The sequence below is a fragment of the Panthera tigris genome, chromosome F2 (assembly GCF_018350195.1).
Source record: "Panthera tigris isolate Pti1 chromosome F2, P.tigris_Pti1_mat1.1, whole genome shotgun sequence".
Taxonomy (NCBI): Eukaryota; Metazoa; Chordata; class Mammalia; order Carnivora; family Felidae; genus Panthera; species Panthera tigris.
This window is the reverse complement of record NC_056676.1, coordinates 48,742,998-49,896,430: the sequence shown is the minus strand read 5'-3', so window position 1 is coordinate 49,896,430 and position 1,153,433 is coordinate 48,742,998. Positions and strand designations below refer to the sequence as shown.

At 38.3% G+C, this 1,153,433-nt stretch overlaps 4 protein-coding genes and 2 pseudogenes across 10 annotated transcripts; 4 read left to right on the top strand and 2 right to left on the bottom strand.

Moving 5' to 3' along the window:
- The first annotated feature begins 289,087 nt into the window (after positions 1–289,087).
- LRP12 (LDL receptor related protein 12) lies at positions 289,088–365,090 on the top strand. Of its 2 annotated transcripts, XM_007075822.3 has the most exons (7): positions 289,088–289,206; positions 325,525–325,581; positions 342,863–342,998; positions 352,266–352,468; positions 354,610–355,714; positions 357,412–357,544; positions 361,893–365,090. In XM_007075822.3, the coding sequence occupies exons 1-7, from the start codon at positions 289,128–289,130 to the stop codon at positions 362,757–362,759; spliced, it is 2,580 nt and encodes an 859-aa protein (XP_007075884.1). In that variant the 5' UTR covers positions 289,088–289,127; the 3' UTR covers positions 362,760–365,090. The 2 variants fall into 2 exon arrangements, with proteins under 2 accessions (XP_007075884.1, XP_007075885.1); XM_007075823.3 differs by lacking the exon at positions 325,525–325,581.
- A 15,509-nt stretch (positions 365,091–380,599) lies between these two features.
- On the top strand, positions 380,600–461,017 carry DPYS (dihydropyrimidinase). Its single transcript, XM_042972997.1, has 10 exons — positions 380,600–380,950; positions 395,356–395,514; positions 399,945–400,124; positions 401,363–401,552; positions 414,138–414,294; positions 415,232–415,373; positions 417,502–417,644; positions 447,940–448,147; positions 458,903–459,033; positions 460,614–461,017. The coding sequence occupies exons 1-9, from the start codon at positions 380,687–380,689 to the stop codon at positions 459,017–459,019; spliced, it is 1,560 nt and encodes a 519-aa protein (XP_042828931.1). The 5' UTR covers positions 380,600–380,686; the 3' UTR covers positions 459,020–459,033; positions 460,614–461,017.
- A 25,645-nt stretch (positions 461,018–486,662) lies between these two features.
- LOC102955761 (dendrocyte expressed seven transmembrane protein) lies at positions 486,663–494,292 on the bottom strand. The gene is made up of 3 exons (XM_007075821.3): positions 493,264–494,292; positions 488,290–488,598; positions 486,663–486,810 (listed from the first exon to the last, which is right to left on the bottom strand). The coding sequence occupies exons 1-3, from the start codon at positions 494,290–494,292 to the stop codon at positions 486,736–486,738; spliced, it is 1,413 nt and encodes a 470-aa protein (XP_007075883.3). The 3' UTR covers positions 486,663–486,735.
- Positions 494,293–548,373: 54,081 nt separating this feature from the next.
- RIMS2 (regulating synaptic membrane exocytosis 2) lies at positions 548,374–1,150,365 on the bottom strand. 6 transcript variants are annotated; one of them, XM_042972687.1, is made up of 28 exons: positions 1,150,180–1,150,365; positions 1,058,301–1,058,333; positions 1,057,814–1,057,900; positions 1,033,013–1,033,223; positions 971,120–971,430; positions 874,499–875,424; positions 843,605–843,813; positions 842,006–842,125; positions 839,446–839,545; positions 838,517–838,640; positions 836,275–836,321; positions 832,318–832,430; positions 822,157–822,287; positions 816,919–817,090; positions 814,634–814,787; positions 781,071–781,139; positions 773,914–774,070; positions 771,697–771,813; positions 747,069–747,248; positions 746,038–746,147; positions 698,315–698,415; positions 678,895–679,067; positions 637,041–637,282; positions 557,446–557,587; positions 552,729–552,841; positions 551,833–551,934; positions 549,672–549,811; positions 548,374–549,244 (listed from the first exon to the last, which is right to left on the bottom strand). In XM_042972687.1, exons 1-28 carry the CDS (start codon positions 1,150,353–1,150,355, stop codon positions 549,026–549,028), a joined length of 4,779 nt encoding a protein of 1,592 aa, XP_042828621.1. In that variant the 5' UTR covers positions 1,150,356–1,150,365; the 3' UTR covers positions 548,374–549,025. The 6 variants fall into 6 exon arrangements, with proteins under 6 accessions (XP_042828621.1, XP_042828620.1, XP_015390199.2 ...); XM_042972686.1 differs by lacking the exons at positions 1,057,814–1,057,900; positions 1,058,301–1,058,333; XM_015534713.2 differs by lacking the exons at positions 843,605–843,813; positions 874,499–875,424; positions 971,120–971,430; ... (2 more) ...; positions 1,058,301–1,058,333; positions 1,150,180–1,150,365 and adding exons at positions 677,760–678,011; positions 825,926–825,973 and having other exon boundaries at positions 842,006–842,107.
- Positions 753,462–753,737, top strand: LOC122235138 (annotated as a pseudogene).
- LOC122235137 lies at positions 1,110,139–1,122,879 on the top strand (annotated as a pseudogene).
- Positions 1,150,366–1,153,433: the final 3,068 nt, after the last annotated feature.

Here is a 1,153,433-nt window from a genome sequence, read left to right as displayed (position 1 = left end):
TTTGAAATTTTTCTTTCCAACCATAGCCAATCATTTCAAGACTTTTTTTAAAAAAAGCAAATAACTCTCAATATAGACATTTGGTCAATTTCATTGCTTTGTGTCTGTGACCATCTAGATATGCTTGGTTTCATGGTTTTTCTGTATATCATTTTATATCATAAAGGTCCTTAAAATAGAAACACTACTCATTTTTCTGATTTATGTACTATGAATGAGTGGAAAGGAATGGAACTTTATGAGAAGAGAAAATGAAATTGCAACTTTGATTATTTGGGTAGCTATTTTTGTATAAGAATGACTTTGAATTAAGGTTAGAGTATCTCATTGACTATTTGCCAGTATTTAGTTTATGTAGACCCACATAACACATTACCATAAATTTAGTGGCTTAACATAATACACGTTTATTATTTCACAGTTTCTGTGGGTCGGGAGTCTGGCAGGGTTTAGCTGATTACTTTGCCCAGGATCTCACTGGAATAAAGGTGTTGACCAGGCATTCTTATCTAAAGAGTTGACTGGAGAAGCTCAATTCAAGTTGTTTGCAAAATTCATTTCCTTGTGGCTGTGTGACTGTGGGCCTCGTCATCTTCCTGGCTGTCTGCTAGAGGCTGCTTTGAGGTCCTGTGAGTTGCCTGCAGTTCCTGGCCACATAGTCCTCTCAAAGAGTATCTTACAACATGGCTGCTTACTTCTTTAATGCTATGTGGGCAATCTCACTCCAGTCCAGTAAAATAGAGCTTTCTATAATGTAACTCAATCAAGGTAGTAATATTTCATCTCTTTTGTCACAAGTTCCACCTGTCCTCAAAAAAAGGGATTATATGTGGGCATAAGTAGACCTTTGCCCAAATTTTTTTAAACTGTGAAAATACTTTGAAAATTACAATGCCGTAGTAAGCAAAGCAACTTTCATATTGTGATTTCAAAGATAAAATACTGCATTGTTTAGAAAGAAATATATACTATTAATTCAACTGGTTTACTGTGGCTCAGAATAATGAATGCCCTCTCATATTAAATTGATCTAATTGCTTCTCTAGGCTGACAATATTTTTACTGCCAATTTTCAATTAAATTGTTTCTCTCAGGCCTTCTTGACCTCTGAGTGCTCAGTTCTGAGGAGTCGTCTGGAAGCCCTCATCTAAGTAATGGTGTCTACCAAAATCAGAATAAGTTCTTTGCAGTATGCCAGTAAACACAGGCAAAATATACTAGACTTCTCAATATACTGACCCAGCCAGAATTACTAGTTCAAAAATATAAAGTTTGTCACCCTATTCTTGGATAATTTCCCTACAAAGAGGAAAATTAACCTTAAGAAGGCTATGTTTCATAGCATCAAACACTGGAATCAAATAGAGCTCAATAAATCCTGTTGGCATAGCTAGAAGAGTAGCTGAGACTGAAACACCATTATTGCCAGTGATGTTACCTAAATTCTTCCATTCAATGAAATCCTGGGCAAAGAGGCAAATGAAGGGTAAATTTAAATCCCCAATGTGCATCCCCCTGGACCATGCCCTTTACTATGGGGAAGAAAAGATTTTGGGATAAGTTTTCTTTTGTACATATTTCCTATGTAATTAAATATCTTCCTTTAAAAACTATTTATACTGTCTGGCTCAAAGCATCCTGATTTATAGAAAGTACTGTATTCTAGGTGCACCTGGATGGCTCAGTCGGTTGAGCATCTGATTCTTGATTTTGGCTCAGGTCATGATCCCAAGGTCATGGACGGAGCCCCAAGTCAGGCTCTGTGCTGAACATGGAGCCTGCTTGGAATTTCAGTCTCTCTCTCTCTCTTTCTCTCTCAAATAAAAAAAAAGTACTATATTATAATTATACAATCTTAGGTTGACTACTAGGATATAACTATTATATAACTACAAGTTATATCTTTACCTATCCAGTTACCCAGAGAATTAATTACAGATGGCATATATTGTCTTGACCGTATAGTTTGCTCTGTAACATGTAGAACAAATTAATATTATAACTAGTATTTCTCTATCATGTTTTAAGAGTACTGACCATTTTTATTATAACAGGGATCTACATAGATGTTGAACAATTTGCTTCTTCCTGAAAGGAAATAAAACATTTCCATGAAAATTTAGATCAAAGACCTCAGTTGAGTAATATGTCTTTGCACCTTAATTTTCCTCTACAGACAATGAAAATTAAATGCACCAAGTTTAATGCTGTAGTTATAAAAATCTCATCCAATATTTCTGGATAATTATACAGTTCAAGCCATCTCTGACATTTTCTTCTGTTTTTCTTTGGGGTGACACTTTTTTATCATTTATTAATTTACTGATGATGATGGTGACGGTGATGATGATGATGGTGATACCTAATCCTTATTGAACACCTACAATTTGCCAAGCACTTAAGCCAAGTACTTAACATCCATTATCTCATTAGGCTTCACAATATCCTATAATGATCCCCATTTAAAGATGAAAAAACTAAGATTTAGAAGTGAAGAGCACACCCAAACATCAAACAAGTGGTAGATTCAAGAATCAGACCTAGTTCACTCTATCATCAAATTAATTTGGCCTCTATACCCTATTGCACCCCCATGTCTTTTTAGTAGTTGAATTTTATGAATCAACAATACATTGCTCATATAAAAATACATAAATCTCCAGTATGTATAAACAGGAAACATTTTGACACTCTGTGTATAGTTACTACAATATCCTTTATTACTACATTTGATAAAATTGCCACAAATATGGCACTATATTTGACAATGTGCCAGATTAAAGTAATTTTAGCTTCAAAATATCTGTTAGATATGATCTTGTTTTTATAGCTTAGCAGAATGTGCATATATCCCATTTGATATGATACCTTGCTTAAAGGTGTAGAAGTCTCCTAGAACACTTAGTGGCTAGATATAATTATATGCATGTTACCAGTAGAGAAAATATGTACAAAGAGACACATATTTTGCAATATAAACTAAAAATGATTGTCACAATATCAAAATATTTTAAATATATTTTTGATTATATCTTCATAAATGCGTAAATGAAAAGAGTAACAAGATGATATTGAAAGCTGTAGTTCTAGGGATGCCATAACAAAATATCACAAACTAAGTGGCTTAAGCCAGAGAAGTTTATTTTCTCAAAATTCTGGAAGGTAGAAGTCCAAGATCAAAGTGTTGGAAGGTTTGGTTTCTTTAAGATCTTTCTCCTTACACTGCAGATGCCCACTTTTCCCTGCATCATCATAATCTTCCTTCTGTGTGTGTCTGTGTCCTAATCTCTTCTTAAACAACACCAGTTATGTTCGATTAGGGACCACCCACACAACCTCATTTTAACTTACCTACCTCTTTAAAGTCCCTTCTCTAAATAAAGTCACATTTGGAGATAGTAGGGGGTTAGAACTTCAACATGTATATTTTTGGGAGGGACACAATTCAGCCTATAACAGAGGAATATCCTGATATCTTCCTAGAAAATAATAAAAGCACTCCACTTGGGTTAGTGCCAAATAACCCTTCCTTTTTGGGGGGAGGAAGGGGGTGATTTCCTAAACACAATTGTCAGTAAGTTATTTCAGAAAACAAAGAAGTGAAAAATCTTACAAAGAAGTCATAATTTCTGCCCCTCAAAAGAAAACAAACCGGGAAGTGCCTAAAATTTACAAAATGCAAAAATTTCCTCCTATATTTCAGTTACATACTCTACAATCCATCTCATGCTATATAGTAAACAATTTTGACAAACTGCAAGATCAGTTTTGGTAAAGGAAATAGTATTTTTTTTTCCTATCAACTTTTATTACAAAAGTAGAGATGTGTCACATGGGCACCAGGAACTCCATTACCTTTATCTGAAAGAGCTCAGGACCAATCATCACATATCTGTTGCTTTTGGATCGGTTCCATCTACCAACCCTTCAAATAAGCAAGTGAGAAGTAGCAGTGACCCGTGTGGCCCCTACATTGCATAGGGATTACAGATTTGTTTAGTTTTGCAATTAACACATTGTACAGTAGCCCTTCCTGAAATTTGTGATTGGGGCTACACAGACCTAATTATTTGCTAATTCATCCTCACTTCTCACTTTGACTGGAATTTGGCAAAAGACTGTAGTAGCAATTTAAGCTTAACATTGGGGTTTTTGATAGCATTAGGTCGTGTAAAGAAGAAAGTAAGATGAGTATTTTAAAAGGTCATAAAGCAGAAGTTATTGTTAATAATTTTTATTAAATCATGGACCACTCTGAAGAATTTATGAAAGCTACAGAAACTCATTTGCCCACAATCACACAAAATTTTACACCATATTTTACAGTTTGAAGATTGTTTTTTTTTATAAACCAGTAGACCTCAGTTTAAATTTTTTTTTCATCAAGAAAAAAAAAGGGGGCACCTGGATGGCTCAGTTTGTTAAGCGTCTGACTTTGGCTCAGATCATGATCTCACACTCCGTGAGTCCCATGTTGGGCTCTGTGCTGACAGCTCAGAGCCTGGAGCCTGCTTCAGATTCTGTGTCTCCCTCTCTCTGTCCCTCCACAGCTCTCACTCTGTGTGTGTGTGTGTGTGTGTGTGTGTGTGTGTGTGTGTGTGTATCTCTCTCAAAAATAAACATTTAAAAAAAAAATTTTAAAGGAAAAAAAAGTCTTGGAGACACTAGTCTCAGCTCAGGGACATAGAGTTAAAAAGAATCCAGCTTCCGATTAGATTAACACTAACCTCCACACTAATGACCTACAAGATGGTAAAAAGTATTTATCTCGAAGCAGAACTATTTATCTTCAGTCTCACTACTACATAAAATGTCTGGCTTTCAACAAAAAATGACAATACCAGAGGTTAAAAACAATTCCCAAGGAACAAAGCAATCATCCAAACAAGACTCAAATATAATACAGATGTTACAACTATCTGAAAGGGTACTTCCAAATAACTCGAATTAATATGTTAAAGGATCTAATGGCAAAGGTGAACAACATGCAACATCAGACGGGTAATTTTAGTAGAGCAATTAAAAGTATAAAAATTAAACATAAATTTTAGGCATGTATAATACAGCAACAGAGTTGAGGAATGCCTTCAATGAGCTGGTATGCATGTAGACTCAACAAAGCCAACTAAGAGATAATTAAAGTTTGTTAGATCTATAGAAATTACTCAAACTGAAGCAGAAAGAAAAAAAAAAACAGTGGGGGAAAAACATGAGGAAATATCCAAGAGTTATTTTCTATTTGGTCTAACTGTTCTTAGTTTCAGTTTAAAATATTTTTAATTGTCTTAAAGATCTAATCCATGCATTTTTTACAAGTATATGTTTTATTTTTCAAATATTGGGTATTTTCAAGTAACTTTCTGTTTTTGGTTTCTGGTTTAATTCCAATAGGTCCAAGGACATACTTTATATGGTTTCTATTCTCTTAAGTTTTATAAGGTTTGCTTACAGCCCAGAATATGGTCTATCTTGCTGACTTCCATATGTATTTCAGAAAAATGTGTATTATGGTGCTGTTGAATGGAGTGTTCTATAAATGAGTGTCAGGTCAAACTTAAGGTCCTGTTGAAATCATCTACATCCTTCCTTATTCTCTGCCTACTTCTTTTTTTCAATTATTGAGAAGGATGCTATTGTCTCCAAGCCACAGAGTGGGCCAAAATATTTGAAAAACACATATCTGACAAATCAAGACCTTTGTCTAGAATATACAAAGAATTTTCAAAATTCAACAAAACAAAACCCCAATTTTTTTAATGAGTAAAACACATGAACACACACTTCACCAAAGAGATACAAACAACAAATGAGCCTATTAAAACATATTTAATCTCATTAGTGATTAGATTAATGCAAAATAAAATCACAATGAGTTATCACTACTCATCTATTAGAATAGTGTAGATAATATTACAATGTACAGTACTACACAGCCAACAATCTTAGTATTTACCCAAGCAGATTCAGTATACATATTCACACACAAAAACCTGAATGTGAATACTTACAGCAGCCCTATTCATAATGTCCAGAAACTGGAAACAACCTAAATGTTATTTAACAGGAGAATGGATAAGCAAACTGTAGTGTATCCATATAATGGAATACTACTCAAAAATAAATATTGAACCATGTAATAACAGAGATGAAACTGAAACATATTTTTCAAACTGAAAAAAAAAAAACCAAAACCAAAAGTCTATATATTATTTAATTCCACTCATATAACATGCTTGAAAAGATAATCTAAAAGTACAGGAATCGGATCAGGGGTTGAGAATGGAGAAAGTATTTCTACAAAGGAGCAGCATAAAAGAATTTTGGGTGCCATAGAACCATCCCACATGGTGGTAAATACGCAACTTTATATATTTGTCAAAGCCATAGAAATAAACATCTTAAAGAATTTACAATAGGCAAAATTTTTACAATATCAACCACATCGTCAAGGGACCCAAAGATGGAATACAGACCATGACAATCATACTATGTAAAATGTTAACATTAGAGGAAGCTGAATGAAGACTATTTGGTAATTCTGTGTCCTATCTTGCAGCTTTAAAATTATATAAAAATTAAAAGTTTAAAAAAATACCCAGTTGCATCACTATTGCTTAATATAACACCACCTTAACACCCCAAAAAAGAAAGATATAATCGAATAGCAAAGCAAAGTTCCTAAAATTTACTAAATGCAATGTTTAAAACACAAAAAGGTTTGGGCAGTCAATTAGAGCTCCAGAAGTATCATTTTCTATTTCCTTTCCTGACACATTTTAAATAGACAATTAAGAGGGATCTGTCTAGGAGGTGCTCAGGAAAGATTTCTGAATGAATAAATGAGTCAAAAAATACAGTAAAACCTTGGATTGTGAATAATTTGTTCTTCTAGTGTTCCACAAGACTAACAAAAATTTCTAATAAATTTTAACTTGATAAACAAGCAATGTCTTGCAATACTAGTATGTGACATCGAACGTCACATGATCACAACTGAGCCAATGGTTCTTGAAATTCGCTTTAATATATGAGTGCTTTGGATTACAAGTATGTTTCTGGAATGAATTATGCTCACAAACCAAGATTTTACTGTACTCAAATTCAACTCTTCATCTTCCCTTAATCCCATGGACTTCTAATTTCACAATTTCGGTTAATAACTTTATTTTCTCAGCACTCCAAGCTCAAAACCTTGGCACCTTTTCAACCTAGGTTTTTATCCCAACACTTCTCCCCACCCTCCATATATCAAGCAAGTCATTAACTATGCCATTTCTATCCCTGCTTTTCATTTGCTACTCTTTATCACAATAGTTAAGGCTCTCATAAATCTCCATGCTTGTGGTTTCAATATGACTTCAGATCTCCCCCTTTTGTAAAATGGCTGTCAGATAAATCTTCCTTCCTTACTCTGATAATGGCATAATAATGATCCCAAACTTTCAGTGATTCACCATTTCTTACTAAATAAACTACCACTGCTTTAGGGCATTTAGTGGCTTCCAGTATTTACCAACACAGGCGAACTGAACTGTTCATTATTTCCCAGGACAAACTATCAATTTTCACGGTTTTCATGCCATTGTTATTACTATTCCTCCCACTGGAAAGTGCTGTTCCTGTCTACTCATAAAGATCCAACCATCTTAGTTCCTATTTGTATTCTTCATAAAGTTTTACCTGATTCCCTGAAAAGTAGATGCAACCCCCATCCCCTCCAAAACCCAATACAATTTTGAATTAACATCTCTCATGGATTTCATTAAATTTTTGCCTTATATGATGATTATTTAGCCATCTTATTTATTGCCTCCATTTATATTGTAAGTAAAATGAAAACAGGAGCTATGATTTATCTTTATTTTTAATATTTCTTACTGGACCAAGAAAAGTGTCTGACATGCGGCCATTAAACAATAAATAGTAACAATTAATTAATGGAATGTCAATAGATGAAAAAGTCAGTGTTGACTAAGTTGTAGTGGAAGGGAAAGTAAAGTTGGACTAGAGTTTTATTATTAAAAAATAAGTTATTGGGGCACCTGGGTGTCTCAGTCGGTTAAGCATCTGACTTCAGCTCAGGTCATGATCTCATGGTTCATAGGTTTGAGCCCTGTATCTCGTTCTTTTCTGTCAGCATGGAGCCTGCTTCAGATTCTCTGTCCCCCTTTCTCTGCCCCTCCCTCACTCTTTCTCTCTCAAAAACAAACATATTTTAAAAATAAATTATTCCTTTTCTTCTCTAAAGAGAACTTCTGGATAAAATTGACTTCATAGCAAAGAACACCAATGCTTATTCATGATGTCTGCTGGCCACTGGACCCACTATTTTAGTCATAGGCACATTGGTGGCTATCTAGATTTTTGAAGAATCTTCTATGACAGCAAAAGGAGACAGCTAGTCTCCTTCAGTTCTTCCAGCTGACTTTGAGCTCTGGCAATGGCTATCTTGATTTTAAGAATATAAGATATTCCATCAGTTTCCATGTACTGAAAAAAAAGTATTATTAAGACATTTCCTTTATCTCTTTTACATAAAAGAAACTAGACTGTACAGGAAGAACACTAGAGAATTTACCTCAGATAATAGCAGTGTCAGTAAAAAGCACCTGCTGACCCATACAAAATTAAGACATCACATGACACATACATTAAAGATACACATCAAATTAAATTTTAATACTCCAAATGACACTCTTCTTTATTAAGCATGACTGAAAGCAAGAGGCTATGAGTGACAGGTATTTTCCTACTCAGTCATTAGGTAAAGGATATTTTATGACTGCAACATTTTTTTAAAGATACATCAAGAGTTCCAAACAAAGCATGTTTTTTTTTTCTTTTAAAAGACCAAGTCTTTCTTAATGCTATTTTCCTGCTTTGAATATTTTGCATATTTACACAAAATTATTGGAAAAATTTTCACTTAGCTGGACAGATACTGCCTAAAATCATTCATGAACACAAGACAGATAAAGTACCCTCGGTTACTTCTCCTCCTTCATTAGTGGGACACATCAATGGCGTGAGACACACTAGCCTTATTTGTGTGGTGGCTGGTGTTAGAGAAGAACTTAATGCTGAAATAGCAATAATCTACCTCTATGTTACTCAATTTGGCCTTTAAAATGCTGGGTTTAACATTTCCATACTCACCTCCTACTACTTGCATTTCCCTTTAGATAAATGGCAATGGTGGAATTTTTAAGAATTCAACTATATATGGCATTATATTGGATATAGATTCTACGGAGGGCTGAACTGTTCAAAAGTCCTTGTCTAGTAACATTTAGGTAAACTTTTTATATAGTCCTGGGCACATGGGCAAAAACTTACTTCCTTGGCTGGATTATAATATTTTCTGTATGCATCTAGCTCCTTAAATCGTCATCATTATTGGAGCTTTCCCCAAACTCGCCTGTATACTTATATCATCCTCAAGGGTTGCAATAGTTGTCACTAATAAATCCAGAATACATCTGCCCACACAAATTTTGAATTAATTCATGTTAAATGTGTAATAATCTTTAAAGCTCCTATTCGAAATACTGCTGAGCCCTCACTTTAAGAAAAACTGCTATGAAAAAAAAGGAAGAGAGTTTTTAAAGGAAGTCTCTAGTGAATCCTTTTGCAAAGTAAGTAATCACATTCTAACTTATCTGTTTTGCAACTTGAGAAACAAGATTCTCGTGCCTGTATCTCCAGTAGAGGAGATGAGAATGAGGCCAAAGAGCATCTCTTGGTTGGCCCAGGAGGAAAGGGTAAGATGAGAGGAGACGGCAGCCGCCCGGGTTCTCTCCCTAGAAAGTTAAATGCCAGCAAGGTTAGGCCTTGCCAATATAAATACAATCACAATGATGGTATAAAAAGACATGTATTTTCACCTCTATTGACTTTTCACGTTCATGGGATAATTATTGTAACATTTTCTTAAAGGGCAAAAAGCTTTTGATGATGAATACATCTCATTACATGGAATTTTACGTGTAATCCTTACATGAATCTCATTGTAATTCAATGGATGAATTACGTGTTAATGCTAGCATAACAAGCCTTTAACCTATTTGACTTAATTACAGGCATATCATCAGATTTACTGGGAAAAGGTTTCTTCCCATGCTCTAAAAAGTCTTTTCACTTTTTTAACCCTTTGATTAAACCTTGGAAGGCAGTATCAGCTTCCATTACTCACAATATGTCTCTTATGCCCACATCCTGTAGACTTCACCTACAGAAACAGAGAGGATAAAACAGAGAGAACATTATTTTGTTTAACTTTGTGAATGTCTATCTCGATGTTGAGGGCTCCCAGTACACCTGGCCCCTTATGAGCAGAGTCTTTTTTTCAAATCAAGAGATGAGGTGAAATAGAATGAACTTGGGCTGGGACTTGGAAATCTAACTCTGACACTCACTACCAGGGTAGCTCTAGAAGACAATTAATCAGCACGAATCCCAGCTTTCTTCCCTGTTAAACAGATATATTACACTCATTTGCCTACTCACAGGGTTTTGGGTGAAAACCTAACAATGTAATGTAATTGGTGTTTGGAATAGTGTTGCATAAAAAATAAAACACAATACAACTAAAGTATTGATAAGAAGGAAGAGGAGGAAGGGGAGGAGGGGGAGAGCAAAAAGAAGAGGAAGGAGAAAAAGAAGAAAAAGAACAAGAAACAAGAAAAGAGTATTCGACTGTATTACAACAAACCAGCACTTTAAAGAGGATTAATAAATATGCAGTGCATGAACATACAAAAATAAGGAATGAACAGGATAACCAAGGAGCACATGACAGAAAAACCTATGTTAAAAAAGGGATCCCAGAGCTAGCAACTAATCTGAGATTTGAAAGATAAGTAGGAGAGGACTGAAATGAGAATTGTGTAGGGGTTGAACTAGGTAAAAGAAGTAAAACAGACCAGGGACTGGACTCGAGTCCCCTCAATCCTGACCATGAAACCCAGTGTTCCTTCATAGCTGCAACCCTATGCCCCCTGAGTAGCATATCTTGCAGGAATGCAGAAGCAAGATGCTTACCATAGGGGACTCAAATATGAAGACTGGAGAAGACTGAACCAAACTGAACCAGCACTAAGGTGGATCCTAGTAGTGCTGACTTTTCACCAACTTTATCCCTCATTATAATACTAAAAATCATGCCCGGGGTGGAGATTTAACATGCTATTGACACATATGATGTATGATGTAGCGTGTTCTGTCCATTGTCCCTGCATGCCCAACATTCTGTGTCACTTCTTTCCCACCTTACCTCTTTCAAAGGTTCCCGCGGACTGAAGGACCCTTTCCTTTGTGCTGTTTCCCACATGCTCCAACATAAGCCCCAATAAAATCTTGCCTGGAATTTTCACTGAGCCCAGTCGGTTTCTTTGCTCAGAGGGTCCAAGGACCCAAGTCAGTAACAGAGGTAAGAAGTTGCAGCCTTTGTAATAGAGATTATAATTTGTTCCCACTACAAAGTCAGAACCCAGAAAAATTTTGTTGAATGAATGAACAAAAGAGAACATATTTGAGCATAAAGTGGAGACAAGGGTGAGAGGGAGGTGGAGGGTTCAGTTTTAGAATGGTGACTCTAGTTACTATACGAAGAACACGGTAGAGACATGTGGGAGCAAAAAAAACATTGCAGCAAATCCATGGTTTCAGAGAGACAGAGAAAAACTTGACTGTAGATTGGAAGTGAGGCATGAGGATAGTCTGAGGAAAGGCTTAAGGAAACACAGACATCCCTATTTTAACAAGGATGAAGGCACTAAGTAGAGATTCTAAACCTCCCTCCCAGTTACAGAAACATATGAGAAGTGTTAAATAACAAAAACTCAACAGAGTAAATGTAAAGATCCAGTTGGCTTTATTCAATGATTCATGAACCAGGCAGCATCCCATCTAACAAAGAGAAGGGCACTCCAAGGAATTGGATAAAATAGAAGGCTTTTATAGGCAGAAACAGGGCTGGACATGGAAGATACTAGCAAAAGAAAAAAAAAAGGATTATTTCAGACAAGTTCACCTTCCTTTGGGGGAAAGGTGGGGGTCTTAGCATGCAGACTATCTCACTAGTGCTGATCAGGAAATTCTAGACAGAATGGTTTAAAATAATCCTGGAAGAGACTGAACTGCAATCAGGTTAGGTATTAAATTTTGGTGGGGCTTAACATAAGTAGCTCTATGTTGGGCCTGTTGTCCTTTTTAACAATTGCTCCCTTTTGATCAAACTCTTAGCCTGCGAGTTGTGATAAAAATTAAGGCATTAATGCATTAGCACCATTCTCAACTACTGCTTTACAGTTCTCACAGCTTTTGTTGATCCTGGGTTTTTTGGTTGAATTTCTGTGGTATTCACAGATCATAAATTCAGTCATAGAGTTTCTTGGTTGGTGATTCTCTTCATTCCATGTTTCATGTTCCAGTCTTAAGTAGATCATCTGATTGGTGGTCAGTGGCTGCAAATGTGCACTTAAAGCTTTTGAAAGAATACAATGCACCAGGAAGATTATTATGATAACTATAGGTAGGATAATTCCCAATGGTTGGGAGCATTGTTTCTAAGACCTAAAACAATCAAAGAAAGACGTCATTGAAGAAGTTGCCATTTTAAGCCAAACTGGTTTGCTCAGTGATCTAATATAACTGAGTTTCAGCTTCCCCAGAAGTGTTAATCCTGGTACAGCAGGTAGTGTTAGCCATAGTACAGATACCTCCTTGCTTAGCTAAAAAATAATCATGTTTCAAGAACAATTTTTGGCCAGAGAGTCTAAGGATCTTTTCTGGGCAATGTCTTAGCAATAAAATCTATAATGTCTCTAAGTGTTGAGATCCTTTTGATCATATTCTTATTTCTATTTACTCCTGAACCATGGGTCTGTCAGATTTTTAGCACATATGGGAGGAGAGTCTCCTACTTTGAAATAAAAAAGACATCTTAAAAGCCTTACAAAGATGGGTGCTGCCTTACAAAGAGTGAGATCTTTTAGTGAGTGAGGTCAAATCTGATCTAGATAATCATGGGAATATGGGGGTGCAAATGTACTAAGATTCATGTAGGTTGATGTGTCCAATTGGGTACACTCTTCTAAGGGGTGTCAATTGTAGTTTACAATGACGTTGCAAAGAGAAATTGGTCATAGTGAAGACGAGGGGATCTCTCGCACCATGGCAAATCCAGCAATCTGAAAGTTTACCCCACTTAGCAATGACCTAGGAGATATGGACAGGGCATTATCTTTCCAGCCAATACCAGAATAAAGAAAAGAAGAAGAAAGAGAGGATTTGGGATTTAATTAAAGAATGAAGTCTCGATCCATCTTCTTGAATGGAAGCAGTCTATTTTGATGCCATCTACTTCTCTTCTTCATCAATTTGATTCATAGACCTCTAGCATCTGGATAGGACTAGATGTCAGGTGGGGCCATCTTTAGCTGTGAGATGTGTATCCAAGGCTCAATATATTCTACTTTTGCAGCAGTGTAGTGGGCAGGAGTATTTCATAAGGTCCTTTTCAATGGAAGTAAATGTTGTCTTCCTGTGATGACCCTTCTAGTACACCCATCACCAGGCTCCAGACTGTGATCGACAGGACCTTGCACTGGGATACAGAAAAGCTTTCTTAATCTGTTGGTTTTATGCTTGAGCATAAGACATTAAAGACTTAACAGCAGCTGGTCCTAATAGCATGAGACAGAAAATCAGCAAAAGGATGATAGACATTGGTCTACCAGTGACTATTTCATGTGATGTGACTTTTTTTTCCAAAGGGGTTACTGTGAACATTCAGCAAGACCAAAGACAATACCCTAAGCCAGGGGAGTTCAGTGGTTTTGACATGTTTAGTAATTTTAAGTTTGAGGATCCCATTAGTTTTCTCAACCTTGCCTGATGATTGAAGGTAGGAAGGACAGTGATCATTCTACGAGGTTTGCTAGATTTTCATGAAGGCTTGTATGATTTGTCTGGTGAGGTAGGTGCCCAGAGACTGTGGAAGGTGTATCCCAAATTGGAAACACATTTTCTAACAGTTTCTTGGCCACAGTAAGCGCATCAGACTTGCAAAGCTTCAGTCCACCTGGAAAACACACATATAATAACAAGAACATATTGACAACCCATACGAAGAGGCAGCTGAAAGCAGCCCAGCTTCATGTGTTCAAAGGGTCCAAAGGAGGAGTTCTGAGGCCACTGGGGACAAAAATAGTTTTTCCAGGATTATGGATGTGGCAGGCCAGATATTGCTAGTACTGTTTCTGCAATTTTATAGATGTCTCCCAACCAGTATTAGCTCATAATTTGAATCATCTTGAATGCATTATGATGAGTGAAGGAAAGCAAAAATGGAAAAATGAGGTTTTCCAGGGGGCTTGGAAGAACCAAGAGTCTGTCTTCTGTTTTCCATAGCCTTGGTTGTTCATTTAATTTACAGCCATTGTTTAACTATCTTAATTTCCCTGATTCAGGAGCAGGATGTTGCCGCATTACAAGGAAATCAGGATGGCAAAAGTCTAGCAATGAGGGGTCATTTTTTGCAGAAGCAGGATGGACTTCATCCACATGTGCCATAATCTTTATAGGTTCTGTTACTGCTGCCTTTGCACAAAAGTCAGCTAGAACATTTCTCATACTCAGACTCAGTCTACTATGAATCTCAGTTTTCATGACAGCAATTTCAGAAGGTAAAAGAAAAGCAGTAAGAAGATCATTTACTTGCTGCCCATTTTTGATTGGACTTCCAGAGGATGTAAGAAAACCCATTTCTATAACATCTCCCAAATCATGGACAAACCCAAAAGCATACCAGTTATCAGCGTAAATATTTACAATTTGTCTTTCTGATAATGAGCACGTTTGGGTAAGGCACGGAGCCCTGCTTGTTGCATGGATTTAGCTTGTGGGAGGTTTCCCCTTTTGAGTAGGTCATATTGAACGGTAATAGCATAACCAGCCTAGGAATTCCTTTTTTCCTTTCTAAGTATAATCCATCAACAAACAACTTTAGATCAAAATTAAAGGGGTAACTTGTAAATCAGGACATGATGTCACCAAATGGGACCTTATTACCTTTCAGCTGCAGGGCTTCCCTTCCTCAGGGAGATATAGTAACAAGGCAGGATTAAGGAGTTGCAATGTTTAAGATGTAGATTAGGTTATGAAAGCAGAAGGATCTCATAAGAAGTTACTCTATCTATAGAGAAATGTTGGGTTAATTCAGAGTTAAGAACAGAAGTTGTCAGAGTTGGACAGCATGTAAAGTTTGCAAATAAATATCATTTTCTAGGGTCATATCTGCTGAGGCTTCCACTACCTTTGCAGCTGTAGCTATAGTCTTTAGACAGCTGGGATAGGCACAAGCAATTGAATCAAGTTGTATGCTATATTAGGCAATAAGCCTGTGTTTATTACCATGTTCTTGAGTGAGAATTCCCAGGGCTGGCTTATCCCTTTCATGCACAGAGAAATTGAAAGGTTTTGAAGAGTTAAGTGGCCCTAAGACAGGTGATTCTTGCAGTACTTGTTTTACCTAATGAAAGCCTACTCATGTTTTTCTTCCCAAGAGAAGGGCTCAGGAACTGAGATTTTAATAACTTCGTTGAGTGAGGAAACTATAGGGGAAAAATTAGGAACCCATAGTCTGCAATAACCAAACAAGCCTGGAAATCCACAAAGCTGTCCCTTAGTTGTGGTCTAGGAAAGTCCTGGGTTAGTGTAATTCTTTTTGGAGACAGCTGAAGTCCTTCAGTGCTTAGATCATGACCTAGGTAATGAACAGTGGCTAGAGATAATTGTGATTTCTCCTTGGAGACTTTGCGTCCCTTTTCAGCTAACAGTTGCAGTACATAAAAGGAATCTTTTGTGGACTCCTCTTTGGTAACTGAACACAACCAGAAGTCATCTACATATTGTAAAAGGGTCAATTTCCAAGGGGAACTGGAGAGTGTTTAAATCTCAGCGAAGTATTTCAGAGAAATAAGAAAGAATTTTAGAGGACCCTTGAGGCATGACTGTCCAGGTATATTGGCAATTGTTTCAAATAAAGGCAATAGATATTAACTGTTGGGGCCCACAGGGATTCTGCAAAGGGCTGAACAGAAGTCTACAGCAGTGAACCAACTTGAGTCTGGAATAACTTGCCACAGAAAAGTGCTTGGGTTTGAGAGGACTAGGAAATGGAGAATAACTATCCTATCAATACCTGTGAAATCCCATAGTCCATAAGGTTTCTGGGCCAGTAAGCTGTGTGTTACAAGGACAAGTACAGGGAATAGATAGCCCCTGGACAATTAGATCTTCTACTATGGGTGTGAAAGTAACTTAGGGACAGGTTTACTTACATCTATATGACTCTTATGTATGAAGTCATTCAAGGAGAATTTGCATAGGACCTTTGAGGACAATCTCTTTTTGCAGTGTCCCAGTTAATTACAGCTGAGACATCAATCTGTGCACCAGCATTTTGATGATGGACCCCAACGGGGATGCAATATGGGAGGCCCAGGTGTTGTTTGGGGTCTCTGGCCTTGGAGATGTGATAGTTATAAAGTTAATAGCTTGGCAGATTTTTTGTTCATGATACTGCTCCAGGGTCCTTTCAAAATGTTCAGCTATAGTCATGAGTTCAGTCAGGCTGGTGGCCTCCTATCCTATCTTCTACCTTTTTATCAATCCAAAATCTCAGGAGATAAACCACTTACAAAGAGGGCAGCTACAGTAGACTGGGTGACCTTATTTATCATATGAAACCCCAAATGCTGTAGAAAAAAAGGAATACCAGAGGGCTTCAAAGTCTGCCATAGAGTCATCTTTTTTTGTTTGTTTGTTTGCAAGTTTGTATAATAGACCAGTCAGTGTTGGCATCGAAGACTCTAGGAATGGCTTATAAAATTTGGGTGTTATAGTGCAAGTTTTTTATGGTCCCTGGATCTTGACTATTATCCTTGGGGTTTTCCCATCATGGTTCTTGCATCCATTACTTGGGCTTCACCAGGTCCTACCAACATGCATAAAAACTGATAAAAATCTGGAAGTATGGGGTTATAGGTCTTAATAATGACTAAAATCTTCAAAAAGTGTTGAGTTTCCTCTTTATGTTTAGGAAATTATTTAACTCTGGCCCTTAATTGAGTCTTTGACCACAGGTGAAGGATACCTGAAGAGATTCATCTATAACTTTGGGTAGTTTTATTTTAAAAAGTAACTGTTTAGTAGTATCTTCAGAGTGGACAGGAGGTTCAGACAGAGAATTAGTAAAACATGAGTATTCGGGTAAAGAAAGAATGGGAGGAGGAGGAGGAGGAGTCGCATCAGTCCTATTGTCTGTTGTTTTAGGTACCTCTTGTATCTTTAATTTTTCATTAGCCTTCTGTAATGAATCCTTTAATGAAGCTATTTTGGAATTTTGAAGCCTTTTGGAAGCTTCTGCATGCCAGTTAAAGTAGACATCTCATTCTATTTGTTCAACTTGGGATCTTTTCCTCTCAAGTGCATTTCTTAAATGAGCAATGTTGTCTAATTGGAAGATTCCCCATAATGGCCATTGTAACTCTAGGTTATTTTTAATAAAATTTTGCCATTTTGCTAGGTATCTGAAGCTTCTACGACTATAGTACTTAAACATAAAATGAGCAGATATGTCAGAAGGTAGCACACTCAACCCTTGGATATAAAGGATCTCATTTCATCTATCTAGGCCTTTGGGTTTCTTGGAGTCAAACTAATATGTGAAAGGGCCTATCACAAGAGTCTTCTTAAGGTGACAAGCTCTCTAACAACCTTTAAATTCTCAACCTGTACCCATCATTGTTTGAGGCTTTTTTGACCTCTTAGATTCCCATTAGCAATCAGTCCTTATTTAATATTCACCTGAGGCCTCCCATTGGACTCAGTCCAGCCCAAATTGGACCAGTCCAGTTTTTAAGTTGGATAGAGTCCTACTCTGATTGGTAGCTACCAAAGCTGCTGTAAGTCTCCTTCAGTTTCACTGCTGCCACCAAATCCATTAAAGGCAAAAATTCCACCAAGTAAATATAAAGATCTAATTGGCTTTATTCAACAATTCATGACTGAGGCAGAATTTCATGCAACAAATAGAAGGGAGCTCTGAGGAGTTATACAAAATGGACAGTGTTTGTAGGCAGAAATGAGGCAGGACAAAGAAGTTAGCAAAATAAAAGGAAAAACATTTTCAGGCAAGGTCATTTTCCCTTCAGGGAAAGGGCAAGGGTCCTATCATCCAGATTACTTCACTAGTTCAATCAGGAAATTCCAGACTGATTGGTTTAAATTTTCACTCCTGAGGGAGGCTGCAACTGCACTTAAGACAGGTATCAAGTCTTGGTGGGTCTTAACATAAGTGACTCCATTTTGGGTTTGTTGTTCCTTTTTAACAGAAGAAAGGCCAAAGTCTTAGTGTGTCAGAAGACACTTCCTGAAATAGGTTCTCTTAGCTGTGTCCTGAAGGATGAAGAGGAGATCACCAAGTGAACAGGACAAAGCGGCAGAAGAACTTATTTCTCATGCATCTGCAGGCTATATTTCACGTTATGGTGACTACAGTCTTCTTGCTGAAGATCTGCCCTTTGACCGGGAGCAGTTCTCCTCCACTTACTCATTCTAGAGCCTGGGCTGAAGGGCAGCCCTGGGATTTCTCCTCAGGGCAATAGCAGAAGCACAAAAGGACTGCAAGTCCTTTGGAGTCAGCTTGGAATCTGTACACTGTCACCTCTGCCCATGTATCTATCGTTGGCCAAAGCAAGTCATGTGACCATGGCCAGAGTCAAGGGGCGGGGGGCAAGGAGCTGTACTTTGCCTTTAGTGTCAGGTATCACAAAGGTTACATAGCAAAGAGCATAAAAACGGGCCCAGCTGAGGGTCAGCGAAGAATGGGCTCAATAATTCCATCTACCAGCATCTGCATGAACTTCCAGAGAGAACCTGCATGAACAGAAGTCAGTTTCAGATTTATAGCACAATGGAGGGAGGAAATAGAATGAGAAACTGGGATGAAGAGAGGTGGGCATGGGCTTTGTGAAGGGCTTATTTTATGTCATAAGATGTAAAAGTGCTACAGTGCAAACAAGCACAGGGTGCTGTGGGAGCAGATGAGGGGCAGACGGGCTCCTAACCCAGTCTTAGAAAGTTGTCGGGAAGGTCTACCAGGCAGAGTGGTATGGGCCAAGACTGGAACTGCAAGTCTTTTAACAAAGCTGGAACTCATTGATGGCAGGCATAGTGTCTCTGCAGTGTTATAATGTATATTTGGGAAGGGTTTATGCTTAAGCAAAGCAGCCAGGCTCTTCTGTTGTGGTTTGGTGGATGCTGGGAAAGGTCCTCTACCCCCAAAATAACCCCTCAACACATCTAGAAAGCCAATGGAGTCCAGGGTGTGTTGCATCAAAACAGAGGAGAGGACTGGGAGTCTGGCTTCATGCTGGGCTCAGCCCAGCCCACCCAGTGGCAGGTGCTCCAGTGGGATTAAACTGTTTGTTCTCCTGTCAGCAGGCTAGTTAATCCTCCAAAGCCTTGCCAGGGATATTCACACAGTAAACACTCCGCTCTGTGAGAGTTGTCCTGTCAAAAACCAACAGAGTTGATTCCCCTGCAGATCTGAAAACCTCTCTCAGCCCTCTTTCTCTGCAATTACCAGAGGTGATAATTGATCTCCCAAAATGATGCCAGATTTCACAGAAGGTTTATTAATTCCTCCCCCTTAGAAGCCAAGTAAAAGTAGTGTGTGTATGTGTGTGTGTGTGTGTGTGTGTGTGTGTGTGTGATTGAGTGAGGCCAACAAACTCTAGAGAGTTGCTTGAGGTCACACAGAGTCAGTGGCTCAATATGGATTAGCAAACCTCATGGCCTGTCTCGTCCCCAATCCTTTTTATCAAATCACTGAACAAGTTGCCATATGAAGAAAACGTTAAACAGCATTAACCTCTGATAAGTTACATTTATTTTCTTGTACATTTGGCATTTATTTTAGTTGTTTCAATTTGTGTGGCTTAGTATATAAAGTTCTGTATGGTTGCCCTCTGAATTCTGAGTCTTTTATTTCTGTTGGCATTTCCCTTAGTTCTTGGTTAAAGTTACTGTTTTCCACTTCCATAAAAGTTGTCTCAAAAACTGTCCTTGGCTTTGGTGTCACCGAAATGTGGAATTTAGCAGGATTTTCTCCACTCCACACTAAGACGGAAGGAAGGTCTTTTCAGCATCAGCCATTCTTGGCCAACTGATTTGAATGTTTCCTGGGAGAAAAAAATTATTTTAACTCTGATCTCCTACATTTTTTTTTTGGTGATTTTTCTCTCCAGTGAGAACCTACAGCCTTTAAATATGCCCTAACATTTTCCCCACTCCCAATATAGTTGGTGTCTGTTTAAATCTTTCGTGCATTTCACTTCTGTGCATGCCTGCAGCTAATTTTTGATGCAGGGCTGTGGGTGTTGACTTCAGTATAGCTGGACACAGTAGTCTCAGGGCCATTGGAGAGACTGTTTTCTGGAAACAACAAAATGACCCACAGAAAATAAAGGGCTTCACTTGATACAATCTAAGTAGCCCATACGTATATGCTTTGCACTAACTGAGAAACGTATGTGGTGAGATTCATAGATTGCCTGAGTACAAATGAGCGTAGAGATGAACTCAATTCACTTTGCCATACCATTTTTTCCAAAAGACTGAAATTCACTTGAGAAATATGAACAGTTCTCTATTTCTAAAGATAACTGTTTAAATGGTGGTCATGTCGAGCTGGACAAACAAAACAGCATTACAGTTTCCAATAATGTGGCTTATCATAAAATAGCCCAGTTTCTAAATTGGAAAGAAAATCGCTACATGTGATTGTGATGACATAGTCCTTAATGAGCTTCATGGCTATCCACATCTAGGGACATTCTTGCCTGCTGTGCTAGCATTGCTGGAACCAGAGTGAGGTGGCAGCCTCAAGGGCAAAATTGAAGGGTGTGCCAACAGCTCAGTAGCTAAGATAAATATTTTAATGCAATATTTTACAAACAAAAATAATTGCCAAAAAATCCACAATGAACAATGTATCAAAATTGATTGATCAAAATGGATTGAATGTAAAGTTGCTGCCCTTTAGATAGGTGCAATCCCACAGGATGGGATGAAAGGCAATCAGTTTGAAATGTATGGTTATTGGGGCAACATTCTATATATTCTAAGGGACTTTAGGGAGGGGGAGGAGAGAGACAGAAACAGACAAACAGGAGAGAACCTATGCTTATTCAATGTTGTGTTTTATCTACCTTAGAGTAAAGGAGATTGGGAAATTGGAGAAGAGAAAGGCTAAAGGAAAAGGATAAAGAAGTTTTACAGATGCTCAAGGCCATCGTTAACCTTGATCTGTTCTATCTACTTAGGGTCCCCTACTCTGAAAAGGAGATGACATTCCCTGGCTTCGATCTGTGCTCTGCAATTGGCTTCATTCCCTTATTCATCAGCATCATACCCTGGGAACTATCATCATGTTCATGCCATAACTCAGTGTTCACTGAGGGACTGGCTTTCAGGCCAAGGGGATGTGGAAAGTGACAATAGCTGGGGTAATTAGGCAAAAATATCTGGATTAAATTGTCCTGAGAACCATCTTGTGGAATATATTAACCATTAAAATTGTATTTGGAGACAGTGGAGTAAAAAATGTTTGTTATGAAAAGATCGGGTGTTATCATGTGTGCCGGATAATATTCAAGCGTGAAGTGTTACCCATCACAGTCCCACACCCAAGCACTGCTCAGGGAGAGGGGGTCCCCGAGCAGAGGACAAGCGTGTGTCCCACATAGGTCAAGATGAGGCCACTGTCTGGGGGTGCTTGATATTTTATTAATTTTCACTGCTGAGAACTTCAAATCTTTTCATTATTAGTATATTTTACTAACTTTGTGCCCTCAGGCTTTTCAAGTAAAGGGCACAATTTTTAAAAATTAAACTTTAAATCATCACACATTAAAATTTTTTCATTACCATGAGTATATTTAAAAATAGGGTGCTGAAGTTACCACATAAATCTCCCAAACTGAAATGAGCTAAGGAGAAAATGTTTCTTTAAGAAAGGGAGACCCTGGGCAAACAAATCAGATCAAAGAAGACAGGGTCCACCCTGGTTCAATCTGACTGCCTTTATGTCTGATCAGCCAGATCCAGTGAATGGATTCATAAACCCATTTCATTCATTCATTTCATTCATTCAACAAATATTTATTGAAGGTCTACTATGTGTCAAGCACTGAACTAGATCCTGAACAAAACAGACCTAGTCTCTGCTCACATAGAGTTTACAGCCCGGTGCAGAAGCCAGGCTTTGAGAGAATCATCTTCTGAATAAATGTAAAAGGATATATAATTGGGGGACCTGAACTAAGCTCAGGGTCAGGGAAGACTTTACTGAGAAAGTGAGCTGTATGTTTATACCTGGATGGATACATCAAGCTAACTTAACGAGAGGGTGCCTATATGGAAGTAGGGGAAGCTTTTGAGAAGAGGTGCAAAGAAAAAGTCTATGATAATAGAGAATGGCAAAAAATATATATATCTTTTAAGGTTTAAAGCGAATACAGAAAAGAAGCAGGAGAGGTAGGCAGGTGTGAGTTAACACAGAAACTAGAGCTTACAGAAAAGGGAGAAGAGACAGACAAATGAACATGTAGAAGGTGCATCTGGAAAATCTGAGAAAAGCTCACCAATGGCTTCAGCCTGGAGTACTGGAGTGTGAATAGGGAAATGAACTCTCAGGGAAAGTTGTAAAGCCCATCTCAACAGAGTGAGAATTTCCAGAAAGGTTTGTGAAGATTCCCCATATCTGAATCCCACTGCTGCCTGAGGATAACAGCATCCCATTCATTTCTGCCTTTCAAATCTCAAATAAGTCCTGTCATTGGCAATTTCTAACCCAGGACCATGAAGAAAAGGGAATTCTAGAAACTGTTGCTCCCAGTCTTAGGCAGAAGAATGGCGTGGGAACAGCAAAGCACGCACAGACCATGTAGGGCTTTTTATGCAGCCCAGAATGTGAGATTAAATCCTAAAACCAATGGGAAGCCATTGCAGGAGTAGCATGATTAGCAGTTGATTTCCTTCATTTACTCTGGCTGTGCTACCTACCACAGATTAGAAAGTAACCAGGGAGAAGCAGAAAGACAGGTTAGAAGATGGTTGTAAAGCAGGACATGATCATTTGAGCTAGAGTAGAGATTGAGAGAAGTAGAAGAATAAGATGTAAAGTAGGACTTTGTTAGGAACTAGACAGAGGTGGTGAAGCTGAGAAAGGGGGCTGTAGAAAGGTGCATGGGTGTCATGACTGGTACAAGTCTTGCATTCTGCAGACTCAGAGACCATCAAGAAAGCAAGGGCTTCAGGTCAATTTGCTGAAGTCCATCCTTCCTTCTGACTGATTCCTGTCTTTCTTTAACACCATGTTCATTAGGTGGAGGTTCTCGGGAATTATAGTGTGCACACTTTTCTTTTTTTTTACTGCAGATGGGTTGTAGTGGGAGCAGCACACTAGACAAGAAGTAGGACAAGCCAGGTCCAGCATGTGGTGAAGACAGGTCCCTGCTTCCATAGCTGTATCTGGATCAGTAGTCAGAAGACAAGTTTAGAGATGGGTAAAATGGGAGCTTAAAGGGGATTTGAAGACGGTGAGAAGAAACCTTATCTCTGTGTGGATAGAGAAGGAGATACTGCAGGCAGGGAAGCCAACGCTTCTCACCATGTCCTTGATCTGTCTTGGAAGCTCCGTGGATTGGCAGGAGCTGCCTCACTTCGAGAGGAGTGCTAAGATAAGTTAATTATATGTTTGTATTTGATACCATGTGTTAGAAAAAATGCCAGCTTTTACCGTTCAGCAACGTAGCTATTGCAAATGAGAAACGTTGATGGTACAAGTGTGCCTTCTTCTAAGTAAATTTGACTACCGGCTCTCAAGTTTATAAAACTTTATCAAAGTAGTCGGAAGCTAATGTCTTCCTGAAACCCTGAACTTAGAAATTTTGTGAATCACATGTGAGATGCTGAGACCTACCTGCAAAGTGTAATGTTGCCATCTGGCATATTGATGGAGATTAATGACCTAAGGCGTGGTTTAAGTTTGTAAACCAAGAAAGGGTGCAACAAAGCTTTGCTGGGTTTGAGTGTGGAGTCAAGGAACTGGCAGAAAGAAGAAAAATATTTATAAGTCCACCTGACCCAAGAAGAAAATAATAGGGAGGGGGGGACAGCTAACACCCAGAAGAAAGGATATCCTCAAGTTAAGAAAATGCCTTAAGGAAAAAGCAAGTTTCTAGTTTAGAGCTTTCCACAGCTACTATCTCATAATGTAGAGATACAGTATGAGGTCCAGTAGCTGTAGAATTGGCAATATCTGAACTACTTTTACCCCCAAATACTTCTGATCTCCCCTGTGGTGTGTTTTCCTTTGAAGAATTTATTTTTAATTTTATAACGAATTCCAACCAGAAGTAGCATTCACCTTCAAGAACTATGTCTTATAAAAAAAATCATTGTAAGATACACAGTTGTGTTTTATAAACACCTTATAGGCATGTTGTAGGAGACACATATGTATTCTTATGAAAAGGGGTAAGTAATCAACCTTCTCTAAAATATCACAGAACTATTAAACCATTATTTCAATTTTAAAATAAAAACATGAGGTGCAGTTACAGAAATTGATTCTTCATCACTGTTATTCAAAACTGCAATGCCTCTCTCCTCTTTATAACTCCTTAATATATAGTTGTCAACCAATGAAGCATGAAGCATTCAATCAAATTACTTTCAAATATAAAATAACAATGTATTTTGAAAAATCAATTTTATTTCCTGTACTGAAAGCAAATTTTCAAAAACTGTAATGGGTTATTCAAACTCAGAAGGACCAATACTAAAGATTTTAGAAAAAGATTAGTGGCAGCACCTAAAATAATTTTTCAGTTGATGAATGATGCAAAACCATTTTAGAGGGACCTGTTTGCATCTTGAGTGGGATCACGGTGGTTTCTATCATGTTGAAAGCGTTATGTATTAATGCCTGATGGTGGTCTGAGTTTATGAACCCTCATCAACCTCTTAATAACATCCCCAGATCACATTCCTGCTGCATTTCTAATGTTTTACTTATGAAAAATAGCACAGTGGTAACAACCTCCAAAGTATTTGCAAAGATTAAATGAAACAATGCATGTAAAGCACTTAACACAATACCTAACACAAAGCTAATGCTCAATAAACAATTGCTGTCATTATTATTTGACCTTCCTGCCAGCCAGAGAAATTCAATTAGCTGGAACAGGAGTACAACTTTCTGACTGGGGGTTGAGTTCTCTCAATAATTTATACTCTGTCATCTCCATCTAACAACAATAAAAGACAGTCAACCCCAAATCAGCTAGTTATCATTTGCAGGTGAATTTCAAAGAGATATAAGTTATCTGAATGTCCTAAATCTGAAAGGATTTATTAAAATGGCTCCAGGTTTTTAAACTTCAAAAAAGTACTTAAAAAGCCACAATAAAAAAAAAAGCCACAATAATCTGTGCTATCTGTGGGAGCTGAATCAAAAGACAGGGTTTGTAGTCTTATTTACATGGTAAGTCATATGGGACCATTAGACCCACCAGAAGACCTCTTCATGCAGATATGTTTTGATCTATAAAATAGAGACATTAATTATATCACCTCATGCACAAATTTCCAGAGTGCTGTGAGGCTGAGTCCCAATAACCATGGTTCTCTTCTCTTGCTTCTTCTTCTCTTCTTTTCTGCAATTCAGCACGCCTAACTAGCCACCACAGTTGAGTGTTTCCAAAATAAGCAATGTTTTTGGCTCCCACTGGCAACAACAATGAAATCAAAATGGCTTGAGTGGTAAAGGCACTGTATTATTTAAGTACTAGAAATATCCAGAAGTAGATCAGCTCCTGGACTGTTTGGATAAGTGTTCAAGCTCTGTTTCTGTACAAGTGCAGTGTTGCTCTGCCCTCCTTCAAGGTCAGCCTTGTCCTCAGGCTGGCTTTCCACATAGGGCAAAAGGCCTCACCAAATCCAGGTGTTTACATCCACACACATGGCTCCCTACCCAACCCTCCCCCCGCAAGGAAACAAGACTTTTCTTTCCCTACCCATCAAACGCAAGCCCTGAGCTTCACTTTGACTGGGCCACCTTGTTCTGTGCCGTCCTGCCAACCAATCCTATGGCAGGAGGGTGAAATTCTACTGATTGATTTAGAGGGTAAAGGCAGAATTACCACTACCCACAGCAAGGCTGCTACAAGGTGAGGTATGATGGATGTTAAGACAACACAAGTTGTACTGCTTGTTAGATTCTGCCACAGGGGCTAGAGAGTAGCTTTGAGGGGGCGTACAGAGATTCTTTTGTGACCCACGTCTGTTATATGCACCACCTCTGAGGTCTACTCAAGTTCTGTATTGCCAAAGGACAACCTGAAAGATACATTTCTTTCTTTGCTAAACATTGGCACTCCTCTAACAACAGCTCATTGTCCTGAGACCAAACTTGTTTACTTCTTCCATTTCCTCTTCACTTGAGATGAATTCTTTTCATAAACTGCCCTTATACAAACAGGCTCTTGATTAATCCCTCAGACTGCTGGGTATGTGGCTTACACTGGTGTCTCACACCCCTGCAGTACATGTGTACTGAAACCGTATACGGCAATGGATAATTTTATAAGGACCAATCAGGATTCAAAGTTCCTGGAGAAAAGTCAATGAATGAGTAAGAAAACATAAATAGCAATCATATGGATTCTTTCTTGGATGGATTTCAGCACACAGGGCCATGTGTGTCCATTTTTTTTTAAGAGTATGATTTAGGAAATGCTATAATATCATATTGCACTTTGCCTGACCCTCATTTTTTAGATGGGGAGAAATAACCCAAAGACCTTCAGGTCCTGAAATTTTCTCAAGAGTTTTCAAAAATGATTTAGAACTTGAAGGATATACTTTAACATGTTTAAATCATTTTCAAAAGAATTACTTTCCTTTGTGGAATTTAACTGAAAAGGTAATGTGCTCATTTCTTTCCCATGCATTTAATGTGTCAAAATTACCATTTTGCTATTCATCTTGAAAGGAAGAAATGCAGATCACCTATCAAAAGGAAACACAAACATACACATACACACACACATGAGCTTAAGGGGAACTGAGGTGTAAATACACACACACACACACACACACACACACACACACACACAGGGATGTGTGTGTGTGCATACATACATACATGTATGTATGTATATATATTTTCAAACTTTCTCAGTCTACCCAAGCTATCCACTTAACAGAATTATATGCCTCTCTCTCTCTCTCTCTCTCTGTATATGTGTATGTGTTTAGAGAATTTTGAGTTTTCTATAAAAGGTGTGTAATCTTTTTGAGCTAAGAACCCCTTTGGCTCTCTGGTGACATGCTTAATATATTCAATGCTAAGATTGCTAAGGACTGAATGTTTGTATTTGCAAGTAAGATAACTAAGGTGCAGAGAGCAGGGGTAACTTGCATCAGCAGCTACAGTTAAGGAGTACTTGGTTTTGGTTTCAGTTTTGTGACCCTCAAATACATGTAATTGGACTAACCATAATCATCGCTTCAGGACATGCCACCATTACTATTCTAGGCATTGCCTTCTTTACTTTATGAAGTAAGTAAAATAAAATAATGAATATCTATAAACACACCTCTCAACCCAAGGACTTAACATTGACAACTTATATCTATCACCCCTATCTTATCCTTTTCCTTCCAACCTGAGGTAGCCAGAAGGTTTGTCTACCTTTACACACATAAGCAAATGCACCTGCACACACGTATACACACATACACTTTTTTAAAAATCATGTCTAAATATAGGCATGCTTATACAGCCTTGTTTAGTTTTAGTAGTTTTTAACTTTATTATACAATAGGCAATCTTCTGGAACTTATGTTTCACACTCAACATCACATTACTAGGAGTTATTCATCCATATTGCTGAATATACCTATTGTTCAATCACTGACCAAAAAAAAAGAAAACATAGAAAGTGGAGCTGTATACTGGCTATAGGAAATAAGTATGAGCCCCAACCTCCTACCTGAAAGACCAGCACTTGCTTCCCTGTCCTAGAGCTGCCACTCTTTCCCGGGAGCCCTGAATCACAACAGTAGGTGGCTGCCAACCATATCTTTGGATAGGGCTGGCCTGTTATCTGAAACATGTAAATAAATCAGCATTTGGCATCTCTGGCCTGGTGGACAGAAAAAGAAACTCCAGCTCCCAAAACTGTACAGAGACCTGGGGAAGGAGCCGATCTGGGGAGGAAGGTAGTTCAAAATCACAACAGATTGGGCTGTGAGGAAGACCATCATAATTCTTCACTTGAGCTAAGACCAAAAGCCAAGCATGGCTAGACCTTTGGGGGCAGGACTCACTGCCATGTTGCTATGGTGATTCTTCCGTCAGCTCAGATGCTTCCTCTGCCCTCTAGCAGAGCCCAGCCACCAAGATGGGAAGCGGGAAAAGTCAAAGGGAGGAAAAGATAGGATTGCCAAAGCGAGGGACGGAAGAATTCTACTGTGGGTTGACCATGAAATGAAAACCCCCTTCTTCCTTGTGTGCATACATATGTGTGGGTCTCTGTGTGCATGTGACCACACTGGAGAGAGAGAATGTGGGGTGGACTCTCTGCTATACACCCACCATTGGAATGTAGCTTTGATTAATTCACTCCAGACTGTACCCTCTTCCCAAATGATGATTACTAGCTCAGGTAACTCCGAATGTTGCCAAATTTCTGTTTTCCTGGACTATGAAGGTATCTTATATGACTAGCCTCTTCCACAACACACACACACACACACACACACACACACACACACACCCCATACATGCTTCTGCCATCTTTTCTAAACAAACAACAGATTGCATTGCTGCTGTTCAGAATATTATGCCAGGAAAACAGGGAGAAATTTTTAAAAACTTCTTTATCAAGATTCAGACCAAATGTATGTGCCTACCGAGTGATATACTGCACAATTATAAGTGCTTCATAAATGTTCAAGCTTATACCTACCTGCAAAGATTCAGGGAAATTGTTGCCCAGCCTTACTCTCTGGAAAAGGGCCATATGAGAAAGTGAGTCATATTTGCCATTTGTATAATACATTCCAGAATGCTCGGCAAGCATCCTCTTTAAGGTCACTTATAATCCCCATTTTACAGATGGACAAACCTTTTTGTGTGAGGGAGATGGACAATCAAAGCGAGAAAGAGAGGTGATGTGATGCCTTTCTCTGCTGCTGCTCTTAGGATCCTCAGAAATGAGTAAGTTCCTTTTATTCATCGAAATGACTTAAAAAGAAAACAAGCAACAATTTTTGCCAGCTCACAGAGGCAGAGTTCAGTTTTTCACCAGGAAATATGGCATCTATCATGACCACCACCAAGTATAAAATGAAGAACATATTTCTTTCTCCTTTCTGGGGTAATGCAACTTGAAACTTAACATGGCAGATACTCATAGGCCACTGTAACAAACACTGCCAACAACACTGGGTAAGTCCCACATAAGAATTAAGGTCCCATTGTACTGTGGCATCTTCGTGATGATATTTTTTAAAGTGAAATAAAATTAAGATGCTTAAAACTGATTAATTTTTCCAAAATAAAAATTTACACCATTAGTGAAAATTAAAAAAAAAAGGAAAGACTGCCCATTTAACAAAATTTTCTAATGACATTACTAGAGTATGTCATTGTTCTATGTATGATCTCAAGAAAATTACTTTAGTCTTCCTCATTTTTCTCATTTGGAAAATGGTGGAATAAATAGTATCAACCTCTCAACTCAAGTGATTTTGATGGTTAAATGAGTCATTGTGCATATGAAGATCTTGGCACAGTGGTTAAGGGCTGAGTAAATGTTAGGAATTCTTACATGGTACCAAGTTCAAACGTCTTCCTTGAACTGGCAAATTATCACCCTTCCCGGTGGAAGTGTAAAGAGATTCCTACTTTGTGAATTAGAAACCGGCACTAGCAAAATATTGGCCCTTGAGAAATTCACCCTCAAATTACTGTTGAGCATCCATTATTTGTAATTTACATGAAAATAGGACCACTATACAATTTCTAAAATCATGACAGTACTTTCTGCCCCACGGTGAACTCTGTGGCAGACTTGGATGAGCTGAAGTGTGGAAACCATATGCAGGGAAGGATCCAGGTTGTTTCAGGGCATAGATTCCAACTTTGTGGCATGGATGTGTGCAGCTGGGCAAGTTGCATCAGCCTGGCAGTCGCTAAGCCTGGAGCAGCTCCTTTGAATAAAGGTTTCCAGCTGACTGCACATCTAAGTGGCAGGGTCGCAAATGGCCTTAGGTTCTGGGAGACAAGGCTGCAACCACAATTTGAGAAGAGCCTTTACTCCAGGGATGTACGAAGAGGAGAGTGCACCCCCAGCAGTCTCTTAAGCCACAGACACATGTGCTAAGAAGGAGGACCCCCAAAAGCTGTCACCTTGGAATAACAGAGAATGGCTGGTTATTACAGAGAATTCCATAACTCAGTGGGTGTGTTCGTTTGTAAGATTCCTGTTGTAACATGACTCTTCCCTATAACCACCCTGAGAGACAAATTGTTATTCACCTCAATTAGCCATTGATAAAATGAGGTAATTCCATTAGTATGTAGCAACATCATCATGGAGGCTCAGACTTGTAAACATCCCAAGACAACTTAAACATCACCTAATTCACTGTCTTCGTCATATGAAAAAAAAAGAAAAGTAAAGAAAGAGATTTGTTGACCAGTCCAAGCTCTCATAATTCATCACACTAGATGAAAAAGCAACAATTTGGGGCTGCTCCCAAAACTCACTAAGGTTTCCTTTCTAATGAAAACATAGTATGCTGCCATGTAGAAAACCAGTAACTTGGAAACGAAGTGTTGTTTTTCATTTTCTAGTGCTGTTCATATCCCAGTATTCTTCCTGTTCTTGGATATACAAATTGTGACCATCCCCTGAAAAGCATCATTATTTTTTGTTTTGTTTTACAAAAGTACAATTTAAAATTCACTCTTTTAAAGTTAAAAAAACCCCACAAAACTCACTAAGATTAAGAATTCAGTTGAGGAACTGTCTGTCGCCACTACCCACCCTGAGGACCACGACTCAAATATTCCATCAGTTTAACGAAAAAGAACGAACTACTGAACTCCACTCGTTCTAGGAAATGGCCAACCACAGACTAAACCGTCTCTTCTTCTCTGGAAATCTCCTCAACCTGTTCTTCTACTCACTTACAACTGAACAAGGACAACCAAATATACTGAAATGCGACTCACAAAACTTCCCCACAACCTTTCCAAAGGTCTCACTCTAAAAGACCGTCTCCTTTTTACTCTATAATATTCACTCTCCTTTCAAACCCTCTTTGAACTCCTGCAGCAACAAAAGCGGAGGGAGATGGTTCTCTCACAACCTTATAAATAAGTCTTTGCTAATTTGGTATCTAGCTTAGTTTCGGTTTTAGCACAGTAAAATCTGAATATGAAAATGTTACCAAAAAGAAAAAAAAAAAAAAAACAAAAGAAGAAGAAGAACAACAACAACAAACCCTGCTCATTGAATAAGAATTTGAAAATATAGATTTTAGAATCCAGTGGCTCCACCCCTCCCTCCATGAGGTGTTTGGGCTGGACAGTGCAAGGCTCATGTGTGGTTCTCCAGAATATTTCTTCCTCTGTTACAGCTACCAAAAACATTCCAGATGTCAAACTTTGTGTTCCTGTCACCGATGGTGCAGAAAGCCATACTGATCCATTTTGCACAGGCAGTGTGAGATACAAACTTGTGTGTGTCAAAACATGGAAATTTAACTGAGAACAAACTGAGGGTTGATGGGGGGTGGGAAGGAGGGGAGGGTGGGTGATGGGTATTGAGGAGGGCACCTTTTGGGATGAGCACTGGGTGTTGTATGGAAACCAATTTGACAATAAATTTCATATATTAAAAAAAATAATAATAAAAAAAAATAAAAAAATAAAAAAAACATGGAAATTTGTGGATGTTGCTGTTACAGCACCATAATGTTATCTCCACCTGACTAATATACATTGAATAAGTACACAAAAGAAATTTATCCACTCACACTTATTGGAAATAATTGATTTAACACAGCTAATTTTTCCAAATTATGTCCCACATCATACAAACTTTAGAAAGATTTAGTCCTGGGGCGCCTGGGTGGCTCAGTCAGTTGAGCATCCAACTTTGGCTCAGATCATGATCTCATGGTCTGTGAGTTCGAGCCCCACATCGGGCTCTGTGCTGAGAGCTCGGAGCCTGGAGCCTGCTTCCGATTCTGTGTCTCCCTCTCTCTCTGCCCCTCCCCCGCTCATGCTTCCCTCTCTCTCTCTCTCTCTCTCTCTCTCTCTCTGTCAAAAATAAACATTTTAAAAAAAATTTAGAAAGATTTAGTCCATTCATGGGGACCAAAGACACAAGGAAGACATAGACACAAATAACTGCGACTATAAAGTCAGCCCATGTCAAATGTTATAATAGAAAGATAGATAAAGTACTCTGAGAGCACTGAGTGAAGTTGGATTAGCTCTGATTAGGGGAATCTGTGAGGGGAAAAAGGAAACATCATTAAGTCATCAAATCTATGTCTGCAAGAACTTCTCTGGGTTGAGATGAGAAACAAGGAAACAGCTTTGTCTTAGCAAGAGGCTATTTTGGGGAGTCAGCATTCAATAATCACCACCCGTCCAGTCTCTACTATCTGTTTACTCACTACCTGTGACTGGATCACTAAACCAACGTGACATATTTTTGTATTTTTGTTTTGCACCATCCTATATCAAATGCCAATGTCTATATTAGTCAAAATAGACTGATAATACTGTAGTAACAAATAATCCTAAAGTCTCAATAACTTAATATGACGGAAGTACATTTCTCACATACTCACAAACATCACATGCTCAATATAAATCAAACATAGGGCTGTCCTTCACACAGTTACTCATGAACACAGACTGACGGGGGCACCACCATCTGGAACATTTTTATTCTCCAAAACAGAGGAGAGAGACACTGCAGGATCATTCATGGGTTTTTTGCTGCTTCAGCTTAGCATTGACAAGTATTATTTCACTGGCCAGAACTATCCAGATGGCGCACCTAACTTCATGGGGCCAGGGAACATGGGAAGCATGTTTGATGAAAATTACTGTCCCTGACACACTAAGCTTGTGTAAAGGTATCAACAATAAGGAAAACGAACAGACTGCCAGCAAGGGACTTCAAATCTGGTGAATGAAAAACACTATAACACAAGACCCATGATAAATACATTTCTGAAATCTCTTTCATCTGGAGCTGCCTCAAAACCAAGTCATGGTTCTTTAGAGAACCATCTAGATATCCCCCCTCCCCACCTCCCCACCCCAGCCCCACCATACTTTTTGCTCCAGTATAGGCAAGAAAGAGTCCATATCATTTGTGTGTTGTGTTCTGAAACACTCTTCCTTTACCCGCCTCAATGTTCCATTAATCAGATTTGAACTTTGAAGATTTGGGATACTATAAGTGACATGTTAACCGGGAAACCACTGCAGTTCAAGATAATAATATAACCATGTTTAGCTTACTCAGAACCAATGTGAATAAAGCAACTTGGAAAACCCTAAATTCATCACAGACACTAGTAGATATGAGTAAGCCTATCCTCCCTACACTATAAGCTCTGTTGAATTTGAATATCGCTGTCATCCCAATTTACTCCTGGGATGTGGGGTGGAAGGCCTTTCTTTATTGACTGCTGGAAATCCCGCTCCTCCATCAGGATCTGTGGTCCAGAGCCCTACTTCAGTGCTTTAGAACCCAGTATTGCGTCTAATCAAGTCCACATACATTCGTACATCTGTTCTCATTCATTCGGATGGCGAGATGCCGGTTGGAATTACCATGATCCCGAGGCTCTGGATGTCAAAGCCCCAATAAACTGAGATAAACCACCTGAAAAACATGACGACTGATGGCCCTTTTGCAGGAAGCCCCTTCTGAGCAACAGGGATGCCACGTTGACCCCATAAGGCTCTCTCCATAGTACTCCTATCTATTCATATGTCTGTTCCAAATCTAAGAATAGCTGCAAGCAAAAGAAAACAAATACCCAGAATCTGAATGCCTTTCTCTCTGCCAGGAAGACAGACTGCAGAGCCGCAGGTGCTCAGGAAACCCAAGACAGCCCCCTCCAGACCAGCCAAGGCATGGAAAGTAACAACTGTGTTTGCATTAAAAATAAAAAAATAAACATCCAAAGTGTATGCTTTCCCCACTTATTTCACGTTCATTTCTTTTTGTCTTTACTCCCATCTCCTTGAAGGTAAGACATTGCTGGCAGCTCTCACAATTATTTCAACCACCTTAAAAGGTACTAACTTTATCTGTGGAATTGGCCTGTCATGCTGTACATATCTATTGAGCATGGCATGAAATCACTTTTTATTAAACCATGCAAATGAAGTCAGATCGAGGAGCAAGTGCTTCTACCTCAGGTAGGGAGTGACTGTAGGAGTCCCAAAGAGAAGCAAATTCTGATCGATCGCATGAAGACAAAACAAACCCTTCCCTGGGAGGAAAGGAGAAGAAAGTGAGGGGTTTTTCAGAGAAAGGGGCCTGGAATCCTGATGTTCTAGAGCTGAGACTGCAACTATCAACGTCAGAAGAGTGGAGTGGAGTGGAAGGAATGGTACCCAGAGTCTGAGCGGATGACAAGTGAGAACAGGGCTCTGAAAGAATGCACCAAGCAGAAAGACTTTTTGGAAGCTCTGCTTGCATTGGCTAAGAGACTCTGTGCTTTAGCTGCACAGAGAAATAGCACTCAGCAGTAAACTGCAGAAATAATGCTTGGGTGAGGGAAGAAGATGCTCTAATGCAGGTCTTAAAATAAGAGACTCTTAGAATGAGGTCATTTATGCCATCTGTTAAGTTTCTAAATAAGGAAATGGAGGTGCAGGAAGACATCAGGGGTTGTTCGAAACCAGAGTTCCTAGGGTATTGATTTGCAATACATTTTTGGTAAATTCTCATAAATTTCCATTGTAAAACAAAAGTAAAACAGCAAATACCATTGTCAATTATCCTATATTGGACTTTCCCCAGAAGTGAACCTTAGGACAAAGACTTGTTTGCAAGTTTGGGAGAGACAGAAGCGACTGGTTACGGGAGCGACACAGACATGGAAAAAGTTCACTGCCAGTGATGCAGTGAACAGTGTGTTCTCGAGAAAATTGTCTCTGAGAGATCATCCAACTGGGGAAGTCTGGGAGATGGACAGACTGCATACTTCAGATCCTCCCACATGTGGAAAAAGGAGCCAGTGTATTTATCTATCAACTTCTTCCATCCCTGGTTGAGGGCTGTGCCTAAAAAAGAAGATAATTCCCCCGCCCTTCCAGTCTGCTCTGCAAGTGGGCTAAGCCGACCTCTCTTGCTGTGGAAAAAGACCTTAGACAAAACGTTGGAGATGCTACCAACTATAAACCAGCAAGTGTGCAAGAAATGTAAAGATTTGAAGGAAATGTACGAGGCACCAACAGTTTCTGCTATATACTTAACTATGTTTCTGCTCACCTCCATTCCAGAGATAATTCAGAGCTGGAGGCACCCACTTTGTCTTGCTTACTATGTGACTTGGTCCTTTACAAACATCATAGGGGTGGCATGCACTAAAATGTAACTCAATAACCCAGTTTTGCCATTGATCCATTTTTGCAAACTCTGCACCATAAATGCTACATCGCTGGCTTAAAATGTATATAATGTGGTTTGTAACCAAATCCTCCTATGTATCAATGTGTATCATCAAAATGCAAAACACAGATGCACAGGCATGGAGTTTGTTTTGTTAGCTTCCAAATTGGTGTAAGTACTTCCTAAAACTTCTGAACGCTATAGCGTTTTAAATTTAATGAACTGTGAAAAGATTGAATTAATACCTATAATTCAGGTCATGGAATTTAAAAACATGACCTAACCCCCAGAGTCTTTGTTAATATATCAAAAGGATATATAGGCATATGCCACATCAGCTTTACAAATAAACATGTACATCTCATTGAATTTAAAAAGAAGTCTATATCTCAAATAAAATTGTATGTCTTCTTCTGGCACTGCCTGAAACACTATTTGGAAAGTTGACTTCTAGAATAGTTAAATATAAAGTCATTTTAATGTACAAATCTCTGACAAGAACTAGAAGTGCAACCTATCACCCTGAAAAAAAGATAAAATAAATGTAGATTTAAAAAGGACTTGAATTTCTTTAAAGCTCTCGGAAAATGTTACCATTTAGTAATGACATTACCTATTCATTTGACCTCAGCTTGACACACTGAATTGCTCTGAACATCTGTGGCCAGACACATAAGTTCTACATCTTAACTCTTGCTTTTCTAATTTGTACAGAAATGCACATTAAAAGAATGCCAACGCTAGAGCCAGAGACAATAAAAGAAGCAAAGTCACAAGTAATTATAAAATCCACATCTACCAGTGCAAAGAGGTTACCAACATCTCCCCGCCAACTTTGATAACATTGCACATGGAAATAGCTCCAACTTGGAGATATTTCATGCCCCTTACCTGATTCCATGGATTCCAAATGCCTGGGTTAGTAATACCTGACCTTATGTCTCTCAAACTAAAATAAAACAGGAACACCCTCATGACTGTTGGACTACTAAATAGATTGTGTTGTGATTAATTATGAGAGATATGAGGTATAGAGAAGAGGTATTTGGTTTATTTCAATGCAGGCAAGAAATTTAAGAAGTGCACAGATCTACAAATGAATTTTCATGATGTTTCCTATAAAGTAACACTAGTGTCACAGTTCCATAAAGCTGAAAAAGAGCAATAGACATTGTGGTCACAGTTTTCAGTGATTCTTCATGGTTCTCAGCCCTGGACACACATTAGGATAATCTGAATTTAAAACCACAGTTCCCGGGCCTCATCTGGCATCTCTAAGCTTAAACCCAAGAATTAAAATGATTTCAATGTTCAGTCAGAGTTAAGGATCACCACCCATTTTTGATAGTAGGAACAACAGTTCAAGTGGCCTTAATAGACACTATTTGTCAAATTCCTAAGAAGCCATAAGTGAAATAGTTCTCTATAAAAATAAACATTTTATTTTGAGAGTAGATAATTAATGTATTATTGACATTTCCTTTCAAGAGAACTTTGCTGAGCACCTACTATGTGCCAGATATAGAACAAATAATATGTGTGAAAAGATTAATAAAACATCATTGCTGACTTCAGGTTTAGATGAGAGGAAACATGTATGTTTATGGGATGATTGTGAGGTTCTGGAACAAATGTTCTTAGAGGTTATACAAGATATAAATGAAAAATAGAAAAGGAAACAATCAGTTCTGCCTAGGGAAGTCAGGGAGAGCATCATAGAAGAGGTAAAAATTAACTGTTAATTGAAAGAAAGTTAGATCTCAGAAAAGTTGAAACAGTGAAAAAGGATTTCAGGCAAGTTTTTTAAAACATAGGCTCCTGTAGGGAAAGGATTTAAATAAACATTTCTCCAAAGAAGATATGCAAATTGCCAAATAAGCACATGAAAAAATGCTCAACATCACTATTCACTAGGAAAATGCCAATCAAACCCAAAATGAGCCACCACTTCACAGCCATTAGAATGGCCACTATTAAAACAACAGGGGGTCTGGGTGGCTCAGTTGGCTGGGCGTCCAACTGTAGCTCAGGTCAGGATCTCACAGTACATAAGTTCTAGCCCCTGCATCAGGGTCCTTGCTGTCAGCATGGAGCCTGCTTCTGATTCTCTCTGTCCCTCCCCTGCTTGCGCTGTCTCCTTCTCTCAAAAATAAATAAACATTAAAACAACAACAACAACAGCAGCAAAGAAAAAATTAGTGTTGGCAAGGATGTGGAAAAATTGGAATGCTTTGCACTATTGGTGGGAATGTAAAGCTGCTATTGAAGACAGTATTAAACTTTCTCAAAAAATTAAAACTGGGGCACCGGGGTGGCTCAGTCGGTTGAGCTTTCAACTTAGGCCCTTGTCATGATCTCACGGTTTGCCAAGTTCAAGCCCTGCGTTGGGCTCTGTGCTGGTAGGTCAGAGCCTGGAGCCTGCTTCAGATTCTGTGTCTCCCTCTCTCTCTGCCCCTCCCCCACTCACACTCTGTCAATCTCTCAAAAATAAATAAACTTTAAAAAATTTTTTTAAGAAATTAAAACTAAAATTACCATATGACTCAGCAATTTGGTATATATACAAAGAATTGGAAATACGGTCTTGAAGGGATATTTGTATAGCCAGGTTTACAGAGGGCTGTCTACGATACCTAAATCATGGAAGCAACCCAAGTGTCCACCAACAGATGAATGGATAAGCAAAATGTGGCATATATGCACAGTGGAATATTACTTAGCCTTAAAAAGGAAAGGAAATTCTGACACATGCTACAGCATGGATGAAACTTGAGGACATTTTTCTAAGTGAAATAAACCAGTTATTTAAAAAAATATATACTGTATGATACCATTTTTATGAGATACTTAGACAAGTTCACATTGACAGAAAGTAGAATGATGATTGCTAGAGACTGTGAAGAGAAAGGAATAGGGAGCTATAATTTAATGGCTATAGAGTTCCAGTTTTATAAAATGTAAAGGGTTCTGGAGATGGATGGTGGTGATGGTTGCATAAAAATATGGAAGTACAGTAAAACCTTGGTTTGCAAGCATAATTTGTTCTGGAAACATGCTTATAATCCAAAGCACTTGTATATCAAAGTGACTTTCCCCATAAGAAATAATGGAAATTCAGATGATTCATTCCACAAACCAAAAATATTTGTATAAAAATGATTACAATACTGTAATATAATACAAAATAATAAAGCAAATACAAAATATAAAGAAAAATAAAAAACATTATCATGCACCTACCTTTGAAAACCTTTTTGGATGGTGTGAGGGACTCAGGAGAAAGGAGGGTTATTGTGTAGGATGACTTTCACCATCATTAATGGAATCACTGCTATCTATTGGCTCAACGGAATCTTTTCCTTTTTGTGCAACTGTAACAAGGAATCGATCCAATGACACTTGCTTTTGCCTCCCTTTGAGGATTTTGTGGAAGTGTGACATTGCATTGCCATTAATTCACCAATCACATTGCTACAGCCTTATTTGGGTGGTGCTTTTCTACAAAATTTGGCACTGTTTCCCACATTTTACACATCTCCCTAATCTCATTTGAAGTGAGGGATTCGTCTGCCTTTTCTCCTCCTTCTCTGCAGACGAGATCTCCTCCATAACCTTTTGCTGTTGCTCACAACGCAGATTCATCAGTTCTCGGTGGTCAGCTCCTGGCCATGTTCCTCCACCAGCTCTTATATGTCATCCTTATCCACCTCCAGTCCCATGGTCTTGCCCAAGGACACAATTTCATCAACAACTGGCAGCTCCTGTTCATGAGGAAGCCTCTCTAAGTCATGTCCAACAACACAATCAGGACACAGTTTTCTCCAAGCAGAATTGAGGGTTCTCTTGGTGACCCCACCCCAGGCTTTATCAACGCTCTTGAGGCAATTCATGATGTGGAAATGATTTTTCCAAAACTCTCAGTGGGTAAGCTTTGTTCCTTCTGTCACCTCAAAGCATGGCTGAAATAGTGCTTTGGCATAAAGCTTTTTAAAGTTTGAAATAACCTGCTGGATTGGAGTGGTGTTGGGAGGAAGGAAATTGACCCTAATGAACTCGAACTCTTCCAGTAAGTTGTCCTCAAAGCCTGGAGAATGAGCAGAAGCATTATCCATAACCAGCATGGCTTTGGATGGCAGATTCTTTTCTAAAAGGTATTTCTTCACTGCAGGACTGAAGACCTCATTGATCCACTCAATTAACAAGATACAAGTGACCCAAGCCTTGCTGTTGGACCTCCACATAATGTTTAACTGGTCTTCTGCACCGTGCCTTTCCTGGAGGCTCATGGCTTCTCACAATGAGACATGAGCAGCGGCTTGACTTTGAAATACCCGCTTGCATTAGTACAAAACAAGAGGGTGAGATGGTCTTTCATGGGCTTGTAACTGGGTATTGCATTCTCTTCTTCTGTAAAGTAGGTCCTCTTTGGCATCTCTTTCCAAAAAAGAACAGTTAAAAACTTGCTTCGGCAGGCAACAGTCGGAAAACATGAGTTTCTGGAACTCATTAGTGAACACCTCAGCTGCCTTAGCATCTGAACTCACAGCCTCTCCATACCTCACAACACTATGGATGCCACTTCTCCTCTTAAAGTTATCAAAACATCCCCTGCTTGCCATTAAGCCATCTTTATTTTCTGTTGATGTACCTAGCAGTTTACTCATGAGGTCGGTGTACAGGGCCTTTGCCTTCTTGTAGATAAGGTTCTCAGTCACAGTATCACCTGCTAGTTGCTTCTCTTCTATCCGAACCAGAAGCAATCTCTCTACATCTTCCAGAACACACGGCGGTTGCTTTGATATTCTTTTGACTCCTTTTACTGCATCTAGCCTCTTTATTTCTTCTTTCTTCTTTAATATTATGCAAATGGTTGATGTAGACTTCTTACAAAATCTTGTAATTTCAGCCACTCACATACTTCATTCATACTTCTTGATGATTTCCTTCTTAACTTCCACCATAATCATCTCCTTCTTCTTACCACCTTTCGTTTCAACCTTTTTTTGCATGGGGGCCATTGTATACGTTCTCATGAATGTTGACTATACTATAGTATTAATAAAGTCTTGTCATATACTGTATTTAATGTAACTGGCAAAAAGGCAGCAGAGAAAAGGGTCTATATCTGCAGGCAGCCTGACCTAGAATGAAGCAAAGCATTCCTAAGCTTACTCTTGTATGGAAAAGCAAAGAACCATCCATAGGTGCTTTGGAGTGACGAAAAATACACTAGTGCCATTTGTGGGCACCTTCCAACATTCTGAAAAATCACTGCCAAACACCATGGCCTGAGACTGAGCATCTGAGCAGACTGAGAGAGAGAAATAGAGAGAGAAAGAACCACTGGCTCAGTTGTGATCATGTGACATTCATTCATTATCATGTACTCCTTATATTGCAAGACATTGCTCACTTATCAAGTTAAAATTTATTAGAAATGCTTGCTTGTCTTCTGGAACACTCGCAGAATAACTTACAATCCAGGGTTTTCCTGTACTTAATATCACTGAACTCTTCACTTAAAATTGTTAATATAAATTTTATATTATGTGTATGTAACCACAATTTAAATTGGAAAAGAAAGAAAGAAAGAAAGAAAGAAAGAAAGAAGCAAGAAAGCAAGCAAGCAAGAAAGACCATAGGATCCTAAAGCTCCCTCAGTGGCAGCACTTTCTTTTCAGTTTGGAAATTTTTCTCATGCTATCCACTGATTCTGAACAGTCAGTTCTTCGCAGGGTAAAGAGGTAGTCTAGGTAAGAACCAATGGAATGGGAAAGATTAAAATTCAGCTGGCCATGATTTCTATGCAAGATGATCTTGGATAGCCACAGCCAGACTGACAGACACTCAAGAGTCAGAGGAGCTATGGTTTAAACAAGTATGAAAACCAACTTCAAAAAACTACTGAAGAAACAAGATCAGGAACAGTCAGAAATAGAATTAAAATGAAGGCAGATTGGAAATATGAAAGAGAGGGATCTTGGGAAGTTTCTGAAAATCCTGGGTGGTGACTGGGATTAAGTCCTCCTTCCCACTTCCATTGCACCAAGTAGTAGAACTTAACTAAGGAACTGGCAGGAGTCCAGTACTATTCCACCATGTATCCAGCTTCTCATCTTGTGTTGCTAGAGCTAGGCCCAAAAGTATAGGATGGAAGACAGAACTGGGTTGGCTGATTAAAACAGGCAGAGGTAGGTTTTCATGGACAAGGACAGTTAGAGAGATGCAGCTATGGAATTGTTGCCTTGGCCAATTTGGAGGGTGGTCTTCTGACTTGTAGAAGCCAGTGTTTATTCAATGAACAAATCATCTCTATGTGCATTTATCATTTGTCAGGTATAAGAAATAAGGGTAGGCTCTCCCCTTCCAGAGCTTATAGTCCAGTGGCAGAGATAAACAAATACACTATTGTAAATCACATGAAGATTAGAATTATACTTTATGCATATGTTCATCTTCCTTGCCTCCTTCCATCCAATCTCTGCCATCATTCCCACTATTGTCCCTAGAATTGTTCAGAAACTTAATGAGAGAATAAATGAATATATAAATGAATGGTTTGAACTTCTAACATCAGAACTCTGTATGTAAAAAAGCCTGAGTTGAAAAAAAGCTTAAAAATTGTGTGAAACAAATCTCTCACTTCATGAATGAGAAGGTAGTATTCAAAGAAATTGTAACTTGTTCAAGGTCAAAGCTAGAATCCAGGGGTTTTTTTCACAAGATGCTACATGTTGTCAAAAGCCTTTCTTATGGCTTATACCAATATTTGTCAAAGTAAGAATTATACCAATATTTGTCAAAGTAAGAATAAACAGTAATACATGGTTAAAGACATTTTGAAAAAGATTCTAATGGAGGAAGGGAGACCCTAACCTTCCCAAAGCACAATATATTATAAAACTGCTATGATTGAAGATGTGATAAGGCTACATAGACAAATTAACAGAAGAGAATAAGTAGCCCAGACACAGAGCTAAGAACATATCAAAATTTAGTATAGTATAAAATGGGTATCACAGATGAGAGGGTAATTTAAAATTACTTTTGAAAAGTGCTGGAACAATAGAGAAGTATTTAGGAAAAACATTGCATTTTCCCTTTATACCTTATACTAGAATTCCAGATGGATTTAGGAATTAAATGTAGAAGAACAGAATGACCAAAAGTAGCCAAAAAAAATTTTAAGCAAATATTTAGTAAGTCTTTGGAGAAAGAAAGGTTTTATAGCTAATAAGTAATGGAAAAACTCATGAAGAAAATGACAGGTATGATTATAAAATGTTAAAGATGGAAGTTTACCAAAATTAAAAGGCAAATAACAAAGGAATATGTAATATGTAACAGAAGTTTAACACTTGTATTCTACTAAAAACTCATAAATGAATAAAGATATGCCACAAACCTATAGGGAGGAATTGTAGAGACAAAAATGTGACAATTATGAACATAATGTTAATAGACAACTTATGAACATAAAATCAAATTGCTAATAAGCACATGGGAAAACATTTACATCAAAGGCCACCAAGACATGTATTCACCCATAAGTCAGGAACGTGTCCCAGACCATACAATGAAGAATAAGAAGAAATTACTGGCAAAATTTCTCTCAGATTAGAAAATTAAGGGATACTCATTTGTTTCATGAAGTGCCCTCATGACAAGCCTAAACTTTCTTACACAGAAAGTTCTTGGGGCTCTACCTCTTAGGCTGCATTTTCTTTCTTTTTTAAAAATATTTATTTATTTGGGGGAGAGTGCAAGCAGAGAAAGGGCAGAGAGAGGGTGACAACAGGATTCAACGCGTGCTCTGTGCTGACAGGCTGACAGCAGTGAGCCTGATGTGGGGCTCCAAAGCACGAACTACAAAATCATGACCTGAGCCAAAGCTGGAGGCTGAACCAACTGAACCACCCAGGTGCCCCTAGGCTGCCTTTTCAAAACAAAGTAATCTAATGCTAAAAGAGAGAAAGAGATTTTTGAGGAAGGAATAAATTAATAAATGGGTGGATGGATGGATGGTTGGATGGATGGATGGATGGATGGATGGATGGATGGATCAGTAAAACCTCAGCACCATTTATTGCTTTAAAATTCATACAGGGGCACCTGGGTGGCTCAGTCAGTTAAGCATCCAACTTCGTCTCAGATCATGATCCCACGGCTCATGGGGTTCAATCCCCAAGTCAGGATCTGTGCTGACAGCTTGCTCAGAGCCTGAGCCTACTTTGGATTCTGTCTCCTTCTCTCTCTGCCCCTCCCCTGCTCTCCCTCTCCCCCCTCCCCTTCTCTCTCAAGAATAAACATTAAAATAAATTAAAAAATAAAATTCATACAAAACATAGGAAAAGAAAATGAACAAACTACAAGAAAGCAAAAATAATGGAAATTACAAATATTACTGAGTACCAAACTGTATATACTTAGCCAAGATTGCACAAGTGAAGCCATGTTTAGTTCTTGGCTTCAGCAAAACAAGCCGTTCTGTGAATAGAAGAATAGGTTCTGAAAATACAGAATGTATGAGTCACTATTAGTGTTCAAAGAGATTGTATAGTCCTCTTTGAGGGTAGTGGCAGAGTATATATGAATGTTTAGCTGGAGGAAGCATCCATCTGACTGCCATGCAGGGGAGCAAAAGACAATGGTAGGCTACAGAAGCCACCTGCCCTTAACACTTGTACTGGAATAGGATGATTCTCTATGAATGTCTGACCCAAGGGACCAGAGACCTGGGTTCTGGTCCTGGAGAGAAACCAAAGATAGGATCTTAGGAAACCACAAAGTGGACTGCAAAGGAATAGAGAAGAATGCTCCAGGGGAAGCAGGAGAATTTGGTACAAACTGAAAAGGAGAATGACAGAAAGATATGCCCCAAAGAAATCAAGAAAGCTTATGGTTAAAAAGAAGCCATTAAGAATGGTAATGAAGAGGGGCGCCTGGGTGGCTCAGTCGGTTAAGCGTCCGACTTCGGCTCAGGTCATGATCTCGTGGTCTGTGGGTTCGAGCCCCGCGTCGGGCTCTGTGCGGACAGCTCAGAGCCTGGAGCCTGTTTCAGATTCTGTGTCTCCCTCTTTCTCTGACCCTCCCCTGTTCATGCTCTCTCTCTCTCTCTGTTTCAAAAATAAATAAATGTTAAAAAAAATTTCTTTAAAAAAGAATGGTAATGAAGAGAGATTACTAAGGAACTTAATGAAAGCTATTACATTAGAGTAGGGGGAACAAAATCCAAACTACAGTGGAGTGGAGAGCCAACATGGTAGAAGGAAAAACATCAAATGTAAAACATTTTTTCCAAGCAGTTTGATGGTAAAAGGATAATACGATTGCTTTGAAGTAACATTAGTGAATTTCTAAAATGAACAAATAAGTTAATATCTGCCAAAACCATATGTATGCATTAACTTGTTATGACAATTAATCCTGAATAAATTGTTCTGATTTTTAACAAGTTGGTTCAAATTTCATGTTATATTTTGGATTCAGAAAACCCTAAATATTTCCCAGTATTTGTTAGTGCTCATGTGGCCTTTTTAATAGCTCTAGGACTCTAATGTCTATTAGATTTTTGTAAATGGAATCAAATGATCTCATGTCCCATCCCAATTCTTCAATGCAGCATTATTCAGCATTCACTAAGCATCAGTAATCCTTTATGTCAAGGCCATTTGACTTTGTCCTGCCCATGTAACCCTTGGGAATGTAACCCCTGCCATGTAAATCTTTTATTAGCCACACTCTTCTACAAATAGTCTTTAGAGGTATTCCTTTCATATGCGATCTGCCTTGCAGAAAAATCTCCCTTATTATAAGATTATAGGAAAAAAATAGTTAAATTAAAAGGTTATAGGAAAAAAATAGTTACAAACAAAAAGGTAAAGTGCTCATAAAGGCCCCATGTTTCTTGGGTAAGGGTTTTCATTAAATTCCCAGACAATGAGGAAGAGGAAGGCATTGGGAGCCGGGTGGTCTCACAGTTCTCTGTGTTGGCCGTGTGCATCCTAAATCTTGCTTTTGTTTGTAATTCTTCCACAACTGCTGTCTTGCTCCCTAACCACCATCTACTCCATTTCTGCTTATTATATATTCTTGGCATGGCCACATCAGGGAACCTATAGAAGGTGCTGTGGCCATGCTTCTGTTCAAGAGGTAACTATACCCATTTTGAACATGGGCAGAGGCTCATGACCTGGCCATCTCCCAAGAAACACACACCACTTACTTGACATCAGAATTCTGTGAGAAATGATTACACCTTGCAGAGCTTCCCTATTAATTGTTCCATGCCAGCATAGGTCAAGTATATAGCCTAATAGAAAGTATTTTTTATTTTTTTTAGAGTACATAATTTATTTAACTTCAAGTTAGTTAACAGTGTAGTATTGGTTTCAGGAGTAGAACCCAGTGATTCATCACTTATACAAAACCCAGTGCTCATCACAATTGCCCTCTGTAATGCCTGCCCATCACCCATTTAGCCCATTCCCCCACCCACCTCCCCTCCAGTAACCCTCAGTTTGTTCTCTGTATTTAAGAGCCTCTTATGGTTTGCCTCCCCCTCGTTTTTATCTCATTTTTCCTTCGCTGCCCCTATGTTCATCTATTTTGTTTCTTATATGTGGACTTTAAGAAAGTATTTTCTAACAAGGTAGCTAAAATTTATCCCTTATCAAGAATATAGTTGGACAATTAATCTAGCACCTGGACTCACATTCCCCAAATTTAGGAGTCCCAGAAATGGCCCTGGGACATGCAGAATGCCAAAGGACCTATTCTAGAAAAATAGTCAACTCTATATAAACACACCAGGAAGATCTGAATCTAGACATTGTAGTTATGCCACTATGGCCTTTTGACTGGCCAACCTGACTTGTGCAAACCTTTTAACAAGGTGCACAGAGATTGTGGTGGGCACACCCATGACAGGAAATGGTTTAAGTGTCAACTACATACCTAGCCAATCCAAAGGAACACTGCTCCCAGAATATCCCCAAATACTATCACTTTGTGAGGCTTCTCTGAATATCTCTTCCCTCAACCATGAAAGCACATTTAAAAAAAATGTTTGTTTATTATTTTGAGAAAAAGATAAAATGAGTTGGGAGATCAGAGAGAGAAGGAGAAAGAGAATCTCAGGCAGGCTTCGCACTGCCAGCATAGACCCCAACATGGGGCTCCAGCTCATGAACTGTAAGATCATGACCCGAGCAGAAACCAAGAGTCAGACACTTAACTGACTGAGCCACCCAGGCACGTTGCTGTGGTATATTTTGACTCCTACTCTTGCAACTCCCATTTTCTTTACCTCTAATTGATCTGTTTCCTCTGACCACGGACCCCATTGGCAGCCCTGCTTTAGGTAATGTTGTGTGAGGCATTTGAAATTCCTGTCTACCTGACCATTGTTGTCGGATTCTCGGAGCATAATGATGCCTAGAAAAATTCCTCCATCAGTATACTATTCATCTGCAATTGTCCCACCCACCTCAGCCCTGAATCTACTTCCATAAACCTGTACTGTCACAGCAATTATGGCACCCATTCTGCTTTCCATCATTTATCAACAGGCCTAGTCCAGGAAAACCCTGCTCTGACTCTATCACCCCTATCAGAAACTCTAGTATGTGTAGGGGATAGCTGGTCTCCTGTTTTCTGACCCTAACCCACCTAGGGGTACAAAACAGAAATTCACTGGCCATTGGTAACTTTCAACAGGTAAAACACAGGTAAATCTCAGTGTAATATTAAGGGAGTGGTCAAATAAAAGTACATGCTTTACTGGTTTCTGTCCCATTATAGGATCTCAGCCCATCCCAGAAGGGACCTTCAGAGTAACATTAAAAGCCTTCTCCATTTGAGAATTGCTCCAGAATGACTTCCCTTCCTTTGACTTTTCTACAATCTCATCTTTAGTCTTCCCTCTGTCTCAGGCTCATAGGACATTATAACTTAGTTTGCTTGCTTGCTTGCTTGCTCTTTTTTGTTGTTGTTGTTGTTCTCTTTCTCTTTCTTTATATTTTTCCTTTATCCTCATTTGGCTGAGTGACTGAGTTTTCTACTATTTACCTTGATTGTGTTAAGGCATTTTGACACTCAGCTCAACATCTCTCAAGCCCTGCACCCTGCAGGGTCCCCAGTTCACCAGGCGAGGGAAGACAAGTAGGGCCCCAATCTTGTAATTATCAAAGTACAAGAGATACACCAAGGAAAATGCCACTCTGTTCCTTCTCAGTCACTATCAGCTTCTGTCTACTAAATCTTCTCCTTTCTCAGAAACAGTCCATCAACTCCAAGTTAGCTCACCTTAGCCTGACTCTTGGCTTTATAAAGTGAAATATGAATAACAATATTTATATATAATACATATATGACTGAAGAGATTGAACTATTTAAAAGTCCATGCAATCCATCCACATATACCTGTAGCAAATGCTCAACAACTTGTAGCTTTATTTCTATTTCTACTTATAGACTTTTTGTACCACAAAATTAAGACACAAACCATTTCTGTTAATGTTTGTCCTTGGTAATTATTATAAAATTTCCTGTAGTTCAAGAAAATAGCAGAAAACAAGAAGCAAGAACCAATCAGGTTCTCCTTCAATTAACCCATCAAGTTCATTGGGTTTAATAAAAAAAATATATCTAAAGAATCTCATACCTTAGGATAATTTTTTCAAAGTTTTCATCCATTTGCATTTGTTTCAGGGAAGTTGAATAGTCTTCCCTGCAAGGGGAAGGGTATGCAAGAGCATACCCTTTTCTCTGGGAAGTTATATTTTTTTTTATGCCTCAGAGACCACCTATTAGTGAATAATTTGGAGCCAAAAATGTCTGTTTCATTTTATTTGTTTTCCTGTAGTTTGATAAAGTGGCCAATATCACTTGACTTGTCCCTAAAGTATTCAGTGTTAGATTTCTTTCCTCACTGAGAAAAATAGCATATACAGTAATTCTTCCTCTACTATATATAAATTCCAAATGCTACCTTAGCAGAATTATGAAATAAAAATGAATGCTTTTTTAAAGCATTTATGGAGACTGGGGAATAAATGATAGAATTTTCTTATATTTCTTGTATATGCAGATAACAGATACATTTAATGCAAGAAGGAAATAGAATTTTAATAGAATTTTTAACTAAAGATCTTGAAACAAAACTAGACATACATTTTAATTGAATTTCTGGCTCAAATTACAGCAAACCATTATAAATCATTAGGAATCAGTTTTAAAACTGCTTTCACTTTTCCCCATATTACAAACACAGAGGTAAGCTTTTACAGCTTCAGATAAGTGTTAATAAATTACCCGAATTTCAAAATTAATGGCTGCCCGGCTGCTTTGGGGAGATATCATTGTGTTTCATGAATATTTTGATTTTGTGATTAGATCAAAATGCACTGAATTCCTAAACAGTCATAACCAAGGTCTGCTGATCATAAACTGTTCTTTTTTAATAAATTATATTCCTCACAAATCTGCTGATATGGAATAATTAGAAATTGGTTGCCTGCATTTACTGTAATATTTGCATGACTTTAGATCTCCACCTACTGATCTAGAGGCTGGCAGGAAATGTACATTTTGTACATTTCTAAATATACCTTGCCTGCAGAGATAATGGTTTATATTGTGATGGTAAGAAGGTTTTTATTTGCAAAAAACAAAGAGGTGTCACTTGCCAGTTCTGGAAGACATTGATTAGGCAGTTTATGTCATTCCTATTCAGAACTTATTATTTACAGCTTTCTTGTTTCCTTTCCTTTGTAGGAGATAAAGATCTGTATCTTGTAAACTGCTTAAAGAGTGTCTATTTTGTCTTTTTAGAAAGTCTTGAAATACATTTTGTAGAATGCAAGCATTCTCAAACTAAATGTAAACTGAGTAAAATACAGTATCCCAATTTATTATAATATCTCCAAGTATAAACTTTAAATTAAGTGGTTCATAAATAGTTACGCTGAGGAAAAAAAGAAGTCCTTGGTGTAAATCCATCTTTTACCATCTAAAACACATGTATCTAAATGTGAACCTGTATAACCTATACTATGTAATCTGATAATTAAGTACAGTCATTGTAGAAACCACTGACAACAAACACATAAGGCTATTTTTATTCTGCCAAATCTAATGATCATTTACAAAGATCAAAAGTGTAACTTTTACAAAGTTACAAAGTGACTACAAGAGCTAAAATTTGTGTTTTAGAATACACAAATACAAGAATATTTATGGTGTATTTCTGCAAGGCTCATTGAAAGAAAGTTTTTCACCAAATTCAAGAGAAGCTTACTTGAGACTTTCAGGTGCTTCTTCTTGTCATTTAGAGGACTGGAAGAATAAAGAAGGGATTTCTGGGGGCATTGTTTCCTTCAGTAACAATATAGTTGCCTTCCTCTAAGCCGTCATATGCTAAGGCCAAGGAGTTTGGAGTTTCTAGGCCTAGTATAGTTACAACACATAGCAATCCTTCCATGGGTCCTTGGGCTGAGACCAAGCTTAGATCAGTTGCCTTGGGTGTGGTTCATGGCACCTGGAATTTCCTTAAAGAGCTTTTAGTCCTGGCCAGCCGTTATTGCTTACTTTTGGGATTCATTACAACTGCTCAATTAACCACAAACACAAAAGAAAGTAAAAAGAATAGCTAAGCAGTGAATGGAAGTGGAGAGTATTACGCTAAGTGAAATAAGTCAGGCAGAGAAAGACAGATACCATGTGTTTTCACTCTTATGTGTATCCTGAGAAACTTAACAGAAAACCAGGGGGGAGGGGAAGGGGGGAAAAAAGTTACAGAGAGGGAAGGAGGCAAACCATAAGAGACTCTTAAATACTGAGAAAAAAAAATACTGAGAACAAACTGAGAGTTGATGAGGGGTGGGGGAGAGGGGAAAGTGGGTGATGGGCATTTAACATTAACATTAACATTTAACATTAATTAAAGATTCTACCAATCCAAAATGGTAAATGCACAAATGTTCAACTGTTTGTAGGAAAGTAAAAGGGGATGTCATAGTTATACTTGGGAAGCCAGGCTCCTATGGCTTAGCATATCAGCAAATATATCTAAGAATCTACCCCAAAATCCTGATTAGAGTCCATGAAAGTAAAATTCAGAGCATAAACAAAAGCAGAGTATAAACTAAAATCAACTAGTTTACTTCCCAGTGCTGTTATGTGGATTAAATGAAACAAAGTAGTATATGAGATGCTTAAGTGCCTGGAGTATACAGACGGTTCACAACTTACAGTGGTAAACTTAAGATGTTTTGACTTTAGGACAGTGTGAAAACAACAAATATTCAGTAGAAACAGCACTTTGAATTTTGAATTTGTATTTTTTCATGGTCTAACGATAAACAGTACAGCCCTGTCTCATGATGCTGGACAGGGGCAGTGAGTGCAGCCCCCAGTCAGCCATACAGTCACAAAGGTAAACAATTGATACACTTAACAACCAGTACTGCTTCGCATTCAACAAAGTACAAAAGATATCCAACACATAAAATAGACTTTACGTTAGATGATTTTGCCCAGTTGTAAGCTAATATGTGTTCTAAGCAAATATAAGGTTGGCTAAGCTAAGCTCTGATGTTGGGTAGGTTAAGTGTATTAAATGCATTTCCCACTTACTATATTTCCAACTTAAGATGAGTTTGTTGGGACTATAACGTCATCGTAAGTCAAGCAATATCTGTATAAATAATAAATATTACATAAAAACACAAACACCAACCACAGAAATACTAAGGTTTTTAAGGAGACAAACTTTCAGCATGGATTTTTTTGTTCTCATCTGACCTCTTTTACACATTCATTCTGTTTCAGCCATCTGCAATTTCTACATAAATCTTTATTTATGCTTCTATTTGCATTGAAAAAATTCAGGTGAGAATCTTTTTTTTTTAACTCAAAAGAGAGTGCTTACATTAGTCATACATGTCAGCATTTGCATTCACAGAAGGCATCTCTAGAGCCGCAAGCAGCTCTGTGCTCCCTAACTTAAGGTGGAATCTGCACTATAGAACCACGTTTTCCTCAAATCAAACCTGTCATCAGTAAGTTCATATCGAGTTAAAATATTTTCTTCCCTCTGAATGTGTTTATGCAACACAGATGTATATTCTTAATATCTTAGCTAGTTATTTTCCAAGTATATTGTTAGGATTTTAAAATAATGGAAGCATTTCTAGTAATAGACATATAAAGTTTTTTAAGAATGACAGTAAATTTCATATATTAAAAAATAAAAATAAAAATAAAAAAAAAAAAAAAAAGAATGATTTATCCACTTAACAAATATTTATTGAACATCTATTCTATGGCAGCCACTGTTATAGGACCTCGGGATACAGGGATGAACAAGGATAGATTCCATCATTAGAAAGCTGAGTCTATTGGGCAGAGAGAAGACCATGCATCCAGTAATAGTTCAGGGTGATCAGTTCTATGATGCAAGCATGCACAATATACTGTGTAAACAAAGGCAGGTCTCTAAAACCAACTGAGTGGTCAGACAAGGTTCTGAGATGCTTGGAGTTTGGGAAGACCGGGAGGGGTGTTATGGACTAAAGGGAGTAAATTGTGTTCCCTCAAAATTCATGTTGAAGCCCGAACCCCCACTGTGAGAGTATATGGAAATGGGGCCTTTGGGAGACATTTAGGGTTAAATGAATTCACAATGGTATTAGTGCCCTTATAAGAAAAGGAAAAGATCTCTCTCTCATTCTGTTCACATGCACACAAAGAGGTCGTGTGAGTACACAGCAAGATGATGGTCACCTCTCAGGAGACGTCAGAATGAAACCTACCTTCCTGACATCTTGATCTTGAATTCCTCCGCCCCCAGAACCAATAGAACAACTATGTTCTAAGGATAGAACAACTAAGGAGAAGCTCAGCAAGGAAATATCATAAATCAATTAAACCTAACAGACATTCATAGAACATGGCACCTAACAACAGAAGAATGTACATTCTTTTCACATAGAACATGCTCCAACATAGACCAAATAACACACCTTGATCAATTTCAAAAGATAAAAATAACACAAGATATACTCTCTGACCACATTAGAGTGAAATTAGAAATTAGTAAGAGGAAAAAATTTGCAAACCACACAAATATGTGGAAATTAAATAACACACTACTAAATAATCAATGGATTAGAGAAGAAATCAAAATAGAAGTAAAAAAATACTTTGAGGTGAATGAAAATGAAGACACAACATGCCAAAACTAATGAAATGAAGTTAAAACAGTGCTTATAAGGAAATTTAGATCTGCAAATACCTATATTAAAAAGGAAGAAAGATCTCAAATCAATAACTTACAACTTTCACCTTAAGACACTGGGGTAAAAGAACAGGAAACAAAACCTATAGCAAGCAGAAAAAAGGAAATAATGAAAAGTAGAGTGGAAATTAGTAATGGCGTCCCAGCGTGGTATTAAGAAGTGTTTCAGGGCTACATATAGAGTATTTATGTTTGCCATAGCTATGAGGTCAGGGTGGGGAGTGGAAGCATATAGCCATTAAGGTACACCTTAAATTCTGGGTCTTGTTAACATAAATCCTCAAAGAAAGTTTCCTCTTTCCATGCTTGTATTATGAACATATGTACTTACATATACTTATGAACATAGACTTATATCCCTAAAAGAATACTATTCTTATGGATCCTTCAAGTCCTTCTTTAGTGGACATGTCACTGAGACACCTGAGTGTCCTTAGAAAGAGTAGATTACTATAGATAATCTGATCATTGTTAGTGAAACCACAAGTACTACCTGGCTCCATCCTGCCATGGTGGTGGGCTAGATCGACCTTCTTTAAGATAACTCCCTATGGCACATTTTTGACACTAGGATGTTGAATAGTTCCAGCTCCATTTCTTCAAAGCTACTAGCTGACAGTGATCTCACACCTAATTTCTTGCATCATTTTGATATTTATTTTGAAGACTGGAATTATCATACTAAACCCTAATTTTATAATACAATATGCAGTGGTGGTTAAGATCATGCCTGTTGATTTCTGATTTCCTGGGTTCAAATTCTGGTTCTTCATCTTCACATGACCCTGGGCAAGTTACTTAAGGCTGTGCCTCAGTTTCCTTCTGTCAAGCGGGGAAAAAAATAACCACATGGGTTTATTTTAATAATGAGTGCATTTATAGATATATTAAAGTATTTACTAGAATGCCTACCATACAGTGAATACATGTTGGTACTAATTATTTTCTACAAAGGATTTACACTTACGAATCTTACTTAATTATCACAATCAACTTGGGAGATATTTTATTCTCACTCAACAAATTGGGAGACGGTGGTCCTAGAGCCAAAGTTTACAGGTCCACATCTGCAAAATGGATATAGACCCAGGTTTTTTTCTTTCTAGTCCAATGCTTTTCACACTGTCATAATGCCAGAAGGCAGTAGGATACACTGAGGAAAGTACATGGGCTCCAAAGCCAAGTAAACTTGAGTTTAACCCCAGCTTGTCCACCTGCTAGTCAAAAGTCTTTAGTTGAGGTATTTTACCTCTGAGCCATGTTTATAAGATGAGTATACTAATTCCTACTTCATGAGGTTATTATAAAAATAACTGAGAAAAAATACCGAGCATATTGTCTGTTACACGTTATGTGATCAACAAATAATTTTCTTTCTTTCCCATGTCCTCTTAGCAATAAAACTATTCCCTCCTTACAGTAAGCTGTGCTCAAGAGAATCCCTCTGTGGCTGACAAATCAAGAGAGTCAGCTTTGAAATGCTCTCTCAGTGCTTTGTAATGTTAAACATTTAATATAATTATTGTTAACTGAGATGTGCTCATTATTAGTGGATGGGATGAATGTAAAAAATAAGACTTCTAATAGTAAGTTTGTCATAATTTCAATGTACTATAATGTCATGTGTAGAGGCAGGAAGAAGTCTAATTTCATTCCATTTTTTGAACCCCGAAAAATACAACAAAACAAAGAGCAAATAATTTTTAAAACAAAAATAAAAAGTATCAGGGGTCCTAGGGGATAGAGCACATATATAGATAATGTTAGTCTAGTTATGGGGAAATAGCCCATATACCCAGTCTTCCTAATAAAAAAATGAATATCCAGGTTTATGTGTCCCAGTTGAATATTCACTATAAATTATATATAAATGGAGGGGGAAATTACTAAAGGTATAAAACAAAATTTCTGCAATTGCATACAATTTTTTTTGTCTTCTGAACACAGGAGAAGATTTACAAGTACTTGCCAAATTAAATAAGGAAAAAGGAAAACAGGAAATTAGAAAGGTGGGAAAATGAGAGAGATCCACTTACTATTGTTTTCCAAGAGGAACCTAGCAGAAAAGAAAGGTAGCCCATCTGCCCTCCATCCCAACAAAGCTAAAGGTTGCAATTATTATCAACTGCACTGAGCCAAGAAGGGATATGAGCAACAGTTCAGAACAGAGGATATGAGAAAACTAAAATGTTGAGTTTCAACTAGGGAAAATATGCTTTTGCCAAGAAATCTGGGAAAATGGGATTTGATAAAAGGCAGTCATCAACATGACAGAAAGTTCCAAGTCACTTCTAGATTCAGTTTTCAGATCAGGACCTAGACCAGAATCACCAACATCAAAAATACAATAATTTGTTTTTCCTTCTGTGATTGCCAGCATTTGTGCCGAAAACAAGACAGCAATATTCAAGCCTTGACTCTGTGGCCATACCTGAGTGACTCCGGAGAAATAGAACTCTGATGGCCATGATATGATATAATGCATTTCATCCAACTTCATTGATAAAGCTCTTCTCTCTTAAATTTTCAAAAGTTATTCACACCTTACAAAATGGACCAAGCACTCGCAACAGCTCCATTTCCTAGGCATTTAACAGGAACCAGGAACATTTGCAGAATTATAAGAAGTCAAGGGAATATTTTATTAAGATACATTCAAACTTCATGCTAAAGTTTAGTTCACTGCTCTTTTTTGTGGTAAGAACACGTAACATAAAATCTACAGTCTTAAATTTTATAAGTACATCACACATTATTGTTGACAATGTGGAACAGATCTCCAGAGTTTATTCATCTTGCTTAACTGTAGCTTTATGCCCATTGATTAGTAAATTTCTATTTCCTCCTCTCCCACCTTTGGCAACCACCATTCCAATGTTTGATTTTATGAATTTGATTATTTTAGATGCCTCAGATTCGTCAAATTATGCAATATTTGTCTCTTTGGGACTGGTTAATCTCATTTATCTTAACACCCTCAAGATTCATCCATGTTGACAAATATTGCACAATTTCCTTCTTATTTAAGACTAAATTGTATTCCATTGTATGTGTATGTCATACTTCATTATTCATTCATCTGTTGATGGACATATAGATTGTTTCCATATCTTGGCTATTATGAATAATGTTTCCAGATGGCTATTATTTTTAAAAAAGCAAGTGTTAGTGAGGATTTGGAGAAATCAGAACGTTTTTATACTTCTGGTGGGAATGCAAAACAATGTAGCCTCTATGGAAAATAGTATGGAAGTTTCTCAAAAAAATTAAAAATAGAACTACCATATGATCCAGCAACTTTACTTCTGGGTATTTTTCCAAAAAAAAAAAAAAAGAAATCAAGATCACCAAATGATATTAACACTCCATGTTCATTGAATCACTGCCTTTTGACATTCCACGTACCCTAGTTTTAGATTGTTAGTCCCTTTATTTAACTTTTCACATTCTCTTCAACTAAATTATAAATTCCATTAAAATATAAATCCTGTCTTATATTTAATAATAAAGAAAATATTGACAAGTTGGTGATGATGTGACATAATATTTTTGAGAATCTCCAAATTTTAATATCATCATAATATACGATTGCCCTTCTAAAAAATTCATTAAATTGTAACTGAAAAACTTAAGTGAACCTTTCAGTCTTAAGAAGTTACTCTGGGGGCGCCTAGCTGGCTCAGTCGATTGGGTGTCTGACTTTGGCTCAGGTCATGATCTCACGGCTCATGAGTTCGAGCTCTGCGTCAGGCTCTGTGTTGACAGCTCAGAGCTTGGAGCCTGCTTCAAATTCTGTGTCTCCCTCTCCCTCTCTGCCCCTCCCTCACTCATGTTCTCTCTCTGTGTCTCAAAAATAAATAAACAGAGAACATTGTGGTTAGTTTGAGCCAACAGTATTGGGTGGGCATCTATGTTCATTCCAAAGTTAAGAGATTTCATATTCAGGTTTAGGTTCATAGCATCTGTCATTCAAATTAATCTTTTAAGGATATTTAATCATTTATACCCAGTCATGTTCAAAAATATCAGTTGATTGTATAAAACACACACATACACAGAGACATCTAAGTGACTTGCCTGCCACTGGAAAGGGTCCTCTGAACAAATGATAAAATAAAGGCACTAAGCCGTCGTGCAGGCCCCAGTCAGCCAAGAAACTAGGGTGCTCAGAATAAATTAATGGGAATCTTAGGTGTAAAAAAGAAAATGACATCGAAAGGAGCTAAGGAACAGAAGTCCTCCATGCATGTGTTAAAAGTAAGAAGTTCATTATTCCATTTAGGCATCTAAGTCTTTTTGTCCTTATCTACCAAACCAACATCAAAACCGTGACACCTCTCCTTGACCCTGAAATATAGATCCCTAAATACCATAATATTGTTTGCATCTAGTGAAATGACTGCAGGAAAGCCCACATACCTTATTGGGGAGGGAGAGATATCATAATAATCTGATTATGAAGCATGAAATGGGGCCCTGAATTATTACTATAAAGTGTGTAATACTATCATAAATCTTGATGTTGTCTATGATCCTTACTTCAAATTACAGTGTAGACATCATACAAAATGCTGTCAATTCATGTTTCCAATATCTCATTTGTGTCATCTTTGACTTAGAATGATGCAGGTTAGCATAATCTTCCAAACTACGTAAGGATCTGGTACTTTGTTAAAAATAAAAATGCCTTTACTCATTGTATTGTCAGAATGAGATTCCAAACAGCCTAGGGTACAGCAGAGGGGATAAGAGATAGGTATGAAGAACCAAAATATAAACCATAAACATAAAATAGCTATATATAAAATATGAATATGTAAAAATATAAGATATAAAGTAACAAGAGCCACAAAGGAGTGCTGAGGTAGAGAAAGGAAAGGTAGGCATGCCTGAATTTTACCTTTACCTGACAATTTCTTCTGTCTCTTAGGACTAAGGAAGCAATACATACAAGGGACATAGATAAATGGGTACATTATCACTTTAGAATTAGTTGGGCTAGGGCCCAATCCTCCAGTATAGTGTTCTCTGGTGAAACCGGTGTGGAGAATGTATCTGGTGCCCAAAGCCCCTCCAAGGCAGGCTACTATCTCACATTCTTAATTCTCCGACTACTCACTAGAAGTGATGAGAATTTAGGGGTTTGTAAGAAAAGAGGAGCAAGAGACTTTCAAGAGAGCCTTAGCACAGCTTATCAATTACATCTCTTAAAGGCAATGGGAAGAAGAAGGAAGAGATCCTGGCACAAGGCTACATCAATTTGCAATAGCAAATCCATCCACTAGTAAACGTGGTCCGATAAATTTCCTTTAATTTGACCAGACTGCAATTGTAAAGAATAAGGGAGATAGAGGGAACCTCCTATCTCCCCCCAAAAATGTGTCATTGCTTTGAGAACTCAAAGAAAAGAGGGACACTGAAATCAGAAGAAAAACATGTTTCTGACTTTTTTTTTCTTCAGTTATTTCTTCCCTGTCTACTTCCTCAGTTGCTGTTCCTCCATCTATTTCTTCAGCTTGCTTCCCAGGGTACCCTGCATTGCTACAGATGCAATCCAGTTATCAAATGCCATCTGGGTGCTAATTAATGTCAGTTCTAAGGCTCAGTTCAGACCTACCTCCTGAGCTTCAGATAGTGTCTACATATTATGTATGTTATCTGGCCTCATTCACCTTCACCTGATGAGATGAGGCCATTCAAATTTATCTTTAAAAAAAATGTTTATTTACTTTTGAGAGAGAAACAGCATGTGCAAGGGAGGGAGGGGCAGAGAGAAATGGGGACAGAGGATCTGAAGAAAGCTCCGCACTGAGAACACAGAGCCTGATGCGGGGCTCGAACTCATAAACCGACCCGTGAGATCATGACCTGAACAGAAGTCAGACACCTAACTGACTGAGCCACCCAGGCGCCGCTCAATTTTATCTTTAACTTTCCCATCTCACTTCTCCCACCAAGCCGGCTTATCATGCATTATTATTTTTTAGTATCATTTTGTAGCATCACTATCCAACCCATTATGCAAACTAGATATCTTGGAGTCATCATTAACTCTCTTTTCCTAACGTCCACATCAAGTAATAGAATGCTACCAATATTAACTACCAAGTATTTTTTGTTTCCCTCCTTTTAGTTCTCTTTCCCCCACAGATTGTGTTCATATCTTCCTTCTACTGTTGTTGGCTGTGAACTTTTTCCCTCAAATCTATTCTCAACATAGCTTCCATCTTGGTCCATCTAAAATGTAAATCTGGTCATTTCATTTCCCTGTTCAAATCCATTCATGGCTCCCATCAATGTTAGGGCAAATTCTGAAGTTTTAAACGTGGTATAGAAACTCCTCCCTAAACCCTGCCTACCTCTCGGATATCATCTTCTGCTGCTCCCTTTCCCTGTCCTTTGATCTCAAGCAAAACTTACATCTTGATGATTTTGCCAAACACCTCCTTTCTTCAGCTAGCCTGTGCCCCTACTAGCTCCAAAATTTGGAAAAATATTCCTTCTCTGCTAAACTTCTTCTGGATAATTCTTTGTCATACTTTAGGATTCAGCATAGCTGCAACTTCCTCCAAAATTTCTCCTTTGATTCATTCCTCACCTCCCCCAAACAAGACTCGATTATGTTCTCCTCTTCTCTGCTCCCAGAGAAGATTGGTAATCTTCTCTGGACTGTGAGATCCTTCATGGCAGGATACACACCCTTTTGGAACATAATAAATGTCTATGAGTGTACCTATTCATACAAAGAAAAGAGAGGGGGAAAGAAAGGAGGCAGGGAAGAAGGAAGGATTTCAATCGGGTTTAGTTTTGAAAATCATTTTGACAACCAATAAATATGTAGAAGAGAGTTAGAGGCAGAAGGAAACTCATGAGAAAAGGACATGAAATGTAAAACTCAAGACGATGGGTGGAGAAGGATATATGGAAAAATATGTATGAGAGAAAAAACAAAACGGAATGGAAATTTGGGGGCAAATTGTGAAGGACCAGAATCCCAGTTTAAAGGCTCTGAACTTCACTTGAGCAGGAGGACCACTGAAAAATTTTGAGTAGGGATGACTGTACCAAAGTAGCTTTATGAAAATAATCTATGATCGTACACCTAAAAATAATGTAATATTGTGTATCAACTATACTTAAATAGAAATGTTAAATTATTAAACATTTTAAGAAGTAAATAATCTATGGTTATGGGTAGGATGTATTAAAGGAGTAAGTGAGGGTCTGGGGAACACGGATATAGGTGTACTGCAGTTTTCAGAATGACATATAATGAGGAATGAATTGGGGAAGTGGATTTGGGAATAGAAAAAAAAAAAGATAAACTTGAGACAAATTTCAAGGCAAAGAATTGCCAGGAGTTGGTAATGAATTGAATGTGGAGAAGCAAAATAGGGAACCTGTATGACTTAGAGAATGGTGGTCTCGTTAATGGATAATGAAATTCCCAGATGGTGCTAGTGTAAGAAGATTGATGATGAATACAAATCAGAACATGCTGAGCTTGAAGGTTCTTTGGGAGATGCATTTAGAGATACCCAAGTCATTGGGAATTCAGGATTGGAACTCAGGAGACTGACCTTGTCTTCAGAAATAAATTAGGGAGTCATTTGCACAGATATGGGAGTTGAGAAAGAAATGTGGATGTCTTTATCGTCCATCATCCTGAGGTAATGAGTTCACATTTTTTCTATAATCACATTTTATCATAGTAATATCTAAAATATGCTAGTGCAAAGCCTTCCTGAGATAATATAAGGATTCCACGCTTCTCTCTTTGCACACTTATTTTAGATATGGCTAGGGATGTCCCACATGAGGAATCATTCACCTTGTATTCTTCTGCTCCAATCTTTTGTTAAAATCTACTTCCCACAAGCTACCTGAAGAGCAGCTAGACCAATAAAGATTCAGAGAAACTCAAAAAGAACTTTTCAGAGTACAATATTGGAGACAGCATGGTCCCAACCAAGTTCCATGATGTAGCTGTGCCTAAGAATACCTGAAGTGGGATGAAGAGCAGGCTCAGTAGAAATTTTAAAAATATGAAACTATGAGGTAATGGTGGTAGAAACATTGGCAAGGTGGATATGGAAGTCACCAAGAACTTCCTGAGAAGAATATGGAGAGAAAGGTTGTGGGCCAGTTGCCAAAATCAACATGGATGCTGTGTAAAATGTCTTTAACATTTCAGCAATGAAACTGGATGAAGAATGCTATAAATAGACTTGGAAAGAACTGTGTGAAGACTTACCTAGACGTTATCACATGGAACATTCTTTGTTGTCTGTCTGTCTGTCTGTCTGTCTCTCTCCTAAAAGCTAATAGAAGGGTGCCTGTGTGGCTCAGTCGGTTAAGTCTCTGACTCTTGACTTTAGCTCAGGTCATGATCTCATGGTTCATGAGTTCAAGCCCAGCATAGGGCTCTGCACTGACAGAGCGGAGCCTGCGTGGGATTCTGTCTCCCTCTCTCTCTGCCCCTCCCTTGCTTGCTCTCTATTTCTCTCTCAAAATAAATAAAAATTAACTTCAAAGAAAAATCCAATATAATTCCACTTATTAAAGAAATCTAGGGGTGCCTAGGTGGCCCAGTCGGTTAAGCGTCTGACTTCAGCTCAGGTCATGATCTCGCAGTCCATGAGTTTGAGCCCTGTGTCAGGCTCTGTGCTGACAGCTCAGAACCTGGAGCCTTCTTTGGATTCTGTGTCTCCCTCCCTCTGAATCTCCCCTGCTCACTCTCTCTCTCTCTCTCTCTCCCTCTCTCTCAAAATAAATAAACATTAAAATTTTTTTTTAAGAAATCCAGTTACTATGGTGTCAAAGATGGAGCTTTATGGTATGTGGAGCTGTACTTTCTATATCTTTTATGTATGTAGGAAGTGCTAGTCACAAAGAGATTAATAAATATTTGCTGAATTAATCTAATCCATAGATAACAATGTACTTGTAATTCAATATGAGGCAAAAACAATTTCTAAAAACCCCAATTCACAGTATACAAAATTGAGGTAAAAATGTTGCAAGGCACTCAGTCTTATCAATTATTAGTAAGAGCTCCTATACTAAAACAAGCTCTTCTTATTAACTTCAAATAATAATTTGCAAAACTGTGATTTAAAAACAACTTTGAGCGTTTGTAAAAATGGTGGTAGAAGCCCATTTTCCATAGGGCTCTAGGCATTATTAGAAGTTTGGACTGCTGGGCTTATCGGATGTTGTGCATCTTTCTGAGTCTCAGGGTTGTTAATCAAGATAGATGGCAGACTAGTTAATGTTGCTGTTAGTGAGACTGTAGTAAAGATTAGAAGGTTATCAAACAGATATAAACAGGAGTTCTAGGATTCCTATCTAACATATGAAATTAACAACTAATAGGTATCTCTCTTTGATAGTTGATTTGATTGAATGCATGTGGATAAAAGTCAACAAGTGAACAACTTGATTGTCTGCTGAATTAATAGAATGGAAGAACTTTAAATGGTTCTGAAAGCTAATTTAATTCAGAAACCTCAGTGAGGTTCCAGCTCTTTAGTGAAACTAGTGAATAAAATGTTGGCAATTCATTCAGAATAAAAATATGAGCATTAGCTTCTTCTCTTCTTGGAATAAAGGCTTGGTGTTTAAAAATGTTTTTTGCAAAGAGGGAGCTTTAAACTTATGAGTATGTACCTGTGATCCTCTGAATAAACACTGTAAATTAAAATGAGGAAAACTGCCCTTTGAATTTGCCTTGACTTCACAATCATTTCTATTTCAATCCCTCTCTTGCATTTGTCCTCCCAGACATTTTCATTCATTTGTATTTCCTTCCTTAGCAATTAAAATTGTTCCTTTTCTAGGCCCATTTAAATTTGAACTGCCAGTGTGATTTGGATATTTCAGCCCCCGGTGGGCATTTGTTATATTCTACTGTGCCATGAATTGAAGGATGCAGAATAGGATAGACCAGGTTATTTATCTAGCCTCACCCTGAATCACTTGATTATTATCTCCAATCACTCTGCCCTCTCTGTTTCCCCAAAACCTCAAGCTGCTGTCTTCCTCAGGGAAACAGTATGCTCTTTTTTTCTCTACCCCAATTCTCTCCTTACCTGCACTTCCCCTAGACAGGTCTTACTCGTCCTTCTTCCTCAGGAAAGCTTTCCGAAACCATGCCTTCCTCACCGGCTCCTATCTCAGGATTCACAGAACCTTCTGTTTTTCTTCCATACGTAGCAAGATAGCACTTCCTACCATGGCACTTAGTTAAGAAGTTAAGCAGACAGATGGTGGTTTAGAGCCTTTCTCTCACACTGAATTACAAAACTGTATGAAAGCAGAAACGATGTTAGTCTCATTACTGTATAGAACAGAGTGCCTGGTCTAGAGAGAGACCTTAGTAAGCACTTGCATTGGCCAGATGACACTGGAGGACAGAGAAGAACCCCCAGGTCATTCGAGAACAAATCCAAACCCAGGACTGACCTTGGATTTGGAGTCTATTAGAGCCCATTTGGGACCCCTTTCAGAAAACAGGTCAAACATCAGGAGTCCACTTAGTTTGAAACTTTCCCCCACATCAGGCAACTTTTTTGTGTCTCTAGAAAGTCTCCTACAAGAGAACAGCCTGCTAGATACGAATAGTATTTTGGGTAAATTCTAAGCCATCTTGTACCTGCTCTCTTTCTGTAGTGTTTTTTTTTTCCCCAAAAAACTGTAACTTGGCAATTTCGGGTACCTTTAGTTAAATCAAGTTTCCTTGGTAAAAGAATAACACAGGTCAAATTATAATTTCCAAAAATTTCAAGTAGTTATTCATATTCTAGCTTGCACAATGTGTAAGACATGTTGAATGGAAAAAGCAGTATTCACAACTGCTTGTATTGTATGAGCCCTGCTGTGTCACTGCAGATAGCAATCTGTTAACAGCAAAAAGAAAAGCTGAGGAGAAATACACTGAAATGTCAACTGTGGTTATCTCTGAGTTGTGAATTGTTATATTGTCTTCTTCTTTGTGTTTTTCTGTATTTCCCAAGTTATTTTATGATGATCATGTAATGTTTCTATAATCAAAGAAATAAGCTACTTAAATTTATAAACAATAACTTGCACATAGTATATACTACATAACAACTTCCTAAATCTCCCTTTCTCTTCATAGGTACCTGTTCTCAAGGTACAATGTCATACAAACCATTAGCTTCCCATTCCTCTGTATAGAAAGAACATGGGCCCAGGGGCAGCCTGTCCAATTTTAATGCCAGGTCTGTCACTTATTAAATTTATAATCTTAAACTAGTTATTTAAGCAACCTCAGTTGACTCATCTGTAAAATGAAGATAGCAATAATTTTATCCACTCCCATTCAAATATCTCTGTGCTTTCTCAGAGAGGCCACTTCCTGTCATGGTATTCCCAGGAAGGAATCTTCTGTCCTGGAAGTCAGAAGGAAGATTTCTGGCCTTGTGCAGAAGTGGTAATTAATGGAGTAAGTGTAAGAGTTGCTTTGAACATGCAAACATTGAACTGTAAGTAACTCTACATCATGAAGAGAAACCCAGAGATCCAACATAGAAAACTTTGAGAAGATTGTCAACAGCTGGATGGAGGACTGGCCGTGGAGGGAAAAAGTGCTTCTTAGTAACAAAGCGAAAAACCAAAATCACAAAGTTTCTAAAGGTTAGAAAAGGAGAACTTGACATATTTCTAGTTAAAAAATGGTGGGTAAATACATGGAGCTTAATTTCAGGAAAGCCATTATTGCTAATTTTAAAATGTGGGAAAAAAATGATTGGCAGTCAATTCCAAAATATGGTTGGTAGCATTCCATTCAATTTTTTTAGTATCCCATAATTATTGTCTTTTTTTCCCACTGAATATAAAGGTGTTCTCTTTCTTTTCTTTTTTTCTTTTCTCTTTTTTTTCTTTTCTTTTCTTTTCTTTTCTTTTCTTTTCTTTTCTTTCCTTTTCTTTTCTTTTTTAACAACAGTTTTCATATATTGGTTCCCCAATTCCGTTTCTTCATCATCCACTCTTAAAATTCTTAGTTGAACTTTCTCTAATCACAGAAGCTTCCATAATTTTCATAGCTGGGTAAAGTGATTTTTAGATTTTTTAATTGAATAAACAATTAATTAAATAACAACAGCTACTGATATAATACTTAATGCACCAGCCACTCTTAAGTGTTTTGCAAACTTTTATAAACTCCAATCAGATAAGTACATAATCCATTTCACTTATGAGGAACTGAGGCACAGAGGTTAATAACTGGCCCAAGGTCACACAGCTAACACATGTTGGACCTAGGATTGAAACACAGCTGTTTGATTCTATCATCTGTTGACTACAGTGTCTTGCAAATAAAGTGAGAACTTATTAGACAAGAGTGCTTTTCAAAATCTTAGAGTTTTAGAGTAAAAACAACATGAAAGAAAAAAAATGCAGTCCAATACCCGATCACACAAAAGAACTAATGCAAAAGTCAGGTGAAAACCCAGGGGCAAGTCTGTATAACTTTCAGTATAAAATATAATCTCTTACTGTAAACAATACATATGTAAGTAAATTTTATTTAATTCACACATTTCAGACATTCTAAATGATTCACTATTCAAAAGGCTCCTATCAAAAATCCTTTCATAAGTAATGAATCTTTTTAGCAAAGCAAATGCCCATAATTTATGTTTTTAATATTTTTAAAACACTCAACTTAGTAAAGCAAGATAAATCTGAATCAAATTATTTATTTCTTATATTTCATTTTTTTAGAGAGAGATATTGCACAAGCATTAGGGGTGGGAGGGAGGGAGGGAGAGAGGGAGAGGGAGAGAGAGAGAGAATGAGAGAGAGAGAGAGAGAGAGAGAGAGAGAGAGAGAGAGAGACAGAATCTTAAGCAGGCTCCATGCCCAGCACAGAGCCCAACACTGGCTCAATCTTAGGATCCTGAGATCATGACCTGAGCCAAAATCAAGAGTCAGACACTTAATCGACTGAGCCATCCAGGTGCCCTGAATTATTTATAAGACTATAAAAATCAATAAAGTACAATTATTATGGATCATTGACTAAGGTATAATTTTTTCATATTTATTTTAAAAATATTCGATTTACACATGCATTATAGCTTAAATCCAAATCCCACTGACATTAACCCCCCAAAATTCAGCTGCCATCCCTTCCTGATAATAAGAAACTGAAAACCTTCAATATCGCTATACTAAATTAGGACAATCCAAGACAAGAGAGTTTGTTAACACTCCCAAAGTGTAGCTGACTCTGAGAACAATCAGAAATCATTCTCCCTGATTGCTTTTCCCCCTTTTTTTGCATTTTCTGTAACTTAACAGATATTATGAAACAAGGAATATATAGATCCAAATTTGTAGACAAGAAATGTGTTGCCTTTTTCAGTGAATACTTCAGTATACTATAATATCTGAAATATTAAAAAGTACATATTCCAATATCATTCCTTCTTAAAAATGTCGTTATATAAGGCAGAAACGCATGAAACATAGTAACCAATAAGTGTTATTCATAACAATAATAATGGTGTGGTTATTAAAATCACCACCACCATATCATCATAATAATGATGAGTAGTACTGGGACCATAAGAGAATACCCAAGATATGGTCTTCTTCCCTCTTAGAGACCTTTTTCTTCCCACACAAGACAAGTCAGGTCTCCCCAAATCTCTTGTGCCATGTGAAAAAGGAGATCTCCATCCTGCTTCAGGAAAATAAAGTGGAAAAAAATGTCCATTTTCCATGTCATATTCTAAGAGCAGTACTATCCACCTCAGAGACTTGATGTGAGAATGAATTAAGTCATGCACATGGAACACACTCAGAAACATACCGAGTGCCCAGTAAGCACTCAACAAATGTTTACTCTTTCTGTAACTACCATTTATTAGTAGATATAAAGAGCAGAGCTCCCAATTCCTAAATAAAATTCTTTTTTAAATATAACATTGTTTTCAGGGTCAAATTACCAGTGGAACAGGATTTAATAATACACATACCAGATGATACTACTACACTTTGAATTATCACTTGACTGCCTCTTCTATTTCTCACTTATACACATACGAACAAAATCTACCTTCTGACATTTGTGTTCTTCAGCCTAATATCCCTGCATCCAAAAGTACAATCATGGGTAACCTTTCTTATGTATTGCTTTTCTAAAGATAAAATTTAACTTGTTTATAAATATATGATTTTCCATTCTAGGCTTCTCATCTAACTCGATATTTATTCATTTGATTCTTGCAAATCATTAACAATACACCAACACAGAGCCTTTATTAAATGGTTATTATGTGTTCAAGCTCTGTCCTGGGCATTTGGAAACAGGCTATCTAATCTTTCCCACTGCACAGTGAAGGATCGTTATTGTCATTTTACATAGGAGAACAAAGGGTACAGAGAAGTTAAATAACTTTCTCAGTGTCACTCAGTAAGAAAGTGATGAGATCTCTGAGCCATTAACCCAGACATTTTCCACTTTAATGCAATCGTCTACAGATAGAGCACAGGGAGCATAGCTGGCTCCTTTATGTGTTCTCAGTATGTTCCTGAGGCATGGGCAATGAGAAGATAAACTTGATGGGCAGCAAACAGCCTTCTTAACTCCTATGTTTTCTTAATGTTTGCTTTCAATATTAAATGAGAATGAGTAGAAATAGAAATAGACATAGAAATGACTTATACTTATGATTCCTATCTCAGGAAGCAGTTACTGAAACTTAGGACTCCTTATAGTAGTTCTTAATGAAGGGGAGGTGAGCAGAAATAAACCTAAATGTTGCTCCAGTTTATGGAGAAGATTTCGCAAAGCCTAATCTGGGAGTGAGAATGGAATAAAAAGCCAAGATGACATCTCTGGCCCACATAACCTGCCTTGTTTTGCTCTACAACTGTTATACCTGTTTTGAGTTTGACTCTTTAGAATAATGTACATATCGGGGGCTTACACTCTGTCCCACATGGGACTAAACAGTTCACATTTTTTTAATCATTGATCTTCCACAATATCTTTGTAAAGAAGGTATTACTGTTCCAGTTTTGCCAATGAAGAACTGCCACATAAAAGAATCTTGCCTAATGTCACATACCTACTGAAAGGAAGAGCCTGGATTCAATTCCAGTCATCTGACCACTAGGTTGTATTGAGTATAAATATTGCACATTCTTTTTATTACCATTTGCCATTTAAATCAAAATAATGTGAGCTTTGAACAAGATGTCCTACCTCCTTTCGGCTGAAGGGCTACTGAAGACCACCTAAAACATTCCCTGTGAAAAGAAACAACCGCCACATGCTTCTGACAGCTAGGAAACCAGTTGGAAGGCACTGCTTGGCATTCTAGTTTTGAAAGGCCAGATTCAACTAAATAAAACCTTCACTTTGTATATGTGTGTGGAAGTGATTAGTCATTTAATACTGGAAGCTCTACCTGGAACACATTTCTTAATACATTTTTTTCACATGCATGATGTCTTTCCACAATTTATTGCCACATTTTATTAAACTCTTGTTACCTAGCGTGTAATTGGAATCATCACTGATACATGAAACACGAGTATACAAATCTGAAACAGAGTGGAGGCAGGTCAAAGAAATAACAGCAAAGCTAAATTTTAAAATGGGGGAAAGACATAGACTGTAGTGTGAAGAGTCCCTGCACTCTTCACCAGCTCAGAGCAACTGCCCCCAGGAAAATCATCTTATACCCTACATCCACACAAATTTGATCCTCTGTGAACAAGAAATGATGGGGTAAAACAGTGAAACCAGACCAAAAGCTACATGAGTATGAAAATGGGAAAATTACCATAATAGATGCTCTTACATGTTTTGATTCTTCAAAAATAGAAATTCTACCAGAGTTATATAAATTTAACTTCACTTTCTACTTCACGAAGATATTCCGATTTCTGTCAATGTCCTGGAACCAGATTTCATAAGCTCCAGTTTGTACATTTGCTCTGAAATGTGATTATGTCTATCTTGGTCGACCTTCCTTTCCAAGATCCTAGTGCAATGCTTGGCAGAATGTAAGACAAAAGATGTTTTATGAATGAAAGAATAAATAAATAGTAAAGCAGGAAGTGGATTTTTTTAACTGTGCTATATAAAACATCAAGAGGTTTGTTTGGATCCCATGGAAATCTTCTACAAGCAAAATTATTTCCTGGGCTGCTTTGTGAAATAATTGTCTCTTTTTTAGCTTCTTTCTTTCTTTCTTTCTTTCTTTCTTTCTTTCTTCCTTTTTTTTTTTTTTTTTTTTTTTAGGATATTTTTCTGAATTCAGTGTCTTTCACTTCTTTCATCTCCAGATTACAGCTTCATTTTCACCCCAGAGCATTATATCTATTTTCAGGTACATTTAAGGGCCACAGTAAAAATTTCACAGTAAAGATACTGTCACTGGCAGACAGGAAATATTGCATTTGCTTTACTAAAAGACAGGCAAAGAACAACAAAAAAATGAAAGAGAGAAGAGAAAGAACTTTTCTTACAATTCCTATCATAATCAAGCACAGCTATTCCTATTTTCTAATTATCATGTTTGCTTTCATTGATGCCATAATTTTTAATCAACATCTGTTGGTAAATATGGCTAAGTATAAATTAATACACATTCTTATTACCGATTGCCATCTAGATATTTATGAAGATATATTATCAAAATTTTTCATCTGATCAGGGTTTTATAGTATTCTTTAAAATATTTTTCTGGGGCCCTTGGGTGGCTCAGTCAGTTAAGCATCTGACTTGGGCTCAGGTCAAGCCCCTCTTCAGGCTCTGTGCTGACTACTCAGAGCCTGGAGCCTGCTTTGGATTCTGTGTCTCTGTCTCTCCCTCTGCCCCTCCCCCCATTCATGCTCTGTCTGTCTCTCTTTCAAAAATAAACATTTAAAAAACTAATCAAATAAAATGTTTTCTGATTCTGTAAAGAATAGGTTTATAGGAGAATATATTTAAAATGTGAAACTTAGAAATAAAAAGATTTAAAGTACCCTTAATTTCATAGCCACAAATAACCAGCATCACTTTATTGTACGCTGTAAAAAAACAATAATGCCCTGTGTAAAGTAAAGATGAAGTCCTTTATTTTACTCTTCCAAAACATGTCCACACAATCCAGGACAAGACTCAGTCAACAAATACTTATCTGTGCACCAGCAACCGTTCTAGCTGCTTGGGACACCACGTTGGATATGAGAAATAGAGCCACTCTCCTAAAGAAATTTATGTTCTACTGGCTGAAAAAAAGTAAATAAGTGAAGTAAAAACACACATGTTAAGAAGAGGATAAAGTAGGGTAAAGAGATAGAAAATGCCTCTGGAAGCTGCCTTTGTGAGGGTGGCTTGAAAGCTTTTGGGGAGATATGACACTTGAGTTGTGACCTGGTGCCCAGAAAAGAACATTTCAAGCAAGAGACACATGCATATTTGAAGAACAGAAAGAAAATCAATGTTTCTGAAATGTGTTGAATTAGAGAGATAACAGAGAAAAATAAAGTTGAAAAGTTAGGGAAGGCCAGATCAAAGAGAGACTTATGGGAGTTTACATCACATTTTGGTTGGAACCGGAAGTCTTTGGAGGGTTTTGTTTGTTTGTCTGTTTTAAGTAGGCTCCACACCCAGTGTGGAGCCCAGGGCAGGGCTTGAACTCTTGACCCTGAGATCAAGAGCTGAGCTGAAATCAAGAGTTGGACTCTTAACCCAATGAGCCACCCAGGTGCCCCCAGGGGGTTTCAATCAGGGGAGAGTTGTAGTCCTGATTTATAATTTAAAAGTGTACCCTGGCCACATATAAATGATGGACTCTAACAGAACAAGAGAGAAAGCAGAAGCAGGAGCCATCACCATTTTCCAGGCAAGTGAGGATGGTGGCACTGACTGAGGCTGTGACCGTGGTGACGATGAGCAATTAGAAGCAGGGTGCACTAGTAAAAGGGTGGAAGTTACTCCAAGATCAGATGTGGTGAGCGGAGGAAAGAACAATCAAATCCCAGGTAAGTCCTGTTGACAGGTGGCAAAGCTCCCTCCCTTATTATAATCTTTGAATTTTCTAAAATATTAATTATTGATAACAGGTGCCATTTACTATGTCTCAGATACTCTAGGTACATTGTCTCAATTAATACATTAAATAAATTAATATTCATTTCACAAACCTTTAAGATAGATACATGCTATTATTAGCTCCATCTTATGAATAAGGACACAGAATTAGAGGGTAAGCAGCATATCCAAATTCACAGAGCTCATAAATGGTTAAAGTAAAAAGAAATCAAACCCAAGCCAACTTGGCCCTAAAAGCCCTGCCTTTAATCACCATGCACTATATCTGACAATGTGCCAACATTCACTTAACCCGTCCCCTCATCACATATTTAGTTTGTTTTCAGATTATCCCTGCTAAAAATAATGCTACTATGAGCATTACTGTATATACATTTTATATTTTTAAAAAAATGTTTATTTATTTTTGAGAGAGAGAGAGAAGATAGAGCACGAGCAGGGTAGGGGCAGAGAGAGATGGAGTCACAGAATCCAAAGCAGGCTCCAGGCTCTAAGCTGTCAGCATAGAGCCAGACTCAGGGCTTGAACTCACGAGCTGCGAGATCATGACCTGAGCCAAAGTTAAATGCTTAACTGACTGAGCCACCCAGGCGCCCCTACATTTTATACTTCTTTGATTTTTTCTTTAAGGTAAATCCCTAGAAACTAAATTGGTACAATAAAATTGTGGAAATTTTTAAGACTCTTCATACATATGCCAATTTTCTAATTTTACCCAGTTAAAGTTTCACCAGGAGCAAATGCAATAAATTCATGCATCATCATTATTTTCATGATCATTTTGAAAAATCTGTCATACCTTGGCTGCTATCACACACTTAGAAAGAGGCAGAGATGAAACATGAATTAAAGCAAGCTAACACCGGGTAATACGTTTTTACCCATTACCTTATGCACTTTCCTTATTCTTTAATATAATATGAAGTGATTGAGGCATCTAATGTTTTTTTTTTCATATTTTTAACCATGAAATACAGCACCACTTTTTGAATAATCAAACTTTTCACAACTGATCTGAAATATCTGAAATGCCAGGTTAATCATCATCACCATCACCATTATCAAATTAGCCATTTAATAGTACTTTAGATAACTTAAATCAAATCATGCAGTATTTGTCCTTATACAACCAGATTTTTATGTCCTCTGGGTTCATCAACGTTGCTGCATATGACAGGATTTCCTTCTTTTTTTAAGTTTTTATTTAAATTCCAGTTAGTGAACATACATCGCAATATTAATTCCAAGTATAGAATTTAGTGATTCAATGCTTACTTACAACAACTGATGCTGATCACAAGTGCTCTCATTAATCCCCATCACCTATTTAGCCCATTCCCCTGCCTGCCTTGCCTCCAACAACCATCAGTTTGTTCTTTATAGTTAAGAGTCTGTCTCTTGGTTTGCCTCTTTCCTCCCCACTCCCATCCATGTTCATGTTTTGTTTCCTAAATTCCACATACGAGTGAAATCATATGGTAGCCGTCTTTCCCTGACTGACTTATTTCACTTAGCATAATATTCTCTAGCTCCATCCATGTCATTGCAAATGGCAAGATTTCATTCTTTTTTATGGCTGATAAAAGTGTATGTATCCCTTCAAATTAATATTTTTGTATCCTTTGGGTAGATACCTAGTAGTGCAATTGCTGGGTCATTGGCTAGTTCTATTTTTAACTTCTTGAGGATCCTCCATACTGTTTTCCAGAGTGGTTGCACCAGTTTTCATTTCCACCAATAGTGTAAGAGGGTTCCCCTTTCTCTACATCCTCACCAACACCTGTTTTTTCTTCTGTTTTAACCATTCTGACTGGTGTGAGGTTATACCTCATTGCAGTTTTGATTTTGATTTTCCTGATGATGAGTGATGTTGAGCATCTTATCATGTGTCTGTTAGCCCTCTGTATGTCTTCTATGGAAAAATGTCTATTCATGTCTTCTGCCCATTTCTTAACTGGATTCTTTGTTTTTTGGGTGTTGAGTTTGATAAGTTCTTTATGTATTTTGTATACTAACCCTTTATCAGTGATGTCATTTGCAAATATCTTCTCACATTCCATAGGGATTTAGTTTTGTTGATTATTTCCTTTGCTGTGCAGAAGTTTTGTATTCTGATGCAGTCCCAATATTTTACTTTTGTTTTTGTTCCCCTTGCCTCAGGTGACATATCTAGTAAGTAGTTACTATGGCCAGTGTCAAAGAGGTTACTGCCTATGTTCTCCACTAGGGTTTTAATGGTTTCCTGTCTCACATTTAGATCTTTCATCCATTTTGAATTTATTTTTGTGTATGGTGTAAGGAAGTGGTCCAGTTTCATTCTTTTGCAAGTTGCTTTCCAGTTTTCCCAACACCATTTGTTGAAGAGACAGTCTATTTTCCACTGGATATTCTTTGCTACTTTGTAGAAGATTAATGGACCATGCAAACTTGGGTTCATTTCTGGGTTGTGCATTCTGTTCTATTGATCTAAGTGTTTATTTTTGTGCCAGTACCACACTGTCTTGATCACTAAAGCTTGGTAATACAACTTGAAGTCAGGAATTATGATGCCTCCAGCTTTGCTTTTCTTTTTCAAGGTTGCTTTAGCTACTCAGGGTCTTTTGTGGTTCCATACAAATTTTAAGATTGTTTGTTCTAGCTCTGTGAAAAATACTGGTGTTATTTTGATAGGGATTCCACTAAATATGTAGATTGCTTTGGTTAATATGGACATTTTAAATAATATTTGTTCTTCTAATCCATGACCATGGAATGTTTTTCCATTTCTTTGTGTCATCTTCAATTTCTTTCATCAGTGTTTTATAGTTTTCAGAGTATAGATCTTTTACCTCTCTGGTTAGGTTTATTCCTAGGTATCTTATGGTTTTTGGTACAATTGTAAATGGGATCATTTTCTTGATTTCTTTTTCTGCTGCTTCATTATTGGTGTATAGAAATGCAACCAATTTGCATACATTGATTTTGTATCTTGAGACTTTACTGAATTCCTGTATCAGTTCTAGCAATTTTTTGATGGAGTGTTTCCAGTTTCCTATATAGTATTATATATATGCAAATAGCAAAAGTTTGACTTCTTCTTTGCCAATTTGGATGCTTTCTATTTCTTTTTGTTGTTCAATTGCTGCGGCTAGGACTTCCAGTACTATATTAAATAACAGTGGTGAGAGTGAACATCTCTGCCTTGTTTTTGACTGTCATTTTTTCCCCATTGGGGATAATATTAGCTGTGGGTTTTTCATATATAACCTTTGTTATGTTGCAGTATGTTCCATCTAACCCTACTTTGTTAAGGGTTTCTATCATGAATGGATGTTGTATTTTGTCAAATGCTTTTTCTGCATCTATTGAAAGGATCATATGGTTCTTACCCCTTATTTTTTTAATATGGTGTATCACATTGATTTGTGAATATTGAAACACACTTGAAGCCCAGGAATAAATCCCACCTGATCATGGTAAATGATTATTTTAATGTACTTTTGGATTCAGTCTGCTAGTATTTTGTTGAGAATTTTTGCATCCATGTCATCAGGGATATTGGCTGTAGTTCTCTTTTTTACTGGAGTCTTTATCTGGTTTTGATATAAGGGTAATACTGGTCTCATAAAATGAATTTGGAAGTTTTCCTTCCATTTCTATTTTTTGGCATAGTTTGAGGAAAAAAAATAGATATTAACTCTTCTTTAGAGTGGTAGAATGCACCTGTGAAGACTTCTAGCCCTGGAGTTTTGTCTTTTGGGAGATTTTTGATTACTGATTTAATTTCTTTGGTGGTTATTGGTTTGTTCAAGTTTTTATTTCTTCCTGTTTCAGTTTTGGTAGTCTATTATGTTTCTAGGAATTTATCCATTTATTCCTGGTTGTCCAATTTGTTGGCATATAGTTTTTTAATAATATTCTCTTATAACTGTTTGTATTTCTGTGGTGTTGGTTGTTATTTCTCCTTATTTATGACTTTATTTATTTGGGTCCTTACTCTTTTCTTTTTTATAAGTCTAGCTAGTGGTTTATCAATTTTAGTAATTTTTTCAAAGAACCAGCTCCTGGTTTCATTGATCTGTTCTACTTGTTTTTTTTGGTTTCTATATCGTTTATTTCTGCTCTAATCTTTACAATTTCCCTTCTTCTGCTGGCTTTAGGCCTCATTTGTTGTTCTTTTTCTAGCTCCTTTAGGTGTAAGGTTAAGTTGTTTATTTGATACTTTTCTTGCTTCTTAAAGTAGGCCTATATTGCTATATACTCCCTCTTAAGACCAATTTTGCTGCATCCCAAAGGTTTTGGACTGTTGTATTTTCATTTTCATTTGTTTTCATGTATTTTTTTAATTTCTTCATTGATTTCCTGATTGACCAATTATTATTTAGTAGCATATTATTTAACCTCTATGTATTTGTAGTCTTTCCAAATTTTTTCTTTTGGTTGACTTCAGTTTCATTGTATTGTGGCCAGAAAATATACATGTTATGATCTCAATCTCTTTGTATTTGTTGAGGTCTGATTTGTGACCTGGTATGTGATCTATTCTGGAGAATGTTCTATGTGTACTCAAAAAGAAAATGTATTCTGCTACTTTAGGATGGAATGTTCTGAATATATCTGTTAAGTCCATCTGGTCCAGGGTGTTATTCAAAGCTGTAGTTTCCTTGTTGATTTTGTGCTTAATCTGTCCATTGATGTAAAAGGGGTGTGAAAGTCTCCTGCTATTATTGTATTATTATCAATGAGTTCCTTTATGTTTGTTATTGTTTTATATATTTGGGTGCTTCTGTGTTGGGTATATAAATATTTACAATTGTTAGATCTTCTTGGTGGATTGTGCCCTTAATTATGATATAGTGCCCTTGTTCATCTCTTGTTACAGTCTTTGGTTTAAAGTCTAGTTTGTCCAACATAAGTATAGTTACTCCAGCTTTCTTTTAATGTCCATTTGCATTATAAATGTTTCTCCATTCCTTCACTTTCAATCTGCAAATGTCTTTAGAGCTAAAATGAGTCTCTTGTACATAGCTTATAGATGGATCTTGTTGTTGTTGTTTATCCATTCTGACATCTTATGTCTTTTGATTGCAGCATTCAGTCCATTTACATTCAGATAATTCTTAATAGATATATATTTAGTACAATTTTATTACTTCTTTTGTTATTGTTTCTGGAGACTTCCTCTGTTCCTTTCTTGTCTTTGTCACTTTTGGTCTTTCCTTTCCACTCCAAGAGTCCCCTTTACTATTTCTTGCAGTACTGGTTTAGTTCATGAACATCTTTAGTTTTTGTTTATCTCTCCTATTCTGAATGATAGCCTTGCTGGATAGAGTGGCTGCATATTTTTCCCATTCAGCACATTGAATATACCATTCCCTTCTGGCTTGACAAGTTTCTGTTGAGACATCTGCAGCTAGCCTTATGAGTCCTCCTTTGTAAGTTAGGGACTTCTTTTGTCTTGTTGCTTTTAAGATTTTTTTTCCTCTATCACTACATTTTGCCAATTTAACTACAATATGTCTTGGTGTTGACCTACTTTTGTTGATTTTGGTGGGAGTCCTCTGGCCTTCTGGATCAGGATGTCTGTTTCCTTCCCCAGATTAGAGAAGTTTTCAGCTCTTATTTCCTCACATAAATTTTCTTTCCCCCTTTTCTCTCTCTTCTTCTTCTGGAACTTCTATAATACAAATGTTAATACATTTAATGGAGCCACGGAGTTCCCTAAGTCTATTTTCATGTTCCATAATTCTTTCTTTTTTTCAGCTTCTTTATTTTCCATTATTCTATCTTCTGTGTCACTTATTTGTTCCTTTGTTTCTTTCATCCTTATGTGCATTGCATACAGTCTGTTTCAAATTTCAGTTATTGCATTTTTCATTTCTGATTGCTGCTTAACTCTTTTATCTCTGTGGTAAGGGCATCACTGAAGTCTTTCGTTCTTTTCTGAAGCCTAGCAAGTATCCTTATGATTGCCATGGGGTATGTTACTTATATCTGTTTCTTAGTTCTCTGGATGTGACCTTACCTTGTTCTTTCATATGGGATGAATTTCTCTGTCTCGGCATTCTGTCTAAGTCTCTGTCTGTATGTTAGAAAATCCTATTATGTTTCCTGCTCCTGAGAGTAATGGCTTTAAGAAGAAGAGATCATATAGGGTCCAGGGCCTGGCTCTTCAGGGAGTGTCTGTGGTGTCTGTTGCTTGCACCCTGCTGTTGTGTTTTGGCTGCTCTATCCTTCAGGTCAGTTGTCTGTAGAGACTCTCTGTACCTGCAGTGGGCAGTGGACAGTGTTTGGTCCTTGGCCAGAATGTGTTAAGTTTTAAGTAGGTGTACTCTGGTCTGTTAAATGAGACCTGATACTACTTCCAATAGAACTGAAGCCTTGTAGAACTCTCTGGTTGGGAGACATGTTGTGGACAGGGGTTTCTGCTGGCCTTTTGGGGAAGGGGCCCACTGTGCTGGTACTGAGGCAGACCTGACTGAGAAAGGCAGCACCGATAGAGCACAGTGGTGTGGGAGTTAGTATAAGCAGGGTAGGCAGCCAGAGCCAGGGCTATGCTATTTACTGAAGGTGACTCCGGGTTTATACTAAGGGGCAAGGGTAGGAAATAGCACAAGTCAGCTCCTTTGTCCCTGGAAGGCAGTCTCCATGCACACTGCCTCTCAGGGAAGCACCCCCAGAAGAAGAATAGTCTCCCCCACTGTGTGTCCCAGGCATTTTTCAGATTGCTGTTTTCACAGTCTGCCCCTGGGTTGTCTGCCTGCCTTCTTTCCAGGACCAGCACAGTGCCCTCCCGGCTCTATCCCAGCCAAGCCTGCTGACATTTAAAACTCTAGGCTTCAGGGACCGTGGTGTGGCGGGGACCTGCACTGGTCTTCTGGGGGAGGGCCCACCATGCTGGCTTGCCCAAGAAGGGCAGTTGTGCCAGAGCTCAAGGGTGTTGGACTTGGAGTAGGCAGGCTAGGCAGCCAGTGCTGGAGCCAACCTGCTTTTCAAAAGTGGCTCTGTGCTTATGCTGAGGGGCAGGGGAGGAAAATGGCACCCACTGGCTCCTTTGTCCCTGGAGAGGCATCTCAATGAACACTATGTCTCACAGACATGCTCCAAAAAAAGTGAATTACCCCCCTTCTCCCACTGTGTGCCCTGGGTGTTCCTCAGATTGCCCAGTCTGACCCCTGGATTGTTTGCCTGTCTTCTCTCCAGGAGCAGGGCAGTGCCATCAAGGCTCTATCCCAGCCAAGCCTATAGATCTTTCAAAAAAAAAAATTTTTTTTTTTTAATTTTTGAGAGACAGAGATAGAGAAAGAGAGCTCACTCACATGATCAGGGGAGAGGTAGAAAGAGAGAGGGAGAGAGAGAGTCCCAAGTGGCTCAGTGCTATCAGCACAGAGCCAGATGTGGGGCTGGAACTCATGAACTGTGAGATCATGACCTGGGCCAAAATTGAGAGTCAGATACTTAAGTAACTTGAGCCACCCAAGTGCCCCAGACCTTTAAAACTCCAGCCTTCAAGCCCCACTGATTGCAAAAACAAAAATCAACACCTCTTGTTTCCCCAGCCAATGGCTTGGGGAAATGTTCTCCTTGTGCTTTCCCCGGTGTGCTCCTCTCTCACCTTTCTCCATGACCACAGCTCCCTCCCCTCCATAGCACTCATGATCATTTCTCCCCAGAATCATGTCTCTACACCTCCTACCTTCCTCTATGTGGCTTTTCCCCTCCCTTTAGTTGTGGAGTTTGTTCCATCAATCTTCAGGTTGATTTCTGGGTTATTTAGAATGATTTTATAGTTATTTAGTGGTGTTCCAGGGACAAGACGAGCCTAGGGCCCTCCTATTATGCTGCCATCTTAGCTCCTCCCTCCTTTTTAGAAGTTAAATAATATTCCATTGTGTGTATATGCCGCATTTTCTTATCCATTCACTCATCTATAGACTTTTAAGTTATTTTCTTATCTTGGCTATTGTGACTAATGGTGCAATAAACATTTTGAGATCCTCATTTCAATTTTTTCCAATACATACAGAAAAGTGGAATTGCTAGATCATATGGCAGTTCTGTTTTTAATTTTTTGAGATATTGTCATTCTGTTTTCCATGGTAGCTACACCATCTTACATTCCCACCAATAGTGTAGAAAAGTTCCAATTTCCTCCACATCCTCACCTACGCTTGTTATCTTTTGGTTCTGGATTTGGTTTTGTCTTGTCTTGTCTCATCTTGTCTTGTCTTGTTTTGTTTACAGTAGCCATCCTAACAAATGTGAGATGATCTTTTGTTGTGGTTTTGCTTTGTATTTCCCTGATGATTTGATATTGAGCACCATTTCATGTACCTGTTAGCTATTGCATATCTTCTTTAAAGACATGTCTATTCATGGGCGCTTGGGTGGCTCAATTGGTTAAGCATCCTCACTCTTGATTTTAGCTCAGGTCACGATCTCATGGTTCATGAGTTCCAGCCTTGCATCAGGCTCTGTGCTGACAGCATGGAGCCTGCTTGGGATTCTCTCTCTCTGCCCCTCTCCCACTCGTGGGAGTGTGTGTGGTCTCTCAAAAATAAAATTAAATAAATAAATAAATAAATAAATGTCTATTCAGTCTTTGTCCATTTTCCAATCAGATTAAAAGTAATTTTTTTAATCTCACAGAATTAGTAACTTGTAGAATCATAAAAGTATAGTAACTATAGCATATCTATATGTATGCTCTATGTTTGACCAAAGTTTTTGAAAACTTCTTCACTAGTCTTTGTGGAAAAGATGAAGAAATATCCACTAAATAAGGTGATAATAGTTGGTTATATAAATTACCAAACTATGCTCATAAATCTAAAACAAACTGATATTTTTATATACGATAAGGATGAAAATATAGATGACCTGTTCCCCAAATTTGCAGTTGGTATGAAATTCAAAAGAACATGAAATACATTAGTGCCATCATCAACATCTAAGGAGAATCACCTAAATTAAAGATTAAAACTTAAAAAAAAAAACCCATAAAACTGAAACATAAATATCAAGGTCTTCATTTCAATCAGAAATGGTTCCTTCAAAGAAGCAGAACCACTATGAGTGATAAGGAATAATGGATTTATAGTAGGGATTAGACCTTGTACAATCATGGGGACTAGAGAGAAGTCTCTTCCTGAACTTAGTGTAGGTCAGCAGAGCAGACAATCAGAAAGGAAAGCTATAAGTGAAAAGAAGCAGAGTGAAGACAAATAGGATTCCATGAAGACATCTATTGAATCTATTGAATCTATTTCTTACCATTTTGCAACTCAACAACATGGGTGATCTGCCAAAAGAAGCTGGTGCCTGGAGACATAGAGCTGCACATTCACCTAGCCCAGAACTATATGAAACTGAATTAGGAGATTGATCAGTGGGGGCTGGAAGGGCAGTGGACTCCATAGGGGTCAGAAGCCTATAAAGTGAGTCCACAGGTCAGCTCCAATGTGCATGAGCTGTGGTGGCACCCAGAGCCCTCATGAACTTCAGGGCATAAAGCCCTCGGCTACACTCTGCCTTCCACATATCATATAATTCCCACAACCAGGAATACAGTTAAGAGAATTCTAGAAATTGCAGTTCCAGCTTAGCTCATTTGCCATGGCACACAGTCATCCCTTTGTCATCCCACCACACAGTCTAACCCTTCTTTATTTACAAGTCCTTCTTTATTTAGAAGTTAAAAAAAATCTCAGAGTACCTGGGTGGTTTGGTTGGTTAGCATCCAACTCTTGATCTCAGCTCAGGTCTTGGTCTCAGGATTGTCCCACGTTGGGGTCCATGATGGGCACGGAGCCTACTTAAAAAAAAAAAAAAAGTTAAATAAATCTCTTTTAACCTTATTTAACTTCTAAATAAAGAAGAGCAAAATCATCCTTCCACCTAAATGATGCAGCTATCTTTCATACAACTGAAAACATGCAAACTCTCTCAACAAAAAATAATACAAAGATATCTCCCTGGAGGGGCCAAGATGGCAGAACAGCATAGAAGTTTTGTTTTGTTTTGTTTCTTGCATCTCTCCTCCCTGAAATGCATCCAGATCAACAGCAAACCATCTTGCACACCTAGAAACCTGATTTGAGGATTAACACAACAATCTGCGCAACCTGAACCACAGAACTCAGCGGGTACACAGCACGGAGAGGTGAACTGGGGGAGAGAAGCTGCGGAGGGCAGGGAGCTGTTTTGCTTTCAGAGAGAGGATGGAGATGGGGGGAGAGTACGGGAAAAGCACCCTCCCCCCCCCAAAAGCAGCTGGAGAGAAAGTGGAAAAGAGGGAAACAGCTACAGACACTGAACAAAAAAGGGAGAAAGGAAAAAGGAGTGTTTAAATTCCATTAAGACTATAAACAGGGGGAGCACAGAGTCTGAAACTCCGCAGCTCGATACCTGGCGGTGCTCTGCTGGGAATGGCAAATCCCCAGGAGCAGAGACTGAGGTCTATTGTCCTCAGGCCACACAGGGAGTGGCTTTTCCCCTGCTGGGAGGACATCTGGTAGAGGCTGTGTGGCCACCCAGTCCCAGCAGACCCAAGAGGACAACCACATTTGCTGGTGCTGGAACAAGGTCGTTAAGGGTGAAGCCCGGTGCCAGATGTGTGTCGTGATTTTCCATAATCCCTGAAACGCTGCTGCCACACCATCTCACGAACTTTTCCTGGGGCAGGCTGGCACACAGTTGCACTCTCTGGGCATCAGCAGCAGCGCAGTCCCACAAACGTTCCTGGGTGTGGCCAGCACCCAACCTTCCTTGGTGAGACCCTCCCCCAGAAGGTCGGAGCCGGTCAAAGCCGCAGTCCCTCAGAAGGGAGGGGTTGGGAAACACAGCCGCATCTGAGATAAAACTCGGGAGGGAGGTATCACCTCGCAGCCTGCCGGCTTGGTCAGACAGTATAGAAGCGGGGAGTGGACAGAAGCCCAGGACAAAGGACAGGTGCTTGATTGCCTGTTGCCAAGAGCACGGAGTTCCAACACCAGAGACTAAGTCGTTGGGTGACACCATTTTCTCCCCTCCCGCGCATGCGCATACACACCTAGACAAGCCACCGCAATCCACCCCAGTAAGCTAAGCAGCGCCACCTAGTGGAGAATGAAGCTGTTACACTAAACGCTGCCCAACTGGGCCAACTGCGCTGTTGAGGAACACCAGTCTCTCTGCCTGCTTAGTTTACAGACTATAAAGTGCTTAGTAGTTTGACTTCTACAGGAAACCAGATGTAATTTCAATCGTACTCCATTCTGTTTGTTGGTCCTTTTATTCAATTTTTTTTCTTTTCTTTTCTTATTCTTGAATATAGAAACAGAAAAAAATTTTTTTTTTCATTTTTATCAAAAAGATTTTTCTTTAACTTTTTTCTACTATATTTTTCACTTTTTGTAAATTTTTTCAATTCTGTTTTACTTTCATAATTTCATTTTAGTCTATTTTATTCTATTCATTTTTTCAAATTTTCAAACATTTTCCTTTTTTTCCTTTTTTCCTTTTTTCCCCTTTGTCTTTTCTTTTCTTATCTTTCCCATTTTTCTTTAATCTATCAAGCTTCTTTCAACAACCAGACCAAAACACACCTAGAATCTAGCATCCTTTATTTGATTTCTTTGTGTTATTTTTAATTTTTTAATTGTTTTGTTTTTTACTTTATTAATTCCTTTTCTTCCTTCAAACTGACAAAATGAAGGAATTCACCCCAAAAGAAAGAACAGGAAGAAATGACAGCCAGGCACTTAATCAACACAGATACAAGCAAGATGTCTGAACCCGGATTTAGAATCACGAAAATAAGAATACTAGCTGGGATTGAAAGTAGATTAGAATCCCTTTCTGTGGAGATAAAAGAAGTAAAAGCTAGTCAGGATGAAGGAAAAATGCTATAACTAACCTACAATCTTCAATGGATGCTATGGTGGCAAAGATGGATGAGTTAGAGCAGAGAATCCAGGATATAGAGGACAGACTTATGGAGAATAATAAAGCAGAAGAAAAGAGGGAAACTAAGGCAAAAGAGCATGAAATAAAAATTAGAGAACTCAGTGACTCATTAAAAAGGAATAACATCAGAATCATATGGGTCCCAGAAGATGAAGAGAGAGAAAAAGGAGTGGAAAATTTGTGGGCAAATCAGACCATAAAACTTTCCTAACCTGAGGAAAGACACAGACATCAAAACCCAGGAAGCACAGAGGACTCCCATTAGATTCAACAAAAACTGGCCATTAATAAGACATCATAGTCAAATTCACAAAATAATCAGGCAAGGAAAGAATCATGAAAGCAGCAAGGGACAAAAAGTCCTTAACCTACAAGGGAAGACAGATCAGGTTTGCAGCAGACCTACCCACAGAAACTGGGCAGGCCAGAAAGGAGTGGCAGGATATATTCAATGTGCTGAATCAGAAAAATATGTAGCCAAGAATTCTTTATCCAGCAAGGCTGTCATTCAAAATAGAAGGAGAGATTAAAAGTTTCCCAAACAAAAATTAAAGGAGTTCATGACCACTAAACCAACCCTGCGAGAAATTTTAAGGGGAACTCTCTGAGGGGAGAAAAAATGAAGAAGAAAAAAAAAGACCAAAAGCAACAAAGACTAGAAAGGACCAAAGAACACTACCAGAAACTCCAACTCTACAGGCAACATAATGGCAATAAATTCATATCTTTCAGTACTCACTCTAAACGTCAATGGACTCAATGCTCAATCAAAAGACATAGGGTAACATAATGGATACGAAAACAAGACCCATCTATATGCTGTTTACAAGAGACCCATTTTAGACCTAAAGACACCTTCAGATTGAAAATGAGGGCATGGAAACCATCTATCATGCTAATGGTCACCAAAAGAAAGCTGGAGTAGCCATACTTATATCAGACAATCTAGACTTTAAAATAAAGACCGTAACAAGAGATGAAGAAGGGCATTATATCATAATTAAGGGGTCTATCTACCAAGAAGACCTAACAGTTGTAATCATTTATGCTTCAAACGTGGAGACACCCAAATGTATAAATCAACTAATCATGAACATAAAGAAACTTATTGATAATAATACCAGAATAGTAGGGGATTTCAACACCACACTTGCAGCAATGGATAGATCATCTAAAAGGAAAATCAATAAGGAAACAATGGCTTTGAATGATACACTGGACCAGATGGACTTAACAGATATATTCAGAACATTTCATCCTAAAGCAGCAGAATACACATTCTTCTTGAGTGCACATAGCACATTCTCCAGAATAAATCACATACTGGGACACAAATCAGTCCTCAACAAGTACAAAAAGATCGAGATCATACCGTGCATATTTTCAGACCACAATGCTATGAAACTCAATATCAACCACAGGAAAAAAATTGGAAAGGTAACAAATACTTGGAGACTGAAGAACATCCTACTAAAGAATGAATGGGCTAACCAAGAAGTTAAAGAGGAAATTAAAAAGTATATGGAAGCCAATGAAAATGATAAGACCACAGCCTAAAACCTCTGGGATGCAGCAAAGGCAGTCATAAGAGGAAAGGATATAGAATCCAGGCCTTCCTAAAGAAGAAAGAAAGGTCTCAGATAGATACACAACCTAAACTTACACCTTAAAGAGCTGGAAGAAAGAACAACAAATAAAACCCAAAGACAGCAGAAGACAGGAAATAATAAAGATTAGAGCAGAAATCAATGGTATCAAAACCAAAACAAAACAAAAACAAAAAAAAACCCAGTAGAACAGATCAATGAAACCAGAAGCTGGTTCTTTGAAAAAATTGACAAAATTGATAAGCCCCCTATCCAATTTGATCAAAAAGAAAAAGGACCCAAATAAATAAAATCAAGAATGAAAGAGGAGAGATCACAACCAACACTGCAGAAATGCAAACAATAATAAAAGCATATTATGAGCAATTATATGCCAATAAAATGGGCAATCTGGAAGAAATGGAAAAATTCCCAGAAACATAAAAACTACCAAAATTGAAACAGGAAGAAATGGAAAATTTGAACAGACCCATAACCAGTAAAGAAATTGAATTAGTAATCAAAAACCTCCCAAAAAACAAGAGTCCAGGACCAGATGGCTTTCCAGGAGAATTCTACCAAACATTTAAAGAAGAGTTAACACCTATTCTCTTGAAGCTGTTCTAAAAAATAGAAATGGAAGGAAAACTTCCAAACTCTTTCCTTGAGTCCAGCATTACCTTGATTCTAAAACTAAACAAACACCCCACTAAAAAGAACTATAGACCAGGTTCCCTGATGAACATGGATGTGAAAATCCTCAACAAGATACCAGCCAACTGGATCCAACAATACATTAAAAGAATTATTCACCACGACCAAGTGGGATTTGTACCTGGGATGCAAGGCTGGTTCAATATCTGCAAAATAATCAATGTGATACATCACGTCAATAAAAGAAAGGACAAGAACCACTTGATCCTCTCAAAAGATGCAGAAAAAGCATTTGACAAAATACATCTTTTCTTGATAAAAACCCTCAAGAAAGTAGGGATAGAAGGATCACACCTCAAGATCCTAAAAGCCATATATGAAAGACCTACTGCTAATATCCTCAATATATATCTGATGAACCCTGCCTTTCTACAATTTTATTATTAGTTAAGTGTAACATTTTTACAGTAGTTGTCAATGAATAAAACTGCTGACATAGAGATTTTAGGTCTTTGACTATCAGAATAGGAGAAAAGATGGGGATAAAGGCCAGGTTATGGAAATCTGAGGATAGAAGCATCAAGTTGTCCGTGTGCTATGAATTGAGAAGCCCAATGAATCCAACCAGCAAAATATCATCATTTTTCAAGAGACGATGAAGTACAGGTGGAAAAAGCCCAAAACACTAGGAATCAAAATACTCAAGTTTTAGTCTCAGTTCCCAGTTGAGTGACCTTGGAAAATTTATTTAACCTCTCTGGGCTTCAGTTCCATCTATGTAATGAGAAATTGGGCCAGAGAATCTCCCATATCTTTTCCAGCTATAATCTATTTATAGATTTATTTTCTGTATTTACTTCTCTATTTTGAAATTGGCTGCTATTAGAACTCTCCTTTAAATTAGGCCAAAATGCCAGGGCCTTGATCACCAGAAGTCACTAATCCTTACTTGGGTTAGAATGAATGCTTTGGTTAGATTACCAAACTTCTCTGTTTGCAAGTAAGAAGATATAGTAGGTTTCAAATATTAGGGTGAAGTAGGATGACTGAATTGAATTTATAGATCCCAATGTATTCTATCCCAAGATTGGATAGACAAAATTTCATAGCACACATATAACTATGGAGGTTGTAGAGGCCATAGATGTGATAAGCAGACCCTAAGTGACCAGGAAGTGCCTTAAAGCTATAAAGAGGAAAGCAGATCTTTGTGATGTGCTCCAGCATGAACTTTGGCCCTAGATTTCCTGGAAGTATATACAAATAGGTGATAAAAAGGGCAGGTTGAAGATAACAAGATACTAACCAGGAAGTGATTGCCAAAAGATGGTGTCAGAAAGAGCCAGCAACATGGAGTCCCTATTATGTATCAGGTTTTGTTCTGACCTTTACAGGGATCACATCCCATAATCCTCCCAACAATTCAATTAGGTTGGAATTGTGATCCCATTTATAGATGAGGAAATAAAAGTTAAGGAACTTGCTCATTACAGGGACCGCCACACTTCCAATCACTGACAAAGAAGCAAATAATTGTTCAGTCAATTTAAGATTCATCCAAATGGGGGCGCCTGGGTGGCTCAGTCGGTTAAGCGGCCGACTTCGGCTCAGGTCATGATCTCGCGGGTCCGTGAGTTCGAGCCCCGCGTCGGGCTCTGTGCTGACAGCTCAGAGCCCGGAGCCTGTTTCAGATTCTGTGTCTCCCTCTCCCTGACCCTCCCCCGTTCATGCTTTGTCTCTCTCTGTCTCAAAAATAAATAAATGTTAAAAAATTAAAAAAAAAAAAGATTCATCCAAATGAAAATAAAAATAACAAGTCTTGGTAAAGTATCGCTGGAATTTTCTTTCTCCCAGGGCACTAGCCTCTTTCTAGTGAGGCCCTCCCAAGGATAAGATTTTCTTCTGTTGGTCACTAGACTGTCTCCTAAAGTAGACATAACCTGTAAGCCTTAGATGCAAGAATAGCTAATGCAGTTTGACAATACAACAGTTTGATTTTAGCTTTTCTTTAAAATGAAAGATGTGATTGTCACTTTGCCTAATTTTCAAGTATAAATAGATAATTTGGGGAGGTGTAGGTGATAGCTAACCCTTATCTATCTGAACTCAAAATTTTAAAGTCTTTAGTGGTCCAACCCACCGCTAGACACCCGTTATTTTTTACATGATTAGAGGTCAGGCCCTTGCTTCCCTGACCATTACCACAATCAAGTACAAGTGTGTGCATGTGTCTGTGTGTATATGTGCGAATGCAATGCAAGCATGATTTTGGGATCACATTCATTTAGAAATTAAAGTTTATGTAAATTTTTATTCATACTTTATGAGTCTTGGTCTCTGTACAAGTGTCTACTCATTTAGAAAAGAAACAATCTACTCTAGCTGCACCTCTGGAATTAGAAAGCTTGTCATCAGACTAACATTAAGCATCTTTGAAAACATAATGTAAGTCTACACAAGGATAAATTTTTAGTGTCACATCCATTGGAAAATAGAATAATACCTAGACTGGCAATAGAAGTATAAAAGAGGAAAAGGACAAAACACGTTCTCAACAGACAAGTTAGAATATGAAGTTGTTAAGACAAGAAGAACAAGACAAGAACGAAGGGAAAGACTTCAAAGGTATTAAACAGATAAGGATACCATGCATGAAATAGAAAGAAAGAATACAAAACCAAAAGTCAGTCTAGAATGCAGTCCTACACATGCAAAAAGCGAGCTCAAGGTCCTTCCAATTCTCACATTCTATAGTTTATGACTGTGTAATTCTAAAACATTTGCTTAATAAATTATCTTCAGTCCCCAACTGACACATCTTTCCAGGCACACAAGGGCTGCTGATTCCCAGGCTCCAGTTGAGAAGGACAAACCTCCTTTCTGGGTTCCACTTGAATTCAGAATTTAACATAGAGCCCATGTGGATCCCACATTTAAATCTTGTTCTTTTTTGACAGGTTAACAGGTGTGGTACATATAGAAATCTACAAAAATATGAACAAACTTCAAAGACTATTGAAGGTCTGGCCTGTCAGATGGCTGGAGGGATGGAAAGTACCCCAGACCCCAGCACTCTAAAACTTTCTAATGAGAGGAGCAACATAAATATTACACACTTCAAACCACCAATGTTATAAACTGCCTCACGAGAGCTGCTCACAAACATGTCCTTTAACAGGAAAAGCTCGCCATGAATCTTTCTTGCAGGCAGTGCACATTTTAATGAATGCTAACATGTTTGCAAACATAATGAAAATAGTATTTCCCACAGAGCAGTGTGAGATTATTTGAATAAAATATCTGCCTTTGGACATGAGTCTCAGCCGATGATCGCAGTAGGATCTGTGCTTTATTTGTGGATTAGAAGCCACAGTGCAAGATGGACATGTGCTTTATGAGTACTGGCTGTGGCAACCTCTCACCCGCTGACATCTGCCCAGATTGCTCCTGGTTTTAAATCTCTGCATCTGAATTTTAGAAGCTAAAACTTTGGCATTGCTAAAGAGCCATGTCTCTAAAAGGGAAAGTCTCACGAGGGGATGAAATTCAATACCAGAATTTCAAATATTTTATCATTGTAGAACAGAAACCAACACAAGAAAGGGAATACAATGAAAATGGCTGGAACACAGGACCCCAACAAACTGAAAAATGGTGGCATTTCAATTATAATGGAACTACTACACCCTTGGGAAGGATTAACACATGTCTCATAGGCAGTTGCCTTGATTGGAAGATACCTTCTTCACTCTCAGGGAGCAGGTTCTAGATCCTATGGCTCTCTGATGGCATATAAGACTGTGTGTTTGCCAAGTGAATGCATAAATATGGGGGTATTTGTTCCCGCAAAAAAATTGCTTCAGACCCCAGCCCACATTTCCCTCCAAATCCTTCCCACTTTAAAAATTCTTTAATTACTTCTGTTTGCATTTCGTGTACATCTGGCTTGTGTCACGGGCCTTTCTTCAATAATGGCCCATTTTCCTTTGAACAAGGCCCGGCTTAGACATGCCTATAAGTAGAAGCTACAACAGAAAGAATAGGGAGTTAGAGAGCCGATTGGACATCAGGAAGCAAAAGATAACTTGAACTTATAAAAAGTCATAAGAATACACACAAAAAAGTTCAAAACTTGGACCGCACAAGAAAGCAACTGCCACAGATCATTTCTGAAAACTCAGTGGTTTAGCACAATAGAATTTTATCTGTCAATCTCACAAACCCCAATTGACTAGGGTGGGGGTGACTGTGGGTGTTGGGCTCGATGCCATCCTCAGGGCCCCATGCTGACACAGTCATCTTCCTTCCATACATAGTTTCCAAAGTCACTCTGGGTGTCAGGATGTGGCAAGAAAACTTGGGAAGAGAGACAGTGGAGAGTCACCCAAGAAGTGCTTTGAAACAGGCCTGTAAATGGCTCACCTTTCTTTTGCCCGCATCTCAATGGCCAGTACTCAGTCACATACTCACACCTAAAGTGAAAGGAGGCTGGAAAATGTAGTCCAGTGATGCTCTAATAAGGTTTGGCAAAACCACCTCACTATACCCAACTAATCTGGAATAAATTCTTGGTATGTTTCAGAGGAGCTTGACCTGATCTTTACTACATGCAAATTAGTAACAAGTAACAGTAATGTCTGATGATAGATATTAGATTTTTAATACTTTGTGGTTTTTTTTATTTTTTTTAAGTTTATTTATTCTGAGAGAGAGAGAGAGAGAGAGAGAGAGAGGAAGAGAGAGTAGGGGAGAGGCAGTTAGAGAAGGAGAGGGAGAATCCCAAGCAGGCTCTGCACTGACAGTGTGTAGCATGATACAGGGCTCAAACTCACAAATCCTTGAGGTTCATGACCTGAGCCAAGATTGAGTTGGACGCTTAACTGCCTGAGCCACCCAGGTGCCCCATAGATTTTTGAATACTTTCAACTAATTTTTTGATTCCCCAAATTAGAATAAATTGGAGCATAGTGACAATGTTTAATGCAATATACTCATTTAGGGCCAAGATCATGCCTGTTTTCCTATCCATTATATCTTGACAACCTCAAGATGAAAATATGTGTTCAATGTATGACCTCATTGATAAATGTATGTGCTCAAGAAATATTTCTTATATAGATACAAGAAACCTCTACCTTAAACCCAAACTTAAAATTGTCTATTCCCATCATGTAGTGGCCAAGATAACTTTTTTTTGATAAACCAAGAATTATGTCTTTGGCTTGAGGGAAGCATAAAACTGGCTTCCATGTCTTGTATATGTGACAGGCCCCTAGAATTCCTAGAAACAGACCTGGAACCCATAGACAAACCCAAATCCCATGAGTTTATAATACATCTGAGAGTCTCCAACCTATCATCTTGAGCAAGAAGAGGCAGCTGGAGCATGGGCTCTGGAGCTAGTCATCAGAGTCTGAATCTGACTTTACCAATCACTATAATGTGACCTGAGGTAACATGGTTAACTTCTTTCTGGTTCTACTTTACTCTCTGCACATTATTGCTGGAAGGATTAAAATAATTACCAGATGTTGGGGCATGTGGGTGGCTCAGTCAGGTAAGCATTAGACTATGGCTCAGGTCATGATCTCACAGTTTGTGAGTTCAAGCCCCACATCAGGTTCTGTGCTGACAGCTCAGAGCCTGGAGCCTGCTTTGGAAGCTATGACTCCCTCTCTCTCTCTGCCCCTCCCCTGCTCATGCTCATGCTCTGTCTCTCAAAAAATAAATAAACGTTAAAAATTTTTTAAAAATAATTAATAGATGTAAAAGCACTTACAAGAGAGACTATCCAATAGTAAACACCTAATTAATATTAGCTGTAAATGATGGCATGCATATGCCTTTGCAGTAGCTGAAGTAAATTATGGTCAGGATTGCCCCATCTGCAATTTCTAATACTTATGAATATCTTTATCAGACCTGCCATTGCAGAATTATGGTTTCCTTTAAAGTGAACACTCCCCTTAATCCATTTGATATCCAAGGTTGCAAGAATAAAAACTAAACTTTGGAGAGTATTTACTATTTTCCAGACAATTTACATGTACCTCCTTACTGACAGTTACAGAAGTTTAAGTATTTGCTCATGTACCACAGTAAATAGGAGAGCTTTAACTTGAAGACAGAGAATCTTATGCTAGAATCTGTGTATTTTTCAAGGGTTGGCCATCATGATTTCCTACAGGCTCTTGGAACAGACACACCACATTACTGGGGCATCCTCCACAGCACCACCCAAAGCATTCACGCATACAGTAGACTCTCCCCAAGTACATATAGAATAGATGGGTACATGGGTGAGTGGATGAGTGGGCAGTAGCTTGACACATGAACCATGGCACAACATTTGTCCTCCCAAATTCGGATACCAGAAAATTTCATCACAATAAATTAAATTTAAAAACCTCCAAGTGCCTTATATCATGATCAATTCAAGAGCACAAATGGAGTGAGTAGCATTAACGAGGAGGCCATTCTAAAACAATTTGGAATGTCTTCACTTTCTTGGACTCCCTGATGGTGAAACAGGCTCCTGATGCTTAGCACACCTATCTGTTGAATATTCACACTGATGGAGGGGGGTAGCGATGCAGAAAATACAGAACATCAGATAATCCAAAGTCATTTATATTTGGCTCAGGAATGCTTTGCATAATAATTTTGCAGCTGATTGATCCTCCAGGGTTTGTTTGTGCTGATATTAAGGCAGTTTTCATTCTGAGAAAATGCTGACAGGATAGAGTGGGGTGTAAGGTTAACATAAATGTGAGAAAATCATTCATTCATTCATTCATTCACTCATCAGGTCCTAGATGAGAGCTTATTTATGCCAGGCATTGTGATAGGTATTAAGGATAGAAAAGAAATGAGGGGGGCACCTGGGTGGTTCAATCTGTTAAGCTTCTGACTCTTGATTTCAGCTCAGGTCATGATCTCATGGTTCACAGGTTCAAGTCCCCTATCAAGCTCAGTGCTGACAGTGTAGGGCCTGTTTGAGATTCTCTCTCTTTTCCTCTCTCTGCCCCTCCCCATGCTTGCTCGATCTGTCTCTCTCTCTCTCTCTCTCTCTCTTTCTCAAAATAAATAAACGTAAAAAAAATAAATGGGATATTTATAGTCTTGGCCCTGGAGAGACTTACAAATACATAAAATTAATAGTTAGCCATATGTCATTTCAGTCCTGTGAATAGATATGCCACTATGCCCCAGATTCATCTGTCATATACAAACACATTGATCACATCTGAAGTAAAAGCTGGCTTAGATATAGATATTTACAAACTCAGGTTATAGCACTGATTCTCATGAAGTAATAATAGTAGACACATATGATACTACTAGATTCTAAGACTGTTCTAAATGCTTTAAATGTATCAGCTAATTTAGCTCTGACAAAAATACCTGTAAGAAGTAATATTATTATCACCCCCATTTTACAGGTGAGAAAACTGAGGCTTAGAAAATAAGTTGCCTAAAGCAACAAAGTTTTTTGGTGGCAGGGCTAAAATTTGAGTCTAGGCAGCCTGCCTCCAGAACCTGGGTTCTTATAACCATAATCTGCTGCCCTCCTCCATCAAAATGCCAAATTCCATGAGACTTAAAGATTATCCTTGATCCTTGTAGAAAAAAAAAATTTAAATTAGATCCTCATCTTCACACCTACAAAAGTTAAATTTCATTTATTAGAAAACTTTAAGCATATGGTATTAAATTTTTTGAAGGAAGGTAGTAACTGAAAGAAAATATCTGCAAACTATGTTACAAAAAAATCATTAGTATAACCTACTAGGAAAGTGAGGAAATGATATAAAGAATTCACTGAAGAAATTCAAGTGGTCACTAAATGTTAAACTGATGTTCAAACTAATTAGTTATCAAAGAATGGCAAATGAAAAAAAAAATATATATATATATATCAAATTAGCAAAAAACCTACAGCCTCAACCACACTACGCACTGACCTGGATGTGGAAAAACAAGAACTCTTACATTGATGCTGGAAGCAGAAATGGGTAGAACCGCTTTGGAGAGCAATTTGGCACGATCTAGTAAAAGGGTCCACCCCTGCAGCTTCTCATTTCTGTTAACCTTGAAAAAGGATCTTGCCTGACAAAAACTCTTGTAAGGACACATATGCCAAGATACTCGTTGCGGCTTGATTTGTAATTATGGACAAGTGGAAAGCAATGTAAATACTTCTAGGGAAAGGAATAAATGAAAAGAAATCCTGTCCCAACCTAGGATACTAAAACAGTAGTAAAAGTAGGACTTAGTGTTATATCTGTTTATTTCAACATCTGTATGCAGTGCAGAAAGTGAAAAAATCTGATACTACGCATCCACATTTGGGAAAAAACAGTATACATGGATACAAATATACGTGTAGAGAAATATGAACCAAGAGCCGGAAGGACACATCCCACATTCTCACCAGTAATTGACACACATACAGACTCAGGTGAACGGAATTGGAGGATCGAAGGAAGCTTCAGCTTTATCTTAGTTTTTCCATAAAAGGGCTCACACAAATATGACCAAAAACTAATTTTAAAAAATGAGTCTGGAGTGGCAGAAATCTGGTGTTTTAAATATTAACGTGTCTAATTTGTATTTTTTATATGATTTTCAAAGACAAAGAACAAAGATGAGGACATCCTCTTGGGGAGGGATATGTTTATTTAAACTTGAATGTGAACTAGTCCTCATCTACTAGATGACACAAACTACTTTCTGCTTTGGTTATAGTTGTTTGTACGCATGCCTTACTTCTTATACTAGACCAAGCTCTTTAAAGCCAGGATTCAGATCTGTGTCAGCTTTGAAGTTCCTCTAAATCACACACACGCAGGCATGTGTGCGTGCACACATGTACACGCATATACACACGTGTGTGTATATGCATGTACATATACACACAATCACATACCAATTCCTGTATGTGTGCATATGCTTACACATTTACACAAAACCAAACCGTATCTTATATATAGAGTACTTCCCATAAACACTTATGGAATGAATAAAGAGTTTGGATAAACTACTCTTTCTTTCAATAACTTGACCTGATATTTTTTCTGCTATAACAAAGTCAACTTGGACAGGAATGGGGCAACAGGTGACTAACCAATCCTCTCTCACTCAGGTAATTCATCTATTTCAGAGGTTATAAATAGTTTTTAGCAGTTACTATTTTTGCAAATGGCATCTTAATTCGAAGCATAAACAAAAACATAACAGGAGAGCTTCTTTGGTTGAAGCAGGGGAAATGGTTCTATGCCACTCCCAAATACACACACTTCCCCATCTCACAATTCAGAAAAAAGTGCCAGAAAACCCTCACAGTGCAGCAAACAGAGTGTAACACGTTGCTGTATTTATAGTGAAAATAGCATCGTGTTCCAATGCACCGCTAGCAAATGGCTTGTGCAAGAAGTGTTGATATTTTCCTGTGTCTTTTGCTGTTCTATGCATTAACTTGGCCTTCCTTTCAGCCCCACCCTATCTCTCCTTTGAAACCATTGTCTCCTTGACATGAAAAATGTACTTCAGAAAGCCTAATGGCTAATTACATCAAAGGGAAGAAAGTCCAAACCTCAAACAAGGAATGATTAACTGCGCAAGCTTTAACGGAAGTTATCACACCCTCAAAACTACTCCTCTTCTTTAATAAAAATGTTTCCAGTAATTTATTTTCTGACAAAGTTTGTGTTCTTTGCCCAGGAGTGACTCCTGTTTTGTTCACTTCAGGGTTGTACCCTATCTATGGCTGGCCCTGACCATGGGCAAAACAGGCAGCCACCTACATAATATGATTTATGCAAATACAGCACATTGAGGGAATACATACCAGACCTCATGGGAGAGGAAATCCTGCTTGCTTCAGTGGTGTTTCCCAGGTTGTGTTGCATGGCATCTTAGTGGGTTTGCATGAAATGCAAAAAACAATGGTAAGGGAAGTTGTTCCATGATCAAATAACCATGTGAAATTTGGGGCTACACAAAAGTAACAATTTTAATTATTAACAGAGATTTTAATACTCTATTTATTCTTAAAACAAGTACCAGGGAAGATTATGTATACATGCATTTTCCTTCTAAAAGCTCCTTGAAAATAAAGACTATGTCTCTAATAGTCAACAGTATATTCCCAACACTTAGCACATTGCCTTTAATATAACAGACACTCAGTAATGTTCTTGAATAAATTGGTAAATCACTAACCACCATCATTGTGAATAATGATATTTTTACACTCTACAATGACTTGAGTGCCTTCATAAGGTGCACCTTAACTATGCCTCAAAAGAATCTCACAGAAATGTAAGACAAGAGTAAAAATCTACACGTCACACATTAGGAAGCTATGGGTCAAAGAAGTATCAAGGAATAGAAAAAGAAAGAAATTAAAATTTGTGAGGATCTACTATGCCACTACACTACACCCAGGATCTACTTGCCAACTTCTCGATATACATAATCTCATTTTATCCTCACAGCAGTCCTATAAAGTTCCTATTACAGGTGAGGAAATTCAAAGTTCCAGGATTGACTAAACTCACCCCAAAGACACATAGGGAGGCAATGGAAGCACTAAGGGTGGTTCCTGGGTCTTCTGATCCTGTTCCTTGACTTACGTTTAGTTCAACTATTCCTCACTAGAACACACACACACACACACACACACACACACACACACACAAGAATATTGGGGGCAAAGAAGCAAACAACCTTTGAATAAACATGAAACAGCCATGTCTAAAATATCATACAGACGCGTCTGGGCATTTTGCATTTTAGTTTATTTATGGATTATCTTTATTTTTCAGATTTTGCTAGAAATGATTCAAAGATCATAGAGTCCATGGTATGAGAACAATCTGAAAGAATTAGAATATATGAACTTGAAAAGATGGTGCCTGAGGATAGACATGATTGATAAATCAACAATATAAATTTTTTCATTGCATCCTGAAATACTATAAAGTCAGGTAAATCTGGGTACACTACAGTGATGTTAAAATGATGCTTCAGAGTAAGTGCTTAAGGTCATGATGCCATGAAAGATAAAAATGTGGATATTCATAGGCTGCTTCTTACATACTTGACTGTACTAAGTGTTTTATGTGGATTGTCTCCATTAAACCTTCAAACAACCTTGTGAGGTATTTAATTTTATACAGATAAGGAATCCAAGGCAGATGAGAGTTAAGTGACTTGGCCATAGCAACACAGGTAGTAAGTGGTGGGGCCAGAAAAATAATTATGATACTCTTTTTCACACTTAATGAACTTAGCAATCAATTTCAATGGGCTTTGATATATATCATCTCTATTCCTAACATCAGCACTGTGAGGTAGGTAAGTAGGCATTATTATGCCCATGTCACAGAGAAGGAAACTGAGGCTGCATCCAAGGCAAGATCACACAACTAGTAGTGAGAAGAACCAGAGAGAATCCAAGTCTCCAGACTCTTACCTCATTGCTCTATTTCATATTCATTATTATCTCTCTCAGAGCAGAATATTAGACAAACACTCTTATGGCTGAGGCTACACACATTGCCCCAAATCTCTCTACTCAGGGCAAAAGTCAGAAGAACCTCTGTGTGAGGCCTTGGGCATGTTACTTAGTGCCCTCGCACAATCTCTCCCACTTCTCTCTCCCCAAAAAAGCATTTTGGGTTAAGCAACGCAAAAGAGACAATGTCTACAAGGAGATTACTGCTGAAACATATTTTGTCTCAAAAATGAACAAAGCTTCAGTGATCTCCTCTGGCTTTTTTCCAAAAGTGCCAGCTACTTATTCTAAGGATGGGGTGGGTGGCTATTTCAACCAAAAGGAAGAACCAGCCCTAACCACACACCATCCCGAGGTAGGACAAACAAGAGTGAACTCTCAAAACAGCAATTGCCCATCATCACAATTGTGTTTTCTTCACTCAGTATAGGTGGAAACTCCAATTTTAGTAAAAACAATCAATACGAGAAAGGCCAGGAATATCTAAAGATGGCTGACTGGAGGAAATCTTGTGATAGTAAAATCTGGAAAAACCATAGCTGGCTCCTGGAGTTGCCTTAATCATCACATTATATTATTTCTCCCTATGGATCTTGGAAGAGGCTGCAGATTCCATCCACTCCATTGTACCACTTTATCCACTTAATTTCATCCCACCTTTACCTAAAATGTCTTTATTTCTAAAGACAGAAAAACGTCTAAACTTTATTAAAATTTTACATTAATGAATGGTCTCTGGTGTTGGTTCCTCATTCAACAAGCACTTGTAAAACACGCACTAGTGCTATGTTCTACAAAAAAAGAGACAAATAAGGCACCACTAGCTCCTAAAACACCAACAGCATTGTGCTGTAAAAGACATCTCTCATCCTTCTGGCCAGATATGAATGCTACGGAGACAAAACTGTAGGTCTCAAAATTCTTAGTCTTGTGCTCTCTTCAGTTTTCCAACTTCTCATTACGTAATCTGTTTGTTGTATGGGGGTTTCCTGTAACATAGGAAGTGATGGCAGTGGAGATGGTTAGAAGATGGATATAAAAAGTGTGATAGGTTAGCCTATAACTGGACCTGGTGGCTGACATTGGCTTAGAGAACGTGCACGGCGAAGAGGGAAAAGAAGTCAAAAGTGATGCCTAGGATGGCTAGAGCGGTGGTTCTTCCCAAGACAGCGACTACCCGAAGCAGTTTGTCTAGAAGGAGGTGGAGGGCGTCAGGGGGGAGATGAGCCTGGTTCTGAATGTGTTGAGTCTGAACAGTTTATGGAATGTCTAGCCAAAAGAACATAATACCAATGTAAGCTTGTAGGGTCTGAAGTTCAGGAAGAGATTCGCTGTCTTGGAGGCCCAGAGATAAAGAAGGTCTCCTAGAGAAAGTGTGGAAAGAGAGAAGGGTTCTGTGGTCAGAGCCCTCAGGAACGACGACATTTGAGACTACAAGTGACCTTGAGAAGGAACAGCCAGCAAGCAGAGGAAAATCTGTCAAGAAAGATGTTGAGAAACCAAGGAAACACGTCATATGGAGAAGGAGAGTGTATTCAGCTATGTCAATTGCTTTTGAGATGTCAGTAGTCAACCTTGAAAAGTGTCCCTACCAACATACAATGAACACTTGCCAATCCTGATCACTACCCTTCCCATACATGTTGAAAAAGCATGTATCTGGCCTTGTTCTCCAGACTCCCTGGCCAAGGCCTTAGAAAAGAGGCCAGGCCATTCACAACCATTGTCTGCCTTCTCTGACCTCCTCATCTTTTTCCTTTCTGTTGGGGCTAGCCTCACAGCTAGAAATGTTGCCCTAATAAAGTCAGTTAAGCTTATTTTTAAGTTAGTTTAGTTTAGTTTTCTTCTTCCATGGAAGACTATAATTTCCCTCCAAATTGAATCCATATCCCAGAACTTGGCAATACTAATCACCTGAGAGAGCATCCATGAAAACATGAAAAGTGAAGCTTTTCATGAAAAGTGAAGCATACAACAAATGCTTAATAAATGCTAGCCAAATAAGAAAATGCTTGAACAGCTGAGATAGTCAAGATTCTAACTTTTTCATGTTTTAAAATATTTCCTTATGTCCAGAAAAAGGTTGTTAATAACCTCAAGAGCCATGTGGCACGTGTGCATGTGTGTGTGTGCGTGTGCACGCGCGCGTGGGTGTGTGTGTGTGTGTGCATAAGCCATTTGTGACAATTGGCAACATAGAATGGTTACTGACTTGGAGGATTAAGTTATGAATGATACAGCACAGAGAAAACCTGAAAGAACACATTTTTAAATGCAAGGTCTGAGTGCTGATTGACATACTTTGTACGATAGTAAAATCTGGCAGGTGCATTAACTTGCATTCCTCTGATCTGTACACATCCACACTTGTCTTCTTAGGGTACTTGGTAATAAGCTTCTTTAAAGATCCCTGAGTAAGCACTGCAGATAATATCTGGAGTATGTAGCACTCAGTCCTTTTAGAATGGCTTTTTCCTGCTCCTTTCGTTTTCTTAAGAAAATGTCAGTTTAATCATTTCCTAATGCTTTGATAATGTGTTTCTTTACATAGCTGTAGAACACTCACTTCAGTGTTTTAAAAGCATGAATGTAGATGTAAAAGTGCCAGTTAAATGAGATTACTTTTTCCTAATGAAATAACCAAAGAGGAGTTTAAAGTTTTCTAAACTTATATGACATTTTCAGAGCAAATAATAAAGTTCTAGCCCTCCAGTGTGTCTCTTATTCATGAGACTAACATTTCAATACCGTATCTTGCTGTAACACAATTATTGGAAAATAGGGAATTTATTTATCTGAAACAACCTGTCATACATTAGGTGGATCCACTTCCAGGTGAGTGAAGATTTTTAGCAGCATTAGACAATAAAGAGAAGGACACTGGGACCATATAGGCTGGGAATGTACCATCACCATTACCCTGACATGGGACTGACCTTAGCAGGATTAGCAGGGCCTTAACAAAGTCAGCCTTTGGGGAGGCAGGTGACAGTATAAAACATAAAACATCTAACTCGGCAAGTGAGAAACAAATAGAAGAAAGCCTCATGTGGCAGAAAGCCTCATGATGGAGAGGTGACTATGTTTCTGCTTAATCTCTGTATGTAATCCATCTCAGTGTTTCCTCTTGGAAACAGAAGCCTAGTCCTGTGGGTTGGGACAACATGGCTAGATTGGGGGCAGGAGTAGGGAGGTGGAGAAAAAGGGGCAAGTTGCTTATATGAAGCCCAGTATGGGAGGCAGAGCACAGCAGGAGAAGCTGAGAAGAACACCAAGAAAAATTATACAGTCATGGTCCAGACCCTGTTCAGGAGACAGTAGGTCTGGCAAAGGCTGAGGAAAAGTGCCAATTTCTTGGTCAAGCCAGTTGAAGTTCAGGGTAGCACTATGAAAACTTGCCACTCTAAATCTGACTTGTTACCTAAAGTGAGAACCCACCACTGGGGTCAAGAAAACCTCTGGGTACTTGGAGCCCACCCTAGCACTTGAGATTCAGAGATAGTATCCATGAAACTTATTCTGGCCCCAAACAAATATTGAGCCACCAAAAAAGTTAAAATGCACACAGTGCTGGTAGGATTGGGTTTAGGAATGTGACAGGGTGGAGCCTGTCAGGAACAGTGGACAGGGATGGGGGGAGACAGGCACTCATGATCTCCTGCTTGTTTAGATGATCTCCAGAAATCCCTTAGAACAATATCTTTTCTGCTAACATAAAGAGAGAGAAAGTGGCATTAACACAGTCTTTTCTATATAGTTGAATCCATAAACATACTGAAATAGATAAGCCATAATACTTTATAATACTTTTGTAACTCTTTGAGGTACTACAATTCAGTTTCCCACAGTATCTGGATCTATAAGAAAAGCTCATTTTAAGATCTCTGTTGTAACTAATGATACAAGTGACATTGTCTCTCTCACGAGCCACTGAAATATAGGAGTGTGGGTCTGAATTTCAGAAGGGACAATAGAAACTCCACTCTTCAAATTGCCCTTTGGAATGGTCATGCGTTCAGATTTATCAAGGAACCTTCAGGACTCCCTTTTGATAGAAGTTGATATAATCACAGCGAAGATTTTGTGTTCCCCCAAATTTTAAACAGCAAAACGAGCACTAACTTTCCCCTTATTATCTCTCTCTCCCTCTAAAGGATGAAAGACTGACTGTATTCCCAATACATACATGTTATGTATTGCAGATGGCCATTTCGTAGAGAATGTTCCTTTCTTTTACCTTCTGTCTTGATTGGCTTTCTAAAAATAAAAGTATCTCTTCTCGCGGCACCTGGGTGACTCAGGTGGTTGAATGTCCGACTCTTGTTTTCAGCTCAGGTCATGATCCCAGGGTTTTGGGATCCATGTCTGGCTCCACGCTGAACATGGTGCCTGCTTAAGATCCTCTCTCTCTCTCTCTCTCTCTCTCTCTCTCTCTCCCCCCCCCCACCCCCTCTGTCTTCTGTCCCACTTGTAATCTCTCTCTCTCTCTAAAAAAATAAAAGTAAAAATAAAAGTATCTCTTCTAAAAGGTGTGGTTTTGTATTCAAATGCAGGGGCTGGTAACCATGACTCATTGAGCTCCCCAAAATCATTTTCCGCTCTGGACTAGATATTCTGTCTCTCCCTCTAGATTTACTCTTGACCCTTTTCCACTCTGCTGTGTGCCCCAGGACCTTGACATCTGTGGACCACATCAACAGCTCTCCGTTCCTTCTGGCTTCCAGATGGGTTCAGCCAGTGGGGGGCGCTGGCAGGAGATCAGAGGGCGAGAGGAAGGAGGGGTTTGGTGTTTACTGCCCTGACTCCTGCTCTGTGGAGCTCTGGTTGCCAGTGGTTGCCTTCCTGTGGGGAAGATCACAGCCCCTGCCAGGCAGCTTTGTTCAACTCACAGCTCTGTCCTCTTGCTCCTTCATCCCTAGGGGTGGAAACAGCTCCTGGTCATTGCTACCCCCAGGATGTTTACTCAGCCTTTAGGCTTCCCTTGAACCTACCCACATCTTTGAAAATGGTCCCTTCATTCAACTCTATTTGATTGCCTTCTGAGTGTACCATCTGTTTCCTGCCAGGCCCCTGAATGATACAACCTCTCTATTTACTTCATGGTTTCCCAACACTTTCAGGATATGCTGATAGCCAACATCACAAAAAGGAGGTGCAACTCTTCCCTGGGTCTCCTGAAAGGCTTGCAAGGCAGTCAGTTACAATTGAGGGTTAAAACGGAACCTGCGGATTATCTCTGGGTTTCAATTATCCTTGTTACCCTTATTCTATCTTGCACAGAGAATTGGGAATTGGCTATGTCAAGACTAAGTTGACGCACATCACAGAAGCTATATAGCAGTCTATCTGCTCATTAAGAGTTTTTTACTGAGTATGTCCCACTGATCTCCCACTTCTCGAAATGCTTTTGATGTGGGTTTAATTCTAAGTTCTGACAGAGAAAGGGTCTCACATCTTTGGTCCCCAGTGTAATCTTCACATGACTGTCAAAAATGCAACTATTTGTCCCCAGGCTTAAAGTGCCGGCTCCAAAAAAGGTCAAAGATTCTCCCCAGGAACATGTACAACATTCAGGCACATAGTCAAGATCTTCATTTTATCTCACACTGTTGTTCAATCTCATGTTAATTTGGGTATCATATTTCCATTGGCCCAATCTATGCTGAGCATATTTTAAAAACAGAATAATATGCAGTTCTTATTTCCTTTCTAAGACCACATGTCCACCTGCTGTGCTATAGAAACACGGGTAGGCCAAATTTAAACCGCTAAAAAGGTAATGAACCATTTACCTAAGTAAAAGTCACTTTTCTTTAATAATTTTCACTTCTAACTCTTAGAATGCTTCTTATGGCCATCCTCAGTAGGTTACATTTGATTTAAAGAACAAGATGACAAAAATAAAATCTTTTAAGAAGCAACAAATAGCAAGTCTTACCTAGTTAGTTATCAAGAAAATAAAATGTTTCTCCACATGGAACATAGTTTTGCGTCGTTTTTTAAAACTTCTAGTCAAACATTATGTAAATAAAGTCTTTCATACTATAAATCCTCTTGTAAGTAATAAAATTCTCAATCTTTAACTGCTTTAAGAATTGGAGTCTCCTTGAAATTCGGGATCTCTCTAGAAATAACAGTTGTAGACAGCAATACCATTGCTAATTAATTTTCGCTAACAACACTGCTGGGAGATGAGTAGCTACTTTCCCTGATTTAGGGAGGATTGGTAACTTGGCCAAATTGTATTTTGAAATTTTGCTAGAAGTCCTGCAATTCTGGTGTCACGTTTATGCTCAATCCATAATTCATTTTCATTCTCTCTTCTTTTACACTGCTAACTTTGAGGTTAAAGCAAATTGTGTAATTTTTTGGCCCTAAAATGAGCTGGAATTGCATAGGACCAGCTTCTTACAGTGTGGCCTTTTGGAGTCTCCAAGCATGGCTCAATTTTTAGTTCTGCAGCTACTTACAACTTATTATAGAACTAGTTACACAGTGAGTTCTCTGTTGTTTTACAGTTACACACACACACACACACACACACACACACACACACGTACACATTAGGGCACCTATGACTGGGAGCACAATTAGATCTCCATAGTTTATTGCCATCTTGTAAAATAAACTGGCATGCACAAAATAAATGATGGCCAACTATGACTATTATGATAACTGTTCTTTAGGAATTCTGTCCACAATTAATTAACTGCTTCCAAGCAGGGTGATATTGTTGAGCTGCATTGCCACATGATGAGATTTTTCACTCCAAATATGTGGAAAGAAAAAAAAAATTCCCAACAATTGCTTTTCCTACAAAATAAATTATTTAAACATTTTGTGGAGGAAGTTTGAGAAAACCAAGCAGCTACAGCATAGCATAAAGCTGTGACAGAAGAATTGGGTTATAGCCCTGGCTTTGCTAATATGCTGCCTTTCATCTGGAGGAAATCAATAAAAGCCTTTTGGGGTTCAGTGTTCTTGCCGTTAAAAGCAGTTGGACTGAAATGAGTCCTGGGTTTGCATCAAACTTTCAACATTATGATTCAACCATTGGTGTGCACAGAATTGCAGTTAAACACCCAGGCTTTGGGATCTCTGCCAGAGTGTAAATTCTCACTCTGCCACTTAATCTCTGTGAACTTGGGTAAGTTTCTCACTTTCTGAGGCCTGAATTCCTCATTAATAAAAGGGAGATTCAGTGCTGTGCTGGAGCGGGCTCACATGGACTGAGGAAACGATTGTACACACATCTCTTCCCAACTTTATGTTCAGCGACATCACCCTGGTAGTTTGAATTGGCCACGATGGGAAAATTTACACCACAGAGAAGGAAATTGGCAAAAGCCACAAACAGAGCTCTCTGCTTTCCCCAGAGAGCCAGTTGTTAGACATTTACCAGCATAGCACAGCACTGGAGATGAAAAGAGTACTTATTTAATAAATGTTGTTGGGTGATTTTAGCATTATAGGAAATAAATCATACAAATAATAAATCGTATAAGACCATTCTGAATGCATATTATGCTTTCCATAAATATTATTTTCATTTTATTATAGGCTATCATCTATTTAAAAAGTTATAGGAAAATGTGATGCTATTCTCACAAATCTTGCTGATTCTAAAAACAAGTAAAGCTCTACAAAATTTGCATGAGTCTCACTTTTGCTCAGTCACTAAGTTCCAAAACAAGGAAAAGAATTCCGTGTCTAATTCTGGTACTTACAGTTCCTCTGTGAAACGCTGGCCCCGATAGATGGTTTTCCTCTTTACAGTTTGAGCAAGGATTTGTCCTCTTTGGTTCTAGAATCTGCATACAGCTGGTAGCAGCCCAATGATACATTTTTCCTAGTGTGGAAAAAGATTCCTAGATTATTTTATAGTCAACCCTGATCTCCATCTAATGCTCCCTGTCTCAGTCCATCTTGTTCTGGCCTGAAATCCAGGAGACTGCTTTCATTCTCCTGCTCCCTCACTTTTCGTTCCAGTCAATTTCACTTCCAAACTACCTCTCCAGCCCGCTTACCTTCTTTATCTCCTCTTGCACCACCGGTATTCAAACCTCTGGTGCTGCCGTGAGGACTGCTGAAAAGTCTCCTTCCTGCTCTCATTGCCCACCCCCCCCCCCCAGCCTCTATTCTTCCAGCACACTCTTCTGCCCACGTCATTCTTCATTCTCCTGCTTGGAACCCACCAAGGCCTTCCCACTGCTTCTACAATGAAAGTGTGATCTTCCCCCATCCCACCAGTTCCTGTGCAGTCAGGTACCTTGCCTCCCACTGAGAGCTGTGCTCTAGCTTCTTGGGCCTTCTTTCTGCTCCTTGAATGAGGCAAGCTTCCTCTGTCTGGGATATTGTCTCCCCCACTGCCTCCTTCTTCACTTTATCCTTCAGACCCCACTCTAAGTTAGTGTCATTTGATCAGGAAATCCCTGTCTGACTCCAAGGCTCTCTTTACACATACCTAACAAAAGGTGTTCCAGTCCTTCAGAACACATATCTGCTTGCAATTTTACATTCATTGTTTTTATTAATTTTCCATCTATATTCCCCACTAGACTTTGAGTTCCACAGGCTAAATTTATTTAGCTAATCACTATATCCTCTGTGACAAATACACATATGGCACATATTTAGCTGAGTGAAAAGACAAATTGCCAGGGTAAAGTGGTCCATCCAGACAATGGAATATTATTCAGCACTAAAAAGAAAGGAGCTATCAAGCCATGGAAAGACATGGAGGAAACTTAAATGCATCTTACTATGTGAAAAGCCTACATACTGTAAGAAGTCTACAGACTGCATGATTCCTACTACAGGACATTCTAAAAAAGGCAAAATTATGGATACAGTAAAAGATCTGTGGTTGCTTGAGGTCTGTGGAGAGGGCAGGATGAACACACAAGAGCATAGAGATTTTTAAGGAAGTACAACTACTCTGTGTGATACTATAATGGTAGACACATGTTACTATACATTTGTGAAAACCCACAGAAAATACTACACCAAGAGTGAACTCTAATGCAAACTATGGACTTTGGGTGATGATTATGTATGTGTCAATGTAGATTCATTGATTGTAATAAAGGTACCACTCTGGTGAGGGATGTTGATAATGGGGAAAGTTTGGAGGGGTGGGGCAGGAATGTGGGTACTCTGTACTTTGCACTCAGTGTTGCTGTGAACCTGAATGGCTCTAAAAATAAAGTCTATTAAACAAACAAATGACTGCATGAATGAATGGGTGAATGAATGAGTAACTGAAAAAATCTTAGCTAGGTCTCTCATGCCAGTGGTCCCCGTGACACATAAGGCAAAATCCAAACTCTTCTACTGCTGAGGAAGCTCCACATGATCAGGATCCTATTAGCATTTTGCCTCCTTCTCACTAAACTCTGGTGCCCTGACCTCATTTATGGTCCTCAGGCACATCAGGCTCAGCTTTATTTGCTCTTAGAAAATTCTACCTCTAGATGTCACATGGCTGCCTTCTTCCATCTTTCAGGCATCATACCTCAAGTGTGACCTCCTGGGAGAAGTCTTCCCCGATCATCAAATCTAAAGTACCCACCCCTCCCCCTGACTATCCGATTTTAAATAGCTCCCTTCCACCTGTTTTATCTATTGCACTTAACTATGTGAAATAATCTTAGTTACATATTTCTTTTCTTACTGTCTTACCCACTAGATGGCAAATTCCATCAGAGCATAGTCTTTATTTGTCTCCTTCACTGCTGTATACCCAGCATTCAGACATATGGCACATAATAGGCGCTCAATAAATATATGTCGAATGAATAGATAAATGTGATTTACTGCTTTTTATTTTCTTGGATTCTTTCCACATTTCTTTCTTCTCTTTGCCCCCCCTTTCTCCTCAAAATTTAAATCTACATAGTGTCTATATTAATCTCTAATATGGTTTTGTAGGGGCCAAGGGCAGGCCAGCCCCAGATAAGTCACTTTGGCATGAAGATTATTTTGATTTAAAAAGCAATTGAAACCTAGCAGATTCAGTAAAAGCTCTTTACCTCCTCACTAAACTGCCTAAAAAGAATGTAAAGGACCTGTTCCAGGAAGAGAGCTATCACCACAGAGAACTACATTATGATATAAATTAGGTATGGCAGATAGGGAGAAACTTGGAAAGACCTATTTGATCAAAGTTCTCTATTGCCTACTCTTTCCGAGTGTCCAAACACGCATTTGTTTATGAAACATTTGCTCTTTTTTATCTTCTTGTGAACTCCATTCTTTTCCTTTAAAGTTCCAGATTCCTTCCCCTTCTCCTTAGTTCAGAACCACATATATTTTACCTGTCTTTGGAATTTCATGTCCGTGCGGATTCCTCTTAGTATGAAATTAAATTTGATTTTCTCCTGTTAATCTGTCTCATGTCAATTTGATTTTTGTCTAACTGGAAAGACCCATTAAAGGGAACAGGAAATTCTTATTCCCTGAAAGTTTTATGAAACTCAAATTTTTGCACCTTCTGTGGTGAAAGTGCTAAACCTTTAACAAAAAGGTTTAACTTAGTTTAACTGAAACCAACTTTCAGTTAAGAAACATAAAATCCTTATTACAGATATATAATCTTTTAAAACATCTTTATGCACAATCTTTACAAATGCCTAAGAACATTTTGTATATTTGAGGAAAGGAAAAAAAATTTCTATACTCTTCAAAATTCTTCTGGCTGGTCTAAGAATCAAATTGACATGAAACAGATTCACAGAAAAAAAAAAAAAGAAAACAAAAGTTTAATAACATGTAAACCTTCTGTATACAGGAGAGAGACCCAAGAAAACTCAGCAATTCCCTGAAAAGCCTGAAGCCACCACCCGAAATGCTATCTTCAGCCTAGAGACAAAGAAGATGTTGGGGATGGGGAGTCAGTTAAGGAAAGTAACTAGTAAAAGCACAATTAACAATTGGTAGAGCTGTTACACAGGTTTAAGTCCAGTGCCTTCTCCAAACAGTAACAGTTCCTAGAGATTTAGAATCATCCTCGTCCTTCTGAGGGACTCGGGCTCACAAATAGAGATTTCCCTTATAAATGTAAATGAATCTTACAAAAGGGTAACTTGTACTTGTTTTTCAAAGCTTCTCCTGTGTCTGCTGTTTCTTAGAAATAGCCAGCTTAAAATAACCAACACGCCAAAGAGGCAATTTTAGGGTAGCAACTTTTGCTCTCCTACGATAAAAAGGAGCATAATCTAAGACAGGACAGACTTGTCTTCATTCCACTCTTAAGTAGTAGCTGTCCCCTAAAAATATAACTTTTGGTTAAGGTTAACATAATTTGAAGCACATAGAGTAAAGCAAATTGGCTATTTTTTGGTACTAATTGTGTTTAGAAAAAGAGTTCACATGTTCCTAGCATGTGCTAGAGACTAGGATATAAAAACAGGACAGCGCCTGTCTGCATGAGGTCTATACTCTGAGGAAGGGATTCCTTATGCTAAACTTTTCTTCATAAATAAAAGAGCAGGTATTTTTTCCCTTATCCCTTCCATTTGCATTTATTTACATCTATATCTTCATATAAATTTCCAAAAATCAATGTACAATTGGATTTCCAGATTTTTTTCAGTATAGCATGCCCTCCCGTCTTTTTTCTCTTTGAGATAATCATGTGATCCCTTAGGAACTTGTTTTCTTTATATGCAAAATTGGAGAAATAGCATTCTTCCTTTCAATTGGAGAATATTTAAAACAACACAATAAGAGTGTTTAGAACAGCAAAAACCAACAGATAGATACTATAAAAGGCTGAGACATTCTTCCCTTCTTTGGGACAAGTTTCTTGAGAGCTGCTTTTTAATTCAAACAATCCACTGATCTTTTTGCCACCTTTTTCTGTATCTAATGTTGCTGCTAAATTGTTGTAGCGATTGTTCCTTTACTCACCCATTCAATTGTTGCCAAATTTCCATGCATAAAAATTGTTAGTCTTAAGTTAGCACACAAAAAAATCAGTCTTAAACTAGTATACCTTCCAACCATAAATATGTAAACCAAAAAAAAAAAAAAGGTTGAATATTTTCGTTTAAACAGATCTTTAAGTAAACACTCACTTACGACTTTAGTCCTTGAATATGCTAACATCAGCTGTAATGAAATGCAAATAACTATGTTAATGCAAATGTTAAAGCTACAAATTCAAACATAAAAAAGTCAAGAAATGCAAAAGTTAAGGTTCTCCTAGAAACATTAACTCACTCAAATTGTACATATAGAATATTTCCAATTACATAGAAGACAGCAAAATGCGATCCCTCAATGTACTATATGTACAACCCGAGTAAGTTAATGCTGTTATGAGAACATTAAATTTTACAACCTCTGACTTTGTTTTAAAACTTACTGCCTGAACATTGCATCATTCCTATCCTTATAATGCTATTTTCCTAAAATAGAAAGAAAACAGAAGAGGAACAAATGTCACCGTACTTTCCATCAATATAGGATTCTGCATTTAGACTATATTTTAGTTAATAGATGACACAAATACATGCTTGGACACTTTCTCACGTTTTTCCAATTGAAAAATTTCCACTTTGCGTGGATTAATGGGATGTTACATTGAGATATTCTAAGTTATAGATTTATAGAAATATATAATAAACATGTGTGAAGTTGCATTTGCCTTTATATACGTGTAATATGGAAATTATTCAAATAAAAATTTCACCTACGAAGCAAAACTTTTTATAAAATATAGATTTGGGAGAGAAAACATCAGATGATTTTTTAAAAATGAAATTCCACTCTATTTTAATCCCTGATCTGGAACCACAGTCATTTTTTGTACAGTTTTCCTCAAAGCCATTTCCCCTCTCACTTTTGGAGAAAAGCATAGTGTTCTGTTTAAATACTTTTGTAAGCTGAAAATCATATATTTCACTATCTCTTCTTAAATTTAAATATTCAGTGGTTACAATGAAACATTTTGTTAGTTGCGTAAGGTTTGATTGGATAAATCTGCCTTAGTTAAATCGTGATGTTGGGAAAACAAGAGAAACAAAAGAAGATCAACAAATGTGCAAGCCAGAAAAAGTCTGCAGTCGTGTTGTTTGGAGTGATAATCTCCTGAGTGAGGACAGAGAGGGGTCCTGGGTTTCCTGCCGGGTCTCCTACTGTCTTCTTTGGTCCTCAGTAAATGAGCCGCCATGTTACCCAGGTCCCATGCAGGAAAGGTGCTTTAATGGATGGGGTCTTTAAATCTGGGAGGGAAGTGCAGGCACAGATGAACAAAGCCCTCAAAATACACTGTCACCACAGCGTGTGATGTTCTAGATTGATTACTCATTTCTAGCTCTTTGCTGAAAGCCCTTGATTACTGCAATTTTCTACAGATTTAGTACCCCATTTACAGGTTCTCTTAAAAAATTTGTCAAGCTTTTGAACTCCCAATATGAACCTGCATTTTCTTGTCTTCTGACAACAATTATTCGATCAGACTTCCTTTGTGAAGACTGGGAGATAAATACCTCCACAGTCTGAAAACTATAGTGTCATGCCTGAGCAGCTTGATCTTAGACTTTATGCTACAAATAAATTGCTATGTTCTTAAATAATTACCAGGTGGTTTGCCTACCACCTCCCCCGGCTGTTAAAATGCCTGACATTATCTCCAGCATTGCAGCAGAAACTCCGGTCCCACCCCAAGCCTGCTGTTTCCTCTTTGCTGGACTTTTCCATCCTCCCCACAGAGGACCAGTGGTTAGAATCAGGTGGGGAGACAGGAATTCAAGCTCTCAACAATCCACTTAACCTCTTTGTTCTTTGTCTATGAAATCAGTGTCATCCTATGGCTCTACCTCACAGGGTTTCTAAGAGACTATATTCATCCGTGTTTGTTGATGCTTGGGAAAATCCTCAAACCAGAAATCCCAATTTGTATCATAGATCATATATTAATTTCTTACCTGTTCATTTGTTGTCATCCACCGCCACCCTCGGCCCCAACCTGTTCTTAATGTTTGTGGCACTCTTTCTACAAAATATGCTAGGATCAAAGGGTTAATGCTGTACTGCCTGGAATGGTTCAGGAGTTGCTACGATTTTAAAGGCTTAAATTGATGTTAGAAATGGAGATTTCACAAAATAGAGGCAAACCAAAAAAAGAGACAGGGGGGAATTAATAAACAAAGGGGCAAAGGGAAAAAATCTTTTCCTCCATTTCTAGTTGGAACTGCTATTTTTTACAGCTAACAGAAATATTTCAACACTTGAAAACCAACAAAATAGCTAGAATTCATAAGTCTGAGAAGGGGAAAAGAAAGCACTTCGCTAAAGTGAAGGAAGTTCAGCGTTTGCAATGTAATTCAAATTGCACTTGTAATTCAGGTCCTGGAATTAACCCACTCAACCAAAGCTTGAAAAGATTTAGATTTACTCAGACTAGCAACAATACAATACTCCCTTACAATTGCACAACCACCCTGTCTTTTGGTGATACATCCAATACACTCTAAATTATAATTCTAAAACTCAGTTTGTTGTGAAAAAAAAAAGATCTGTGCATCATATCAGAGTCTGTCTTGTTGCAATTTAAAAGCAGGAGGGGGACCCACAACCCGTTTTAATCAGACTAGGGTAGTACCTGAGCCCTTCCTAGAAACACTTTTTTAAAAATGACTTTGCCACAATTTTTAACTATAGCAAGGTGAATCTGGAATAGAATTCCTGTATTTTCAGCCCATTGACTACAATGAAAAGAGTAGCTTTCAAGGCATTGTGGTGTTCAGGGTACAAGTCAGGTCATCCAAGCTGCCATTTTATTTTTCCAAGGTTGATTCCACCAGGGATATATCTCATCAAAAGTGGGAGGATAAATAGGTTGGGGGAAATGGATTTGTGGCATGCATGTTTAGACTGCCTGTCCATGAAAGTTATTTGAAGCTTTTCCATGCAAGCCATTTAGGAAAACTCAGCCATTTTTACCCTTATCTAGTTTGGCAACAGTTCAAAGCACCCAGGAAAAGTTTTGTTTGTTTGTTTGTTTGTTTGTTTGTTTGTTTGTTTGTTAAAGGAAAAAAACCAATTGTCTGCCAAGCCTTTTAAAGGGCAGTACTGAGTTCCTCATTTTTAATCATGGACATTGTCTGACAGTAACAAACAAAATGTAGATAAACCTTATGATATTTTATAAACAAAAAAAAAGTGTAAAATTTTAGAGCCAGGTCCTAAATGGAACATGAGTTTTTTTCCACTTCACCAGCACACAAAAAGAGAGAAAATGTCCCAATATTAGTGAAAACAATCAGGCTGGTACTCACATAACAGACACACCAGTCTAACCAGTCAAGTTAGAAATGCAGAGGCAATATTTTGAACTACATATTGCAGGTTTTTGTTTTTTATTTTTTATTTTTTATTTTTAAGAAGAACAGCAAGGCAGCATTTTCAGGATATTCTAAAAAACTGGTATTTGATAGTATAAGATACCTTCACCTTATAAATCAGTTCTTTGCTGGAGAAAAAGACCTCTAATTTTACTTCTTTAATCTTATGCAAAGCAGCATAGTTCCATATTTATTTAGCTTAGTGCTTTCTTTCTATTTAAAACATTTATTAACCAGAGAGACCTCAGTGACACGTAAATTTCATTTTCTATGCCCTGTAGATTAAAATACATCTGTTTCAGCCATCATTCAGGAAAGAAATAATTTTAATAGTTCATTTTATTAAAAAAAGATTTATGTCAGCATTCTGTTATGACAAGAGAAGGCAAGTGGCTTGCACATAATACTAAGAGGTGGCTTTTCTTCTTCCAGAATTGTATCCAAACTGAACAGAACTGAGCCCCTAAAATATGTGACAGGAGCTACATAACTGCCTCCTGGTATATTGTTGCTGATAGTGATTCCCTGAAAGAGCAGGTAAAGTGTTCTTTGTTGAGTTTAACCTGCGATGGTCTGGTATTTGTATTATCCCATAGTTAAAATAATAGGGCTCATTCCAGTGGGCTTCTCTCCCGCAGTAAGGCAAAATATTTAGGGATGCATTTTTTAATCTGGCCTCTAACAAACTTTCTTTGCTTCTACTTCTGTGCAGTGCAGTTTAAAAGCAAATGATGTTTATATAAAAAGTCCAGAAAGTAGATTAGTGGTTCTCTCTGGCTAATAGTGGAGGGCGGTTGGGGGGGGGGTTGTTCAGGGAGACAATTGAAGAGTAAAAAGGGAATGACTGCTCATAGGTCCAGGTTTTTTTCTTGAGGTGATGAAAATGTTCTAAAATTGATTGTAGAGATGGTTGTCCAACTCTGTGAATATACTAAAAACCGTTGAATTATACACATTAAGTGGGCGAATCACATGGCACATGGATTATATCCCAATAAAACTGTTATGTTACAAAACAAACAGAAAGGAACCCCATCCCAAGGCCAGGTCCCTGAAAAAAATTAAGTCTTGCTAGGTGGGGAGACAGATGTGTAAACACATAATTAGATCGACAAGTTGATTAATAGGAAATGCTTTCTCAAAGAGTTCTCTGCCTGGGAGACTCCCTTGTAGGAGAGAGGTTGTTTGAACAAAATCTCAATATTAGGGGTGACAGAGGAAGGGCTTTCCTGATGGAGGGAATGGTGTATACAAAAGTGGGAGGGCAAAGAGGCAGGAGAAAGCTTTAGGCTGCTACAAAGATAAGAATATTTGAATTCTAAGGAGTCAGTACCTGAGAAGCGGCTGAGGGTGTCAGAAAAGATTTGTAAAAAGGAATAGCCTAAATGCTTCTATCTTTGTTTAAAGTTACAAAAGGAAGCAAGCGAAAGAATTCACATTCCTAACAGTTGAAGGTTAATGATAAAGGCATCAAATTGTAATTAGGTGCTTATTTTCTTTATTATCTTGTTCTAATTGCATATTCTATACACGAAAATTAGTAGCCTCGGCTTATGTTTATGCGTAGGTATTTGAATAAAGAGTTCTATTTGTCTTCAAATGGATTATTAATAGTTAAGTGGGAAAAGCCTGTCAAATTGTTTCTTTCTTTCTCTTGGAAGGTGAACCGCTTAGCCACACCCACAGTGAAGTTGGCCACTTGAACCACGAGACCACACATGAAGCACCACAGTCTTCTCCCCAGCAGCATATGAAAAACATAAACAGCCCACCAAGCCCCAGCCTAACATATCCAACGCAACGACCTGATGGCAAATGCTATTTTAACCTTTTAAAATCAACTTCCAAAGGGGCACCTGGGTGGCTCAGTCGGTTAAGCATCCAGCTTCGGCTCAGGTCATGATCTCACGGTTTCTGAGTTTGAGCCCCATGTCGGGCTCTGCATTGACAGCTGAGAGCCTGGAGCCTGCTTCGGATTCTGTGTGTGTGTCTCTCTCTCTGTCCCTCCCCTGCTCGTTCACTCTCTCCCTCTATCTCAAAATTAAACATTAAAAATTTTTTTAAAAATAAAATAAACTTAAAAAGAGAAACAAAATCTGTGAAGAAACGTCTTCTGCAAGAGCAAAACTCAAATGACCATGATGATATATGGAAAGAATTTTAACACCCAGACTGGAAAGGGTTGAATGCATGTAGATCACTTCAGTGTGGAGACTTACATACGTCTGGCTCATCTCAGGTCCTGGAGAACACCAGCCCAGGGATGCTGTGAAATACAGAACTATCCTTCACTCCAAAGCCTTTGTTGGGGTCAGAATCTTCCCACTTTCCATCTCCTTTGCCTCCTACTCATATTCTGTTTCTCCACACTGGGAGGAATGAAAAGACGCACATACGGAAGCAGAACCTCACATACTGTCAAAGGCTGCTCACGAGCCAGTCCTGTGCTAAGAGCATTATTCCTGGTCCCTCTACATGAAGTTTCACTTCTTTTCTTTTTTTTTTAAACATTTATTTATTTTTGAGAGACAGAGACAGAGCATGAGCAGGAGAGGGACTGAGAGAGAGGAAGACACAGAATCTGGAGCAGGCTCCAGGCTCTGAGCTGTCAGCACAGAGACCCATGTGGGGCTTGAACCCACAAACTGTGAGATCATGACCTGAGCCCCAGTAGGACGCTTAACCGACTGACTCACCCAGGCACCCCAAAGTTTTACTTCTTGAAAGCAGTTAGCCACCCACGACATGTCTTTGTCATTGGGTACTCATACCAATGAGTACTCATCCTTCAGCAGGCCAACAAGATAGGCACAACTATTATGAACACAAATATACAGATGGGGAAAATGAGGCTGAGCTAGACTAAGGAGCTTGTGTGGGATCAGACACATCAAAGTGCAGATCCTGGACTGACGCCCGAGTGCGTCTTGAAGCCCTCTCGAATTCTCAACCACATCACTGTCCTGCTCATTACCCAGAAAGCCCAGGCTTCATGTTGACACAAGTGGGGGAGAGGGGCAATAAGGAGAGGAAGAAACCCCAGTGAGACTAAGAGGCAGAGAGGTAAGAGGCAGCCAGACACTGCAGGCTGCAGGGTGACTGAAGGGGGAACTAGGAAACTAAATGACACTCCTTGCCTGATTTCAACTGGGCACCATCATTCATGCCCATCTCCAAACTTTCAGGACTAGAGAAGCTGGGATTTCTTTGTCTGCTGTGGTTGAAAATTGGCATTGCTTCTCCATTGCTGTCTCTTCTTCTCTGAACAGAGTCTTTTCTTTTCTTCAGCTGATGTCATCATGCCACAAATATTTATTGAGGCCCTACTATGTGCTGAAGTCTCTTCTAGGCGCTAACAATACAACATTGATTTTAAAAAAAATTTGCTGTGATGTATCTTACTTTCCAAGGTGTTAGATAGATCACATGCAAGCAAACAAGAAAATGAATATCTCATCCTCTCAACTGCTCCTGAGTCACGGTCACTACCTAAAACTGTCATGAATTATTGGAAGCTCTGATAAAGGCTCAAGGCTTGAGCTTTAAAAAGGAAATATGCTTTTTAAAAAAGATCTAGAATCAGGAATGCCAGGGTGGCTTAGTTGGTTGAGCCTCTGACTCTTGATTTCAGCTCAGGTCATGATCCCAGAGTCATGGGATCGAGCCCTGCATCGGGCTCTGTGCTGACAACACAGAACCTGCTTGGGATTTTCTGTCTCTCTCTCTCTCTCTCTCTCTCTCTGTCCCTTCCCCGCTTGCACTATCTCTCTCTCTCTGTCTCTCAAAATAAGTAAATAAACATGTTTTTAAAAAAGATCCAGTCAAATTATAAAATCTGTGCTCAGGAATCTTTGTCGACGATCCCGTAACAGGGCTATGATGTTAGAGTCACCTTTAACCATTACATGGATCTATTTGTTTTCAAAAGATGACGGAAGAGCCACTTGTCATGAATTACTAAACCCAGCTCTTCCCATTTACGCACACAGACTCAGACAGTCATCATCTTTCATAGAGTCAAACAGATTACGAAAGCATCACCTGTTTTTGCTTTTCCTTTCAGATCAGTTAGCTTATTGATCTCAAATGGAAGACAATTGATCTATACTTTTCCCCATCATTAGAGCATTTACATATGCCAGTCTTCTAACAGTTGAGAGGTACTGAACATGCATAACTCACCTTCCAGAAAATTCTTTTCATAGTGAAGCGACACTCATCCCAGCCCTAAAATGGATGATGTCAGTATTTCAGTAAGTGATGTATGACCAACTCTGAGAAAAATTTGATAATTAGAGTGTAGATGCAGAACAAGTTTGTATAAACCGTTTCTCACAGAACAGAATAGAAAAGTCTGTTTATCGTGACGTAGACAGGATTTATATTCCTTTCTATGCAATAGTCATAAAAAGAATGCTTTTAGAAATGTATAGACAAAGGAATCTGATGATCTTCTATCCAACTATATCTATTGTCAGTAAAGATGAAAGAAAATTGGAATTTACTTAAAAACCAGATTTGCTAAAATTCAGAGCCCACGTAAGTATAAGGTTAAGAAACCTTTTCTTGGTCACTCTCTCTCACCCTCCCGCACCTCACTCTCACTTAAAGGTAAATTTTAATGGAAAATTGCAACTAAGAAAAGATGCCACAAATTCATTTTTCTTACACAGCAAGATGGACGTTTCAAAAAATAAGAGCATATTTTCTGAATGAACAAGGACCTACTCAAGAAGCTGGACTTATATAATGAAAGAGCAAATTCAATGAAATAAGGTTATTAACTTATTAATACTTTAGTAAAAGATTAAAGAGTTGCTTTTGAAATTTTACAAATCAATTACTTGCAGTTAAATTTTAAACCAGTCTTATAGTCAAAATCAAACTTTTTTTTTATACCCTGAGATCAAAATCCAACTGTTCATGTTTAGAACCAATTAAGTTCCATTTCGAAGGCACAAGAGATATTCTTGCTTTTTTAAATTTAAAGGTGTTTCATTAAATGATACTTTAGGCAGCTTTTCCTATTTTCAATAAGTTACATTTGCTAAAAGCCATTATGAGAACACATTTGTGATAAGAAGACATGTATCTCAATTGAAGGCTCGTTTTACTGAACAGATCAGAGAAAAGTCAAAACACCTACCCCATAGTTGTATGCTTTTGTTTCTATAAATGTAAATGTCTTTGAAGTAAGTTCTTGAGGGATTTTAGTTAGATGATGACACAATTATTTCTCACCAAATAGACTGAAAAATCTGCAACAACCCTAACTCATAGGCTTTGTGTTTGGGGATCAAAATAAAGTCTAATTTCGCTCCATTAAATATTCAAGTACACTTAGCCAACTTTTTAAACAATAGTTAAAAATGTATTGAACTTCTTTTCTCTGTCAGGTACAATGGTGCACACCTTGCATTTCCTTGCTTAATCTTCACATTTTTATCGTCATTTTTCAGCTGAAACACCCTGGGGGGGGGGGTGGGGGTAGCAAATCACTCTAAGGTCATCCAGCAAGTAAAGGGCAGCACCCAGGTACAAGCAAAGTCACTCTGATTCCAGAGACTGCACCGTTGACTATTGACCTATATTCTCCTGTGAGCAAATGGGACTCGCTAATTGTCTTTATTATTGCCTCTTTGTCAAAATAGACCAAATACGAACCTTCTGTTTATCAAAAAACTCCAGACATTCTTATAATTTAGGAAGGAGAGTTAAAATTTATGACGGCCCCCACCAAAGCAATTGACAAAAATGTGAACCAAGGCTGAAATATAGAATTTGCATCTTAAAAGATCATTAAAAAAAAAAAAAAAAGATGAAGAAGAAGAAGAACAAAGGCTATTAATTTTAAAAGTGGGGGTAATTTTTTAAACACCACCATGATAGCACTTAATTTCTCTTGTTCCTAGCTTTGGGCTAACACAACATACTGTGGTGATATTTGGGGTTTGTGCTTCAGAAATTTCCATGGACACATTAGCTTAGATGGTTTCATTACCCACCCTCATTATTAAGTAGCATTCAATTACTGAGTGTTGTAATGCCAGAGAGAATAAAAGAGAGACAAAATCTCGGTAAGATCTAAGGGTGAAATGGCATTTTTATATTGCTATAAAGATTACTTAACTCTAGTGCGATACTAATGATCATTTCTGTGACTAAAAACATCCCCTTATGATTAATTATGTAAACTCTCATCATTTCAAGCCTAATAAAGACTTTAAAACATTTTTCATGCATCTTGTATTCCTAGCATATTTTTTTTCCATTTACCCACATAAGAATCAACCCTAAGAATTAAAGTAACAATTTTCCATTACATTAAAAGGGGGTATCATGTGGCAGTTCTAGGGTATGTTTATATATATATCTAAACACACACACACATACACACACACACACACACACACAATTCATGTAAATATATGTGGGGAGTGTTTAATATAACTTAATCCACATGGGGAGAGAAAAAGGTTGTATTTTTTAAAAAATAAATGTTGACTTATATTCATGTTTCTGTAAAAGGCATAATTTCTCATACTGGAAGGAATCTCTCAGTAATCAAATACTTCTAAATCGGATATATTTGAAAACTAGATTATACAATAAAAATCACCTTTGAAAGTTAATCACTGCTTCGTACCATCAATAAAATTGGGGGGAAGGAGTCTATTGTTCAGAAAGAAGGGATTGTCTATGATAGAATATAAGGCAGCTGTTAAATGTGAGATTATACATAAATGCCTAGGAATATATGGAAAGATACAATAGCATTCTGTGAAAATAAAAGTCATAAAGCGGTGTGTACAAAATGACTCCTATTTTTATAAAAAATTTACATATGTACATACCCATAGACCTTTGACTGAAGGGTACACACAAAGCAGGCATTTAACAGTTTATGTCTATGTAGGAGGAATACAGACAGTTAAAAAAAATTTTTTTTTGAAACTGTCTGCATTTACTAGAATTCTTCTCTTTAGTGAACATGGTTTACTTTTGTTTAAGAGAAAGAAATATAAGGACAAACATGCAAGCAAACGAAAGTATCCTCCCTTGATGAAATGGCCACTCTGAATCTGAAATCTGAGACATTGTTTGGCCAACACTTCATCCTCACAAAATTTCGTTCAGGGTTCTACCCAAATGACAAAGCCCCTGCTTCAGCCACAACCAGGCCCGGCAGCCTATTTCTCTGGCCGGACAGGCAGAGTGGAGACAGACCACTGACAGTGAGCCTCTGAGCGTTTGCCTCCTTGGCCGCTCTGGGAGTAGGAGCTGTGACAGGGGCAGGTGAAGGCGGTAAGAAGTGAAGTCCATACCATTCTTTATTATGCAGCTTTGAAGAAGCTGGAGAGCAGAAGGTAAAGTGGGAGAGCAGAGACAGCCCCTGCCCTCGACTTCACACGGGTTCAGATGTGCCACCAGTTTGAACGTGGGGTCCTCGAGATTGCTGTGCGGGCCTTCAGCCTGGGTCACCACAGGCATTTCCTCCAGCATGATGCTCACAGTTTACAATTTTCTTTTCTCTCTCTTCCCTGCTTGCCCTCCAACTGGACCCATCTGAAAATACAAGAGTCTCTATCTACGTGGAACAGGAATTTAGTTTTCCGAAATATAGTTCTGGGCACCTTCTGAACAGAGACTGGCAATAATCCCAAATTGCATGCTTTATTATGTGGGCTTTATTTGTGTTTCTTATGAAATGAGCTGAGACACTCAAACTCATTTCAGATAGCACCCAAAGCTAAATGGCCACATTGTCCCCAGATAGAAGGTCAGTACGTCACAGGCAAGACTGTCCAGCTACTGAGTTTTCTTGAAAACTTAAACATGAGGACAGGCTACTTTAGTCGCCGTTCTCAGCAAGCTGAGGATTTTTATTCCTGAATGGCATGACTGCCTAGACAAATAGAAGAGAAAGCAAAGGCTTTTACTTCATATATCTAGATTCTTCTATGAGGTCAACATGGGATTAAATATAAAAATCACTTTGGAATTTCATTGTGAAAAAAGAAGGACAAAAAGCATTAGCTTTCACTGCTACAGTTTTTACATATAAAGAGATCGAAACTGCTTACTCTATGGAAATCAAACAGTTGGGTTCACTTGTTGGCTGCTGTAGAGCAATTTCTAGTGAGGATTTCCTCTTTTAATCAGTTATAAAGTATAATGACAGTCTCCACAACCAGCCACACCCTGTGGGGGCAATGGGAATAAACACTGGTAGCTTCTGCCAGAAATAACCACCAGATTAATAGCACACAGCCTGCCTGTCGGGGGCTCTTCACCTCCCTGGGACCCCAGATGAGAAATTAATTAAGCTAATATATTTAAAACTAAATCCATTTTACTCCAAATTACCATCCCCAAAAAGTTCAGCCAAAAAAAATGTGAAATGCCAAAATTGTAAACTTGTATTATGTGTATTCAGACCCTGGGTAAAACAGATTCAAAGAAAGAAAACCTGAGATAAAGAAAACCAGCAAGCGATGATTGACTCAAGATCCCCATCTAGTGACGCTATGCTGAATCGCAGGTTGTTTGTTTGCATTTCTGGTTGGTCTAATGAATTAGGCATTTACGTGTTTCATTGTTCAGAAGTGAGATGCTTCCTCTTATTATGTCTTTTTAAAGAGTATCCTTGGGAACAATTTAGCCCCTTTTCACAATTATGGTGGTTCACTTCTGAGATTGTTCATCTGTTTTCCAGAGTCTGGTCTCTCTAGATTCACCATTGATTCTCTAACTCTTGTGGCACCCGATCAAAGAGGTACTTGACACGAGTTTAAAGGCATCTGAGTAAAATTGCATAGTACATGTTGCATGTAAAAGTACATATGGTAGTCAGACAACATATACTTTATGTCAGGATGTCTATGTGGCCCCTTGTCTGTAGTGGTTAAGAGAAGCATAGACCGGATTAAAATAAGTAGTTTCAATGACATGAACCAAAGAAATTCTCCCATCAGATCCAAAATGTACGTACTGCATGAATCCATTATATGAAGTTTAAGAACAGACAAAAACAATCAATGGTGATAGAAGTCAAAATAGCTGACCTTTGGACGGTTTGGGGGTTAGAAGAGGTAACTGGTTTAAACAGGGTGCCAGAATGTCTATACCTTTATCTGGATGGTGCTTACATAGGTGTGTGCATATGTAAAATACCCAACTATACATTTATGATCAATGTAATTTAATTCATTCTATACATTTACTATACACACAATATATCACAGAAATATTTTTTTTAAATGAGGCTCCATACTGTTATTTTATCCTAATCCTAAGAGATAACACAAACAGGATAGCATAGTACATCTGAAGTCTAATCAGAGCCAAGACTCACACAGACTTCTTATGGATACTCAGGAACTTAGGTAAGACGTCCACTATCTACCAAACCCAAATATCATTAAGGATTTGGGATCATGTCATTTCCATAATGCGACTGAAAATTTTAGGACAACCTCTTAGCCCAGATTTTAAGCAAACAAAGAGAATCATATCCATCATTGTTTTCAAAGGAGCAGGGCCCATTTGCTGTGAGGAACTATGAGAACGACTTATGATAGTCACTGCCTAGGACAAAGGGTAGAAATAAGGCAAGGTGGGCACATTTGCCACGTGGCCACCACAAACACATCCTGCCTGTGTCTCTTAGAATGCGTGTTCTTAGAACTTGTAAGACATGGCATGTTAGGGCTGGTAGGAAACTTCGAATGTCCCGGCTCATGTCCATGTTCTCAAGGAAGATCCAGACGGGGTTGTACACAGTCAGAGTCACATGAATAGTGAGTGACAGAGCTACACCTCCACCCAGTCTTTCTGACTTCTCATCTTTCTCATTCCCAGGGTCCCCAAATCTCCCTAAAGCATGGTAAGGGGAGCACAGTCCAAGGCCTTCAAAAATCTTTACAGCTGCTTTCAGAAATTACTATTTCTGCAAAAGATCCTCATTTTTCTTCCAAACTATTATCTTCTTGCCTTCCTTCATTCCTTCCTCCTTTGATTCTTCCTTCCTTTCTTTATTTCCTCTCAGATTTTCACCTTTCTTTTTTTCTCTCTTTCTCCATGGTATACTTACTTACAACTGGAGTTTTTGTTTCAGTTGGCTTATCAACAGTTAGGGAGCAGTTTGAAATTCAGACCATCGGTTCCCAGATTTTACGTCTGAATTACGCTCAAGGGTGACGCTGCCCCTGCTGTCTCTCCCTGACCCAGGAATGACAGGTTTGCGCCACAAGCAGAGCCAGACAGACATTCAACATTTCATAGGATCAGTTTCCCCAAGCAGTGCGAAAGCAGCTTCAGCATTGACTATCAGGAAGGAGGAAAGACAAAGATCCCAAGATGGAGCGGTTGTTGGTGCTTTATCTTATAAAGCTCTACAATTCTGATCCTAATGAGGTGCTTAGCATTGACCCTACTCCCAGTTTTCAAGCCCCATTTGAAAATGCCTTCTAAATCCAAGATGGTCTTTTCCTTCCACAACATGTCTACACCCCAAACAATCGACAAAAGGTCATTTGTAGTCTCATGCGTTCTCAGAAGTCTGTAAGAGTAATGACCCATCAAAACAAACAAAAAAAAAATGTTATAATGGTTGGTGCCAAACAATTTTGGAGCAAAAAAGCTGCTGGAGAAACAGCATATGACAGATTCGCCACCGACAGTATCTTTAATGAAAAGACATTACTGAACTCCTCCATTGGGCAGAACTTGGATTTTAACTGCCCTGGGAGTTCAGAGAAGAGAGAAAATACAGTGGGGGGAGGGAAAAGCTGAGCAGGGCAAGGAGGGAAGGACCTCGGAGGTCACCTGGTCCAACACCCAGAGCACTTAAATAAATATAAATATGTAATAATTCACGCTTATTCTAAAAAAGTTTGACAGGTAATTCATTTAAGTGAAAAAGGAGAACATAAAATCACTGTAATCATTTTATTATCACTCCTGCCCTAAAACGCCTATCTTTAATAGTTTGGTGTAGCCAATGAGATACCACCTAACACCAGTCAGAATGGTTAGCAACTAAAGGCAACAACAGATGTTGGCGAGGATGCAGAGAAAGAGGATCTCTTTTGCATTGCTGGTGGAAATGCAAACTGGTGCAGTCATTCTGGAAAACAGTATAGAGGTTCGTCAAAAAGTTAAAAATAGAACTACCCTATGACCCAGCAATTGTACTACTAGGTATTTATCCAAGGGATACAGGTGTGCTGTTTCAAAGAGGGGCATGCACCCCAATGTTCACAGCAGCACTATTGACAACAGCCAAAGTATGGAAAGAGCCCAAATGTCCACTGACAGAAGAATGGATAAAGAAGATGTGGTATATGTATACAATGGAGTATTACTCAACAATCAAAAAGAATGAAATCTTGACATTTGCAACTACATGGATGGAACTAGAGGGTATTATGCTAAGTGAAATTAGTCAGTCAGAGAAAGACAAATATCATAGGACTTCACTCATGTGAGGAATTTAAGATACAAAACATAAACATAAGGGAAGGGAAGCAAAAATAATATAAAAACAGGGAGATGGGACAAAACATAAGAGACTCTTAAATACAGGGAACAAACAGGGTTGCTGGAGGGGTTGTGCAGTGGGGGCTAAATGGGTAAGGGGCATTAAGGAGGACACTTGCTGGGATGAGCATGGGTGTTACACATAGGGGACAAATCACTGGAATCTACTCCTGAAATCATTATTGCACTATTTGTTAACTAACTTGGATGTAAATTTAAAAAGGAAAAAAAAAAGAGACCTCCAGACTTCTGTCTGCCTACGCATATGCATATTTTTTAATTTTATTGATACTAGTATATATTCCAAGTATACAACATGATGATTTGATATACAGATACATTATAGAATGATTACTGAGACCAAGATAAGGAACACATCCGACACCTCACATAGTTCCTGTGTGGTGAGAACCCTTAAGATCTATTTTCAACAACCTTCAAGTGTGCAATACTGTGTTATTAATTTCAGCCATACATTGGATCCTCAGCTTCTTACCTCTATGCATATTTTTAATTCATTCATACCTAATATGCTGACTCTAAGCTGGTTTTATTACTTAGCAATATATCTTAAACACCATACTATGCTAATAAATATAGCATAGTCATTGCGATGTCCATATCATATCTCCGTATTTGTTTGCATATAGATTGTGGATTGGTACATGTATGCTCTGTAATTTATTTGCTTTACTCTTCATTAATGTGTGTGTGTGGTTTCTAATGTTTCACTGCTATAAACAAACCTGGGATTAGCCTCCTCGTACATAAATGTTTTTGTATCTGTCTGATCCTTCCCTTTGGATAAATTCCTAGAACTGCTGACTCAAAGGGAAAACAGACCATTGACATTTGGATCCATGGTACCAAACTGCCCTCCTGAAGAAACTGGACAATTTATGTTCCTACCAGCTTTCCTCACCAGCACTGGATATTCTCATTTCTTTTCTTATCTTTGCCAATCTGGCCCCCCTAAAACAGTAACTGTTGTTTTAATTTGTGTGTAATTCCTTGGGAACATTTTTCGTTTGTAGGCACTTTTGCCAACTGTTCTACCTGTTTCTGACTAGGAAACTGATCTGTATTCATTTTCCCCATGACTTTCTCCCCTCATGCTGGATGAAATGTCTCTGGGGAAATTTCTATTTGATGACAAAGCCAGTGAAGTTCTCTCCAAAGTACCCCCTACTGGTTCTGCTACCCACAACAATGCCAGAAATAACTGTGTCCTTCCTGCAAATGAAGTCACCTCAAGCTTTGCCAGACTGAGGAACAGAAGGTTTCCCACATCAGAGAAGTGATTCTTGAAGGGTTGTGAAAGAGGAGTGGTCCATCGTGGGGCTGGAGTGGCCATCCTTCCACTGCCCCCACTTGTTTCAATGATCACTGAATATTACTTCACAGACTGATGATTTGTTTAAACTGAACTAGATTTTGGCTTTGAGCATGCTTTACAAGGCAGAAACTTAACCTGCCCCTACCTCACTGGGTCTAAATTGAGTTGGGTGAGGGTTGTCTGCAGTATTCAGGGCTGGGGGCAGGAGTGCCTCAGGCCTCAGCCTCTGACACCTACATTGTCACCTGTGTAGATGCCCTCCTCTCCATCAGTTATCAGTCCACATAGCACAAAGCTGCCTCCTCCATGCTCCTGGCTGCAAGGATCCTTGAATCTGATGGCCTCTGGTGTCCTGTCTGAGCTACTCTGTTAGGAACACCTACTTCCCCAACACTCTAGGCTGCACTCTCGGGGACCCTGCCTCGGGTCCTCTCAGCACAGGACATCATTATACTACCCCATGTCAAGTGGAAGCACAAGACAGTCTTGTCTGAGGGCACAGGCCATCTCTACTCTCACATTCCTCCAAAGAGATAGGAATTTCATGAACACACCTCACCCCCAGGACGCAGCTTCTTAAAGGCCAGTTTCCTTGGGACCCACCTACATAGAACCTCTATCCCTCTGATTTTCTGCTGCTCTCTTCCCAGCCCAGCCCTGGGAACATGTATGTATTTTCAGTTTTGCAACCTACGTATCATGCAGTTGTCTAAATATCTTCTTGCCTCTCAGGGCTAAGCTTCTGAAATAAATCCCAAGCATTGACTTCTGCCACCTGATCCAGGGATGAAAATTGCAGATCTAACTGCCAAAAGTGGGAGCAAGGGTGGAAAGGGATAACAAGAGATGGGGAAGGAAGCACTTGTTGTCTCACTAGTAAGAAGAGGGCAACCCATATACGAGAAACAGCACAGGCAAGACGTGGGAATGGGCTGGAGTCTGGGGTCTGGCCTTGATAGAACAGAGGCCTCCACTGTGGTCCTGCAGAATAACAGTTTGGACAGGTAAGGTGGGGAGAGAACTCGTAGAACACTGGTAAGCAAGCAAGGTGATACTAGCTCAGGGCGACTCACTGACATAAAAGTTCCATTTAACCTGATCACTATTTAAAGGAAACTTGAACATGGTGCTGATGGACAAAATTCAGGCTTCAAAATTACATAGTCCTATGCTTGAAGGCGGATTCTGCTGCTTATTGTCTGTGATGTTAGATATCAGCCCAATGGGAAGAATAACAGCTCTTTCATAAATTAGTACTTAACTGCATATGTGAGAACATGTGTAAAGCAGCTAGACTTAAGAGATGCTCCATTCCTCCCTTACTTCCCTTCTCCTTTTCTTATTTTTAGCCTCAACCCTCAGACTAATTCATAACATGCCCTACCCCTACCCAAATTAATCTACTATTAATATTCCATGGGTTACTAGAAATGCATTCATGAATATGTATGAATTGATGCATAAATTTGTATGCTAGTGAATCACGTGTGCTTCATATCTTCTTCAAGGAACTCTTTATGCGTTTTAATATTCAGTAAGATCTATACGAAATATCAGTGAAAACACTTTATAAACTGGAAGTAATGTCCAGGTCGGCATTACAAAGGTTCCACAGTATCGTCTATTCTAGGAACAGCTCAAGCCTCCTCACCTCACGGCACTTTCTCCCTCCTTCCAACCCACCACCCAGAAAGCAACACAAGGAGGATCACGGCCAAGGAGGCCATTGGTCAGCAGTGTTGGGGAACAGGACTTTAGTCAAGTCAAGCAAAGAGGCCAAAGCCCTGGCTATCGTGTGAAAAGGTTTTCCTGGGTTGGCTATTTGGAAAATGTCTTTTCCATGGACCCAGTGAGGTATCAAAGACTTGAAGAAGCTTCTCTCTGTAGAGATACCCCAACAATGGGAAGACCAAAAGGTGAGGTGATCAACTCTGCTCCAGAGCAAAAGTGCTAACACAGACACTCATATGGTTTACTTTCCCTTCAGGTTCTCTCCTCACCATGAGAGGGATAAGACAAGTTAGGGTGTGGATCCAGGGATAGGAGTTCTGTTTCCAGTCCAATCCACTTAAGCCTAATTAGGCAACTAGTAACAATAACAACAGCAGCAGCAGGTTACGAAGTTAGGGAATTATGGATCATGGTTCCAACCAAGGCAGTCTGACCTCTGGTAGCTCCACGGAGCCCGGCCCAGCTCACAGAGCCAGGGACCCAGCATCAAAGGCCTCTGTGCATCCTTGCCTTAGAGCCCCCACAAGAATGTGTAGTTGTGGTAAGAACTGTCTGAGGACTCAGAACACTTGAGCCCAGCCATCTCTTATCCTCCACACCTGAACACGTGACCACTAAACATCATTCCCTCCCGCTATTCTGTGGCTTGGCTCGGAGCACAGTGCTACGTTAGAGCAAATTTTGAGACTCTCTCCTAAGAAAAGAATGTTAGGACTCTCCTTTCACTTCCCCATCTCCTGAGGAATGCAAACATCCTGACACGTCTTCACTATAGGAGACACAAGATGGAGGGTTTTCTTGCAAGAGTATTTGTTAGGGCCATGTGGTTTCCCAAAAGGGTTGATGCTTAGCATAGAACATCTCTCAGTCTATGAAAAAAAATGAGTATTTGTGTTATCTCTCTCTATGAACTCTGATCATTCATGAGGAACTTCAAGAAAAAATTCTTGGCACCTCCCCGTATATAGAAGAAAACAAGCAAGACAGACCTAATTTATCCCCACTCTACCCTTCCAGGAGTCTCTGGAGTTGGCCATATTTTAAGACAGACTCAACCCATTCCTTCTTTACTTCTCTCTACTCTTTCATCCACAATGACAGCTCAGGCTCAGGCCTCTCAAATTTATAGCATGGAAAGCTGTCAGCAGCAGTCAACGCTACAGATTTTCTCATTCTGGTCCAGCAGAAGGGAGGCAGTGTCTCTTCACAATCATCAAAGACCCTTCTCTGAAATCTGACTGGACCATTGTAGATATTATAATTACTTCTGAACCAGAGGAATATTATATACTGATTGACTTAGGCCTGGGTTAATGCCCATCCTTGAACTAAAAATTCTATCAAGGAGGTGGAATTTTTTGAAAGACAGGCCAATTAAGGCCCATTCCTGAAGACCGGAGTAGGAACAGCTGGGACTGTTCGACCAACTATACATGGTTGTGATGGTGGGGAATGTTTATACCCCAATAAATCTAAGTGTAGTTAGGAGGGGAAAGAGAAGGTATCAGTACTGGATGGGAGATGAATGAATGTCCACTAAAGTACATAAAGACCTGAAAAAAATATACCAACGTTTAGCAGTAGTTATCTCAATGTAGGATTAAAAGTAACTGTTTGATCCTTATATAAAAATGCAATTTGGGGGCGCCTGGGTGGCTCAGTCGGTTAAGCGTCCGACTTCGGCTCAGGTCACGATCTCGCGGTCCGCGAGTTCGAGCCCCGCGTCGGCCTCTGGGCTGATGGCTCAGAGCCTGGAGCCTGCTTCCGATTCTGTGTTTCCCTCTCTCTCTGCCCCTCCCTCGTTCATGCTGTGTCTCTCTCTGTCTCAAAAATAAATAAACGTTAAAAAAAAAATTTTTTTAATGTAATTTGTATGTCATTGGTGAAAAAAAAAAAGTTTGCTTTTTAAAAAATTTGAATACAAAGTATTTGTCAAGAGCAAGCCAAATGAACAAATACCCAAAAGAGGAAAATCCTCTAAAGTGCCATACTATGGAGGGACAGCAGTATCACATTCAAATATAGACAGAATATATTTCTTACAGTTTTGCCAATTGGCCAGTTGGAGTGAAGGCATGCTAACCAAGAGGTACGGAAGAAATAGTTTAAGGACCCACAAAAACCAAAGCATCACATAAGGCGAGATTTTTACAGAGTATCGAACTGCAGCCCAACAGCTTGTTAGGACAGTTATCAGTCCAAAATGAGGATGAAATGTAATAAGTTAGCCAACATTTATTAAAATTTACTACATACTAGTGTTTGTATGCCTGATTGTATTTAATAGCCACAAAACAAAAACAAAAACAAAAAACAGTGCTTGGGGGTAATGTTATTATTCCCACTGGATGAAGTGTTGCTGATGTCATGCAGGCATTCCCTAGGCATTCATCATCATCCATACCAAAAAGCATCCACACCTCCTGCAAGCACCTGGTCTTTTGCCCCAGGAGAAGACTGCAGGTGTGTGGGACAGGACAGAACTACTATGGAGTTAACAACCTAGGACTAATTGTTAATAATACAGAACAGTGCTTGATAAATAAATACTTATTTTGTACCAAATACTTGATAAATAAGTGCTTGATAAATAAATAGCTTCCTTGCCCTCAGATGGGTTAACTCTGAGGCATGTTCTCCATATCCCAGGGTCACAGGATCCCAGTAGGATCCAGTCGCAATTGCCCACAATGGTGACCTGCTCGTGGACACACCTACATTGGCTTCTTTTTCCTCCTTGTCTCACTTCCCCACTACCTTTGCTTCCTAGAATCCCAAATGCTTCCTAGAATCCCAAATGCTTCCTAGAGTCCCAAATATTTACACTCACAGTTTTGTCTCAGGGTCTGCTTCTGAGAGAATCTACTCAAGACACCCATTTATTTATTTTTTTAAATATATAATTTATTGTTAAATTGGTTTCCATACAACACCCAGTGCTCATCCCAAAAGGTGCCCTCCTCAATGCCCATCACCCACTTTCCCCTCTCCCCCAACCCCCATCAACCCTCAGTTTGTTCTCAGTATTTAAGAGTCTCTTATGTTTTGCCTCCTTCCCTCTCTGTAACTTTTTCCCCTCTGGTCTTCTGGTAAGTTTCTCAGGATCCACATATGAGTGAAAACATATGGTATCTGTTTTTCTCTGCCTGACTTATTTCACTTAGCATAATACTCTCCAGTTCCATCCATGTTGCTACAAATGGCCAGATTTCATTCTTTCTCATTGCCAAGTAGTATCCCATCGTATGTATAAACCACATCTTCTTTATCCATTCGTCAGTTGATGGACATTTAGGCTCTTTCCATAATTTGGCTACTGTTGAAAGTGCTGCTATAAACATTGGGGTACAAGTGTCCCTATGCATCAGCACTCCTGTATCCCTTGGGTAAATTCCTAGCAATGCTATTGCTGGATCATAGGGTAGATGTATTTTTAATTTTTTGAGGAACCTCCACACTGTTTTCCAGAGCAGCTGCACCAGTTTGCCTTCCCACCAACAGTGCAAGAGGGTTCCCATTTCTCCACATCCTTGCCAGCATCTATAGTCTCCTGATTTGTTCACTTTAGCCACTCTGACCAGCGTGAGGTGGTATCTCAGTGTGGTTTTGATTTGTATTTCCCTGATGAGGAGCGACGTTGAGCATCTTCACATGTGCCTGTTGGTCATCTGGATGTCTTCTTTAGAAAAGTTCAAGACACCCGTTTAAAAAATAAAACAACTGGGGGTGCCTGGGTGGCTCAGTCGGTTAAGTCCCAACTCTTGATTTCAGTAATTATAATATCTACAATGGTCCAGTCAGATTTAAGGAAAGGGTCTTTGTTTATTTGAATGTGTATTAAAGGTAATATAATATGTCATCAAATTTGAGACACTTTTGATTGTAATATACACCAAACTTTATGTACTCCTAAGAAAAAAGGAAAATAGCTATGACCCAATGTTTTCCTGTTACATAACATATGTATTTTATTCTTACTGAACGAACTCTTTTAAGCTTCTTTGGACATAATATTTTAAAATAAACTACACTTGGGCATACATAAAAATGACATATAACCAAATTTAATTGGCTAAAATATATCTTCTATTTCTCTACAATCAAGTACCCAATTCTTCCAACTCACTTTTAAACTTGAGGTCAACAATGGCCACGATTTGCCACATGATATCATCGTCTATGGCATGGATAGCATTGATGAATTGCATTTTTTCAAACATGTTCCCTCAGGGCTTTCAGGATTTCCACCCATGCTGCTGACATCCATTCTTGAAGTTTTTATCTGGTGCCTTCCTCTTCTCACCAGAAGGTGTCAGGCAATGACAACTAGGAACCAGGCCAGGCTTGCCGGCTGCCTGGTCAACAGAAAGTGCAAGGATAGTCATTAGCATCCATTGTAGGACACATCATGACTCCAGGTATGTTAACAACGTGAAAAGAAATGTGTATCCTACATCAAATGAAGAAACGTATGCAAATGGCACATCAAATCTCGGACACATAGATATTATTACTTAAGATGAGACCAGAATGGTATGTAAATTTTTCAATTATGAGTCAATTTAAGGGAAATTTTTTAATTAAAATGTGCACAGGCAATACAATGATACGGCAAAAACTGAAGGCAGTCAATACCTGAACGTTGAGAAAACCAGCATTATATCATGCCTAAAGGGGGCACGCACACCAACAAACAGCAGTTTCTAAACCAGCAGTGAGGTAGCCTGTCCACCGTTCTCGCACACCCATGATACCACCGGCTAGGCCTCATTCCAAAGGCTCTCAACAATTCCATACCCACAACATGAAAGAGAGCCCTCAACTCCTATTTGAAAACGGATTAAAATTCAGGGATAGCGGAGAAGAACATACCCAAAGAACAGAATCAGTACAATTTAATCGACCACATCAGGTTACAGTTCAGATTGGGATTAATGTTTGGGAAAAAGGAACAATTGCTAGCAGCATTTATTTAAAGTCAAGTCGACACTTCTCTTTAGTTGGGCATCTTTTATGTCATTGCAGGCTCTTTTATTGGTGGCAAGATTAAATTTCACCACTGAAGCAGAATTGTACACCACGCTTGCCAGCAAAATATAGAGCCTCAGTATTTCCACATGACAGATGTTTCCATGGCAGAGGGGCTTACTTGGGCTAATAAATAGTTACGCTCATTATCCTTAATAATCGAACTCAAACAGAACCCCAATTAAGGGATTTTCTCATGGTTGTCCCTTCAAGACATTAACTGAAGTTCAGAAACTATAACAGACATATGTTCAAGTGGAAATCTGAACAGAGCGACCACTAAAATGCACGATTGTCTAAATAAATCTACCGCGATGCTTGAAGGAGGTAGGGTCTGTGAAAGCAAATGATCCCATGTGTGAATGTTCCATCTGCCAGATCTGTTAAGGTCTACTACCTAGAGCTAATGAAACTAAAAGAAACAAAAACGATCGGGTGACGTGCCTTCTTCATATTTTAGGTAGGTCAAATGTTGCAAAGTTCTCAAGGCTCATGGGTAAAATAGAAACTTTACATTTCTTCTCAGCTGAAAGCATTCTGGTTGGTTTTTAAAGATTCTTTTTTCCCAGATTCTCCAACTGATGGTATGAAGCATAACAAGGCCTCTTTGATCGTACGATTTAGGAGTAAGTTTCTCGATATCTCTCCTTACCCAGAAAGTGAAAAAGCTGAAAGTGGGGCATTTTCCCTGTCGGAGACAGTGCTCAGTTTTCCTCCTCCCTGGCCCTTTGCGGTGCTCACCTTTTCTCCTTCCCTGCACACCAGCATCTTATATTCAGACATTTGGTTGGTTAACCAAATAAAATGGCAATACAGAGAACTATCGGAAGCATACTCTCCAATTTATTCAGATAAATTCCAGCCCTGTTTACAAACTATCACAATGTTAGAGCCTCACTGAAAAAGGGAAGCCACAGGCAAAGTGCAGTACCACCTCTAACAGACAGAGGGCACCTGCTCCCTGGAATGTAGTAGCCAGGCTGCTCTTTGGCTGTCCAGCATCTGCCTCCCCTCCTTTGGGTACCAAGCCCCAGGTTTCCCTCTGTAGATTCACCGTAACAGAGTCTCCTCCATCCGTACAATTCCAGAATCACCGAACCTTCATCTTCTCTTTACTGACAACTATTCCCAGACCTCTTTAACCAGGCCAATGTCCCCATCCTCTGGCTGCTAACAGTTCTCAACTCCCCTTTTCAGGAGAAGTAGCCTTCCAAAACAGGAGCCACCTAGACAAAAGTTTCGGACCTTACCTCCCACCCCACCTCCAGAGGCAGCCCGCAGCCAATGACTAATTCATTTCCAGGGGGATACAAAAGGTCATCCCCTTTGCCTTAAGGTAGAAGGAACTTTGTGGTACTATTCATGCCCCAGGCTCCCATGAGATTAGGCTATAGCTGATCTCTGGCTGAGACCACATCTTGGCCAAGGTTTTCTTGCTTTCGTCAGCCCAGTTCTGAAAGTGTTCCTTCAATCAGTCACTTGCACAAGATTTCTGGTCTCGGTTTCTGCTTCTTGGGAACCCTGCCTCAGTTTACTTCTTCACCCCAGCCATCTCCCCCTTGCCCGTCCTCAAAAAGAGCCATATCCCAAGGACAAAGTTTGAATCCTTATTAAAATAGTCCTGCCCCCTGGATTTCTCAGTTAAGTTACTAAATTATCTTTTTTGCTTAAGCCCCTTTGGTTGGGTTTTGAGTTGCTTATACTAAAAAGACTAATATATTAGAAGATAGGACTATATCCTGGTTCATTTGTTCCTCATTCTATGAATATTTATTGAGCACCTGCTGTGTTCCTGCTACTTTACTACACTCTGTAGATATAATGGAAGAAAAGACATAGCCCCTGCCCTCAAGTAACTCCCAGTTTTCAGAGACCATAATGGCAATGCAGAATGATAAGTGCAATAAAAAACAATGTATTATAGGGACACACAAGAGGAGTAAGTAACTCCTTCTTATGAGCACATTGTAGGGAGTGGGGATGCTAGTCAGGGAAGATTTCCTGAAGGAGGTAATATCTAATCTAAAAACTTACAGGAAAACAGAAATCATCAAGGAGAAAAGCATTCTAGGCAGAGGGATCAGGTGTACAATGAACAAAAGCAAGAGAAAATGGGGTACATCCAGAGGAGTCCAGGAAAATCAGTATGGCTGGAGTGTGGGTTGTTCACCATGCCTGAGTACGTATTCTGTTTCCAGGCTTTCTCTGAGCTCAGGAGCAGCTGGAAGTCTGGGGGGACCAGGCAGCCCATCTCCAGATACAGCTGTCCAACCAATGGAAATGGAGTCAGTAGATATGTGTTAAATTCCATCCATGTGAGATAATTCTGAGGATACTACATGGATCTTCAGATGTCCCCCAGGAGACTGAGCCCCAGTTGCCCACCACAGGAAGCAGCAAAATACAAACGGTGTATTGACTTTTCTTTTTTCTCAATCTCACCCTTCTGGTGGCCTCCTTCCATGCCCTGGAATCATCTCTCAAATAAATTCACCCATCCAAATCAATGGCTCAGGCTCTGCTCTCTGTAGAACTCAAACTAAGGCAGCCACATTGAGCAATTTGGACTTTCTCCCCAGGGCAGTGGGAGCCAATAAAGGATTTTAAGTAATAGAGTGACATAATCATCATTGTATAGTAGAAAGATCCATCTTTCTGCCCTATGGAATATGAATCTGAGCAAGAAATGAGGACGGCCTGGACTAATGGAAATATAGATTCAAGCCTGAAAAGGAAAGTGGAACTTAAAATGTAATGATTGACTGGATATGAGGACTGAAGGAGAAAAAATAAAAAAAAACAGTATATGGAAAGGAACAAATAGTTATAAAGAGGTCCTCAGAGGCAGCTTTGCACTCTAAAGAATAATCAACAGATGACTAATCTCCATGATATCCTCTATTCATTTATTCATTCATTTGAAATTATTTCTTTCATATGCCAAGTTGTAATGAATATTCATTTAATTCTATAGTATCCACAGCACTGTAATAGGTGCCATAAAGAACACACGTGTGTGTGCACACATGCACACATACAGATACTCTTCTTGATCTGCAGAAGTTTAAAATCTCCTTGAGGACAGAAGGTATAGCTATAGTAAACAGACAAGCAAACCTAAGAAATGTGACAATTACAAGGTCACATTATATAAGTAGTAATGTAAGTTCTAAGGAGGTTGCCAAACCAAAAGATTGGTCAATGAGGACTGAGTTTGGGGTATGGGTGAGTATGAAAAATTAATGGTTTATTTCCCTATTAAAGTGTATTCTATGCCAGACAAAGCCCTTTATGTGTTAAATTATTTAATCATTATAACAGTCCTTTGCAACTAGTATTATTAATGCCATTTTTCATTTTTTTAAACATTTATTTATTTTAAGAGAGAGAGAGAGAGAGACAAAGCATGAGCAAGGGAGGGACAGAGAGAGGAGACACAGAATCTGAAGCAGGCTCCAGGCTCTAAGCTGTCAGCACAGAGCTCAACTTGGGACTGGAGCCCACGAACCATGAGATCATGACTTGAGCCAGTCATACACTTAACTGACTGACCCACCCATTTTTTTTTCATTTTTGAGGAAGAGTTTCAAGATAGAGGAATAGTGGTGTGTGTGTGTGTGTGTGTGTGTGTGTGTGTGTGTGTGCCCGCATGCCTATGGTGGATGGTAGAGTCTAGTCTAGAGGAAGTAGAGAAATTATGCTAAGGTATGGCCTTAGAAGGAAGGAGATATAGAGTCCATCATGCTTGGCTAGAGTTTGAATACAATGTTGTGATGGTTTAGTTTATGTGTCAACTTAACTGGGCTAAGAAATGCCAAGAGAGCTAGTAAAATGTCATTTCTGGATATGTCGGAGCATGTTTCTAGAAGACATTAGCATTACTCAGTAAACCAAGGAAAGAAGATCCACCCTCACCCATGTGGGTGGGCATCATCCAATCCATTGAGGGCCCAAATACAACAGAAAGGCAGAAGAAGGGTGAATTCCTTCTCCCTTTTCTTGAGCTGGGATGTCCACCTTCTCCTGTCCTTAGACATCAAGGCTCCTGTTTCTCAGGCCTCATGCTTAGACTGAATTATACAACTGGCTTCCCCCAGGGAAGCTTGCAGATGGCAGACTGTGGGACTTCCTGTCCCATCATAACTGTGTGAGCATATTCCTATAATAAATCTCCTCTTATGTATATCTGTGTATGTCCTATTGGTTTTGCCTCTCTGGAGAACCCTGACTAATACAGATGGGATACAGGAAAACAGGTATTATATATTCTTAGGACAATGGAAGATTATTAAATATGATCATAAAATATGCCTCCAGGAGCCTCATGAGAAATACACTGAATTAGGAGCAGTTACTCAGGAGAGAGACTTTCAAGAAATTAAAACATATACTCATGGGACGCCTGGGTGGCTCTGTTGATTAAGCATCCAACTCTTGATTTCAGCTCAGGTCATGATCTCAGGGTTCATGAGTTCGAGCCCCATGTTAGACCCTGCGCTGACAATGTGGAGCCTGCTTGGTTCTCTCTGCCCTTCTCTCTCTCTCTCTCTCTCTCTCTCTCTCTCTCTCTCTCAAAATAAATAAAAATAAACTTAAAAAAACATATACTCATGAAGACCTGCACTGTCAGCATTAGAAAATTGGAGAAATGTCTAGTGACCACTTTGGTGCAGGTATAAAAGAAAAAAAATAAGAAAGTGTCTAGGTTTAGAAATGTCTAGTTTTGGGAAAGATGATACACTTAACGGAATGAAGAAGAAAGAGGTAGTTTGGAATGACAATACAGAGGGCAAGAGGAAGGCCCTAGGAGAATGTTCCAGGGTTCTTTGGAACAGGAAAACTTTTATTCCCTTTTACCTCACCTCCATCCTCAGAGCGGGATGTCTGTGTGTTGTTCAGCCCTGCATGCATTAGACACACAATATGTACGTGCTGGAAGAATGGATGAATGTGTGGGAAGTGGTAAACAAACAACAGTGAGCACTGTGTCCACCCCTTTTGCAATGTCTGATGACTCCCAACTTTGGGGTAGTTCCTTGGAGAATGTGGGAAAACATCAAATCTGGAACCAGAAGATTATATTTCCAAAGCTTGGCTTCTAAAATACCACTTTTAGTTTTTGGACAACTTAAATGTTCTCTCTAAACTTCAATTTCATCCTCCAGAAATGGATAACACCTGCCCCTTGCTTCAAAACACAGTTAAATCGCACATATTAGTTGGGCATACGATACCAAGTACTTTAATCACTATGGGACTATGCATGGGACTATTTCTTCCCCATGGGGCACTGCCAGTTTTCTCTCAGAATCTCTCTCTCCTTTCCCTTCTTTCTGTCCCTCCCCCTCTCTTTCCACCCTTCAACCCAAATCCTTGGCGTGTTTTCAGCAGTTATGTGTTTATCTGGAACCACAGCCAGAATCCCCCCTTTAAGAAAGAGCAAAAGCCATTCCTCTCCTCCACCTTCGTCCTTCAATAAACTGGTAGTTAATAAGAGCATAAGAACACTTAGCTAGCACATCTAAAGGAACACCATTAGGACTCATTTGTCCCCAACAATGAATTAACAAAATGACGAACAACAGGATGAACAATGAGGATTTGCTTTCCTTGATTCTCACTTCATTACACCAAACAAGCATATTCAACAGAGATCCATAATCACAGAATGTAGTCAGAGCTTATAAAGTTGCACTGGTTGCATTTTTACTTAACTCTTACACTCTTTTCTTTCTTTGCTTTTTTTTTTTTAACAAGTAGGAAGAGAATGTGCCTTGTCTCTTCTAAGTTACCCCAACAGAACTAAACTCTTGGAAAAAAGAGATTCCACCTTGCTCACTTGTAGACATTTAATGGCTCCTACCATAATTCTCTACTCAGAATAAGAATATGGAATTCCTTCTATGTTTATAGAAGGAATGAGCAAAGAAAAGAATTAAAAATGGATTATTACTTCACCAATCTATAAAATAAATACTTTAAGAGCAGAGGGATGTCACTGACCCTTTTCCCTCCATTCTGGCAAAACTCCATGAGATTTACAAATCTGTGCATTGCGTTTTCAAACTATAAATCTCACGGCAGTCAACCACATTATGAAATACAGGAGAATGTCTGTAATGGATATTTCTACCTTCTTTTCAACATCAAACGTCAAGAGTAAGCAGGGTCCAGGAAAACTTAAACTCTCTGGTTCCTACAAGTGAATTTATCTACATTTACACACATATGCAGCTTGTAAGCCTCAGAGGGTTTGGTTGCAAAATGAAGATTAAGTCCTCGAGGTATAGTCGCAACTAGGAGGAAGATGTCTGTGGCTCAGAGGTAAGAATAGTACGTTAGACAAGTAGCCCAGTCCTAGTTAATGTTCCTTGTAGAGATAATGACAAGTGTTGTAGACCTTGTTGAAATGTTGGGCCGCTTTACTATGTAGGTCTGTTCTACTAGAAATGTTTCCTAGTGATGGCATAGAAACTACTTAAAAGCTATGATGATTTTCCCCCTTGTTCTACCACTGTCCACCACAATTGTGTGTGAGATTCTACATGGGCGATCCATTTCTTTGAGTCTCAAACTATATGTATCCATCCATTTATTCAATGGGTATTTACTAAATATCTACTGTGTTCCAAGGATTGTGATAAAAGGCAAACAAGATATGGTCTTTGTCCTCAAGAGGTTCAAAATTAGGGGCGCCTGGGTGGCTCAGTTGGTGTAGCATCTGACTAGATTTCGGTTTGGGTTGTGATCTCATGGTTTGTGAGTTCAAGCCCAACATCAGGCTCTGTGCTGGTGGTGTGGAGCCTGCTTGGGATTTTCTCTCTTTCCCCCTCTCTCTGCCCTTCCCTTGCTTGCACACTCTCTCTGTCTGAAAATAAATAAATTAACTTAAAAAAATAAAAAATACAAAGTAAACAAAGTATGGCTGAACACATGTCCCTTAAAATATAAAATATAATTTATTAATATAAGTTGAATAAAGTGACAAAATAATCTTCATAAGAAATAATTAAATATAGCAATAACAGAACAAAAATGCAGCAACTTTAATGTCCTTTGGATGGACTTTTAGTCTCCTGAGCATACTTATTCTTCAATTTTGTTCATTTGGAAACTTCTGGGTCTTTCCTAATCAGGTCCCAGTCTTTCTCTTACCCTCATTTTTGGATCATTACTACTTGGTACTAGTTATTCTGTGTTTTTCTGTTTACTTCCCTGGCCTATGATGCTGTTGCAGGTTGCTACTCTATTAACCTAATTCCCCTTTTTTTTTTTGAGAGAGAGAGAGAGAAATAGAGGGCACAAGTGAGTGAGGGGCAGGTGGGGAGAGAGAGAGAGAAGAGAATTGGGGCTCACCCGAAATGGGGCTAGTGTTCACCCAAAGCGGCTTGAGCTCACCCGATGTGAGACTCGAACTCACAAACCATGAGATCATGACCTGAGCCTAAGTCAGATGCTTCACTGACTGAGCCACCCAGGCGCCTAACTTAATGCTTCTATTAAGCTCTGTCTCAAGTAAGGCTTATGGTCTCCATTCTCATTCAAATCCTGACATTTTTGGAATGTAAAATATAAACACTTAAATCAGTAATTCTCAACTGGGGACAGTTTTGCCCACTCCCCTCCCCCAGAGGACATCTGGCAATGTCTACGGATATTTCTGATTGTCACAGCTGCAGAGGGGAAAGACATGCCACTAGCAAAAAGAGGGCAGAAGTAAGGATGTTGCTGGACACACTGCAGGGCACAGGACAGCCCCACAGCCTCCAGTGTCTATAGGTGAAGAGACTCCCACCGGGAGGAAGTGGGAGCCACAGTTACAGGAGTGCTATCAGAGCAGATCTGGGTGCATGGAGCAAACACAAGTTTCTTCCCTTTGTGGCGGAGATTGCCATGTAATAGTCCTGGTGAACTGTCATCTGTCAGCAGCTTAGCTTTTAAAGACTCAAAGTCACAACACAGTCCAAACATAACCTCACAAATACCATTTTTATGCAGATTGGAACCTTAGGTTTTTCTGACAATGTTAAGAATTAGTTGACAACTAGCCAGGAACAAGATACAACGCCAGCCATGTGAAAAGAAGCCTTTAACTGTAGAGGTTGGAAATAGCAGCACACACATATTAGCTTTACACTTTTCCTTTGACAATGTTGAATTTCATCTGAGCCCTGTGCTCCCAAAAAGGAGCTACACTTAAGAAATCCCTCTTCAACCCTATTGTATCTCAAGAAAGGGCAACACATAAAGGCTCACCCTGCCCTCACATATATTCCTCATGACTCACATAAGGTCTGAGCAAGGTTCACTTGATGTCCACCTTCCCTCAGCACTTCTTGCTCTTGCCTCTCCACAACTCCATGTTTTCTCTTGTTCCTTTGGGACGGTCCTCCCTAATGATGGTTTCCTATTGTGATAACCTAAGTGGTCATCCTTGGTGGTCTATCTCACCCTCCTATCTGTCCCCTGTTTTTTCACCGCATTTTAGGCAGCCAGATCTCAGGGCTAGTCAAAGGAAGACTCGTATCTCCAAATCTCCTCCAGGTTAAGCAATCCACGCAAGAACAAAGAACAAAGAAAGGAGTTGGATTTCATATTCCCATCAGCCTTCCAAGATGATATTGTGAAATGTTGCTCTGGCAAACATCAGTTGCTGAGTTGTTTGTAATGAGCATCCTGCCCAAGTCCGGATGTTGGGGCTCTGTCTTCCACACACCACTGCCTTTCTAGGTTACGAGTTTTCCATACTAATGGGGGGGGGGGGGTAATGTTCAAGTCCTATGGGATAATCCATAGATGAGGCAAAGTGCCTAGATGGACCACCCTCTCCCAAGAGCTGTGAGGAGTGCAGTTGGCTGAGTGTGTGGCAGGTAAGAGTTCAGCTCCCAGGGGCCCCTTGGCACCTGCCATCTTCCAAGCCTTTCACACACTTCCCTAAAACAGTCTCCCACATCACTTTCCACCTAGTCCTGTGGTCTTGACCCTTTAACTCTCTCCTTCAATTCTCTTTCTTATCTTTATTACTTAATCCTATCTGCCTTGTCTTTTGATTCTCAAGGACCTAGTTTGGAAGTCAAAATAACTGAAAGCTACCTCTTATCTTACATTCCTTTACTGAATTCCAGTTTCCCCCCTGAAATCCCAATTCTTCCTAGTCTACCTTAGACAGACTAGGGAAGGGGTCAGAAAGTGTGGGCAGGAAAATAAGAAAAGCACCAAGATTAACACTAAGTGAAAACCTTGATACTAATTCTTTTGGAGTTTAAAGACCAGGAATCATTCACCCAATGAGCATTGACAACTGGGTAGATATAAGGTACTAATAAAAAGAAGGAAAGATGATTCTAAAGCTTTGAACCAGGTTAACTGTGAGGAAGGTGGTGACATTGGCAGAAATGGGCAAGTTGGGAGGTGAGGTGGGTCTCAGGAAGATGAAGAGCATGATTTGTGCCCAGGACGTGTTAGGTTGAGGTGATGGGAAGACAGCCAAGTGGACCGTCTACACTGATGGGCTGTGGAATTAGAGATCAGGAAGCATTGGGGCTGAGGCATTATCTGTGAAGGCTCGTGTCTAGTATCATACATTAGTAGTAGTTGCCCAGAGATAAATAGTAAGAGGGAGTCACAACTGTTAAAAACAAAAATCCACCCACATATACGAGGCAAGAGTGAGATGAAAATCCAGCAATGGCAACAGCATTAACTAGAAGGAAAATTAAAGAAGTGCATTTTCATAAAAGCCCAAGATTTTCTGTCAGGTTGGAGAAAGGAGTCCCTCATGTCCACATGCTGCAGAGAGGTCAAGGTGAATGAATTTGAGAAAAACAAACAAACAAAAAAACACTTGCATTTGGTCATCAGAACATTACCAGAGACCTCAGAGAATGGTAGGAGTTGGGGAGGTAGAGTGCCAACCAAAGAGCTGGCCCTGCTTACTCTTACAAGCCCTGGGATACTATCTGAGAACTTTGGGAAGCTCCTGAGAGATCGCTATTTACAAGAATCACCATTAAACAGCCTTCCTTTTTGCATAGGAACAAATTTTTAAATAAGGGTTTATATTTGCAATTTGGGTTTGAAGAGAAGCACTGGATTTGAATTCCGAATCCTTGGATCAATCGATGTTCTGGTTCTGCCACCTACCAGCTTGGAGAACTTGGCCCCGGTGGTCACTTTGGTCCTTCATTACTTCACCCATGATGGCAAGTGGAGTTATTAAAGAATTAACACCCACAAAGCTTTTTGCTTTGCTTTTTACTCAAGTACAACATACATGGGTAGGGTATTTAATATGTAATTGCCGTAGAATATTGAGTCAATGCAGTCTGGAAACATAAAAACTGAGAATTTTATCTCCAAATTCCATAGGGAATGACAGAATTCCAAGTCTTCGAGGCTTAAAATAAATGAAATAAAATGAAGAAGCTGTGCTACCCTTCACACACAGAATGTGCAGACTCATGAGGGAAATCAATCCTTTGGAGCAAAAATCTACTTCTGACTGAATGATTTACTCCATGCTTTTCCCACTGGGGCCCCTGGCTTCTCAACTGGGGTACGCCCTTCTATAGTTCAAGGAAGCATGCCTGAAGATACCTAAATAAACTCAGCAGGGCTCTCTGGAAAGTCAGTTATGTTCAGGTTTTGAGTGGGAAGGCAGGATATTTTTATATCATAATACAAGGTAATTATGGTACAGAATTCAAAACATACATGATGTTTGGGATAAAGCCCAGGACTTCAAAGTAATTTCAAACTCATGGCAGGCCATTTGGGGCCATGTAAGCCCAGATCAATAGAAATTTTTTAAAAACTCTTATTTGCTGTTCTAGGTGGGCAAGTTTTTATAGCGCTATTTGTTTTTTATTCTCTTCTTCACTGGTGAAGATATAATTGTAAAGTCCATTTTACCTCCACTTAGGATCAATATTCAGCTCTCCCATCCGACTTCTGTGTCATTGTTCATTGCCCATGTCACACTGATGTTAGTAGTTTAATCAGCTCACCTGATATGCTTATTTTTGTATCCGTCTTATTCTCTTCCCCTTTTGTCAAATCTTGTAAGTCTCTTTTAAAACAGGGGCTGTGCCTAAATTTTCTGGAATTTCCAGGCAATGTCCACACCTCTACCTTGCATGCAATAGGCAATCAGTTAAATTGAACCAAATCAAAATTATTACTCTTACTATTTTCAAAATAATACTATACTATTACTTTTTAAAGTGCTCTTTCAAAGCACACTATCTCAGGCACCTGGGTGACTCAGTCTGTTAAACATCTGACTTCGGCTCAGATCGTGATCTCACTGTCTGTGAGATTGAGCCTCACGTTGGGCTCTGTGCTGACAGTTTAGATTCTCTCTGCTCCTGCCCTGCTCACACTGTCTCTCTCTCTCAAAAATAAACATTTAAAAATTTTTTTTAATTTAAAGTACACTATCTCATTTGATTCTCACAAAAATTTAGTGAGATAAGTCAAAACCTAAAGCCACAGAGTTGGAACTAGAAATCATACCATCAGAACACTTTCCATGTGGACAATTAATCCAAAAATATTTCCTGAACACTTATGTACTAGACCTTCTTCTAGGCTTTGAGAAACACTATAGATACACACACATGCACACACATGGTCTATGCAAGCCATGGAAGTATATACCAGGAGGATTTTTTTTTTTAATGTTTATTTATTTTTGAGAGGGAGAGAGAGAGAGACAGAGAGGCAGAGAGAGAGGGAGACACAGAATCCAAAGCAGTGTCCAGGCTCTGATCTGTCAGCACAGAGCCCAATGAGGGGCTGGAACTCATGGACCACGAGAGCATGACCTGAGCCAAGGTAGGATGTTTAACCGACTGAGCCAGCCAGGTGCCCCGCAAGGAGGATCTTATTTGGATTAGTGCATATTAGCTTTCCACTTGCTCTCAAAAAAAAATCTTTTTAGATACCTCCCTTCTATTGTTCTGGGTCCACTATGTGAGATGAAAATGTGCCTAGGAGAGAACTAGAGCTGAAATAATGAAAGAGCCAAATAACGGAAACAAATACTTGGCCAAATATCTATTTAAAAATCTCAGCCTGTCTCACAGGGGAAAACAAGTTCCAAAACAGCCTTATTCACCTAAGAGTATGTTTTTTCTTTATTATCTTCTTTGCCACAGGCTTGAATTTTTATGGGGCAATTTTCAGGGCTTAAACACTTGATTGTTACTTATAACCAAAGTAATAGCACAACTGTGTTTAGGGTTAATTTATGGATGTTTCACATAACTGTGTTTAGGGTTAATTTATGGGTGTCTAATATAACTTTCAAATGCACTTGCTGTTTCATTGAAGTTAGCCCAAAGAACATCAAATCCTGCTGGAGTAATCATAAGCAATGCAAATGGCCCCATAGACTTATCTCAACCCTACAGATCCCTTGTAATACAGGGCATGATGACCAACAATTGCTAATGACAGTTTGACAGGTATTTTCTCCTTGCAGTCTTATTTTAGTAAAGCTCAGTAGTAGGGAGAAGCTAAATTTTATTTTTTTTTTTAATTCCCCCTGCTTTTTAAAGGACTCTTTAATCTTTATTTCCTCACTTTAGCAGAGGGTGACTGCCAAATGCTTGTGTGCACAGTCGGGCCAGAGAACATCCCCTAGAGTCCACCAGGGGCCGCTGTTCTGCAAGCAGTGACAACTTCAGGGGCGGACTTGCCTTCCATCTCCAAACAGGATGAAATTGCTGGTGGATGCAACAAAAATACTCCTTTCAAAATATATTTTCCAACCTTGAAAGCACTATACGAAGTAAAAGAAGACAGACACCAGGCCACGTATTGTGTGATTCCGTTTATATGAAAGATCCAGAGTAGGCAAATCCATAGGGAGAAAAAACAGATTCTGGGTGGCAGGGACTGGGGAAGTGGGGGTGGGCAAGTGACTAATTAATAGCATCAGGGTTTCCTTTTGAGGTGATAATAAAGTTCTGGAACTAGATAGTGGTGATGGTTGCACAACACTGTGACTATTTAACACCACTAAACTGCACATTTTAAAATGAAGATGGTAGGGGCACCTGGGTTGCTCAGTTGGTTAAGCATCTGACTCTTGATTTCAGCTCAGGTCAAGATCCTAGGGTCGTGGGATGGAGCCCAGTGTCGGGCTCTGTGCTGAGCATGAAACCTGCTTAAGATTCTCTCCCTCTCTCTCACCCCCTGCCCCTCTCCGTGGCTCACTCACTTGCTCTCTTTCTCTAAAATTAAAAAAAAAAAAAAAGTTCTTTTAATAAAAAAAATAAAATCAAATTAAGATGGTAAATTTTGTGTTATGTACATTTCACTATAATAAAATTTTTTTTCCAGTATTCTTTGCTCTCTGTCATTTACACCCATCCTGCTTCATATAAGTCTTCTATTTAGAGATCATAAATTGACCTGATAAGAAACAACATAAATTCTGCATTTGTTGAAGCTTTCTTCCATTCTGGAGCAAGCTCCTGACCTGAGTCCCATGTTCGGATACTCCTTGTCCCTACCTCACCCCCTCTCTGCCTATCTTTTACCCCAGCCCTGCTTTGGTGATCAGAACTTTGCTTCAGCTGCACAGTGAGTTTCTCCGCCACCACAAGACCCTGAAAGATCCTGTTCAGCACATGCTCAACCTGGAAGTGCAGGAAGTTAATACTCAGGGGTTAGGCCCTGGTGGGCAATGCACCTTCCTCTGTCCATCGCCAGACCATCCTGAGGTGTATTCTGCATGGGTTCCCCCAAAGGCTGCAGTGCAATCAAGCAGAGCTCCAGTTTCTCACAGTCCCGACCAACTCAAGAGCACACCCTTAGACGGTATACCCTCCTTCCCCATTCACTCTCCCTGGTCCCCACTCCAGTTCCCTGGAATCCATTTCCAGAACAAATAACAGATCACAAGCTGTTGCCTCAGGATCTGATTTGCAGAAGGAAGACCATGCCTTCAGAGAGCCCACTCTTGACAGAAAACAGCAGATGGGAGAATGGGGTCACTGAAGTTTTCAGCTTCTGATACAGCTCCTCACCTTGACTGTCAAGCTAGAGTCCCCTCCCTTCCGCCATTCCCCATCACATAATCCACAATTCCACACACACGCGCACCCGCACAGGTTCCCCATAATCTGATTCATGGGAGGAGGCGTGGGAATGAAAAGAAGATGTGTTGCCTTGAAATCAGTGATGCTGAGATGGAAACGAAGGCTTCACTCTTCCCGCCGCCCATGTAACTTGACATGGGACTCTCTGTAAGGAAAGGAGGGTAGCACTGACTTTCTGGGGTTGCCAAGCCGGTTAGATGCTTACGTCTTCCAGCCATATTATAGACTCAATAGTTCTGTTGTCTTACAGCAGAGAGTTTCCTTCTCCTCTGCCTAAAATTTTTTCAGGATGAACCTAGAAAGACCACAGGCTTTGACAGCAAATGGATCTGATTTTGAGCCCTTTATCCTCTAGTTATTAGCTGTAAGGCCTTGGGCAAATTCTTCAACCTCTTTCTATCAGTATTCTTATCCCTAAGATGAGATAATAAACTTGCTTGCATGAGGTTTAAATTAAATAGGAGCTCTGCGCTTACCTATCATGTACACTCAGCAAAGATTTACTTCAGTTTTGCCAGTCTAAGCTAATCCACAAATGGCTAATTTTCTTTCAAAGTCCATATTGAATACTACTTCCTGCCCCAAGTCCCTCCTCACCTTCACCTCTTTTTACACCTTGTTTTCTTTAATTTCCATAATATTTCTTGTATTGATACTTGATACGTCTTATGTTTATCCCACTCTGTCTTACACACTAAACACACCATGTCTCTGATACCTTTCCTAGTCTTTCTTTCTACACAATTGTTAGTACCTTGGGTAAGAACACTGTCTCACTCAACATCTTTGTGGCACCGATAGTTAGAGCTTCCTCATTGCACATCCCCAGGGTGGCATTTGCATTGTGGTGTATGGGGCTGCATCCTCGAGACTTGTGCAGTGTGCAGACCTGCCTGCAGTAATGTTTTGTATTTCTTGGACTCTCAACAAGTATGTGTCAGATTAACCTCTATGGTCCTCATATTACTGATGTATAAAGCAGGGTTTTCTAGCTACAGAAACCTTTTCCTAAAGTACATTATACAATACAGCTCGAAACGGAGAAATCTTAGTGGAAAGGAGACTGGGGACAGGATGTATCCTGACCATCCCAGCACCCTACAAACCCACCCTCCCAATTGTCTTTGACGTACCTCCAAGGAACCCTCTGACTGGATAGTCTCCGCACTTCTCTTCAGAACTGGCTTTGCCCGCCTACTTCCTTAGTGTCCAGAGGGCAGTTCCAGTGTGAGTTCATGTGGCCCCTGGGGCATTGACGAGCATCTGAACTGAGTGGGGCCTGAAGACTTGCGTGTTGGCATTGCCTCCCTCTTCCCCAGCCCCACAGGGATGAAAGGCCCTGGGGAATAAGGTGAGGGGCAAAAGGAAGCTCAGGAAATGACGATCCCATGTGTAATGTCAATAAAAATATAACCCGAAACTGGCCAGAAATGAAATTGAGACAAGTATGAAGGAGACATTGAGGACCATCTGTGCCCTTCCACTTCAAGTAGGTGTGTGCATGTGTCAGCTGAGTCTAACGTGGGCTGTATCATTAGGAGCAGGTCTGACTGCACATGAGGACAAATCCCACATCTAGTGACTTATCCAGATACAGGTTTTGTTTTTTCTCACATAACCACAAGTCAGAAGGTAAACAGTGCAGGCTTCAGTGGGCCACCAGGATCATGTGCTTTCTACTCAGCCACCCTTGATATATGCCTTCTGTCCTTTTCCTGTCACTTCATATGACAATTTTGGCATTGTGTCTGTGTTCAGTGTGAGAACAAGGAGAACAGAGGCAGTTCCATCCACGACCATCCCTTTTGCCAGGAGGGGAAAGGCATCCCTTTACAGAAGCCCCTTGAACACTTCTCTCTAGTGTCTTCTTCAGAATCCACAGCACATTTCTGTTAATATTCTCCCAGCACCTCACTGTGCACAAATCCAGGCAACTGTCTTTACTGAGCAACTACCATGAGCCAGGCACTCCAATAACTACTTCACATTCATTAACTCACAGCTTCGTCCTGTATTTCTTCAGCCATTATTTCTCGAATGCCTTCAATGGAAAAATAGTAAAACTTGGCCTAACGGTTAGCACAGTCAGTCAGGACCCAGAAGATTTACATTTCTAAAGACTTTCACTCTGAGAAATAAACTGTGAATGAATTACAGGGCCTTCCCCAAAGTTTTTTATCCGGAGATAAACCACAGAAAACAAACACACAAACAAGCAAAAGCCAGGGACATTCTGTTGGGGAGGAGGAATTGTTTTTCAGATTTTATTTTAATCAAAGACAGAACTTTCAGTTTATTAAAATGTATCTAATCAGAACCGCCAACTATCATAACAATATCAACTCTACATATCACTCTCTCTCTTTATTCTAAGAGCCAGTAAATCTGAAGGCTGGGTTCCTTTGCATATGTTATACATTTGCAAAGAAAAAAGAAAAAGAATAGAAATCTTCATTCAGAACTCCAACGTTGTCTGTGTAGGTTTTCTTTGATAGATATGCCAGGAAATGAACAAAACATCCAAGGACTCTGTCCTGAAAAACTTATATCCAGTTGGATACTAAATTCTGGCCATGGTTATATATGCTTTTCATATAGGAAAACATAATCATATTATTTTATATTCATACCTTCCTTGTATATGTCGCTATCTATTAAAATATCCTAGGTAATAACATTAGCTGGATGAACTTACACATTCCCAAAGAATTTTTCTTTTTTTTAAATTTTTAATGTTTATTTATTTTTGAAGGAGAGAGAGACAGAGTGTGAGAAGGGGAGGGGCAGAGAGAAAGGGAGACACAGAATCTGAAGCGGGATCCAGGCTCTGAGCTGTCAGCATAGTGCCTGATGAGGGGCTCGAACTCATGAGCTGTGAGATCATGACCTGAGCTGAAGTCAGACATCCAACCTACTGAGCCATCCAAGCACCCCTGCCAAAGCATTTTCAAATGCACCATGGATTTAATCTGCACATCAATCACTGAGCTCAGTATCATTAAGCTATTTACAAATGAAGAAACTGAGGTTCAGAGAGGCTTAGGGATGTCCTAGGATCAGGCAGCCAGTAATCAGGGAAGCTGAGATTTGTACCTGGCTCTCGATTCCATGTCCAGAGCTCTTTCTGTCTTCTCTTTTCCAATGACATAACCTAGAAGCTCCAGGCTGCCTCAATTTCAAAAGCCCTGTCCCGTTGTCGACATAAATACACTCACACTTGACTCACCAGGTAACCCAATTTTTAGCTCAGAAAAGTGGTTGCAGTCTTGATTGCACACCGTGCAATGTTGACCACAGAGAGTCCTCAGGCAATGTTTCTTTACAACGAGGATAAGTGGAAGCAAGCTTTCAGACACAGATGTGGAAGAGAAAAAAGAAGGAAGCAGCAATATTCCAGAGGCCATTTGCTCTAATGGTTGACCTGGTCTGTTTGTATTCCACTGCCAGAACCTTTCAAAAGCTCTACTTGATGAACCTGGGTCACACATCCAAAGGGGAAAAATATCCCCTTCTTCTCATGCCTCATCATTTCTTTTACTAGCTTCATTTTGGCAGTGCTTTCTTCTCTAGCAGGGTTTCTTGACATCAGTATTATGGCCCGGTTATTCTTCGTTGTTGGTGGCTGTCCTGTGCACCGTAGGATGTCTACTAGCATCCCTGACCCTGCTCACTCGATTCCAGTACCACCCTTCTAGCCAAGACTACCAAAAGTTCTTCAGACATAACCAAATGACTCCTAAGGGGGAAAAACTGCCCCCAATTGAGAATACTGGTCTATGTATGACTAAAAAGGAAGGTACAAACAGACTGGCTTATCCTAGTAGAAGCAAATGGCAGAGTGGCCTTCCTCCCTCCACATAGGGCCAAACCCACTGCAAAATGAGACCCATCTCTGTAACCCTATTAAAGTGAGACTAGAAGAGGATGATTAAAGACCTCCTAATTCAGAGGTCTTATGGCCTATTTTATAACCATTTTTTCACCTTGATCTCACCATAGAATTGACACTGTGCACCAACAAGTTTCTTCTAACCTGCCTTTCCAACATGCCACTGTCTCCTAGATCCTGTCCCTTGCTGACCATTGCATTTCAAGCTTCAGGGGAAGTTCTTTTCTGCCAACTTTTTAAGTCTGGTGGATCCCACAGTCCACCACTAGTTCTCCCCTCACTTGACAGGCTTTCCCTGGAACATCTTATCTATGCTTCACCTCCTGTGTCCACAACTTCTGTTTATAACTTCAGGTGTGTTCTTTCTTCTAAGCACCAGATTTGCATCATGAACATTTCTACTCGGATGCTCCAAAGACATCTAAAAACAACCTCATCGTGACAATATTCATGGCATTGCCATTCACCTTATTCACTTAGTAAATATTTATTGGCCATCTACTATGTGCTAGGCTTTATTCTTGGTACTGAGGATATAACCATGAACAAAGTCCTTACTCCAATGAAACCTATATTTTAGCTGAAAACTTCACTTCTTTCTTCTTCTCCTTGCAGGCCAATTGGTCTCTAATTCTGTACATTTTTTTTTGGAGAGAGAGCCCTTGAGCAGGAGAGAGGGACAAAGGGAAAGAGAGAGAACCTGAAGCAGGCTCCATGCTTGAAGACTGCTCTGGGCTTGATCCCACGACTTTAGGATCATGACCTGAGCCAAATCAAGAGTTGGAAGCTCAACTGACTGAGCCACCCCTGTGCCCCTAATTCTGTACATTTTTTTTTTTTTTCAACGTTTATTTATTTTTTGCGACAGAGAGAGACAGAGCATGAACGGGGGAGGGACAGAGAGAGAGGGAGACACAGAATCGGAAACAGGCTCCAGGCTCTGAGCCGTCAGCCCAGAGCCTGACGCGGGGCTCGAACTCACGGACCGTGAGATCGTGACCTGGCTGAAGTCGGACGCTTAACCGACTGCGCCACCCAGGCGCCCCTGTACATTTTTATTTCAGAAATATATCCCGAATTCTGGCCCTCCTTTCCGTCATTAATGCTACCCTCATTCTCTCACTTTTTAAAACAGCCTCCTATATGTCTTTCAGGACCCTTCATCCTCCAATTCATTCTCCACATTAAAGCCAGCTTTCCTCATCAACAGAAAAATTGTTTATTTTTCCTTCTTTGCTTCAAAATCCCTGCTGGATCACTATCACTGGATGATAAAATTTAAATTCCCTAACATTCAGCTCTACACAATCTGGTCAGAACTTAACTCTTCAAATTCCTAATGCTCCCATCCTACACCTACCATACTCCATCCTGGCCGTGCTCAAGACCCACCAAGCCCTTCGTGCTTCTCTGACACAGAGACACTTTCACTTCTCTGCCCCTTTGCAAATGCTGGGCCCTCCTCCCATTCCACCCCTGTCTTTCCACCGACCTACTGATGTCCTTACTCATTCTTTTCAATTCTATAAAGTGTCATTTTCTGATCCAGCTCATCAAGCCTCTGCCATTTACTCTATCCTTTGATTCTCAAAGCACTTTGGTGATAACCTTTGGTGCTTAGCTCATTTTAAAGTATAGCCACTTATAAGTGTGTCTCTTCCACAAAATAATAAGCTCCTTAGGGACTATGCCCCATTCCTTGTTGCATTTCCCACAGTGTGTGTAAAATCTACATATACATTAGCATCCAGGTCGTCATAATGAAGAGAAGGACTAGCTACCACTTACTCAGTTTTGTTTCATTACGGTCTTAGATGGCAGAGATCACTATTACTAGTTTAAGCATAAAGGGAATTATACCAGGCACCAGGGTGCTTACACAATTGTGGGAAGGGCTGGAGGAGCAAGCTCTAGACTAAGCTTCTAAGAACAACTCCCAGCCCCTCAGAATCACACGTAATAAGGAAAATGAACACTGCTGCTGTAGGAAGCCACTCCCTCTGGAAGCTGCCAACAGCCATCACCTTGTCTCTGTCACAGCCTACGTCAGCAAAATGGGCACTTTGCGCCCTGCCAATATCTCTCTCTCCTTAACTCATCCCATAATTGAGTCTTAGTTTAGGTGCGTGTCCTTGATGGAACTCTAATCACATCCAGAACATTAGCTGCAAGACAGTCTAGGAAACATCTTTTCTAACTTTCCAGCCTCTGCAAGGAGGGGTGACCCCACAGGGCGTTTCAGATGGACGTTGAAGAGCCAGTCCACATCATCCACAATTATCTCCTATGTGGCAGGCATTTGACAATGGAGTACCCCCACATTACCAATGATGAGACAGAACTCAGAGGGACTAAACCTTGTCCCAGGTGACATAGCTGGTAGGGGGGGGTCTCTGATTCAAAATCAAATCACAATTCCAAGATTGTGTTCTTTGGGAGTTCCAGTGGTGCAATCAGTTAGCGTGGGGTACTTATATGAGAAAACTGTTCTTTCTACCACACTAGCTATTTACAAGTGCTTTAGTTAAAGATATTTCACACAGGTCTAAAGGAAGTGAAACAATGAAATAACAGTAAGTTAACACATCCTATCCCTTGTTATTATCTTGTTACCATCACTCTAGATTTCAAAGGAATGTGTGTTTTTGATAGAAATCTTTGTGTTTTTACTAAGGCTAGTGATAGGCATGGATAAATGTAAAGTCTCATGAAACCTGATAAGAAATATCATTTTTCACTGAAAGTCCACGAATTCCAAATGTAAACCAAGTGACAGTGATGCTTAAAAGCAGTTATTTATATTTCCCAGCACCCCATTAATATTACACAGTACAGTACACCCTCATTCTGACTCAAGTCAATGCAAAATTACTCAAATCAGCATCAGTATGAGACTAAGACTGCATCTTCCATTTCTACACTGAATGTCCTGTCTGTGGCTTCCTCAATCACTTACTGATCACTCTTAGGGTTAGGATATTCAGTTGATCCCAAATAGCATAGACAAGAGAAAATTCTCAGAAATATCAAGGACTGAGCTTAAATCAGGCTATCTAGCTAGAGAAGTGCTGAGACAGAAAAGCAATGGGTCACCCCAGAAGTGCTATGACCTCCATTCTCAGGGCAGCTGTCTGACTGGAGGTCTGGGAGAGTCCATGAAACCCAATTATAGAGCTCCAAAGAGTGCATGACCAGAGTGTGAAACAGGGACCTTGGTCACAGACAGGCTCCCATGCATGTAGGGGAACGTGGAATTTGTGTTAGGAAAACACTGGACTGGAGACAAGAAACCTGGTATCCAATTCCTCTCTGCAGAGGCCAAGGTAAACCCACGAAGGGTTCTGTCTAAGAGAATCAGTGTTGACATGTGGTATAAGGGCCAGAGATTCCTTTGGGTGGTTTTCTGGAGCAGTCAGCAGTAAGAAATGCCCATAGAAGGATAGAAATTTTCTATCACCAAGGTTCAAAGCCAGAGATGCCAACTTCAACAGTCCAAGGGGCATGTGAAAAGCTACAGACTGGTGATGAAAATAAGGGAATCAGAGATTACGTGGAGACCATAATACAACCTGGAGGAAAAGTAAGGACTGGATTAAAGCCTGGGGTGAGTGACAGATCATTTGATTTTCAGATTATCTGACGTTCATTTATGGTGATTATTGCATACCTGAGTTATTGTCCTCTCTTTGCAGATTAGCCTCCAAATCCTGATTCAGAAAGTCATTACACTCTGGTCACACCCTCCTTTCCTTCCAGTTTACCTGCACAAGCAGCATGACTACACCTGTCCTGGGACCTCACCGGGACCTTCACCAACACCACTATCTCCACTCCCCTCTCCCTTTTTTACTTGTATTTCATGCTATATCTTCAATCACCTCCCCATCTACACACTCAGCATCGTTGCTTATTTGCCCTTTCTTCATCTACTCTCCTGTCAAACTCCCATCTATGGCCTCACTGCCTTCTTCATACCTTACTGAGGATCCAGAGGGGAAAACTACACAAGTGGAAAGACTAGTATCAATAAAAATTCATAGTCAACAAACTTAAATGGGAACCCAGAAAAAAAAATCTGACAAAGGCAATATGACATGGGGCTAGACATGTATGTTTAAAAGCTCTAAAGGTAATTCTGATGTGACAGTAAAGTCTCTGTTATCCTCTCTCTCTTACCTCCTCTTTCTCTCTCTCTCCTTTCCTCTCTCTTTCTCCCATCTCCTCCCCTCTCTCAAATAATCATAATAATCTGTGCCCTAAGTGACTTGTTGTTTGGGAGAAGCCAAGATGGCGGAACAGCATGGAAGTTTTTTTTGCATCTTGTGTCCATGAAATGCATCCAGACAAACACTAAACCATCCTGCACACCTAGAAAACTTATTTGAGGATTAACACAACAAATCTGCACAATCTGAACCACAGAACTCAGCAGGTACACGGCACGGAGTAAGGGAACTTGGGGAGCAAGAAGCTGCGAAGGGCAGGGAACTGTTTTTGCTGGCAAAGAGAGGACAGAGATGGGGGGAAGAGTACAGGAAAAGCACACCACCCCCAAAAGCAGCTGGAGAGAAAGTGGAAAAGTGGAAACAGCCACAGGGACTGAACTAAAAAGGGAGAAAGGAGGAAGGAGAGGGTTTAAATGCCATGAAGACTCTATAAGCAGGGGGAGTGCAGAGTGTGAAACTTCGCAGCTCGATACCTGGCAGTGCTCTGGTGGGAAGGGCAAATCCCCAGGAACAGAGTGAAGTCTGAGGGTCCTCGGGCCACATGGGGAGAGGTGGTTCCTCTGCTGGACATCTGGCTGAGGCTGTGTGACTCCCCCATAGGCAAAGGTGCCAGCAGACCCTGGAGAACAACCACATTTGCTGGTGCTGGATGTTAAGGGTGAAGCCTGGTGCCAGATGTGCGTTGTGATTTTCCATAATCTCTGAAACGCTGCTACACAATTGTGTGAACTTTTTCTGGGGTGGGCTGGCACCCAGCCACAGTCTCTGGACATCGGCAGCAGCACAGTTCCTCGAACATTGCTGGGTGTGGCCAGCACCCAGCCATTGCTGGGTGAGACCCTCCTGCAGAGGGGCAGAACAGGTCAAAAAGCCACAGACCCTCAGAAATAAGGGGTTGGGAAAAACAGCCGCATCTGAGATAAAACTCAGGAGGGAAGTGCTGCCTGTGGCTTGGTCACAGACAGTGTAGAAGCGGAGAGTGGACAGACGCCAGAGAGAAAGGACGGATATGTGATTTCTCATCGGAGAGAACAGAGTTCCGATACTAGAGACTAGGTAGCTGGGTGGCGCCATTTTCACCACTCCCGCACATGCGCATACACGTCTACAAGCGCCACAACATTCCAGCGCAGTAAGCTAAGCAGCGCCATCTAGTGGAGAACAGAACCGTTACACTAAGCCCCCCTCAGCCAACCTTGCTCTTCAGGAACACAAGTGTCTCCACCTGCTTAGTTTGTGAACTATAAAGCACTTCATAGTTTGACTTCTAGGGAAAAGATGTAATTTCAATCGTATTTCAGTCTGTGTGCTGGTCAATCTATTCAATTTTCTTTTTTTCTCTTTTTGGTTTCTTTTCTTTTTCTTGAAAACAGAAAGAGAAAAAAATTATTTTTACTTTCAATTTTTATTAAAAATATTTTTGTTTCATTTTTTTCTAACATATTTTTTACTTTCTGTAAAATTTTAAAAATCTATTTTACTTCCATCACTTTATTTTTTTCTATTTCATTGTATTCATTTTTCAAATTTTCAAACATTTTCCTTTTTTTCTTTTTCTTCTTTTTCTTTTTCTTTTCTTTTCTCCACCCCCTTTTCTTCTGTGATCTATCAAGCTCCTTTCAACAACCAGACCAAAACACACCTTGGATCTAGCATCATTTATTTGATTTTGTGTGTGTGTGTTGTTTTTAATTTCTTAATTTTAATTTATTTTACCTTATTAATTCCTTCTCTGCCTTCAAAATGATGAAACAAAGGAATTCACTCCAAAAGAAAGAACAAGAAGAAACGACAGCTAGGGACTTAATCAACACAGATACAAGCAAGATGTCTGAACCAGAATTTAGAATCACGATAATAGGAATACTGGCTGGCGTCAACAATAGATTAGAATCCCTCTCTGCAGAGATAAAAGAAGTAAAAACTAGTCAGGATGAAGTAAAAAATGCTATAACTGAGCTGCAATCTCGAATGGATGCCATGGTGGCAAAGACAGATAAGGCAGAGCAGCAAATCAGTGATATAGAGGACAAACTTATGGAGAATAATGAAGCAGAAAAAAAGAGGGAGACTAAGGCAAAAGAGCACAATTTAAGAATTAGAGAAATCAGTGACTCATTAAAAAGGAACAACATCAGAATCACAGGGGTCCCAGAAGATGAAGAGAGACTTGGTGTTTTAATAATCTCTATCTAGAGATAAGCACATGAGGAAGACAACTTTATGAAAGAAGAAGAGATAGTCACCCAAGTAGCAGTGGGGGGTCCCAGACAGCCAGTGCCCTGGTGGCTGCGGGCGGGAACACTAGCAAGAAGTAATGCCAGTTCAAAGTGTGCCACTGATTGGAACATCTCCAGGAACCCAAGCGACAGGGCCACATGATTGTTATGTCTCTGCATAAACCAGTCAACTAGGACCAGCCCAGGGTAAAAACTACAAGTGAAGATTCAAGTAAATACTGGTTAAAAGTGGTTGAAATTTGGGGAAGCTGGGTGGCTCAGTCCATTAAGCATCTGACCGGCTCAGGTCATGGTCTCATGGTTCCTCACTTCGAACCCCACTTCGGGTGAATTTGAGCCCCTCTTTGGGTGAGCTTGAGCCCCTCTTCAGAATTTTCTGTCTCTCTCCCTTTTTCTCTGCCCCTCATTCACTCACACATACACACACATACTCTGTCATAAATAAATAAATAAATAAATAAATAAATAAATAAATAGTGGTTACAACGATTGAATGTTGGGAATTAACAAGCATTGGTGACACCCAGCTTAGATTGCACCATTTGGGGAAAGCAGCCTGTGTGGAGCCTCCCCAGAACAGAGTGGAGACACACTCCCAATGCTCTCATGTCCCTGTGGAGCAATGCGAGTCAGAGCCTGGCTCATTACATCTTATCAGGTGTCTCCAAAGCAGTTCCATGATGTTCTGAAGAGTAAGATGTAGTAAAAAGGACTGAGCACAACTAAGATTACATACAAAATGCATATCCTAATCTGAACTGGATTAAGCCATTGATCAGATATATTCCAAGGATTGGGAATGGGGAAAGGGAAGCCTAGGATAACTTTAAGACTGAGAGGATCATACTGTGAAAAAATGGTGAGAAAAAATATTTGGCAAACGCTAAGAGGAGAGCAGAGAGCTCTCATGCCCCCAGTGAGGATTCTTAAATTCCTGTGGCCCCTTACTGTTTCTAACACTAGTCCCAGAATTAGGTGAAACCTGAGCCTTTTTCAGTCTATTAACCAGACCTCTACCCCTACCACCACCACCAATGATGATATCTGCTTTTTAGATTTTAGATTGTGTGCTCATGTTCAGTGTATTCAAAATCTTCTGAAGCAATATCCAACATACTTTCAGGAAAGAGGTTCAACTCTCTGGGTCCATTAACAACAGAAGCCAAAAAAGACTTTGCTTCTAACCCCTGGTAAATAACCAAGCCTTACCAAGCCTTAGCATCATATACCATATTGTTGCTACCATTTTTTGAACCTATGTTTGCACCAGGGTCTTTACCTACATTTTCTTCTTTAATCCTTACAACAACTTGATAAGGGAGGTACTATGATTGTCTTTGTTCTATAGATGAGGAAATGAAAACACAGAAAAAGTAAGTAATTTCCAGTACGTCACAGTAGTATTAAGTGTCAGAGTGGAGATTAAGACCCAAGTCTAACTGACCCAGTGTCCACCTTTTTTCTTTAAGTTTTGTTTAGTTTGAGAGAAAGAGTGTGTGTGCAAGTGGGGGAGGGGCAGAGAGAGAGGGACAGAGAGAATCCCAAGCAGGCTCTGTGCTGTTGATGCAGTGCCCAACTTGGGGCTCCATCTCAGGAACTGGTGAGATCATGACCTGAACTGAAATCAAGAGTCAGGCAGTTAACCGACTGAGCCACCCAGGCACGCCCCCCACCCCCCCAGTATCTGCTTTCTTAACTACAATGCCACATTGCCTCTAATCAGCCTAAACAATGTAAAAACCACATTGGAAGGGATACAGCAGCCCACACTAGGCAGCACCCTTTCTTGGAAGGTAACAGATCAGGGTAGCCCTAAAGCAGAGTTAAGTTGTAGTTCTATAAGGAGTCACATATGTTTGGCCTCTCTTATGCCTGCCTCTTGAGTTTGAGCTTTATAAAAGCCTGTGCTCTAAACTCAGAAGCAGTCAGAAGTGCTGATCTTTGATTTGTCTCAAAAGTTAATGTACAGGAGAAAGTGGTGAGAATAACAACAGCTCATAGTTTGGAGACATTAACCACGTGACAGGTGTTCTGCCAGAGTTTACACATACTGCCTCATTTATTCTTCCAGCACCCCTGTGAAATTGGTACTTTACAAGCCCTGTTTACAGATATGCAGAGAAAATGGATATACAGCAAGGTTAATAACTTGCCTTAAGTCACGTAGCTAGTAAGTAAAACAAACAAGCAAACAAACAAACAAACAAACAAAAACAATTGATTCCAGGGCCTGTGATCTTGTTCTTCCTTAGAAGTTTCTGGGGCCAATGCAAACTGTATGTTAAATGACACTTTTTCTGTTTTCAGCAAAGTTTCAAAATAGTCTCACATGCTCTGCGGGATCCCCTGAAACACTGCATTCTGTCACTTTAGCCCACCCTCCAGCTCCAGGCTGTGTAAAAGACACTCGGAAATTCTCTCAGGTTCGCACAGGCAGGCAATGAAGAACGCTTTGGATTGGGTCATTTCCCTTCCCTTTGAGTCACCCATCTATGGTAGAGGGCAAGGAGGTGATCCTGCCCTTTGCCATGTTAACCCAAGTGAGGGACCTTCAAAAGAACAATTTAGGGAGCAAAACACTTACTCTTCAGGATTTGAAGGCTGCGAGGACCAGTCCCTCACTTGCAACTGAAAAGTCTACATGGGGAGAGTCTGGGGCTAGCCAGAGGGCCTCAGAAGCCATGTCCAGTGAGAGGGGGCCCCAAAGAACCTCTGTAGGGACTCTTGGGAGCAATAGTTAACATGGGATATTCACCACTCACAAAAGACCCCAAACCTTAAGACTTTCCCTGTCCCTTGTGTGTCCTCCTTGACCCTGATTACCAAACCTGGAGAAGCCCAAACAGTAGGTGCTGATAACCAGGGGGAGGAAAGTTGAAACAAGAAAGAGAAGCTGGCTATCCTCACCTGGCCCAACCCAGACTTCCCAGCCTGAGGCAGGACCAAGCAGGAAGAAAGGAGGACTTTTAAGTTACTTTTCCAAAGACAAGACCCCAAGACAATTAGGATGAGGTACGGTGTTCTTCAGCCTCAGACTGGAATAAGGTAATTTAGAATGAAATTCTGCTCACTCACTTGCTAGCCTGATGATTTGGCCAAGGAATGTAACCCTTAGTTTTCAGTGTCCTTGAACCAAGAAAAATGAGAAAATGGGTTAAATGGGATAGCGTGAGGGTTAAATGACATACTGCATGCCTTATCTCTGTTACATCTCCTGACGCATGGCAAGCAGTCAGTGAGTGATAGCTTCCATCTGTCAGAAGTTTGAGCTGTGTTTTGCAGAACAGCCTGCATTGCAACACCACTGTCGCATGACACAATGATGTGGACTTTAGAGAAAGTCAGGCCTGGGCTCGATCCTAGCTTTTCTGCTTATGAAGTATGTGATCTCAAGCATGTTATTTACTTTCAGAGACTTCGTGTTTTCATCTGGATTTTTGTCTCCTATTCACTGTTGGTTTTTTTGTTTTTCCTCCAGAGCCTAGAACACTAGGCAGAAAGAAGACTCTCAATAAATATTTATTGAATGAATCAATTCTTCTGTAAAATGCTAATAACAATACCTATCTCGCACTGTGATTTGGAGGACTAGAGGACATAATGCGTTATTATACAATGGCATATTAATTTTTGTCTTATTCTTGCTTCTCTTTTCCTTCCCTCTTTTCCCCTCTACTTTCTCCCATGTCCCAGCGCCATAACCCTCTGCCTTGGGCTTCCCGGCTGTAGAGGGACAGGACTTCTTGGGTTGCATGAGCTGTCCTAAAGACAACATACACAAAGGCCGGTCTAGGAGAACCAGATCCTTGGAGAGGAGCCACAGAAAAGAGATGGAGAGGAAGTAGGTGCTCTGAGAGTGCCCCAACCCGAGGTACTGTGTAGACTGGAGCCTGGGGGAGAGCCAGAAATCTCCTTCCAAAGATGACAGAAGCCCTAATGGAGGTGCCTAATGGATGGGTGGGGATTTAACACCAAGGCTGGAGGTCTGGCAATGGCCCAGGGACTAAGCTGACAAAGAGAGACGACACACAACAAAAAACTTTATAAAAATGGACCAAAGACCAGAAGTCCTTTCCTGGATAGTGCAAATCCTCAGGTTACGGTACTCCCCCAAGGGATAGGAAGAAGCCTGTTCCTCCCCAGCAAGAGCTGAAATTGAATTTCTCACCAACCCTTGATGGTCTGGGCCAACCCAGACACAATCTTATTTAATTAAAAAATATATAATGTTAGTTGCACATGAGTGTTGTAGAGCTAGTTCAATGGGTCCTATATATATGCACAGTTCCTGATCTAAGGTCTGGCACTTAGTAGAAACTTAACAGATACTAGTGTTCTCTTTTTACCGACCAGAAAATTCTGTAATGGTCAAATTTGTCAATCTTGGAAATGATGGAAGAAGTCTCCTGCTTAAACTAGGAGCCTCATGTTTCAAAATAAAGAATGCCTACTAGCTTTACTCCTTTACAAAAACTTCCCAGTGTCTATAAAATACAGTGTTTGCACTTAATAAAGGTTCCATTCAAACATGCTGCTTGCCCAAATATTCATTCATTCATTTAACAAGTATTCTTTCAAGTGCCTGCTATATAGTCCAAGCACCAAGAAAGCCAAAATTTTTTGCCTAATTTGCGCACTGCTCTATTTAGTTACTTGTATTTAGTGGATATCAATAAATATTTGTTAAATCAATGACTGAATAAGTGAGTGAATAAATGAATGCTGATGGTGAACCAAAGAAATAACATTCTTGTCTTTAATTATGGTTGTCTTCTTAGTAACAATAATAGCACATTTTTCTTCTCCATAACTCATAGATGATAATGTCCCCCAAGATTCTATTCTAGATGCTATTCTAGGTTCTATTCTTCTCCTTCTACCCCCACTCCGGCCATCTACTCCTGCAACTTTAGCCATCATCTCTATGCAAGAAAATTTGTCTGATTAAGGGTTGATTTTTCTTTTTTCAAGGGAAAAGATAAATAACTTCTTTTCCATTATGTGAGTGAACCTAAACCACAGACACATTCTCAGGCTAAGGGTACAATTCAACCTCTACGTCACCAACTAATCTCTCAAAACACAGAGGACAAGTTAGAAGATTCACAGACAGACAAGTTAGGATGGCACTTTCCCACCATTTCAAGTGAACTCAACTCATACTGGTGGAGGAAAAAGGAGTTTCATGTGAGATTTTAGATGAGCAGGAAAGGAAGATGTCTTGGATTTGGCCAGAGAAGGAGAGGCACTTCTGTTAACAGTTCCAGGAGTATAACAAAAGCAGCCCAGCCAGGTTACCTATGTGCATTAACGAAGTTAATATGACCATCCTGATATTATTATTTACAACTTATAGAAAACGAAAGCTGAGGCATAGAGAAGCATAATATCCCCGACGTTAATGGAGTCTGTAAATAGCTGGGTTGGACCTAGCTGAAGCCAAAGCGAAAGCTTTTGGCCACTACATCATACTGTCCTTGTAAATAGGAAGCGATATTTACAAGGCAAAGCCTCCAGACACAGGATTATCCCAGATATGCCTTGCCAAGACAACCATTAGAAACAAATACACGTCTCTAACCCTGACCTCCTTCCTAAGTTCCAGACCATGTTTTTAACTGGTTTCTGAAGAATTTCACCAGATTGTCTCACCAGAATGCTCAGCTCAAAATGTCTGAAGATGAAATTAGCATCTTGTCTTCCATACCCGTTTCTCTTCTGTTAATATTATCCCTGCTTTTTCATTCATACTGCCCGCAAATAGTACTGTATGCTTTTATTCTTGTTCACTCTATCCCCAATTAATTGTCATGTCCTGTAGCTTTGACTGCTGTAATATCTTGAAAACAGGATCCCTTAATTCAATCACTGCAGCCTCAACCCTGGTTTCCACCCCTCACTGCATAGATGTTAGTCTTCCAACTGTTTATCCCACGTCATTCTCTCTCAGATCTATCCAGAAAACCTTTATTACAGTAGTTTCCCTGGAGCACAGTGCTAATCACATTGCTACCCTATTCAAAAATCAAACCTTCCATGATAGCCCTCCCCCTGCAATTGCATACCAAATGACAAAGTCCCTACCTGCCATTTATCTCCTAGACAGCTCTCAAGCCCTTTCTCCTATGTCACCACAAACCATATGCTATTGCCAAGTGGCTTTCTTTGTATGTATATTTTATCTTCCTTCTTTTGTTCAAATGTTCTCATGTGCTCTCCCACCTACTGAATCCCCTTATCCTTCAAGACGCACACCAAAGGCAGCTTCCATGAATACTCCCATAACGCTAAAATCCCACAACACTTCTTCTCTTCTGAGCTGCGTTCCCTGTCGTCATTCCTTCTCTCTTCCCCCACTGTTGGTGCTGATCCTGATGCGGGGCTCCATCTCACGAACTGTGAGATCATGACCTGAGCCAAAACTAAGAGGCAGATGTTTAACCGACTGAGCCACCCAGGTGCCCCTGAAACATCAACTTTTACCTACATTTCCAGTCTTCCTGCCTGTCCTGCAGATTTTTGAATTGCCAAACCTCCATAATCATGTAAACTAATTCCTTAAAATAAACTTCTTTCTCTCTCTCTCTCCCTCCCTCTCCTTCTCTTCCTATTGGTATAACTTATTAAGCATATCTATATTTGTTTCTCTGAAGAGCCCTGACTGAGACTTCCAACTCAGAGCATGTGATTAGGACACATTTCATTCTGTTGTAAATCCAACCACTTCTGATCCCTATTTCCATTTATCTCAATAATGTGTGTCCTTCCTCAGTACAAAGTGCCACTGCCACTCCCAGCTACAAGATAAGTTGAGAACTCCAATGGGCTCAAAAACTGTGCCTATCTTTTGAAGAACCCCCTTCTCTGCATCACGGGGTCTCTGCCAAAAACAAAAAAAAAAAGAAGAAGAAGAAAGAAAGAAAGAAAGAGTGCCCTTAACCAGGAATTCTGGCAATGCCGAGCAGTCCTTGTCCACTCCTGCTCATGTTCTGGTGACAAGGAACTCACTACTATGAGAGTATTTCCTTGGGTGCAGGGAAGGGCTGGAGCATCATTTCTTCCTCATCTCATAGTCAGCAGTGCTCACAGCACACTGCCCAAAGCCATCACCTGACCACCTGTTGTTTACTGAGCTCTTTAGGCTCGCACAGACACACACACACACACACACACACACACACACACACACACACACACACACACACTCCTCCTTGGCCAGGAGCTGTTCTAGCATCAGCCATACCCTGATGCTCTGTGTCCATTTCTGGTGATGATGTTGGCCTTGGCCACCACTCTGGACTTCCTTCCTCCTTAAAACGAGTTTCCTTGAGGACTTCAATTATAAACAGCTGCCCTCAATCATGGTCACTTCGATCCATCTGACACGTTATGGAGGATCAAACCTCAAATGCAAAGGTATTATCTATTCCCTTCTTCCAAGAGCCCTCCTTGGTTCCTACCCAAATTTGCCTTACATCTGCATAACTAAAAGCCACCACAAAGTTGGCCCTTTCCAAATCAGAGAGGGTGTACACCAAAGTAAACTAGTGTTTTCACCTCTAGCTACCAATAACTCATTCATGGCATTTGTTTTTGTTTTAAAAATCATTTTGAGTACACTCACCCTGCACCTCTATCAGTTACTTCTTGGGAAACACATCTCAAACGGATCAGTGAATTGAAGAATCAGTTCTCCTGTGGTCCATGCATTCTGTCTTTTCCTCTCAATCAGACCTCAGGAATTTCTCCTACTGTATTTTATGGTATTGATATGTAATAAAAACACATTGCAATCTCACACTTGGCATGTAGATGTTGTGTGTGTGTGTGGTTCAAGGCCTTTTGAAACCCAGGCAAGGGGCTCTATACTTAATCTGTTAAGCAACGGGTAGCCATTGAACTTGAGCACTTAATTTCAAAGGAATAAAAGACTAACTCTTCACTTTATCAAGGCTACAAATTTGGCATCCTATATACTGGGAACTTTTAGGGCAAGGGATAGCTGTGTGAACTTTTTTTTTTTCCTTTACGAGACGATACTGGTAAGTATTTCACACCTCCAAGGCAGGATCAGAGTTTCTATAAACTGCCGTATCAAACAATTGCAGACTGGAGAATTTTCAGATACTCCTTACTTTTGCAAATCACATTTTAAAAGGAGAACATTTGCACAGTCAAGGTGCAATCCCATGGAAATATCCCTCATGCTCAGTTTTTCAGAACAATTGTTTCTCCGTTGTTGAACTGGCACCATCTGCAAAATATGTCATCTCAAACTGCACAATAGATGCAGGTATTAATTAGCCAGGCTACTTATCCCGACTTGTTTAGACGAATCTAGCAATGGAGCAGCTTCCGCCTGTTGGGTTTTTCTTAAACAACTAACAGTGAAACAAGAACTTGTTGTGACTAGTAAATCCCCAAACACAATTTGCGCCTAAGAACGAGATTCTGCCTTCCCTGAATGCAGGCCCCTGCTCACAAAGCTCAGCCCACAGCCGGCTCTGCCTCCAAAGGTACTTTGAAGAAAGGTCTTTCTGTCTCCTTACAGCAGGAAATCAATACTGCACGCTGGAGGGGAAGATGGAGAGTTAAAACGTCCTCTTCACGCGGGTGAGTAAACACCACCCCCGTGCTAGGGATGGTGCAGCACAGAACTGCAGGCTGCAGGGCAGACTGCAGATAAAAACCCTTCTCCGGACAAAGTGGCAAGGGGGATGTTCAGCCCAAAGCTGGCACGGCACAGCCCTTTGCCTCGTATCATTTCTGTGCAACTGCAAATCAGTGTGCGCCTGCAAAATTGCATAATGTGCCATTTACCCAGCTGTTATTCCAGCAAATCTATTCTGTGCACACCGATTTGCCCGCCTGCCTGATAAATCCACAGGAAGGGGAGGGAGGGAGAAGCAAAGTTTGCACCCTGACAGTGTGTTCTGGGCCTCTCCTTCATCTCAAACTACCTGCCCCTCCCATGCTTAGAGAAAATCATAGGCCTCAAAGCTCCAATGAATAGGAGATTTGCGTGGGTCTTTCTATACACGGCTCTCACCACTTTCTGGGAGAGATACGTGGTTTTCATGCCCTTTGTGACGTAACCTGGTTATGTCTCCTCCCGAGGTCTAAAACAAAGGTCCCTTTCCTCTGGGCTTATCCCTTGCCGCTCTCCTGTTTTTCCTGAATTGCTCTGGTATTTCTGGCTTCTCCCCACATTGAGTCAGACCCGAGTATGGGTTGCAGAAAGCTTCTAACGTCGTCACTAAATACTAAAGGTAGGCAGGCTCCGGCAGCTTTTAGCAGCCCACATCCTCAGGCTAGTATTTTTCCGCTACAATGATGATAAAAGGTAAGTATGTTCCTTTGCTGGGAACCGTCTAAAAGCAGAGCTTTGAAAACACGAAACATTGCTAGCTCCCAGGGATGAAATTCACATTTTTCTTTGTGGCACCACAAAGCTCTTCAAGAGCCAGGTAGAAGGGAGCCCTAATTACTCATGGCACTCCAGATGAGCTGTGAGAAGCACAAAAGGGAGCTGGGGCATAAAGATGAGGGACGCGAACGGAGTCCAGGGTGAATCAAGTCAGAATCAGCTGTTACTGCCTTTTTCCACCAGAACTCCATGAGCCCTGCTCAAGGGAACCACTGACTTGTTTTTGTTTATCTTTCTCACGATTAATTAAACCAGAATGCAAAAGAATTTCTAAACTATTCATCTCTCCTAATATTTAACTATGCATGTATATGTACTGTTTAGGTTATAGTATGTAAATTAAGGGAGATGCACACGTGTACTTGATTTACACAATAGACATGTTTTTGGAAAAGTGGACGCATAATATTCCTATAAATCAAAGCCCTTGGAGGCTCCATTTTTGAAAAACTGATTGTATATCTATTTATAAAACACAGAACATTTCTGATAATGTGCTTTTTTTTCATGCATCCCACCCAAGATTCTCTCATTTTAAAATGAGCATAGTAGTGTATTTCCTCAAATAGAAAATTCTGAAAAATTTTCTAGATTCCCTTCCCTCTATTGATTGCAGTGCTCAATAAGGCTAGATTTTGAATAATTTATTATTCAAAATTCTAGAATAATCCCAGCCATAACTCCTGCATTCCACACAAGCCCTTTAGTCTCACATGCTCAGGAAAATGCAGTGACCCCACTTTAGAGTGGAGCATATCTTTATATAGCCGTCCTTGCAAGACCCTTGACTAGAATTGCCCTCTCTCTTAAGGCACAAATACAAATGTGGGGAATATCTGAGATACCAGATACCCTCTCATCCTGATCACTCAGCAAGCCTCCCTTTCTCTCTCTCTTTCTGTCCAGAATATAGATTTTAATCCACTTTCACGGTGAGTTTTGTAACAATTAGAGCTTCCTAAAAATGAAACACACTTACTTTCGAGCAACTTTCGTCGCAGTGAGGATATTCTGGTACAATCTGCATGACCACTCATCAGGTACGTTGCCAAAGGACCTTAGAGGTTGCAGTTGCTATTAACAAACCAGAAAGATTACTTTTTTAAGTGTGTGTGTGCATATATATTTTTTTTACTGTGGTAAAATACACCTAACATAAAAATTAGCATTGGCGACATTTAGTACATTCACAATGCTGTGTGATACCACCACTGCCTAGTTCCAGAACATTTTCATTACCGTAAAAGGCAATCTGTACCCATTAAGCAGTCACTCTCTATCCTCCCTCCCTGCCTTCCCAGCCCCTGGCAACCAGTAATCTGTTTTGTATCTATCTCTAGGGATTTGTCTGTTCTGGATATTTCATATAAATGGAATCATACATTATGTGGCCTTTTGAGTCTGGCTTCATTCTCTCCGCATCGGCAACCCTTCTGGGTACAAATCATCTCTAGTTAATTGCTTTGAGATCCATCTTTCATTTCCATCCTCTCTGTTTCCTTCCCCCGCGCTGGTCTGTGCTGTTTGCATCTTATACAGTGTGAAATCACTGTCCAGGGATTGCCACCCCTTGGAGTGCCCCAGGGACACCTTGTTTGGGGGGGGGGGCAGGGACACCTTCTTTGGGGGGGGCTTGTCTGTGAAGAGGGAAGAGGAGCAAATCACCCTCAAACTTTTCCAAAGGTTTTCATATTTTAAAATAAAATGTGAGAGGTGCTTTTTGCCTTCTTGACAAATTTAAGTGATAATTAGCTGGCAGCAGAAAATCTCCTCTGACGTGTCACAGTGTGCTTGTACTTAACAGAGCCACCCTCAGATCTGCACCCCAGATTAGCTCCAAGTAGAACACTTGCTTATGGCCAAAGAGCCATCGCGGCTCACCTCAGTGCTGACCTTCATCATTAGGCACAGTACGCACATCATACCTGCACTTGCTTCGGATTGACAGAAGCAACACCAGAAAGCGCAGACTGTGGTGTGCTGGGGGGCGAGCTGGACTCCAGGAGAGATCCACGTTTGGATAGTACGGCTGCCATTTATGAGCAACATAACCAGGGCCAGTCATGGAACAGCCTGAGCCTCCAGTTTAAAGGGAAGGTTGTTTGAAACAGTGACTAATCTTTTCAGGTTGTTGCCAAGATCAGAGCCAAGAAGAACAATCACATACTTGTAACCTGTGACCCTGTTCCCCAAAAGTCCGCTAGCATGTAAGCATCATGAAAATAGGAACTTTGCCCTGTCTTCTGCTTCCATGCCTAATGCATCACTCATGACATGGTAAACACTTGGTAAGATTTTAATGAATTAGTGAAAGAAAAAATACTGTTATCATCAGTAACCAAGGCCACACAATTAGCCTCTAATGAGCATCATTTCCAGGCAACTATCCAGATCATTGGCATGCATCGTAGCCAAGTTGCCACAAGGTAGGTTTTACCCCATTGTATTTCTTGGAAATGATAGTAGACTTGGAGATGAAATGAGAAACATTGTTCTACTAATGTAGAGAATAGGAAAGAAATCATGACTTCAGTTGGAGATGGGCTCTTGTCAGGAGCCTAAGAAACCTCACTCAAAATTTACTCCTCCCGGTTCCTTCTTCCTGGTTTCTACTAAAACTGTGATTATGCTTTTACTTCATGCTCAGCACAAAGCAGATTTACTCCTGTGTGTGTAACCTTGGGAATGTTGTGTTTTATAATCTGGAAGTTTCTCCCGACTGAAACTAGCTAAGTTCCTCCTCTGCCCCTTTCCTTCCTTCCTTTCCTTCCTTTTATTCCCTTCTTTCTTCTTTCTTCATTGTTTTGATAGTAATTTTTTTTTGTTTTTAAACAAACTTTTTATGGCATAGAGATAATATTTTAATGTAAATTCCTAGATATTATTTCATAATTACTTCCAATTTTAACATCACATTAAGAATTTTTTTTTTTAATGTTTACGTATTTTTGAGAGAGAGAGAAAGAGAGACAGAGCACGAGTGGGGAAGGGGCAGAGAGAGAGAGAGGGAGACAGAATCTGAAGCAGACTCCAGGCTCTGAGCTGTCAGCCCTCAGGACCCCCGCCGCAAGATCTTGACCTGAGCTGAAGTCAGATGCTCAACGGACTGAGCCACCCAGGTGCCCCAATGTTACATGTTTTAAATAGATATTTTGTCACACAACCACAACACTGTTACTATACCTAACTAAATAATAATCTCTCTTTTCATCTGATGCTCACTCCATATTCTAATTTCTCTAAATGAATCCAAATGTCCTTTACAGTTTGTTTAATTCAAGGTCCACTTGCGACCTTCAATGTATTGGGGATTGGAATTTTGTGTTTCGTTACTCTACTTCCTGGCTTTAGTGCAGCTATAGCACCCACTGCTTGGTGGGCACTCAGTGAAGTGGGTTGTTTGTTTGTTTGTTTTCTGTGGGCCAGACATTTACTGAGCCAAACGTGCCAAACAATGCCTTAATTGCTGGTGACGCCATGTTAAAACATAGTTTTTGTCCTCAAAACCTCAAAATTTAGCTGAAACAAAATGAATGTTGAAGTAAATGAATGAAGACAGGCAAGGTAAATTTATCAGGCCAGTCAGTGTCTGCTGTTTTTCCTTCAGAGAAGGGCTTTGGGGTGGAGTTTCATACATTTCCCTAACAGCAGCATCATTTCATTATTTCATACAGTGAAAAACACTAAAGATCTAAAGTTCCATTATATATGAACAACACTTCAGGAAGTTTCCTGAACGCAAGTTATTTTTTGTTGGTGGTCCAGAGCTACTCTTTATGTTCTATTTTCAGAAACTGGATATTTCAATAGTCGGTCGCCCTGCTCAATGGCAAAACAACCCATTATTTAGTGGCTTTCTGTTCTCTATAAGATAAAAAGGCCCCTCCTTAAGCACTCCGCCAGACCCCATCTAATGCAGCCTTGCCTCCTTCTCCAGGGTCGTCTTTTGCCTCACATCTTAGGCTCCACCAAAACTGAACAGCTAATGTCACCCTGCAGAAGTCCCCCCATATTCACCCCATAGCTCATGTCTTTGCCCTCCTCCAGGACTCTGCTCATGCCATTCCTCTGCAAGGAATGTTCTACCTGCCCTTTTCCTTTCCTTTCTCCCCTTTGCTCGGCCCCTACACATCATTTAAAATTCAGTTCAGCTGTGCCTTCCTCCAGAAAGTCTTCCAGACTCCCTCTAGACTTGGTTGGATACCCCTCCTTGGGCTTCTTGGACACCACATATAAATCTCATTTAGCACATAGCACTCTGTGCTGAAACAATCTGCTGTCTGGCCTCTCTCTCCTTCCCTCCCCCTAAACCAGACATGATCCCATCCAGGGTCAGAACTATGTGCCATGCATCTCAGTTTCCCCAGGCAATAGGAAGTCCTTAAGAATTCCTTAGACGGAGCAGTGCCTGGGTGGGTCAGTCGGTTAAGCATCCAACTTAGGCTCAGGTCATGATCTCACAACTGATGAGTTCAAGCCCTGCGTCAGGCTCTGTGCTGACAACTCAGAGCCTAGAGCCTGCTTCAGACTCTGTTTCTGTCTCTCCTCACCATTCCCTGACTCATGCTCGCTCGCTCTCTCTCTCTCTCTCTCTCTCTAATACCAATAAACATTAAAAAATTGTTTTAAAGAATTATTTACCTAGAATTACTGGAAGATGACAACAGGAATAAAAGAGACAGTTACACAATTTTAAGAGATAAAAATCATGATGTTCTTTTCAATCTCTTTGTGATGTTGGAGCTGGAAAGGTGTAGGGGAATGTTCTAGTGTCACTCTCTCATTTGGCAGTTGAGGAAACCACAGCTGTGAGAGAACATGGTCATGAGTGTTCATGGACAACCAGTGTGCCACTCCAGGACCCAACAGGAAAGAGACAACATGCTTGAATGAGATAATTCCAGGATGGTGTGTTTGTTTTACAAAAGGGTTACTTACAAGGGAAGGATGGGTGGGATGGGAACCACAGAGATAGCTCAGTAACCTCAATCTAGAACCCACAAAGGAGCTGTTAACCGTTCCTAGGGCTGGAATGACCAGCTCATCCTCATTTGCCCAGGATTGTGTTGGTTTGAGAACTCAAAACCCCATGTCCTGGGAATACCCTCAGTTTCTACAAACCAGGAAGATTGATCACCTTACCCAGTGCTCAGGTAGGAAGGAAGCGACAGGTTATTAAAACCTGAAAAGAAAGACAGTCCCCTTAAGAGAAATCAGTGATCTTCAGACAAGGCCACATTTAACCCAAAGTAACCTCACAGGGAGGAAGGCAGGGAACAGGAACCCTGCCTTCATTCTCCTCCCTTTTTCTAACCTCCTACAGAGGCTCTGCATGGGGCTTCCCATGAGCCAGAATCAACCAGAAGCCAAGTCCACACTGCCAGCCTCCCAGGACAGAGAGCAGAACGGGGAAAGGTGGAGGGTGCCCCTGGAGCAGGAAAGGACCCCAGCTCAGCCCTCAGGCACACAAAACAGCCTGAGGGAGATGCCCAACCCTCCCCCACCAGGAGAGACTCACAAGTCCTGATGCAGGTAACAAGATGGTATTACACAAATCTGTAAACTCTTTCTAGGATTTCCAAACATTTCCAACAAAATGGAGGTGGAGAGAAAGGGTGCCTTTAAATTCTTCCACCCCCTTCTGGCTCCCATCTCTTCTTCAGTCTGCTGCCTCCTTACCAATCCACAGATGTCATCTCTAGCCCACAACTGCACAGACCCAAACCCAAAATTCAGCCCCTCCCTCAAATTCCAAGAAAAGCATCCACTCACAGTGGGTGGACTTTGTGTTTATTAGATTGCATTGGAGACTTAGAGGTAGTCCAAAGAAGAGTTTACATCACAAAGAATGTCAAGTTCAACAAGACATCCGTGTACTTGGAAGCCCTTCCAGCCCCTCCAGCCATGTGGGATGCTTCAAGGGCTACCTAATGCTCTGTATTTCCTCTACCTCACACCAAGTCCCCCTGCCTCTCCCTCATCTTCCCCCTTCCTCTCATACCCTTATACCACAGCACAAAAATGCCTCACTGGAACAGTTTTCCATTTCCTTCTGGGCCTTTGTAGAACCAGTCAACACCCAAGCCCTCTAGCTCTCTCACCTTCTTCCCCAGGACACATTCTGGCTGCTAGAGCCAACTCCCTTCCAATGATAAATTCTGCTGTCAGCTGTCCGCTGAGAAGTTTTCGACCTCCTGTTGTACATTATTCTAGAGAAAGCAGTTGATGTTAGTATAATCCATTGAGAAGTTTATTAATCAACTTGCATAAAAAGGCCTGCATCAATGGCTTTCTTGTCTCGTGGAATTCAATTCTTCCTCTGAACATGTCACAGTGCATTACCCCGCTCAGAGTTAGCATATTTAAGCATCTTGTGGTTGCTGGAGTAGCACAGCCATGGCATACTGAGCTCATCTTTTTCTTTCAGAGGCTGATTCAGTCAGCTTAGGATCTCAGCTCTTTAAAATTACATCGGGATGAATCTTGCTGCATACAAGCTGCTAGCCCAAGCATGATTTTGATTCCCAGACCCTACAAGGTTCTGTATCTTAAAGAGTTATATTCAACATGCTACTGCATGCCTAGACCTTTTACCAACTCTACGTTTGCCCTTAATGTAGGAGCAGTTGTGAACAAAAGGCCAAGTCCTTTCAAGAATGCTCAGAATGTTAGAGAGAAGCTTCCTTTTCAGTACTTGCTAGACTTGACACAGAGAGCCAAGGGAAGTGGATGAATCTGGCTCAGAGCACTGGGGAGCTGCTTCCAGTTTATGCTGGTTTGGATTGTTTTGTTTTTTGTAGATAATAAGAGAATGCACCACTCACAGCTTGACTTCAAGGTGGCGAAGAATCCAAAGGACTCTGAAAGGTATGGGGACAAATTAAATTGTTAATAAGTCACTTAAGTCATGGAGTATGAGATTTACAAGCCTCTGCATATAATCCAGACTTAAATGTTATATAGATATTTTCATCTTAAAACTTATGCTCAGCCTTAGTTCTGCTATCTTATTTGCTGGATTTGGTCCATTTTCAAGGTTCTTACCGATTAAACATAATTTGAAATTATGTCTCATCCTATATGATTATCCACACATATTATCGTGCAGTTGCAAAAGTATTTTGTGTTTCTTTAACTTTAAAAACTATATATACAGAGTTAGTGAGGCATAAAGGAACAGAGTTCTGCTAGACAGCGTCCCCAGGCTCTAGCATTAGCTCTGTTAATGAGTGTGTGAACTTTGGTGACTGAATTTTAGTTTCTGTTGAATTGCTATTAGCTGTAAGATTATCAAAACACCACCAGAAATACCCACCACCAAGGAAACAATAAGTATCCTTACAGTTTAAGCCCCTTTCAGCTGAGTTTTCTATTAGGTCAAAGTGCTAGATCTGGGGTCTCTGCAATTCTCTTGAGGAGAGAGCTTTCCCTCATGGTCACAAGATGGCTGCCATAGCTGCACTCATCCCACATAGCTATAGTTAAAGGCAGGAAGCAGGTGGGTCGTCAGGGCTGTTAGAAAGCACTGTCCTCGTACACCACCCTCTTATTCTCAGTGTGGAAAAATTTCCTCCCAGAAACCCTGCCACCCCAGTACATTCCTTTTACCATTTCATTGGCCTAAACAAGATCTAATTTCAAGGAAGGCTGGGAAAGTGGCTAGTTTTATCAGGCTTTATAATGGCAGACAGACATGAGACAAGGTATGTAGACATAGCTGGGACAGTGACTGTTCCTGAAAAACTCCTATTACCAAAAGACCCCTTTTGAGAAAATTAAATATAGAGCTGCTATATTTAAACCTCTATCAGAGCCTCATGACTCTGTAATAATATGGAAGTATATAATAAATCAAGCAGTATCCTGCATAATTCAAATGGTGACTATAAGGAAAGCCTTCTATAGGGAAATAATTTAGAAAGAGAGTCAGAAAATGGAACACGGGAGAAGATTCAGAAGCGCTTCAAGTTACCAACCAAATGATACCCTGGGCCTCTCACCCTCCAGGAGCTCACTTACTAATAAATCACAAGTGGAAGACAGAGCAGCCATCTCTCACAAAATCATAACATGCCCTGAATTAGGATTAGCTTGTCCTGGTGAATCTAAATTGGACCACAAACTGGTAAAAGTCTTTGCGTCTTTCTTTTCAGACATCTCCCTGCCCTCCCAGCAGCCACTCCTGAGTCCACTTTCTGAACACAACCCCAGGGGGATTTGGTGTTTAAAGCTGAATTAGTCAACACAGAAATTTAGCTCCAGCTTCACTGAAAGCATTTGGTAACTTGTAGAGACACGCATCATGAGAGAAATGTCACCAACTTGGCAGACATAAATGTCTGAAAGAAAACATTCCAATAGAATGTACTGAAACACACAAAATCCAAGCGACATGCCAGGCTTTCCGAAGCAATCCAAGCACATCAAGGGGGTGGGAAGATCAGAGAGATAAAAACGATTCAGATACCTAAAATTAAGTTCCAAATTAGTGCTTCTACATTGGTGCATGGAAATGCCTCATCTAGGGTTACGGGAAACGTGACATCTGTGCTAAGCGAATTTAGGTTAGGTATTCGTTAAATGCTGATCGACTGGTGATAGAATGTTTTTCTACCAAGAAATATCCGTCAGCTTCTTGACTTGCTCATTGTGATCAGAGATCAAGCCAATCTAATCCAGGTATATAACATTCTCCCCTGAGGTTTAACAGCTGCATACACCTGCTGTTCATTGAGCTAACAGACATGAAATCAGAGGAGAACCACCAGAGGCCTGTCCTTTGCTTTCTTTCCTGGAAACTGGTTGGAACATAGAAAATTCAAGCCAAAAGGTGAGCATATACAAGACTGTAAGGCACCCACCTTAGAGGCAGGGATGAGCCAAGGAGACAGCCTTGTGGAAGAAGAAGTGCAGTGATCCCACCAGGCAGGAGTGCCATGGCCAGTGCCCCACCCCCACCCCCCGGGATCCTGGCACTTTCCAAGAAGGGTGCATGCAACACAGAACCTCTGGCTACCCCAGGGCTCAGCCCCGCCGGGAAACTGCCGAGAGAGGAGCTGCTCCCAGCCCAGTCCAAACAGAGTGCCGACCCTCCACCAGTGGTTCTCAACTAGGGACATCTGGCTCCTCGAAGGGACTATCTGGCAGTGCCTAAAGATGTTTTTGGCTTCCACAACTGGGGTGGGGGACACTGCTGGCACCTCGTGGGTAGAAGCTAGGGATACACTCGTAGATTGTCACTTAAAATATCTAGTTGATATCTCAAACTTAGCATGTTTAAAACTGAACTCCTGATTGCCCCAACAGTTAACTCCATCCTCTTAATTGTTCAGACCAAAAATGTAGGTGTCCTCCCTGACTTCCCCTTTCTCACATTCCACAGTCAATAGATCAGTAAAAATATCCAGAGTCAGACCATTTCTTGCCTCCTCCTCCATGCTAACCTGAACCAAGCTACCATCAGTTTTTTCCTAGATTATTGCAGTAGTTTCCAAATGGCCTCCCCACAGCTGATTTTCAGCAGATCGGCCAGAGTGGTCCCTTAACAAAATAAGTCACGTCTTATCCATTCTTTGTTGGAGTCCCTGCAATGCTTCCATCCCGCTCAGATAAAACTACAGTCTCTCTAGCACCCTCTGAGGCACAACCTGTCCTGTCCTTCCTTCATCTCTTGGGCCTTCTCTCTCACTTTCCTCCTGACTCCACCCTTCTCCAGCCTCTCCAGCCACCCTACCATTCCCAGCAGCCTTTGCATCCGCTGCTCCCCTACCGGAACACTCCACTCACATCAGCCTCAAACATCACCTCCTCTCTATTCTATTTAAAATCACCTCTTCCCCTACCCCACCTTCACTTTTGCCCTTCTCTGCTTTGTTTCTCTCCACAGTAATCCTTTGTAATCTGACACACCACTTGTGTTACTTAACTACCGTTTTGATTCTCTTCCTGACTAAAATGAAAAACAAAACAAAACAAAACAAACCCAACTTTATGAAGGTAAGACTTTGGGTCTTTTTTGTTCATGACTTTATTCCCAGCAACTTGAGTAGCAAGTACTCAAGAAATACTTGTTAAGTAAATGAATGAGCGAATGAACCAGTGAATGGACTGTCAGAACATACACAGGTCTTCCAATGATAAATAATAATTCTTGGAGGGATGATCAATTTAATAAAAGAGAAGGACAACTCCTCACTCATGTAATCTAACGGGTACAGTCTTCCCACCTGAGCGTAGATACACTGGTTCACACTCGTTTGCACAGCTGCCTTCCTTCCCCTGTCCTGGTTCTATGTCCCGGAGCCTGAGGATACATAGAAAACCAGTCCTGTTAGAATACCTGTCCAACAGAAACTTTATCCTCTACCACCTTCATCTGCAGAAAGAACTGGTGCAAATTCTTCAGTAGAGTGCTCTCTCCACCTGTCCCCAAAACCTTTGTGAGCAGAAGGGCTGTAAGGTACGAATTTATTTTTAGCTTGTCCAGAGAAAGCGTTCAAGCTGTTGGGAGGGAAGGAGGGCTCTTCTAGATGCATATCATTTGGCTACAGCTCTGTTTAGATCATGTATTTTAAATTTTGTTTATTTTAGGTTTATTTATTTTTGAGAGGGAGGGGCAGAGAGAGAGGGAGAGAGAGAATCCCAAGTAGGCTCCACACTGTTAGCACAGGCCCCAAGGCAAGGCTCAAAGTCACAAACCATGAGATCATGACCTGAGCCGAAATCAAGAGTCAGGTGCTTAACTGACTGAGCCAGCCAGGCGCCCCTGGATCATGTATTTTATTTTATTTTATTTTTTTTAAACGTTTATTTATTTCTGAGACAGAGAGAGACAGAGCATGAACAGGGGAGGGGCAGAGAGAGAGAGGGACACAGAATCTGAAACAGGCTCCAGGCTCTGAGCTGTCAGCACAGAGCCTGACGCGGGGCTCGAACTCACGGACCATGAGATCATGACCTGAGCCGAAGTCGGACGCTCAACCGACCAAGCCACCCAGGCGCCCCATGGATCATGTATTTTAAATGTTAAGCAGTCCCAAGAGTACACTTGGTTCAATCCAAACAGGTAGACTGTGTGTCCTGAGGTCTGTGTGGTTCTGTATAGTTATTTAGATCTTGCATTGAAGTTCCTTAATCTCTCAGAGCCTCTGTTTGTTCATCTGCAATAATGAAATGGTAATATTATCTTAGTCCCTGCCTGGATTGGAGATAGTATTCTGTCCAGACTGAGCCTTACTTTATTTCTTTTAGTGCAGAGAGAAGGAAGCCATAGGACCCCAGGGGCCAGAAATCAGTCAAGAAAATTTTCTCTTTCTTTATTTCCTGTCCAAGAAAATGCTATAAAAATTCAGATGTTACCCTCCCTGTTCCTATCTCTGTGCCAAAGTTGGAATACTTTGCTGTCTAGCAGTCCCAAGCCTCTGAACTGGAACAGTTCACTTGGTCAGAAAGAAGAACCCAGAGGAGTTTGCCTGCAACCCTCAGACACCGTAGACATGACCTGGCAACTGCTTTGAAGGCAGAGAATATTCTGCCTCTTGAATAGATCCCCGGGTGGAAATGGTGGACCAACAGAGACAGCCAGTCATACCTCTCTCTCTCATCATTTGGGATATATTTATATTTTGTTCTATTCCTTAATAGAGATGTGGAAAGCAAATTAGTGTTCTTATTTGTACACTATTCCCAGGGAATTTGCAAACATTACATATTCCTTTTTTTCTTTTTTACTATGCATGATCTATCTTCTGGGTAAGGGCGCACAGATCTTTATAGTATCTTCACTAAGAAAAGTAGCAATCATCACAGCCTGTTAACTCTGCTTTCTAGTGAAAAAAAAAAAAAAGAAAAGAAAAAGAAATTACATGGTGAGTATACGTGGTAGGAGTTGAAGCAGGGAGGTACTTAAAGTCCATGAAGAGGATTTCACCATGGGAGCTAAATAATAATTACATATTTCATCGGGTACCATGAGATTTTAGTGAAATCGATATATAAATGGATAGCACAGTGTCTAAGCACCCTGTGCATATAGATGCTAGTTCTCTTCTTTTCTTTTATATTCATATCAGAATGATGGCTAGTGAGCTTGAATACTTTAACAACTCCCTAACATCTCTTATGGCCCCTAAAAATGGGAGCAAATATGATAATGCCCTTTATTTACGCAGGGAGCGAGAGTGGGGTGAGTGGAGACTAGTGTCGATAATGTGCACATGATGTCATATGAACAACTTAGAGAAGTAACATGAAAATCTATTAAGACATTCATTAGCCATAGAATTATTAAGTTACTCCTCATTAATAGAGAAACAATTAAATGAATTATGATATATCCCTACCATAGAACACCAAGCAGATGTCACCAAGAATGAGATAGATCTCAATGTAGAAATTTGATCCTATTGTACCAATTTGCTTACACATGTAAACCTGTGTGCTTGTGCAATAAGTGTGTCTATCTGAAGAGGCACAATTCAAGTAGTTACACATGGAATGATGGATGGGAGGAGAAAAGTAGATTTTCACTTATGTTACACATGTGGCAAGTAATAATTCTCATTGACTATACATATGATCCTGTTTTCCTATGCAGTTGGGTGAAATTATGTGACTGGTTTCTGCCCTTGAAATATGAGCAGAAGTGACACACATCACTTTCTGTCTGGGATACTTAACGTTGTGAGTCCTCCATATACTCTCCCTACCACAAAATAGAAGGAGTCTGGATTACAAAGTTACCCAAGTAAGACAGTTTCCCAGGAGGTCCCCAGTTTGAACTAAAAAGGTAGTATGAGTGTCCATGTGTGTGTTGTAGATGGAGATACTTACTGGGTAAAGCCACTGAGATTTGGGAGTCAATTAATGTAGTGTCTTAGTTATCTATTGGACATAACAATTTACCCCACAAGTTTAGCAACTAAAAGCAACCAACATTTATCAGCTCACTGGTCAGGATCTTGGGAGTGGTTCTGATCGAGGACACTTCATGGGGCTTTGATCAAAGTGTTGGCCAAGGCTGTGGACATCTCAAGGCTCTACCTGGATTGGAGAATCTGCTTCCATGCTCATTCATGTGGCTGTTGGCCAGAGACATCAGGGGACACTCCACGGGCTTGCTCAAGTAGGCAGTTTGCTTTCCCAGAGGGAAAGATTTAAGACAGAAAGGGACAGTCAGAGACTCTAAGGTGGAAGGCACAGTCTTCCTGCAACCTAATCTCAGTAGTGACATCCCATCACTCTTTCTTACTCTGTTGTTAGAAGTGAGTCGCTAAATCTAGCCCACACTCAAAGGAATGAGAATTTCAAGATTGTTAATATGAGCAGGTGGATGACTGGAGCCATCTCTAAGACTGACTACCACATGCAGCATAGCCTAGACTACCCCGAACAATGCAATATCCTTTTCTACTGTTTGACATTTTTTACAGCAAGCATGAGTTACTCTCATAATTTAAAAACAAAGTTGGAGGGGCGCCTGGGTGGCTCAGTCGGTTGAGCGTCTGACTTCGGCTCAGGTCATGATCTCACAGCTCGTGAGTTCGAGCCCCGCATCGGGCTCTGTGCTGTCAGCACAGAGCCCGGAGCCTGCTTCTGCTTCTGTGTCTCCCTTTCTCTCTGCCCCTAACCCACTCACATTCTGTCTCTGTCTCTCTCAAAAATAATAAAATAAACATTAAAAAAAAAATTTTATACTATATATTTTTAAAAGTATCCAGCTAGAACCTTAGTTCTTCCCCTCCCCGCCCCCCAAGAAAGCCAAATGGCAAAATTATCTATTTGCCACTGCTCAAAACAGCCCATTGCTCTCCCGTTCTTAAATGCACATCTTGGAAGTGACTCATTCTATCCCTTATCCATTTGGGCTTTTTCATTTTCTTTTTCACACTAAAGACATTTTGTGTGTTGCAATCTAAACTACTGGGAGGTCCCCTGAGCATTTTCTCCAGAAAAACACTTTCTTCTCCATTGCCTAAGTGTTAATTGTATAGAGCAGCAGGCTATAAAGTGAAAATACAAAGTGAACCAGATAGTAGTTCCCTCCTAAAGTCGGGCCCCCATAGTTGACCTCAAGCCTTGGAGATGCTGTCTTTCAACAATTAGCCACAGATCTGCTCACGGCTGCTACTGTACAGAACCTCGCTGTTTATTTTCATCTGTGCCATCACACTTCTGATTCTAAGGTAATAAAGCAACCAGGAAACTGGCCTAAACTAGAACCTGTGAGCTCTCCAGGCCAGCAGGGTTTGGGTCAGTCTTACAGGATTATCATGTATCTTAGTGACCTTTCTTGATAAAGCCAAAAAGGAAGAAAGGAAGAAAGTGAATATAATTACATAGTGAATATCTTTAAATAAAGGGGAAGGACAACATCTTTCAAGGGATTTCCTCTGAATTTGGAAAGAGAGGACTAAGCAGGCCAAAAGCCAAAGATGCTATAGTGAAAGAAAGTTCCAAGGTACAAATAAGCTGACATAGGAGACAGGATCTAAAAGATGGGAAACAAGATCAAATAGAATAAGCAATACTGGGGAGATGAGATTGACCTTGATAGTGTAGTAGATTTCAAGTTTCCAAATAGGAGTCATCAAATCCACACTGTTTTGAGAGTGAGCATGCTTTCACCGTCTGTACTCTTTTTAAGAGCTAGGTAGGATTCAAGTGAATCTAACAGCATGGTAAAGTTGGCAAGTGACTGTAAATCATTTTAAATAGTTGCAGTTTGTAAAATAATGGGTCCTGTGGGAAGAGAGTGAGGAGTTTTCACCACAGCTGGGTAGTCCCTATAATTTCCTTCAATTTTCCTCTAAAAATCCCACATCAGCAATGTAATTGTCTGCCTCACTGTCTCCCTTCCACCCCAGATGGAAGAGAGAAAGCACTGAAGAGAATAATAATGTGACACTCAATAAAGTGTTCTCAGCAAAGCCCTGGGCTAGGTGGGGAGAGGGGGTGAAATCCAGAAAAGGGATGCAGTACCACTTCTGGGCATAGTGCTGTGCTTTACCAGGCCAGAGCGATTCAGCAGAGCACCCCCCACCTGCCCCCGACCTCGGGGCTAGGAGAGGAAAGATTTACAATGCCAGACTTTGTCACCAGCCTTCTTTCAGAGCATTTTGGCCCATGTTTATGTCACTTATTGGCTTTCAGTCAAGTTTCATCTGAAAGAGCTTGGAGGCAAAAAAAAAAAAAAGAAAAGAAAAAAGAAAAAAAAAGAAAAAAAAAAAAAGGAAAAACATTTTTAAAAACGAAATTGTCTGGTGGAATATTCCAAAGGTCAATCTTTGCCCATTTGTTCTTCTTTCTGAGTTGAGTTCTTTCAGGCATCGGATGAGGGTAAATACCCAAACTGGTAACAGACGCGTATTCTGAGGATAGACCAGAACATAACAGGAGACGGTAAAAGAAGTTCGCCTGAGCTCTCTGCATTTGCCTGGTGTCCCTCGTGTCTTCCAGCCTTAGAGTCTACGATGGACAAGGGTTTGCTCATTGTATTAATTAGGATTAAATGTAGCTGCACGTGACAGATAACCTAACCTATCCGTGCTCTGAACAACTTAGAAACATGTCAGCTCCCCCAAGTCATGAGGGATACATGTACCTTCCAGCTCATTGCTGTACCATCCTGAGGGTAGATGGCCTGCACCCTCACACCCTGCAGGAGCGGCTAGAGCTTTGGGATCAAATCTGGTCTTCCAGACAAGACAGCCACGGAAGAGAGGACACGCACAAGCTGTTCTTTAGGGAGGTTTCCAGGGCTGCCTGTATCAGTTAACTACAGGTTAGCCTCAGATTGCAGGCCTGACCAGGCTTGGCAACGTGCTGCTCTTTGGACTCCAGTCAGCTTCGTGTGTGTTCATTCCACGGCCGAGGCTGATATAGTCACCAGCTTTCTGAAACATGCTTTTCCCATAAAGGAGGTCAAATGCTCTCAAATGGTCAAACAGAAACATGCAGTGCCTGCTAGGGTCTAAACTATGAACTGGCACAAAGTCACTTCTGCCCACATGTCATTGGCGAAAGCAAGTCATACTGCCAAGTTCGACACCAATCGGATAGGAAAATATACTCTTCCCATGAGAGTTGAGGGAGAGGAGTGGATATTTTCTTGTTAATGATATCATATATTACACTACCCATGCCAGGGGTCCCAAGACCACCCAAAGTTTTGGTGACTCACTAGAAGCACTCACAGGTCCTCATACAGTGGCAGTTTATTATGGTGAAGGGTACAGAGCAAATTCAACAAAGGGTGAAGTCCAGAGGAAAGCAAGTGCAAACTTCCAAGAGTCTCTCCCAGTCTCTCTCCCTTACCCAGGACATGTGTAATTTCTCCAGCATCAAATTGTGACAACCCCTGCCAAGTGTTGTCAGTCAGGAAGACTGAGTCTAAGGGTCCAGTGTCAGTCACCCAAGCCTATAGTGCCATTGCCCCTGTGACTAACTGAATCACTGGCGCTCCAGACCCCAAGAAAGACACTGTCTCTACAAAATATCTACTCAAACTGGTACAGTGTGATTCAAAGCCCTGAGTATGCGAAAGTCTCTGCTTATCAGTTAAAACATTCCAAGAGCTCAATTCCCAAGAACAGCAAAGGGCCAGTCATAGAACAGATCCTTCTTGGGAATGTGCAACGTTTGAGTGATTTGGGCCTGCCCAGTTAACACTTCCCTACACATTATCCCATATACTTCCCCCTGCTAAAGACCAAAACATAATCACCTTGGTCCTATCTAGATGCAGGTGAGTCAAGGAAGGGTGGTTTTTACTCCACGGAATACACATCAAGCTAAGAAACAGGAGCGCTACTCTTAAAAAGTTGTGAAGAAGAGATTTGGAGTGTCTCACTGATCACTTGACATGAGCTGGAAAAGCGAGAGCAAGAGACAGATCAGGGTCAGGGAAATCTTATGACTTGACTAGTAACAGCGATAAACTTAAAAAAAATTACAAAAAGTAACAGTAATACTACATTTTACCTCAACCCAGATGCCATCAGTTGTAAGATACATCATTATTTCATTACTCCTTGGAAAGAGAGATAAATGCTGCCAATTAAAAACCATGACATTTTGTCTATTTTTGGATTTTATAAAGATGGAATTATACATTATGTGCTCTTTGGAGCAACTTGATATTGTCTTTTTATTTCAGCCATTCTGGTAGGCAGGTAGTGTTACTGATTGTGATTTTAATCTGCACTCTCCTGATGACTAATGAAGGTAAGCCCCTTTCATATGTTCATAGGCCGCCTGATATCCTCATTTGTGGGATATATTCATGCTTTTGCCCACTTTTCTATTAGAATGTTTGTCTTATTGAGTTTTAGTTCTTTACTATATGGAGTAGAAGCCTTTGTCATATATACATATTGTAAATATTTTCTCCCCCACCTTGTGACTTGTTTTGTCACTCTTTTAATGGTATGTTTTGACGAAGAAAAGTTCTTAATTTTAATGTAGTCCAATGTATTTTTTTTTTTTGTAATTAGAGCTTTTGAAGTTCTGCTTAATAAAATTTCTCCAGGGGCGCCTGGGTGGCTCAGTCGATTAAACATCTATCTCTTGATTGAGGCTCAGGTCACGATCTTGTGGTTTGTAGGGTTGAGCCTTGCATCAAGCTTTGTGCTGGCAGCATGGAGCCTGCTTGGGATTCTCTCTCTCCTCTCTCTCTCTGCCCCTACATTGCTTGCGTGCTCTCTCTCTCTCTCAAAATAAATAAGTAAAGTTAAAAAAAAATTCTCCAACCCAAGCTCATGAAGATAGTTTCCTATGTTACCTTCCAGTGGTTTCATTGTGTTGTCTTTTTCATGTATCAGGTGGATAGATCTACAACCCATCTGCAGTTGACTCGGGGTGCAGTGATAGGTAGGAGAATGTGGATGTCCCAATGACCCAATGTGCACGCCTAGTGGATTCAGAGCGTTTCCCTTTCCCACTCCACAGAAGTGCCACTGTTATCATAATCATCATTTAGATTGTTTTATTATTAAAAGAGCTCTTTCAGAATTACTTTGATAAAATTTATTATAATTGTTTTGCAATTCATAGATGCAAAAAAAAAACAAAAGCAAAATAAGCAGATGAAAATATTCTTAAAACTTTCACTCACTCAATCTGACTTTTCAAATTTTCAACTCAATCACTGATGACCGTTTTTCCACAAAATACGGTCCTCTGTGTTATCAAGAATGTTGGCAATGCAGCAAAAGAATGCTCCATTGTTATCTCAGGATTTTCTGCATATTTTGATTTCAGTGTGCAGAAAATGACAACTTTGGCCAAGCCAACAGTGATTTTTAAGATGTATCTTAATTTCAGAACTGTTAAAATATGAAAACGTATGTGGCTTAAAACCAAAATGATTCTTATCCTAAGTCAGATTAATAGAAGGCTGAAACAGACCTTCACGTGTATGTGGTGTATGGAGGAAGTGCCTTTTAAGAAAAAAATATATCTTATTCGGGAGGCAGAGAAGTAACATAGGGAACTGGAAGAGCTGAGCAAGAATGTGACCTCAAGAGAAGTCAAGCTCCAATCTCCAAGCTGGGGAGTGAGGGAAGACGGAGAGGGGAGGGTGTAGTATTTTGTAATCCACGTCAGTCAGTCATTGGTGGGCAGCAGCAGGGGGCAGGGTGGGTAGCAATCTCTCCAGCAAGCTTTCCTCCCTTGATGAGAGCAAGTCTTCAAGGAGGGGATTAGCTGTGATCTGTTAGTATCAGAACTCAAAACAGCTGGAGAAGGGATGCACCAGTAAAGGGAATGTGGGCTGGGTACCAATAGTGTTTCCTATAGTCATAAATACTGAAACTTCATTGAGTGCTTACTATGTGGCACCTTTTCATAAATGAGAAAGTTGGAGTTTGGAGAAGCCATTTAGCTTATCCAGGGTCACACAGCTGGTCAATGGCAGAGCTGAATGTAGGCAGTCTGACCAGGGCCCTTGCTCTTAATTTCTATACTGTATACTTCCAAATAAACTCAAACAGGTAATCAAGTGCATTATTTACATGGTGAAAGGGGAAGCCTTTGGTGTATTTGAAATTGGCCAAATAACAATGAGAAAGAATGAAATATGGCCCTTTGTAGCAACGTGGATAGAACTGGAGAGTGTGATGCTAAGTGAAATACGCCATACAGAGAAAGACAGATACCACATGTTTTCACTCTTATGTGGATCCTGAGAAACTTAACAGAAACCCATGGGGGAGGGGAAGGAAAAAAAAAAAAAAAAGAGGTTAGAGTGGGAGAGAGCCAAAGCATAAGAGACTCTTAAAAACTGAGAACAAACTGAGGGTTGATGGGGGGGGGGGGGGGTGGGAGGGAAGGGAGGGTAGGTGATGGGTATTGAAGAGGGCATCTTTTGGGATGAGCACTGGGTGTTGTATGGAAACCAATTAGACAATAAATTTCATATATTAAGAAAAAATGAAATTGGCCAAATAAGCAAGACAGGAATATTATATTCATTTTTTTAATGTTGATTATTTTCCAAACTCACAATTTTGTTTTTTGCCTTCAGTCCTGTTTTCTTTAGATTTCTAGACAGATTCTCATCTCTCACCATACACCTTTAATTATGAGTATTTATCATCACCTTTGGTTTAGCCCTCTTGGACAGTTATGAGTCACCCTCCAAAATCTACCACGTAGAAGTTGCACTTAAGGTTTTGTCTTGAGATCATGGTGGGTATTTATAATACACATGACTGATTTTGATTTTCTTTTTTTTTTTTTTAATTTTATCCTTAAGTAATCTCTACATCAAAAGTGGGGGTCGAACTCACAACCCCAAGATCAAAAGTCACATGCTCTTGGGGCACCTGGGTGGCTCAGTCGGTTAAGAATCCAACTCTTAATCTCTGCCCAGGCTATGATCTCACAGTTCATGAGCTCAAGTCCTGTTTCAGGCTTTACACTGATAGTGCAGAGCTGGCTTCAAATTCTTTCTCCCTCTCCTTCTGCCCCTATCCCGCTGGTGCTCTCTCTGTCTCTCTCAGAATAAATAAATAAACTCAAAATATTTTAAGTCACATGTTCTACCACAGACTAAGCCAGCTAGGTGCCCCCCACATGGCTGATTTTCTTAAAATGGCAATGATTACTTTAGTTCATCATAATTTTGGTTTTTATTAATTCTCTTCTTTGACATCAAAACCATTTTCTCCCTACATATCTTCAACACCTTTAAATAGCATTTCATAAGCATAGACAGTAGAAGGTTGAGAATCACCTTTGTGTCTATTTGATTGACTTGCCCTCAAAAGAAGTACAAAAGTTGGGTCTTTGCAAAATTGCTCAGCCTCACATTAAAATTCTCATCTTGTTTTTTGGCCTCAACTATCACTGAATCATCTTTATTCTTTCTCATTCCTCCTTACTCTCCATAACCTCATCCCAAAAAAGATGCTACTAAAAAAGAAAGCAGCACCCTAGAGTGACAAGCCCCATATAAACCAAGCCAACATATAAATCTTTGGCCCAAAATACAAACCAGGGACCAAAGAGGCTTGCAATGGAATCCCCAAATCAATACCAAGATACCCCACGCTTCCCTTACAATAAGCAATGCAAGCTCAGATTATGAGGATTATCTAGGAATTGTGCTGAATCCCAAAGTAGCTCTTCTGCTTGTTCTTGGTAGAGATCTAGGCCCTCATAACTAACTTCATACTTCATAACTGAGCCAAATAATGGGCAATCCCAAACCTTCGATGGTTCCTATACGGTACATGTAAGAAAAATGACACTAAAATGTTGGCAGAAATGAGCATAGGCAGTTGGCTGGGGGCAGTTTCATAGAACCAAGACACGGAGGACAAAACTGATCTCCATCTCAAAAATTGTGTTTAGCCTTCAGTTTGCAAGTAAGAGAGAGAAATATAGAGAAATGTAAGAGCTCACATTTGTGCTTCAGGTCCTGCTGTTCAACATCTTTCACCACACTTAGAGTCAGGGTGGGGGCAGAAGGAATTGTTCTGCAGGCCAGTTCAAGGTAATAACCAGAGGCGATAAAGTTGCTCTCTGGGATCTCCTCACTTCCTTTTTTAAGTGATTCTTTCCTTTATACAGCCAGTGCCTCTTGCTCTCCAGGGTCTCCCCGATACTCTGGACCTCATCTCCCCCTTTCTTCTGTGTGACAACTCAGAGAGTTGAGCAGAAATTAATGTCTCAGTGAAAATAAACAGAATCTCTAATGGTGGACTGTTGGCAACAAGGACAGAACTTCTAGAGAGCACAGGAGCCTTTAGGGCTCATGCTGATGATAAGACACAGGCAATACCTGTGACAAGAAAACCCCTGCTGATCTGGAAAATATTGGGAGATGAAGATATTCAGAAGCTGAAGTTCTCATTTTCTACTCATGCTTCTGTGTTTTTCCAGCTGCCACTGTTATGTTTCTTAATCTTGGTGGGAAGGAGGACAGCTGAGGGCTGGATTCCCCAGCTGATGAATGTGGACACATAAGCGTCAAAGGATTTGCTTCCCTGGTGTGAGGAAACAGAACAATGTTGAATTTTTTTCATGGAGATTCAAATGACTCTTAGTGCCTTTGTTTTGTAAGCTAATAAACAAATCCCCTTAATCCTGGAATAAATGATTCCAATATTGATGGAGCACTTAGCAGAGTGCCTTCCCAAATATTTTTTTTCATTTATCTTCCCACAACTCTGTAAAATAGGTTGACGTGTCTATCATTAACCCCACTTTTGAGATGAATTGATAGGCTAATCCCTACGCAAGTTAGTGGATATATCAGACTGTGCCCCAGTCTTCTGGCTCCCAGCCCTCTGGTTCTTCTACCATATCTCTGTGATCTGTGGAGTAGCCTCGGAACTTGATATTTGTGCTTCTACCCATGATTCTGAGCTTTGAGCACATACTGAAATTGGTGACATCATTTGCCGCATCCTTCATTTTTAAGAGCCTCGCATTAGAGATTGGCTTTGTTATATCTACTGAAGCCAATTTCACACGTTTCCCCTTTTCTCCTTCCTCGTTCTGTTGGGTTTTGACTAAGTTGGCTCACTTGATCCCTCTTCCTTCTGTTAAAACACACAGATAAGTTGTCTGCTCCACCTGAGGAAGGAGTGAAGTGAAACACTGAAAAGACAAACAAGATAGAGCAAGAGGAAAGAAAACAGAACAGAAACTCTTTTGTTTTACCTCCATCTCAAAGGAGACTGCTTTTATGATAAAGCTACCCTGAATAGCTTCTTGAAAATTTTAGTAAACAATAGTGAAAGATTATTTTAATGAAAGGGCCGTTTTGAAGAATTCAAAAGACATGTGAGTAGGAGTTGAATCCAAGGAAAAATATGGTTGTTATGGAAAGTGAGTTTGATGAGCCATCCTTTCTTTTCTGGAAATCCTGACTTAGCTAATGACTAGTACAGAAAAACAAGTGTATTCTATGCCTCATCAATAGAATGGGTCCTTTGTGAACAGAAAAGATAAACATCCCCACCCTGAAAGACAGACAATAAACCAAAAAGTAATGAACAACTCAGTCTTACAGTGTGTTGCTGCTGTGGTTATATGAAAATGGCTGCTATGGAAAAAGAAAAAGTGGAGCAGGACATAAGGAAACAGGAGAACCAGCGTTTATGGCTTGCGATTTCAAATAGGGTGAAGGAGTAGGCCTTGGTAAGAAAGTGATGCATGGGGCACCTGGATGGCTCAGTAGGTTAAGGGTCTGACTCTTGATTTCGCTCAGGTCATGGTCTCACGGTTTGTGAGATGGAGCCTGCACTGACAGTGAGGGGCCTGCTTGGGATTCTCTCCCTCCCTCTTTCTCTGCCCCTCTTCTGAAAATAAATAAATAAACTTAAAAAAAAAAAAAGCGATGCTTAAGCAAAGTCTTGAAGGTGAGGTGGTTAGCCAAAACAAGGCAGTGCAAAGGCCCTGAGGCAGGAGAGTTCTCGCATGTTTGAAAACTAGCAAAGAGGCCAGTTCAGCGAAGCGGAGAGCAAAGGAAGGCGTAGCAGGAGATGAGGTTCAAGAGGTAAATGAGAGCTGCTTTGGTCAGGCCCCAGAAACCACTGCAAGAAGTTGGGCTTTCGCTCTGAGTGAGAACCATGGTGGTTTCTGAGAAGGTAAGAGGCACGATTCACTGGGGTCACTCTGGCGGCTGTGCTGAGAACACGAGGGACACAAGATGCAATGGGGGAGACTAGCTGGAAGACCACTTCAGTTAGTGAATTCTTTTGAATATTCAGTAAATAAATCTTTTCTTTTGTAGTCTGATAGATCTAGTTTTTCTTATCCCCTTTGCAGATTCTTCATGGATGGCCCAACATCTACTTTAGAATATGTAAATGCTTGGAATCCATTGTTCTCAGCTTTGTGGCTTTAGACAATGCTTCTAGGCGGGAAGGGTCCCACTTCAGGGTCTTTTACACTCACTCATGTCACTGGAATGGGTATCTTCTTGGGCCTGGGACCACTATTATCTGGGCCAGCTGCAGGAGTAACTGGGTGACATTAGGGTCAGTAAACATCACCCTCCACAGGCCCTAATCACCATGGTCCTAACTGTATCTCATTGGTTACCTTTTGGATATCAGGATCTGTGCAAAAAAGAAAAAAGAAAAGAAAAAAAGAAAAAATTTAAAACAAAGAGCCCAAATCTTGGAATTCTCACAGTCTGGTGGAAAAAGCAGACTGTAAGTAATAACAACAATACCAGGAAACATGGCAGGTGTCTCAACAGGTGTGTGAACCAAGTGCTATGAGAACAGAGAACAGAGAGGGTGTGCTGCCTTGTAGCTGGACAACAGAACAGGACTCTGCAGTAAAGGCAGCTTTTGAACTTTGCCTTGGAAGTTCCGTCAGGTTCAGACAAGTAAAGACGAGAAAATATATTCCAAGAAAGAGAAGCAGTTTTACCTGAAGCGTAAAAGCTGGCAATTATATAGCATGTTCCAGAACTGGGCAGAGGGCTAGTGGGGCTGGCTTGGGGTCAGAACAAGGGCCGGCACGTGACAAGGGATGAGAGGACACGAGACTGAAAAATGTCCTGGGTCCAAGTCATTAGAGGTGCTGACATTGTGCCAAACATCAGGGAGCCAGCAACAATATGTAGGTCAGGGAGTGATAAAATGCATATTTCAGCCTTTAGGAAATGACCTAGAATGTAAGAGGTAAATAGGAAAGAAGAAAGACTCACAGAATGGCATCTCTCAAGAGATAACAGGAGTCTGAGCGGGGGACAAAGTCCAGGGACACTTTGCAAGTAGAATATAAAAAGGCTAATGTATGATTATCATGTAAATGACAGAAAAAAGAAGAAATAAAAATAGACAAAAGGAATTGCAGGACAGTGATGCCATTAACACGCTAACAAACACAGGAGGAGAATCAGGCGAGGAGAGGGAGGTCAAGGTTGATGAGCATCATGGTTTTCTGCAAATTCAGATTATTTTCTTCATTTCACAAATGCTTATTACCATGTCACTGTTTGTCTACTGCAACCATATCTTGCTACCAGAGCTTGACCATAAGAAATCAGATGAGTAGGCAAGCAGAAAGGGTAGAATGAGAAAGGTACATACAGGTGGAAAGCCACATCCCCCAAAAGCCATTAAGATCTCAAGTGCCTTCGGGGTGCCTTGGGTGGCTCAGTCAGTTGAGCCTCTGACTCTTGGTTTAGGTTCAGGTCATGATCTCATGGTTTGTGAGTTCAAACCTCATATGGGGCTCTGTGCTTGCAGCACGGAGCCTGCTTGGGATCCTGTCTCTTCTCTTTCTCAGCCCCACTCCTGCTCTCTGTCTCTTTCAAATCAATAAATAAACTTAAAAAAAAATCTCAAGTGCCTTCAGAAATGTCCTTGGCAAGTGAAGCAGGAGGCTAGAGTCCACAAGGCCAGACCAAGCACGTACAATTGTTGCTCTGGGATCCCAGGACAATGGCCCTGTGTTCCGTGCCTTGTTCCATGCTGCCCACTGAGAATGGAAAGCCCTGCCGGTGGGTGTTTCTGGCAGCTGAGAGGAAGTTGAGAGCTTGGGGATGGCCCCTGCCTTTGCCTGCAGGCTGTCCCTCTTCCTGCTAAAGCCACTTTCTGCCAGACTTGCTTTTCCACACATCATATTCTGTCATGCAGTGAAAATGTTATTTTTCTTTTTGGATATTTTTAAACGTATCAACATATGGGGAAAATATAAAACTGGTTTTAATGTGTAGAACAACAACTTCCCCCAATAACAGGTAATAGAGAGTATACAGAATAAGGTATCCAGGCTGTGGAATTCCCTTACTGCCCTTCTTTTCCCTCTGTTGTCTTTGGAGAGAGAAGTGGAGGAAGCAGAGGGAAGAAGTACTTCAGGGAGAGAAAGATGTAGGTGGATGAAAGGGAGGTAGGAAGTAAACCAGAGAAGAATCAGGAAAGGGGAGGGCAGACAGGAGAGCAGTGCTGAGGCCATTTAAAACACCTAAGAGCAAATTCTGTATAATTAGGAAGGAAGGAAGGAAGGAAGGAAGGAAGGAAGGAAGGAAGGGAGGAAGGGAGGAAGGAGGGAAGGAGAAAAGGAAGGGAGGAAGGGAGGAAGGGAGGAAGGGAGGAAGGGAGGAAGGGAGGAAGGGAGGGGAATTATCCTAACAGGTGAGAGCAAGGGGTGTAGACCATCCTGAAGCCAAATGTCAGTTTTTATGTTCCTGTTCCACATGAGGCTGATAACAAGAACATGCCCAGGGTGGGTGACAGAGGTGGGATCTGTGCCTCCTTTTCAATGGTGCCTGGAATTAGACAAGACAGGTGTGGCCTTATTTATGCTTTAATTTTAAACATTCCAAGCCGGCATTTTCATTCCACATCTGCCTCCTTTTTTGCAATTAATGTAAAAGCTTGCTCTCCTGCCACCTCATCTCCACCTTATTGTTTCACTGAGTTCTTCTCTCAGGCTTCTGGCTGACACTTGTGTCCCAGACCTGGTACAGTCCACTTCTGGATCATCTGTGCGGTAGGGAGAACAGTCAGACACATCAGGATCACCTCATCATAGCGTCCTTATTTGCTCTCTGTCCTTCCACGGTCACCAATAGGTCAGATTCCAGCGCTGGGTTTTAGGAAGGGGACGACTCCCAAATACAGTGATGCGCGGATGGCTTTCTCACTGAAGATCCAGAGGGAGAGACTGGGGTTCTTCAGGTCTGGAGACACCTCGTAGGAGGCAGTGCGATATGCTGGTGAGCTGTTGTGTCTTTGTGGCCAGAATGCCTGGTGAAGGTCCCCACTGAGCCTGAAGGGCCACCTCCCAGCTCTCTTGGCCTGATCTCCTTACCAAGGAGATGATGATGCCAAGGCTTTTGTTAGGATCAGATGGGACAGGGTATGTGAAAGTGCTTTGTAAATTAAAAACACTCTACCAGGGATTTTTAAATTTTTGTTTCAAAAAGCCTGGGATTCCTCAGGAGACTCTCACCAAGAGAGGAGAGATTACTGAACTGGCTTCCTGGCCGTCTACCTCCAGTTCAACCAGAGAAGTTTAGCTTTAATTTAATTCAAAGAAAAGGGGCTCAATAACCTTAAAAATTGGAAAACTGTTGTATTTTATAAATCAGTTCTTTTCTCCTGCTTTTCCCCTACAGTGTATCCCCTCCCTCCCTCCTACTCTATTTTTGTAAATGGTGATGACAATCCAGCCAGGATCTGTCACCTGCTATCCCTTCCCCTTCCTTCTGTGTGACCCTCAGAAAAGGTGGGGCCAGTTCCCCGCCCCGTGTGAAGGGAACTTCCGTGTTCCAGAATGTTCACCCAGCTGCCCTTCAGCCTTATCCCCTCTAGGCGCCATCACCCACATCCTTCTATGTCTCTCCTCACGTTGTGTTGTTGTAGCATTCCATGGCTGCACCTGCCTGCCCCCAGCTCCCCTCCTGGGTGGGGGAGCACTACAGCGAAGTACACTGGGCACAGCAGGGCCGTCTCAAAACAGAAATGGACACGGAGTGAACTCCAGAAAGGTCTGAGAACCAAGTACAGGAGAGACTGGCAGGCACCCATAAGGAGGGCGGGGAGCAAAGGAGTAAGAGACAGAGGGCTGGAGAATAGGGGCAGAGTGGGAAGGCGCTCCTGCTCCAGTGGACTCCCACACTGGCCATCCTCCCCTAATCGCTACCTCCCCTGACGACACTCCCCTGGGACTGTGCAAGCAAACAGGCAACAAGAAGTCTCTCCTCTTCCAGATGTCCACCTCCGCTTCACAGGCAAGGCCCCGCAAAACTTATGGTTTGAGGGGAGCCTAGCGGCTCAGTCAGTTAAGTTTCTGACTCCGGCTCAAGTCATGATCTCGGGGTTTGTGAGTTCAAGCCTCACATGGGGCTCTGTTGACAGCTCAGAGCCTGGGGCCTGTGTCGATTCTGAGTCTCCTTCTCTCTCTGTCCCATCCCTGCTCACGCTCTGTCTCTCTCCCTCAAAAATGAATAAACATTAAAAAACAAATAAAACAAAACAAAAAAACATATGGTTTAAGTTCTGTCATCCCTTCCCTTCCCTTCCTGCTCTCCCCCACCAACCCCACAGCCCTACCTCTCCACATCCATTCAGGAGAAGGCGTTAAGTGGCTTCACGACTTGCCTCTCTCCAGAAGATTTGTACTTTTAAAGAGGCAACTCCGTTAAGCCACCGTTTAACACAAGGGATACAACATGCAATGTTAGACACCCGTATCGGGCCAGCAAGAGAGGTGATTAGCTGCTGAAAATCACAGCCTAGAGAATTCTGCCTTTTCTACCCAGGCCCTGGTGAAACCTGCCCCTGACACCAATTCCTTTGCTGACAACTCTGTCTGTATCTTCAGTTACAGCTCCTCCAGGCTTCCTTCCTTAAATAATGCCCGATCCTTTGCTGTGGGGGGAGATTAACTGCAAGTTCCCCCTCTGCAGCCTCCCATCTGTCCCCCTTTCCTGTCTCTTTGAATTGTACCAGGTTATGGCTAAAGAGATGTAGCTTCTGAAAGCATGTAATGAAGTGAGACCACAAAAGAGACGGCTTGATTGCCACTGTGATGACAGTGCCATTCTTCTAATACATAGGCCCGTAGAAAGCATTTGAAGGCATTACGTGACCTTCCATCCAGCCCCTAGGACAACAATATAATTAACTTCGTAGCCACCCGGCTTCCCCTGAAAAAGATTTAGAACTCTGGTCTATGGGCATATTTATGGCCTGTATTCCTTGGAATAGAGAGTTGTTATTTTCCATGAGAATTGCACACATCTTTATGTTTATTTTAAGCTGTCTATTCTCTGCATTTGTAATTCTTTAAGTATTAGTTATGGCTTATCTGGGACTTAAGAACAAGAAAGAGGCTACTATTCCGAAGTGCAGTAAATAATGTAATATGTAAGCTCCAGCTGGGGAAAGAAATTGTAAAGCTAAAGAATTCAATTTAGTTTCCAACTCCCTCTGGGCTATGTAACCTTACAAACCCTTTGAGGCAAGTTTCAGAACTCCAGCAGGGTTGGACTGATATATTTTTTAAAACATTGCTTGAATTAAATGGGGATGGGGTCCCCAGGACTCCACAGGAGACAGTCCAAGGTTATACAATAGTTTTCCCTTAAGGAAATGTCTCCTTGATCCAGAAAACAATTCACCTCCTTCCTGAATGGGCTCGATCTATTAAAGAACCCCAAAAAGTCTCCCCAACCCACCTTCTTAATAGAGCCCTGTTGATCCACTGTCCATTATCATTGGAGCTTAAAATTTTGAGCTCATTTAATATTTTCTGTACACACTCGCTCCAAGATGCCTCAAATGACCTAGATGCTACCGTCACAATGCACGTGGCATTGGTTATCTGGGAAGTTCCCAACACAGTAAATTGAGGACAAACACAAAATTATTTCAGACAGTCATCTGGAAGGAGAGAAGGGGACTGTCCTGTCTCTCAGACTTGGCACTGTAATTTGGCACCTGCACTACAAGCCCAGCTAAGTCACGCTGCCTTTGAAAGATGTCTAATGAAGTGACCAGGAATAGAACCAAAACCAGTTCTGCCCTCCTCTGCCTTGAATACCTCTCTGCAAAGAATAGCTAAAAATATTTTCAATGTGATAGTAACTTCTTTTCCCCCTAAGCACAAACATACAGCCTACAATAAATAAGCTACATGACTGTAATAATTCTTGCACTGCTGCTTATGGCAAACAAGGCATGTTCACACACATTGTCTTTCTCAATCCTCATAACAAACCCATGAGGACAGATACTTGACCCTTATTTTACAAAGTGGTTGCACAAGGTCATAAAACTATTGAAAAGTAAAACTTGGGTTGAAACCAACAGATTCTCCTTCTGATTCTTGTTTTTTATTGCTCTGCATTGCTTCCCAGCCTAACTTTGTAAGAATCTCCTTAAGAAAATCTGCTTAAGAATCTCCTTCAGAGTCAAGGGATAGAGCTATCTGCCATACCTCTGAGGATAGAGTTAACTAAAGGAGAGAAAAAAGTTGGCTGGATGTGAAAAAAAAAAAAAAAAACCTTCAAGGATGGAACAAGTTATATTTCTAGATGCTTAGGAGGATAATTTGCCTAAATGAGTGAATGATTCACTATGTGTTAGGTGCTAGGATTCAATAGAGATTAGATGCCGGCAAAGAGTTGCAAACTTGAAGGCCGATCAAAATAGAGTTAGTGGTCTAGGCACTCATTTTTGAGCATACATTTTGGGATTCTGTAGGATTTCATAGTTAAGATACTTTCATTGGATGGATCTTAGGACATAGGATTAGCCAAATCACAGTGGACTAGCCAGATTCAAAGGTGATAGGGATCTTATTATTTTCTTCTAATCTTATCTATGATATGCAACATAAAGCCAAAACTACAAATTTCCACTAAATACTAATTTAGAAATTTTCACTGCTTGAGATTTTTACAGTTCAGGAAACTGTATTCTGAACAGAAAAAAAAATTGTGTAAAGTATGATATGCATGCAGAAAAGTGCATACGTTATAATTATACGACTCAGTTTTCATAAACCACACACTCTATAACCAGCACCAAGTCAAGAACACTATTAGCACTCAGTCCCCCTCATCTTTCCTTTAAATCAATCCTCTTCCCCCAAGGGTCACCTTTCTCCTAACTTCTAGATTTCATTCTTCCCTCTAAAATAAACAAACTAAACTTCTGTTAAAAAATTTTTCATTTTGAAGCACTCTTCATCTGTGTGAAAGAGTAGGAAAATCTCAAAAAGTTACAACTTACAATAGACCGCTATAATAACAATCTTGCTGGTGTAGTTGAAGGACTTAAGACCTATTTTCTAAGGCTTTGTAATCTTCATAAAGACCACAGGGGAGATTCAGACATGCCGTATTTGGAGGTAGTCAGGACTGACATCTGAATCTTCAGCTTTTTCTCAGAAAGAATGCTTTTGTAAGATGATAAGCAAGAGTAAATATTTTCAGACCATTTCAAGAAATGCTTTTGAAATCTCTCCTATACGAGGTTGGGTCAAGCTCTCCATTTCTATCCATTTTCATTCTTTCTGTTAAAATCTTGATCTATTGTTCAGCACAAGGATTATTCCCCTGTCAAGCCCAGAGCTACATACATGTTGTTAGAGAAGTAGTTAGTATTCAAGGCACCAGGAGAAGCTCTTTCTAAATTAAATGAAATTTCAATGTGGTTATATAATACCAAATCAGATTGTCTGATTTTAACAGAGATTTGGTTAAACTCAATTTTATATGTAATTTTCTATTTGTAGAAACTAATAGAAGGAAATTGTAATAGACATGAAAGAGAACAGGAATCTTATAGAGTTTGTCATATTCTGTTATGTATTAAAATGATAACACTGATTTCATGGTCCACTATTTCATTAAATTTCCTGCTGTCATTAACGCTTTTATAATTAAAATAGCCTTACATTTAATTCAGAACTTACTACATATTTACAACTTTCCCTAACACTTGGCAATCAGATTTTAGAGGGTTTTCCCCTTAAAGGGATGTGATTAACCTTTGCACTAGAGCCTGTATTTGATTTTGGCAGACTAAAGAAACAGGAAAGACGAGCTTATTCGATGGGAATTTTGCATAAAGTATTTCCTAGTAGGTAGGATTACATATTAAATAAGGTTTAGTATGTTCTAAGGATTTTCTTTTAAATTACTAGTCTGTTGGGGGCTATCTTTTCATGGGATGTAGCACTGACTCCCAACCTTTTGAAGGAGGCATCTTAATGTATGTGTCTGTGTGTATTAATAAACATACTATATATAAACATATATATATATATATATATATATATATATATATATATGTTTCCCCTCTCTACTCACCTATGGTATTTCTTTTATTATAAATGTCTGTGTGTCTATATATTTTATTTATATATATGTATTTGCACAGACATGCATATTCATATATACATATGCATTAAATATATGTATATGTACTTATATATCCATAATGTATATGCACTTGCATTATATATACATATTTATATGCATTCTATATACATACAAATACGTGGGGATGAAACAAAGGGCCTACCATGGATGCCTGCCACACACAGTGAGCAGCATTTGCAGAGCACTGAAATTGGGGTAGTCTCCACTTGAGTAGTGAACAGAAGTGAGCCACTCTTTGCCTGGGTGGAGATATTATCTCATCCCTCAAAGTAGCTTGCTGCAAACATAACCATGAGAGATGGCCAGAATAAAGAATGGTCAGGCCAGGGCCTTGAAATATTGGCATATCCAGCAAGAATACATATGGACCTTTAGGACTGGTGGCAGATCAGCTCTCTCAAAAGGTATATATGAATGTTCTTGGGTTTTATGTACTTGTATGCAGCAACTTTATTGAACTCTCATTCTGAATGGCTTTTCAATTGATTCTTTTGGATAAGATACAATCATTATTTCCTTCGTTTGTATTAAAAAAAAACTAATAAGTCAGTGTGGTTAAATAATATGATCAAGGTCACCTAGATAGTAAATTCTTCATCTGCAACTTAAACCCTGGTATTACAACTTCAAGTGCTTAATCTTTTCAAGATAAATTATGTGTCTGTTTTACCTGAAAGTTTATTTTTTGAAGTATAGTTGACACACAATTTTAAAAAATAGCATTTACATTACCATATAGTATTTCCATCATCTGTTTATAATATATCTCTGAACTTAGATACAAAGCTCTTTGAACAGATGCTGAGTTTACGCATCTTTGCAGCCCTGGTGTCTCTCTCATACAGTGCCTGGAACAGGGTACGATAGATACAAATGGATAGATGGATGGATGGATCAATGGATATATGACCATATCTTTGCTCTACATTTTCATTCTATCTAAGAACACTTCTTTCTTTGCCAAACACATTCCAAAGAAATTATCTGTCTAAATTTTATGGGGCCTCTGGGTGGCTCAGTCCATTAAGTGTCTGACTCTTGTTTTCTGTTCAGGTCGTGACCTCATAGTTCCTGAGATGGAGCCCCATGTCCGGTTCTGCACTGACAGTGCAAAGCCTGCTTGGGACCCTTTCTCTCTCTTTCCCACTGCCCCTACTCTGCTCATGCTCTCTCTCTCAAAATAAATAAATAAATATTTTTAAAAATAATAAATTTTATCAGATTATTTCTGGATAAACAGAAAGCACTAGCATGAATTTCTAAAGTGACCTGGCAAACATTCATCGATTTTTTTTTTATATTGGTGAAGAATATAATGGAGCTGATAGATATGGGCTCTCACATTTACTCCTATTTAATAGAAAAAAAGCAAAGATGAAGCAAAGTTACCATATTGTAAGCACCATCATTCTTAGTTTTTATTTCCTGAATACCCACAGCATCTACATAAAATGAAGATCAAAAAGGCCTCTCAAAGAGTTGACAATTTGCCTTAGCCTAGTACCAATATGTACTGCCCAAGTGAGTTCTCAGAAATGTACATCTGATCATGTCACTCCTCTCTTTAAGGAGGAAACACACACACACACACACACACACACACACACACACACCTTTCAGATGTTCCCCTTTGCCTTCAAGTTACAGTCAAATCATTTGGCAAGATATCAAAGACTCTATGATCTGCCTACTTTTCAAACTTTGCCACTCGGCATGACATTCCCCCGAAACCTAAGCTTCCACAATGTCAAAAGGATTGGAGTCTCCCATGCACGTCCAGGCCTCCAGGCCTTTGCATACCCTGCTTCTTCTGTCTGGAACATCTTTCACTGTGCAACTCCATGACCAATATTTAGTCATCTTTCAAAACTCATTTCAAATTTCATATCACATAGAAAGCTTTTCCTGAATAGTCTTCATAGTAAGCTAACCACACTCTTTTTTATGGTCTCCACTGAATTCTAATCATACTTTATTCAGGGCACCCCTAATACCTTGCTGCAATGACTAATTTGTAAATGTGTGCATTCCTACTGTGTCTAATTCATCGTTTCATCTCTAGAGTTTAGCATAGGACCTGGCATATGGTAGGTACATGTTTCTCTTAGCTTCTCTTCCCTGCCCTACCCTTCCCTTCATGGCCAAAATCTTATTACCAATAAAGGTATTCATGAGCTTTCAACACTGAGGCCCACCTCCTATGAAAATAAGTGAAGAATTAGCATCCTAAAAAGGCTCAATGTGTTCAGTTAATGTTCTTCAGCAACCAAGAAGTCTAAAGAAAAAGACATTATAGATCTACATGGGAACATAGATCCTAGGGGTATGAGTGAAACAGGGATCCACATCTATCACAGAACTGCACCAGTGGTTGCCCAACAGCATAGCCAGCCTTGGGGGCTGGTCTGCTGTACTTCCAAATAACCCCTGGAGTAGGAGGGGTTGATGGCTCAGCTGAGACCCTCTCCCGAAATTGCCAACATTCCAGAAGGACCATCCCAGTTCCTCAGCTCTCTGAGGAATTGGCTGGGGACTTCTGCTTTGCCCAAAAGCACTTCCTTCACTGCCTCATGGGAGTTTCTGTGAGTACTCCCCAGTAAATTTCCTGCATGAAAATCTCCATCTCAAGCTCTATTTCCTGAAGAGCCCACCATAAAACAGAGATCTTATCATGTGATAGAATTTTACACGTGGAAATTCTCTCTACACATAAAGAATTTCTGTACACACAGAATTGTGCCCTATAGGAAGTACCCTATTTAAAATACATCTCTCATAACTTTGTGTTTTGAAATCTTTGGAACATTTTTAATTCTGTTTTCTAAATGCTTCTGGGAGTGATATCTGGACCTATTAGCTAAAATGACCAAATGAAGGAACAAATAGACCTTATGTTTACAAACATTTTGCTTCTTTTTGTTTGCTAACGGTATAACTCCCAATCACAAACTTAATTCGACATGAATGAGAGAGCATTAATAAATGAACTGACATATTTAGTACCAAAAAAAAAAAAAAAACTTGGGAGTTTTTTTGTCCGTTTATGCACTTCTATTGCAAAGTAAATATGCAATGTTTAATCCTGGCTTCTTTTTCAGATATTGCAAATAGCATATGCACTCCCATTATTACCTTCATGTGCTCCAAGAATAGAATCTGCTCTCATCTCTTCCTTTTATTTTAGACACAAGGAAACTAAGGAAGAAAGGAACAGAGCCAAAATGATGATGTTTCACCAACAGGACTTTCTGTCCATGATTGTCACACCTCCAGGTGAATTGAAATAACCTGCTGATTTTAATGAATATGCATGCTCTTTTTAATTAATTAATAAAGCTATCTTTCCTTTGGCATAAACGAGCTCTTAATTCAAATCGGCAAAATATCAAGGCCAGAAACACCGCGTTGACTTGTTGTCTGGCCTCAATATCGGACATGCCGAAAGGAAAACAGCCACCTCTGTAATGGTTTTATTAAATTGTAGTAATTAAGACAATTCCTGACGAAGGTATATACTCCACGACACAGCTAACTCAGAGCAAAACCGTGAGGTGGGCAAACTGGTTTTGGAACCCTCCGCTGCCTTTTTTAAAAATCATCCCCTCTATTTTAGAATCTTCCTTCTAGAATCTTCATTCTCCCAAAGGACCCAGTGCAGTTCTGCTTCTCTGCCTTTCCTTTCTTCCTAGGAACATAAATCAGACATGGAAGCATGTCTGGAAGTCTGTAAGAAATTTCTAAATCATTGAAATATCTAAGAGGCTTTTTTATAAATTAGATGCAGGTATTAGATATTTTGATTCCTCCCCAGGTCTGGGGTGAGGCCCTGGAATCTGTATGCCTAACAAGTACCCCAGGGGCTTGGGATGATCAGCTAGATTTGGGAACCACCAATCTGAGAATTTCATTCTTATCAAGCATTTAAAACTCCATGGTTGGCCTTCACAAAAGATTTGCCTTTTTAAGAGCCTACTAGAGAAAGGCGATGCCTTACTCAAAGGAATGAATCAAAGCAAAAAGCGGAGACATTATTGGGGGTAATCAGACAAGCTATGTCCAACTTACCAAATCAAACCCCACAGCAATCATCTGTTCCCTCTGCCCTTTGAAGCCCACTGAGGTTGTCCGTGCCTGTCTCCTAATGTCTAAGAGAAAAGAAGAAAATAGCTGCCTCTCCCCCACCCCCACCTTGCTCTTCCTCTCTCTATCCTCATCCTTTCTCTCTCATTTTAGAGATTTACGTTAGTCCTTTCATTTTTGGAAAAGGAAAAAAAAATCACCACAAGATGCTGTAATTTATAAGGGAATTCAAAGGACAAAATTGAGCTAAAGAGCTCAAAATTAAGCTGTATACAGAAGGACGGGCAACCTAAAATGGCCCAGTTACAAAGTACTGCCGAAGGAGGCGGCAGCCGCTTCCTAATGACTAACACCAGGCAAATGGCTCCCATGCTCTGAAATTGCATGTGTGCGTCCTAGCTGCCCACGCTCTGATGCAGACAAACAACACAAGTCTTGGTACCAGCGGTTAAAAATAAACTATGAGCTCTCAGAGGAAAAACGGTCTCTGCATTGAGGACACACTGTTGTACCTTCGGCAAAGAAGCTCAGTCCCTGGCACTGAGAACCACCTCAGTGGGCTCGGCTGGCCCAGCCCGGCCCTCCAACCTGCCCCCAAGATAAACTACAGCAGAGATAGCTTCCCCAGGACCCGGATAAGGGACGACAAAGGAGTCATATTGTCAAATTCCCTCTGTGGTTGTCATTTTTGCCTCGAGATTTGAGGGAGACACAAAGCCAGCCCTGACGGGGGCTGGGAATCAAGCACCTCTAAGTTTCTTGCATTCAACATGCAGGTTCAGTAAAAGTCCCCACAACTTTTCGAGGATTTTTTTTGTCTCCGTCTTGAGCTCATGGGTAGTTTAAGGGAAGATTTATCCAAGGGCTTGCTGCATTACACCTACCTCATTAATATATTGCATTGAAAGACGTGTTTAATACCCAAGAATCCTGCTGATCCTCTTTATTAAGCTCTTTAAAGGAACTCTTTAAACAGTGAACTGGCGGAATATTACAGTTTTCATTTAAGCTCAAGATTCATTTTACTACCAGGGTGCTTGCGATCAAGGTTAGATGATCCCTGAAGGCATTTACACACAGGGTCTGTAATCTATACCTTATGCTGAACTTTTCCAAAGAGAGAGAAAAGGGAAGCATCTGTAGGGAGAGAAAAGCAGCTGAGCTGTCCTCCCTCTGCCCTCAACCACACTCAGTGTTCATACAGGATAGAAATCAAAGTGGCAAATATTTATGAAGTTCCTTTTATATGGTAAATGTTCTTCTAACTCACGTAAACTCACAATAATGACGTGGGTGCTACTGGGAACTCTGTTTTACAGATGAGGAAAATTGGGGCAACGAGCTTGCCCAAATAACTTGCCCAGGAGCCACGAAAATCCATGATGTGGTCATTGAGGATACTGCCAAATCATGAAATCTCTCCCCCACACCACTTCCAGCCCCAGAAGACTGCTTAGCCTGACGTCAGTAGGCTCACCTTTCTTACTGAACCTCCCCATCTTGCCCTGTGTTCCCTCAGCCATCTTGAAGGCAGGCACAATCTAAAGGGGGCGTTAGCACATTATAACAGAAAGAACTTTCCTTGGCTTCAGAAGAAACTGCTCCTTTCCTGACTCGATTACTTTTTCCTGAATCATCCTGGGCAACTCCGAGCCTCCATATTCTCATTTTCAATGGGGATTGTTACGAAGCTCAGAGGAGATAACATATCCGAAAAGCAAACTGTAAATTGTAAAATGTTGACAAACATTAGTCATAATTATTAGTAAAATGTGAGATGTGTTCCCTAGCAATAAAAGAAAACACTACTAGTTCTGACACAGTCAATATATTTGGTGGAAAAGCAGGGTTATGTTGACAGTTGAATAAGGCAATAAAAAAGACTAGGGCATAAATATATTTCTAGGACCCAGAGCCAGTAAGATTGAAAGCAGGTTATGAATAAATCTTTGTGATCATCTTAAGTTCCATCTGTATAATACTTTACAATTTATACAGCTCTTTGGTGATGGTGTTTATTATATAAAGTTATGTAATATAGGCAGGGTATTATTGTCCAATGGAGCATGTGAGCCAGGAAAATAATTGCTCTGGGCAGACATGTCCAGATAAACATTCACTGCAGTGGCCTAATTACAGATCCTCAGGGAAGCCTGAGCCCTTAGAGTAACCTGACTGACTTCCTGAAATATTATGAGGAAATGAGAGAACTGAAGGATTCTTAGGAGTATTTGCCCATCCTCACTCCAAGCTCTCACTTTCAGATGGTTTTGTTTGTTTGTTTGTTTGTTTGTTTGTTTGTTTTTGTGACAGGGTGGTCCTCTAGGAACTGTACGTGTACTAATTCTTGTTTTCTGTGTAGCTCAGGAGTCATTAGGCTGAAGATAAAGGTATGGCAAGTTCACACCTGGTTTCCAAGGACACTTTATACGTAGGCTTCAGGATATTTGCACAGGAGAAGGGATTTCATTGAAGGCTTCTAGAAAAAGAAGATTCATCCCTTGATGGGAGGATCATATATTTTAGAGGGCAAAGCTCAGGTCTGCTTCCTGAGCCTCTCAAGGACCTCTAAGGCTTGGAGAGAATAAGAACCAGGATTGCAAATGTATCATTTAGGGTGTTTTCAGCTGCAAATAATAGGACACCCAACTAAAAGGTGTGGTTTAAACAATCCAGATGTTTAAAATCTCACATAATAATTAAATATGTTTGGTACATAATGGGCTGTAGAAGCGTTAGCTGCTATTATTGCTGGTAGTAATAATAACTACCACAATCCTTGTAACAAGAAGGCAGGGAAGTTCCAAGGTCAGTGCAATAGTTCAGGGGCCCAGGTACTTTTCTTCTGTGTGCTCTGGCAATCACAATGCGACATTGATATCTCCCCTTCAGGACCCAAAAAGGCTGCAGTGGCTCCAGAGATCACATGAAGACACATCATATTCAGAAAACTAATAAAGGGATACTTCTACATTTCTACGAAGAGAAGTATTTCGCCAAAACCCTTACAGACATCTCTTTGGGTTTCACTAGTCAATAGTGAGTCACTTGCCTATGTATTAGTTGTTAGGAGGCTGGAAAAAGAGTAACTGGCATTTTAGTACTAGAAGTGCTTGCCCAATAAGGCAAGGAAAAGGGTGGCTCCTGGGAGGACAAACAATTGTGTCACCACTCTTATTATTAGGCTAGTTCTCCCTCAAGACACTGCTCAGAAAGAATGGAGAGCTATCAGTCCCATAACACTGGGCCTTTCTCTGGAAGTAAGGAATTCCTAAGTGAGAAAAAAAATGCTATTAGACAGCTTGAGGTTGGCATAAGAAGCTTTTATATTTTGGAGTCAGTCTTTTCCTTTCTGTCTTTGTTAGGAAAAGGCATTAGGAGCCTCAATAAGGGGGTGTCACCTACTCCTTTAGCAAGAAATCAGCATAATGAGAAGGAGGCCTCCTTGGGAAATGGCAACTTCTGTGATGGAATTTTCTAGAAACAGAGCAGACCACTTGCAGCTCAGCATCTACTGGAGCCTGCCCCATGGACATCCATGAGGCCAGGGTAGGGCAGCCAGACTCCAGGGAAGAGGAGCTCAGCAGGAAGTCACTGTCACTGGAGGACAGGGAATGGTCAACATCCAGCAGCTGTGTGAAGGGACCTTATGAAAAGAGAGGCTAATACCATTGCCTTTGATGCCCTCTTGCCTGGGAAGCTCTAATGTTTAGAAGGGCCGACAGTATATGAAAGAGATAAAAAAAAAAAAATACATCAGTCTCTAGGAGAAAATGTGGAAATGATGGGATATAGAGGCCGTCTAGTTCAGACAGGTTATTTTGAGGAAACAGACATTGGGGGTTGGATTCTTATGGCTCCAAAGTCAAATGCCATTCTAGTGTATTTGTCCCAATACTCACCCTTTAGGGGGGTTTATTAGGGATTTGCCTACATGCAGATGGAGCATACTGACAGGGAATCTGGACCCTGGGTGACCCAGGCAAGCAGTCAACTGGATGTTAGCCACAGGGCCAACTATCAGAAGGTAGGAGGGCTCAGTCACCAAGCTGGCAGGCATCAGAGAACAGGGCCCCTGGTTAAGAACTGATATCAGACGGATTATACCTCAAATCTTCCTTACCATTTATAGGAACTCTGGTTGATTATTTAGCCTATCTAAGGCTCAGTATCCTTCCATACATACAAAAAGAGATTGATGATGACACCTTCTTAGAGGGTTCATGTGAGGATCAAACAAATTAATATGTGTGCATTTCTTAGAACAGTAACTTGCATATATAAATATTAGTGACTCTATTATTGGAGAGCACGTGAAGAACAGGTCTATATCCAGTCTGAAATCAAACAGTGAGTAACTACCTTGATTGTGGTAAGAATTCAGTGCAAATGGGGAGGAGGTGACAAAGGGAATTTGGGGGTATGACATTTTTTACCCAGGATATAAATTATTTTTTATTGCATTTCCTGGGCTCTCATAAGGCTACTTCCCTATGTTGGGAATGAAGGTCAAACCTCTCTGCAACAAGTTGGAACATCTCTGAGCTGTGCAAAGAATAGGCTAGGTCATTTGCAGTGTTAATCACAACTCCTGCCAACATGAACACAGCCAAAGCACGTGTGCTATTTAAACTCCCTCATGTTACCTCGAAGGACCACACCTACATAATGTCAGTGTGCACATGGTGATGAGGACAACATGAATATCTTTGCAACCCGAGAATACCTGAATGATTAGGCCTCCCAGAGAAAGAATGAAGCTCATGAACTGTGAATGGCTTGGGATCCTAGGTGATTCTGGATCCTAGATACCTTGTCATGCCCTCAGCCTCAGGAGTTCATGGAGTTGACTAGTATAATGAGTCAGCATTTTACTACCTCTCCTTGTGCCTCTTCTATGGCTACAAACTACCTATGTCATCTGGTTCCCTTTAACTCATCACTTGGGTTTGTTCATGACTTCTGCTTACTCCACAATTTGTTTTTCATGATCTTTCATAGCCCTTCTGCTCTGTGGCTTAGCTGCCTTCATTCTCTACGTTTCTTTTCAGAAATTCTGACTTGTCCAGTTTAATCCCCATTGTTCTAGTGAACAAAGCTGTTGCTCTGAATGACAACATGGATGACCTCACGGTTTATGGATTGTCCTTGGACCGATGTCCACATCTGCTCTAATCAGCTATTGCTAAGAAGACGAGGTCACAGTGGTGCCAACAGGAACATAGTTTCTTAAAGCACTGCCTAGAACCTTTCTTCAGCAAAGAAAGAAGTGGCCCTTATAAAAGGACCAGAGACTTTGCAGGCATTCTGAAGTTTGGAACTCCACAGCAGGTATCTCAAACTGTGAACTGAGTAGGAAAAAAAATAATCTAGAACCTTCAAACTCAAAAAAGTTTTGAGTTTTAATAAAGAAAGACTCTGGTACTTGTATGGCCATGAAAGGACAGTCAGAGGGCCAGGAACACAATCACCAGAGAATAACCAAGTCAAGTCACCTAGGATACTTAGGAGGGAGAAAAGCCATACTTTGGTACCAACTTTATGTTATAATAAAGACCTTTGGTGGCTCAATATAGCATGCTGATACTTCTATTGTGATGGTAAATGCTATAGTTATAATTTAGAAAATTATTATTATTGAGTCGTTTGGGTTTTTCATACATTAAAAGTTTTTTCATTTTTCATGCTTTAAGAGTCATTGTGAAAATTACCGCCTGTTTTACTAATGCTAAGGGATGAGCCAATGTAAGGCGGCGGGGGGGCGGGGGGGTACATGCCCAGTGTGAGAGCCACAGAGAAGTGAATCTCAGGACCTGAGTCTCTCGCCCTAGATTTTGTTGTAAGGAACTCCTATCTGTTCTGGTTTTTGTTTTACACAGAGAAAAGTAGCCTAAGGAGGGATGATAGCTAAGTGTAGTGTGGTATCCTGGATAGGATCCTGTAATGGAAACAGGCATTAGAGAAAAACTAAATAAATCTGACCAAATCATGGACTTTAGTTCATAATGTATCAATATTGGTTCTTTAATTATAACAAATGTACCATATTAATGTAAGATGTTAACAATAGGGGAAACCTGTTGTGGAGGTGGGAAGGAAAGGCACATGGGAACTCCTGTACTGGCTTCTCCATTTTCCTGCAATTCCAAAACTATTCTAAAAAGTAAAGCCAAAAAAAAAAAAAAAAAAAATCACTCCAATACATAATTTAGACACTTATCCAGTCCACTTGAATGGCAAGTTATTTGGAACACTGCAAATAACCCATACTCCTGCATAAGAATAAAAAATGAATTATGCCACTGGAAGAAGCTCATTAGAGAGAATGTTAAAATCGTCATTTGTTGGTCCACCATTTGACCTTGTCAGAAATTGCATATCCAAACTGTCATTCTTTACTCTCCAAAATGCAACTTTAAATTCCTAGCAGAAAAACTTACCCGGAAGAAGCAGCATGCTGTGGTTCTAATGCTAGGACTCTGAGCCTCAAATCTTCACATGATGGGATACTTGACTTAAAAAAATGAGAGTCGAAAAGTGCCAAACAGGTAGTACTTGACAGAGGGCTGGAACAGAACAGTGAGTTCCTCATAATGAGAAAGCTTCTAACAGGAGCCATTTCAGACATAATCAGCTCAGGAAAGAAACTCAGCAGAACAGAATGAACGTTCTAATTCAATTTATATTATTATATTGATGATGCATTTGTATGGTGCTTCTTTCGCCAAGGCTGTCACGCACATTAGGCTAAGTTCTGCACAACAAAATTCGGAATATTGAAAAGGAGAGCTGCACTGTAAAATTCCTCACCTTCAAAAGTCTTTAAGGAAATGCACAAAACCCCATTTGGGGGGTAAATATGACTTAGGAATTACAGCTGCCTTGGGAGAGACATTTGTCCAGATTTTACTTTTCCTTTTTTTTTCAACTGGTTCTCGAAAGGGAACCGCCACTCTGGTTTCCCAGTCTAGGTGGCCAAGGATGGAAAAGTAGAAGCTGGGTTTGCTGTTGGCCATGCAGGAGAGCCTCTTGCAGAAGTTGCGGGTGGTGAGGAACTGATAGAAGCAGCTCCTTCAGAGTCCTCTTCTGCTGACCCACCAGGCTGTTTCTTTGGAGTAGGCCTTGCTGTCCCCATTGAGGTTATCACGATGACCAGAAACTCACTCCAACCCATCCAGGTAAAAGTGGTTTTTATTTAAAAAATAAAACAGACGATTTCATATATGTTCTAAAGGCCAGAAATAAAATATAGTCAGATCACACAGGGAGAGAAATAAATGTGAGGTTTGATAATGAGGTTACCCCTTCCATTCCTCAGCAGGCCCCCCAGTCTCAGCTCTGCTCCCCTCTGGCATCTGCCTCTGCCCCTGCTCCCTCTCTGTGGGCTGGCTTTCAGGGCTTATTCAGGGCATCTGTGTTCCCCCATAGTTCAGTCTGCAGGTGCCTTTGTCTTGTCACAGTGCCAACTCTGGATCTCACTCTGCGTGACCTTCAGTGTAGCCACTCATCGTCTGTTTCTGCCTTTCAGTGTCTCAATTCCAGATCTCCAGGAGGAATGCCTAGGACAGACGGGGTCCTGTGACATATAGTATGCCTACTAGTTCTTAAAAGGGAACTGCCACTCAAGTCTTCCAGGGGCTGAGGGTAAGAAGAAAGAGAGTGGGGTCTCTAAGAAAGGCATGTGAGAAGGGAGGAAGTGATTGACTTATCAATGCCTCTGTCTCCCCTTTAAAACTTAATTTATATTATTATACCAATAATTTGTATTCTTTATACAGAAACAGAAAATTAAAATAAGCAAACATATTTTTTAAATACCTATAATCCCAAACATGATGGCTGTAAACAATCTGGCACCTTCGTAAGTTTTTAAATTCTGTGTTTATATGCTTGAATCCATACGCATGCTAATATTTTTAACAAAAACAGGATCATTTTAGATACCACTTTAAAATCTTCTTTACTTAAAAATATATGTGAATGTATTGGATATAAATCCATGTTCATGAATATAAATCAGTGACATTTTTTAAAAGATTTTGTTGTCAAGTAAAGTCTACACCCAGTATGGGGCTTGAACTCACAATCTTGAGATCAAGAGCCACACGTTCCACTGACCTAGCCAGCCACACCCCTAATGCAAATGTAATTTCTAACTGCTGCATAATATTCATTTTATAGACGTGCCTCAATTCAACCAGGCACCTCTTGTTGATTTTTAATTTGTTTCAGTTTATTTCTTGTTATTTATAAAAAGACTCCAATCAACATCTTTATGTACATACACCTGTAGAATCTCCTGAAACTTTCCTTAATATAAAATAGTTCGGGGCGCCTGGGTGGCTCAGTCGGTTAAGCGTCCGACTTCGGCTCAGGTCATTATCTCACTGTTCGTGAGTTCGAGCCCTGCGTCAGGCTCTGTGCTGACAGCTCAGAGCCTGGAGCCTGCTTCACATTCTGTGTCTCCCTCTCTCTCTCTGCCCCTTCCCTGCTCATGCTGTGTCTCTCTCTGTCTCAAAAATAAATTAACATTAAAAAAATTTTTTTTAATATAAAATAGTTCAAGTGTATTTGCTTGGTTAGAAGGCATGAGACAAATGACCAGAGTACTTTGCACAAATGTGGATCGCATATACATTTCCATGGTACTATATCTCTACGATGTGTCAGTTTCTCCATATCCTGGATACTATCATTCTCTTTAAACTACCTCAGTTTCTCCTTAACTGGCTTATTTTCTCCTAATTTGCCATCCCTGTGGCAACTCAGGCTAAAGTCATATGGGTTATAGCTCCCTTTAGACCACATACTGCATCTGTGACTCTCCGCGACCAGATGTTTCATTTGAGAGAGCATTATTTTCAGTCTGACCTTTTTCTTCCTCACTGTCTCTGTAGCTTGCTAAAATATTTGTATTGAGCATCTGTTTTGCCTCTACCAGCTGGGATGAGTCCACAAGTGTAGCTTTCCTTCTCTATTTAAAGCTATCAAATATACCATTACCAGGTTTAGCCCAAAGAGTTTACTGAATATTCGTCTTTGGTCAAATAATGCAGACATATCTGCTGAACGAAATTGACTGTGTAGTAAATTATCTGAGGGCCTTATACTGAATCAGGCTTTGCCATAATGGTTTCTACTTTTTGTTTAGGGAAACATTTATTCATTCACCTATCCATTTGTTTATTTGTTTACCCATCTATATACCAGGGAGTGTCCCTTGACTCTCCTGGATGAGATATTTTGATACAGTTATCCTTAGATAGAACTTTTAATATTAAGGAGTTTACCAACAAGGACAAATGAGAAAAGTAGGCATTCATGTAACAAATTTAGCCATTTGATCTATGACAAAGAATTTTAATGATTTTTTAAATAAAAACAAAGTGTTTATTGTAGGAATTTCCTCAAATATATGAAAGCAAAAAAAAAACAAACAAAAATCACCTGTAATTATATAACCCACAGGTAATCAACAGGAACAACACATTTATTTCTATTGTTTGAATCTTTATCTTCAACATAATCCAAAATAATAGCCATGAAAGAACCACTTCCAAAAGGGGCTTCGGGATGCAAGTGAAAACATCTTTAAACTGGTTGTTTATATAAAATGAATGTTAATTAATCACTAGGAGGGAAGAACAGTGGACCTCTGAGCAGTGTTTAAAAGGAGACACAGAGGGAGAACATAGGGAGAAAGGAAAAGGAAAGAACGTAAGAGAGCCAGGAGAACTGGAGAGGAAATAAACTGAGAAAATTACATACAAAAGAATGGAAATCACTGGTGGTTGATAAAAGCAAAGAGAAGAATATAGGAGAAGAGGAGACAAGGGGCCAGCGTCAGAGCAGATCTACTTGTTAATCAGGAGGCTTTTAAAGGTTGCAAGAGGTAACAACTCATTGTGAAGCAGGATGCACAAAAGGGACTGGGGATTATTTGGATACATACTGGGTAGGGTGTTTCTAGCAACTAAAGGAAAGACTGAACAAATCCATGCATGGTTAGGCTGTGCCTCACGAACTGTGGGAACCAGGGACTCACATACTACTAAAAATTTTTTAGTGCATCTCTTGTCTTTGCTTTTCTCTGTGTATCACATGTACCATATCTTGCTGGAGACCGTCTGGCACCATGTGATAGAAAACATAACTGCCAACAGTTGGCAAGCTTCCTACCCCAGGCCTCCCACAACCTGAAAGGGACTTAGTCTCGCTCTTCAATTCCAGGAAAATCTCAGGAATTACTTTGATTTGCCCACTTTGCATAATTTGTGCACACCTCAAGCAATCACCACTGGCAAGATAGGTGATATCGAGTAAGAACATGGTGACTCCCTCCCGCATGTTTAGAGTGAAAGAAAAAGTAGTTCCGAGACTGAGACTGTTTCCAGAAGGCCCTGGACAGACAAACTACAGATGTTCACTACTGATCTCAAAGCAGCATGATTCCAAACCATTTGGAAGAAATTTGAGCAATAACAACAGATCATTTCAGCTTCCTGTCTCCCTAGAAAGTATAAAACAGGGGCGCCTGGGTGGCTCAGTCGGTTGAGCGTCCGACTTCAGCTCAGGTCACGATCTTGCGGTCCGTGAGTTCGAGCCCTGCGTCAGGCTCTGGGATGGCCCAGAGCCTGGAGCCTGCTTCCGATTCTGTGTCTCCCTCTCTCTCTGCCCCTCCCCCATTCATGCTCTGTCTCTCTCTGTCTCAAAGATAAATAAATGTTAAAAAAAAAAACTAAAAAAAAAAAAAAGTATAAAACAAGCAGACTTCTCCATGGGTCACTGTCTCCATCCTGCATGTTTGGTTTGGGGATCCCATTCAGCTCCTGGAGTATCTTCCACAATGATGGCACAGTCCCAAGGAGTATTGAGTACCCAGAAAGACAGATTCCTCTAAGGCCAATGTAAGCATTTTCTTATTCAAAAGTCTTTTACAAATCTCAGACTTTGAAAACTGAACCTCTAGTATTATAGTTTATGAGCAAGCCAGATTAGGAAAGGCCATCTATGAGGCATGGAGGAAAGGGAGAGGGCAGCACCTTTGTGGAGTAGAAACTCCCTTCTGTTGCACAGTTAATACCAAAGACCAACAGAGTTACTCACGGACAGATGGAAGAATGGGTAGGGAGTCAGGACGACATTGGAGAGAAGGGAACTGGCCTACGAGCTGGTCTTAACTCTGGAACAAGAAGCCCTGGCTTTTAGTGGAATGGTTGCAGAAGCATTTCATCTACTCTCAGAAAATACCATGCACTCAAACCTTTTTCGTTTTTCTCAATGTCAGACTAGTCACCTTGGTTTTCCCTTCATTTACCTAATATTCTTTCAGTGAATGAAGAGAGATTTTGCTTCAAGGATATTCCAACTGTGTCATCCAACTTTTAGAAGACAAATCATCATTCTAGTCCATCTGTCCTGCTGGATTATAAGTTTCATGAGAGCAAGGTACCCGTCATAGTTTTAGACCATTCTCTCTCCTTTCTTGAGACTCTTAGTGAAGTATGGCTAGTAGGGCTCAGTAAATATGTGCTAAATTGAATTGATAGATAATCATAAAATACTTGGGCCTAAAAATGATGCCTACAATTAAAGAAGGCTTATGACACATTCTGTAAATAAGGTTTTTGCTAATCCACCCTTTAATTTACCTTTTAAATCTTAGTCAATCCACGTCAACCCATATTTATTGAGTGGCCTACTTTGTACAACTCATTATGCTATGCACCCACTACATAGGTTCAGTAAAATTCTCACTACAGCTTTGAAAAGATGGATTCTCATAAAGAAAAGTTAGATTGCCATAGGAAAAAAAAAGAGGCAAGCTAAAACTTAACCACTATTTGCTCTCAAGCTGTGGGGGATGAAACTGACAGCTTCAGGCTGGCTATAGATCCCAGCCCCCTTAAGCAACCCTTGCGGCATCAAGAAACACAACAGGCTAAACCCAATATTTGGCTGCTGCTGCTGCTGCTGCTGCTGTTGCTGTTTTAAGAACAAGCAGTATGAGTCAGAAGGGCCTTTTTTTTTTTTCTCCAGTGTGTTCTCCAGAGAATGGCATGGAGAGTTACTCCATTTGAAGAGTCACAATTAACGTGGAACCATTGCCATATGTTAACTAGATTATTCAGGAACCATTTTGCAGACCACTTAAAACTCCAATGTGCTTAATTGCACATTTGGACAGTTAACAGCATGGTCTAGTTTTGTGTGTGTGTGTGTGTGTGTGTGTGTGTGTGTGTGTGTGAGAGTCCCTTTTTGTGAGTTTAAGTGTTCTTTCTTCATCTGGCAAAAGCAAGCTCTATTTTGTTTTGTTTTGTCTTTAACTCAGTGTCATATGTGTTGCCCAAGAGGGGATACTTTCCCTTAGCTCCAGATGTGATACTCCCAAGGTTGAAAAAACTTCAGGGAAAAGGTAGCAAAGCCAATCCAAACATAAAGCCTAAACTTCCCAGGTCATCCACCTCCAGAAATGCCATGAGATTGAATTTTTGCTTCTTAGTCATCCTGGAAATAAGTAGGTATGACACAAGCTATGACATTAAAAGGGAAGATACAATAGTCAATAGACCTGTCACATGCCTTTCATCAGCCGTGACAGTCATGGGACCTGAGGGACAGTAAACAGAACTGTCAGTCTGACCACATCTCACTTCTAGATTATGCTACTCTCTCCCATGAAGGCCTGGCCTCTCTTTGCCTTGATTATATACAAAGTAACTAACAATTCTTACAATTCTCCTCCCCACTGGTGTTCGATGTGCAAAGGTGATTATTTTCTCCTATCCTTCCATCAGTAAATACAAAGAATATCAAATACAAGTTAGAAGTTGAGATTTACACAAGTATATGCAAATGTATTATATGTACATATACACATTATTTACACATGTATATATGTATGTATTACATATATGGGTAATGCGTATGTGTACATGTGTGTATGTAAATGTATATAAATGTTTTTTGATTAGACTCTGGACTGATAGAAGCCCCTGTATAGGTCCTTGACTACTGTGATGCTTTATTCCTTCACACTATTCCTTTGTTTTTTCTCTCCACTTTCTTCCTTGTTCTCTAGCTCTCTAAGTTCTACTTATGCTAGCTGACTAAACATGAACCACTCAAGATATAGCCCTCCTCAGGGACTTAAACACGTGCTTCTTTTTGACTGGAATGCCCTCCTTCCCACTCCCTGCCACTAACCTTTGTTTATTTACTATTCTCTTCATCATTGCTTCATACTATTTCTTCAAGAAGCTTCCTCTGCATCCCTCAAACTCTATTTGTTTTGGTCGGTGAATTTCTTTTTACATGCTTTCCTCAGATGTCTATTGAGCTTAGGAATGAGACACTCAAAAGCTTTAGTAAGCTTGAATACATGGTAGTGGGCTTTACCATAGAGTGATCTGACTGAACCATTTTATGGCCAATCCCAGATGTTAGCATCCTTAAGTAATCTGTCCGGACTAATGAGGTTCCCCAGAGAACATCCTTCCAGGCTCCTGCCTAAAAGGTAAAGGCCTGGCTGCCAACATTCTGGAAGCCATACAGACCAAGACAAACGGGAGTCTCAACATTTGATATGTAAATATTTACTCGATCCTTCTGTTTTCAGTAAGCACCTGTATTTGTTTCCTATTGCTGGTCTAACAAATGGCCACATACTAAGTAGCTTAACAGAATACGAAATGATTATCTTACAGTTCTAGAGTTCAGAATCTGAAAGTGTTCCACTGGAATAAAATCAAGTTGTCAGCAGGGCTGGGTTTATTTTTGGAGCCTCTAGGGAGAATCCATTTCCAAATCTGCCCTTTCTGGCTTCTAGAGGCTGCCCATACTCTTTGGCTCTTGCTCTCTTCCTGCATCTTCAAAGCCAACAACAGCAGTCAAGTCCTACTTATACTGCTTCCTTCTGATCCTTCCTCTTCTGCTTCCCTCTTTCACTTACAAGGATGCTGGATTACATTGTGTCTGCCCATCTCAACCAGAAACCTTCCCATCTCAAGGTCCACTGATTAGCGGCCATAATTACCTTTTGCTGCATAACCTAAAATATTCATAGGTTCTGGAGATTAGAATGTAGTCACTTTTGGTGGCCATTATTTTGCCTATCATGTCATCTCACTGCTCAGTTGTGCCTAGGGTGTCAACAAGTACGGAGACCCTTGGTTTCACCCTCTTCACAAACTAAATCTCCTGTTTTCTCTGTGATAGGATGTAGAAGAGTGGCAATTAATGACTAGAGAGACAGGGGAATCCATTCTGAAGGTCTAAGTACAGGACTTCTTAAAGAGAATTTCTATGAATCTGCCTGTTTTTTATCTCTACCTTCACTGTCCACCCCCTACTTCCATAAATACCTAATATATATACCAGACACACCAATTCTTGAGACTTTGGAAGGTGTCTGGATTATACCAGTACCTTGGGTTGCTTCTTGGCTTTCTCCACTGCCAGGTTAGGATAAAGCTTTCTCAGGTGTCTTTAAGTCAACTGCCACTCATATGTTTTCTTTCTAGCTTCCTAAATTTCATTACTCTTCTCTTTTCTTCTGTTCTGTTTGTCCTTATGGGTTTATGCCTTTATGGCAGATTGATTTTATAAATATCTCTAATTTTCCCCCTCCTTATATTCATGCTCCTTGCAATGTAAATTTGCAACTTCTCCAATTGAGAGACGGAGCCAGTTTTCCCACCCCTTAAATCTAGACAGGACTTGTGACTTGCTTAGGCCGACAGAATGAAGCGGAAGTGACAATGTGCTATTCTACACGTAGACCTCAGGAGAATTCACACATTTCCACTCAGTTTCTTGGGGTCCCTCATTTTCCACATGAACAAGCCCAATCTGGCCTGATGAAGGATGGTAGCCTGAGTTGGCCCAGAGGTTCTAGTGAAGACCATAGAGATGGGAGAGTGCAGCCAAGATGAGTAAAGCTGAACTTGACTTGCAGCTGACCGAGGGAGTCCTGCTGAGACCATATAAATCAGCCATTTGAGCCCAGGTCACAGTGCTGACCACAGAATCATGAGTTAAATAAATGGTTGTTGTTTTAAGTCACTACACTTTGTGGTATTTGGTTATGTTGCAAAAGCTAACTCATATAGCCTTTAAAATTCCATTTATTGTTATTAAGTGGGAATTTAGGGACTGAAATTTAGATGTCTATGTTCAATTCTCCCTCCATCTTTACCTGGGATTCTTGATTGATTGCTTTCTCAGTATGGGATCTGTTCAGTAGAGAACCATAGAGCTCTACACAGATATCACACTAAAATTTAGTTCCTAAAATGAATCTATTTATTTTTTCATTCATTCACCTGATTTTGATAAAACAATAACTTTGTCCAATGCACAGCTGACAAAGTTTTTGGTCTATGATGATTCCTGTTGGTCAAAGAAGCAGTCACCATGATGATCCTTAGTACTTCATGTAAAACATATTTTTATATTTAATTCCTGCAAAGAGAAACTATATAGCTCTCTTTATCTTACCCTCCCAGAGTACTCTCTCATGATACTCTTAAATAGGAAGTCCTTTAGGACCTTTAGTCACAGTTTAGTATAGAAAATAATTTTGAAATGTGGTTAGTTAACAACACATTAAAATCAATTCTACTGACATTTTTTTTCTGCTAATTTTATGTCAACAGCCCATTTAAAGTTGGGTATAAATAGCCCATCTAAAATGGAGTAAAGTTCTAAACCAGCAATACATAGTCAACAGCCCAATGTTTCAAATCAAAATAGTATTAAGACCTAAATATCTTCATTTCTATTTCCTAATACGTACAATGCCTTGTTTCGTTGGCAATCATCAATTGAATTTATTTTTATCAGCTCTTTATAATCTGCATATTTATTTTTCAAGTTTGATCACAAAAGAAATTACTTAAAATATTGTAGTATGAGTCATTCAATGGAACAAGCCTTTCATATATTTGAAGGAAGATTGCCATGTCTTTGGCTCTGATTGTCAAACTAAAGCAGGATATAGCTCTAACCAATACAATAATTATTGTATCCTATCCTAATTATGAGACCAGGAATATAATCATCATTACACAAAAACTTTTAATAATTTTTCTCAACACAGCTTTTGTTAACTCAGTTATAATTAAACATGCATATTTTAGCCCCAAATCCAGTTATAATAGATGATTCACAGCCTTTGTGGGCAACATAAAGGATTTCTGGGAAACATATAGCAAACAATGAGTAAAAGGATACAATCATTTTATGACCTTGGTTACTAATGGACCTGGTGTTTCTCACCAAAGATCATTATAATTTCCTAGATACAATAAAATGCCATTATCTTGGAGGTAGCAACTTTACAGAACATATGGAAGATACATAATATGGAAAACAGGGAAAACCCAAGTCCCAATAAGAGAGCATGTTAAACAATGGTAAAGATAGGATATGATAACAGCCCAAAGAAGAAACTGATGAATAGTCATAAAAGCTAGTATTTTTGAGAGCTTACCATTTTACATCCTCTCAACAATCCTGTGAGATAGTTATTATAGTCCTCATTTTATAGGTAAGGCAACTGAGAAACAAAGAGGTTATATAACTTTCTTAATATTATATAGCCAGAAGGAGATAGAGTTGGGACTCGTATCCAGGCATTCTGCTTCCAGAACTCTTAACCACTACATACATTGATGAAGATTCCACTCCAAAATGAAGCCATATGCACATTGCTTTCCATGGAATTCGACCTTCTCAAATCTAGCTTCCACTGTTAGCTCTAAAAATGCCCTGACATGAAGATGACCATACTGGCATGAGAGGGTGTGTATGTGAAATTATATCTTCTTTAAAAAATTCTTTGTCTTGCCGTTTCTATTCAAGTCTACTTTCTGGAGGCTGCTTTTCACCTTTTACTTTTATCTGACTTTATTTTCATAAAATATCAATGTCAGTGGCCTATTTAACTAAGTACTGAAAGAGTGATATGTTTTCATGATTATTGCAGTAGTTATAATCCCTTTTATGTTGTACAGGTGTGTAATCAATGCACCTTTTAAATTCTATGGAGTGTGGTCCTCCTTCTAATTGCAGTAAATTGGGTGCACTAATCACTTTGAGTTGTTGGCCAACATATTTACAGATTTCTACCAGGTGTTCTACCAGAAGATAATTGCTTAACAGTACAGAGTATTTCAACAGTGTTGATTGTAAAACAAATGCAATGGTAACTTCAGATGCTGGTGTTATAGTTCATTCACTCATTCATTCATTTACTCATTCAAAAGAAATCATTATGCATCATGTCTGTGCCAGTCATTGAACTACACATTGGGAAAATAAAATAAAAGGCATAAAATACACTCCCTGCCTCCAAGAGTCTCACAATGTAGTGAATATTATAATGAAATAAGCTATTTTATAAGCCATGAGAAAAAAAAAAGAGACATATAAAATTTTCCACAGGAGCACAAAGGAGTAGATGACTAACTGCTTTGGAGCGATGAAGTCAGAGTCAAAAAGGAGATAATGACACTTGAGCTAAATCTAGAAGAATATGTAGGAATTCGCCAGTTGTAGGGAATGGTGAAGGTCCTGAAAACATCAGCACATTTTATGTGGTTGACACACAGGGTACACATGAGAGAAGGGCTTGGAATGAGGCTGTGTTGGTAGAATAGATTCAAATTGTGAATGTATTTTATTTTAGGGGGAAAAGTTAAACTTTTATTCTCATTAACAGTAGAGAAGCATGAAAAAGTTTTAATCAGATAAAACACATATCACATGGTCTCATAATTTTCTGTGTATAAGACTGCCTCCCTCACTACACTTGTCACAAGAGCCTTCACTTCATAGGTGCTCTATAAAGTTAAGTGAATCTTGAATGATTGGGTTAATAAATTAACATTTTTTAAAAGATAACTTGGTCAGCCATGCAAACCATGGATTTGAGTGGGGGTCAGTTGGAAGACAAGGAGACCATCTGGAAAACTTGTATTTGTGCAGCTATAACATAACAAGAGACCAAGAAAAATCGTGTCAGTAAGAACCAAAATGTAAAGCCAGCAACCACTTTACCAATTGATCTTGTGAAAGTCTGTGAACAGGTGTGAAGAAAATCTAGTCTGGAATAATATGGTGCCAGTTATGCAGCTTATTGAGGGGAGGGCATTTACCCGTTCGGCCATCACCTGCTTGGATGCCCCATAATATTGTTTGGGGCTGATGCTGTCAAGTTTTTAATAAATTAAGTGATCCACACAGTCCCCCTTGAACTTAAAGCTATGTCTTTTGTCATGATCCACATTTTTGATCAAATACTTAGGTATAATCACATCACTTTGATATGAAGTCTATCTGAACAGTCAAAATTCAAACTATGTCTTTTCCTGGTCTGACAATGATGACTTACAACATCAGCAAAATTCTGTAGCAGCAATAGCAGCAATAATATTAGGCAAAAAGGCTTATAAATAAGAGAAAGCTGTGACAACATGTGGAGAAAGTAGATGAGCAGCTACAGTGAGGGCTCGGTGCACATTTAAGTACCATGCTTTATAGCTAGAGCAGGAACCCTGATGGCCCAAAGAACTAAGGAATAAATGAAACTATTGCAAGGAAAGTGCTTAGAGAATATAATAGACCCATATTAAAAACCATTACGGAGGGGAAACCGCCCTCTTACTACAATGCTATTAGCACTATATATTTATAAAGATGAACAGCAATTGTTCCTTACCTGGTTCTTGGAGGCACCTCTTGAAACAAAAGCAGTACACACATTTAAAAAATAATACTAATGCTACTTTCAATCTCTAGAGTTCTTCCTGCGGACTTATTCTAGATTAAAACTTCTTGTCCCCAAACTCAAACCAGGAGTAAAAGCAACTCAAAGGGTCTCAGCATTATACCAATACCAGATATCTTGCCAATGACAGGACTTTCCTAAGAGTGAAAATAATCAAACATTATGAAGGGCATGTCTTTCTGTTTTAAGCACAAACGTGATTAATTCTCACATCACATACTCACAAACAAAAACACGATCAATATTAGACCACCGTGCTGAGACAGAGGCAAACAACATTTGAAAAAATCATCAAACTATGAATGGAAAGAAGAAACCAAGAAAAAAGAGCTGGTCTTGGTGGAAGATGAGTTTGGCCTTGGGCAATGCTGTTTTTGGAGGAAGGAAAATACTCGTATCTTGGTAAACTGTCTTACCTCATTCTCTATTCAGTTTTAGATAAGAGTTTAACAAAATACAGAATTGAAATGGAAATGCTTAACACCTATGAAAATATGTTTTTAGTTTGCATCTTGAGAAATTAAACAAGAGCACTGCAAAATAATTCCATTCAAAATTGCAACTTTTATAGAAGACTCTCATGACAGAAGTTTCCATTTCATTCCTTGGTCTTAAGGTCTACAGCTTGGTATTGCCCTAGTCAGAACCACTCTCCTGAAGATACACAGGAAACAAGACATCTTCGTATTTAAAACTTAAAACTCGCCAACCTAAATATGCACATGGTGACAATCATGACAGTTCCTTAAGTTGATGAATAAAAACAGGAGTATACATCTGTTCTAATTGGCATTTCTATCTCATCCGGCTCGTTTGTGGGGCCTGATGAGCTGTGGTTTGCCAACAGATTCACATACCAAGGGTTGGGCCAGGGAGACACCGAATAACCTTCCTCTCAAAGGAATCAGAAGCACATTCAATTTGAACAAAAGTCTAGAAATACATTAACAGATTTCCTTATAAAGACCTAGCAGAAAAGCATATTGTTTCTCATTGCTTATTAGCATCAAACCATAATGACGCCTTTAATGACTGTTTTGGTGAAAGGGTCACATTGATCAGCCCACGCGTTTGCTTGTTAATTTTTTGTTTTGCCAGTGAATCAGTTGATATGGAAATGTTCTTTCATTTAAGTAGCTATATCTCAACAGTGTACTTTTAAAAAATACCAAGTATTCACACATATCATCTCTCTCTCCCCCTTTCACACATGCACACACACATACACACACTTAAATGTTCTATGTGTCTGTGTATGTATGTGTGAGAAAGATTTATTTCTGAAATGAGGGTGTGACATTGGGTTACAGATATCAAACAAGTGGTGGGATATTTGGCTCTGGAGTCAAGGGGAGAGATTCAGTATGGAGACAGAGGTATGGGAGCCATCTGTATAGAATTAACAATTGAAGATGTGTCAGTGAGTAAAATCATAAATGGAAGAGAAAGTGCCTTGGTGAGTGCCATTATTCTAAATTTTATGTTACTTTCAAATAAACAAATTGAGTTAATAATGTAGTGAGCATTCATTTTTGTTTTTACTTGGAGGGGGTGAGGCTGTTCCTTTATTTTTGGTTTTGTCTGCCCAGTATCCAATCTCATTTGAGGATCGAGTGGGATAACACCTTCCCTTTCCTGGGTGGGCACACCTGCTGGCTCCAATCTGTGCCAGTAAAAGTCAGTCCAAAGGTTTGCTATCAGGAAAGAGCATCCGCTTTTAGCTGCGGCTGCTAAGCTGGAAGACTGTGTAAGTCTGAAGCTGTCGCTCAGTCCCATCTTTTCTGCCCCTTGGTGAAAGCTTGCCCTGGGATGATGTTAACACGGAGGGAAAAAGTTCAGAGAGGTGAAGAGATGGCTTCCTGGGGGCATCATTTGGTCTGTCAGATCAAGTTGTGGTCAAAGCTGAATGACCTCTGCACTTTCCCCTTGCAGATGAAAAAATTCTAATTAATACACGTACTTGTGGAAAGAGTCAGCATCAGAATAGGAGGAAAATAAATGTGCTCTCATAGATTCATAACTGTTTAAAGAACAAAACATCTTCTGTACAAAATGCAAGGTTTCCAGCCAGTTTTTATTGTATGGTTTTGTTTGTTTGCTTGCTTGAGTATACAAGCATTAGTCTTCCCAGATCAGAGCTATAAAGACACAAACATTCAGAATTGTGGAGAAGTAACAAAAGATGTCATCTTCCCAGAGAAGCAAAGGAAACAATGAATTGGTGATCTACTGTAATGGTCCCTCGTTTCTCAAAAGGACTCGCTCTCAGTGGCCTCCATCCAGCAAGCAAATAATCATGGTTAGTTAACTTCTCCCAAAATCTTTAAGACGTACTTAAAATAAATACGAAATTTTTTCCAATTATCAATTTCTCAATTAAGACATTTATCCATTCTCAATCTATCAATCTACAGAATCTCTCAGGCAAAATTCATACACTACTTACAAAGTAAAGTAATGGATAAGAAATTTGAGCTTTTTTGGTACTTATATAGTAAATGTTCAGAAGAGAAACATCATCAGCTTAGTTTCACAGGCCCTGCTACCAATTTGGAATCTTTAAGAACCCAGAATAACAACTGCTGTCATGCAATGAGCCTTACTGTGTGCCAGGCACCATGCTAAGTGTTTTCATCCCCATACACTAAGGATATATGGGATATCCTCATTCCATTATACAAGTATGAAAAATGATTTGGATAAATTGAGTGACTTGCCTAGGTCATAGACCAGTGATATAAGCCATATCATCATGTGCTGCATCTCAGACTGACATTCATAACCACTCTGTTATTTGCCTCTAGTGAACATGTCTACCTGAGGGACTGTGAGATGACTATCTTTCCTACTGGGACTTGATTTGCAAGGCTTTCCCCAGGTCTTAGGCAAAAACAAACAAACAAACAAGCAAAGCAAAAACAAAAACCAAACAAAAAAACAAACAAAAAACAACAAAAGAAAAGCAGGAGAAACATGGGAAGAGAAATTTAGAATGCTTTCCAAGCCCTTAAATTATTGGAGCTTAAGACATTGCAAAAAGGGAGTGATGAGCTCCAAATTCATCCCCTAAAGTACAATGTCATATCTTTACTTTAGCATGTATCATATAGTTCAAGAATTAGTTATTCCCTTGTTTCCCACCCCCCCCCGCCGTAGGCTGTGAAGTCTTGGAAGATAGCCTGTACTCTATTCATCTCAGAATCCCTTGAACCTGACTAAAAAGCTCCCACAAAGAGGTTTAATATACCTTCATTGACTAAGTGAACATACCCTTAAGAGATCCCTCCGTAGCATCTGCATGGCAGATACCCCTCGAACAAGGGTGAGTCAGTGAAACTTTTCCTCACCATGAGGCCCCAAGAACAGACCTCTCAGGCAGTCAAAGCTATGATACCATGTGGTTTTGAGTAAGTTGACTTATCTGCTGCAATGCCAAATGAATCAATTTTTTTTAGATTAGAGAAAACCTGTTCACTGTAGGAAACAAAAATAAAAATGAAGAATTTTTAAACTACCCATAATCTTACTAACCAGAAATAGACACAGTTAACATTTCAGTGTTTTTCCTCACAATTTTTTCCATATATGCATACATACAATGATATACATGCTTATATAACTTATATTTTCTCCTGACATTATGAGCATTTTTAATATGTTTACAAAATAATTGGAAACAATTTTAGCAACTCCATTAATCTAACTTGTGGGTGCTTCAGAACACATTTAATCTCTCAGCAACAATAATAATCAACAAAATTTATTGGGTACCTACCTACATAGAGAGCACCAATGCTAAGCTCTGGAGTGATACGACAATGAATGCTGTAGATATGTGCCTGAAGCTTATAATTCCCCCTTGATGAACATTTTGGTTGTTAGTGATGTTTTACTACTTTAAGAAACACTATGATGGCTGTCTAAAAATCTTTTTAGAAGCTTTTTAATAATTGTAATCTAAGTCAGTAAGGAATATGTTTTTCACCAGAAGTACATACTTTCCTACATGTCTGTGTGAGTTTGTGTACGTACATGTGCAGGCATATACAAGCACATATGTAAATAAGATAATGGAATGAAACTTTTATAAAATAATATTAGTCCTTTCTATATACAATGTATTCTTATTTTTCTACCCTATAGTAGTCTACTCTTTTAAAATTTCTTTTTCAAAATGACTGATCTTGACCCACAACAGTTTTTTACCCCACTAATGAGTAAGGATCTGCAGTGGGAAACACTGTCTTAGAGGGCAGTGAAGCATCATGGTTTCACTAGAGGACCTAATAAGGACTCTAGCACCAACCAAGCACAAAAGTCAGTTATTAGCTCCAGAGGAAGCATGGAGCTTCCTGAAAAAAAGCAAGACTCCAGAAAAATGTTTAAAAAGCTGCCGTTAGGAGAATTGTTACCATCAGCCAAAGAAGCCACCAGAGGCAATTGCTGTCTCTTGAAGCTGTCACAGAGAAGAGGATCAACTAAAGGGAGGAGCCCAAAGGGAGGAGTCCTTGCCAAGAAGAACGTGGCCGGGAGCCTTCACCATCAGGATCCTCCTCTGCTGAGAGAAACTGACAAAAGCAGCTGAGGCATCCCTGACATGATTTGAGGTTAACAGGATAGTGGGATTTAAATGCTCAGAAACCTTTAGCTTTCTTCCTCTTTATAGACCTCGTCATCTTTGAAATTACGGCAATTGTTCAGCTTCTCAACACAGGGTCACCAGGAGGAAGAGTAACAATTCTCTGCCTGGAAATCCAATAGGGTTAGAGGCCCAGGAAGCCATCAAGATGCTGAGTTGTCAGCCTTTCGATTTCCTGTGGTGCAGAAAAGAGTGTAAATGGGCTGCAATTTACAATGAATGCAATGGTGAGCAGTGGGCCGATTTAACTAGTAGAAGAAGGTGCGGCAGCAGGTGGGGGAGGATTACAGGAGGAGATGGTGGGCTAAACATTTTAGGGAGAGCTAAATATTTTAGCCCTCTAAGCAAAATGATGGAGTATAGAGTTTCTAAAGTCAGAATGACCCAGAATGACCACCTGTCCTATTTTGCCTGGGACTGTCTTCATTTTAACACTGAAAGTCCTGCATCCCAGGAAACCCCTCAGTCTTGAGAACACTAGCACAGCTGGTCACCCTGAGTTTTACTCCAGTTAGTTTGCAGCTTACTGACCATGTGACCTATTTACTCAACATCTCTAATTTGCTCAGCATCTATGTGCTTCAGTTTCCTCATCTATAAAATGGAGGGAATAGTGCTTACCCATCACCAATCAAAGAGGATCATAAGTACTTTTTACTAGTTCTATTCTTACAGGGGCTTTCCTCAGAGCCTGCCTTAACCACAGCAATGCCTAAGATAAGGAGCAGAAAGCTGACTGAGGGGTACATCTTCAGGCGGTACGAGGTGCAGAGGGATTACGGTATTCCAGCGCTAGCACCCATGGCAGCCTTTTGCACTCCTGATAAGTTAGGAGTGAGTTGGGCAGCACAAAAATGCCTTGCAAGCCAAGCTTTCAAAAACAAGGGGAAGACAGAAGTTTGTGAAAAGAAGAGTAAGTTTATTATAATTTGATACACGTGTCCCGAAATCTGTGACAAATGAGCACACTACCCAGCTTGTTTTGCCTTAAACACAGAATAAAAATTGTGGATAACTTCATTAGACGTCACCTGTCAAGTATAAAGAAAATCATCTCATTCCATGGGAGATATTACAGACAGTTCCCATTGTCTTGTTCATGGTGGAGGTAGCTTCTTGCCTGGCTTGGACTCGGAGAGCCAGCTATTTTTATCTGAATAGTTTCACTCTCAGATTCCTTTGCTCCAACGTTAATGGCCCTAGTTTTCATTACTGAGATAGGCCGTGACCAAGCTTCTGCATGCTTGTATTTCTACTTCTTACCACAAATGTTTCTAAACCATGACTATAAAAATGATTCAAAATCAACTCAAACTTGCTAAGGTATTAAGAACATTCTCTCAAAGTCTTATGCCTCAACTTTTCAGAAGTATGGTTTGAGAAGGACCCTTCCAGGATAATATCAGAAGAAACCGTGGCATCGATTTATGAAGGGTTAAGAGTGATGAAATGTAAGCCATTAAACAAAGACTATGGTCAGGGATGAAGTCTGAGAAGATTCAATGAAGAGAAAATGCGAACCTATCAGCCACTCTGTGGCCAAGAGATTTTCCAGACCAGTGGTGCACAACTCCTAGGAAATGAATTAGGATCTTAAACTGTACCTGAGGCAAGAAATGAAAAGACTAGAAATAACAATTTAGCACGAACACTGGAAGAACATCAAATTTAGGAAAAAATAAAACATCATAACCAAAAACTTCCCAAGCATAATACTTCAAGTAAAGGAAATCATCTTTTGCCCTGCATCCCATGTGCCAGGCACTGAATTAGCCACTCTCCTTGTAAGAATTTTACAAGATAGGTATTGGAATCCATAGTAAGTCTTCAAAGGGTAAAAAACTCTTGAAGGTTACACAGGTGTTAAATGGCTATTGGGCTTTGAACCAAGTTGGTCTGTCTCCAAGGTACAGATATAATTCAAAGTTATAATCAGCTAAGATTAGCTCTTTTCAAAAATTGATTTGCATAAGACTTGTATTTATCAGGAGTTGAATATGAGGATTCAAAGCTTGACTTCTTTCTGAGCTTCCAAACCGAGATCTGCCCAATGTCCCTCAGGTGCATCCTCCCACTGAGCAGTCATTCTTGGCAGATAAACCCGATTTCCCTACAGGTCATAGGCCACATCAGAATGGGGTGTCTGATCATTGCCAACTTGACAGTGAGTATCAACTTTGGGAAGGATCAGCCTGGGTTTGCATCTCTTCCCCACTAGCTGTGGGACCCAGCCAAGACACTTAACCACTGCAAGCTTTGGCTTCCTTGGCTGAAAGACGAGGATGATGGTAGCAACTACTTCTAGATGTGTTTGAAGATGAAATTAAATGGTATTGAAATAATTAGCATAGTGCCTGGTTTTATAGGGTTGTTTCTTTTCTCGACTGGTATGTACAGTTATTTGCAGGGATCCAGAAGTCAGGTCATTGTTGAAGCAATCTACAAATACCTTCCACTGAAACAGAAATGCCCAGGATTAGCTCAGGTCGATTTAATGTCCTGGAGTTATGAGAACTACTGAGAGTGCTTGGCTTCATACAAACCAGCAATGCCTGTGGGGACCTAGCTAAAAAGATCTCTTCATGTTGGGACTTGGGCACCTGTTTAGACGAGCACTACAAGCTAATTATACCCATCTTAGTGGGCTGAGCTGGAAGAACAACACAGCAGGTGGCAAAAAGGGAGTGATGCCATATATCTTCTATCTCTCCGTGACTGGAGCCACCAGCATCCAGCATCATGCCATTTACCTTAGTATGTAGCTTGAAGAATATGCAATAATTCATCCAGGCACTGTTCTAGGGTGTGGGGATGCAGAGATGAGTAAGACAAGCAAGGACAGCTGTCCTAAGTAGCTCCCATTCCAGTTAGAGGTACAAATGAATAAAGAATCTAATTTGGGGAATATAGCCAATAATACTGTAATGACTTTCTATGGTGACAGATGATAACTACATTTATCATAGTGAGTATTTTGTAATGTAGAGAAATTTCAAGTCACTATGTTGTACTCCTAAAATTAATATAGTATTGTACATCAACTGTACTTCCAAAATTTTTTTAATATTATTTTGCATAGCAATAAAAGTTATGAAGGAAACACAATAGGACATTGGGACAGAGAGTGATGGAAGGGTCTAAAGTCATCTCAGAAGGCAGATCAGAGGGATAACAGCTGAACTGACACCGAAATGCTTTAGAAAGTAAGTGGTGATATAAGAAGAAAGGAGAAGTAGGCATTAAAAGGCCAAATTACACAAAACCACTGCAGAAGATCCTGAAGTAACTCAGGGGTAGTTATAGGACTACAAAATAAATGCATTTAAATATATTCATAATGAACCATATCATCATTGGAAAGTTAACCATAATGATGTGTTCATTTGCAAAGTATTTTGTCCAAACATAGCACTCTGTCTGCTTATATTTCCATGCAGTTCTGTTAAAGACCAAAATACTGCCCTTGAGTAAAAAGGACTTTAAATCTATAAACCTCTGTATTCTTATCTGTAGAATGGCAATAACAATCCCTCAAATTGTTCTATGAGCTTCTGGTAAGGATTAAAAGAGAAAATGTATCCAAAATGCCTACCCCACAGTAAGTAGGTCAACAATGGTAGCCATCTACAGATCCTATGCTTCCCAATCCACCCAGAAAAAAAAAAAAAAATGACAAAATTGTGTGGCTTTGAATAGATATAGGAGAAACTCAGAGTGATGGTTTTTTAAGGTTTCTACGTGGAATTTTTTTTTCATATTAACAAAAATAAAGAACCATAGGACCAAATAAGAAAAAAAGAAATTGGATGAACACTAGAAGGTCAGGAAAGAATGGGGAAAATAAAAAAATAGGGACATCAAGCCTCCAGAAAAAAGAATGCAAGTCCCAGAAGGATCTTGATGCTGTCTCACATCCAGGAAAAGCACCATGTTTCTGAATCACAGAGTCTCACAGGACTTGTTCCTGAAAGATACATCAAAGGGCCTTACTAGAAAAACTAACAGGCCTGGATTCATGTTTTCTCATATACAACATTACTTTCCATCTCCTCTGGATTCAATCGATTTGGATGTTTTGCAAGCAGAAACATTATGACAGAGAATTGCACTGGTTGTTTTTCATTCATTCCACAAACATCCACCGCGCCTCTCTTCTGTTCTAGGTATCACGGAGGGCTCCGAAGTCGGGAGGGCAATGCTTCAGGATGCGAATTCCCAAATTCCCGGTAGAATGAAATCAGCGTACACAGTGCTTGTGCACAAGTTACTGAGTGCGTTGTGAATTAGAAGAAATGGAATGTTAAGCCATTGCCGTAAAGTTAATAGTGAATTAGCATATTCCCTTTGGAGTGTGAAAAAGGGAGTAAGAAGCCTGGTTAATTCTCAGCCTCCCAGAGGAGTGTTGAGAAAACTAGTCAGTTATCTAACAACCTAACATTTTTCAATGCTGTTTAACATTCAACAGCTGTAAATGACAGCCAGCCTGGCTACTGCTTAATAAAACTAACAGAGCACTATCGACCAAGATTTATGGTTTTAGCATCATCAAAACATGCATTTACAACAAAAATAAAAATAAAATGAAAAGCAAAAATGCTATTTGGGGCCTAGCAAATGCTTTGGTATCATCTATAATTCACATTACAAAGGCTTTAAAAACAGAGCATATCAAAAAGCAAAACACCCACTCAGTAGTAAAATCGATATAGCATATACCATTTCAATATTATGCATTACAAATACCTTAGCTTTCTTTTCCGTGGCCTTAGTGTCTGCATTTTAAACGGTTGTATTCTCAACCTAAGTCAGAAGTATGCATTTTTTCCCTATTAGTCTTTGGTAAACACCAATTTCCCATTGTTGCCACTTATTTTGCTCAAATAAATCTAAACTCTCATCGCTACTAAAAATGTACCTGTTTGGGGAGAGAAGGAGTCTTATGGCAAAAGATGCAACAAAAAGATTCATTCTGGGCTTGAATGAGGGAGTCATTTACACAAAATCATAACAGGTAATTTCTGAAACTTTATTTATAGCTAAGTCACTTTCATACAATGTAAAGACAAAAGCTGGAATTCTATGCATCAACTACATTAGATTTAGTATATGGTATTTCAGTTGGTCTTTAATAGTGGAATAGATATTGCTATCCTCATCTTACAAATGACAAAACTGAAATGCTGAGTGGTTAAGAAAAATTTCCTAGGTCATGTAGCCAGAATTCAAATCCATGTCTGTCTGGCTCCAAAATCTATGTATATTGTACAATATCACATCACTCATATTGTCTCTGGCCCTCTTTTAATCCTCCCCACGTGAGAACACTATGGCACAAATTGAATCATGCCCCATTGTCTACAGTTTGTGTAGAATAAAGAATTGGAAGAGACTCTATAAATAATCTGATTAAACACCTGATCTCAGATAAATTTGTGGCATTTATCTTCAATGCCCAAAGGCAATAATAATACACTGAAAATTGCAATCATTTTAGTGTATCATTTTAAATGTTGAAAGGAGCATTGTGATGTTTTTAGCTCTGAATTCTTTTCATCTTAACCGCAGACAGGAACTACATTCATTCCTCATATTTATTATTTGGATTTTTAGCAATTTAGAGGAGTCTTCATTTCAATAGCATTGAGTTTAGTTTTGTACTTCAAAAACTTCAAGGACCCATCTACCTTAGTCGGAAATCTTTGACTGCAAGTGACAGAAATACCACAGAAATTGGCATAAGCAAAACAAAACATGTAATGGCTTGCGTAACTACATAGTCCAGAGGCGGTGTGACTTTTGGCACAGCTTGGCTAAACAGGCTTTCCCCATATCTTGGCAAGATGACCACTAGTATTCCCAGGCTTATGTTCTACAAGTTTAAATAACCACAGCAGAAGGAGAAAGTCCCTTTCTTAATAGTTCCAGAAAAAGTCTCAGGATTGAAATTCATTGGATCAGTTCACTGTTGAACTAAGTGCAAAGACAACAACTGAAATACGCCAATTGGCTAGACTTGGGTCACCTGTTCATCCAACGGACTCTGGACTGGGGGTAAGAGGGGGCCTCCAAAAGGAAATTGAGATAGTTTTTTAGAGAGGAAAATGGATTTTGAGCAGGCAAAAATAGCAAGTATGTGCACTGCCTGATTCTCACTTTCATTGTTGTTATGCCATTGATTTTTTGTTTGTTTGTTGTTAACATAACAAACCATAGAAATTCATAAAATACTTTCCTGAGAAATACCTTCTTGTTCCCAGGACATTATGGTCAACTCAGTCTAACCAGTTCAAGAAATACTTGATATAACTTTCAAGCAATGAATGCCAAGTTACAAACACTGATATTACCAAGCTCTGAATGGTTCTCAATGTCTCTGAGCCTCTAAGTGATAGGCTCAACCATGTCCTACCTGAGGACCAAACAAGACCATTAGGCAAAACAATTTTCAGGGATATGGGTTTAACACAATGAAATTCAGCATCAGAGTCTGGCTTTGGCTCTGTCTCCTTCCTGGCCCAGGTCATAACTCATGTATGCTTGATTGGGGAACATTTTGAGACTTCTTGATAACAGGTCAATAGACAGACCAGAACTAAGTACTAGGGAGAGAAGGAGAGTACTAGAGAGATTGAAATAGATATCCAAGAAGGGGCAATCCAGCAAGTTAGCCCCACATCAGGGCTTTCCAGACACTGGTGTTACTTGAATCAGACAAATGGCAACCTCAAAGTTTCCTACAGTCTTTCTAACCAACCACCCAAGAGAACACTGGCAGGAGGTTCCAGGAAATGTGGACTAAGATTTAGATATAGTTCCACTTCCAATGGGGCAACAGGAATGCGACTCAGGAAGACAAGGTATTCACGGTTTCCTGGAGCCTGGATTTGCAACTGTCAGCTCATTTCACACACCACCTGGTAACATACCCTTTGTCAAAGGAAAAATTTAGCAGTCTTTAGAAATGCCAACAAACACTGTGTATGTGTATTGCATGTGCTGCACACTAAACCAAGACCTTCACATACAATATAGGTAAAGAAACTGAGACCCATGAAGATAAAATAATTTATTCCAAGTCAAAGAACTAATCAGCATCAGGGCCAGAAGTTGAAAGTAGGTCTCTCTGATTTAGAGAACCTGAGCCTCTCCAAGGGATTGCTGGTTCCCTGCTGCCTAGTCCTGTGACTGGGTCTTTTCTTCTTCCCAATAGTTGTGTCCAATGCCAACCACCTGTCTGCTGCTTTCCTGGGTCTCCGAATATCCTCTACTCCTGAGTTGCCTCTTACTGGGCTCAGCCTTGGGCCTCCCTGGAGCCACCTGCTCTGACTACCACTATTTTATTGAATGAGACTCCTTATTCCATGACTTATAATATGGACCAGATTTTCTTCTAGAATTTGTAGTATCTCTACACTCTCGTATCTCCCAGTCTATCCTATTTTTCTGAAGCTAACAAAATTACCCTTTACCAAGTTCCAAGGTGATCACTGTAATCCTCTGTTGGCTTAATGGTTTGTCAATAGAAAAAAAAAAGGTCTTGAGGTTTCCTTTGTAGTAAAAAGTTTCAACTTTACGCTTTTGATCTACAAACATAAAGTTTGAGCACCAGTGCAAAACGGTAAGATTGAGACCTATGTAATTTAAAAGTATATTCCGTTATTGAGAAAACATCCAAGAAGAGAGAATTGCTGCAGCTACTCTGGAGAGTAGCCTGGCAACAGAAAGACATTTGATATACACATGGCCTTTCACCTCTCACTCCTGCTTCTGGGACTCTACAGAGACAAGAGCTGGGAGCCTAAGGATAAAAACAAGGATGTTTGTTACAGTACTAGGTAAGCTGGAAAAAACTTACAACAACCTACATAGGGGAAGAGTTGAATAAATCACATCACATTTAAGCTAAGAATGCAGCCCTTTAAAAGAAATGAGTTATATCAGTAACTATTAGGCTACAGAAATGTCTGGTTCCTTAGGCCAGCCCAAACCTGCAATCATCATACACATCCACTGACCAGTAGACAGAAGCCATGGGCCATCCTTGTATGTTCTTTGCCTGATCTCGCCCTGACCAAACTCTACCCAGCTCTAAATTCCTGGCCCATCCCTTCCTTTGATTGTATCCTTGGCCCTTTGCCCTCTGGTACGTGGTCATCTTAACATTGAACTCTCAGTGCTCTCCAACAAACTCTGAAGGTAGCCCTTCAAAAGAATGACTTCTGTCTATAGACATTGAGCTACAGCAAAGTCAAGGATATTGTAGAGAAGTTTTATTAGACAATCTCATCTTGGGAAAAATACACAATGGCCACAGATATAGATATAGCTATAGATATAAATAGTTATATTTAGGTATTTGTATGAGTTTGAAAAAGTTGTTGGAAAAAATTTTTTGTTTGTATCAGGTTGTTTGCACTGACAATCTCCAATGGTGAGGATGGGAGTGGAAACATCCTGAGGGTATATCACTGTGTTTTCTAAAAATTTAGAAATGTTTGGGGCACCTGGGTGGCTCAGTTGGTTAAGTGTCGGACTTCGGCTCGGTCATGATCTCACGGTTCATGGGTTCAAGCCCTGTGTCAGGCTTTGTGCTGACAGCTCAGAGCCTGGAGCCTGCTTCAGATTCTGTGTCTCTCTGCCTCTCCCCCACTCATGCTCTGTCTCTCTCTCTCTCTCTCTTTCAAAAATAAATAAATCACTAAAAAGATTTTTTTTAATACATCAAACTTAGAAACCTTTGTCTCAAAAATTAAGTAATTACATATCATTAATATGATGATTTTGGAAGAGGACTTTAGTAACAAATTTTTAAAGGAAAAAAAGATATATATATATATATATATATATATATATATATATATATATATATATATATATATATATTTGTTTGTTTTTCCACACACACACACACACACACACACCTATGATGGAAAGGAGCCATAATGAAAAACACCTGTTAGTACAATTTCAGGGATACGGTTCACCTGTGTTAATGCCATCTTCCTCCCACCTCCCAGAGAACAAGTCAAGAATACAACATGCATGGTGCTCTCTGGAGTTAGACAGTATAGCAGCCCTGGATTAGTCATTTTAGGTAAAAGGAAGGGCATGGGAAAGCATGGAGAGGTCTGGCACACCTGAAGGGAAAGAGAAAGGTAAGGCTGTAGAGGACAGTACAAACTACTGAGCTTAGATTTTGCTAGCAGATTTCAACATGTTTTTCTGCAAAAGAGACATGGCAGATAACATTTTTGTTCACAACACACACCTATAGATACACCACAGTTTGTTGAAGCCCAGCACTGTAATAATTCATAATCGTGTTTTGTAATAGCTATCAGCACATTAGGAAATGTAGTAGTTCACGCAGGATTTCAGCATACCCAAGACTCACCTCAGATTATATGTAATTTCCCAAGACCTACTTGTAACACTGTACCTTTCATTTCTGCTCAAGAAAACACCCCCAAATGCAACAGAAACAAAGTGTAAATTAGAGAGTCAATCTGCTCTAATTCATATTGAAAAACAATGTTGCATAAACTCCAGCACTTTATTATAAGCAATAAATTACATGACACATACCTACATGTGAGTGCACACACCTAGTTGGTTGCAACATGCCAAAATGTTGTGACTCTACATTGGAGAGCATTACAACAAGTAGCGGGGTTCTGAGAAGAAACCTAAGCGTGGTTTAGAAAATCCCTTTTAACAATAGTGAAGAGAACAACATATATGCTGCCCCAGTCCCAGACAACACTCCAACCACTGTCTGTTCGCACACCCATTGAGGAAAGACACGACCCATGGACCATTCCTGCATGTCCCTCACGTGATCTCACCCTGACCTAGCTCTACCCAACTCCAAATTCTTCACTATCCCCCAGCTTTGAACCTATCTTTGGCCCTTTGGCCTTAGTATATGGACATTCCAATACTGATCTCTCCACATTCCCCAATGGACTCAGATTTCAACACGCCTATTTATTTCCTCCACTTCTAGACCACCTTTGGCAGGTGAGTCTGTCTCCACCACTATGCCTTGATGCAAATCCCAACCGGGCCAGCCCCAGTCCCTCCCAAAGTAAGTAGCTGGAAATGATAAGTTAGCAAAATGGAAACTGTAGGCAAACAAGACAAAACTGATAAGAGCAAAATTCCGAGAATTCCAACCATAGATGATGGGGAATGAACTAAACTTGGAAATGTAACACTACACAAGAAAAAGCTAAGATGACAATGACTGATTCTGTGCTAAGAAATGAACTGTGAAAAGTTCAGTGAAATGCTAACTCAGGCAGATATATACCACACAGACACATGGACACACACACACACACACACACACGATAAATAACATAAAATAAACTTGTAGTATTAACTCCAATCCCTCCACACTTGCAACTTATTGGGGAAAAAATCTTTTAGCCATGCACACTTTTCAAATATGGATTCTGATACACTCTTATCTTACTTGCCTCCATTAGAAGGAACAATTTCTGATTTGGGGGCTTTTATGGTCATTGTAGAAAATTCTCTCATGCATGCAATTGCTCAAGTCGAAACTCTAAGCACAGTGTCTTAGGGGTCACAAATCAACCCCTATATATTATAGGGCCATTTTTTTTTCTTTAATCTCAAACTGTATCTTAAAAAGCATCATAACTTGGTGGGTATTACGCTTGGTGGCAATAAAGACACCAGTATCTTACTTGCAGGCTGCTTCCCATTTTTATAGGACCCTCCTGGTCTCTGTTTACATTTACGTTATTTCCTTGGCTCCTGTGTACATTTCAGTTTACTGTCTCTTATATTTTCATAGCTTTACCTATATATCTTTCTATCTGCTACTACTCAGTTCTAGACAATATGGGATTTAAAGTGGCCTCACTCTCCTCCAGTATTCATGCTCCAAAGTTGTCTGCTGCTGCTGCTGCTGCTGCTGCCTGTTATCTCGAGTCTTTCCCCTCACCCTGTCTTTCCTCCCTCTGCATTTCTCCTTCCCTTATTCCTTCTCACAGCTTCCCCGAGGACTGTAAATAATTCAGACCAGGGACTTCCTGAAAAGCACCCCCACAGTACCAAAGTCATGACACCACCTCACTTGCTGGCTTAAACTGTTAGGTACCAGCCTGGGTCCTGGGCTGAATGAAACTACTTTTCAAAGAGGCCAAGTCACTACAGCATTTGAAAAGTCTTTCTCCCAGCTCATCTGATTGTAAATCATATGACTGCACAGGATTAGACACATTTCCAATCAGGCATCTAACCTCACTGTATCACAAACAAACCATCAGCATCACAAATGGCTTATATTACTTATCTTCATACATAACCCATCTTTTTTTTTTTTTTTTAATTCCCAATGTTTTACATCTTTCTACCTAAGGAAAAGAAAATGTAAGGGCACTAAAATTTTCAGTTTGTGCCAGGGTGGAATGGAGACTGTTCTATGGCAATTACCTTACTCTCCCAGTAAAACATGTAATAATCGTAAAAATCAAAATTAATAAACTGTAGTTGCAAACCTAATGACTAGTCACCAGCACATTAATTTCCCTATATGCCAAACTAGCCGTGTTGTTATTTGTTGGTAACGCTGAATGAAATGGGCTGCATTAAGATGGCCATCTGCTCTGTTTGATTTGATAAGTGGAATTAAGACAAGAAGCAGCCAGCTTATAGTCAGTACGACTTAAACTTATGTAACAGAAGGTAAATGATCTTTCATTTGAGGGACTGAACAGAATGTTCTCCAAGGATATAACTTAAATTAACACTTGTTCCCACAACGATTTAAAGTGGATTTTTCATTCGGATAGTTTGTCTCCAATGGGCATAATAAAAGTTGAATATTCACACTTTTGTGACCTATACACTCAATTGCTGCATTTTATCACCCTTTCATGCTTCATCTGTGATAAGAAGCAACAAACATTATATAAGATTTTCAAGGCCAATTAGGTTATTCGATAATTATTCTTACTTTCTGTTCTGTGTAGGCTCTTGATGGCCTCTTGTCTAAAGAGCTTCCCATTGATTATGGTATTAGAGAATTCTTTCTTTCATGGCAGGAGTGAGGCTATCCCCAGTTTTTAACATGGATGGCCATCCTTCCACAAGCTCTTTAAATAGATTGTCAGTAGTCATTCTGGCAGAAGTGGAACTTAAAAGCACTAGGAACTAACTGGAAACAGCCGCTTTGCTGAACCAAACAATATAGAGCTCTCAGAATCAAAACAACACCGGACAAGATGTGGTGTTCTTCATAATACATTGTTCCATGAGACCTGACAAATTCTTAGAAGCTTTATGTATGTGCACACAGATTTTCACTATTCACATGGCTTTATTTCTTAACTAGATATCATTTTTCTAGAGCTTTAAAAATTATGTCTTATGGGTAATTCCGTATTATTGCCTGCAAGAGTAATCAAATTATTTTTATCACTTCTTCCAGGTCATTAGGAAGGACATCCAGTGTGAGTGGCCTCATAATAATAATCCCACTAGCATTCTCCTAGACAACCTCTTGCTCTCTCAAAGCACAACAGGACCATCTTTCATTATGTTTTATGTTCCTTACCCACCCCCCCCCCCCAATCCATTCTCCACATGGCAGTTCAGAACAATCTTTTAAAAACATGTCACTCCTCAGCTTAAAACTCTTTATGGGCCTCCCATTATATTTAAGAGAAAGCCCAAAATCGTTAACTTTCTGAAAGCCCCTCCCTGAGCTTCTCCTTACCTAACTCTCCAGACTCACATTCTGCCAGTTCCTCTCTCATTTAATAGTCTAGACACCCGGGCTAGTTTTAGTTTTTAAAACATGCCACAGTCCACTTCACCTGAGGGTCTTTATGTACACATGGGGAAAGGAGATCGGATCCTAAAGCTTAAGCTTTATTAGCAGCACATTTACTTCCTCCTCTTCGCCCTGAATTTCTCCATCACAGGTAACACAGTTTAGGTAATTGTTTGCTGACTCTCTCCCCAATCTGACTGTGAACTCCATGAGGGCTGGTCTGTGTTTATCATCTTACCCACAATAACCTCTTGTACAGATCCAGGCACTCAACAAATATTCGTGGAATAAGTAAGTGAATAAGTATTTTCATAATGAGCTTATATCTGCATCATTTAGTATTTTCCTGTAGATTTTTTTTTTTTTAAGACAAAGAAAACACTGTCTCGGTAACAGTAATGATGAAAGCTCTACTTCAGAAAAACACAGCTCTTTCTCCTTTCCAGTCATCTCAGTAGAAAGTGCCTGCCAAATGGACAATCTAGAGAGAATATGTTTATGAACCAAACCCGAGCGATATTTCTATTGTGCTTGAAAGTTTTGAGTTTTGGCCACATCCTAAGGGAACTGTCTGGTTCTTCCAGGCACGTGCCTACATATATGACAGATTCCATTATCTCCTCTTTCACTTCTCATGAGGTTATGAAGGACATAACGGTTTGTGCAGTCTTTGAGCATAAAAGTACTACTGAGTAAAACAGAACTGCATTCATTGATGAACCAGTAAATATTTACCAAGCAGCTGGTTATAGGGATAGAAGGGGTGTGAGACCAGCAGCGTTTGCAGGTTTATGAGATATAAATACCCCTGCCCTGGCCAATTTCAAAGTAACTGTGTTCAATAACTGGATTGCAAAACTCCTGAAAATTTAACAATTGGTTCTTACGAGCCCAGATGAGCATCTCTAGCACACCACTGGCTGTGTCATTTCACAAAATTATCCACATGCAACTGTATGGGATACAGAGTAAATTAAATTCGCATTCAAAAGATACGCTCTGTGCAACATAACACGGAAGAAAAGAAAAATAACTTGCAGGTATAAAGACTGTATTCTGTCACTTTATTATAATAAAGGTTATTTTGCAGTCACTTGATTTCTTCATCCCATTCCTGTCCAGAGTTCACCCCAAGGCAACTTCACAGCCTAGACCCCATGAGTTTCGCTTTGTTCTAAACTTTTTAGTCAGATTGCAAGTGTTAAATATCACAGCAACACTTTCCTCCTAGTTACTAGGAACAATAATAACTTAGCATTCTTTATCCCCTCCCCCTGTCTTACTGTCTCGCTATAATTCATTCATTACGGGGTATACAGGAGTGCTTACCATGAACCACTTACTGGGCGGATGGGCTCTGGTATTCAGACAGACACAGCCCGGGCTTTAAGTCACTTATAGCCTGATAAGGAGATGGGCAAGGACAATCCGAGGCAGAAAGTCTGAGGACACAGGCAACCACAGGGGCCTGGAGGATACACAGAAAGTGTGTGTAACACCCCCAACACTGAAGATGCCTACAGTGAGGCTGGACTTGAAAGATAAACAGGAATGGACTGTGGAAGAAATGAGGGGAGAAACATTCAAGTATAAAACTGTGTGTGGGAAGGTGCAATTGTGAATGCTGTAACTAAAGCACAGATTGAAAGGAGGGTGAGAGGAATCCCAAGGCTGCAGACTGACGGTGGCATGCGTGGGGCTCCATAAAAATCCTCCTGTGCCATATAAAGGAGCTTGACTTTTAAAGACAACGTATCACAGAGCACTGATGGCTACTAAGTAGTGGGACTTTAGAAAGATTATTTAGATTATTAGAAAGATGCTTTAGAAAGATTATTCAGGGAGGACAGTGGGTTGGAGGGGGGGGGAGAAGTAGGGGGAGAGACCACCTGCTGGGTGGTAACCCTAACCACCCCTACCTTCTCTATTGTTCTCCCCTGAGTTCTCTGTTACCTAATTCTCTGCAGCTCCCAAGTCACTTCTTTATATATTGAAACATGGTGCCACTCTGTTGTCTCCTTTGGTCCCTAAATCTGTCAGGCCTAAAAAATTATTCTCTTAAAAACATTATTCAACAGGAATCAGAGGGAGGAGCCAAGATAACCGAACAGCATGGCAGTTTTTTGTGTGTGTGTCTCGCATCCATGAAATATAGCCAGACCAACACTAAACCATCCTGCACACCTAGAAAACTGATTTGAGGATTAACACAATCTGCACAACCTGAACCACAGAATTCAGCAGGTACCGGCGTGGAAAGGTGAACTGGGGGAGAGAGAAGAACCTCGGAGGGCAGGGAGCTCTTTTTGTTTGCAGAGAGAAGATAGAGACGGGGCGGGGAGGGGGAGGAGAATAAGGGAAAAGCACCCCCCTCCCCCCGCCAAAAGCAGCTGGAGAGAAAGTGGAAAAGTGGGAACAGCCGCAGGGACTGAACTAAAACGGGAGAAAGGGGAGGGCTTAAATTCCATTAAGACTCTATACAGGGGGAGCACAGAGTCTGAAACGCCGCAGCTCGATACCTGGTGGTGCTCTGGTGCGAAGGGCGAATCCCCAAGAGCAGAGACGAGATCCATTGTCCTCGGGCCACACGGGGAGCGGCGGTTCCCCTGCTGGGAGGACATCTGGTAGAGGCTGTGTGGCCCCCCCACAGGCAAAGACCTCAGCAGACCCCAGAGAGCAACCACATTCACTGGTGCTGGAACAAGGTCATTGGGGATGAAGCCTGGTGCCAGATGTGTGTTGTGATTTTCCATAATCCCTGAAATGCTGCTGCTACATGATCACATGAACTTTTTCTGGGACGGGCTGGCACCTGGCCACAGTCTCTGAGCATTGGCAGTGGCATGGTCCCGCGAATGTTCCTGGGTGTGGCCAGCACCCAGCCATTGCTCGATGAGACCCTCCTGCAGAGGGACAGAACAGGTCAAAGCCGCAGTCCCTCAGAAGTGAGGGGTCGGGAAACACAGCCGCATCGGAGATAAAACTCAGGAGGGAGGTGCCGCCTGGCAGCCTGATGGCTCGGTCACAGACAGTGTAGAAGCAGGGAATGGACACAAGCCGGAGACAAAGGAGAGGTGCTTGGTTTCCTGTCGCGGAGAGGACAGAGTTCCAATACTAGAGACCGGTGGCTGGGCGACACCATTTTCACCGCTCCCGCACATGCGCATACACCTACAAGCGCTGCAAGAATCCACCCCAGTAAGCTAAGCAGCGCCATCTAGTGGAGAACGGAGTCATTACACTAAGCCCCGCCCAACTGGGCCAACCTCGCTCTTCAGGAACACAAATCTCTCTGCCTGCTTAGTTTACGGATTATAAAGTGTTTCATAGTTTGATTTCTAGGGGAAAACGAAGTAATTTCAATCATATTTCAGTCTGTTTGCTGGTCCATCTATTTAATTTTCTTTTGTTTCTCTTTTCTGTTTTTTTTCTTTTTCTTGAATACAGAAAGAGAAAACAATTATTTTTATTTTTAATTTTTATTAAAAATATTTTTCTCTAGTTTTTCTCTACTATATTTTTACTTTTGTGTAAATTTTTTCAAATTCTATTTTACTTCCATCATTTCATTTTATTCTATTCCAGTGTATTCATTCTTTCAAATTTTCAAATGATTTCTTTTTTTTTTCTCTTTCCCCTTCTTTCTCTAATCTATCAAGCCCCTTTCAACACCCAGACAAAAAAACACACCTAGGATCTAGCATCATTTATTTGATTGTGTGTGTGTGTGTGTGTGTGTGTGTTCTTTTTAATTTTTTTATTTTAATTTTTCTTATTTTAATTTTTTTACCTCATTAATTCTTTTTCTCCCTTAAAAATGATGAAACAAAGGAATTCACCCCAAAACAAAAAGCAGGAAGAAATGACAGCCAGGGACTTAATCAACACAGATACAAGCAAGATGTCTGAACCAGAATTTAGAATCATGATAATAAGAATACTATCTGGAGTCAAAAATAGACTCGAATCCTTTCTGTGGAGATAAAAGAAGTAAAAGCCAGTCAGGATGAAATAAAAAATGATGTAACTGAGCTACAATCTTCAATGGATGCCACAGCAGCAAGGATGGATGAGGCAGAGCAGAGAATCAGCAATACAGAGGACAAGCTTATGGAGAATAATGAAACAGAAAAAAAGAAGGAGACTTAGGCAAAAGAGCATGATTTAAGAATTAGAGAAATCAGTGATTCATTAAAAAGGAATAACATCAGAATCATAGGAGTCCCAGAAGATGGAGAGAAAAAGTGGTAGAAGGGTTATGTGAGCAAACATAGTGGAAAACTTTCCTAACCTGGGGAAAGACACAGACATCAAAACCCAGGAAGAACAGAGGACTCCCATTAGATTCAACAAAAACCGACCATCAACAAGACATATCATAGTCAAATTCACAAAATACTCAGGCAAGGAAAGAATCATAAAAGCAGCAAGGGACAAAAAGTCCTTAACCTACAAGGGAAGACAGGTCAGGTTTGCAGCAGACCTATCCACAGAAATTTGACAAGCCAGAAAGGAGTGGCAAGATATATTCAATGTGCTGAATCAGAAAAATATGCAGCCAAGAATTCTTTATCCAGCAAGGCTGGCATTCAAAACAGAAGGAGAGGTTAAAAGTTTCCCAGACAAACAAAATTAAAGAAGTTTGTGACCACTAAACTAACCCTGCAAGAAATTTTAAGGGTGACTCTCTGAGGGGAGCTAAGATGAAAAAAAATAAATAAATAAAGACCAAAAGCAACAAAGACTAGAAAGGATCAGAGAACACCATCAGAAACTCTAATTCTACAAGCAACATAATGGCAATAAATTCATATCTTCCATTATTCACTCTAAACGTCAATGGACTCAATGCTCAATCAAAAGATATAGGGTAACAGAATGGATAACAGAATGGTTAAGTTAATGGTAACATCCATCCATATGTTGTTTACAAGAGACCCACTTTAGACCAAAGACGCCTTCAGATTGAAAGGAAGGGGATGGAGAACCATCTATCATGCTAATTGTCGCCAAAAGAAAGCCAGAGTAGCCATACTTATATCAGACAACATAGAGTTTAAAATAAAGACTGTAACAAGAGATGGAGAAGGGCATTATATCAAATTAAGGGGTCTATCCACCAAGAAGATCTAACAATTGTAAACATTTATGTGTCAAATGTGGAAGCACCCAAATATATAAATCAATTAATCACAAACATAAAGAAACTCATTGATAATATTCAACAGGCATCAGCATTTTGCATCATAAACTTCAGAGTGGTAAAGGTACAAGCTTAACAGAGTAAGACAATCAGAAGCTCGGCATAAACTGAAGACTTCCCAAAAAAGTATCATAGCTGTCCTGGTTATCTATTCCTAGATCACGAACCACCCCAGTTTTAGTGATGCCAAATTATACCAGTCATCTTCATTTTATCTCTCCTGGTTCTGAGGGTTGACTAGATTCAGCTACCCCACTGTAGTTCCAGTCTGTCATACAGTTGTAGTCAGTGGCTGAGGGTAGTGACACTCTAGAAGCCTCCTCACTCATGTCTGGTGGTCGTTGCTGACTGTTGGTTGGGATCTCAATAGGGGCTATCAACTAGGTCTTTGAACATGGTGCTGAATTCCAAAGGGAGTGTTCCAAGAGAGAAACTTGGGCCTGTTCTAACCTCTTAGTTATTCACATAGTATCCCTTCTACTACATTATATTGTTTAGAAGTTAGCCCCTATAGCCACTCTGTATGCAAGGGCAGAGGAATTAGAGTCCACCTCTTGATGGGAGAAGTGTCAAAGAATTTGCAGACAAGTTTTAAAACTCTTACAGCCACTTTAGTGGTTTTGACCAATGCAAGGGATATTCCATTTTCATTTTGGTGCACCAAGCAGAAAGTGACAAAATATAACCATAACCAACAATTTCTAGAATACGTTCAAAAGGAGAAAAAACCTCTTACACATTTTCTCTTATAGACATTCAGGTCTTAAGAGATTTGACTAAAAGATGAAAACATAAGCAAAAGCTGAAACTAGGTCAGAAGGGTTCCTTTCAAGAAACAAATATGTAAAGGGCAATAAGAAGAGAATCCAAGCCTGCTTCCTTAGCACTATGGAAAAAGGGCTAATTCAATGTCCATAGTGGGAAGAATCTGAAGACTGGCAGCAAAAACCTCTCGCTTTGAAGTATATACATATGTATGTATAGCACGTTGTACGTAGTTGTCAATGTAGACTGTGGGTTACAGAATTCTCAAAAAATTATTTTTATTATCTCACAAAGGTGATAAATAATGCCTCCAGCTACCAGATGTATAGTTACCTGGGACCCAGAGTGGACAACACTAGGGAAGAACCTTCCCTAACAGAATTTTCTCTTAAGAAGATTTGTTTCTGTCCAGGTGTGATATACTTTACACATCTACCTTATATGATAGGGACTATTTGAAATTCACACAGCTTGCAAGTAGGTTAGGCTAACGTAATTTACAGTACCTAAACACCAATAGTTTTGTTTTATTTTGTTTTTAATTCTCAATACAAGAGCAAAAGAAAAAGTGAACACACCAGTTATAAATGTTAAGAGAAAGCTGGAGGGAGCTGTTCTTTCTACCTGGTTTTGACAGGACTATTGAGAGATGAGAAAAAGCACTTCTATTCTTACCCCTTTATAGATTGCCCAATTTCTCAGTCTATTCTTCAAATAAGGCAATCTGGGTTAAAAGAATGGAATCTGAAATCAGAACTATTCTCCAAATGCAGCAATACTTAGTAACCTATGTGTAATGACCTGGTAATGATCATTTTGATAAATGGTTCTCATATTTTAAAGCTCATAAGAATCACCTATGGGGGGTTATTAAAAATGCAGATTCCTGTGTACCATCACAGAGATTCTGATTCAGCAGTAAGTTTGAGGTGAGAATTAAATTTTATTTGAGTGCCCGTTGTGTGCCTGTTCCAGGTGCCAATTATTCTAGATACAAGGGATACAACTATGAACAAGAAAAGTCTTTGCTCTTATGGAGCTGACATTCTAGACAGGGAGGAAGACAATAAACAAATAAATATATGATACAATTTCAGGCAATGAAGTGTTATTAAAGGAAAATAAGCATTCTAAGTAGGTATGGAGTACTGAGTGATATTTATTTTAAATGGATGTGTTATTGTTTATTGTAAATGTAACACATCTAATGATAAAACACCATATGTATAAGATAGAAGGTGGAAGTCCCTTGAGAGATAAAAATGACTAAATTTTTCTCTCTCTCTTTTTTTTTGGTGCTACTTCTTGAGAAGAAAATGATAGGAAATATTTGAATATAATCATGCAGAGATCCTAAGATTTATTTGTTCATTTAACAAATATTTATTGAACATCCATATATGTCAGGCACTGTTCTAGGAGCTAGGGATGAAGCAAGAAGGGAGATAAAGACACTGCTGTCTCACAGTTACAGTCTTTCTAGTGAGATAGAAAGGCAAATATGAAATAAATAATATAATTTCAGATTGTGATCAATGCTATAAGGGAAGATTAAGCAGGCATAGAATAATGTGCAAGTTTGGGTTTGAGGTGTGATGAGCTATAAATGGAACCAAGAGTGAAAAGAGTTCTAAGTGAAATCTTACCTACCTTATAAGATGAGGAATATTTGAAATTCACACCACTTGCAAGGAGGTTGGATAATGGAACTTACAAACCCAACAGTGTCAGCTGCCCTTGTCTTTCTCACCCCAGCAGAAGGTCTTGTCCTTGGCAGTTGAAGAAAACTGGAAAGACACCTGGTTGAGGGGAAAGTTTTGAATGGCAGCAGTGGACAAGCTGACTAAGAGTCAGAATAGGAATTAAGAGATTGCTAACTAGCAGAAAAGTTCTGGAAAGCATCTCCAACCCAAAGACTTTGGTCCAAGCTCCTGCCCCCTCTCTGAACTATTCCTACCTCATCTCCCCACATCCTCCATCCCATCCTCTGCCCTCAACTGGACGATGTGTCTTAGTGTGGGTCCTTTTCTGACCCATGAGGCTGATTTCACCCTGAGCCCCTCCAGTATGGAAACCCATGGCTGTCAACTCTGGGGAAATTTTCAAAAATAATTCTTTGATAGTTGCCTCCCTTCCATTTAATACTATTTTTCACTGTGAAATGTAACATCAATTAAAAAACCATAGGTTTATAGTGTAAAATATATTTTATAAGTAATCATGTCTGTGTCCACCACTTAGGTGAAGAACTTAGGTGCTAGAACACCAGCAGCATGTTAAGCCTGGGAAGACTAATCAGATAGCATAATCAGGGAAGGCTTCTCTGAGAGATAACATTGGATGAGAGACCTGATTTAAACTTGAAGATCTGGGAAGGATGGCATTCCAGACAAAAAGAAGAGTAGAGGTAAAGTCTCTGAAATAGGAAAAATCTTGACATGTTTCAAGAACCATAAGAAAGCCAGAAGACTAGAGCAAAGTGAATGAGAAGTGTGGTTGAAGATAGGCTCAGATATAAGTACAGACAGATCATGGGGCATCACAGACCATGGTAGGAGTTTAAATTTTATTTTAAATATAATGGAAACAATTGGAAGATTCTGAGTAGAAGATTATTATCTGATATGATATACCTTTTGAAATTATCATTTAAAGCATTATGTGGGAAATTGACAGAAGATACAATGAGGAAGTGAAGAGACCAGTCAGGAAGCTATTTCAATAGTCTAGACAGGAGATGGTGGTGGCTAGGGTGGGATTGTTGTAGATGAAAAGTGATTAGATAAACCAGTAGGACTTGCTATTAGGTTGGCTATGGGGTATGTAAAAAGAGAGAGAGAGAGAGAAAGGTCAAGATGACTCTAAGGTTTTCAACCCACGCAATTAAATGCTTAGTGGTACCATTGACTGAATCAGGGTACCCTTGGGAAGGAGCAGATTTAAAAGGAGACATAGACAGAAAAGTTAAGTTTGAAGTGTGTATTAGATATTCAGGTGGAAATGTTGAGGCAACCAAATATTAAAGATTGGCATTCAGGGAAATGATCAAAGGGACTCAATAGTGAAAATGTTCACCCAGGAAGTGAGAATCCATTAAGATAGCAGAGAAACAAGACCTCTGGTCCTCCACAATTTATAAATGGGGAAAACAGGGGAAAACAAAGAAAAATAAGCCACTACAATAGGAGAAAAAACAAGTCAGCATGTTGTCTCTGAAAACAGTGAAGGAAGGTTTTCAAGACTAAGAAAGTGATCAACCAGGGTGAAAGGCTGCTGGGAAGGTAAGAATTGACTGCTGGGTTTGACAAGACTGAGGCTGTTAGTAACTTTAGTAATCCTAAAAAGATCAGTTTCTTGGAGAAGTGGCGGGGAAAAGACCTGAGTACAGTTAACTAGGGAAAGAATGAGAAGAGAAAGTATAGAGAGTTTTTCAAGGGGTTTTGCTACAAGGGGAGCAGAGACACAGGTCAGTAGTTACATGGGAATAAGGAGTCTAGAGAATTATTGTTAAGTCTTGCGATAATACAGAATGTTTGCATGCTCAAGGGCATGGTCCAGCAGACAGACAGAGTTTGATGATTCAGGAGATTTAAGGATAATTGTGAGGCATAGTCCTTGGGTGGGTTAGAAGGGACAAGACCCAGTACACAAGTGGAAGAATTGCCTTACATGGTAACAAGGACAGTTCATCTATCATAGCAGGAGGAAAGGCCCAGGAATACAGGTTTTTCATGACCCTATGTAATTCTTTTTTCTTTTTTAAGTTTATTTTTAAAAAAAAATTTTTAATGTTTATTTATTTTTGAGAGAGACAGAGAGAGCGTGAGTGGGGTAGGGCAGAGAGAGGAGTCACAGAATCTGAAACAGGCTCCAGGCTCTGAAATATCGGTACAGAGCCCAATGTGGAGCTTGAACCCACGAACTGTGAGATCATGACCTGAGCCGAAGTCAGACACTTAACCGACTGAGCCACCCAGGTGCCCCGTGACCTTACCTAATTCTGATGTGGGTGGGCCCCAACCACATTTTGAGAAATACTAATTTAGATAAGCAAGGAAGGAAATAAAATAGATTCATTCGTGTGCCAACATGAGATGAGGAGGGAGAAGGCGATGTGAAGAAGAGAGCAGGACTCCACAAAGGGCTGCTCCACTTTAGGGCCACCTGGACTATTGGCATCACCCCTAAAATGAAGATACAACTCAGAAGCAGGAATGAGGTTTTGCTCCCACCACTCAAATTCTATAGAGAGCACATTCCAGCCCTCTGCCCACCGTCATCTGTTCCTAGAGCAGTGCCAAATCCTTTCCCATCTGCTCCAGACCTGCAATGCTTAACATTCTTGTGGTCACCAATTGAACTGAAGATCTGATAAAAGTTTTAACCCTTCTTTCCAGAAAAAAAGTTATACAGTCACTAAAGCTCTTGTTTGCAAGTCACAGGCCACTTGGATTAAGCAAAAATAATTTATGAAAATATATGTGGGAGTTTACAAATACAAAGGGGAAGCTGATAAATTGACTGGAAAAATAAGAATCAAGCAACTCTAAAGGGTCCTAGTTATAGGAATTGCTTGGGGCACCTCTGCTAGAATGGATAAGCTCTAAATGATTTCAGTCTTGTATTACCTGGTTCATGATTTAAATTCTAAGTGACTATTTAGTAAGCTTAACATGGGTCATATGCCTAGGCTAGGGCTGCAGATGTATTGGGCACCTTCCTTAATAGCCTACCAGAGTATATCCAATGAGGAAGAACTTATACTCCAAAAAACAATCAGTGTATGCTATTATTAATGTGGGATACAGCATTCTAGAGTACCACAAAAACCCCTAATGTTTCAGCCCCACATAAATACAAAATTTTGCATATAATTTTGAAAGGTTCACAGACCCTCTGAAACCCATATATGTATCTTCTGCGATTCTTGCACCCACCCAGTAGGGAACCCCTAGTATCAACATAACTAATGTATATTCTTGGTTATCACCTCACTAAATGCTTAGGTTATTCTGGAAGAAGGAAAGAAAGTGATGACTTCCCTTTCTAATAACCTCCTACTCCTCCCAGTCTCAAGAGGTTGGGTTCTCCATACTCTCCTGAAGGAGAAAGATCACATTTAACTGGTGGCAAGATGTTATTACAGCATCACGTGATACAGGAAAAGAGCTCAAGCACTGACAGAGGAGGATCTGGATTTGAATCTTGCTCCTACGAATTACAGACCAAGAGAACCTCAGCTTGAGACCCTCCTTGAGTGTTAGGTCTTTGTCTTTAAATTTCCTTCAAAAGGTTTTGTGAGGCTCATTAAATACCTCAGATCACATTTTGTAATCTGTAAAGTTATGAACAAGTTTAGGATATAATCTATACGGGGCATCTGGGTGGCTTAGCCGGTTAAGCATTCAACTCTTGGTTTTGGCTCAGGTCATGATCTCATGGTTTGGGGGTTTGAGCCCCCCATCAGGCTCTGTACTGACAACACAGAGCCTGCTTGGGATTCTCTCTCTCCTTCTCTCTCTGCCCCTCCTGAAGTCTGTCTCTCTCAAATAAATATCAAAATAAATAAATAAATAAATAAATAAATAAATAAATACTTTAGACAATAAAAAATAATAATCATATAGATATATATCAATAGATGATAGAGATAGAGAGTACTTCATTGGTTGTCAAGCCTGATTAATAATAGAAACATCTGGGAATTTTTTTAAATTCAAATTCTCAGCTTCCTTCCTAGATCTATTAAATCAAAATCTTCAGGAGTGGGGATATATATCCATGCATATGTGAAAAGCTCCTTGCTTATTCTGAAGTTATCTAGATCTGGGATCCCACATATTTCGGATCAGAATTATTCATAGTGCTTTCCTATGTGTTGATGATTCTAAGAAAAATGTCAATATTACTTACTACTTGTGAGACCATCTAGACTTTGACTGGATAAAAAAATACACAATTAACTTATTTCACACCATAACATATAGCCAATTGTATACAGCCAGAGAATCCAACAACCTTACTGAATAAGTGCCAGTGTAGCAATAACTTACTTAGAACAAATTCTGCTCTCATTTATATGCTAAGAACCATTAAAGTACGATTTTACAGCTTGTGATCATTTTACGAACCATCAATTTTGAGTATGGCTGTTTCCACAGTTTCAAAACTTTGCAGAGAATCTATAGCTTCCTGCCATCTTTTAATATGGAGATGATGTAATGATTTCCTCAGATGGGGGAAAATGAGAGAAATTAATAAGAATATAAAATATAAAATAATGGTGCTGGGCTTAGCCATAACAACATTCTTTAACATCAGATGTGGCTTTATAATTATAGTATGAGAATTTTTTTTCTTCAGTCTTCCTTAAAGGATAAAGAAATTACAAAGTATTTAAAAACCAAGGCAGAGGAGGCCGTCCATAAATACCTTTAGTTTTCTCAATCTTCTCCAGTCTCAGCTCTGAGAGACTGATGTGCTAGATTTTATGCTGGATCTTAATAATGTCTTCATGCTATTTTGCATTTTCTAAAATGTTGACTCTTATAACATGATCCATAGATAAGCATGACCTGTCAGCTTTCTTCTGATGAGTACTAAGTTTTATTCCTGAGGGCAATGTTGACTTTAGTTCTATTTTCCTGAGAGAATAAAGACAGCATATCTGCACCGAGTATTTTGTCATAGTCTTCCAAATGGCTACTTCCCGGGGCGCCTGGGTGCTCAGTTGGTTAAGCATCCGGCTTCGGCTCAGGTCATGATCTCATGGTTGGTGGGTTCGAGCCCCATGTCAGGATCTGTGCTGACAGCTCAGAACCTGGAGCCTGCTTCGGATTCTGTGTCTCCCTCTCTCTGCCCCTCCCTTGCTCACACTTTATCTGTCTCTCTCTCAAAAATAAATAAACATTTTTAAAAAAATGGCTACTTCCAAAAAGGAGCACCAATTTCTCCCTTGTTAACATCTACTAAACAGAAGGCCATCTTAGAGATACCAATGTGGAGTCAAGAATACCATAAGTCATAAGTCAAGATGTTGATCCTTGACTTGATCAATAAAAATATTTCAAGTTTTAACATCTTAAACAAAACTGACTGAAAATGTAAATTAATAAATTAAAATACCTCTTTGCAGAACTAGGACGACCCCCCTTATAGATGGAGGTGTAAAAGACAGTCCCCGATACTGCACAATGCAACAACGAGGCCTCCTCACCAGAGACTAGAAAGAGTTCAGTCTCTCCTCTGCTTGGATCCCCCTTCCCTGAATGTTCAAAAAGCCCCCAAGACTGCTTTCTAGAGTCCAAAGTTGTAACTGATCTACTCTCAAATCACACAGAGGCCAGAACTGCCTTCAAGCTACTGGAAACCCAGCAGTCATGAAGGTTGGGTTTTTCCAGAAGTTAACACAATGTTGCTTTGCCCCCATCAATGAGACAGCACGTTGGCCCCTGATGTTGATACTAATTGTTGATGCTGTTACTGGGACTAGAGCTCATAGTCACCACTGATAGAGATGCAAAGGGCCACTCCTGGTGGTTGTCACCCTGTTGTCAGACCCTTGACGCTTCCAGGGTGAACTGGAGGACTTGCTGAAACACAAAATGCTGTCTCAGACTTTGATTCAGTAGGTCTGGAGTGGACCTAACAACATGCATTTCTAGCCAGTTGCTAGATGACTCTAATGTCGTTCTTTTGTGGAAATCTGTACTTGGAGAAGCCCCTTCCCAAGATAGTCTGAGGAAATTTTCCATTTGTTTCTGCTGTTGTTTCTCTAAAGGCATAAACCCTTGCTGGTCTATCCCAAAGCAAGAGAGCTGGATTGAGCCACCACTGTGGTGGAGACTCCTGGCTGAGCTGGACTAGTTCTTCTTGGGATGAGGGAGGAAGAGCCTTATCTGGCCTAGCTTCCCTGCATTGCGGTTCTTAGAATCAGCTGCTCAGCCACCTTCCCAGGACCTAAGTCTGTTACCTGGATGTAGGTATAGAGAGGTTCTGATGTCTACTGCCTCACAGACCCCAGAAAAATTATGGTTCTTATCTGTCTTGTCACCCAAGCCAATCCTGTTTGTTTTGTTTTGTTTTGTTTTTGATGTCTATTTATTTTTGAGACAGAGAAAGAGAGAGAGTGAGAAGGAGAGAGATAGAACATGTGAGTAGGGAGGGGCAGAGAGAGGGAGACAGAGAATCCCAAGCAGGCTCCACGCTGCCAGCACAGAGCCAGACGTGGGGCTCAAACTCATGAACCATGAGATCATGACCTGAGCCAAAATCAGGAGTTGGAAGCTTAACGGACTGAGCCACCCAGGTGCCCCACCAATCCTCTCTTTTAAGTCTTTCCACCTCCAATAGCAATTTTTCTTATTTCTCCATAATTTGTCATTGACATTTTTTTGCCTACTCTGCCCTGGACCTTACTCAGGACCAACTAGGCTGCTTCAGCCTAGGAAGTTTTTATAACACTGACTTTTGTGGCATCTCAGTCCCTTCTGTCCTAGAGGATCCTTGGGCTCTTAATGCAGTTAAGTTCACCCTTGTCATAGCAACCTTCAAGCTCCATGTTTGAGGTGCCAGAAAGAGACACAAATGATTAAGAGCTGTTAATAGATTTTATCACTTTGGGTGATAAACTCTAGTTTAAGTACAGCACATGTTATTTATGAAGACACATGTGCACGTGCACACACACACACACAGGAAAAAGAAATTACAGATTTTATAGCAGAACAAAGAAAAAACATGCACAATTTTCCTTTGTAATGAGATTGCTATACACCTAACAGTTCCATGCAGAATAGTGGATTAAGCATTAAGTGATTCAGGAATCAATAGTTGTTGGTAACATTGTATAATACATTCTAACTCCTGACACTTAGTAGTACGCACTGTGATGTTAGCACAAATGTGAGCCTCATTACCAAGTAGGTAAGTAGACAGGTAAATCTTTTTTATGAGTGTTGACCTTTATTATTTCAGAATAGCATTGTATTATATATAGACCCCAAGTAGGCTTGGAAATAAATATTAATAATAACAAAAGCCTTCCATTCCAGCCAACATTTCCTTATTTGATATGTATAGAGTTTTAAGTGCATAACAATGGCAAAATTTGCTCAAGGTTATTCACTACCAGTGTTTACTCTGCAAAGTGCCTTAAGACATTCTCAGCATAAAGGGTATCACATAAAATATTAGTTTCTATTTCTGTTATTAACCTAATAGCTCAAACACTTTCTGACATGGTTTAAGGTGAGAATAAATCACTCATTCAGCATCTTTCACCGGTAAACAGCAATGAAGTGGCAAATAAAAAATTAATAAAATACAAGACTTTTCTACTGCAGGTAAAAATCATATTTGTATTTAATAATTTAAACATATGAATGCAAGATAAAAATCTCATTAATAACCTTTAAAATTTTCACCTTCATAATTCTTTTCATTTTTTGGATATTGACTAGTAAGCTTTGATTTGTTTTCATTCTTTGGTACAAGTAGTATTCATTTACGCATGGGTTGTGCTTTTATGAATTTTTTTCTTCTGTGAAATACAGCAAATAGTTATATGCATAAAATAAAAATGTGGAGTTCGAAGAACTATCTGACTATAGTCCATGTAGACTATCAGGATGGGGCATTATCCTGCAAGTCAAGACCCTATCAGCACCCAAAAGCCTCCCAGCTTCTGAGCACTAACCCCCTCTCCTCCAGAGGTAAATACTATCCTGGCCTAGATAGTAATCACTTCCCTGCCACCTAAGCTTGCATTCCCTAAACCCTGGAGTTTAGCTTGCCTCCTTTTTTGAGCTTTACATAGATGGACCTATACACCACATATTCATTTGTGTCTGGTTTCTTTCACTTCACATTGTGTTTGTGAGATTCATCCATGATGAATATGTAGATGTAGTTCATTCATTTTCATTGCTGTAAAGTATTCCATTGTATGAGGAACACAATTTATGTATGCATTCTATTGTGGGTGGACATCTGGGTTGTTTAGAGTGTGCAGCCATGAGACGGTGACACACTGTAGGTGTTTGAACAACATATTTGCCAGTAAATCAACAGCAGAATTTACCGCACAGCCCAATGTCAGGCCCTGTGTGTTGAGAACTATGAGGCTGGCACAAAGGCGAGCATCACTACTGAGGATAAAAATAGACAGACAATATTTGTACATAATTTTTGGCACAGACGTGATAGAATTTCTATTGAGCATATACCTGGGTGAGGAATTTCTGAGTCACAAAGCATGCGTCTTCAACTTTCCATAGATTATACCAAAGTGACATATTAATTTACACCTTCACCAGCATTAAATAAGTGTTCCTCCTGCTCTACCTCCAGGTCTCAGCTCAAATTTTATCTCCTGCGAGTATTCTTTCCTGGCCATTCTAGTTAAAGGAGCTGTCCAGGTTAAAGTACCCAAACCCCTTACTGTTTAGACTATTACTCTAATTTATTTTCTACAAGCCACCTCCCACCATCTGAAATTATCTTACTTGTTTATGCTTTCCTCCAGTAGGAAGTAAACTCCACGAGAAAAGGACTTTATCTTGCCCATGACTGGCACATAATGTCTGGAACAGTCTTGATAAATATTCGTGGAGTGAATAGTTGGGAACTTCCTGGATATCGTAAATATTCACACCAATGCCAGTAGAAAAGACTTTACAGAGTGTAAACTTTGAATCTCCTCTTTGCGACAAGCAATGCTTTTTGAGTAAGAGGTTCATGCTCCATGCAGTATATTTAACAGCCAGCATTTGGGAAAATAATTATCCATTTAGCTTTTCCTGTAATATGGCCATCATGACATGTTGAATAATTTTTCCAGTCTCATGAACACAGTGGACAAAAGCATTTCATATTCTCTGTGAGAAAACAGGTGCCTATAAATCAAGCCTTCTTATTTTAAGTACAGTCTATAATAATCGATCGACATGCCTGCTATAAATAATAATGCATGGTTTCTCAAGGAACCTAGCATGTAATTGGTTCTCTGATCTGAAGAAGCTATAGGTCTGTGATTTTTTGATATCTATGGAATCCCTTAACCAACTTTATTGTTTTGTTTTTAGCTAGCACTTGAAATAAAGGTTCATGAATCTTTATTGTGCATCTAGCATCTCTTGAATAGAGAAGTAGTAGTGTGTGACTCTTGGAATATGCTCAGCCTTTATCTTTGCATTTCCACTGTAAGGTCACAGTGACAAATGCCCAGTGAGGTACCTGATCGTGTGTTCCTTTTGTGTTGAGAGCCATCCCCGAGTGAATTCAAATACTTGAGAAAGACAATCATATATTAGACTGTATTTTCACAGTAGGCTTTAAAAAATAAAAAAGCACAAGAGGCTATCCTGAAAGTTCCAAGTCACCAAATTCTAACATGGCTACATAATAGAGAGGTATATACATTCTAAATTCTTGAATGGTGCATAGTTTTTTGTTTGTTTGTTTGTTTGTTTGTTTGTTTGTTTGTTTTTAAAGGAAGCTGACCATATGACCTTACTACTCTGGCCACAGTCAATTGGAACGAGGCTGGATGCCTGATTGAAGGCAGGCCACAGCATGAGAAATGGCATGAGATCTCTGTCAGCCTGGCTACTCGACTTGGAAAAGTGACTAACTGAATAAGTCAGATTATCTCTCTTGGAGAGTTTAAATGCAGGACATGTGTAGCATTATAGCTGGGGGAAGATGGGGGAAGATGGGGGAAACGTGATAGAATTGGAGATTTTAATTACATAATCTGGAAAATGTAAATCACAGTTTTATTCTATAATCATGCAAATATTAAGATTGTTCATGAAGACTGAAAATAAGAACAAATGAAAATTATGAGCATTATCCTGCTCAAAGATCACCGAATCCCTGATTTAAGACCTTGTGCACCAACCTTCACCTGGATGATGACACAATGATCACTTGAGAGAAAAGGCAGAGCAGAAAGAAATCCAGAGAAAATGTAGGGAGCATGAGCCATGAGGGAGTAGAAGCTGTAAGGTAGTGGAAACCATGACTGAGCAACACTGAGGACGTAAGTAGAAGGCAGTGCTCGTCTTAAGAGCCAAAGAGACTGTGAGTGAGAATAAAAAAGCAGAGTCATAATGGTGAGCTATTAAGATAAGTAACAATACTGCTAAAGAGACAGAAACTATCACCAGACTGACACTGCAGCACAAAGGCTCTTAGTTTTTCCATGAAGCCTGATGGTGTGGCTGTGGTGTTTATCAGTCTTCCTTTCATTAAAAATTCGGTGTGCACAAAAAAATAAACACAAAACAAAATAAAAATTCAGTGTGCACAACAATCACTTGAGATGTGAACAAAAAATCTACTATCTCCAACTCCAGAAAGTCTCTGATCTAGTAGATCAAGGGCATGATCTAGACATCTTCATTTTATGTATCTGAGCCTGATATTCCAATGACTCACCTTGTAAGAAACATTAATCTAAGTTATCCTAAGGTAGTAAACCTTCCTTGAAACTGGAAAGAAAAATCTTCTTAATATAGATCCCATGTGTGACTTTAATATTGCAAACATAGCCCAGAGTTGGAGCATCTAAAACACATTGCTGAATTGGTTTTATAATTATTTTCTCATTAAATCTTATCACGAGAAATGCTACATTTCAAATCTTTCAAGCTAAAAGGCCCTCCCCATCTTGATCTCCTTAAGGGACTGTACCAAGCTCATCTTCCTCTATTCCCTCAAAGAACTCTGCTCGGGCTGAACTCACTGATTCCCAAATACACAGCACATTTTTTTTCACATCTGAACCCACCCACATCCCCACCCACCATATCCCACTATTCGGGGAAATAGTGAGGAAGCAGGCCTAAGGTTGGCATATGTGGAATACTGAGTGAGGCCAGTCACAAGACTGAGTTTGGGGGTTGGAATGGAAACTAGAACTTCCTGCTGGAGACAGTCTGAAAGGCCAAGAATCAAGACAAAAATCAAGTCAAAGTCCACTGGTAAACACATTTTAAGACTGGAAAGAGCAAGTCCAAATACGAATGCAAAAGTTGGAGGCAGCAATGAAGGCAGAGTCTCAGAGTTAGGACAGAATAGGCAGAAATAAAGTCCAAGTAAGAAAGTCTTGGGCGATTTCAGGCCAAATGGAGCAAACACTACTGAGTGGCTGTGACTTAAATTCATGGGCTGGTAGGTACACATTAAGTAGGTGATTCAGGCCAGATTAAAGGTCCTTGTGTGCTAACCCATCTCCTTCCTAACAGCCTTTCTAATTCTCAGATCCTTATGGGGCTGGAAGTTTGCCAAGATGGACTTTGTGCAGATACCAGTGCTGTTTGTGGACAGAAGTTCCTTATGCCATTTGACTGGGAAGTACCACCTCCTTGTGGATCAATGTCTCAATATCCTCATCTGTAAAATGGGAATTATAATGTAATTAATCTACACATTAGTGAGGATTAAAAGAATGAAGAGATAATGGATATGTGCCTGGCACTTAGCACTAACACCCCAAATTGTTAATTATTGTTGATTCCATTGCTGGTGTTGTTGTCTGTCATTGTTGCTGTAATTAGTATCTATGTACAATGGATTATCTTTACATCTTTCTCCTTTATGCTGGATCTCTTAATACTGACTTTTTGCCAATACCATGTCACATGTTGGATGCTCATTTCCCTCTAGATGCTGTAGCACAGACTGAACTCCCTCCCAGCAACTTCCCTGTTTGAGCCTGGTGTTTGATCCACACTACGGTCTGAATATTCATGTTCCCCAAGATTCATGTGTTGAAATCTTAATGCCAATGTGATGGTATTAGGAGGTGGGGTATTTGGAGGTGATTAAATCATGAGGGTGGAGCCCTCATGAATGAGACTAATGCCCTAATAAAAGATGCCCAAGAGAGCTCCCTCACCCTTTCTACCACTTGAGGATGATACAACCCATGTATCTCACAACCACGTGAGAAATCCACAGTCCAGAAGAAGACCCTCACCTGACTCTGCTGGCATCCCAATCTCAGAATATCCAGCCTCCAGAAATGTGAGAAGTAAATTTCTGTTGTTTATAAGCTACCTAGCATGTTGTGTTTTGTTACAGGACAGCCCAAATGGACTAAGACAACCCACAACCCACTACTTCCTGACAGTGTTACCTGTCCCACCAGGTAACAGGTCATTCACACTTATGTCTCCTTTCCCCTTCCCAGACACTTTTGAAGGCCTAACTGAAACATTTTCTTTTTCATAAAGCCTTACATAACCCAAAGGGTTCTCTCCACTCTCTGGAAGGTCTAACTACATGTAGTCTGCATATTTAGTCTGCCAGTTAATGACTTAACCACCCTATAAAATCTTTTTAAGGAGTCTCTTAGATTGTATTTAAATCATGTATTATTATTTAATTTATCTGCCTTGTGTTTCCAATAAGATAGTACCCTCCTTGATGATAACAACTATATCTTATTCATCATTGTATGCCCCACAGCTAAGCACTATGCTTTGCATAGAGCTCAATAAATATGTGCGATTTGATTTGAAATGCTTAAGTTAGAATACCATAAAAGACTATACTGTTCCACACTCTGAGAAAGTCATTAAGATTTAAAGAAGCCATTAAGGACTAATCCTATAACCGAGAGAAGAGTAAATTGCTTACTTTTAGGCAGATGTGCTAACTTTCTAGGCCACTAAGGTTCTATTTAAGCAATTTACTAAAAGTAAATTACTAAATGGATCCAGGTAGCTCAAAAAGGTTAATACCTGTCACTTCCTCTTAAGAGGTAAGCTATGCCTCTCTTCCTCTGAGCAACCCAGCCAAGTTCATCTACTGCATAGAAGATATTGAAAATTATATTTACACAGACTAACCATTTGGACTGCACTTCTAGCGCTGGAAAAAGCAGTCCTGTAAACTGTAGGACAGAGTGCACCGCTGGTGCCCCCTTGCTACTGATTTTCCAGGATATTAACATCGCTCTTCCCCTTCTTCTTACCTTATTTTCGAAAAGGCTCATATGTAACATTGGAGAAAAGAAAAAACAGTTCATTCAATTGCATTCCCTGTTGATGCTAGAACTTCACTCAGGAATAGGGAGATAGATTTAAAACATGAAGGCCTTGCACCCGCTTCATGGAATGGCAATCCTAGTTGCAGGCAAAGGGGTGGGGAGGGGACTGGGATGGAAAACACACAAGCAATTACACACAGCGTGCCACGTCCCATCACAGTGACACTTGCAAAGAAAAGTGAGGAGCCCTGCCAGCTTTAGGGGAGAAGTGGGAGCAGCAGCTATCTGAGCCATGCCTTAAGGGGTTATTAGGAGTTCTCCAGGGGAGACAAGAGGACAAAAGGCATTCCCAAAAGAGAAAGGACAAAGAAATGATTTGATTGGGACAAGGCAAGAATCATGGAAATCATGGAAGAATCTTTCTGCAGGGCAGAAAGAGACCTTAGATGTATGTTCATCTAAGCTCTGAATTTTATAGACGAGGAAACAAAAATGAGAATGCGGCCAAGGGATGTTAGGTGACACGTAGTCACACAATTAAAAAGAAAAGCAAATCTTGAACCTGCATCTCTCTGACGTATGTCAAATACGGTGTTTAGCCTACCTCAATAGATGTATATTTAATAGATGTTCAATGAAAGAGGGAGGACCGGGAAGAGAATGCTGCCCAAGTTCCCCACCAGTTGGGTTCATTCACTCACTCACTGGCTCGCTCACTCACTCAACAAATACTTATTGGCATCAACTATGTGCCAGGAACTCTACTTAAAGAGGTAGGAAGCTAGGACTGCAATAGTGACCAAGACAGACATAACCAGGATCTCTCGGAAGTAACAAATTCATGGAGGATATGCACTAGTAAATAGGCAGTTAGAATCAGGTTTCACTGTTGTGGCAGGGGAAACAGAAGATGTCATGGAAACACAAAGCACTTGGGAGAAACCTTATCGCAGAGAGCATCAGCTCTCTGCAGGCTCAACCCTAGAGGTTAAGAGGAGTTAGCAAGTGTTCCAGGAAGAGGTAATAGCACATGTAGAGGCCCAAAGACAAACATTTACAAATTAAGGGAGCGCAGTGTGCATAAGGAAAACTAAAATATGTTCATTTTGAGGTACATATAAAGCAGGAAAGTGTGGTTAACTTCCTTCCTCCCATGGCACCCCTTAGCCAACTCCCACTCATCCTTCAAGCTGCAAATGACATGTTGTTGCTTCCCTTCCCTGACACCCTCAAAACCAGGTCCCCATAGTGCCATGGGCTTCTCCTCCCTGCAGACTGCACCTGCTGATTTTTACCTGCCTTTGCCACCAAGCCATAAGCTCCTTGAGAGCAGGTACAATCTCCTGGCCCACCATTGCATCCCCATACCTTGTACAGGGTCTTGCACAAGTATTTGTGGGGGGGCTGATGCATACGTTGTGGGAAACTAAAAAAGATCCCCCCAAAGATATCCGAGTCTTAATCTCAGGAACTTGTCAATGCTACCTTAGGGGGAAAAGGGATATTCACAAATGTAAATCAATTAAGGGTTGTGAGGTGGGGAGATTATCCTGGATTATCCAGGTGAGCCCTAAATGCAATCACAAATGTCTTTATAAGAGGTGCAGAGGGAAATTTGACTCCAGGTAGAAAAGAAAAAGCCATGTGACCACAGAAGTAAAACTTTGAGTGATCAGCCATAAGCCAAGGAATACCAGCAGCTGTAAGAAGTTGGAAAAGGTGAGGAAAGGCTTTTCCCCTAGAGACTTCAGAGGGAGCACAGCCTTGCTGACACCTTGATTTCAGTTCAGTAATGACTCTGGACCTCCACTCTGCAAAACTGGGAGAGAATAATTTCTGTTGTTTCAAGCCACCAAGGTTGTGATAATTCGTCCTAGCGGCCACATATACTAATACAAACACTGATACACATCTTTTCCCATAGACATTGTTTTGAGTTTGCTTTTAGCAATTAGTTCTTTTGTTTCTGTTTATTTATTTTGAGAGAGAGAGAAAGCACAAGTCAGGGAGGGGCAGAGAGAGAGAGGGAGAGAGAGAATCCCAAGCAGGCTCCACACTGTCACCGCAGAGCCCGATGTGGGACCTGAACCAACAACCATGAAATCGTGACCTGAGCCGAAGTCGGATGCTTCACTGATTGAGCCACCCGGGTGCCCCGTTTTCATTTTTTTTGCATATTGCAAAACTCGGACCCTTTTTTCTTTAATTAGACCTTTTTAAGATTGAAATATAGTTGACACATAATGTTACATTCATTTCAGGTGTTCACTACAGTGACTCAACGACTGTATTTGTTACGCTGTGCTCACCACAAGCATGGCTACCATCTGCCACCACACAAATGCTATTGCTATACCATTGACTGTATTCCCTACGCTGTACCTTTTATCCCCATGACTTATTCATTCCATAACAGCAATGAATTCCTTTGGACAGAGTCCTAGAAGCAGAATGATGGGTCAAAATAGATGCTCATCTTTTGAGGCTCAATGAAGATTACTAAATTGATTTCCAAAAACAACTTACATAATGTAACAGAATGTCGACTCACCATACCCTCTTCATTAAATATTTTCATTAATTCTAATGTATGCTATTTTGATATGCAAAACTAGTACTTCGATCTTGTTTTAATTTACATTTCTTTCGTTGCTAAGGAAGACAAATATTTTGCCATATTTATTTATCAGTTTTATGTCTTGGGTGTGTGAACTTAATTTTTTAAAGAGAGTTTTGTATATATTCTTCCTATAGTAACGATATTAGCTTCGTTTCTCAAATTTGCTGAAAGTAATTTCCTTACTCTATTGTTTGCCAGTTTATTTAGGATGGATTTAGGTTTTTGTTTTTGTTTTTTTAATATTTTTTAATCTTTATTTATTTGTGAGAGAGAGAGAGACAGAGTGTGAGCAGGGGAGGAGCAGAGAGAGAGGGAGACACAGAATGCGAAGCAGGTTCCAGGCTCTGAGCTGCCAGCACTGAGCCCGACACGGGGCTCGAACTCATGAACCGTGAGATCATGACCTGAGCCGAAGTCGGACGTTCAGCCAACTCAGCCACCCAGGCGCCCCGTAGGTTTTTGTTTTTTTAAAGGGACTATGCAAAACTTTTATCCGAAGGAATAAGACAAAGTTGTTTATTTTTCCCTTGGTGCTTTCTTTTGCTTTTAAACTTAGAAAGACCTCCCCTTCCAGAAGCTACATAAAAAGCCAATTCTATCTTCTTTTAGGTTGTCTTTGGTTGACCCTGTTTAACTCTTCATGCTGCCTGAAATTCACTTTTGTATATGCTGCAGAGCGAATAATTAAACTGATTGTTTTCACTATACAACAATGCCAATTGTTGCACTGTTTCTTGAGTAACCAGCTCATTCCTCACTGCTCTGTAACGCCTCTTTTGTTATGTATTAAATTCTCATATATAATCGGATCTGTTTCTGGTCTCTACATTGCGTTTCTCTGATCCTACCATCTTTTACAGTAACAGTATTGTACAGTTTCAAACACTGAACTTTGACATTTTTTCAAAATGGTAGGTCTTATCCCCATCCATATTTGAAGTGTTGCTTTGCTTTTTTAATCTTCCAACAACTTTTCAAAAATTGTTTTAAAATAAGTTCATATTCTTTTAAAACAAATTTACTCCACAGCTTTCTCCATAGCAGAAGTAGTCGCAGTTCAAGAAGTGTTTGTAAATAGTAACTATTATTAATATTGCTCAAGAGCAACTCATTTAAAAAACACTTTTTGTCTATTTAGTGTCTGTGTTAGGTAGAGTAGTTTTTCATTTTGCCAGTTAAAAAACAACCATGTGCAAGGGGTTGCCTTGGTGGCTCAGTCGGTTAAGCGTCTGACTTCGGCTTAGGTTTTGATCTTGTGGTTTGGGGGTTCAGGCCTTGTGTCAGGCTCTGTGCTGACAGCTCAGACCCTGGAGCCTGCTTTGGATTCCGTGTCTCCCTCTCTCTCTGCCCCTCCCGACTTGCATTCTGTCTCTCTCTTTCTCTCTCTCAAAAATAAAAATTAAAAAAAATAAAACACGTCCAAGAATTGTAGCCAATCTTCTTTTAGTGAACAAAATTATTGCTAGCACCCCTGCACACCGCCCCCCCTCCCCCCCGCCACCACACACACTTGATAAGTGGTATGTTTTTAAAGACTTTAGAATACATGATTCAATGGGTGGTTCTTCTCAGAGTAAGCTGAACGGACCCAGGGTCTTTCACGGGTCTCATCAAGTTCCCCAAACTGCTGAGCTGTACTTGACTTGTAAGCCCTGAAACCACATGTGTACTTCAATAACAATTAGGTCAGTAGTGAGCTTTGTTTGACTAGTGTGAGAAACCGGTCACTTCCACACATTCCTAAACTTCTCATCATAACTTTCAAAATACAACTGTACAACCTTGCCTATTAGAGTTAGCCGATCTACTTGGCTCTGGCTTTTTCTTTTTTGCCATATACATGAACAAAGGTAATCCTTCGGGATCACCTATGCATGCAGCTAAATGTTATTAATTCTACTTCTATTTGTTCTTCTATGAGCAAAACCCTGGGAATATAAAAATTAGTAAGACATGGATCCTGCCTTTAAGAAGCTCAGACACAGCAAGAGAAAGAGATAAGTAAACAACCACAATGGAACCCTGAGATAATGGCTCACTTCCTTCAAATGGAGTCAGCAAAAGTTTTTATCTTGAGCACAGGGTAGGGTAGAAACCACAGGAATCCCTTCTCCTAACCCCATTTCATGTTCTTTAAAATGACAACTGGCAACTCCTATAACAACCTAATAAGATGAAAATTACAACAATACACTATGGGAGCACGGAGAAGATATTTAAACTGTGCCCTAAAGAATAAGTAGGAGGTTGTTGTTGTTGTTTTTTTTTAATTAAAATTTAAAAAGTAAAAGAATAAATGAAAATAAAAATTTTTAAATTTTAAAGTTCATTTATTTATTTTGAGAGAGCGAGAAAGAGAAAGAGAGAACGCACAAGCAGGGGAGGGGCATATTGAGAGGGAGAGAGAGAATCCCAAGCAGGGTCTGTGCTGCCAGTGCAGAGGCTGACACGGGGCTTGAACCCACTAACTGTTAGGTCACGACCCAAGCAAAACCAAGAGTTGGAAGCCTAACTGACTGAGTCACCCAGGCACGCCGTTAAAATATTTTTAGATTAAAAAAGAGTAAGTAGAAGTTTTTTAATGTGGAAAAAGAAGGAAGGCATTTCAGGAAAATCAGATATGAGTATGAGAGAACATGGAATGTTCTGGAAAAAGAAACTGCTTTCTCCTAGTAAGTGTAGAATTTCAGTTATACACTTAAGTGGAAAAGGTAAAATACAGTGTAGGGGGTCAAGTCTTGAAAAGCAAGTTGGAGACAGATTGCAAAAATCCTCAAATGCATTTCGTCCCCATTAATTGGTGGAGTAAGACGATTCATTAACCCAGTCCTTTCTAGTTTTCACCGCCACCACTCCACTAAAACTATTGTTGTCCAGGCCACACAGTCTCCAGGTTGCAGATAAGTATTTTTTAAAGTGTTTAAAGAAGTAATGTGCGTGGTCACCTGGCAGGTTGATGGAAGAGGACCTAGACTTGTGGCAGCAGTACCAGTGGCCTTGTTGCCTCAAAGAAGGCAAGAAATGCTGAGGGTCTGAGCGAAGCAATTAGCATTGGTGTACTGGTTATAGAATCATCTACAACATAGAAAGAAGAGAAATCCGTGAGTTGGAAATGAAGGAAAGAAGGAAAAGAGGGAAAGAAGGAAAGAGGGAGGTGAGGGAGAGGGAGGAAAGGGAGAGAGGGAGGAAAGAAAGGAAAGAGAGACTATAGGTGACTAGAAACTAAGGGCTTTGATTTTCAGGAAAATGTCAGAGCAAATTATATAAGAAGAATAGCTTCAGTTTCTGTAGTTCTTAAAGACCAAAGAATAAGAACGTCTGTAGGCAGACAGTTGGGAATTGCCTTATGACACCAACGCTTATGCAACTGAGAGAATTAAAGCTGATAATTAAGGCTGGCAATCAGGGTTTTCCAGCTCTTGTGGATTTAATAACCCTTAATTGGCAAATGCCTGTGCCAGAAAGACTGCATCTTCAAAAAAATTAAAAAAAAAAACAAACATGAAAACGCAACTAATAAACACCAATGTTTGATTAAATATCAGAGGAAGGATGAAAACCTGAAGAAAACATTCCAGTGATTCAGCAAATCCGAACAAAATAATAAGGAAAATGTGGACCAGAATACTTTGCAGGATGTTTGGACGATTTGGGGAAGAACGGTGGTTGTGCCAAATCTCACTCTGTCCCCAAAGTCTCAAAGGAAGATGTGTTGCTCTGCGCAAACTCTCTACCCAGGATCCTGAATCCATTTCTTCTCATCTCTACTGGTAACTTGCTACAAGAGTTCTTTCTTCTTCCTCCAGTATTTCAACATCTTGCTGTCTCCATAGGCTCCATTCGGAAGCCTAAACAAGTTCAACTTCCTTTGTTTGAAAATATACACTTTTTGGATTTTAAGTCCCCACTAGCAATTCCTGTCCCCTCACTTGTTCACTTCGGTGAACTGTAGTCAAGACTCTGCTCTTACTACTCCCTGGACACACTGCTCTGACAAAGGTCACTGTTGACATCCTAACCCACTGCTCTCTCTTTATTCAGCATCTTGAACTCTCTGAATCAACTGACCATGTTGACATTGCCCTGCTTAGAACAACTCTTCCTTGGTTAACAGAAAATAGCTTTCTTGAGTCCCATGCTACCAATCTTTTCACTCCTTCTTGGTGCTTTTTCCAGATCCCCTTCCTTCCCAGTCCTCTAATGTTAGCAATTGCCAAGGATGACTTCTCCACTGCTTTCCAATATTAACATTCTCCTTTGTGTTGTTATCAATCCCTGTACCTTCAACAGCTAACACATGTCAGTAACATCCTAGTCCATGTCTCTGCCTCAGACCTGTCTCCTGCGGTTCAGAGTATTTATTGTATTGCCTAGTTACTCACAGACATCTCAAAGTTCTCTCCAATCTGTACTTGCTCCTCTTTAGAAATTTCCCCATCTTAGTGAATGACCCACGATGGTGGGCCATCCATCCAGTGATCCAACCCAGAAATCTAGGAATCATCTTAGACTCTTCCTTGTTCTTTATTCTAACCCACAACCAGGTCCTGGTGATTCTACCTTTTCAAAATTATTTTTCCAATCTGTCTTCTTTCCATCCTTCTGGCGACTGCCGTATTTAATTCCATAGGAACAGTATTCTCAGGCTCTCTCTACCACACATCTAAAACCCCTTTTATCCATCCACCATGTTCTTGTCAGAATTTTTTCCTCAAACTAAAGTTCCTGCTCAACACCCCACTTATTTATACTTTTGTGTCCTCTCATCACATTCTGTGGCCTGGAGCACCTTAGTGCTTGTTTACTGACAGAGCATTTAGTCACTTATCAGGTGCATTTTAAGGACATCCTTCTCCATGGAGATTTCTTAACCTTCCCAGCCCCATAAAATTGATGACTCATACTTCTACTCCCCTTGTATTCTCTGCTGACATATGTCATGCCCCCCAAACACTTCACTGCACCTAAAAACCATTCTACTCTATTCTAAGTTCCTCCAACTCTATTTTAGGTTCCTTAATGTCAGAACTGGAATTTATTCATCTTTCTACTCTCAGCACAATCACTGTGTGCAGCACACAGCTGACAAGAAAATAAGCCTGCTGAATGAGTGAGTAGCCCTTCCACGGTCAGGAGAATAAAAACCCTATCACAAAAGACAGTCAGCCCCTCTGGTTTAAAGATGGTAGTAATAGAGCACATTAAAAATTGACTATATCAACACTCATCCCTACTTCAAAATTTAATTTTCCTTTAAACTACAATCCCAACTATAATAATAATGAAATATTAAATACTCCCTGAATGATACGTTCCAAGGCAGATGGACAGCATGGGTCTTCATGATGGCCTGGAGATTTGCCGTACAGTCTACTAAGATCCTTCCATAACCCTCCACTCCTACCCTCTGTAGACACAGTGTGCCCCGGCTGACCTTTGAGAGTTCCCTCGGGCTACAGTTACACCCCTGTGAGCCCTGAGCCATCTATTGCTTCTGAGAGCAAAGAGCAAACACCAAGAGCAGCGTTGTTTTATTGTATCGTAGCCCTGTGCTTCCAAAGGCAGCCTTGGTCTGGAACCAAACTCACACTGGGGTTCTGCTGAACACCTTACACGGTGCTCATGATCTCACCTTACTTTTAACTTTCTCTTCCTTCCTGAATCTACTTTGACTATCTGAATCCGACCTACTTCTTGCGCCGAACTTTATTTAGTTCTTTCTCAGAGCTAATTCCAGGAGGATGTACACTACATCCTACAAGCAACGGGAGACAGCAGCCCAAGTAAGGGAGAATTCACTGAAATTTGGCAGAAATAACAAAACAGAGCTAGAAATGGGGTCTCCAGTGGCAGAGGTCAGAGACCAGGATTATAAGCTGCTACTTGCAGATGCAGTTCAGTCTCAGATCTGGTTCCTTGAAATGAAAGATTACCTGATTCAAGGAGGAGTTCGCTCAGTAGAGCTTCCGAAGTAGAGGTAAGAGAGTGGACGAGTCAGAATCAGAGACAAGACATTTTGGGAAGTGGCCTAGCCCCCAGGAACAGGTAGGCGTGGAGTCATACAGGAGGCCCACTGTCAGACTCCCAAGCCTGTGCTGATGGGGCACGTACTCCGAACCATCAAAGGTTATTGGTGAAGATCAGACCCTAACATGTAGGATGTGGTGACTGTTCATGCTGCCATCAGTATCTCTCACTTGACCCCACAAAGTCACCAGCTACTTTTCCCCCTGATATGTACCTTAATTGATTTAAAATTTCACCATCTGAAGAAACTTTTCATACTCCTCAAGCCCTGCACCTTCCTTATGAAGTTTTAAAAGATGCTGGTGGATTACTGTCATGACTGTTTCCTAGGGAATTCTACTGTGAATCTTTCTTTGTGCAGAGGATTTTCTGGTATACTCAGCACTTATACAGTATATTTAAATAATAACTGTGATTTTAAAATGTCCTTATTCTACGGTGACTCCGTTCTGCTTTGTTTTGATGATCAACTCCGGCACTCTCTCTGGATACACCTTCTCAGTGTCCTCAACAGACCTCTCTTCCCCTACTTGACCTTGAACTCTTAGACTTCCAACACGGATCCTCCTCATACTCTGAAGAGTTGGGATATGATGTTTTGTCAGAGGCTTAATGAAGTTCTTAAATACTGTTTCTTAAATTGCTAAACATCCAGACGATCAATTCCTACACCTTTCTTACTAATATGCTGATAGGGTAGTAGCTGTGCTTTGGGTCCTATAAATATACACCAAAAATCACACATAAAATCTATCTTATTAGCATATTCAATAAAACAAAGAGATACATTTACAGGATGAATAATCTTACAAAAAATAAATGTCCTATCATAAAAACCACATAAGGAAACAAAATAGCCTTGAGAATTTTGTCATAGTTACACAAAAGACACATACATGCATTTTAAAGGAACTTAGGATCAACAAGAACTTTTGTTCGCTTCTGTCATATTTGTATTTAGAATTTCTAACAATTGATTCCACATAGACACTGCAAGATCAGAGATCTTAAAATACATTCCATGTTACATATACTGTCACTCAATAAGACCCAAATATAAATTTAGCAACACAGAATCCTTCAACTGCATTAATATTTTACCAGGCTGATCAATTTCTTTTTTAATGAAATTCCTTATAGGGGCTCCTGGGTGGCTCAGTTGGTTAAGCATCAGACTTCGGTTAGGTCATGATCTCATAGTTCATGGGTTTGAGCCCCACATCAGGCTTGGGGTTCTCTCCCACTTCCTCTCTCTCTACCCCTCCCCTACTTGTGCTTTCTCTCTCTGTCTCAAAATAGATAAACTTTTTTAAAATGCTTACAATACTTGGAGAATTTTAAAATGGAAATCTGAACCATCATAACAGTATAAATTTGTTATTTTTCCTTTGTCTCATTTTGTTGTTATTGTTCCATGTGACATGTTCGTGAATGGGTACGAATTTCCATGGCTGCTGGAAATTATGAGAGATAATCAAGACTGAGATCAAGTCCTGTCTGAATGATAATTTTCTTATTGCTGAAACTTACTTATTTCTTATTACTGAATTTTCTTATTACTGAAACTTAGTAAATAGTTATGCTAAATCATTATACCTACCTCTAAAAAGAAAAAGAAGCTAAGAAGAATTTGGAGTGCAGAAAATGGACTCTTTTAGAGTCTTAAACTTTGGGTTACAAACTTCACAGCATTACAGTGATGAAGTCAATATTGCTTGCATTTCAAAAGTTGAAAATCACTGACCAAAGTGATTTGCCTATTAAACACTGAGAAAAGAGAACAAGAAAGATGTGGGCTTAAAGGGTTATACTTATTTCACAGATTAAAAAATATCTTTGCAATTGCTGGTGACATTTGTTTCCAAAGAGCAATCCAATTTCTGATTTCTGCATGCTTGGTTGGATTCTCTTTTATTACTGTTTCTCAGCGGTCCACAGTTACTCTTCATGGTGTGAAATGGTTCTTCAGTGTTCTTAATGTGTTTCCTCTGCACCCCTATGTGCATTCACTTTGCTGAAGTTTTACATACAGTAAATGCTTAGAGTTCTCATTACATACCTCTCACATCTTCCAAGAGCCATTAAGAACTCCCTTTTTTTTTTAAAGTAATTTTTATATTACTCTTGTGAAAGCCATGAAATTTGGACCCAATTTTGCCACTTATCACCTTTGTAAACATGAACAAAGCATTGCTCTCTCTGAATCTCAGCTTCTTCATCTATAAAATGGGAATCATAACATCTCCTTTACTAACCCAGCATCCACCAGTAACTAGTGGTTTGAATGGGCACATTACTTAACCACTCTGTGCCTCTACTTCCTCTTTACAAAGTGAGGGTAGTAATACTACCCACCTCTTAAGGCTGGTTAAGAATTAAATGAGATAGGGGGTGCCTGGGTGGCTCAGTCGGTTGGGCGACCGACTTCAGCTCAGGTCATGATCTCGCAGTCTGTGAGTTCGAGCCCCGCATCGGGCTCTGTGCTGACAGCTCAGAGCCTGGAGCCTGTTTCAGATTCTGTGTCTCCTTCTCTCTCTGACCCTCCCCTGTTCATGCTCTCTCTCTGTCTCAAAAATAAATAAACGTAAAAAAAAAAAATTAAAAAAAAATTAAATGAGATAGTACATGCCAAATATATAAAATATATTTTAAATGAGATAGTACATGCCAAATATATAAAACAGGTGCATGGTAATTGTTCAAAACACTCTTGTGATTGCTGAAAAGATACAATGAAACTAATATGTGTGGAATGATAGAGTAAAAAGAGGAAGGGCTTCACAGTTCAACAAACTTAGCTTCAAATCATGCCCTTTTATTGGCTGTGATATCTTACATAAGTCACTCCACCTCTCTACACCTTGGTTATCTCTATTGTAAAATCCAAAATTATGAATATTAACAACAGCATGCATAAAGAGTAGAGTGAGTATTCAAAATATAGTGGTTATTATGAGAGTAAGCGAAAGTAATTTACAAAAAATATCATTACTCAAATAGCATTTATAAGACATGAGTAATATCAGAGATACATGAAATCCCTATCGCAATCCTTATTAGAAAGAGTAAGAAGAAAGCATATTCTAAAGAAATAGGAGAAACAACGATGACAACAGTGAAATGGAACAAATCTATGACCATTACAAAATAATGAATGTGTCAGCAAAATTTATAAAATGAAGGGAAAGGCCACTGGACTCACAGCTACAGTCATCTGCTTGGTAGGGTTGCCAAATAGCAACTGGTAAAGTATACACAGATTTCTTTCTAAGAAAATCAGACTTAGTCAGTGGGTGGTCCTCACCATAATCATAACAAATATACTCACTACCCAGAGCTAAAAGGGGAAATACATATGTAATATAACATAATTCCAAACAGTCAGGATGCTAACTTTTGGTTGGCAGTCTGACATGGTAGGCTAGGATGGAGATTATATAGTAAGACATCAAGTCTATTTGCTGTAGTAAAGTTGATGGAATAGGACCTCACTTTGGAAATGGCCCATCAGGGGTGCCTGGGCGGCTCAGTTGGTTGAGCAGCGACTCTTGATTTCGGCTCTTGATTTCTCACGGTTCATGAAGTCGAGTCCCCTGTCCAGCTCTGGGCTTCCTTCTCTCTCCCTCTTTCTCTGCCCCTCCCCTGCTCATATTCTCTCTCTCTCTCTCTCTCTCTCTCAAAATGAATAAATAAAACCTAGAAAGAAAGAAAGAAAGAAAGAAAGAAAGAAAGAGCCCATCAATTAATGCATAATGGAATTCTTTGTGACTTGGGAAAACTGCTGATAATCATTACCATTGTTGCTATTATTTTTTTTAACTTTATTTTCTTTTTATTTATTTATTTTTGAGACAGAGAGAGACAGAGCATGAACGGGGGAGGGTCAGAGAGAGAGGGAGACACAGAATCCGAAGCAGGCTCCAGGCTCTGAGCTGTCAGCACAGAGCCTGACGCGGGGCTCGAACTCACGGACCGTGAGATCATGATCTGAGTCGAAGTCGAACGCTTAACCGACTAAGCCACCCAGGCGCCCCCCATTGTTGCTAGTATTAAAATCAAATGCCCAGTATTCATTATCACATGATGATTTTCTAAAACTATTTTTTTAAGTTTTTTTAATGTTTATTTATTTTCGAGAGAAAGAGAGAGAGAGACATAAAGTGTGAGGAGGGGAGGAGCAGAGAGAGAGGGAGACACAGAATCCAAAGTGGGCTCCAGGCTCTGAACTGTCAGCACAGAGCCCAATGCGGGGCTCAAACCCATGAGCTGTGAGATCATGACCTGAGCTAAAGTTGGACACCCAATCAACTGAGCCACCCAGGTGTCCCTAAAACTATTTTTATATTTTAAAAACAGAAAGTAGGAAAAATATGAAAATACACATTAAATAAAAATAAGCCTAAAGGATTATTTTGTTCTATTCCATAGGATATACATCTTTTTTTTTTTTTTTTTTTTTTTTTGAGAGAGAGAGTCAGAGCATAGGTGGGTGGGGGCTGTAGAAGAGAGAAAAAGAGAATTTTTTTTTTAAGTTTATTTATTTTTGAGAGAGACAGAGACAGAGTGCGAGCAGGGGAGAGGCAGAGAGAGAGGGAGACACAGAATCCGAAGCAGGCTCCAGGCTTTGAGCTGTCAGCACAGAGCCCAACGTGGAACTCAAACCCATGAGCAACGAGACCATGACCTGAGCCAACTCATTGCCCAACCGTCTGAATGACCCAGGCGCCCTATTTTTTCTTTTAGTATTTTTAATGTTTATTTATTTTTGAGAGAGACAGCATGATGAAAGAGAATCTTAAGCCCCGACATGGGGCTCAATCTCATGACTGTGAGATCATGACCTGAGCAGAAATCAAGAGTCAGATGCTTAACCGACTGAGTCACCCAGACGCTCCATGGATATGTGTCTTATTTTATGTTTTATGGTATGAGAAGAAATGAGATAAAGTGCCATAACTTAAAAACAAATTTTTTTTTAATGTTTATTTTTGAGAGAGAGAGAGAGACAGAGACAGAGTGCGAGTTGGGGAGGGGCAGAAAGAAAAGGAGACACAGAGTTCGAAGCAGGCTCCAGGCTCTGAGCTGTCAGCACAGAGCCTGATGCAGGGCTCGAACTCAAGAACTGTGAGATCATGACCTGAGCTGAAGTCGGACGCTTAACCAACTAAGCCACTCAGGCACTCAAGTGCTATAACTTTTAGACAAGTATATCTAGCATATTGGCTAGAATGTCAATGACCACAGTAATCATGCCCTAACTTGCTCTAATAATTGCAGACCATGCAATGCCTACCTACTAGGGTACCTTGGTTCCTGACTCTAGAACCAGTCCCATTCCTATGGGCACAGTAAAACTCTGTAGGTAAGTAGCTAATTGATCCAGTATTGAGTCAGACTGAATGTGGAATGGATGTCCTCCTTGCTCCCCATTGCTCCCTCCACACCATTCACCCTCTCTCCTCCATTCCCTGTCTTTGTCACATTGATTCTCATTTCTTCAGACTATACCACTGTGATGCCTAATTTGGTAAATATGGTTATTCAGGGATGGTTAATTTGGTTAATTCAGACAGTACCGCTACGGTGTGTCAAATTGGCTAGGCATGGTGCCCAGTCTTCACAGTCTAGACATTGCTGTGAAGGTATTATTTTTTAGACGAGATTAACATTTAAAACAGTAGACTTTGAGTAAAGCAGTTTACTCTTCATAATATGGGTGGGCCTCATCCAATCACTTGGGGGCCTTAAAAGCAATAATCAAGTTTCTCCAGGAAAAGGGAATTCTGCCTCTGGACCATCTTTGGACTCAAGCTGCAACATCAACTCTCCTTGGATCTCCAGTCTGTCAGCCTGCCCTGCAGATAGACTTCCAGACATGCCAGCTCCCACAGTCACATGAGCCAATTCCTTAAAAATCTCTGTGTTGATACAATTATATATATATAGCCTGCTACTCTGGAGAACCACGACTAATATGGCCAGCTGGGGGCCCATGATTAGGTCACATTTAATTTTGCTTAAAACCAACCAATTCAGATCCCTATCTTCACTTATCTCAGTAATGCATTTCCTTCCTCGATAGGAGGCTTCTTTCCCACTCCCAGCCACAAAGTAAGTCAAGAACTCCAATAGGCTGGAAGATGAGTCCTCCCTCAGCTGATATCTCACTTCCTATCTCACCGAGAGAAAACAGAAGCAACCAGAAGAGAAGTTCGTCAGGCTATGCCCACAACCTACTCACCTATCTGCTGTTGGCCCATATACCCTGCCTTCCTCCCACGTACTCCTGTCTGAGAGCAACCCTCCACTTACCCAATGACCCCGTCCCTTCTCAGCTATTCCAGAAACTCTCCCCCTCTCTTGCCTCATCAGGCTCCTCCCCTCCCTTAGGGCTCAGTGGCAACACTATAAAAATATGGTGTCACTTTTCCCATCTTAAAAAAATAAGTTTAAAAAGCCTCTCTAATTCCACATCCCCTTTTACCTTACATCTCGATTCTCTGTTGCCCTTTACAAAAAAGTGCCTCCAAAGAGTTGTCTGCACTCACTGTCTCCCATTCCTCGCTTTCTATTCTTTTTAGATCCACTCCCTTCTGCTTTTCATCCTTACCATTCCACTGAATCTAATCCTCTCAAGGTCACCAAAGACCTTCCTGCTGCAATTCTAATGATCAATACTCAGTCCTCATTTTACTTGACTTACTAGCAGCTTGTCAGTTCATTGTTTTCTACAACTGGAAGCTCTTTCTCTTGGTTTACAGGATGATGACATCCTCCTGGTCTATTTCCATTAGCTTCTCCCTCTCAGTTTCTTTTGCTGATTCTTCACAATAAGAAAGACCCCAAGGCCAAGGGGCCCCCCTTCCTTATTTCCCTCACTTCCTTGGTAATTTCATCAAACCTCAGGACTCAGCCCTTTTCACTCTTCCTTCAGATGTCCATGTGGCTCACTCTCTCCCCTCTTTTCAGTCTTGGCTGAAATGTCACCTTCTCAGTAGGACTTTCATTGCATAAAATTGAACCTTCCTCTCCCCTATTCCCAGCTCTGATAATCTGTTGGCTTGCAACCTCAAGAGCTTCCTGGGTGAAATCTGAAATGAAGCCCCTGTACATGGAGGCCAAAGAGAGGCCAAAGAGAGACACAGACCACCCCAGATGTTAGGTGGCATGTTTAAGAAGCAAGAGAACTTACATACAAGGTTCGTCTTGGGTGGTGGCAAGACTAACAGATCCCCCCATCCACCCTCTAGAACCTGAGAAGCTTATATAGAGGGCTTAGCTGGGTTCAGTTATATATTCAGTCCAGATAGTCTCAACACACCTTACTCTCTCAAGGCTGTATCCTTGAGAAAGGGCCGCTAGTGTGGGAATAGTAGAAAGAACATATATTCTAAGGATGGGGATGGGGTTGGGGAAGGGGTGAGGAGCCTCTGATTGCCCGGGTCCAGCTCTCAGGTCAAACAGCGACTACATCCTCTTGATGACCTCCTCCAACACAATCCTTATCTCGCCCTTCCTTCCTATTTATTATTCTTTATAACATTCATTGTGATGTCACAAACCCCATTTACTCATCTGCTTTATTGTGTGTTCTCCTCCACTTAGGACCTACATTCCCTAAGGGCAGGAACTGCAGTCCTCTTTGTTTACCCCTTTATGCCCAGAGCCTAAAACATCTGACAAATTGTAGGTGCTCAGTACACTTGCTGAATCAATGGTCTTGCCTAGCTTTGTTACCCACTTGACGTGTGGTAGAGAAACTAAGATTCTTTGTTCAGTTTTCCTATGAATTGAGGTCTTCAAAATGTATTGATAGACCTCCCTGATTCTGAACATTCCTCTGTTACCTCCCTAATTGCCTTCCATCTGGATTACACCACATATGGACACCTTTTCTGTATTAATGGGCTCTCCTGAACATTTTATTAACAGTGCTCATCTCTGTCCTGAGGTAGGAGAGTCATCGGTCTGTCCAAGGAAATCAAAGTGGCCAAGGAACATCAAAGTGGCCGGTGTGAACGGCTGATACAGACTGAGCCAGGAAGACAATGGAAGGAGATGAGGTCAAAAGTGGTAACCAAGGGGTGTAGAAGGAAGATAGAGATCAAGCAGTGGCTTGAATAACTTGAAAAGACTTTGGCTTTTTCTCAGAGTGAGTTGAGAAGTCCTTGGACAGTATTGAGTAGGTGTAACATGATCTGATGTGTTTTTAAAAATTCACTCTATCTGCGGGTTGAAAATGAATCACTATTCAAGGTCATTTAATTTTTCTGCACCTCATTTGCAAAGTGAGTAGGCTAGATTAGAGATCCTTTTAGGTTGCTTCAACTTTTAAGAAATCATACAAATATGAGTGGAAAAAGGATTTTTTTTTAAATACCTGGTTAATTAAATGTTTTGTGATTAACAACAAACAATACATCAATTGCTTCACTTGACACTATTTTTAAAAATCAGTGCATGGGGCACCTGGGTGGCTCAGTCGGTTAAGCGGCCGACTTCGGCTCAGGTCATGATCTCACAGTCCGTGAGTTCGAGCCCCGCGTCAGGCTCTGTGCTGACAGCTCAGAGCCTGGAGCCTGTTTCAGATTCTGTGTCTCCCTCTCCCTGACCCTCCCTCGTTCATGCTCTGTCTCTGTCTCGAAAATAAAAAATAAAAAAAAAAAAGAAAAATAAAAATAAAAATCAGTGCTTGGCAACAGTGAAGTCATGATGATCTAGGCTGCTCATCAAAGTGCCCTTCAAATTCTCACATTCTCCTATGTGCCACGGTCTCAGATATTTCCACATGTCACTACTAAAACTTGGCTTGGAGAGACCCGAAAAGGAAACATGGCAGAGATTTGTCAGATGCAAGATTTATGGCGAGTCAAATTTGCAGAAAACTAATCAAGTCTTGACGTGGGAAATTGAAGTTCAATGTATTGAGATGCGTTGTTTTCCTGACAACATTTTTAAAGAATGCAAACTCTACTTGCCTAACCACACCAAGCTAGCTACCTGAGGTATTTAAGGTTTTCTGCATTTCATGGACTGTAGTCAAGGTTCTCCAGAGACAGTGAATTAATAGGATAGCTAGCTTGCTAGATATTTATTTTAAGCAATTGTCTCATGTGACTGTGGGGGGCTGGCAAGTCCAAAATCTGTAGAGCAGACCCACAGGCTAAAAATCCAGGCAAGAACTAATGCTGAGGTCCAAATTCCCTAGGGCGGCAAAATGAAAACTCAGGCAGGGTTTCTCTGTTGCAGTCTTGAAGAAAATTCCTTTTTCAAGAAATCTGTCTTTGCTCTTAATGCCTTCAACTGATTGGACAAGGCCCACCATTACAGAAGATAATCTGCTTTTGTCAAAGTTTACAGACTTAGATGTTTAATACATACAAAAAACACCCTCAAGGCAACATCTAGACTTGTGTTTGACCAAACATTCTGGTACCATGACCTAGCCAAGTTGACAGCCTCAGTAAAGGCTGAACTGAGTAATACCAATTCTTTTTAAATTTTTTTTAATGTTTATTTATTTTTGAGACAGAGAGAGACAGAGCATGAACGGGGGAGGGTCAGAGAGAGAGGGAGACACAGAATCAGAGGCAGGCTCCAGGCTCTGAGCTGTCAGCACAGTGCCTGATGCGGGGCTGGAACTCACGGACCGTGAGATCATGACCTGAGTCGAGGTCGAACGCTTAACCAACTGAGCCACCCAGGCACCCCAATACCAATTCTTAAGTAACAGAGATTATCCCACTCTCTTGAAATGTTGCATGCAATTCCAATTATAGTGTTCGTCATTTTCCTCTTTTTGCTAGTAACAAAAGCAAGAGCCACAATTCAAAGCTCTATTATTAAATTCATCCATGAGAACAATCAGTATTATTAATGAGGAAGGAAAGGGCAAGTTTTCTTCTATGTTTCCATCCCTATGTTGCTAATAATATCAGTTATATGTGAGAATTGCGAGGGTTAAATCCCTAGACCAGATTCATCAATTAAATGTGAAAAGTAAACTGATAATGCACAAAAGTATTCCAAATGAAGTTGGGTCCGCAATGCTGGAAGTGACTAAATGTATTTTCATGGGACTGCTACAGCCATAGCACCCTGGATGTGTGCCATCTCATCTGTATTTTCATGGGACTTGAAGCCCTCTTCTCCTCGCAGTTGGAACCACTGGATTTCCACATACTAGAGATGCTTAGAAAAATCTTTTCCTTAAGAGGAACTTAGGGAGTTCTATCCTAGCATCTTGGAACACACCATCTGTCTACTTGGCTTCTATCAGCTCCACCCTGTGCCCTGGTGGTAGGAATCTCTCTTGCCCCAGGGCTGCAAATCCCCATCTTGAACATCCAGTCCAATTCAAGGCTGATTCTACATTTTTAGCCGAACCGGCCCCCTAGTTAGGTATCTTTCTGAGATTGGAGCCCTGTTTGGCTCTTGTTAGACTTCCCTTCTTTCCAGGGCAGGATGGGACACCTGTGTCTGAACTGGAGATGAACCCCCGGCGCCGAGCGCAGACTGAGGCTCGGGGCGCAGGTGGCCCGAGCGAGCCCGTGCGCGCGGGTGGCTGCGTCGCCAAGGCCCAAGTTACCGGCTCAGGATCCGCTACCCGCTTAGATTTCCCAATCCCAACTGCTGGCCTGCCATTACCACCTCCGTGCTATCGTACGTGCTGTCCAGCTGCCAGAATGATCCTGCTGCCCCAGCCCTCCTAGCTGAGGATACTCATCCAGGATAAGACTTTCTCTTGGGTGCTGTATCCTTGGTTGCATATGCCATGCTTTTTTCATGAGATCGGGCTTTGCTTTTGGAAGGCAGTCCCTCTTTCTTGCCCCCTTCCCCCCAAGTGTGAGGTCTAGTTCTGGTTCCCCATTTCTCCCAGAATGCCTGTCCTCTAGCAGAATTCAGAGTATTAGTACCCTTGTACAAATGGGCCTGAGTTTTCTCACCTGTAAAATTAGGAGATTGGACTAGAAATGACCCTTTCAGCTCTGACAGGCTTATGATTCTATAAATGCCTCCTCTATTTAATGGTCCTTGACAGCACCTCAGAGAAAATAAAATCACACCAGGTCCTGAGTAGATTATTTTTATTCTGACATGTCTATGCCTGGCTCTCTTTTCTGATGATAAGTTTCTCATCATTGAGTAATGCTTCTATTTCTTAGAGAGTGCTTTTCCTTAAATACTATAGTTATTATCAGTTCACCCAATTTATTCTAGTCAGACCATTAAGGGATGTGCTAGAGATTTTCCTTCGGTTTCTTACACAACACAAATGGAATCTAAACAGAAGACCTCGCTAATCTCCTGCTTCCGGCCCCTGGGGGCTTGTCACTGAACTCTGGCCAGGGCCCACACAGGCCTCTGGTACTTGGGCCTTTGCTGGTGAGAATATGCTTGGGCAGTTCCACTTCCTCCTCTCTTTTGGTAAAAGAATACTTTTACACCATGTGTTTATTAGGAACCGTGTTCCCTCAGGCTGAAGTGTAAATAGAGGATTAAGAGCATAACTAATTTACATGAGAGACAAACATACCCATGAAAGCAGAACACATTGTAAATGATACACTGAGAAAAAGTTAATCTCGTTTTCCATTGCATGTCCGAACAGGCAAATCCTCTTGCCATTTACCTTTGCTTTTAGAAACAAAGTGCAGAACAATAAAATTTTTCACTCACGGAGCCATTCTTTATTTCCAATCAAAGAACCTCAGCAGAGACCCTTGCAGGAAATGCAATATCTAGGCCACACACATAAACGGAATCTTAAAAAAAAAAAATGATGAATGAGATTGTTTCCCTTTCCTTAAAAACTGAATTAAATTAAAAGCATGATCAAGCTACTTGGCTGTACAAAAGCCAGTCATTAATATTGCTTTTAAAAACTCAACAGGAAGCAGCTGATTCAGTGGACATGGACACATGGCCTCTGCAGAGTTGAACCTGTCTGTCCCAAACCACATTTGAAGTTATTCCAATAGCTCTGAGCAAAATAGTGACAGAGTAATTGGCAGTAAACAAGATAAAGTGTATGTGTTCTTTGGCTATTATGTTAGCAACTAAGTACATTGAAATACTATCAGCCAAAAATATAATTTCCAAAAAGAACATTACTGATATAATAAATGTTTGTGACCTTTAAATCTTCTAAAGGTTTAGTATGGTTCCAGGAGGAAAAATTGGGCATTCTTGCACAGCCATATCTTGGGCTGGGTACCCAAGGCAAGGATGCCCTGGATACCTCAGGCAAGGATAGCCTTGTGTTAAGAGGTCACCTGAGAGGAGCATTGGGAAAACTTCCCAGGCCCCAAATCTCTCCGCCATCCACTGACATTCCACCCTGAAATGTGTACTACAGATGTTTAATGTTTTCTCCCTTGAACTTGTCCTCCTGGGAGAGAAACCATATTTGACTTCAAGATGGATTCACTTATGAAGGTCTTTCTCGAGAATTATTTCTGATGCAGAAAAGGTGAGGGTTGGAAAGCATGAACATGTCAGGAGTCTGAGGTCAGAGGAAGAGAATGTGAGCAAGGCTGGGAAGGAAGAGGGGACATAACCAAACAAGGAAATACTGCATGAGGAAGACAAACTGGGTACTTCAACGTCACGTCCAGGGCCAGTGCTGAACTTGGAAGTTTTTAAATTTGAACTTAAAATGGATTAATACTGTGACATAAAGTCTGAGGCAGGGAAATGCTAAAATGCTGGATGAAGCAAGAAAAAAAAATACAGATCATCCAGAATTCATCTTTGATCTAAATTCAAGGCCAAACAGTTATCTGTAGAAGGCTTCAGAAATGTACATTGGACTTTCTTGCAGCCGATTCTATTCATTCCTTTTCAGGTCTTGACCTTTTATTACTTGAGCTCTTTGGCATCTATGTTCTTTGCCCCTCCTTTGTTCTTAACATTCTCTGTGCTTGGTTTCTGTGACATCGGCTTTTCTGCATCTCCTCCTACCCTCTGGCCATTTGTTTTCCCTCTACTACCTCTATTCCCTGAATGCCGATGCTTTTCCTATTAGCTGTGGGAAAACCCATCTTCTCCAAAAGTAATCTTATCAGTGCTGGTAGTTTTCCATCTGGAGCCCATTGCTCTCCTCTGGGATCTACAGTGTATCCAACTGCTTATTGGACTTCTCCATCTGAATGTGCTGGTCCAAAGTTATACTCCCCATTTTCTCAGTCCTCTTCTGCCCACCTCACTCCCTCTCCCATATTCCTCATTATGTGGAAAGATGCTGCCATCCAGATGCTCAGACTACAAAGCATGGATTCTCATCTTCCAAACAACTGTTGATTGAGCTAACTACTCCCCATTCCTATGGCCGGTGAGCACTCACCACTCTGCCTCATTCCTCCCTGCTCTGATATCCTCCCAACTGGTCCCCAAATTCCCTCCCTGTCCCATTCCAGGCTCCATCGGAAAAGGAACAGGACTCCATCGCTCACAGTTTGTTCATGACTCCCCACATCCTGCATCTTACAGAATAAAATCTACACATATTTGCAGCCATTTAAGACCCCTTATGATTTATGATTATATTTATTTCCTCCCTACCCCCAACACACACACACACACACACACACACACACACACACACACACTTTTAAGTCAGCAATACCAAACTACTTACATTCCCATATTGCATCTAACTCTCCCATTTCTACTTGATGTTCTTCTGCCTGGAATGCTTTTCTGTCAACCCTGGCCTACCTCCTTTTTTATTATTGTTCTCACACTAAGGCTTCCTTTCTCAAAGCAAGTGTTTTTTCTCCATGAGGACCTCTCTAACTCTCCCCTGTGGTATATCTTATGTGTGTGCACCTCTACCGTGGCAGGTACCACGTTTGTTCACCAAGCAGGCCCAGCATCTTAAAAAAAAAAAAAAAATGACTGGCACATATTAGGTGCTCAATAAATACTTGCTTAATGAATGAGTGTTGTTTATATTTATTGGGATATCTGTTTCCCCACTAGATTATAATATCCCTTGTATCTGCAATGACTAGCCAGATAGAGAACCCCCACCGTTAGGTGATTGAGTTTGGCAATGTAAACTTCCACATTTTACAATCTTTAGCATATTTCAAGGATTCAAAAATATAAATGAGTTATTATTAAAATCCCAACAAGATTCTAGTTCTTAGAGAACTGATTTTATTTTGCCTAACGACCAACTTTAGCAAATTCATAGTAACGGAGAGAATATTGAAAATAGCAAATGATACGTAAAAAAATAACTTCCTTTTGAATTTGGAAGTGGAAAGTGCTCTTTGTACTTACATTTTAAAGATTTTATTTTATTTATTTATTCAGTTATCTCTATACCCAGTGCAGGGCTCGAACTTACAACCCTGAGATCAAAAGTTGCAGCTTTATCAACCGAGCCAGCCAGGCATCCCTGTACTTACGTTTTAAATTGGGAGTGACTGAGGACCCAGCAATTCATGATCTATTGAATAAATCTTGAATTCATACTGCAAAGGTCTGGCTGTCTGGGTTCTCTTCTTTGCCCTCTGATCCTGACTTCACATTGGGCACTGATTTCATCACCTCTTAGACTGATTAACTCTGCTTAACTTCATAGACAGGTGTTAGTTTACAGCTTTCTGAAGAAGGTTTTGAAAAGTCTTCTGAGGGTTTCTGCAGGGTTAGAGAACAAAGGTCTCGTTAATAATCAATAAAATCAGTAGTGCCCAACTTACAGATCTTATAAGGCCAGTTGAGACCACTAAAAATCCATTTAGGGGCACCTGGGTGGCTCAGTCGGTTCAGTGTCCGACTTTGGCTGAGATCATGATCTCGCAGTTCTTGAGTTCGAGCTCCGCGTCGGGCCCACTGCTGTCGGCTGCTCCCCTCTCTCTCTGCCTCTCCCTGGCTCAGGCTCTCTCTCTCAAAAATGAATAAACATTTAAAAAAATCCACTTAACCTGTCATATACTGGAAATTTTAGACAATGTTCAAAACTAGAACTTAAACACCAGAATAGTTTTTTAAAACCTCTTTGAGAACTATCTTGAATATCGGCACACAAGGCGATAGGTTCTTCATCTTGCAGTGAGGTCTGCTGGCTCTTCCTAGAAGCCCAAGAACCGATGGTTCACTCCATTGTGCTTGGGCTCCAAAGCAAGCAGGCTTCTCTTCAGGCCATCTTGGACACTGATGTCAGAACAAACACAGGTTCTCTCTGTAGGACCCTAACAGCTCTGCTTCTCCTTTTCCCCAGGGATCTATTTCATTCCTCATGTCTCTTATTCATTCACTCAATACACGTTTCCTGAGCATCCGCTGGGAGATGAGCCTTCTTCTAGGTGCTGAGGATACAGTAGTGAACAAAACAGACAAAATTCCCTGTCTCACTGGAGCTTTCTCTCTCTTTCTTTATCCACCTTCCTCAGTGAAGATGGGGGAATCTGAATATGCTAGTCCTGCTCTTCAGATTAGCAAACGCACACCAGTCCATGGATTCAAAATGCTTCTCCCATTTTCCGAGATGGGTCCGTGTCTCAATTCTTTTTTTTTTTTTTTTTAATGTTTATTTATTTTTGAGACAGAGAGAGACAGAGCATGAACGGGGGAGGGTCAGAGAGAGAGGGAGACACAGAATCTGAAGCAGGCTCCAGGCTCTGAGCTGCCAGCACAGAGACCGACATGGGGCTCGAACTCACGGACCGTGAGATCATGATCTGAGCCGAAGTCGGATGCTCAACCGACTGAGCCACCCAGGCGCCCCAGTGTCTCAATTCTTAACACACTTTTTCTGAGTTAATGAGGAGTGCCCATGAACTGGCTCGCCAGAATGGGTCTGAAGCCTGTGCTAGAAGGAGACTCCTGAGGGAACAGGTTAACTGATCTGATGAGGGTGAACATCACTGAGAACAGACTTCCTGGAAGACATCATTGACTGAATACAGAGAGGGGAAGAGAGTGGGAAGAAAAAGTGTGCGTGGTATGCAGCCTGGCTCTCTGCTCTGCCTGTGCGAGGCAATGAAAAAAAAAAAAGGGCAAAAAAAAAAAAAAAATGTCCTAAGGAGCCTCATTCCCACAGATTCTAGTCCCTGGAGTACTGAAGGTTAGCGCTGCTGGGAATGTAACCCAGAGACAGCAAAGTCAGCACAATGTGCTCTGGGACTGTCCTTTTTCTCATTCACGGGCCAGCTGAAGCAGCTTCCTCATAGCTGTTTCGCCACTTGCTAATTGCCAGTAATTACCCTTAAGCCCCGCGTTGAAAGGGCTAAAACTATTTCATGAAATTTTGTACAGATGAGTATTTATAAATTGGGGTTTCCGTCTCAGCGGTGTCAGTACTTAAGCAGAGCTAATAATTGACCTGGAAAAAAAGTTTTGGTGGCTGCAGTTAAGCGACTTGGTGACTAGAACCAACCGACACGATGTTCCGAGGTGCTTAACTTTTCTTCAGTTACTTAATTCATTTCATTGGGTATGAGAATAAAATTTTTATACTGAAATGCTTTTTGACACTATTTCTTTCACGTCCCCTGCTGTGCAAGTGAGGCAGTGGACTACAGGAATCGAAAGGATTAGACTGTTCTTTTCCATCACAGCTGGTACATATTCAAAATGCAAACCCGCCTGGGTATTTCCAAGGAGAATATTCTTTTCATGATCAAGCTGGAGTAATCTATTCTTTAGTAGAAATGACCTCTGTTTTCATGGCCTGATGACTGAGCAGTTTTATATGATTTGATGTATTCTTTGGGATCAGAAAAATCTGTCATAGATCTTTTCTAAAGATTAGGGCGATAAGCAACCTAAGGTTCTCTGATCTTGAAAGGAAACTATAAATAATGACTACAAGGTCACCAAAAAAAAAAAAAAAATTAGTACAAGCATCAAAAAGTCAGACTTATGCTTCATCTAACTGATACTCACTTGATGTTTTCCAAAATTCAAGGAAATAAATTTTTTAAAAATGACTCTTCTTTTTAAAAAGAAATCTAAAAGAGGCTTAAGTCTAACTTAAACCAAACTAACAGTACTATCAGCTACTTCCAGGAAATAAAAGGAAGACAGAAAATAACTCTGTATATTTTATTTTAAATTATATGATATTAGAGAATAAGCATTTTTTTTGCTTATGTCATTTATATGTTTAATAACAGTAATTGCCATTTATTGAGTATCTACTAAGTGCCTAGCATTCTATTCAGTGCTTTACATACAACATGGTAGAATGATTAAGACGGCATGCTCTGGAGTTAGACTGCCTGAGTGTAAATACTGATTATTTACTATCTGTGATCTTGATAACATTACTGAACTTTTCTGTGCCTGTTTATTCATTTGAAAAGGGGGAGTCAATAATAGTATCAACATCAGAGGATTGTTTGAGGATGAAATGTGTAGTATACCATGAGCACTCAACATATATTAGCAATTATTATCCCACTTAAGGCAGGTATGTAATTTAATGATGCCCCATTTTTTCTCCTGATTTTGTAGGTGGGAATAAGAGACACAAAGGGTTGGGTTACTTGACCAAGGTTAACTCAGCTCTGTTAAACTCTTAAGATCTACACTCTTAACAACTATAGTCTACTACAAATACACTGGGGATCACAAATCCTTTTTGGACATGGGCAAAATATAAACAAATAACTTATACATGTCTGAAATTAGCCTATAAAGAGCCATTGTGTTGCCATTACAATTGCCAAATTCACTTCTGATGGGCTCATAGGGGATAAGATTCTATTCTATGAGCATCTCCAGCTCACATCCTCAATCAATCATAGGAAGAGCTTAAAATTAACACATCTAAATGCATTTGGAAATCTAGCAATTAAACAACAAAAACACTCAGAGTATCTATAAGTACCAATGTCTGTAGTTAATTCCCCCTTCCCTCCTTTTTCTTGGTAGCGGCAACCGCTACATATGTCTACGAGAGAGATGTTTAGCACCGTAAAATCACGCATGCTCTACAGTTGGGTTTTACAATTAAAAAGTAGGTTTACGAGGGCAAAACTAAATCTATGTGGATTGGGGCTATTTAATTTAGAGCCAGGATTATGTCTTTGACTACTTGGTACAATGCTGGGTATGCTGTCAGAGCACAGAACATAATAAATAATAACCACAATAAATGTGCTAGGGAACTGGTATAGAAGCCGCCTAGATTGATGGATCTCATTTGCTATCCTGTATTACTCAACTCCAATGGAAATTACAATTTGCTTGTAAAGATACCTTATTTATGTAACTTCAATTTGAAAATTTTTTCTTTCCCTTTTAGTTATATGTGTTTATCAAGTTTGCTTTTCTTTTTTAAACATAATATTCCTTTGAGGAGGAGTTAAAAGATTTAGCTTTGCCTGGCAGCATGCCAAGTAGAAAAACCACTATCATCAATTTTCTTTCCAATAAAAGATGATGCTCAGAGTGGTAGACTTAAATTCCCAGTCTAACCTCACAGTGTTGATGAGATTTTCAAATGCTACTAAATGGAACAGGGTCTACACTAGAAGGAATGAATTTTTATTGGTGACAAGAGTGAAAATTAAACCATTATATACGGTGATAACCGAATAAGGAAGAAGAAGTTTAAAATCAAAACAAAAGGATTATTTAAGGGCATGTCTCCATAAAATGAAGGACTGTGGCCCTTTTCAGAACATGCCAAGGGAAAAAGAAAGTCTATATACTTCTCCACTCCTGAATGCATGCCTTTGAGGAGTTTGAGAACCATTGGAAAAGGATTATGAAGCAACACAGGGGCCCCTGGGTGGCTCAGTCGGTTGAAGGGCTGACTCTTGGTTCAGGTCATGACCTCACGACCTCATGGTTTGAGCCCTCCGATCGGCTCCAGCTCACAGACCACAGCCTGCTTCGGATCCTCTGTCTCCCTCTCTCTGCCCCTCCCCACCCCTCTCTCTCTCAAAAATAAATACATGTTTAAAAAAAAAAAAGCAACTCAAATAGTTGCTTCATTTAATCTTTCTTAAACGTTTTAAAATGGTTGACACACACTTTAAGAATCTTCTGAAAATAATGAAACTTATGCCTATAGGAAGACATGCGCACAAAATTTTCATACACTTTCAGGAGGATTAAGGGACCCCTTGAAACCCATCTGTGGATCCAGGGATCCAGATTAAGAACCATATGAGTCTCAGGAGCACACTTTATGTTTTATAGGGTGTAGATAGGAACACTGGCCAAGCTAAACCGTCAATCCAACTGCAATAAAACTGTTAACTGATACTTAGTACTGTACACAGTTTTTATAAATTTCTAAGTGCTTTTTTTGTAGAAGTTATTTGATATATTAGCCCAGTAGACACTTAGATGCCAGGTTAGATAGATTAGGTAAGAAGGGGTAATACTGAATATGTTTTCTGTGCTGTGTTGCTTACCAAATGTCTGGATAGTCTATCAGAATTAGATTTTGTATAAATAAAAATGTTCCTTCATGCAACATAAATATCCTTGGCTGGTGTACATTGAAGCACTATTCTTCTCATCCCTTAGAATAGATATTTATTAATTCTTTGCAACGAGAAACAAAATACTTAGGTTTCAAAGGTGTTAAGATAGACACCTAGATCAACAGTTCTCAAAGTTTTATCTGAGAATCCCGGGGAGGGACATGAAATCTTCCCTTTGCCAATTGTGTATCTGTGTGAGTCTGAATTCTCTTCATATACTTCAACCAAAACAACATATTGCAACAGATTGAATGCAGAAGCAGATATGAGAATCCAGCTGTCTTCTATTAAGCCAGACATCAAGATTTACAAAGATGGAAACAATGCCACACTTCTCACCAACTTTTGTTTTGTAAAACGAAGTTAACTTGTAATTTTTATTTTCAGTGAATTTACAAATATTTTAAACTTCTGTTTTAATTTCTAAACGGTAAATATCCCTAGATATGAACTACATAAACAAATGCTCTTTGGAGTCCTCGCCAAATTTTAAGTGTTTTCAAATGGACCCTGAGACAAGTTTGAGAACTTGATACATCCCAGAAGACAGGTCTGGGTGGAGGACCAAGTATAGTTGGTGGGAAGGGTGTCAATGCATGTGTCACGGGACTGATGACACTGTGTGCCCTGTCTTGGGGATACTGTTCCTTGAATGGGAATGGTACTAAAAGTGGAGAGGGGAAGATGCAGTCTAGGCTCTCTTCGTTTTGTGTCCTGTCCTACGCACAGCTATCATGGCAGTGCAATTTCTAGAAAAAGGTCTAAAGAAACAATGAAATAGAATCCAGAATCCTAAAACTAGGACAGACAACTGCTGGCTGTTTAATGAAATACAAAGAAGCTGCTGCTTCTTCTCCAATGAGAACGGAAAACACTTTTTGGATTTCCATTGTTTTTTGTTTTTTCTTTTTGTCAGCTTATACAAAATTTATTAATTGTTGGATTTTCTATTGTTTTCTAATAAGCTTTTTTTTTCGAAATACCATTTCCTGGAAAAAAAAAATTTTTTTTTAAGGGGACGAATCGGTAGAGGATAGAGGCAAAGCCTAAATGTACCTTCAAAATGTATATCTTAAAATTTAACATTTACCTCCTATGCACTAAGCATTGTGCTACAGAGTAAACTGTGACACAGGGGAAACAGTCTTGAATTTGGAATGAGAAAAATTGTTTCAAACTATTTATTTGCTGTATCGTTTGGGGTAATTTCACTTCTCCGAGTCTCATTTTCTTACTTATAAAATGTGGGTAATATTATTTATCTCACGAGGCTGTTGGGGGTTAAAAAGAGTTAACCTGTGTCTAGGAGACAGCATAGCGCATTGTAGGTCTTCAATGAATAGCCAGGGGAGTGCATGTAAAGGCCAATGATATCAGTAAGGGAGAGGAGACGTATAGACACTTTAAAAATAGACAAACACTTTAAAACTACACGGCGGAAGGTCTGACGTGCCAGTGTCACTACAAAAGTATCTAGAAAGTGCTACGGAGTGTCAAGGGAAGGAGTCGCACTCGCTGTGATTGGGAGAAGATGCTTAGGGAAATTAGGGAATGTAGAAAGACACCCCACGCCCCCCACCCTCCGCACCTTCTCCAGCCGCGCATCCCGCCCTACCCTGCGAAGTCAAACTGCTTCCCGCGGCTTCCACGCTAGACTGGAAGAGCACCGCGCTCTAGGCTTGCTGGACTCTCGCCGGGCACCTTGAGTGTGGGTGTCCAGCACGAGCATCTCAGCACGCGTGCACACTAAGCCGGCCGGAGACGGCAGCACTAAGGCACCCACACACCCTGAGCTCTGCGCAGATAGTAAGCGGACGCAAGCAGGGGTAGGGGAGAGGAACTCCCAAGTTCCTAGCCGCCGTTCACCCACTCTCCCCGCACGCACAACCATCCTCAGCCTCCCAACTTGCCCTCACACCACCCGTAGGAGCAGCGAGGAGGCCTCCGACTGCGGCGGAGCTCCGCTGCGGGGCCCCGCTCCCCAGCTCGCGGGAACCTAGCGGCCGGCGTTCGCGTGCTCGCTCATCGATTGGCACTGCCTTACTCCTCTGGCACTACTCGCGGGGAAACGGTCCCCGAGACTTGGAAAGACCGGCTGAACGCGGGGCGGGAACCAAGACAGGCGGGTCAGGTGATTGCCGATCGCACGGATGAGCGCGGGTCCCGGCTCGCGCTCCGTCTGGCGGGTGGCGGCGCCGGCTAGCCTGTGCGGTGCGAGGCCGGAGTCGGCGCTTCCGCCGCCCCCTCCCCCAGCGCCTGTGCGCGCTCGGCCTGCCCCTGCCCCGGGGAAAGCGCCCCGCGTAGGGCTGTCGCGCCGCCGGAGGTGGGAGCTGGCGTGCTGAGGAGGGAGGGCCGGAGGGAGGGAGCGCGGGCGGGCGACGGCGGTGGCCCCTCCCCTCCCCCTCCCGCCGCCGCGCAGCGCGCAGGGAGCAGCCGGGGGCTCGGTGGCGGCGGCGTCTGGCCCCAGCTCCTCCTCCTCCTCCTTCTCCTCCTTCTCCTTCTCCTCCTTCTCCTCCTCCTCCTTCTCCTCCTCCTTCTTCTCCTCCTCCTTCTCCTCCTCCTCCTCCTCCTCCTCCTCCTCCTCCTCCTCCTCCTCCTCCATCTCATCCTCGCTCCCTCCATCTGCCGTGGTTATGGCCCGTCGCTGGAGCACAAAAGAGTCTCCGCGGTGGAGGTCTGCGTTGGTCTTGCTTTTCCTCGCGGGAGTGTACGGTAAGTGTCCGCGTCCCTGCGCCCCGCTGACCGAACAAAGCTGGGGCGACCCTGGGCCCCGAGGCCTCCAGGACAGGGGTTCCCCGGGAGAACCGGGGAGAGACCCCACCGCCGACGGGACAAAGACCCGGCGAGGGGTGGATGCCCCGGAGGGGTGTCCACACACGAAGATGCTTTCGTCCGCTCACCACCTCTAGACCCTCGGGGTTGTCGGAGAGGGGTTTGGGCGTCCCGGCCGGAGGGAGTCCCGGTGGAGCGAGGGGGTGGTGGGCGGACTTCCCGACCTGGACTCGAGGGCCCCTTGCACAATCCACGCACACAAAGATGTATGACTGTGAGAAGGAAGAGGAGGTCGCCCTCGCCGCTCTCGGGACGGTCCTGCCACCCCCGACCCTTCCGGGGTCAGGAAGTTCTCTCCCCAGTGAAATTCCCACCGCACCAATTCCCCATTCTCCCCACTCCCTGAAAAAGCAGCCTACCGCTCTCGTCCCACTCCTGCACCTCGGAGGCCGAGGCTCCGCTGATCCCGGGCGTGCTGGATCCTGTCCCTTCTCTGGGAGCAGTACGCGGGAGAAGGCCAGAAAATAGTTTCCAGCCCCACCTCACTCTCTCCCTTAGGGCGTAGATGTCTGCCCCGACTCCTGGTTCATTTGTCATTTCATCCATCATTGGCCGCTAATGTTGTCACTGTTGCTTCATTCCAGTCTGTGGATTGCGTCGCATATACTCACTCCTTTGAGGTTGAGAGAAGGCTGGAGACTGTGCGAGGTCTAAGCTTTATGTTACATCAGGGTCTGAACTAGAGCTGAATGGAATTAATTAGAAAGAACATTCATTGCTTGAGACTTTGAGTTCCACTTCTGACTTCACCGTTCTTAGTTTATCAGTTGAACGCATTGAAAAGGTGTTTCTGTGAACACGCTTAACATTTACTACTTAGCGTGGTGTTTTGATATCTTCAGAAGGAAATACTGTAAATAGGAGTTGCCATTCCTTGAGAAATTTCACTTATAAGACATCTAAGTCATTTGCCACGAACACTAATTCCACTAATGGTATGGTGATGGGAGTTCAGTCAGTATGTACTTCATGAGCAATATTACCACTTTTGAAGCATTTATCTGTGGAATCGAATGCGATGGTAACTGTTAGAACCTGAGAAATTACTGCAAATGAATTTAACGACCGTAAGTTAACATTTACTAGCAACCGAAATAGTTTTTCAGTGTGATTCAAAATGTGTTGCTCTCTGCCTGATCTGATTAATGTATTATTATACTGTATTATATATATTATACATTATATATAGTGCGCATTTTCGTTTGTTTAGGGCGGAGGAAGGTTTGCATTCGACGTGGTAATTGTGAATGGTATGCCTGTGTGTGATCAGAAAACCCTGTGCGTGACTTTTGAGTATCAGTTGCACCGAGTAGCTGTGATTCCCACTTGCATGATGACTTGTGGGTTTGGGTCTACACCAGAGATCAATAAGCTATTATGTTGTTTCTTCTAGCCTGAAGGTGGGTATAGTTCTGCCCTAGGTTTGGTGTAATGGCCCAGAAGAGAGAAGAAAGCAAGAAGGCATCTTTAATCTGGGGTGATTAGAAGTGTCCTGCTTTGTCCTCTGCTATAGTCAGAATTGAATCCTAGTGATGTCTGATCAGAATAGATAAATAAATGAGCTCTTTTAGCTCTTTCATGAAAATCTGTGTCATTAGTGTTTGAACTAAAAGTCTTTTTGCCTCCAGGGATAAGAGGCTGTGAACCTTGTAATTTGTCTTGGTACATTCTTTTGTACTTGTACACAAAACGACTTTCTAGTAGGTGCTTATCAAAGATTTATCTTTTTGGAATTTATGTTTAGTGACGAACTGTTGGTAGGCAAAGAAGGAAACTCCTTTTCCAGCAGTGTGGGACCATGTTATGAAACTAGCAAGTAATTGTACCAGGGTTGATGTCTCCAGCCACAGCAAGTTTCAAAGTATAAGAAAAAAGGAGGTAGTGAGCCAGGCAGAATATTAAAACTATGTGAGCAGAGACCCTTCACCCTGCAACTGGGGAAATTCTCTTTACAGCTATACTTTTGTCCTCTTTTGTCTCTCCAGCCGTATGTGGGTTTATATGAGAAAAAAAAAAAAAGCTATAACAATAATATGGGGGGATGTGCTTCTATATAAATAGTGGGGTTTGTTTAACTTGAATATGCACTAGTGAGGAGTATTACTGAAAAATACTCATCACACTGGGCCTTTAGAACAGATATTAGGTGTAATTTATGAAACTGTACCTTACGCATCAAAACGTGTTTTTAAATGGCTTCAAAAATAATTAGCAATTATTGTTAAAACAACTGAGTGTTGAGAGTAACTCTTAACATGGCTCAGTGAAAAAAAGCAAGTTGCTCAATATGTAGGCAGTTCCAAACTAACTCTTCACAGAATGAGTCTTCTGCATTAATGGCAGTATTAAATGGCTCCGGGTTGTGTCTTGAATCTTGGAACATTTCATGTATCTTTTTAAAAAATCTGGGGGCGCTTGGGTGGCTCAGTCAGTTGAGTGTCATACTCTTGATTTTGGCTCAGATCAAGATCCCAGGGTCGTGGGATGGAGCTGAACGCCTAGCCTGCTTAAGATTCTCTCCCTCTCCTTCTCCCTCCCTCCCTCTCTCCCCTTGTCCCCCTCTCCTCCCCCCGCCCCCCCCCACCTTGCTCAGGGCTGCACTCTTTCTCTCTCAAATAAATAAAATAAATCTGTTTATTTTGGCTTTTAATTCTCTTCACATGGCCATTTTAGTGGCCTATGTTTGTGACTGTTAAATGTGACCATATTAGTGGAATAGTGTGACTGTTTGACTTCCAAGTTACTTTTCTGAATGTTAAGGCCTTACTTGAAAATCTAAATTGTGATATGGAGTATAGTAATGTTTTTTAGAAGTAGCTGTTTGGTGGGGTGCCTGGGTGGCTCAGTCAGTTAAACGTCCGACTTTGGCTCAGGTCATGATCTCACAGTTTGTGGGTTCGAGCCCCGTGTCGGTCTCTGTACTGACAGCTCAGACCCTGGAGCCTGCTTCGGATTCTGTCTCCTTCTCTCTCTGACCCTCCCCACTTGTGCTCTCTCTCTCAAAAATAAATAAATGAAAAAACATTAAAAAAAAAAAGTAGTCGTTTGAGAACCAATAATTATCTTTCAGGAGCTGCTCTATCTTAGATGCTATAACTTAACTATTGAATGTCCGTGAGAGTTAGTAAAAGTAAAAGTTGACTTCTGTCTTTGGAATTTGGAAGGAATAAGAACATTAGTGGAAACAACTGTGAGCTTTGCTGGGCACTGTCCTAGGCCGACTATAGGAGAAGGTGCTTTTTCAGATCTCACATGGGGATGTCTGGCTTTTGCAAGTGCATGGAGGTTTCCAGAAACTGTCTCCTAGTCAACAGAAGCTGTTGGTTGGCTCATCTCCCAAGCCATAAGTTGGTAATTGTAACAGTTCCATTGCTTTATCCTTTTTCCACTTCCCGATCAGTGTTTTCTAACTTTTTTTTCCTTACTGAAACCCACCCTTAAAATACATTTTATGTTACTCCCAGTACACAGAACAAAACGAAGACCATGAAATAACACTTTTACTACCTGTGATGCACCCAACATTCTTCATTTGCTGGTTGGACTCATTATTTTGGACCCATTAATAGATTGCAGTTCCTAGTGTGAGAACATGGCCCTAGATGAAGTTTTAAAATGTAATTTGAAATGTTTGTGGTATTTGTATATCATTTTACAATAGCCTTGGAGAACTGCAGGTGGTTAGTTTGTGGCTACTTGCTGCCAGAGCATTTGATAGCAATAAGAACTCTTCTTGGCATACATGACTGGCCTGTGATAAAATTCTTCTTTGAACTGGTTTTCGGCTAATTATAGTCAAAAGTCTTTGCCATACACAGTACTCTTACAGAGGGTTGTGGTAACATAAAATACTCTTTTTACCTTGCATTTTCTATCTAATGGTAAATCTTTTCCCATGAATTTTGTGGAACATTCAACAGCATTTTATAAATTTCCAGTTTAAGGATAGACTAGAAGTTCCAATTTTAGAAAGGTTGTAGAAATAACTGGAACGTGAGGAAAAAAATCTAAACCAGATTCCAATTACTTCTAAAAAAGTCAAGCTTGATTACATAAAATATGTTGAATAAAACTGAATTAATTGCTTAACATAAACCCTTCCTTGGGTTTAGAATCTAAATTATATCCATATCCTGGGGAGAATATGAAGGTATACAGCACATTTCTTAAAAATTATTAGCAGTTATCGGGCAGAGACTATTAAATGACCACTTTCAGAGGGCTAGCTATGTTCTAGGAAGAATATGGTGGAGATTTGAATGATGTATCATAAATGGTTTAGAAGGTTCCTAGAAAGTAAAATCTCTGACAAAAACATAAAAGTGATGTCAGGCTGAAAAGTGAGCAGCAGTTAAAGAAAATGGAAAGAAAAGACTGACTTTTGTGGTTAGACCATTTAAAGCTTATCAAGAAATTAAGGGAACAGTGAAACCTTTTTGTGTGTCTGATTTTTGTAGTTGAGGTTTTTTCTTGTTTTTTTTCTTTTTCTTTTCTCAATGCTCTTACAGTTTAAAGAATGAAAGGTAAAAAAGGGAGGTAAGTAAATATAGATGAGATTTGTATAGATTTAAGCAAATAGAACATGTTTTTATTTTAGAATAAGTATTAATCTTGTTCTTTCTGCAAGTCTTTATAGGTAAGTGGAGGTTGTTCTAAACCTAGGAATTGAAGTTGAGTTAATGATCTCTAATTTCTAAGGTCACCTTTCCCTCTTGTTTTCTTTTTCTCCTCCCCCTCCTCCACCCCACCGTCTTTTGGGGAGAAGTGAGTAATAGATGTACACTACTTATTCCCGTTTTCTAAAGCATAGGATTAGGTCCTGCAAATACAAGTTACCAGTCCATCTGTTGAGATGGATACCATCAGTCTTTTAAGTATATGCAACAATAGGTTTATATATAGATCTATCTTTCTATGCATATTTTCAATACTGAATTAGTTTCAATACTGAATTAGCTTAAGGAATTCTCACTGTCTAAGCAAAAGAAACAAGGGAAGGAAACTAACGTTTATTAAATTAAGTTTGTAACATTTATTAAGTTCAGATTCTGTGCTTGGTTTTTATTTATTGCAGTTAATCTTCAGTAGGTCTTATTCAGCAGTCCTATCAGGTGTTTGCCCCTTTTCTACAGAAGAGAAAATTGAAGCTCAGAAAGGTTGTGCCTTATCTAAGATCCAACCACTAGGGAGTAGTAGAGCTGGGATTGCAACCTAATCCTGTCTCTTTACTCATTGTTCAGTTAGCAAATATTCCTTGAGCGTTTGCTTTTGTCTGGCACTGTGTAAGGCACAACAAGCTGATGGACCTAGTTTCTGCCCTCATAAGGTTTATAGTCCAGTGAGTAAGTTACAGTAAGAAACTCACAAGAGGCTGAGATAGTGAATAACAGACACAGGGTAATTAGAAGACTTCCTTGCGGAGACATTTGTAAGACCCAAAGGATGGCTAACCATATTATGATTGGGAAAAGAGATCCTTGCACTTGGGAACCACGTTTGAAAGACCCAGAATCAAGCAGGTGCTGATGTAGAAGAGCTGATGTGTTGTAGGTAAATGAATAAAACCAGTGTAGATGGAGCACAGTGGTCATAAAGGAGACCGACAAGGTGAGCTTAGAATCTTAGGCAAGAACTCAGGGCTTTGGAAACCGTGGTAAAGAGTTTGGGTTTATTTTAAGTGTAACTATATAAGAGGTTTAAGTGGACCTGGTGTGATTTACGGTTTGAAAAGAGTCACTTTTGCCCGCTGTGTGGAGACTTGTGAAGTAGACAAGAGTAGAGATGGGGTGATCAGGCTTTGGCTGTGATCCAGGTGAGAGACATGGGAGTTTGGACAAAGGTAGTAATAGTGCAGATAGAAGAGTATGGATTGGCTTTTTGCTAGGAAAGAAAGGGATGCTTCCTCTCTTGTCACAAGAGGGAAGGAGGAAAATACCGGCTCCAGTGTACTTAGGCCTCTAAGTTTCAGGGTGGGAAGATAGAGATTTCTGAAAGTAATATGACATGGGATCTGGCGAGTGGAGGAGAGAGGAGAGGTTCCACAGTTCATTAGAGCAGTTTAGGTCATTAGGAAGGTAAGTTTCTGTTATTCAGTCTAGAAAAGGGAAGGCTAAGAACACTCAGTGCAAGAAGGGGTATTGTGGTGAACAGCTCTACAACACATGACAAGAAGGAATCAGGATTTCAGTTAGGGGAGAGGCTTAACAAGTGGCCTGTGGAGAACCCAGTTCTAAAGACCATCAGTTTTGTCAATGAAATAAGTATAGAACATAACTTTCTACAGTGTTTTAAAAGTATTTCATCTCTCTCTCAAAAATAAACAAACATTAAAAAATAAGAAAAGAAGAGTATTTCAGGTAAGAAGCAAAGGATAGAACAAAAGTTAGATTTCAAGGACCTGTTTGCCCAAGTTAAATGCTTTATATTAAGTGGTCAATTAAAGATTGCTTTATGTCTTAGAAAGGGCAACAAAAAATTAAGTGACCTTTTTTGTCTTTATTCCCCTGGGTTGCAGTTTATTTACAGAGGATACAACTTTAGAAGGTCCCAAAATTTCAAAATAAATGAAGCTGACAAAGTAGTTTTATAGTTGACTTTTAAATATTTGATAACTCACTGCCCTGCTAGTATCAGTTTAGTGAAGAAGCGAAATGGTTTGACACTCACGTTTGTACCACTGAATGAGAGTAAATTGGTATCTACCTTTAATTTACTTACATTTCAGTTTTTAGAGAAACAGGAAATTGTGCTAGTCTTTTAATGCTGAATACATTACATAGCGCACAGTACCACATTTAGTAGTTGAGATTTACCTCTTAAGTAAGAAAGCAAGCCTTTCCTTAACTTAATTTCATTGATTATTAAAGCATCATTTAGGTGTTAAGTTAGCAAATTGGAGAAAAGAAAAATCTTTGTATCCTGTATATTCTGAATTAAAAATCAGTTTCTTGAAATTATTATTGCCCATTCTAGTGACACTAAAACTTTTCACCAAGACTTAGAATATGAGGGTAGGTATAGAGGAAACTGAATTTGATAGCAGTGATTTTGCCTAAGGTTCACATACCTCTACTGCTGTGTTCTCTACTCTTTGTGTACAGGCCCATCATTTTTGTTTTCTTTTTTTTGTCTATGTTATTGTAACAGCTCCCAACTAATCATGACTCTAGTCTTGTTCAGATTTTTTTTTTAATTTTTTTTTTTTTAACATTTATTTATTTTTGAGACAGAGAGAGAGACAAAGCATGAACAGGGGAGGGGCAGAGAGAGAGGGAGACACAGAATCTGAGACAGGCTCCAGGCTCTGAGCAGTCAGCACAGAGCCTGACGCGGGGCTCGAACTCATGGACCACGAGATCATGACCTGAGCCGAAGTCGGACGCTCAACCGACCGAGCCACTCAGGCGCCCCTAGTCTTGTTCAGATTTAATCAGATACACAGCAGCAGCCAGAGTGGCTTTTCTAAAGTACAGATACAGTTATGTAACTTTCTTGCTTAAAACCCAACAGTAGTTCCCTGTTCTTAAAATACAAGCATAATTCACTCGGTCCTTCATAATCTGGCTAGTTTTTACCTTTTTTGTCTCTTGTTACTTCCCTTCACCACTCCCTACCTTCCACCATGTTTCTGCTATACTGAACACAGTTCTCTTATCTCCTGGCCTTTGCACATTCTTTCCCTCTGCCCCTTCCCTTCCTTCCTCTATCACTTTCTTTGCTAAGCTAACTCCTGCATGTCCTTTGGCTTTCCTTTAGATACTCCCTCCTTTGGGGAGTCTTCCTTAAAGGTGCCCTTCTGAGAAGCATCTCACTTCTTCTATACAGTATTGTTATTGGGCTCTTTTACCTCTGTTTCCTCCTGGAGCAGCACTGTCCCACAGGTAGATAATGTGAACCTCAAATGTAAGTCATACACCTAGTTTTAAATTTTCTAGTAGCCACATTAACAAAAAAAGGAACAAGTGTCATTAATGTTAATAATTATTTAACTCAATACTGTATATCTAAAATACTATCATTTTAACGTATCATCAATAGAATAGAATTACTGAGGTATTCCATAGTGTTTTTTATATTAAGTCTTCAAAATCCAATGTAAGTTTTATACCTGTAACCCATCTTAATTAGAGTAACCACATTTCAAATGCTTATTAGCCACTTTGGAAATCGTATCTATTAAAGTTGTATATAAACATGCCCTGTGATCTAGCAATTCTCCTCCAAGGTATAAACTCAACAGAAGTGGGCACATAATGTCTGACAAAAGACAGGTACAAGATTATTCATAGTATCCTTATTTGCTATAGTCCTGGACTAAACCCAGCCCCTCTGTCCGTGGGCAGTAGAATAGATGAGTTAATTATGGTGTATTAGCATAAGGGAACATTGCAGAGCCACAGTTCTCAAACTTGTAGGTTTCAGGACTCCACAATTAAATCTAAAATGACAGTGAGAAATCCAGTACATGTGACCATAAATAGCATACATTAAATAAAAATACGTAAAATGACAACTGTTTTTTTCCAAACAAAAATTAGTGAGAAGAATGGCATTGCTATACATTTTTGCAAATTACGATCATGTCTGACTTAATAGAAAACAGGTGATTTCCCATGTCTGTATCTGCAGTCAGTGCACTGTGACATGTTTTAGTTGAAGTGTAGGAAGAAAGCTTGTCTCACATAGATGTGTTACGATAAAAAGAGAAGTATTTTAATAGCCTTTTCAGATAAATGTGAATATTCTTTGATGTGCCACCAGAATTTGAGAAGTAGTAGTTTCTTAAGTTTAGTTGCAACATGGAATCTGAAACCATATCTAAATGAACTCTGAAGGGGTTTGGGGGGTTCCCAGGAATCCACTGCCCATATTTTGAGAATAATTTTCTACAAAGTAATGAAAAAGAACAAACTACTGATACAGGTAGCATGGGTGAATTTCACTTGTTGATCAAAAGCAGTCAGACACAAAATTATAGAGTATTTACTATATGGTCACAATCTTAGAAGTTAGGGGGTACCTCAGTGGCTCCGTTGGTTAAGCATCCAGCTCTCTGCACTCACAGCTTGACATTCTCTCTATCCCTGCCCCTCTTCTGCTCTCTCTCTTTCAATCTCTCTCTCTCTCCCTTGCACTGTCTCAAAATAAATAAACATTTTTAAAAATTAAAAAAAAAAATTTAAGAAGTTAGAGTACAAGGAGAGTAGTTCCCTGTCAGTGGGAAGCAGGGAGGTTGTAATAGAGAGGATGAGCAGGGTAGCTTTTGAGCTGCTGGTCCTGTTCTGTTTCTGGACCTAAGTGAGAGTTTGCACAGATTCAGGGTTCTTTGGTGATAACTTGTGGAACTGTAAACATTCAATTAATGCACTTTTTTGTATGTATATCTCCGTTAAAAGCTAAGTACTTTTTTAAAAAATAGGATCATGTTAGATAATAGTGTGTATGGAAAGTTCTCTGGTAGTTTATATTCTCTCTAGCGTTTTCTGCTTTTGTTCTTTAATTTTTTTCTTTGGGTTTGATAATTAAAAAGAGTTTTAAAACTTTGGAAAATTCTAAACATATTCAAGAATAGAGAAACTACTGTAATTAACCGGATATACCCAATATCCAGCTTCAAAAAATTATTATATGGCCAGCCATGTTTTATCTAGACTTCTACTCACTTCCTAAACACAAATGATTTTGAAGCAAATCCCAGCTAATTTATTCATATTTCAGTATGTATCTTTAAGGTGTGAGGGCTTTAGGGGTGCCTGGGTGGCTCAGTTGGTCGGCTCAGCACCTGACCTTTGATTTTGGTTCAAGTCAGTTTGAGTCTCGCGTCTAGCTCAACACTGACAGTACGGAGGCTGCTTGAGAGTCTCTTTCTCTCTGCCCCTCCCCTGCTTGCTCTCTCTCTCTCAAAATAAATAAACTTAAAAAACAAAAAAAAAAAAGATGTGATGGCTTGAAAAGAAAAGCTCAATACCATCCTCACACTTAAAACATTAACAATTCCTAATTATCATCAAATACCCAGCCATGTACATATGGCCCTGGTTGTCATATAAGCATGAATTTTTAGACAGTGTTTGGACCAGGATCCAAATAAGGTCCCCATAATCTGCAATTGTTGATACCTATTAAATACCCCATTTTTTTTTTTTTTTTAATTTTAAGTGTGATATTTGCTATATAAGTTTCTGGTATTTTTAATCACATTGGAGATTTTTAAAAATACCGACATTAATAAGTTTTTGAGAATTGGTATTGATTTTGTCACATAGTTTTTTCATTTCCAAGATGATCGTAAGGTGTTTATGAGGGCCAGTGTTAGGCAAAGCAATCATATCTAACATAATTACAGATAGTACTTGAGTAAGTGAATTCCTATGAATGGAGTAAATTGAAGGATGGAATAGGCCATAACAAGTTGGTAATGATGTATTTTCTTTTAATCTGCTGGAATACACTTAGTATTTTTTTTTAAGACTTTGTGTTCGTATTTATGAGATCAATACATAATCCTAAATTTCTTCCTCCCTCCACTCCTTTCTCTCCTATAAACTTTCTCCCCTTTCTTCCTGCTTGATTTTCATATCTAATCCCTAATCTCTTAATCCTTTTAGATATGTTTGTAAACTTTTTTTTTTTATTTCAGTGGTTAGGAAGAGGATAAAAGATTTTAGCATTTCAGTTGTGATTATTTTCCTTTTTAAGATTAGGAAAGGAGAGTATGTGTTTATAATAGGAAAGCAACAATTAACTCTGTCCTGCTGACAGCAGAAATGTTTCTCATTCCTAGTATGGTTAAACTTTGTGTCACTAAGCAGGATAATACAGATGGACCTATAAGAAGTAGATCCCTTCTCATGAATGGGCCTGAAGACTAAATAAGCCAATAAGATACCTTAGTGGAGGTGGATGCACATCTGAAGAAGGATGAGGGCAAACGAGAAGTTTTTGAGTTGATGAAATTCAATTTATCAGTTTTTTATTTTATGAATTGTGTTTTTGGTGTCATTTCTAAAACTCTTTGCTTAATCCCAGATCATAAAGGTTTTCTCTTATTTTTTTTTCTGAAAGTTTTATTTTTATGTTATATATTTAGGTCTAAGATCCATTTTGAGTTTATTTTTTATACATTGTAAATTTTAAGAAGAGGCTCATTTTTTGTATGAAAAGTAGTTCTAACACCATTTGTTTAAAAGACTGTCCTTTTTCTGTTGAACTACCTTTGCACCTTTGTCAAAGATTAAGCAGTTATATTTGCATGAATCTATTCTGATTTTTTAAATGACAATTTTATATAATGAAGTCCAGACTTTTTAAGTGTATAATTCATTTGTTTCTTGTATGTTCACAGAATTATCCTATTATCACTATCTAATTCTAAAATATTTTCATCAGCCTGGAAGGAAACCCTGTATGTATTAACAATCACCACCCTATTCCCTTCCCCCTAGCCCTCGGCAACTGTTAGCTTTATGTCACTAAAGATTTGCCTTTTCTAGACATTTCATATAAATGAGATCATACAATATGTGATCTTCCATGTCTGCCTTCTTTCATCTGGTTTAATCTTTTCATGGTTCATGCATGTTATTGAAGTATTGAATCAATACTTCATTCTTTTTTATAGTCAAATAGTATTTTATTGTATGCATAAACTACATTTTGTTTATCTCTTTATCAGCTGACAAACATTTGGGTGGTTTCCACTTTTTGTGAATAATGCAGCTGTCAGTATTTGTGTACATTTTTGTGTGGACATTTGTTTTCAGTTCTCTCGAGTATATACGTGGAGTGAAATTGCTGGATCTTGTGGTAATTCTTCATTTACCTGTATGAGGAAATGCCAAACTGGTTTCCAAATGGCTGTACAATTTTACACTCCTACCAGCGATGTGTAAGAGCTCCAGTTTCTCTACATCTTCACCAATGCTTGTTATTGACCTCTTTTCATTACAGGCATCCCTGTAGGTGTGAGTGGTATCTTATTGTGGTGTTGATTTGCATTTTTCTAAGGAGTATTGATGTTGAAGTTTTTTTCATTATTGGCTGTTTGTGAATGTCTATCCAAATCCTTTATCATTTCTTAATGGGTTGGATTCTCTTTTTGTTGAGTTATAGGAGTTCTTTATATATTGTGGATATTAACCCCTTATCAGGAATTCGGGAGGATGAGACATGAGAACTTACTAAACTGTTTTGTGTATTATTTGATAGTTTACATAATAAAGCCAAAAAAGAAGATATTAAAATACTTTCCCAAATTAATTACATTAAAATTTGCATCCCCATTCTTAATTATTTTGATTTCTTAAGTTTTCATCTCCTCCTCCCTTATCATTTTCTTTATCCCATATTATGTTTCTTGAAGTCTTTGATTTTTTAAATTTTGCTAAAGTACATTCTTGAATTGTATTCTCCTTCTCCCTAAGAAATATGTATTGATTGTATATATACTTAGGTGTACACAGCTGAAAATGTTTCTTTATTTTGTTTTCACACTTAAATAATGGTTTGGCTGAGGGGAGAATTCCAGGTTTCAGTATTTTTCTATTCAGAATTCTATCCAGAATTACTTTATCATCTTGTAACTTTAGGTTGCCATTTTGATTCTCATTCCTTTGTTCCTTTGGAAGCTTATAAGAATTTCCTTTTTATCTTTGTAGTTTACAGTTTTCACCAGTATGTGTTTATGTATGTATCTTATGTTATTATTACCGTTTGGTATTTGGTAGGCATTTTACCTGAAAATACCTAGATGTGTGGTAAAAAGATAGCTTCATGCATATGTTTTGTATATTGTGTGTATCTGTATATGTGTTTTAACTCCATTATCCTATAAGTTGTCTACTTTAAGAACTGCTCTTTAGTGAATATTTTATGTCTTGTCCTTATCTTTCTCATTTCTTAGAGTTTTATATCCTTGTGTTTTTATTCTCAAATGTAAAGATTCTTCAGTTTAGTCTTCTAAGTTATAATTGTCTATAATTTAGATTGGTCTGTGATTCTTCAGTTAGTCTTCTAAGTTTTTTAATTGTTATACAAATATAAAATATTTGTCTTTACAAATAACTTTCCTTTTTCATAGTGACAGTATTGGTTTTTTTCAATTAGCTTTGGAACTGACGTGTGTTTCTCACCTCTCCTGTAAATTGTCTTACTCTCTACCTGCCCTCTCCCCTACTTGCACCCCCACCCCTGACAGTGTGGTAAGAACTGTGGGTCCTTTCCTCAGAAAATAATCCACATATACACATTCAGAGAAAATTTTGTATATGGTATTGTGTAATTCCAGAACTTCTGAAAGCTCATTCATGACTACTGATGGTGTTGTTCTTGAGCCAGCTGCATTGGTGCTACCTGGGAACTTGTTAGAAATGGCAGAATCTCAGGTCCTGTCCCTGACTGAATTAGCATCTCCAGTTTAACAAGATCCACAGGTGATTTCTTTCATATTCAAATTTGAGAAGCGTTGCTGTAGAAGATGAGGGACCTCTATGGTATTGTGTATCTCATCTATATTGATTTTTTTCCCTTTATATATGTGTGTGTGTGTGTGTGTGTGTGTGTGTGTGTGTGTGTGTGTGTGTGTGTATGAATGATATATTGTCAGGGTTACTTTTTAAAAAGTCATATTGCAATCACCCAAATTGCACACAGGTTATTAAAGTAGAAATATTTTTAAATAGTTACAATTTAGTCTTTGAATACCAAGCTATGCTATACGAAACAGCAAGAGACAAAAAGGGATTGTAAACTCATGTTTGTATCAGTAGCAAACACGTAGCAGTTACTATGTGCTGAGCAGTGTTCTGATCATTGTGTATGTGTGTGTATATATGTGTGTACATGTATGTATATATACACACACTCGCTTTCTTATAACAGCCTAATCAGCCTGGATACTATTATTATTTCCATTTGATAGATAAGGAACCTGAGACACAGAGAAGTTAAGTAGTTTAGCCAAGTTCACATAATTAGTAAGTGGAAGAGCTAGGATTTGAATCCAGAAAGATTGGCTCTAGAATCTGTGCTCTTAACCACTACTCTCTACTGCTTCTTTGTATTTTTACTTAACAGATTTCCCTAAACTCATTGTTACTTATATGCAAATTGATTAATTACTGATACATTTGCTCTTTTAAATTCATTACTGGGACTCATCTTCTTGTGGTGCTGATAAATGAGCCACAGATACCAGATCATTAGTGTTTTCTGAATTAATTTCGGTTTGCTGTTAACTGAGATTTTGAAATGGCAGGATATTGGGTTATTGGATTTTATGCTACCTATCTTTAAGGTTTGTTGTGAGGCTATTAAATAACTTAAGCAAATACTTTCTACATAAAATATTCATTTTCTTCCTTCCTCAGTAGATGGACAAAAAATAATTTTATAGAAATAGTAATTGGATGGCTAATAAAATTAGAAACAAAAATTAGCTTTAAAGAAGAAATGCCAGGGCGCCTGGGTGGCTCAGTCGGTTGAGCGTCTGACTTCAGCTCAGGTCATGATCTCACACTGGGTGAGTTCGAGCCCCGCATCGGGCTCTGTGCTGACAGCTCAGAGTCTGGAGCCTGTTTCAGATTCTGTATCTCCCTCTCTCTCTGCACCTCCCCCATTCGTGCTGTGTCTCTTTCTGTCTCAAAAATAAATGAAAACATTAAAAAAAATTTTTTTTAAAAATGCCAAGTAAATGCCACATACTAATTTAATAACTATGTAAAAATCAAACTTCTGTCAAGTGTTCCAAGTGTTCAGTGAAGACATAAAAAAATCAACACGTGGTTAGGGTATACTGAAATGACCATTCCTATTTGACTAGTAGAAATGGTAATCTTTGATTGATGGGTTTATTGGTATTGCTTGACGTATATCTTTGGCATTTTTCCATATCACTTTTCCTCATAAACTGTTTCCCTAATGTTGAACATTAGATTATCTACAGTTTTGTTGACATTTATAAATACTGTAATAGACATGCTTTTATGAATATTTATCTTAATTTTTTATTATTTTCCTTTTAAGTCATAAAAGTAGATTTACCGGGTCAAAGTTTGGAGTACTTTCAAATTTCTCAAAAATAAACAAAAATAATACCTAATTTTTATTGAGTGCCATATGCTACTCATTGCTTTAAATACTTTATATTCATTCATTTTAAAAATTTTTTAATGTTTACTTATTTTTGAGAGAGAGAGACACAGAGCATGAGCAGGGGAGGGGCAGAGACAGTGAGAGACACAGAATCTGAAACAGGCTCCAGGCTCTGAGCTGTCAGCACAGAGCCCAAGGTGAGGCTCGAACTCACAGATTGTGAGATCATGACCTAAGCTGAAGTCGGACGCTTACTCGACTGAGCCACCCAGGCACCCTATATTAATTCATTTAAATCATTATATCAGAACTATGAGATGGGCCTGGTTTTTTACTCCATTTTATAGAAAACTAAGCCATAGAGAAATTAAATAATTTCTTAAGGTCATATAATTAGAGACAGAGTTTGCTTTCCATAAAGAACATACTATTTTAAGCTTCTGCCCATGAAATTTAAAATTACATACCTTTTGTTTTTTCTTGAGAGAGAGAGGGAGAATGTGTGCGCATGAGAGAGCAGGGGAGGGGAAGATAGAACCTGAAGCACGCTCCAGGCTCTTAGCTGTCAGCACAGAGCCTGATGTGGGGCTTGAACCCACAAACTGTGAGATCATGAGCTGAAGTTGGTCGCTTAACTGAGCCACCCAGGTGCCCCTAAAATTATGTACCTTTTTATACCCTCATCAGTGAATACATCGCAATAAATAGTACAACAGCAGAGAGCACAATTAGAACCCTAACTGTCATCTCTAAATACCATTCTGAATTGAAAGGATCCTAACTAGGGTCATGGATAGGCAGCTGATTCTGTTCTGGGGCAGAAAATACAAGAGGTGAGCCTGAGACAGTCTGATAAATCAGAAAGCAAGGAGACTCTCAAAGACTGGTTCATGCCAAAAGTCACAGGGGCCAATCAGTGTAAAAGGGTTGCCATTGGCCAAAGATGAGAGAACTTTTAAGTATCAGAGTAATGAAGACATGAAGACAGTTGGTTGAAATTCCCTGAATATTCAAAACAACAACAACAACAACAACAAAAACCTTGGTTTCTAATAACAGACATGTAATAAGAAACACACACACCACACTACAATAACAGGTTACTGGTTACCAGTGGTAATAAATGGGGCACTACCTCCATACTCTGAAGGTAAGCAATTTTAAGGGAAGAATTAAGTACTTACGCTTCCTTTTTCTGTGTGAACTGTGTTTTAAGGTAAGCAAATAACATTTGTTGAGAGAAAATTTTTTTGCAGAATTTCAGGTAATGAATGTATAAAGAATGGCAGGATTAGAAAATATTTTGCAACCCCTGATGAAATAATTTATTCAGGCTGTAATCATCAGTAAAGGAAACTGTTAGACGGTTATATGTGAACTTTACGACGGAGGGATCAGGTTGCCCTACCTATACCTATTGATTAATCTCAATCTTATGAAAAGCAGGGCATGGAGATAGTGCGTGCCTCCTAAGATTATACCTGTAAAGCATCCAGCATCAGCTCTGAAGTAACCCAACCAAAAATGTGGAAGCTTCTATAGCAGGGGTTACAAACCACGGCCTTTGAGCCAGAACCAGCCTGCTGTCTGTTTTTTGTTTTGTTTTGTTTTTTCCTAATGTTTTATTCAAATCTAGCCACTCTGGTGCCTTTAAGTATTGTCTATGGCTGCTTTTATGCCACAGTGTCAGAGTTGAGTAGTTGTAACAGAGACTGACCCACAAAGCCTAAAATATTTACTATCTGGCACCTTTTACAGAAAAAAGTTTGCTAAGCCTTGAGCTAGATGAACAAAGTTAAGTGGCACCCAGAGGAAGTGACACCACAGAAAACAGCCTCTTAAAGGACAACTGATCTAGTTTCTGAAACCAGTCAGTGCAATGGAAAATAAGGGAGTATCACTCTAGACTAAGAGGCATTTAAACACCAAATGAAACACTGAGACTTTGTGGATCCTGCTTCAAATGTAAAAAGACATTTATGAGACAACCAGGAAAATCTGATAATGGCCTGGTTAGATAAAATAATATCAAGAATTATTAATTTTGTTAAAGTAATAGCATTGAATTTGGGCAAGAGAATGTCTGTCTATACTTTTAGAGATGCATATTGAAGTATATAGAGGTGAAATGATACGTGGCATATACCTTAACATACTTCACACACACATACAAGAGAAAAATAAGTATCAAAGGCAGAAAAGTCAAACTCAGGATTCTGATGTCAAGGCTCATGTACTTTGCACACTGTATCCCACACCATTATATACTGACTCTAGTAGATTTTAGTATTGCCTTCTGTGTTGCTTTTAACTACCCCTGATCTACCTTTTTAAAATTCCCTCACCTCTTGGAATCCTTGTCAATGTATGCACAACCTTGGTTTTCTCCTATTCCACTGTATGTAGACATCATTGATGGAGGAGCATCTGTCAAGGATGGACCTACATCTCCTGGTCTTAATAGGAGAAGAGCCTGTATTCCATACAACGTTCTGCTTCTCAGTAGCTATGAGACTTCAGTCCTGTCAGTTAAATTACTGAGTCTCAATTTCCTGGGCCATGAGATGGGAATAACAATTATTCCCAGGATTGTTTTAAAATTAAAGGATGTGTATTAGGAAAGTGCTTTGTACATGATGAAATTATTATCCAAAATATGACCCATTTATATTTTGGAAAGTGTAGTGGAGGAATTAAATGTATGATCTTTTTAAGACCTAAGTTTGGGTACTATTTCTTAGCTGTGACCCCATAAGCAAGTTTTTTACTCTTTCTAAAATTTAGTTTCTTCATTTGTAAACTAGAGATAACACCTATCTTAAATATTTGTTCTGATGGTTAAGTAACTTAAAATTTGTGGAAGTACATAGTGTAACCACTAATACATACTAGGTAGATAAATACTTTTCTCTTTGTTCACTTGTAGAAACATACCAGTATAGTAGAGATAGCTATATTTACGCTGGATAATTTTTTACAGTTATGTGAAAAAGGAGAATCCTCAACTTCACGTATGATACTTCTCTAGGGAAATGCCAAGTTGACAGCATAAACTGCAAGGCACTATTTTAAGATTCTGTGAAAGAGTAAGTGTATAAGATGAGCTTATGTAGAGTTAAGTAAAGAGCTAGCCATTTGCTCAGAAAAAAAGGAATGCTTTAAACATATTCACTAGATTGATGACCTTTAAGCTGTTAAGAACCCAGGAGTCATTAAAAATCAAAAATGGCAAAAGCATCACGTTTTTGGCTTGGTGTCTTCCCCTCACTCTCCCCAATAAGTTGCTAAAGCTGATGCTGAGTAGACTCCCTTGCAGCCTGAGCACTGAAGCTGCTCAGGAGCTTTGAACAATCTTTTACCGAGTAGTTTACATATCAAAGGGCAATGATGTTTGTGAGGATGCAGAGAAAGGGGAACACTTTTGCACTGCTGGTGGGAATGCACACTGGTGCAGCCACTCGAGAACAGTATGGAGGTTCCTCAAAAAATTAAAAATAGAACTACCCTACGAGCCAGCAATTGCACTGCTAGGCATTTATCCAAAGGATAAAAAAATGTGATTCAAAGGGACATGTGCACCCCAGTGTTTATAGCAGCACTATTGACAATAGCCAAATTATGGAAGGACCCTAACTGTCCATGGACTGACGAATGGATAAAGAAGATGTGGTATATGTACACAATGGAATATTATGTGGCGATCAAAAAGAATTAAATCTTGCATTAGCAACAATGTGTATTATGCTAAGTGAAATAAGTCCAACAGAGAAAGATAAATATGATTTCACTCATATGTTGAATTTAAGAAACACAACAGATGAATGTAGGGGAAGGGAAGGAAAAATAAGATAAAAACAGAGGGAGGTAAACTGTAAGAGACTCTTAAATACAAAGAACAAACTGAGGGTTGCTGGTGGAGTGTTGGGTGGGGGGATGGGCTAACTGGGTGATGGCCAGTAAGGACGGTTGTTGGCATGAGCACCGAGTGTTATATGCATAAGTGATGAATCACTAAGTTCTACTCCTGAAATCATTATTATACTATATGCTAACTAAAAAAAAAGAAAAAGAAAAAACAAAAAAAGAAAAAGGCAGAACTCTAAGGGCAGAAATCCAATCTGAGGTTGCCAGGGGCTGGGGGAGGGAGGTGTGACTGGCTTCTGAAGGGTCACAGTCAACTTTGGGGATGATGTAAGTACTCTGTCCTTACTGAGATGATGTTTGCATGACTGTATACGTTTGGCAAGTCTTACAAAACTGCACATCCTAGTTTTATCATATATCGTTTACATTCTCAACAAACCTGACTTAAGAGGAAAAAAAAGAAAGAAAGAAAGAAAGAAAGAAATAGCTCTCTAAAGCCCATAATCCAAGTGAACAATGGATCTGAAATCTTGCTTTCCCCTTGTGGCTTTCTGACTTCATTCTCTAATGAAAAAATGCCTATCTTTCTATTTATATTTCTCTCGCCGTTTCTTTCCTCTTAGCATCTGAGCAAGCCGTAACATGAAACCAAGTTATTAATTACAGAGGGTGTTTCATGCTTGATTTCAAAATCTGATCATTTTGATTCATTAAACCAACACATATTTACTTTTTTTTTTTTTTTTTTTTTTCAACGTTTTTTATTTATTTTTGGGACAGAGAGAGACAGAGCATGAACGGGGGAGGGGCAGAGAGAGAGGGAGACACAGAATCGGAAACAGGCTCCAGGCTCCGAGCCATCAGCCCAGAGCCTGACGCGGGGCTCGAACTCACGGACCGCGAGATCGTGACCTGGCTGAAGTCGGACGCTTAACCGACTGCGCCACCCAGGCGCCCCAACACATATTTACTGAGGTCTTAATTCTGTCAGAAACTGGGAGAGAGTTGTTGAGGAATGGGAAGGCAGGAAGAAAGAGTGAAAATGAGAAAGAAGAAAGTGGGGGGGGGGTGTTTCTTTGCCCTTAAGACACTCAAAATTTGATGTGGAAAATGAACAATTAATAACCCCAAACAAGATCATAAGGACTGTAGTGGTAATATGCTCATAACTCGGTACTAGCATGATGTACTATGAGAACATCAGGAAGGACTCCTAACTCATTCTACGATTGGTAGAGATCTGTTGAGCTGAGTTGAAGGAGTTAGGTGAGTAACCGGTGGGAGTGCACTGGACTGTTTCAGGGAGAGACAACATCATGTTCAAAATACCAGTTTCAGAAACTACCTCAGCAGCGTTAAAACCAGAATATGTATATGTGAGGCAAAGGTAGACAAGAAGCAGTAAAAGTTGAGGGTGAAGAGATAAAGAAGAGCCAGACTATAGTGGGCCCTAGAGGCTCTTAATACATATAAGGAGTTGAACCAGTTACAGTTTTATAAGCTGAAGATTAATATCAGACATGCCTTTAAAAAAGGTCTCCAGTAGCATTGTGAAGAAAGGATCAGAGAGCTGCGAGACCAAAAGCAGGAAGCTTGCAAGCTAAGCCGTTTATTCATACATTTAGCAAACACAGTTGACCCTTGAATAACGCAGGGGTGAGAGGCATCTACCTCCCCTTGCCCTGCACAGCCAAAAATCCATGTATAACTTTTACTCCCCCAAAATATTAACTACTGATAGCCTACTGTTGACGAGAAGCCTTACTGATAACATAAACAGTTGATTAAGATACATTTTGGTATGTTATATGTATTATATACTATATTCTTAAAATCTAGTAAGCTGCAGAAAAGAAAATGTTATAAGAAAATCATAAGAGAAAGTACAGTTACAGCACTGTACTGTATTATCACCACCCCCTCCAAATCTGTGCATAGGTGGGCCTGAGCGGTTCACGATTGTTGAACTACAGCCTGTCTTGTTCAGGGGTCAACTGTATTAAATGTCTGCTGTGGGCCAGGCACTATTCTTTGTTTCTGTCCTCGTGGAGCTTATTTAATGCAGTCAAACAGGAAATAAATAGCAGTAACATGAAGGAGGTTTGAAATAGCAGGACTGGAAAGAATCAAGAGAACTTAATATGTAGTGCCTGAGCAGAGGAAGGGGATGGTAAAGAAGAGATCTGGAATGACTTCCAGGTTTCTGTGTGGACAACTGGAAGATGCTGGTGTCATTCACCACGATCAAGAGTATAGGAAGAGGGACAGACTGAAGACAGATGAAAGGAAATCAGTTTTGGACACGAGTTTGAGTTTATATGTACTATTAAGGTAATACTGAATTCCTGTTCAATAGGAAGTTAAAAGACAACTTTTATGATGGAAATAATAATAGCAGCCCCTTTGTTAGGTGATTATGAAGATTGAATGTACTGAAACGTGGAAATTGCTTAGACCATCATCTGGCAAATAGTACTTCTCATATTAGTCGTTGCTGTTATTTCAAGAGTATGGTCTTTGAGCTAGACAAATCTGTCTAAATCCTGGCAGTGCCACTTACTAGCTGTGTGGCCTCCAGCAGTTCTCTTAAACTCTTTAATTCTCAATTTCTCCACATGTGAAATGGGGATAGTATCTATTTTACAAGGATGCTGCAAGGCTTAGTAATAGTGTATGAAAAACACCAACCACAGTGACTGGTACAAGGTAGTGAGTATCAGGTAAAAATTTGCAACTCAAGAAAAAGATGCTGATTAGGGGTAGAAATTTGAGATTTATCAACATGGAGGACTTGAACCTTTAAACATGTATGTTGAGAAGGAGTATCTAGAAACAGGGAGGATAATATGCCGGAAGATCTCTGAATGGTTGAGAAGGGAGATGATTTGCTAAGAGTATTGGTTGAGGAAGTTGTTTGGAGACTCAAAAGGGAATAAAGGATTCCTGTAGGTTTTGAGGGAATAGAAGATAGAGCTGACTAAGGCTTTATTAAAAGGCTATGGTCCCAACATTGAGTATCCAGAAGAGTTGAAACCATGAATTTATAGTGACACTGTTCCTCACAGTTAGGTGATTTTCTCCATCTATCAGAAAACTGGATTTAGATAGAGTTCATATTTCTGAGAATAAAGTGTTTGATAGATGGAACATTGGTGATCTTTGCCTTGAGTTTCAGAAATGCACCAGGGGTAAAAGCTAGATTGAGAAAGTGTTGGGGCAATTGGTAGGTAGGGTAATTCCCTTAGTGAGTATTCATTCTTCTTTCAAAAAAGTTTGGCTGAGAAAGAAAAGACTAAGATAGGGAAGCAGAAACAGGGAGGTGAACCAACAAAAAAAGTTTTCTTTTATGGATGAGGAAGACCTGAATACATGTCATCAGGAGGAGACAAAGGAACCAAAAGACTGGAAATATCTGAAGGGAAGGGAAAGAGGGGAACTAATGAGTGACTCCAGGATCCAGAGTGATTTTAGACTTACTGTGTCCTTGACTCCTGTGATAAAGCCTCTGATAAACTTGAGAACAATCTTCCTGAGAAGTGAAATGCCATTCAGAATGTCATGTTCTCTGGTCATTGATACTACCACAAGTAGAAACAAAGTATTTACTGTTTCATCTTGCACAAATAATAAAGGTAATAGAGACAACAATATGGATGTTTGATGCAAAAAGAAAAAGCATGGAGTTAATGTCAAGAAAAACTTAAATTTACAAAAGAGACTATGATTTTAACAATTTTGTATCCTTGTATACATATCTCTACACTGTAACTTGGACTCACAAAATACACCAGAGGTCACAAATTCAAATTCTAACAAAGACCAAGAAAGTAATACAAATGTACTGAGAAGGTAGGGTATCGGGTATCGGTGTCAGAATGACAGTAGAAAGTCATGGGGCAGTTGGTTACCTTAAAAAAAAAAAAAAAATGCATCCTTCTCCTGAAAGAGATCAGCTCAGTACGTTTCCATTCAGGAATACATGTAGACAGATGTTAATTAAAATGTTTTCAAGGGAAGACAAGAAATTTATATTTAGTATTTTTAGATGAAAACTCAGTCTTTAATGTTAGAATTAGGTAGATACGGATTTGAGCATATCCCTATGTGGAAGAATCTTGCACAATTTGCTTACTCTGAGTCAGTTGCCTAGTCCATAACATGGGGGATAACAGTATCCTTAGGAAGAAGATTAAAATAACAACTCACGAGGTCAGTGCAATGCATAATGCTTTATGGACATTGACTGGTGATCAGTAGTTGTCTGGCTTTAGGAGCGGGAAGGGAGTTGACTGCAAAGGGGCCCAGAGATGGGCCCCTTTGTTTGGATTTTGGAAATGTGTGTCTTGGTTATAGTGGTGGTTGCAGAACTGTGTGCATTTGTTAGAACTCCTCAAACTGTGTACCTGGAATTACTGAACTTTTTGCGTGTAAATTAAACCTCAACAAAGCCAATTAAAAAAAAACACATAACTACCTTTTCCTTCTCTCTGCACGTAAGTTTTCACCAACTATTAAAATAGAAATGACATCAGAGGTTTCCAACCTGTTTATCTCCTAGTGTCCCTTTGCAACCTCAGTCACAGGCCCCTGCATTGCAGAAGATTTTGCCTGTTGAGAAACAAGAAAGAACTACCTTTATTTGTCTGTTACACTTTTCTTTTGTACTAAGCTTACCATGTACTGAACTCATCTATTTGGGTACTGTGCCTGGTACATTGAGTGAAACAAGTCACTAGTCACTCTTCAGAAATGTTATAATGTAATCAATAAGTTAATTATCTGCTGTTCAGTAATCTATGAAATTTAATAAACCAAGAAACAATTAGAAGCAAAAACAATATATTGGTATTTTTTTAAATGAGAATAAAACACATAGTAGCACTCTGTGTGTGTGGGGGGGGGGGGGGGTACAAACTCATCCCAACCCATCCTATGAGGTCAGTATTACCCTGGTACCACTAAAGGAAAACTACAGACTAATTTCCCTTATTTATATGGATGCAAAAATCCTCTAACAAAATACTAGCAAACCGAATCCAGCAGTATATAAATAGGATTATAAACTATGACCAGATGGAATCCTTCCCAGGAATGGGAAGTTCAGCACAGGAAAATCAATGAATGTAATGCACCATATTGATAGAATAAGGGACAGAAACCATAGGGAAATCTCAGAGGATGCAGGGAAGACATTTGACAATAGCCAACACCATTTCATAATAAAAGCACTCAATAAACCGGAATAGAAAGGAACTTTCTCAGCCTGATAAAGAGCATCTATGAAAAACCCACAGTTAACATCATACTTAATGATGAAAGACTAAAAGCTTTCTCTCTACAATCAAGAACAGGACAAGGGGGCACCCAGGTGGCTCAGTTGTTTAAGCATCTAATAACCCTTGGGTTCAGCTCAGGTCATAATCTCACAGTTTCATGAGTTTGAGCCTGGCATGGACTCCACACTGACAGTGCGGAGCCTGCTTGGGATTCTCTGTCTCCTTCTTGCTCTACCCCTCTCTCACTTGTACTGTCTCTGTCTCTCTCAAAATTAATCGATAAACTTAAAAACAAAACAAAACAAAAAAAAAGATGTCCACTCTCACTACTCTTATTCAGCATTGTATTGGAGGTTCTAGGCAGGGCAGTTAGGTAGGGGGAAAAAGGCATCTTATTTGGAAGGAGAGAATTAAAAACTTCCTCAGTTTATAGATGTGACATGCTTGTACATAAAAAAGTTGCAAGGAATTCACAAAAAGCCTATTAGAGCTAATAAACAAGTTCAGCAAGGTTGTAGGATGCAAGAAAAAATGTATTACTATATACTAACAATGAAAAACTGAAAATCAAGTTAAGAAAACAGTTCCATTAATAATAGCACGAGGAGCACCTGGCTGGCTTAGTCAGTAGAGCACACAACCTTTGATCTCAGGGTTGTGAGTTTGAGCCTTATGTTGGGTGTAGAGATTACTTAAGAAGAAAATCTGGGGTGCCTGGGTGGCTCAGTCCGTTGAGCATCTGACTTCAGCTCAGGTCATGATCTCACGGTTTGTGAGTTCGAACCCCACGTTGGGCTCTGTGCTTACAGCTCAGAGCCTGGAGCCTGCTTCAGATTCTGTGTCTCCCTCTCTCTCTGTCCCTCCGCCACTCGTGCTCTGTCTCTCTCAAAAACTAAATAAACATAAAAAAAATTTCTTTAAAGAATAAAATCTTAAAAAAGCGTGAAAAAGAATAAAATACTTAAGGATAAACTTAACAAAGTGCAAATCTTATACTCTGCAACTACAAATTATTGTGGCAAGAAATTAAAGATGTCCCAAATAAATGAAAAGATATCCTTTTTTTATGTACTGATGTAATATTTATTAAGAATTAGTGGTGTTGATACTTCCCAAGTTGATGTACAGATTTCACACAGTCCCTATCAAAATCTCAATTCTCTTTGAAGGAATTGACAGACTGATCCTAAAATTCATATGGAAAAATAAGGAATCCAGAATAATAAAAATCTTAATGAGGAAGAACAAATTTGGAAGATCCGTGTTTCCTGATTTCAAAACTTACTGCAAAGCTACCAAATGAAGACAGCGTGATACTGGCATAGGAATAGATAGATCAGTGAATAAAATTGAGATTCCAGAAATAAACACTTACATTTATAGTCCGTTGATTTTCAGCAAGAGTGCCAGGATAATTCATTAGGGAAAGAATAGTCTTTCCATCAAATTGAGATGAGACAACTGGTTAACAATATGCAAAAGAGTGAAATTTGACCCTTCCCTCAACTGCATACAACACTTAACTCCAAATGGACAGAGACCAAATGTAAGTGCTAAAACTATAAAACTTTTAGAAGATAACATAGGAGTAAATCTTCATGACCTTGGGTTGGGAAATGATTCTTAGATATGACAGCAGAGCAGAAGCAACAAAATTAAAAATAGTTGAATTGGACGGGCTCAAATCAAAAACACTGTGCTTCAAAGGACACCATCAAGAAAGGGAAGAGTCAAACTATAGGATGGGAGAAAATATTTGCAAGTCGTATATCTGATAAGAGGTTCATATCCACAATATATAAAGAACTCAAAGAACTGCTACAACTCAACAACGATAAAAAGACAGATCCAGTCAATTATGATATAGATATTTCTCCAAAGAATATGCAAAAAAAGTAAACACACAAGAAGAACCTCAACATCATTTCTCTAAATTAGGGAAATGCAAATCAAAACCACAGTGATACCACTTCATGCCGATGAGGATACCTAATAAATGAAAAGGTAGACTATAACAAGTGTTGGTGAAGATCTAGAGAAATTAGAACTCTTACACATTGCTGGTAGGGGTGTAAAATTGCACAGCCACTTGGAAAACAGTTTGGCATTTCCTCTTAAAGGTGGTAAGTGTAGGGTTACCAAAAGACCAAGCAATTCTACTCTGTATATACTCAGGAGAGCTAAAAACATATGCACACAAAAACTTGTACACAAATATTGATAGCTGGATTATTCACAAAAAGTGCAAACAACCCAAATGTTTGTCAACTGACCAGTGGATGGGTAAGCAAAATGTGGTTTATCCCTTCAATGGAATTCTGTTTGACCACAAAAAGGAGTGAAGTACTGATTCATGGTGCAGCATGCATGAACCATGAAAACATTAAACTTGGTGAAAGAAACCAGACACATAAAATCACATATTCTGTGACCCCATTTATGTTAAATGACCAGAATAGGCAAACCCATAGAGATAGAGACAAATTTGTTGTTAGGGGCTAGAAGAGGACACAAAGAAATAACTGCTAGGGGAGGGTGGGTGATGGGTATTGAGGAGGGCACCTTTTGGGATGAGCACTGGGTGTTGTATGGAAACCAGTTTGACAATAAACTTCATATATTGAAAAAATAAAATACAGGCAGAAAAAAAAAGAAATAACTGCTAATTGGTATAAGCTTCCTTTTGGGTGTGATAAAAACATTCAGCCATGAGGGGCGCCTGGGTGGCGCAGTCGGTTAAGTGTCCGACTTCAGCCAGGTCACGATCTCGCGGTCCGTGAGTTCAAGCCCCGCGTCAGGCTCTGGGCTGATGGCTCAGAGCCTGGAGCCTGTTTCCGATTCTGTGTCTCCCTCTCTCTCTGCCCCTCCCCCATTCATGCTCTGTCTCTCTCTGTCCCAAAAATAAATAAAAAACATTGAAAAAAATAAAATAAAATAATTATAAAAAAAAAAAAACATTCAGCCATGAGATAATGGTAATGGTTGCACAATTTTTGAACATTGTAAAAACCACTAGATTGTATACTTTAAAAAGATGAATTTTATGGTGAAGTATATCTCAATCTGTTATAAGAAGTATAGGTGTATAATTTCTTCCCGTTTTTTTCCTGGAGTTCTGAATCCCTTCATATTTTCGTATTTATTCTTGTGACCCACAGGGGTCACAGTTTGGAACCTTTGAACTCCTATACTTTAGTGTTCCTTTCTGGTGTAAATTGTGACTTCCTACATCAGTGATTCAAGCTATTTTAGAATAAAGAAAATTATTTCCATGAACAGTGTTGCTGAGCATCTCAACAGTAGGATTCATAATTATCTAGCACGTTCTTTAAGGGATTGATTCATTCTCTGAATACAGAGAATGTGTATTTGTTTAGTATTTTTAGTTTGAGTAATAGTTCATTGTCATCATACCCTTATTTGAAGACATTTTAAATATAAAATCTTACTAATATAGTACCGTAGGAAGTTTATAAATAAAAACATTGACTTTACAAAAGTCTCTTAAGAATGTGGTTTGAAAATTATGAAGTACATTTTTTTTTTTTTAATTTTTTTTTTCAACGTTTTTTATTTATTTTTGGCACAGAGAAAGACAGAGCATGAACGGGGGAGGGGCTGGGAGAGAGGGAGACACAGAATCGGAAACAGGCTCCAGGCTCTGAGCCATCAGCCCAGAGCCTGACGCGGGGCTGGAACTCACGGACCGCGAGATCGTGACCTGGCTGAAGTCGGACGCTTAGCCGACTGCGCCACCCAGGCGCCCCTATGAAGTACATTTTTATAAAAAGTAATGTTATAATTATTTTACATTTATTTTTTTAAATTGTTTTTTAAGGTTTATTCATTTTTCAGAGACAGAGACAAAGCGTGTGTGGGGAGGGGCAGAGAGAGAGAGGGAGACACAGAATCTGAAACAGGCTCCAAGCTCGAGCTGTCAGCACAGAGCCCCACGCAGGGCTTGAACTCACAAACCGCGAGATCATGACCTGAGCTGAAGTCCACGCTTAACCGACTGAGCCACCCAGGCGCCCCAATTATTATAAGTGGCAGATAGGTTTAGGCCAGTTCATAAAAGTCTATAAAATACATAATGAATGGCTATAATTCAGATTGAAATAATAGTTTCAAAATACCAGTAATTAAATAAAGCAGGAAAAATAACTCTATCTCCCAGGGGTTACTTAACTTTTTTTTCCATGAAACATCTCATTATAGGTATTTGTTAAACAGAATGGAACCTCTCTGCAGAAGAATGTACTGAATTTTTCATACACTTTCAAGGGATTCACAAACATCTTAGTTCAGCAAACCTTTGGGAAAAGTGTGTGTATTAGTCTACTTGGGCTGCCATAACAAAATACCACAGACTGGGTGGCTTAAACAATACGAATTTATTTTCTCACAGTTCTGGAAAACTAGAAGCCCAAGATCAAGGTGCCATCAGTGTTGGTTTCTGATGAGATTTGATTTTCTTCTTGGCTTGCAATGCCCTCATATGACGTTTTCTCTGCACAGATGGAGAGAGATTTCTTACACCTCTTAGAGAAACCAGTGTTATTAGATTAGGTCCCCACTTTATGACTTCTTTTAACCATAATTATCCCCTTTGTCACATTGGGATTGGGGTTTTAACATATGAATTTTAGGTGACACAATTCAATTTAAAACAGTGTGCTAGTCTGTACCTTACTTTGACCAGACCAAAAGACGTAATATGTTGTAATAGCTTAAGAAAAAAGAGGAGCATAGGGCTGGCTCAGTCAGTACAGCATGTAACTCTTGGTCCTGAGGTTGTGAGTTTGAGCCCCATGTTAGCAGTAGAGTTTACTGTAAAGAAAAAAGATGGGATTGAGTACAGTCAGAGAGCTTAACACCTAAAGATTCAGAAGTAATTAAAAAATATTAATATGCCTTCACAACATTGAAATCTGGAAAGAGAGATAGTCCAGAGAGGTTATTAAGATCTCAGAAATAATTTCTGGTTATTAAAATTCCAAACGCAAAAGGAATGAATGGTGAAGAAATCTAAAGAAATTAAGTGGTTGCTCAATGACTTCATACTAATTAACATATTCCCAAGATAGAAAGGATATTTAACCAAGAATAGATTATAAATATTACTAATGTAGAGAAAATTCAGGACTGAGTCGAACAAAAAACCAAGAATGGCAAAATGATCTTTGAAACATTTGTAAAATAAAGAATAACACAAAGATATAGAGAACTATTGCTTGGATAGAGAGTTAATACTGGTAATGTTTATGTCCCTTCTATCAAAATGTGCTTTTCAAACTGAAAGGATAAGAGTAACCATTTTTGAAAAGCTTCTTGAAGGACAGAGGTGCAAAGATTATAGGAGTTGATTCAAGTATTATGAATAACTTCAAGAATCCTGACTTAGATACTAAAATAATTCCAAGAAAAGAGAGAAGAAAGGTCAGAAGACTGGAAGAGGAAATGCAATTTTGATTTTCCAAACCAGGGAGTGAGAAGCATTAGAATTCCATAAACCAACAACTACCAGTAGTATACCCTAGGGCAGATGATGAATAGAGAATAGAAGAAATAGGAGAATATAGAAGAACATGTAGGAGAGGAAATAAATCTATAAGTTATATGGATTTGGTAAGAAGAAGGTTGGAGAAACTATTTCCTTTTCTGATTGATAATCACACTAGTAGAAATGTTAGAGACAAATGTATGTTAACTTCTACAAGCGTCCAACAAATTGTCTTGTAGCCTTTGCACAATTCAGAAAAATTTGGTCTGGATACTAGAACAATGAACTTGGGTTGTCCTTCAATGTAGCAGGGTCCAGAAAATCTCTAGGCAGAAAGCTAGTGCTATAATAGAGCTCATCTTAATTTGTTTTCCTTTTCTCAGAGATCATAGTCTTATGTTGCCTGTTGTCCAGGTGTCTGAATTTTTTTCACATGTTTTTTCCACCTTTTTTTGGTTGTTATAGCAGATTTACTGATCCATTACCAATTGCTCTGTCATGAGGAACAGCAGGAGTTCTGTGTCTGAGTTTTTAAATATCTTTTTTTGTTGCTACTAAAAATGGGTCTCTATTTTCTGACTGGCTGTTGTTTGTATTTACAAAGGCTTTTGATCTCTCTATGCTTATTTTATATCCTGCTACTTTACTAATTTTTCATATTTAAATTATTTCTCTGTTGGCTGCTTTGGGTTTTCCAAAAAGATACACAATTATATCATCTACAGATAGATGCAGTTTTACATCCTTTTATGTTTGTAACTGTTTTTCTTGTTTAATTGCATTAGCTAATAGTAATAACTATAGCAGGCACCCCTGTCTTCCATTTCCATTTTTGGCAGAGAAAGAAGTCTCTAGCGCTTCCCACTTGAATAAGAAGCTTGCCAATTTTATTTTGGTTTTGTACGTTTGTTTCTGTTTCACATGTTGTTTTTTTTTTTAAATCATTTTCTCAATAGATTGTCAACTCTTTGGGGCAGGGACTATGCCTCTTATGTACTGACCTACCATTCTTTTATTTGAACAGATATGGTCTAAGTATTTCTTATGCGTTATGTTCTGTGCTAGTCACTTGGCAAAACAAAACAAACCTAGCTATGTCCCATCACCATATCACACCACCTCCCCCCGAACCCTGCTGCCAAGATTAAGATATGATGGGAAATACAGACATTACGCAGAAAACACAAGTGTGGGAAATTTTCAGAAAGTGACAGTATTAAAAACTATAGGAGCGTATACAGAATGACCTAACCTAGTACGGGAACATCAGGTGATACATCCCTAAAGAAATAATATTAAAGGAAAGTCTAAAGAGAAGAGACAGCTGACACTTTTCTAAGAGAAATCCAGTATTTCTGAACAGAAGAAAAAAGAGTGGATCACAAGAGATGAAGCTTTTGCAGTAGTTAGATAGAACTGGACTGTGGAGAGTTTAGTAAACCCTATTAGGATTTTGGATTTTTCCCTTTCATATGGTAGCAAAATAGGAATGATGTTTGCTTTTGTGTGTGTATATATATATGTATTTATGTTTGATAACTGCTCTCAGTGCACATAGAAAATGAAATTGTAGGATGCTGAGTAGTATATAAGTTACTTGTAAATGCTGCTCATTAAATTTTAAACCAGTGACTTTCCAACATACAAACTGGAATTGCTGTGGCAGGCAGGTTTTAACTCTGAAAGCTAAGTACTATTTTTTTGTAAACAAGAAATACATTCATTCTGAATTCTTTTTAAAAAGTTAAAGAACACAAACTTCTTAGTGTCTGGATTTGAATTTTCAATTCATCCAATTACTAGCTTTTTGAAAGAATTACTAAATTGCTAGAAGCTTTGGTTTTCTCATCTCTAAAAGGAAGTATTGTTCTAAGGATGAGCTGAGGGAAGGCTTGTAAAGCACTTAGGATTTGGCTGGCACATATCTGTCAAATCTTAGCTCTATTTATTAGCTATTCTTTAAGAACTTCAGTTCTTAAATATAAGCACAAATAAACAGAAAATTACAAAGCAATAAGGATGCAGACCGTACATTTAGGCATTCTCTTAATGATGACATCCTGCTTATTCAGGTGAGGAAAACACATCTTAGGAGAAGTAGTTTATTTAAGGTTCATGACTAAATAAATAGTAGAGTTGGGGATGATTGCGGGGAGTCTGGTTCCACAGCTCCAACTCACCTCCTTATGTGGCCTCTTTTCTAAAGCAGGATCACTTTTGGAAGATTCTTTCTCTTTCATTTGACTGCAGTAAAAAACTACAAAACCATGTTTCGTTTTGGAAAGAAAAATAATAAATAGAGGAGATTGATAACTTTGGTATTTGGTTAGTGGGGCTAAAAACAATTTAAGCCGTAATACATTATTTCCTGATTTAGGTGATAATAACTTTTTCCTGCTTGAAAACTCTTTATTAGGAGTTCTAGTTTATTAGCTGATCCATTAATTAATTAGCTATTAATGTATAGTTATAGAAGTAATGATTTATCAGACCCTATGTTTTTCTAGTACATGTTACCTCTAAAAGGGACTGCTGTGAGAACATCTAGCATGGCTGCATTTGAACACTGTGGTTATAGTGAGAAGATAGCATATGTGCATTCTTCTATGTGTGGAGTTTTCTTCTCTTGGGGACTGATGAGGGGCATTAGGGAGAGTGCAGTTTGATTTGTGGGAGCTGTCTGTTTATAATATTGAAATAATTGTGTTACATAACTGTCATCTTTGTAAAAATACTTTTGTAGAATGGCAGTATATGTAAAGTAGCTCACTTACTTCTAGTGTTAATTATAAGAAAGGGGAGGGGTGAGGATCTCTTTTGCATGGCTGGTGGGAATGCAAACTGGTGCAGCCACTCCGGAAAACAGTGTGGAGGTTCCTCAAAAAATTAAAAACAGAACTTCCCTACAACCCAGCAATTGCATTACTAGGTATTTATTCAAGGGATACAGGTGTGCTGTTTCAAAGGGACACATGCACCCCAGTGTTTATAGCAGCACTATCAACAATAGCCAAAGTATGGAAAGAGCCCAAATGCCCATCGATGGATGAATGGATAAAGTGTAGTCTGTGTGTACACACACACACACACACACACACACACACACACACACACACACACACAGTGGAGTATTACTTGGCAATCAAAAAGAATGAAATCTTGCCATTTGCAACTACGTGGATGAAACTAGAGGGTATTATGCTAAGCGAAATTAGTTAGAAAGAGACAAATGTCATATGACTTCATTCATGAGGGATTTAAGATACAAAACAATGAACATAATGGAAGGGAAGCAAAAAATATATAAAAACAGGGAGGGGGACAAAACATAAGAGACTCTTAAATATAAAGAACAAGCAGAGGGTTGCTGGAGGGGTTGTGGGAGGGGGGATGGGCTGAATAGGTAAAGGGCATTAGGAATCTACTCCCGAAATCATTGTTGCACTATATGCTAATTAACTTGGGTGTAAATTAAAAAGTAAGTTAATTAGTGAATTAAAAAAATTAAAAAAGAAAAAGAAAGGGGAGGAGCCACCTGGGTGGCTCAGTCAGTTGAACATCTGACTTGTGATTTTGGCTCAGGTCATGATCTCAGAGTCCTGGGACCAAGCCCCACATGGGGCTCCACACTCAGCATGGAACCTGCTCAAGATTCTGTCTATTTCCCTCTGCCCCTCTCCCCTGCTTGCACTCTCTGAAATAAAATATAAAATAAAATTAAATTAAATTAATTAAATTAAGTTATTTATGTTAACAGAAATAATCATTGATTTTTTTTTAACTTCTAAATAGGATTTTTTTAAGGTAGAGTAAATGTATGAGAAATTAGCAGTGTCATGTTTTATGTTTTCAGATATTGTTTATCAGTTTTAAAATCATTAATGTTTATGAAATTAAAATATTTTATAATATTTCAAAATATTTATCAGACTTCCATTTATTTACAAAGGTGGGAAATGAACTATAATCTCTTCACCTGTGTTTTTAGGAATACTCCTAAAATTTTTAAAGAAATCCACACCTGTTATAACAAATTCAGTCAATGCTGAAGGATAGAAACCGTGTCTTCCTCCTTAATTCCAGTCCCAGGGGTTTTCTTCCACAACTTATATATACCCGTAGACTCTTTAACATATATATAAGTATATATACATATGTATATCATATGCTTATGTAAATATATACATTTAGCTCTGCATACATCATTTTTAGTTAAAATTAGATCATATTTCTAATCAGATCATATTTTAATCTTATTCTGAAACATGTAACTTAATGTGCATATCTTTCCAAGTTAGTACATATAGAATTCATTCAGTTTATTGAATATTTTATTATAAGGTTATATTAGTTTATTCATTTGCATACTGATAGAGATTTAAATTCTTTTTTTTCTATTTTAGAGAAGTTTACTAAGCATTTTGAGATAGGTATTATCTTCTCTATTTTAGAGATGAAATTAAGACACAAGGAAGTTAGGTAACTTGGCCTAAATTGCACAGCAAGTAAGTAAGTAAAGCTGGTGTTAGAATCCTGGCAATCCAGTTCAGAATCCAGTCTTAAATACTACATTATGTTACTCTTTTCTTTCTGCCTTAGTCTACCTACCGAATTGAGGGGGAAAAAAAATCAATGTATGAAATATATTTAATATGAAAACTCTCCTGAGGATAATTTAATATGCTACTTTAAGGATATTGGAAACCTAGGGTCACAGATTACACAGTTATAATTTGTGGTTGTTTCTAATATACAAGTAGAAGGTTTGAACCAATGCTACTCAAATGTTAATTTACATAAAAATCTCTGGGAGTGGGGGAGCATCTTGTTAAAATGTACCTTCTGATTCAGTAATCTGGGGTGGGGCCTGAGCCTACATTTCTAGTAAGTTCCTGGTGACGCCAGTACTGCTGACCTGTTTGTGAGTAGCAAAACTTTGGGCAATTTATACAGACCTTTGGCAAATCTTATTGATTTTATTGAATCAGTTTTTACATCATTTTATTTATGGTACCTATTTTTATAAGTTATAAGTGTTAAATAGGTGGGGGTTTCTAGTTTCAATTCTATGTCTGTAGCATTTAACATTGCTGAAAAAAATAAATCGTGGTTTCTGTAGTATTAATGTACAATACTTAAATAACTATAATCAGATTTATTTTTGTACTAAATACAGCTTACACACCTTTGTCTCCATTTCCATTGTATCATTTTTAATGGAGGGAAACATTTATTTTCATTTTGAAGGCTATCGCTGTAGTTGAGCTGAAAGGTTGTTTTCTGACTATTATTTTCTCCTTTGATAATAGCATATTTTACACAATTACAAAAGTGAATACTTGTTCAGTGCTATGCGCCACACAATATATCAAGTGCTTAATTGGTATGATTTGACTTCATCATCATGACCTCCCTCATTTATTCATTCATCAGCTCTTCGAGCACCTGCTCTATTCCAGGAACTGTGCATGCAATGGTGAGCCAAATAAGCAGATTCTGCTCTCCCAGAGCCTAGTATATTGCAGGGTGCTATACAATAATCAGGCAATCACAGGAATGTGATGGTTGTGAAAGACAAGTTGTTAATTACCATGCTTGCTATTGTCTCTACTCTTGTCAACCGTCAGAATTCTACCTTAGCCCTCTAACCTTCTCCCACCTAGCTTCCTCCTCTACCCCACTGCAAGAATTCTCTCTCTTACAGCTGGATTCCTGAGCTGTTGTGATGCCAAATTGACCTAATGATTAGAGAGAGACTAAACTTTACAAGTAAAGATGAGCAATAGGTACAAGAAAAAAAAGAATACCTGAAGGGACACTGTTCACATTAATTGAAGGAGTAAATATCCTCAGCACTTTAAATGGGAGTTTGAGGTGACCCTCAGCAACTTATTTCAGTTATTTTAATGCTTCCATGTGCCCATCTTTGTGGTAAGAAGTGCAGGAAATCAGCAGATACCAAAATAGGGTGTAATTCTGTCCCTACTCTTAGAACCATTAGAATTGTTGATGAGAAGAGGTTGAAAGATTTAGAAGACAAGGCAAGAAAGACATTATTATTTTTTAAGTACCAACATGTATGACCATTAAGCAGTAAGCGCATTGTGGACTAATTGAGCATGCTCTTGGTGGGATGCTGTTTTGAAGAAGTATGTGATTCTCTTTTCTGATAGTAGTTCTGAGTTCTCTTTTGATAGAATTTTTTTCCTGATATTAATCAGATCTATAAATTTGATCTTCATGTATATAATACCACATTGTTGTGATTTCCAAAATGTTCTGTTATCCCTACTACGGTTATAATTTGGGGCTTCATTGTATTGTTTTGAAGATTATCATAAGAGATTTTAGTTCCTGAACACTACAAGTAGCTCTATGTAGTTGTATTTCTTTTAAAGGTAGAATCCGAAAAAAACTTTATAAATTTTATCTTGGAAATTAGTTTATTATTGTGTTTAATTTTAGGAAATGGTGCTCTTGCAGAACATTCTGAAAATGTGCATATTTCAGGAGTGTCAACTGGTAAGTCATTTTTTTGTAATGTTTAAATTTCATGCATGACTTATATGGTAAATATTGAAAGCCACCTGGTATCTTACAAAGTGATATTTGGCTATAAAAATTATTACTGCTTTTTGCAGCATGTAATAAGGAATGAAGTAACTGGAACATGGAGAAATTCTCATAAGATAAAGTTGATACTTGCATGCCCCTGGATTGATTATACTCTTCCATACAGACGGCATAATTATTTTTTCTTATAAACATTAAACCAAAAAAAAGTTAGCTCGACTTGCATTAGTATTTTCTTTCCACACAAAGTTACATGAAATGAAATTTATTAAAATGTAATTTTGAGTCTGTTTCTAGTATTAGAGCCTTAGAAAAGCATTTTTCTTTATTTTTTTGAGTTACTACTATGCATAAAATTGTTGTTCTTAAGTGCACAATTTATGTTCTTAAAAAGCAAGCCAACAACATGTTTGTATCCGTGAAATTCAGAAACTTGTTGAAGCAAATGCACTTTCTCCCATTCATCTAAGCTTTTATAACTTAATAATTACATAAAGGTCTATTACTATTATAGTTTTCGTTCTTAACGTGATTTCCACAGCCTTGTTTTCTTTTTTGCTGTGTCAACTATAATTACTTAGGAGAGCAAAATCTTTTATTGTTGCATTTAGTGAAATAGAATTTCTTACCATTGTATTAATTATATTATTATTTCCTTTTAGTCTTGATAAGTTTTATGTGGTTAAAAAAGTTATACTTTGTGTATTTATCAATCTACTGATTGATTTCCTCATGTCATCTTGTCCTTTGGTTATTTTTTCCTCAGATGAAGTAAAACTGACAGTTTTCCTCTTTGGTTTTATGTCTGATTTTATATTCGAAAACTTAGTAGACTTAGGAGCTCTAAGAGTTAGTTTGCAGAGCCAAATGCATTGACAAGTGTGGTTTTCTGAAAAATGGAAGTGAGTGCCTTAGTTTGTTTCACTGTTCTCTTGTCTTTGAGTTCTGTATGATTTTCTACACATCAAGCAAAAATAAACTTATTTAAAAAATAACTTCGATTTTGTCCCTTTTTCTATTTTCAATAGCTAATGAGAATTACGATTATTTTTCCAAAACATTGAGGACCATGTTAATCTGCCTGGGCTACCATAACAAAATACACAGACTGAATGGCGTATGTAACAGATATATTTATTTTTGCATAATTCCAGATGTTATAAGTTTAAGACCAAGGAGCTAGCAGGGTTAGTTTCTGGTGAGATCTCTCTTCCTAGCTTACAAATGGCCACCTTCTTGCTGTGTCCTCTCATGGCATTTCATCTGTGTTCAGAGAGGTCCCTAGTGTCTCTTCCTTTTCTTAGAAGGACCCTAAGTCCTATAGGATTACATCCCACCCTTATGGCCTCATTTAACTTCATTTTACCTCCTTAAAGGCTCTATTTCCAAATACAGACAAATTGTGCTTAAACAAATGAGTTTGACGGGGGACCCAATGCAGTCCATAACAAGGACTTCAAAGAATTTTTTTTTATGTAGGTTCTAGCTACTGATATTTATTGTATTTGAAATTAAAACTGAGAAATTATTTTAAAATGCATTAATTTACTTGCCAATAATAGTAATGAATCTATTGCATGTTTACATTAATAAAATAATTCTATAAAAAATGAATTTTCAAGACAAACATCAGTAAGAATTTATAATTTTGCAGTCTTTAAAGAATAGCTTAAGGGAATATAGCTGGATTTTTAGATCTGTAGAAAAAGATCTGTAGAAAAGACTGCCTTCAGTCTTGTAGTATGTTATTTTGTTTGACATATATGAAGACAGTCCAGTCTCACACTGATGTGTAATTGGTAAAAGGAGGAGTATTTTTAACAGCCTTGTCAGATAATTGTGACAATATTCTTCTTTGCTATTATACCAAAATTCAACAATTTGTAATTTAAAGGTAGTTTCAAGTGGAATCTGAAACCATTGTAGTGAACTTTTTATTCTCTATTACAGAAAAACCCAGTTGTCCTTTCTTGCCCTTGGGATGGGATTTTCTTTTACCATGCATTATTTTGTAATATGCAGTAGTAATTTACAAAATAATTGTTTTCTGAGTTTTGCAGATTCATATGGAGTATGAGAGCTATGGAAATTTCGACAGATTTAGTATTAGGCTCAGAATTTTGCTTCATTTCATCAAGATTAGATTCTACTTCATAATTTTTATGTTTGCTTGAAATTAGACTACGAAGCCACCAAGCTTTGATGTTTGTTGGACATCAAAATTACCGTTAAATAGATTCCTATTTGAAAAAAAAATCAGCTTAAAAATTCAGCACTTAGAATATGTAGTTTTGCATATATTAATTTTGTTTATTTTCTTTTTATCTTGTTTATTTTCTACTTCTGTATTTCAGACGTATATTTAGAAATGTGTATTCGTTTGCTGGGGCTGTCATAACTAAGTACCATAAACTAGGTGACTTGATAGGTTTATTTTCTCACAAATCTGGAGGCTAAAATCTGAGATCAGTGTGTTGATAGAGCTGGTTTCTTCTGAGGCCTTTCTCTTTGGCTTGCAGGTGTCCATCTTCTCCATGGATCTTCACATGGTCTTTCCTCTGTGTATCTGTGTGCTAATCTCTTCTTATAAAGGCACCAGTCATAGTGGGGCCTGGGTGGCTCAGTCAGTTGAGCATCCGACTTCGGCTCAGGTCATGGTCTCACACTCTGTGAGTTCAAGCCCCGCATCAGGCTCTGTGCTGACAGCTCAGACCCTGGAGCCTGTTTCAGATTCTGTGTCTCCCTTCCTCTCTGACCCTCCCCCGTTCATGCTCTGTCTCTCTCAGTCTCAAAAATAAATAAATGTTAAAAAAAAATTTAAAAATAAATAAATAAATAAATAAATAAATAAATAAATAAATAAAGGTACCAGTCATATTGGACCAGTCATGAGGGCCCACCCATATGACCTCATTTTAATTTAATTACCTCTTTAAAGATTCTATCTCCAAACCCAGTCACATTCTGAGGTACCAGAGGTTAGGACTTTAACATAGGAGTCTGGGGAGGGTGACACAATTCAGCCGATAGCAAAATGTGTATTTTAATGAAATGTTTATGCATCAAATTTATACATCAATAAAATGCTTAATTTCAGAGGTCAGTGAAACCTTATTAATGGTTTATTGTTTTTCCTGAAGGTTGTTCTTATAAAATCTTTCTTCTATGTAAAAAGAATAATATGAAATCTATTCCAGTTATCCCATTAAAAAAATAAATGGATGCTGTCTCAAAAGGTGCCCTCAGATACAGATTCACTGTGGTTTTGCTTTGGCCAGTGTGCAGCTATAGAAGATGTAATACTTGGTATAGTATAAGCTCTCTGACTTCTGTGCATCTCTAGGTGAAATGAGAGCTCCTTCAGCACTGGTCTAAATGGAGAACTAGCCTTCGGAAGAATCTCTAAATGTAGGACTTGCTTCCTCTTGAGACCAGCAAGCAGCAGAGGCGGCTTCTGCTTCATCCCTGCTCTCATATTACCTCTGCTACTCTCTTTGATGGTGCTCCGTGCTCTTGTCCAGTCTAGTTCTGTGCTTTTTGGAAATTGTACTGACAGTTTTAGAAATAATTTTAATTTGCCTACAGTTAGTGTTTCCACATAGTTAATTGTCCAAATCAGAACACTTTCAAAGTGAGAAGTAACACTATTTTTATTATTCTAGTACTACAGACAAAACCAGGACCGTCCAGGACTGTGCAGGATATAAGGTCACTCTGTGTGTGGGGCGCCTGGGTGGCTCAGTCTGTTAAGCATCCTACTCTTGATTTTGGCTCAGGTCATGATCTCATCGTTAGTGAGATCAAGCCCCATGTTGGGCTCTGGGCTGACAGTGTGGAGCCTGCTTGGGATTCTGTCTCCCTCTCTCTCTGCCCCCTCTTTCCCCTGCTTGCTCTCTCTTTCTCTCTCAAAATAAATAAACAGCTTTTTTAAAAGTCACCCTATGTGTAATGAATTAAGTTTCATTTAACATGTATTAAAGCTCCTGTGGACCTTGTGCCAAGAAGGGTGGGAATAAGAAATGAGTAAAACATTCTTATCTGAAGGAACTTATTTTAATGGAGGAAGTAGATATGTGCAAAATGCACCTGTAATGTTGTCTTAATGTAGTATCCTATAGTGAATAATAAGCATATTAATTGAGAAAATGAGTTTAGGAAAGACCTATTTACAATATGTAGTGAGTAGTAAATGACACTATTTTTCATATTTCATTATGAATAGCACTAAGTACTTAATTTTATTTTATTAATATGAATTTTGAGAATTCATATGAATTATAGGAATGATTAATTTCTGATTGACAGTGTATTTTTGGTTCTTAGGCTTCGGGATAATTTGTTTCTATTTCCAATAATTCTATTCATTTTTGTCTTCCTCCTCCTCAAATCTTTGCCCAGAGAGAGAAGTCTTTGTCCTTTTGCTGGTTCTTATAAGTATTGGCATAAGAAAACATAAATTATCAAAAAGTATATATCAGATGATTTTAAAATGGGGAAGCATTACTGGATAAAATTTTATTTTCTATACATGTTTTATTTAGAACTTTTCATGGTCCAGAATTTTAAATCTGCTTTCATATATACAATAGAGGAAGGAGAAAGACAAATGGTATTTTTGTAAATCTAATAATATGTGAAAATCATGAAATTATATCATATGAACTGTCAAATAATTTAATTGTATATGTTGATAGAGTAGAAATACTATTTCAGTGTTCTTTATAAAAAATGTGTAAATCAAATGTCTCCTGTTCTCCTTTAAATGTCTAAATCTTTAAAACAGCTAACTTAACTGCTCATTTGCATAGAATGAGACATTTCTTAGGTGAGATTGATTAATAACAAGATCTTTACGTAAGTTAAACCAGTCTATTTGACTTTTTAAATTTATCTACTTTAAACTTTATGATCTGTGATATTTATTTCAATCAGAATAATTCTACAAATAATTTGGTTATGCCCTCCCTATTCTTAATTACTTCCAAATCAAGGTTTTTACTTGTTTTCATAAATTTTACTTACTCATTATGCAAGGTTCATCAAACATTTAGAAAAACATGGAAAAAGAGCAAGAAGATTTAAAAAGTCACCCATTAACTCTGCTTATTAGTATAATTAATAATAGTATTTTATTTCATCTGTCCTTTTTCTGTACATATATTAAAAATAATTGTATATGCATTTGAATTATAACTAATTTTGTCTCTTGCCCTTTCTGTTGAACGTTTTATAGAATACATTTTTTCATAACCATTATTTTAATACCTGTATAAAATTCCCTTCAGTGGCTATGTTGTAATGTTCTTAAACATATCGGTGGATTGTTTCCAATGGTTTTTTCCTAGTCTGGGTCATGGTGCAAGCCTTTTTTTTTTTCTAAGACTTTTTTTAGCATAGATTTCTAGAAGTGGGATTAGTGTATTAAAGGTCATAAATAATTTAATTTAGAAACTTTTTGACAGATTTCTTTCAAAAAGGACAATACCAGTTTACACAGCTGTCTGCAGTATATGAGAACACTTGTCTTGGGTGTGATCATGTTTTTCTCTTTAAACTTTTTTCTTATCGTATTTCTTTTAAAGTCCCAACCTTTTATTTTCCCCAGACTGTTCGGAAATGTAATTGTTTACTTCTCTTTTTGATTCATGGCTGAGAGTTGTGGCATGGCATAGAATGAGAGAATGAGATTGGCTTTCTTTTATAGTTAGGCAAAACTACCCTGAATTTTAAAGAAGATTTTCTGGTTGCTAATAGGAACAGATGTTGGATCTTGCTGCTTTCTCAAATAGAACGTTTTTACATATGAGGATTAACACATTATTCCCAAGTCACTAGTGATACAGCTTCTAAATGCCTACCTTATAACATCGGTAGCTGAGGTTAGCTTTGTCTTGAGTCTACTTTACATTTAACTTGGATTTTTTTTGTCTTGCATTTCTGGGAGCTGAGAAAGAGAATATCTACTTAGGAAATTTCTTTTTTAAGCCTTGTTCATATTAACTGAATTACCAGAGTATATAAAATAGACTTCAAATATTTTTTTTAGCATTTTTAGAAAATTTTTATTTATTTTTTTAATTTATATCCAAGTTAGCATATAGTGCAACAGTGATTTCAGGAGTAGATTCCTTAATGCCCTTTACCCATTTAGCCCATCCCCCCTCCCACAACCCCTCCAGTAAGCCTCTGTTTGTTCTCTGTATTTAAGAGTCTGTTTTTTTTTTTAATTTTTTTTTAATTTTCTGTTTAATTTTTGTCCCCCTCCCTGTTTTTATATTATTTTTGCTTCCCTTCCCTTATCCTTATGTTCATCTGTTTTGTATCTTTAAGTCCTCATATAAGTGAACGACTTCAAATAGTTTTTAAGTATTGTCCTCCCTTTATTTCGTCAGAATTTTTATTCTATTAAAGTCATTACCTTTGTGTTTGTATATTTGCATTTTATAGTTTCTATTATGGTATTCAGAGGCCTAGCATACTGCTGATCCTATAACCCTTTTAAAACAAATAATTAGTTGTGGCCTTTTTAATTAGGATATATTATTTTCTAAATTGCAGTTATTTTGCCTACAAATTAATTAGTAATATTTTGCATTAGTGTTAGAGCACTGTTGTAAAGTGACTTTTGTTTTTAGCTACCATTTTGGGCTTAAATACTGTAATGCAGTATTTTGAAGTTTCCCTGGAAGAACATCCTGTCTGATAACACTTTTATTATCCTAGAATTTTCAGATCTTCTGAAAGGAAATAAAGCCTAAACTCTAATTATTTGATAGCAGTTTATAATTATTTTTTTAAATATAGAGAAGTTGCATGAATAAAGCAGCAGGTGTAAGTGGTCTTTGTACCTTTCATTTGTGATTTTAATATTATTTTCAATTATTCAAGCAAATACTGGACTTCCTCCTAAACTTCCTAAAAAGAATTTCACCAGTTCTTTTGACCAGTATTGTATGGTGTGTCTTTTATCCATGTTTCAAATGGAGAAAAGAAATAAAGTTTATTATATTTTAGGTGATACTGAACCCATTAGGGTTTTTAGGATTTCAGAATATAAAAAAAATAGAACTTAATGTGAACCCAGGAAACCATCTTTCAAATGAATAAAGTGAGTCGAGAATACAAGACAGAGTTCATTTTTTAAAAAATAATGGACATGTTTTAAGATACTGTTAACTTTTAAAAGCATTGCCTGCCTTCAGAGAATTTATTCATGAAATGCTTTAGCTTCTGGAGTAGAGCATTCCTTGAAACTTTTAGAAAAGAAAGTAATGATAGTAATATAACTTTATGTATTGTACTTTTATATGTAGCATTACATAGTATATAATTAAATATTATTTATGATGTTTTATTATATAATAATATTTTATGTGAAGCCTGTTTCTGTATTATGTAATAATATTTCATGTATTATCATGTCTTTATTGAACAATTGCATATTTATAGCAGATTATTATATAGAATAATTTTATATTATATTATCATAAGAAACAGTGTTAAAACAGTAAGCGTGAGCACCAGGACCATAGATAGAACAGGTGGTAATGTGACAGAAGTGTGTGACACTTAGACGATGGAAGTGAAACTCAACCACTTGAGTGAGCGAGCCAGATCCTGTCAAGATGTAACACATTGCATTCAAAGGTTTGATGTTTTCTCGACTACTCTGTAACTTTGGGAATAATTCTTTTCCTACTTGGGAGAATAACTCTTCAAAGTGAGATAGCATGATAGCATGTGACTTATTTGTGATTTTGCTGAGGCATGAATTTGAATTAGAGGCACTGTGCAGCGGTTGTGCAAGAGCCAGTCACTTGGTGGATGAGCAGAACGGACTTGGGATTCCAGTTGACTAATAGCTCCGTAAAAGGGGTGGTGCGATCTTAAACCGCAGTACTGGAAATACAGTATCCAGAACAAAGTAGGTGGTAGTTCTTCTTTCCTCCTCTCTTAAACACACTCCGGGTAGTATATTTATTGCTGGGTGTCACTCTTGACAAGACACTAAGACACTCCTGGAAAAAGATGTGAGTATATAAAAAGCCCTGTCAGAGCTGAGAGAGGTGGCTTAGAACATCACGAGCATCAAGGCCAATATGTGTTTGCTCGGGTGCTGATTTCTGCTCTGCTTCTTCTATTTTTCCAGCAAGAATCACAGTAAACTTCAAAATTAATGTTATTTCCCATTCAGGAAATAGAAGTAGCTTGCTTAGCATTTGACTCTTCTGTAGTACTTAAAATTGGGAAATGTAGGTACCATATCAGTAGTTTTTATGCCCATACAGGAGAAAATTGCCCTTTTATGCCCTTAAAAAAAGGTATAAAAGTTTGAGTCTTCTCCATTTACCTTATCTTACACTTTGCTAGCAAAATTCAGAATTATTCTTACTACTTAGAAATTTTAGGGTAAAGCTACTTGGATAGTTCTATTAAGGGTACTCTCCTTATCTTATTCATATTGTGCTATGACCATTTTGGAACTGGAAAAACTGTATGGTTTTTTTTTTCCTATTTTTCCTCCTTTTTCCATATTTTGTGCCTCTTGACTTTTTAAAAATATATATATATGTGTATATATATATATATATTTTTTTTTTTTTTTTTTTTTTTTTTTTTTTTTTTTTTAACTGCGATGTTCCCTTGATCATTGTTTGTTCTGGACAACCTGCCTTGTTTAGAGCTGAAGACCACATGAAATATTTTGGTCCTCAAAAAACATATTTAAACTAACATGAATAAATATATTGCTGCACTCATGGTTATGTTATCTACATTAATGAAAAGGAATATTCATTTAATTATAAGGATTCTACTATAATATTCTACTCATAGTAGAAATATTCTACTATAATATTCTACTTGTAGTAGAAATGTGTGATTTCTGGTAATAGGTTTGAAAATAATGAGAGTCCTGAGCGTAAGCGATAGATTGATACAAACTTTTCTGCCTGTACTGATTCTTACCTTTCAAGTGACAGTTAAATCCTTCCCATCTTAAGCTAGTAAATATTGCTGTTAGGGTGCTAGTAATTGTTTCCATAAAAAAAGAGAAGTTTAGTTTTCTGACTTTCTGAAAACATTGGAATGAAGCATGAAGTAATTCTAAGGGAATTCTACCCATGTCCAGTCTCTTTCTTCTTCCAGTTCTGTCCATCCTCAGTGTGTTGACTGTCCTGACATTTATGTTATGTGAGAGCTCAGCTCAGATACCAGGTATTCAAGGAATCTGCGCAACAAAAGGTCAAAGAAATCAAAACACTGGGATGGGCAACACACCCAGTCAAGTTGTAAGAAGAGAACTTTCAAACTAAAGTCATTTCTTCCTGACCATGGGCTCCTAACCATCGTCTTCTGGGGAGGTTGCAAGGGCTTAGCTGTGTCACATGGGACTGTCTGAAGAGGGACCCTCTTGTACTTCATTCATCTGCAGATTCTGACGCTCGCCTGGTACTTGCCTGATACTGGGCTCAGTGGCCCATAGACTTCCTACTCAACATGCTTGCTTCCCAAACTCTGACTGTCCAACATTAAGAATATTACCACCTTCCATTAGTCCCCCAGCCTTCCCTGCTTTTCCCCTTCTCTGTTCCTCTTTCCTTTGAAATGTCTCCTTCAGCCTTCATCACATCCTCTTACTGCTGTTTTATCCCATGCCCTAAACATCTTACCTATAATTAACCCCTACATGTATATTTTTCTTATTATAAAAGGTAGGTCCTAGAATAGAGTTTATAAAGTCTTAATTCCAAAGAGACTTAGAAGCAGATTAGTCCTGCCTGCAGTCACTACATAGATTTGTACTAAGTAGGAATCCGTCTTTAGGTGCTTTAAAACCTTTTCTGTCTGCTAGTACAGGACCAAAGTTCTTTTTTCCAAAATAGACTACTTTTATCTTTACTAAAATTCTGTTGAGGCAGCTCCCTCCACCTCCTTGATAATTATTTCAAGTATCATAGGAAGCTCTAGGGCAAGTGTGTGTCTTAGTGGTTAAGAGTGTGTCCCTCGAAGCCTGTTGCCTAGGTTCAAACCCCCGTTGTGACACTTACTAGCTTTTTTGTGATCTTGGGAAAATTAATTTCTCTCTGCCCCCATTGTGTTCTTTTCTGTTAAATAGGGATAATAATACTAAGAGTTAAAGAATACTAGGAATTAAATACTAAGAATTAAAAGGAAGTACCCGACAGGCAGTAACATTGTCATTAGTCATGTGATCCACAGGCCTGACCACACACTCCTCATTTTGATTGTATTTACAGGCCTTCAACTCATGAACCATAAACTTCTGACTTGCAGCAGGAATCTCATCTTCAGCCTTGTGCACCATAATTAACCTTTAAGTTTCAAACTGCTGCCCTTCTCCTAAATTAACTGGACCAGCAGGTATCTGGTTTGCATGCTAATCATCTATCTACATATCCTAATTTTCCATGTCCTGGTGCCTTGTACTGCTTTTGCACTGGCACACTCGTTTCCACGTACCCTGTGATTCCCTCGTCAGCTTTCCGGATCATTCTTTTCTCTCATCCCATGCGCCCATTTAGTAGTCACCATTTGCTTACCACTTTTCTTATTTTGGAGATGGCATTTTTTCTTAAGTACATCTGTTTCCATTGGAATTAAATTCTTCTCAGTAGTGTTTTCAACATTTGGAATTGCTTTTGTATTATCAGACATAATGGAGCTAATCTTTATAAAATACTGTACTCTGAAAATGAGACAGCCAAATGATAGTGACCACCATTGACTATAAATGCTGTCTTTTGCTTATAAACAGAGTGAACCTGCTCTTGTTAGATAATGAAACTTCTGTAAAGTGAAATTTTACAGGTTGGAGGATTTGCTTCTTAGCTGATTTCTATGCTTCACCAGTTTCTTTATTTGCATCACATCACTTCTTTTCATAGTAGCCTACCTTGGCTTGACTAGCGTCTACAGAATTGAGTCATTAAATTTTTCTAATTTGGAATGTGCTCTTTCATTACTCTGGCTCTGCCTACTTCTGTTCTGTGAAGGAAATGCTGTGTTAATAGTCAAGTAAGCCCTCCCTGTTTTATACTTATGTAATGCAGGTTTTTTGTATGTGTGGGTCTTTGCGTCTGTTTAGTAACACTATGTCCTCATGATACATTGTGTGAAATTACTTTAAAATGTATTATATCACTTAGGACTACGTATGTTGTTTTGTATGTTCTCCTGGCTGTTTTTATGTTTCTTGGATTATGAATAAGCATATCTCATTATTGCAACACTGCAGTTTCCATGAAACCATGAATTCTCCTCATGCTCTTTTGTGCCTTTCATATGTATTTTATCTACTTTGGTGGTCAGTGAGCACAGTTGATTTTTATTTGCTTTTCGGTTTTGTGATTTATTAAAACCAAAGGCACAAAGATTCCATGTTGCTTTTAGTCTCTACTTATCGTCCTAAAATGTCAACCTTTTTCAGTTTTGAAAAGAAACCCAGCTCTTCATCTGTAGAACAGGAAATTGTAGTTTTCATTTTCTTTTACAGGTAGTTCAGCTCTAATCATAAATTTCCTTGCCTGCTTCTTTTCTCCTCAGGCTTTAAAACCATGAAATCTCAAGTTGAAGGGCAGTTTATTTGACATTATTTTGAAATCATCCTATCCTCTCCTCTGCCATGTGTCCTGTAAAATAGAGGTTGTTTGAATACTTCCTGTTTAAAGATGATAGCTATAGTACATTAATCTAGCTTAAAAACCATAATTCTTTGCTTTTCTTTGAGATTATTGGAATAGTATCAGGTTAAACAGGAAGAAATCTTGAGTATTTTCTCAGTTTTGTCATTTTCTAAACTATACAGTAAGATCTTTGGATTTTAAGCCTGAAAACTAATATCAAAATCTTATTGAGAACTCCCATCAGAGAATCTCTGCCTATTCATTCCCTAATTTTCCCTTTCTTATTTGATAAGCAGTCAGATAACCTCTTCACTACATAATCTTATGGAGAAGATGCTGTCCAAGTTGAAAGCTGCCATCCTTTGAATGAACATTTGGGACCTCTTTAACTTGGGAGTTTCTGTTTCCAAATTTATCAAAAGTAGAGAGAATGGATTATCATCATCCAAAATTCTTGAGTGCTTCTTTATATCTAAAAATACCGACCAGAGTAAATTAGATACACATGTTTTTTGTGGATGTTTATATTCTAAGAGAGTTGATACTGGTTATTAAGAGATCAATTAAGGAAGCAAAATGAACAGACTAAAACATAGTCATTTCTGCCATAATGCTACATATGTGTTCCTAGAAAATCTCACATTCTTTAAAATTAAACATTAAACTAACAGGGCATGTGACAGAAGTAGTGTTGATACAGATCACTTACAGCTATGTAGCTTTGCAAAGTATAGCCCTGATGAAATATCAATCCAAATGCTAACACAGTCAAATACCCCTGGCATTTATACCTAGAATCAGTCCAGACTTTGCAGTCATATCCTTTAGGCTTCCTACTTACTCCTTGAAGACATTTTCTTCTAATGGAGAACAACTTCATCAATAATAAGAATATAATTCAGAAATACCCTTCATTAAAATGTTTTGTTTCCGTAGCAGGAAAATGTCTTCATGTCCCCATTTGTACGAGCAACCTCCCAAGATAGATTAAAATAGAGGAAAGTCAAGCAGTTCTTTAAGCTTGTAAAGTAACCACTTGGCAATAAAGGAAAGCCATTCTATAGAGTGTTTATATTTTTTCTTAAACTGTGAAAAACTCCTGCTTCTGATTACTTCAGATCATTAACATGCTAGAAATAAAATCTGTCACAACTTTGCATTATACTCACGAGATTCTTCTATCTACTAGTTACGTATAAACTATTTCTCACTGAAGAATCGGTCAGATTGGGGCTAAAATAATTATGATAAGCAGTACAGAATGAATGGGTAGAATAAACATGGGTAAAAGAAGGTCAGGTTTGGTATATCCCAAATTGGGAATGTAGTCAAAATCTGGAAAGATGAGCTTCAGACTAGCAGAAATATGTAAGCAGTGTGGTTCAAAACAAAATTAATTTCCTAAAGCATTATTTTGTGGGTATGTATCCTAACCTCATCCTTACCCTGGCTTCTGCCCATGTTAGATAACCAGTTAATTGCGGCATAATTTCTCATTCTTTCTAGAGCATAATGGTGCCAGTACATACTAAATGAATAATCTGTGTCTCATTCCCACATAGTCTGAACACAGCCTTAGTAGCCATCTCAATACAGCATTCCAAGGCATTACTACCAACCAGTCTGACTTGGTAGATCATGTGCTGTTATTTATTGACAATTCACTGCAATCCAAGCACTGTGCTAAGTCCTTTACCATAATAGTTATATTTAGCCTTTGTAGCATTCTAGATGGTAGTAGTGTTTAAATCCCCATTTATAAGTGAGAGGATGGAGGCTTAAGTATTATGAAATTGATTTGTAACAATAGGTCACCCCAAATCTTTTAATATAAGGATATAAAATTAACAACATTAATATAAATAAATTTAAGAAAAAATGATATTACAGTTGATGGTAGGTACTTGAGCTGAAGGGTTACGATGAATTAGAAATGGGAAATCATAAGAAGACCCTGAAATAATGAAAAAAATAGAGGACTCACAGGAAGTCAGTTGGAAGATTGGGGTGGATGTTGGGAGATAAAGCAGGCCTAAGAGGTGATAAAGGCATTCTCAGAGTTTGACTTGGAAATCTCTAGTTTTAGTCACTATTAGGCCTGACTTACTTCGTATGCTTGGAAATCCTTGAAGTCACCTGTAATACTAAAGTAAATTTCCTTTCTATTTGAATTAGATGAAGTGACTATTCCTTTAACCAGTTGATGCCTAAGAATAAAGATTAAGAATATAGGATAGAAAGAAAGATTTGTGAAATATACCATCCTGATCATGTTGAATTTGATGTTGGAATGTCCAGCGGGCATTTGACTAATGCAGAATCTCTGCATTAGAGATTTTAAACCCATGAACTGTAGATAATAGCTGAAATTGTACGATGGAATGGGACCCTTCCCTAGAGAGTGAGGAGAGCAGAAGGCTTGGAATGAACTATAAACACCAGCATTCCAGGAGCTGGCTGAAGAAGGAGGCCCTGGACTAGAGAACTAACAGAACAGTCAGAGGGAGGCGGAGAGCCAGAGAGGCTGTGTCAGCAAGTCAAGGTAGTAGTGTATCAAGAAGAAACAAACCACTATCATATACTCCAGAGAGATCAAGGAGGATGGGAATTGAGCATCCCTTCAGTACGGCACTGATGTCTGTGATGGTTTTGCCAGCTGGCAAGATTTTCATGGAATTCAAATTGGAATCAGATTTCAGTAGGTCAAAGAGAAATTAAAAAGTCAGAAAATACGGAAAAATGTATGAGTTCATCCTGATGAGCCATCAGAAGGGTAGTGGAAATAAATCATCATGATGGGATATGGGGGTGGGCATGAGTTAGCGCTGAAATAGACCTTAGAGATATTCAAATAGCAACTTCTTATTTTAACACATAAAGAAATCAAGACCCAAAGAAGTTAAGTAGTTTACAGCATGACAAAGCCAGTAAATGGCAGGTAGAACAGATAGCATCTAGGTCTCATGAATCCAAATCTACCCAGATATATATGTAAATTCCTAGCCCAAAAGGGACAGAAAACTTTTTTAGTGGTTTCTAATGTTAATCTTACTGTTTTAACATTTGAATTTACTCTTTCTTAGAGAAAGGTATGTGTTATGGCTGTTCTAGATTATATTTATCTATATGCCCAACGTACTGTACATGCAAAAAATGTGTTGATAAAAAACCACCAGCTGGATCTGAAACAAAATGCCAAACTCAGTCATGTTGCAAATGTGCAAAATTAAATCAAAATATGTATTCATAACCAATTAAGGGAGAAACATGATACTACAGTTTTGTTTTTAAAGTACTTATTGAATTAGAAATGTAAAATACTGAATCTCAAAATAACCGTTCTTATGGGTAGTGTGTCTTATCTTCGGGCAGTCGTATGAAAATGAAGTATTTTTGAGCATCCATATCAGAACATAACATACTTAGTTTTTGGTATAAGAGCACCACCTATGGGTGTCTCAGTTATTCAGGGGGGAGAAATTTAAAACCAAAACCTAATAAAATTCCAGCTTTTCACCAATAACTGGTCCATCCACTTATATAAAGGCTAACAATTGTCTACGTTGCCATAAATTCTCCCTACCTGGTTTTTGCTTTGGCATACTACTCCGAAATGCTTTGGCAAGAGATAATGAAGAAAGAAAAAGTTCTTATAAATGACTTTGGATGTCTTTTCTTTAATTATTGTGATAACTCATTAGAGCAAAGTTAAAAGCAAAACTCTGACTTCATGTTCAGTAAGCTCACATGCAGATAAATTTAATCATTTTCTAGAGTATCATTCATCAAAATTTTTAAAAAATTTATAAGGGAAATTTTACTCAATGAAATTTAACAAAAAATATTGGAAGCTTTGACTATGAATGGGCAATAAGATGTGTACTAGGCTCTTGATATATCCTTGTATTCTATGCTGTGAAAGTTTTTTTTTTTTTAAGTGATTAAAAACAAGATCCTTTTGGTGCAGTGTTCCCTAATTCCAGGGTAGACCCATTTTAGGCATGAATATTTTTTTCTTCACTAAAGTACATTTTTAAAACCTAGATTTTTCTTCAGAGATTGGGTTATTCTATAGAAATAAGGATTGAGTCTTTAAGCAATATAGCTTGCTTTATTTTGATCATTATAGATAAATTTTTTTTAATTGCATAATATACTTCTTGGCATTCTAACTTAAGTTGAATGGATATAACCTCTGCTATCAAAAAAATGACCATTTTTACAAATTATAATTGTAATAGGGATTCTTGCCTATCTACAAATTGGGTTAACTAATTTTTAAAAACAGCAGAACTCAAAAACACATGAAAGTTCAGGCCACCTATTACACCAGGCACTTTGCTTACAAAGATTCATTTATTCGCTCAACAACTCTTTTAGCTACGAATGACCACTAATTAGTATGAAAGGACAGTCCTCTCTTACCTTTTGGAAGATAGGCAGTACTATGCATATTCTGAGCTGTCGTGGTTTTTAGTTCAGCACGTACTTTATTCTGAAAATTGCGTCCATTACTTCTAATAACTGTGTGTACCTCTGGCCGCTGCTCTCCTCACTTCTGATTTGCGACTTCTTATCTATCTGATTTTAAAAATCAGATAATCTAATATATTGAAATTACATCAAATAAGAGGTTTTAGGGTTTTAAATCTTACTGAACATTCATCATGTATTTTTTGTAGCCCAGTGGCTATTTTTTAAATTGAGGGAGAATAAATTGTCACATTATCTGCTGACTTCTGGATAGGTAAAATGTGCACTGTGTCACTGTGAGAGTTCAAGATAATGCAAGAACAAACCAGGAAAGTGTTGGTAGTAGTTTGACTTTATTCTGTATTTCTTCACGATACTCAGATCTGATCACATACTGATATTTTAATCACTATTTCAAGCCTTTATTTTTCACATAATTTAGGAATCATTTATCACCCTGTAATAAAATTTAGAAATATTCATAGAATAAATTGAAGACTTCCTTTGCAGTAATTTTGAAGTATAGTCTTTTGCTGTCTTTATCCAGTCATCCACTAACTTCTTAATGACCCAGGATCTTACTGTTGTGTTTATATGTGCTTCCCCTTAATTATTTTGTCCAGAAGACTATTTATATACATACATATGTATATAATAGTTTTTTAATTTAAAGTATCCAGAAAATAAAATGGTACTTTTAAGGATCTAAACACAGTAGTTCGGCAAACATTGAACTTTAATAGGTAGTTTATAAGAAAGAAAATGAATTTAAAAGGTGAGTTTTGAAAAAAGATAGATGGATCACTTGATCAGAATCCATGGCTAAAGCTCGTAATCCTGACTCTTAAACTGTTATTCAGAGATCTAATTTGAAAGCTTCCATGCCTCCCCAAAATGTGTACTTAATTAGCATAAGATCCTTTGACTAAGGGGAAGAAAATATCTTATTAGAATAATAAAAACTCTTTAAGGTTGATAATACCATATTTTATTGTATATAATTTGATCTCTAAAGTGTTGTGGGTTTTTTTGTTTTTTAAATAAAGACTGATTTACTTAGTGCTCTGTTTTAAAGTATAATAATTAGCTAAGATTGCTTTGGCTTCTTACAGCTTGTGGAGAGACTCCAGAACAAATTCGAGCACCAAGTGGTATAATCACAAGCCCAGGCTGGCCTTCTGAATATCCTGCCAAGATCAACTGCAGCTGGTTCATAAGGGCAAACCCAGGGGAAATCATTACTATAAGGTAATGCCGATACCTTTCTGTATTATGTATAATCTTTTATTATGTATATATATTTATATATATATATAATATAAACATATATATGTTTAATATATAATATTTTATTATAAATATAAATATTACTGTATGTTCTATATAATATAAACATATATATGTTTAATATATAATATTTTATTATAAATATAATATTTTATAGAATATAAATTCAGGTTCCAAGTATCATCCCTCAGCATGCAGTTATATTAAAAGACAATTTTCTAAAAATGTAATAAACTGTAGTTACCAGTACCATATTAAGAGTAGGAGTAATGGCCCATTCTTCCTGTACTGTATGGGTATATGTTTTGAATGTTTTCTGATGGTGGTAGTGGATTTCCACTGAGCCATCCATATTCTTGTAGGTCATTTTGTAACAAAAGGTACACATTTGAGAAGTAGCTTATTAGGGTCAAGAGTGTAACCTTTAGCTATGGGACAAATAAACAAAACTCACTAATCCACTTGGACACCTAGCCCATAACCTTAGTCTCATTAGTAGAATCCTCTATCTTAATAAGCTAAAACATGACTGTAGTGTTTATCTGTATACATGTACATATATAAAACTTGAAACAGGCTGATAATGGATAAACGTTGTATCTAGGAAAATCTCCTTTTTTGTAACGTTGAAACAAAAGAACTTCTGTTAAGAATATAAAATGAAAGATACTCCTAGAAGAAACATAAGTTTAAGTTTCTAAGAATAAATATAAATAAGGAAGATTAAGATTCACTTTAATAACATTTAAAATTGCAGAGAAAAACCTTAAGGATAAGATACTAAGGAGAAAATATTCAGTGGAACTAGATAATGCTTGCTTAAGGAAGTTATATCAAGGCTATTAAAAAAAAAAAAATGCCTGAAGAGGAGAAAAAGAAAAAAAATAGTGTGCTTAAAGAACTGTGGTTGGAAATGAAACACAAATAAGAAAGTCACGCCCACCACGGAGGCAGTGTCTGCAACAGCACAAAGGCCAGCATCTGTGTCTTCAACATTGTTTCATTAGGAACATTTTTATAGGCAAGAGTATGGAATTACAGATTTAGAAGAGACCTTGCACATCAGACTCAAATCCCTTCTTTACATTTTTTACAAATAAGATTGTAAATTTAGCCTACTTTTGTGGGGGGTTTTGAAGTATAACTAACATACAATGGTATATTCGTTTCAGGTGTACAACATCCTGATTCAACAGTTCTCTACATTATTCAGTGCTGACCATGATAAAGTAGTCACCATCTGTCACCGTACAATGTTATTATAATATATTGACTACGTTCCCCACACTCTATTTTTCATCTCGGCGACTGACTTATTTTATAATGGGAAGTTTGTACCTCTTCATCCCCTTTATGTTTCATCCAGCTTCCTTTTCTATATCCACTAACTAATGAGACACCCACTGTCTCTTGAGAAACACAACTGTGTCCTATCCCCCTTTGTCTGTGGAAGCCATAAAACAGGGGCCATCTGGTTTGCTTTCCATCTGGTCCCTTCTGCCCCAGGCCAACATCTTCTGGAACACCAGAGCTGAGCTTCTCTGGAAACCGTTCTGCTCTGTGAGAAGGGTGAATGTCTTGCTGGATGGATTGATAAGATGTGCTACTAAGGTTATCCTTCTGCAGCACTGCCCGAGCTGGAACCCAGACGATACACCTATTTTCTATTACTTATAATGTGTTTACAAAGTAGCATTTTTACCATAGGAATTCCAAGTATAAGATTTCTTTCCACATAAAACTAGAGTTTTGGGAAATTTTTATCTTTTAACCTAAAAGTCCAACCCCAAAATTAAATTTGCCACCTACCAGCTCAGTTCCATAAAACTTGGCAATTCTTGCCAGCACAGAGGAGGCTGCATGGAACACTGCCACTTGGTTCTTTTTTTATTATTATTATTTGAGAGACACAGAGAGAGCTTGAGCAAGCAATGGAGAGGAGCAGAGGAAGAGAGAGAGAGAATCTCAAGCTGACTCCACGCTTAGTGTGGAACTCAACACAGGGCTCAATTTCATGACCCTGGGACCATGGCGCAGGCCAAAACCAAGATTCAGATGCTCAACTGACTGAGCCACCCAGGTGCCCCTGCCATTTGGTTCTGATCGTGTGTTGGACCCTTTAGATTTTACAAAGATACACCAAAACCAAGCACAATGCTGAAATGCAGAACAAAATTAGAGATGGACCATACATCTAAAGGAAAATTTCCCAAATTCTAGACAAAGCTAGTGAATTTGGATTTACCCAGCCTAATGAGATCGGAAAGTGATTTTAGTAATTGTCCTAGTTCTTACTGAAATCATTGTCATGGTAACACCAAACTTGAGAAGGGTCACATACATACAAAGACAACCAAGTTTCACTTGTGAATATTGGTGTAATCCTAAATTGTTCAAAAGAAATTTATACCATAATCAAATGCGGCTCATTTAGACATACAAGTCAGTCACTATTAGAAAATTTTAAATTAATTTACCATATTAACAAGTCAAAGAAAAAGTATATGATTATCTAGAATAGACAGATGTTTTAAAGCATTTGATAAAAAGAAAACATTCATTCCTGAGTTTAAAATAAAATTAAAATCTAGATAAAGGAGGGAAACTAAAATTATAGACTATAAGCAATATTTAGAGCTGTCCTTGTAAAAACTGGTTAGGGGCGCCTGGGTGACTCAGTTGGTTAAGCGTCTGACTTCAGCTCAGGTCGTGATTGCACAGTTTGTGAGTTCAAGCCCCACATCAGGCTCTGTGCTAGCAGTTCAGACCTTCGAGCAGGCTTCAGATTCTTTGTCTCCCTCTCTCTCTGTCCTCCCCCATTCACGTTCTGATTCTCTATCAAAAATAAACAGACTTCAAAAAAAATTTTTAAAAACTGGTTAAAGATGGTAACGTAAAGGCATTTTTACCTTACTCCTCTCCCTTGAAACCTACCAAAATCAACAAAGGCCATCTTATCAAGAAAAGATAGAGGATTAGATTCTAATTGCTTGCTTGAAGCCAGGGACTGGAGTCAGGCTATTGTGCTCAAGAAAGAAGGCTGAAAAGAACTTCTACTAACCACTGCCTGAGTTTGTATGGGGCTGAGAACTTAAAGAAGTGGGAAGACATACCCTAACAAATAGGAATTTAACCAGGCCACCTAATGACTCCGTGACAGGACCTATAATGCTGTGAACCACCATGTTAAGACTGTTCTGGAATGTAGACCCAGTTGGAAGTAACTATAAAACACGGGCTGTGGAAGAATATAGAGAGAGAATGGATTAAAAGGAGAGAGAGTAAGCCAGAAAAGCGTCTAAAGAATAAGCCTTATTTCCAAAATGTATGGAAAATGTTAATACTGACAGAAACAGCCACAAAATGCAAACACAAATTTACTCCAGACGTGATAAACTTAGTATATCAGTGTGGTTTTTTTTTGTTTATTTTATTTTAATTCCAACATAGTTAACATACAATGTTACATTAGTTTCACCCAGTGCTCATCACAACAAGTGCATCAGGGTTTTTTTTTTCCTTACATTTTTTATGCTGTGAACACTTTGGTAGTTAATGAAATCTATAGATCCTTTCCCAGAATGTTTTAAACTCATAAATCATAATACACACCATTACAAAGGGAACCAATTATATTGAACAAAGCTATCTGATATTTTTTACAAATATGTAATATAGTAATACATGCTTATTTATTAACATATTAGTAAGTGATGGTTCTAACAACCACTGTAATTCCAAGGTGATTTTGAGTGTAAATAGTGATTCTAGGTATCTATTAAAACTGAAATGTAATGTGTAAATATCTGTGATTTCTGTTGGTAACAGAGTGACAGGTACTATAAATACTATAATGGTTTGTTTATATTCATAAGTGAAATTTCAAATTTCAGTTAGAGATTAGTGAAAATAAGGTTGTAAATTTTTCCACCAAATTTGACATTTTGAGAGGAGAATAGAAACACTGAATACTCTTACTTGGACTTTATTAGAACAAAAGTATGTTTTAGTATTTGAATTACAACATCAAAAGATAACTCCTGAAACAATAGAAAGCAGTCTTGAGTAAAAGTAAAAGAAACTTAAAAAAAAAAAAAACCCAAAACCTACGAATACAAAAGAAGAAAGGAGGAAAATTAGAACTCTAATAGAAAGGCCATTCAGGAAAAAGCTCATTTAACCTTTAAAAGATAGACCATCTGATTGGGTTTATTGGTTTGTTGATTGGTATAATCCCCCTATAAAGGGCTTCTAAGAACATACTAAAACAAAACTAACACAGAAAGTTTAAAAAGGGGGGTGGGGATAAAAAAAGATAAACTTCAGAAATACTGAGAAAGAGAAAGCTAGTGTAGGAAGATTAACATTAGATATAATTGAGCTTAAAACACAAAATATTAGTAACAAATGGAATAAGCCACTAGGAAGATATAATCTTGGTAAACTTTGTATACCTCCTAACACAGTCTAAAATACAGTCAAAGTAGCAAAATATGGGGAATTATCAAGCAAGTTTGACTAAGCCAGTTAGTGGAAGTTTATAAACATACCTTTAATTAGAATTTAATAGATTAAACAGAAAAAAAATTAGTAAAGATAGAAGATTTGATAAAATTAACAAGCTTAATCCAGTAGGAACATGTATTATATATGTGTATAGTGATTCTACTTATTTCAATGAATAGAGAATATATATATTCTTTTCAAAGACATATGGAACATTTATAAGAAATTGATAATGTATTAAACCACAAAGGAACTCTGAATTCCATTTTTTAAGACTTTACATCATTCAGAATGTGTTCTCTGACCACAATGCAATTAAATTAGAAACCACAATAAAAAACCCATATGTTTGGAAACATATTCCTAAATAACTCCTGCATTAATGCTGGAAATCACAGTGGTACTGTACTCATAAAATATTTTGAAAATAACCATAATAAAAGTATTATATATTAAAACTGTTGGAACACATTGGTAGAGTACCTAGTGAAAAATTTACAGCCTTTAATGCATTGAAATAAGTAGGATATGAAATAAATGAGCTCCCCATTTACTCAGGAGTTTAGAAGGAAAATTCCAGGTGAAATCTTAAGTAGAAAAAATAATATGATCAGAAAAAAATAGAATGAATTAACAATAAGATTCAATAAAACAAAAAACAGGCTTTCTGAAAACTTGGGGAAAATAGACAAATCTGAAAGCAAGACTGAAGAAGAAAAGGAAAAGGTACTAATAAAAGTGAGCAAAAGTGTCTATAACTACAAATACAATAATAGAGATTTAAAAAAAAATTTTTTTTTAACGTTTATTTATTTTTGAGACAGAGACAGAGCATGAATGGGGGAGGGTCAGAGAGAGAGGGAGACACAGAATCCGAAACAGGCTCCAGGCTCTGAGCAGTCAGCACAGAGCCCGACGCGGGGCTCGAACTCACGGACCACGAGATCATGACCTGAGCTGAAGTCGGACGCTTAACCGACCGAGCCACCCAGGCGCCCCCCCCCCTTTTTTTTTTTTTTAATTTCTTGAGATTTTAAAAGTCATACGGGAATATTACAAGTAGTTTGTAGTAACATTATTATACAGTTAGATGAATCGGACCATTTTCTGGAAAATGTATATTACCAAAATTGGTTCAACAAGAATTAGAAAGCTAATTAAATCAATATTCGCTAAAGAAATCAGATCAACGTTCAGAATAAGATTCTAAACCTGAGTAATTTTACAGGCAGGTGTTACTAAATGAATAGATAAGGAAATCCTTAATCTGATGAAAGGTTATCTGTTAAAAAAATTTTAAATCAAACTTAATATTGAAGTTAATTTTAGTGCCAAGGGCCAGAATGATGACGCATGTTTTCACTGCTTGTACCAGAACCCTCAGAAAATGCAACAAGATGATAAATAGAATTAGTAATACAAAAAATGGGAAGGAAGAGATGAGTCTCTCCTTTTTTTTCCAGTACTGTGCTATCTCCACAGAAAATCTAAGCAAATATAAAGACCACAAACATGAAATTTGTTTAATGTAATAAAGTACGATTTACAGCTTTGTACCAATAAATTTTACTGTCAAGATAAAATGGTAATTTCTACAAAAATTTAAATGATCAAAGTGACTCAATACCAGTTTAGAAAAAGCTGATTAAACCAAAAAACGAAGAAATTAAAATTTTCAACTCTAGATCTATACTTGAAATAGATGGCCCAGGTATGTGAACAGTCTTTGTTATATAAACTACTGTGAAGCATTAAAAAAAAGAAAACCGAAAAACTAATTTTGCTTTTAAATGGATCTTTTAAATTCTAAATGAAATATTAGCAAAATTAATCCAATAGCGTATGCATGAATAGATATTTCTTTTGTTCTGGACAAGGATCCAGCTTTCCTCAATCTTAAACATTTTAATGGATAAAAACATACTAACGGATTCCTTAGCTTGAATCTGACTAGCCCTCCCATAAACAGTTATCAACTTTGGATAAAAGTTTTTTAAAAACTACTCAAAGGCACTGGAGAGTAATCAGAAGCTGGAGGAAACTGGAGGGGATTAAACTCTTAAAAGAAGGGATCCACACTGGTGAGATATGTTTGCTTCCTGTCTGTTCCCTAATCCGTGCAGAATGTAGTAACTACAACTCAAGCAGACTGCCACAGTCTTGTCAGCTTGTGGTTGTATCACAGGGTGGAGTTGAGGCTGTCAGAGTAGCTGGAAATTGAAAAGGCAAATCCAAAAAGGAGAGAGCTCCAATGTAGGAAGTCCTTACATCTACATATAAATTCTTCTCAAATTCCTTGCTGTTTTCTGAACTGTGCATGCTTAAGAGACTCCCAGGAGCCTTGTAGAAAGCTACGCAAGGATTTCAGTGCCTGTGTGGTGTAGCTGAGACGGAGTTTGGAGTCTGAAACTTGCTGAGTTTGACGAGCTTGTTAAATACCTTGGGATTTCATTGAAATCACAGAAATGTCATAGGTAAAGACAATGTCATAAAATAAAGAGTTCACCTAAGACTAAATAAGGGCAAAGCTGAGCCAAGCCTCCCTCCACAAGTGCAGGATGACCAGACCAGGATGTTCCATGCATGATAAAGAAAATAAGTGTAAGAATCTTGACCTGCCTCTGAGAACACACAAAAATTAATTCAAGATAAATCCTAGATGTGAATGTAAAAACTAAAACTCATATAAAACATTAGGAGAAAACATTGTTGAATATCTTGGGGTAGGCAAAGATATTTTAGGGAGGACACTAAAAGCACTGAACATAAAAGGAAAAATAGGCTTCATCAAAACTAAAAATCTCTGCTCAGGGAGCTTGGGTAGCTCAGTTGGTTGAGAGTCCAACTCTTGATTTTGGCTCAGGTCATGATCCCAGAATCATGGGATTGAGCCCCCTGTGGGGCTCCGCACTGAGCATGGAGCCTTGCTTAACAGTGTCTCTCTCTTTCTCTCTCCCCTCTTTCTCTCCCTCTGCCCCTCTCCCTGCTCATGCGCTCTCTCTCTCTCTCTCTCTCTCAAACTCAAAACAACTTTAAAAATTAAAAAAAAAAACACTCTCTGATCATTAAAAGATATAATGAAAAGGCAATTTATATAGACTAGAAGAAAATTATCAATACACATATCTAACAAAGAACTTGAATCCAGAATATAAAATTAATTTTTATAACTCAAGAAGACAACCCAATTTTTTTAAATGGGCAAAAGACTTGAACAGACACTTCACAGAAGATGTAAGAACGGCCAATAAGCACATGAAAAGATGTTCAACATCATTAGTCTTCAGAGAAGTGCACATAAAACCACAATGAGAGATGTCAGTTCATGCCAACTAATGACTGAAGTTAACAGGAGTTACCTGACCAGCTATTTATTGAGAGAATGCACGTGTGGATATCAGTACATAAGTCTTGTGTTACAGACATGCCCCCAAATAGGGACGTGTTTGTTCAACGTAAAGAATTTTTAAATGAATAAGAAAAACTTCTGATGGGTAAAGGATGATATAGCAAGGCAATTCATAGGAAAAGAAATAGTAAACTGGAAAAAGTGTTTCCATCTCGGTAAATAAGGAAATGTAAAATGGAACAATGATAAATATTTTATCATTAATATAAGGTACTTTCACATACATTCAGTGGGAGTGAGTTGGTATAAATATTTCTGTCAGTGTCTATCAAATTTAAAGTGGAATTTTGTGTTTTGACCTAGCAATTCTACCTCTAGAAAAATTTGCCCTAGAGAAATATTTGCTCGTGTAGAGATACATGTATAAGGGTTCTTTAAAGCATTGTTCATAATAATGAGAAATTAGAAACAATCAAATTATCTGTCAGCCTTTGTTGTAGTTACTCAGAATACTTAAAGAGGAAATATCCTCATGTAATAATCCTTGGATAATTAACTTCTTTATCACTTGGATTAAGGCAGAGGCAAGGAGGTAAAGTCAGATACTCCCTTTTTGGTGGAGACATGTTATTGGAAAATAATATTTTAGTTTCTCTTTTTTCATAGCAGTAGCTAATTTTGTGTGTACTTTTTGATACCTTTTAATGCATGCCCATATTTTGTGAACTACAAGACAATGTTTGACTATAATGTAACTTATGTTAAAAAAAAAAAAAGAAGTCTTTCCAAACTTAGGGGTTTTTCACTGATAAAGATTTTTTGTTTGTTCACTTTTAACTTTTTTACTTTGCTCAGATTTATGTTATTTGATCTCCTTAAAGTGTAAGCTTTAAGTGTATAGCTTTAAGCTATAAGCTTCTCACTAAGCAAGCAGACGAACCAGTCTAATCTAAGAGGAGGCTGACTTTCTCTTTTTCACTTTAGCTTATCAGATTAGGTGTGGTGTTTCTGGTTCAAATACAGAATAATTTAGGATATTCTGAATTAGAAGTGGTCCTTCCTAAACACACACAAAGAAGAAAAAGGAACAAGGTGCCAACTATTACCTACGTTTTTTTAGCATTATTTTGGAATCTGGTATTTTTTATGAAGAAGTATTGTTCAGGAATCTGAGAAAGAGATACAAACATTAGGAACATAGAAACAGTATTATTATTTGCTGATGATATGGCTGTATGCCTGGAAAACCCAGCAGAATCAATGAATATTGAACGAAGGCTTATAATAAAGTCCTCAGTTATTAAGTATTATTAAGTGAAATTTTTCCCCCAAATTACCCTTGTTAATAGCCTTTTCTGACTTTTTACTTGTAGCTTTCAGGATTTTGATATTCAAGGGTCCAGAAGATGCAGTTTGGACTGGTTGACGATAGAAACATACAAGAATATCGAAAGTTACAGAGCCTGTGGTTCGACAGTTCCACCACCATATATTTCTTCACAAGACCACGTCTGGATCAGGTTCCATTCCGATGACAGTATTTCTAGAAAGGGTTTCAGACTGGCATATTTTTCAGGTGTGTTTTAAAAAAAAAAAAAAAGAAAGATAATGAACAGAATTCTGTAGTGTTAAGTACGAAGTCACTTTGGGGCTAGTCTTCTAAACAATATCTGTCTAATTGTGACTAGACCTTAAGAAGCTTGAGATTGAAGGGGCGCCTGGGTACCTCAGTCGGTTAAGCATCCGACTTCGGCTCAAGTCATGATCTTGCGGTTTATGAGTTCGAGCCCCATGTCGGGCTCTATACTGACAGCTCAGGCCTGGAGCCTCCTTCAGATTCTGTGTCTCCCTCTCTCTCTGCCCCTCCCCTGCTCACACTCTGTATCTGTCTCTCTCTCTGTCTCTCTCTCAAAAATAAACATTTAAAAAAAAAGGGGGGGTTGAGATTGAAGAAGGTTCAGGTGCCCTAAAGCACAGCACGGCCTCATACAGGTGTTTTGTATATTCTAATGAACTGATTAATTTTATAAACTAAGGTCAATTTTGTTTTCAAATTTTAAATACATCAATTACTTTAATTAATTACTTTAATTAAATCCTTAATTTTAAAATTAAGTCTTTTTGGGGTGTCTGGGTGGCTCAGTTGGTTAAGCATCCGACTTCAGCTCAGGTCATAATCTCACAGTTCATTAGTCAGAGCCCCGCATTGAATTCTGTGCTGTCAGCACAGAGCCTGGAGCCTGCTTCAGATTCTGTGTCTCCCTCTCTCTCTGCCCCTCTCCAGCGCTCGCTCTCTCTCTCTCTCTCTCTTTCTCTCAAAAATAAACACTAAAAAAATTTAAGTAAGTCTTTTTTTCCCTCAAGTGTTTACTGACATCCTGAAAGTTACTTCAGAATATGTTTTTGTGTGTCTGAATTACCATGGTCTTCACAGCTTCGCAAAAAAGACCGCTCTGTTCCACCTTCCTAGTTTGTAGTATCAAATCTTCTTTCACCTCTTTAAATTATATCTACTTTTTTGCTGAAAATCATTTTGTATCTTCTAAAATTTGTACTTGTCCTTTAGCTTTTTTTTCTTAAAAACACAGTCTTTGTAATACTTATTTAGCTTTCGAAGCACATTTTCTGTCACCTGCTTACCAATAAATAAGAAGTTAATGGAGATGTATTATCCCAAACACTGTCAGTTTGGGGAACTGTCAGGAGCTAATGTTTGATTTTCTTTCCATGCCTCACTATTGGTGTATATTTAGCATTGTACACTACAATAATTGGAATTCTGTAGGTATTTCAGGTTTTTTCCTCTCTCCTTGCCCCTGCTAATTTGATGAATGAATTTATAACATAACTCAAATTCATGCAGTTGTGTAAAACAATAGAAATATAAAGTGGCAGTGTTGTGTTATGGTCACATGAATCATTATGAACCGTGTATAAAGTTAATCTTACAATAATCTTAGCAGAAATTTGGTTCTAAAGAATAGGATTACAAAATATACTGTAGGACACATACAGCAAAATATTGTGTGTATGTATATAGATCTAGACATAAACAAGAACTAGAAAAGGAAAGGATATGAAAAATAGGAAAAAAATTGATTTGAAAGGTGATTATTGTGGGTAAATTTTTCTTCATTTGAAAATATTCTAATGATGTTTATGCAATAAATTATTTTCAAATTTTAGGCAGTGCAGTCTATTGGCTCAAGTGTCTTGTATCATATCAGTAAATGTTCTGCAGTAAGAGAGTTCTCTACAAAAGCAGAATTGTTCTTTGTTCCCCCAAGATTTTATTTAAATTCCAGTTGGTTAACACCCAGTATAATTTTAGTTTCAGGTGTAGAATTCAGTGATTCATCACTTACATATAACACCCAGTGCTTATCACAACAGGTGCCCTCCTTAATGCCCATTCCCCACCCACCTCCCCTCCAGCAACCCCTCAGTTTGTGTTCTCTTCGCTTTAGATCAAAATACTAAGGTCTTCATGGAACAAACAATAAGTGTTTAATGAATTGAACTGTTGAGTAATTAGTGAGCCAATATTAGTTTGCCACTAGAACTGATCTATTTTGTAAAATAAGATTTTTTTTTAAACCCTATCACTTGGGCTTAGTTAATATTTATTATAAAAGTGTCACTTACTGTTATATATCTTTTCAAAGAGTATGTTTTTTTCTCCCTTCTTCCATCTCCGTCCTCCCCACATCCTCCCAGGGAAGTCTGAAGAACCAAGCTGTGCTTGCGATCAGTTCCGCTGTGGCAACGGGAAGTGTATACCAGAAGCCTGGAAATGTAATAACATGGACGAATGTGGAGATAGTTCCGATGAAGAGATCTGTGCCAAAGAAGCTGGTCCCCCAACGGCTGCTTCTTTTCAGCCCTGTGCCTACAACCAGTTCCAGTGTCTGTCTCGGTTTACCAAGGTTTACACTTGCCTCCCTGAGTCTTTAAAATGTGATGGCAACATTGACTGCCTTGACCTAGGAGATGAGATAGACTGTGATGTGCCAACTTGTGGACAGTGGCTAAAATATTTTTACGGTACTTTCAATTCTCCCAACTATCCAGACTTTTATCCTCCTGGAAGCAATTGCACCTGGTTAATAGACACTGGTGATCATCGTAAAGTCATTTTACGCTTCACTGACTTTAAACTTGATGGTACTGGTTATGGCGATTACGTCAAAATATACGATGGATTAGAGGAGAATCCACACAAACTTTTGCGTGTGTTAACTGCTTTTGATTCTCACGCACCTCTCACAGTTGTTTCTTCTTCTGGACAGATCAGGGTACATTTTTGTGCTGATAAAGTGAACGCTGCACGGGGATTTAATGCAACTTACCAAGTAGATGGCTTCTGTTTGCCGTGGGAAATACCCTGTGGGGGTAACTGGGGGTGTTACACAGAACAGCAGCGTTGTGATGGGTATTGGCATTGCCCAAATGGAAGGGATGAAATAAATTGCACCATGTGCCAAAAGGAAGAATTTCCCTGTTCCCGAAATGGTGTCTGTTATCCTCGTTCTGATCGCTGCAACTACCAGAATCATTGCCCAAATGGCTCCGATGAAAAAAACTGCTTTTTTTGCCAGCCAGGAAATTTTCATTGTAAAAACAATCGTTGTGTGTTTGAAAGCTGGGTGTGTGATTCCCAGGATGACTGCGGCGACGGCAGCGATGAGGAGAATTGCCCCGTAATTGTGCCTACCAGAGTCATAACTGCAGCCGTCATAGGCAGCCTTATCTGTGGCTTGTTACTGGTCATTGCATTGGGATGTACCTGTAAGCTTTATTCTCTGAGAATGTTTGAACGAAGGTCAGTATCAAGACAAAATTGTAGTGGTTATGGCTTCTGCAATAAACATGGCCCCAGTATTTGCAACAGTACTTTAGTGTGATCAGCAGTATACTTTGGTCTCATACTATTTTGGGAAATAGATAAATATCTTTTATGGTTTATAAATCAGTGTGAAAAGGCTAAGACTCAAGAGGCTAAACACATAAAAACTAATACTTAGATGGGGCACCTGGGTGGCTCGGTCAGTTAAGCATCTGACTTTGGCTCAGGTCATGATCCCGCAGTTTGTGAGTTAGAGCCCCACATCAGGCTCTCTGCTGACAGCTCAGAACCTGGAGCCTGCTTTGGATTCTGTATCTCCCTCTCTCTCTGCCCCTCCCCCACTCACACTGTTTCTCTCTCCTTCAAAAATAAACATTTAAAAATATATTTTAAAAACTAATAAATACTTAAGAACTGGTATTTACTAGTTTTTGTTTTCAGATTATTTTGTAGGAATTTTGCAAGCTGCAATATTCAGTTGTAGTGTTTTAACCTGTATTTTTATAAGTAAGAATTCAATTCTAAATATTTGAGAACCTACTAGGTTCAAAGCACAATACGGATGAGTAGAAAAATGAATAAGGCATAATTTCACAGGCACTGTACAGTTAGGAGGAAGGCATTGGTGAGTGGAATAAGATGGCAAAAATATAAATGGTAGAAAAGCTGTAAAACAAAGTATAGAAGAAAAGTCAAAAGTTAACCTAATCTGATGGGGGGGAATGGAAAGGCTTTTATTGAACAAGTGCCATTTGAAATCTACAAGTAGAATGTAGACAGGGAAAAGATATTGTAGTTGAAAAAAATAGCCTGGGAAAATGCATAAAAGTAGGAATGCCTAGCATTGCTTGGAGAAGTATCACATACTTCATTTCATCTGGAGCCTAAGATACATATCAAGGGCTAAAAGTTAAAACTTGGAACATGGGGCTAGTGTCTCAGGTCCATGACAGCCGTGTGTCAGGAGTTCTCAGTTAATTAAGAAATGGTTAAGTATTAAAAGGTGACCTTCAGAGAGGGTTTTCTTCCACGTGGTGTGGGATAGATTGGACTTGGGAGAAGCTAATGGCAGAGAGAGGTCCCTTAGGACACTGTTGTAGAGACAGTGACCCTCAGTTCCAGGAGAATTACAAATAATAGATTCAACAAAAGACTTCATATACCCAACAGGTAAGCTAATAGATACACGCAGATGCACAGTGTCAAAATAATCATGCTGCCTCTTTGGCCAGAAAGCTTTTGACTACATTGCAGCATAAGAGCTCAGTGAAGAGTCTGAGGTCTTATAAGAACAAGCTATTCCAGAAAGTGTACTGGTGGCTCATTCACTCTTTTCCTCATCTAAAAACTAAATGTGTTGAACTTGATGATTACTTTCACCTAAAGTCTCAAACCTCTTATGTTCTTAGGGCTTTAAAGATCTAATATATTTACCTTTTACGGGAATTTCTAATTCACTCAAACTTAGTGATCCAGGCTCCTAGTGAAAGCCCCATGGCTTTTTGCCTTTGTATTCTCAGTGTCAGAATGCTATAGATATCCAATAAATGTTAGTTGGCTAAGCTTTAAAAACGGTCAAATATATTAAGGTTCAGCTTTTTTTCATTGTTGATTTAAAAAATTATTTTAGCTTGCCTTTTTAACCTTTTCTGTTCCCCTGTTTTCTCTAACAGGTCATTTGAAACACAGCTGTCAAGAGTGGAAGCAGAACTGCTAAGAAGAGAAGCCCCTCCCTCTTATGGACAGTTGATTGCTCAGGGTTTAATTCCACCAGTTGAAGATTTTCCTGTTTGTTCACCTAATCAGGTATGTTGCAATTTATGATTTCTGTTTCCTAAAATGAATTCTATATTTGTATATATGGTAAAGGACCTTTGTCATAATTCTTGTAGTCAAGGATTATTAAATATATGGAGGATTTGAAATTATGTTTCATTGTATTTTAACAAATGCTACAAAATACCAAATGGTTTCATTCTTCTGATTTTGTTATGTGATTCTTGAGCATTTTACTATTTATGATAATTTGGTACATTAAAATTCAGAAGTAAAGTTTAGTAAGTTATTTTCTGTTTGAACTAAACATCTAGAAGATTTAAGAATGAACGTTAAAATTAATACATTAGTAATCTGCTAGATTAATGAGTTAATAAGTAAAAGTAAATTGCAATGAAGTTAACATTTCTACCTGACTAGAGGGAAAACTTTTGTTCACAGCCAGATTTTACGGTGTTTAAGAATTCATACCGTTTTTTTTTAAAAACAGTAACTAGTAATATATCAATAATTAGATTAACTGGTTAACAATAAAAGTAATTGCAATGAAGTTAATATTTCCACCTGACTTGAGGGAAAACTTGACAGCCGGATTTTACAGTGTTTAAGAATTCATATCATTTTCTTTAAATAGTAACTCATTATTTTATTAATGTTTCCGAATTCTTTAAAGTTCTATTAACACTATTTTGGGGCTCCTTGGTGGCTCAGTTAGTGAAGCATCAGGTCATGAACTCATGGTTCGTGAGTTTGAGCCCCAGATCCGGTCAGCTTGAGCCCCTCTTCAGGCTCCGCAGTGACAGTGAGGAGCCTGCATGGGATTATCTCTCTCTCCCTCTCTCTTCCTCTCTTTCTGCCCCTTGCTCACTCTCACTCTCTCTCTCTCAGAACTAAATAAATTTAATAAAAATATAAAAAATTAAAATTAAATAAAGTCCTATTAGCATTTTTTTAAAAATTTCTTTTTCAATGCCTAAAGTATACCAGGGTTCATAAAGACATAAGGGTGTATACATTTAAAATGTAAATTCGGGGCGCCTGGGTGGCTCAGTCGGTTGAGCGTCCGACTTTAGCTCAGGTCATGATCTCGCGGTCCGCGAGTTCGAGCCCCGCCTCGGGCTCTGGGCTGATGGCTCGGAGCCTGGAGCCTGCTTCCGATTCTGTGTCTCCCTCTCTTTCTGTCCCTCCCCCGTTCATGCTGTGTCTCTCTCTGTCTGAAAAATAAATAAACGTTAAAAAAAAAATTAAAAAAAATAAAATGTAAATTCATTCAGAAATATTTATAAAAATTGATAAACATTATTTTCCCAGTGATTTAATTCTGTGCAAAATGGAAAACCGTTTTCTTTCTGGTAGATATGATTTCTGACTACAGTCTGTCACCTTTATTTGAGTCTTTTAAGAAATATTGGTGAGAATTTATAGCTTTAAGAACATTTCTCTAGATGTAACTTGCTAAGTAAATAATTCAAAAGTTCCACTGGTCAGAATTTTGTGTGCAAAATAAGAGAAAGCTATATATTCTCAGCCCTGCCAGGTGGCAAGTTTCTTTGTAGGTAGGAGCTCAAACAGTGGTCAACTCCACCCACCTAGTCCATCATCTGCCATCTGTCACCTACCACCCCTATGCCCTGAAGCTGCCTCCAGGAGTTCAGCTAACTGTGAAGTTAAAGAAAGCACAGTCCACACCAAACAGGTCTCATCTTTACAGAAATTATAAGTTCTGAGGTTCCCAAAATGATTTTCAGTTTTGACTGTTCACTAGATGGACTCAGAGGTCACTGAAAGCTCTTATACTCAGGGTTATGGTTAATTACAGGGAAAAGACCTAAATTAATTCAGCCAAAGAATAAGACACCTGGAACAGGGTTCAGGAGGGTGCCAAACCCAGATCTTCCAGCTGTCGTCTCCACACAAAGTCAAGACAGTGTTACACTCTCAACACGGGTGTATGACAGTGTGCACAGAGTATTGCCAACTAGGGAGCTCGCCCGAGACGCAGCCTCCAGAGTTTTTACTGTGGCTCCACCATGCAGGTATGATTAACTGCGCATGTGGCTGATCTCAGTCTCTAGCCCCTGCGCACTGACTGATCCTGCCGAGTCCAGTGCCCACCCTACATCACACTGCTGGTGTGGCTTAGAGCCTCCACCTTAGACACAGCGTTATCTGTATCTGGCTGGCCCCGGGCCCCAGGCCCCAGGCTAGGACACTCCTGTCAGAGATGATGCTGTAAGGGCTCAGAGGTCACATCCCAGAAGCAGATGGCAAAGGTCAGACCTCACTCTGAATAACATTTAATTCTTTACTACATACTACACCGTTCTTTAGGTTTATAGTTTAGCCTTATGAGGGAATTATACTCAACAAAGTTTTAAAATAAAATGTTTATGAATAGTAAGCTAGATTTTATTCCATTTATGAGATTAAACTTTCAAATTTCAAACTTTTGGTAACACATTATCAATTTGTTATTAATTCTCAATTATTATTTTCTTTAAAAAGAAAAAGAATATTCTAAATTCCCATCCCATTCAAAAATAGAAATGCTTTCTGAAGAATGCTTTCTTCTTTCATAAACTGAAGAAGTATGTAAAATTATCCCTAAAACATTAGGAATCTAATGTAAAATTAATTTTAATTAAACAGACTTTTAAGGGGCGCCTGGGTGGCTCAGTCGGTTAAGCGTCCGACTTCGGCTCAGGTCACGATCTCGCGGTCCGTGAGTTCGAGCCCCGCGTCAGGCTCTGGGCTGTTGGCTCAGAGCCTGGAGCCTGTTTCAGATTCTGTGTCTCCCTGTCTCTCTGCCCCTCCCCCGTTCATGCTCTGTCTCTCTCTCTCTCAAAAATAAATAAACGTTAAAAAAAAAAAAATTAAAAAAATAAACAGACTTTTAACTCTAAGTAGAGAACTTCACTATGACGGACTCTAATGTGAAAGTGAGCATTGTTGATCTCGATGGGTGATAGCTGAATAAAAGGGAAGCTTATCTGAAGAGCCTTCTGTTCACTGCTGGGTATAAGATAGTACTCACATGAAAGCCTTAGAACTTAAATGCTAAATGGGGAGGACCACATCTATGGAGAAATTCCTTAGGGATGTGAACCGGTTTTTTGTTTGTTTGTTTGTTTTTTAATATAAAATTAGATACTTCTTAATTGGTGAAAAATCTGACTCATTTGTATAGCAAATCTGTGTATGCTGATCTTCAGATTTCTTATTGACAGTCCGTGCCAAATTATTAAATATTCCTATGATCGTAGTTCCTTTGCTTTCTGTGAATTATATTCCTGAGATTATGTTCAAAAGGCCTATGTGGGACTTACAAGTAAGTTTAATACCCATCTTGAAGAGAGGTGGAGAACACATGCTATCAAGGGAAACTCTTTTCTTCTGTGAAGGGAAAGGGAGAGCCATTCGTTTTGGCAGGGTGAAATTATAGCATCATTGGAAAGGGAATATGTCAACTCACCATTTTTTCCTGGAAATACTGTATTTTAAATACCAAATGCCACAAATGAAAGCTGGGTTTGTTCCAGGTTTGAATACTCCCTTTTTATAACCACTAGATGGAGCTTAAAGACTGTTTTATATAAATGTTGTATGTTTTTAAAATAACCCATTAATGTATTCATCTAGGAAAATGAGTAAATTTTCAAATAAGGGTGTGAAAATTTATGCTTAACGCTATGCTGTAGAAAATAAAACCTAATCTTTAAAGATTGAGAAGAGTCCAAATGTCTCAAATACCGTTGTGTTGTAGTGCTATAAAAAAATTAATCTTAAACTTTGTTTCCTGTGCTGTATTATAAATTAATTAATTCTCTTATTTATGACAGTATAAATCAATCTTCACTACCCATTCATTCAACAAATCCTTGAGAACCAGCTGTGAAATATATATATATATATATATATATATAACTTTACCATGTTTGGGAAAGTTTCAACCTTGTAAATCAAGTCTGACTTGTTCTGTGTTTAAAAACAAGAAAGGCATAAACCAGATAAAGAGCCTAGTTTACATTCCTAGCTAAAGCAGTGTCAAATAATTTTGTCCCTTTGGCACACTTTTAGAATTGGATTACAGCGTCCAGTTTTGAAATAAAATAGTTGTTGTAATTGATATGAAACATCACTCTAAAGTTGTATGTATAAAATGCAGTGTCAGGAAAATCTTAAGTGAGCAATGGTACGAGTTATAGATTAGATTCTGTGGTAGGTGAACCTTTACAGATGAGAGAATTGAATTCATCCTTCATAGACTCTAACAATGAGTAATAGTGTCTTTACCCACAACATGTTCTTGTTAGAAGCATGTTTTCTGTGTTAATACTTCATTGTTAGCGATCTTAAGATCTCCTCTTATTTCCTGTAGGCTTCTGTTTTGGAAAACCTGAGGCTGGCAGTACGATCTCAGCTTGGATTCACTTCGATCAGGCTTCCAATGGCAGGCAGATCCAGCAATATTTGGAATCGTATTTTTAATTTTGCAAGATCACGTCATTCAGGGTCGTTGGCTTTGGTCTCAGCAGATGGAGATGAGGTTGTCCCTAGTCAGAGTACCAGCAGAGAACCTGAAAGAAGTCATGCTCACAGAAGTTTGTTTTCTGTGGAGTCCGACGACACAGACACAGAAAATGAGAGAAGAGATACGGCAGGAGCATCTGGTGGGGTTGCAGCTCCTTTGCCCCAAAAAGTCCCTCCCACGACAGCAGTAGAAGCAACAGTGGGAGCAAGTGGAAGTTCCTCAACTCAGAGTACCCGAGGTGGTCACACAGATAGTGGAAGGGATGTGACAAGTGTAGAACCCCCAGGTGTGAGTCCTGCGAGGCACCAGCTCACAAGTGCACTAAGTCGTATGACTCAGGGGCTGCGTTGGGTACGTTTTACATTAGGGCGATCAAGCTCCGTAAATCAGAACCAGAGTCCTTTGAGACAGCTTGATCATGGGGCAAACGGAAGAGAAGAAGATGATGATGTTGAAATGCTAATTCCGGTGTCCGATGGAGCTTCAGACTTGGATGTGAATGACTGCTCCAGACCTCTTCTCGATCTTGCCTCGGAGCAAGGACAAGGGTTTAGACAACCATGCAGCGCAGCGAACCCTGGAGCGAGGCCAAGTAATCGAGACGGCCCCTGCGCGCGCTGTGGCGTCGTCCACACTGCCCAGATCCCAGACACTTGCTTGGAAGCAACACTGAAAAATGAAACAAGTGACGATGAGGCTTTGTTACTTTGTTAGGTACGGATCACAGCGAGCGAGGCCATGTACGAGTCGGAGCAGCATCCGTTCGTTGTTTTGTAAACTTCACAATTAAACTAGTTTTAATTTAAAAGCAAAAAAGATGCAGGGTGATTTCTTATTATTATATATTAGCCTGCATGGTTAAATTAAACAACTTGTAACTCTATGAACTTTAGAGTTTACTATTTTAGCAGCTAAAATTGCATTATGTATTCATACTGCTCAATAATGTTCTTCCATTCGTTTTAATTGTTTTTATCCTGGTACTGTAGTTCACAGTAGATGTATGGCTGCTGACTCATTCAACTGTCAGTTTATCTATCCTATGTTAAAACATTTGTTTGTACAAAATAATACCTTCTTCTCATTGAACCCTTTATGCTTTTTGCCATTACATCTTGTAACTTAATATATCACATTTCAAGGTGGTTAATGTACAAAAAAAAAAAAAAAAAAGCCCCTTATATTCACCTGACTTTTTATTTAGGTGACATCTGTCTAAATATTATTGGGTTTCATCATAATATGAGCTTTCTCAAAGGGAAAAACCTTTGTCTACAAATTTTTCTCTTACATTTAACATTCTGTGATGTGAAATTTAGATAGAGTTAGAAAAATTAATGGCAAAAGTGAAACTCTTTTATAGATTTTCTAATGTTGACTTTAATACTCTAATATGGTACAAACCAAATGGTAAAATCCCAAGTCATTTCTTTTTTCATCCCTATTTCGGGACAGAATTAAGCAGATGAAGATATTCTACTATGCATTAAATCTTGAACTTTATAAAAAATGTACAAAAATTGTACAAGATAAGTTCCAACTGGTAATGTCCTTCCCTGGTACAGGGTGATGCTTGTATTGGACCCTAGGGATTTGCACTAACGTCATGTCAAGGTCACAGATGAGTTCAGTGCACAAGCACTATCACTTTCAATACTGTCATTTGCTACCACAATGACTATATATTTCCATAGCTTTGGGGGGGGCGTTTTTATTACAACTTGAAATTGCTTTGCTGGTTTCATATTTATTTGTTGTATTTAAAGACTGCATTATTGTAAGAGTGATTTTCGATATATTTTATTCACTGCGGGGGAGGATCATGCTACACGTCAGAAAGCAAATTACGAAATCATTCAGATCCTCCCCCCTTTTTTAAGTAGAATGAATTGCAAACCCCGCATATTTTTTTATTGTCTGTTCTTGTTTATTTATTCTTTAGCTGTCTGTTTTAATAGCTTAATGATTGAGTATGAAATATGTATTTGTGTGTGATTATTGCTATTTATTAAATTTTCAATATTTTGCTGAATGTCATTTTAAAGCATGTTTGAGGTCTTGTGTATTTGTCGTGTTATGCTGTCAGAAAGAACTGACTGAAATGTTTTAATATGTATCCAAAATTAAAAATCACTTTTTTTGTATTGCCTTGAGGTACTTTTTAAATCAGAGTTGCTCTTTATTTTTGTTGCATTTTGGTGCACGTGCAGATTGAGGCCGTAAAATACTGCGCTGTGTCTAGAAGAACATTGAAGGGCAGGCAGTCTTCTTCAGAATAAGGTGGTAGCTTATACCAGCACTTGAGGGTAAAAATTCCCAAGGAGCTGAATATATTTGCCTTTGAGAAAACTTCTTAATTAATGTTTCTTATAAGATGCAATAATTCAATTAGTTCTCTTTGTATGATTTTCAGATGCATTTCAGACCCGTATAGAATATTTTCCTAGCAGAATTTGTATCACCAAATTAATCTTATTTAGGTCCTACTAATAATATATTGTATAGGTTTCTTGGTTTTGTTTCCTGGCATTTCTATTTTAATTTCTTTCTATAATTAACTAATACATTTTCCTGGTTCAAACAGTAAAAGGTGAGTCTCTCCCCTTCCCTGACACCCATCTTTTAGTTCCCTTCCAAAGAGACAAGTACCAATACCAAATTCTGTATACCCCTCCAAAGGTACCATGTAAATCCATAAATGTGTCCATATATATATAAATGTCATATATAATAATACAAATTGTAACCTACTATGCATACTTTGTACTTTTTTTAAGAGAAAAATGTTATCTATTTAAGTTTGAATATTAAAACTAAAGTTGGGTATTTCTTTTATTTCAATTTTCCCACTTAAATCACAATCAATCCGGAATGTAAGGCTCCATTTTTTCCCCAGTTAATTTTATCCTGCAGCTCTTTATTAAATAATACATTCTTTCCTTACTATTTGAAATGACACTTTTATCATAGAATTTATATACTACTTGGATATGTTTCTAGACTCCAATTCTATTCTCTTCAATTGATCTACCCTTCTCTTTTTATACTAGCCCTATACTGTTTTAATAACTGTAATGTTTAAATGTTTTAAATATTCTTGCTTATTTTTCCGTTTGAACTTTAGAATTGACCTACTCAAGTCTCACAAAACAAGTCCCATTAGTATGTGGGTTTTTTGAACCATTTTTTTTTAATGTTTATTTATATTAGAGAGAGACAAAACATGAGCGGGGGAGGGACAGAGAGAAGGAGACACAGATTTTGAAGCAGGCTCCAGGAAACAACGTGTCAGCACAGCGCCCGACGCGGGACTCGAACTCAAGAACTGAGATTATGATGAGTCGAAGTCAGACAACCAACTGAGCCACCCAGGTACCCCTAGACAATTTTAATTTTTATAGATTAACCTAGGGAAATTGGACATCATTATCATGTTAAAGCTTCTGTCTAAATCATGGTACCTATGTAAAAATGGTGCCCATTCATTCTTTTTGTGGTTGTTTCCTTTAGACATGTTTCGCATTTTACTTTATAGAGATCATCTTCGTTCTTAAGAGTTTATTCTTAGGACTTTCAGTGTTTTTGTTATCAATATTAAGGAAGTCCTTTTTATAATTCAATCTGCGTTTAGTATATGTTAAGCTTAATGATTTCTTTACATTAATTTTCTCCACAGCTACCAGACTACCATTTTCTTATAGCTAGTAATATTTTTTTCTTTTGTGTTCTCTAGTTACACAATCATATTTTCCAGCTTGCATACCTCTTTACATTTTAATTGCATTGTCTAGTACTTCTAGAATAATGTTAAATATATCAGTCAATCACGTTAAGGAGAATCAATTGATCCACCGATCTCTATATTTAAAAAAAAACTTAACCAAGAATGCATGTTGAATTTTATCACATGCCTTTTCACTATGGAGATGATCATATGATTCTTCTCCTTTGATCTTTTAATACGTTGAATTTTACTAATATATTTTGTAATTTTGAACCATTCTTGCATTCCTGAAATGAACTACTTGGCCATGTGTATATTTTTAATATATTGCTACGTTATATTTTATTTAGCATATTTGCAACTGTATTCATCAGTGATATTAGTCTGTAGTTTTTATATGTGTGTGCTGTCTTTTAAGAAGTTTGGTTTTTAGTTTTATGCCGGTTAATTTGGAAACTTCCTTTTCCTTTGGTCCAGAACAGCTTAAATTGCATTGGAATATTCTGTTCCTTAAAATTTCAGTGAAATGATCTGATGGATGTTTGGCTAGTAGCTCTTTAACAACTTTGTTGCTATCTTCTGTAGTAATTGGTCTGTGTAGTTTTTATATCTTAGCTGACATCATAAATCTTCCATTTCATCCAAGTTTACAAATTTAGTTGCATAGCGTTGAGCAAAGTTCTTTCTCTTTTGTGCATATGGCTCTCCCTTGTGTATTATGTTTGCCCTATTATCTTCTTAAATAAGATAGCTAACAGTTGACATTTTGAACTTTTTGTTTGTTTCTCGCAGAGTGGTATGTTTTGAATATCTCTGTTCTATAATTTTTCTGTTTTCCAATTAACTGACTTCCACTTTAATAAATTTCCTACTTTTTGCTCTCCTTAGTTCATTTGTTGTTTTTTCCCTGACTCCTTGAGTTAGCACTTCATTCATTCATTTTTATTTTCTAATTATTAATGTAAGATTTAAGGTGTAGACAATTCTAAGCACTGTTTAAACTGAATTACTTAGATGTATTGGTGTTGTCATGACTCTTATATTCTAGGTATTGTGATATTTCAGTGTTTATTTCTACTTTAATCCAAAAGTTGTTTTACAGAAGAAAATTTTTTTCCTTTTTTCTTTTCTTTGTTCCTTTTTTCCTCAGATAATAGAATTTTGGTGTGAATAGTAGTTTTGTTTTCTGGTTCTTACATTAATTTTCATTTTTATGGCATCAAGATCAGAAAATGTTATATGTATTATTTGGGGGAGATTTGAGTTTCTTGTCCTTTCTCATTTTTTTTAAGTGTTCCAGGAACACTGTTAAGTACATTCTCTGTTTATGGATACAGATTTTAGTAGATATTACTCAGATTATCATGACATAGTACTTTGTCTTGCCTTATCAGTCCATCAGTCAGGGCTCCAGGATTAGTTTGGAAGAGACTAGAAACCAAGGAGGCTGTGTTAGGATTCTTTGGGCCAGCAGCCCTGCCTTAGCGCTTGTCATCAGCCGGGACTGAAAACATAAGCACAGGATGAAGGGGAGTCTTTCTACAAGCTCTGGAGTTTCAGTTTCTACCATTGCTACCCCCATCATCCACTGTTCAGCTGGAAATAAATGGGTGAGACAGGTTAAAAGGACAAGGAAAAAGGTACTATACATTCAATTTGCTAGGTATTTGTTGAGTACCTACCACAAACCCATTGATGATGACGGTGATGATAAGAGCTCCATTCTAGCTGCTTGCTGGTTCCTTCACGCCCTTGCCCCTGAACTTCAAGGGAGACAATGACAGCAACTTCATAGGACCTGTTTTACTTACCCTGTGTAACAATTGATAGGCAGTAGAGAGGTTGGTTCTTGGAGTAACTGCACCCTCGTTCAGAAATAGCACACAAATTACAAGTTGCATGTGGCTACTACCAGGGGCTGGAGGTTGGCTGATTGCATCTTTTTCTGAGGCCCTCAACATTCAAGGTAGAATGAGGCAAAGTAAAATTCACAGAATTTCAGAGCTGGAAGGAATCTTTTGAAGGGAAGTAACAGATGTAGCTGATTAATCAGTAATGTTTTCCAATTCAATGAAATCTGTATTTTTTCTATGCCTTGTAACATAAGCCATATATGCACACATGGTTTAACCATTATGTGATGTTATGGATTTTTTTTAAAGGTCATTCTTTTTGACATGTTTTAGCACATACCTGACCTAAATGAGTGTATCCCCATGTTCACACTATCAAAAACCATTTCTAAGAGTCCTTTACCACCAGCTGTTTTTTTTGTCATAGGAAAGAATTCTCAAAGCACATACTTATTTACCCCTTGTTGAATGACTACCATCTGTCAAGCCCATTATATGGATCTTTGGATCCTCACAGTCCTGTGCCAATAGGACAGAAGTCCTAGAAGGACTTAAACTAAGACAATGGGACAAAACTAAGAGTTGACCTTAGTCTTGTCTGCCTCAACAGTTGTCTTTTGAATAAGATGAACCATAGAATGAAGTAATATCAGTAAAGAAAAATACCCATATTCAAATTGGAGCTAACAAACCTGGATTATTATGCAAACTCACTGAGCCTCAGCTTCCTCATTTTAAAATAAGGATAATAGCAGTTACCCCATAAGATTATTGTGAGGAATAAATTCAGATAACATTTGTAAAGGCCTTAGCACATGTTCTGGTCATCTATTGCTGTGTAACAAACTTCTCCCAAACTTTATACTTAAAGCAACCACAAGTCATTCAGTTTGCTCACAAATCAGTAACTTGGGCAGAGCTCAGTACAGTTGGTTCATCCTGCTCCTTGCATCCACGGAGCTGTAGGATATACTCACAAAAAAAGCTCACCTATATGACTGACAAGTCTGCTGGCTGTTGGCTGGGAGCTCAGCCAGGACACTTGAATCCTGTCCACGTGGGCCTCTCCATGGAGCTGCTTGTGTTGCCTTAAATATGGAAACTGGGATCCAAGAATGAGTGTCCCAAGGCACCTGCAGAAGCTACAAGGCTTCTTATGACCTAGTCTCAGAAGGCCCAGGATGTCACTTCTGCCGTCTCCTATTGGCCAAACAAATCACTGAAGCCAAACCAGATCCAATAGAGAGAGTGCTAGACCCCACTCTCAATAGTGGACACAGCAAAGAATTCGTGGCATTTGCAATCTACCACAGGACCTGACACATAAACACTAACTTGCCAGTGAATATTTTAAGAATAACAGTGTTACAGTCCCAGGAAGAAGCTCATTTGCCAAAAGGATCAAATCAACTCAACTCTCCTATCATATGTCAAGTACATCAATTGTCCACATATTGATTACAACTACAAAGGTAAGGGGCGTCAGGGTGGCTCGGTCAATTAAGCAACTGACTTGATTTTGGCTCAGGTTGTGATCTCACATATCATGAGATCAAGCCCCACTTTGGGCTCTGTGCTGACAGCACAGAGCCTGCTTGGGATTCTCTCTCTCTCTCTCTCTCTCTCTCTCTCTCTCTCTTTCTCTCTCTTTCTCTCTCTCTCGCCTTCTGAAATCTTTATTTTTAAATTTATTAGAGGTGAATGGTGGGTAATCTTTCTCTGACTTATTTTGCTTAGCATAATACACTCTAGTTCCATCCATGTTGTTTCAAACGGCAAGATTTCGTTCTTTTTGATTGCCGAATATTCCATTACACACACACACACACACACACACGCACACACACACCCCACATCTTCTTTATCCATTCATCAGTCAATGGACATTTGGACTTTTTCCACACTTTGGCTATTGTCGATAGCACTATTATAAACATTGGGGTACATGTGCCCCTTTGAATCAGCACCCCTATATCCTTTGATTGAAAACCTAGTAGTACAATTGCTAGGTCATAGGGTAGTTTCATTTTTTGAAGAACTTCCCCACCGTTTTCCATAGTGGCTGCACCAGTTTGCATTTCCAACACCAGTGCAAAAGGAGGAGCCTCATTTTAAAGGTTTGGGGAAAGGAAGAGAAAAAGTCTCATATCTCTGAGCAACGGCACAAGCCTTGGTTGGCTTGGCTACCTCGACTTCTGCTTACATGATGCACCGGTCACAGGCTTCTCCATTACCCACAGAGTAATACCTTCCCAACTTGTCGACCGGTTCCTAAATTGGAAATAACAGTGGATTGGAGGATTAAATGAAATAATATATATAAGCAAGTTAGACAGGAGAGGTTAAATGTAGTGTCGTGCTCAATAAGCATAGTTATGGTTGATGGTCAGGTTATCAATAAACTGCTGGCCCTGTTCTCTGCCAAAAGTAACTAAGATTTCATTTAACAAAAGGTTTTCGGGATTAATAAATTTGGAAACCAGTGCTAGAACATTGTAGGACCAAGTCACCCTATGCTAACCTAGGGCACATACAGTTTATTTAAGATACTGAAATAAATATATTCGCAAAGAATTTACTAAGAGTGACTTCAAGTGAAGTTACTGAGATGTCAACTAGGGTAGATCTTCCCATGTGCTGAAAGAAGGCTCAAGCCCTAAGAAGCTTAATGTTTTCCTAAAAGTGACATGGAAGCTTTACTAGGGACAAATAGAGTGAGCTGGAAAAGCATGGGCTTTGGAGTCTGACACATCACAGTCTGAATCCTGACTCTGCTGCTAAAGAGTTTTAGAACTGAATACATCATCTGATCTCAGCCAGCCGTGCTGTCTCATCTGGAACATGGGAAAATACCTACCCTTAAGAGTTACTACTATAAGGATTAAACAAAAGAAAAAGAAAGAAAAAAAAAAAAAAAGACTATGCAGAAGACTTTCCCAGAGCATAAGAGGTTGAAAATACATTTTAGTTGTCAATATTACAGATTCATTTTCCAAATTAATACCTTTGTTTTGTTCTCCCCTCCACTATGTGTTATGTGTTATGTATATTAGTAGAGCTTCTCAAAAGAGCAGATTTACAACAGCCACGGTCCTATTTTCTTGATTACAGGGCCACTTATGTCTGCATCTCAATGAAAAGTGGTATCTTGGCAGAGACATCTATTTTACTTTACAAAGGCCAAAGTGAAGAATTTCCACAGGGCCCTGAACAGAAAAGATGTGGCTACATGCTATGGACTTAGTAACATACATTGAGCTAATATAAATAGTATAACAGGCTTTCAGGGAAATTATTTGTATCCAGAAACTATGGTAATAAGCAACATATAAATAATATTCTAAAACTTTTTTCACTTTCACTACAATAGGATCATGTATATTTCCCTTATCTGCTGAGCCCTGATTTTAAAGAACATAGAAGTTTCTCAGGCGCCCGAGTGGCTCAGTCAGTTAAGTGTCCCAACTCTTGGTATCAGCTCAGGTCATGATCTCACGGTTTTGTGGGTTTGAGTCCCATATTGGGCTCTGCGCTGGCCCCACAGAGCCTGCTTGGGATTCTCTGTCTCCCTCTCTCTCTACTCCTCTCCCACTCTCACTGTCTCTCTCTCTCAAAATAAATTAAAAAGAAGAACATTGAAATTTCTTTTGGCGTTTAGATTTAGTTTTTCCAAGTCTGACTTAAATACAGACTTTGTATTGGTTATTATGCATCGTATGAGTGTTAACATCATTGTGTTCCTATTAGTTTCCTTTGGCTGGATTTGCATTATTACTGTTTTTTATGGAGATTTCACCATACAATATAATTTCCATTCCTCTAGCTCATGAGTTGCCATTAGAATTGTTTGCCACGTGTGCAAAGTGATTCTTTGTAACCATTTTCTTGAATGTAGTGAGTGAAAATAAGCATCCATGTGTTGAGTACTTCCTGAGCACCAACGGTAGTACTAGATGCCTTATGTACATCATTTCTAATCCTCAGAACATGTCTGGGTGGTAGATATTGTCCTCTGAAGCAGCAGTATCGGCAGCAGCAGTAAGTGCCTTTGTCATTGGTGTTGGAAGGAGTATAATTCTTGGAACATGAACTAATTCTTTACTACATGTTCGCACAGAGAATAATGGAGAAATTTTACTTTATATTTAAGATTTTATTACAGTCACATAGTGAGCATTTCTGTTTTCTTTGGAACCATATTGGCTGTATTAAAAAATAACAAAAAGATTAGGGGTTCCTGGGTGACTCAGTTGGTTAAGCATCCAGCTCTTGGTTTCAGCTCAGGTCATGATGTCATGGTTTGTGAGTCTGAGCCCTGCATCAGGCTCCACGCTGAAAGCGCAGAGCTTGCTTAGGATTCTCTCTCTCTCTCCCCCTCTCTCTCTGCGTCCCCCCACCTCAAAATAAATAAATAAACTTTTTAAAAAATAACAAAAATTTAAAAACAACCACTTCACAATCTAGGATGGCTATTGTCAAGCAGAGAGGGAACTGCAAGCATTGGCAAGGATATAGAAAAACGACCTTCCATACATCACTGGCAGTAATATAAAATGGTGCAGTCACTTTGGAAAGCAGTTTCTCAGTACTTTAACAGTTAACTATAAAGTTACCATCTGACCCTGAAATCTCACTCTTAGGTACATACCCAAAGAAATGAAAACATATGTCCACATAAAAACTTGTATGTGAATTATTATAGTAGCATTATTCATAAGAACCCAAAAGTAGAAACAACCAAATGTACATGATTTGATAAATGGATGAAAGCATGATATATCCAGAAAATGAAATACTACTTGGCAATAAGAAGGAATGAAGTGGAAAACATCCTACAACATGAAGGAACTTGAAACCATCATGCCAAGTGAAAGAAGTCAGTAAGAAAAGACCACCAATTAATTGTATGATCCTATTTATATGAAATGTTCTGAAATCTGTAGAGACAAAAAGTAGATTATTGGTTACGTAGGGCTAGGGAATGGGGAGATGGGAGAGTTAGGATTGGCGACTTCTAATGGGTACAAGTTTCTTTTGGGGTTGATAAAAAACATTCTGAAGTTAGATTAGGTGAATATTTTTAAAATATTGTAAATATATTAAAAACCCATTGAATTGAACACTTCAATGTGGTGAACTTTGTGATGTATAATTTATCTCCATAAAGCAATTAACAATTAGAGAACAAAAACACAAACAATATTCCCTTTCTCCTTTTGCTTTTAGAATTAGGTCTATGCTATTCGTGTACAAATATTCTTGCTTATTATTCTGCAAGATAAAAGTAATTGTTTCATCTATTTAGCCATATAATATAGTGGTTGTCGGTTCCATTGGCCTTAAAATCTGATCAACTAACTGTGTGACTCTGGCAGTTAACCCCTCTGAACCATAGTTTTTACATCTGTAAAATGGAAGTAATGCTTTCTACCTCATGGAGTTCCTGTCAAGATGAGATAACATTTATAAGAACCTCAGCCCAGTACCTATTGGATTCAAGCTGAGCAATTAACTATTCCATAAATATTTATGGAGGGACTATGTTTGCTCACTCTATATGCTCTTTAAATCATAATGTGAAGACTTTATTTAATATGAAGCATATATTTTGTAAATCTAGAAAATCATAATTTTATAATATGAAATTATACTTATATATATAAGTATATATATAATTTGAAATATATAATATGAATTTTGAATATATAATATGAAATTATTATATAAATATGAATTTATATAATATAAAATTATATGAATGTGTACATTAACATGTCCACAAAAGGATTCATTAGTCCTATTCAAGGGAACAAGGAAACTATTTTCCTTTCCAACTTTAAAGAGAGGATAATAACTATATATAAATACAGATATAAGGTTACCAGGAGTGGCTTATCTGTTATTCACAAAAGTTTCTGAACCAAAGAACAGTTGGTCTTTTCGAGATGCCATCTAGTGGTTTATTCTAGCATTACAGTCATTTATTTTGGAACGCAATTAGTCGAATACTTGTTTTTAGTAACACTCCAATGAACTTCTTTGAAGGCAAATGTGTGAATGGAAAAGTAAATAAGGCTGAAGCTCAGTTTGGAGCTCCAAAGAAGTCTAAAAGAAACTTTTGACTGTGATCTAATTAATGTGGACCCAACGCTGAACATTTCCTCCATGTGCTGTGCTGTGATACTGACAAAGTGAACATGAAGTTAGTGAGCTCTTTTTATGTGCCATCGATAGGTTTTTGATTACACAGGTAAATAACATCACAGATTAGTGGCCATAAATACACAGTTACATAGTAGATGGGTAGTTAGGTATTATCCTTGACCTACAGCATTTTCACTGTGTTTGTCATGTCTAGTACTAAGTACCGCTTAACAGCAAAGGAATAATTTTTTCCCAAGAATTTAAGATGCACAACGTTTTTAATGAAGTAGGAAGATACACAACTCCACTACCTTACGTGAGAGAAGTAAGAGCATAAAATGAGATGGCATGGCCAGTGCAGAGGTCGAAAGTCTCTGCTTCAGAGGGTGTGGGTGTCGATGAGACCAGTGCATGTAAGAGGGGCCGCACCCAGACTGTTGTGTCTGTATTTCATCTTCTTGCCTGTACACTGATTCCTCCCACACCTGGGGCATCAGAATCTCAACACTGTCATGTCTGCATAACTTTATACAGTGTTGGGAGGGTTCCAGCAGAGCGCCTGCTATCCCTGCCTCAGCCCCAGCTGGGGTCTGGACTAAATTCCAGTAAGGTCTGCCTTAAATCCCTTTTGCTTTGTATCTTGACGGCATCAAAGGGGGAAGGGAGTGGGGTTGCTTTAGATGTACAGCACAGGAAGAACGCTACTAAGTTGAAGATGACTTTTAGAACCAAAGTAGGTAAACCCTGCAGATACTCTACACCTCACTTTGTATCCAAGTCGAAAGTCAACAAAATTCAAAGGACAGAAAGAAGATAGTGGTTGCCAGGGGCCAGAGCTGGGGGCAGAGAAGATTGCCTGTAAAGAGGCACAAGGAAACTTTTGGGGCTGATGGAAATACTCTCCATTTTGATTGCGATGGTAGTTGCCTGCAAAAGATTGCATGTCTTTGTCAAAATTCATAGCACTATATACTTAAACAAGATGAATTTTACTGTATGTATTTTACTGTTTTTATTTTTTAAACTTTTAAATATAAAATACAGTATTCAAACCCTATTTTGGTCTATGCAACAAAAATCCAAGTGGCATTTTTTTTTTAATGATTTGCTCTTGCTTAGAATGGCCAAGAAATTTAGCCAAGAATCCATAGGTGATAGGTGATAAGCCAGAACTCATATGCAGATCAGCTCATTTATTTACTCATTTATTTATTTTTTATACCCTTTGTAACCCAGGGTACACTTTCACTATTTCCTTACGTATTATCATATTGCTGCAATAAGTTTTGCTAAGAAAGATTAAAATAACTCGGAAACCGTGGCACATTCTGAGTGAGTTAAAGGAGCAGGAGGGTTTCTGTAGGCCCAAGCTAGTGAAGCTGGCAGATGGGCAGAAGAAACCTCTGAACCCAGCCTGGTGTTCCCAGCCCTTCGCTTGAGAAAGCAGTGTCTTTTTGTTCAGGGGAATGATGATAGGCACTATCTTAGGCTGAATTAGGGGCCCCGAAGATACCCGGATATCTTCCTAGACCCTGGAACTTGTGGATGTTGCCTTATAGGGCAAAAGGGACTCTGTAGATATGAAATCGAGGGGTTTGAAATGGGGGAAGTTATCCCGGGTTACCTAGCTGGGCCCTGACTGTAATCACAGTGTCCTTATAAGAGGGAGGCTGCGGAAGGCAATTGCAATCATGGACCAAGACTGGAGTGATGAGGCCACAGCCAAAGAATGCTGGCACCCACCAAAAGCTGGAAGAGGCTAGGAAGCAAATTCTCCCTCGGAGACCCCAGAAGGAAACAACACTGCCAAGAGCTTGACTATAGTCCAGGGAAACGGATTTTGGAGTTCTGGCTCCATGACCAAGAGAAAACAAAGTTGTGTTCTTTCAAGCTGTCACCTTTGTGGTGCTTTGTTCGAGCAGCCAGAGGAAATGCAGAAGGACTGTCCTACGTTTCCAAGACATGCCTGAACTTCCAGTTCAGCATCAGAATAGTTTAACAAACAAACCAGAAGCAGAACAAACAAAAATTATGTTAATACCAGACTGTATAGGAGACAAGAACGTTTGCAAAGTATTTTTCCTCGAGTTTCTTGGAATCACACCAGAACATGTCTGAAAGTTTTCCCCCAAGGCAGGTCGGTGTTGCCTGCTTTATAAATTGTTTTAACCACTCATGTCCTTGGTGACCTGAACAAGAACACAGAATCACTCCACAATACAGTCATCACAATCTAGGCAACTGTGCAGCAGCTTTGAAACAGCTCATCACGGGTGCTATAGGTCAGAAGTCACTGTCAGGGAGGCAGGATTTCATTTCTGGGTCATCATGTATCCATTTACGTCACCTGAGGCCCCAGTGCAGCCGGGATCTGAACCTGGCTTTGGAATCCGGAGTCACATAATGGGCAAATCACAGGTTCCAGAATGACTTACTGCCAACATTTACTGCTATGCGGCCTTGGGCAAATCATTTGACCTCAAAAAGGGAAAAACAGTACTCAGTTCAGAGAGTTGTGAGAGTGAAGTAAAATAAGGTGCATAAAGCATTTGGCCAGTCCTGACTTGACGTGAGTGCTGGATAAATCTTTGCTACCGGTGCTGGTATTGTTATCCAGGGCAAGCATCCTTCCTTCCGGCCAAGACTGGTGCTTCAGGGAAGGGTGCCCTCTGGAGTTGTCCAATGGCCAGTTCTCTCACTCTCTCTTTCTTTCTCTCTCTCTCTCTCTGGCCCTCCACAGGCAGGGGACTGTTCCCACCTGTCATGCATGTCATTGCTGAGCAGTGATAAACATGTTGCCCCTGGGCATCAGCACACAGACTTCAGGATCAGTTCCATCAAGCATCATTCCCTGATGATGACTGCAGGCTTCACACTCTGTATATGGCACCCTATCCATGAAGGGCCTCCAATGAAGTGGAGGGACCAGAAATAAAATAGTCCTGGATCTCAAAGGCAAGTCTTACTTTGTCTCCAATTCACACACCTTGACTCAAGAAGAGTTAAACTCGAAGACTCTGCCAGGCACTCTCTGAATGAGCTTCTGTCCCTGTTCCCAGAGTCACAAAACTCTAAAAGCCCAGAGGGTGGGTCTTACAAGCTCCTGTCAACCTCACTCCTTGTGTTTCAGTTGAGAAGATTCCTTCCCTCTGCCCATAAACAGTGGCTTGAAACCCTCTCAGGGCCACAGGGTCCTAGAGCAGGAGCCGGCCAGTTCAGGAGAATAGGGAAAGCAAACTCCTGGACTCTGGGCTTGCTGAGGACTTAAATACCCCTGGGTCTGATGGATTTGTTTTCCCAAAAACTCAAGCCACTCAGTGAAGGAAGTCGCCATTTTCTCCTCTACCTTGCTGCCCTTTGAAATCATCAGTCAGGGCTGATTTCTGTGGTTAAGCATCGATCTTTGTAATCTTCTGGGTGACAGTGAGTCCTCCACTCTTTGTTCTGTGAGTCAACCAACCCGACTCTTCCCCCAGCAAGAAAAAGGCAAAATGACAGTCTTGCTTCCCACCAGTATCACGTCTCTCTCTCCCAAATCCTTGTTACTGCCCAGTGAGGCCTTAAGTAGACCTCTGGGTAAGGAGGAGGCTGAACAGGACAAAGCGAAGAGAGGAGGGGCTGTTCTGAGGACAAGCTTCCTCCAAGGATCACTTTTGTCCAGGCTCATCCCACCCGGTGAATCAGGGAGAGCTCTTTCTGTGAACTAACACTTCTCCTTGAACTTCCCCACTCTGTCTCGTGTTGCTGTCGGTGAATCTCCATGAGCCACTTCCTCCTGCTTCAGCGACATTCTACAAAGCCCTTTTTCTGATAAAAGTTTGAGTTAATTAAACATGGGAAGTTGGTTTGATGTAAAGTATCTAAAATAGGGGCACGTGGGTGGCTCAGTCGGTTAAGCGTCCGACTCTTGATTTTGACTCAGGTCATAATCTCACTGTACGTGAGCTCAACCCCCGCATCTGACTTCGGATCCTCTTTGTCTCTCTCTGCCCATCCCCCATGAGTGCTCTCTCTCTCTCTCTTTTCTCTCTCTCTCTCTCCCTCAAAAATTAATAAACATGGGGGGAAAAAGACTCTGTGGGGCGCCTGGGTGGCTCAGTCAGTTGAGCATCAGACTCTTGATTTCAGATCATGTCATGATCTCAGGGTTGTGGGATCGACTGACCCTATGTTGGCCTCCATGCTGAGCATGGAGCCTGCTTAAGATTCTCTCTCTCTCTGTGTGTTTCTCTATCCCTCTGCCTCTTTCCCCCACTCGTGATCAAGCTCTCTCTCTAAAATAAAATTAAAAGGGAAAAAAGGGGGAAAAAGACTCTACTAAAAAAAATAAAATAAAGAAACCTTTGAAGTCATTCACCTGGACAGTTTCAGAAAGGATGTCGCAACCACCCTGGCATCCCATCTTATTTTCCTACAGTGGTGTGTTATTTCGATAGCTTACAGGAGTTTCATTACATTTGTAATTATTCCTTTCACCTTTACACAGCAGCCTTTTCACAATAATTGCATAACCTTCTTGGATTTCTTGTTTCTGGCTTGATGGCCAAATCAGGAATCTGAAATTACTGAGGCTTTCTAATTTTTTAATCACTTAGATGTATGTGTAATCTGAGAGATGAGGAAATTTGCAACGATACCGTCCATTCCACTATTGGAAACACCATCCCTGAGGTCACATGTGACCGCCTTGTCTTTAAACTCAAAAGATATCTTCCCAGTCTCTGTCAGTTGACTGCTGAAAGTGACAGAAGACCCGAAGTCAACCAACTGCCACAGAGTGGAAAGTCTAGAGGAGGGGGGACTTGAGGCACGGGTGGTTCTGGAAGCTCCAACCATGTTGTGAGAAACCAGCCTCTCTCCATCTCTCCTGCATGTCCTCTGTGTTGGCTCTGTTCACAGGACTGTTTCCCTGTGTTGTCTACACGGCTCCCATAGGCCCCTTGTTTATAACCTTCCAGGTTCAAGTCCAGCAGGAAGGAATAAGGTCCCCATCTGCTCCATCTAACAAAAGTCTTGGAATCTGCTCTTACTAGGCACAGTCAGCTGGCCTGGGACATGTGCCCATCCCATCACTGTGAGGACTCCTGGGTGAAGGATTTCCCACAGAGAAACTCCAGGGCCTGTTAGCAGAATAAGGACAAGAACAGGTGCTGGAACAGCAGATGTCTACCACACTCTCCGACCCTTCTACAGCATTCAGCTCTGCTGCCCTTCTTGAAATTCTGTATTGCTGTCTTCCCTCACACGTTGCTTTCCCATACCCCTTCTGACTACCCCTCTTCTGTCTCTGCTTCCTCCTCCTCCCCTGTAGGGTGCAGGGCTGGTCCAAGGTTGTCTAGCTCTATCAGACTCAACTTTGCCATCCTTCCTCTGTGCCTTTACATACTCTGTTCCCATGGCCTAGCATGCCATTCCTTTCCCCACCCCTCATCTCTTTATGTCTGTGTTCTCTATATCCTGGTTCAAATACCTCTCTGTGAATCTTCTAGATCCAGTTGTCTTCAAGACAGAAGTCGACTCTCCCTTTCCCCCAAACTCTTATCTTTATCCTCTCTCAAAGGTAGAATTTTCTGTTTTATATATTTTGTCATCTATTGAAGTATCGAATGTGTGTCACCATTGGCTGGCTCCTTGAGGACAAGATGATATTTATCTTTATCCCTTACCCCCACCCCCCACCCCCTTGCCCATCCAATCCCCTCCATGGTCAGTCCTTACAAAGCCAGTATTTGTTCATTAGGTTTCTATGGTATTTCCCATTTTATTAAGGTGCATTCACATCCATCACCATATCCGCTTCTCAAAGAAGTCTGCAAGGGTGGAGGGGGAGAACAAATATCTCAGTTTTTTGTATGAGAAAACTGAGGACCCAAGAGGGTGAAAGACTTAACAGAAGACCTCTAAACCAGTCTTGTGAAAAATCGGACTAAAACCCGGATCTTTAGAATTACATTACTTGCTATTTTCCAAGAAAAACTTGCTGGTACCTATTGCATTCTTAAAATCTGGAGAATCGTTGATACCAAGCTGCTTTAGTTTCAAAGAGATTAAATATTTCACTCTGAACTTTCACTCAGTGTCTGCCAATTACTGGGGTTGTGTGATGGATGATTTGCTCCTCATAAAAAATATTTTTTTTTATTTTTATTTTTAACGTTTATTTATTTTTGAGACAGAGAGAGACAGAGCATGAACGGGGGAGGGTCAGAGAGAGGGAGACACAGAATCTGAAACAGGCTCCAGGCTCTGAGCCGTCAGCACAGAGCCCGACGCGGGGCTGGAACCCACGGACAGTGAGATCGTGACCTGAGCCGAAGTCGGACGCTTAGCCGACTGAGCCACCCAGGCGCCCCTAAAAAATATTTTTAAAAGGAAATCCAGATCAAGTATCAAGTGGTTCCTTCTGGCGTGGGTATTTTCATTGTTGCTGCTGCAGGTGATGTGTGTGTGTGTGTGTGTGTGTGTGTGTGTGTGTGTGTGTGTGAGAGAGAGAGAGAGAGAGAGAGAGAGAGAGAGAGAGAGAGAGAGTGTCTGCCTGTGTCTATGTGTCTTGGGACAGGCACGTTCGTCTTTAAGGGGCAGAATAAGGTGGATTTCTTTCCCCAAAGTGCCTTTTCTTACAAGGGAAAACAAACGCTTAAAACTCGAAGACTCTCCCTCCCAGTGACCCGGACCCCTAGACTCGGGACGACGGAACAGTCGGGGTGGTGACCGAGCGCAGCCGGCCTGCCCCAGCCCGCCAGCGCCAGCCTCGCCTCCCGGGGTGGAGCCCGCCCCGCGGCCAGCAGATAAACAGGCGGGCGGGTGCGCCCGGGCTGCGCGCTCCCCTGGGGTCCCGGAGCCAAGGCCGTCGGCCGCTCTCGGGGACCGCGAAGGAGGCCACCCCGCATGCGCGGTCGGCAGCCCTTGCCCCCCTCGCCATGGCGGCGCCGTCGCGGCTCCTGATCCGCGGGGGGCGCGTGGTCAACGACGACCTCTCGCAGGTGGCCGACGTGCTGGTGGAGGACGGCGTGGTGCGGGCGCTCGGCCGCGACCTGCTGCCGCCCGGGGGCGCGCCCGCCGGCCTGCGGGTCCTCGACGCCGCCGGCAAGCTGGTCCTGCCCGGCGGCATCGACACGCACACGCACATGCAGTTCCCCTTCATGGGCGCGCGGTCCGTGGACGACTTCCACCAGGGCACCAAGGTATCAGCGCCGCCGCGCCCTGCACCCCGGGTGCCCCGCCGAGCCCGCGGGCCTCCCCCAGCTGCCCCGGAGCCCCCGGGCGCCTAGGGGCCCGCGGGGCCGGAGCGAGCCTTGCAGCCGCGACCGAGCGGCCGTAGGGCCGGGGTGGGCGGTCCCTTGCGGGCGCCCTTCTACCAGGCTCCCCTTCCCGCTGGCTTCCCCCCAGCTTAGGCCAAGCCACACGCCCGCTACTCCTCGCTTTGGGTAATTTGACACGTTTAAGTCAGCCTATCCTCTCGCCCTCAGTTCTCTGCACCCTATACTCCCCAACTACCCCCTTCCCTCCCCGCGCCTTCCCCATTGTCGCTGCTGTCCTATGGAAGTCCGCAAGTGTTCCATACTATCTCTACAATCTCTCTGTTTACCCGGCACCCCCAGCCATTTCTCCCCATCTTCCACCCCCAGCCAAAACCAAATGAAAAATCCGTTCCCCTAGTAGATACTGCCTGACTCCAAGTAGGCAGCGTATGCTGGGTAGTGGATGACAAGTCTGGGCAGGCTGGTAGCCTACTGGGTCCACAATCTTTGCCTCCACCCTCCAGTGGAAAAGACACAGCCCTGACAAGAATTTATTTATTTATTTTTAATGTTTATTTATGTATTTTGAGGAAGTAGGGAAAGGGCAGAGAGAAGGGGAGAGAGAGAATCCCAAGCAGGCTGTGAACTGTCAGCACAGAGCCGGAGGTGGGGGGCTTGAACTGAGGAACTGTGAGATCATGACTCAAGCTAAAATCCGGAGTCAGACATTGACCCGACTGAGGCCCCCAGGCGCCCCCTGACAAGAATTTAGAAGAGAAATATTCCAGGAATGGTCTCCCCAGCACTCACACGGGTGCCCAGGCAACCTGGCCCCATTTCTTCTTAATCAGCTGGCCCAGGAGATACAGAATATGGACCTCCTTCTTGATGCTTGAGCACCTGGGGCTTGGCTGATGGTGCAGGAGGATCAGATCATCAAACCAAGGTGGGAGAGGGTTGGGTTTCTCTAGACACAAAGGCCTAGAGGCTCTGCTCAATGAAAAGAACCTTGAACATTTCTCCAAAGCTCCTGAAAATAAGATCTGGAGACAAACTGGGCTGCCTTACAGCTACATAAAGTTACAACCCCACTCAGCACTTTGGTTAAAGCTAAGCCCATGCCCTCCTTGAGGCTTGCATTTTGGGGTGAAGGTATTGATATCCTTAAGGCCTAAACTCTTGTGTGTGAAACAAATCAGGCTATTCGTCAAGATATTAATTGTACAGGCTTTCAAAGTAGTTTGAACTGTAGTTTGTTTACCTTACTAACTTCTTTCCAATAGTTTTATTCTCCTCACACACACTCTGTCCACATTTCTCAATCATCTATGATTGACCACACTGTTTAATAGAAAAAAAGAACAATTTGATCCAGAGAGAAGGGTCTGGGCAGGCTGTTCACATCGATGTTTGGAAAGCTTACTCCTAGTTACTGATTATTAACCTTTATCATCAGGGCAGTGGTCAAAGTGTTTTGTGGGACATATCATTTCTGTTGGGGAAAAGTGAACATTCATTGCCCTTTACTTTAAAAGTAAACTTTCCCAAACTTATTTTTTACGTTTTAAGTGAATCTTTCATATATAAAAGCAATACATGATTGTACAAAATTGGAAAAAAAGTATTAGGAAAGTAGAAAGAAAAATAGTACCCATAATCTCTAACTCCATTGACAACTCCTGTGTCCGTATATTGCTTTTGTGCTTTCTAATATGCTTTATTTTACATAATTGATGTGGTATTATGCATGTGTGTATGGGCCTGTGTGCATACCTGTCCATAATTTGCAACCTGTTGTTTTTGGTTACAGTACATACTCTTGCTGTTACCACAGGCTCATCATTAACAAAGTGCTTTGCTAAAGGCAGGGCATTCATTGACACCCCCATTTGCCAGGTGCAGAGCCGCTCTTTCTGGCCATCTGCCAGGACCACTAGTGTCATTACCCCACATCATCTCCCTTTTTCTCAGCAAGGTTCTAGAATGAGAAGCAGCCAGGATGTGGGGTTGGAATGCTGTTGGGGAGAAACATTCCTTCGCTTTCTCAAGATCATCCGTGTATGCCCCAAGGCCCTGGAAGGTGGTTCTTAGTCTTCTGTCTGTCGTTCTTTGGCCATTCAGGGATTCCTAGCATGGAGAGATGTGCAATTCTATTGTGAGAAGGAAGGTCTTTGAAGCATATCACAATATTATAGTCATCAACATCTGAAAGAACTTATCCACCAGCTGATTCTCTAGGCATCTCTGTATTTAAATGTTGTCAAGCTATTAAACAGACACATGTCCTTCATGAGCTTAGGATCTTACTTAAACCGAAAACAATATGGTCAGAGATGTTAAGGTCAAAGATTTAGTAAAGGCTAAATTCATGTTGAACACGAAAACAGTCCTCACAAAGACACTAAGTTACAGAAGTCTACTTCAAAATCAGTTGGATCCCAGGAGATCACCTCTCCTGCCCCCCAAAACAGAGGAGACTCCACATGGGTAAACACAGATACACAGGAGCATTAAAGCGTTGGCCTGAGTTCTGGAAGGACAACATTATTGACTCACTTTGCCCTCTTTTATAGAGTCTTTCATAATTCCCAAGGCAGTGTTGGTGGAGTTTCTGGTTTGGGGAAATAGGGGCAAAGAAATCTTTTGTAGATGTTGATTGGGCTGTATATTAATCTTGAAAAAATCTTATTAATACCATTACATAACGTTTATTTTATCAAGCACCTACCATGTGCTGGAACTGTGCTGAGTTGTCCACCATCTTCCAACAATCTCAGGGGTTGTTCTTTCATTTTGCAGCTGAGGAAATTGAAATTTAAGTCACTTGCCTAAGGCCACACACCAGTCAGTGACCAAGTGGCTCTTCAAATTCCTTACTGCCTGCCATTGCTAGAGCTCTTACCTACCTACTAGGCTCACTTCCTTTCTGAAACTATTGGGAAAATGTGTGATGTTTGTCCGTGTGGCAGGTGCTGGGATGAAAATGCTGGGTACGTCACATGCCGATGTGAGATGGCTTTTCTCAAAAACAGAGCAGGGTCATCCTTAAGAAATACAGGAGCTCTTCACTCTCCCAAAGCTGGAGGCAGTTAAGGTTATCAAAATAAATACATATTTCAGGAGTTAGGTTTGTGAGGCATTTGTACTTGAATTTATGGCTGCATCATTTCTAAGGGTAAGAAATGGGTACCTTGCATACAGAAAGCTATAAAGTAGAAATGATATATTATGCTTTCAGAGATGGGCCCCAAATGTTAAGACCAATAGCTTTTACTTTCTGCATGCACCAGGCAGATCATTTATAATACCTAACACATAGAAGGGATACTGTTCATGGTATTCTATTTATTGGTCACCAGATTGTGATGGGGCCCAATTTAAAAAATGAAATATAGGTCAACCAAAGGTTACATATTTTGTAAGTCTAATTTATGGCATAGGTTGGGTTTCAAGCCTAGAATTGATTTACTTAATTACAGGTAAAAGCTTTCTATCTGATGTAACTAATGGAAATAATTTTCTGCTTTAAAGAAATCATATTTCATTTTGTTGAAATATACTAGATGTACAGTGGTTTTCCAATATTCAATATCCATGAGGAAAAACAATGGGATTTTTTAAATGCAAATGGATATTGTGAGTTAGGTAAAGTTGAAGGAATTACGACTTTGCTTTTACTATATCCTGTGATAAGAGAGTAAATTATGAAAGCCTGGCCAGTTTCCAGATAGATAGATAGATAGATATGGATATAGATATTCAGACATATGCAGCTTGGAGTGGGTGGGCTCACATTAAAAATCTGGCAGCATCAGTAGCTGGTATAAGGATCTTTTTTTTTTTTTAATTGGGAAAACACACAGAACACTTTTTTCTTTTTCTTTTGTAGGACAAAAGTCTTCAAAACTGTCAAGAAAGGAAATTACGCTTTGCTCTGGGACTTTTTGGTAAATTGCCATCAAGATGATTGCTTATAATAAGGCAGTGGAAGGTGTATGATTAAGCATGCGTGTGTGGTGTATTTATAGAATTTCTTCACGTTGTAGAACTGCACTTCAGAAAACTTGGTCGCAAGTCAGATCCCTTTCTCTGTTGCTTGTGGGAGCTCCAGGCTGGGCTTTGGAAGCTGTGTGGGCTGACAGTGTGACCTTGGGCAAGTCACTTCTTCTCTCAGAGTTGTTAACATTTCCTTATCTATATTATGATGCCTTGGTTGGAAGAACAATCTCAATTTTAAAAAAAAAAGTGAAAGTAATGAAAACAATATATATTATTCATTACCCAGCCCTCAGGAAAATGCTGGAGCGTTATAGTTGCTCAATATATATTGCTTGAATAACTGCCTTTTTTTAAAAAAAGGAAAATACAGTTGAACGTAAAGAAAAATAATATTTAAATCACCTATAATGTTTAACATCTTGCTTCCCGTATTTTCACGGTTTTCTCTTTGGGGCGCACATTTTTCCTTCTACTAAATTTTGTGTGCTCTCTGGAGACAGCCTCATTCATTACACATTTCCCCCAGAACCTTAACTGCCGTTGGAGAATGTGATTTCCAGGGCCCTGTTGTCCTCGCCAAGGCTAAGCCTCACAGGTTTCTCTCTGTGTTCTTGTCTCTGTGCATCAGGTTTCTATTTCGGCCTGTCTGAGGATATCACAACCTCAATGTCCCACAAGCACTTTGCACTCAGCATGTTCCGAACCAATTCATCCTTCCTTCAACTACGCTACCCGTTTTTCATCCTGTTTCATAAACTGTTAAAAGCTCCCTTCCTGTCTTCTCAGTGGTTGACATTTTGGTGGTTTCTGGGTTCTTGGGGGTTTTTTTGTTTGTTTTTTGTTTTTTTGTTTTTTGTTTTTTTGCTTGTGTAACAATGTTGGGACATAAATTATCATACGGATTCTTGATAATTGACTTAGAAATCGCCCTTCAGAGTGAAATGACTGGACCAAAGAGTCTTAGATTGATCTTAAAGGAGTTTAATACATATTCCCAGATCAGTTCATGCTCCCATGAGCAACGCATACAATTCTCATTTCACTGAATCCTGGTTAATTGTAACTACTGCCTTAAACAAAAAAATCAATGCCAATTTAATAGGAAAAACAGAATTTCTTAATGTTTTTAAATGAGCTTTTTTTTCATTGCTGGTGAAGCTGAGCTTTGAATGCTCTTCCTGTGCTAATAGCTTGCATGCTCCAGCTCTAAGAGTTTATAATTCTGTGATTTTCTCGAGTAGCTCTTTACTGATTACAAAGTTAATCTTTGCACTAATCAGAGGAAGAAAAAAAATCTCAAAGATTAATTAGAAACCGCTTGATGTTAAATAGGGCCCCATTAAGGGTGTTGTTTGTTAGGAATTCTTTCGCTGAACTTGACAGAATCTAGGACTTGCCTTCTTACAGTTTTCATACTTGAGTTCTCCCTGCTTTTCAGTTCCACTGCATGTTTCCTCCTCATTTGCCTGAGGGTTTTTAATGTCCAACAGAGGTAGTGTGTAAATCAAGGTTTCCATGATGCTACTGTCAGGAAGGAAAAAGTTTTCCTATATCCTCTTATGTTTAGTAACTGGGACATGCAAATTAACTGACAAAAGACACATTAACAAGAGAAAAGACAGATCTTTAAAATTCAGGTATATGCAGGTTCACAGAAAAATGTGACCCAAGAGGTGGTTAGAATTTGGGGTTTATATACCACCTTAACAGGGGAGAGGAAAGGAGAGGGCATGTATGGGAACATAAATGACTTCTTAATAAGAGAAGAGGGGGAGTAGAGAGGACACTGATGGGGAAACAAATGACTTTTAGGAAAAACAGATGGGCTCTTAAGAAAATCGGTGGGAAATATGATGGTTTGTGACAAGGTCTATTGAGGTGTGGTGCAAGTTTCTAGTCTCAGGTGTTAAGAGTCAATCTTCCCTGGTGGTGAAACTTCCTAGAAGGGGATTTATTACAGTTGAGTTTTGGGAGGCTTTGCTTTTAGGCAGATAAGGGTATTCGCACACACACAGACACACACTCTCACACACCTATTCTTAAATACCTTCAGCTCAAAATGATTTTTATGCCACAGGGGCATACTCTGGACCCTGGCACCACAATTTAAAATGGAATGATCCTAAACTAAGGATTTTTCAAGTTGATGATTAGATTTTATTATTTCAGCCAAAATATTTCTTGGAAACCCACAAAGTGGCTGGCACTGTGGCTGGGGTAGAGATGAAAACCATGCTCTCTGTTCCCAATGGCAGACAGACTAGAGGTATATGGGGCTCTAATGTATGTTGGCCTTCATGATAAATTATATACAGTAGACTTTGAGCTTGTGGGCTTAACTTTGATGATTGTGACTATTTTTGAGTGAATGCTTAAGGTCTGGCATTTTCCCTTTCGCCAGGTCACCAGTCCTAATGGCTTGCTGCATCACAAACTATGTTTCTGAGCAAGTTATTTAGCAGATAAGAGAGCAGCTGCCCAGAGTCTACTGCTCGCTTCCACTTTGTGCTTCTCCTGTCATAGGTCAAGTAACAAACTGAGGGAGGACACTTCAGTTCTTCAGTTATGTTTCATTGCAAGTACTAGAGAAATTGATATGGTGATACTCATGAATTCCCAAATCCTGAGGATCTGTTCACACATAAAAACAAAGACCTTAAAAGTTAAAGTACAATAAAGTGTAATCTTTTTTATAAAACAAGAGATCACTTGGGGTGCTTGGGTGGCACATTTGGTTAAGCATCCAGCTCTTGATCTCAGCTTAGGTCATGACCTCATGGTGCAGTCGTGAAATCAAGCCCTACATCAGGTTCTGCACTGATGGTGCAGAGCCTACTTGGGATTCTCTCTCTCTCTCCCTCTCTCTGTCCCTCCCCTGCCCTTGTGTACTCTGTCTCGAAAGAATGAAAGAGAGAGAGGGAGAAAGAAAAAAGAAAGAAAGAAAGAAAGAAAAAGAAAGAAAGAAAGAAAGAAAGAAGGAAAGAAAGAAAGAAAGAAAGAAAGAAAGAAAGAAAGAAAGAAAGAAGAAGTCATTTGAGGCCAATATAGATTCTAATCTGTTAATTAACACTGATTAGGTGATGAGCTTTGGAGAAAACTGAGCATTCAGCTTTCATATTCGCTCAGTCTACATTCCACATTAACATGTTCATAGAAGGATCCAGAAAGCTCCATGGCCAGGGCTAGCAATATTTTTAAGAAATGAAATGTCACATTAACATGCAAATTACACTGCTTTCTCATTTTGCTATTGGAAAAGTGAATCATCATAATTACTCCATCTCATAGCTACTGGAGGAAATTCATTGATCCCTCCCTTCCTTTCTCCTGTTAAAGAACAGAAATTCAGCTGAGTAAATTTGAAGATCTAATTGGCTTTATTAAGCGATTCATGAATCAGGCAGCATCCCATCTGTCAGGTAGAAAGAAGCTCCAAGTAGTTTACAAAATAGAAGGTTTTTATAGGAAGGAGAGTGGAGAGGGAAATTATTTAGCAAAAGAAAAGAAAGGATTGGTTCCTGAAAGGTCACTCTCTCTTAGGGGGAAGGGCAGGGGGTCTTATCCTGAAGATTACCTCATCTTACTTTGGGGGATAGAGAGGGTCCAGATGACAGATTACCTCATTGGTGCCAACCAGGAAATTCCTGACTACATTTCTGAGGCAGAGCTGAGATTGCGGTAAGGTTAGGTATTAAACTCTGGTTTGGTGACTTGGCCTAGCTAGCATTAGTGACTCCCTCTTGGGCCTGTGCTTTTCTTTTTAACATTCCCTTAAACATTTAAAGAATATTTGTGTACCAGGCACTGTAATAGGCACAGAACATACAGAGTTGAAACTACATCCATCCAGTCAGGATCTCTGAGGGATGGGATAAATTTCCCTAGATGATGCTGGTGTGTACCCAGGGTTAAGAGTCACTGGACCAAGTAGAGGAGGGGCTGGGGAGGAGAGAGCAGGAGTGACATCTCTCTCTGAGGTAGAACAGAGCTCAGAGCTCTCCAAGGAGAGGGAGGAACAGTGTCATTGAAATGGGTCAAATGGGTTGGAAGGGAGGTGACTCAATAGCAAACAGAGGAGTCAGCTAAAGTTTCAGCCTTATGGGATGTGTAATAATTGTGTTTTCTCCATTGTAAGAGCAAAAGGGAAATCAATATAAGATCAGAAGTGGTGAGCATGGCTAGGGACAAGGTGACAGTGAAGAGGCTACTGCTCTAGTCCAGTCAGAGGATGTAGGTGGCACTGGGCAGTGGAGGTATAGATGCAAGAAGTAAGGAGATTCACGGATGATGTAGGAGGCAGCCTGGGGAAGAGCTGGGCTTGCCAATGGGTTGGCTCTGGCAATGTTGAGAAGAAGAGAGAAAAATGCCAAGGGTGACTCTTCAGTCTGGTTTGCACAATTGGATGGACGATGGTGTGGCTAATATTTCAGACTTGGGGAGACAAGGAGCCGGGCACGGAGCGGCAGTGCGGAGGACATCTTTACAAAGCCAAATGGGCTTCTGGAATCGGAACATAAATTGGGACCCTGAAGTTTGTTTTCATACGTCTTAGTGACTATAGGAAAGCTGAGAATTCAGCCCCCTTCCCTAAGGCTCAAATTGCCCTCTTCCATCTCCTTCTGCTTTACTTGGGTTGATTAAGCAGGTCCTATGAGTGATTTTCATAAGACAAACTCATTGGTTCCAGGATGAGCTTAGAAATGAAAATTCGGTGACACCATCAAAAGGAAGACGATGCTTGGGATGCCTTCAATAGTGATATACAACCTAATACATTCTTAAATAGAATCTTGTGTTATATAATATTGTGACCCCGCTGTTGGAGTTTATCTCAATTTATGTTCTATCACATTTGCACCTGATACAGCACATGCTCTCCTCCACCCCCCCCCCACCCCTGAAGAAGGCTTTAGATAAATTGGAAGGTTTTCAAGGGAGAACAGCCAAAGTAATTAGGAGCTGAAAGAATTGATTTATGAGCCAAGATTAGATAAGGTAAATACATTTTGTTTGGCTCTCTGACAAATAAAAGTGGCGTGAAGTCTATCAGCAGCAAAAACGAAGGAGACAGTTGAGGTTCACACAGAAATATGAGAGAAATTTTCACCCTCTACGGGTTCTCCCTCCCCTGCCTAAACTCTCTCCATTCCTCAAATGTTAGGTAAACCCTGAACATCTGTGACGTGAACCTAAAAGCCTCCGATGATAAAAGCAGTTAAACAGACGCTGTGGCTACCTGAGGTGGGCTGGGAATGTGATGTTCTGACCGGTCGGTTTGTTGAATCAAGGAGATTATTCCAGGGGCAATAGGTCTGTGAAGGGGAAGCAGCAGCAGTGTGGGGCCCTTCCTTGTAGACCTTCTAGGGACGTATTACTTCCACAGTGATTGTCACAGTGACGAACATCTAGTGAGCTAAATAAAGTTCTGTTGCATTTGTGGATTTCCAATTCACAGTTTGACAGTTGTTTAGTTTCCTAAGCCTTTTGGTTTCTTGAGTGCTTGATTCGTTTTATCAACCTGTGCCTCTCTCCAAGTAATGATTCACTGATGACCAGAGCAACTGGCTGGAAATCAGATCGCACTCTATGGAAGAGTGGCTCAGGTGAACCAGCCGGCGTAGGGCCGAGGCCCAGAGCAGGCTGAATGTCAGACTTACCCCTCAGAGTCCTGTGCCCCTCCATGTTGCCTTGGAGAATCATACGACATCTCTGAGCCCCCATATCCTCAACTGTGAAGTAAGAAAAACAACTCCTACCTGTTCCAGACTGTAGAAAGGCTTAATTAAACGAGCTAATGTGTATAATAAGATGCTTAACCCAGGCCTGGACATTCACAAGCCCTTCTTTGAACAGGCAAATAGTGGGGTGCCTGGGTGGCTCAGTGGGTTGAGCCTTAGACTCTTGATTGCAGCTCAGGTCATGACCCCAGGGTTGTGGGATTGAGCCCCGTGGCGGATTCCTTGCTTAGTGTGGAGCCTGTTTAAGATTCTCTCCCTTTCTCTCTCTGCCCCCTCCCCTGCTCTTTCTCTCTCTCTCCAAAAAAATAAATAAATAAAAATGAAGAGGCAAATACCTCCTAGGAGGAGCACATCTCCTTTACCTCTACTTGGGATTGTACATCCTCAGTTCTGGCACACACGTGACTCCCCAGATCCAGTAGAACAAGGAAGGGCCATTTCAGGTCTTGAAATAATATTCAAGGATTTGAGATCCCTTTGGGCAGTGAAAGGAGCATGGGTAACCAGACAGACCAGGGAGATCAGGAGATGAGGGGAGAAAAGAGGCTCGGTCGGTTGAGGGTCTGACTTGGCTCAGGTCATGACTTCACGGTTCATGAGTTCGAGCCTCGAATCGGGCTGGCTGCTGTCAGCACATTTTAGATCCTCTGCCCTCTCTCTCTTTCTGCCCCTCCCTTACTTGCGCTCTCTCTCTCAAAAATAAGTAAAACATTATTTTTTTAAAAAAAGAGGTTCAGAGGAGGCTGGGGAGCAGACAGTGGCTGGTGCCTGTTTGCCAGGACCCAGGGTGGCAGCGGGATCCCGGAGGCCAGTGGCTCATGCCCCCCGGTGGTTTGGTAACAGGTAGATTTTGTTGTCCATACATCTTCCCACACCCTTTCCCATTCACTAGGGTTTCTCGAAATTTGTTCCCATTTTGGGGGGAGGACAGGGAGAAAGAGAGTGGAGGAGAAACAGAACCAGAAGCAACAAAGAAGAGGTAAAGGGTGGTTCTCGGTTCCCTTTCCTGCTCCCGGGTAATGAGGGAGGTGGGGCAGGTGTGAAGAATCCTGATTGGGGAGCTTCAAATTGTAACCCCAGGACTTTTGGTCTGCTGTTGTTTTAGTAAATGGTCCTTTGACTATCACATCTACAGTCTGGCAAGAAGACCATCTACAGTCTCCATGTAATTACCTATCATGTGCATGTATTTTTATCATCTGTCCATGAAGTCTTGTTTTCTTCTTATAAAGCTTGTGCTTTGTTATAGAAAAGTTAGCAAATATTAAAAATAAAATTTAACTAGAGGGAAATTAAAGCAACCTGCAATTATGCCCACCCAGAAACAGCCACTGTAAATGGTTGTCTGGGCATGGTACTGTTGCTTTTGTGCTAAGTGTTGGAATGTTCCGGAACAGGTATTATGATTTAGATTATCCTGTGTCACTTCTCTCTCCTGGGGTCGTTTCGGCCAACCTCAGGACCCCTCTGGCATCCTCTCCAAGGTGACTGCCCCAACTCTCCCCTGCCTTCAGCGTCAGGTCTGTGTTTCCTTCTGTGTGCAAATACACAAAGTCCACATGTGCCCAAGCACCTCACACTCAGGATGTTGCACACCACACTCGCCAGAGCTGCCTTCCTCCGGTGTCCCCTCATCTGCCACCATCAGCCATCCCTGTCAGAATCAGTTCACGGACTCCCGCCACCCCTGCTGAAGGTGCAGCCTTCCTCTTGTCGGAACCAATGCTTTGCTCCAACCCTAGTCCAGGTCTTAATTCTGCCCCTTACCAGTTTCTGCTGAGGGGCTGGCTCTTCCTCACGGGCCCTTCCTCAGAGCATCCCCCATGCTGTTGGCTGTTCCTCAGAGCACAGGCCCTGGCACCTGATGACCTGACTCCAGTCCGGCCTCTGTCAAGTTATTTGGTAGTGCTGTGTTGGGTTCCCTCCACCCTAAACAGGGGCTGATAATATTCCCTGCTGCAGATCTGGTGAGAGGATTACAAAAGTTAGAACATCCAGAACGTCAGCAGTTCCTGGCACATTAGAAGTACACACTGCCAGTTAGATATTATTAGCCGGCTGGCAACTTCACGTGTGTGTCCTAACGCTAATTTAAATCCATGCCTCCTCTGGCCTCTGTTCATCCTTCCCTCTTCTGAATTCCCAGTAGTCTTTCCCCGGGACCTCTTCCAAGGAGCTTAGCGATTTTTACCTACCCTTAGCAATTTCTAGACTACCATTTATTGTAGAAATATACTTGCTACCTGGTATTACAAACTGAGTATTTTGTCATAATTATTTATTCTTATTTCCATCGCCCGCTGCAGTCTATAAACACCGAACGGGAGAACCTCTGTCTGATTATTTGTGGGCCCTCCCACCCCTCTCATTCCATAGCTTACATGTAGTAAACTTTTTTTTTTTTGGTAATAATTTCACTAAGACATAATTCATATATGATACAATTCAGCCATTTAAGGTGTACATTTAAGGTCAGTGGTTTCTAGTATATTCCTGGAATTGTGCAATCATCACCACAACCAATGTTAGAGCATTTTTATCAGCCCAAAAAGAAGCCCCGTGCCCGTGAGCTGGCACCTCGACTCAACCCCTCCAGCCCAAGGCAACCACTGTTCTCCTTACTGTCTCTAAGCATTTGCCTCTCCTGGATATTGTGTACAAGTGGAATCATATACTACATGATCTGTGACTGGCTTCTCTCACCGAGCGTAACGTTTGCAAGGTTCATGCACATCGCAGCATGTGTCAGTGCTTCCTCTTTATGGCCGAATAATATTCCACAGTGTTCACATGCTGCATTCTGCTGTCGATCCATCCATTATGGACACGTGGGTTGGTTCCGGTTTGGTGCTATTATTATAAATATTGCTGCTCTGAATATTTGTGTACAGGGTTTTGTGTGGACATGTTTTTATTTCCCACCCATAGATGCCTAGGATTAGAATTACTGGCTCACATGGTAACTCTATGTTTAACTTTCTGAAAAAGTGTCACACTGCTTTCCAAGGTAGCTACACCATTTATTTTATTTCCACCAGCATCATATCTAGTTTGCCTACATCCTGAATGTGGAAGACTTTTAATATGGAAAGAATGGAAAGGATAGTTCTTTAAGCTTGATTTTGTAGTTCAGTAGGCACTAAAAAAAGTACTTTTCTTCTAACACTTGAATTAACAGCATTTCTGTTAGAAAGATGCCCTTCATCCTCAAGGGATATCCGCATCGCACTGGGAAGACACGTTAGGAAGGAAGACGGCAAGAAGATTAATCTGCATTCAAATAAAAATACAGAGCTTGAGGATTTTTTCCTAGTATTGTCATTACACCAATAGTGATTTCTTAAGAAATGCAAATGTGTATTGTTTGCCAAGAATAAGGCACTGTTATCTAAAGGTGGAGACAAAGTATAGGCTTCTGTACAAAAAGTGAGATTTTTCAGAGCAAAAAGAATTGGAGTGGGGCCAAGTGACTTAGGAAAAAAAAATCTATTGAAGTAAGATGAGAGCCAGCAAACCAGGGGGGACACATGGAGTCTGGGCGGCTTTGCAGGGAGGCTGATGGGGGTGCAATTGGAGGGACCTGGGAGAGGGGCTCTTGGCCTCTCAGGTACCGCAGATGACAGGTGCTGAATCTAACCTCTATGCTCTGAAGTCTGTCAGCCTCCTTGGCCAGTGCCTTTACCACACCACCACACTTCCTGGCTACGTTTGTTTTCTTTACCTACCTTGTTTGACTGCAACACTTAAAGCACATTAACCACCCTGTGATTTTAGTTTAAGTAAAATCAATTTCAGTAGTTCATCAAAGACGCTTGGTTGAGCAACTTACTTTTAAATTTAGTCATAAGGCAGTGTCATATAATGTAATGTGCCAAGGAAAATACGAGTTGAGGCAGATCACGTGGGGCCTCGTAGACCATGTTGAGAAGACTCAACTTCAGTCCAGAGGTGGTTAAAAGCATCTGGTTTTAACCTTTGGAGTCAAGTGGTCACATTTGTGCTGTGGAACGTGCTTCCAGTTGCACCAAGGAGTCTGTGGAGGGGGTGGGATATAAAGATCAAGCTGAAGGAGGAGAAGAGGCTGGACCAGGACCAGGGGGATGGATTAGAGGGGAGAGTCGGGAGTTAAGGAAAGACGAAGGGTCCCCAGTTGGTTGTGGGGAATGTAGGCGAAGCAGGCATCACGTGAGTCTCCAGGATTCTGTGTGGAGCACGAGGCAGTTGGAGATCCAGTTCACTGAGACTGATGCTAATGCATTGGGATTTTCACAGTGATGAATACGGTCTTCTTGAGAAGAAAAAGTTTTGAGTCTTCTCCATTTTTCCATTTCGGTTTTTCCTTGCAATCCTCACTCTGTTTTGTTTGGGCCACAGCCATTTTCTTCTCACCAGACATGCCATTCTTTTTATGGAAGCAAGTCCAGCAAGTTTAGCACTTCAAACTTTAATTTATGGAAAGTCTATTCATGTCCCTCTGGGTCTTTTAAACAGGAAGCAGCGTTGTGCAATTTCGTGGACCCACAAGTGCTTGCAAACGCACAGCGTTCAAGGAGATAAGTGACTCGGCTGAAAAATTGATGGCTAACTGTTGAAACCCTCTTGTGATTCCAGGCTGCCCTGGCAGGAGGCACCACCATGATCATTGATTTTGCCATTCCTCAGAAGGGCGGTTCCCTCATCAAGGCCTTCAAGACCTGGCGAAGCTGGGCTGATCCCAAAGTCTGCTGTGACTACAGTCTTCACGTGGCAGTGACATGGTGGAGTGACCAGGTGAACCAATGAGGGGTCCATTTCTTCCATGTAGTCCCCTAATCCTTGCTCTGTACAAGATCAATAAACTGGTAGTGTCAGGGGTGCCTGAGACTCACTCTCTCTCTCTCTCTCTCTCTCTCAATCAAAATAAATAAATAAACATTTAAAAAAAGAAAGAAAGAAACAGGGGCGCCTTCTTGGCTCAGTTGGTTAAGCGTTGGATTTTGCCTCAGGACATGATCTCAGGTTTCTTGGGTTCAAGTTCCAAGTCATGCTCTGTGCTGACAGTGTGGAGCCTGCTTGGGATTCTCTGTCTCCCTCACTCTCTGCTCCTTCCTTGCTCTCTGTCTCAAAAAATAAGCTAAAACATTTGTTTTAGTTATTAAAAAAAAGAAACAAATGTTAACACGTAAGAAATTGGTGATATCGGTTGCTTCCTGGATGACTGGAAGTCAGAATTAGAGGGGGTGCTTTTCCTTGCATATTCTTTTTACCTTTTGAATTTGGAGTCCTGTGAAGAGTTATCAATTTGAAAAACTAAAAAAAATGTTTAAAGCGTATAAAGATGATAGGATAAATCCTTTATAGTCATTCACAATAGCCTTTCATGATATGTAATCCATGAATTGTAACATTGTTAACTGTAATTTTTTAAAGTACTGAACTCAATTTTAACACCTCCAGGCTCTTTTAGGCAGTATTTTCCCACAGAATAGAACTTCAGTCAGAAATGTTTAATATCAGGGGAAAACCAGGGAAGGGACAGACCAGGAAGGTTATGAAGGTCACCTCCCAGCTGTATTCTAACCTGGGCCATTCCTGGTCTCTTCCACTAACATCAACACCAGGTCAGACCATTTCATAGCAGAGCTAAAGCCAGCCCTCCCTATCTGCTGATTATTTAGGCCATGGCAGAAATGACAACATAATTCAGATAGAAAAGATAGTTTTGAGAGATGTTAAAATATGTTTATTTCTCCTCATTAAAAACATGTATGCATACTTTGGAAGAAATTTTTACTTGAATTTCAATTGCCAACATGTTTTTTTAATAATTTTTAATGTTTTATTTATTTTTGAGAGAGATAGAGTATAAGTGGGGGAGGGGCAGAGAGGGAGACACAGAATCTGAAGCAGGCTCCAGGCTCTGGGCTGTCAGCCCGATGAGGTACTCGAACTCACGAACCGTGAGATCATGACCGGAGCTGAAGGCAGGTGTTTAACCAACTGAGCCACCCGGGAGCCCCTCAGTTGCCAACATGGACCTAATTCAGAAATCCTTTTACCAGGAAGGGCTCAGGAGGGTGACTTTATTTGAAGTTACCATGTAACTTATGTCCCCACTTCCCCCTAAAAGTTGAGCTTCAGGCACCAAATTAATATAAAACTAGTAATCAATCTTTAACAGATAGCTCAGCAAACATAATAGCAAGGTTTATAGTCCACAGCAAAAGTTAATTTTTCTCCAAGAACACCATTCTAAGTGATGAATCTAGTCTCTTTTGTGCTATTAGGGTCTTTTGGCTTTCCGCCTTTCTCCCTTCCTTCCTCTTTCTCTCCTTCTTTCCTTCCCCCCACTCTCATTTTTTTTAAACATTTTATTTTCTTTTTTTCAATATTTATTTTTGAGAGAGACAGAGACAGAGACAGAGAGAGAATGCGTGTGTGAGTGGGGGGAGGGGGGTAGAGAGAGAGGGAGACAGAGAATCCCAAGCAGGCTCTGAGATGTCAGTACAGAGCTCAACTCAGGGCTCAAATCCATGAACTGTGATACCATGACCTGAGCTGAAGTCAGATGCTCAACCGACTGAGCCTTCCAGGCACCCCCCTCACCCCTGTTTTATAAGACAGAGTCAAGGTGAGGATGTTTGCCCTCAGCAGTGTTTCTCACACTTTAATATGCAAATGCTTACCTGGAGAAATTGTCTAACTACAGATTATGTTCAGTAAACATATTAGTTTGTTGGGGCTGCTGGGACAAAGAACCACACACTGAGCGGCTTAGAAATTTGCTGTCTCAGCCTCCTGGAGACAAGAAGCCTGAGATCAAGGTGTTGGAGGGCTGTTGCTTCCTTCTGGGGACTGTGAGGGAGAACCTGGCACATGCCTCTCCCTGGCTTCTCATGCTTCGCTGGTAATCTCGGCTGTTCCTTGATTTGTAGAAGCAGCACCCCAGCTTCTGCTCTCATCTTCACGCGGCGTTCTCCCTGTGTGCACGTCTGTGTTCACGTTTCCCCCTTTTATGAAGACACCAACATACTGGATTAGGCCCACCCAAATGGCCTCGTCTCCACTGATTAGATTGGCAGTGCCCCTGTTTCCAGAAGGTCACCTTTTGAAGTACTGGGGGAAGGACTTAAACAACATGTGAACTTTAAGGGGGTGCACAAGTCAACCCATAGCAGCAGGTCTGGGGCAAGCCTGAGAATCTGCATTTCCAGCAAACTCCCAGCCGATGCCAGTGTGGCTGGTTTACGTACCACATTGTTGGAACGGCAAGGCTAAGGTATGGCGCCTGCATATGGAAGTCCACGTGTGCATATGCGAAATGTTTAAGGCATTTTTTTTCTGACCGTGAAAATAATAGACTCACAGTAGAAAGTTTGACACTGTAGAAAAGTAAAACAAAAACAAAACAAACAAACCTGAGGCACTTTGTATCATGCTCTGCCCCTTGCTGTTATTCCTTAACATATCTTAGAGCTCATTCCATCACTTCGGTGATGACCATGTCAGCATTTCAGTGTTATTTCCAGTTCTTCATGGGGCTGAAATTCTAGTGGGGGAAGGCGTTAACCAGTAAATACATAATGTGCCGGACCATAAAGCACCATAGAGAAAAGTAAGAAAAACCAGTAAGGAAATAAAGAACAATGGGAGTGAGTAATTTAATATGTAATAGAGTCATTTATAAACTTTGCTGATTCAATAGAAAAAATTGCATTGTTTTATTTTGCACTTTTTAAAAATTTTTTTAAAATGTTTATTTATTTTTGAGACAGAGAGAGACAGAGCATGAATGGGGGAGGGTCAGAGAGAGAGGGAGACACAGAATCAGAAGCAGGCTCCAGGCTCTGAGCTGTCAGCACAGAGCCCGACGTGGGGCTCGAACTCACGGACCGCGAGATCATGACCTGAGCCAAAGTCGGACGCTTAACCGACTGAGACACCCAGGCTCCCCTATTTTGCACTTTTTAATCAGCAGAAAGGTTAACATTTTTTCATGTTTTTAGTCATTCGTGTTTACTGTTTGAATTGTTGGTAATATTTTTTACCTGGACCGTTAAAGCTTCTCTTAAGTTGATGGATAACAACTAAGAACAATAATCCTATGCCTAGAACGTGTTTTGGCGTGTGTGTGTGTGTGTGTGTGTGCGCGCGCGTGCATGCATGTGTGTGTGAACATACAGAAATTCAAACAACTTTACCGGCTCAAATCCACCAATTTTTTCTTTGACGTTATTAGTTTTTATCGCGACTCCAACTGGACCCGCACGGCGGTTACTAAGCTTGTTTTGATCTTGTCTTTTACCTTTGGCACCCCTGAAGGCTCCTGAGGATTCCGACCGGTCCAGAGTCTCTCACCTCCTAGCAGCTGCCTGTGGCTCAGTGCACGTCTACCTGCTCCTTCTGAGAGCCCATCCTGTGGGTTTCAGATCTGAGCCCAAAGCTTTACCTTACGTGAGCTTCGATTCCTCCTGGAGACATGATTGCTTCTGTTACTGCCAAGTGGCTTTGTTTTCATTTTCTAAAATAATTTCCTCCCATCAGGAGATAGATGCTGAGAATTTTACATACAAGTAAAGACGTGCAGTACTTTGGGAAAACTATGAACTCTCTCCTGATTTAAAAGTATCATACCAGTAATATTCATCAGATGAAGTGAGTTCTCACCTGTGGGGGGAGTTCAAGGCCTTAACTGCATTTTTTTTCTGGAATTAGACTGTTGTCCCTACTTTACTTAATTCTCTTCTGAATGCAGCATTTTGAACGTGGAAGAGAACGTTGAAATAAATTTGAAATTTATTATTATTAATAAATAATAACAAAACAATAATTTATAAATAATAAAATAATAAAAATAAAATAAATTTAATTTAATTTAAATAATTTAAATAAAATTAAAAATAAAATAAAATAATAATAATAAATATTATTATTTAAAGTGTGACATTGTATGGGGCGCCTGGGTGGCTCAGTCGGTTGAGTGTCCGACTTCAGCTCAGGTCATGATCTCACGGTTGGTGAATTCGAGCCCCACATCGGGCTCTGCGCTGACAGCTCAGAGGCTGGAGTCTGCTTCGGATTCTGTGTCCCTCTCTCGCTGTGCCTCTCCCTCACTCATGCCCTGTCTCTTTCTCTCAAGAATAAATAAAACATTTTTAAAAATAATAATAAAGTGTGACTGTGTGTGTGTGTGTGTGTGTTTGGCTACTGTTGCCCTTTAGGTTAAAGAAGAAATGAAAATCCTTACCCAAGACAAAGGTGTGAACTCTTTCAAGATGTTTATGGCCTATAAAGACCTGTACATGGTGAGGGACGAGGAGCTGTATGCCGCCTTCTCTCAGTGCAAGGAGATCGGAGCAATTGCTCAAGTCCACGCAGAAAACGGAGACCTGATTGCGGAGGTAAGCATCCCAGAGCTTCGCCACAAATGAGAACGGCCACGACTGAAGCTGAAGACAATGGGACCCAAGTAGGTGAACTCATTCGGTGCATTGGAAGAATGGAGATCCAGAAACTAATGTTCTGTGGCTTGGAAACCCTTGACTCAGTTTACTTAACTCCATGCTCTGACTTTTACTCAGGTGGTATATGAAGGGAATGAAGATTTCCCTTTTTCAACTCAGTTATCAGACCCCAAACATGTTTCTCAAACAAACAATTGTCTTTGTGTGTCTTAGCACTTTCTTTTTTTTTTTTTTCTTCTTTTTTTGAAGTAGCCCCTCCTGCTGGTTCAGAATGCCAAAGTGTGGACATCAGCGGATCTGATGACTTAAGCAGTATGTTAAGTGCTGTTTAAAGCCCCACTCTTTTCAGAAACTGGGTATTAAAATGTGCTCTGGAGGAATCTAGATGTTATTTATTTCTTCTGTGAGTTCCATTCTTAATGCCCGAAGGGACACCATCTGCAGGATTTTAAGAGCTGTCTCTTACCCTTCATATTAGCTGATTTTTTTTCCCCTCCTAGGCTCGGTTCCCATTTAAGTCGGTGAGAGTGAGGCTGGGTGGCCGTGAGGCAGTCAGGGATCATGAGAAACGGGCATGAGCCGTAAACTCAAGTAGACCAGAGTTTAAATGGTACTCTTCTGCTTCCTCAGTGTGACACCTGGCCAGTCATTTTACCATTTACCAACAGTCACAGTGTTGATTTCCTGCCTTTTTTGTAAGGAAGAAGTAATATTTTGGAGAGGGCAAATGAAGGTCCAGTATCATTTGGTGAGTGGAACAGAGGGCAGTGAGGACTATGATTCAGCAAAAAGCACAACTAATTGCAATAATGTGACATAAGACACTTTAATAATATTGGGGGTTAGAATGTTTGGTTTTATTTTATTTTATACTAAACCAGTCATAAGACTGGGACTAGAATTAGCCTCATTTCTTTTTTAGCTTTTCAGTCAAAATAATGTAATTGTGAAATGTGTGTATGAAAAACTAACATATACTCTCAGAGTGTTAAAATTATATTTCCCAAATATACACACCACACACACACACACACACACACACACACACACACACACACACCCCTCTTCCTAACAGGTCTGAAAGCCTGGCCGTGTACTTAATTTGCAATAAGATAATGGTAGCTGTCATTAGTAAACCTTCCTTGCACATGTGTCTGTCTCTGCTGTCTCTCTAGGGAGCAAAGAAGATGCTGGCATTGGGGATAACAGGCCCTGAGGGCCATGAGCTGTGCCGCCCGGAAGCAGTGGAGGCAGAGGCCACACTGAGAGCCATCACCATAGCCAGCGCTGTGAACTGCCCTCTCTACATCGTGCACGTGATGAGCAAATCTGCAGCAAAGGTGATAGCCGATGCGAGGAGAGACGGTAATTCCCGAGCGAGACCCTCACTTGTAACTCAGTAGTAGCTGAAGAGGGACGTAGATCGACTGCAGCCCCTGCTTTGCTTATGAGAAGGTTGCAGGTGAATTTCCGCAGCTTTTCTTCCTCCCTTTTTATTAGCATCCTTTCTGTTTTCCTCCATCTAACGCATGTCCACTTTTGCCCTTCTTTTTGTTCATCTTCATGACTGCTTCTCTGCCTTGGGTCATTTCTCTACCGTCCTTGGAGCCTCAAGACCTTTCCTTCAGCCGTAGGTCCCCACTCTTTAATCTGCAGCCCACTTTTTAATCTGATGGCTGAATGCAGACTCTCCAGTTAACTTTAAAGAACCTTACCTGTCTCTGGGGCATCACCACTATCCCTCCTAGGACCTGAATCAGGACGGTGATGGGTACAGAGTAGTTGCTCAGCAAATATCTTTAGAGTTGAGTTGATTTGTCTGATAGCACCTTGGGTGTTGTAGCTATTAAAGCAATTATCCAAATAGTGTTTGTATGACAATTATTTTACAACTTAATTTAATGTTTTAATTTTTTTAAGTTTATTTTGAGAGAGAGAGTGTGAGCAGGAGAGGGGCAGAGAGAGAGAGAGAGAGAAAGAATCCCAAGCACATTCCATACTAACAAAACAGAGCCCGATGCAGGGCTCAAGCTCACAAACCAAGAGATCATGATCTGAGCCAAAATCAAGAGTCAGACACTTAACCAACTGAGCCACCCAGGCGCCCCTGTTCTAAGGTTTTAAAACCAAGTCCTTCCCCCTTCCATATAAAATAATAGACCTTCCTAAGATGTGCTAGTGGTTTTGCCGTCTCACTTTTAAAAACCAGGAAATCAGAAATAGTCTTATAAATCCTCCTGGCTCTTTGTTGTTGTTTTTCTCAACACTGAAACCGACCGAATTTTTAAAATATGGATTGTGAGAATAGGTTTGACATGTCTCTAACTCTAAAATTAGTTTTGCCAAAATTGCTTCTTATCACATGAAGGTTCAATCAGGATTTTTGTGCAATGTAATCCATTGATGTCTTGTGTGAAGAGTAAACTCAGTTTCACACAGGCGCTCTTAATAGGGGCTACCAACCGTTTCTGGTTACCTCTCCCTGCTCCCCTTCCCCAATAGAATTTCAGTATAAAAGAGCACAGCAGTTCAAAAAGAAAGCACTGAAGTTTTAAAGGTACAGTTCTAGTTTCTGCCACCAGGTGGCTCTGTTGCCAACTCTATGGAATTGGTTGTTCTGTAATTACTTGCTTTGTAAATCATGTACCCTGTCCTTCCTGTCAGTCAGGTCCATAATGTCAGAATATGATTTAAAAAATAGCAAAGTCAGTGGAAATTGTCGATCTTAATCCACTATCAAGCTGCAATTTTGACGGTTTTGTCAGGAAACAGTTTCTTGATCTAAGGGATACATTTTGTACTGGGATAGAATTCCCTTAGGCACAGAGTAAAAGTCTAGAAAACGTTTTGGAATAAATCACAGGCAGAAAACTATTAAACTTAACTGTGGGCATTTTCATTTTATTGTAAATTTTAAATTGAATTTTATTTTTTGAATATGCAAAACATTTACATGGTCCAAAAGTCAAAATTATAAATTTAAAAAAAGTATTCTCAGAGAAGTCCTGCTTCCTTCCCTAGCACCTTCATCCTATATCCCCATTAGTAATTATTTTTATTATTTTTTTCCCGACCTACCTCTAACGTGTTTCTCTTTATTAAAAAAGAATATATGCATATTCTTATTTCTCTTTTCTTTCCTACTTGAGAGGTAAAATAGTATACCTCGTGTTCTGTATTTTGCTTTTTTTCCCTACTTGAAGATAGGTCCTAAAGGTCAGCTCACCTTAGGTATGGAGAGTTTCATCATTCTTTCCTACAGGTGCAGAGTATGTCGCTGTATCTGCTCAACTACTCCCCTACTGATGGATACATGAGCTGTTGTCAGTCTTTAGCTCTTTCGTATGAAACCACAGTGGTGGACTTATGCATGTGCTATTTTATATGTGGACGGTATATTAGTTTTCTGTTGCTGCCATAAAAGATTGTCACAAGCTTCATAGTTTAAGACAACACGAATGTGTTCTCTTACAGTTCTGGAGGTCGGAAGTCTAACACACGTCTCACTGTGCCACAACCAAGCTGTCAGCCATGCTTACTCTTTCCCGGAGGCTTACTCTCTCCCGGAGCTCCCGGAGGCTCCCGGACTCTCCAGGGGGAGAATCCCTTTCCTTGCCTTTTCTAGCTTCCAGAGACCACCCGCATTCCTTGGTTCATACTTCCCTTGCTCCACCTCCAAAGCTGCAGTGGTGGGTGGAGAACATTGCATCATTCTGCTCTCCTCGTCTGCCCCTCTCTTCTATTTCAAGGACCCTTGGATTACATTGAACCCACCCGTTTAATCCGGGATAAAGTCCTTATTTCAAAGTTCTTAATTTAATCACATCTGCAAAGTCCTTTCTGCCATGTAGGATAACACATTCACAGGTTTTAGGGATGAGGACACAGACATCTGTGGGGCGCCATTAGTCTGTGCCACAGAAGAGAATCCTCAGAGTAGAGTCCTAAAAGTAAGACTCCTGGTTCAAAGGGTAAATGCTCAGACGTACTTTTTGGATACTGGTAAATCCCTTTCCAAAGGGGTTGTAAATGAGATATCTAAAACGTCAACCCAGATGTTTTAGCTGGGTCAGACTTACTGTAGTAACACTTGTGAAAATCCTCTATTGCACCACTGTCAGAAGCAGCAAAAGTCCAGAATAAATTGGCATAAGAGGGTTCCCCCCCCCAGCATACGACCTCTCACATGTGATCAAGCAGGAACCCAGAGGGAGAAGGGAGTGGGTTGGACATGAATGATGCTAAACTGTTCACATGGTGACTGTATCAGTCAACCCAAGGGCAGGTTCCTGGGGAGTATAGAGCGACAAGCACTTTTGGACCACACTGACCTTTTATTCATTTATTATCTAACATAATTTCTGAACACAAAAGAACAATACACATCTATTCATTGTTATCATGTTTAAATAAGAAACAATTCAGCCTATAGATTTATGCTATGAACACTTCCTATCTGTAAATACCTTTGCCAGCCCATTCTATCACCAGGGCCTTACCATCAGAGTGTGGTCCCTAGAATGCAGCATCAGCATCCCCTGAAGCTCTTTAGAAATTCGGAGCCTTGGAGCCCATCCCAGACCCACTGAATCAGAATGTACACTTATAACTGCAACCCCAGGTGATTCATATGCATATTAAAGTTTGAGAATCACTGCTCCAGGAAGCACGAACGAGATCCAATTATTAATTCTTTATTGTAGTAGCCTAACAGTACAATGCTATTAAGTTGGATATTATTATTAAATTGCCAATTATCTACCCAGAAGAGAGCAACATGATGGTCAATGATGATATAACAACCAACATTACTTGTTGAGTGCTTAATATGTCCCTGGCACATATTTTGATGTCTTAAATCATTTCCTGTTTTGCTATATGTTTTGTCATTAATGCATTTTGATATATGCTATCTTTTTAAATTATCATAACAATGCTTGAGCTAAGTTTTATCAGTTTTGTGACTGATAAAACTGAGGCTTGGAAAAGTTTGGTAAATTAAGCCCAATATCACTTACTAGTAGGTGTTAAACCTGGAATTCAGGCCCACGTCCATCTGACCCCAAAGCCCCAATTTTTTCCCATTTTCTCCACTCTGTTCAAGAAGAAATTGATTTACAGAGTTTGGAAATGCAGATATCAGGTTCGTATTTAATTGGCTTTGGTGTTTGGCCTTCCATTGAAGTTTTTATTTAAAGTGTTATCATCAGTGTGTCATTTTTTATCATTATTAAAAGAGAAACCTGTAGTTGGAGTGACGGCACCAAGATGGCAACATTCCTGATTTCGCTCCCCCTCACGAGAACAGCTAACATCTATTCAAAGATAAGACGCCACTGAGAGAATCCCAGAACACAGGGCTGAGGCTGAAGCACCCCCTGCACCTCACAGACCAAGACAGACTGCATTACAAGAGTAAGAAAAGAAAGGGCACCTGGGTGGCTCAGTCAGTTAAGCGTCTGACTTCGGCTCAGGTCGTGATCTCGCGGTCCATGAGTTCAAGCCCCGTGTCGGGCTCTGTGCTGACAGCTCAGAGCCTGGAGCCTGTTTCAGATTCTGTGCCTCCCTCTCTCTGACCCTCCCCCGTTCATGCTCTGTCTCTCTCTGTCTCAAAAATAAACAAACGTTAAAAAAAAAAAAAAAAAAGGGCGCCTGGGTGGCGCAGTCGGTTAAGCGTCCGACTTCAGCCAGGTCACGATCTCGCGGTCTGTGAGTTCGAGCCCCGCGTCGGGCTCTGGGCTGATGGCTCGGAGCCTGGAGCCTGTTTCTGATTCTGTGTCTCCCTCTCTCTCTGCCCCTCCCCCGTTCATGCTCTGTCTCTCTCTGTCCCAAAAATAAATAAAAAACGTTGAAAAAAAAAAATTAAAAAAAAAAAAAAAAAAAAAAAAACAAGAGTAAGAAAAGTGGCTACATGTTGACCGCATTGTGCCACTCCCAGGCCAGTGCAGTAGAGACAATGAGTAGAGGTCTCCCTGGGCCTCTGGTTCCTCCAGGGGGAAAAGAGGATTTCAGGGGACTCTGCAGGGCCCCCCCATTGGGAATCTGACTGTGGTAAAGAAGGGAAGGGCTGCAGCAGCCAGCACTCAGATCTTGACAGAGAATTCATACCTGCAGTACCCAAGTAATAGTCCCAAACAGCAGCTTGACTCATCTGTACAACCAAGTTGGGGGCACACTCTGACTCTGACCACGGACCTCTGTGGGGTGCAGATCTTCCTGATTTAGATCTGTAAGCAAGGAGGTTTGCTGACCCTAGAGCCCAGTTTGCTCATGCCCAGGCAAGGAGCTGAGTCACAACTCCACCTGCTGAGGGACTGCCTTCCAACACTGCCTGACGGGACAGGCTGGCAGCAGCTCCTGGAAGCTGTGTGGCCCAGCAGTGCTCAAGCCGAGAGGAAGACAGGTAGACCTGAGCCAGTACCACGCATGGAGGCTCCCCATGCTGTGCATAGGCAGGGGATTAATTCATAGCCAAGGCTGAGGGTAGCTCCTGGCCCCTTGCAACCAGAGAGCCTGTTTGGGAAATTGAGAATAGCTTCGAGTGGCCCCAACCTCTCCTGCGCAGGCAGTGGGGCTGTGACAGAACCCCACCCACTGTGGAGAGTGTCTTCTGGTCTCATCTGGCAAGAGAAATGGCGAAGAAAACATCTGCAAGCTCTGTGGTCCAGCAGCTCTCAGACCAAGAGAAGAGCAGACAGAAGCAATAGTTTGCGGAGCAAAGCCGATGAATGGCACTGTTTGGCCAGGGAATGTGGGGTGCAGTATGGCATGAGTTAAGGCAGCAAACAGAAAGCTTTACCAGTTTTAGGGCTACTTTGCCCCCTGTGCCTGGCCAAGGAATCTCACTTATAGCCCCACTTGTCACTGAATACAGTCTTTAGCCTGTCTAACCAGAAAGCTTAACCAGAGCACACAGGAAGGTGCTCTGCCCATTCAACAGCCTTACAGTGGCACTTGAACAGAGAGCACAGCCAGTGGCTTCCCCCACCTGCAGAGTAAAACCAGTAGCCTCACCTGACAGAGAATTCAGCGCACACCCAGGCTTGATTTGGGCCCTCAGACAATGAGCTGTAATGGCCTCGAGTCCAGGCCTGCTGCCCTGCCAGGGCAGGGAAGCTAAGTCGTAGTTCCACTGGCTTCTGAATATAGTATCCTGACCATCTAGGAAGGCTGACCACAGATTTCAGGCCAACCACAGAGCCCATCCTACAGCCTCACTTGGGTAGAGAACCAAGCCAGCAGTCTTATCCAACCAACTGTCCTCAGCCAGTGGCACACCCCATCCCTGTCCCCAGAACCCAAACAGTTGCGTCAGCCAAAAATAGACCTTAATAGCTGGCCCCCACTGGCCCAGACTCATTACCAGCAGACACACTCAGAAACCCAAACTGAGCGGACTGGTGAATTGTCTCTGTCAAAGCAACCCTGTAAGGTCTGGAAGAGGACCCCAATTACTCTAATGTGCAGACTACCAACATAAGAAATCAAAGATCACAAAAAAATTGGGTAAATATGATACCATCAAAGGAAACTAATAAAGCTCCAACAATTGACCTTAACAAAAATGGAGACCTATGAAATGTCAGACAAAGAATTCAGAATAATCCTATTAAGGAAGTTTAGTGAACTACAAGAAACAGACGGGCAACTAAATGAAATTAGGAAAACAGGGCATGAACAAAACATTTGATGAAGGCAATAGCAACCATCAAAAAACAAACAAAACCCAAAAATCTTAGAGTTAATAAAATAGAATAATTGAACTGAAGAGTTCAACAGGGAGTTTCAGAAGTAGACTCGACCAGGCAGAGGAAAGAATCAAGGGCTGGATGATAGAACCTGGGACATTACCCAGTGGGAAGACTAAAGAGGAAAAAAAGAATGAAAGAGTGAAGAAAGCCAACAGGCATTATGGAACACAGTGAAAGAATCAAAAACAACATTCACGTTATGGCCATTCCAGAAGGAGAAGAGAAAGAGGTGCCAAGTGCCCTTCCCACCCTGGGAAAAATGCTCACCATGACTTCCTCTACTTTGAGTTCAAGCTATAGTGGAGGCTCCCTCTACTTTTCTTAATAAAGCTATTGCCATCTCTCCGCTTTCTGTCTTCCTAAAACCTACCCAGACTTCTGGCCAGCCCCGGTCCCTCCTTCATTCTCAGAGCAGTTGTGGGTATGGGCCATCTCTTGTACAGCTTTGCCAGGGTTTGGGTGTGAACTGGGAAGAAAGAGATAGAAATGCACATTCGGTCCACCAACTTTAACTTGAAGCCTGAGGTTTCCCTTTGTTCATATCTTGATGTTTTCTTTTAACACTTGCGATAAAAAGCAAAAAGCGGGTTACAGGAAAAAGAATAAGAATGTCATGGGCAAGCCATTGAAATTGGAGTTGCTTTTGACAGTTTGCAAGGAATTTAAATTTCATGCTTATTTCTAGTCTTAGTTCCTCTAAATTGAGTAACCAGAACTAGGTTAGTTCTCATCCTTCGTGTGAGAAACCACTTTTGCAAAAATGAAGTAAGGGAACCAGAAGGCTGTACCTAGAATGATATCCTTTTTTCTTTTAGAAGCAGAATCTGCTGCCCTTGCTTCATACCCCACACATAAAGTTGGACCAACCAGCTGGATTTGTGTCACATATAGAAGTTCCCATCTGCCCGGCCCCAGACCGCTTTCACTCACTGCAGTCTTTGTCCAAATAGTGTATGTGTCAATATGTGCCATTGGCTTCAGTGACACTTTTTATTTTGGTTTGAGTAGCTTTGGTTATACACGTTCCTTTTCTCCATATATTGGCATCTGGAATTATTAATGGCCTTTCAAAAAAAATATATTGTTTACCTTCCCCTCCCTTTCCAATAGAACATGGATTCACTGTTTTTCTGGTGCTTTATTTGTAATGGTGGTGACTTCTCTCAGAACTTACTTGATGTTCTACTTATGTATATCTGTTATAATTTATTTCCCAACTATGACTGAAATTTTTAATCCCTTTTTTTAGTTTCCAGTTTAACTCGTCTCAATAGAGTTCAACTCTATTTTGTATCCATATTCCTGACTATAGGGTACAAATAGGACTCTCTTCTGAATTTGTTAATAAAATGTTTTCTTTATACTTTTTACGTAAAGAAAACCAAATTATTGGACACCAGATATATGCTAGTCACAGGGCTCTAGGCATTGGATTTGCAAAAATGATGAAGTTAATTTTGATCCTCAAGTAACTTATGGTGAACTGGGCTACACTGTGGTTGGGGTTTTTTTGTTTGTTTGATGTGATTTGGCTTTCCTTATTGGAGAAAGCTTTACTTTCCAAGTTTATTGCTGTAAAATATAAACTTCTATTACAGAGAGGTTTTAAATGTCTTATTTTCCACTTTATTTAAACTCTGTCTTTATTTAAACTCTGGGTTATTTACCTCTCCTCCCCCTGCCCAGCCATATTCCTTTTGTGTTTTAAAAGATGGGGCGAAAGGTCCATCCAGGGGCCTTTCTCTCTCTCTGTGTTTGAGTTGACCGCTGTTTGTTAGAGCTGAACAAGAGTAAGTCAGATCTTGTTATCTTATCACAAGCATGTTTTACTGATGCTTAGTAACCCGTGCTGTTCCTAAGGAAGGATTAATATGCAGCTCAATCAAGGTGATCTGAATCTCAGGCTTTCTTTTTTTGTACGTGAACATCTAAACACTCCCTTGGCCTTTAAATTTAGAGCAAGGTGATCTACCTTACGACCAACTGCAAAGCAGTTGAAGATTGGCCATTTTAAAACACTTTTTAAAAAGAATTGTGTAACCATAAGGAAACTAACATTTGTGGAATGTATTTGCTGCAGTAACAAAGTACCACAGATTGGGCAGTTTAAGCGACAGAAACAAATTTTCTTACAGTATCAGAGATTAGAAGATCAAAGTGTTGACAGGGTTGGTTCTGAGGGCAGCAAAGGATGTACTGCGGACCTCTGTCCTTTGTCTGTAGACGACTATCTTCTCCCTGTGCCTTCACAGTGTCTTCCCTCTGTATGTATCTGTGTCCAAATTTCCTCTTCTTAGAAGACCCCTCTCATATTGGATTAGGGCTTACCCTAATGACCTCATTTTAACTTAATTACCTTTATAAAGGACCCTCCAAATACAATCACATTGTGACATACTGAAGGTTAGGACTTTACCATTTGAATTTTGGCAAGGGGCACAATCCAGCCCATAACATGAAGTGAACCCAGAGTCCCAAGAAGATGCTAAGTACCTTCATATATATTGATGTATTTGATCCTCACAAAATTGCCACACTGGAGAGACATTGTGACCCCACTTCATAGAGGAGAAAAACTGAGACTAAGAACAATCAGTCATCTTGCATACGGTCGCCGTCTAAAAAGTAGCAAAATCAGGATTTGAACCCAAATCTGTGTGATCTACTCTATTATGTTGCTTCTATGTGTTTTCCTTCTCAGTGTTTTCCTTTCTGTGTAAATGTAATATTTTGAACCAAAACAGAGCCCAGAAATGTTATACTCTATCCTTCTTGCTAGGAAAAAATAGTTTTATAGATGTGCTTGGCTTTCTGTTGGTAGCCAGTGCTTCTACTCCGGGCCACCTGTGCTGGCTTCTCTGCATTTTCCAACCTTTTATAACAGATCTTGGGACTTGACTAAGTGCTATTCACAAATCTAGACAAGGTGTGAACATCTGCTTTATCACTTTCATCTGATAAATGCCTTGACATGTTTCATCATTTGGAAATCTTTAGAATCTCTTAGAGGGCAGAAGTCCTTAACGTAGGAGATAGCATCATAAGTGCAGAGACTTTTTTGGTTTTGGGCCAAACGATGGAGAAAGAAAGAGAGAACCTGTATGGGTAGACAGGGAATGATACAATGTGAACCTTGCTGAGACAGTGGGAGGAGATTAATGACGAAGATGCCCTATCTCCGGAGAGTTGTTGAAACCATGTGCCTCAAATGTAATCAGGAGAGCACCAGACTAGGACAGATATAGCACTTTTCATTACCAACCTGCTAAGCGTAGTAAATGACACCAGTAAATGAAATTGGAAAATTTCCCAGCCACAACCACAAAGACCTTGTGGTTGATTTAAACATTTAAAAACACATGCTCTTAACCAAGAAATGAAGAATAACACTTTTCCTGGTAACGCAATGTGTATGTACGATAAGTCAAGATACTAGGATTCTAATTCTGGTTATCATTTACTACCTGTGTGACTTGGGCAAATTAGTTAGTCTCATTGAGCATCAGATGCTTTATCTGTCACACCAGCTTGAGGGTTGCTGTGAAAGCCAAATGAGATACGTGAATTTCAAACTGTATTTGCAGTGCTATAAGATGTTAGATATTTTTGTTTTTCTTATTTTATTTTTGGCCTAAATCTAATAAAGCCCACAATTATGCTGAATTATCTAGTGTGATTCTCCAATTTACGAACTACCCAGTCCCTTCATTTTCCTTCCCTTTTTTACTTCTTGTATACTATCTGTTTTGTTGTTGTTGTTGTTGTTGTTGTTGTTGTTGTTGTTGTTAATGTCTTAGAACCATTGTGAAATAGGAGGTAGAGTAGTTAGGAATTTTTACCTTTTATTTAATTTTTTAATATATTTGCAGATGCTTAATGAATGGGGAGACAGTTGGAAATAGCCCAGTTAATGAAGAGTTTGTTATGTATACCAACACAGTGGCCTGTCACATTTTAAAGGTGTTAAAGCCTTCCAAAGAGATTACATGTCATCTGGTTTCAAAACAGTCCTGGCAGACTCCTGCTAGTTGCTGACGCTTTTAATTTTTCCTGAGAGCTAATAAATTTGTAGAACTTTGAAACTGTGTTCCCATCTCACCTTGATGGGCCAAATGATTGAATAGAGCATGTGATAAGAATCGTTCCCACATGATGAAGCACCACGGAAAATCCTGAGTTGACAGTTTGTAAACTGATTGCAGATCAAGTCTCTGAGTTTTTCAGTGTCTGAGCATCTGTATGTTCTCTTGGGATAGGAAGGTCACTACATGCCTGCAAGTCAGATATTGGGTCCATCTTTCTATCCCTCCAGCAAATAGTACATTACCTCTTAGTTCACATGAAAAAGGATTGCTTCTTGTTCTACACACCAGAACGAGATACAAGTGGCATTTCTTCTTTCCTGGGAGCAGGGCAGTAGGCAAGAGGATGCGGGTGGGATTCAGCATGTGTGTGTGCTGTGTGTTTGTGTGTGTGTGTGTGTGTGTGTGTATGTCTGTGTGTGTGTGTGTGTGTGTGTGTGATGAAAGTGAAAGATCTTAGCCATGGCTATCTTGGGGCATAACTTTTATTGACCATGTTTGGTACTTGGTTACTTAAGAAGCAAGGTTTGTTAGGCTTCAGTAAGCCTTGTTTCGTGGTTTGCAAGAGGAAAGCGGGAAGAGATGATTTGGGAGGTAATAGGATGCTACATTCTAGTAGTACGCGACGAAAGCAACTGGTGGCCATCCGCTGTCAGTACTCTCTGAAGAAATGAGTTAATTTCAGTTCTATATCGAGGATTTGAGCTGAAATCCGGTGACTGACTAGCCAGAGTGAGCTAGTTAGGTGTGCCAGGATCTGTTTACTCTGCGTTCACCTCTGTGGCTGCTTGGGGATGATCAGCTTGATGTCGGTGTATCTATTATTCCAACAAATGCTAATCAGAGATAGGATTCTGATTTTAAATTCAAATTTACTCTGCACTATTAGCTTTTCTAACACCGTTTGCTTTTGATGGCCTCATTTGCATGATTTTTAGAATATGCATTGCTGGCTACAATTATATTATCTGAGTGTTCTTTCTATTTAACATAAGTTTTTGGAGGAGGTTTTTTGTTTTTTGTTTTTTTCTCAAGGGTGTGAAGAGATTCTCGGTGTATTTGCAGTAGAGATATACTGTGGTTAAACTCCATATGACCATGTGGTAATTGTCATCAGGGGTATAGCACAGAAGTTAGGAGTGAAAAATGCCCAGATTCAAATCCTGACTCCTCCACTTCATTGATGGCATGTGGAGTACATGTAATGCAACTGTGCAGAAGTCATTTCACTTCTGTTATAATAACAGAAGCTATTTAAAAGACAAGCTTTTTCTTCATCTTTTAATGGAGATAATGATCGCACTTCCCCGGTAGGGTTTTGAGATCCTTTCATTAGAATGGCACACATATCAGCCAGCATTTGCTAGATCATGCTGCACTAACAGATACATCTAAAATATCAATGGTTTATAACTGCAGAGATTTATTTCTCATTCATACTCGTGTCCGTCATTGGTCGGCTCTACCTCTGTTCCATATTCTCTTCATCCTGAGGGACAACTGAAGAAGCAGTCTCTGATAGTCTAAGGTCAGAAAGAAAACTCACTGTGGCTTTAACAGCTTCTGCTTGGAAGCAGCCCATGTTACTTCCATTCATGTTTAATTGGCCAAAGTAAGCCACGTGGTCAAGCCTAGTATCAGTGAAAGCATATAATCGTCTACCACAACACGCATGGACATTGACTGGAACACAGTAGATGCTCAATAAGCAGTAGCTTTAATTTTTTTTTTTAAACCAGGTATCATTCTTTTTTTTTTTTTAATGTTTATTTTTGAGCAAGCAAGAGAGAGAGTGCGCATGAATGGGGAAGGGGCAGAGAGATAGGGAGACAGAAGATCTGAAACGGGCTCTGTGCTGATAGCAGAGAGCCCGGTACGGGGCTTAAACACACAAACTGTGAGATCAAGACCTGAGCCGAAGTTGGACGCTTACCCGACTGAGCCACCCAGGTGCCCAAACAGTAGTTTTAATTTTTAAATCCTGTTCACAAAAGGTAAATTCTAATTTGGGATTCCTATCATCTCTCACTAGCCCAGAGAAGACTAATATTTATGTTTGTCAGATGGTTCTCTTGAGAGCAAATTAAAGTACTGAATGTGTCCTTTGAAATTTCCAGGGAAAGTGGTCTATGGAGAACCCATAGCGGCAAGTCTCGGCACAGATGGCACTCACTATTGGCATAAAGACTGGCACCATGCAGCCCACCATGTTATGGGCCCACCCCTGCGACCAGACCCATCAACGCCTGACTTCCTCATGAATCTATTGGCTAAGTAATCTTTGAGCAGATGGGTGTGAAGTGTTTTGCCAAAATAAGGTGTTAGATGAGTCTCAGATTTGAATGTAGGACATCTTGTCCACCATCTGACCTTCCATCGACCTCCAGTGTCCTGCTCTACTTGACATGATAGGTGCTGGGGACTCCCTTACCTGAGACCAACGAGCAGTGGCTTAATTATGATATGGTGTCAAAATCTCCCCTGGACGCAGAGAAATCACATAATTTTTACTGAAGTTTGACTCTCTTCTAATTGTTTCCTTGCCCTTTCTATCCCGTATAGAACCGGGTCTCTTCACTGTGCTTTGTTTCTATCATTCACATATTCTTGAATATTTTTCTGTGCTGCTGTAACCCAAGAACCAGATGTGCCTGTATAGGTACATCTCTGAGATTATTCGCAAGTCAAAGCAGGCTATCTGTTGCTGGTGACACGAACATCCTCAGCCAGTTGTCACATGTCTGCCCATCACAACATTGCCATTTGGGCAGGAGCTGCCTCTGTCCATGCGGGTCACTGAGGCTCATCTTTGTGTAATGCTCTACTCACAAGGAATTTTCCCTTACGTTATTGCCAGTGACCCTAATATAATTGTCATCTAGTACATGTCATCACTAATTTCTAGATAAGAAACTGAGCTTTGAACAAACTCATAACCACAGAACCTACAAGTGAGGGAGCCTGGAACCAGTTTTTCTGGCCTGCACGTGATGGTGCATCAGGCTTCTTGTAAGGGTCTTATTTTCTAAAAGCGCTTCCTAGAATACAGATGAGTATGGATGAAACACATACTTGAAACAGCTTCTCGTTCTCCACTGCAGTTTTCTGACTTTCAGTTGAGGAGCATCAGGAGAACCGGAAAGTTCTGGTAGTTTCCTCTTGACGTCTTTTATGTATTTATCACACGCTCTGGTGTGTTCTTCTTTTCCAGTGGTGATCTAACCACAACAGGAACTGACCACTGCACTTTCAACACCTGCCAGAAAGCTCTTGGGAAGGATGATTTCACGAAGATTCCCAATGGGGTGAATGGTGTTGAGGACCGGATGTCAGTAATATGGGAAAAAGGCGTGGTGAGTTTCACGGGACCCAGCTTGTTTTGCTGAACTCTGTAACCAGGATCTGGCTTGTTTCAGGATCAGAGTGTTGCAAACTGTCAGAGAAAGGCTTTTTGATTGTTTTTATTACAGTGGAGACTCGGAATGCAGCACCATGACCACGGCCACCCCATTCCTCCAGGGTAACAATAAGAAATAATTTTCTTCTCACATAATTTAGTTCAGAAGATACATTGCATCATTATGCAGACATTAGGAGGTAAATTTAGACTGGGTACCAGGAGGATTACTCTCCAAGTCAGTGAAATGTTATAGCCCTTCTACTTGATTTCTCATGGTTTTGAATCCCAGTTCCTCATGTGTCATTGGTGTAAACACTTGGAATGACTGAAAATACATGAAGGATTTTTATTATGTTCATAATAAAGGAGAAATTTTTCTTTTTCATGAAATTTTTGTGGATGTCTCTTTTTGAGGACCGTTGAATATCATATTTTTGAAACTTCTGTGTAAAGTCACATAAATAATAATCCAAAGTCTAGAACAAGAGATTATTGTAAATACCCACAATTTAAAATGTTCTCCCTGAGCATGGAGAAGAATCAAGTGGCTAAATGTCCATATGTCAACCTGTCCAGCCATTTGACATGTGCAGTCATAAAGATCAGCAGGGGGAGACTTGCCTGGTTACCCCTGGGGCCACCATTGTCACACCATTCTCACCCATCTCTCAGAAACCTTCCCTTAGATGACACATTAACCATATCTCACACCTCAGAATCCCCTCCACATACCATTCATGTCTAACTCTTAATTATTTACCAGTTCTTGTCAATTCTATTTCTAACATGTCTCCTTATTTTTATCTTCGTGTTTACTACTCTAGTTTGAGGCCCGTCCCTTGTTTGGACTATTGCAGTAGTCTCACACCTGGTGCTCCTGCTGCTGGTCTCTCATTTGCTACGGCCTATGCTATAGTTTAGGACCAGAGCTGCCTTCCAAAGCCAAAGGACTATTCATGCTTTCTTCTCTAAAATCCTTCAATATCCTCCATTATTTGTGGGATGATATTTGAACAATTAATTTACATGTGAGGATCTTCAAAACATCTTGACAGCCCTGTCTTCTGCTAATCATCCTTTCAGCCCTTTTCACCTCTACCCAAACTCTAATCAACCCAGATGACTCTTCTGGTCTTCCTGTTTGCATAGATTTTCTTGCTGAAGTTTCAACCTTTTTCTCTGAACTTGTGCTATTACAATGAGTATGTGCATTACAGCAAACTTTCATACTACATCAAGTGCATAAATGACTTCAAAGTGATAGACTATTTCTTAATAGCATCCAGGAACTGTTATTTTATGAAACATTAAGGGGGTTTGCTCATGGGAATATTACTCTCAGGATGTGGTTCTTCATCATTTTGTGAAACATTGACACACTGATAATTAAATAACCCTTAAGAATGCTTCTAACCATATAAATGTGCATAGGGATAAACTCTCAACATTTAAAAAAAACAAATCATATCAGTTTAGAGAGACCGCATTTGTCCAAAGTTTGTCCATATGAAAATCTCTTATAATAGACTGTCCATGATTATTGGTTCATGTACATTTCAATAGCACAAAATTTAACCTCTTGAATTGATTTTTTCCTCTTTCTAGAAGTGTTGCCACTGATTTAAAGGTCTGTCTTAATTTAACTCTATCATATTCTTCGTATTGTCTACATGATCATCTCATACATTTTAGGTCTGCAATAAACAAGCCAGATTAAAATTGTAGTGGGTGGCAGTAGTAAACTCCAAACAAAAATTGAAACCACTATTGCTAACATTTAGCTGTTGTCTGTGTGATTCTGGGAAGGATGGGGGCAATTAGTGGGGGCGTGGGTGTTAAACTGACAGGTTTTTGAAAAGTTGTCTTCAGGCTTCCATGTGTTACCCCATCATCCCCATCATTATCATTGTGATAATTTAAGACCTACCAGTATCCACAGATGTGTTATGCTCCCCAATATAAGAAATTAACTACAGTTCTGTTGAGTTTTAAGAGACAAATCTTGCACCTTAATTGATAGGAGATTTTTAAGCATATGGTCATTAAAGCAAATGCATTTTCTCTCTTGGATTGTTTTACAGCATAGTGGCAAAATGGACGAAAATCGATTTGTGGCAGTTACCAGCACAAATGCAGCTAAAGTCTTTAATCTCTATCCAAGAAAAGGAAGAATCGCGGTGGGATCAGATGCAGACATTGTGATTTGGGACCCAAAAGCCACAAGGTAGGTCTAAGTTCTTGTATTCCTTAGCTTCTCCAGGGAGAAGAAGCGCTAACTTGCAAAGAAATGATTTATTGGTCTTAATCAGACTCTTCTTGTGGGTGACTTATTTAGCCTGTATTTTGTGCCTGTGCACAAGATAAAAGTTTTGATGTACAAATATCCCTTTGTTTTCCTGGACACAGAGGACAAAAAAGTTGTGTTGCTTACCATTCCTTGGATAATGCATCTGGGTATAAAACCAGTATGAATTTACCGCTTCAATGGTAAGCTTGGCAGACACCTGAGTTCACATGGAGGGACGGTATGGCGCAATGAAGAAACTAGAAGGCTTAGTTTGGAAAGGGCTGAATTGAAAACCCAAAATAATTATAGCCTTTTTAAAGCTTTCAGATAGAAAAATTCCAGCACAAAGGATGTCACTTTTAGTTAGCCAGATTTTCCAGTTGATTTCATCTTGAGCTTGTCATTCCCAGTATACTCCAGCTTTTTGTTTCCTATTTCTGTAATTCTATGTTAATATTGCAGATTTCACAAATTCCACCAACTCAGGAAAGCATTCAACAGAGGCCAAAGCTCTGGTAATTTCTCCTTGTAAGACATCAGCAGAGACAACACCTGCATCCCAATTTGTGTTTTCTATAGCCTTTGCATTTGTAATGGAGAAAACCCCACCTACTTTAATATTGTATGTGTGTGCATGTGTGTAAATAGGGATATATACACCTTCTACCCCCACTGAATGGCATTTATTCAAAGTCTACTGGGTTTATATGTTGTACTAAGCAGAAGTCTTTAGTTTCTTGGAGGTGCTGTTGTCACAAAGACCCAGCTTCAGTTGAAAGGCTCCTGGACTACCCTCTGGGGAAAAGAAGACTGAGAAGCATGAGAGCTACCATTGCTATGAGCTTAAAAAATAAGCACCAGGTATTCCTGTAGAAAAGGCTTGTCTTTTTTAGTTTAGCACTCTCTGGGGATTCCCTCAGAACCCAAGCACCAGTTCACACCACTGGCCATCCATAGTCATTGCAAGCAGCCTGTACTGAATGTGTACCATCTTGTTTCTGGTTTACAGTCAAGCAGTGCAGGGCATGGTGGTACGAACATCTTATTTAAGACGATGTCCTAAGATGCCAACGAGGAACAACTCAGGGTCTTTGTTGCTATGATATTAACAAGGAACTGTTGCTTACTTAAGGACAAAATATCTGGTTGTCAAATCATCTAGGCCCCTCTCTACGCAGAAGAAATGATGATAAATAAACTCACATTTGGAGCAGCTTCTCTACTAGACTAGAAAAAAAAAATGTCCTTGGGGAGACAAAGGGAAAAAAATTGCTTGGTCTTGGGTTGGTTTGCGGACAAATTGAGCATGCTGTGTTTAGAGAGCTCCTGGTGTCTTAAATGTCACTCTACTCACGCTCTTGTACACCCAGCAGGGACCCGCCCAGCATCATTTCTGCTGTGATTCAAACGGTTTTGATTGCCCCCAAGTACTGGGACAGATAGGTCTTTTGAAATGATTTGTGGCTTATGGAGATGATGAGACTTAATCAGGAAACCTTGAAAATTTCAAAAGGAAGAACACTATCATGCAGAAAAATATTTGTGAGAAATGGTGTTTTTGAAGCATTGCATCTGGGCGAGTCCTAATAATGATATTAATTTGCAACCATTTCTATTTGCACAGTTCTCCGTGGTTTAAAAACATATTTTTGTATCTAAAACGTGATCTCAAGGTAAAACAAACGGGACTCCCCCTTACGGCGATGGGAAGACCTTAGCACAAGGGCGTCCATGACAGGTTTGATACAAGGATCCTTGATCCAGTGTCTTTGACTTTGCAAACTTTTAGGTCTTTCAGGAGATTTGGTACCATGCTGTCTCCTAATGCCAAAGCAGAGAGCACTTTATACCATACTTGTTTGTTCATGTTCCGTTTTTTCTTCCAATCAAGTGGTCCAGTCACGAAGAGACTTCCTGGATTTGATTCTATTCTGTATTCATTTTCAAAAGTGAGGGAGAAATGAAAATCATCAATTGAGTGATCCAGTGTCTAACAGAGTGAAGAACCATGGGAGGCCATTCCTGTGGTTCTTTTTCACCCTGCACCTGGCTCTCTCTGGCAGGATTCACCTTAAGCATATCCTTGGCTGTTTTAATCTGTGAGGGTGACACCAGCTCAGGGGTAGAGCATTGTCTTCCTTAGACAACTGGACAAAGAGAAATGATCCAAACCTATGGGTGTGAATAATTCACTTACTTTATTTCCACATATATTGTTGCTCGGTGGATATTTATAGGCTGTGATTATGTCTCTTTGAGTCATGTTTTCAGACGATATAAATTTAGAGCACTTTCGCACAAGTTTTAGTTGCTGATTTCTGTAACATTGTTTTGTCCTTCCTTTCCTATTCAGTTGTTGCAGAATAGCACTTAATGATCCAGATGTTTACTTCTTATTTTTTCAGGTCTATATATTACCTGCTTGCTGCCCCTCATTTCTAGCCTAAGGTCAAACTAAAAAGTTTCTGTGCTTTTAAGTTTCTTTCTATCTCTCTTATCAAGTCTTTAATTTTCTTATTTGATGTTTGTCCTTCACTTTATAGCGGTCATGATAGCAGGAAATTAACTATTTACATTTTCATATACAAATCTTTTGAGATAAAGATACATATTGGCGTTTAATTATTAGCTCAATGTCCTCTTTACCTACGTCTGCTTACTGCGCATGCCTGGGCACAAGGCTACATAGAAACAACACAGGGGCGCCTGGGTGGCTCAGTCGGTTAAGCATCCAACTGCAGCTCGGGTCAAGATCTCAGAGTTTGTAGGTTCGAGCTTCGCGTCGGGCTCTGTGCTGACAGCTTGGAGCTTGGAGCCTGCTTCAGATTCTGTGTCTCCCTCTCCCGCTCTCTCTTTCTGCCCTTCCCCTGCTCACACTCTGTCTCTGTCTCTCAAAAATAAAATAAAACATTAAAAAAAAAAAAACTTTTAAAAACAGCGCAGCCTAAGAGCCTGCTGAGTAGGTGCTGGTCACAGCTCCATCAGTGCCAAGCTGGGGACCCAGGCAGGTCAGTTAGGGTTCCTGAATAGCCTCTGTCTCATTTGTAAAATGAGATTATTAATAATTGTTAAGCCTACCTCATAAGATTTTTTGTTAGAATCCCATGAGATAATTTATGCGAAATGTGTTGTAAATCAAGAAGGCGCTCCACAGAGACAAGATTTGTGTTGTTTTGGTTACTTCCTATTTATCTAGTTTAGCTGGTGTCGTTTCTTGCTTCAGTCTTCATTTTCAGGTGGTCACGGCTGTTCTCCTGAGGTGACCAGGGAGGTCGGTGAACCACTGGGTTCTCTGACCCTCAGATTCTTTTTAAAAACTGGAGACCTTTGTTTGTTTGTTTGCTTTTCTTTTGCATTTTGCTGTCCTTTTAAAAAATGGGGAAATGTTATCTTTACTTGGCAGGATATACTGAAATGATCCAGCCCCCTTTGGATTTCTTTGACTTCTCCTTGCTTCTCCAACCCTTTAGTTTAAGAATTTTCTGTAAGCCACCCCCCCCCATTTTTTTTGCACTATCATTATTCATCCTTTTCAATGTGAAAATTGCAGAATGTGGGAAACAGGAGAGAAGGGGTGTTTGAAGAGAGAGCTTCACAGAATAACGAATCTGCAAGAATATTTGAACAAAGAGAAAGTGTGTTTATTGTGCTTCCTATCAAAAGAGAGAATTTTGTGGGAATGGTATGCGGATTCCTTATCTAGGTCAGTCATAGCTCCGGCTCTCTCTATTCCTGGCCTGGTTGTTATGAGAAAGTTGCTCATCTGGGCTGGCTGTTCCTGACCAAAATTTATGCTGATGACCTCAGCGAGGACCTTTCTGGTGCACAACAATATTTTTAGCCTTCTCTGACTGCCCGTACAGCACCCGTAGCTTCCCACTATCCTTAGCTGCTGCCCTGCCCCTGTCTGCGTCTGCCTCTTCCCACCTTGCAGACTGAGCTCACTGAATCCTGCACACCCACGTACAGTACCAGACCACAGTCCTTACTCACTGTCTTTCTCCCTCATTAACATTCTTGAAGTAGAATTCAGTCTTTAAGATCAATGTTTTATTTCAGAATAGTTTTAGATTTACATAAAAATTGCAAAGCTAGCACAGAGAGTTCCCATATACCCCACACTCGGTTTCCGTTATTATTATCTTATATCCCTCTGGTGTATTTGTTATAATTAATAAACCAATACTGATATTTTACTATTAATTAGAGCCCATACTTTGAGGCTTTCTTAGATTTTACTTAATTTCCTTTTTCCTATTCCGGATCCCATCTAGGATACCACATGGCATTCAGTCATCATGGTTCCTTAGGCTCCAGGGTCCATGAGTTTCTCTAACTTGTTTTTGATGACCTTGAAAGTTTTGAGGAGTACTGGTCAGGCATTTTGTAGAATGTCTCTCTATTACGGTTTTTCTGGTGTTTTTCTCATTATTAGCCTTGGGTTATGGGTATAGAGTGCCATTTTCATCCCATCCTTTGAAGGATATATGCTATCAACACGACTGTCACTGCTGATGTTGACCTGGATCTGCTGGCTGTACAATTTACTCATTTCCCCCCCTCCATATTGTACTTTTTAGAAGGAAGTCACTGTGCACAGCTCACACTTAGGGAGTGGAGAATTATGCTCTAGTTTTATGTGGTTTTATAAGTTTATTTTGAGAGAGAGAGAGAGAGAGAGAGAGAGAACACGAGTGGGTTGGGGCAGAGAGCGAGGGAAAGACAGAACCCCAAAGAGACTCTGAGCTGTCAGCTCAGAACCCAACTTGGAGCTCAATCCCATGAACTGTGAGATCATGACCTGAGCTGAAATCAAGAGTTGGATGCTTAACTGACTGAGCCACCCAGGCACCCCTCTAGTTTTATGTCTTAATTGATTCTATATCTTCAGGGCCTGGCCCAGTTCAGCACAGAGTAGAAGCACAATAAAAGTTGAACGGGCAAGCAAGATGGATCCAGCCTTCCACACTGCATGCAAGATTCGTGTAATTAAGAAATGGCTGCAAGTGCCTTATACACTTAAAGTTCCCAAGAGAGTAGATCTTAAATGTTCTTACCGTGAAAAGGAAGTGGCAATTATGTTACAGGATGGTGGGGTCAGCTCATGCTTGGTGGTAAGCGTTTTGCACTATGTAAGTGTATCAAGTCACCTTAAATTCATACTATGTTACATGTCAGTTATACATTTTTTCATGTTTATTTATGTTGAGAGAGAGATTGAGAATGCAGGCAGAGGAGGGGCAGAGAGAGAATCTCAAGCAGGCTCCGTGCTGTCAGAGCAGAGCCCAATGTGGAGCTCGAACTCAGGAACTGGGAGATCATGACCTGAGCCAAAACCAAGAGTTGATGCTTAACCAGCTGAGCCACCCAGGCACCCCTGTGTCAATTATATCTTAAGGTAACTGGTGAAAAATAAAGAAATGACATGAGGGAAAGTTGGAAAGATTCTATTCAGCAACGATTACAGTGAAAGGAAAAGTACAAAGAGCAGCATTTCCTCACCTTATGCTTTTAACTTATTGCAAGTTATCAATAAATGATTGTTGAATGAATGAAGGTGAATGTGAGTAGAAAGGATCTCCCAAGGAGAGGAGGAAGAATTGCTTCACTGGTCTTATTTTCTCTGTATCTTTTTCATTTTTGAAGTTGGGAGCAATTAGCTTGTTAAGCAGCTCTTATAGAGAAGAAAATGAAGTGAATACAGTTTCCTTACTGCATTTCTTCATTCCCACGGCCACTCATCATGGAAGCACCACCATGAGCCAGACACGAGGGTCCAGACTGTGTCAGAGCCAGGCCCTGCTTTTAGGAAGCTGGCAGTGGAGGGAGAGGGGATGAGATACAAAGTCAAATACTCTCAGTCTTAGCAGGAATGGGTTAAGAATATCGGGAGCAAGAAGTTCAAAGATCATTCTCACCTTAGCACCGTCATTGGCATGGGACCACATTGGCCCTGAGTGTCAAGACTAAACATGGAGGCAAGGTAAACCAAGGCAGTGCTGGGAGCGTCTGGGAGGAGACAGTTAAGGCTGGCCTTAACTTATGTGAGAGAGAGAACAGGTTCAGGTCGTGGAAGCAAGTAGGGAGGTGAGGGGGTCATGGGCTGCCTGTCTCCAGCTTTCATGTTGTTCATTACAGACAGAGGCAATTATAAACAGAGCTCATCTGGTGGAAAGCATTGTTGAATCCAATGAATAAAATGGATCTATCTGTAGGTTTGTTTTTTTTTTCTTGAATGACACTGCCTTTTATTTTACCTACCTGGTTTAAATATTAGCTGAAGCCTGGTGATGTGAGGGCTTTCTGTCTGACCACACCATTAGAGGTTGGCCAGAATTTTCCTTTGAAATTTTCTTGAAAGGTTTTAGCAAAAACAATTGCCCAGCTGACTAGTTAGCATCTCAAATGAGAGCAGCATGCATTTCACCCCAGACCCTGAAGGGGGCACCCACAGCCCACACTGAGACCCAACGAGGCCAGTTGAGGTGTTGGTTATGCAAGAACAAGCCAGCCTCTGGAGAATGGATGTGTTTGCTAATGATTTTTGGCTTCATGGTACATAGATGTTTCCCCCTTTCTCTAAATTCTCATTATTTATTAATGGCATGTAGAAGTAAGTATGCTTGCGACACAATCTGTAACCTTAAAAATGAGCCGCATTATAGTTACAGAGGGCGACCAGAGCCAAGAAAAGGCAGTGCAGCCATGTTTTTTGTGTTGTTTTTTTTTTTTAAACCTGTGAAAAGCCCGATGATTCCAGGATGAGAAATCTGACATGTGGGATGGATGGTGAGAGGTAATTGGGGGTCTGTAGAGAAGGTTTGGACATCCTAATGCAAGATGACCTAAGATGTTACTAGCCTGTACAAAGTTCTCACAAAAATCAACTGCGGTGGTTCTTCTGTGTCATTGCACAATAAAAACAAACTGCATTTGGTGCATATGGAGCGTCCACCTTTTCCAGAAGTAAAAAGAATCTGCTGTATTCAGCTTGATGGCTCACTGAACCAGTGTCTATTGCTTGTGACAGAGGTATGTGTCCCAACGCGTCACTACTCGGGTCAAAGATTCCAATTTCAGGACACATTCCTTATCTAAATGTGTGGCTCGTTTCTGTAGAATGTTTTGGTACTTAGAGTCAAGGGGAAGAAACCAGGGGTAGGATTTTCATGCGGAGTCAAGAGAGAATCTGGCCGTGTCATGTGGTCAAGACAGAGACCAGTCAAATCAGCCAACTTGTTAAAAAATCGTGTTAGAGAGGATGGCACGTAAGTTACTTGCAAGCTCCCAGCAGCAGCAGTAACTCACGTTCCGGCAATTTAAGACTATCCTATGAGCTTCGGTTCTTCGGTATTCATTAAATAGCACTTAGTTACTATGGCAACTGTCCCTTTTCAGTATTTATGAGCTACAGGATATCTCGCAGAATCTCCAGCACACATACGCATAGCTAACACATTGTGCGCACTGGAACATTTAATGAAGACTTCTAGCTGGACCGTATTCTGCAAAGCAGGCATATTTTGCTCACAGCTATTTTCATTTATTATTTTTTAACTCAATTATAGTGGGCTTTGACCTTGAATACACCATTCGTAAAGGCATTGTGCTGTCCTTCCTGCTTAATTTCCTTCCCTTTCTCAGCAACGATAGAGATGAATGAATTTTACTGTATATTCAGTGAAGAGGAATAACTTGCCGCCTGTGAAAGTGCCCCCTGGATTCTGGAGGGGGCGTTGTGTGTGCAGGAAAGTGGGGTGAGAATGACTATTTCATCCTTGGGTAATTGGGCTGTGGGTGTGGGGACAAAGAAGAGATAAGGAGTAAGGTGCCCGTTGGCAAATAGTGGCGGCTTATGATTATAGCTATATTATCAGTGACTGTTTCACGGAAACCTTAGGCATTTTCCCCTGAAGTTGCACATTGTGTATGATTTGACTTTTAGTCTTCCTGCTCCTCAAAAGAAGTCTGCACACACACAAATACTTGCACAGATGTGCACATGAACACAGCAGCTGCGTTTCTGCTTATAAGCGTCGGTCAGCCCGATGACTCTGCTTTTAACGCCCATTTCTAAGAGTGTTTATGACTAACTCCTCCCTCGGTTCCCAAACGCACACCATGGCAGTGCATATGTGTGGGAGGAAAGAGTGGGGGCCCAGGTCTCAGACCAGGCATGCAGGTGGAAATGGCAGTTCATGCCATGATTTTTCACTGTGTTGCCTCGCATACATTCATGGCGTCAGGTTAAGGTTGTGCAGGCTGTGCTTTGCACCACTCCAGGGGCACCCTTCACATGCTACGGTCATAGCAGTGACCATAGCTGTATGTAGTACTTATGGCCATTTTCCCACGGATCATGGCACAGTATCTTGAGGAATAATTGTCTTTTGCTAATCCACACAAAATCCTGCCCATCTTCCTGGTTCCTTGGGGGGCAGGAGCAGAAAGAGAGTGTAAAGAGAAAGGCTTTGGGGTTTAACTCCTACCCTGCCTCTTAGTAACTAGATGGGACCTTGGGAATTGTGACCTAATTTTTCTGAATTTCAGTCTCTTTATTTGTAAAACGGGGATGACGATGATGATGATGGTGGTGATATTTATTTTATAGCATTGTCATGCGTATCTAAGATAGTATCATGAAAAAACAAAACACAAAATAATTAAAGCGCTTAGTACATGATTAATGTTCAGTGGTTCTTGGCTTACCTGCTGACGATGTAGTGGTAGGTGGTCAGTGGCAGTCAATTTATTGAATAAGTGGAAGCTGTGATCAGCTCCAGTTGTGATTCACAAGTCCTTGCAGTAGTGACCTAATTCAGACATGACCAAAGTCACTAGAATTCTATTTCATGTAAAAGCTCCATCTCTTGTACTTCATGCACACTTCTAATTTTCACCAAGAATGACTAAAATGGAGAAGCTTGGATGAGTTCCTCTGGCTGAGATAACCTGATTAAAGCAGAACTCTTCAGTGGCCCCAGAGGTGACTCCTTTGAAAAGTTGTTTGCTGTGAAACCATTCCAACAAATCACCTAAGATTTATTCTGTGGCCTTCGGAAGAGGCTTTAAAAAAAACACCTTTGTGCTTTAAAAAAAAAGGCTTTGACTACGCATTAAAAAAAAAACCTAGTTTTGCTGATTACAGATGGGTAAAATTTTAACCACTGTTTATTCCAACTTGTTTATTTAAACATGTTCTTATGCAACTGAACTTTTCAAGTGAACTAGAAAATGATTTCCAGGGACTTCACTACTATTAGTGGCATTTTTTCCTAATTATAAAAGAAAATCAGCTTAGGAACAGATCACAGTAACCCATTCTATCATTGATCATTTGCCTTTGCCAGAGTAAGCACAGTTTATTTTAAGCATTAGGATTTGGAAAAGAATAAGTATCAAGGGGAGGTGGTTGTGTGAAAGGCATAGGCTCTTCCAACTAAGCACCTGCTATATTGTTCTTCCTGCCCAACATATATTACCTATTTTCCTGTCTTTGGCATTTGTCCCTCTTATTTACAGCTGCATCCCTAAGTCTCAAAGCAGTGCCAGGAGACCACATCTAGGAACTCAGTAATTATTTGTTGAATGAATAAACCAGATACTAATAATGGTCTTGGGCCAATGAGCAAATGTGTGATTTAAAAATTTTGGTTAGGCTTTGTTTATTATCTGTTCCTTGAACTGGTTTAAGATTGGTCTTACATTTCTTCCCTTTGAGTTAAACAAACAAACAAACCAGAGAATTCTTGGCACTTCTACCTTCTCCTTCCCCAAAGCAGTGCTTGGCCAAGACGCATTCCAGACTCAGTGGCCAGCAGCATTGCCAGATCTGGCCAGGAATGTGGCCTAAGCTAGGTTGGATCTTTTTGTGGGTCAAACAATTCTGGTTTTGGCCCAGACTCACTCTTAATTCTGGCCACTTATCTTAAAAACATGGGAATCTTGGCTATGGAGGAAACAGAAGACGAAATGAAGATGGATCAAAAGAAATATAATGTCAGTACCTGGAGAGAATCCCAGGGTCCTTATATTCTTAAAGCACAGCAAAGAGCCATGGCTTTTTACAAAGGACTTTGGAGAAAGCATCAATTTAAATATGCCCTTCCCATCAGAAGAGGACCACTGTGGAAGTCTATTTGGAGGCAGTGAGTGGTGTAGGGAGAGGCAGTCTTTTCTAATGGCTTGGAGAAAAAAAAAAAAAACTCCAAAAAATTTAACTGAAGCTTATCTACCTCTTCTTTTTAAGAGCACATGTTCTCAAAGACCAGCAACTTCAACATCATTTAGGAATTTATTAGAAATGCAAATTCTCAAGTACCACCCAGACCTGTTGCCTCAGAAACTCCATGGGTTTTAACAAGTACCCCAGGGGATTCTGATGCACACCCAAGTTTGAGAACCACTGGTTCTCATAGAATTGGAGAGGGCTTTGGAACTCATAATATCCAGCTAACTCCTCAGAGTTCTCTATGGCCTTGCTTGATTACTACTATTTTTAGAGAAGTTACTACCTAACTAAACCATTCAGTTCTCTCTGGGATAGCTATAACTGTTAAGATGTTCTTCCTTTGGTTCCATTAAAAATTACCTCTGTTGTGCTCCTCAACTGTTTGCCTCTGGAACTATGCAGAATATATCTGTGCTCTCATAAGATAGTTCATTCATTCAAACATTTAGAGAAAGTCATTGGCCCCCAGTAAGCTTTCCCATCACCAAATAAGCTTTCTCAGTTCCTCAGTAGATCCTTAGGTCCTTGATTAGCAGACTCCCAATGTCCTGACCACACTTCTATTCACCCTTCTCTTGACACACACTTGTCCCTGTCCTACAAAGATGTGAGTCTCAGAACTGCACATGATTCTGCCTGGAATAGCACCAGAGCAGGAACATGTGAGCTAATTAGTTTTATACTAAATGTAAAACTTTGCATTTCCTTTGTTACATTTTTTTGCAATAACACCTTATGAAATTGCCATTTGCAGGTTAAAAACAGTGAAATGCGGGGCGCACCTGGGTGGCTCAGTCGGTTAAGTGTCCAACTCCTGGTTTCGGCTCAGGTCACGATATCACCTCTCGTGATATCAAGCCCTGTCCAGCTCTGCACTGACAGCATGGAGCCTGCTTGGGATTCTCTCTCTCCTCTCTCTCTCTCTCTCTCTGCTCCTCCCTGCTCATGCTTTATCTCTCTCTCAATATAAATAAAAAAACTTAAAAAAACAAACAAACAGCGAAATGTAAACCATTGCATGAAGTTCCAATATTTTATCACATTTGTGCAGTTGCTAATTTAAAAACTTGTATTGGGTCTTTGTCTCTGATGTTTATGTTAAAATGACTAGGATTATATTAAATGGATTCTTTTCTATATTATACTTTTAAGTCCACTTGAACAGACAGTAATTTATAATGACCATAATTTTTAGAAGATGCAAAATTTAATATAAAGAGAAAGTACAAAAAATAATGCCCTTGTATTCACTCCCAACAACCACCTTGGGTCCTGTATTTGATGTTTATTACTCCCATGCATTTCTTTCTATTTTTACTATATACAGATGCAGTCCCAAGCCGTTTTATATATATATATATATATATATATATATATATATATACACATATATATATATGTATACATATATATATGTGTATACATATATATACGTATACATGTATATGTATATATATGTATACACATATATATATACATATATATTCATACATGTATACATACATATATATACATATATATACACATATATATACATATATATAATTATATAATTTTGTGTATTTTTAGCTTTATATGAATTTATTGCACTATGTGTATTATTGTGCAATGTTCTCAGTACTGTCCTTCTGGGACTTATCCATGTCAAAATACGTAGGTTTTTCATTCAGTTTCACTGCTATATAGTGTTCTGTCTATGAATACAGCATAATTAATTATATATTCTCTTGCTCAAGGACATTTAGGTCATTTGCAGTCTCTCACTATCCCAGACACTGTGTACATCCTTATGTACATGTGTCAGAGCTTCTCAAGGACAAGCATCTAGTCCCTGATTTCCTTGGCATCAAATGCTGTCAAATTTTGCCAGTAGAAGCATATGAAATGGCTTGATTTTTGTAACTAAATGCAGAACTTTCCATTTGTCCCCATTATATTTTATCTTGTCCCACATTCATTTGCTCAGTTATTAAGAACAGTATATTGGGCCCCTGCCATGCTCCAGAGAGCCCAGGAGGCAGCTGAAGACAAAGCAAATGAAGTATAATCTCACTTTTTACCCACGGTAGCACGTGCAGGGCTAGTAGAGAGGTGATGGCTTTATTTCTAGCTGCAGTCACTGATTTTTGAGTTGTGAGTCCAACATTCCAGGTATTAGCTGTCACTTCCAGAAAGATTTCCTCTCTCTCACCATATATAAATGCAGAGTGATGAGCTGGGTGTGCTGAGTGAGCTGCCCGTCTGCCTGTGAATCCAAGGTCAGAGCTACCTCAGTGTTCTGCAGGGCAGCAGATTGCATGCTCTGTCCTCGGTGACGAGCGCACACTTGGCCGGTGTGTGACATGGGTCCCTGTAAATCTGCCAGCTCTCCTGGACATCACTCCCCAGCACGTTTTGCTGGCAGCGGGATTCTTTGGACATGAGAGTACAGTTGACCTGTTCGTTTCAAAGATACCCATGTGCCTGCGAGCACCTCTCAGTGCCACCCCCCCGCCCCGCACCCCAAAGAGTGGCCTGTGCAAACCAGAGAGAGCTCAGGAAGGAGAGTCAGGGTACGTTACGTTGATTTTGCCATTGCAGTTGGAGTCATATTAAACCTATTGCCTAATTTCCTTTGTCTAACTTGATTTCTTTTTGGCCGGGAGGCAAATGGATCAATATTGTTTTTTATGCCGAGATTATGTTGCCTGAAGGAAATTTTCCATCGGTGTAGTGTGCCTGCCTTCAGGCCTGTAACTGGGGCTGCGTGCTGTCTGGGCGATGAGGGGCCTCCCCAGACAGGCACGTGAAGCCCGCCATCTGTGCAGAGCCCCCCAGGAGCACTCTTCTGGAGGGGCTCAGGCGGGCCGCCCCTCGCAGGGCAGAGCTTGGCCTTTGTGTTGGGCCCTTTTGCACCTGTTTCTCTGGCCATACTCTAATATAGACAGCTTTATTTTTGTTTTCTTTATTTCCTGTGTGAAGCACTTTCCTCCCCATCCTTTCTCTGTGTCTTTTCCTATGTTTGGCACACTCTATGTCTCTCCAAAATTTCATTAAAATCGTTTCTTTACATTTCTTTTTTTTTCAAATGTTTTATTTATTTTTGAGAGAGAGAGAGTGCGCGCGTGTGCCCGTGCACGCGGGGGAGGGGCAAAGAGAGAAGGGGACAGAGGTTCCAAGGTGGGCTCCGTGGTGATGGCAGGGAGCCTGATGTGGGGCTCGAACTCATGAACTGTAAAATCATGACCTGATCTGAGATGGTACAGTGAACTGACTGGGCCACGAGGCATGCCTCTTTACCTTTCTGTGATATTTTCTTCCTGTCTTCCTTCTCCCCATCCCTCCACACTGTGGTTTTGCCAATACTCATCATCCAGCAGAGGGAAATGTTCATACTTTGCTCTCAGTTCCATTCTTCTACCAGGCATTTAAGGAAAGCTAAGATTCTGGAGGCAGAATAATGAGAAGGCAATTTACCCCCACACACAAAAAAATTGGAGCATTTATCTGTGTGCAAGTGTTGTGGAATTCCTCCTGTGGTGGGGGAAGAAAGACAGTAGTAATCAATTATCTTTAAACATATATTTATTGCACCCTCACTCTGTGTAAGAAATGGCATTGCTGAGTGCCATGGGGGTCATAAATAAGGTGCCATACCTACCATCAAAGAAGCTGTATTCTGCTTGGGCAGACAAGAGGTTCGTGTGGGAAGCGATAACTCTTGGAAGAGGAAAATATTAACAGCTCAACACATCAGTTCAAGAAGTGACCAGGGTCTGGTGTGCTTCACTCCTCCACAAAGGAAGAGTCAAAATAATTGTCCTGACTTGAGGTCATCAAGACCTCACAGAAGGCTGGGTTGGGCTCGTGAAAAGACTTTGAATTAACTGAACCCTTGAGGTGGCTCTGGGTAAATAGATGGGGGCAATAAAGCTATCCAGATGAAGAAGTCAGGGCTAAATAAGGGGAAATTGAAAAGAGACATTCAAGGGGCGATCAAGGGACCAGAGAGCCTGGGCGGAGGGGTCAGGATGGCAGGTAGTTGAAGATAAGATCTCTCCTGGCCCGACTGCCAAAGGCTTTGAATGTTAGTTGAAGTATAGATTTTCTGCGGCAGGGAGCACCATTGAATGTCTTTGAATGAGGATTGAATTGATCTGCATCTTTTTTTTTCAGGTTAGTTAACATGCAATGTAGTATTGGTTTCAGGCAGGAGTAGAATCCAGAGATTCATCACTTACGTATGACACCCAGTGCTCATCCCAACAAGTGCCCTCCTTAATGCCCATCACCTACTTAGCCCATCCGCCTACCTACCTCCCCTCTAGCAACCCTCAGTTTGTTCTCTGTAATTAAGAATCTCTTATGGTTTGCCTCCCTCTCTGTTTTTATCTTATTTTTCCTTCCCTTCCCCTATGTTTATCTGTGGTGTTTCTTAAATTCCACGTATGGGTGAAATCGTATGTTTGTCTTTCTCTGACTGACTTATTTCACTTAGCAAAATACACTCTAGTTCCATCCACGTTGTTGCAAATGACAAGATTTCATTCTTTTTGATCACCGAGTAGTATTCCGTTGTGTGTGTGTGTGTGTGTGTGTGTGTGTGTGCGTATAACATATCTCTCCTTTATCCATTCATCCATCGATGGGCATTTGGGCTCCTTTCCATACTTTGGCTATTGTGGATAGTGCTGCTATAAACACTGGGGTGCATGTGCCCCTTCAAAACTCCTATATCCTTTGGATAAACACCTCGTAGTGCAATTGCTGGGTCATAGGGAGTTCTATTTTTAATTTTTTGAGGAACCTCCATACTGTTTTCCAGAGTGGCTGTACCAGTTTGCATTCCCACCACAGAGCAAAAGGGTTCCCCTTTCTCCACATTCTTGCCAACATCTGTTGTTTCCTGAGTTGTTAATTTTAGCCATTCTGACTGGAGTAAGGTGGTATCTCATTGTGTCTTTGAAAGATGTTGAGCATCTTTTCATGTGTCTATTAGCCATCTAGATGTCTTCTTTGGAAAAGTGTCTGTTCACGTCTTGTGCCCATTTCTTCACTGGATTATTTGTTTTTCAAGTGTTGGGTTTGGTAAGTTCTATATAGATTTTGGATACTAACCCTTTATCTGATATGTCATTTGCAAATATCTACTCCCATTCCATTGGTTGCCTTTTAGTTTTGTTGACTGTTTCCTTCACTGTGCAGAAGGGGTTTTTTTTGTTTGTTTTTGTTTTTTTTTATCTTGATGAGGTACCAATAGTTCATTTTTGCTTTTATTTCCCTTGCCTCTGGAGACATGTCTAGTAGGAAGTTGCTGCGGCCAAGGTTAAAGAGGTTTTCTTCTCTAGTATTTTGATGGTTTCCTGTCTCCACATTTAGGTCTTTCATGCATTTTGAGTTTATTCTTGTGCGTGGTGTAAGAAAGTGGTCCAGGTTCATTCTTCTGCATGTCACTGTCCAGTTTTCCCAACACCATTTGCTGAAGAGACTATCTTGTTTCCATTGGATAATCTTTCCTGCTTTGTCAAAGATTAGTTGGACATAAATTTGTGGGTCCATTTCTGGGATCTCTGTTCTGTTCCATTGATCTGAGTGTCTGTTTTTGTGCCAGTGCCATGCAATTTTGATGATTACAGCTTTGTAAAACAGCTTAAAGTCCAAGAGTGTGATGCCTCCAGCTTTGGTTTTCTTTTTCAACATTACTTTGGCTATTCAGGGTCTTTTCTGGTTCCATACAGATTTTAGGATTGTTTGTTCTAGCTCTGTGAAGAATGCTGGTGTTATTCTGTGCTTCCTGATTTTTACATGGCATAAGTAGAAACTGGTTTTATTTGTAGGGTATGTGGTAGTGAAAGGAATTTGGAGACTGTGAGGAGAATGTAACATAATCAACTTGTCTTGGTTTGGCCAGAACTTTCCCAGGTTTAGCACTGGAAGTCCTACATCCCAACAAATCCTTCAACCTAACCCTACACCAGGACTGCTTGCCTGTCACCTGGGAAGGTGCTTTTGGCCACCAGTGACTAGCCTCGGAGCTCTACCCCGACCTGGTCACCATGGGATCTGAGGGTTTCAATCTTGCATCTGGGCTCATCAGTTGGGAAAGCTCAATGGCTTTAGGGTAATAAGTGTGCAGGACTGGTTGGAGTCTGAGACAATGGTCAGGAGACTGTTGGTGAAGTCCGATTTGCAGGGATAAAGCCTCATACAAGATGATGACAACAAAAGTGGAACTGATTTAAGGTGTTTTTTTTCCCCCGGAAGGAAAACTTTTCCCTGACAACTTGGTGAAAAACTGGAAATCGAATGAAGTGGAAGAGTCAGCTGTATCTTTGTTGCTTTATGACCCAAGCATTTATTGAGTGCCAACTGGGTGCCATATACTGTGCTCAAAGCTAAACGAGAAATGTCTTCCTCTAATGTAACTCAGGACTTAAGTGGACAGAGAAAAAAAAGTACTCCACATAACTATTGTATAAAGTAATAGATCAGGATGTGTGGCTCAGTGGCTAAGGGGCATGGGATCCAGAGCAGAACTGGGTCACTGGATTCAAATCTCAACTCTGCCAATACTGTCTGAATGACCTTGGACAAGTTCCTTATCTCTCTGAGGCTCAGTTTCCTGTCAGTAAAATGTATATATGCTAATAATAATACCAAGCTCTGCAGGTCATTGGAAGGAGATAATACCTTCAATAGAAGCATGGCATATAGCAAAACTCTAAGAGACATTAATATCATTATTATCATTATCACATACAAAAGATAGCCATGAGAGATTTACAAACTAGCAGGGAGGCATCAAAGTAAATGACTTTTATAATATGGGATCCTAGAGGGGAAAAAAGCTTAGAGAAATCAACCATAGCCTCAGAATTCCAGTTTGTTTTGTCAGTCACTGCTTATACATATCCTCCTCTGCACATTGAATTTGTAACTGGCATGTCAACGAGGCACAATTGTAACTGCAATTTCAGTGGGAACCCCTTAGATGTCACATGGCACAGAGCTGTTCAGTATTTTTGAATGTCTGACTTCTCCAGGAAAGTCTCTCTCTCTAATGACTTTGTGTTAGGCCCTTTATCCAGGTTTCATACACTTGAATAACTTTGACAGTTTTCACTTTCATTTTTCTGCTACTTTAAATCTAGATTTGGGATTATTTCTATGGGCCAGATTACTGACAGCAGAGTTATTGTATCAGAGTGTATGTGCTTTTAAGGGCTTTCTGCATATGTGGTTACCACCTCATAGTTCCTCACCAGCTCCGGATACAATCTTTTTTTCCCTTTGCTTCTTGTTATTTTTGCAAGTAAAAATTATTACCTTTCAGCTACAAATTGCATATTTTTGAGCACTAGGAAAGTTGAATGCTTTTTCATGTGTATTAGTCATTGCTTTTTTTTTTCTTATAGAGAAATGTCTGTTCATGCCCTTTGTTCATTTTTCTTTTGGTAACGTTATATTATTTGTCTCTTTATTTAAATGGTCTGTCATATTTCTTGCAAACTCCCCAAAGTTCTTTTGAGGAATAAATGCTGTGTCTATGGGGAAGTGTTTCATGGAAACTGTAAAGCATTGTGTGTGTGTGTGTGTGTGTGTGTGTGTGTGTATTATTGTTATTAAAAAGTTGACCTTGTTCGTATGTTAGAATCACATTTATAACAAGCAGGTCCTTGCACATTCAGAAATAGGCATGACAAGGAGTGTGAGCGCCATTCAGGTGAGGATTTCTGTCTGTTTTCTTCCCTGCTGCATCCCCATGGCCTAGAACAGTACATGACATGGAATCAATCAATAAATTGGTAATCAGTAGATACATGCTGGGAATCAATTAGTATGCAGGTAATAAATAAATTTATGTTAAACGGGTGAATATAAGAGAAACACAAAGATGGAAAGGGATTTTCTACATTGTTCCACCACGATGACTTCTTCATTTCCTTTTCTTTTTTGCCTCAAACCAGAGTGAATAGAACTGTAGATACGTTGGTAGGTCAGAACTTTGAAATAGTGGCCTCACAGTTCTGGGCTTATGAAACTCATTTCTTAGAACCTAACTTTAGGTATGGTAGCATTGTAAGCCTAATTAGCAATTCTTACCTCATTTACTTAAGTGATAAACCAGAGACAAGAAGAGCTTAATGACCCAAGTATGGCTTTCAGCAATATGACAAAAGACCCCGGCTGTTGTTTTGTTTTTCATATGAGAGCATTTTTAGTTCCTAAATACATGGAACCTCTGAGTCCTCACGTGATTCATTTGTTGTTTTCTGGCACCTATGGGAATTAATTGTACACAAAGTCTAAAAGAAAACATGACCGTATTCCTTAAAATTGATTCATTCTTTGGGTGACTATTTTGGGGGAAGCATTTTGCATAGAAATTTATGCTGCTGAGTATAATCTCATGTATAGACATATATTCAACTACCCACCCAAGAGTCTGGTACCATATTCTTTCATACAGTTTTTCCGTTCTGTTTTTAACCCTAATTATCCTACTTCACATTGTGTTTTCCTTTCAAAGTGCTTTAGTATTTCTGGAAGAAGATGGTGTAAAATCTCATATAAATGTGGGTTTCATTCAAGGCCTGGGTCCTGGATGGATCTCTTACAGTGAGAGGCAATATATAGTGGTTAAGTGAGAGGCAATATATAGTATCTGACTCTTACTTATGATATTATGTGAGCTACTCAGCTTTCCTGGGCCTCAATTTCTTCATTTATAAACCAGGTATTAAAAGCAGCTTGCTTCTCCAGGGCTGTAAGGAGGATTAAGTGAAATAATCTATGAAAAGATGCTAACGTATGGTTTGACGTGTAAGCGTGCAGTAAATAGAAGCTGCATTATTTATCATCACCACAATCACCATAGATGACTTGGCCATGACTCCTAGCCACTGAGTCGCTATCAGTAGATGTAAGAAGACCCGATGAAAATGTCAAAGGTGAATGCTTTCGGATAGCAAAAAGGAAAAGAGATCCTGGCAAGAAACTATCCCGGAAGTAACCCACCCAAGATACATCAGTCAGGGCTCAAACAGAGAAGTAGGACCACCTGGAGATAGATATAGACACAGATGCTTGTACAAACACACCAATGCACATATAGGCATATGTATATAAGGATGTGTATGTGTGTGTATATATACATATGCACACATACATATACAGATAGATATGGACATTCACCACATGCACGTACAATACATGTATGTATATATAATTTGACCTTCCACAGTTGTAGGAGCTGGTTGGACAGTGTCTCAAGGCTGCTGTCTTTGTGTCTGATGCTGGAGCCTGAAGTCCAGAGGGCAGGCCATTTGTGAGGGCCAGATGGGGTAAAGCAGGCAGAGCAATGACAGGATGGAGCCATAGTAGGAGCTGGGCCCCGTGGGGAGGATGGAGTGAAACCATCCTGTTCTCGTGACCTCCGCCCTTGGCAGTGGTCTGCCTTTGGTCATAGGACTGGACACACAGGAGTCAGAGCTGCTGAAAGAAGATCCAAGTGGGTGCAGCTATGGTGGCACCTCATGCCGGGAGAGGAGCTTGCAGATAACCAGAGCCGCAAGGTGGTTTCTGCTTCGGTTCCATCCCCGTCCTGTGAGGCCTAGATGCCATTGTCAGTGTGGGTATCTGTTTCAAGGTGAAGACACTGAGGTTTAAAAAGGTTAGTTATTTGCCCCAAATCGTACAGCTGGAAAGGGCAGAGCTGGGATTCAGAGCAGGCCTGGTTGACTCAAGTCCAATCTCTTAAGCACTGCAAAGCTCCAGCCTCCTGAGAGGGCAGGGAAGGGAAGGGCACTGCAGCCTAGAGGAGAGTCTTGGCCTCTGGAGTCAGACCTCCTGGCTTCAAAATGTGGCTTCTCCACAGAATGGCAGTGTAACCTGGGCCGAGTTGCCTGACCTCGGTTTGCTTCAATTTCCTCCTTGGTTTGCTTCGGTTTCCTCGTCCGACAAACAGGCATCCTGGGAATGTTAGCAGTTCTTACCCCGGTGTGCTCCAGTCAGAGGGTTTGGGTGTGCCTGCAGTGGCAGAGAGCTGGTCAGGCCCTCCTGGGGTGCCAGTGGTCCCTGCCTCCTTACTGGCTGAGTTTGCCCTTAGGCGTGCTGGGTGTTGCTGCTGAGTCCGTTTCACTGGCTGACTCGCCCCAGCTTCCCAGCATCATCACCGCCTTGCATTCTGAGCCTCTCGCCTGCTCCAGGGGACAGAGATGACATTGTAGTGATGACATTAGCCCTGGAGCCTGCCTCTGTGACCCGACAGTGCTTCCTAGAAAACAGGTGCCTTTTGGGTCGGGCCACGTTTGAACTATACAACCTCATTGCCAATTGGGACTCCTGGGCTGTGCTTCTCACTCTGGCAGCACTTCCAAAGTCCTCTATTCTCAAAGGGTCGTTGGACTGCTGGCGTGCACCATGGCTGAACTAGATGATTGATTAGCTGCCGCCATGTTCTGGCCCAGATGGAAGGCAGATGATGTCTGTTACAATTCCAAGTGTTCTGATACATTTTAATGAGTGAAGAAACGTAGTGCTTTCCTCCTCTGATCAGGGGAGTGGTCACTGATGGCCTGGGGTGTGGGAGAGAGAGAGGAGTGGGGGATCAGCCTGCTTGTGTTTTATTTCTGGCCTCGCCGCTTCTCAGGCAAGTTCCTCACCTCTCAGTCTCCATTTCCTCATCTGGTCAACAAGGATAATAACATGGGTTGTTGAGAGATTAAGTGAGGCAGTGTGCATGGAAGTACCTGGAATACAGCAGATGCTTAATGGGCAGTGATGAAATCTGGAACTTGCTGGGATGGTCACTGGCGTCGCTCTGCCCCACAACTCTTGGGTCATGTTTCTGTCTTCCTTTACACTCTCTTAATTATTTCTTTGTTTTTATTTTTTGCCCCTCCTTTTCTCTCTCCCTCTCTCTTTCTCTCTCTCTTGGCCTCCCATCTTTTTTTTTTTTTTTTGTAGCTCTCTCCCTTGCCAAGGTTTTAGGTCTTGCAAATCTCTCAAGGGCCTGGTGTTTTGTTTGTTGTTGTTGTTGTTGTTGTTGTTGTTGTCGTCACTGGAGGCATTTAGAGGAGGGGTCGGCAAACTCCTTTTATAAAGGGTCACAGAGCAAATGTTTTAGGCTTCATGGGCCAGAGGGTCTCTGTTTCCACTATTCAATTCTGCCATTGTAGTACAAAAGCAGCCACAGATAATACACAAATGAATGAACATGGCTGTGTTCCAATAAAACTTTATTTACAAAAACAGACCGTGGGCCTGATTTGACCTGCAAGTTATAATTTTCCAACCCCTGATTCAGACTTTTGGAGATTAAGACTCCTCTCACTGAACACTGATATCCTCTGATGGACATTCTAGAACTTCAGTTCACACAATGACAACTGAGGAAGACTTTGGTAACTCATTGACTCTTGGTCCGTATTTTTCCACAGCACAGTCTTACACAGTGAATCAAGAAATGATGGAAAAGATGACTTTGTTATTGACAACTGAATGACACTCAGGTCTAGAACATTCTAAAGAAATTCCATTTAGACAGTTGGATCATAAGTAGCTCCATCAATTCAAAAGCAGTCAAGGTTAAGTAAAACTTGCTGGCCACAGCAGAAATAGATAAGCATAGTGCTGGTACCATGCTCTCTGCAGTTATTGACTGATTGTCTCAGGCCACTTCCAAAAGAGCTTGTAGACTCTGCACTGTGGTTAAAACGAGCTGCTTTCCATCATTAATGGGAAGCCTTTTTACTCCACAGACCTAAGTTCCAGACCTGCCTTGGCCATACGCTAGCTGGGTCGTAGGCAATGTAACCTCTTCCACACTCAGTTTTTCTTACCCATAAAACAAGGATAATAATAAATATGTCAATATCATAGCCTTACTGTGAGGATTAAATGAAATGATGCTTTCTGCGTCTATCACAGAGTAAAAAGTCCATCAGTATCTGTTATGGTTATTGTGAGATCATGTGTTTGACAAGTTTGGCATTTCTGAGAGCCCCTAATTGAAATGACTCAGGAATAGAATCATGCAACATTATGCTTGCCTCATCACCTTCCCAGAAATCCTGGAGGCCAGGCCGCCCTTCTTCAGATTGCAGAGCTGGAAATTCTCTCTGACTCTTGCCGGGGTATCACCCAGGTCTGTGGCAGCCTGCCTTCACGGTGTTCTCACCTAGCCACAGCTTTTGCCTCCCTTCTTCCCAAACACACCTCACTCTCCGTTGTCAAGCAGTGATTTTCCAGTGTCAAACTATATTTCATCTTCCCGTGTTTATGCTTCCTACCTCTTTTTATTCCCCTCGATAGGGATGGAGGGAAAATAGGTCATCTTCCTTTCAAAAAAAAAAAAAAAAGAGTAAGTTTAAAAGTCCCCCAGACATTTCGCTTACCCAGCCTTCTCTTTTCCATCCCTTTGGAGAACTCAGCTGTCTTTTCTCTATATTCCAGGCATTCCTTTCTCTCCCTAAAATATAGCATTACAGCTGAACATCATAAGCACCGGGCCTACTCTGACTTTTCAAGAAGGATATTGTGTGAATTGTAGCCAGTATATTCCTGCGTAGAAAACCAACATCTTGTTTCTGCCCAGGTTGTGCCCATAGATAGTCTGTCAAACAATGTCATCAGGCAAGGGCAAGGCAACTTCCCAGCATGGGGACAATGTAATTACAAGCCCAAGTCCACACACCACCCCAGAAAGTTATTTTTAACTCTGACCAATATGTTAGGCCAACAGCCTTGCTTGCAAAAGCTAATAATCATATCTCACCTATAAGCATGTATCTGTTTAATATTCATGGAACATACATCCTAGAATCATGCTAGCTTTTGCTGATTCACATTCAGTTCCTGTTCCTTTAAGACACTAAATTATTTTCAGTTGCCCACCTTCTGAAAACTAGTGTATAGGACATGAAATATTTATGTTAAGTAATAATATAGAAATTTACTAATAAGTTATTTTCAGATAAACAAATGTGTATATAAAATGCCTTCTATTTGCTCAGTGCTGTGCGAGACATAGGAGGTGAAAGATGTGATACCTACTTCCAAGGTCAACTTTCCAGTGTCCAAATTCAGTCTCTCTAACCACGATCCACACCACCATTTGTGACCTATACGATATAACTTCAAAGACAAAATAGCAGGGCTACCTTGTGGGTTTATTTCTTTAAGTCAATGTTGGGGAGTTTTTGTGAACTTGCATTAAATGTCTTGTCATCCATTGAGCACCAATACAGTTCCAAGTTATTGTCCAATTTAGATTTAATAACGTGGCTGAAGCAATTCCCATTTTCTCTTCTGTGGGAGGCAGGTGGAAAAGTCTGAATAGAGGGTGGAAGATTGATGGGTGCAGTGAGCAGCAATTTTGCTTAATAATGACAATGTACTTGAAGTAGCACCATTTAGCATTTCCAGAGATGTGGCTGCTTTGCCCCCCATTTATATAACTTGTCAGGTCCAAGAAATTGACAGAAGAGGTAGTTTGAAATAGACAGTTGGAACACATGTCAAAAAAATATCTTCTATCGTGATCACATTGAGAATGACCGGCCAATTTTGGTTTAAGAACTTTTTTAATAGCATACTGAATCCCTTGCTGCTAAATGGAAAACAAACTAAGAATCATCAGGATGTATGGAACGAGTTGCTTCTCATTTGTTTTCTGGTTGATGAAAAAATGCTTTCGTTGATTGCCCGCTGTCTAGGTGGCTTCCCATAAAGCTTTCAAGGGCAATATTGTCTAGAGGCTAAGACCTCAACGTTTTATCTCACCTGACCTACATGAACTGTGCAGTGTGGGGTGAATTATATAAACCTTTTTGCATCTCATCTTCCTCACTTAATTGCACGGGAGTAATAATAGCACTTACTTCACAGTGTTGAGATTTAACGATGATTATTCTTTCATGTGATACATGAGGTGTCATATAACCCAATGTAAAGAGATGAGGTGTATTTTTAAAGAAGCCGCCAAGTGACCTGATGAGACTTTTAAAAACTTTTTTGGGCTCTCATGGTGACCTGATAAGAATGCACTCGTGCCACAGACAGAATGGCTGAGTTGGAGAAAATGTAACAAAATAAACAAATCATTTCTCTGGGGCCAAGAAGACCCACGTTGCTCTCAGAAATTCTCTTCCTCTCCAGTATTCTCTCTGAATGCACATCGACGGGGCTGCAGTCTCCTGCAGGCTTTGCTTCAGTGATTTTCTCATCTATAACTGCACGCGGCTCTTTGATAGAAAGCTATTTGCAAAGGGACAGAATGTTTTTCTGCAGCTGTGATGTGAGTGGTATCAAAGTTATTGACTAAGTTGGAAAATAGCTTAATGTTATCTTCAGGGCTTCTGCTTCCCTGTCGGCTTGAGCCTTGGAGATGTGTATAATTGGGACTCAGTAAGACAACCTTGACACCCCTCTGCAGAGAGACGTGCCCTTTGATACAGGCTCAAAGCGAGCTTAACAAAGAGCAGCTTTTCCCTCGGGGCAGAGTGACCACTGAGAACACCCTTTCTGTGAATCTGCTAATGAAGAGGCAAAGGCCCAGGAACCCCATCCTCCCTTACCAGCTGGGAAGGTTTTAATCATTCCTACCCTTCCTGTCACCACCCAGACAGGACAACAGCCTAGCCATCCAATCAGTAATTACAGAGAAGAGATTTCTCACAAATGCTAGTCTCCTGAGCTACCTGGCATATTGTTAAATTTGAAAAAATATTTGATGATAAATCTTGCAGCTCTTTGGTTTTGCTTACAAATGGAATCAGAGCATCGTCCCACATCTGCATCTGTTCTGCAGACACATTTGGTTGAACGTAGCTTCTAGGTTCCTTCTGAATCACAGAATTTTTTAACTTTGCCTCGGAGATATCCATGAGCTCTTTGTTAAGGGAATTACTCTCCAAGGGACAAAGTCTTCATCAGTTGGAATCTTTGGCTGCAAATCATAGTGACCAACTTGCTGTCACTTAAGCAAAGGCACACTCTGTGGAAAGGCTATGAGGAGCTTACAGACCAAAAGAACAGTCAATGCTGAGGGCTCTGCAAGGGTGGAGCCCAGGGCAGCCTTGGACAGCCTGTAGCATGAATTGGTTTGCCATCAGGATTGTACCCACCAATCACTTTTAATTTTTGTGGTCACTCTGCCAATGATTCAGGTTACTAGGAAACAGAAGGCAATTGCCCACCCCTTGGTTAGGTAAGAACAGGGCACCATATCTAACTGTCTTACCAGATTATCTCTAATGAGGGAGAGAGATGGCTTAAAGAAAAATGGGGGTGCTGACACCAGAGGAAGGGAGAATGAAAGCCAAGGGACAAAATTACAGTGCTTGCTACCCTGCATTTCTCAGGACGGGATTATTTGTGTGGCCCACTTAAGAGCCAAATGCACCTCCAACTTCCATGACCCCTGCTCCAATTTATCTCACAGTGTTGCTGAACCTTACAACGATGATGAATGAGTCCATTGACTCAATCTCTCTTTTAGCCAGAGTCTGGGTACCTCCATTCTTGCTTTCTTCCAAAATGGTCTCTCAGTGTTCCACGCACTGCCAGCCCACCAGGTGACATGAGATCCGCCAGCTTTGTAAGGGAGGATAAATGAGTCTGACTTTGTCTTTCACACCTGGGCTTGGGCTGCATCTGAGGGAGCCCCTTTGAGCAACTTATGAAAACCTAGGGAATATTTCATTATTTTTCCATAAAGTTCTAGGACGAATGGGTCTGCTCCTGTGTCTTGCAGGGCAGTGGCCTGAGTTAGACTTGAAGAGACAGTGCTTAATGCTCACCTCTGCTCAGGATCTGTTACAGAGACAAGACCTGAAGGGCAGTTGGGCTCAGGCTTCATGCTCAAGAAAGGCCTCAGTTTTATACTTTTGAGATTACCACAAACGATTTTTCTAAAAGTCCCAGAAATACACTGCAAATATTGAAAGAAAAAGATGTATCTGGCGAAGTTCTTACTGCAACCGGGAGAAATCTACTCTAGATAGTTAAACAAAAGGGAAACGTATTAAGGGACACTGAGTGGCTCAGAGAATCTCCAGAAGGACCAGAGGACCAGGCTAAGAGGCTATACAACCAGGACCAATGCTCTAGGCCTACCACAGGGCAAGAGAGAGCCACGGAGCTGCCCCTGGGCACAGTTCCCATGGATGGCTTCAATGAAACAAGGTTGGACTCTGCTGCTAAACTTCTGTCACAGCTGGCCCTAAAAGCAGGATTTATCTGTCTCCACCCTCACCAACATGAGTTCCTGTGACACCTGCATCCTGAGTCACCAGCTCGCATGCAAAGTCTGGTGCTGGGGCACTATTTTGGAGGAGGCAAGATCTCATAACTGGGCCCCAGCTGCAAAGGAGGCTGGGAAGGCATGTTCTTGGCTTTTGCCTTAACAGAGGGTCTCTGCCTTTAAGGGAGCATGTTCAAAGGAACAACAGGTATCCTCCCAAAGGCAATTGTGTGACTTGGAACTTGTGTTCATTCCATTAATGGACCACATCTCCCATACTGCACTGGTGGTGAATAGATTTTAGATACATTTTGTAATAATTTTATAAATCTTGTGATGATATTGAATTCTATTTTTCTTTAAAACAATGAAATATTGAAATGCACCGCAATTTTTTTTAACCTTCTTATGGCAGCATTACAAATATACCAGTATTCTTAAGTGAGAGTTATTCTGTCCTGTTAGAGGTTCATTCATTATCAAACTGAGTGACCCTTGGGCAAGCTCTCACACAGCTCTAATCCAGCATTATCAACAGGGATGTGGGGTGACAATAGTTACCTGTGAATTTATAACTGTCGGTAATATTGGCATCGCTAAATATTGCTAGGTATGGATGAGCAAGCGTTTCATATGACTTGATAAGATGCAATTAACAATGATAATTATAACAATTTACCTTATGCATTTATTTATGTATTGCTAATGAACTGGTACAGCTCACCAGAAATGTTAAGTAAACAATGAAACTCTGGGATTAGATGTTTCTATCTCATGTAATGTGGTGCTCTATTTCCAAAACATAGTCATGTCCTAGAGGTTGGTGGACACAGGAAATAAAACACACAGAAGGAAAATCGTGGCGATTCTTTTTGGTCATTTCATACATATTTATTAAGCACCTACTGTGTGCTGGGGATGAAACGACATGGACTCAGTCTTAAAGTGTGCACTAAGTAGGAAGAGAGGGTCTTGTCAAGAGATCATTGGATCATTTAGCATTCAGATAGGGCTAAGCCACAGAGGAAGATACTCGGTTTTGCTGGGGGTCATCGGGGTCAGGATTCTCTTCCCACCGCCACCCTCCACCACCTGCTTTATTGAAATGTAATCGACATGGCACCGGGATTCTTGAGTGGAGTCTTAGGGAAGGGAGGGGAACAGATGTGAACAGGGAGGAGGGTAATCAGAGTGACGAGAACTGCATGCATCAAGATCCATAAGTGTGAAAGTTCCTAAAAGACTGGAGAATTGCAGCTCTGGCTGGAAGGCAAGAGTTGGGCAAGGAATGACACCCTGTCAGACACCTTCCGATGTAAAAGTGGAAGCACATTCTTTTTGCTGCTGGTGATACTGCCTAGAATTTACATTTTGTGTTAATTGCACCTCATTTACATAATGCCTTATTATAAAGAATCACTTAGATGCTGCCTAATTGTCTTCTTTCTCTTATAACCCTTGAGAAAGTCAAGGTCATGATCTTTATTTGTCTGAGGCAGAGAAATCTGATTTGACATTTTGCTGTCACAGACCTTTTGCTTTCATATTTGTTTCTTTTTTTTTGCATATTCATTTATTCCCAGCCCACAAAAACACTTTACTTTGTGTATTTCCTTTTGTATTTGTCTACCTGCATATGTATTTTCCTTGTAGATATAATATACATGCTTTGTATAACTTTTTTTCCATTTATTATTATGTAATTATCATTTTATTTGCTTCCCTATCATATTCTTAATTGTAGGCTTTCATAGATGCCCAATAGTCCACCAGATAGTCATTAGAAAATTGTTATGCTTCAGATTTTGAATAGTTTAGGCAGTACTGCAATGACAGTCTTTGTGTATAGAGCTTATTTCTTCTCTTAGATTATTTCCCTAAGAGCGTCAGTAATTTTTAATTTCCAATCGGGAAAATAGACTTTTATGATTTAGGGCTTCCCCTTTTTTGCCTCCCATTCTTGTATTTCAGGAACCATTTCAGCATGAATTTTTATGCATTTTACTTCCTCCATTTAGTAGACTTAGTAATGCATTCGTCCAGACATTTTTATGTAACATTTTACAAAGCAAGCCAGAGAGTTTCTGCCATCAGTGTAACTGATACTTAGGAAACCACAGCCCAGACAGACTATGGAAGTATCACAAAGAGACTGTGATGGTCGTAAAAACACTTTAACCTGCAGGTTTGAAGCTCCTTTATATTGTTCCTTAGATTTATCTTGAGTTTGTATCTTTCATCACCAACTCATAACTCATCATAACTCATCCTATTCTTAGTAACCCTTTAAATATTTTATTCATTTTCCTATTTCCTATCAAACATCACTATTTGATCAGTAGCCCCCCTCCTCCTTAGTGTTTGAAATTATTGTTACTGTGTTTGTATCTACCTCTTATTCATTGTGATCTTTTCAACTTTTCTATCAGTCAGTTGGTTCTTAAGGCCCCTCTTTGTGGACAGTGGTGAGGAGTGTATGAAGGTAACAGGGGAAACAAAGAGGGCTGTAGGAGGTGTTGGGTCGTCCAGATGAGAGATGATGGTGGCATGGGACTTGGGTGGGAACAGTGGAGAGCTACCAAAGCGTGCAGGTTTGGGATTTCTTTATTTATTTTTGGGGAGGTAGAACCAATAGGCTTAATGATATCTTGAGGGAGGAGGAAAGGCAGATGGTAGTATCATTTACTGAGTTGAGAAACTCAAGGGAGAAGCAAACTTGAGTGGGAGTGTTGTGGGAGACATTGAAAATCAAGAATTCTGTTTGGACATGTTAGGGTTGGAAACCATTCCAACCATAGGGTTGGAAACCCAATATCCAGGCCAGCACCATCTCGTTCATTTCTAGGGTGGCAGCACACAAAAGCTCTGAATCTCCGAGCTCCATCCTTCCAGATTAGGGTTGGGGGAGCCTTGGGCTACTGTTCCTTCGACCCAGCCTTGGGGATTTTAGCAAAGAACTTCTCTCAATCCATCTTGAGAGGGCTTATAGAGACTTGTACAGAATTCAGATGATGCTCATGTTATTCACTGCTGCCAGATCACTCCCCCCACCCCCGCCCCTTTCCACCAAATGAGATTTAGGGAAGAAGTCACTCAACTTTCAAGGATCCAGCCTGGAAGTCATCGATCATATTGTATAAGATTGAACGTACTAATAAACTACTAAGAATAATGATGAATATACAAATAGATGACATAGACCCTGCTAAGTGATTATATTCTAACATGCTTTGTTATTTTTATCATCTCAAATTTTTCAAGTTTTGCCTCAGACAAGGGAAAGAAGTTCCAGATACAATTTTCCTTGATAACGACCAAGTTCAATTTGACAACCACCAATTTCTGATTCCGTCTGGGAAAGGAGGGAGAGGGATGGGATTTGGGGAGTGGGAATGAAGAAGCCTCAGATGCATCTGCCAAAAGTTACACTTCTGTAAAGCTGGGTGGGTACTGAATCAGTGTGTTCATCAGACTCATGTGTGTTGTAAAAATTAATTTAAAAATCTAACCGTGAGAGACAATATCTTCCTTTCACCCACTTCATCCTCATTAATCACCATAAGGAGTGATCTATTGGGTTTTTCTCTCAGAAAATGTAATTACTTTGTAATGAAATGTTAATGCTATGTTCTATTCTTGAAGTCGCTTGTTCAAATGATAAAGCTTAATATGGCTTAATAGAGTTGCTAAATTTTCTTCTAAAGTCATTCTTTGAATATTGTATATTTGTCAGGTGAGCTGGTGATGATGTGGAGGGTCTTTGTCTTTACAAACAGGACTATTTCAGCAAGAACTCATCATCAGGCTGTTAACTTCAATATCTTCGAGGGCATGGTTTGCCACGGGGTGCCCCTTGTGACCATTTCCAGAGGCAAAGTGGTGTATGAAGCTGGAGTTCTTAGTGTCACAGCAGGAGATGGAAAGTTTATTCCTCGCAAACCATTTGCTGAGTATATTTACAAACGGATCAAGCAGCGAGACCAGGTGAGTTGTGCAGAAATAGGTTATTACCGGGGGCTGAACCGTCACCTGTTTCTGGATGTTGTTTTTGGCGTTTTCACATATGCTCGCCTTAACACATTCTTGGGAGTCAGGATTGAGAGGAGAGGTTCCAGCTAAATTCCAGTTTTCTAAGAGAGAATCATTATTGGATGTATGCATTTTCCCTTGAAGATAGGTGTATCTACCAAGGGTTTCCTCATGGACCAAGTCACTTTTCCCCAGGCAGATTCAGGGTCTCTGGGGAGTTTTGGCAATTGTGTTAGTCGGCGTCCTCTAGGAAGCAGATACTCATGTTTTTATTAGGGGTAACACCTGTGTGAGAAGATTGGAAGGAGTCAGAAAGTGCTGGGAGAGCCTTCAGACTGAAATTCAAGTCTGACTCTGGTGAAGGACCGAGAAAAAAGAAAGCAAACATCCTAGTCTACCATTCAATCTAAGATAGGTAGAGCAAGGCCTTGGGCAGCCCTTGAACCAAGTCTCCTGTCAACCAGCTACATGGCATGCTGTCATTGGCTGGGAGCAGCTATGGGAGGCGTGGCCTGTGTGCAAAATGGAGGTGGAGTTTGGAGCTCAGCAATGAATGGTGCTTAGCAATGAATGGTGCTTCAAAAAATTACACTCCTTATAGTAGAATGTATGAAAGCTCATTTTAATGGCCATGAGAGCAGTGGTGGAGTTTTGAGCAGGTAGATCTAAATATGAATTCTACCTTGCCCTTCCATTTCCTAGCTATGTGGCCAACAGCAAGATCTCTCATCCTTCTGCTCAGTTGTCTGATCTAGAGAAAGGCAACATTTCCTCCTTAACAAATTGCTAAGACTGAAATAAGAGTTTTAAATATAAGGCACATAGTATGGGTCAAATGTTAGTTCTGTCTCTTTGTTTTCCTCTTTTGATGACCAAATCTATGACAAAGTTTCCCTAAATCTTTGTTTGTAATAAATGTATAAAAGAAACATTTGTTCTTAATGTATCATGGGTTTTTATACCTTTGTTTACTTTACACTGTTTTAAAAATTCATTTTACTAAATACACTAACATGTCAGAAGATTTCAAATGAAAACCATATAAATTGCTAGACTTGGGGTGTCAGGGAGGCAACCTGTGCCCTCGACCCCACGTGAGGACAATAGGCCATGGCTGGATGCCCGAGATCTTCTAAGACTGCCTTTCTGGTTTTTACTCAGTAGGCTTCACTCACTGTGTTCCTCATCTGGCCTAGAGACAGTAGAGTTTGAAACCCTTGGATCAATTCTAAGGCTTCTCTCTCTTCTTTCCATTTTAAAATATATTTCTATTTTTCCAAAGTTCTCTGGCTGTTTTTCAATGCATTCCATTTGGATCATGTAGTCTGTTTGATTTTTCCTCTTATGTCTTGTGAGAAATTTTTTACTTGTGGAGTCTCAGAGTCCCTTATACAGGATTCATCCTGTTTTGTTTGGTGTTTTTCTTTTAACACTTCCTAAAGCTATGATTAAGTAAACAGGCACTCTAGAATGTTTTAAATTCTCAGGGTGCCATAGTTCTTTATATACTGTATTTTAGTCAAAATGTTTAAGATTACAGTTCATTTTGCTAGGGTTAATTTGTAAATGTTGACATTGACAGGTACCAGGTAGATAGTGACTGTAAGAATCCCCTGTGTTTCTGACCACGTGTGTGATAGATAATAGCAATACTAACATTTGCTGATGCTAACTGAATGCAAGTCAGGGCATGAGTTCTTTCACTGTAAAATTCTGTGAGGGAAGGAACTATTATTTTCCCCCATTTTAAAGATTAGGAAACAAGCTTTAGAAATTTAGACACTGATCCAGGTCATACAGCTCGTATATGGCAGGGCCAGAACATAAACTCTGGTTGTCTGACTCCAAAAACTGTACAGGTGAGCAATGAACGATATTGTAAATCATAAAGATTGAGTTAAATGAGTTAATGGGAGACAAATGATTCAGCATTTGGTTTGGAAAACAATAGTCTCTCAAAAACTAATCTGAATTGGAGACATTGTTGGCGGCTAACGCATTCACGAAGCTGTAATAGTAATCCAAGGTATGAGCAGAAAGGGATTGGGTTAGGGAACCATAAGGAGCCAGAATCAGCAGAACTGGGTGATAGGTTAGGTCACATGTGAATTGGATTCAAGACAGCATCAGTGCCAATGCTCTCCAACAGGGGCGCTAGACTAACCGGGAACGCCTGATAGACTGTATTTAAATGGCTGACGTTACCTAAGTTGTCTTCTTGTAGAGAAAATGTTTGAGGCAGCAGAGATCACCAAATGACTGGCGTCATCAATTATCCTTTCCAAATTGTCATTTTAGGGTTTGTTGGCAAAATTCTTATCAACTTCCCTTTTCAAGAGTTCACTTTGTTTGTGAGTCATCTTAGTTTCTTAATATTTTCTTCTGATATCACCAACTTTTTTTTCCTTTTTTAAAAAATTTTTATTGTTTATTTATTTTTGAAACACAGAGAGATGGAGCGTGAGTGGGGGAAGGGCAGAGAGAAAGGGAGACACAGAATCTGAAGCAGGCTCCAGGCTCTGAGCTGTCAGCACAGAGCCCGATGCAGGGCTTGAACCCACAGACTGTGAGATTCATGACCTGAGCTGGAGTGGGGTGCTGAACCTACTGAACCACCCAGGCACCCCTGATATCACCAACTTTTAAGGCATTCAAGGGCATTATTGTTTTTGCAGTAACAATAGGTGATAGCTGTTATCATTATTGTCATGTGCTATTCTGAAAACTTACTATCTGCCAGGCACTGTACTAGATGGTTTACAGTCATTATTTTACTCAACCTGCATAACAAGTCATATGGTAGATATTATCAACCTCATTTTACAAAATAGAAAGCTGAGTCTCAGCAAGATTAAATAACTTCCCTGTGATTAGCAGTAAGTAAACGTAAGAGCCAGGATTTGTAACATGGCCTTTCTGATTCCCGCTGTATCATGGGACCTCCATACATCAAGAAAAGAGAAGAAAGTGATTGTGAAACTCAAAGTGTGGGGAAACTCATTATTTTGGAAAACGGTGGTGTGGGAAAAATATCAAAGAAAATGGATAAAATGAGGTTTGAAGGCTGCCTGGAGACATTTCAAACATTTTTTTCTCTCCATGAAGCAAAGATAATTTCATAGAAGAAAAATATCACACTAAGGTTAATAAAGAGAGTTGTTAGGCATTCTAGTTTTAAATTGACATTAGGTTATTAGAGCTCTTGCTTTGGTTTCCATTTAAAATATTCTGGTTATTTTTGTAAGGATAGGAGTTTGAAGGCAAGCAGAAAAGTAAGAAAATGAATCCCTTACCCTTCTGTGGTAGAGACACATCAGCGTTTGCCTGCTCCATAACTTGGCTGACTTGGCTGGAGTGTTGGTTCCTTAAGGACACCATCGTATATTCTCATGCCCAGTACTTGGTACATAGTAAGAATTTGATGCATAAACAAACTGCAGGGGCATCTGGAGGGCTCGGTGGGTTAAGCATCCCACTTCGGCTCAGGTCATGATCTTGCGGTTCATGAGTTTGAGCCCTGCATCGGGCTCTGTGCTGACAGTTTGGAACCCGCTTCAGATCCTCTTTCTCCCTCTGTTTCTGCCCCTCCCCCACTCATGCTCTGTCTCTCTCTGTAAAAAATAAACATTAAAAATTTTTTAAAAATAAAAAAAACTGCAAATAGAAAGAGCAAAGACTATAGTTTTAGAGGTCTTAGAAAAAATTTTAAATCAACTTACCCGGGAGATTGCCCCCTGACTCATCCCAAATTGTGGAATTATCTGTGAGCTTGATTCTTGTCCATGAGTTTATTACTTAACAAAAGTTACCAGCATCATGCCAGGCACCTACCACTGTTATCAGATACAGTAAGGAATTTCAAAGGAAAGAAACAACATTTTTATCCAATTTGACAGCTTTTGGGAATTGTTTCTTTATTTATTTTAACATTTAAGCAGCTGATCCTTAAGGGAAAAAAATTTAAATCAGAAGATGAGGCATCAAACTATTTGATAAATATAACATAATAAAATATATATTACAGTATTTTATAAAAAGTCACTTAAGTGACTCTTGGGGGATGAAGGAAGGAGAAAAAAAAAAAAGAGTAACAAAACTTAGATGTTCAAGAGCATCTGGAAAGAATAAAATCAACTTACATACTGTTAATTCCTTACCCCAAAAAATATAGCTCGTGAAACTCAAATGAATTACTTTTTCTAGAATTTTTTGTGTGTTTAGACTTGTAATTTTCACCCAAATTTGGAAGTACAGAGTTGCTTTAAGTCATCTCTTTTTCTCTTTTTTCAGTATTAAGCAACCCAATCTATTCTGGGAAATCAGGGTCACATTGCATTTTATAGAGAAACAGGAATAGCTTCACGGAGCAATGCATGGCTTCAGAGTTGTGCCAAAGCTTTGAAACTTTTAAAGCTTTGCAACAATAAGCATAATTTGCCTTTTAGATAAGATAAAATTGAATGGATGGCTGATCTGGTCCTTGAAATGAGTGTTCTCCACTTCTGAAGGAACAGTTTGTCAACGTCTTTCTCAATGTGGTAGCTCAGAGAAAATAATTTAAGGGATGTCGGTAACTGTCACGTATCCTCATTTCCTCAGATTGATTGTTAATAATAATCAAAGGTGATACCTCCGTTGGAGTCGGCTCATTTTGGTTCATGAGAGACATTTGTGTGTGCCTCTTCCCAGCTCCTCATTCAGTGACGTCACTTCAGTAGCCTGAAATCTGCTGTGGTGGGAGCATTTACACCCCAGAAATAGGCAGGTGCTATAAATCAGGGCTTTGGGGGGGCTGCTGAGAAAAGGGAAGGCAGCGCTGGTTGTTGACATTGACCAGTGCACCACTGTATACGGGGACTTCCTAAATACTCTCTTTTTGCGCTTTAACCACTCAGCATTTATTCAATAAATATTTATTGATAACCAGTTATGTGCCTGGCATAGTTTAATCCTTACAACCTTCTGAGGCAAGTAGTGGTATTCCAATTTTATAAAGTAAGAAACTGAGGCATTTTTTTAAGTTTATTTACTTATTTTGAGAGAGGCTGAGACAACATGAGCGGAGGAGGGGCAGAAAGAGAGAGAGAGAGAGAGGGAGAGAATTCCAAGCATGCTCTGCACTATGAGTGCAGAGCCCGACATGGGGCTTGAACTCACAGAACCATGAGATCATGACCTAAACCGAAATCAAGAGTTTGACCCTTAACTGACTGAGCCACAAGGTGTCCCAGAATCAGAGGCTTAAGGAGGTCACATAGCTACTAAGTGGCCGCCTTAGAACCCAGACCCAGATTTTTCTACCTCCAAAGCCAATCCCCTTAGCCTCTATTGCTGCAGTGTACTGATCAGGAAGTTTACTCCCCCCCCACACACAAAGCCACCTGCCCCCATCCTCAGAATGTCACCCCACTAGTCTGCCTTCCTGTACATGGCGTTCACTTACCCTCAGGCTGGCAAACTTATTACCAGAGGAACCATCCCTGAAATGAGAGGGCCCAGCTTTGTCACATTGTCCTTGAGAAATAGCTCAGCAGATATGTTGAAGGTTAAAAGGAAATAATTGGTGGATTGCAAAAGATTTTCAAAATGCAGGTTTTCACTGTTACAGGTCATCTCTAATGAACCTAGGGGTTCTTCGTGCCCTAGGGATTCACAGCCCTGAAGGGCTCAGTTCATTGTGTGCTGAGTGTTCACCAGACAGGCATGGACTTCATTTGCTGCTCATTTGGACTGCTAAGTATTGGATCAGTACCTGCTGTTTGGAATCTGGAAATTCTGTTGTCTCAACTGATATTTTAGTTTCTTAGTCTCCATGTTTGGCATGGTATCAGAACTTCCTCTGGGGCCCAGGATTCTTCTCCGTTGGTCTTCCTAGTCTCAGAAAAGCTAGCATCCCAGCACACAACTCTCTGCAAACAATACAATTACATTTTCTATCAACTTACAACTTCCTGTTTCCCCTGGTCAGCTAACCAAAAAGCATTTCTGCAATTACCTGGGTATAATAATGATGATTGCGATTCATATTTATTCATAGTGCTGCACATTGTGATATAGTTCTCTTTTTTGTCTATTAACTCATCATAATGACAGTCATCATTAAATGCTGTAAACCTTGAACTTTACCAACGCAAGCACCAGCACCCTGCCAGACGAGGTGCCATCTGTGATCCCTATATTACCTAAGAGAGCCTCTCACACAGTTTTACACTCGAGCCACTTTATTGGATTGTGATATCATCAGGATGGAAAGATCTGGTGGTGGGTGAAATCATTGGATTTTGACCCACCTGTACTGAGGGGAACAGATGCCACAACCCAGTTCACCCCTCTGAAGGTGCGTTCTCAGGACACTAGTCTCACACTAGTTTCTCTCTCTCTCTCTCTTTCTCTCTCTCTCTCTCTCTCTTTAGGACACTAGTCTCTTGAGGTGCACCTTGAGAAAGGTGTCACATAATTTTAGATAATGCTGCTCTCAGACTGATTCTATTGCCCAATATCATACAAAAGTTCTAAGAAGTCCTACAGTTGAGAAACCTTTCATTTAACAAATATTTCTCGAGCACCAGGTACTATCCTAGGCCCTGGGGATACAGGTGTAATATAACACCAGTGTTCGTTCTCAAAGACCTTAAATCCTATTTCCGTTTCACCTACAGTTCCTTGTGCCTAAGTCCCAATTTTGCTGGAGACCCTTATTACATCCCCCTGCGATGAGGTCTATTAGCCACTTGAACAAAGGAGTCTGGAGATTAGGAGAGATCAGGGCTGCAATTAAAATTTGGGAATCGCAACATGTAGATTTAAAACCATAAGTCTGAGGCCACCGAGAAGAAGAAAGGAGGCTTCAGACGGAGCTCTGGGACTGCCAACCTTCAGAGGTTGAGGAGCAGAGGAGCCAGCAAAGGAGCCTGAGAAAGGGGCCGGTGAGGTAGGAAGAAAACCAGGAGAACATGGAGGAGAGAAGGCAAGCAGAGAAGAGACCTGCCCTCTTTGTTCAATCCAGAGCCCTCTGCTTCTTTGTCCGGCTCTTCCATAAATGTCCGCGAAGAATTAGGTATGGGTTTAGCTGGGAGACTCAGGGCGGAGTCCGTGTTAATCACTGTACTCATCTGAGATCCTAGGGAACGAAACCCACTTTATTTTGGACCCCACCACTTAGGGTAACCCATGAGCATGACACATTGGTCTCACCAGACGCTAGGGGCCATGTCAGGGCAGGGCACTTCACACTTCAGATGGAGATCTGTTATTGTCACTAGAGAGAAGTAACAAGAGTTGTAGGTTGGGTCTACTGAGAAAACACATGTGCAACTGAACTTCTGAATAACACAGTGACGGCTTGAGATTTTGCAGGACGAGTGCCATCACTCTCTGTTTTGTCGCAGTGAATATCTACTGAGGTTCTGAAATAGACGGAGTGCAATGCCAGGGGCAATAGGCAGTACAAAGATGAACAAGATGTGGGGCTAGCATTAAAGAGTTTATGTAACCCACCTCTAAGGATAAGAAGATTTTACAAGGTGAGAGTACTGGGAGGCTTGGGACCAGAACTTGAATTGTCTTTGATTTCTGTCAAATCATCTATCAAAGCGGAAGGCTGTGAAGTGTGGAGCAGCAAAGCCTCCCCAGAAAGGGCCGGTTTGTCTCTGAGGCGGCGGCGTGGGCAGGGGTGGTTAATGCCCCACGGCAGTTCTGGCGGGAAATCGTGCCCTGCCTACCCAGAGCCTCAGAGGCAGATACAGAGCAGGACCACGTGCAGATTAGACCTGGCCAGTCAGGTCAGAAATACACGGTGGCCACTGTGACCAGAGTGACCAGCAAGGCTACGAGGGAGGGGCCTAGTGGCACTGCTAGTGAAGTGACTGAGCAGCCAGAAGGTGGTTCGTGGACAACCAGGTGAGCCGAGGCCTGCCCACAGGAGACAGTCGGCCAAAGAGGAAGGGCAGCCTAGAGAACAGATAAACGGCGAAACACAGCAAAGGAGTGTGAGGGAAACGGAGTTACCCCAGGCCAGGATGACCCACACAAGGAGGAGACAAAGCTCAGATGGGGATCTCCTCCCCATCATACCCTGGGCAGAAATTGATCAACTGTGTATTGAGTACTTGTTATGGAAAAACAGAGCAGTACCCCAGCCCCGAATCTGCTGGAAGGGATAGATGAGTAAACAGATAATTACAGGAAACCATGGTAAACAGGGTGGTGGATGTGTCAGGGAGGGCTAAAGCATCCTGGACAGACAATCCTCTGGACCTGAGTGAGAGAAGATAAATCAGAGATGTTTAGGCCAAGGAGGTGGTAATGCCAGCATGGGCAAGGTCTAGCCCTGGCGGGAGGATCTGGGAAGGACCCTGGTCATCTGTTGAGTCTCGTGATCCCCACCAAGTCTGCAGCTGGGGTCAGGGAAGGATCCTCCAAGGGACTGATCAGGTTGTGAAGTAAGCCCACCCCTGAATGAGGAGGACTGTGCCTGGGCGTGATGGCTCTGCTTAAATCACTGCTTTTAGCCACCCCTTCCCAGGAAGGAGTCCAGGAGAGACAAAAAAGTAATAGCTGAAAACCACAAGCAGTGAAGTTTCAAAGGAACTGTTGGGTGAAGAGGGAGACAGAGTGGGGCTGATGAAGGGCACGCAGCATGAAGGCAGGTGACACCAAGATCTGCCCACTTATGTCACTTTTTCCAGGGGATCTTAGCTGTGGAAAAGGCTGGCCACAGGTTTTACTGAGTGCCAGTGCTAACAGAAAAGAGAGAAAGGAAAGACCCTTCCGATTATAGGCAACATATGGACATGAATCCTGGTTTTCCTAGCTAGTTCTTTTTTTCAAAGTTTATTTATTTATTTTTGAGAGAAACAAAGAGCACACATACAAGTGGGGGAGGGGCAGGGAGAGAGGGAGAGAGAATCCAAAGCAGACTCCATGCTGTCAGTGCAGAGCCTGATGCAGGGCTTGAACCCACGAACCGTGTGATCATGACCTGAGCCAAAACCAAGTCGCTTAACCGACTGAGCCATCCAGGCACCCTGTTATTAGCCAGTTCTGATGATGCCCGTTAATTATGTTTAGTTCCCTTTACAGTCTCAGTCGTGTTTGGATTCAATTATATGGTCAGCCAAAGTTTAAGTGATACATCATACAGTCTGACTTGGAAAGTAAACCAGGAGAGGAAAAAACATGAAGACCTCCCTGAAAGGTCATAGAGTGGGACAGTAAGTAGATGTAAGTTTCAGGTGTGGCTTAGCTCCAGGTAACACAAGGTCCAGGGGCTGGGTGGCAGAAATAGGAAGTTGGTCCTTCATTTCTTGGTGTCGATGTTCCTCAAGATGACAACAGGATCCAGGGCAAAGTAAAGGACAGAGATAGTCAAAATGAAAGTCCAGCAAAGCATCCAACCAGACACAGAAAACGGACAGAGGCTGGGACTGGTGAGCGGAGGGCAGGGGTCCCCCCCTCCCACCCCCTAAGTGCTCTGTGTGTACCCTGACACTACACTTCAAATGTCACAACTGTAGGGACGGTCTCTGTGTTGCTCTTTGTTTTGTCCTCTGTGCCTGGCAAAATATCTGGGACTGTGTGTGTTCAATAAATATCCATAAAATGAAGGAAGGTAACGCTTTGTATCTGGGAGATGGCTTTCATTCCCTCCGTTTCCTAGATGAGTGAGTAGGCTCATCTGGCCTTTATGGCAAAGCTAGAACTCAAACATAGGGCCGGTGTCTGGCAGAGCTCACATTGTTGATCACCACAGTATATTGGTTTTGGTGGTCAAAACAAGGCAAATGTTATTGGAGGGGGGATCTACATACTTATGTGTACACACATACTTATTTATTAAGAGCTTATTCTACACTAGGCATTATTCTAAATGATTTACTTATTTTTAATCCTCTCCCAACCATACCCAAAAGCCGGTGCTGTTACTATTCCCAGCTTAAACTGAGGCAGCAGGAATACAGTGTTCAGGAACATGCCCAAACAGTCTGGTTTCAGAGCCCATGCCCTTAATCACTGTGGCTTGCTGCCTCTTGACTTGCCAGTGAATTTGTGTCCATGTTTATAAACAGTGTGACTTATTTCTTGTGAATGCCTTTGTTTATCCAGTCCAGATTTCTAAACTCTGAGCAAGCACTGAATTAACTCAAGCTGAATCCAGCCGGCGGGTTCTGCTCTCAGCGGGCCACCCGAGAGGTATAGTTAGAGATGTGAGATTCTGTGGACAGCCTGTTACACACAGGGGCAAGTGAGAAAATGAGAAAACACATACACAGATTGCTAGACTCAGAAGAAAATGCTCAGAGTCTTAGGAGAGGTACCACAAAGCGGTCTAGGAATATAGATGTCTAAGATTGAAATGAGAAGGAAAGGTAGAATGTCCGAAGGACCATGAGGTGGTTAATACAACCAGAAGGGTGTGGGGATGGGGTAGAGGCTCCAATTTAAGTTTCAGTGAAAGGACAATCAGAGCGTGCTTCCTGGGTGTTTGTTGGACACAGATTAGCTCCAGCAAAGAGTGGGGCACAGCTCAGGTACTTGAGGTTGCCAGGAACTTCAGTGAAAGGGCAAGGGGCGGGAGGCACATGAGAGGTCAATTAGCAAGATTCGTTTTGCTCTCGCTAAGATTCGTTTTGCTCATTAAGGGAGCTGCGCTTAGCTTTGAATTCAGGAAATCAGTAAACCACAAGAGGAAAATGAACTGTTCTGTTTCAGACTTGCACACCTACCCCTGTGGAGCGTGAACCCTACAAGGGAGAAGTCGTCACACTGAAAACTAGAGAGACAAAAGAAGACGCCGCAGCAGGGACCAGGAAACAGGCCCACCCCTGAGCTGGGTGCTGTGGGTAAGAGACGGTGGGCAGAGAAAGTATTCCTGCATGAAATCGGCAGCTCTGTCTTCATAAGCTTTTGAAGAGTCCAAGGTCAATGTCAAAGGCTTCAAAGTGACAAAAGACTCAAGGACAGGTTAGCCAAGGGAAGACTGATAAAAGACCTCTTAACACAGAACACTTAGTTGAGCCTGCAGATTGAAGAAGGCCTTGGTCTATTTTGAGATTTATTCTCTGAGATGTTAGGAAACATTCAGCAAAGCCTTGAAGTATCAAATATGAGCAAGAGGCAAATAGACGGGTAGCATACAGAGGGACCTGTTAGTGAGGAAATTTGACACGTCTTAAAACAGTGTAATTTTGTGGTCAAATTTATAAACTATTTAATTAGGATCTTATCTAGAAAACAAATCTTCGTATTGTAAATGCAATTATGTTCTAGAACTTTGAATGAAAAAAATAAATCAAATGTTGCTTTTGGGTGTATAATTTTTCAGGAAAATTATTTGATAGTCTTTGATGTACTTTATTGCACACTTAATTCTTGGAATAGTATTGTAGATATGGTCATTTTGGAAAAATATTTCAGTGCTTCCTCAGTTTTCTCTTAGTCTTTTGATACCCAGATCTTTCTTTTTTTTCAAGTATCTATTATCACCATTCTTGTCAATTTCTTTCCTTCCTTCTTCCTTCCTCCCTCCCTTCTCTTCCCTTCCCTTCCTCTTCCTTCCTTTCTCCCTCTCTTTCCTTCCTTCCTTCCTTCCTTCCTTCCTTCCTTCCTTCCTCCCTCCCTCCCTCCCTCCCTCTGTCTCCCTTCCTCCTTTCTTTCCTCCCTCCCTCTCTCCCTCCCTTCCTTCCTTCCTTCCTTCCTTCCTTCTTTCCTTCTTTCCTTTCTTCCTTCCCTCCTTTTCTTTCTTTCTTTCTTTCTTTCTTTCTTTCTTTCTTTCTTTCTTTCCTATTATTTTCTGATCCTGCTCTGGCTGCCTCTCTCCAACACCACTTCCACTGGCTTCATGAAATCTGCATGTTTTGCCAGCTTTAAATTTCATTGGGCTCTAAAATTTTTTTTTTTAATTTGTGATGTTTTTGGCTGTTTCAACACATAGTGATCTGCAAAAGACTTACACGAGGCATCGACATGGTAAACGGGGATAGGTGTTTGTGCTAATTGGGACACTGTCAAAGGACTACTTTTATACATACCCACTTAGGAGTTCCACATTTTTACACTAGGACAACCTGTACTTCCCTAAACCCCATGACTTGAATCATGAGGTCCTGTGTACTCTGGGTTATATTCTCTTTATTATGGAGTGCTGTCTTTAACAATGCTATGCAGCCGAAGCTTCAAGTTTTTTGTCATTTCCTGACTATTGGAATTCTTTTTCCAATCCAGGAAGATTGTGTTAAAAATTCAGAGGAAGATTAGCAAGAGGGAGAGATTCTGTTGAATGCTATAACATGCTATTAACATCATTTATAGGAGCACGATTAGTGTTTACTTTGATTATAGCATTTCTTGGGGGTTAGGCTTGAGTTCTGCATCTCTTTATGAGGGAGAATGTTATACTGAGTTCCTTTTGTTCTGTTCAAAGGTAAAATCAGAGAAAAGAATTCTGCTGTTCCCATCACTGTTAAGTGTCGTCAGCCCGTGGAGAAACAGGCCTCATTTCAACTCCCCAAGATGCTTTTGAAAAAATAATCGCTCAAGGCCTCTTTGATTTCCTTTCAGAAGCAATTGCTGTCTTTCTCACTGTGACTTTGTTGCTGCGTAAGATGGAAGATATAAATGACTATTATTGTGATGGAAAGTCCATGTGAAAATTCATTGATGATACTTTAAAATGACATCTTTGCTTGTACTGGATTTCTTGCTTTGAAATTTTAAAAATCACTTTCTTGTTTAAGGTTGTTTTAATGGCTACCATTTGTTTAAAAATAGCAAACTCTGTGGTTTTACATCCTATTCTAATTAATAAACATTGAGATCTGCATTTTATATCCTGTTTTCTGGGTCATGTGTATCTTCTAACTTACAGGGTTGAGACCCTGAGAGGTTGGTTTCGATTCAAAAGCACAATTTCCTCTGTGACATCTGTTTCAGTAACTACTGGAAATCGGATCCCTGAACAAACCTCATGTAATTAAATTGGATACTCAACCTTAGATTAAGTCTGAACCAAATTATCCAATCACACTGATGAGTGCAGGATTTGGAGGAATTAACAAGAATCAGCATGGCTGAAAGATGTTACAGTGATACCTTCCCTCCCCTATGCTTCCGGGTCTGTCCTGTGATCCTTCTGTGTATGCAGAGAAGCTGAGCTTCTATTTCTTCTCCTAAGTAACTAGGTCAAGAGGAATTTTTAAAACATGGAGTAAAATCAGGGCAATTATGCTCTCACTGCAGATACTTCTGCCCCTGACTTAACTTAGATCAGGAGTGTACCCACACCTTTGACAAGGGGTGATAGGAATCCAGTTTATCCAATTCTAATTTGTTTTGAACACACAGGAAAAAATGACGGTGAGCTACACCTGAAGAAGAATCATGGGTCTTTTTTGTCAGGGTAGAGGTACCTTAAAATATTTGATTAGTATTCTCCTCTGCTTTGGTTGACAATGGAAACTCCTCAATAAAATGTCTGAATCCTCTGAAAAGAAATAGTGAAATTGCTTTCTCACCTGGAAGCCAGCTCCCACTCATCCTTCAGTCTTCGGCCTAAATATCATCACCCCTTCTTAGAGGCTTTTTCAGATCCAACATGAGAGGTCACGTTGGGTCATATTCGTCCTTACCAGAGCCCGGCTTACGCCCAGTCACAGTGCCTGTGCCAATGTGCTATAATCACTGCTTTACATGACTTCTCCTCCCGGAAACTGAATGCTCATTCAGGGCAGGGCCTGTCCGGTTCAGATCATTTCCCCAGCATTTAGCAGAGTGCCTAGAAATTGATGAGCATTCTATGCATATTTATTAATTTTTAAATAAAGGAGGAAACGAAGGAGTTCCTGCTACGTTCCTCAATTGAGAGAGATGAAGTTAGTAAGAAGTCTGAACAAAATAGGGACAAACTTTGTGGAGTATTTTAGTCTATGGCCATACCACCATGAACTCACCCAATCTCGTCTGATCACGGAAGCTAAGCAGGGTCGGACCTGGTCAGTACCTGGATGGGAGTATTTGAGTGTAAGCTTGCTTTAAATGAAGAGTACCTGGGGCGGGGGGGGGGGGGGGGGGGGAGGGGGCTGGGTGGCTCAGTCTTTGAGCATCCAACTTTGGCTCAGGTCACGATCTCAGGGGTTCATGAGTGCCAGCCCCACATAGGACTCGACTGTCTGCCCTGAGCCCACTTCGGGTCCTCTGTCTCCCTCTCTCTCTGCCCCTCCCCTGCTCATACTCTCTCTCTCAAAAATAAATAAACATTTACAAAAAATAAATGAAGAGTACAGATTCATTGTCTGTTTGATAGATCCTTTTTTGGAGAATGAAATCTGTGTCAACAAAGTCATTTGAAATGAATGTGGGGATCCCTTTGTTGCTTTTATGAGACTTGTCATGAATATTTTTGCAGAAACGTAATTCTAACTAATATTATAAAGCCATAAGAAAACATGATTCAAGCTATTAATATTTAATACCATGTTTTTCAGGATTGCCTCTGGTATACAAAGTGAGGTCCCTTTGTCACCAAACAATTGCATTTTCAAGGTCTGTGCAAAAAATAGATGGAATGAGTAGCATTCCATTTTTAAAATTAAAATACGAGTTTATTAAAACATACAAAAAGCAAAACAATTAACATAACCACACCTATATACCTACCATCCCATTTAAGAAATAAAACTTTACCGATACAGTGCAAGTGCCATTTCCACGTCTCCTACCTGCCCCAAGGTAACCAGAGCTCTGAATCTGGAGTTTTATTCCCACGCACATCTTCCATACCTTTGCGATACCTGCCCATATCTCTAAGCATTGTGCTGTGTGGGGTTAAATCTTATAGAAACATTATATAGTATGTATTGGGGGTTTTTTGTTTGTTTTCTAGTGCCTATGGTATTGATTCCTGCTTTTTTTTTTTTTTTTTCTTTTACAGCCAAGGTGTTTGGGAGTTATTTGTTTTGATTGGTCTAGCTCTCATGATCCATTTTAGCAACATAATTTCCATCATGTAACCACACCACAGTCTATTGACCCATTGTCCTCTTGACAGGCATTTACGCTGTTGCCATTGTTTTGCTATCACAAACGATGCTGCTACACGCATTTCTGTGCAGGTTTCCTGGGACGCAATTCGAGCTCCTCCAGGGGACATGCCTGTGGTGCAGAAGAGTGGGGCTGGTGGGTCTTACAGTGTGCACATCCTCCCCTTACTTCAATACTGGCAAATTGTTCTCTAAGTGAAAAGTTGTGCTAATGAGGCTGAGCTCCTTTTCACTGTGCAGTTTCATCGGTCTAACTGAGCCTCAGTATCTTCATGTATAAGATAAGATAGTATCAGCCTAACACCTGAGGCTGCTGCAAGGATCAGGAAGCCTGTACTGTAGGGTCTGCACAAGCTTGCTACAATTTCTGTGCCATATGACGAATTAACACCCAGAGATTGTCTAAGTCTTGACCTTGCTGTCTCTGTGGGAAGGAAGCTCACCAGGCTTCGAAAGAAGCCGGCCGCTTTGGCAGCCTCAGGAGCATGGAAGTCTAGACTAGGAGACAGTTACAGAGGGCACAGCCGGGGGGGGGGGGGGGGGGGGGGTGAGCACAGCAGGGGTCTGCAGAGAGCTCAGAGGTCAAAGGGCTTGGTAGCTCCCAGCAGGCACCGCGTGAACAAGGGGCACAAGCTGAAAAATGAGGAAGGGTGGAGACTGGCTCTCAAGCGCCCCCTGCAGGTCCAACAGGTCCCGATGTGCGCTTCTGCAGCTGCAGCTGGTACCCTCTTCTCCCAACGTTCCTCTCCCCTCTGCCTGCCCACTGGACAGGGGAGGCAGCATCCTCTAAGGGAAGGATCGTGGGCATGTCACAGTCCTTAAAGTCACAAAAGCTGAATTCGTACCAGTTGATTGAGACCCTTGACCTTCCTGAGCCTCAGTTTCTTTCTTGGTAAGGTAGTAATAATAAACACCTCCTTTGCAGAGGTTCTTTGAAAATATGAATTGAGAGGGTAAGTGTAAAGCCTCTGGCTCTCCACCAGTGGAAGGTCAGATTTGCCCGCTGCTCCTTGCCCCTCCTCCATACCAACTTTAACTCTCCTCTTTACCTTCTTTCCCAGCTACCTGCTACGGAACCCCCTCAAGCCCCTAATCGATTAATTTAGATTTCTTTTTGTCAAACCCACTCTCTCCTTTTCCTTCTTTTTGAATAATATCTGTAGACACGTTTTTAAGACAACAAGAACGGATCTATCATTTAGTAAACACCCACTGTTTATAGAACACTGAACAAAATCCCTTAGTTCAGGCTGCCATTGTCCCTCAACTGCACACTGAGTGGCACAGTGAGGGCCTCAGTGAATTCATCTTGAGAATAAAGACAAAAGATGCCAAGAGAAAGAACTCACAAATGAAAATTCACACTACAGCAAATTATTGGTTGTGTTCAGAGGTCAGGACTGCATCCACTATGTGTCGAGGGAGCTTCTAAAAATATAAATGGCCGGTTTTGAAATATATGTGCCCATGTTTTATTGAAGCCTGCACGATAATCTAATATGACCAAATAATTATGTTATACTTACTGTGCAAAATATTTGCAGCCGCATGGTAATTGTCAGTTCCTTGAGGACAGGGACAAGTTCTTCACAGCTTGGGTCCCAGACAGCACCAGCACAGTGATTTCCACAGGGTGGGCCTTCATGATGGGCTTGGTAAGTTGAAATTAACGTACCATAGCTGGGGGGATTTAGAGGAAACTGTCTGAATTGGGAAAGACTTTCTGAAGAAAAAGGATTTCAAATCCTGCGTTTTTGAAGACACGCCTGTCTGCCAGAGAGAAAGGAGTACGTTTTAGAAAGGGGAACAGAACAACAAAATCACAGGTGAGCTCAACTGTCAGCCTTGGAAGTACACCTTGCACTGGCCCTCGAGGCTCCTCAGGGGGCAGTCGGCTTTACGTAACAAGCCCTTGGAGTAGGGAAGCATCAACAGGCTTTCTAAAGACTGCTTTTTGCCTAAAAATAGTATGTAGTCTCCACAAGAATACAGGACCTTTGACTTTTTCCATAATGAAACCCATAAATGTGCTCAGTAGATTCTTAATATTTGTCAGGCCCCTATTAGATGTCTGGATCAGTGCTAAGCTCTCTGTATAGATGCTGTCACTCCATTCTGTCGGCAGCCCTATGAGATAGATGCTATTATCACCCTGACTGAACAGATGAGAAAACAAAGCCTCAGAGAAGTTAAATAATTGCCCAAAGGCACTTCGCTGGTCAGTGGGTGACCCAGGATGTGAATCCCAGCCCACTTGACTCCAGTTGACCATGATAGTGTATTCCTTCGTCAAGATTTTCAAAGGAACCCACCCCTGGATGATGTACAGTTGTCTGAACCTCATTAAAGCTCAGAAAAAATCAAGGCAGCTATCAGTCATTAAGAGTCTACCTATGAAGACCTTATGTACTTTAATAATCTGTTTTTAATGTTCATTTATTTTTGAAAGAGAGTGAGAGCTGGGCAGGGGCAGAGAGAGGGGGAAAGGATCCAGAGCGGGCTCTGTGCTGACAGCAGAGAGCCCGATGCGGGGCTGGAACTCACGAACTACAAGATCGTGACCTGAAGTTGGACACATAACTGACTGAGCCACCCGGGTGCCCCAAGGCTCTACATACTTTACGAGTATTAGTTCACACCATCCTTCCGACATCACTCTGAGGAGGGGACTGTGGTTACCTCCATTTTATACGTGGTGAAACCGAGGTACGTTAATTATAACTTCTCAGTTCCTAGATGACGTCAGGGGATGACCTGGGAGGGGGTTCCCAATGTGCGTTATGTCTTCTCGGTAAACGGTTTCTGAACCGCCCAAGACAGTCCTGGTGAAAGTGCATCACCTCACCCCTAGATAGTGCTAGACTCTCCCTAACTAATAATACATAACACAGGAGGAGCAGAAGACAGGATTTTCAGAAATCAATGGCTGTTCTCATGGAATTAGATTCAATTCTTTCTAAGAACTCTAGCATCCTACATAAGGACATTTCTCTTGGAGCAGCCAGAAGGTTGGGTTATCTTTCTTTTGTTCATTTTGTTGAAAAGAATTGAATCCTGATTTGTTGTCTTTCCTCCTTGAACCTGAAGTCAAGAGCACAGGTGGGAAGCACAGGCCAGCGAGTGACTCATGGACACTCCTCCCGGTGTCCTGAGTGGGCTGCCTCTCCCCGTGCCAGGAACCCGTGGGAGCTCCCCTGGGCTGGCCCTTCCAGCCATGGGGAAAGACACCTGAAGCAGTGTTAACCTGGCCCTACCACTCCTGGGATTGCTCACATCCGTCGGTGCCTCTGCCTGATGGGACACCTTGCATGATGCAGCGTGGGGTTGACATTAGAAACCCGGTGTCAGTACCAGCTCTGCCCTTTTACCTGTGTGGCTTCCGCAAATGACACTCGGCTCCAAGCCTCCTTGACTTCATCTTCCCACAGAGGAGGTGGGTACACTGGCTGTGTACGGAAGCATTCAAGAACGGGGGCTCCGGAATCAAATGGACTGAGTTTCAAAACTTGCCTCCGTCACTACCTGTATAGTCTGGCAAATTACCTAAATTCTCCTGGCCTCATATGTTCCATCTGTAAAATGGGGGGAATATAAATGCTTACCTGCAAGATTTGGGGGAGAATTAAATGGGATAAGGCATAAACACTTAACGCTGTAAATCCTCAGTCAGCATTAGCTACTGTCATTTCTTTGCGCTCGACTGATTTAGTGTTCTACATCAAGGTAGAATGAAGCCATCTAATGCCATTGTAGGAGCTTCTGGCCTCCTCCGGGTCACAGTTCATGGCCATTGCTGCTCAATAGCACAGTCGCACAACTAAAACTGAGAGATGAAAGAAACGCTTGTGCAAAAGCAGTCCCGTAGTGATTGGTGGACTGGTCATCCTCCTCTTTACTTCGATTGGCTCTCCGAAAAGTGACTACGTTGTTAGCCGCTGAGGGGCAGGTGAGTGTTGCTTTTGCTTCAGTAATTTATGAAGCCACTTGAGAAATAAGCCTTGCGGTTTTCCCTTCAAATTTTCCCATGAGCCGCCTAAACATACATCTTTCTGTCTCATAGAACATATTATTTGAGTTAATTATTGGGGAATGAGATGTCACCAATTAAATGAAATGAATACATTTCTGCAACTAGTCCTTCCAAAGTCATAAATGTGTTGAAATTTTATTTTCACAAAAACCAAACTTAAACTCTGGGTGTTTATGCCTCAAAACTTGTATTAGAATAGAAAGAGAGAGAGAGAGAGAGAGAGAGAGAGAGCTGTTTGCTGGATGAAATCTTCATAACATTCAAGATCAGACTTAAACTTCATTCAGACAGGAAATGAAAGCATCATAGAGACTTAAAGCCAGAAAGACCTTTTAGCGCCCCCATAAGCAAGATGAGGAAATAAATCCCTCCAGGCTATATTGCCCTAGGTCCCACTCCTGGCTCATGCCCTTGGGCAACTAACATTTATTGAGTATTCCTCATGCGCCAGATATTGGCACCAAAGATAAAATTGTGAGTAAAAGCAGATACAGTCCCTGCCCTCCTGAGAAAAACAGAGATTGGTCAAATAATCACAAGCCATCCTAAATTTGTAACTGTTCCAAGCACTACAAAGAAGAGGTATACAGTGAAACAAGAACCTGAGAGGAAAGATTTCATGACTTGGAGAATGATCAGGGAGGGCTTCCCAGAGAAGGTGACTGATGAGCTGAGACCAGAAGTAAGAATATAAGCAGGCAACACAGGGCAGGAGGAGTCTGCAGAGACTAGTGTGTGTGGCTGGGGCTGGGGAGGACAAGGACCCGGAAGTATGAATAAAGGAGCAAAGGCTGAGATATCTGGTGGGAGAGGGAGAGAGAGACAGAGAGAAAGAGAGCACTCGAGAGAGAGGCAGGAGCCAGAACAAGCAACCAGAAGCCTCTGAAGGGTCTTCAGCCAAAACACGACCTCACCAGATTTGAGAGACAGAGCAGAGGCTGGGGTTTGGCCACGTTATGTCTGAGATGCTAGTGAGCTATCCAAGTGGAAAGATCAAAGAGACCGTTGCACGTACTAGAGGAGAAAGCGGCGCCCGAGATTTCAATTTGCAGACGCCTCCAAACAGAATAGCTTGTTTCCTTACCTTTAAATTGGAGTCGTCACGGTGTCTACCTCAGGCTTAAAAGAGATAATGTAAAGAAATCCCTTAGCACAATGGCAACACCCAGTAGGTATTCAGTAGAAGTCAGCTCTGGCCGTGATTATTATCAGGAAACTTATTTCCTGAAGTCTATAGCTAGTCAATCACCTGAGAATAGGGGCCCTATCGTCAATGGTAAGATTCAAAAGCTCTGCTGTGGCACTCTTTTTCTTTTTTTTAATCTTTTTAATGTTTATTTATTTTTGAGAGAGCGAGAGAGAGTCGGGGGGGGGGGAGGGCAGAGAGAGAGGGAGTCACAGAATCTATGAGCTGTCAGCACAGAGCCCGACGCGGGGCTCGAACTCACGAACCGTGAGATCACGAACCGTGAGATCACGAACCGTGAGATCACAACCAGAGATCACAATCCGAGCTGACATTGGACGCTTAACCGACTGAGCCACCCAGGCGCCCCAGCTGTGGCAGACTCTTAACTTACTACAAGAACAAAATCTAAAGGTGAATTCTCTGGCCTAGAAACTCTAGCTTCTGGGAAGTACCATCTGACTCTACAGACATGACCCACGTAAAAGATCTCAAATCACCAGTGCCTCAAGATAACCCAAAGTACTGGGCCACTGATTCTGCCTCCATTTTGTGATCTGGAAATACAAATAATCGTAACACCAGCACCCGAGCAACGGTGAGAGGATGAAGTGAGATGGTATTTCTTCAAGCCTCTTCTGAAACGAGGTGGGTATAAATAACTAAATACGTTTTTATACGTGACCCGGTGGGTGTGAAGGCCCGGTGTCGGGTCTGACATGCAGAAGGCTCTGGGCTCTTCTCTGTGACGTAACCACACGGTACTGTACTGAGCACTTCACTCATTTGTCTCCGCAGCACATGTTCGCTGGCTTTTACTTGGTGCCGGTAACGTGCTAGGCTCCAGGAATATGAAATCACCCCTTTATGAATGAGCTGGGCTTGGTAGAGTGCAGTCACAAAGCAACTGTCTCCTTCTCCTACGGTCTGAATCCCTTCTCCCCTCTCTCTCCGGTTAAATATTGGGCAGTTGCCGTAGCTCTGATGACCCAGCTCAGATCACAGGACAATAGGAGTCTTGTTTCGGCGTTAGAAAATCAATTCCAGTCTAATTATCCCCAAACTGCAGTCCAGTCTAGGGTAATAATGGAAACTCGGGAGCCGGTTAATCAGTTGAGCCTTCTCAGCAACCACGTCCATTGTCTTCTCTCGTCTGCACCCACCTTCTCCCCCTCACCTGGTGCAGTTTCTGACCATCCTGCCTCCTGTCGTCCACGCAGCCCCACCTGTGTGGCTTTGGGCAAATCACTGAATCGCTGTGCCACAGTGTCATCAACTCTCAAATGCTGAAAGTATTTTGTCTCCCTCATTGGATTGTCGGGAGGCTTAAATGAAAATATTTCAATCGACGTCTAACATATGATAAACCTTCAGTAAATGTCAGCAATTACTATTATTGTGCCTTCCCTTTTGCCTACAAGTATGCTTAAGTTTCTCCTTCGTTTTTTTTTTTTTTTGTTTGTTTGTTTGTTTAATTGTTATTTATTTTTGAGAGAGAGAGAGAGACAGAGCGTGAGCGGGCAGGGGCAGAAAGAGAGACACAGAATCTGAAGCAGGCTCCAGGCCCTGAGCTGTCACCACAGAGCCTGACGCAGGGCTCAAACTCACACACCATGAGAACGTGACCTGAGCCGAAGTTGGACGCTCAACCGACTGAGCCACCCAGGCGTCCCAAGTTCCTCCTATCTTACAGAAATTTCTTGACCAATTTATTTTTGACTCAAGCTATTTTGATTCTAGTGGTCTTTTCTTCCCAGCCCAGTTTGGAAGAGGAACCCGTATTTACATTCTCACTTTAAATCCACTCCTCAAAACCTTGCGTTCTTGGATCCACCCACAACAGCTGGACCAAGCCTTGTCCCCAGTGTTCGCCAGTCACCGCATCCCAAGACAGCCCACTCACCCTATTAGGCGACACAAACATTCTCTTGTTGAAACTCACATTTCTATTGTCTTCAATGACATTGTACTGATTAATTCCCCAATTAATTTAACAAAGAGCCTTAAGGTACGTGCTACATTTCCTTTTGTTAAACCTCACCAGGAAGGAGCTCAGGCAGGGTTTTATTCAACTAGGGAAAATGAGGAACCGAGAATGGAAAAGACATCGAGGCCGCATGCAGTGACGGAAAGGACAGGTTGAACACCAGCCTCTGAGCATGTGGTCCAAAGCCCTACTCTGCAGCTTGAGCTATAACATAGCAGAGAATGCACTCAGTCCTCTTGTTGCAGAAAGCTTTGATGTTTTTTTGGTGACATGTGCCAGGCACTGAACTACGTGCCAGGATATAATGAAGCCCCTGAGCCTAGACAGACAAGGACATCAGTACAGTGTGGGAAGGACCATGGTGGCGGCAGGAGGATGGCAAAGATCCCCCTGTAGCTCCAGCAAGCCCTTCCCAATCTTCTCAATCTTCTGTGCAAGCCTCTCTTCCTCGGCCCCCCCTCCTGAAGCCTCCTCCAGATGCTGCAAACCTTGAGCCACACTGCCGTTCTATTCAGCCCACACCCAGAAAGAACCAAGAGCCAGATCTTTTGCTTCCCTTCTATCCCTCATAGCAACCAGCACCTCAATGGGTAAATTCATCGCTGTTCCCAAGTGTCTAACACAGCACCTGGAACATAGTAGGAGTCAGGAAAAGCTTGTTGCATACACATATGTTAGCAATGAATCATAATGAAACAGAATCGGTGTAATTAACTGAATATTTTGAGACCTCTTGAGGATAGAATTAACCCTTCCTTCTCTAGGACTGTGGGTCCTTTTATGTCTTGTTATGTGTGGTGCGGGGAGGAGTGGTGGCAATAAGTCAATGGTTAGTGCCCCCTGTTGCTATGGCATTCCAAGACCCCAAGCAATTCTTGACTTTCGCCGGCTGCTCTCTGAGTTTCTAAGGCACACGGTATACAATTCTGACAACTGCCAGCCATGAGTATTCTGGAAGACTTTGGAGTTCTAATATCCCATAGCACCGTCCCCAGCAGAGTCCTTGTCTTGAGAGAGCCTCTAAAAGGTTGGAGTTTGACCAAACCAAGTCACCAGTTACACACTCCTGTGGCCGCCCCTACCCCGTGCCTAACAGGAGTGTGTAACTGGTGACTCAGTTTGCTCAAACTCACCCTTTCAGACGACTGCTTTGTGGGTCTGAGATCTCTTTGGGGGGATGATAAAAATGTTCTGAAATTAGAAGTTGTGTTGGTTGCACAGCTTTATGAGTACGAAAAGCCACTAAATTGTACACTTTTAAATGGTTACAACAGTCAATTTTATGTTGTATTATTTTACCACAAGAAAACACTAAAAAAAAGAGGCACATGTGACCGTTTTCAAAATACACTGATTCATGTAAGTGAAGGATTTGGGAGTTTTGCTGGTTGGAAAGTTAGGAGGCAAGATGGAGAGAGGGGTGGAACAGCAGGTGTCCTCATGACAATGGCTTACTTTAAGGAGCCCGGCTGCGACACCCTCAGCTGTCTCCCCAGAGGTAAGAAACCAAATCCTTGCAGATGATAGGTGACAGACTGTGAAATGGCCAGAGATTAGGACTCAGCAACCGTCACTATGAAAACACTATTAAAACCAGAGCTGGTTATGTTAACAGTTGGGTTAGGGCAAAGTTGTAATAAGCATCCTGGCGATAAATTCATTTGTTAATTCCAGGACAACTTCTGGATCAGCTGTCTGTGCCAGGCATTGGGCCCACATGCTTTATCCTTATCGGCTCTCCAGTGGTCCACAATCCACCCACTCCCCAGGCTGAACCCCTGTGAGATGGAACCTCCCAGTGACTTGGCTCATGGTCATGAGACATGACCACAGAGTTAGATTTACTGTGAACAGGCTCCTGGGCTCAGTGTCCAAGGGCCTGTGCTGGTCGCCCTCGTCTCTCCCTTTCCAGCTGAGCGGCTTGAGGCCTATCTGAACCTCCATTTCAACGGAGAACATTCATCCAGTCCATGTCATAGGCTGGTTGCGAGGCACACACAAGATAAAATGTGAAATCTTTGAAACCCATCAGATACCCGGTAAAAGCGCGTTTTTAGAGTAGGTGAAGGGCACAGGTTTTTGGAGTCAGACAACCAGCGTTCACCAGCGGGAAGATCGTTGACAAGAAACTTCCCGGGTCTGAGCCTCAGTTTCCTCCTACGTAATGGAGGCGGCAGCACCTGCACAAGTCTGCGGGGAGGTGCGGCTGAGACGGTGCACACACAGCAGCCCGCGGGGAGTGCGCGATCGGTAGCAAATTCTCCCGGCAGCGCTATCTCCCTGAGTCATGCAGGGCCCGCCGGGACGCGGCTGCAGGAAACCGGGCGGGACAGCACCGCCTCCCACACGGCCCGCGGGGGCGCCCGGCACGGCCCGCCGAGCGAGGCGCCGCCGCAGCCCAGGTGGGTGCAGCCCCCGCGGGGTGGGGGGGAAGGGGGGAGGAAGCGCGGCGGGGTGCGGCGCAGGGAGCGCGGCTGGCGGGCGGGGCGAGCCGAGCTCGTCCGCCGCCCTCTGCCTCCCGCGCCAGAGCTTTCTAGACTCCCCTCGCCGCAGGCCGCCGTCCCGGGACTCATTTACTCCCCGCGCCCCGCCCCGCCCGGTTCTGCCTTCTTTTCTTAAGTGGTTTACAATACCCTGAGTTGCTTTACACCGTATGGCCAGGCTCGCTGTAAATAATTCTCTTGCCCTGGGAATTCTAGTAACAAGACGGCTGGCTTGCTTTCTAAAGGAACACGCTGCCCCCCTCCCCGCGCCCGGCCTCCCCCCTGCCCCCCCCCCCCCACCTCCCCAATCAATATTTACTGGCTCTGCACAGGCCCGCCTGGAGGGAGAGAGCTTTACAGCACATTAGGAAGATGTCGACGCGGCCCTCGGGGAGCTTGTGATAAAAACGTTACAGGGAGAGGAGTCTGAGAATCGCTAGGCTTCTCGGGAGTGTGCACGGATACTCTGCACGCGGCGCTGCCATTTCTAGAGTTCCGGAGAAAAGGGTTTTCTTGTGTAGGGTTTGCTTTGGTTATCCCCCCACCCCCCACCCCCTTTGTAGGCAACAAAGGAAGAATGGAGCTTCCTAAATCTTAGGATCTACAATTATGCCACCGGATCTAAAGGGAAAGGGGAAAATGAAGGCACAAGTCGCTGTTTCTGTTTATTCAGATTCTTCGGAGGACACTGGCTTCACACAAGGAAGCACCCTGAGAATCACAGTGAGCCATGGTGTGGACGAAGACTCAGGGCCCAGGGCTCAGAGCTTTCAGTGTGTGGCCTGGGGAAAGCTGCAGCACTTCTCTGACCCTCAATTTCTGGATCTGTGAAATGGACATGATAACACCTGCCCTGCTTACGTTACTGCGTTGCCAGAAGAACTGCGCCAAGTGAAGTTTGTGAACAGTGAAACTTCATGCATGTCATGAGTACAATAGGATTGTGATATCAGTGTCACGCTCAAAAACACACTCTGGAAGGTCGGTTTGTGGTTAAAAATGATTCAGACTGAGAGAGAGATTATAAAGGCCGCGGGGATTTACAAATAGATCGGTGAGATCACAGCAGGCACGGAAGGGCACTTTTGAGTGGATGGTGGAGACACTGAACAGGAAGTCTGGCAGTGGCACCAGAGGAGGAAGAGGTGTTGCTGGGTGCTACTGGAGGAGGCTGGAGGATTTGTTCCCTGACATGCAGGGGAAAGCGGTTGAGGAAACCGCTTATGCTGTGAGCTTATGATTTCGTGAGTCACTGTACCATCCATGTTGAAGGTCACATGCAAAAGCCAGAGACAGGAATAGGTGTGCCTTGCCGAGGTGATGACCGTGCCCGAGGACCTGTGGAGAAGACACGCGGGGCTGGGTGGTCCAGGAAGTGAAATGAGTTGGACGCTCCAGGCAGGTTCTGAGAAAGCCCAGCAAGAGGCGGTGGGAGGAGGTCAGAATGAGCAACCGATGTCTGGGCAGAGGCAGCTGACGGCTGTGGTCGGAGGCCAAGAAAACCAGTTCTGAAGGAGCTGGAATCCTAGGCAAGGTGGCAAGGATGCCACTTGGCAGGAAGGAGACCTGGCAGTCACCCTGGAACAGAACCAGAGCTGCAGGGCTCCGGGAGGCTTGATGCCTGGGAGAGAGAAAGGAGGACTGTGTTTAGGTCTTGCTCCTCCAGACAGCAGGTTGGGATAGCAGGATCCTTGAGAGGTGGGACATATCTCATTCCTCTCTGTAGCCTCGCTACCTAGTACAGTGCCTGGCCTATGGAAGGCACTCGCCAGTGTTCGTTGGAATGAACCGACAGATGAACAGCAAATGAATAAGGCCAAATTCAAGATTCCCAACGAGCTTGGAATTTTTATTCCCTCTTTTGGTGGCTTTTGACTGCCTTAGGCTCTTTTCTAGTGCCATATAGCTAATGCCAGGACTACCCTCAGTGTCCCTCCTGAGAACTCTTGGCCATCTGGCATGTCTCCAGTCTCCTTCCTTTCTCTTTATAGGGTGTCTGCATTCAAGATGGCTGCGGTCCACTTAGTGGCTTGTTTCCATGGCAACGTGCTTCTTCATTAAGCTATACCCAACCCCTCTCTAGTTACTAGCCTTTGCTGTACCTTATTCAGTTCCCAGCCGTGTTTACATCCTGTCCTGATACAGAATGTCTTTCATTAAGGGAACATTGTCTTCTCAGAATTAACTTAAAAAATGCACTTAAACACATTATGGTATGACTTTTTTTTTTCCAACTAGAAATATAAAATTTCTCCACAACTTCTGTGCCAAAAAATTAAGTTTCCTTGTCAGCCGTTTTCACTGACTCTTTTCAAAACTGTTTCCTCCGCACATAGTGTATGCCAGCCCTGGAAAGAGTCTCCGGGAGAAGCATGTGGCTCCCAACATAATGTCTGGCTCTCACGTTTTCACCTACATCTGGGGACTCTGCCCCCTGCTGGTCGTTGTCATGATTATAATTGCCAGCAGTCTCGCCCTCAGTACTGACGAATATGAACACTAACTCAAGAAAATAGAGGAACAAGAGTCACAGTGCGCATTTAATTTTATGTTACCATGTCATTTTTATTAGACCCATCCATTTCTGTTTTTAAGGCTCCTGACGTGGTTTTCATCACTTTAATGAAGAAGGCTCTATCTGACCCATTATTAGAATCCATCTTGCTCTACTCACAGAGTGTGGCTTGCCCGTAGCTTTTTTCTCAGCTGTAAACTTGTAAGACTCAAGAAACACCGAGGTGGTGCCCGCTACTGCCAGTTCAAGTTCTACCTTTCTTTTTGACATGGATTTTCACATCCGCTGGCAGAATTTCTGCCATGCAATCACCACTTGCAGCCAGTGAGGGTAGGCTTGTCCTTGGTCCAACAGCTAGTCCCATTTCTCAGTTGGGGCCCGTCACCACTCTTCCTCACCTTCCCATGAAGCACCATATTGATTCCCACATTCGGTATCTCCCACTTACCAGGCCTCTCATGGCTCAGCTCAGTGCATTGCCAAGATCTTCCACCCGGATCCTTTCCTCAAAGCTCTGTGGGACTCTACACAGCAGAACATTCATTGTGGCTAGGGTATAAACCCAAGTTCCTTAGAACAGCTTGCCTCTGTGCATTGAAAATCCAGTTTTGATTGCCCCTGCTCTTTCCATGCCTGCATTTAGAGCTAAAGTGCACCAGCGGACATGCAAAGTTTATCCTAACTGTGCAGTTGTGCTATGACCAATTTAGAAAAAAACATTGTCTAAAGAGGTGGTTCTGTATACTGTGCGTGGTGTAATTCTTATAGGGAAAGTGAAAGTCTTTGTCGTACTGGGTTGATCCGTGTCCCCTTCAAAAATACGTTTCAGTCCTTAGTCCCCGACACCCTGAACGTGACCTTATTTGGAATTGAGTCTCTGAAGGTATCATCAAATGAAAATGAGATCATAGTGGATTATGGTGGGCGCTAGCCCAATGACGGCTGTTCCTATAATAAGCGAGAATAGGAAAGAAACCTGTCAGTGTGAAGACAGAAGAGAAAGTGGAGTTAAGCTACCATAAGCCAAGGAATGCAGAAGATTGCCAGCAACCACCCAGAAGGTAGAAGAGGCAAGGAAGGATTCTTCTGTAGAGACTTTCTTTATTCAGCTTCTAGCTGCGAGAGTGTACATTTCTGTTGTTTTAAGGCACTCAGTTTGTGATTTGTTATAGTAATTTGTTATAGCAGCCCTAGCAAACAATACATTCACCAACCAGAAAACTAGAAAGAGGTGAGAAGTTTGACTCTCAAATGTTGTCATCGTTTTGCCTCCAATGTTCAGCTTCCCCCAAGGATAGATGGGAATTTGCCCGTTTGGTTCTTGGAAGAGAATACTTTCTGTACTTTTGGACATTAGGGGAAAAAAATGCAGCGATTTCTTTCTCCCCTGACATTGGTAACATTATTACCCATAATGCATTAGACACTTAGATTTGAGATACTACCTAAATATTTACAGCTCTTCCTAGAGTGTGACTGCGTGATATCCCAAAGAGAGGCTACTTGTGAACCACCCCTGACCGCACCACAGCCTGCCGGACCCTCCTCTGGTGCCCAGCTAATGAATTAAATGTGGCTGCTTGAGTGGATTCATTAGCCTGCGAGGGCGGCAAAGCAACTTGGAGGTTGTATGTGATAAGTAATGCAGGTTATAAATGGCCATTAAATGTTCTTCCAGGGAAAATTGCTGAACAAAATGCTTTTAAACTTATTTTTTTTATTTTTTGTCTTTGGAGAAAGAGTTCTAGAGCTGGGGGTGGTGGAGAAGCTCAAGCAGGGATGGATCCAAATCCACTGGTTTGGTAGGGAAATGATAGGAGCAGTCAGCACTGGTCAGAAGGGAAATTTAAGGGATGTGGCAGCAGTAGACTTGGTCGGACATTGCACGGAAGCAGAGTTACAAACAAGGCTGACTCCTAGGCTGAGGAAATCTGAAAAACTTTTGGGTCACTGAGTGTGGTAGGGAATTCAAGATCAAGAAAAGCAAGAAAGAGGAGGTGAAGAGGAGGGTCTGTCAGACTCACAGGCTCATAATCATTGGCTCCAAGTGCCACATCCTACAGACGAGGCCACTTGGGGCCCAGAGAGATGAAGCGGTCAACCAGAGTTCCACGGCTAGCAAAGGGGTGGAGCCAAAATCAGAATCCAAGGCCCCTCTCGTAATCCAAATTAGAGACCAAGAACTGGAGAAAGACCTATGGATGTAGATTTTGGAGAACCCCACTTTCTAGCTGGCAACCCACAAAGGAGAATATATGGAACAGAGATGACAAACCACAAACTCATGCTGTGACCTTTATTCTAGTTTTTAAAATTAGTATTTAAATTTGTTTCTAACACCTAAGGGTCAGGTGAGTTCCCATGGCACTCTAGGTTGCTGGCTGCTCCGGGAAAAGTCAGTTGGTCTGTGAGAAACTAAGGAAGAGCTCCTTCGTGTCAGATGGGCCACAGGCTGGTGTACCTGCCCACCTGGCGGGCTTCACAGCTGATATCCCCCACCTGGCCCCGCTGGGCCCTGGAGTTCACAACCCCTGGGAGAGGGGAAGAAAAGCAGGGGTCCTGAGCCTGCGGCTGAGAGGCAGAATTGGAAATGGTAGAGGGTGAAGGGAAGGAACCTGAAGACAAGAAGGCCCAGGGAGCCTAGGTCACAGAAGCAAAGGTCTCGTCCAGAAATCCAGGGGACGGGACGGACTTTTCATCTATTTTTGGATAAAGTAACAGGATGTGGAAACCAAAAAAAGTGGGCAATTCTCTGATCCTGCACAATGGTGATGACTTATGCAAAACATCCTCTTTCCTATTTTTAACTAGATCACAGAAGCTGCGTCAGAGGGCTCGTTGCTGACTAATCCTGTTGCGGTGCCTTTCTCTGAATTGCATAAATGCCATCTACATAGGCGAAAGAACATTTGAGAAGGGGAAAAAAGTCTGTAAAGACTACTGCACACAGGGCATTCTTATAAATAGTATTCTGAGTGAGATCAGGGTGTTCTGGGCCACCACTTTCTGGAAGTTGTCTAGGATTTCATGGTTGAATGATGCAGACATTCAGAGGAAACTATTCATTTAATTCAAGCTGAATTAGTGATCCCGCGACAGTTTTGTACTCCATAGCGACAACTCTTTTTCAGTAGGTAACATGGAGAATTATGCCGATTTTTCAGCAAAAGTATTTTCTAGTTGTATAAATATCCCTGTGCCAGGAATACGTCTTTTATTGGAGAAAAGGACTCAGGAATGAGAGTGAAGGGTTCTCAATGCTTTATAAGCAAGAACCACATGGTGACAATGGCAGGGCTTTTTACTGAGACGGAGCTGTTGCAGATGCTGTGAGGGCCCTGCTCCAACCCCCCCCCCCCCACCGCCTTCCTGCTTCAGTGCTCTCCAACTGACCGCCGGCTGCCAATCTCTGTGTCCCTCTGTGCCCTTTGCCCGGGGGCTTTTTTCATAACCGAGGAAAGCCAGCGTGCCAAGGAATGAAAACAACCCAAAAGCAGCAGCAGCCCCAACCGGTAACTGGTAGGAGTTGGTGTATAAATACCCTAGTCCCTAGCATGACCCCTCGCATGGGGTCTACAAGCCATTTAACACACAGAGTAAGTAGGCTGCTGGCTTTGCAAGGCAAATACCTTGCTAGAGTAATGCAGTAATATTATTGCTTTGTTTTCTGTGTGTGTGTGTGTGTGTGTGTGTGTGTGTGTGTGCGTATGTGTAGTATGTATAGTTTATATATATATAAACTATATATAGAGAAAGCTTATATATATATGTATGTTTCTATATGTAGTAGTATGTATAGTTCATATATGTATATATGAAATGTATATACTCTGTGTATAATGTATATGTATATAATCTGTGTATATAACAAATAATGTATATGGTGTGTGTGTGCATATGGTACTTTATACTTTGGAAGATAATACTGTTTTCCACTTGCAATGGTGCTTATAAAGCTTCTTTTCAGAATGAACTTGTTTAAGTAAAAATGCTGAATTGATTTAAAGAACATTTAAGTAAATGATAGAGTATAACCTCCACCAATATGCCACAAAAGTGTAGAGGTTGTGCATGAATGACTAAAGCCACACTGGTGTCTTCCTGCTCTCTTCTGCAGATCCCTCAGGTGCCTCAGAGACTGCCAAGGCAGGCAAGAGGAGTGACAGTGGCTTCAGGTCACCCGCCTCTCCTTCAAGCAAGGCATCCTGGTGTACTGGCCTGGGAATCGGTGATCTAAGGAGTGAACTAGGGGAAGGGATCTACCATTTCAAAGAACAATAGTTCACAAGTTTGAAATGTTCACATGGAGTCCAGCACTCAATGTATCAAGAACTTGAGACCAAGAGAGTTTAAATGACATTTCCCAGTTCCCGTACAGAGTTTGTGACAGAGCTGGGACATGGGCCCATTCACGTGACCCCCACCCATGCTCTTCTGACTGTGCTCCCTCCCTCAGAGGCAGGGCTCAGGTAGGGCTTCAAAGGCAGGAGAAAGCAGGGCAGGGAGTGGGGAGAGAAGATCCTGGAGAGCACAGCTCTGCAGGGCAATCAGGTGACACTTTCCCGGGGCCAGGTAGGGAGAGCTTTTTAATAAAGGAAGGTGTTGGGCAGAGGCGGAACAAGGAATACAGTGGGGAAACATGTCGGGATCAGAGGAGAAGGAGCTTGAATGCCTGGTGGGGGGAGTGTGAACTCACAGGAAGTGTGGATCCGGGTCTCTGAGCTGGGAAGGGACGCATGAAAGCCATGCTTTGGGAGGCAGCACTGTAGAGAGCAACTAGGTTGAAATACTGCTTCCAGAGCCACTTACTTAGCCTCTCTGTGCTTTAGCTTCTTCTAACACACCCAAAACGGTATCTGGTACCTATTAAGGGCTCAATAATGAGCCCTACTAAGGGCTATTATGATGTTGTCTATGAAGGACTGAATAGTGCCAAGAGAGGGAAGTGGCCTGGCTGAGCTAGGTAGTAGCAGAGACAGAATTAGAAATCAGAACTGATTTCTAATTCAACACTCTTTTTCTCTGCCTCTTGTTTTAAAATGATGTCTTATTTATTTTCTTGTCTGCATTAGCATTTCCACTTGCAAAACATAATGCCTTTATTTAGTACAAACATACCTCCACAATGGTTTCCTTTTGGAAAAACAATTTTGATCGATGATTTCTCTCACTCCCTAATTAATATACCACAGTTAGAGTGAGCACTGCCTGCTTTGACAAAGCAGGGCTTTCACTTTTCAGATCTTCAGCCACTAACAGGGGAGTCTGACTTTAAACCGTATGAACTTGCGTATGACATTTAAATTTTAATAACTGTTCTGGTTGCTTCTTTGTGTCTGGAGAAAATAACGTTTATTTTGACCAAATGCTATCTTTTCCCTTTTTTCATCGGATAAATCATACTTATGACCTGAGAGCTTCTGTTGTTCTTTATGATTCACTGATCAACCGTAAACGAAGAAACAAATGCTGGAATTTTGGTGACAGCATATTGGTGATTCTCTCCAGGAGACTGCGGTCTCGCAAAGAATCAGAGACCAAGGGAGGGCAGCTTCCTCAGAGATTCTGTAGCCCAGCTCATTCATCTTTATAGATGACAAAATTCAGCTCAGAAAGGTGAAGTGAATTTTGCAAAGTCATCTAGCTACTTGGTGGTAAGAGGGATTTTGAACCCATTTGTTTTTTTGACTTGGAGTCCCCATTGCATCACGTCCTGCATCGACTCATGCATTTCTAAAAAGTCTTCCTGTATTATTAGGCAGGCAAATCCAGCTTGTTGCTTGGTTTTGCAAATAAAGTTTTATTGAAACACAGTCCCTTCACAAAAGATGTCTGCCGATCCCTGTTGTGTATCAAGCCTGGTTGAAACCCCTTTGTTGTTGTTTGTTTTTGTGTTATGCTTTTTGTAAAAAATCTTGATGGATTAATAGGTCTTTCAGCAACAGGTAGAACGGAAGTTCTGTGTGCATGTCACACAACTGATGACATCGATACCACATAGATGTGTTCTTATTCATTCAGCATTCCATCCTGTCCAAAGCTCGCCACAGTTCTCTAGAACAGTGGTACCCCTATCTGCCTGATCATCTGCTCCATTCCATGAAATCCCTGAGAATACAGACTCCCAGGACCCTCCCCAAATCTCCAGTCAGTGTATCTGAGTTTAGGTTTGGAAATCTGTAATTTTATTATTATTTTTGTAACCTCTGGAGGCAATTTTGATGAGCAGCCAGCTTTGGGAACCTTTGCGCTGGGTAATGACTGGATGGACGTCTGTATCTTTGTTAGAGTCCTTTCCTTTCCTCCTGTGTGTTTCTAAGCCCATCCTCTTCCTTGAGCCCCATGCTATGGGTCGTAGGTACATTGTTCCGCATCTTTGCTGAATGAGGCTGGGGGCAGGGGCGCCTTACACACCACACTAGTATTTCCTCAGTATCCAGTAAAGTAGTGCACTTTCTGCCTTCATTGTAGTTATCTGACTGGTTACACTTTTATTTCTGTCATTGCCTTGTTCGCTTTCCATTTGCATTTGCATAAAATTCCTCAAATGACAAATCCAACCCTGATTTCTTCTGCTTTCTGATTGTAAAAGTGAGGTGCATAGACAGCCAGAACTTAGATGAGAAAAGCCTCGTATCCCCTGTACCCTGTTTTTCATCTTTCTTTCCTTTCCTGCTTTTAAGAATGTCACTGAAACCATTAAGGATTAAAACAAAAAAAGATTTAGAACCCCGAAAGTTTGTTGGTCTCAGCCATCCATTAATTTAAATTTTTCCTCCCTGCTGTTTGAGGATTATGTTAGCCTAATAAAACAGGCTTTTAAATATATGTGTATATATGTATGGCCACACTCAGTTCACATTCATTTTTTTTTTCTAAATTTTTTTTTTAATGTTTATTTTTGAGACAGAGACACAGCATGAGCAGGGAAGGGGCAGAGAGAGAGGGAGACACAGAATGTGAAGCAGGCTCCAGGCTCTGAGCTGTCAGCACAGAGCCTTACGCGGGGCTCGAACTCAGGAACTGTGAGATCATGACCTGAGCCGAAGTCGGAGGTTTAACCGACTGAGCCACCCAGGCACCCCTCACATTCATTTCTTTAACCGGTTCCTCTCTCTTTCATTGCATAAATTAACTAAAATAATTGACCTCAATGGTCTTTTCGCTATGAATGACTTTGTGTGAGGAAGCTAGTTCTCACTTTCATAGAATGAGATAGGTTTATTTCTTTCTCTTAAGTGAATTAAGACAAAAATATATGATGTGCAAAGACTTCAATATGTCCCATGTTATAATTAGGATTGATGAGGTCCTAAGAAAGCAGCAGACATTGAATCAAAAGATAATGTTTAACCTGCCAAGTAGAACAATAAACAAGATCTATTACCGCAAAGGTGTTTAGAATTAGTGTATCTCAGAGAGACACGACCAACAACAAATGCGAAACCAATGAGGACATCAGAATGACACTTGAAAGACCTTAACAAAATATGGCATCATGCTGGGATTCGCGAGATGAGAAATACTGACTTTGACCGTGATGCAATATCTTCTGTAAGTCATTACAATTAGAGGCAAAAATGGAAGGGCTATTCAATTACTTTGGGCAGTATCTTTCCACCTGCATGAGATTAACAGGGCACATTTCACAATAGATGTCTCAAGAAATTTAACTAACCGTTCATTGAAATCTAAAGTGGATAGGCTGTAATTAAATAAGCATTTTATATCCCAGTTAGGCTGGCCCTAATGAGCAAGCCTAAATCTTGTTTTCAGGATCAAATTGCATTTTGTGACAGCACCTCCTTGCCAGTCTGTCCTTCCAATAGGGACAGGCATTTCAGAATAAGGGCAAACACCTAACAGATAAAGACAGCAGGGCCACTCTCCAGGCTTGTGCACTGTTCAAAATCACAGTGCATTGGAAACAACAGGGATTATGCTGACTTCAGGAAGGTAATTTTGGTTTCAAGGAAATTAGGACCGATTTAGTAATCTTGGTAAACCAGGCGTTCATAACAGGCCAGGGCAGAGAACTTGGCCATGGCACCCTAAAGGTACCCACCTGCCCTGTGCCTTTGGCACTTCCTAAGCCTAGTGCGTATTGTTATTTATTGTCTAAGATCTGTCCGTCTTCCTGACTAGATTGAAGGCATCTCAAAGGCAGGGACCAAGTGAACTGTTTGGGTATCATCAGCACCTTCCATGTGGGCTGTTTGAATGTTTGTTCTAGTTGGTGGTGCTGCTCTTAGGTAGAATAAGTAAGTTAGTTAATTAACAGAATTTAGAAGCACAAAAGCATCCGATTCCTTCTAAAAATCTGGCAGTTCATTCTTTGCCTCTGTTAATATGGAACGGATTTCTCCGTAGGAGGAATAAATGTAAAATGAATACAGAAATTCACATATTGTATCCATTTGTTAATATATACATTTGTTTATTTAGAAAACACAACAAAGTACAAAATAATTGGATGATTTGATTTAAATAAATCAAAACTGCAAATGCATCTTCACCTTCTCAAATCCTTTTTTGGTTGGAAGTCATGCCGATTACATCAGCAATTGCCTGCTCGGGGGCTGCGGAACTGGTCCTACATGTTTCTTGTAGATATTGCAAGTTATTCCAAGGTTTAATAATTTGGGGGACATTCTGAGTGAAATGAGGTTTAAAGAGACTTCTTTATTATAGGGTTTCTCAAGTGTTTGAGTTGTGCCAACATCCTTTACGAGTCTTCAAAGTTAGAAGGCAGATGGTATGGATTTACTAACTCATGTAACTCTTTTTATGGAACAACTGAGAGACTGGTGTGGTCCGAGGAACACACTTTGGGAAATGTTGAATCAGACACATTTTTCATGTAGGCTCCTTCTGTTAGCGAAATCGCACAGTTGAATACCTGAGTTGAAAGACCTTCAATCTGTAAACCTTCTGGAATCATGGTTCTCAGTCTTGGCTGTCCATTAAAATCACCTGGGAGGTTTAAACAAGCCAGTGCTGAGGCCCTACCCTCAGCCAGCTAAAGTCAGGGTCTCTGAGGGTGAGTTTTCTGACCCATAAAATGGAAATAATAATACCTACCTCACAGAATTGTGAAACATAAATGAGCCATATATGGAAAATACCTGCTCTGTGCTTTCAACAATAGCCAAATTATGCAAAGAGCCCAATGTCCATCAACTGATGAATGGATAAAGAAGATGTAGTTTATAAATACAATGGAATACTACTTGGCAATGAGAAAGAATGAAATCTGGCCATTTGCAGCAATGTGGATGGGACTGGAGGGTAATATGCTAAGTGAAGTAAGTCAGTCAGAGAAAGATAGCATATGCTTTCACTCATATGTGGATCTTGAGAAACTTAACAGAAGACCATGGGGGAAGGGAAGGGGAAAAATAGTTACAAACAAACAGGGAGGGAGGCAAACCATAAGAGACTTTTAAATACAGAGAACAAACTGAGGGTTGATGGGGGTTGGGAGGGAGGGGAAAGTGGGTGATGGGCATTGAGGGGGCACTTGTTGGGATGAGCACTGGGTGTTGTATGTAAGCCAATTTGACAACAAATCATATTTAAAAAAAATTAAAAAACATAAATAAACATAAAATAAAATAATGAAGATTAAAAAAATAATACATAGCATCTCCATTTAACTGTGAAAGAAGAAAGAAAGAAAGAAAGAAAGAAAGAAAGAAAGAAAGAAAGAAAGAAAATACCTGCTCTGGTGCCCGAAACAAAGTTTAGGCTTTGAAAAAAATGTTTCTTTCTAAGGATAGTGTAAAATTCCAGTGAAGAAATATAGAAGATATTATGAAAAAAGAAAATCACTTTTTGGCCACACTATGGTTCTGCATCAACAGATGCTAACAATATATGATGAGAAACAGGATGTTTGCATAGCCTAAGTATTTCCCCACAGTATACTTATTAATTACAAAGGGAAAAACAGTAATTTTACCATGGAAAAATCTGGCAGACTTCATCTTAACTAAACGATGAAAGGTAATCTCATCAGTAATGAGACATGTCAACACCATGTGCTCCCTGGTACAAGGGGACACCGAGGAGACCACATCATGACTTCTGTAGTGCTCTTGCTGAAAATACATTATCTGGAGAAAGTATACAAGGAAACATCAGCAAACCCAAGTCAAACAACGTTTTTCAAAATTACTGGCCAATACTTTTCAAAAGTGCCGAGGTCATAAAAGAAAAAGACTGAAGAACTGTCCCTGACTGGAGGAGGCTAAGAAGCTAAATGCACTGTGGGAGCCTGTATTGAATCAGGGACCAGAAAAGGAATATTAGTGGGACAACTGGCATGAACTCAATAAGTTCTGCTCATTATCCATTTTTTTTCAAGATGGTTTACTAAATTTGTATAATTATACTACACTTCTATAAGATGTTAACACTGGGGATGATGGATGAAGGTAAATGGAACTCTATTATTTTACAACTTTTCGGTAAGTCTGAAAAGTTTTCAAAATAAAAGCTTTCAAGATAATGGAATCAATATTTCAGGAGGTTTTCTTTCCCTCATGGGTGTTTGGAGTTTAGAGGAAATAGGCCTCTATATACTGTATAGTCTACATTGAGCGTGGGAGAAAGTGGCTCAAGATGGGCAATTTAACAAGTATTTCCTGTGATTTGGAAACATGTGCTCCTGAGGCAACACTGTCATAAATACCAGATAGAGGATTTGGTAAAAGAGGGGAAAAAAACAAGTGATCCAGGAAAGAAGAGAGTAGGAGCCCAGGTAGTGGTAAGGAGAAATTAGGAGCTGCTAGATATGGGTTTCAAAAAAAGGATTTGTTTTTTTGAATAGGAACAGGGGAAAGGGAGATAGTTCTGTGTATAGTGAATAGCTATGAGAGATATTTAAAAGGGCAGAGAAGGGACAGAAGAGGTTAAAGATATTTTCCTGGCATTATATGTGTTATGTTCTCCTTGGCATTTGCCTATAAGTCAGCAGTAGAAATATTGATTTTTTTCTAATATTTGTTCTGTGTTTTTTTTTTCTTTGAATATTACTCCATGCTGAGGCTCATCCTCCAGGGGTCTGGTTATAATTCTGTTACACCGTGACATCGTCCAAATCATGTGCTTTGGAAGACAGATGACAAAGCCATTAGCCTGGTAGCCCTTCGGCCTTATGAAGAAAAGTGGTTTGGTCCGCAAACTCAAACACCCGAGGAATCACGCAACACAGTTCTCTGCTGTTGGGCAAAAATAGGGACCTGCCGTCAGCAGACCTGAGGAGAATTGCTGGAGCAGTGTGGCCGAGGAGCTGCTTGGCGTCTCTCATGGATTGTCTTCACCTGCAATGCCCATTGGTTTCTTCCTGATCATTTTCAGGACTGGAAGCCAGAAGTGAATCTGAAGAGACAAAAAGATCTATGAATGAGCATTAGAGTCATTTCAGATGCCTGTGACATAAACTTCTCATTGTGGGCTGCTGGCATCAGAAAAACATGCAAAAGACTTGGAAATGGCCAAGGGCGCCTACGTGGCTCAGTCGGTTAAGCGTTTGACTCTTGGTGTCGGCTCAAGTTATGATCTCACCGCTTTGTGGGTTTGAGTCCCACACTGGGCTCTGTGCTGGCAGCGCAGAGCCTGCTTGGGATTCTCTCTCTCTCCCTCTGTCTCTGCCCCTCTCACACTTGGGCTGTCTCTGTCTCTCTCAAGATAAATCAATAAACTTACCCAAAAAATAAAGAAATAAAATGGTCTTGTGCCATTATAAAAAGGAGAAAAAAAAGAGACTTGGAAATGGCCAGAAACTTATCCTTGTGGGTTACCTTAGCCTTTCATTGTTTCTAAGCCATTTCCCCATTCCCAGCTGTCGGGAGCTGATAGCAACAATGGGAATGATTCTTGTCCACGGACACGTGAAATGACTTTCACCCCGTAAAGTGCAATTAATCCTCCCATCCACCTTGTGGAAGAAGCCAGTTTTGCATCTAGTAAGCACATTCATTTGGGTATTCCTGGTGGCATATATATATATGTGTGTGTGTGTGTGTGTGTGTGCTTTGAACTGTTCTTTGAATTGGTTGGAATTTCTTACTGTCTCTTCATTAATTAATAAGTTAAACAAAACCTTCGATGAGCATTCATTTTATGTGTAGGAAGTCATTATCATATCTATGCATAAATATACATATATGTTATGCCTATAGAAATCCTCTTCATCATATGTACATCATACATATACTTTAATGCTGGAGCATGAACAAATTCTTTGAAGTTTACCAAGCTGTAGTAGATAGTTCCCTCTGTTATTTATTTGTCCTCGATGTGATAAATCGCTCTTACTGGGCATGGTCCTTTAATAATAATTTCAGAAGGCCTTCCCAGTAGCCTCTCTACCTTGTGGCTGACTGTACCTACTTGAAATCAGCGTTGGGGCACCTGGGCGGCTCAGTCGGTTAAGTGGCCGACTTCAGCTCAGGTCATGATCTCGTGGTCCGTGAGTTCGAGCCCCGCGTCGGGCTCTGTGCTGACAGCTCAGAGCCTGGAGCCTGTTTCAGATTCTGTGTCTCCCTCTCTCTGACTCTCCCCCGTTCATGCTCTGTCTCTCTCTGTCTCAAAAATAAGTAAACGTTAAAAAAAAAAAAAAAAAAAAAGAAATCAGCGTTTTGAAAGATATCTTGCAGACCCATCTGGCCCATTCAAAAGCACGAAGCGAAGAGCCTTAGCCACACATATCTATTAATTTTCTCCCCCTGGTGTCCTATCTATTGCTAGGGGTGTGAACCCTAACATGAAATTGAAGAGTGCTTTGCAAGTCCACTGGCCCTTCAAACCCAAAGTCTCCTTCATTACAGATTACATCGCCATCTTGGCTTGCCTTGCCTTTGTAAAGTAGAGATTCTGTTTACTGTTTCCTCCTCCCAGTGCCTGCTTTGCTCTCTTCTTCAGGAGCTTCACATGCAGGTGCCGGACGCGCTCCGTCTGCACGGTGGGGTAGAAGGACGCGGACACCAGGATTTTAAGCTGCGTCAGGATGGAGGACAGCAGTCCCAGCACCACTAGTATCACAAGAATAATGCTGAGAGGAACCCAGGTCTTAGACAGAAGGAGCTTTGGCTCGGGGATGCAGGTGGGTTCAAACAGAGATATGTTAAAGGAAGAGTCATGTATGATGTCTTGAGTTCCTTGCTCCTAAAATGAAAGAATAAGACCCTTAAGATCCATGCCATTTTTGCCCTCAGTCCTTGTCTTGCTCAAGCCTGCCCTGCAATGCATAGCATTTAGCGTGAACCATGCAGGGACTTGGACTGGAGCAGCTCCTTTCGTGTGCTAGCATGGGAGCAAAGACAAGGGCCGAGTGTTCTTTGCAGCGGTTGCAGTGTTTTTCTAAAGCGGGTTTGTGGAAATACAGATTTCCTTGAGAGAAAACGTATCAGATAAGTTTGTCTACTCTGTCCTTTCTTTGGAGAGTCAGGATCCCCATGAGCCTGTTGAAGTCTCTGAGAAGAAGGCAGAGAAATCCATTTCACTTCAGCCAACACTTCTCCTCACACATTTGACCACATAACCCAGTTTTATGGAACACCTGTTTCTACACACTAGGAAACGTGGGACTGATGAAAGATGTTTTTAGCTTAACTGCAGGAGCCTTTTTTTGGGAGCATAGCCCCTTAAGACCCCACCATGTCCTCCCCATCTTGACAAATACCCCGACGGCAGACCACGAGGTCACAAAGATGCAGAAGCATTAAATTATGTTCTAAATCAACCTTCTAGACATTGGGGGCAGGGAATTATTCTTAGCGTAAGAATACTAAGAATAGTATTTGCTGAAGGTGGCTTTAAACCCTTTGTGTAGAGGTCTCAGACAGGACATTGTCTCATCTCTGCTGGATGCTCGGGGGGAATGTGTTCCTTTCTGCTTGAAGGCAAGAGTACAAACCAGTTGCCCTCAGTGGACTGACAACAGAGGGCAAAAGATGACATCGTGCCGCCCAGCCAAGCCACCAGCAAAAGTGTGTGCTGATTCAGCACTTTGTTTTCCCTGACCTGAGAAAGTCATTTAATCTCTCGGTGGATTTGTTTTCTAATTTGGTAAAACAGGAATTAATGGAGCAGATCCTGCCCATGAACAAACTACTCCCAGTGTAAATTAAGCACCTTGGGGATGGAGCGTTAACCTTACAAACTGGAGTACTTAGTAAGTTATTATCACTGCAGCACCCCAGAGCTGGGGGGGCAGGGGCGGGCAGGAAGAGGGAAACGACTTCTCCAAAAGAACACAACCACACCTAGAGAACAGAGTGCACCTTGAGCTGCCCCAGTACCTGTGAAGACTCTGGAAACTTCAAACCTGGGGCGTCTCTATAGATGTCAAGTCAAATCTGTAATTTCTCCACCACTGTGCCTAAGCAATGAAAAGCCTTTCTGTTGCCTTTCATTTTCTCTTATTAAAAAGACAGTTCACCTACAATTAAATATAGAGATTTCAGTCCCCAGAGCAAGGCATGTGCTCTTTTTAATACTAGTGAAGAAACAAACACATCGAGTGAGTCAGTGATGAGAAATCTTGCAATAAGAAAGCAGCGGGTGTCCGGTCTTGGAAGAAGTTACTTAATCTAGGAATCTAACTGGGGATTTTGCATTTGGGACTCAGGGCTTCATAAAGATTGAGTCAACATTTTTGTACAGGGTTGGTGGAGGGTAATGTGGAAGACAAATGAATTCTCTCAAAATGCTGAGCAATATGCTAAATGGTACCCTGATGCTTTAAAATGTGTTTACCTCTCATAAGTAAACAATTTGCCAAGACAGCGTTGAGTAATGGACCGAGGACCCGCTCTGGTATCAGACAGTCCTGAAAAGCTAATGCAGACAAATGCTGTGCACAATACGTGCTCAATAAGTTAACAATGCTGGCTACTTTTACTTATGATGCCCACCCATCCAGCTAGCTCCCTTTGGGTCATTTCCCTTCTTTCTTCTCTACTTAAAAGACTTATTTAAAATCATATGAAAGTGGGAGAGAAATATTGGCAAAACCCTGAGGTGATGTTTCTCTTCCTGCTCAACCTGCAGCAACAGAGGGACCCACGGCCACCAAGGGCATCCTGGGATAAGGGCAGGACACTGCAGGTCCCTGGAGCCAGCGGCTGATGGCAGTCTCCCAGGCACGGCAGGAGAGAGTTTGCGAGGAGCCCCCACAGCAGTCTCGTACCCACACCTGCCCCAGCACCCACCGCCCTGCTGTCGCTATGCGAGAGGGTGGCGGCCTCCCCCACCAGGATGTGAGTGTGCAGTGGCAGCTGGCAAAGCTTAGACATCTTTGCATCTCCAGTACCCTGTGATGCCCAAAAATGTATTTGTCAGGACATTGTCATTGGAAAGCTTCTGGGCTTTTTTTGGAAGGCAGAACTTGCCTTTTTCTCATTCTGTCTAAAATGGTGAGAATTCACAAAGCAGGCATGGGTATTGGCTGAGGGAGAAATGTGAGAGAGAAGCAAAACGAGAAGGGGGGAGAGGAAGAACCGAGCAAGGAAAAAAGACAAAGGAGAATGGGTTGGGGGAGGGGAAGGGAGAGACCCTTTTCCCTGCCACGCCCAGGATTAAGCATGTCTGCAGAGTTAGTTTAGCTTTCACTGGAGACACCGCTTCCATTATTCCCCCTGCTCCAGATATCTAGAGCAACAGAGATCTTGTAATTAACTGAATTCTTCAGGGGCAGCAGAATGCTCAGGGTAATCAACTCTGAGAAGCAGCCCAGGATTAGAGGGGGTGGAGTCGACCTACCTGCTGAGCCAGAGGAAGCTGGGAAGAAAAGTGTGGATGCTACCAGAAGACCCCAGTTCCCGAGACAAAGAGAGCCCGTGGAAGAGTGGGGCTTCAAAGGAGGCCTTGCAGGCATCCTTTCTGCCGTTTCCTTCTAAGGTTTCCGGGACTGTAGCTTGACCAAAAACAAGGGAAAATCAGACATGTGCAGACAGCTATTGGTGTTTTCACTAGCCCAGGCTGGCGCAATCTACCCCACCATGAGCAACACTCACGCCCACATACACACACTCAAACACGCATGTACACACACATACATGCACATAAACACGCATGTCCCACCTAGCTCAGCTTCACAACCTCTGGGTTTAGAAAAAAATCAAGACAATGTCTGACAATACCCACATCCTCTGACATGCCCACATAATCACAAACTTCCCCACAGAAAAATGGAAAAGAAAAAAGGCGGGAGGCACAAAACTCATGGTCTTCTTGCTTGGGACACAGCTGCCAAGAGGAACAAGAATGAAGGAGAGAAAGGCAGATTCCCTGAGACTCAGGGGGCACCAGCTCAGAGAAACACACTATCTTGACCAATTAAGATTGTCATAGATCCATCCCATGGCTTTCAGCTCCCTTCTTTTGGGCGGAGTTTAGAACAGTGGTTCTCAATCTTGGCCGCACGTCAGAACTGCTTGGAGAGTTTTTAAAAATCCCTCACCCAGGCCTCACCCCAATCCACTTAAATCTGATTCCCGGGTGTTTGTTGGCTTGTTCAGGTCCACAGTGAAGGCACCGTGTGGCTATGGCAGATAATCACTGACTTAGAAGGTCCTTGCTTTTGGCGCCTGCACCAAATTTTCTCGAAATATGGTCTCTATAGACCACCTACTTTGAAATCCCATGGAGTGTTTATTAAAAGTACTCTCCCCGGGACACTTGGGCGGCTCAAGCATCTGACCCTTGATTTCGGCTCAGGTCACACTTAAGGTTGAGAACCACTGACCTAAAAAACCAAGGTAGCTCTTTTCTTTTCTTTTCTTTTCTTTTCTTTTCTTTTCTTTTCTTTTCCTTTCCTTTTCTTTTCTTTTTTAGGGGGTGTTATCATATACTAGCACCAGCCATAATATCTGGTCACTTAGGAGCCCATTTTTCAGCAACCCTCCTCTTAAATGCTCTGCTGATGCATTGACAGGCCTCCTATGTTGCATACGGACTCAAGATGCAAAGAAAAGAAGTTCTCATTCACAGAAGTTGCTCAAAGTCTACCTGCACAGGTCCAAGGGAGAGAAGAAGACAGACTCTAGGTTCATGCCAGGTACTCTTGCTTGAAAACCAACTTTATGTCCCATATCAGAGACACCTATTCTCCCAGTTCAGTGTTTGCTAACTATAGAAAGCTAAAAAATTCCCTCCCTCCAGAGATATAAGATCCTAAGGCCTGAAACCTATACATGTTACTTTATTTGGAAAAAAGGGACGTTGCAGTAGTGACCAAGATAAAGATCTCGAGATGGAGAATTTACCCTGATTATCTCAGTGAGCCTTAACACAATCACATTCATCCTGTAAGAGGAAAGCAGAGAGAGATTTTACATACACAGAGAAGACAATGTGAAGACATAAGTGAAGATGGGGGTTGCAGCCACAGCCAAGAAAAGCCAACAAGCCACCAGACGCTGTAAGAAGCAACAAGTAGATTCTTCCCTAGAGTCCAAAGTGATTGTGGCCCTGCTCGCACTTAATTTCAGCTCAGTGGTACTGATTTTGGACTTGTTACCCCCAGAACTATAAGAGAATAAATTTTTGTTCTTTCAAACCACCCAGTTTGGGTCAATTTGTTAGAGCAGCCACAGGAAACTGAAACGGTGACCAAAGATTTTCAGGATGACATCATACTCTAACAACAGGATTTCAAGTCAACTTAACCAACAATTGTTGGGCTCCTTCTACATGCCAGACGCTGTGCCATCATGGGAATCCCAAGATGAATAAGGCAGTGCCCTGCTCTGGGAGGTTCATGATCTTTTTCAAGGCAAGCCAGCAAATAGCCGGGACGCTTCGCAAGAAGCACCTGTGAATGCTTACCTCTCTGTGCAGTTTCAGGTGGACCTCCAGCCCTGGCAAGCCTTGGAAATGTTTGCCCACTGAGAAAATGAGCTGATACAGAAGATAATCTATGGCTGCAAACAGCACCCAGATGTAGAGGTGGGTAAGAATGGGGAGGAAAAACAGCCCCAGGTTCTTCCTCTCTTTAGGAGACGGCCAGAAAGATGGGATGACAACGTGTTTCTTCCTTTCCTTCTTATTCAGTGGGAGGACACAGGGCCTCTGTAGTTGCCTCTCCATTTCATCGAACCGAACAAATTGTTTAGTGATGAAGATATTTTCAAACTTCCAACCACAAGGGTCCAAAAATCGCTTCATGAAGAGGCCAGTGCCAAGTAGCACCAGCAAAAGCCCTGCTAGGGCAAGGAGCTGCCGTCCCAGGGAGGACAATACCTCTGTTGCCGTCACCATCTGGTACAAGACACCCAGGACTTGGCCTTTGGTGTCATTTAGCTGTGCCTCCAGGGCTTGGCTGGGACTGAAAAGAGAGACAGCCAGAGTCTGGTTCCAAGAAATAAGGTCATCAAATAGACTTAGGTGAGTGGCAAGGCCATAAATCCACTGAATGGCTTCAATATATTTTTTCAAAAGTGGAAAATGTATGGAAAAGCTCTTGGCCCTTAGGTTGCAAGTCATACTGTCCAGGAGACCTTTGAAGTTATGAAAAATATTTTCCACGTGTCCTAAGATTACTATCCCTGTGCCAGCTGCAATCAAAGCATTCCTGCCCTCCCGCAGGCCGCAGGAAAGGAAGAAGAGGAGAATGAAACATCGTGCATGCTTGGAGCAGCAAAGCAGAACACAAGTGACCATCCAGGAGGAGCTAAAGGCGATGAATGTGGACAGACACCCGGAAAAGGCCATAGACAAGAGGCCCACTGAAATGAGAGCAACAAAAGAGCAAACTCCCAAATGTTGGATAAAGTCCATCCATCCAGGGCTTCTTGGAGACACATACATCCCCCAGAGACCTAGGAAGATATCAGCGCCTGAGGTAAAGACACCCATGCTCCTTGTGTCCCTGGAAATCAAAAAGAAACCAGGGTCAGGCACTGCTTTCGAATGTCCTCTGTCACTGTGTAAAGGACATGGGGGTAGATTGGTTGCAAAAAATGGCCGTAATTCTTTACCCATCTCTACCTCCACACCCCCACCACCACCCCCTTTTTTAAAGTAGGCTTCACGCCCAGTGAAGAGCCAACACAGAGCCCGATGCGGGGTTTGAACTTATAACCCTGAGATCAGGACCCGAGCTGAGATCGAGAGTCAGATGCTTAACCAACAGAGCCACCTAGGCACCCCTCCTCATCCCTTTAAATGCCACTTTACAGCTTCTCCCGTCAAGAGGTGGGAGAAACAGAATCCAATAAGAGGTGGGTGAGTCTATTTCTCCAGCCCTTGTATTTGGAATGGCTTTGTGATGTCTTTGATCCATAGAACGCAGCAGAAGTGACAGTGTGCCAGTCCTGAGTCTATGATCCACTTCTTCTCCCTTGGAGCCTTACTACTGACTTTTTAACAGGTCCAGGTGTGTTAGTCTCCTGCAACAAATTGCCACAAGCTTAGGGGTTTATAGAAACACACATTTATTCTCTTACAGTTCTGCAAGTCAGAAGTCTAAAATGAGTCCAGAGAGCTAATGTTCCTTCTGGAGGCTCCAGGGAAGAATCCATTTCTCACCCTTTCCAGCATCTGGAAGCTCTTGGACTCTCCTCCATTTCAAAGCCAGCAATGTTGCACCTTCTTTCCTCTCAGACCTCTGCTGCTATCCTTATATCCTTTTGGGACTCTGATTCTCTTGCCTCCCTTTAGAAGGATCCCTGTGATTATATTGGGCCCACCCAGATGAACCTGGATCATCTCCCCATCTCAAGGTCCTTAGCTTAATCCCATATGTAGAGACCCTATCACTATGTAAAATAACATATTAACAGGCTCTGGGCCTTAGGACATGGACAGCTTGGGTGTGGGGGGACGTGAATGAGCCCATCTCACCAGATTTGGCTCTAACCAATAGCCAGCCAATAGCCAATCAACTGCCAAACACCTGAAGGGGGCCCTCCTAGACCAGCCAGTCACGAGGCAGCCCATCAGCTGAGCACAGCTACTTGAGTAGTAAGAAATGCTTATTTATCTTAAGTCACCGAATTCTGTGCTGCTTTCTCAGGCGCTGGTTGTGAATTGATAAAAACAGCAATACTGTATCATGGATCTTAATAATGGAAATAAACCCTAGGCTGAAGAATAGGCTAAAATTTCAACACATTGCGTTATGTAAGATCACTTTTTAATAGTCATCTATTTTTTTCTGCCCTAATCTTGCAGACCAGAAAGCATACCAAGGGCACCCAAACCTAAATGAGGCGCCAGACTGAAGCCATTGTGTCTCTGCCCTGTAACAGTTGTGTCTTACCCACACCCTCCAGCCCGCCCTTACCCTCTGAGGGCAGTTGCTCTCTGAGAATCTTGCAAGGGAAATAAGAATGTTTTGTCACTGAACGGATCGCCTTTTCTTTATTCCCAGATCTGGCAGGATTAAAATGAAGGTGCTAATGAGCCTGCTACCACCCTGTCAGTCATGCATCTTTAGGTCTGTGATGCACTCAGACGGTCTTGGGTTCATTTGGAATGATATAAAATCAATTTGAGACGTTTCTTCCTTGATTGGCATGAAAGTATCTAAAGAGAGCATACGGTATGTGTGGGATTTTAAAGAAGATATTGATCAGCTTTTAAACACTGTCAAATAAGGGCGCCTGGGTGGCTCAGTTAAGCATCTGACTCTTGATTTCGGCTCAGGTCACGATCTCATGGTCATGAGATTGAGCCCCGAATTCAGCTCTGCACTGATGGTGTGGGGCCTGCTTGGAATTCTCTCTCTCTCTCTCTCTCTCTCTCCCCTTCTCTGTCCCTCCTCAATTTATGCATGTGTGCACGTGCTCTCTCTCTCTCTCTCTCTCAAAATAATAAGTAAACTTAAAAAAAAAAAACACCATCAAATACATCCCTTCTCACATCAGATAAGCTGGGGCTGGATTTCTGGAATAGCTGGACAATGTTTGAGCCAGGATTATACTCAGTGTGTGAGAGGTGCCCACGTATTGGCTAGTGGGCATGAACCGAGCAATTCAAGGAAAAGGAACGATTCTTTTTGTGTTCAGGCTGAATGAAGTTGATGAAGAGTGGAAAGGAGATGGACAAAGAGGCAAGTTAGGAACAAACCTGTGGATGTTTCTCCTACAATAATGTAGAGGGCGTACGACTCCCGTCACGTGAGGGGAAACTCTCGGCACAGAAAAGAGACCTGGAGAGAAATGAAGTGTTGAAGAAGGGTGATTACCATGTGGGACCGGCCTTTTTAGAGATTCGGAATCCCACATAAGAGGATATTCTCACCCTGTCCAGAGGGGAATTGGAATAGCTGTTAGAACAGGGACCAGCAAAAGGACGGAGGTCTTTCCTCCTACACGCTTGCCTCCTTTCAAATTTGGAAGCTGGTTTGGAGGTTGGTCGTTCTTCCATGCACTGACCCCTCTCCCACTCTGTTTTGACCCCTGGAAATCAACAAAGGGCTCCTGTGCCCCCGAACCTTCCCCAGCACTGCCAGCCAGAGTCAGCTGCCTCGTGGGCTGGACGGGAGGACAGCTGCTGTCAGCGGTGAGCAGGTGGGCAGGACACGATGCATCAGAGCAGGTCGGAAGTGCTGCCCTCCTCGCAGCCATGTCCCTGTTCACTTTCTTTGCCATAGCTTTGGGTTTGACCCCCAAACCTTTATTTGTCTAAATGATCCACTAATAGGGATTAACAGCCCATTCCGTTCACTTTATGTAGAGTATCTCTCTCCCTGAAGCCCCCAAAGACAAATGCTCTTTGCATTTCACACAGAAGCCGAGGCTCAGAGGCTCGCGGAAATCCGAGCCTCAGAGCACCCAGAGAGTCGGTGGTGGGGTCCAGACCTGCTCTCCCTGCCTCCCGGTCCAGCTCCCTGCACCCCACGCCATGGCCAGATTCCATGACTCCAGCTTATGTGACAGGACACTCAGCTCATTGTGTGTCTGCTGGAAAAGCATGACACGTTCTGCCAGTGACGTCATGTTTAAGAGTTGACCTGTGTATCACAAACCCATTTCTACCTGCTCACTTTTCCCCCTGCCGAAGATAGTTGGCCCTGTAAGGCTGTGTCTCGATTCAGCAGGTTTTTCTCTCAAGCAAATCAGAAATCCCAGCTGTTTTGGCTTTTTTTTCGAATATGCTTCGTGAGGCACCCTTCTCCTGGCTTCCTACAAAATTAATAATGTGTATTTTGGATTCATATTTCCCTTCTCTCGTCTTCATTCTTGCACAGTGTGTTCCTAATACAGATATTTCTCTGACAGTAAGAAACAGATTTACGGACACATTAAAAGTTTAACATTGGGCGATACAAACTAATAACAATTAAATAAGATATACAGCTGCAATTTTGTCCTGTAAGAGGCACATGTTTTCTTAATGAGCAACAGATTTAATATTATCCTCCTTATTTTTGTACTGAAAACAGCACATCACCAAAAGACACCAAAACTTTCTGCAGTGAGAGGATTGAGTGTCTCCTCTCTTATTTTACAGTTTAAGCCACAGACCTGGGCTTGGGACCACATGTCCAGAAGCTGGTGTCCAGTCTGCCCTTCCTGTCATTGTTGAACGTGGCCTTGATTTCTTCCCCAATCTGTTTCTCATTTTCCCTACTTGAATATCAGTTCCACCTGAGCTCCTTTCTGGTGTAGTTGGACGAGGAGAGTTTTAGCAAACCCCTTAAGACGACCAGGACAGAAAGTGCCCAGTAAATGCAGCCCATTTCTTGTTTTTTTTTTTTTTTTGGCGGCCACAAAAAAAAAAAAAATTGAGAACTTGAGAACTTCTATTCTCTGAAGGTCTTCAAGCAACAACTGGATGCCCCAAGTTCAAGGGAGGCATAGCGACAGGAGTGGGATTGCACTGCCTTCCCAGCACCGCTGTTTCCATGGCTCCTTTAGAAGTCTGCTGATTCCCTTCCTCTTCTGCAGAGGTATGATTGTCCTGTTAAAGTTTCCTTGGATGGCCCCAATTCTTCCCTTTGAGGCAAATCTGGGAATCCAGATTTGGAGAAGTCAGTTGCTCCTTTCTTTCCCATAGACTTTGTCAAGCAGAGACCCAGATTCCTAAATTTCATTTTGAGAGCCAAAAGGAATCTTACAGATCAGGGCATCTTAAACTTGAGTCTATGATCACTGGGACAGCCTTGTTACAATGCAGATTTTGGTCCTAAAGGTCTAGAATGGCGCCTGAGACTTTGCCTTTCTGGCAAGTTCCCAGGTGGCTGATGCTGCTTATCTGAGGACAGGCACTGGGTAGCAAGCTCTTGAATTCCGCCCTGTCCGATAGCACTTTCTGTGATGAGGGAAATGTTCTGTATCTGTGCTGTCCAACACAGCACTAGCCATATGCGATGATTGAACACTTGAAATAGAGCCAGTGTGACTGAGGAGTTGAATTTTTAACTTGATTTAATTTTAATAATTCAAATTTAAATAGTCCCGTGTCGCTGGTGTCATGGTACTGAAGGGCACAGCTCTAGATGATTGACACCTTGCCAGCTGATTTCCACAGATGAGGAAACAAAATCCAACGAGGCGAAGGGACTGGCTGAGGCTGTCCTGGCAATGGAGACAGAGCTGGGGGGGGAGGAGACCCCAGTTCTCCCCCACTTTTCCCATCACATCAGCATCTCACTTCTGACTCTTTGCGAACTCTGTTTCAAAATCCTTACCGGTGTTCCTGGGTAATGGAGTTAAAATTTCCCACATGCCAAAAAAAAGAAAAAAAGAAAAAAAAATTTTCCCATATACCAAGTTTGCCCTCAGGCACCCCAACACACATAAATAGAAAAGTGGACAAACTGTTGCTTGTGCCTCCCAGGCTTAGCAAAATAACAACAATAATAGGTAATGTCTCTCAATTTGTCCACCAAGTGCCTGGTCACTGTTTTTGCATCTGATGTACCTTATTTCTAATCTTCATGGCTCTAGATATTATAGATATTATTATAGCTATATATTTTAGATGAGAGAACTGAGGCTCAGAGAGGTTAAATAACTTGCCCAAGGTCACACAGCTGATAAGTGGATGAACTGGAATTCTGACCCGAATTTAAGTGCCACTGAGGGTTCAAGATGGGCAGCTTCCTAGACTCTCTTAAAACGGTCTTAAAGGAGTAGTTTGTTTTGTTTTTTTTTTTAAACGTTTATCTTTGTTTTTCAGAGAGAGAGAGAGAGAGAGACAGAGCATGAGTGGGGGAGAGGCAGAGACAGAGGGAGACACAGAATCCGAAGCAAGCTCCAGGCTCTGAGCTGTCAGCACAGAGCCCGATGCAGGGCTCGAACTCATCAACTGTGAGGTCATGACCTGAGCCGAAGTCGGACGCTCACCCGACTGGGCCACCCAGGCGCCCCAAGGAGTAGTTTCTAAATTTGTTTGAAATATATTCCCAGAACCCTAATCACGCATGCATCCAGAAATGTGGATTTCACAGTGCTGGTGTCAGCTCTCCTTGCACTGTCGTCTGCATCTGGTAGCCCCCTCCCCCTCTGCCAGCACATGTCCAGCGGACCCTCCAGAGCTGACTGGGGATCTCTTTTCCCCGGGCCGGCACTTTTGCTCAGCTGTGTCCTACTCCATGTTTTCCTTAGAGACTATTCCGGCCAGCGTTAAGCTCAGGCTCACTCCTCCCCTGAACGAGCCCATTTGGTGTCAGGCCCATCCCGGTCTGAGGTCAAGGCCGCAGGTCCATCGTTCTCTCCCAGGATCAGGGAGCTGAGAGGTAGGTTCAGTGCAGGTGCCCACACTTTCTGTTGGGCTGGGGACCGGGGGGGGGGGGGGCATGTCGCAGGGTCGGGCTGTCCTGTGCTGGAAAATCAGGGCAGTGTGGATAGCCCTCAGCATTTTAAATACTTACAAGGGTCAGACAAGCACTGTAAAGAATAAAGGAAATCAGGAGGCACAGACACTTCTTGGGGTGAGGGGTATAGAGCAATGGGCAGTAGGTCTTGGGGGCCAGAGAGCCCAGGCCCCAGTTACAGTTATAGGTACAGTAGCCTCCAAACCAACAGATTTTTTTCAAGCCTGTATGGAGTCCCAGTGTTGCCAAATTTTCTGCTGTTGTTTTTTTTTTTTTTTTTCCAAAAGAAGCCAGAAATCTAGACTCTTGGGGGTAACATCTCCTGATACGTGTATATATATATATGTGTGTGTGTGTGTGTGTGTGTGTGTATGTGTATATATATATATATATGTATATATATATGTGTGTGTGTATATACATACACACATAAAAACTTTTTAAATACTCTAGCTGCTTTTCAGCCACTGACTGTCAGTTTGCGAGTCTTGGTCTTTGGGGAATCCTCACTGCTCCTTCCTCTCTGCTCTGCCTCCCTCCTTAACCTTATTCTTCCTCCTCTCCTTCGTTTTATCCCCTGGGACATTTTAGAATCATGCTGTAGGCCAGTTTCCAGTCTCATGCATAAAGGTTTTTCTCTATGCCTTGGGAATATTTATTTTCCCCAAAGATCTCTAACTCTATTCCCTTCCCTCTGTCAGTGCTTACCCGATGGAGCCCCTCCCTCCCTCTCTCCATTGCTTCTTGTGGGAGCTGCTAAAAGGCTAACCTGATCCTTTTAACCTGCAATTTCTCTTTGTTTTGCCTCCATTATCGATAATGTTTATTGCCTGACTCAACATCCTTGTCTCCCCAGGACAGAGTACCTGCTTCTTGCTTTTACCAACAGCAATATCCCAAGAGCAATTACCGCTTTCCTGCCTTCATCCCTAAACTACAGTGTGCACCACACCCTGGGTGGGAAAACCACAGTTAGAGTCCACAGGAGAGCATCACTGAGGCCCCACCTCTCTTTCATGGGTTAAAGCAATTTTTGTGGGGCTGGGTGGGCGGGGACGAGGAAGGAAATAGGGCTGGTGATGAGGAGCCCCCGGTCCAAGCTGAGAGCCAGGCAGCCCATGCAGTTTGTGTAGCCAGCCTGAGCCCACACTTATCTGCTTTCACGCAGAGCTGAGCTGTTGCCATGGGAAACAGAAGGGCCAGGCTTCTCCATCAACCCCGCATAGCAAGCATGGGCTGTGAGGTGCATACACAGTGGCCCTGGCTGTTTTCCCCAGGGGGTGTCAAAAGCCAGAGGCAGCAGCACAGGCCCCCAGTCCCCCACGTCGGAGCCCTGCTCATCCACTTCGTGGGGGAATCAGGGGGGCCAACATTCCTGAGCACCATTCTTTGAGCACAGATCAACTCTGGAGCTGTACCGCATCCTTGCTTCACGTACAAAGCCCAGGCAGCAGCCAGGACAAATGCAGCCATGACATAATGACTAGAGCCTCCTCCAAAGAAATGGCCTATCCTAGGAGCTTTCTAGATTGGGGGATATCGGAGATGCATTTCGCCAGTGCTGCTCTGGGGCTGACAGAAACCTCACTGTGAGTGCAGGAGAAATCAAGGTGGCGAGGTGACTTCCTTGTGGAAAGAGCTGCAGATCAAGATCTAGGCAATTGTCCTGCTCCCCTCTTTCCCTACATGTGGAATGCTTGACTTGTCTGACATCCCCAAATTTCCATTAAGTGAGATCAACTCATTCTGACCCTGCTCCCATGCAGAAGCCAACGGCTTATGCGTCACAAGCCCAGATGCATTCTGCAGACACCCTGGGGAAAAGGAAATCCAGACTAATGATCCTTCTAGTCTTTCTGTGCTCCTCCAGCCGGCTTTGCTAACCCCCCGGGGGGAACCTATCCACCCACCAACCTCTCTCTCATCTTTAGGACTGAAAGGAAGTTGGGACAAAGGTTAAAGGTCATAGTGGAATAGGAAAAGAGCATAGGGCAGGGAGATGGGAGACCAGTGGCCTCGCCTGCTTCCACCCAGGACGAGTTGTGTGACCTTGGGTAGGTCACTTCGCTTCTCAGGACCACAGCTCCCTTGGGCTAAATGAATTCTAACATTGCTGCTAGCCCGACAGTCTGAAATGAGAGGCACAAGAGAGCCGCAGAGCTGGCTCTGGGGGCTGGCGTTTTCCAGCCCAGCACCTGTAAATGGGACAAAGGAAGAATGGAGGATTTCTTGACTAACACTTCCTTCCTCCCTCCCTCTCGATCTTCCTTCCTTCCTTCCTTCCTTCCTTCCTTCCTAAATTCTTGGAAACTCATAATTTGTTTGGGAACATACTGTTCTCTCAGACTGCCAAAATCGCTCCAGCAGTCACAGAGGCCTCCTTCTGAGGTGGAGTGAATTCCTCATTCCTTTTAATCGTTCTTGCCTTGGGAAAGCCAGCAAATGCCTTCCTCCCTGAAAGCAACCTTCACACAAGAAAGAAAAGATTAATGAAAGCTACCAGGTAAACAGAAGAGCATTTAGGGAACAATTCAGTCTGTCATTGTGCAGGGCATTGTCCGTGAGGCCTGGCAGCCTTCCACGCCAGGTCTGGGACAGCCCTGCTCCTCACCACCCCCCAGAGGCTCGGCTAACAGGGATCAATTCTTCAAAACCTGGGGAATGGGCAAATTTACCCAAGCTGCTCTAGTAAGAGGGTTATCATGCTGTGGTAGTCCCCAGATGAGGGTATCCGGATCCCTCCGGCCCGCATTAATAAAGACTTCTTTCTGGTATTTCTGTACACAGATAAACTCTCTGGGGCAGAGGAGGAGCTTAAAGTATCCTCTGGTCTCAATTGTATATTCCAATTTACTAATTTTTTTTTTTTCATTAAAAAAAGCAATTCCAGGGGCACCTGGGTGGCTCCGTCAGTTAAGCATCCAACTTCGGCTCAGGTCACGATCTCACGGTCCGTGAGTTCGAGCCCACGTCGGGCTCTGTGCTGACAGCTCAGAGCCTGGAACCTGCTTCGGATTCTGTGTCTCCCTCTCTCTCTCTGCCCCTCCCCTACTCGTGCTCTCTCTCTCTCTCTCTCTCAAATATAAATAAACATTAAAAAAATTTTTCTTAAGCAATTCCAAGAACAAAATATTCTGAAAGTTTACTTACAGGTTCCTCTCAGGTTCTTCTCTAAGTGCGAAAATACCCTTCCCATGGACTCTGAGTTTTGATATACAATAGGAAAAAAGGAACCAGAAGTAACAAGAGGGTCACATCACCATGAATCAGCATCTTTATTTCCTCCACAAGGAGACTAAGTCATAATATTGACAAAGGGGATAATTGATGCAAAGGAACTCCATATTTCTTTCCCGTATTTTCCTCAGAATAGATGTTCCAGAAATCAATTCTAGCAAATAATGAAATAAGGCATTCTCAAACAACGGAGGGTGAGTTATGAAAATTTGGAGGGTCATCTTCCTCTGTCCTCTTCTCCCTTTACTCTAATTCTCCCCACCCCAGGCCCAGCACAGGGACTAGTGACAAACTTCACCCTCCACTCTACCATCTACAGTCCCAGAGGCATGAAGGGGCCATCTCTGCGTTGATGACCCAAGACAGGTGTAACTGTCTGTGTAACGCCTCTCAATCTTTCCATTTTGGAAATTTAGCTTCCAAAAGGATCAGCTTGTGTGGCTTGAGGGAGTTAAGGAAACCTCAAAACCTTTCTACAAAATTGTTTTTCACCTTTTGATCTAGACCCATAATATAACTGGAGAAGCTTTTACCTTAAAATTCAAGATTCCTGCCAAAATGTAGAAGGACTGATATAAACTGAAAAACATAAACTAAACAAGTATATGGATGGGTCACTGAAAACTCAGGTCAAATATCATGGTGAAAATACCCAAATATATGATGCTTAGGAGACATAGCCATCCATCATGAACAACAGGGATTCCGTAAATGTGAGCAAATTAATATTACAAAAAAATCAGTGAGCATCACTGGAGTGCATTGAAGAGAAATGGGTACTGGGGCAGGGAGCTGAGTTAGGAGGTAGGACCAGTGTATTATTAGTCAGGTTTGTCCGGAGAAATGGAACCAATACGGGGAGTGTGTGTGTGGAGAGAGAAAGAGGTTTATTTTAAGGAATTGACCCACATAGTTACGGGGGCTGACAAGTACAAAATCGGTAGGGTGAGCCAGCAGATGAGAGCCCCAGAGAAGAGGTGATGTTGCAACTTGAGTCCAAAGGTGAATTGTAGGTAGAATTCCTGCTTTCTTTGAGAACCTCATCCTTTTTCCCTCTTAAGGCCTTCAACTGATTGGATGAGGCCCATACACATTATAGAGGGTAATCCACTTTACTCAATATTTACTCACTTAAATGTTAATCTCCTCTAAAACAAAAATACCCTTATATCAACATCAGACCAACTATCTGGACACTAGCCAAACTGACCCAGAAAATTAACCATCACAACCAGATCTGAATTATGGAAAGGAAAGAAAGACAAGACAGAGAGTTTTGTTTGTTGTTTGTTTAGGCTGGAGAGAATGAATGGACAGAATTGGTATCTAGAGGCGAGAAAAGAAAGGAATCAGTGATGATCAAAAATTTCCACCTGAACCACAAAGAGCATGGAGGAATGTGGCTAGAAAAATATGATTCCACAAAGATGTCCGGATGGAAATATCCATCCTGTGAACAGCCAGGAATGTGGTCCCTGGCTTAGGAGAAGACATGAGGTATAGAGAGCTGAGAATTAGCCAGGCAAGTGCTTGCAACATAGCAACCGGGGCATTTCTGTCTAATTGATTTGCAAGTTGAAGCTCTGAGGCCAAATGGATTTTCAGAGGGAGACAGTGTAAACAGAGAAAGCAGAATGAGGGGATAGGTTTATGGTGTGCTGGGCTGCAGAGTACCATCGTAAAACTCAAAGGGCTAGGGCTTCTGTTGACTCATCAAGCTCACAGAACACATTCAGACAACGCTTCAAGAACATAGCTGCCTCCAGCGAGGCTGAGAAATAAGTCTTAACCTTGGGAAGGGTGGTGGGTAGGGAGGCTTCTAGACAGGAGAAAAACAAAGTGGCACATGCAAATAAATGCATGGAGACAAATGATAGAGTTGCAAAAATCGGGATGTGACTGTAGTTAAGGAGGTTGGGGCAAGCAGGCACAAATGAAGGAGATAAGCCTGCCAGAATCATATCCTTGACAGACTTCATGTCAAGGAGCCGACTCAGTCCTGAAAGTGAAGCCGGCCATTAAGGCAAGATGCTTTCATTTGAGTAAGAAGGTCTGGACTGTAGCATGGATGCCTGATGTGGATAATCCAGAAGCAACACTGGGGGCCCCAAGAAAGGGATGGGTCAGGGAATGGAGAACCAGAGGCAGTCTGGAGATCATGAATGCGGGAAGAAGAATGGAGCCCAGGAAATGGCCCTAGACTTTGGTGATTAGGAGGTCACTGTGCTCTTGGAAGAGCCATGCCACTAGAGGGCTGGGAGTGAGCCACAGGCAAGGACAGGAAGGGCAAGCCCAGGGTTACTTTGTAGCAGTCTTGGGTATGGAGATGGAGAGGGGAGTAGATAATAGTTGAGAAGCAGTGGTTTTGGTTTTTGGAGAACAGAGAAAATGTAGATATCAACCTCACAAAGGAGAATGAAGACAGGAGCAGGTAAGATGAGGAGAAAAGAAGGAAAGCTGAGGATGGGCTCAATCCCCTTGGAGAAGGAGGAGAGGGGGCCTTCTGCTCTCAGAGAAGGGAGGGGGGATGGGTTGTCAGCTTGTGGAAAGCACATCTGGGAGCAGCTGCCTGAAGAAGCACTGGGAGAAGGAAAGCAATGTGTCCCCAGCCCCCCAGGAGCCATTAAGGGGAAGCAGTGAGCCCCCCAGCAGTGCCCAAGCCTTGGAATGAGAGCAGCCAATTGGGTTCAGACGTTGGAGACACCTAAAAGTGGGTGCCACTTAAGGTTGAGGGGCTGGAATGCTGACATTCAGCTGTTGCTGCAAGATTTCTTTCCTGGGCTTTCAGGAGACTCAGACAATGGGAAAGCTACGCTCAGCTGGGAACTTTAACCTGAATCAGCTCCAATGTTCCTTCATGACTTTGAAAGTCTGCAGTTAGTGGACTGAACAATTTGAGAGTCTCTGTACTCCTGAGATAAATAGCTTCAGAACAGCAATGGTTGAGGGAGGCCTGGTGTGCAACAAACTTCCTACTCCAGGGCCTGGTGACCATGGGCATCTCTAGGATTCCGCCTGAAGTGTCGGACAAGGAGCAGTCAGCCACTGCTGAAGCTCCTGTATGACCCTAGGGTCAGGAGCATCTAACATTCTTTCTCCTGCCATCTGGAATCTCTGCCCCAGAGGCAATTTTAGTGTTGATGAGTCAGGAAGCATGGGAAATATGAGGTTCACTTCAGACCTGTGATTCATCGAGCCCAGGAATCTCCGGAGAACAAGACAGGGAGTGGGTGTTTTGTGAGACTACAAGGCCTTGCCTAGACGAGTGTTGTCATTTTGTCCAGTTAGTGGTTTTTAGCCCCTTAAAAATGGCTGTAGTCTTTCCTGACCAACCCGTTAGAGGTAGTAATTTTCCTACGTTGAACGGACAATGAAAGAATTTTGTCCCTCGAGTCCTGTTATGTGGCCTCTGCTCCAAAACTCTCTCCTTTTAATCTCAGAGTGATATTCCCAAGTGTTTCTCCGAGGTCATCCAAGTCCTATCCTTTACAATAAAGATCTGGATCATTCCTGCTATGTCAATATGGAAGTTTTGCAATGTTTCGCCCTCATTTCTGTACTGTAGCTGCTTCCCCACCTCCACCCGCAGGGTCCCCGATATGAGAGATAACAAATATCCCAATGGCTCAAGCCACTTTTTTTGATAAGTTTTATCTTCTAGAGCAGTTTTAGGTTCAAAGAAAAACTGAACTGAAGAAGGTACAGGGACTTCTCATATACTCCCCGTCCCCACGCATGTACAACCACCCTCGTTATCAACATTGCACACCAGAGCGGAAAATGTACCACAACAAGCCTGCATTGAGACATCATAGTCACCCGAAGTCCATAGTTTTTATTACAAATCACTCTTGCCGTCGTATATTCACTGGGTTTGGACAGATGTGTAATGACTGGTGCCCACCGTTATAGGGGATATTCAGTCATGCAGAATAGTTCTATTGCCCTGAAAATCTTTGCGTGCCTGCCTGTGGATCTCTCTCTCACCCTCACCTCCGCAACCACAGATCTTTTTATTGTCTCCATGGTTTTACCTTTTCCAGAATGTCATATAGTCGGAATCACAGTAGGTAGCCTTTTCAGATTGGCTTCCTTCACTTAGCAACAGACACTTAAGTTTCTTACATCTCTTTTCAAGGTCCAGCCGCTTTTAAACACCACTTTATCAAGGTATCATTGACATATCACAAGCAGCACATATTTAAAATGTATAATTTGATAAGCTCCAACGTACGTGTATACTCCCCAAATCATCATCACAACCAAGATAGTGAACATACCTATCTCCCCCAAAGTTCCCTGGGACACCATTGCACCCCTGCACACTCTCCCTCCCCACTCCACCCCATCCTCAGACCTCCTCTGTTCTGCTTTCTGTCACTGCACATTAGTTTTTATTTTCTAGAAATGCATGGATGGACCCCTACAGCATGTATTGTGCTTTCTTTTTGGTCTGGCTCTTTTCATGCTGTGTAATTATTTTGATATGTATCCACATTGTTGCATGTACCATCCCTTTTCATTGCTGATTAGTGTTCCTACGTATGGACATACTGTCATTCGTTTATCCATAAACCTCCTGGTGGAAATTTGGGTTGTTTCCACTTCGGGGCTATTAAAAATAAAACCACTATGAACATTTGAACATAAGTCTCTGTATGAGCATGCGATTTCATTTCTTTTATGAAAATACCTAGGAGTGGAATAACCATATCATATGGTAGGTGTATGACTAACTTTTAAAAAATAGCCAAAGATGGGGCGCCTGGGTGGCTCAGTCGGTTGAGCGTCCGACTTCGGCCCAGGTCATGATCTCACAGTTCGTGAGTTCGAGCCCCGTGTCGGGCTCTGTGCTGACAGCTTGGAGCCTGGAGCCTGTTTCGGATTCTATGTCTCCCCCTCTCTCTGCCCCTCCCCCGCTCGTGCTCACACTCTGTCTCTGTCAAAAAATAAAGAAATTTTTTAAAAAATTAAAAAAAAAAAAGAAATAGCCACAGTTTTCTAAAGTGATTGTGCACTTTCACATTGTTTCTAGCTGAGTGTGAGAATTCCAGTTTTCTAGGTCCTTGCCAGCACTTGGTATGGTCTGTCTATTTAATTTAACCCACTCTGATTGCTGTGCAGTGGTATTTCATTATGGTTTTAATTTGCATTTGACCAGGGACCAATGATGTGGAGCATCTTTTCATGTTCTAATTTGCCATCCCTGTATCTTCTTTGGTGAAGTGCCTGTACTTGTCTCTTAATTCATTTTTAATACAATTGCCACAGTAATAGAATTTCTGTTAAAATATGTATCTTCTTTTATGAGACAATAATTCACATTCATTGTAGAACATCACCCTTCAAAGATAATTACCATTCAAAGATAATTCTCTGTCCATTTTATATACCTCAAATAATTTTCCACTTTGTAATTTGCATTCTAATTTGATTTTTAGGATTTTTTTTTTGCATACAGAAGTTTGTTTTTGTTTATTTTATTTTAGAGAGAGAGAGAGTGTGTGTGAATGGGGGAGAGGGGCAAAGAGAGAGAGAGAGAGAGAGAGAGAGAGAGAGAATCTTAAGCAGGCTCTACACTCAGCATGAAGCTCATCCTATGACCCTGGGATCATGCCCTGAGCCAAAATCAAGAGACACTCAACTGACTGAGCCACCCAGGCGCCCTATACACAGAAGTTTTTAAAATTGCAATCAGTCTTTGAAGAAAGAAAATTCAACTCCCCTTATAAGTTTTGTTTTGTTTGTGTGTATATGTGGTGCTTCCATTTAAATATTTAATCTGTCTAATATTTATTTGATAACTTATAAAATAGGAAACTATATTGATTTTCTAAAAATTTCTTTAATGTTTTTATACTTGAGAGAAAGAGAGAGACAGAGCACGAGCGGGGGAGGGGCAGAGAGAGAGGGAGACACAGAATCCGAAGCAGGCTTCAGGCTCTGAGCAGTCAGCACGGAGCGCAAGGGGTTTGAACTCATGAGCCGGGAGATCATGACCTGTGTCGAAGTCGGCCACCCAGGCGCCCCAGGGAGATTTTCTACTGATGCTGTAACAACTTGCAAACTCCATCTGTAAATTCAGTGGCTTAAAAGAACACAAATGTATTCTCTTACAGCTCCGAAGGTCAGAAGTCTAAAATGGGTCTAACAGGGTTGGAATCCAGGTGTCAGCAGGGCTCTTTCTCTTTCCGGTTGCTCTAGGGAAGAATCTGTGTCCTTGCTTTTTGCAGCTGCCCACGTTCTTTGGCTAGTGTGCCCTTGATCTTCAAAGCCAGCCATTGCACCACTCTGACCTCCGCTTCCATTTTCACATCTCCATCTGAATTTGACCCCCCTGCTTCCTCCTATAACCCTCGTGACTACATTGGACCCGCTTGGATAAACCAGGCTCATTTTCCAGTCTCAAAATCCTGAATTTGATCACATGTGTTTGCCCTTAAAAGTACCACATTCACGGGTTGTGGGGATTAAGACATGGACAGGATAAGACAGGGGGTGAAAAGGGGTGCGTTATAAATCTGTCTACCACGGGATCTATTATTGCTTTTTAATGAAGCTCACCTATTAGCCCAATATTATTTATTAAATAATCAATCCATACTCTACTGATCGGAAATGTCGGCTTCATCATACAAAAAATTCACGAGACGTCTATTTCCGAACTTTCTATTCTGCTCCTCTGGTCAGTAGAACACCCTTTTTAACATGCATCCCTGGTCCCCATTGCTACAGGTCACAGTTCAAACTCCTTCCCGTGACTCTTGAGGATTTCATGACCTGCTCCTATCTCTATTCTCAGCCTCACTGCTTACATGCCTGGCAGGCCTACCAGGCTCCAGCCAGGGGCCAGGGCAATCTAGTGATATGGTGACCTCCCAAACTGCAGGCGACACAACTGTGTAAGAGCACCACCTCCTGAAGAGACACTGAAGTGAAAATACGAGATCTAGGAGATGCACAATGGTAAGATGCTGCCTCACACTCTGTGAACAATAATGAGTGATATTTTAATGCCTCCAAGTTTCAGCCCAACAGATGTTTGTTGAGAACAAACGATGCACCAGATTCCAAGCTCGTCACCAGGGCTCTAGAAGGAATGGGCCACCGTCTCTAACTTCGAGGCATTCCTAATCTGGTGGAGAGCTCAAATATGTAAAAGGAGAATGTTAGTCCAGGCAGATAGCTGTTGTGACAGGGGCATGCTGTAGCTCACCCACCAGAGTTGCATTCCTGGATGTCTTTCTGGATGTTTCCATTGTGTTAGTATTCATTGAGAATGACTATGTTATTTATTTTATCAAATAGCAGAATCTGTTAAAATTTTACCCCAGCATTTGACTGTGATGACCGTGTTCCAGCTGTTGTTGGTGAAATTACTGTAAACATCCTGAGCTCATACCAAAAGGCTGCCTGGTATTTGCTTCCTCAGCCACATGAGCTGTCTGATGGCATAACGTCCAGCAGCCAGGATAGGAAATGCTATAATTCTTTTTCTAGTCATCACAGACGTCTCTGCCATTGACTGTCAAGCTGTGTGTTCTCGAGCGAGTCACTTAACTGCTCTGTCTTTGGTTTTCATTTCCAAGATGGCAGGGTAAAATCAGATGACCTCTAGAGCCATTTCTATTATGCCAGCTCTCACCCATTCATGGTGGGAATGCAAAATGGCACAGCCACTTTGGAAGACAGTTTGGCAGTTTCTTACAGAACTAACATACTCTTACCATCAAATCCAGCAGCTGACATGCCAATATCCTTGGTATTTACCCAAAGGGGTTAAAAACTTGTGTCTCACAAACACCTGCACACAGATGTTCAAAGCAGCTTTTTTGATAATTGTCAAAACGTGAAGTGCGTATTACTAAGGGAAAGAAACCAATCTGACGTTTCCAACAATATGACATTCTGAAAAAGGCAAAGCTATGGAGACAGTAAAAGGATCAGTGGTTACCAGGAGTTGAGGAGGAGAAGGCATGAACAGGCAGAGCACAGCGGATTTCCAGGGCAGTGAAACTACTGTGCGTGATACCGTATTGGTAGATACAGTTCATTATACATTTGTCCAAGTCCATAGAAGGGACAACCCCAAGAATGAACCCTAATGTCAACTATGAACTTTGGTGATTATGATGTGTCAACGTAGGTTCCCTGATTGTAGTAAATTTTCCATCCTGTTGGGGGATGTTGATAGTGGAGGGGGGCAGTGCCTGTGTGGGAGGCAGGCAGTATATGGAGACTTTCTGTACTTTCCATTCCATTTTGCTGTGAGCCTGAAACCGCTTTAAAAAATAAAACCTATTTTTAAAAATTTTATTAAACCATAATCCCCATGACTGAAAAGTCTCAGTGACATCAAAAGTTATAGCATTTCCCAATATCTTCTCCCTACACCCATAAGACTTATAATCTCGAACCTTACCGATCCTAAGAATGTGGGCTCTGTACATAGTGGGATAATCCCAGAAATTCTTAATTTCAGGTGGAGGCAATGATGCACCCAACCCCATGGTATGGGCACCCAACCCACAGAAGGTTGGGATTCCAGTGTGTGACGCTGCCAGACTGAGATGGGACAAAGACCCTGCCAAACAGCAGGCCATGTAAGGTCGGCCCTAGGGTCCACCACCCCGTCTCTGGTTATTCTCCAGCAAGAACCAGCTTGCTCCCCAGCCCTGGAAATTTACTCCAGACCAGAAGATCTAGGTACAAAGTGGAAAGATCAGTTAGAGAGAACACGGAACTTTTAAAATAAATGCATAAAACAGGAGAGAAGAAAAGAATTTGCCTCTTGAGGTTAATGCATAATTTACTACCGTGTCTTTGTACCATGGGGCTATAAATAGAAATGAGGCAGTTCTTTATATACTCAAATGGAATGATCTCTAAGAAATACTAACTGGAAAAAGAGATAAGAAGCAGAATGATATGTGTATAAAAAGGAGTAAAAGACTCTATGGGTATATTATTTTATCTGTATCATTGTTTCTGGAAGGCTACACAACAAACTAATTAACTGTGGCTGCCCCTGAGGAGGGACGGGGGTGACTGCAGGACAAAGATTGAGGAGGGGTAGTGTTTTGTTTTTTTAGACAGATTTGGGGGTTTTTTGTTTGTTTTTAATTTGAAATTTTTTGTCAAATTGGTTTCCATACAGCACCCAGTGCTCATCCCAACAGGTGGAGGAGGGGTAGATTTTACTGCATTCCTTTGGTATATTCTGAATGTTGAATTGCACACACTTTGCCTCTTCAAAAAATAAATAACATAACCACCCCTACAATAAGAAAAGAATAATGATATTAAATTCTAACTTAGTATATTGTATAATTTTATAAATATATTAAAGTTCTATGTGAATTTTATGGAATTTTATGCTTATGTAAGCATTAAGCCAATCATTTACTACAATATAAATATTGGGAAACAAGTAGATAATAACGCAGATAGATCCGCATTTCAAAGCGTTTCAAGCCATTTACTCACTGTGTGGTCTTGAACGAGTGAGGTATCCTTTTTGAGCCTTCATTTTGCTTTGAGCTCACTGTCCTTTATTATTGCAAATGGGGCTGGGTAGGGAGAGGTGGGTGAACTGTCACGGGCTGTCACGGTGCATGGGGAGCAGGCTGTTGGTGTGTACATCAGCTCTGGGATCCGCCACCAGGTGGCAGGGGGTGAGGGGCGCACAGGGAGACGGTCAAGGAGCAGAGCAAGGGCTCTCCTCGGACCAGTAAAAGTCCTTGGGACGCCAGTCCCTCCCTTTGGGTAAGTTCTGGCTCCAAAGCAGAGGCAGCTTTGTGAGTCTGGCCCAAAAGCCTGAAGCACTCATCTGCTCCGGGGCTTTCTTCGTCCCTGGTCTCATCTTGGTCTCTGTTCCTCTTGGCCGTCAACCGGATAAACACTTTGAATTTACACAGCCCCAGACGCTTGCCCAGGCCCAGTCCCTCATGGCTTCTTGGCTCAGGCCAGCCGCTGAGAAGCCAGAAGGGCTGCCTGGCAAACTTCTCTTCCCTGTCAGGCGCTTCCCGCCAGCCCTCAGTGCTTTCCCCGAAGTTCTTCATTCTCAAGGAGAAGAGGGGTCATGAATCAACTGTGGGTCAGGAGACAGGGAAGTGGCTTCTGCTTCCCCTAGTTTTGTTGTGGGTAAAACTGAGGCACCAAAAGCCTGAGTCACAAGCTCAGGGCAGGGAGGCTGGGCCACAGGGGCATGGCCTGCGGGCCTCCCTCCTCTCATATCTTCCTTGCTCTTAAAAGGGGACTCATTTTTCATCTGGTCTCTGTAGGTGTCCCCCACCACCCCCACCACCCCACAACACAGTTATTCACTTGAAACCATTAAATTATTATTCTTTTAACAAATAAGCAGAAAGAAAAGTGGAAATGTCTTCATTTCATTGTTCCTTCTCTGTGGGCATCACTGGCTCACTCAGACGGGCCTTCCTTAGTGCCTTGAAGAGAGCCAGAGTTAGGAGAAATATTACTTCAGCTCTCAAGATGGAAAAAGATTTCACCAGGAGGCACGGACTCTGGAAAACTGCTAATAAATTGTTACCGCCTGCTATTAAAAGGATCGATAAGATATGGCAAGAAATGACTGATGGGAGGGAGTTGAGCTTTGAGTACTAATGGGGGAACTGGCGCCTGACAGCTCAGAATGGTCTCTGGCTGGGGCAGCACATGCCCATTCACCTCCTTCAGCAGAACCCTGGGCAGCTTCATTCACTGCCTTGGAGATCAGTAGTTATTGAGGGTGCTTATGAATAATTAAATCAAAGGGCATGTGGGGGAGTTCAGGCATCAGGGAGATTTCCTGATTTATTATGTCTGTAGGACTGGGAGGGCACCAACACGCCTCCTCTATGAGTTTGTTTGTGATGCACTCAGCAGGCAGAATTGGGGTAGCGGGTGCTGGCTGGTTCAGCCTCCACTGTGGCCCTGCCCAGCTGCCCCGCATGCCTGCCCAGCTCAGCAGCCTTGTTCCTGGAGACCTTCCCTCCCTTTGTAGGTGGCAGCATGGGCCTCACAGCCAGATGGACGCTTGTTGGACCAGGCTCCTCTGTGGGACCAGCCTCTCTTCCAGCCGGCAGACCTTCCAAAATCCAGGGGGATGAATCCATGTAGCCAGCAGCCAGATCTTTTGGCCACACACATCTCTGTTCATCTTCTCACTGTTCTCTTCTGGTTGTCAAGTGAACCACAGAGAAGGCTGCGGTGGGATTCCAAGGTGCCCCAGGAGCCTCGTTAGCTAAAAGTCCTGCCTCATTCTTCTACAGGATGCCCAGTCCTCAGAACCTCCAGAATGCCTTGAGCAGACCGCATCTTTCTGCCAGCAGATGGATGGACCAGTGCAGGGAATCGGTTCCCCCCACAAAGGGCAAGGCCCTGGAGCAATGGACATGACCGGGCTGCAAAGTGGGAGACGGGGGCTGCACAGGGTTGGTGGGCAGGACACTCTGGGATCCGGGCATTTCCCGAGGATGTGCCATCTGTAAGCAAAATGGCGAAACAGGCAAGTCATTTGTGCCTCTTTTCCTATCTCCTCTTCCCTTTCTTTCTCAAATGACCCTCAATGACTCTCTCTTCCACTCAGGGGAACCCTGAAGTTTGTTGCCATCCTTTTCCGGCACTGCCTAGGCTCCAGGTGACTTTCTCCTGTCTATCCCAGACTTGAGCAGGCCCAGCGTCTTTCAGCAAGGCCTCACGGCCAGCCAGCCTCATGCTCACCAGCAGCACCGGTGTCAGGGGCTTAACAGTGGACCATTTAGCAAGCAGCTGAGGAGGACTGAACGTGTGTGGTGTTCTGGGTGGCGGGCACCCCTGTGACATTACTCAATCACACAATGACAGTTGGCGGGGAGACCACTCTCCCTACTGCGGCGGGAGCATCCTGAGAGTATCCCCTGCACAGGGTTACACAGTGCCCGCATTCTGGACCCCAGATCTGGTCCCAAAGCTAGTCTCTGTCCTCGACACCTCACCACGCCCCTCTTCTGTAGGGGCCTCAGGAAAATGGATCTCTTAACTCCAGAACGTCAGGGGAATGATATCGGGGTCCACATCCTTGGCATTTGCCAAGACTGGCAGGCAAGGATTGCAGGAACGACAGGACCCAAGGAGACCATGGCTGGGAAGTGAGTGCCACCAAAGACTGGAAGCTTCTCACATCAACCTGGGACTGCCTCGTCTGCCAGGAAAAACACTGGTGTACCTTCGATCTAGGGAAGTTCAGCCTAAAACCGACGACAGATCCAGAGCCTGAACAGAGGAAGGATCACTGGCAAAGGCTGTGGCCTCTTCGATGGGAGAGTCCGGGCCATGAAAGGCACTAGGAGGAGGTTTGGGTGGCAAGTTCCAGACATGGAGTTCTGTCTACTCCACAGCCTGGGCCCAGCCTTCAGGAGACCCGAACTCCGAGGGTTCACCAGACACTGCCCAGCTTGTCAGAAGCCAAGTGTGGCCCAGAGCCCTGGAATGCCCAACAGCCACTACCTTGGGCAGCTGGCAATGTGCCACAGAGCAAGTTAGGAAAACGCAGAGGACTGTGAGAGACGGCAATGCGGCTCTAGCCTGGGACCTAATTGGGTGGGGGACAGAATCTTCATCTGAACATGCCCAGAAGCAGGGCCACCTAAGAAGTCAGCAGGGCGCAGATTATGGTTTGCTCCTGGGGGTCCCTTGTCAGTGGGCAGGGGCACAGATCTGGGAGGTGTTGGGTCCTACAAGGATCAAACTTGTGGCTGAGCGTTTGAGCAAGAGGCCCTGTCATCCACACTTGGCCTGAAGGTGGCAGCTCATCCTGCGTCTGGAGAGGGCTGGGAATTTCCTTCTCTGAAGCCTTTTAAAGTAGACCAGCTTCTCCTTTCTGGAACATCTCCCACCTTTGGTGGTTATCAAAGAGCCTCACTTCTGCCTTCAGAGACTTGTTGGCAGAATCGTCCATTCCACTCACCACCGCGCAGCCTGGAATGGCACAGAGCAGCCCCTGGCAAAAGGGCCATCGCCCCACGGGGCCTGAGAAGCAGGCCCTCCTGTCCTTGGGAGTAGAGCCCAGATGGGTATGAGTCCCTGCAATGCCACTCGCTAGTCGAGTGGGCTCGGCCGGGTGACTGAACCCCTCTGAGGATGAGAGTCAGAATTCCCATGATTTCCTTCCTGCCTGTCTGCCCTCCTCAAACAAGGCATATTCCAGGCAGGAGTCACCAGGTCAGGCGGTTTGGAGGGAGGATGGAAGAGACGGAAGCACGCGTTGGTCCGACAGAACCCGATAGGTGGGTACCAGTCAGCATCTGGCGGACTAGGCAGGGATGGCCAGCAGCTCCGCACCCTGTGCCACTGAGATGCAGTGCGCACCCTGCTGGTCATACTGGGAACTGCAGCTCCAGAGTCTGCATCCAGACCTGAGCAGGAGGTGCTAATAACAGCAATAAAGATTACAGCCATCACTTTCTGATGCTGACTGTGTACCCTGCACTCTTCCGGAAATTGATATCTATTCACTCATCTCAGGCTGACAACGGCCCTGTACTGCTGGTACCCAGTTTTATAGATAAGGACACCGAGGCACGGGGAGGTTGAAGAAATTGCCCAAGGTTGCATAGCGGGTAAGCAGCAGTTCCGAGATCCAAACCCAAGATAATCTGGCTCAACTCTAGAGAGTGCTTTCAAAAAGGCTAAACTGAGGTGTCTCCTAAAGCTGTAGTCAGCCCTGCTGTTGGCAGAGGATGGGCGCAGAATCATGAAGGAGTAGGATTCAGGGACCAGTGTCTGTTTCTTGCACAGAGCACAGCTCTCTGTCGTTTGGCCACCAGTGTAGAGTGGACATTCTGGAGCCCAGGTGACAGCCAGCAGAGCTAAAGGGCTGCCTACCGCTGGGGCTGAGGGAGAGGAGATGAAGCCATGGAGAACTCATTTCTAGGGTGCCAAGGTCCTCCTGAGTCCCCTCCTTCGACACCTAAGTTCTGTAATTCTGCTCCAATCCCTGAAATGGAGCAGCACAGGCCCCTGACAAAACAGCAAATTCTTCCCCGGGGAGAATAATAGCAGAATTAGAATAACTAATGCCTAACACCAAGGTGGGAGCTACATAAACATTAGAACGGAAATTAAGCTGGAGAAGAGACAGCACGAATGGACTTTGGGGACTGGCTTGTTTTCAGTCCATAGACTGCCTTTCAAAGAGAAAATTAAACCCTAACCATAAAGCAAATGTTCAAGGGAAAAGGAATTCTGTTTTCCCACTGGTAGCCTGGATGTTCCAGGCTGGGCCTGCCGCTGAAGTTCCCATCAGTCCCAGAGCCTGGTGCCATGGCCGGTATGTTCCTGGCTACCCTCGGCAGACCCTGTGGGTGGGAGGGTGACAAGGGTGTTATTTCTCCATAACTAACCTTCAGCAAAGGGTCTGTGCATGCGAAGCGCTCAGGGTGGGGGTGGGAGCAGCCATAAGGCATCGCTGAAACTATTAGAGCCACTAATTGCTGCCTGGGACGATCTAAGCTCTAACAGAGGCTTTTATGAACCTGCAGAATTCCCAGGGAGCCCACAAGGCTGCAGCTTCCCAGCGTCTTCCTGCAAAGAAGCAGCAGCCATTGCGCTAATCACAATGTTCTCAGCCTGCTGTCCCTTCCCTCCCTCACCCTGGTTCAGTTCCCACCGACTCACAGCCTAATTATTCCTGGGGCGGGGGGCGGGGGGTACATGCAGAGGTTGGACTCTCATAATTATATTAAGAGCTTTTGACAGGATCAACCTTTCTGTCTTCTATTTCTGTCTTGTTGAAATTCTATTGTGCCACACTAATGGCTAAAATAAATGTGAGGGGAAGGATCCATCAACCCTTTCTGGAAACAGGGGAGACAGCAGAGTGTGTTGTATGCCCAGTACTTGCATCCAGAGGGAGATTTATGTTTTGTTCTCTTGGCTAATAGGAAAACTGCCCAGACTTAGGTGTGTGTGTATGGGGGTGGGGGGAATCTATGCTATCTTACTTAGAGCTAAATTTATGGCATTCAGTTTTATGCCAATCATGTATTTACGCCAAATCATAAGGCCAAAAGGGGTCTCCAGAAGGTATCCAGCTTACTCCCCTTCCTATCTTATAGGCTGTCTCTCTCTTTGCACCCTTGCTCTTGTCTTGACCTGACCCATGGTAGTTTGCCCTGTTAGATAAAAAGATTTGCACTGGCAACGTCAAGGCCACTGGCCCCGTCCTTCAACTGGCATTTTGGCCAATGTACATCCTGACTTTTCCTTACCCAGCCACTTGCTTCTCTAACCTCAAGGGGAGTTAACAATGTAAGAGAATACTAGCAGGGCTTCTGCGGAGAGTAGTGGGTTGGAGGCAAGATGGCCTTCTCTGTGATGAATGGTCAAGAAAAGCACCATGAACACGCACCTGCTCTCGCTGAAGGCGCTAACAATGACTCACATTATCAATTATATACCATATGCCAGGTCCTGAGTTATGCATATAACACGGCTTGTCTAACTTACACCTTGTAATAATGCTATGAACTAAGCATTGTTAGCCCATTTTGTAGATGGAGAAGTAGAGGCATAGAGAGTTTAAGTTACTTAACCAGTGTCCTTATAGAGAGCAAGTTTCATGATTGGAATTGTGTTCATAACTGAGATTTGAACCCAGGCACTCTGAACTCGTGACTCCCACATTAAATTGGCAGTGATACACCCAAAGACTGGAGAGAGAGAGAGAGTGACTGTGCAAGGAGCATGTCAAGCAGAGTCACAATATCCCCACAGTTCTTGGAATTCCCTGGGAAGCATCTCTTGGGGTCTCCAACTTGACTTCCACAATCCTCAGCTGCTCTCCCCTCCACCCTTCCCAGGAAGATTTCCCCTGGTGTTTGATGGGCTTTAGACGGGTCACAGAGAGGAAACACAGGCCTTGAGGACTCTGTTCTCTGAAAGTCTGCCAATTTTAGTTCACGTTCTATGCCTGCCCAGTGATCTGCCCTTCACGCATTTCAGTTTGGGGGAATGAAACGCCATATTCACATGTGTCTAGTCATTCCCCAAATTTCATAATTATATCCAAGAGCTTCACTCCAGATAAGAGCACGAATTCATATCTCAGTACTTACTAGTCAGTAGATGCAACGTGACCAGGCATCACAAGGTTACCGCTTCATTCTCACCTCTGAGGACCTGTGTCAAGTCAAGAATGTGCTGGGCTGCAAGTGACAGAAAATCAGATTCACAGGGGCTTCACAAAGGGAGGTATTTGGTGCACATCCCAAGAAGTCTTTAGTCCTATTGGCCCAGTGACATCAGGGCCGGCTGCTCTTGGCCTTTCAGACAAGGCTGGCTGCAAGATGGTCGGTGTTAAGACACATGGCCCCATCATACCGAAGAGAAGGCGGGAGAAGGTGAAGTAATAGCGGCCTTTTGTTCATCAGAAAGAGCAAGGACCTTCCTAGAAGCTCCCGATGGACTTCTGCTGACGTCCCACTGATCCGAACCGTATCCTGTGACCAGACGAGGGGGTGAGAAAGACAGCAGCTGCCCTTTATAACGGAAGTACCAAGGATAAAGGAGTGGGACCGTCTTCCGAGTCAATCAACGAGTAGCATCTGCCAGAAGAGCTATTCCTCCAACACTGTCTAGAGCCTAGAGCCAGGATCGCCACCCAGACGTTGCCACTTGTGAGCTATGCAATCACAGCAGAGTCACTTCGTCTAGGTAGCCTTCGCTTCCTCCTGTGTCGAGTGGAGATGGTCACACCTCCTCAATAAAGTTGTTCCGAGAGTTGAACACTGCCGTGAGCGTGAGCACACCATCCTGGTGCCTGGCACATGCTGTCGCAACTGGGCCCCCATCAAACTAACAGGGACAGATGGCAGGGCTCGGATACAAGCTGGCCTTCCCCATATGCCTTGTCCTTTTCCTGCCAGTCTTTGAGCTCTCCCGCCTGCCATGTGGGGCACCGCAGGCTTGAGGAGCTCCTCTGAGGACAGTTGGAAAACCACCCGACGGGGTAATGGAGCACACCGGTTCAGAGCAGGGGCCTCACAGCCACACAGCCTGGGTCTGACTTCTTACAGCCGTGGCCTGTGCTCGAGTTACTGGAGTTCCCAGAGCCCTTGCTTCCTAACGTGGGGATAACACTGGTGCCAACGTCATTGGGTCGGTATGAAAATGAATGCACAGCACCGGTAAAAACACAGGGTCAGACCTATAACAAGAGTTTGACGAAGGGTAGCTGGTATTCTTACCGTTACCGGACATGTGGGCTGGACTGCCCCGGTGCCGGGCCGCTTTGGGGTGTTAATGCCAGTCCCAGCCTTGCCGAACTGGAACAAGGTTTAGCAGAAAGAGTCGGCCCGAGTTTTCGTCCCAGCTCTGTCCAGTTTGGCTGCCCTTTACTTCTTTGGGCCTGAATTAATTTGCTTGCACGATGAAGATACAGCCTTCCCTGCCAGCTACGTGAGAGGACGGGAGAGAACACTGGAGAAGCACCAACCACAGAGGCAGGTGCAGAGGAAGTACTCGGTGCACAGTATCTCAGCACCGGAAGGTTAATCAAGGCTGCTAGGCTGTGACGGGCATAGCTCAAGGCACAGAGGTGCTTAATATCTCTTCTGAAAGACCGCTTAGAGATTTCTTTGCAATTCTTTGACAGGGCGCCTGCTCTATGAAACCTGACAACACAACAGCTTCTGGAACTCTGCCACGGTCTTGGGCCAGTTAAGCAGAGAGGAATGGCCCACAGGCAGTCCCGTGGGGTCCGCTGGGGCCCATGCTGGTGTGAGAAGGGAGGTCAAGGCTATCAAGGGTCACTGGTGGGCACCCCAGCTCTGAAGCACCAGCAACTCACTTTACAATTCTTCCTGCACCTTGGTCGGAAGGGGAGGCAAGCAAGGAAGAGGTCTTAACGATTTCTGTGCACATCTCTTCCTATACACAGAGGAACTTTGTTCTGGGGGGTCCAGGATCCCTCACCATTGTTCATGGGGATTTAAGGGAGAAAACGATGGTGAGAAGCAGATGAGAAGCAGAGCCTTCCTCCATAGAGAGGGAAATAGCAGCGTCATTGCAGAAGGTTCTGCTAGGAGTCCAGACATGCTCTGCATCCTGCCGGAGCCGGCACCAGAGGAACAAGGAGCTGCCACGCCAGGGACCGAGACGCACGTCTTCTTTGCAGGATACAGAGGTTCAAGCTGATGCTCTTTTACACCACCTCCTAGAAGCATTATTTCTCAATTGGCCAACAGTTCAAATAGGCCCGGCTTCAGCAGTAGTTAAAACAGGCATCGGGAGGGTGCATGGCACTTATACATGCCATGCACACTAGGAGGAGTTACCAAAGACCTTCCACCTGTAGTTTCCCGTCCCATGCCCACAGGAGTCTGTTGGGATGAAAACTGGAGAAATGAAAGAACTGAGGCACAGTGTTCCTAAAGTCATGAAAAGGAAATTGCTCAAACCCGGTCCTGGGACTCAGGGCCTGTTATTAAGCCATTTTGCTTACCCAGTGGCACATTTTACATGTGCAAGTCACTTTGCTGGTGCTGGTTTCCTCATCAGGGGGTGACAATGAGCACAGAGTCTGGATTCAGACCTGCGGCCCTGCTCCCTCTGTGCCCTTGACATGTGACAGAGTCTGCTGTTCTGCCATCGCAATGGGGACAGCACCTCACGCACAGCAGTGCTGCTAGGCATGAACAGGTGCCCCATCAATGGTGTTATTGCTGTTACCGTTAATAATCATATGCTCCGGGAACCCGGTTGGCTCAGTTGGTTAAGCGTCTGACTTCGGCTCAGGTTTGTGGGTTCGAGCCCCGCGTCGGGCTCTGTGCCAACAGCTCAGAGCCTGGACCCGCTTCACATTCTGTGTCACCCTCTCTCTCTGCCCCTCCCTTGCGCTCTCTCTATCTGTCTCAAAAATAAATAAACGTCAAAAAAATTTTAATAATAATATTCTCTAGTTTGGTCTTATTTAACAGTCTGGCTGTAACAACAGAGATGGCCCTCGTTATGTATTTATGTAAATTGGTCTCCTTGAACATTGGATGGTAACTTAATTTGAATGCAAGCTCCAAGGTTCAGGGACTCTCATAATCCTCTGTGGCAAACCTCTCCCCTCTCCCTTTTCCTCGTCTTCACGGCACCCACCTTGTACATCTTTTTAATTGGCCTCCAATTAGGTTGTACGTAGAAACTACGGAGGGACATGTGTATTCGTGCCGTGGGTACAAACAGATACCCACAAAGAAAACCCACAAAAAGCTAGGCAAATTCGATTCTAACAACTTTTGAGTACAGAAAATGAAGAAAGGGCTGGAAAGACTAGACCCAGTGGCTTTGACTACACCTTCTGCTTTGGCCTGGATATTTCGTCTTCAGGCAAAACCAGCAAACAGGGCTGGCTGAATCTCTGCCCCTCTTGGGTTCTGCAGCTGTGGCCCACAAAAAGGAAATGACTTATCCAATAGCCCTCCTCCCCACTGTCCTACTGGAAGAAAAATCGGCAGGCATCCATTTAAGTAGAAGGAGAGAAGATAAGCAAAAGCGAAGAAGTTCCTCTTTCAAGTGTATGATGTCATGTACAGCTCCTAGAAAATCAAAACCAGGTCTTTGGAAGAAACCTTGTTCCCGCACAGATGGTCCTGCCTGACAGTCCCAGCCAGCCTTTGCGAGAAGTATTGAGACAATCCCAAAGTAGCAGAGACTTTCCGTCAAGGTGAGTAAAAGGTTGTGTTTAAAGGGCAAAGGATACTTTAAACCTGAACATCCGTACTCAAATCATTGGATCCCTTGGCCTTTCTTTTTCTCTTCTTTTAGATTCATTTTTCTAAGATCTACAGTGATTTTCTCAAAAGAGAACTTCTTGAAACACTTTATATTGCTCATGGTAACGGGGCGATGATTTTTTTTTCTAAATCGAATCAACCATTTTGCATTATACCTATCGCTCCTCCCTCCAGACAGGTCGCTGTGGGACAGGCTCATAGACAGTCGGCCCCATGAAGAGCCATCTTTGGCCCAGGATCACTAGCTCTTCCTGTTTCTCATCCCTCCAGCTCAGTGACAGTGGGAGGATCTCAGGGTTGATACCCAGAAGCTGCAAGGCAGGAGGAGTGCCCTAAGATGCCTGGGTTTGTATCCTGAGTCCCCGCTTAGAGCCGTATGCACTGTGTGAGCCTAGGCAAGTTACTTAACCTCTCGGAGCTTTAGTCTCCTCACTGGTAAAATGGTGATACCTCACGAGGTTGTAATGAGAATTAGGAGAAATAAGACAAGCAAAGCATGCTTCTGATAGCGCCTAGCATGTGAGAAGTACTTGGTGAGTGGCACCTATTATTAAAAATCCTTATGAGGCATAGATTCCAAGGTAATCTCATAGATCTTCTATTCACGTCGTCCTAGACACTGAGGTGTGACCACTATCTGTAGTCATTCGGGATTGTGCCTTTTGGGCACAAAAGCCGGCCACTGCACCCCATGGAATCTTAGAGAGGGGTTCACTGAGGCCCAGAGAGGCGCCTTTGCTCAGCTAAGTGAGGGCTAGGACTAGAGGTCAGGTTGCCTCATCCTCAGGCTGATATCCATTAGCCACCTTAAGATTTTAAGATTTTGGCAGAAGAGGAAGCACTGTCAAGACACAAATCACATGAAACTGAGTCTGGGTATGTGTGTTGTGCTTAAATGAAGCAGCTTATGACGTGGGTATTCAATTTCTATAATCTGTTCTAAATTTAAGCCTGCAAAATGTCAAGTTATCTCACTATTTTGCTTGGGTTAAAAAAAAAAAAAGATTTAGATTTATGGCTGGATGTTAGAAGAACTGCTGCTTCATTTCAAATCCTGGCAGGCCCCTCAAAAGCAGCAATTGACAAAGAAGTCACTTCCTGACCCGAAGGTCGGTGCATTGGCCCTGGAACAAACCATAATGACAAGAGCCAAACCTTCTCTCCTGCCATGTCAGGGGTGCTGCTGGAGGGGGCTGGATCTTGAGGTTCCAGCTGCTTCCCCATATCACCCCCCCCCCACTTCCCTCCCCCGAGCCCCTCCCACAAAGAGCTACCCCAGAGCTCCACAGGACACCCCCAAGACTTGGGGTGCTGCATCCACCCGGCACTTGGCCCCTGGCCAGCGTGTGCCCCACCTGAAAAGGCTCCCCTGGACTTAATGCTGGGGTCTAAGGGATAGTGTCTGGCTTTGGGGTCCCAAGTCACTTCCAGTTGATCTCGCAGGCCTGGGACTTAAAGATGTTACCAGGGTAGGTTAAATATGTATCTCCTGGGTTTTTTTGTTTTCTTAGGTAACAGCCTTTCATAACATCCCATGTCCTTATCAGAGGCCTGATAAGAAGGCTTTGTGATGGCTACAAGTGCTTTCTAAATAGACAAAGGAAATGGGACCTGGGAGCATTTGTTATTCATTTTCTAACCTGGTCTGGTGACCTGCTCTGATCCGTCTGATACAGAGAAGCAAAACTTATTGACGGTTTTGTAATTTAGAGCCAGAATGGCAAACCTCTGGTGTATCTGGTGCTTTTGCAGCCAGATTAATAAGTGTTGCAGATCAGAAATTGCCAATTGCTACCTGCACCCCCACCTCCAAGAGCTGCACCAAAAGCTACCCAGTCCAAAACCATCAATTGCAATCTCCTCTCCCATGTCAATCCTCAGCACTAAGCCCTGAGAATTTTCTTGTTTGTTACCTTGTATCCAGTCTCCAAAGCTCAAGGATATGAACTCTTGAAGTCAGGCTCTTCCACCCACACCTGTGTCCACAAAGCCCAGGCTCTTTGCTGCTAACTCTTGTTACTTTGTAAAAAAAAAAAAAAAAAAGGCCAGGAAGAGTGCAGCCAGAAGAGGAAGGAATGCACGCTGGGGCAGGGGAACATCTGGATATCCAGCGAGGAAAGGAAGGAAAGGAAGCAGTGTCCCAAGAGAAACCCAAAGAGGACAAAGTCAAAGATGCAGTGGGAACAGAGAAGTCAACGATGGTTAGGAAGGTGGGTTCCTCCTTTCTCCACGTCTGGACCTACAGGAATACGCAAGAATTTCAAGTCTCAACTGAGCTTTTCAGTCAGCTTCTCCTTCAGCGATCTGCTTGACGTTCAGGTCATCCTCCCTGTCACCCTCTGCGCCCACGAACAGTCTCACACCAGCTGCTGGCATCCATCCCTCCACAGTCACAGGTGCTGTGGGCACCAAGGCCACACTAGACCACTGGGGGGAGCACGCCTGCCTGCTTACCTGGGAAGACGCTTCCCTGGACTCCACACACTGACTCTCAGGGACGTTAGTTGAGAAAGACCCCATGTGGGGGAAGAGGGAGTGAGGCCTGGGGACACTGCTCAGGGGCATTGCCAAATGCCATGGGGAGGGGCTTTAGTCTGCATGGACTGCCATCACAAAATGCCACAGACTCAGTGGCTTAAACGGCAGAAATTTATTTTTTCCCCTTTCTTGGCTAGAAGTCCAAGATCAAGGCATCAGCAGGTTTGGTTTCTTCTGTCCTTGGCTTGCAGATAGCCACCTTCTCGCTGTGTCCTCACAAATTCTTTCCTCTGTGATTATTGTTAAAAAGAAAACCTCAGCCGCCAAATGACATCACTTAAGCCACGTGATCAGTCTGGACTTAACACCTAACCTAACTGCAGTCTCAATATCCCCCAGAAATGTAGTCTCAACCTGTCAGTCAGGAATTTTCCCATCAGCCTCAGTGAGGAATCTATCACAGAGGCCCTCCAACCCCTCAAAGAGGATGAGATAATCCACCTAATAAGCCCCGCTGCCCTTTCCCTTAAGGGAAGGTGACCTCCTGGAGCAATCCTTTCTTTTCTTTTGCTTATAACTCCTTGCCTGACCCTCCTTCCTATAAAACCCTTCCATTCTGTACAACTCCTTGGAAATCCCCTCTGCTTGCCAGATGGGATGCTGCCCGATTCATGAATTGATTAGTAGAGCCAATTCGGTCTTTAAATTTTATTCAGTTCAATTTTTGTTATTTAACAGCATGCACCCCTGATGTCTCTCCAGGTGTCCGAATTTCCTCCTTTTACAAGGACATCAGCCATATTGGATTACAGCCCACACTAACAGGCTCATTTTGACTCGGTCGTCCCTGCTTTCAGGGCCCTATCTCCAAATAGAGTCACATTCTGGAGAATGGAGGGGTTTAGGCTTCAGTGTATGGATTTTAGGAGGACACAGTTTAGCCCATAACAAGCCGTGCAGGAGGATAAAACCACAGGGCATCCTTGGCTTTGGAGCTTTGAAAGGATGGAAGGTGGAAAGCAAAGATGCTAACAGCTAGAACCAAGGGTGAGGTCTAGAGTTTAAAACCGTCAGTTAGGATTGAGGTTGTTATGGGTTGTTCCCCTCCCCAGCCTCCCCCCGCAAGAAGATATGTTGAAATCCTAACCTTTGGTACCTTAGAATGTGACCTTATTAAAAATAGAGCCTTTATAAAGGTCGTCAAGTTGACATGAGGTGATCAGAGTGGGCTCTAATCCAACCTGACTGGTGTTCTTATAAAAGGGAAATCTAGACACAGGAAGATGATGAGAATGAGGAAGGTCAAAGGGATGGATCCAGGAGGGAAGGAATGCCAAAGATTGCCAGGGAAACCACCAGAAGTTGGAAAGAGGCAAGGAAGGGCTCCCCTACAATTTTCAGAAGAAGCATTAGCTCCTTTCTTGACCTCACTATTTAGATATTATTCTTATAACATCAGTGTTAGCTGGATTTAGAATTTTTTAAAATTCTAGAATTTCAAAATTTTAGAATTTTAAATTTAGAATTGAAAAAAAATCTTATCTCAGACCTGCCTTTTGATCTTCTGGAATCTCTCTCTCTCTCTCTCTCTCCTCTCTCTCTTTCCTTATAGTACATCCTTTAGAATTTCCGCTAGTGAGAGTTTGGAGGTCAACCTCCTCAGTGTTTATCTGAAAATGTCTTTATTTCGCCCTTGTTCTTGAGAAGTGGTTCTGCTAAGTATTTCAATCTAGGTTGGCAGTTATCTTATCTCAGTGTTTGCAGATATTTTCTTACTGTTTTCTGACTTCCTTGTTGCTGCTAAATCAGCCATCAGCCTAGGTGTCCCCTTGTTTTGTTATCTCTCCTCCTCACTAACGATGTCTTTGCCTCTGATATGTGCAGTTTTGCCGTGATGTGTCCGGCACCTTCTCTTGTCTGCCTTCTTATTTATTCTGCTGAGAAGTCTCTTTTCCAGGAGCTCTTAGCCAAAGGTGGCACCACTGTTGCTTCTGTTCCCTCTCAAGTCACTCTCTGCTTCTCAGAATCTCTCTTCCCAGCTGCCCACCAGCCCTTCTCATAGACTTATAAACATACATCTACTCTGATTGCCCCCTGGAGGAGCGAGTCTTCTCGTTCTTCCTTGGGTCTCTGTGTGCAGGCAACCAAAGCAGCACCTGGCTCTGGGGGTGGCTGCGGACCCCTGAAATGGGGTCAGAGGAAGAGAAAGCCACTAACAGGGTAAGTGAGACCTCTAATGCCTGGGGCTACAATGGCGTCAAATCTTTATGTGTGGAGAAAATATGTGTGATTTGAAGTCAGCTCGCCTTTGAAAGAGGAATGTCAGAAACATCACTGGTACTGAAATAAACCCTTTGTTTACCCTCAGCCATCAGGGAACACACGTTTAGCTCATCACCGTTGAGGATGCCAGATCCCTGTGACAATCAGAGGCTTTGCTGGTGGCAGTGAATAGGAGGCTCTGCCGTGGTGACGATGGGCCAAGACTTTTATCTTCCATTGATGGCTCTCAAAGCTGAGAACTTGATGAATTTTTCCTCTTGTTAAGCAGGTCAGAATGAGGAAAGGAGGTAAAATACCTCAAAAGGATGACATTCTTTACTTCTTTCTAAAAGGTTTTCATTGGAAAATGGTGCTTTATTTTATGAAGTCACATAACAAAAATAATTTTGCTCTGATGGAGACCAAAACAGACCACTGGCAATAAAAACACTGGCTTATATTAGGAGACAAAATTAAAGGCATCCCTTATTGGCCATTTATTTTCTTCTGTAAATGTTCTGTTTAATTTTTAACAAATTTTAAATTAAAAAAAATTTTAATGTTTACTTATTTTTGAGAGAGAGACAGAGCATGAACAGGGGAGGGTCAGAGGGAGAGGGAGACACAGAATCCGAAGCAGGCTCCAGGCTCTGAGCTGTCAGCACAGAGCCTGATGGGGTGCCTGAACCTACAGATCACAAGATCAGGACCTGAGCCAAAGTTGGGAGTTTAACTGACAGAGCCACCCAGATGCCCCATGTTATGTCATTTTTCTCTTTCAGATTACCTTTAAAAAATTCACCTTTCTTACTAATCATCTAGTATGAATAATATGCTTCTACTTGGTGATTTTAAAACTTATTTCTTTCTATCCTAGAGAAGTTTTTAATTTTATATGCTCAGATTTGTCAATGTTTCCCTTTTTTTTTGTTTGTTTGTTTGGGTTTTTTTTTTGCTTCAGGTTTTGCCTTGTTTTGGAAGGCCTTTCTTGCTGCAAGATTTCAGAGAGATATTCTAATGATCTAGGTTTTGTTTTTACAGCCCCATCTTTAATCCACTTGCAATTTATTTTGTTGTATGGTATGAGATAGGAACCCAACTTAATTATTTTCCCTTTGTGATTATTCCTCATTGCTTCTCACTGGCCTATTTGGCTGCCTTGAAAAAAACGTGCCTGTAAATTATCAGCCCACAATGTATTCCTGAGATCAGCAGTAGGATTCTGTTCTGTTGTAGCTGCGTAAGTGGTGGGCTTTATTCTAAGTGGCAAAACTGCAGGTGAAACCAACCACGGATGCTTAGTTGCAGTAAACACGAACAGCTTGCTGTTTTTCTTCCAGAAAATGCTCTGTCACTCTACCACCCCAGAGTCATTTTCATTCAAATTCAAAAGGAATTATTATATTTTTATGATGTTATTATATTATTTATTGTGTATGTATAATGTAATTTATTATATTATTAGACATTTACTTTATACTCTGCACCCTGTGAATTATCATATAAGATAAAGCCCTGTGCTCAAAGTGCTTATAGTCTTATGGGGAAACTAATTCATATGTATCTATATATATATGTATCTATATATATGTACCTATATAATGAACAGATACATATATACGCCTGCAGACGAGATGGAGAAACACTCCAAGGCAGTTTATATTAATACACCATGAGCGCTGTAATGAGTCTCCGCCTCCCTCCAAGTCCCCAAGCGGGTAGGATGGTGTCGCCATTTTCATTTGCCCGGAACAAAGTAGGGGATTGGTAAATGTTGGTGTGCGGTAATAGGTGGCCCTGGGAATGAGAGAAGAGAGACATCGTGATAGTTAATAAAGGTCAGAGGATGGTTCTAGAGGTGGTACGGTGCCCATGCCAAGGATTTGGAGAGATGGAAAACAGGAGGAAGGGGCCACCAGGTTCATCTGCCCCTAAGTATTGTCTCCCTGGGAACCAATTTTCTGTTTTCACATTAGTTCAGGTTGTCTGGGAGGGAAATGAAAAGCTGCAAACGTGATGTTGATCTCCTTCAATCATTGGTCTTCAGATGCTCCCAGAGCCCTGTGGCTTTTCAAACCCGTGGAAATAAATTCTCTGGGAGCAGCTTCCCTGCTGAGTCTCCTTTCCGCAGGAGGGACCAGCCAAGCGTGAGGCTCGGGCCCAGAATCCATCTGTCACAGGGCATTAGCTCTGCGAGCGAGCGCACACCGTGCTCACGGAGCAGAAGAGGCAGAACACCCTCGTCATTCCCTGCCTCCTCCCAGACTCAGCTCTAGTGTCAGTCAACAAACAGCTGCAGGGTTTCTGCCCAAGCCCAGGAGTGACACCGTTGGCCCCAAAGATGCTGACCCTTCAAGCCAGGGCTGAGGGGCACAAAGAAAGGATGATAAAGACAAAAGAATGGACCCCGGCTGGCATCCTGAGCCAAACCCCCTGAATTTGCCCTCCTACCTGGGGAGGAGGAGTGTGCCTGTGGCATGGGTGTGGCAAATACAGGCCTGTGCAAAGCAGGCTCCTCTGATGCTCCTCCCAGGAGTAAAGTGGGAAACCTGAGACCCTCCTGGTCTCCCAGGGGCGGGAGGATGGTCCTTGGAGAACCTGGGGAAAAACAGGTTTTCTTCCCTCCTGAAGTATGTTCTTGGCTCTACCCAGCCCTGAAGAGAAAGAATCTCATTCCCACAATGACCACACATAATTGTTTTGTTTTAAATGAGATTTAGTGAAAAGACTTTGGACAATTACTGTCTTCTGTTTTCCTTTCTCTCTTATTGGAAATTTGGGGCTGAATGCGGGGCGTGAACTAGGAAATGGCCTGGGTTCTCGCACCTGCACCTTCCTACCCCTAGTGCAAGCCAATTTTCCTCCCCAGACACGGGTACTGGAAGCCGAATTTGCCTTCCCTACCCTCCCGACCCAAGATTTCCCCTAACTGCTGCTGTATTAAAGCTGTCACGGGAAATACCAAGGAGATCCACAGCCTAGGATAAGTTCCCCTGCCCCTCCCGTGTGTCTCAGAGCCATGCCCTCTGCCGCCCCAACTTATGATTGCTGGTAAGCCTGTCTGCCACGGGGATGAGTCTCTACAGCCCCAGCAATCCTGCTCCCCATCCCGCATGACTCCTTGTTCCCCAAAGCCCTAGCTGGTCCTCTCCAGGCCACGCTGGTCACCACTAGCTCCAGATTAAACCACCCTCTGGACTGCAGTCAACCTGTCTGTAAAATGAGGATGCTATTTGCCTCCAGGATGGTTTGGAGACCTTGGTGACAAAATAACTGCAAAGCACTTATGTTTGGCTCTGCACAGAGCGTGTCTGGAAAAAGTACTTGCTGGCTGTGGCTGCCACGCTCCCAACCTCGTCATCCCATTTCGGCCTTGAAGACATTTTTTGTAACTTTTGCATTTGTGGAAATCAAAACAATACACTCTAACCCTCTCCTCTCAGAATGGGTAGGGACTCTTCCTCCTTGGCATCCCACAAGAGACACCCCTCTGTTTCTTGTGCTCGAAGGACTCCGCGAAGGGTCCTTTCCACACTCCTGTCCTCCTTGGTCTCCAGTCTGCTGCTCTGAGCACAGGCTTTTCTCTGGATGTCAGGGCTAAGGCTTTTGATCCCAACGGAACAAAGTCTAACGAGTGCTGAGACCAGCACTCATAGCTCACACAGAAACTTGGCTGCCTTTTGAGTTCTAGCCTGAAAGCAAGCCTGCCTTCCTGCCAGGGTCACAACAGGGAGAAACAACACGCATTCACTCAGTATTTACTGAGCACCTCCTTCCTGCGCGGCACTGTTCTAGCAACTAGGGATACATCAGTGCACAAAACCGGCAGATATTCCTGCCCTCATGGAGCTTGTGTTCCAGCAGGGAGGGCAGTGGGGACAACAGACAAAGAATATGAAAAAACAGAAATAAGTTAACACAAATTAATCCTCCAACAGATTATCGCACTGAACTAGCATACCTCAAATTTAAAATTTAGAGGTGCCTGGGTAGCTCAGACGATTAAGCTTCTGTCTTCAGCTCAGGTCACGATCTCACTGTTTGTGGGTTCAAGCCCCCATCAGGCTCTCTGTTGACAGCTCAGAGCCTGGAGCCTGCTTTGGATTCTGTGTCTCCTTTTCTCTTTGCCCCTCTCCCACTTGTGCTCTGTCTCTCACTGTTTCTCAAAAATAAATTTTAAAAATATTAAAAGGTTTTTAAATGTGTGCATTTATTCCCAGTGGCAGTTTCATTCAGACCATAATGGCCGTGGTGACTGCTCTCATCTCCTGAGGCCACAGGGACCGGTCAGAGAGCTCTGCAGAGATTTAAGTTTCTCTTTTCAAACCCCACACGCGTAGAAGAGTGGACCCAGGAAAATGTAACCTACGCCCACTTACACAAATGTTTGATACGTGCTGTAAAAAACCAGAAAGAATGCAAGTGTAAAAGGCACTTCACCATAAGCCAGTGAGGGCTGGTTCAGATACTTTAAGAAGAAAAGGCCGGTACAATATAGAACACTGAGGAAAGAATCACCTCAAGGGGTCTGTACCCTTAGCAACTTCTCCCAGGCAGCAGAAGTAGGTTCTGTGGCAGAGTTACCTGAAGGAGAAGGCGCATGCTTCTAAACTAATGAGCCCTGCGCATTGAGAAGTGCCTTCTAGAACCTTTATTTACTCTAGATAGTCACACACACGGCCATTTTTAGTTGTCTATCTAATCTCTACTTTCTATGAGAACCTTCCTTCACAGCTTCTGCCTACCATGAAAAACTCCAGGGGCGCCTGGGTAGTTCAGTCGGTTAAGCATCTGACTCTTGATTTCAGCTCAGTCACGATCTCATGACTCATGAGTTCGAGTCCCTAGTCAGGCCCTGTGCAGACGCTATGAAGCGTGCCTGGGATTTTCTGTCTCCCTTTCTCTCTGCCCTTCCCCCCACTCACACACATACATATTCTCTCTCTCTCTCTCTCAAAAAGAAATAAACATGAAAAGAAAAGAAAAGAAAAACTCTAGCTCCAAATCCTTGCATAGCCAGTATTTCTTGTCCTCCGGGCATCAGCTCATATGTTGCCCAATCCTGAGTAGTTGAGGATATACCCTTCAACCCACACTCTCTACCTACTGGTCACTTCCTTTAAAGGAAGAACCAAATATAATTTATTTCATTTTATCAGAACTAAATATAATTGGAAATGATCTTTTTCACTCATTCATTTCTTTGCTCACTTGTTTATTGGACGTCTGTCTCCACCAGAAGATAAGCTCCATGGGAACAGAAAACTTATCTTGTTCTGTCTCTCGCCAGCTTCTAAAGCAGTGTTTGGCAAGAGTAAATGTACAATAAATATTTGCTAAATGAATGAATAAAAAACTGTCAGCTTTGATTTAACAAATCAGCTTCGATTTCGCAACTACCTCAAGTAACCATCTTATTTCCCTTCCTTTTTTTCACAGTCCAATGTTCTACCTCCACTTTTGATCACTCTTTCCCTGGTCTGGCCCCATCGCCTCCCTGGAGCAGCTCTCTTGAAGGTCAGCCACGGTCACCTTCAAGGTCAGACCCAATGGCCTTTCCTCACGTTCAGTTGCTTTATCTCCAGATCTGGCAATAAGGAATCTTCCTGAGATGCTTCTCACGGATGTGACCCTAGACTACACTGAGCCCATTTCTTTTCTATATGTTTTTACTTTGCTCCCTAAATATGTGTTCTTCTTACTGCCCTGTCAAGTAAGACTATTCCCTGGGGTTCTATCCTTAGAGGGTTGCTTTTCCCTCTCTCTCCTCTTACATCAAAATTCACCCCAATGCTCGGTCTTCACCATTTGTCATCTGGATGATACTCATGGGAATTAGAGCAACAATTCATAAATGGCAGTCCTTTTTCTTTTCTTCTTCTTCTTCTTCTTCTTCTTCTTCTTCTTTTTAAGGAACAATATTTAGTCCTTTTCCAAATGTTACAGTAAAACCAGGTGGAAGAGAATGGCTTTAGCAGTTAAAAAAAAAAAGTACAAATCTGGGGTTTGGCCGTTAAAAGTTATGTACAGCAATGGGAGGAGAAGAAAAGGCAAGAAGTTGTTTCACATTACAGACCTCCCCTCTCTCCAAAGTCCAAAACTTGCCTACCAAGTCAGAAAAGAGACAGTTGATTCACAAGCTGCAGGTTTGAACTTGAGTAAGACATTTAAATTTTTTTTTTTAACGTTTATTCATTTCTGAGAGACAGAGAAAGAGCATGAGTTGATGAGGGTCAGAGAGAGAGGGAGACACAGACTCTGAAGGAGGCTCCAGGCTCTGAGCTGACAGCACAGAGCCCGACATGGGGCTCAAACTCACAAGACATGAGATCGTGACCTTAGCCGAAGTTGGACATTTAACCGACTGAGCTACCCAGGCACCCCTTGACATTTATAAAAACCTAGACAGGAGCAGTGTCCTCCCCAGCCCAGGTGCCACTAGGCACAGCACAGGAGACTAAAAACTCAGTGGAAAGGGGAGAGAGAAGACTGGGCACTCAGGGGTTGTGAGTGTCAGCACCCCACATCTGGCTCAGGGATTTGGGGAGTAAACAAAACCTACTTGGAAAAGAATAGGGAAAGAAAACTAGCAATTGCTTTCTGCAGGGGTGGGGAAGGAGAGGTAGGGGTAGGAGCAGAAGCGTCTCACATCACAAACCTAACTTGGGAAACCACAAGGGACCATCTTCATCTGGCCTTAAGAGGAAGGCCACATGGATGATGGGAGAGTCCACAGGAGGGAAAAGGAGAGGAAACGTGGCTGGGAGGGGGCAACAGCCCCTTCCTTTCTGGGCACAGGAAGGCAGGCTGGGCACTAGGTCCAGGCAGTGACCTCACAAGCAAGCCGTTTTTGCAGCTTCAAGATCACCCAGCTGCCCACCTCCCCCCCCCCCCCCCAACTTACGCATTCTGCTGGCTGGCTGGTGGGTGGCTCTGCCATGGGGCCCTGCCTCTTCTGTGTCTCCCACCCCCCCACCCCCGGGGGCAGCACTAGCCTCTGCCCCTTTGGTCTGGGGCTCCTGGCTCCTCTCAGGGGCATCAAGAGCCTTCCCTTCCTGGGTTGTGCCTTCCTAGCCCACAGTTCTTTTGCCTGAGGCACATGTAGGATTGTTTTTCTGTATCCACTTTGAGGAATGACCGATCATGTGACTTACTTCTGTCAGTGAGATGTGGAGGGAAAGTGTTATGTGTCACTTCAGGGCAGCAGTTTTATGAGCCAGCCCTTGGTTCTTCATGTTCCCCTTTCCCAGTCCCTGTGACCACGGAGAACATGTTGAGATGGAGCCTCCATCAGACCGAATCTCTGAGTAACTAGGATGAACAGAGTCCCCTTCCTAAATTAAAGTGGCCGCAACGAATGAATTACAAAATAAGCACCATTTTTTCCAGCCCCTGGGATTTCCCTGAGGATGGTAATTGTAGCATCATCTGGCCCGGCCTGACCCATACAACAGCTCAATCTGAGATTTTTCCCAAACTCCGGCTGCCTTCAAAGGATTTCGATCTGCCTTGGGGCACCTGAGTGGCTCAGTTAAGCACCTGACTTTGGCTCTGGTCATGACCTCGTAAACTCACAGGTTTGAGCCCTGCATCAGGTTCCCTGCTGTCAGAGCAGATCCCGCTTCAGATGGTCTGTACCCCCTTCTCTATACCCCGCCCCTGCTTGTACTCACTCTCTCTCAAAAATAAACACCAAAAAAAAAAAAAAAAAAAAAAAAGATTTCCCTCTGGCTTTACTGAAAGAAATGTAAGCCCAATGTATCCATACCCGAACTCATCGTTTTCCTCCCCGACCTTAATACATACCTCTCTCCCTGACTTTTCTAGTTCAGTTAATGGCACCAACACTCTTCTGAAAACCTAAACTTTATGTAATGAGTTACCTCATTTTGTCCCTGTTCTATTGTTCCCATGGGTGCCTCCCGGGTCTAGCTGTGGCCTCTTCGTTCCTGGATTATTACACCGCTGGAGTCACCTCACTGCTTCTGTCTGCCTCTATTCTCTTCACGTTATGGTCAACTATCCTTTCTTAGCCATTGGCCATTTATGAATGTGCTAAACGTAAATATCTGGACCACATGATTCCTTTGCTTGAAAACTTCAATATGTCCCCATTGCTGACAAACTCTCAATCCTTGCTCTGGCATCTGAGACCTTATTTTCTCTCCCTTCTCACCCCCTCACGCAGGACTCCTTTGCACGGATGTTACGTGAGCACTCGCCCACTTACCTCACTAGAAATGGGAGACAACCTGGGCTGGTTTGTCTCTGGTGCTCTCAGAAGTAATTCCTGGTCTGTGGTTTTCTTCCCGTATATGACTATCAAAACTCAAGTCTCCCTTCAAAATTCTGCTGAGATGCCACTTTCTTCACAGAACCTTCTCTGATCACTCCAACCCAAAGCGGTTCTTCTCTGACCCCTGGGGCTCTTGTTCTGCTGTACTTTTTACTGTCATAGTGATATCTGCAGCTGTCTCATCTCCCTTACTGGACACCAAGCTTTTCTCCTGAAGTCGCCATATCCTGAGTATCTGTGGCTTCCCCACAGAGCAACTTGGGATTTTTCATAAACCCTTTTTAAGTGAAGAAGCACCAGGACATGAAATTTGTGTGACTGAGAGAAGTCACAGGAGAGGTTCACATTTTGACAAAACAGAGCTATATTAAGCCTCAGGCAATAGTTGGTCTTATTATTGTTGTTTTTCAGTGTTGTAGCCAATAAGAAACAGACCATCACTGGGTTACGAAATTTCATTTTATACGAATTGGAGATATACTGCTGGTGATAATAACCATCCAAATATTAGAAACATCTGTAGCTCACCTTCATTAGCTTTTCCTGTACAGTATATTGAGGAAATACTGCCAGACTTCAACTGTATGCTACTTATGATTCTTTAGTCATAGCAAAACACTGGAAAAGTAACTGAAAACCTTTAAATCTCCCTATTGTCATTTCTTGGGGGCGGGGGAGGAGCGGGAAATCCTTAACGAAATGGCTTTTTTTTCTTTTTTACTTTAAAAATGTGTATTTATTTTTGAGAAAGAGAGAGAAATAGAGAGAGAGCTAGAGCACGAGTGGGGGAGGGGCAGAGAGACAGGGAGAGACAGAATCTGAAGCAGGCTCCAGGCTCAGAGCTATCAGCCCATAGACTGATGTGGGGCTCGAACCCATGAACCACGAGATCATGACGTGAATTAAAATCAGAGGCTCCACCGGTTGAGCCATCCAGGCGCCCCGAAATGACCCCTTTATAATGCTCTCTTTGCTCTTAGATTTCAGCTGCCACCCCTACCCATCTCACCCTGGGAATATGGATGACATCATGTTATAAAGTAATGAGTGACAGGGGACTGGTGACTCTCTACACATAGGGAACAAACACAAATGTAAACTTGCTCTGAGAGGTCTCCGTATCAGTAGTTCTTAATCTGTAGTGCCCAGCCAGCATCACCTGGGCACTTGTTAGAAATGCAACTTCTTAAGTCCTTTCTTAGACCTGCCAATCCAGAAACAGTAGCAATGGGGCCTGAATACTCAACAAGGCCTTCCTGGTGATTCTGATGCACATGCTCATTTGAGAACCACTGTTTTATATCATCTGACTAAAGTCAGGAGAACTGAGAAATTCCCAGGATGGCCAGAAAATATCTCTGGGCTTTGGGTTGCTCATCTGTTCTTAATATATTAGGTCTCTTCCTACAGTGACAGAAGGCTCAGATTTGATGAAGGGATTGTTGTCATAGCTTACCAAATATTCTTCCGCATGAGAGATACAATTACAGTTTTACCTTGTCCTTTTGATTAAATAAACAGAGACCCACTCAAAGTAGCTTAAGTAGGGGGAGTGGGATTAATGCCAAAATCACATAAACAGATTAGGAGACGGGCCTCTGAGTAGCTCAGTCGGTTAAGTGTCTGACTTTGGCTCAGGTCACGATCTTGCTGTTCGTGAGTTCAAGACACACCTCAGGCTCTGTGCTGACAGCTCAGAGCCTGGAGCCTGATTCGGCTTCTGTGTCTCCCTATCTGCCGCTCCCCCACTCATGCTCTGTCTTTCTCTCAAAAATAAATAAATGTTAAAAAAATTTTAAAAAAAGAGAGATTAGGAGAATCCCTTGGACATCTAAGAAGGGGAGAACTAAAATATGGCAGGACCTCAGGCAGTGTGGAGCTGAAAGATGGTTCTGAATTCAAATTTTTTTCAAAACATCCTGGCAGAGCTTTAATACTATACCATGATTATGATACAATTATAGTCTTATATGCCTACTTTTAAAAAATCTGCCTACCAATTACTTCCTCTGTTTAATCATGCTTCTGATCCCCCATTATTTGGGGCTGCAGGGATAATTCTAATTCTTATCGTTCTAATGCTAGAAGATGTTGGAATTCTAGACTAGCCAGAGTAGAGACAACTCCCCAAAATTTTACACTTTCAGTTGTGACTTGGGAAAGACCAGGCCTTAGGAATGAGGGCCGTGCTCCAATGCTAAGTTCAAAACAGAAACAGACCTGCCCTAACAAAGAATGGAACCAGCCTGCCAGGACCCAAAGAATCCACCAGTAACTTAACCATAATTTCAATACAAAGAGAAGCACACCTAAGAAAATGTAGTCAAATTGCTGAAAACCAAATGTGAAGAGAAAAATCTTGAAAGCAGTCGTATTTTTTTTAAAACGAAGCCACAAAGAGGGAGAGAAAAGGATGAATTATGACTGACTTTTCATCATAAAGAATGGAGTCTGACAACAATGAGATGACAACTTTGAAGTTCTGCAACAGACGGAAAGACACTGAGCAACAGAGCAACAGAATGCTTTATTCAGTAAAAAATATACTTCAAAAGTTAAGGTGAAATAAAGCTATTTTCAGAATAACAAAAGCCTAGAGAATTTGTTGACAGTAGACCTGCCTGATAAGAAATGCTAAGGGAAGCCTCCAGGCTAAGAAGAAAGAACACTAGGCAGAAAGTTGAATCTACAGGACAGAGTGAGAAAATCAGAAATAGTAAATATTGGGGCACCTGGGTGGCTCAGTCAGTTCAGCATCCAACTTTGGCTCAAGTCAGGTCAGGATCTTGCTGTTTGTGAGTTCGAGCCCCGCGTCTGGCTCAGTGCTGACAGTTCAGAGCCTGGAGCCTGTTTCAGATTCTGTGTCTCCATCTGTCTCTCTGCCCCTCTCCCACTTGTGCTCACGCACATGCTCTCTCTCTCTCTCTCTCTTTGAGAAATAATAAATGAATAAACTTTTTAAAAATAGTAAATGTTATTTGAAAAATATAAAAGAGTATCTTTTTCCTACTGCTAGTTTGTTTGAAAGACAACTGATTATTTAAAGCAAAAATAAGACATTGCATTGCAGTGTTTCATGACTCACATAGACAAATAACAAGAGTGAAAAGGATAGGCGAGAGCAATAGAATTTTGCCGTTGTAAGGTTCTTATATTTTATGTGCACTCGTGAAATATTAACTCTAAGTGGACAGTTGTAAGTGAAGAATTCATTTGTCATCTATCTAGAAGCAGCCATAAAAATATCAATGCAGAGGAAATAGAGGAATTAAAATGGAATATTAAAAAACACATTAATTCAAAAGACAGGAAAAGAAAAGATAAATAGGATAGGATAACTTGGAAGTAAATACCAAGATGCGATGCTTAAACCCGGCCATATTAATAGTGCTACTAAATGTAAATGAATTAAACCTTGCAAGTAAAAGGAAGAAGCAATCAGAGTAGACTATAAAGCGAAAGCTGCCCGGAGGAGACAGAAACACAATTTAAATAAATCAGCAGGGACAGGTTGGGAGTAGAAAGATGGAAGCAGTAAGAGTAAGAAGGCTGGCATGAATATTCCAGCACAAAGTAAAATTGCAGACAAGGAATATTAGCAGTGATAAAAGGGTAGTGCATAGTAATAAACGGTTTAATTCATCAGGAAGACATAACAATCATGCATGTTAGGCAATTAATAACAGAGGTTCAGAATACAGGAGGGAAAAAAAAAAACCTGAGAGAATCAAAGGGGAAAATCGACACACCTACATGAAACTGCAGATTTTATTACCTCTCTCTCAGTAACTGATGGAGATTTAGCCATACTATCAACCAACTTGACCTGATTAATATTTGCAGACCCCTAACACCACACCCAACACCTGCAGAAAGCACATTATTTTCCATTGCACTGGGAATGTTTGCCAAGATAAGCAAAAGCTAGACAATAAAATATGTCCCCACAGGTATCAAAAGATCAATATCTTAGAGTCTGTTTTCTGGCCAAATTAGAATTATGTTAGAAATCAATAATAAGGGGCACCTGGGTGGCTCAGTCAGTGGGCGTCGTACTTCAGCTCAGGCCATGATCTCATGGTCTGTGAGTTCCAGCCCCGCGTCGGGCTCTGTGCTGACAGCTCGGAGCCCGGAGCCTGCTTCCGATTCTGTGTCTCCCTCTCTCTCTGCCCCTCCCCTGCTCATGCTCTGTCTCTGTCTCAAAAATAAACGTTAAAAAAATTTTTTTAAAAATCAATAAGATACCGAGAACATTCCCGAATATTTGGAATTAGTGCAAGATGTACAGATGCAGATAGCAATCACCAAGTGTGATAAAACATTTTACCTAAATGACAGTGAGGGATGAAGCCACAGCACAGTGTAAAAGGATATGTATAACTATAAGGATATTAGAGAAGAAGAAAGATTTAAAATCAATGATCTAGGCTTCTACTTTAAGAAACTAGAATAAGAACAAATCAAATTCAAAGTGATTAGAAAGTGGGAAATGAAGAGCAGGAATCAGTGAAACAGAGAACAAAGAATATGGAAATTAACAAAGCCAAAAGGTGGTATGTCAGAAAGAGAAACAAAATTGATAAGCCCCTAGTAAGTCTGATTAAGAAAAAGAGAAAATTATCAATACCAAGAGTAAGAGAGGAGGGATCATTATTTTATTTTATTTTATTTATTTAAAAAATTTTTTTTTAATGTTTTTATTTTTGCGACAGAGAGAGACAGAGCATGAGCAGGGGAGGGGCAGAGAGAGAGGGAGACACAGAATCGGAAGCAGGCTCCAGGCTCTGAGCTGTCAGCACAGAGTCTGACGTGGGGCTCGAACCCACAGACTGCGAGATCATGACCTGAGCCGAAGTCGGACGCTTAACCGACTGAGCCACCCAGGCGCTCCAGAGGGCTCATTATTTTAAATGCTACAAACATTTAAAGGATGAAAAAAAATATTGTAAATAGCTTTATAACAATAACATTTGGCAACTTACATAAAGTCAACAGATTCCTTAGAAATCATAGCCCAAACTGAAAGATATTCTAGTAGCTTTTTATTTATTAAACAAATTTAACTGATAGTCAAATCTTTCCCACAAAGAAAATTCCAGGCCTAGATGGTTTCACTGGTGAATTCTGTCAAATATTTATGAAATAATGCCAGTTTTACACAGATTTATTCAGAAAATAAAGGAGGAAACACTTGCTGACTAATTTTTTTCACGAGGCCATCATCTCCCAGATAACAGCCTGACAAGTATCACAAAGAAAGAAAATTAAAGACCAATATCTGGACACAGATGCAAGAATCCTTAACAAAATAATAAATCAGCTCCAGCAATATATAAAGAAAATAATACATCACGATCAAGTTGGGTTTCCTTCCAAATGTTTAAATGGCTTACCATTGGAAAATCAATCAGTGTAATTCATATAGTAACAGTGTGTGGGTGAAAAACAATACAAACATCTCAGTAGAAGGAGAAAAGGCATTTGACAAAATTTACCAGCCCTTCGTGACAAAAACTCTCAGCAAATTGAGACTAAAAGGGAACTTGCTCAATATGGTAGAGCATCTACAAAAATCCTACAGCTACCACAATACCTAAGGGTTAAATACTGAGCATTCCCTGCCTCCCCAAGCCTTGAAGTCTTGAGCAGAACTTCTTGACAAGCGTTCAAGCTGTTTCCTTTCCCCACCTGACTGGTGCCCTTCACTATTCCTTCTTCCTCTTTTTTCTCTCTTAGAACCGTAGACGTGATGGCAGGAGCCACAGCTACCATCTTCTAACCAGGAAGCAACCTTGAAGAAAAAATAAGCTACTTTCACTGGAGACTCTGTTATCCTGTGCTGAACGCAGTTCCTGGTTAATACAAGAAATAACTTTGGTTGCGTACTTATTGTATCCTGGGCTGTGTTGGAAGTGGTCATTTCTTTTGTCGTTTTAACTCCCAACAGCCCTTTGAAGTGGCCATTACTTGCCTTTGCGGCAGATGAGTAAACTGACACACAGTAAGTCAACAATAAACAGAAAAGCTCACTTCCTTCAGGCAAACTTTCTGAAGAAAATTAACCAAATCTTCCTCTTTGTTCCTGTCTAGTGCGTATCTTATCTAGCAACAGACATATTTTAGGTACAGAAGAATACACTTTGGTCATATTCAGAGAGGTCCTTTTGCAGTCTGGGATGAGGTCTTATTCACCATGGCGTTATTAGTGCAGGAACAGAATTTAAAAATATATATATATAAAACCATATTTAAAAAATAAAATATAGAGACTATACTGCCCTGCAGTGTATTCTTTGGGGTTGTCATTATTAAGAAGACCAGCTATACAGTGGAGACAAGAGCAGGTGGCAATCGGTAGTGTTTGAGCCCTGGGATACCAGGACCTGAAAAGTTCTTGCAATCAGCAGTCTCCCACGGGCACTGCTGCTTGCTGGGACCTGTCTTCACATTCCTCGGACCCCTGAGCCCTACTCTGTTCCCTGTCCCGAGAACCTGTTCCATAAGTGCACAATGCTGTGTTTGAAATCCAGCTGATAAGCTGCCCAGCCCGCAGATAGGAAAAAGACCTCTGGCTGGGCTGACTAGTGCTCTGCTAATCCCATACTACAGGCAGAGAGGAAGGATAACAGACCTCTTGCAGCGACTGCAAGGTGCTCCCACTGCTGCTTATTGTGTTCCAAGAGGGAGACCTTTCCATCATGGTGCCGTTGTGGTCCTGCTCTCTGTGTGTGCAGTTTGTGTCCCTCAAACTGAACTCCTGCCCAGAAGGGTGGCTGTCTCCTCTCTGAGTGTCCTCTTAAAAGCCACGACCTTTCTCCTTCACATTCAAGGTGTACTCAGCTCCCCAGGAAGACTCTGGATGTAACTATATCATTAAAGGAAGCCTCCAAGTGTTTATTTCTGTTTCCATTTTGTCTCTGGTGCTCATTCACATTCACCCATTCACCTGCCCCGCTCCAGCTAGGTGCGAGAAAACGAACTACATTCCAGACAGGGAAAACAGACCAAAGCTAGTTAAGGGCTAAATTGTTTTGGGGCGTTTTTCTCTCTCGGTCCCCTCCTTTTCTATACTCTTCTTTCCCTCTTTCCCTTCCCACGTCCATTTCCTCTTCCATACCATGAAAAATGCGTGATAGGGTTTGAGGTTCAGCTTGGAGTGAAGGGTCACAGTATTTACACCTGAGACTAGAAAGATGATTTATTGTGACAATAGAAAAGATAGAAGACAGAAAAGACGGGCCTGTTAGTATCTAGAGACGGAGGACCAGTCCATTTGGAAGAGAAATGATTCCTGGGTATCTGAAGTGCCTGTCTCTCAGGTAATTTTAAGACTTGAGGCCCTGTTGTACCCTGTCACTTCTTCTGAGAAAGCCCAAAGAACTAGATTTTTGGTTTTGTGAGTCTGGCATTATTTCCGTAAGTCTTCAGGCACTAAGTTTATACCTTGAGGTGGACTAGACTGTCAACTTTGAGTGCCCAGCACTCATCAGAACTCAGAATATTTAGGATGAGTCCACCCCCTATCCTGCTGCTCCCCCTTACCACCGAGGCATTGATTTTGTTGTTTTTTTTGTTGTTGTTGGTCTTTGCCTGTTAGCCCACAAAGTTCTTGGCTATAATAAATCAAGAATGAACTAGGCAATGCATACTTTTTCTCACAATTTCCAAAGTTTCCCCAGCAAGAGCTTGAAATGTGCTAAGGAAGGCTCAGGATTGCCTAACACATAGTTTCTTGCCCTTGCCTAACACATGCTGTTCATTACTCTCAGATAGGGCCCAAGTCATCAGCAGTCAGGGGTTGGGTACCCCAGCATATCACCCAATGTAGTCTGTGGGGACCCTCATTGATCTTGGGTGGCCACCCCAAAAGTCTGTTGTCCCCAGCAGCCCAGCCAGACCCATGACAGAGGGGAGCCCAGACCCTGCAGGTGAAAAGCAGAGAAAAGTCTGACCTATTTCTTGCCTAGGAAACAACCAAAGAGGCTGCACGATAAGGAACCCAAGGATCTATGAGGATTCTGAGGTCACCCTGCTCCCATGTTATGTTATCTTCCAGGGGCTGCGACTTCCTGTCCCATCACTGACTCTCCAGGACAGAGAGCCAGCCAGTGAACTCTCCCAGGGTATTTTTAAGGTCCTGTCTTTTGGATGTCTGCCCAACTCTGTTTGCCTAGCTGTACCTTCTGACAAGGCCCTGAGCTGCCTTGCTGCCTGAGATTTCTCACCAGGGTCTTTTATGCAACCCTGATGGTAGCTGAATACATTGGGGGTACATTTCTTCTTCAGGGAAGATCAGACGTGGTCTGCAAGGAGCTCAGCAGAGCTACCCCCCAATCCAGCAGGTGATCCCTCAGTTTGGCCCTGAATGTCCAGAGAAAACTTTTTTTTTTTTTTAATGTTTATTTTTGAGATAGAGAGGGAGGGAGACAGAGCATGAGTGGGGGAGGAGTAGAGAGAGAGAGGGAGACACATGGAATCCGAAGCAGACTCCAGGCTCTGAGCTGTCCGCACAGAGCCTGACGCGGGGCTCAAACCCATGAACCGTGAGATCATGACCTGAGCCGAAGTCAGACGCTCAACCGACTGAGCCACCCAGGTGCCCCAAAACAATTTGTTTTCTTAAGAGGACTTGCACCTTCAGTGAGACCAGCAAAGAGTGAAATGGTATTCTGATCAATTACTTATACTCATAATAGCATTTGGGAGCACTTACTTTATACCACTCATGGTGCTGTGTTCCATATACATCGTTTTATTCAATCCCTATGATGACCCAATGAGCTGGTAGTTTTACTATTGTCATTTTGCAGTTTGGGGTAGTGAGACTCAGAGAATATAAATGACATGGTCAAGGCTGAACATCAAGCAAGCGGCAGAGCCAGGAACCGGAAAAAAAACCCAAACTGGTTTGTAATGTGGAAGTCAGTCACTTACACTCTGGGACTAAGTCAATACAGGCGGACAGCTTTGGTGATTGCTTGGCCATTCCTCTCTCAGCCCCTACAAGCGTGACCACCATGTCCTTTATTTCGGACTGTGGAGCTTTGATCACATGTTCCCGGGAAAGTGAAGGTGCTGATGTCAATGGCAGCCACGTTGTTCGGGTTTAGTCAGAACCGCTAAAGAGGAGCTCGGTCCTGAGCAGGGAGTTGAGCTGTAGGGAGGGGCTAGCATGGATCATTTCTGAGAAAGCAGAAGGGCTTTTCAAGAGAGGGCATGCAAGAAAGGCAAGGGGGTTGGTATAATAGGAGTGTGTGAGTAGCAAGGAAATAGCTCTTTAGACTAGGAGGTGGACATTGAGTAATGACAAATAACCTGGGATAGGCATGGGGGACTGAGCTCGAAGGGAGTCCTTGGAAAGGGAAGAGATGGCTATTTCCAAGAATGGAGAGAAAACTAGGTTTGAATTTTTAATTAAGCCAGCTTTTAAATTTAGAGCCGGGCAGCAGGGTGGGGGGCCTTCCGAGAGAACTCTGCTGGGGTTTTTTTTCTTCCAGTTTAAGGAACTGCCCTGGGAGGATTCGCAGAAACCCTCGCCTCCAGAGCCACACCATAGAAGCCAGTCTCTGGACAGGTTGTTACACGTCCCGTTACCACCGGCGTCTCCCCCGCTGAAAATGCACCACCCCCCTCACCCCCACAAAGCTGAACTGACACAGCTGGGTAAAGCCCCTGTCACTCTTCTCACCTGCACCCAAGGAATGGCAGATGGCCTCTTGTGATTCTTCAGGACTCTGCCATCCGTGGAGGTGACGCTGACTCAGAAATCTCAGTTTACTCACAGACTCTGTGAGCTGCTGAGTCATTTAACCAGAAAGCACTTCAGTCTGGAACAACCACCTTTCCCCCACCATAGAATAACAATGTTTTGTTTGTTTTTTTTTAAAGCAGCAACTTTTTAATGATGTGAGCAGAAATCCTTTGGCTCTTTGGAAACATGCTCTACTGAGGGCTATTTGCTAAGACCAGCAATCTGTTTCTGGCACGGAGAAGGAAAATAAAATTATTTTGTTGTCTTGAAATGATGCATGAGTTCAGGGAAAGCTGCACCAGGCTTGGGGATGGGGAGAAGGGAAGCCAGAGAAAGCCGTGCATACAACGTCTGTAAAGAAAATGTTTTATTTAAAGTGTTAAATACCATCACCAGAATGAATTTGATTTACATTAGTTGGTGTTCATTACAGGACTAATCTGCCCTTTTTTTTTTTTTTTTCCCAACTGGAATTCCCTTTACTTTGAAAACATACTATGTACAGGGCAGCAATGGTCACTGGAATAGTGCTATTTACATGACTAAACCACAAGTCGAGGTGCAGACATGTGAAAATTAAAAAAAAAAAATACACCAACTTTTAAATAAATACTGCATAATGACAAGTATGTACAAATATCCCATACAGTCATGTCCTTCTTATTAAAATTAGAAATAATTTATATAGGAATATGCACAAAAGATTACGTGACTGCATCTTAGTATCAGGAAAATGGTAAACGTTTATTCTACGGGAGAGTGTAGACACTATAGGTCTATTAAATCAATTGCTGCTGGTACACAAGTGTCTAAATTATTTCCATAAAGTTTTATTCGTTCTTTTAACAACTTTACCTGGGTCCATCGTAGATCTCAGAATGTCAAGACACAGTCTCGGTGTATTTCATATTGCACCACATAAAGAGAAGGCATTTTTAGTGATACTCATTTTAACTTTTGCACCATATCAAGCATGATAGTTTTTAATGGTCAGCATGGAATTTAGAAAGGAAAAAAAAAAAAAAAGAAGAAGAAGAAGAAGAAAGCAATTTTTGTGCATGGCCTTAACTGGTATGTATGTGGATTTCAAAAGTTGCTGTAAGAAATTGAAATCGACCTGTAAGAATGCATTATCAAAGTGTACATAAAGAAACAGAAAGTGTGGGTGGTTTGTTAACGTTAACCAGTGACTTCTCCTCTCAATAGGGAAACTTAAGAGAAATTCGACCTTGCAGCACCACCCAATGGTAATAACTGTCTGTAAAACCAAAGGCAGGGGTTTGACCTTAGGGGATTTGTGGTGTAGACTTTTGGTGATGGCGTGAAAGAACTATTAATCGGCAGATTGACTTTCTTCGAGTCACCTAAAAATTGGAGCTTTAAAATTATCTGTTGCATATTTATGTTTACTATATTTCTTTAGAAATATAATTTGTGAAAAATTGTATTTTACTACAGAAAAATGAATTAATAAACAGCCCTGTGTTTCAGGCTCCAAATTTTTAGCAGTGTTTCTATTCACATAGTAAATGGAAATTGGCTAAAGAAATTGCTTTAATTAATTAAAAAACAAAACCTAAGACCTTCTAGAAATAATACTTTAACCCCTGTATGAATAATGCTGGTGCTAAAAACAAATTTATTAGACATTACAATGGCCACATGATTGTAGGGTTTTCCTGTAAACTGAACTTTGAAGGTGAAAATAAAAGTACCATGCACTGTACAATAAACTGCAAAAGTTCAAATATCTTCTTTATCAAATACATGCTGACTTACTTTAATGTACTCCCAAATCATGTTGCAAAATCCTTTTCAACATGCTGGAAATAAAGAAAGCTCTTAGTTTTTTTTTTCCCCCCCCTTGAGAAATTCATAAATTCAGAAGCATCTATAGCTCTGAATCAAACATGGGGTGTAAGGAGTATCAGGTCAAAAACTTGTAATCTTTTAGCATAATCACTCTGGTAGGGAGAAAGAAAACAAAAGATTAAAAGAGCGAAGAGGAAAAGTAAGACAGAGAAGAGGAAGAAAGATGCGAACAATTTGCACATATTGAACTTCATAAGATTTGTATATTTAACATGGAAATCAATTGAATATATTATGCTTATTTGTCACATAAAGAGAATTTTAAATATCTTCTAGAAAGTATTCTCATTTGTAATGTCTGCCAAAACACAGACTATGATCAGTTTAAAGAATAAACATGGTGTCTCTTTGTACCACCCCGTTGCGTTCTCTCCCCTTTTTAAAACCATGCAATAGTGAAATTTACTTTTAAAAATAATATAAATTGTTGAAAATGGCTGATTTTTATTCTTTTTTTTTTTTTGCAAGTTGCAGCCCCAAGAAAATAATTTAAGTATTCAGCTAATCTGTGTCCATGCAAAAAAAGTTTAATTTCATTCAGTACAGTGTAGCCACAGAATTTTGTTTTTCAGAGTCCAACACATCGTGGCATTAGTGAATGGCGTGCCTGCCGGAGCTCTGAGTCTGCCACTGTTCACGCAGGACCGGCCGCTGCTGGTCACGCTCCAGAGGAGGGCTGACGTCTGTCCCGGACCACTTCTTTGGTCTCTCGCTTTTCACCTGATGCTTCCTAGGACTTCACTCCTTGACTTGTAACATGGCTTAGTGACTGTATAGCTCCATTTCTGTGGCGTAACAGGGCTTTGGGGTCAGAGAAATGAAGAAAAAGGAACGATAAAAATATAAAGGTGCCATTGAAAAGGGCTTTTGTTGCATGAAACTGACTGATTCTTTGAGATTAATCCATGGCTTCAGATTGGACCAAAACTCGAGTGTTATTGAACTCCAAACCTGATAGTTCTTCATAACTGCTCTTTCACCTGAGGGCCATCTTTAGGGCACAATGTGTGCAACTTCCTCTGAGAACACAGGATCGCTTTGTATCCCTAGAAACAGGCTCAGAAGACACAACATTAAGCATGCAGTGTTACCAGGGTTTGCGACCTGTGATTTTTTTTTATTTTTTTGTAACGCTGGTTGCTACGACAACAGTTTTACAGCTGCTATGAACGAGAGTAAGAAGGTCCGGTTGAACTTTCCAGAGATGATTGGGAAGCTCTTCTTGTCAGAGGGGCCAAGGTTGGATCTACTAGGGAGGAAGGAGGGAAAAGTTTGAACCATCCAATCACCATATTGGATAGCTCCAGTTCATCTAAAAGTATCTGGGCCACTCCCATAAAGGATTTGTGATCCATGCGGCCATAATCTCCCCAGACAATGATCTGTTGGCAAAATACAAAGGAGAGTAATGTCAGTATAACTACGTACGTGAAAACTTGTAAACTAAAATACATTGAGTTAATGTGCGGATATCAAACGTTAAGTTAAAGAGTTGTATTTTAATTGCTGGGATAGTTGTTTTTAACTACTAGAACCCAAAGGTACATGAGGACAAGTGTACTCGAGTGTTACGATCATAAGCAGTCCAGGGAGATCGGAGTCTGTGTATGATGGGGCTTTGCAAGTCTCTAGTTCACTGTGAAAGAAACAACAGCATCTGTGGCTTTATAGCACCAGCCACTGTTGTGACGCTTCCGAGAATTTCGAGTGTGGGCAACCGAAAAGAAGGCAATAAGAAGATATGGGGGTGCAAGGTTTGACTCCATGAAAATACTTTCTTATGTAGGGGATAAACAATTCAGTAAATACCTGTAAAACCTTCCCTTGGGGACTTTCTTCAAAAGATAATAGCTGCTGGTAAAGGGGTTCCAGCGTTTTTCTTGCCACCTTTGTTTTCTTTTTGGCTATGCAGACTCCATTATCTAACAGATACACCTTTACATATGGTGCTTGAGAAAGAAAACATAGAGGGGAGAGTTAAGCGATGAGCCATGGTTATGAAATACTCAACTTGCACGTGACATCTACAACAGCTTAATTTTAGGCTGAAAGAGCCAGCAATCAAAAGTCACCAGTCTTTCCACACTGTGTCAAAATCATTAAAGAATAGGTGTTTGTTTGTTTATTTATTTATTTATTTATTTACTTACTTATTTATTATAAAACTGCCATTCAAGTAGTTTTAGGCAATATTAACTCAGAGGCTACTCTGAGTTGTTACTATTATACCGTCAAGTAGTTACATAGATTTAAACACTGTATTAAATAAGATGAACTGCTTCTAGTCCCTAACAATATTCAGGAGAGACGTCTTGTTCAGTCTTTCATCTGTCAGGACTTAAATCTAAATGTGCTAGAAGCTATATATTGTTTTAGAAATAAATTATAATATAAATACTATAGTTTATATAATAATATAATATAAATTTTATAAATAAAAATCATTTATTTATTATTCCAAGGGGTGGGTTTGTTTGCTTGTTTTTATTTTTTGGTTAATGTTTATTTATTTTCGACAGAGAGAGACAGAGCATGAGCAGGGGAGGGGCAGAGAGAGAGGGAGACACACAGAATCTGAAGCAGGCTCCAGGCTCTGAGGTGTCAGCACAGAGCCCGACGCGGGGCTCGAACTCACGGACCATAAGATCATGACCTGAGCCGAAGTCTGACACAACCGAGTGAGCCACCCAGATGCCCCAAAAGATTTATTTATTGATGGTGGTGTGGGTACAAGATAGCGGTGGGGCTTGATGTGATATGCTCACATTAGCTGGGAAGAGGCAACTAATTATGAATTCCATGGCTTGAGATGTGTCTGACTCTTCATAAAAGCATTTTCAGGGGCACCTGGGTGGCTCGGTTGGTTGAGCGTCTGACTTCGGCTCAGGTCATGATCTCACGGTCTGTGAGTTCGAGCCCCATGTCAGACTCTGCTGACAGCTCAGAGCCTGGAGCCTGCTTCGGATTCTGTCTCTCTCTCTTTCTCTCTCTCTCTCTGCCCCTCCCCTGCTCATTCTCTCTCTCTGTCTCTGTCTCTCTCTCTCTCTCTGTCAAAAATAAAAATTTAAAAAATTTTTAAAAAATTATAAAAAATAAAAAAAATAAAAGCATTTTCATGCATGTACAAATTATGATATTCTTTATAGCAGAGTGGGTTGACTAGCTCCAAGACTTTTATAAACACAATTGACTTAATCGCTCCTGCAAGGTTGTACAATAGGTAATACACATTATAATTTAGAATTTCTGGAAGGATAGGAAGGAAAGTCAAGAAATTCAAAATTACAATTCAATCAGTGGAGGTGCTGAGGTGAGAAACCAAGTTTCAGAATCTTTACTAATTGTTCTACATAACAGATCTCATCCTCTGTACATCTCTGCACGATGTATCTGGAGTCTGTGTCATTTTTCACGGCCCCAAGCACCTTAGATGATGACATTTCAGTATGAAATACGTGACAGCACAATAAAAACTGACAATGGTGCCTCTCTTTCTTTGTACAATACAGAAAGTAAAAGTTTTCTAATTAGAATGTCCTATACACAAAGGCTTTTGCTACTTTGGCAACCTGTATCTGTTTTTATTCTAATTTCAGGACTTTAAGAATTCCTAAGGAGAATTTTGAAGCTCCAGATAAAGTAAAGAATGACACAAAATATCAGCTAATCAGAAAAAGAACTTCTTATGTACATGTTGTACAAAATAAATTATCTAAGTGTGGTAGTTTTTATTTTGCAATGGTTTCTACTACATATGTACTTATTTAACAACGTATATTAGCCCTACCAGACCACTCTAATCGAATGCTCACTTAGGATCAACTCACAGACTACTACAGATAACAGACTCCCTTATTATTAGTATCCTTAATTATCTGAAAACCAGGTTTTCAGCATCTAATCAAAAACAAAGTCTCTGAATTGAAAAGTAATGGGTTGCAAATAATAGAAGCATGTCTTCTTTTATTACCTGGCAGTGTCTTGGAACCTGGTTTTACAACAAGGCCACGAGCCCGAATGATTTCCACCTCCAATTGTCCCTTTTTGTCCATCATTCCTACCTGAATGTCACCTAATGGCATATGAGGAAGAAACAGACAGGCCTTAGTGTACAAATGCAGTAAGAAAAGTGCTTGTGTCCAAAGACCTTGGTTTTAGATCATTCTGTCATTTCCCATATAGTTTCCAAAATTCAACTATATTTAAAAATGTATCAATGATATCTTACTTTATTTTTTTATTTTCTATTTTTTAATGTTTATTTATTTTTGAGACAATGTGAGAGACAGAGGGCAAGCAGCAGAGGTGCAGACAGATGGAGACACAGAATCTGAAGCGGGTTCCAGGCTCTGAGCTGTCAGCCCAGAGCCCAACGCGGGCTCAAACTCACGAACTGTGAGATCATGACCTGAGCCGAAGTCGGACGCTTAACTGACTGAGCCACTCAGGTGCCCCGATGTTATCTTACTTTAAAAAGCATATTTAGGGGCGCCTGGGTGGCTCAGTTGGTTAAGTGGCCGACTTTGGCTCAGGTCATGATCTCACGGTCCGTGAGTTCGAGCCCCGCATCGGGCTCTGTGCTGACAGCTCAGAGCCTGGAGCCTGTTTCAGATTCTGTGTCTCCCTCTCACTGACCCTCCCCTGTTCATGCTCTGTCTCTCTCTGTCTCAAAAATAAATAAACGTTAAAAAAAAAAAATAAAAAGCATATTTAAATGAAGTGGAAAAATTGGTTAAAAATTTTTATTGGTAAAATAAAAATACTTATTTCTGTTGACAATACTGTTCGAGACTCTATGAAATCAGAGAATGTAATTTTCAATAATCCAGAAGAGAATCAATAAAATCACAAGACAGAAATTCTTACCCATTGCAGGTGTAGCCAGAGTCTGACGCCCCACTAGCTGGGCAGGGCCAAGGCCATCCAGAAAATCACTGAATTGGCTATCGGAGGCCAGGCGGACGCCAGGGAAGATCAGACTAAAAACAAAAGAACACATGAGATTAAACCCTCAACCCATTTACTCTCAGGCAGCTCGGGTTTCCCTCTTGCCCCCTTCTGTTACTGCCACTATTTTCCTACTTATATTAATTGGATCCCAACACCCAGATCCACCTCCCATGGCTCTTCCTTTCTTCTTCTATAGCGGCCCATGTGTGTCACCAGAAGCACCTGTCACACTGGATTGCAGGCTGCTGTGTGTGTGTCTTTCTCTTCCTTGTCTGGAGGACATGGACTGTGATTTCTAGCAGTAACACCGAGCACCTGCTGAGCACTTACTCCACAACAGGTATTGTTGTATTGAATCCTCTTAGCTACTAGGAGATCGATTTTAGTATCTAACCTGTTTTATAGATGAAACTTCCAGATCATTCCCATCAGTACACGAACATACTGTTATTCTTCCACCTTAAAAAAAAAATCTTCTACCTTAAAAAAAAAATCCCTTTCAAAAAGAAGAAGAAGAAGAAGAAGAAGAAAAGGGGCACTTGGGTGGCTCAGTTGGTTAAGCATCCAACTTCGGCTCAGGTCATGATCTCACGGTTTGTGAGTCCGGGCCCCACATCACGTGAGCTCAAGTCCCACTTCAGATGAGTTCGAGTCCCACTCTATGCTCTGCACTCCACTCTCTCTCTCTCTTTCTCCCTCTGCTCCTCACTCACTCATGCTTTTTCTCTCTCTCTCTCTCAAAAAAAATCCCTTTCCTCACTCCACTTCTTCTGCTGCTACCTCGCACCCCATTTCTCTACTCAAAACTCCTTGGGGGAGTTGGCTCTATCGCTATCTTCAATTTCTTTTTTCTTGTTCTTTCTTGAAACTCTATTCAGTTTTTCCTTGCTCTCTTGCTTGCTTTATTTTTCTCCACTCTACCAAAATTTCTCTGACCAAGGTGACCTAAGGGCCACAGTGGTAAGCCCAATTGTTAGTACTCATCTAATGTAACACATTAGCGGCATCTGGCACAATCAAGCCCTCCCTCTTCCTTGAAACATTTTGTCCACTTTGCTTCCCAGATCCTCTAGTCCTCTGATATTCCCCTTTGGCCACTCTGCTTCAGTCTCCTTCACTGGTCCTACCATGAAATATTGGGAGCTCGATCCTTTGACTTATTTTTTTCTGCATGCCCCAATCTCCTTGGTAATCTCATGAAGTTTCATGGTTTTAAATGCCATCTATGCTGATATGGCCTAGATTGACATCTCCAGCTTGGACCACAGACCTGCATTTGATCTGCGCTGTCTACAGATCTGCTTGGATGTCTAACAGACAACTGATACTTAACTTGTCCCAAACAAAAAGCCAAATTCTGTTCTTCTCAGGAGATTCTCATCTTTTATTTTTTTAATGTTTTTATTTGTGTTTGAGAGAGAGAGAGAGAGAGAGAGAGAGGGAGGGAGAGAGAGCACATGCATGTGTGAGCTGGGGAGGGGCAGACAGAGAGGGGGACAGAAGATGTGAAGCAGGCTCTGCACTGACAGACTGACAGCAGAAAGCCTGATATGGGGCTTGAACTCACAAACCATGTAATCATTCCCTGAGCTGAAGCCTGAAGCTTAACGGACTGAGCCACCCAGGCACCCCTCAGGGAATACTCATCTTAAATAGCAAGTTCATTCTTTCAGTTGCCCAGCTTGGGGTAAGTCTTTCCTCTTTGTTATGGACTGAGCTGTGCCCCCCCACCCCCCACCCCCAACCAATGCATATGTTGAAGCCTTAACCCTCAGTAAGACATAGTTGGAGACTGGGCCCTTAAAGAGGTAATTAAGGTTAAATGAGGTCATGAGGGCAGGGCCCTAATCTAATATGGCTCGTATCCTTGTAAGAAGAAGTAGAATGGAGAAAAATAAAGCAAGCAAGAGAGCAAGGAAAAACTGAGTAGAGTTTCAAGAGAGAACAAGAAAAAAGAAATTGAAGATAGCGATAGAGTCAACTCCTTATAAGAAGAGACATCAGGGGCACTCAGCAGGTTAAACGTCTGACTCTTGATTGTGGCTCAGGTCAGGATCTCGTGGTTCATGGGTTCGAGCCCCACATCGAGCTTTGTGCTGACAGTACAAAGCCTGCTTAGGATTCTCTCTCTCTCCCTCTCTCTCTGTTCTTCCCCTGCCTGTACTCACTCTCTCTCTCCAAATAAGTAAATAAATAAAAACATTAAAAAGAAGGAGAAGAATAATAAGAAGAGACATCAGGGGTATGCATGCATAGAAGAAATACCATGTAAGCACATGCTGAGGAGGAGGCCATCTGCAAGTCAAGGAGAGAGGCCTCAGGAGAAACCAAACCTGATAACACCTTGACCTTGGACTTCTAGCCTCCAGAACTATAAGAAAATGAATTTCTGTTGTTTGAATTATCCAATCTTTGGTATTTTGTTAGGGCAGCCCTAGGAAACGAATACACCCCCTTTCTCTCATTACTTACATCAAATATATCAATTAACTCTTATTGGCTCTACTGTCAAAATACATCCAGAATCTGTCCTCACTAATGATACCACTGTGGTCTAAGCCATTATTTTCTATCGTTGGTGTTACTGAACAGCCTTCGGAATGATCTCTCTGTGGCCAAATTTACTTTCCACCTCCATGGCAATCAGAGTGATCTGTTAAAATGAAAGCCAGATGATATCAGGACTCTGCTCAAATCCTCTACTGGTTTCTAATCCCTCTCAGGGTAAGAGCAAAGTCCTCACAATGATGTATAAAGACCATCTGAGCTGTCCACCCTGCCCCCGCTGTCTTAATTCCTAGTCTGTTACTACTCCTGCCCTTAGTCTGCCGCGCTGTCCTTCCCACTGCTGATGCCAGGCGAATGCTGCCTCAGGGCCTCAGCACTGCTTCAGCCTGGAATGTTCTTCCCTCAAATGTCCATATTCTTCAAATCTTTACTCAAATATGTCCTTTTCCCTGTCTACCTTACAAAAAACCTACCCTTACCCTCTATCGTCTCTCTTCCTTTCCTTCTTCTCCTTAGCACTTACACTATCTAATCTACTTTATACTTTACTAATTTTCCATATATATATATATATGTATATACATATATACACACATATATATGTATATATATATATATACGTATATATATATATACATATATATGTGTGTATATATATATATATACGTATATATATATATATATTAACAACTTTGCTTATTTTTTGTGCATCTTATCTATTGACTGTAAATTTGGTAAGGGTAGGGTTTGTTTTTCGTTTTATTTTATTCTGTATCTCCAGCACCTAGAACCATGTCTGGAATATTGCAAGCATTTAATGAATACTTGTTAAGCTCAGTTAATTCAAACGAAACTGAGAAAAACTTGCCCAAGTTTCTACAGTACCAAGAAACAGATGAGAACTTAAGCCTAGGTGGTTCTAAAGCCCATGGTCTTAACGACTAACTGATTTTGGCTCCCTTGTATGAATTATATCCCTTACTCAGCACAGTGCCTAGAGCACTGGAAGGCATGAAAATATTTATTGAATGAGTTTATGAGTATTCTTTCCATTTTTCCAATATTATATAAACAGCTGGGGCGCCAGAGGTCCCAGTCTGGATATTTTTGTGTCCCTAACAGTACCTACCACAGCACTCTGCAATGATGAGAGCTCAATGCACATTTTCCACTTCATTCTCCATCTAAGACTTCCTTGATGAACACCAAATCTATTTCTGCTGCCAGCCTTAATTCCCAATACAGTTAATCCAAATATTTTGATGTTTCTATAAGTATCCCATATAACCTTATTTAAAAAGGTATGGAGACCATACACATCTCTTGTATTTATATGATCTTGCTAGACAAACGTTCCCTGTGGCATATCATCGATAATCGGCCAGCAGCTCCTATGGTAACATGTCTGTGAACTGGCTACACGCATGTTGTCTGAACATCTGATGCTCCATGGTGATGACAGAGTGGAGTCAGCAAACGCCACCTTCCTCTAGTGGCGTCCTTTAACACACCCATCTCTGGATCTGCAGTTGCTAATTATCATCAATTTGTCGGTGACAGGACTACACAATCTTGACAAATGCTTTAAAAATATCTCAGATACAGCTGATTCAAGGAAAAGCTATATGCTAACTACATAAAGGAGAGGCTCACCAGCTTACTTTGTGGCGTTACATCGGTCTGAACTGCTTGTTACTTCGTGGAACTAAGTATGTATCCGGCGTTCTATAATTTTTAGTAATAAGAGCCAAGATTTTAAAAATTAGCATTGCTCATGTGGTGTGGCACGAGGGCTTATTCTGTCTTATTCCTTCTCCATATTATGTCAAGCGAGGGCAAACTTTCATGTGCCTGTGTTGTGACAGTCACATTTTAGCGTCTCACCGTTAAAGCAAGACACTTTGTCTCCAAACCTAGCTCCTTTGATATAAAAAGCCACATAGGTCACATTTCTCAGTGGCAGGTGAGCAAAAAAGAAGTCCTCCTCACAGCAAATCAGCCAAGGAATGTGAAAGTGGTGCTGTGGAGTGTGTGAGTTAGCTTCTGGGAAAGGGCAGAGAGTGAGACAGAAGATGGTCTCAGGCAAAGGCACGGAAGAGACGCGCGTCACGCTGGCCTCACTCACTTTCCTTCTGAGCTATAGCTGTTCATGCTGCCGTCCGTAGATTCTCGGCTCGCCTGCCGAGTCATCCAGTTCCTCATTTCCACAGCCAGGCCCGTTTCTGTACTTCGCTGGACGGTGCTCCGGAGCTTTTTACCGCCGGCTTCTGCACAGACAGAAGACAAGAGGCATGACAGTTGTGCCACCACCATCTGGTAGCGAATCATAAGCAGCCAACGTGGTGAAGGTCCTCAGGTGGAAAGAACTGCGTAAAACACAAAGTGCTCTCATTAAGGAGACAGAGAGAAAAGGTATTTGAAACAGTGTCTGGTTGAGTGGGATGCAGATATTCTAAAAAGTCTTCAAGAAGCACAAAATACTGCCACTAAAAAAATACTGTGGTTTTGTTTCCGTCTAAAGCAGTGTTCAAATCAGTAACAAGAGGAACATAAAGTTTCAACCTAAGGAAAACAAAATAAGCTTTGTTTTCATCCGTAGTATTTAAAGGCAAGGTTGATTTATACCTGTCTTTTTTTAACTTCCTTTCCTTTCTTTTGATCATAGTGAAATGATTAGGGCTTGACTTTATTTCCAAAGAATAGGTCATGGGTTAACCTCAATTCCAGCCTTCACTTTCATACAAAAACCTGATTTTGTAGAGTGATCGATAGTAGAGGGCAAAGAAAGCCAAATAAGGGAGACAGCCTCTCTGATAATAGTTTCCCATCTGTTGGTAACTTTCAGAGACTCTCAAAAGGAACCCCCACCCCCACCCCCCACTGCTATACCAGGTGAAAAGAGCTTTCTAATTTGGAGTCATGGGTAGTCATGTCCTCAGGCACCTTCAACAGCTTGAATATGAGACTTACTTAGAGCGGCCAATTGGAAGACCAAACAGGAAACTGAGTCAGGGACCACAGATGTGACAGAGTGTGCTAGTGATTTGGAGAGGTCAGGGAGGAAGGAGCTTCACAGACAGAGTGGGATTTTAGCTGGGCTTGAGAGACAGGCACACTGGGACCTAAGAGGCAAGAAGGAAGTGTTTGGGGCCAAGGGAAGGGCATGGACAAAGGCATGAAGAAAGGAATGACCATGGGCAGTTAAGGGATGGCACAAATAACCAAAGCATGTTGAAGAGCAGTGGTAGGAATGTGTAGTGGAGAGATTACTAAAGGTGGGGCAACAGGGTGACGGTCCAAACTATTTGCATTAATTTACTTCTTGTCAGGACTAAATATATATCTACACTGACCATGCATACCATTAGATTTTGGGGGACGATAAGCTCTTTTAGTGCCTCTATTCGTAATTTCATTTTAGATCGATAAACATTTGCTGATATTGACTGTAACTTCTTGAAATTTCTCTCACCACGCCTCTTAGAATATTTGCTCACCATTTTGAAACACTGCTTTCAACTTCATCTATTCTCCACTTTCAATCTTAATGTACATCAAAATGCTCTAAAAAGTTTATATCACATATCAACTATGACCAATCTACAACTCAGTTCCATAATCCAAGGCTGATATTTTAGAAAATCGATGGTAAACATGTTGTACTGATATGAACTGTAAGACATTCTAAAGCATCCCTTCTTACTGATGAGGGAAGTCTCTTCTTTACAGAGACATGTTAGTTAATAAATATAAAAGGACTGATAAAAATTTTACATGACCAATCTGCAACCTCCAAAGCAATAAATGATTCAGATAAAGCACATCAATGGATGCTAACAGCATTAGATGAAAGGATATTCGCATTAGCGCCCCCACCCAAAATCATTTCATAGTTTAGTTCTACTTGTTAAAGGTAAACACGTACTTTAAAACTGGGAAACCAGACACGTATCACCATCCTAATTAAGTGATCAAACTTAGTAGCGCTCATAGTGGGACAATCATAATGTACCTCCTGATATAACATACCTAGTACCTCGTACCACCTATCGAGTTATTCCAGACAAAAATACACAACCTGTTTCTAATCAGGTCTTTGGAACCAATTTATAGCTTTCAAAAACACAGAGGATAGAGTAAAAGATAAATGATACAATAAAAAAAAAAATTAGGCAAACCCAGAACATGGGGTTTTGTTCAAGAGAATTGGCTTAGTCTCTTTAAAAAGTTAATATCGTGGGGGAAAAAAAAGTTAACATCATCACAATAAACAAACTAACAAGGCCAGGGAATTGGTCCAGATTTTAAAATATCACAGAGATATAACCATTAAATGCTATGAGTATATTTTGACTTCTTTTTGGGAAAAAATAAAACAAGAAATACTAAAAGCAAAACATTCTAAAAGCAACTTAAGGACAAATAGGGAAAATCTGAACATGAATTGGATATTAGACAGGATAGGAAAATAGTTAATTTTCCTAACAATAAGGGCATGTATTATAAAAATTTCCTTATCATTATAGATATATGAGGAAGTATTTAGACCTGAAATGTTCTACTGTCTGAAACTTGCTTTCAAATAGTAGAGCAAAAATGCACATATACACAAAAAAGGGAAAATGTTTTTTAAGAAAGAGTAGGGATGAGGAAGAGACTCTTGGTACTCGTACATTTAATATTTACGACCATTTGACAATGATCCCCAAATGGCTACACCTAAAAGTCATATAACTCTGTCCAGGGGTAAACTGGAGTCACGGAAGGTGCCAGGCTGTTGTTCAAGAGCCCAGCCAAGGGCTAGGATCCTGGCCTCTCCGTGTGGCATCCGTAAGATACATCACCTCCAAGTGAGACGGACCCCTTCAGTGAAGCTGGAAACGTGGAATGAGGATATGTACAGGAACCCGGCTTTCAAAGGAAATGAGATTCCTAAAGGACACACAGCCTTTTGATATCGGTCTCCACCACAATAAGAGTAACTTGAAAACCTGCTATTACAGGTTGATGAGGACCAGCGACCATTTGTCAAAGGACAATACAATGAGAGTGTAATCCTCATGTTTACAGACTGCTTTTTACCTGCATTCTCTGTAGAACAACTCTAACAGTCCCCATTTTACAGACACAGCGTCCATGGGCCCTGGCAGCTTACACAAGGTGACAGAACTAAAGTTTATACACAGTTCCCTGACTCCCGATTCTCTGCTTTTTGCTGATTTGTTATCAGAATACAGCCAATGGGTAGCCTGCACGGAAGGCCCTGTTAGAGGCAGCTGGTGAGGTGGAAAGAGTGGGGCATGCTCAAGGGGTCAGGCCCTGGGGTCAGACTGGTTCTCTTTGAACCCCCACCTAACCACATACAAGCTGGGTGACATCGAGCGAGTTACTTACTCCCTCTGACTCAGTTTTCTCAACCTGTCTAATGGCAGAGACAATAATGCCTACCTCATAGGATTTTTGTGAAAATAAGAAAAATAATATCTTTAAAGTGCTTAGGAAAGTGCTTGATACACGGAAAATCTTCAATTAATGGTACTGTCGTTACTACGACTACCAGGTAGGGAATCAGAAAACATGTTTTCCAGGCAAATCTCTACCACTAACTAGCTGACTCTGGTTTTCTCTGAGTCATAGTCCCTGAGTCTCTGGTTCCTCATTTATGAAAATGGCAAGGAATGGGGGCAGGGGGTGACAGATTATTTCTGCTCTCTTTTAGCTATAAAGTCTATGAGTTTGTGTCATTAGTCTATGACCAAGACCATGATTAACAGCATACATTAAGGAGATAATGTGACTTATTGTCATCCGATGGAATCAAAGGATTCTATGCAATACACTGAGCGTTTATAGTAGCTCCTTATGTCTGATACACAATAGACTTATTTAAAAAGTAAATGTATTTTTCAGTATTACAAATCCTTTGCATCACATTCACAATGAAAGTAATTTAGCCTAAATACGATTGATCATGGTGATTCACATTTAATGCTCCAAAAGCTTTGTCATGTCAGCCAACCTAAAAACTGAATCTGGATAACAGAGGATTTGGTGTCTACATGAAGTCAGTGTAGTAGCCAGAACTCTAAGATGGACCCATGATTATGTTACTTTATACAGCAAAATGGACTTTGCAGATGTAATTAAGGTTACTAATCAGTTGATCTAAAGATAGGGAGATTAGGGGCACCTGAGTGGCTCAGTCGGTTAAGCATCCGACTTCCGCTCAGGTCATGATCTCGTGGTCTGTGAGTTCGAGCCCCGCGTCGGGCTCTGTGCTGACAGTTCGGAGCCTGGAGCCTGCTTCCGATTCTGTGTCTCCCTCTTCTCTCTGCCCCTCCCCAGACAGTTCACACTCTGTCTCTGTCTCTCTCAAAAATAAATAAACATTAAAAAGAATTAAAAAAAAAAAAAAAGATAGGGAAATTATCTGAGTGGGCCTAACACACCCACATGAACCTTTTTAAAAGCAGAGTGCTTTCTTTGGCTAATTCCAGAAGAGTCAGCGAGAGATCTGAAACACGAAGGATTCAGTGCACCTTGTTTGGTTCAAGATGGAGGGGATCGTGTGGAAAGAACCTGTGAGCAGCCTCTAGCTGCTGTGAGGCAGCAAGAACACGGAGACCTCGGCCTCCAACTGCAAGGAACTGGATTTGGCCAACAACTTGAATGTCCCCGAAAGCAGTTTTCCCCCAGAGCCTCCAGACAATAACTCAGCACAGCCAACACCTGACTTCAGCCATGTGATATCCCTTTTTTTTCTTTAATTTTTTTTTTAACGTTTATTTATTTTTGAGACAGAGAGAGACAGAGCATGAATGGGGGAGGGTCAGAGAGAGGGAGACACAGAATCTGAAACAGGCTCCAGGCTCTGAGCTGTCAGCACAGAGCCCGACGCGGGGCTCGAACTCACGGACCGCGAGATCATGGCCTGAGCCGAAGTCAGCCGCTTAACCGACTGAGCCACCCAGGCCCCCCAGCCATGTGATATCCTAAGCAGAAAACCCAGCCATGTCATCCCAGATGTGTGGCTTACAGAACTAATGAACTGACAAATGAACTACTTAATTAATGAATTAACTAATTAATTAACTAATACATGAGTGTTGTGTTAAGCTATTAAATTTGTGAAAACTGTTAGGCAGCAATAGGTGATTTTTTAGATACATTTTCTTCTAACTGGCAAGCTCTATAAAAATTACCTATTGTGACCATAGGAGTGGACCAACTGAAATTATGCATAGGAACTCAACAGCCATGATTAAAAAATGTTTTTAAAGATATACATACGTGTGTGTGTGTATATACACATTACATACATATACATATATACATATAAGATATGTGCTTATGTTTGGATGTTTAAAAATACTCAGATAGTAGGGGCGCCTGGGTGGCTTAGTCGGTTAAGCATCCGACTTCGGCTCAGGTCATGATCTCACGGTCCGTGAGTTCAAGCCCCGCGTCGGGCTCTGTGCTGACAGCTCAGAGCCTGGAGCCTGCTTCGGATTCTGTGTCTTCCTCTCTCTCTGACCCTTCCCTGTTCATGCTCTGTCTCAAAAATAAATAAACGTTTAAAAAAAATTAAAAAAAATACTCAGCAACCTATAGGACTAAGGCCCAGATTATATTGGGGTAGAGCCCTTAAAACCACTCTGGTAGGTATTTTGAACCATAGTGCATTTGCAGAAGATGCCTGCAGGTAAAAACCAAGTTCTTGAATTGCCAAACATCACAGGCAGAAAGCCGAACACAGGAGGTGTCCTTGTTATTCTGTTCTGCTTAGTCTGATGACTCATTCACTTGGCACCCTGTGTATTCAAAGAAAGCCACTTGATTAAATAAACAACAAAGGGTCAGTTTCCCCTAATAATATCTGAAAACTCTTTGAGTGACTAAAGGTCCCCCCTGCTACTGATTTGGAAACTTTCCTAAACCCCCAGATGAGGCTCAAAATGAAACGCCGAACTTAGCGTTATGGGGGCTTCTTTCCAAATCTTGTGTCCACAGAACCCATTCCTGCTTCCTAGCCCTTGGAAGGTCTCGTCTCCTGTTTGCAGGCAGGGTTACTGTAGAGTCAGGATTCTCCTGACAATTAGTGTGGGAAACGATTTACAGAAACAGGTGGGAGAGGTTGGTATTTTCTAAAAACTGACTTTAATTTTAGTTTTGGCCACAATTTATGTGCGTTGAGTTAATAAGGCACTGATTTTGCATTTTATTAAACATTACCATTTCCAGAGTGAGTATAATTTAGGGAAGCCATTTGCATCACATTTAGAGAATATAAAAATGCATTAAAAATCAGAATTTCTAAAATTATCGATACATAGAATTTCAGAAGCTGTCTCAGGAATCCAGTGTACTTTGTGGTTTATGTACCCCTTTATTGTAGCGATAAGAAAACGGAGGTCCAGAGCGGCTAGTTTCCCTTTAGTAGAAGATTTTCAAATGGAACTTTATTCCACCTAACCCCTCCAACTCCTCCAACTTTCAAGTTTTAAGAATCAACTCCAGCACTCCCTCCCACCTCTATGGTGGCCCCTGTGGACATAACTTCCCATCTGCAGATTATATATCAAAACATGAAGGAGGTAGATTTATTTACCTGTTTGACCTGCAGGACTTCCAATTCTGGGATACTCATGAGTAGTACTATAATTGCATATAAAAGCTGTGTACTTATGTTTGTCAGGGCTTCTTACTATAATACATGCAATTCAAACCTCTGAAAATCTCAACAAAACAGGCGCAAATATCTGATCATTTCTTCTGAGCTAAACCAGGATCTGCATCAACAATCAAAATAATAGAAATTAACAGAAAGTAGCAGTTGATTTCTAAGATTGCTTCAGAGTTTGCCACAAATCCGTTTGTTCCAACAGCTTTGTCGTAACTATCACGACAGTTGTGGAGTCAATAGCTACAATACAGTGAGCGACAAACAGGAGTCACAATTACAATAGACATTAGGTCTGTTCGAATATATTCACCTTCCCCCCCCCACTCCCGAAGTTAGGTGTGGTCATGTGACTTGCTAAGCCCAGTGAGATGCGGGCAAAACTGGCCCTTGTAACTTCAGGGCAGAAGCTTCAACAGCTGAAGCGAGAGTCACCATGTCCCCCCTCTTCTATGTGGAAGCAGATAGCAACAGGCACCTCCACTGGCCTGGGTCCCTGAGCACAGCCACAAGTATGGCACTCAATGGACATGCAGAAGGAGTGAGACATGAATTCTTTGAGTCAAGCCACTGATAATTCTGAGTCATTTGTTATCACAGCATAACCTAACTAATTCTAGGAGATACACAGACACTAGCCATAACACAGTATTCCATTCTCTTAAAACTAATGGGTTCTAAGTTTTGTAATTTTTTCCTTTTTTCAGCATCATTTAAATATTTATCACTTTGAATACAGTCCTCTTAATTAAAACTCTGCATTTGGTATTTTTTTTTATAACTGCTTTCATCGCTTCTATCTTATTAGTATGCCTAAAGAAATTTTAATCATTGCTCTTAAACTTCAGATTCATATTTTAAAAACATTAATATAATTTTTAATAAACTTCTAATTTTAGAATAGCTTTAGATTTACAGGAAAATTGGTACAATGGTACAGAAAATTCCAGTATACTCTACACCTATTTTTCCCTATTATTAACATCTTACATGGCTATGGTACATTTGTCATAATTAATGAACTAATACTGATACATGGCTATTGACTAAAATGTATGCTTTACTGAGATCCCCTTGGTTTTTAATCTAAATTTTTTTTTCTAATCCATGTCACATTATATTTTGTCATCGTATCTCCTTAGTCTCCTCATAGAGACAGATTTTTGATGTCTCTAATTTCTGACATCCTTTTTCATCTGTAACTCATTTTAGTTTGCTCTTTGCATGTGAAATTAATATGCAGTACTAGAATTCACCATAGTATAAATATACCATTAATGAAACCACTTATTTTTATTTAAAAAACAATGAATAAGTTGAAAATGCTCATCTATAGAAAAATAGAAAAATATTTCATGCCATCAGTAAAAAATAAGTGTATGAAAATTATCAATACTAAATTAATTTATACCATATGGCATAATGTAAAGGGACTAAGTTAATATACATATTTTTAAATAGTTTATTTAAAAAAGCTCAGCTGTCTTTCAGATAAGAATTAAATTAAAATCAGTATTCCCAGGGTGCCCAGGTGGCTCAGTCAGTTAAGTGTCTGACTTCAGCTCAGGTCATGATCTCACGGTTGGTGAGTTTGAGCCCTGCGTCGGGCTCTGTGCTGACACAGCTCAAAGCCTGGAGCCTGCTTTGGATTCTGTGTCTCCCTCTCTCTCTGCCCCTCCCCTGCTGGTGCGCGCTCTCTCTCTCTCTCTCTCTCTCTCTCTCTCTCTCTCTCTCTCAAATAAATAAAAACATTAAAAAAAATTACATTCCTGATGTAATGATTCAGGCAAGGATCAGTACTGGATGTTAAAATCATTTGATGAGGGACACCCGACTGGCTTAGTCAGTTAAGCATCCGACTTGGCTCAGGTCACGATCTCACAGTCTGTGAGTTCGAGCCTGGCATTGGGCTCTATGCTGACAGCCCAGAGCCTGGAGCCTGCTTCAGATTCTGTGTGTGTGTGTCTCTCTCTGACCCTCCCTTACTCACACTTTGTCTCCCTCTCTCTCTCTAAAAGAAATAAACATTTAAAAAATTAAAAAATAAATAAGTAAAATCATTTGATGAAAGGTTTTGGGGAAATAGGATATTCACATGGCACCAAAGTATTACCTCAGTGATTATTTAGTAATTATAAAGGGAAAGATATCTCCTCCTCCCTAGAAGGAAAGTGGCAGTCATCTCTAAACCAAGTGATCAAAATGAGCATACCTAAGAGTCAGAAAACTTATTATGTGTCTACTGATGGATGTATAAAGTTTATGTCACCTGTGACATTAATTTGTTTTATTTTTAAAAATTTTTAAGTTTTCATTTACTTATTTTGAGAGAGAGAGAGAGAGAGAGAGTGAGAGCACGAGTGGGGGGTGCAGAGAGACAGGGAGAGGGAGAGAATCCCAAGCAGGTTCTGCACTGTCAGTGCAGAGCCCCCTGTGGGGCTCAAACTCATGAACTGTGAGATCATGACCTAAGCCAAAACCAAGAGTCGAGTGCTTAACTGACTTGAGCCTGAGCCACCCAGGCGCCCCCTCACCTGTGACATTTAAACCGAAACTAACCATGTCTCTAGATCTAATGTCCAGTTAACAGGGAAGACAGGGAATAGAGATAACAATCAAACAAATCCAGATTGTTAGATATTCTATAAGACAACTTTGTCTGGATTCTTCAATAGTTAGTATCATGGAAAAAAAACAACAACAACAGGTAAAAGTACTGTTTAAGATTCTACCTAACAATCAAATGCAATGAATGAGCCTTGACTAGATCTTGCATTGAGGAAAAAATATAACAAAAAGCCATAAAATGCAATTTGGGGATAACTGAAAAAACTGCATTAGGAAGAGACATTAGATGATAGCGATTTTTTGTTAATTTTATTGTTTATGTAGTTTTTTTAAATTAGGAGATACATGCTTATCTTATCTTGTTCTCAAATACTCAGCAAAAATGCATACTGTGTGTGCATGAGAGAGAGAGAAAGGGAAGCAGGGAAGAGACCGGAAGATAAAGTCAAAGAAAAATTGGTCAATCATTCACTTTACTACGCTCTTTTTGAATGTTTAAAATATTTCACAATAAAAGTTGGGAAAAATTCAATTACTAAATTCACATCAAAGGAAGGAAAGAAAGAGCTATTGTGTCTTGACTTACTTGTATGTGGAGACGTTTGGATATAAAATCTACCTGCTTCTAGTCCTCATAAGAGTGTTACCTGGTGGTTATTATCACTATCATTTTCTTTTTGAGGAAACTGCCTAAGTTACACAGCTAGCAAGTGACACATGTTACACTTGAACCCAAACCCTAGCAATGTCAAAGCCTATGCTTATTTCTCAAAGCAGCCTGTCTTCCATCTTATTTAGTATTTTGGGGGGCGCCTGGGTGGCTCAGTCGGTTAGGCGGCCGACTTCGGCTCGGGTCATGATCTCGCGGTCCATGAGTTCAAGCCCCGCCTCGGGCTCTGTGCTGACAGCTCAGAGCCCAGGGCCTGTTTCAGATTCTGTGTCTCCCTCTCTCTGCCCCTCCCCAATTCATGCTCTGTCTCTCTCTGTCTCAAAAATAAATAAACATTAAAAAAAAAAATTTTAGTATTTTGGACACTAATTTCTGATTCCACAGTAACCAGTGACTTGAAACCTCATCTCATGTTCTCACTGCATGTCCAAATAAACTTAAAATAAACTGTTTTATGAACATTGTTGAGATTCAGACCAATTCATGCTTTGTTGTTTTATTATGGAAAATGGGAAAATGTTAATTTATTGCTAAATTCTGACTTCATGAACGTGATGGCAAAAAACCCAAAAAAACCCCAAAAAACAAAAAAAAAAGAAAAAAACAAAAACCCAACAACAGACTCTTAGCTATAGAGAACACACTGATGGTTACCAGAGGGGAGGTGGGTGGGGGTGATGGGGATTAAAGGGTACACTTAGGACAAGCATTGAGTCATGCATAGAACTGTTGGATCACTACATTGTGCACTTGAAACTAATATAACACTCACTCTGTGCTAACCATACTGGAATCAAAATTAAGAACTTTAAAAAATTACCATAAAGATGAAAAAAAAGTATACTTATGATAAAATTCAAACAAATGTGTCAGAAATAGCTATTCCTTATTATATACATTTGCATTTCTATCTCTCAACATGTCACTTTGGATCTATCCATAGCAAAAAGTGGAGATTTCATCAAATGATGCCACAGCAAATAGTATTAAATATAGAGTGAAAAATTATGGATTTGTGAAGTTAAAAAGGACCTTGACTCTTTTGTGTCTTGATCCTCATCTGTAAAACAAAGGGGCTATTATAAGAACAAAAACTGCAGACCAATATCTCCCAGGAAAACAGACTCAAAACCTTCAACAAAATATTAGCAAGTCAAATGATGAAGTCGGATTTATCTCAGTTATGCAATGCTGGTTCGGTATTCACAAATTATTTAATGTTATATATCACACAAACAAGTTAGAAAAGAAAAAGCCCATGATCATATCAGTAGACCCAGAAAAGCATCTGACAAAATCCAACATGCATTCATGATAAAAACTCAGTAATCTAGGAATAGAGCTTTCTCAAGTTGATAAAAAAGCTCTATAAAAAATTTAAAGCCAACAACAAATTTAATAGTGAGAAACTCAAAGCTCTCCCACCAAGATTCAATACAAGGCAAGTATGTTCTTTCTCTAACTCCTTTTCAACAGCATACTGGAAATTCTAACTAATGCAATAAGACCACAAAAAAAAAAAAAAAAAAAAAAAAAAAAAAAAAAAAGAAGAAAGAAAAGTTAAAAGAAAAAAAAAGAAATACAAATTATACAGATTGAGAAGGAAGAAATAAAACTGTTTTTGCTCACAGATAGTATAATGTTTATGCAGAAAATCTGAAAAAATAGATATAAAAACTCCTAGACTAATAAATAATTATAGCAAAGTTGTAAAACACAAGGTTAATATACAAAAGTCAGTTTCTTTCCTATATCCCAGCAATGACTAAACAGAATTTGAAATAAAAAAACCAATATCATGTATATTAGCATATAAAAAAATAAAATGTTAGGTATAATATGAGGAAAACTACAAAACTCTGATGAATTAAATCAAAGAACTAAATAAATGGAAAGATATTCCATGTGTGTGGATATGAAAGCTTAATATTGTTGAGATGTTAGTTCTTCTCAAATTGATATATAGATCCAATGCAATCCCAATCAAAGTGCCAGCAAGTTATTTTGTAGATGCTGACAAACTGATTCTTAAGTTTATTATGGAGAGGCAAAAGACCCAGAAAGGTCAATATAATATTAAAAACAAAGAATAAAGTTGGAGGCTGACACCATCAAATTTCAAGACTACAGAAATCAAGACAATATTGTATTGGTGGAAGAATAGATAAGTAGATCAATGAAATAGAACACGGCCCAGAAATAGGCCCGAGAAGTGATGAATAAAGATCTGATACTATAATCTATGTGACAGTTTCAAAAATTATAAAATGCCATACAAATCTTTTTTTGAAAACTGGAATAATGTGAAATCATTCTAAACTTGCAGTAAGAAAATTATGTATAAATAAGTGGGGTCTTGCCATTCGAAAGCTGAGAGAGACTGCTGGCCAAAATGGATTAAGGCGTTGCCTTCCCACACAAACCCATTGTTTTCAGATGACATCAAGGTAGATGCCATTAAACTGAGAGCAAAGGAAGTGGGCAGAGCACAGAGGCTACAAACTAAAAGAACAGAATCTTAAGGCTTAAAATCTTTGTCAAATGAGGTGTTTGGTTAAAGTTACTCATAAATGAAACTGACTGGAATTAAACAGACTGTACAGCTATTGAACTTTTGAAAAACTAAGCCCAGTTGGAAAAGTCTGTTCAACTCTTTTAAAAAAAAAAACAAAAAACTTTTTTTATGTTTATTTATTTTTGACAGAGAGAGAGAGAGAGAGAGAGAGAGAGAGACAGAGCATGAGTGGGGGGGGGGGGGCAGAGAGAGAGAGGGAGACACAGGGAGACACAGAATCTGAAACAGGCTCCAGGCTCTGAGCTGTCAGCACAGAGCCTGACGCAGGGCTCGAACTCACAGACCACGAGATCATGACCTGAACTGAAGTTGGACGTTCAACCGACTGAGCCACCCAGGCGCCCCAAGTCTGTTCAACTCTTAAGGTAACTACTGAGTTTCCCAATGTGCACTAGCAAGAAGCAGGCAATGAATACTATACAGCCTCGTTTTCAATGCAAATCTTTGTGGTCAATGAAGAATAAAGACAAAGAAATACTTTTCCAGAAAACAGAACCAAGGATGCCAGATAAATAAACCAAGGAACGTATTGTACTGTCAATCTTTGCCATTCCTTCCAAGTGGGATTTGATCACTCTTGTGGACAATTCATTGCTTTGTATTTCCTATTCTCTCTTCTATATGAGAATTTTGATTTTCATTATCCTGTTGCTACTCTACCATTTAAATTGAATGTATTGTAAACAGATGACTTACCTTTAGGTTTATAGGTCACTATAACATGGAAAGCCCCATCTGGATATAAGGAAGACAGCTACACATCATTCAAACATCCTAGATTTCAATTTGCATGCAGTAAATGAATGGCATTTTAAGGTTGTCTTTCTAGAGGGAGAGACCGACTATGATCTGTATGGAAAATAAGAGTGTGCATGGATATTTGGGTAGCCAAATTTATAGAAAAAGTTAAAAGTAAGAGAGCCATAGTCTTTACCTCAGGCTTCTTTCATAGATTTTTTTCCCCCTTTTCCTATTTGCTTATGGTTATCAAGCAAAGAGGAAAATAACCCAATAGCAAACTAGTATTTAAAAATATTAAAAATAGGTAATTAGGCTAAGTTTAAGGGGTTTTCCCCTGGTAATTATTTTATATTACTAAGTCGATATTTCTTAATGGTTTGGGTCACTAGCATTTGAACCCTTTTCCTATGTATGAGAAAAAAAACCCCATCCTTCAATTGTAGATGCTAAAATTTGGGGGTATCATTTTTCCAGCCTGCCTGGCAGATAGGGCATGAACAATGACTGAGGTTCTGCTACTGAGGATTAGACACTACTACCCCAAACTTTGAATCTGAAGCTAGAGAAGCAAAGAAGCTGAGACACCACGGGCTCCCATTCTAATGAGGATGCTGGCCGCAATACAGAATTTCCAGGAAGGTCCTATAACAGTACGTAGCGATTCAACATCGAAGGTTGACAATGGTGTAAGCTGTGTTATCTGCGCCAAGCAGCGGCGTTAGTTCGCTAGGATTAGTTCCGCAGTATGTTTTGGGACAACGTTCCTAACCTCTGGCACAGGATCTCCAATCTTCCTAAAGATTCTGTGACCTATCCAATATCCTTTAGCAAATATCTTTTCCACCTAAACTGCTAGAATTGGTTTCTGTTGATTACAACTAGGCACCCTAAATGAAGCATACTACATATACATGGTTCGTTTATAGTTTATAGTAAAAAAAAAATATGTGTCTAGTTTATATGGAGCTAAGTATACCCAACTTCTAGGTGTAGCACAAAGAACACATGCCTTTCAAGCATTCTTGTACCTGCAAGATTGGAAACAGTTATTTAAGCAATTTGGTCCCTTCCAGCTCTAATTGCTTCTTTCCATTTCATAATATGAACACAGAAATCAATCAGATACTTATTCCTTTATTCACTCACTACATATTTGCTAAGTACTTACTTGGTGTAAGGCACTGTGGGAGATAAATATATGTAACACTTGATCACATAATTCCTTATATAATTTTACAATTTAGTAGGTGAGTTAAGATAGTAAATAAATAATGACAATCCAAGGCAATATATTCTAAGTGCTATATGAGTGCTATTAAGTACTGGGAGCCGTACCGTCCAATATAACAACATAACTTCGTGTGAATGATGGAAACGTTCGATAATTCTGCACTGTCCAGTAAGGTAGTCACTAGTCATGTGTAGCTACTGAGTGCTCCAAATGTGGCTAATGTGACTCTGGAAATAATTTACAATTTAATTTGGTTTTAATCTATTTCAATTTAAAAAGCCACATGACTAGTGCTTTCTGTATTGGACAGCACAGATCTAGTTCAGAAAAAGGTTAACACATTTTGATATGGGACCAGGAGAGAATAATAACCATGACAATGCAGTGCACAACCCCTCTCTAAGGTGAGTGTTATTATGCACATTTCACATAAAAATGAGGAAACTAGAGCTCAAGGACATTAAGTACCTTGCTTAGTTCACACAACTAGGAAAAGGTGGAGTTAATACTCCAAACCCAGGTCTATGCCCATTCACCTTTTCCTCTGCCTACAGAAACTTAAACGGATTCTGAAGACTTCATAGAGAAGATATGAGTTGAGCTTTGAAAGGCAACTGGATACAGTTGTAGATACAGTGTATCTACAGTGCAGATACAGTGGTAGAACAAGAATCGAAAGGAAGGCATGAACAAAAACTTGGGAGGCAAAGAGCAAGAAGGCTTAGTTTTACTGAATTACTGGATTCCCAAAAGGCCTTAGAAGCCAGGGAAGCTATGCTGTATATAAGAACTGATTGTTAAAGATTTTGAGTGTCAGGCTAAAGGCACTATTTAGTAGGAGATAGGAATCTACTGAAGCTTTTGGAGGAAGAGCAGTGTCAAGATCAAGGTCATATTTAAGAGAACTGATTCAGGGGCAATGAAGTTGGACTGCAGTGGGGAGACCCAGAAGGTAGAGAGCAGGTTGGGAGACTCTCAGAAGATTTTAACAGGGAGCAAACGTGGTCCTAAACTATCAAGGTGACAATAAGAATGGGAAGGAAGAAAGCAGTTCCCTGACAGAAGTTGCCAACTGGTGAAACACATTTGGTCAACAGGTTATGTTTTGTTTGGCCCAAGTAATGTTTATATTTTTTCATTTAGGTGCCAACATTGTAAAAGTTAAAGATTTTAAGTAAGCATCCAGATTTATAGCTTTTCTCTTAGGGAAAAAAGAAAAGTAAGTTTGCCAACCCTGGGCTGATACCCAATTTGGCATCAATGAACTGAACAGAGCGTTCACCATTTCTTTTTGGATGGGTAAGCTTTCTCCAGCTTTTCAGAGTCCTTGCTTTTCCCATTTGTATTACATCTGGCCTGCCTCACTGATGTAGGTTACTGCCTGGCCCATGATTCAGACAAGAGTAAGAGAACAGCTGATCACTGAAATAGCTAAAATAAACAGTCTTTTCATTTAGTTTCATCTTAAGAAATAATCCTTCAAAACTTAAACTGGTACTATCATTTCTATGTTAGCTTTTTTCTTCAATTGTTCAAATAATATACATACACAGCATTAGGTAAATCCCCCCCCCCCCCATCAAACACTGTTACAGTAGAGTTAGAGATAGGAACAACTGTATAGAATGATCTTGTCTGATCATTAATAAGGGCCTACTTAAAGAGCAACAGAGTATTTACATTAAACCATAGTCTTTGGCAGCAAATGGGATGTTGCCATTACCACCTTCTAGTGGGTTTCTTTCGTAAGTCATTATACACAAGATGTCTCCCTAGGGAAGCTCATCCCCATTTCTAGTTCTGAATTTAGTGGGCTCACTGCAGGATGAAAGAAAATTGGGGTTAAACTTGACTTTTGTATTAAAGTTTTAAGTTACTCTAAAGATATTGTTTGGACACTTACCAATGAAAAATTCTGAATCTCAGACAAATAGGTAATATTTAATAAGTACTCTGAATGAAACTGTTCTTTCATTTATTTCTTTAATTGCAAAATCTTTTACTTCACCATATCTGCCTAGAATGTAAACCTAATGTAAAAATGTTGTGCTATCAGGGTGCCTGGGTGGCTCAGTTGGTTGAGCATCCGACTTTGGCTCAGGTCATGATCTCACAGTTCATGAGTTCAAGCCCTGTGTCGGGCTCTGTGCTGACAGCTCGGAGCCTGGAGCCTGCTTCGGATTCTGTGACTCCCTCCCTCTGCCCCTTCCCTGCTCTTGCTCTGTCTCTCTCTGTCTCTCAAAAATGAATAAATGTTAAAAAAAATTTTTAAAAATGTTGTGCTACTGTTGAATATGCTATGGACTCATTTATGAAATGATGTATTATATATAATCAATCATAATCTAGGAAAAACAGTATCTCCTAAGAAAAGATACACATTTAGACTAAAACTGACTATCCACGTCCTGCCCCAATATTGGCATTGTCAAGATATGCAAAAACTATGATCACCAAATTTTAAAAAGTCTAGATCACATATTAAATTTAAAAACAATATAGGGGTCCTGGGTGGCTCAGTCAGTTAAGCGTCAGACTCTAGATTTCTGCTCAGGTCATGATCTCACGGTTCGTGAGTTTGAGCCTGGCGTCCGGTTCTGCGCTGATAGCACGAAGCCTGCGTGGGATTCTCTCTCCCCCTCTCTCTCTGCTTCTCTCTCTCTCTCTCTCTCAACATAAATAAGTAAACTTAAAAAAAAGAGAATTAAGTGTATCATTTTGCCATATACAAAGATTAGACTAAGAAAGTTTTTTTTATACTCTTCCTATTTGTTGCACGGTCTCTTAAAGAATGAAGGTGAATTAAATAGGTATTACTATTAGTCCCTGTAGTTCCTTTTAAATTAATTCCTCACAGCTTCATTATCATATGCAAAAAACCTTTTCTCAGTTTTTCTGGTAAAAACTATTCCTGTTTCTTGGATGGTTTTCCTATAATTTAATTTTCAAGCTAGTGGCATGTAAAAGAAATTAAATGAACTAATTAATTCAGTTACTAGCACTAAGTTGATAGAATCTCTTCCGTACGATTGCCAAAGCCAGATTTTAACTGAAGAAGGCAGGCCATAAAATCAAGCAAATCAAATTCATCACATATTACACGTACATAACTGAACAAGAACCACTAGCCTTTAACCAGAGGTAACATTAAATAGCCTCTGAGAAACCAGATCTACCAAGTGTTAGAAAATGTGCCATGTTCTTCCGTTATAAGACCATAATCATTTGCCCTTGAACCCACGGGTGGCAAGTTGTGGGGAAGCCTGTCCTACTAAGAATGGTAACTTTTCCTTGAAATGATTCCTTCTTTCTTAGAATTACATGTAATGGTTAAAAATTCTACATCCAATAATATTCCACGTGGGGGCTCCATGTCAAGGCCAAGTAGTTTACACAGTGAAGTTAATATTTATCTCATAGGGTTCAGTGATAAAATAAATAATCATAATTCATAAACTGTTAAGTAACAAGTTAGGGACTATTATTAATTTTACTTAAAAAAAAAAGCTGCTCAGAGGATTGGAGTCTTGGGAATATATCCAGGGACAAGGAAGCAAAAACAAAACAAAAAGACCCAAAAACACATAAAAAAGAATTGCAAGCATACAAAAGTGATGCTACAAAGACCAATCAAGAATCTTATTTTGTTTATAGGAATGACCCTTTCATCCTCAAGGAAGTCAGCCCCATTGAAATGTATAATCCGTGGCCAAGTTGTTCAACGTCTCTAAATCTCAGCGTTCACACGTGTAAAATGTTGAAAATAGTAACTTCCTTGTGGAATTGTCATGAAATCAAAGGAATGTGGCACGTAAAATGTGTTCTATTATTATTATTGGTAACTGTTATTATTGTACTGTACCTGGTCGTCAACTCCGCAGCACATTACTAGGAAATGTAGTGTAATCATGAAGAAACAACACACAGAGTAGTTAGGATTATAAATTCCAGAGCCAGATTATGGATTTAGACCCTAGCTCTGACACTTCCTTGCTGTGGGCTCTCAGCAAATGGTTTTCACAGGTGCACCCAGCAGGCGAGAGACTGAGAGCTGTCACCGATGCTCAAATCCATGTTCCGCTCTCACTTTCTCAGGATGCCTTTCTCTCTTAAAGTAGATTTTCCTATAATCTCTTACTGCACTCTGTATTTCGCCATCCTAACGTTGGTCACAGTTACAATTCCATAGTTGTTCCTATTAATTTCTACTTCCATTAGACTGTAAGCTCTACAAGGGTGGGGAACATATACAGTCATTCAGGGACTACCATAGCTAACACATCAAATAGCCTCACTAAATATTTTTGAATGAAGGAATGAATGCAAACAACGTGGTCTCTCAAAATAAACTTCCTGCACACTACTTCATGTGCAGAATGGTAATGTCTGGATGTGCCCTATAAGAATGAAATGAGAATATCGAACTGGAGTGGAGAGTACATTTGAGATTAGTTATTTATACTATATCTGATCCGAAAAGACCAAAAAGAAAAAAAAAAAGACTAACTTTAAAATCAGACTAAAATCACTTCCATCAGTCAAATTAGTTAGCAGACTACTGATCTCTAGACAAGTTGTTCTCAACTGGTGTGAAAATCATCTGTTGTGATGCATTTACTTTCCTTTATAAATTAGAATGGATCTCATAGTTATGACTATATTCCTGAGTCAGCTTATGAGAGTACGTTATCCATATGAACTTCACGTATCCCTTGTGGGTGTCTCAATAGAAAAAGAAAATGTAGGCAACACTGCTCCAGGGCAGTGATTTTGAACTTTTGCAACTCTGCAGGGTATGTTGAAACACCCTAAAAAAACCTCAGGACTTTCAAGGATGGTAGAAATACTGCAAAATCAAAGAGGAAGGTTAGGATCTCTTTTCTTGGCTGTATCAATGACCAGTGGAAAGACCTCTCTTTTATGGGGAGTGCTTCCTCTCTAGTTACCTATAGAGAACTATATGCTTAATTTTAAAAACAATGGCTGCCTTTTGAAAGATTTTGTCTTGGCAACTCAATAAGCCGTATTATAAGACAAAGATCTATTTCAATTTCCCCTGTGTAGATATAAGATTCCCCTTTGGGACAGTCAATATAACCCAAGATTAAATACATGTACTTTCAGTTCTGAAAGTTTTCATGTTTATATAAGCTCTTCTTGTCTTTTCAGGATGGTATTCTGTAAACTCAACAATTCTAGTTGTAACTTAGGGAAGAATAATGATAGTTTCTCTGAAGCAAACTCAAGACTGAAGATTTGGTGTAAAAATTAAAAGTTGAGAAATGAGCCTATAATTAAATAATTATATTTAAATATGTATTTTCAGGTACACCTTGGTTTGAGTTCTAGCTTCACCCCTTGCTAGGCATGTGACTGTTGGCAAGTATATGAAAATAATAGTCTAGTATAGCCCAGAGTTGGGTGCACAGGTTGTATTGTGGACGGCTTGGGTTCAGATGCAACTCTACTGCCTTGGGCAAGTTTCTAAACTTCTCTCTGCCTCAGTTTCCTCTTTATGAAATAGGGATAATAAAAATACTGCCTCATAAAGCTGTTGTGGGCCTAAAAGAATAAATACAGTTAAGTTGTTTGAACAGTGCCTGGCTCATAATAAATACTGAAAGTTTCAGCTACAATCATGATCATTCATTTATCCAGTGTGAGTTTCTAATTTCTTGACTTGTTTATATTTCCTGAGACTTTAAACATTTACTTGTAGAAAACAAGTAAATGTACAAATAAAAACAGCAGGGGCACCTGGGTGGCTCAGTCGGTTAAGCTTCTGACTTTGGCTCAGGTCATGATCTCACGGTCTGGTCCGGTCCATGAGTTTGAGCCCCACCTCGGGCTCTGTGCTGACAGCTCAGAGCCTGGAGCCTGCTTCAGATTCTGTGTCTCCCTGTCTCTCTGCCACTCCCCCGTTCACGCTCTGTCTCTCTCTCTCTCAAAAAATGAATAAACGTTAAAAAAATTTTTTTACAAAACAAAAACAGCAAAGGATTAGTATGAAAATTAAAAGTCGTGTTTATATAGGGAAGCACCCTATTAAAACTCTATTGATCTATATAGCAAACTGATACTGCAACAATAAGCTAGAAGAAATCTGGATAGCTCTATCTAGTGAATTCTTTTGAAGACCACTTTCCAGACATTGTTCATCCTCCCAGATTCCACCTCCCTGCCCCTCCACTGGGAAAAATAGGGGGGGGGGGATCTATTTCTACCTCTTCTTCGAACAGGTAGTTAGTTTCCTCTAAATCAGGACTCAGTGCAGATATCCCGATAAGAGATCACTGACTGTCACAGAATAAAAGCAAAATAAATTCTATTACCTACAATAATAGAGTTAACATGATTATGATACCTAATCTACTCTGGATATGCGTGTAAAGTCGAACACGGTTTGCAACTATCATATCAATAAATTAATAAACAGTATTTCAAATGTTGGGATGCCATTATTTAGCAGTCCATTCGGACTGTGAGTTACAAATTATATCTATTTCTGTTAGTTGTTAAATCTTATAGGAAAGTTCTTCATGAAGAAAACCTATGTTGTGTTATTTAAAACCTTAGGAAGGTCTTGAAACCATTTGGTGAAGAGTTTAAAACAATGAGTCCCCTCCCCCATTTTTCTCTTTAGCTTAATTACAATGGCATCCCTTTACACCAGAGATAGACAACCCGTGGTCACATTGACAGTACTGTGGCCTGTGAACAAAGTTCTCAGTGTCCAAGAGTACAAACCCGCCTTTAGTACGGTCAACCTTGGACCTGTCCATTGTATCACCCTTCCCCTCATCCGGATCTTGAGTTTACACGAGCTGAGATCCCGGTTTCAAAGTTGCGCTGCTGCCTCTCCTTTTAATTTTTACAGACTTCTGTCCTCGAGGCCAAATGCTAATACCGAGACTGCGGGAGTAAACAGAAACCAGAGCGGGGTGCACGGCCGCTGCCTTGCCTCCCACCAGACTACATCCTCGCTGAACTCGCAAGCACTTGATCATGAACTTTACTAGGAAAGCCGTTTCTCAAGTCAGCGCCCCTGGAGCTCTCGGAATAACCAACAGACGTAATTTGGCGCCTCGGCCGGCGCGCCCGGGGGTCGCTCGCCCGCGCGCAGTCCCCGAGAGCCGAGCGGGACAGGGACCCTGCCACCGGGGGCTCTCCCTCCCCTGCGAACCGTCCACCCACCGAGGAGCGAGGGGTGAACGGGCAGAAACGCCAACCACAGACGGCCTCACCTCCTTCCTCCTCCTCCAGGGAGTTCATGCAGGGAAAGTAGCCGGCCAGTGCCTCGAAGGAGGCGGAGAGGCTGCTGCGGCTCTGGGAGCGCTGCATGGAGCGCCCCGCGGCGCCGGCGCCCCCCAAGCCCTGCCGGCCCATCTTGGACGAAGACCCGCTCTTCCCGCGGTACAAGATACGAGGCGTCTTGGCGGCTGGGGCGCGGCGACCGCAGCGCTTCGGGGGCCGGGACGGTGCGGCGGGACCCTGGGGGTCTGGCCCCGGCCTCCCCGACCCGGTCCGGACCAGACGCGGCTTTCCCGGCTGCCGAGCCCTCCACTTTGCTGGGGGCCGGCCGGGAGGAGGGGATCGAGGCGGTGGCGGGCGGAGACGGGGCTGCTCGGGGCGAAAGTCCGAGGTCTCGCCGGGAGGGAGCTGAGGATCCCGGAGGCTGTGGCTGCCTGAGTCTCGCCGCCCTCCCCTCGCCGGGAGATGCTGCTGATGCTGTGGTCCCCGCCAATCAGCAGCCGCAGGGGGGAGGCGGCGGCGGCGGCGGCGGCGGGCTGGTGGCTCCGGAGCGCGCGCCTCTGCTTCTGGGCAACTCCGAGACCCAGAGCGGCCCCTGCTACCCGCTCCTCTTTCCCCTTGCGTGCTTAAGGCCAGACGGTGGTGTTAATTACGTGCACTGCGTTAGGCATCGCAGATGGCTAATACATCAGGCAAATTAGTGGTACTTCCCCTTTCCTCAGTTTCGCTTACAATTTGTTAGCGCTCCTCAAGCATAGCCAGGAAATAGTGACATTTTCTCCAAATCGTAACACAAGGCTCCCCAATTTACAACAGATTCCACGAAAGCCTAGAATTAAAACTTTCTTTTGTCTTCTGTCTTAAAAAAAAAAAAAAAGTCAACAGAGGAAAAAAGGTTAAAAAAAATTCAAGAGCCTGAAAAAGCACGGACACTAACAAAGTACTCTGACGCTTGTAAACTTTGCTTTAATTTCCAGAATGTTTAATGTTTTCTTTCCCTAAATAATCTACCTATTGTTGCTGAAAAGGACAATAAACACTGTAAGGCTTTAACATCTAAAAAAAGACATCCCCTTAACATGAAGTTGGAAGTCAGACAAACGTACTAGAAACAAAAGTTTGTAAGTGAAATTAACATGTCACATTCTGTAAACTGCAAATCTCTAGCCCAGGATATAAAGCAACCACAATTCTACTTTAATAGGAGTCAGAAGACTGCCCCACTTTTTGTGGCTTACACAAGCCACTCAACCTCTCAGTTTCTTTATGGAGGGTGGGGGTTGGGAAGGTAGGGTACAAAGATTCCAGTCGTAACCATGTCTTGCCCTCATTCTTGGGTATGTGTAAAAGGGACTTCAAAAGTGTTTTCTAAAATGCAAATATTACAATCTACAATCTTTCTTTCATACAATAAATATTTCCTAAGTAGTGTATATGTACAAGTTATTCGCTTGATGTACTAGGAGATTCAAACACTCGTGCAATTAGTATAATTGTGCTCCTAGTATATGCCAGGTACCTTTGTAAACACTTAGGGCACAGTAAGGATCTGAGCAGATAAAAAATCCCTGCTCTCATGGAGCTTACATTCTAGTAGGGGGAGACAGACACAATAAATCAGTAAATTATATAGTTTTAAGAGGGGGATAAATGCAAAAGGGAAAAATTAAGAGAGGGATAGGGTAGTCTGCAATTTAAAAAAGGGCTGTCGGGGTACCTGGGTGGCTAGGTCGATTGAGCTACCTACTCTTGATTTCTGCCCAGGGTGGAGGGATCGAGCCCCACGTTGGGCTCTGCCCTGAGTGTGGAGTGTGCTTAAGATTTTCACTCTCTCTCCCTCTGCCCCTCTCCCTTGCACTCTCTCAGGGCCTTCTATGTATGTTAATGACTCTGGCCATTGGACACCGCAATTTAGAAGGTATAAAAAAGGTAGGGGGTGCCTGGGTGGCTCAGTCTTTTAAATTACAACTCTCGATTTACACCCAGGTCATGATCTCCAGGTTAGTGAGATTGAGCGCAGAGTCTGCTTGGGATTCTCTCTCTCTCCTCTCTCTCTGCCCCTCCCCCTGCTCACTCTCTCAAAATAAATAAGCATTTTAAAAAATGCATTCAAGTAATAATCCTCTCAAATCTTTCTAAAAACTAGGAAACTTTCAGTACAAATTAGCATGCCATGACATAAGAACTTTTGGTAGTTTATACTTAGGATTATCCCAGGTTCTTGCTTCTGTTTTTCTGACAGATTTTTGTCCTTTCTTATTAGTATTCTTACGACTCCTTCTTAGTTCAATTTCCTGTTCCTTATACACTTTCATAAAATATTAGCATTTCAATAGAACATTGAAAAACCAGAAATTCTAAGAGCACTTTTTCATACCATATTGCTTTTTCCTCAGAGAATAGAAACGTTTTTATTAAATGAAATTTTTGTTATAAGAATGAAAAGAATCACAGAGTTTTGCAAGCTGAAAAAAACTATTGAAAGTCATCTAATTTTTTTTCTTAAACTGTGGGTCACAAATTCCTAGTGAGTCCTGAAAATAACTTAAGTTTTGATCACCATCCTAAAAAATAAAATGAAATAAAACATTAGAGGATAGCCCATGAAGTTACTGCATCAATGGCAGTCTTGTTTCAGGAATATGTATGCATGTATGTGTATGTGTGTGCATGTGGGCACATGTGTGTGTCAAGTTGTGGTCAAGAGGAAAGTATCAAGGATGAGGGATTGAACAGGGAAATCCTAGGAAAATAAGCCAGCCAGGTGTGGAAACTTCTATTTTGGCATCCAGGGACAAAGTCACTTTGGAAGGGTATATCTTGAGTTTCTAACTAGTAATTGCGTGGGGACAAGGAATCCAAAACCTGAAACCATGGGCATGCCTGAGTTGCTTGGACCCTGCCTTCTCTGTGTTAATGACCTGGCTTTCTGCACCATGAAGAAGTTAGTCTACCATAGTCCAGATGCATCTACTTCCATATGAGCATAATTTCTCTCATGTAGTTTTAGAACAGGGTTGTCCTGGGAAGCTTCTTGATATTTTTTCCTATAGTCAGAATCTTCGAGATAGAGATAAATGACGCAAGAATGGCATAAGGGCAAGTAGGGAGCACTAAAGAGAGAAGAAAATCACCTACTTCAAGGAAGATAGCTTTAAAGAAAATGTAGAATGTTGGCACATGGGCATTAGAGAAACAAAGCACAGCAATGGCTAGAGACTTCTACTCTTGAATGACACTGAACTTACCAAGAAAATTCACAATTCTACTTCTTTTTGTCCTATGCTCAATTGCTTGCCTATGTATAATAAATAAATGTATACATGCACACACACCCCCCCTACACACATATAATATTTCTGGTTTATCTATTTTCAGCCAGTTGGTTATTTCTTATTCCATTATGATATAAGTACTGCCATTCCCAAAGGAATTTAAAAATTTACATACAAAAGAAACTACTGATAAAAGATGAAAAATGTCATTCCTCCACACAAGAATATATATTCAAATGGCCTTGGATGTGGTTCTCAAATGATGGGCCATTAGATAGTTTCATTATATAAAACTAAGTGTAACTCTAGAATCGTTATAATCCAGTATTTGAATTATTTATAACTTTCTTATTCATCCAAAAATAAATCAGAGAAAAAGTGAGTCACAAATATACACAATAAATTACCTTCTAAAAGCAAAATGTGAAAAAAAAATAATAAAAGCAAAATGTGGCCTTGAAAATAGATTCCACTGTTAAATATAAAAATCATCTTTCTGAAGCAAAGATACATAAATATAGCTTGCATAGACTATTATAGCATTCTATTTGTTGAATATGAAACATATCCCACACTAATTATGCCCCTTCGTTCTTATGTCAACCCTGAGAATGTCATTATTTCTTCTTTATAGATGAGCTAATAAAGATTTAATACTATTAAATCACTTGTTTAATTAGAAAGTAGCAGAGTGAGACTCACATTCAGAGGATCCGATTTCAGTTCCAATGCCCTGTGTACTATACCACAGGTGTCTCACACCACGTATACTTACACAAAAATAGACAACAGATAAAGTATGAACTATATAATCATTTGATTCAAAATAAGTAAAATCATTATTAAAAATAAATCTTTAAAACCACATTGTTTATTCTAACTGTATACCAATTATAAATCTATATTTGCTTTTTAAAATCAAAACGTAGCCATCAATTCTGACGGGTCTAGAAACTTACATGTCACTTATATCTCCATTTTTTAAAAATTGTCTCTCAAAAAAAAAAAATCACCCAAATTCTAAAGTATGTTAAATTTATTCTGAAATAGAGACTTGGTCACTTAAGTGAATATATAAAAAGGTTATTATGTGAAATAGTTACATAGTGTCTAGACTACAGATTAGTTCAATCAGGAACAGAGTTGTGCCTTTGGCACAACTTGCCCTTTTCTACACTAGAGATGATGTAGGTGATGCTGAGAGTGTAAATTACTAACAAAGGGAAAGGAAGAAAAGGAAGTAAGTCCCTGTGAGAAGTAGTGGAGAAAACAAGCAGCAAGGTCCAAAGGTAGATATGAAAAAGAAAGAAAGAACATATTCCTAGGGGACTATATAGTGTTTTCCAGCCAGCCCAGAAATGGCTGGTTGCTAGAAGAGACAGGAATTACTCAGAATAGGTTATAGAGCCATGCTACAGACTGAATTAACCTTTTGATACACATTTGCTTTAAAAACACGAAGATTCATCTCTACCTCAGACTCACAATTGATGTCAATTCTGCCACTGTGAACCATTCCTCCCTTACAGCAACAATTCTATGCTAACTAGAAATATTTATGGATATAGAATATATATATCCATATATACAATATGTATCCATAAAAATATTACATTATATATATACACATATTTAATTCGAAGCCAACTCTCAGAATCCTAATATATACATTTTTTTTCTGTAACAAAATAACCTTGCATTTAAGTCATGGGAGAAAAAATCCGGGTAGTCAACATTTTCTACAGACTTCAGATTGCTAAAAGCATTTAATAGTCTTGGGCAATTACCCTTGAGTTGAATGTGAAATCCAAAATATACAATCTTTTCTCCCATCCCCGGCTTAATGTCAACACGGTACAAATAAATTGTAAGCTGTGGTGATTTCAGTTTTCAAAGACAATTTTGGTGTTTACTCAGCAGATGTACAAAGTGAAAAGCAGACCGTACTCGTTAGCAGCTGGTCAACCCAAAACTTTCACAAAGGTTGACGAAGTCAAAGAATGTTTAAGGTATAAGAAGATAAAAAAGGAAACATTAAATGATCAGCATTTCCATTATTCTGTAATGAGATTTAGGATGATGTTTGCCTTTATCTTATGACAGAAAATGTCCATGGAAGTAAGCAAATTAATTTCTTGAGTAGGCTAAAAAAAACAGTAATAAGATTTGACCGAGGAATGAAGGAAAAAAAGCCTAAAGATCAAAGTTATGAATCATAAAAGCAGAATAGCTAGACGATAAGGGAAAGAAAAAATATGTGGATTTTAATATTACTTATGGCCCTTTATATACAATAACAATGATGATGATGGTAATAGCTAATGTTCTGTTCCTCATAAACATTTCTTCACTTAATGTTCACGAACACTCTCCAATGTAGCTACTCTCATTATTCTCATCTCACAGACAAGAAAAGTGATACACACTAATTCAGTAAATATATGTTAAGCACCTACCACGCGCCAGACACTATTCTATTACTGGGGATATAGCAGTGAACAAAAGTGGACAATCAGCTCCTCACGCAGCTCGCATTCTAGTGGAATAACTTAACACGTATGTCCCACTTACTATATGCCAGGCCTTTTTCTAAATGACTGTACAAACCAGCACATCAACTCATTTAATAAATGCACAACCTTATGTGAGAGATACTATTGTTACTATCTTTATTTTATAAATTAAAAAACTGAAAAAAAAATAAATGAGGAAACTGAGGGACACTGAGGATAAATCTACTGTCCAAGGTTATATAGATTACTAAGAAATGAAACCAGGATCCACATAAGAGTGAAAACACATGGTATCTGTCTTTCTCTGTGCGACTTATTTCACTTAGCACAACATTCTCCAGTTCCATCCACGTTGCTACAAAAGGCCATATTTCATTCTTTCTCATTGCCAAGTAGTATTCCACTGTGTATATAAACCACAATTTCTTTATCCATTCATCAGTTGATGGACATTTAGGCTCTTTCCATAATTTAGTGATTGTTGAAAGTGCTGCCGTAAACATTGGGGTACAAGTGCTCCTATGCATCGGCACTCCTGTATCCCTTGGGTAAATTCCTAGCAGTGCCATTGCTGGGTCATAGGGTAGATCTATTTTAACTTTTTTGAGGAACCTCCACATTGAAACTCAACAGAAGACCATGGGGGAGGGGAAGGAAAAAAAAGTTACAGAGAGGGAAGGAGGCAAACCATATGAGACTCTTAAAAACTGAGAATAAACTGAGGGTTGATGGGGGTGGGAGGGAGGGGAATGTGGGTGATGGAAATTGAGGAGGGCACCTGTTGGGATGAGCACTGGGTGTTGTATGGAAACCAATTTGACAATAAGTTTCATATTAAAACAAACAAAAAAAAGAAATGAAACCAGAATTTAAGCCCATGAAGATTGATGCATAGTTTATAATTTGTCCAATGTCATAAGTAGCAAATCCAGGGTTTGAACCCAGGTCTTCTGACTCTATAATCCATACTACTAACTGCTAAATAACATGGCTTAAGAGAACCTTCTGATATCAGTATCAGACAATGAGGCTGCCGATACGAGCTGTTTTTCCATATATAACAAAGAACTTTAGCACAGTTGTTCTATCTCCATATTATATGACATACTTCTTATGTAAATCTTCACTTAGCTATCACCAGGAATCCAAAACTCTTACTAAATGTCTACAAGAAATTTTAGTAGTCAGTGTTCAGAGATGACTTCAGACAGAACCACAAGAACTCAGCCTCAGAGAAAACAGGAAATATTATTTCATCTGATTTGTAACTTACTGGCATTTGGTCACCCCCGAAAGTATAATTTCCGAAATAAAATGGAGTCAGTCATAAGCCAAACATTTTGGAGAGACACTACCAAAATTTAGAAAAGGAATGCTCATATACCTTCTATATACCATCTATACAAGTTTTAAAAGTCATGTGAAATGCCATTTTCAAAGAAAAGCTAAAATATTCATATAAAAAGAAAGCACTTTATTTCATTGATAAAGTTAAGCATGATCAAATAATAAGTTACAGATCTCCCTTTAGGGAGACTAGAATGAGCGACATTTACCAAAAGCTGTGTAGGGCCAGGGAAAAGAGAGGTACATGAAATACCATTACGTTTCAATCATTCAGAGAGTTCCCTTTCTAATGTACGGTGGCCTTCACACGTTCCTTCATTTCCTCATTCATTCAGGTATTTACTGGGCACCGTGTGCAAGACTCTTCCCTAGGATCTTTGGGTAAGAATTAGACAAAACATGCATTTGGCTCTTCAGATGTTCAGAGGCTGGTGGTAGGGGATAGGGAGGATAATACAGACAAGAAAAACAAATAAATGCAATAGAGTGGAATAAGTAGCATATTGATGATTCGTTCTGGTCACTCTGGTGACATAAAACGGGGAGTGACAACGCTACTTACATGGGCCAGAGAAGCCTTCACAGAAGAAGAGATACCTTAGCTGCATTTTGAAGGCTGTTTGGTAGGCAGCAAATGCGGCGGAAGACACAGAAAACAGAAGTCTCTCTACCCTGACCACTACGAAACATGCCTCTTAGGGATCTTTGAAAGTGGGCAAGAATTAGCGCTTCTCATGAAGGCCTCTCTCTTTCTCGTCCTTTAGGGCAGTGGCAGTAGTAAGGATGCTATTCCAACCCATGCTCTGGCCTTGTGATAAATTTATACAAAGTCTTTATAGCAATGTTAGAAGAACATTTTCAAACATTTGAGAGGAGAGAGAAGTATTTCTTCTACTGTAACTCTCTTGGAATTCTGGATGAACATTACCTAGCAACATCTCATATCACTATGAGATCAAAATCTTAAGATTTTTGTGAGTATACTGGGGTTTCTGGGCAGCTCAGTCAATCAAGCGGCAGACTCAGCTCAGGTCATGATCTCATGGTTCGTGGGTTCAAGCCCTGCGTCAGGCTCTGTGCTGGCAGCTCAGAGCCTGGAGCCTGCTTCAGATTCTGTGTCTCCCTCTCTCTCTCTGCCCCTCCCCTGCTTGTGCTGGCTCTCTGTCTCTCTGTCTCAAAAATAAGTGAATAAACATTTAAAAAAAGATTTTGTGAGTATAAACATTTGAATAAACATACAGAAAGATCTAAAAAGTTTATAAAAGTTTCAGGTACAAATGCCCAACACTAGGCAATATTTATAAAAAGTGTGTTCACTTAAGTTCCCTTATTATTAGTTTACTTATTCACTCTCATTTCCTCATTATTTCCCCCTTACTCACACCACAGGGTGAGGAGAATAATATTACCTATGCATGGAAAATGGAGGCATTTCCTAAATCACAAGTAAATCTAGTTCCTACCTGTTCGTCTTTGGTCTTTTTCTTTACTGGCTAAGCTTCCTATATTCCTTTCAACACACATGGAAGTAAAGACTCCCTCTGATTAGCAATTTATTTAACTGAGCCATACATTGGTTGAATATAAATGGTTATACATTTTTGTACTGCTTGATCCGCTGCTGACATAAAAATGGAGAATTTAACAGTTTTCACAGAGATTTTGACTTAACCGTCCAGTTGACTGATTAATTGTAGGCACCTTAATTATTTTTCATCATCTATGAAGGCAAGATTTGTAACAAAGTCATTTAGAGTTGTCAAAAACCAAAGGCAGTAGGGAAGAATGAGGATTCTGTCAAGGCATTAAAAATTGCAAGATCGCTGATAGCAAATTGGAAAAAGAACACAAAACTAAACAATTGCCTATGGAAAACATTCCTGTTATACAGATCCAGGTCAAACATCACCTAGATTGGGCATAAGTGAACTCCTGCCTGAAGGTAGTTCTATTCGTAGCTTGGTACATTTGGTAAACAGTTCAGACTGTGTGCCAAGTGGTGAATTCAGAAATCAAACTAAGCAACTCAGCATCAGCTGACTTCCACTTCTGGGACTCCATGTTAAAGATGTCTGGAAGCAATAGTTTGTCTGTTGTGTTGATCTGAAACCTCATGATAGGACATAACAATACAGATTAAACATGTTTCCCTCCTAAAATTCAATTCAAGCTGATTCCACCTATCAGACTTTATGAATACTCCCACAATAAGGTGAGAAACTTAGGTCTAACAAGACAGGGGACTATTCCTGGGGGAAAGTAGTCTCAGTAAGAGGTAACTTTGTAGGGTCATACAGAAACTCTCTGATAAATACAAGAAATTACAGAGAGGCAAATCAATAGGCGTTCTAGTTAAGGGAATGTTCTTTAATCCTTCTCCTAGACCAGAGCTTTATAACTTGGATTCTTTTGCTTGGCAACTCCAGTCAGTCAACCTCTTAGCAGAGCAGTGTTTCAAATTCCAACTTCCTTTCCCATACTCGACAACCAATTTTGAAAAGATATTTGGGGAGGGGCCACAAATCTTGATGCATGATTTACAGCCTAAAGAGACCCTTAAAATTTGGCAACACCATTCAAAAAGCATTCCCCAAAATATTTAGAGTCTAGCCACTATTTATCAGCATTTGGACATAGAAAAACGGGTACAGAATTTCTGAGTTCCTTTATTTTCTGTTATACGTTAAATTTTAATGTGTGTGATTACCTGGCATTGACCTAACATTTTGGAAAAAAGTCATTGCTTTGTGATGCACTGTTATAAGCTACTAATTTCATTTCAAATAATACTGTACTTCATACTATAAGGGCAGCATTTTATAGGTTCTCTGGGTGAGGCAAAAATACAAACTTTGTATCTTAATAAATCTTATATTGTATCTGAATAAATGCTAAAAGATACTTTTCAAGGACAATGATCTTAAAATGGTCACACATTTTACTACAATTCAACGTAACTACAATTTTAAAACAGCGTATAAAAATTTTGTACTATTTTTAAATTCATTTATTAAAATTGATTCATTTTTAAAATTAAAAAAAACTTTTTTTCTTAATGTGTATTTTTTTAAGAGACAAAGACAGAGTGCAAGCAGGGGAGGGGCATAGAGAGGGAGACACAGATTAGAGGGCCTGATATGCGGCTTGAACCCACAGGCCGTGAGATCGTGGTCTGAGCCAAGTCGGACGCTTAGCTGACTGAGATGCCCAGGCGCCCCTGAACGGATTCATTTTTATTCTCAACTCCAGATTACAGGTCAGGATCAGCTGACAAAGGGTACGTTTTCTTTCTTCTATTGCCACTCAGAAGGTGTGTGTGGTAGAACCTTACCATTCTGAAGTAAATAAAATAGTCATCACATGAGGTGAACAGCCCCTTGTCAATCCTCTAAGACACCGTTTGCCCCAGCCCTTGCTGAGCCATAGAGTTTACCTCCTTCTTCTCAGATCTGAGCCCTACCTCCATCTTTAGCCTTATGCCAACTCTACTCTCAATCTCCCTTTGTTGTTCTGCTCCTGGGCTCACCTGGGGTTGGTCAAACCATCATGTCTCTGCTTCACTGCCTAGTGATTAAACTTCTGACCTGAATGACCAGAGGCAAATGCCCCCCCCCATAACTGAAGTTCCTCTTTATCTCCACACATTATGTCACCCCTTCTAATACAACTTTTTGTGAGAGAGAAATATATTTTTTTCCATGGTGGATGGAGTCCATTAAGAAAAATATAAAACAACACTGGAAACTAATCTCATGAGAATCTATTATCAACATGTATTTCTTACTATAATGATCACGATGTCTGTAAGAAAATTCTTCAAATTATATGCTTTCTATAATATCCTCTATATGTGCCCATTTAAAAAATTTATGCCAATGAAGCAATTATTGACGGTGTTTCAACAATAGTGTTTAACATATCATAGGGATAAAAATTTTCCTGGTACCTACACTAGGCATTTCTCATGCTTTAGTTTTCCCCATGATTTTGAATATTATATCTGTCTAATGGATAATCATTGTTTTATACAGTAACTTTCTCTCAAGTATTTTTGAAAAACCTAGTATTCATCTCCAAAACATACCTAAAACATGAAACTTGTTAGCTTAGTCCCCATTTCATATGTGCTAAAGTATAAAGAAGATGAAAGGCTTCACATCTATTAGTAGTAGGATCTGATGAAGCCTAGATAAACCGTGGGCTTAAAGCCTTTTTGCATTTCTGTATATTTAATAATTATTTACAAAATATGAAGGGCCAATGAATATGTTCCTGTGAAAGGGTAATCTACTGAAAACGTTTAACAAAGAAAACTGATTACTAGGTTAGTAGAGCTAACATTCCATTCAACCATTCATTATTAAACAATATTAAAAAAATATTTATTGAATGCTACCATGTCCATGTACAGTATTAAGCAGTAGTAGATAGCAGCATTTATTAATTAACTATTAGTTAAACCTATTATTCACTCATTAATTATTATTTGAACTGATAAATGCAGAAAAGCTAAGGAAACAGGTTAAGTAATGCTATGCAATTAAAAATAAAGATATACTAATAGACCAGAATGTATTTAGAACATGTGTATGAAGCACAAGAGCATTTAAGATATCAGCACAAAGCAAAACAAAGACAGCTTAAGTACTCTTGTTTTGACCATAATGCCACACTTTCAACATCATGGGACATTAATTTAAAAAACTGTAAGACTGGGGCACCTGGGTGGCTCAGTCGGTTAAGCATCCGACTTTGGTTCAGGTCATGATCTCACGGTTTGTGAGTCTGAGCCCCGCATCAGACTCTGTGCTGTCAGAGTCCTGCTCAGGTCCTCTGTCCCCCTCTGTGTCTGCCCCTCTCCACTGCATGTTCTTTCTCAAAAAAAATTTTTTTAAAAGTAAAAATTATAAGACTATCACATTCTGACACATAATTTTGTAAAAGTATGGTATTCAACAGGAAAATAGAACTAATGGGGAAAATCAGGAAATAAATTGCTTTGGTTATCTCACACACACACACACACACACACACACACATTTATAGAGACACAAATTGACTCATAAAATAAACCAACAAAAATATAATAGAGTGAAAATAAAACTGCTCTTTATAAGGTCCAAAACGAATAGCATATTGTCATATCCAATGGGACTTTCAATTCTCATTTTCCTGGCTCCCTGAGCAACATTCTGCAGAATTGAGTACTCTTTCAATCTGAAAGCATTATTTTCTCTTGACTTCCATTATATCACATTCTTATGATTTTCCTCCTATTTTTCTGGTACCTCCTCATCAACCTTCCTGGCTGATTTCACCTCTTCTATCAAATTTCTACCTTCAGCATCTTCAACTCATCCTTATGGTTCAGTCCTGGGTCCCCTGCTCTCAGATTTCCCCCAGATGATCAATTCCATTTCCTGTCTTAAAAGCCATACACAGTCACTCAAATGTATTACTAAGTGCAGACCTCACATTTGAGTTTCAGAACCGATAACTGTCTACTTGACCTCACCACTAAAATATCTCACAGACCTCTCAAACTATACTCTTGCTTTCCCACGTAAATCTTATCTTCCCTCCCTTAATAAATGACTTCCTCAGCCAAATAGTTGCTTAAACCAAAAATTTGAACATCCTCTTTTATTCCTTGCTTTATACTCTATGCCCTGCTCAATCGTCATCAAATTCAATTGATTCTATCTCTAAAACAGATCTCATATCCATCCATCTCTCTTAATCTTATTCCAAGCTATTTTCACTCTTGCCCTCAAGACATTATTCATAAAGCAGCCAGGACTACCTTTTACAAATATGTTGGGTCACGTCACCACCCTCCTGAAAATCCTTCAATGTCTTCTCACTGCAATTATACTATAAACATATATATAGCATGACCTTGAAGGGTCTTGCATGTCTCTCCAACTTTACCACAAGCCACACTTCCCAGTGATCACCCGGCTGAAACAACACTGGTTTGCTCTTCAAACAGACCAAACTCTTTTCTGCCTCATGGTCTTCTGTCATGGCTGACTTCTCATTCTGAGGACTCAGCCTGAAAGGCCTTTCCTAGCGATCCAATCCAAAGTAAGAGGCCATTTTTATTCTCCTGCATGGTATCCTTTTCTTTTCTTTTTCTTTTTCATAATATTATTCTACAGCTACATTTGCAAAATGTGTTGGCTTATATTTTATTCTCTCCCCAGACCTACTCAACTAAATCCTCTATTAGAACAAAGATCATCTCTGTTTTATTCACTACTGCACATTCTCTCTCTACTCATTGCTTAATATTTAGGGGAGATGTAATCTTGTTGAGTTAATGTGATAAAATAAAATAGAATTTTGCTGTGAGTTTCCAGTTTTGACCAAGCTTAAAACCTAGTTCCTCATTTTAAGTGGCATATGCCAAACATCCAGAGGAAGGATTTTGTAAACTTTAAAGCCTATAATGAAGTTTTATTTCAACAAACTTGTGATTGCAAAGTCAATCAATTTACTCCCTACCCAAAGAATGTCTGTGTCAGAGCTGCATTCTGTCCATACATAATTGAACTGAGTTCTTTACAAGTTATTTAAAATGTTAGGACATATTGCCTTAGGTTGTACCAATTGTCACTGGTCTCGAAGGGTCAATTTTAGTGAAAGGGGTAGAACCTTCAGTAGAAGTGGAAAGCAGCCTGCCACTGTGCAAAGGCCAGGGGGAAACATCCCATCTGCTGCATTTCCACACAATAACCTAGAAGTCCACGGGCTAATGTAGGGCATTCTGAATTTTTGAAAGGATTCCAGTGATATTAAAGACAAAAGAGGTATGTGTGTATGGGGATCAGGAGAGGAATAAATCCCTTCCACAAATTCCTTTTTCAATTAAAAGAATCTCCTTTAAATTTCCTCTAGAGCACTCCTTCTCAAGCTCTAAGACCCTCATTCCAGACAAAGGCCCAGTGAAATTCCAGGGTACAATAAAGGCAATGGATGCAATTTACCATTCTATGCAGTGCAGGATTTCTGCCTGGAAACTCTTCTTTGAACACTTTCAGTGATGGAGAATTGAGGTTTTAATTATTAAGTAGTTATTCTTACAATGATGTCAAAAACAGCCTCCATTATTGGTTCTAGTGCCTTCTGTAATGGTACAGAAAAAGTCCGCTTCCAAGGGCAGCCTTGAAATATTTGAAAGACAGCTATTACTTCCTTCCACAGCCTTCTGTTTTCCAGATCTTGACTCTCTTCCTCTGTTTTTTTTTCCCCTTGTGGTTCTACCTATACTAAATATTTGCAGGTCATGGGGACTTGTAGTCTCTCCCTATTGGATTTAGAGTTCTACACTGCCCTCCATAATCTGCCTGCATCTTTCTTAATATGCCCCTGTATTCCTCTTTCATTCTTTGATATTTATTTATTTATTTATTTATTTATTTAGAATTTATTTAAGAGAGTGCATGTTCGTGTGGGCAGGGGAAGGGGGGCGGGGAGTGAGGGAGGGAAGGAGAGGGGGACAGAGAGAGAATCTTAAATCTTAAACAGGCTTCATGCTCAGCATGGAGCCTAACATGGGACTCAATCCCACAACCCTGGGATCATGATCTGAGCCCAAATCAAGAGTCGGATGAATGCTCAACTGACTGAGCCAGCCAGATGCCCTTCATTCTTTGGTATTTTACAATCTGTAGTTGTCAGAAGCTCCCTGCTCCCTGAAATGGTTTCCTATGGATCTTCCTCCCTCAATTTTAAAGCTTAGAATCAAGTCCAGTTTTTGCTCTACCGCCCACATTGTGTTTTTAAGCTTCTCCCGTTCCTAATTATTGAGTCAAAATCAGCATAACTGTAGTTTCAATATATCCTCGGCTTGTACCTTTCAGATAGATTTGCAAGAAATTTAATTCCTCTCCCATGAGATAGTCTTTCCAATATTTCATTTATTTAACAAATATTTTTAGGCACCTACTACCTGAAGTACCTCAGATGCAAAAATAAAAACAAAGATCCTTGTCCCCAGGAAATTCTAGCAGGGGGAGACAGTTCATGAACAACAAATATAAAAAAAAAATCAGTAAATTATACCATAAGCTAAAAGATGGCAAGTGTTACTGAAAGGAAGCAGTACAGTAGAGAAATAAAGGAATCAAGAGTGGTAGAGGTGACAGGGTAGTAATCAGCAAGACGATGTTTGACCAAAGTCTTGAAGAAAGTTCTCTTCACGCTCTGAGCCTATTGCCTTCCCTTCCTTGATTATATTACCATCTTATTCCCACAGATTTATTTAGTAGCTACAATGTGTGCAGCACCAAAATAGGTCCTGGAGACTCAAAAACTCCAGGGGAGATTGTTTCCGTGACTAGCTCACAGTCTAGTAGGAGCAGAGCCACAAAACAGACAACCCTAGGGATTAAGTGTTATAATCAAGGTGTGGCTACATCAGAATTGGAAAGTGGCTGTTTTTGAACTCTAAGAAAAATACGGTCTCGTTCTCCCAAGATTTCTAATACTTGCTCAGTTCTTATTTGTTGTTCAAATGTGGAGTCCAGAAGGGTAGTTATCCTAATTATCTTGAAAAGACTTCTACAAATGTTCAGAAGCTTTCTAACTACTACATTTTACTTCTGTAATAGTTTTATGATCTGTTTTTAAGAAAGCATCTTGTCCTCTTGACTGTATCTGAAAATTATTATTTTTTATTTTCAGTTTCACTTAATGTTCTGTACCTGTCCTGCTGTATCAAGTTCATGGAATTCCAGGTCTATTTAAAAATCTTTTAATCAGGGGCGCCTGGGCAGCTCAATCAGTTAAGTGTCTGACTTCTGTTCAGGTCATGATCTTGCGGTTCATGAGTTTGAGCCCCGTGTCGGGCTCTGTGCTGACAGCTTTGGATTCTGTGTCTCCCTCTCTCTCTGCCCCTCTCCCACTCACACTTTGTCTCTCTCTCTCTCTCTCTCTCTCTCTCTCTCTCTCTGTCAAAAATAAAGAAACATTAAAAAAATGTTTTTAAATCTTTTAATCAAATAGCTCATTTTTACTTTCTATAATATCTGTTTATATTGAGGAAGATACACTATTTCCTGATATTTCAGTCCCAAATCTGATCCTTCTAAGTCTCAGATTTCCCTCTAAAATTATATTTACCTCTTCACATCCAAGTTTCAGCTTTTCCTTGCTTGTGGTATACTGTTTCTGTCACTTTCTCCAACAGATCACTGAGTACCTTTCTCCATTGTGGTTTTTCTCATTATGGCATACTGATATCCACCACAGAAAGTATTCTTCAATTTTAAATAGACCTTTTTCTCCTTCCTTCTCATATTTCAGCTTAAAGGGAACTATGTAAAGGTCAGTCAATTCCCACCACACATTTTCTGAAGTCTCATGAAATATATGGTATCTCTGGCCAGGAATTCGTCATAGCAGCATCATAACTCAGTGATTATTTAACTTGTCCAACAAGGCTTTAAAACTTACACTTCTCTCCCTGAAGAACCTGTGACTCAATTATGCATTGAGCTGCTATTACTGATGAGAACGCATCATATTACTACGTGGATAATAGTGGGGCTGGACGTATAACTGCAGGGTCGTGATACAGGCCATCAAACGCTATTATCATTGTTTCATTTTAACAATTTAATGATATTATTATTATATTATTTGACTTCATCTACATTGCCGTTAGGAATACATTAGACTTGGATTTTATAATTTAAAAATTTGTTTTTAATTTCACCTCTCTTGTCCTCTCCAATAAAACCTGCCAGTTCCTATTCGCTAGCTCTGCAGCTGGACAAAGACCTTGGTTATCCACGCGGGAAAGATGGGCTGGATCCAGCAGAAATGGCCAGGCAGGATCAGCTCTCCTTCCTCTTTAGACAAGAGAAACTATGTAACATAGAGCCCCATCTCTTCTTGTGGGTCCTCAGCAGACATTTCAAGTCTCGTATGTCAAAAGGAAGTCTGTTTTTAATTCGGGGCTGTTGTTAACTAGCTATCTTTTTTAACGGATGAGTGATTTCAGGCAAGTCATTTAGTCCCTCTAGGAAATCTCTGATTTCTTTTCCAAAAAGAGGTCAGGTAGCTTCTCTGTACTGTCTACACAGGGTTGCTGAACTCCTTCCAGCTTTGACAGTTGGCAGTTTTAAACTTTCTGCTTTGTTATAGGTACTCTCTTTCCTTGAAAACTGAACACGGATTGCTAAAAAGGTCAACTTTCCCCCCCGCCCCCACAAATTAGGTGTTCTAGAGGTGGACATTGAGGGGCTGAGTCAATTTTTCAATCAGGCATCTATATGTTAGAGAAAGATCTGCATGTATATTTTTAATGTACTAAAATTTCATTAATACTGTCCGTAGAAATTTAACATCAGCCTTTGCGCAACACTCCTCTGACACAGAGGGAGAATGTTATACACAAATATTAGACACTAATATAATAGTATCATGTTAGACAAGTCCTTGATTAAGTAAAACCAAGCTTGACATAACACCATCTCAAGGTGATAAATGCCAGCTTTAGGATATAATATCAGTCTATCGCCGAGTTTGTATTACTTCATGACTCTACTATGAACATCACAGAGATTAAAACGTAATGTGTATTTACAAAAGTTCAGAATTTTCCCATAATGTCGTATATGTAGGCAGATTTACGATATAGGACACTGTATGCTATGCTTTAATGTAAGTACTTGTGTAAATAACTGCTCACAGGTTTTATTTTATCCAAGTGGCCAGATGGACTCAGGATAAATTTATGTCCCAAAATTATTTTGCTCTGTTTTATGTAGTATTTTCGTGTGGGAGGAACGGGAGGCAGAGGGTCCTTCTGCATCAACTATTTCTGCCATATTGACTATTGAACAACTCAGTAGATGCAGGAAGTGTCAACTTAAAATATTCAAACTAGTGGCCTCGCCTCTTCCCTTACTCAACTGAGAAGCAGCTGTAGTGAATCTTTATATAAGTCACCAAAGCAAAAACTCAAAATTTGAATGCTTCAGAAGTAATTTCTAATAGATTAATTGCTTTAATTATTGCATTTAGCGAAATTAAACTAAAAAGTACAGTTTCTAGTGGCACGACAAGTAATTCTTTTAAAACATGTTGAAAATTCAATTGCTTTTGCATGGTCTTAAGTTGCTCTCTTAACTTAAAGTCTAACTGATCATTTAAATAGATTTCTCTGCATTTGGACCATAATATATTTATGAGATATGATATAATAATATTTTAAGAAATTTACTGTTTAAAAAAAATTTCTTTTAATGTTTATTTATTTTTGAGACAGAGACAGAATGCGAGTGGGTTAGGGGCAGAGAGAGAGGGAGACAAAGAATCTGAAGCAGGTTCCAGGCTCCGAGCTGTCAGCAGAGCCCGACGTGGGGCTTGAACTCACGAGCTGCGAAGTCATGACCTGAGCTGAAGTCGGATGTTCAACCGACTGAGCCACCCAGGTGCCCCAAGAAATTTACTATTTTAAAAATCCTTTCACACATCATTTCTAACATATTTTTTTCTGAATATAGTAGCCATACATTCCATAATGGAATTATGTGGTATTAAAAATTGTACGTAATTTTCTATTTCCCAAATTAATTTGTTTCTGGTAAAAGAACCAGATAATTATATTAAGCATGTTGCTACTATAAATGCTTTCTAGTTTCTAGGCCTGACAAACCATTTTGTATTTGAGAGATTAGGAGGAATGACAATGTCTTAAAGATCCGAAGACATCTTGAGAAGGTGCCGGTATAAGGTCTGTCTTTAAGTACAAACTTAGATGAAAAATTAGATTTTTCTCCTAATATTTGGGAAAGATGCGTCCTAATCTCCTGTACTTCCAGGGTGTCAGAAGTCTTAAAGTGAAGACATTAGTCTTCACATTCCATTCCATACTTATTCCTAGTAAATCAGAAAAATTTTATTGTGAGTTGTACCTCATATATATCATACCACTTCATGATGCTATGGTTGAATTGTGTTCCCTCCAAGTTCAGATATGGAAGTGCCAACACCTAGTTGGGTGTAACTGGACGTAATTGTAGTTAGAGATAGGTCTTTAAAGAGGTGATTAAGTTAGGGGAGACTGGGTGGCTCAGTCGGTTAAGCATCTGACTCTTGATTTGGGCTCAGGTCATGATCCCAGGGTTGTGGGATCAAGCCCCAACTTGGGCTCCACACCGAGCATGGAGCCTGCTTAGGATTCTCTCTCTCCCCCTCTGCCTCTGCTGCTCACGCTTAATCTCTCTCTCAAAAATGAAAAAAAAAAAAAAAAAAAACCAAAACAATTGAAAAAACAGGTGATTAAATTAAAATAAGGCTGTAAGGGTGGGGCCCTAATCCAATATGACTGGTATCCTTATTAGAAGAAATCTGGACACACAAAGAGACACCAGGGATGTGCATACACAGACCCTGTCAGTAGGCAGCAAGAGGGTGGTCATCTATACGTCAAGGAGAGAGAACTTCCAGCTTCCAGAACTGAAAGAAAATAAATGTCTGTTCCTTAAGCCACCCAGTCTGTAGTATTTTATTATGGAAGCCCTAGCAAAAGAATATAATATGCCTTGAAATTAACTAGGTCTCCTATAAGCTATAGTTTTTTTATAGTGCTTTCACAAGCTTTTAGAAGTCCTTTTTTCCTAAAAGTTTAAGTAATTTACTAAGCATTACTTAGATCAATTCTAAAGTTTTTAACATCTTGTTACAATTTTGCTGACCCAATAGACCATAGACCAAATAGACCTCTTTGTATAATAAAAACTAAGCTGTAAAATGAACTTCCATAAATCAAATGGTATTTTCTAGTTATTTCTGCTACTTTAAAAACTGATGTTTCTACATGACTGGTGGATATTATGCGTCCAGCTTGAACAAAGGTCAATTTCTTATACAGTCTCTTAAAAACACACTTGTCACTATATTTTGATATACATAAGACTTCAAGTTGCTTAAGGGCAGAAATTGTATTTTATTTACGATATTCGAATGTACAGGGCCTACCACAATGATCAGGACCTACCTCACTGATTTGCTTCTGAGGACGCTTATTTATCTAAATAAATTCTCATAAAGCAGTTGTTCATTACCAATAGGCATATGCTAATTCTTCATTCATTCATTCTCTTAAAGATTTTAAAATTAAAACTGCTAATACTTCTGTGGTGAAGGTAAATGAATCATCTGATGACTAGTACTGTGAATTGTGGCTTTTAAAAGTGATTCTCCTTCATTCACATTCTAAATCCTTACTTACAAATTATATATATTTTTTTGATATTTCAAAGGCTCTACAAAATGGAAGGGTAACATCCAATGGATCAAAGTAAATGGATGCCATGAACATATTACTTTTATGCCTACACTTACTAGGAAGCAAATCGAAAATGTACGTATATTTCTCATTTTATCATCTGAAGTGTTTGGCACTAGAAGCCTGGCTAATTTTTTAAACACTGAATACATTAAAAACTAACTGTGCCATTTTCTAGCTACTTAAATATAGTAAAATCTTGCATTTCTAAATGTCCCATTTGATATCATCACTTAGGCCTGTGATATTGAATTCTTTAAATCCTTCAAATGTTCATTTGCTTTCATGGCCATCTCCTTCCCCTAGACATCATTGTGACGTAGAGTGAACTGAAGTGACTTAAAGTTTATTTTGAGAATCTTTTGAGAATTTTGTGATAGCTTTAGATGAATATAGAAACCCTAAGTATTGTTACTAGTTTGTGTTGGGATGCATTGATCTACATAGCAATTTAAAATGCCCATAAATCTATTCATGTCCTCCTCTCCATTCTCATAAGAAAATTCTCATAAGATTGATATTTGCTATAAGAACTTATTCTAAGCAGGCTAGGACATAACACAGCCATTGTGAAAAGGCCACTTAAAGATTTTCGCAAGGTTTAGGTACTATGTCTAGACTGCTTAATAGGTAAGAGTCTTGCTTTCAGGGATTCTGGATTCTTTTACCCCACCACATTCATAGTGGGAAAATAAACCTTCCACATGAGAGATTTTTTGTAATATTTCAAACTGAAGGAGGAAATAATATCAAAAACTTTTGAAAACCGAAAAGATAAAGATAGAAACCTTAACCAAAAGATGAGTAAGGGTTAGGAACAGGCAATTTGCATAAGAGCAAACAAAAAGATTGATGGGTATGAAAGATTTTTAAACTCATTAGTTACTAAAGAAACAAACTGGTACAACAATGAGCAATCAATCATTGCTAACCATCACTCATGCTAATCATCATTCGTACTGATACTAGCATATTAAAAATTAGGAAGTAATGCTAAATGTTGGCATGGATGTGGGGATATAGAGACCCTTAGACACTACTGGTGGGAAAGCAGTCTAAAGTAGGCAACCTGGTGAAGTGGGCAGAACTTGGCCAAACTGACTAGATGCACACTGGCCAACTTGATAAACCTAGTTCTAGGTAATTATAGATCTATGTAAGAAATTCTCACCCAGGCTCATAAGGAGAGATATATGACAATACTCATCTCAGTGTTATTTTTGGCAGCAGGAATTGGAGTATATATATCTGGATGTCCAGCATCAGAAGAACAGAGAGGAAAACTGTGGTATATGGTACCATGTAGAACTACACAGCAGTTAGAAATACAGGACTGGATGTACACATTATAAGAACCATAATGCTCAATGAGAAAAGTAAAAGGAGAATGTAAATTAAAAATGCATATGGGGGCGTCCGGATGGCTCAGCTGGTTAAGCATCTGACTGTTGATCTCAGCTCAGGTCATGATCTCACGGTTCGTGAGTTCGAGCCCCACGTCGGGCTCTGCACGGACAGTACTGATGGAGCAGAGCCTGCTTGGAATTGTCTCTCCCTCTCTCTCTGCCCCTACCCCACTTGTTCTCTCTCTCTCTCTAAGTAAATAAACTTAAAAAAAAAACCCACATGTCTAAATACATATCTGTATATATAAAAAAATAAACACTGCACATTTTACAAGAGCACATATATACACTGAAGGTCCACAGTAAACATACTAAAATAACCACTCTAACAGATGGAGGAGGAAAATAGGGATTAAAGGGGATTAAAGAAGGAGGGAGGGAGGGAGAGAGGACAGAGAGGGACAGAGGGAAGAGAGAGGGAAAGGGAGAGGGAGAGAAGAGTAACTCTCTCCTCTGTGGATCTGTGTGAACTCTCTCCCCTTGTTTCCCTTAAGTGCTTCCTGGCATTGCCCCCTTTCACCCACTCCAGTGTGATTATATGCTTACTGTGTCTACAGGTCATAAGCCACATGACGATGGGTACCGTGTATGTGTCTTATTCACTGCTGTATCCTCAGTTCCTAGTACTGTGCTTGCACACAGTAGGTATTCAAGGAATATTTGCTGAAGGAATGAAAGGATGCACATTTTTCTATTGGGCTGACTCATAAAAGACAGAAAACTAAAAGCTGAATTTAAGATCTTAAAAAAATTTCACATGGATCTTTTCAGTGTTGAATTCCAGGTTTCCCTGCAAGAAAGGCTAAGTTCTTGTATTTCATTCAAGTGAAGTATATAAAACAGATTTTATCTTTAATGATACTCCTATGTGGCACTAGCTGGACCACTTTTGTCTTCGATCATACATTTAAGAGAGAATAAAGATTTTTATCTTTAGCTTTTTTATACTAGAAAGACAAAAGAAATACTACTGTTCAAATGGCAAGAAATGTTGTTCTCTTTCAAAACTTGAAGTCTGCATATTATAACTTTCCTCATGCTCTCTCATATTGAGATTTCTTCATCAGAAATTCTGTCAGGGAGTTTCCCTTCGACTTGTGACATAACAGACTATCACAAAATGAGTCGGGATAGGCCCTTACCTATCAGTTTCATAACGCTTGCATTTTCGAAGCAGTTCAGTTCGCACTGTATAACGTACTGCCAGAGAGGAATTGCACCGTGCGGAACAAAGACCCTATCCTTGCAATGCAGTTACTGTTGATCCCTGATTTCCTGCAGAATCTATAAATGCCACTCACTCCAGCCTGCAACTGACAGAACCCTTGCCAAGCAATTAACTTGTCAAAGAAGGAATCTTTTAACTTCACTAGACCCTTGCTTCTCTTTGACAGTAAAACTACATTTCTTCGGTTCACACAGATTATGGTGAACATTTTCACTAGACTTACTTCTTCCGGGAACAAACATTTTTCTAGGATAACCGCTCTTCTAGGGAAATGGATGTATTGTCTGGGACATAGGATAATTTACTTAAATAGAATTGTGCCATACGGCTGTGCTGATCAGCTCTAAACTAACACATCTCCTTTGCACCGTTTGGTTGCTGATTGTTAACAGATTAGAAACAATGAAATATTACAGGGTTCAAGACTGACCAACGTTAGAGAATTTACACTTAAATAACACTTTCTTTGAAGCCGCTAAAGTTGCTAAATCATCTCTTTTGGTTTTTAAGTCATGTGTTATTTTCAATAGACTTCCTTCTAAACTTTATCTTTTGGTCTTAAGCTCCCTTGTTTCCTGAGAGCACAGAACTCACTCTGGTTATGTATAGTGCCTCACTTTACTACATCTGGTCTGATAAAACAAGGTCCTGAGACCCATATATGAAACAGGTGAACACAAAAATGCTTATGAGGTAGAGTACGGTGACACGTAAAGTGGGAATTTACAAACAACAGTATTTTTTGTAGGAGTCTATTCATTTCACAGTCAGAGCCAGGCACAATCTTTATAAAAATAAGACCTGAAATGGTGTAGGCTTTTAATTATCACTGTCTTGAGAAGTCTACCGTAAGTCTCACAGGAATAGAGATTATGTTTCAATTTACAGAAATATACTTGTTTATAGCAAATAATGAAAATTAGATCCTGCTAAAAGAGAGACTCCCCCACCCCCTCAAAAGCAAAATGTTTTAGGTAACAAACTCTGTCTCCTTCAGTCCTTTTTTTAAAAATTTTTTTTAGTGTTTATTTATTTTTGAGAGACAGAGAGAGCCAGAACACGAGTGGGGGAGGGACACAGAGAAAGGGAGACACAGAATCCAAAGCAGCCTCCAACCTCTGAGCTGTCAGCACAGAGCCTGATGTGGGGCTCCAACTCAGGGAATGTGAGATCATGACCTGAGCGGAAGTTGGAGGCACCCAGGCGCCCCTCCTTCAGTCCTTCTTAAGAAATGAATGCATATCTTTGCCTAATCCTATGTGTTACCACTTCTCCCTACTGTTTTCCACCCCAGAAAAGGAAGAGATTAAAACAAACACACAACAAGAAAGGAGAAAGATTAAATCTAACATTCCTCAAAAGTGTAAGAAAGCAACCGGCCTTTAAAATAGTTGCAACCCACTACAACTCAAAACCTGACAGGGGGAAACTGCATCTTTCTTATTTTTGATGGTTCGAAATGATCTGTGAAATGACTGGGCTGTTAAGGACTTACCCAAAAAGTCAACGTGCTCTGAAGCTGCTAAAACAGATACCTACTCTCAAATCTACAGGAAAGGTGACAGCCGAGACTGCACCAAAGCAATTCTGTTCACTGAGAACCTCACTCAGTTTTCAGTGCACTCTTCCTTTGGAGGAGATGCATCGAAGTATTTGGCAACTTGAATAGGAAAGACAAAAAGGGTAAAAGCTGAAATGGAAACTCAGACAGGACATTAAAACTTCCTTTTAAAAACGTGAAAAACCGGGGGCGCCTGGGTGGCTCAGTTGGTTGAGTGTCCGACTTTGGCTCAGGTCATGATCTCATGGTTTGTGAGTTCAAGCCCCCGTGTATGTCGGGCTCGGTGCTGACAGCTAAGAGCTTGGAGCCTGCTTTGGATTCTGCGCCTCCCTCTCTCTTTACCACTCCCCAACTTGTGCTCTGTCTCTCTCTCTCTCTCTCTGTCTTCCAAAAAATATTTTTTTTTAAATGTGACTCTTGGTTTTAGGGTCGTGAGTTCAAGCCCCACATCGTGCATGGAGCCTACTTAAAATAAAATTTAAACAAATTAAATTAAAAATATATGAAAACCTGTCATATGAAGAGCTACATGAGTCCAAAGAAAACAACTAGTCAATTGATGGAAGTCATAGCAAGTCAGATATAAATTAAAATCAAAGCTCTTGGAAAGAGGGAGTAGGTAACCTTATCTTTAGTACTGAACTCCTGGTCCCTAGAGGTGTTCAGCATAGGCCAATGGCCCTGGAAGATGATATGAGAAGATTCAAGAAACAAATGGGTAGTTGGATTAGATAGCTCCTTTCACTTCTGGTATTCTATGGTCTCTGAAGCAAAAGTGATCAATGAGTTTTTTCTTTGTCTTCAGAGCTTCATATTAAAAATTGGCTTGTTTCACAATTCAGTAATTATAAAGAATATATACTACCTCAAGTTATAATTTTGTAGGCATTATTCAGCACTTGGGGGGAAATATGTATAATTTAAATGTGTGTGCATATATGTATGTATTTGAAATATACATACATTTGGAATACATATTTAGAATATATATATTTGGAATATGTATTTGGAATACATTCAGAATATATATATATATATATATATATATATATATATCCATAAGAATATATCCATATATATGGAAAGCCCTGGCTAGATGGAAAGCAAGAAGTGTGTGTATATATACATATATATCTTGCTTTCCATGTTGACATCTAGCCAGGATTTTCCGGAGTTTATCCTAGGATCTTCCGGTGATTTCTATCTTTGGGACCTATAGAAAAATAATAGATTCAGTCCAACAGCAAGAAGGTATCAGAGGTAAAGGGAAGCATCTAGGGAAGTGCAGTTTTGTGTCTCCAGGTCAGGAAGATGGACCAGTGACCTGATGACAAAAGCCTAATGATCTATCCTCCATCAGAGACGTAAGCATTTAGGTGCTGGAATGTTTCTGTAATGCCAAAAGCTTCAAACAATTTCAGGAAAGAGAAGATGCTTGTTTCCAATTCCTTGTTTCCACTTCTTCTTTGAAAACTCACTTGAGGCTTCTTTCTTTTTTTTTTTTTTATCTTTGACTCTTACAGAAACAGCTATGCTAGAGGATAACTTATGCAGAAGTCTGGCTGTTTACTGTACTTAAAATAAGTAATCATTAAAAAGCCAATTCACAATTTACTTTTGAAAGACAAAAAACACAATTTAATTTACAAAAAGCAATTAAAGTGAATGAAGATTGAGCAACTTGTAGACACAGGCAAACCAGTGGAGGACACTTACAGGTCAGTATTTGTAATTCACAAGAGTAGTCATGTGCACTAGGCAGTCCCAGTCCATACAACAGCTGTTTTTTCTTTAAAAATATAAAAGAATGTATAATTTTAAAAGCATGATATGTTCATTGTAGAAAACCAGGAAATACTGGTTTAGACTGAGAAGTCTAATGAAAAAAATCCTTATATTTTCACTACCTAAATGAAGGAAACTATATTTTGGTATATTTGCCATCTATAATTAAATATAATGAAAATAGCACCATACTCTGTAATTTTGTATCCTTTTTTTAAAAAAAAGAACTTACATATTGTGAGCCTTTTCCCATGCATATATAGTAAACTCATTTGGACACATCCCTCCACAATGCCTACTAAGAATGTTAATCATGTCATATCTCTCATATTGGGCACACATTATATCTGACTTAATAGAATTTGAGTGTTTCATGCATAGTAAATGTATAAATCTTATTTATATTTGACTATCTAGGACTTCTACAACGTCTAGCACATAATGGACACGAGATACATTCATTATTCACTCTGTGTGAACTGAATACATAACAGTTAAAATTAATCTACTGATTAAAAGAAAAAACTGGAAATGAATACTGGGAATCTTAAAGAACTTTTAGCTCAAGGTAGCTCTAGATAAAAAATTAGACAGATTGCCTTTATACTTAGATGATTTTATACACACACAGACATACACACTCTATCTAAACAAACAACTCAAAGTCCTACTTCTTTAATGAAAACTTTCCTCACTAATGGGGGTACCCAGGCTGAGCTCTCCTTTCTATAACTTTCATTGCCAACTGGTAACCATTGTCCTATTGAACAGATATATTAAGTACCATCAATTCCCATCCTATAAATGCTCTCATTTTTGATGATTCCTAGGTCTCCTATTTTATATCTGTAGCCCAATGCAACCCCCTAAATTTTAACTGGTATGTCAGCTGCCTCCTCCCTCTCTCCACGGGCATTTCAAAAATCATCATTCCCAAGATGGAAATGGTATTTCTCTCCTCACCTGCATTCCCTATTTTGATAAATGCTTCCACGATCACTGTGGACTAAAATGTATCTTTGTTCAAATTCATATGCTGAAGCACTAACCCCCCACTATGATGGTATTTAGAAATAGGGCCTTCAGGAGGTAATTAGGTTTACACGAGAGCTCTCATGATGGGATCTGTACATTACAAGAGGAAACACTAGAAAGCTTGCTTCATTTCTCTCTCTCCTTCTCTTCCTTTCTCCCTCTCAGACATTAAAGGACATACTGAGAAGGCATTTGTCTGAAAGCCAAGAAAAGAGTTCTCACCAGAAAATCAAGTTGGCTCGAACCTTGATCTCAGACTTCCTGCCCTCCAGAACTGTGAGAAAGCAAAGCACTATTGATTAAACCACCTGGTCTATGGAATTTTAATTCGGTAGCCCAGTACACTAAGACAGCCACTAAATATATTGTATAAGTCTCAAATACGGAAGACTTTCTAGACTCTTCCTCACATGCACTCATCCCATCTAGGATCTGTAGTCTAGTTAACACTTTTGTACGAAATTAGATGACCTGCTTTTGATACTATATTATATTTATAAAAGATATTACCACTGGGGGAAGTTGGATGAAGAAAACGTCAGACACTGTGTATTATTTTTGCAGCTTCCTGTGAGTTTGTGATTATTTCACAACAAGATTTAAAAAAAAATCCTTTTCTGTATTATTTCAACCTCTGGTAAGAATTTTTGACAAAAAAGTATGTGTCTTATTGGAAGGTATTCACTATTAAGAAGCATTTTGTATTCAAGCCTGATAAATTTCATAAAAGTGGAGGCTTAAAGAGTCTGGCTACTCTTACTTCTACAGAATCTTGTGATTTATAAATAATAAATAATATACCTAAAATACAGTTACACTTTACTTCCTTAATTACTCATAAAATCGTTTTAAAAAATTCAATAAAAATTCAGGAATAAAAGAAAAACCTTTAGGTAAGTAAAATGCACTGATGCCTCCAAATAAAACTTTAAGAAATATACAGTGTGTTGCTTTTAATATGGAAGGCAGGAGGTCAAGTTTTCAAGTTGGTACATATGTAAATAAAAATAGAATTATATTTCTTTGCTATCTGAACACAGTGATGGAATAAAAGACTCCAGCTTTGAAATGTTTCAGTTTCACCTACAGATTTATTTTCTAAGGCTATTTTTAACTCTGCATTGATATTTCACTAGCAGCAGGAAATGATTTGCCTGTCACATCACTATGTTCCTTGAGACTTATTCTTTTTTTTTTTTTTAGTTTATTTATTTTGAGAGTAGATGAGAGAGAGAGAGAGAGAGAGAGAGTGAGAGATAGAGAACAAGCAGGGTAGGGAGAGAGAGAGAGAGAGAGAGAGAGAGAGAGAGAGAGAGAGAATATCCCACGCAGGCTTCATGCTCTGAGCTGAGCTCGACCCAGGGCTTGATCTCATGATTATGAGATTATGACCTGAGCCGAAATCAAGAGTCAGACGCTTAGCCGACTGAGCCACCCAGGTGCCCCATCCTTGAGACTTATTCTTAAACTATAGATTATCATCATTACATTGTTCACATTCTAAGCACTGAATAGAAATTGTTAAGAATGAAGAGGAATCAATCCCAAACAACAAACCAAAGGACTAAGTGCTTACACTTACACTGAATTCTTACACTGAATTCTTCTGGAATTTACAAGAACACATATTTTCTACACTTATATTTCTGCAAAAAGTGTGCTTCAGTAAATCCATGAAGAAAAAGACCAGAATCATATAACAACTTTTACACAGATTACCTTTTCCTTCAAAGGCAACCATTGACTTCCTCTAAGAGAAAGCTTAATAAAACCATGTAACTCAAGACTTGAGACAGTTTTATGGCTTTGTTCCATTTCTCAATCTGTCAGTCCTATTTCTTCTTATCCTTTTCTTTCCCCAGACCTCCTTGTGGAAAAAGGTTTTTCCTCTATTTTCCTTCAAGATATATTTCCTTTGAAACAATATTTTTTCCTACACTTTGGGGACGCCAGCAGACTGCTGGAATCATGTTGGGGGTGTGACCTTTTCAGGCTACCAGGGGCTTTTTTGGATCCTGACTTGGTCCTGGAATAGGCAAAAGGCCAAGAAGCTGGAATATCAAATATTCTTTAATGTAAAGAAGGGAAACAATCTGGCCTTATGTGGAGAACGTTTCTGCACTACAACTCAGCAATCTATAAGTAGATGAGAACAAAAGGTTGTGGAAGGCATTAACACAGAAGGCCACGCACTTGGATATTAACATGAAGGGCCATGAAGAACCCTTCATGGAAGAACATTTGCAGTTGGCCCTACAGACAGAATCACAAATTTTCCCTTTTTGTACTCCTACTCCCCAACCCGAGAATGCAAGAAGTCAGACACCAATGAGTAAAGAGTGGTAGAAATAAGGAGATATTTAGTGAGGAAGAATACAGTTGAACTTTTAGATGTTGATTATATCGTTTGGAGTTTTAATGACCTCTCTAATTTCTATTTATATCTCTAAAGCTGAAGGCTCTCTTTTAGTGTAGTGCTTACTACTTGCATCAGTGAATTTTGTCAGGATTTGGGGCTAGAGATAAGACGGATCCAGGCAAACCTAGAAAGGATGATTGGCCTTTGGCACATTGGAAACAACACATAGACATGCTGAATGGCTCTTCATTCTAATCAGAATATAAATGAAGACTTAAAATAACAACTGTGAAGGTTACAGAGATCAAGGATACTTAAGAATTTATAAATAACCCACTATTACCAGGAAGGGAAAACATAAAAGTTTAATGAATCATTTTTGTTTACTATGAAATGTAACTAAATTACTGGCTTAAGCAAGATTTTATGCTTTATTCTCAGGGGTTATTCACTTGAAATTAGGTTCCTGGTATGAAATGTAAATGCAACTGGAGAAATTTAAACACATTTTCATTTATTCATATGCACAAAAAGATATAATGAAGGCAATCCTCACACAAACCAGGGTTAACGCTGAAAATATTTTACGACTCACCAGTCAGAACAGATGCTAGCTAGTACTCTTGGTATACCCAAAATAACAGAAGTGGAACAAAAAATTATTCCACAGACCACGAATTTCTTGGCTTTTTTTTTCTTCTCTGTTATAAACTTTTTCTAGAATCTCACTTCTTACCATGATATATATGTATATACATATATACCAAAAGGTTTCCTAACCCAGTACTTTTCTTTTTTTTTTTTTAAATTTTTTTTTTTCAACCTTTTTTATTTATTTTTGGGACAGAGAGAGACAGAGCATGAACGGGGGAGGGGCAGAGAGAGAGGGAGACACAGAATCGGAAATAGGCTCCAGGCTCCGAGCCATCAGCCCAGAGCCTGACGCGGGGCTCGAACTCACGGACCGCAAGATCGTGACCCGGCTGAAGTCGGATGCTTAACCGACTGCGCCACCCAGGCGCCCCAACACAGTACTTTTCAAAAGGGGTTGATGAGGGGCGCCTGGGTGGCTCAGTCGGTTAAGCGTCCGACTTCAGCTCAGGTCACGACCTCACGGTCTGTGAGTTCGAGCCCCGCGTCAGGCTCTGGGCTGATGGCTCAGAGCCTGGAGCCTGCTTCTGATTCTGTGTCTCCCTCTCTCTCTGCCCCTCCCCCGTTCATGCTCTGTCTCTCTCTGTCTCAAAAAAATAAATAAACGTTAAAAAAATTTAAAATTCAAAAGGGGTTGATGAGTCTCAATGGACTTCTTCATTATTTCCACAAATCAATCTCTGATTTACTAAGATTTCTAGGAAATACAGCAAATTACCTTAAATTTTTACTGAATCTTTTAGGATTAAACAAAATAAAATAAAATAAAAAGCCATTCAATATCAACTAGTAATAGCCGCTGAAAACTTCATCGATCTCTTTGAAAACGTTCCAAACCCAGATATTAAAAGAGAAATCATGGAGATTTACCACTACAGCCAGTGAGACCTTTCATCTTGATACTATCAGAAAGAGTATAAAAATCAAGCAGGAAATATCTTTCATGCTATCCAATAAAAAAAAAATACTGTTTCTGAAGGAATGAAGTAGATAAAAGAATTAAAATAAATGTTACTTTCTCTCTGGCAGTTTTTAATCTAGCTGGGTGACTAGTAACTCAAATTACGTAAAAAAATAATTACATGTGGAGTTGAGTGTAGATGCTTTAAGAATAATAGTTTATAGAGAAGATAAAGTCTTTGAATTTGAGAAGCATACAACCTAATTCAGTATGAGCAATTTTAAGAAGAATGCAGGCATGGTGACCTTGAGAAAACATAGGGCCCCAGGAACATTCTGCACCTAAATTTCATGCTATCCTGTTTGTCTCTGGTGCAGAGACGATTTGTTTAAAAAAAAAAACTACATTATATATTTTTTCTACATAATTGAGGTAGACTTCAAGTTATGACATAGGTAGCACACTCCTTTCTTTTTTCTTTTTTAAGAAATTTCCCATGTTTTCATAATCTTTATAGGTCATGCCCATCCATACCGAAACAAACAAACAAAAAAGATACTTTGGGGCACCTGGATGGATGGGTCAATTGAGCATCGGACTTCGGCTCAGGTCATGATCTCTGGTTCATGAGTTTGAGCCCTGCTTCCGGCTGCTGTCAGTCCGGGGCTGCTTGGGATCCTCTGTCCCCCTCTCTCTCTGCCCCTCCCCTACTCTCTCTCTTTCAAAAATAAACATTAAAAAAAAAAACTTCAATGCCAATTAAAGAAACAGTAGTTTTCTCCTTGTAGATCCCCATAATGTAAGACTGTATTGAAATTTTACCAAAAGTAGGTTGATTTCACAGTTTTTCACTCTAGTCCAGACTTTAAAAAATATCTATTCTTTTGCATCTATATCTACTTACTGCTTTCCTCCATGGTCCTCTAATGGTGAAAATACATGTAATTAATGAGACTATCAAATATAGACTACAGATTTAATTCTATTATATCTCATTACTTAGTTATGGTAAAAATTGTGGATCTCACCAATAAAATCATGTTCTTTTATATTCTGACGGACGGTCCAGAATTTGGTTAAAGGAATAATGTCGCATTTTCTAACAATGTCAACTCTATATTTCTTGATAACTGAATTTATTCCTCTTTAAAAAAAGTCAGAGATGCCTGGGTGGTTCAGTCAGTTAAACTGCAGACTTCAGCTCAGGTCCTGATCTTACAGTTCCTGAGTTCTAGCCCTGCATCGGGCTTGCTGCTATCACCACAGAGCCTGCTTTGGATCCTCTGTCCCCCTCTATTCCTGCCCCTCCCCACCCATGCATTCTTTCTCTCTCTCTCTCACTCTCTCAAAAATGAACAAAACATTAAAAGAAAGTCAAAATTTATTTTCAAAATGATGTTCATTTTTTTTCATTGTATTCTGGAATTTTTGTCTTCTGGTGTGAATGATATTTCAAAATTGTCTAATTTGAATGTCAATCTTATTAATCTTAAAAATCTGTAAAATAGTTCAACCTTTGGTTTTATTTATTTATTATTTTTATTTTTTGGTTTTATTTGTATTAATGGTTTTACAAGATACATGAGTTTGCTGAAGAAGAATAAATGAAAAATGGTCAAGTAGAAAAGAGAATAAAAAATAATAAAATGTAACTGAGTCAAATTAAACTTCTTTGAGTCCTACTTAATTGTTATAGCTGGGTTTCAAACTTAACTTTGAACTTCTTGGCAGCTAAAGTCGTAAGGAGTACAGAATTAAGTAATTAGGCAAAAAATGTAACCATTCTTCCATGAAAACTGTCATTTTGATCATTTTACTCTTTGGAAAGGTAGTATGTGAAAGGATTTATTTGTTTAGTTGTGTTCCATCAGACAGAACAGAATGCAGAGCAGCGGAACAACTTTCTACATTAACGATTGTAGTTACTTCTGTATTTTCATGGATTCATTTTTAATGCCTTCATTGATTTCATTTTTTCTGAGGCTTAAAGGAAAAATGTACTTTTAGCTGCGTCTCTAGAACAGCTCCAACTGTTCCACGACTTAAAAGTAAATATTCATCATTATTTGCAAACAATTGACAAAACATTTTCACATACATTTTACATTGTGATCCTTAGAGTAGTCCATTGAAACGGATATTATCACCATTGTATAGATAAGGAAGCCTGGCTCAAGGAGATATACATCTACAAAGTGGCGGACTCTAGGGGTGCTTGGGTGGCTCAGTCAGTTAAGCGGTTAAGTGTCTGGCTTCGGCTCAGGTCATGATCTCAGGTCATGATCTCGAGGTACCCCGAGACACATTCACAGCGGCTGCTGTGAATTGAGATATGCTATAAATATAAAATGCATAACAGCATTCAACACTTGGTACAAAAAATTATTAATAGTTTTTATTGTATCTTATCAATAATTTTTATGGATGACACTGAAATAATATTTTGAACAGAGTAGGTTAAATAAAATATATTACTACAATTAATTTCACCTGTTTCTGTTTTACTTTTTCAATAGGGTGGCTGAAAAATTTAAATTAATAGATATAGCTCACATTTTATTTCTTTTCAGTACACTTATCTCAGCTAAGAGCCCTTTCCCAATATTCTTTAGCCGTAATATGTATATCAATAATTTTATTTTAAGGGTGCCTAGGTGGCTCAGTTGGTTGAGCGTCCGACTTCAGCTCAGGTCATGATCTCACCATTTGTGGGTTTGAGCCCCATGTCAGGCTCTGTGCTGACAGCTCAGAGCCTGGAGCCTGATTCGGATCCTGTGTCTCCTCCTCTCTCTGCCTCTCCCCTGCTCATGCTCTGTCTCTCTCTGTCTCCCCAAAATAAACAAAAGTTAAAAATAAAAATGAAATAAAAACTATAATAATAATTTTATTTTGTAAGTAAGTGATCCTTTTTGTAAAATATTCTCAATTGCTGTCTTTGGTAGCTACACCTTTCATTATCTGTGGTGTAAGTCTTACACTATGTCCTTCAAGTTAAAACCACCTGGTTCTACATAAACAACATTTTGGGGTATTTGAAAATGACAGCAGTCATACTATGTTTTACCACCACAATGTGTTTCAAATCTACAAGTCCCATTTACGCCGTAGGTACCACTTTAGATTAAACCATTCATCTCTGGCTAGACCACTGCACCTTTATCCCACCTGACCCCTTTTCTCTATCATTACATCTTTCTTCCTACCACACCTCTCTCGCCTCACTTATCATCACAGAACTGGTTCTGAAGGGTGTCTTCACGATTCAAAGCATGGAGCAGGGATACACAAAACAGCTAAGCAGGCCATTTTGGTCCTTCATCAATCTATCGATTAGAAATATGCAACTAAATAATCAGAGAAAAGTTTTTTGTCTACTTCTTCTAACTCAATTTTCTTAAAAACACATGCTGTGATTTAAGTTTGAGGATGTTTAGGTGTTTTCCAATGTCTTCCAAGGAGTATTGATTCCAAGATATGCTTCACAGACAAAAGGTTACTTGGTCAAAGTGAGCGAGGGGGAAGCTACATATTCTACCTTTCTTTTAAAAAGTCACAAAGCACCTCAACATACCAAGGGCTTTATGAAGTCCTGCAATTAAAAAAAAACCCCACATACTCAGTGATATTGCAATGACATCGTACGGTGACAGATGGCAGCTACACTTGTGGTGAGCGTAGCATAACACAGAGATGCTGCATCACTATGTGGTGCACCTGAAATTAATGCAACGTTGTGTGTCAATTACGTGCAAATTTAAAACATTAAAACAAAACGCTATCTAAACCCACGTTTTCTATACTTACTTGACCGTGACATACTATTTTTCTGCTTAACATCTGTTGACATCCTATTGCTCTGTGGGATACACTTCAGGAAATACCACTTTAGGTAAAACAATTTTCCATCTTCATCATGCCTGATTTTGCCCATTTTTAACCAGTACCACATTTAAATGAGAAAAGTTAGAATGCCAGAGGCCTAGAAGCCTTTACTAAAATGCTGCTTCTGATCACTTTTGTCCTTGTTCCTGTCACTTTGTTAACTTATTTTAAAATTTACTTTTTCATGCTTTTGAAAATACTGATAGCTAGAAATAGATCTTAGATTGGCCAAAGACCCAATGTCATATCAATATATGAAAATGTGACCTTAAAAAGCAATGAATCATAGATTAAAGTTTATGCTTCAAAGAACTACAGAGGATACAGTAAGATGAAAACTTTCCTTTCTTATTTGACAACATGACTTATATCATGCAGACTTGGGGTGAGGAAGGAAAAAAATATTGCCTCTTGTCCTCCCTCCCTTTTTTAAAAAGCAAAGCACTGTAGTGACCCATTTTCTAGAGTATCAGGAAACAACTGCAATATAATTTCTGGACATATCTCAAACCACTGCTCCATTCAATCTGTGATACATCTGAACAGATGCACCTTGAAAGTACACTTAGAGGAAGAGAGAAAATTACTGTTTTCAGAAGATCCAGAGTTATATTTAGAAAATCAAAAGGGAAAACTAGCAGAATTAATGAGAAAAAAAACAGGAGTACAATCAGATTTCAGTCAGGTGGCCTGACAGAATATTTAAAACACAATTTAAATAAATAATTTTAATAAATAAATACATGAAGTAAACAGAAAATTTAACAGAAAAAAATATGATATTTAGCATAGTGACATAAGTTATAAAATACCTAGAAAAGAAATTAACAAATTAAGTCTTGAAGATAGATGATGAAAATTACAAAATATTACTGAAGGATAGAAAAGAAGGCCTACATCAATGGAGAGACCTATTAGGATTCTGAATAGAAAGAATCAATATTACAAAGATGCCAATTCTCCCCAAATTAGTTTACATTTTAATGCAGTTTTAACTTTACAGTTTACTGAGAAAAAAATAATAAAAAAGAACTCCTAGAAGAAAACACAGACAGTAATCTCTCTGACATCAGCCAGAGCAACACTTTCCTAGACATGTCTCCTCAGGCAAGGGGAACAAAAGCAAAAATAAACTACTGAAATGACACCACAACAAAAAGCTTTGCACAGCAGAGGAACCTATCAGCAAAACAAAAAGGCAACCTCCTGAATGGGAAAAGAGATTTGCAAATGACATATCCAATAAGGGGTTAATATCCAAAACATAAAGAATTTATACAACTCAACACCAAAAAACACAAATAATCCAATTAAAAATGGGCAGAGAACCTGAATAGAGATTTTTCCAAAGACGACATACAGATGGATAACAGACACAAGAAAAGATGCTCAACATCATTCATTCTCAGGGAAATGCAAATCAAAACTACAATGATAGATCTCCTACTAGTCAAAATGGCTAGTACAAAAAAGACAAGAAATGACAAATGTGGATGAGGATGTGGAGAAAAAGGAAGGCTCATGCCCTTTTGGTGGGAATGAGAACTGGGTGAGCCAATGTGGAAAAGAGTATGGAGGCTCCTCAAAAAATTAAAAATAGAATTCCCATATGGTCCAGTAATTCCACTACTGGATATTACCCAAAGAAAATGAAAACACTTATATGAAAAGACATACACACCCCTGTGTTTACTGCAACATTATTTACAAAGCCAAGATATGATACAATAGCTAAGGCAAACCCATGTCCATTGACAGATTAATGGATAAGGAAGATATGGTATATATACACAATAGAGTATTACTCAGCCATAAAAAAAAAATATGAGATCTTGTCATTTGCAACAACAGGAGTGGACCTAGAGGGTATAATGCTAAGTGAAATAAGTCAGAAAGAAAAATACCATATGATTTCAACTAGATATGGAATCTTAAAAACAAAATAAATAAACAAACAAAAGCAGAAACAGACTCATAAATACAGAGAACAAACTGGTGGTTGCCAGAAGGGATGATGATGGGGGATGGGCAAAAAGGACAGAAGGGGAGTGAGAGATAAGGGCTTTCAAGTTTTGGAATAAGTAAGTCACAGGGATGAAAGGTACAGCATAGGGAATATAGTCAATGGTTTTGTAACAGCATATGATGACAGATAGTAGTTACACTTGTGGTGAGCAGAGTATAATACAGAGATGTGGAATCACTATGTTGTACACCTGAAACTAACATAACATTGTGTGTCAAATATACTTCAATTAAAAAAAAATTAGAGGTTAGCCAGGCAAATCCTGAAGATGAATAATGAAGTCCAAAGGGAAATGCATTATGGAGACATTAGTAAATACCACTTGCTGTAGTCTGTTATTACCTTATGTCTATCAGCAGAATTCCTATCTGCAGCTTTTGATATCTTCCTCTAAGCCTAGAACCAAGAAAGCAAGGCCCAAACAGGAGTGCATTATGGAGACGTTATTACTAACTACCACTTTGCCTTAGCCTGTCACTACTTTATATCTATGCATACAAAGTGTGATTCTTCCTTCTTTGCTTGTGTGGCTAATTTGAAGAGATTGCATTTAAGCATTTTAATTTATTTACTCTTATAATCATTTGTGTTAGGAAAACTTTTCAGTAGCACTTCGTCCTGACTGACATTTAAAAGCTAGAAATTATTAAGAATATATTTGTGAGATCTAACTAAGCAAGGAGTCAGCTTAGTTCTGTAAAAAGTAAAGATATTACACAAAAGGCATAGAATTTTTCCATCCTAATGTATTCCCTATGAAAACAGCTAATATATAGAATGTGGCTATCAAATTAAAAAGAAAATTTCCAGGTGCTTGGCTGGCTCAGTCAGGAGAACATGCGACTCTTGATCTCGGGGCTGTGAGTTGGAGCCCCACATTGGGTGTAGAGATTACTTAAAAATAAAATCTTCAAAAATTGTTTAAAAAAAAAAAGAAAATTTCCCAGTACAAAGCCAGCATGATCACATTATTAAACAACGAATTAGGTTTTATCTTTGCTTCATTATTAATATTACTCTGAGACCTCAAGAAAGTCACTTAACACTTTCTGCTTTGGTTTCACATTCATGAAATGACCTTATACCTGCCTTATTCCATTAAGTGAGAACAGTAATTCAAATTTTAAAAAATATTATCTCCTGGGGCGCCTGGGTGGCTCAGTCAGTTAAGTGTCTCACTGGAGCCCCGGGTCTGGCTGCACATTGAATGACAGTGGGAAGCTGGCATGGGATTCTCTCTGTCTCCTCTCTGTCTGCCCCTCTCCCCACTCACGTGTGTGCATACTCCCTCTTTCTCTCTCAAAATAAATAAATAAATAAATAAATAAATAAATAAATAAATAAATAAATAGTTCTTTCACTTATAGAACCATTCTATGCATATGAGTAGGTGGCCCTTCCACATTTCAATATAAATCACTCATTGAATTTGTTACATCTCTTACATATGTCAATAACCATACCGTGTTTAGTAAGTAAATATTTGTAAAGATTACTAATGATAAGACAGGAGCAATGCACAACCATGTGTTGATTGTCCTCTTCAGATATAAGTTTGAAAGGTACACATAACTTCTATACAGTACAGAAATATCGAGAAAGCTTGGCGGAAGTAAGCTGATGGTCATTCAGCTACTCCTGTTTAATTTTTTTCTTTAAAGAGGAAATGATTATGCAATGTTTACCTGTCTCCTCTTCATTATGGAAAGGCTTTTCTCTTCTATAGCTACAGAGATACTATTTCTGATACTATGAAAACAGTGTCTATACTTTCACAGCAAGGAAGAGAGAATAAGTAAAACAACAGTTCAAGAACCAGAATTAAAGCCTGAGAATGAACCATCGCCCACTCTGATCTAAAGCCAGACCGGAACTAGTGCGCAGAAACACATTGACAATAATGGTGATGGTGGTGGTGCAAGGTTATATTCCAATCAGAGAAATTTTCTCCATTGTTCTTGATTCAGCGTGTTACTACAACTCGAAGAAAAACAGGTAAGGAATCCACCCATTACTTTATAGTTTTTTGGATGAGTGTGGAATGGAAGCCAGGCCAGACTTGGAGAACTGGAGATAATAGGTAAGGCCATGAATCAGTACAAGCCAAGAAGCCAAAAGTCAGGCAATACATGTTGCTAGGGGGCAATTCAAATTAGCACAGATGTACGCAAGTTAGACTAACAGATATGAAACAATGGGGACAAGAACTATTGTTCTTATAATCCCTGCCTCAGATGGAACTATAGATAGAAAAGTATCAGAGAAAGAGACACAAAATGACACAGAGAATAAATTTACCACCCTGAGAAGCTGGACTGGTTTTGGAACACAGTTTCGGATTTTATGCCTGCTCTGGAACAAAGAGGAGCATGCAGCTTGGCTCAATTCTTTTGCTCTTGGAGGGAAACAAGAATGAAAGAAGAGAGCATCCATCAGTGACTGGGTATCTTTAGAAAACATGCCACAGATCTCTAGAGATTACTGGGTCTGCTCAGTGATGCTTCAGATGTGGCTATTTCTTCAATCTTTACAGTAAGAACTTCTCCTTGGGGTGAGAGCTTTGTATGACTAATGATGGTGCCCTTTTCTCTACTTGTTCTTTCTCCCGGTATTTCTGCTATTCAAAATCCATCTTTCATGAAAAATAGGTTTTAATCTGTTTTGGAAGGATTCAATTTCCAATAGTGTGCACAGAGAAGTCTCTGTGTTTGTTACCACAACTTACAAGTTACTGAGAAAGAGTGTCTGGGTGGCACAGTCAGTTAATCATCTGACTCTTGCTTTTGGCTTAGGTCATAATCTCATGGTTTGTGAGTGTGAGCCCTATGTTGGGCTCCACACTGACAGCGTGGAACCTGCTTGGGATTTTCTCTTTCTCTCTCTGCTCCTTCTCTGTCTGCACACACACACTCTCTCTCTCTCTCTCTCTCTCAAAGTAAATAAACTTTAAAAAAAGTTACCAAAAAGTCATTATGCTAAAACAATGGTATTTTAGCAAACAACACATTTTTTTGATTATGGTAGAAAATGGTAGCCCTTCAACAGTACACTTGGGTATGGAAAGAAGATTCTAGAATCATTATGGGGATGATTCTGGAGATAGAAGACCTTTTGCCTCTCCCAACTTTACTCTGTACTTAACTGATGCCTGAAATTCCACCTTTACAGCCTCATTACTGGAGCCTAAGGCTTTCCAATTCTGAAAATAGAAATACTTATAGAGGGTATTTAAATACTTCCAACTATTCTATATCTTTTTTTTTTAACGTTTTATTTATTTTTGAGATAGAGAGAGACAGAGCATGAACGGGGGAGGGGCAGAGAGAGAGGGAGACACAGAATCGGAAGCAGGCTCCAGGCTCTGAGCCATCAGCCCAGAGCCCGACACGGGGCTCGAACTCACGGACCGCGAGATCGTGACCTGAGCTGAAGTCGGACGCTTAACCGACTGAGCCACCCGGGCGCCCCTATTCTGTATCTTAATAAGAGAGAGTTAGGTAATTATTTCCTGAGAACAGAAAAGGGTGAAAGAATCTGAAAATACTCAGGAAGGATCAGCTATAGAAAGGAAGGGCACAGAAAGTGGAGACTACTGGAGTCAATTCACCTGCTTCACGATTTTAGTAGGACTTGCTCAAAGCATTTATTGTGTTCTCTCCTTCCCTCCTACCCCCGTCACCCTTCTTTCTATTGCTTCTTTGAGTTTCTTCATAAAAGAAATGAAAAGTAGGGGCCATAATCCCTTCTTCAAAGAGCAAATATGGGGATTGGAGAGTTAATAAATTAGAACATAGTTAGTGCTCCCGGAAATGCCCATTACTTTCCTGTTGAGACTCCTGTCTCTATCTGTTTAGCTAAAGGAAAAAAAGCACTTTTTCCACAATGAATACGACAGTAAATAAAAAGACATCCAGAAAATAATTTTTAGCCCTATGTGCCTTTGTAACCCCCAGAAACTCCCAACTTGCCATTTAACCTTCATCCCCACAAAAAGATTCCAGGAAACCTAGCCCAAGAGCCTTGTTCAAGTTTGACTTATTCAGTCCCTTTATTCCAAACTTTTTTAGTCATGGTTAAAATATTCTTTTTTCTCAGTTTTTATTTTTAATCTCAATATACTTACCATATAGTGTTATATTAGATTCAGGTATACAAAATATTCTTTTGACATTACCTGATTCCATTGTCTCTAGACCATGAGACTCTAAGTCCTAGAATCAGATTCAATTTAAAAAATCCGAAAAGTTATGGTAGTAAAAATTTTAAGAAAGCAATAGTTTGTACTTTTTTCTTTGTTCTATCTAAAACAGAGTTTCATTCCATAACATCATCGAAACTCTTGTGACTGAATTCATAATAAAAAAACCTTGAATATCACTTCACTAACATTACCTGATATTCATTTAAATAAACTGTAGTAGTCAACATTAATCTAAAATTATCCACAAAGAATAGGACATTCCAACTGTACATATATGGAAGAAGCATGGCCTAACCACCATGACTATGTCATTTTTCTCAAAGATTGCCAAAATCGCAAAGACATCCAAAAACCTGGTTAAAGGGTAAGAAACAAGGTCCTTCCAATAGCATTCTGGATAAAATGGAGAAATGATAATGAACACTGACTCCAGGAATTTTTCTTTTAACACATAAATATTAAATTGGTTACTTATACTTGTTTTGCAATCTTTTTTTTTTTTATTTTTTTAACATTTTATTTATTTTGGAGACAGGGAGAGACAGAGCATGAACAGGGGAGGGTCAGAGAGAGAGGGAGACACAGACTGAAACAGGCTCCAGGCTCTGAGCTGTCAGCACAGAGCCCGACGCGGGGCTCGAACTCACGGACCGTGAGATCATGACCTGAGCCGAAGTCAGACGCTTAACCGACTGAGCCACCCAGGCACCCCTGTTTTGCAATCTTAAATGCTTATGTTATATTAATCAAAAATAAAATAAAATAAAACAAGAAAACCAGAAGTGACAAGAAGTATTGTTTAGTGAACTCAAAGCAGGGGTGGTAATTTTATACAGAGCACCACACATGTGCTAGATGGTAAATATACGGACGGTGATAAAATTTCAAGGCTATTTTGGTAGAAATCTGCACCCAGTCTCTCACAACACTAGAGCAAAAGCCTCTTGACTAGATAATTTTGATGAGATCAGTTTAGCTAGAGTAGAGAACTCCTTTAGGAGCTTAGAAAGAACTGAAAATTAAGTATTAGGTAAAAGGCTGGCTGAACTAAGTGACATTTAATATTTTGAGATTTACAAATTATCCAATAAAATATTTGGATGTCTGTTTTCACACTTAGTCATTTCCTCTCTTCTATCTTCTATTACTTCCCTCCCTTTATGTTCAAATGAAAATATTTTTCTCATCTTGGAGGCTAAAATCATGTTTGGATCCCCGCCAGAATCAAACTAGAATAGGGCTTGGCAAACTTTGTCTGTAAAGGGCCAGATGGTGAATAGATTAGGCTTTGTGGGTCATAAGGTTTTCTCTGGCAACCACCCAGCTGAGCTACTGCAGCACAAAAGTAACCATAGACAAAACATAAATAAATGTGGTTGTGCTCCAATAAAACTTTATCAAATTAAAAAAACGTATTTATAAAAAAAAAAATAGCAGCAGGCTACATTTGGTCTGTGGTTCATAGTTCTCCAGCTCCTGAATTAGAATTTTCTCCCCTTTGCTTCTCTATGGCTGGTGCCTCCAATTTCTACTATTTATGTCCTCCTTAAGTCCTGATGATCTGTCCTTCTTCACATCTTAAAAGCTAATACGTATTAAGAATTAAATTAGACAACGCACTGAAGATAAAGCATATGAAGCATTTGTCACTGTGCCTGGCACGCAGTAAGTAATAATAGATATTTGTATTCATCAAAGTAGCCCCATGAACCTCAGCTGGTTCCCCTGACTCAGTAAATAGCAAAACACTTGCCTACCCGGTTGCTCAAGACAGGCTTTCAGAAATTAACTTGGAGCCCTCTCTCCCTTTCCTCTCTTATCTAGTCTTATCTAGTCCTGCTGCTTCTCCCCATCTGATCCCTCTTCAGCCCTCCCTTCCCATTACTACCTGGTAGTCCAGACTGCCTCTAGTCTCCCTGCCTCTAGTCTTTCTCCCTTTGGCGTGACTGTAAATAATCTTAGGATAAACTCCAATTTACGGAACATAACTTTTGAGATATTCCATGATCTGTCCTCAGCCTAACTCTCTAGCTTTATGTCTCAAATCTATCTGTTCTTCTCTATGCTTCCGGCACACGGACACAGCTTAGTTCCCTCAGAGTCCCGTACTCCCCTCTGAATGCACTTACGGATTATATCATCGTCTGACTCTTCCAAATATTAAAAGGATTCCAAATGGCTTAGAAAAAGTTTGGAAACCAATTCTTTAGTCAGATGATATCACAGGTCTTTCTTGGACTCATACTTCGTTTTCCTGAACTCACCCTGTACTACTAAAGTTTCCTATGCTTGACATGAATGCTTCTTTCATTTCACTGAAATGTTGCTAAGTCTTTAAATTCTGGCATGAATCACAAATCTCCTAAGAGGCCATTCAAAATCTCATTCCAATCAGAAGGACCTTTTGGAAATCTCACAGCATTGTGTGCCACTAATGTGCTAACATATCTGCCCCAATAGTTCTTAAGCTTTTTGAGAATGGGTGTATGATTTGTATAATTTATCAACAGTCCATAGTACCTGCATAGCACCTTTTCTTTATTAGAAGTACAGTGAATCATATTGACTGAGTATTTTAAATTCAGTTTTTTAAAAAGTGCTCAGGGCTAGTCTGATAATCTATTTACAATTTTAAGCAGTATTTAAACACAATGGACTTTTAACCGACCTTAGTATATTAAAATGTTGCATTGGAAATAGATTAAAACTCAATGGGTACTAGTTTAAGAAAAGCAAATTACACCAAGAACCCATAAAGAAAAATGAGCAACCATAAAAGACCAAGAAGATAAAGCAGATTAAAACGAACTGACCTTACCTAGTTCTCTTATTCAAAAGGAAGCAAAGATTTGGGCGCCTGGGTGGCTCAGTGGGGTAAGTGTGTGTGACTCTTGATTTCGGCTCAAGTCATGATCTCATGGTTTGTGAGATGGAGCCCCACATCAGGCTCTGTGCTGACAGTGTGGAGCCTGCTTGAGATTCTTTTCCTCTCCCCCTCCCCCCTCCCCCCCCCCCCGCTTGCACACATGCACAAAGTAAATAAACTTTAAAAAACAAACATAAAATACCAAAATGAAGCAAAGAGGCATAAGATTTTACTGATATACACAAATATTCCCTGAAAAAGTCAGAAAAAATAAGTATCTTTATATGACATCTTTATATATTTTTCCAGTATAAGTTTCTACACATTAAGATAAATGAAAAAAAAATACACATCCAGGAAATACTGAGTATGATTGAAGGGATTAAAAAGAGGAATAATCAGGGCACCTGGGTGGCTTAGTCACTTAAGCATCCTACTCTTGATGACCTACTCAGCTCAGGTCATGATCTCACGGTTCCGTTCGTGAGTTCAAGCCCCATATTGACACTGACAGTGTAGAGCTGCTTGGGATTCTCTCTCTCTCCCTCTCTCTCTTCCCCTCCCTTACTCATGCTGTCTCTCTCTAAGTAATTTAAAAAAAAAAAAAAAGAGGAATAATCTAGTATGCAAAATTTGTAAGGTAATTCTATTGAAGCTGAGATTGTAGAATTCAGAAAATAATGCCAATTCACTTCTAAATATATGAAAAATTATTTGAATATACAAAGAATATTCATGTGAACCACTTGGTCTTCATCAGCATAAAATATAAAACGAAAAAGATTTGACTATAAGTGGGATTAAACTGTAGAACACAATTAAAAAGAAGACCCTATATGTATAGCTTTAAAATTGTGCATTGTGCTGCATAACTGGGAAGGCAGAAGTATTATACTTCGTTGAGGAAGGAAAAAATTTCAGTTTTCCATTTTGGTTAGAAATAAGAAATGGACTACAAACATAGTATGTATTTAGTTATATGGTATGCTGTGTTTCTTTTTTTTAACCTTTTTTTTTTTAAGTTCATTTTGAGAGAGAGAAAGAGCATGAGTGGGGGAGGGGAAGAAACAGAGGAGGAGAGAGAGACAATCCCAAGCCACGTGGGGCTTGATCTCACGAATTGTGAGTTCATGACCCGAGCTGAAATCCAAAGTCAGACTGAGCCACTGAGCGCCCCTGATATGCCATCTTTCTTATTGTTAATTTCATCTACTATTTTGTTTTCAAAACACATGCATTCTCATTTGTGTAGAAGTATTTTTACTGTCCTCCTTTCGGGGGGGGGGGTAATTTTCCAAACAAAATAAGTCAAATGAACAGATTCTTAAATAGTCTATTTTTTTTAAATCTATTTTAACAGAGTGAAATAGAACTCTATCTGACTGTCCTTTCCATTAAGATAATTTCACAACCGACTGTATAAATGAAAAAAAAAAAACAAAACAACTCAGTCTGGCTGATAGCAAGTCAGAAACCTTTGGTTCATCCTGCTTCCCTTTGACACAGATATCTCTAATTCCAGGATAAAATGACTGCTGGCAGAAGAAGGATGAAAACAAAAGGGGACAAGCAATTGAGATACCTCAAATGTCAACAGGACTGGAAGGGGTCTGCTAAGAGAGTAGTGGGCACTGGCTTCCTACTCCTGGCCACTATATTTCCTTTGGAAGTAAGGTTTTGGTTGAGAGGTGTTGTAGAAATGCCTCAGTTAAGGGCACAGCCCCCTGGGGGTTTTCTTGGTTTTCTGGGATTATTTCTGTGTCCTTACACCTTCCTATTTCTGCATTACATGCTCCCTTACCAACTTCCTTATCGGAGTGTGTACCCCCCTCATCTGGTACTTCTCCATTAGCTCTTGTCCCTCTCTCATTTTCTAGGCGATTACGAAGCCTCAAGTTAAAAAGCAATGAATCCTCATATAAAACACAAAACCACTCTTTGGACTAAAAGCTACAGAAATTACATTCTTTATTCTTCTGTCAATGCAGAACTTTAATGCCTTAGAATACACTAGATCCATTTTCCTACTATTTCAACGTCAGGCATACTTCTAAGTTAAACTAGCACCCATTGTTTCTCTACCTCATGGTATGCACAGTATACAAATTCAGAACCTATAAAGTTTCTAAATGTCTTTTCCAAGGTCATTTGACTTTCAATTGTTTTTTAACAGAAAGCACACAACCACACTGACCCCCCTGGCAGATGGGTAGACGATATTCACCAACGCAGAGATTGCCAAACCCAAAAACAAAGACAGAAGGGCAGTGTGACATTTTATACCATCCAACGGGACTTGTTGAAATTCTACTATGTGCAAAGTATTTGTCAAGAGCCAGGACGGACAGAAAGATGAGCCAGACTAGGTTAGTTATCTGCTATGATATATTTTCATGCCACTTGGTACTTCCATTAAGGCAAGCTTTGACATTTTGACTATTATTACTTTATTTGTTAAGGGCTGTCTCTCCCACTGGAACATAAATACCATACAGAGAGGATCCTGTTTATGACATACCATGGTGTCTTGTCACGGAGTAGAAATTCAATAAATATTTACTGAGTAACAATATAATGTTAACATGTTCTAAGGCAGTGAGTGAGGGCGTCAGTTAAAAAAAAAAATCTTACAATAAAAAGGATGTGTCCATCTAGAGCAGCATCAGAGAGGGAAGCTAGTTTCTACCATAGTGTGTTTCATTCCACGAAGTCTGCAGTACAAAATAGCTTTCAAAGCCCAAGGGGAGGATGAGCTAACATTCCTATGTTTCTCTTTATGTTCGAAAAATGAACTAACATTACTCCTAGTAGAATTTTACACTGCTTACCTAGGGCTTTAGGAAATTGCAAGAAATAACTGCAACTGTCTCTTTGGAAATTTTCCTAGTAGATAAAAGGAATGAGAGTCACTTGAATAAAAAAATCAACCAACCAACCAAACAAAAACTTCTAGTAGCTTCATATACCTATGCAGAGTATATGGGAATTTCATTTAAAAATGGCCTTTACCAGGGGCGCCTGGGTGGCTCAGTCGGTTGAGCGTCCAGCTTTGGCTCAGGTCATGATCTCATGGTTTGTGGGTTCAAGCCCTGCATCGGGCTCTGTGCTGACAGCTCAGAGCCTGGAGCCTGCTTAGAATTCCCTGTATCCTTCTCTCTCTACCCCTCCCCTGCTCATGCTCTGTCTCTCTCTGTCTTTCAATAATAAATAAGTGTAAAAAAAATTACAAAAAAAATGGCCTTTACCTGAAAATTGCATTTCTGTTTATACTCTCATGCTCAAAAACCTTAAAACACTTACTTTTAATGAAATAAAAAGACTTCTTTTCCTTAGTATGTACTTTTCAGCTTACAATTAAACCCTTTATTTACAGTTATTTACAGTTACAAGGCCTTTGCTGATTACTAGCCTGTATAATGCCTTTGGCTATTCAGATTTTAAGATTATGTCCAATTAAGTTAAATAAAACCTATAATAAATTAAAAGTAGTGTCCTGCGAAGTTTTTATTTTGAAGAGAAATGTTTTCTTCCTCTCAATGATATGAAGAGAACTAATTATAAAATCATACTTAAAAAATATTTTTTAATATTTATTTATTTACTGGAGAGACAGAGTGTGAGTAGGGGAGGGGCACAGACAGAGGGAGACACAGAATCCGAAGCAGGGTCCAGGCTCTGAGCTGTCAGCACAGAGCCCGACGTGGGGCTCGAACTCACAAATGATGAGATCATGACCTGAGCCAAAGCTGGACGCTCAACCAACTGAGCCACCCAGGTGTCCCTATAAAAACATACTTTAGGGGCACCTGAGTGGCTCAGTTGGTTGAGCGTCCGACTTCGGCTCAGGTCATGATCTCATGGCTTGTGGGTTCGAGCCCCACGTCGGGCTCTGTGCTGACAGCTCAGAGCCTGGAGCCTGCTTCGGATTCTGTGTCTCCCTCTCTCTCTGCCCCTCCCCTGCTCATGCTCTGTCTCTCTCTCAAGAATAAATACACATTAAAACAACAACAACAAAACTTTGAAACATTCCTTAAGCAACAGTGGGATCACATAGAGTACCAGCTTTGGAGTGGATCTGTCCATCATGGAACTGCTGAGTCTCAGTTTTCTGATATGTAAAATGGGAATGATAACGCATACATCTAAAGTTGTGAATATTAAAATGAACAAATTCATGCTACTGTTAATGATGTCTTTAAAACTGGTAAATTATTTTCTGAATTTTATATTTAAAAAATATTATATGCTTAACAACTGGTATGTGTTGTTCGGTCAGATAGTGTAAACTGAAGATTAACATTTATTTCTATTTTGCTTTACTCCCAGGAAGCAAATAGTAGGATGTAAATAATAATTTTTATAAAACAAATCTATAATATTTCTCGAATCCCTCCACCTTTCAATATCTTTCCATAATTATCATTTGTAGTAGGCACAATGGTCCCCAAAGATGTCCATGCACTATTCTCTGGAATCTCAAAATATGTTATGTTATGTGGTATAAAGGAATTTGCAGATGTAATTAAGGTTAAGGACCTTAAAACAGGGATATTATCCTGAATCATCTAAGTTGGCCCAATCTAATTATATAAGCCCTTAAAAGTGGAGCATTTTCTCTAGCTGGACAAAGAAATGCAGCAGAATGGGTACTCAGATCAGAAGCACAAGAAAAATTCAACATGCCATCGTTAGCCTAAAGATGACAGGGGTCACCGTAAAAGAAGGGATGTCGGTCCTAGGCAGGCAAGGCATAGAATTCTGCCAACAACCCGAATGAACTTGGAAATGGAGTCTTCCTTTCAGCTTTTAGATAAAAGCCCAACCTGATGACACTCTGCTTGCCATCTTGTGAGACACAGAGCAGAGAAACCAGCCGAGCTCACTCATATTTCTGATAGAACGGTAAATCTGCACTAAGTTGCTAAATTTGTGGTAATTTGTTATGGCAGCAATAGAAAACTTGATACACCATTGATCAGGCCCTCATCTCGGCTCTAAACTAATTGTCTTACGAAATTTGTCTCCTATTCTTGATCTCTAGACTTTCTTACTGACAAAATCTTTCCAACTCTGACTGTCATGACCATATTTCAAATCCTGCAAAGGCTCCCTACTGTCAACTCTATGGCTTGAACTCGCCAGCCTGACTTTAAGTTCTTTCATTTTGTTGTTGTTGTTGTTTTTAATGTTTATTTATTGAGAGAGAGAGAGAGAGCAGGGGAGTGGCAGAGAGAGAATCCCAAGCAGGCCAATGACATCAGCGTAGAGCCGATCTCATGAACTGTGAGATCGTGACCTAAGCCAAAGGTGAGCTGGATGCTCAACCGACTGAGCCACCCAGGCACCCCAGACATTAAGTTATTTCTTATCTGGCTCCAACCTCCATTGCCAGGCTCATCTCCCACCATGTGTCAAATACTCTCATATAGACAGCATTTCCGTATCTCTGGGTCTGCTACTGCCCGTGTGTGAAATGTCCATCCCTGTTCTCAGCATCCTCACAGTTTAAACATTATCCACAGTTTAAGACTTAGATCAACTGCTAGCTTGGCATCAGTGTTGGGAGTGATCATTTCCACTGCCACACTAACGATGACATATTATGAGCACTAACACCTGAACCAATATTAATAATTATATTAACGGTATTGGACACTGCTTTAAGTGCTTTCAGAAGGGCTCATAACAACCTCAAGAGGTGGGGAGATAGAGTCCATTATTTTTAAAGCTGAGGAAACGGAAGTTTAGAGAGGTTGGTTGACTTGTCCATGCAGCAGAGCCGGGAGATGTGAACTCGAAAACTCGCCAATCTGCTTTCTCCACTCCACTACAGTTCCTTATAGGATAGTCTCTGTTCCTCTTGCTTGTCCTCATCATGTTCTACTTTGTTTTATATTTACTCAAGCCTACAACTCATTTCTTCTGGGAGATTTTAAGATCCTTCAGTAGAAAAGCTGTAAAAGAGTAAGGACTATGTGCCAAGTTTCGTCTTCCTTGGCACCTACCAAAATGCCTCCCTTGCAAATAGGGTAGTTGATAAAAAATGTTTGCTTGGTGAGATGAATAAATGTATGGTAATGTTTGTACTTTAGGGAAATGATTATAATGCTATAAGAATTCGTTAGTAAATTTTTAACAATTCGACTATGAGTGTAATCTTTAGGTTTGGGAAGGGATAATGCAAGATAATTTGCAATTGTAGATGTAAATGGATAGTTCCTAAATAGATAGGTCCTTAACAATAGCTTTCAAGAGCTCTGTTTATTTTTTCTATAGATAATAATAAAACACTAGAATGTGAGATGTTCAGAAATATGTGACATATATTTATGTCATCATTTATAGCTTGTTTTAAAGTTTATTTACTTTGAGAGGGGGTGGAGGGACAAACAGTGAGGCAGGGAGACAGAATCCCAAGTAGGCTTTGCATTGGCAGTGCAGAGCCCAATTCAGGGCTCAAACTCACAAACTGTGAGATCATTGCCTGAGCCGAAATCAAGAGTTGAACCCTTACCTGACTGAGCCACCTAGGAGCCCCTGGGACACTGAAGTTTTAAAAGCTATGAATGATTGGGGCGCCTGGGTGGCTCAGCCAGTTAAGTATCCAATTGTTGATTTCGGCTCAGGTCATGATCTCATGGTAGTGAGCCCCTCATCAGGCTCTGCACTGAATGTGGAGCCTGCTTGGAATTCTCCCTGTCTCTCTCTCTGCCCCCTGCCGCTCACACGTTGTCTCTCTCAAAATAAATAAATAAATAAGCAAACAAACAAATAAGTATTGTTATTAACACAGAGATAATCCTTTAGAATCTGAAAAACAGGCTTACATTTTTCTATTATAAAAAGGTTTTTTTTTTTTTTTTTTAAGGAAATGGGCAAGACTTGAATGGACATTTCTCCAAAGATATCCAAATAGCCAATAAGCACATGAAAAGATGCTTAACATCACTAATCATCAGGGAAACGCAAATCCAAACTATAATGAGATGCCACCTCAGACCCATCAGGATGGCTGTTATCAAAAAATAACAAGTGTTGGCAAGGAAGGAGAGAAACCACAACTCTGTGCCCTGTTGGCAGGAATGTCAAATGGTGCAGCTGCTTGGAAAACAGAATGGCGGTTCCTCAAAACATTAAAAATAGAACTACCATCTGATCCAGCAATTCCACTGTGGGTATGTGCCCCAAAGAATTGAAAGCAGGATCTTGAAGAGGTATTTTTACACCCGTGTTCTTCATAGCAGTATAATTCACGATTGCTAAAGGGTGAAAACAACCCAAATGTCCATTTACAGGGGAACAGATAAACAAAATGTGGTATATAGGTACCATGAAATATTATTCAGCCTTAAAAAGGAAAGAAATTCTGACACATGCTCACAGCATGGAAGGATGTTAAGAACATTATGGTAAGTGAAATAACTAGGTCACAAAGGGACAAATATTGTGCGAGTCTGCTTATTATATAAGGTACCCAGAGTAGTCAAATTCAGACACAGAATATGGGATGGTCATTACCAGAAGCTAGAGGAAAGGGCAAAAGGGGAGTTTCTAATGGGTGCAGAGTTTCACTCTGCAAGATTAAAAGCATTCTGGAGATGGTTGCACAATAATGGGAAGGTACTTACTGTCACCGCACTGTGCATTTGAAAATGGTGAAGGTAATAAATTTTACGCTATGCATATTTTACCACAATTAAGAAAATAAAAATAAGGGTTTTCTTTTTAGAACAAATGATGGGAAGTTCAATCCAAATCTAAGAAACGCTAAATTAATTTCCATTAACAATAAAACTGGTATCTTTCTTAGCTACTTGTTTACCCCAGCTTGCTACAGAAGTACTTTAACACAATTCATAACACGTTTATAATAGCTTTCACTTACATGAAATATTTTACCTCATCTGTTATAGTTAAGCCCCTTGAACTCAGTACCAAAGAATAAATAGCAGCATGATTATCAATACTTTTAATTATAAGGGCTGGTAGTATTATAAATGCTAAAACATTATAATTTTTTAAATGTTTATTTTATATTGAAAGAAAGAGAGAGTGTGAGCGGAGGAGGGGCAGAGAGGGAGGGGGGAACCCCAAGTGGACTCCATGCTATCAGCCCAGGGCCAGATGCAGGGCTCAATGTCACTAACTGTGAGATCATGACCTGAGTGGACATCAGGAGTTGGATGCTTAACCCACTGAGCCACCCAGGTGCCCCTAAAACATTATAATTTCAAAAGTGAGGAATATGCCTAAATTTGGCGTTAAACTCCTTAACATGTTATATCTTATAGTGTTAGTTTGAGATTTCTAATAACATGAAAAGGCAATACTGCTATTTAACATCTCTATTATTCTTCATTAGTACAAGTTCTGTTAACAGACCTATGGATTCAGCAAACATTCACTTAGAACTTTAACATACTAGAATAGTGGTGTTAGGTCTTTTTGAATTACATATACTAGATCAGTTGTTTTAAACCTTTTAAAATATCATCTCCATTTCCCTATAAAATTCTTTATCAACGGTACACATGTTCTAAAATAGTTGTATAATACATAAAACACACATTATTTAAAAGAACAAAATGCAACAAATATTTGTAAATCATTATTTCTAATGATAAAGTAAGACTTTATGTTTTCAGGAAAAATGTTTCCAGTGATAGGCATTATAATTTTCAAAACTGTTGGTGTGTTCACCAAACTTTCTTCTTCTTGTTCCTGAGCACTGCCTAAACTACATTTCCCAACCTTTTGTTTCCCAGACTCAGCCTTGTGACTGAGCAGTAGCCAATGAAATACAAACAGACGTGAATTTCCTATTCTAATTCTTTCGCATAAAAAGTTGCGTGTGCTGGCCGTATAGAGAGTATTTCCAAGTTCTTAGAAGAGGGTAAAGCCTCAAGATGAAACAGTCTCAAACCCTGAATGATCACAGAAAGGCCACTGGCCCACTGGGAATAACTGCAGTGAACTGATATTTTTGCCCAATAAATAAAGTCCTTTTGAATTAGGTTTTATATATATCACGGTTTATATAGTATATATATAGTTTATATAGTATAGCAGCTGGCATTATGTTAGCAATAAGTAGAGTAATTTGAAGGTCTACTTCCAAATTTGGTTTTCTCATACTTGTTTTGAATGATGTCATAATTGAAAAAGAAACTTCACAAAGACATACCATAGACCATATAAAGTATAAACACAGGGTAAGGGGTTCATCATTAATAATAGTGGATGTAAATCTATCTTTTATTAATCTTCTCAATAACTTAGAATTTATTTTTTTGAAAATTTTTTCAATGTTTATTTATGAGAGAGAGAGAGAGAGAGAGAGAGAGAGAGAGAGAACACGCAAGCAGGGGAGGGGCATAGAGAGAGAGGGAGACACAGAATCCAAAGCAGACTCCAGGCTCTTAGCTGTCAGCACAGAGCTAGACATGGGGCTCGAACCCATGAACCATGAGGTCCTGACCTGAGCGGAAGTTGGAGGCTCAAGTGGCTGAGCCTCCTAGGCGCCTCCCCCAATAACTTAGAATTTTTCAGTGAGCTTCTTGTCAAATCTTAAGAGTGTCACTGTACTTCATCAATGGCTGATGAAGAGCTTGAGTAGGAATAAAAGTTTCAGGTCTACCTTTTTTGCACAATTGCAATAGCTACTACATTTAATCCACAGTTTCTTTGCAGTAATCTTTTTAAGCCACTTGCCCATTATCTGATGGTTAACAAAACTAACACTTGCAGAAAGGCATGCAACACTGACCATCTGACACATTCAGACCAACCATGAACACAAGGGTGAAGTATGTACTAAATATTAGCAATGCTTAATTTTTTGTCTTTTAAGTTAAAAAATGAAAAGAAGTTCTATCGTTTTCTTTCCATTTCCCCAGAGAACTTAATCATGCACCCCAAGGAGTACATGAGCTTTTCACTGAAGATCACTATATTTGAAACTATACCAGACACTGAGAAAGATACATAAGATAAGAAAAAACAGTCTAGCCAGGAGACAGACAAATAAATAAATGATTACAGTTATTGAGTGTTATAATTAGAGTAAATGTAAAATCCCATGTAACCTTAGAAATTATTACAAGATGAAAATTAAAGAGCATAATTTCTTGAGTGACCACAGACCACAACGCCGATTTCCACTTAAGCTCTGAATCCAAAACTCTTTCAACTATTAAGTTGTTCCCACAAGTATCCTGTCACTAAAATAACAAAACTCTTTTCTGACTTCAATGCTCCCAAGCTATGGTCCTGTTTCTATATTTCCTTTTTTTTTTTTAATCAACAGTCCTGGAAAGAGCTGTTACTATCTGAAACTTTCAACGCAGTAGTCACTAGTCATATATGCCTATTTAAATTTAATTAAATTAAAAGTGAAAAAAAAAATAAAAAATTCAGTTACTCAATCACAGTAGCCACATTTCAAAAGCTCGTCACGTGTGGCTGGTGCTACATATCATATTGGATAGGAGAGATACAGAACATTGCCCACATTGCCAAAAGTTGTATTGGACAATGCTGGTCTAGACTATGATAGAGTAAAAAGTGAAATCTCCAGATCCATACTGTCTGGATTCAAATTCCAACTTCTACTCTTTCAGCTTAGGTAAAATTGGGGAAGTTATTCCCCTCTGCTCATTTTGGTTTTCTCAAAAAATCGTAAAATGAGGAGAGTAGTAATTAATTCCTGCTTCATTACATTATTGTGAGGTTTAAATGATTTACATGTAAAGTGCTTAGAGTAGTCCCGGCACATAAAAGTGTTCAGTAAGTATTAGATATTTTTATTTTTATTCTTGGTATTATTCTTACTGACACTACCTCAACTCCCATTTTTTTAAACCTGCTCCAAAAGGCTTTGTCCACCACTGCAAGGCTTGTCAAGGTTTACCAAATTCCCCATCTTGCCAAATCCAATGGTCAATTCTCAGTCTTCTTACTTGACCCGTCAGAAGCACCTGACACATTGATAAATCTTTCTAAAATGTTTCCTTCATTTGGTGTCCAAGATACCATATTCTTTCCTTTCCTTTTCTTTCTCTCTCTTTTTTATGTTTATTCATTTTTGAGAGGCAGAGAGAGACACAGTATGAGTAGGGGAGGGGCAGAGAGAGAGGGAGACACAGAATCCAAAGTAGGCTCCAGGCTCTGAGCTGTCAGCACAGAGCCTGGCATGGGGCTTGAACCCACAAACCGTGAGATCATGAGCTGAGCTGAGGTTGAAGGTTTAACCAATTGAGCCACCCAGGTGCCCCCCTCTCTCTTTTTTTAATGGCTTCTCTTTCTTAAGTCTTCTTTGATGAATTCTCTTCTGCTTTCTCAATGTTGGAATATCACAGAACTCTCTCTTTAGTTTTGTTCTTGATACAAGTTACTTTACAGTAATCTTATTTAGTGCCATGGCTTTAAGTACTACCTGTTGATCACTCCTAAATTACATCCTCAGCCTTGACCTACTAGGCTCTAGACTCATAGCCAACTTACCATATAACAACTGCGCTTAGAAGTCTAAACAGGCATCTCAAAATCAACATGTCTAAAACAGAGTCCTTGATTCCCTTATGAGGCCAAATTGGCTATGATGTCTTACACCAACAAAATGATTTTAAGTTCTCAAAGCATTTTCTTATAAACTAAAAAAAAAAAATCTTATAAAAACCTTGTTAGAACAGGAGGTGTTAATTTCTTTTGTCAGAGGAACATTCTACGAGTCAGATATGTCGGGTAGGTTTTTAAAGAGGTCATATTTGATTATCACATATAACTCAGAGTAAGCAATAGAATCTGAGTCTTCTTATTATCTCTATGTATTTTCTGCTAAGTTATAATCCCTAGCAAGTCATATGTAATCTTTAGAAATGCTGACTTTACAGGTGAGTTTACAATCAACAGGCAAAGGAACACACAAACTAGCATGTGCCATGTGTACTGATCCGTATACCTTTATAAATGCAAATTATTATTTACAATGATTGGTATGATATCATCCAGAATAATTTCACTATTTTTTAGAAAGGTCCCATTTTGCTGAGTTTTCTACTCATTAGAAGGTAAGTAAGCAGTCTTGTCTGAAAATCCACACTGGTACAATGATATTTATTTTTACAATGATAAAAACCATCTTTGCTCTCTGTGTGCCTGGCTCGTAGTAAGTGGTCAATATTTATCAAGAAACCTTGAACAAGTGTAAATGATTATTTAGTTTAATACCACATTATCTCTAACTTCTATAATCTTATTAATGTGTGTTTTACAGGTTCTTAATTTTTTCACTGATAGGCTTTAGGCTTTATTTTTAGACAAGTTTTAGGTTTACAGATGTTTGTAGATTTTAAGGAAAAAATGCAATGAAGTTCTAACCGCTAGAGAAATACAAAAAAATTCAATTTCAATGTCAAAAGGCCAACATCTATCATTTTAGTACAACATAGCTAATTATGTATAAACATAAGTAATTTAAAAATAATTAAAGTATGATCTCTATGTGCATAATTATTTCTATATTAAAATGTAACATTTTAAAGCACCAAATGAAAAGTTCCTATGTCAATTGTCACATTAAACATAGTGAGTTACAACCACAATATCAGGAAAACCATCAAATAACTATTTCAATATAAGAGTATATATATATAAGACTCAGATTCCAGAATCCCTGTTACAGTTACATAAAATCAAGGTTAGCCGGGTCCAGGAATTAACGTATCCTTAAATTCTTTTATGTTGCAGATTTTTGTCCTGATTTCTGTGTATTAGAACCCTAGTAATTCAAACATAAATGAGATTTCACCCATTTGCCTATAATTTATTTGCTGTAAAAGAAACACCATATTACACGCTTTTGTTTGTTTGTTTGTTAAGTGGAAGATATGTTATTATTTCCAAGATACCAGGGATTTAATGTTTAATTATCAACAACCATTTGAAAAGACGTTGCTTTGACTCACAAATTTCTTAATTGCTAACTGTGGCTTTTCTGAGTAGGAGTAGGAGTGCTGTATCTAATTTATCTTTGCAGATGTGATTTAGAAACGGAATTTGAAAGTAGCAAGGCTTTGAATATCTTCACTATCAGCAGAAAATTCCTCCATCCCTGCTGCTGGAGAATATTGCTGCTTGAAGTTTTAACAGGAAAATAAAAACTGCAGTCAGAAAATTGATACTACTGGTAAATGCTGCTTACAAACTGAAAAAGAAGTTAGGTTGTCAGCAATAAAAGAACTACATTATTCACACAACATAGGAGGTGTCATCTTCATGACGGTAACTTGCTGGGAATGGAAATTAATTTGGCTGGTTCCCTCTTGAGGAACCTAAAGAAAGCAAATATCTCACAGATCAGATCATCTTTATGAAGCATCAGCAACAGGCAATCCCGCCACCACAGCTTAACTCCTCCCTGAGGAGCAAAGACTGTACACACGTCTCAAGAACGGGGGCCAAGGTTCACTTCAAAGCAGGTTCATTGGTCACTGAAAAACAAAGTTAGTGTTTCATGTGCAGAAAGGTCAACTAGCTTAAAATGGCCCCATCTCTCTGGAACATGTCATCTTCCATTAATTACTGCGATGAAATGAGCAAGAGAAGAGAATACGTATTTTAATTACAGCTCAAACATGAAGTCAAAAGTAACATAAAAATGCCTACCCGTTTGGCTGAGCTGAGAAGCACTGCGACTCTTCCTGGAGAGGCCAACAATAGCTACCATTTTGGCCCCAATGCTAGAGCGCCGCTTTTTGCCGCCGGTGCCCAGGGCACCCACTGCGGTGTCAGACTGGCTGCCGTCGTTCTTCTCCAGCGAGCACATGTCTCCGCTGATGCTGGTGCTTTTGGTCATGTTCTTCCCTGAGATGCCGACTTGTCTGCTTTGCATTTTGGATGTAAAGACACTGTAGGCCGATGGATCATTAAAAGGGAGGACAAGAGTGAAAAGGAAAAGACAGAAAATGTATTTTAGATGAAACATCTGGAGTATAATTAAATCATACCATTTATGGGACACATTTTTAGGATTTAAAAACTTCCAAATACCATGGTCTTGAATGGGCTCTACTATTCAGGGTCAACCTAACGCAACTATGTAACACAACTATGTAAACTCACGATTTCACTTCACTCAAAGAAGGCACCGGTTTGCATGGCCATGGGGGGGGAAATATTCACAGAAAATCGGGGGCTTATTTAAGAGAATATACTATCCTGCAAGTACAAATATGCTTTAAAGCAGCCATACAACAAAGGGAGATGCTTCCAAAAGCACTCTTCTCTGATATGGTTTACTACTGCCTTCAAAAAGAAATTAGTAGAGTGGGTGAATCTTTTAAAAAATAGCAAAAATGACAGCATCCACTGCTAACAGTGGCCTTTCAAAATAAGTTTTCTTTATCTCAAAAGATTTATAAGATTTATCAAAATAACGGTTACATTTTCTAACAGGGATTGATGTTTCATTAGTTTTGAATTTAAAAAATAAGTTATTTCACTTTATGTAATTTCATATTTATCATTATGTCTATATTCCAAAGGATAAAGAAAAGGGAGATTGCATTCATTTGAAAGAAAAAAAAAACCTCATTATCAGTTTTCTAGACAATGTGATCAAGAAGCAATCAATGAATCAATGAAGCATGTGAGCTGATTGATGATTACTGATTACTGATTAGCTGATTACTCCCATTGGGAGTGTTAGTAGTGATTACTGATTACTCCCATTGGCAATAGTCAGGAGACTAACACGGCCAACTAATTAAAGACAGGACCCTTGATTCTTCTGTGATTACTGGGATGTGGTAGGAAGTCGAGCGGGGTTTGAAGAATCCAGAAGCAGGCTATCCAGCTGGGCACCCCCAAACCTGGAAAAATGTGAAGGAAGCAGCCTGATTGCAGGTACGGGAAGAGTTATTTATAGGTCATTTTGATTTGGGATTAGAGTCATGGTTTTTGCCTTAATTTCATACTGATAACAGGAGTGAATAACACATAATTACAGAAACAAAAGAAAAAAATCAAGAAACATTAGAAATATCTTTATGTATCATTTAAAGAGTGAGAATTGGAAAACTGACCTATTGAGGAAAGCTCTTATTTCTAATTCAATTTCTTGGTCTTTCCTCCCAACCACCCCCCAACCCAATTTTTTTTTACTCCATCCTAGAGTAAAATCTACTCCAGGACCACATGCTAATTTTATGTACATTTTCTCCAAGCATTTAAGAGGGGAAAGGCCTAGTATAAAATTTAAAAAAAAATTTTTTTTTAATTTATTTTTGAGAGAGAGAGATAGCACGAGCAGGGAAAGGGCACAGAGAGAGAATCCAAAGCAGCCTCCAGGTTCTGAGCTGTCAGCACAGACCCTGACATGAGGATTGAACTGGTAAACTTAGAGATCATGACCTGAGCTGAAGTCGGTAGCTTAACCAACTGAGCCACCTAGGTGCCCCCCAAATTTAAAGAAACATATAGTAAACTGTACTATTTTACCCTTCACATTAGTTTAAGGAGAAATGAGACATAAATAGGCCAAAAGACAGAACAGTGTATATGCTTCTATAATACCCCAAATTGATAACTTTCAAGCTTGTTTGATGTTGCTATTCTTTAATAAACAACAATAGAATAAAACAGAGTTTTGGGGCAAACAGATGTGGGCTTGACTTCCAGTTTTGCCGTTACTTAACTGACTTCCTTAGAAGAATTAATTATTCTGAGCCTCAGATTCCTCATTTGTAACATTAGATTATTTTATTTTCCTTTCTTACCTTAGAGAATAGAGATAATATATATAACTAAAGTAAAAATTTAATAAATTAAAATAATAACAATTTTTATCAGGGAATATGGGCAACAGATAAAATAAGGCTAAAGCTCTTCAGTTTTTCTTTAAAAACTTAGCTGTATTAATAGAAATGATTTTGTAATTATAAACTTAAAAACTTTTGAAATTAAAATGTCTGCAATGTCTTTAATACAGCCGGCATTATATAATGGACAATAGACGGCACTGAGAGTCAGGAAATCTGGGTTTGATCATTGGCTGACTCATTGGGGAGGGTTGTTAGCCTTTCTGAAACTTAATTTCCTCACTTAATAAATGAGAAAATGTAAGTAAAGCATTGAGCAGAACGCCAGACACATAAGGGCTCCAAAAATTATTCTCCCCTTCCTTCTCCCTATTATTATCACCCCCTACCATCACCACCACCATCATCCATTGGGCATCCATTAAACATCTTGAACTGGCATATCTGTAAGGTTCCCTTAAACTATTAAATGCTTTGCTGCCTTATGATGTTTCTTATTCTGTGGATTGTGGGCAAATAAACACAGAAATGCAACCTATGATTTTCATAATATGCTGTCATCAGAAAAGGCATGGCATAGCCTTTAAAAGTTAAAGTTTAGTTTGAAACTCAGGCTTTCAAAATAATAACATACTCCATATAACATGTCAGAATAACCTAGTACTCCTGTCATGTAGGCATCTTTCTCTCAAGCATATGCCTTTCTAACAGAGCCACTTAAGCTAATATCTACCAAGGAAGAAAAAGATACACTCACAAAATACTGTTTACTGTACCTTATAATTTTTGCATTTTTAATTTTCACAGTTGCATATAAAAGTTATAAAGAACTTGTCCAAAATTAAGCAGGATACAATAAAATACTAACTAGAGCTGATAAATCAGTTTGTAGATAAATATTTTAATGACAATTTGGTTCTACGGAAGTATACTCCTCTTCAACCTAACAACTTTGATAATGCATTATCTACAATAAAGGGTTACTAAAAGTTTTGTAAGATGGATCTATTCTTCATCTTCTAGAAACTTCGAGATCACCAGGAATGAGTTTTGAATAGTTGCCCTCCAGTGCTATGTTTTGAGAAGAAGGAGACTGAGGCTAGGGTATCACTACTGGTTTCCTGGACTTTCCCTGCTCCTCATCACCTACACCTACAAGCAAGCAAGCAAGCTATCAAACAAAATGTTTAAAGTTTTGTGCCTCTTGATTCATGGAGTACCTTGCTGTAAGAAAAAGTCTGTAAACATGGGTGATCATTTGGAATGCTCAGTGTAGTTAAGAAAGCACAGGTCTATTACATTATCAATTACTTTAAAAAAGACCATTTCTAAGGATCTGGTGATACAGTAAATTTCCAACAATGCTCGTGGGGGTCTCAGTGATGGACTTCTGAAGGACTAGCTGGCAATATGTATCAAAAACCTTAAAAAAAACCAGCCTAGTTTTTAAACTATTGATTCTACTTTTAGGTACATCCTAAAGGAAAACTTAGAATGTGTACAGATTTAGCAATAATATTTGCTGCAGAATTGACTATAACAACACACTCATACACCCAAGGGAAAATCCCACAAGTGTCCAATAGTTAAGGGTATTTAAGTAAGTTATGTTCATCAATAAAATAGAGTGTACCTTTGAAAATGCTGTTGTAAATAAGTATCTATTGAAATCAAATATGTTTTTGATATAGGGGGAGGGATAAAGGAAGCAGATATTTGCAGCTAGCTTTGGCTGGTCCACATACCAAATATGGATTTACCCTACTGCTAGGGGTCACAGATCAATTCAAACCCCATAGGCTATCCATTCTTTCTTTTCCTTCCTTCCTTCCTTCCTTCCTTCCTTCCTTCCTTCCTTCCTTCCTTCCTTCCTTCCTTTTCTTTCTTTCTTCTATCTATCTATCTATCTATCTATCTATCTATCTATCCTTGCTAAACTATGCAGTTACGGAAACCTGGATTTGTGAGATGATCTGTGATTTCCCTGCACAAGAGGCAAATAAAGGGAATATGAAAAATAAAATTATATGTTCAGAATATTATGTTATTATGGGGAAAAAAGTATAAATCTACACAGCAAAAGATCTAGAAGGATATACTGTGCACAGTGCACTAAAAGTAGTTTCAGTGTTCTCTCGTTGGTAGTTCTGCTTTTTAAAACCATTCTTTTTTTTTTTTCTATTTTCCTCCCCAAATACATAGCGATAAGAAAAAAAAATTTAAATGAAAAGAGTAATCAAGGACCAATATATGTTTTTCTTTCACAAAGGTCAGATTATTCAATCCACATTGTTCATACCATGGACTAAAGGTATAACATGGCTCCCAAGCCAATCCCAAGAGATTACCACACAATCATCTTGGGTGTTGATATAGGATGCTCAGTTCTGGAAAGAGATGCAGCATTTCTATATTTCTGAATATTGTCTTATACATATTTTCTAATTTTTGACTTTAGAAAAACTGTATACTTAGTACCCTCAAAATAAAATAGGTAAAATTGCCTGTGCAAGTGATCTATTTTATGACATAATTATTATAATTGTTAAAATTGTACTCAGAAAGATTTTTTTAAAAGGCAAATTTAGTATATTGTCAATCGTTAGGAGAAAGGTGATGAAAGGTAAGAGAAATATTTGTAGATATTCCTCAGAGACTTAAATGGCAATATCAGGGGTTATATGAGTATGTGATTAAATTAAATGAAGTTTATAGGCCATAGGGCCAGAAGTGTTCATTAATAGTTTGGATGAATAGAGCTAAGTAGTTTGGCTTAAAATAATAAACAGCAAACACAGGACAAAGACAAAGCCTGAGTGTGTGAGAGTAAGGGCACAAGAGTAGCACTGTAAATAAAATACATAGTATGTCAAAAATATTTCACCATATTGAGAGCTGGGAAGGTGGTTAGGAGAGACTTAGCCAAGGTATTAGAGAGAGACTGGAGGGATTCAGAATGTTGCAGCCAGAGCTACAGAAGGCCCAGCAGCTAATACAGTGGAGTATGAGAACTGCAGCTCAGGAATAGAAAAGGTACTTCTGGATAGGATGTAGACAGATACTTCTAGGAATGGATGGACTTATAACATCTTGGGCTAGGAGGTGGTGCTAACAGAGGGCGTAGGGCTCAAAAGGTAGAAGACAATAATAATAATAGTAGAGCAGGGGAAAACACACCCAGTGAGACTGGCCAAGCTCTCAAACATTATAAGCACCTTGAAAGGTTTAATTCATTTTCCTTCCCATTGTTATGTTTCTGGAGCAGGTGCCAACAACTAGCCATGTACCTACCACTGTGATCACTCATTCTTGATTCCCCCGTTGTCTGTCGTTGGGCAGATGTCTGGATTATAAAGTGTCATTTCTTGAATTCTGGCATGTTCCTTGGGTGCTGGAAAGAGGGGTAATAAACTCTGCTCCTGTCCAAAGTTCCCTTAATTAAAAATTTTTTCCTTATTAAATACTATGCCTTTCCTAAAATGTGGAACTTGAAATTATTATTATCCTAATTTATGATATAATAAGCTTCATTTCATTTGCTCAAATGACCATCTATAATTTTAGGGTAGGAAAGTAGTAGTCATTTATTCAACCAATGTTTTTATTTAACATCTATCTCCACAAATATAAAGATAAAAAAATGATATGACATAGTTTCTCTTAATTAATTTACTGGCAAATATCAGCCATGTATAATGCAAATATGGCTGCACAACGACATGGTCTTAGTTTACAATTGAAATTCCAATGTCCAACTCCAATGTCAAGAAACCTTAATTAACAATTCAAAAAAACATCTTCCTCTGAAGAGTATGTAAAAACTGAGTTTCCTATACTAATTCTTTGATTTCTGGAAATGACAGAAATTTAAAATTTAGCATTTTTAATAGTATTACAGTACTATATATAAATGCATTCAATTAATATACTATAGTATCTAAATATAGTATCTAAATGTTTTGGAGGGGATGTATGTTTGTCTATGCCATAGAGGTGATATCCAGAGTTAGGGAGAAATATTTTGCTAATTAACAAAGTATTTTTAGCCAAAAACATCTGCCTCGACTATAGGCATTAGTAACAGAGCTGTGTTTAAGATTTTAAGTTTTGGGGGAAGGAAGGAAGTAGGGCCTCAGCGCTCACAGAGCAGGTTGCTACTTAATTAGTATGGTTTAAGGAGCACCATGAAGGCTTGTAATCTCCAAAATTCCTTTCCCAACTTCTTGCTAATGTCTAAAGTATTACTATGTTAAAGATTTCTTTAAAAGAAAGAAAGAAAGAAAGAAAGAAAGAAAGAAAGAAAGAAAGAAAGAAAGAAAGAAGAAAGAAAGAAAAAAAGAAAGAAAGAAGAAAGATTTCTTTAAGGGAAAAAAAGATTTATTTCTTAGTTGGAGGTTTGGTCCTTTATAACATGTCGCTACCTCCATGATTTGATCATTCATCTAGTGTATGTTTACTTTGTACTGACTATGTGGCAGTTCTTGGAGTTAGAAGTACAGCAGAGAAAAGGGCCGAGAATGACCCTGTTTTCATGCAACTTTCATTCCTATTGTCATGGGGAAAGACAATAAATAAGAAAATAAATGCTAATTTTAGATGGTGATATGTGATCTAAAGAAAATAAGGTAGGGGTACCTGGGTGGCTCAGTCGATTAAGTGTCTGACTTTGGCCCAGGTCATGATCTCACTGTTGATGGGTTTGAACCTTGCGTCGTGCTCTGTACTGACAGCTCAGAGCCTGGAGCCTGCTTCGGATTCTGTGTCTCCCTCTCTCTCTGCCCTCCCCTGCTCACGCTCTGTCTCTCTCTCTCTTCCTCTCTCAAAAATCAATAAATATTTTTTTAAAAAAAGAAAAGAAGGTAGAATATAATGATAACAGGCACTGGAAAGTTTAGGGGAAGGACAACATTAAATAGGGTGGTCAAGGAAGGCCTCTCTGAAGAGGAGATGACTGAGCTGAGTCCTGAATGCAGAAGCTAGTCATGCTAAGAAAGGGTGATCTAAACTGAGAGGAGAGCAAGTGCAAATATCCTGAGGCCAAAACAATCCCGGTTGTTAGAGGGAATTTATGAAACCAATGTTAACTGGAGAAGGCAGGGATACTAACATAAGACGAGGTCAAGAGAGAATAAGGCCTGGATGTGATCAACAAATGTCCTGTCCTACTTACCCTTATTTAACTGCCTATTCAGATATTGCCTCAGAGTGGCCCTAAGTCTGTGAGGACATACACTGCATAGGTGGTGCACCAAATTATCTAGGATTCAGACCAATATTTTATCTCTATTTATAACATTAAAGGTCATGTTGGAAAGAACATGACTCTCTTCTTTAAATAGGGACAAATTTATAAAGAAAGTCTATAGATTTGAAAATTTAAGAGGACACAACTGGCCTTTAAGAAAACAGCTACTGAAGCCAACAAGTTGACAAAGAAACTTGGTGAAACAGAGTGGGAGCTATTACGGTGGATACAATTTTGAAGAGCGTTGAAATTGAGGAGAAAGAAATGGTAAACTCACGGGAGTATCAAAATGAAGCGAACAGTCACGAAATAAGGATTACTAGTATATTACTTTTTTTTTTTTTAGGCAAAATCAGAACTTGAGGGGAGAGAAAGATTAAACAGAAAGTTAAAAATGGATACAAAATATTTCTTCAAGATGGAAAAATACATGAGTTGAAGAACTCACGTGAAAAAGTTTGATTTAGCACATTAAACTTTTATGCTTCTTTGCTCACTGGCCCTCCTTTTCCTAACCCAGCAAATGAGAAGGTTAGAGATTATTAATAGACTTTAACCTCTGAATTTTTATGACTATAATACCTCTGTTAATCTGGTTTTTTTTAATTAATTCCTTTCAAATCTTCATGGTCTTTTTCTTTTTCTTTTTAATTCGGCTTTTCCTATTGTTCCCCACAATTTTCCTTGGTGTATGATTTTTAAGCAAGAACATCTTTCCCTTCACAAGTGTTCAGAATGAACTTTACAATTCTAACCCATCAATTCATCATGTGTATCATCCCCTTAAATTGCTTTATTGTTTCATCCATACTTTTCAGCTAAACCCAAGTATTTTTATATGAAAATATTTTAGGCAGGAATAGACTTCCCTCTAACTCATTTCCATTTTGGCTTCTTCTGATTTTATTACATGATTACACAGTATTTGCTATACCATAAAAAGGTCGATGACAAATATCAGGAGGTATCCTTACTGGCCTATAGCTTCAAGCATCAGTTTACATTTTCCACCATTCTTATCAATATCAAAGGAACACAAATAGTTAAGATTTTGTGAAACTAAAAAAATTGAGAGCTTTGATTTATTCTTGCTCCAACTCTATGTGTATCAAGTTTGTAGAGCATTTAACAGATGATGACTATTTTGCACTACTGAAATGATTACACTAAATAAAAATTGACATTATGACTTTAAAAATAATACAGAAAGCTAAACCATAATATGAAAATATTCTTGGACTACAACTTACCTAGCTCAAATCAGACATTATGAAAATATTTCTGGACTGCAATTTTTACCCAGATAAAATGACTAGATGCTGTGTTTCACAATCTATAAAAGTGTATGAATGGCTACATCTTAAGGATATTAATTTCCTCAGACTACAAAGTACCAAAGACATTAGTCCCATATTTTGAAAAATAGTGGATGCTCTGAGTTTTTTGAAAGCTTGATTACAAATCAAATCCAAATTTTACAAATATGCAGCATTTCAGAGTGAGGACATGCTTTAAACTTATTTACCTTGATGAAATCTAATTATTCATTATCCATATAACTTCCATAGCTAATCAAATCAAAGTTTCAAATTCACAGAAGAATCTACTACAATTTCTGGAGTCCCATGGGATTAAAAAAAAAAACACCCAAAACTCAGTCCACAATTTTTTCCCAAGAGGCTAAATGTATAATATCCATACATTCTTCCTTTATATTTTGAAACAGCAATGCTTTTATTAAAGTTGGGTATGTTTTCCTTAGAGCTGGCTGACAATAACCAAGAAAAGACCAGTAGTTTCTTACCCTTTTTTTACCTTTCTTAGCAACTGTTAGGTAGAATGATTTGTAGGGCACCACTGTTCCAGGTTCCTAGAATTTGTGGCTTTATGTCACATTATTCTTCTTAATGAGCTCTGAATTATTGCTTGGAAAAGACACGCCCTTTTCTTTTTTTACCATCTATCGTCTTTACAGCAGGGCACAGGAGACTGGGCCACAAGCTTTGGAAATGTCAGGGAACAGAAGCACATTGTGTTTTCTGAAACAGTGTTTCAGGCCTGTTGCTTGCTTGGGAGAAAAAGAGGGCTCTGGGCTTAGAAATAAAAAAAAAACAAGAAGGGGTCTTTCTTTCAAGAGTACATGCCGACAGGCCACAGTTACAGATATTTAAAAATGCCTAAACAACAAAGCTCCAAGTGAAATTTTAAAATATTTTTTAACTCCGTTTTTTAGTGGGCATTAAAAATTGTCTATTTGTGTGAGTGTGTATATGCATACGTATGTGTACTGTTTATATTTTTTCAGGACATTTCGATGTTTTGACAACTTAAAAATCTTCCTGGCTGGAAAGACCTCGCTTTTCCTGAGGCTAGCCAATTGTCAGGGATAGCAGACATGCCTTTGATACGCAAATTAGCCAAATTCCGAGGCCTAGCTCCTCTATTTGGCTTATTCACATTAAGCCCATACTTTCCCGGCCCTAATTCGTTCCAGTGCCAGGTACCAGGCAATAGAAGTCCACTTCTAGAGCCCAAAGCCCCGCCAGAAGGAATTCCTCAAGTTTGCCAATCTCAAACTGGTTACTCTGCCCTATCTCGTCCTTCCAGCCCCCAAATAAAGGCTCAGGCCTTAACTCTTGCCTGACTCCTGCCCCTTCTGCCTCCTGCCTACACTGCTGCTCTCCCATGCGGCCCTACCTGGCGTGACACGCCTCGTGGTTCCTGGGACTTATTATAAGCAACTCTGTTTTCCTGAGCTTCTCCTGCGTCTCCTCTTGTGGCCACACTTGGCTGATCATCACATAAAACACTGACCAGGATGTATGTACATATGTATAAAATGAATGTGCTTCTTTTCAAGGGCCATGGTTTATAGTCTTAGTTAATAAATTTAGAAAAACAAGATAATAGGAGTCATAGAGCAAAATTCCCAGGGAGCTTTAAAGTGTAATAATGTGTAAATTATTTTGTGAAGTGTAAGTGCTGTATCTAGCTTAAGACTTAAACCTGCATATTTTAAGTTGAATGTAGGCATTTCATGTGGAAAACAAAATACTTTTATGCCAGGTAATCCTTTATTTTTTGTTAAAATATACTTTTCTTGCCTAATTAGATGAATACTGTATTAAATTTCCCAAGATTATCCCTTTATTCACCACTAAAGAAAATTTTGCTATTCTTTCATGTAAAAACATGCAAATACCTGAGTTAACTTAGAATATTTGCTTAGCTTGTATTTGTGCATGTAGACAATGTTCCAGTCATTGTGATTCAAGTATGAGTTTGTTTTATATGTCACTCGGAAATCACCACGAAGAGATTTTAATCTCCTTTAATGATTAAAAGGACAGTACTATTTTGACACGATGTGCTTGGTCATACATAATCTTCCTTGGAACATTTTAAAAAACACTTTCACCTTGTTAGAAATCTAAACTTTTTTTTTCCTTCCTGGATTCCAAGTCAGTCCCACAAAGATTGCGGATTTCTGCTCTGGAATGATGTCTCAGAGTATGCACCCTGCTGGTCTTTGAAGGTTAGGAAATCAGAGGAATTGGAGTAGACATAGGAAGGGAAATTAGGAAATTGTTCAGTCTATAGTGTTTCAAGTTTTCCTACTATTATTATAAATCCGAAAGACATAAAGAATAACATGATAAAACTATGCAATATGTTCCATTTTCCACACACCAGCCACAGTGATTTTTTTCTAAAACATGAATTGGGTTTTATCACTCTTCTGCTAAAATTTTTCAATGTTTTCTCATCATTCTTGGGAAAAATCCAAAATCCATAAAATAGAAGCTATTAGAAGAAATTCCCTTATCTTCCAACTGATAGCCTAGAAACCTAATTGCTTTTGTACACTTTTCTTTTTGCTCTCATAACAAAAAAAGTGCCCCTTCTCCTTGCAAATGTCAGTTCTTCCAAGGAACTCAGGACCCCATCCTCTTTCTCCAAGATCCTACAAGACTTTGCATAATGGACTTCCTCTTTTACGTCATCTCAGTTTTCTTTATAAACTACTTTTCAACCACAGAAGCCTCTTTTAAATTCCTGAGAAATGCCAAGAACTTTTCCACCTCAGGACTTTCAAATATATTGTACTCGAAATATTCCTCAGAATAACTTATGAAATAGAAACTATTATAAGCATACAAGAAGAATGTGAAGTACAGAGAGGTTACAAGGCTTGCCTAGGGTCTCATTGCTTGTAAGTCATAAAGCTGGTATTTGAGCAGTCTGATTCTAGAACACACGCTCTCAGCCACCATACTTTACCAATACTTCAAGAAGATGGCAACAAATTCCACTCAGCTTAGAGTAGGCGTTGCCAAACTTTAGCCTGCATCAGAATAATCTCTGGAGTAAAACAGATTACTCTGCCCCATTCCCAGAGTTTTTGATCCACCAACCTGGAGAGGTGACTGAATTTTTGCATTTCCAACAAGTTCCCAGGAGATGCTGCTGCTGTAGGTCCAGCAACCATATTTTGAGAATCGCTGGCTAAGACTTACCTAGTACGACTATACGTTATGTGAAAAGATAGTAAGCCTTCATTTGCTGATTGGTAAATGACATTCAGGACACTCCTTTTGTTTTGCCCAGTTAAAAGACTTGCATTTACTACCTGCCTAGAAGTAACTGCTACTCTACCTCTCTTCAGAGGCATGGTGCTACATTGTGGTAATTCTGCTCACCCATCCTATTTGCCTCAGTCAGGGATTTTATAAACCCCCCAATCAGAGGTTCATTTTATCTCTGCCTATCCAATCCACATTTTTGCTTTCATGTCCTCTTATAATAGTAGGTCAGAAAAAAGGTAGGGTGGAAATTCAAGTATTTTGGCCATTACAGGATAGTTCTAGGTTTTTAAATGATTAGCAAAATTAGGTTAATATGTAAGGATGTAGGCTTATGAAACCAGAGTTCTGAGTGTAGGACTATATGGCATCTGTCTTTAGACAAAAAATTTAATCTCTGGTCTCAGTTCTTCAACAGTAAACTTAAGGGGATGAATGTTATGGAATGCAATATAATTCTATCACAGAAGACAGAAATTCTAAAATGACCCAAAGAGAAAGTTGCAGAGTTTTTTACTAAGACTATTAAGCTTGAGTAATATATAACATGATTATTCTATATAAGAAAATAACAAAAACATTAAAATGCATTTATCTTGGTTCTAATTATATCACATGAAAAAACAGAAAAGATGGGAATGCAAGCTGGTGCAGCCACTCTGGAAAACGGTATGGAGGTTCCTCAAAAAACTAAAAATAGAACTACCCTACGACCCAGCAATTGCACTACTAGGTATTTATCCAAGGGATACAGGTGTGCTCTTTCGAAGGGACACCTGCACCCCCATGTTTATAGCAGCACTATCAACAAGAGCCAAAGTATGGAAAGACCCCAAATGTCCACTGATGGATGAATGGATAAAGAAGATGTGGTATATATATACAATGGAGTGTTACTCGGCAATCAAAAAGAATGAAATCTTGCCATTTGCAACTACGTGGATGGAACTGGAGGGTATTATGCTAAGCAAAATTAGTCAGAGAAAGACAAGTATTATATGACTTCACTCATATGAGGACTTTAAGACACAGAACAGATGAACATAAGGGAAGCAAAAATAATATAAGAACAGGGAGGGGCACAAAACAGACGAGAGTCATAAATATGGAGAAAAAACTGAGGGTTATGGGAGGGTTTGTGGGAGGGGGGATGGGCTAAATGGGTAAAGAGAACTAAGGAATCTACTCCTGAAATCACTGTTGCACTATATGCTAACTAATTTGGATGTAAATTTTAAAAAATAAAAAATAAAATTAAAAAAATAAAAAAACAGAAAAGGAAAATGAAAAATTTTCAAAATTATTTGAATGTATATATGAATTTGTAACCAAAACAGAAAATGTTTATAAGTTTAGAAAACTGCTAGCTACAAGCCTCTAGCCTTGCCCCTCCAATCATCAGTTACAATAACATTAATACTAATATAATAATGTTAATGGCTGCTACTTATCTAATACTTTATACTGGACTTTATGCAAAATACTTCACATACTTTCTCTCTAATCCACATAACCATATGAAGGACTATCATTTCTGTTTCAAAGACGAGAAAACTCAGTTTTATGATGATCTCTTACCTGTAAAACTTCTGCAAAAAATTTCTTTAATGGCTCCTTCGTTTATAAAACAAGACAGAAACCATTGCATGGCCTACAGATGAATTATGCTCTGACCCATGCCTAGCATTTCAACTCCGTCTCCTTCTCCCTTAGCTCTCAAACTTTGTGCTGTAGAAATACATGTAGTGCTCTAAAATACCTACATACTTTCAGCTTCCTGCGCCTTGACATCCACTTTTCTTCTCTCTCATAAACACCCTTCTTCACGTGGCCACTTGGCAAGCCACCATAATTAAGTCATTGCTGGAACAAGAATTCTTCTGGGAAGACTTCCCCAATCTCTCTCTCACCAGCTCAGGTAATTTTGACATGCTTTCCATGATGTCAACTGTATCCCCAGTAAGACTTTGCAGCAATATGTTCCACAATAATGTGAAATTAGATATAACACGATTGCCAATTTGCTCCCATTTTCTGCCTAGCACCTGCTGGCATGATGGGCTCAAATTCTCTTCTGGAAGGGGGATGTGGTGTGGGTGGCAAGACTCTTGAGCTCATTTTGAGAAACAGGGTAGTTTGCCCAATCCTCTACCATGGGCTGGGAAAACCAACAAAGAGATACTTGGATTCTGCCACTATACTGAAGGTCTCAGTGAGCCACAGAATTCAGAATCGCCTTCATTTTTGGTATTTTTACCAAACAACCGATGCCAGGTAGCACCAAATTGCAACTGGAATCTGGGCATTTGGGCTCACGTAGCAAGACTGGTGGCTGTCACAGGTTTACCCAGATCACTTAATGAACCTAACGACATGGCAACATTGCACTAGACATGAGTTTTTGAATGCAAATTATAGTGTTTTCTCAGGGTTTTATTATATCTCCACTATAGAAATCCTATTACAATTGTGGGTTCTCTTCTCACGGAACTTGGATAGTTCATTTTGTCAGTGCACTTCAGCAGCTTAGTTAGTACCTGATATTGGGCACTAAATAGCTCTAAAGAAAAAGTTACCGAAGAAGTGATTTCAAGAAATTCATTATATGAATGAATGCTCCTAGTAATGTAGGGATAATTAAATAATAATGTTTATGTTGCATCTGGTAAGTCTCATAAGTAATTCTGGTATTCAATAAATATTTGCTGGTGACAAAACAGAACTTCCTAATAAATGTTTTAGACATCTACAGATGTCAACCAAGTAACAAATATATATTTGTGCATCTACCATGTACGAGACACTGGAGTCAATGCTATGCCAACTCTAAAGAAATCTAAGACATGGTATTTTTTCCAAAACCACTTATAACTCAGTTTGCTAAAAGAAGCACAGAGACAAAATAACCCAAGGCAACACCTGGTTTAAGTGTCAAGTAAATGCTAAAGATATCAAAGAGTAAAGAATTTCAGATACTAAATTAAGAGATGTCACTAAACTCTTCTGTCCATCTGTACATGTCACCACAGTTTTCCATCACACGTAGCCATGCAGTTGCCTAATGCTGCACTCATTTCTGCTTCTGTGCTGACACAGAAAACATTGCACTAATTTTCACTAAGAAGTTTCCGTCTTCCTTCCACTTAAGCTAACTCTTCCACCTTCTAGGGCCCACACATTATATTTAGGTTCTATCTTCAATAATGCACAGTTAAAGCATATAGTGAGATGTGAGCAAATATTTTTATCGATTTAGTTATAAAGTCTTATGAAATCTTTGTTCTGCCCCTATATATATAAAAAATCTAGTCCAAAATATATCACGTTGCTGTTCAGTTGCTTTTTAAAGTGGGAATGTCAGGCATAATTTAAGGAAGAAATTATATTTAAATCCAGTGTGGAGTGACAATCAGGAATTGCTAAATCAGATCACATTTTAACCCATCTTTAACCCAAGACTCTGTAGACAATAAGTATCTCTTCTCTTATAAATTGAAGACATTTAGCCACTCTAAAGCAGGTGAAACTATGTTTTTAAAATTTAGTATATCAGAGAAATCAAAATTTTAATGAAACAGAGCACAGCTGACTATACATCTTATTCTATTATGTAAAAGATTATTTTTATATCTTAATTCCTCAAAGACTAGAAGATAAAATGACTTATTGAGTATCTAAAATGCTCAAAAAGAGTATATAACATTTTGATACTCATTTCGATAACATTTGAAAAGCCGTTACCCTTGGAAACACCCTTGGAAACTGATACTCAAATATCGAACTGACCAGTACAGAGGAACTTCTAACTACCCTCCACAAAATCAGACAGACATATTTATTCCCATGTTAGCAGTATGACCCTGCTGATCAGGGGTCATACATCTGGGGAGAATACAAATTTAGTCCTAGATCACTCCCACTCCTAATTGGCACGTCTAGGGATCGCCCAGGTATGACCAATAAGTTATCATTTCATTAGACTCAGAAGAACCTCCCTGTTTTCCCTGTTTTAAATAGAATGGCTAAATAGCTTTTAAAGTTATAAGAGAAAAATATTTATTGCTTATAACCTTAGGCTAGATGGGTTAAGACATGATCTCATGTAGTAATGTCTGAGTGTTACTCCAGACTAGATTCAAATTCCCTCCCCCCTTTCCCAAGACACCAACCAGTGATAGAAAGGTCTGCAAATGAGAAACATGGACAGGGTCCTGATCAGTTGGCTCCAGTTGAGTTACCAACCCAGTCCTCATTCCTAGCAATTCTAAGTTAGTAGTGCAGGACTTCGTTAAGTATTGGTGTTTCACATATAAATTTTGCCTTTAAAGCTGTAGTTAATATTTCTTAAAAAAATTTTTATGTTTATATTTGAGAGAGAGAGAGAGGGAGACAGAGATACAGAGCACAAGCACGGGAGGGACAGAGAGACAGAGATAGAATCTGAAGTAGGCTCCGGGCTCTGAGCTGCGAGCTGTCAGCTGTCAGCACAGAGCCTGACCTAGGGCTTGGACTCAACGAGCAGTGAGATCATGACCTGAGCCAAAGTCAGATGCTTAACTGACTAAGCCACCCAGATGCCCCCTTTCTCATTGTTTATTTAGCAAATATTTATCAGTGCTTACTATGTGTCACTGTTATAATTGCTTTGATAGTTTTAATTTATTTAATTCTCAAACACTCCTATGAGGAAACTATTATTATCATCACAAATTTATAGATGAGAAAACTGGGTACAGAGAGGCTAAATAACTTGTCCAAGGTCACACACACACAAGATAGTAAGCAGGAGTGCCAGGACTCAAACTCAACTGTCTGGTTCCAGAGACTGCACTCTTAAACATAATGCTATATTCTACATATATTATTCTTACATTCGTTTACTCATCCGGCCATTCTTTCTAACATTTAGTGAGCACTTACTATATATACCAGCTCTGGGCTCAACACTGGCATTAGGCATAGACAAGTAAGATACTCAGAAGATGTTTGTTGAATCAATGGTTTTACCTCAACTTTATTCTACTTTTGTGAATCCTTAAGTTACTTCTGAAGTAACTGTAAATTTTAAGCTAATGAGTTATTTTATTTAATCTAAAGCAATACATAATTCGCACCGAGAAGAATTACTATTTTTGGCTAATGCATGCAGAAATGATTCCCACATAATCTTCACCCTCATGAAGATCAGAGTCCAGAAACCCACCTCAAAATTATCCCAAGGAGGAAGAAAACACAGACGAAAGGCTACTAGGTAGTTTTTGTTTTTAGAAATTGTCAATAGCTAACCTAAAGAATTAAATGGTTTATTCAAATAATAATATAAATATGCTTTATATTGTTGGGTAAAAAGTAAAAAATACTAAGCATTCATTTTTCAAAATTATAAATTATGATCTAGTTCATATTCTTTGGAGTTTAGATTAAGTGTTCCAAGTTTACATTAGGTGTTACTTAAATGTTAAAATTAGGATGATCTAGACTCGACACAAGAGATACATGAGACTTGAACACCATCTGGCTTGCTCTCTTTTTGAGTGAGAAAACCGAAGAATGACAACGCTCGCTCCAGGTCTCACAGAGTGTTAATGGCCGAATGGGATTTGAATCTATCCAAGTGCCAGCTGTACCACAACATATGGAAATATGCCAGGAAAATCAATGGGCTTTAACTCTGCTTGTCACACTGTGCTCCACATGTGTCTAAAAATACAAGAGCTTTATTATGCTGTAAGTAAAAATAGAGTTCTGAAATAATCTTTTATTATACATGACAGAATAAATCTCAATAAAAATTTCTGCCTGTACATGCATTTGCTTTTGCTGTTCAAGCAACAGTTAGGGTGTGTCACTTTTGCACAGGACACTGTAATTTTTCAGTCACCATGGGTTTTATTTTGAGCACAATTGAAGCAATATGACAGGCAAGAATGGTTAAATTGCCTCTTTCAGCTCCAACCTGGGAGCGTTGACTCATAGGCACCAATCAGGTGAAGGTGACTGACAGAACAGATATGCTTTATTTTTATTGCAAATTTGGGTTCAGAGAGAACATCGAGAAATCGTATTTGGAACTGAACAAAAATGAATAATATACCATAATCTTTTTAACTTAAAAATAATTACTTGTATTAACATTTAGACAATTTTATTCTCTCCAATGAAGGAGTTAACACTGGGACATTTGAAACTTACTTGAAAATTTTACTCCCCAAAGTATGGGCATTTTTAAAGTACTATAATCACACATGAAGTTCTAGTTTATACAATAATTAAAAATAATACATATATTTTTTTTAACCTTTTATTTATTTTTGAGACAGAGAGAGACAGAGCATGAACGGGGGAGGGGCAGAGAGAGAGGGAGACACAGAATCGGAAGCAGGCTCCAGGCTCTGAGCCATCAGCCCAGAGCCCGACGCGGGGCTCGAACTCGAGGGGGACCGCGAGATCGTGACCTGAGCTGAAGTCGGAGGCTTAACCGACTGAGCCACCCAGGCGCCCCTAAAAATAATACGTATTATGAACACTGTGAACCTTCAACCTAAAAATTTATAATTATCACCTAGAAATTGAGTGAATCTTTTTATCAAATTTTTTTTCTGTGAATTCTCATAAATGTCTTAAGTTCTTCCTTTATAGTAATAAGTATCTCACACCACATAAGGAATTCTAAAAATTCTTGTATTTCTTACCTGTTGTGATGAACAGTTAAAATGGGGTAATAAAATGGGATAAAAAAAGAGAAACTCCTTTATCATTGAGATGATTTTCTTAGTTATTGGAAGTATTTTTACTTCCGTCTAGTAATTTATTTCCTCTACCGAAAATTTCAGTAGCCAGTGCCAATGGAAGTTCTTGGCATATTCTGTCCAGAGCTGCTATCCATTTATATTTATTGTGTCCTTAATATGGCTCTAAACAATATCTGTAACCATATGATAAATGTCCTGGTAAAAAATTAGTTCATTGACTTAAGAATTGCCTTCAATTATATACTTAAATAATGTATACAGTTATTGGACAGCCTGAAGGTAACTTCAAATTTGATGAGGCTATGCGGATATCTCAGAATTCAGTACAAGAGAGAAGAAAAAATTTCCCAAATACTTATCTTAAAATATTGGGTTTTGTTGATTAAAGCAGAAGACAATACTCCACATAATCTAATCAGCAGAAAATGTAGATTATTTTGATAATAATTACATTCTCCAGGATTCTTAAAAATTTTCTTTAAAAGTATATATTCCTACACAAATTTAAAAATTCCATTACCCTAAAAAATTCCATTATCCTATTTGAATACATTAGCTTATAAGATATTGATAAAATACAGAATAAATCTCAATATGCACACTGAAAACTCGTATGTATCATTTTTATAATTTAAATGTGAATATGTACGGTGTGATAATCAATGAATTCTGGACAAAGCTGAGTTAAACTGTACAAACAAATTTCTGAGTTACTGGATCAGAAAAAAGACGGCAAAGCTGTGAGCAGATTTCCAAAACATAGTTATTGATATTACTCACTGTTTAGAACTATTTCAAATTCTGGAATTATTCCAAATCCTAGAGTGACATAAGAAAAGCTCTTTATCATTTAAAAAATAAATCTGAGCAGGAATCATGAATACTTTTTATACTTAACTTAGACCAACAGATAAAGGAGGGTGTTTTTTTTCTTAAAGAAATCTATCCTTACAAATAATAAGAATTACTATAATTGTGGTAATTACAATAAAATAGTGCCATACTTGTTTAATTTTAGATATACATTTGATCAGAATTAAAAGCAAAATTAAAACCATTCTCTCTCATGGTAAATGAAATAGTATTTCCAAAATTCCAAATCCCTAGCTGAAAATACAAAATTCAATCTAACCCACTGTATACCCTATGAACCCCAAACCAATCAAGAATAGTTATTTAATTTTGCATTTTAAAGAGCTGCTTTTATTAAAGCTGCTTTTAAGAACAAACCTGTTTTCTTTTTTATTTTCCAGCAATCTCAATTCCCCTTAATCTAGGTAATTATACCATAAAATATAGAAAACACAGATTTCCACATGGGCAACATCACTTATTTATACTTATTTAGCATTTCTATAATTAGCTTCACTCCTGTCAAGGGCTTTATAGTAGTCTATACAACAATTTCATATAATATCTTATTATTATGCTTGTTATTCAAGGAAAAGGAGACAGAGCCAAAGTTCAATTTGTTTCCAACATCTATCAATTGATCGATCAATTAATCAATCAATTTATTTATATTGGCCTATCTAGGTAGTCATTTACAAGAATATTTTAGAAATGTAATATTCTGATTTATCTGTTTGTACCGACATTATTAAGGAATGTTCTAAAACATACGAGCAGTTTTCTGACTTAGAACAATATGAAGAGTATTTCATACTATATTTATTCCTTTTTTTTTTTTTTTTTTAAATCATTTGGAACTTTTAGTAACTCAGGGTCATTACTCCAAAGAATGATTACACTTTCAGATGCAAACCAGTAGCCCTCCGGGTGAATCTGGCCTACTGATATACTTTATTTAGTCAGAAGAGTTGTTTACGAAGTTAATATAAGTATTAGGGGTTTGGGTCTCCTGAAACATCCCGTCTGGCAATATTGCCTGGCTTCTTGTATGGAAAGGACCAGCTGGAGCTGAGCAGCACTTTTCCCATTTAAAGTGAACATGTGCTCTCCAGTGGACCACAGTTCCCATATTACCCAGTCCTCAAACCTGATTTTAATCACTTATATTACCTGCTTGGACTCTTTAAGACTTTGAATTTGAGATCCCCAGACTGGTATTAGAACACTGTTACTGTAGGAGTCATAGAAATCAAACTTAATGAGTCTGGAGAAAATTCCATCAAAAGTTGTATTTAAAAGAATCTCAGTGATCTTGGCATGGGCAGTTTCTATGGTCACTTTCCTATTCTGGTAAAGCATGGGAGTAAAATATAGTTAATAACAATTCTAGTTAGTTTATAGTTGGTCAATACCAGATACAGAGAGCTATTGTTTCTGTATTGTTAGGAGGAACAATCAAGATTTTATTCTAATAAAGTTAAAAATCCTAGCCTCCTTCTCACTGAACCATCTAAAAGATCATTAAGGTATTTCTTTGCATGTGATTTTCCTTATAAATATGCAAATCCTGAAACCAGAAATATTTAATGACTCAGTAGAGACATTGAGCATGATAGTGTCAATCTAGCACTGAAGAAACTTTATCCTTGACTTTGTGAACAAAACACTTTCTTGAATAGACAACTGTTTTTGAAGTAAAAAGAAATGAGGGCAGCTGTTATTCCTATGCAATTTATTTTGCTAAAAGCTTAAGAATTTAACCACCATTATTAACATTATATTTTGATTTATGATAAATTGAATGCAAATTTAAATATATTTATAGTCAGCTTCAGAGCACTGCTGTTACATTTTGTCATGCAGAATAGTTATTAAAACTATTATGGAGTAATATTCTGAGACAATGCATCTAGTTATTTTCAATTCAAAAGAAACATTGACTCACAGGTGTTCTCATAGTTATTAGTGTTAAAAAATTTGCAATTCTTCAATACAAGTTAAAAAGCTATTGGAGCTTAAATATTTTTCTTATAACTTATGTAAATGAGAATTTTAAACAGAGAAAAAAGTTGAATAAAAGCACTGCAAGAATACTGAATTTTTAGTCTATCATTCTCCACAGGAACTCTGTTGATGATTAGGGCATGGATACCTAATCCATCAATTCAGAAAAATGAAATTGTAAGATATTTCAAAATAAGTGATGAGGTTCTAGAAGAGTCTTACTTTGGCTAACAGAAATATTAGCTATTAAGAATTATGAGCAAATTTCTGAGGGGCTTAAATACTACTGACTAGATTTGATTTTATCTAAAAGACTAATAAACATGTTTTATAGCACAACTTATAGATCTCTTAAAGAAAATATGTATTAAAAAAATTTTTAACGTTTATTTATTTTTGAGAGACAGAGAGACACAGAGCTTGAGTAGGGGAGGAGCTGAGAGGGAAAGAGACACAGAATCTGAAGCAGAGTCCAGGCTCTGAGCTGTCAGCACAAAACCTGACATGGGGCTCGAACCCATGAACTGTGAGATCCTGACCTGAGCCGAAGTCAGATGCTTAACTGACTGAGCCACCCAGGCGCCCCAAGAAAATATATTAACTAATTCCTTCAATACCTTCCTGTTCTTTTCTTCACTTTTCACCTTCCTTTTCTCTGTTTTATTCCGTATCATTGCTACAAACAAAATGTTTTCAAATTGTGCTAAAGAGGTAAACTTTCATGATTTTGAAGCTATTTGCATCCTTCAATACAGGATCCATGCTATATTGATGTACTAGCCAATTGTGGAATGACTTCAAAGGGTAAAACAATCTGTACATAGCAAGTGAAATGCAGATATAAATGTAGTAGAGATTGGCGGAACATGACAAACCTTTAATTTGAATAAATACTATTTAAAGATAGAATTCTTCTTAGGTATATGTGTTGTTTTTTTGTCTTAAAGGTAAATAATTATTATATAATTAATTAAAACAAATTAATTACATTAAAATAAAATAATTAAAAGTATATTTTACACACACACATGGTGTGCATATGTGTGTGCGCGTGCGCACGCACACACACACACACACACACACACACACACACACACCCTGTGGGTCAAATATAACTTGGTTCAATTCTGAGGTAATAGTCCCCGATACAACTCTCCCTTCCAATTCAGTTTTTGTGTTCTTGAACTTCTGAAATATACTACAAATACAAAGGAGTGTATAGACAGATGTTCAATTAAAGGACAATTACAAAGCAAACACCTTTATAATCGCTCTCAGGTTAAGACAGTGAACACTTTTTTTTAAAGTTATAGGCAGGTGTTTGGCTCAATTTAAAAAAGTCTAATAGTTACAAGTGTCCAAAAATATAATGGATTACCTCATAAGGTAAAAACGTCTGAATTCTTCATGCAGATTGAACAATCAACTATCAGTGATATTGTATAGGGTTACTGATCATCACATCTAGATATACTGAAACCCACGATTTTCATGTCAAGGTCAGAGAACTGATGTTTTTAAAAAACTCCCCTGGCAATTTGCTTATGAGCTTGGTTTGGGAACCACTGATACAGTAGTCTTACTTTAGTTCAGAGAAACAGAGAACTGAAGTCCCTTCCAGTAATGGTCTATGGCTTTCTGCATGTAATAGAACTATAAAAGAGAAGTACTACAATTACTAGGTATTACTCAAAGGATACAAAAATGCTGATTTGAAGGGATACGTGAACCTCAATGTTTATAGCAGCACTATCAACAATGGCCAAAATATGGAAAGAGCCCAAATGACCATCAACTAATGAATGGATAAAGAAGAAATAGTTCATATATATAATGGAATATTACTCAGCCATAAATAAGAATGAAATCTTGTCATTTGCAATGACGTGGATGGAGCTAGAGAGCGTTATACTAAGTGAAATAAGTTAGAGAAAAACAAATACCATATGATTCCAATCATATGTGGAACTTAAGAAACAAAACAGATGAACATAGGGGGGAAAAAGAGAGAGGCAAACCATAAAGCAGACTCTTAACCAAAGAGGACAAAATGAGGGTTGCTGAGGGGAGGTGGGTGTGAGGAAGGGCTAATGGGTGATGAGGATTTAGGAGGGCAATTGTGATGGGTGTTGTATGGAAGTGATGAATCATTAAATCCTACACATGAAACTAATATTACACTGTATGATAACTAACTGGAATTTCAATAAAAACTTGGGAGAAAAAAGAGAGAAGCACTACATTAAAATTTTAAGAATGAGTCACTAATAAGAAAAATGATAATCAAGAAGAGGTAATCTGGTGATTAAATATTTCATAGCACTTCAAGGATTAGTGGGAAAAGGCATTCAATTTAATCTAATTATTTGGTATTTAAATTTTTTTAAATGTTTATTTATTTTTGAGAGAGAGAGAGAGAGAGAACATGAACGGGGGAGGGTCAGAGAGAGGGAGACACAGACTCTGAAGCAGGCTCTAGGCTCTGAGCTCTCAGCACAGAGCCCCACATGGGGCTCGAACTCATGGACTGTGAGATCATGACCTGAGCCGAAGTCGGATGCCCAACCGACTGAGCCACCCAGGCGCCCCAACTAATTATTTGGTATTTAAAAGTCTTTATACTTTAGAATTATCTTTTCCATTCATTATCTAAGTTCAATGGATTTAATGAAAAGCCACATTTTAAAAAATTACTGAAATAGGTAGGTAGGCATTGATCCATCTATTTATTCTTCAACAAATATTTGTTGAAGACCTGCACTAAGCTAGGCAGTGTTGAAGGCAGTGCTAAGACAGATGAAAACTCTGCTCCCATGAAGCTAAGATTTTAGTATCTCCTAAATATGATTGTGCTCTGTGAGAAGTATGCCTAAATCACAGATTCTTCTTATTTTGTACAGGTCAAACCTAAATTCTACATTTATTTCATTAGAGCAGCATAAGAATCCTAAACCGGCAGAATCCTCACCTCAAAATGTAACTAATCAGATCTGCTCTATCAGTCTCTCAAGTATACTATCAATACCTCAGGATATGCACATGCACACATGTACGCACAGATATATATATATAACATACATATGATGTATGGATATACCACATTGCACATTAATATGTAAATACATATTTGTATGTGTCATGTAAAATTTGTTTTTAACCAGTATTCTGTAAATATATGGAATAACAGTGCTATTTATTAAAAGAATGATAACAATAAAGTGGTGAAGACTTTGAAAGTATAATTGGACAATGAAGTAGTTACATATTGAATTTAAAGTGAGTCTATAAATATCTCCCTTATAATATTCACTTGTTATATTGACAGACCTTGATGAATATATATCCTTAAACATAAGAGAATTTTCTTGTGTCTCCTATATAATATGTGTAATTAATTCTTTTAACGAAGAGGGTGTATTCTAACAATTAGTAGAAATAGTAAAGTTTAATGGTGTGTTAGAATATTAGCCATGGGAGTCACAGACTACACTAAATAACAATGTAAGGCCAACTCTAAGTCTAGAAAATTAGAAATAAGCAAGCCTTCAGTCCAGAGCAAGATGGAATGCTTCACAAAGAATGACATTGGGAAAGTGAGAGTTCCACTAAGCATGTGCTAGCGTGTGGCACACACACACACACACACGTATATACATATGTATATACATGTAGACATGACATCAATGGCGCTCCACAGCTGTATGTACTAGCCTTTGATGTCAGCAACTAACAGTCCAAGGAGATAGAAAAGGAAAGAAAGGTAGAAATGGGCCATCTATCAACTCCATCTTGATAGTAAGACTGAATTGCTTTGTTTGAAGTGATTTCCTAAACAAGAGACAGGGTGCATTAAATTTTAAAATGTACATGAAAGGCCAGCAAAAATTATAAATGCTCATGACATTTGTTGAATTCTTTAAGCTATTTTTATGCATCCCCTCTATTAGTGTCATTACTTAAGAGATAAGTCTTAGATTCCTTGGACAACACTTTTCCTCTTTGTCAGATTTGTGTGTTCCTAGTTGATTTTACAATTCTTTTCCTAGTCCCACCTGTCTGCATCTTTAGGGACAAAATCAATCCCTATTAGTAAGTTTTCTCAGTTCCAAGGATCTCTTCTGGGACATTCCAAATTTTGTACCTTAATTCTATGCTTAAGCTCAGCAAGAATAAAAATATTTATTTCACTGAGAGAATACAAGCCAAAGTTAGGAATGAAAAATGAATGCATGCCATTGAATTTAAAGCATATTTCCCAGAATAAAATTTGAAAGTATTACATTAAAATAATCCATCATAAGGTTTAGGAAATGTTGGCTTAAACACAACTTTATTACAGAACTTCTCAGAAGCTGATACAGACTATGAATCTTGAAGAGAAGGATAGTATGTATACAGGTTTACCAACTTTGTTGACCTTAAAACCATTTATTTTTTAAGCATTAGCTCATGGGGTTAATTTTCTGGAAATATACTTGGAAAGCAATGATTGAAAAGATTCAATTTTATGTTTCTAGGTATTCACACTTCATAATCTTGCCTTGCTAACTGATTTTAAGTACAGACCCTTTCAGATTTACATGGCAGGAAGATTTAAAAAATAACTATTAGGAGAACCTAGGAGTCCCAAGTGCAAAATAATATGAATGTTTTAATTACTGTAGTTTTTAGATTTTAGGTTTGCATTAGAGCTAAGAACAACTGTTTTTTGGTTTTTTTTTAATGTTTATTTATTTATTTTGAGAGAGAGAAAGTGCATGTGAGTGGGGAGATTGGCAGAGAGAAAGGAAGAAAATCCCAAGCAGGCTCCATGCTGTTAGTGCGGAGCCCAACACAGGGCTCGATCTCACAAACCATGAGATCATGACCTGAGCGGAAATCAAGAGTCGGATGCTTAACAAATTGAGCCACCCAGGCGCATCAGGAACAACTGCTTAACAAAGTTTCTCAAATATGTTCTTAGGCTATTAATTCAGAAAGACTTTTTAAATGGTTAGAGGCTTATAAGAAATAATGGATTTTTTTTCTGTAGACGTTTTCCTATCTGTACAATGCTGAAAGTCACCTGTCTCTTCTTCTTGCTTCAATTTATTTGTTTGAAAAGCCTTCCATGGTGAAGTAGGAGGAACATTAGACTTTGAGTCAAAAGATATAATTTCTGTCACTACTGTGACGTTTAAATTATTTTAATATTGGGCAGTTTAGATAACCTTTTGTAACTTCAATTTTCCATATTTCAAAGTTGGTAGGGAGCTTTAAATGAAATAATTAAGTGGGTTATTAAAATGATGTGCTAAGAGGGGAAGTATTATCAAATCAGATATTAAAGTTATTTTTCATAACTTTACTTATTATAATCATTTATTTACTTCTCGATCTCCCCTCTAGACTTTAAGCTCTTTGAGGAAAAGAACTAGGTCTTGTCAACCAGTATTTCCCCCATTTTAGCAGAGGATCTGGCATATGAAAATGCTCAATAATACTTGAATAATGGCAATTTAAGGAATAAAAGCACTTAAACTCCAATATCGTTAAAGGTCAACCATAGCAAACTATGAAACAAACCTTACAAACGTTTTCAGGAATCTCTACCATATTACTTTGTGAAGTTATCTCATCATGAAATCTTTTTGGTATTTTGGAAATTATTTTCTCTTGTACAAAATATAAGATGGATATACCTAATCCTGAATTATCTGTCAAAGTGTTATAGGAAAGTTTCTATGAAATATGCAGTTCAAAAAAGCCAAAAAGAGTGAGAATTTTTACATTTATTTTTCCTCTCCTTTCTTTTTCTTTCTTTCGTAATCTCTACCATTTATCAAATGCTTATCATGTGCCAGGAATGCGAGGAATTCGGTTAAAAGCTGTAAGGATATACTCTCATTGAACTTTCATGACAGCCCTGTGGGAAAGTTACTATTATTATCTCCAAAATAATGGTGAAAAGTGTGGTTTTTATTTGCCTGCATTTACACTGTTAGGCATTGACAGAACCAGGATTCAATCCAGTTCTGTCTGAATGCAGAACTAAGTTTTTTTTTTTTTTTTAACATTTCTTTATTTTTGAGACAGAGAGAGACAGAGCATGAAGAGGGGAGGGGCAGAGAGAGAGGGAGACACAGAATCCAAAACAGGCTGCAGGCTCCGAGCCATCAGCCCAGAGCCCGACGCGGGGCTCGAACTCACGGACCGTGAGATCGTGACCTGAGCTGAAGTCGGACGCTTAACCGACCAAGCCACCCAGGCGCCCCCAGAGCTAAGTTTTAACATTATGCTATATATTAATCTTTCATGTATATTTTCTGAGGATTTGTGTGTAATTTATTATAATACTAAAAATAAACTTTGGATGATGATAAATGATGATGATGCTTACTAAGAGTCACTGTATCATGGCATCACGTTCTTATTCACAAACTCTGCAAAGCAAGCCAGCTGAATCCCCTGTGTGTCAAACTGACAACTATATCTCTGCATAGGACAGGTGCACCGTGCAAAGCAGTAATTCATACTCCATGATAAACAGAAATAGTAAAGTAAGTTGGTGAATTCACAGATTTTTTTTTTTTGAAAATACGCAGTACTCTCCAGACAACTTCAATATTAAGTCTTATGTATCTTTTCAAAATTGTCCTGTCTATTTAAAATATCTTGATAGGAAGACTCGGACGACTAATTTACAAGTTTCCTTATTTTTGTCATCCTAATGATAATCGCTATTTGATACGTAAAAATCCTATATGAAGTCTGACAAGGGTGGGAGAAAAACATACAAGGAAACATAACAAAAGGGTTCCCTAAGGTAGTATTTAAAGATCAGACAAACTAACATCCATCTAATGTACCCAAAAGAATAGTTTGAAATGAATTCTAAAATCCTCTTGAAAGCTGCAAAGATGAGAGAAATAACTATTCATCATATTCAAATCATCAAACCAACCCACCACCAACTATATCTGTCCGAAATGGAATATAATAAATTCCACTGAATTGAGGTTTATTTCCACTGGGGAACAAATGACCTCCTGGACTATTTAAAAACTTTTGTCAGGGGCGCCTGGGTGGCTCGTTGGTTGAGCGTCCGACTTCGGCTCAGGTCATGATCTCACGGTCTGTGGGTTCGAGCCCCGCGTTGGGCTCTGTGCTGACAGCTCAGAGCCTGGAGCCTGCTTCCGATTCTGTGTCTCCCTCTCTCTCTGGCCCTCCCCTGCTCATGTTCTGTCTCTCTCTGTCGCAAAAATAAATAAAACCATTAAAAAAAATTAAAAAAATAAAAAATAAAAACTTCTGTCAAAGAAGACTAAGATTAACATGTTGAGTATTGCACTAGGTCAGAAGCACCATGTTGGAAGCCCTTCATACCACTAAATTTTCACTGCTTTATTACAATCTTACTTCTTCATATATTCCTACACTAAGTTTTATTGTGTGTCTACTTTGTGTGGGTTATTGTAGATACTGGGAGGTAAGACAATAAAAAGATAAAAATGATGGATAACCTACCTCAAAAGGCTAACTAACCAATGGTCAATTATAGTAGATTAAATGGACGCAAAATTAACTACATTCAGAAGAGGAAAATGAATACCACAAGAGAAACTGTTCTTGTAAAAAAAAAAAATAGTAGATAAATTGTGAAGGAAGAGAAGAGACGGTGTTTCTTAGATGAATTTATATTTGAGTTGGGTATTGAAGGATGGGTAAGTACTCTACTCATAAACAGAAAAGAAGAAGCCATAACTCAGGCACAAGAATCAACATGAGCGTATATACACAGAAGTATAAATGCAAGAGCCTGTAAGGAGAAAGATCCATAAGTGTGAAAGGCTGAAGTCAAAATAAGGCTAAAATAGGAAGACTGAAAAGCTGTAATCATCAAGACAGTGTGGTATTGGAACAAAAACGGACACATAGACCAATGGAATAGAAGAGAGACCCCAGAATCAAACCCACAAATGTATGGCCAACTAATCTTTGACAAAGCAGGAAAGAGCATCCAATGGAAAAAAAGAGAGTCTCTTTAACAAATGGTGCTGGGAGAACTGGACAGCAACATGCAGAAGAATGAAACTAGACCACTTTCTTACACCATTCACAAAAATAAACTCAAATGGATGAAGGGCCTGAATGTGAGATAGGAAAGCATCAAAACCCTAGAGGAGAAAGCAGGAAAACACCTCTCTGACCTCAGCCGCAGCAATTTCTTACTTGACACATCTCCAAAGGCAAGGGAATTAAAAGCAAAAATGAACTATTGGGACCTCATGAAGATAAAAAGCCTCTGCACTGCAAAGGAAACAATCAACAAAACTAAAAGGCAACCGATGGAATGGGAAAAGATATTTGCAAATGACATATCAGATAAAGGGCTAGTATCCAAAATCTATAAAGAACTCACCAAACTCCACACCCAAAAAACAAATAATCCAGTGAAGAAATGGGCAGAAGACATGAATAGACACTTTTCCAAAGAAGACATCCAGATGGCCAACAGACACATGAAAAGATGCTCAACATCGCTCATCAGGGAAATACAAATCAAAACCACACTCAGATACCACCTCATGCCGGTCAGAGTGGCTAAAATGAACAAATCAGGAGACTATAGATGCTGGCAAGGATGTGGAGAAACGGGAACCTCTTGCACTGTTGGTGGGAATGCAAACTGGTGCAGCTGCTCTGGAAAACAGCATGGATGTTCCTCAAAAAATTAAAAATAGATCTTCCCTGTGACCCAGCAATAGCACTGCTAGGAATTTACCCAAGAAATATGAGTGTTGATGCATAGGGGCACTTGTACCCCAATGTTTATAGCAGCACTTTCAACAATAGCCAAATTATGGAAAGAGCCTAAATGTCTACCACCTGATGAATGGATAAAGAAGACGTGGTTTATACATACAATGGAATACTACTTGGCAATGAGAAAGAATGAAATATGGCCATTTGTAGCAATGCGGATGGAACTGGAGGGTATTATGCTAAGTGAAATGAGTCAGGCAGAGAAGGACAGATACCATATGTTTTCACTCATATGTGGATCCTGAGAAACTGAACAGAAGACCATGGGGGAGGGGAAGGGGGAAAAAAGAGTTACAGAGGGGGAGGGAGGCAAACCATAAGAGACCCTTAGATACTGAAAACAAACTGAGGGTTGATGGGGGGTTGGAGGGAGGGGAAAGTGGGTGATGGGCATTGAGGAGGGCACCTGTTGGGATGAGCACTGGGTGTTGTATGGAAACCAATCTGAAAACAAGTTATATTTAATATAAAAAAGTTAAACTTTTACATGTTAAATTTGTTCATCCTGAGGGATACCTAGAGTTCTATTCGGAGTCACTAGCTTTGAATATCACATTTAATGCAGAATAACAGCTGTAGGGGCACCTGGGCGTCTGAGTCAGTTAAGTGTCTGACTCTTGATTTCGGCTTGGGTCATGATCTCACAGTCAGTCATGAGATCGAGCCCTGGATTGGACTATGTGCTGAGTGTGGAGCCTGCTTGGGATTCTCTCTCCCTCTCTCTCTCCGCCTCTTCCCCACTCACGCTTTCTCTCTCTCAAAATAAATAAATAAACTTAAAAAGAAAAGAATAACAGCTGTAGATTAATTGTCCTTACGGGCTTGTAAAAACAAATATTAAATATGATGGGAACTAATGTGGCAGTTTTTTCTGCTATTATTTTGTATGGAGAGAGTCATTCCCATGTAATTATTTCTCTACTTTCATACTAAATTTATTTTACTCTCTAACATGCAGCATGTGGAGAAAATGTTTGAAATAAATGTTTAAAAAGAGCATAAAAATTAATTTTATCCATTATAGCAGACAAGTCTATAGAAACATTATTTACCTATAATCAATGGTGGAAATGCCAGAAAACAAAAGTTCCATATATAAATGAAGGCTAATAGACATTTTAAATGTATATAACCTTAAATTGCTATTCTAACCAACGTGAAATTTGTAAAAATGAATCTGTGTGGGTCTCTCTGAATAAAATTTTCTGGTGACAACAGGATAAAGTAAACCAGTTACCACAGAAATACAAACTAACAAAATTTCTAATAATGATTACATTACAAAGTCAATTAAATTTTATAAGACTCTTAAAATTTATGTAGGATGTGGGAGTAAAGGTTAATCAATGCTGAGCTCCGATATCATATCGAAGAACAGAGATGCGGTACTGAAGGATAAATACTATGTGTTAGCTGAAAGGAATACCCTGAAAATGTGGTGGCCCCAATAGCAGAGCAAAAGCCGGGTGGCTCCATGAAAAAGCTATACTCTTATTACTCATTCTAAACCCTTTTACTCTCATCACCAAAACAATCTATATCTTGTCTTAACTAAAACCTGGTACTGCCTTGGACGTACTGCTTCCCCTGAAGTCCTCTCTAATGACAATTACGTATCCTTTTTCATAGGTTGTAATATTTCTTTTTTTTTTTTTAATTTTTTTTCAATGTTTATTTATTTTTGAGACAGAGAGAGCCAGAGCATGAACGGGGGAGGGTCGGAGACAGAGGGAGACACAGAGTCTGAAACAGGCTCCAGGCTCTGAGCTGTCAGCACAGAGCCCGATGCGAGGCTCGAACTCACGGACCGCGAGATCATGACCTGAGCCGAAGTCGGACGCTTAACCGACTGAGCCACCCAGGCACCTCATAGGTTGTAATATTTCTAACTACTGATTACTTTTTTGGGAACATTTCTCTTCTACTTTGACTTAAAAGCTTTACTTATCTTTTTGCAGCTTATGACTTCTGGCTATGCCAACATACGCTTCTCCTTTTCTGCCCCTTTCTTTATATCATCTAGTGACCTCATGGCTATTGACTCATTCACTCAAGTCTTTAGGAGCTAGCTAGGTCTTCTTTTCAATTCTCAATTCTACCATAATTCTATCAGACTTACATATTCATTAAGAAGGTCTAGCCAACTGTTTCATAATTCCAAAACTTATATATCTCTATTTACCTTCACCTTTTACTCTTTTCATCACTCTGTTCTACTTGCTCCAATGGCTATGTCTTAGAATTTGCTAACTAATGAAATAGCTTCACCACACAATCTTGAGTTTCAGTGTCATACTCTAAACCTCTCACTCATCCGGTTCCCTAAATTTGCTTTTGTACTAAATGGTATAGTTTTCCAACTTTTTAATTTCTCTACACTCTCCTAGTCTATCAGTTCCTGTCTTGACTTTTCTTCCTTCTTGTCTAGCATTGACATTTACATAAACAACCTTAATTTCTTTCCATTGCTGTTTTTCCAATAGCCCTGTCCATCAAAATTCCCATTCTCCACAAATGCTACAATCTGACTTCTGTACCTACAATTGGATCAGCTCAGTTCTGCTAGAAAAGAACACACTACTCTCCTTGCTGGTGTCTCTTGGACTTGTCCCTCAGTTGGATCTATGGAACTATTCATCAACCCTTTACTTTGTCCTCTGTCTGCTACTTTCCCTATTTTCTTCAGCAGTTCTTCCAAATCTTCAAATCCAATCTCCAATTCAGCCTCCAAACTTTTATATTCTGCCTCTTATGTGTTTGAGAAAATTATGACCATCAGGTAGTGATGACCACTTCCCACTCCCAATCTAAAAACTTACCTATTTTCCTATCTGTCTTTTTTCTGGTTTGAGCCAATCCATCTATGCTTCTGACCCAAACCCCTCCTGCATCTTCAGGGTCCCACTCTAGTTAATCTGTGCATTTTCAGTACTTTATCTTCAAAAGCTCCTTCCCTTCAGACCATATATGTGATCAAATCTCAAATCTACTATGGAGACTGTGAAGTCATAAACACACCCAAGATTTACCACAAATGGAAAATAATACGACGGACAATCAGTTAACTCAAGAGAATAGCTCATTTACTGATTAACAGAGTCTTTGATATATATAGAGTTCACAGTTTCAGGCCAACACTTATATTTACATGCAAAGGAGAAATTTGGGGCTATAAAAAAAGAGAACAGAAAATCATTACCTTTTCCTGAGAATAACGTCTGTGTTTTATTCATCTTAAGAACCCTGGTGATGTGGGGGCGCTTGGATGGCTCAGTCGGTTGAGTGTCTGACTTCGGCTCAGGTCATGATCTCACTGCAGGAGAGTTTGAGCCCCCCGTTGGACCCTGTGCTGACAGCTCATAGCCTGGAGCCTGCTTCAGATTCTGTCTCCCTCTCTCTCTGCCCCTCCTCTACTGTGTTCTCTCTTTCTCTCTCTCAAAAATAAATAAACTTAAAAAAATAAAAGAACCGTGGTGATGTGAAAAATGTATGCAAGAATTTTTTAAAAACAGAGATAAACATTTTAGGGAAAGGTAGCTCTGAAGGAGAAATGGAATAGAAGAAAATATGCTTGACAAACTAGACTCAAAACAGTGTATCATCTGCATTTATCACTACTATACTCATTTATTGAAGAAGCCACATACAGATTCATTTTTTTGCAGATAATTTTGAGTATTTTTAAATGTTTGTGGTTTTTCTCTTGTATTTTTTGAGTTTTTCTTTTTCTTTTTTTTAAAGTAGGTTTCACATCCAGCGTGGAGCTCAACATGGGGCTTGTGCTCACGACTCTGAGCTCAAGAATCAGATGCTTGACCCACTGAGCCACCCAGGCGTCCTATTTTTTTTGAGCATTTTTAAAGATATAATTCCAAAATTCATCTTTTTAAAGTATATAATTCACAAATGGACTACTTCAGAGAAATTGACTACTCATTTTTTATGCTATTATCATAATGAGCTCAAAAAGATAAAAATTTCCTACTAAACTAATCTTCATAAGAGATAACAGATTAATTTATGGAAGCGGAAATAGGATTAGGAAGAAATTGACATATTTCAGAAATGAGTTAGCATCAGAATCAATAAGATTTGGTGACTGGAGGCCAGGAATTGTGTTCAATGGAGAAAGACTAGTAAAGAGTGATGTGCAGGTTGCTACTTGGGCAAATGTGAGAACATGGGTACCGAGAACTGGGAAAGAGTACAAATGGAAAAGCAGGTCATTCACTTTGGTTGCTTGTTTGGTGAGGGGTGTGATGAATTTAATTTCACATGTTGAGCTTGGTACGTCTCCTGGACAGACAAGAAGATGGACAGAAGAGGACTGGATGGATCTGGCAGTTGAATAAGAAAGAGATCTTGGCTGGAGGTACAGATTTGGAAGTCATTAACATATAGATGCTACTTGAAGCCATGGAATTGAAGTGCACTGACAAGACAGACTGTGTAGAGTAAAAAAGGGGGGGGGGACCCCCAGGATGACATCCTGGAAAATATCAACATAAAAGCATACAGAAAGCTCACAGAAAACACCAAGGTGACCAAAGAGATGAATGCAGAGTTAAAGGAGTGTACAATTACAGAAACTCAGAGAAAAAAACATTTCAAGAAGAAGAGAATGGGAATGGGGTCAAATTCTAAAAGTCTACACAATAAAATATGAAAACGGTTAAGATTTAGTACCATATATAACTTGAGGCAGTTTCAACAAAAAGTTTCAGAACTCAAAATTATAGTAAAATAGAAGTAGAAAAGCAAAGCCTCAACAAGGAGGCAAAAGTGAGGTTGTCAATTATTATGTGTAATATAATGTAGTTCAAGAAATTGAATGGAATTAGATTTTGGCTATGAACTTGAACTTCCTGATAGACTAGGTAAAGAGAACATACAATGGGCTGCACTGTTTTGTTTTCTGTAAAGCAGATATATCAATTGTTTAGGAGAAATATTCATAGAATTTTAAAAGAAAGTTTTCCATGGACTATTTTTAAAATGGATGAGTGGCCCTGGAGAAAATATCCTCAAAAATGAATTTACAGCTAACGCCAGTAATTCTACCTGGCAGTATCATTTAAGAACTCCCTACGAGCCACTTCTATTTAACATTGTAGTGATGGTCTTAGCCAGGTCAAATAATCAAGAAAAAGAAATAAAAGACATTTAGATTGGAAAGTAAGAAGTAAAACTATCTTTATTCCCAGATGACACGATCTCTTATATAGAATATCCTAAGGAATTACCAAAAATATTTTAGAGCTAATAACTGAAATGCAGCAAGGCTGTAGGATATAAGATCAATATACAAAAATAAATTGAATTTCTATATATTAGCAATGAACAGTACTAAAAGGAAATTAATAAACAATTCCATTTACAGTAGCACCAAAAAATGCTTAGAATAAATTTAACAAAAGAAGTGCAAGATGTATACACTGAAAACTATAAAACATCATTGAAAGAAAGTTAAGAAAACATAAATAAATGGAACATCTCATGCTCATAGATTGGAAGATAATATTTTAAAATGGCAATAGACCCCAAATTAATCCAATTAAACAAATCCTAGTCAATATCTCAGCTGCTCCTCCCCCCCCAACTGACAAGCTGATCTTAAAATTCATTAGGAAATAAAAGCAACCAAAAAGAAAGGATAGATAGCATCATAACCACCTGGGGTATTTGTTTTAAAAATGCAAATTCCTGGGCCCCACCCCAACGTACAGAATGAAAATTCTAAGAGTGGTATTTACATATTTTAAAGTTTCCTTTTCATGCACAATCAATATACAGAGAAGTTACTGGAGCTTTTAAGATTTCAGTAGTATTAACTAGAAGATAGATAGCTTTAATGAGAAAGAAACAAAACAAAACACAGGACATCAGTAATACATAAGCAGAATGGCACAGTCCATCAGTACGCCATATGGGATGAGTTGGCACTCAAACATACTTCTAGAAAAATGAAAAAGTCAGCTTGATCAATGGAGTACTAAATACTGATCACCTAAATGTTGGAAACATCTGCCAAATGATGGAAACTTACGTTGAGCTGTTTGTTCTACTAGTGGTTGGTTAGTCACAGAACCAATGATCTCTTGAGCTCAAGATAATAAAGGCAAATCGTCAATCTAACAGAAGATGCTTACTTTCCTGGTGGCTGTGCACTATGTTCACGTAAACTATGGCAAGGCGTGTCAATCATCCATTCCTCTAACTGACAAGCAAAAAAGCCCAGACCAAGTAGGTAGGTTAATGTGACAGAGTCAGGATGAGAATTCAAGTATTTTATCCTGCTTGCCATTCTAAAAGTTATAAGAACTTTTAGCTAGACAATTTAGATGGCTAAAGTCACTTAAAATCAGCTCTTCATGAATATTTGAATAGATGCCAAACTTTTTCCTTTAAAAAATGACCCTACCCCCAAAACATTCTCTTTAAAAAGAGAAATTATAATTCTCCAGCCTTTATAGACATGCCTGAGAAAACTAAAAATTTATAGGGAACAACTTTCTTGAATTTTTTCTTTTGGCTTGTATCCTTAGAACAAAACCTGGAGGAATAGATGGGTCTCATTTGATTGTAAAGTTACGAATATTGTTGGTGTTGCTAATACCATACTTTTCAGTATTTGTTTTTTCTATCTTCCATTGCAGATTTATTTTTTTTTTTTTTTTTTTTTTTTATGATTTAAAATTTTAATTTTATTTATTTATTTATTTATTTATTTATTTTTAATGTATGAAATTTACTGTCAAATTGGTTTCCATACAACACCCAGTGCTCATCCCAAAAGGTGCCCTCCTCAATACCCATCACCCACCCTGCCCTCCCTCCCACCCCCCATCAACCCTCAGTTTGTTCTCAGTTTTTAACAGTCTCTAATGCTTTGGCTCTCTCCCACTCTAACCTTTTTTTTTTTTTTTTTTTTTTTTTTTTCCTTCCCCTCCCCCATGGGTTTCTGTTATGTTTCTCAGGATCCACATAAGAGTGAAACCATATGGTATCTGTCTTTCTCTGTATGGCTTATTTCACTTAGCATCACACTCTCCAGTTCCATCCATGTTGCTACAAAAGGCCATATTTCATTTTTTCTCATCCATTGCAGATTTATTAAAGATATCCTCCTTTCTGTGCCAAATTCCTTCCTCAAATATGCTTGTGAATTTGTTTAGGTATACTGATGGCATTTTTTTTTTGGATATGAGCTATCCTTAAATGTCCACTCACACAAGGCTAAGAAAATGATTCACTCTCAGGCTTAGATATTTAGAAATGCTTAATTTCATTTCTATCCCCAGTTTTTAGTACAGTGCTTGAGATGTTTTCTGAATAAGTTTTGGTTGAATAAATGATTTCCCCTTGCCTCTGAAAACTTCTTTTTTTTTCCTGAGCCAGCGTACCACATATATATGGTATATAATCAGCAAATGTATAGAGATATAAAATTTAGAACATACTCACATGGATATAGAGTGAGAAAAAATATTTTCAATGGTTAACATAATTTTGTATTTTCTAGAGTTTACCAAAAAATCATTAATGATATAGGGGCTTAATCAGGCTTACATACATATATGAGTATAAATATCTAAATATGAATATATTTATTAACCAACTTTGAAAAATTTTATATTTAAATATTTAATGAACCTTTTTGAATTTACTTTTTGCCATTCATTTCCTACTTGTATATTCAGAAAAGACATCCTCTAATGTGACTACTAGACCACAAACAACATAATTCTGTATCATGCAATGATATCTAATTACTGTAATGAAAAGAGCAACTATAATGGATTTGCTTCATTGCAGTTGCTGTGTTAATATTAAGTTCTAACAATGTTATAAATACTTAAACTCTGAAGTCATATTTTTTTCCTGTATAAAACTTGCATTACTGTTTAAAAGGCATAAAATGTCAGTGGTGTATTATGGAATAAGATTATTTCCAATAATGTTGTGTAAGCTCGTACGGTTTTTTTTAAATTTTTTTTTTTTAACGTTTATTTATTTTTGAGACAGAGAGAGACAGAGCATGAGCGGGGGAGGGTCAGAGAGAGGGAGACACAGAATCTGAAACAGGCTCCAGGCTCCGAGCAGTCAGCACAGAGCCTGACGCAGGGCTTGAACTCACGGACTGTGAGATCATGACCTGAGCAGAAGTCGGCCGCTTAACCGACTGAGCCACCCAGGCGCCCCTCGTACGTTTTTTTTTAAACAACCTAGGATTGTGTTCATCAACTTCCAAAACAAAATGTTACTGGGAGTACTCAGACATATTTCCTCTCAATAAACATTGTTCATTTTATTCTAAGAAATGGAAGCGAATTCAAGATCTTACATTGTAATAATTAGTGACACCAAATGTTTCCTACAAGTAATTGCAGATGACATTTTGTGCCACCTTATAGAATATATGTTCCCTAGAGACAGTAGCCTGGCTCCCTTTAGTTTATAGTTTCAGAAGTCTTACATAGCCACTTAAGCTGAGTACGGTGCCTTGACGACTCAGATTGCTAGGAATATACCATCTTTCCCTTTCTCCTGCAAAATAATGTACTCTTTCCCTAAAGAAAATGATGGAGAAAGTAATATTAAAAATTGAGAATTTAAAGTTAAAATCTTCTCCAAACCCCTGCCCACCAAGCCAGGCATGTTAGACTTTTGGGCTTGTGTGTTCTCCTCTACACAGTACATAGAAAGAGAAACACAGTAGAGAGCTACATTTTGCTCTGCTTTTGGAGGAAAGGAAACTCTCTGTCTATATTTTCCAAGGAACCTTGGGAAACTTTTCTCTGTGAACTAATGATGAAATTATCCTATGCCAAACAAGTCTTTTTTTTTTTTTTTTAATGTTTATTTATTTTTGAGACAGAGAGAGACAGAGCATGAGCAGGGAAGGGGCAGAGAGAGAGATGGAGACACAGAATGTGAAGCAGGCTCCAGGCTCTGAGCTGTCAGCACAGAGCCCGACGCGGGGCTCGAACTCACAAACTGTGAGATCATGACCTGAGCTGAAGTCGGACGCTTAACCGACTGAGCCACCCAGGCGCCCCCAAACAAGTCTTTCTTAACAAACCAGTGTAATTATCAAAAATTAGATAAGTAATGAAGTAGATTTGAAATTACTAGTTTTGACTCAAATCACAACATGCCAAACTTAGGATCCCTCTTATGTTTAATATCTGTTATACAGGAAATTTCATAGATTACAGATATAATTAAATATACCAATCTGAGACAAAAAGTGAAGTGCCATAGACTAAACCACTGAATTGTATACTGATGGGGTAAAAAACTGCCCCAATTATCTTTCTTATTAATCATGAGTACGTACAAAATGAGATTGCGTTTAAATATAATAATGCAAAGTTTGACTAATAACAGGGTGTGTTTATCAAGCCAACCATGTACTAACAAATAAAATTCTGGATTGACAGCTAGAAACCCAAACTCCTCTAAGATGGACATGATTTGCAATTCTTGGTCTCTGAGAAATGTAATTACAGAAACCTCATCTCCTCAGGCAGAAAAAGGAGGTTTACTGTGTATTTGTGCTGACTTTCAGTACAGTACTGTGAAGATAGTTTCAGACTCACTTGGTGCCTGTGTTATGAAAATGAAAACATAGTTGTTTTTATACCTTGCTGCTTATGTTTCCTCCTTTCTTTCCTGTCCAAAGTTCCTTCTCTGGCAGTTTCTCTAGCTGCCTGAATTTTTAGAGGGACTTAACCCAACGTGTTTGCTTTCTAATAAACCCTGGGGCATCTAGCCTTTCTTTTCAGAGTATCAAAGAGCACTGCCCCTGATTCGCAATCTTCCTCAGTGTTCAAAACTAAGCTAGAACCCACCAGAAAACTAAGAAGAAGCAAGGGAGCCAGAGACCAAATAAAGCTTACGTTCTACTAGCAAATTTGCCAATCGTTTTAAAAGTTTGTTTCCAGTGTATAATATTTTTTATGAAGTAGGCTAAGTTTTTTCAGGCCCTTCAGAATCTCATTTTAAAAATTTTGACTCTACAAATGGAGAAGATATGCAGCAATTAACGCTAAAGGAACTAAGGGAAATTTACATTTGATTCAGCTGGTCATAAAGAAAATTGAATAAACCAGACCCTCAGAGTTAGTGGATATAAATTAAAGGCTGTTTCATTAGTCAATCTATTTGATAATAATTTGCAATATATGAATTCGTTGTATTAGAAGCTAAATAGATAAAACACAAGAAAATAAACCAAATGTAAATGGCAAAATAGTCTTTAGAACTAGGACAAAAGGCTACATTACTAATGGGAAGTGTCTACAAAAATAAGCAAATTTTACCTGTCATCATCTTGTGAAAATCGTCTTTGCAAATCCTCTTTATTCCACTGTTCTTTTTCTTTCCCTTGCTCAGGTATATCTTGTGCTTTTTCCTCGTCTCCTGATTCTCTGTTTTTCTCCTTATTACTTGTTTTTGTGATCTCTGTCCCTTTCTCATTCTCATTAAGTCTTTCTTGCTTTACCTCTTCCTCCTCATGAGCTATCTCTTCGTGTTTATCCCCTTCTTGCCCTCCCTCTTCTACTCCCTTTGGCCTTTTGAAAGCAACACAAATCGAAGGCATGCAAATAAACACAAACAAGAAAGAAAAAGTCAAGAAAAAAAATGCGCATGAAATTAAACAGAAATGTAATGAAAACTACTAAAAACATAAATAAAAACTACATCTTTTAAACATTGAATACTTTTCTTTCCAGTGTATACCAGAAGCAAGCACTGTGTAAGCAACACTTAGTCATAATTGTTTTTATAGCATATTTTCCTGTCACAAAGTTGCACAGAAAAAGGTGGTGGTCTCCATTATAGATTTTTTTTCTGATGTAATGGGAGTAAAGAAATAAATTAGCTTAGGTGCCCATCAAATCTATAGGTCAGGTGATAAGTGAGAATTATAGTAACATATGCTACATTTACAAATTTTCTTGAGAGGCTGAGGAATTTCCCATGCCCTCATAATGGTGTCAGGAGAATGGGAGACCATCCTACTAAAAAAGTAATGTTCTTATGTATTCTGAATCATGGAAGTATATTCAGCTAGGTAAAAAGCCCTCCAAAATATCATTTTTCATATTCCTTGGAACATTAAAAAATCCAAGTCTTCACTTACCCATCACTTTCATTTCAGTAAAGACAGAATAGTAACAGAATTACTTTCTGAATAGCAAACATGAAAAAAAGAACTAATGATATCATACCAAGTAGTCTAGGAAGAAAAATGTTATATGTTCTATAAAACTTCTCTGTGCCAGCAGTCTGAATATAGACCAAAATATAATACAAAGCGGTATGTTCAGAAGTTCTTCCTGTCTTCATGACACGTATTAACCTTTCGAAGGAAATGATTTTATGTTGACCCAAAGAAAATCAAAGACCTAAAATGTGTTGAAAAGAATTTCCTGCCAAAATCCCCTTACTCACCTGATTTTCTTGTTTCCTCTTGGCCGTTCTGATTGGACGGACATGTAGCTTGTGCTACTGAAACGAGAAGCACTGCTAGTCCTGGAAACCGCGGATATATCACTTACATCACTGTCCGAAGATTTAGTGGAAATATTATCTGCCCCTCTATGAGGATCCCATCCTGATCGGTACTGTTAACACAGATGGACAAACACGCAGAGGTTGTCAGTATTACTGCACAAAGCAATTATTAGCTTCTCCTACTTCAGCACTTTAATTGTCCACAGAGGATACTGCAAAACCCCACTCAGTGGCATAGAAAACAAAAGTGAATGGCAATTATCCTAAAAGAAAAATTCAATTTATATGAAACCCTTGTTTTTAGCAAAGGCAATTAGAGCATTTTCACCTCCCGCCCCCCCCCCCCCCCCCCCCCCCCCCCCCCCCCCCCCCGCCCCATGAAGGCCATTAAAACAGTTTCACAATAGCAATGGCCCCGGGGAAGAACATTTAGGTGAAATCTGGGAAATAAACATAACATAAGGAAGCAGAATTGTTTTATTCTGTACAAAATTTGAAAAAAAAAAGTGTGATAAGGTTGCCATTGTAACTTATAAAGACCAATTTTAGTAGCCATCAATGTTCTCTGAAATCCATTATGCTTCACTGAAAACCTAGAGATAATGTAAAATCTAATTATTAAAGCACTAACTTTTGAACGGAAAGCCAAGAAAAAAGAGAGTTGAATTTTTGGGTGGTTGCTGGAATTTTGATGAATCCTAGAAATACTAGAAAAGTCATTATTATTTACAATAGTTCAAACTTCCTGGAATTGAAATAACCGAATAGTTATCTGACCCAGCCAGCATGCAGGGTGTTATGGGTGTTCAAATATTCTGGTAAGTTGAAAACCGTCATAAATGCTTTATGGTAATGACATTTGGGGTGTAAAAAAGAATAGACTTTGGAGTCTGGAAAACCTGGAGTGAGAAAAACTCTTACTAGCTAGGTAAACTTGAGCAAATTATTTAATCTTTAAAAGTCTGTTTATAAAATAACAGGGATAATATCTTCCTTTTGGGGTTTTGAAAATTAGAAATAATGCATGTCTGCTATCTAATAATACAAATAAATACAGTATTATAGCTGTATCATTACTAACTGATGGCTATTAATGGGTTAAGAGAATATCTGCTAATAGAGTTTTATTTATTTATATGTACTTCAAACATAATGTTGAAACATCCTTATTTGGTCAGTTTTGCAATGGAGATTATTCTAAGCATAGACACTAGCAAATTTCACAAAGCCTTAGAAAGATGATTATCTTATATAAACAATTTACTGTGATTTGAAGAATCTTTACCTAATAAACTATCCTGTAAGAATAACAATTCACTGCAAATATTAGAGAGATATAAACATTCTGGCTAAGATAAATTGAATGGCAATAGGGTATAGTATAAACATTAAATCAGATTCAAATGATCTGGATTCTTTTCCCCCCAGTATCTCTCTGTGTCTAATTATATATTTTTGAGTTAATAACTGATCCTTTTCTTCAAATGTAAAATAAGGGAATTATTTTTAAGGCTCCATAAAATTTTAATAACCAAATCCTTAATCTAGAAATATACTTTCAAATTAGGTGAGATACTGGCCTTTCTTAGTCCCTTTTAACTTCCCACTTTGTTGGATAAACTCTCACGTATCAAAAAACATAACACTTAAGTTCTGCAAAACTTGCTGCCTTGTTTTCAGGAAGTATCTGTGTAAATAGAAACCTCATGTTGATTTTAAAGGTAATTACTTATTTACAGTGAATTTATTTGGAGAACATTTGGTCCACGATATCTTTTTCAAACTGAAGCCACTTTAAAATAGTAAAAACAATTTAATTTAAGTGACAGTATTTTCAGCCATTGTGTAGAATAACATTTCAATGGGTGGATCCAACATTATCTAAGTTAGCCAGTGCACACAAAAATGTACTGAAAGCAGACGAAAAACCCTAAATTTTAACTCTAGGAGGTGGTGAGAAATAATAAGGTACTAAGAGCACACGCTTTGGAGTGAGACTGAATTGTTGATCTGAATTTTGGCCTCACAAATTATTAAGTTTGTAATCTTGGGCCAATTGCTTCTGTATGTGTTAAAATACAGACCGCTGTACCCATTTCCTAGGTTTGCTGCAAGGATTAAGATAATGTATGTAAAAAACACTTGGCACAATATCAACATAGAACAAGTGTTTAATAAATGACAAATGATGATGACGATGATGGTGATGATGATTAGATAGTAGTTGAATACTGTTTCAGTATCAATTCCAGGTACATCTTCACTGAAAAAAATATTGGGTAGAACCAACAATCAATATATTATTTTAAGGCTGCTCTAAGCCAAAATAAGAATATAATCATTTCTACATATGTTCAAGAGATTCATTTCAGAACATATGTTTATAAAAAAATTAAAATATTAAAGCAAACTTTTCCACTGACTCCTAGTATGTCCTCAGGTCTCACCTTCCCCATTTGATCAGCTTCATCCACATCCCATGATCTTACCAGCGACTGCTGATTCCCAACTACAGGATGAGAAATAGCTTTATCTCAGCAGGAAATACATGACACTTCTTGACTGACACAGAAGATGCCACATTTTTAATATTTGTTTCTAGTACTTCATTTTGATATCCAAAGCCAACTTGTTCCTGTGTATCCCCTGTCTCCCTGATTGGTTCTTGTCTGATTGCTATGCCTTCATTTCTGAAACCTACATTTTACTTGACTTTTGTATTTTACTAGTTAGGATTCTGACTTTGCCTACTCTAACCTTTGTCTTTTTAAGTTGTCATGACTTTTGCTTCTGTTGCTATGATTCATAGGTGCATACAGGCTAGCCTAAGGCTTAAGAATTTGGTTAAAAAAAACCACGTGGGGTACATTGCACGTATATTTGGTTAAGACCTCTTAGATAATCTAGTTTGCTCAGCTAAAATTTTGGAAATGAAAAATTTAGGGAAAGATAAGTTTCCACATACTATATTATAGGTTTATGCTTTTATAGAATTCAACATGCTACTTCATGTTAAAGGGGTACATGTGTGTATGGTAAGTGTGTTCATGTCTAATTTTCATACCCTTTACTAGAATATAAGCTCCTGAAGGCCAGGATAATATCTTCCTTATTCTTGTAACTCTTTTAGCACCTAAGAGTCAAAGATTTAATTTAATTAAACTCTATGCCCTAGTTTTCATACCAGTAAGATAAGGATAAATCCCTTTGTAAGGATTTTTGTGAGGAGGAAGAGACATGATATATTTAAAATACTCAGTAGTGCGCTTAGCACATAGCAACTGCTCATTTCCAGTGCCTAAGCAGAAAGTCATTAAATAAAAAGACACGGAATGGAAAAGTTTATATAAAGAAAGTATGCAAATTAGTCAAAGCTCTAGTTTGATGAGGATTCTACTACCTTCTCAAGGCTTGCATTAAGTGCATTTCTCTGTCTACTTCTAAGCAACTGATATGTTTACCTTTGGGGTATGGCTCAAGTTTCCATTACAAGTTTACATATGATAAACAGAATGAGAAATACAGAAAGTGAGAAATAATGGGAAAAATATTTTTATAAATAAAACTTCAGAAGAACATATTTTGAATATACTTAGAATATCATATCTTCATATATACATACAACTCCAAACCCCCCCAGAAATCAAAGTAATAAATGACCTAATACTAGAGTTAACTTTTAAAACAATTCATTTTTTAAAACAATTTCCTAACTATATTTTTTCTTTTCCTAAAGTATGGTAAACAAAAAGTTTATAATTTAACAGTGAGCTAGAAGCAGCTACATTATTATTGTACCAAGGTAGTTATGAATGCAAATAAGTTCATTTATTTAGAAAATGGTTGGTGTTGTCTTGGCACTATACAATAAAAAATGTTTTCAACGATTAGCATGTATTAGTTTACAGCTGACAGATGAACAATGGATGATATGCTCACCATTCTCTTTAATGGAACGAAAACAAAGAAGATTTATTGCATAGGATTATACAATCTCAGCTGAAAATTGTGCCCTGATTGGGATCATTAAAATCTTGGAAGAGAGTAAGGAAGCTTTTCCCGACAGCATTTTGATGTTTTGTACATTACTATTAAGTACATCATGAACCAGAAAAATTTACAGGAAACTATTATTCTTCAGGATGTTCCAGACTCTAAAGAGTTCCTAAGTGGCCTAGAAAAGTTAATGTCCTCCCTATTTATCTAACATTAGTGGAAAGTAATAGCATATCATCAAAGCTCTATTAAAAGGAAAGTTATTATTAAAATTTTAGAATAATATTCTTGAGAAAAAAGTAAATTCAAATTTCTAAAATAAGATTTTCGTTTTTCCAGTATACTTATTGGAAGCTCTTAGATTAGGTAATTTCCTAGTTTGATTTCTCTAACAGCCATTTCACCAACTCATGTTATTTGAGCTTTGTGCGTGAACTTCTTGCACAAAACACAGGGGTGGGATTATGAGTTCCTTTGAACATTGTTTGTTACCAGAAAACTGCCATGTTGTCTAAAAATCTAGTCCAAGGATTGGTTATTGCAAAATACCAGGCACTAAAAAAGTCCAAGTTTGAAGAAAAAATGTTTTATGTCATCAAGAAATAGTTGGAGGAATATTCATATCACATTCAGAGTAGATCATAAGATTGGGAAAAAATAGGGCAAACAAAATCTTTGGAACACAGAGAAGCTGAAGTTCTGGACAGGGCTCTTGACACCAGTCTTGGGGGCTAGAGGAGACAAGAACAGAGCACGGGGGGTCTTCGCACTGTGGTCAATAAAATAATCATGTCAGCAAGAAGATGCCATCCTTTGCGCTAACCAATTTTTATAGGATTTCAGATCATAATTCAAAGAGAGTCCTGTTGTTTCTTGATAAGTACCACAACTGCAGGGACTCTCCCTTTGAGGAGCTACTTCCAGATAATTTTCCTTTTATCCTAGCTAAGGCTCTTATTGGTGCTTGATTTGAATGTTGCACTGTGTAAAAATCTATTAGAGATAATTTTGTGTAGATAGGACTCCTCAAGAGGGTATTGCATGATAAGGTCCACACTTGAGAGGGAGAAGGAAGTGAGGAAAAGCTACAGAAAATTGAAGGCTAATTTAAGATTCAGCCTTGTAAATAATATTCTGCAAATGAAATTCCCACTAGAAAACTCTTCCTTAATTCCTTCAAGGAGAATTAGTTACTGCCCTGTGTGTTCATAAGCTACTTTCCTGATGCTTTTCTCACAGTTTTATCACGTGTGTATCTCTCTCCCCCCCACACACATAATGATCTACCTATCTATCTTGCTAGATTCAAAATCTCTGAGAATAACTGTCTTAATATTTTAGTATGTATCCCCATTATCTAGATCCTTGCCTGGCATATAGTAGCAACTCAATAAATGTTTAATGAGTAAAAATGAATGGAATGGTTGTTTTATCTGGACTGTATCCTAGAGTATTACCTCCAGTATGAAGCATCAAGTCAGAGTATAAAACACTGTGGTAATAGCTGAATAGAGTTTAGTCACCTGACCCTTTTATTCTCCATGGTGGGTATAGGCAGTGGTGCACTGACATATGGTTAACAACCAGGTATCCAAGAGTTCTGATTTACAGAGTTTGCTAATTTCTGAGGAACAAATACTCCCACTATGGCTGCTTTCAAGTTACTAAGTTACCAAGTGCAGATTTGGTGTATACTACCAAGCATGGGGTTTAGAAATACATGCATTGTTTGTACGATTCCCTGAGATTAATCTGGAGACAATGAGTAACGGGCAATAAGATGTCCTATCTGTACAATTACTCATCCAGGGAAATCTTGTGAAAGATGGAACAGCAAAAAGAGCTTAAGGGAAAAAACTGTAATAATAAAAAGAGTAGCCGTTAGCCTATAAGCCAAAACATACCAAGGAGCCAACTGTCTTTTGGTCTCAGGAAAACTTGTAAGCTTAATAATTTTTCCTGGAGAATTTGTAGAGAAGGAATTATTGCTAGTAGTCAATTATGACTCTCTTAATTTAGAGCTCTGGGGGAGCTCTGTATCTATTAGCAATCAGCTGATCTCATCACCTGTTATTTATTTCCATTAACTTCTCATAAGTTTTAGAAACGGAAATGCCAGTTCTGCAATGAAATTCCAGGTTTACAGATCTCAGGTAGCTACAGAACTCATGTTTTTGCCCTTAACAAATGCATTTATCACTTTCTTCCTCAGAATCCATAACTCTTCACCCATTCTAATCTACTGTTTACTGAAATTGTTCTTAAAAACAAACAAAACGATCAATAATATCCTAATTTACCAGCCGGTAGTGTCTTTAGTTTTCTTCTTGCTTGATTTTGCTGTCACATCTAGTATTATTGAAGCCCTCTCTCCTTCTGAAATGTTTCCATAAATGTCTTCTCAGATACCGTCACTCATGGTTTCTCACCAGTCTCCCTCACTATTCCTATTCCTTCTTAATCTCCTTTGCCAGCTTCATATTCCCTGACCTGATTTTAAATTATATTTTCCCCAAATTTTGATTGTTAGCCTTTTCTTTTCACTATGAATATCTCCCCCCTTTCCCCCCAGAATGATCCAATCCATTATCTATGCATTTTCACTACCACATAATGACTAATAAATCCTTATCATCTGCTCTCACTCATCTCCCAAGCTTCAGACCTGTATTTCCAGTTATTTCCAGGGCATTGTGCATATGCAGTTTTGCAGGTACATCAAATTCATGTGGCCAAAACCAAATTTATTCTCTTTCACCCCAAACCAACTATTCATGTATCTCCCATCTCCTATAATAGGCTCAATATTGAACTAAAACATAGAAAATGTGTAAGTTATCTTTGACTTCTCCTTCTTCAATATTGTCCACTCTAATTAGTCAAGAAATATCACTTACTAATTTTACGGTAACAAATATCTGGATATTTAGCTATTAGAAGTATACGAATGGGTTTCTGGCCTTTCATGTAGGTAACTCAAGTTTACCACACCTATATATTGGTCTCAGTTGCTGCTGAATGCCTACCAATATTCTTTCTCTTTTTTTGTTCTTTACTAAAAGAATCCAGATTTATTTCAGTAGTCCAACAACGAGAACAAAAACAAACAACTTCATTTTCCAGGATTCCTTGTAGCTAGGGTGATCATTTGACTTGGGTCTGGTCACTGTGAGGTAAGCAGGAACCAGGGACTGGGGTTGGAAAGAGCTACTACTTTTCTGATTATAGTGGGCTGACTCAGCTGGGGTGGCCATTTGCTTTTCCCTCTTTTTTTTTTTCTGATTAGAGTTTAAACATGGGCAGAGGGGTGCAGCAGTCATTCTGTGACAGCGAGCATGAATGTCCTACACTAAGAACAGGGAACGGGAAATTTGGCTCCTTAAACAGCAGTATCAGCCATGGGCTGCTGTTTGGATTTCTTCAGATTCTCTTGTCAGGCTTTTTTTTGTTACAAACATGTGAATGCAAACCTGAATGGTATACCACTCGTTTTGTTCTGTGTCAGTAAAAATATTTTCAGACTTCATGGAAATGACTAAAGGAACATTCTTTCACTAACAATATTGAGAAAATCTATGATGCCTGAAAATCTATCATCTGATTTTGATGATGAGAAGCAACGTATCATAACGGCCACGGGCTATAGAGTTGAAATACACTGATGTGCAACTGCTCTCCCACTTACTGGTAGCTATGCAATCTTGGGCAAGTCTCTTAACTTCTCTGAGCCTGCTGTGAGCTTTAAATGAGATCACAGGTCTTGACACATAGTAAATATTTACCATGATAATAATGAGGCATAGTCTGTGATGAAATTAAAGAGGCTCTAGACTATGATAATTCAGTTTTCATCAACATTTGGCTATCATCTCAAACATTTTGCCTTAACTTATAAAAAAAAACTTGAAAAGGGCTGTGAAGTCTTATTATAAATAAGTCCCTAAATCCATATCTCATTTAAAAAATAAGGTATTGTCCTTTGACACCAGGTTGGCTTATTTTACGTAACGTAGGAAAACACCAAACCTGACTTGGAAATTCATGTTTTTTATTCTTGAAACTATTAACCTGGGTTAGTTTTTGTAATTGTGCTTATACTTGGCATCAAGGAAAGTTAAACCAGGGAATGTAACAATCCGTGACCATAACACTAATAATTATTAAAATGTGGATAGTTTTTATGGCTTACAAAGAACTTTCAAATATTTTCTATTTTGCTTCCTTAGTCATCTATTTAGATATATCCACATAAAGTAAATGGGTTTTCTTTCTTTTTCAATAACTTTAATGAGTCTTACATTTATTTGTATGCCCTTTATTTATTCAGTAATATCTCAAACAAATGTCACCTGAAATTTCTGCCTCAATTAAGAATATTCTCAAAGTTTGTTTTTCCACACTGTTAAATATATAAATAACAATACCCCATTTTGATATATATAATATTTCACGTATATCCAAGCTGACAGAGAGTAGAACAGAATGCCTGCTGTTAGTGCAAACCAACAAGCCCAGACTTTTCCAAAAGAGAGAAGAGTCAGTGTTAAAGCACTTATACCATCATTGTGACTAAATGCTTTTCCAAACCCTTGGATGAGAAACCTTTAAGATCTAGCTAGAATTAAGAAATATCATAAAGAAATGCTCCTTAGCCACAAGCATCCCTGATACTTGGTCCTTTGTAAATATTTTTAAATATCCCGTGGCTTATTTTTGTAATTTTGAGAGAATATTTATATTGTTTATTAGGATATAAGGTGGAGATATTATAGATATTGAGTGGCAAGCTAGCATCCCCAAAGCTGCAACAGAAATAAAACATGAGAACATAGCATTAGGACAAAGGTCCTGAGAATGTGAAGCAGGCAGAAACATGACAAAAATGAACGGACTAGGGATATGGAGAAGGCTCCTTTCCAAATAATAATACCTTAGAAAGCACAGAGTAACTCAAGGCACTTGTATCTAAGAAGATCGGGGCTAAATAATAGCCCGAATAACCACGAAGGGCTGAGAAACTTGAAAGGATGTGAGCATCGCCCTGACTTACCAAATTCAGGAATAGGGCAGATATAATTACATTCTGTTGAAAATCTGTAAGAGGCCCACTACTCTGATTCCTTGTGTTAGAAGATACAGCAGCATTAGTTGGGTTTGCATTAAGACGATTTGGGATGAAGGCAACAGTCAAAACATGGTGAGGAATAACATTTACATCTTGCTTAGACTAGAGCAGTAGCCTCTGAATAGGACTTCTGTCTCTAATCTCCCTTATAAATGCATCTTAAGATGCACTAGATTTAATATCTGTTCATATTGGTGACTTCTTCAAATATCTTCAAAGCCCATGGTTATAATGAAGAACATTCTAGATTTTTAACCGAGTGATCCAAAGCGCTCTGTAACCTAGTCCCTGTCAGCTTATCCATCCTTATCTCCTAATATGTATCGCGACTTGTGTATTTCCATTCTAAGGAACTACTAACTATTCCTTAAACATACAGCTTGTGCTCACATGCGTCTGCAACTTTGCTTCAGGTCTTCCTCTGCCTGACATGTCCTCCACCTCATGGATTATTCTATAACGTATTCCCAGGTTTCTTCAAGCCAAATGAGCATTTCTCTCCTAATGCTTCCTTTGCATGGCTAAGTTTTATTATATCAGATAACACAGCCTATTTTGTAAGAGCATCACTTATGTACCTGTGTTTCCCTCATTCAATTATGAACTCCTAGATTGGAAGGATTTAGCCTGCTTGCCTCTTTCCTTCCATCCATCCCTCCTTCCTTTGTTTCCTTTCATCCTCTCTTCTTTTTTCATTTCTCCCTCCCTTTCTCCCTTCCTCCATTCACTCAGTCCTTCATTTGATTGCTATTCAATTGATTGTTTTTCTGGAAATTTTTTTTTTCTTTTAACGTTGCAGAACCAGATGCCAGGATTACAGCTGATCAGCTTCAGAGAATTATCAGGCATGCAGTTCTGAGTTTTAGAAAAGAGGGAGCTACCAAACGTCCCCTGAGATTACAAAATATGTTCAGACACACAAGGGGACTCGCATAGAGCCACTCTTTGTTTAAGAAAAAAGCCCAGGAAAGTTATTTGATGCTGACACATACTTTTAGTTATTCGCTCATCACTGAGTTATTAAAAAGAAATCACAATATTTTAAAGTTGAAAGTGACCTCTAAGAGGATATAATCTAGCTTCTTAATTTTGAGGATGAGAAAATTAAAAAACAGTGTCGTGACTAAGTTTATGCAACTTGTTACTACTGAGGTCTTTCTATGTCTTTCCATTAAAAAATGTGTTAACTGTAATTTCATGTTCAATGGGGTACCAGGCAAGCATATAGAGAACCTAAGTCATTTCTTTTTTAAATAGTAACAGTTTGAAGTATATATTTTAAAATAAAGACTTTCTTCATTTTCTGAAATTTTTAAAACTCTACCTAAAATGACATGTATAACCAGAATACAAAAACTGTATAAAAATAACAATACAACACAACTTGTAGCTATAATTGGATAGATCTTAAACAAACAAAACTTTAAAATAATTAAAAAAACAGTAGCTTGCAAACTAATAAAAAGATAAAGATGTTCTATGTCCTATGGAAATAACCCCTTTACATTCCATTTAAAATCAGGTCATCTTTTGGGGTGGGGCACAAAATGGTAACGGGCTTAAGAAGTAACATGTTCTTATATGACTGGACCTTGAAGACTGTTAGCTTTGCTGTGAGTATGCCTAGTCATGAAAATGACCTGAAAAGGGCCAATCTTAAAATCACAGCCATTTCTTTGTTAGTCAGGAAGCTGTATTGAACTAATAAATTTTTGTTCACCCATGAGAATGAAGTTCACTGTAAGGTTTTTCTATTACCCCTGTGTCACATGTATAATAAATAATAAAAATAACAACCATTACTGGGTGCTCCCATGTGCCACGCTAAGTTCTGTACCCTTTTACACACACTGTTTCTACCTCTTGAAGTTATCACCAGGAAAAAGTTCTTTCTCTTATAGGTTAGCTCTATTCTTTTCAGACTAAAGTATTTATTTTGCAATCTTTGAAACTGATAAAATAGAAATAATCAAAATTCCATATTTAGGAAAACATTAGTACATTTATTTTGCTAATAAATAATATCCTTCCAACTGAAAAAAAATTACAACTAATTTTTTTGTGTGTTTTGTATTATTATGTAATAAAGCTGTAGACATGTTCAATTAGCCAAACTGAACTGAAATTATAGGTGTAGATAGCTCCATGCTCCCTTAGTTGACTGACTGCCTAACTGACTAAAGGTTTTGAATTGAGGGTCAATTCAAACCTAGTTGTCAAATATTTCATGTGAAGTAATAGGCAAAGATATTACACATATAAATTTATTCTCTAAATCATATTATGCCATAAGTTAATTTAAAAATATATAGATTCAATCTTTTGTGAGAATATATCTAATAGAGAATCCGACACTGATCAGAGATTACTGAATCAATTAGATGAAGGAAATGAAATATAGAATGTCTACTTCAAACCTAATTTAAAATATTAGGCCATGAAATTAAATGATTTTATTAATTAATAATGAGGTTGCCTAAAAACCAAATGTTAATACATAGTGTTTTTCAATGCAGCCTTCAAAGTACCAAGTAGCACTTTATAGATTACAAAGTCCTTCAATTTTTACACATAAAAAAGCTGGGCTGTGAAGAACTATTGGGTAGTTTATCCAAAGTCTTATTACATAAGTGGTAGAATAAAAATTAGGGCCCAAATCTTCTAATTTTTTCTCAGCCTTCTTCCTACTATGATTAACTATGGACACAAACCAATAATTAAATGCCCATTAGAAAGTTTGCTTCTGACTGTCATACAAAAACCTACCCACACCTTCTCCCAAAGTTCGTAACTTGTCCTTCCCTTGGTACAAAATATTTGACATTCACCTCCTCTAAAGCTTTTTCCAAACATATGCCTTCCCTGACAGTCTAGCTTTCTCTCAGCACTGATGTCCATATTCATTCATGCAAAAATATTCCTTTGAGTGCTTAAAAGCGTTTGCCACTAGAGAGACTACCAAGATGGAAAAATATAGTCCCCATTCTCAAGAAGATAAAAAATAAGCAAATAATTATCACATAAGGCAGAATATATTTATTTTAAGAGGTGATAAATGCCATGGTTGGTTCAGAAGGTATATACGTTTTCATACTTCTCTGTTGTTTTGAACATTCTTATACATGTAATTTTTTATATGTCAATACTTAATGCTTCTAGATTATATGGAATTTGAGTTGGAAATAATGTTTCTGCCCTATTTATCACCTTTTCTTCCTTCTTTGTTTCCCATATCCTCCTTGATTTCATAAAGCAAGATCTCTCTCCTCTTGGTGACCCGTATCATTGAACCCTTGAATTCCCTGTAAGGTATTCTAGTTAACAAGCCAGCAGCTCTGGAGGCTTGATGAAAGCAAAGGTGAATGAATGAATTTCTTTTTTTCTGGAGGTAAAAGAAAATGTTTCTTCCATGTATTCTTAGGCAATATATAAAAAGAAATTACGCTATTGGCAACAGCACCTATTGTTCATACACTGACACTTTTGGCAGCAGGTAACTGAATACAAGTTACTTAAAATTCTTTTGTCAGTTTTTAGCAACATTATATTTACTAAAAAGGGAGAAATTATAATTTTTTTTCTGTAATTTTATAGTGTTCTATAACATATGAAGTGTTGCCCTAGTTACCTGAAATGAATTCTTCATAATTAAAAAATATCCTCTCCATATTTCTTGGCCTGACATGTGGTGATATAGTAATGGGTGGCAATTAACAAATACATGTAAAGAAAAAAAGACCCACGGCTTGAATGTCAAAACCAAATTATGGTCGAGGAAACCATATTTAAATTTAAATGTGGTTTTATCACTAAGCAAAATAATTTAAAAACTGAACTTGCAAGCACAAAAAATATTTCATCTCCTAGGATATGACAAGGTAGTTGGAGAAAGAGAAAAAGTAACAAAATTTTAGCAGTTTTAAAGTTTGAAATGAAATAGCTATAGTTACTTGTTTTAAAATCTCTATTCATATTATAACCAAATACACTTTTATAAGGCAGTAAAAGTTATTTTAAAAGACCATTAATTGTTTGTTAGAAATATGTTGTGCTTGAACTGTGTATCCGCCAAATTCACATATCGTAGTCCTAATTCCTCGTACCTCAGAATGTGACTGTACTTGTAGATAGGGCCTTTAAAGAAGGAAGTAAGGTAACATGAGGTCATATGGGCGGGTCCTTAGCCAATTCACAGAGAAATGACCTTGTGAACACACAGCAAGAAGGTAGCCATCTGTAGCCAAGGACGGTCTCAGAATAAACCAAACCTGTCAACACTTTGATCTTAGACCCCAAGCCTTCGGAACGGTGAGAAAATTAATTTCTTTTGTTTAAGCTACCTAGTCTGTGGCATTTGGTTGTGGCAGTCTTAGCAAACTAATACAAGATGTTGAGGAAAAAAGGTACCTAAAGTTGGAAACTTTAGAATTCAAAGATTACTCACACATAAAAACACCGAATTTCTAAAATTCCACTAGAATTATTTACCATTAAGTTTTTAAGTATGGATCTTTTACTTAAAGTGAAGTATATTTGCATTTATGAGACAAGGAAGAAATGAATAGCTATTGCTTCCATCAGTTAAAATATGGAGAAGAGAAATTGTCCTTTGCCTCACCTCTAGGGTGTGTGTGTGTGTGTGTGTGTGTGTGTGTGTGTGTGTGTGTGTGCAGATATAGATAAATTCGTGTGCAAAAATAATTTTCTCTCTCTCTCTTTAAATTAAAGTTGAAGTACATCCAGTTTGCTAGAGAATAGAAATGGCAAGAAAAATAATTTTGGATAAAGATTTGACTAAACTGGTAAAAATAATACAACCCTAATCAATTTTTAGACTTTTAAAATTATCCTTAATCTTTATACTTTAGCTCCCTTTCCACCCATATATTTTTAGGATTACCTTAAAGATATGCTTAGCTGTACCTAGTAGATTGTTGATGGCAACAAATATAGACCTGAGCCCCGAAGGGCTTTGGTAAGAGCAAGTTATCTGCTGGAAATGATTCTTCTTTTTCTTCTTCTTCCCCACCATCATCATCATCATCACCACCACCATCATCATATCACAGCTAACATTTATGTATTCCTTACTACATTCCAAACTCTGTTTGAGAGCTATACATATACATAAATAGATTTAATCTTGAAAGCAATCCTATGAGGTAGGTACTATATTTTAGCACATCTTCCAGAATAAGAAACCTAGGCACAAGGATGTTAACTAACATGCCCAAGGCCACTCAAATATTGACAGGTAGGATTTGAACCCAGGCAGTTTGGTTTGAGAGTCCACATTTTTAATACTACTCTGCAGTCTATATTTAATCATAGTCACTAAAAACAAATTGCAGACTGACTAACAAAACTGGCTATGTATCTCTATTACTGTAATCAAGACTTCAAAAGTTGTGCTGTGAACATGGCTGCTACTGTGGTTATGAATAATGCACACCAATGGCAAGAAGGTATACTTCCAATGGCCTCTTCTCCCATGAAGATATATTGATCATCCATTCCTCTATTTATCTCACAGATAAAGAAGAAATTACATAAATGTATATAGAAAAATTTTTCATTAGTTTTAAATTCTATTTGGTGGATGTAATAGAACATAGATGAGAAATCTACCTTCACTGGCATGAATAAGAAAATACGGAAGAGGCAAAAGAGAATATAAAGGCTTTTAAAATATGATCTTTCTCTAGTTCCTTTTTCATTTCAATTTCCAACTCTCTTTTCATTAGGCTTATATAGCCATTTGTCAAGTTTGTAGGTGAGACTGAAGTTGTTTCAATCTGGCCTTGATAAGACTACCAGTAATATCTCTTGTGCTTCAGGGGCCGTATTATATGGCTGCTCTTACTTACTAGCTTAATAACCTACATTTTAAAAGCTAGTTTTATCTCTCTTTATAAATATACTTTTGATAAAGGAACAACCAGAGACTGATTGCAGACAAGTACACAGCAGGTGACTAATAAAAGGCTTGGAAGCTGTCTGGCTCCAAGACAAGCAGCCTGACAGTCCAGAAGGGTTATGGCCTGGTTTGGGGCCAGAAAGCAATCTAAAGTATGCAGAACTTGGGACAGAAGTCACCCTCAACTGGGGAAGGAGAGGAGAGAATGTTAAGAAGTGACAACTGCACCCACACTCTGACTTTCTCAGAACCTTGATGGCAAAGTTTGGAAGCTTGGTAGTAAGGATGCTTCCGGGTAACGTGACTTGTCTCTCTTTTCCTCCTATGCTCCCATATGAGCAACTTCACTTAATTCCAGGAGTTTCTCTTGGGATTTTGCTACAGATCTTGAAGCTAGCTGACTGCAGGGTTATAAAGAAATGAAGGCAACACAGCAGAATAGAAGGGTAGAGAAAGGGGGTGTTGCACTGAAGAAATCCAGATGCAGCCACCGGCATTCCTGCCGTGTTATCTTCATCAGTGAGTGGTAAGATTTCTTGACCTGGCCAGGGATGGAGACCACAGATAGGGGACCTTAATTCTGATTTTTAAAGATGAAGCCATTCTGTCAGATATTTGGCTGGACGAAGCCTATCAGAGTTTCTTGAAAATCTGAATCCTGCCTCTGTGTACGAAGTAATAAACTGCTTCTTCCAAGAAAGGAAGCTTCATTACTTCCTCTGGGACATTTTAACTTCCTCCGTGAGGGCCTTGCAGAGTAGAGACTGAGTTACTGAGATCACTCCTGTTGGAATTTTTCTGCTCTATTCGTCAGAGGATCCCACCTCACTCACACCAGCACAGCGGGGGCTGCTTCATGTGAGTACCAGGTTCCGGATGCTTCAGCAGCAATCCCTCCAGTGGGCACAAAGCCTACTTCAGCTGTTCTGTTGCTGGCCTGTGTTATATGCTGCTAGCAATTCAACTTTTCTGCTTAGGCCAAAAAATTTTCCCAAGCATTTTATTTCAATCACTGCTATAAAATAAGCCTCCATTTCTTCGCTTCTCCTAAATATATGTATTTTCAAGCATTTGCTTAGTAATTTCTACGAGCCCACCTATCCATGTTTACAATTTTACTTTTTATAAATGTAGTCTTTCAGTATTCAGATTAAGGAGCAGCGAAACGGCCAGGCCTACATGTGTGCCCGTTAACTGCTTTCCAAGGGCCAGGCTCATTTAACATCAACCCTGATAGCCTAATTTCTTCATTTCAGCAATTTAGTGTGTAATTTCTCACCACACATCATGTTTCAGCCTCTTGTTTTTTTTTTAAAATCCATATCCCTTGAAGATTCATAAATTCTTTCCCCGTAAATTGAATTTTTCCTTTTAGATTTCTGATGCTTGAATTCTCTGAGAATAAAAGGAACATTCAATGACCTCTGAGTTGCCCTAAAATCCTTTTCATTAGCTCAATTATTTCTTCACCGTTTCGTTCTGCCCTTGTCATATTAATTTCTCATGCCCATGATTACATTTGCTGTTGTTATTGTGAAAATTAAAGCAAATATTATCTGCACCACTTATTCCGCGCTTCACTAAATGCTAAGCCATTTCTATACATCATCTCTTTTCATCCCAATCATGACCCTCTGAAAGAGATCCCAAAGCCTGGTTTAACAGATGAAGAAACTGAGAATAAGCGGTTAACCTACCCAAAGGCACCCAGGGGGAGTTTGCTTGAGTCCAGGCAGTGTTCTCACCTGCCGCACTACACTCCTTTACTGCTGTCACTTTGATGACACTGGAGTCTCTAAGTACTCCTGTTTACAAACGTCCAACTTATAAACAGCCCATATGTAGCCACCCCTAACCTGCCCCAACCTGTCTCCCTTTTCTGGTGTCCCTATTGCCTGTGTCTTGAAAGTCCATTTAAAACACTTAAGGCTGGCACTGAATATGTATTCTCAGCGCAGAGAAGAGAATAAAGTCTAATAAAGGGAACGGTTTAGTTAACAGTGGTGACGTATTTGTCAAAAATACTTTGTTTTTAACTGAGTTTTTTTTTACATTGTTATTGCCTGCAATTCTATCAATGTGAGTTTTAGTTGTATTTAAAGGTTTTTTAAAAATGACACTATTTCGGCATTGTCTTATTCATATTGTAACGTAAATTACTTTAGTTGGATTGCTTTCCTTGTGATGGGCCTCTTTGAAATTGGTGAATGGGTCCTTAAAGGACAAAACTGCTGGGAACAAAGCCACAAGTACGAGGATCAGGTGTGCAAAATGAATGGAGAAAAACTCTTCTCCTTTCTACATTGTCCCCTGCTCCCAGAACACTAACTTAGTGTATTAGATTAAGAGTTAAATGGATTAATATAGACCTCTGGTCCACATTTGAAAAGTTCTGCACACTATGTGGCCTATATTACCTAATTCTAGGGAGATAAATAAGGAAACAGAAAATGATAATATGGCTTTATATACAGCAGTTATGCTGTAATAAAAATATTTTGTGATAATTTTGTGAAAACATTACTATTTTAAAAAGAGCATCATTTCTCCAGAGTTGAGCTCCAAATAAATAGTGTACCAATGAACTGCACAGCATTCTCTATTGAAATGTTAGGGGCTACCCTTTCAAAAAATATCTTCTGAGATCATTTAAAAATAATAAATATGGCTAATTAAAAAAATAAACATTATTACTTAAATAAACATCAAACTCTACATATTAATTTTCATATACATATATATACACATCGTTTGGCCTCAATATTATTGAGAGTATTCTATGTATTTTAAAAAATCATCTATATTCTTTCCGAAAGTATATTGGGAGATAAACAAATAAAACAAACGGGTGTCAGTGGAAGACATGTTTCTACAAGTTTTAATATCTTATTTTATTAGGACTACATGCCTTGGTATTTGGATTCTATAAAATGAATAAATGAGAGATTAGAGTAGAAGAGATGCCACAAAAGAAAAAGTGTATCTATTTAGCCCTAAGAAGAAATACGACAAAGTCTGGGAAGACACAGATATCATTTCTGACATCAAGTTGAAAAGGTTAGGGATGTGTCTGAAGTACTATATCACTACAAAACTATTTTCCATGAAATCCACTGAACCTATTTGAAGTTATTCATATTTTTATTTTAGAAAAAAAATTACAGAAGTTTAGGGCCTACTGAGTAAAGGCAAGGCTATTTTTATTTGTCTTGAATTTACCTTTCTCTGGCTTTAGGCCTATGTCATTTCTAGCACACCAGAATTCCATGATGAACAATTCTACATGCACCATGTGAGTATTCATGTAATTTGAGGAAGAGCTTGGTGGTTTGGAGGATGATGCTGATGTAGGAATCTCTGCCTCTTCTAGGTTGTACTAGACCTAGGAACTAGGTCTAGTTTCTAGTTTCGGGGGAAACTAGAAACCTGTGCTACCTACCACATATGCATATCCAACCTAGCCAGTTACGCTTTACTTAGTAAGTCTTGACTTTACCAAAGAATGGAGTATAATGGAGAGAAACTGAAGGTTAAGTAGGTAAGGATAAAATAGACCTAATGTATAAAAATCCAAACAGCTCCTCTCTAATACACAGACATAGACCACAAGTATTGCATGATTGCAACGATTACATTACTGAGTCACAGAACACGTAATAATTAAATGTCATAAGTTTTGCTATTTTCGTTCTCTTGTAAAATCTTAAATAGCTACATCAGAGAAAAGTCTTTTCATGACTTTGACCATGAATGATATCATGAACCTAAAAATGTTTTGAAAATATAAAGGCAGTGAAGGAGAAGAGTCTCCCTCAGTAGATCTCATACCTCAACTTATTCCCAAAAAGGAGCTCAAAAGGATTCTCAATAAAAAACCTTTTGAGCTCCTTACAAGAGCTCATGGGTATGTATTTTGTTCTAACCACTCTTTAATAAACCAGATTCAACTAAAATACTATGAAATTGAAAAAAATTCCTAGGTATGGGAAAACCACAGCTATTCCCCCCAAACATTTTGAGGGTGTTGGGGCCTTTTAGATTTTATAAAATAAAAAATTCTAAAAGATTAGTTCTTTAGATCATTGAAGATTTTCATTTCTTTAATCTCCTATGTTATATAGTGATTTTTTAATAAGGCAATTTCTATCCCTAAAAGTTGAAATATAAACACATTATAAGTTTTAGCATAATAATCATCATGGGGCCATTGCATTATATGTTCGTGTCTAACTAATGTGCATTCAGAAGTTGAAGAAAACCTGATGGTTTCATATGATTAATTGATTATCTTACAACTTTTAAAAAGAAAAATGTCTTGCCTTTGAATGGTAATCTTGCTCCAGTCTGGGGTCTGATCCGGCTACCTGTTTGAATTTGTTAATTTTCATTTGGCGATTTCTCTCGTCTATATCCATAGCACCTATCGAGTAGAAAAAAACCCATAAAATTAATGTTCAGTTCTTATTTCTGAGCCCCACTTACAGGATGTATAATAGAAGAAATGCTAGGCTGATATATCACTTTCATTCAAGGTAGTACGTACAAATTAAATGTCATTTATTATTTCTTGAGTTTATTAAAAGTATTCAATTTGGTGAACAAAAGCATGATGACTAAATATGTAAGAAAAAAAGTTTTAATCTGAGTAAGATGTAAATGAGTTTTAACAGAACAACAAATCTCAACTAGAGAGAAAACACTTTCTGGTACATGTACGCCCAAGAGAATATATTTGATAACACATAAACTTGACAGCAATAATACTGTAAAACTTTAGCCTATAATTCATCAGGATTTGCTTTATTTACTGAAAAATAGTTGTAAGTCTAATTGGTTTCAAATACAATTTTACAGTTGTGTTTAGAAACCATTATCATAAAACTAGCACATGTGTGAAAGCAGGTTGCCCCAGCTTGTATGGATCTTTTGAACTTGAATTTTCTAGAACCAGGGCCAAGAAAGAAGCACTCGGAATAATACTCCTGAGAACATACCATGCCAGTAAAGACACTGAAATCATTTCAGAAAAAAACAAAACAAAACAAAACAAAACAAAACATGGAAGGAGGTGAGAAAGTGAGATGGTAAGCCTATTATAAAATAAGATTAATACTCTCTATAACAGGTCCTACCTACAAACACATCAATTATAGGTATCAAGAGGGTCTTTAAAAACTTTGCTTAGAACAAGAACTAAATTCAGTTAGCAAATCTTAGCAAACATGAAAAAATGTTTTTAAGGTATATTTATAACTTTAATCAAAGAGATTTTATAGGAAAATTCCATTTCTCATAAATATGCATAATGGAAAAACAAAATCTCAATTGCATACTACAAATATACAAACTGGGAAAAATAATCACAGCTTACTGGGCTCAAGTGGGTATCTACAACAAAATGTTGTCATGTAAATTCATAACCACTGAGTGTGGGTAGAAATGTAAGCATACACATATATGCCCTTTGCTTAACATCATAACTTTTTAGAAACCGCAAGTTAAGATCTCTAGACAAAAGTGTGCCCATTCAAAAATAAGTATTTTAGTAGTCATCCTGAAAACAATGTCATTGTATATCAGATAATTCTCGTTAGTGACAAATTCTGAGTAAAAATCTGTTAATTAAAATAAGATTTAAAAAAGGAAAAAATTCCAAAAAGGAGTACGAAAATCTTGAATAAAAGAATGTATCTTGAATAAAAGAGTCTATATTCCATGACCTCTAAGTATAACAGAAAATTTAAGTCAACTATTCAATAAAGTGAGCCAAATTATTCTTTTTAAGAGTCTTGTTTTAGTAATGATTTGAGTGATTAATTCTGTGCCAAATTATAAAATAGGGGATGAGGGTGTTGGGAATGTTAATATAAATTGAATAAAACATAAAATCAAGTGAGTGCTTCCATGATACGAATGTGAAATACAGTCAAGTATAAATGTCTACTTGTCTATTAAAATACAACATTGGAATTATTTGTACCTCCAGAGATATTCTCAGGAAAACATGTTTATTTTCTTCAAGGGCAAGGGAACAAAAAAAGCTATCCCCACATCAAAGAAATTATGTGTAAAGAATATTAATTAACTAAATTGAGTGGGAAGTTCTTTTAAAAAGTTTCATTTTGATATCATAGTAGCAAGATACTATATTAATTCGAATAGCACCAATAGACAAAGAAGTTAAAACACATTTTATATATACATATATAAATTTATGTAACATACATATAGATATATATACACATACACACATACATATGCATTTTCTAATATTTAGACTATTTTCTGGACATCAGCCTCCTATGAAGCTACATTAAATTCTTTCTAATTCCTAGGCAGTCATGTGATATATACTGGCAGAAGTTGACAAACTTGTTCTGTAAAAGGGCCCGATAATAAATATCTTAGGCTTTGCAGGCCGTACGTTTTCTGCCACAACTCTGCCATTGTAACATGAAAGCAGGTATAGAGTGTGCATACACAAATGAGTGGCAATGTTCTATTAAAACCTTATTTACAAAGCAGGCAGCGGGCCAGATATGGTCTGTGGGCAATGGTTTGCTGATCCCTGCATTAAAGCATAATGTTTTTTTATTAAAATAACGAACAAAAAAACCCACACTGATTTAATATTGCTTTGCAAAAGAGCCTTTCTCCTCAGTAATGGTTTAAAGATTTTGTAGAATCAGGTTTATGGAACATCACTTATATTTAACAGATCATTGGAGGGCCTAAGAAGAATATTAATCTGTATTTGCTCTAAGTAAACAAAGATGCAAATAGAGTGATATAACTATTTAAGTATGTTATCAACTAAATTCCAATCTCAAACACATCTTTCATCTCCAGACTCAATTATCATCTATAGACAGTCCTTAAACGAAAAAAAATTTTTGTTAGAGCCTTAACTAATGATCTCTCAAGTGACTATCTTAGTGGATATACAGTCAACAAACTTGTATAAATATACGTTTAGCTTAGAACTTTAAATTCTCCCAGGAGGCTAATCCTTAGGACAAACCACACATTTCTCTCTCCAAAACTATTTGGCTCATGTGAAGTGTTCCATTCCTTTTCTACATTTTTATCGACCTATTCTCATAAGATACACACTTCACAAACAATAATATCCTTAGAGAGAAAAGTATCCTACTGGTAAAGAGATCCATTATAGGAAATAGAAAACTGTCTTCTATTGAAACTTCCCAAATAATTAATTACAATGTGATAAAGGGCCGCTTTAACAAATCTAATTGATTTTCATGAAATACACAGAGATATAATAAATGTAATCTGAACATAAAATTTTATCTGAGACAATTTTTCAAGTTAAAGAAGTGTATTATACGTATAGTAGAAACATATTTTTTAAAAATTAAGTATATTTTGCCAAACTATTAAGGAAAGGAAAAAATTACTTTTGGTAACTATCGCATTGAATCCTAGTTTACAAGACTTTTCTTGTGAGAAAATACAAGGTTGAAGAGGCACAAAACGAAACAAGATTACAGACTATAATGGTGACAATGACAGAATTCACGTATTCCAAACGAACAAAGCTTAAAAGGGCCAAATTCACGTAATCTCTAAGTGCTAAACTCAGCATTTAGGTATGTACCAAATGAATGCAATAAAGAAAAAGGTATGATCAGTGTATGTAGCTATTTGCTTACTTCTAGGTGACAATTGCACAGGAGAAAGCATGGTTACATGTGTCTATTTTCTACTTTCAGTAGGGTAGACTATAAAAACAACTTATTGATACCTTTTTAGTCCGAAGAATAAGAATAGACATTGTTAAAAATGGCTACATAAGATATAATGAGATAAATAAGAATAAATAAAAATATATATGAGATAAATGAGAAATGTAGTATTTTGTTGTATTATTTTATTTTCTTTAAAAAAATTTTTTTAACGTTTATTTATTTTTGAGACAGAGAGAGACAGAGCATGAACGGGGGAGGGTCAGAGAGAGGGAGACACAGAATCCGAAACAGGCTCCAGGCTCTGAGCTGTCAGCACAGAGCCCGATGCGGGGCTCGAACTCACGGGCTGTGAGATCATGACCTGAGCCGAAGTCGGCCACTTAACCAAATGAGCCACCCAGGCGCCCCTATATTATTTTATTTTCAAAGGCAGAGTAATTAAAAAAAATATTGTCCCTGATTTTACTGAATATTTTAACTGTTCTTTCAATATCGGCTAACTGTGAAGAAACTTATTTTTCAGATTGACAGTCATTGACAGCTATTGACAAAAAAACTGATGGTCATTTATAGGAATGTTTTCCAAAGTACCTGATGTACAATGATAAAAAGTAAACTGTTTCAAAATACTACATATTTGGTGCTGTGCATCAAAAGGCTTTACAATGGTCATGTTTTTGAACCTGAAATTTCACTTCCCAGGGTTGTTCCTAAAGACATAAATCAATGTGCAGGATGTACATACAGTTATATTTACTGCCACATTGCTTGAAAATTGTAAAGGCCTGGGAGAAGAAACTATAGGAGTCCGACTACAGGGGTTGGTGAACTGCACTCGTGGTGTATCTATAAGATAAACGCATCCATGAAGTAGTGCATGTGATGTGCATGTGCATTCACGTCCGTAAATATAAAGACACTGCAATTAGTAATTATAAAACATTAAATGGTGATATAGTACTATAGTTTCTGAACTATAATCTAAAAAACTATATATATATTCATAAAAATATATATGCACATAACCTATACAAAAGACAAAGGGATAAGGGGAAAAAATGAAGATTTCTATACCAGAATGTTAGCAGTTATCACTGGTTATTGAAATTAAGTGCTATTGTTTTCTTATTGGGGTTAATATGTAGTTTATAAAATGTCTACATGGCTATACACTATACAGGATAAAATACTTTAAAAAACACACGGCATCATATTTTTGTGAAAAAGGACAAATTATTCAGTTTGAAAACCTATGGTTTTGTAATGATTTGATAAAAATGCTTTGGAAACAAATGTTAAATAATTTTTTTAATGTAAATATACAGCCATTCATTGCTAAATTTATCTTAGTGATATATATTTATTTTTTAAATAAAAGCATTTGGGTTGTTATTTAACACTGGAACAAGTTACATTTTAAAAGTATGCAAATAAATATGGGGATAAAAATGATAAATTATGTACTAAATTATTTCTGCATCAGTACTGGGGCCAATGGAAGCATTTTGTTTTAAAGTGTAAACAATCTTTTTTTAAGTTTTCATTTAAATTCCAGTGAGGTAACACACAGTGTAATATGAATTTCAGGTACACAATATAGTGATAACACTTTCATACAACATCCGGTGCTCGTCACAAGTGCCCTCCTTAATCCTCATACCCTACTTCACCCAACCATCAGTTTGTTCTCTATACTTAGGTGTTTGTTTCTTGGTTTGTCTCTTTTTCCCTTTGCTTGAACGCACTTAAGCTTAAACTGAGTAGTTAAGATATACAAGTTTTGAGGAATACTTATTTCCAAATAAATCAATTCTGAAGAAGTTTCTACTGTGGTTACTAGGAGTTAACACATTGGGAATGAAAGATATAATTTGATTTGGTTTATAATGTGTTTGCTTATAAAATGATCTTTTTTTTCATTCCTAAGAATGTAGGAAAACTGAACTCCATATATGCCTAAGTCAAACTTGGAATTAACTGAAACATAAAGACTCTAGAAACTTACAAAACTGTTGTACTACCTTGAGGCTCATAGGCTTTTAAATTACGTTCTAAACCTTAACAATCTATTTTGGATATCTAGGTTACCTGCTACTGTATGTATCTGTCTGCTGTTTCTCTGCTACCTCTCTGCCATATTCATTAAATAACACTTCAAAGGAGATGCTATAGCAAACTGCACAGACTCCTTTTCCTATAGTCAAAAGAAAGTGACATTTAGACTACTTTCGGGCATACGTTATTAAGAGTGACCTAGTGATACGAGGAAACAGAGCATATCTGGTTTTGACATCTAAATTCAGTAAATAGACTTACTGAGGTTTTATCACTCAGATGACTTGGATTTTAGCACCATTTTAGGTTTCAACATTTAAAATCAGGATATGGTTGGGCTACAGGGGAAGGTCACGGTTTTGTGCATGGAGAGTGCAGTGCAGATAACCATCACAGGGTTGATGGGGCTTTGCAACTGTCCAGATTTAGGGTGATGGGTGTATTTACGCTATACAGGAATGAATCTAAAATCTTAAAAACAGCACTGGTTTAAAAGATAAGAAGAGAAAATATTGGGTTTAAGTGTTAATTTCACAAGCCTTCTAACTGTAAGTACCTAATTTACCTTTCCGGATATAAAATTCACTTTCTGTAAAATTAATTGTTTGGGACCGGATACTCTCTCTGATTCTTTCTGCTATATAACTATCTGGTTGGTTAATTATGAGGCCAAAATAATGTTTAAGTGTTTGTTCTTTTATATTATCGTATCTATTTCATTAATATAAATAGGGTATATTTATATTATATCTAGAAATACATATTTCTGGAATGTATTTCTAGAAGTATTATACCTGGTCTAGAAATTCCTACTCTGTTTGCCCTGGCATTGCATTTATTCAAATTTACAGTGTGTGTGTGTGTGTGTGTGTGTGTGTGTGTGTGTGTGTCTAAGGAGACAGGGACAGAAAGGAGATGAAGGAAGAATAGAGGGTAGGAGAAAGACAACGAAAGAGGAAGGGAGGAAAGAAGGTGGGAAGAGATTGAGAGAGAAAGAGACAGAGAGAGCACTCTAAGAGCAAGCCTGGGAAAGAGAGATAGACACAAACTGTATTGAAAAGTTCATTAAACCAGAGAATTTGCCCAGCAAAAAGAATCATAAGGATGATCTAATCTAGGAGGCTAGGAGGATCTTTCAGACAAGATCAAGTGCTATTGTTTTACTGTATGTTTCCCCCACGTATACTGACATGTTTAAAAGAAAATATTAGTAACTTTCTATCAACTTAGTTATTTTTAACTTGTTAGTCATAATTCCTGTATCTTTGAAAAAACAAGATACACTTTAAAGGAGAAACTAAATTTTTAAGTAAAAGTCCCTTGGAGAAGGAATACAATGGTTATTGTTAATATTGTTTCTAAGAGAAAGTGCAATAACCACTGATAAAAGATACAAATGTGATAGGGCTCCTGGGTGGCTCAGTTGGTTAAGCGTCTGATTCTTGGTCTCAGCTCAGGTCAGGATCAAACCCCCGACTGGACTCTGTGTTCACGGTGTAGAGCCTGCTTGTAATTCTCCCTCCCTCTCTCTCTGCACCTCCCCCCCCCCCACTCACTCTCTCTCTATCTCTCTCAAAATAAACTCTTTTTTAAAAAAAGATACAAACATGAGTCGGATTCATTGGGTTAATATACTATTCCCTATATGTGTTAAGCCCTTTAAATATTCTGCCATCTTCCTGATGGATAAAATCTACATTAAGGAAGAGATAACCCACAGAGTAACACATATTATTGCCCTGTGTAGATGACTTATCCCCATCTTATTATATTTGGGTATGACATATTATGAAAGACCACTGTGTCCCACATCTGGGGCCTAATTAACGCAAGTCATGAGATATTTCAACTGCATTCACTCTTATGCATATCACAGATTGCATGGACTGTTTGAGAGGAGCATAATAAAGAAATTTAAATGCAACTTTGCATTTATGTTCATTTAGAAATAAATGTTTAAGTATACTTAGAAATGCTGAGGGGGCACCTGGGTGCCTCAGCAGGTAAGGGTCTGACTCTTCGCTTCAGCTCAGGTCATGATCTCACAGTTTGTGAGACAGAGCTCCATGTGAGGCTCTGCACTGAGAGCACAGAGCCTGCTTGGGATTCTCTCCCTCCATACATACACACAATGGAATATTTCTCAGCCATAAAAAAGAATGAAATCTTGCCATTTGCAACAATGATGGAGCCAGAGAGTATAATGCTAAACAAATTAAGTCAGAGAAAGGCAAACGCCATATGATTTCACCCCTATGTGGAATTTACGAAACAAAACAAAATGACATAGGGGGAAAAAAGAGAGAGGCAAATCATAAAGCAGACTCTTAACTATAGAGAACAAACTGATGGTTACCACAGAAGAGGAGGGTTATGGGTTAAATAGGTGATGGGGGTTAAGGAGTATACTTGTTGTGATGAGCACTGGATATTGTAGGAAAAGTATTAAATCACTATATTGTATACCTGAAACTCAGATTTACAGTGTATGTTAACCTACTGGAATTTAAATAAAAGCTTAAAAAATAAATTATACTTACTATGGCATTAAAATGATAACATACATATTTTTAAGGTAACGAAAATATTTTACCTTCTTAAGTCAGGGCAACAAAGAGGCAGATAAGGGGTGATACGTCATTCAAAGTGGAATTCTTTTATAAAGTTGAGATTCTTAAAAGGATCCAAACACATGTGATCGTATCCCCTAAACTATAATGAAAGGAATAATGAACTTCCTATTCTCCAAGAACAGCAGAATCAGAAAGGGGTTATTACCAAATGGAGAGAGGAGTGACATAAACAGGGCCAAATTTCCAAGAGTAAAACAGATGTCAATTGTTAGGTATAATATTTCACTTCATATTTTCAATGATGGTATGCATAAAAGTTAAGTCCTTACATTTCCTTTAGAGATAACAACATGTTGCCAACAACAAGCAAGCCAAGGAAGATTAAATTGTGCTTGGAAAATTTAACTGAGTAGAGAAAAAGAAAAATGTTTATATTTAAATTTTTAAAAATTACTAAAATCAATTAAATTATGATTGCAAACTGCAAATGTGACATACGCTTCCAATATAAGAACAGATAGGGGCGCCTGGGTGGCTCAGTCGGTTGAGCGTCCGACTTCAGCTCAGGTCACGATCTCGCGGTCCGTGAGTTCGAGCCCCGCGTCGGGCTCTGGGCTGATGGCTCAGAGCCTGGAGCCTGCTTCCGATTCTGTGTCTCCCTCTCTCTCTGCCCCTCCCCCGTTCATGTTCTGTCTCTCTCTGTCTCAAAAATAAATTAAAAAACGTTAAAAAAATTAAAAAAAAAAAAAACAATATAAGAACAGATAGAGAAAAGATTTGTAATAGTCATCTCCTCTGAATATCCACAGTGATCATCCTAGAAAATGATTACTCATTTGAGTTATCAATTGGGATAAAATGAGGGAAGTTTATGCAGCAATAGTGTGATTAAAAGGAAAAAATGTACATTTTAATTGTTGTTATACAATCTCATCCCCGTTAGCTAAGTAAATACTGAAATGTCTTTAAATTCGGATCACCTAAATTGGGGTTAATTATTTATAATGAGAAAAGGAACTATTACATACGAGGATTTTGAATAATACTCATGCTTAGATATCAAGCTGTGTACCTTTTTCCAAAGGTGCTCGTGAACATTGTTATTGGTCAAGGGAGCTATAACGACTCTACGGAGGACCTCACGTCCTGCAGTTTGACACTCCCTCAGAATTCAAAGGTAGGCATCCTAAACGTTTCACCAATAGGGACATTTCCTGAAATCTTCTCTTCAATACCAAGAAGAAAGTGGAATAAAAGGTAGGCTCACCCTCAGATAACGACAGCTAGGGATTTGATGAAAACACCTAAGCCAGAGACTCGGCTGACTTTCATTCAACCTTCCAAATACCCACAGGGGATTACTACTTACACTGAGGATCCTAAATGAAACCGCAAACTAGACGGTCTGTTGACATTCCACGTCCCCTTCCGAATTCCTCTCTTTTCTTTTTCTAGACATGTAGCTTTGTTCTCTCATGGTGTCCACCACGCATGTCACAGCTTCTCGGCTTTCACGTTTCTACATCCTCCACCTTGTCACAGGTAAAGACCCCACTTCCTGAGGTTAAGGGCATAGATTCTGGCACTGAGCTCAACTGCTTTAAATTCCAGCTTCAAATGGCTGGAATAAGTTATGAACTGATCTATACCTGAAATTTTCAATCTGGAAACTAGAAATAACAACAGTACTTCCAATGGGTCCTAAGCTCAATTATGTATTAAAATAACTTATAGCACAGGGACTTAATTATCCAAAACGTCAACCTCATTGTAAAAGAACTTATTAACCCAAAGAAATCTCTGAGAGAATGCAAAGTAAAAATTCGTTTTATCAGTGAATCCTAGTTCTATGACTAACACCATGTTAAAACTTATCTGAGGCACTTCTGAGTTTCTCAAGAGTAAAATCTGCAATGTGTGGAATGAAGATCCTGATCATCAATTATTTATCACCACTGCAAGTTTCGTAAGTGGGACCCACTATACGTAATATAAAAACAATGAGTTTTTACATGACTGAGCACTTGTGAGCTATAAAGTAAGACTATCCCAAAGTAGAGAGCCTTTTATGTGCTTCCAACACAGAGGTCATGTTATTTGGCTACTGCTGATTCATTTAGTAAGAACTTCGTCTTCTTGGGGTTCTCTACTGTTTCATGGTGACTTCACTCAAAGAAAAAATTCGACTACCATACTTACTTTGAAACTTATTTCTTAAATTCCCTGTAATGTCATATTTGCCAAATCCAGTGACCATTCTTCAGCACCATTCTATCAGACCTCACCGCAGCATTGGATAGATTTATTAAACTACGCTTGGTATTTTCTCCAAGTGTTTGGCCTGCACTTTTGTGACACTCATTCAGCTCACTCTTTATTAGACTACTTTGTTGGCTTATCTTTCTCAGCCCATCTTTCAAATATACACATTTCCTAAAGTGTTGTCATTGACTTTTCTTTTTATTCTATTCCTGAGCGATTCTGCCTCAGTCCATAGCTTCAACTGTCACTTTAATGCTGAAGGCTACTACCTTCATCTACTTTCCTGTAAGCCTGAGATTCACATCTTAGTTGGGGGCCCCTGGGTGGCTCAGTTGGTTAGGCGTCTGACTCTTGATTTCGGCTCAGATCATGATCTCATGGTTCATGAGATTGAGTCCCGTGTCAGGCTTAGTGCTGACAGCAAGAAGACTGCTCGGGATTCTCTTCCTCTCTCACTACACCTCCTCTGTTCTCTCTTTCACTCTCCCCTTCTCTCTCAAAAGATATAATAATAATAATAATAATAATAATAATAATAATAATAAAGATGCACATTTCTAGTTATCTCCTAGCGATCCCCACATGGATATGCCATCAGTGCCCAAAACTCAGCTTGTTCAAAACAAGTTAACATTACTTCTCATATTTGTCCTTCTTCCTATAGCTATTATCAATGACTATCTAGAATATCCAGAATTTATGTCTTTGTTAATGCCTTGCCTGTTCTTGGAACTGTCAACACTAAACGCTTCTCTTGCTCCTTCTGGGTTTCTTGTTCCACTGCTTTAGACTCAGACTTTTAGGCCTTCCTTTGCTAGCTCAACTCCTAGAATCCTCTCTTCTCTTTGTGTGATGAAGTTATAGGCCACCCCCCATCCATTACCAAGCCTCCTGAACCCTATTTTGGGATGGGAGTTGGCTTTTAATTGCTTGGGATGTGTCAGGTCGAATAAAATTTTCTATTGGTCTATATATTTAGTACTATCGGGGTAATATATTTTAAAATTAATTTAAATTTTTGCGTGTTTTCAGTTATTTTTAAAGCCAGATTTATGGAGGCCTACTGTCAGAAATTAAAATTCACACTATTTAGGTGCATCTATGACATTTGACAAATGGATGTAGCCATGCAACCTCACCACAATCAAGATACAGAGTATTTCTGTCACTGTAAAAAGTTCCTCGGGGTCACTTTGCTGTCAATACTCTCCCTACCAGCCCGAGGTAACCACTGAGCAGATTTCTGTCCAGCTTTTAATTTTTTTTTCAACTAAAGTTTCACTGGATCAAGGCATAGGAAAAAAATGTAACAAAGCTTTTAAAGGTGCACGGTTAAAATCTTGTGTTCGAGAACTTAATAATAATGTTCCTGAACAATTAAGATCTTAACACTAATAATACTTTCCAGAAGCCAGGAATTGTGCTAAGAGCTTTGCATGAATTATGATTATGTCACTTAACCAGTACAACTGTATGTGATAGGACTTTTGTCACAATTTTACTTATTGGAACATTTGTAAAGGGCATAGAACTAGTAAGTGGCTGAGACTGGTCTGTTTTCCAAAATTTATAATCTGAAATACTTAGTCATGAAGTGACTCTCTCTCTCCTCTTTCTCTCTCTCTCGCACAAACACATACACACCCTTAACTCTTATTTAATGCTTTTGTTGCCCCAACATTCTTCCTTTTTAACATTTCCTCCTTTTTCTTATCTAATTGCATCATCTCCTCTTTGGCCTTTTTTTTTTTTTTTCATACTTTAACTTATTTCCTTTTGACCCAAACTTAAACTACAATATAGTCATTTTTAGTCTTTAATCTTCTTTTTGGGGTTTCCTTCTGATTCTCATTCCTTCACTCTGAATTGGCCTATCAACCTCCTTCACATTCTTCATGACCTTATAACCTATAACCATGATCTCCCCATCAGTTATGTCACATAATTAATTAATCTAATCACTCTTACTTGTTACCATTTTCCTTGCCATTAAACTTTGCCTTTCCCACTCTTAGTTCTCTTTCTCATCCTTACTCTCATGTCCCATACCCCATCTCCTCAAGCCTTCATACAGGCTACTAGAAAGAAACTATCCTCTGTCAAATAACATCCTTCTCTTCAGTTGAACTGTAATCTAATTTAAATTCCCTTAGCAATTATCTTCAATGTAGCATTATTCATGCCAACTTACCCTCTTTCATGTGAAACCTACTTATCTTTCATGCCAACACTTTTATATTACGATGGTTTTATTATAGATATAAAAGTATAGAGCTTTAAGTGAGCAAAGAGGAAGAAAATGATCTGAAAACAATCATACTTTATTTTTAACCATGAGCCAATGAATACTTAGTATTGTGTGCAAGTTAATACTAAATAACTTGATTACTAACTTATTACATATAATCCTTTCCTTTCAACTCAAATGATTTAAAAGTATTTTAATCCTAACTTTCTCATTCAGTTATACTTTGTTCATCTCCCTGCAAATCTTCAATATTTACAACTCTTTCGTCCATCAGTGACACTTAAATGTCTTCTCAGGGAAAAAAAAAAAAAAGTATAGCAAAAATTATTCTCTTCTTCTGAACTTTAAATGCCCTGACTTTATCTTCTGATTCTTGATCTTAGTTGTGTATCTCCTGGCTCCTTTCATACTTTGTTTCTTCTTACTCTTCTGTTTTAGTTCAAAATCACCTCTTCAGAAAGACTTCCTGGATCCCTCCATCAAAAATATATGCCTTCCCACCCCAGCTGTGATAAGCACAGAGGGTTTTAAATAATAGAATTATAACAATCGAAACTTACCTTGTTTAGTGACTATTAGCTCTCCCAAGAGTATAATTTCCATGATGGGAGAGACCTGTTATGCCCCCAGCACCTAGAATAGGCCTGGTATATGAAAATGTTTAGTAGATACTTGTTGGACAAATGAATTTTTCAGATGTGAAATACTTTTATAACACTAGAGTAAGAATTTCAGGAATAACTTCCTTTATATAAGCATATATGGTAGAGGACACTTTAATATGTCGTTATGATACCTAGAGCATGATTTGAGTCTAACATAGTCAAGTTGACAGATTATTGGGCTATTTTACAGAGATTTTAATAGTCTCTGCTTAGGAATTTTATTCCTATTTTCTTTTATTCTTATTTTAAATAATGACTCACTTTTATTATTCATTATTTACATTATACATATGTCTGAAAAATGAAATCTTTGGTATAACTTGATTTAGTAGTAATAATAGGAACTATCATCTTTTTACTTTCTAGTATGTTGAAAATTCTGTGACAAGTTCCTTACATATATTATCGCTTTCAATTTTTTTCAAATTACAAAAAAAAAAAATCAAAATAAGTGCTTGTAATTTCTGTTAATAGCATTATTCAGTTAAATGGTTGCATACGCATTCATTATTCAACATTCATGGTAACATCCTTTGCTACAAATAATGCCTTAGTGAAACTTTCGTACATATGTTTTTTTCTGAGCTCATTTCCAACAGAGCAGAAGTCTGTAAATATTTTTAAGGCTCTTGATTTCTATTGAAAAATTACTTTTTAGGAAGATTATAGTAAATTATGCTGCCACTCTTATATCACACTCTCACCAGCATTAAAGCATTGTTTTAAAAAATAGGTGAAACATAGTATCTCATTTTTTTTAAGTTATCTATTTGGTTATGATTGGAATAAAATGTGGGATTTTTTGGAATAAAATTTTTTTTATACATTTACTGTCCACTAAATTTCCTGTTTGGTGAAACGTCGGTATGTCTTCTGCCCATTTTTCTGTTAGAGTTTTACAGAGTACATTGTTTATTTGTCAAAGTGATTCAGGCATTAAGGCTCTTAATACTCCGAGTTGCTGCAAATATGTTTCCCAGTTTGCTGTTTGCCTTCTAATTTGTTTATGCTGATTTTAATCTTCTGAAGTTTATACCTGCCAAGGTATAACTTGACTTGTAGTCAAGTCTCTCTTTTTAAATTTCATTACTTTTATTTTTAGAAAGGCTTTCTCTTTTCAGAGAAAAACTTTTTCATGCTTTTATTAAAATATACTTAACCCTTTAATCTAACTGCAGCCCAGAGTTATATCCCTAGTGAGTGACAGAACCCAGATAAGAATTGAGACCTATCTGATTTCAATGTTCACGCTTTCTACCCAACTCTGTTGTCCCAGAAATGGTAACGCTCAACAGTACAGGTGCAGCGGTTCTGATGCCCAGGTCTGTATGACAGCTACGTCCTAAACTAGAAGTCACAAATTCATATATTTGTAATGCATATAACAAAAATAATTCTGTATTATAGACTGGATGACTAAAATGCCTGGGCTTCAATACACTTGACTCAAAATAAAAATTCTGGTTTCTAATGTATTTTATAAAACAATAAAAAAAAATAGCTTCACTTACATCATGCTTACAATGTACCGGACACAGTTTTTAAGTAACTTACAGTTTATATATTAATGAATTTAATACATACAACAACCCTTTGATACGGTATTATTATCTCTGTCTTAGAGAAGGGGTATCTGAGGAATCTACAAAGAGTAACTTTCTCAGGATCACGCAGCACAGGAGCGGTGGTGCTGATCGGGGAGTCTAGTTCCAGAGTCTGTGCTCTAATACTGCTTCTCAGACTAACGTTTCTTACAGGAACACATATTTTCCCCAATAACTGAAATTTTCAGAAAAGAGAGTTAAGGTAGACAATAGGCCAAGGTAAAATAGAATGCTAAGGTATTTAGAGTGCACGAATAATGCTTTGAGAATTCAGCAGTAACTTCTTAAATTCAGGATGTATCTTCCAAGGCAGATGGAATTTTATATCCACAAAGCATTAAAAAACAGTGCATTCCAAACCTCAGTTTAAGTGAGATAGCTGAAACCCAAAGATCTCAAATTACGTGTCTAGGATCACACAGCTCAGTGGAAAGACCGAAGCTAAAACTAGGTCTCTTGACTCCTATTCAAATCTTCTTTCCAATTTCCCTCCCACCACCCGAGGAAGAACTACTCAAGACCATTCTTATTTCACGTTTGGGCATTCCAACTGTTTCACGTTTCAACAACTTTCTTAACTCTCTTCTTTTATATTTGACTATTTCTAGGCTTTAGAAAATTAGTCTTAGTATTATCCTTTATTAATAGGAGTTTTCACATGAGATGTGATATGTTTATATATATATGCACATAAACAGGCACCTATGTCATTTCATTTGATTTTTTTTTTTTTGGTTAAAATATCACAATATTACTTAATAAAATGTTAAACTTAAACTTACATAAAATATTCCAGGCTGCTGTGTCTAGAGTACTGATCATACAGTTGACACTCCATGCCTCTTTAGAAACTGATTTACATTTTTTTTAATGTTTATTTATTTATTTTGGGGGAGAGTGAAAGGGGGTAGGGGCAGAGAGAGAGGAGAGAGAGAACCCCAAGCAGGCTCCAAGCTAATAGTGCGGAGCCTGATGTGAGGGGTGGGGCTCGATCCCATGAATCAGGACATCATGACCTGAGCCGAAATCAAGACTCAGATGCTTAATTAACTGAGCCACGCAGGCACCCTGATTTACATTTTATGGCACAATTTCAGTCTACTAGAGAGTTATGTTTTTCATGACTGAGCAAACCTTAAATATCTATATCTTAGACTTTCATCAATAATACCGAGTCCATTAAATGTAGGTAGGATACAATCAATGCACAAAAAGTACCTAAAAATGGGTAGAATGTGAGTGTAATGATAAGACTGATAATGAATCAATGACTGAAAGATTCAGGGAAATTTCAGTAACAGCTTATATGTGTGTTTATATGCGTACATATTTATAGATTTATTAAATTTCCGCCACAATTAATGTTACTTCTCTTTCCCTTTTAAGAAATAACACAAGTAGAACAAGATGTCAAGTGAAAGCACATGGCATTTAAAACATGTCATATATGCCATGCAAATGTGAAAACAATTAAAATGAAGGTTTGCAATAATATATCTCAATGGGCAACATTCAGAATAATCACAGAAATAAAACAAAAAAGAGAAACTGTTTTCATGCTAAAAATAATACTGTAATTGTGTTAATTTTGAAAAACTTGCCTTAGCTAACCCTAACAGAAAGTGAAGTAATAATTTTATTAAGAATTATAGAATACTGGGGCACCTGGGTGGCTCAGTCGGTTGAGCGGCCGACTTCGGCTCAGGTCATGATCTCATGGTCCGTGAGTTCGAGCCCAGCGTCGGGCTCTGTGCTGACAGCTCAGAGCCTGGAGCCTGTTTCAGATTCTGTGTCTCCCTCTCTCTGACCCTCCCCCGTTCATGCTCTGTCTCTCTCTGTCTCAAAGATGGATAAACATTTAAAAAAAAAATTTAAGAATTATAGAATACTAACTGAACTTATTGTAGAAATCACTTCACAATTTATACATATTCAAATCAGTGTGCTGTATATCTCAAAGGAATGCAATGTTTGTTTATTTAAGTAATCTCCATGTAACCTAGGGCTTGAACTCAACGACCCAGAGATCAAGAGTCCCGTGCTCCCCCAACAGCCAGTCAGGCACCACCTCAAGCTAATCCAATATTATATGTCGATTGTATCTCAAAAGAATTGTAAAGTTTTTTAAAAAATTAAAAATAAAATTTTAAAAATTAGAAACTAATTATAATCACAATGCACAATGTGTTAGTTATTCCCAGTTGTGTTTTTATTAAGAAGCGCTTAAAATCTATTCAACTTGAACTGTTAAGCTTTTCAAATTAACATTAAGACCTGGCAGACCAATGGGCCAGTCTGAAATCGTAATTTTTTTTAACATATTTTCTAAAACTTTTGATGTAGCACAGAACCAACTATAATAATGTAATAACTGGCTAACATAATAATATAATAATTGGTATTATAATAATTTACCTAAGGAATTAGTAAGAAATATGGCTGAAAAAACATTTGTTGTTTTTGAGATCTCCTTAGGAGTAAAACATATATTACACAAGCACTAAGACTGCTAGATGCCCTAGACCAGCTCTGGAAGTAATTCTGGCAAGATGTGTAGTTCACACTTGAATTTAAAAACATGAGCAGATGCTGTTTTATGGAACTTATCAAATAGTATTTTTTAAATCTCTTTTGTATCATTAGCTCTCTTTCAAATGGTCTCTAAGATCTGTTTTACAATGATCTAAAAAAGTACAATTGTCATATGAATTTTTTTTAAGTTTACTTATTTATTTTGGGGGGGGGGGGAGAGAGAGAGAGAGAGAGAGAGAGAGAGAAAATCCCAAGCAGTCTCCATGTTGTCAGCGTGAAGCCCGATGTGGGGCTTGAACTCTCAAAGCCTGAGATCATGACTTGAACCAAAGTTGGACACTTAACACACTGAACTACTCAGGTGCCCTATCATATAAAATTCCTCAAGAGTTAAGAAGAAAAGTGTAAACCCTAATAAAACTTGCTCTTCTCATTTAAAAGAAACCTGATTTTTATCTGTTAAGGGCTAAACTTAGTGAGTTTTTTCTGCTTCAAAATGTGTGATCAAACTCCATTCCTTCATTCACTGTGTAGAATTATATTCCAATGACTATACTTGGACCTATAATAGAAATAAAGGTCCTTCGACTACAGTATAAAATGCAAAACACACACTTCAACTTAATATGTCAGGAAAATGACTGGCCTTACGAAATTATTTTCCATCACATTTTGGCTCAAAGTATTAATAGGTGGTATTGATTCAGAAAAATAATCAACTTACATATTCATTAAAGATGTGATGATAGTTTAATATACTACATTCTATTGGTCACAGTCTCGAGTCAGTTTTTGAAAAGCTTTAACTTCATCTAACTTTTATTAAACAATTGGAAATCCATCCGAGTTGCTTGTTACAAAATTTACTGTTCTCTCTTCTAATTTTCTCTGAAGCTCTCATTACCATCTCTATCATTCTTTACTCTCATTTTGTTCTGGAAGGGAATGCACTGGTCCTCATTTTTCTTTAGGCTTTGGAGAGTTTGTGGAATCCTTTATTCAGTGCTAGCGAATACAGATCAAGTCCCCACTTACAGTGTTGAGAGTCTACAGCTGAGAAAGCTCACCCCAGCTTCCTCCCACCAGAACGAAAGGAAGGATTAATAGCTACAACTGCAGTTTTAAAGTCTGTGCTAAGAAAGACTTCAACTTATGTTTAGATAAAAATTAAAAGTAACTTAGGACATGAGATTCGAACCAAGAACATTCTCTTTCCTCTGTAAATTTAACCATTCCACATATGTCTTAGTATTTTTTTTTTCCTAAGAAAAATTGCTTCCCTCATCAATCTTCTCCTCTTCCTAATTTTCAAACTCCCTCAACAAAGTACTTTTCTTTTACCTTTATGCATCACATAGAGATTCCTTTGTTCAAGCTGTTGAATTCCCCCTCCCAAAGCTTAGCCTAAGGTCTTTATTTTTCTCCGTGTTTTCTCCCCTACCATATTCAGTAGTTCGTTTCTTCCCTATCCTACCATCTATTCTTAACATTTTCCAATCTGTACTGTCAACCACACCTATCCTGAGCTTCCTTCTCCACTTCTTCCTGCATCGCTGCCCACATCCGAAATCTTTTCCACTTGCGAATTCTGAACCCAGAAGCCTTTCATTAAATCTTATGCGTTCTCAGCCTCATCACAGAATGCTCATCTCACCTGTTAGCCTGAACGGAAAGCTGCCCCTTCAACAAGAACACTACCTGTCTGAAACAATTTGAGGAGAAACGGCTCAAAATCCTATACTTTAAGTAATAGGGAATCCTGGAAGTGGTACCAGCATTTTTCTATGTCTGCATTTCTCCTTTCACATGTTTACTTTTCTAATTCCATGTAACATTTATCGCTTTTATGTTCATACCATTATACTTTCTTGCTGTTACTGTCTACTTCCGCCCTACCTTCCTTCACCCATTCTCTGTCATACTTAGGGCGTCAGTGGCTCTTCAATGCCTATATAAAAATTCTAACATCAAAGTTTGTTGCTTTCGGGGTGCCTGGGTGGCTCAGTTGGTTGAGCGACTGACTTGGGCTCAGGTCATGATCTCACTGCTCGTGAGTTCGAGCCCCGCGTCCGGCTCTGTGCTGACAGCTTGGAGCCTGGAGCCTGCTTCGGATTCTGTGTCTCCCTCTCTCTTCCGCCCCTCCCCCGCTCATGCTCTATCTGTCTGTCTCTCTCTCTCAAAAATAAACATTCAAAAAAATTAAAAAAAAAAAGTTTGTTGCTTTCCTTTCCTTTCCAAACTGTAGTCCAAGCCCCACTTCAGAAATTCACCCCCAGGATCAAACCCTGTATCTTTCTATTATTTGGAATTGTCTAACATCTGAAAATTCTAAGCATCACTAAATCAATCTCTGAAAATAACACTCTCCACTTGCCTCCATTAGCCTGAATATCTCTATAAATTCCAGTTCTTTCATTAAAGCCCTTCTTTCCCAGTTCATGGAAAACTCTGTATCTGAATGTGATTTAACTGCATGGCATGATTTCACATGACCAGCATCTTCCCTAATCTCAGACATCACTTTAAACACTTTGCTTGCAGGCCACCCTCAACACCCTCATCCTTTTTCTTTCTCCTCTAACTGCCTGCAAACTTCCAACAATTTGTCTGAAGTGTGCTAATGAATCAATCACACGACCTTAAAGACCATCACGAATTTAAGTTCTTCATGTAAACTATCCTCCTTCTACATAATCTTTGGTGAACTCTCCCTTGTATCCTCCAGGATAGCTACTCTTCATTTTAACTTCCCCAAGCCATTATTAGGAAGCCTAGTCTACAGTCACCCTCATTCTTTTTTCTTTTAGGTCTCTCTTTCCTTCTCTTCCATCTGGCTTCCACGGTCCACAACTTCACTAAAACCATTTACACAAACATTGTTATTGGTTAACATTTAACAATAGTTGCCCTTCTCTTGAATTTTTCTCATGAGTATATCCTTCTTGAAACACTTTCCTTTCTTGACCTCTGTTCTTTTCTAGATATCCCACTGTCTTTCAATGGTTCTTTTCATCATGGTTTTCTGGTTCTTGTTCTTCCCTCCTCTCCTTAAATGTAAAAAAAAAATGTTGGTAATCCCAGAATTTTGATTCTTGGCTCTCTTCTTATTCTTCATATACTTCTGGAAATTCCCTTCATTCCAATGGAATCAGTTAAATGCTGATTCCTTATTCTATGTCTCTAGCCCAGACTTCTCTGCTGAGTTCCAGACCCATACATTCAATCACTTCTAATAGATGTTTATACCTGAATATTCCAAAGGAATATCAAACTCAGTTCATCCTCACACTGAATTCTTAATTTTTTCCTAAGACTTTTCCAACCTATATTCCCTATCTTGATAAAATGTGCCCCCATTTACCTGTACATTTCAGTTACCTGAAATTATTCCCCCTTTTCTTGCATCAGTAATATCCAATCAGTATGTAGGTCCTATAGGTTTCACATCTTTACTTTCTCTATTGATACCTTAAGTCACCCCATCATCATCTCTTCACTGATCTGTGAAACAGCCTCATAAATGATCTTTTTGTCTCTACTGCTCTTGTCCACTTTTTATATAGTTTCCAAAGTAATCTTTCTAGAAAAAAATATCCAATCTTGTTCCTCTCTTGCTTCACATGTGTCAATATCCTACATGTTCTTCAGAAACCCTCCCCTTCCCACTTTTGCCTAAATTTGTTTGAAGTCATTTTCCCTGAGATGTTGTCTACACATGAGGACAACATCTTTCTAGTTTTTAATGTTTAATTCATATGTTATGTCTTCTAGGAAGTCTTTCTTGAACTAATATCCATACTTTCCAGGTGGAAATGATCACACCGTCCTTTGTGATTCCACTGTATTTCTACACATATAGATTTCTCACAGCACCTGTAATATTATTGCACTTACTCGTCAGATTCACTCTACAAAAAGCCTACGAGGATGGGGAGCTATTTCGTGTGTCCTGTTATTTCCAGCACCTAGAACAGCACCACATCACATGAGTTCAAGAAATGAGTGTTGAATGAACGTTCGAGATTTAGTTCAAGTGTTACTTTTGCCATAAAGTCTTTTCTGGCCATCTAGTTGAAACAGATTTTATTTGACTTTAGAGCTTTGCAGAACATATTGTTAGAATCATCCACACTGGCACCTAAACACAGCATGTTCCCCACATATTATAACTCCTCGGTGATATTGATAGCATGTGTAGGACATGTATTAGATCTTTAGTGTTCTCCGCAGTCTAGCACATTGCAGAACTCATGATAAAAATAACATACTTTTAAAATTATGTAACATAAAGTTGAAAACAAGGTTTAAGTCTAAAATAAGTTGAAGAACGAAATACGATTAATCTGTTACTTTAATTTCAATGACTAAATACTGTATGCCTATATGTATGTACATAGATACATATATTGGGATCTGGAGTTAGTTACCCAGTTATGGAAAAAATACATATACATATATGTACATATTATGTAAATATTAATCTTTTTCTTTTTTATCAATCTAATTGGAGCGGTTGCTGCTAACAGTTGAATGTACCACTACCTAAAATAAAAGTGCCTGCAAGATTTAACATTTTGTTATATTAGAGGAAAATGAAAAATTATGAAATGAATAAAAAATAGTAAAGAATTTCTAAAACAAGTTAGATAAATGAAAAAGTAACAAAGAAAAGCAGAAGAGACAGACCTGTATGTCTTCTCCTTGTGGAGTCCACTTCTTCTGTGATCACATCGTGTAATGGACAGACATAGACAAAGGAGATGGGTGTGAGTGGATGTACTCAAGAGGTAAAAAGTGACACTGAAGGAAAGGGCCCCAAATCATTTTGAGAAAGAATCCTGTACACAGTTGCAGGGAAGAAATAATAAAATACGTACCATATGCAAAAAAATTAAAAAATAATACGGAGGAATTGATGGAGAATTGGTTAAGCTATTATGGGTTAGCAGAATCAGAAAAATAAAGTTAGTGTAGAAATAAAGAGGATTCAAAAGTTTACAATTATTTATGGACAGCCCCAATCCTGAACACTGATGCTGAGGAAAGATACCATTAGTAAAAACAATGTTACTTGTATGACCATATTGTGCAAGACATTCCTGAGTCCATTTAAAATCTGTGAAAATGCTTTTAGGATTTTTAATTGTCATTTAAAGGAAATAATTTAACTGAATCAACTTTTAAAAGAACAATAAAATAGTTCCAACAGATTTCTATACCTTTCAACTATCCCAAATGCATGAGTGCACACATGAAAATAAAGTAGGGCTATCAGGCCAATGTTCCACGGAATTACTTCAGTACAGCAGAATATTATCATAAAAAATATTATGGAGAGTTATCAATTAGAAAACTCAGTATAAAAGAGTAGCTGAAAGATATGGCTTTACTTAAATATTAAAAATTCCTAATAACCTTAAATTTCCACAAACTTTACTCGATCATATTCCCTTATAATACCTATTTATTCAGAAATTTATTACACACACCATATAACACATCATTGACAGCTCTATTTAAATTTGCCCATCAAAATCCAATATCTACCGTGATAGATATGGCACACATTTTGGAAATACTTCCTTCTCCTCTACTACTGAAGTTCAGAAGACATTTTACACAGTGATTGAGAGCAGGAGATATCTGCTAAACTCAGCATTCTAGGAAAAAATTTCTTCCAAAGATATTAGTGAGTTAGTATGATTGACACAGACAAACACTATAAATACAAAGCCAAAATCTATTTAATTGCATTCTTAGCTTTGAATCAGGTACCACAAAATTCTTAAATCAAAGCACCACATTCACTTCTGCAATAGTTATATCATAGTTTTTGAGTGACATATAGAAAAACGTATTCTATCAAAATATACTTCGCACATTGACATATTGAAATTATAACTCGTAAGAGGATTCTTTCCTGTAACAAACTTATCTCTTTTTCTGAAGAGTGAGAAAATGAAAACTTTCCACTAGGAAAAGATTGCTAAGATGACCAAATCTTGTTTTCTTAGAAAAAGGAGAAATTCTAGTATGAATTACAGAGAACTGAAAACGAATGACACATTTTGAAATTTAGTAATGTCATTTTTATTACTGTTTGAGCACATCTTTGATCTATTCAAAATTGGACACTAAATCTCATCATAATTGCATTTACAAACCAGACTATGTTGAGAGGATTGACTATCCTCTTGAAATGTACGCCATACATTAATATGATATATGCCATATTTTGTTTTCCATACCTAGTCCACCCACTTCTCAAAGACAGAAAAATCAGAGATATACTAATAACATAGATTAATTCTGATTTTTATTATATCTTATTTCTCATATGTAAAATTTCTCTATATACATGTTTACCATACTATTAAAATAATTTCCTTGCATGTTAAAATGAAATTGATAGCACTTGGATGAAATGACCGTGTAGGTGAATTCCTTCTCTAAAATAAAAAGTTACTTATTTTTTTTTTTGCAGAAAACATAAAAAAACAACATAAATGCAACTTCTTTCTCTACCCAGCATTTCCCTGTATCTTGAATTACTTTATAATGGCACTGAGGCAATGTTCTTCATGTTATATGGATTCAAAACATTCAAAATTCTTCCCAACTAATTCATTCATTAATTATAGAGAATAACTGAGGCAGACAGAGTTCGGTGACTTACCCAAGGTCACACAACAAGTTCAGTGGCAGAACCATAAATAGAACAGAGGTCTCCTGATTACCAGGTCAATTTTCTTTCTACTAGATGCTATATGACCCAATAAAAACATGTGAAATAAAAAGCCAAGCAAAGAAAAAACAAAAAATCTTCTCATGGTGGCACCTGATTTGGACATTGTATTATATAGCATTTAATTGGAATATTTTTTAAAAGAGGTAAGTGCTATAATTATACAAGCAGTTCACTGATGCTTTCACTCTTATCAGGAATATGGCAACACCTAGCACCAATAATTTAATTTACAAAAATACAAAATTCATATTACATAAAAGTCTGAAAATGAAAGATTTGATAATGATCTCACTACTACCTGAAAGTGCCCATTTAATCACTTTTCCATCACTTATATGAATATGATCCATTAATAAATAGGTCATAACCATAATTATATTAAAAATCACTTAATTTTAATCAGCAGATAGAACATTCATTTAAATCATCTCAAAGTATAATTTACAGTTCCACAAAATATATTTTAAAAGTTTTTGACATTTTTGTCTTCCTTGTTATTAAAATTTGTATTACATATACTTTGTATTAAAACAGCTTCATTTTAAAAGAGAAACTTATAGTTCAACCTTATCATTTAAGCAGCTATGTCTTATTTAAATGGTAACAAACTGTAAATTCTTATTTCACATATACTATTAATGAATTGCAGACTTCAGTAAATCTTGAAGAAGTGGAGTACTGCCTCCACAGTTCCTATCTCCCTACTTTTCCTTTGATCATTACTATACCATAAACATTCTGCTCTTAGGTGCCATTTTAATGGCAGTTGTCATGAGAACTCTTTCTAAAGCTTCCTTTTATCAATAGCCAGTTAGATAGTAAGAAGTTAAGGATAGTAAAAGTATACTCTCTTTTATGTATCCATTACTGTCATAACTGTGTTTGGTTCATAGTTTTAAGCTTAGAAAGCTAAAGACTTTGTAGAGAGAATGTACGGTATTTTTTTTTTTGGTTCATTCCATCATATGAGCCAACAAAGAAGAAATAAAATATTTTCATGTATTATATTGAAATAGACACTTAAAAATATAATGAATACTTCATAAGCCCCATAAAACCATTTCTTCACTTAAGGTAAATTATTTTTGACAAATATTTTTCAATATAGGTGCATCAAAGTGTAAACTTGAAAAAGAATGGGGTTTTAATCAAGCAGAGTAATACAATATCTATCTATTTATCTATCTACATACCTACTAAAGTTGTCTGTATTTTGGTTCTGAAAATTTTTAAAAATCTACTAAAGATAAATACATAAAATAATTACTTTCATTAATTTATTTGGAAAAAAATTAAGTTCATAAGAATGAATGCGATGTCAAATTTTATGCAAAATTTTGTGCAAACCAAAAATTTTCCCTTGCCAATATAATGTATCAACTTTTATTATATTTTGACTTAATTACCTCAAGTTCAAAGAGAAATAATCATCTGTAATCAACTTAACTTAAAAAGGCATATATACGGGGCCTGTTTATACATAAATGCAGTTTTTACCGAGGGTGTACTTTGTTGATGGTTAAAGTTCTCGTTGAACATCATATACCACAGACATAATATTGGTCCTATTATCAGATGTAATTGTACTTGAATAAACACGTGTCCTTCAGCATTCAGTAAGCATTCTGTTAAAAAGATTCCTGGCAATCAAACAGAAGCCTCAGAACTTTAAGAGCATAATAGAACTTTCACTTAATTAAAAACTAATCAGTTATGAGGGCTTTTTAAAAGTCATAGTGTCTTAGAATGTCTCTTTGGGGTCAGGAGAGATACCTTTCAAAATGAAGCCTAAATAAGCAACTATTTAGTAGGAGAGCCTCAATGACACAAAGGTCAGGATGGATCTAGAATATAAAAACAAAATGTTTACCAAGTTTACTGATTTCAAACTAAAACTGCTCCACTGTGACAAAATCTTATTGAAAAATTCCTCAACCAAGTGATTTGAGTTTATTTTTTAAACTAATTATTACTTTCCATAGTTTTGTTAACAACCATAAAGTTATTGAACCCTTATAATAACTTCTACCTATTAAAATAAGCACGGTACAATATTTTACAATATTCTGCTATTTTTAAAAGCTCACTAATAAAAATGTTTATCTTTTAAATGTCTTCGTTCTCATTCCTAGCTGTACTGTTTTTTTCTGATTCTGTCCTTGAGGTCTGACACATAATGCAGCTTTAAATACGGAAGAAAAATATGCCCAGAGTATGGATTGAGGGAGCTTAAAATAATTGACTTTCAAACTACATCACACGATCATTAAAAAGACAGTCACTGAATTCCAGCTTGGCCTTATAAGCTTATCTTTATGTTCAGAGGAAACTGATCCAACTTTAAGCAATGGAATGCATAAACCATGAAATTTTACTTTATCGATAGGAACATATAGTTGTTATCAAAGAATGCTATGTTTACATCTGAAGATATCATTAGTATTTAATTCTGAAATCCCATCAGTTGATGTGCGTTGTATAAAATATTTACTTAGTTTTTACATTACTTTTTTTCTATCAAAAATAAAATATGTTCATTCTACAACAATCCAGAAATTACCAGTCTCTAATACTGCCCAAGAACACAGCCTTGATGCGATTTTCCAGATTAGATGGATTAGACTAGCATCTAACTAGAAGACTAATTTAGATTATTGATTTAGATGGAAAACATTGTTTCTACTATTAAGAAGTGTTAAAATATTAAAAAATAAAGGGAAGCAAAAGTCCCTAACATCAAAATACTCAAAAAATGTCAAGTATTAAATTCACTAACAAAATACAACTCTCAATATTTACTTTTCTTAAGATAAACTTCATGAAGCATAATTACAAAGGGAGAAGAAAAAAAAAATCCCTACCTTCACCACAGTTACAGATCCATAAAGAATACAATATGGAGATATCCATGTTAGAAAAAATTAAAGGTTAATACATTAACTAAATCATATAATATTAAAACTAAGGGTTTATGCATACAAGATGCTATAGTATGTTGCAAAACACAACTTGCAAAATATTGTAACAGTAACCCAACAAAGAAGTTCACTGTCCTCTACTTTCCCAGAGAAGCACAGACTTATTTTCCAGATAAGAAACAGCAAAGTAAGTGGCACCATCATGGTTTCGGGGTAATTACAATAAAGGGAGCCAGGTCATTTCAAAATTTTCCTAGATATAGTATATTTTACACGTAGAAAATAACAAATCAAGGCAGGTAATCTTTTTATGAATAGTATCAATTAATTATCAAATGTTTCAGAATCATTTAAAATTGTTATCTCAAAATACATTCTGAACTATTTAAGTCCAAGATCTTTAATTGGAGAAACTATATCAGTTCTAAAACATTCATTCAGTATGACTAACTAAAGTTAGCTTTACCACCAAAGTTTTTTGTCAGATGAGTTTAAGTAAAATATGAGATACAATATTTTATGTGAAATATGCTCTTTTCTCAGATACATTTCAATTACTATAAGAACAGATAACTCACAAACTGAAAATAGACGAAAGTTTTTCAGTGTTTAATAATACTGCATTATTATAGATCACAGTATTCTAGTCTAGAATAAGATTGCTCATTGAAAAAATAAACAACAGATTTTCCATACTCAAAAAATCCTGACTTGTGTTAAGAATGTTTTATTAACTTTATGGCCTAAACAAAATCTAATCCACGTTCTACATAAGGAAGATGTTGGTGATTTACACTAAACATTATCCATAAAACCTGAAGTTTAAAATCATTTGTATGATTTTTATATTTTATGCTCATAACTAAGATATTAATGTAATAAATATCATTATGTTTCCCAGGGACCTTCATCTATACTATCAATTAAATAAGAGATATTGAATATATATCACCCCTTTGGCTGATAATCCCCTTAGGGCAGTCTAGTTTTTTGAGATGTCAAGATTTTTCTTTAAAAAAAAGATACTAATCCATAATACTTACAGTTCATCCAAATATTGGTTAATTTTCTAGCCTACAGAATGCCATGTATTCCTCTGGTTCTATAGTCTTGGATTTAAAATAAAAATTGCAAATGACTTTTTTACATTGTTAGTATACATCCTAAAAATGAAAAAATTTCCAGGTATTATTCTTGCACAGACTTTCATAAAACAGCAACAAAAAATGTAACAATACAGGCTATTGACACATAGCTGACTTTGCATCTCAGATTTGGGTTCAAGTCTTTACAAAATTTTTCTAATACCACAAGTTTACTACAATAGTCTTCTGATGAAGAATCTTTAACAATTAATGGAAGATGGTATCAGATTTTACTGAATGAAAATGATGTATTAAACACTGAGTACAATCAATAGATTATTAGCATCATAGATGTATTTAAATATAAAATAAAGGATGACTCCAAACATACGTTCCATACAGCTCATGCTCAAAACATGTCACTGAAATGTAATTGGCCCCACCTGATATCCCACTACTTTCCTCTCATTTCATCACTTCAAAGTTTCAATAATTGAAAAATATTCTTTACATATCCTACCTTACTTATAGAAACAAACAAAAATATTTAAGGACACTAACATTTAGCAGTGCTTACTGCCTTAGCATTCCACATACTTACTCATGACATGTAGGGTGTGAATTTCCAGGACCAGTTTGAATTTCCCAGTAAATAGGAAAATGCACAATTGCCAACAATAGATAACTCTATATAAACATTTTATCATGACGTCAAAGCAAGAACTCTAACTACGTTAATTTTCCTGTACTACACATGAAGTTTATATTCAATTAGGAGACTAAAGGGATAAAAAAAAATATATGCTATATGTGAGAATATACAAATTAATAATATTTAGAGGGCATTTAAAAAATTTTGTTTGTGAGCTTTAAAAAAAATTTTTTTAGCTAAACATTGCATTGCTTCATGACTTTAATATTCAACATAATTTATTTGCATAGATATATAGGGCCACAAATCTATTTATGTAATCAGAATGATGGCAAAGGAGACAAATAAATAATAGTTTATGACCAAGGATAACTCATATCACATAATATAGCAAGGGAAGAGTTTTACAGTAATCATTAATTTTACACTGTTTACCTTTGAATCCCATTAAGTATATTAAGATAATTACTACCCAAATAAACTGTGATTCTTAATTGAAAATTTGAAAAAGAGAAAGATATTTTTCTTACAACTTATAAATATATTTAGATTCCTGAAGTAAATTCCAGTTTATTTTACTAAATTTTCAGTATGTGTTTTACTAAAAGATAATTCACAGACTAAGCCATTTTGGCTTTCTTTCCGGACTTAGGTAACATACTACTTTTTCTCGAAGCAACCTATTCTCCTTAACAGCACTATCACAACTGTGGTAACTTAATCATTAGTATTATTACTTTTCATTTATGTATTTTTGCCAGAATATAAACTCTATGAGGGCAATTGCTGTATCCATGTTGTTTATGCCAATAACTCAGTGCCAAACACAATGCCTGGCATACAACAGAATAGCAGTGAATACTCACTAATAATTTAGTTTAATTTATACACTGACATAGTTTAAAGCCTAAATGTTTGAGACCTAAGATGAACTAAGTCACCATTTAAAAATACATTAACACTGTTACTATAGACACAGCCATTTTAATGATAATATCACTATCAAAAACGCCATTTACATCCTAAAATTTTGAATGAAATTTTCAATGTGTACTCTCATCCAATTACTGATTAAAACTAGGACTGATTATTCAGTTTATTGATTACCTCTGCCTTTTACTCCTGGTTCAAGTTTTTGTTTTCTACTTAGTTAATAATACTTCTCCAAATAAGAAAAGAAAGAGAGGAAAATAAAACCGCTTTATTTCAATTCATTCATAGAAATAATGGACTGAAGAGACTACTGAATTCACACAATACGTTACCATTCCTTATTGTAGCAATATTTTTAGCTGCAAAAGTTGTAAGTAAGTCATTGCCAATATCTGGTTTAATGTCTTGACAGTATCATTGGAGCTTTGTACAGTACTTTTTAAGGATGCAAATAATACCTCTCCATTATTAAGGTACTTTAATTAAGTATATTTGTATCTGATTATATATTATATTTAATTATATATTAAATTTAATAAATTTAATAAATAAATATATTATATTTAATTATATATTGTGATACCTTTCCATTAAGGTACTTCCATTTGGGTCAAAACAGCCAAATATATAAATGGCCATTTGTGTTTAAATTAGTCAATTCTTCTCCTATAGAAATAATCTTGATGACAAAAAATCTGTTTTTTCCAAACTATGTAGAATTCATTTTCTAAACAAATCTTGAAATAAAGTGCTCACCATTCTAATTAAATAGGTTCTACGCACTATGAAGTTCACACCAAAATGAGAAAAAGGAGGTACGAGAAGCACACACATATTTAAAAAGCATGAAATGCAATGCTTACAGTCTCATGCTTTCAGTGGTTTTCCAAAGCCTGACAAACCTGACTCAGATTGGTGCTTCTTTTTCGGCAATGATTTGTCATCGCTTATTGTACCATTCACCTTTTTCTGGTCTTCCCATGTGACTTCTAGTATAAATCAAAAAACAATAATCAGACCTTGTCGGAAGTATAGAGAATGTGTGCAAAAAGAGCCTAAAAAATACTTCAGGAATATAATTATTTTTTAGACTTCTCCCCCTATGCTTTTCCATAAACTCTTAGTAATATGTAGTCGGTGTTTTAGATACAGGAATGTGACATTTGAATTTTGTTTTTTGATTTCAAAATCCAGAGCACCAAAATTTATTCCGGTAAATTCCAAAACATATTTTCAATAAAATCGATGGGGGCCAAAATATAAAAAAAACTATAATTAAAATGGTTTGGCAAACAAAGTTTTTTTTCCGTGGCTGATATTAAATAATGTTAATTTCTTTTAGAAATAAATGTTTTGCTAACCATTGTGTTATTATGGTGAAATAAAATGTTTATATGGAATTAAAATGCAGAGACCTCAAAAGATATCAAGAGAAAATCTACAAATACATTTTAATATATGATAAGATAAAATTACTAGTTATTTTGCTACCTTATTCAGTACTTTCATTAAACCACAGAAAAATTTATGTGCAATGAGGATATTATTTCAATGGAAACTACTAACAGTTTGGTGTCATTGAATATGAGTTACCTGGCTTATCTAAGATTATTCAGAATTATTTGTAGTATTATGTAATATTTTTCATTCAACAAATATATATTCAGCACCTATTATAATCCAGGCACGTCTAGGCACTGGGAATATAACCATAAATAAAAAAAGGCAAAAATCCATGCTCTCATAAAGTTTATATTCTAGTAGGAGAAATAGATTAAACAAGATAAACAAGTAAAATGGTTTATGACTTAGAAATGTGTAAGTGCTCAAAAGACAAACATGAAGTGGGTAAGAAAAAAAAAAATGGCCAGGGTGTGATGGAAGCTTGAATAAGGTAGTCATGAAGGCAAGTTCTGAGTAAAGAACTTAAGGAAGGAAGTAAGGGAGTAAACCATACAGTTATTTGGGGAGAAGGCATTACAATCGGTAGAACAGCACAAGCAAAAGTCCCGAGGTAAGAGCCTGTCTGACATGTTCTAGAAAAGCATGGACGTCTCTGTGGCTGGCACAGAGTGAATGAAGGGGAAAATACTAGAAGATGAGGTTGAAAAGGTAATAAAATGGGAAGTGGGGGAGTGCAGTTCATGTAGGGCCTTGTAAGTCATGTACCAAAAGACTCACTGACCACCATTTAATCTTAATCTCAGTAGCATTCATAAGCACTTATGCATACACTTGCCTGTTTTTTATTCACATTTTTAAAGCTACCTTATGAGTAGCTGGTTACTATTGACGTATAGTTGTAATCCCATGAGGTTTCCCCATGCCATACAAAATCCTCTGGTGCCTTATCCTCCTTTGGCCATAAATAATGGAATACTAACATCTTAAAATACTGACCTAAGCAAAACATAGCTAGGAAGATGAAATCACTGTCAAGATGGGAAAATAGGCCATCTCTAGCATATCTGCTAGAATCAACTGCGTCAATTATAAGGGTTTTTCAGTTCCTGAACCTGAAATAAATGTTATTAATACTAAGTCACTTTATTCTGGTCCCACATGAACCGGCTCCTGTGAAGAAACAAACTCCTTGGTTTGGGAGTATTAAAGTAACACTGAGGTGTATCATCGATACCCTGATTTTCCAATTGGAAAATAATCTGCTAAAGATGCAATATAGGATTCTGAAATGGTAAACAAGCTAGATAGAGATGCTACATTTCAATCAACTGCTAGTGGAAAGAAAAATTTTAAAACATTTAAAGAATCGACAAATTTTCTAATAACTTCCAACGCTCTAGTTAAGCGATAAGAATAAAGGAATCATCTGCCCCTTAATCCAAATTAATGTGTAATATCCAAAATCAAGAGACCAATTCCCTCATTTTGCAGAAAATAACAAGTTCATTAGTAACAAAGTATTCCTTGCATTTGGTTACCCACCTACATAATATGAAAGATTTAACAAGCATTACAGACTTGTTTCTAAAATCACAATTGCTAAAACCCTAAACATTTGTCATTTTAGAATTGTTACACCTTTCACCACTTGATAGTTTGTAATGTTACAAAATAGAAGACATGCTACTTTTGAAGTAAGATTGAGTATGTATGTAGAGGTTGAAATGGCTTGTTTTGAAAATGGTACAGCCTATCTGTAAATTGGCAGGAAGCATATTCTGAAGGGTGGAATAAAAAAAAAAAAAACTTTAACACATGACATGTTTAATTTTAAACACTTTCTTTGAGTTGACAAACATTTTAGATGAAGAGAAATTGTTTAAAGTCATTTGTCTTGTGTTGGCAGAGTGAAATTAGCCAGTATTTGTTGAAAATTTATTACACGTCAATAACAAAAGAAGTTCCATAACCATCAATTTATAAATGTCAGCCAGTGTAACAATGAAAGATGACTTAGGCTATCAAGGCTATCAACAGTTGACAAAAAAATGTAATAGATATGTTACCAGACTGAGACCCATGGTGGTTTCTAGGAACATTTCTACTATTAACTATGTGTATAACCTTAGGCAAGTTTCATACTCTCTTTGGTCTCCTAGATGTTATATTTGAAGTGAGAAAGCTGGTCTTGAAAATTTGAAAGGTTATTTTCATCTCTGAAAATACAGGGTTGCTCTTGCTTCTTATTATTCTAGATTGATGAGGCAGATTTTATGGAAGAGTACCTAAACCAGAGATGAAAGTAGGACACCGAGAGTTTAGAAGATTTTCCAAAAGTTCTAAATGTGACTATTATTAAATGCTTGTTGAAACTCAAATGTCTATTTTAAAACATAATTAAAGTCACAAAAAGAACAGAAGTGACTACTGACTCATTAATTCATTCATTACCCAAAAGCCAGTGCTAAGAGGTAGCCATATTTAAGCCCTTTTTGAACTACAGGTCACATCATTAAAATGAAATATTTACAGTAATTAAAAGCAAACTAGTTTTGTATCAGGAAAATCTTCAAATTGTTTGAAAATTGTTTTAGATATATTAAATAAAAATAGCAAAAATATCACTGATGCAACATCTTAAAGACAGTCTTTTCTGTTAAAGGACTATTGTGGTAATTTAAAAAATAAAATAATCTCCTTAATGTTAAATAATAATGAAACTTAAAATTGAAATTTAAGTACAAAGTACAAGTCCATGATACTGTATACCCAGTACCCAAAGGTAAAAAGTAAAAAAATCAAAGATGTATAATGTAATTTAATTGGCAAGTATTACTTTGAAAGAATCCATTCAAGTACAGACAAAAAGTTTGTTCTGGAGGGATATATATATATATATATATATATATATATATACACACATATATATACATATATATGTATATACATATACATATATATGTGATATACATATCACATATATATGTATATGGGATATATGGGATATACATATATATATACATATATATATATGTATATATATGTATATATATATATATATGGGATATACATATATATATACATATATATATATATATTTTTTACTAGTACTCTGAGTATTTTAAAACTGAATTGAGTAGATATTCAGTTGTGAATTTAATTTGTAGATGGGAAAGCTTAAAGACATCTTTAACCAATGTTAGATAATGTAAAGAATGATTTTACTCATGAAGACTTAACTATGAAGTGTGTTTTTAAGTGACATTTAAGAAACCCACATGTCTTCAAAATAACTGTATTCCAGCTAGTTTTCATCACACTAGGCAGCCAATCCTACAAATACTACAGTTTAAAGAGCACAGATTCTTACATTAATAAGACTGCATTTATATAATCCTATATGTTTCAATGTGCTCCCACATACAGCATTGTATTTAATGCTATAAAAGACAAAAAGGAGCTTCTATCACGTGGTTGGTTTCTAGAGGTAAGAAAACAAAGAGCTGAATAGTTATCTACTGTATGAACCATCCCACATCCATTACCTCATCTGATTCTCAAAGTAACACAGTGGGAATAAAAGAAATATGCTAAGATTTCCTTTTCTCAGATGAACTAACTCAGGTTAAGGGCCTAGAGTCACATAGTTGGTACATAGTAAAGGCAGGCCCTGAGCCAAGGTCCAAAAAATGTGCTCGTTCTCTAGTCCAATATCATGTTCCTAAGATTATATTGTTTTCAACAACAAACAGAAGATGGCTTTAGGATTATGTTTAGAAAGTCAGTGGTGGTATGGCTTGAACAATGGCTGAAGTATGCAGAAAGGTATGAGGTAGAAGGGAGTTTTTCACTAAATGTTATTAGTCAATTGAGTCTTTGGGAGTAGAGAATAAAATGAGCAAAAGGGAAAGAAAAGTACGGGGCACCTGGGTGGCTCAGTCGGTTGAGCGTCCCACTTCGGCTCAGGTCATGATCTTGAGGTTCATGAGTTCTGGCCCCATGTTGGGCTCTGTGCTGACAGCTTGGATCCTGGAGCCTGCTTCAGATTCTGTGTCCCCCTTCCCTCTCTGCCCCTCCCCTGCTTGTGCTCTCTTTCTCTCAAAAAAAAAGTAAGCATTAAAAACAATTTTTAAAAAAGGGAAAGAAAAGTAAAATAAGGAGAAATGGCCTCCAAGAAGGAAAGACTAGGAAAAGAAATTTTAAAATATTTATCTGGAAGTACTTTTAACTTCTACAACTGATTCACTTAGGCTTGTGGAACTGAATGAGGAGGGAAATTTTTAAATGCATTTATTCATCTTTACTGTGGTCTCTGATACAGTTCAGACCATCACAGCAGACTACTGAAATACGCTTTTAAAACGGTCATTGGTCCTGTCTCTTTTCTTTCGAGCCATCCTGTTCATCATCACTGACTTACTATTCCATAATACAGATGTGATTGAATGCTCAAAAATATATGATACATGCCTTGCTGTTTTATGATATCCCTGAATTTCTCCATATAAATTTTGGTCAAATGGTCATTGGCCTAAGTTGGCAACGAATGTTATATTTATGAAATATAAAATCCATTCCTATCTACATATAATTCAAATTTGGAAATTAAGACATGGGTACAGTACTATCCTTGCCCAAGAATCATTCATAAGAATACAGAGGCAGCAAAACACAGTCAGCCCATACTCTAAATGCTCTCCAATTTCTAGAATGCTTGTATTTTTATTTTTTTTTATTGTTTATTTTGAGAGAGAAAGAGAGAAAGAGCAGGAGAGGGGAGGGAAAGAGAGGGAGAGGGAGAGGGAGAGGGAGAGGGAGAGGGAGAGGGAGAGGGAGAGGGAGAGGGAGAGAGAGAAAGAGAGAGGGAGAGAGAGGGAGAGAGAGAGAGAGAGAGAGAGAATCCCAAGCAGGCTCTGCACTGTCAGCACAGAGCCCGATGTGGGGCTTGAATTCACAAACTGTGAGATCACGACCTGTGCTGAAATCAAGAGTCAGACGCTTAACCCACTGAGCCACCCAGGCACCCCTAAATACTTGTAGAAGCAAGTATCCTTTACAGAAACTGTCAAAAATACTTTATTAATTTTGGTTCCTTTGTAAACTTTTTTTTTCCCTCTCTTCTTCCTCCTTTCCTTCCTTTCTTTCTCATCGCAAGGTTATCTATATTTGAAATAAAGTAATGACTATACATTGAGGCTCAAAGGACAAAATATTTTTCCTTTTATATGTTTAGGGACGTGACTTTTTGATAGGTAGCATGGTAGGGCTTAGTCTATAAACCTGATAGTGAGTGACTCACTAAATAGTCAGTTAGAGGTTATATCTGTTAAGTTTCCAAACCAAACGAAATTAACAAATAACAGTAAAAACATAGACAATAAATTGGAAGCAAAACCATTTGAGACTTTAGATCGTATTAGTTACATCTCCAAAAACACTTCGTTTCTTTAGAAAATTCTTACAGAACACTTTATTTTACAGAAGAGGAAACTGAGGTGCAGAGAAATTAAAAGCCTCACCAGAGGTCATAGGCCTACCAGTAGAAATGAGCTTAAGAGCCAAGTATTGACTTCCAATGGAGTCCTCTAAACACCACAAAACCTGAAAAGCACTAGTGATTTCAATAGTTCTCTGACTTAGAGCAAAGTATTCTAAGTATTTGCATATTGATTTTTACACATGGATTAAAACATGTACAAATGTATTAGCATGTTATGCAATAACTAATGCTGTAATCTAGCCTTACTTATTCCCTGTGGTATTGTGTCTTATGCAAGCTATGCGATCAAAAACAGTATCAGGATTAATAATTTCCTGAAAACTACTAAACAGTATCTATTGAATAAGTGGCTCAGTTTTACTTTTATAACCAGGTGCTTTTACTTTAAATTGAAAGTTTTCAGACTGTGTGCTGAAAATGAAAAATCAGAGCACGACATCACTAAGAAACATTAGTAATAACAGCTAACACTTACATGGTACTTATTATGTGACCAGTATTGTTCTGAGCAATTTAAATATACCAAATTATTTAAGAAAGTAAATTTATAGGGGTGCCTGGGTGGCTCAGGCAGTCAAGCGTCCAACTTCAGTTCAGGTACGATCTCACAGCCCGTGAGTTCGAGCCCCATGTCAGGCTCTGTACTGACAGCTCAGCGCCTAGAGCCTGCTTCACATTCTGTGTCTTCCTCTCTCTCTGCCCTCCCCCCATTTGCACTCTGTCTCTCTCTCAAAATAAAATAAAGACTTAATTGTTTTCAAAGAAAGTAAATATATAGCACAGCTACAAAGCAAGCAACGTTATTTAGAGTAGACGAGAAGAGTAGGGGTAGTTCAAGGCAGAATTCGTCATTATGACTCTTCTAAGGTACCTAGTACTCTACCACATGTTACAGTACCCCTTTCCCTATACGTGCCTTTCCCCACTCATAGGCTCTAACTTTCTGCCTATGAAGATCTGTATGTGAGAATAGCTCAGGTCAGTCTCCTCAGGAACATTTAGATTTCAGTGTTCTGGAAAGCCTAAAAGCTTTTTATTATTAAAATAATTAAGCCATCAGAGATGAGCAGAATATAAACTATGACAAGCAGTGAAAGAAATATCTTAGGCTGAAAACCTACCCAGAACCCCTCAAAACTTACCTCTTCTTTATACCTATATATCACAATCTTTAAGACACTATGTAAGTGACATGCTATAAAATAATTTTACCAGCCCCGTTTTGTTATTCTTATTATATATTATTATTGTTTTAACTTGAGAACTCCCCAAAGCAGGAATCCGTTACTGCATTCTCAATAACCAACTAGTGCCATATACTGAAAATAGCACGTATTGGTTGAAATGAACTAAACCATTAGCTAATAGTTAAAAGAAAATAAATGGTTGAAACCCATGCAAAGAGACTGTCACTTATCTGAAGAGGCACAGTATAGAAATGCTTACATTGGGAGTCAAGACTAGAGATGTGTTACCATGTGGGTTGAACAAAGCTGATTATCCTCTAGAATTCTGCTCCTTTATTAACAAAGGAAAGCAGTTTTAGGAAAAGATTTATAAGGTTCCTTCTAAATCTAAAAGTCTTCATTCTAAATCTAGGAGTAAAGCCACAGAATACTGATAATTACCCTGGTAAACTATAGGCAGATGGCTGGGGCCACATGACTCTACAAAGCAAACTGGCAGATCTTGATTTAGAAAACACACACACACACACACACACACGCACGCACACAGCTTCCCACATATCCTACATGTATTCTGTTTCTATGATCTCTTCCCTCTGTTACAGATTTTTATTGATTTTCTTCTCTTTACAGCCAAACTCTTTCAAAGGCATTATATTCACCATCTCTCTTTCTCTCGTCTTTTAAATCCATTCTACTCAGCCTTCTACTGCCTATGTCTCCAACAAAGCTGTTAGTAATGAAGGTTAGCATGACTTCCTACCTGCTAAATCTATGGTTTCATGCTCAACAGTTCTCTCCCACTTCAAGTACATTCTTCACTTGTACTCAGAGACTCTACACTCCATGGTTCCCCTCCTATTTCTCAGTACCCTGCTACCCATCTTGTCAACTTCTAAATATGAGAGCAGTTCAGGTCATAGTCCCTAAACCTCTTCTATGCTTGTTCTCTCGGTGATCTCAGCCTTGCGTTCCTAAATCTCTCTTATTATGAGATTAACTCCCCAACAGTCCAAATCTCTAACCTGAAGTCCAGACCATGTTTTAAGCCACCTATTTGGCATCTTATCTTAGATGTCTAAGGGGATCTCTGACTTATATCCAAAACTCAGCACTTGAGCCCACCGAATGATTCTTCTCAAGTTTTTCCCTTTATCCGTTAAGGCTCTATCTTTAATATCTACCCAGAGTCCAACTCCTCCTGTCACTAGCCATCTAAGCCACCATCACCTCTTTGCCAGGTTATTGCAAAAGCCTCCCTGTTTCTAATCTCCATCCTTTCAGGTTAGGCTCAACATGCCAATTAAATTGATGTTATTTCAAAAAGAAATGGTGTTGTGTCACTTGAATGAAAATCTTCCCATTTCACTGAGTAAAAAAAAAAAATCCTAACACTGACTGATAGATAATATGAGTCACCTGCCCCAGTCCCCTCTGACCACACCTACTACTATTCAGCTTGCTCACTCTGTGGTACCCAACTGACCTCTTCACTTTCTCTCGAGTAAGTCAAGCTGGCTCCCATATCAGAGTCCTCCTTCTTGCTGTTGCCTCTGCCAAGAGCACTCTTCCTTCCCTGGCCCTCAAGGGGGTAATTCTGTCACTTGATTGAGGTTTCTGCTCAAATATTACTTAGATGGGAATACTTCTCAGAATGCATTATCAAGAATTATTTACTCTACTTTCTTGAATACTATCTAATCCATTATCCTCACTGAATTTTCCTGTTTGTACTTGTCAGTATGTGAAACAATATTATATGTTCTTTTATTTATCATTTGCTTCCTCCAATAAATGTAAGGATTATGAAGGCAGGGAGCTTGTTTGACATGCACACTAGTATATCTCCAGCACCCAGAACAGAGACTGGAACATCATAGGTACCCCAAAATTATTTGTAGAAATAATGAATTAATAAATAAATAAATTATAATTAGTTAGAAACTCACCAATTATGCTGTTCTCTGAGTCTTAATTTATAGCGCTATACTATGGGATAAGGATAGTCTAGTCGCATTTTAGCTCGTTAGGGGTATGAAGAGCCAATGTATCAAAAGGGATTGGCTTAGGTAGAGTGTCATTTGAGAACTCAGAAACGGATTCCAAGTACTAAAGAATCTAATGTTAATACAGGGTTAATGGAGACATTTTGGCTGACTGATCACATACCTTACTAACTGAAGGGGAGCATACACTATGTCTATTCCAAAATCAAATGTGGGCACTTCATAGCAAGATGTAGAATAAAGCTATCTTTATTATTTCCTCTCTTTGCATTTTAAACCAGAAGAGAGGATGGTGATAAATCCATCATTCAGTTCAATGCTTGGCCATTTCTAACACATGGTTACAGCTGGAATTCATGGTTACCTTTTTTTTTTTTTTACTTTTTTTTTTAAGTTTATTTATTTACTTTTGGTTGGGGAGGGGGGAGGGTAGAGGGAGAGGGACAGACACAATCCCGAGCAGGCTCCGCACTGTCAGCATGGAGCCCGATATGGGGCTTGAACCCATGAACTGTGAGGTTATGACCTGAGGTGAAACCAAGAGTCAGACGCTTAACCGATTGAGCTACCCAGGCGCCCCCCCCTTTTTTTTAACTCAATATGTAAGTAGAAGGAACATAGGAACATCTTTTTAACCTCTGGAAGTTTCTCTAATCCATAAACATGCTTTTAACCAATTTAAAAACAACCTCCCACCTTAATCTTACTCATGGACTTTACTATGAGATTTAAAACAGTACATTTGTCTCTCCCAAAAGCAAAGAGCAAAGGGAAAAATTAGATACCCAGAACTTTATTATAAGTAGGTCATCAAAATATTACACTAAATAAAAACATGAGGTAGTATATGCAAAATATATAGAGTTCTCATCTTTCAAATTTTATACGTGAACTTCTTTCTAGGTCCAACTATATCATATGTAGGATTGATCTACATAACATAGTGACGTTTTGTAGTAAAGATGATTTTTATATAAATGATAAAAATACATTAATCATGAGTGGGAGTGACTGAGGTCCCCATTCTCATTGTCAGTAGAACTTTTACATGCAATATCAAAGGAATAACAAGAATGGAGAACAGTTTAGAAGTAAAAGATAATAGCGGTATTCAGGGTCAACTAGAGGTCAGGAAGCCAAAAAACCTGCTGAAAGTACTTCCTCAGTTCAAGTATTTACATTGGTTACCTCCTGTGAAGTCCTTGTTCTTTTGATACCTTTATTTAAATGTGCTTAAATACAAAATGGCATTAAATGTTCTTAAAATTGTTGCACCCTGACATTTAAGAAGATATATTTACTCTTTCGGATCAGTGACATAAATTTCAATTCATATGAACATATCCTTTCGTAGGTGCTAAGCAAAGATCATAGAGGTTAAGAAATAGATAAAAATGACAAATATGTAAATGCACATTGAGGGCTTATTTAAATTTTTATTGTTTTATGGAGAATGTTAATATTTGATAATACTTGATTTCATTTTATTTATTTTGCTATGTTATTTTCTCTCTCTTTTTTTTTTTTACCTATCTTAGCATATTTTAAGAATTATATGCTGAGAGGGGTGTAAATAAATGACACTCCACAGTAAGAAACATTATTAAATTATCTTAACGCTAATTAAATATCACACCCAACACTGTAGACAGTACTCATAACAGACAAAGACAGGACAGAAAGAATCCAAGACTAAAAGACATTGTAACTAAAAATTACTGACACATAAGCTATTAATTTCTTAATTTGGCCCATAACAAGGGCAAATTGTAATGATATAGAGAAATTTTAGAACAACGATTTTTTTTATAACCGTCTTAAAATGCCGACATTCTCGGTCAGTACATGTAGTTATATTTGATTAGCAATTACTACAACACATATACAGTCCTACTTTTCCTGACAGAAGTTAGTTGTGCTGGGTTAAAAAATTAAGTCACCAATAATTACAAGGAAACTAAATCTAAGTACTGAAATTGATCATCTTTTTACTCACCCAGGCAATATATTAATGCATGTGTATAAAACTGTGAACTACAAATATTATATATGTTCATTTAATATTGTTGAACTCACAATTAAGTTCATGTCATTTTCTACTTTAAAATTTTGCTTTAAAATATTTTTTAAATCGTTCAGTTTTAAAACAATTTCTGGATTAGAAAATATCTTTGTTGTGTTTTTTGCATGAAAACATGACCATCACTTTTTTCCTCAGAATCTTAACAAGACCAACAAAGCCAAACCTCTGGCTTTAATGCCACACATTTCAATAGAATAGGATCGTACTAGGATATTTATGTTTATTTAATTTAAGAAAGCATATTCACACACACCACAAATGTCAATACTGAGTGTCTAATATAGAGAAAGTCACTATTAAGTTCATATTAGACTTGCCTTTTTTCCCATTATTAGATGAGCTTGGTGTTTCTCCCTCATTGTCTTTTTAACATTGAAAACAGACAATAGCGGTTAGTAATTAAGGTCACTAACAACCCAAATAAAACTAAGCACACCACAAAAGATGAAATCACACACTAGGGAAACAAATTCATGCATTAAACATGACACCTCACATTAATGAACACAAAAGTAAAGTATATCCTTCCCATCCTATGATAAAAGTAGTAGGAACAAAAATAAAATGAGGAATAAGGAGTAATTTTATACTAAATTAGAAGATTGTAGTTGTGGTTTTATGCTAATTTAATAATTGACATAATTCACTAAGTTAGTTTTGAGAATAAAGCATAGGTAACAAACTGGTCCAACAAATAGGCTTTATCTTAAGGAAGTGAAAAATAAATAAAAATGATATTAACTACCACTGAAGCCCCCAAACTAATGACATCCAACAAAATGACTTTCCTGTGGAAGCCAATTCATAAACAGTGTGAAAGCATTTCAGTGTTCATATGGACTGATATGAGATATATAGGAATGGGCAAATAGGAAAACATTAATTGCACACGTAAATTAAAATGAAGTTCACTTTTATGGTATGCTCCAAACAGGTTATTCCTATAGCACTGCAGGAAAATGGAAGATGTGTGACATTCTAGTCGTTAAAATATTAGCTATTCAGAACAGAGACAGTTATACATTTTTATAAATATGCAGCTACACTTGCCTTTGTTTTCATGATCAGATGCACTCTGATGATTCTTCTCGTCTTTCGACATTGAAAATAGTTACTGACAATCAGCAACTACAGTTTAAGAGGTCTTGTGTCTTATACTATATATACTGACAGAATGCATCGATGACATAAGGAAATTGCTTTCACACAATGAGAAAGGAGAGAACATAAGGCATATAAAGGAGACTGTACTGTTCATGAATAAAAAGTGATGAGTTAAACAGGGTAAAATTAGGTCTAAAGTTATTGTTCAAAGAAAGTAAAAAAAATTTTTAAACTGACAGCTAAGAAAAGATTAGGATTCAATTCAGTGTTTCAAAGAAAAAGAGTGATAATTTGAAAAAAGAAGTATATACATGTATTTACTGATTATGTAACATTTTAAGTTTTAAATCCTTTCAGGAACATTCTGACAAAGAAAGTGGCAAATAACATGACCATCACTTTTTTTTCCTCAGAATCTTAACATGCCCAACGAAGCCAAACTTCCGACTTTAATGCCACACATTTCAATAGAATAGGATTGTACTAGAATATTTATGTTTATTTAATTTAAGAAAGTATATTCACACGCATCACAAATGTCAATACTGAGTGTCTAATATAGGGAAAGAGATATTATGATATATAAATGTAATAGGGACTTTAAAAAAAACACAATGAAGGCTCTTTCCACACCACTTAGAAGGAGGACTCTTTGGGAAGAAATTATGATTGTCAATAAACATTAGAGCAATATTGAGCTGGGATGAAAACAGGAATGTACGGTAAATGTTTATTTTAGGAAAAAATGATGAAGAAAATAGAGGTAGCCTCTAAAAGCTTTAATGGAATTTATATTCTGCTCTATATTTACTTACAATTTGCCTCTACAAAACCAAAATTTTTATAGAGAGGAGGCTAGGATTGCGATATAGTTCTACTCAGTGTAACCCACAGTAGATACTCAAACAGTTTTTAATAAACAGATGAATTGAATACAGAGTTGGGGTAAAAGATAGGTATAAATTTGGTCAGACGCATTGTCTACAATTTTAGTTTGATTTTAACATTAAGGAACATGTTCCAATGGATAAATCAAATATTCTGATAAGTTATCTAGATAGCTTATGTAATATTTCTCCATCAATAAAATTAGACAATTTATTTAAAAATTAGTGCTGAAAAACAATCTATTCTTTATTGCGCATTTATAAATGTCATACTTCCCAAAAGTATGACATATTTATAAAAGTCATACTTATTTATAAAAGTCATATAAAAGTATTTATAAAAGTCATACTTCCCAAACATTCAGTTATTTATTTTAGACACACAGACAGACCTGCCTTGACCTCTTCACCCTGCTTTTCTCCCCACTGCTCTTCCTTATGCCCCGTTTCTTCATTAACTTCTGTATTTGCAGAAGTAAAGAAAAAAATAAGACCAGATGTATATATTTGTTACTCTCAGTGACACAAATGTCAAATTATTCATGATATAGTGAGTGACGATAAGGAGACTAAGAGATTATTTAATAAGTTTCTGACATGTTATGTAAGTAAATAAGTATTTTATTAATAAATTATCATATTGTCTTCTTTTATGTTGACTTTGATTTGTAAAAGAGTAATTGTGGCCCCTAAAATATTTGTGGTATTTGATAACTGTGTAAAGTAGTCAAAATACTTTGTCTATAAGCTTGATATATTCTTAGAAAAATAATATTATGCACCTTTTATGTTACAGAACCAAAAAATGATACATAAACTCTTTTTTACTTTTACAAAATGCCAGTACATCAAGGTCTGGAGAAAATTTTAAAAAATAATAATACCTTAACAGGTGTTTAGTACATTGTACTTTTCTTATATTGCTCCTGTTTACTCTGGTTCTCAAACAAGGAGAAGGTAACTAATACTGTACCATCGTGAAAACCAACATCTATAAAGTTTTAAATTAATTTCATTAATAGACGAAAATATAACCCAAATCAAAAGGAATTAAACTAGGAGTTGATCATTTTTTAGCTGTTGAACAGGATTAGATAAATAAATGTGTCATTACTGTGATTTTGAAATAATGCCATTAAATTATCTTCTGATAACTTTTGAGTGATAATCCAGACACAATTTGATTTAGACCACCTATTGATAGCCTAGTTTGGCTCATGTACCGTTAACATCAGTGGGAAGTCGAAACTTCTAAAAGAGATATTTTATATCTCCTTTAAAGCTAAAGAAAATTACACAATTATGTATCTACTTAAGTGTTCATATCAACATTTACAAAAACATTGTTAAAATCATCCATACCTTCAAGCAAAACAAAACAAACAAAAAACTGAAAAACAAGTCCTTTTGTCTCATAGTGGAAATAACAAGGGTGGCTTAGGCTCCCCTTTCTTTTACTTATAAAAAAGAAAAAAGAATTACAATTAAAGGGACATTAAAGGAAAACCATGGTTTGAATAGACTCTACAAGGCAGAAACTAGATGGTATATAGAATGTTTGTTGATAAGCCCATTAAAAACTTCTTCAACCCTGACTTTCATTATCAGCTCTATGTTGGCTTTCGGGTAGATTTATTATTACAAAGAATGGAACTACTCATATCTCAATAGACTATGGCTATAAAAGATATTAAAAGTGAATTTTAAAAAGTTGTGACTTCATATGCCAACAAATGAGGTCAAAACTCTATCTTTAAAAATCCTGGGGAGATAAAAAATTTCATATGTTCTACAGAACTTTCCTTTTGGAAAGTACTTTTAAAATTATATACACCCATTATAATGCGAATGATTGAGAATTATAGAAGGGCTGCTATAATCTCCTTATCAGGCAGCACATTAGCACTAGTCACAACAGCATGGAGTTGTTTAAAATCATTGTACATAGCATAGGAAGAACCTCAATATAGAAGTCGATAAATCATTCAACAACTAACAAGAACACAACTTGTTCCAAGTTTATATATATAGATATAGATATCTATATATCTATCTAAAGCAATAAAATATCCCTGCCCAAAGGTAGTGCACTTAAAATTTTGTTACAAAGAGGTGATAGCAATATACATTTTAATACAAACATCTATAGAATGGCAAGATTATTTTAGTGATCCATAATGCACTATGTGAAGGAACTTTTCAATTGTTAAACAATATTTCATGCATTCATTCAACAAATATTTGTCGAGGACCTACAATGTGCCAGGCATTATTCTACGTGCTGGAAATTCGTAAGTAAATAAAAGTGAACAATTCCTTAAATTTACAAAGTTAATTTTAGAATTCTATCATTGGCAGAGGAATTGTTATTAATTTAGTGAATGTATGACACTCCATAGATCATGACTCAATATTTTCTCTTGAGTCATAACGTACTATTGATAATAAAACTGCACATATTTAACTTTGATATACTGTAAGCAGTCTTGGTACAACATGAAAGGTGATGTAGGGAATACAAACCACAACCACTGTCTAATTCAACAACTTTCTTTTCTAGAAAGACAAATTTAATAATTAAAAGATCATCATAAATACAAAATGAAATATCTGATGATAAGAGGAACTAGACTAGGTGTACATCTTCAGTAACATAAACACAGACTGCAATTGATATCTTTGCTTAAGGTCTTGCATTAAACAGAATTCTGGTTGAAAGGCAGATGAAAAAAATTTAAAAAAACATTGTATCTTAAGAAAAGATGTGCAACAGAACATTTCACTTAAGAAAAGTTCAACTCTTTGCACTCTTCAATGATGCAAAGAAATTTAACTCCCTGGCATAATTTCCAAGTGAATCAAAAATTGAGTGCTTTACCAAAAGTCACAAAACAAAACCATTTTACTGTAAATAAAAGTCTTTACAATGGAGGGACATCAATTGCAGTTGGGTTTATTTTTGCTTCCGTAGCCCCCCAAAAAGGCTGTCAGCATAAAACAAACCCTCCTTTATGTACAGACCTTCATAAGGTTCTATCTCCTTGACTCCATTGTCTAGGAAAAACAAAATAAAAACAAAACAAAAAAGGGAACCAAAGCACAGGGGTTAAAAACAACAGAAATTTCCAAAGATACAGAATGTATGTATCATCATCTATTAAAGAAAAGTTAAATGGTGATTTAAATATATATATAAATATATATGTATTTTTTGGGAAAGCACATCCAGTTACTAAATAAAGGGACCATTTAAAAAACGAGGTTGAAAATTATTATATTCTATCATCCATGCTTTTAGAGGTCCTTTATCCCAGAATTTATAGATGTTTGGGGAGTATGTTCATCTGTGTATAAGCAAATAGTGCTTCTTATGCAAAAATTTGGAAGTATTTAAAATATCAGTACAACATGCATCTTTCTTTGTATATTCATGATTACCTTTTTTCTGGCACTCCAGTTTTGAGAAGGATCACCATTGTTGTGCATCAGCTAACCAGTCCTTTGCAGTGTGTGAAAATTGATTTGGCTAGTTACTAATAAACTTTATGTAACTGTCAACAATTACATAAACTTAATTGTAGCAAAGAAATATCATCCAATTGCTTATTTAAGAGCATTAAGTTTACTTTTTAAAATGCATTTACTCAAATCTTGAAAATGTGCAAGAGCAATAACGGAAGGTTATTTTATCTCCAAATATTACAAATTTTAAGTGCAAAACAGGTAACATTTATAAATATATTTATAAACATAACTACTGGCAAATGCGGCTAAGGCGTTCAATTAACAAAAGAAGAAAACTAACACAAGGTAGTAAAAAAAAAATCTTGATTCACCTTAGCTTCCATGTGTATTTCCTATATGACATAATTAGAAATAAAACTTACTTCTCTCCAGTGTTCCCTTTGGTGGAAGTTGAGGAAGTTGTCGGCCCCTTCGTCCTGCTACTGGAGTACTGGACGGGCTTGTTTGGACAGACCCAGTACGAGGATGAGACCTACAAGATACATCATTGATGTTCATTTTCAGTAGCATGAGTTAAATAATTTTAACACATTTGGTTCATATGATAGCTGTGCAAGTGCAATTTTAAAAGACGTTTAGCTGCTGATTAAAAGGTTAGGAAAGAAGGACAAAATATGGATATTTGAATGATTGTCAAGAGATGCTTCTACTTTTGTGTAATATGCATACATACACAGATACATGCACACAGAATCCTACAGTAACATCCATGGAATTGTTAAATGTAAATTAGTATTCTATCTATATGCAAGCAACAGGAGTTCTGCAGCTCAAAAAATAAAAAGTAATGCTTTACATTTCTTTCTACCAGATTTCAAACTCTCAGCACTAACCTCCCTGCCTTTATCCAAGGAGATTACTACTCAGGCTTATATTGGATATCCCTTTATTAGAAAATATCTCATGAAACTACAAAAAACAAACAAACAAACAAACAAACAAAACCCTGAACAATTCAAAATTCAGCTAAAGAAGACACTGGTTAATACATGATACTAGTATGGATAGAAAGAAACTAAAAATCTGGCTTTATTTATTGTCATTATGATGATTGTTCCAAAAGTGATGTCTAATGGACACAAACAATTTCTCATTCTGTAGGAGAAGAACATGATAGTTATGAAGTGCATTATGGGGGGATTTACCCAGGACTCCTGATAAATGAGAAATCACAAAACAGATGTGGTCAGGACAGTTAAAAACAAATTACAATGGTAGCCACACACTATTATATCCGCTGAATATAAATAGTGTGCTTACACTGAAAAGGTTAGTATCAATTGTTATTAGTGATCAGCCAAGGATGATAGAAGAGACCATTTAGCTGCTGGGAAAATAAATAGGTGTGCTGAAGGGGCAAAGGGGAGGTTAGTCCGATTGATTTATCTTTCACCTCGATAAGGCAGGTGAAGGAGGGGCAGATCTTCCAGTCATTAATGAAGGCATCGACCTCATGAGGTTTGTATCAGGACGCTCAGTGGATCTGGAGCGGGCGGTGGTCCGCTCTAGGAGAGGCCGTTGTTCTGTTGGTCTGGATCTGTGATATGGCTGTCTATCTGCTGCTTCACAATCCCTGAAATGTTAGTCAAAAAGCAGCTCAGTTGATCTTTAGTGCCCTTCTGCTATTTGGTTATGATGCATCAAACTGATTTTGAAAAAGGTAATTGTTTAAAATTATCGAATTTGTAAAAAAAAAAAAAAAAAGTTCTCTTCCCCAACATATTCTGAGCGAGTCTCACTAAACTTAAGAATTTCTAAGGAAACCCCAATCTGCCTCTAATGGCATTCCCAGTGGAGATGACAGAGGAGTTGCTCAGTTATAATCAATGACAACCAAAACTGCCTGCGTTCCAAAATGAATTCCCTAAATGAAACATGTGAAATATGTGAAGTATTCTATTTTCCAAGAATTCAACGGCTTAGCCTAACATTTTCACGAGAGTGAAGAACATACAAGCATTAATCCTAAAGCCCCTAAGGCGGATTGTTAGCGTGTCAGCTGAGATATTAAAAGGCTTTCAGCACAAACATAGTATAGTGATACATCCCAACATTCCAACAGAAGAATCAAAAGGTTGTTAAGAAACCACTGCAACCCTACAGGCTGTAGCCATATGTAAACATGGTCCACAAGAAAAATCACAGAAAGCTGGTTAGTCAGCCAATCTGTGCCACCTATCTCGGGGCACTTTAGCAATGCCAACCAATACAATTCAGAAGGGTATTGGGATGCCTGGGTGGCTCAGTCAGTTAAGCGTCTGACTTTGGCTCGGGTCATGATCTCACAGCTCCTGGGTTTGAACTCCAGATCGGGCTGTCTGCTGTCAGCTTACAGCCTGGAGTCAGTTTCAGATTGTGTCTCCTTCTCTCTCTGCCCCTCCCCTGCTCACTCTCTCACTCTCTCAAAAATAAATAAACATTAAAAAAAAACCAACAATTCAGAAGGGTATTAACTGATTGAAATAATAATGGTTCTGAAACAGTGTGATCTCTTTGACCACAAACAAGTCCAATATCAAAACCTAATCCTTGCTGAAAGAAGTATACTTAAATGTGAGGAACCCATCATTACTGATTTTTATATCCCTGGAATCAAACATAACGCTTTTAACACCTAACAAGTGATCAATAAGTGTTTTCTAACACCAGCCCCACCTTCTGTGACACAACCCTAAGAACACAAGAACACTAACTTTGGCTCAAGAGCTCCATATACCAACGTAATACCTACAAAACTTATTACCTCTCCATCTAGTTGTAACCACAGAAATGGAAATGTTTCTGTATTATGGACCAAGCATTAGTCTCGCCCAAGACTAATGTAAAGAACTTCCACTTTCTCTATAAGTTCTCTCAATCTTATTGTTGATAATGAAAAATGCACGCAATTAAAGAAAAATAAGAAAAGAAAGGACACAATTTCCTACATGTAATTAATTACATGGCACACAATTTTAGACCAGCACACATGAGATTAGAGGACTTTAGGAAGTGAGTGCTGGGTTTTTATTCTACAACATATCTTGCGATTCTCTCACACTTTAAATTCACAAGGTAACAGAAGTCAAATCATTTTTAAATATTTTAAAAACTATATACCATGATATGATTGATTTCCTAAGTTTAGCATTTTTATATAAGTATATCCAGGATATATCAAAAAAAAAGCTGATATATACCAAGTATAAATACACATAACATATTCAGTTACTTTCAAAGACAGAGATGAAAAAGGCAACCTGATAAGTATAAAAAAAAAAAATCCCAATTTTATTTTTGTTCCTGAAAAACTATTTGAGAGAAAACACTTTTCTTTAGAAATAAATGTGCTCAATAGTTTGCTAAGTGTTTTTAATGTACATTATCTTTGTATACCTTCACCACAATAAAAAAGCAGAAGCAACGTAACATATATCCCTTAGAGTCCTTAAAGCCTATCTTTTTGGAGAGTATCAATAATTACATTATTTTCAGATTTCCTATTACGTTAACAATAAGCTTATCTCATTGTAAGACATAGCAACAAAATTTGGTAGAATGTCTATGACCACCCTAACATAAAATGAGGCTAATCTCTCATGTACTTATGCAAAATTTGATTTATTCTGATCCTATCAAGCAATTTTTCCAAGTGAAAAGTAATATGTTAGGACATACATTTTTACTTCTTTGACACTACATTTTTAAAAATTGAAATACATGATTGTGAGTGAAATCCGGAGAATTATTTCAAATTTGTTGCTGTGTTCTATGTCCTTAAAAGGATACCACTACTTATAAAGCAAATAGGCCACTCTTTAGGCAATATCCCTTAGGAAAATTCCTCTTTAGTGGAAGAGCTGTTTGAGGACTATGTCAACGTTTTAAATTTTGCTTATATTTATTCTCTCCATATTCATAAATAATATGAATTATCTGATTTCTGTAGCATGAAAGGAAAATTGGCTAATCAGTGAAACACAAAAAGAGCCACACTAGAAGGTGGCAGTTTCCTGAAATGTTCATCATAGATCGTTAAGGGGAATGGAAAGCAACCATATTTTAAACTTTGAAAACACAAGAGAAGATCAACACAGGCTCCCGCTCAAGGGTAAGAATAAGTCTTACTAGGTAAGAATTAAGACAAGAGCTGAGAAAGTTGAAAGTAGCAGTGCCTAGGGGCGCCTGGGTGGCGCAGTCGGCTAAGCGTCCGACTTCAGCCAGGTCACGATCTCGCGGTCCGTGAGTTCGAGCCCCGCGTCAGGCTCTGGGCTGATGGCTCGGAGCCTGTTTCTGATTCTGTGTCTCCCTCTCTCTCTGCCCCTCCCCCGTTCATGCTCTGTCTCTCTCTCTCCCAACAATAAATAAAAAACGTTGAAAAAAAAAAAATTAAAAAAAAAAAAAAAAAAAAAAAAAAAGAAAGTAGCAGTGCCTAAGTGTCACCTATGATGCCCCATCTCGTAGCAGGTTCTTTAAGAGACTGAGATATAAAACTTGACGACTTCCACCTAAATTCTTAGTGAATTTTAATTTTAAGATAAAGAACTTATAAATCATTTTCAATGGTAGCAACTGAAACGTGGGAAATATGCGTTTGCAAGGCATAAAATATTTTAGAGCCTGCCTAGGGTTTTTAACTAGGAGTATATATTTCAATGTATTTTTTTTTTGTAACTGCATTTATTTACCTTATTTTACTTTATGCATTTTAAAACATTCTTCTAAAAAGGGTGGCCATAGGTTTTACAAGACTGCCAAAGGGCGAGCCATATAAAAGGTTAGGAACCATATACCTATAAATTTAAATCTTTCTTAGGTAGTTTGGTTGTTTTTGAAAAGTGATATAATATCTAAAAAAAAAAAGTCATTTAATATCTATCATCGTTCTATTTTTTTAAATAAATTGTTAATGTTTTGTAACATATGAGTAAAATAGTTCAGATTTCTGCATGTATCATTTACCTGGATAAATACAGATTATTGCTCTGTGTCATGTAGTGGCCCGTATTCCAAACTGCAAGCGTTTGCACAGGATACTGTTTAATAGCCCTCTACAAACAGAGCTAATTCATATCAACTGATAATACCATAACAATAGCCAAAACTGTAGCAACCCTGCTTTAAAAGCATACAATAGCCCATGCAGAATTTGAGCTGAGGATTTCTAAGGGAAAAATAATTTTATAATCATCCAGTGAAGTTGTCCAGTTTGATCATTTTTCCCCCAGTACAGTTGCTCTTAAAAGATTTGTTAAATTTTCACGTATCTGACACAGCTTTTATGTATTTCATCACTTGTGCTATTCACTTTTCCTATTCTCAATCACAAGGGATTGTGACTCAATCACAAGGACTCTCAAGCACAAGGGAGTTACTCAGTGTAACAGGAAAGAATAGGGCAGTGGGCATTTGTTTCTACAACCACTTACATTCAACCATCACAGTGCTACGATTCCAGATCAACAAAAGCTCAATGTAAAGCATCTCTGTAGGTGTGATAAAAGAATACTCAGAATACTCAAAAAACAAAACAAGACAAACCAACAAAAAACAACCAGCACAATGTAAAATTTCAAAGTAACATTCAGATGTCAGTGAAACTGTCCTAGTACATAACTCAGAACTTACAGTCTATGATACATTAGACAGGCTTCTTTCATATTTAGATTGTAAAGATGCCATAAATAAATGTAAGTGGTTTTCTTAAAAAATAAACTTGTAGAAAGTGAAGCTTTTTAAAAATTCTTTTTTTTTCACAAAGAAATTATTTTCCTAAAGCTGAAATCTTAAATTAAAAAAAGAAAAATGTAAGTGTATCTCTGAAGGACAACAATTATAATCTCTGGTTTGGGGCAAGAAATGTCTTCCCTGTATCTATATTGTGTAATACCATAAGCTGATTAACAGCAGAAGCATTATGCTTTTGATAAAATCTATTGAATGTCTAGAGATTTTCTGAGCATTAGCTGCATAATGAAGAAATAACTACATGATAATATCTTAAAATTAGACATTTTAGAGTGATTAATAAAACATATATACATATTTACATAATAAATAATTTAAAGTAATTATATGACTCAACTCTATAATTTTCGTGCTCATCATAAATTACAATGTACAAGTTTAAATTTGTAAAAACTGTAGTTTATATTATTTTAGTATTGCTTCCAAAGTAAAGAGAATTGCAATACACAAAATACTCACCATGGAAATCATGGTAAATAAACAAATTAATTAATTAATATTGTGTACGAATAGGAACATTTTATTATTTTGGTGGAAGATAGGTCGATTTATCTCTAGGCATGATGGCATCTCTTTACAGAACATTTCTGTTCACTTAAATGCAAATTCTGTACATTAGTTAAAAGTGAGTTTACTCAACAATAACAGCAATATACAGTGTCAGCCAAGTTAACAATCGAAGATGTGAAACAGCAGTAATACATATAGTGATGTGAGAAAGCAAGACACTTCTAATGTAGAAAAACATATTACTATCACCCTTAGGTCTATTTTATCACCAAAAAAGAGAAGTGCTCAAACAAATCTAGAGAAGTATTTTCTTAGAAATAGTCATTAGTCATTGTAGGAGATAGCAAGAAAAAAAGATTAAATATCTCCATTTCCTGAAGAAAATTAGGGACAAATACAATACTGAAAAATAAAGATATATTGTATTATTAAATATGCACACACAGAAACGTATAAGATGTAAATGTCTTGAGGATATTTTGACTATTTTATTAAATATTTATAACTTTCATTGTTATTCAATTTTTACTTCAAAAAATAACAGAAACAAAACTACAAGTAAGCAGAATTAATTATTTACTCAGCAACAATTAACATGCAGCAAATTAATAGATTATTAAAATATATATGTTTAAAATCCTGAGATAATATAATTACTATCTATAATCTATAACATGCTTACTTTACTAAATAATTTTCATTTTCCAGTGGATGTTAAAGCTTAAAAACATTTGTCAATTGTAAGAAATTAATGTTACTCCACCAAGGGATGGGCACCCCCCATGTTTTCCCTTCCCAGGTCCTCAAATAGTCTGAAATAACAAACATTTTAAACATGTGTTTGTAAAGGACCAAATTATGCATTGTTACTGTAATATATGTATAAATGTGAAGAGGGCTGGTCCTCATAGTAGAATGCTATGTTCAACGGTTTCACTAATCATCATTGAACAATTCACCAACCTTCCTTTGTTTAGCTAGGTTTACAGGGAGAGTGGAATGGGTATAGTGCAAATATCTCAGACATACTGTTACCACCTGCCCTTAGCTGCCACTTCATGTGGTACCAATCACACAGTCAGAGGTAGTAGTCCAAGGATTAATCCCCCCAACATGCACACACACACACACGCACACACACACACGTACACAGTCTAACAGAACACGATGTATGCCTATTTTCAGGCATAAATACTGATTGCCTCAGTCACTACTGATGACATGATGTCTAATAGTCAATAAAAAATGACCAGAAACACCAAAAGGCAAGAAAAAATAGGGCCCGCTGTCAAGAGACAAAGCAATCAACAGAGTCAAACTCAGAGATGACACAGATTTTGGAACTATTAGGGAATTTCAAATAAGTCTAACTGACAATTAAAGACTATATTAGAAAAGATGGACAACATGCACGAAAAGATGGAGAAGTTTCAGCAGATAGATGGAGACCATAAAGGAGTCGGGCAGGAGACATGCGGTAGAGAAGGGACACGATGTGCTGTAGGGTCCCCGGCTGGGGTTGGCGGGGGTGGGGGGGGCAGTGGGTGTGATGGAGGAGACTCTGGAGCAGCACCTGGAGGACACAATGAAGAATCCGCCCATTGTTTGAATCCTGGCCACAGATTCACTAGGACTTAATCTGGGCTGCTGTGAGATCCTGTCAGATTAGCATGCTGGGGTGATATCTGTTCTAGCTCAGCAAGCAGCTGGGCTAACTTCCGACCCCACTGATACTCCTGTGATGTGTCTAGAATCAGATAATGGGAATATTATGATCCAGAAGCAGGACGGTATCACAGTGGCAGTACACAGCCAGACCTTTTGATGTCTTCTATCCGTTCTCCAGCAGCCTGTCATAGACGAACTTAATTCTACCTATGTTAAGTGTCTTATAGAGCTATTGAAGTTCCAGAAGTTAGGTCGTTCATTTAAAGTACATTAGGCACTTTTCTATTAATTTTAGAGTAAGCTTTTTTACACTGTATGGACTGACTTGTAAGAATACTAGTAAGGAAGAATCACAGCTTGAAGTAGCAGGTCCAGGTCATTTTGTATACAGAATTTTGTTATGTTCAACAAATCAGGTTGGAGGGAAAAAGAGGCAAATGGAAATGCTGGACATGCAGAAATTAAAATATGGCAAAATATTAGTTAGAAAATTAGCCTGGACTCAGTTTATAGAGATCTTAAATGCCTAGTAAAGAAGCTTAGGCAGGGTTTAATTTTCTACGAGAGTCACCTAAAGCTTCTGAACAAAGGTAATTTGTAAATAACGTAATGAATTAGGAAGACGAATTCAGCAGTAGTGTATGGAATGAAGTAGAGTAGGAAAAGGCTAACTTATGGTAATAGGGGTAAAAATAGAGAAGAAGGTATGGATGACAAACATTATAAATCACAATGTACAGAATATGAAATATATAGCACATAGAATATGCACAATATACAGAATTATACAAACAGAATGTTAGGATTAGAAGGAATCTCAGAGGTCATATAATCCAATCTCTGGTCTTTTTAGAAATAAGCAAACTAAGGCTCACAGAAACTTGGGATACGTCACACAATTAGATGTTTTCTGAGCTGGAACTAGAATTGAGCTTTCTTGGTTCAGAAGTCTGTTAACTTCACTGAACTATAAAGTGTTCAATAGCAAGGACTTTTTTTTTTCCCCTCTCAAACATGTTTGACATCCCCATATGAATTAAATGTAGAAATAAACAAGCCAAAGCAAAAACCTGAAATTCCCAGCCTCCAAAATGAAATGATGATCTATTAATATAAATAAAAGAATTCTAGGGAGGAAGGATAGTAACTCCAGTTTTGAACTTAAATTTGTGAGAGATAGAAGAATATTCTGTACAGAGGTCAATCAGGTAGAGAAATCTGGCCTTCAAAGGAGAGAGTTGTACTGGAGATACAGTTTGAGAAGTCATTGCACAGTATTATATTTCAGTATTGATTGATTGATTGATTGATTAATTGATTCATTATTTCAATACTACTTATTGTGCTCATATTATAGGCCAGGAACTATACCAGCTACTGGAAGTTTGGGTCAAAGCCACAGAGATGATGGGATATAGGTCAACATACAGTCAAAAAGTTGAGGATGTGAGAAATAGGAAACAAGAGAAGGAGACAGAACAGTCAGATGATAGAATGAGAATCAGGATAGTAATGCATTAGAGAAACTTTAAAAAGGCAGTATTCGAGAATGGCAGATGCAAAGAGGCAGCACACAGATAAATATATATAAAAGCCTTGGCCAATAATAATCACAGGGAAAATAAGTTAAAATAAAGGGCTGGAGGCAGCAGTCAACCATAGAGGGTTGGAGCGTAGGAGCTGATGAAGGAGTGTTTGAAGCATATTTAAAATTCATACTCAAAACCATGACTTAACAGACAGGGAAGTGAATCATTCTCAAAGTAGCTTGAAGGTTTGCAGAACAGAAAGAAGGTATTATCTAGATTTCATCACTAATTCAAGAAGAAACAAAAATATGAAAATAAGAGATATTGAAATGCAAGAGAAATGAGAAATAATTAATGAAGAAAAATTCCAAAGACATTAAGAGAGGTTACAGTCAGAAACACAAATAGAAGGTGGAAGGAGATTGGTAATAACACAAAGAAATTAAGATAGAAAGGAAGTATGAGTTACTTGGATTTGATCACATTTACTAAGGGCTCTCAGTACTACTTACCAGAAAATGGCATCTACAAGAGAACAGTCTACTGGACACCTAGGTGGCTCAGTCAGTTAAGTGACTCTTGATTTTGGCTCAGGTCATGATCTCATGGTTCGTGGGATCAAGCCCCATGTTAGCAGAGCCTGTCGGGATTCTTTCTCTGCCTCTCTCGGTCCCTCCCCTCCTCATGCACACGTGTGAGCACGCTCTCTCTCTCTCTCTCTCAAAATAATTAAATAAACTTAATAAACTTAAAAAAAAAAAGTCTACATTCCATACAGAAATCTCATCTTCTGTGACTCCACTAACTTTATCAGAATGCTTTCTCTAATGAGGTTTTAGTCATGGCCCCAAATACCTTGAGATAAGACCATTCACTGTCTCTCTTCAAACTCCATGGCATTCCTCCCAGCAACTTACTTGGATCTATCACCAAAACCAGTCTCAATTCTGGCACCAGAACAACTTTGTGATAAACTTAGTAAAGGGCAAGCTCAACTGCCCCGGATATCATCTAAATTCTTCACCTCCTGTACTTTCTTCCGTACTGTTTCAATCTCCTCTCATTATCTTAGCTGTTATTTTCAAACCTCCTTACCCATTGTTAACAAACTTTCTTGTATCATCAAGGAATGGTTTTGTTTTCCTGCATATCCCTACCTTAAATAATATCCAGCTCAACCTTGCAAACTCTGCTTCCAGTATCGCTCACAGCAGGAGAAGCTACTTATTCCTTCATATTTCACAGTCCATGGATCTAGAAGATGCCTTCCTAGAGGCACTCTGGCCATTACTCTCATACCATAATGTAAATATTTTTATTTCTATGAAGCATGTAACTTAGCTTGAACCTCCATTAAAAATTCAGGTTGCTAGTATCTATTCAACTTCCAATCATTTTCTCTTCGTCATTGATAATTTGGGGAGCTGGTTGTCAGCTACCTTCTTTATCCTGATTCCTATGGTAATGCTAGGAGATTTTAGTGCACATGCAGAAAACTCTTCAATAATCTTGAACCACAAGATCTTCAAAACCTCAATCATCCTCACATTTTTCCTGCATTACCCCCCACCCCAAAACTACTGTGGATCCACTAAGTTCCAATATGTATCTCAAATTCTGATTACAATAGCTAATTCTGTCAGGTGTCTCATAATCTCACTCCAATTTTACTTGATGTTCACTTGATAGTCGATACCAATTCCCGACAGTATGTATCACTGTCTTTGCCTTCCTTCCTCACCCATCCTAAACTCCTATGATTGATCATCTGACCCACTCCCATATCAACACTCAGATTCCTTTCTAACCCAAATCTTTCGAACATTTATCAGAACCCCAAAACTTCGTTCCATGCCATAATCTGATTTCTCTATATCGAGGCAACTGTGAATAACTTCAGGAAAGTTTGGCGCACTGCAAATTCATGGCCTCCAACTTCTGCTGTGCTGCTATCATCTTTTTAGTTTTCCTTAGTTCCCATCACTTTTTAACCAATGACCATTTTAAACTTCCTCATTTCCAATCAACATCATATTCAACCTTGGGCCTCCACCCTCAAGAATCTGTCTCAAAAACAACCACCATCATCTCGGTTTACAGCAGCAAGATAATTGAGGCTATGAAACATAATTATCTTCAACTTCACAACTTTTTGCTAAAAACTTACTTAGTTTCAACTCTCTCATCAGTTTTCTTCCTGTCTCAAAAATAAACAAGAGTGTCTTTCTGTTTACAAACTCCATCTGTGTATTGAGTCCATTCTCCTACCTAAGACCTTTCTAACAGTCATCCTCTCCTTTTTCCATATTGTCAACCTATCTTCTCCTAAAGGATCCCTTTCTCCAGTCTACAAACTCATTATGTGTTTTGTATTCGAAAGAGAGAAATCTGCTTTGATATCATATACCCCTATCCAATATTTCTCCTCCACATTCATAATGCATCTAATTTCTTAGCTCCCAGTCATGTTTCAGGCTACTGCAAGCTGCTTTTTTTCCTTTGCCACCCTTCTGAAGTCATCCGAGATGAGTCACTAATAACTCCTCATTTGCCAAATCTCCTGGGTGTTTTTCAGTTATTATTTTTACTGCTGACATTATTTCTTCCTGCTTCAAACTCTCTCCTTTTAGCTCTATTCTTCTCACTCTTCCTTCTCTGTGTCTCTTCCTTTATCTACCACTTAATTGTTAATGTTTCCCAGAGTGGAGAAAAAAAATCCTTGGCCTTCATTTCATGGGTTATTTCTTAGGTTGTTTTCACTTTTACTTTTGTAGCTGTTTCCCATTATGAGTGAATTTACTCTCAAAGTGCTCTATAGAGCCCAAATTTCTATAAGTTTTAAACTTATTGATTTTACTCCTTGCTAGAGTTTTCGCCTTAACTCTCGCAATAATTCCGAAACTGAACTTGTCCCTCACTTAAACTAATTCCTCTCCAAACATTCCTCCCCTTTGATACTCACCTTTGTTAAGGTACTACATGCATCCAGTTACCCAAACTAGAAGGCTCATAGTGTTCCTTGACTCTTTGCTCCCCCTCAACGTCCAAGTCCTATTATTTACCACATATTACTGATTTCAATTGATTAAATCTCTGGTCTTCTTTCTATCTCTCCATCTATTACCTTACTTAGTTCAGGTGCTCAAAGAGGCTTCTGCTGCCCAGAGATAGTTCTGCAAATATCCTTATGCATGCTTTTCTTTCCCACCCCTTTCCTCAACCATCCCATACAGTCTCTAGAGTAGTTATTCTAGAGTGAATAAGTATATTATAGCCATCTCCTAATTAAAACTCTTTGAAGTACCTTCATCACTTACAGTCTTAGATCTAAATTCCTTAATAGAACATACAAGTTATCTGTAACAGGGACCATCTCTATCATTCCAGATTTATTTCTTGCTATTCCCTGCCTTGTGGATAATGCTTCAACAGCACTAAAACATGATATGTATTACTTTAGTAATTTTACTCCTACGTTTCTTTAGAATTCCACTGACATCCTACCTTACCTCTATATAAATCTAAATAATTCCAATTCCCCTTTCAAGTTATAGCCTAGCTGTCTCCTCCATGACATTGCTACCTAATGTTTACTACCACCGTGTTGCCAAACATCAGTGATTCCTTACTATGTTGTGCATAGCTTTAAGTAGAGGTAAATACTAGGGGAAAAAAAAGTAAGGTGTGGGAGTAAATTTTTAAATATAAAAGGTATATTTACTAAAATAAAGGCTATGTCTTAATAAAGGGACATTAATACAAGGTAACATGATATCCACTCTAAATGTTTGTTTAAAGGTTGACTGTGTTTAAAAATACACAGCGACTCAGAGATCAATTTGTGCTGGTTAGCATAACTGGGTCAGAAGAAAAAGTGTTTTGATTCCTACTATTAGTTAATATTTGTCTCCCGAAATAATATAAAAGTTTAGCAAATATTATTTAAGCCTCTATTCATCTCTTCCAAAGAGACTGCCTTCATAATTTTTCATTCTACAACGTTGGGGTAAAGAGACCAAGGTTCTGATTCTTCACAGACTGGGGACGCCAAGTGGAGTTTACTACATTCATTCTAATCAGATAATTGCAGATTTCATATAACTAAACTACAATCCACTTGGAGCTATTAACATAATATTTATCCCAGAAGGGGAATTCCCAGACTATTGCAGTAAATGCCACCTTGAAATCTGGGCTGGGAAACTGGACACTTCGAGGGTTGGTGCTAATTTTCTTTTCTCCCCCACCGCCCCCTCCCCCCCACCCCTGCTTCCTGTCTTCCTTCTTTCCCTCCCTCCTTCCTTTCTTTTTCCCCACAACTCTCAATAAAGAGATCACATTTCCTTTAAGTGTTCAGTTATTTTGGCTCAAGAAGGTGAGTTGGGGAAAATTTGGAAAATTTAGTTCAAAACCATTCCGCAAGAGAAAGAGATGGATCCAGATTTGAACTCTGTCAAATAGGTAAAAGAAGAACAATGTAGCAAGGGAAATGCGGATATTTCTAAGAACAGATTCCACCTCTGGATATGTAAGTAAGTAAAGTGGAGACTAATAGGAAAAGGAAAAGGTGTCAAGAGAGTGGAGTTCTCTATTGAGATAAAAGAACTAGTAAGGTAAAGTAGTTCAGTAAAAAATATATACGAGAGAATGATGTGTAGTTGTGGTCCAAGAACAAAGTATGTGAATTAAGAATTAAAAAAAATTTTTTTTAATGTTTATTTATTTTTGAGACAGAGAGAGACAGAGCACGAACGGGGGAGGGTCAGAGAGAGAGGGAGACACAGAATCGGAAGCAGGCTCCAGGCTCCGAGCTGTTGGCACAGAGCCCGACGCGGGGCTTGAACTCACCGACCGTGAGATCATGACCTGAGCCGAAGTCGGATGCTTAACCGACTGAGCCACCCAGGAGTCCCTAAGATTTTAAAGATAGAACAATTTCACATAAGATTCAGAGTATGGCTATGGCAGTGACTAACTAAAGTAGAATTGGGGATAATTCACTACCTCCAATTTGAGATGGCCAAGAAAGAGAGTGGGTGCTGAATAAATCATTCAGGTGAATACTAACATCATTCTGGCGGATGGCAGGGATTATGAAAAGGAAGACTAAAGCCAGGTGCTAAAATCTTCCGTGAATAAAATGGATTAATCAAGAAGTCACCAGATGATCTATATACAAAGGTACAGAGGTTGAGTTAAAGACAAGATGCCTAGAATATTATGGTAATAAACTCAGGGTAGGGATACATGTATATCTTCAATAATCCCAGAATCTCATAGTGGATTGAAGTGAGGATCAGAAGGAATGAGTAACTCAAAAATTTAGCAGAGTGAAAACAAATTATCAAAGTCCCTTTAAAAAAAAGCAAAGGAAGGTGATGTTAAACTGAAAATTCAGTATAGTGTTTACTATTTCAGTGAAAGAGGCATATGGATTCCATAGGCAAAGATCTTACAGGTAGATGCAATAAATAAACCAGTTTGGGTAATAGATTCATGGGTGTTCATTTTATCATTATGCTTTACAATGTACACACATTCTTTTTTATGTATCAAACTGGTAATGATGAGAGAGAGTATTTTTAAAAGCAACTAAAGAATTTCATTCTTACAAAATCCACCCAATTTATCTAGAAGTAGGTGCACATTAGCCTCACACACTGGCATCGTTTAAATGATGGCAAATCTTACAGTAGGATATTTGATCACTTGTTTTCTAAAACTGATTTTCCTAACTGTGTTGTACTTTAATATAAACATGAATGATACTGTGTTTCCTGACCATAGACAAAATTATGGCCCAAAAGGCAATTCAGAAATGTATCCTGCTAGGCTAGAGTTCAGAATTTGGGTAAGTATATGAAATTAATGACCAACCCAGAGCTGATCAAGAACTGATTCTATGTATGTTGGTTTGTTGAAAGAACAAATAATATAAAGCAATCTGCTTATTAATAATGAAGATAAATAGAATATTAACAAAAACTAATGTGGTACAAGATTTTAACTCACAGTTAAAGGAAGATACTAGAGTAATTAGCATAAGCCTATAATTAGTAATGTCTCGTTCATGGTATCCACTTTAAGGAAGGTCTTGGTCAATTATGAGGAGTGATGTAACTATTTCTTCACATTTTTATGACGTAAGTGTGTAACCACTGCAACTCCAAAATAGTCAAAAATAATATAGAGCAAAAGTAACAGTAAAAGATGTAACAAAAAAGAATTGTTTAGTATTAAAGCAAAATAACAGAAAAGAGGCTGAGAAAATGCAAAACACAATATAATACAGCAATTATCACTATCATATAATAAACTGGAAGGCAGTAAATGTCAATTACATTTACTGAAAGACATCACAAAACTTGAGTCATTAGGTATTTATTGTTGATGTTAGCTCTTATGTTTCCTTCCACATTTATCTACATGAATTCAATCCTTAGGAATTTACTCATTAGTTTCAATTATTTTTTCTAAACCTTTAAATTAATAACTCTTAATAAATTAATAGTACAAAATTGGTCACACATAACCCAAATCACTTTGAAACAATAGAGTGAGTACAGCATATAATCCTTTGTCTATACTAGCTGAACCTGCCACATTATCACCACCATTCTCTTCTCTGCCTGCAGGACTCAAAATGATGTCACAGAACCAGTCCAAATTCCTGAAGCTACATAGAGCCTTGAGAACTGTAAGCTTTTGGAGACTTTCTTTCCCTTCTCTTTCTAGTTTATCCTTCTTTCTGTTAAATGCCAAGTAACTGATATTTCCCTTCAATATAAGGAGAATGGTGGAAAAGTAGAAGTGAACAAGGATTTTCCCCCACACCCAAATTCTCCGTGGATCCAGGACTATCTATGACCAATGAGTAGATCACAGCCACCTTGGACAAGGTAACCATAAACTGATCAGTTCAATCTAAGTACTTACAGGACTGATTCCTCAATTGTGGTGAGGGGGAGATGGGGAATCAGATTGTAAGATATATAAAAATCAATCAGTTCCTTCTATATATATAATTATGAACTGTGCTGAGGAAGGTGGTCAGTTAAATGCAATTAATTTTTTAAAATACTGTTATTCTATCCTTCCAGATAATCAAGAGTTAACTGTAATTTCTGATGAACTGAATATTTAGAATGATCCAAGAAAGGATACTAGCTCATTAAAGGAAAGCTATATTTTTGGCCTCTTACTGCAATTAAAATATTTACATATGCTATATTTTCTACTATTTCATAGTAAGATAATATTTCTATATTTCATTAATAATCATATATGTATATATAAAAAAAACAGAAACAGAAGTGAATTCTATCATATCAACAGACAGGCACATGCAATTCTATGAACAGACTCAATTGTAAGAAAAATATACCTGCCATCCCTGTGATGGTGTTCAATGGTCTGACTGTATCTGGAGCGAGGTAGAGTAAGAAACTGACTGCAAGCGTGGCAGAAACAAGAATAAAAATGAGACTCAGGAAAGAAATGAAAAGGTATAGTTTAATTTTAAAAAGTGAGATTCAAAAAAGATAAGCAGATAGTAAGCAAAGCAAATGAAAATTGTTAATAGAAAGCTTGCTCCTTCCTCCCAATGTCCATTGTATATGGCAGTGCTAAAGGTTAAAATAGCTAAGTATTCCAAAACAAACACACCAAAAAAGATAGCAAATCAAGATTTAAACCAATCAGATTTCAAAACAAAATCTTATCAATTATCACTCAAACATCTTTAGCACCATCTATAAAATGTCATACAACATAGTTGCTTTCCCTTTTTTTAGGAGGAAAGAGAAGAAAAAAAATAATAACGAGAAAGTTTAAGAAGAAAATAATAAAATAATAATAAAACATACACTGTGTTTTTTATATGTTTATAACATACTATTGGCTATGCTATGTTTCATGCCCCATGACCACTTTACCCATCTGTGGTTGATTCTCTTCTTTCCATAGCGCTAATTTAACCCTTTTATCTTCTTAGAACCTTTCATGCCAAAACTCTTAATTTTGGCAGATGATCATTATATTCCAGTTAAAAAAAAAAAAAAACAACCTTGAACTCTCTCAACTTCCCTATTTTATCTCTAAATATAGAGTACATATATTTATACCTTCATTTGCCATTTTTTTTTGCACCTAAGGAAGAAACTTCTCTACTTGTAATCCTAACTTCCCACATAACCTTCCATCGTTCATGATTGTTTCATGCCTTCCTTTCCTGAACTGCATTTAATCCTAAAAAATAAACCCTTCATTGATCTCGCCTTCCTCTCAAAATATTGCATGTTTCTGACTTTCCTTCACAACATTCGACATCTTAGCCACATCTACAATTCTTGTCACCACTTCATGCATTCATGCTTTAAGCTTACCATGATGTGACTGCAACCTCTACATTTCCCTTGAAGCTATCCTGTGAATGTTACCTGTGAAATCCTAAAAAAATCCTTCAACTTCTTGATCTTCATCATATTACATTTATTTATGGTGTTACACACTGATTTTCAACCTCTTCTTGACATTCTCTCTTCTCTTGGTTTTTGAAACATGATTCTCTCTGGCTATTAAAAATAGTATTTATAGGGGCACCTGGATGGCTCAGTCGGTTAAGCATCCGACTTGGGCTCAGGTCACGATCTCGCGGTTTGTGGGTTTGAGCTCCACATCGGCCTCTGTGCCAAGCTTAGAGCCTGGAGCTTGCTTCAGATTCTGTGTCTCCCTCTCTCTCTCTCTGCCCCTTCCCCATTCTCTCTCTCTCTCTCTCTTTCTCTCTCTCTTTCCCTCTCTCAAAAATAAAATAAACATTAAAAAATGTTTTTAAATAGTATTTATGTAACACTTAACCATGTAACAAGTACTCCATTAAAGTTTTGTCAACTTTATCTCATTTATTTCTCATAACAACTCTTTGAGGTAGGGTCTAGTATTGCCACAGACCAAACAACTGAGGCTGTGAGTATCTTCCCACAGCCAGATAGTAAGTAGCTGGACTGGGATTCAAACTTAGGTCTTCCTTAAGCTAAAATTCAGGCTCTTATGGCCTGGTCTCCCATCTAGCTGCTTCTTTACCCATTTCATTTACTGGATTCTCTCTCTCTTTATTCCTTAGAGGCAATGGGTTCCCAAGATGTGTTCCTCAAACTTTATATTCCAACACATTCTTTCTGGATAATATTATTTGCTTTTATAGTTGTAAACTCTCACTTTTTTTAGCTTTCATTTTTCTTTGGGTTTCACAGCACATTCCCAGCTGCTTCCTGGGCTCTCCACATGGCTGCCTGAGTGTCATGTAGATACTTCAGAAAAACACATGTTAATTTTGAGGTTTGAACAAGACACTTGCCTATTTGGACGTCTGGTGCTGCATTTGTGAAATGAGGGGGCTGGAGCAGTGGTTTTTAAACTTTCTTTTTGAACAGAAGATCACCGTTTTTGTTTTTTTTTTGAACAGATTTTTATGTAAAACCAGCAATTAGGAATCCAATAAAATCAGAATGACTGGCTAACAAGGGTGTGAGGGGATTAGTCCCTATGCATTCGGCTTCACCCTTAATCTACAACAGCAATCCTTCAGGTACCTATTTAGAATCTAGGACTCCACGATCTCCAAAAGACCCTCTAGCTTCAAATATAGTTAACTCTCCCTTGAAACTTAGTATTCCTCTTCCCGTAATCCCCGTTTTAAGCAAGGATTTAAATATTTACTTAATAAACCAACTTTTAAAAATCTCATAATTTGGGGCACCTGGGTGGCTCAGTCTATTGAGCATCCGACTTCAGCTCAGGTCATGATCTTATAATCTGTGAGTTCAAGCCCTGTGTCGGGCTCTGTGCTGACAGCTTGGAGCCTGAAGCCTGCTTCAATTCTGTGTCTCCCTCTTTCTCTGCTCCTCCCCTGTTCAAGCTCTGTCTCTCTCTTTCAAAAATAAACATTAAAAAAAATTTTTTTTTAAATCTCGTAGTTTAACTCCTCCATTTTCCTTATTTTCCACATTTAATTGATTTATAAACCTTGCTAGTTCTAATGCCTAAATAACTCAGATTTGTCTCTTCTTTTTCTTCTGCCACTACCGTAAATCAGGCTTACCAAGTCTACTGAAATAATCTACCGTTTCCCTTCAAAACCAACCCTTTCCTGATGTAATCTATTCTTCACTCTATTTGAAGTATATTTGCAAATTATGCTTCTGATCATGTACAAACTTTGCTCCAAATCCTTCAATGGTTTCACATATCAAATATAAGTATATATATTCCCTTACATGGCATACTAATTAAGTTCTAAACTACCTTCAATCTTCATATCCTATCACTTCCTATCTCCCATACTATAATATTTTATCTAGACACACCAGACCATGGAAGATTCTCTAAATATCCCCCCTCCCCCCACTTTCCTGACTCCAAGACTTTGTTAGTGCTCATCACTCTGCAAAGAATGCCATCATTCTCACCATGTCCCCACTTCATGGCCTTTGAAAATTCTACTTGATCTTTAAAGTCCAATTTGCCTTTGAAGCTTTTTTCCAATACTCAAGCAAGTAATTCTCTCTCCAATCTGTTCTAATAATATTATACTTAGGCCTTACAGTCTTCTATGTTTTATAATTAGTTGGTATATTATATAATATAATTAGTTGGGATATATGAGCTGGTATAATTAGTTGGATCTTCTGTTTATCTAGGCCAGGATAATGTCTATTTTAAATCTTTGCACACTCAATCAGTACATTTTGGATTGAATTAAAAAGTAAAAACAGAATTATGCTATTTTCATGGTGAGCCTCCAAAAACAGCAATGGTTCACATAATCATAGAGACATTCTAGAAATGTAAACAGAACATTACAAACTTTTGTAGTATAAGAAAATAAATAAAACAGTATTCAGAAAAGAATTTCCTGGCTCTACAGAGTGGAAATAATACCCAACAGTTGTGATGTTGGGATTTATTGCCTTAAGAACAAATAGATTTTCTCTGAAAATAACTTGACCAATGAAAAGAGGTAAACTTCAAAGCTTATTAAAATTTTCAAACTCATAGAGCATATATATTGCCATCCAATTTCTTACATTTTCTTTGAGGAGCCTGTGATTAATTTTGTCTCTGTAAAGAAAAAGGAAACATTAAGGGAGGACTACCTTTGTCAAACATCAGTTTATTTCCCTTTTTGTGATAGTGAATTTAAATAGCCCGAGGAATGCTCATATTAAGTGTTATTTCTGGGTGTGTCAGTGAGGATGTTTCCGGATGATATTAACATTTGAATCAGTGCACTCAGGAGATTGTCCTTCTCAGTCTGAGTGAGCATCATACAATCTGGTGAGAGTCACAGCAAAACAAAGTAGGCAGAAGGAAGAATTCCTCCCTTTTTCCTGCCTCATTTTAGAGCTGGACATGTCTTATCTCTCTGGCCCTCACACGAGGATTTCCTGGCTTCCCTGGTTCTCAGGCCTTCAGACCTGGACTGAATTATACCATCATTTCATGGGTCTCCAGGGTGCATAGATCAGATGGGAGGACTTTTCAACCTCCTCCATCACTGTGCGAGCCAATTCCTTATTATCTATCTATTCTACTGGTTCTGTTTCTCTGGAGAACTCGGAATGCATACTTTTCTATAGTCATGTTATTCCTCTTAACCTAATCTGGTCATGATCCCCCTTAAGATTCTGTTGAAAACTATAAAAAATGCATGGATGACTAGTACATAAAATGAACCGCACTGTTTTGGTAGTAAAATCTACCTAAGATCCAGAGATTTATCTAAGACTCTTTGCCACATCCACTCGGTACAATTTAAAAATATTTCATTTACTCTTCTCAGTTAAACCATGCTTACTTTTCTTCCAAGCTTAATGGAATTATTAAACCTAAGCAAACACTACTGTCTTGAATATACATAATGAGTTAAGTAATGACTTAAAAAATTACGTTAAAAATTGTAACTCATCCAATCTTTTTGAATTTTTTAAAAAAGTTGAGCAGAGTAAAAGAAAAAAATAGAAAATTTAAAAAATTCCTAAATTTTAAAAACTGAAAAAAGGGATTAAGATTTTGGAAATCTTAATGGAAATTCTCAGTATTCAAAGAATTGAACTGGATTACTGATCCAATTTCTAGACATACTTCGAGTCTTATTAAGAAATAAAATCTTTGGGGCGCCTGGTGGCGCAGTCGGTTAAGCGTCCGACTTTAGCCAGGTCACGATCTCGCGGTCCGTGAGTTCGAGCCCCGCGTCAGGCTCTGGGCTGATGGCTCGGAGCCTGGAGCCTGTTTCCGATTCTGTGTCTCCCTCTCTCTCTGCCCCTCCCCTGTTCATGCTCTGTCTCTCTCTGTCCCAAAAATAAATAAAAAACGTTGAAAAAAAAATTTTTTAAAAAAAAGAAATAAAATCTTTAAAGACAGAACAAAATTGTATTTATAATGAATTATCCTTCCATTATATCAGATGAGCCTGAAGGTCCCCTTTTAAAAACCACCAAACAAACAGGACTGCAAAAGGAGGAAATAAAATATCTCATTCTGAAATAACCTATAGCTTTTGAAAGCAAAGTTTCCAACAATCTCACCTTAATGCAAAGCTTTCTGCTCTGTGTCTTTTATATTGTTAATGTTTGGCTACTTTGTAGTTCCTAAAATTAATTCAGTATGATCGAGGTATGTTAAAATTTACTCCTGAAGTGTAATAAATAAAACGTATTATTTTTGTAACGAGAGGTTTTTTTTTCATTTACTTTCTCTGTATTTTCAAACTTTCAGAGATATGGTTCCCTCATAGTTGATAACTAAAAAGACCAAGAAAACAATAAATAGTTATGGGTCAGTTGGACACTTTCTGGTAGCTGGTTGGCTGACAAAAAGTAGAGAAATGGCCTAAGTGTGTGAGGTATCCTAGAGATCCACATAACATGGCATTTTTCTTTTTAGGATATAAATGCACAACAGAAAAACAGTTATGAAGTAATATATCTTAGGCCAGTGTTAATAGTATTTTTTGTCATTGTCCTAAAAGTATACTGCATAAAATTAAAGGTACCCAATATATTTTGGTCTCCAGGACAGACATAAAAACGAATACTGCAGGATATCTCTGACATGTTACAGAAATATTATCTAGTACTCTATAATTATTCTAATACTAACTTAACTCATGTAAACAAGCTCTTGAAGTGATTTCTAATATGAAAGCCACATAAGTTGTCCCAGGAAAATTATGTTCCTAGTAGTAGTTACCAGGATTTACCAGAGAAACAATGATCCAAAAAGTATGGGGGCGGGGGGATGGAGAAGAAGATGAATACTGTTATAATTCATCATTTTAGCTAATAGCCCTGCATCCAAGTTTCTGAGTTACTTGTAAAGAACCTATTTTCTTTTCAACACAGAATAGGATTTTGACTAATGATAACAGAGATGTGCAGAGATATAAAGATCCAATCAAATGTTGATATAGGATTCTTTTTAACACCACCTATAAGGATATGAATACTATATTTCCTCGTATCACTTAGTTTAGCCAGATACTATAAATTAATGCCGAATAGTAGTATTTTTCATCCAATATAGCCAATGTCAAAGTCATTATCTTTATGCACAACTTTCCAATATGTCAAGTCTTCATTCACACTGGGTCTTTCTGATATATATGTGTGTTCTGCCTCTGTATTTATGCTCTTATTCTCTCCTGAATAAACCTCTCCGTTTTTCAAGGTCCAACTCACGTTTCTACACTCTAAAGCTTTTTTTACAAATACCTGTATTAACTGATTTCTCATATTTCTACTTAATAGGCACATTAAAATGTCACTTATCTGTAAGCCACAAGATCCTCTAAAATGTTAAAGGTAAGGCACATGTTTTGAGTACAAATATCTAAGTTCAGTATTGCAACCGGAGGTGCTGTGTCATTTAATCTACCCAACAACTCTATGAAGTTGGTACTATGTTCTAATTTTATAGATAAAGAAATCAAGCGTCAAACATGTTAATTTTCCCAAAGTAACACAGCTAACAAGTAATAAAAAGCCTAAATTCAAACCCAATGCCATTTGGTTCCAAATCCTATAAAAGAGTATATTAAATAGAATATTCTGGTCCAGTGCCCCAATTATTACTGACAAGAAAAGTTAATGCACTCCTCAAAATGCCTAAATTTTACTTACTATCTCAAAGGAAATTCTCTTTTAGGTTTTTTAATTAACAGTATTACTGACTGACTCTATAAAATGCTATTCACAAAAATTCACTGTAAGACTTCTAGGGTATTCTTACTTTCTAAACAGTGCATAAAAATTACGATGCCTTCACATGCATTCTATTAGTGAAAATCTTTTAGAATATTTAGAATATAAAGGATAAAACAGAAATCAAGAACCCATTGTTTAATAATGTGATAGGCTACCTAACATGGATAATACTATACTTTTTGATTTTTGATTCCTCATGTTAATAAGCAATTATTACACAGATAACTCAAAGCTAATATATTAGAAATAGTTTTGTAGTCCTATATAAAAGAAATTCTATTTTACTAATTAAAAAAATTTTAGGGGCGCCTGGGTGGCTCAGTCGGTTAAGCGGCCGACTTCGGCTCAGGTCATGATCTCGCGGTCTGTGGGTTCGAGCCCCGCATCGGGCTCTGTGCTGACAGCTCAGAGCCTGGAGTCTGTTTCAGATTCTGTGTCTCCCTCTTTCTCTGACCCTCCCCTGTTCATGCTCTCTCTCTGTCTCAAAAATAAATAAATGTTTAAAAAAATTAAAAAAAAATTTTAAACATCTCCCAATAAGGAGTAATTATAATCTGGTAATCTATAGCACTCTAAAGACTTGCTGAAACTTCAGGGATCAAATGCTTCCAAAACCTCTGAATTATTTGAACATTTTGCCAAACTGAAGATTCAGAAAGTTATAAAATAAACAAGAAAAATAAAATGACATATCAATTATGACTATATTAACTATATACCAAGGATTGAACAGCAACTTTTTTTTAACATTACTACTATGGCCTTTTGTCTTAAAATATTGATAAATTATTATGTGTTTGATATAATAGTGACAATTTTGTTTGTGAGGATAATTCGAGAGGTTAATTTTACTCTGTTCTTCTCTGCAAGATTTAGACCATATTGTCTTCAGAGAAAATATCAGGTCCATTTCTCCTTAAAGAAAAACTTTACATAAACTTGAAGGATTTAAAGTCATTTCAGACATTTTTTTCTTTTGTCGTGTCCTTACCAATCTTTCAAACAGCAAAAAGTTTATGAACTGCTACATGAATAATTTCCAGAGATTATCAAACTCATTAGAATTCTATAAGGCAACAAAAGTACTCGTTCACCCAGCCTAATATGACTCCTTCCAACTCCTAATCATGCCAACAAGGGATCTTTCACTTAGTATTGTACTTGATGTGAAACCATTTCTATAGGTACCATATCAATAATTACCCCTAAAAACACAGATCACGATGAAAAAGTTAAACAAATGAAAAAGAAATAAAATACTACATTAACTTTCATTGGACAACTCATAAAGATATTAATTTAATAACTTCCTACTTCTTAGATCTCAGACACAAAAGCCAATACTTGTTCGCCACTATTGAAGACTATAGATAGACGTTCCCTATCTTTTCTTTTGGAAAAGTGTACTCAACACGATAAAATTATAAGCCCGAATTGACTATAACCCTTGATTTAGACAAAAACAATTAAATTCATAAGTACTGACAATGATAAATATTGGGAACTTCTCATATCAGTTGATTTAAAGGTCTTTTTAAAAATCGGTTTAGGATGCTCACAAAGCGACTTCTGAGTTTCCTTGTGATTTTATCATAATATTCTCTGAAGAGTAAATTAAGCTTTCTTTCCTAATCCTCATCTCAAACCCATTTGATAGTGTGGGGGAAATACCATAGCATTTTTCATTTTATATATAACCAAACCAAGAATTAGAGGGTTAATCAATTGGCTTAACTTAAAAGCAAACTAGTAGTAATTATCATATGCATTGAAACATATGTCATTTCTAAGTATGTCACATTTAGTGGAGCAAATTCAGAGAATTCCTCCAAATCCAGCAATCAACAACCATAATGCTTTAAGATGCGGAAAAGGTTTACTGAAAGCCATGAGAAAAAACCTCTTCGTGAATCAGTTTTTGTGTCAGTTTCCAAAACAAACCAGGCTTGTCTCGTCAAAGTATTTTTACAGGTAATGACTGGTTATGATAATGTTAAAATAATAAAACTTGTCATTTTCATTATATTGTCCTTATAACCTCATGTGAAAACTCACTAACTTAACTGGTTTGAGTTAACAAAGGACCAAAACGGCAAGAGCAAGATGATTTTTTTTTTAAACCAACGAAAAGTTTGTTCTTGTTTGTTTCATTTTTTTTTTTTTTTTACCTGGTGGTCATAAGAATGAATGTAGGAATTATAAAGGAAATGGCTTTCAAAAATAAGATGACAAATATCCAAGTTCAGTATGAAAATATTTTATGGTAATACCTTCTTCCTGAAGGCAGCGATTATAATAAGCTCTAATAGGATTTAATCCTATTTACCTGTCTCTATCTGGAGAATAATGGTCATCCATGACACGATGTCTATCCATTCGGCTAATTGTATTATAATGTCCAGCAGTAGAGCGTGTTCCTCGAAGTCCCTGTTCCACATTCCGACTGAAATAGCAAAATCCATTAAATGTCTTAATAAACCATGATCATATACTACATTAAGAAATGAGGTTTATTAATAAAGAAAGTAGAAAAAGACAAAAATCACTCTAATGTCAAGTCCGAGATTTTTGTTTTAACTGACTGAACCTCTGGCTAATGGGATACATTTCAACTGGAGGTTGACAGGGAAGTTAGATTGTTGCTATAACAGATATAAACATAAAACTAATATCAATGGGGATAGAGATAAGAATTATCAAAATTATTAATGGACAACTCCCAGGTTTCTAGTAGTAATTCTTATATAAAATACAGAAGGAGGAATAAATCTGTGTGGAGAAAATGAGTTCAGCATGTTGCTTGTAGTTAATATTGCTGTATCTTGTCTTAGGGATATGACTTTTATCCATTTTTTAAAATCTAAACTGAAGTCTTTATAACTGATCAATGATGACTTTTTAAAGTTAACATTCTTGGCCTGGATTGTCTACTTACACACTTCGTTTTCATGATAGAATAAACTTCTTATATGAGCTCTTATTATGGGCTTTCTATTAGGTGTAGCTGAATGTATTCTAAAACTTTGCTTATTTTCTTTAGGTATGTTCAGATATTCTTTTCCTGGTAAAAAGTCAAGCATCCTTCTTTTTTCTTTTTTCCTTTTTAAATAAGGAATGGTGGGGCACCTAGGTGACTCAGTTGGTTAAGCGTCCTACTCTTGATTTCGGCTGGGGTCATGATCTCACAGTTCGTGAGTTCAAGCCCCGTGTGGAGCTCTGCGCATGTGCAGAGCCTGCTTAGGCTTCTCTCCCTCTCTCTCTCTCCTACCCAACTCTCTCTGTCTCAAGACAAATACAAATAAATAAACTTAAAAAAATAAGGAATGGCTTAATTTATTAAAGTTAAAATTCAAAATCAAGTTCTCTAACTATTTTTTTTTCCAATTTTTAAAAAGTATTTATTATTGAGACACAGAGCACGTGTATGGGAGGGGCAGAGAGAGGGGGAGACACAGAATCGGAAGCAGGCTCCAGGCTCTGAGCTGTCAGCGCAGAGCTCAACGCGGGACTCGAACTCACAAACTGTGAGATCATGACCTGAGCTGAAGTCCGACGTTTAACCAGCCAGTCATCTGGATGCCCCTCTCTTAAACTTTAAATTTCAGATTACAAATATTCTATTGATAGGTCTACCACATTTAAGCAATTACTTTTCAGAAGACTTTTAATAGTTTTAGTCTCACTTACAAACTTAGTAAAATCAAAATCTTCAAACAATTTAAACAATGTTTATAAATTTAATATATTTTCTTTGTAATTAGTTTAATTGTGTCTAAATTAAGTAAACACTTTCTAAGTACTTGTATTCATATATATTACATAAATTAAATTTATAAATGTAACAATCTTAAGTTCTCTTAGTCCAATACTATGTGTAAAATTAAAATTACAAGGAAAATTTCTAAAGCTAAAACTAACTCAATTATTCACTTAAAATAGGCATTATATGACTATCATTCTAAGAGTTCAAATTTTCTTAATGTAAAATGTAACGTATGTAAAATGTGAATTATGTAAATATATCTTGTCAATAAATACATTATTTCCATGGCTCTTATTCCTTTAAGCGTCTCTGTCTTTAACAGGATTGCTTAGAGTTTTCCACCAGGCACTGGAGGTTTTCTGAGCCATTCTTCCCTCTACCCGTGCATCCTTTTTAATTCTTTACATGATTGCTCCTAACCTAGAAACCCCATCAGATGTTTATTTTTTCCTATTTCTTAAATTATCAATACTAATATCACTCATGAGTATAGTTAATTGGTTCTAACTAGATCTGCTCAGTACGGATAAGTAACTGAAAGCGGGATCTTCTTTAAAATCTTCAACTCTCACATAAAAGAATACATACTTTAACCAGAGTTACAAAGTGGTCCATATTTTATTTGACTCTCACTATTTAGTTTATTGAAGAGAATATTTGCTTTTCCTTCAGTAACTTTTTTTCTGTAAGAATTTATTGCCTTTAGAGATTAGTAAGGATTCTTTGTGATAAATAGGTTTTTCATACCATCCTACAAATAAAATGTATATGGTATCTTACCTTTGTGGAGGAGGGACACTAGGTGACCATGATCTAGTCCTTCCTATAACATCTACTCGGTGAGGAGATCCTGTTGGTGAGCAATGGTTTGATGACATTACTTGTTCTGGCACTGATAATGTTGAGCTTTGAAGATCTCGACCATTGTGTCGATAATCTAAAGGTACAAAGATTAAAAGTACAGTTATCTACCCACTAAGTCCTTTTGTATTTTGTACTTCAGTGAAAAAATTAAATGTTGGTGAAGTTGAAAGTCTTTGACTCTATTAAATGTAAAGCATAATGAACAAAACATAGTACTATAATATAAAAATATTTTAATTGTGCTAGGTAGACTAAAACTTTTATATATAGCGAATTATCTTTTTGTTAAAGTCTATTTATTTTTGAGAGAGAAAGAGAGAGTGAAGGGGGTTGGTGCAAAGAGACAGGGAGAGAGAGAATCCCAAGCAGGCTCTGCACTGTCAGTGCAGAGCCCGACATGGGGCTTGATTCCGCCGCAAACCATGAAATCATGACCTGAGCCGAAATCAAGAGTCGGACCCTTAACTGACTGAGCCACCCAGGTGCCCGTAGGCAGTTAATTATCTTTAATAAAGGATGCAAGTTTATTCTAAAAACATTGTCATCTCTTCAATGAAATAAAAGAGCTTCAGGTACGTCTCAACAACTATAAATATTCAAAACGATTAACTTCACAAAAGTTCATAAAAGTCTATGATTATTTCTTTAAGAGATAAACAATATTAGAAGGCATTCTGAATGCTATCTGAAGTACCTGTGTAAATGGCTTTTCTTATAGTGCTTGACAGGGCTGAGATACAATAGATGACTGAAAATAAAAACACGACAATTCGGAGGAGGGAAACTGCCCAACGATTTGACACGCTTAGAAAAAAAGTGTAATAGAAGTGATATAACTCAAATGAATCTTGGAAAGCAACTGATATTTGACAGATGGGAAGAAAGTAGAAGGAATTCAAAGTTGGTACAAAAACAGCAGTACTATGTGGTGCAAAAGTAGGGAAATGGTTTGGTAAGTCTGACTCAAGTTGTATCTATCTAAAACATCAGGAGGCTTGTCGTGGAAAAAAACCTGAACATTTCTGAGCAGGAAGTGAGATTATCTCCACCACCATTATCTTTATCGTGTTCATCATGGCTGCTTTTGACTTTTCACTACGTGCCAGGAACTCTGCTGGGTACTTTACTAAGTGTTCTGCTACAACACTTGTTTCAGAAATAACTCAGAGAAAGTATTGGTTCGTATGTGATTTTTCCCAACATGTTAACATGCTGCAGTATTATCTGAAGTTGGTTCCTGAGAAATAGAGCAAGAGAAAGAAGTGGGTGGGCATGAATGATTGAAGGAGTGGCTCAGGAAAAAGGAATTAGAAGAGCAGAATAGGGCATGGGAAGAAACGAAGCACAAGCATTGACCTCAGTCAGATCCCCCTGAAGCCTCTGGAACATGAGTTGTACCAGTGTTGCTCTGACTTTGAGGCGAGGATCCTAGACTTTTGTGCTCCTAGGTTAGCCAGTCACTGACTGAAGACCGCCAGTGGGACTTAGGTGAGATTGTTTTGTTTGTCGAAGGCCAATTCTACGGAAAGGGGGGCAGCTGTGAGTTCTTAGCAGCCAACATTCACAGTAGCGGAGGACGAGTAAACCAGCTGAAGCAAAGGGGTTATGGGTGGGGCACCAACAGTGTCCACTACATCCAGCAAATAATAGCAGCTGCAAGCAAAGTACATTAACAAAGCTGGATGCAGAAACCCCGAGAAATACAGAACCACATATGATGCTCATTCATCCCATGTTCTCCCTTTTGGCCGGCTTCGGTCACAAACTCCGTCTTAGAAGTATTTATTGCATGGGTTCTTCCTGGTGTTTGTGAGTACTTCCCTTGACATCATAACTTTGCAGACTTACCCTCTTTTCCTTCTAGACATACTCCTTCCACCCAGATACCTTCATTTTATTTTCAAATCCTACATCTAATATTTTTACTGCTTAAAACTTAACGTGACCTTTAAAACTTGTGCTTGCATTTTTATTTTTAGCGTTTTGGTTACAAAGCTATGTGGGTTTTGAATGGTCTGATCTTTTGGTCCATGATTTTGCAGAGCACAAGGCTTTCCCGGGAATGTATAAGTGATGTGATAGAACCAACTCGGCAAAGAAGATAATATTATCCCCATTTTATACCTGAGGCAACTAAAGTTTACATTGAGACATTTACTAGGGAATTGAAATTAAGTGCCAAATACTAGGGCTCGGATTTAAAGCAAAATCTATCGGACTTCGAGGCTCTCTCTGGGCTCTAACACCACATTCATCTTTCATAATCTAAGTAATCATTTAGGAATATGAAGCTGACAGCAGTATACAATTCAAACCAAAGGTTAGAGAGATTGCAGCAAGATTAATTGATCTTAGAAAACATAGAATAGACTGTCCAACAGAACCCTCTGGAATGGTAAAGATGTTCTCGATCAGCACTGTCCCATACAGTAGCCACTAGGCCCTCATGACTATTGAACACTTGAAATCTGGTTTGGGTTAATGAAGAATTGAATTTTTAATGTACTTATGTTAAATCAATTTCAATTAAATTAGCTACGTACGGCTAGCAGTACAACTCTGGAGTAAGACAACTGGTGATGGCAACAGACCACACCGAAAAAATCAGGACATTCGTTCATTCATTCAACAAGTATTTATGACTGTACATGCAGGCCAGATGCTGTTCTGTGTGCTGTAGTGAGCAAAACTAAAAGCCTTGACCTTGTAGAGCTGACGCTTCAGTTGGAGTGATGGAAACAATAAAAATCCCAATAAATAATTATGTGATATGTTTGAAGGTGGTAAAGTGCTAAGAGGAAAACAGAACAGAGTAAAGGGAGATCAAAATGCCAGAACAGGGAAACGTTTTGCAATTTTATGTAGCGTTGTCAGGTGTAGACGGGACTCACTGAGAAGTTGACATTTCAGAAAGAGTTGAAGGAAGTTAGATGCTTTGCCAAGTGGACAGAGAGAGAGGAGTTGTTCCAAGACAAGTGCAAAGACCCCAAGATAGGAGTCAGTCTGACATGTTCACAACAGCAGGGAGAAGAGGGTGCTTGGAGTGAAGCAGGCAATGGAGGAGATCAGAGACACCTGGAGGAAGGAGGAAAATCACGGGGGCCTTGTGTCACTTTGTAAAGATTTTTGGCAGTTGATCTGAGTGATTTTAATTGTTTTTAATGTTTGTTTATTTTTGAGAGAGAGAGGGAGGGAGAGAGGGAGGGAGAGAGGGAGGGAGAGAGAGAGAAAAAAATGTGACCAGGGGAGGAGCAGAGAGAAAGGGGGACAGAGGATCCAAAGCAGGCTCCATGCTGACAGCACAGAGCCCCATGTGGGGCTCGAACTCATAAACCATGAGATCATGACCTGAGTCGAAATTGACTGCTTAACCAACTGAGCCACCCAGGTGCCCCTTGATTTGAGTGATTTTAACCCATTAGAGATTTTGAGCAGAAACTGAATATGACCTATCTTTAAACAGGATCACTACAGTTGCCACGCTGAGAACAGACTGAAATGAGACAACGCAGTAAGTCAGGCAAAAGACGAACCAGGATGACAGCAGTGGAAACATGGCACGTCGTCAGATTCTGGACATATTTTGAAAGTAGAGGCATCGGGATCATTCTGTATAAGATTTGATGTCGGAGATAAGAGGAAGAGAAGGACAAGAACAAATCTAAAATTTTAATTCAAGTAAAAAAAGAATGGAGTTGCCATTGGTTTGATGGGAAAGATTAGGAGTTCAGTCTTAGACATGTTAAGTTGAAGATATCTATTACATTTCCAAGCAGAAATGTCAAGTGGGCAGTGGAAAATAAAAATTTAGACTACAAATAAGTAGTTTTGACTGGACATGTTGGAATTTTAGCATAAAGATGCTGTTTAAAGGCACGGGACTTTATTATTTTTAATTGTTTTTTGTTAAGTTTATTAATTTATTTTTGAGAGAGAGAGAGAGAGAGAGAGAGAGCGAGCATGAGCGGGGAAGGTGAAGAGAGAGAGGGAGAAAGAGAGAATCCCACATAGGCTCCAGACGGTCAGGATGGATCCTGATGTGGGGCTGGAACTCCTGAACCATGAGATCAGGACCTGAGGCAAAATCAAGAGTCAGATGCTTAACCGACTGAGCCACTTAGGCGCCCCAAAGGCACAGAACTTTAAATAGATGTCAACACGAGAGTAGTGAATGTAGACAGTGAAAAAAGTCCAACAATGGAGACTGGGGACATTCTAATATGAATCAACAACAATTTGTGATCAGATACAAGATCAAAAAAAGGGAAGAAATAAATGAATCTTAACATTTGATTAGCCCCTTAGAAAGTTAAGAGTATCCTACAAAGAGTTAGAGAAGTTTAGAAGGTTTACCAGTTTGGAGGGGGGGAGATAACAACATTTTCAGGCATATAGGCAAACAGTTACACACATGGAAAAGAATCTTGGGAAAGACAATAGGACTGTTGATAATGATTTGAGAGTCATTTATAAAAAGAGCATCACTGACATCCAAGGTAGGGGAATATTTAGAGACAAAAGAGATGATCACGTAGTTTAAGAGAGACTATTGAGAAAAAGAGGAAGAGTTGGTATAAGAAGAACACTTAAATAATGCAGTCACAGGAAAACTAAACAGAAATATAGAGTTTTAAGAAAATGTTCATGACTCATAATGTACAGAGCTACTCAGAAGTGATAAAAAATGAGTATTGGGGTTAGGTAATTAGCTTAGGAAATCAGAATATTATATGTGATGTTTAAGAGCCAATTATCAAGACATCACTCTACCTTCCCATTGGAAAATAAATTATGTGCATTTATTTGCATATTGTTTCAGGTCAGAGTAGAAAACAATACTAATGGTCTAAGTGGCTATAAACTCATACTGTGCGCGCGCACACACACACACACACACATTCCATTTATCTGCATTGTGGGGTGAGTCGACTTGTTCAAAGAATAGCTGGTTTATAACCATTCTCATTCTTCTACTCAGTACACCACTAGAGTACAAAATCCATGCCAGTAATTGCTTCCCTGAGAAACCTAAATTTCAATATCAATCAAAGATTCTATTTACTTTGAAGAATATTAGCAATGCAAATGTAAAAATTACCTCTGACTTAGAATAAACAAAGTAAGTAAGCAAATGGGAAATATTACCTCTGACATAGTTAATTTTCAAGACACCTGCCTTGGAAACTTGGAAAAACTAAATAAAGCAGCTGAAACTGTTCATTATTGAGAAAAGGTTGATAGTTCACATTAAAAAAGGGTTTTGAATGGTTGCAACTAATACTTTGAATTTGACAGGTATGTAATATGCAGTTGAAAACAAATCTCTGCATATGGGGAACAAAGTATTAAGAGATTACTGGTGTCTTGACTTATACTAGTTGTTTATTTTATTTTTTATATTTTTATACTAGTTGTTTAAAATGCTACTTAACATGGGGGGGGGGGTAAGGGAGTTTCTCTGTATAGGTATATATACAATTCACACTTAAAATACCTTAGGAAAAATTTCACAGAAATATAGGATGATATGCTTGATCTGACAGTCAAATTATTAAACTATTGACTGAAGCATTTATTCTCTGTTGAAAGAATTGTTAATGATAGAGCTTTAAAAGAAAGAACATTGGGGTGTCTGGGTGGCTTAGTCTGTCAAGCGTCTGATTTTTGACTCCTGATTTCAGCTCAGGTCATGATCTCACGGTTGTGGGATCAAGCCCCCTGTCGGGCTCTGCACCGGGCATGGAGCCTGCTTAAGGTTCTCTTTCCTTCTGGGGCATCTGGATGGCTCAGTCAGGTAGGTGTCCCACTCTTGATTTCTCTCAGGTTGAAATCTCATGGTTCATGAATTCAAGTCTGGCTCTGGGCTAACAACCAGCCTGGAGCCTGCCTGGGATTCTCTCTCTTTCCCCCTCTCTCTAACACTCTCCCTTCCCCTCCCCTACTCATGCTTGCTCTCTCTCTCTCTCTCTCTCTCTCTCAATAAGTAAATAAACATTAAAAAAAAGGAAAAGATTCACCTTTCCTCTGCCCCTCCCCTGTTCACACTCTTCCTCTCTCCCCACAAAAAAAAGAAAAAACAAAAACATTAAAAACAAGAAAAAATATATTAAAAAAAAATTTTAATGTTTATTTATTTTTGAGAGAGAGAGAGAGGTTGAGTGGGAGAGGGGCAGAGAGAGATAGAGGGAGACACAGAATCCGAAGCAGGCTCCAGGCTTCGAGCCGTCAGCACAGAGCCCGACACGGGACTCAAACCCACAAACCACGAGATCATGACCTGAGCTGAAGTCAGATGCCTAACTGACTGAGCCACCCAGGTGCCCCAAGGAAAAAATATTTTTAACAGAATTAACATGTGTAAATCTTAGTTAGTATGATACTTATGTAAATGTAATTAGTACACCATTTACGAAAGTTATGAGCCTATGGAAAGATAATATTTCAGAAACCACGATACCATAATCCTGATTTTCATGTTTATAAAAAGAATATGGAGATGCTTCAACTTTCTAATGGTGACAGATTTCAAGGATTTGAAGTCATTTTCACATTTGTTTAAGTCCCAGATAAATCTCTAACCATAAATCAGGCAATATTTTAAACTTCAATAACATAATTTCAAAATCAAGCAGTACCTGATACGTAATCAACACAACACAGTAAAAATTTTTTCAAAAAGCACATTCAAATATTTGACATATTTGGGTATGTTGGTGACATCAAAAAGATTTTCATATTTTTCACATGGCTATGCAGTATAAAGAAGTTTTAATTACACAATAGCTCTCCAAATTTATGGTGAAATCCTTATTTTTGAGTAGTTTAAAAATAGAAAACTTAGAAATATTCACTTATCTTACATCTTTCAATAATAATATTCAATCAAACAATTGCTAAGAGTTCCAGCAACTGGAATTATTCAGGAGGTTAAAGTGCCATAATGTTGTTTGGGGGAAGGGGAAAAAGAGGCAAGTTATTTCTCTCTCATTTTATTCATTATTTAATCTACTTTTTTGGTAAATAGTGAATAACACTTCCTTCTTATTACTACACAGGAATTCTGCAATTCTTACCTGATACTATACCAATTCCATCATCACAGTCATAGTCAGACACTTCACTGTCACTTATTCTTTTTGACCCTATGAAGCAAACAACAGGAATAATTAAAATTGCTGATTATTAAGGGAAAAAAAAAAAAACTCCTCATCAACCTGAAAACCAAATGAAAGGATTTTGAATGAAACACACCTGAGAATAAAAAGTAGAGAAAGTCATTGTGCGCTCACACTTACTTTCACACATATTTCATGATGTAAAGATATTGTTCTTAAATTACGCTTAAAAAATTTCCTAAATGTCCTAAAACTTGAAATAATATTAAATACCAAATAATATATGTAAGTGGTTTGATGCTGATTGATAAAATCTATTGAACAAAAAGCTAAGTTAAAAATAGCGAAGTCAAGTCAGTTTTAGATGCTTTTAGACAAAGACACTTAAGTCTATACAAGTTTCAAAGCAAGACAGTATGTTATTTTAAAAGCATTCATGGGCTTTTTTCTAATATGCATGACTAATAAATTAAATGTACCCCATTCTTCCGTTTTCACACTCATGGAGAAGAAGCATCATTTAAGAGACACCTTTCTTTTAGTATTAGTTTAGCTGTTCCTCCACTGGTTTGAAAAGAAAATGAGAAATAAATCATCCACAAGTTTATTAATACATTTAAATTGTGAAATGTTATCTTTTCTAAGAAATAGCCTAAAACAGAGCAGTAATAATTATCATAATACAAGACCTCTGTGTGTGAGTTTCTATTACAAAAGAAATCTCTTACAAAATTTTAAAGTGTTAATCATGCTATGGCAAAAATGCCACTAAATTGATGGCTAAGGCAGATTTCCTTCACATGTAATTATGAAATACATCACATATATAAACATGTTATAATGTTTTTAAATATCTCTCATCTCCTACATGTGTCTTAAAATAGGCACATCTCACACAATAGAATCTGTTGTTATAGTTTTTTTATTTCTTATAATCAGAAAATGCTTAATGGTAAATGAAAACAGTGTTGCTATTTCAAGAAAGACTTCTTTCGTCTGTCTACTTATACTACACATTAGTCATTAAACAGACTAACTTCAGTTATCAGAAAGTAAATAATTTCCATAAGGTTTATAAAACACTAAGAGCTCACGTTGGGTAAGGTGTCTAAAGTAGCAATAATCAAACATTGTAGGAATGCACTCCAACATTTGCAACTTTCTATTAAAAATATTCTACACATTTTTTTCTTTTTCTTTCTTTTTTTTTTTTTTTTTGCTCGAACCCCTGCCCTCCTGAGAGAGGGAAGCGTCTGTTGAAAGGACTCTTGTTTTCCACCTTTTAATGGGTACATTAAAAACATCTATCTATCTGTTTTGATCATGTGGTCCCATAGAATGAGTTCACTATTTTCCATCCAAAGCTTATATCATAAAATTTTAAACTCAATCAAACCACAGGCTCTTTCGTATAGCCCCAATTGATATGGAAACTATAATTACCACACAACATCCCAAAAGACTAGGCACAAAAGGATTTACAGAATTATTATATACTATACATTCTAAATGGATGTATGAGAAAAAAAATGATACCACAGACGAAGCTGTCAAGGAGAACCAGAATAAGAATTGCTACTCATCTGGTAACAAGATCTCACCTTGTAAAATGCAAATGCTCAAGGACAGGGTAATGATTAGTTTCATGTGCCAGGTACACTAGGGTATAAAGATTACATGCTTTTGGTATTGGTCAAGAATCAGATCTGCCTCTGAAGTAAGATAAGAATGACACCAGCAAAAAAATGAAGTTCATTTTATCAGTCTTCATAAGTTGTTTTGTATGGGGTTGTGCGTAGAGGAAATATGTGATTTTAAAATGTTGCTTCCTTCCAAATGTTGTTACTTTCCTGACGGAAGTTGATCTATTTTTGCTAGTGATTCTACAGAGGTTAAATACATGCAATGATGTTGTCTCTACTTGGATGTTGTCATTTAACATCCTGAGGAATTCAAGTACTTAAGTTTAATGTCACTGAATATATCAATCTTCCCTTTGAAAAGTAGTGTGTTCAATGTCTTAAGAAATCATTCCTGAGATTATGAACAGAGATATTTTCATATTTTTTCTGAAATTTATAAACTTTGCTTTAGCACTTACATCCTTGTCTACCTTGCACTGAGTTTATGTACAGTATGAGATATGGATGCAACTTTGCTCTTTCCATATGTATAACATATACGTCCATTTTCAGTAGACATAGAATGACCTATTGACTCAAGGTTCAGTGAGTTATATTTTTCATAGCAATTTGTCCACTTTGTCCCAGTTTCAGTGTTTGCTCCAATGCTCATAATTTTATCATACTATTTATTGCTTCCATTTGATGGAAACGTTTCCATTTGCTGTCTGAACCTTCTTTTTATTCTTTTTCCTCTGTCAATAAATTTCGCTAAAGGTTTATTTTGCCATTTCAAGGGACTAATGGGCTCCACTGGAAATTTGTTTTGCACTTGATTGATTTCTGCTTTTATAGTTACGATGTTTTTCTTTCTACTTTGAATTTATTTCACTTCTTTTGCTAAACTCTTAAATTGGATGAATATGCCAAAATTTTCAGCCTTTTAATCTTTATTAACATAAACCTTCCCCCTCTGAGTATTTTTCTACATTACTAAAATATTTATATATAGTGTATTATTTAAAGTTCAGGTCTAGGTATTTTCTTCTTGAGTCTATTAGATATTTACCATACATCATTAAGTCCAAGGCACAATTGACTGAATAACACATGATAATTGCAGAGATAATAAATCTTAAAAGAAAATGTTCATTAAGGTGTCTATTTTCAAAATTTTTCAAATATATGATTATAGTTTATTATTTTTTAAAAAAAAATGACATAGTAACACTGGCGTTGAAGAAAATAGACTATATTGTCAAGTTTTTGAAATTTGTCAGAAAATGAATTATTAAATAGTATATTAATAATTCTTACAAATGTTTCAAGGATATAACAGAAGAATACAAATTCATTATTTATAAGATGCAGACTTCTTTATTTGACAGGAGAACTATGTGGTTTGATCCTTTTGTATCTTTCCTAAATTTTTGTTTGCCTGACCTACCAGTGATTGAGAAAAATTAAAATGGAAACTTCTTCAATGGTGGTGAATTTGTTAATTTTTCTTTCTAATTTACTTTATGTATATTGAAGTTAGTTCATTTACACCTACAAGTTTAAAAATATTTCAATAGATGTAGAAGAATTATTTGATAAAGTTTGCCCCCCATTCATGATAAAACATCTCAGCTAACCAGCCCAAGGGAAATTTCCTCAAATCAATAAAGGGCACGCACAAAAAAATCTGTAGGTAACATCACACTCATGACATATAGAATGCAATCCTCCTAAGACAAAGAATTAGCTAGGGATGTCCACTCCAACCCTTTCTGTTCAGCACTGCATTGCATTACAGTACAATACAGCAAGGAAAAGAACTGAAAGGCATACAGATTAGAAAGCAAGTAGTAACATGATCAGGTAGCTTAATACTCCTAAGGAAGCTATAAAAAACTTATTAAGACTAACAATTTAGCAAGATTGCAGAATATATACATAGTCAACATACATAAATGAACTATATTTCTTAGAGAATAGCAATGGATAACTGGAATATAAATTTCAAAGCCACTATCGCTTACAAGAATACCCAAACACATGAAAAATTTACGAGTACATTTAACCAAAAAGGTGCAAAACATGTATATCGCCAACCACAAAACACAACTGTATTTGCTTCTTAGGGCTGCTGTAACAAAGTACCGAACACTTTGGGTGGCTTATAACAACAGAAATTTATCGTCTCACAGTTCTGGAGGCTAGAAGTCCAAAATCGGGGTGTCAGCAGGGCCAGGGGAGAATCCTCCCTTTTCTCTTCTAGCTTCTGGTGTTTGCTAGCAATCCTTGGCTCTCTTTCACTTGTAGATACGGCATTCTAGTCACATGGCTGTCTTCTCCCAGGTCTTCATATTGTCTTCCCTCTGTCCATGTCTATCTGTGTCCAAATTTCCCCTTTTTATAAGGAAGTCAGTCATATTGGATTAAGTCTATTCTTGTGACCTCAAAATTGAACACTTGACTACTTCTACAAAGACCCTATTTACAAATAAGGTCACATCTTCAGGTACTGGAAGTGAAGACCTATACTTCCAGTGGGACACAATTTAACTCAAAACAACTGCTAGCAATGTAAGAAAATTTAAATAAATGGAGAGACTTTTCTGCAAAGTTGGAAGCCAGAGTTATTAACATTGTCAGGGTGCTGAGAGAAGATAAAGGTAATTCTAGAATTTCATACACAGCTAAACTTTTCATCAGGAACAGAGAAATGAAGACATATTCATGAAAGCACAGCCTGTTTCCAGATCTTCACTGAAAGAAGTTCTAAAATATGTGTACTTCAAAAACAGAGAAATTCATCCCAGAAAAAAAAAAAAAGTATAAAATGAAAAGAAAAAGGTGGGAAGCAAAGAAAGTGGTAAAAATTCAGGTCAATCTAAATAAACTCTGAATGAACAAAATGGCAATATTATAATAAATTACTAATTGGAAGGCTATATATTCTGGTAATATATTAAATATTGGGGGTGAGAGTACAAATCAGATTTTAATTTATGCAGTTTGGAAAAAAAGGTAGAGGTGTTAATGTTACTTTGCTAAGTGTGCATATTGTAATGTCAATAGTTACTACTAAAAGAATAGAGATTAAAAATGAAAAGCAGAGGGCACACAATAATCATACTATGTCACTATTTATATCAGAACAAAAGAGGAAAAACCCATACATGTCTGTTTATGTAAACATAGCCTATCTCTGCAAACATACAGAAACCAGTCAGAGTTCATTCAAGTAAGGAGAACTAGATGTTTGAGAAACAGAGGGGTAAGAATTTTTTTTTACTTTTAAATTTATACCATACAAATGTACTACTTAAAAATTTATAGCAACATTTTACGAAAGTTTCATTTGTAGACGTAGAGAATGTATATTCTCGGTTGGGAGAATGTTCTGTTTATTCAAGTTCATCAATTCTATAGTTCACATTTATGAGAGACTGTTACGATGATTGTGGCTTTTCAATTTCTCTTTCCAATTCTTTCTAGTTTTTAAAATAGGTATGATATAACCAAGTCTGGGATTTTAGATGTTTCTCTGGTTCCAGGTCCTGCTAGACCTCTTCCTTCAGATTCCCCCAGTCCTGCGCCAAGTACATCTGAAGCTTTGTGACAAAGGATCCACAGAACTTCTGCAGGCCACCCATAAAATCATGAAGGGACGTTTTGCATGCACTTTTCCCTCCCAACTTGTCCTATGACCTATGGTGACTTCAAGACCACTAGTAAATGAAAGGGCAACAACCCTCCAAAGTTCTTTACTAGCTCTCCTCTGTTGCCTCTGGCACATGACTTTTTTCAGATTCTTCAACCATTTTCTTATAAACCTTCTTACAAGGAACTACCAGCTTCTACAATTTTGTGGTTTAAAATATTTATAATAAATATTTTATTCCATATCTCTAATAGTACTTCAGCTTCCTGACTGAACTTTAACTGTCCTTAATCCATCTAGAGTTGATATACATGTTGCAGGATAGGGATCTGATTTCATCTATGTTCATTTTTTATGGATAGTATTTTTTTTTCCAGCTCAATTTATTTAATTGTTTACTTTTCTTCTTTTGGTCTGACATGTTACCTCAGATCCTTATAAAAGACAGTTCACTCTTATGTGGATCCTGAGAAACTTAACAGAAGACTATGGGGGAGGGGAAGGAAGACAAAAAAAAAAGTTAGAGAGGGAGGGAACCAAACCATAAGAGACTCTTGAAAACTGAGAACAATCTGAGGGTTGATGGGGGGTGGGAGGGAGGGAAGGGTGGGTGATGGGTATTGAGGAGGGCACCTGTTGGGATGAGCACTGGGTGTTGTATGGAAACCAATTTGACAATAAGTTTCATATTAAAAAAAAAAAAAAAAAAGACGGTCTCGGGTCACCTGGGTGGCTTAGTTGGTTCAGCATCTGACCTGATTTCAGCTCAGATTATGATCTCCCAGTTTGTAAATTTGAGCCCCACATGGGCCTCTGTACTGACAGTGCAAGCCTGTTTGAGATTCTCTCTCCCACTCTCTCTCTGCACCCCCTCCGAAATAAATTAAAAAAAAAAAAGAGTCTCACATAAAAGAGTCTGCTTCTGGGCTCTTAATATTATTCCACTGATTGATTCTCATGCCAGTTGCACACTGTGTCAAATACAGTAAATGTTGATATCTGACAAAGGAAGCTTCTCCTCCCTGCTTCCATAAGAATCCTTCTAGCTATTTTTTGGCTCTTTTGTCCTCTACTTAGAATCTACTCATTAGTTTCCATGAAGATACCAGATAGGATTGGAACTGAATTAAATATATATGTCAAATAGGGAAATTAACAATTAATAATGTCTTCATATCAACGGTTATGTCACATATCCACTTAGATGTTCTTTAATGTCTCTTAATAAAACTTTAAAATTTTTCCCTATAGTACTTCTATATAACTCTTGTAAGATTTATTCCTAGGTATTTGATTTTGTTACTATTATAAAGTATATCTCTTTATTACTGGTGTAAGGAAATGCAACTGACCTTCACATATTGCCCTTATATCCAGACATCTTGGTAAACCATAATTTGTTTGCAGATTCTTTCCAGAGTTTGAGGAAAACAATTATATCATCTACAAATAATGACAGTTTCATTTCTTCCTTTGAATCCTTATTATTTTCAAATTCGTCTTTTCTTACTGCATTAGGATCTCCATTATACTCACACTCTTGTTCGTGTTTGTTTTAAGGAACAATTCTATCATTGGCCATTTAAGATTTCCTGTAATAGACCTTTTATCAGATTGAGGAAGTTTCTAATTCATAATTTGCTAACAGGTATCATTATGAATTTATGTTGAATTCTATAAAATTTTTAATTCATTAATAAGCAATGAACATATTTTTTCTCCTTTATTGTTTTTTTCTTCTGAAAGAGAGTGAGCGGGAGCAGGGAAGGGGCACAAAAAGAGGGAGACGGAGAATCCCAAGCAGGCACCACACGGTCAGTGCAGAGCCTGATGTGGGGCTTGAACTCACAAACCACGAGATCATGACCTGAGTCGAAATCAAGAGTTGGATGCTTAACTGATTGAGCCACTCAGGCACCCCTATTTTTCTCTTTTGATTTGTAAATGTTTTAAATCACATTTATAGAATTTTATAAAACTATTGGATTTGATTTGCTGTTTTATGTAGCTATTTTTGTCATTTATATTTAAGACTGAAATGGGTCTATAAATTTCCTTTTTTGGGAATGGATTTGTTGATTTTTGGTACAAAAATTATGTTTTCCTTGTAAATGAGCTTGGAAATACTCCTTTTATGTATATTATGTGAGTTTTATTAAGTTGAGATAATATGTTAAGATTAAGTATGAAGTACTTGAAAAGAATGTCTGAGTCTAGTGTTTTCTTTGTATTAAAAGACTTATTTTAACTTCCAACATATTAATATTTGTAGATAAAGGAATTCAGTTAGCTATTTTTCTTTTGTTAGTTTTCTATTTAATTCATTAGTTTGCATTTCTTAGAATTGTATATAAATGGAATCATACTAGCATTTTTTCTCTCTTCTTTCACTTAGTATAATTATTCTGAGATTCATCAATGTTGTCATGTTAATCAATAGTTCATTCTTTTTTATTGCTAAATAATATTATCTATTATGGGTGTACCACAGTTTGTTTATCCATTACCCAGTTGAAGGGCATTTGGGTTATTTGGTTATTGCAAATCAAATTACAATGAACATTATATGTAAGTTGTATGCACAAATATTTACACTTTTCTTTGGTAAAGACCTAATAGTGGAATGACTGAATTGTATGGTAGATGTATATTGAACATTTTAAGAAAAACTGCGAAAGTGTTTTCCAAAGAGGCTGTCACATTTTACAAGTCCCACTAATAGTATATGAGAATTTTCATAACTTCTCATCCTCCCCAATGCTTGGTATAGATAGTCTTTTTTATTTTAACCATTCTAAGAAGGATCTAATGGAATCTCAGTTACATTTCCTTAAAGACTTACATTGAATATATTTTCATGTGTCTATTTTCCACTCTTAAATCTTTTTTAAAATCTTATGTCCACAAGAAATCTTATGTCTTAAATCTTTTCAAATCTTATGTCCATTTTTTGTTATGTTTTGTTATTCATGAGCTTTGATGGTTCTCTATATATTTTACATACAAAGCTTTTATTAGATATGTGATTTGCAAATATTTCTTCTAGCCTGTGGCTTGGCTTTTCATTATCTGACCAGTGTTCTTTAAAGAAAACAAAAAAAGATTTTGAGAAAATCCAGTTTAATCGATTTGTTATTTAATGAAACATGATTTTCATGCCCTAAGAAATTTTTGCCTAACCAAAAGTGACAAAGTTTTCTCCTAGGAGTTTTATAATTTTAGGGTTTACACTGATCCATTTTGAGTTATATACCATATACTTTTGTATTTGATAGAAGTTCCTTTTCTTTTCTTTCTCTTCTTTCTTTTTTTTTAAATTTACATATGGATATCTATAGGCTCTCACATTATTTGTTGAAAAGTCTATCCTTACACCACTGAATTGCCTTTCCAGCTTTGTTGAAAATTAGTCATCCATATATGTGTGGGTTTTTATCTGGATTCTATATACTGTTCTTTTGATACATTTATTTATTTTTATCACATCTCAGTTACAACAGCTTTACAATAAGTTCAGAAATCAACTATTGTAAGGCTTCCAACTTTGATCTTCTTTCATCAAGGTGGTTTTTAGTGATTCTGGGTAATTCACATTTTCAAATAAATTTTTAGAGTCTGTCAATTTACACAGAAATGTGTAATTGTTTTTTGTAAAAATACCTGTTGATATTTTTTAACTGAATTGAGTCTGGGGAATTTGGGGAAAGCTGACATACTATTAGTTCTTCTGACTCGTGAAAACTTTTTTTTCTGTTATTTCTTTTAAAATTTGTTTTTACAGTGTTTTATAATTCTTAGTTTAGAGATCTTTTGCATTTTTCAAATTTACCCCTAAACATTTCATATTTTTGACACTATTAAATGGCATTGTATTTCTAAATTTCAATTTTCAATTGTTCCTTGCAGGTACATATAGATACAATTGATATCCTATCTTTACCTTGTATCCAACAAGCTAATAAACTCACTTCTTAAATATAATAGCTTTTTTTGTAGATTCCATCTGACTTTCTATATAGCTAAAGATGTATTCAAATTAAGACATTTTACTTCTTCCTTTTCAATCTGGATGTCCTTTATTTCTTTTTCTTGCCTGATGTACCAGTTAGAACCACCAGTACAATTCTGAATAGAAGTAGGGAGAATAGACAACCTTTTCTTGCTCTGATCTCAGGAAGAAAGGTTTCAGCCTTTTGTCACTAAGTATACTTCAGCTGTAGGTTTTGATAACGCCCTGTATTTTTTGAGAAAGTTCTTTTGTATTCCACTTTGCTTAGGGCTGTTTTTTGTTTGTTTGTTTGTTTCCAACAGAAATGGATGTTTGATTTTATCAAATGCTTTTTCTGAATCTTTTAAGATAACGATTTTTTTCTGTTTTTTTTTAAGTATGATGAATAATACTACTTTAATTTTCAAATGTTAAAAACAAACACTGAATACTGAGATAAACACCACTTGGTCATTCTACATTATCCTTTTTATGTATTGTGGTATTCAATTTTCTAAATTTTTATTTTGCTAAACCTATTTTTAAAATTCAATTTGCTAAATTTGACATAATTTCTATAAGGTCTGTAGATTTCTTTCTTTTAGTATCTTTGTCAGGTATTGGTATCACAGTAATGTTTCTCTCAAATTAGTTGGGAAGCATTCTCAAATATACAATTTTCTGGGAGAGCTTGTGTAGAACTGGTATTATATTGTTCTTACATGTTTGGTACACCTCATTGGTTAAGACATCTGGTCCTTGTATTTTCTTTGTGGGAAAATTTTTAACTACACATTCAATTTCTTTAATAGATATAGGGCTATTGAAGTTATTTATTTATTAATTTTTGAGTGGGCATCAAGTTTGTCTTTCAAATAAATTTTCTATTTTAAGTTATCAAATGTATTGGGGCGCCTGGGTGGCTCAATCGGTTAAGCGGCCGACTTCGGCTCAGGTCATGATCTCGCGGTCCGTGAGTTCGAGCCCCGCGTCAGGCTCTGTGCTGACAGCTCAGAGCCTGGAGCCTGTTTCGGATTCTGTGTCTCCCTCTCTCTGACCCTCCGCCGTTCATGCTCTGTCTCTGTCTCAAAAATAAATAAACGTTAAAAAAAAAAGTTATCAAATGTATTGACATAAATCTATTCATAATTTTTCCTTACTATCCTTTTAATGTTTGTAGAATCTGTAGCAATATCAGCTATTTTTTTATTTTGGCAATTTCTGTCTTCTCTTTTTTTGCTGGCCATTTTGCCTAAATGTTGATCAATTTTATTGATTTCATAGAGTCAAACTTTGGTTTTGTTAATTTTCTTGATTGCTTTTTGGTTTTTATTTCACTGATTTCTGTTCTGTCACATCCCCTTTCTTCTATTTAACTTGAGTTTAACTTGTCCTTTAAAAATTTTTTTTTTTGTTGTTAAGGTGAAAACAGGTCATTGATTTGAGATGTTTCTTTTTTTGTAACATATATGTTCGGTGCTAAGAATTTCCTCCTCTCTTCTGCTATAGTTGCACCCCATGAATTGTGATACGTTGTGTTTTCATTACATTAAGTTTAAAATACTTCTTATTTTCCCTTTGACTTCTCCTTTGACTCATGGTTTTTAGAAGTATGCTATTTAGTTTCTAAATGTTTGAAGATTTCCCAGAGATGTTTCTATTATTGATTTCTCACTTAATTCTGTTGTGGTCAGAAAACATACTTTGTATGATTTGAATACTTTTAAATTCACCAAGACTTTTTTTTGGCCAGAATATTGTCTATCTTGGTAAGTGCTCTGAATGCAGTTGAAAAGAATGTGTATTCTGCTGTTGTTATATGGAATGTTCTATAAACATTAATTAGGCCAAGTTAGTTGATACTATTGATATTCTCTAATATTACTGCTTTCTGTCTACTTGTTCTATCAATTACTAAGAATAAAGGGGATTAACACCTCTGACCATGATGAGGTTTTATCTATTCTGTAGTTTCCTCATATTTTAAAAAATTGAGGTATAATTCATATAACATAAATTTAATTGGTTTTAAGTATACTATCCAGTGACTTTTAGCAAATTTTAAGACGTGTAAAAATCAACACAATCCAAATTTAGAACAGTTCCACCATTCCCCCCCAAATTCCTCATATGCATTGTCAGTCATTCCCCATTCCTACCCTCAGCCAGACAACTATTAATCTAACCTCTGCTCTATAGATTTGCCTTTTCTGTACATGTTATATAAATGGAATCATACAGCACGTGGCCTTTTGCATTGCACCTTTAATTTAGCATTAATATTTTTTGAGGTTAAATGATGTGGTGGTACGTATCACTATTTTGTTATTTATAGCAATCCGCTGTATGGACACAATATTTTTTATTTATCCATTCACCAGCTGATGGATATTTGGACTAGTTCCAATATTGACCATTATGAATAATACTGGTGTAAACATTCATGTACAAGTCTTTGAGTGGACATTCATTTTTATTTCAGTTGGGTATACAACTAGGAGTGAATTCCTTTGCCACGTAGAAAATTTAATTTTTTTTTTAACAAACTACCAAACTGTCCTCCAAAGGGCTACACTATTACACATTTCCATCATCAAATTTATGAGGATTCCATTTTCTCAAAAACCTTGCTAAAAATTGTTACTGTCTTTTTTTATCACACTCATTTTAGTGGATGTAAAGTGACATATCGTTGCTATAATTTGCATTTCACAATTAACTAAGGACATTGGGGATCTTTTCATGTACTTATTTGCCATCCACACATCTTCAGTGAAGTGACTATTCAAATATTTTGCATTTTGATTGCATTATTTGTCCCCTCACTACTAACTTTCAAGAGTTCTTTATGTATTCTGGATGCAAGTCTTTTGTCAAATATGTAATTTACAAACATTTGTCCAAGTCTGTGGCTTTTCCTTTACCTTCTTAATGATGTCTTTGAATCACAAACATTTAAAATTTTTATGAGGTCCAATTTATCACTTTGTTCTTTTATTGATATTGCTTTTGCCATTGCATTGAAGAAATCTCTGCCTAATCCAAGGTAATGAAGATTTTTCTCCTATGTTTTCTTCTAGGAGTTTGATAGTTTTAGCTCTTACACTTCGGTGTATGATCCATTTTAAGTTAGGTTTTGTGGATGGTGTGAGATGGAGTCTAATTTAATCTTTTTTGCATGTAGATATTCAATTCTTCCAGCATTAATAGCTAAAAAGACAATTTCCCCCCATTGAATTGCCCTGGCACCTGTTTGGTAAATCAACTGACTGAATATAAGGGTTTATTTTTGAATTCTGAATTAGGTTCCATTACGCCAGTTCCACAATATTGTGATTACTGTTGTCTTGTAGTAAGTTTGAAATCAGGAGGTATAAGTCTTTCAGATTTGTTCCTTTTTGGCTGTTCCAGATCTTGTGCATTTCAATATAGTTTTTAAGATCAGTTTATTAATTACAGCAAAAAATATTGCTTAGATTTTGTTAGGGATTATATAGAACCTGTAGACAAATCTAGAGGAGACTTGCCATCTTAATAATAAGAATTTTCCAGTCCATTAATTTGGAATATCTCTTCATTTACTTAGATCTTCCTTTGATTTTCTTTGGCAATATTTTGTGATTTATTTAGCATGAAAGTTTGTACTTATCCTATGAAATGTACTAGTAAGTATTTAAAAATGTTTGATATTATGGGAAACAAAATACTTCTTAATTTCCTTTTCAAAATGTTAGTGGGGATGCCTGGGTGGCTCAGTGGGTTGAGCGTCTGACTTCAGTTCAGGTCATGATCTCGCAGTTGGAGAGTTTGAGCCCCGCGTCAGGCTCTGTGCTGACACCTCAGAGCCTAGAGCCTGCTTCAGATTCTGTGTCTCCTTCTCTCTCTGCCCCTTCCCTGCTCATGCTCTGTCTGTCTCAAAAATAAATAAACACTAAAATTTTTTCTTAAATGTTAGCTACTTAGTATATAAAATATAAATTATTTTGTATAGTGTTCATGTACCTTGGGACCTTGCTGACATTGTTTATTAGTTGTAGTAGTTTTTGTAGATTCTTTGGAGTTTTCTACATGTAGAATCATGTTATCTGTGAATAAAGAAAGTTTTGCTTCTTTCTTTCCATTCTGAATGGCTTTTATTTATTTTTCTTGACTGAATGCCCTAACTAGAATCTCCAGTGCACTACTGAATAAAAATAGTAAGAGCAGATATGCTTGCCTAGTCTACAGTTAAGGAGAAAACATTCAGTCTTCTACAATTAAAAAATGATGTCAGCAGTAGGTATTTTAAAGTCCCCTTTATCAGGTCAAGAAAGTTCCCTTCTATTCCTACTTTTTTGATAGTTTTTATTGTGAAAGAGTGTTGACTATTGTCATAGCCTTTTCTTTATCTCTTCACATGATCATGTCATTTTGTCCTTTTTTCTATTGATACATTTAATTACATTTGATATTTAGTTAGTAACCAAATATTGCATTGGGGATAAATACCTCTTGATTAAAGTGAATAATCTTTTTTATATATTGCTAAATTTGATTTATTAATATTTGAGGATTTCTGTGTTTACATTGATGAGATATTGGTCTTCATATTCTTGTGATATTTTGTCTGCCTTTAGTATTAGAATAACGTTGGTCTCATAGAATGAATGGAGATTATTTCTTTTTTTTTTTTTTCTCCCTCAAAGAATGTAAGAAAGATTGGTAGTTTCTTTTACATGTTTGATAGAATTCATCAGTGAAGCCCTCTGGTCCTAGGTTTTTCTTTTCACAAATTCAACTTCTTTATGTTGCTATAGTTTTATATGGTTTTCTTATATTTTGCTGGATCAGTTTCTGTAATTTGTGGTTTTCTAGAAATTTGTCCACTTCTTATACGTCATTTCATGGCATAACTGTTCATTGTATTCCCAAGCCATTCCCCAAAGTATTTCCAACATAATCTTTTTGTTAAATTGGTCGTGATTTGTGTTTATTCTCAGGGTCAGACTAGTTGTTTGCCACTTTTGTCGAGCTTTTGAAGCATCATGATTAGATTCTTGTTTTGTTTTGTTTTAATCTAGTCTAACAATCTCTCTATAAATTTTTCTCCCTGTAATTTGAAGCTCTATTATTATGTCCTTAAATATTTAGGATTGACAAGCTCTCTTGATCAATTTACTCTTTTATTATTACAAAATGACCTACTTTATCCTTGGTAGTATTCTTCACTCTAAAGTCTAACTTGTCTAATATTAATATAAGTAGTACTTCATATTTCTTTAAATTAGTAGGGTATATCTTTTCCATCCCTTTAAATTAAACTCTTTGTGTTTTCATATTTAAAGTGGGTTTCTTATAGGCAATATATAGCTGGCTTTGCCTTGTTAAAAAATCCAATCTGATAATCTCCGCCTTTTAACTGCAGTATTTTGACTATTTACATTTAATGTGATTGGTTTGGTTAGTTTGCATCTATCAATTTGCTATTTATCTTCTATTTGTCCCATCTGTTCTTTGTTCCATTTCCTTCACTTTCTGTATTCTTTTGGATGAAATGGATACTTTCATGGTTCCATTTTATCTTTTCTTTTGGCTTATTAGTTAGCTATAATCCTTCATTTTGTGATTTGGGGATTTATAGTGTATATATTTAACTTATTACAACCTGCTTTCAAGTGATATCATACTTCTTATCATATAGCACAGTATAAAGACATTATAACCATACACTTCTACTTTCCTCTACTTTTCTAATCTTCCTGTTGCTATTGTCATATATTTTACTTATATATATGTACCGAACCTTATGCTACATTGTTATTTGTTTTACAGCCAATTATATTTAAAACTATTTACACAATAAGAATAAATCTCATATATTTACCCATCCAGTTATCATTTTTGGTGTTCCTCATTCTTTTAAATACATCTATATGCTATATTACCACCTGGTATCGTTATTCTTGTGCCTAAAGGACTGACTTTATCAATTGTTGTAGTGCATATCTACTGATGATGAGTTCTGTTAGTAGTTGTATGTTTCAAAAACATGGTTACTTCACCATGATTTAAAAGAAATATGAGTAAGCATGGAGTTCTAGATTGATCCCTTTTTCTCTGAGTACTTGCACTGTTTCTAGTGAAAAATCTGCAGGCATATTTATTCCTCAGTTATGTATTGAGTCTGTTTTCTCTGGATGCTCTATGGTTTTCTATTTATTATTGGTTTTAAAGAATTTACTTACGATGTATCTTCATATATTCTTATGCATGTTTCTTGTGTTTGGAATTCATTGAGCTTCCTGGATATGTGGTTTATAGTTTTCATGAAATTTGGACAATTTTCAGCCATTATTTCTTCAAATATTTGCTTCTCCTCTCTTGCATGACTTAAATTACTTGTGTATTAGGGCAGCTTCAAATTGTCCATTGCTCACAGATACTTTATTATTTTTTTAAACATTTTTATTTATGCTTCATTTTGGATAGTTTTTATTGCTGTATCTCCAAGTTCACTAATTTTTTTTCTACAATGTTTATTGTTGTCAATCCCATTCAGTATATTTTTACTTTAGACATTATAGTTTTCACTTACAAATGCTTCATTTGAGTCTATTTCTGTCTTTCATGTCTTTAACATTTTGAACACAAGGAATACACTTCTGTAACCGTTTAATATCCTTGTCTACTAATTATAACATCTGTACAAGTTCTTTTTTAGTTTAGCTTTGATTTACATCCTTTTTATGGGTCTTTTTTTTTCTCTCTCTCTCTCTTTTGCATGGTCGGTAATTTTTTATTAGATGCCAGCCCTTGTGAATTTTACATTGTTATATATTATTTTTGTATTCCTATAACCATTATTGAGTCTTTTCTATATGTAGTTGTGTTACTTAAAACATGTTTACCCTTTCATTTCTTGCTTTAAGATCTTTTTTTATGTGATACAGTGTCCATCTAGAGTCAATTATTCCTCACTACTGAGGCCAGAGATTTCTGTGCACGCAACCCAATGACCTCTGAAATTTGATGTTCTCTACAAAACAAAAAGGCAGACACTATTCTCGGGCATTATTACTTGTAATCTTTTTGGGTGGTCCTTTCTCCAGGGTGGGTAGATTCCTCCATTCACGCACTGATCAATATTCAACTTGAGAGAAACCCTCTGAAGATCTTTGGAGTTCTCTCTCTGGATAGTTCTCTTCTCTTCAGTAGTCTGCTCTGTGAACTCTAGTCACCCTTGTCTCCCCAAACTCTCAGCTCCATCACTTACCTCAGGGAGTACACAGGCTCTGTTTGCCTTTTCTCCCCTTATGCTCTGTGTAGGAAACTCTCTAAAAGTGAATGCGAGGACAATTTTAGGATTCAATTCATCTGTTTCCCTTATCTTAATAATTACTGTCCTTAGTTGCCTGATATCCAGTATTATTAAAGCAACTGAGTTATGTATTTGTCCATTTTTGTTGTCTGAGGTAGGAAGGTAGGGAGAAGTCCCTTCTATTCCATCTTGGTTGTAAGTAGTAGCCTTCCTCAGTAGATCTGAAACTTTAGTGTGCCATTCCTGAAACTTTTACAATTATTTCCTAATCCTATTCACGAAGATAATTTTTTTAAATATAAAAGTTCATTAGACTAAATATATTTAAAATATTTTGCAGTTAAAAGTATTAAAACTAAAGGAAGTCCCAGTGACCAGTTATAAAATTTAGCATCAGTTTAAAACATCTTGACATACTTTGTGCATGTTTAAATTAAAAGTCATAATACATTAGAGTTACAAAACTTAAATCTATTCAATTTTCCTTAGAAGATATGACTGAACAGCTAAAATGATGGAAGCTACAGCAAACATTCTAGTTTTAATTGTTAAAATTCAATATACTTAGAATTTTTAACACTATCCCTCCATAAGTCAAAAACATTAAAAATTGTATCCATATAAATTCAAATTCTGTGAAACAGTGCACACAATAACACAGAATATACCGAACCATACTTCATTGATGAAATAGTACCATATTAAAAGAGACAATATTAGACACACTGAAATCATAAATCACTATATTTCAACAAGTAGTTTTTAATATCAAAATAATAAAGATGTAAACAAAGATATACTGGAAAACTACTATAGGTGGAAAAAGGAAGCTACTGACATTTTGTTTAGGAATTTAACATATGCACAATAACCAGACAAAGCACAAAACAACAAACCAATTAACTGTGCATATGAATACATGCATTAAACATTGTGCATGCTAAAATTTACCTGAATTATATGAACATAAGGCTTTATCTGGAAAAAAAATGTTAAAATAATGTCAAAATACATTTAAAAATCTTTAAATGTAATAGGGATATTGAAATTTAATCTCTGCTTTATAGTACAGGCCGTAGTTTAACAATTTTATTATAAAATAAGAAGGACCATACTAATTCAGAATAAAATAAAGAAGGGAGACACATCATATCTGAATTAGTACAAAAGTGCATTAGTACATTCAAGTTATGTTAGTTGAAACTTAGATTGAATGAAATAAACAGGCTAAGAGAAGGTACATAAAATAAAAAATTACTAATAGACCTGCCATGCATACTCATGGCTATCAATTTTATTTTATAATACATGGTTATACAACAAACTATGAAATGTAAAAAGTAATGGTTACACAGAGAAATTTAGCAGGCAATAAGCAACTAATGAGCTTAAATTGAAGGAATCTTAGAAAAACATTATTGTTTTGAATTCTTGATTTTGAAAAAGTGTATTTTAAAATTGATTTCTTCTGGAAGAGGGACACTTTGAAGATTTACAGGGACAAGTTGTTTTGATATTCTCAATTAAAATGTACATATAGAAAAAGAAATTGTCACAAGTTAGCAGAATACAAATTAGATTTTTCTAACAAATGTTTTAAAAGGTAGGAAAATGTGAATAAGTTGTTTTCACCTTGAAAGATGAGCAAATTATCATATGAATATACATCAGAAATTTAAAGGAATGTATGAATTATGATGCCATAAAAATACCAGAGAAGTGTAAAGATGCCCTAATACTTGGAAAAAATATAATTATTTATCCTGGCACATCTAAGTCATTAACCTAAAGGTAATAAGTCACAGGCAAAGAAAATAATAGGTTCATAGGTTATCACAGAAGCTTAGTTTCTAATGTTCAATTAAAAGATTTAAAATTTGAATGACATGATTCTAAACTCTATTTAACAAATAGAGAAGTAGTACATTTGGCAATATTTTACATAGTTGATTTGTCTGATTAGTAATCTACACAGCAGTGGAATTTATATAGAGTATTTTAAGGAAAAAGAATATTCTAACCACCGTATAGGAATTTCTAAAGACAGAGTATAATTACAGAAATTAGAAAAAAATAGTACGGTTGAATAATTTTATAAGTATTGTAACATTTATCCAGGATGTATTTTCAGAAATTAAAGATAAACTGAATCATCTAGATTAAACTAGAATTTTAAAAAAATCAACATAAACTCTTAAATTACCAGTTTTGACCAACACTTACCACCATTTTACTTATCAGGTTACCAACTTACCTTCCACCATTTTCATTTAAAACAGATTTAATATATTTACTATATATTTTAAAAAATCTATTTACACTGAGTTTCCTGCCATCGTTTTCATGTACAGCTTGTTTAAACACTCATGTATATTTTTCTAGCCCTTTAACATTTTAACTTTCTACATTTACATTTTCTTAAATCTGAAATTAATTTTTGTATACTATATATAGTAGTGGTAGGCTGGTAAATGTTTAAGAACTATCAGTCTGGGGGAGACTAAAGCCTTGATTTGCAACATTGTCAATTTCTGTAATGTAAATACTCCCATATAGCCAATTCAAGCAACCCATGTCAATGACTGTGAAGGGAAGAGATATGCCTAACAGGCTCTGGTTCCAGTATCCCATCAGAAAAAGAATTATTAGCCATACTAAAGTTAAAACATAATAGAAGTATTCCTAGTGGAAGGCAGAAACATAAACTGAACATGAATAGATTCATGTTGCTTTAAAATGTCAAAAACTCTTATTATATCACAAAGACACAGAAAACTCAAGAGTAACAATAAAGAAACTCACCATCCAAAAAGCAAAGACAATAAAAATAACAAAAGAAGAGATGAAGTTACAATAACCTTTCCAAACAAGAAAAAAAAAAGAATAAAAGTAATAATAGAGAATAATACTGTGTACGATCAATAGAGCACACATGTATTAACTGATAGTACAAAACTGTCTTATGAAGAGTTGATCACAAGGTATGCAGCAAAAAATCATGGGAAAAAAGTGTAATAGAAATGTGTTACATAGTTAATAAATAAAATTATCATGTTACTGCAAAATTTGAATTGCTGCAGTATATATAATTTTAAATTGTAATACCAATGAATTGTTATATATTTCCTTAAGTGAAAACACTGAACATAATTATAAATCTAAGTAAATATCTATATTGAAACTGTATTTTACATGCTGAAACAATTAACATTTTTAGAAGTTTTATAATTCTTTGTAAATATCTCTGTATCATGTTAAATGCTTTTTATTAAAATATGTAAGATGATGATATTCATATTCATTTAGCCACATATGCAAATTAATGCAAATATAATATATCCAAACCCTAGAATTTCAAATGGATAAATATTTACGAAAGGAAATATATCTGTTGTGGTCTTCCTACTTTATGTCTCTTTACTGTTCAGGTGTTTGGGGGTTTTTTAAAGATTTTCTTTTAAGTAACCTCTACACCAACGTGGGGCTCAAACTGACAACCTTGAGATCAAGAGTTCTATACTCCACCGATTAAGCCAGCCAGGTGCCCCTACTGTTTGTTTTTTAATGGTGACTGAATCGTGGAACTGTATTCTTGGAAACGGTGTTCCCACATGTAACAGGACGTCTTCAGTAAAGCTGAGTGTATTTCCCATATTGATATTATAATATTTATAACGGCTTTCTTTTTTAAGAACATCAAGATAAGAGTGTAATTCCATGTCCTTTTTACATCTTGAATGATCTGAACATTATGTTTTAATGACAGGTTTAACTGATCTAAGTTTATTATATATTTTTCAATTTGCAAGATATTATTTGAGGATTTTTCTGCAAAACATACTGTTAGGCAGACCTTCAAAGTGGTTTTTTGAAAGTCACTTATAGCGTGTAGTGATCTACATCAATTTTAAAGTCAGAGGGTGGTCCCAAATGATTTTCCTTTTTATCACTGTCTAATACAATATGCCCTAGGGAAAAGGATATAAAGTGAAATAATCAGTACCACCACCAAGAAGTGTAAGATTTAATTCAGCAGTGTAGATTTTTACTGTCAGAAATTAGAACAAGATATTTTAATGAATTTTAGATTAATAGTTAAAGGATTACACTACTTCTTAAAACTGTAAGAATAGCATCACTATAATTTAGAATAAAAGACATTCACCAAACTTTCAAAACTATAGCTGTCCCTATAGATACTGTTAAGAAGTACCTAATATTTTAAAAACAAATAAGACAATGAATATGAGTGTTTTCTGTCAAGGGTATAGTTCCTTTGTCTTTTTAAAATTATAATTTCGGTTCATGATTAAAACATCATAATTTATAAGAAGTTTTTAAATTGGAAAAAAGATATCATAGTGTTTCAAGCTATTAAAGCGTAAATTTTTGCTGCAGGGATTGAAAAAATATGTGTGTATATATATACATATATGTATATATATGGAATATGTACTTACATATAGGATATATATAATATTTTTTTAACAATGTACATATTTTGATGCAAACTATGATGCTGGAAATTGTTCAAGGGATTTTAATGAGGGGAGATAGGGACTATTTACTTATTGTGACATTTAGCAATTGGAGACCATTATGGTCATTGCCTAATAAGAACTTATAATTCAGGGTTGCCTGGGTGGCTCAGTTGGTTAAGCATCTGACTCTCGATTTCGGCTCAGGTTGGGATCACACGATTTGCGAATTTGAGCCCCACATCAGGCTCTGCGCTGATAGCATGGAATCTACTTGGAATTTTCTTTCTCCTTCTCCATGTGCCCCGCCCCCACTCACGTGCAAGCTCTCTCTCTCAAAAATAAATAAATAAACATTAAGAAAAAGAACTTCTCTAAATGCAAGCAAAGACATTTCCTTCCTATTTTTTTCCATTGCAGTTCACTGCTTTCCCTGATATTTACTACACTTAACTTGCTCCATTTCCAAAATATATGAGGTTTATTTATAAGCACAGTAGGCATTTGCTTATATGGTACAATGAAAGGAAACTCCTTCCCTTACAACATTTTTTTCCAAGTTGCAACACATCAAGGAGAAGGAATACATCATGTTAAGACATTATTGTGCTATTTCTGTTAGACTTCTACCCTCAAATTCTTTTTAAAAATGATAAATCTCATAATCCTTAGCCTGACACTCAACACTTTCTATATATAAGTCTCATACTATTTAGATTTTATGTCTTCATCCTAGCATAATTAACTATTTACTTTTCTCACCTCTATATATTGAAATCTTACTTATTCTTAAGGCCTAGCTAAAATGCTGAGCACAGCTTTTATTATTCCCTAATACCTCTACATAAGCTTAAAATTTTAATTTTTACAACTCTACTTTCTATATATAAAAAGATTATACAAATACCAAGATTATGGCATGATTATGTATAGAGACATAAATTATGTTTTATTATCCTTATATTTTTCCCTTATACATTTTAAAGAGGTGGCAAGCTCTTTGTGTTTCTTTTAATTAGGGAAATTTATGTTTCAGGTTGGAAAGCAAAGTGACACATAGCATTTTACTTTCCATACTCTAGGCTTATTAATGAGATTAAGCAAGAGGAGAGAAATAAGAGAGGAGGGTAGACGGGGCAGAAAAAGGATGGCACTGTTAAAGGTCAATATTTCTCAGAATTAGGAAGGGGCCAATGGCTAGAGAGACTTGTGAATAATAGGGAATCAGGCTCTAGGACCTCTCTGAAGTCCAGTGATATTTTAGGATTCTAGGATGATAGCCCCATGATGTAGCTGGATGCTAAGCACCAAAGAAACCAGCATTGGGGAAAAAAAATGTCATACTTAAACCTACCTTCAAATAACCATTATGCATTGGGACAAATTAGTGAAGCTCTATAAGGACGAAAAATCAATGGGTCTTTTCTCAATATTTTCCTTTTTGGGGGCTTCCTGGAACTGCCAGCAAGAGCTAGGAATAGGTAAGGAGAAGGAGTAAAGATTGATATTTGACTGGGAACAAAGATACCTAAATAAGATTAAAGTAAGGATTAAATACAATATTTGAAAAATAAGTGTGTATTTTGCGTACAAGTTTGTGACTAAGAGTTTTACCTGCTACCTAAATACAATGTATCTTTGGATCAAACACAGTATCAAGCACCCTAACAGCTAAGTAAATATCTGTTGATGTAAATAAAATAATGTGAATTCCAAAAGAAAGCAAAAAAAGAAGGAAAAAAGGACAAATAAAAAACAAATAAGCAATCCCTATAAAAATAACACCAACATTCTTCACAGAGCTAGAACAAACAATCCTAAAATTTGTATGGAACCAGAAAAGACCTCGAATAGCCAAAGCAATCTTGAAAACAAACAAACAAACAAACAAACAAAAAATAACAACAAAAAAAAAACAAAGCTGGAAGCATCACAATCCCAGATTTAAAGCTGTATTACAAAGCTGTAATAATTAAGACAGTATGGTACTGGCACAAAAATAGAACAGAAAACCCAGAAATGGACCCACAAATATATGACCAACTAATTTTTGACAATGCAGGAAAGAATATCCAATGAAAGAAAGATAGTCTCTTCAGCAATTGGTGCTGGGAAAACTGGACAGCGACATGCAGAAGAATGAACCTGGACCACTTTCTTACACCATATACAAAAATAAACTCAAAATGGATGAAAGACCTAAATGTAAGACAGGAAACCATCAAAATCCTTGAGGAGAAAGCAGGCAAAAACCTCTTTGATCTTGGCAGCAGCAACTTCTTACTCAACATGTCTCCGGAGGCGAGGGAAACAAAAGCAAAAATGAACTACTGGGACCTCATCAAAATAAAAAGCTTCTGCACAGTGAAGGAAACAATCAGAAACCAAAAGGCAACAGACGGAATGGGAGAAGATATTTGCAAACTACATATCAGATAAAGGGTTAGTATCCAAAATCTATAAGAAACTGATTAAACTCAACACTCAAAAAACAAATAATCCAGCGAAGAAGACAGGAATAGACACTTCTTCAAAGAAGACATCCAGGTGGCCAACCGACACATGAAAAAATGCTCAACATCACTCACCATCAGAGAAATACAAATCAAAACCACAATGTGATACCACCTTATGCCTGTCAGAATGGCTAACATTAACAATTCAGACAACAACAGATGTTGGCGAGGATGCGGAGAAAGAGGATCTCTTTTGCATTGTTGGTGGCAATGCAAGCTGGTGCAGCCACTCTGGAAAACAGTATGGAGGTTTCTCAGAAAATTAAAAATAGAACTACCCTACGACCCAGCGATTGCACTACTAGGTATTTATCCAAGGGATATGGGTATGCTGTTTCGAAGGGGCACATGCACCCCAATGTTTATAGCAGCCCTATCAACAATAGCCAAAGTATGGAAGGACACAAATGGGGTATTACTTGGCAATCAAAAAGAATGAAATCTTGCCATTTGCAACTACGTGGATGGAACTGGAGGGTATTATGTTAAGCAAAATTAGTCAGTCAGAGAAAGACAAATATCCTATGACTTCACTCATATGAGGACTTTAAGATACAAAACAGATGAACATAAGGGAGGGGAAGCAAAAACAATATAAAAACAGGGAGGTTTTAACAAAAACATAAATAAAAATAAATATAAATAATAAACATAAATAATATAAAAACATAAGAGAATCTTAAATATGGAGAACAGACAGAGGGTTACTAGAGGGGTTATGGGAGGGGGGATAAGCTAAATGGGTAAGAGACATTAAGAAATCTACTCTTGAAATCATTGTTATACTATGTGTTAACTAACTTGGATGTAAATTAAAAAATAAATTAAAATATGCAATTAAAAAAACAAATACTGTATAAAATATTAAACAAAATTTATAAGAATCTACATTAAATGTAGATGTATGAATTACTCCAATAAAAAATAAATCTTTTCATAATGGATTTAAGACCAACTGTACATTTTTTTCAAAAGATAAACCTTAAATATAAGAATGTAAAGAGACGAAAGTAAAAGCTCTGAGAAAGATATACCACACACACAAAACAAAGAAAAGCAGCTGCAGCAGTATTAACATCAAGCGAAGAGAGTCTTAAGGAAAAAGCATTCCTAGATATAGAGACACATTACGTAATGACAAAATCAACACTCTATTACAAAAAGCATAATAATTTTAGTTTATATGCACCTAATAACATAATCTCAAAAGCTATAAAGCAAATAATGACAAAAATAAAGGAAAAGTCCACAATCATACGTGGAAATGTTAACATGTCTCTCAGTAACTGATGGAATATTCAGACAAAAAAAAAAAAAAAGCAAACCCAGAAGATTTGAACAATAAAATTGGTAAACCTTATTAACTTGTAAAACATGTACGGAACTGCGACAAAATAAACATTCTTTTCAAGAACATTTAAGCACCACAAATAAAATGAATAATTTTAAAGATTCCAAATGATTCAAAGTATACACTCTCACAAGAAGGGAGTTATGCCAGACGTCAAGAAAAAGAGAAAAAAAAAACTAAAAAAAACCGTCTAGAGTTTGGAAATTTAACAACAAACTCCTAAATAACTGATAGATAGATGAAAGCAACACAATACAAAGTATCTAAGTTTTTTTCTGATGAAATGAGGACAAACAAACCACATCTAAACAAAGTAAAGGAGAGAAATAATAACAAAACTTAATGAAAAAGATAACAAATACAACCTAGAAACGAAACAAACCAGTTTTTTGTTTGAAAAGACTAATAAAATTAAGTCTGGCCAAGAAAAACAAGAAAAGAAAAAGAAGGAACAAATTAACCAATACAGGGGAAAAGAGGACATCACTAAACATCCAACGGACATTAACTAGATAATAAGATGTTATTATGAATAATTTTATGCAAATAATTTTTTACATTAGGAGAAATGTACAAGTTCCAAGAAAAAAAAACACCTTAACAAAGCTGACACAAGACACAAATTTTTGAATAGTTCTAAATTTAGAAAAAAAAGGAAATTATTTAAAACCTATACATTAACAAATTGCCAACCTTGATGCCTTAAATGGTGACGACTTCTTTCTAAGCATTTAAAGAAGAAATAATACTAATAATGCACAGATTCTTTCAAACAATAGAAAATAGGGTATACTTCCAAACACTTTTTATGAGGCCAGCATTACCCTGAAATCAAAAGTTGACAATGATTATTACAAGAAAGGGAAATATGGTATCTAACAGAAAAAGAAGAAATATTTTCTAACACTTCTCTGAAGGCAGTATAGCATTGATAACAAAGGTAATAAAGGACAATCTTTCTTCCTCTTGAATATGGATGAAAAAATTTTATGTATAGTATCAGCAAACTGAAACAAGGGATAGAAGAAATGACAGTGCATCATGAGCTAGCTGAGTTTATCACAGGAGTACTAGATTTACATTTGAAAATCAATGCAATATACCACATTAATAGAATAAAAGAGAAACATCACCTGGTTATATCCATATATGCAGGGGAAAAAGTGATACAATTCAATATCTATTCATGATTAAAACTTTCATAAAAGTAGGAATAAAATAGAACTTCCTGAATCTCAGTGTAAAAAATCTTAAGGCAAATATCAACTATAATTGAGAAATATTTAAAGCTTTTCCCAAGGAATGGGGAACAAAATATGGATGGCAACTTCTACTCAACATTGTTATCACTTCCACTCGGCATTTTATCATGGGACCCTGCCGAAGTGTTAAGTAAGAAAAAGGAAAGCAAGATATAACAGGAATTTGAAAGTAACAGGAGAAATTGTCATTATTCACAGAAAACATAATAATATTGTGCATCAAATTTCAAAATAATGTATGTAAATGTTATTAGGATTTGCTGAATAATAATAAATAATAACTTTTATTTCTGTATACCAACATCAGTTAAAATTAAATCCCTAGTTACAGATCTAATAAAGATGTAAAACCTCTACACTGAAACTTATTAAAATATTACTTGGAGATATATCAATTCATGGAGTGGAATTCTCCTCACTCTGGAGAGACTTCAGTTCTCCCTAAAATGTTCACTGTAATTTGAATCAAAATTCCAAAAGGGTATTTGTGAAAAAAAATAATGTGATATTCAATTTGTTTGCTAGTGAAAAAAATTAACAATATTAACAATGATCTTAAAGAAGAACAAAGCTGGGTTAGTTACACTACCAGATATCACAATTTATTATAGACCTACAGTAATTAAGATACTTTAATATTGGCACAAAAACAGAAAAGTTGCCTAATTGAAAGGAACAGACTTCAGAAACTTAACCACATATTGGGAAGGCCTTTTTTTTTTTTAATTTTTTTTTAACGTTTATTTATTTTTGAGACAGAGAGAGACAGAGCATGAACGGGGGAGGGTCAGAGAGAGAGGGAGACACAGAATCTGAAACAGGCTCCAGGCTATGAGCGGTCAGCACAGAGCCCGACGTGGGGCTCAAACTCACGGACTGCGAGATCATGACCTGAGCCGAAGTCGGACGCTCAACCAACTGAGCCACCCAGGCACCCCTGGGAAGGCCTTTTTAACAAATGTCCTGGATCAAGTGGACATCCAAAGGGTTAAGAATGAATTTTGATCCCTACCTCACACAATATACAAAACTCAATTCCAAACTAGATATAGATTTAATGAGCAGAGTAAAGCACTATTCTAGAAGAAAACATAGGCATATCATTATGACCTCAAAGAAGATATGTTTATACACATCACACCAAAAAAACACTAACATTAAAGAAAAAAATTGAAAACTAAAATACACTCACATTAAAAATTTCTGTTGGTCATAAGATTCCATTAAAGAGGGGAAAGGCAAGTCATGGAATAAAATACATATATTTATACTATAAATAATTTAAATCTATAAATAATTTAAATCTATAATATCTATAATATCAATAACACTCATAAATCAATAAGCTAGAACCCAAATGAAAAATGGGCTAAAAATTTGACTCGGCTCGTCATAAAAGAGAGTATCTATGGTCAATCAACCTATGAAAAGGTTATTAGAGAAAGGTAAATCAAAGCCACAATGAGGTAACACTGCACATCTACCTGAATGGATAAGTGAAAATAAAAATACCAAAAATAAGTAATGATGTTGAGAAACTCAAACCCTCATTCACTACTCTAGGAAGTATGAATTGGTACAGTTCTTTACTGTAGGAAATAAAATGGGTTTTGAGAAACTGTTTAATAATATCTACCACAGTTGAATATATGCATAGCCTATTACCCATCTATTCTACTACTAGGTATATTCAAAGCAAAAATGAATACATATGATTACCCAAAGGCATGTATGAGAAAGTTCATAGCAGCCCTATTAAGAACAGCCCAAATCTGAAAGCAAAGTATTAATCAACTGTAGAATGCATAAATTCTTGTATACTTATAAAAATGAATTGCATATAGCAATGAAAATAAGTTAGCTGCAATTATTTGCAACAATATTGGTAAATCTCACAAACATATTGGGAAGAAAAAAAAAGCCAGATGTGAAAGTGTAATATACTGTGTAATTCCATTTCTATAAAATTCATAGGTGTATGTGAGTATTCCATTGACATGAAGTTAAAAAAGAAGGGGCGCCTGGGTGGCTCAGTCGGTTAAGCGTCCGACTTCGGCTCAGGTCATGACCTCACAGTTTGTGAGTTCAAGCCCCGCGTCAGGCTCTGTGCTGACAGCTCAGAGCCTGGAGCCTGTTTCAGATTCTGTGTCTCCCTCTCTCTCTGACCCTCCCCTGCTCATGCTCTGTCTCTGTCTCAAAAATAAACAAACATTAAAAAAATTAAAAAAAAAAAAAAAAAAAAAAAAAGAAGCAAAGCTGTTTTATGGTGTTTGAAGTCAGCACAGTTGTTACCTTGACAGGGAGAATAATTACCAGAAGAGAGCAAGAGAGAGGCTGGTGATGTTCTGTTTCTTGATGGGGGTGCTACTTATACGGTGTTGCTACTTTGTGTAAATTCACTTGGGGATATATTTATGATTTATACACGTTTCTGTATAGATGCTATAATTCAGTAAAGTATACTGAAAATGTAGAGTTCTGCTTCTGGGAATGATAGAGTAAGTTATATTGGACTAATTCTGCCAGTAATAATTACAAACTCTGGATAAATATTTTAATAAAAAACTGTTTAAAGATACCAGAGAACAAACAAATGCAGGCAGAAATCAGTGATATGACCGTTGAAATAGTTAAAGCACATATTGAAACAGCTTTTCTCCTACAGGCTTTCCCAACTTGGTTCACTGCCCAGGAGCTATAGTTCAAGAAAAAAAGCTTCAGTATTGAAGCTTTATATACAACAGCCCCCTAAATCTTTGCCTAAATTGTAAACTGCAGAGGGAAAAAGAAGAAGCCACAGATGAAAAGCTAAAAGCAATGCAAGGAGATTTTAGAAACTTCCTGATGCATAGGACACAGAGCCTAGAGTTTAAGCCCCATTATATTGTGGGATTTTGGTCAATATCTTGGGCTTTGCCTAGAAAGTTCACACTTAGGGGGAGCCCGGGTGGCTCAGTCGGTTGAGCGTCCAACTTTGGCTCAGGTCATGATCTCACAGTTCAGGAGTTCGAGCCCTGCGTCATGCTCTGTGCTCACAGCTCAGAGCCTGGAGCCTGCTTCAGATTCTGTGTCTCCGTCTCTCTCTGCCCCATCCCCACTCATGCTCTGTCTCTCTCTGTCTTAAAAATAAATAAAACATTAAAAAAAAAAGAAGGTTCATACTTAGGAATGAGAACCACAAACCTGCCTAAGGGCTATACCTTATAACTATGAAAGACCAAAACAGAACTGCCCTAACATATCTTCTATAGGTCTTGGGTGATCCTTCAATAATTTCATGGTGTGCCAAAATAAAACCCAACATTCCTCTAAATCCAGAGTCTCTAAAATGTATGAAACACAATGTCCAGTACACAACAAAAATTAGTATATATAAAATATACATAGAATATGATCCATAATCAAAGAAAAAAACAGAAATATAAATAGACCCACAGAAGACTAAGATATTAGAGCTAGCAGACTTTAAAATAAAAATTATAAATATGTGAGAAAATCCACAGGATTACACACACACACATTACACATACATAAATACGTTATAGATATTACACATACATATATGTACATTACACACACAAATGTGCATATACATGTAATTCTATGAATTATTTCCTATATTTACATATGTGTCTACATGCAATCCTATAAATTCATTAATATATTTACACAAATGCATATCATATATGTATATTATATAGTATTATACACACAGGGATATAATAAAAGAAGGGGAATTTCAGGAAGGATACAGAAAATTTTAAAAAAATCAAATGTAAATCATAAAATGAAAAATACAACATCTTTGCTAGGACAATTCATAATATGGCTTTCACAGGAAATTGTACACTATAGAAGAAAATACCAGTCAACTTGAAGGCAGGTGAATAAAAATAATCAAAACTGAGTAAGAGTGGGGGGAAAATTTTTTTTTAATAAACAGAGGCTAATTAACCTGTAGAACAAAGTCAAGAGGTCTTTATACACGCAACTGCAGCCCAAGAAGGAGAGAAGAGAATGGGGTGGAAAATTAGAAGAAATATTGACCAAAAATGTCCCCCAAATAGTTGAAATCTTGAGAAACTTTAATTATGAAATCACATCTCTTTTATTTTCCACCTCTCAATGCCATCATTTTGGTTTTGTCCCAATGACTTGTGTGCATTCACTTTTCTTTCAACACTTGTGGTTATGAGGCTGTATGAGAATACAGTAGATATGATGTTTTCCATTTTAAAAAGTGAAATGGTAATAATGTTATATTTTACCAAATAAAGAATTAGCATTTGAGATGTCAAAGAGATGAACCTGATGAAAAAGAAAAAAGGATCAAAAAAAAAAAAAAAACTCTTTTGGATTTTATAGTTCAAATTGTGATGAGAATGGTTAATAAGATACCAAGTCACAAACAAATTTGTAATGATTTCTGTCATGTTAAAAAGGAAAATATTTCCCTAAAGACAGCAGGCAACTTTAACTGAATGACAGTAAAGAATATATAAAAATTAAAACTTAAACATAAAAATATACCTTCAAAACAATATCTTTAGGTGTCAGAACAGTAATGGATAGTTTCTCACCAGTGAATCAGAACAAAATTGTGTGAATATGAGAGACATTTTACCATCTAAAAAAGCAATCTCACTTCTCTATTGATAAATTTTAGTTATTTGAATACATGGTTCCAATCTTACTTACATATTTTTAAAAAGGCTTAATCAGTCACTCTTTGAAATATGCACTGTCCCATCATTTGGTAATGTCTAAATAACATCTGGGATGGGAGCGGGTAAAAGTAGCCTGAAGTTAAAACGTGTTGTAGAAAATATTACCACCATATTAAAATTTTAACTTCTCATAATCTAATTGCTTTCAGACATGAACAATGAGCATGTGGCCATTTCTATAGATGTTTTGATATATAGAAACTTTTTATTTTGCCACCTGCAGAAATACCGGTATAAGAAGTCCTCTATTTCAAATATTTTCACTAATTCCTTTACTAGGGAAACCATTCAAAGTTTATAATCAAAGTTGCTTTGACCCCTATCTCAAAAAGATTTTTAAAAAATATTTCAGTTAGCTACAAGATATATGAAACAATTATTTTTAGAATGGCTTTTTAAAATATTTCCTCATATGTTTAAAATTATAAATTCCTAATGTCCATGGAAATGAAGTACTTTTTTGAATCATTAGAATCTACAAATTTAAAATAGGAAATCATGAGCAGAGAAAACAGAATTCCAACAACACCAGTAAATATCCGTGTATATTCAATAAGCTCACAGCCTCAGAGTTCACAGCCTCAGATTTTGAATTACCAACATATCCTATTTTGTGGAGGTAGAGAATGAGGGATTATTATACATTTGTGATGGTTACTGTTCATGTATATGTTCCATCGAATATGTTAATGATCATGATCTTTAACAATATAAGACATACTTATAAATAAATGTAATATTTACCCTCTCCATGAAGAAAAACCTTGAAGGAGGTCATTCTTACGAAGTAACTTTTAAAATAATGTTTATTTATATATACTCTAACTTGAACCTGTTATTGATGAGCAATATATCCTCAGCCAACAGTAATGTCTTTAACTTTCTATTTCCAACTGTTAATCTTCATTTCCTTTAGGCATATGTACATGTTTTTACTTATCTTCAATCCTACACATTGCTAGTAAATTATGATTACATTTTAGGTGTAAAACACCAATTTTAGCCATATGTTCAAATATTGAAAATTTATTTTATTAGAGGTTATTACTGGTAGGTAGAGACAGGACTGAATGGTACAACATGAAGCCATATTAACCATAAATGAATTTAATACTATTAATGACTAAGTAGCAGAAGAGCATTTGGGAGATGGTTAAATATTAAAAGGCACAAAGTGGATTAAATTAAATTAACTACATGAAAATCTATGATCCATATAGCTAACTAGAAAGAACTCTATTCTCATCATTCTCCACATACACTATTCTTAATTAGCTGGGGAGGGAAAAAGTAACGAAAACTGTTGGAAGATTTAAGAGTTTCAGATATTAAGAGTTATCAAACCTAGTTATTCTAATAACAACTGGAATAAGTATTAGATTAGTAGCCTATAAACCTAAACTATAAGAATTAGTACAAACTGATTTATATTCGTAAACTTCATGTAGTAAACCATGATCCAACATTGTGATTTAGAGAGAACGTACTTAGTAGATCACAGTGACCAGAAAGAGTAGACACTAAAATGAGCCCACATAAAATTCATAGTCGTGTAATAATTACAACAAAAGACGTTGTAATGGCGATTGCGAATAACAGTGAGTAGGTGTTCACTCTGTGGAGAGGCTGAAAAAATTGAGTGCTATGAAACTAGTGTTCAATTAATACCACCCATATGTAAAAGACTGTACAGTCCGTGGAAATAAAATTCTAGTCATTAGAGACATTTTTAAAAAGGAGTGAAGACAATTCTCTAGGCTTTCCTATGACTAAATATCATAAGACCAATCCTCTGCTCTAATATTCTATTCATCAAACAGCCTGCTGATATATAATTTAGTCCTCTATTCAGCAGAGAGAACGTGATCCACATAGATAATAGTCATTTCTTATGTTGCCAAATATATTTCCCATTAATGATAAATGACATGGCTTTTGTGCTTTTAAATTTACACTTCTGAAATTTAGTTAATGTCAGTCAGTTCTCCAGTACTTGACAAAATGTTGCTAATCCTGGAACATGCTGACTCCATGAAGATAAAATTATCCCATGAACACTACCCAAAGCAGCAAGTGGACATCTCCCCTTTCAATAATAGATTCATCAGGAAAACAAATTTGAGTTGTAGGAACAATAAGCCAGTAATGCCGCTTTTCAACCTAGAAATCATTTCCAAGTTTCCCCTAAGATTCTTTGAATTGATCAAATTCTATTCAATACTTTCGACTGTGTATAATTCAGGGTAAAATGCAAACATTGATGATAATAATAACAATAATAACATCAGCTTATATTCCTGAAAATATTTAACTCTTATTTCCACACTTAATGTAGGTTAATGTATCTATAGCTACATGGCTAAATTTTACTGTATCTGCTACCTCATTCCTATATAAGCTTCTAATAGCTAAAATTAAAACATAACTGTGCTTCGAGGTCATACTGTGATAAATGAATGCTGTAAGTATAACCTCATTTTAGCGTATCAATTGAAAATCATCAACAATAGCTATGAAAACACTAATAGATGTCTGTTAAAACCATAATGGTATCTTTAAGTTCTATGTCTCATATATATCATTCAAGATAATTCAACAAAGGTATGATAAATCTCACTGGAACCTTACTTTGCAATCTCCTTGTTGGGCTCTCTCCATGGAGTTGTCGTCGTGGCATATACGGAGAAGGGTGGGGAAGTGGTAATGAAGAAACATCATGGGTCTGGAGTTTGTACCAATGTGGCTCATCATCTAATAATGCTGTTTCTAATTCAATTAAAATCTACAAAGCCAAGAAACAAAAGAATGTTAAATACCTATAATATAGAAACTCTATTAAATAGTCTCATAACTTTTATAATAATGATAATTATAATAACAATGTCATTAGATCAAAAGTAATATGTTGCAAAGTTGTCCTTATGTTTGACAATAACTAAATAAAAGATAAGTATGCATAACTTCTGGCTGACTTAATAGTTTTAAATATCTAAAATTTTTTATAGACCTTTGACTATTCACTTACTAGAGGTTGTTAAATTTGCATTACATAAAGACGCTACAAAAAAGAAAAAAGAGACAACTCCAGCCAATAGCTCTGATAAACATAGAAGCAAAAATTCTCAACAAAATATTAGCAAACCAAATCCAAAAATACATTAAAAAAATCATTCACCACAATCCATGAGATTTTTTTCAAGGATGCAGGGTAGTTCAATATTCACAGATCAATCAACATGATACATCATATCAATAAGAGAAAGGATAAAAACCATATGATCATTTCAATAGATGCGGAATCCATTCATGATAAAAACCCTCAACAGAGTAGGTCTAGAGGGAACATACCTCAACACAATAAAGGTCATATACGAAAAACCCACAGTTAACATCATACTCAATGGTAAAAAAGCGTCGGGCTCTGTGCTGACAGCTCAGAGCCTGGAGCCTGCTTCAGATTCTGTGTTTCCGGCTGTCTCTGCCCCTCCCCTGCTCACACTCTGCCTCTCTCTGTCTCAAAAATAAATTTAAAAAACATTTAAAGAATTAAAAAAAATAAATTTACAAAGGAAATCAGTCCATGGGAATAAGTGACAATTTCCTTTTAGGGTCTTGTGCAAAGATGACAGTGTTTGTGATTATGTATATGAGAAGTGTTGTGTAATGATAAATCACCATTTAGCTAAGGGAGGTAAAGAAGCACAACAGCTAAGTTATTTCATTCTTCCCAAATTTTCTCTAGTCATTTTCCAAATCACAGGCACTGTGTTCCAGAGGTTTACACACACACACACACACACACACACACACACACACACACACACATATTTACTCCTCAGAATAGCCCTGAGTTGCATAGTATTATTGTTGCCGTTTGGCCAAGAGGAAACTGAAGCACAAATAGATTAAATAACTTGCTCAAGGACGCAAGGCTAGGAAGCAGTAGTGTCAGGGATCCTGACCCAAGAAGGCCGGCGCCAGTCTGCTCCTAACAACCACGTTACCCCTCCTCCCAACTGGTTTACCACTCTTCCTTCTCTATGAATATTCAGTTCAACACTTCTTTGGATTGTTGTTTTTCCCATGAGATTCACATTTAACTGACTCAGGCAAACCAACCACACTGGAAAAGGCTAAAAGCATTACTCGTTTTTACTATGCTAATAGCTGGAGAACTGCCTCCCACCTTGCCCCTCTCCAATTCGTTCTCTGCGTTACAGGTGGAAATGTTTTTCTCAAGTACAAATGCAATCCAGCCAGTCCCTTTAAAATCTATCATTTGCTCCGTCTATCCACAAGATAAAATCCAAACTTCTTAACATGACGTATTGAAGGATGTGATCTGGTCAGTGTCAGATTCACCCTCAAGTCTAATTTCTTACCACTTTCCCTTCCAAGACTCCCTCAACTCTCACATCTTGTTATTCCTTCGGCAGGAGCTTCACTCCCCTGGTCTGTATACTTAAGAGGTTATAAGTTCCTTGAAGGACATAATATTCCTTATTCACCTTTGAAGCCTCCGTCCCTAGCACTTTACAGATACATTATAGGGCTTAAAAAATAATTCATAAATGAATGATTGAGCTACTAGATGTAGAGTTGCTTCACTAAACTAAAATGATAAACACGCACTAGAAAGCACAGCAATGCATTTGTGAAACACAAAACAACCTTTTATCATTCAACACTGAGATTTCTACACTAGGAACAAACACCTAAAAATTGTCACAAAGTATTCAGAACCATTTTTTATGTTACCAACATTTTGCTTTGAAGCAGTAGCTAAATTCATTCTGTGAAAGAAACTGTTTACTTCTTCAGATATTCAAAATATAAGATTTTACTGACAGTCACATGAAGAAAAGTATTCAAGAGGACAGGAACAGTCTAAGCTTCAAAGTAATTCCAGATACCTCTCCTAAGAATTCACTTTCTTCCTCTCGAACTCGAGCTTGATCCCAGAGCGTGATCTCTAGCATCCGTTCCCTAAATTCTCTTCGATGGACTGGGGAATAAATGAATGTTTGGTTCCATTTGGGTTCCAATGTTTTCTTTACTGTTTTAGTTCTTCTCTTGTTTTTATCACTGTAAAAAAAAAAAAAAAAAGGAATATATGAACTTATATAAACCTTTAAGTTTTGCCCCAAAAACTATTCATTTAAAATTTCTCAGGAAAGAAGTGAAGTTTTCCATAAATTTATCATACATTATGAATATTGTAATTGTTTAAATTGCTACTAAAACGTATAAGTATATAATCATATCACTTTATAAAAGCAATATTTCAATAAATCTGAAATCCTTCCACGATAATTAAAAACTTAATCTTTCTCAAAATCTAAATAAAACCAGACCAAAGAATATTAACTCCACGTTTTTTTACACATATTGCCCTATTGGAAACCTTTAAAGCAGCAATGAACCAATGACATTACATATACTATTCACTTGAACGACAGAAGTCTAATTGTGATGTTCACAACTTTATATCTGTATAGTTTAGCTGAGCAACTACAATTACATTTTATCAAGTTATTTTCTTACATAAAGAAAATACGTACTTGCTCATTAAACAGCTATCAGGCCTTTAAAAGCATTGTAAAATTATTTCTGTGCGAGGTAGCCACCACAGCGTGAGCTGGAAATGCAAGCTGGTCATCCCTGATAGATGGAACTTCCAGCTCAGAGGTTTCCATACTTTTTTTGACTGCCTATCTCTATCAAGCGAATGTTTTTGACAATGCATCCTATTATATGTACATACATTTATGAATTACATGCATGTATTACTATACTGTTGTATTAATAATATTGTGTTCATTCACGAACACACAAAAATAGAAATTAAAAATAATTAGGTAAAAATTTAGAAAATTCAACTATTTCTTCCGGAACTCCAATGGATTGTTTTACTCATCCCGTGGGGTGTATCCATTCCTTTCTGAGATCCCTACTGTAGCTTATTAGAAAGGATCATCTAGGAAGAAAATATTAAGCCATCTAGAGAGCTTATTTGAAGTGAGAAGTGTACAATAAACTCCAAGCAGAACCACAGTAGCTGCCACAAATTCTCTCAGCACAACATAGTTCTAAGAGTACTGAGAAATAGGAAGCAGGGGAACTAAGCAGGGGCAGTAAGTCTCTGAATTGGGGAGGCTGTGCTTCTTCTCCTTGGTGAACATAGAGCTTAACATATGACATAGATTGGATTTAACTAATCAAGAGCACATATGTTGCCAGAGCTCATGTATTTAATGTGGCAGAAAGCCACTTTAAAACATTGTATCTTTATTCATCTCTAAGGCCTTGTTAGGAAAATAACTTTGGAAACTCATGTAGGGAATTTTAACTCCATTCTATCTTATGGAAAAGTGGTATTGCAAATAAAAATAATTAAATAATAGAAATAATAACAAGGACTATGATTTATTACTCCTTCTGTCATCTCCTCTCTTCATTCAAAATTTTAACAAATATTTATAAAGCATCTACTTATATTCCATGCATTGAAGATTGAATTATGAGACCCTGTGAAGAGATAAAGTTCAGGCCAGGAATTAAAAGATTAAGGCCAGGAAGAAAACATTTAGTGGGAGCCTTGCTGTATAATTCAAAAATGGTTTGTAAGGCAGTGTGAAAGGCAATAGAAAAATAAACCTTGACTTCCTCCTAAGAAGTGTAAAAAGTGCTCAGATAAAGAGGACTATTTTAGAAGGGATTCCTATACTGGACAGCATGGAGACTAGACAACCATTGAAGTTCCTCACACACCCACCATATACAATTAACACTTAATAAGGCAATTTAGTGTGTATTAAAGTATCAATCCTTGCAAAGAACCATAAAAAAATTATCTTCAGCAAGTTAAAAAAAAAGTAAATTAGGGTTTGTGTTCGTTCGTTTGTTTGTTTGTATAACTAAAGCCTTCAAAATAAGATCAGGTTAAAGAAAAATGTTGGGGGTTTCCTGGCTGGCTCAGTTGGTAGAGCATGTGACTCTTGATCTTGAGGTTATCAGTTCGAGCCCCATGTTGGATGTAGAGATAACTTAAAAATACAATTCTTTAAAGCAAACAAACAAAATAAGTTCAGTTTTTATAAGTCAAACACTGAAAAGCTGCTAAGAGTGTTTAAAAACTAAGATCAATACACACGCTATATTTTATTTTTTAATTTATTTTTTTAAGATTTTTAAAAATGTTTCTATTTATTTTTGAGAGAGAAAGAGAGAGAGAGAGCATGAGTCAGGGAGGGGCAGAGAGACAGGGGGGCTCACTGCTGTCTCTCACTGTGCTGACAGCAGTGAGCCCACGCAGGGGCAGAAAGAGGGAGAGAGAGTCACAAGCAGGCTCTGCATCGTCAGCACAGAGCCTGACATAGGGCTCAAACTCATGAACTGTGAGATCATGGCCTGAGCCGAAATCAAGAGTTGGATGCTTCACTGACTGAGCCACCCAGGTGTTCCCAAGATTTATTTCTCAAAAGCAGCCCAATAACAATAAAATAAATCACTGATCTCTACCAGTATCATTAAATTGTTGAGAATGCAAACTATTTTTTTTTTAAATAAAATCCAACCTAAAGCCTTTCCTATTTATTTTCATGTTACCAGCACTTTGGGTTTCCATTTACTTTATACCACGAACAGCATGCAAAGACTTGATGTGTTTACTCAAAACGAAAAAAATATATTTTGATTGAAAACCAATGTTACTTCAAGATATAAAAGAGTGTCAAGCACACTCGGGTATTTTTTAGAGTAGGTCATAACTTAGAAAATAACGTTTTGAATAAATCAACTGACATAGTGGCATTCCAGACGACATCTCTTCTGTGCAGCCTCACTTGCCCCTCCAGGAATTCGTATCAACAAAAAGGCATCAATTGTTTTCTATGTTCACTTATTCAAATAGCCTCTCTCCTCGAAAAATTGCCAAGAAAAATGAAATAATTCATATCAAAAGCATAAATAGTCAGTTATTCATGTGTAAAAACTTGTATCAGCAGCAAAAAAAAAAAAAAAAAGATAATATAGCTGTTTCTGAGTTAACCAAAGAATTCTCTTCTCTTTAAAGATAAAACCCTGATACAACTCTCTCAATCAATAAAGTAAGCAACAACAACAAAAAAAGTAAGCAACAAACTTACTATTCTTCAAATTTCTGATAATTGACAAGGAAACAGCTGAGAAACAATTTGAGGATGAAATATTTACCTATTTCCCCCATTCTCTGATGCCAAGAAAAAATAAAAACACTACATCTAAAATATAAAGGATTGGTGAAGCAGACTTTCCTTTCCATTTTAGATCCATCTGCTCAGAAAGTAGGGGGGAGAGTATGTAAAATAAAATAAACAAAACAAAAATGGTCAATCAAGAAATAAATTCCGGGGCGCCTGGGTGGCTCAGTCAGTTGAGCATCCGACTTCGGCTCAGGTCATGATCTCACAGTTCGTGGGTTCGAGCCCCGCGTCAGGCTCTGTGCTGGAGCCTGCTTCAGATTCTGCGTCTCCTTCTCTCTCTGCCCCTCCCCCGCTCATGCTTTCTCTCACTCTGTTTCTCAAAAATAAAGAAATGTAGGAAACCAATTTGACAATAAATTTCATATATTAAAAAAATAAATAAAAAATAAATAAATAAATAAATAAATAAATGTAAAAATTTTTTTTCAATGAACAAAAAAGAAATAAGTTCCATAATTTGAAAGTCTTTTATCATCTTCCAAAGTAAGTATTTTTTTCAAAGGTTTGAGTAAGCAGAAACTTAAGTTATGTATATGCAGAAAAGCATAGATGGGAATACTAGCAATTCTTGTGGGTTTTTATCAGGGCATTCTAAGAATGTTTAGACTAGTAAATCATGCTGCTCTAAGAAGCCAAGTGATGTGGCCTCCAGGATGGCAGGGTAATAGGGCTGTGACATATCGAGTCAACCAACTGAAGTTTAAACTGGATTTAAAAGCTCCAGTTGTGAATATCTTCTTCTTCCCTTGCAGTTCAAAGTATATCCCTATCCAAAAGGCAACCTAAGTTGTGAGAAAACAACTTTCTTCATGAAAATTTGGTAAGATCAAATTATATGGCAGTTTTAATAACTTCAGACACAATGGCACCTTGACGGACTTTCTGATGAATCTTCTTCACAAATTTCACTTCAAAATATGTATCAAACAAAATGTAAGGCCTATGTTAATTGTCTACTTCCATATTTTTATCCTTTTCTTGGTTGAGGTTGTTCTTCAGATGATACTTTGGCATTCAAGTCTGATGACTTTCAGCTTGAACTAAGTAAATGAGGGGCCAAAAGTGTGTAAACGTGTTGAAGATCACATGTGTGCCTAGCCACTTCCAACGTGGGAAAAAATGACCAGCCTTTGAGAACACTCTGTCCTGGAGGCCAGGATGCTCAATAGCTGGGGAAATGATAATTGGTGTCATTAATTCTTTCTTTTTACATGACGTCTACTGAATAATCTCTTTTATTTTTTATGTACCTGAAATTAAAAGGGGATTAGATAATTTTTGAAAATCTATTCCTCCAATCCTAATTTCTCTGTTCAAATTAGGGCAGAACAACATCATTTGTGCTAGTTAGTAAGGACACAAAGCAAATGCTGCTTGAAGAAGTTGATTCCAGGACCAGAGGCATAGCGTGATGATTTGGGGTGATGAAATATAAAGCATATTCACTAATTTTACATTACATAAAGAAATAATATCTTAGTATGAGGAGGTAGAAGGTGTAAAGGAACATGATGAGTACCTTTTAGCATCATTTCCAGCTTTTTGCTACTGTAGACTGTATTAAAAATGCGTTTGGTTTTAAAAAGCATAATAATTGTTAATGATTTTGATAAATGAAAATACGCATCATTTAAGAATCCATATAACCTAAAATAAATCTTCAATGAAATCATCCATAACATTTGATATCAGTTTTAAAACAATCTCAAAGCACTTACTGTCACTATTTTGAAGATTCATGAATCATATGAATCATATGAATAGATGAATCATTATGTTTAGGTTAAATTTCATAAATATCTGAGTTGCATGATACATAAAAATAAATGAGACAGAATTGAAACACCCACTGTTATTAACATTTCTTATTTATTTTCAAGAACATTTATTTTTGTTTCATATCCCTACCTTCTGTCTGGAAGAAAGTAAATTTTAACATAAGGATTCCTTGGCCTCCCATCTTCCCTGGAAGGGAGATCCTTTGCTCCCAAAATTGTAACTATTAATTGGTGACCAACCTTGTCAAACCATAGTTTTATCTGAAAAGCAAAAATATTCATTTATCAGCTCAAACTTTTACTACCATCACATAATGCTTACATTCCCAATCTTTCCCCATTCTCTTACACTAGTATGAGCACAGAATAAGTTTTACTTCATAAATTGCACTTAGTTAAAATAAAAGGATATGCTATAATAACTTCAATGAACAGAGGCAATAATGCAGATTATTTTGGATGGATTGATAAATCACTTGAGCTTTTTGTTATCCTAATGTGATTGCTTATTAACATGCACATGATAATTACCCTAAGAACTTCACATACAGTGACTGTGTTTGCCTATCTTTATGTAAGAATCATATTTTAGTTCCCCTAAAATAATGAGTTCAGAATAAATGCTCAAATGAACTGAAGAGATACCTCATTTATATGGCATTCGTAGGGAATTTTTAAGCAAATGTTTTAAAAGACAAAACATTTCATTTGAAAAGACATTTTAAAGATTACAAGCAAGGTAGAAGTACCAGTGGCTTTAGTCCATAGACTCCTTGATTTTGTATTTAAAGCCATAATAAATTCATCTTTATAGGTTTTTCTTACACAGACATCGAGTCCCTTTTTCATTAGAGAAGATATATTACATCCTTAGAATAAAAGGGTATTATTTTACCATTCGAGATGAGAAGATGGGAGTAACTTCTCTGACATAATTAGGAATTGGAACTTCACATCCAGCTGCTAAATTCATTTGATTTAACAATTGTCACCTCCCACACACATACCTCACACTCCCACACCTAGCTAGCTAATTCTACCCTGTCAGGATGTATAACTTGGCTCTAATCCACGTTTTGGTTCAGAACTCATCACATCTCTGGCCATTATCTTGAAATTGAATCCAAAATCTGAAAGTTGGGAATAAAATTATATACTGTGTAATAGTTTAATTTTTCCTTTAATTTGGAAGTTTAATATTTGCAGCAGTTAAAAAAAAATGTTAATATACATCTCATGTCCGTCATTCCCTCTCCTCCTGAAATGGACAGTCAGGTCTGGACCAGGCTCTGAGATATACAAATAAATATATAACATATATACACATGCATAAAAATCACCTAAATATATATATATATATGTATATATGATATATTGGTAATTTGGTTCTAATTCTAACATGGCTCTGTTGAGTCTCTCAATTCATATCTCAGAGAACGAGAGGCTGAATGAGACTGAGTCCAAAGAAGAGGACTAATGGCCCAGAATGGACAGAAGAGGACTAATGCTCTTCTGTCAAATGGAATTAGCCCTCTTAATAATGGCAAGAAATACTTAATTTTTAAAAATTATAATTAATACCCTTTATGTTATATTAAGCCCTCATATTTAAAATGCAGGTATTACCATGCTGTTGTGTAACAAAGTTTTCTTAATAGAGCTTCAAAGTACAGTCTCTAGAAAAGTGTTTCTTAAAGGGTGGTTCACTAACCTTACATCTGTGTTATCTGGCTCATTTGTTGAAAAGTTACAAATTCCTGTGGCCCACCCCTCACCTACTGAATCAGAACGGGGCCCAGGTTTTTGTTTGTTTGTTTTTTTTGACAAATTTCAACAAGTCCTCCTGGTGATTCTCATGGGCATTAAAGTTTGAGAACCATTGCCTGAGACTAGGGGATTAACACCCTGAAAGAAAAAAAAAAAACCTCTTCAACATGCGAATAGAAAAAAGTTCAAATATTTGCTTGTGTAACAACATTAGAACATAGATACGGGTGAGGGTAAGTGGATAAAAAAAGAAACCATTGTTCTGGCAAAGACATGAGGGGAAAACAACAAGAAAAAAAGTAAGAAATACAAGAGTGTCTTTATATGAGATGAAACAGAGATGTTGTCAGAGAGCATCATGGTTCTTCTAAAATGTGTGACCAAAAACCCCATTAATTTCTGATATTCTCTATTTTCTATAGCAATCAAAAAGCTTATGGCTTTATATTTCCAGGACAATTAAAAACACTTCTCTGAGGATCATGATATGATTATTAGGCACTTCAAAGAAAAAAAGATTCTGAAAGGCTAAAAAAAAAAAAAAAAAAAAGGAAACCTTTTTCTGGTAAACTGTACATTTAGAAACAAAGAAACAATAATAATAATTATTAGACTAAGCTCATAATTATTGGAACAAGTTACTGATTTCTGTAAATTGTTTCTGACGGATGAGACTAAGCATTTGCCATCTTCACAGGTGATATTTTTGCTCCTCTAAACTCATTAGAGACAAACATTTGAGATACATAACTTCAAATGCTTGATAAGCAGTATTCTTTTTAGATTTTCCTATGCCACAGAAAACTAAAATTATCATTTGTGAGTAATATTCATTTTTCATACAAGCAGATACTAGGCATATGGCCTCCCTGTATACATTTTATAAAATTTATAAAATTATACTTTCCAGATATATAAATGTTAATATAGTACATTTTAATTTTATGGGTTTTTTAGTCAAAATTACAACTTTTAATAAACTTTTTTAAACTAGGCGTTTGATCGATAGCCCTAATTTTCATTTTATATTACAGGACTTGCATTGAAGTTTTTAATAGATATCCAGTTCACATTAGCAAAACAATTATTTTATTAGCTAGATTATTTTATCACATTCCTAACTTTCTTATCTGTGCTTTTCAAATGATAGGTGAAAATATATCTGTTGACTCCCCCAAAATATAATAAGTGGATTTCCACAGTTCTAGATGACATACTTCTGATTTTACCTCTATTTCATTAATAAAAATCTTGGAGCATCTTTTTAATTGTTTGCATATAGTAATCATTCCAGCTTTACCATGTACCCATTTTTAAATGTCCTAAGGAGAACCTGAACAGCACAAGTAAATATTTAATACTATATAATATTAAGTAGAACTGTAATTTTTCAAATTTAAACTAAATTAGTATTATTCAAAACCAACAACAACAAAAAAAAACATGCAGCAAAGCAAGGAAAGCATAATACTACTTAAAAAAACAACTATATTGTCATTATTTTACCATGTAAGGGTTTCCTAATGAAAAGAGGCAAACAACTTGTACCAAGTGTTACAGTAAAATTAAATCCCATTTCAATTACAAAATGTGAACAACATAAACCCAACACATTTTATTTAGATCATCATTTTGTTCTTTCAAAATAACACACTTTTCAATCTTGAACCTTATATATTAAATGCATAAAATTCATATTTTAGATAAGGTACAAATTTATTTGCCAGTCTCCTCAAGGATTTGTTGCTTGGAAAATGCAAGAGAAAGATGTTAAGTGATAAAATGAATGATTTAAAGAGACAGAAACTTAGTGCAATAAAAAAAAAATATCAGCAGTATAAAATTAGCTAGTTTTGTCAATATTCTATATACAAGTGCAGTCTGAAACCTATCAAGTTTTAGCATTCAGTGGATCATATAAAATCACTAACAGAGATTGTCTCTTTAAATTTTAATTGTATTTTCATCTCCATGCAGAAATTTTACAAGCTGGCTTATAAAATGAGTTGAAAGTCAATAATATGGTTTGGAGCAACATACCAAAACAAGTTTCCTACTACGCATTTTCCAAAAACATACAAATAAGGGTTAAAACACAACTTTCGTTTCTATCAGGCAGACAGGGCCTTTACCTGAACCCTAGGAACAAAAGGCGTTGTTCTTCTACTAAGGCTTTGGCTCTGGTAAGCAAAATTAAAGAAAAAAGCAATAAAACAAAACCAAAAAGGACAACACGCTGGGACTAAAAGACCAAAAGTAAAAACAAACACATAAAACTACCCCTTAAATATTATTTTTCCATAACAATACATATCTGAATTAAGGACTTCAATGTAACAAGTTAATTTTGCCAAAATGCTAAGATATCTAAAAACTATATAAAATCAGATGTTTAAATGTAATCAACACAACAGGAATTAAGAGCGAATGTAAAATAACATTTTTGGGCTTGTATATTCTGAAAGAATGAGTGTAAACATAATCCAGGAGTCAAGAAATTTCAGGTTTTACCCTTAAACGCTCTACATAGAAAAAAACCAGTCCAAGAAGTTACATAAAAATGCACCATAGAATTATTATTAGTGAAAAGTCATCTGTAGAAGTAATCGTGTGACTTCTCTAAAACACATCTAACAAAAATTTTAAAAACATTAGCCAAGTTGGCTCTAGCATTTCTTAAAAGAATAAACACAGTAAGATAAAAGCGTGTGGAACACACTGTACTAACTAGTTGATTCACACCTTAAGAATTTATACCAGGTTCTAGTATTTAAACACCATTTTTAAACACTTATTACATACTATACAAGGTAATACTGTTTATTGCTAATCACACTTATTAATGATAATACCTCAATTCTTTTTATTTATACAATTCTTTATATTTTTCCAAGCCTCTACTGGCAGGTTATTGCAAGTTCATTGTCTCCAACAAAACTAGAAGGTAGGTGCTATTATCTCCAATTTGAAATAAGGAGACATAGAGAAAGGCTGGATATACTTGCCCATATTCAAACAAAAAGTAAGATAGTGTAAAGGTAAAAAAAATAAAGCCTGGTTCTAAAAAAGAAAACAAGAAAAGGAAGGGAAGGGAAGGGAAGGGAAGGGAAGGGAAGGGAAGGGAAGGGAAGGGAAAGGAAGGAGAGGAGAGGAGGGAAAAAAGCCCAGTTCTGATTAAATCATTGTTTCAAATTCTTATAATAAAATCAAATTTTCTTTCTCTTTTGGCGTATCCTGTTTTCATTTGGAAACAGTTACCAAAAGACATCACAATAATCAGAATTTTGTGCCTTCAGTAAGGCATGCTAATAGCTAAATAGGAACAAAATCAGAAGCATATATCAGGGTTTGGGAAGGGATTTCAAGGGATTCAATTCTTCTTCCTTCCCTAAGATTCCATTCCATTCCTCACATTTCCCATTCTCCTGTCTAATTCAAAGAGTTATCAATAAAGGCTTCAGACCTTTCCATTGCTATAAGGAAACAGATAATAAGTACTAGGAGGACTGTTGCCTAATTTGATTGTCACCAGATAGACACTATTTAAGACATAAATCTAAAACCCAAAGGAAAGCAGATCTTAAAAGCAGACATCAATCATGAGTCATCTTTCTCTCTCTCTAAAAACCAAGGGAGTCTCAAATCTAAGCAGTCTTCCTTTTGTGTGGAGACATTTCCAAAGGAAGAAAGAAATCTTTAGATATGGAGTATGTTACTGATATCTGTCTGCATGATCCTAGGTGAATACTTCTCTAACAAATGGGCCAAGGATGGATGAAACGCATAGAGAGTCCAGCTGAACAAAGGAACTAACAATATACTCTATTTGGAAATAGATTTTATTTTCCTTCTCCTCTCACCTGTTCTACCTGTTTTAGACCCAAAGCAACAGGTAATGGAAGATTTGTGCAGGTAAGTTTTACTTCATAAACTAAAAAAGCTTAATTTGCAATGAACAGCACTTCAAAATAAATTCGTCCTTTACGGCAAACATTTTCCATCTTCTAAGATGATCTCAAGTAAGCAATTCACAGGTTTCTGAAATCAGTTGTCTACAACCTAGGGCAATTTAAACCTAATCTTTACCTATAAGTTTACACATTAAACTTGGCTGGAAAAAACATATTTCTGTTTTGCTAGTGTTTTTAATTGAGATGAAATTCACATATAATAAAAGTAACCATCCTAAGGTATACAATTCAATGGCATTTAGTACATTCACAATACAATGCAACTACCACTTTCTTATAGTTTGAAAACTTGTCATCACCCCAGAATACCCTATGTACCTGTTTGTACCTATGAAGTAATGTAATCAACTCCCATTCCCCTCATGCCCCAACTCCTGGCAACTAAGTCGCCTTCTGTCTCAACAGATTCTGGATATTTCATACATGAATGGTGAACTATTACGTATTGCATTGCAATTTGCGGTTCATATTGATTCATTTATTTTACAGGAAATATCTGATGAACCTGTGACAACTCAGCCTCATACAAATGAAGAATTGAATTTCTACACTATTTTGCATTTTTTTCATGTTTATTTATTTCCGAGAGAGAGAGAGACAGACAGCGTGAGTGGGGGAGGGGCAGAGAGAGGGGGAGACACAGAATCCAAAGAAGGCTCCAGGCTCTGAGCTGTCAGCACAGAGCCTGATGCGGGGCTCAAACTCATGAACCGCAAGATCATGACCTGAGTCGAAGTGGGACACTTAACCGACTGAGCCACCTAGGTGCCCCTTTGCATCATACACTGCACTATCTTTAGGGCATTCCTTTTATGCAATGCTTCTGGAATAACAAGGTTGTGATGATGAGGTACAAAACATAAAAGCTCAAGGGAATAAACCTTCATTTACAGGAAGTTTTTAAAAGGCTGTAGAGTTTCTAAGGATATTGAAAGATACATACCTATTCTTCAGTTACTTACTCCATTTAAATGGGCATACAAAATGGATATGGACAATATTTACAAACCCATCACTAAAAATGGAGTCAGAAAAATATTAAAACAAAGTAACTTAGGGAAACATTGTAGACATAAAGCAACCACAGACCCAGAAGTAAAATAAAATTATTATCAGTAAGAATCAATGTGTTCTTATAGAAAGAAAGAATTTTAAGCTTCTCACTTTTAAAAAGAGTCAAAGGCTATATTTTATCTTAACACTGTTTCAAAAAGTAGCCAACTAATTTAAATTATTGATTTTTAATTTAATTTTAAATGGTTGATTTAATCATTTAATTATTAATTTTAAAGAATTGAAAGAACTACAAAAGTAATCTCCTAAAGATTAGCAAACTATTAAACTATGGAAGAACATAAGTTTTAAAAAGAATCAAAATAAGAGAGTTTTGACACAGCCAAGGCTAACATTACAGTCCAGGTGTCATAAACCTGAACTCAAAATGATTTTCTCACCAAATACATTTATGGCACTTTCATACTTATGCCCTAGAATAATAACCAGCAACAGCAGAATTCAAGCATAGAGAGGAAATAAACTGCATAAAGTTTTAAAAATATCAACAGCCTTGAAATGAAAGTTTAAACAACAATTTAAATTATATGTATATTTCTACTTGAGAAAATATCAGTCCATGAACTGACCTAATACATTAGGAGGTCAGCTTATATACCACACAAATTTTCTTTGTTCTCCAGAATTAGCAATGCCATAAAATTGTGAGCTATGGGCATGGGTAAAAACTCACCAGAATAAAAATGCCCAAAGGTAAAATAAATAGAAGGATATAGGGATTGTAATGTTGCCTTGCGACTTCCTAGGAATTTTCCCAAAAGGTGATATATATGGACATATTTTCCTAAACTCTACATCTTAGAGAAAACCAAAATGGTCTCCAGTTGGCAGGAATAGGGTTAAATATAAAGGGAAACACTATATCCAGAAGGATATCTTGCTTATGTTTCCTGCATGCAAAGAATGAAAATAAAATTAAGTTTCATGAAGATGAAATCTGTGTCTATCGGATTGTTCACGGTTATATTCCCAGCAACTGGGATTAAGGCTGACCCAGGGCCAGAGCTTAACATATATTTCTTGAGTCAATGATTGAAGATTAATTTCATACAAACATTTTTGAGGAAAATTTTGGCAACAGATTTCAAGAATCTCAAATTTTTTTCTCTTTCCTTCTCTTCCTGTAATTTTACTTCTGAAAAGTTATCCTGACAAAAGAATGTTTTGTTCGACCTAACAGAATACGTAAGAGTTATACTGAAGGATTTCCATGGCATCATTGTTTATAGTAATATAAATTAAGAACAAGCAAGATGTCCCATTATAGAGAATTAAGTTAAAATGGTATATTAGCTATTAAAATAATTTTAAGAGAAATTTTGAAAGAAAAAAGTTTTAAAGAAAAATGTGCACAATATATTACTCAGTAAAAAAGCAGATTTCAAAATATTATACACAGATTTATTACTTTTGTTTAAACATTTATATGTATGTGAATGTTACACTTTAGTGGCAGGTTATACGTGATTTTATTTTTTATGTACTTATCTGCACTCTAGATTTTCCACAATAAATATGTATAGTATTTATTAACACCATCTTACTGGAACATATCCCTTCCAAGTCATAAGAAAATGATAAAATGTACACACTTTAAACTATAATTACATGGATTTTAAACTAACATCATTTATAAATGTAAATATTATGACTTGAAATCATTAATTATATATTTAGAAGTAAAACTTTTAAGTTTATGTTTCCCTAAAATATTTAAGTCTTACCTTTCTACTATATTCATTTTGAACCATGATGAAAAATAGCTGAATTTGAAATTTGTCTAAATGCCTGCACTACACTCCTTAATATTCCCCCCACTTCCATACGCCCTGGGATTTCAAAGTCAGGAACAAAGCAATACTTACTTACTATGAAGTCTAACTTCCGCTCCCTCTTCCACCAACTGAAGCCAACCACACACACACACACACACACACACACACACACACACACACACACACACACTTATTTATGTACTGGCATCATCCAGTCATACTATGCATTATTTAAAGATGGACTATTTCACTGAATCCATAATAATTAAAAAGAAATGGTTAATGTCTATTAGCACTTTCTAAAATGGTGAAAGTACACATATATTTGTAACTACAAATGACAACATCTGTGCTGTCAATATATGTAAAAGAATAAGTTGAAAGATGCTACTTATGATGGAAACTGAAAAAAAAAAAAAGACCACTGTCTTCAAATGAAAAGGTTCACTCTGTTTATGAGAGAAAGTAAACAAAAATAATAAAGAGAAGAAATTCATTTTTGTAAGACATTTACAAGTTCCTGGTAAGTATCTCAACTTCTTTCTTGTGTAACTTTTCTGTCATTGCCACCTTTGTGATCAAAATAGTCCCAGAACAGACATGTCCAAGAACTTTTTCAATAATTTAAATCTGTTAATTCTGCTTATACTTCCTATATCTTGTAATTAATAAAAATTCTTCACCAAAAAAATCAAACACCTCCCTTCCCCTCCCCCCAAAAAAGAAATTTCAAAGCTGATTAAACAAGAAGCTTTTTCGATTGCTCTTAAAACACCAGCCCAAAAATAGTTTATTTTTTAATTGTAACATTTTTTATCCAAAATTCAGTATCTGAATTTTGATAACCTAAATAGTTCTTAATAGTGATAAAATTGCAAGTTTATGCAAGTTTACTAATTCATCAACATTATGTTTCTAAACTATAACAACATGAATTTCAATATTTTAATATTTTAAATAGTTTAAAAAGAGAATGACAACTGAAGAAATTCATAATAATTGAAGGCTCAAGTTTGCAAGGCTCTTCGAATATGGACAGATAATGCCTTATTGAATTTTTCATTTTTATTATAAAATGTTCGAATTAGGGATCACTTACTATGTAATCACACAGTACAGTTATCTATTAAATATTTTACCATCTATTTAGTTTTGTCTGTTGACCAAAGCATCTCAAGTACCATTATATTGAGAGCAATATTCATACCCCAATGCTTTACTATGACATTCAAATTTCCTTAAACTCAAAAAGTAGGGAATGTATAAAATTTACTTTCATCTTAAATATACCATCTTTGTACAATACATCAATTTTATTTCTCTTAAAAGTCTAGGACAAGTTATAGTCATTTTAAGACACTGAGCAAAAATCATAACCTTGAATTTTAGAATAAAATTACTAAGGTAAAAAAGATTTTAGATAGCATCACAAATTTTCTCATTAAATTCCAGAAAACCTAGGGGGTATAGCTCAGTGGTAGAGCATTTGACTGCAAATTCCAGAAAACCTAATAAACTCTAATAAAGAAATACTATGCTAAGAAATTTAAATTTCAATTAACTGAAATTACTAAAAATGAGAAAGTTGATGGTTAAAAGCAAAATTATAGTTTAAGAAGGAGTTGGTTTACAAAATGCTATCGTCATAAAGTGTTAACAATACTTGGTATTCCAAAAAGAGAAATTAATGTAGTGATTACATACTGAAAGTTGTCCAGATAAGTACTGTGGAACATCCCTCAACATGCCGGGACTCATGGGAGAGGTAACGGAAATAGAAGGGCGATCCATTTTTTGAGATTCGAATGAGCTGGAACCTGAAATGGCAATTATACATAAGAAATAATAATGATGACTCTTCATTAGCATTTAATAATCTTTACCACATATCTTTTAAATTATTTATGTATTTATTTATTTATTTAACATGTCCACAAAACATCATTATATAGACCATTTTCTTAGCCACAATATTCCAAATAAACTTACAGCTATGTTTTGAAAGTTTAAGTACAGCTGAGCGACTCTCTTAAGACCAAGAGTGAAACATTTTCTCTGCCAATTATAGTAAAGACCGACTTCTATGCCAGGACTTAGTTACTTTGCTATGTATATACTAAACTCGTATCTTATCATAACATATTAAGAAATTTCTAAAAATAGAAACTCTGGAAAAATCAAAACCTAAATCAAAAAAGCAATTTGAAGGCGATGCAAACTTGTAATGCTAAAAACATAAGTACTAGAATATTAATCATGAAGTGTTTCCAGGAAGTGACACTTTAAAACCATATCTGGAAAAGAATATAGTAAATTAGATGGGCAGAAAGGAAGAGAGGGGCTATGAAACCAGAGACATTACAGCAGAGAAAGCACAGCCTTGGTACTCAGAAGTTATATATATGAATTTATTTCTATGGAGGGGAAGGAACGATTCAGAAAGTGAACAAAAATGGAGCTAAGGGGGTAGTGGGGGGATTAAGTGCCTGGAATTCTGGGCTACACATTTTGGCACTAATCGAGTATTAATCATTATTGCCTCATTCTCTTCTGAGTGAGGCATTAACTGCATTTGAAGAAGATGACTTTACCACTTATTGAAAGTGTGAATTGATTTGAGAGAGAGGGAAAACACTTCAAAACAAGTGGAATTCAGTAAAACAATAATAGGAAAGGTTGTGAAGATGGAATGGGCAGAAAGAATTCCAGCAATATCACAAAATAGACAAAAGAGGACTCGGAAACGAATTAGACATGAGAGATAAAGGGAGAAACATGAAGATTTCAAGCCTTGTAATTAGACAGGAGATCAAGAAAATCCTTTATGTCTCTGTCTTGTTCTCTGAACAGGACACTGCTGATATTTCTTGGGATGTAAAACACTGGACAAGTCCTGTGTTTAAAGGAATGGGTGGAGGGGCGCCTGGGTGGCTCAGTCAGTTAAGCCTCCGACCTCGGCTAAGGTCATGATCTCGCGGTTTGTGAGTTCGACCCCACGTCGGGCTCTGCGCTGACAGCTCAGAGCCTGGAGCCTGCTTCTGATTCTGTGTCTCTCCATCTCTCGGCCCCTCTCCTGCTCATGCTCTGTGTCTGTCTGTCTCTCGATAATAAATAAACATTAAAAAAAAAAAAAAAAAGGAATGGGTAGAGAAGTTAATTAGAACTAACACGATACCTCTGAGACATCCAAGGGGAGATGTAAAGCAGGTAACTGGATGTAGGGATGGGACCAAATGTTGAGTAGATATTAGTGTTAGGAATCAAGCCGTAAAGTGTCTGCCAAATTGTAGGCATGAGTGGATAAAACACACTTCTAAAAAGGGTATAGTCTAAAATGAAGGGGGAAACTTTGTCTTGGCATCAGAAGTAACAGTGATACCTTATATAATATTTAGAAGTGGAAAGAATGATGGCTTTATGGTGAGAAGTAAGCTCAGTTTTCTACAATGTTAAGCTTCAAGTAAGAGGAAGACACTTAACATATTATTTAAACATCCAAGGATAAAGGAATAATGACGGATCATTTTGATAATACAAATTTAAGAGTCATATGGCAATTAAAACTATTATGAAGAGAAGGATTTATTGAGGAACTAAGAGGATTAATAATTGGGCCTTGGAGAAACCTATTCTTCAACATTTAAAGAATAAAGGATTGATTCTAATTTAATTTGAGAAAGGATCCCTATCTCCTCAGAAACAATTTTAAAATTATAGACTAGGGACTTTTTAAATAGCTATAATAAGATAAAAGGTTCCACCCTGCTCATACAATACCTGAGTGATGTTACATAAGTGAATAAGAACTGTACATATTTCATAGGACTTTTGTAAGAAATAAGTGTGATAATGTAGACACAACATCAAGCACAATCCTGGGCATCCGGTAAAATGGGAGCAGTGATGATAACGATAATGATATCATATATATAATAATTACCATTATATTAATACAGTTGACCCTTGGGTTGGGGGCTCTAGCCCCTACACAGTCAAAAATCCACAATAACTTTTGATTCTCCCAAAACTTAACTAACAATAGCAGAGAGACAGGGAGAATGAGAATCCCAAGCAGGCTCCACACTGCCAGTGCAGAGCCCCATGTGGTGTTCACTCTCATGAACCATGATATCTGACCTCAACCAAAATCAAGAGTCAGACGCTTAATCGACTGAGCCACCCTGGTGGCACTCATAGTATATTCTTAATTATTGTAGAATCCGATCACTTCTCATCACTTTCATTGCTACCACCAATGCCTAAGTCACCAAATAAGATACTAAAGATTCCAATGACCTAAGTATCCAAATAAGATACTAAAGATTAAAATAGTTCCTTCACTGCCCTCTCTGCTTTCACTCTTGACTCATTTAAACTAGTTCCAACATAGTAGCCAGATTTTAAAACCTAAATCTCTCCTCAAAACCAACTTATGTAGCTACTGATTGCCCTCAGAGCAAAAGCCCAAAACAAAGTCGTCTTTAGGGAGGCTTATGAAGTCTATGCAATTTGGCTGCCATTACTCCCCACCCTTCATCCTCCCCCACCCTGTTTACTCTGGTGCAGCAACACTGGCCTCCTTCTTTTTCCTAAATGCGTCTTAGGCTCTCCTGCCTTAGAGCCATAGCATGACCCAGTCCCCATACCTGAAAAGCATTTCCCCCAGAGAGCCACTCTTTCAAATCTTTGCTCCAATCTTCCCTTCTCAGTATGGTCTATCCTGATCATCTTATTTCAAATGGCAAACCTATTCCTCTCTTCTTTTACAATATCCCTTACTCTACTCTCAATCAATCAAGAAACAGTTCATTGGAAAAAATCCATTTGTTTAACATGTGAAATAGCACTCAGACACAAGTAATAAAAAGCGTTTATGAATTTAACATTACTTAAACTTATATGTCTCTTGTTCCTTTACCACCCTGATGTTAAGTCAGAAATTACTATCCCATTTCTAAAAATATAAATTAGAATATTATTCACTAGATTACCCCAAATATTCCCCTCACTTACTGAGAGTTAGTTTACAAAATAGTACATTTTAGGGCTCCTGGGTGGCTCAGACGTTAAGTGTCTGACTTCGACTCAGGTCATGATCTCACAGTTCGTCAGTCTGAGCCCCTCTTCAGGTGAGCTCGAGCCCCGCTTTGGGTGAACATGAACCCCGGGTGAGCTCCACTTCTCTCTCTCTCCACCCCTTGTGGGATTCATTCTCTCTCTCACTCTCTCTCTGCCCCTCACTCACCTGCGTGCCGCCCCCCCCCCCCAAAAAAAGTAGTAAATTTTAAAATTAGAAGAAACGGAGGAAGAAAGGGCTCTCTCTTTTAGGAAATATGGGTATGTTCATTACTTTTATTGTGATGATGGTTTCATCTGTATGTCAAAACTTACCTCCTTGTCCACTTAGGTGCAATTTATGGCAGTATACCTTAATAAAGCTATCTAAAAACACATAGTATTTAAGATAGTGTGATTAAAAAAAACTCCTAAAATATTATAGAATTTTGTACTTTATCTCACCATAACATGAAATAATGCTAAATTTTTTCATTTATATATGACTATATATTTCAGAACAAGATTATTATATTTCTTAGTTGTGTTAATTGATTAAATACTTGAATGACATCATTATTTTCTTCTAGTATAAATGAAACTTACTAGACTCCAGTTGCGCATGTGTGGTATCAGGTATTCTAGGGATATCTCTGAAATGATAGAATAAGAAAACAAGAAATTGTTTCAACAACTAAAGCAACTGCTATTTTGACTATTATCAACCACATATAACAGCACAGTATAAAATGTACAAAATTGTGCATTACATAAATAAGAAAAAACAAGCTGTGGTACTTTATTGCTAATAAAAACATTCTGAGCTAACCCCAATTATTTAAAAAGGAATAGTCATATGCATTTACAGATTTATAAAAACACATACTTTATTTTCTATGTGCTTCCCTACATGATTATCCATTCTAATAAATTTTTGAATTCAAGATAAGTTTTATGATAAATATATTTGAATTCCATTCTGTTCTTTATTCAGTAACATTGAAATGCAAATAAAATATAACTAAAAGAAATATTTAAAGATTCAGATTGTGACTGAAATTTTTACTGAAATGGAGTGCAATAACTCCATCGAGAAAAAATGCAGCCATGGTTTTCATTGGGACTTAAAAATTGTAACTGCATTTACACCAAAAATGTGCACGTTTTTGTTTGAGATTTGCCAGGAGAGGTAGATTTTAAAGGTTAAGATCATTCAGAAAAGTACCTAAAAGAATATTAAAGATAGTAAACAAAAATATGATTAGAAGATCCTTCAATACCAACAAATAGATTCGATTAATACACTAAGCTAATACATTGCAGTTTTATCATATTACAAAACTATGAAAAGACAAAATGAAAAATAGATACAATGTCATGTGCCAGATTCACTACTCTGAATGTGAGTAGTGAATAAAACTTTTTCAGTAAATAAAGTTGAATTGAATAAAAAGTTTTCAATAAAACTAAGTTAGCAATGTAGAGTCATTTTCCCCAACATAAAAAGAGTACAAAATAATATAGTTCAAATATTTCCTAAATGAATGAAATGGGGCATTAGTGCTCTACAACAAAAAACAATTTCTATAGCCTCCACCCTCGAATACTCTTAACCCCAGCTTGTATTTAATAATTTGCTGCTGTCAGTGTATATATATATTTTTATTGCTTTTATTTAGCTACAAGTATATCTTTTACATTGGCTTAGAATATAAGCTTCTGTAAGGGAAACACTGCTGATATTTAATGAGTAATTTTCATAATATAAGCACAAAGGATGATATTTATTGCCAATTTTTGGAAACCATTAATTTCATCTATACGTAAAAATTACAAAAGCCAAGGAGTACTTTGGTATTTGATTATTTTTTTGGTCTGTTTCCTTAAAGATGTCATTTTGCTCCTTCCACTGTTCCTTCTGTTTAGGAATAGTGTGCCCTTAGGCCCTCTCTTTCCTATGTTGAACTCTCCATTTTGAAAAAATACAGAAAATTCATTGACCCTCATTTTCACAATGTAGAGGACCACAGTTCATGAAACTTTTCTTCTAAAAGTAATTGTTAGGGGCGCCTGGGTGGCTCAGTCGGTTAAGTGGCCGACTTCGGTTCAGGTCATGATCTCGCGGTCCGTGAGTTCGAGCCCCGCGTCCAGCTCTGTGCGGACAGCTCAGAGCCTGGAGCCTGTTTCAGATTCTGTGTCTCCCTCTCTCTGACCCTCCCCGTTCATGCTCTGTCTCTCTCTGTCTCAAAAATAAATAAACGTTAAAAAAAAAAAAAAAAGTAATTGTTACTGGAGCAACTGGGTGGCTCGGTAGGTCAAGCATCTGACTCCTGATTTTGGTTCAGGTCGTGATCTCACAGTTCATGAGACGGAGCTCTGTGCTGGGCTCTGCACTGACAGTGTGGAGTCTGCTCTGGATTCTCTCTCTCTCTGTTCCTCTCCCACTTGTGCTCTCTCTCCCTCTCTCTCTCTCAAAATAAATAAATAAACATTTTTAAAAAATGGAAAAAAAAAGTTTTTTAAATAAAATTCTTAAAAAGAAATAAAAGTAACAGTTACTGAAGTCTCCTTCTTCCACCATGCCTTTGGTCATCTGTCAAGCCACTAAGACAGTAAGAATAATAAACACCTAAATATTTCTTCTTCTTTTCTAATGAACTGTGTATTCTAGCATGATGAGATAAAGTGATGTCATGATTTTTGGTGAACTTTTTTAATAAAAATGAAAAGAAGCATTGTCCTCAAAACAATAATTTTTATGGAACAACCAGGTAATTTGCACACTACAGATTGTTTAATGGTAGTCAATTTTATAAGGCACATGTAGAAAGTGCACAGACCAACTCACCCAATAGGTCTTGAAACAACAAGCTCCACTTGTGGTTCAGGTTTGGACTCCAGAATGATGTTATATACTTCTTCAAATGTGGCTCCTTGCAAGAACCTTCCATTCCATTCTAATACTTCATCACCTATAGTACATTCCAGTAATGATAATCTTAGAAAGAAAAACTAATCCCATAAAATACACTTGAAACAAAAGCAATCTTAAACTGTAATGAACTCCATAGAATACAATCACCGTTATGGAGTAAGACCTACTGACAACCGTTGCATTGGCATCAAATTTGATGATGAGATGATTAGTATTTTTACCCAAAAGGACAAAGGGATTGAGGAATAAAATTACATACAAGCTATCTCTGTGGTTTCTTAACAGGAGTCTAACTCCAGAAACTATCTAATTGTGGAAACTATTAAACTCTGTTACCTCTTTGAAAACTTTATGATTATATTCTAAGGTTTTCAATATATATGCAACAAAGCACCTTATCTAAAGTTTCTTATAAAAAGCTTAACACTTAACATCTTATCACATCTTCTCTAAGGCATTCAAGGATCTCTCCAATAGTATCCATTACGAAAGAGATAAGGAGTAACACATTTTAGGAAATATGTATTTATCCCTGAAGTTTGTTTCCTAAACTGTTGGAATTTTTTTCAAAAGAAAAATTAAGGCTTACAAGAAGCTAAATAATACTAGATACACAATAAGAGTATCCGTCAGCAAAAAAATTATATCAGTAAATATAAAAATCTTTTTATCTAATGTGACTCCAGAAACAATAGTTATACTTCCCATTAATGAATAAAGTTTAAATATCTAAGTTAAAGAAGCCTTTGTTTTTGGTCAAATCACTTCCAAACGAGGATAACTTTTTTATAACTACTTGAGTTTAACAGTTTAAATATAAAAAATCAAAGATAGAAACCTACCTGGTCTAAGATGTCCTACAGTATCAGCTAAACTTCCTTTTTTTACTTTGGTAATAAATGCACAAAGCCGACCTGATTCAGTCATCTTTCCTCCTACAACCTGTTTAAAAGAGGAAAGTGTTTAAAACAGGCATACTGTTCAAAGGAACATAGTTGCAGATTCAAGTAAAAAATAACTAGACAATTTGTAGCTTTTAAAACTATAATATTCTAAAAATAATTTTTAAATAATATACTGTTATTATTAGGAACTAAATACATGTGAACTATTCTCACATGTTCTAAAATTTTCACAATTTAATCTATTATTTGTAAAAAATATTGCATACCTTAGAAAAAATTGAATAATTTGTAATTTCTGTCTTAAAGAATAATTTTTATCATTTCTAAAAACATTCTATTACAGTACTATATAGTTATATTAAAATTTCCTTTTTTTTAAGTTTATTTATTTTGAGAGAGAGAGAGAGAGAGAGAGAGAGAGAGAGACAGTGTGAGGGGGGTGCGCAGAGAGTCAGGGAGAGAATCCAAAGCAGGCCCCACACTGTCAGTCGAGAGCCTGACATGGGGCTCGATCTCATAAACCATGAGATCATGACCTGAGCCGATATCAAGAGTTGGACACTAAACCAACTGAGCTACCCGGGAGCCCCTATATTAACATTTCTAGTTGTAGATTTCAAATATCATGATCATATAAATATTTGTTACTTTGATGACAGTTATGATAATCTAAAATTTCATTAGTTAGTAATATTTTAGGCACATTGGTAATGTATATGATGATGGTGGATTTTTTTCTGAGAAAATTACAAAGTGTACTGAATCTCATTTGAATTCATGTAAACTTTAAACCATTGGCATCCCAATTTTTTTTCTACTTTTATGTTGTTATTTACATATATCTGTTAGAAAAAGGAAAAAAAATGTCAGCAATAATGCTGTGGAGTCATATGTGTACCTGTAAGACTGGCCTCTTACAAAAATTAATGCTTCTGATCAACTACCATTCAATCACTGTATCACCTTTATAGCATGTTAAGCAAACAGTGGTAATTAATTTCATTAACTAGTTATTTTTTTTCTCTAAATTGAGCGAATGATATCTGAATTTTAAAAATCACTGACTTATTGCATGTATTTAATCCCAAGTTGCAATGATTCACACCCAGGTGCAGTTCAGTTAATATTAACTGAAGATTCCTATGTTTCATTCTGAAAATTAAATGCATAGGTATTATGGGCCAACATCCTTATGTTACCATTTTTAAACTTCCTTGGCTTGATAACCTTCCATAGTAATAATCACCTACACTATTATTATTGCTGAAATCGTACAGTGTGCCTGGCACTATGCTAAATGCTTGTGTAGTGCTTTATTTAAGCTTATGATAACAACTCAATAAGCATTATTATCTCCATTTTACCGATGAGGAATCTGAGGCTAAGAGAAGGTTAGCTGGCCAATGTCATGTTGCTAATAACTGCTATAACCAGGAATCAAGCCAAGACTTCCTAACCTCTACTCTTCACTGTTCTAACACCGTTGGACAGATCTGGATTTAAATCCCACCTTCATCATCATCTTTGTGACCGTGGGCAAGTTATGACACCTCTCTAAGCCTGTTTCTCATCTGGTGTGTTAAATAACACAATAGAAGTAAAACACTCAGATGAGTGTCAGCTCCATGGCAGTCACCCAATAAATGTTACTTGGGCAATTCCACTTATACCCAAAGTTTTCTAATAATTCACTGTATTCTATGGGACAACTTCTGTGGCAACTGCTTAGTTCTAACAACCATTTGCTCTTTTTTTTTCATTTCAGTTTTTAATTTGTCATACAGATGCATGCGTGCGCGCACGCACACACACACACACACACACACACACACACACACACACACAAATAACCCCACAGAGCTCTATTTGATCTACTTACCAAATAACTATCTGGTATTTTATAGTCGAATATATATCAAGATTTATATTAAAACTCTTAGCATACGTATTTTTGAGTTTCCAGACTTTAAACGGTATTCTCTTCCTCACACACACGCATACTCACAAACCCACACGCACATTGTGCTACCCTTACACAAAAATTATATTCCAATTGTTAAAAAACAAAATTCAACCAAGTAAATTTGAAGATCTAATTGGCTTTACTAAACAATTCATGAATCGGGCAGCATCCCATCCAGCAAGCAGAGGAGAGCTCTACTGAGCTCAACAAAAGAAAAGTTTCCAGAGGCAGAGAAAGGGCATTAAAAAAAATAGGAAAAGGGAATTCATTAGCAAAGAATGTATTTTGAAGACTCTTCTAAAAGAGGGTCTAACAATAAATTTTTAGTATCGACCAGGAAATTCCACGTTGACTGGATAAAAAATATTACTTGGAACATGCACAAGTTTTGGTTAATGAGTGCAAATGCTTGGGAATTCTTGAAAATTGGGGAAAAACACTAAGTATAGGTTGGAAAGAGTTATTATACCTTTTGCTTTTCTCATAAATCTACAAAGAGTGGAGAGCCAAAACCTCATATGTTTCATCACATACCTTCAAGCCAAGCATTGCTCCTGAATCTCGAGGTACGCTTCCATCTTTTAGACGCTTATTTAACAAAATACGACCAATTAAACGATCTCCATCTTTAGATGGCTGCCACGTCACAGGGTGCTGACATATTGCATCAACAAACAAAGAAATTAATGTTCTTTTTCGATAAAGGACCCCTTGTTGTACAATCTCTCTGAACTCCTGATTATCACAGTGTTATGATTACACAAACCAGTTTGTATTCAAAACATTGATCAAAAGCACATACTACATTATGCTTATAAGGTCAAGATTTTTCAAAATCCAATTATTTCAAATTCCTACAGAGCCCTCACACATTACTGCAGTTATATCGTTCTATAAAATCTGAGAAATGTTGAAAACACATGCAAACTATCCACGCGCTGAAGATTAATTAAAAATGGACAAGACAAAAAAGATGGATTGAAATTCTATGTAGCTAAACTCATTTAAAAATGATATTTTAATCTTCAAACGCTTTTGGAAGACTCTGAAAGAGTTAATTACAGTAAAAGTTAAAAGCTAAAGTTATATTAAAACATGAAATTTGAACCTATGATGAGGGCTTCCTTGAAACAGGTTTCTAGGTTAAAACTGTAACGATACACAAGCCTCCGTAACTTTTCAGTTGAATATGCATGAGAGAAAACAGGCCTGATTCAAAGGTGAGGCTAGTTTATAGTTCTCAGTTTTTGTAGGTTCATTGACTCCTTCAGGTCTTTGATCCATTTAGTAAATTAACTTTGTTGGCTAACTCAGTGGTATCCACTGTTAAGTAGCTTGAAAATGTTAGGAGTTTATCTCTTTGTCAGGGAAGAACCAAACCCTTTACGAATCATGACACCATCCACTATGAATTATATGTCAAATAACAAAGTAAATGATTTGTGTAATCACAGTTTCACAGTTATCTAAAAGTAACATGCACATCTTCATGCAGAATTTGGCAGGCAAAAGACAAGTTCCGATCAATCACATCTATATGGTAAAAAGATTTCAAAAGTCTCACTACACTAAAAGCAAAAATAATAAATACCAAAGCAGATGGCAATGGTTCTAGTACTAATTAATACTACATTAAGATGCTATGACAATAAAACAAAAGAGCAAAATGACAGTGAAAGGGAAAAAAGAAAAACAACTTTTTCTGTGCAAACAGACCCAATTATCTCCCTTTTGCCTGGGATTGAAACTATTAATAATTTAATTTTCATCCCAAGGAAAACATATGCAAGCAATCAAATAAGCCAATCCAAAAATTCTTCATATTTGTGGTTTATAAAAACATCACAAAGTTCTCTCATGCGACCGTAGACAAAGCATTCCTTTGATCCTAATTTTTTATTTCATTTACTTATTTTTTGGTATGCCGTCAAACAACAAAAACAGCAAAACAAGCGAGAAGTATTTTGGTTTGTTTGTTTGTTTTGGTTTTGTTTTTCTTTTCTGCACCTTAAGAAATGCTACATTGACCCTTGAAATGCCCTGTCCTTTTATTATGTTCTGTTTGAATGAGTGACAGAGAGCAAACGAAGACCAAATGAGCAGGTTAAAAGGCAGGCTCCACAATCTCAGTACCTTATCACTATGGCTATGCTCCTCGTTAAGGGTTGTGCTACTACAGGTATCTACCCCAGAGTCCTTAATCTGAGGCTCAGACCATTCCAAATCCTCTTCCAAAGAGTGGCCACCAAAGTACATCATTTTCTTTTGTCTCTCAGACCTGGTGTTAGAGTCCGACAAAACTGCCTGCTCACTAGTTTTTCTTTTTCCCTTTTGACTGTCCCCTACAGGTGTGGGATAAAAAGAAAAAAAAAAAAAGATACAAAAAAGAAAACATGCAAAGGTGTAAATCAAAAAGGAAAAGTGAAATGAAAAACGAAAATTAAATAGTAAGGCTCCACATGTCTCACCAAAGACATTGGGGATGCCTCACTGCTATGCCAAGACGTATGGTCCAACCAGTTGTAATCCATGTCTCCTGTGAGAGTCAGACAGACAAAGAGTGCAGTAAAGGAGACAGCGAAAGAAAGGACAGACAAAGACATTATAAACATTGTTAACTGTGTGATCCTCTCTGGTTTCAAGAACTTTGTCTGCAGCACTCGCTATATATACCAAGAGAAAGCTAAGATTCCAAATGAGTAAAATTTATAGAATGCAGAATATAAAGTTTATGTACTCTAGATGGATCCTACAGGGCCAAAGTTCTGCAAGAAGAGAAAAGGCTAATAATAATAAACAGGAATAGAAATGAAAAAAATTATATATTCCAAAAAAGAAAAAAACTATCCACTGTGTCTGTTACTCAGGTTATTTTTTTTTTTTTTTTCCATGCTGGCCTATAGACATGAGCAAAGATTAAGGAACATTTTAAAAATTAGACAGTGGTTTGCCAATAACCACTACAACAAAAAGCCAAGTAATTAAATGTTGTTCCTGGAATGTAGTATGATATTCTTTATAATGTTGAAACCTCCTAAAAAACTTTGGGTGGCTTAAAAAAAGAAGAATTGGTTACACAAAAGATTAGTTTTGTAAGAAAATGACAAAACAGAGTCACTCAATTTCTATTAGGAAAAATAAAATAAATCTTTACTTAAATATCAGGAATAATTTAAAATTACTTCGAAATAACTTTTCAACTTTTTTGCAGAAATTGCACTCATAAAAAGTAAAATTTTCTTTTAAAATAATTTTGTCACACAACTTATGTAACTGGCAACTAAGAAAGGTTTTCCATTTCCCAAATGTAGGTGCTTCTCATTTGCCTTACATTTGAAAAAAAAAAAATATTTTTAGTCTATATGTGCACATGTATCTTTTTAAGCTCTAGTTGTACTTTCTCTTACTTAAAAATATTTACTAAACACCTTCCATTTGCTATGTATTGTGCTAAGCTCTAGCATAAGGAGTAAAACGATGAGACATAGAACAGAGTGGAGATAAACACAATAAATAAATCATGAGTGTCATACAGGAGAGTATAAAACGTGCAAAGGACAGAACTCTCAACACACCATGAAAGAGTATAATAGGATCTAATTTAGATTTTGGGCTCAGCAAACACCTCGGAAGAAGGGATGTTTAAAACGAGAAATGAAGTATGTGGCCTCAAGGACAAGTAGGGGAACAGGCAGAGGGAAAGTTGAAGAAAGAGCATGCTAGGAAGAAGCACCTTGGAACTTCAGTGTGTCTGAACCAAACAGATGCTAAGTGAGGTGAGGCAGCACAAACCAGCTTAGAGAGGCCTTTTCATGCTTATTAGAGATTATGACTGCCATTCACTGAAGGATTTTGAGCAAGATGGTGACATGAACTGATTTACATTTTAAAAAGATAAATGTAAGTACTAACTCCAGGTTGGGTTGAAAGACACCAAGAGTTAATAGGCATTTGCAATATTCCATTGGGCAGGTAATTACGGCTTAAACAAAGGTGATGGCAATGGATAAGGTAGGAGAAGAGGGAACTGAGAGATGCTTCGGATTTAGATATAAGAGTATTCAGAAAGACTGAAAAGAGGCACCTGGCTGGCTTAGTCAGTGGAGCATGACACTTTGGTGTCGGGGGCATGAGTTGGAGCCCCATGTTGGGTGTAGAGATTACGTAAAAAAAAAAAATTAAGAAACACTAATGAGTCAAGGATAACTCCCAGGTTTCTGGCAATAATAACTGAATGGAAGGAAAGACTATGAAATGGAAAAAACTGGAGAAAAAGCATTTTTTATTAGGAAGGGGTAGGAAGGAATTACTCTATTTCACAGAATCTAAAATGTCATTGACTATAGGATTCATAGATATTAAAATGGTAAAAATATACATCTTGAAATTTATTATGATAATTGATTTTGGATATATTATTCAAAATACCCATAAATCATTCAAGTGAGCATATAAAAATTCAATTTGTTAAGTTGTAACAGAGAAGGGTCTGAGCTGCAGACATAAATTATGTACATAATTAGTACATGATTACTAGTACACAGATTGGAGTAAGTAGATCATTTAGGAACAGAATGGAAAGTAAGGTATAAAGAGGATCCCGACTGAATTCTAACATTTAGAGTTTGATTTGAGAGAAAGAGAAGCTGAGAAAGAGCATGCAAGAAAGAAAAGGAGGGAGGGACATGAAGTTCTGCAAACCAAATAGGAGAGAGTTTCCTCAGCAGGAGGAGAAGGCAACTATGGTGAATGGTTTCTATACAGTCGATAAGGAACAGGAAAGTGTGCATTTGATTTGGCGACAGGAAGATCGGGAAGGATGTTAGAGAAAGCACTTTGGGTAGAATGATGAAAATTAAAATTTGTTGAAGTAACTAAAGAATCAAAGGGAGACGAGGCAGTAGAAAAATTGTGTAGACGAATAGTTCCCAGAGTGAAATCCTCTAAACAGCATTATCAACATCATCTAGGAACTTGTTAGAAATGCAAATTCTTGGGCACCAATCAAGACTTAATTAATCAGGAATTCTGTAGATAAGGCCTAGGAATCTGTTTCTTAATAACCTACCAGGTGATGATGATCTCAGTAATGTATGAGAACCACTGGAGATAATTTTCTTAAGAAGTTTATTTGTGAAGGGGGTGCCTGGGTGGCTCAGTTGGTTGAGCATCCGACTTCAGCTCAGGTCATGATCTCACAGTTGGGTGAGTTCAAGCCCCATGTCCGGGCTCTGTGCTGACAGCTCAGAGCCTGGAGCCTGCTTCCGAATCTGTGCCTCCCTCTCTCTCTGCCCCTCCCCTGCTCATGCTCTGCCTCTCTCTCTGTCTCAAAAATAAATAAAATATTAAAAAATTTTTTAAAAAAAGTTTATTTGTGAAGGATGATAAAATTGTGCTATCTAATATACACAAAATTCACTTCATAGGGGAAAAATGTTCTTTAATCTATGAAATAGAGAAGGGCTTCCCAATCTTTCCCATGGCACAAATCAACAATTATAATTTTATGGCTACCCAAAGAGCTGAAAGTATTTCTTTTCCAGAAAACCCTTTCAAAATACAATACTGCTTGACACAAAGCACTGATAGATCCCCAAACTGGGTTAAATAAAGTGTGGAAACCGTAAATGAAAATTCTTGTCTGGTTTATGTGAAGGTGTGAGAACCCAGCTCACAATGTCTCTTTCTCTCAAGGCCTGCAACCCGCCAAAAAAGCACAAATGAAGTTCTTTCTTTAGTAAATAAAGTATACAAGCTGCTTAACCATTTGAAACCAAAGCAAAAATATTTGATTGGCCAAAAAAAAGAAAAGAAAAAAGTGTCATATGATAGGCTCAGTAAACATTTGTTGAAGGAGTAAAAATTAGTACTATTTAAGAATTAAATACGGTAATCAAGGAGTGCCTGGGTGGCTCAGTCGCTTAAGTGCTGGACTTTGGCTCAGGTCATGATCTCACAGTTCGTTGGTTCGAGCCCCATGTTGGGCTCTGTGCTGACAGCTCCGAGCCTGGAGCCTGCTTCCGATTCTGTGTCTCCCTCTCTCTCTGCTCCTCCCCTGCTTGCTCACTCTCTCTCAAAAATATACATTAAAAAAATTAAATAAATAAACAGTAATCAACGTAAATAATATATGAAATAGTCCTAAACTACTAGGACTATTAGTATTTAGATAATAATATTTATCAATTAATATTCTTATTTTGTATAGCTTCAAAGAACAGAACTAAGATAATAAGATATTCTTCCCTCGGTAACAGTACAAAAATATATTGCTGGGCTTTCCAGTTCTAGAACAAGAAACAGAAGACACAAGAAAGTACCTAATGGAATTTTAGAACTGAAATTTAAAAAGCAAACGGATAAGCTCAAGTACAGAATACAGAAAACAGAGGAACAACTCAATTAACTTGAAAATAGAATCACAGAAATCACCCAGTTTGAAAACACATAAAATAGGCTAAAAAAATAAAATAAGAAAGTAAAATAGAAAAAAATAAAATAGAAAAAAAAAGATAATAGAAAAAATAAACAAAAAATAAACAAAATAAAATAGGCAAGGTTTTAGAGGCTTGAGGGATTATAACAAAAGGTCTATGATTCATGTCATTGTAGTCTCAGAAGAAGAAAAAGAAGCTAAAATGGAAAAAGTATTTGAAGAAATAGAGACTGAAAAATTCCCAAATTTGTAAAATGTGTAAGCTAAGCCTGATTCAAAAAAACTACATAAATCCCCAAACAAGAAATACACAAAGAAATCTGTACCAAGACTTACCAGAATCAAACTAAAAACTAAAGACAAATGGTCTTGCAAGGAGCAAGAGAAAAACAACACCTTACTTAAAGAGGGAAAACAATTCGAATGACAGTAGATTTCTGATCAGAAACCTTGGAGGCCAGAAGAAAATAGAACAATATTTTTAATTGTTGAAATACAAGAATGTCAACTCTGAATTCTAAATATGGTAAATTATGTCTCAGAAATGAATGAGAAATAAAGACATTCTCAGACAAAAGAAAACTAAGAGGATTTGTTACCAGCAGACCTAAAAGATGACTAAAGAAAGTTCTGGAAACAAAAATAAACAAAAAAAAAAAAAAAGAAGAAGGAACCTGAAATACTGAGAAGGAATAAAGAATATAATAAGCAAAAATATGGGTAAATACAATAGACTTCCCTTTTCCTCTTGAACTTTCTAAATTATATTTGGTGTTTGAAGCAAAAGGTACATTGTTTGATGTGCTTTTGACATATATGGAAGAAATATGTAAGAAAATTACGTTAGAAACAGGGAAAGGGAAAGGAACTTAAAGTATGTAAGGTTTCTACACACCACTCCAGTAAAATGTAAACACCAGTAGGATGTGATAAGTTGTGCATATATATTAGAACAGTCACACACACACACACACACACACACACACACACAAATCTTTGCAAAGAAATACACTCAAAAAACATTACAGATGAATCAAAATGCAATTCTTAAAAAAACGTTCAAATAATCCATTGGAAGGCAAGAAAAAACAGAAACAAAAATCAGAGGGAACAAAATACAAAAAAGAAAATGGCAAACAACAAAAGAAATGCAGACCAATATCCCTTATGAACAGAGAAACACTTAACAAAATATTAGCAAATACAATTCAGCAATATATAATAACTATTATGCACTCTGACCAAATGGGGTTTACTGCTGGAAGGCAAGCCTGGTTGAATATTGAAAACCAATGCAACCTGTTAGATTCACAAATTAAAAGAGAAAAATCACATTGATGCAGAAAAAACATGATTAAAAAAAACCTCTCGAAAAACAAGGAATAGAGGAGAACTTGCTCAAATAAATAAAGGACATTGACCAAAAAAAAAAAAAAAAAGAAAAAAACTATTGCTAAGATCGTACTTAATGGTAAAAGGCTGAACTCTTTATATGAAGAGAAATTTCACTAAAAAGGATACCTTTATTTGTAATAAGGATAAATATGTAGCCAAAAAGTAGAAACAACCAAAATATCTTTCAATAGGCAAATGACCAAATTGTGGCAAATCCATACCATTGAATATTAGTCAGTAATAAAAAGACTATTGTCTTTTTTACAGTAATAAAAAAACTATTGATACATACAACATAGATGGACCTCAAGGGCAATATGCAGAATGGGGAAAAAAAAAAGGTCACAAAATGTTACATACCATATAATTTCATTCACACAATATTCTTTGAATGATAAAATTATAGAGATGAAAAATAAATCAGTGCTTTGTAGAGGTCAGGGATGAGCAGGGGGAGGAAGAAAATGTTACTATAAAGGGGTAGCATAACAAAGATCTTTGTTACAGTACAGTAGTTCTGTATCTTTATAATAGCAGAGGTTTATAAATCCATATATGTGATGTCATAAAACTATATAAGTTGATGTCAATTTCTTGGTTTTGATATTGTACTATACTTATACAAGATGTAATCATTGAAAGAAACTGGGTGAAGGGCACATGGGGTTTCTGTGTGCTACCTTTGCAACTTTTTATAATTCAAAGAAAAGGCTGTAGTACCATTTGTCAGCATAATGTAGAGAAGGTCATTGCTTCAGTTGGAAGTTCCACAAAAAGCACACTAAACTCTATGTAACTCTGACATTCAATGATTCTATTAGAGCCAGTTAAGCACATTTAAATATGAAACCCGATTTAAAAAAGTAATCAAAGACTTACATTTCAGGCTAAGATTTTCTCCTTCACTTACCTCTACTGTAAAATACAAACTAATCCAATACTGTGTGTGTTTATGAGTATGTGTGTGTTGTGCATTGAATACTCAGAGAAAACAGTTCAGATATTCCATTTATTACATGTTTTCTAAGTCCTTAAGTGAATAAAAGAGTTTATTAACTATTTATGTCATTTTTTTCATTACTTTAGATTAACAGAGGTTTTGCAATTAAATCATGTATTATATAAAAATATTCTGCAACATCCTTATTTTTAACTTTAACCACACTTTAAGGAAACAGCATGTTGCGACAGAAAGAGTTTTATAGCTAGAGCCATGAAACCTATGTTAAAGTATTGGTTTCACTCCTTATTAAATTTATGACTTGGGCAAGTCAAGTAATACATTAGGCCTCATTTCCTCATCTGTATAAAAAGAGATTAACTGTGATATATCACAGATTGTTGAGAGGTTTAAATATGATAATGGTCATGAAAGTTCTTTGCAAATTGTAAAGTTACCCCAATTTGATGGTATTATCATTTTCATCATTATTAGAATGAAATTATCAACTTCCATTCTAAAATAGACAGGGAATATTCATCTGTAATCTTTTATTTTTCCTCTCATTTCTCTTCCTAATTTTCTACCCTTCTCTTTAACTTGTCAAGCTATATATGTTGGCATTTCCCAACATGGAACACGGATTCTGCAAAATGTTAATAGGTTGAGTGATATAAAGATCCTCTAGTCAAATAAATATGGAAAACGCTGGATCAAATGCAATTAAATAAGATTTCTTGAGTGGAGGATTTTTCAGATGGCAATGACAATATGCTTTTTTACAAGGATTATATAACATATAATTTCCACAAACTTAATTGAAACACTAACCTTTCTCATGGAACAAGTGTTTGAGGAACTGTATTTTGAGACATAATGCTGAAACCTTCCTGAAGGGTCATTTTTCTTCGTAAGTAGGCATTAAAACTGATAATAAGGCATAAGTGTATTCCCCCCTAAGGACAATGTTCAGTATTGAAGGAGACTCAAAACACAAGAGAAAGAAAGAAAGAAAGAAAGAAAGAAAGAAAGAAAGAAAGAAAGAAAGAAAGAAAGAAAGAAAGAAAGGAAGGAAGGAAGGAAGGAAGGAAGGAAGGAAGGAAGGAAGAAAGAAAGAAAAAGAGAAAAGTTATATAGAGAGAATATTCTCTAAGGCAACGGTTTCCCAATTATGCACCATGGACTTGCTTCAGAAACAACTGTTGGGGTGGAAAACTGATTCTAAGGTGGTGCCCCATAATCCCCCCACCTTGTGGTGTTCGTGCCTTTGCTCCTAATCAAGATGGTGAGATGGCAAGGTGATGGAATGTCACTCCCATGATATCATTAGGAAGACTGCACCACTAGTCAGTTTGCTCTAGAGATTATCTTTGCTAGCCTAATGAAGTAAGCAGCCATGATGAGAAGCCTGTGTGGCAAGGAACAGCAGGCGGTCTTCAGGAACCGTGGGTGCCATCTAGAACTTTGGGTAGCATCCAGTCACAAGAAAATGAATTCTGCTGACAACCTCATTGAACTTGGAATCAGATTCTTCCTCAGTCAAGCCTCCAGATAAGACCACAGCCCGGCCAACACCCTTATTATAGCTTTGAGACTCTAAACAGAGAGCACAGCTAAGCCATGCTGAGACTCCTGAATAACAGAAATTGTGAGGTGGTAAATGTGTGTTGTTTTAAGCTGCTAAGTTTATGGTAATTTGTTCCTAATATATTGCCAGCTTCAAAAGCAGCAGGTTTTAAAGACAGGGACGAAAACATAAAAGTCAGTAGATCTAAAAGGCCAGATAGATTCTTTAGACCAAGTCTCAACTTCCAAAGCAAAACCAATGCCGTCCAAAATACATCAGCATTTTAAATAGGAAGACAAAACATTATTCATAATTAGCTTGTTTTTTTTTTTTTTAAATCTTGCTCCTTTGGGGTTATGGATACATTATTATTAAGAAGATAATATTGATTAAATGGCTGTACATATTATATATATGAGAATTTATTTTAATTATTACACAGTGTGAAATTGTTATAGATTCTGTGGGTACAAATAGGACCTCAAGAAACTCATTCTAGAAAGACACAGGTAAAACATATAACACAGCATAACATAGGGTAACATACCTTAATATACACCCATTGTATTCTATTTCATTACATCTAAGTTACTTTCAATTATAATATATACCATTATTTATTACTAAAAAATGCTACAATTACACGATGATAAGCATTTAATGGAAGAATTATCTCTCTTCCTAAGATGCTACAGTGTGGAAAAATTTGCTTCTTAGGATCAAAACTGTGGCATTTCATGAAAAAAATTGTTGATTATTCAGAAAAAGGAGAGATTAATACTTAGGAAATGCTTATAGGTGACATTTAAACTATACCTTGAAATACACAGTAAACTTTTACATACTGGAGGCTTTTACTTTCTTAAAGGAAAATAACATAATCCTAGCAAAGAAAGGGAAATATATCGAACTACTGCTGCCAATATGAATATATATAATATATTTGGGGAATGATAAGTAGTAGAATATTAGCAAATAATCTTTCCCTCAACCTGTAATTGGATATTATTTCCTGATCCGCATCAGCGGTTCTCAACCACTATGTTATAACACAGTTGTAAATTGTCACAAGTAATGCAACTGATAAAATAATGTAGTTTACAAATTATTTAACTTTCTTTAACAAAAGTAAATTTCAGTTGAGAATTAATTCAAATTTGCATCTGTGCTAATGTCAATCACAATTTCTTTAATGAGAAAGAGAGGAGAGGAGTAAAGCTATGCAAGAAATTAGCAATTAGTCATATCACTAGGAAAAGAATATGACCGGAATATGAATTATGTTTCCCACTGGAAACAAGGTTTGGGAATTGCTGATCTTTATTATCAACTCACATAACTGATTTCATCAGATGTGAGATAACATTGATTGCTTTATGTATTACTAGGAGAGAAAACTAAAATGCTGGGTTTAAAAGGACGGCATGGTTTCCTCCTAACATTCTCTTTGGACATGCGCTTTGGGAACTGTGAAACCATATATAAGAAATACATTTCCTTAGCCTTTGCTAGAGAGACCACATGAGGAGAGAAATACCTGAGAAGGCTCAGAGGTTCCAGCTCCCCACCCCCAAACCCCACCCATGGCTTAGGTCCAGACTAGGGATAAGTGGTCCCTGTTAAGTCCTGTTGAAATTCTAGATCCACAGATTCCATGAGCAAATTAAACGGTTGTTTTATGCCACTAAATTTTGGTGCTATTTGTAGTTACTGGAATATACACTCTACCTGATTCTTAGCCCTCACAATAACCATTTAAACTAGATAACAGTGTTATATTTTGCAGGTGAGAAAAGTACAATTGAGAGGTTCAAAGAATTTGCCCAAGATCACATTATTAGGCTATAATTGAGCCAGGACTAAAAATCCATGTAGTCTGTCTCCAAAATTGACATTCTTAAACCCTGTGCTAAAAATAAATTCTATGGAATTATTATCTTACAGACTTGATCCTATTCAGTAACTCAAAGGTCACATAATCTAAATCAGCCTCTAATTATATGTGATATTAAAAATAACTCTTGATTAAGTAATTACTTTGCAACAGATTTTAAGCAATTTTAAGGAGCTACCTAAAAGTGGTTAAAAATAGAATTAATGCCAGTAAGCAGGAATAAAAATTACTTAAAAATCCATTATATGAGTTTTAGTAAGTATCCCTCCTATCATCTGGGATATATTAATTTAATCCAAGCTGAGGTAACCTGAATCTCTTATAATCAGGAAAGTAGATTCATAAGAATGTGATTTCATAAATGTATGTGAAATCTACTTATATTTATTGTTTTCATGTTGTTTTTATAGTTTTAATTTCGATTTTGTTTACTTAATAGCTCTTTCATTTGTTTCATTTAATATCATGTATATACCCCAAGCTTTATAACCAAAGCAAAATATTTTTTTAAGCTAAGATATAACTGACATAAATCATACAATGGTGGCACAAAAAGAAATCATAAAAACATCGTTTCGTTCATTCACTGATTCATTGTTCCATATAGTCACCCATTTATTCAAAAAATATTTGTTGAATGCTTACCAGGTTCTGGGTCTCAGGCTAATTTCTGGGATACAACAAGAAAGGACATAGACAAGATCTCTACCTTCAAAGAGGTTACATACAGTCTAACAAGAAAAACAAACAACAACAACAAAACAATTACACTCATTCTCTATAGTATCCTAATTTAAATAAATTTCTAACACACTGAGACCTACAAACCATAGATGACACCAACTTTTTTTTAACTTTTTTTTAATGTTTATTTATTTTTGACAGAGGGAGGGAGGGATAGAGAGAGAGAGAGAGAGAGAGAGAGAGAGAGAGAGAGAGAGAGCGCGCGAGCATGAGCAGGGGAGGGGCAGAGAGATAGGAGACAGAATCCGAAACAGGCTCCAGCTCTGAGCTGTCAGCACAGATCCCAACGCGGGGCTCGAACTGACAGACCAGGAGATCATGACCTGAGCCGAAGTCAGACGCTCAACCAATAGCCACCCAGGCGCCCCGACACCAACTGTTTTTTTTAACTTTTCCCTACCTCTCCTAAGGCCCCCACACTTCTCCCCCACTACCCCCATACAAAGTTTAAATCCTATTTGCACACACTTGCAAATACTATTAATTCCTTTGCCCTATCTCCTTTCTGGTACTCACTTTGCAAAACCAAAACACTAGTTCAATTTAGTTTGCTATTTACTCCATAAGGTAGTCTAAATGTTTATGTCCCCCCCCAATCCCCACCCCCAAATTCATATGTTGATATCCTAACCCCCAAGATAATGGGGTAGGAGGCGGGGCCTTTTGAAGGTGATTGGGTCATGAGGGTGGAGGCACCAAGACTGAGATTGGTGCCCTTACAAAGAGACCCCAGAGAAATATCTTGCCCCCTTCTGCCCAGTAAGGATGACACAAGAAGTATGCAACCTGGAAGAGGTTGTACCTCATCATACTGGTACCCTGATCTCAGACTTCCAGCCTCTAGAACGGTGAGAAATAAATTTCTATGGCTTATAAGCTATCCAAACTGTGGAATTTTCTTATAGTAGCCCAAATGGACTAAGACACCCATCCATGTTTTGACCCAGGTATCTGAATACGTCTAGGAAAAAACCACAAAAACACACAAACTAGTCTCCATGAAAATTTATAACCACTAATTCTAGGTTAGTTTGTATGTCTTCCAGGTGATTATACTACATTTCCTTAGTTTATTCTCTTTTCCACACTCCTAGATAAGAATTCCACATTTTCTCTATCCAGAGTAGCCATCTCCCCCAATGCTGCTTGACAGACAATGGTCCTGCTACCTTTTCCACTTCCAGAAAACATAATAAAATGAGACATTGCACACTTGAAGGACCAATCACATTTTCAACCTACAGACACCTGTTTTCATATAGCCTGCCCTTCCTTCTAGTGATTATGAACAAATTATCCTTGCTCTTTTAACAAGGCATCCTACCTACTAGTGAAATAAATCACATCTTCCATTACCTAAGGATAAGGCTGTAACAATTGTCCTTTCTCTGTCTTTTATCATCAAATTTTTCCTCTCTACATGATCACCCCCATCAGAATCATCTTCACTCCAATCTTTAAAAAAAAAAAAACCCTCACTTTCCAGCTACCATTCTTTCCTATTGTATTGTTCCTGCATACAGCAAAACTCCCTCAAAGAGCTATTTTCACTATTTCCAACTCTTTCCTTCCCATTTTTTTTTTTCTTGAGCCCACTTCAGACTTCTAATCCCATCACTCCTCTAAAAGTGCTCCTGTCAAGGTCACCAACACCAGCAACCTGTTCCTGCACAGCTCAACCTAGTGGTTAATGATCAACCCTAGACTCCTAAACAGCAACCGATACTATCAACACTTCTTGGAATGCTTTCTTCAGTTGGATTTTGGGACATCACTTTCCTCCTGGTTTTCCTTCTACTTCCCTGGCCACTTATTCTCAATTTCCTTTGCTGATTTTTCCTCATTCCCTTCTAATTGTGGGAGTATTCCAGGAGTTAATCCTGAGAACTCTTCTTTTTCCTAGAAATATACTCCGCCAGTAATCTCTTTCAGTTGCGTGGTTTTAAATATTATACATATATTTGAGACAGGGAAACTAAAGGGACTCCATGAAAAACTGCTTTTTACTGCTGCTTTTCCTGCTTCTATTTTTGCTAGGACCTACCCCCCCCCCCCACCTTACCCAGGCATTATACAACAGATAATATATGTCCTCCTTGTAAAGGTCAAGGAGTTAATGATTTCTTTGGAGTCTTCCACAACAGATAACATCTAAGAAGTGACGGGGTGGGGTTGTCCTGAAGGTTTTCCAAGACCACTGACTCATCAAGACCCCTGGCTCCAGGGCATAAGTGACTTATGGAAAACACCTAAACACTCTTTGTTCCTGGATTACTGAGAAGACAAGTGCACCAGACCACTGTCCTCAATGAAAACCCCAGGGGCCAAGCAAGACATGACTCAGTCTTCTTTCCTTTCCGAGTCTCTTAGACTCTGTCCATATCTATACTCTCTATCTGTAATAAACTCTACTTTCATTTCTTCTCAGCTGGCATTGGATTGCTATCCTACATGAAGCCAAGGACCCTCTTGGTGGTCCTGGGGGGGCCCCTGTCTGCATCCTCGGACCCAGCCAGGCTATACCATATTGATGACTTCCACATTTATGTACTAAACCAAACCACGCCAGTGAGTTCAAGATGAGCATAGCCAATATCTGACTCATAATTTCCACTTGAATATCTAATAGGAAAGTCAAAATTAATGTGGACAAAACTGAACCCCTGAACCTCCCCCACGCCCCCGCAAAAACAAAATCTGTGTCACAATTTCCTTATGTTATTTAATAGCAAGTCCTTCCTTCCACTTCCTCAGACAAAAATCTTTGCGGTAATCCTTCACTCACAACTCTTTTACATTCACGACCCACCTCTAAACCATCAGAAAATTCTGTTGGCTGTATTTTCAAAATATATCCAAAATCCAACTACCTCTCTTCAGCCCCACCGCTACCAATTTGGTACAACCACCGTCTCCCATTATGTATCGGATTAGCCTCCTCACTGTTCTCCCTTCATACTATCTTTGTTCCTCTCCATTCTATTTTCAATATAGCATCAAGAGAGGTACCTCCTCAAAAGGTAAGTTAGCCTAAGTCATTTGTTATTCACAACTTTCCAATGGTTTCTCATGTCACCTAGAGTGAAAACCGAAGTTTTTGCAATGACTTACAGAGCCCTGCATGATCTGGCCTCTGACCTCGGGAAATTTGTCTCTTTTTATTTAATTATTATTTTTTTTCAACTGTTATAGACTCTGCCATATAGAGTGGTACCTGGAACATAAACATTAGCTGAATAAATTGACTAATGAATTAAAATAGCAAATCTAGTCGTTTTCACACTTCTTTATGCAATGGAGCCTCCTTCCTAACAAACCCCCCCAAATACAAAAGGTTAAGAACAAAATTTGGTTGAAACAAAGTAGAACATCCAGATGCTCGCCCATTTGGACATACCCTCATAGCCTCTTCAGTAGTTCTTGAAATATTAGCACAGATATCTGGTGCTTCATTGAGCACAGTTTTAAAAATATGGAATGAGTCTATTTTCCTCATTTTAAAGAGAAAATTGAAGCCCAGAAAATTAAATAACCTTCCTAAGATTACAGTGGGGTCACTAACAGAGCCCAGAAGAGCACCTGTATCTTCAATCCATTGTTCTTTCTGCCTCTCCATAAAAAAAAGGATAATTTGGGGCACCTGGGTGGCTCAGTCGGTTAAGCGGCCGACTTTGGCTCAGGTCACGATCTCGCGGTCCGTGAGTTCGAGCTCCGCATCGGGCTCTGTGCTGACAGCTCAGAGCCTGGAGTCTGTTTCAGATTCTGTGTCTTCCTCTCTCTTTGCCCCTCCCCTGTTCATGCTCTGTCTCTCTCTGTCTCAAAAATAAATAAACGTTAAAAAAAAAAATTTTAAAAAAAAAGGATAATTAATAAACCTATCAACCATACCAGCTCCTCCACAGCTTATAAATTTCTTTCACTTTCCTGTTTTTTTCATTCCAAACATCATGTATTTAACTCTCTCAAACATATCCAAATGAATACAACTGAGATAGTACTTATCTATTTCTTGGTAATAGAAAACATAATTTAAACCTTAACTTTCTAGTTAAAATGTAAGTACAGTATTAACCATTTTAATGACAGTGTTTTAAAAAATTGATAAATTAATTGTTGGTTGTAGACATATAGGGAACTATCAGAACTTGAAGTACAGAATATTGAAACTGAGTGAGAACTATCATTTTCGCATTCTTCATAACAGAAAATGTCTGGGGAAAATGCATGTCAAATAGAAATTACTGGAAAGTTTTTACAAAGAATCAGGCTGACACGTAAAATGAATGATGATATTACTAAGTCAGGAAAACACATTTTAGAACAGTATTTTTAGTATGGCGTTATTTTTATTTTTGTTAAAATAGATAATATTAACCCATTTAGCCTTTTTAACAACCATGTGGAGTAACTGCTATTATTATAACATGTATTTACAGATGTGGCAAATGAGGTACAAATAAGTTAAAACGTACAAAACAAAACTGCTCAAGGAACTGGGATTTTAACCCAGGCCATCTGATACCAGAGTACAACTTTCCTAATTGAGTCACTCATTGTTTCAGAAGAGAGGTGGTATCGTTGACTTTATTAAAAAAACAATGTATATATAGAACAAGTCCACTGAAATGCAAAATATTACAATATGCAGCTTATAAAGACTCATTTCAAAAATTTCTCAAACTACAAATTTCTTAAAGAAAGTTAAAGGGTCTTTTGTCATTGTATATGCCCTCCTCCCCTCAGTGCTAAGCAGTGCCTGGCAAATGATAAGTACTCCATAAAAGTTGTTCCTACTGACACAATGCTTATGTTCCACTGTGTAGAATCACCACCTATCCCCATCCCATACTTGTTTTGGAAAATGCTATTTAACCTTCAAAACCCAATGCACATGGCACCTCCTCTACAAAGTCCTCCCTGAGAAGTCAAGGTAGAAGTCTCTCTACTTTCTCTGAATTACATCTATGTCCTATGTTTAGTTATTTTCATATCCATCATATTTTATTGCTCTTGTTTGCTTACATGCTTATCTCCCAAGGATCATGTTATGTTGATCTAATGCATAGCACTTAGCACAGCACCAGTGCAATGAGCACAAAGTAAATAAACAGAATTTGAAACTTGGGTTTGAGAGAGTGTTGATATCACAATGCTTGTTTAACTGAGGGTTAAGCAGAAATTAGTTTTCTCTAGCAACACTGTATATTCTATATTAAACTAGCTTCTGGGTTTGTTTGTTTGTTTGTTTTTTAAGTAAGCTCTATACCCAACATGGGGCCTGAACTCACGACCCTGAGATCAAGAGTCACATGTTCAATCAAGTGAACCAGCCAGGCTCCCCTAAACTAGATCCTTCTATCTGAAACCTAATAGTTGTCTCTTTAATGACTTCCTACATTAGGATTAATTCTAATTTTCCTTTCTCTTCTGTAAATCTTCACATGGCATTTACAATGGGAATATTAATTATTTGATTTGGGTCTTTATTCTTATGAATATTTTCAAAATCATATTTATACAATTTTCAACAACTGGAAGCCATTACAAAACAGAATAAAATTCAATAACTTTATATAAAAAATATTAAGCATGGTTTCTTAAATATGTTTTCATAATAAGATAATAAATTTTAATGTGCTGACAGATATAATTCATAGAACTAAATAGTTTGTTATCCTTTTTTTTTTTCCTGGACAGGTTTAAAAGTGTTTCAGTAGCTAATGCAGTGAAGGCTATTACTAAGAAATAACATGTAAATTCAAACATAATATCCAGTGACATTACATACTTCCAATTAGCTACTTAACATAATTAAAACGATGTGAAGTAATGAAGGTGACGTGAAATATTTTTTTGTGGTAAATAGCTCTTTTTTTCACATAACTTATTGTGAAGTTAGGTAACATAAGTTGTGTGTCAGGTTAGCACGCATGTACAGTGTGATCTCAAAATATCTTGCATCTTGAGGAAATTCACATTTAAATTTAAAACTTAAATATAATATTAATTTCAATATGAGGTCTACCAAAAGGAAATTTTCAGGCGCAAGAGAGAGGGCGAGGCATTAGGTTGTATATTATCCTTTTTCTCTCTAGTTCTCAAGGTAGCCTAATACTAAACAGAAAGTCCCTATAGTAGCCCTTCTAATTTTCTAACATCAGAAGTGTTTCATTAATAGAACCTGTTCCTTAATATGTGGTTTATATAAAATAGACTTATCTTTCAAATGAGGATTGGATTAAATAAAGTGATATGCAATTTATTAGCATACCTAAAAAATAATAAATATTGACGGAAGACACCACACAAAAATGTTAAGTCCATGAAATGGGAATAGGCAACAGAGAAGCAGAAGGAGAAAAGACTAGGAGAGCAGGAGGGAAAATAGGTGGCAGAGAGATAGAGAAAAAGAGAGCAGAGAGTATGGTGAGGGGCATCTGAAAACTATAATTGCGGCACAAATTTCAGAAATAGGTAATTAAAGAATAAAATGTGAGGACAAGAATTTTTTCAGAACATAGCTAAGTATAATTAAGTTATAGAAACAATTCCGGGTGACCCCGAATAAATTAGGTGAAGACTATTTAGTCTGCGTTTAGCGTGTTTTTGTTCACTATTTCATTTGGATAATTCTATCAAAGTGATTGTCAACCTTTTCAATTATGGAATAGAAATTAGACAATGGTCAGAACATCTCATCTATGTTTGAGTATACTTGCCTAACCTATAGTTCAAAATGATCTTTGTCTTGTTTGAAAGATGTTATTAAACACTTTTTCACCACAGACAAATGTAATCCAATATGGTAGTTTCGTAATACCAGCATTACACGTGCATCCATTTGACTTCTTAATAAATAGGCAGAGAAGGGAAAATTTTCATTTGGCATGCCAAAAAAAACATTTATTATTTTACATATTTGCAAGCTAATATTTGAATCTGGAATTTTAATTCATTTTTGTTTTTTACCTTTTGGAGATGGAAAGCTTTCTTTTGAAAACTTAATTTTGTGCTAATGGCCATTTCATAATATACTGAAATTCCTTTTTTAGATAGAGTGGCATTGCATGTGACAGAAAAAAAAAATCAGTGAGGAGACTACCTGATATACTTTGATATCAACATTTCAAAAAATGTTTGGGTAAGTAATCATTTAAGCAGCCTGTCTACAGTTTTCTCAAGGAATAAAATACTGTCCTATTAGGTTCCATATCAATGTTAGTCTTAGAATTTCCTGAAAAGATACCGTGTTCAATACTCATTACCAACTTGTAAAATATCCTGGGAAGTTATGTGATCTGTGTAAGCCATACATACTAAAAGAAGATAATAAATGAAGGACTAATTTAATTTTATGTGATTTAAATCAAGTATGAGGGAAGATGAGGCATAAAACATGAAAATTCAACACCTTAGAAATTTGATGGAGTTGTGAGAAAAATGTTATGGAGAAAAGAATGCTGTTATATAGGTTTTTTTTTTTTTTTTACATGTTTTAGGCATTAAGCATGACCTAGTCTGTACATAAGATGATATTTATAATATTTTTGATATGCACCCTGAGATTACACGGGTCAGGGGGATGATCACTAAAAATGGAATACAGTAAGAGAATTTAATTAACAGAGCTCCCTTTTTTCATGGTTATTACACAGACATTATAGTCACACTAATGAAATCCTACATGAAATTTTCCCTACGAACTATTGCTCCAACAAATAAAACTTCTAATTTATCCTTATTTCTTTCCAGTTCTATACGCAAAAGTCATTTTAACATAATGGATATAACTTTCAATTGAGCTTCTAAAAAAGTTTACAATATATCCTGGACAATTTTCCTTGTTACCATGGTCTCCACAGGTGATCAAAACTTCAAATAGATATCAGTAGTGTGATTAATTAACTACCAGTTTTCTGGGACAAAAACAGGCCCTGTTTTGTAACATTTGTCTCTCTCTATGGCGCAAATCCTTCCACGTCAGCTAATTTTGAGCTGTCATCGAATGTGGAGTTGAGAAGACACGCATACATCTGGTTCTCACAAGCTGGTGCAAGCCAGCTGGATCACACTATTTTAGGACATCTGAATTGTTCCCACTTTCGCACTATTCTAATCCTTACAATGAATATCTCCGGCAGACAAATTGGTTATTTATCCAACAGTCATTTCCTATCCCCTTAAAATGGTGAACGCTAAGCCAACCTTGATAATTCTAAGTCTTTTGTCAGTGATTAGTTTGGAGCTGGCATGAGTAGCAATTATGGTGCACACACACATTCCCCCCCACACACACAAAATTATAGATATAGATATAGATATAGATATAGATATAGATATAGATATAGATATAGATATAGATATAGATATATAGATATATATATGGAAAGTCTACAGAGGAGACCTCTAGAAAAATTTCCCTCAGTTTCAGAAGGGTATATGAGTAAGTGATGCTTAAAATTGTTATATCCCTCTTGAAAAATAACAGGTAATTTTGAGAAGAAAATCTTATTGGATGCTGTTGTATACCATCCAGAATTGCACTCATTCCTCAAGCTGCCCCAGGTGTTGCATGCTCAGTGCTTAAGCTGAGTCCTTCACCCAAGAAATATATCCAGGCCAAAACCTGCCTTGCCCAAAGTCATGCTCCCTCCCCAGCGGGTAGCCATGTCCAGCCTTTCTGACCCCTTTGTCAATTAGGTCATGTCTGAAGATCTATCCAGCTTCAAAATGGGGGTTTAGCTGAAGCACCTGTCCACAATTTAACTTCTCCTTTCCAAGTCTTTCTGCCCTTATTCCCTCACAGTTGTTGTTACCAAGTCATCCAGTCATTACAGTAGTAACTGCAGCAGTCCCCAAGTGGACAGACTTGGTATTTGTAAAAACTAATGTCCCTGAGCCTGTGGGGTTAAGGACTATCAAATGGGAAAAGTTATGTGAAAGCCTCTGAAAATGCCCTCCCCAATCAGTAAGGAGTAAACTAAAAACCAAGGATTCAAACATGATGGCTCACATTATATCCTCCCTTTAATTTACCAGGGTGGCACCTAAAAAACAGATGCATCAACACATCCTGGAAATGTCAGTGGAGTACTGTAAACTCAACAAAGTCATGGCCCTGGTTGAGGTTGATATGCCAAGTGGTATTCTTTCTAGAGACAATTAATATGGACTCAAGTATATGATATGAAGTCACTGAAGTAGCAAATGTGTTTTCCCATCCTTATCAAGAAAGACTAGAATCCTTCACATATTCCTGGAATTGACAAGAATACATATTGACAGCCTTCCCCAGAGTTATACTAATTCTACTGTCTTCTATCATAATATAGCCCCCCAAAACTCAGGCCATAGGGACCCCCCACAGAACATCATATTGGTTCACTATGTCAGTGAGAAAGAAGTGGCAACTATATTGGAGAACTTGTTTAGACACATGTTCTCCAGAGGGTGGAAGAGAAGTCCTACAAAGATTCAGGAGCCCATAACATGAGAGAAATATTTAGGGACCCAATGGTCATGGGCATGGCAGATCACCCCTCCAAAGCAAAAGAAAAGTTCTTACAACTTGCACCGACCACCAATGAGAAAAAAAGCCCAATGGCTGGTAGACAGTCTGTGGATTCTGAAGGCAACATTATTTCACACTGGAGAATACTGGTTTGATTCTTTCACCAAGAATTATAGAAGGTTGTTGGCTTTAAATGGAACCCAGAGCAAGAAGCAGTTCCAGATTAAGTTCAGGCTATAGGGCAAGCAGCCCTGACACTGGGCTATATGATGAAATAGAAGGTGTGCTATGAGAAGCATCAATGGTGGGGAAAGACGATTATGAAATATATGGCAAGCCTCAATAGGGGAATCAGGATGCACACTCCTAGGTTTGTGGATCAAGACCATGCAGCCTGCAGAGGAGAATTACACTGAAAAATTGCCCCTGGTATGCTCCTGGCCCTGGTAGGGACAAAGCTGTGATCAAGTGACCAAACGGCCAGAAGTGCCCAACATAAGCTAAGGTCTGTCAGGCTCAACAAATCAAAAGGTTGGACATGCCAAACAACAATCTGTTATAAGATAGAAACGATGTATCCATGTTTGAGCATAAGTAAGACCAGGGGATATAAGTAAACTGCCTGTGCAGATAGCCCAGACTCACACGCCAACTACTAGTATCATGGGAATGAGTGCACACACACACAAATCTGTGTATCACATTATTAAAGCCCTTATGGTAGCTAGACTCCAAGGATGGTGCCTTAGTGAACTATGTCTCAGAGTGTTCATGCCCTTTTGTAGACTTCTCCCGTTATATGTATTCTAACTTGTTTGTAACCAATAGAATATGTCAAGAACGATGCTGCATGACTTCAAAGCTACATCAAAACAAATAGTATTTTGTAAGTTTATCTCTGTCAGCCCTGGGCCACCATATAAAAAGTCCAACTACCTAGAAACTGCTGTGTTGAAGAGACCAGATGTAGGCGTGTTGGTTCAGAATCCCAGCTGAGCAGTCTTCCAACCATGCCTGCCACGGTGCCGGATATGGAAGTGAAGGCATCTTGAACCAGAACAGCCCATCCTACCAATGAAACTCTAGCAATTAAACTCAGTAACACCACACGAAGAAGAAATACTACCCAACTGAATCCTGTCTGAATTCCGCACTCACAAAATCATGAGAGGGAGGAGTCCTGGCATGAAGTATTAGCTAGTTCTCTTCATGAAAACCAAGTACAAATCTAGATGAAATTATTAAAAACAACCATTGCATGGCTGTGGAAATCAAAGACACAGAAAACATTGCGAAACACTGCTGGAAGTTCAGATAATAACAACAGAAGTCTACTACCTTCTTACCTGGGATTGTTCCCAAAACCCTCTCCTGGCATAGTGCATACAAAAGAAGGGGTTTATAGAAAGGATCAACAGCAGTGTGGGGCTGTCTGGCAGGACCAGAAGCTCTGCTCCCATACCTTTTCTACTCTATTTGGGGTAGGCAAGAAAACCTATGGCTCTGTCACCTAGAAGAGGCAAAGTCAATAGGAAACAAACAGAAAATGAGCAGTTTTACTAGTCTAAGACTGCAGTCCCATATAGGGTAAATGGCAAACCAACCAGAAATTTTACAGGGAGACACTGGAATCAATAGACCCACAGAGAAAATCTAGAAAAACTGTCCACACTTTCAGGATGACTAGGAAACGATATCATGTTCAGGGAGATGTCCAAAGAGCCTGGTAGGAAGTAAAACCTAAGAGTGACCTGAGAACTGGCTGAACTTTGAAGGTGTCCCCACACTATACACAGATTGATTGGCCAAGGGTAGAAGCCTTACAAACTCAAAATACTTAAAAGCATGACTTCTACCCAAATCTTTGGCTAACAACTAGTCTACGCAGACACAGGAATGACCTGTAGGAAAGTGGACACACACACACACACACACACACACACACACACACACACACATACTTTAGTAAAACAAACTGAGCAGGGAGATCAGTAGATATATACCACAGTGGGGACAGATTTAAAATGAAAAAAGAAAAGAAAAGAAAGTCAAGACAATCCTCAGGAAAATGAGTAAGAAATCAGGGTCATTACAATACATCATTTAAATGTCCAGTTTTCAACCAAAAATTATGAGGCATGCAAAGACAGGAAAATGTGACTCATAACCAGGAAAAAAAGGACACAAAAAAACTAACTCTGCGTGAACACAGATGTTAGATTTAACAGCTATTAAAAAGGTTTTAAAGCAGCTATTAAAAATATGTTTAAAAAAACCATGTCAAGGAATCACAGGGAAATATGATGACAATGACTCAATAGAGACTCGCAATAGAGAAGTAAAACTGCAAAAGAAAAGAAATGTCAATTCTATCATTAAAAAATACAGGGGTAGCTGGGTGGTACAGTCAAACATCTGACTTTAATATTGGCTCAGGTCATGATCTCATGTGAGTGTGTGAGTTCAAGCCCTACATGGGGCTCTGAACTAACAGCACAGAATTCTGTGGCTAGAATTCTGTCTCATTCTCTCTGCCCCCCTTAAAATTAATAAACTTTAAAAAGAGAAAATTAAAAAAAATTAGAACCACATATTTTCTGTTTCCTTAGTAAAATTTGGAGAGTCACCCTCTGCTACCATCTCAAGAACAGGATAAGAGACACAAATTCCAGGTTAATTAAACCCTAGGTGTATATGTGTATATATATATACACATACATATATATGTATGTGTGTGTGTGTGTGTGTGTGTGTGTGTATATATATATATATATATATATATATATATATATAATGTAGACTGCACACCAAGCATGGACCCAACACAGGGCTTGAACTCACCACCCTGAGATCAAGACCTGAGCTGAGATCAAGAGTCAGACACTTAGCCATTTGAGCCACCCAGGCACCCAAACCCTAGGTATCTTTAATTACAAAGCACAGGTTAGCAGTCCCATGGTAAATAAATTTTTTCTTTAAAAAATTCTCAACATGTGCAGGATGTGCTGAAATAAAGTAGCTTATAGAATCATCTCTAAGAATAAAATTTAGGGGCACCTGGGTGGCTCAGTAGGTTAAGCTTCCAACTTCAGCTCAGGTCATGATCTCATGGTTTGTGAGTTCTAGCCCTGCACTGGGCTCTGTGCTGACAGATCAGAGTCTGGAGCTTGCTATGGATTCTGTGTCTCCCTCTCTCCCTGCCCCTCCTCGGCTTGTGCTCTCTCTCTCTCTCTCAAAAATAAATTTTAAAAAAATTTAAAGAATAAAATTTAAAGCTCAGTCTGCTCTTTGACACTGCACATAAATACACACACACACACACACACACACACACACACACACACACACTTCTGAATATGTGTACTGTTTTGTAAAATATAATCATTTTATATTTACATTTATAAGATATAAAATACATTTGGCTTGAAGAGACTGGAAAGTATTTAATTCATATCTATTTACTTTTAACCCACAATTTTAACATCTTTTATTCTCTTTTAGCCACTTCTTTATTTTGACACCCTTCTTCTTACATATAGTCTAAATTGTTATTGTTTTAGTCATTGACTAAAGTTTGTGATTTTCATAGATCCTACTATTTTATTCAACAGTCCATTCCATGAATTATTTATAATTATTATTTCAAGATTTGTACAAAAGTATCAGGAGCATCTTAGATTCCTATGAAATTAAACCTTTACCTTTATTTCATTAGGTCCTCTGTTAATAAAACTAACATCAATCTTACACAGCAGGAATCCATACTTGAACTTTATTATGTCAGGCTCACTTTAATCGCTTCTGAAAGAGTTCTTAACAAAGCTAAGCCCCATAAAAAGAGGCAGATAATCTGTTCTAGGGAGAATGGGGTTATATATGGCAATAATTTGAGCTATGTGTCTGCTTTGAAACATATCCCAAATATTTCCTGAAAAAGCTCTTCTCAGGGATATATCCTAGAAAGGAAAACAGATCGCTTCTAGCATGAGCTAACAAAAACAAAATCCACACCCATGTATAATTTTCTTGGATGAGCCAGCTAGCATAAATGCAGTCAAATTTATAGCACAAGCTCTTACTTGTGTTCCATAAAAAAGCAATTCTAGGGTCATAAAAATATTTTCATATTTCATGTTTCATATTCTAGTACTATAGATTATTGACATTTAATATATCCTAGTTGAACCAAATAAAGAATGGATGAATGAATTTATTGAATACTGCTTGAAATATTGAATTAGTCTTAGACCCAACTTTTCTGCTATTTCAATGCTTTTTTAACTCAAACATAATTGGCTTGTGCAGCATTCAAGGTATTTTGTTCTATTATGTGTATCAATGAATAATTTGTTTTTCACAAAGCTTTATATTTTTCTATCAACAAAACATATTTCATCATTAGTTTTTTTAAATTTTTTTAAATGTTTATTTTTCGAGAGAAAGCTTTATTTATAAAGCTGATTTCTTTAGAGTTTGTTTTTCATACGTTAAGACTCATGCTTGTATCTGGAGATTTGCAGTCTATCTTCCCTTTTTCCTGTTCTGGGTCTGTTCTCCAATTTGCTCCACCTTTACATCTCCTCTCACTCCTTCTCCAAAATAAGCCAAAGGATGTGCTACTTTCAAGAGTCTAATAATTGAATCAAACATTTTCCTAATTTATAACTTAAAAGATTGCCATATACATGTATGCTAACATTTACCAGCCCAGTCCCTCAAGATTTGACAAAGAAATAAAAGAGATCTGTAACAACCAAGTAAAATAGGTCAGGTTAGAACCTGAAAGACAGAGGAAATTCAAACTCTTCACAATGATCTCACTGCTCTCTAAAAAAATCAAACTGAATTTTGTGAGTTGGGCAACTGACTGACAACATGACTATGTAATTAAAGTGAAAAACGCATTGCATTATAATACTAAGATTACAATATATCAAATAAGAAAACGTATTGTGTTTACAATACATCAATTAGCCACTGAACATCATCTGTAGACCTTTCTCCAAGTCTAGAAGGAGATGGGGGTGGAGGGAAGGCAGGAAACACTAGCATCAAGTGAATCACAAAAATATTCTATAAGGGAGTAAAGCTTTAAGACATTTTTGGCCATAATCCACAGTAAGGAATATATATTTTATATTGTGCGCCTGTAGAGAAAAACAATTTTACAGATCAATTACCCTTACTCGGTGCACTCCACTCTGATATTTTCTACTCTATCCTATTCCAATCCCTCCCCCCGCTCTGTCTCTCTCTCCCTCATTCCCTCCCTCCCTCTCTGTTTTGTTTTGTTTTGTTTTAAATGCTGGCCATGACTCTCTCATTTGATTCTAAAAGTGAGGAGAGAAGGAAAATAAGTGAAGAGGTTAAGAGTGGAAGGTGGAGGTGGCTTTGGGGGACTTTGCCCTACAAGGGATATGTACCAATACCTGGAGATATTTTAGATTATCATAACTGGGGGTGGGGATGATACTAGCACCTAGTGGGTAGAGGCCAAGGATGCTGCTAAGCTCCTTATGATGCCCCAGACCGTCCTGCAAAACAATTATCCAGCCCCGATTTCAATAGTACTGAAACTGAGAAATCTCCTCGAGACTAGACAAAACTGGAAAGTCAACAGCACTTTTTAAAGGTTATGAAAAATATGCTTTAAACTTCGAGAGAGGATCTCACAATTAGATTCAGAGGTACTATGACATCAGCAATCTAAGACTTCTCTCCTTCCATAATCCAAAGACAAAAGACAAAAAAAAAAGAAAAACATCAGTTTGCAATTTTCTAACCCAACACAAACTGTGAGGAAGTAATCAATATAGCACTGTGAAAAGCAAACTATGTCCTAGTTAAGAGATAAGTGTTACAAAACATGGAAATCTTTCTTAAGTCCAAAGTACCTATAATACAGTGGGCTTATGTTGCTAGTTATTTTAGACTCTGAATTTCTTCAGGGTAGAAACTAGGTCTTATTCATCTCTGTATTTTCTACTAGGTCCGACTCAACATCTTGCAAATAATAGACACTAAAAAGCATTTGGCTGGAAAAGGAATAAGTAGGTGCCTAGTCTTTAGCAACACATTGGATTTACGTCTCAAAATTATATCTCAACAAACTAAAAAGTATATTCTTCTTAGCCTAAAAATACAAGGATAGTTCAACATGTGGCAGATCCTAGAAGGGACAAAACCAACATAAATGACCACAATCCATGTAACCATGACGATACACTCATTCAAAACTCTTGAAAGTTGTCTCAAAAAAGTCTTGACTATTTTTGACCGTCATGGAACATTAGTAAGTAATCTAAAAATGTTTTTAATATCTATTTTTCGGCAAATTACCAAACAACGAACACACTATCACATTAGTAGATAAGGAAACAGATCTAGAGTAGTTAAATAGGGAGGAGAAGATCATGCAGTTAATGAATTTCACAGCCAGGATTTAAACTCCTCTGATTCTAAAACCCATGCTCTTCTCCATAAAGAGCTCTTCTCCATTTATTGTTTCACGAATAATGGCCCAATCACTCATAGACTGTAATTATCAGCAGCATTTAACAGAACTTAGTGAATGAAATGACATCTATTATAAGTTTGAGTGAAATTCTGTATATTTAGAATAATAAGATCTATCCAAAAAGACAAATGACAAATGAATAAGACAAGAGCCAAAGCCACCAAAACACCAATAAAGGTGAAGTTAGGGGAAAAAAGGAGGAGGAGGAGGAGGAGGAGGAGGAGGAGGAGGAGAAGAAGAAGGTGGCTAGCCAACAGGACAGCAGAGGGGAAAAAAAATTAAACTATAAGCTTCTTGTGAATTACAGAATTTTATTATTTAAAACTCAGGAACGACCCTGCTGTTTTGTAGATGCTGTAATATGACATACAAGGGCCTGCAAAGAATCCTTCTGCAATAAGAATGCTGCCTGGTGCTGTCTTTACAATGCTGGTTAATACTTTGTATTATGTGATCCAAATTTGCTTTCCACATTTTTGAAAGGTTGTGCACAAGAATGAAAAGAGACAGAAATGTAAAGACAATGAAAAAGATGTCTCAGTTGTTAAACACATTCTTTGGGGTCATTTAGTCTAGCGATAATAAAGCAAGGAAATAACTATCTTTTAAAAGTTGGTTGATCCTCATCAAAATGATGTGTCCACATATAAGCATATGGGGGGGAAACGCTGCTAATGAAACCTTTTTAATTATTAGGAAGAATTTTCAAGCATTAGTTAACTACCAATGATGGCTATGAATCACAATGGTAGATATCTTTATAAGTAGCGTATTCCAAAATCAGACTGATACTTTTTCCACAAGCAACCAAAAATGCCTCTCTCATGATGAAAAGTCATGACAAAGTTTAATCTCTGTCCCAGTCTCTCAACAGCTATAACTTCACCTCCCTGAATACTATTATTGGGGGTAATATCCAACAGGAAAGTGTTATTTTATTTAAATTTCTTCCTCCAAAGCTGAATTATGATTGTTTACTGGAAATACATGTTGGGAGAAACCATACCCTGTAAAGCAGATTATTAGGCAGATGAGAAGGAGAACCATGTCTAGGTGTCTACCAGGAGTTCAAATAAGGGAGGATACAGATGTGAATGACATTTCGTTTCTTTCTGTATTTGATAAATGTTTTAGTTCTACTAAATAGCATAACATAAAATTTTCATTCAACTCATATAGCTTTTTATTTATGTGAGATTTTTATGTGTTTATTTCTTATATCTTTAAGTAGTAAAACTGAAGACATTACTTTAGCAAAGAATAATAGAAGTACGTAACAGAATCTAAACTAATCCACTAAAGATAACCAAGCTATCTTTTTCTTACCTCTTAATATTATGATATATTCAGACAAACATGGAAAATGACCAAACTAAAGACTACTGATTATACTTAAGGAAGTATTACAGCTTGTGGGAAATAAACTTTCTATATGCTCTATGATAAAATTAAGATCTATAGTTTCTTCTTATAGATCTATTGTAATAAACACAATTTTCTTATTATTTATAATTTCCATGCAACTTGTATGAAATGAGCGTCTTTTTTTCCTCACTGTATTTACATTTTGTCCAAGCCCATTTGTTGAATAATTTACCCCTTCCCCTTTGGTTTGTGCTACTTTCTATGTTTTTATCACTTATTTGTTTTAATATGCCACTTTGGCATAAGGATTATTTTGAGCAGAAGGCAACTGAGAAGAAGCAGATACAAGAAAAGCTCCTTGCACTCCCCCTATTAGCCTAAAATAGGTATGATATAAATCTGTAAATGTGTCCCCTCTGCCCTCTCTATAAGGAAGGACAGAAGTTAATTATTCTACCAGGCAAAAGATGGCTCCAGAGAAGTCTGTGTAACAAACTTTACTAGGTAACCCTTATCTTCCATTAGTTCACTCATACGTTTATCTTCCTATGATTTGCTACCTAGAAACTCAAAGTCCCTTTCCTTAGTCTTTTCATTTCTCTACAAATCTACTGTTCTTTTGATAAGATACTATAGAAACCCAAGTTCTAACCACCCCCTTTAAGTTTCAAGTAGCTGGAAGCTCCCACAGGTATGCACAATCCACATAATAAACGTGTTTCTCTCTTAATCTGTCTTTTGTCGGTCTAATTTACCATCTCTAGTCCCCAGGGAGCCTACAATGCACAGAGGGAAAAAAAAAAAAGAGTTAACATTTTTCTCTCACACACCCTCCCTCCAGATTCACTTTTAAAAATAAAATACAGGAACTGATTGGGATTATGCCTAAAATATCATTAACCCCAAGACACTGTTTAGAAAAAACATGCATCTTTACAATATTTAGCCTTCCCAATTAGGAACATGAAATGAATACCTACTCACTCAATGACTATCTTCTTTTATGTTAGTAAGTTGTATAGCTTTCTTATTAGTTATTTTTTAAATTTCCTACTGGTTATTTTTAAAATCCCATTTTCTGCTTTTTGGGCAGAATGGGAACTGCTTTTCATTCATTGTCCTAACTAATTATTTTTGGTGCAGTACAAAATAATTCCATATTAATTCCATATCTAGCTGCCTTCTTGAATTTATTGATTCCTGTTGATTCTCATGAAGAAGTCGATTATTCATCAAAGGTGCCAGAAAACTGTGTGTGTGTCGTGCAAGAGGGTGGGTGGTATAGGGGATTCATGTTAGATACTCACCTATCTGGTATATTTTGGCATATACCAAAATAAGTTACAAAAAGATGAAAAAGTTAAAGTTTAAAAAAGTAAATAATAAAAACATGAGAAAATACACAGCTAAATATTTAACTGATTTGGGGATGAATAAAGAGTTTCTACAGATAAAAGAAATGGGAAAAAATTACCATAGATGCAAAAACAGCTATATTAAATTCAATATTTCCAAATGGCCACAGAAAACTAGTAGAGAAACATCAAAATGGGAAATACATTTCAAACAGATGACAGTTAAATGGGTAAAAATCCTAACCATATAAAAAGCTCTTATAAATCAGTAAGAGAAAAACTAATTAATACCCAATAGGAACATGGGCAGGAGAAATAAAAGGAATGAACAGACAATTCATAGAAGATAATCAAACACCAACAAACATATAAAACATTCAACTGCACAACCAAATTCAAATTAAAATGACAGAGAGAGAGAGCATTTTGTACCCTATGCAACTGCAAAGATTTGGTATCTTGAGACAAAACTTAAGCACATCTGACAGGAGTATGGAGCATTATAACCTTTCTGGAAAGCAAGTTGGTATTCCGAACCAAAAGTTTGTAAGAATCAAAGCATGAGTATGTATTTGTGAAATTCTCAGGTATTAGACAAAAGTTCTTATATAAAGATAACCATTATAATATTATTTGTGCTAGCAATTGGAAGCAACTGCAATGCCTCCTAATAAAGGAATAGTTAGGTTGTGGTACACATCTATATAATAGACGATTAGTGCAGCCATTTAAAACATATTTATGAAGAACATCTCATGGCTTTGGAAAAAGCTAATGATATGATATCAGTTGAAAAAATCAGAACAAAATTATATATATAAACATGTAAAATATACACGCATAGGAAAAAGGGAAGAAATACAACAAAATGTTAATGGTTATATTTGGGGGAAAAGATTATGGATAGTTTGTATTTCATTCATTACACTTCGAGGAATTTTCCAGTTATTCTAGAGTAAATACATATTGTTTCTTGCCAAAAGAAACACATACAAAATGCTAATTTACAACTATAGGTAATAGGTATTTTTTTAATACAGCATCAAGTGATGCAAGAAAATTTTCAGAAACAAAGCAAAATAGGTTTAAAAAAAAATCAATAGACTTTTCTTCCACAAGAATAACAGAAGATATCCACTTTTTAAAACTTTTATGTGAATTTTTTCTTCACATAGCCAGCACCATTAAGAAACTTCCAAAGGTAGTAATATCTAACTATTAAATGTCAATCACCAACACAGCCTAAAAAGAAACCCTCATGGAATCAACTACAGCTAAAGTGTGATTGGAATCCAGTGCTTACCTTTCTCACTTACACTCTCACTTTCAATCTCCACATCATCACAACTGGTGTATTCAGGCGTGGAAGCTAATTCCTCCTCTGAACTGCTCAATGAAACCTGGCGCATTTTACCTCCTTTCTTTGATTTATGAGGCTTTGGTGGTGGAGGTCTCACGGACTCCGACTGGTCGGAACTGAGAGAATCGTTCCTTAACATTGTTTCCATCTTTTCCCGTTTTGTTTTCCTCACAGCAGAGCTAGGATCTAAGTGGTGCTGTTTCCGTAGTGAGTCAGTACGTCTCATGTCTGGTCTATCAATGGGTATCGGACTCCTCCGCGGGGTGGGAGGACTATGGTTTGTGGTCCTTTGTGGATAAGAACTTGGTCCCTGAGCCTCTCGAGTTCTTTCCATTGAGTAAGATCGCTGATTCTCCATGGCAGCTCTACGTTCAGATATAGATCTCTGCCTTGATGGTCTTTCCATCCTCAGCATAGAAATCCTAGAATCTTCCAGTTCAGCATTTGCCAAAGAGACATCACTATGCCTTCTCTCATGCCTCGCTCGGGACACTTCAGCATGAATACGCATTTGTTCTTCATAGGGCTGTGGCTTTACTGGATACCGGGCCAAATTCGGATCGCTTCGATAGCGCGCCTGGTACTCCTCCTCTCTCCTTTGCCTTTCATATTCATCTCTGCTCTCCACATCCTCATCATCTACGATATATTCTTTGGAATGCCTATGACTTCTCCTGTTGGAGTCCCTGTAATTTATATGGTCAGACTCTTCGTAAAACTGAGGTTCACGCTGAGACCTCCTATCAGCATAATCCGATGGAGATCTAGGCATGGCGTTATCTGAAGTAGCATATTGTGAATATTCTTCTCTTTCTTCTCTTTGGTCGTATCTTCTATTCTGATCTCTGGATACTGAGGGACTTCGTGTCCTAAGTAACCAAAGAAAAAGACTGATGAGAAGAGCAACGTCTAAACAATTCAACGTTTTGCTGATTCACTGGCAGGTTGACGAATTATATTCAGATAGTTCTTCTACTTTAAAAAAAAAATCTTTTTACAGTCATGCCATAATAAAAGTTTTACTAATATTCATTTTATTCAGTTCAAATAGGAAATGTTAAAGGTACTTTTGATATGGTTCTTCAATGCCTGCACACTACATATGGAATATACTTAAAACGCCCTGAAATAAGACAGCACCATACTCTGCTTCTGCAAAATGGACTTTACTGTGATTTCTTTGCTTTGCTCAATACACTTCGACCATCTCCCAACTGCTATTCAGAGGCTCTGAAAAATTCCACCTGACATTCTCTCTATTCTTGACACCTCGATATGAAGTCACTTGAAAATATAATGAAGCCAAACTGATTTGGCTCAAGAGCTGAATACTTTCTGGCTAAAACTAAACGCTGGCTCTTAAAAATCGTTTTTCATTCATCAGCTACTTATATCACTCCTAGTACTGGTTCAGCTCAATCTTTATCTTAGCATTATATCTCCAACTTTTCTTTACTGTTCTAACTTGAGATACACAATTAAAAAACATACTGAAAATAATGACTTATTCATCACAGAAACAAAAAAAAAATCTTTGTAGAAGTCAGAGAACTGCTATTTTTATTCCATCTTCACTGAGATTAAGGCCAGCTCAATGACACCTCTCTTTGTCATCCCATCTGACCCCTCATACTTCCTCAGAGCCTCAGAAGAACGGACTGTATATTAAGTTCTCAACCTGCCCCTCTAACACTAGTACAATATAGTGGACCCTATAATCATACAGAATACTCTTTGTCAACAAGATATTCACACTGTCCTCTTCCCTGGTACAAACCCAGCTAAATGTCAACCACTAGCCACGAAAAGCAGCGGGGAGATGACAGAAGTTGAGAATTACTATTACAGAGACTTTTGCCAGGACATATGAACGGGAGACGATAAAAAAGCAGGGTCAGTTGAAGTTAAAGATGACCAACACTGGATAGCTCAGTTGTGAATTTCTTACACGATGTGTGTGTGTGTGTGTGTGTGTGTGTGTGTGTGTGTATATAGTATATACATATGTATTTTTTGGCCTAAAAGCAAGAGCAGAGAAAGGATCCAGGTGGAATAACCCAACCCAGGAACAGCCTCCTGCTCCTCTACAGTTTGTGTCATCGAATCTCTTTCCCCTGTATCTGAAATGCAACCTGCCAATGTACTGATTAAGATTGGTTAGTAAAAACAGGAGTCACTCTAGGTTTTCCAGGCTTTAATACAGTGAGGGCTTTAATACAGAATCAAAAGCCACACAACGGAACCAGCAAAGGAGTGAAGGCCAGAGAGGTTAATGCTGCTGTTCTTAGCCTGAAGAACAAAAGACAAGGGTTCTCAAAATGTTCATTAGAAAGCTGCTGTTAGTCTCAAGAGTCTTTGGGGAGTTTGCCACCAATTATTTCAGCTGCCTACGGCATGAGGGTGGTCAATTAACAGGAGCTTGCCAGGAGCCACGGAGACTTTCGCATCTGCCTGTGTGCCTGCCAGCAACCGCTGCTGGACAATAACGGCTTCTGTAATTCTTCCACCTTTCAATGTCACACAAAGGTATAGCCAGGGTAAACTCTCCCCAGAACCACAAAGGACAAAGTATTACAGAAAATGAAGGAACTGGTCTGTTTTCCTAAATGTTCTATGATTAGGCAAGTGGACGTGATTTTTTTTTACATTGATATGTAAATGTACACTTACATATAAAACATTTAGGACTTGAATCTTTTTGGTTTTGCTACATAAAACCGTAGACTCCTATGGTTTAAAATATACAATCAGGGGTGCCTGGGTGGCTCAGTCAGTTGAGCGGCCGACTTTGGCTCAGGTCACGATCTCACTGCTCCATGAGTTTGAGCCCCTAGTCCAGCTCTGTGCTGACATCTCAGAGCCTGGAGCCTAATTTGGATTCTGTGTCTCCTCTCTCTGTCCCTCCCCTGCTCGCCCTCTCTGTCTCAAATATAAACATTAAAAAAAATACATTAAAAAAATAAAATACATAATCAAAACAGAGCACTCAAAATAGAGCATAAACCTACCTAATATCCTATATATGTGTGCCCATTATACATAATTCCTTTTACTTTTTTGTCATTTTTTTATACATATAACGAAAGAAAAAAAATAATTTAGCATGGTGGCAATGTGTCATAAAAAGAATAGAATTAAGGGATCTGAGTTTCTTGGTTCTGTTTTTGTTATTAACCAGTTATTTGAACCTACATGGCCATTTAACCTTTGAAAGTCTATATTTTAGACTATACACATTAATTCATATATTATTTTAACAAATATGTATTAGGTAAGAACTAAATGCCACATACTATAATAGAGATTAGGAATAAAGAAATGATAAGAGAGGATCCTTGATTTTGAGAAGGCGCATGATTCTAAAACTTTTCCATTTCTTAGGGACTATGATCTTATAATACTGACACCATAACTTCATCAAGTTAATATGCCTAAATGAAAGCTTTAGGGATAGCAAAAAAATAATGATACTTCTGTCAAAATGTCAAAATTAACTGTGCCAATTTTCAACATATTCACATCTCTTTAACTGGCTACTTATATCTACTTACTATATTAAAAAAAAACTAACTGAAATAAAAGAGAATTTCTCTAGAGAACTCTAAAGAATAAGCAATTAAATCAGTTCCTCTAAACTGACCATCTAACCTCCATTAGATGCACACTTTATGTCAGAAATTCAAATACATTTTGGGGTGTTATTTTTTTCCAACCTCAGTCAATAAATATATTTGTCTCTAAAAAGACAGATTATTCATAAACCAAATATAATATCAAGAAATTATACTCTTTCAAGAGTAAGATGCTAATGTTTCTCAGATTTATATGATACATAAGAAAGCGATCTTTTTAACTTCATTTATTTTTGAAACTTTTTTATTTGAGTATCGTTGACACACAGTGTTACGTAAGTTTTAGGCATACAACGTGGTGATTCAACTTCTCTATTTGTTATGCTGTGCTCACCACAAGCGTGGCTATCACCTGTTACCATACAACGCTATTACAATATCATTGACTACATTCCCTACGCTGTGCTTTTTATCCCTGTGACTTTTTCATTCTGTAGCTAGAAGCGCGTACCTCCCACGCCCTCTCGCCCACTTTGACCATCCCCTCATTGTTTAAATAAATTCTAATTTCCCTAAAATCCAGTGTGGGTTGAAAAGGAAATTTTATAGCTAGCTATAAGTATATAAATTTTGAAAGCAGTATTGCCTCATTACCATAGACCAGTAAGATCAGATCATCACTTAGAGCTCACTTTTGTGCCTTTGTATTTCCCCAGCACACATTCTATTCCCCATTCTATTTACAATTACCTAATTAGTGTTCTGCATTGTCCACTGGACTTTAAATTTTGAACCAGGAAGGACTGTGTCTATCATACCTTTGTAGTTCCCCTATTAATTCATTCGCTGAACAAATACTTATTTAGGGCTTAATATGTGCCAGCTATGATTCTTGTTGCTGGAACTACATTAGAGAGGAGACACATAAAGTCCCGGCCCTAAATAAGCTTTCTTTCTAGTAGGCAAGACAAACAATCAGCAAATAAATTAGGCACTAAACAAATAAAGGCAATTCCATACAGTGGTAAATACTATGAAAGAAAATTGAAACAGGGCAAATTTATGAAATGTATCTGAAGGAAGCTACTTTTGGTAAGAAATGTCTTCCTGAAAAGGTACATTTGAACCAAGACCTCAGTAATGTAGGTACATTGAGTGTAGCCCATTTATATAAAATATACAACTTCACTGGAAATGTTTTGGGTGTTCTCATTCAGTTACTATCACTTTGGTTTTTGTTGTTGTTGTTTACTGAAAACTGTGTTATAAAATATAAAATCTACCAAATTCTTGATTGTTTGATATAAATCACGGATTTTCCAGGTAGTTCATCTCTAGAATCCATCTAAAATCAGTCCATCAAGCCTCCTCCTGTACCCCTCCTTTTCAAAAGATTTCATGCTCTCAAACTGAGAAAATTCCAGTTCCACATTATACTTGATCCCAGTTGGGAGTCAAAAGAAAAATGACCAGATGAAAGCAGAATGAAGGGGTATTGGCTTTATAATATTATAAAAAACACTTACATGCCTGCCTTAAGATTAATACAAATTAATCTCTAAAATGTGGGACCTAAGGCCATACAAGAAAGTAAAATCAATCAATCAATCAATCAATCAGAAAATGGTACAGAGAAATCGAATATTTTGAAGGCAATTCAACCTAACAGTGGCCTTCCTCCTCCTTACTATACTTCTTCCCTAAGTAATCTTACCCATTTCTATCCAGGAATGTATATTATACTCTAAAGCAAGGAGGTTCATGAGGAACAGCAACTGGGTCTATGGACGCTGGCACATAATAGATGCTCAATAAATATCTGTTGAATTAAAGAACTGGTTAATTCTCCCTTAGATGATCTCTACTTTTCATGATATGCTCTTTCCTTCTATACCCAAACCCACCAATTTGCTAAAATAGTCTAGTTATTCTCTTTCCCCTACTGCTGTCTTGGCAGTGATAACACTATCAGGGAAAGGAAGGAACTGCTTTTCTTAGTAGTGCATGTTGTATGTTACTTTGGCTTTTGTCGTTGAGCTTCAAAATCCAACAATTGTTTATAAAATGATTTCTTTGGCAAATGTACTCTGAGTGTCAATCGCTTTACAATTAAACATTTAAAACAAAATCTCTTTGTAAATTAGGGGATGCTAGTAATACATTTAGCATCACACTTGGTGTTATGGGACAGAGGGAGGGCGAAGAAAAGAAAACATGTCATTCCCTGAGGAATGAACATAAATTTTTGAAAGTAAGTAGAGTACAAATAAAGTGACTATAGTGAGCCTTTACAATAGAAAAAATATATTCTATTTTATTGGTAAATAATATTTATCATAGAATTCAGTTCCAAAAGAAAGCCTATTATTAATTAGCACTTAGAAAGTCATCTACGTGCTTTTTAAAATCATACCTTAGAAAAATTGAATTCAACATTAAATCCAGCCATCACATTGTTCTAGAGATTATGAAATTTGCCTGAAGCATCTGAATCATCCTGTAGATGCTGATTTGTACTGGATTTAAGTAAAAATAGAACAGTGCTCATGATTTCTGAAATTGGGATAACTATTGTCACTGTTACTTAACATGAAATTAAGTTTTTAAAAATGCATTCTAAGGTATAGTATCTTATAGTATATTAAAGCTATGCTGGGAGCGAGGCAAGTTTTATTCTACGACTACTCTTGTCAAACAATGAAGAATCTGCTATCATTTAGTCCAAAATATTAAAATATTCTGTCAAATAATTTTACCAACTAGATCATGAATTACTTCATTTATACTCTCCTTTAAATTAAAACTGCTGTGTTTTCTTAGACACCATATATTTTTTTCAGGAACTGAAGAAAACCTATGAAAATTCAAGTACTATATCACTAATCTCCATCTTCCCTACTGCCCTTTATAAGCAAGTCTTAGCATTTATTCTTATCAGGTGGAAAACATCTAATAGGTAAAAGAATATAATGATAAATTATACAAATCTCTAAACAATCATAAAGGATTTAACACTATTTCACGCACAAATTATAATTCAGAAGAATGGAACAATTCATCCAAGATGTTATATGTCACTTAATCCTTCCAAGACGCTGAGATATTAAGAGGCAGGATCCAAAATTATGCCTTTCTTTAGAATAAAATGTATTTGTGACATCATATGGTGCCTTACTTTTTACCTCTATGCTTCAATCAATCCCTATTTCTGATATAACAATATCAGTATATATATATTTGTATTCACTTTATATGTGCCTCATATCTGTTCATCTTACCTCTTTATTGAAATCTAGGTTATTACAATTATTTTCTCTCTCACCATATTATAGGGTAGCATTTCTGTTCATTGCTTGTAATTATTTTGTCATATGGACTATTCAATCTATTTCTAAGTATTCTAGCTATATATTCACTATATCCTCTATAATAAATGTTACTCTGATTACAGCAAGAAACTACCAAATAGTCTCTTTAAAGCTCTGTGTCAAAAACTCAGACTGACTGATAGAAAAACTCCAAATAAAGATTCTTTCCCAATTAAAGTCATTTTCAACAATTTCCCAAAGGCAGTCTCAACTTACATACTGTGTAACAATTCATCAGGTTTCTACCATAGACACAACTTTAACCATGTAATGTAGTTTGCGTTATTATACCACCCATGATACCAACTACATATACTACAAAAAAAATCATTCAGGCTCTGAAAATATAATCTGGTATAAAATATTTGAAGACATTTATAAAGACAGTGAAAGCTTACATGGAAACTTAAGCTTTAATACTTATATGTTTTTAATTCTTAAGACCTATACAATTTTTAAGAATCATGATATTGAAAGTAAATAATTTGAAGACTTAATTTCTTCAAATTCAAATTTTATGCTATTCAATTAAGTACTACCTATAAGAAAGTCTCTTACTCATAACCTTTATTAGTAGAGATCATTAAACTACTGTCATTTATAAGTAAAAGAAGAGAAATGATATTTGAAGAATGAATAACCTGAAAAAAACCCTCTATCTTTATAAAAGCTTTATAAAGCATGGTTATTGCTAAATAAATTTAAATGGTTTATTTTAATTCTCCACAATTCTAACCATATAGTTTAAACATAACATTGTAATCAAATTTGGAAATTTGAAATCATTAAGACACATTAAATCAAGGAATTAACAGAAATACAGGATCCTGTAAAATATGAAATATATAGATTCTATTCCTAGAATTTCCACAAAAAAACTTTTAACAAATCAAACAATTCATATTCATCAAAAAACACACACAAAAAAGACCAAACTTTTTTTTAGCACATCACAACATTTAACACATTTTTATAGTTTTACCTTGTGTTCAACCAATGCACATCTGTCCAGCACGAAGCATCATTGTTGACAAAAATACATCAACACTGTGCCAGGCAGTGTTTTCATTTAATCCTTCTCTAGCTCTAGCAAAATCATAGGATCCATCCTTAATCAGATGATTTGAAAAGCTCTACGTGCTTACAATCATTTTTTTTTTTCCAAAACTGAATTACTAAAAATTTACACACAAAACAGCACTCATTCATGGATGGAGTCATAGAATCCTGTAGTGATGAGCCTGTTAAGAAAAAGGTTACTCTGTAATGCTGTTACTATGTGGCTGTATATAGCTCCAGGTCAAGTAAGAATGTACCCTGTAAGGAGGATTACGGTACTTAGCTGATTAGTGCCTCACAATACTGAATACCAAATGCATCCTACATGCACGGCATCTGTGGGGACTAGACTTAAAATGGACAGATTGAGAAATCTGTAAACCACGTTCTCCTACATGAATTACAGTATTTCTAAAATAAGAGATATCATTGTATTTGTTATTGATGTCCCCCCTCTGCTGCTGTCACTTATAAGATGTATGGTGACAATAAAAGTCATTGGTGGTTTAACAAGCCTATTTGATAATTTCTTTTTGATTATTCAATAAGTTTCTTAATCTTCAGTAAAAAGAGAATGCTTCCCCAGAGGTATAATGGGAAAGGGAATAGCACTCAGTGAGTTTAATAAAAAATAATGGGTTCCATGAACTAAGAAGTTCATCAGACACTGAATTTAAGTCAAGTTTTGCTCCCTTTATCACTTACTCTCTCAATGACTCTATTCGGTCACTCAAAAAAAAAAAAAAAAAAAAAAAAAAAGTAAAGACAATAACACCACAGATTCCATTCTACCAGAAACTAATCATCAAGATGTTAATAACTTCTGAGAGTTATATGTAAGTGATTCCACATAAACTTATATAAAACTGAGGAAAGGCCAGTGTTTGAAGAGTGGGGAAAGATGCAAAACTACTGTGCTGTTTTTTGGTCTCCTGAATTTCAAGTTTAAATGAGAGTCTAGGAATATGTGGTAGCACCATTCAAACTATTTGTGCAGTATTCATCTACACGATTCTCTCCTAGATTTAAGTCTAAATCTTGGAGAGGTTGTGGAGGGGTGGCAGGGACAGATAAAGTAATTTTTACTCACTGAGATTCCTAATAAAGATTTCTAGATTATTGAAACAAATGCGATAAAAATTCATGATCACTCATTTTCATAGGAATGTGAACCAATAACAAAAGTCACCCATTTAGACCCCATAGCTCATATTAAAGTAAAAAAAAAAAAAAAAGATTCCACAGAATACTGTGATTCTTCCAAGCTGATAAGTCCCGAAGATTTCACAATATTACAGTTGATATTATGATAGCAAAGCTTCCTCCTTTATTTTTCCTTCCATTCACTTTGCCCACCTCTGTGAGTCCTCTCAGCAGTGTTGTCCTAGCTATAATGTACACTCGCTGTTGCCAATCATCTCCGCCATCAACCTTGTTTCCTTCTCCATTCAGTTGTCCACCACAGACCTTCATTCATATCATTCCTAATATGTTTCCTCTCTATCAATCTTTCTAGGTCTCCAGTCTGTTTCTCCCTACGCTTCGGGAGTTGTATTTTCCTTTTAGGACTATTTTCTCCATTAAAAAAAATTTTTTTTTAATGTTTTTTATTTATTTTTGAGACAGAGAGAAACAGAGCATGAGCAGGGGAGGGGCAGAGAGAGAGGGAGACACAGAATCCGAAGCAGGCTCCAGGCTCTGATCTGTCAGCACAGAGCCCGACGCGGGACTCGAACTCATGGACTGTGAGATCATGACCTGAGCCGAAGTCGGACGCTTAAAAGACTGAGACACCCAGGCACCCCTTCCATTTTTAATTCTTTTCTTTTATACTTTTTTAAATTTTAATTCTTTGGGTAAGTACTTCCTATGCATTCAAATTTATGAGGACCCAATTTGGGATTTAAAAGGATTTCATGAGACTATTTATAATCGTAGTATCCATCGACTTCTTCAGAATTACAAAATAACAAAAAGATTCTATGAATCAGATACCAGTGTAAATAATTTTTATTTCATTCATGATAATATTTTCAACTTACGTTTGAAAGATGAAGACCTTGTGTATTCAAATCTCTAGAAAATGGTGCAGAAATGATGTTGCCCTCTACTAACCCATTGTGCCACTCCCCTCCTCCCACTATCCCTCCCCAAACTGCCACAAAGATTAGGAACCATTCTATATCAGAAGACAGTTTCAACCGGTAGTGATTTTAGTTCTCTTCTTTAGGTGAGGAGTCCTTCTTTAAGGACTTCTTTAAGCCTTCTTTCTGAGTTTATGACAGCCTTAGAAACAACCCTACAATATTCAATGAAAACAATACAAGGAAGTACCATGAGCAAGATAGGAGAAATAGAAGGGAAAAAAAAGCATAAATACGTTTAACTAACAACTACCCTCTGTAATCATCAGTGAAAGACCCCAGAAAGATTTATTTTACTCCATTCTCCCCTGAAATCTTTATATGATTTTAATATCACAGTTACTTTACTGAACTCCAGTTACTGGTTTAATATACCTTTGCATTCTCTCCTCACAGTTATTCAGAGAAGAAAACCTCTTCATATAAAAGGAAACAAACACATCCACAAATATATATCAAATTAAAAAATCGATACTGCTTATCTGCAAACCAAAGACGCGTATAATTAATTCCCATCTTAAGTGTTCATTGCCTGATTGGGGAAAAGAATAATACGGTGTTTTAAAATACGGGAAACATCGATAAATGGGTTTAAAGAGAAAAAGTGCATTCCATCTCAGTTAATGGTAACTCTTTCCTTCTAGTTGCTCATCCAACCCATGAGGAAATTCTATAGGACCTACCTTCAGAATGCATCCCGAACCTAAACACTTCTCACCATCTCGCCACCTCCTCTAGCACAAGCCCGGTGAAGTCATCACCATTTTTCATGTGATATACTGCAAAAACTTCCTAACTGGCCTCTCTGCTTCCACGCTGTCCCCCTTCACTTCAGTGTCAACACAGCAGCAAGAAAGCAAGTCAAATATGCTTGAAACCAGTTGGTAGCTCCCTATTTTGCTGACCAGGCCTAGGGGATGTGGTGCCCGTCACTCTCTGGCCTCCTCCCCTACCGCTCCCCTGCTGGCTCACTCAGATCCAACCGCGTCTTCCCTGCATTTTCTCACTTTAGGACCATTGCTCTGGCAGCTCCCTCTGCCTGGAATACCGCTCCTCCAGATATCAGCAGACATTTTCTAAACATCTCGTCAGTAGAGACCTTCTTTATTCATTCCTCATATCTCACCTTCTCAAGGGGCCTATCCTGACCACCCATCACTTCGACCTGTCTCCAACCCTTTACCCCCATTCCCGATCCCCTAAACCTACTTTATGGTTTTTAATCTTTTTCAGAACACTTATCTCCTTCTAATTACAATGTATTTTTTATTTGTTTCCTGTTATGTACACGTTGTAGGCAAGGACCACTGTTTTGGTCATGTGATCCCCAAATACCTGGCACATAGTAGATAATAAATATTTACTGAATAAATAAATAAAGCAACATAAGCAAGGTAATTTTTACACTACAACAAAAATAAATGTCATCTGTCCTATTCGACCAGCCTATCTACCATAGAAACATACAAGGATTAGCCAAAACTTACACTGTTTGTTTTCTTTTTTGTATTTTACCTTAAAAACTAAACTCACAAATTACCCAAAATACCACTTCCAAGGGAACAAATAAAAGATGTGCCTTCAATGCGCGAGTTTTGAGAATATCAACCTCTTCATTCTCCCAGCCCCTGATTTTTTTTTCTGTCCAATTTTGTTGATTTGTAAGAGTGATTTGAGAATTTGAGTGACTTTTTCCAAGATGTGGAGAAAACCGCATTGCTGAGATAAGTAGGAAGAGGCAAGGAGTTAAAAAAGAGGCTGTTTCTTGATAGAGAACAGAAAGAATCTTGCCACCAATATGCATGAGAATACAACTCAATTAAATTATTTTAGAGAGCGACAGGTACAGAGAAAGCTCTTATTAAACAGGATTTTTCTTGGAAGAGAATTGATGATAACCAACTCAGTACAGTACTGTTTGGAGCCAACTACCATGACAAAATTAACACACACACACACACACAATCTATTTTATTTAAATGTAGGGCACTTCATTATACCAGTATTTGAGGTCACAGAAGTTTTCCTATATAATTCCCGTATGCTCATATGCCAATAAATACATAACATGTAATGTATCTTCACACAAAGCTAAAGGAACGGGCACAGATTATTTCTACATGCTCTCCAACTTCAGATCTGACCATTAGACCAATTAAAGAAACCTGATTTATCTTCAAGTTAACATAATGTTCTTCCTCAGAGAATTCAGCACCTCACATCTGCCCGCCAGCATGATCTGTCAGTGCTCCTTAGCCATCTATACCAATATTGCATTGCTTCAAATTATGCCTCAATCAGTCCCCCTGTTTACATATGTAGTATTCTCCGGAAGACAGATACTCTTGATTCTTTCATTCTTTAAGACCAGTAAAACACTATAAAATCGAATCTTTAGTAGACTGTCTTCAAAAGTGGCTGAAAGTAATATACAATTCTATCTCAGGATACCACTGTCTTCACTCTATTCCCAGTCTGAGAAAGTCTGCCCCAATCCCATATATCTATACCATAAAAGTATTAACGCATAATGGAAATTTTAAGGAAGCTGTACTGAGGAGTTAAAAAAGACAGCATTGTGCCCCATAGAGCATTACATAAAACATCCTCCTTTTAATAATTCTTTAATTCTCCCTTTAGTAAAGCTCTCTTAGCCTCTTACCATCTGGTCTCCCACACTCCTCTACAAATTTCCTGTGCCAGTGTTGTGTTATAGTTAGTCACTCCCCCACCCCCGAAAAAGTATAACGGAGTTCAACCCTAAATAACATGAGACGTGATGTGATGAGGCCCACTGGTGGGGCTGAGCTTTGTGAAAGAAGGATGGTTAATTTTAACAAGGGCATTTGTGTGGTTTCATGATATTTAACATATGATATTCTCTTTTAAACACCGCATTGAAAGGGGATATTATTTAAGAGGCATGTCTGAAACCATGAGAGTGATGAGTCATCAGATCAGACACTGGAGTTGGGATTTTTTTTGCAACATGGACATGTTTTTAAATATAACTGCCTCCAAATAAATGATGCATTTTACCACTTGTATGGCAAAGTTGCTTTAGCAATTTTTAAAGTAACTGATAGAAAATAGAACCACACAGTAAAATTACTTCTTTACCCTTTAATTTGGGCCTAATCTCTAAAAATGTATTAGGTAAAAAGCAAAATAGTGGTGAATTTTTCAGTTACTTTAAGTCTTATAAGTGAAGAAAATAGGAAATGTACTCTGGAAACAACGAATGAATATCTGTTGTTGTCACTGTCACTGATTCTCTTCTTTCTCGGGAAGGAAGGAATGTCTCCTCCATACTCAGCTTTGTGGTTTGGATTGAACTGGCCTCACATGCTCAGGGGTGCACGATGATTAGCAGAACATCATCCCTGCATGTACCATCCCTCTTCATGGCTGCACAATGACCTAAGCTGGTCCCATCACAGTGACTTAAAAACATGTGTCTGACAGTGCTGAGACAGATTCCCGTTTTATGATTGAGGATTCATGGAACTCTCAGAGCTACTGAAATCAATTCAGAGTTGGGGGAGTCCTCCCAAAACGAAGTCAATTTAGTGACACCAAGTGACAAAAATGGAAAGAAAGAAATTAGGTCCTGAGTCGTGTTAAATGAGATTCAGGATCAATCCCATGGTAACATTTATCTCTGGAGTTTTCAATCAGGTAAATAATAAATCCCCTTTATTTTTTTTTTTAAGCCAGACTCATTTGAATTTTCTATAACTTGCAACTGAAGTCTTCTTGGCTGACATAGAATCTGCAATATGTACTCCTAAGTCTATGTGTTACTTTCTCATTAGCTGTCAATGATGCTAATGAACTCTGTTTCTAAGAAAATTGGTTCTACCTTTGTGAAAAGTAAGCATGCTGGGACCTCTATGTATATTGCAGTCACATGATTTCTTTAAAGTGTTTCCTATTTTTTAAAGTTTTTATCTAAATTCCAATTAGTTTAACATACAGTGTAATATCAGTTCCACGTGTACAATATAGTGATTCAACACTTAACGTGTCACACCCAGTGTTTGTCACAAGTGCACTCCATAATCCCGATCACCTTTTTAACCCATTTCCCCACCCACCTCCCCTCTGGTAACCATCAGTTTGTTCTCTATAGTTAAGAATCTGTTTCTTGGTTTGCCTCTCTCTCTCTCTCTCTCTTTGCCTTTGCTTGTTTATTTTGTTTCTTAAATTAGACATATCAATGAAATCATATGGTATTTGTCTTTCCCTGAATGACTTATTTTGCTTAGCATAATATTCTCTAGCTCCATCCATGCTGTTTCAAATGGCAACATTTCATTCTTTTTTATGGCTGACTAATATTCCACTGTATATATCTGTATGCCACATCTTTATCCATTCACCAATTGATGGACACTTGGGTTGTTTCCATAATTTGGCTTGGTTATTGTAGATATTGCTGCTATAAACATCAGGGTGCATGTATCCTTTTGAATTAGAGTTTTTGTATTCTCTGGGTAAATACCTGGTAGTGCAATTACTGGATCATAGGGTAGTTCTATTTTTTGAGAAACCTCCATACTATTTTCCAGAATGACTGCACCAGTTTGTATTCCCACCAACATTTCTTATTTTACACTAAAAATAGTCATTAAATGAGACCGAAATCTCTTCAGAGATCAAAAATCACAAGACTGAATGTTTCATATAAAATTTCATATGATAATTATGACATTAGACTTGTTCTATTTAAGGCTAGAAAGTGATCAAGTCACACTCAACATGTTTCAAAGCAACAGCAACAAGCTGCTTTTTTTAAGTAATGCACCTTAAACTATCCCCCACTCAATGTCTAAGCTATTTAAGAAATGCACATAAGAGATAGAGCATGAATTATTATTACCTCTATCACTGGTAAAACTTAATTTGGAGAACTGGCCTAGATCCATGTAAAAGCAGGTTTCCTATGGGGCACCTGGGCAGCTCAGTCGGTTAAGCATCCGACTTTGGCTCAGGTCATGATCTCAAGGTCTGTGAGTTCGAACTCCGCCTAGGGCTCTGTGCTGACAGCTCAGAGCCTGGAGCCTGCCTCAGATTCTGTGTCTCCCTCTCTGCCTCCCCTCACTCACGCTCTCCCTCTGTCTCAAAAATAAATAAACATTAAGAAAAAAGTTTAAGCAGGTTTCCTAATACCAGGCCTCAGAATCATACAAAAACACCTATCCAGGCACAGACAACACTGGTTTATGCTTATCCCTGTAAAAATAAAGGCAGGAACAGAAGAGTATGTTTGCTATCTGTAAGCAGCTTATTTCTGAGAGAAAGAGAAAAAGAAAGCACTACTTAGGCTGACTTCCTTATCTCCAAGGGCAGAGTGGAACAGAGAGCTGAGGGAAGCCAGGAGTATTAATCTAGTGCAGCCCTCTCCACATGGAAGGAAACATAGGACTGAGGAAGCAGGGTATCCTATCTACCACTTGAGTCTACAATCGTGTGAAGTTAAAGCAATTCTACTGAACACAGGACTTCATGATTTAGGGTTCAAAATACACTTTGCTTAAACTGTAGATTGAGAAGATAGCAGGAAGAAATTACACCTTTCTAGGGTTCATAGGTTGAACCAGGACCAAAAGCAAAACAGACCGGTAGACACAGCTGGTTGCTTGCTGAATAGATCTAAATCTCTTTTCTTTCTTACAAAAGATTTATTTGCCAGGCTCTTTTGTGGCTAGGGATGGTCATGTGACATAGTTCAGGTCAACAACATTCAGATAGAAGTTGACTAGGTACAGCTTCTACAAAGCTATTTATTCCAAATGAAAAGAGATAAAGCCAGCTAGCATATACCTTTCATACTTTGTCCTTCCTCCTTTTTGAATGGAATGTGGTCCTATTCCTATAACTCAGCAGATCTCTTTTAACCATGAATTTGAGGGCTACATACTGTGGGTAGCAGGGCAGGAAACAACAACAAAAAGTGTAGGTCTCCTGGAGCTGACTTATCTCCAGACTTGTTTTTATCTACGGAAATCATAAACTCCTTCTTTATTTAAGCATGCAGCTATGAAATTCATGTTACATATAGCTAAACACAATAATAACTGAGGCCAAAGACTTGTCTCTAGTGAGAATTCTAAGACATATCTAGGATCATTAGTAACCTGGCTGCTATTTCAGTAGAAAATAAACAACTGAAAAACGTCTAGGAACAGAAAATACGTACAAATTTACAGATAAATATAAGCCAAAGGGAGAGTGATTTCAAATGAAAGAGGCAAAATGGTATAGTACAAAAATACTTCCCTATCAAGTGGTGCACTGCCACCTGCCAATTGTAAACCCCTCCTTCCAACTTTGTGTTCAGTGATGTCACATTGGTACCTTAAAATCAGCCATGTTGGGACACAGTCATTTACATCATGAAAATTGGTAAATGCTACAAATCCGGTGGTTCCCCCCCCCCCCACCTTTGGAGAACTGTTTGTCTAACATTTACCAACACACCACTGCTTATACCCTACAGCTCAACTAATAAGAACCTGGAGAAAAAAGTGCAATGGTTAGTCAATAGCTATCATTATTCATCTGGAAACTTGAGTTCATTAGCGTGAAGAATACCTAAAATAGAGCCTGACATTTAACAGAAGCGCAGTCACTGTTTGAAAAAAGAAGAGATTAAGGGAGAGTAAAAGAGTTCTTCCTCAGTTACTGATAACTCTAGAGTTAATTTTACTTTTTAAAAGAATTAAAAATAGGGGGAGGGGGCGGGGCACCTGGGTGGTTCAGTCAGTTGAGCATCTGGCTCTTTGGCTCAGGTCATGATCTCATGGTTGGTGGAATTGAGCCTTGCACAGAGCCTGCATGGAATTCATTCTCTCTCTCTCTCTCTCTCTCTCTCTCCTCTCTCTCTCTCTCTCACTCTGCCCCTCCCCAACCTCTCAAAATAAAGAAATAAATATTTTTTAAAATAAGTATTAAAAATAGGAAAACAAACAAACTCCTCAGGTTTTAATTTAATAATACTTGAAAATCCCTGTAATTCTTTGAATATGGCATTCCACCCCCAATCTTACACTCTTTTGAGTTGCAGGTTATGACATATTTAAGTGCATTTATGAAATCAGAATATGTCAAAGCTTTAAAAAACTCTGGTAAGTATGATTTTCAAAGATTCAATGATCAGTGCAATTACAGTAGGAAGGAAAAGGGGGTGTCAAAGTGCATTTGAAGTTTCCCAGGGGGTTATAGAGAGAAAAACTGAAAGTACTTACCACTAGGTGGCACTAGATTATATAACTGAATCTTGAGATCTCCACAATAAAGAACTACGCTCATTTTTTCATTATTCTAGCTTTTTAAATTATGTAAAATCCCTTTTGCATTATTTCATTTACTGGAATTATTATATCATAATTCTTTGAACAAATAACTTGAAATGGCACAGAAAATAAAATACAGAAAACAGTTCAGTAGAAACAAAATCAGGATCAAACTCAGAAGTGGCAGGGAAGGCCAGAAATCAAACTTGGGTGAAGATTTAAAAGGCTCATGTACCATGCTAAGCATTTTGGGCTTTTGTTATGTAGACGAAGAGAAGGTCATCAGATGTTTTGTGTCAGAGACTTGACTCATGCAATATTCTGGTTAAAACAGGGGACAGGAACAAGTCTAGTGGTTGGAAGATCAATTGGATCATCCCAGTGATTCTGGTGAGAAATCATGAGCTCCTTGACTAAGACAGCGGAAAGGAATGAAACAAAATATATTTAGGAGGTTAAATCTGTAAAACTTGGGCAGATTAGATGTAGAAGGGTGAGGAAAAAGGGAGAAAAGCAATTCACTATGAATTTTATTTCTTGAGTGACTAAATGAATAGATTTAGAATAGAAAGGAAAAGGTTTATAGGAAAATATATGTTTTGTTGTCCAATGAATAAATGCATTTCATAAATGACACTGAACAATAATAATCTGTCAGTATTCCTCCATCACTAAACAAAATAGATGTCCTAACTAAATGAGCAGTTTTGTCTACTTCGTAGATTGTATTTCTCTACTGGGTATGAGGGCTTGAATACACAAGGCCATAAGTTCATGTGTGTGATGAAGAGTATTATAAATTATTTTAATTATTGTTATTTTGATGGTTTAGCTAAACTGAGCAACGACCTTGTACCAGGTAGTGTTCTGGGCATTTTACATGTATTCACTCATTCATCTTTCAAACTAATCCTATGAAGAAGGTATCATCATCCCCATTTTTATGATGATTGAGCACAAAGTTATTTATCTTACCTTAAAATCATACAGCTGGTAAATGGCAGAGGAGGAATTTAAAACTATTAAGAGAAAAAGATTTCCTTACAGCCATCAGCTTGTAGCTGGCTTCGTTGCTATCAGTTAGGCTCTGGTATGCCCCTGGTAAATGTAAACAGTTCCGCAGAATTATCAGACAAGCCCTCTCTGCGGCTCTTAGGGAATGAGGCTATACAACACCACTACATCATCATGTCTGAACAGAAGTAAAAGCAAAGACACTGTACAACCAAAAAGACCGGCCATTCCCCTTCTCTACCTGAAAAAGTGACTATTGCTTCTTCCGACGTAACAACCCTAGCACTGCCTGTTCCTTCCACCTCCTCGATAAAAGTTAGGATAGTTGAACTGCCCTACTTTCTAAGAGCACCCAAATTCAACACAGATTCTCACTTCTTTGAATCTTCCCCCAGACTACCTTACACAAGCCCAAATTCTGTAACAAGCTTCCACTAACCCTTTCGAACTAAGATACACTACAATTTCTCAAGGTGTGTGGCCTCCCTTGATGTAGCAAAGAATGAAGCCCAATTTTGACTACAGATATGTTCTTGGTTGTCTTTGAATGGTGGACATCAACACTAGCTCTTCAGGCTCCAAGGCTTATACCTTAAACACTATGCTATATATGAATATGCCTCATACAGTGAAAACTACATGAGATCAGGGAAACTGTCAACATTAAAGCCAACCCAAAAGCTAAGAAAATAAAAAAGAAAAACTAAAAAATAATGGATTTCCTTTAAAAAAAAAAATAAGTTCCACTTAAAAAAAATAAGTCCACTTAAAAGCTTCATCTATTGCCTTATAATCACAGTGCATAGGATGCTATATGTTACATTACTTTTTTAAATAAGTCTTACTCCACAATAGAACTCTACTATATTCATAGCTTCTTAAGGATGAAAATTCAATCATCACTTTAACCAAAAAAATAGGCAAAGTTGGTTTTAAACCTAGCTCTGAGATTAGTTGTGTGACCTGATCTGTTAATGGGAATAAGAAATATAATAAAAGTTAAATGAGATAATATACATTCAGTGCTCAACACAATGCCTAGAACACAATAAGTGCTCAATGACGAAAGGCATTATTTTTGGACATTACTGCTTGTTGGGAATGCAGAGGGCACATAGAATAAAAAGCAAATTTTCTTTCCTTTACTTGAATCTAGATGAAATGCTGATTTTAAAAAATTTTGTTGGGGCGCCTGGGTAGCTCAGTCAGTTAAGCATCTGAATTTGGCTCAGGTCATGATCTCATGGTTCGTGAGTTTGAGCCCCACATCAGGCTCTCCGCTGTCAGCGTGGAGCCTGCTTCAGATCCTCTGTCTCCCTCTCTGTCTGCCCCTCCCCCCATTTACATACACATGCTCTCTCTCTAATAGAAACATGAAAAAATATAAATAATAAAATAATGTTTTTAAATGTGTCAAACATATTTTCCAACATCATTTTCTTTATCCCCAGTTTACCTCCTAGTCCACACTCTCCCTAAGTCCCCAAATGCCTAACAACAATGGCCATTAACATTTATTGAATACTTACATTCTGCTAAATACTATGCATGGTGACTTATTATACTATCCCATTTACTTGTAACAACTCTATGAAGAAAGTTCCATTATAATTCTCTCCATACCATACAAATATCGAAAGTGAAACTTAAAGTAAAAAAGTAAATAAATAAAGGGTGTCCTAGCCACAGCAATCAGACAAGAAAAAGAAACAAAAGGCATCCAAATTGGTAAGGAAGAAATCAAACTATCGTGACATGATACTATAAATAGAAAACCCTAAAAACTCCACAAAAAAAAGTATTAGAAATAAAAAATGAATTCAGGAAAGTTGCTGGATAAAAAATTAACACACAGAAATTTGTTGTGTTTCTAAACACTAATGAAGAAGCAGAAAGAGAAAATAAGAAAACAATTCTGTTTACAATTATGCCAAAAAGAATAAAATACTCGGGGCGCCTGGGTGGCTCAGTCGGTTGAGCGTCCGACTTCAGCTCAGGTCATGATCTCATGGTCTGTGAGTTCGAGCTCCGCGTCGGGCTCTGTGCTGACAGCTCAGAGCCTGGAGCCTGCTTCGGATTCTGTGTCTCCCTCTCTCTCTTCCCCTCCCCTGCTCATGCTCTGTCTCTCTCTGTCTCAAAAATAAAAAAATAAAAAATAAAAAAACATTAAAATTTAAAAAAAAAAAAAAAGAATAAAATACTCAAGAACATAATTAGAGAGTGACAGAGCCTGAATATGAGTCCAGTTTGTTTTACTCCAGAACCCATATTCTCGCAACACTCCATTCATTCCTTTATGTGTTCACTTTAGTGAGCTGTCTCAGCTTGCCAAAGAATAAATATGAAAATACTATTTTTCTCTTCTCAGTGCGTTCAACCATGTTCTCTTGAATCCACCTTCCCAATTTCACAATGACGTCTGGAATAGCTCAACTATAGCCATCTTCAATGAAGTCAATTTACCTATAGGAAATTAGTTGTGACAGATATTACTAGAGTCCTATGATATCAAATTTTCTTCCCCTTCTGGGCACCCAGAAGATTGTACTTCTCATCCCCCTTCCAGATGGAAAAGGCCAAATGATTAATCCCATCCCATGAGCTATGAGAGAAAGTGTTATCATTTCTGGACCGAGAAGAAACCTAAAACACGTATGTTCAATTCTCCAATCTCTCTTCCTCTGCCCACATGTACAAGATAGTGACGCTGCAAGATGATAGAGTTGGTATAAACCACACGGGAGGTGACTACTGTGAAGAGTCACCCTTACTCACCGCACCACACTATGCCACAGTATACCTGAACAAGAGGTCAACTTTTTTTTAATATGAATCACTGGGATTTTAGAATTGCTTGTTACTACTGCACAACCTTGACAATCCTGAATAATACACTTACACATTCCTTTCCACCCCACACATGGAAACACAGGATGTTCTCTGACCACACATCCCCTGTTCCCACTTTCTTTCCAATTATCTTGTCCTCTGTTGAAATAGACACAGGATGGATAGATCAATAATTCTACTACCTAAGAAGTTAGCTAACCAGGGAAAAGAATGCTATCATCCCTTTCCTGTTAAAACCTCTAAGCACTTCAAATAATTCAGATTCTCTTCACTTGGTTTTTGGTACAGGGAGATAATATATTCCTTCCCAAAGTGTGGAAAGGGGAAGAGAAGGCCACTGAACTCCACACCAGGCTCCAAATTCATTTTTCAAGTTGTTCTCCTCCCCCTCCTCACTCCCCAGTCCTCTTTTATATTATGAAAAGATTCTACTGGAGTTGACGGACAAAGGTAGCTACCAGTTAATCTCCTTTTAGAAAACGTTGAGAGAAGTGTTGGGTCTCAGTTATTGGCAGGACTTTCATTTAATGATAGGGTACTTGGGTAATGATAGGGTATGCTTTTTTTTATTTTTTATTTTTTTGTCACTGGACCTCAGCCTGTAATTCCAAAGCAACAGGAAAAGACCCACTCCATATCCTATTACAAGTACTTAGTGTCTCAGGTTATCTCAAGCTATCATTTGTAGAACTTACCTAAGTTTATTTAATACTGGGGATTTCTTCAAACCACCATTATCTATTTCAACTGTATATTATAAAGAACCACTCAGGTTGAACCCATTAATACATGTGTATGAATGACAAAAACATCCTTCTACATGGCTTCTATTGTCCCTTCTCTGTAAAATGCATGATTCAAAGTAGATATGAAGATCCCCTCTAGCTCTACCCTACAATAATTCTATAATACTGTATACTATATCGCTATAAATTATGATCCTACAATACTATATATATTGTTGTAGAATTTTTACTACACTACCCAGCTAGGAGAGCGATACCATGATAACCTTAGGCAACCAGGTTCTGAGTTAAGATAAGCCCAGCTATCTCTAAGCTAAGGTTTTCCTTAACTTAATTCTCCTAATTTTATATGATAACCCAATGTTTTTCTGTATACCTACATTAAAGCAAATTGGAAATTTCACTTTTTTACTTTAATATTAAAAACTTAAGGAGCATTTTCTTTTATGATTGAATTAAGGCACAAAGGATCCAATGATCACTACCAAAATCAACTTTAATAAATCTGTAATACAATCTAAGGAAGGTTGGTTGAATAATGTTAACTACTAATTGATACACGTAATAATGTCAGCAGCAAATTTCATTCGTTCAAGGGTTTCTGCACTTCCTACTATGAGGTTGAAATTTAGCAATTTTATAAACTAATATTCTCCTGGCTGTGATAAAATAATAGGGTCTTGCATTTCTTGGTCTTCTGGTAGCCAAACGTAATTACACAAATGTGACAAGTTTTTATATTATTTGGGCTTTTCTAAAGTACGTTTTCAGAATTTTAAGTTGTCCATTAATAATACTTTACATAAGAATATACACATAAATAATGTACAAATGTTATTTATTTTCCTAATATAAATCTATACCAAAAGGATTTTAATAGAATTGATGATTGAACAGGATTTACAAGTTTTTGACTCTTCAAAAAAAGATTAAAGTTCTCCTAATAAATCCTTATAGGTTTTCCTTCTTAGTTTTCATGCATTGGCTAGATTTCTTGAAACCTGAATGAAATATTAGAAATTGGTAGATTTTTGTGACAGTAACAGATTCCTTTTTTTTTTTGTACAGGCTATCAACAACCATAGTAGATCTAGTGTAATGTAGTAATATTTCAGTTAACAAGCCTATAAAGTTACTTTGTTAACATTATTTTTTAATTTTTTTAATGTTTATTTATTATTAAGAGACAGAGAGAGACCGAGCATGAGCATAGGAGCGGCACAGAGAGGGGGAGATACAGAATCTGAAGCATGTTCCAAGCTCTGAGCTGTCAGCATAGAGCCCGACGCAGGGCTCAAACTCAAAGCCCGACGCTTTACTGACTGAGTCACCCAGACGCCACAACACTATTTAAAATTTTTTTTTTCATGTTTATTTATTTTTGAGAGAGAGAGAGCATGAGCACGAGCAGGGGAGGAGCAGAGAGAGAGAGGGAGACACAGAATCCAAAGCAAGCTCTAGGCTCCAAGCTGGCAGCAGAGAGCCCAGCTTGGGGCTTGAACCCACAAAGCACAAGATCATGATCTTGACCTGAGCTGAAGTTGGATGCTTAATTGACTAAGCCACCCAGGTGCCCCAACACTATTTTTTAATGTATAAAATAATTTCACTCAAAAATTTAGTGCAGAGTCTAATCTAAGTAAAAAACCATAAAGGCAAAATAAACTCTTAATACTGAAACTTAATATCTGAGAGTATACATTAAGAAAAGTTATAAGCAGTACCAAATAAACTATATATTGTTTCACTCCATTTTTATTCTTTCATACATATCTTAATATCCTACTGCCACAAAGCACTGTGATAGACATAAGTGGGATTAAAAACATTAATAAAGTAGTATTCACTGTATCTTTTAATGTTTTCTGAGAATATACATAAAACGGTTGCACAAGCTTAGCCAGGACAATGTCTCATGCCTGTTTCAGCCATAATGTACAAATGTTTTTGAAGCTCGTTTCTAAAAGCTAATCTAATAATCAGTTAAGACTGCATTTGGCTGCAAACCCCAGAAAATTCATCAAACAGCATTTTTAACAGGAAAGTATTTATCTGTCTTGCACAACAAGATGTGAGTCCAGGACCAGTACAGCACTAAACGATGCCGACAAGGCATGAGATTTTCTGGAACGTGCTATTCTACAATCCTGGACTTTGGATACTGCAGCTCAGTCATTTCTTGCACGTGCCAAAAAGGAAAAATGGAAAAGCCAGAGAGGCTGCACTAGAAGACCGTCTTCTCTTTCTCCAGAACAGTCACAAGACTGTCTGAAGCTACAAAGAACAGGTGAGCTTTTCATTTTGCCCCTTCTGTAGTACAGAAGAACCTATAGTAGAGATCTTCGTGAGATCACAGAGAGTATCCAGACACCTTGTGATCTGTTGATTAGTCTGTTTTCCCAGTTAGTGTGATTCTAAATATAGTAAGTTGAATAGATCAACATAATTTTATAGTAAAATTAAAAACAGTACATATTCAGAAATTTATGTGGGAAATTGATGAGCATCAAATACTATGAGATGAAAATAAAAGCCAAAAGTCACAAACTATTATAAACATACATCTTCAAATAAACCTATATATCCCAAAGCAAAACTTAAAGTTCATGACTCAAAAAAAACCTGTAAATGGAGATCTTTAAAATAAGTATTATATTAAATATGGGGTTAAATGCTGAGAAACAATTTATTATAATATATATGAACAAAAAATTGCTGAAGAGTAACAACAAACAGAAAAAGAAGTGGTCATGGCCATACACAATCTATTTAAAGAATATATATATATATTCTTTATATATATATATTATATATATAGAGAATATTATTTATTCTTATTATATAAGAATTATATAATAATTATATATATATAAGAATATATAATAATATATATATAATATATAAGAATATATAATATATAATAATTATATATTAATATAATATATAAGAATATATAATATATAATAATTATATATTTTATATTCTTATTATATATTCTTATTATATATATATTATAAAGAAATATATATATATATATATATATATATATATATATATATATATATATAACTACTCCTTACCTGATTGCTTACCTATCAACTTTGGTAACAGAATCAATACCCACAAATTCTCCTGAGCAAAATTTTATACTATACAACAGTATAAAGTATGCTATTAGACTATTATCAAATTTCTATGAAGAGAGTCTGCAGATTTGGAGGGGAAAAAGTTCAAAGGTTAATATAATGATACTGATTGTCTCTACCTGCTATATGAATTATCAAAAGGGGGGGAAACCCCAACTTAAACATCTTTGGAAAACTCTTTAAAGAGACCTGACTTAAAGATGAATATCCAAAATATATAAAGAACTTACATAAATCAACACCACAAATACAAACAATCCTATAAAAAATGGGCAGAAGACATGAACAGACATTTTTCCAAAGACGACATACAGATGGCCAACAGAAATATGAAAAGATGCTCAACATCACTAATCATCAAGGAAATGCAAATCAAAAACCACTGCAAGATATCACTTTACATCTGTCAAAATGCCTAAAATTTAAAATAAAACAAGAAAAAAGAAGCGTTGGCAAGGATTTGGAGAAAAGGAACCCTCGTGCACTGTTGGTAGGGATGTAAATTAGTACAGCCGCTATGAAAAACAGAATGGAGGTTCCTCAAAGAATTAAAAACAGAAACACCATACGATTCAATAATTCCACAACTGGTATTTACCCAAAGAAAATGAAAATACTAATTTGAAAAGAATTAGGTTTACGGCAGTATTGTTTACAACAGACAAGATACGGAAGCAACCTAAGTGACGGTCAGTGGGCGAATGGATAAGGAAGATATGGTATGTTTTGTTTATACAAACAATGGAATATCACACAGTCATAACAAACAACATGGGTGGACCTAGAGGGTATCATGTTAAGCCAAATAAGACAAACTGAGAAAGACAAATACCATATGATTTCATTCATATATTGAATTAAAACAAACAAAAAGCAAATCAGATCTATCAATACAGAGAATAAACTGATGGTTTCCAGAGGGAAGGGGGATGGAGGGATGGGCAAAATGAGTTAAGAAGAGTGGGAGATACAGGCTTCCAATTATGGAATGAATAAGTCACAAGAATAAAAGGTAAAGCATAAGGAATATAGTCATGATATTGTAATAGTGTCCTATGGCGACAGATGGTAGCTATTCTTGCGGTTAAGTATAGCATAATACATAAACTTGTGCAATCACTACATTGTATACCTGAAACTCATGTAACTCTCTGTGTTAACTATAGTCAAATAATTTTTAAGAGAGACCTGATTTATCCATACTATGCCACCAACTTAAAGATGGTAAATCAAACAATAATGGAAATATTTAATTGATGTTTACTGTCGCTACGTTTAGATCTACACCGTATTTGTCATAAGTGGAATCAGTGTTTTGGTTATTTAAAAATGAATGCTTTCAGACATATCCTGATAAGCTGTAAAGGTCTTCAACTTGCTTCTTTTCTTGTGCTCTCTTGTAACCCTTTTAGCCCTTCTTTTCAAATTGCCATGTGAACTTATTCCTAAAAAAATTAATCAGTTACAACTGAAAATTATTGTGAAACAGATGTGACAACTTCTGAATAAAAGAATATTTGGAATGCCCTTCCAATTCAAACAGTCCCATATAAAATACAGTTTTGTATGCATTATATGCCATTTTAGTAAATTAAAACTTGTGTTGAGAACACTCTGTAAACTACAAAATTAAAATGTAATATTACCTATGGTCTTTCAAAATTCAAATAAGCATTTTTGTGCATATTTCTTTTTTTCTCTTTTGTGTATCTTTCACCCATTGAGAACCAAAGTGCTAAAATCAGTTCCCAGTTCCCTACGTGAATCCATTGCTATTACTTCCATGCTCTTTTGTTTACCACTTGCTGTGTTTCTCAGTTCTATTAGTGCTGATTCCCTGCATGCAAATCAGCTACTATGCCATAAGGAACAAACAGGATCCGGTCGTGCTGGAAGCTGCAGCCACGGCCCTATTATCAAAGCAACCTCTTCATTCACAAAAATAATGTTTTTTAGGGAAAAAAAAGTTATTCAAATCTAGCTCACCTTGGAGTAAGGGGGAAGGATACAGAAACCATGGTGAAAGACTGCTCTACATACCCTAACTACCCATCTGCCTGAGTATCACTTGCAGCATCTATGCAGGAGAGATAGGGAGCTACAATCCATATGGCTCTGATGTTTTCTTGGCTCTTTGTGGTGCTGAATCATGAAATAATTAATGGTTTTCCTGACGGTGCAATTACATTTTCATGTTTTATTTGTCCTTACAATACAATCAATAATATATACAGAAAATGAAATGCTATATATGAAGTCCCATTTTGGACATCACTGTAAATAATTTCTTTGGTTTTATCTATTTAGGATTGCATATATGTCATCTTTTGAATCTTCAGCTTTTGGGTTGCACATTTGTATACGTACATACCCATATGCATCGGGTACAGAGAGACATATACAAATATACACACACAATTGGTCTGTGGCTAGCAATTAAAAGAATATGGAAATCAAACTATATGCTGAACACGAAGAAAATATATTCCACTGTTAGTCACATATTTGAAAGTTCATTGTTCTAATTATGTAGAATACAACTTTTTTATTTACATTATTTTTCTTGTTTATCCCACTTTTATTTCAAAGGCTCATTCCCATAATATTATCAGACTTTTTATTATTTTTGGTCGCTAGAAGTGTTTTTAGATTATCAAAATTATAGGGCAACTTTACAGGTAACTAACAAAACATATAATCACAAATAGCCTATAATTCTTATTTCAAACATATTACACACGCCAATAGAAAATTCACAGCTATTTTAAGACCAATTTCCCTAGCTCTAAAAAATACCAATGCCTATAACTATTGACGGTGACTATGCACTTTTTATTTCCCTTTTGATCCACCATATTAATTCATAAAGAAGGAAACTCTAAATGAATATTAAGAAGCGTTCTCTAGGCACCTTTCCTTTCATGCCTAAGTGCAAAAATTGGCATGAGGTATGACAGTAATGATTTATAATGTAAAGCTATAAGGTATAATGAGAGTTTAAAACTTGATTTTCCCAAAACTCTGACATAGTGAATAAATAACTAAAATGTTCTTTAACATTTATCTAAAAGTTGCCAAAAACTTGCCCCACTCAAAGACATCACAGATTTAATATAGAAAATTATATAATACACTTTATACTCAAGAATTAGCTGCCTTATCCAGCAGTAGATGCTAGATAAGAAAAAGTATAGGATTCTAAATGTACTTTCAGATAAGAAGGTCATGTGCAACAGGGCAGACCCAGTACATTTCAATCATTCACATTAAAAATATATGACTTACCTCCTAAACTCCAAGCCTACTTCCTTAGCTCTGCTCCCTTAGGCTTGTTAGCAGAAAATATAAGTGTAAGGTAAAATGAGAAAATCATAGTCATGCAGAAAGAACAGGTGGTTGTAAAAGATAAAAAGATCAGAATAGGGTTCTTCTGGTTCCTTCACCCTCAACCAAAACCCAGAGCATTTGGTCTTTGGCATTCATTGGAGAACTAAAGAGGCACCAGGGAGCTACGCTGGAAGATGATCCTTCCTCCAAGATAGTGTACTTTGCAGCCACTGTAACAGGACTCCAAATGGCACATGCACCAGAGGAAATCTACTGAGCTGTCAATGACTTAGGGATCCCAAGCGCCATGGACACAGAGAATTTTGTTGGCAATTTATTATCAACACCAAGTACATATTATATTTTAAAGTTATATACCCATTTCGTTAAAATGTTTTCTTAAAATGTGTAAAATTTTACTCTCTTTTTCTACAAATAGAAGTCATGGATGCAAACCTTGGAAATTTTTCTATTTGTGTAGTATGCAGTCATATGCATGTATTGAATAACTATATTTAAACAAGGAACACTTTATCAGTAAGGTTATCTTCAAGTATAAAGAAGAATTTCTGGAAAAGTGAATGGAAAGAAAAAAAAATGTTAATTTGGTACTATATAAAATAGTGGCAAATTTCCCAAAATTAAACTATTGCTATCTTTGCAGTATGGGACCCATTCAATGCTCGTCTTTTTCTACATTCATCCTCTTCGGCAAAGTTATATGTAAACATGTATATTTAGATCATTTTTCTTCTCGACATTTTTTTTCTCACTAACTACCTATGGAATATATAGATTCCTCCTTCTCTGGACCGAACAGCGAATTTTTATGACATGGCAAAATAATGAAATCTATAGACAGTCCCTAAGGCTCTTTATTCCAAGGAGATATACATATGTTTCTCCTTATGGTAGACACTGTTAGGGTGCTCCCCAGATCCCCTTTACCAGGTTGATGAATCCTCCCCTCAGCTGGTACGAGTGCTGGCTGCTATAATGGCATGCACTTCCTCCCTTCAGTGAACTGCCCTCCTCAACCATCAGGAGTCACCTCCACTGGAAAGGAGCATTGCCATTCCCTCCCCAGGTATGGCCCAGAGCCCATGATCTACTGATATGGGGATACCAAAGTCTGCTACTCTTACCTCAAGGGAAAAAACAAAAAACACTACCTTGTGATTTATACTCAAGATCCAAGCCTCCACACACACACTTCCCCATATAAACACACACCCAGGATCAAGCCAGACTTTACCTGAGACCACATCAGGTGGTCTTTCCCCTTCCCTATCCTGCTTCTATCACCCCCTTAAAGGTTTCTTTGGAGAACAGTCCTTCAATAAATCATATACCCAGAAACGCTTGTCTCAGGCTCTGCTTCCAATAAACTTGACCTAACCAATACCAGGAGTGAGCCCAAGAGATAGACTCAAAGAGATCTTGGAGTTAGCTAACTCACTGGCCAACTAGAAAGGAGTAGCTTATTATTGGTATCAGTGGAATACTGATGGTCCCTGGCCTGCAATAGTAATGCAATTGTTAAGATTTCCACCTGTAGTGAAATAGGATGGATTACAAGTAAAAAGGGACACACTGGATCATGCAGTATCTCTGTCATTTGGAAAGTATAAGAAAAACAGTAATTGTAAGGATTGGAATTGGAGGGTTGTTGCTATATGCCAAACTGATGCATTGAAAATTAAAAAATGACAAGCTCATGGTAGTCAGTCATCAATATGAAGCAAAGCGTAAGGGGCGCCTGGGTGGCTCAGTCGGTTAAGTGGCCGACTTCGGGTCAGGTCATAATCTCCCAGTTCATGAGTTTGAGCCCTGCATCGGGGATCTGTGCTAACAGCTCAGAGCCTGGAGCCTGTTTCAGATTCTGTCTCCCTCTCTTGCTGCTCCTCCCCCACTTGTATTCATTCTCTCTCTCTCTCTCTCTTGCTCTCTCGCTCTCTCACTCTCAATAATAAAACATCAAAAAAAAAATTTTTTTAAAGTAAAGTGTAAGAGTCAAAGACCCTCCCTGTTCTCATTTAAAGGACCTCTTCTCTTGGGGCGCCTGGGTGGCTCAGTCGGTTAAGCGGCCGACTTCAGCTCAGGTCACAATCTCACGGTCTGTGAGTTCGAGCCCCGCGTCAGGCTCTGGGCTGATGGCTCAGAGCCTGGAGCCTGCTTCCGATTCTGTGTCTCCCTCTCTCTCTGCCTCTCCCCCGCTCATGCTCTGTCTCTCTCTGTCTCAAAAATAAATAAAGTGTTAAAAAAAAAAAATTAAAAAAAAAAAAATAAAGGACCTCTTCTCTTAAAACCAGAAGGAAGATAGAGCTGACGACTAATAAATAATATTAAGTTACAGGACTTAATTCTAAAAGTAAAAGAAATTGAGACAAGGCTAAATTCTCAGCCTTGGCAAATCTACGTCAAAGTGAGGGTCATGACAGAGCAGCAATGGGAACAGGAGACGAGACTCCCTGGTGGATACACAAGCGGTCCTTGAGACTCAAATTGCCCTGAATCTTCTAGGCCTATGGAAGTAAACTACCTCCACCTTCACTTAGAAGACGGAGGACCCCCTTGATTGAAGATTATGCTGAAGGCTCAAATGTGGTAGGTGCCTTAGAAGAGTCTACTGGCCTCCCTAGGGATCTGCCTCCACCTCTCCTCTTGGCAAACTGATCTAAAAGGTCAAATCTTAACATAACTCAACTGAGAACGTGCTGGGCTTGGTAAGGATGAAAACAGATTATACACCAAAACAGAACCTGGCTAACACATACCAGTAGGAACTGGGAGAGTATGACCGGCAGTAAATCCTAAAAGTGCTGGGTCAAAGAAGACAAAATATAAGCTGGATAAGAGATTTGGATAAGACAGGATTTTAACACTCCGACAAGGTCCATAGCAGATGGTATTAATATGCAATCAGATAGCTCCCTAAAGCTTAAAAAGTGATGGTTTCCATTAAATGGTGTAGAAACACCAGTACTGTCCTGGAATATTGCCAAGGGAGGAATCCAAAGATTTAGTGAAGTCTATATGCTAGAACAGTTCTGCTATATAAGACTGGAAAACACATTGGCGGAGTATGTCCCTCAGGAGAACTCAGGGGACATTTCATTTACCAAGTTGGTACAAATACGCTGGTAAGAGGAAAATGAGCATAGCTGAGAAGCTACTGGCAATTGTCCTCTGCAGGCCCAGGCTAAGGGTAGAAGATACTATTAGAAAACTGGGCTCTCTGGTGTCAATGGGGATGGGAGGAAAGGGAAACATCCAGACTTCTTGAGGGTTGGATACAGTATCCAAATGGACACTAACATCCAGGAAACTAAAACACCAACATCAGCTTCATACACACTCCCAATCAGAGGAGGAGCATGTAATGTCACATAATAAATGGGAGTCCCAGCCTATGTCTATCTCACAGTGTACCCACCCAGCTCCACTGATTCCAATTATTTCCCTGACTTTCAAATGTGTGATCAGAATGAACATACTTAGCAATTGGCTGAACCGTAACATTTTTTTAACTTGGAGAGTACCTGTCACCCCACCCCACCACCCATATAGTAAATTGAAAACAACTGGCATTCTGAGGGACATGATTAGTGCCACCCTCAGAGATGTAAGTGATCCCTATAATATCCCCACTTAATTTACTAGTCTGGTCTTCTCAAACCCAAATGGACCACAGATGATGACGACACACTCCTGTAAGTCTAACCAAGTAGCAGCCGCAGCTGTGACTACTGAACCAAAAACAGTATCTTTGCCAGAATTGATAAACACACTCTTGAATATGCGATGTGTTGTTATTCATTTAATGAAAAGTATTCTTTCACCATCAGAAAGGAGCATTAGCAGCAATTCACATTCACATGGGCCAAACAGCTGTATATATTCACAGACTTGCCCCAAGGATATGTTAATTCGCCTCCTCTCTTGACATAATACAGTCAGAAGGAACCCTGCTATCTAAATGTTCCAAAGAATATCACTTTGGTCCACTATTTGATAATAGCATGTTAACAGGACCAGAAGCGCCACCTGAAAGTAAGGCACTCTAGAAGGTGAAGTGAGAAATAAATCTCAAAAAGCTTACATTTTTAGAATTTCAGCAGTATAGAACATGCCAGAACATCTGCAACCTAAAGAATGTTGCTTGTATCTTGTACCTCCAAACACTAAGAAAAAAGTCTGAAATTTGTTAGGATCCTTTGGATTTTGAAGGTAATATATTCTGTACTTGAAAATACTTCTCTGATCCACTTTAGTGGAGAAGAAAAAGGCCACACTTATTTTGAGTAGGGCCTAGAACAAAACAAAACAAAACAAAACAAAACAAAACAAAACAAAACAAAACAAAAAGAAAAGAAATCTGCAATGGATCCTGGCTGCTTTACAGCGCCACATAACCCATGGTACTAGAGATAACTGCGGTAGACAAAGAAGCCATGTGGAGTCTCTGGAAAGCTCCAAAAGGAGAAATGCAAGACAAACCCATAGGATTCTGAAACAAGCCCAAGCCAACACAGCAGAGAACCATTTAAAAAATCTGCTTCTGTCATGGTTGAGATGGAGCATCTGACCTTGGGACATCATGTAACCATGCATCCAGAAGAGCCCATCATGAGACCACCAAATCATCAGGTCAGATACATTCAGCAGCATTCCATAATAAAATAAAAGCAGTTCATCTGGGATTCGGTTGAGCAGAAACAAGAAACAAGTAAATTGTCCAAACAGATGCCCCAGGCTATCAAGTCACTTAACACTATTGTGTCAATGCTTCCTCTAAAGTTCATATCCAAGAAAGAAAACGGTTGAGCTTAGATCATGAATGGGCCATAAAGCTAAAAATGGAGTGCTGCTAGACCTCAGCCCTATTCAAGGTTAGCCCTGAAAAGCAGTGATGAGGAGAAATCCTCTCAATAGGAAGAGTTTCAGAGGTTCAGGGAGTACACCTGGTTATCCATTTTGTGTGCAGAGAAAAAAAAAACTATCTATGGGTTCATGGATAATGATGAAAAGCTTAGATGACTAATCAGGGGCTAGGGAAAAAAAAGCAAGACTGGAAGATCTGGGACAAGAAGTTCCAATAAAGACACAAGTGGGTGTACCTATAGGAGTGGGCTGAAGGTGTGTAGACCTTAGTATTGCACATTATGTGTGCCAGAGAACATCTGCTGCAAAAGAGGTGTTAAATAACCAAGTGGACCAATGAATTGGTCATGAGACGTCAGCTGGTCTCTGTCCTCACCAACCCCACCCCACCGCATAAGTGAAATAAAGCCATGGTGGCAGAAACAGAAGCTATTCATGTGTCCAACTCTCACCATGGTTAATAAAGCTACTGCTCCTGCTGAGTGTCTGACCTGTCAACCCAATATAATTCCATCTTTCAAAGAGACCACTAAACATTTAGTAATAAGGTGGTTACCCTGGCTACCTTCTACCCTGCAAGGGTCAGTAATTCATTCAAAAGGCATAGATCCATGTTCAGGTATGGGTTTGCCTTTCCTGTCCAAAGTGCCTCAGCCAAGTATCGCTATACAGGCACTCAGAGTGACTACTTTACCTACGTGGGATACCACATAACATGCTTCTGACCAAACGAAGTATGTCTCCTTTGTAGTGGTAATGCAGTGAGAATGCCAATCAATCATGGGATGCACTGATCCTAGCACATATTGTGGCATCCAGAATCTTTTAACTTGATGGCGCAGTAGCAAATTCTGTTAAACATGCACCTGAGACTCCAGCTTAGGTGGACATTCTGCAAGGAAAGGCCACCACCTTTTAGGATATGGTATACTCCTTAAGTCACCTGGCTATCATATGTTGCTGTGCCCCCGACAGGTAGAATACACAGACCAGGAACCAAGGGGTGAAATAAGAGTGGCCCACTAACCATTATTAGCAGCTACCAACTTGGGAAATTTGCACCATACTCCTGCTTCAGGCTCTATGGTCTAGAGTTCCTGATTCCCAAAGCAAGGAATGCTTCATCAGGAACATATAACTAGAGCTATGGCTACTGCCTGGTCACATTGTGTTCCTTGTGCCAGAAAAGGATAATCGTATCAACAGAAGTAGTTTCCCCTGCTCATTGCGGGGAGGTAAGATGGCTGCTACGTATGTTTGACATTCAGGTTATCCACCGGAGTGTCTCTTGTTATTTGGAAGTCATGTCACCACTATCAAGGGGAAACCATCATAAGGACATGCTAAGGTCCTTAGACTCTGCAGTGCTGAGGTCAGGGTCTAGCCACCAGATAAGTCACTTAGACCAATAAAAGAGTGGTGGGAGGTGGGAGAAAAGGAGTTGACAAGTATCAATTATGGCCACAGGGTTGACCGCAGTAATAGTGGAGCTAGCAAGCCTCATGTAAGTTTTATAGAAATTGTGAACACAGAATTCCAAAGGACCTTTGCCTGAATGGAGGATGCTTAACTGTCAGAGGCAACTAGCTCCAAATGATGCAAGGAACAGACTAAAGGGCACACTAATGGGGCACCTGGGAGGCTCAGTCAGTTCAGCATCTGACTCTTGATTTCAGCTCAGGTCATGATCCCAGAGTCGTGGGATCGTGAGCCTGGTGTCAGGCTCTGCCCTGAGAGTGGAACCTGCTTAAGATTCTCTCTCTCTCTCTCTCTCTCTCTCTCTCTCTCTCTCTCCACCTATCCCCAGCTCGTGCTCTATAAGTAAGAAAATAAATAAATAAACAAACAAATAAATAAAGTACACATTATTGGTTACCTCCCACATCCCCTTTCTCAGGCCAGTACACCCACCTTCCAGCTGCTGTAAGTGTGGGCTGCTAGCTGCTCATAGGTACCCCAATCACCAAAGAAATGCTCTCAAATGATGATACCCATCTCACCCTGGAGGTTACCCCCATCCCAGGGGTAGCTTTTAACAAATGAGTGACTGAGATAGAGGTGTACACATAGAAGAAACAACTCTGAGGAATGATTCACGCTCAAGAGTTGCCACCCCTGTGGCTAGACGTCACCTGAGACCACATCCTTGACAAGCTCTTCCATATCCTGCTTCACTCATTCCCTGATTCCCAACCCCCCCACACACACACCCTCGAAGAGCACTGATTCAACAAAGCATACACACCTGAATTCTTGTCAGGTTCTGTTTCTAGGCAACTTGCGCTAAGATATTCCCCTTTTTCTAACTCTTATCATAAATTCTAATGAACTGGACTTTTCAAGTGCAAGGCAGAAAGAAGAAAGTAGACTTCAAGATGAATTTTAATTAAATGTCAAGATTCTGACTTCTAGTCCTCAGGCCTGAGGTTCCACATAGACTTAAAAAGGAGGGGCGCCTGGGTGGCTCAGTTGGTTAAGTGCCCAACTCTTTTCGATTCCAGCTCAGGTCATGATCTCACAGTTCATGGGATGGAGCCCCATGTCAGGCTCTGTGCTGTAAGCATTGGGATTCTCTCTGTCTCTCTCTCTGTGTCCCTACCCATCTCACATGCATGTGCACTCTCTCTCTCTCTCTCAAAATAAATAAATAAACTTAAAAAAATTAAAAAGGAAATGAGAGTCAGTCATCTGCAAGTGACTTTTCAATTAGGGCAGAATCAAGGTGAGACCAAAGTTCTACTTTAAGAATGGTTCTTTTGAACACACGTTTTCCTATGGCGAGCTGACACATCACAGTGTAAGTTCTCCAAGGATAGAGACCTTGAAGACTGACTGTCTTTTTCACCACCTTCCCCTCTAGTGTCTACAAAGCACTTGGCAAATTGTACACACTTAACAACTATTAGTTGACCAAATAGATAAAAATTACTTGATAGCTGCCTTTGTTTAAAATAGATGCTTTTTAACTTGTCACGGGAAGAAAATTATGTATACTCAGTGTCCTAGAAAAGGACTCAGCAAAATTTAATACATACACTAAAGTTCCAGATTTAAATTAGTTCCAGATTAAAATCAGAGGATATAGCTGGGTTTTGTCTGAGGCTGTACAATTCTCAATGAAGATGGGGGGTAAAAAACAGAGAAAAAGAATCTGCACAAAAGAGATTGTGGAAGAAAACGCCAGTAACATTTCAAACCGTGTATGTGACAACAAATTAGGAAAAAAGAGGAAGGGGAGCAAAGTAGTAAATGATAAATTGAGAAAAAGCATCAAAAACACACAAGCTCTGAAGTAACATTTGTGCCACTTGATCAAATCCCTCTCTGTTACTCCTGCTCTAATGGAACCATATCTGGGACCCACGGTGGTCTCACACCAGTTAAAGGCAGGAAAACAATTATCAAACGTCCTTGCAAAGGCTCTGAATTTCTTTCTATGACTCTGCTTGTTCTTTTCTGCATTTTTGTTTTATTCTGTAGTCTCCATATTCGGATCCACATACTTACTCCTCTTTCACTTAATTAACCATCATGTTCCCTTCTGACCGGCCTTGTGCCTCTAATAGCGACATGCTGGCCTAAAAGTGCCAGAGTGGAAATGTCTGAAATTAGGAAGAGAGCCCTAATCCAATCAGACTGCTGTCCTTACAAAAGGAAACCTGGACACACGGATACCAGGGATGCACACGTTCACAAGAAAGACCATCAGCTTACGCCAAGAAAGCAGTCAACCTACAACCCAAGGAAAGAGGCTTCAGAAGAAACCAAACCGGCAGAGACCTTGATTTTGAACATCTAGTCTCCAGCAGTGTGAGAGAAAAATGGCCGCTCTTTAAGCCAGTCTGTGGTACTTGGTTATGGCAGCCCTAGCAGATTAATACAGAGGAGTAAATGTTTTCATACATATTTTTAAAACTTATACAACCACCAATGAAATTAAAAATAGGACAATATGAAAGCAACCAATGCCATCTATGAAGAGCAATTCCATATGTTCATTGTGAAAATGTAACTAGTTAACCTTTTAGGAAAGCAGTTTGGGTAATGATGGAGTCTTAGAGAAGCTGATAACTTGTGACCTGGTAATTGGACTTCAAAGAATCTTTCAGAGTGAAATCCTGAACAGAAGAAAAGATCTAATTAATAAAAATAATTCTTATCATTTACTTAGTGTGCCTTATTTGTCAGGCCGTGTTCTAAATGCTTTATATATTTTAGCTCATTTGATTTACATAAAATTCATTGTCACAGGGTTATTTAGTTATATTTAACTATAAAACCCAAACCATTAACTGTTAATATTTTGGTATATTTTCAGGGTGCCTGAGTGGCTCAGTCAGTTGAGCATCCGACTTTGGCTCAGGTCATGATCTCGTTCATGGGTTCGAGCCCCATATCAGGCTCTGTGCTGACAGCTCAGAGCCTGGAGCCTGCTTCGGATTCTGGGTCTCCCTCTCTCTCTGCCCCTCCCCTGCACTCTCTCTCTGTCTCTCTCAAAAACAAATAAAAACAAAAAAAAAATTTAATATTTTGGTATATTTTCTTCAATTCTTTTTTCTTTGCGTGGTGTTTTTTTGTCATTAGTTGTAAAATAAAACAAAAACAACATCTATGTTCTTTTTTCACTTGACATGGGTGAAGGAAGTCAAAAGGCATTAGTCTACTATCAAATCACTGTAAACAAAATGGAAGTCAACAGAAAACTAGGATCTTGCTTTGTGTACAAGATTTTATGAGCCCAAATAAAATGAGATCAATCTCTATTTCTTCGAATACACCAATCTAATACATTTTTTGGCTTTGTTTTTGTTTATTTTCCACTTCATTTATAGCTACACTAGAAGTGATGTTAGTATAAGACTTAACGTCGTTTCTTAATGCCAATCCTCAAATGTCTACAGATGTATAATCAAATGTAACCACAAATAGGATTTAAACAAATTTGGTAAAAAGCAGTTTGAAGATTTTAAACAGATGCTAAGAGACTTCTGAAACATCCAAACCATCTGTAAGATGTGATGGAGGAAGATGTCTAGCTGATTGGGTTAACAAGGCTCACCTGCATTTCTGCAGCTAGCGGCAATGAGACAGAGAGGCTAATTAAAAAAGAAGGCAACAACTTCAGATGTGGAAACAAATTTTAGAGACTATGCATTTATTGTTTCTGGAGATAAAAATCAAAAAGAAATTCTTTCCTGATGGAGTTGCCTGTAGATAAGGGGAAAATGTGGTAACTAATTAATTGAGAATAAATAAATAATTCTCAAGCAACAGCATGAAGGACCTAACTGAACCCAAATAACCTAATTTAGTACCACTACAGACAATGCAATTTTTCTTAGCAATCTGGAGACCTTTTCCATGAAAATCCCAGACCCTGTGTTCTCTGAGGCCTGCTAAACACCTGCTACTCCTGCCTATTTCAAAAAGCTTCCTTTACTGATGTAGAGGTTTTATACCTTGCTTTGGTAGCAAGAGAGAGAGAGAGAGAGAGAGAGAGAGAGAGAAGGAGGGAGGGAGAAAGGTAGAGAAGGAAAAAAGAGAGGGAAGGAGGAAGGAAGGAAAGAGGAAGGTAGGAAGACAGGGATGGAAGGAGAGTGGGAGGGAAAGACGGAAGGAAGAAAACAAACTTCTGGTATGGGCAGACTCATTTCAAATACATTTATTCTATGATTATTTTTGTGAAATTAACAAGTGTACCTTCCAGTGACAACTCTGGTGAAAATTGTCCAACTTTTTTTTTAAGGTTTGCTCTTGAGTCATTTCATTCCCACTCATGAATGCATTGAACTGTCACTGCCTAAAAAACTAGCTGGAAAACATTTTGGCATTATCTTTTAAAGTTGAACATATGAATGAAATATATCCAAGAGAAACTCCTACATATGTACAACAAGAGATATATCTGAGAATGTTCACAGAAGCAGTTTCACAATAGAGAAAATTTAGAAACAGTCCAAATGCCCATCAGTGGGAGAGTGTATTAAAAGCTGTGATATCGTCACACTACTGATTATCATATGGCCACCAAAATAAATGAACTACCACAACCCATAACAATATGATGCAATGTAGAATTAAGTGTAAAAAACAACACCTTTTGAAAAAGGTAAAACAACTAATACTTGTTGAGAATACATACATATTAAGAAACCCATGTAAAAAAGGAAAGCGAAGGAATCATGAACCGGGGGTTCAATATAATAATTGCCACAAACTAGAGGAGTCAATGAATGAGATGAGGTTAAAAAAATGGTGAGGTATAAATTATTGTCACGGTACCAGCTCCATTTTGGGATGGTGGGTTCATGAGTGCTTATTAAATTATTATAAAATAATTAAGAGGCTCCTGAGTATATGGGGTTAGTATATGGTTTTCCTTCTTCCCATTAAAAACTATACAACTGGGAAGAATAGATGAAACAATCACTTTAAGGCATTGGATAGGACAAGGTTGAAATTCTTAAGAAAGGAAAAGCACATAAGATACACTCCATACTAGCTTTCTGCCTGGAAACAATTTCACTTCAATTTCACAATGAGGAATTGGAGCCCAGGCAGAGAGCATAGGGCTTACTGAGCATAAGAAACAGGTGGGTGTTAAAAACAGAGATTAGAATCAAGCTTGCTAATGCAGTGGGAATTTGTGATGCATATTACAAGAGAGAAGGGAGCTAAGTAATAATCTCAGAAATAGGCATAGAGTTTTTACTCAGGTTTCTGCCTAAATCCTCAGCTGTACATATGCGGGCTTTCTGGAACCTGGTAGACTGCGCTGACTGACGGCTGAGGGCTGAGAGATGAAGAGAAATTTCAGAAGTCACACAATAGGATGGAACTCTCTGATAAAACAGGCTTGGAAAGATATTTGTGAAAATCTCAAGGCATTCAGTTGAGACCTTAGAAAGGTGATGCATTAAGAGTAAGAAACCACATCCTAGGAGTAAAGGCTGTGCTCTATGACAAAGGAAAAGACTAGAATACTATCCAAAGAAAGCCTAAAGGCAGCTTTGATAAGATCAAGGTAATCCTCCTTAATTTAACTGCCTGTTATTGTTTTTTTTTTTTAAGCATTCAAAAACATTATTTATGGGGCACCTGAGTCAAGCCCCACATCAGGCCTGACACTGAGCGTGGGGCCTACTTGAGATTCTTTCTCTCTTTCCCTTTGTCCCTTTCCCCACTGCCCCCCCCAATTAAAAAAAAAAAAACAGAACTCTTTCAGTAAAAACATAAAGAAATATATATGTAATTAGAGTTATAGAGGGAAAAGGGAAACAAATAGGACAGAGAAAAAGATTTAAAGAAATAATAACCAACATATTTTAAAATTGATGACTGATATCAACCCATATATCCAAGCAGCCTCAGTGACCCACAATGAGAATAAGTATAAAGAAAAATACTTCAAACTGCTGAAAACAAAAGACAAAGAGATATATTAAAAGCAGCCATAGAAAAAAGACACTACCTAGAGGATAAAAACAATAAAAATTAGAGCTGACTTCTCTCCATAAACAATGGAGGCCAAATGATAACCGAATGATTTAAGTGCTAGAGAAAACAAAAGGTTCACCTAAATCTATATCTAATCTGTAATTAAGTATGCTTCCAAAAATGAAGGAAAAATACAGATTTTTTTTTAACCTACAAAGGCTGAAAGAATTCATCGCCAGTAGATGAAATACTAATAGAATTTCTTCAGATACAAGAGATATGATGCCAAGAAGAGGTCTATATCTGGAGAGAGGAATGGAGATCATCAAAAACAGTAAATGTGTACGTAATCGTGAAAGGCTTTTCTTAAAAATAAAAAAAAGTCAATTAATTTAATGCAAAATAATAATGCATGGTTAAGTTTATAATGTTTGCATACAATAAAATATATAGCAATAGCACAAAGGGCAACTGAGGTAAAAAATTAAATTATACTGGCTAGAGTGGTAACACCAAGATGGCGACACCAGTTGTTCCCTGCTTCACTCCCTCTCACCGTAAGAACAACTAGAACTATTCAAGAATAAGACACCGTCAAGAGAATCCCAGAACACAGGGCTGAGGCTGAAGCACCCCCTGCACCTAAGAGACCAAGACAGACTGCACTACAAGAGGAAGAGAAGTGGCTAAAGTTGACTGCATTGCCCCTCCTCCAGCCCAGTGCAGCATCATGCAGAGAGGTCTCCCCTGGACCGCCGGTTTCTCCAGTGGGAAAAGAGAGCCCATGGGGTACAACCAGCACCCCCAGCATTGTGGGTCGCTTTCCAAAAGCCCCTGCTCTGATCGCCAAAAGGGTTACTGGGGAATCTCAAGGTGCAACCACAGAACCAGACTGTGGCTACTTCCCTCCCCTGCAGGGAGGGTCTTGAAACAATCAGCACACAGATCTCGGCTGAGACATCATACCTGCGGTGCCCAAGTAGTAATCCCAACCAGCGGCTTTGCTCATCTGCAGAACCAAGTCAGGGGGCCACTCTGCCCAGGGAACTTGCTGGGGTGCAAATCTGCCTGATTCAGATGTTCGGATGAAGAGTTTTGCAGCGCTAGAGGCTGGTTGCCCATGCCCAGGCAAGGAGCTGAATCACAGCCCCACCCACTGTGGAGCGTCCTCTGGCCCCATCTGACCAGAAGGCCTGGCGACAACTCCTGGAAGCTTGTGCAGCCCAGCTGCACTTGAGCCAAGAGGCAGGCAGAAGAGCTGATCACCCTCAGAGCAAAGCCAGTACCAGGTGTGTAGTGTTTCCATCCTATGCACAGGCAGGGCGATTAATTCACAGCCACAGCTGATGGTAGCTCCTGGCCCCTCCCAACTGAGAGCCTATTTGGGAAACGGAGAGTGGCCCGGAGCAGCCCCACCCCCGCACACAGGCAAGGGAGCTGCAACATAACCCCACCTGCTATAGTAAGTATTTTTCAGCCCCATCTGACCAGAAGGGCTGATGAGGCATCCGGCAGCACTCAGGCCAAGAGGCCGGCAGGCAGAGACAATAGTTTGCAGAGCAAAGCCAGTAGCCCTATTTGGTCAGGGAAGGAGGGGTGCAGGTCGGCTTGAGTTAAGACAATAAACTAAGAGCTTTGCCTACTAAGAGCTTTACCGAGCGGCTTTACAGCTGCTTCTCCCACTGTGCCCAGGCAGGGCCTCTCATTTGTAGTCCCGCTCATCACTGAGTACAGCTTTCAGCCTACCCAAACAGGAAACCTAAGCAGAGCACACGGGAAGCTACGTAGCTCATTCAACAGCCCTATCTAGAGTGGCACTAGAAAAGACGGCAGAGCCTGGGGCTTCCCCTATCTGCAGAGCAAAACCAGTGGCCTCACCTGACCACGGAATTCAGTGCGCAGTCTGGGCTGATTCGGGTCCCAAACAACAAGCTGTATAAGTCCTGGGTCCTGTCCTGCTGCCCTGCCAGAGCAAGGAAGCTAATTAATAGCCCCATCTTGGGGTGCCTGGCTGGCTCGGTTAGTAGAGCATGGGACTCTTGATCTCGGGGTCATGAGTTCAAGCCCCATATTGGGTACAGAGATTATTTTGTTTTTAAATGTCAATTACCTCCATCCAGTACTGAATAAGACACCCACTCCTAAACATCTAGTAAACCTGACCAGAGAACTCAGGCAATCATGGAGCCTGTCCTACTGTCTCACTTTGGTGGGGAACAAAGCCCGCAGTCCTATTCAATTGTTCTTAGCCAGTAGCACACATGCCCCATCCCAGGCCTCAGAATTCAAACAGCTGCCTCCACCTGCACCTCAACCTGCACCACCTGCCCAAGGACCATACCTGCAGACAGACCCAGAAACCCAAACTCAGTTGACTGGTGAAGATCTGTCTCTGCCAAAGCAACCCTGTAAACTTTAAAAAAAGGAGCCCGACTACTCAAATGTGCAGACACCAACATAAGGAATCAAGGATCACAAAAAAAAAAAAAAAAAGGTCAATATGACAGCACTAAAAGGAAAGTAACAAGTTCCAGTAACCCTAAAAGAATAAAATTCTATAAACTATCAAAGAATTCTGAAAAATCCTCTTAAAGAAGTTAAATGAACCACAAGAAAACAGACTGCTAAACAAAATTAGGAAAACAATGCATGAACAAAAGGAGAAGTTTAAATAGCAACCATAAAAAAAAAAGGAAAACCAAAGAGAAATACCAGAGTTGAAAAAGTCAATAACTGAAGAATTCAATAGAGAGTTTAAAAAGTACACTCAATCATCAAAAGAATCAGTGACCAAGAGGATAGGACATTGGCAATTACCCAGTCAGAGGCACAAAAGGAAAAAAAGAATGAAAAAGAGTGAAGAAAACCTACATGAATCTTAAGACACAATGAAGAGAAACAATATTGCATTGTGGGAATTCTACAAGGAGAATAGAAATGGAAAGGGACAGAAAATGTATTTACAGCAATGAAGCCAAAAGACACCAAATAAGTTTAATCTGAATAGGACAACACCAAGACACATTATAATTAGATTGTCAAAACTCAAAGACAAAAAACTTTAAGAGCAGCAAGAAAAAAAAGAGAGAAGATACATGTAAGGGAACTCCCGTAAGACCATCAATGGATTTCTCAACAGAAACTTTTCAGGTCCGAAAAGAATGGGATGATATATTCAAAATATTAAAAGAAATTAATTGTCAACCAAGAATTCTTTACTCAGGGAAACTGTCCTTCAAAAATGAGAGGACAAAAACTTTCCTAAACAAATAACAGTTGGGAGAGTTCATTACCACCAGACCTGCCATACAGGAAATGTTAACCATATATCTGATAAAAGGTTAACATTCAAAATAATAAGAACATGGGGCACCTTGGTGGCTCAGTCGGTTGAGTGTCCAACTTCATGTCACGACCTCACAGTTTGTGAATTTAAGCCCCACATCAGGCTCTCTGCTGTCAGTGCAGAGCCTGCTTTGGGTCCTCTGTCCCCATCTCTTTCTGCACCTCCCCTCATGCTCTCTCTCTCAAAATTAAACATTAAAATTAAAATTAAATATTAACAATTACATATAAATATAAATTATATATGGAAGTCACAACTCAATGTCCAAAAAAAGAAAAGCAAATAACCAGTTAAAAGAAATGGGCAAAGGTTCTAAATGGACCTTTTTCCAAAGAAGATACATGAAAGGCCAACAAGTATATGAAAGTTGCTCAGTATCACTGGTCATTAGGGAAATGCAAATTAAAACCACAATAAGGGGCGCCTGGGTAGCTCAGTCGGTTAAGCGTCCAACTTCGGCTCAGGTCATGATCTCACGGTCTGTGAGTTCGAGCCCCGCGTCGGGCTCTGTGCTGACAGCTCAGAGCCTGGAGCCTGCTTCTGATTCTGTGTCTCCCTCTCTCTCTGACCCTCCCCCGTTCATGCTCTGTCTCAAAAATAAATAAACATTAAAAAAATTTTTTTAAAACCACAAGAAAATATCTGCCTGTTACAATGACTATCATCAAAAAGACAAGCAGTAACAAATGCTGGCAAAGACGTGGAGAAAAGGGATCTGTGCACTGTCGGTGGGATTGTAAATTGGTGCAGCCACTATGGAAAACAGTACACAGGATCCTCAAAACATTAAAAATAAAACTGGTACATGATCCAGCAACTCTGTATCTGGGGATATATCCAAAGGAAGTCAAAGAACCAACTCAAAAAGACTTCTGTGTCCCATGTTCATATAGCAGCATTATTTACAATAGCCAAGACATTGAAACAACCTAAGTGTAACGCATGGCATGGTGACTATAGTTAACAATACTGTATTATATATTTCAAAGTCACTAAGAGAGTAGTTCTCACCACAAGATAAAAAATAAGCATAGATCTATGTGTTGATGGATATTAACTACACTCATTTTAGCAATCATTTTGCAATATATACATGTATCAAACCATTATGTTGTATATCTACAACTAATACAATGTCATATGTCAATTATATATCAATTACAAAGTTAATTACTTTAAAAATTAAAAAATGAAAATGGACAGAACCATGAGCCAAGGAATATAAGAGGCCTATCAAAGCTGACAGCAGCTCCCAGCTGACAGCCGCCAAGAAAACAGGGACCTCAGTCCACAACTACAAAGAATTGGGTTCTTCCAACAATCTTAATAAACTTGGACACGGATTCTTCTCATGATCTTCCAGATAAGAGCCCAGCTAGCTGACACCTTGATCCAGCTTTGTGAAACCGTCAGCAGAGAACTCAGATGACTCTGCCTAGAATTCTGACCAATAGAACTGCAAGGTAACAACTGGGTATTTTCTATACCCATGAAGCTTGTGGTGATGGAAAACTAATACGTGATGCACTCACATGAAGTGTTTTATGAAGTAATAAATCTTTTTTTTCTAAATTTTTTAACGTGTATTCATTTTTGAGAGACAGAGACAGAGTGCAAGTGGGGGAGGGGCAGAGAGAGAGGGAGACACAGAATCCGAAGCAGGCTCCAGGCTCTGAGCTGTCCGCACAGAGCCCGATGCGGGGCTCGAACTCACGGACCGGGAGATCATGACCTGAGCTGAAGTCGGACGCTTACCGACTAAGCCACCCAGGCGCCCCGTAATAAATCTTTTTTACATAAGTCAAAATAAACAAAAGTAACTTTAAAAGACAATTCAAAGATTAGTCCTCATGCATGGGGCACCTTGGCTGGCCTAGTCAGTAGAGCATGCAACTTGATCTTGCGGTAATGAGTTCAAACCCCATGTTTGAACTCATTGGACCCATGGGTCCAGAGACTACTTTAAAAAAAAAAAAGTAAATTAAATTTAAAAAGATTAATGCTCATGCAGGGGAAGAATTCCATATAATCTTTGGACTGTATTATCTAACTGTGGTACCACTTTTGACTGAAACCGCTCATCTATAATTTGTTGCAACACCAATAATAAAGGCTATAATGAACATTTCTGTATTTCTGTGGGCTTCATGGGAAACATGGTAATATTCTTTCAAGCACATATTGCTCTACGTATATTTTCATCCCCAGATTTATATTTTGTGCATATGGTTTTATAACAAGCTGTTCAGTTTCTAAGGAAAAATAGTGTATCCTATTTTACGTACACCAAGTTTTGTTTCAAAATTAAAATATAACTCCACAGGTCCCAAAGCAGCAATGTTTAAAAACTCATTGCAAAAAATACATGTGGCCTTGGAAATTTTATTAATTTAAAAGATGGGCCTTTATGACAAGTAATTACCATCAAACTTTGAGCACACACTTTTTATTTCTTATACTATGATTGACAGCCAGTTGAAGAATTGGTGATTACTCTCAGAAAGTGAAATTTCACCTTCAGTCTACTCATCCCCATCACAAACATCATCAAATTTCCTTTAAAAATTCCACATGGAGGGGCACCTGGGTGGCTCAGTCGGTTGAGCGTCCGACTTCGGCTCAGGTCATGATCTCACAGTCTGTGAGTTCGAGCCCCGCATCGGGCTCTGTGCTGATGGCTCAGAGCCTGGAGCCTGCTTCCGATTCTGTGTCTCCCTCTCTCTGCCCCTTCCCTGCTCATGCTCTGTCTCTCTCTGTCTCAAAAATAAATAAAAACATTAAGAAAAAAAAATTAAAAAAAAATTCCACATGGAAATTATCTGTGAAATGGATGCTCATTAAACATGAGATGAAGAATGAATATTATGGCATTTGTCTTTTCATTGTATCTGATCAGACATTTACTGATAGATCAGAAATATCAAACTTGTATTTTCTGTGAAGAAAGCCTGTGTACATGTTGCTCACATTTTACCATTAGCAACAGTCATTAAAATACGGATGGAGCAGCAAAGAAAGAGTAACTAAAAGTTATGTATTCTCTGTATAATCTGATGATACAATAATTTAATCAGGACATGAGTTTCCCAAATTAACCACTGGACAACTGGCTATTCAATGATATTTGCGGGGGGAAAAATTACAAACAATGAGCTTGGGACTATGAAAGAAACTACAGATATAATTTCTGACAGCATAGTGTTTAATAAATACAATTTAAAATGTTAAAGAATTGATTCTTCTTTGGATAATGGCCAAGGAACTCCTATCAAACTAACCCTTCCAAAGATAATACGTCCTGGACAAAATATGAACAAATAACTACTTGAAGTCCCTAGAAAGTAACAAAAAGCAGACAGACACTGGGGTGCAAGTGACATTCTGAGGAAGGGAATGACACTAGGTGTGTTTGCCATTTTTATGACTTTAAGCCAAATCTATTCAATGCCTGGAGGTTAAATCTATATCAGAAAATTCAGAATTTTACCAACTTGAAAAACCGGAGGACAGGGTTTGAGCAAATACAGAAGGTGGAAAGTGAGGGGGAAATGACAAAAAGAAAGCTACAGGAAGGAAAAATAAATTTCTGTGGATAATAAATACTGCCAAATCTCATGCATGCACAGAAAGACTTCAAGCAGCTCAGCTAAAATTAAAATATTTAAACTAAAATTTCAGCTGTTCTACCTCACGGGAAACAAAGTCTGTAGCTCAAGTTCAGCCAAGTTAAATTCCTGCTTTAAAAATAATCAGCACTCTTCAGAACAGATTTCAAAGTCTCTATATAGTATTGTTAAACATGTCCAAGACAAAATTTAAGATTACTCAAAATGTTAAGAAATGGGAAAACATGACCCCTACTCAAGAGGAAAAAGGATTAATGGAGAGTGATTAAGAGATAAGTTGGATGTTAGAATTGCAGAAAAGGATTTCAAAGCTAGTATGATAATGGTTAAAGGAAGTGAAGTAATATGCTCATAATGACTGAAAAGATAGGAAATCTCAAAAGAGAAATAACCATGTAGAATATAAAAAATAACCAAATAGAGATTTTACAACAAAAAGTAAAATATCTGAAATAAAAAATGATGAGCTTTTCACCTGAGAGCAGATTATGAAAGAATCAATGAACTTGAAAATTCATCTGAAGAACAGAGAAACACTGAAAAAGTTACAAGAATTTCTAGTATAATTTATGAAAAGCCTAAAATACAAATAATTGAGCAATCAGAAGGAAAAGAGAGATGGAGGCAGAAAAAAATATTAGAACAACAGACAAAACAATTATCAAATTAGGTAAAAAATGCAAATTTACAGACTTAAGAAACACATCAAATCCGAAGAAGATAAATAACAATTAAAGCCACACATGGCCACATCTCAATAAAACTACTACAAACAAAAGAGAAAGAAAATTTTGAAAGCAAATTGAGAAAAGCAATGCAATAAAATACAAAATACATTAAAATACAAAAGAACAATGATTTAAAGTGCTACTGACTTGTCATCATAAACTTCTCATCGAAAACTAGACGACTCTTGGGGTGCCTGGCTGGCTCAGTCAGTTAAGTGTCCAACTCTTGATTTCAGCCCAGGTCATGATCTCATGGTTAGTGAGATGGAGCCCCACATCGGGTTCTGTGCTGACAGCGCGGAGCCTGCTTGGGATCCTCTCATTCCCTCCTTCTCTGCACCTCCCTTACCCTCATCTCTCTCTCTTTCTCTCTCTCTGTCTCTCTCTCTCTCTCTCTCAAAATAAATAAATAAACCTTAAAAAAAAAACAAAAAAAACTAGAGGACTCTAAACTATTAAAAGAAAAGATGGGGCACCTGGCTGGCTCAGTTCGTAGAGCAAGCAACTCTTGACCTTGGGTTTGAGTTCAAGCCCCACTTTGGGTGTAGAGATTACTTAAAAATAAAATCTTTTTTAAGGAAGGGAAGGGGAGGGGAGGGGAGGGGAGGGGAGGGAAGGTTAGAAAGGAAAGGACTGACAACAGAGAATTCTATATCCAACAAAAATATTCACAAAAAATGAAAACTAAATAAAATTGTCTTTCAGATAAGAGTAAATGGAGAAGTGACTATCTGCACTCCAAGACATGCTAAAGGAAGTTCACCAGGCTAAAGAACAGTAGATCACTAGAAATTTGGATCTTCAGGAAGAAAAATGATTAAAATGATAAGAAAGAGAATAATTAGGAAAAGAACAGTAATCAGTGCAATAGTAGACAAACATTACAGAAAAATCTACAAAGCTAAAAGAGAAAATATAATAAACTCTTAGGTAAACTGATCAAGCAAATGAAAGACCATTAATTCCTAAATACCAGTATCAGAAAGAAAAGGATTATCATTATAAAGTGGATATTAAAGTGGACATTAAAGGATAATATAGGAAAATTATGAAATTTATAACAGCAAATTAATCAACTTAAATAAAAATGGCCAATTTCTTGAAAAACACCGCTTACCACAACTAGTAAAGATTAAACAAAATCTAAATAGCCCTATTTATCTTAAAGAAACTTTCACAAAAAGAAAACTTCCTGTCCAAATGGTTTCACGGGTAAATTCTATGAAATATGTAAGGAAAAGTAACACCAATCTTACACCAAGTGTTGACAAAATAGAGGATAAGCTAAAAATCCCCAACTCATTTTATGAGCTCACAAAAATCTTAATGCCAAAACCTGCCACTGACATGTCAGTAAAAGACAAAATATAATAGGTTTTATGAATACAGATGAAAAATTCTTTATAAACAGCAGAAAATATTGGGGCGCCTGGGTGGCTCAGTCGATTAAGCATCTGACTCTTGATTTCAGCTCAGGTCGCTCGGTTCATGAGTTCAAGCCCCACACTGGCCTCCATGCTGACAGTGCAGATCCTGCTTGAGATCTTCTCTCTCTCCCTCTCTCTCTCCCCCTCCTCCACCCTCTCTCTCTCTCTCTCTCTCTCAAAAATAAATAAACTTAAAAAAAATTTAAATAGTAAAAAATATAAACCAGCAACATACAAAATGGATAATATCCTATGACCAAGTGACATTTAGTCCAAAAATGCAAAGTTGGTTTCATATTCAAAACTCAACTAATATAATTAGCAGTATTAACAGAACAAGGAAGTAGAATCATGGTCATTTCAATAACTGCAGAAAAAGCATTTCACAAACGTAAACCCATACAAGGTTTAAAAAAAAAACTGTCAAAAAATAATGGACTCCCATAACTTCTTTTTAACAATGCACTATTAGTCCTAAGCATTATAATAAGAAAAGAAAAAGAAGTAAGAAGCATAAATACTGGAAATGCAACGAAACTATCTCTATTTGCAGATGACACGATTGTTTACATAGGATAGTGTGGCAAATCTACAAGACAACTAACAGAACTGATAAGTAAGTTTAGCAAGGTCAAAAGATACAAAGTTAATATTAAAAATAAATTAGATATTTACAAAGTAGCAGAAAACAACTAGAAGCTGATATTTAAAAATAATTCTGTTTATAGTAAGACCATAAACTTAAAATTCTTATGAAAAAAATTAACAAAAGTCATTCAAGACCTCTTCCCTTTAAACTACAAAACACTGTTAAATTAAAGAAGACCTAAATAAATGAAGAGATATACCAGCAGAAGCTTCCAAAGTTGTTAAGATGATAACTCTCCCCAAATCAATCTACAGAAATACAACACAATCGCAGCCTTAATCCTAAGTAAACTTGTAAATCAAGATTAACAAATTGATTTATAAAATATGTATGAAAATGCAAAGTATCTAAAATATTCAGCCTATTTTGAAAAATTATAGGGGTGGAGAACTTATACCACCTGACCTCAAGATTACTATAAAGGTAAGACACTGTGGTATTGCACAAAGACAGACAAAAAACATGGATCAATGGAATGGAATAGACAGTCCAGAAATGTAAGCACACGTATACAATTATTTAATTCTCTACAAACGTGACAAAGCAAACCGATAGTGAGTAGAAAGTCTTTTAAGTCTTTTCCGAAAATGATGATGGAACACTGGATATCCACCTGGAAAAAAATATGAATCTTGACCTCTACCTCACATCATATACACAAAAATTAACATGTGACGGAACATATACCTAAACTGCAAAGCTAATACTCTAAAACTTCTGGGAAATACATAAGAGGATAGTTTTGGGGCACCTGGGTGGCTCAGTCAGTTAAGCGTCCAACTTCGGCTCAGGTCATGATCTCACGGTTTATGAGTTTGGAGCCCCACATGGGGCTCTGTGCTGACAGCTCGGAGCCTGGAGCCTGCTTCAGGCTCTGTGTCTCCCTCTCTCTGCCCCTCCCCTGCTTGCACTCTGTCTCCTTCTGTCTCTCTCAAAAATAAATAAACATTAAAAAAAAAAAGAGGATAGTTTCATGACTTAGGGATTGGCAAAGGATTTTTAGACAGCACACAGAAAACAAAAACCCTAAGAGAAAAAAATTGATAAATTAGATTTCATCAAAATTAAAACTTCCACTCATCTAAAGGCATTATTAAGAAAATGAACAGGCAAACCACAGACTGGGAGAAAATATTCACACAGCGTATATCTGACAAATGATTGATATCCAGGTAGGCAAAAAACAAACAAACAAAAAATTCTACAACGCATTAAGAAAAACAAAGCCTAATTTAAAAAAAAAGTAGGATGTACAGTTGGCCAATGAGCATATGAAAAACTGTTTGACATTGTTAATCAGGCAAATACAAAATATCATAAGGAGATGCTATTATAAACTCACCACAAAATGACAAAAATTAAAAAGACACATCCTCAAATGTTGGAAAGTGTGTGGAAACCCCAAAATGCTCAAACATATTTGGTGGGAGTTTAAAATGCAAAACCCCTTTTTAAAATGGTCTGCATTATAAAACTAAACATACATCTACCCTGTGACCCAAGAATTCCTCTTCTAGGTATTCATGCAAGAGTATAAAAATGATTGTCCACAAATAAGACTCAAGAGAGAGAAGGGTATATTCATAAAATGGAATATTATTCAGCAATAAAAAGGAAAAAAACTATGCATACATCCAACAACATGGATAAATATTTTTAAATTATGCTGATTAAAAGTCTTTTATAAAAGATTATATTCTATATGATTTCAATTATATGAAGTTCTAGAACAGACATAGGTAATCTATACCAGGCGAGAAAAAAGCAAAACGATATTTGGTTCCAGAGGCTGGGGGAAGACAGTATTGACTGGAAAGAAGCATGAAGGATCCGATAAGTGTTGGAATTCAGAGGTTAAGAATATATAGCCCTTAACTCAAGAAGCTCACAGAATAGTGATTTTAACAATATCACAGAGCCAGGAAGCAGCAGACCTAAGACACGAACACCAGTTCCACGGTCAACACTACACAGCATACGGCTAACACAGTATGTATAGGAAAGTCAAGCACAGATCAATTCTTGACTAAACATGGCAGCTCTCCTTGCCATTTTCCATTTCCTCTACCTCTGACATTTCAAAGGTCACTCAGTGAGATGGAAAGTTTAACAAGGTTTAAAATGAGAAGTCCAGAGTTGGATTTTAAGTAAGCAGCTGAAAACTGTGTTTCTAGAGCCTAATGTGGATCCCATGTCCCACTTTCTAAATCAGAGCTGCTCCACTTTTGCCTGCTTTACATACTGCGTTACATTCTGAAGGAGGTATTCTCTGGTGAAAACAAAAAACAAATGAACAAAAGGCGGAGTTTGAAAACCATTAGGCAAAATAAAGCCATGAGCAATGGCTTCTCTCATTTTGCCCAAAACGAAGTGTTCACACACCTTTGCGAGATATTTAAAACTTCTCAGATTGAGAAGCTAAACTCAAATTGTAGATTCGTCCTAGGAATTCTTTTGTTATACACATGAATCTTTGTGACTGATGAGTGAGTATGAATATGAGAGCTCATAGCACATATGAAACAAGTTCACTTCAGTAATTGGTGAATAGTGCCAGCAATAAACAGAAAGCTCACCAGTAATGATCTTCTTTGACTTCTCTAAGATCCTTCATAATCATATAAAAGTTGGTAACAAAAAAGTACAGGTAACATTTACCTGTCAGTCATCAACAAAAACAGTAGCTTTATAAAAATTTTCCAATAAAGAAAATATTTTAAAACTATATCAGTATCAGATTAAGTGTCTGTACTAAAAATTGTGGTATATAGCTAAGGTCCACAGTAAATATTCCAGTGAAAATATGTCTGATACACATTCATGAATCAAAAGTCACTTTGATTAGAAATAAAGAGATAATTGTTAAGATTTGGTTTTATGTCTGTGGTATATGATTAGTATTTCAGTAATCATTAGTGTATATATATATATATATATATATATATATATATATCCAACAAGGTTAAATAAATATGTGTGTGTGTTTGTGTACATGTGAGCATGTGTGTATCAGACTACCGAGTGCCTTAGACTTCACAATAAAGACTGTCCATAAAAAAATGTTCCTATAGTGAAAATCAATTGTGCTACAATCATACCAACTCCAAATGATGCACGCTGTGCAGACTGCATTCTCAAAGCTATGAAAAGTGAGCGTGCGGTTCTTTTAATGTCAAAGTAGTCATTAATGTGCCATGATGAATAACAGGAGTTTATGCCAAAAATCCTGAACACAAATTGATGGCTTCATTATAAACCAAAGCAGTAGTAAATGCTATGTAAAGGGCTAAATACTTCTCACCAAAACCACTACCAGACTAAATAATTAAACATTTATTTTGCAAAATCAAATTTTATTTCAATAATATTAATGTTTTAGAACTGTGGAAATTTGTCAGTGGAAAAGGAGTCCATTTGCACTAGGTAATTTCAAGCTTTACATTTCATTTTTTATAGACCAGCCCTGTAATTTATTGTCAAAAAGCAACACTTTTCAGAAGTACTACTAATAATTAGTGGAGGATGGCAGGCACAAACTGACCCTAGTCCAGGCAAAGCAGATCATATGGTTATCTTACCAGTAATTGAAAACACCAACAAATCCAAATATCCTTTAGTCTATTAAGGTTTTTGTAATCTTAGTTTAAAACATGGAAGTCTGCCTCTTCTCATTATATGTATATGGAAGGGAGAGAAAGACTGTCTCTAAGACCTCTTCTGAATAAATTCCAGTCCTATTATGCCCCTGTGTGGCCGGCCGGCACAGGAAATTCACTGCCACACATTTAGTTACAAAGAAATAATCACAGCTGGAAAAAACACAGATTTCTTCTCCGTACAAGAGAGATTACTCAAAATCGGTAAATGGAAAAATTTGAAGGATATGAATCAAGCACATTTTCCTGCACATTTTATCACAAAAGATAGTTATCATATCTTGTCCATTTGAATACTGCTCGAAGCAATTGAGTACTCAATGCAGTGAACTCTGTTAAAAATATATCTTCTGGCATCCTGATATTACTTACGTTTGCTTCCAAAGACAAGCTCACAAAACGATTTAAGCTTCATAATGATTTTAGCACTTGAGGATTTTTTTTATTGGCAACAAAAGCAATTATCTTTGTATCTGATTAAATATTTAATTTGGAAAAATGAGTTGATAGTAAGGAAACTTGATAACAAGGATTTAAATTAAAGTGGCATTTCATCAAAACCTGTCAAAGTGGATTTATGCAGGATGCAGATCCTGATTTTTTTTCTTGCTTTACCTTCAGTTGTTTCATATTAGCTGTAAAAGAACAGAGGATATCCTACCACTGCCTTTGTGCACATTTTAAAATGGTACTCAACAACCACAATGATGAGAGAAAAAGCTAAGAAGTTTCAGTCTGAAACATAAGGGTTGGTCCCTCTGGCTTCCAACAAGTCTAAAATATTCTAATGATTTTCACTCATAAATAAATTTCAATTATTCATTTGATAATAAAATACTGTAACAATCTATATTCATCACCAATTTAGTAATTTAGTATCCAGAATATATTACTGGTGTATTTAAAATCTTGGCTCTTTTGACAAGTTGAACCTGTAAATGTCTCTGGAGTAACTATTATGGGAGATTTTTGTCTTTGAACACTTTATCTTACATGTCATAGAAGTAAACTGCCCTACCATCTGAAACCTGATGCAAATTGAGTTGCAGATTTAGGGATTACTTACCAGATTAGTTACCTGGGAAAAGTCTCAAGATTACTCCTATCTGAAAGGTCCCCTCAACAACATATCATGTATAATCAATGCATAGTACTATTTTAGTAATTTCTCCTAGAAAGCAATTTAGAATAAAATATATTCCAATTGTCTATATCTCTGATGTTATTTTTCCATCAATTTAAAGATCATAGATCATGTCACAATACAACTACCGAATATTCCATTCGAACTAGTCCAAACAATTAAGTGATTACTCTACATGTTGTAACAACCAAGACTGCTCTTTCCAGAGACGGTGTTACATAATTGATGCTTCAAATCCCAAAACCATTAATGTCCAGTCCACAAGGTCAAAAGGCTCGTTATTTAGAAACATTTTTAAAGTTGTCGTAAGATCACATCTAATGACATACCAGCGTCCTCCTTTTTCCATGACTTTTCCTTCAAGAATGATTTATTAGTCTACATCTTACTTTCTGATTCAATGCTAACTGAAATGTTGATGTCTAGGCATTTGTATATTTTTAAAGAACTTCAGCAGAAAAAGAGTTCTAAAAGACCATTATATCTGATCTGAACACAAGTAACCAAAACACTAAAATATGTGGAGGCATTAATCGTGAGTTATATAAACTTACTTTCACTCTTCATACTTCTAAAATAATAACTATTGGTACAACTGGTTTTGACTGATTTTGAAAGTAAATCAAGTAGTTGATCATTTATGAAAATCAGTAGATCTACATGTGAGAAAATGTCATATGTTTCTTGAAGACTAAGAAGTTAAAGAACATATAAAGCAGGGATTTTTTTCCCCTGAAGCAGAATACATTTTTATTGATTAGTTGGTAGTTTCAGATAATCGTGGGTTTAAAAAAATCAAAATAAGGTTAAGTAAGACTGGTCTTACAGAAGCATCAGAAACTTCACATTTTAATGCTTAATTGCAACAGCATAAAATTCTGGATTTTTAATAATGAGAGCAATGCAATCATAAATACATGCCAACAATAAAGGAAACTTGAAGCTAAAGCAAAAGCAGGGTGATAGGGATCCACAGTTCCGTCAAGATATAGATATTCCCATATTTTAACACTAATGTTTCCTTTAAAACTAATTCCTTGCCATACTGTTAACAGCACAATTTCTAACATGAATATACATCCAGACCTAACATTAATATTTTTAAACATAAGTTCTTGGCATTAAAAAAAAAAGATAGAAATCAAGCAAAGAAAAGATTTATAAAAGATGAGTACAAATCCTAAAACTCTGGTAGCTTCAGGTCATGGACATTTTAAGAAAGCCATACCGCCTCTTTTATTTAAATATAACATGCGATACAGATTATTTTTACCATAAATTACAGACACTCAAGTGATGTATTACTAAATTAAAAAGCCCAGTATCTTAAAATATAGATAGCCTGTTAGAGAATATCACAGCACTTCACATACTGTTATATATTTTAAATTATCCAAAAACTAAACATAAAAAAATAGAATTGGTCAACTGAATAAAACTGTCCTGAGGAAAGAAGTGAAATTTTATAAAAAACAGATATGTTACTTCACATTCAATGAAAAGGTCATCAATATATTTATCATCGGTAAGCATTTTAAATGCCCACAAATTTTAAAAGCCTCCTTTTCCTTTGCTAAATTAAGACACATACTGTGTAATAGTTTTTTTTTTTTTAATCTCTAAATAGGCTGCCTCACATTGTTCAGAAGAGACCAGAAGAACCATTCAATATTCTGTGCACTATTACTTCTCCCTCAATTTCCAGAAGGCTTTAGTGCATTATTATCATGTTCAAAAATTTCTTCCTCAGCCCTTCTCCACGTATATTTAGTTAAAATGGGGTCTTTTCTACAGTAGGTATGTAACATGAGACATTCTCACCACGCAAACAGCTGGGTGCTAAAACTGCATTTTAAAAGCATTCTTTAATAGGCTGTCTCTTTTCGTGTAAGCCAGAGAAACCGTCTAAAACATATGTTCATAATTTCACAATCTTCTCCACACACATAAAATGATGAGGTTGGAAAAGCAATAGGAATTCATAACAAAGCATCCTTTCAAACTAGCTGACCAAATACAAAGCAATACTAGCAGTTTGATAATACAGCTTGTTTAAAAGTGATTATTGATCTACTCTGCATCGAGAAATGTCTCAGACCCAGGAAACATCTTCCGCATGTTTTACAAAGAGCATGCATGACTGCTAATTCATATTTTCCAACAAATCACATAGGATTATATATCCCCATCCCTATAAATGCATTGTAATCACTGCCATGATCACAAAGAAAAAAAAAACCTATCAGGCATTTTAAATTGATCATTTTAGTTATTAGAAAATGAAATCATGAAACAGCCTGTATTATGTTTCAGAGGTCAAACTAGTTAAATTTAAGATGCTTTGGGGGGCTTGGAAGTAAGCTTATTTTCCTTCTCAAAATTCAATTAAGAAAAACGCCACATAAAATTTTATATTTGTGATAAGAAGACAACACCCTTATCATACCAACATTTCAGTACAGAACAATTTTTACAGGCATATCAGATTATTATTCAGAAAACATCAATGCTGAAGGAAATAGAGTTTAGCTTTACTCACCTTGCATTGTTCAGCGTTTGTCCAAAAAGCTCATTTTGTAAAATATTTGGTGGGGATGAGAAAACCCCATGAAAATGAGATAAGACAGAATTGCAGACCTGGCGCAATGTCTCAAATTGCATTTTCTTTCTTTTTCCCCCCCCCTTCTCTTATTTTTCCTTACCACCTGTCTTTAAAGTCATCTATTTGCAGACACCATCAAATAAAAACATGCCAATCAAGTTCCATATTTCTCCTGAGCTCTGTAGAAACTGTGCTTAAATGAGCAGAGGTTGATAGTTAATTGTACAGTCATTATTCTTCTAATTCAGTCGTAGAAGATTCAGTGCCCGTACAGCTTTCGGCTTTCTCCTGACTGTAGCAAGAATTCTAAACAGCAGTAAGCTTTTTGGGCATTCCCAGCTGAAGTGTGAAGCTGAGCTGCTCTCATGTACTCATATTTCTCTAAGCCTATTAAAAACACGCAATGAATAGATGCTGTCGTCAGGAGTTTCAGCACATCTGGCTGCCAGCAATAAAATCTCAGAAGTAATAAAAATGGGGACAAGGTATCTTCTCAATGTTACTACTGGGTAAGAAGGAGAGGAGTTCTGCATTTCCCAACCCTTTTTTCTTTCCCTGGAAAACAAGCAACTCCAGCAACAGAGTATGTAGGTCTCTTCACTGTGCAGGCTGCTGCATAGGACCAGAACACCCTAAAAATAAGCGGTATATCCTTCTTTTGGTATCGTGAAGCAATAAGACAGACAATGGGCTTTTATTGCCTGCATTCACAATGCTGTGCTTCCAAAGAGACATTTGGAAAACATGAACTTACTCATCTTAACTTCTTCATTTGAAAATGTCTTCATTTGCTTTTAAAGAAAAATGAGTAACATTCAAGCCAGTCTCTTTCCAAAGGCCGTACATATTGACTACATGATTATTTGTGCAATTTTAGAAAAAAATTATACTCTGCTACTCTATCAATTAAAACTCACTTAGGCAGCACACATTAAATGTGAACGTTTCCACAAGTCAAAAAACACAACTAAGGCCAGGGACTTTATCAACTATTATTAATTTATTTCAATAAATGGTGGTCATAGCATTTCTCAGAAAAGAATATTTCCTGAAGGCTCCAATTGTCTTAGAGTACCTCAGATCACCATCCATTCTTAAAAGAGTAATTCTGGTTTAGATCAAATGTTTGGGTTATTAAATATCCATGTGCATCCAATGTTACTACAAAAGATGCTCTAAAAGTTGTGTGTAAACCAAATTTTAAAAATCAACTCACTTACAGGGACAATTAATATTTTTATTGCTCTTTAACTACTCCTAAACCATGACATTTCTATAACAAGTATATCCCCTTTAGGCCTTTTTTACCTCAACTTTTAGCCCTCACCCTTTCCATCCCCTTCCACACGTATACCACTAGCAATAAGTAACCAGGCACTTAAATACACTAAGAAGTTTTTTTTAAAAACTGGTGAATTCTTTGTTGACATGAATAAGCATTTCACAAAAGAGCAACACAAAATAAACATGTAATAATATAAATTTTGAAATGACACAAGAAAAACATGTAATAATGCAAATTTTTAAGTAATTTCTTTCTTTTAGAAATTAAGATGTTTAATTATGGGTTTGTCCTCAACCAAGAGTGCCCCTGTTTTGCTTATTATTTATTATTTTATATTTTTATGGGTGCACATTCATCTACTTATGAAACATATATATGTAATAACTATAAAGTATTTTTTGGCTTATAAAGTACTTCTAAATTTATTTTTTTAATATCCAGAAAATGTGAGCAAGTGGTAGTTCTGCTATTGTTTATAAATGAAAAGAAATTGAGGCCTTAAAAGATTGAAGATCACACAGCTTATATAAATAGAGTATCTGAATGAAGATCTCTGCCTTGGACTCCACATCACATGCCCCTTCCCTATCATTCTGTCTTCTTTGTGTACACACACACACACACACACCACACATCCATTGTGAATAGATCAGTCTCTATACATGAATAGGAAAACTACCTGCCAGTGACCTAATCAAAGATATTTCAGTCAGAGCAAACATCCCAATGGTTTTAATTCATAAGTAACTTTAAATAGATTTCTTTCCTTTCACTCAAACAGAAGCAACCTGACATGCTAAAAATTTTAAGCTTCTGATCATAAGTGAATTTTTTATATCTATAAAAGGTCAATTTCTATAAGTGGAAACACATTTTTAAAATTCTTAATTTCAAAGCTCATACTAACTGTGATGAATATGTATGTGCATATATGTATGTATGTATATATTTCCCCCTTGCAGGTAGGTTTAATTTGTATAAATAATCAAAAGCCCTTTTCTAGTTAAGTCTGTTAAATAAGGTGTTACACTGAAAAGCACTCTTCGTTGCTAAAAAAAAAAAAAAAGTTTCTTTTGTTTCAGAGTTGGATCTGAAGACAAGGTCATAGGAAGAGTTCCAAAAAATGGTCTCAGCAATGGAAATATCACTAGAATGAACTGCAAAATTACTTCTTTAAAGACTAAAGAAACAGCAACTACCTTCCTCAGACCCTTCTTTTCCAGCTCTCACTATACAACACACACTACTGGTCAACTTTCTCTTCGTCCCTCAACATTCTAGAAGTGCTTTCTTCCACTTCCCCCTCCCCTTACTAACCTTTCGCCTGCTCCCATTCATTCTTAAGGATTCAAATGTCACTTTCTCAAGAAGACTTTCTCTGACTTAGCTTAGGTCCCCTATTATGCACTTTCATCATACCCTGTACTCGTTCTTCATTCATTTGATAAAAGTGTAACTATATATTTACTTGAAAAAAAATATTTAATGTCTTTCACCCTCAGTTCCATGAGGTTAAGGCTAAATATTGCTTTATTCTATAGCATAGTGCCTAGCACAAAGTAAGTACTTAATAAATATTTGTTGAATGAACAGATGTCTATATTTTATTGAAAAGGTAATTAGCTTTTAGTCACATCCCATAAGTAGGATAAGAAACTGCTCAGGGCTCAATTTGATTCTTTGTTTCTGTGTTTACTTTAGCCGGCCACATCCTATTATAAGGTTCATAAATACAAAAGCAACCAATATTTGCAATCAAAACCATTGTGTAATTTGTTGGACTATCCTGAATATTTTAAGAATGTTTACAGCTGATATTTGTTTTACATTTTCTATACACTGTAGGCCACATGTAACATAAATACCAGAGGCTTCTACGATGAGAGAAAGAACATGGCACTTGGAGTTTATTGGCCTAGATTTAAGTATTGACTCCAAACCTAACCAGCCATTATACCTCAAGACATTGGCTTTATATACCTGGGCTATGGTTTCTTCAAGCTACATCATTTACCTCACAGGGCTATTATTATATTTGAACATGTAATGTATATAAACACATTTTATAAACTTTAAGGTACGTAGTAATTGGAAGTAACCTCACTATGAGCTACCTAAGGAATCACATTATTGGAACCAGGATTCTAACAATTACTTCCTTTTATTTATCACACTTGTTCATGCATTTCTTTATGAATTTCTTTTGTGTAAGGCTCTATCCTTCTGTCTGTTGGATGTTGACAGGATACAATGCTGATACTCACCTCTTTCTGGGAAAATTAGATAATTAGCTCTATATTTACACTGAGTCCAGCAGAGAAGCATTAACTCTCACAAGTGAAGTTGATGGCGGAAATTTGGCTGTACTATTAGAATCTTTTGTACCTCGCCGATAATGACAAAGCAAACTAGAGCTCTCCCTGAAGAGGTGTTAAGAAACTTCTAGCAGCAGAGGCAATTTTATTAAAGAAGATTTCTAAACAGCATATCAACACGTGAAAAAGTTCAAGCTAAGTAATCAAAGAATTCAAATAAAAATAATCACATTAAAGTGTATGTTTGCCCATTAAATTGGCAAAGTATTGTCCAGAGAGTCAGAGAAGAGGCACCGTCTCATATCAGACTTACTGATAGAGTGCATATGGGTAGAACCTTTCTGAGAAATATTTAGTATTATGTACCAAAACTTTAAAAGTGCTCAAAAGCTGACAGAACACTGGAAGAATAAACACTAAAATGTTAATATTGATTATTTCTGGGTGAGACATCACATTTTTTTCTTCCATTGTATTTCTTTATACATTAACCACAAAAAAAGCCCAAAGTTTAATCTACCTGTAAGTAGAGAATTCTACAATTACAATACCATAACCATAACAAATTAAGTATGATGTCAGCCCATGAGCTTTTTCTTAGCAATGCTTAAGTAAATCAAATATTAGGTTATTAGTTTTCACGTGAATAGCTATATGCATTAGCAGAGGTATTCTCTTCTTTATCAGGAGGTTCCTAAGATTCTATAACAACTCAAATAGTTTAGTTAGTACTATGAAACATCCAAAGGAGAGGGGAAAAAAAACCACTTAGCACTAACTTGTTTATTATGTCATCCTCAAAAATACTTGAAGTATAAGCTCTTAAATTAAAATTACTTAAGAGTCTTGGTTTGCAAATGCCTAATGGCTGTGAGCTAAATGTCTTAAGAAATTCACCACAAATTCAAAACCTAAATGAAAGCATAAAAATTGGGAACTTATTCTCTTCTAAATAACAACACAAGCCTCTTACTTGGTAAGGCTCAATATCCCTCATGGCATATTTCAATGTTATAGTTTTAGAGATGTCTGGGTTTATTTTGAATTTTTAGGAGTATGAAAGTGTGCCTATTAAAATGCTCCATACGGGGCGCCTGGGTGGCTTAGTCAGTTAAGCAACTGAATCTTGATTTCGGCTCAGGTCATGATCTCACGGTCCATGAGTTCGAGCCCTGAATCAGGCTCTGTGCTGACAGTGCGGAGCCTGCCTGGGATTCTCCTCTCTCTGCCCCTCCCCTGCACATGTGCACTCTCGCTGTCTCTCTCTCTCAAAATAAATAAATAAAATTTAATAAATAAATAAAATGCTCCATACATGCAAACATTTAAACATAGCTAATCAATAACTGAAACTATATGATATATAAAATGTATAATCTATAACAAAAATACCAGAAACGTGTTAAAGGAATTTTTCGTTTTCTTAAAATATACATCTATAGTTCTATCTACATAATTGAAACAATTGCACTGTCTCTTCTGTTGCATTATTCTTGTTCCATTGGCTATTTGAAGCATCTGACTGATAAAAATCTAAGGGTTATATATAAGAAAGATGGTCCAGAGAACAAGTGGTCTTCATATGTTTTTCAAATTAATGTCATGCATTGTAAATATTTCCCTGAGGCAAGACCATAGAACCATTCACCTCAGGGATAAGATATAAGCAAATAAAGGCAGATGATGAAATTTTGAACAAAAGCACAGAAGGGAAAAGTTACTCAATAAAGGTAAATTGGCTTGTGCCTCAACTTAGTGTGGACAATATTTAAGGAAGATCGGCTTACGTAAGCATACTACAAATCTAAAGATTCCAGAGTGAAATCATAGAACAGTGTAGTTCAAAATACCTACAGTGGTTTTCATAATAAGTTTTTAAGAACACGTGGATACTGTTATTTTCTGATGTACAAAAAAATTCTGTAGTATTTCCCAGGGCTTGAACTCTGTATCTACCTGTCCCTAATTTGGGTCGTTGCTGCAGAACGGACTCCTACTAGTTTCTATCATCTGATTTCGAAAGGAAAGGGGGGGCACCGTGAAAGCCACCACAGATGCATGAAGCCCCACCATCACTATCCTGTCTCTGATTCCTGTTTCTGGGCCAGAAATAGGAGGGCTAATACTACTACACTTTGGCTCAGGCTGCATTATCATGAGAGGTGTTACAGGGTTGCTTCAACAGCCCAGTGCCAAGCAGCTCTTACCAGAGTAGTTCCCACTCCTACAAGCTGGCAGCAATAGCGATTTTTCTTCCATTGGATGCAAGAGTCAGACCTAGATTTAAGCTCCAGAATGAAAATGTCCAGAGTGATTATCTAATCTGACACCTAGAGATTCTACCTATTAGAAGAAAGAGAACCAAGGTCTCTGAAAACACAACTTGGTTAAGTCTCTCCACTGTTAGGACCACTAGTTCCAAGTAGCTACTTCCTTGATAACTGTCAAGAGAATCCCTGGAAGCAATACAACAACTTCAGGGAGCTATGTCACTATAAATATGAGCCAACTCAATCCCTAATAACTGTATTCACCAGGAACCACAGTATAAGAAATGTTTATAGCTTTGGGACTCCAAGCACTCACCTAAGCTTGCAGACTGACTGCACATTGTTAGTACATGAAAACTGGAAACAATAATCATTGGCACGACTATAAATTGTTTTAGCAAAATACGGCAGCAAACAGAATACTATGCAATAATACTGGCCTCCGAGAGTTCGCATCCACAATTCTTTTCTTTCATGCAATTTCCTTCTACTCATTACATCATGAGGGACTGGAAACATCACAAATACACCAAGATATTATCTCACTACATGTGGATGTAGGGAAATGAATTAGGAAGCTAAAGCATTAGTCAAAGCAACATATTAGCTGGCTTGAATTTAAATGATTACAGTAAGATGGAGACACAGAGGACTAAAAAGGCAGATGTTGAATCAACAGGACATAATGATTGATTTGCACAGGTTGGGAGGCAGAGTATGAGGGTCAAAAGAGGAGTCAAAAATGACTCTCAGATTTCTCTCTTAAGTAGCCAAGCATATAGTCTTAAAATTTGCTGAAAAAGAAAATGCTAAAGGAAGAGCAGACTGAGGGAGAAGGAAGGGGAAGATGATGAGTTGTTGAACTTAAGCAGCATGCAAGATAGCTAAAAAGGCAAATAAGTAAGCAATTGGACAAATAAGTTAGCAAATAAGTAAGCAATAAGTAATCGCCCTGGAGTTCAGAAGAGAGTTCTCAACCGTAGATATAAATTCAGGAAGCATCAGCGTGTTGGTAAGGATTTCAATCAAGTGAGTAAATGAGATCACCCAAAGAGAAAGTTCAAAATGAAAAGGAAAAATAAAAGTTTAAAACAGAGCACAAAGGAACTAAGTTCCACAGTAAGTCATCAGGTAAAGAAGAACCAACTAAAGGAGGAAAGAGAGGAACAGCCACAAAAGTAGGAGGGAAATCAGGAGAGTGTGGTGACCCAGAAGCCAATAAAAGGCAGTGTTTTAAGAAGAATGGTATAATCAACTCTCTGTTACATATTCCGTCATCTGGAAATTGAAGAATTGCCATGTGTGATCCTGTGCCTCAAAACAATTCTCCTGAAAAGCGTTCTTTTAGCCTGAAATCACTCACTCTAATAGGACCCAAACCTAGCCTAGGAAAATAGACTGGGAACAGACGACATTTAAGCTTCCTTTTTCTACCCCCTTTCCTTCCTTGGTAAAAGGTAAGCAAACAAAATTGTTAGTCTTGGTTCAGCCAAAGCAGAAGACCTTATGCAAATAAACTCATGCAAATCTACAGGCATCTTGATCCAATGTTACCAACTTAAAAATACAATTAGACATGCTTGACCCTTACAAATGAACAGAGATCAAGATTAATCAGAGAACCCAGCTACTTATGAGTGATTAAGCACCAAATTTGAAAGTAGAAAGTATAATACAAACAAGACCTGTTCTATCAATTTTCCATCTAGCTTTCCCTTTTCCCGTTTTGTTTCCTTCCTAAAATGACTTGTTTATTTATTATTGAATCTATTTTAGAAGCCTCTTGGTTCTAACGACATTTGTCGTGATGAAGAATAACATTTATTTTATGTGTGAATCGAGCCACCAATGATTTTATTGTTATACTATTTCCTATCTTTTTTTAAAACTTTTCTTAAGGTTTATTTACTTTTGAGAGAGACAGAACACGAGCGGGGAAGGGGCAGAGAGAGAGGGAGACACAGAATCTGAAACAGGCTCCAGACTCTGAGCTGTCAGCACAGAGCCTGATGCGGGGTTCGAACTCACGAGCTGTGAGATCATGACCCGAGCCAAAGTCAGACGCTTAACCAAGTGAGCCACCCAGGCGTCCCTATACTATTTTCTATCTTAAAAGAACTTCCCTTGAACCCAAATTCCCTTCAAGGTACTGCTCCATTTTTATGCTCCTCTTCACAGCAAAAGTTCTTCAAGGAATTGTCTTTAGTTGCTATGTCTACTTCTTCACTTCATATCGTCTTCTCAGTCCATGACAATCAATTTTCCATCTTTAATACTCCACCAAGTTAGCTCTCATCAATGACTTCCATGTTGCCAAATTCAAATGCAGTCCTCCATTCTTCTCTTTTTTGAGCTTTTTTTAAAAATTCCAGTTAGTTAACATACAGTGTTATAGTACTTCCATCTCTGTTCTTTTCTTAACATAACTCCCCTCCACAGCATTTGATACTGATGTTATGCTGCCCATGGTCCTTTAACCATTTTTTTTTTTGTCTTCTTTGTTCTTGAAACACATTCTCCTGATTTTCTTCTTCCTCAGTAGCAATTTTTTCTCAGGGTCTTTTGCCAGCATCTGAATGTTGGGAATGTCCAAGGCTCTATTGTGACCATGTTATTGACCTCTGTTCTTTTTTGTTTTGTTTTGTCTAAGGTAAATTCTACCCCCAACGTGAGGCTCAAACACACACTTCAAGTTCAAGAGTTGCATGGTCTACCAATTGAGCCAGCCAGGTGCCCTAACGTCTTCTGTTGCTCAGTCTACATGCTCTACCTAGATGATTTAAATCCATGGCCTTAAATACTTTGTACATGTTATATCTTTGTCTTTATCTTCCCCTAGCACTCCAAACTCATATAACTGTCTATTAACTTGACATCCCCAAATGGGAATCAGAAGGTCATCTCAAATATATGTCCAAACAAAATTTCTGATTTCCTCATCCAAATCTGTTCCTTCTCAGTTTTTCCTATCTTGGAACAACACCATGGTTTACCTAGGAATTATCCTTGATATCCCTCTTTCTTTGACACTCTACCACCTACATCCAATCTATCAGTAGGTTCTGTCAACTCTATCTTCAAAATGGAACACAAATCCATCAAAATTTACATCTTGCTACAATTCAAATTCAAGCTAGCAATATCTGTCTCACAGACTAGTTCAATAGCTTCCTAATTTCTTTTTTTTTTATTATTTTAACATTTATTAATTATTGAGAGACAGAGAGACACAGAGAGTGGGCAGGGGACGGGTAGAGAGAGGGGGAGACATAGAAGCTGAAGTAGGCTCCAGGCTCTGAGCTGTCAGCACAGAGCCCGACACGGGGCTCGAACTCACAAACTGTGAGATCATGACCTGAGCTGAAGTCGGTCGCTCAACCAACTGAGCCACCCAGGCGCCCCTCTTCCTAATTTCTCTGTGTATAAAAACCTGTCTCCTACAACCATTCTCCACACAACAGAATGACCACACAAAAACATAAATAATATTATGTTCCTTCCATGTTTAATCCCTACAATGGCATCCTATCACATTTAAAATAAAATCTAAACTCTCTCATTTTACAGAAAGTAGAGAGCTGCATTTTTAGTTTGTCCAAGTGGTTGGTGACAAAGTTAGAATGAGCATTCACATCTCCTTACAATGCAGCGCTCCTTACTAAGTACTATCATGGCTCTCAGTCAGCAACTCCTCATGAATGCTCTCATTTAAAACATAAGCTAACTTTATAGTTTAAAAGTGCCCCCAGAATGTAAAAAAAGAAATGATAGGAAAACACAAATAAAAAGATCACAGTAGGCTTGGACATAAACATAACTCCCAAATCTCATATTTTTTGAGGGAGTAAAACGCAAAGATGCACCAAAGCACTGCATCAAAATATATTTAGACAGGAAAGGGAAATATTCCAATGAAAAAAAATCAAATTTTCATAATCCTCCCCCCACTCACATGACTCTAATTCTTATTAAGCAAACTCGACTATAAGAAACAGGTTTCTTACCACCTTCCAGACAGTGATTTTAAATCATAACTCAAAACTTTCAACCATGTCAAGTAATTTACATAAGTAAATTTCAGATATATATCACAGAAGCGAAAGCAATTTTACCCCACAAGTTTGAGTGCATATATTCTGTAGTATCATAGCCATGAAAAATATAAACTTTTTGTGAGAGATGTGACTAAAATTTGCCAGTTCTGCTCTATCAACGCAGATCAATTCTCGTGCAGAGAAAAGGAAGACGAAAATAGTTGAAGAGATTGGATAAATAGAAAACTCAAGAATCTGAAAATATTACTGAGGAAAAATAAATTGAAAACTTAACATCTAAGAAATAGACAAACAAAAAAGTGCTCAGGTGGAAAGTTATAAAAAGAAAGAAGAACTGAAAAAGAAAAAAATAAAAGGGGGTTTTATCAGTAGAGAGGGGAGGTCACCCTTAAGTTTAATTTTCCAGTTCAAGCACTGTGTAATTATGTAAGCACAGTGAGAACTGTTCCACCAATAACCTTCAAACCAACCTGGAAAGACCTTTCCAGACAAAGAGCTTCCAATCATACCTCAAAACTTCCAACTGTGTTAAATAATATATACAAGCATCTTGCAGGTATATAGCAGAGAAATAAAAATAGTTGGTTATAGGTAAGAACAATTTTTATTCTCTACTCTACTTATTTTTGCTGCATTATTTGTCTGAAAAAAACTAGAGTAGCCATAGGTTACTACAGAAGAAATCCATATGATCTGTATTAATGTTCCTAACTGTACCCCAAATTTTAGGACAATAGCAATTTATCGTGTTTTGAGCTATCTTGAGATTCAGGAGACTATGTCTTCGAGATTTTTAAGGATAAAAGAGATCTCACAAAATTAAAACTAAAACGCTTGTGAGAAACATGCACTAGTACTAAGTAATGCACTCACAATTAAAGATAAAAGATATACAGAATTAAAAATAAAGAGACAATTTCTATAAATTTCTTATTAAAAAAATTGTACAAACTCTTCTGAGTTCTAAACTAAATCTCTCAATGGCTATGACATTGTAGGTAAAGGCTACAGTCAAAACATGCCAGCATCACTTCAAGAAAAACCCTGTCCAATTCACTACATTTTAAACATATTCCTACCTATTCCTCCTAGAAACTCTAGTCAACAGGGTCACCTAGAAGACTCAGCCAGTTGGTTAAGTGTCCAACTTTGGCTCAGGTCATGATCTCATGGCCCATGAGTCTTAGCCCCACGTCAGGCTCTGTGCTGACAGCTCAGAGCCTGGAGTCTGCTTCAGATTCTGTGTCTCCCTCTCTCTCTGCCCCTCCCCCACTCAAGTTATCTCTCTCTCTCTCTCTCTCTCTCTCTCTCTCTCTCAAAAATAAATAAACATTAAAAAAATTATTTAAAAAAAAGAAACTAAAGTCAACAAAGATCTTTTACATTTGTTTATCAAGAGGAGCAGAGGAAATAAACCACATGGACAAACTCAAGGGCATAACCAGAAATAAAGTAAAAAATAGGGAAGGAAGCTGAGAGTTTCATATAGTTTAGGTTATCTTATATAATTCTGTGTATACACAATTAAATACTCTATTGGTAATGGAATAAGAGACTAATAAAATTTTTTTCTCTAATTTAGCAATTCTCAAAATTATAGTCTAATGACCTCAGGGGGATTCCAAGACTCTTTCAGAGGATCTCCAAGGTCAAACCTATATTCATAATAATATTAATACATTATTTGCCCTTTGGACTCTCATTTTTTTTTGGGTGTTACAGTAGGGTTTTCCAGAGGCTAAATTATGTGTGATATCTCAAGATACTGACTACAGACGAAGATAAAAGAATCCAGCTGTCTTCCACTAAATCAAACATCAAAGAGATTTGCAAAAATGTAAAATAATGCCAATTTTCTTACTAAGTTTTTCTTTTCTTTTGGAAATATGTTGTGTTAGTTCTCTATTGCTGCAAAACAAATCTCCACAATCATGATGACTTAAAAAAAAATTACACTTATTATCTTACGGTTTCTATAGAAACTGTCAGGAGTCCAAGTATGGTTTCAAGGGTGTAATCAAGGTGTTGGCTGAACCACGTTCCCTTTGGAGCTTAGGGTCCTTTTCCAAGCTAAGATGATTGTTGACAGAATTCAGTTCGTTGTGACTCTAAGACTGAAGTCTCCTTTTCCTGCGTTCAGCTCCTAGAGACTCCCCCCTCAGATCCCTGCCATACATGCTTCCCACAGCCCCTCACTACATGGTAAGTGACTTCTTCAAAGCCAGAGAAAAAACTCTGGCTTCGGTCTAAGACACAGTCTCACATAATGTAATGTCATCACAGAAATGACCATCCCACCATTTTTGCCATATTCTTTTAGCTAGAAGCAAGTCACAGGTTCCATACATACTCAAGGGAAGGGCAAACCTCACTGTAGGTCAACTTAGAACTCTATTTACTCCCTCCCTATGGTTAGTTAAAACTTAGTGGATTTACTGTTTATTTAAATTAATTAATAAAGGTATATTTTAATTCTCAGGTTTTATTTCTAATATGGTAAATACCAACAAATATAATCTATATACACAAAAACTCTTTGAGGTCCTCAATTATTTTTAAGTTTGTAAAGAGATCTCAAGACCAAAATGTTTGAGAACCACTGCTCTAATCTAAGCTGGCTCTTATGTATTTGCTTTCTCTGATATCTGACACATGATAAAAGATAAGAAAATTTACTTTCTGCAAGTAGTGTTCCTATCTTAGAACAAATAAGTGGTAAGCATGCTCCCCATATAGAATGAAATTTAAAATTGAGGAAATTATCCAAATTATTCAGCTTTCCATATCATTCAGCTTGAAATTTTGAACCATGATTATTTACTTTTGTAAATGGTTAACTATTCCCCACCTAATCCCACACTTTCACGATTTCAGGGAATTGCAGGAGCAATGTCCTTGGGTAGAAAACACAGGTAGGTTCTATGCATAACTAAAACAGGGATTGTTTATCTATAGTAACATGCAAAAAGGTAGAGAATATGAGCACAGATGCTTCGATATAAATAAGTGTAAAAGAATTCAAAGGCTCCACCATGATACTAACTGCTCTCATTCATGTTATTATGGATTGATAAATTTAGATGCCTGAATCCTCAAACAGTTAAAGGTATTAAGTAGGAAAATATGTCTTGATCTTGATTTCAAGGTTTGACTCCAACTCCCTTGTTTGTTTGTTTGTTTGTTTGTTTTAACTCTGGTGAGATATGTTAGACCTTGTATGAGCCTTAGAAAGCCTATTTGTTCTTGCACCTTAAGCTTCAGTATCCAACATGGCAAAGCCAATGGCTAGCTTCTTAGTCTCACCCTTCTTCCTCTATGATCTTCCAAAGGGGACTGCCCAGTTGTTTCATCCCAGAACTGTCTTACCGCGTCAGCTACAGGAGATGAAAATATACAGTGAAAAAAAAAAAAAATGGAAGTAGTTATTTATCCCAACCAAGTTTCATATATTACCACTTTCTTCACTTTATTAAAGATCCAAAAAACACTTCTACACTCACCAGTCCTCATCCTTGCCCACCTTAGTGTAGCAGTCCAATTTTGTAGCCTTTATCCATTATATCCCTGACCAATATCAGAACTGTTTCACTTGGTATATATCAGGGTATGGGGAGAGGTGGGTGAGATGCCCTAGAAGTCAGTATACCACATTAATATCACCATAAAAGCCAAACTACAAACACTCCCATAGCTCATTGTTCACAGTAAAACTGTCAATATATCAATAGACTCTCACACTAAAACTGTCAATATATCAATAAACATACAGTAAAAAAAAAAAAAAAATTGTGGGGCTCCTGAGTGGCTCAGTCAGTTAAGTGCCAGACATCAGCTCAGGTCCTAATCTCACAGTTCGTGAGTTCGAGCCCCACTTCGGACTCTGTGCTGTCAGCTCAGAGCCTGGAGACTGCTTCAGATTCTGTATGTCTCTCTCTCTCTCTCTCTCTGCCCCTCCCCCGCTCATTTAAAAATTGCTGTAAAGAATTATATAAGCATATATACTAATATTAGTTAAGAACTTGTTATAGCTTATTAAATCTTATATATTTATGCATGAATGACTTGAGAAATCCAAGATACACATTAGTGTTGGAATGAATTATAGTCTCACCAATGGTCTCACAAATGGTTTGGTGTTAACCGATAATTTTCTCAGCAATTACTTAAAAAAGAGTGTTTCTGGCTAACAAAACCACCACCACTGACTAACAAATTATTCCATCTTAATGTCTTTCTAGCTTTCCTTTCCTCCCAACTTTACTTTCCTTGATATAATGATCAGTACCAAAACAAAACCATATTTAAGTGAATATATGGCCTTCAAAAGAAGCTTGTTAAAAATGAATTTATGGACACTTTTTTTTTTTCTCAAGAAATAGTAAGCAACAAGTTCGGTCTAAGTCAATTAAATGTCACTGATTAGGAGAATGGATATTGGCTTATAATATTTGAGGTAAGACTGAAAAGCAACTCGTTCTAAAGTGACCAATATAGTCAAGTCATACTGTGAAGGAAGTAGGTAACAACTTTCCAAGACTTTGAATAAGAAAGACAAAATATGGGGCGCCTGGGTGGCGCAGTCGGGTAAGCGTCCGACTTCAGCCAGGTCACGATCTCGCGGTCCGTGAGTTCGAGCCCCGTGTCAGGCTCTGGGCTGATGGCTCGGAGCCTGGAGCCTGTTTCCGATTCTGTGTCTCCCTCTCTCTCTGCCCCTCCCCCGTTCATGCTCTGTCTCTCTCTGTCCCAAAAATAAATAAAAAACGTTGAAAAAAAAATTAAAATTAAAAAAAAAAAAAGACAAAATAACTGAACAAAAGGCAAAATTTCTATAAGTCAAGGGAAATTAACTGCCTGAACGTCTCTGTGTGAAAAGTAAAAAGTTGCCAAATCCAGCCAGAGACGCAGAGGGAAAAATGTCACTGGAATTATCCCAAAGATACTGGCAGACAAAAAGGTAAGTTGAAATTGAAATAAAATATGGTTCTAAGATAGAGATCAGTAGGTACATGGAAAAGTTAAAGTTGGAAATAAGTGTTCTATTATCATGTTTTATTCTGCGGGCACATGGGTGGCTCAGTCAGTTAAGCATCTGACTCTTGGTTTCAGCTCAGGTCATGATCCTACAGTTTGTGAGTTCAAGCCCCACCTTGGGCTCCACGCTGACAGTACGGAGCCTGCTTGGATTGTCTCTCTCCCCCTCTCTCTCTGCCCCTCCCCTACTTGTGTGCTCTCGCTCTCTCTCTCTCTCTCTCTCTCTCAAAATAAATAAACTTAAAAAAATTTTTTAATGTTTTATTCTGTCTCCAGCATTTTTAAAAGAGAAGAAGATAGCATGATTTTCAAATTATTAGTGAGACATCCCCAGAATGAGTACAGCTGCCATGACTTATAAAAATAGACTTGATATTTTTTATCCATATGCTCAAGAATAAATATGTAACCTGAGTATTTGATATCTATTGATGAAATTAAATTCATAATTTTAAAAAACCTAGCCACATGAAAACTCCAGGCATCTGGCATCAGAGGCAAATTCCACCAAACATTTGGAGAAGAAACGATAACAGTTGTACACAAACTCTTACAGAAAACTGAGGATAGAAGATCACTTCCTAACCCATCTTAGGAGGCCAGCATTCCCCAGATACCAAAACCAAAGATATATATTAGAAGGAAAGGAATCTACACACCTAAATCCTTCATGAATAGAAGTTAAAAATTCTCTAACAGGACATCAGTAAATCAAATCCAGCAATATATAAATAGAACAATACCATCATGAACAAAAGGGGCGTTCCAGGAATGCAAGGCTGGTACAACACTTGAGAACAGTATAACTTACTACAGGAACAGATTAAAAAAGAAAATTCACATTATCATCTCAATAGAGGCAGAAAAAAACACCTGACAACATTCCACAGCCTATCACTCAGCAAACTAAGAATGGAAGAGGAATTCCTTAACCTCATAAAGGGTATCTATGTAACACCTACAATTAACATCACGTTTGACTGTAAAAAAGTCAAAGCATCAACCATAAGATTGGAAAGAAGGTAAAGATGTCAATGTTACCACTTCTATTTAACACTGAGGTGGATGCACTAGCCAGTAAAATAGTACAAGAAATGGAAATAAACTGCTTACAAACTGAAAAGAAATAAAGCTGTCCTTTTTTTACACATGACACCATCATCTATATAAAAAAAATCTCAAAGAATGTTTAAAAACATAGTGTGGTACTGTCCCCAGATAGCCAAATAGACCAATAGGACAGAATAGAGAACTCAAAAATGACCCAACTACATACAGAAATATGTTAAACAGGTGCTACCAAAATCCAGTAGTGGGCAAGTGGATTATTTAATAGCTGCTGCTGGGAACCCTGGCTCACCATATGGGAAGGTTAAACTTGAACTTATATTTTGTCATAACTACAAGTAAATTCAGACTGATTAAAGACATATATGAAAAAGGCAGAACATAAAAGCTAACCACAGAAAGTGCAAAAGAATATTTCTAGGATCTTTGAGTGAGGTCTGACTTCTTAATCATGACTAAAAGATCACAAACTATAAAGAAAGTAATGGATTTTACTACATCAAAATAAGAATGTTCAACAAAGACACTGAAGATGAAAATGACAGGGAGCTAATTTTTTTCAATTGGGCAAATAACATACATAAACAATTCACAGCTATGGCAGCCCAAATTACTAACAAGTATATGAAGGAATTCCTGACTTCGACATAATCAGGAAATTTCAAATTAGAACAAAAATATCCCTTAAGATCTACCAGACTGGCAGAACGCAAACGTCTGAATGTTACTATTAGTAATTAGATGAGGATTCACAGATCCTCAAGCACTGCAGGTAGGAGTATGGACAGAGACATTCTTGAAAACAGAAACTAGTTAAACAAAATATATATACCCTATGCTACAGAAATTGCACATCTAGATATACACACTTCAGAAGCAGACTTGCATAGGTCCATAGGAGGCATGTTCCAAGGATGTTCACTGATTCACTGTGTGCGGTAGTGAGGAGTTTTCACATAGCCTAGATTCTCCATCACTAATGGATTGTCAAATAAAATATGATACATACTAGAAATATGTATTAGCTTACTACTGCTGCCATAACAAATTCCCACAAATTTAGTGGTTTAAAACAATACCAGTTTATTGTCTCAGTTTTGTATGTCAGATGTCTAGTGGAAGCTTCGATGGACCAAAATCAAGATGCCAGATGAATTTTTAGAGGCTCTAGGAAAGAAAATTTTTTTTTGTTCTTTGCTCCTTCATGTTGTTGGCAGAATTCAGTTCCTTGAGGTTGTAGACCATTTTCTTGCTGGCTATAAACTGAGAGTGGTTCCCAATTTCTAGATGCTACGGAATGGACTTACTGTCCCCTTCCTTATCCTCAAACTCAACAATGGCCAGTCAAGTCTGTCAGGCTTTGAATCCCTCCTTTTCCTTCTTCCATCTCATTTCATTGACCCAGTCAGGAAAGGTTCTCTACTTTTAAGAACCCAAATGAGTAGACTGGACTCATCTAGAAAATCCAAGATAATTTTCCCATCTCAAGATCTATGGACATCTTTAGAGACCATTATTCTGTCTACCACAGAATATAATGCAACAATAGACTAATATCCCTACACAAATAAATCTTTTCAAATGTAGCATCTAAAGCACCACATCATTTATGTAACTTAAAACATGTACATACACAATACAAGATTTTTTTATTATTCAAAGATCCATATTTAGGTGGGGAAAAAATACAACAGAAAAGCCCTATAGGGATCACTTAAATGCCATAAACTGATAAATATGACTAACAAAACTTACATCTGAGAACCAAAATAAATTAAAGAGTGGCAGAAGAGACATTAATGATCTAGGAACATCAACACTATACAAGTTTCTTTCCTACTATTTTTATATCATCTTCTGTCTTTAAATTTTTTTCATTAAAATTCTGTTAAAGTTTTAACAAACCTATAAAACCTTCCCCAAAGTGCCCTATGTAATTCCATTATTTAAATGTGTTCATTTAATTCTTTAATTCCATAGATTTCTTATTATTTATTTATTTATTTATTTATTTAATTTTGAGAAAGAGAAAGCTCAAGCAGGGGAGGGGCAGAGAGAGGGGGAGAGACAGAATCTCAAGTAGGCTCCACACTGTCAGCACAGAGCCCAACATGGGGCTTGATCTCACGAACCACAAGATCACGACCTGAGTTGAGATCAAGAATTGGACACTTAACCGAATGAGCCACCCAGGCACCCCTCTAAGTCCATATATTTCTAAGTTATATTTTGTTACATTTGTTTTTACCAAATTCAAATAGATGACTACATCATGAGTCCTGACTTCCTGGATTATAAATTCTTATGGCATAGAGCATCTTCTACCTTTTTTGTATTTCTCTTTCTATATGAGTGTTATAAAGTAGATACTTAAAAAATATTATAGGCTAAGTAGCTGAAGTGATATTTGCTGCAATATAGTTCCATGCAGAGCTTTCTACAAGTCCAACAAGTACTATGCATGATTTTCATTAGATACTACATAGAAAGCCCCCAAGAAGAATAGGGAGATCATGTAATGTATTGTCAACGTCAGGACTTTTGAGAGTAAAGTAAGTGCTCTTAAAAATTATGCTGGGACAACAGGTATAAGCCAGGACTGACCCTAACAAATGGGGATATAGGTCACCTTACCCGAAAATAGACTGAAGAACCTGAAAAACAGCAAGATATTTAGTCACATTCTATAAACTGAAGCTAAAATGTGATGGGTCAAAGCAAACATGCATAAGAACTGCTTTAAAAAATACATTAAAGCACCTAAAATGCTCCATCATCATTGTAGGTGTCCAAGGAACAAGACTATACCAGACATCAGTCTTATATGTAGCAACAGTAGGTTAGTTCTTTTACGCAGGTTAACGTGTTCTTACAAAGACATTACCAAAATAATTATTCTAAAGGGCACAGAAAAATACAGTACTGGATTACATAAATAAATTCAATTTTCATAAACATAGCATAATTGTAACAGGTAAATGGTATGAAAAAGCCCATTGGTGGGGGCGCCTGGGTGGTTCAGTTGGTTAAACGACCAACTCTGGATTTTGGCTCAGGTCCTGATCTCATGGTTTGTGAGACTAAGCCTCGCATGGGGCTCTGGGCTGACAGTGCAGAGCCTGCTTGGGATTCTCTCTCCCCATTCTCTCTGCCCTTCCCCTGCTCTCTCTGCCCTTCCCCTGCTTGCTCGCTCTCTCTCTCTCTGTCAAAATAAATAAATAAACTTTAAAAAGAAGAAAAGAATCAGTTATCTACTTGTCTTTTCAGTGATTTATTTAAATTCATTCCAATTTGACTAATAGTCATTGAGTGCCTACGATTTCTAGAACCTAAACCAGGCATGCTTGGACACAAAGATGTAAAAGACAGTATACTTTAAAGTTGCTCAAAATTTAGTAAGAGGGAAACAAGTTGATAGAAGGTCAGATGGTGGTAAGTGCTATAATAGAGGTGCACTTGTAAGCAAAAAATATCATTCTTGCTGGAAAAAAAAATAATGGAAAGCTTCGTGTAAGTAGGCATATTTAGGCTAAGATTCGAAATAAAAGTAAGATCTAGGTGGAAATGCCAAGGTACACCCTTACTTAAGGATCTTGGAACACTTTCTCTGCCTGGAGTGTTCTTCCTCCGGATAACCACATGACTTACTTCTTCACCTCTTTCAGGTCTTAACTCGATGTTAAGGTGTTTCCTAACCTCTAATTTAAAATTGTTAATCATCCCTCCTCCCCCTCAAAAAAATCCCTTTCTCTCTTCCCCTGTATTATCTTCCTCTGCAGCACTGAGGTCAGAGCGTAGGAGGTCCCACTCACATCTAAGGGAATGGCGCCCCCTGGCGTTCTCCACACACACATAGCCTCCAACACACAGGCCTCAAGTTGTATCACTATCCAGTTAACTAGTTATTTCTTACCTCTTTGTCTTCCCCAACTAAAAAGCAACCTCCATGAGGGATTTTGTCTATTTTGTTCCCTGCTATACCCTCGGCACCTAGAAAACTGTCTGGCACACGATCAACAGTAAATATTTGTTAAATTAGTATATGCATTGCTAGAACAGAATTCTAGATAAAGAGGTACAGCATGAGCAAATACTCTAAATTTGAAGACTAAAAGATGCTTTTTAAATTCATTAGTTATCTACTATGGCTGTATTATAGGTTGCATGAGGCAGAAAGTGATAGGAGATGAGGTTAAAAAATACAGATAATTAGTGAGCCTCGAAAAATTGAATGATAGGATTTTGAGCCAGAAAAATGTATGTTTCAAATGAAACTATACCTATGATTTTGGAATCTTGAGAAACCATTCTAGTATAAAAAAGGGTATCTTAAGCCCCACCTTACATTCTCGTGGGAATTAAAATTAAACGCCTTACATTTTTTCTCGCAGAGCCTAGAACATACTAGGTAATCAATGGATGCTAATGTCCCTCAGAAAACTAAGGATTTGAAATTTAAGTAAAAAATGGGAAGGTATCAAATGAGAGGAAATGAATGACTTTGTTATATCTGTACTTTTAAAATCCTTGTTCTGGTGGGGATGCAAGCTGGTGCAGCCCTCTGGAAAACAGTATGGAGGTTCCTCAAAGAAACTAAAACAGAACTACCCTACGACCCAGCAGTTGCACTACTAGGTATTTATCCACAGGATACAAGTGTGCTGTTTCGAAGGGACACACGCACCCCCATGTTTATAGCAGCACTATCAACAGTAGCCAAAGTATGGAAAGAGCCCAAATGTCCATCGATGGATGAATGGATAAAGAAGATGTGGTATATATATACAATGGAGTATTATGTGGCAACCAAAAAGAATGAAATCTTGCCATTTGCAACTATGTGGATGGACCTGGAGGGTTTTATGCTAAGTGAAATTAGTCAGAGAAAGACAAAAATCATATGACTTCACTCATATGAGGACTTTAAGAGACAAAACAGATGAACATAAGGGAAGGGAAACAAAAATAATATAAACACAGGGAGGGGGACAAAACAGAAGAGACTCATAAATATGGAGAACAAACAGGGTTACTGGAGGGGTTGTGGGAGGGAGGATGGGCTAAATGGGCAAGGGGCACTAAGGAATCTACTCCTGAAATCATTGTTGCACTATATGCTAACTAATTTGGATGTAAATTTTTAAAAATTAAAAAGTAAAAATTAAATTAAAAAAATAAAAATAAAATAAAATCCTTATTCCGGAAGGAGAGTAGAGAATGGAGAAAAGCAAATAAACTGAGACCCAGAAAACCAGAAAGCAAGAAACAATACCTCAACAGGGCAGTGATATCCATAACTGGAAAGGAAGGGTTGAATACAAGAGATATAGTAAAGGTGCAGTTGGCCAAGCACGTAAATAAATATTCACTGAATGTGAAAATCAAGAGAAAGAGGGTTAGAAAATACTATGGAAGTATCCTAACTTGGGCAGCAGGATGATTGAGGGTACCTCAAGAGCTGGGGAATGACAACAGAGCTGCCCCTTTGGGAGGAAACACACACTTAGATTTAGAACGTTTTGATTTTGAAATATTTATGAACAAAAAGTAAGACTGTACAGCCTGCAATTGTAAATACAAGTCTGGCACATGGAGATCTCAGAACTAGACACAAACATTTTGGAATAAATATAATATTCACCCAGGAAAGGCAATGATACACCGGAAGTTCTGTTTTTCACACTCTCCAGTGCCAGCTTAATCCACTGAGGAGTCCTATAGCCATCTCTGCAAATAGAATCAAGTCATTTTGCTTCAGGGGCACACCTTTGCCATCTGGTGGCAAAAATGACAAATGATAAATATCCTTGATCATTCAAAAGCTGAACTCTCTTATCACTTATCAGTGCCATTTCCAGCAATATATTACAGGGAAAGAATATTTCATACTTCATTTCTAACACAATCGCTATTTCTCTTCTCACTTTTTGCTCTGATCACTAATACACCCAAACTATATAGCTGGAAGAAGTATTTTTTAGTACAGTTTTTTGGTTGTTTTTTGTTTGTTTGTTTGTTTTTGTATTTATTTATTTATTTTTGAGAGACAGAGAGAGACAGAGCACAAGTGGGGGAGGGGCAGAGAGAGAGGAAGACACAGAATCTGAAGCAGGCTCCAGGCTCTGAACTGTCAGCACAGAGCCCGACGTGGGGCTCGAACTCACAGACTGTGAGATCATGACCTAAATCGAAGTCAGATGCCTAACCGACTGAGCCACCCAGGCACCCCAGTTTATTTATTTTTTGAGAGAGACAGAGACAGAGACAGAGACAGACCACGCGAGCTGGGGAGGGGCAGAGAGAGGGAGAGGGAGAGGGAGAGAATCCCAAGCAGGTTCTGCACTGTCAGCGTGGAGCCTGATGCCTGGTTCAAACTCACGAACTGCGAGATCATAACCCGAGCCAAAGCCAAGATTCTGATGCTGAACTGACTGAGCCACCCAGGAGCCACTGAAAGAAGTATTATTGGTAAAAATATAACCTCCCTACTCTCCAGAACCTTCCCACTTTTCCACAATTCACTCATTGCATAATCTAAGATACATCACAAGTTACTTAGCTAAATAACTATGAAATTTAATGTATTACTAGAGCTCAGTTGCCAAGTATCTTACTTTCAATGACTAATAGTTTGAATTGCTTCTGTACCAGAAATGGACTTTTGAAACTAGATACATGCTTTGAACAGACTGATAAATAGAACAGTACAGAACATCTATAAATATACCTTAAAATACAATAATTCAATGTGTGATAAAAATGGCATCTCAAGTCAGTGGGATGAAAAGATTCACCACTCAATAAACAGTTGTGGGACAAAGAGTAACCACGTATATAAAAAAGTAAGGTTAGATCTGTACCTCACACCATAGTCTAATAAGTTTCTGATAGATCACTGTTTCATAACGTCAAAGAAAAATCATAATAGTATTAGGAGAAGTCAAAGGGATATTTTTAATCTTAGTGAAAAGACAGCAACAACAAAGGATTTGACTATACCCCTCTCCATTGAATATATATATAAATAGCCAATAAGCACAAGAAAAGATGATCAATATCATGAGTCATGAGGGAAATGCAAATCAAAACCACAACAAGATAAAATTTCACATTCACAAGCATGACTATAATAGAAAAGACAAGAAAATTGAAAAGATATGGCCACACAAAAACTTGCATAACAGCACTATTCATAATAGCTCAAATGTGGAAACAACTCCAATGTCCATCAACTGATGAATGGCTAAGTAAAATGTGGCATATTCACCCAATGAAATATTATCCAGTCATAAAAATGAATGAATTACTGATTCCTCCTCCAACATAAATGAACCTTGAAAACATTATTCTAAGTGAAAGAAGCCAGACACAAAAAGCCATATATTGTATGATTCCATTTTTATGAAATACCCAAAATAGGCAAATCCTGGGAGGTATAGATTGGTGGTTGCCAGGGAGTGGAGGGCAGGGGAGAATGGTGACTGACTGCTCATGGGTATGGAGTTTGTTCTGGTGATAGTAGAACCGCTCTGGAATCAGTGGTGATGGTTGCCCAAATTCACAAATATACTAAAATCCACTGAATTGTATAATTTGAAGGGTGAATTCTACCTCAAGTGAATTAGATCTCCATTTTTTAAAAAGTAAATGGGAGTCATAAAAGAAAAAAATCCCAAACACTGTAAAAGACATGGTTATGTGTATGCACTGGAAAAAGGACAACATAAGCAAAACCAAAAGACAATAACACACTCAGAAAAAACATTTGCAATCTCAGGTAAGCAGAAATCCCCTACAGTTCCTGCCACCTGGTATAAACACCTTGTGTTATCCCCTCCTTTTGACTGTTGGTGGGATCTGTGAGTATGATGGGATTATCATTCCCATACATTATATGACAAAAGTGAGGTGATTTTGTAGATATGATTAAGGTCCCTACTCAGTTGACTTTAAGTTAATGAAAAAGAAAATTATGAGAGGTGGGCTTGATCAAGCAGAAAGTTAACAACCCTTTAAAAGAGCTTATAGAGGTCAGAGACAGAAGTCAAAAAGATTCACAGCAATATAGACATTCTCCTGTTGGTTCGAAGGGAAAAAAAACTGTCACGCTATGGGAAGGGACACTTGGCAAGGAACAGTGGGTGGCCTCTAAGAGCTGGGAGCCTCAGTCATACAATTTCAAGGCATTGAATTTTGCCAATAATCAGTGAGCTTGGAAAAGGACCCTGAGCATCAGAGGAGACTACAGCCCCAGCCAACACTTTGATTTCAGCCCAGTGAGACTCTGAGCCAAGGATCCAGCTAACCTTCCCCCTGATCTTGACCCGTGGAGCTGTGAGATAATAAATTTAAATTATTTTAAGCCATTAGGTTTTACACAGCAATAGAAAGCTATATACAATCCACTGCACCAAGAATTCTCTTCCATAATATACATAGAGATGCTAAAAATCCATTTATTTTTTAATGTTTCTTTATTTTTGAGAGAGAGAGTGAGCAGGCGAGGTGTAGAGAGAGGGGGCAGGGGGACAGAGGATTCAAAGCAGGCTCTGCGCTGACAGCAGAGAGCCCAATATGGGGCTCAAACTCACGAACTGAGCGGAAGTTGGACACTCTACACTCAACCAACTGAGCCATCCAGGTGTCCTGAGATGCTAAAAATTCATTCAGATAAAGACTAACAGAAAAACGGGCAACAGAGTTAAAAAAGAAAAAAAGGAATACAAATATTCTTAAACATATACAAACATGCTCAACTTGATTCATCTATGATACAAGAAAGATTAAAAGTTCTATAACTTTGGGGTGCCTGCGTAGCTCAATTGGTTAAGCGTCTGACTTGGGCTCAGGTCATGATTTCACAGTTTGTGGGTTCAAGCCCCGCATCAGGCTCTCTGCTCTCAGCACAGAACCCACTTGGATCCTCTGTGTCCCTCTTTCTCTGCCCCTCCCCCACTGGTGTTCTCTCTCTCTCTCTCTCTCTCTCTCTCTCTCTCTCTCTCTCTGAAAATAAATAAACTTAAATAAAAAAGGTCTATAACATTGTGTTGGCTAAAGAGTTAGAAAGCAGTAACTAAATTGTTCACGGAAGAATAGATTGGTACATGCTTTATAGTAAGCAATATAGCAATGCCTACAAAAAATTAAAACTGCACATACATTTTTACCAAGTGATCACAATTCTGGAAATTTTATTTTATCTTATAGATATGCTACCTATATGTACCACATATACATGAGATTATTTATTACAATAGTGTTTATAATAGCAAAAAATGGGCAATAACCTAAATGTCTGTCATAGGACTAAATAATTTTGACACACCCATTAAAAGTAATGATGGGGTGCCTAGGTGGTTCAGTTGGTTAAGCATCCAACTTGGCTCAGGTCATGATCTCATGATTTGTGGGTTTGAGCCCTGTAACAGGCTCTGTGCTGACAGCTCACAGCCTGGAACCTGATTCAGATTCTGTGTCTCCCTCTCTCTCTGCCCCTCCCCCGCTGTGTCTCTCTCTGTCTCTCAAAAATGAATAAATGTTAAAAAAAAAAAAAACTTTTTAATAAAGTAATGATAAAACACACTCATCATGTACTGGCAAAAAAAAAAAAATCTCCAACATATACACACACGTATATATGTATGTGTATACAATGTATCATTTTAAAGGAATAAATATATATACATATATAAATATGTATATGTATACCCCTACATTTGAAGAGAACATTTATAAAAATTTACACAAACAAAAACCCAGTGGTTGTACAGGAAAAAGAAATGGAGTGAGTAGAGTATGGAACAGGTATATAAAATAGGGAGATACCATACAGAAGAAGAAATATATCTTGAAGCATAAGAAAATCCTTCTCCATGAGCTCAGAGGTCTTAAAATTTACTCTCAAAAAAAAAAAGTTCAAAAAGAAAATGCAAATCAAAAACGGGGGTAATTAAGCAAGATTTATTTATTTCTTTATTTTTTGAGAGGGAGGGAGAGAGAAAAGCAGGGCTCACCCATTGTGGGGTTCGTGCTCACCCGAAGTGGGGCTCACCTGATGTGGGATTCGAACTCATGAACTGTGAGATCATGACCTGAGACGAAATCAGATGCTCAATGACTGAGTCACCCAGGTGCCCTCAAACAAGATCTTAAACCATATTTTAAATCAGCATTGCAGTCTTTCAAGTGCAATAATACTAAGTCATTTTGAACAAAATAACTTCTAACACTTCCTGTTAAAGAAAAAATAAATTTAATCTAATTTTACTAAAAATATGTGTTTTTCATATATTATTCTTTTTTTTTTTACTTCTAACCTATGAAGAAATGTAAGCTTTTTTAAAGTATCAAAACTATGGTGAGAATTAATATCAAAAGACAGGATAACTCCAAATTCCATGCTGTAAATGAGTTCAAGAGTTGTTACTCTTGCCTCGCATCCAGTTTAAGAGGCACAAAACATAAAATTCTACTTATATCCTTTTCAGTCAGGGTAATCTTGTTATGGTCCACTAGCAAGATCAATTTTGTCATTCAGTGTCAGATCAAAATGCCTACAGCCCATCCTAAAATACTTTTATATGTGTACCATTATGTGCATAATCAAATGGTGAGACATTTTTAATAGCTTTCAAATGGCAGACTTTATAATTATGTTCTAGCTATCTCCACCCCAATTAGCATAAATCTCAATTCAACTATGTGTTATCCTGGACCTTAACCATATTTTCATAGCAAAGTTTCGTTTCTTGACTACTGAATCTCCTATAAGTTAGCTTTAAGCTAACATATTGTATGAATTCCCAAGCATTATTTAAAATACATATGCCAATAATGTACTGATTTTCAATATGAAGGCTACTACAAACTCCTTTCATTCAATTATTTAACAAATTGAACATTTTGAACAAACTGAATTATTAAACAAATTCTATGCGTGGTCATTTTCCCCACCATGTAGAACAGTTGAGCACTAAAAACCTTTTTGGAGACATACGGGAATAAAATAGACAAGGTTAAGAAACAGAGACAAGATACTGAGATCAAGTTCATAGTATTTGAGTCCATAACTCCAGTTATTCATAAGGTCTATCCTCATTCTTTTCCTGGGGGTTCTGTCAGACACTCCAATGCCCTTATGATTCACCCCCTTTTTCTTAAGCTATTTTATAATTCCATTCATTCAGCATTTTGACAAGTATTCACTGAGCACCACTGTGTGTCAATTACTGTGCAAAGTGCTACGTATACATTAATGAAAAAGATACACATGACTCTTGCATCAGGAAATTTACTTTGCTCAATTCCTCCTTTACTTTTATAAGGAAAATTTTCAATGTTTTTTAAAATGCTTTTTAGAATGTTAGCATTTACTGGTGCAGTGAAGTTCTTTTCTTTTTTTTTTTTTAATATAATTTGTTGTCAAATTGGCTTACATATAGCACCCAGTGCTCATCCCAACAAGTGCCCTCCTCAATGCCCATCATCCATTTTGAAGTTCTTCTTCAAATGGAGTCAATAATTTACTTTTTGGGTGCCCCACCCCCCAAAAATTCTTGTGATTGAAAATGACTAAAATGAGTTTTAAAGAACTAACATCAAAAGAAAAGTCATGCTTGACAGAATGACATGTAAAATATACCTTCTGTATCTGTATTATTTTGTCATCTTTAGATCTTCTTAAAGTAACTAATTTCTAAAATAGATGTTGCTTCTTCACCAGATTTTATTTTCCTTTTTGAATTCACGTTTTCAGTGACTATGAGCCCTCTAGTGGAAGGCAAAGAAAACAAAAATTTTGTGCAAATTACACGTTGCTCAGTAAGAATGCATTTTCTTTTTTCGGCACCTTGCTGATGAAATAGTTATTGCAAAATTTTTAAAAATCACAAAATAATAAAATACACAAATAGTTGTAGGCTCATACTATACAATAAATGCCAATACCACTGTAGGAAAAAACATTCAGACCACCTTCTATGCACTCTATGATAAGACTGTTCAGCCTCTCTTTCCTGAACATATTTCACATACAACTAACCTACAATTTCTGAAGTCTCCCACAAACGTGACTTCCTGCATCTCAAATGCTAAAGAATGAGCCATGACAAAACAGGCCTCTATACTAAAGGGCAAGTGCAGGAACAATGTCAAATATTCCTCCCACCACCACCAGTGACCTTTAGATCACACTTCGTTTTGTCAGTGAGCGCCTTGCCTCCTGCTCTTAAAGGAGATAAGTTAACTATCTTGTGTCTGAAAAGTAAGGGGAAGGATGGATTCTGGCTGGCTGTATTTCAGATGAGAACTCTGTTCACTGCACAGGCATCCCACACAGAATGAAATCAGGAGCTTTAAGTACAAAGTCGAATCCTACCAAACTTACTCCAACTTATTTTAATGCAACTCTTAATGAAACACTTCACATAAAAAACCCAGGATAAATGCCAACCTATGCAGGCTTCCAGGAGAGAACAGGTATAAACTGGGACTGTCCTAAGTGTAATGGCAGAGGGTGCAATTCCTTTTACAGGTCACTTAAATAAGGAAACTTGAGAATGGTTCAAGTTTAATTCAGCTGAAATAGAATTAAAAATTCCTTGTCACCTAAATATTGACATTAGATAAATTCCAAGAGAAAGGCTGACTTTTACACTATGGAACCGACTAAAATATGTTAAACATTTAAAAAAAAAAACAGACATAGCTTATCTTTCAAAGCTCATATCATATTCTTAAAAATAAGTCTCTTAAGTGTTGGCCACATAAGAAAACGTCATTATAGATCTTTAAGTCTACTGTTTGATCATTCTGCCAATAAAGTCCAGGATTAGTCTGTCTAGAGGTTTAATGACTCATTGATCTCAAAGAATCAGCTTCTAGCTTCATTGTTTCTCTTTCTCTTTCTCTTTTGTTTTCTTTATTCTGCTTACTCGGGTTTAAATTGCTTTTCTTTTCTAAGTTTCCTAAGGTGGAAACTGACATCAATGCTTTGAGACCTTTCCTATTTTCTAATATAAGTATCTATTGCTATAAACTCTGCCCTAAGTACTGCTTTAGTGGCAGCCTACAAATTCCACGGTATGTTTTCATGTTAATTCAATTAAAAATGTTTTCTATCCTCTTTTTTGAAATCTTCTTTGATCGTTAGGTTATTTAAGAGTACGTTAATTAGCTTCCATATATTGGGGGATATTTCCATAGATCTTTCTGTCACTGATTTCTAATTTAATGCCATTGTGACCAAAGAACATATCTTTTATTACTTGGATTTGTTTCATGGCCAAAATCTGGTCTATCTTGGTTACCGCTCTGTGTATCCCTAATAAGAATGAATATTCTGCTGTTTGGCGGACTGTTCTATAAACATCAATTAGGTCAGGTTACTTGACACTAATGTACAAGTCTACTCTATCTTTGCTGATTTTCTGCCTACTTGTTCTATTAGTTATTAAGACAAGGGTACTGAAATCTCCAAATATAATTGTGGATTTGTGTATCTCTCCTAAAAGTTTTACCAGTTTTTGCTTCATATATTTTGTTTGTCCTTTTATTTAAAGTGTGTTTAACTGGTGGTTACCAGAGGGGAGAAGGGTGGAGGGTAGGTTAAATGGGTGACGGGTATTAAGGAGGGCACTTGTTGTGATGAGCACTGGGCCTGACACTAATATTACACTGTACGTTAACTAACTGGAACTTAGATAAAAATCTGAAGAAACAAAGAATTGGTCACTATGTTTTCAAATTTTTCTTAGGACTCTTCATGCTCTCCTCTCCTTCGAGGACCCAAATTACATGTATATTAAATACTCGATACTGTCCCACTGGTTGTGATTCTTTCACTTACAAATTATTTTACTCATTTTTATCTGTATTTCATTTTGCATCGTTTCTATTGGTTTGTCTTCAATTCTCGAATCCTTTCTTCCTCAGTACCTAATTTTCCATTATCCCCATCAAATATATTTTTCATTTCAGATATTATAATTCTCATCTCTACAAATTCAATTTGGGTTTTATTTTTTATATCTTATTAATCTCTAATTTACTTTTTAAAATTGTATGGGATACACTTATAATAACTACTTTAAAGTTTTTCTGGCTAATTCTACCATCTGTATCACTTCTGGGTTGACATCCTGTGTCTAATTACTTTTTCATTATTGATTGTGTCTTCCTACCATTTTGTATGCCCAGTTACCTTTGGATGTCAAACATCGTGAACTTTATCTTGTTGGGTACTGAATACTTGTGTATTCCTATAAATCTTCTTGAACTCCTGGGAGGCAGTAAAATTACTTAGAAATAGTCTGATCTCTTCAGGTCCTGTTTTTATGATTTGTTATTCTGTCCCTCAGCAGTGCTCGTTTTAGCATTAATTATTCCCCATTGCAAAAGCAAGACTTTCCAAAATACTCTACCCACTGTTTCAGGAATCTTGAGGTTTGCTAGTCTGGCCACAAGGAACAGACATTATTCTTGGTCCTAGGTGAATGCAGGCCCGTGTTCCCTCTCATCATTTTGGATGACTCTTTCCCTGGCCACAGTTGCCAATCATCACTCCACTACATACACAAAAAGAACCCTCTTCAGATCTCCAAGGTATCTTGCTGTTCATCTGTCTCCTCTCTGGTATTCTGTCTAGCAAACTGTAGTTGCCTTGGTTTCCTGAAGCCCTCAGAACTGTCTCCTCAACTCAGGAAGACCTCTGGGTTCTATACTCTTGTCCCTGTGCAATAGCCTGAAAACTCTCTCAAAGCAGCATGCTAGGGCAATCATGGAGCTCACTTTGTTTATTTACCACCTTTCAGGTGTTATTCTCCTTGATTGCCTAATGCCAATTTCTAAAAAAAAACACTGCTTCAAATATATTGTCTATTTTTTCAGATGTCTGAGGCTGAAGGGTAAACCCAGGCCCTATTACTCCATCTATACTGGAAGCAAAAGTCTTAAGCATATATTTTAACTACTACTTTTACTTTAAAATAATCAAATAAATGTTGCACAGCAAAGGAAACAACCAACAAAACTAAAAGGCAACCTATGGAACGAGAGAAGCTATTCGCAATTGACTTATCTAATAAAGGGTTAGTATCCAAACTATATGAAGAACTTCTAAAACTTGACACCCCAGAGCCAAATAATCCAATTTTTAAATGGGCAGAAAACATGAATAGACATTTTTCCAAAGAAAACATACACATGACCAACAGATCATGAAAAGATGCTCAACATCACTCACCATCAGGGAAGTACAAATCAAAACTATAATGAGATATCACCTCACACTTGTCAGAATAGCTAAAATTAACACAAGGAACAAGTATTGGTGAGGATGTGGAGAAAGGATTCCCACTGCTGGTGGGAATGCAAACTAGAACAGCCACTGTGGAGAACAGTATGGAGGTTCCTCAAAAAGTTAAAAATAGAACTACCCGGGGCGCCTGGGTGGCTCAGTCGGTTGAGCGTCCGACTTTGGCTCGGGTCATGATCTCACAGCTCATGAGTTCAAGCCCCGTGTCAGGCTCTGCACTGACAGCTCGGAGCCTGGAGCCTGCTTTAGATTCTGTGTCTCCCTCTCTCTCTGCCCCTAACCCACTGGCATTCTGTCTCCGTCTCTCTCAAAAACAAATAAACATTTAAAAAATTAAAAAAAAAATAGAACTACCCTACAATCTAGCAATTGTACTACTAGATACTTACCCAAAGAATACAAAAATACTAACTCAAAGGGATACATGCACCCTGAAGTTTACATCCAAAGTGTCCATCAACTGGTAAATGCATAAAGAACATAGATAGATAGATAGATAGATAGATAGATAGATAGATAGATAGAATGGAATATTACTTAGCCGTAAAAAAGAATGAAATCTTGCCATTTGCAATGACATGAATGGAGCCAGGGAGTATTATGCTAAATGAAATAAATCAGTCAGAGAAAGACAAATACAATATGATTTCATTCATATGTGGAATATAAGAAACAAAACGAATGAGCAAAGCGGGGGAAAAAAAGAGAGAGGGGGAAAATCCAAGAAGCCGACTCTTTAGAGAACAAACTAATGGTTACGAGAGAGGAGCTGGGTGGGAAATGAGGTGAATAAGTGATGGGGATTAAGGAGTGCACTTGTGATGAGCACCGGGTAATGTACGGAAGTGTTGAGTCACTATATTTTACACTTGAAACTAATATTGTACTGTATGTTAACTAATTGGAATTTGAATCAAAAATTTTTAATGAATTAATTATTTAATCAAATGTCACAAAAGTACTGGTAGGTTATAAACATCAGACAATAAGGAAATTACAATGATTACAAAACTACTAAACTTTCATTACACTTAATTTGCCTTAAAACTTTACATTTTAGATCTAAGATAATCACCTTGTATTTTTATTACTGTCTTGTCGTCACTTATAGCTGGTAGCATACTCACCATCTAACAAAATGCACTGAAATGTGACTGACTCATATGACATTGTTAAAATTTTCCAGTCAGAACAAATGCTTAAGAATCTGGCATGCCTAACAACAGATGTTGGCGAGGGTGCGGAGAAAGAAGATCCCTCTTGCACTGCTGCTGGGATGCAAACTGGTGCAGCCACTCTGGAAAATAGCATGGAAGTTTCTCAAAAAATTAAAAATAGAACTACCCTATGACCCAGCAATTACACTACTAGGTATTTATCCAAGGGATACAGGTATGCCGTTTCGAAGGGGCACATGCACCCCAATGTTTATAGCAGCACTATCGACAACAGCCAAAGTATGGAAAGAGCCCAAATGTCCATCGATGGATGAATGGATAAAGAGATGTGGTATATATATACAATGGAGTATTACTCAGCAATCAAAAAGAATGCAATCTTGCCATTTGCAACTATGTGGACGGAACTAGAGGGTATTATGCTAAACGAAATTAGTCAGAGAAAGACAAATATCATATGACTTCACTCATATCAGGACTTTAAGATACAAAACAGATGAACATAAGGGAAGGGAAACGAAAATAATATAAAAACAGGAAGGGGGACAAAACATAAGAGACTCTTAAATATGGCAAACAAACAGAGGGTTACCGGGAGGGGTTGGGGGAGGGAGGGAGGGGTGGGCTAAATGGGTAAGGGCACTAAGGAATCTACTCCTGAAATCATTGTTGCACTATATGCTAACTAACTTGGATGTAAATTTAAAAAAATAAATTAAAAAGACAAAGAATGAAATCTTGCCATTTGCAACTACATGGATGGAGCTAGAGAGTATTACCCTAAGCAAAATAAGTCAGTCAAAGAAAGACAAATATCATATGATTTCACCCATAGGTGGAATTTAAGAAACAAAACAAATGAGCAAATGGGAAAAAAAAAGAGAGAGAATTCAAGAAACAGACTCTTAACTATTAGAGAACAAACTGATGGTTACCCAAGGAGAGGTGGGCAGGGGGATGGGTTAAATAGGTGATGGGTATTAAGGAGTATACTTGTGATGAGCACTGGCTACTGTACGTAAGTGCTAAATCACTACATTGTACTCCTAAAACTAATCTTATACTGTATATTAACAACTAAAATTTAAATAAAAACTTAAAAGATAAAAAGAAAGAATCTGGCATGCCTATGAAATGTTATTTCTTTGTAGTTATGTTTCTTAAAATGTTTCATATTTCATTAGAAGCAGTTAACTCTGTTACTTTTTCCTATTACTTGTTAATTTTTGTTTTGCAAGAGAATAAAAAAGTAGGGAAAAATAGAGTGAGAAATATTACATAGTAATATAATTACAAGCTTAGAGTCAAAATGTCCTTATTGGAGACTTAACCTATTATGTCAGATACATTCAGTTTTATATATGAATTATGGTGAAATTAGTTGAGCCATGTAGTAACAAATAAAATCTATACTGAAATTTGATAAATATCTGTTGAATAAGTGGAATATAACATATTATCACAATACGAATGAAGATAACCCTCTATTAACTGAACACAATACTACCAGTTATGGGAAAGAAAAAATAACGAAAGAGAATACTTTGAAGTTGATACCATGGCAGAGACCTTAAAATACAACATAACAAAGAATTTTAGAACTGGAAGTCTTTTTGAGATCTAACTGCCTGCCTCTTCTATTCTAGAGAGGGGAAACTGAGACACAATCAAAAGATAAACACCTAACAAATGATAACAGTAAAGAGAAGAACTAAGAACAGGGACTTCCTGTTATATCCTTATGTCCTATTCGTATGTCTTCTGACTTCCTGCCAAACAAATTAGCCATAATATTTCTTACTTTTTAACTTCTCCCAATGTCCTAGGAAAGTGCTAAGTAAATAGATAGTAAATTTTACATAAAAGAAAAAAATTTAACTCTTTCCTAAATGTTAACTACTAATTTTCAACTATGAAAATTATGAAAAAAAGGAAAATTATGAAGCATCCAACTGTTAAATAATTTCAAGTGTATAAAACATCAACTAAACATCGACAAATTTACTTTAACTTTTACATAATTTTATTTTCTTAACAAAAAATATAGTTTTTTAAATGGTTATTTCACCCACCCTCTTCTAGATCCCACCTTTGATTCCTTAACCCAGAGGTTCACAACCCTCCTCCATCCCAAGGCCTCTTTGTAAAACAAATATTTGTTAACATCCCCTTGACCATCTTGAAAATGAATTCAGAGGTCAAAAATCTAACTATATATGTACCACTTAAGATATATATTCCTAACTGTATAATAAAGAAGAAATAAATAAGAAGTGTATTTTAAAAAACAACATATTTAAATAAGTAAATGCTCAGCCACCATGTCGTAATAAAGGAGCCAGGGGCTTGCAACCACATGAATGTAGTCCATCTGCCACCAGGTAGCTGGTTTCCACCTTCTGACCCCCACTCAATAAATATGTCAGAACTCGGGGCACCTGGGTGGCTCAGTCGGTTAAGTGTCTGACTTCGGCTCAGGTCATGATCTCATGGTTCATGAGTTCAAGCCCTGTGCTGGGCTCTGTGCTGACAGCTCAGAGCCTGGAGCCTGTTTCAGATTCTGTGTCTCCCTCTCTGCCCTTCTTCTACTCGCTTGCTCTCTCTCTCTCTCTCTCTCTCTCTCAAAAATAAACATTAAAAAAAATATGTCAGAACAGTATCTTCCAAGAACCTTACATGTTCACTTATATATGCCTCTTAGTGGCAATGGTACAGAAGACAACTGTCACTGAGCTATTAAAGGCCACTGGTGTTTCCCTTCCTAAGATATTCTTAGACGCCTCACTACTGGCCTTCACTACAAGTATTGGCATCACTTGTTAGAAATACAGATTTTCAAGCCCTACCTCAGGCCTACCAAATTAAAATCTATATTTTAATAAGATCACCACATTATAGTACGTAAATTAAAGACTGAGAAGCCACTGGGCATTCCTGAGGGGCATGACAAAGGGTAAGCCAACTGTACATAATTTTTTAAATGGTTATTTCAAAACTTATTCTGAAATTAAAAAAAATATTTGAAAACCTCTAACAATATTTTACCTCCAAATTGATAATAAATATTTACCATTTTATGAATAAACTAATTAAGTAAATGCTTATTAACTCAAAACTAAGATCTAGGGCCAACTGATACTCATTCACTCAATAAATACTAAGGGTCTATGTGTAAGGAAGCACTGTGCCAAAACCTGGGAGGGAAGAGGTCATAAAACAGGTCAAAACTACCGCAGAATGCAGTTGAAGATCAAACTAAGACTCCTTAAAAGAAAAATAAGTAACATACTTTTGTATCTGTCAAACACAATTCTAAGATCCACAGAGATTTAAAATAATTGAACCAAATCTTCTCTTTTTGTGGCCACCAGTTTCTGAATGGTATTGAGGAAACAAATCACTAATAATACTTTAAACTGAAGTTATATTCCTTTTCAGTAGCTCCATTTCACAGTCCAACTCAAACTGCTCAAAGATCCACTCTGGTAAGAAAGAGAATAGATAAGGACAAAAAAGGAGCAACAGAGAGATGGGGGGGGGGGGGGGGGCGGTTAGCCAGACAAAAAGGAAGGAAAGAGAGAGACAGAGAGAGGCTAGGCGGCAGACAGGGAGAGAGCAGAACAAGAAAGCAGGCTTAACTGAAATAATTTAAACAGTAACAAAAGAAAATGGGCAAAGAAAGGAGACATCAGCAGAACAAAAGAGCTAACTACTCTCTAGGGTAGGATTTGGCCAACAGTTTCTGTAAAGGGTCAGAGAGTAAATACTTTAGGCTATGAGAGCCATATGGTCTCTTGTAACTACTCAACCCTGGAGATGGAACTGAAAATAGCCATAAACAAGAAGTAAATGGAAAGGTATGGCTGTGTTCCAGGAAATCTTTATTTACGGGGGGCGGGGGGGGGGGGGGGGGGGGGGGGGGGGGGAAGAACAGGTGGCAAGCCAGATTTGGCTTCAGGGCGTAGTTTGCTGACCCATGACCCACCCCATGCCCTAGGGGAAAGAATTCACTGGGTTCATACATACACACTTAACAAAACAAATTGCTGTCGAATCTGCATTTAATAATGATAAAACAAATGCTCTTTTTTTTTTGCTCATAATACTTTGCCAATGAAAGAAGAGTTCAGAGATAATATTGAAAGATATCTTTGTTCTCATCACCACCTTCTACAAAGATTAGAGATGTGCTTCTATCTTCCTTACAAAGATGAATTAATCATTCATAAACTTATTGGATTTATTTTAAACATCTACAACTTCCTGATGAGATACATTCCAAAACTTAATCGTCTATTATGTGATCCAATGTTTTAGTATTTCCCTTTATTCTTCCTGAACCTATCTTTCCAAAGTCCAAAGGAGACTATCTCATGCACCTATCTAGTTTTTGCAGAATGTGTCTATGCTCTCACTATTCATTTGACTTATTCATTAAAAATGTGTTAGAAATTCTTTAAAAATTCTATCTCCATTGGTTATCATCTATCTTTTTATCCAAGTTCATATACCATGACCATGATAGTTGTCATTTTACAGACTTTATTGATTTCTAAAGTCCTCGTATAACAGACACTGCCACAGTCCCAATCCACACTGCCTCATCATCTACCAGTCCCCGCATAGCAAAGTCTTACTATACCTCCCTAAGTGCTTTCTCTGGCCAAAAGAACCTGCTTGGAGAATGAGTTCCAAAGAGTTAACACCCTCCAAGAACAACCCTAGACCGATAACAAAGGAGAGGTAGGGTTTATAAATACCTCATCTCCTTGCCCATTAGGTAAGATAACTCTGAGGCCATTCCACCCTGCCTCCGGGAAGTCCCACTAAAATTGAGACTTGTTTGCCAAAAGAGGTAATCTGCTCTTGAATGTGCAGTATTGTGTTTTTTCTCTTAACTGGATCATTGCTCACTCCTCTACACGTGGTGTCTGGGATTGCCTTCCAAATTATTTTGTCTGCCTAAGGTGGACCTCAATCAAACTAAGAGGGTCCTCTAAACTTAAAATCCTTGGGTTCCTGAGATTTTACACTGAGACATGTTCAGAGTATTTCAGCCATGAAACCACCACTGTTTTCCCCAAAGATAGGATTACCTTGTTTCACTTTTGCTAGTTTTCAAAAGAACTGGTGAAGCCATCATTTTATTATTCTCACAAGACACAGCAGCACATCACGGTGGCAACTTTAGGTACAATATAAGGTGACTCCCAGTTATCTTACCTGTGATAAATGAATGCTCAGAACCCAACATCCTATTAGTATAATTTTAGATTTGTTTTTCCTCAAATGCATGACTTTGTACGTAGTCACACAGAAATTTATGGGCCACTTCTGGACAACAGAAATAGTATAAACCAGATATATTATACAGATTTTTTTAGTTTTCAATTCAAATAGGAATACGGTATAGAAAAATAATCTTCCCATGAAATTTTTTCATTCTCCTCTTTCAAAGGTAGGAAATATAGAACCATAAATACTATTTATAAAAGTCTCATATTTTGAACATGAAGAAGCCAATAGAATTGATCCCAAGTAGCCCACAGATACAGAAACCTCATGAAACCCTTGTCTATTTGCCTCCTTGAGAAACTACCTCCTCCTTCAGCCTACTGTAGAAGTTCTAGAGACATCAGTAATTTTCCCCATTCTCTTACCTCCCACTTGTGGTTAGTCCGTTCCATCCTACCTCTCTAAAATGTCTTAAAACTGTCTCTTCTTCATTCCCACTGCTCTTACCCCAGTCTGTCTTTCCTATGCCAATAACCTTCTATCTAGTCTGTTTTATTTCATTTCTTCATTCTGGAAAATCAGATAACCTAACGCTCCCTCATTAAACCTAACATTGTTCAAACCTCTAATAGCTCAAGTCCTAAACATCACTTTCAGCATTTATATAAGACGCATGGACATTTACATGACATTTAGATAACTCGGTGCCTAAACATTTCAATGTATTTGTATTTCTGTTTGGAATGAAGGTTAAAAATAATGTTTACCTAAAGATTAAACAAAATGTTTACCTGTCTGAAGCTATGTCACTGGCAATTTGGTGCTTCACTCCTGACCCATTTTTAATAGAATCCTGTCTTGTGAGCCCATGAGATCGACTTTTCTCCACTGCAGGTACAGATAAGTCACCTGAGGGTCCTTGGAACTGGGCCTGCTCATGCAGTTTTGCCTTCTTCTCCTGAGGCGCCTCCTCGTTCCGCAGTCCTCGGAGAACCTTTTGATCAGGTTGCTGTGGTGTGTTAGATCCACTGTTATAAAACCATGCTCCTGATTTAGTGAGGATTTCTTGTTGTTTTCGGCACAAATTACATACCCACATAACCTGCATACGAATACACAGGGAAAAAGATTAGTGTTTCCAAAAGTTAAAACACAAATAAAAAGACAGTTCAAACCAACAAAAAATTACATGGTTATCCTTTCTCAGGTTAAAATGTAATCCAGACTAAATGCTAATATTAATTCTATCACATACCCTTTCTTTTAATTTTGTCCGAGTAATTATAATGAAACAATGCTAACTGCCAGCAGAAATATGAAACGAGAGCACCAAATTACTAGTTGTTTATCTGTATTCTTTTCAATTACTTTTTATTTAAATTAGGGGCACGGTATAGTATACAGAAAATGGATTTTGAGGCCAGACAGACTTGGGTTTAAATACCAACTCCAAGATTAGAAACTTTGCAACCTTGAACAAGGCAATAAACCTTCATATCTATAAAACTTAGCTTCCTTAATGATACAATAGAGAAATAGGGATGATAATGCTTGTTTTCCTATATTGTTTTGAGAACTGAAGGTTGGAAATAATTTATACAAAATGTCTAGCACAATGCTTGGTAGATGTTAGACTTCCAGTAGATCACCTACCTACCGGGAATGAGGCTAATCTATCATCAATTAACTATATTATAAGCTTCTTAAAGGGGCATTTATTTCTTTGAAGTAGCTCCTAATCGCTAACATAAAGCTAGGAACATTATTGATCTTCAATAAAAACCTATTAGTTGCCCAATTTATAGAAGGACACTTGTTTTTATTCTTATTATAAGAAAAATTTACCACTGTAACCATTTTTAAGTGCTTAGTTCAGTAGTGCTAAGTATATTCACATAGTTGTGAAATATATCTTCAAAACTTGTTCATCTTGCAACACTCAGTCTATTAAACAGCAAATCCCTTTCTCCCTCTCTCCATCCCCAGGTAACCACCCTCCTACACTTGAATTTTTTCAAGATCAAGTGTAGATATAGATATCTACATAGATAGGTTTTTCAGACTCTAGAAATCTAAGAATATTACAGCTGGTATTTGTGTGACCAGAAAATCTTCACCCTCTTCTAAGAAATCTTTTTCTATTAATCAGAAAAAAATAAAATTATATATTCATGAAATAATAGGTGAGTTTATACTTCAAGTGAGTATTTTCTGATGTTTAGGTCAAAACTGAATCTTACACAGCTCTCAAGATTACTAAACACTTCTTCACATTTTAAATAACTTATAATAGTGATAGATAATTGCAGTAAAAAGAAGATTCATGATGGTGTTTTCAACTGATATAAGGATGTTTCTGTAAAATGCCATTTACAATTTTTGTTTAATTGCCCTTATTCTTGTTCATATTGCTTGTATAATCCATATCATGCATTGTACTTAATCATTTCTTATTATTTTGTTATCTCTTTGAACTTTATAGACATTTCTTTTTTCCCCAATTAAATTCAAAGCTCATTGGGGACAGGGTTTATATCTTCTATTTGCATAAAGAGACACTATCAAGCACGGGACAGTAAGACCTTCTAATTGCTTGCTAACTTGAATTTTTTTTTGAAATCTTTCTTGGGGAAAGATAGTAAGATATCTGATATTATTACACTAAGATATATGTTTCACTGATTCCAAAGGGATTAGTCATCAATAATGTCAACATATATGTGTGCCTATATTATTTTTATAATAAGAAAGCATTTTTGAAATGAAAATAACAAAATATCACTCAAAATTAAAAAAAAAAAACTACCTCATAGTACAAATGTCTTTTGTTTTGAATGTTCATGAAATATATCTAACTTTCAGAAATCAAATTTCAACCAAATTCTTCAGGCTTTTGATGCCACCTTGTGACAAAAGTCAGTATTGCAGCTCTCTCTTAAAAGTGAAAGGTAAACTAAATAATAGAACCACAAAATGATGTTCAAATAAAGTTTGAATCTCAACTTTCGTTTTATTTTAAATAAATAACTACTCATATTATAGTGATAATAGAAGCCACCTGATTTCACAATATGAATTCATCTGGAATAAGTCAGAATATTGAGGATTAATATCCTTTGTGCCTGCTAACTGACAATAAAACAGAGTTCGTGAGTCAGACAACTATCCAATCACAATCATCTGCGGAAACAACCTGCTTCATTATTTGTCACAAGTAGGTTACTTAAGTTCTTCTGGAACAGAGATTCTCGAAGACTATCCTCTGGGACACACAATAGCATCAGGATCACCAGGCCCCATTCCAGACAGGAATTCTGGGACAGGACCCAGAAATCTGTGATTTTTTTTTTTTTTTTTTTTTTTTTTTTTTTTTGTCAAATCCTACAGGTGATTCTGATGCCTGATAAAGTTCGAGAACCATTGGTTGAGGCAGAGATTCCCAGCTTGATACGAGGAACGGGTTACAGGTGTGCTCCCCAGTGACTACGGAAGGCCATGAGCCGCCTTCCCAATTTACCTCAGTGTGAACTATTCATCATCCAAATGGTGACAGCAACATTTCTGTGTAGCCCCAAATTAGAAAAAGACTAGGAAGAACTGTGGGCCTCGTTTTCCTCATCTGTTAACACCCAGCGGACACCAATATGAGATAAATGAGCACGAGGCACGAAGGATGATGTTGGATTCCTGTTCAAGACTCTCACTGCGCTAACACTCTCCCTATACTCTCTGGGATACCCACGCTGGCTGCTCCTTTTCTGACTAGACGCTCTGTCCCCTCCTAAACTGCCAGCTCTTAGTAGTCTCATATCCTAATACCCGATTCACTTTCTTCTCTTCTTTTGCTATCTCCTCTCATTCTTGGATTAATAGTTTATTCATCTTAAAAGTTCAGTAAACAGGGGCTCCTGGGTGGCTCAGTCGGTTAAGCCTCCGACTTCAGCTCAGGTCACGATCTCACGGTCCGTGAGTTCGAGCCCCGCGTCGGGCTCTGGGCTGACAGCTCGGAGCCTGGAGCCTGCTTCGGATTCTGTGTCTCCCTCTCTCTCTGCCCCTCCCCCGTTCATGCTCTGTCTCTCTCTGTCCCAAAAATAAAAACATAAAAACGTTAAAAAATTTAAAAAAAAAAAGTTCAGTAAACAAATCCACTCGAAGTAGTACAGAGGCTGACGCTTTCACTTGAAGCCCCTCACGCACAGAGCAACTTAACTTATACGCTGAGTATATGGGACTCCGTCTCACAAACACATACGCATATGCATATGTGACTTGTAACGAACCGGTTATGAAACTATTAATGTCTATTAGAGGTGAGTTATGTATCTATGAAACAAAATTAAATTAATTTGGGAATAAAATCACCGAGTTTTGTTAATGCAACCCTTTAAGCAGTTAGGTTAATCAGCAAGTGTATCATATGATGAAGGCTGTTAAAAAATATCTCACTAATATGTACGCTCGGAAATAGTCATGGTTGGGGCCTATTAGTTTTGCTGATCTTCGCAAATATCAAACACACCGAAGCCCTGAGAATACAAAGACATATCGAATTGAAAATTATAAGGCATTATTACCTTCATTTCTAAATATGCCAAAATTTTCAAAGTAATATAGCAATATTAAGACAAGGAATGCTCTCTAATGACCCAAATTTGCCACTTATTACTGTACATTCCACTTCACAAATATCCTTAGTAGGTTTGAAAGGGAGAAAAAAATTAAGAAAAATTAAATATGTCTTTAAAATTATTAAAAATAGGGGCTTCTGGGTGGCTCAGTCGGTTGAGTGACCAACTCTTGATTTCAGCTCAGATCATGATCGCAGGGTCATGGGACTGAGCTCTGCATTTGGCTCCACACGGAGCATGCAGCCTGCTTAAGATTCTCTCTCTCCCTCTGCCCCTCTCCCTCATTCATGCTCTCTCTCTCTCTCTAAAATAATTTTTTAATTTAAAAAAGAAAATAAAATTGTAAAAATAATAAATTCAATAGCTAAGCCAAATACACAAAGAAAACAAAAACAAAATTATATCAAGTGCATATAATAATTTTAAAGCTCTGCAAACCCCTATAATTTCTCTCTAAATAGGGATAATAAAGAATACAGTAATTCAGGGAAAGGAAGGATTATTGGTTAGACTACAGACCAAGCTCTTAAGATCCAGCTAACTCTGAACAGAGAAAAGAATTTACTAGACTCCATTTCTAATCACTGCCAGCCTGATTACAAATGTGTGCATTAGTAAGAGAAGAATATAAATTGATCAGCTTAATCTATCACATGACTAGAAAAACAAAAGATGCTGGCTATTAAATTTATTTCTTTTTTCCCTTAGAACGCTGCATTTCTCACTCTCCCTTGTAGCTATGGATGCACCTGGCCATATGACTATGTTCTGGTCATTTGATTACAAGTATAATGATGTATGCCATTCCCCTGACCATTAAGAAACTCTCATGTACTCCCATCATGCTCCCCATTCAAGACCCTCGGGGATAAAGGAGCCACAAAAAAGGGAGCCCAGGAACCTGAATGAGCAATTGGAAGAGAGCCCTCTGCTGACCAGCCATAGCAATGTGGATTTCACACAGATAAGAAACAGACCTCAATAATATTAAGCTACAGAAACTTTTGGAGTTTATCCTTTACGGTCGATCGCATTACCTTAACTGAAAATCGTTTTAAGCTACATGCTGTAGTGAATGTGTATCACCAACGCAGCCTCTGTATGTGAAAAACAAGACCATGGGGGAGGGGGGGGGGGAAAAGTTACAGAGAGGGAGGGAGGCAAACCATAAGGGACTCTTGGATACTGAAAACAAACTGAGGGTTGATGGGGGCTGGGGGAGAGGGGAAAGTGGGTGATGGGCATTGAGGAGGGCACTTGTTGGGATGAGCACTGGGTGTTGTATGGACACCAATATGACAATAAATTATATTAAATAAATAAATAAACAATGCATTACTAAACTCGCGTGTGAAAGCACTTCAGTGGTGTTCTAGAGCCAGCTTTCACTGAGTCATAAGGACCAGTTGTGCACATTTCTTCCCAACTGCACATTCAACAAAGTCATGTGGGTTAGCTTGAAATCAGCCCTGGTAGGTGTATTTAGACAACAGAAATTGGAAAATGCCACAAACCAGGGCTTTTTCTCACAGAAAACAACTGGTTAACATTTATCAGCACACTACTGAATACAATGTTCCTACTCTATTCTACTAAAAGATTAATACTACATTCAGTATTCGTATACTACATTCAATATTCAGTATATTCTACTATGTTCCTACTATATTCTACTAAAAGATATATTCCTACTATATTATACTAAAAGATTAATACTACATTCAGTATTAGTAAATAAACTTGGATGAAGCTGTACTTTATCATAGAAATTAATTCAGACCATAAAATTCCAATTTACTTATAGACGGGCAAATAACTATTAACACTAATTCATCAATTACTTACTCATTCGTACAATATTCACTAAATGCCTAGTATATGCCAGACACTATGCTAAGAGCTGGTAAATACATTTCAACAGACAGACTTGGCGGTGTCGTGGGGGAGACAATAAGCAAAACAAATTTGAAGTGTCATGGGGGAGACAATAGGCAGAACAAATAATTGCCCAAATAGTGTTTCGATTACAATTGTGGTAAATGCTACAAAAGGAATGCATTCGCACCATAGATCCCTCGATGCCTTCTTCTCCCCTGGCCCAGGCTGTATTTGAAAAAACAACAAGGATTCAGAAAAGATCCGCAAGAGACCTGGAAATCCAGAGAGGCTCAATCCGCGTTACCCTGAAGTGTTCCCATGACCAGACCCACGATGTCTCTGTGTCTCAAAAGATAGAATTCAATGGAATTTGTGCCTACTAGCCGACAAGCCCCGGCCCCAGCACTGTCATGCCAGATTTGGAAAGCTGAAGGACTGGCCCGTATCCTAGAGGGTTTGAGTTTTCAAATATGTTCCTTAAGCAATTAGGAGATCACTGTAGTCTCTATAGAGTAGGTTTCTGGATTGCAAAACAAAAATCAGCAACTTTGCTTCATCTGATACCCCAAGACAAACAGCAAGACTTTCTCAAATTCCCCATGAACTACAAGCATGGCCTCTCCAGCTACAACCACACTTGCAGGCTGAAGTGAAAAAACTGTATGATGTCTTCCATTAGTCTCTCAGCAGATAGCAGGACAGAAGAAACTTTAACCTGAAACATCTCCAAATCTTAGTTGTTGCAAACTCTTCTCTGTTACCAATTGTTGTAGCTTTGAAAAATCACTTGCAAAGAAACACAGCTTATTTCTTTACTTTTGGTCCGGTTTTCCTCAACAGCATACTAGCTATTTTTTTTTTTTAAGAAACCACCCCTGTAATTTTAGTCTATTAAATAGCTCCTTTGGATAAATTCTCTATTTCTGATACTTCTACCCCTTTTCCTGCTGTTTTCAAAGGAAGTGTCTAGGTGTTCCATGGGGCTTCTCTTGCTGAAATTTGCAGCTCATCTAATTCATAGTCTGGCGCTTTTCAATTTAGACAGGATTGGGCTCCACTATTGACGTGATCTCACCTCAGCTCCCAAGGCACTGCTGACCCCTCTCAGTCCCCCAAAGAATCCTCCATCCGGCCGTGGCTCAAGCTCTCTGTCCTGCAGCCTCTTCTGCAATGTCATCTCATCCCTTATCCCCCAGTCTTCAGAACGGGGGGAGTGTCATGACAGGGACAGGCAGCTATTTTTGTGTCCTCCATGCCACACTGGAACTAAGGAAAGCTCTGGAAAGCTAATGCTGGCCCTTTCTTAACCATGATGCACTGCTGAATTCACTCGGAAGTAGCTATGCCCCAGGTGGTGCTAGAATCCTGAAAAGTGACCTCTTCCAAGAACCTCAGATGTTAAGAAGGGTAAAGCTGCCCTCCATTTAACCAACAGGCATCCTCCTCCTGGGGCAAAGCCTGGAAAGAAGAGATTAGAACATACCTCTGTCATCTAACGGCCTCACCTCTGTCTTCTGTCTCCTTCCCCACAATGCACATGGGTAAAAGGGGCTGGCTTTTCCTTGACGTCCCTTTTCTGCATACCTACCACTGTCCCCAACTGCCTTCAGGCTTGAAGTAACAAGGTCCAGGCTTCCCATTTTGTAACTTCTCTTCACCCATCCATTGCCTCAAGGGCAAAAAAGAAAAAAGAAGCTGGCTTACTGTGAAAAGAATCCAAAGTGGGAGGCACTTCAAACATAATATACCTATTATACCATGATGTGAACATTGTCAGCTATGTTCAGAGATTAATAATTGCCTAAGTACAAAGTGTGGGCTAGATCCACACGCAAAGAGAGAAGTCCTAGGAGCTTCAGGTTTCTGATAAAATAGCTGATTTCCTCTGTTCTGGGCAGGAGTTGTGGGAAGGGAGGCTGGAAGAGATAGAAAAGGAACCTAGCCCTGGCAAGGTGGTCCCCAGGGAATGTGACAATAGCCTATACTACCCAGAGTTGATGTTATGTGAATCGTTTTAAAAGTGCTGGGTTTTACAGCAAAATTAACTGAAGTCAGTAATCTAAAAAAATAGCACCAAACATGAAGGTAGGAGGGCCTGAGGCAAACATCAGAAACTAGAGAACAGAGCCAGTTTAGAGAGTCAAAAAGAACAATCTGTGCAATTGTTGGGGGGGTGGGGGGAGTGGCGAGGGGGGGGGGATGGCAAGGGGTCTACTGTCTATAAGCTAGTTCCTTTGAAAAAAAAACTGAGAGCAGTTATCATAAGTATTAAGAGACTCATTCACTTTTTGAGTGTTCTCCAAAAAGAGTTATCAAACGAACCTAAAAGTGGTTTCAACCTATTGAATTATAGAACTGAGGTGGTTAGATCATATGAGTACATATTTCCACGACCTTACAAGAAGTAACCAAGTAAGTTAGAAAACTATGACTATCAGATAATTGAGTAGCAATTTCAACAGCTTTACAATACCCATAATATGAGGGGTCCATCTCAGGTTTTGGCAATTTGAGACGCCAAATATTAATTAAAAGATAGGAAATGATAGTGAAAATGAAAGACAGTTAAGTTCAAAATACAATGATTATATCACCATACAGTCCATATTACTCAAATTTTAGATATCTGCACTATTTATTCAAACAAAACACCCAACTGAGAAAAAAAGAAAACATAGTTTAACTCACACTTAAAGCCTCAGAGAAATTAGAGAATTAAAAATTATAGTGAGCTCGACAATCCTGCCTAAACTTAAACCTTTATTCCTTCCTTCTACTTTACCTAAACTCTATTTTTCTCTCTACATATTAAAGTAGTGTGTTTTATGCCGTAATATTAATCTTAACTTTTAACATCTTCTGTTAAAATAAACATAACTGTTATATAAAGATTTTTGTCTCTGCACTGAGAGTTTAACTTCTAAATTTACACAGAAATAAATTAAATTAAGAGAAAAGAGATTAAACTCATAGAAAAGAGACCAGAGGTGTGGTTACCAGGGGCAGTCTGGATGGAGGAAGGTGGTCAAAAGGTACTAACTTCCAGTTATAAGCTAAGTACTAGGGATGTAATGTACAATGTTAGTACGACAATCAACACTGGTATACGATATATAGTAAAGTTACTGAAAGAGTAGATCCTAAGAGTTCTCAACACAAGGAGAAATTTTTTTCTCTTCTTTTTATTGTATCTATACGAGATGATGGAAGTTAACTAAAAATTTAAAATTAAAAAAGATAAATTCTACTGGATTGAAATGTTTACTTTTGAATAGTAAAATAATAAGATAAAGTAAAAAGAGAAACCACAATCTGGAAGAGGTTTTATTGCAAGGTATGCAGTTAGCAAAGGGTATGCATTCAGAAAATATGGAGAGTTTCCGTATTCAGTAAGAAAGAGACAAACATCACAATAGAATAATAGGTCAGGGAGTGAATATGCAATTCCACAGAGAAACCCAAGTCAACAATAAAGAAATAAAAAGGTGCTTAACCTCATCAGTCAGAAAATGCAAACTTACAACAACGAGCTACTATTTCACTTCCATCAGTTGGGCAACATTTTGAAGTCTGACAATACCAAACACTGGAGAGAAAGTAGAGGAACCAATACTCAGAAACATTTCTCTCAAGATCTAAATTATTTCAACCAGTTGGGGAAGCCATTCTGCCATATCTAGTGAAACAGAAAATGGCGACCTATATACTTTATGACCCATAAATCTTATATCTACCCCAGGGAAATTTTCAAGCATGCACAAGAAGACATGAACAGGTATGTACCTAAATCACCTAAACCAACATGACAAAGGATAAAGTGTAGCACATTCATACAGAAGAATTCTATTCAGCAGTCAAAATGAATGAGCTGGGTTTTGATGAATCTAAATGTTGAGATAACTCTGAATATAGAGCTAGATAAAACGGGCTTCAGAAAAATATATACAGTATGATCCATACTATAACAATAAAAACCTTGCAAAATCACACACCCTATAGATTAGCAGCATGTGTATCAAGTTAAACCATACAAATAAAAACACGGGTGGAATCATAAGTATTCAGACAATTGCTCTAGCTCTAAAAACAAGAAAAATATAAAACAAATATGGCAAAATCCTAAGATTTGTATAAGGTTGGTATTATTCTCTAAACTTCTTGACAGTTTTGAAATATTTCTTTTTTTAAAGTTTAGTTATTTATTGAGAGAGAGAGAGAGAGAGAGAGAGAGAGAGCTGGGGAGGGGCAGAGAGAGAGACAGGGAGGGAGAGAGAATGAATCCCAAGCAGGCTCTGCATCCTCAACACAGAGCCGGATGAGGGGCTCGAACTCACAAACCATTAGATGATGACCTGAACCGAAATCAAGAGTCAGACGCTTACCCTACTGAGGCACCCAGGTTCCCCTTGAAATATTTCAAAATAGAAAAGCAGGGGGAAAAAAGCAGGAGGAGGGATGGGAATGCATAGGAAGGAATGTCAGACTAGTAACCAACTAAGGTTAATTGGACTAGTAAAAATATTGACTGATATTTATAATCACGAAAGTGAATATGTATTTAACATAAATATATGAGATAAAAGAGAATCAATTACTGAATTTTCATAAAAATATTTTTTTAAATACAGGATAGCTTATTTTCAGGGTTTTTTATGGAGGGGTGTGAGTAAAGGAGTCAGACAATCATATCAAAGGTAAGCAATTAGCTGTACGTATTTTGAAATGTTATTTTTACTTTCCTTTTCATCAAATCATGTGATTTATTTTACAAACCTTGTTTTAAATTCAATGTTATCAAAAAACTAGAGAAGTGGTTTCCAAAGTAATCATTAAGAAGCTTTTAATAGTATAGTGATTATATCAGAATAGGTGATTGTTACTTCATAATAAATATTTATTTGAATTTCAGATCTCATTTTAATTCATAACTGCATTTCAAGCTTAAATTTCTCTAAGTAATTTTTTTAGGACGAGTCTTACAACTGAGCAAGCTTAAAGAAATAATAATAATTTCTGCAATTATTAAGTTTTCCCACTAGTCTGTGCTATTGCACTTTACTCAAGCTGAACCCACTGGATTCTTTGGATATTAATACTACGTTGTTATACCTTTTCCCTAAAAATAAATTAAATCTCAGATAAAAATACAGGAAATTTAACAAATTAAAAAGTGAGTTTTTAAATAAAATTTAACAATTTAACAAAATTTAAAAAGAGTATATTACAAAACATGATACAATTATTAATTATTTTCCACTGCATACTAATTCAGATTCAAATACAAATGTCCTACCAGTTGACAGTTTTCTTTTCCATCATTTAGAAGAACTTGAAAGTTATGATGTATAAATTACAGAATTATAAAATCATTTCAATAAATTTAAATTTAAATTATGATTTAAAAATGGGTGGAAGCAAGTTTAAATTTTCTTAAATAGAAAGCATATTCACATAGAAAGTTTCATTTAAAATGGAAAACAGAGGGGCACCGAGGTGGCTCAGCAGGTCAAGCATCCGCCTCAGGTCAGGATCTCATGGTTCAAGAGATTGAGCCCTGCATCAGGCTCTGTGCTGACATTGCACAGCCTGCTTGGGATTCTCTCCCTCTCTCTTGCCCCTCCTCTGCTTGCATTCTCTCTCTCTCTCTCTCTCTCTCTCTCTCTCTCTCTCTGTCTCTCTCTCTGTCTCAGAGTAAATAAATAAACTTAAAATTTTTTTTAATAAAAATAAAATGGAAAACAGAACAGGACAATGTCTGAAGAGGACATCTCATAAAAGGAAGGAGGCCGGAACATAATTATACAAAGTTTAACAGAAGGTAAAGATGATGGTGCTTCATTCAAATTGAGGGGAATGGGAGAATAAAATTAGATGCAATACTAACATAATAGTAATGAAACATGGTGATATGGAAATCACTGAAACACTCTTGGGAGGGAGAAATGTTTAAGGAAGAGGTAGTAATTCAGAGAACAAAAAGTTCCAAGTATAAAGCTTCACTTACCTGTTTCTTAGATTCTTGCTAGTAATTCTTTAAAACTTTCAAGTTAAGGGACAAAACTATTTGGGATCTTCCATGGTTTCCTGTAAGTAAACTTCCAGAAGCCATAGACTACTATCTGGACTTCCTTTTGCAAACTGTATTTCTTGCTCCTGTAAGTCCTAAAAGGCAGTGACATCACTGATCACATAGTCATGTAACCTACTTTGAAGCAGAGTTCAACATAAGGCAAGTCCAACTTGACCTATCCAAGGAAGATTTACTATTCTAAGACTTCACAATTCTAGTGTACTGATATTCACAACACTATCACAGCACAAAATAAAAGCACAGCCTTATATCTAAGATTCAATGAATTTGTATTTTGACTCATCTCAATTTTAACATGCCCAAACTGAATTCCAGAACTTCACCCCAAAACTGCTCCTTCCACAGTCTTACAGCAGTTAATGGTGACTCTCAACCCTCCCAGTTTGCCTCAGGCCAAAAATTGTGGAATAATCTTTTTCTCCCATATCCCACATAGATTCCACCAGAAAATCTTCTTGGTTCTACTTTAAAAATGTATCTACAAAGATGACAACCCACCACCTCCACCACAACCAACCTGGTCTAAGTCACCGCCATCACCTGCCTAAATTATTGTAATAATCTCATAACTGGTCTCCCAGGTTCCACCCTGGTCTCACTTTTCCCATTAATCTATCCCAACTAAACAGCCAAATAAACCCTTCAACGTATTTTATAATGTAACACGCCGTGTCACATTTTGGGTCAGAACATTTTAATACTCCCCATTTTACTCAGGATTAAGTGTCGACACCTTTACAATGATCCAAAAGGTCCTCTGCAGTCTCCCTCTCTAATTCTGTCTCTCCCTGCTCCCACCTACTTGCTCTGCTCGAGCCACGGTGACTTCCTTGTTATTTTCCAACATGTCAAGCACGCCTCTACCATAGGACTTTTGTATTCACTGTTACCTCAGTCTGGCCTGCTTTTCCCCTAAACATCTGCAACACTGACTCCCTTGTCTCTTTCAAGTCATTGCTCAACTGTCACTTTTAAGGCCATCCAAATTAAATTGCCAACACCACCCAGAAGTATCTAGATTTTATTTTTTTTTCCAGTGTATTTACACCTTCTTAATACTTGTTTATCTCTACAACTTATGTTGTGTGCATCTCCTAATTAGAATATAATCTCCAGAAAAGTAAGAGAAGTTTTTCTATTGTATTTTTTAAATGTCTATTTATTCTTGAGAGAGAGAGAGAGAGAGAGAGAGAGAGAACCAGTGGGGGAAGGGCAGAGAGAGAGGGAGACAGAGGATCTGGAGTGGGCTCTGTGCTGACAGCAGAGAGTATGATGAGGGCCTCAAACTCACTATGAGATCATGACCTGAGCTGAAGTTGGACGCTTAACCTACTTAGCCACACAGGTGCCCCTGTTTGTCTGTTTTAGTTCACTGCTACAGACCCAAGTGCCTAGAAAATACCAGGACATGTTCAAGAAATGACAGTGAATTAATATTTTATATTTATACTACTTTACATATTACTTTAAAATCTGTTTGCTTAGCAAATTTCTACAATCCAAATACATGGGCTTTCATGAAATTGTCTTTAAGAAAAAATAAAATAACATTTAAGAACTTTCCAGATTCTTGGGGCGCCTGGGTGGCTCAGTCAGCTAAGCGTCCAACTGAGGCTCAGGTCACAACCTCACGGTTTGTGAGTTCAAGCCCCACGTTGGGCTCTCTGCTGTCAGCACAGAGCCCACTTCAGATCTTCTGTCCCCCTCTCTGTCTGCCCCTCTACTGCTCATGCTCTCTCTTTCTCTCTCAAAACTAAATAAATATTAAAAAGAAGAGAGAGAACTTTCCAGATTCCACCTGTTTGTCACACTTGACTATGGTGATATTTTCACAAGTGTATGCATTTGCTCAATGCCATAAAATTGTTGAAAGATGTGCACGTTTTGTATAACAATTACACCTCAAAAAAACCCTGTTAAAACAAACTAAGAACAAAATTGTGGAACCTGCCAGCTCTAATGAGCTGGATAAGTTGGGAGCAGCAAAATGGTATACTAAACCAGTGCTTCTCAAACTGTACCGTGCATTCGAATCACCAAGGGATCTTGTTAAAATGCAGATTCTGAGTTCCGGATCTCGGCGGCAGAGAGATAGGGATTCTGCATCTTGAACAATCTCCCAGGTGATGCTGCTGCTTCTGCTGGTCTTCAGACCACACTTTGCAAAGCAAGGCTCTGGTTTGTAGCCCAAGCCCTGGTACTCCTAATAACACCACCGCCCCAGCCACTGTTACATCACAACACCACTCCTGCTACTAACGACGAGAATAACAAAGATAGGTAGCATCTTTTGAGTTCTGCCCATGTTCCAGGCACTCCTCTCATTCTTGTATATCTGTTATCTCATCTAATAGGCACGGATTGCCCTGAGTTCATGGAGGCAGAAACTGAAGATTGAAAGAGTTTAAGTCACATAGGCAAGTGTCTTCCACCAGAGAAGCAATGCAGTCAGAATTCAAACCCCAGTCTCTAATGAACAAAGGACACTAAATTTGTCACATGAAGTCCATTTTAAGGCTCATGGAGCAGGTGATGTGGGTATCCAGTGTCAAATCTCTCTGACTCACATCTGGCTCTAGGCATAGCCGTGGTGGACTGTGGGGACAGCCAATGAACCCAAGTCAACTTCATACCTGCTGGAATGGATATAATTTTTTTTTTAAGGAAAATCAGAAGCGTTGGCAAAGATGTGGGAAATGTAGCCCTTGTACACCGATGGCAGGAACTTAAAATGGAGCCGTCACTGTGGAATAGTTTGGCAATTCTTCAAAAACGTAAACAGAATTCTCACATGACCCAGCAATTCCTGTACTAGGTAATACCCAAGATAATTGAAAGCATATATTCACAGAACAACTCATAAATGTGTGTCCCTAAAAGCATTATTCATAATAGCCAAGAAGTATAAACACCCCAAATGTCCTTCACTTGGTGAGCAAATGAACATGTGGTATATCCACACAATAAAATATTATTCAGCCATAAAGAGAAATGAGGTACTAATTCTTGCTACAATACAAATGAAACGTTATAGCATTATGCTAAGTGAAAGAAGCCAGACACAAAGGCTACATATTATGTAATTCCATGTATATGAAATGTCTAGAATAGGCAAATCCAGGGAGAAGAAAGAAGATTAGATGTTGTCTGAGTGTGTAGGGAGATAGGACTGACTGCTAAGGTCTACAGGGATTCTTTTCAGGGTGATGGAGATGTTCTAGAATTTGCTATTGATGATTGTTGTGCAACATTGTGAATAGACTAAGTTGTATACTTTAAAACAATGCATTTGATGTTATGCGAATTATATCACAATTAACAAATTCTTAAAAATACCCCTTCTATTAAAAAAAAAAATCCGAGGCCCAGATGGTTTTTATCTTGTTTGGGTTTCTCCACAATCCTGACCCAAAGATTTGAATGCAAAGTAGTGTATTTGAGACATAATCCCAAAAAGTACAGCAAAAGTGTGGGAACGTAAAATATGTAAAAGAGAAAAGCCAATAAACAAAGAGTAGGTTATTTCTGAAGGCAAATGAAGCTTGGGCTTGAGGGAACCCTCAGAATCATCATACGAAGAGGCAAGGAAGTAGGGAATTTATCTGTTAGCTCGTTGGCACTTCTGCCCCTCTCTTTCGGGTTAAACCTACTTCGTTGGCCCTAAAATGCCCTCAGGAAGAGAGACGCAGGAAGCTATTGGTATGTTCAAGAACCATTTGCAGGTGTCATGGGGTTGAGTGGAACTGTACTCATAACAATTGCTACAAATTTACCGGTGAATCCTTCCAAACCTTTAAAGGCCATTAAATCATATCTTGTATAAATTATCCCATAAAATGAAATTTAAAAACAAAAGGATGAAAGCCATATATCTCATTTCATGAGGCAAGTGTAATTTTGACATAAGATGAGCATAGGCCAATTCTACTCACCTGTATGGGGAGGGAGTCAAAACATAAAACTTAAATAACAAAATCCGAAACAACTAGAAAACGTGTCCTATCACAATCAACCACCATTTAACCCCAGGAATGTAAGGATGACACAACATCAGAAAATTTAGTTATACAATGGAATATAACAGACTAAAGAAGAAAAATCATATGATTACCTCAATAAATAAAGAAAAGCACTTGACAAAATACAACACGATTTCATTTGACAAAATACAACACCATTTTATGCTTTAAAGTAATTCTTAGAAAACTAAGAATACAGGTATATTTCTTTAACTTGGTAAGAGAAGTAGAAATAAATGGGCATTTCCTTAGGTTGGTAAAGATTATTTTTCAAAAACCCTTGATAAAAGTTAAACTTCATGGAAAAGTGCCATCTGACTAAATCAAACTGTGCATTCTTAAATACTTCCTTAGAGTACAAAGTACTATATGTTTGCAAGATAAAATAAACAAAGAATCTGAGGTATCAAACAACTGTAGGACAAATAATCCAGAAATATAGATGCTGATTGTTTTTTTTTTTTTTAATTTTTTTAACGTTTATTTATTTTTGAGACAGAGAGAGATAGCATGAACAGGGGGAAGGTCAGAGAGAGAGGGAGACACGGAATCTGAAAGAAGCTCCAGGCTCTGAGCTGTCAGCGCAGAGCCTGACGCGGGGTTCGAACTCACGGACCACGAGATCCCGACCCGAGCTGAAGTCGATGCTTAACCGACTGAGCCACCCAGGTGCCCCTAGAGGCTGACTGTTTATAGGAGAAGACAGAAATGAGACTCTAGTTCAGTTATATTGCTAATGATCTTGATAGTTTAGTACATTTTAAATAAACATAACGTGGGGTTTCTTCATGTCAATAATCTAGAGTTGCCAATTTTTAGAGAATATTTTCAAGTCAGACACTAGTATCATACCTCAGTGTAATAGAAACTACAGACGAACAAATTCACCCGGCAGTCTTATTCTTCATGCAATTGCGATTTTCTTAACTTAGTTTCTCAATACACCTGTAAAGTATCCATTATAGATAACTGGTAAATAGCTTGAGAAGAACTTCCTGTTATATACACATGATACATACAATATACTTGTAGATGATTGACCTAAGTGGAGCTGTGTCAACAACTAACACCAATACTTGCTTATTAAACATTTTTTTTAACGTTTATTTATTTTTGAGACAGGGAGAGACAGAGCATGAACAGGGGAGGGGCACAGAGAGAGGGAGACACAGAATCTGAAACAGGCTCCTGGCTCTGAGCTGTCAGCACAGAGCCCGACGTGGGGCTCGAACTCACGGACCGCGAGATCATGACCTGAGCCGAAGTCGGCCGCTTAACCGACTGAGCCACCCAGGCGCCCCAATACTTGCTTATTAAATGTGAAGAGTCTTCTTATGTGTTCAGAGCACATTACAGATGCTACAGTTATATATCCATGACTAAACAAGGTGCTAGTTGATCAAAGTTTGAAAAATTAAGCAGGAACCTAATTCTAATTGCAATAATACTGAAAAAATATAATCGGAGGGTAAGAAACAATTGAGATTATCATTTTTAACTGGCATTGTTCTTAATAAAAATATCTTAATTTCTAAGACCATACCTTACAAAGCTTGTTCATAACATGCTATCCAATAATAAGCTAATGCTATTTAATACCTTGCAATTCGTTAAAAGTTAAGGAGGGAGGTATGAGAATATACAAGAAAATACTTTCGGATACATAACTCCCAGTTATATACCCAACCAGTGAAAGCCTGCACTGCTATAAGAGAGACCCCAAGAGACTGCTCTTAAGACATTATCATCAAATCACAGTGTGAACCCATCTCTCTTTGCAGCATCATCTATTTGCAAAACATTCAAACCCTAAGAAAAGCTATTAACGTTATATGAAAATAAACTGAGGGTATTGGCAACTTACAAGCAGTAATTAAGACTGGCTGTGGACAGCTTTTACAAATTAATATTGCTCACTGTGAAAGCTAGGAAATCTTACAGGAGAAAAAAGCTTATTCTGTTTCACAAGTGAGTAGCAAAAAAGATGTTAGCTGATGAGTCCATCAATGCAATTTTATTAAAACTTTATAGCTAATGCTGTACTTTGTAGAGTTCATCAAATCGCAGGAGGCCGTGTTCAGCAGATTGTGGCATAAACTGTGGTAGATAAAAGATATTACTTACAGACTGAGTAATCTATAGATGTTTCTAATCATTCCCAGTTATACTGAAAACAACATAACTGATAAAATTATGGCACAAAGCAACTCTACAGGAATCAACTGGTGAAAAGAATTCAAAAGTATAAATACCCATATTCAGGCTGTTTTGGTCTTAGTTGGAATTGTATTTAGGATATCTTTAATTCATGTAAGAAAGCCATAACTGTACACAATCACTACATAAAAAAAGATAAAAAAGGAAAAATGTTCTTGCCCACTAATCATTCATAGCCTGCAGGCATTGACTAAGCACCCAGGACTAATATCCAGCCAGTATATGCAAGGATAGAGTAATAACCTTTGCTTATTCTTAGCCAGTTAGATATTCTGACTGGTTGGCATCCAGGGTCTGCTGATTGTAAATAATTTGAATGTCAACCACATAAGTATCTCCTATCTCTTAGTAATTGTATTAAATACTTATGATAAAGAAATTAATAAAATACAATCTCTGTCCCCAGGAAACCAACAGGCAAAACATATAACTAAACAAATAAATTACAGTAAAATCTGATAAGGACAGTAATAAAAACATACATACGGAAGATATGAAGATATACTGATAAAAACTGTTAGGGTTCATGAAGGAAGAAATATCTAGGCTGGATTTGGAAGAATCTGTATAAATGGACAAAATAGAGAAGCTGACTCTAGATAGAGGAAACAATGAGTGAAAAGGCACAGAAGCATCAAATCTTTAATAAAAAAGGTAGTTCCAAAAATTTTAAGGTAGACCAGGAAGCACCAAGAATCTGCCTCCCCATCTAGACAACAACTGCACTGGCAGAATCTAACACAACTACTTTGAAACTTGAAAGTTGATTAAGAAGATTACAATTTCCAGGGGTGCCTGGGTGGCTCAGTCGGTTAAGCATTGGATTTCAGCTCAGGTCATAATCTCTCAGTTCACAGGTTCGAGCCCCACATCAGGCTCAGTGCTGACAGCTCAGAGCCTGGAGCCTGCTTTAGATTATGTGTCTCCCTCTCTCTCTGCCTTTCCCCCATTCACATTCTGTCTCTCTCTCTCTCTTTCTGAAAAATGAATAAAAACGTTTAAAAAAATTTTTTTTAATTACAATTTCCCGGAGAAAGGTTGGGTGGCAAACTGCAGTTACTTTCAATTTCAGCCTTTAGCCCAGTGGCAGCTACTAACCCTCCACCTCTTCCCCTTTGGCCAGCGTCACACATGTGTTCCTACGTCAGCTTCACACAGCTTGCAGAGGCCAGGGTGGGCAAGAAGGGAAATGCGAATCAAAACTACCATGCAATATCACCTCACACCTGTCAGAATGGCTAAAATCAACAACACAAGAAACAACAGGTGTTGGTGAGAACGCGGAGAAAAAGGAACACGCAAGCATGTTGGTGGGAAGGCAAACTGGTGCGGCCACTCTGGGAAATAGTATGGAGGTGCCTCAGAAAGTTAAAAATAGAATTACCCCACAATCCAGCAGTCACATTACTGGGTATTTACCCAAAAAATACAAAAACACTAATTCAAGGAGATACAGTCACCCCTATGTTTATGGCACCATTACTTACAATAGCCAAATTATAAAAGCAGCCCATGTGTCCATCGATAGATGAATGGAGATATAATGGAATATTATTCAGCCATAAAAAAGAATGAAATCTTGCCCTTAATGCTGACGAGGATGGAACTAGAGAGTATAATGCTAAAGTGAACTCCATCAGAGAAAGACAAATACCATACAATTTCACTCATATGTAGAATTTAAGAAACAAAACAAATGAACAAAGGGGGAAAAAGAGAGAGACACAAACCAAGAAACAGACTCTTAACTACAGCCAACAAACGGATGGTTACCAGAGGGGAGGAGGGTGGGGACATGGGTTAAATAAGTATGGAGATTAAGGAATGCACTTGTGATAAGCACTGGGTGATGTATGGAATTGTTGAATCACAATGTCATACACCTGAAACTAATGTCACACTGTATGTTAACTAACTGGAATTAAAATAAAAACTTAAAAAAAAGGATCCTATTCTCCAAATATTGCACACCTGTGCTCTGATCACAGCTCACTGTGTCTGGTCAGAAAGGAACAGAGAAAAAGCAGGGCAGCCATTATTGTTATGCCTACCCATATTGCTGCAAACACCTTCCACTCTGGGTGAAGTTACTTCCAAGGGATTTAAAGAGCTGGTGCCCTTTTTCTCCTTCTTCTCCCTTCATTTTTCTCTTTCTCCCCTCTTAGGAGCCAGGTATTAGGACTATAACATCCAAAGCAACTGCATATTCAGGAAAAATTAGACAGTAACTATACAGTATACTGTACCCAGAGAAAGGTGTAAGCTCAGAAAAGACCTGAGAAGATTTTAAGTTTATACCTCAGGCTGAACTTTGGCACCGAGATAGGCAGTAACAACTAAAAAATAAAAACAGTAACAAAAAGTAACAAACCCCAAGGAAAAGGGAAACTCTGATTTCCAGAGATACCACATTATTAAATTCAAATGTCCAATTTCAAACAACAATAACACAATCCCGAGACAAAAAGAGAAACAGGAAATATGGTCCATTCAAAGGAAAAAAACCAGAAACAGTCCCTAAAAAGACCTGGTGGAGATCTAATAGACAAAAGCTTCAAAACAACAATCTTAAAGATGTTCAAGGAACTAAAGGTGAAAGTGAAGAAAGTCAAGAAAATGATGTGTGAACAAAATGGAAATATCAGTAAAGAAAAAAAAAAAAAAAAAAAGATCCACATAGGAACCAAGAAGAAATTCTGGAGCTGAAAAAGTCCAGATAGCTGATACGAAAAATTCATTAGCAGGAGTTAGAGGAAGATTTGGGTAGGCAGTGGAACAAATCAGCAAATGTGATTCTAAGACACTGGAAATATCGAGCCTGAAGAACAGAAAGCAAAAAGAACGAAGAAAAGTAAACAAAACATAAGGGACCTTTGGGACACCATCAAGAGGACCAACACATGTATTCTGGATGTCCCAGAAGAAGGAGAGAGAAATGAACAAGGAGAATTATTTTGAAGAAATAATGGCTAAAAACATCCCGAATTTGATGAAAGACATGAATATAAACATCCAAGAAAATCAACAAACTTCAAGTAAGATAAACTCAAAGAGACCCACACCAAGGCACATTATAACCCAACTTTTTTTTTTCCTTTTTTAAAATTTATGATTTATATTTTAGTTAACATACAGAGCAATATTGGTTTCAGAAGTAGAATTCAGTGCAGGCACCTGGTTGGCTCAGTCGGTTAAGCATCTGACTCTCGGTTTTGACTCAGGTCATGATCTCACGGTTCGTGAGTTCAAGCCTCACTTCAGGTTCTGTGCTGACAGTGTGGAGCCTGCTTGGGATTCTCTATCTCCCTCTCTCTCTCTGCCCCTCCCCCAGTCACACTGTCTCTGTCTCTCTCAAAAATAAATAAATAAACGTTAAAAAAAAGTTGTAGAATTCAGTTATTCATCATTACATACAACATCCAGTGCTCATCACAAGTACTCTTCTTAATATTCATCACCCATCTGGCCCATCTCCCCCTCACCTCCCTCCAGCAACCCTCAGTTTGTTCTCTAGCAATAAGAGTCTCTTGTGGTATAATCAACCTTTCTAAAGCCATAGATAAAGAAAGAATCTTGAGAGGAGCAGCAGATAAGTGGCTTATTACATACAAAGGATCCTCAATAGGATTACTAGTAGATTTCTCATCAGAACCTCTGGAAACCAGAAGGCAGGGGACAGATATATTCAACATGCTAAAGGAAACTATCAAACAAGAATCCTATGTCCGGCAAAACTGCATTCAAAAGAAGGGGGAATTTGTTACCCCCTGCAAGACGTTCCAGAGGGAATCCTGCAGGGTAAAATGAACACTAGACAGTAACTCGAAGTCCAATGATGAAATAAAGATCTTAATAAAGGTAATTACATGAGCAAGTATAAAAGTCAGTATTGTAACAATAATTTATAACTCCACTTTTTATTTTCTACATGATTTAAAGCACTAGTATTTTAGTGTTTTGTTAATTATTAGTCTAAAAGCTAGCATTATCGTAACTTCAGTTTATAATTCCAAATGTTTTCTACATAATTTAAGAGACTACTGCATTTTAAAGAATTATTAGTTCATATATTTGGGTACACAAATATAAACAGATAATTTGTGACATCAACGACCAAAAGGGGTAAGGATGGGCTATAATGAGCAGAGGTTTGGTATGTTATTGAACATAAGCTGATAAAAATTCAAAACTACAGTCTTATAACTTTAGAACGTTGAATGTAATCCCCATGGTAACCACAAAGAAAGTAGTTATAAAATTTACAGGAAAGGATATGAAAAAATAAATATTTCACTCCCAAAATATCAATTAAGTACAAAAGACAGTAATGTAGGAAATGAAGGATAAAGAAGGCACAAGGCATATAGAAAATAAATACCAAAGCGACAGAAGTCCTTCTTAATCAACAATCGCTTTTAATGTAAACGGATTACACTCTCCAATCAAAGACAGATATTTGAAGAATGGATAAAATTACACGATCCAACTATATGCTGTCTATAAGAGACTCGTTTTGGATCCAACGTCACAAATAGATGGAGAGAGAGAGGATGGAAAAAGATATTCCATGCAAATAGCAGCCAAAAGAGAGCCAGGATGGCAACACTAGTATCACACAAAATAGACTTTAAATCAAAAAAGTTACAAGGGACAAAGAAGAACGTTATGTATTTAATCAAAGCTTCCATGTAGCAAGAAGAGATGACAGTTACAGATGATAACATATCTCATAACAGACCAGCAAAACACATGAAGCAAAACTTGACAGAAGTGAAAAGAGACGTAGGCAGCCCTACACTAATGCTTAGAGACTTCAAGATACCACACTCTCGATGACACATGGAACAAAGAGACAGAGGACAGGTATGGACATCAAGGGCTTGAACATCACAGCAAGCCCCGTAGAGCGAACAGACATCTACGCAGTGCACCGCCCAGCAACAACAGCAGACATAGTCTTCTCGACCGCACATGGAATATTTTCGAGGACAGACCGCATTTTAGGGCACAAATTAAGTCTCCGTAAGTTTTCAAAAGGTAGACGTTATGCAAAGTAAGTACTCTGACCACCACGAGACAAAGTTAAAACTCAATAATGAAGACAAGCTGGAAAATTCACAAGTTTGTGGAAATTAAACAATACTCCCTTAAACAACGAATGGATCAGAGAAAAAAAATCGCAAAGGGAATTGGAGAATACACAGAAGCAAGTGAGAAGCAAAGGCTAAATGTATTACAAATCACAGTATCACAACCACACTGATCACTAGGGAAATGCCAATCAAAACTACTATGAGATACCACCTCACACCCATTAGGGTGGTCACGATCAAAAAAAAAAAATCTGAAAATAGCAAGTACTGGTGAGGATGTAAAGAAACTGGAACACATGTGCGCTGTTGAGAGGAACGTAAAACAGTACAGTCCCTGTGGAAAACAGAGAATCAGTTCCTCAAAAAATTAAAAATAGAATTATCATATGATCCAGCAACTCCTCTTCTAGGTATATACCCAAAGAACTGAAAGCAGGGCCTTGAGGAGGTCCTTGTACATTCATGTCCCTAGCAGCGGCACTCATAAGAGCTAAAACATGGGAGCAACACAGGCATCCATCAAAGAAGAGATAAGCAAAACGTGATGCATAAATACCAAGGAATATCATTCGGCCTTAGAAAGTAAGGAAATACCGACATTTGCTACAACATGAATGAACCTAGAGGACATGATGCTGAATGAAATAAGCCGGACACGGAAAGACAAATGCTGTATAATTCCACTTATGTGGGTTACTTAAGAATAGTCAAAATCAGGGGCGCCTGGGTGGCTCAGTCGGTTGAACTTCTGACTTCAGCTCAGGTCATGGTCTCACGGTCTGTGAGTTCGAGCCCCGTGTCGGGCTCTGTGCTGACAGCTCAGAGCCTGGAGCCTGCTTCAGATTCTGTGTCTCCCTCTCTCTCTGACCCTTCCCCGTTCATGCTCTGTCTCTCTCTGTCTCAAAAATAAATAAACATTAAAAAAAAAATTTTTTTAAAGAATAGTCAAAATCATAGAGATGGAAAGTAGAAAGGTGGTTGCCAGGAGCTAGGGAAGGGAAAGGAACAGAGTAGTTAATGGTAAATGGGTACAGAGCTTCAATTTTATAAGATGGAAAGAATTCCAAAGATAGATAATGGTGATGGTTGCATAGTAATGTGAATGCATCTAATACCACTGAACTTAAGAATTGTTACAAAGGTACATTTTATGTTTGTGTATTTTACCAGAATTGAAAAAAAATGTTAAGAGGAACAGAACAGACAAAAATACCAATGATTATATGCCCTGATAACTACATTTCAATAGGAATAATTAGCTTCTTCTTTACCTTGTCTTCTCCCCAGACTAAATATATTTAACCAAGTCAATGGTTGTTGAATTTTCAAAGACTCTGTCTGGCTCCAGTATGGGTTATTTTCAGTGTATTTCTAGTGAACGTGATCTTACCTTTAATTGGCCATTTCCCTGCTTTTTCACCATCACAATAAATTCTAATACTATGTTATTAGGTTAGCACTAGCCTCATTCGGTGTCATCTACAACTAAATAAGTGTACCCTCAATTCCAAAAAGTATGATGTCCTGGTATTTTTAAAAGGCACACAAACAACTCAGCGAATTCTCTTACGATAAATACCTAAGAAGAAATTCTGGACAAAAAGTTAGGCTAACTACCAATGCATATCCTGCCTAGCAGACACAAGTCCCTGAAAAACCACTACCCATTCACTGAAAGCCCATGTTAGTTACTCTGTGGATGGCTAGAGCTAATGCAGAGCTATTCTTAGGGATTCAATTTGGTCAGCACCCAGGCTGATTATACTCTGGTGGGCTCTCAGATAGTGTGGATCCAGAGTTTGTTATAATGAAGCACTGAATCTGAATTCCCATTACAGGTTATTTTTACCTGTATCTACTAGGAGGGCTCCAGACCAAAGCATTCTCACCATGCCCATTTTAATCTAGTTCCACCATCCAATAGAATAAAAATGACCCTCAAAAGTGGAACAAACCACAAGATACGTTATTATGGCACTTAAAGACCCAGTCTGGGTTATAAAGAAATAGACTTTGAGCCAGTAAGTACTCTATTAGATTTAAGGAAGGTACTATATTAGGAAACAATCAACAAAACTAAAAGACAACCTGCTGAATTGGAGAACATATTCACAAATGACATATCCAAAAAAGGGTTAGTATCCAAAATATATAAAGCACTTACACAACTCAACACACACACACACACACACACACACACACACACACACAATCCAATTTAAAAAAGGGCAGAAGACATGAACATATATTTCTCCAAAGACATACAGATGGCCAACGGACACATGAAAATATGCTCAACATCACTCATCATCAGGGAAATGCAAAACAAAACCACAATAAGATATCACCTCACACCTGTCAGAATGGCTAAAATCAACAACACCAGAAACAACAGATGTTGGCAAGGAGGTGGAGAAGTAATCCTCAGGTACTGTTGATGGGAACATGAACTGGTGCAGCTGTTGTGAAAAACACAGCTATGGCGATTCCTCAAAAAATTAAAAACAGAATTACCATATGATCCAATAGTTCCATTACTGGAACTATTTGAAGAATAGAAAATACAAACACACTGATTCAAAAAGATATGCACCCCTATGTTTATAGCAGCATTATTTACGATAGCCAAAACATGGAAGCAACCCAAGTGTCCATGGATAGATGAATGGATACAGAAGTTATCCAGTAGTATACGCACACATTGGAATATTACTCGGCCATAAAAAATAATGAAATCTTCCCATTTGCCACAATATAGATGGATTTAGAGGGTACGACGTTAAGTGAAATAAGTCAGAGAAAGACAAATGCCAGATGATTTCACTCATATATACAATCTAAGGAGCAAAACAAAGAAAAAAGAGACAAACAGAACAGGAATCTTAAAGACAGAGCACAAGCTGATGGGAAGCGGATGGGGGAATGGGTGAAATGGGTGAAGGGGATTAAGAGTACACTTCTCATGATGAACGCTGAGGAATGTATATAATTGTTGAATCACTGTATTGTACACCCGAAACTAATAGAACACTATACCTTTCGTATACTGGAGCTAAAATTTAATAATAAATAGGCAAACAAATAAATATTTAAAAAGGAAGGTATTATATTTTGTTCCCAGAGAAAACTGGTCCCTGAGACACAGATTAAAAGAAAAAATCACTCAGAATGCCCTCTGAGTGGGAAGTACTGATCAAGAGATGATTGTCACAATCAGCTGAACTAATTGAATTGTTCACTTTTATTTTCTAAGCTCTCTTAATACCAAATGTCAGGACCAAATACTGGAAAACTTGTATTAATAGAGAAAGATATTAATAAATTAATATCACATGGCTAAGCTCAAGTGATATGCCTGACACAATGTAATTTTAAATAATATTGAAATTTAAATCAAAGTGATTGATTCCATTTCAATTTTGGTTTTATGATGCTTTTATTTCTTAAAAATAATAAAATAAGTATCTCATTTTACGACTTTTTAAATTTTTCACCTGCTCTTTTTCAGTTGAGGACAGGGGGAAAACTAGTGATGTCAGGAAATATCTATTTCATTCAATCACTTCATTATTCATATATTCACAAATAGTTTTGAAACCTACTACAATACACCAAGTGCTATGCTACTTACTAGGGATACAATGATAAAGAAGACAGACAAGCTCTTTTCTGTGGGACTCACAGTCCAGTGGGGGAGATAGATAATAAGAAAATATATATATATTTATGTTATATATATTTCATATATATATGAATATATGTATATGTATATGTATATATGTATATATACATATACATATGTATGTATATATATGTATACATATATTTCATATATATATGAATATATATATATTTCATATATATATGAATAATATATATACATATATTCATATATATATATATGAAAACTATACATGTATGCTTTGGAGAAAATTAAGGGCAATATGATAGAGAGTAAGTGGTGTTGAAAGGGAGTAACACCCTACGGAGGGTAGTCAGAGAAGGCTTCCCTGAAGTGATGACACGTGAACTGATACCAAAGATGAGAATGAGCTGTGCACATGACAAGCTGATGAAATGCATTCCAGGTAGAGGAAGCAACATATGTAAATGTCCATAGGTAGGAAAGGGCTCAGTAGCTTCAGGGACAGAAACGCCTGGGGAAAAAAAGCAATGAGGGGGAGAATGGTGTGGGATGATGTTAAAGAGATAGTCAGAAGCCAGAATGTATATATCGTCTTCCCTGTATGCCCCAGTAAGAAATGGTGTGAGAAAGCTCTTAAGAGATTTAAGCAGAGAAACGACATAATCTGATCTCATCCTGAAAAACATCACCCTAGCAGATGGATGGAGACTGGGTTGGAGAAAGCAAGCAGAGAGACCAATTAGGAAGTTATTGCAGGAGTTCAAATGAGAGATAATCACGGCTTAGAGTAAAATGATAGCAATAGAAACGGAAAGATATGTTTTAGAGATAGAAGCCACCAGGATTTAGTGATAAATTAAAATTGCTTAGAAGGAAAGGGGAAGAACAAAGGATTATGTCTAGGTTTCTGACTCAAGGAACAGAGTACTCAAAGATGTTCTTTGGGGTGATGAATGTTAATTTTGAGATACCTATTATATGTACAAGGAGAGATGTCAAGTAGAAGGATGGATATATAACTCTAGAGTACAGGTCAGGACTAGAACATATATTTAGAAAACATTAGTTGCTATGTACTAAATATCTGTCTCCCCGGTATTCACAGGTTGAATCCTAACCCCCAAGGTGATGATATTAGGAGGTGAAGCCCCTAGGAGGTGATTAAGTCATAAGGATGGAGCCCCTGTGAATAGGATTAATGCCCTTATAGAAGGGATCCCTCACCCCTTCCACCATGTGAGGACACAGCAAGAAGATACCATCTATGAAACAGAAAGCAAGTCCTTACCGGATACCCAATCTACCAGCGCCTTGATCTTGGACCTCCCAGACTCCAAAGTGTAGGAAATAAATTTATTTTGTCCTTAAGCCACCTAGTCTGTGGTATTTTGTTACAGCAGCCCAGATGCACTGACATTAGTAAGCATGCAGATGATTTAAAGCCACTGGGATTTCCCAGGCTCTACCTCTAGTCCTTAGAATTTGGTTTACATTCAGTTGACCTTTAGGTGAAATGCAGGGTTGATCTGAGGAATACGAGCCTAATAATTCATTGTACACTCCTGCTCAGAAAGGTCTATAGGATTCTGTTCTAGCTAAATACTGCCCCTAGTATGCAATGAAGGAAAGAAAAAAAAAAAAAGAAAAAAACCTTCATAAAAGAGGAGTCATTTTTAGTAACAAAACTGGATTTGAGGCCATTAAGTTATGCTTCAGGAATCCTCCTAAATCTTCCCCCCAAAATACCAAAATGTTGATTCCATATCAAAGCCAATTCTCAGATTAAAATCAGTTAGGAACCAAATTGAGCCAAATCTTAAATAACTCCAAAGAGAGATAGGTTTGTCAGGTCCATTCTAGCCAATGTATAACTGCTTACGATTGGTGAAACTGAGTCCCTGGTAAGGCCTTCAAAAAAAAAAAAAAAAAAAAAAAAAAAAATCAAAGCTACATTCTCTTCAATGCCAGAATACAGTTTTATGTCTCCTCGTGTTGTTAAAAAACTTGGGTAAGTCATTTCTTATAAAAGACTACACTCACAACAAGCATAATTTCAAGCTACTAAACTGGTCAAGTCTACTCATCCTAGTGGCAAAATGGAACAAGCTATTTGCTGTTGGACTGCTCTCTTTTTCACAATGTGACTTTATGAGTAACAAGTCTTTGATGTAAAAAACAAACAAACAAAAAAAAACCCCATATTATTCACTGTTTTGTAGAATTCCGTCCTGACTACAATAGATACTAAAATTCTAAAATATTCTAATCATCACATGTTATCTCAAGGAACTCAAGTCAAAATTCCTATTAAAACCCGTATGATGCCACATCAAAATAGCCTGAAAATTATTCTACATAGATAATAAAGTATAAAAAATAACAAGTTAGTTTAAATGCAAAGCTGAGGACACAAGGAAGAAGAAGCTGAGGGGTCAAAAAGGAAAAAGGAGTTACAAACCAGAGTGGTAATGTTCAAAGATTGGCACTGTGTAGTTTAAGATTCTAACGCCTATTCAGGAACAGCACAAAGATAGATAGATAGATAGATAGATAGATAGATAGATAGATAGATAGAGCGAACGAGCCTAGGGTCTACACAGGCTGAGGTGTTAAATCCACAATGATGCACGAGACACGGTACTGAGAATCTATGCCTTCAATAGAAGGGTAAACCAGAAAAGTTTCATCTACTGACAGGGGAAGCACAGGAAGTACTTCTGCTCTAGACAAGCAAAGAAGTTTCCCCTGAGAATTCAAAACCCTGTCCTGCACTTCACACAGGTATGTAATTTACAGCATGATCCAGGAACCCACAAACCCAATTAGCCCAAATTCTAAATCCTGCAAACATATGCTTCAAAAATATGGATGAAATGAGGCCACTTTCAGACACACAAAAGCTGACATTGTTCATCCCCAGCACACTTGTGTTACAGGAAGTGTTACAAGATTTGGGCTGAAGGAAAAAGGTATGCTTCTACAAGAAGGAATAAAGAACAGCAAAAGAATAAATGTTAGTAAAAGAGTGTTGTTTAAACTTATTTATATATACATACACAGACATATACAAATCTACTTTTAAAAACCGTTGTCTACGTATAGCTATTTTTAGTAACAATGTAATGTGGGTGTTTTAGCATATATAGATAAAGTATGTAGAGCACAAAAAGCAGGAGGTAAGTAAACTTATGTTATTCATGAAGTACATGAATATTTTCAAAGTAGATTGTGATAGGTTAAAGATGTATACCATAATCTTTTGGGCTTTCTATGAAAAAACACCAGAAACAGACACAACTAAAAAATGAATAAAGGAAATGAAACAAACTATGAAAAAAATCACTTAATTCTCCCCAAAGGAGTCAAGAAAGCTGAAACAAGAACAAAGACTGGAGAGGACAAATAGAAAAAAAAAAAAAATACCAGAGATAGTAGACTTAAACATATCAATAATTACATCAAATGTTAATAGACTCATTAAAAGCAGCGATTGCCAGACAGGATACAAAAAGCAAGACTCAACTAGATGTTATTCATAAGAAATTCATTTTAAACGTAAGAACTTTGGAGTACTTGGGTACTTATTTTATCAGTTAATTAGGGAGGGGTGTTAAAGTCTCATAACTCTGTGGATTTGTCTGCTTTTCTCTTTAAAACTTTCAATAAAGGCAGGGACACCTGGGTGGCCAGTAAGTTAAGCGTCCAACTGTGGCTCAGGTCATGATCTCATGGACCATAGGTCATGATCTCACAGCTCTTGGGTTCGAGCCCCACATCGGGTTTTGTGCTGACAGCTCAGAGCCTGGAGCCCGCTTCAGATTGTCTCTCTCTCTCTCTCTCTCTCTCTCTCTCTCTCTCTCTCTCTCTTTCTCTCTCTCTCAAAAATAAATAAACATTAAAGAAAGTTTTTTGAACTAAAAAAAAACTTTCAATAAAGACAAAGACAGCTTCGAAGTAAAAGTATGGCAAAAGATTTACCATGAAAACACTAGCAGAAGGCTGTGCTTCTGAATATCAGAAAAAGTAGACATCAAAATTGAGTGCTACCACATAAAAAGAGAAGCACTTTGTGATAATAAAATGTCAATCCAAACATAATATTCACATTCACAATCTTGAATGTGAGTGACCCAATAATACAGCTTTCAAATAAAGATGATGCAAAATGCAAAGTATTAAAGAGAAAAGTAAATAAATCCACAGTTAAGATACTTTTAACAACTCTCCCTCAGCAACTTATTTCACAAAACACCAGTTAGAATTTACAAGTTTTGAACCATGCCATTAACCAATCTGATCTAACAGATATGTATGACACAATATATTGAACATCACTCTCTAGTGTGCATGGATCATTCACCAAGAAAAATCACATGCATCCCAACAAATTCCAAAGGAATAACATCTCGAGAACACAATACGTTCTCTAACTGCAATGGCATTAGGTTGGAAATGAATAGGTATCTTTAAAAAAAAAAAAAAATCCAAATACTTGTAAGTAAAGCAACATGTTTTCAAACAAGAGAAGATTTTTATTTTTTTAATTTTTTTTAATTTTTTTTAATTTTTTTTTAACGTTTTATTTATTTTTGAGACAGGGAGAGACAGAGCATGAACAGGGGAGGGTCAGAGAGAGGGAGACACAGAATCTGAAACAGGCTCCAGGCTCTGAGCTGTCAGCACAGAGCCCGATGCGGGGCTCGAACCCACGGACCACGAGATCATGACCTGAGCCGAAGTCGGCCGCTTAACCAACTGAGCCACCGAGGCGCCCCAAGAGAAGATTTTTAAATGGTTTAACCTGATGATAAAATATAAGTACACCTATCAAAATTTATGTGATGCAGCTAAAGCAGTTCTTAATGAGAAATTTACAGTTTCAAAGGCTTGTGTTAGAAAAGAAGAACAGTATAAAATTAATAAGGTATGCTCCTACTTTAAGACACTAGCAAAGGAGAGGCGCCTGGGTGGTTCAGATGGTTAAGCATCCACCTTCAGCTCAGGTCATGATCTCATGATTCGTGAGTTCAAGCCCCAACGCCGGGCTCTGTGCTAACAGATCAGAGCCTAAGCCTGCTTCAGATTCTGTGTCTCCCTCTCTTTCTGCCCCTCCCCTGCTCGTGCTCTGTCTCTCCCCAACTCCCTCTCTCTCAAAGATAAAATAAACATTAAAAATTTAAAAAAAAAAAGATACTCGCAAAGCAAAAAATATAAACCCAAAGTAAATAGAAGAAGGGAAGAATGAATATAAGAAGAAAAAAAAACTGAACAAAATGTAAACAAAGCAAAAAAAGACAAAATGCAAAAACTGATTCACCCCTACACCAAGACTGATTATAGAGACACAGAAAGAGAAAACACAGATTCTCAATATTGAGCATGAAAGAGGGGTCACCTCTACAGATCATACCAACATTAAGTGGATATGATGAACAGCTTTATGGCAACAAATTCAAAAACTCAGATAAAACAAACTCCCTCAAAAACAAAACTTACCGAAATAAAATACACAATAAGAAATCATCTGAATGGTTCTATACATCTTTTAAAAATTGAGCACATAATTTTAGAAATTCCCACAGAGGACTCCAGAGTCTCCTGGCCTCAAAGGTGAATCCCATCATATCTTTAAAGAAGAAATAAAACAAACTTTCAGAAAGAATGGAAAAGGAATAAAATTCATTTTATGAGGTCAATATAACCTTAAAATTGAAACCAGAAAAGAACAAAGAACAAAAAGGTATAGACCATTATCCTTCATGAACACAGATGGAGAAATCCTCAACAAAATACTAGCAAATCAAATCCAAAATTATATATATACATATATTCATATTTTATATTTATATCCTATATAAAGACCATGAAGTATGAAGTCAGTATGTCAAAAAACCTCTGAACAAAACTGAGTTAAATCTGCAACAGAAATGGAAAACATGTTTGCACAGGAGTGGTGGGGGCAGGAAGAACTTGAAAGTAATCATACAATTATAGAGTAAATTTTAAAATACAACAAAAGGACAAGTTATGTAGACTAATCATATAAGTGAATAAATTTTTATTTCACATTGTTCTGAGGGTTCTGACTAATGCAATTAAACAAGAGAAATCAAAAAGGAGAGAATAGATTATACTATTATTTTCAGGTCATATGGTTTCATCCTGTTGAAACTCAAGAGAAACAATGGAAAACCCTGAGAAGTAATATAATTCAGAAAGGTGGCAAAACCATATATTCCTATGTAAAAATAAGTGAAAAATAAAATATTCATTTATAATTTTAAAATAAACTTACTGAGAAGCATGCAAAATTAATATAAATACTACTGAGAGATATAAAGGAAAATTAATAAATCAAAAACCATATTCTAATTTTGAATATGATGACTTCATATCATAAAGATGACAATTCTTCCAAACTGATCCATAATTAAATGACTAAGTAAAAAATATCTATATGATTTACTTAGGACTAAACAAATTGATTCTATCATATAGAAGGAAAACTAAGCAAGCAAGTATAACCAAGAGAATGCCTTGCAACCTCGGGGCAGGCAAGGATACCCTAGAATACGCAAAGCACTAGCCATGAAAGAAAAAAGCTCATAAATTGGAGTTCACCAAAATTAAATTTTTTTGTTCCCCAAAACACACCAGTAAGAAATGAAAAGGTGAGCCAAAGAGTGAGAAAATACATACGTATACCTGATTCTTATATCTCAAATATAGACAGAATGCCTACAAATCAATAATAAAAAGATAAAGATTCAATTTTAAAGTGGGCAAAAGATTCAAGCAGACATTTCACAAGAGAAGTAATATGAACGGCCAATAAACACTAATGACGCTTAACATCATTAGACGTTAGGGAAATAAAAATAAAAACCAAACGACTTCACACTCACACCAAATGCTGGTCAGGTTGTGGAGTAACCAGAATTTTCATATATTGCTGATGGAGGTGTAAAATTGCACGTGATGAACTCTGGAAAACCGTTCGTAGTATGCCTCACGTTTTGTCCCAGCAACTCTGCTCTTCAGTATTTATCAAAGACAGATAAAAGCATACGCCCACAAAAGACCTGGAACAATATTTACAGCATCTTGATTTTTTGTAGCCCCCCCCCCCCAAAAATGGAAACTTTCCAGACGTCCTGCAACAGGACGATGGATAAACAAAGCGTGGTACATTCACACAACAAAGTAGTAGGAATAAAAGGAACAAACTACTGACATCATGGCAACAATATGGATTAATTTCACAGGCTTTGAATTCAGAGAAGACCGGAACACCATATGATTCTACTTGTATGAAGTTCAAGAACAGGCAAAACTAAGAGAAGTCAGACAGGTGATTGCCTTTTGGAAAAGGGAGGTGAAGAAGTAACACAGAAAGGTCACAAGTGAACTTCCTAGGATGATGGGGACAGTAGAGATGAGAGTGACAGTTGTTACGTGGGAAACACATATTTTTCAAAACCGTAAAACTAGACTTAAGTCCTGTGTATTTTATTGAAAGTTACACTTCAGATTTTTTGTGAAAAAAGGAAAATGACCAGGAAATCTGTGAAAAGGAAAGAAGAGCAATGGAAGGAAACTAGCTGCACGGGGCGGGGGGGAGGGATTTGATGTAATCTGCCCCAGAGGGGAGGAGTATTTTATTAGCAAATGGTTTAGAATTGCCTGCCTATGGAGATAATAATAATTAGGCCAACTTTTAGTGAGTTGTGTGTTTTGCTTTGTTTTTACTGTTCTCTACAGACAACATGTTCCTTTCCCCACCCCTACGGACACCCCCCAATATGCCTCTGACCACTGGTACAATATACTAGTAACTACATTTAAAAGGTATAGCCACTAAACTATGTAGTACTTGGTACTGGCTCAAGAATTAAAAATCAATGTGCAGACACCAGAAATGAACCATAATGCATATGGGAATTGCATGTATGGAAAATGTGGCTGTGCAAATTCCTGTGTAAAAAATGGATTATTCAATAAATAGCACTGTGACAAATGGATAACAATAGGAAATAAAGTTGGATCCAAACCATATAACCAACACCAAAATAACTTCTGAATAAGCTAGTGCTAAATATTAAAAAAAAAAAAAAAAATGGATACCCCCCTTCTCTTGCCTAAAAGAGAAAAAAAAAAAAAAAAAAAAAAAAAAAAGGCCATGACAGAGTATGGGAGAATTTGTTTTTGGAATCTTGGAGCAAAGGTTTTACTACACATGATATAAAATCCAATGCTAAAAAGACTGACAGATTTGACAACAAGGCAATTAAACATTTTTACATATAAGTAAACAAAAAGAAAAACACCTGGGGTATTTATAGCATACATTATAAGGAATTACATTCTTTAGCATATAGAGTACTCATATAAAAAAAAAAATACAAATGAGCAAAGAATAGTACAGAATAAGAAAAATGTAAGCCCTTACATGATAAAAAATACGAAATCAGAACTAAAGTCTCCCTTTACTAAAGGAACAGAATTTTGATTAAAGGGAAAGTGGTCATTTGGACTTTTAGTAACACTGCATAAGTTACAAAGATTTATCATTTGAACTCATTAGCTTAAAACCAAATGTGTTGGGGCACCTGGGTGGCTCAGTTGAGCGTCCAACTTCGGCTCAGGTCATGATTTCACTGTTTGTGAGTCCAAGCCCCACATCGGGCTTTGTGCTGACAGCACAGAACCTGCTTCAGAATCTCTGTCTCCCTCTCTCTCTGACCCTCCCCCGCCTGCGCCCGCCCTCTCAAACATAAAATAAACCAAATGTGTCGATTCAAATGGGATTTCCTATCCCCTACTTCCATCATGGGTTTCATCCTCCCTATGTTTTCTGACACAGTATCAAAGAAGTAAACAGCTCTTTCAGATGTACTGCAGAACCTGTCTTTATCTTTAAAAATATAAATCTCATCACTATATCTGCATGAGCTCTAAGTTTTAGAAACATTTGAAACAACAATTTGAAAATAAATGCGTTAAGTCTGAAAACATAGCATGGCCAACAGTGATAGCATGTAAATTGCCCTTGCTTATCATTTAAGACATGCATCACTTCGCAGTGAACTTGCTGTACATAAGCTGTTTCTGAATGGTCATGTGGAAAATCCAACAAAATTATCATAAAATTTCGTAAAAAGGAGAGGACCTTTCAAGTTTGTTTTTTCCTTTTCTAGCCTTTTTGCTCCCTAGCTCTATACTTTAAAACATACTGAAACTTCTAGTGTCTAACAAAGCATCTTGCTTCAATATGAATACACATTAATGAAAGTACTTTTGATGATTTCAGAACCTAAACGCAATACAGAGCTTTCGTCTTCGATGAAAGCATGAACAGACAGTAGAATGAAAAGGAAACACAAATGGCTTCTAAATATAAAAAGATGTCAATATCACTCACAGTAAGAAAAATGCAAAATAAACTAACAATGAGCTTGGTAAAGATAAAAAAGATGGACACCTTGTATTATCAAGGATGTGAGAACCAGCACCCTCGCCTACTGTCAGTAGAAATATAAATTAATGCAACCTTCAGAGCAGGCAATTTGGCATACTGATCAAAATTTGAAATGTTCTGCAATTCCATCTCAAGGAATTTATCCTACGGTAATATTTGCACATATGCAATGCAATGCACATTACAAATGTGACATATGTTAAAAAAATAGGTTTATAATAGTAAAAGATTACATATAATCTGATTAAATGGACTGTAGCATATCCATACAAAGTGATAATGAATTCGTTAAGATAAATGTGATAATTCTATATGCATCAATATGGAAACATCTCCAAGATATAGAAGTAAGAGATAAAATTAAGGTGCAGAATATTTATGTAAAAACTGTATGTCTATATAATAGATCTCAGAATATATAAAAGAAAATGCTAACTGGCTGCCTGTAGGGAAGAGATTTGGGGGACTGGGAAACTGGGAGACTGAGGGCCAGGGATGGGAAAGAAACTTAGTTTTGCTATATATGCTTTTGTATCTTTTGAATTCTGTACCATGTTCCTATGTTACTGATCCAAATACATAATAATGTTCTTTAAAACAAGTTAAACATTTGCATATACTGCAGCACAGCAGTGACAAAGAACTATACTATGGAGAGACATAGGAATCAGAGGACAAGATGGGACCAGAGGAAGAGTTAAGGGAACTGAAAGGGCCTTTTGCATGGGAGGGGCATTGAGAGCAGAGACTGCTGTAAAGAAGAAAATGAAGGGATCATGAATATAAGAAATGAGCATATTCTCCCAGAGGTGACGACTCGCAAGCAGCTCCGTACGAGAAAGAACTGGCCCATAAAAAGTCTTCTCCTGGTTTTGTCCTAGTGAGATAAATTAAACCAAGGCCTTGGAGAGACGAAGCAGACTCAACAGGAGAAGAATACATCTAGGACAGTTAGATCATCACTGGACCCAATGACTATCGCAGGACAATCACCAAACCAATACCATATATTGTTCTCTTTTATCTTTTATGTTAAAATATGATAAATGATTTTGTTTATTTTTAAAGCAGGATGGTGACTTTTGCTTTCGTTTTTGGCACTTAGGAAAGAGGATACTCAGAGTCCTGGGGAAGGAATCAGTAATCAAATAAAACAACCCTATAGGTTAGGCACTGTTCTTGTACACTTATTTATTATCTCCATTTTTTCTTTTTTTTAAGTTTACACCTAAATTCCAGTTAGCATACAGTGTTATATTAGTTTCAGTGCACACTATAGTGATTCAACACTTACATACATCACCCAGTGCTCATCACAAGTGCACTCCTTAATCCCCATCATCTCTTTAACCCATTTCCCCACCCACCTCCCCTCTGCCAACCATCAGTTTGTTCTCTACAGGTAAGTGTCTGTTTCTTGGTTTGCCTCTCTCTTTTTTCCTTTTGCTTGTTTGGTTTCTTAGATTCCACATATGAGTGAAATCATATAGTATCTGTCTTTCTCTGACTACTTATGTCACTATGCATAATACTCTCTAGCTCCATCCATGTCATTGCCCCGAATAGCCAAACAACCTTGAAAAGAAGAAGAAGAAAAAAAAAAAAGCAAAGCTGGAGGCATCACAATTCCAGACTTCAAGTTATATTACAAAGCTGTAGTGATCAAAACAGTATGGTGCTGGCACAAAAACAGACACATAGATCAATGAAACAGAATAGAAAAACCAGAAATGAAGCCACAGCTATATGGTCAATTAACCTTTAACAGCACCAGAAAGAATATGCAATGGACAAAAAACAGTCTCTGCAACAAATGGTGATGGGGAAACTGGACAGCAACATGCAAAAGAATGAAACTAGACCACTTTCTTGCCCCATACACAAAAATAAATTCAAAATGGATGAAAGACCTAAATGTGAGACCTGAAACCATAAAAATCCTAGAGAACACAGGCACTATCCCCTTTGACATCAGCCATAGCAACATCTTTCTAAATTTGTTTCCTGAAGAAAGGGAAACAAAAGCAAAAATAACCTGTTGGGACTTCATCAAAATAAAAAACTTCTACACAGCGAAGCAACCAATTAAAAAAACTAAAAGGCAACCTACAGAATGGAAGAAGATATTTGCAAATGACATATCCAGTTAAGGGTTAGTATCCAAAATCTATAAGGAACTTATCAAACTCAACACCTAAAAAACAAATAATCCAATTAAAAAACGAACAGAAGACATTTTTCCAAAGAAGGCACGCAGACGGCTGACAGATACATGAAAAGATGCTCAACATCATTTGCCATCCAGGAAATGCAAATCAAAACTACAATGAGATATCATCTCACACCTGTCGGAATGGCTAAAATCAACAACACAAGAAACAACAGGTGTTGGCAAGGATGTGGAGAAAGAGGAAGCCTCTTGCATTGTTGGTGGGAATGCAAACTGGTGCAGCCACTGTGGGGACCAGTAGGGAGATTCCTTAAAAAGTTAAAAACAGAACTACCCTATGATCCAGCAATCACACTACTGGGTATTCACCCAAAGAATACAAAAATACTAATTCAAAGGGATCATGCACCCGATGTTTATAGCAGCACCATCTACTGTGGAAACAACCCAAGTGTCCATCAACTGATGAATGGATAAAGATGTGGTATATATATTCAATTTACCATTACTCAGCCATAAAAAAGAATATTACTACAACAATAAAAAAAAGAATGTTACCTCCATTTTAGAGATGAGGAAAGTGAGGCTTCTAGTAGTGAAGTAACTGGCCCAAATAATAATAAGTAGTAAAGTGATAGAGCCTGGCTTTAAACCAGGGCATTCTGAAAATAGAGTTTTTGTTCTTAATCATTTCATGTTGCATCCCACCTCAGCCCCTATGAGGCCTCCCACCACACACTGTCAAACAGAAGTTGTCATGAGGAATGAAATAATACACGCTGAAAAGTTTATTACAGTGCTCTTCATACAGAATGATTGTTTAATACAGTTAGCTGTTGTTATTATTAATAAACACCTCTTTCTTGGTTTCCCAAAAGCTCTTCAAACTCCGTATCCCCATAACGACAATCAGTGCCTTCCTTTCCTGCCCCAAATATGTCCTCTATCTTCCATATGTTGGCTTCCACACAAATATCTTCATTCAGTGCAAAAATCTAGTTGTCATCATATACTATTCCTTTTTTATCCTCTTTATTCAACCACTAAATTTCTCAGTTTTAACTCTCAACTCTCAAATCCTTCACTGCATGTAGCCAATGACACTGTCTCCTATTTCAGGAGCTCATAAACATTCATCTATGGCATTTCATGGTTATGGGAATCTCATAGAGGATAAACAAACAGGTCTCGTTTCAATCGTAGATTCAATGGAATGGAATACCTGAGTGGAATAATTTGATCAAAGTAAAAGTTGCCTAAAAGGTGAAGAAGTAGCAAAATACATAATCACAATGTATGATCTGTCCCTGCTCTCAAGAAGTTAGCTACGCTGCAACTGTAAATATACATCGTGGTCTCTCCAACTTCCTCTGATCTCTATCGTAGCCAAGCTAAGAGTCACTTGAAATCAGTTCTTATTAGTAACATCAACCTCTAAAAACTTCAACATTTAGTTATTAGTATTTTCACTTGTCATATATATTCTTTATCACTTTCCTCTAGTATATTTTATTTCACACATGTGTCATGTCACAGAATTTCCACAGTGTGAGTTTTAATCCCTTTTCATAAGAGACCTAAAGCAGATTTTCAAAGTTCACTTGCCCATTTACAAAAACTATGCAACTGCTCAGATGCACGATTTTTAAAATTATAAATTTTTCTCTAAATTTACAATATATATAAAATATCCAGGCAAATATTCAGCAATCCCTATCTGTCTTTTGATTTACTCAAAACTTCCTATTTTGTTTGTTTTTTACTGAAGTACAATTAGCATACAGTGTTATATTAGTTTCGGGTGTACAACACATTGATTTAACAATTCTATAAATTACTCAGTGCCCACCACAACCAGCATAGTTACCATCTATCACCACCCAATGTTATTACGGTATCACTGATTATATTCCCTATGCTGTACTTTTCATCTCTGTGACTTATTTACTTTGTAAGTGGAAGTCTGAACCTCTTAATCCTCTATCACCTACTTCCCCAATCTCCCCGCCCTCCTCCTGTCTTCTAAATGCATTTTTTCCACATTTTTGTTGAATGATATGTTGCTAAACAATATAGTTCAAAATACTTCTATATCACTAATAAAAAACTCTGGATGTTTGTATAGTATTCTTGCTGAAAATGTACAAATTCTGGTCTCTGTCAGGCTTGTACTAAGAGGTAGGATGGTATGAGTAGTATTGAAAGTTGTGATTTTATTATAAAAGTTGGCCCTAGGAGAGCTCTTATACCCCATTTCTAGAACAATTTTATTAATATTGTATACATGCTTTTGTATTTTTAAGTAGAAATGCAAATGCAAACAAATTAATTTATCACGTTAAGACAGTATTTGCTGGAAAGCAACTTGGCACAGCTATTGCCCAGATGAAATGGAACATTCAAATATACAGTAACTTGAAAAATACCTTTTTGCTGAATTGCAACTCCAAATGAGAATTACAATGAGCAGTTAGATAGACATATAGGGTATGGAAGCCTGAATAATGTGCTTCCATCAGAAAAAGCATCACATTTCAATGAAAACAAAGCACTTTGCCCTGAATATCATAGCTACGGCTGCAACCCAACAGATAATCTTCCTGTTCCTGAAATGGGAGAAATACAAGTCATGTATCATCTGTCCACACCCTTCATTCCAATAACAATAACCATTAGTAACATTACTTTTCACAGTAAAGGTCAACAGTCCATCACTAATGAGTGAAAATTTTATTTTCCAGGGTCTCAAGAGATACTAGTATCCTAAGAGATTCAATCACTATTATAAAAAGAGATAGAGGAATAATTTAAGATCCTCATTACAGTGGTCTTTATATAAACAGATAATACTATCTCTAGACAGTGAAATGAGCATCACTTTGTTCCCAAAGCTATAATTTCATTATGCTTTCACTAGACATGAATAGGTCAGTATTCATTGCAAGATAAACAGAGATATGCTCTAACCTATGGGCAAATAATTTACCATAGAAATTCAGTTTCCTTATTTGTTTCACACAAAACTCAAAGAAACATCCAAAGTATATTAAAAATATATACAATCAATCCTTTTTCTTTGAGTCTATGTGAAAGAGGATAAATTCATACTTAAGCAAATATTCAATCTCTCAGACCAACACATTCATATTAATTTACTGTTTGCAACCTGAGGTGTTAAGTGATCCTAATTCTTCAAACAATTACAGAGGCAAAGGCAGATAGATGAGTATCTGGGCGATGATCAATATGTATTTCTTTATTCTAGTCTGATATTTCTGAAGAAAACTCGGGATGTTTGTAGGGTTTCCCTGCTGCACGTTACATCTCCAGTAATGTTTCCACTAGGAATGTTTTTGTCTATAAGCAACAGAAAATCTACTAGTGACAGGAACTCATTGAGGGCGGATATTTTTCTCACATTGAAGAAAGGTGTCTGATACGATTAAACCAGCAGCTCAACGATGGCATGCCTAATGATTCCGATACTCTTGGCTCACCTTCACCAAGGGCTGGTAAAGCTCAAGATAACACTTTTGCATTAAAAGGTAGTGCCAACTACACTTTATTTTTTTTTTATCATGACTTTCTAGAAGCCCTCATAAATTTTCTTACATTTCATTTGCTAGAACTGCCACAGTCATTCCCAGTTGCAAGGACTAAAAAATTTTATATTTTTCAAGTCCTTCCATTGGGGATTGAAAGAGAGAAAGAAGTTGAAAATGTCTGTTAAGATAGCCATTGAACAGGTTCTAGAACAGTGTGCTCTTTCAATTAATCAAAAGTCTGTGTGTGTGTGTGTGTGTGTGTGTGTGTGTGCATGTGTCTGTGTATGTGTATGTATATACATACCTATGCATGTATGTATGTATAAAACACATAACACATTCACTCCTTCCCCAAGGGAGAAAATCCCAAAGTCTCATCTAGTTACAAAATCTGGCTCTGAGTGTGGGATCCGTGAAGTAGAGAAAATCTCTCCATCATGGTCTAGTGTGCATTATTGTGAACCACTGACCTACACACTGAAAGACAACTTGTCTGTTCCCAACACACTCAATACACAATGATGGAGAAAAAACAGAGTGATGGCAACATAAATTCTCATTCAAAAATGGGAAGAACAAGAAATATACAGTGGTCAACTGTCCACAGCACACAGCAATCCCTACATAAACATACCTTAATTTCTTTGGCTATCCTATTGGACAGCCCCTGATTCAGCTATTCGCCCTTGACTGTTGTCATTCATATTCCCTGGTTCTGCCCTTTAGGATGATGTCCCTTGTCAATTATTTTCCTTGGCTATATAAGAGATTGGCATTGGCAAGTGTAGCCTTCCTGCATTCTGTACAGTTTTTCTCTCTACTGCTAGTATATACATCATACTGCTCCTATAGTACAGGGCATTGATTTAGAGGCTGAATAGTCACCTAATGTTTACTCTTCAAGTTTGGTCTTTCTTTCTTTCTTTCTTTCTTTCTTTCTTTCTTTCTTTCTCTCTTTCTCTCTTTCTCCTTCTTTCTCTCTCCTTTCTTTCTTCCTTTTTCTTTCTTTCTTTCTTTCTTTCTCTCTCTTTCTCTCTTTCTCCTTCTTTCTTTCTCCTTTCTTTCTTCCTTTCTCTTTCTTTCTTTCTTTCTTTCTTTCTTTCTTTCTCTTTCTTTCTTTCTTTTTTAGAGAGAGAGAAAGAATTGCGAGCATGAGCAGGGGAGGGTCAGAGGGAGAAAGAATCTTAAGCAGGGCTCGATCCCACAACCATGAGACCATGACCTGAGCTGAAATCAAGAGTCAGACACTTAACTGACTAAGCCACCCAGGCACCCCCAAGCTTGGAGTTTGTTTAGCCACTAGCCATAAATAGCTGTTTAAATTTAATTAAAATTAAATAAAATTTAAATTTAAATGCCTCGGTTGCACTAACCACATTTTGCATGTCCAATAGCTACATGTGACTAGAGTCTACTGCATTGGATGCTAAAGATATAAAACATTTTCATCATCAGTGGAAGTTCCATTAAATAGGGCTGCATAAGAGTACCATAAAAAGCCCTGTTGAATTCTATTTGAAATGTTCTAATGCACATAAAATTCACATACTATTAGTCTATCTGTTATATTATGAAATCTTGTCATTTCCATAGCTAAGTTATCACCAAATGTCTCGTTTCTGGGATAGATGTCAGAATTCACTATGAAAACTACAGACAATCATCAAACCATCATGTATCTTGTGTTAACTCTGAACACAAAAGTAGCACTAGAGATTCTAAAGGTATTGAATTGCCTGAATTGTACTCCTTGAGGGTCAGCTGATAAACTTGGCTTGTAGAAAACTGGCAGGTTCTCTAGGGAGCTTGCCCTGGATCGAATATGGTGCCCAGTCTGGGACATGTCTACAGTGATTGACTCTAAGTCCTCAAAACTGCCTCAAAAGTTTAGTAGAATTCCTATAGGTATTTAAAAAAAAATTAAAAAAGGATAGTGACAGAGTCACAGTGTCTTTTCTGCTCAAAGAATTCATTCTGGGGGCACCTGGGTGGCTCAGTCGGTTGAGCATCCGACTTGAGCTCAGGTCATGATCTCGCTGTCTGTGAGTTCAAGTCCCGTGTCAGGCTCTGTGCTGACAGCTCAGAGCCTGGAGCCTGTTTCAGATTCTGTGTCTCCCTCTCTCTCTGCCCCTCTCCCACTCAGTCTCTGTGTGTGTCTCTCTCGCTGTCAAAAATAAATAAACATTAAAAAAAAATTTTTTTAAGAATTCATTCTGAACCCACATCAATATCTGCCAACACCTACGTTATCCCAACCAAGTAACTGAAAACTAAAAAGAATAAAAATTCTCCAACCACAAAAAAGAAGAGATCAGCCAAAGGATTTCTCTTTAGGTTTCATGCTAATTTAAATTTGGAAAACTTGAAAAGACCTCAAGTTTTAGTCTGACTCATCAAAGGAATCAGAAAGGAAAGTTTTTATCTGTGCTCTGCAGGAAGTCAACATCTCCAGAGCAGATCCAAATCCAAACCCAAATCAGACTTCTGCAGACATTAGCAGATTATTCAAATCTTACCTGTCGTCAAATTCTATATATCTGAGAATTTTTTAATTACAATTATATCTAATAATCAACATGAGCATACAACATAGACATTTTACCAATCTCTAAGACATATTGTTAAGAAAAATAAAAATATATTAAATACTCAAATCAAGTATAAACATGTACTTCAGAAAATCCATGTTTGATGCTATTGAGACTCATTATTACAAAGATTAAATCTTTATACTAACTCAGAAGCTTCTGTTAAAAACTCTGACCAATACAATGAGTTTAGAGAAACATAAGACGGTTAAAGGAATTCTTATCACAATGAAAAATGCTGGGATATCTCCTTTAAAAAGGTACAAACGCTAAAGAGGCAAGCTTTTTTAAGAATCAAATAATCAAAGTTTCATCTATAATATAATGAAATATGTTTTTCAGTAAAATCAGATAGCATGCTTAAAATATATTAATGTATAGCAATTATCATGCACAATGGCTGTAACAAAACACTTAGAAGCATACAAATTAAATACAGCTATAAAATTAAAACTAGCAATAATAGCAACAAGAAAAAAATAATATTAGACAGAAAAAAGACTCTAACCACTTTGTCCTCCTGGTGTGAATATCCACGAAAGCAAGTTAGAAAAGACAGAAAAGACAAAACAAAAAAAAAAATAATAATTAATTCCATTCTTAAAACAAGCAAGAGTTTTTAAGAGTTTGTTAGTGAAATAAAAATTCTGAGAAAGCCTAAATTGCATTTTGTGAAATATAAACATTTTAAAAGGAAAATTTTTTTCACATATTTCAAGCAAGAGCACGCCATATACTGAATTTATAAAGATACATAAACACAATAATTTGTATAAAAGCAATAAAAAATACAAACATCAGAAAAATGGGGATGTTCTTCCCACAAATAAAATCCCAATTAAACACTCAATTAACTCAAAGAGAGAAATTGAAAAATCTTAAGGCAAATAGCTTTTAAGTACAAAGACAATAAAACAGAGCATCACTGTTTATCTTTAATTTCATCATATACTATCAAAAGTAGACAAAATTCTATATGAATTATGCATATTGCTTCCAAAAGTTATTTATGTCCCATTAATTTAGAAGCTTTCCAAGCTTTATTAACTACAAGGAAAAAAATTAATTAGAAAAACCATTAAAGGTAACATGTTATTGATTACAATTGGCAATTTTGGGTCATAGATTCCCACTATAAATGTGGAAAAGAAAACGATGAGATGCATGATTTGGCCAAGGGGAACGTACTTAGATATTCTGAAGTTAAAAATTTTTGCATTTCTCTTTACTAAAACATAAAAAAATGATAACTGGCAAGGTGATAATGTAATGATAATGATCTGATATGTTGTAAGAACTTATATAAATTTAAAAAATTCTATATACATTACAAAGTAAAATCATGTATTTTGAGGGATCATTGCTCTCTGAAAGATAAGTGGCAATAATAGTCGTGACTAAGAGCAAGGACTTTGCAATCAGACAGACCTATCTTAAAATCCCACCTTTTCTTAAAATAACATTTAAAGGGGTGCCTGGGTGGCTCAGTCCATTAAGCATCCAACTCTTGGTTTTGGCTCAGCTCATGATCTCATGGTTTGTGAGTTCGATCCCCACATCAAGCTTTGCACTGACAGTGCAGAGTCTGCTTGGGATTCTCTGTTTCCCTCTCTGCCCCTCCCATGCTTGCTCTGTGTCTCAAAGTAAATAAATAAACTTAAAATTTTTTAAAAATAAGTAAAATAACATTTAAATAACATTAAAAAAATTTTTTAATGTTTATTTTTTGACAGATAGAGTGTGAGTGGGGGAGGGGAAGACAGAAAGGGAAACACAGAATCTGAAGCAGGTTTCAGGCTCTGAGCTGTCAGCACAGAGCCTGATGCAGGGCTCGAACTCACAAACCACAAGATCATGACCTGAGCCGAAGTCAGACGCTTAACCAACTGAACCACACAGATTCCAGAACATTTTTAAATAACAATTTTCTTAAGTTAAGCCTGTGTCTGCAAAACAGGGAATTAATATTTACTTTATAGGGTTTTCTGAAATAAAATAATATGAAAAGCTCTCCATCCAGTGCCTGGCATGTAGTTCTATATCTGATATTCTAAACTATGAAACATAGGATATTGCATAGAAGAGACAGGACTGCATCCTTTACATTACTGTATTCTTGACTGTTTCACCTGTTACAAATGTTAAAACTAAAGATCATATAAAAGCTATTATACACAGTCCAGGACTTCTATTGCTAATAATTTAGACCAACAAAAATCATTTATGGACCACTCATTATATATGTATCAGGCACTACACTAGATTTCTGAGATGTAATAAGACATCTAAGATGTAAATTAAGTAAGACAGTTCCTCCCAAAGAACTAAATGTAGTAAGAGAAGAAAAATCATTGCATAACAGAGAGACTTACGAAAGCAAGAAAACAACAAAACACTATAGAAACACCAATGATTGAGGAGATAACAGGACTTTGAGAAAAGTTTCTGAGATGTAAGCAGGTCTTTAAAGAATAAAGAAGAGAATGTCAAGCAAGACCAGTAAGGGAGACTATTTTATGCAACAAAATGCAAAAAGCACAAACAAGCCTGGCATATCTGGAATAAAAGTATTTGAAAATGACTAGATTACAACTGATATGTCTGAACTAAAGCCTCACATTAACATATTAACATATATTAACATTTGCCTGAAACTGAGAAGCATAACACTTAAACAAAATAATGCACATTGCACAAATAAAAAAGAAAGAAAATGAAGAAGCCATAGCTAATGAATTGGCTAATAGTTAATCCCTCTGAACAGATAAAATAAGTTAAATTTCAGCTATAACAGACACAGGAAAAACTTCGCTATAATACATATGTGAAATATTGTTGCCATCGTATCTTTATTATCTTTCAACAGGAATAAAAAATAAGCAAAAAACCTATCATATGATTTATAAATGAGAGGCACAATATTATTAGCTACTATTTACTGAGCCTTCAACTATGCTACGAAGTGCACGCTGTTGGAAGGGGACAAGTCCAGAAGCTGGGAGAACAATTAGGAAGATGTTGAAATATTTGGGGCAAGAAGCAAATATGAGAGCAGTATGAACTACCGTCATAGTCAGAGAAATGGAGAGAAGTGGGCTGATTTAGGAGATACTGAGAAGTAAGCCTCTTAACACCGGACTGAGGAAGAGGAAGAAGTAGAGGTCTAGGTCCACCATAAGGGATACACTAACCCAGCACACAAATCTGATGATCTCACTGAATAAAAAAACACGAAATAAGTGCTTCACAAATATTGACTCGTTTTATCCTCACAGTCGCCTAGTGAGATAAGCACTCTTGTTATTTCTATTTACAAATGGAGAGATGGAGGCAGAGATTAAGCATCTTGGACCAGGTCACAGAGCTAGTAACTGACAAAGCTGGGATTCAAACTTCTCACGTCAGAACTTGTGCTGAAGCCACGACACCACGCTGCCACTCTAATGCCAGTGTCCTCGGTTGGCTTTACGTATCTTTCCTGTAATTTCATTGCTAACTACATTATTTTAGGTCATAATTACTAGAGTTGGAGTACATCCAAAAGCATTTATTAAAAGTTTAAGAGTACAAATACATATATATTTAAAAATTATTTTAAAAAGCTATTAAAAATGTGTTTTATTTTCTAAAACAAATTTTAAGTTTATTTATTTATTTTGAGGGAGAGAGAGAGCATGCATGTGTACACGTGAGCGGGGGAGGGGTAGAGAGAAAGGGAAAGAGAGAGAATCCCAAGCGGGCTCTGCACTGTCAATGCAGACACATGGGGCTCGAACTCACAAACCCAAACTTACGAACCGGGAGATCATGAGCTTAAATCAAGAGTCAGAAGTTTAACCAACTGAGCCAGCCAGGCACCCCTAAAATAATTTTATACTGACCATTTTTCCTTATGATCAACTCTCCCTATGACCATCCTTAACTGTCTTATCGCTTCTGCTAATAACCAACCACATTGCCTCTCCTGAAGATCAATGTGTTAATCTACCTTCTCATTCTCACTTATATCATTGTTTTTGTTGTTCTCTTTCCTGTCTGATACGTGCTCCTGATAGTCATAGCACTATTTGTGACTAAATATGGCAACTGCATCTGCCAATGACTGTTCTTTGTATATTTGTACAACTTTGTATTATTAGTTCCCCAGTCACCTAGTAAACTAATGTCAGCTCCCCTTAGACTCCTTCTCTTAAATATTTAGTCTTTCCCCTTCTGCTTTCTTCCATTGCCAAAAAGGTAGATTCCCCTCTATATCAATGCTGTATACTCTACATAGTTAAACTACCATCACTTGTCTCTCTCTTCTTGCCTACCTTATATAACCAATCTTAAACCACCTCTCGCACCACTACAATATGACTCCATCTTCTCTGTCAAGCCTACTCCCTTCTTCTAAGAGTTGCAACAATTACATACTGCCTATACAGTTTACCTTTTTATTTATTCACTCACAGGTTTAGACTGCCATCTTCAAAACACATTATCACAGTGCTGAGCTGCAGCAAGGAGCCGGATCAAAAGACAATGCCTATCTCTGAACACTTTTCCAAAGAAGACATCCAGGTGGCCGACAGACACATGAAAAGATGCTCAACATCACTCATCGTCAGAGAAATACAAATCAAAACCACGAGATACCACCTCACACCAGTCAGAGTGGCTAAAATTAACAACTTGGGCAATGACAGCTGTTGTCGAGGATGCAGACAAAGAGGAACCATTTTGCACTGCTGGTGAGAATGCAGACTGGTGCAGCCACTCCGGAAAACGTATGGAGGTCCCTCAAAAAATTACAAATAGAACTACCCTATGACCCAGCAATTGCACTACTAGGCATTTATCCAAAGGATACAGGTGTGCCGTTTCGAAGGGGCACATGCACCCCAATGTTTACAGCAGCACTACCGACAATAGGCAAAGTATGGAAAGAGCCTAAATGTCCATCAATGGATGAATGGATAAAGAAGAATGAAACTTGAATGGAGTTTCTAATGGCATAAAGCGCCCTCTCCCTATGATTCGTACCCTGCCTAACTCGAGACACATGCTTCACTCCATTATGTATGCCCCAGCCAGACCACACTACTTACATTTCTCTTAAATTATTACTGCCATTAATCTCTTATGTTTTTGCTTCCCCTGCCACTTTAATCTGAAACATATATGTGTGTGTGTGTGTGTGTATATTATACACACACAATGGAGAATTACTCGGCAATCAAAAAGAATGGAATCTTGCCATTTGTAACAACGTGGGTGGAACTAGAGGGTATTATGCTGAGCAAAATTAGTCAGAGAAAGACAAATATATAACTTCACCCATATGTGGAATTTAAGATACAAGACAGATGAACATAAGGGAAGGGAAGCAAAAATAATATAAAAACAGGGAGGGGGACAAAACATAAGAGACTCTTAAATATCTAGAATAAACTGAGGGTTGCTAGAGGGGCTGTGGGTGGGTGGATGGGCTAAGTGGGTAAGAGGCATTAAGGAGGACACTCTCTGGGATGAACACTGGGTGTTATATGTAGGGGATGAATCACCGGATTCTACTCCTGAAATCATTATTGCACTATATGCTAACTAACTTGGATGTAAATTCTAAAAAATAAATAAATAATTAAAAAGAGAAAAAGACAATACCTCTCTCAAAATAACATGCCCATGATGAGTACACCAGATTTCTTTCTTCCATTCATTCACTCAACAAGTATTTATACTGACCTATTACATGCCAAGTGCATGGAAACCTACAGTAAACAGGAGGACGTAGAGAAATACAGTCAATTAACCATAAAATGTTAAAAGTAGTAGATTAGCAGTCGTTGGAATCCACTGAGGCACAAAAGAGTGAGTGATTAACTCGCATGAGTTGCCCAAAGAAAGCATCATGGGGAGATGATGCTTAAATCCAGAAAAAGAAAAAAAAGGAAGATGTGTTCATCAGGTGGGGAGGGGTTATTTATGGGTAGGAGCAGGGTCCAGGGGAAAACAGAGCTGTGTTTCAGATTAAAGTGGCAGGGTAAGCAAAACCGTAAGAGATAAACAACAGTAATAATTTAAGAGAAATGTAAGTAGTGTGGTCTGGCTGGGGCATACAGGATGGAGTGAAGCATGTGTCTCGAGTTAGGCAGGGTACGAATCATAGGGAGAGGGCGCTTTATGCCATTAGAAACTCCATTCAAACAATGAGTCATCATTAACTAGTTATTAAGCAGGAGGTAAAACAATCAGATCAGCATTTTACAAATATCACAGTAGGGACGTGGGAGGGATGTGTGTGAGGAATCTGGACTGGAGGAGAGAGACCATTTAGGAGACTAACATTAGTCCAGGTGAAGAAGGCGAAAGCCTAAAAAGGACAGCAGTTATTGGCTCTTGTAGATAAGAGAGGAAATAATCAAATCCAAATATTTGTGGGGGGAAGAACAGCAATGGACACAAACCTGAGAGTATACCTGGTTTTCTGGTCTAGGTGACAGAACAACAGATAGTGAGTGGCATCATTCAAAAAAGCTGAAATTTATAGAAGGAATAGATCTGGGGTTGTTTCGGTGATAGAAAAATACATACTCTGTTTTGACCTAAGTGAGACTTAGTGGTATTCTAATATATTTATTGAAAGGAAGTTAAAAAGACAAGACTTCAAAAGAAGAATCTTATGTCCTTTTTTTTTTCAAATGGGCCATCAATTTATTTATTTAGATACCTAGAAAACTACATATATTAGTGTATACAATTTGACGACTTTAAACATATGCATACATCCATGAAACCATCACCACAATCCAGGTAACAGACATATCTGTCACCTCCAAAAGTTTCTTTGTGTCCCCTTATGGCCTTTCTTTTTATGGATCAGAATTATTTTTAACTTAAAAAAACAACACTTTTGTTTCAGACACGAGTTCGTTTATTTCTGTGCCTATGTTTGAAGTCAAACATTTTGGGGGGAATGTTTGAAAAAGAATTGGGTGAGATTTATTGAGTATTTCATTTAAAAAGGGTAGAGGAATTCATAACTATGTCTAACCCTCCTCTCACATATTGTCTGCATTACATGTCCTTTGCACTCCCCTACCTAGTATCTATTTAACTATGTGGCAGTTTCGGTGACATCCTAAATTCCCTTATCTAGTAAACTAACATAAAGTCTACTATTATAATTAGAATTCATGGCAAATGCTATTATTATTTTTCCCCAAACAAGCTAAGTAAAATCCTAACCTAGTGCTCATCTTATCTACGGATAAGGAGCTGACTTCATCTATTGATGAGGATACTAGGTACTGAGCAGTATTCTTCCCACCAAGTGGTCAGGAGCAAGTAGACAGCAAATAAAGAGCAAAGCTTTCAAACGCACATATGCCATTAACCAAGCATACACTGCACCTGCTATATATCAGTAGTCTGCATACATTTTTTTCTTTTTTCTAAAATAAATTTCTGAAACCATGTACTCCTCACACATTTTTAAGATAACATTTAAATTTGAAGTTTAAATAGCTGGAAAGGATACATTTCCAGATATGCTGTGTATTGTAGGTACACTTCAATAATATTTTTATCAAATCTTGGGGCTGCGGATTTACCTCATTCAATATAGGGGAAATGTCTGCCATATAACCTATTTGGCAAAACCAGGCCATGTTGAGAAACTATCAGACGAACCTGACTTTCTCTCAGAGTCTGACTTCATTTTTAAATTCAAATAAATGTGCCACTACGGGTCATTCATCATGACAATCATCTCACATCAAAATTATAAAAGAGAGGGGCGCCTGGGTGGCTCGGTCGGTTAAGCGTCTGACTTCGGCTCAGGTCATGATCTCACGGTCCGTGAGTTCGAGCCCCGCGTCGGGCTCTGTGCTGACAGCTCAGAGCCTGGAGCCTGTTTCAGATTCTGTGTCTCCCTCTCTCTCTGCTCCTCCCCTGTTCATGCTCTGTCTCTCTCTGTCTCAAAAATAAATAAACGTTAAAAAAAAAAAAAATTATAAAAGAGAAATGAGGTACCAGAGTCTTGCCAGAAGTCTGCTGCCTGAATGAAACATGGTGCCGCCCCTTTCTTTATTTCTTACAAAACCTCTCACTGCTTTACCCTCATGGACAGTACATTCTAGAATTGTCACTTTGTTTGGCACCCCAGAAATTTTCACATCCTGAGGCAATACATTTATCCACATTAGACTGGGTTAAGAAGCATGCTTTTCTTTGAAGAGTGTAAGGGCAATCAATTGTAAAAGGGAGTCGGAAAGAAAATTTCAAAAAACAGAAATGTTCTCCAGTGGATCAATTTTAAGAAAAAAAAAAGAAAGAATACATATGGAAATTTTTGCCCTTTAAGTAATTCACATTCATCTACTCTCCAGAAAGCCTTCCTTCCTTCCACAGCAGGGGTACACGACCTCACTTTCAAGCCCACTGCCACATACCTCAAGAGTATAAAATGCCTATGGAATCATCCAGAGGCTCCTGAAGAGAAACAATCCCAAAAAGATAACTACAATAGTATTTGTAAGCTTCCTTGCTCTTCTCGGTAATATTACCCACACTGAATCATGCTATACAGGTGACAGAAATGGGGGCTGAGCCAGATGAAAACTATATAAAGATGCCATATGAAGAGGGAGTGAGTTCGTGTAAACTTTGGTGAAAATGTTTTCATTTATGTTCAATTTGCAACATTGTTTTGCCTCCTTCCACAGATGCTCATATGTATGAGGAAGTGTAAATATCCCAAGATTCTGCAAGTTAGATTTTTTTCTCGCAGCCCCTATTTTATCCTGTACCATTAAGGGAGGTTGACATCAATGAGGGGAAATAATTCTTTTTCTTAAATTCTACAACCATTTTTTAACAATAGTCACACATATTCTAGGTTAATGAGCTCAGAGGCTTGAAGTTCAGGATCTACCGAATACGGCAGCTTGCTTAAGGGTGGTCCTACGAATTGTATTATTCTAATAAGTTTTACCTATTTCTCAAATGCTTATGAACACAGTTACTAAAATTTAAGTGGTGCCCTCAACACTCCCATGTCATACAAATGTGGGATGGGGAGAGAAACCAAAGTGTACTAGATATAGCAACGTATAACAACTAATGAAAGCTTCTCAATTCCCTTTTTAAAATTATTTAAGTAGTAAGTATATTTGGCTAAATGAATGTACTTTTAAGTACTTCAAGCATTACATGAGTTACCTAGTATTAATTTTAAAATCATAAAATGTCAAACCCAGAAAAGATCTTAGAAATCACAGATGATTTCATTTTACAGATTTTTTTTATTTTATTTTTTTAATTTTTTTAATGTTTATTTATTTTTGAGACAGAGAGAGACAGAGCACGAACATGGGAGGGTCAGAGAGAAAGGAAGACACAGAATCTGAAACAGGCTCCAGGGTCTAAGCTGTCAGCACAGAGCCTGACGCGGGGCTTGAACTCACCGACCGCAAGATCATGACCTGAGCCGAAGTCAGACGCTTAACCGACTGAGCCACCCAGTCGCCCCTCATTTTACAGATTTTAAAACAGAAGCACTAAGACATGAAGTGAAGACATGTCACACAGTCACACAACACTGGGGCAGAAACAAAACTTGGTTCTTTTATTATCTCAACTTATGCCATCCTCTTCTGGGAGAATGTCAATTTTTTCTTGATATACTGGTAGGTAGAAATTCTATGAAGTCTAAAAGAAAACTCATATATCATACACTTGCCTTGGGTGTATGGGAACTGATTGTATATTATACTAGTACATTACTCAAAGACTTGCAGGTAATCACAGTGACTTAATTTTTTTCAATTTGATTTATTTGAAGTAATCTCTATACCCAGTCTGGGGCTCGAATTCATGACCCCAAGATCAAGAATCACATGTTCTTCTGACTGAGCCAGCCAGGCACCCCATGACTTGAAATTTCTAAAAAATAAAAAACTACCTGAAGGATTGCAAAAATACTCTAATCACCATTTATCTCTCAGTGAACAATTTAAAAATTAATCATTAAAATTTTTTTGCATGTAAGTGATACTTAATGACTTGGTTATGCAGTAGAAATGTCTATATTATTTCACTCTTAGCATGTGATATCTTGAACGCATGTATATCAATATATTTTAAGGGACTTGCTTCAGGATTACTTTCTTTTATAACCATTCTAAAGTTATAATTCATTCTGCTTCAAAACTGATATAATTTCTAGTGAAAAAAATCACATCTATTACACTTGTAAATTAATACAATCTTGAAAAATGTATATTCTTTACTTTTTCAAAATTAGATTATCTTTTAAGCACATGGTAATCTATTTTTCCCACCAAAAGGCAAAAGAAAGAAAAAAAATTAATGTTGCTATGCTTTGAAGCTTAAAATAATCCTCATTATATATAACCTTTATTGTTCGTCTTATTAGAATCACCATTCTATGATTACAAAATAACTTCTTCCTTATAAAGTCATTATTTTTCAATCTGAACTAAATATATAGCTTTAATTTACTAAGGGGGATCATCTTAAAAGGAAATAAATGAAATCAATATTTCATAAATCTTATTGTATTGGTATTTCCATATGTCCTGCACTGAGTTTATTCTCGCTGAATCATAAATGTATCTCAAAAGAGTTAATTAATTGTTAAGGATGGCTCCACATGAAAGAGTCTCAAAATTAAAACAAAAGGTTATTTTATCTTGTTCTCATAGGAGATTACTAAAATAATTTTAAAATAGCTTTATAATTAAATTTTAAGCTATGAAATATTTGTATTCTCATTATTCTACTCCATAAAAATAGTCTGAGCAAATTTCGCTGAGCTTAATCCTTTGGGGCTATGATAAATCAAAAAGTGTATTTAGCACCTATTGAGAGCAAAAGCCTCCTTCTATTACATAAGGCAACAGAGCATACATAGGATGATCCAATGTGAAAAGAGAAAAACTGAACTCAGTACTTTTTTCATTTAGAATATAGACAACCTTTATACATATCATACAAAGGAATGCTTCCTCAAGTAGATTATGAATGAAAATGCAGAAAACCAATAAAAGAAACCCAAAGCTATCCTTCTTGAGCTAAAATCTAGATTATTTTTACTTACGTTTCATTCTCCTAACACATCCCTCAGATATAAGAAAAAAATATGAGAAAAGTAGGGAATACTGCCTTGGGTTCCTTCCCTCTCCCATAAACCATCCACCAAGCTAATCCACAACATGCAGAGATTTAAAAAAAATTTTTTTTAATGTTTATTTACTTTTTAGAGAGAGAGAGAGAGAGAGAGAGAGACAGAGAGACAGAGTGTGAGCAGGGGAAGGGCAGAGAGAGAGGGAGACACAGAATCCAAAGCAGGCTCCAGGCTCTGAGTTGTCACCACAGAGCCCAAAACGGGGCTTGAACCCACGAACTGCAAGCTCATGACCTGGGCCAAAGTTGGCTGCTTGTTAAAACCAACTGAGCCACGCAGGCACCCCTACAACATGCAGAGTTTCATAGTTCTACAATAAAACAGACTTCCAAGGGGCATTCCAATTTTCACTCAATTTATTTTACTTAATTTTACTTAATTTATTGACTAAAACTTTGTTCAGCATAAAGTGACCATACGTTAGAAACCAGAATATATAATTTCAAGCAAACTATAGTCAGATGTCATTACAGACTTCTACTTGTGGCCTAAATGGGGTAATAAGAACTAGATTTCTCCACCTGCCTGGCAAACAAAATACAACACAAGAAAAATATATAAAAGAATGGTTTTCAAGATACTGGACATCAGGCAAAGAAGTCCAGAGATAGCTAAAATATGGGAAACAAACAAAATAAGCTCTACAATTGCCCCAGTTTTAGTGTGTTGAGAGACTTTCCAGACAGCAGAGCAGTACAGAGGAGCTCAAGTTCAGCTTGGCAAACATCCTCAGCAGAAGAGAATAAACCGACAATCTGAAGAGACCAACATGGCTGCATTTCAGTGGCCAACTTACCAGAGAAGAAAAAGATGCACAGAGAGAGAACCCCAGATAACTGGAGACAATCCCTTCAAGTATTCAGCTTAGTAATGATGAGTAAGCATGAATGTGAGAAGATACCCAGGGAAGGGGGAAAAAATCACCTGAAGAGTTAGAGCGAACAGTGGATGTGTCCACCAACAAGATTGGAAAATCTCTTAATTCATATGTAATAAGCATATACAAAATTAGCTAAAGTGCTCAGGAAAGCCTTGACTCAGTAGAAGAAAATAATTAGTACTAAACCGAGCACTTTTCCAGATCAACCTAATATTTATAAAAGCAAGATGCAGTATTAACTTGTTTCCATGTAACTTAATTGCATCTGTGAACCAAGCTCAAGAAGAGTTATGAAAATGCAAAAATATCCCGACCCAACAAGTAAAATTTACAGTGCTTGGCACCCAACATGAGATACAGGCATATAAAAAATCAGGAAAATGCATAGCATAATGAGAATGATCAATCAAAACCACCCAAAAACTGACAGAGATGTTCAAATTAACAGAAGAGAACATCAAAACAATTATTACAGAGCATGTATTCTACATGTTCAAAACTTAAATAGATCATACAAGATTGTTTTTAATAGAAGATAATTTTTAAAAGCCCAAAACTGAAATACTGGACATAAAGACAACGTCCAAGATGAAAAAATATATTGAATGGTATTAACAGCAGCTATGACATTGCCAAAAAAAAAAAAAAAAAAAGTGTAAACTCAAAAGCACACCAATAAAACACACATAAAATGAAAAGCAAAGATAAAGCTAAAAATGGGGTTGATGAAAAAAACTTAAGTGAGCTGTGGAACAATGTCATGCAGCCTAATGTATAGGTAATGAGAGTTACTGAAAGAAAAGAAAGAAAAGTCCAAAAAAATATTTGAAGAAATAATGGCCAAAATTTCCCAAAACCCTATGAAAACTATAAACTCAGAGATCCAAAAAGCTCAAAAAAGCTCCAAACACAAGAAACATGAATAAAAATACACAAACATTATAATTAAGTTGCACATAAGCAGTGATAAAAAGAATTATCTTAAAAACAATCAGACAAAAAGGACATATTACATACAGAAAAACAAAAATGAGAATAGTATCACACTTCTAATTTGAAATAGTGGAACATCTTTAAAATACTGAAAGAAAATAACTGTCAACCCAGAATTCTATACCTAGAAAAAAATCTTAAAAAAAAAAAAAAGCAAGAGCGCCTGAGTGGCTCAGTCAGTTAAGCGCCCCCAACTCTTGATTTCAGCTCAGGTCATGATCTCATGGTGGTGAGATCAAGCCCCATGGTGGGCTCCTTGCTGAGCATGAAGTCTGCTTGAGATTCTCTCCCTCCCTCTTCCTCTGCCCCTACCCTGTTTGCGTGCTCTCTCTCCCCCTCAATAAATAAAAATAAATAAATAAAAATAAAAAGCAAAATTCTCAGCATAAAAAGTTGAAAGTATTCAACATCAGCAGACACACACTACAAGAAATATTGAAGGAAATATTTCAGACAGATAACATATGATAGCATATAGAAATACAGATCTATAAAAAGAAATGAATAGTACCAGAAATGATAATGACAACAGAAAATATACAATATTTCCTTTTATTATTTAAAACTCCTTAAAAGATAAACTTTTTAAATAAAAAAGAATAATAGTATTGTGGGGTGTATAAAATAAGTAAAATATATGACACCATAACATAAAGTCCAGAAGAGTAGAAATGGTAATACACTATTGGAAGGTTCTTGTACTATACTATACACAAAATGATATAATATCAGTTAAGACTGACAATGATAATTTAAAGATGTATGCTTCAAATCCTGAACTGAGTAATAAAATGACAAAACAAAGAACCAACAAAGCTATAAAACAGAGTCAACAAAATTAACGAGCCAATGAAGTACATAACCGGAATCCTAAAAAGTGCTTGACTAATTCAAAGAAAACCAAAAAACAAAAACAAACAAAAGTCAGATGGTACAAGCAGAAAAAAAGCAAAATGATATAGTCAAACAAACCATACCAAAAATTACATTAAATATAAATTATCTAAACACCCCAATTAAAAGGCAGAGATGGTCATGTTGGCTAAGAAAGCAAGGCCCAATTATATGCCTATAAGAAGAATACTTTAAATATGAAGACACAAATTATTCTAAAGTAAAGGAAGAGAAAAACATAAACCATGTGAATACTACCTAATAGAAAGCTCTATTAAAATTAGACAAAGTGGACTTCAGAGCAAAGAATGTTACCAGGGATAAAGAAAGTCATTTCATGATTACAAAGGGGACAATTAGTTAATAGGACATAATAATCCTAAATGTTTATGCATTTGAAAACAGAAACTAATAAAATACATAAAACAAAAACAAAAATACATAGAACTACAAAAGGAATGGAAACCAATTTGACAATAAATTTCATAATAAAAAAAAGGAACTACAAAAGGAAACAGATTAATCCAAGTATAGTTGTATATTTCAATATCCTTCCTTAATAATTTATGAAATAAATAAGCAAAAGATCAAAAAGGATATACTAAACTTTAACAACTCTATTAACCAACTTGACTTAAAGGACATTTAAAAACACTCCATCAAAAAATAAAAGTACATACATTTACCAAAATAAACCATATTCTGGCCATAAAATAGTATCAATACATTTCAAAGAATTCAAGGCACTCAAAGTATGTCTAGGACTACAACAGAATTAAATTAAAAGTAATTACCATACTTCAGAGCAAAGAATGTTACCAGGGATAAAGAAACTCATACAGATCTCTGGAAACTCCCTAGTATTTGGAAAATAAATAACATACTTCTGAATTATTCATGGCTCTAAAAAGAAAGGGAAAACTTGAAAGTATTTTTAACAGAATGAAAATGAAAAGACAACATATCAGAATTTTGGGGATGTCAACAAAGTAGTACTTGGGGGAAACTGACAGCACATAATGCCTATATTAGAAAAGAAGAGACATCTCAAAGCAAAGACCTCAGCTGCCACCTAAGAAACCAGAAAAAGAGAAAATTAAACCCAAAGTCAGCAGAAATAATAAAGACCAAAGATGAAATCACCAATAGAGGCAACTAATGAAACAAAAAACTAGTTCTTTGAGACGATCATTAAAATTGATAAGTTTCTAGCCAAACTAAGCAGGAAAAAAGAGAGAAAATATAAATTACCAGGAGCAGAAATTAAAGAGGTAGCATCACTACATATTCTACAAATATTAAAGAATAATAATAGAATACTGTGAACAGATTTATGTCAATAAATTTGACAGTTTATAAGGATCTGGAGAAATTCTTTGAAAAACACCAAAGCTCATTCAAAAAAAAAAAAAATAAGTAAATAACTTGAATAAACCTATATCTACCAAAGAAATTGACACTGTACTTAACCCTCCCCCCCAAAAAAAATAATAAAACAGCATGCCCAGATGTCTTCACTGGTAAAATCTACAAAATATTAAAGGATAAGAGTATCAATCCTACAGAAACTTTTCGAAAACACTCAAGAAGAGGAAATACTTCCCAACGCATTTTATCAGGACAGCATTACTGTGATAGCAAAATCAAAGAAACATATTACGAGAAAAGAAAACTATAGACACTAACACTCGTGAACATAGAAGCAAAAATTGTAAACAAAACTTTAATAATCAAATCAAACCCATCATTACATAAAAGGGACAATCCATCATAAGCAAATGGGATTCGTCCCAGGAATATAGTTGGTTTAGCATTTCAAAATCAACCAATGTAGTTCCCCACATTAACAAGCAAAGAAGAAATATGATTAATCTCAATAGATGGAGTAACAACATTTGGCAATTTCCACCATCTATTCCTGATGTGAAAACAAACAAATAAACCAAACACAAAACCAAAAAAACACCACCTCTCAGCAAATTAGGAGTAGACAGGCATCTATGAAAAGCTGGCAGCTAATATAATACCTAATAATGAAGGACTGAATGCTTCCTCCCTAAGAACAAGAACAAAACAGGGATATGTGCTGTCACTACTTTGATTCAGAACCGTACTGGAGTTTGTAGCCAATGTAACTAGTCAAGGTAAAGAACAATAATCAGGTAAACCAGGAGGAAACATTAGGGGGGAGAAAACAGAAAATGATTAATTCTGGGCAAAACAAAACAATGAGAAACAGGAAACAATGAGAAAATGGAGACATGAAATTACACAGGGGAACAAATCCCCATAACTATGTGTGAGTAATGCATGTACAAACATTAGCTCCCTATTTTAAAACTACCTAAGAACTAGGGGCGCCTGGGTGGCGCAGTCGGTTAAGCGTCCGACTTCAGCCAGGTCACGATCTCGCGGTCTGTGAGTTCGAGCCCCGCGTCAGGCTCTGGCCTGATGGCTCGGAGCCTGGAGCCTGTTTCCAATTCTGTGTGTCTCCCTCTCTCTCTGCCCCTCCCCCGTTCATGCTCTGTCTCTCTCTGTCCCAAAAATAAATAAAAAACGTTGAAAAAAAAAATTAAAAAAAAAAAAAAAAAACTACCTAAGAACTGAGTGATAAAATACTAGTAAGGATACAAATGTAAATTGTAAAGAACTTACCAAGGAAAACATTTTATAATACTGTTTTTGCTTATTTCAAAAAGCATTCTTTGGGTAGCATTAGATATTCCCTAAAGTGGATGGATAAACTAAAAAAATCTAGGATGAGTCTAAAACATCTCCTTATTATTTCCTCTTTAAATTCCATAATCTAATGTTTATTTCATGAATGTCAAAACAAAAATAAAGGGTAATGTAGCTTCAAAAGCTATAAAATTATAAAAGACAGACTCTCAAAGCTGAAAAGAGCCTCTTTCAAAAGGAGAGAAAACAGGGGTCAAAGGAAGAGTAGGTCTACAAAGTTTATAAAATTATGTATAAAAATGGAAAAAGCAGTGTCACTGCTCTAACATTAATCAATTGTGTGACACGAAGAATGACCTTTGGTCTCCCTGGATCTGAGTTTTTTGCACCTGTAAAATAAAGGAGTTAGACCAACTGATCTATAAATTATTTTCATCATCTTCGAAAGTCTAAGATCCTGTGATTCTAAACAAAACCATTAGCTAAAGGCCATAAACAATGAGACAAGTATCTTTTTAACTGAAAGGAAAGATTAAAATTTTCTTTCATCTAAAATGAAGACACTAGAAGTTTTTTTTATTCATTGGTTAACCTGAATATTAATTTCAATTGTCTGTTTCATTGTATTTACAATTAGCTTAACAATATTATAAGCTTAACTATAACAGAATTACGTGTGGTTTTCATTCTGTACCTTGTTTGAACGTAATGACACTCGACCTCCACAACGAGCACAGAACTTTGTTTGGCAATATGAACAGTTATGGCCACATCCATCAGCAAATTTAGTTTTGTGGCAGATACCACAGGTTGGGGCGTCACCCTTCTGTTCTTGCTGCTGTTGTGATTCTTCTCCCATCTTCTTCACCTGCTCCTTGTACATTTCAAACTGCTGATGAAGCTTTCTGCAGGAAAAACGAATAAGAAACATTTGGTTTCCTGATGGGCTCACAAAAAAATAGTAATTCCTGCAATCTTATATCCAAGAAACTCATAAAATGAGAATAAAGAATAAACAGTTTATTTTCTGATTATAGAATAACATCTCACGTGGCAAATCACAAGAGTGTTGCAACTAGTTCGGCTCTCTGATATACATGTTAATTTAAGAGCCAACTGATACACGCTAATAGAGATCTCTCTTTGAGTTATAACTGCAAAATTTCTATCTGCCATTTGCAATATATTTTCAATCATATGCCCTAAAATATTTAAAATCATATTTTTCAACATTTTAGCTTTAGAAATAGACTGAGCTAATTTGACTTACACAGTACAGGCAGAACCTATGAACTTCAAATCATTGAGACAACTCTCAATTAGAGTGATCTGAAGAATCCGAACAGAGGGGAAAACACTGGATGAGTGCTCTCACTAATTGTTTAAATCTGTTCAACAGTCTGGACATTAGTCGGCTACAAAAACGCTGAAATACTAGGAGTCTAGCAAATAAAAGGCCAACTTTTACCTTAAAAACAAAATAAGAAAAAAGATACCTAGAAAAAGGTATCATTTACTCATTAAAAATAAACAGGGATAAAACTTTTCACTTCCATTATTGTCAGAAAAGAAAAAAGATGTTTAAAAACTACAATGAACTCGGCTTAGAACTTACAAAGTTGTAAATAATGTCACTCCCATCCTAAAAGTAACAAAAGGCTAAATAATCTACAAAATCATAACTTTTCCTGAGCCCTTCAGAGAGTTGAGGACATAAGGCAAACAAATAATCTGAACTGCAAACAGCAGCAAGCCCCTCCAAAGAGAAATGAAGCACACTGCTCCACCTTCGGCAGGGGAGAGGAGAAGGAGAAAGAGGGGCCACCATACAGGCGGGTAAGAGGAAATCAGTTAAAATTTTAACGAATTGTGAAAGGCTAAGTGTGGGCTCACGTGACAGTTTGGAATAGCTAAGGGCCCAGACTCAAGGAAAGCTCACGCTCCCTCGCAAGCACTTTTCTGCAGGCCTCTCCTGGGTACTTAGGAGGAAGATTGAGAGCAGGCCATGAGAACAAAGAACCTTTAGGGGTATACATGCTCAGGTGCAAAAGAGGTACCTAGTGGCTGCTGGGGTACAGGCATAATTCCCCAGACTATCTCTCCTAAAAAAAACCAAGCTATGAGCCACAGGGAGAAGAAGGAAACTCTGTAATCCCAGGACAAAGGTAGAGATCCCCTGAAGCTAAGGAAAAGTTTAAAGGAAAAAAACCTCCACCCATGAAAGAGGGACAGGAAACCATCTTCAACCAACATCCTATTTTCAAATCAATGGCCTTTCATCACTAGGGGAGGGATGGAAATTCCTGTCCCAAACCTATCAGAGATACAAGTGGATTTACTTCCATGGGAATAAGGACCTAAGAACTCTGAGCAAGCCTCATCCATAAGACCCAGGTGGCGAGGTCCCATCAAAAACAAAGAATAGGAAAACAGAACAGAACACCCTTGCCCCTGCCACAAACCTAAAATCAAGAAATAAGCATCAATGATCTACTGCCGCGGAAAAGGTGAGAGTATAAGGAGAGACGCCCCTCCACGCCACTCCCCCCAATTTGAAGACTGCAATGCGCTAAAAATAATGATGGCAACAACAAAGTCCAAACCTATCTGAACCTCTGACTTGATGATGATTTAATTCCCAACACTAACAGTCTGACAGAAAAGTCATGCCCACTTTAAGGCAAAAATACAATTCAAAACCATGAGATTCAGGAAAAAATTGTAAGGAATAAACAACCCATTGTCAAGAGATAAAATAATATAATTAAATTCAGAGATGACAAGAATAATGGAATTATCAGAAGACTTCAAAATGATTATAATTATTAAGGTAAAAGATCCATAGAAAAAAGTGGACAACAGGCAGGACCAGATGGGGTACTGAAGCAGAAAGATGGAACGGGTAAGAGTCATATGAAAATGCTGGAAATAGGAGTGGCTGGGTGGCTCAGTCAGTTAAGTGTCTGATTCTTGACTTCAGCTCAGGTCATGATCTCATGGTTCGTGGGATCAAGCCCTGTGCCAGGCTGCGTGCTGACAGTGCAGAACCTGCTTGGGATTCTCCCTCTCCCTCTCTCTCTGCCCCTCTCCCATGCTCTCGCTCGCTCTCTCTCTCTCTGTCTCAAAATAAATTAAGAAAAACATTTAGAAAAGAAAGAAAATGCTGGAAATAGAAAACATGGCATTATAGATGAATAATTTCTTTGATAGGCTCATAAGTAGACTTGAAAGAACCAAGGAAAAGACCAGTAAACTTGAAATAAGCCAATAAAAAATATCCAGGGGCACCTGGGTGGCTCAGTCGCCTAGGTATCTGACTCTCAGATACTTCAGGTCATGACTGGAGGTCATGACCTCATGGTTTGTGAGTTCGAGCCCTTCGTTGGACTCTGCACTGACAGCATGGAGCCTGCTTGGGATTCTCTCTCTCTCTCTCTCTCTCTCTCTCTCTCTCTCTCTTTCTCTCTCTCTCTCTCTCTCCCTCTCAAAATAAATAAACAAAAATTAAAAAAAAATCCAAACAAACAAAAAAGAGTCAAAATGAAAACAAAACAAAACAAAACAAAACACATAGCATCTAAGAGCTAAACCGATCTAACATATGAAATTGGAGTCCCAGAAGAAAAGGTAGAAAACAGAACAGAGGAAATATTTGAAGGGATAATGGCCAGAATTTTCCAAAATTAATGAAAGACACCAAATCACAGACACGTGAACTTCAAAGAACCCTTTGTAGAACAACACCAAATACACACACACTTAGACACAACATACTCAAACTGCTAAAAACCAAAGAAAACTATAAAAGCAGCCAGAGAAAATGACACATTATATGTAGAGAGCCAGTGATAAAAGTTACAAAAGATTATCTTTCAGAAACCATAGAAGTTAGAACACTTTGTAGTAACATCTATATAAAGTACTACAGAAAAAAAATCTGTCAACCCAAGATCCCATATGCAGTGAAATTATGCTTCAATAAATAAAGGTAAAATAAAGACTTTTCAGGCAAAGAAATGTTGAAAGAATTTATTGTCGGAAGACATTAACCACAGCAATTTAAAGTAAGTTCTTGAGGCAGAAGTATGATATTCCTTGAAAGGATCATAGAAACCTAGAACACATAAAAATAGGTGCTTACACTAAAAAGGGGAAAAGTCTCAAATCAATTTCCTAAAAAAAGAAGAGAAAATTAAACCAAAGAAAGTATAAGAAAAGAAATTTTTTAAATTATAAAAGAAATCAATGAAACTAAATGCTGCTGCTTAAAAAAAAAATCAATACAGGCTCCTGGGTGTCTCAGTCAGTTAAGCATTCCACTATTGGATTCGGCTCAGGTCATGATCTCACAGTTCGTGAGTTGGAGCCCTGCATCAGGCTCTGCACTGATAGCATGGAGCCTGCTTGGGATTCTCTCTTTCCCTCTCTCTCTGCCACTTCCCTGCTTGCTCTCTATCTCTCTTTCAAAATAAATAAAAATAAACTTTAAAAAAAATCAATAAAATTAATAAACCTCTAGCCAGAATGATCAAGAGAAAAAAAAAAAAAGAGAGAAAGAGAAGATAAAAATTAACTAGAGCAAGAATGATAGAGGGAACATCACTACGGACTCCACTGTTAAGCAAAATTAAATGTAAAAGATTACAGGGGCACCTGGGTGGCTCAGTCGGTTAAGCGTCCAACTTTGGCTCAGGTCATGATCTCGCGGTTCGTGAGTTCAAGCCCCGCGTTGGGCTCTGTGCTGACAGCTCAGAGCCAGGAGCCTGTTTCAGATTCTGTGTCTCCCTCTCTCTCTCTGACCCTCCCCCATTCATGCTCTGTCTCTCTCTGTCTCAAAAATAAATAAACGTTAAAAAAATTTTTTTTTAATGTAAAAGATTACAAGAGAAAACTACAAACAATTCTATGCCCATAAAATTCAACAACTCACATGAGAAATAAACTATTTCCTTGAAAGACTGAAACCAGCACACCTCACAAGAAACCGATACCCTGAGAAGTCCTATATGTATTAAAAACCTTTAAAAATAAAACTGCAGTTCTCACTGGCTTTAATGGTGAATTCCACCAAATATTTAAGGAAGAAATAACACCAATTCTACATAATCAAAAATAAGAAAATAGAAAATAAGGGAACCCTGTGGGACACCCTGTGCTGACAGCTCAGAGCCTGGAGTCTGTTTCAGATCTGTGTCTCCTTTCCTCTCTGCCCCTCCCTGGCTCAGGCTCCATCTCTCTCTTTCTCTCTCTCTCTCTCAAAAAAAAATAAATAAATAAACATTGAAAAAAAGAAAAGGGAACACTTCCTTTCTAACTTCCTAAGGCCAGCATTACTGTGATACCAAAACCATATAAAAATATAACAGAAAATTATAGACCAATATTCCTCATGGAAAGATGAAAAATCCTCAATACAACATTATCAAACCATGTTAAAGAACACTACATCACACACAGGTGTACCAGGTTTATCCTGGGAATGCAAGGTTGATTCTACATTCTAAATTTAAGCGATATAATTCACCCTATTAACAGACTAAGGGGGAAAACATATGATTCTGTCAAAATATATGGAGAAAACACTTGACTCAGCTAACTAGGAAAACTTCCTTAATGCAATAAGGGTATCTATAGAGAAGCCTATAGTTGAAATCATACTATATTGTGAAGGATTTAATGCTTTCCCTCTAAAGTCAGGAACAAAGCAAGGTGTTCTCTCTCACTACCCCTAATCAACACTGAACTGGAAATCTTAGCCCGTGCATTAAAAAAATAAAAAGCATAAAGATTCGAAAGGGGGGAAAAAAAACTGTTTGCAGATGGCATAATTGTCTATATATAAAGTCCTAAAGAAACTACAAAAAATCTCCTACAATAAATGCGCTTTAGCAAGGTCACAAGATATAAACTGAGTATAACCCCCCCAAAATTGTATTTTTATATACTAGCATTGCATTAATTGGAAATCAAAAATTTTAAAAGCAGTCTGCAATGGCATCAAAAAAGAAGAGAAGAGAAAGAAAATGCTCAGGTATAAATTGAACAAAATATATCCAGGCTTTTTTGTTGTTGTTAAGTTTTATTTTATCTTTGAGAGAGACAGCATGAGCAGGGGAGGGGCAGTGAAGGGACACAGAGGATCCTAAGCAGGCTCTACGCTGTCAGCAGCAAGCCGGCTTCAGGGTTCAAACCCACAAACTGCGAGATCATGACCTGAGGCAAAGTCAGACCTTCAACCGACTGAGCCACCGAGGTGTATCCACATGGGCTTTTTATGGTGGAAACTATAAAACTACTGTTAAAAAGGATGAGAGGAGATCTAAGTAAGAGAAGAAATATGCTGTATTCATCAATGAGAAAACTCAATATTGTTAAGGTATCAATTCTCTCCAAATTGATCTCTCGATTCAATGTTATCTCAATCAAAAACTCAACATGATTTTTTTTTAAGAAATTGACAAGCTGACTCTAAAATTTATATGGAAAAGCAAAACACCTACATTGGCAAGATATTTTCAAAAAGAAGGTTGGAAGACTCATACCACCTGATGTCAAGACTTATTCTAAAAGCTCCAGAGGTAATCAAGTCAATATTCAGTATTGGCAAAGAATAAACACATACATACACCAATGGAAGAGAATAGAGTCCAAAACAATCCAATGCTTAAATGATCATTAATTTAAAAACAAAACAAAACAAGACAAAAGGCTGTCAAGGCAATGGAGAAAGAATAATCTTCTAAGCAATAGGAAATTCATGTGCAAAAAAAGCAATTGGAAATCCATGTGTTAAAAAAAAATCAACCTCAGGTCGCCTGAGTGGTTCAGTCAGTTGAGTAACTGACTTTGGCTCAGGTCATGATCTCACAGTTTGTGAGTTCAAGCCCTGCATCGGGCTCCGTGCTGACAGCTCAAAGCCTGGAACCAGCTTCGGATTCTGTATCTCTCTCTCTCTGCCCCTCCCCCACTCGCACTCTGTCTCTCTCAAAAATCAATAAACATGAAAAAAAACTTAAAAAAAAGAACCTCAACTCATATGTCACACATTATACAAAAATTAATTCAATGTATTACATAACTGCAATCAATGGATTACGGAACTAAATATAATGACTAAAACCATAAAATTTCCAGAAGAAAACAATGAAGAAAATCGTGGCCTTGGGTTAAACAAAGCCTTCTTAGATAGGTTAGGTTGAAGTCTTTCTTCAACAGTATGCAAAAAATGTGAACCAAAAAGCAGCCGTTGGCAATATGTAAATGAACGAGCAAGGCTGTGTCCCAAAGGACGTTATTTATAAACACGAAATTTGACTTTCGTGTAATTTTTACACTCACAAAATGTCATCATTAAAAATTTTTTTTCGGGACGCCTGGGTGGTTCAGTCAGTTAAGCGACGGACTCTTGGTTTCTGCTCAGGTCAGGATCTCTGGGATCAGTTGGAGCCCCACATCGGGCTCTGTGCTGTCTGAAAGTGCATAGTCTACTTGGGTTCTCAGTCTCCCTCTCTTTGCCCCTTCCCCATGCACTTGTGAGCACCCACATGCTCTCTCTCTCTCTCTCTCTAAAAAATATATAAACATTTTTTTTAATTTTTTCAATCATTTTTAGGTGTAAAAACCATTCTTAACTCACCACTTACACAAAAACAGTATTTGGCCTGTGGGCCGTAGTTTGCCCACTTCTTTACAATAAGAGTTCATTTATATGACATTCTAGAAAAGGCAAAATTATAAGGACAGAAATCAGGGACTGGAGTAGAACAAAAGAACTAACTACAAATAGGCACAAGGAATTCTTGGGGGTGAAGGAAACGTTCTATATCTTGCTTATGGTAGTAGATAGTTAACTATGTTTTTTCAGGATTCACTGAAGTGTATACCTTGAAGGGGTGAATTTCACTGCAAATAAATCATACCTCAAAAACCCTGACTTTAATAAGAGTTCCTTTCAAAGTGCTAACCTAAAGTCAGTAAGTAAATTAAAAATAGAACTCTGTAAGTGAGTCCGTCCTAGCTACTTAATTACAAACATACACTTCCTTTTCACACCTAGTGTCAATACATTTAAATAGCTAATGCCAGTTTCACTAACTTTTCCTGTAACTTCAAATACACTGTTTTACCCTGATTATCTCCCACCAAGTTTAAGTGAAGCTTTGCTAACACAAAACAAGCACCACTACAGGAAGTTCAAGTCCATAAAATGTGTGCCAGAGCAGGTGTGAGTTTAAGTGGACCAGTGGATGAGCTCTGCATCGGAGTTGCTCCCGCCACTTAAAATTATCTTTCCATGTGTGAGATACGCTGTACATTTCTATTGTATACCTGTTGATATGCTTACGATCTCTGACGTTCCTCTCAGTAAACGCTCCAGGAGAAAGAGAAGGCAGAAGGAAGAGGAAAATTAGAAGGAGCGGGGTTTTGTTTCAGATCTAGAGGCACTGGAGTACTAGGCAAATTACACACTGGAACAAAAAAGCAGAAGTCCACCTCAGTGAACTGTGCTAAAATATAGCATCTCCAGGGAAGTGGAAGCTCCATTTCACCCATGGGGAGCAAAGTTAGTAATCACGTACCCCTAAGAACTATTTAAAGGACTCTGTTTGAAACCCTCTTACAGAGAACTGTAGAAATCCCAGGACTGCAGCATTAAGGCTGCAGGATGGGATCCAGTGGTCGCAGCTGTGGGGAGAGCAGAGATAAGCTGCAATCCAGGGAGGACACGACAACAGTTTGAGGTAACAAGGGAAGATTTAGAGAGATTTTGTATATTTATCCTTCCAAGTCCTATAAAATGAGAAACTACTGTACGTAGAGTTGGTGGGGTACAGGCAAATTCAGGAGCTCAACTGCATTCCTTGCCAAGAAGAGCGTATCCCCCCTGCCCCTTCAGAAATATGCAAAATGCTCTCTCTGCTTCCTCGCCCCATTATTCTCCAACCACTCTAATCTGGCTTCCGGTCTGCTTACTAATTCTCACAAAGTTTATCAATGGTCTCCCTGTACCTAAAATTAGTGAACAAAATTTTTAGTCTTGATCTTACTGAGTTCTCAACAATATTTGAAATTATGTTCAACTACGTTCATTGCCCCCTTGGCTTTCATAATGCTCTGCTTGTTTTCCCATATCTGTGGCCTTTCATTTTCTTTTTCCTTCAAAGGTCAAGATCCAGGCCCTCTTCTTTTCATTCCGTGGTGTCTTCTTAAGCAGTCTTATCCCATATCCAAGGCTTCAATTTCCACCTACATACAAATTACGTATAAACATAAATGTCCAGCTCAGACTTCTCTGAGCTTTAAAATTCAATTGCCTACTCAACATCTTATCTGTAAGTCTCAACGCCACCTAAAATTCAACATGTGGAAAACTGAACCCATAACTTTCCTACACAAGCCAGATTCCCTTCCAAGTGTTCCCTATTTCAGTAAATGGTGCCACCATTCAATTATATGGCCTGAAATCTAGAAATGTTCCAGAACGATGTCTCTCCCTCACATGCATAATTTATCACTAACTTTTTTTCTATTTTACTTCCTACATGTGTCTTGAATCCTTCCGCTTGTCTCTATATCCCCTGTCAATACCATAGGCTTTGTTACCATCAAAACCCACCTGGTCTCCTAGCTAGTTTACTCACATCCACACTTCTCTGCCTCAATCTATTGGGCACACAGGAAAAATTACCTTTCCTAAAAGATACTGTTTAAAATGCTCTAATGGCTTCTGATTGTGAAAGAAAGAAAGAAGAAAGAAAGAAAGAAAGAAAGAAAGAAAGAAAGAAAGAAAGAAAGAAAGAGAGAGAAAGAAAGAGAAAGAAAGAAAGAAAGAGAGAGAAAGAAAGAAAGAAAGAAAAAGAGAGAAAGAAAGAAAGAAAGAGAAAGAAAGAGAGACAAAGAAAGAGAAAGAAAGAAGAAAGAAAGAAAGAAAGAAAGAAAGAAGAGAAAGAAAGAAAAGAAAGAAAGAAAGAAAGAAAGAAAGAAAGAAAGAAAGAAAGAAAGAAAAAACTTCTTATGAAGACTTACAAAGCCTTGAATATTCTGGCATACATTCCCTTTTCAACCTCAAGTTTTGCACTGTTTCTTTACCCTCATTCTGTTAAAGCTATTCTGGCTTTCTTTCATTCTTCAGACCTATCATTGTGTATCTCATTACTGGTCTTTGCACTTTATACATGCTCTTGCTTCCACCTGGAATGGATTGCAATGCACTCTTTGTTTTCTTTTTTTTTTTTTCCTTTTGCTTTTTTTAAACCTTAGGTATCCAGAATAGCTGATCATAAGCTTTATGGCACTGATCCATGCTTGGCTTCTATTTTAATTCATTATTTTCCTTTTCCCACTGTGATTTCCCTTCTATCGGATAACCAGTCTTGTATATTTACATAAATGGCATTTTGCCATTTACTTGTTTCTGCTTATGTTTGTCACTTAACTTTACATTTTTATATTTAAATCTAAAACTGTATAATGCATATGGTGTTTATGGTGTATCAAGTAGATAGGTACTATTATTATTAATCCTATTTTTATTGCCATTCTGCAGAGAATCCATTTTGCTCATGATCACACAGATGGTAAATCATTAAAACCAGATCCAAATTCAGTGTTGCTCCAGAATCCACGCTTTTAACCACTACAGTTTTTGTATCTAGTTCATGCATTTAATGGATGTATAATGTTCCATTTACATAAATCACATTTTATTCATCCATTTATTTTTTTAAGTTGGCCCTTTATAACTCATTACTATACAGTATTTCTGTAATGATGTATTCATAAACCCATATACACACATACCTGTATAAATACTCATTTTATTGCACTTTTCAGATATTGCATGTTTTACAAATTGAAGGTTTACGCCCTGCATCGAGCAAGTCTACTGGCACCATTTCTCCAACAGCATGTGCTCATGTAATGTTTCTGTGTCGTTTTGGTAATTGTCACAATATTTCAAACTTTTTCATTATTATTATATTTGTTACAGTGATCGGTAATCAGTAATGAGAGCATTTTTTAACAAGACAGTACTTTTTAATTAAGGTATAGACATTGGTTTTTTCTTAGACAGAATGCTACTGCACACTATAGACTACAGTATCGCACACACATAACTTTCATATGCACTTGGAAACCAAGAATTTCATTTGACTTGCTTTATTTCGATATTCACTTTACTGCGGTGGTCTGGAACTCAACACACAATAACTCTGAGGTAAGCCAGTATGGTTTTCTCTGGGATATACATGCAGGAATATGGTATACATACTCAGGTTCACTAAATATTTTGAAACTGCTCTCCCAAGTGGCTTAACCCAGTTAGCATACCTGCAAGAAGGGTACGAAGGTTCTAGTTTTTCTTGTCTGTGCCAATGTGTGATATTATTTCACTTACAATATTTTTTCAGCTTTAGTAGATACAAATTGATGTGGCTTTGTTGGTTTTTTTTTTTTTCAGTTCATGTTTTTCTGACTTCTAATAAAGTTCACGCCACTGGACTGCCTCTCCTATGAATTGTCTATTCACTCCATCCTTACTCCAGTTGCATTCAATACTCTGTTGGATTTCCTATATTTTCCTTGATGATTTGCAGTAGGATCCTATATAACCTATATGTTAATCATTTATAAGTTAGGCAAAACAAATATCCTAGTCTGATGATTGTTAATTTTGTACATGATGTCCTTTGTTAAACAGAAATCTCTAATTTTGATATAGTCAAATACATCAATTTCTCCCTTCAGGGTTTGTGGTTTCAGTGGCTGGCTATAAAAAATTCTTACTTATCCCTAAGTCAGTCACAAAAAAAATTCTGGTTTCTTCTAATAGCTTTATAATTTTGCCTCTCACATTTAGGCTTTTAATCGATCTGAAGTTTATTTTTATATGTGATATGATGCAAGAATTTAATTTCAATCTTCTCCATATAGAGATTGCATTTTCCCAGCACCATTAAATAGTCCATCCTTTCTTCCACTTATTTGTGATGGCAATCTATCATATACTAAGTTCCCACATGTGCATAGGTCTATTTACAGACTCTGTATTCTATTTCATTGATTTTTGTGTTGTTCCTACTCCAGAACAACACTGTCAGAACCAAACTCCAAATACAATGAAGGGTCTAAAAGATTTAAATTTAATATAAATTTAAATATATAACTTTCCAATGATATAGATCAGAGATCAGCAAACTCTCTGTAAAGAGCTAGACAGTATATATTTTAAGTATTGTGGACTATAGGGCCTCTGTCACAACTACTCAGCTCTGCCCTTAGGCTGTGAAAGCAGCCACAGACAATACAAAAACAAGTAAGTATGACTGTGTTCCAGTAAAACTTTATTTACAGAAACAGGCAGCAGGCAGGATTTGACCCACACACCACATTTTGCAGATCCTGAATATAGACATAAAAGTCAAAGATACACTTTCATTTAAAACATTTATTACAAATAAATATTTAAAAGATGTACACAATATCAAATTATAAATATTGCTTTTTCCACTTTATTGCTTCATAAAACTATTTTTTCCAAATTTTTTTAAAGATTTTATCTTCACGTAATCTCTACAACTAACATGGGTCTTGAGCTCACAACCCCAAGATCTGAAGTCTCATGCTCTACAAGTGAGCCAGCCACGCACCCCTATTTTATCCAAATTTTCATGTGTATTTTCTTTTTTTTATTTTTTTTAATTTTTTTTTAATTTTTTTTTAACGTTTTTATTTATTTTTGAGACAGAGAGAGACAGAGCATGAATGGGGGAGGGGCAGAGAGAGAGGGAGACACAGAATCGGAAGCAGGCTCCAGGCTCTGAGCCATCAGCCCAGAGCCCGATGCGGGGCTCGAACTCACGGGCCGTGAGATCGTGACCTGAGCTGAAGTCGGACGCTTAACCGACTGAGCCACCCAGGCACCCCATGTGTATTTTCCACATCAATGTCTCCATCATCACTAAAGCCACTCAATGAACTCAGTGTTTTCCAAAGTAAATTTTCTTCACTTCTGAGTTACTTGAAAAATTGGAACTTTTTAATCTATCAGTTCCTGGAAATCCTGCTATTCCTGATAATTTTATAACCAGCCACAGATGCTTTTGTGGCTACTGCTGTTTTCTTACTCATCTCATAGATAATGTTTTCATGATCCTCACAAGCTAACCATTTACATGACTCCTTCTTTAATCTTTAAAAGGTTTGTTTACCACAACTTCCATCCAACACTAACCATTGTGGGGCCATACCCCCCAGTAATTTCTAGACTAACACTTAATTTCTTTATCTCCCCTTTCACAGATTCCATCGGGTAATATCTATAGGTATAAGTATATTTGTTTGAGGTCCTTTCAGGATAATGTGTCTTCACTCAGCAGTACTTTGTAGTTCAAACTAATCCTGGGCTTTCATAATAAGACAGATATTGTTAACAACTCAAAATAAAGCCATTTCCTTTTACTAACGGGATAATCTCAGGGGAAAAAAAAAAAAAAAAAAAAAAAATGTAAAGGAATGCCACATATTCCAGAACATATACTACCTGGGCCTTTGTAACTCATTTTGATATCTGGCAAAAGGAATCCTCCTCTTTACTCTTCTGTTAGAAAAATTTCTTTGCTATTTGTAAATGTTTTTCTTCTACATAAATATTTTAATCCTTTAATCCAATTCTCTTGAAACTCTTGGTGGAATTTCTACTAAAATTGCATTGCATTGATAGATTCGTTTTAGGAGATTTGACATCTTTACAATGTTGTGTCTTCTCTCCTACTAACACATTAAGTGCATTTATTGCCAGCCCTCAAAAGACAGTCACCACCTATATGGCTTTACAGGTGAATTTTTTAACTCAACTTTCTTCATCTTAACTTCTCATCTACCCCCAAAGAGTCCATAAATATATGGGTTTTTTTTCCCCAATTTAATTGGCTCCTTTATTGACCTATATTTTCCTTGCATTACATTCTGTGCATTTAAAAACATTATTTTGAGATGGAGCCTATAGGATTCACCAACCTGTTAAAGGCATCCATTTAAAAACCAGATTAAGGACTTCTATAAGGTTCTCTCATGTTTTATATGTTGTTTCAGAAGAAAAGCGAAAGAAAGTTCCCCGACAATTTCATGAGGCCAATGTAACAATGACACTTTGTACTCTTCACTTCCATAATTCCTCAGTATTCTCACTGCACTTCCTTGGAAAATTTCTCCTTAGCATCTCTGACTATGTTAAATCCCTCCATGAAGTATTTTCAAAGCACTATAGTATACTATAGCATTTCCACATCCTTCCTTTTATTCATATATACGATTATTTGATTAATGCCTATCTCTCTAATTAGAAAATATAATTTGTGAGGATTATTTTGTCTGTTTCTGCTGTCCATTCTATCCCACTGAGAAGCATGATCCATGGCCCATAGCCACGTCCTCAATAAATATTTACAAATGCTGAATTAACAATGAATACACAAATGTGTACTATGTGTACCCTATTTTATAAGTGATGGAGCAAAAATTTAAAGTTGAATATGAGCCAATCTTGTCATCAGTAAGAAAGACATAGATGAACAAGTATAGACCTAAGATGAATATCAATAAACTATAACACAAGGAAAAATGAAACATATACTAAATAAATATGTAAGAAAAATGGTTTTGCAACACAAAGAAAAAGGCATTAATTGTGGATGGTGTTGGCATGACTTCATAGAAGACTTCTATGATGTCACAGATGTTTCAGTTTTTAAATATCCTACACATCCTGGACTTTAAGGATATGCAAAATTGTGATAGGCAGAAAATGAAGACTGATTCAATCTTTAGTATTTCATATGCAAAGCATGAAAACAGATGGAGAATTCAGGAAGTTGAGAGTATTGTCATTTGGCATAAAGTGTGTATGAGAAAAGAAGGGGAAGAGAAATATAGTGGGAGATGCCAGAGAGGCAGCCTGGGCGAGAATATCTTGACTTCCTTGCTAAGAATTATTCCCCATATTATCTGATATTCAACTTAGTTTGTCACATTACAAGTTATAGAAATCAGTAAGACACAGATGAGAAATATCATAAAACTATCTCGAATAAATCAGATATTTGGCCCCTCCTTGTATGCTAAAAACACTTCTCCAAAACAATTTGTAACAATTGCATACACACACGTAAACTCACACTGAAATACTCTTTATATTAAAATTTAAATGAAGTTCTTTAGATAATAATTCTTTATATTTAATATGTATCTTTAATACATGACTTTGTTTTTGTGTTTCATGATAACCAATATCCAAAAGACAATGAAATTCAGAAAGTCCATTTCTCAAAAAAAAAAAAGAAAAGAAAAACCTTTTATATAATCGCCAGATATAGAATCTTTGGAATTGAAATGATTATTTCATTCCCAAGTGAAATCACCTCGATGTTACAAAATGAGGTTTAAAAGAAGTAAAAGTACACTCATAGCTTATTATTGACATTAGGAAATGATTCATCTTCAATATGAAGATTCCCCTTTCTGATGCCGAGGGGAAAGTGCATTTTGTTGCTTCTCTGAAATTTGTATCTTAAACAAAAGTATTCAACAAACTCGATTCTGGGGAAAAAATGACAAATAGAAGAAACATTTTAAGACCACTATAAATATTCCACCTTCAACTTCTTTCTGCCTAACCAAAATAAAGTACTTCTTCGAAAAAGACATTAGGAAGTAAAACACTTTTATACACTGCTCCTGAGTAAAACACCATTTGCTCGTTACCTAAAAAATAATAATAAACGGAAAAAGAAACTCTGACCCCATTATTTACATGTTTTACAGTTTGTGCTAAGTATATCACAGTTAATCTCAGATTGATGCAGATAACCGTAAACCTGGAACTACGTCATGATACAGTAACACAATTGCTATCTATCTTGGTGGCAACCAAGATATCTGAATAATAATTCTAACATTTACATTAGAACAATAATGTTCTCCTTCAGTTCTCCAAGCACATCCTGCTCTTTCACACCTTTGCAGATACTGTTCCATCAAACAGAATAAAATTTACTTTTTTTTTTTAACTTACTACACTCTTTCAATATTCAAGACCTAGCTCAGATTTCAGCCATCCTGTCTGATCCCCACCACGAGGCAGAGTCAAACATCCACCTTGAGGTTGCACTTCTGAACAATAGATTTTATTGTAATTATTCTTATGTATACAATCTGTCAAGGACCATTCATCTTTTGCCCAACACTGTGATTGTGACACACACTAGGTAATTAATATGTGCCTTCTTAGGCACCATATTAATTTACTTTTCTTCTGAAACAACATGTGAAACACGAGAGTATCTTATAGAGGTCTTTAATCTTCTTTAAATGGATGCCTTTAACAAGTTGGTGAATCCTACAGATTCCGTCTCAAAATAATGTTTTTAAATGCACAGACTATAATGTGAGCAAAATATAGGGCAATAGGAGCCAATGAAATACCAAACTGAGTTGAGGTATTTTGAATAAGCAAGAACAATTCAGTATTTCAAGGAAATCTACAGCAGGGAAAAATAAAGATTCTTCTCTAAACATGGTCTAAGATCCTATTAGCTGTATGAGACTAGTGGGATTTTAACACAGACTTCAGAGTTACTATCATGAGTAACTAAAATAACATATGTTTTAGTATTATAGTATTGTCTGAGTGTCTATCCTTTTTATCTTAAAGGAATAAAATTATCAAATACAAAACTAGTATTACTGTATTCTCACTCTTCTTGACTATGATTATTATTCCAACGTTTAAATTGAAAACATATTTATAAAGCTTTTTTTTAACAACCTAAATCTGAGGGGCGCTTGGGTGGCTCAGTCGGTTAAGTGTCCGACTTCAGCTCAGGTCATGATCTCACAGCTTGTGGGTTCGAGCCCTGCATCGGACTCTGTGCTCAGAGCCTGGAGCCTGCTTCAGATTCTGCGTCTCCCTCTCTCTCTGCCCTTCCTCTGGTCACGCTGTCTCTCTCTCTTTCTCAAAAATACATAAACATTAAAAAAACAAAAAGCCCAAATCTGTGAAACTAAACTTAATTTAGGACTTGTTTATTAAAAAAACCTGAAGGATTAAAATAAACATCATTTTAACACTGATTTTCATCAGAGAGTGAATTTAAAGTAGAGCCTCTACAAGTTTATGGCATGCAGTTATGGAATGTTATCATTAAGTGTAGTCACACACTTTTTTAAGAGTGCTTTTCAAACTGCAGACTACAACCCAGTACTAGGACACAAAATCAATTTAGCTGGCCAAGGCTCACAATTTTTTTAATAAAATAGATCAGCACATTGGAAGGAGTGCAAGTAAGCATTTCATGCAAATCTTGTTTCTATTGTGCATTAAAATTTATATGTAGTATGTGTATACTGGGTTATAGTGCAAAATATATTTCTCTTTATGGATGGAAGTTTAAAAAAAGAAGTATGAAAGCCACTGCATTGCTAACCAGCCAAGAGAAAGAATTAATGTCCTTTTATGATAAAAGAATAAACATATGCCACATACATGGCCATCCCAGCCACTTAGCACCTCACTCATCTGAACTTCTATGCAGCTCCCTAAGTGACTATTATAACCCTAATGCTTGTTATAAAATACAAATCAGACCATATCATCCTATGCGCTGTTCCTCCCTTTCTTGGCCAGATGCAGAGGCACCAAAACATCAAACAATAGGGCATACTCAAGAAATAGTACCTACAGCATTACCAAATAAATAAACAAGACACTAGAGACTAACGACCCAGACATAATGCTTAGCTTTGCTATTTGAAAATATTTTAAAATCGCTTACGTACTTCATTTTCACAAATAACTACAAAATTCTCCTCCAAAGTAACAGGAAAAAAATAATGGCAACAGAATATATATAGCAGCACTAATCATAATAACCAAAAATTGGAAAAACCTAATTGATATGCATATCAATAGTAAACAGGTAGATAAATTGTAGTATATTCATATACTAGAGCACCATACAACTATGAGAATGAATGAAATACAGCCACATGCAATCATTTAGATGAATCTCACAAATATTATGTTGAACCAGATGGCACAGATCCGACAGAATATACACGACATGATCCCATTCGTATAAAACATACATTATTTGTACGATCTGTAGTGCAAAGGATGAAGTTACCCTTCGGGGTGGGAAGTAATCTTCCCTGGAAGGGAGTATGAGAAAGAGATACTGGAGGGCTGGTGATGTTCTGCTTCTTGCTCTCAGTAATGATTTCCAGATATGTTTGCTGTCTGGCAGTTCGATGAGTTGCATATTTTCAGTTTGTACACTTTTCACTACATATGTTACGTTTTAATAAAAATTTTACGCGGCAACAAGCACTTTGCTACTTTTATCAATTTCTCTAAATGCATTTTCTGATTAAGCAATGTATCATTCATAATTCTTATTTATATATCCCTTTCTTGAGCCAAAAGGAATTGAAGGCGGTTCAAAGGTACATGACTGAGGTGGTCAATTTTATTTTATTAATTTTTTTAATGTTTATTTATTTTTAAGAGACATAGGGCACACGTTTGTGTGTGTGCACGAGTGGGGAAGGGGCAGAGAGAGAGAGGGAGTCACAGAATCTGAAGCAAGCTCCAGGCTCTGAGCTGTCAGCACAGAGCCCAATGTGGGGCTCGAACTCACAAAGTAAGAGATCATGACCTGCGCTGAAGTCAGATGCTTAACCAACTGAGCCACCCAGGCCCCCAACGTGGTCAATTTTAGACTAGACTGAAGAATATCTAAGTTAGGCCTGGAAACATACCATGTGCAGGAATTCATTCACTCTCTTACCACTGCAGGTTAACTGCTTTGACCAGTCAAGCACCAATACGAAGCACATAGCTTACATGAAAACATCTTTATCTATCGCATCTTCAATCTTCAGAAAAAGCAGAAAGACCAAGTGGAATTTTTAAAGTAAAATTAAATTAATAATAACCTCAAGGACCTTTCACTTTCCATTGCCATTTGCCTTCAAAACAAGAAAATCAACGCTTCTTGAGGTCATCAGCTCTCCCTTATGACTTAATAATAGCATGCCAGGGCTCTTAGAAATTTCACCTCTGACCCTAGATCTAGCTCCATTGCAAGTTAACATGATTAAGTACAGCCATCACAGAATCATGATACACTCATTCTTACCAACAACAGTTATAAGCATCTCCTAAACATTCTTCCAAGGTACTCTCTATGACCTGAAATCTAGAGGTTTAGTCTTCTGGAAGAGACGGGAAAGAAAAACTACCCTGCAGTCTTGAAGACTGTAACATGCCATGTTAACAATTAGCGCTTCAAAATGCTGATCCTTGGATTCATGCTTTGCACCTAAAAAGACATAAATAATTTTGCCTGGACTATTGGAAATCTGCTCCATCAGGGGATCTTAAATAAGAGGATCTTAAGGATCCTCCAGAAGCAAATGATCTCTGCAATGGACTCTTGCATGAGGCAGATGACTAACTAAAATAGATAGCTTACATCCAAAAAGAAAAGGATGATTTTCTGATATTTCTACTCCTCCTTTTTAATTTTTTTTTTTTTACTGTTTATCTTAGTTATTATTATGCTTTGGTACTCTACTGATCAACTAAAGTTTTCTCAATATGCTTTCATATATATTTTCATTGTTATCACATTTTTAATCTCCTTTAGTCTTTCATTGCCACCTAAGAAAATGCAAAAATCTCCCTGTAATCCCACTGATAAAATTTAATAGATGCTCCTTCCTTCTAGACATTTATGTATTTGAGTCTCTGTCATATTATTAACCCTAACCTTCAGTTTCATAAAAATTAGACCTTGATCCCAAGTCATTTCATCAGCTACAACAGAATCAACATTACCAAGAGTGGGGACTAAAATTGTAGTTATCCTTGTTTAGTAGCAAATCTTTACCTTTTGGCAACCTGAAATTTTCATCTCATTGCAATAAATGAAAATCAAACGAACTAACAGTAGTAGATGTACTACTGTTCATATTATAGAGATACCTCTCTTCATGACCACATGGACTAGACTTCCTTGCAGTTAGTTAAGTGCCTTGTGACAAGTTCTGGGAACAAGCTGTGAGCAAAAGTGACCAGTCTTATGTAGGTAAGAATAAGTTCTCCATTCTCCATTCTCCATTCTCCATTCTCCATTCTCCATTCTCCCCATTCTCTCTCTTCCTCCACTGGCTAAGGGTTCCAGTTGGCTTACCAAGAACACAGAACCAGCCTGGATCCCTGAAATGCCACTTTAAAGAGAAGTGTTCTTCTATAATCCTATAAATGTGAGTCTTTTAGTGGGCCTGTATCCTGGGCTATGACCTTCACAAGTGCTTCTGAGTTTCTTTTCCCCTTTCAGTGAGGTGGGATGGCTAGAGGGGGCTGTAGTCGGGCATTTCCCTTCTCTCACATTGGCTAGGTTCCCTTGAGAACAAAAAGCTCTAGGAGTATTTCAAAATGGTTACTTTTACCCTCCTCCCTGCTGAAAGTGTGACAGAACTGTTCACTGATCTTCACCTTGAGAACCTGGTGAGGTTCCTAGAGGTACAACTCACAAAATTAGAGGGGTACCTGGGTGGCTTAGTCGGTTAAGCATCCGATTTCAGCTCAGGTCATGATCTCACAGTTCGTGAGTTAGGGCTCCGTGTTGGGCTCTGTGCTGACAGCTCAAACCCTGGCACCTGCCTCAGATTGTGTCTCCCTCTCTGCCTCTCTCTCTCTCTCTCTTTCTCTCTTTCTCAAAAATAAATAGACAGAAAAAAAATTTTTTTTAAAAAACTCACAAAATTGGGGAGGTTGGGAAGGGTGTTCCCTTACGGCTGGGCTCCCAGGAATTTGTAACTCTTAAGTCAGTCCACACCCAGCCTTCAATAGTTGATCAGTTAATAGTTTAAGTTTTCCTACCAGATCCTAGTTCCAATAGTTTCTGCTCCCAGTAAGCTGTGGTTCTTTATTTGCCTCTCCCTCCACATGGCAGGGCACTGATTTGCCCTGTGATCTCAATTATACGATAGATCTTGAGTTGTTGATTGATTTTCAATTTGTTCAGCTTTTTCTTGTTGTGAGGATGACAGTAACAACTTCCAAACTCTTTACATGTCAAAGAGGAAACCAGAAATCTCCACAATATTGATTTTCATTGTTTACCAGCATGTCTTTTTCCCGCTTGAATGAGAACTATTTGTGAGAGCAGAAACCATAGTCCTTTTATCTCTGGATTCCCAGTAATCTGCACAGTGTGAGAATTCTTCAGGGCTCAATCATGGACCTTCTTATCTGCTCTTCTTCACACACTCACACACTCTCTAAGTTCTCTTCTCTATTCTTTTAGCTTTATGTACCACGCGGACAACAGCAAAAGTTATAACTCCAGTCAATCCAAATTCTCCTTCAAAACAAGCCAGCTTATAGCATCTTAAACATAAAAAAGTTTAAAACTTAAGTTCCTGTGGCTAGTGCTAACCTGTTTGTCCTTTCCCCTTCTTGATCACAGTTAATGGCATCACCACCCAATTAGTTCCTCCAATCAGAAATCAGGCTCCTTGGCTCTTTTCTCTTCCTTACTAACTTCCTCCATACCTATGACACTAGTGATGTATCCCCATTCCACTCCTCTTCATTTTCACCGTAATCAGCCTAGTGCGAGTCATCATAATTCCTACAAGTCTTTCAGAAAAGCTTCCTCACTGCTCGGTCCACTTCTATTCTCAGTCACTCTAGCCATAGAGCAGCCAGATTGATCTTTGTACACAAAGTAAATCATGTCACACCCATGTTTTAAAGTTTCCAATTATTTTCCTTCTATACTGACACAGATCCAAACTCTATTATTCTCTATAAAAACACTGCCTTCTCTGAGTCCTACCTCTGGAACCTCGTCTCCCACTACACTCCATCTTGCCCGCTGAATTACAGCCACACTGGTCCTCCTTGTCCCTCGAATCCTTTGCTACTTAAAAATGTTCACATAGGATGTTCCCTGTGCTTAAAACACTCCTCCTCTTAGCACTGTTTCCTATTAAAAGACTTCATAATCAAAGAGAAGTACAATATTAAATGGCTGTTTGATTCAAATGACTAAAATTTTAGATTTTCCTATTTCCGAGGTATATTTATTAGTATGTCACAACATGAATAAAATTGTTATTACATGAAAATTCAAAACAAACTAATCCAATTGATCAGTTTGATTAATCTGTATTTTAAAACTTTCTAACTCAATTTGATATTATGGTAGATATTGGGAACAAAAAGTTACATTAACAGTTGCATTACAAAGAATTTAACATTTTTCTTTCCTACTAGGCCCATCCTTCATTACTCAGGGACTTGTTTTACACTTTACATACAACCGACATTATATTGCCTTTATAGAAATTTTCCCTCATTTTGATGCTGATGCGAAAAAAAAATAGTGAAAAAAAGAGAAAGTAAAATTAAAATTATTTAATTTGTATAATAAGGAATTTCCGCAAAGGCTGAATGGAATGACACCTGAAACATGGCTCAATTGACTTTCTATGCCTTAAAACTGATTGAAAGTCAGAGTTGGACACACTGTTCTAGTTATACCTACAATTTCACATGAATTACCCATATCAAAATTAGTAAGTCTTCCTGTTATATTAAAGAACTACAAAATAAACTCCAAAAACACAGACTTCAAGAAACTTACATTATTATAGCTTTGAATGACCACAAAATGAGACTTCTATAAATTCATAAAAATGAAATTACTGTTCAAAAATTATCAGATGTTTAATACTATCTGATAAAATATCTACTTACTTATTCTACTATGAAGATGTGTATATGCAGTATGAAGAAACATAAGTCCTACTTTTTATGTATTAAATGAATACCTGGAATTCAGCTCTTAGAAATAATTTTAAGGATGAATGAATACAAAGTAAGCAGACAGGAAGTTGTCCCATTCAAATGGTAGCCAAAGAGAGAAAAAAATTAGATGACTCAGAAAGAAGTCTTAGAACTCGGGAAGATGAATTAGAAGAGAAGATTCACAAGTAATCCTGGTCTATGGATCAGAAAGGTAAAAGGAAAGCTTCTGGAAAATTATATACCAAAATTCTTCAGCATAACAAGTGTAAGATGAGGAAGGTAACTATTGAGAGAATCTACTGATTCTGAATTTTTAAAACGGCATAAATCACAGATCAGTAAGAAGAATTAGTTGCCCAAGATACTTTAATGGAAATAATGCCTAAAATCAAGAATTAAATTTTAAAACATCCAAAAGTGCAAGTCTTTTCTCCTACCATCTTCCTATCTAAAAACTCAAAGCAAATGGAATTATATTTATTACTGAAGTAAAGCTATGTCTTTTTAGGTTTGACTTCATCTTTGTTTATGCCAATCAAATGTCACTTTATTTCAATAATCAGAGATCACTGTTTAAAGTTATGATCAAATATTTTGTTGAATGCCCAGTGTAATCTACTAAATAATATAACTTAATCCTGATTACTTTCTGAAACTCACAAATAAGATACATAACTGAAGCAATTTAATACTGAAGCACATTTGGATCTAAGTATATTTTGATAGTAATTTTACTATTTTACGATGTTTCAGTACCTTAGAGAAAATCAGCAAAATAATGACATATGTCATTTTAATGCAACTTTTGATTAGAAAACAGTTTCCTAAATTCATTGCTATTCCTTGTAACACAGTATTCTTATGTCATAAAAGACAAAACATGTAAAAATCAGTTATGAAGAAATGTTTACTGAGTTCCTCCTACAGATAAGGCATTCTGCTAGATTCCAAAGATAAAAGAGTAGTCAAGACAAACACAGGTCTTGATTTCACCTAGATTAAATACAGCAATAGTTCCAAATTTAGACCTACATATACAGTAGTCTACCCCCTTATCCTCAGTCTCTCTTTCCGTGGTTTCAGTTACCCACAGTCGACTGTGGTCTGGAAGCAGAGGATCCTTCTGATGTATCCTCAAAGTCAACAGTCCTATGTCACAGGACCTATATCCTTCACCTCATGTTACCTCATCATGTATGCATTTTATCAACTCACATCATCACAAGAAGAGTATTGTACAAGATACTTTGAGAGAGAGAATCCACATTTACATAAATTGTATTACAGCATATTGTTATAATTGTTCTATTTTGTGATTCGTTATTGCTGTTTATCTCTTACTGTGCCCAATGTATAAATTAAACTTTACCATAGGTGTGTATGTATAGGAAAAAAACCCAGTAAATTTAGGGTTTATGTGCCATCCGCAATTTCAGACATCCACTGGGGGTCTTGGAACATACCTGCAGAAACGGGTGAGGGGAACTACTGTAAACTATTAGAAGTAGTATACTGCAACATAACCTTAGGTCGGTTGAAACTAAAACACTGACAAAATTTTAAATAAAATGCATCTGAGGTCATATAAAACGAATGAGGGGATTACCCTCATCCAGAACAAGACAAGAAGACATTTATCCTCCAGTTTGCATTAAAGGCAAACATGAACGTCTCAGAATATTTCATCTTAGGGCTCCTAATAGACATGTCATCCTCTCCTAGAGTTCATGTCACTTCTCAGTCTGCCCATTGCTGCAACCAAACCATCTTCTTCGTAAACATAACTCCCACTTTAAAAAAGCACAGAGGCTAAGTGTAAGAGCACGTCTCAGTAAGATGGCGATTACCATGGAGAGATTGGAACTTAATTAAATATGTGTGGTTCTCACATTCTCAAAGTTACTTCCACTTGCCAGTATAAATAATATTACTTGCACAAAGTTGAAAAGGCATGCGTGAAGAATTTTTTAAAGAATGTTTTCTATTCTACTAACAACTAAAATAAATGGACCTGACCTTGTTTTTAATGTTTCAGGTCAACGTGAGAATAAATTGCTGCACTTCCCAAAGTATGTTGATAACGTAATGAAATGTTCAGTGAAAACAGAATTCAGTGGTCAAATATGTCAACACTGTATGTTCTAACACCCTTTGGAGAACATTAAGACACTGAGAAGTATTACAATAAAGAAAACTCCTTGACCTTTTTTAAAAAGAACCTTTCCAAAACTATTTGACCAAAGGCTGAATTTAGGGGTTAATACTTCTTAATGTCCTCTGAGTTATTTTTGAAAGAAAACACACCTTATACTATATTGCATAATTGGAGAAAGATGTTTTACTGGAAGAAAGACGTTTTACTGGACAAATACAGTTTACATTATTTATACTAAAACTGAGGGGAGAATTGCCTCTCTTCGTTTTTACTACCCTATAAACTGTCTTGTTTTCTTTTTAGATTTCCATGGGATAATTAAAGGTGAACGTGTCAAACTCATACCCTAACAATTTTCGTTTCTGAGGAGGAATATTCCAAGGGCAGCATTTTAACACATACTCTTCAGTATGCTATGCTATCAGAGAGAATATTGAGTCTGTACAGATCAGCTTACTTACGTCTGGGGCTCCTTTTCATTTTGCTGTTTTTGCTGGGGCTGAAGAACGTTATTTACCAGTTCAGTGATCCCACTAAAGGGAAACCACCTGTTTAAATAAGCAAATAATGTGACTGAATAACCAAATGAATAACAAGGTAGGTCAAATGTTTTCTTATCCACACTAATAAAAATACACAGGCACAAAAGCTACAGCCAATGGAAATGGGAGCTCCAGTTATCATCCAGGCAGTCAGATGTAGGGAAATTAAGTTGGAACAATTAACCAGTCCACAAGCAGGCAGCAAAAAACTACATCCGGTCAAAATGTGGATGAAGTAAGAAGCTGCAGGCAGCTCTCTTACAAGCCAGAGAGTCAGAAAGCAGAGGACACACTAGCTGCAGCCTATCCAGTATTAGGGTAAGCTAATACCATCCAAGGTGCGGGAAGCAGAATACGGCAAAGGTACAGAAATCAAGCCTACTGCACTCTGAATACATTTACTTACTGCGTCGGTTGTGGTTTGGGCTCTTCTTTGACCCTAAAAAGATAAGTTTGCACAACTGAGTGCACTGTACTAAGAAGAAACTTCTATCTACAATTTGTGGTCATATAAAAATGAAAAATGAGGTTTGTTACACACAAAAGGTTAGTGCTTTGCTACATACTGGAATTATACATGTCAACGAAGCTGACACAAAAGAAAGAGTTGAATCACCTGTGCGTAATAGAGGACTGATATTAAAACTCTACCACTGCTTTAATGAGTCCATGATTTAGGACTCAAGTTCTCTGAATATTTTTATTAATACTGATACTGACGCTTTTAAAATACTTATTTTAAAGCACCATTTTAAACACAGTTACATTTGGTTTACTGAAGATAAATAGATTTCCTCTTTATTTTTTAAATTTCTTCCTTAATATAAATTGAAGTAAAAGCATATTTTAAATAAAATCTATAATTTTATAAATGTATTTTAAAAGCCTTCCAAATGAATTTAATTACTGCTTAAAGGAGCAGATAAAAAGGTTGGGGGTTAGGTATCCAATCTAACTAAAAACGGCTACTAACTATGTATATTAAATTTTAAATATTTATAAGCTACAGTAAATTATTCATATAAGATAGCAGACTAAAAATGCATTTAAACTATAATCAACTCAGTGCTTCACTGAAATAGCACTGGATACTTAAAAGGCAGAGAAAGATCAGACCCAAGGGTAGTAGATTCCTCTGAAATCTGGCTTCCCGCACTTTACCTAAAACTGGTCCTAGACCTATGACTAAACCTATGACCTATGTCCTAAACCTATGACTTGGTGACCAGTTCGTTAGCTTTTCCCTTCCCAAAGAAAGGCTAAGAATTGGTAACTGAAATTGGTTACTAAAATCTAGGACTTCCATAAGGAAATTATAGTAACACTGTGCATTAAATTATTTTTAGATCAAATGGATTTTCTTTTCCAGTGTGTTCCTATTTATAATGATATAAGCAATAAATGAAAAGGTATACCCTTATACATTTTTGTGTCCCAAAGAATAAATATAATTGTTAATTATATATCTCTATATTAAACCACAAGGGAATCTCCTATGTTCTCTGCAAAAACTTCAAAAAAGTATAATAGTTTTATCCTAGAGCTAAAGCCACATCATTTAGTATTTAACTATAGTCATAAAATGGATTAATAATAAAAGATTGTATTTAACACCAACTATCATATCAACAAGCAAACACAAAAAACTTATAGTGACCCTGGATTCTGTCTAGAAAACTTATTATATTTCCTGGAGAATAAGGTAAAAATCTCTTAACATTTTAGAACAAAATAGGTCCCAAAGAAAGGTTACCAGATCAGCTCATCATACTGGAGAACAATGCAAGATTACCCTTCACCAAACGATATGTATATAAAAACAATAAATATTTAAATAGATAAATATGTAAATGAGAAAAATATTGTTAAAGAATTCCTCGGTGATCTCTGCAAGGAATCATGTTGCTTTTAATTACTGACAAAAGTTTTCATCACAAGCAAATGGATATTAATCTACCAATCAGTTCCTAATTTCAAGATCTTAAAAAATTAACAGACAAAAATTTTAATTACCAATTTAGGAATTATTTCTGGGCTTTGTAAAATACCAACATATGAAATATACAAACATTTGCATCAGCTTTCCAAATAAAATGTGTATCATAATAAGGCAGTATAAAGATTTATCCTGTCAGGTGGCCAATATACACATGAAAAGATGTTCATCATCACTTGCTCTCAGGGAAATACAAGTCAAAACTACAATGTCACACCTGTCTGAATGTCTATAATCAACAACACAAGAAACAACAGGTGTGGCGAGGATGTGGAGAAAAAGGAACACTCGTGCACTGTTGGTGGGAATGCAAACTCTGGAGAACAGTATGGAGGTTCCTCAAAAATTAAAAATAGAACTACCCTACAATCTAGCAGTCACACTACTGGGTATTTGCCAAAAAAATACAAAAACATTAATTAAAAGGGATATATGCACCCTGATGTTTACAGCAGCATTATCTACAATAGCCAAATTTTGGAAGCAACCCAAGTGTCCATCAACAGATGAATGGATAAAGAAGATGTGGTGTATATGTGTATATATACATATATATAATGGAGTATTATTCAGCCATAAAAAAGAATAAAATTGTGCCATTTGCAATACATGGATGGAGCTGGTGAGTATAATGCTAAGCAAAATAAGCCAATCAGAGAAAGATGAATACCATATGATTTCACTCACATGTGGAATTTAAGAAACAAGACAAATGAGCAATGTAGAAAGAAAGAGAGACAAACCAAGAAACAAACTCTTACTTGTAGAGAACAAACTGATGGTTAGCAGGGGGGAGGAGGGTGGGAGCATGGGTTAAATAGGTGATGGGGATTAAGGAGTGCACTTGTGGTGAGCATCGGGTGATGTATGGAATTGTTGAATTGCTATATTGTATACTTGAAACTAATATAACACTATACTAACTAGCTGGAATTAAAAGTAAAACTTAAAAAGAAACAGATTCTTAATTATAAGAGAACTGATGGTTACCAGAGGCAAGGGGAGTGTTGTATGGAATTGGTGAATCGCTATACTGTACACCCGAAATTAATAAAACACTATGTTAAAAATTTTTATTTTTATCCTGTCTTTAAAAATGTCTGAATTTGAAAAATGTCTTGAAATGTCTGAATTTACCCACATTCCTTCATTTCAAAGTGCGTATGAGCAGCTTCCAGATTCCAGTCTGAGACACAAAGAGCTTGGAAATCATCACTCCCATCCTTACAACAAGCAAAGAGCTGAACAAAACTGAAAATCAACAATTCTTCTTAGATCTATCAAAGAATTTAGGTCATTGAACAAATTGCTGCCCTGAAAACTAGGGAAACAGACACACGGATCCAGAGTATCACATTTTACCAAGAGTACAAGCCAAGGGGCAGAAGCCCACACCTGAAGCTAGCATCTGTAGAGACACTTTTAATTGACCAATTACTAGAGACTCAATGTGGACTGGACTGATAGTTTAAAATTCCAGGGGCGCCTAGGTGGCGCAGTCGGTTGAGCGTCCGACTTCAGCCAGGTCACGATCTCGCGGTCCGTGAGTTCGAGCCCCGCGTCGGGCTCTGGGCTGATGGCTCGGAGCCTGGAGCCTGTTTCCGACTCTGTGTCTCCCTCTCTCTCTGCCCCTCCCCTGTTCATGCTCTGTCTCTCTCTGTCCCAAAAATAAATAAAAAACGTTGAAAAAAAAATTTAAAAAAAAAAATAAAATTCCAAGGGGTCCCCGCCTTAGTTGTGCCACCACAATTCAATAAATATTATCTCCAGAAGCCCTACCAGTTGCTCACTGTGAAAATCAAAGAAAACTCTCCTTTTACCTCCAGCAAGAGAAGGGAAAAGTAACGATTATGAAATATTCCCAGATTTCTCTACTTCCTTAACAATCCTAAACTCAAGGGAAAATATTTTACCAAAGTCTAAACAATTGGAGTTCTACCAAAACCAAACAAGCTTGAGAAAGACAATTACCTCCTCTAGAATTTGATGTGGGAGGAAAAAAAAAAAAACAAAAAAAAAAACACCAAACTATATCCCCTCTAACCTTCAACATGGGGAAAGAGAAATATCAACTCAGGATCACCAAAAGACAGAGACTACTGAATGCTTCTCATAGTCAACACCTTACCACCAAATCAATAGAGTTCCTGAATAATGACAGGAGATTACAACTAAAAGAACTAAAGTAAAACCCTAGTTTGTGAGCATAATTTGTTCCAGATTCACGTTTGTAATCCAAAGAAGTCACACATCAAAGCGAATTTCAAGAACCATTGGCTCAGTTGCGATCATGTGATGTTCAGCAAATACTACTCGTATTGCAAGACGTCACTCATTTAACAAGTTAAAATTTATTAGATTATGTTTGCTCCCCTTTTGGAACACTCACAGAACAAACTACTTGGAATCCAATGTTTTACTATACAAGCTTTAGACACTATTTAGTTAAAAGTCTCTAGGGAAACACAAGGGAAAGGAAGTAAGGAAAAGAAAATACAAATAAGCACAACAGAGAAGATTCTGGGAAGATGATGGAGTAGAAAGCAATAGACCTCTGTCTCCCTACTTGGACAACAATGGTAAAATTTGTCTTGTGTAACAATTTTGGAAATGTGGAGTCCAATGAAGGCTTTCCATTTCAGGAGAAGACTTGAACTACACACTGCAGTTAATTTTGGTCAACTCGAGCTCTTAGCATAGTATCAGCCACCCATTCCCCACCTGCCAGACCCAAGGCATGTTGCCGTGCACTCATTCCTAAAGCAATGTGTACACAGCTTCCAGGAGCAAGGGTAGGTAAAAAGGACTCTGTTCTCTGTGCTCAGATGGTGGACTACTGACTGCTTCTTATCTCAGAGGTGCAGACGAAAAGGTGGGTGGCTATTGTTGTCACAACTTTTCATATGGTTGAAGCCCTTGCCCTCTGCCTAAGGCGATTTCCAGGATATTTAAGTGGCTAACATATATTCCTCTCTCTGTTGTTCCATTTTTCTTCCTTTGGGAGCCAGACATTAAAGACTGAAACATTCAAAAGCAACTGCATTTATGGGAGAAAGTAAAGTCACTACACATGCCCAGTGAAAGCATGGGCTTAGCAAAGACCTTAAATTTATAAGACAGGATAATCCTCAGCACAGAAACAGCCTACAAACAAACAAACAAAAAAACACAATAAAAGAAAACACTAACAGAAAACAATAAAATCTAGTGAAGAGGGAAAAATCTGAACCCCAGAGTACCACATTATTCGATTCAAATGTCCAATTTGCAATTAAAAAGAAATCATAAGGGATGTAGACCAACAGAAAAGTATTACCCATTCAAAGAAAAAAAGGATAAACAGAAACTGTCTCTGAAAAAGACCTGACAGCAGATCTACAAGACAAAGACCTGAAAACAACCATCTTAAAGATGCTCAAAGAACTAAAGGAAGGTGGGAAAAGTCAAGAAAATGTGTGAAATGTGTGAACAAAATGGAAATATCAATTAAGAGACAGAAAACCTAAAACAAGTGAAAAAGGAATTCTGGAGATTAAAGTACAATAACTGACAAAAAAAATTCACTACAGGGATTCAAACTACAGACTAATATTCAAATGCTACCATAGCAATGTATACATTCAATAAAATCTCTATCAAAACCTAATGTTTTTTATAGAAACAAAAAAACCCATCCTAAATTCATATGGAATCTGAATTCCTGAATAGCCAAAATAATCTTGAAGGAAAGGAGGGGGAGAGAAAGAGAGAGAGAGAGAGAGACAAAGCTGGATGACTCACGCATCTTGATTTCAAAACTTACTACACAGCGATAGATAATCAGTACTGGCATAAAGACAGACATAGACCAAGAAAACAAAATAGAGAGCACAGAAATAAACCCTCACGTACATAGCCAAATGGGTTTTTGACAAGGGTGCCTAGACTATTCCATGGCGAAAGGACAGTCTGTTCAGCAACTGGTACTAGGAAAGCTGGATATCCAGATGCAAAGAATGAAACCAGACCCTTATTTAACTTATACAAGAATTAATTCAAAATCAAAGAGCTAAATGTAATATATAAAACTATAAAATTCTTAGACGATAACATAAGAGCAAAAGCTATCCAACACTGGATTTGTCAACGTTTTATTGGATATGACACCAAAGGCACAAGCAAAAAAAGTCAAAATAGATAAACTGGACTCACAAAAATCTTTAAATTTTGTGCATCAAAAGATATCAACGGAGTAAAAGGCAACCCACACAATGGATGAAAATGTTTAAAATCATTTATCTGATAAGTGATTAATGTCCAGAATATGCAGAGAACGCTTAAAACTTAACAACAACAAAAGAAAAGGAATCCAGTTCAAAAATAGGCAGAAGACTTGAATAGACTTTTCTCCCAAGATATACAAATGGCCAATAAGTACATGAAAAGATGCTCAATCTCACTAATCATTAGAAAAATGCAAATCTAAACTATTGGGAGACACGACCTCACACTCATTGGGATACCTACTATTGAAAAAAAAACAAAATAAGAGGTGTTGGTAAGGATTTGGAGAAATTGGAACCCTTGTGCATTGTTGATGGGAATGCAAAATAGTATAGTCACTGTGGACAACAGCATGGTGTTTCCTCAAAAGATTAAAAATTATTCTATGACCTAGCAATTCCACTTCTGGGTGTATCATAGGGTCTCAAAGAGATAGTTGTACACCCATGTTCATAGTAGCATTATTCACAATAGCTACAACATGCACACAACCCAAGGATCCATCAATAAATAAATGGATAAGCAAAACATGGTGTGTGTGTGTGTGTGTGTGTGTGTGTGTGTGTGTATAGGGGTACAAACTTAAACAGTTAGGAAATTCCGACAGATAACTACAACCTGAATGAAACTTGAGGACATTATGCTAAGTGAAACAAACCAGCCACGAAAAGATAAATACTGTATTATTCTACTTACATGAGGTACTTAGGGTAGTCGGATTCATAGAGGCAGAAAGAAGAATGGTGGTTGCCAGAGGCTGACGCGAAGGGGAAAATGGGGAGTCCTGCTTAATGGGTATACAGGTGCAGCTTTACAAAATGGAAACCACTCTTGAGATGGATAGTTGTGATGGTAGTATGTTATAAATGTATTTGATATCACCGATCTGTGCACTTAAAAATGGCTAACATACTACATTTTATGTCTGTGCATGTTACCAAAATTAGAAATACTGGTCAAAAATATAAGGACAATAGAAGAAATTTTAGCCTCTGACACCACAGCCACACCAAACAGTAAATAGAGCCTAACTCCTAGCCAAGTAAATATAAAACCTAACACTAAAGGGCTCTCTACCTACATTCCTTTTACACAATAAACATTGTCTAGTTTTCAACAAAATACAAAGCATACTAAAAGGCAAGAAAAAACACAGTCTGAAAAGACAAAGCAGAATCAAAACCAGACTCAGATATGGCAGAGATTTTAGAATTATCTTACTGGGAAGAATAACTATAATTTAAGCTATATGTATAACTATATCTATATTAAGTTATTTATATATATATATATTAAGTTATATATATAACTATAACTATATATATAAGTTATATATATAACTATAATCTAAACTATAGTTAGAGTCAAGGGCTCTAATGGAAAAAGTATACAACACATAAGAACAGATGAGTTGTATGAGCAGAGAGATGGAAAGTTTAAGAAAGAATGAAAAGGAAATGTTAAAAATCAGTAACACTGTAACAGAAATGAAGACCTTTGCCTTTGATGGACTCATCAGTAGACTGCACTCAGCTGGGGAAAATATCAGTGAACTTGAAGACATGTCAATAAAAACATTCAAAACCAAAAGGCAGGGGTGCCTGGGGGGCTCAGTCGGTTGAGTGTCTGACTCTTGATTTCAGCTCAGGTCAGGATCTCATGGTTGGTGGGATACAGCCCCACAGCAGGCTCCTCGCTGACAACACAGAGCCTGTTTGGGATTCTCTCTCTGTCTCTCTCTCTCTGCCCCTCCCCTGCTTGCGCACTCACACATTCTCACTCTCTCTCTCAAAATAAATAAGTAAACATTTTTTTAAAAACCCTGAAAGACAAAGAGAGAAAAGACAGGAATAGATGAAACAGAATGTCCAAGAACTGTGGGACAATGACCAAAAGGTGTAACATTTTGTAATTACCAAAGGGTATAACATGGAACACCAGTAGGAGAAGAAAGAAAGAAACACAAGAAATATCTGAAGTAATGATAACTGGGAATTTTCCAAAATTAATGACAGACACCAAAGCTATACATCCATTAAGCACAAGGAATACCAAACAGGATTAATATTTTAAAAATGTACAACTAGGCAAATACTATTTAAACTGGGGAGGGGTGGGGGGGGTGGGGGGGGAAGGTGTAGATTTTGAAAGAAGGCAGAAGGAAAATACACATTTTACCTACAGAGAAACATATAAGAATTATACCAGACTTCTCTTCAGAAACCATGCAAGCAAGAAGAAAGTAGAGTGAAATATTTAAAGTGTTGAAAGAAAAAACCACCAACCAATAATTCTGTATCCAGTGAAATTATCTTTAAAAGGGCAGGTGAAATAAATACTTTCTCAGACAAGCAAAAATTAAGAGAATTTGTCATCAATAAATCTGCCTGGCAAAGAATATTAAGAGGAGGAAGAAAATGATAAAGGTTGAAAACCCACATCTACATAAAAATAAGAAGAGCATTAAAGAAGGAATAAATGAAAGTAATATAAAATCTTTTATTTTTCTTATTCTTAATTGATCTAACTGGTAAGTTTCTTCTCAGTAATAACAATAACATTGTGTTTGGTAATTATAGCTTATGGATAAGTGAAATGAATGACAGCAAATTTTAAGGTACGGGAGGGAAAAATGGGGAATACTCTGTTATAAAGTACTTGTACTACCCCTGAGGTGGTATAGTGTTATCTGAAAATAGACTTAGATTAGTTGTAAATGTACAATGAAAACTCTTCAGCAACCGCTAAAAACATTTTTATAAATGCAGTACAATTCATATGCTGAGAGGAGAAACAATGGAATCAAATCATATAAAATGCTGACTTTAAACAAGAAAAGGAAGAGAAATAAAGGAAGAAGAAGGAGAAGAAGAAGAAGAAGAAGGGGGGGGAGGGGAGAAGAAGGGGGAAAGGAGGGGGGAGGAGAAGAAGGAGAAATAAAAGAACATAGGCAATGAATAGTTATAAATATAGTAACTATCAATCCAAATATATCAATAATCGCTTAAATGTGAATATCTAAATATATCAATTAAAAGGAAGACACTGTCAAAATAGACTAAAAACAAGCTAACAATGTGCTATCTACAAGAAACCCACTTTAAATGTAAAGCACCGATAGAATAAAAGTAAAGGAATGAAGATATACCATGCTAACACTTTAAAAAGCTGAAACACTACATTACCTTCAAACAAAGTTAATTTCAGAACAAGGAATTTATCAGGGATAAACAGGGACATCCCATAATGACAAAGGGGTGAATTTTCCAAGAACACATGATAATCCTTAATGTGTAGGTGCCTAACAACAGAGTGTAAAAATATGAGAGGCAAAAATTGACAGGCCTGCCACAAGAAACAGACAAAGCCACTGTTACAGTTAAAGACTTCACACTTCAATCAGTAATTGACAGATCCAGCAGACAGAAAATCAGTAAGGACACACCTGAATGACTAGCATCATCAATAAAATGTATCTAACTGACATTCTCTAATACATCATCCAATAGTACCAAAATACACATTACTCTCAAGCTCAAATGGAACATTTATCAAGATATACCACATTGTGGCCCTTACACTCTCTTTAACAAATTTAAAAGAATACAAATCATAAAAGTATGTTATGAGTTCACAATGAAATTAAACTAGAAATCAATAAAACTGTAGTGGAAAATCCAAAAATAGCTAGAGACTAAACAACACACTTTGAACTAACACCCGGGTTGAAAAAGAAGTCTCAAGAAAATTTTGAAGTATTTTGAACTAAATGAAAACGAAAAGCAATCTATCAGAATGTAAGAAAACTTTCACAGTGGATGCAAAAGAAAGATCTAAAATCCATAAAGCAAGATTCCATCTTAGAAACTAGAAAAAGAAAAATGAATTAAATCTAAAAGAAAACAAAGAGGGGCGCCTGGGTGGCGCAGTCGGTTAAGCGTCCGACTTCAGCCAGGTCACGATCTCGCGGTCCGTGAGTTCGAGCCCCGCGTCAGGCTCTGGGCTGATGGCTCGGAGCCTGGAGCCTGTTTCCGATTCTGTGTCTCCCTCTCTCTCTGCCCCTCCCCCGTTCATGCTCTGTTTCTCTCTGTCCCAAAAATAAATTAAAAAAAAAAAAAAAAAGTTGATAAAAGAAAACAAAGAAAAGAATAAAAATAGAGCACAAATCAAAATTTAAAATAGAAAACCAATAGTCAAAATCAAAACATGCTTTTTTGTGAAGACTAATAAAATGATGAACCCTTAGCTAGGCTAGTCAAGAAAAAGAGAGAAGGGGCGCCTGGGTGGCTTGGTCGGTTAAGCGTCCGACTTCGGCTCAGGTCATGATCTCACGGTCCGTGAGTTCGAGCCCCGCGTCGGGCTCTGTGCTGACAGCTCAGAGCCTGGAGCCTGTTTCAGATTCTGTGTCTCCCTCTCTCTCTGCCCCTCCCCTGTTCATGCTCTGTCTCTCTCTGTCTCAAAAATAAATAAACGTTAAAAAAAAATTAAAAAAAAAAAAAGAAAAAGAGAGAAGACACAAATTACTAATATCAGAAATGAAAGACAGTCCATCACTACAGATCCCATGACATTAAAAAGATAACAAAAAATATTAAGAAAAACTCTATGCTCAGAAATTCAATAACTTTGAGGAAATGGACCATTTCCTTAAAAGAGAACTATCTACAAAAGTTCGCACCAGAAGAAATAGGTAATCTGGATTTCTGGATAGGTCTAACATCTATTAATGTAATTGAATCAATAGTTAATAACCTTGCAAAACAGAAATCACCAAAGACTACATGGCTCCATTTGTGAACCCTACCAAACATTTAAATGGGAAATAATACCAATCCTCTACAATCTCTTTCAGAAAAGGAAGCTAAGAGAACACTTTCTAACTCAGTCTCTTAGAACAGCACCACCCTAATATAAGAAACAAAGACATTGAAAGAAATGAAAATTACAGACCAATATCTTTCACAAACACAAATGCAAGTATATTCAACAGCATATTAGCAAATCAAATCCAACAAAGTATAAAACTATTGTACACCATGACCAACTTGGATCTATCCCAGATATGCTGGTTCAATACTCAAAAATCAGTTAGCATAATCCATCAGTATCAAAAGGTTAAAGAAGAAAAATCATATATCATATTTGACAAAATCTAACAGCCATTCATAATAAAAGCTCTCAACACACTATGAATTGAGGATATTTCCTTAATTTTGACAAACATAAAAAGCTACCACTAGCTTACTATCATTAAGTAAGTTGATAAAGTGTAAGTTTTAATGATGATAAGTAAGTTTAATGATGATAAAGTGTAAGTTTTCCCCTTAAGATCAAGGAGGAATTGACTACACAGATCAAACAAATTAATTTTTAGGGTGTTGGAACTGTTCTAAATGATATTGCATAGCTGTATACATGCTTATATGTATTTGTAAACACCCACAGAACTATACACAGCACAAAGAGTAAACCTTAGTGTATGCACATTTTTAGAAATCAACCACAAGGGCAAGGGAATCCTAGGAAGAAATGCAGAATGCGACAAATGAATCCAAATCTGTTTGGAGAATGGATAACAAACCTCACTAACAAGGATTCAGAAAAAAATTGCTGCCCTAAGTAACAATGGGACAGGTTATTTTAAGTAGATATTTCCAATGCTAAAGACAAAAAGAACTATATTTAAACATTGTACTCTAATTGGCAAATTTGTTTGCACACTGCACAGGTTAGCAACTCTGAAACTATTGCACACGTAGACAGGAGTTAAACAACTAAATAAATTCTAGATAACGAGAGCCAGCTTTCTCACTGTCATAAAAAAGAAGTTACAAATAAGAAAAGAGGAGGCTAAAATGAATGGACCCTGCCTACAGTGCTGGATTTAGAGTCAAAGATATTAGTCTGAAGTTATGCATGTTTACATTTATAGGCAGAGATGACTGATGATGATGATGATGATGACAGATAGATACATAGATAGATAGAACTTATAAATGTAATTAATATACTAGAGCTAAAAACTCCCCAAAACTCCCCCAATGATAGGGTTTTCTTTGTTTGTTAGAATGGGTTGAATCCTTTCGATTCTAGTAAAAAATTATCAAATTGCAAACCATACAGACAAGTGGTAACGGACTTCTGTCAGCAGTCCTGAAAAGCTGAATCCTCAGGCAACGAAGAAAGCAAAGAAGCAAATTAACCCCAGAAGGCTCAAGAACTGGCAGCACCAGGTATCTCTAGAAATGGAGAGTAAAAGCAGGACTAAAAACAAGTTGAAAGTCTCTTAAGAACATAAGATAAGGGGGCGCCTGGGCGGCTCAGTCAGTTAAACATCCGACTTCAGCTCAGGTCATGATCTCACGGTTCGTGAGTTTGAGCCCCATGTTGGGCTCAGCGCTGACAGCTGGGAGCCTGGAGCCTGCTTCAGATTCTGGGTCTCCCTCTCTCTCTGCCCCTCCTTTGCTCATGTTCTGTCTCTGTCTCTCTCTGTCTCTCTCTCTGTCTCTCCCCCTCCCCCCCAACACACACACTTAAATAAACATCTAAAAAATGAAAAAAAAAAAAAAAAAAGAACACAAGATTAGGACCCAGACTCCCTCACTCACTCCATGCCTCTCCCTAACCTCAGCAGAAGCTTAAACAAGCCTCTCTGGAGAGGGTAAAACAGAATGAATAAACTAGGGGATACCAGGCAGAGGTGAGTCATAGCAGAGGCAATATACCGAACACAGACAAATTAAATGAAATCTTACATAATGAATGTTAAGACTCTAGCTTTTTCCCCAACATGGCCCCAGAGCATCAGCAGCCAGGCATATGCCCTCTTGCATGAAGTCCGCAAGATTCTGCTCTGAGAAATCTAATTTGGTCAAGAGGGAGGAACTGGGATCCCCAACAATGCAGCCCAGCTACCTCACAGACTATGTTATTGTTGATCTTAGTAGGGAACCAATATCTAAAGAAAGAGGAGGCTGAGGATATTATAAAAACATTAAAATTAAGCCCCCAAATATTTATATCAGAACCACAAAAATGTGAAGAAAGGGCAAAGAAAACAGATTACATAGTGAAAGACTTCTACTTTCTATTATAAATGTAAAATGAAATAATAAGACAGAACAGAGGCCACTTTCTCACAGCATCTACCTAAACCATCAGCACTTAAAGCTGCTAATAACACCACCTGCCCCCATCTACTCAGGATCCCCCTTTAATCTGTACCTCAGTCAGTCTGATTCTCTTTTAGTCCCTAAAAAGGGCTGTGCACCTTTCTATGCAAATATCTAGAAATATCCAGGGGAAAATATGAACATTTTCAATAACAACCACATAATTTCCTATTTAATGCCATTTATTTTTACATTTGTGTACATCTATAAATGGGCTAATTTTTTTTTCTTTTTGTTATTTTACTGAAAGCAACAGATCAGTGTATTAGAAACTAGGGCTCCTAGACTCTAGCTGTCACTGCCTTTGCCTATGAGAAGGAGCCACTCATGAAGACTTGGAATACTTATGGATAATGGGAGATAACATTCATCAAACCGTTAGTCAATAAGGTGGTTGTCAATGAACGCTGAAGTCCTTTCCATATTAGCGTTAGTCCACAAATGTTACATAATCGATCTGGATTATATATGTGGCAACTTTTCAGTGCCAAATTGTTTTCCCCCTGACACTAAAGATGTTCCTTCACTGCCAGATGGTATTTGCTCAGAAAATTCAAGCTTAATTTTTTTCTGAGTTATACACACACACACACACACACACACACACACACAGGCTCTGCGCTGAGCATGGAACCTGCTTAAGACTCTCTCTCTCTCTCTCTCTCTCTCTCTCTCTCTCTCTCGTGCCTGGGTGGTTCAGTGTGTTAAGCCTCAATACTTTGGCTTGTGTCACAGTCTCATGGGGGTCACGATTTCATGTTTCATGAGTTCGAGCCCCCCATCAGGGTCAGCGCTGACAGAATCCTTGGATCCTCTGTCTCCCAGCCTCTCTGCCCCGCCCCATCTCTCTCCCTCTCTTAAAATAAATAAACATACAAAAAAAAAAAGACTTTCCCTCTGCCCCTCCCCAGCTCCTGCTCACTCACGTGCCCTCTCTCTCTCTCTCTCTCTCTCTTTCTTTAAAATTTTTTTTAAAAAAGTAATTGTTTCTTCATATATCTTTTCCCAAACTTCTCTCACTACTCAAGGTTATCACTATCAGTTTGGGGTAAAAATCACTTTTCTAACCATTTTATGAGGAAAAGCAATTAACAAACTTTTAAAGTAACTCACCTTAAATTCCAAAGCGTTAATTTTGTATAAAATAGCTGGTGAAGAATTGTCTCGGGAGAATTGAGGCAGACCTACATCCTATTTCTTAACTATGTTACCTGGTATTTATGTGATCACGAGCAACTTATTTAATTGAGCCTCTGTTTGTAATTTGTAAAACTGTGATAATTCTGGATAAAAAAAACTTAAAAGATTAAACAAAATAGGTGGAAAGTGCCTGGCACATAGTGCTTACACAATAAGTGAAAGTACCCTTTTCAAAACTGAATTTCCTTTCAAAGCTAAATTCAAAATATTTAATTGTCTCTGACTTTAAAATATTTACAATTCATTTCTGTGAATATATTCTCCTAAGGAGAAGAAAACAGATGGATAGCAGAAAGGTTTGGAAAAGAAGCTTTTCATTGCCTATTTTTGTAACTTTTGCATTATATATTTGACACCACAAGTGAATAAAATTTAAATAAAAATAGTAAACCACTATAAATTAATAAAAATATTAATCAAATAAATTCAGTACATAAAGTCCTCATAACTTGATGTAAGTGAGTCCCCTGAATGCAGGGATTATGTCTTATTCATCTATGAGACTCAAGAATTTTGAACAATGCTGGGCATCTAGTAAACATTCAAAAACATCGGTAAGAATGGATACATGGTTGAGACCTCCATCTACATTTTGTTCATATTTATGTGGTTGCAAAAATTAAGACTGAAAATGTCTCTATAGCTACCTAAATTACATAATAGAATATATTAACTTAATTAACTGTGCTATCAGGAAAGCCAAAATAACTGATCACCAAATGATACATTTAATGCCTATATATATATATATATGTATTTAATAACTGATCACCAAATGATACATTTAATGCCTATATATATATATATATATATAATAGCCTATATATTATCCAAAAAATTTGTTGATTTGCCATAGCATCAAACACTTAAAAATAACTATCATTAATTTCTAGAGATTTATAGAGAAAAGTACATTCCCAAAAATCTAAAAAGTGCTCACAAAAAATAGGGTCATTGCTTTTTACAACCAAGTAAATTATGAAGAATGAAAAACTATTTTTCCACAGTACATATAAGCATTAATAATTCAGAGTGAACAGGACAACAAATTATTAGAGGGTATCTATGTCTGATTAAGTGAACACACACACTGACGCAAATACACACATTTTGAAATGTCTTGGCATCACCACTATAACTCACGTAGCCTTGGGTCCAAAAGAAGTACTAAGCTATTATCTGGAAGACTAGCTCTAAGTTTTTTTTTTTTAATTTCAAATACATAAGATTAAAAAAGATAACCACAAAATACATCAAAATATTAATACCACTTTTATTAGAGTGCCAGAATTGTGGGTGATATTATTATTCTTGCCTCTATTTTCCAAATTTTTGGTAATGTAATTACACTTTCTCAGAATTAAACATCCATGATATTTTTAAGATATTATCTGGTTTAAAAAAGAGAAACCATCCAGTGTACCCTATGCTTATAGACAGCTTAAAAATTAAACAATCTTACACATTTAGATGTAAAATCCATTTTCAAAGTTCCCACGAAAGAGATTTACAGTTAGCATCACCTGTTCAGCAAGGGAGCTTGCTAAACAAGTTCTTTCTGCCCTCATCACAATGACAGCGTTGAATAAGCTATATGTATAAGTTCTCTGATCCTTTGAAATCTTTTTTTGCAGCTGTCTGCGGGGGTCATTAGAGGAGAAACGGGGATATGATTCTGTGCAGCTCTTGTGTGAGAGCCCGCATTTATTCTCCTTTCTTTCTCTTCTCTGCTATTCAAATAGAGCACTGTCCAAGGGCAGTTAGCCAAACAGCCAGGTGAACTGCTCTAGTCACTCAGGCATTTGCACTTGTCTAAAATACTTTATATCCCTTTATGATAAAATTATTCAAAACATAAAGAAAGGAAGGAGCAGCAATAAATCATGCTGGCATAGCACAGTTTATTTATTCCGAACAGGATGGCTGACAAAGGAACCTGCTGTCACAACATATGAGAGCACTTAAAATAATGAGGTTTTTCAGGGAAAAAAATGGAAAAAAATAAAGAAAAACACTAAGTGTCTGATTCCGTCCATAAGATACCCTCACACACACACACAAAAATGAAAATGAAGAGAGATTTGATGCGACATATTGGAGGTTAATAAAGAAACAACATCATCTCCCAATTTAATTTTGTCAGTTTTTATACAGAAGAGTACGGGCTCTGGAGTCAATCAGACAGGGAGTTTGAACACTGGCTCCAATGTTCACTACTTGGCAAGTTACTTAACCATTTTATAATCCATTTGTAAAAACAGAAACTAAAATAGCTACCTCATAAAGTGACAGTTAGGATTAAATAAAGTAATGAGAAAATGCATGGCACATGTTCTATTACTCTCTAAACTTTTCTATATGTTTGCAATATTATACAAACACATAATACAATGAGTGGCACATAATGGGCTCTCAGTAAATGTTGGCTCGCTTCCTTGTTACAGACATGAAAATTAAACCAGGGTTTTAAGTTAAAAAAAAAAAAAAGGAAGGGACTAGAGGTCACCTCGTTCAGACCTCTACCTCTAGGCAGATTTATCACATTAAATAAACATCATCTGATGACTTTCAGCACAAGGCTGTAAGAAGAACTTTTCTCAATACCTAAGAGAAAAGGATAAGTAGGAAACGAATGATCAAGTAAATCCGAAATTGACAAAGTTAGTGCTCGATATAAAAAGGAACCCGCATCTAAGGACCACTGCAGTTTAAATGTCTAAAACTTGCAAAGCCATAGTGATTAAAACAAACAAAACCTATAGAATAGTTAGTATCACAAATCAAGGCGGGGGGGGGGGGCGGGAAATGTGGTTCTGGTTGATGATATCACAGAGATTAATTCACTGTAAAGAAAAAGATGACATTACAGTTGAACCTTGAACAACAACAGTTTAGGGGTGGCAAGTTGTGCAGTCAACAATCAGTATATAACTTTTGATTCCTCAAAAACTTAACCAATCCCAGAAGCCTCACCAATAACATAAAGAGTCAATTAACATACATTTTATATATCATTATAAACTGTACTCTCACAGGAAAGTAAGCTGGAGAAATGAAAATGTTATTAAGAAAATCGTAAGGAAAATACACTTACTGCACTGTATTGTATTTATGGGAAAAATCTGCATATAAATGGACACACACAGTTCAAACCTGTGTTGTGCAAGCATCAACTGTGCTTAGGTATACAGCTTTCTGGCGATCTGTCTTATTATAGGGATCAATTTTTAAAACTTGACAGGAAAAGAGAGTTACCGTAATCACCACGATTTAAGAATGCAAGCTCTGGAGCCAGACATGCTAGGTTTATATCCTGATTTTACCACCACCTATGATACCATGGACAACCCCCTTCTCTCACTGGGCCAGAGATGACTCATTTGCAAAAATGGGGATTAAGACAATACATACTTCATGAAGTTGACGTCTGCATAAAATATAGACAGAAAAGTCCTGGTTCATATATGAAGTGCTCAACAATTACTGGTAGTGATACTTGTTTTTAAGAAGAAAAAGAGAAGGGGAAGGACAGTTTTAATATGCCTTTGAGACAACTCGTCTATCAGTTGTCTCTCCCTAGCTCAGAAAGTGGGGGGGGAGGGAGGGAGGGAGGAAGGGAGGGAGGAAGGAAGGAAGGAAGGAAGGAAGGAAGGAAGGAAGGAAGGAAGGAAGGAAGAATCATTATCTCAATGAATTCCATTTCTATAAGATTTCAACAGAGAAATGAGTAAGGACTTCAGTATCTACTAATCTTTCAGTGCATTCCTCTTAGCCCAGTAACTTCCAAAGTAGCCTAAGGCCAGAGGAGCTGCAACAGAGCTGTAAATGCCCATAGGCTGCTGAATTACCCTTTGGAATCCCAGTGTCCACAGTGGCTTCACCAAATGAGGTGTTGAGTCAGTCATCCCAGAGTAATGCTGTTCTGGGGCTCATGCAAAGATTGTGATAGACATGCAAAGATTGTGATAGAATTCAAGGGCTTCTACTATAAATTAGATTTAGTTCATACCAACTCTTTCAAGGCTTTTTATATATGCTTCTAAAATTGATCACAACCATATGGAATGAGTCTTTAAATAAGTATCATCTGAAAGCAGTCAAGGCTAAAAGTAAATTTTCTATGCAGTGACATTCAAACATTTTCTAACTTGACCCACAATACATTTTACATACAGGAAATACCTTTGGATACATGCATACAATAAAATTTCATTAAGCAATACTAAGTGTATTGTCTTTTCAGTTTATATCGTTGTTCTTAATTGGTGGTTATACATTCTCCCATTAATTTGTTTCATGACCCAGCTTGAAAAACACTCCTCTACAGTAACTAGAGATAGATTATACTTTATAACTTCAGGACAAATCCATATCTTCTAAGTTCCTCATGACTTTCAGAATATTCCTAAAGTTTAGGAGAGTGGGTTAAGACCTAAAAATAGCCAAATAACATGAGGTGCCTTTGTAATCACCTATTATACACGCAGACATGCCAGATTGCTGGGTCACCCTACAGGTTTCAAATCACCGTAATTCTTTATGCACAAGTCAGAAGAGGGAGGTTTTTAGGGCCAGAAGGGAAGTATAAGCATTGAGCAGAGAAAAGGAAATGAACTTTAAGTAGACAGAGAGAGAGGCAGGAGGTGTGGGACCTTCTGGGCTGACAAAGGAAGCAGAGAATGGAAGATAAACAAAGCCAGAGCCAGGAAAACAAGGAGAACCTGAAGCAGGAGGCTAACTGAAGCCAGAGCCAGAAGGGAAAGCAGAAACAGGCACATAAGAGGAAACAAGGCCAACACGAAATAATGTGCTATGCCAGAAAGGGAAAAAAGGCTGATGGCATTTGGCTACATCATGCATGAGAGCAGCAAGGCATGGGAGCTGTGCTGTTATGTGTGTTCTCTCGGGCTATCAGAGAACTAGAACTTCATAGGCAGCTAAAACTCTGTAGTTTAAAAAAAAAAAATGTGGTCTTTATTATGCTCTATTAATTAGCACTTCTTTCCTACAAATAATTTTGACCTGTTTTTATTAAAAATGCTTGACTGAGTAAATAAACATATGTTCCTTATCTATTTGATAATCTTCTGCTACCAGAATTTAGAATCAATTTTAACTTCTGCCACATTGTTTTAGAATTCTTTAACAGATCCAAATGATTTCCTAGTTTCTCTAACACTTCACGTGTACAACTCTGCTATGGAAATACCTATGCTGTTTTAGCGGAAAAATACATTAAAATTAATACTACATGGAGTTGGGGCACCTGGGTGGCTTAGTTGGTTCAGTGTCCAACTCTTGATTTTGGCTCAAGTCATGATCCCAGGGTCATGGGATCGAGCCCCAAGTCAGCCTCTGTGCTGAGCATGGGGCACACTTAAGATTCTCTCTCTCTCACTCTGCCCCTCTCCCCCACTCACTCTCTCTCTCTAAAACTAAACATTAAAAAAAAAAAAAGATTAACACTATAAGGAGCTAACTTTTACTTATCTTTTTTCATATTCTGTACTAAAAATAATTATCTCCAAGAGGTTTCAATAAATTGGTGATACAATTATACAGTGATTACCATTTAGCAATGTTTAAACTATATCTCTGAAAAATGACTGGATACGGGGTGCCTGGGCGGCTCAGTTGGTTAAGTGCTGGACTCTTGATTTCAGCTCAGGTCACGATCTCACCTGCATCGAAATAGAGCACCACGCTGGGCTTTGCACTGACAGTGCAGAGCCTACTTGGGATTCCCTCTCTCCCTCCTTGCCCCTCCCCTGCTTGCACTTTCTCTCTCTCAAAATAAATAAACTGTAAAAAAAAAAAAAAAAGAAAAAGTGACTGGATAGGTTTCTAAAAAATATTAGAAAATAACAAGAAACCAATTTGACAATAAATTTCATATTAAAAAAAGAAAATAACAAGAAATCAGTAATTACAAAACAAATTAAATGAAATTCAAATGGAGGTCAGACTTCAATTTATCAACATTAGTCAGACATTTACATTTATAAGCAGAACTAATTCACTACCTGGTAACTCACCAAAACCTACTCAAGCCAGTTCACCGTTAAGCAAATGTACCATGAAACAAAATTTTTTAAAGGCCTATGCGGTATTAGCTATCATATTAATTAGTGAATACCTAAACCAATTGGCAGAGTATTATTCACAAATTCCAGTAACAAACAAGTTAACAAAATTACAAATACCAATTTAGATAATTAAATATTTCACAAAATAAAATTTATATAGCACTAATATCCTCAACAATTTTGATATTTAGAAACTGTCCTTAGTCAATTGACTTTTTATTTAAATAGGACATTATGAAAACTTTTTCCAAAAAAAGGTGGGGTTTTTTTTTCCCAAAAAAGTTTTTTTGTAAAAGAAAGAAAAAGATAAAAGTAAGTTCAACTAAAGATAAATTTCAGGGGCGCCTGGATGGCTCAGTCGGTTGAGCATCAGACTTCGGCTCAGGTCATGATCTCGCAGTTTGTGAGCTCGAGCCCCGCATTGGGCTCTGTGCTGACAGCTCAGAGCCTGGAGCCTGCTTCGGATTCTGTGTCCCCCTCTCTCTCTGCCCCACCCCTGCTTGTGCTCTGTCTCTCTCTGTCTTTCAAAAATGAATAAACATTAAAAAAAAAAAAAGATAAATTTCAGAGGTGCCTGGGTGGCTCAGTTGGTAACCCCTGACTTTGGCTCTGGTCATGATCTCACAGTTTGTGGGTTCGAGCCCCACATCAGTCTCTGTGCTGTCAGTGCAGAACCCACTTCAGATCCTCTGCCTCCCTCTCTCTCTGCCCCTCCCCGCTCATGCTGTGTGTGTGTCTCTCTCTCTCTCAAAAATAAATTAACATAAAAAAAATTTTAAAGATAAATTTCAGAAAAGCAATTTAGAAAAACCTAAAAGAGTAAAAGGTGCAAATACCCTACAATAAAATATACAAGCATATTCACTGCAACATGGTTTAAAGACAGAAATATTGAAAGTAACCTGTAGTAAGAGATAGATTACCAAAAACATTATTTTTGTTTGGTTGGTATGGTTTGGCTTTTTTTATTGAGATACAATTGACATATAACATTGTGAACTTTTAAGGTGTACAACATATTAATTTGATACATTTATGTACTGCCATATGATAACAACTTTAGTGTTAGCCAACATCTCCACGAAGTCACATCATTATCATTTCTTTTTTGAAAACATTTAAGATCCAATTTCTTAATAACTTTAATGTATATAATACAGTATTATTGACCATAGTCAGTATGCTGTGCATTAGATCCCCAGAACTTATTCATCTTCTAGCTGCAAATTCATACCCTTTAACAACATTTTCCCAGTTTCGCCACTCCTCAGCCCCAAGTATCTACCATTCTAGAACTGTGTTTCTAAGAGTTCAGCTTTTTTATTTTTTTTCCTTAATGTTTTTGTTTTATTTTTTTTAATATGAAATTTATTGTCAAATTGGTTTCCATACAACACCCAGTGCTCATCCCAAAAGGTGCCCTCCTCAATACCCATCACCCACCCTCCCCTCCCTCCCACCCCCCATCAACCCTCAGTTTATTCTCAGTTTTTAAGAGTCTCTTATGGTTTGCCTCCTTCCCTCTCTAACTTTTTTCCCCCCTTCCCCTCCCCCATGGTCTTCTGTTAAGTTCCTCCTGATCCACATAAAAGTGAAAACATATGGTATCTGTCTTTCTCTGTATGACTTATTTCACTTAGCATAACACTCTCCAGTTCCATCCACATTGCTACAAAAGGCCAGATTTCATTCTTTCTCATTGCCAAGTAGTATTCCATTGTATATATAAACCACATGTCCTTTATCCATTCATCAGTTGATGGACATTTAGGCTCTTTCCATAATTTGGCTATTGTTGAGAGTGCTGCTATGAACATTGGGGTACAAGTGCCCCTATGCATCAGTACTCCTGTATCCCTTGGGTAAATTCCTAGCAGTGCTATTGCTGGGTCATAGGGTAGGTCTATTTTTAAGTTTCTGAGGAACCTCCACACTGCTTTCCAGAGCGGCTGCACCAATTTGCATTCCCACCAACAGTGCAAGAGGGTTCCCGTTTCGCCACATCCTCGCCAGCATCTATAGTCTCCTGATTTGTTCATTTTAGCCACTGTGACTGGCATAAGGTGATATCTCAGTGTAGTTTGATTTGTATGTCCCTGATGAGGAGGTATATTGAGCATCTTTTCATGTGCCTGTTGGCCATCTGGATATCTTCTTTAGAGAAGTATCTATTCATGTTTTCTGCCCATTTCTTCACTGGATTGTTTTTCAGGTGTGGAGTTTGGTGAGTTCTTTATAGATTTTGGATACTAGCCCTTTGTCGGATATGTCATTTGTAAATATCTTTTCCCATTCCGTCGGTTGCCTTTGAGTTTTGTTGATTGTTTCCTTTGCAGGGAGTTCAGCTTTTTTATTCCACATATAAGTGATATCATACAGCATTTGTCTTTCTCTGAATGACTTATCTCACTTAGCATTATGACCTAAAGGTCCATCATGTTGTCACAAAAGGCAGGATTCCTTCTTTCTCATGGCTGAATAATACTCCATTGTGTGTACACACACACACACACACACACACACACACACACACACACACAACACACCATCTTCTTTATCCATTCATCCATTAATGGGCACTCAGATTATTCCCACATCTTGGCTATTTTGAGTAATGCTGCAATAAAATTGGGAGTGCAGCTTATCTCTTCGATATCCTGTTTCCATATCCTTTGGATATATACCCATATGCTGGATCATATGATTGAACCCCCATACTATTTTCCATAGTGGCTAAACTAAATTACATTCCCATGAACAGTGCACAAGAGTTCCCTTTTCTGCACATCTACATCCACCACCACTTGTTATCCTTTATTGTCTTAAGTGGACAGGGGGGACTTAAAACAACACACATTTGTTCTCTTACAATTCTGAATGTCAGAAGTTCTACATCACTTGCACTGGGCTGAAATCAAGGTGTCAGCAGGGGTGTCCTCTCTCTGCAGACTCTAGGGGAAAATGCATTCCCTTGCATTTTCTAGCTCCTAGAGCTGTAGTCCCTTCATTCCTTGGTTCATGATCCTTTATGCCATCTTCAAAGCAAGAAGCATAGCATTTTGCTTCACCCATCACCATTTTCTCCTCTAGCAGAATCTCCCTCTGCCTTCCCTTGGTAAAATACTTATGATTATATCATTGGGTCCACCTGATCAATTCAAGATACTCTTCCCATCTCAAAATTCTTAACTTAATCATATCTGCAAAGTCCCTTTTGCCATATAAGGCAACGTATCATACACTCAGAGAGTCCAGAGATTATAAGATGGACATATTAGGGGGGTATTACCCAGTCTACTACACGGGGCAAGAGAGAGCTCTTTTCTTTTTGATGATAGCCACTCTAACAGGTATGAGGTAGTATCTCACTGGGGTTTTGATTCTCATCTCCCAACGATTAGCAGTGTTGGGCAGCACCTCTTCATAGACATGTTGGCCTCTCGTACGTCTTCTTCAGAAAAAAAAAAAAAATCTATTCAGGTCCTCTGTCCATTTTTTAATCAAATTGCATTCTTGTTATTGAGTTGTATAAGTTCTTTATATACTTGAGACATTAACACCTTATCCAATATATCGTTTGCAAATATTCTCTACCATTCTTTGGGTTGCCTTTTCATTTTTATTGTTTCTTTTGCTAAGCACAAGCTTTTTGGTTTTACGTAGTCTAAACTTATTTCTTTTTACTTTTATTGCTTGTGCTTTGGTGTCATATCCAAAAAAATGATTGCCAAGACCAATGTCAAGGAGTTTACCACCTAATTTTTCTTCTACTTTTATGGTTTCAGGTCTTACATTCAAGTCTTCAATCCATTTTTAGTTGACTTTTGCATATAGTATAAGATAGGGGACCATTTCATTATTTTAAATGTGTCTGCCCAATTTATTAAACAGATTATGCTTTCCCCATTGTATATTCTTGGCTCCTCTGTTGTAAATTAATCGCCCATATACACATGGGTTTATTTCTGGGCTCTTTATTCTGTTTCATTGATCTGTGTGTTTGTTTTAATGCCCATACCATACTGTTTTGATAACTGTCATTTTGTAATATATTTTGAAATCAGGAAGGGTAATGCCTCCAGCTCTGTTCTTTCTCAAGATTGATTAGGCTATTTTTGTGGTTCCATATATATTTTAGGACTGTTTGTTCTATTTCTGTGAAATGTGCCATTGGAATTTTGATGGAGATTACACTAAATCTATACATGGTTTTGGAGAGAATAGACATTTTAACAATATTAATTCTCCCAATGCATGAGGACAAAATATCTTTCCATTTATTTGTGTTTCCTTCAATTTCTTTAATCAATGTGATACAATGATCATTGTACAGATCTTTCACCTGTGGGTCAAATTCATTCCTAGGTACTTTATTCTTTTTGATGCAGTTGTAAATGGGATTGTTTTCTTAATTCCTCTTTCTGATAGTTCATTATTCGTGTATAGAAACATGAGAGATTTTTGTATATTGATTTTGTATCCCACAACTTTTCTGAATTAATCAGTTCTAATAGGTTTTTCATGGATCTTTATCATTTTCTATATATAATACGTCATCTTCAAATAGAGACGATTTTACTTCTTCCTTTCTTATTTGGATGCCTTTAATTTCTTTTCCTTAGCCTGATTTCTCTGGCTAGGACTTCTAGTACTTTGTTAAATAAACGTGCAGAGTTGGCATCCTTGTCTTGTTCTTGATCTTAGGTGAAAAGCTGAAAGTCACCACTGAGTATTAGTTATGGGCTTGTCGCATACGATTTTTATTATTTTGAGGTATATTCCCTCTATACCCAGTTTGTCAAGAGTTTTTATCATGAATAGATATTGAATTTCATCAAATACCTTTTCTACATCTACTGAAATGATCATGATTTTTATCCTTTATTTGGTTAATGTCATGAATCACATTTATTGACTTGCAGATATGAATAAATTCTTGCATCCCTTGAATAAATCCTACTTCCTAATGCTGTATGATCCTTCTAATGCACTGTTGAACTTGGTGTACTACTATTTTGTTAAGAATTTTTCCATCTATGTTGATCAGGAATATTGGGCTTATTTTGTTTCTTGTAGCATCATTCTTGTTTTGATATCAGGGTAATGTTGGCCTCATAAAATGAGTTTGGAATTACTCCCTCCTCTGTATTTTTTGCAAGAATTTAAGGATTGGTATTAATTCTTTCTTAAATTTGTGGTAGTTGGACTTTCGTTAGTTGGGAGGCTTTTGATTACTGATTCAATCTCCTTATTTTCAGATTTTTTTTTTTTGTCCCTCTGTGTTCATCGGCTGTGTTGCTTAAATTCCACATGAGTGAAATCATATGATATTTGTCTTCCTCTGACTGCCTTATTTCACTTGGCATAATACTCTATAGCTCCATCCACGTTGTTGCAAATGGCAAGATTTCATTCTTTTTTATGGCTAAGTAATATTCCATTGTGTATATATACACCACTTCTTTAGCCATTCATCAGTCGATGGGCACTTGGCCTCTTTCCATACTTTGGCTATTGTTGATAATGCTGCTATAAACATCAGGGTGCATGTGTACCTTCCAATCAGTATTTTTGTACCCTGTGGATAAATACCTAGTAGTGTAATTGCTGGGTTTGTAAGATAATTCATTTTTAACTTTTTGAGGAACTTTTAACTTTTTGAGGAACTATTTGAGGAAATACTGTATTTCACAGTAGCTGCCCCAGTTTACATTTCCACCAACAATGTAAGAGGGTTCCCCTTTCTCCATATCCTCATCAACATCTGTTGTTTCCTGTGTGTTAATTTTAGCCATTCTGAATGGTGTGAGGTGGTATCTCATTGTACCTTTGATTTGTATTCCCCTGATGATGAGTGATGTTAAGCATCTTTTCATGTGTCTGTTAGCCATCTGTATGTCTTCTTTGGGAAAATGTCTATTCATGTCTTCTGCCCATTTCTTAATTGGATTATTTGGTTCTGGGGGATGCTGAGTTTGGTAAGTTCTTTATAGATTTTGGATACTAACCCTTTATTAGATATGTTATTTGCAAACATCTTCTCCCATTCCAAAGGTTGCCTTTTAATTTGTTGACTGTTTCCTTAGCTGTGCAGAAGGTTTTTATTTTGATGAAGTCTCAATAGTTTACTTTTGCTTTTATTTACCTTGCCTCAGGTGTCATATCTAGTAAAAAGTTGCTAAGGCTGATCTCCTCCAGGATCTTGATGGTGTCCTATATCACATTTAGGTCTTTCATCCATTTTGAATTTACTTTTGTGTATGGTATAAGAAAGTGATCCAGTTTCATTCTTTGGCATGTTACTGTCCAGGTTTCCCAACACCATTTGTTGAAGATACTGTCTTTTTTCCATTAGATAGTCTTTCCTGCTTTGTCAAAGATTAGTTGGTCATACAGTTGTGGGTTCATTTCTGGGTTTTCTATTCTGTTCCATTGATCTATGTGTGTGTTTTTGTGCTGGTACCATACTGTCTTGATCACAATAGCTTTGTAACAGCTTGAAGTCCAGAATTGGGATGTCTCCAGCTTTGCTTTTCTTTTTCAAGATTGTTCTGGCTATTCAGGGTCTTTTTTGGCTCCATACAAATTTATGGATTATTTATGCTAGTTCTGTGAAAAATACGGTTGGTATTTTGACAGGGATTGCATTAAATGTGTAGATTGTTTTGGGTAGTATATACATTTTAACAATATTTGTTTTACCAATCCATGAGAATGGGATGTTTTTTCCATTTCTTTGTGTCATCTTCAATTTCTTTCATCAGTGGTTTATAGTTTTCAGAGTACAGATCTTTTACCTCTTTAGTTAGGTTTATGCCTACATTACCTTCCAGGTTTTGGTGCAATTGTAAATGGGATTAACTCCTTGATTTCTCTTTCTTCCACTTGATTATTGGTATATAGAAATGCAACAGATTTCTGTACTTTGATTTTTGTATCCTGTGACTTTATTGAATTTGTGTATCACTCCTAACAATTTTTTGCTGGAGTCTTTTGGGTTTTCTATAGAGTACCATGTCATTTGCAAATAGTGAAAGTTTGACTTCTTCCTTGCTAATTTGGATGACTTTTATTTCTTTGTGCTGTCTAATTGATGAGGCTAGGACTTCCAGTACTATGTTCAATAACAGTGGTGAGAGAAGACATCCCTTTTTCCTGACCACAGAGGAAAAGCTCTGTTTTTCCCCCATTGAGGATGATATTAGCTGTGGGGGTTTTGTATATAGCCTTTATGATGTTGAGGTATGCTCCCTCTATCCCTACTTTGTTGAGGGTTTTATCATGAATGGATGTTGTACTTTGTCAAATGCTTTTTCTGCATTTATTGAAAGGATCTTATGATTTTTCCTTTCTTTTATTTATGTGGTATATCACGTTGATTGATTTGCAAATACTGAACCACACTTACAGCCCAGGAATAAATCCCACTTGATTATGATAAATGATTCTTTTAATATACTGTTGGATTTGATCTGCTAGTATTTTGTAAAGAATTTTTGCATCCATGCTAATCAGGGATATTGGCCTGTAGTTCCCTTTTTTAGTGGAATCAGAGTAATGCTGGCCTTACAGAATGAGTTTTGGAAGTCTTCCTTCCAATTCTATTTTTTGGAACAGTTTGAGAAGAATAGGTATTAACTCTTCTTTAAATGTTTACTAGAATATACCCACGAAGCCATCTGACCCTGGACTTTTGCTTATTGGGAGATTGATTAGTGATTCCATTTCTTTGCTGATAATTGGTCTGCTCAATTTTCTATTTCTTCCTGTTTCAGTTTTGGTAGTTTATATGTTTAGGAATTTATCCATTTCTTCCAGATTGTCCAACGTGGTGGCATATAAATTTTTCATTATATTCTCTTATAATTGTATGTCCGTGGTGTTGGTTGTTATTTCTCCTCTGCATTTGTGATTTTATTTATTTGGATCCTTTCTCTTTTCTTTTTGATCAGTCTGACTGTGGGTTTATCAATTTTATTAACTTTTTCAAAGAACTAGCTCCTGGTTTCATTGATCTGTTCTACTTGTTTTTTTAGTTTCTATATCATTTATTTCTGCTCTAATCTTTATTATTTGCCTGCTTCTACTGGCAGTTGTTGTTCTGTTTCTAGCTCTCTTAGGTGTAGGGTTAGGTGGTTTGAGATTTTTCTTGCTTCTCGAGATAGCCCTGTATTGTTATATAGTTCTCTCTTATGACCACTTTTGCTGCATCTTAAACCTTTTGGACCTTCATGTTTTCATTTGTTTCCATGTGATTTTTTATTTCTTCTTTAGTTTCCTGGTTTACCCATTCATACTTCACTAAAATGTTCTTTAACCTCCATGTATTTGTGGTATTTCTAAATTTTTTCATAGCACTGTGGTCAGAAAATGTGCATGATATAATCTCAATTTTTTTTTTGACATTGTTGAGGTCTGATTTGTAACCCAGTATGTGATCTGTTCTGGAGAATGTCCCATGTACACTTGAAAAGAATGTGTATTCTGCTGCTGTAAGATGAAATGTTCTAGATATCTCCATTAATCTATATGGTCTCTCATTCAAAGCTATTGTTTCCTTGTTGGTTTTCTGTTTAGATGATCTGTTCATTGATGTAAGTGGGGTGTTAAAGTCCCCTGCTATTATGGCATTATTGTTATCAATGAGTTCCTGTGTGTTTGTTATTAACTATTTTATATATTTGGGTGTTCCAAGTTGGGGACATAAATATTCACAATTGTTAGATATTCTTGTTGGATAGACCCCTTTATTATGATATAGTGCTCTTCTTCATCTCTTGTTACAGTCTTTCATTTAAAACCTAGTTTTTCTGATATATGTATGGCTAGTCTGGCTTTCTTTTGACATCCATTAGCATGATAAATGGTTCTCCACCCCCTGACTTTCAATCTGCAGGTGTCTTTAGGTCTAAAATTCGTCCCTTGTAAGCAGCATATAGATAGGTCTTGTTTTTTATTTATTTATTTTTTATCCATTCTGACACCCTTTGTCTTTTCATTGGAGTATTTAGTCCATTTACACTCAGAGTGATTATTAATAGATATGCATTTAGTACCATTTTTTTATTACCTGTGTTGTCATTATTTCTGGAGATGTTCTCTGTTCCTTTCTAGTCTTTGTTGCTTTTGGTCTTTCATTCCCACTCAAGTCCCTTTTAATATTTCTTGCAGGGCTGGTTTAGTGGTCACAAACTATTTTTTTTTTTTTTTTGCCTAGGAGACTCTTGATCTTTCCTTCTATTCTGAATGATAGGCTTGCTGGAAAGAGTATTCCTGGCTGCCGATTTTCCCCATTCAGCACATTGAATATATCATGCCATTCCCTTTTGGCCTGCCAAGTTTCTGTGGACAAGTCTCCTGCTAACCTTATTTGTCTTCCCTTGTAAGTTAAAGACTTCTTTTCTCTTGCTGCTTTAGGATTTTCTCTTTATCATTATATTCTGAAAATTTAATTATAATATGTCTTGGTGCTGGCCTGCTTTTGTTGATTTTGATGGGAGTTCTCTGTGCCTCTTGGAATTGGATGTCAGTTTCCTTCTCCAGATTAAGGAAGTTTTCAGCTATTATTTCCTCAAATAATCTTCTGCCCTCTTTTCTCTCTTTTTCTGGGACTCCTACGATACAAATGTTATTATGTTTGATGGAGTCACTGAGTTCCCTAACTCTACTTTTGTGATCCAAAATTTTCCTTTCTCTCTTGTTCAGCTTCATTATTTTCCATAATTCTATCTTCTGTATCACTTATTCATTCCTCTGAATCTTCCATCCTTATGGTCATTACATCCAGTCAGTTTCACACCTCAGTTACTGCATTTTTCATGTTGGCCTGATTATTTTTTAGCTCTTTTATCTCTGCAGTAAGGGTCTCCCTGATGTCTTCCATGCTTTTGTCAAGCCCAGCAAGTATCCTTATGGTTGTTGCTTTAAATTCTGGATCAGACATATTACTTATATGTGTTTTTATTAGATCCCCAGCCATGACCTCTTCTTGTTCTTTCTTTTGGGATGAATTCTTCCATCTTGGCATTTTGTCTAGGTCCCTGTCTTCCATATGTTAGGAAAGCCTGATATGTTTCCTGCTCCTGAGACTAATGGCTTTATAAAGAAGAGGTCATATAATGTCCAGGGCATGGCATTTTAGGAAGTGTCTCTGGCTTGTGCTGTGTGCACTCTGCTGCTGTGGTTTTTAGTTCTGTTTTGTTTTAAGTTTTATTTATTTTGAGAGAGAGTGTATGCGTGCATGAGTGAGGGAGGAGCAGAGACAGAGAAAGAGAAAATCCCAAGCAGGCTCCATGCTGTCAGCAGAGAGCCTGACACAGGACTCAATCTCACAAATCATGAGATTGTGACCTGAGCTGAAATTAAGAGTCCAACACTTAACCAAATGAGCCACCCAGGCACCCCTCTGCTGCTGTGCTTTGGCTGCTCTTTCCTTCAGTTTCTCAGAGTTTGCAGAGTTTCTCCTTGCCTGCAGTAGGGAGCGTTTGGACCTTCACCAAAGTGCTGCTGATTTTAACTAGGTGTGGTCTGGTCGGCTTATTAAACGAGACCTGATGGTACTTTCGCTAGAACTAAAGCTTTGCAAAATGCTATGATCAGTAGACATGGTACATGCAGGGTTCTGTGCTGGTCTTCTGGAGGAGGGGCCCGCTGTGCTGGGCCTAGTCACACTCGCCCAAGAAGAGCAGTATCAGCAGAGCGCAGTGGAGAGGGACTTGGTATAAGCAGGTTAGGCAGTCAGTGTTGGCACAGTGCTGTTTACTGAAGTTGGTTTATGCTGAGGGGAGGGGGAGAGAAATGGTGCCAGCCAGTTCCTTTGTCTCCAGAGATGGGAGTAGGTGCTTGCTGTTTTCAGGGAAGCACTTTCAGAGGAGAAGATCATTTCTCTCCAAACATCACAGGCATTTTTCAGATAGCTGATTTCACACTGTCTCTGGGTCACTGCCTACCTGGAGCAACACAGCACACCTTGGGCTATACCCTAGCCAGGCCCGCTGACTTTTAAAATTCCAAACTTTAGTGACTTGGTGTGCAGGAGCCTGTTGCACTGGGACGGATGCAGGTTTGATCCAGAAGGGCTGTCATGACAAAGCTCAGTGGTCTGGGATTTGCAACAAGCAAGTTAAACAGCCAGTGTCCCAGTTAACTGCCCCTCAGCAGGTGTCTCTGCACCTATGCTGAGGGGTAAAGGAGGGAAAGGGCACCCACCAGCTCTTTAGTGCCCAGAGAGGCAATGCCACCTCTCACAGATGCACTCCAAAAAGTACAGTCTCTCCCCATGCCCCTCAGGCAATCCTCAGACCACACCATCTGCCCCAGGGTTGTTTGCCTGTCTCCTGTCCAGGAGCACTGCAGCACCTCAGGTCTCTATCCCAGCCAAGCCTAGGGACCTCTGAAACTCTAGTCCTTGAGCTCTGCTGGTTGCAAAAACTCACAAAACCCAGTCCCTCTCATCTTCCCAGACAATGGCTTTGGGGAAGTGTTCCCTTTTTGCATATCCTTGTGCATTCCACTCTCTCTCACCTTTCTCCATGACCAAGGCTCCCTCCCCTCCACAGCACCTCCATTGTGTTTCTCCCCCAAACCACATCTCCACACTTCCTGCCTTTCTTGAGATGACCTCTTCTCTCCCTCTAGTTTTGCAGTTTGTTTTATCAGTCTTCAAGTCGATTTCTTTAATATTTGGAATGATTTGATAGTTATCTACCTGTGTTCTAGGATGAGGAATGCCTAGGGTACTCCTACTATGCCACGATTTTTGTCCATTTTTTAAATCTTTTTCTTTAAGTTTATTTTGAGAGAGAGAGACAGCACATGTAAGCAGGAGAGAGAGAGAGAGAGAGAGAGAGAGAGAGAGAGAAGGAGAGAGGGAGAGAGGGAGAATCCCAAGCAGGCTCCGCACTGTCAGCACAGAGCCTCAACAGGATTCAAGCTCACAAACCATGAGATCATGACCTGAGCTGAAATGAAGAGTTGAACACTTAACCAAGGGGCCTAGAGGCCCCCAATCTATTTTTTAAAACGTTCTTAGTTTCATGGAACTTTTTGATTGTCTTTTTAGCTTCTATTTCATTTTTTTCTGCTCTGATCTATGTTAATTTTTTCCTTCTACTAACTTTGGGCTTAGTTAGTTCTTTTCCTGGTTCCTCAATGTATAAAGCTAAGTGGTTTATTTGAGCTCCTTTTTGTCTTAATGTAGGCATTTGTCACTATGAACTTCCCTCTTACAACTGCTTTAGCTGCATCCCATAAGTTTTGATATGCTGCATTTCCATTTTCATTTGTGTCAATATATTTTTTATTCCCTTTTGATTTTCTTCGACCCATTTGTTGTTCAGTAGCATGTTGTTTAATCTCCACATTTTGTGAATTTTACAGTTTTCTTCTTGTGACTGATTTCTAGTTCCATATTATTGTGGTCAGAAAGGATGTTTGCAATGATTTCAGTCTTCTTAAATTTACTAAGACTTCATTTGTGGCCTAACTTTGGTCTATCCTGTAGAGTGTTTCATGTGCACTTGAGAAGAATGTGTATTCTGCTGCTGTTGGATGGAATGATCTGTCTGTTAGGTCCATCTGGTCTAACACATAGTTTAAATCCAATGTTTCCTTTATTGATTTTCTGTCTGAATGATCTATCCATTGTTGAAAGTGGTGTACTGATGTCCCCTACTATTACTGTATTGTTATATTTCTCCCTTCAGGTCTATTAATATTTGCTTTATACATTTAGGTGCTCCTTTTGCTACTTTAAGATTCTGTTTTTCCCTTTCTTTCCCAAACCACAATAGAGAATATCAAAGATAGCCAACTTCCTCATTATACCTGATTTCTGATATTTAGTCAGTTCTAAATCAGGTATTTCCACTACAAAATTTCCCTAATCTGTTCCACCTTGTTATACTACACATACGCACATGCACACACACACAAACACACCACAACTTGTATTTCACCAGAACTGTTAAACACGCCTGTTAATCAAGCAAACTGTACCTCATAGTAAATGCTGTAGTGTACTGCCCACGTCTCTCTTCAGGATGAAGGCATTGCAATCCCCCAATACTGTCAAGGGTATTACCTACTGGCAGCTTATAATGGAACCATACTGTCAAGAGTATTACCTACTGACAGCTTAAATGGAATACCTCCCCCAGAAACTTCCCTCAGCTGAAGGAGCTGCCTCATACAAATTTATGAGCCTCCCCAGAGGCAGTCCACATCCCGTGACCCATGGACAAGAACATACAAAACCCCAGCTCCTCTGCCTCAAGTCAGGGCAATGCTGATGGGTCAGCCCACCTCCAGAACTCCCATTGGGATTGCTGAAAGCCTTTGTTGCAACTGCATCACAGTACTCCTTCTCTCTCTCCCTAGTTCTGCTTCCTTCACTCCCAGGTATTACCAACAGCACTCTCCAATAAACTTCCTGCAGTCCAATCTCCACCTCAAAATCTATTTCCTGGGAACCCAACCTAAGATAGACTTTCACTGCTCTCCTCTAGTGATTCTGCCACTATGTCATCAAAACTGGATTTTCTTCTTGAATCATATCTATGTTCTCTTTCTCAATGCCATTTTCAAGGAATTCTATTTCACCAGTCTATGTAACTCACTTCCCTTGCCCCCTCATCAGTTAGCATTTAACTTCATAAAGGTGACTGGAAAAGCATTCGTAATTCCCCTAAATCAAGGACATAATTTGAAGTCAGTTACTCTTTATTGGAATATAATATACTTGAGAAAAGTATGCAAATCATATGTGTACAACCCAGCTAAGTTTTACAAAGTGAGTACACCTGTTTAACAGCACCAAATCATGAATTAAATTATTATCAGTGCTCCACAAGTCCTCTTTCTGTTCTCAGTCATTAACACTTCCTTAACTACTTTACTTACTTCAAATAACTGTAGGTTAATTCTGTTTTTGAGCTCTATATAATCTCTTGAATCTGGCTTCTTTTATAAACATTATGTCTGTAAAAGATACATCCTTGTTTCTGGTACTTCTTGTTCTTTCACTTGTATTACTATTTGGTTTACCATGCATGTATCCATTCTATAATGAACATTCAGGTTGTTTCCAGTTTGGGGATCTTAGTAGGCCAAACAATGGCCCTAAAGAGATGTCCGTACCTTAATCCTCAGAACCTGTAAATATGTTATCCTATGTGGTAAAAGGAACTTTGCTGATATGTTTAGGTTAAGGATGTTGAGATGAGAACATAATCAACTATACTGGTGGGCCAAATGTCATCACAAAGGTCTTTAAAAGAGACCTTTAAAAGAGATGCAAGAAAGTCAGGAAAGAAGGCCATATGACAACAGAAGCAAAAGGAAAAGGGCAATGCAGGGCTACAAACCGAGGCAGCTTATGGAAGCTGGAAAGGACATGGATAAGGATTCCTCTGTAGAGTTTCCAAAAGGAAGCAGCCTGCCAACACCTTGCATTTAGCTCAGTAAGACCCATTTTGGCCTTTGACCTCAAGAACCATAAAAGAATAAATGTGTGTTGCTTTAAGACACTAAGTTCGTGGCAATTTGTTACGAGAGCAATGGGAAACCGATACAGAAACACTACAGATGCTGCTGCTAAGGACATTCTTTTACTTTTCTTTTGGTGTGTACATGTACTCATTTCTGTTGGGTACATGTCTAGAAATGGAATTGCTGGGTCACGAATGGATATCCACCTTCAGTTGTAGTAGGTACTGCCCGCTAGGACGTTTTGAGAGTAAAAAAGGAAGGATTCTAGCGGCTCTGTTGAGGATCTTTCCTTATAAGAAACTTTGATAACTACAATGCAGATATTGTGATTTGTTATCATAAGCATTCAATGTAATATGGCTGAAAGCCTAGATGAAAAGACACTTCAGAGAAGGGGCTAAAAATATCTCCTATCTCCTTTGTATCTTCCGCAGATCCCATGCACTAATTATGCATTTAGCATACAGTACAGATATATTTAAATGAAAGAGTCCCCTAAGGTAAACAAAATTCATTTAGCTTCCAAAGTAAGAACTTTTTGGTAACCAGCCAGTCACAATACAAAACTCAAGCAAATGTATACCAAGCAAACACCAGGGAGTCCCAGGAACCAGGCAAGGCCAAGAAGCATATTTTTACAGGGTAATTAAAGACACCTTAAAAAAAGAGAGAATGAAATTGTAGTGAATGTAAATACCATAGACAGAGAATGATATTATCAGAGTAGTTATGTATCCGAGGAGTAAAGTGAAGAAATAAACAGGAAAATAAATCTATAGAAACAGGAACAAGTCAACCATAACAAACTAGGGCAAAGGAGTTCAGGATAAAGCTATAAACAATATTAGGCTGAGAGATATGTGTTCTGATGTGACAAAGTCTGAGTGGAAAGCACAGCAGGGGAGACTGGTATAGGGAAGTGCTGTCTGAAGATTCACTGCTATAAAGAGAATTAACCAGAATTATTATTTTGGGGGGGGTATTATTATGATTTTTAGAAACACCTTTTATCTAAATATTTTTTTATTTCATCAACTGGGGAAGCCTAGGGCAAATATGATATCTAATTTTTCTTTTTTTTTTTTTAATGTTTATTGATTTACTTTGAGAGAGAGAGCGTGCATACAGGGGAGAGGCAGAGAAAGGGAGGGAGGGAGAGAATCCCAAGCAGGCTCTGCACTGTCAGCTCAGAGCCCGATGCAGGGCTGGAACCCACGAACCATGACATCATGACCTGAGCCGAAATTAAGAGTCAGTCACTCAACCGACTGAGCCACCCAGGTGCCCCTCTAATTCTTCTTTGAATAGCATTCAGTAAGTGTTATCTCTTAGATTGTCCCGAATAGATTACAAGTAAACAGTTCACCTCAGAAAAGAACGAAGCCTGCATATACTAGCCAGATGAAACACTTTTTGATGAGGGAAAAAAAAAAAAAAAAAAACCAGCTTACTAGAGTTAATGGCCATTTGAGAAAATTATGGGAAAAATGCAGGAACCTGAAACAAGTAAACAGAGTATTGACATACCAGTTGAAAATAATACAAATATTGAAAAACCAATCTGGTTAAAGGCAAGACAAACTCTGCCTAATCACTAAGGTTATTCTAGTCATTTGCCTTTAAAAAGCTTGGTCTTCTCTAGACTGAATTTCATTTTTTTAAAAAGAAGCCTAAATGTTTTGAAAAGTATCTTTTGCCATTATTTTATCTGCTTCATTTTCCTTTTCCCCATCTAAGATTTTTTGTCATAAATAAAATTTCTTTAAAAACATAGGTAACTTTAAAGCATTTTAAACCCATCTAAAGTGATTTGTTTTAAAAAGCTCCTTAGGCACCTGGGTGACTCAGTCAGTTAAGCGTCCAACTCTTGATTTCGACTCAGGTCATGATCTCACAATTCATGGGATCAAGCCTCACACTGGGTTTCACACTGAGCATGGAGACTGCTTAAGATTCTCTCTCTCCCTCTGCCCCTCTCCCCTGCTCATGCTCACTCTCTCTCTCTCTCTAAAATAAAGTTGAAAAAAAAGTTCCTTAGTCTAAGATTTTCATAATTGAACCACTCAAACAATGTCCTACTAGCAAATGGTCTCACCTGAAAAAGCATAACACATTGAAGGAGCCTATAATCCAAACTGACCATAGTGCTGGCCTCCAACAGTTGCAACTGAGTTTTCAACGTTTAATATGGAACTCTCGGTTGCTAAGCAGCATGGTCAATAAAATGTTTGTTTAGTGGACATATGTGTGTTTTATATGCCCAAGATAATTTTCTGTAGGGAATCACCCTCCCCTATGCTATATGGTTCTAATAAGGTTGCCAGTGGGGCCACGCAGATAACTCAGCTCTGAGTAAACATAGGACCATTATTTTTCTGCACAGAGTAATTGGTCTGAGAATGGGCAAGTGATCAAAGCAAAGATAAGAAGAGTTCTTCTCTGTATTGACAGGAAGCAGACGGAATAGCATAGTGGTAAGCATATACCATCTGTCTGGATTTCATTTCTCAGCTCTGTCACTAACTAGCTGAATGATTAAACAAGTTACTTAATTGGTCTCTTAAATTCCTCATCTTTAAATGTAGCTGTTAATAATACCTTTCTCATAGAATCATTATGAAAATTAAATATAGTAAAACACATAAAGCACGTAGCCTAGTAACTGGCATATAAAAAAGCATTAAATAAACTTAATGCTAACTATCAATACCCTTATTATTACTATTCCTATTGCTATTGCTTTTGTTATTGTTGTTATAAATACATAAAAGTTCTAAATGTAGCCAGTGTGGCCTAAATATACAGGCAGCCTATCTTTGTCAGTTGCAGAGCATATAGAAAAAAGGCTTTGAAGCCAACAAAAAAGAAAAAGGAACCAACAGTGCAGAGTCCCAAAGACATTCTTTAGCCCCTCGGTCCAATCACCTACTGGGCTTCCCAATTATTTCAGCCAGTAATTCTTGAGGTTTTCGTTGTTTTCTTTTCTTTTTTTTTTAACTTAAAGAAAAAAGTATTGACTAACTAAACATCTTATGTCAAAAATCACAAAATAAATGAAAATGTACACACACACACACACACACACACACACACACAAGGAAAGCAGTTTTATTTTATATACTCAGATGATAAAGAGCTGTATACAATTCTACTGGGTGGTAATACCTGTTGTCTTAGAATCTTTGCCAAATCTTCAAATTAATATCCTGTTTCCATTAATGTTCTATTATACTATTTTCAGAAAATCTCAAGCAGACTAGTATGGGTAAGGCAGTGGGAAAAGAGGAATAACGCAGTTGCGGTGGGAAAGGTAAATTGATCAGATTATCATGGACTTTGTATGTCATATTAAAAAAATTTTAATTCTGTTAAAAACACGGATCCATGATGTTTTTAAGAAGAAAAGTGACACTAATTTATTCACTCAATAAGTATTTACTGAGTATCTACTCAGTGTCAGGCACCACATGAGAGCTGTTTAGTGGAATTTATAATATAGTAATCAGGTCTATGCTCTTTAAAGATAACATTGATGACAGATAAGAATGGATAAGCACAGATCCAGAATAGATTAAAAAAGGAAAAATTGGAAGTAGACCAACTGGTCACTAGGACAATATGAGCACAGGCAAAAATTATTCCAAAATATCTACTTCTAACGAATTGATATTAGAAAAACAGTAAAGAGCAATTGATTTTGTTAATAAATACTATGACCTTGATTTGAAAATGTTTAGTCTAAGTTCTTCTTTCTAAAAGGTAAGCTCCATGAAAATTTTGATCTCTATTTAAACCCAATGTCTAGAATAATGTCTGGCCTTAGTAGACGTTAAATAAACGTCTTATTGAAACGTCTTATTTCTGAACAAGGTATCTTTAAGATACACAGGTAAAAACAGTCATTCAATAATGGATTTGTTAATAAATCCATTTATTCTATGTCAGCTACTGTGCTAATAATAAATAAAACACAATTCCTTGCCCTTAAGGAATTCCTTGTCTGCTGGAGTATTTTTAACCTTTTCCATCTCTAAACATATTTGCATTCTTCAGCCAAAACTTTTTCCTGAAAAAAGTGTTCACAGAAGTAAAGCATCATAGAATTGATGGAGAAAGGGAGACTTACTCATTAAAACGTCTGATATTCATGTGAGTTTAGGGAACTCATTTACAGACCTAAAAAAAAATGGTCATTTTATCAGGGATAAATAAATAATAAAGAATAGGAAATACGATGTAATATTTTAAATCTTGAACTCTCTTTTTGTAATTGGTCTTTTCCTCCAAAAATTCCACTCTTTAGGTATTATAAATAAGATTGGAGGGGCACCTGGGTAGCTCAGTTATTAAGCATCTGACTTCGGCTCAGGTCATGGTCTCACGGTTTGTGAGTTTGAGTCCCACATCAGGTGAGCTCAAGCCCTGCTTCAGGTGAGCAAATTTTTTGTTGTTCAAATTTACAGAGTTTTAATATTACCTATTATCAAGTAGTAAATCATTCCCAAACTTCAGTACTTCAAACTATTGTTAGTAAGAAATATCTGGGACAAACTCTTTTGCTAAACTTGGCACATAAGTATGTTATAATGTCAGTATTGAAAGCCAATCTAATTATTTAGATAAGAGGTCTAGAAATAAGCCTACAATAACAAAACAGTATGGAAATGCATTGTGTAATGAGGGTATGAGTAGGTATTTACAGCAACATAAAGAAGGGTTACCTAATTCAGACCAGAAGGATCTGTGACAACTTCCCAGTGAAGATGATATTTGAGAAGTCCTAACTGAATAGATTACAACTATTTGCAAGATACAAGCCAAATATTAAAAAAATCTATTGTGGGGCACCTGGGTGGCTCAGTCGGCTGAGCGTCCGACTTCGGCTCAGGGCACGATCTCACAGTTTGTGGGTTCAAGCCCCGCGTTGGGCTCTGTGCTGACGGCTTGGAGCCCGGAGCCCGCTTCGGATGCTGTGTCTCCCTCTCTCTCTGCCCCTCCCCCACTCACGCTTTGTCTCACTGTTTCTCAAAAATAAATAAATGTAAAAAAAAAAATTTAAAAATCTATTGTATTTCTGAATACTAGCAATAAACATTCCAAAACTGAAATTAAGGAAATAATCGCATTTAAAAATAGCATCAAAAGGAAGTTGAGTGAAAGCCCCAGCTGGCTGAGTGAGGGCTGGGTTTCAGGTGCAGAACCCTAGGATTTTGGCTTAGTGACCACTGATGTGAGGGCACATCAGTAGTCACTGCAGAGCTGCTTATGTAGATTATATATGGCATGTGAAGATGATAGGTTAGTACCCTTGGAGACCTCTGAGCTTGATTTAACTGATCTGAAGAGCTGGGCGGGTGCCCCAGAGTAAAGGAGAGAGAGCTCAAGGTTCTCGGGGCTGTTCCTACATCCAAATGGTAATTAAAATAAGAACAAAAGCGTCTGGATAGATTATAGAATGCTAACAAGGAACTAGGAGCTCTGGAGCTCTAGAGACCCAAGTTCTCAGCGATTATAAATGAAAAGACCTCTTTGTAAAGAAGTCCATATGTCTAAGAAGAAATAATGTCATAAGTTGATCCTTCCTACCTACAAGTGAGTTAGAAAAGAGTCAGCCTAGTCTCTTCTGCCAAATCTTGTCTTGGACTTTAATGACTTCCCATTCCACCTCTCCAGATAAAATATAAAGAGCTACACAAATGATTACCTTCCTTTAAAAAAATAGCATCAAGGGGCACTGGGTGGCTCGGTTGCTTGAGCGTCTGACTTTGGCTCAGGTCATGATCTCGCGGGTTGTGAGTTTGAGCCCCGCGTTGGGCTCTGTGCTGACAGCTCAGAGCCTGGAGCCTGCTTCAGATTCTGTGTCTCCCTCTCTCTCTGCCCCTCCCCCACTCACATTCTGTGTCTCTCTCCTTCAAAAATAAATAAACATTAAAAAAAATAAAAATAAAAATAAATAAATAAATAGCATCACAAAGAATAAAATATCTGGTATAAATTTAACAAAAGAAGTGTAAGACTTGTACACTGAAAACTACAAATCATTGTCGAAAGGAATTAAAGAAGAGCTAAATAAATGAGAAGACATCCCATGTCCATGGATCAGAAGTCTTAATACTGTTAAGATGCTAACACTTACTAAATTGATCTACCAATGTTAAGCAATCATTATCAAAATCCAAGTTGGCTTTTTTGGACATGTTGACAAGCTGATCCTAAAATTTATTTTTTTTATTTAAAAAAAATTTTTTTTAACGTTTATTTGTTTTTGAGACAGAGAGAGACACAGCATGAATGGGGGAGGGTCAGAGACAGGGAGACACAGAATCTGAAACAGGCTCCAGGCTCTGAGCTGTCAGCACAGAGCCTGACGCGGGGCTCAAACTCACGGACCGCGAGATCATGACCTGAGCCGAAGTCGGCCGCCCAACTGACTGAGCCACCCAGGCGCCCCAGCTGATCCTAAAATTTAAAAGGAAATTCAAAGGAACCACAGTAGCCAAAACAATGCTGAAAAAGGCCAATATGTTTGTTCACTGATATCAAAAATTACTACAAATCTACAATAAAGAAAACAGTATGGTGCCAGCATAAGGAGAGGCATAGAGATTAATAAATATAACTGAAATTCCAAAAATAAACCCTTATATCAATGATGAGTTGATTTTTTCCCCTTGAAGAAATATTTTTTTTCCTTCAAATTTGTATTTAAATTCCAGTTAGTTAATATGCAATGTAATATCAGTTTCAACAGCAGAATTCAGTGATTCATCACTTGCATACAACACTCAGTCATGATGAGTTGATTTTCAACAAAAGTGTCAAGATTATTTAATAGGAAATGAATAGTCTTTTCGACAAATGGTGCTGGGAATACTGTATATCCATATCCAAGAGAATGAAGTTAGACACCTACCTCAAATAATATGAAATTAACTCAAAATGGATCAAAGACCTAAATTCAGGCTAAAACAATACAACTCTTAGAAAAAAAGAGAAGTAAATTTTCATAATCTTGGGTTAGACAGTGTCTGACAGATAAGACACTAAAGCACCAGTAACAAAAGAAAAGATAAACTACATCAAAATTAAAAACTGCTGTACATCAATGGACATCATCAAGAAAGTGAGAAAAAAATCCACAGGATGAGAGAACATATTTATAAATCACATATAAAATAAGGGATTTGCATGCAAAATACACAAGCCTTGAAACTCAATAATAAAAAGACAATTTAAAACTGGGCAAAAGATCTGAACAGACATATCTTCAAGGAAGATAAAAGAATAGCCAAGAAGCACAGGACAAGATGCTCAACATCAGTAGTCATTAGGGAAATGCAAGTCAAATACACAATGAGGGACAATGAACTTCTGTATACATACATGTTTTTAATCTATATGTCTGTCAAGTCTCAAATGAGAGCCCAAACAGGACCCAACGAGAGTCCCCAGCATAAGGCAGAACCATAAATGGAAATATGCCACTTAACAGTCTCTCTCTCACTTTCTTGCTTTCATTCATACAAAAAAAAAAAAGGCCATGTTTATTTCCTAAAAAATGTGAACAGCAACGACAGGATAGTTGGAATATACCCACAGTCTCCCAAAATGCCTAAACGAAACAAAATTCATTCAAAGGTATAGGATGTGATATGCTATCACAAATAAACACATGTGAAATGAGGGGATGATGAAATGAGAGGTGAACTTTAATCCACGTGTTACCAAAGTTCTGTGCCCCCTCTATACAGGAGAAGTAGGACCAAGAATATGCAACAGACTCAGACTTTGCAATACAACAGTACAGACTGATTTGAGGCCATTAAAAACAGGTCAGGGAAAAACACTTGCCTACATAAAGATCTTGAGTAACCCAGTCAGGTAGGTGCTAACTCATTTTTACTGTTGTCAAGTAAATATTTATGAAGTCAAGATGTATTAGCAGCATACCTTTTTGCTTTGTTGATGTTGTATTGTTGCTGCTAGTGTGAATAAGGAAATGTCTTGTTTTGTTTTGTTTTTATGGGAAACGGTTCTCAACAGGTCAGCACTGGTAATTTACATATCTCTTGATTTCCACCATAGTCATAATAGATAAATAATGTTAATCATTACAAAACAACAAATCAGATGCCAGGACATAGTAACTGGGCCGTATACCAAATAATTAAGTAGCTATCTCTAAGTGAAAGGAGTAGTTCTTCTCTATGCCTAAATTTTCTACATTGATACAATGAGCATGGGTGTCTTACTTTAAAAATACATAGTCATTTGGAATTCCTATTATTTTTATCTACCCAGATGAAAGTGTCTAAAATGAAAAGTGTATGAAAACTGTTCTTCATAAACCCTACACTATGAACAACTGAGATAATCCTTAAATGTATGTATTTCAGATTCTTGATCACAGAGAGGAAAAAATGGCAGGAAGCTGTACTCTGTTAAATTAAGCCAGATAGTATAAAAAGCTCATGACCAATAATTTGGAACAGCTGCAACTGAGTCACTGTGCTAAATTTTAAAACCAACCTAACTTTGCCCAACAAATTACAAAACACATTTAAGAATTTAAAGATACAGATAGTAACTCTGGTGGTTGGTTTGTTTTCATAGGTCTTTGGTTTGGGTTTTTGTTGTTGTTGTTCATTTATTTATTTGTTTGTTTGCAAGCAATACAAGTCAAGCTGCTAACCAACTCTTAATGTAAAGAATATATCTGTACTTATTAAAAGAAAATAAACCAAAATTAAAAGACCAAGTATGGTATCTGGGGTTTCATTTTTCACTATGGAATTTTAAAAAATGAATGAGAGTCTTGAAATAAACTTATTTTTAAAATTTAAAACATCTTGGGGTGCCTGGGTGGCTCAGTCAGTTAAGCGTCCGGCTTTGGCTCAGGTCATGACCCCACAGTCCGTGAGTTCGAGCCCCACAGTGGGCTCTGTGCTGACAGCTCAGAGCCTGGAGCCTGCTTCAGATTCTGTCTCCCTCTCTCTCTGCCCCTCCCCTATTCAAGCTCTCTCTCTCTCTCTCTCTCTCTCTCAAAAATGAATAAACATTAAAATTTTTTTTCAATTTAAAACATCTTAAATTTCATGATTATCCCCAGATATTGACATGTATCCTCATTACTTTATATGTAAAACATTGGAATTATTATATTAGCTGCCTTTCCATCTCTCTTGATTCAAAGAGTAAATGTAGTCAATGTTTGATCTGTGCATTCAGCAACATTCAAGAATTTACTTAAATACCACTTTCAGAGTGTGCTCTTTTCTGAAGATTTGTATATCAATGTCACATGGTTTCAGGTTCTAGTATTTTAGGGGATAGACAAGATAAAATCTAAATTTGCCTTTTCATCCTTTAATATAAGAATAATCCTAATAATCTATGTTGGAAGACAATTCTCCATGGTCTCTCATTTCAGCATGTCTTGTGAGCAGAGGCACTGACTTCTTTCTTCTTCTATACTGTATCCTCAAGGATGTTTGGACAGAAAACACCTGGAAGTTAAAATCTGCCTCCACGGCCAAGGGCAGATTTGCTACAGCCTTGGAAGATAAAGATAATGTCTCCTTCCAGAGTATAGGGTAGGCACGCTTACTGCATGTCATAAAAGATCTGGGGTCCCTAGGCTCAGAAATCCTCTCTTATAACTTGCAGGTATAATCTAGCCCCCTTCATGTCACCCTGTGAGGAATGGGAGTAAAAAGAACTGGTAGCTACTGCTACTGTGGTAACAACTATCTTTCATCTCTGACCCAAAGTCTCATATCTTCTACCAGCATCTATGAAACTGTGGCAGGCTAACTTGTAAACAGGGTAAAATCTCAGACCTTTCATAGTTCTTGATAATCTAATGAATCAATATAATTCAAGAAGTGCTTATTGATCATCTTCTATGTACTCAGCGCTATACTAAGACACCTTTCGAACTGTTCTAAGTTTTCACTTCCAAAAATCAGTTTCCGGTTCTGCTCCACTTTCTTCAGGATCCAATGCCATCTACTCTTGTGGAGTTATATTCACAGCATTTGTACACGTCTTGATGATAATTATAAGCACTGTTCAAGTGCTTTATAAGAATTTAAATGTATTGTTTTACTTAAACTTCACACACACACACACACACACACACACACACACACACACACAGAAATCCTTTAAGGTTAAGTATTATCAACTAATCATATAGATGAGGAAACTGTGACTTAGATAGATTAAGATGAAGACCATGTCTTGTATTTCTCAGTGCCTGGCAAAAAATGTCACATACTGGAGTTTGGTGAATAATTAATCAGTGGTTGGTTTGTTTTTTTTTGTTTTTTAGCCTACAGACCACATTTTAGTCTTTCCTTTGGTAGACCTCTTATTACCTTTTCTAAACTTTACAATTCAAAACTAGATATTACTCAAGGTCTGACCAGTGCATATCTTGAGATTATTTCACAAATTCTATTCTACTGTGTTAATACTTTCTTATTAGTTCTTTTTTACTGGTTTTTCTTAGGCCCATGGAGACTCTTGAAGTTTCCTCTACCATAAAGCACATCTACAAAAATATATAAATAAACTTTAAATACGTTTCTTATGTAAAATCTCTCTTCAGTCTCATACCCACAGAAGTGCCCTTGTATGTTTTACTAAGGCAAAGTCAAGAGAACTGCCTTCTAGAGCTTAACAACCAAAATAGATTTCAGGATATTTTCTGCAGTTCCAGTCCCAGAAAAGAACTTTAGATCAAACAACTTTAGATCAAACACAGTTGGGCTTCCCAATAAAACATCATATGACAAAGCTGAAGTCAGAGGTTCCCAAACTGCTGTTTTATTATTGGCCTTTTCTCCTTTTGCTATAGGATCTACTCGTGTCAACCGTATTATAAAAGTCCAGTCTTAACCGACAGACTAGGCTTTTAATCTACTACTTACAACTGTGAATTACTCGATCTCTGAGTTTCACCTATAAAATAAGCATGGTAGTACCTCACCCCCAGATGTTTTGCCCTAATTTAATAAAATGATAACATATAAAACACCTAGCCACTGTCTTCTACTCTATACATCATTCAGAAGATTGTTCTACTCACCTTGTCACATTTTGCTACCGGAAAGCCTAACTCTTCACCCCTTGCTAAATCTATCATTAATCAAAATGTGCCAAATTGTTGCCTCACTATTTGGCAAGAACTGAAGGTATAGAAGCAGACCAGATGGCCAAGATTCACCACTGGCTCCTGGAGCCTTGCCAAAAGCTAATGCTGAATGTTGGCAAAGGTCTGCAGGTACTCAAAGCAGTTCTTTTGACTGCCATCAACTCAATGATGGGGTTGAACATTATAATATTAAAATCCTGAAGATATATTTGAGTCTGATAAGCTACTTATGAAGTAAATAAGCACAGTGATGGACAAGACTCTGGGAAGTTTCTAATATTAGATTCAAAAGTTTAGAAAGAATATGGGTGTAGAGAAGGCTTTTAGGCAGGGTAGCTCATTGCTAGACTATGTAGAAGTAATTAAGGATGAACTGATAGTCTACACTGGAAAGGAGAAGGAAGCATTTATACTACCCCTCCACACTTAGTCTATCTACTCCTACTAGTCTAATCTCTAGAAGAGCTTGTGCTGTCACAATGCTAGGATACAATCGCACTGGGAGAAAGGAGCTCTGATATTCAGAACTAAAGATGGAGACAGTCATTCTAGTTTTGTCTACAGTCTAGTTATTTCTGGCTGGTCCCCACTTTGCAAAAGATGCAAAAAAAACTATGTGATAATGTCGAGACCGACCATGTACAATTACATTTGGAAACTGTAAATAACAATTTACATTCAAAGTTTCCTCCAAAAAAATCCTTTAGCCAGAAGGAGGTAATAGTAAACTGGATATTTCAAGCCAAAGAGAAACAAATTCCTCTTGATTACACAAAGAAGAAAACCAATACGATGTACAGATTTCAGATTAGTATCTACTGGTACTTACTGGCTTACCTCAAAGGTCAGCAAACCTTTTCTGTAAAGGGAAAGATGGTAAGTATTTTAGGTTTTGTGGGTCTGAGACAGGGAAACTGAAGGACTCCACAAAAAATCTGCTTTTGCTCCTTTTCCTGCTTCTGTTCTCTAGGGCCTGCACCCCCACCCCACTCAGCACGTGCCTTGTAATGCAAATAGCATATGTCTTCCTCCTAAGGGATAGAGAATTAAAGATTCTCTAGAACAGATACCATCTAGGTGGGTGAGTGTGAGTTGACAAAGCTATCATGTGAGGATTCTAGACAATTGATGCCAAGGCCCCTTGCCTCCAAGGAATAATACCTGGCACCTCGTCCTTGGTCTAACCAGTTCTGGGATGCCTGAGAGGACACCAGACCACCATTCTCACTAAAATCCCCCAGGCACCCAAACAAAGAAGAGACTCATGTTGCTTTCCTTTCCCAGTCTCCTAGATGCTCTATCTATATCTGCTCTCTCTATATCTTCAATGAATTCTGCTCTCACTTCCTACCAGCTCACATTTGATTTCTGTCCTATGCAGAACCCTCTTGGCTTCCTGTGGGAACCCATCTAGGTCCCTGGACCAGGCCTGCCGGAATCAGGTCAAAAGGCAAAATTAAAAGAATAATATGTACTGCTAACATAACAAGAAAGAAAACACATTTCCACAAATTTCTTATTGACAAAATTCAAAATTCAATTCAAATCATTGAGCGCAAGAAGATAGGTCCATTAATGAAAATATACTGGAATTCTTTTGGGGTAATATAACATTTTGACTTAGTTGGGATTCAAAGTTAGTACTCCAAATCATCCAAATCAACTGCAAATGGTCTTCTGTTAATGCTGATCTGTTATATGATTTCATGTATTTTATTTTAGAAATGTCTTTTCATGTGATAAGAAGTATCATTGAAAGTATCCGGATCAGTAAGTACTGATAATGACCGTATGCATCACTTAGAAGGCACTTACAGAATTGAATTAGACGCTTCTGGTATTTGTCTTTTAGCATGTCATTACATTGCTGGTTAGGGGTGAGTGGCAGCTCTCCAACTGCATAATTAAGTGAATTTTTAAAGGGCATAATTTTTTTTTGCGTTTGCATCAATGTCTGAAAAATGCTGTTGGAACCATAGTTTGAGCTGGGAAAATATATTCCCTGAAAATTTGAGTACAGTTAGAGAGTTTGCTACTTGTCTTAACTTTTGACGCCACGGGAAGCATATAAAGCAGCTGAAATTATTTGTCGTAAAGATTAGTGGTCATTAAAGTTGAAGTGACTTCTCCACAGATAAGCATACTTTTGCCGTGTAATTATAAGTTGCACTCAGAAACTATCAATGTGAAAACAAATTTCCAAAGCCATTCAGTGCTCAGTAACAGTGGTTAAGGGTATTTTTCTCATGCAGAAACAGTCCAAATGTTGGCCCTAAGTTCAGAAGCCTATAATAAAATTTTACCACTTCTAAGCCATCAAAATTCTATGTGATAGAGCAAATCATGATATTCAGTTTCTATTTCTCACAAAAGTACATAGAACTGATGGTTAAGTTCACAAGAGGAAATGAAGTTCACTTTTGACAATACTGAGTCAACAATCTATGATGATTCAAATACTTCCTACAGAGTACCTACTCACAACACAATGAATAACCATGGGTTTTAAACAGATTTTCAGAAGGTATGTAAATCTGTCCAACTTAGTCTTTTTCTACTCCGTATATATTTTTTGTTATCATCAATTTTAACACACCCTAGCAGATTCTACTTCAGGTTGTACTGACTTGGTATTTTCTCACATTCTTTGAAAATTTTCTTGCCTCTTGTTATTCCACACTGACTTTATAGTCTTATTCCTCAGTCACTTCAAACTCAGTCCCGACTCCTCAAATAAAAACAGAGCATTATCAATAACATCTGTCAACTGAGCAAGAACGAAGGAAAACCACTCAAAATCAATGGCCTTGTTTTTTTAACTGACAGGAAGTTGTCATTCCTCATGTCCTCAACTCTGAGAAACTATTCTCATTGAAGAGCTTAATAGTCTGAAACAAGTTTATTTTCTCTGGACACATTCTTTCATCTGCTACAATCAAATTTGATTTCATTAACTCATCATGGTAAATAAACTGGCTAACAGATGAGGCATTTGAAAACTTTCTTTGATTGAACCCTCATTTTCATTTTTTACTTTTGGAAAAAATGTTCTGCTATAATGAAAATCCATGTTAAATTTATAATTTTCCCTAATGGGAATATTGTGACGGGTGCCTAGTATTGTGATACCAACATATACTGTATTCTTTTAGCACACCTACAGTGTCAACACATAATAAACACAATGCTTTGTTATCTAATTTGATGATAAAATCATCAACACTGTGTTTTAAAAGCGCATTGGAAGTCTACTTTTCTCTTCTTGTGTTGACATGATGGGTATGCACTGGTATGTAAAACATTAAACAGAACTAAATATCACAGTACAGCAGTATGCATGGCACCCAAAATGCTGTTCAGTTTTAACTGCATCGCTGCAATTTGTAGGGACCAAGCAGCAGCGCGAAGTGAGAGAGGGCCACCTATGGTCTCTGTCCCAACTACTCAACTCTGCCATTACAGTGCATATTGTAAAGCAGCCATAGCTAAGACAGAAACAAATGAACATGCCTGTGTTCCAATGGAATTTTATTTATAAACACCGGAATCTGAACTCCAAAACATTTTCATGAGTCATAAAATACTATTCTTTTGGCTTTTTTTTTTTTTTTTTTAAACGCTTCAAAGTAAAAACCATTCTTAACTCACAGGTCAATACAAAAAAAAAAGTGGAGCAGATTTGGCCCAAAGGCAATAATTTACTAATTCCTAGTTGAAACTCATCAACGAGGTGAGAGATGTAAAACTCAGAACGTCCTAGAAAACTGTTTCCTTCACTTCTCTGACCACATTTCAGGCCTAATGAATCATAAGTCTGTCATAAATTTGTGAATGAAAGGAAATTTGAGTGATGCAGTAGATCATATTTGGGGACAATGAAGAGCCAAAAAATGAAAGAAGATAATCTCACTGGGATCATAACAAAATGGTCCACATTTTGACCACACTTGGCTGAGCACTTCACCAGAACTTAATGAGGAATAACCGGAAATTAATACGAGAAGCACACAACAGTTATATCTGCATATTCCTATATTTAACTATATACATTTATGACTAAATCTACCTTAGCTAATTATTTGACATTGCATAGTATGTCATTTCTAACTATTTCTTTTATCTGTAAGTAGCCTCAGGTACACAGCTCCATATTGTTACAGAGACTTGAAACTAAATATTAACTTCGAAAATTATGGCTATGCCCTGCATTAGGCACTTTATGTTTTCCCTGTTAATTCTCACAGCCCTACAAGGTAAATATTATTGCTTTATAATTACTCAGGGCAAAAAACTTAGTAAAGGCCAAACTGATAGATGGCAGAAGAAATATTCCAAACCAGCTCTATCTGCTTCTAAAACCTATGCTGTTTACCTGAATCCAATACAGCAAAATCAACATTATAGGAAATACTATGTTCTTCAAAGTGTGATCATTTTTCTCCTTCGGGTTCTCAAATAATGTTAAATGACATTAAGTATTGATCCTAAATGTATCTTCTACAGCAGATATAATTTTATTTATTTTTTTAAAAAATTTTTTTAATATTTTTGAGAGAGAGAGAGACAGAACATGAGCATGGGAGGGGCAAAGATAGGGAGACACAGCATCTGAAGCAGGCTCCAGGCTCCAAGCTGTCAGCACAGAGTCCCACATGGGGCTCGAACTCATGAACTGTGAGATCATGCCCTGAGCCAAAGTCGGATGCTTAACCGACCGAGTCACCCAAGCATCCTTATAGCAGATACAATTTTAAAGTTATAACCATAGACTACAGAAAATTTGAAAAATTAGCAGAAACTGAACATGTACTGTTCAAACTCTTAAAAGTTTTATATTTCAATAATCATGAAAAATATAAAGTAAAATTCATTTGCTTCATAATGCAACAAGTGGGTAAAAATTAAATTTTCTTCTAACACACTGAGAGTGGGAAAAAGCCATAGGGATGATCTAGCCCAGCCTCTTAAGTTTACAAATGAAGGTATGAAACTTACAGGCCACAGAACTAACCAATGAAAGAGGTAGGACTAGAGCCCAGGTGACCTGACTCCTAGCACAACGCCCACTTCTATTCTTCATACCATCATATAATTCTCAGGAAAGACTATGTAAACTCTTCACTATTTTTTTTTAAATTTTTGTTAATGTTTATTCTTGAGAGAGAGAGAGAGAGAGAGAGAGAGAGAGAGAGAGAGAACATGAGTGGGGGAGGGGCAGAGAGAGAGGGAGACACAGAATCCCAAGTAGGCTCCAGGCTCTGAGGTATCAGCACACAGCTTGACCTAGGGCTCAAACTCACAAACCACAAGATCATGACCCGAGCCAAAGTCAGACACTTAACCTACTGAGCTGCCAGGCACCCCACCCTTCACTATTTTCCATACAAAACTATAAAAACTGACTTTCCAGTAGGTGAGTAAATTCAGTTTAATCAGAAATGGCACTGAATTTCTCTGTCGTAACATGATAATAACCTTGTCTTCATAGTCTTCACTGATGTGTGTTAGCCCTCTGGTATGCAGATGATTTTTATATTTGAACCAGCATTGTTCTCAATGGGAAAATTAGTCCAAATTGCCTAATCGACCATCACTATATGTGCACCTCTCGATTCCTCTTACCTGTAAAATGAGGACAATAATGACAACTTCCTCAAATATTTATTAAGAGATCAGAGTGCCTGTTACATATTAAGTGTTCAAGAAGTTTTGGCTATGGTTTTGAGCTCCCTACCGCTAATCCAAAACAGGGCTCAGTTGGGAAGCATTTTGTCATCTTCCCTGCCTAGTATCCATTTTCCTCTAACACCTCAAAATCCTTTGACCAACTACTCCTCCACTACTGAGTAATCTTGATAAAGCTAGCAGTCAGTCAAACTGCGATGTCCTCCTCTGACCACGGATGGGCAACTAACCAAAGGTCGCCCAGGCTGCCTCTCAACTGGTAAATGTGAACCTGGAGTGGAAAATAATGAAGGTGAGCCATACAAACAGCAGGTAGCACCTTGAACAGGCCATCCATGAGTTTCTGCAAACTAGCTATCCAGAGCTACTCCAATTTCTTATCCAGACACTAGTTATTTCACATTTCTGAGTGCTGTTCAATATCCTTACAATAAACTTATGTTCTCTTCAGTTAACCAGAGTCCATGTTTGTTGCTTGAAACTAAAATACCCTAATTGATAGGTCTCCCTTTCGAGGGTTTTCTACTCATCTTTATAACTTAATCTTTCTTTCAACCAGAAAAAAATGAAAAAAGCATCTTGACATTACTCAGAAAAGTTGCAAAATGTTTCTTTTATCTATTACAATTAATGGATCATTATTTTGTAACTTCTCTCTGTGCTTGTTCTTTGTTGCCTCTCAACTCTATTCCTGCCCTTCCATTTTTCTCCTTTTATTCCAGGGGGCTAGAAGCCTATAGACACTACCTTTCTCACACTCCCTTGATAGCTGGCTCTCAATTAAGTTCTGTCACTGGGAAATACTGGTGAAAATTAGATGGTAAAAGAAAAGAAACCATTTTTTTGTTTGTTTCCTTCTCTTTCTGGTTCCTGCAGCAGCAACAACAATATTCCAGGAAGCTCAGCAAGTTTAATCGTGGACTCTGGCTCCAGGAGTAGCAGCAGCACCAGCACAAGCACCGGCAACATCAGCGACTACAGGCTCCGGCATCTTTTGAGGTGAGTCCAGCATCATCCACAAGACTAGCGCCTTTCTACATCATTACAAGCGCAGGCTCCTGGGCTCCAAGGGTATCAACAATCTTAGCATCATAGTATTTATTGGCTCTGCTTAACACCATTTTAAGTTGTTCTCTCCCAGCCCTAGGAGGGGTGGTGACTTCCTGCAGTTGCTGATCTGGCAAATTCATCATCCACTTGTTCCTTCCCCAGCCCTACCACTACTTTTGGTAATTAATTCTCTATATTAAGTTGCCTTTGCATGAAACATCTCGAGTGGCTTTTGTTTTCCTAATTATACAACTTCCAATGGCATAGGCTTCTTTTTCTATTTCTCCATCTTTGGGTTTCTTTTATCTACTCTTCCTCCTTCTCATCCATCCACTCCGTTTCTCTATCCTCTCTCTCTCTTTCCTTTTTACTTTCTTCCTGACCTATTTCTCAAGTATACCAACAATATCTATGTCATTGTTTACTATAACGACACTCAGGGCAAAGGAGGTTGGAACATTTTCAATTTAATTAATCAGCAGTTCAAGTGCAAAAACCATAATTTCCTCAGAACTATAACTCTTTGCTAATATCCAATTTTTATTATAATTACAATTGTCAATACCCAGAAAACATTTTCTGTACGACTTGAGTGGTAACATCATCTTAGCCCAAAATACTCAAGGCAAGTGGAAAATTCTAATCCAAATGGAAATTATAATTCGTAGCTTTAGATGATATTTCATATTTCAATTCTAATGCTTCATTATCCCATAATAAGCAAGAAAAGTCTAGTACATGCTTTAGAAGACAGCAATAAAACAATGTCGAGATATTTTAACTCATTTGAAAAGTTGCAAAAACATTTATTCACTTGGGATCACAAACCAAATTCTACATCTGTTTAGAACTGAACTCTTGTTTGAGACAGAAACTTGTGACCTCCCTGCCCCACTCTAAACACTCCCCACCGCCACATCTACCCCATCATACCGCTCGACCCATCTCCTTAAATTACCATTATATTTAGTATAAAACCAAATTCTCTGCCATGTCATAAAATTCTTTGTCTAATCTACTTCCTATCTACTGGTCCATCCTCAACTTATCTACTTTCCTTATTCAACGCAGAAATAAGGAAAATAACCAATGGTCACAGAACAATTCATTCCAAACTCATCATACATAAACACACACATGCACGACACACACACAAATACGCGTGCATGCACAAAGTCCCTTTCAGTTCTTGGGCAAGATCCTCCTGTACAACCTATGTTCCAAACATACTTTCTTGTCTCCTGCTCTCCCTCTTCTTCTAGAGAGATGGCTGGAATCAAAAACAATCATGTCTTCCCTCAGCAAATAATAGGCGGAAAGTGAGTTGATGCTTAATACAAAATTGAAGGTGGAACCTGCACGGGATTGGCGAGGAATACATTAACAGAGAGTGGATACTGGAGGCTCAAGCTATCCATTCTTTCTCCTGTATGCCAAAGAGTAAACCATCTCTCACGTACTTCCTCCATCTCTCCCTCCGCCCCTCCCTCCCTCTCTCTCTCTCTCTCTCCCTCTCACACACACACACACAGACACACACACAAATATGCACACACAAACACATAGACACCCCACATCCTCATTACTGGCTACGCCAAAATGATTAATTCAGGTTTACCCTCAGGGTCAGCTTTTAATGTGTTTCTAATACAGGGATTTCTAGGGAAGATGGTGGAGTAGAAAGATGTTGGGCTCACCTCATTCTACAGATATACCTAGATAACACCCACATCAGTGTAAATAACACAGAAAACAACCTGAAGACTGGCAATACAGACTCTCCACAGCTAAAGGAGAAGAGGCCTCATCGAAGAGGGCAGGAAGAGCAGAGACAAAGTCCAGGGTCAAACAGACCCATGGGACTATCTGCAGGAGCGAGGGCCACCATAGGCAGAGAGGGGAGAGGAGCAGACCCCACACCAGGCACCCAAGGCACAGGGGACCGCACTGAGAAGATAAATCCGCTTAACATTTGGCTTTGAAAACCAGAGGGGCCTAATTTCACAAGTTCATAGGATCAGTGGGTCTTAACACCTGAAACTTTGAAAATCAGCAGACTCAACTCTGAGAGAGCCAGAGAGGAGGGGAAACTGAGTCCCCACCCTTAGAGAGACAGCACAATAAACAGCTAAGATATGGTATAGAAGCAGCAGTTTTAAAAACACCTTAAATTTACAGAAAGGAGATTTATTTATTAATCTCAGAGCATGTGCTGGAGGGGCAGGAATTTGGGGGGAGACTTCACCAAGAACAAAAGAGCTGGCAGGGGCCATTTCCCTGTCCTGCCCATCAGCCAACTTACATGGACACATGCAGGAAGGAGCACAACACAAACACTTTCCACATAACCTGTTAACAGTACGCTTCTGCAGATCCACCTGGCCTGGACTTGGCAGGAGTTTTCCTGGGGAAACTGAGGTCCCCTCCCACAGTGGACCAGCATAGACCTTGCTGGCACATCAAGCCAAGCCCCCAAGCAAACCCATTGTCTCCAACACACCCTTGGCAGGAGTCCACCTAGGTGGTGCCACAAGCCTGGCAGCATACAAGCAGCCCCAGCAGGGGTCAGTACCCTTCCAAAGTCACTCCTGTCCCAGGGAGAGAAGAAGATAACCACACACACCAACCCAACTGCAACCCCAGCAATGGGCTGAGGGCAGACGTCTGGTCTGACTGCAGGTCCCGCCCACCAATGAAAGCTTCTCAGAGGACAACACAGGGAAAGCATCTGGCAGTTCAGTGCAACAACACTCTGGCAAATGCCTGGTCTAATTCAACTCAAGTGAAAGGTGGCCCCGGACTACCCTACTAACAACACAGGGACCAAACCCTGACTGTAACAGGCTGAGGGCCATTACAGATGACTGGACTGAGGGCAAACATGGCTCAGCTACAACAGTCGGGTGCACACAGCACATGGGAGACACCCCCAAAGTGCCAGGTTCTGGCGAACAGGGGACATTGCACTACAGGGCACTACAGGACCTCTTCTTCACTTGGCCACTAGTTTCAAAAGCAGGAGACATAGCTAACTTTCTGAACACATACAAACAGACACAGACAGTTTGACAGAATGGGAGACAGAGGAATATGTCCTAAATGAGAGAACAGGACAAAATCACAGCAAGAAAGCTAAATGAAATGGAAATAAGTAATATGCCTAATAAAGAATTTTAAATAATGGTCATAACAATACTCACTAGACTGGACAAAAGAGTGGAGGATCTCAGGGAGACCATCAACAAAGAGATAGAAAACATTAAAAAAAAAAAAAAACAGAGATGAAGAGCTCAGTAACTGAAATTAAAAATACACTAGAGGGAATAAATGGTAGATTAGGGGAGGCAGAAGAATGGATCAGCGACCCGGGGGACACAGTGATAGAAAGCAATCAAGCTGAACAGGAGAAAGAAAAAAGGAATAATAAAAAATGAAAATAGATTAAGGACATTCAGTGACACCATTAAACATAGTAACATTTGTATAACAGAGATCCCAGAAAGAAAAGAGAGAGAAAAGGGGACAGCAAATATATCTGAAGAAATAATAGCTGAAAACTTCCCAAAGCTGAGGGAGGAAACAGACATGCAGATGCTGGAGGTACAGAAAGCCCCCAACAAAATCGACCCAAGAAGGTCCACATCAAGACACATAGCAATAAAAATGGCAAAAAGTAATGACAAAGAGAACTTTAAAAGCAGCAAAACAAAAGAAAACAGTTATAAAAAAAAAAAAAAAAAAAAAAAAAAAGGAAACCCAATAAGGCTATCAGCTCATTTTTCAGCAGAAACTTTGCAGGCCAGAAGAGAGTAGCATCACGTATTTAATGTGCTGAGAGAAAAAATCCTGCAACCAAGAATACTCTATGTAGCAAGGCAATCATTCAGAATAGAAGGAGAGATAAAGAGTTGCACAAACAAACAAAAGCTAAAGGGATCATGACCACTACACCAGCCCTATAAGAAATGTTAAAGAGGACTCTAAGTGGAGAGGAAAGACCATAAGCAAGAGTAAGAAAAGTAGGAAGCACAAGAACTGTAAAATTAAGTGTATCTATAAAAAAACAGTAAAAGATTCACAGAATAAAAGGATGTGAAGTATGACACCACCACATACCTAAAACAAAGTGGGGAATTAAAATATTAGTGTTTTTAGAATGGGTTCAAACTTAAGCAACCATCAAATTCATATAGACTGCTATATGCACAAGATGTTATATATAAACCTAATGGTAACCACAAATCAAAAAATAACAGATATGCAAAAAATAAGGCGAAAGGAATCCACATATACCACTAAAGAAAGCCAGCAAATCCTGAGGGAAGAGAGCAAGAGAAGAAATTAAGAGAGAACTACAAAAACACCATAAAACAAGAAACAAAATAGAAATAAGTACATACCTATCAATAATTACAATGTATGTAAATGGAATAAATACTCCAATCAAAAGACACAGGGTGATGGAATGGATAAAAAAAGCAAGACTCACCTGTATCTACCTACAAGAGACTCATTCCAGACCTATAAACACCTGCAAGTTCAAAGTGAGGGGATGGTGAAACATTTATCATGCAAACAGATGTCAAAATAAAGCCAGAGTAGCAATACTCCAATATAAACAAACTAAACTTTAAAACAAAGTCTGGGAGCGCCTGGGTGGCTCAGTCGGTTAAGCGTCCGACTTCGGCTCAGGTCATGATCTCACAGTCTGTGAGTTCGAGTCCCGTGTCGGGCTCTGTGCTGACAGCTCAGAGCCTCGAGCCTGTTTTGGATTCTGTGTCTACCTCTCTCTCTGCCCCTCCCCTATTCATGCTCTGTCTCTCTCTGTCTCAAAAATAAATAAACGTTAAAAAAAATTTTTTTTTTAAAACAAAGTCTGTTACTAGAAACAAAGGACAATATATCACCATAAAGTAGACAGTCTAGTAAGAAGATATAACAATTGTAAATATTTACGCACCCAGCCCCCAAAAGCAGCTAACAACAAACATAAAGGAAGTAATCATTAGTAACACAATAGTAGGAGGGGGCTTTTACACCCCACTTACATCAATGGATAGAACATCCAGACAGAAAATCAACAAGGAAACAGTTGCTTTGAATGACACATTGGACTAGGTGGATTTAACAGACATATTCAGAACATTTAATCCTGAAACAGAATACACATTCTTTTCAAGTGCACATGAAACATTCTCCAGAACAGATTATACACGTTAGACCACAAAACAAGTCTCAACAAATTCAAAAAGACTGAAGTCCTACAATGCATTTTTTTCAACCACAATGCTACGAAGCTACAAATTAGCCACAAGAAAAAATCTGGAGAGACCACAAACCCACAGAGGTTAAATAACAAGCTACTAAACCAAGAAATCAAAGAGGAAATCAAAAAAATACATGGAGACAAATGAAAATGAAACACAAAGGTCCAAAATCTTTGGGATGCAGCAAAAGCTATTCTCAAAGGAAAGCTTAAAGCAATACAAGCCTAACTCAAGAAGCAAGAAAAATCTCAAGTAAACAACCTAACCTCACACTTAAAAGAGCTAGAAAAAGACCAAAACCCAAAAACAGCATAAGGAAGAAAATAATAAAGATTAGAGCAGAAATAAGTGAAATAGAAACAAACAAACAGAGCAGAAAAGACCAATGAAACAGGAGCTGGTTCTTTCAGATCAACAAAATTGATAAATCTCTAACCAAACTCATCAAAGAGAGAGAGAGAGAGAGGACTCAAAGAAGCAAAATCAGAAATGAAAGAGGAAGAATAGCCTACACCACAGAAATACAAACAATTATGAGAGGACATTATGAAAAATTATATGCCAACAACTTGGACAACCTAGAAGAAATGGGTAAATTCCCAGAAATATAAAAAATGAGTCAGGAAGAAATAGAAAATTTGAACAAACTGATTACTAGCAACGAAATTGAATTGGTAATCAAAAACTTCCAACACATGAAAGTCCAGGGCCAGATGGCTTCATAGGTGAATTCTACCAAACATTTAAAGAAGAGTTAATATCTATTCTTCTGAAACTATTCCAAAAAATAAAAGAGGAAGGAATGTTTCCAAATTCATTCTATGAGACTAGTATTATCCTGATACAAAACAAGATAAAAACACTACCAGAGAGAGAGAGAGAGAGAGAGAGAGAGGGAAACTACAGGCCAATATCTCCAATGAACGTAGATACAAAAATCCTCAAAAAAAATTAGCAAACCGAATATCACAATACATTAAAAAAATCATTCACCACAGATGAGTGGGGTTTATTTCTGGGATGCAAGAGTCAATCATTATTTGCAAATCAATCAACATGATCTATCACATCAACAAGAGAAATGATAAAAACCATATGATCATTTCAGTAGATGTAGAAAAAGCATCTGACAAAGTACAGTATCCCTTCATGATAAAAACCCTCAACAAAGCATGTTTAGAGGGAACATAACCTCAACATAATAAAGGCCATATATACAAAATCCACAGTTAACACCATACTCACTGGTGAAAAACAGTGCTTTTACCGTAAGATCAGGAAGAAGACAAGGATGTCCATTCTCACCACTTGCATTAAACATAATACTAGAAGTCCTAGTCATAGCAATCAGATAACAAAAATAATAATAATAATAATAATAATAATAATAATAAAGGCATCCAAACTGTTAAGAAATAAGTAAAATATTCACTATTTGCAGGTGACATGATATTACATATAGAAAACCCTAAAGATTCCACCAAAATAACTACTAGAAATGATAAATGAATTCAGTAAGGACACAGGATGTAAAATCAATGTACAGAAATACATTTCATTTCTATACAGTAATAATGAAGCAGCAGACAGAGAAATTAGGAAAACAATCCCATTTACAATTTCACCAAAAATACTAAAATACATAGGAATAACTTAACCAAAGAGGTGAAAGATCTGTACTCTGAAAACTGTAAAACACTGATGAAAGAAATTGAAGAAGACACAAATGGAAAGATCATGCTCATGGATTGAAAGAGCAAATATTGATAAAATACTACCCAAAGCAATCTACACATTTAATGCAATCCTTATCAAAATACCAACAGCATTTTTTACAGAACTAGAACATATCATACAAAATTTGTATGGAACCATAAAAGACCCTGAATAGTCAAAGCAATCTTGAAAAAGAAGAACAAAACTGAAGTAGCACAATCCCAGATCTCAGGATATACTATAAAGCTGTAGTAATAAAAACAGTATGGTACAGGCACAAAAACAGACACATAAGTCAAGAGAACACAATAGAGAGCCCAGAAATAAACCCAGCACTATATGGTCAATTCTCCCCCACTGAAGGCAAGAATATGCAATGGGCAAAGACAGCAAAGACAAATGATGTCTCTTCCAACAAATGATGTTGGGGGGTGCCTGGGTGGCTTAGTCGGTTAAGCGTCCAACTCTTGATCTCAGCTTAGGTCTTGATCTCAGGGTAGTGAGTTCAAGCCCCCACACTGAATTCCACATTGGGTGTGAAGCCTGTTGGGAAAACTGGACAGCTACGTGCAAAAGAATGAAACTGGACCACATTCTTACACCATACACAAAATAAACTCAAAATGAAATAAAGACCTAAACATGAGACCTGAAACCATAAAAACCCTAGAAGAGAGCCCAGGCATTAATTTCTCTGATGCCAGCCACAGCAACATTTTTCTACATATGTCCCCTGAGGCAAAGGAAACAAAAGCAAAAATAAACTATTGGGACTACATCAAAATAAAAAGCTTCTGAACAACAAAGGAAACAGTTAACAAACCTAAAAGATATCCTAGTGAATGGGAGAAGATATCTGCAAATGGCATATCCAATAAGGGGTCAGTATCCAAGATATATAATGAACTTATACAACTCAACACCCATAAAACAAATAGTCCAATTAAAAATGGGCAGAATACATGAACAGATATTGTTCCAAAGAAGACATACAGATGGCCAAAAGACACATGAAAAGATGCTCAACATCACTAATCATCAGGGAAATGCAAATCAAAACCACAATGAGAGATCACTTCACACTTGTCAGAATGGCTAAAATCAAAAACACAAGAAACAAGCATTGGTGAAAACATGGAGATAAAGGAACCTTCATGCACTGTTGGTAAGAATGCAAACTGGTGTCAGCCACTGTGGAAAACAGCATGGAAGTTCCTCAAAAAATTAAAAATGGAACAATCATATGATCCAGTAATTCCATCATTAGACATTTACCCAAAGAACACAAAAACACTAATTTGAAAAGATATATCACCTCTGAGCTTACTGCAATATTATTTACAATAGCCAAGATATGAGAGCAACTCAAGTGTTGCAAGAGAAGAACGGATGAAGAAGTTGTGGTATATGTACACAATGGAATATTATTCAGCCATATAGAGAATGAAATGTATCCATTTGCAATAACATGGGTTACCTAGAGGGCATAATGCTAAGTGATATATAAGTCAGAGAAAGACAAATGATTTCACTTATATGTGAGATTTCAGAAACAAAACAAAGGAACAAAGAGAAAAGAGACAAAATAATAGACTCTTGGAGAACAAACCTTTGTGCACTGTTGGTGGGAATTCAAATTGGTATAGCTACCTTGGAAAATAGTATGGACGTTCCTCAAAAAGATAAAAATAGAAATACCATATGATCCAATAGATCCACTATTATTTATCCAGGGAAAACAAAAACACTAACTTGAAAAGATACATGCATCCCTATGTATATTGTAGCATCATTTACAATAGCCAAGACATGGAAGCAACCTAAGTGTCCATCAACAGGCAAATGGATAAGGAAAATGTTTACACACACACACACACACACACACACACACACACACACAGGAATATAACACAGCCATAAAAAGGGATGAGATCAGCCATTTGAGACAGAATGGATGGATCTAGAGTATATTATGTTAAGTGAAATAAGTCAGACTGAGAAAGACAAATACCATATGATTCCACTCATAAATGAAATCTAAAAAAATAAACAAAAAGCAGAATCACAGCTGTAAATACAGAGGATGAACCAAAGGTTTCCAGGGTATAGGAAGTATGAGATTGGGCAAAATGGGTGAAAGGGAAAGGGAGATACAGGTTTCCAGTTATGGAATGAGTAAGTCATGGGAATAAAAATGCAGGGCATAAGGAATACAGTCAATGACACTGTAATAGTGATGTAATGGGACAGAAGGTAGCACTACTTGTGGTGAACATAACATAATGTATAAACTTGTCAGATCACTAAGTTGCACACCTGAAAATAATGTAACATTGTGTATCAACTGTACTAATAAAAAAAAAAACACTTATTTTGATGACCACTGAGTAATGTACAGAGTTGTCGAATCATTGTTATATACCTGAAACTAATATAACATTGTATATTAATTATACTGGAGTTAAAAGTTAAAAAATAAAGTATTTCGAATGCAGGCATGCTTCTTTTTCATGGTAGTTCTATTTTTAATTATGGGGGAAACCTCCATACTGTTCTCCATGGTGGCTGCACCAATTTACTATACCGACCAACGATGTACAAGGGTTCTTTTTTCTTCATATCCTCACCAACGCTTATTTCTTTTTATTTTAGCCCTTCTGACAGGTGTGAGGTCGTATCTCATTGTGGTTTTGATTTGCACTTCTCTGATGATTAATGATGTAGAGCGTCTCTTTATGTACCTGTTACCCAGATGTATGTCTTCTTTACAATAATGTTCATTCAGATATTCAGGCATACCTCTTTTTTATTGCACTTCACTTTACTGCCCTTCACAGATACTGCATTTTTTTTACAGATTTGAAGTTTGTGACAACCCGCATCCAGCAATTCTATCAGTGCCACTTTTCCAACGTCATTTACTCACTTCGTGCGTCTGTGTTACATTTTGGAAGTCTCACAGTATTTCAAACTTTTTAACTCTTATCATAGTTGTTATGGTGATCCATAATCAGTGATCTTTGATGTTGCCATTGTAATTGTTTTGAGGCATCACAAACCGCACCCATATGAGACAGTGAACTCGATCAATAAATGTTGTATATACTCTGACTACTCCACCAACCAGCTGTACCCCGGTCTCACTCCCTCTCCTTGGGCCTCCCTACTCCCTAAGACACAATAATATTAAATTAGTCTATTTAATAACCCTACAAAGGCCTCTACTATTCAAATGAAAGTTATACGTCTCTCGGTTTAAATTAAAAGCTGGAAATGATTAAGCTTAGTGAAAGGAAGACATGTCAAAAAAGCCGAGATCAGCCAAAAACTAGGCTTCGTGTGCCAGTTAGCCAAATCGTGAATGCAAAGGAAAAGTTCTTGAGGGAAGTGAAAAGTGTTGCTCCAGGGAACACAAAGATGATAAGAAAATGAAACAACTTTATTGCTGATCTGGAGAAAGCTTCAGTGGTCTTGATAGAAGATGAAACCCGCCACAACATTCCCTGAAGCCAAAGCCTAACCCAGGGCAAGGCCCTAACTCTCTTCAATTTTATGAAGGCAGAGAGAGGTGAGGAAGCTGCAGGAGAAAAGTCTGAAGCTTGCAGAGGTTGGTTCATGAGGTTTAAGGAAAGCAGACGTCTGCATAACAGGAAAGGGCAAGGTGAGGCAGCAGGTGCTGATGTCGAAGCTACAAGTCATCGAGAAGATCCAGCTAAACAATTAATGAAAGTGGCTATGCTGAACAACGTATTTTGGGGATGAAACAGCCTTTTATTGAAAGAAGATGCCATCTAGGACTGTTAGAGCTAGAGAAGAGAAGTCAATGCTTGGCTTCAAAGCTTCAAATGACAAGCTGACTCTCTTGTTAAGGACTAACACAGCTGGTGATTGTAAGTTGAAGCCAAAGTTGATTTACCATTCAGAAAATCCTAGGTCCATTAAGAATCATACTAAATCTTGTATAAATGGAACAAGAAAAACCGGATGAGAGTACATCTGTTGACAATATGGTTTACTATCCATTTTAAGCTCACTTTTGAGACCTAATGTTAAGGGGGGAAAAAAGAGTCCTTTCAAACATTACTCATTGACAATGTACTCAGTCGCCCAAGAGCTGTGATGGCAATGTACAAGATTAACGTCATTTTCACGCCTGCAACCACAACATCCATTCTGCAGCCCATGGATCAAGGAATAATTTGGACACTCAAGTCTTTTTAAGAAATACATTTTATAAGGCTATAGCTGCCATAAATAGGGATTCCTCTGATGGATATAAACAAGGTAAATTGAAAACCCTCCGGAACGGATTCACCATTCTAGATGCCATTAAAAACCTTCATGATTTGTGGGAAGAGGTCAAAATATCAACATTAACAGGAGCGTGGAAGAAGTTGATTCCAGCTCTCATGGATGACTTTGAAGGGTTGAAGACTTCAGCGGAGAAAGTAACTGCAGATGTGGAAATAGCAAGAGAACTAGAATTAGAAGTGGAGCCTGAAGACGGGACTGAATTGCTGCAGTCTCGTGATAAACTTGAATGAATGAGAAACTGCTTCTTATGAATGAGCAAACAAATCAGTTTCTTGAGAAGGAATCTACTTCTAGTGAAGATGTGGGTAAGACTGTTGAAATAACAACAAAAGATTTAGAATGTTACATAAACTCAGCTGATAAAGCAATGGCAGGTGTACAAGGATTGACTCCAATTTTGCAAGAGGTACTACTACTATGGGTAAAATGCTATCAACCAGCATCCCAGGCTACAGAGAAATCATTTATGAAAGGCAGAGTCAATCAATGTGGCAAACCTCACTGTTGACTTATTTTAAGAAATTGCCCCAGTCATCCCTCCCCTACCGTCAGCAACCACGAACCCTGATCAGTCAGCAGCCATCAACATAGAGGCAAAATCCTCTATCAGCAACAAATTGCAACTCACTGGAAATTTAGATGATGGTTAACATTTTTTACCAATATGGTATTTTTTAATTCAGATATATACCATTTTTTATAGACATAATGCTACCACACACTTAATAAACCGCAGTGTAGTGCAAACATGACTTTTATAGGCACTGGGAAACCAAAAAATTCATTTGACTTACGTTATTTTAATATTCACTTTATTGCAGTGTCAGGAATGGAACCCACAACATCTCTGAGGTACGCCTGTACTAATCTAAAGCTCCCCGACATTGTACCCCTTCATATCTTTAAACAAGGTATCCTTAATTCCTTCATTAACTCATTACTAAGCATCTACTATGTGTCAGGCACTGTGCTAACCTCAAAAAGGAGTTGAATTCTACATCACACACAATTTCTGCCCTCAGTATCCACATAAACATAACTTATTAATAACTGGCTTAACCTATAAATAAATATCTATTATGGTTATAACTTTATTATTAGCCATTTGGAAATTTTTAAGTTATTCTTTATTTGCCATTTGGGAAAATACAAATGATTGATTATTCTTTTCCTAATGTGCTAGAGATTAGAGCGAGAAGATTAAAGAGTAGGAGATGCCTGAAGTCATTTGCAAATGGGGAACATGTACCAAACGGGAGAACTAGGAGGGATACAAGATAGGTTCCACCAAACTCACAGTTTTACTATGGCCCAGCCCTCTTAATAATCATCATACTTGGGCAGATAAATAGAAACTGTATTGTCATTGGGAACATTGTCTTAGGCCACAAGAATCACAACATCTCTGGTTCACAAGACTAAAGTCTTGTTTGTTTGTTTGTTTTCTATTTTACTGAGGCTATTACAAAGATGCTGTGTCCTCAGAGGATTTGTTAATCAAGGTTATCAATCTACTCCATAGAAACTTAAGAAAAATATTGGTGAAATTTAATTATAATGTAAACCTAGTGTTCCTCAACCTTTCTCTTAAGTGGATGCAGTAAAACTCTTATCAACATTTTAATGTTATCCAGGTCCAAATGAATGTATAGTCTGAAGGAATCCCCTATCAACCAACCAAAAGCAACTTGAAGAACAATTTAAGAAAAAATCTATACAACAGAATGGAGAAAAAATATTTTACTAAATGATATTGGTGATTTTTTTCTTTAGGAAGAAACTATGTACATTTAGAAAAATACCTTGATAACCTACTTCAGAGCAGAAGGAGAACTCCAAGGGAACAGACTGAATGGAAACACTTAAGAAAACATAGTTACCCTGATATGTATAAAAATTAACAGAAATTGGAGAGTGAAAAGGAAATGGAAGAGAAAAGAAAGGATGAGCTAAAAGAAAGTAGGATAACAACATGTCACTGAGTTGGAATCCACTGGGCAGATACGCTCAGAGACTTTTCAAGAATGGGAATGTTTAATTCTATTTTGACTTATCCACTGTATGTAAACCTCTTCACCATTATCCCTAAATCTCCAAAGAAACGCTATGAACACAGCTGCCTGGTGATAGTCAAATTTTAAAATCCAGGAAATAGGGCTGTGTCTCACATTCAGCTTCACACTAGGGCAGAGAAAATGGCAAAACATACAGCAAAAATCAATAGTGAAGGGGTGCCTGGGTGGCTCAGTCAGTTAAGCGTCTGACTTTAGCTCAGGTCATGATCTCATGGTTCGTGAGTTTTGCCCCGCATCGGGCTCAGAGCCTGGAGCCTGATTCAGATTCTGTGTCTCCCTCTCCCTCTGCCACTCCCCTGTTTGCACTCTGTCTCTCTCTCTCTCTCAAAAATAAACATTAAAAAAAATTTTTTTTAATCAATAGTGGAACATTGAACTGTTTTGTTGTAATTGCAATGACAGTATTAAAAATTAGAACAGAGGAGAAAACTCATTTAATTGAATATGCCTGGCATGTGACAAGTGGTGAGGTAGATAGTTGAGAAAATATATTCATGGAAAAACATCTATGATATTCCATTAAGTAGAAAACATTTATAATGAAGTACTAAGCAGAATACAAAATCATACATACACCATAATTATATATATATATATATATATATATATATATATATATAAAACATATGATACATAAAGATAAAAAACTATAAGGGAATATGTAAAAACGAAGTTGTATAGGGAAACAAGAGTATATAGAATTTTATCTTTTTTTTAAATGTCTACTATTATTATTATTATTATTATTATTAAGATTTTTAGGGGCGCCTGGGTGGCTCAGTCGGTTAAGCGTCTGACTTCAGCTCAGGTCACGATCTCACGGTCCGTGAGTTCGAGCCCCGCGTCGGGCTCTGGGCTGATGGCTCAGAGCCTGGAGCCTGCTTCCAATTCTGTGTCTCCCTCTCTCTCTGCCCCTCCCCCATTCATGCTCTGTCTCTCTCTGTCTCAAAAATAAATAAATGTTAAAAAAAATTTTTTTGAAGATTTTTAGTAAAAACTGAGATAAAATAGTCTTTGAATTTTCTACTTCTGTTTAATATAATCAGCCTTCTATGTGAAAGTATTTGAAAGACGGTGATTTCAATAGCTAGGATGAGCAAAAGAGAATTAATATAAATTTAAGAGTACTGCTATTTGGATCAATTTGAAAAAAGTATGAATAGCCTTGAAATAGACACTTGTCAAATTACATGATAAGTCCATAACACAGCTTAGATTTTTTGCAGAATTTATAAAACAAAACAACTTTAAATACTATTACTTTTTAAATACTATGAAAAGCCTTTAAAAAGTCTGATTAACTAAACTTCCAGTCTCAAGAGGGCAATTTGCTATTATCGACAATCTCAAAATCCTTTAGTGAAGAAAAATGTTCAAGGACAAATACCCAGATGAATTTCACCTGTGTTCTCCTCACTTCCTCTCACTCTTGTCTCATCTTCTAACCTCAAGACTGACCTTCATATAAACAAATGAATCTAACTTCAGATAGGGATGGCGAGCACAAAACTAGGAGCAGAGAAAGTAACCTAAAAGGCAACATGTTTATTTTTCTTTTCCTATTAATGTTTACTGCCTATCCTCTGTATGCTGGGTGCATTATATTTGCATCTCACCACAACCGTAGGAAACAGACATTATTGTTCTCGATTTATAGATAAAGCAACAGAGTCCCAAAGTGACTTGTTCAAGGTCACACAACTAGCAGGTAGGCTATAACCCAGGGATGGACTATGCCAAAGCCTTTCCTTTATGGGAAAAGCGCAGCTGCTTATACATGGTGCACTGACTTGACTCCCTGAAACCAGCTAAGGAAACACAGGAGTAGGAGGAAAACAAGCAGAAAAAAAGCCATATTTCTAGTCATAAAGATCCAGCTACTTATATAAAGCTGTCTTGACTGATTAGATTTAGACTATAGAAACTCCCCTAAATTCTAACCAGACAAAAACAGGAGTCATAAGAGGGAAATTTTTACTAGAACTGTCATCTTACACTGTTAAAAGGAGCCAGCCCGACTCTAAATCATGTTTCTGACTCTAGTAAATTGTAAACAGAGGTAAAAGACAAGTACACCAAAGCCATAAAAACAAGTACTGAGATCAGAGTCCTGAACCTAGGCCAGGAATCAAGAGTTCTGAAGTGAGGAGTAAGCATTGTTTATGTTAGTAGTCCACAAAAGGGTCTAGGAAAGAGAACCAGTATAGGATTGACTCTAAACTAGAAGGCGATAGCAGATTATTCATGAATCACAGAAATGAATGAGAACTAGGAGGTAAAGGCCAGGACAAAACTGAGAAATGTAAACTGGAAAGGGTGGGAAAGAGAAGTGTTTGAAAACATTGGAAATATTGAAACATATGGTAAATCGTGAGACAGTTTGAGCTATGGCATGGTTATATAAATTCCTGCTGCAAAATCTGGTGGCAGATTGGAAGCATGTGTTCCAAAACAATTCCATAAGACTTCCTATTACAGTTGTAGAAAACAAGTAATAAGGGTTTTATGCCCTTAATGGCCTCCGAGTCTCTTCAAAAGGTGATTTTAATGTAACTTTTTAGATGAAAGCACCACTGATTTGGTCCCAATCTCAAATATTTCAGGATATATATCGTATATATAATATACTAATCCACTGAACTATTTATTCCATACATATCCCCCTTAGAAGAAGAGAGCCCAAGCGGGGTTTGTGCTCCCCACAAGCGGGGGTCGAGCTCACTGGATGCAGGGCTCGAGCTCACCCAATGCGGGACTCAAACTCACGAACTGTGAGATCATGACCTGAGCCAGAGTCAGATGCTTAATGACTGAGCCTCCCAGGTGCCCTAAAGTTGCTTTTTTAGAAGGTACTCTGCAGCAATAGAGGACAAATCCAGGACAAAGACACAAGATCACAAAATACAAGACAGTATGTGGGAGGGCGGATGGGCTAAATGGGTAAGGGGCATTAAGGAATCTACTCCTGAAATCATTGTTATACTATACGCTAACTTGGATGTAAATTAAAAAAATAAAAAATAAATTAAAAAAAATACAAGACAGTAGCAGTAGCGGTAGAAATACACTGATGAGAATCTTCACGCTAGACGTTCTGACACTAAATTAATAGAATTTATTGATAGAACACGCCCTATCATGCTTTTATTTCAACACCTTTCACTGCAATCAAACATACCAATGAGATAAATTCAAATTTCTTAACATGGTATATAAGAATAGGTGATTACAATATCTAACAACTGATAAAATCATATGACATTAATATACAAATCAATATATAAATTAACATTAAAATAAATTTCTTTCCTTTTTTCCCAAATAAACTATGGATGTAGACATATAAATATCTGCTTATTGTGTAATAAGCTGTAGCACAAATTATTCATATAGTCATTTTAATAATTCCCAAATCGTCTCTTCAGTTTTAGAAAGTGTTGAGTTAATCTCTTTAAGGGGCCGTGATTTGATATTTAGAATCATAACCAGGTTCTCCCAACATCTTCCTATTACACTGACAGTCATTAGTCCCCAGTGCCCAGCAGCACTTAGTTGCGGCAATAAAGCAGATGGGTATGCTGTTTGCATGTCATTGCCACATAAGAATATGAATGCTAGTGTTTCCCACAGGGCATGAAACTCCTGTGCCTCAGGACACCCCCAAAAAAGTGGTGCCACAAAACTAGCTGCACTGCAGCCTGCTCCAAAGCTTCTAACACCAACAGGACATTCTGGAGTATCAGGCAAGCACTGACACTCCAGCCACTCTGACTTCCCAGGGCCACATTCATCCACACCAGCAAGGTCAGTGGGACCCATAATCCATCTCTACAGCTTGCACTGCACATCATTAGGTAACTTATTCTGTCAATAAAATGTACCGGTTTGCAGGAAAGCGATTCAATATTTTAATAACTAGTATCGCTGTAATGGTGAATATAGTTGAATAATACCAGTCCTGCATACAGGACTCCTTACAGCTGACTCCAACCAACTAGCTTCCACCAACTCAACCCTTCCTCCCATCTTCCATGCAACTAGCAGTATAGGAATACTGGTGATTCCCCAAAGACACTGTGTTCTTCCGCAGTCCATGATCTGCACATATCTAGAATGCCCTTCTCCTCCACATACCGAATTATAATTTGCCTGAAAAGCCAGGTTTTAATGCCTTCCCCTAAATCCTCCATGTTCATAAAGTCACCCCTGTCAACTCAACAATTGATAAACACCCATTTTAAAGCATTTATCATATATTTGGTTACTTACATGATTCTTACCCACCAGATTATGAGCAACTCAAGGGTAGAGACTATGTCCTAGTCCTCTCCATTTCCTCAGTGAGTACAGTGGCTCGTGTATGGCAGGCACTCAAAACACATGTATTTAAAAGAAGAATGAAAAAACACCTAAACCAAAAGCAATTATTACCTTTGATCTTCTGTACTAGATGCCATCACTGGAAAATTTTACATGCAAACTTAAACATGTACAAGAGAATACTTATCTTTTCTAAATTCTTTTAGAGATGACAGAGTGTACGTGACTTTGCAGAGGTGACACCAGTATAGCACTCCTCCCTGGCCTTCCCACTGGATTATCTCAGATAGTCTAATTATTACTTTTACCGTAATGGGGTTATTATCAGTGAAGTTGTTTTAGATAGATACGTAAAATATCTATTTTTATTTAATTTGCCCTTATTTTCACATTTTTCTAGCATATAAAGTATGCATGACTGCTATCATTATCCTCATCAGCATCACCATCTCACATTAGCTGTCCCTGTTAGAGGGAAACCTGGGTGGCTCAGTTGGTTGAGCATCCAACTTCGGCTTGGGTCATGATCTCATGGTTCATGGGTCCGAGCCCCACATTGGTCTCTCTGGTGTCAGCACAGAGTCTGCTTCGGATCCTCTGTCTCCCTCTCTCTCTGCCTCTCTCCTGCTCATGCTCTCTCTCTCAAAAATAAATAAAACATTTTTAAAAAATAAAAAAGACGTCCCTATTAGAATATAAATTATTTTGTCCATTTGTTTGTTCCTTCTTTCCTTCTTTCTCCTGTCTTTTGTTTCTTATTGGCTTTTTTTTTTTTTTTGACGTAAAATCGGTATATAACTTTATATTAGTTTTAGGTGTCCAACATGATAATTCGATATTTGAATACACTATAAAGTGATCACAATAGTCTCATTACCGTCCATCAACATACAATTGACCCTCTTCACCTTTTCCCCTCTGATAACCACCAATCTGTTCTATCAATGAGTTTTTTTTATTTTTGTTTTTAGATTTCACATATAAGTGAAATCATATGGTGTTTGTGTTTGATGTACTTCACTTAGCATAATACCCTCAAGATTCATCCATTTGTCACAAATGACAAAATTTCTTTCTTTTTTATGGATGTCACTACGTTGTGTGTGTGTGTGTGTGTGTGTGTGTGTGTACATATATCTTCTTGATCTATTCACCCATCAATGGAAACTTAGGTAGTTTCCACATCTTGGCTATCGTAAATAATGCTTCAGCGCATACAGGGCTGAATACATTTTTTAAATTAGTATTTTCATTTTCTTTGGATAAATACCCAGAAATGGAATAGCTGGATCATATGGGAGATCTATCTTTAATTTTTTTAAGTTTATTTATTTTGAGAGAGAGAGAAGTGGGTGAGAGTGCACCAGCAGGAGCGAGGGGGGGGGCGGGGGGGGGGGGCCAGAACAAAGAGAGAGAATCCCAAGCAGATTCTGCACTGGCAGTGCAGAGCCCAACCGGGGGCTCGATCTAATGAAACATGAGATCATGACCTGAACCGAAATCAAGAGTCTGCCATTTAACGGACTGAGCCACCCAGGAGCCCCTATTTTTAATTTTGAGGAACCTCCATACTGTTTTTCATAGTGGCTTGCACCAATTTACAATCTCACCAATTGTGTACATGGGTTCCCTTTTCTCCACATCCTCTCCAACCCTGATTTCTTATTTTTTGATAATAGCCATTCTAACAGGTGTGAGGTGGTATCTCATAGTGGTTTTGATTTGAAATTCCCTGATAAGCAGTGATGTTGAATGTCTTTTCATGTGCCTATTGGCCATCCGTATGATTTCTTTGGGAAAACGTCTATTCATTTTTTAATCAAATTGTTTGGTTTTTCGTTATTGAGTTGCTTGAGTTCTTTACAGATTTTGGATATTAACCCCTTATTGGATATATGATTTACAAATATTTTCTCCCATTCAGTAGGTTACCTTTTCATTTTATTGATGGTTTCTCTTGCTGTGCAGAACCTTTTAGCTAGATGTGGCCCCATTTGTTTATATTTGCTTTTGTTGCCTTTGCTCTTGGAGTCATATCCAAAAATTCAATACCAAGACCAATGTCAAGGTACCTATGAGCTATGCTATCTGCTAGAATCAGTGCAACTGTGAATTTCTCAAAATTTTAATTATTGAAGTTAAAGTTTAAATCACTAATTAAGCAATATAGTAAGGATCTCAAACTTGGGATTCCCATACCTTGAGAATTCTTCTGAAACAAATGTCTTAATACATGAAAAGTCTATCTCAAAGCAACGGGGCCAAGTAAACAATGCCAGTACCTTACCACAAAGTAACAGATTTTAATTTTTTAAAGCATTTGCAAGTGAAAGGGCGCCTGGCTGGCTCAGCTGGAAAAGCATGTGGCTGTTCATCTCAGGGTCAAGAGTTCCAGCCCCAAGCTGGGTGTAGAGATTACTTAAATAAATAAATAAACCTTTTTTTAAAAGCGTCTGCAAATGAAAAATAAAGCACAATTGCAAAACTGCTGATTTACCAGTTTGCACAAAAACTACCAACACTATATTTTAAAATAACTAAACCAAAAAGAAGACAAAAGGGAGACAGAGAATGAATGACACTTTCAAAAACATTATTAGTAAGTGCATTGATGGCATGTGTGAGGATATAGAGACAAATTCAGTGAAGAAAACTACCAACTAGGGGTGCCTGGGTGGTTCAGTCGGTTAAGTGGCCGACTTCAGCTCAAGTCATGATCTTGTGGTTTGTGAGTTCGAGCCCCACATCACTAACAGCCCCACTGTTAGTGCAGAGCCTGCTTGTGATTCCCTCTCCCCCACTCTCTCAAAATAAATAAGCTTTAAAAAAAAAAAAAAAGAAAAAAGAAAATTACTAACTAAAGTTTTCATTGCAGATTAATGAATCTACAGTTAGTTATCTAGTTAATAACTGACATTGCAGTGCCTAAAGAGAAATGGCAAAAAACATATTATTTGTCCTACAAAAAAGTACCAGATTTTGAAGCAAAATATTAAAGAAATGCTGTATAATTTTATGACAAGAAACTATAAAGTCTCTACAAAAAAAGTTTATTCTGGAAAAAACTGAAATTTAAGTAACACTATTTTATTCCCAGAGAAGATCTGGAATGTAAAATCTTGCCTATAAATATGAATTCCACATCAAATAATGTTTTCAAAATAAAAAATCTAATCAATCCCCAGCTGCTACAATCCCAACTATTGGCTTTATACAGAGAAATGAGTTCAGAACACCACTCTCTGCTGTTCCATACCTCAGTGTGTTGTCTATTCAAAAGGAAAGCTTTCATTTTAAAGTTTATGGGTTAAAAATAAATATTGACACTGTGAGTGATTCTCACTACAGATTTGTTAAAGGCTATTAACTGACTTTAAAAAAAAATGGCTTATTTAACTGACAGTTTCAAACACCTGGATGAACTCAATCAAAAATTTTCACGAACTGTGCGAAAGTATATTAATGAGTAGGACAAAGCTTACAGATTCAAAGCAATAGCTCAGTTTCATAAAAATTAAGTTAAAATGATTCACCAGTGACAGTCAATGTTATAATCTGAGTCCTAAGTAAGGCTAGCAGAGTACTACATATGCTTCAAGAAGAATACCAACATTATTTTTAAATAACTGACATTTTTTAAACTTCAATTGCATTTGGAATCCATTCACATTATCAGAAGAAATTCAACATTACATTTGTCAGTGAAAGAAAAGAAAGAGCAAACAGTTAAAAAAAAGTGTTATTACCATTGGAGTGAAATTTAAAGAGAGTGAATTTTCAAGATTAATAGCATGAAAGGAGCTTCTATCAATCAAGGAAAAGGAAATAAGTTTTTTCTTACGATCTGCTACCAACTACTTCTATAGTTTGTCAATGGTGAGCAACAAGAATCTGAAGAGATCATCATCAAATAGTCTTGATCAGGAATTATGTGTATATGTTTCAAAAATAAGTACATAAACCTTATAAAAAGTATCCTCATAGAAGCTAAGTTTCTCATTTTAGGTGTCACAGGGTATTATTTAAAAGTTTTTACAATTCAACGTTTACTCTCTTCCATAATACCCTGCATTTTGTTTTGCTTATAATTATATAATAGAAAATGTGGGGCACCTGGGTGGCTCAGTCGGTTAAGTGTCCAATTTCAGCTCAAGTCATGATGTTGCGTTGAGTCCGGGGCCCCGCGTTGGGCTCTGTGCTGACAGCTCAGAGCCTGCAGCCTGCTTCTGATTCTGTGTCTCTCTCTCTCGCTGCCCCTCCCCCACTCACACTCTGTCTCTCTCACTCTCAAAAATGAATAAATGTTAAAACAAATTTAAAAAAAAGAAAATGTGATTTTTTTTTCTCCAAGCTTTTATTTAAATTCTAGTCAGTTAACATACAGTGTATTAAAATACCAAAAGCCCATAATTGCCCACCTATACCCCACCCCCCAAATCCAAACAGCTCTGAAAATAGAACTTCTTCTGTAAGCCTGGGCCAAAATTCTTGATCTGATTTAGCATGAGGCTATATACAGTCTTTATCTAACCCATTTGTAAATATTCATGTTTCACTGGAGAAATGAGTTTGATTAGGGGCTGCTGTCCTGCCCCTGCTAAGAGTCATATAGTGTATGGCATGTGCATTTTAAAATCCAAAACACTCTGAAACACATCTGGCACCACAAATTTCAGCTGAGGGATGTGTTTTCAATCTCCATTTTACAGAGTTTAGGGAATTAAAGTGACTTCTTCAAGACAACATAGCTTGTCAATGATGGAGGGAGAACTCTACTCCACACCTCCAAATCTTGTTTTCTAGTCCTCTCTACACTACTGACCATAAATGAAAAAACCTTTTTCTACATAAATAGACATTCCATATTTCGTATAATATCATGCCAGCATAAGTTAATATAAAAATTTTAATGCAGAACTTAAAAACAAAGTCTGTTTGTATCTAACCTTCAAAAAAATATACTTCCCGCTGCTTAAATTTGTTTACAGCCTCATCGTGTTACACAAATGAATTAAGGTCACTCTCTGGTTTGTGGTTACTGACCCAGAAGTTAAGACAACCATCAACTTTTATTCTGATGCTATTTTCACCAAAATTCATAAAAACCACAAAGCAAATAAAATTTTAGAGGAAGAAATATAAGTAATTACGCTAGGGACTGCAAAATTTTCTAATACCGATCCTGTCAATCTTGTGATAGTTGCATTTTTCAACAAGTATTTCTGATTTTCCCTCCCTATGTGGTAGGGCTACACTTTTCTGCCCTGAGTTAGGCATGATCAGGCAACTTGTCTTCACCAGTGAAATGTGAGAAGTTGTATATATATTTCCGAGAGGAAACTTTAAGAGAAAAGTTGCAATTCACCCCAGTCTTTTCATTTTGGTCTCAACGTTCCAAACAGCTTCTTTACTGGCCTGTGTCCCAGAATGAGGATAACATAGAGACCCCAAGCGCCCCAGAGAAAACATATGGCATGGAAAATAAAGAGATCTATACTGTTTTAAGCTACTGATATTTAGGGAGAGCATAGCTTATAAACTGACACATTTGCTACCTCTCAGCTCCAAATCCACCCTTCTTTGTCCTGTTTTGATACCGGATCTGGACTCTGTAACCATTTGTCCTTCCCCAGTTGGCACAATTGTGAAGCTCTGTCAGCAGAGGGAGCCAGAGTGACATTAAAGGAAGAAGGGGCTTCTCCTTCTGGTTCTGGGTGCTTTGGTGTTTGTCCTGTGTTCCTTGGCTGCCCAGAGCTTGGCAGCCAGTGGCACTCACCCTCCTAACACGTTTCACTTAGCACCCTAGCGGGCATCCTTCCAGCAGTTTCAGTAGCACCCCAGCGGATACCGCAATAGGTGGTTTCCCAGAGACTTCCCTGAGAACTCCAGCCAGCTTCTCTGCAAGCCCCACCAACACCCTCGCAGATGACTTCCAGCTTGTCCGCCCCAGCTTGTGGCAGCTCAGTGGGGTACAACCACACCCTCTAACAAGGGCTCAATCTCAGCCTTAGCCTTGGGGGAAGGGATGTCTTCCAAATGTGTTGCTTCCTTGGGTACTCAGCTTCAGCACTAAAAGCGGTGGCTGCTCACTGCTAGAGGTTAATAATCCTTTATATTAAAGTTTTCCTGTTCGGGGCACCTGGGTGGCTCAGTCGGTTAAGCGTCCGACTTCGGCTCAGGTCATGATCTCGCGGTCCGTGAGTTCAAGCCCCCCGTCCGGCTCTGTGCTGACAGCTCAGAGCCTGGAGCCTGCTTCAGATTCTGTGTCTCCCTCTCTCTGACCCTCCCCCGTTCATGCTCTGTCTCTCTCTGTCTCAAAAATAAATAAACGTTAAAAAAAAATTTTTTTTTTTAAATAAAAAAATTAAAAAAAAGTTTTCCTGTTCAAATTACGACTGTAGTTTCTGTCTCCTCACTGGACTCTGACATCTAGTCTATCCTAACATATACAACTACGTAGTGTGGCATGAATTTATATTAGTAGTTTTGAAGGACAACCTTGGTTCGTGTTCTTTTTCTACTTTATTTCATAGCTATTTTTAATGTTTTATTACCTAAGTTAAACCAATTAATTATATTTTAAACACTGACATAAACTTCAAGTCATAATACACACTACATCTTTTCACTAATTCAGACTTCTTAGCTAATAATTATAAGAAAAAAAATAATACATGAAAGCACACTCATTGCAGGATAAGAAAAGGTTCCTAGACCAAATATGCAAGAGAAACCATATTCCAGGGACCCCTGAGTGGCTCAGTCGGTTAAGTGTCCAACTTCAGCTCAGGTCATGATCTCAGGGTTTGTGAGTTCGAGCCCTGGGTTGGGCTCTGTGCTGACAGCTCAGAGCCTGGAGCCTGCTTTGGGTTCTCTCTCTCCCTCTCTCTCTCTCTCTCTCTCTCTCTCTCTGCCCTTCCTTTGCTTATGTGTGCTCTCCCTCCCTCCCTCCCTCCCTCCCTCCCTCTCTCAAAAATAAATAAACAAAAACACTTCAAAAAAAAAAAAAAAGGTTTAAGGGGCACGCCTGGGTAGCTCAGTCGGTTAAGCAACAGACGGGCTCAGGCTTGGGTCATGATCTTGCAGTCGCGTCGGGTTCTGTGCTGACAGCTCAGAGCCTGGAGCCTGCTTTGGATTCTCTCTCTCTCTCTCTCTCTCTCTCTGCCCCTCCCCCACTCGTGCCGGCTCACTCTCTCTCTCTCTCTCAAAACTAAACATTAAAAAAATTATTGAAGAAAAAAAAGATTTACATGACTATCAGATAATGAAAATATTTGGAAACATTTCAATAACTCTTCACTATTTAGTCATATGGCAAAGTTAATTCTCTTTCCATAAAAATAAATCCAATTATTAACTAAAATGAATACTTAAGAATACTTATGTGCTCTTTATATTCAAAGAATATAGAAGAATTCACACTGCTTGCCCCCAACGCCCCACCCCACTGGCAGTTAGACCAATATTTTTATTCAGGAGGAAATTTTTAAACAAATAAAAAATGAAGAGCAGATTGGGAGTGAGTTGAGGGAAATAAAGTATTATAAACCCATAAAAAAGTGCATTGTAAAATATTTCAGAGATATTATTCTGGAATTTGTATCTCTGTATACAAAATATATTTAAAAAAAATAAGAGTAGTACAAAGTCTACTTTATAAAAAACATATATCCAATTGTATCTAGGCCACTCACTAATGTGAGGAGAAAAATGGCCCCTCAAAGGTATTCACACTCTAACCCCGGGAACATGTAACATGTAACATCTCTTACATGGCAAAAGGGATTTTACAGATATGATTAAGATGGGGAGATTATTCTGGAATATCTGGGCCGAGTCTAACCATCTGAGTACTTAAAAGAGAAAAATCTTTCCCCACTGTGGGCAGAGAGAGATGTAGTGACAGAAGAAGGGCCAGAAATGGCATCATGAGAAGGATTTTCCAGATAAACACACTGAGGTGCAAAATTACCAAGTAACAGCTGAGATTCAAGCCCAAGTTGGCTGACTCCATAGTCCAGACACCTAAGCACTATGGTCTTAACTATTTTCCAGAAGACTAAATAGCAGTGTGATGGAAAGAGAATGAGTTTTGGAGTTAGAAAGATCTACCCACCTCTGTGTTCTGCTACTTACAGCCTTTGTGACCTGAATCCTAGCACACAGTAGTCACCAAACAAATGTTAGTTCCCTCCTTCACTTTCTGCTACAAGTCTAGAGACCTATTCAAATTCAAAGCAAATCCTATGTAGAAGAAACTTCAGATACAAACTGAATACTAGTCTCACACTCTTGAATTTCCATTTCTCTTTCCTCTCATTCCACATATTCCTTCTAAGGAATCAGCTAAGACAACCTATGGTACCACAAAACTGTCTCTATATTCTAAGCTTTCGTTATTACATCAACAAAAATAGACTGTAATTTTACTGTAAGAACATTACCAGAAAGTAAGGAGAAAAAAAAAGTTTAAAGAAATGAAGCATGAGGTATAGGTAAAACAAAGGGACTTCAAATAATCTTAGCCATAGTGCCTCAAAGAAACAGCTTATTACACACATCTTCTAGTTCATTTCTTTGGCTCAACTTTGTTACCATGTTGTCTTGTTAATATACTTAAAAAGTGGTCACTACCCATATACTAATATGCTTTAAGTGAATATTCTTTATCACCTACAAATCAACTTTATCACCTGTTCTAGACATTGAACGTGGTCTTAACAAAGGCTTTGTCCTCAAAGGTGCACAGCCTCCGCACTGGCTGGCCATTTAAATGTCTATGCTCCAGTTGTCTTGATTTTAAATCTCTGGGGATTTTCAAGCATACCTACAAAATGATCCAATTTCACACATTCTCTCAAGATTCATTTAGCTTCCTGCCCCTGCAATACCACCATCATCACTGCTCAGAGAATTTTCTTTTTTGACAATGGCTTCCAAAATGCTAACAACTCCTATTTCAAATAGAAAAACACTCCACATGAGAGCAAAAAAAAGTGTCTACCACCAGCAAAAGGTGGCTTAAACTCTCGCATCCTTGAACAAATATTTATCAAATGAAAAGTCTTTTAAGTGAAAAAAGTTATTTATTAAATATATTGTCTTCACTGATTTCATGTGTTGTTAAAAACACATGCTTGATTCCTAGTTTAACTAATACCACGCACCATAACCAATAACTGGCATGTCCAAGAAGGATAACAATGAAACTTCTTGCAAATGTGACCACCAAATCCCAAAGATAATCATTTCTTGAGGTATCAGCAACTCTGCACTGTTAGGCAGTGCTACACTTAATTATTCACTCAAAACACATTTATATCCACTCACAATGGACTACCCACTGCAAACACAGTCCTTTTTCTATAATTTATTAGAAAAGAGGAAAAGTAATTCAATGACTATGATATAATAAAAAGTAGTTATTAAGAGTGCAAATTCTAGAATATGACTGTCTAGGTTTAAATCCTGGCTCCCCACTAAAAACTTTGAGCATACAACTTCAGTCTTCATTTTTTTCATCTATAAAAATGATAAAATAATAGCTATCTCATAAGGTTGTCATGGGGGCTGAATTAGATAATGCATATATAATGTAGCATAGTAACAGCACAGTAAGCATCCAGTATATGTTGGCTATGGAGTATTAATGTTGTAAGAGTTACAGTAGAAGTATGCAATAAGGGTTGTGAGAGCAGAGGAAAACCTAACCCAGTTTTCAGCTGGTTGGAAACGTGACATATACCTGGATTAAGAACTAGTAGGACTTAGGAGCACATCTGGCTGACTCAGTCAGTGGAGCATCTGACTCTCAATCTCAGGGTTGTGAGTTTGAGCCCCACGCTGGGTATAGAGATTACTTAAAAATAAAATCCTAAACAAAAAATAGTAGAACTTAACAAGAGAAAAGTGGGTAGGGCTTTCTAGGCAAAGAGAACAATATATCCTAGAATATTAAAAAAAACAAAAAAACAAAAAAACAATAAGGAACTAACTTCAATTTGATACAACCAAAGGTCTTCCCCAAGAAAGACTACCAGGATATAAAAACTGATAAAACATCACAAAGGGACTTCTATGACACACCTAGAAATCTAGACTGCATAGTAAATGCAGTGGGGAAGCACTGACAAATATTAAGGACTTTAAAATAGATTTGTGTGTTGGACTGTTGTACTATTATGGGAGATGGGTTAGAGGTGTGCCTGAAAGTGGAGATACCCATTTGGAGACGAATAATTAAGGAAAATATAATAAAGGCATGAAACCGTGCCCCAACAATGAAGACAGAGAGAAGGAGAGAGATTTCAAAGATCTTTGGAAGAGAATAATGACAGGATTTGGTAACTGATTACATTTGAGAGCTGAGGGAGAGTAAGGAAATTAGAAGGACTCCCCAACACCAGCACCAGGTCTCTCTGGTCTTATAAAATTCACTTCTGATTTCTATAAACCTTCCTAACCTTTAGTTTGGAAATGGAATTTAACCATAGCCTTCAACCTGCAAAACTTCTAACATGAGGCTTCAATTTATTCCAAAATGGATCCTAGCTGGGGTGCCTGGGTGGCTCAGTTGGTTAAGCATCCGACTTTGGCTCAGGTCAGGATCTCACAGTTTGTGAGTTCGAGCCCTGTGTTGGGCTCTGTGCTGACAGCTCAGAGCCTGGAGCCTGCTTCAGATTCTGTGTCTCCTCCTCTCTCTGCCCCTCCCCTGCTCATGCTCTGTCTCTCTCTCTGAACAATAAACGTTAAAAAAATTTTTTTAAATGGATCCTAGGACTGCAAATTTTTCTGTCTCATTATGAGGTCTGTGTCCTATATCTGCTTCCAGAGCAGGTATCTCTGTGAAGATTCAGTGTACACACCTACCTTCTTGCACCTGCTCCAACAAATCCCCAGTTGGGGTACCGCCCACTTGTCATCAAGCAGATGAACAGACCCGTCCTGGTAAATTCTGTATTCACAAATCCTATGGCTGATTTAAGACTTAAGTCAGCTTAGAGCAATCATTAAAGAGAAATCAACCTGTGGTAATAAAGTTCAGTACCACAGAAATACTTCTGGAGTCGACCAGTGTAGACAGGAACTTTAAAGCTTTCCAAAGTTAAATAAGTAACAGATAATAATCATGAGAATGTATTACTTACAATAGCCACAGTAATAGATACAGCCCTAAAATCAGTGACTTAACAAAGAAGTGTATCTGTTATTCATACAAAGTCTAATGGAGGGGGGAGGCTAAGTCACCAGCCAGAACTTAATTACCCCAATCCATTTAGAAACAAGGAAAGCTGGAAAAGGTAGTCCAGGGCTAGGCAGTGCTGCATAGCAACAACTCTGTGAAAGAGGAATGTTAATCTTTGATGAACACCTAGCTATCTCCACTACAAAATTCATTTTTAACAGAAAAAAATTTTGTGCTGATAAAAACATCAATTAATTCTTTCAGCTCTTGGTCAAAAGGAATTATGTGTGATGTGTGATGAAATAGACTGTTCATATATGCACCTGAGAAGCAAAATTTTCACCAATAAACACCATTATGGTTATACTGTTATCTAGCTATATTGTTTAGGATATCCTTTTTTCCCAGCTTTAACATCCTAGAAGCCTAGCTGCAGAATGCATAAAACTGCTAAGTTATTTTTCCCTTACAGCTGAACATAAACTTAGTTGGGGGAAAAAAAAAACTGCTAAAGAACATAGAGAATTCTATCTTCCTCCTGTGCCTAAAAGAGCATTTAACCAGAACCTCTGTTTAGCAGAACCTACCAAATACGTGTGTGTAATGTAAGAAGGTTAAATTTTTATAATCTATAAACTGTTTGAAAGTTCTTAACTCTAAATGTCTTTAAAAAGCATTTAGCTAGCACTATGTGATATGGAAAATACAAATTGGAGCTTTTTGACATGTGTATATAATGTACATCTAATACATGTTCATAATACATAAACTATATAAAATTCGTCCATTCTTAGCCTAATTTATACTATCTAGTTGCTTACAGTTTGGGGGGGGGGGGGGCGGTAACAGTTCTAGAGAGAAAATAAGTGAAATAATATTCTATCACTTTTAGACCTAAACCTGTTCTTAACTTTTACCTTTCTATAATTCTACTTCTAATCCTATTTCTAGAACTTCCCATCACACAATCTAACAAAACTTATCTCTCTTTCATAACACAACACAGTATGAAATCTGCAATAATTCACTAAGCTAAGATAAAGAGGAACAGAATCTTCACCAACCACAATATGTCATTTACACAGCTAATCTCTTTTCTTTATCTTCCTAAACTACACTCCCATTTCCAAAATTCCCTTGGAGGTGATATAGGAATATACACAAAAAAGGAAATTTGTTCTAGTTAAATCTAACATATAAAACAAAGATTGCGCAAGAGTTAAAAACATCTGAAGAGTGAAACAAAACCAGATGGTGAGAAACTCACGGAGACAAAGTTGTCAATGGGAGCAAGGAATGTTCAATAAAAGAAAAACAGATCTGTAGTTTTGGGGGAAAAAATGACAAGACGTTAATAGATTTAGTAGAAAAAAGTTTTCTAAGCTAAAATACGAAGTAGCATTCCTCACAATTATGAATGGATTCAAACAGTACTGATCTTCTTCTCCCCTTTTTCTTTGCCTTCTCTTCTTTCTCCCTTTTTGCCCTTTTTACTGCTACTCTATTATTTCCCATCCTGTCCCCCCTATATCACAAGTTATAGTCACTTCTAGTACAACTATTCACATTATAAACTGTTTAGAATAAGAAAAACAATAAAAGAAGCCTTCTCCGGCTGGTCTCTCAAGAGAACAACGGTCCTGAGACTAAACCAGTTTAGAGAGCTGACCATCAGTGAGATGAGCAAAGACAGATCTACATGATGTACAGCAGTCAGTTGAGCAAGTCAGGCACCCTGAGAGCTTACCTTACCCTTACTTTTTTACCCTTACTTTACCTCCTGTTGTCAAATCCCAGTAATTTGGCTCCTAAATATTTCCAAATCTATCCTGCCTCTCCACCTCCAGCAGAAGTGTCCTCTTTCAGGGGCGCCTGGGTGGCTCAGTTGGTTAAGCGTCCGACTTCAGCTCAGGTCATGATCACACAGTCTGTGAGTTTGAGCCCTGCGTCCGGCTCTGTGCAGACAGCTCAGAGCCTGGAGCCTGCTTTGGATTCTGTGTCTCCCACTCACTCTGCCCCTCCCCTACTCATGCTCTGTCTCTCTCTCAAAAATGAATAAATGTTAAAAAAAAATTTAAAAACAAAACAAAAAAGAACTGTCCTCTTTCATATCTCCATCATATATCACCTGGATTACCAGAAGACTCTCCTAACTACAGCCCTGGTCTCTAGCATCAATCCCTCAGACTGTAAGGCTGGGGGGTGCCCAACCAAATCTGATTACACTGTGTCACTGCTTAAAATCCCTCTGTTACTCCCTACTACCTTCAGGATTAAATCAAAGGAAAACATACAACGTCTTTGAAGCTCTGACCCTTGCCATCTCTCAAGTCTCCTCTGCCGACTCACTTCCAATAAGCCTTATGCTCCAGACATTGTAAACCACGTCAAACCAGTTTCTTGACTATGCCCTGCCTCTCTTTTACAAATGAGAGTTAAAGTCTGGGATAGAAAGACTTGGGAGTTTTCGTATTTTTGCTTGGAACATCTTCCTCTGCCCAATGAACATCTACTCATCCTTTGAGTCTCAGCCTAGGTGTCATCTCCCCCAAACTGGAGAAGATGCTCCTGTTCAATGAATAAATATATCCATGATACACTGTGCACACGGTCTCCCAGCACTTATCATGCAATATTGTAACTGTGGTTTATCATGTTCCTTATAGTGACTTCCTAAAGGGTTAGCTGAGAAGGGTTAAGAGTGTTTTAACACCCAGAAATAGATATCTGCATTTCATCAGGTGACTAGAGAATACGACAGTATCTGTAGTCTCTAGAATCTTTAACATCTAGGAGTAAAATTTCTACATAATTAAAAAGGATAAAATGTGTTACACCCTCAAAACAATACCAAAGAGACAGCAAACTACTCACTTGATTACTCTGACATATTTTTTACTATGGTCATGATGTTCCAAAAACACTTTTACTGTGTTTTTTCATGACACTTCACATTTCAGTGTGCTCATGTGATTATGGTTGGCCTTCAGTTGTCTGCCTCTGAAAGGAATGAATTATAGAAATTTCTATCCAAAATATTCTGTACATCACTTATCATTCAGCTCTGTTAAACACACTGGAAATATACAAACACTTTCAAACTAAAGTCGTAATTTTTAAAGCAAAATATTCTTTATATTAAAAAATAATTACAATTTCAAGACGACATATTACAATATTCTTCTGGTTTCTAATCAAAACAGATGTGCTCTTAGTCTAAAAGAAAGATGAGTCAAGGGGCGCCTGGGTGGCTCAGTTGGTTAAGCGACTGACTTCAGCTCAGGTCATGATCTCGCAGTTTGTGAGTTCAAGCCCCATGTTGAGAGTCCCTCTCTGTCTCTGCCTGCCTCTCCCCTGCTCATGTTGTCTCTTTCTCTTTCTCTCTCTCAAAAATAAATTAACATTAAAAAAATGTTTTTTAATAAACAAATAAAAGATGAGTTGCAATCATACGCAAATACTGTAAGTTTTCTCCTAGTAAAAAATAAATAAATAAATAAATAAATAAATAAATAAATAAGCAAGCAAAATTGCACATATGTTTAAAAATTACAATTGATTTTGAAAATAAGGGCACTACTACCTAAACAAACTTTTTTCTTCTAGATCTTCAAATTTCACCTTGAAAGCAAGCACTACCTAACTGAACACAGTATTTTATTCCCCAACATTTCATTCAGTCACCCAACTAATATTTTTAAGTACTACTATGTATAAAACATTGTGTTGGGTTAGAAGCTAAGGCTGATATGGTGAACAAGACAGACATGGTGTCTGCTCTCTGGGAGTTTATAATCTAGCAGGGCAGACAGACCATAAACAAATAAAGAAATTATAAATTTTAATAAGCATAACTGGAAAATATTAAAGATGATATGAAAAAGAAGAAAGAAAAGAACCTACTTAAGAACATGGGGCAAGAAAGAGCTCTCTAAGGAGGCAAATTTGAAGCTAAGAGGCAAAGTGGAAGTCATACAAAGAGTGTGTGCATTTGAAAAGCAATGGAGGGGCGCCTGGGTGGCGCAGTCGGTTAAGCGTCCGACTTCAGCCAGGTCACGATCTCGCGGTCCGTGAGTTCGAGCCCCGCGTCAGGCTCTGGGCTGATGGCTCGGAGCCTGGAGCCTGTTTCCGATTCTGTGTCTGCCTCTCTCTCTGCCCCTCCCCCGTTCATGCTCTGTCTCTCTCTGTCCCAAAAATAAATAAAAAACGTTGAAAAGCAATGGAAAGCAGAGGAGCACTCTAAATTGATACTTCAAAATGAGATTAACCTGATAAGATTAGCTGAGTTCTCAGATATAATATGAATAAGACAAATAAATAAATACATATTTTGATTTATTAATAGAGCAAAAAATTGATCCCAGACAACTGTAAGGACAATCACAGAGTAATTTGCACAAATTAGTTCCCTCGCATTCACCCATGATAATCAGTATCTTGCCAATAACCAATAATTTGGTGTCTTATTTCTGCTGCTACACCTTAGTTTCAGACTCTCTAAAAATGTTTTTTGCTGAGGAAATTGCTGCCGATTCATCACCTTCCCTCTCCATCCCTGGGCTTCTAGATAAATAATGAAGGCACTTAAAAGTCCTTCGGGCATTTTTTTGACTTCCCAGTAGACAAGGAAGAGAATGTCTCAATTGGAAAAAAAAAAAAAAAAAGAGTTAAGATTTCATCCAAGAATGCTATGATAATATTAAGGTTCAGAAACTATTGTCTAGGGGCGCCTGCATGGAGGTTAAACGACTGACTTCGGCTCAGGTCATGATGTCACAGTTCATGGGTTTGAGCCTCACATTGGGCTCTTGTGCTAACAGTTCAGAGCCTGGAGCCTGCTCTCTGGATTCTGTGTCTCCCTCTCTGTCTGCCCCTCCCCCGCTCATGCTCTGTGCCTCTCTGTCTCTCAAAAATAAATAAATGTTAAAAAAAAATAATAAACTATTGTCTATAATCAGTTAATAACGACTTTCTTTGGCACACTTATTTATGCCAGGACATTTAATCTACATTGATCATAACAATCCTTCAAGGTAGGTGTTATTATTTTGATAATACAGATGAGGAAACATGGGCTCAGAGAGTTTAACAACATAAGCAAGACCTTACAGTTATTAATTAGTAAAATAAGGTTTCAAGTCAAAATCCAGCTGGCCCCTCACACTTGCCTCCATCACCTCTGTCTTCGTCACACAGTATAATCAGTTCTTTATAAATATATACTCAATGACAATATAGTCAACAAGAAGATATTATTTAATTATCCTAGTTGCTTTAAAATACAGATTATATATAAAGAATTTATTAGGTACTTTCTCATAAATGCCAATCAATTTTTTAGAATGCATTTGCAATTCTTAAAACTGATAGATTTTTCATTCTTGACAATGGTCGTGGTTATTTACATAATCATAATAATGATTTTTGTTTAAAAGTCTTCATGATTAAATTGCATTTTTATTTCACATGCTATGTTCTTAAATTTTCATTTAGCTATAAGAAGAAAATATGGTAGTCTTTTAAATATTAGAATGAGAAAGATCATTCTAAGCATATCACAAACTCAAAAGACATAAAACAAAAAGTGAAAAATTAAAATGCATTTTTTAAAAATCCTGACCAGTAAAAAAAAAAAAGGCATAAAAAAGGTCATAAAACAAATGACAATAAAAAGAGCTTCTACAATTCACTAAAAATGACCAAAAGACAAACAAAAAACTAAACAAATGCAAAAGGCCCTCAGCCTCACTGATAATAAGAAAATTTCAATTAAATCTACGATGGCATATCTTTCACCAAAGTATTGGCTAAGAGTATCGCACGCTGAATTGGAAAGGATATGGGAGCCTCCCTAGTTTAGGTCACTTATGCATACTTATTGTATGAAAATAAATTTGGCAATATTTATTAAAATTTAAAATATACTGACCTTTTGACCCAACAATGCATTTCTAGGAATTTATTCCAGAGATATATTCAAATATGTAAGAAATGATATATGCACAAAGATATTTATTGCAGTGTTGTTTCTAATGGCAAAATTAGAATCAACCTAAATACCCATAAATATGGTTCTAGATAAAGAAATTACAGAACATTCATAAAATGAGATATTACACAGCCATTAAAATGAATGAGGAAGCTATATATTAATGGGTGTGGAACTGATCTCCTAAAAAGTAAACTGCAGGGCACATTTATGTTTTTTATGTTTACACATATACATCCATACATCTGTGTGCACACACACACATTATAGGTGCACGCAATATGTGATATATACACATATCTACTTTTACACAGAGTATTTCTGGAATAGTATACAATACAGTGGCAAAAGCAGTTGCCTCTGGCTTGGAGAAAAAGTAGCTAAGAAATTTTGTACCATAGGTATATATTATCTATTCATAAAAAAGCTTATAAATTGGCTTTGAAAAATACTCTTAAAATTGAATTATTAAAAAAATTTAGAACCGCTTATCTATGTTTTAAAAAAAGCTAAATTATTACTCTGATCTATCATGAAATCTTTACTCACTGTCTTCTTTTATTTGGGAAGCAAATAAAAGACATTCGACATTAATAAAAAATCCAAACTGAGAATACAAAGATAATTTACACAGCAAAAAAACATTATTTCTAATTTGTTATAAAAAAAAATCCTTATCTGAAAGACTATGATATGCACATAGTAGAAACTCAATAAATATTTACTGAATGAATACTTACTTTTCTATTGATTTCAGTGGTTTTGCTTATCTCATACATTTTTTTTTCTTAATACCACATCAAAAAAAAAAAAATCACTCGAAAATATAAACCTAATAGATTATGCCTTTCTTTCAAAAAAATTATTCTTCATTTTCCCAACAAAATTTATAAACTGCCTCATTAACATTACAAGTCATATCAACATTACTTATTAGTTACCTAATATGCGCAGGTGTTAAGTATGCTGCAAAACACAAACTCCAAAGAAGGGTACATTATTATTCTTGCCCTCAAGAAGTTTACAATCTTGAAAGACGAGGCTTAAAAACATTAATAAGTAAAAGAACACTATAGATTTTACCTATAGATTGAGTTATCAAAACTAAAACTGTATGTGGATTTCTGGTAAGGATAAAAAAAAGCAATTACTGATCTGTTGAGGGATCTACTGAGATATAGATGCTTCAAAATTTTAGTATCTCAATCAGACATAAAATAAAATTACTTGATGGTGACAGAAGACTTCCGAAAATATGGATATTCAGCAAGGCTTTGAAGAAATTGCTAATATATATAAATAGTCCTTAATTAACCTCTTCATAAAGAGAGATTACTATAGTGGTCTCAATGTCTTTTGATCACTCACCTCTCCCATTAAAAATATCTCAGGCGTGAACTTCTAAATACCTGCATATGTATTTACAAATTATATGGGTCTTAACATTGTCAATCTATATATTAAATATCAGTAATACTTAATTTCTTTTTCAAAGAAAGAAAGAACTTGAAATATAAGTTTTAATATTCTCTTCCTGTACTCCAACATATCATCCTGTGATGTACTTCGTACGCACATCCCCCTTGGTATGAATTCTTAATAAGAAAATATTTTCATCCAATGGTTTCAATTTTGCACACATCAAACTTTAACGTAATTGTTTCAAGGCAGCAGACATCAACTTGATTTTCAGTTTATTTCTCTCTGTCCATGACCTTCTCTCAAAATAAATGTTAACATGCAATTAAATGGACATCTCTAATTAAATGGACATCACTAAAGAGAAACAAAGGACAGTGTAGTCTTGACCAGATAAATGACCCCTAAAACTTAATGAGAAATAGTAACCATTGAAGAATACTAATATCACTTTTTCTTATATATAGTATTTGTAACTTAATACCCAATATTGATAATACATTACTTAATACATTATAAACTTATTTAAAACAATTTTTCTTTCATTATAATTCTATTATAAAATCTAATGTTTTCCTCATTTTCCTTGCCTAATCTTAACTTATTTAAAAAGCCAAAAACATTTTTATAGAACATTTAAAATTAAATTTGTAATTATATTATGCTTTAACTCCAAAAAACTTCTTGTTAAAATGAATATAAAAATAATTCTGAAGCCATGTAGGCCATTTTGAGGTATAACTCCTTCCAAGACTAAGTTAGGCAGAAATGCAAATAGATATTTAAAATAAATATGAAGATTTTTCATCATTGTAATCTCTCTGACTGTATGAATGTATGTTTAGAGAATGTTTCTACCTAAACTGTGTGAATATGAATGCATGAACATTCCATGTATTTGCATAGCATACAGGCTTACACAGAAAGGTAATGTATGTAATGTAATGTACCTACCTGAAAAAGCCTTTTGCAACATTTTCCTAATGTAACCTATTGTTCAATCTGAGTAACTCTTAATTCAGTATTGAAAAATTCATTTACATCTCTATGTACTAGAACAATAAGTGGATTTGGAACTACAGTTTACTAGCCAGTATATACTATGATTTAGCTTACTACAAAGAAATAAAAACACATTGTACATTTAAATATATGGGTCAAAGAAATAAAACTATGTTTTATTTGACATCACTTTGGCAACACTAATTTTATCACAATTATAGTAGAAAATATAGATTCATATACTTAAATATCAAATTCTAAGTCATCAAAAAGCTAGGCATTGTTAGTATATATAGTAAAGCAAAGTGAGTATTATGCTCAAAAAGCTTTTAAAAATAATGCTTTATTCTAGCATTAGTTAAAATAAGCTACTTAAATCTCATAACCATTTTTCATTTACCAAGCCTACTAATAAATTATATTCCCAAACAAGTCTCCAAACCCACAAATTAGCTTTGAAGAAGCAATTTTTCTTTATTCCAGTTAGTATGTCAGAAATATTTGTTCTTAGTCCTTCAATTTTTTTCAAACGTGTACAGATATTTGATATGTTTTTACCATAATTTACAGTATTTTCATTAAAATATGAAAATATATATGTATAGACAGAATTATCTCTGTATAAGTGTATTAAAGAATACTGAATTCAACAACCTGTTTTTAAAATTTACATGATTAGAGGTCAGTGTATTGCATCCTTCATGGAGGAACTCTACTCTTTCAATTTTGTGTTTCTGTGGAGAATATGGGAAAAATATATTTGATAACATGCAAAAAGAACAGTCCCACCGCTGGCATATAAACTGTCCAAGTTAATCTCTTAGTGAATAATTCATTTCAAGTAAAAAGAAAAAAGTTGAGTTGGAAGAACATAAAAAGGTTAAGCATCTTCTGCACAGTCTCTTTCACACAGTATCTGAGAAATCAAATAACCATAAAACATTTAACAGCTAACCTGTAGAAACAAATCTCTTTGCTAGACTGACAAAAGGCGTCTCAAAGCTGTATCTCTGTCTGGACAGTTCCCTGGTGCTGAAGTTACACAGCGCTAAACCGCCGCCTGGGTGCTGCTTTTACTCTCTCACCCTCGGCAAAATCCCGGCTGCCTACACTATGAACACGAGTAGTAGAACTTCCCAAGGTAGGAAGCATCCCAAACTGCAGTAATGGTAGGAACTGGAGCCTCTTCAGAGTCTCTTCAGGATTAAACAGATTTACTAGTGGCAAACAGGAAGAGCAGCAGAGTGCAGGGTGTTAGAACCCGCCGAGGGGGAGGGGCTGGAAGATGGCGGCGGCCGCACACCCACCCGAGACTTGCCAGAGTTTAGGCCCCTCGCCTGCACAGCCGCCCCCCTGCCCGCAGCGACCGCGGGCAGCTCTGCTCGTCTCCGCGTCGGAGGCAGGGCCGCCCTGCGGAAGCGCGGGACGAGGGGCCCCTGCTGCGCCCGCATCCCCGGCGGCGCGCCTTCGCCCGGGTCCCGGCCAGGGAGCACCTGTGCACGGCCATATTGGATTCATTGCCCCAGTCACTGCCACCGCGCGGGGGCGGCTGGAAAGGAGAGGGGACGCGCGGAGCCTGGGTTCAGCTTCAGCCCCGTGGGGACCCTGAAGCCCAACCGGCCCGCGGGGGAAGCCGTAAGGACGCCCGGGAAAATTACAACGCCTAAAGGCTCGCCACCCTCATCTCGGCCGGCCTCGGCACCTTCCCTTCCCGACACACACCCCCGCGCTCTGACACCCAGAAAGCAGCCCCGGCGGCCGGCGCCGGCCGCAGCCCTCGTGGCCCAGGCGCCGCCGGCTGGAGGGAGGGCGGCGATCCGGGGCGCGCAGGCGGCCGCAGGGCAGCGGCCGTGGGGGCGGAGGGGAGGGAGGGAGGCGGGAAGATGGAGCCGGGTCCTTACTTGAGCACCGACTGCTCCTTCTCCTCTTCTTTCTTCTGCCGATCCATGACGGCCAGGATGATTTTCCTCTCCTCCTCCGTGAGGTGGCTGAGGTCGGGCATCTCGGGCTGCAGGGGCGGCTGAGAGGCCGCCGGGGTGGGAGCCGGGCGGCCCCGCGGCCCGACAGGAGCCGACATGTTTGGTGGAGCCTAACCACCCTAGGGAAGCAGGGAGGCAACTCCACCGGCGGCGGCGGCGGCACCCGCGCGGGCGGCTGGGGCAGCCTCCGGCGCTGGGACAAATACATACAAATCAACGGCCTTCAATCCGAGGCGACAGCCCCCCTCCCCCAAGAAAGAAAGAGCGGAGGGGGAGGGGAGGGCGAGCGCGGCGGGGAGTGAGGGCTGAGGAGTGCGCTCCGGGAAATGTTTCTTCTTCCCGGGGGCGAAGGGCTGGCAAGTGAGCGGTTTGGCAGAGAGGAGCGGGAGGCCGGGCCGGGACGCGGAGTGCGCGGAGCGGCGGGGGAGGGTGGTGGAGTAAGGTGGCGGGGACGGCCAAGGGTGGGGTGACTGGAGGGAGCGGGCGGGAGGGCGGCGCGCCGGCCGGGGCGCGAGTGTGTCCGGCGGGGGCGGGGGCGCGCGCCGCCGCCGAGGGGAAGGGGTCAGCCGCGAACCAGCCCCCTGGGGGAGTCCCGGGAACTCGCTTCGAGCGCGGGGAGGCAGCGTCCCGCCAGTCGGAGGGACGCCGGGGCGGGAGCAGAGAGGGGAGTGAGGACGCAGGGGCTAATTTCCCAGAGAAGCAGCTCAGCTGTCCCGCCGGCTGACGCGTCACTGGGCTTCCAGACGCCGCGGAGGGAGGACCCCTCCAGAAACGACCGGGGAAGGGCCGCGGGGCCGAGGGCGGCCGCCGGAGACAGTTCCGGGCTAAAGCGGAGAAGCGAAAGCTAGGAAGGGATGACTAGGGCTAGCGGCGGAGATTCCCGGGGCCACGGCCCACCGGCTGCCAACGCCCGGATCCGAGCGAGCTTCGACGCGTAGCAGGGTCGGGCGCTGGTGCTTCCTCATCACGCGCCCGCCCGCAGACCCTCAGCGGCCGCCGCCCCTTGGGTCGGTGGAGTCGGCGCCGGGGGCCCGCTCCCTACGCCGCTGCTGCCGCCGCCGCCGCTCGGTGCCGCCGCTCGGTGCCGCCGCCCGCGCCTCCTCCGCCCCTCCACCTCCCGGGCTCCTCCCGCGGGGGCCGCGTCACCTCCTGGCCGCCCAGGCCCGGGCCAGGCGAGCACCCCTCCCGAGCGCGACCTGTGGGCTGGGGGCAGGCGGGAAGAGGAGGAGTAGAGAGCGAGTTTTCAAGGGGGGAGGGGGGTATAGAACGCTGGCCTTGGTGGGGGGGGCGCCCAAGGAGTCGAGAGTAGGGGACAAGAGCGTGAGCTGTGCTGGATGGGGGCGCCCTGTGGGTCAGGTCTGGAGATAAAGGAGTGGGAGCCTGGGGGCAGGGAGGAGTGTGGGAGGAGTGTCAGGTCCGGAGATGGGCTGTGACCGGGAAGTGGGGGCGCCTAAGGTTTTGGAAAGGAAGGAACAGTGTGGAAGGAGGAGGATGCCCAGGTGTCGGGCTCAGAGGTGAAAGAGTGCGTGGAGGGGCTCCCCAGGTGTCGTGGGTGGGGTCCTTCAAGGAGGGAGAGCGTTGAGTTGGAGAGGTTCCCCAGTGTGCAAGGTGTGGGAACACTCCGCCCCTGGCCTGGGTTACTTGAGGGGAGGAAGAGGGAGCTATGAGTGAGTGGGGAGTGCAGGTGATTTAGAGGACCTGGGACCCTATGCTGGAGGTGGAGGTTGGGGGGAGGATGAGGAAGTTCTGGAAAACTGAGGGCTGATGGCAAAGAATGCGTGGAGAGGCCCTGAGGGGACAATGTGGGAGAGCGCAGAGAGGTAGGGAGGTGAGACTGGGGGAATAAGGGTTTATCTGGGAAAGGTGTGAGGATGAAGAGGCGCCGGGAAGCTGTGAGGGTGCTAGGATCATCAGGAGAGATCCTAGGTGAGATGATCCCAGGTGAGAATGAGCTTGGGCTAAGGGCTTAGGCGGGAGCTTGGCCCTTTCCGGGGGAGCCTGGTCTAGAGAGAAGAGGCCGAGAAGTGAGGGGATCGGGTTAGTGTCTGAGTCTGGGTTTAGAGGCACAGAGACGGATTCGGTACTGAAAACCAGCTGCAGGAGAATGGCCGGGGCTGCCACCGCCTTCTGTGGACCAAGCTGAGCTCGGCCCGGAGGACTGTCCGGGTGGGGGCAGAGCAGGGAGCGGGCTGGGAGGCGTAAGGGGGAGGCCAGAGTGGTCCTGGCTGGGGAGCGCCTTCTGGGCGCTCTCCGCTAGAGCGGTGGATGACCGAGTTGGGGAGTGTGTGTGAGCGCGTGTACATGTATATGTACACACCCCTGCCTCGCCTCCCACACTCATAGTGTTTGGTACCAGGCCGGATTATGGTAAGATGAGTAGTGTAAGGCCTTTGGGGTTTGTATTATATTTACCTTCTTGGTGTGTAGTAAGCTCTCTCCCCCCTCCCTCTGTTCCCCAGGTACCATATGACTAACTCCCAATTTAAGAGAGCTAGGGACAGACAAAGCAGCCCTAGAAGTCTCTTGTGATTTCTAAGCTTAAATATCTGTTTCTTTTCTCCCATGCTTTGTAATTGGGAAGAGGGACTAAGGAAAAGTTTATTTAAGTGCTGTTTGTTTGTTTTTTAACTCACTTGCTTCAAACAAAGCTAGCATACTCCAGATAACTCCATTTTCATCTTTTTAGAGCTGAGCAAACTAGAAGAGATCATATGCATCCCAATTTATTTAATTTTGTTTTAGAGCTAGAGAATTTTTATAAATCTCTAAGCTAACCTCATCATCCTATGGGAAACTAAGGACTTAAAAATCAGCCAGCTAGTAAATGGCAGCACTACAACTAGAACCTAGATATTTTTACTCCAATTTGAAATCGTGGTGGTTTTCAACCCTGGCTGCCCATTAAAAGTATCTGGGTCACTTTTTAAAAATACCACCTGGGTCCAACCCTAGATCAAATGAATCAATCTCTGGGGTCAGGACCCTGGTCATGGGTATATCTTGAAAACTCCCTAATGACGAATGTACAACAAAGATTGAGAATTACACCACGAGCATTGCAAAATAGAAAATGGGGAACTTGGGAAGTGGAAGATGAGAAGAACACTTCTTTTAATTATTTTACTTATTTTGAGTACATAATTGTGGGTGTCCAAATTAGACAATTTCCGGTACTT

Excerpts from the sequence above, each read along its gene's own strand:
- LRP12 (XM_007075822.3), top strand. The coding sequence starts at position 289,128 with ATGGCCCGTCGCTGGAGCACAAAAGAGTCTCCGCGGTGGAGGTCTGCG. Across the intron at positions 289,207-325,524 it reads TTTCCTCGCGGGAGTGTACG|GAAATGGTGCTCTTGCAGAA; the intron begins GTAAGTGTCCGC and ends GTTTAATTTTAG. Across the intron at positions 352,469-354,609 it reads CAGACTGGCATATTTTTCAG|GGAAGTCTGAAGAACCAAGC; the intron begins GTGTGTTTTAAA and ends ACATCCTCCCAG.
- DPYS (XM_042972997.1), top strand. The coding sequence starts at position 380,687 with ATGGCGGCGCCGTCGCGGCTCCTGATCCGCGGGGGGCGCGTGGTCAAC. Across the intron at positions 380,951-395,355 it reads ACTTCCACCAGGGCACCAAG|GCTGCCCTGGCAGGAGGCAC; the intron begins GTATCAGCGCCG and ends TTGTGATTCCAG. Across the intron at positions 448,148-458,902 it reads GGATCAAGCAGCGAGACCAG|ACTTGCACACCTACCCCTGT; the intron begins GTGAGTTGTGCA and ends GTTCTGTTTCAG.
- LOC102955761 (XM_007075821.3), bottom strand. The coding sequence starts at position 494,292 with ATGGGTGTCTTTACCTCAGGCGCTGATATCTTCCTAGGTCTCTGGGGG. Across the intron at positions 488,599-493,263 it reads ACCTGAAACTGCACAGAGAG|GAGCAAGGAACTCAAGACAT; the intron begins GTAAGCATTCAC and ends CTTTCATTTTAG. Across the intron at positions 486,811-488,289 it reads AGAATCTCTACTTTACAAAG|ATTCACTTCTGGCTTCCAGT; the intron begins GCAAGGCAAGCC and ends TTGTCTCTTCAG.
- RIMS2 (XM_042972687.1), bottom strand. The coding sequence starts at position 1,150,355 with ATGTCGGCTCCTGTCGGGCCGCGGGGCCGCCCGGCTCCCACCCCGGCG. Across the intron at positions 836,322-838,516 it reads GTTGTTTCAAGACCTATTGG|AGATATCCCTAGAATACCTG; the intron begins GTGAGTTGGTCT and ends CTATCATTTCAG. Across the intron at positions 814,788-816,918 it reads AAAGTGAATTCTTAGGAGAG|ATTTTAATTGAATTAGAAAC; the intron begins GTATCTGGAATT and ends TTGGCTTTGTAG.